The 919,523-nt window shown below is 45.7% G+C and overlaps 16 protein-coding genes, 5 long non-coding RNA genes and 1 pseudogene across 129 annotated transcripts; 8 read left to right on the top strand and 14 right to left on the bottom strand.

Annotated features, from left to right (window-relative positions):
* Positions 1–3,027: 3,027 nt before the first annotated feature.
* Positions 3,028–6,331, bottom strand: JAGN1 (jagunal homolog 1). Of its 2 annotated transcripts, none has more exons than XM_003808912.5 (2): positions 6,083–6,331; positions 3,028–3,967 (listed from the first exon to the last, which is right to left on the bottom strand). In XM_003808912.5, exons 1-2 carry the CDS (start codon positions 6,169–6,171, stop codon positions 3,505–3,507), a joined length of 552 nt encoding a protein of 183 aa, XP_003808960.1. In that variant the 5' UTR covers positions 6,172–6,331; the 3' UTR covers positions 3,028–3,504. The 2 variants fall into 2 exon arrangements, with proteins under 2 accessions (XP_003808960.1, XP_063458209.1); XM_063602139.1 differs by having other exon boundaries at positions 3,028–4,073; positions 6,083–6,237.
* Positions 5,837–29,441, top strand: CIDEC (cell death inducing DFFA like effector c). The gene is made up of 6 exons (XM_034955730.4): positions 5,837–5,968; positions 17,616–17,693; positions 18,910–19,063; positions 25,832–25,990; positions 26,085–26,272; positions 28,854–29,441. The coding sequence occupies exons 2-6, from the start codon at positions 17,641–17,643 to the stop codon at positions 29,014–29,016; spliced, it is 717 nt and encodes a 238-aa protein (XP_034811621.1). The 5' UTR covers positions 5,837–5,968; positions 17,616–17,640; the 3' UTR covers positions 29,017–29,441.
* A 10,732-nt stretch (positions 29,442–40,173) lies between these two features.
* TTLL3 (tubulin tyrosine ligase like 3) lies at positions 40,174–82,686 on the bottom strand. 24 transcript variants are annotated; one of them, XM_063602109.1, is made up of 14 exons: positions 79,545–82,686; positions 79,230–79,318; positions 76,825–76,990; positions 76,591–76,688; positions 74,168–74,296; positions 72,601–72,715; positions 71,440–71,538; positions 69,623–69,818; positions 64,428–64,576; positions 63,150–63,393; positions 60,999–61,434; positions 57,131–57,272; positions 55,468–55,694; positions 54,972–55,281 (listed from the first exon to the last, which is right to left on the bottom strand). In XM_063602109.1, the coding sequence occupies exons 1-14, from the start codon at positions 79,933–79,935 to the stop codon at positions 54,976–54,978; spliced, it is 2,787 nt and encodes a 928-aa protein (XP_063458179.1). In that variant the 5' UTR covers positions 79,936–82,686; the 3' UTR covers positions 54,972–54,975. The 24 variants fall into 24 exon arrangements, 22 of the variants coding, with proteins under 22 accessions (XP_063458194.1, XP_063458179.1, XP_063458200.1 ...); XR_010111393.1 differs by having other exon boundaries at positions 55,147–55,281; positions 57,103–57,272; positions 76,825–76,993; XM_063602130.1 differs by having other exon boundaries at positions 54,972–55,694; positions 56,840–57,272; positions 76,825–76,993.
* RPUSD3 (RNA pseudouridine synthase D3) lies at positions 46,247–52,514 on the top strand. 5 transcript variants are annotated; one of them, XM_003814245.5, is made up of 9 exons: positions 46,247–46,427; positions 46,715–46,851; positions 48,078–48,122; positions 48,239–48,338; positions 49,553–49,660; positions 49,742–49,826; positions 50,056–50,179; positions 51,192–51,331; positions 52,156–52,514. In XM_003814245.5, exons 1-9 carry the CDS (start codon positions 46,303–46,305, stop codon positions 52,345–52,347), a joined length of 1,056 nt encoding a protein of 351 aa, XP_003814293.1. In that variant the 5' UTR covers positions 46,247–46,302; the 3' UTR covers positions 52,348–52,514. The 5 variants fall into 5 exon arrangements, with proteins under 5 accessions (XP_003814293.1, XP_003814294.1, XP_024783997.1 ...); XM_063602136.1 differs by having other exon boundaries at positions 46,297–46,427; positions 46,715–46,909; XM_003814246.6 differs by lacking the exon at positions 48,078–48,122 and having other exon boundaries at positions 46,272–46,427.
* Positions 82,687–82,831: 145 nt separating the features above from the next.
* On the bottom strand, positions 82,832–97,232 carry ARPC4 (actin related protein 2/3 complex subunit 4). 3 transcript variants are annotated; one of them, XM_003814253.6, is made up of 6 exons: positions 96,772–97,232; positions 92,141–92,259; positions 89,629–89,740; positions 88,180–88,275; positions 85,921–86,091; positions 82,832–83,724 (listed from the first exon to the last, which is right to left on the bottom strand). In XM_003814253.6, exons 1-6 carry the CDS (start codon positions 96,829–96,831, stop codon positions 83,719–83,721), a joined length of 564 nt encoding a protein of 187 aa, XP_003814301.1. In that variant the 5' UTR covers positions 96,832–97,232; the 3' UTR covers positions 82,832–83,718. The 3 variants fall into 3 exon arrangements, with proteins under 3 accessions (XP_003814301.1, XP_003814299.1, XP_063458207.1); XM_003814251.7 differs by having other exon boundaries at positions 96,829–97,232; XM_063602137.1 differs by having other exon boundaries at positions 82,832–86,091; positions 96,829–97,232.
* Positions 97,233–97,246: 14 nt separating this feature from the next.
* Positions 97,247–109,985, top strand: TADA3 (transcriptional adaptor 3). 2 transcript variants are annotated; one of them, XM_008966883.4, is made up of 9 exons: positions 97,247–97,736; positions 98,459–98,692; positions 99,989–100,239; positions 100,338–100,443; positions 102,612–102,753; positions 102,843–102,946; positions 104,530–104,639; positions 105,735–105,920; positions 109,403–109,985. In XM_008966883.4, the coding sequence occupies exons 2-9, from the start codon at positions 98,486–98,488 to the stop codon at positions 109,593–109,595; spliced, it is 1,299 nt and encodes a 432-aa protein (XP_008965131.1). In that variant the 5' UTR covers positions 97,247–97,736; positions 98,459–98,485; the 3' UTR covers positions 109,596–109,985. The 2 variants fall into 2 exon arrangements, 1 of the variants encoding a protein (XP_008965131.1); XR_010111395.1 differs by lacking the exon at positions 109,403–109,985 and adding an exon at positions 106,519–106,818 and having other exon boundaries at positions 97,388–97,736; positions 105,735–106,247.
* Positions 99,207–139,129, bottom strand: OGG1 (8-oxoguanine DNA glycosylase). 9 transcript variants are annotated; one of them, XM_055110930.3, is made up of 8 exons: positions 138,643–139,126; positions 137,874–138,121; positions 137,117–137,296; positions 134,186–134,367; positions 133,360–133,510; positions 133,165–133,214; positions 108,343–108,430; positions 106,852–107,698 (listed from the first exon to the last, which is right to left on the bottom strand). In XM_055110930.3, the coding sequence occupies exons 1-7, from the start codon at positions 138,777–138,779 to the stop codon at positions 108,371–108,373; spliced, it is 1,008 nt and encodes a 335-aa protein (XP_054966905.1). In that variant the 5' UTR covers positions 138,780–139,126; the 3' UTR covers positions 106,852–107,698; positions 108,343–108,370. The 9 variants fall into 9 exon arrangements, with proteins under 9 accessions (XP_034811616.1, XP_034811613.1, XP_054966905.1 ...); XM_034955722.4 differs by lacking the exons at positions 106,852–107,698; positions 108,343–108,430 and adding an exon at positions 99,423–99,542; XM_034955726.4 differs by lacking the exons at positions 106,852–107,698; positions 108,343–108,430 and adding an exon at positions 130,318–130,760.
* On the top strand, positions 119,974–132,647 carry CAMK1 (calcium/calmodulin dependent protein kinase I). Of its 4 annotated transcripts, XM_003814244.4 has the most exons (12): positions 119,974–120,130; positions 122,184–122,298; positions 124,076–124,207; positions 126,766–126,840; positions 126,927–127,065; positions 128,227–128,353; positions 128,444–128,519; positions 129,227–129,339; positions 130,245–130,323; positions 130,420–130,507; positions 132,148–132,265; positions 132,373–132,647. In XM_003814244.4, the coding sequence occupies exons 2-12, from the start codon at positions 122,216–122,218 to the stop codon at positions 132,453–132,455; spliced, it is 1,113 nt and encodes a 370-aa protein (XP_003814292.1). In that variant the 5' UTR covers positions 119,974–120,130; positions 122,184–122,215; the 3' UTR covers positions 132,456–132,647. The 4 variants fall into 4 exon arrangements, with proteins under 4 accessions (XP_003814292.1, XP_034811611.1, XP_063458201.1 ...); XM_034955720.2 differs by lacking the exon at positions 124,076–124,207; XM_063602131.1 differs by having other exon boundaries at positions 132,148–132,647.
* A 1,936-nt stretch (positions 139,130–141,065) lies between the features above and the next one.
* On the bottom strand, positions 141,066–157,470 carry BRPF1 (bromodomain and PHD finger containing 1). 10 transcript variants are annotated; one of them, XM_003814238.5, is made up of 14 exons: positions 156,931–157,470; positions 154,327–154,935; positions 149,110–150,069; positions 148,127–148,289; positions 147,629–147,760; positions 146,915–147,043; positions 145,815–146,124; positions 145,167–145,490; positions 144,560–144,844; positions 143,913–144,060; positions 143,359–143,495; positions 143,138–143,256; positions 142,614–142,768; positions 141,066–141,902 (listed from the first exon to the last, which is right to left on the bottom strand). In XM_003814238.5, exons 2-14 carry the CDS (start codon positions 154,923–154,925, stop codon positions 141,719–141,721), a joined length of 3,645 nt encoding a protein of 1,214 aa, XP_003814286.1. In that variant the 5' UTR covers positions 154,926–154,935; positions 156,931–157,470; the 3' UTR covers positions 141,066–141,718. The 10 variants fall into 10 exon arrangements, with proteins under 10 accessions (XP_003814286.1, XP_003814287.1, XP_008965119.1 ...); XM_003814239.5 differs by having other exon boundaries at positions 146,897–147,043; positions 156,931–157,349; XM_008966871.4 differs by having other exon boundaries at positions 145,167–145,487; positions 146,897–147,043; positions 156,931–157,349.
* Positions 157,471–159,159: 1,689 nt separating this feature from the next.
* Positions 159,160–186,219, bottom strand: CPNE9 (copine family member 9). Of its 3 annotated transcripts, XM_008966861.4 has the most exons (21): positions 185,960–186,219; positions 185,402–185,442; positions 185,234–185,280; positions 185,035–185,138; positions 184,526–184,562; positions 184,306–184,431; positions 183,963–184,039; positions 177,405–177,468; positions 177,181–177,284; positions 176,939–177,043; positions 174,572–174,613; positions 174,163–174,238; positions 174,003–174,056; positions 173,495–173,556; positions 172,427–172,473; positions 171,195–171,376; positions 170,803–170,930; positions 163,010–163,112; positions 162,341–162,398; positions 161,877–161,950; positions 159,160–159,561 (listed from the first exon to the last, which is right to left on the bottom strand). In XM_008966861.4, exons 1-21 carry the CDS (start codon positions 186,025–186,027, stop codon positions 159,376–159,378), a joined length of 1,785 nt encoding a protein of 594 aa, XP_008965109.1. In that variant the 5' UTR covers positions 186,028–186,219; the 3' UTR covers positions 159,160–159,375. The 3 variants fall into 3 exon arrangements, with proteins under 3 accessions (XP_008965109.1, XP_054966903.1, XP_034811609.1); XM_055110928.2 differs by lacking the exon at positions 184,306–184,431 and having other exon boundaries at positions 185,960–186,217; XM_034955718.2 differs by lacking the exons at positions 177,405–177,468; positions 184,306–184,431; positions 184,526–184,562; ... (2 more) ...; positions 185,402–185,442; positions 185,960–186,219.
* A 1,414-nt stretch (positions 186,220–187,633) lies between these two features.
* MTMR14 (myotubularin related protein 14) lies at positions 187,634–240,608 on the bottom strand. Of its 4 annotated transcripts, XM_003814233.5 has the most exons (19): positions 240,293–240,608; positions 236,259–236,407; positions 227,663–227,771; positions 221,262–221,337; positions 220,566–220,626; positions 218,889–219,011; positions 217,302–217,375; positions 212,671–212,741; positions 211,976–212,050; positions 206,813–206,879; positions 205,387–205,472; positions 205,093–205,169; positions 204,810–204,846; positions 202,169–202,239; positions 201,308–201,366; positions 200,981–201,119; positions 199,917–200,096; positions 192,190–192,345; positions 187,634–188,235 (listed from the first exon to the last, which is right to left on the bottom strand). In XM_003814233.5, exons 1-19 carry the CDS (start codon positions 240,449–240,451, stop codon positions 188,052–188,054), a joined length of 1,953 nt encoding a protein of 650 aa, XP_003814281.1. In that variant the 5' UTR covers positions 240,452–240,608; the 3' UTR covers positions 187,634–188,051. The 4 variants fall into 4 exon arrangements, with proteins under 4 accessions (XP_003814281.1, XP_003814282.1, XP_003814283.1 ...); XM_003814234.5 differs by lacking the exon at positions 192,190–192,345 and having other exon boundaries at positions 240,293–240,605; XM_003814235.5 differs by lacking the exons at positions 192,190–192,345; positions 199,917–200,096 and having other exon boundaries at positions 240,293–240,605.
* Positions 240,609–255,595: 14,987 nt separating this feature from the next.
* LOC100991466 (metallothionein-1H) lies at positions 255,596–257,165 on the top strand. The gene has a single exon (XM_055110924.2). The coding sequence runs from the start codon at positions 255,719–255,721 to the stop codon at positions 255,902–255,904; it is 186 nt and encodes a 61-aa protein (XP_054966899.1). The 5' UTR covers positions 255,596–255,718; the 3' UTR covers positions 255,905–257,165.
* A 77,946-nt stretch (positions 257,166–335,111) lies between these two features.
* LHFPL4 (LHFPL tetraspan subfamily member 4) lies at positions 335,112–390,619 on the top strand. Of its 3 annotated transcripts, none has more exons than XM_034955713.3 (5): positions 335,112–335,274; positions 336,196–336,684; positions 382,765–383,001; positions 385,109–385,201; positions 386,678–390,619. In XM_034955713.3, exons 2-5 carry the CDS (start codon positions 336,279–336,281, stop codon positions 386,776–386,778), a joined length of 837 nt encoding a protein of 278 aa, XP_034811604.1. In that variant the 5' UTR covers positions 335,112–335,274; positions 336,196–336,278; the 3' UTR covers positions 386,779–390,619. The 3 variants fall into 3 exon arrangements, with proteins under 3 accessions (XP_034811604.1, XP_034811605.1, XP_034811606.1); XM_034955714.3 differs by having other exon boundaries at positions 336,114–336,684; XM_034955715.3 differs by lacking the exon at positions 385,109–385,201 and having other exon boundaries at positions 335,114–335,274.
* Positions 390,620–402,873: 12,254 nt separating this feature from the next.
* On the bottom strand, positions 402,874–491,541 carry SETD5 (SET domain containing 5). 28 transcript variants are annotated; one of them, XM_055110899.2, is made up of 28 exons: positions 491,187–491,533; positions 464,417–464,476; positions 459,943–460,129; positions 458,901–459,125; positions 456,621–457,239; positions 455,384–455,576; positions 454,996–455,101; positions 454,461–454,669; positions 454,064–454,122; positions 453,049–453,227; positions 452,067–452,105; positions 448,238–448,480; positions 447,199–447,347; positions 446,693–446,810; positions 445,515–445,624; positions 443,628–443,880; positions 443,188–443,271; positions 441,612–441,869; positions 440,913–441,233; positions 440,289–440,531; positions 435,060–435,189; positions 424,294–424,541; positions 420,397–420,453; positions 418,048–418,518; positions 415,423–415,724; positions 414,393–414,526; positions 413,820–413,908; positions 402,874–413,493 (listed from the first exon to the last, which is right to left on the bottom strand). In XM_055110899.2, the coding sequence occupies exons 6-28, from the start codon at positions 455,473–455,475 to the stop codon at positions 412,885–412,887; spliced, it is 4,503 nt and encodes a 1,500-aa protein (XP_054966874.1). In that variant the 5' UTR covers positions 455,476–455,576; positions 456,621–457,239; positions 458,901–459,125; positions 459,943–460,129; positions 464,417–464,476; positions 491,187–491,533; the 3' UTR covers positions 402,874–412,884. The 28 variants fall into 28 exon arrangements, with proteins under 28 accessions (XP_054966874.1, XP_008965089.1, XP_054966886.1 ...); XM_008966841.6 differs by lacking the exon at positions 456,621–457,239; XM_055110911.2 differs by lacking the exons at positions 455,384–455,576; positions 456,621–457,239 and adding an exon at positions 454,765–454,901.
* Positions 491,542–491,565: 24 nt separating this feature from the next.
* LOC106634547 (uncharacterized) lies at positions 491,566–500,323 on the top strand. Its single transcript, XR_001337915.4, has 2 exons — positions 491,566–491,729; positions 497,339–500,323. It is a non-coding gene; the product is annotated as an uncharacterized LOC106634547 (long non-coding RNA).
* A 3,139-nt stretch (positions 500,324–503,462) lies between these two features.
* Positions 503,463–526,421, bottom strand: THUMPD3 (THUMP domain containing 3). Of its 19 annotated transcripts, none has more exons than XM_008966840.5 (11): positions 526,136–526,414; positions 524,333–524,389; positions 523,927–524,231; positions 522,261–522,338; positions 517,711–518,187; positions 514,597–514,727; positions 511,333–511,402; positions 508,601–508,716; positions 505,912–506,022; positions 504,829–504,952; positions 503,463–504,641 (listed from the first exon to the last, which is right to left on the bottom strand). In XM_008966840.5, exons 3-11 carry the CDS (start codon positions 524,176–524,178, stop codon positions 504,477–504,479), a joined length of 1,524 nt encoding a protein of 507 aa, XP_008965088.2. In that variant the 5' UTR covers positions 524,179–524,231; positions 524,333–524,389; positions 526,136–526,414; the 3' UTR covers positions 503,463–504,476. The 19 variants fall into 19 exon arrangements, with proteins under 19 accessions (XP_008965088.2, XP_054966890.1, XP_054966891.1 ...); XM_055110915.1 differs by having other exon boundaries at positions 525,496–526,401; XM_055110916.2 differs by having other exon boundaries at positions 525,058–526,194.
* SRGAP3 (SLIT-ROBO Rho GTPase activating protein 3) lies at positions 526,236–906,389 on the top strand. 6 transcript variants are annotated; one of them, XM_034955697.2, is made up of 27 exons: positions 526,289–526,423; positions 533,384–533,442; positions 557,566–557,634; positions 558,786–558,874; positions 562,002–562,160; positions 762,275–762,467; positions 782,343–782,505; positions 807,013–807,075; positions 822,462–822,647; positions 826,680–826,808; positions 828,562–828,783; positions 830,689–830,790; positions 833,795–833,992; positions 839,512–839,596; positions 848,889–848,916; positions 851,379–851,465; positions 858,818–858,848; positions 859,953–860,013; positions 861,609–861,686; positions 871,225–871,359; positions 873,113–873,218; positions 873,420–873,647; positions 876,568–876,647; positions 892,445–892,625; positions 893,913–894,062; positions 896,125–896,452; positions 901,041–906,389. In XM_034955697.2, exons 7-27 carry the CDS (start codon positions 782,443–782,445, stop codon positions 901,452–901,454), a joined length of 2,955 nt encoding a protein of 984 aa, XP_034811588.1. In that variant the 5' UTR covers positions 526,289–526,423; positions 533,384–533,442; positions 557,566–557,634; positions 558,786–558,874; positions 562,002–562,160; positions 762,275–762,467; positions 782,343–782,442; the 3' UTR covers positions 901,455–906,389. The 6 variants fall into 6 exon arrangements, with proteins under 6 accessions (XP_034811587.1, XP_034811588.1, XP_034811589.1 ...); XM_034955696.2 differs by lacking the exon at positions 533,384–533,442 and having other exon boundaries at positions 526,236–526,423; XM_034955698.3 differs by lacking the exon at positions 526,289–526,423 and having other exon boundaries at positions 528,727–533,442.
* On the bottom strand, positions 536,477–545,264 carry LOC117979583 (phosphoglycerate mutase 1-like; annotated as a pseudogene).
* Positions 629,039–639,024, bottom strand: LOC112439287 (uncharacterized). Its single transcript, XR_003027581.3, has 3 exons — positions 638,944–639,024; positions 631,776–632,017; positions 629,039–631,404 (listed from the first exon to the last, which is right to left on the bottom strand). It is a non-coding gene; the product is annotated as an uncharacterized LOC112439287 (long non-coding RNA).
* LOC130541398 (uncharacterized) lies at positions 693,989–695,949 on the bottom strand. The gene is made up of 3 exons (XR_008955449.1): positions 695,447–695,949; positions 694,952–695,013; positions 693,989–694,716 (listed from the first exon to the last, which is right to left on the bottom strand). It is a non-coding gene; the product is annotated as an uncharacterized LOC130541398 (long non-coding RNA).
* Positions 760,227–762,388, bottom strand: LOC134729880 (uncharacterized). Its single transcript, XR_010111392.1, has 2 exons — positions 762,259–762,388; positions 760,227–760,949 (listed from the first exon to the last, which is right to left on the bottom strand). It is a non-coding gene; the product is annotated as an uncharacterized LOC134729880 (long non-coding RNA).
* On the bottom strand, positions 902,613–916,008 carry LOC129397528 (uncharacterized). Its single transcript, XR_008625003.2, has 2 exons — positions 915,455–916,008; positions 902,613–909,740 (listed from the first exon to the last, which is right to left on the bottom strand). It is a non-coding gene; the product is annotated as an uncharacterized LOC129397528 (long non-coding RNA).
* Between the last annotated feature and the right edge of the window lie 3,515 nt (positions 916,009–919,523).

Genomic DNA, 919,523 nt, shown 5'->3' with positions numbered 1-919,523 from the left:
AATGATACATAGTTCATAAAGCAGTTTCACAATATTTCAACTTTTTTTTTTTTTTTGAGACTGAGTCTCATTGTGTCACTCAGGCTGGAGTGCAGTGGCGCAATCTCGGCTCACCACAACCTTCACCTCCTGGGTTCAAGCGATTCTCCTGCTCCAGCCTCCCAAGTAGCTGGAAGTACAGGCACCCACCACCATGCCCATTTGTATTTTTAGTGGAGACGGGGTTTCACCATGTTGGCTAGACTGGTCTCAAACTCCTGACCTCAGGTGATTCGCCTGCCTCAGCCTCCCAAAGTGCTGAGATTACAGGTATGAGCCACTGCACCCAGCCACATTATTTGATCTTTAAAACAATCTGTGAAATAGGGAGGGTTGATTTTAGTCCTATGATTGGTAGGTGCATTGGTACTTGAACATATCTTCTGATTCAAATAATGTTCTTTCTACTAAATCAAGATTCAACAAGGGAATCTTGTTTGCTTCTGGAACAACCATGAGGCAGGAAAAGGTGATAGGAAAGGTCCACAAAAGCAAAATTCCGACAACCTAACAAGCAGAAAACTAACATAAACCAAATGGTTTTGGTTTGTTTACATTGTTGACAATAATTTTCATAATGGGTCTTTGATAGTACTCTAAGTCCATAAAGTACCATTCCAATAACCAAAGAAATTTCAAACTATTTGCATCCCAATTCTTTAAAAATGAGCAATCTGTGTCTGGTGCACATACTAACTCCATTATCCATACATTTCCAACTACTACTGCTCTCCAAATTTTATCTCTACTTCAGTTTGGTTCTATCCTCTGTGAAATACACCCCGACTTTAGTTTACAATAATTCTGTCAATAATTGCATGTGAGGCTGGGCACAGTAACTCACATCTGTAATCCCAGCACTTTGGGAGGCCAAGGCAGGATGATCATCTGAGGTCAGGAGTTCAAGACCAGTCTGGCCAACATAGTGAGACCCTGTCTCTATTAAGAATACAAAAATTAGCCAGGCATAATGTCACATGCCTGTAATCCCAGCTACTCAGGAGGCTGAGTCAGGAGAATCGCTTGAACCTGGGAGGGAAAGCTGCAGCAAGCCCAGATCGAGCCACTGCACTTCAGCCTAGGGAACAGGGCAAGACTCTGTTTCAAAAAAAAAAAAAAAAAAAAAATTAGGCCGGGCGTGGCGGCAGGCGCCTGTAATCCCACCTACTAGGGAGGCTGAGGCAAGAGAATCGCTTGAACCCGGGAGGCGGAGGTTGTAGTGAGCCAAGATCATGCCACTGCACTCCAGCCTGGGCGACAGAGTAAGACCTTGTCTCAAAAAAAATAAAAATAAAAAAATAAAATAAAAAGAATTGCATGTTTTTCACACCTCCTGCGCAGCACCTAAAAGCAGTAAAATAAGAACTCAGAGAAGGAATTCATGTTCCTTGAATTGAAGGAACCAGAAAGCTCAAGAATTGCCATATTAACTGGGCCTTAAAGGATAATTAATAAAGCAGTATAAAAATAGAAAAGGGAAATTTTTAAGCAAAGGAAACTGGGAAACCACGAAACCTACATGGGGATCCATAAGAGGTTTAGTTGACTAAGACAGCATGAGACTAGGGGTATTGGGAGATAATGCAGGACTGGTGGATTGGGACCACTTTGGAAACCTCAGAGCTTAAGGCATTTAAGTTGCAACAAAGATCATAGTAGGGACTTAATGATCATGGAACAGATAATCCAGAGCTGTACTCTTGGTATATACTCACTTGAACAAAGGAATGCAGGAAGAGGAATGGGTATGAGGCAGAAACACAAAGGTCTGTTTGGGACATACTTATTTTGAGATGATAATTAGGACATCTAGAGGAAGAGGTTTTAGAGTTGTAAGTACTGCCAGCCAGGCGCGATGGCTCACACCTGTAACACAAGCACTTTGAGAGGCTGAGGCAGGAGAAACGCTTGAGCCTGGTAGGTAGAGGCGAGCCAAGATGGCGCTACTGCACTCCAGCCTGGGTGAGGGAAATGAAACCCTGCCTTAAAAAAAAAAAAAAAAAAAAAAAGGCCAGGCACGGTGGCTCATGCCTGTAATCCCAGCACTTTGGGAGGTTGAGGAGGGCGGATCATGAGGTCAGGAGATCGAGAGCATCCTAGCTAACACGATGAAACCCTGTCTCTACTAAAAATACAAAAATTAGCCGGGCGTGGTGGTGGGCGCCTGTAGTCCCAGCTACTTGGGAGGCTGAGGCAGAATGGTGTGAACCCGGGAGGCAGAGCTTGCAGTGAGCCGAGATCATGCCACTGCACTCCAGCCACAGCACTCCAGCCTGGGCGACAGAGCAAGACTCCGTCTCAATTAAAAAAAAAAAAAAAAAAAAAAGTGACTCAGTAATGACTAACTACATACACAATGTTTCCAGAGCAAAATAATGACTACATCTCTGGAGAGGGCAGAGCTCTGCAGTTACAGATCTGGGCATCATCCAGAGACAATAAAATCAAGTGCAAAGAGACACATTATCTTTCATGCAATAAATACTGTCAGAATTTTAGGTGTGAAAGGGCCTTTAGTTTAATCACAGATCTCTTCCTTCCTGTTTTTAATGTACTTGCTCCACATCATTAGATATTATGTTCACTGTTTCACATGAATAACAAGTTTCTACTAGATTGTAAATCTCTATAAACCGAGGTACTTTAAAATTCTTTTGGATGCCATTATACAGTAGTAGACTCATAACTGATACCCAGTTAACACTGAAAGATAAATGTGAATATCCAACTAAAAGAAGAGCCCATAACCTAAGCTAGATAAATGAGAATGGACTATTTTATAGATGGAGAGATTAAATGTCTGGCCCATAGTTCTTACCAATCAGCTGTAGGTTAGAACTATGACTTAAGTTCCCCATACCCAGTCTACTTCTCTATGGCCACTGCTAGGTTTCTCAAGGAGCTTCTACCCATCATCTCCTAGTGTCTAAGGCCACACCTTTCAAGCAACACACCTTTCACACTCTATCAAGACCCAAACACAAGGCACAGTGTGGGCAGGGCCATCTTTATTGAGGTTTTTAATTAAAATGCTTTGCAGAAGAGACCACAGCCTGCCAAGGGAGCAGCTGCCCAAATGTTTCCTGACCCGTGACCTAGAGATGAAGTAATTTGATTTATTCCCTATTTCCTTCAGTCTCAATGGCTAAGGGGTAATGGATGGAAATGGGGAGAATGACCGAGTAGAAGCAAGGACGAAGCTCATTCTTAAAGAAAAACCTCAAAGTTCAACTTCAAACAGCTGAAATTTGTTTCATAGCTGTTGGTCACCCAGTTCTAGCCAACCAGGAATAAATTATAGTTTTGCCACCTCAGCAGATGGCAAAAGGAGCTTTCCAGAACTTTGGCCTGGTCTGCACCAGGTACCAACATCACAGCTGCTAAGATCACCAGAAGGGATTTTAGAACCGCTGTACTACTGTCCTTTCATTCGATGGGAGGTCCAGGCTTCACCCCAAAGAGGCTTCATTTATGCTTCTTCTCCTGTGTGCTGGTGAACCAAGAGTCTAGGAGCTTCTTGCTGTAGTACAACTGCCAGGCATGCACTTGCACTGCCAACACCAACACCAGGTACATGACGGAAACGGCAGAAAAACCAAAGAGGAAACGGTAGGCCTTGCCATGGCGGTAGAGCTGCTGTGCAGCAGGGAACATCTCCATGCTGCCATAAATGAGTGGAGCGATGGAAAAGAGTCCCATGCTGATCATGGAGAGCACCAGGTAGCTAATGTTGTTGCGGGGAAAGGAGAGAAGGCCCAAGAGAGAGGGCAAAATGCTCAGCAAATACGGGTATTCCCACTGATAGGGCATGGCCACCTGATCATGTGACAAGAGCCTCAGGTGTCCCACGCTCATCTTGGCAACCAGCAGCAGCCATATGACCAGATGTACGTAGATCAGCTTCTTGATTTCATATTTGAGGGTCACACTGTGGGGCAGAGCAGAGGGAGAAGTATCTTTCAAATTTTTCTTACCACCAACTATATGCCAGGCAACTGTACTGGACACTGGGATACAAATTTGAATAAAACAGCCTAGAAGCCGGGCACAAAGAACAGAGGAGGAAAAAGTAATTAGAAAATGAAGTGAAAAAGTTCTAGTAAATATATGTTCCCAGATATATGGGATCACAGGAAGGAGGAATCAACTCTGCCTGGCATGGAATGTCAGAGATGGCTATCTAGAGGCAGGTGATATCTGAACTAGGCTCAGGAATGAGTGAAGATGGGCATCCCATGCAGGAGCATGCAGACAAAAAGGCCCAAGTATTTGTGTTCCAGGAAAGCAAGTGGTTACTTGTGGCAGGAACATATTGTTAGGGGAAGAGGGGTAGTGGGATATGAATCACAAAGACTATGAGAGTTAAAAGTAGAAGAGGCTGGGCATGGTGGCTCACAACTCTAATCCAGGCACTTTGGTAGGCTGAAGCAGGAGGACTGCTTGAGCCCAAGAGTTCGAGATCAGCCTGGCAACAAAATGAGACCCCATCTCTATAAAAAAAAAAAACAATACTACTAATAAAAAGGCAGGGCCGGGCGCGGTGGCTCACGCCTGTAATCCCAGCACTTTGGGAGGCCGAGGAGGGTGGATCACGAGGTCAGGAAATCGAGACCATCCTGGCTGACACGGTGAAACCCTGTCTCTACTAAAAATACAAAAAAATTAGCAGCACGTGGTGGCGGGCGCCTGTAGTCCCAGCTGCTCGGGAGGCTGAGGCTGAGAATGGCGTGAACCCGGGAGGCGGAGCTTACAAGTGAGCTGAGATCACGCCACTGCACTCCAGCCTGGGCGACAGAGCGTGACTCCGTCTCAAAAATAAATTAATTAATTAATAAATAATAATAATAATAATAAAGGCAGAAGGGTAGCTCAGAGCTGTGTTTAGCAAGAGGACGCTGACTGCACCATAGGATTAAAGTCTGGCGGGAGAAGGTATTGGCAGAGAGGAAAGGTACTCAGGCTGCCCATACTTCTCCAGCTAGATTTTTTCATCCAAAGGAAGTACATACTTATCTTATTCTTCTAATTCTCTCACGTCCCAAACGTATCCTCCTCATATCCCTAAAGGCAATGTTTCTACTCTGGGCTGGCATGAAAACACCTGCTTAAGTTGTGAGGGCCCTTTCAGCCGGAGCGTAGAGATGTGAAAGAAATGAGAGTTCAAAGAGCTTGTCATTCTTTAAAACTCTGGAGAGAGAGATGTGAAGAATATTCTGGGAGAGGTCAATGGATTTAAGGAAGTAAAAATTTTAAAATTTTTATTTAAAAATATTTATTGTAGAAAATGTGGAAAGGTTGAAAAAAAAACAACAGTCATCTCTAGACTTCAAGCTCCATGAAGGCAGGGAACAGTTTTTTTTTCTTTAATAAAATTGTTTATTGAAGGTATAACATGTATACAAAGACCATGTCTGCTTTTGCTCACTATTATAACCTAGTGTCTAGCAGTGTATGATGTTTGGAAGCTCAGTATTTGTCGAACTAGTAATTGAATGTAGAAATACCCCTTACGTGGGAGTGTTTATAAAATTCATTTTAGGCAAGGCGTCCTTAGGAAAGGCTGCCTTTTACTGTCTATATCCCCCTAAACGGCCCAAAATATAACACCTACCATACATTACGTGGTAGGCCTTATGCTACTTTCTTTACACGAATTACTGGTTAATCTTTCACCAAAACCTAAAAGGCAGATTATTCTCTCCCTCTACAGATGAGGAAGCTGAGGCTCAAATTAGAAATACGGTTTCGAAGGTGATACAGCGGGGCCAGCATCGACGTGACTCGGGAGCCCACGCAGGGCGGGAGCCCACGCGGGGCTGGATCCCCTCAAGGCACCGGGCGGAACAAGGGGTGGAGCTCGCGGGGGCCACGGGGCTTTCCAGGATGGGGGACAGGCCCGAAGCCGTCACGGGAGGAGGGGACTTGGCAGGTGAGCGGGGGCTGGCTGGGGAGCAAGACCCTGAGGCCGGGCCGGCGTCGCTCCCCAAGCGCCGCAGGCTCCAGCGGGGGAGAAAGCCTCCGTGCTCCTCGCCTCACTTCATACCTCATCTGGTAGTGCATGGCGACGCGCTCCCGGTGCTGAAAGTCGCTGCCGTCGGTGCCGGCCGCTCGCGGGCCTGCTCGAGACGCCATTGTGCCTGCCCAGAACCCCCGAACCCCTCACGCAGACCTGGTACCGCAACGACAGCGCCAAGCGGCCCACTGACCCTATTTGCGCCTCCGCAGCCGCGCGGCTCCGTGAAGAGAACTTCCGGCCCCTCTATCTCTGGAGGACCGACTCTATGGTCACCCCTCTCCGCGCAGGCGCCCTCGTTCCCTCTCGCCCCCGCCCCGCCCAGCCCCGCCTCCTGTGGAGCGCGCAGGAAATTAATCCCCAGCCTCTTTTGCTGGCGCCCAGAGGCCGCTTGAACACTTTTCCTTTCTTAAGCTGTAATATCAGTTAGGATACCTCTGTCCACACTTTACAGAGGGGGAAACTGATACATTCTATGACTTTCCCTGGAGCACACATCATTCACACAGCCTCACACCTTTAATCCCAGGACTTTGGGAGGCCGAGGTGGGTGGATCACTTGATCTCAGGAGTTCGAGACCAGCCTGGGCAACATGGTGAAATCCCGTCTCTACTAAAAATACAAAAATTAGCCAGGTGTGGTGGGTTCCTGTAACCCCAGCTACTTGGGTGGCTGAGGCAACAGAATCGCTTGAACCAGGGAGGCAGAAGTTGCAGTAAGTCGAGATTGTGCCACTGCACTCCAGCCTGGGGGACAGAGTGCAGAGTGAGACTTTGTCTCAAAATAAGTTCCTCACATTTAATTATTGCAAAGAGAAACAGGGAACCTCTCAGTGAGGAAATCTGGCTTGTCCCCCTTAACCATATAGTCAGTTAATTTGATCAATAATGAGATAAACTGATATCTTGTGCCTCTTTTAATAGACTGAGGACACAGCATCACTTCTATGATGTTTCTGCCAAAAATACCTAACTGAATCTAATCATGAAGAAATGACATAAATCCAGACGGAGGGACAGTCTAGAAGAGAGCTGGACTGTACTCTTCAAAAATGTCAAGGCCATGAAAGAAAAATTATTTCCAAATAAACTTTATCTGTAGAGACAAAGTAGAATGACCATTGCCAGAAGCTCGAGGGGTGGACAGAGAATGGGGAGCTAGTGTTTAATGAGTACAGAGCTTCAGTTCGGGAAGTTGAAAAAAGTTCTGGAGATGGATGGTGGTACTGATTGCACAACTATATGTGTGTGCTTAATGCCACGGAAACTGTACACTTAAAAATGATTAACATAGTAAGTTTTATGTTATGTGCATTTTACCACAACAAAATACTAAGCAAAACTTTAAAGAAAGAAGTTATATTATTCGAATAAAGAAAAAAAGAAAGAAAAAAGCATGTATAGTGAGCATCGTCCATGCACCAGGATGCTCTGCTATGACCTGGGGACGCAGAAATAAACATGGTCCATTTCCCCTGAGGGATCACAGCCCAGTCGGGGGAAGAACTTGTACCTATGAAGCTAAGAAATACAAGAAAACACAGGAGGCTGTGGGAGGAAAAATGAGGCCTCTCTCCCTGACCTGGAGGGTTAGGAAAGTCTCTCTGGAGTGGCAGCAATTGAGCTGAGGTCTGAAGCCTGAGTGGGAATTGGCTAAAGAGGTGGGGAGCGGAAGAGCTTTTCAGGCAGAGGGAACAGCATGTGTGAAGGCCCCAAATCCAGAGAGCACTTGGCTCTTCAAAGAACTGAGAAACTTAAGAGTGACTGGAGCATTTGGAGGGTTCAGTAAAGAGTTAAGTCTTTATCCCAGGGGGTTTGAGGAACCACTAAAAGGTTTAACCAGGAAAATGACACAGTTTTGCATTTTTAAAAGATAGGTCTAGGTGGGGGCACAGTGCCTCAAGCCTGTAATCTCAGCACTTTGGGAGGCCAAGGCAGGAGATCAGCCTGGGCAACATAGTGACAGCCTGAGCAACAGAGTGAGACCCTGTCTCAAATTTTAAAAAAATAAGAAAAAAGGCTGGGTGCAGTGGCTCACGCCTGTAATCCCAACACTTTGGGAGGCTGGGGCGGGCAGATCACGAGGTCAGGAGATCGAGACCAGCCTGGCTAACACGGTGAAACCCCGTCTGTACTAAAAATACAAAAAATTAGCCAGGCGTGGTGGTACGTGCCTGTAGTCCCAGCTACTCCGGAGGCTGAGGCAGGAGAATCGCTTGAACCTGGGGGGCAGAGGTTACAGTGAGCAGAGATCATACCGTTGCACTCCAGCCTGGGCGACAGAGTGAGAGAAAAGAAATCAGCAACATTTATTGAGTACCTACTCTATGCCAGGCATATTCACACACGTGAACTCATTCTCTTTTTCCAATACCCTTGGAGATAATTACTTTTGTTATTATCTTACACAAGGGAAAATTAAGGCTCAGAAAGGGGAAGTGACTTGCCCAGGATCACGCAGCAATAGCACTATAAGAACTCAGACCAAAGTGACCCTAGGGCTGCAGGATTTTTACTACCAGATCTGTTACTGTCCTGTTTAAGGGATGACGGTTCAGGACCCACTGAGGGATAACTAAGAGGGTTTGGGACCTCTGGGGAAATGGGCCAGGAATATTTGTCACCTCCCCCCAGGCTCTCTAGAATGTCTTTCTTTGCCCTGTGGAAATCCTTGTGACACTTTGGGACCCATCTTACTGCACCAAGGATCACCTGCTTCCACATTAGTTCTCATCGTTTTTGCTGTCTGTGAAGCCTGGTCTAGAACCATCTGTGATAGACTCATCCAAGATGCTTGTTAAAAACACAGATTTCTGGGCCCCACCCTTACCCAAATGAATCATTCCCCAAAGTTGGGCCTAAGAATATCTTTTTAATTTAAAATGTTGACTAGGTAATGCATTTACATGGTTCAAAAGCCAAACAATAAGCTGGCTGCAGTGGCATGTACCTGTAGTCCCAGCTACTCATGAGGCTGAGGTGGGAAGATTGCTTGAGTTCAGGAGTTTGAGGCCAGCCTGGGCAACATGATGAGACCCTGAGCATGGTGGCTCATGCCTATAATCCCAGCACTTTGGGAGGCTGAGGCAGGAGGATTGCTTGAGTCCAGGAACTCGAGATCAGCCTCGGCGACATAGCAAGAACCTATCTCTAAAAATAAAATTAGCCAGGCAGGATGGCATATGTCTGTAGTCTCAGCTACTGAGGAGGCTGAGATGGGAGGATCACTTGAGCCCAGCAGGTTGAGGCTGCAGTGAGCCATGATCACACCATTGCACTCCAGTCTGGGCAACGGAGCAAGACCCTGTCTCAAAAAGAAAATGCAAATGGTCATACAGAAAGGATGCTAATGCAAAGGCATAGCTGTTTAGAGCAGAGGTTCATAGCTGTTTTTGTGCCATGAATTTCCTTGGCAGCCTGGGGAAGCTACAGACTCTCAGAATGATATTTTTATTTTTTATTTAATTAATTTTTTTTTGAGACAGGGTCTTGCTCTGTTGCCCAGGCTGGAGTGCAGTGGTACCATCATGGCTCACTGAGCCTTGACCTCCTGGGCTCAAGTGAACTTCTTGCCTCAGCCATGCAAGTAGCTTGGATTACAGGCATGCACCACTATGCCTGGCTTATTTTACATTTTTTGTAGAGATGGGGGTCTTGCTATGTTGCCCAGGCTGGTCTCAAATTCTTGGCCTCAAGCAAACCTCCTGCCTTAGCCTCCCAAAGTGCTAGGATTACAGGCATGAGCCACCACACCCTGCCTTATTTTATTTATATTTTTAGAGACAGGGTCTTGCTCAGACTGAAGTGCAGTGGTACAATCATAACTCACTACAACCTCGAACTCCTAGGCTCAAGGGGCCCTCCCACCTCAGCCTCCTGAGTAGCTGGGATGTGTGCCACCACACCCAGCTAATTTTTGTATTTTTTGTAGAGACAAGGTCTTACTGTGTTGCCCAGGCTGGTCTTGAACTCCTGACCTCAAGAAATACTCCTGCCTCAGCCTCACAGACTGCTGGGATTACAGGTGTGAGCCACTGTGCCCTGACCCTGCCTTGTTTTGACTGAACAATATATCTTGACTGTTTTCTCCAGATCATGAAGAAACATAAAGAACATCCTTACTCTTTTTTTTTTTTTTGAGATGGAGTTTCACTGTTGTTGCCCAGGCTGGAGTGCAGTGCTACATTCTTGGCTCACTGCAACCTCTGCCTCCTGGGTTCAAGCGATTCTCCTGCCTCAGCCTCCTGAGTAGCTGGGATTACAGGAGCGTGCCACCACACCTGGCTAATTTTTGTATTTTTTGAGTAGAGACAGGGTTTCACCATGTTGGCCAGGCTGGTCTCCAACTCCTGACCTCAGGCAATCCACCCGCTTTGGCCTCCCAAAGTGCTGGGATTACAGGCATGAGCCACCACCCCCGGCTCAGTCTTTTTTTTTTTTTTTTTTTGAGACAGTCTTGCTCTGTCGCCCAGGCTGGGGTGCAGTGGCACAATCTTGGATCACTGCAAGCTCCGCCTCCCGGGTTCACGCCATTCTCCTGCCTCAGCCTCCTGAGTAGCTGGGACTACAGGTGCCCACTACCACGCCCGGCTAATTTTTTTGTATTTTTTTAGTAGAGATGGGGTTTCACTGTGTTAACCAGGATGGTCTTGATCTCCTGACCTCGTGATCCGCCTGCCTCGGCCTCCCAAAGTGCTGGGATCACAGGCATGAGCCACCGCGCCCGGGCCTTAATTTATATGTAGATAGAGTAGGGAGGAAAGAATGAGAGAGAAAGAGAGAGACTAGCTTCTTGTCTGTGATATTAGTTAGAATATACAGTATTTTCCCTATTCATTTGATGTCTTTTTACTTTTTGTTCATGGTGTTATAAATTTAACATGCAGAATATATTTTTAAATTTAGTGGCTTCTCAATTTTGAGTCGTAGCCAGTCCTTTTCCAATCCGAGGTGTCCCAGATAATTTTCATGTACTACAGAGTTTGAGAACCATGCTCAGACATTGCCTTTCTCACTGGAATGTGAATTCCCCAAAGGCAGGGACAAGAACTAAGCATCCATGTCCCCAGCAGCTCATAGTGTCTGGCATAGTGTAAAAATTTCAACGCCTGTAATCCCAGCACTTTGGGAGCTCGAGGCGGGAGGATCGCTTAAGCCCAGGAGTTCGAGACCAGCCTGGGCAACATGGCAAAACTCCATTTCTATTAAAAGAAAAAAAAGAAAAAAAAATTTAAAAAGAAAGAAATGCTGGTTGAATAGATAAATTCCAATGGAGCCAAAACCGTCTCCCTCTCCTAATCGCTGTGAAGAATCCCCGGGTTTATCCTTCATCCCTGGAGAGTGCTCTCTGGCTTTAGCTCATGGTTATCTTAGTCTTTCTGTGTCTGGTTTTCTGTCAGGGCCAGACCTCTCCTGAGTCATCTATTGGCCTATCTATCTCAGGACACCAAGTACACAGTAGAGTAATAAATATTTGAGCCATGACTGTTGAAGGGAGGGGCCCCGACTCTTTCTCCAGAACCTCTTCCCTAAAGGGTTTTGCTTGTACCTTTCTCCTGGCTCTTGGTCTGTCCTTAAGTTTAAGTTATTTGTGTTCCTGTCTCCTCACTCTCTCTTCATGCTCCCTTCTCAAATCCTTTGCAATGATGTTTCCTTTGTCTTGATCATCCCCCAGGATTTAGTCAGGATTTACCTCAAAGCTCACCTCCTTGGAGGCGTTTCTTGAACGCACAGGCCAATCTACTCTCCAGCTGTTGTTATTATATCACCTCGTTTTATTTTCTTCCCAGAACATCGTTATCTGAAATTATTTTATTTGCATATTTATTCATGGTCTGAGTTCCCACCTTCCTCAGGAATGTCAGCTCCTTGAAGTGTGGGACAAGGCTGTCTTGTTTCCTGTTGTATTCTTAGCCCCAGAAGGACTGGCATATAGTAAGTGCTTAATAAATATTTCCTGAATGAATGAATGATGGTTGCCTGAGAGCCCCTCCAGGGAAGGATTTAGATCTAAATAATAATAATTTCCATTTATTGAGCTCTAAGGATGCACTAGACTCTGTAGCAAGTACATTTCACGATTTAATCTGCATGGAAGCCAGATGCAGTAGAGCTATTTTTATCCCCAGTTGTTGGATCAAACTGAAGCTTAGAGAATTTAGCTCACACAGCTAGCGCTAGACCACTGGTTCTCAAAGTGGGCTCCCTGAGCAGCCATGGCTTCTGAATCACCTGGGAACCTTTAGTAACGCAAATTCCTAGGCACCACCCCAGACTTACTGAGAAATTCTGGGGTGGGGCCTAGCAATCTGAATTTTAACAAACCCGCCAGCTGATTCTGATGTACCAAAGTGTGAAAAACCCTGTGTTAAAAGAAAGATGAGGTTAAATGTTTTTTTAAAAAACACAGCTTTATTGAGATAGAATTCACATCACCCACTCAAGTGTACAAGTCAATGATTTTTAGTATATTTACAGGGTTGTGCAACCATCACTGAAATAATTTGTAATTAATAGGTAAAAAAAAAAAAAAAAAGGAAACCTGGCCAGGCGTGGTAGTTCATGCCTGTAATCCCAGCACTTTGGGAGGCAGAGGCAGGCAGATCACTTGAGGTCAGGAGTTCGAGACCAGCCTGGCCAACGTGGTGAAACCCCCGTCTCTACTAAAAAATAAAAAAATAGCCGGGTGTGGTGGCAGGCGCCTGTAATCCCAGCTACTTGGGAGGCTGAGGCAGGAGAATCACTTGAACCCGGGAGGCAGAGGTCACTAAAAATACAAAAATTAGCTAGGTGTGGTGGCACATGCCTGTGGGAGGTGGAGGTTGCTGTAAGCTGAGATCGCGCCATTGCACCCAGCCTGGGTGGTGACATAGCAAGACTCTGTCTCAAAAAAAAAAAAAAAAAAAGAAGAAGAAGAAGGCCGGGCGCGGTGGCTCACGCCTGTAATCCCAGCACTTTGGGAGGCTGAGGCAGGCGGATCACGAGGTCAGGAGATCAAGACCATCCTGTCTAACACGGTGAAACCCCGTCTCTACTAAAAATACAAAAAAATTAGCCAGGCGTGGTGGCAGGCACCTGTAGTCCCAGCTACTGGGGAGGCTGAGGCAGGAAAATGGCATGAATCCAGGAGGCGGAGCTTGCAGTGAGGCGAGATCGTGCCACTGCACTCCAGCCTGAGTGACAGAGCAAGGCTCTGTCTCAAAAAAAAAAAAAGAAAAGAAAAAAGGAAAAGAAAAGGCTGGGCGCGGTGGCTCATGCCTGTAATCCTAGAACTTTGGGATGCCCAGCCGGGTGGATCATGAGGTCAGGAGATCGAGACCATCCTGGCTAACACGGTGAAACCCCGTCTCTACTAAAAATACAAAAAAGTAGCCGGGCGTGGTGGCGGGCGCCTGTAGTCCCAGCTGCTCTGGAGGCTGAGGCAGGAGAATGGCGGGAACCCGGGGGGCGGAGCTTGCAGTGAGCGGAGATCGCGCCACTGCACCCCAGCCTGGGCGACAGAGCGAGACTCCGTTTCAAAAAGAAAAGAAAAAAAAAAAAAAAAAGAAAACCCTGAAAGAAACCCTGTACTAATTAGCAGCCACTCCCCATTCCCCTCCCATCCCCTACTCCCAGCCCGAAGCAACCACTAACCCATTTTGTCTTTTTTTTTTTTTTTTTGAGGCGGAGTCTCGCTCTGTCGCCCAGGCTGGAGTGAAGTCGTGTGATCTCGGCTCACTGCAAGATCCGCCCCACGGATTCACGCCATTCTCCTGCCTCAGCCTCCCGAGTAGCTGGGACTACAGGCGCCCGCCACCACGCCCGGCTAATTTTTTGTATTTTTAGTAGAGACAGGGTTTCACCGTGTTAGCCAGGATGGTCTCGATCTCCTGACCTCGTGATCCGCCCACCTCAGCCTCCCAAAGTGCTGAGATTACAGGCGTGAGCCACCGCGCCCGGCCCTACTTTGTCTTTATATAGATTTGCCTATTCTAGACATTTCATATAAGTGGAATCATACAATATGTATATGATTCCTGTGACTGGCTTTGTCTACTTTCTGTACTGTTTGCAAGGTTCCTCCATGTGGTAGTATGGATCCTTTTTGATAAATAATATGCCATGTATGGATAGGCACATTTAAAAAATCGATTTATAAATTGAACATTCATGTGTTTCTACCTTTTGGCTATTACGAATAATGCTATGGATATTCACATACAAGTTTTTGTGTAGACATATTTTTCATTTCTTTTGGATATGTATGTGTATATATGTGTGTGTGTGTATATATATATACACATATATATGTAATTTTGTTTGGTTTTGGTTTTGTTTCTTTTCTTTTGTAAAGACAGGGTCTCCCTATGTTACTCAGGCTAAATTTTAATTCCTGGGCTCAAGTGATCCTCCTGCATCAGCCTCCTTCTGAGCAGCTGGGACAACAGCTGTGCTCTATATGACACACACACACCACACGCACACACACAGAAGTGGAACTGCTGGGTCATAGATCTTACACTCTTAACCACTCCACATTTCAGCTTGTCTTACTCTCTGCTATGATTTAATATGTACATTATCAAATTGAGAAAAAGACAAAAAAATTAAAAATAATAAAATAAAAATAAAAAATTATCAGTAATACTAATAATCACTTCGATCCATTGAGTGTTTATGTTTGCAAAGCCTTTATTTTTATTTATTTTTATTTTTTTGAGACAGAGTCTCACTCTGTCACCCAGGCTGGAGTGCAGTGGCGTGATCTCGGCTCACTGCAACCTCTGCCTCCCGGGTTCAAGTGATTCTCCTGCCTCAGCCTCCTGAGTAGCTGGGATTTCAGGCACCCACCACCACGCACGGCTAATTTTTGTATATTTAGTAGAGATGGGGGTTTCGCCATATTGACCAAGCTGGTCTCGAACTCTTGACCTTGTGATCTGCCCACCTCGGCCTCCCAAAGTTCTGGGATTAGAGGTGTGAGCCACCGTGCCTGGCCTTTTTTTTTTTTTTTTTTTTTTTGAGACAGGGTCTCACTCTGTCACCCAGAATGGAGTGCAGTGGTGTGATCTAAGCTCACCGCAACCTCTGCCTCCCAGGCTCAAGCGATTCTCCTGCCTCAGCCTCCCAGATAGCTGGGATTACAGGCACACACCACCACGCCTGGCTCATTTTTCTATTTTTAGTAGAGACGGGGCTTCACCATGTTGGCCATGCTGGTCTCAAACTCCTGACCTCAAGTGATCCACCTGCCTCGGCCTCCCAAAGTGCTGGGATTACAGGCGTGAGCCACGGCACACAGGCTACTTTTTTCTTTTTTCTTTTCTTTTCTTTTTTTTTTTTTTCAGAGACAGGGTCTCACTCTATTGCCCAGGCTGTCCTCCAACCCCTGTCCTCAAGCAATCCTCCCGCCTCAGCCTCCCAAAACACTGGGATTATAGGCATGAGCCACTGTGCCCCTTTACTTTTATTGTCACTAATCCTCACCACTACCCTATAAAACAAGAATCATTATCCTCATTACACAGAGAAGAGAAACTGGGGCTCACAGAAGTCAAGTGATCTGTCTAAGCTCAAGCAAGCTGAAATGGGGTAGAGTTGGGACCACAACCCACATCTGCCTGCTTTCTGTGCCCTCTGTGCTTGATCTCATGTCATGGGCCATCCATTTTGCCAAAGCTTTCGAAACGTGCCTTCTCCCCTCCTTTTAGGCCTTTTCTGGAAGTCAGGCTGGCTTGCAGCTCTCACCCCAAGCTCTTTTCCCCAGCTGGGGCTGAAGGCTGGGGAGGAGCTTCATGGGGGCTGGAAATAAATGAAGGGAGGGCTGGGCGGGACAGGGCAGTATTTCCAGGAGGCTGTGAGGGGGAGGTAAGGAGTTTGTTATTGTTTTGGGTTTGGGGATTTTTTTTTCTTTGCTCCTGGAGAGCAGGTTAGGTAGCTCTTGGCAGAGTTTTGCTAGGGATACGAAGTGGGTGAGGCTGAGGCAAGCAGAATCCTCCTGCCTCAGCCTCCCACGTAGCTAGGACTAGAGCTTCTGCAGTGCTAAGTGGGAAAGGGGCTTTCTGCCTCTGTGGGGCCTGGTCTGGAAAGTCCCCCCAATTGTTAAAAGCAGAGAGTGATTGTCCCCAGCTGGCAAGGGGACTTTTGTTTTATGTCCACCCCTTGTGCCCCTTGCTCTGCGAAGCCCTACCTGTGCCGGGAGCTTCGAATAGGAAGAGGACCTCAGGGCCGGGCATCCAGGGACTGAGGGGCTACAGCAGAAACAGAGCCAGAGGCACCCTTGGCTAGGAAGAGCAGGATGAAGGTGTAATAATTTTGGGAGTGGTCTAAGAAGACTTTCCTTTTAAAGAGTGGAAAGCAATGAAACTGAGGCTTCAAGGCTGCAAAAATTTCGTCCTGGATCAGAGAAGGGCACTACAGGTGGAGGGAACTATCTGTGCAAAGGGTTGGGCCCTTCAAGAGTTGGAGCACAGAGGTTTAGGAGAAAAAGTGGTGACAGATGAGCCCAGGGCTATCTGCTTAGACCTGTGATCTAATATGGGTGCCAAGAGCCACATGGCAATGTGGCTATTTAAATTTAAATTAGTTAAAATTCAATAAAGTAAAAAATACAGCTCCTGTGCCGGGTGCAGTGGCTCACGCCTGTAATCCCCGCACTTTGGGAGGCCAAGGCAGGGAGATCACCTGAGGTCAGGAGTTCAAGACCAGCCTAGCCAACATGGTGAAACCCAGTCTCTACTAAAAATCCAAACAAAACAAAACTAAACTAAAAATTAGCTGGGCGTGGTGGCAGGTGCCTGTAATCCCAGCTACGGGGGAGGCTGAGGCGGGATAATTGCTTGAACCCGGGAGGCGGAGGTTGTAGTGAGCAAGATCGCCCCATTGCACTCCAGCCTGGGTGACAAGAGCGAAACTCAAAAAAAAAAAAAAAAAAATTCAGTTCCTGAATCACACTAGTTATGTTTCAAATACTCAATAGCCACATGGGGCTAGTAGCAATGGTATTGGAGAGTATGTACAAGGCATGCCTCTATCATCACAGAATGTTCTTTTGGCCATTGTGAAGCCTCAGGAAGGGGTTCGGATTGCTCAAGGACCCATGGGAGAGAGGAGGCTTTGACTGGGCTGCCTGCCTGTGAGGTCTCTGGACTACAGGTGAGGGAACGGTCCCCAGAAGTGTGAGGTGGTGTGACTCACCTCCTGCCAGCGTAAAGTGGACTCTGTCCCCATGGACAGGAACAAATTGGGCAAGGCTTCTTCAGCCCTGACTTGGGTTATCTGCTCAGTGTGACCAGAGCCAGGGGATGAGAAACATGGAGTGAGTGGGACTGGGGCAGGAGCAGCAGCTGCTGAGTGAGGCTGAGCCTGAGCACCCGGTGGGGAGAGGGGTGGGGTCTCCAGCTTGGTCTTGGTTGGCATGCATGGGGCCGGACAGGAGAAGGGCTGGGGGAGGTATGTGTGAGTTGGGATAGAAGAATAGGGAGGAAGGTTGCTGAACAGGGGTTGGGTTGCACCATGCCTAACAATGAGAGAGATGGGAACCCTCTCATCTCACCCTGATGAATTGTTTCTGCCTCTTTCCCAGGTCCAACGCAGTCCAGCTGACAAGGATGGAATACGCCATGAAGTCCCTTAGCCTTCTCTACCCCAAGTCCCTCTCCAGGTGAGGAAAGTCATGGGCAGAATGGAAAGGGAGCCACCTATGAGCTGTAAGCCAGAACTTCTCAAACTTTAATGGGTATACAGGTCACAGGGGACCTTGTTCAAGTGCAGATTCTGATACAGGAGGTCTGGAGTGGGACCCGAGATTTTGCACTGCCAAGAAGTCCCTGGGTGATATTAATGCTGCTGCTTACACCACCACCACACCATGCATAAAAAGGAGTAGACACTATGCTTGGTGCTTTTACTCCTGATCTCATGTAAGCCTCACAACAACTTTGGGAAGTGGGGGTTATTATACCAAATTAATAGGTGAGAGAACTGAGGCACATAGTGGGTGCTGTCAATCACCCAGCAAATCCGTGAGGGAGCCAAGATTCTAAATTGGGACTGCCTGACTGTAAAATCCAGGTCCTTTCCTTTCCTTTGGTTCTAAATTGAGTGCTTCAGTTAAAAAAAATACCTCACATTGACTTCAGGCTTCCCCCACTTCATCCAACTTTACAGGTGAGGAGAGAGAGGCCAAGACAGGTGGTAAATGGGGAATGTGGGGTGGGTCTTTTATTACTTTGCTACTTACTCCTCATGGTCTGAGAACCAGCGTATCAACATCACTTGGGAACTTGTGAAACATTTGGAATCTCAGGCCTCACCCAGGTCTACTCAGCCAGAATCTGCATTTGAACAGAAGCCCTGGTGACTTATGTGTCCTTCGAAGTTTGAGATGCACTGCTCTAGCCGGCTTTTTTAAATTTTTATTTATTATTATTATTTTTTAAGTCAAGGTCTCCCTCTGTTGCCCAGGCTGGAGTGCAGTGGCACCATCACAGCTCACTGCAACCTCTGCTGCCTCCCAGGGTTCAAGCAATTCTTGCGTCCCGGCCTATGGAGCTGGGATTACAGGCATGTGCCACCACACTGGCTAATCTTTGTATTTTTAGTAGAGATGGTGTTTCACCATGTTAGCCAGGGTGGTCTTGAACTCCTGACTTCAAGTGATCTGCCCACCTCAGCCTTCCAAAGTGTGGGATTACAGACATGAGCCACCGTGCCTGGCCTCTAGCAGGCTTTTGAGTAAGACCAGAGCAGGATTAGCAGGTGATGGGGGGTTGACTGATCATGAGCCCAGTCAGGAGGGGTGGGGAGGTGGCTCCCCTGTGTGGTGGGCGAGGGTTGGGCAAAGTGGGTGGCTCACCCTGATGCTTCAACTGCCCCAGGCATGTGTCAGTGCGTACCTCTGTGGTGACCCAGCAGCTGCTGTCGGAGCCCAGCCCCAAGGCCCCCAGGGCCCGGCCCTGCCGCGTAAGCACTGCGGATCGAAGCGTGAGGAAGGGCATCATGGCGTACAGTCTTGAGGACCTTCTCCTCAAGGTGAGAGCACCTGCGCGTTGCACAGCCCAGCTGTGAGCTGGGATTCAGCAGAGATGGAGGTCAGGGCTTAGAAGGTGGCACAGTTTCCTTTCTGATACCTACCAGCGCCTACAGATGGTAATGCCCACCTGGAGAGCTGTCCAACTAATTAGCAATGACTGATGTCTGTTTGGTAACAGGAGGGGGGCAGTATGTTACCATCCTACACTATCAGTAGGTCAGTGGTATTTTCAGGGCACATTTTTCTTGCTGGAAAATCTCAAGCTTCCCACTTCCATTAGCTGTTTTTTTTGTTTGTTTGTTTGTTTTTGTTTTTGTTTTTTTTTTTTTTTTGAGACGAAGTCTCACTCTTGTCATCCAGGCTGGAGTGCAATGGCGCGATCTTGGCTCACTGCAACCTCTGCCTCCCAGAATCAAGCGATTCTCCTGCCTCAGCCTCCTGAGTAGCTGGGACTACAGGCACACACCACCACACCCAGCTAATTTTTTGTACTTTAGTAGAGACAGGGTTTCACTGTGTTGCCCAGGCTGGTCTCGAACTCCTGAGCTCAGGCAATCCACCCACCTTGGCCTCCCAAAGTGTTGGGATTACAGGTGTGAGCTACCACACCCAGCCCAAGATGGACTCTTGCTGTGTCACCCAAGTTGTAGTGCAGTGGCATGATCTCAGCTCACTGAAGCCTCTGCCTCCCAGGTTCAAGTGATTCTCATGCCTCAGCCTCCCAAGAAGCTGGGACTACAGGCATGCACCACCACGCCCAGTTAATTTTTGTATTTTTAGTAAAGACGGGGTTTCGTCATGTTGGCCAGGCTGGTCTCAAACTCCCGACCTCAGGTAATCCACCCGCCTCTGCCTCCCAAAGTGCTGGGATTACAGGCGTCAGCCACCATGCCTGTCCTCACTGATCATCTCTATAGGGGTGGGACCCTCTCATCTGCAATCCCAGGTGCCTGGTACAGGTCAAATGTTTGGATTAGGCTTCCAATTACTAGGCTCTATTTAACAGACAGAAATCTATCATAGCTAACCTCTTTATTCTAAGTTTCCTCCCCTATTTCTGTGTATTAGTTCTGTTCTTCCGGAGAGCCAATTTCCCCTCCTTTGTAAGGCTTCTGGCTGTGCAGACTACATTTCTTGTGCTTTCGATCAAAAGGACCTGTTCATACTCTAATCTGGACTTGGTGCTGTTTTTTTGCCCTGAGGTCTGGGCACCCCCTGCATCAAAGTGTCCTTGTTATATGTGGCTTCCCCTGGAGGAAGCAATTGCAAACTAACAAAAGTTACACAGTACAAATACAATACAAAACTTTGCCTGAATCATTTGAGAGTAAGTTGCCAACTTGCTGCCTATTACTCTTGGATACTTCAATGTGCATTTTCTACAAACAAGGATATTCTCCTTTCTACAAACAAGGATAGCCATCATACAACCATTACAATCAGGAAACAGTATCACATTACTGTAATTGAATCCTGAAACTCAAGCATCGCCAGCAGTCCCAATAATATCCTTTATAGTGAAAGGATCCAGGTCAGGATCAAGTGTTTATTTAATTGTATGTCTCTTTAATTTCCTTCAGTATGGAACAGTTTTTCAGTGTTTCCTTGACTTTCATGGCCTTGACCATTTTGAAGATTATGAGCCAGCTATTTTTGTTTACTGACCCTTGGTTTGGAACTATGCATTTCTTTTTTCTTTTTTTTTTTTTTTTGAGACGGAGTCTCGCTCTGTCGCCCAGGCTGGAGTGCAGTGGTGCTATCTCGGCTCACTGCAAGCTCTGCCTCCCGGGTTCCCACCATTCTCCTGCCTCAGCCTCCCGAGTAGCTGGGACTACAGGCGCCCGCCGCCGCGCCCAGCTAATTTTTTTTGTATTTTTGGTAGAGACGGGGTTTCACCGTGTTAGCCAGGATGGCCTCGATCTCCTGACCTCGTGATCTGCCTGCCTCGGCCTCCCAAAGTGCTGGGATTACAGGTGTGAGCCACCACACCTGGCCCTATCCATTTCTTTAATTCAGGTTTATATCTTTGGCAGGAATATGATAAAAATAAGTTGCAGGCCAGGCATAGTGGCTCACGCTTGTAATCCTAACACTTTGGGAGGCCGAGGCAGGAGGATTCCTTGAGCCCAGGAGTTCAAGACCAGCCTGGGCAACATGGTGAGACCCCGTCTATACAAAAATAATACAGGAATTAGCTGGACATGGTGGCGTGCACCTGTAGTCCCAGTTACTCAGGAGGCTGAGGCAGGATGATCGCTTGAGCCTAGGAATTTGAGGCTCCAGTGAACTGTGAATGCACCACTGCACTGCAGCCTGTGTGACAGAGCGAGACCCTGTTTAAAAAAAAATTTAAAAAGATTGTCACTGCAAAATTATATGCAATTTTTGTCACCTTACTGTTTTGATTATTTGAATAAAGTGGTAGGTACAGTCAAGCTTCTCTATGTAACATTTTTCCCTCTGTTATTTATTTTCTAGGTCAGTACTTTGTACTAAGTAAGCATTGAATTCTGCATCTGTCACTGTATTCACTTATTATTATTATTATTATTATTATTTTAGAGAAAGGGTCTCGCTTCATTGCCCAGGCTAGAATGCAGTGATGTGATGATGGCTCACTGCAGCCTCAAACTCCTAGGTTCAAGTGATCCTGCCACCTCAGCCTCCCGACTCGCTAGGACTATAGGTACACGATCTCACACCTAATTTTTAATTTTTTTTTAAATAGAGAGGGGGTCTAGCTATGTTTCCCAGCCTGGTCTCAAACTCCTGGCCTCAAGTGATCCTCCCACCTCGGCCTCCCAAAGTGCTGGGATTACAGGCATGAGCCACTGCATCTGGCCTATTTATTTATTTATTTATTTATTTATTTCAAAAGGGACACAGGTATTTGTATTTTAGTAGCATACATGAATGGCAACAGATTATTTATTGATGCTCAAGTTGTCCCAGACTTCAATGTCTTTTTATCATGTCCCCATCATTCTTTGCATGCTTTCTTTCTGGTGCAACAAGGTATTACAGGCTCATCATGTATTTTCCCTACCCTAATTCTTGGCCATTTTTTTCTAAGGTCTGTTTCATTTTAGTGGAGAATGGTATTCAGAAACCGAGACCAGGGAGCTAGATATGTTCATTGCTATTGGTGTGTTGCTGATCCCAGGCCCTTACTGAAAGATTTTTAAGTAGCAAAATATGTTTCTTAGTGAATCCAAGCAAGAAAAGTGATGTGATAATGCCATCATCCCAAGATAACTAATGATGTGGTTGTAAATGTCCTGAGGAGCCTATTCTTATTATGGACCATGTATTCTGCCAGGTGATTTGCAGCATTTCTTCTGATGAGAGCCTTAAGGTAGTTACCACTATTTCCATTCTCCAGAGGCAGAGGCCAAGTGCATTCACTGGGATTGAAACCCAGGCAGTTAACCTAAGTGTCATGACACTTTTTTTTTTGAGACGGTGAGACGGAGTCTCACTCTGTCGCCCAGGCTGGAGTGCAGTGGCGTGATCTCAGCTCACTGCAAGCTCCGCCTCCCGGGTTCACGCCATTCTCCTGCCTCAGCCTCCGGAGTAGCTGGGACTACAGGTACCTGCCACCACGCCCGGCTAATTTTTGTATTTTTAGTAGAGACGGGGTTTCACCGTGTTAGCCAGGATGGTCTCGATCTCCTGACCTCGTGATCCACCTGCCTTGGCCTCGGCCTCCCAAAGTGCTGGGATTACAGGCATGAGCCACTGCACCCGGCCGTCATGACATTTTTGCATTTAATCACTATAACAACTTATAAACTGTACTTGCCTCAACTTTTTTTGATGATGAAACTAGTTCAGAGAAGTAAGTAAAAATGGACCAAAGACCTAAATGTAAGAACTAAAACTATAAAACCCTTAGAAGAAAACATAGTATGTAAGTCTCATGGCCTTGACTTCCTAGATACGGCACCAAAGCAGAGCGACCAAAGGGAAAAACAAACAAACAAAAAAACAAAACCAAAACAAACCAAAACAAACAAAACCAAAACAAAACAAAATAAGCAAAAACAAAACCAAAAAAACTGGACTTCATCAGCAATAAAACCTTTTTTTTTAGACAGAGGCTTCCTCTGTCACCCAGGCTGGAGTGCAGTGGTGCAATCTAGGCTCACTGCAACCTCTGCCTTGCGGGCTCAAGCAATTCTCATGCCTCAGCCTTCTGAGCAGCTGGGACTACAGGCACGCACCACCACGCCCAGCTAATTTTTTGTAATTTTAGTAGAGACGGGGTTTCACCATGTTGGCTAGGCTGGTCTCGAACTCTTGACCTCAGGTGATCCACCTGACTTTGCCTCCTAAAGTGCTAGGATTACAGGCATGAGCCACTGCGCCCAGCCTAAAACTTGTGTATATCAAGGGACACTAGCAAGAAAGTAAAAAACACAGCCCACAAAATGGGAGAAAATAGTTGCAAATCATATAGCTGATAAGGGTCTAATATCAAGAATATATAGTGTTTACAGCTGAGCAAGAAAAAGACAACCCAATTAAAAATGCGCAAAGGATTTGAGTAGATACTTCTCCAAAGAAGATAACACAGTGGCCAATAAACCCATGAAAAGATGCTTGGCCAAGCGCATTGGCTCATGCCTCTAATTTTAGCACTTCGGGAGGTGGAGGCAGGCGGATCGCTTGAGCCCAGGAGTTCAAGACCAGCCTGGGTAACATGGCAAAACCCCACTTCTACAAAAAAATACAAAAATTAGCTGGGAACGGTGGCACATGCCTGTAGTCCCAGCTACTTGGGAGACTGAGGTGGGAGGATCACTTGAGCCTAGGAGGGTGACACTGCAGTGAGTCATGATGGCACCACTGCACTCCAGCCTGGGTGAGAGAGCAAGACCCTGTTTCAAAAAAAAAAAAAAAAGGCTCAGCATCATTAATCATTAGGGGAATGCAAATTAAAATCACTTCATCCACCAAAAAGTGGATATATGGCTGGGTGTTGTGCCTCACGTCTATAATCCAAGCACTTTAGGAGGCCGAGGTGGGAGGACTGCCTGAGCATCCAGGAGTTCGAGAACAGCCTTGGCAACATGGTGAGATCCCGTCTCTATTAAAAAAACAAAAAACAAAACAAAACAAAAAACAAAACAAACAAACGAAAAAAAGATTTTTGGGCCTGGTGCAGTGGCTCATGCCTATAATCCCAGCACTTTGGGAGGCCGAGGCGGGCGGATCAACTCAGGTCGGGAGTTCGAGACCAGCCTGACCAACATGGAGAAACCTTGTATCTACTACAAGTATAAAATTAGCTGGGTGTGGTGGCACATGCCTGTAATCCCAGCCACTCAGGAAGGCTGAGGCAGGAGAATCGCTTGAACCCAGGAGGTGGGGGTTGCGGTGAGTCGAGATCATGCCACTGCACTCCAGCCTGGGAAACAAGAGCAAAACTCAGTCTCAAAAAAAAAATAAATAAATAAAAAATAAGGATTTTTGGCTAAAATACAGACAATGAAAGCATTAGTGAGGATGTAAGGAGACTGGAGTTCTCATATGTTGCTAGTGGGGATGTAAAATGATGCAGCCACTGTGGAAAACAGTTTGGCACCTCCTCAAAGTTAAACATAGGCCCATTGTGGTGGCTCATGCTTGTAATCCCAGCATTTTGGGAGGCTGAGCAGGGAGGATTACTTGAGCCCAGGAGTTTGAGACCAGCCTGGAAAACAAAGCAGTACCCTGTCTCCACCAAAAAAAAAAAAATTAGCTGGGCAACATGGCACAAACCTGTAATCTCAGCTACTTGGGAGGCTAAAGTAGAAGGATCACTTGAGCCCAGGAGGTTGAGGCTGCAGTGAGCTGTGATTATACCACTGCATTCCAACCTGGTTAAAGAGCAAGGCCTTCTCCCCAGAAAAAAAAAAAAAAAAAAAAAAAAATTAAACATAGAGTTAATGTATGACTCAGCAATTCTACTCCTAGGTATATATGCCCAGGAAAATTGAAAACATATGTTCATATAAAAACTTGTACACAAAAACTCATAGCAGCATTATTCGTAATAGTCAAGAATAAACAATCCAAGCATTCATCCACTGATAAATAGATTTTAAAATCTGTTATATCTATATAGTAGAATATTATTTAGCCAAAAAAAAAGAAGAATGAATTATGTCCGGACGTGATAGCACATGCCTGTAATCCCAGCACTTTGGGAGGCCAAGGTAGAAGGATCCCTTGAGGCAAGGAGTTTGAGACCAGTCTGAGCAACATAGCCAGACACCATCTTTAAAAAAACATAAAAATTAGGCAGGTAGTAATGGCATGCAACTGTAGTCCCAGCTACTCGGGAGGCTGAGGCAGGAGGATTGCTTGTGCCCAAGAGTTGGAGGCTGCAATGAGCTACAATTATGTCATGTGCTCTCTACTTATGCTTATGATATGCTTATGATTACTGCATTCCAGCCTAGTAGTCACTGCACTATTAGGTAGTGGTGATTGTTGCACAACTTTGCGAATATACTAAAAAACCCTGAATTGTACACTTTTAGAGGGTAACTTTTAGAGTATGTAAACTGTATCACAATTAAAAATTATATGTGACTTACATTATATTTTATTGGACAATATTATTCTAGGCTAGGAACCCTGAAGCCAGGAGCCAAGAGGTACCATGATAAAGTCTGTGGGTAGTGATTCCACAGCAGAGGGCCTGGGCCTCCAGTTCCACCTCCTAGACCCCAGCCCACTTGTTCTGGGATGGCAGAAGCATCACTGACCTTATTCCCCAGGTCCGGGACACTCTGATGCTGGCAGACAAGCCCTTCTTCCTGGTGCTGGAGGAAGATGGCACAACTGTAGAGACAGAAGAGTACTTCCAAGCCCTGGCAGGGGATACAGTGTTCATGGTCCTCCAGAAGGGGCAGAAATGGCAGCCCCCATCAGAACAGGTGAGGTCCCACCTGTTGCACCTGATGGGGGAGAAAATCAGGACTCTGGGAGATGTCTTCAAGGGGTGCTAACCATTTGCTTGTCTCAATGCAGGGGACAAGGCACCCACTGTCCCTCTCCCATAAACCTGCCAAGAAGATTGATGTGGCCCGTGTAACGTTTGATCTGTACAAGCTGAACCCACAGGACTTCATTGGCTGCCTGAACGTGAAGGCGACTTTTTATGATACGTACTCCCTTTCCTACGATCTGCACTGCTGTGGGGCCAAACGCATCATGAAGTGAGCAAATTGGGATTTCCTGGGGACAGGGTGGGTACGGGCAATGGGAGAGCCCCTGTCTGTTCACATGGACTCAGCCTTCTCAGCGCCTGGGTCTGGCTTTGGTGCTGACAAAGCATAGCCTGTATCAAACAACACAGAGCCTGATGGGCTCTCGAAGTGCTGTGGACGACACCGGCGTGTGCCCAGGGGTGCACATGTTCCTCCTGGTGGAACCTGGATGCATTTTATTTTTATGACTACTTTCCACTCTAGCAACTACATTTTTTCATTGAAATAGGAAGTTTTCCTAAGTAGTCTTCTAGTCAATTTTATAAAAATGAACATGTGTTGGCCAGGCATGGTGGCTCACGCCTGTAATCCCAGCACTTTGAGAGGCCAAGGTGGGTGGATCACTTGAGGTCAGGAGTTTGAGACCAGCCTGGCCAACACAGCAAAACCCAATCTCTACAAAAATATGAAAACTAGCTGGACATCGTGGTGCATGCCTGTAATCCCAACTACTCAGGAGGCTGAAGCAGGAGAATCGCTTGAAGCTAGGAGGCAGAGGTTGCAGTGAGCCAAGATTCTGCCACTGCACTCCAGCCTGGGCAAAAGAGCAAGACCGTCTCGGAAAAAAAAAAAAGCACGTGTCAAAGACTTAATTGAATTCATTAATTAATGAGAGAACTAGCAAGAAGTTACAATCAGCTCAAAGGAGATTTCAAAATCCCACACATATACAGGTCCAGCAAGAATGATGAGATAGGCTGAGTGCAGCAGCTCTCACCTGGGATCCCAGCACTTTGGGAGGTCAAGGCAGGAGGATCTGTTGAGCCCATGAGTTTGAGACCAGCCTCGGCAACATAGTGAGACCCTGTCTTTATCACACGCCCGTGTGTGTGCACACACACACACACACACAAAATGCTGGCAGTGGTAGTATGTGCCTATAATCCCAGCTAGGTGGGAGGATTGCTTGAGCCCAGGATTTTGAGGCTGCAGTGAGATATGACCATACCACTGTGTACTCCAGCCTGGGCAACAGCATGAGACCTTGTCTCTAAAAAGAAGAAAAAGAGAGATAAATGTATATATACAAAATTGGGCTTTTTCCCCCGTGGGAATGGGAGGGATGAAATAATCTTCCCTCCATATGACAGAATTAATTTGCAAGTCTTATGGACCAGAGTCATTTGTACTATATAATGAACTTTTCTTAAAACTTATTTTTGAAAGTCTAACCAAATGTCTCAAGAAGCATGAGAATATGTGAGGTTAGAACCGCTCCCGCTTCCCCATTTCCCCTACTTTCCAAACATCCAACCCCATGTTAATTGCTTTATGCTATTTCAGCCTTATGACCCTGGGTGGCAGGTGCAATCCCATTTTACCCATGAGGAAGCTGAAGCTCAAAGCTAGAGCAGTTTGCTGAAGTTCACCCAGTGATAAGACTGGATTAGGACTTAGGCCTGCCTGATTCAGGTTCTGTTCTCAGTACATGCTCATGCCAGGCATGGGTGTCTTCATGTCCAGCACTCTGAACATGAGCTAGAATGCAGGTGACTTGGACAGGCCTCAGAGTCTAGAACAGAGTGTCTCAAGGTGCAGAACCATGTTATGGAGATTAATCTGGTTGGTCCAAAGTAGTAGTAGAAAAGTAGAAAGCCTTATGAAATGAGCTGGGGTTTTGCATGAGAAAGTAGGGAGGTTCCAGGCATCTCAGTTAAGGTGGAACTGCAGGTCCTCGCCCTAATCCTGATCCCATCTGCAGCATCTGTTCCTATTTGCACATTGCTCTAGAATTGATGAAATGCTTTTAGTGCTACCACCTCAGTGGTATTCAAATGTTATTAATGAAGAAAACAAACATAATGAAACCAATCCCTTCCAGGCCAGCATGGGAATAAGGGGGTGCAGGGAGGGGGTACACTCTTGTTTTTTATTTATTATGTATTTATTTATTTTTGAGACAGAGACTCACTCTGTCACCCAGGCTGGAGTGCAGTGGCACAATCTCAGCTCACTACAACCTCTGCCTCCCGGGTTCAAGTGATTTTCGTGCCTCAGCCTCCCGAGTAGCTGAGATTACAGGTGTCTGCCACCACACCCGGCTAATTTTTTGTATTTTTTAGTAGAGACAGGGTTTCACCATGTTGGCCAGGCTGGTCTCAAACTCCTGACCTCAAATGATCCACCCACCTCGGCCACCTAAAGTTATAGGATTACAGGCATGAGCCACCAAGCCCAGCCTTGTGTTTTTTGTTTGATTGTTTTGTGAGACTGAGTCTTGCTCTGTCACCCAGGCTGGAGTGCAGTGGTGCCACCTCGGCTCACTGTGACCTCTGCCTCCTGGGTTCAAGCGATTCTCCTGCCTCAGGCTCTGGAGTAACTGGGATTACAGTCACCCATCACTATGCCTGCCTAGTTTTTGTATTTTTAGTAGAGACAGAGATTCGCCATGTTGGCCATGCTAGTCTCAAACTCCTGACCTCAGGTTACCCGCCCTCCATGGCCTCCCAAAGTGCTAGGATTACAGGCGTGAACACCATGCCCGACCTACTTTGTGGTTTTGACTTGCATGCCCTCTCATTCCACCCAGGGAAGCTTTCCGCTGGGCCCTCTTCAGCATGCAGGCCACAGGCCACGTACTGCTTGGCACCTCCTGTTACCTGCAGCAGCTCCTCGATGCTACGGAGGAAGGGCAGCCCCCCAAGGGCAAGGCCTCATCCCTCATCCCGACCTGTCTGAAGATACTGCAGTGAAAGCCCAAGTCCTTGGAAGCTTTCCCCAGTGAAGGACTAGACTGGGGGCCTCACGCTTAACTGGTAGTGCCCACAAGCCTGGCAGCTGTAGAGCCGCGAACCTCCCCACACCTCCCTCACCGCGCAGGACCCTGAGTGAGGAGGAGGGGCTGGAAACCTGGGGTGGGTTGGCCAAAGGAGAACCTCAAGCTCCTGGCCTGATCCAGCTCCTTCCTGCCCAAGGCAGCTTAGCCCATCCAGACTGGTCCTGAAGTGTGCCCCTCCATTGGCATGAAGTCTGCCCCTTAGCAATCCGGCCTCGCAGGCTGTACTTTCATGGTGCTCTCTACCTTCTGGCCCCCATCCCGGAACATTCCTGAGTGAATTCGCAAGCGCACTAGCATGTGATATTAGGGAGTTTGCAATAAATTATTGAGGCTGATGTATCTTCTTTGCCTGTGTTCTTTGGGGTGGGGTTCTATCTGGAAGGTTGGAGGGGGCTAAAGGAAGAGACGAATCTATTGTCAAAGTATTCTCTTTAATGTAGGATTACAGGTAATGGCACTTTTTCTACCAAAGAAGAAAAAAAAAAACAGCTGGGCACAGTGACATGTGCCTGCAGTCCCAGATACTCAGCAAGCTGGGGTGGAAGCATCCCTTGAGACCAGGAGTTCAAGGCCAGGCTGGAGCACAATAGCAAGACCCCAGGCTCCTTAAAAAACAAAATTGCAGTTGATTTTGAAACTAAAGTCAGCTGAATTTGAGGCTTGAGCTGACCATGTAATTGATACCATAAGTAACAATTTCCTAATTAAATTCACCTATCAGAGGAGCTTCAATTGAGCAGGTGGGATTAAGTCACCTTCTAATTTCTCAGTGTCCCATTTTATAATAACCGTTTAAGTGGTTAGGTGAAAAAGTACTACTCAAGCTGTAAGGCATTTCTCCGTCAATACCCATCCTAACTTGCCAGACAGCTTATCTTTCATGTTCAGGACTTTCAACCTCGGGATTTCAAAGTGGGCTCATAGGTAGCCCCAAAGAGTAGGAGCTTCTCATCAGTGTGAGCTGGCATTTTCCAATATTGGACAACTCAAGCATGAAAGACTGAACTTAGGCTGGGCATGGTGGCTCATGCCGTAATCCCAGCACTTTGGGAGGCCGAGCCAGGCAGATTACCTGAGGTCAGGAGTTCAAGAGCAGCCTGACCAACATGGTGAAACCCGGTTTCTATTAAAAACAAAAAAATTAGCTGGCCAGCATGGCAGGCGCCTGTAATCCCAGCTATTTGGGAGGCTGAGGCAGTAGAATCGCTTGAACCTGGGAGGCGGAGGTTGTGGTAAGCCAAGATCGTGCCACTGCACTACAGCCTGGGTGACAGAGCGAGACTCCATCTCAAAAAAAAAAAAAAAAAAGGCTGAACTTGTAGAACTTGTAGGTGACTGTTTTATTTAGTCTGTGACTGAAAGATTTAAAAACTTGGCCAGGTGCAGTGGCTCATGCCTGATATCCCAGCACTTTGGGAGGCTGAGGCAGGAGTATCGCTTGAGGCCAGGAGTTCAAGAGCAGCCTGGGCAACATAGCCAGACCCTGTCTCTACACTAGATAATAAAAAAAAATTAGCAGAGCATGGTGGCTGTAGTCCCAGCTACTCAGGAGCCTGAGGCAGGAGGTTCACTCGAGCCCAGTAGGTCGCGGCTGCAGTGAGCTATGATTGTGCCACTGCACTCCAGCCTGGGCAACAGAGTGAGAGCCTGTCTCTGGAAAAAAAAAAAAAAAGAGGATTCAAAAACTCTATCACAGCCAGCCGCAGTGGCTCACGCCTGTAATCCCAGCGCTTTGGGAGGCCAAGGCGGGTGGATCACAAGGTCAGGCATTTGAGACCAGCCTGGCCAACGTGGCCAAATCCCGTCTCTACTAAAAGTACAAAATATTGGCCGGGCATGGTGGTGGGCACCTGTAATCTCAGCTACTCGGGGGGCTGAGGCAGGAGAATTGCTTGAACCTGGGAGGCGCAGGTTGCAGTGAGCCGAGATTGTGCCATTGCACTCTAGCCTGGACGACAGAGTGAGACTCCGTCTCAAAAAAGAAACAAACAAACAAACAAAAAACGAAAAACAAAACAAAACCTATTGTTTCACTACTCTTACTATAAAGCCTATTTGGATTTAGTAAATACTAAGGCAAAGGTCTGTATTACCAAAGCTGGTCTGGGAGCTATTTCTGGCAGCGGACCCAAACCCTGCAACCTGTGGGTGAAGCGGCTGAAGCTCGCTGAAGAGGGCCTGCCATTCTGGGCTCTCCTGCTCTTGCAGTTGTGGCTGGAGGCTGGCCTGGTGTCAGGCTGGCTCCATGGGGTGGGCCGTCTGGCAGGGAGGCCTGATGTTTGTATTAGCACAGAAGCTATCCCAGTCCACCCTTGCCGAAGCTGTGGCGGGGCCTACCTGCTCCTTCCGTCAAGTGCTCAGTAACAGAGTTGGAGTGGGGGTGGGAGGCTCGGTATTTGTCCCAAGCTTCCCTCCTCCTGAGATCCGGAGTTTCACAAGTGAATCTTGAGCAACTGCCCACGGTCTCTTGGCATTGAGCCCAGGGAAAACAAGGTTCTTCCTTTTCTTCCAGGAGCTCAGAGGCTAATGGAGTCAAAGCAGCTGTGGTCAGTGAACAGGAAAAGGCAGCCTTTGATGAGGCTGGGGGGCTGAGGAGGGAAGATTCCAAACAGCAAAGGAGTTTGAGCCTCTGTAGGGCCTGGCGGTCCTAGTGGGGGAACGGCCTTTCCTGGGGCCCCCCGCACAGCCAGGAGCAGCTGTCGTCAAGGTGGACTGTGTCCCAGCCCCTCCAGCTCAGCCTTTTCATTTGTTCAAGCTGGTGCTCGGGAGTGCACAGGATGCCTTTCAGAAGAATTCTAAATCCCGGGGGCCTGTGATGCCACAGTCACATGTCTGAGCCCAAAACAAGAGAACCACTTGTGTTTTTGCCACTCTTCTTACCAGCGATGCCCATATTTGTGCATATAATTTTATTTTTTTTTTGAGAAGCAGTCTCACTCTGTCGCCTGGGCTGGAGTGCAGTAGCGCGATCTCGGCTCACTGCAAGCTCCGCCTCCCGGGTTCCCGCCATTCTCCTGCCTCAGCCTCCCAAGTAGCTGGGACTACAGGCGCCCGCCACCACGCCCAGCTAATTTTTTGTATTTTTAGTAGAGACGGGGTTTCACCGTGTTAGCCAGGATGGTGTCGATCTCCTGACCTCGTGATCCGCCGGCCTCGGCCTCCCAAAGTGCTGGGATTACAGGCGTGAGCCACCGCGCCCGACCCATATACGTATTTTTTGTGGGGTGGGGGAAATACTGATTCTGAGATGTGTGCTGCCTGGAATCCCATGGCCACCGTGACCAGGGTTGTAGGGGGCCCAGGGGCCCAGGGTCTCTGGTGTCAGCTGCATCTCCTGGCCAGCATTGACCCAGGGGTCCCACGTCAGCTGGTTTAGTGGGGGCCGCTCCCTGGGGTCGAGGCTGAGGAATTGTTTTACTAGTGTTTCCAGTGGAAACGAAGAAATAGGTGGGGAGTCATACTGTCACATAGCCTGAGGCGGGAAGGGACCACGGGTGGGGCTGGATGTTCTTTCAGCCTCCCTGGCAGAGATCACTGACAGAGTGGTCAGCTTGGCCAAGCTTCTGCGGTGGCTGGCTCTGATGTAGGGGAGGGAGGCAATCCCCAGAGCAGGAATGGGTTCCCAGGGGCCCCTATCCTTGCAGGGGAGGCGCTGGCCATCCTCCCGTCAGAGCCTTCTTCACTGCAGCCTGTAGGGGGGCGAGTGACCTGGAGGATCCGTGCCCCAGGGGCAAACCTCTGGGCTCTGGCTTCAGCCCCACCCGGGAAAACATTCACAGCCCCTCCGGAGAAGCGCCCTGCTGCAGGAAGACTCTAGGGCAGGGCCCAGCTGCGAGGGTACTGGGCTGTTGGTGACAGTACCCCAGGCTTCAAACTCTCTGGGCCTGGTGGCAATTCCCTTCCCTGGGTACAACAGATTCCCACCCGGCCCGCCCTTCTGCTCGCCCCACGGGGAAGTGGCCCAGGAGTGGAGGCGTGGACAGGCATCCCGATGGCTCAGAGTCGGGGTCAGCCTGGACAGCATGGCCTCTGGGGGTCAGACAGGGCGCGAGGGGAAGGTGCCAGGCTCCAGGGCAGACCCTGACAGGCGGTCTGACGGCCTCGGGTCTCCTCTTTTCTGGCCTCGGGGACGGGGCCAGGCGGCGGTGAGCCGCGGGGGGCGGGGCTTTAATGGCCATCGGCCCCACCCAGCCTGGGCAAAGAGACCCAGCCTGCGCTGGGAAGCGGAGACAGGGACGCCCCTGCTCCAGCAGAGCCTGACCCCTGCGGGCTGCCGGGGCCGCCTCCCTCTAGGCGCTGCTGCGCCCACACGGACAGGCGCCCTCTGCGGGTCCCGCGGCTCCCGGCCCCATTCAGCGCCTCCAGATGCCTCACCCGAGCCCTCTCCGCTGGGTCCCCGGGGCCTCAAAGCGCTGACCAAGCCGGGGAGTCACTCCCCTGAGCCACCCGATCTTCCCATGGATCCTTTGGATCCCTGGGTTTTGGAGTTTGTCCTTCCTAAGTGCCGCCTGCCTGGACGCGACTGCCCCAGGACCACAGCTGACCCAGTGCGGCTGCGTCCCCTGCGGGCCACCATCAAGGGCACAGGCATCAGGACCCTCAAGACTCAGTGACCCGCCCTGCCTGGGGCTGACCCTCAGGGTGGGGAGAGGCCACTAACTCTGGTCCTCTCCCCTTCCTCAAGGCTCCTTCCTCACCTGGGGTGAAGGGCTGCCAGTCCCAGCACCTCAGGGGCCTTCCTGTTTCATTTATACCAACAAATAATCATTCAGTGTGCTGGGACAGAGAAGACAGACACGCTGGCCCCGGGTGGGCGAGAGAGACTGGTCTGTAAGTGCAGAAAACTCCCAATAGGGACGGGCTAGGAAGGAAACACCAGGAAAAGTGAGGGTGGAAGATGGGGGTGACCCTACTGCAGATGAGATGCTCAGGAAGGGCTTCTCTAGGAGAAGGTGCCATTAACTAGATTGACAAAACGGAAGGGCAGGGCCTGTGAAAGTCTTCTAAGAGAGGGACTGGCAGTGCCCAGGGGGCTGTCGTAGGGATGGAAATAGGACAGCAAGATGGGTGTGGGGAGTGTGAGCCTGGCAGACAGGACCCAGGCTCCATGTGATGGGTGCAGGGGTGGGACCCACGGAGGCCCTGAGAAAGCCCTGGGCCTCAGAAGACAGGGAAACAGGAGGACCCACTTAGAGGCCCTCACAACCTTTGCACAGACAGTGCAAAACGGCTCAGGCCAGAATGTGGTTTAGGTTTCAGAAGGGTGCTGTGTCCCCCACCCTCTTCTTGAGGCTAAAAGGCTCCAACTCCTTAGGCGATTACCACATGGTTCTGGGGCCCCACAGACAGCCTTCTGATGGTTTTTGTCTGTGGCCAGGCAGGGGGCAGGGGGCGACCGCCCCTTCCTTGGCCAAGTGGACAGATAAAGGGAGCCTCTGGGGGCAGGATTGCTGGACTAGGAATCAGACTTGGAGCGTAATCCAAATGCCCCACTGGCCCTGCCTCTTCTCTGGAGCTCAACTTCTTCAAGAAAACTGGGGACAAGAGATGGCAAGACCAGCTCTCAGGACCCTTGCCCCTCCACCCTGTGACACTTTTAGACTGTTCTCAGGGGCCACCTTTTTCAGGAAGAATTCTCGGGTTACAGGAAAGTAAAGGGAGGAGCCGTGTTTTGAGTGGCACTTAGCCCAGGCTCTAGGCTAGGTGTTGGTTTGGTGGGGCTTGCTTCTTCACCTGCCCTAGCCCGCTTCACAAAACCTGAGTCCTGGCTAGGGCCAAGAGTGAGATTCCTGTTTCTAGATTTTCATCATTCTGTGTTGCACAAAACAAGGTCTTTTGTGGGGGGGGGGGGCGGTAAGGAGACAGATATTAGCAAGTATATAATAAAGAAAATTGGCAGGGCATGGTGGCTCATGCCTGTAATCCCAGCACTTTGGGAGGCAGAGGCGGGCAGATCACCCGGTTCACCATGGCCAACATAGTGAAACCCTTTCTCTACCAAAAATACAAAAATTAGCCAGGTGTGGTGGTGCTTGCCTGTAGTCCCAGCTACTTAGGAGGCTGAGGCAAGAGAATGACTTGAGCCTGGGAGCTGGAGGTTGCAGTGAGCTGATAATGCACAACTGCACTCCAACCTGGGGGACTGAATGAGACTCCATCTCAAAAAAAAAAAAAAAAAAAAGAGAAAAAGAAAGGCTGGGTGCAATGGCTCATGCTTGTAATCCCAGCACTTTGGGAGGCCGAGGCGAACGGATCATGAGGTCAGGAGATCGAGACCATCTTGGCTAACATGGTGAAACCCCGTCTCTACTAAAAAAAAAATATATATATAATATATATATAAAAATATATATATTATATATATTATATATATAATATACATATTATATATATAATATATATATATATATAATTTAGCCAGAGAAAACCTAGAAGAGGAATCAGGATGAGAGGATTAGGAATGGCAGAGGAAGGTGGGGATGGGGGTGGGACAAATAGAAAGGAGGTGGGGGAGGGGGCCAGGGAAATAAAATCCAAGAGATCAGCGGGGATCAGAAGCCACAGCCTTAGTGGGGACCTCAGGAGAGCAGCAACCTGCATCTATCTTGGAAAGGTGGAGAGAGAACTGCAGTGACCTCATCGGGGAGGAAGGGGGAGGTGGCAGGGCAGAGGAAGCAGGGGACAAACAGGAGGAAGAGATGGTGCCCTGGGTCAGGTGGCCGCCACTGCTACCATCAATGGAAGTGGAAAACTCTTTGCCTTCTCCTTACACCTGTCACCATGACACGACACCCCCATGCTTTCTGCACCCCCCCCCACCTTCTTTAGTAAAGGTGCTGGCAACTAAGGAGCAGAGTCTGATTTGAGTTGCCGAGGAAACCATCATGGGCAGCTGTGAAACCATCAGTCTTGCCCAGTAGGGAGCTCAGGATCCCCAAATTGGATGAGCAAATCAGTTTCTGCAGGCCTTGCTGTCCAGGCAAATAAGATGAGGGCAGGGCCATGTGGTTGAGGTTGGTCTGAAACAGGACTCCCAAGGGCACAGGCCCTGCCCAGCCTTGGCACCCAAGGCAGAGCTCGTCAGCCCTGGGCCCCTGTGGGCTGCTGTGGCCACCTCCCTTCAGGCGCTGCTGCCCCCACAGGGATGGGCAACCTCTGCAGGTCACTGGGATTCCAGAGGTGCTCAGAGCCTCCAGATGCCTCATGCAGGCCCTCTCTGCTGGTTCCCCAGGGGCCTCAAAGCGCTGGCCCAGCCACCAGGACACTCCCCTGAGCCTCTCGACCTTCCCATGGATCCTTTGGAGCCTGGGTTTTGGAGTTTGTCCTTCCTAAAATGCTGCCCACCTGAATGTGGCTGCCCCAGAACCAACGCTGACCAAGTGCGGCCACGTCCCCTGCAGGCCACCCATCAAGGGCACAGGCAACAGGTGCCCCAAGGGACCGTGGCCCGTCCTGCCCAGGGCTGACCCTCGGGATAGGGAGAGGGCACTAACTCGGGTCCTCTACCCTGCCTCAAGGCTCTTTCCTCACCTGGGGGGAAGGGCTTCCAATCCTTGCACCTCAGGGGCCTTCCTGTTTTACTGATGCCAACAAATGAACATTGATCATCTCCCGTGTACAGGGACAGAGAAGACAGACAGGCTGGCCCCGGGTGGGTGAGGGAGACTAGTCTGTCAGAGCAAAGACTCCCCATGGAAATAGGGGCTAAGAAGGAAACACCAGGAAAAGTGAAGGTGGAAGATGGGGTGACCCTACTGCAGATGGGGTGCTCAGGGAGGGTTTCTCTGAGGAGGTGACATTCACTTGATTGGTGTATTAGTCTTTTCATTCAGCTGATAAAAATATACCTGAGACTGGGAAGGAAAAGAGGTTTAATTGGACTTACAATTCCACATGTCTGGGGAGGCCTCAGAATCATGGCAGGAGGCAAAAAGTACTTCTTACTTGGTGGCAGCAGGAGAAAATGAGAAAGAAGCAAAAGCAGAAACCCCTGATAAACCCATCACATCTCATGAGACTTATTCACTATCATGAGAATAGCTTGGGAAATCATGGCCCCCATGATTCAATTACCTCCTCCTGAGTCCCTTCCGCAACACATGGGAATTCTGGGAGATACAATCCAAGTTGAGATTTGGGTGGGGACACAACCAAAGGATATCAATTGGCAAAAGGGAAGGGCAGGACTTGTGAAAATCTTCTAAGAGAGGGAACAGCAGTGCCCAGCAGGATGTCCCGGGGGTGGAAATAGGGCAGTGGTTGGGGGTGGGGAGTGTGAGCCAGGCAGGCAGAGCCCAGACACGGTGTGATGCGTGCAAGGGTGGGACCCACGGAAGCTCTAAGAAAGGCCTGGGCCTCAGAAGACAGGGAAACAGGAAGACCCACTTACAGGCCTTCACAGCTTTCTAGGGCACAGACAGTGCAAAATGGCTCAGGCCAGAATGTAGTTTAGGTTTCAGAAGGGTGCTGGGTCCCTCATGCTCTTCTTGAGGCTAAAGGGCTTCAGCAACTTGAGCCATTTCCATGCAGACATTGTTCTGGGGCCCCGGCTACACGGATGGCCTTCTGATGGTTGTTGTCTGCATCCAGGCAGGGGGCATGAGCTGACCTGCTCCTTCCTTGGCTAAGTGGAAAGATGAAGGAAGCCTCTGGGGGCAGGATTGCTGGACTGGGAATTAGACTTGGAGTGTAATCCAAATGCCCCACAGTCCCTGCCTCTTCTCTGGAGCTTGGCTTCATGTAAACTCGGCTTCATGTAAACTGGGGACAAGGGATGGCAAGACCAGCTTGCAGGACCCTTGCCCCTCCCCCCTGTGATGCTTCCAAATGGTCTCAGGGGCCACCTTTTTCAGGAAGAATTTTCTGGTTATTGAAGAATAAAGGAAGGAGGCCAGGTGCAGTGGCTCACACCTGTAATCCCATCACTTTGGGAGGCTGATGCAGGCAGATCTCTTGAGGATGGAAGTTTGAGATCAGCCTGGCCAACATGGTGAAACCCCATCTCTACGAAAAATTCAAAAAAACAAAAGTAGCCAGGCATGATGGTAGGTGCCTGTAATCCCAGCGACTGGGAGGCTGAGGGAGGAGAATGGCTTGAACCCAGAAGGCAGAGGTTGCAGTGAGCCGAGGTTGCGCCACTACACCCCAGCCTGGGTGACAGAGCGAGACTCTGTCTCAAAAAAAAAAAAAAAAAAAAAAAAAAGAATAAAGGAGGAAACATGTTTTGAATGGCATTTATATCAGGCTTTAGACTAGGTGTTGGTTTGGTGGGGTTTGCTTTTTTTTTCTTCCTCCCTTTCACAAAACTTGAGTCCTGTCTAGGGCCAGGAGTTAAATTACAGTTTCCAGATTTTCTTTCCTTTTTTTTTTTTTTGAGATGGAGTCTAGCTCTGTTGCCCAGGCTGGAGTGCAGTGGCACAATCTCAGCTCACTGCAGCATCCGCCTCCCAGGTCTACACGATTCTCCTGCCTCAGCCTCCTGAATAGCTGGGATTACAGGCACGCGCCATCAAACCCGGCTAATTTTTGTATTTTTAGTAGAGACGAGGTTTCATCATGTTGGTCAGACTGATCTCAAATCCCTGACCTTGTGATCTGCCCGCCTCAGCCTCCCAAAGTGCTGGGATTACAGGCGTGAGCCACAGCACCCGGCCTAGATTTTCTTTTCTTTTCTTTTCTTTTTTTTTTTTTTAGACGGAATTTCACTCTGTCACCCAGGCTGGAGTACAGTGGCAGGATCTCCACTCACTGCAAGCTCCACCTCCTGGGTTCATGCCATTCTCCTGCCTCAGCCTCCCGAGTAGCTGGGACTACAGGCGCCCGCCACCACGCCCGGCTAAATTTTTGTATTTTTAGTAGAGACGGGGTTTCACTGTGTTAGCCAGGATGGTCTCGATCTCCTGACCTCGTGATCCGCCCGCCTTGGCCTCCCAAAGTGCTGGGATTACAGGCATGAGCCACCACACCGGGCCCTAGATTTTCATCATTGTATGTAGCACAAGACACACTTCCAGGGGACCGATGGATAGATTATTAGCAAGTAAATAAAAGATGATTTAGCTAGAGAAAATGTAGCAAAAAAGCAATCAGGATGAGGGGATTAGGAATGGCAGAGGAGGAGCTGGGGGAGAGGGAGTTGGGGGTGGGGCTGGGACAAACAGAAAGGAGGTGGGGCAAAAGGCCAGGGAAATCAAGTCCCAGAGGTCAGCAGGGACCAGAAACCACAGTCTTAGTGGGGCCTCAGGACAGCAGAGCAGCAAGCTGCGTCTGCCTTGGAAAGGTGGAGAGAGGACGGCAGGGAGCTGAGGGTGGAGGAAGGGGGAGGTGGCAGGACAGAGGAAGCAGGGGACAGACAGGGGGAAGAGATGGTGCTCCAGGCCAGGTGGGGTGGAGGGGCCCTCTGGTCTCCAGGAGTCTCCAGGCTGCCCTTCAGCTCACCTATAGCTTTTGATAGGCCTTTGGAGGCCACAGGGTTGCCAGATGCCCTCTTGACTTTTGAATCCTGTTCCACTGACTCTGGTAGCAGCTTGGACATCTGCGTCCTCTGCTGAATGCCTCTGGGCCAGATGTGCTGGGCAAATGGCAGCATTGGCATCTTGCCCAGTTCTCACCCACAGCCGTTGAAGTCTACACGTGATCAACCTGTCACAAGGTTTTTAATGTTCTTGAACCTCAGGGCCTTTATTTTCTCCATTCTGAATGCCAGGATTCGACATGGACCCTCTCAGGTGTTTTGCCATATGCAACACATTCTCATTGACTCTGGTCACCCTGCTGTGCACTAGATGTCAAAACCTCTTCCTCCTTTCCAACTGAGACTTGGTTTTTTGACCGACAAGCCCCCATTTCTTCCCTCTGCCACCCCTCTACACACCACTCCCAGCCATCGTTCACCATCGACCCACTCGCTATTTCTATGAGGTCGACTTTTTTAGATGGACACTTCAGGGACACCACGTGGAATGTGTCTTTCTGAGGTGATGCAGATACTATGTAGTGTGATTTTGTCATTCCATGGGGTACACATCTATCTAATCCCCACACTGTATCTTATAAATGAATACAAGCATGATTTGCCAATTAAAATAATATTAAGAAGAACATAATAAATGTAATAAAACACAGGAAGTGTAGCTTGACTGCCCCACCCACTTGGTTTTTGTCTGGGCCCAGCTGTCCATTGGGTTCACTGGTGCTGCCTTATTTCTCCCTTTGACTTTTTTGTGCTAGTCAGAAACAACATAATTGCAGCATGAAACTGAAACATCTTTTGCCCATGGCAGCCATGGCTCCTTTTAGTCACAGAGATTGAGGTTATACCATCCAGCTTCCCGGGGGTTCCCTCAGACCAAGCCACCTCTTCTGGGTCTTCCACATGGAGCGAGCCGACTTCCCAGTGGGTTCCCAGAGACAAGGATCCTTCAGGTTTTCCCCATGGCTGCTGGTGCTCTGGGGAGCGTGAAGCCACAGGCTTATGCTGGGGGGCTTTGCTGGGAATGGCTGGCTTCATCTCCAGGCCAAGTAGGGTTCTGCCCTGACTCCCAGGATGGTGTTCATGCTTCTGTGAATTAGAAAGTGGGAAAGGTCGGCTGGTTTTGAGTCCTCCTCTGGTTTGGACAGGGAAGGTTGACTTAACTGTGGCAGATGGGGAAGGACAGATGGGATCCCCGGGAGGGAGGGATTGTGCTCCGATGTTGGAGCCCTTTCTCCTCTGCACTTTTCTGAACTCCATGATTAGGTAGGTGGCCATGGGATGATCATATATTTTTTTAATATCACTTCCTCGATATGCTCTTCCTAGAATCCCATGGCCACTATGAGCTGGGTTGTTGGGGGGCCTGGGTAGTCCAGGAGTGGCTCTCTGTATGGCTTGAATCACGTCTTCTGGTCGCTATTGACCCAGGAGTTCCTCAACAGCTGGTCCAGTGGGAGCTGCTCCCTGGGGTTGAGTGTGAAGAATTTTTAAATATTTTTTTCCATAAAATGAATAAAAAAGTAGCATACTATTTTAATTTTTTTTTTTCAGTATATCCTTACAGTTCTGCTCATAAAATGGCAGGGCCCCAGCCACCATTTTGCATACGATGATGCCAAGGCTCCAAACGTTGATGGCAGGGCATTGGTACCCATGGCCCAGGAAGAGTTCTGGGCCTGCATAAGGGAGAGTCCCATTAAACGTTCTCTTTTCAATGTTGTCTCTCTTTGCAAATGTTGAACTAAACCCATTATTGGCTATTTCGATGTTACGTTCTTTGTCAAAGAAGATATTAAGCTTTGTTCTGACCCCAGGAGAGCTCTTCCCAGCTGTCTTTTTTTGTTTCTCTCTGGCAGACTTGCTGGCCTCCAGTGTAGCCTGCACCTCCCAGGCTCTCCGTCGCCTCCCAGTTGCCTTTCAGCACAACCTCCACTGTTCTGGAGAGTGTGCTTAGCCTTGGACTTCTCCGAGCTCTGTTGCACATGAAGTCAGTTCCTTCAGGAGCAACTCGCACCTTCTGTTTTCTGTCTGCTGCTTTCTCAGGCAAACTCTCTGAGCCAGAGCTATGGTGCTGGGCACAGTGGTGCATCTCTCTCTGGTGACACCTGCATGTTAGGAGCTGGGCCCTTGGTTGTGGGGAAAAGAAAGAGAGATCAGATTGTTAATGTGTCTGTATAGAAAGTAGACATGAGACTCCATTTTAATCTGTAACCTTATCCCCAACCCTGTGCTCCCTGAGACATGTGCTGTGTCAACTCAGGGTTAAATGGATTAAGGGCTGTGCAGGGTGTGCTTTGTTCAACAGATGCTTGAAGGCAGCATGCTCGTTAAGAGTCATCACCACTCCCTAATCTCAAGTACCCAGGGACACAAACACTGCGGAAGGCTGCAGGGACCTCTGTCTAGGAAAGCCAGGTATTGTCCAAGGTTTCTCCCCATGTGATAGTCTGAAATATGGCCTCGTGGGAAGGGAAAGACCTGACCGTCCCCCAGCCCGACACCCGTAAAGGGTCTGTGCTGAGGAGGATTAGTAAAAGAGGAAGGAATGCCTCTTTGCAGTTGAGACAAGAGGAAGGCATCTGTCTCCTGCCCGTCCCTGGGCAATGGAATGTCCCCTGGGCAATGGAATGTCTCGGTGTAAAACCCGATTGTATATTCCATCTACTGAGATAGGGGAAAACCGCCTTAGGGCTGGAGGTGGGACATGCGGGCAACAACACTGCTCTGTAAGGCACTGAGATGTTTATGTGGATGCATATCTAAAGCGCAGCACTTAATTCTTTACCTTGCCTATGATGCAGAGACCTTTGTTCACGTGTTTATCTGCTGACCTTCTCTCCACTATTATCCTATGACCCTGCCACATCCCCCTCTCCGAGAAACACCCAAGAATGATCAATAAATACTAAGGGAACTCAGAGGCTGGCGGGATCCTCCATATGCTGAACGCTGGTCCCCTGGGCCCCCTTATTTCTTTCTCTATACTTTGTCTCTGTGTCTTTTTCTTTTCCAAGTCTCTCGTTCCACCTAACAAGAAACACCCACAGGTGTGGAGGGACAACCCACCCCTTCAGAAAGTAATAGTTTATTTCATTTATTTATATTTTTCTCTCCTTTTCACAGGTGTTGAACAGTTTATTTTACTAATGCATGTGGTTTACCCCAACACATCCCAAATATCATGATTCCAACATGTGGTGTTGGCTGCATTTTCAGAGCTCGCAGTCATACGTCTTAGTCTGTTGGGGCTGCTGTGACAAAATACTGTAAACTGGGTCTCTCTAACAACAGCAATATAATGTTCACAGTTCTGGAGGCTGGCAGTCCAAGATCAGCTGGCATACAGGGTGTCTGGTGAGGGCCCACTTTCTGGGTCATGCCTGCCATCTTCCCACTGTGGTCACATGGCGGAAGGGGCGAGAGAGCTCTCTGGGGCCTCTTGTATAAGGGCGCTAATCCCAACCACAAGGGCCCCACCCTCATGACCCCATCACCTCCCAAAGATGCCACCTCCAGATGCCATCACCTTGGGGATGAGGTGTCAACACATGAGTTTGGGGGGACACAGACATTCGTTCATGTGGTAAGTGGCTCCAATGCTGGCCTGCCTCTGAGGCCTGGCCTCCTGGTGGAGGGCCGTGCAGGCACAGGGCTCTCATGCACTGGGGTCCCCGGGGACACCTCCCACCCCTGCCCAGGCTCTACTTGGGAGTTGGCAGGTGCTGAGTCCTCTTGTGACCTTCTTAAGAAAGTCCCTCCTGGCCAGGTGCAGTGGCTCATGACAGTAATCCCAGCACTTTAGGAGGCCGAGTCGGGTGGATAACTTGAGGCCAGGAGTTCAAGACCAGCTTGGTCAACATGGTGAACCCCTTTCTCTACTGAAAATACAAAAATTAGCAGGGTGTGGTGGCAGGCGCCTGTAATCTCCGTTACTTGGGAGGCTGCAGCTAGAGAATTGCTTCAACCCAGAAGGCAGAGGTTGTAGCGAGCCGAGATCACGCCATTGTACTCCAGCCTGGGCAACAGAGCAAGACTCTGTCTCAAAAAAAAAAAAAAGAAAGTCCCTTCTCTCAGAGCTCAGGGCTGATAACAGAGCAAGAAATGTATCCTCGGGGAGAGAGAGCAGCCTGGCCTGGCCTGGCCTGGGAAGGCTGGCTTCAACCATCAAAGGCAGCTCTCACACCTCAGGCCCCAGGGCCTGAGGCTTGATCCCTGCATCCCCTCTTCCTCTGGCTGAGCTCTGTGCCTCAAGAGTGAGACTCCACCCTCCCAGCACTCCCTCACAAGCGAACCGGGCCCCATCCTGCCTCTGCTGACCCCCACTCCCCTGGGGCCTGCTCTCTGGGTCAGGACCCGCATGGAAACCAGAGGCAGGCCATCCCAACACCTCCCAGAGGCTGCTGGCAGCTCAGGCTGGTTTTCCTGTGACCAGTGCAAGTGTTCTTTTCAGTTATCTGACTTCCTTCTGGGGCATTCTGAGCCCACCCATAGCTTTTGGCATGCCTTTAAGGGACACAAAGAACCACAACAGCCACTGTGTCCTCATCTGTAAGGCAGGGCCCCAACCCACCCTGCCTTCCTCATAGGGGTGTGTAATGCTGGATGAAAAAGCCTATTAGAAAGTGTCCATCAAAGGCCGGGCACGGTGGCTCACACCTGTAATCCCAACACTTTGGGAGGCTGAGGCAGGTGGATCACCTGAGGTCGGGAGTTTGAGACCAGCCTGGTCAACATGGTGAAACCCCGTCTCTACTAAAAAATACAAAAAATTAGGCAGGTATGATGGTGCATGCCTGTAGTCTCAGCTACTTGGGAGGCTGGGGCAGGAGAATTGCTTGAACCCAGGAGGCAGAGGTTGCAGTGAGCCAAGATCGTGCCACTGAACTCCAGCCTGGGTGACAGAGCGAGACTCCATCTCAAAGGAAAAAAAAAAAAGAAGTGTCTGTCAAAGGCCCCGTGCGGCCTTTAATCCCAGCACTCTGGGAGGCTGAAGTAGGCGGGAGAATCCCTTAAGCCCAGGAGTCTGATTTTTAAAAAATTATTTTGTTATTTTTATTTTCTTATCTTGAGCCCAGGAGTTTGAGACCAGCCTGGGCAACATCGTGAGACCCCATATCTTAAAAAAAAAAAAAAAAAAAGCCAGGTATGGTGGTGCACACCTGTAGTCCCAGCTACTCAGGAGACTGAAGTGGGAGGATCGTTTGAGCCTGGGAGGTTGAGGCTGCAGTGAGCTGATTGTGCCACTGCACTCCAGCCTGGATGACAGAGCAAGCAAAAAAACACATTAGTGGCCGGGCACAGTGGCTCACGTCTGTAATCCTAGCACTTTGGGAGGCCAAGGCGGGCGGATTGCCTGAGCTCAGGAGTTCGAGACCAGCCTGGGCGACATGGTGAAACCCCGTCACTTAAACACAAAAAATTAGCTGGGTGTGGTGGCGGGCACCGCACCTGTAATTCCAGCTACTCAGGAGGCTAAGGCAGGGGAATCGCTTGAACCTGGGAGGTGGAAGTTGCAGTGAGTCGAGATCGGGCCACTGCACTCTAGCCTGGGTGACAGAGCGAGACTCTGTCTCCAAAAAAACAAAAACAAAAACACATTAGGAAAATGTTCACACCAAACTCAAAGTGGAGACTGGGGAGGGAGTGAAAACTGCAAGCAGGCAGTAAAGGGATAAAAAGTACTTTTATCCCTTTCATTTCTTAAACAAGAAAGACAGGAAACCTATACATATATATATTGTTTCACAACGACTAATTCTGATGGTAGGAATGTGGGCAGTCATTATATTATTCTTTTTTTTTTTTCTGTGTTCTACTTTCTTTTTCTGTTTTTTGTTTGTTTGTTTGTTTGTTTTTGAGACGGAGTCTCGCTCTGTCGCCCAGGCTGGAGTGCAGTGGCACGATCTCGGCTCACTGAAAGCTCCGCCTCCCGGGTTCACGCCATTCTCCTGCCTCAGCCTCCCGAGTAGCTGGGACTACAGGCGCCCGCCACCACGCCCGGCTAATTTTTTTGTATTTTTAGTAGAGACGTGGTTTCACCGTGTTAGCCAGGATGGTCTCGATCTCCTGACCTCGAGGGGCCACAGGACTAGTACAGCCAAGAGTTGAGGGTACGGGTGGGGTGATCCGGCCGTCAGAAATGCAAAAGCCTGGAAAGACATCTCCAAAGGCCAATCTTAGGTTGGACAATTGTGAGCTGGGGAAGCTGCAAACGCTGTGACCTCCGGAATAACCGCTGGTAATCAGTTACCTCTAACCCTTAGCAGAATTCAGGTCCCTCTACTACTCCTAACCTGGTGGCCTTTCATTAACTCTATGAAGCCAGTTTAGTTCGGGGGAAGGGCAATTACCATTTAGACTACGAACTAAATTTCTCCCAAAGTTAGCTTGGCCCAAGCCCAGGAATGACCAAGGACCGTTTAGAGGTTAAAGGCAAGCTGCGGGTTGGTTAGATCAGATCTCTTTCGCTGTCATAATTTTATAATATAATTTTTGCAAAGGCGGCTTCAGGTTTTTTGCTAAGACAGGTTTTTTGATCAGATCAAATTCTTCTGCTACAGCGCTCTCCCTAAAAGCATAGGAACGCATTTCTGCATTTCCTTCCTGGGCGGAGGAAAAACCCCGCCTCCTCTGGCTCTGAGTCCCGCCTGGTCACCATTCCGATTGACACTCCAGCTGACCAATCAGCGCGCTGGCTGGAGCGTGGGTCTGCCCCTCTGGACGCACATGCGCGCTGTCCTGGCTCGGGAGATGGACTGCCGCCGTGTTTTGGGCCGGTTCTGGAGTGGCTGGCGGCGGGGCCTGGGTGTCCGCCCAGTGCCCGAGGACGCAGGCTTTGGCACCGAAGCCCGGTGATTAAGTACCCCCTCTCTCATGCGGGACGGAGGCTAGGGCAGGGGGAAGGCACGTGCGGGTCTGGATCAGGTAGATGTTACCCGAAAACAGCCCCGTTGGCCTCTCTGAGCCTCGGTGCCCTCCGCTGTAGAATGGGACCGGTCGGACCTGAATTTTCGAGGTCAGCCCAGACATTGTGAGGCATTTGTCAGAGGCCGCAGGATTTGGGAAGAGGCGTCCGGAGATAGGAATGGGCGGCACCTCCGGATGGAATGACTCCCATTGCTTCTCCCTCCTTGTCCAGGCATCAGAGGCAACCCCGTGGCTCCAGCCAACGGTCGGGGCCCCTCGGGGACCAGCCCTTCCCGGGGCTGCTGCCAAAAAACCTCAGTCGGGAGGAGTTGGTTGATGCGCTGCGGGCAGCCGTGGTGGACCGGAAAGGTGAGGGGTGAGAGGCACGGCCGCACAAGGACCGGGAGGGGACTGCCTCGGCGTGCAGGTGGGCTCTCCATTGAAGCCACGGGATCAGCCCTGCTTCTGCCTCCCACTAGCAGCATGAGCTGGGACGAGCCGCCTAATTTGCACCCTCTCCCCGCTTTTAACCCTACTGCCATGATGCAGTAGGGTTAAGAGTAGGGGAGAAGACGCAAATAACTACCGAGCCTTGCACATAGCCGGCGCTCAGTTACGGGAGTTGCTATACTAGATTATTGTTTATTGGCCGCGGTGGCTCACGCCTGTAATCCCGGCACTTTAGGGTGCTGACGCGGGCGGATCACCTGAGGTCAGGAGTTCGAGACTAGCCTGGCCAACATGGTGAAACCCCCTCTCTACTAAAAATACAAAAATTAGCCAGGTGTGGCGGCGTCCGCCTGTAATCCCAGCTACTCGGGAGGCTGAGGCAGGAGAGTCACCTGAACCCGGATAGCAGAGGTTGCAGTGAGCCGAGATCGTGCTACTGCGCTCCAGCCTGGGGCGACAGAGCAAGACTCAGTCTAAATAAATAAATAAATAAATAAATAATGATTGTTTATCGACGGACAAAACACAGGCTTTGGAGTCAGACATACCTAGGCTCTGTGATCAGCTTGCTGTGCGGCTTTAGGAAAATAACTGAATTTCTCTGAACCCCACTCTCTATTCAGTGATTTAGTCCTTTTCTCAACTATTTCTTGAACATATGCTATGTTCCAGGCACTGTTCTAGGCAGGCTATACAGTGCTGAAAAAGATAGATATGGTTTCTGCTCTCAGGGGAGAAATGGATTTCTCTCTAACGGGAGAAATGGATGTCAGAAAATAAATGAACAAGTTACTAGTGGTAAGTGCTATGCATAAACTAAAACAGGGTGTTATGATGGTGAGGAACTGCAGGAGGAAGGCAGACATTAGATTGGAGATTCAGACCTCTCCGTGATGTGACATTTGAGCCAAGATGATAGGGAGCCAGACCTGGGAAATTTGGGGACAGGAAACAGCAAGTGCCGAGGCTCTGAGGTGGCAGAGGAACAGAAAGAAGTTGAATTTGGTGTGGGGTAGTTAACTCATGTCTGAGAGTCATGATGGGGACATGTGCTAAGATGCGTGAGAAAGTGCTCTGGAAACTCTTAAGTGCTGCATAAAGGGTTACCGTTGCTTTTGCCGATGTTCGTGTGATGTATGTTTCAGGACCTCTAGTGACGTTGAACAAGCCACAGGGTCTACCAGTGACAGGTATGGGCCGGGGATGTGGGAAGGGAATGCAGCGGAAGGGGGTTTCGTGTCTGAGGGAGGGAAAAGTGAAGGCATGAAGCTTTGGCCTCTTGTAATTTTTCTTTCTTACTTTCCAGGAAAACCAGGAGAGCTGACGTTGTTCTCAGTGCTGCCAGAGCTGAGCCAGTCCCTAGGGCTCAGGGAGCAGGAGCTTCAGGTTGTCCGAGCATCTGGGAAGTAAGTAGTAGGGGTGACAGGAAGCTAGGAGTACAGGCATCCATCTGTGGTGGGGAAACAGCTGCTTGGGGATAAGCTGAGACATTTTCCATGGGAAGGTTTGAGATCATAGAGGTGGATACAAGTACTGTGAAGAAGAGGAAGCCGATGGCTCTGGGTTCAAATCCTCAAGTACAAATGGTGTGATACCAGGCAAAGCATGACACCTCCCTGACGCTGGGCACAGTGACTCACACCTGTAATCCCAGCACTTCAGGAGGCCAAGGCAAGAGGATCACTTGAGCCCAGGAGTTCGAGACCAGCCTGGGCAAAATAGACCCCATCTCTGGAAAAACAACAACAAAACTTTCCGCGTGGTGGCTCATGCCTATAATCACTAGGACTTTGGGAGGCCGAGGTGGGAGGATTGCTTGAGTCCAGAAGTTCAAGACCAGCCTGGGCAACATGGCAAAACCCTATCTTTACTTAAAAAACAAAACAAAACACACACACACACACACACACACACACACACACACACACACACACACACACACACAAAAACCTAGCTGGGCATAGTAGCACATGCCTGTAGTGCTCGGGTGGCTGAGATGGGAGAATCACCTGAGCTCAGAAGATGGCGGCTGCAATAAGCTGAGATCCCGTCACTGTACTCAAGCCTAAACAACCTGAGTGAGACCCTGTCTAGAAAAAAACAAAACAAAACAAATACCCTCCCTGAGCTTCAGTTCCCCTAATGGTAAAATAGAGAAAATAATACCTATGCTCAGTGTGCGGTCATTTCTCCATGACGGTACTCGTGGCAGGCATTGCTAGTCGATCCATGATACTCTTTCCTCTAACTGCCATCAATTAAAGATGGTACTTGAGATGAAATATTTCTGCAGTTCCACAAACTCATGAGCTTTTTTGTAGAGAACTTATTTAAGAGCTAATATGTACAGAATTTCTAGTAGAATTCTGGCACATGGTAGACAATCGTTACGACATTTGGCTCTGAGTTCCCTGGGGACCAGGGCAAAATGAGAAACACATTAAGCTACATAGTCTTGTTATCAAAGAAGGGGAAACCTTACTTGTTTCTCAGGAGGTGGTCTAGGTTATAGTCCTGGTGTTAGTGTTTGGCCTGAAGCAGGTCAGTGTTCCTAAGAGTTTCCTTTTTAGTGGGCGAGTTCAAGGGACTTTAACTTGTGTGATTTGTCTGCTTATTCCAGAGAAAGCTCTGGGCTTGTACTCCTCTCCAGCTGTCCCCAGACAGCTAGTCGCCTCCAGAAGTACTTCATCCATGCACGAAGAGCCCAGAGGCCCACAGCCATCTACTGGTGAGAGGTGCTGGGAGTTTCCTAGAGTGGTGGGGAGGTCCCAGCAAGCCACCCTGTGACCTCCTCCTGCCCCTTTCTCAGTGCTGTCACTGATGGGATCCCAGCTGCTTCTGAGGGGAAGATCCAGGCTGCCCTGAAACTGGAACACATTGATGGGGTCAATCTCGTGAGTCCGGGTCTGGGCAGGGAAGAGGAGGGGTGCTTCTAGATATAGTACCCCTACAGAGAGGAGTCAGGGGTATGGATTTGGGATGGCTGGCTCTCCTGTCCCCTAAAACAGGCAAGTGACCACTGCCTATACTGTGGCCCTGCCCAGAGTCTGTTGGGAGCAGGGAGGGTCTGGGTATAGCTCCCAGACCTGTGTAAGGCTTGTTCACTCTTGGCTGGCACCACAGACAGTTCCAGTGAAGGCCCCATCCCGAAAGGACATCCTGGAAGGTGTCAAGAAGACTCTCAGTCACTTTCGTGTGGTAGCCACAGGCTCTGGCTGTGCCCTGGTCCAGCTGCAGCCACTGACAGGTAGGTCTGGCACCCCAGCCAGCCTTTAAAACTGCACTTGATTTGGGAGGCTGAGGCAGGTGGATCACGAGGTCAGGAGTTCAAGACCAGTCTGGCCAAGATGGTGAAACCCTGTTTCAACTAAAAACTACAAAAATTAGCTGGGCACGGTGGCAGGCGCCTGTAAAACCAGCTACTCGTGAGGCTGAGGCAGGAGAATCGCTTGAACCTGGGAGGCAGAAGTTGCAATGAGCCAAGATCACGCCACTGCACTCCAGCCTAGGTGATAGAGGAGACTTCATCTTAAAAAAAAAAAACTGCACTTGAGCCAGGCGCGGTGGCTCACGCCTGTAATCCCAGCACTTTGGGAGGCCAAGGCGGATGGATCACTTGAGGTCAGGAGTTCGAAACCAGCCTGGCTAACATGGTGAAACCCTGTCTCTACTAAAAATACAAAAATTAGCCGGAGTTGGTGGCATGCACCTGTAATCCTAGCTACTTGGGAGGCTGAGGCGGGAGAATCGCTTGAACCTGGGAGATAAAGGTTGCAGTGAGCGAAGATCACACCATTGCACTCCAGCCTGGGAGACAGAGTGAAACGCTGGCTAAAAAAAAAAAAAAACTGCACTTGGCTTAGGGAGACAAGGAGCTGGGGAGACAGTGGTATCAGCAGCAGCCTGGGGAGCATTTGATGGCCCCCAGAGGTGTATGTGACCAGGCCCAGCTAGAGGAGGCAGCTTCAGGCTAGCACCACAACAGGAAAGAACAGTCCTTAGGCCCGGTGGCTTCAACAATTAAATCAGGGTTGCATCTCATCACGAGTGGATCCCACAGCCAGGCAGATTGATAGCTGTGATCGTTCTGACGTGTTATGTGTCCCTCTCTGGATGCAGGGGCCATAGTACTGACCTCACTGAAACATATGATCTGAGAAAGGGGGTGGTGTTTCCCCAAAGGAAAAGGGGAGGAGTGATACTGGGTGGGACAGAACGAGCAGCTGCCCACTGTCTCTCCTGGCTTTCCTGTTGCCCAGTGTTCTCCAGTCAACTACAGGTGCACATGGTACTACAGCTCTGCCCTGTGCTTGGGGACCACATGTACTCTGCCCGTGTGGGCACTGTCCTGGGCCAGCGATTTCTGCTGCCAGCTGAGAACAACAAGCCCCAAAGACAGGTACTCCAGCCCACCTGCCTGCTGCTTTCTGAGGGGTGGAGGGAGAGGTGAGCATGGGCAGCATCTCCAGACCTTATCTGTGCAGCTTGGGACTACTGGGAGGCAGCCCTTTTGGCTCCCAAGGCTGTATCCGTACCCACATCTTGGTGTGTGGCCTTGGGCAAGTAACACTCACTCTCTTGGGCTTCATTCTGTCCATGTGTTCAATAAGGGAGTTGATGTGGTAATTTCTAAAGCCCTCTTAAGTCTGCCATTCTTCGAGTCTGGTACAAAGGGTCAAAGGCATGCGTGTATTAGGACACCAGATGCCTCTACCTGCTCTAACACACTAAGCCCAGACTACCAGAGTCTTCACACAAGAACTGTGCCCTCATGTTAAGGTCAAATAATGGGAGTGGGCTCTGCTTCAAGCACTAAGTACTCAGGGACCCAGGCTGTTGATACCCAGCCAGCTGAGGGGAGACAGTGTAGGTTCAAGTGGATAAGGTTTTTCTGGGCCAGGTGTGGAAGTGGCATACATACTGCCACCCACATTCACTCAGCTAGAGCTCACTCACGTCTCACCAAGCTGTGAGAGGGCTGGGAAATGGAGTTGAGGTGTGTGCCTAGGAGGAAACTGATTGGGTGACCCCCCTAGCCAGTCTCTGCTGCAGTGTGAGTGCCTGTGTGAATGTGCACATCTGTGTGCAAAGAGGAAATGATTAACAGTTGCAGAACAGTGGGGAATGGAGGAAGCGCCCGCCTTACTCCCATTTCCCTTAGAGCTGGGTACTCAGCTGCTTGGAAAATGTGGGGCTGAACACAACGTACCTCTCCCGCTCCAGGTCCTGGATGAAGCCCTCCTCAGATGCCTCCACCTGACCCCCTCCCAGGCTGCCCAGCTGCCCTTGCACCTCCACCTACATCGGCTCCTCCTCCCAGGCACCAGGGCCAGGGACACCCCCGTCGAGCTCCTGGCACCACTGCCCCCTTATTTCTCCAGGACCCTACAGTGCCTGGGGCTCTGCTTACAATAGTCCTCCCTCTGTTCCTGACCCCCTCACACACACTGGAAAGTGAGGGTGGGGGCTCTGCAGTCAGACAAACCTAAGATCACATCCTGGACAGGCCACTTGCTTGCTGTGTGGCATTGGGCAAGTAACTTTACCTCTCTGGACTTGTGATAATAAAAGTTCCTACCTCATGTTATGGTTTTGAGGATTTGCTAAGAAAGTAAATGTTTATTACGGATCTTGCTTACTGCTGAGTTGTGCCTGTAATCCCAGCACTTTGGGAGGCCAAGGTGGGCGGATCACGAGGACAGGAATTCAAGACTAGCCTGGCCAACATGGTGAAACCCTGTCTCTACAAAAAGTACAAAAATTAGTTGGGTGTGGTGGTACGCACCTGTAGTTCCAGCTACTCAGGAGGCTGAGGCAGTGAACCTGGGAGGTGGAGGTTGCAGTGAGCCAAGATCACACCCACTGCCTAGGCAACCGAGCAAGACTCCGTCTCAAAAAAAAAAAAACAATTTGTAGAGATGGTGGCTGGGCTCAGTGGCTCATACCTGTAATCCCAGCACTTTGGGAGGCTGAGGTGGGTGGATCACTTGAGCCCAGGATTTCAAGACCAGCCTGGGCAACATGGCAAAACCCTGTCTCTACAAAATATGCAAAAAAAAATTAGCCAGGTGTGGTGGCATGCACCTGTAGTCCCAGCTACTTGGGAGGCTGAGGTGGGAGGATGATCTGAGCTCAGGAAGCAGATATTGTAGTGAGCCGAGATCTTGCCACTGCACTCCAGCCTGGGTGACAGAGTGAAACCTTGTCTCAAAAAAAAAAAAAAAAAAAACAATTGAGATGGGGTCTTGCTATGTTGACTAGGCTGGTCTTGAACTCCTGGCCTCAAGCAATCCACCTGTTTTGGCACCCACCCCCCGCCAATGTGCTGGGATTACAGGCATGAGCCACTGCACCCAGCCTTCTTACTCTATTATATTTTTTAAAGCAGGGTCTCAGTATGTTGCCCAGGCAGGCTACCCTCCAACTCCTGGCCTCAAGCAACCCTCCCGCTTCAGCCTCCTTATCTTTTTTTTGAGACAGTCTCACTCTGTTTCCCAGGCTGGAGTGCAGTGGTGTGAGCTCTACTCACTGCAACCTCTGCCTCCTAGGTTCAAGCGATTCTCCTGCTGGGATTACAGGCACGTGCCGCCACACCTGGCTAATGTTTTTGTTGTTGTTTTGTTTTTGAGTCTCTGTTTTTAAAGCAGGGTCTCAGTATGTTGCCCAAGCAGGCTACCCTCCAACTCCTGGACTCAAGCAACCCTCCTGCCTCAGCCTTATCTTTCCTTTTTTTTTTTTTTTTTTTTTGAGACAGAGTCTCAGTCTGTCGCCCAGGCTGGAGTGAAGTGGCGCGATCTCAGCTCACTGCAACCCCACCTCCGGAGTTCAAGCAATTCTCCTGCCTCAGCCTCCCGAGTAGCTGGGATTACAGGCACACGTCACCATGCCCGGCTAATTTTTGTATTTTTAGTAGAGACGGGGTTTCGCCATGTTGGCCAGGCTGGTCTCGAACTCCTGACCTTAGGTGATTCACCTACTTCAGCCTTCCCAAAATTCTAGGATTACAGGAGTGAGCCACCAGCCCTTATCGTTTCTTATGAAGACACTTGCCATTGAATGTAAGCACCACACTGGTCATTGGGATTATCTCATTTAAGATCTTAAATTTATTTACATCTGCAAAGACCTTTTTTTTTTTTTTTTGATTTAGGGTTTCACTCTGTCTCCCAGGCTCAGAGCGCAGTGGCATGATCACAGCTCACCACAGTTTTGATCTTCCCAGGCTCAGGTAATCCTCCCACCTAGGCCTCCCGAGTAGCTAGGACTACAGGTGTGTGCCACCACACCCAGCTAATTTTCTGTAGAAACGGTTTCACCATGTTGCCCAGACTGGTCTTAAACTTGTGGGCTCGAGCGATCTCCTGCCTTGGCCTCTCAAAGTGCTGGGATGACAGGTGTGAGCCACCATACCCAGCTACAAAGACTCTTTTCCCACATAAGGTCACATTCACAGGGTCCAAGTAGACATCTCTTTTCAGGGGACCACAATTCAACCCACTACAACTAAGCAGTGCCACACTTTTCTTCAGGTGGGTGTGGCTTATTGGATGTTTCATTTTTAGGTGACCTTGGCCCCTTGTTGAAGAAGGGATAGACCCATGCCCTCTGCAGAAGGGCTGAGGTTTAGGCAAGGCCAATTCCTTCCCCTGTCTCATGGCATTAACGTTCCTATGCCCGGTAGGTGTCATTCTGCTAGCTTGGCTTGTTCTCTGGGGTTGGGGGGCTCCCAGTGCTCGGCAGTTCTGGCAATATGTCCCTGCGTCGACTCACTGCCACGTGATCTTGGGTAAGCCATGCCTCCTCTTTCAGACTCAGTTTCTTCATCTGTAAAGTGAAGGCTCACGCTCCCCACCCCTGGATCGGAGATGCTGGGGGAGTCCCTAAATAGGAAGCCCCATGTCTGTCCTTAGGTGGGAATTCTGGGCCTCGCTGCACGGAGGAGCTGCTGATGGCCTCAGGCTCTTGCTGTGGACCCTGGGGTACACGGCCTCACCCCACCCACTCTTGACCCTCCAACAGCAATGGAGTCAAGCCCCAAATACTTCACTTGTTTCTTTTTATTTGGTGTTGGATCCAGGACAAGGGCAGTGGGAATCGAAGCAAGGGCTTCCCTAGCTTCATATCCCCCAGGCCCCTGCGCCTCTGGAATGTACCAACAAGGGGCAGGGGTTTCAGGGGGCTCAGCCTCTTCATGGGGCAGGCCTCAGCCCTGGGTTTGTCACAGTCTGGCCTTGAATTTGCCTTTGGCCTTGACCTTCTGACAGGTGCTAGGAATTGTTCCGACTTCAAAGGGCAGAGGCAACAAGGCACTTCCAGCTGGGGGCCTTGGAGGCACAGGAGAGCAGGAGCCTCGGTGTGAAAGGAGGGGAGAAGAGGGAGATGATCAGAAGTCTGTGGAGGAAGGGGCTTCTGAGGGAGACCAGCTCTTCCCTTGGGGTGCCAGCCAGCCTGGGAGCTGCCCTCTGCCTGTGCCCTCCAGCCCTGACCCTGTGCTCAGCACTGTCCACTGGGTGTGAGTCACAGGTCGAGGCCCACCTTTCTTGGCTTCAGGATGCTGGGTGCCACCTTGAAATCAAGGTTAGGTGGGAGGGAAATGAAGACCTTAGCCGTGGGTAGAGTCCTCAAGGCCTTGCCTGTGGTCGACAGGGCCTTAGTGCCCACCAGCTTGCTGTGCTGTCGTCTGAGGACCTGGCCCTGGTGTCGGAGTACATGGGGAGAAGGCAGCTGGGCCTTGGTGTGGAGGCTGGGGAAGTGGTGAGGGGCTGTGGGAGCAAGAGAAGCTCTGAGGCCCTGGGGTGGGGCCCAAGGTGGCCTAGCTGCCCTAAAAGGTATGTGTGGAGGATGGGGGGATATGGAGGGAATGGGGTGAAGGCAGATGGAGCCCTCCAGGTTCCTCCTCCAGAGGCAGTGAGAAGAAAACAGGGTAGAGTCCAACAGACCTGGGTCTGCATCCCAGCTGTGCCCCTTCTGAGCTGTGCAACCTTGGGCAACTTCCTTAAACTTCCTGATACCTCGGCTGGAAAATGGGGATAATAGCACCTACCTTGCTAGGTTGGTGTAAGCACTAAAGGAGCTGGGCAGGTAGCAGTATGGGGCAAACTGTTAAGTGCTGGACACGTGTTAGTTCTTTCCCCGAGAGGTGACTGCTTGAAGGCAAAGGCAGAATACTGCAGTGGGAAAAGCGTGGGCGCTGGAGAGAGCAACCTGGGCTTAAGTCCTGGCATCTTTGAAATCAGGTCATCTTTGAAATAAGTCACTCTGTGAGGCAGAGTGACTACTTTGGAGGAGACAATACTCATTTGGCTGGGTATTTTTTTTTTTTTTTTTTTTGAGACAGAGTTTTTGCTCTTGTTGCCCAGGCTGGAGTGCAATGGTGCAATCTCGGCTCACTGCAACCTCCGCTTCCTGGGTTCAAGCGATTCTCGTGCCTCAGTCTCCTAAGTAGCTGGGATTATAGGCACCTGCCCCTACACTCGGCTAATTTTTGTATTTTTTAGTAGAGATGGGGGTTCACCATGTTGGCCAGGCTGGTCTTGAACTCCTGACCTCAAGTGATCTGCCCGCCTCGGCCTCCCAAAGTGCTTTTTTTGTGTTTTTGTTTTTAAGACAGCATCTCGCTCTGTCTCCCAGGCTGGAGAGCAGAGGTGCGATCATAACTCACTGCAGCCTTGACCTCCCGGGCTCAAGCGATCCTCATTAGCCTCGCGAGTAGCCTGGACCACAGGCTCACACCACCGTGCCCAGCTAACTTGTCTGTGTATTTTTAAAGAATACTTTGTGAGTAGTGGCTTTTACTTGCTACTGGTGGCTCTTTGGTGGGGTGGCTGATCCAGGTGGTTGGGAGGGGCCTGGAGAGCAGGAATAAATCGCCTTGCAACACTCGGGTGTTTTGGGGGAATGGTCTTACCCAGGGCCTGGGGGTTCTTCGGACTCAATGGCAATCTGTTCAAGTGGTGGGGTTGCCTGTCCCCACTAGAAAAGGTCATGGTGAAAATGCAGCCCATCCTGGTGCTGGGGGCATCCCACTCCCGGAGATTGGGGCAGACCAGGGCTGTGGCCCTTTTCGCCTTGCCTTTCTTCCCCTTTCCGGGGGCTGAAGTGGTGGCAGTGGAGACTGGCTTCTCACTGTGCCCCAGGCTCCTGGCCCCAGTGCCTTTCCTAGAAGCTGACCTGTGGGTAGGAGTCCCCGAGTCCTTGCCTTCCCCAGAGCCTCGCTGGGTCAGCAGAGGGACTGCTGGGCGGACCCCCATCCGCCGATGACACATCGCCATGGGCTTCTTGATGGTGAAGCCCTCTACCAGGAGCCGGATGCCCACATATTGAGGCACCTCCACAGCAGGCTGTGGGCAAGAAGAGGAGACAAGGCCCACTCAGTCAGTGGTACTGGAATCCTTGGCCCAGCGGGACCCAGAGTAGAGATGGGTAGAATTACTTTCTGAGGCACCTGGTCAAAGAGGCGTTTCTGAGCTGAGAAATGGAAAGCCCACCTCTGAGTCAGTACCTAGAGTCACAGAGCTCCAGGAATTGCTAGCCCAGAGGAAGGGGAAATCCTAGCCACGTCCCACCAGCACCCCTCAGCCACATTTCCCTCCTAAGCTGCCCCCAGCCCCTGCTGGAATGCGTGTGGCTCCACTGCACAGGCCACTGCTGGTGGACAGCTTCCTGAGCTGAGCCAATCAGATTCTCTGCACAGAGAATTTGAGTTACGCCACCCAGACAAGTAAGAGGTTTGGAGCCTGCCTAGAGCCTCATGTGAATCCAGGTTATGGGGAAGCAGAAACTAAGAACCTTAAAGAAGACAGTCTGTGGAGAGAATGAAGTAGCGAATATGCAGAGGAAGGCAGAGAGAAGGGTCCAGGAGAGGGACTCCCTTACAACTCTCAGTTCCTATCAGGCCAAGCTGTATGTCCTGCCCTCAGCTGGGCTCCAGGAGAGCTCCCTGTGCCTTGCTAGCAACCTGGAGCCAATTGGAGGTATCTTCTGTGCCACTGAAGGATCCTGATCAGAATCTATCTAAACATCAGAATTACTTGGAGCTTGTTAAAAATACAGCTATTGGCCGGGCATGGTGGTCACACCTGTAATCCCAGAGCTTTGGGAGGCTAAGGCTGGCAGATCACTTGAGGTCAAGAGTTCGAGACCAGCCTGGCCAACATAACCAAACCCTGTCTCTACTAAAAATACAAAAAAATTAGCAGGTCATGGTGGCAGGCACCTGTAATCCCAGCTACTCGGGAGGCCGAGGCAGGAGAATTGCTTGAACCCAGGAGGCAGAAGTTGCAGTGAGCCGAGATTGCACCATTGTACTCCAGCCTGGGTGACAAGAGCGAAACTCCGTCTCAAAAAAAAAAAAAAAAAAAAAAAAAATGCAGCTATTGCCGGGCGCGGTGGCTCTCTGGGAGGCCAAGATGGGCGGATCAGCTGAGGTCAGGAATTGGAGACCAGCCTGGCCAACATGGCGAAACCCCATCTCTACTAAAAACACAAAAATTAGCCGGCCATGGTGGGCGCCTGTAATCCCAGCTACTCGGGATCTGAGGAGAATCACTTGAATCTGGGAGGCGGACGTTGCAGTGAGCCGAGCTAGCACCACTGCACTCCAGCCTGGGTGGCAGAGCGAGACTCTGTCTCAAAAAAAAAAAAAAAAAAATCAAATAAAAATATAGCTATCAGCACTCCCAAGTAGCCCCAGATGATGAGGGAAAGCTCATCTTTACAGAAGAATCTCAGCTAATAAATGCAGAAGGAACAACAGAATTAGACATTTGCCATTTTGCAACTCTAATAAAATAGGCAATAATCAAAACTGGTATCAAAACAATTAGATGAAAGGATGACAGGAAAATGTGTAATCTGGACAGAGCCAACACAGCACCTTACAGAAAAATTAATTGCAAATGGGAGATGTAGCTTATAATGGAGAGATCTGGTAGCCACCACGGTAACCCACAGTCAAACTCAGCAGCACTAACTGTGAGACACTCTCACAGGATGTGCCTTGTGATGCCACATGAGGTACGCGGCATCACCTCTGAAGTGCTCTTGGGAAAAATGTTTAACCTCATCAAACTATTTGACCGAACTTCTAGTTCCTGAGACAATCAGCTAACAGAAGACCAAGGTAAATCACACCATAAGGAAACAATCAGATAAATCCAGAATGTGGGACAGTTCTACAAAACAACCTGCCTGGCCCCTCAAAAGATCAAAACTATGGGGTCAAAAGGCACTGGGGCTGGCCTAGATGAAAAGAGACAAAAAAAAAAAAACAAACAGTGCAAGGTATAAGCCTTTACTATGTGCTGGCCTAAAAACAAAAACAAGAACAAATCAGCAATAAAAGACATTTAGAGGGCTTGGCGCGGTGGCTCATGCATTTTGGGTGACAAAATCCTAGCATTTTGGGAGGCCGAGGCGGGCAAATCACGAGGTCAGGAGATCGAGACCATCCTGGCTAACATGGTGAAACCCCATCTCTACTAAAATACAAAAAATTAGCCGGGCATGGTGGCAGGCGCCTGTAGTCCCAGCTACTCAGGGGACGGAGGCAGGAAAATCGCTTGAACCCGGGAGGCGCAGCTTGCAGTGAGCCGAGATGGTGCCACTGCACTCCAGCCTAGGCAACAGAGCAAGACCCCGTCTCAAAAAAAAAAGATATTTGGGGGACATTTGAAAAATGCAGATACATAGTCTCCTCCCCAAGCTAGACATTTTGGGTCAATCTCTGGGGGTGGAGCCTCCTCACATCCATACCTTTAGAAGCTTTCAGATGCTTCTGGCCTGGGCACTGGCATTGGGAGCACTGCACTACAATGGCACCTTTTCCCTCAGCTTGCTTATATTTTCCTGCCCATGTATTTCCCCGTTTACATTTTTTGAAACCAAAACGCCAATATATTAATTTAAGAAATGATCAATAACAACTGTAACAAAGGCGAGGTCACCTAGGCCATGTGATCAGTACGTTCTCTTCCTGTAACCAAACCGTGACAGAAACCGGAGGCTAATCAGAAGCCACTTAAACTGCCACAAGAAATTCTATCCAGAACTCAGAAAGCCTTGCAATCAATTTTCTGACTGATTTTTTAAAATGCTGTTCTATTTTACAAGTAGACTCCAATCTCTTTTTGGAGCAAGACGAGTGAAATAATTATAATACTAATAATAATAGTAGCTACCAGTAATTGCCTATTACTATACATTCAGGCACTTTACAGGTTATACATGATGAAACTCCTAACCTTATTAGGTAATAATAACATTAGCTAAAACTTAGTAGCATTTACTACGTGCCAGGGACTATTCTAAAGTACTTTACTGGCTGGGCACGGTGGCTTCTGCCTGTAATCCCAGCACTTTGGGAGGCCGAGGTGGGCGGATCACCTGAGGTCAGGAGCTCGAGACCAGCCTGGCCAACATGGCAAAACCCTGTATCTACTAAAAATACAAAAATTAGCCAGGCGTGGTGGTAGGCACCTGTAATCCCAACTACTTGGGAGGCTGAGGCAGGAGAATCGCTTGAACCCAGGAGGTAGAGGTTGCAGTGAGCCAAGATCATGCCACTGCACTCCAGCCTGGGCAACAGAGCGAGACTCTTTCTCAAAAATAAATAAATGAAGTACTTTACTTATCAACTCATTTAATTCTCACAACTCATAGTACCTAACTTTGTGAGTTAGGTACTATTTTTATTCTTACGGACGAGGAGACCTAGGGGTTAGGAACTTGTCCAAAGTCACACAGCTTGTTGTCACTGAACAGGAATTTGAACCCAAGGAGAGTCCAGAATCTCTGCTCTTATGGCTATGCTATATGCCTCTCTAGAAATATTATCCTCATACATGAATTCATTTTATTCTCCCATTCCCATGAGAAAGATGGTAATAATATCCCCATTTCAAAGATCAGGAAACTGAGGCTCAAGGAAGTGAGGTCACCTTAGCAGGACCAGGACTTGAATCTGGGTCTTAAACTGGGTCTGACTGCAGAGTCCTATGCTCCACTGCGGGGCTGCCTGGAAGAGGGTGCAGACTCTCTGGGGTCCTGCCTGGGCCCAACCTCCTCACCTGCTTATAGATGAGCTCAAAGGCTCCTGTGTCACAGTTGCGGTCCAGCCTCCGGTCAATGACCACGCGCAGGGTGTCAGCTTGCACGCCAGCACAGAGCCGGGCAGTGACTGCTGTGGAGGGTGCCATCGTGGGGCTGGCGTTGATCTCAATCAGCCAGGGCTGGAAGTCCTCCCCGAACACGAAGTCAGCGCCATAGAGCTCAAAGCTGGCCTTCCGACACTGCACGGTGTCCTGGGAGGTCTGAAGTGCGTGGATCACAGCATCCTTCATGCCAGGCACGATGATGGTGGACCAAGCATTTGGGGCACCCATCTCCTGCAGGTGGGCCTGGAACCTCTGGCTAGACCACATGTTGTCTGGCGGAAGCAGTGGATGCCGATGGCATGAGTTCTCCAGGTGCTTCTGGATGGAGTTGTTGCACAGGTGCACTGAGCTGAGGCAGAGAGCAGAAAACTGAGGTCCAGGCCCTTGTGTCTCTCCCATCCAAACTCAGGGAGGACAGGCAAGTCCTGGAAGCAGCCCTGGGCCACCCTGCGCTATTCAACTTGAGATGGGGCCCTACTGGGAAGGACAAAAAGGACAGAGGCCTGGGCCCCACCACATTCTTCTAGGGCCAGAACCACTCTTATCTCTCAGGGCTGCTCTGAGGGCGCTAGTTACGGGGGCCGCAGTAGTAAGTGCTTTGTGCATAGTCTCGGTTAACCATCCCAGTGTCTGGAAGATAAGAGGGTGGGTAAGGGTATGGCCCCGTCATCGCCAGGACGTGTTCAGGCGCCATCTCCACACTAGTTGTGAGACCTTAGGGAAGTCATCTAACCTGTGTGCTCTTCACATCTGCAAAATGGGGGTAGTAACAGTACCCACTTCACTGTTTTTTATATTTTTCTTCAGACCTGGTGAACAAGAAGTATTCACTGGGTTCTTATTAAGAATGAGATAATGTATACAAAGTGCTCAGCACTATCACATATGAAGCACTCAATAATTGATAGCTATGAACTTCATACTACTGCCTCCATTCTTCAGATGTGGAAACCAAGGCTTAAATAGGTTTTCACATGACCAGATTCAAACAACTTGGAAGCTGCAGAGACAGAATTGGAATTCAGGCTTTAACAAGGCTTTCTCTCACCCTAGAAGTTAACACGACATCTTAGTTTTCAAAACTCCTGACCTCCTTTCCCCTGCTCTACATTTGCTTCCCTTTTTCCCCCAACGACAAATATAATCTTTTTTTTTTTTTTTTGAGACAGATCCTTGATCTGTCACCCAGGCTGGAGTGCAATGGCACGATCTCAGTTCACTGCAACCTCCACCTCCCAGGTTCAAGCAATTCTCCTGTCACGGCCTCCCGAGTAGCTGGGACTACTGGCGCCCGCCAACACGCCCGGCTAATTTTTATATTTTTAGTAGAGACGGGGTTTCGCTATATTGGTCAGGCTGGTCTCGAACTCCTGACCTCAGGTGATCCACCCACCTCGGCCTCCCAAAGTGCTTGGATTACAGGCATGAGCCACTGCGCCTGGCCCAAATAATCTTTTAACCTGTTAGATAATTTCACTTGTGTTCATTGCTTGCCTGTTTCTCCCTGCTAGAATGTAAGCCCTTGAGAGCTGGGATCTTGTTTTGTTCACTGCTATACCCCAAGTGCCCAGAACAGTGCATGGCACAAGGTACACACTCGGTCAAATCTGTTGGAGGGGCCAGGCATAGTGTAATCCCAGCACTTTGGGAAGCCAAGGTGGGATGATTGCTTGAGCCCAGGAGTTTGAGACCAACCTGGGCAACATAGTGAGACCCCATGTCTACATAAAAAAATTTAAAAATCAGCTGTGGTACATGCCTGTGGTCTCAGACACTTGGGAGGCTGAGGAGGAAGGATTGCTTGAGCACAGGAAGTCAAGGCTACAGTGAGCCGTGACCATGCCACTGCACTCCAGCCTAGGTAACAGAGTGAGACCGCCCCCTGTCTGTTAAAAAAAAATCTGTTGGATGCAAGGACAGCTGGCAGGATGAGGGCCCGCCTGCCTGCAGTCTGTGTGTGGAGCCTAGCGCTGCTGCACGAGTCCCCTGCACTGTAATCGCCTGTTTGCTTGCCAGCTCCCCAACTAGGCAGGGAGCTCGTGGGAGGCGAGCAGAGGGGCTCACTTGTCCAGGTTCTTCAGGGAGAAGGGCTGCGTGGAAAAGCGGATATAGCTGTCGCGGTAGAACCACACGGTAAGTGGGTTCCAGTCAGTTACCAGGAACCACTGTCTGAGGTCAAACTTGGTGCCAAAGATGAGGAGGGGCCGCTCAATATACTTCTGCACCACCCACTTGCCGTCCTTCATCACCACGGGGTTGCCGTTCACCAGCTTCAGCATCTCCTCCAGGTGGTCCATGCACATGATGCCTACGGGGGAAGAGGGCAGTCAGGGATTGGAAGGTCAGGCGTGGGCCGGGAGAAGGGCCAGCTTGTCATGAGCTCTTGTCCCCTCGGAGCTGATAGGGCTGAGTGGGTAAGGCTGCCTCCCTCAATCAGAACCCAGTTCCCTTTGGGAAAGCCAGGAATTTGCTAAGGATTTAAAATTTTTCCTAATTAACCAGTTTTGTTTGATTAAACAGGAATATATACATGGATACAAATTTAAAGTGCTGGGCTTTTTTTTTTTTGAGACAGCCCTGTCACCTAGGCTGGAGTGCAGTGGCACGAGCTCAGCTCACTGCAACCTCTGCCTCCCGGGTTCAAGTGATTCTCCTGCCTCAGCCTCCCGAGTAGCTGGGATTACTGGTGCCTGCCACCACACGTGGCCAACTTTTGTATTTTTAGTAGAGACAGGGTTTCACCATGTTGGCCAGGCTGGTCTCCAACTCCTGACCTCAAGTGATCCACCCGCCTCGGCCTCCCAGACTGCTGGGATTACAAGCATGAGCCACTGTACCTGGCCAGTGTTGGGGGCTTTTATAAAGTATGTGCACCTATTATGTTCCTACCAATAATAAATAGACTATAAAACAAAACAAAAATTAGGCAGTACGAAAGGGCATACAATAAAAAATGTATCTCCTTGTCTAGAGGCAGCCAACTGCTGCTTCCAGGACCTTATGGATATCCTTCTGGATCATGTGAGAGCCTACACGTGCCTCCGTTTCCCAGGATTGCATAAATTGAAGCACGTTGAGGATTTGGAATAGTGCTTTAGCTGCATGACTGCATTTAATCCTCACCTCACAGGAGGTATCATCCTCCTCATGTCACAGATGAGGGAACTGAGGTTCAGGGAGGCGCTAAAACCTGCTCAAGGTCACGAAGAACATTAGTAGCAGAGCTAGGACACAAACCCAGGCAATTTGGCTTCAATAGACCTGCACTATTAACTTCCTTGGCCTCTACTGGTAGATGCAGGTCGTGAGGTGCCAGTGCAGGAAGCAGGAGCTGACCCCCACCTCGTCCGCGGGACTTGGCTCCTGGCTTCACGATCCAGATGTTGCGATCCCCTTCCATGTCTATCTGGGGTACCACGGCCCGCAGCTGCTGCAGGATGTCCTCACAGCGCTGGACCTGAGTGTCGAGGTGCCTGAGTTCTGCCCCTTCGCTGTGGGGAAATGATAGAACTTGGGCAGGGCTGGACCTGGGACATGCAGGTGGAGAGGGCAGGGGGAGATATATTCCACCGTCCCCCGCCGTCATCCAGGCAGCCTTGGTCACGCCCTCCCTGCAGATATCCATAGGTCCCTCCCAAGCCTCCGGCCCCACCTTCAAACCACCCCTGAAATCCTAACCTGCCCAGACTACACAAATGGGAAAGGCTGATAAAATTCCATTAACTGCAAACCACCCCCTACTCCAACACTCCACCTGTGCCACCCCCCTTCCTATTACATTAAAACTGTCTTTGACAGAATTTAATCATTCCAGTTCCTAATGATAAAGCACCACTATGTGCCAGGCACTGTGACAAGGGCTTTCCATATATTTTCACGAATCCTCTCAAGGCCCTGCCAGGGAAGTATTACTAGTACCCACCCCCTACCCCCCAACTTTTTTTTTTTTTTTTTTGAGACAGGGTCTTGGTCTGTCACCCAGGCTGAAGTGCGGTGGTGAAATCACGGCTCAGTGCAGCCAGGAACTCCTAGGTCCAAGTTTCAGCCTCCCAAGTAGTTGGAATTATAGGCATACGCCACCACACCCAAGCTAATTTTTATTTTTTGCAGAGATGGGTCTTATTATGTTACCCAGGCTAGTCTTGAACTCCTGGCCTCAGGCCATTCTCCTGTTCAGCCTCCCAAAATGCTGGGATTGCAGGCATGAGCCACCACACCCAGCTCTGGTCCCATTTTAGAGAAATGTAAACTGGGCCAGGCACGGTGGCTCCTGCCTGTAATCCCAGCACTTTGGGAGGCGGAGGCAGGCGGATCACCTGAGGTCAGGAGTTCGAGAACAGCCTGGCCAACATGGCAAAACCTTGTTTCTACTAAAAATACAAAAATTAGCCAGGCATGGTGGCAGGTGCCTGTGATCCCAGCTACTTGGGAGACTGAGGCAGGACAATCACTTGAACCAGGGAGGCGGAGGTTGCAGTGAGCCAAGATCGTGCCACTGCACTCCAGCCTGGGCGACAGAGCAAGACTCCGTCTCAAAAAAAAAATAAAAGAAAAGAAAAAGTAAACTGGGACGGGCATAGTGGCTCATGCTTGTAATCCCAGCACTTTGGGAGGGCAAGGTGGGCGGATCACGAGGTTAAGAGATCGAGACCATCCTGGCCAATATGGTGAAACCCCGTCTCTCCTAAAAATACAAAAATTAGCCGGGTGTGGTGGTGGGCACCTGTAATCCCAGCTACTCGGGAGGTTGAGGCAGGAGAATCGCTTCAAGCCAGGAGGCGGAGGTTGTAGTGAGCCGAGATCGCGCCATTGCACTCCAGTGTGGGCAACGGAGCGAGACTCCATCTCAAAAAACAAAAAGAGTAAACTGAAGCTTTGAGAGTTAAGGGACTTACCCAAGGCCATACACTGAAAGTTGAGTGGTTCAGCCAGGATTCAAACTCTGTCCCATCTGATTCCTCCACCCATAGGTGCTTTTTGGGGTTCATTCCTGTCTTAATCTGTGCCTAATATTGGCTGAAACAATGTTAGCCTAATTCCTTTCAAGCACTTCTATATCACACCTCTTCTTGCTTGTTTTCTTCCCATCATTTACCCCCACCTAACACATGTGCTTATTTGGTTATTGTCTGAATCCCCTAACTAGAATGTAAACTCCGTAAGAGCAGGAACATTTTTTGTAGTTGTTCTCTGCTGTAATCCCCATCCCCAAGCACCACACCTGGCACTCAGCAGGTACTCCCTGGCAGTTTGCTCAATGAATGAACGGTTGGCTCAGCAAGTACTTTGGTAGGAGCTTGCCTCAGCAACTGGGCTGCACAGACAGGGTTTCATGGACAAAGAGGGACCCTGTTCTCTACAAGACAGAAAATGTCCTGAACTAAACCAAGTCACAAAATACCCCAGATGGCTGCCTCATCCAGACTCTCGCATTTCTTTCCTTCTGACTGAATAGGACGGGAGCCTCCTATTCAGGGGAAGCTAACTCTGTGACATCTTAGCATCTTGAGTGTCTCCAGTCATGGAGAACTTTCTCTTTTTTAAGGAGGAGGCAGCAGCCACTGGGGCAGTGCCAGGAACAGGGACAGCCAGATGCAGGGGGCTAGGCAAGGTCTCCCAGGAGTACTCACACCTATGTCCTGACAAACTTTTCTGTGGTCCATAGCATGAAGTATCTTTTCAGTAATCTGTGATGTGGCCCAGGAAAATATCACACAGGAGTGTAATTTGAAAAAGTATATTCGACATGACAATATGATTTTATAGTTAGCAAAAAGAAAAAAAAACAGTATTTTAATGAAAAGTCAACCTGATGAAAACCTGGCTGGCTTAGTTCTTAAAATCCAGGATTAAAAAAAAAAAAAAAAGTGGCTGTTTGTTTTTTCTTTGAGACAGTCTCGCTCTGTTGCCCAGGCTGGAGTGCAGTGGCGCGATCTCGGCTCACTGCAAGCTCCGCCTTCTGGGTTCACGCCATTCTCCTGCCTCAGCCTCCCGAGTAGCTAGGACTACAGGCACCCACCACCACACCCAGCTAATTTTTTTGTATTTTTAGTAGAGATGGGGTTTCACCATGTTACCCAGGATGGTCTCGATCTCCTGATCTCATGATCTGCCCGCCTTGGCCTCCCAAAGTGCTGGGATTACAGGTGTGAGCCACCGCGCCCGGCCCTGCTAATTTTTGTATTTTTAGAAGAGATGGGGTTTCACCATATTGGCCAGGCTGGTCTTGAACTCCTGACTTCATGATCCGCCAGCCTTGGCCTCCCAAAGTGCTGGGATTATAGGCATAAGCCACCGCCCCAAGTGGAATTGGTTTTTTTAAAAAGTTGAGAAGCATTAACACTAAATATTGAATGAATTAGGCCGAGTGCAGTGGCTCACTCTGTTAATCCCAGCACTTCGGGAGGCCAAGGCGGGCGGATTGTTTGAGCTCAGGAGTTCAAGACCAGCCTGGCCAACATGGTGAAACCACGTCTCTAAAAAATATATATATATGTATATAATATATATTATAATATATATAATACATAATATATACATATAACGATATATGTATATCACACAAAAATTTGCCAGGCCTGGTGGCACACACTTGTAGTCCTAGCTACTCAGGAGGCTGAGGTGGGAAAATCACTTGAGCCTGGGAGGCAGAGGTTGCAGTGAGCCAAGATTGCGCCACTGCACTCCAGCTTGGGTAACAAAGTGAGACCCTGTCTCAAAAAAATAAAATAAAATATTGAGGGAATGAATGAATGCTGGTCATTTGTACTGAACCATTCAACACTGTGTATGTCTGTTATATGATGCAATGTTTTATGTAATCCCGACTTTAGAGAGGTTCCTATAGCCCTCTAGAACTTGCCCCCACACACCAGAAATAAAAAGGACTCATGGCCGGGCGCGGTGGCTCATGCCTGTAATCCCAGCACTTTGGGAGGCTGAGGAGGGCGGATCATGAGGTCAGGAGTTCGAGACCAGTCTGGCCAGCATAGTGAAACCCCGTCTCTACTAAAAATACACAAAAAATTAGCCGGGCGTGGTGGTGTGCGCCTGTAATCCCAGCTACTCGGGAGGCTGAGGCAGGAGAATCGCATGAACCCAGGAGGTGGAGGTTGCAGTGAGCCGAGATCAGGTCACTGCACTCCAGCCTGGGCAACAGAACGAGATTCTGTCTCAAAAAAAAAAAAAAAAAAAAAAAAAAAAAAGGGACTCGTGCTTCATGACTAATGTTCTAAGTCTTGAAAATTCTTTTTTTTTTTTTTTTTTTTTTTGAGACGGAGTCTCATTCTGTCACCCAGGCTGGAGTACAGTGGCGCGATCTCGGCTCACTGCAAGCTCCGACTCCCAGGTTCAAGCGATTCTCCTGTCTCGGCCTCCTGAGCAGCTGGGATTATAGGCGTGCGCCACCACGCCCAGCTAATTTTCGTATTTTTAGTAGAGATGGGGTTTCGCCATATTGGCCAGGCTGGTCTTGAACTCCTGACCTCAAGTGATCTGCCCGCCTCGGCCTCCCAAAGTGCTGGGATTACAGGCGTGAGCCACCACGCTTGGCCACCTTGATAATTCTTAATTTAAAATGGGCAGCTTTACATTTTCCAGTAGCTAAAGAGAAAGTACCAGGCCGCCTAAGTTATGTCCTGACATTTAGAAAAGATGCAGTGAATGACTTGCTAATGATGTGGGTCTGCTGCTCATGTCATTCATTAGTTCCTCGGTTTCCCCTATTGAGTAATTAAATCTATCCATTTCTTCCCATTACCACCACCCCAGCTGAGATTCCTAGCACTCCCACCTGGCTTCCTGCAGGTCTCAAACCTTGAGCTGTGTCCCAGTTGAGAACAGGGGCTACGCTTCATTTCTGGAACCTGGCACAATGCTTGGCACATCGGAGTTGCTCAAGAAATGCTTACTCTGTGTTCTGCCTTCAGGGCTGTTCTCCCTCCAGTCGCTCCTGCATGCTTCTCCCGAATGGAATCTCCCTAAAGCAGCACCAGGCTCACCTTGATCCTCCCTTTCCCCACCTAAGAAACTTTTTCCAAAGTGTGTTCAGAAAACACTGCCCCTCAGGATGCTTGGTGGGAGGCAGGGCACTGGGCTCACTTAAGTACAGGATAAGCAGCGCACTCTCTCTATAGGCTTACACCACCCATAGGTTCTGAAGAGTACTGCCCCAGGGAAGCCTCTTTAATTAACTGCTTAATCCAGTGTTTTCCAAATGTGATGGACCACAAAAGCCCTTTTTTCATAAAATCTATTTACTTCCTGTAGAATTAACATCCACACAACACACACTTTGGGTAATGTGCTGTCCATTTGGTGGCACAGTCCATGCTCTTAGTGACTATGCTATGCCAAGAACCAAGAAAAGCGGCCCAGACCCTATCACGGAGGCAGTGGGAGTCCTTGAGGGTTCCTGAGCAGAACAGCGGGGTAAACGAGCGGGAGGCTTGGGGAAGGGGTAGGGGCTGCACGAGACAGAAAGGGTCTATCCCTAAGCACCTGCCCACAGCCCAAAGTCCCAGCTGCAGGGGACTCACTGGACCACTTGGTAGTAGCGCTGGAGGAAGAGGGACCAGCCCTTGGGGGTGAGGTACAGTGGGGCCTCCAGGTCCTTGTCGATGTCCATGTGGGCCAAGTTGCTAAGGTACTCCTCGCACGCACACAGAGCTTCATCCACAAACTCTGGGGACACCAACACTGGGTTTTTCTCCTGTTTCTTGGGCTGCTTGTCTCCTGCACATAGGGAGGGGCCTGTCACGATCCCATATCAAGGCAGGTAACCTGACGCATGCCACAGCCCCCATTGTCCTAAGGCCTGTCACTTACCTGAGGCCCAGCACGAACCTAGATAGATCCCCTACTGCCCTGGGATGTGTCACTTAGCTGAGGCTTTGCTCTAAATTCACTGCAACTCTAGCACTTGCCCTTGGCTCCCACTGTCCCAGGACCTGTCACTCGAGGCTCTGCCCTAAATGTCCCCAAGGCCTCTGACAGCACCTATAGCCTCTCTGCCCCTGGGACCTCTAACACACCTGAGGCTCTGCCTAAAATGCACCTGGGAGTCTTGGCCTATGTGAACCCAGTTATACATGAACGCCCCTCCCCCAAGTCTGACACAGCTTCTTAAGTCCACATACCAGAAATCCAGACCCACTCCCAGAATCCTGATACAGAGCTACAACCCTTAGCCCACAGAAACACTAACTTCTGTGTGCACTGTTACTGCACAAGGCCCTGACACACCTGAAAGTGATTACAGAAACTAACCCTTCAGAAGACCCCGTGCACATCTACAGACCTGACTCACCCCTGAACATCGCAGTGCTCTGAAGATCCTGATATACAACTGAGGCCCTCAAACCCCTGCAGCCTGACCTATACCATAAAAGCTTAAGCACGGGGTCTCTGGCCACACCCGAGGCCCTTGTGCCCCTTATCCTGGCACACAACCAAGCCTTCCTTGTGCATGACACACACAAGAGACAGCAATGGGGGAGTCTCTCTCTGGAAGAGGCAGGGATTTTCCTCCTTCCTGGAGAGCTGCCTCTGCTTCCCTGAATCCCTCGCTGATGGGTCCCTGGATTACAGGACTAGGAGCCTGGAGACACGAGCTAAATCCAGAAAGGGAAAGGGCAGGCAGTGGTTGGGTTGGCATGCTAGTGAGGGTTCCTCTGTGTCCCCCTCCACTCCAAGCTGTTCCTTATGTTCAGGCCTAAGCTGTTCTTAGGCCATGTGTAAAGCCCAGTTTCACTGCTTCCTCCTCCTCAGAGACCTGAACTCCTCACAGGCAGGGACGGACCATGTCTTCTTAGTCTGCCCTCTCCAGGGTGCTCGGCTACATGCCAGGCCCATGGGAGGGCTGAATGAGGAGTGGATCAACAAATGGATGGGAAGACAAGTGTCTAGGTACCTGGGACAGAAGAATGGATGAGTGGATGGACTGGAGAACAGATAGGTAGTAGATGGGAGAATGGAATAGCAGGTAGATAGATGGGTAGGTGGATCTGTGGAAGGATAGGTAGGCAGGGAGTGGATAGATGGATGGGGAGTATGGAGCTGACATCAGGCAGATGAATGAAGAGATTAACAATGGGTGACAGGTGGGAGGATGGAAGGATGAGTGGAAGGGTGGGTGGGTGAATCGGTAGATCAGAGAGTGGGTGAATACGTGGGTGGATGAGTGGATGGATGGCTGGTGGATGGATGGATAGATGGGTAGATGTGAATCATACACAGATGTGTGGATGAACCAGTAGGTGCGTGGATGAATAGATAGGTAGAAGGGCAGATAGGTGGAAGGGCGGATGGGTGGAGGATAAATGGGTGGGAGAGTGGAGGTAACCACAGTACTTACCTGAGGCCTCTTCCTCTACTGCCTGAATAGGGTATGACTTCCACTCAGACTTCACCACCAGCTTGAGAACGTTGCGGGCAGCAGTCAGCCAGAAGTCCTCTGCTCCCAGGCCAGGGGATACCCTGCTCAGCCCCTAGGCTTGAGGCCTGTTCTGGTTCCAGAACCTGATCATGACTTGCCCCATTTTGGATCCAGAACCTGACTCTACCTTTTCTGACTCTAGAGCCTGAGTTTAGAACTTGCTCCTGTTTCAGGCTGGTCACGGTGGCTGACGCCTGTAATCCCAGCACTTTGGGAGGCTGAGGTGGATGGATCATGAGGTCAGGAGATCGAGACCATCCTGGCTAACACAGTGAAACCCCGTCTCTACTAAAAATACAAAAAATTAGCCGGGCGTGGTGGCGGGTGCCTGTAGTCCCAGCTACTCCGGAGGCTGAGGCAGGAGAATGGCGGGAACCCGGGAGGCGGAGCTTGCAGTGAGCCAAGATCGCGCCACTGCACCCCAGCCTGGGTGACAGAGCGAGACTCCATCTCAAAAAAAAAAAAGAACTTGCTCCTGTTTCAGTTGTGTAACCAGACCCCAAATCTGACCTGACTTGGATCATATTCTGCCTTCAGAATCTGGCTTGGACCCATTGTCTGATTTGTTTCTTCTGTTCATCACCTACTTTTGATACTTATTCTATCCTGAGAACCAGACTGTGTCCTAGTTCAGATTCTGAATGTAATTTAAATCTAGCATAGAATCTGGATCCAAATTCTAACCTCAATTTAGAACATATTGTGGAATCGGAACCTAGTCTGCCTTAGAAATCCAAAGCCTGCAGCCCTTTTTGGAACCCAATTCAACAAATGGAACTTGATATAAGCCTGGAATCTGTTCTGGATTCCAAACTCAAGGGACTGACCAACTTTTAGAACCTGCTCTAGAATATAAGCCAAGATACCCAAGCTTTTCTGGAGGTCAGAGTTGACCAAGCTAAGAGGCTTATTAAGGGAGGGCACATTAGGGAAGGATAAGGATTGAGGGTGGAAAAGGAAATCTGCTGGGGCAGGCAGATGAGGGCATGAAGAGGGGCCTGTTTCTCTCCAATATGAGCCAGAGCTTCAGCCCTGCTCTGTCAGCCTGAGGTTCAGGCATAGGGCTGGGGGTCTCCTTACCTATGAAGGCTTTTTTGTCATCCTCAGCCCCCAGGCGGTAGCAGCGTGGGAAGAAGGAGTTGGCATCAACCTCATCAAACCACGGCAAATTCCGGAGATTGAGACATAGACCCACCTACGGAGTTAGCCACTGAGAGGGCAGGGCAGGACTGCCCACACTCACCACACACCCAGACAGCTCAGAAAGATTCTGACTGGATATGCTCTCAGAGCCTTGGCCCCGCTTGCAAGGTCTGAGTTGCTCACATCTATCACCATATATTTGCCTGGGCAGTGTCCTTTGCCAAGAATGCCTGATGTCCCTCCTGTCCCCCCTTTCACATTCTTTTTTTTTTTGAGATGGAGTCTCACTCTGTCACCCAGGCTGGAGTGCAGTGGCGCGATCTCGGCTCACTGTAAGCTCTGCCTCCCGGGTTCACACCATTCTCCTGCCTCAGCCTCCGGAGTAGCTAGGACTACAGGCGCCCGACACCACATCCAGCTAATTTGTTGTATTTTTAATAGAGACGGCATTTCACCGTGTTAGCCAGGATGGTCTTGATCTCCTGACCTCGTGATCTGCCTGCCTCGGCCTCCCAAAGTGCTGGGATTACAGGTGTGAGCCACTGTGCCCAGCCCACCCTTTCTCATTCTTAAAGAGCTGCCAAGGCCGAGCGCGGTGGCTCACACCTATAATCCCAGCACTCTGGGAGGCTGAAGTGGGAGGACTGCTTGAGGCCAGAGGCCAGGAGTTCAAGACCAGCCTGGGCAGCATAGCAAGACCTCATCTCTTAAAAATAAAACAAAAAAAGAGCTGCTTCCTCTAGAATCCTTCCTAACCCACACCAATAATATAATGGCAGGTCATTATTATAAAGTCCTTCATCCTTGCCACAACCCCAGAAGATAGGCCTTACTGGTATTCTCATTGAAAGATGAGGAAATTGAGGCTCAGAGAGGTGAAGTCACTTGCTAAGAAAACCAGGTAAGGCTGGGCATGATGGCTCATGCCCGAAATCCCAGCACTTTGGGAAGCTGAAGCAGGTGGATCACCTGAGGTCACCAACATGGTGAAACCCCATCTCTACTAAAAAATACAAAAATCAGCCAGGTGTGGTGACATGCACCTGTAGTCCCAGCTACTCAGGAGGCTGAGGCAGGAGAATTGCTTGAACTGGGAGGCAGAGGTTGCAGTGGGCTGAGATTGCACCACTGCACTCCAGCCTGGGAGACAGAGCAAGACTCTGTCTCAAAAAAAAAAAAAAAAGAAACCCAGGTAAGACAGAATGGGTGCATTAGCCAGATATCTTCTGCTTAGGAGGTAAGAGTCCATTTGCTCACTATCATTGGATTTGGTGATTGTTCCACCTCCAGACCCATTTTAGTCATCATATCTACAAATGCCAGATACGGTGCAGGGGCTGGATTTGAACTTGCCAGATACTGGTCAGACTCCAAATTTTCTGAATTGTATACTTCCCCTTGTCCTGAGAACTTCCTCTTACTAACAAGGTGAGCAGGGAGGAGAGCTGCCAGCCCAAGGGCAGGGGGTCGGAAGCTGCCCTGCCTGCTCCTCTAGGGAGCCCACCTTTGTGGTAAAGGAGCCAGCCCGGGCGTAGTGGTTTATCATCTGATCCTTGGAGAGGAAGCGACAGTCGAGCACATCCCGCCGAGTGGTCCAGATGAAGTAGGGGGTCTCATTCTGAACCATGCGGGACTGGGGAGACAGGAGGAGACAGAAATACAGAGGCCAGTGTGGGTAGCAGGGCCTAAGGCAGCCTCTCCCTGCCCTGCTGAGCAGGGTGGGTGAACAGGAAGGAGAGGATGCTTCCAAGGTGGCCTCTAGCCCACACATCATCTTTGTGTAAGTCAAGAAGATTTCTCTTCCTCCAGGGCACAGGTGGGCAGAGAGCAAGCCAGGCTTTCAGCCTCCTTTTGGCCTTAGGGAGGCCAAAGACTCCCTTCTGCCTCCCTTTGTCACTGCTTAAGGTGTTCTATGAGGCTTGTCAGCCCCCAGGCGGTGGCAGCGTGAGAAGGAGTTGGCATTAGCCTCATCAAACCATGGCAAATTCCAAAGACTGAGACATAGACCCACCTATGGAGTTAGCTGCTGAGGGGGCAGGGCCCCTAAGGGTGTCCCCAAGGAGTGACAAAGCTGCACAACTGTCACACTTTGTTCTGGCCCATGGTCATCAGTGACTTGCCCAGGGGCAGGACAGTGACTCCAAGCTGCTGGGCACACAGCCTGTGACACAGGCTCTCTCATGGACCCCACCTCTCTCCCTCCTTCCTACAACTCTGGGAGGTGGGGTAATTATTAATAACCAGTGTCAGCACATGCGGGGCCCTGCTCTAAGCACTTTCCACGTCAATTCATTCACCATAATTCTATGTGGTAGGGGCTAAGGTTATCTCTGTTTTACAGATGAGGAAACTGAGGCACAGGAAGGCAAGTGACTTGCCCAAGGGCTCATGAGATTGACCCATATGAAGCTGCCAATATTCAGCCATTCCTGACATACAGAAATGGCTTTTTTTTTTTTTTTTTGAGATGGAGTCTGACTCTGTCGCCCAGGCTGAAGTGCAGTGGTGCGATTTCAGCTCACTACAACCTCCACCTCCCACGTTCAAGCAATTCTCACGCCTCAGCCTCCTGAGTAGCTGGGATTACAGGCGCCTGCCACCATGCCTGGCTAATTTTTGTATTTTTATTTTATTTTTGAGACGGAGTCTCACTCTGTCGCCCAGGCTGGAGTGCAGTGGCACGATCTCAGCTCACTGCAACCTTTGCTACCCAGATTCAAGCAATTCTCCTGCCTCAGCCTCCCAAGTAGCTGTGATTACAGGCATACACCACTACACCCAGCTAATTTTTCTATTTTTTTAGTAGAGACAGGGTTTCACCATGTTGGCCCGGTTGGTCTTGAACTCCTGACCTCAGGTGATCCATCAGCCTCGGCCTCCCAAAGTGCTGGGATTACAGGTGTGAGCCACTGCTCCTGGCCTTTATTTTATTTTATTTTATTTATTTATTTTTTCAGACGGAGTCTCGCTCTGTCACCCAGGCTGAGGTGCAGTGGCGTGATCTCAGTTCACTGCAACTTCCACCTCCTGCGTTCAAGTGATTCTCCTGCCTCAGCTTCCCGAGTAGCTGGGATTACAGGCGCCTGCCACCACACTCGGCTACTTTTTGTTGTTGTTGTTGTTTGTTTGTTTTTTTAGTAGAGATGGGTTTTCACCATGTTGGCCAGGCTGGTCTCGAACTCCTGACCTCAAGGAATCTGCCCACCTCGGCCTCCCAAAAAGTGCTGGGATTACAGGTATAAGCCACCCTGCTCCGCCTCTTCCAGAGCTTTTTAAGACCTTCCTTCCTGCCTTCACTTACCAAGGGCAGGGGGGAAGGGGAACTATGGGGTTTTTATTTGAAGGGGGAGTTACCATGCATGGCGGCTGTGCTGGCATCTGGTATGACCTAGCAGAGCTCTGAATCCCAGGCCAGATGGGACACAGCCCTGCTGTGTCCCTCCCCACTCTGTGGGCCTATCTAGCCTTTATTCACTTATTTCTTTTTTAGAGATAGAGTCTTGCTTTGCTGCCCAGGCTGGAGTGCAGTGGTGTGATCATAGCTCACTGCAGCCTGTAATTCCCAGGTTCAAGTGATCCTCCCAACTTAGCCTCCCGAGTAGCTGGGACTACAGGTATATGCCACCACACCCGGATAATGTTTTTCTACCTTTTTTGTAGAGACTGAGTCTTACTATGTTGCCCAGGCTGGTCTTGAACTCCTAGCCTCAAGTTATCCTCCCACCTTGGCCTCCTGAGTAGCTGGGACCACAGGCATGAGCCACCATGTCCAGCTCTATCCAGCCTTTAAAGAAGCAGTTTTTACTACAGATAGGGAAACTGTGGTCCAGAGAAAGAAAGGACTTGTCTGAGGTCACCCAGCTGGACACCAATGCCCTCCCTTTAAGCAGGCAGTCCCTGTATCATCTTGGCCCCCAGGGCCCTCACCATCAGAGCATGTGTTCCATCTAGGTCATCAAATTTCAGTAAATCATCGAAGTCAAACAGCTGTGATGGCTGGAACTCCTCGTCCTCATCTTCATCCTCTGTGGATGCAGAGCCCAGAGCTGATGAGTTTCCTCTCCCTGACCCATAGCCCACAAGGCCTCAACTCTGGGACAGTGGGAACCAAAGGAAAAGGACTCAGGAGCAACAGCTGTGGAAAGGGAAGGAACCACTCACCATCCTCAGTGGTGTCACTGTCACCCATTGCTGAGCTATCCAGATCCTTCTGGGGTGGCAGCAGGGTGGGGCCTGAGCGATGGACCATCTTCTTCTCCACCCAGCCCCTCCGGCGCAAGAGACACCGGATCACCGGGTAGCAGCCTTGGATTGTAAAGATCTTCTTCTGCTGCAATGTGAGAGAAGGATACTTCTTCAATAAGTATTGCATAAGTGCCAGACATAGGGGATATAAAGGTGAACCAGACAGTTATGGACTCTGCCATCAGGAAATTTTTATATTCCATTAGGAGAAATAAACAGACTATAAATAAGTAGAGAAATAAATATGCATGGTAATAATGATAATAGCAATGGCTAATATTTATTGAGGACCTACTACATGCTGAGCACTTACATGCATTACTAACAATACTGTGTGTTTTTATTTTGTTTTGTTTGAGACAGGGTCTCACTCTGTTGCCCAGGCTGGAGTGTAGTGGCACAATCTCGGCTCACTGCACCCTCTTCCTCCTGGGTTCAAGCGATTCTCTTGCCTCAGTCTCCTTGAGTACCTGGGATTACAGGTGTACGCCACCACGCCCAGATAATTTTTTTTTTTTGAGACGGAGTCTTGCTCTGTTGCCCAGGCTGGAGTGGCACAATCTTGGCTCACTGCAACCTCCACCTCCAGGGTTCGAGCGATTCTCCTGCCTCAGCCTCCCCAGTAGCTGGGAGTACAGGCGTGTGCCACTGCACCCGGCTAATTTTTGTATTTTTAGTAGAGACAGGGTTTCACCATATTGGCCACGCTGGTCTCGAACTCCTGGCCTCAGGCCAAGGCCCGCCTTGGCCTCCCAAAGTGCTGAAATTACAGGCGTCAGCCACCTCATCTGGTGCCCAAATAATTTTTATATTTTTTGGTAGAGACTGGGCTTCACTGTGTTGGCCAGGCTGGTCTCCAACTCCTGGCCTCAAGTGATCCTCCTGACTTGGCCTCCCAAAATGCTGGGATTACAGGTGTAAGCCACCATGTCTGGCCAATACTATGCATTTTTATTAGATACTGTTATCTCCATTTTACGGGCTATGAAACAGAGGCATAGAGAAATTAAGCAGGGTGCCCGAGGCCCCATAGTGGTTAAGCAAAAGAGCAGGGATTTACATCCTGGCAGTTTGGCTCCAGAAACTGCATACTTAATGGGATCCAGAGAAACTACTTAGAAATACATGGTCAGGGAAGGTTGAAAGGAAGCCATGAATGTACAGAGCTGGGAAATGGCGGTTCAGGCAGAGGGGAATGCATGTGCAAAGGCCTTGAGGCTGGAGAGAGGTCAGAAGGAACTGAAGGGAGACCAGAGTGAGTGGAACATGGAAAACGATGGGGAAAGCCCCAGAGGAGGTAGGCAGTGGCCAGACTGTGGAAGGCCCTGCAGGCCTTGGAACGGACTTGGATTTCATACTAAGAGTGTCATGAGCAAAAAAGGCTAACTGAGGGAATCTTTCTAAGCTTGGCTTGCTGCTATATTACAAAAAGATGAGGGGACGGGATGGAGGTAGACCAGCTAGGAGGCTGTCATAGTTTGCCTAGGAGAGAAATCACAATTACTAAAATGAAGGTGGTTACAACACAGACGGGAGAAGGTGCTAGAGTTGAGAATCGTTTTGGAGGTGGAGATGACAAGTGGTTTTGCTGATGGAATTAGACCTGTGGGTGAAGAAACAGAAAGATGAGATTTCTGGCGTGAGGAACTGAGAGATGGGAAAGACTGGAGACTGGGGAGGACGACAGGTTTGGGCAGGAAGATCAAAGTCTGGTTTGGGACATGAATTTGAAATGCTTGTTAAGTTTTCTGGGTGTAGATGATAGGTAGGGGGCTAGATCTCTACGGGATGTGGAGTTCGAGGCTGGGCTGGAAGGGGCACAGAGAGGGTGCAGCACACTGACTGGACTCAGCCAAGGACACAGCCAAAGGAGACAGACCTGGGGAAGGGGCCAGGGGGCCACTAATGGCTGAGGAACCTTTAAAGGCCGCTGAAAAGCAGCAGCCAAAGAGGGAGAAAGGAAAACTAGGAGCGTGCAGTCAGACAGCCAAGAGGAAGGGTGTGTGGGGCAGCGGTGTCGAAAGATACAGGGTGCCCAACCGAGATCAAGACCGAAAGGCACTGCTGGGTTTGGCTCCCTGGAACTCACCAGGCACCTTGATTAGAGTGGGACATCGCAGGGAACCAGAGTGGAGGGAGCCCAGAAGTTTGGTGCTGAAGGGGTAAACGGGGAGGTAGTTGAAGATAGGTGTGGTGGTTGAGGATTTTTGCTATTGTTTTTTCTTTTGCTTTTGTTTTTTAAGGATATAAGAAAACAGCGCAGGGAGACAGGCTGAGCCGCTCCCAGGGCCCTTTCTAAGCGCCCCTGCCCCTCCTCTGACCTTGACAGCTCTCTCCACGTAGATTTTGGCGTTTCTGAGCCGGTTCATGTGAGACGCCTTGGAGGATCCTCGCCAGAGGACCGGGAAACCTGCAGAAAGATGCGGAGTAGGGGCGGGGTACACTGAGGCTGGGCCTAGGGTCTCGGCCTAGGATCTTTTCTGGCCGCCGATAGCCACGCCTCTTTTCTTCCTCCTGCCTTCATCCAGATGCCCACCCTCAGCCGCTCCTCTCCCGACCCCCAGTCCCTCCACCCCAGCGTCTTGTGGTCCTCGCAGCCGCTGTAGGCCAGAGCGAGCGGGCCGCACGGGCCTCACCATCCTGCGGAGAGCGGTCATCGAGGACCGGGGTGTGGGGGGGTCCGAGGGGGTGGGTATCCGAGGCGCCCTGGGCGTGGGTGCCTGGGACCAGCGTCTCGAAGGCGCCGCTGAGGCAGCGCGCAGGGGCGGGGCTGCCCGCCTGGCATCTGCCGCCTGCGTGACCCTCCTCGGACTGGGCGGAGGCAGGGCCGGCCCATGGCAGCCTCCTGGGTGGACGGAACTCGGAGCGGCGCGCCGAGGGGAAACTGGTGCGTGGCTCGAGCGGCTGCGGCTTCCGCAGCCAGTTGCACACCGCGCCGCCCTCCTGGCGGTACCAGGAGGCCGAGCCCCGGCGCCCGGGCCCCAGCTCCCCCGCGCTCAGGAGCTGTGGCGCGTCGGGGCACTGCATGCGCCCCTCGCCGCGCTCGCCCTCCCAGGGCCCCTGATCCCGGGCCCCTCCGCGTCGCCGCCTCCTCTCCCGGGAAGTTCCTGCCTAGGCTCGAGCCTTGTCCTCCGTTCCAAGCCCCGCCCCGTTTGCTATTGCCTTGGAAACCATTCCCTGGGCACCATCAGACCGCTCGGGGCTGGTTGGGGGCTGCGATGGGGCTCGGGGCAGTCGAGCGAGGGCTTCCTTATGACCTGGGGCCTCACCCAGACCCTTGATGAGCAGGGCACTGAAGGCGGAAGAGAGCACTGAGCCCCAGTTAGTTAGTGTTGCGGTTCCTTATCCAATACTTCCTGGTGCCACCGGCCCTAGGGTTTGAGTGATTCCACAGTATTTATAGGCGCTAACAAATGGCCCCTGACCTCATGGAGCTTACTAAAGCCCAGTGTGAGGGGAATAAAAAGCAAGTAACAAAGGAAGAGAATAGTTTACAGGTATAATAGGGGCAATGAACAAGCAGAGGTGAAACCAGGAAGGGGGCGCATTTTAGATAAAGTGGCGCATTTAAGCTGAAGGTGTAAATGCCAGGAGTCAGGAGTCACCAGGGAAAGGGGAGGAACTGCACTTCAGGGAAGGGACAGTCCCAGCAACAGCCCTGAGAAGGGTAAGAACCTTTGTGCGAACTACAAGACAGCCAGGGTGGCTGGAGCCTGGTGAGGCCAGATCAGACCTGCTGGGCCTGGCAGCTGGGCCTAGGGTAAGGTCCTTAGCGAGGGCAGCATATAACAAGGTGCAGAGCACACCCTCCCCAGAAACTGGAAATGGAAAAACAATCATTTGAGTCAACTGCAAAAGAAATGTAATAGTTCAGAACAGTTATGCCTGGCCCCCAGGCTAAGACTGCAAGCAACCTTTTTGGAAGCACTGGCAAAATATTATCCTCAAAAGTCACAGGGGAGGTAAGGCTCCAAGATGTTAAACAATTTGCCTCAAATCACAGAGCAGAGGCAGCACTGGAACCCAGGTCTGACTCCAAAGCCTGTCCCTTAAACACCTGTTATCACTCAGGTTGCCTGCTAGTCACAGAAGGACCACACAGGGACAGTTTGAGAGGCAAACTCTAGCAGTGCCCCCGCAGGCAGAGTCGAAGAGAGTGTCCTAGTAAGAGCCCAGCTTTGTTAGTCACTGGGTAGATGTGCTCTTAAGAGTGAAGGTGGATCCCCCACCTTCCTGTCCAGCTGACCCCAACTCCCCTTTAGCTGATGGCTGGACTTCCCGAAAAGCACGCCCCCCAGGAAAGGTGATTTAGGGAATTTGGACCCTGGGAGAGAGATACATGACAAAGGAGGTTTGTGGCTGGCTCACCCAGGCAATGCTGTCCTGTGAGGGTTGTTGAGTGACCAGCTGCTATATCCTATTAGTCACCCAGTTTCACTGTGAGCACCTTTAACATTCACTGCAAAGCTAGAACATAGCCATGTGCCCTGGAGGAGGGAACACCTAATTCAGAGGGGTGGCAAGGTAGGTCACAGAGGTAATGTCATAAAGGAGATGATAGCACTTTGGGAGGCTGAGGCGGGGGGATCACCCAAGGCAGCCGAGGCAACATAGTGAGACCTAAAAAAAAACAAAAAACAAAAACAAAAAAATTAGCTGGGCGTGGTGGCACAGGCCTGTGGTCCCAGCTACTCAGGAAGCTGAGGTGGGAGAATCACTTGAGCCTGGGGAAGCTGAGGCTGCAGTGAGCCATGCTTGCGCCATTGCACTCCAGCCTGGGTAACAAAGCGAGACCCTGTCTCAAAAATGAAAAAAAAAAAGGGGGGGGGAGGAGGGGGGCAATAGCTGTTCCAAGTTGTTGCCCTTACCCCCTCCTCCCTTTAACATCACCTTGTCCACCCCATCAGAAGAAACCCCTCTGGCCATCTGGAGGAATCCCTTTTGAAAGCTCAGCTCAAAGGTTAACCCTTCTTGAAGCTTACCCTGACACCCACTCCTATATTTACCCCTTGGCCCCCAGACTTCCAATATTAAATATGAAACACTTCAGTGAACCTTTTACACACCCAGCCCTTTTCCTGGACCTCCAAGTCTCAAGGCAAGGATAAACATCATGAACACTGGAAATTATTCAACAGCCCAGCCACTGGGCTGGTGGAAAAAATATAGTTCAGTCAGTACCTGTGTAGCAGCGACCGTGTCAGATTGTTTATATTCATTATCTCCACTTCATAGACTAAGAAACTGAGACACAAAATAGAAGTAACTTGGCCAAATTTGGCAAGAAGAATCAGGACTCAAACACAAGGGTTTTTTGTCTTTTTACTTCAAGGTGTTACTAAGGTCTAGTACTATCCAATGGAACTTTCTACAATGATGGGAATCTCTATGTATGTGTTGTATATGCTGTATGTCTATATATGCTGTTATATATGGTACAGTCACTGGTAGCTGTTAAGTTGCCAGTGGGACTGGGGAACTGGATTTTAAACTTTATTTAATTGTAATAATTAAAATTTAAATAGCCACTTGTAGATGGTGATTACTGTTTTGGCACAGGCAAAAGTCTACTCTCTTGCTCACTGGCTAGATTTGGGGCAAGCTATTACATCTCATGTTTGGAACCTCAGTTTCCTTATCCACCAAATGGGAGCACTGTTTCTCTGAGGTTACTTTTTAGCCCAAGTAAGTTCCTTATGTGAAAAGCACCAAAGCTCTGTATAGGCAGACAGAGCAGTTTCAGAAACTAATGGTGCCTGGACTGCAATGAATGGAGTCTCTGGGTTGGGACCCCTGGCAGGAATAATGGCAGGACCAATCATGAGACTGCACCCAGTGGGGAGCTCCAGGCACAATTACCAGCCATCTGGTCTCAGGGAAAAGAAGCCCCACCTCCCCTCCTTTCACACACACACACAGCATAGACCTCATGCAGCCCCAAAGGGGCAAAAAGAGACTTTAATTAGGGGAGGGAGGATCCACCAGAATCAGAAAAGGGACAGCTAGCGTGGGAGCAGAGGAGCCAGAACAGGCAGGAGGAGGGCCCGGCCAGGAAGCTCTGGAGGACTCACCTCGCCACCTCTGGCACAGGCACTGGCACTGACGGACAAGGCGAAACAGCGGCCCCTCTCAACTGGGAGGGCACCCAATGGCCCCTGTAGCCAGAGGTTGCCTGGCTTTTGGGCCCCAGGTCCTAGGCATGACTGGTGGTCACCAATTTGGCCCTTGTCCCCAACCAGTGCTGGGGGGCCATCTTTAGGCAGAACTCAGGAAGCTGGCAGAGAGTTCCCAACACTTATACTGGGGCCAAGGAGGCTTGGGAATAAAAGGGCAAGGGAGAAACTGGAGTCTGAAACCTCCCTCCCTCCCCACCTGGGGTGGCATAGGAGAGAAAAAATAAGTCGCCTTCTGGCTCCAGGCCCGCCCAGACCCACAGCAACCAATAATGTATAATCACTGGGACCAGTCACAGCCACTGGAGGTGGAGGTTTAAAAAAAAAAAAAAAAGACAAAAAGGTTACAGTATCCTACAAGCACAGAGTTTAAGTTTCAAGACGTTAAAAAAAAATCTGTCCCGGCCCAGGGGACTGAACATCAGAAGCCAGCCTGACCAGGCACGTGTGGCCTTGGGGCAGGTCCACTGCTGCTTTCTTGCCCACCTAGCAAGCACACTACCCACCTCCCGCATCGAATGCCCACCCCAACCCAACTCCCTGCCGCCGCCGCGCTGCTCTGGGGAGTGACTCCAGGACGCCTTCGTGGAGACATGGGTAGTCTGAGGGGGAAGGCCACGAGATCCAGCCAGATGGTTTAAAACTGTCAAGAGAACCAAGAGGCAGTGCATGGTGGTTATTATTGCATCCTGGTGGGACTGCTCTAAGGAGGTGCATGAACCTGAGAGCTGCCACTGTGCTCATATCTGTGAGGGGCAGAGTTGGGTCCCAGGACACCTTGTGGTCATGCTCTAATTCAGCCAGCTTTCAGAAGTGACCTATGGGCACCGGCCCTAAGCCTAGCACTAGATAAGGCAGAAAAATTAAGAGCCATGAGAGCTTCTCCACAGCGCCCTTGTGCCCTGGCATGGAGGCTGCTAGAAAGCCCTGCCAGCGTCCTGCCTGGTGAACTGAGGTTGCTTTCTTTAGGCATGGGGGCTCTCATGCAAGGGGCCTGGGGACTCAGAGGGCCAAGTGGAAAAGGACCCAGGTTCTGGTACTTTTGTGTCAAGCTCTGGATGAACCTCCAACCAAGCCAGGCCCTTGAAATGTTTTCTGCCCTCAAGGGTCCCCCATGCTGCCTAGGACAGCCCTGCACATTTTAGAGACCAAAGGTTGTGAACCAATGGCCCATGCCTGAAACTAGCCCAAAGATGAGCACTGCATGGCCCACGTGGTGTTTAAAACAATATGAATTAGTTGCCAACCTTGAAAACATGGAAGATGCCATATACAAATCCAAATTTGGGGGTTCAATGGCCTGGAGCTGTGTGGGAGCCAGCCCCTGCACATGAGGCATGTGCTCAGCAGCTCCTCACCCTGCCCACTCCATACTCAGCCCACTCCATAGCTACCCGACCTTTGGATGCACCTGAATTTGTGACCCTTGACAAAGGCTATGGTACTTTCTCAGACCTCTGAGTCCGAAAACCCAGCTCCACATTCTGGTTCCTCCTCTTACTGGCTGAGGGACTTCGGACAGGTGCTTTTACTTCTAAAGCCCCAGTTTATTAATCTCTAACATGGCGATAATAGCTGACTCAAAGACTGTTTTGAGTAATAAATGGGACATGTGAACATACTTTTTTAGGGGTCTAATTCTGTGCGATGTAATTATCATAAATAAGTAAATGATTGTTGAGTGAGTGAGCCAAATATTCAATTGGAACAAGAGCTATTTTCCCCTTCCAGTTCAATCTAGAGGACTCCTAATATCCTGGCCATAAAATTTTGGTGCTGCAATACACGGAAAGCTTACTATGTACCAGGTGCTACGTTTTACACACATGGTCTCATTTAATGCTCAACCACTGAAAGATAAGTATTAATTACCAGACCTTCATTTCACAGCTGAGGAAACTGAGACTTAGTTGAGAGTTCAGTGACATGCCTGAGTAGGCGGTGGAGCCTGGATTCCCACACAGGTGGGTTGCCTCCATAGCTGAGTGAGCTGAACAGCCATGCCGACCTGTGCACCCACCACAGCTACTCTGTACACTGGCCACCCTCAGTATAATTAAATCCCAAGGGAAGCGGGTATAATTTCCATTTTTAGGAATCTGAGCTCCTTCTGGACTGGGTATGTACTTACTGGTGGGAGTACACACTAAGTCTACCGTCTAGAGATCACAGCCACTCTGGGTGGCACATGTCAACAAACCAAAGATTGTTTGGAAAAAGGAGAAAAAAAAAGGCATGTTCTGAATATCTAAACATCTAAGAACGATGTCACCAGTTCATCAATGTAAACAATTCTACCTCTTCAGATGACTACAGTTCTTTCAATTAGAAAGACATAAACAATGTAAGAGGAATCTGGAGGACTTACGCCATGCAAGTGATGGAAAACAGGTTGAAGGAATCATGATTTAAGCCTGAGAAACATGCTGAAGGAAAGTACTGAAGTCTATTTGAGAAGTGGAATCATAACATGATTGATTGTCCTAGACTCCTAGAAAATTCACATGCAGACTTCACTTACCTCACTTGGGGTTTGAACGAGATAGAGGTAAGGACTTTGTGAACATCCTGAGATGCAGAAATGAGTGACCAAGTTCCTACAAGAGACTAAGAGCCACCCCAGACACCCAAATATAGAAAATGCCTTGTAGCTCTCAGAGATGAACTTGGGATCCTCTAGCTCCAAAGCACCTGACTGACCTGCTGTGCCCCAGGGGTCCTAGAGAGCTCAGGAGATATAAACACACTGCTTGGACCCCTTTCCCACCAGATGCTAAGTTCTCAACATGACCCCCAGATCCTCTGGCCTCTGGAAGGAAAGCTAAAGGCCCCTACTCACATTCTTAAGGAACTCTTCAGCCACAATGCGGGCACGGGCATTGACTGACAGCTTCATCTCACTGATCTCCTTGTCAATCTCCTCCATGAAGTGGATCACAAAGTCCACCAACTTGTGTTTGTACATCTGCTCTGTGTGGAAGTTGGTGATCAGAAAGCTGATATCATACCCCTAGGGAAGAAGACAGTAGGGAGGGGGAAGAGAAGGAACAGGAGAGAATTAGCACCCCATGGGAACTGAGCTGGTCATGTCCTCCACTCATCCACATGCTTCCCACTGGCTGTGATCTTCTGCCAAGCTACATACCCTTCCAGTCAGCAGCCCAGCTGCTCTGGGGGAGGGTGTCTAGGTTGGATCCAAGGAACTGAACCCCGCTGAGAATTCTGTGTGTATCAGACATCTCTGGAAAACTATCTGTGGCACAACAGCTCTGCATTCAGAATGAGTCAAGGAACTTGAAGTCTTGTTACAGAATAATCTAATCAAACAACAGGGAACATTTAGTCCAGAGAAGAGATGATTGATGTGGAAGATGGGTGGGATTAAGGGTCTTTTTCTGCTGGAGGGCTGTGGGAGGAAGATCAATTTTATTTATTCTGGGTGGCCCCAGAGGTTAGATCTAGGACCAGGAGAGAAAATTTGGCTCAGAATGAGGAAGAACTTGGCTAACACGCCTCACGTGTCTGATGATGGCACATGCTGCTGTGTGGTAGTTGCTTAGTCACTGGGGATATTTTAAGTTTACCTGGCAAGGAGTCTGTGGAGAAGATTCAAGTACAAATTCAGGCAACAACTGACCCAATGTTAACTGTGGCTTTAAGAGACTGATTCAGTGGGCCGGGCGCGGTGGCTCACGCCTGTAATCCCAACACTTTGGGAGGCCGAGGTGGGCAGATCACAAGGTCAGGAGATCAAGACCATCCTGGCTAACACAGTGAAACCCCGTCTCTACTAAAAATACAAAAAATTAGCCGGGAATGGTGGCGGGCACCTGTAGTCCCAGCTACTCGGGAGGCTGAGGCAGAAGAATGGCGTGAACCCAGGAGGCGGAGCTTGCAGTGAGCCCAGATTGCAGACTATGATTCACTTTGGGAGGCCGAGGCAGGAGGATCACCTGAGGTCAGGAGTTTGAGACCGCCTAGCCAACACAATGAAACTACTAAAAATACAAAATTAGCTGGGCATGGTAGCACATGCATGCCTATAATCCCAGCTACTCGGGAGGCTGAGGCAGGAGAATCACTTGACCTGGGAGGTGGAAGGTTGCAGTCAGTGAGACTGCGCCACTGCACTCCAGCCTGGGCAACAAAAGCAAAACTCCATCTCAAAAAAAAAAAAAAAAAGGCCAGGCGCGGTGGCTCAAGCCTGTAATCCCAGCACTTTGGGAGGCCGAGGCAGGCAGATCACGAGGTCAGGAGATCGAGACCATCCTGGCTAACACGGTGAAACCCCGTCTCTACTAAAAATACAAAAAATTAGTCAGGTGTGGTGGTGGGCGCCTGTAGTCCCAGCTACTCAGGAGGCTGAGGCAGGAGAATGGCGTGAACCCGGGAGGCGGAGCTTGCAGTGAGCCAAGATTGTGCCACTGCACTCCAGCCTGGGCGACAGAGCGAGACTCCGTCTCAAAGAAAAAAAAAAAAGAGAGAGAGACTATGATTCATTTGGCAGATCTTAGAAAGGATTTCTAATTCACTGTGCTCTTTCTGATGCTAGACTATAGGCTCCGGGAATAAGCAATGTGTCTTATCTTTTTTGCTTTTTTTTTTTTTTTTTTTTTTGAGACGGAGTCTTGCTCTGTCACCCAGGCTGCAGTACAGTGGCATGATCTTGGCTCACTACAACCTCCGCCTCCCAGGTTCAAGCAGTTCTCTGCCTCAGCCTCCTGAGTAGCTAGGATTACAGGCGCCCACCACCATGCCCAGCTAATTTTTGTATTTTTAATAGAGATGGGGTTTCACCATGTTGGCCAGGCTTGTCTTGAACTCCTGACCTCATGATCCACCCACCTCGGCCTCCCAAAGTGCTGGGATTACAGGCATGAGCCACCACGCCCGGCTCTTTTTTGCCTTTTCTATGGCTGAGGTAGACCCAACTTTTCCTAAGCTTCTAATCCTCTTTGCTCCCACTCCGAGATGAAGGCCAACTCTCAATTCAGGCAGTGGGTGCCAAACAGCTGGAGTAGCTGGTTCTAGAAACAATCCCAGGCCATTCTGTAACAGGGTCCTGGGTATCGCAAACTCATGGGTCACAGGGTCTCACCTCCACAGGCTTCCTTCGAAGGATAAAGAAGTTCTCTGCTCGCATCATCATGAAGCGCATGAACTTGTGGCATAAAATCTTCTCGATCTCATCAGCCTGGGGAGTGCAAGAGAGAAATGTTTCTCTAAAGCTGACACCCAAGGCCAAAAACACCTTGTAGCCTGGTCTTCTGACTCCAGTTTTTTCAAGGCTCCCAGGAGACAGTGAGGTTTGGTACTCGGAAGGATCACTGAAGTGGGGGACCTGGCTGTCAACTGAAACAAGGGTCTACCTTGGGGCATCTCTTAATGACGACCCATTCCAGAGAGGTAATTCTGACAGGCTTCTATTGCTTCTTTCAGAGTCTACAGCTGTACTCCAAGCTGCCCTTTCCATTCTCATTTCACTAGTGTCACATTTCCCAGGGTGTTTTGCAGCACCACCTGGGCTATCAGAGATAACCTTAGGTGGTCTCTGCTTTAATAACACTGAACATCCAACAATCCCTGAAGTTTCTCCCTTCTGAATGCTCAACATTTCTTTTTTTTTTTTTCTGAGACGGAATCTCGCTCTGTCACCCAGGCTGGAGTGCAGTGGTACGATTTTGACTCACTGTAAGCTCTGCCTCCCGGGTTCAAGCGATTCTCCTGCCTCAGCCTCCCAAGTAGCTGGGATTACAGGCGCGTGCCACCACGCCTGGCTAATTTTTGTATTTTTAGTAGAGACAGGGTTTTACCATGTTGGCCAGGCTGGTCTTGAACTCCTGACATCAAGTGATCCACCCGCCTTGGTCTCCCAAAGTGCTGGGATTACAGGCATGAGCCACTGTGCCCGGCCCTGAACTCTCAACATTTCTAAAGGAAGATTATTGCTGCTGGTTGCTAGCACGCCCTTAACACCTCTCAACACTTGTTAACCTCCCATTTTAGCAAGGAAAGCAGGCCCCAGGGTTATAACTTTCTGTAGAAAACAGTGTGTAGTCTGCATTTAATAACAGTGTTTCGTTTTCATCCTGTTGAAAGTTTAGAGTTGCCCTCTACTGGCCAGGCATGGTGGCTCATGACTGTAATCCCAGTACTTTGGGAGGTTGAGGCGGGCCCATCACCTGCGGTCAGGAGATGGAGACCATCCTGGCAAACATGGTGAAACTCTGTCTCTACTAAAAATACAAAAATTAACTGGGCGTGGTGGCGGATGCCTGTAATCCCAGCTACTTGGGAGACTGAGACAGAAGAACTGCTTGAACCTGGGAGGCAGAGGTTGCAGTGAGCCGAGATCATGCTGCTGCACTCCAGCCTGGGCGACAAGAGTGAGAATCCGTGTCAAAAAAAAAAGGAAGCAGAGGCTAGGTTTCCTGCACTCTGAATCTGGAATCTGGCACACTGATCTCTCAGATGGGGACCCCGGACTGAATGAGGCTGAAAGGACTGAAAGAGGCCTTACGTTGGGCCTCCTCCATGGTGAACTTACCTGTTTCACAGCAATGCTGACCCGGACAGAGTTGATGGAGCCCTCAATCAGAACCTTTTCCTTCTCATTCCTGCTGATGGTCACAGGTTGTAACAGGAGCTCTTTGCTACTCCTGAAAACACAATGTGACAGAGTACTTGTACTACAGAGGGATAGAATAGTCAGAGTGACCCCACGCAGGTCCTGGAATCACTATGAGACCATAGAGTCCAAGGAATAGAAGACTCACAAGCAGGGGTGCTCCAAGATGGGGGCCAGTGAGTGTGTTCTTCAGCAGAAAGAGCACAGGCTCTGAAGTCAGGGCGAAAAGGTTTTGAAATCCAGCCTCCTCTGTTACTTTCCTTGGGCAAGTTACCCTGTTGGAATCTCAATTTTCTCATCTGTAAAATGACTCTGATTCCTAATTCACTGGCGAGGACTGAGAGAGATCAAAAAGGGTCAAATGTCTAATAGCGTGCCTGGCACATAGTAGGAGCTTTACAAAAGATAGCTATTTTAGTAACTACAAGTTGAACATCCCCAATCTGCAAATCTGAAATCTAAAATCTGAAACTGGCTGGGCACAGTGGCTCATGCCTGTAATCCCAGCACTTTGAGAGGCTGAGGCTGGTGGATCACCTGAGATCAGGAGTTCGAGACCAGCCTGGCCATCATGGTGATATCCCATTTGTACTAAAAATATAAAAATTAGCTGGGCATGGTGGCGCACTCCTATAATCCCAGATACTCAGGAGGCTGAAGCATGAGAATTGCTCGAACTCAGGAGGTGGCAGTTGCAGTGAGCCAAGATCATACCACTGTACTCCAGCCTGGGTGACAGAATGAAACTCCATCTCAAAAAAAAAAAAACCTGAAAGTTTCCGAGTGCTGACAAGATGCTCAAAGGAGATCCTCATTGGAGCATTTTGGATTTGGAATTAGGGATGCTCAACTGGTTAAGTATCTGCAAATATTCCACAATCTGAAATACTTTTGGTCCCAAGCATTTTGGATAAGAGATACTCAACCTGTACAGGCAAACCAATATACCATTTAGGAATACAGAGAGAACACCTGTCTTAGAGGTAAGGAAAGGCTAAAATTGAACACAGTTTGGCTTCCTTTAATTATCAATCCAGAAATGATTCATTTGCCTCTGAGACCCCTATGAGTTCAGGTTACAAAGTAATGCCTCTGAATACCTAGAGATCTCTAATAGTAATTAATTGTGGTGTGGTGTCTCTAAACTGCTAACCATTTTCAAAGGCCCACTGAAAATCATGTACGTTACACAGTATAACAGAGCATATCCTAACATCTTTATCAGTTATTTTTAAAATTAAAAATTAAATCGTATCATTTAATGTGGTAACCCAGATTATCTCAGTTATGTATGTACCAGAATGAATTTTATTTTATTTTATTTTATTTTTGAGACGAAGTCTTGCTCTGCTGCCAGGCTGGAGTGCAGTGGCACGATCTTGGCTCACTGCAACCTCCGCCTCCCAGGTTCAAGCAATTCTCCTGCCTCAGCCTCCCGAGTAGCTGGGACTACAGGTGCACACCACCATGCCAAGCTTATTTTTGTATTTTTAGTAGAGACAAGGTTTCACCATGTTGGCCAGGATGCTCTCGATCTCTTGACCTCATGATCTGTCTGCCTCGGCCTCCCAAAGTGCTGGGATTACAGGCGTGAGCCACCGTGCCCAGCCTATTTACTTATTTTTTGAGACAGGGTCTCACCCAGGCTGGAGTGCACTGTCGCAATGTTGGCTCATTGCAACCTCTGCTTCCCAGGTTCAAGAGATCCTCCTGCCTCAGCCTCCAGAGAAGTGGGACTACAGGCATTTGCCACCATGCCTGACTATTTTTGCATATTTTTTTGGTAGAGATGGAGTCTTGCCATGTTGCCCAGGCTGGTCTTGAACTCCTGTACTCAAGCGATCTACCCACTTCAGCCTCCTAAAGTGCTCGGATTACAGGGGTGAACCACTGCACCAGGCCTCCAGATTAAATTTTAAAGGGGAAAAAGATATTTATGAAATGGAAACTAGATAAGAGAAAATCATTCAAAATATGAAGTATTTGGATTAGGGGGTCAGAGTGTGTAGGCTGGTAGGTAAAAAAAACAAATCCCTGATCATTACATTAGAAAAGTATGGAGAGGGGGGAAAAAAAAAAAAAAAAAAAGAAAAGTATGGAGATGGAATCTCAGATAACAATTATCTGACCATTCCTTAAACTACCAGTGTTTTCAACAATGCCACAGGAGAGACTTCATCAACAGCCCTGCTCTGAGAAGTCATACCTTGTGTCAACCAATCTTGTCTTTTCCCCTGGGTTCTGTCCTGCCAACCCACTGACCCTATTTTCTTAACTCCAAATTGGGAATCACCATTCAGCTGGCAGCAAGACAAAATGTCAACTGCAGCTTTCCTGACTACTGCAGGACATAAGTTCATGGCACCTTCTAGACAGCAGCCATCTCTGTGTGCTGCACCCCTCATCCCCACCTTGACTTGTCCTTCCCTACCTGACTTCCACTTCCGGCTTGTTGTGTCGTTCCACAACCTGGGAGGAGAAGTTCTCCAGGCAGAGGGCAGCCTGCAATGTGGCCCGCACGGCACTCAGGTAGGGGCGGAGAGTGGCAGTCTATAGGAAATAACACAGAGGAAAGGGAAGATCAAAATCTGTCACGCCAAACCCACCGATCCCCTATTCCAGCTCCCATGAAGCCAGGTAGCACTGAGGGTGCAAGGCTCTTAAGACACTACTGTGAACAGAACAGACTAGGCCTTCGAGACGCCTTCCAAGGTGTAGAGTGGTAGTTTTCAACAGGAGACAATTTTGCCTGCCAGGGTACATTTGGTAATGTCGAGACATTTCCTTCCTTTCTTTTTTAACCTGGGGTCAGACCAGAGGAATGCTGAGACGTTTTCAATTGTCATGACTTGGCAGGGAGGGGAACTGCAGGCATTGAGTGGACAGATATCCGCTAAACATACTACAATGCACTACAAAGAATTATCGAGACTCAAATATCAATAGTGCTAAGGTTGAGAAAGTGATCTAGAGACACACCAGTGAATGCATGATTGTCGTCAGTCTATTAGGCCAACAAATGTATAGGTGTACTGTTTGCCACGCACTGAGCTAACTGGGAATTCAAAGATGATTAACACTGTCTCTACCCTCAAACAGCTCAACTGGATAGCAAATATACAGAAAATAACTATGATATAAAGATGACATGTGAAATATTTAGATTTACAAGTAATCTATATTTGCAGAAGAAACTGGTTTTGAAGGTGAAATGGGATTAGGAGGATTTTATAATGAGAAAAAGTAGAATAAGGACATTCTTTTTTTTTTTTTTTTTTTTTTGAGACAGTCTCGCTCTGTTGCCCAGGCTGGAGCGCGGTGGCACAATCTCGGCTCACTGCAAGCTCCACTTCCTGGGTTCATGCCCTTCTCCTGCCTCAGCCTCCCAAGTAGCTGGGACTACAGGCGCCCACCACCACACCCGGCTAATTTTCTGTATTTTTAGTAGAGACAGGGTTTCACGGTGTTAGCCAGGATGGTCTCAATCTCCTGACCTTGTAATCTGCCCACCTTGGCCTCCCAAAGTGCTGGGTTTACAGGCGTGAGCCACCACACCCTGCCTAAATAAGGACATTCTTAGGAGAGGGATTAGCTTCTAGCTGCACTGGTCAGTCCTTGTATCAGCCAAATTCTTTCCCACCTCAGAGCTTTACACATGCTTGACCATCTATCTGTAGGCTTTTCTCCTCTTTCTTTGCCTAAGTCATCCTCCAGATCTCAGCTTCATTAAGGAAGGCCTCTTGAGAGAGACCTTGACATCCCCCTACAAAGTATTTATTACAATTTACAAAAAAATGTCTTTCATGTCTTCTTAATATTTATTTATTTATTTTTGAGAGGGAGTCTCGCTTCTGTCACCCTCGCTGGAGTGCAGTGGCACAATCTCTGCTCACTGCAATCTCCGCCTCCCAGGTTAAAGCGATTCGCCTGCTTCAGCCTCCCGAGTAGCTGGGATTACAGGCGCACATCACCATGCCTGGCTAATTTTTGTATTTTTAGTAGAGACGGAGTTTCACCGTGTTGGTCAGGCTTGTCTTGAAATCCTGACCTCAGGCAATCCGCCCACCTCGGCCTCTCAAAGTGTTGGGATTACAGGCGTGAGCCAACGTGCCTGGCCTTTTTAATTTTTTTTTGAGACAGAGTCTTACTCTGTTGCCCAGGCTGGAGCGCAGTGGTGCAATCTTGGCTCACTGCAACCTCCACCTCTCAGGTTCAAGTGATTCACCTGCCTCAGCCATGCGAATAGCTGAGATGACAAGTGTGCACCACCGTGCCTGGTTAATTTTTGTATTTTTAGTAGAGATGGGGTTTCACCATGTTGGCCAGGCTGGTCTCAAACTCCTGACCTCAAGTGACCCGCCCATCTCGGCCTCCTAAAGTGCTGGGATTACAGACATGAACCGCTGCACCTGCCCTCCTTCATGCCTTTGTAAGTGATTTCTCCTTTACTAGGCTGTAAACGTCATGGTCAACAGACCATATCTATTTTATTCACAGCTATATAGCCTCCAACCTAGCTCAGTACCTAACATATACAGTGTCTCACTCATTTCCTGTAGAATAAATAAGCGAAAGAAATAATTAAGATTAGAGTAACACAAAAGGACAGCAAGAGTTCCAGAGTAGTAATGAGTACAATGTTTCTGTATATGAGAAGCATTTTAGATTCACTAAATGAGGCTGCAGCGGTAGGCTGAGGTAAGATCATGGGGAATCTTGAATGCCAGGCTACCAAGTTTAGCTTTTCTCTTAAGGGGGTAAGGAACTACTGGGGCTTTCTGAGGAGGAAGTTCATGACTGCAGCTGCATGATGGCTCTGTGGAGAATGATTTGGAGAGGGAAGTGAGACATACAGCAGACTGTATCACAAGCAAAGAGTATCACAAGCGTTGGACTGACATTAGATGGAGTGGATAATGGAACTGAAAAAAAAACTTCCCAGGGGCTCACGCCTGTAATCCCGGCACTCTGGGAGGCCGAGGTGGGTGGACCACCTGAGGTCAGGAGTTCAAGACCAGCCTGGCCAACATGGCAAAACCCCGTCTCTACTAAAAATACAAAAAATTAGCTGTGGCGGGTGCCTGTAATCTCAGCTACTTGGGAGGCTGAGGCAGGAGAATTGCTTGAACCCAGGAGACTGAGGTTGCAGTGAGCCGAGATCACGCCACTGTGCTCCAGCCTGGGTGACAGAGCGAGACTGTGTCTTAAAAAAAAAGAAAAGAAAAAGAAAAACCACTTCCAACGAACTGTGGTCCAGCCATTCAATTAACTACTACTTGGCAATAAAAAAAGAGTAACTATTGATACACACAACACGGTTGACTTTCAAATGTATTATGGTAAGAAGCCACACTTAAAAGCCTGCATACTAAAGAATTCCATTTACATGACAATCTGAAAAAGGCAAAACTACAGGGGGGAAAAATCAGTGGTTGTCTGGGGTGGGAAGGAGAGGACTGATTACAAAAGGGCTTGAGGGAACTTTTTGGGGTGACAGAAATGTTCTGTATTTTGGTTGCAGTAGTGGTTACACAACTTGACTTTTTTTTTTAAGACACGGGATCTTGCTATATTGTCCAGGCTGAAGTGCAGTGGCTATTCACAGTAGTGATCACAGTGTACTACGGCCTCGAACTTCTGGGCTCAAGTGATCCTCCTGCCTCAGCCTCCTGAGCGGATGGTACTACAGGCGCATGCCACCATACCCAGCAAGTTTTTGCAACGCTTTTTTTTTGAGACGGAGTCTCGCTCTGTTGCCCAGTCTGGTGTGCAGTGGCACGATCTCGACTCACTGCAAGCTCTGCTTTCTGGGTTCACGCCATTCTCCTGCCTCAGCCTCCTGAGTAGCTGGGACTACAGGTGCCCACCACCACGCCCGGCTAATTTTTTGCATTTTTAGTAGAGAAGGGGTTTCACCGTGTTAGCCAGGATGGTCTCGATCTCCTGACGTCGTGATCCGCCCGCCTCCACCTCCCAAAGTGCTGGGATTACAAGCGTGAGCCACCACGCCCGGCCTTTGTCAACAGTTATAGAACGTAAACCTAAAAAGGGTGACTGGCTCCGTGACGCCTGTCCTTTCATGAATAAAACAGATGTAGTCTCATGTAATACCTCAATAAACTTGAACTTTCAAAAATCAAGAGGCATGTGCCCCACTAGAAAAAAAAAATACAGATTTTTAGCAGAGACATGAGGTCACAAAGTTTGCCAGGATAGGGAACCCAGGAGGAAGAACAAATTTAGAATAGAATATGAGTTTTGAACTAGAGGTCTAATTTCAAGGTCTCTTCAAGATATCCAGGCAAACCTTGAAAGAGAGCTGAGAAGCCAGATTAGGAGTCATCAGAATGAAGAAAGTTATCGAAGCCAGGAGACTAGATCGGTATCACCAGGGAAGGTGTGACGAAGAGGGAGATGGTCATCCAAAGTCACAACTCCCAGGAATGCCCACACGTATGAAAAAGGCCCACATGTATGAAAAAGGCCCACATGTATGAAAAAGAGAGGACTTCCAGGAAGGCAGGAATGAGCAGTATCACAGCTAACATACACTAAGGCTGACACAGTTCAGTTCTGACCAGGAAGGGCCTGAATGGAAGCAACACGAGAGATCCTCCAGTGGGGTGGAAGCAGGGCTGGAGGTACCAAGAATGGGATAAGGAAGTGTGGCCGCCTGCCTTAAGCAACTGTAGGGTCAGGAAGGCAAAAGAGGACAAAGGGCGTATGTCGTGAAGTTCCACTGTGGATAGGCAGGTGGACTTGCTTCATGCCTCAGCGGCCCTTCGACCGGCTAAGAGGTCGACTACGTACCCTCGAAATGCTCCAAAGAGCCTAGGAGACCCCACTTCCGGGTTCCTACAGGGCTCAGGAAAAGCCCCTACCTGCTTCGAAGGCTGACCGTGAAGCCACAAGGCCCGCTTCATACCAGGGAGTACCCCCACTCGCCCCTTCCTCACCTCGGGCCCCCGCCCCGCCTCTTTTTCCCACCCTCATCGTGTCCCCACAACCCCCGGACATCCCTCGGCCCCGCGCCCCTGCGGCAAAGCCACATCTCCCACCGACCCACTGCCCTGAGGCCGAACAGCCGGGGGTCCCTGGCCGGGGGCCCGGCTCTCTCACCATCGCGGGCGCTGGCTGGGCCGGAAAGCGGAAGTACGGAAGTGGCCAGCCCCGCGATGCCTGCCCTTTCGCGAGAAGCGCAGCTACGGTCTCCGCCCGGACTTCCGGACGGTACCATCTATGCTCCGAGCGGGGTAGGGAGCCCTTACGAACGCTTGGGCCTTCCGGAAGTTTTCCACCTAGGGATGTCTCGGTATTTTTAAATTCTTGCACTCGAGTCACTATTTAAGCTCCTCCAGGAATGGGTGCAGCTTCCCTTTGTGCCTTCGGCCTTGTCACCTTTGCCACAGCCTCCCCCAGGTATGCAATGGTACAGCCCAGCTTCAGATTGGGCACCAAATTAGGACAAGCCGAAGCGGACGAGCCCTTCGTTTCTTCCGGTTCTGTGCCCCCATCCTTTCTCTCGCCCCTCCTACCCGCAGCTCCTGGGGCTCGGCGGGGCTAACGGCAGCGCGGAGATCTCGGCCGCCAAGCCCCGCCTCCCGCCCCGGGCTGTGCCCCGGGGCTCGCCTGAGGCCGACCACCCGCACCCCACCTCTAGCGGGTTTGCTCGAGGCCCACTTTCTTCCCACCCCCGGCAAACTCCAGTAGGCTCGCCCTCGCTGACTCCCCGTCCCCGCGTCAACTGCAAGGGGCCCGCCCATAGCCAGTTCCGGGGCGGTTGCTCACATCGACCGGAACTCCCCGCCCCCTCCCGCGGCCCCGGGGCCGTAGGAGGCCGCAGTGAGGAGGTAGAGGGGGCGGGGGTCGCACTAGGGTGTCCCTAGAGAACGAGGACTCTGAAGGCGGGACATTTGGGCGACCCCCGGGCGGGGCCAGCCATTAAACAGTCCCACTTCTTCTGTGCCAGACACTGAACTGGGCTCTTGACGGGCATCATCTCTTAATCCTCAGAACATCCCAGGGAGGTAGGTACTATTGTTATCCCCGTTTTTCAGATTTAGACTTTTAATGGGGAAACAGACCGAGACTTCTTTTGTTCCCATTTTACAGATGGAAAAACTGAGACTCAAAAAGGTCAAATAACATGTTCAGGGGCACATAAGTAGAGAATGGTAAAGCCTGGGCTTGAACCCAGGTCTGTCTGGCTTACCAGCCCACGTTCTAAACCACTATTAGTGACTAGAGAAGGGAGAAAGGTGGAATAGGGTAAGAAAAGAGGCCAAGAGTCCCAGAGAACATGGTAAGAATGGGGTGCTTGGAACTCAAAGTCTTAGCAGAACCCAAGAGAAATAGAAGGGAAGGAAAGAGCATCAGAAAGGCGAGGCAAGGCATAGCAGTATAGCATGGTGATCAGGGTGCAGACTCAAGACTAGCGGGGTTCAAATTGCATCTTGGAAGCATAGGCACATACCCACCCTTACAGAGTCTCAGTTTCTTTCTCTGTAAAAACGAGATCACAATGGTCCTTGTTCATGGCGCTGAGTGAGAAATTCAGTGAGATAAACTGATAAAGTGCTCTACACCTAGCTTGGTACCCAGTTAAGTGCCCTGTGAGTAGGAACTGTGCCATCAATTTTGTCAGTAAGGGACTGAAGCTGGGCTTCCTTGAGGCTGTCCCTGGAGGTAAGAAGCTCTTGGGCTTTTCTCAGACCACTTTGTCTCCCATCAATGGCCCTGTCCTCTCCAGCTCCACAGGATCCCCATATCCTGGGCCATGAGTGAGTTGAAAGACTGCCCCTTGCAGTTCCACGACTTCAAGTCTGTGGATCACCTGAAGGTCTGTCCCCGCTACACGGCAGTGCTGGCACGCTCTGAGGATGATGGCATCGGCATCGAGGAGCTGGACACCCTGCAGCTGGAGCTGGAGACCCTGCTGTCTTCTGCCAGCCGGCGCCTGCGTGTGCTTGAGGCCGAAACCCAGGTGATAACCCCAGAGAGGGGCCAGCACCAGAGATGGACTGCAACAAGTTATGGGATGGGTCATTGAGTTAGCCCCATATGCTGAGACTTGGGGTACAGGGGTTTGTGGGGAGAGGGAGAGAGACGCAAACTGGGTTTGCATGACACAAAAAATACACAAGAATATGCATGATCCTCTTAAATTGCAAGATTTCTAATTCAGTAAGCTTTTATTGGCACCCCACTCATCCCCCATTGTGTTCTGGGTCCTATGCTAGCCATTAGAGAAAGGTAATTAGGACAGTTATGGCTGTCAAGGAGCTTGGCAACTAGGAAAGTGAGAAAGTCAAGTACATACCAGGTGATGTGATGTTGTGGTTAGGAGTCCTAGGGAACTGGAATGGGGAAACCTGGATTTGAATCCTGGCATAAGCGCTTGCTAGCATTGCTGTTTCCTAGCTATGTGACTTTGAGAAAGTTGCCTCATATCTCTGAGTGTCAGTTTCCCTATCTGCAAAGTGGGGTGAATAATAGGACCTACCTTAGTGCTTTTGTGAGGATTAAAAGAGAATTTTTTGCAAAAACTCAGCCCAATGCCAGACACTAAGTAAGTACTTCAGATGTTATTTATTTGCTACTCTGGTGACTTTATTCACTGCATAAAGATGCCTTGAGCCTTGTGTGCCAGGCGCTATGCTGTATTCTGCAAAATAGAGATGGTTAAGGTGGGCTTTCTGGTCTTCAGTAGCTTATGGTCTAGTTGAAGAGACAAGTTGTGATGGTCATTCCAGTGTGACCAAACAACACGACTGGGTGCACGGTGGAGGTGTGAAGTGCCAGAGACTTGTAGAGGAAGGAGGTGCCAACTGGACCTAAAAGGATGAATAGAATTAACTTGTCCCTGGGAATCCATGGACCCTCCTTGAGGAAGGCTATGACTCAAGTTGTATTTTAGCATCTAAGAACCTGGGTAACTGATTGAGAGAAGGCATCTCAGTAGTGGTGACATCGAAGTGAAGGTTTGCTGAGAGGACTCTTGTGTTAAACAGTATGTGACTGGCATGGGTGATACAGAAGTGAATCAGTATAGATGAACAAGTGAATGAGATTATGAGAAGTATATGAATAAAGTTCTAGGAGGCCAGGCACAGAAAATGAGCTGAATTTTGAAGGATGAGTAAGAGTTTACTAGGTAAAAAGAGGATGGGGAAAGACCCAGGAGCCTCCGTAGATTCTAGATCCTAATTTATTCACTAGAGGAAAGAGATATTCTGTGTTTTCCCTTCTCCCCCTCAGTGACACTTTCTGTAAATTTCAGATCCTCACCGACTGGCAGGATAAGAAAGGTGACAGACGATTCCTGAAGCTGGGTCGAGACCATGAACTTGGAGCTCCCCCCAAACATGGGAAGCCCAAGAAGCAGAAACTGGAAGGGAAGGCAGGACATGGGCCGGGCCCTGGCCCAGGACGGCCCAAATCCAAAAACCTTCAGCCCAAGATCCAGGAATATGAATTCACTGATGACCCTATCGACGTGCCACGGATCCCCAAAAATGATGCCCCCAACAGGTTCTGGGCTAGAGAACATAGAAGGGGGCCTCAAGGTTCTGGTGGTGGAGGCACTGGTGGGGCAGGGGCGCCCACTCAGGATCTGCTTCTCCCTGCAGGTTCTGGGCTTCAGTGGAGCCCTACTGTGCTGACATCACCAGCGAGGAGGTCCGCACACTTGAGGAGTTACTGAAGCCCCCAGAAGATGAGGCTGAGCATTACAAGGTAGAAACTCTGGGCCTTGATAGACATGATGCGGAACAAGAGAGTTCAGAGGTGCCTGAGAAGTAAAGCTACCAAAGCCATGCATCATCTTCCTTCCCCAACCCTGCCCAGTCTGCTGTCTGCTCCATCAGTGCCTCCAGACATCTAGGCCCAAACTCAGCTTTCTCCGTGCACTGCCTCCCCTCTACCCCAGCCAAATGTCAACACGCCCTCAAGCATCTACTTAAGTGAAGTCTGCCCATGTTCCTTTATCCCCATCCCCTCTGCTTTGGTCCAAGCCTTCATCAACTTCTATCCAAACAGCCTCTTAACTCTCTTCCTGTTTCGAGGCCTCTGGAGGAACCTTTCTTTTTTCTTTAAGATATAAAACTTGGGCTGGGAGCAGTGGCTTATGCCTGCAATCCTAGCACTTTGGGAGGCCGGGGCGGGCAGATTGCTTGAGCTCAGGAATTTGAGACCAGCCTGGGCAACATGGTGAAACCCCATCTCTACCAAAATACAAAAAATTAGCCAGGCATGGCGGTGTGCGCCTGTAGTCCCAGCTACTCGGGAGGCTGAGTCAGGAGGATCTCTTGGACCCGGGAGGTGGAGGTTGCAGTGAGCCGAGATCACCCCACTGCACTCCAGCCTGGGCAACAGAGCAAGACTCCGTCTCCAAAAAAAAAAAAAGATGTAAAAGTCACCTCACGCCTGTAATCCCAACACTTTGGGAGGCTGTGGCAGGCAGATCATCTGAGGTCAAGAGTTCGAGACCAGCCTGACCAACATGGTGAAACGCTGTCTCTACTAAAAATACAAAAATTAGCCTGGCACGGTGGCATGCACCTGTAATCCTGGCTACTCGGGAGGCTGAGCCAGGAAAATCACCTGAACTGGGGAGGCATTGGTTGCAATGAGCCAAGATCGTGCCACTGTATTCCAGCCTGGGTGACAGAAGGAGATTCCATCCATTAAAAAAAAAAGAAAAGCCGGGTGCGGTGGCTCAAGCCTGTAATCCCAGCCCTTTGGGAGGCCGAGGCGGGCAGATCACAAGGTCAGGAGATCGAGACCATCCTGGCTAACACGGTGAAACCCCGTCTCTACTAAAAATAGAAAAAATTAGCCGGGCGTGGTGGCGGGCGCCTATAGTCCCAGCTGCTCGGGAGGCTAAGGCAGGAGAATGGCGTGAACCTGGGAGGCGGAGCTTGCAGTGAGCTGAGATTGTGCCACTGCACTCCAGCCTGGGTGACAGAGCAAGACTCTGTCTCAAAAAAAAAAGAAGATATAAAACTATGTTTTAATGATGAAAATAAATAAAACATGCTCCATTAAAGAAAATTTAGAAAATACAGAAAAATGTTGAGGGAGAATGCTCCCATAGGTGAGCTGTCATGATCAGATGTGCTCATGACATGGCGCTGCATCCAGGCCTCTCTTCCTCCCGTTATCTACGGGATCAAGTCCAGGCATCCCAGTCCTTGGTGGCACAGCTCCAGTGCCCCTCTCCATTTTCCTCGGCCATACCCCTCTTCATTGTCGTGTTGACCAGTCCCACCAAGTATCTTGCCCTCATTCCAGGACACCACAGCCTCCTCGCTGGTCTCTGGGCCTCTGGCAAGCTCTTCTCTCCCTCTTGTCTCCTTGACAGACTTGACTCACCCTTCAAGGCCCTGATCTCATGTTACCTCCACCAAAGCACTCTTTCAGATTCCCCAGCAGAAAGTTAGTCTCTCCTTTGTGCTGCCACAACACTTTGATCTCTCTCTTTCACTTCACTTATCTGATTTCTTAAAAATTTATCTGAAAAAGAGTTCATACAGACAGCAGTAAATTCAAGCAATTTATAAAAGGTCATTCCCTGTCACCCGTGACCTGAAGGCTCCTAATTCTCTCGAGAGGCAATTGCTGTGACCTGAGACAATCTGTGTACGTATTCTGCACCTTCTATCTTGGGAATTACTTCAGATTGGCTTCTGTGTGTGTGTCTTAGTTCTTTTTGGACCTGTCTCCCTTACTAGAGTGTGAAGTACAGGTTTTATCTTCGTTGTACTTTCTTACCTACACCTGACACTGGGCTTGGCCTTGGACTAGGGACTTGAGAGAGATATAAGATAGGTAAGTGAATGAATGAATGAAGCATGGCTGGCCAGTGCTTACCCACTCAGGGTTGGGTGCCATCTTTTCCACAGATCCCACCCCTGGGGAAGCACTACTCCCAGCGCTGGGCCCAGGAGGACCTGCTGGAGGAGCAGAAGGATGGGGCCCGGGCAGCGGCTGTGGCTGACAAGAAGAAAGGCCTCATGGGGCCACTGACCGAACTGGACACTAAAGGTAGGCCTCTCACCTCCCTGCCAACCCCAGGTCAGGACTTGAGTTCCAGAACTTCAGCCCACCTCCCCTCCTTTCCTGTGCCCGCTTAGATGTGGATGCCCTGCTGAAGAAGTCTGAGGCCCAGCATGAACAGCCGGAAGATGGATGCCCCTTTGGTGCCCTGACGCAGCGCCTCCTGCAGGCCCTGGTGGAGGTGAGCACCCTAACCCAAAAGAGGAACCATATTTACTTTGTGTTTTAATGTGTTATGCTTATTTTTTATTGGAATTTATCATACATTTATTAGGTTGGTGCAAAAATAATTAGGTTGGTGCAAAAGTAAAAACCTGGACTAATATATAGCAAAAGATTGGGAATAATATATAACTTGTGTACCTAATAGAAAAGTGCACAGATCATAAATGTACAGTTTTCACAAATGAGCTTGTATTACCAGCCTGGAGATTACAAAATGAAACATTACTATATCCTAGAAGCCCCTCTCATGCCCCTGTTTTTCTCCAACTTTCCCCAAAGGTAGCCTTACTCCACAATTACTTTTGCTAAGCATCTGTTGGAGGGGCTTTATACACATCCTCCCACTGGAGGCCAGGACAGTGGTTAACGCTGTGTTACAGATAAGAAGATTGAGGCTCAGAAAAGGGAACTGTTCACTTGAGGTCTCACACACCAGGATTCAAACCCTAGCTTCAGGGGCCCTGTCTTTATACCTGCTGGTTGACCTTAGACACACCCTCACACTCTTTCACCTCATTGAGACTCAGTTTTCTATTCTGGCTCAAACACAATAGTTTATCTCATGTAACAGTCTGGGTACATGTTGCAGGTTATCTAAGGTAGGGGAAGAGGCAGGTCTCTATCTCATATCATCAGACAGGGACCCCAGCTGACGGTGGCCTTGCAGTCTGCACAAGGTCACTCTGGGCGTAATTGTCACTCCGGTCCCACAGAATAAGAGCAAGGAGGCCGGGCGCGGTGGCTCACGCCTGTAATCCCAGCACTTTGGGAGGCTGAGGCGGGCGGATCACAAGGTCAGGAGATCGAGACCATCCTGGCTAACATGATGAAACCCCGTCTCTACTAAAAATACAAAAAAATTAGCCGGGCATGGTGGCAGGCGCCTGTAGTCCCAACTACTTGGGAGGCTGAGGCAGGAGAATGGCATGAACCCGGGAGGCAGAGCTTGCAGTAAGCCGAAATTGTGCCACTGCACTCCACAGCCTGGGTGACAAAGTGAGACTCCATCTCAAAAAAAAAAAAAAAACCAGGAGGAGTGTGTGAAGGAAACTTTTTGGCCCATGCCTAGCTGTGGCTCTTATCTCTTCCGATCACTTTCCCCTGGAGAGAACCTGTCACATGACCATACCCGCCTGCAAGAGAGCCTGGGAAGTATAGTACAACTGGACAGGCATTGCCTAGCTGCCATGGAGGAAAGGAGAGTATGGCATTCGGACAGCTAGCACCTCCGCCACAGCAGGCCTAGCACACTGCCTGGTGCGTTGCAGACGCTTCACAAACCTTAGCTGTTCATTACCATCATTGAGTGTTAATCATTTCTCTTCTGTGTTCCTTTTTCTTCATATCAGTACGAAAATAAAAGGGATTTCTAGAATGATCAAAGCAATTTGGGATTGGTATGGGAAGGCTTCCCACGGTAGGTGGGATGGGAAAGATAAAAGGATATTTCTGGTGTTTGAAGACTGTCGGTGTAGGTCAGAAAGGAGCAGGAAAGTGGAACAGCTATTTTTCCTTCCACTCATTTTTGTGGTCTTCTAGGAAAATATTATTTCCCCTATGGAGGATTCTCCTATTCCTGACATGTCTGGGAAAGAATCAGGGGCTGACGGGGCAAGCACCTCCCCTCGCAATCAGAACAAGCCCTTCAGGTGAGTGGTGTCCTATCCACAACCCACAGTCTGGCCCCTGCTTCTGTTGGCTTCTCTCCATCTCAACCTGGGGAAGTCCTCATCAGTAAGAGGCTGGGGGCAGTTAGGTGAAGCCTAATAGCAGTCTCAAGTGTGAGTGATGACCCAGCGTGTCTGCATGCACAGACTGAGTGCAGGGTTGTTCAGCACAGAACTGTTCATACCATAAATAACCCAAATGTCCTGCTGAAGGGGAATGGTTGGCTAAATTGGCATAACTCCATATGATGAAATAACTTGGGGCTATTAATCATATAGCTGCAAGTATAGAGAAATATAGTTAAATGACATGAAAAGATGTAAATTATAGAGTGACAAGTGGGGAAAATATTAGTTGTAGCCCAGTATAGATGGTATAATACTATTTTTACTTAAAATATATTTCTTTTTTTCTTTTTCTTTTTGAGATGGAGTCTCGCTCTTGTCGTTTAGGTTGGAGCGCAATGGCGCAATCTTGGCTCACTGCAACCTCCGCCTCCCGGGTTCGAGCGATTCTCCTGCCTCAGCCACCAAGTAGCTGTGATTACAGGCGCCTGCTACCATGTATGGCTAATTTTTGTATTTTTAGTAGAGACGGGGTTTCACCATCTTGGCCGGGCTGGTCTTGAACTCCTGACCTCAGGTGATCCTCCCACCTCGGCCTTCCAAAGTGCTGGGATTACAGGTGTGAGCCACCATGCCTGGCTTACTTACAATATATTTAAATATGTGCACATAAGGGAGAAAACCTGGACTAATATGTAGCGAAAGATTAGGAATAATATATAACAAAATCTGGAATATATATAATAATATATAACAAAATAATAGTAATTCTCTCTGGGATGTTGGCATTATGGGTTTTTCCATATTTTTTGAATAGTAGATACATACGTTGCTTGTGTTTAAAAACCAGACCAGATGTGCCTGTCCCTCCCTTTGTATCTGGATAGACACAGAGGGGGTGCCCAAAGGGAAAGGCAGGTTTTCACTGACCTTGGGAAGCCCAGGGAACCTCCAAGGTGGGCCCTTCTCCAAGCTGGCTCTTGAGTCTGACGGGCCTGCCTCCTGCTGCAGTGTGCCGCATACTAAGTCCCTGGAGAGCCGCATCAAGGAGGAGCTAATTGCCCAGGGCCTTTTGGAGTCTGAAGACCGCCCTGCAGAGGACTCCGAGGATGAGGTCCTTGCTGAGCTTCGCAAACGGCAGGCTGAGCTGAAGGCACTTAGTGCCCACAACCGCACCAAGAAGCACGACCTGCTGAGGTGAGTGTTAGCAGGATGCACAGTCCCGGGGGTGGCCTTGGAGGCTGTGGCCACGGCTAGTCACCTTTCAGGGGTTTTACAACAGGCTTTCCAATCCTGGCTGGCCTCTAAATCATCTGGAGAGCCTCGAAAAAAACAGCAGTGGCCAGTCCACCGGGTATGTCCCAAACAAATTCTAATTCCACAGAGTGGGGCTCAGGCATCTGTGACTGACCGATTGATTTGATTTGTTTTTGTTTTGTTTTTTTTTGAGAGGGAGTCTCGCACCGTCACCCAGGCTGGAGTGCAGTGGCATGATCTCAGCTCACTGCAAGCTCCGCCTCCCAGGTTCACGCCATTCTCCTGCCTCAGCCTCCTGAGTAGCTGATACTACAGGCACCCACCACCACGCCCAGCTAATTTTTTTGTATTTTTAGTAGAGACGGGGTTTCACCGTGTTAGCCAGGATGGTCTCGATCTCCTGACCTCGTGATCCACCCGCCTCGGCCTCCCAAAGTGCCAGGATTACAGGCGTGAGCCACTGCGCCTGGCCTAGTTTGGTTTTTTAATTATGGTAAAGGCATAATATAAAATGTATCTCCATGGGAGGCTGAGGCAGGAGAATCAGTTGAACCTGGGAGGCGGAGGTTGCAGTGAGCTGAGACTGCACCATTGCATTCCAGCCTGGGCAACAAGAGTGAAACTGCATCTCAAAAAAAAAAAGAAAAAAAATGTACCCTTCTTAACCATTTTTAAGTGTACAGTTTAGTAGTGTTACCCATATTCACATTGTTGTGTGATTTATTTTTTGTCTTTTCATGCTTCTTTTCTTTTTATCCCCAAAGTTTTGTTATTAAAAATTTGATACACACAGAAAATCTGAAAGAATCATACAATAAACATCAGTATATTCTCCACCTAGACTAATTAACTGTTAACATTTTGTTGGAGATCTGTGATTTTTATTTGCTCATCACAAGAAATTGACCAGTGTTTTAGGACATGTTCTTTTGGGAATCCATCACAGTGCCTGCCATTCATTTGATGTCAACTCCCATCCATCTTGTTCTGCATTGATCACAAGGGTATAGGTGACATCTGGAGGAAGACTGTGGAATCGCTACCCTTTAGTTAAAGAGATAGGGAAGCAACCCGAACAAGTCTCTTTGCTTCTCACAGACAAGTGCTGTGTCTTAACTTCATAGAGCCCTGACAGGACAGGGCACATTCATTCATTTGGCCATTTTTTTTTTTTTTTTTGAGACGGTGTCTCACTCTGTTGCCCAGGCTGGAGTGCAGTGGCATGATCTCGGCTCACTGCAACCTCCGCCTCCCGGGTTCAGGCAGTTCTCCTGCCTCAGCCTCCTGAGTAGTTGGGATTACAGGCATGCACCACCATGCCAGGCTAATCATTTGGCCTTTCTTATTGTCTCTTAGATATTGTGCTGGGGGCCAGCAAGAGAGGCAGAGCAAGGGACTTGCGGATTACTAGCAGATGATCAGTAAAGACAAGTGCCATTAAAAGGAGAGGTAGTTGCTGACAAGCTGCCAGGGTATTTAAGGATAAGGGTGACTAATGTATGCTGAGGGCCTACTGTGTGTCAGGGGCTTTATGTACACTCTCAAGTGTCTTGACAACAACCCAGGAGGGAGGAGCTATTTTCGTTGTTTACCAGATGAGGAAATAAAGGCCCAGTGAAACGAAATGCTCTGCTGAAGGTCACACACTCAATAAACAGCAAGCTGAGACTTGAACCCGTGGTTGAATCAAAGCCTCTTTCTATAATAGTTTGTTTTCTCTGAAAGGTGAGAAGAAGAAAACACAGATGGAAGAGGCACTGAGGGAAGCAGAGGGAGAGAGAGGAAGAGAGAGAAAAGCAGGCATGTGCAGTTACAGAAGTAGTGGGCCCTAGCTGGGCCTGGTGGCTCATGCCTGTAATCCCAGCACTTTGGGAGACTGAGGTGGGAGGCTTGTTTGAGCTCAGGAGTTCGAAACTAGCCTGGGCAATGTAGTCAGACCCCCATCTCTACTAAAAATTTTTAAAAATCAGCTAGGCATGGTGGCACATGCCTATAGTCCTACTCAGGAGGCTGATGTGGGAGGATTGCTTGATCCTGGGAGGTAGAGGCTGCAGTGAGCTTGATCAGGCCACTGTACTCCAGCCTGGGTGACAGAGTGAGACCTGTCTCAAAAAAAAAAAAAAAAAAAAGAAGTAATGGGCAATGAAGAAATGGCTTGCAGCTCTCAGGAAACCAGAACACAGCCCTTACCCTGCTGCAGAGCAGCTGCAAGGCCTTAAGCAGCCCCTGACCTGAGCATCAGCTTCCCCTTCTGGAAAACTGGCAGGCTGGACTCAATCACTAAGTGACCTTCCAGCTCCACCATCGATGAAATGTATAAATCAGACCCTGTTCAGAGAGATTGATCTGGTGTCTCACCCACCTCCTGTCAGCCTCAGGCTGCCTAGACCTTAGGGGGCTCTGGAATGCAGATGCCGACGTAAGCAGGCCTTCTGCTGGCACTGGAACACCTGAAACAACAGTGTTTAAAAACAAGAGTTTGGCCCCAGCCTGCTCCAGATCTCCCCCTCACTAACTGTGGGATCCTGGGATCATCTTTGAGCCTCATTTTCCTCACGGGTAACATAGGAATAATAGTACATATTTTGCAGGGTTGTTAGGAGGATTAACTGAGAGACAGAGAGAGTGGGTGTGCGTGTGTGTGTGTGTGTGTGTGTGTGTGTGTATATATATATATATATTTTTTTTTTTAGAGACAGGGTCTTATTCTGTTGCCGAGGTTGGTCTCAACTCCTGGCTTCAAGTGATCTTCCTGCCTCCATCTCCCAAAGCGCTGGGATTACAGGCATGAGCTACTTTGCCCAGCCTACTGTGTATATTTTTAAGACCTTTTTTTTTTTTGAAGACACAGTCACGCTCTGTTGCCCAGACTGGAGTGTAGTGGCATGATCATAGTTCACTGTAACCTTGAACTCCTGGCCTCAAGCAATCCTCAGCTCCCTTGGAGTTGGGACTACAGGTGTGCACTACCACACCCAGCTAATTTTTTAAATTTTTTGTAGAGACAGTCTCACTATGTTGCTCAGACTGGTCTCGAACTCCTGGGCTCAAGTGATCCTTCTGCCTTGGGCTCCCAAAGTGCTGGGACTGCAGATGTGAACCCCCATGTGCAGCCAAGACTTTATTCTTCTAGAGCAGTTTTAAGTTCACAACAAAATTGAGAGAAAGGTACAGAGAATTCCCGTATCTCCCTGTCCCCACATGTGCACAGCCTCCCCCGTGATCAACATGAGTTAATATTTTTCAGGAGCTTAAGATAGTGCCATGTAAGTGTAGTTCAGTAACTGCTTTTTGGTCACGACTGTATGACACAATCCACAGGCATGCCAGCCTGGGCTGGTGGGTAGGCTCAGTCTTGAAGAGGGAGGGGTTGCTCTCTGGAGGTGGGCTGACCCTGGCACCTGGCTGGCTGGTCCCCACAGGCTGGCAAAGGAGGAGGTGAGCCGGCAGGAGCTGAGGCAGCGGGTGCGCATGGCTGACAACGAGGTCATGGACGCCTTTCGCAAGATCATGGCTGCCCGGCAGAAGAAGCGGACTCCCACCAAGAAAGAAAAGGACCAGGCCTGGAAGACTCTGAAGGAGCGTGAGAGCATCCTGAAGCTGCTGGATGGGTAGCCCTCACCCCTGCCTCAGGCTGATTATCTGGCCTAGGGGAGGGGAAGGGAGGCCCACTTCCTTCTTTGGGCACAGGAAACATTGGCCTGTGGCTGTCCCTCAAATGGTGGCAGTCTCTAGAGGACCGTGGCCCTTCCCCTGAGGTCTTTTGGCCTAGCTCTGTGCAACCAGGACACAGGAAGCCCTGCTGGGCTGGCCTGAGGCCTAGTCTCTGCTTGGTCCCCGAGATGGGGTTGGAGGGGACTTCGTTTCTGGGTCTTCCTCTTCCCCTCTTTACCATCCCCCACTCCCTAATCCCCTCCCCCTGTCTCCCCTTCAAGGACTTCTCCCTTGTGGTTTTGTAAAGTGCAAACTTAAGAATAAAGTGACTGCTGTGGTTTTTCAAAAAAAGCATCCAGTCTTTGAATGTCTGTTACAGTGGGGAGGAAGGAACCAGTGTGGGTGGTAAGGTTTGTGGGGGGTATGCTTGGTGGCTCTCAGCCCATGGCCACTAACCCATGGCATTCAGTCAGGGAGAACTTTCTGAGTACCTCTTTCTGAGGATACTTGTGGCTGCACGTAACAATGCCCCCCAGCTCAAAGTGGATTCACAGTAAGGAAATGTGTTGGCTGCAGGATTGGCAGTCCTGGGACAGAATGGCCTTCACGGTTAGCCAATCTAGCAATTCTTCAGGGTCATCAAGGGTCCAGGTTTCTTTTTTTTTTAATTTAAGTTCTAGGGTACATGTGCACAACGTGCAGGTTTGTTACATATGTATACATGTGCCATGTTGGTGTGCTGCACCCATTAACTCGTCATTTACATTAGGTATATCTCCTAATGCTTTCCCTCCCCCCTCCCCCAAGGGTCCAGGTTTCTTAGGGGTCACCACACTGCCCTCCACAGTGTCGACCTCTGCCTAAGGTGAGTCCTTCTCTGGCTGTAGTGTGGCAGTGGAGCAGTTGGGGCCAGATGCTTCCTCATTTACATCCAGCACAGGAGGGAGCCGGAGCCAGCGGGCTTCCATGGCCCACCTACAGAAGCAAGAAGCCTTTTCCCAGATACCATCATGTTTCAGTGGCCCAAACTCAGTCTCACATGCCCATTCCTCAGTCACTGTGGCAAAGGAGACTGTAATGGCTTTATGCCAGTCAGAGTGGAGTTTGCTACTCCATCAAGGTGGTGGAGAGAGAGTAAAACCCAACAAGATCTGAGTAGGAAACAGGGAAGTCAGTGCTAGATAGACCACTGACAACGTCTCTTCCACAGCTGGGGCAGGAAGCTTGGCCTAAGGGACACAGATGAATAAATATGCTCTGGTACCTGCCTCAAGTTGTTCCCAGACTGGTCTGAGAGAATCAGGGAATAATTTGCAATTTACTGTGGGAAGGTTGAGGTCCACGCAGGAGAGAAGGAAGGGTAAGGTTCCCTAAGGAAGTGACCTATGAACTGAGCCATAAACAAGGAGGGCGAACATGGCCAACATTCTCGTATACCCAGCACCTCTCTGTTGGAGAAATGTTCCTTCCCCATCACACATGGTTCTTGTCCGACTGCCAAACTAGGGTGCACACATGACCCCAGCTTGGCCAGTCAAGTGCCAATCCCTCTAGCCACAATGATTAGTCCCAGAAGCAGGCATGTAACCCAAGCTGGGTCACTCGAGGCCCTCCATAAGATTGCTCTGTGGATGCTGAGAGGAGAGTTCCACTTCTTGTTGGACCATAAGCCATAGACTATAAACTCAGTCTACCCCAGTGACCTGCTCTCCTCCCATGGGGAAAAACCTGCTTGAGAATAAAGCCAGCTCAGAAAAGCAGAGCCAGGAGATGGAGAAGTGCTGCATCCAGCTATTCTTGAAGCCACCGGATCCTCCCTTAGACTTCCCACATATATCAGCCCACAAAGGCTTCTTTTGGCTTAAACTAGTTTGCTTTAGAGTTTTGTGATTTGTAACTAAAAAAGGCCTATTACAAGTGAATTTTGGCAAAAAGAAAGATGAAGTAGGATCCTGAGAGAGAGGACAGCATGAGGCCCTGCCTCCCACTAGGTGCTGGGCCAAGCTGCTGCAATTTCTCAGTGACTCATTGTCCCCAGGTTGCTCACAGCCTTCTCAGAGAGAAAAGACACCCACACATGCAATGATGAGAAACCAACTCTAATCATAATGATAATGCAATGAAGTGCTCAGTAAATGTTAGTATGCACCAGGCATTGTTCTGAACTCATTCAACTACCTAATATTATGGGGTAGGTATCAGCTACCCCATAATAACATCCCATTTACAGATGAGGAAACTGAGGCTTAGGAGGTTACATACCTTGCTTTGTCAAGCAATTGAGTGGTTGAGCCAACATTCAAACTCAGGCCATTTGGCTTACAGAGAGAGCCTCTTCATTACAACTCACTGGGGCCCCACTCCCATTACAGTGTATGTGAATGGTACTCCCTATACTTGGGCAGTGCCCAACCTGTGCAGCCATACATGGCAGCTCTGCTTGAAGACCCCCCTTCTCTTAACCACTCACTTCCATGTTCACTGGGCCACACCATAAGTATGGTGGGCGTTGTTGGTAGAGAGTTCCAAGAACAGAGACAGTTTTGTGGAGGAGGTGGGATGAGAGCTGACATCCCAAAATTGGATGGAATTGTGAAAGAAGGAAGACAGATATAAATAGAAAGAAGAACCCTAGAAGACCGACTGGGCCTGGTTCACCAGAGAAGAAACTTAACTTTCAAGGATCAGTCATGAGCACTCTAGCTGTTCTCTGTTGCATACCTACTATCTGCCTGGCACTGTGCCAGGCCCTTTACCCACCCCTCCTATCTGATGCTTACCATGCACCTCCAAGGAGAGTAATATTCCAGCCTGCAGATGACACAGAGACTCAAAGAGATGCTGTGCCTTGCTGAGGCCATGCAGCCTTGATGCAGGAATAGTTGCTGCCCCCAGGTAGCACCATCCCTGGCAGAGTTCTTACAATCATATCAGTGTCTGCTGGAGCCAAAAGATGCCTCCTTTATGAGCGTGGAGGAAGCTGGGTTGTCATGAGGAGGGCGGATTAGTTCCAGTACCTCAAGTCTCCAAATTTAATTCAAAACAATTCTGATTCCTTATCACTAGTTGGGAGGCAAAGCCTTTTGTGTCTTGGCCCTAGAAAGCATCTGTCTTGCACATGGTCTCCCCAGAGTTCCAAATGCCTTACAGCTGACTTTCAGCAACACCAGGGTGAGTGAGAACGGGGAGGGTGAGCTCTGACCCACAGTGGGTCCCCAGCCCCTGTCTGCTCCTGAGTACTCTGGGCACCAAGTGCTCTGGGTCCCAGTTGGCTCCTGCTGAAAAGAAAGTGATGGCAGGAGCTTTGTGGAAATGTGGTCGGGGAGTAAATTTATTTCTTGGCCTGGGGCTCAGGACTCAATGGAAAGAACCAAGTCCAGTGGACTGTAACTCACTCGTTTAGGTATCAATAAACTCCCCATTTCTTCTCTTCACCTACCTAATTACCCTATTCACTTATTCACTCCATCCACACACCTCCACTTCTTCATTATACTTTTGTTCCCTCATTCAGTGACCCTGTCACCATGGCTGAGAGCTATGGAGGTGACTAAGGCTCCAGAAATGGGGACACACTAGACAGACAATCAAAACACTAGGCCGCAAGAGCAATAAGAAGACTGCAGGCCAGGCACGGTGGCTCACGCCTGTAATCCCAGCACTTTGGGAGGCCGAGGCGGGCGGATCACGAGGTCAGGAGATCGAGACTATCCTGGCTAACACGGTGAAACCCCTTCGCTACTAAAAATACAAAAAATTAGCCGGGCGTGGTGGTGGGCACCTGTAGTCCCAGCTACTCAGGAGGCTGAGGCAGGAGCATGGCGTGAACCCGGGAGGCGGAGCTTGCAGTGAGCCGAGATCGCGCCACTACACTCCAGCCTGGGTAACAGAGCGAGACTTCATCTCAAAAAAAAAAAAAAAAAGAAAAGAAAAGAAAAAAGAAAAAAGAAGACTGTGCAAAGTTGGCAGGGACCTGGGGCAGAGAAAGACTTAACAACAGCTTAGAGGGTCAGGAAAGGCTTCAGGGAGGATGTGGAAAGAAAATTGCTGGGCAGAAGATAACATTCCAGACAAAAGGAGCAAGGCACAGAGGTGTGAACAGCTGGCCTGCTTAGAGAGAAGTGAGAACTGCAGTGTGACTGGAGCCCTGGGTGTGTGGAGGGGAAAGGAAAGGATAAGAGATGAAGCTAGAAAGTAGGTTGAAGACCAGGCTGGGCAAGGGTTTGAATGGCAGATTAAGGAGCATGGACTTTATTCTCTAGACAATGGTGCTCCAAGTGTGGTCCCTGGACTGCCAGCAACAGCATCACTTGGGAAATTGATAAAAATGCAAATTCTCAGGCCACAGACCTACTGAATCAACAGCTCTGGGTGTATAGTCGGGCGCCGTGGCTCACACCTGTAATCCCAGCACTTTGGGAGGCCAAGGAAGGCGGATCATCTGAGGTCAGGAGTTCAAGACCAGCCTGGCCAATATGGTGAAACCCTGTCTCTACTAAAAATACAAAACGTAGCCAGGCATGGTGGCACGCACATGTAATCCCAGCTACTTGGGAGGCTGAGGCAGGAGAATTGCTTGAACCTGGAAGGTGGAGGTTGCAGTGAGCAGAGATCACACCACTGCACTCAAGCCTGGGCGACAGAGTGAGACTGTCTCAAAAAAAAAAAAAAAAACCTCTGGGTATGGGGCATAGCCTTACATTATATTATAACATGTCTTCTAGGTGATTCCTGGTGCATATTAAAGTTTGAGAATCACATTCTGAAGTAACAGGGAGCCACTGGTGGTTTGTGAGCAGAAAGCACTCTCAGAGCAGCATAGAGGCTGGACTAATGAGAGGGAGTGAGGGTGAAGTTGGTGCAAAGAAATACAAGTGAGATGTGGAATGTGGCAGACTGGTAGATGTCCTCCAAAATCTGTTTCAGTAATATCTCATGTGGAAACTGGAATCATACATTGAAAATACTCTCCATACATTTGATAGCAAATGGAAATTAAGTTTCACATGGTGATTTCTTATCAAAACCTTTAATCAAAAGCTCAGGACATATTGTTTTTTGTTTTTTTGAGGTTTTTTTTTTGAGACAGGGTCTTGCTCTGTCGCCCGGGCTGGAGTGCAGTGGCATAATCTAAATCACTGCAACCTCAGCCTCCCAGGTTCAAGTGATTCTCCTGCCTCAACCTCCCGAGTAGCTGGGGTTACAGGCGTGTGCCACCACGCCCAGCTAATTTTTGTATTTTTAGTAGAGACAGGGTCTCACCATGTTGGTGAGAACTCCTGGGCTCAAGTGATCCTCCTGCCTCGGCCTCCCAAAGTGCTGGGATTATAGGCATGAGCCCAGCCAAAAAAAAAAAAAAAAATTACTCAAACACCTTGGAGCATATAGCCTTGTCCTAATTTAGGATTACTTCTCTGAAATTGATTGCCAGAAGAGGAGTCCCTGAATCAAAAGGCCTCGACATTATTTAAGCCTTTGATGCATATTGCCAAATTGCTTTCCAAAGGATCTTTAGCAAATCATTTTCCCACCAGAATGTAGGACTACTCATTCCTCACATCAACATCAGCCTTCAGTGTTACCAGCTTTTTAAACTTCAAATTTGAAAGGCTGCAAATGACCTTCTATTTTGTACTTTTTTGTATCACTAGGTGAGATACAAAATGTCCTGTGTTTATTGTGTTTTATCTGTATCCTTTGACCATTTATTGGGTTCTTACTGTTTGTTATCAATCCTGTGTGCTGTTTATATAATAAATATATTAAGCCATTGTCTACAAAACATTTCCCCAGTCTGAAGTTTGCCTTTCATTTTTGGCTACCATTTCGGAGTAGAGTAGGGTTTTCACTTTTTGAAAAAAAGTTAAAAAAAAGTAACAAAAGTTAAAGTTTTTTTTTTTTTTTTTTTTTTGAGACAGAGTCTGGCTCTGTCATTCTGGCTGGAGTGCAATGGTGCAATCTCGGCTCAGTGCAGTCTCCGCCTACCAGGTTCAAGTGATTCTCCTGCATCAGCCTCCCGAGTAGCTGGGACTACAGGCATGTGCCACCACACCTGGCTAATTTTTGTATTTTTAGTAGAGATGGGGTTTCACTATGTTGCCCAGGCTGGTCTTGAACTCCTGACCTCAGGTGATCCTTCTGCCTTGACCTCCCAAAGTGCTGGGATTCAGGAGTGAGTCACCACGCCCAGCCAAAGAATTTTAAAAAATAAACCTGTCCATCTTTTCCTTGTTATTTCTTCCATTTTCTCTAATCTTAGTTAACTACTCACTCTTTCAATAGCTTCTTTTCTGTCAGGTTCAAGAATTCATGGAGGCCAGCCATACTGGCTCACACCTATAATCCCGGCACTCTGGGAGACCCAAGCAGGAGGATCACTTGATTCCAGAGTTCCAGAGAAGTCTGGGCAACAGAGGGAGTAGAGACCTGATATCTACAAAAAATAAAAAACTAAAAAAAATTAGCCAGGTATGGTGGTACACACCTGTAGCCCCAGCTACTCCGGAGGCTGAGGTGGGATGATCACTCCAGCCTGGGAAGTCAAGGCTGCAGTGAGCCATGATGGCACCGCTGCACCACAGCCTGGGTGACAGAGTGAGACGCTGTCTCAAAAAAATAATAAATAAATAAATAAATAAATAAAAGAATTGATGGAGATGTCTGCACTGTTTAGCCATTCAAAAAAAAAAAAAAAAAAAACGAAGAAAAGATCATCCCCCTTTTCCCTGAGAACATTTGACTTTCCTTGACTCACCTTTTTAAAAATTATTATTCATTTATTTATTTTTGAGACGGAGTCTCGCTCTGTCGCCCAGGCTGGAGTGCAGTGGCGCGTGGTCTCTGCTCACTGCAAGCTCTACCTCCCGGGTCCACGCCATTCTCCTGCCTCAGCCTCCTGATTAGCTGGGACTACAGGCGCCCGCCACCACGCCTGGCTAATTTTTTGTATCTTTAGTAGAGATACAAAAGATAACGGGGTTTCACCATGTTAGCCAGGATGGTCTCGATCTCCTGACCTCATGATCCACCCACCTCAGCCTCCCAAGGTGCTGGAATTATAGGCGTTAGCCACCGCACCCAGCCACTTTTTTTTTTTTTTTTTTGAGATGTAGTCTTGCCGTGTCACCCAGGCTGGAGTACAATGGTGCAATCTCAACTCACTGCAACTTCCATCTCCTGGGTTCAAGCAATTCTCCTGCCTCAGCGTCTCAAGTAGCTGGGGCTACAGGTGCATGCCACCACACCCAGCTAATTTTTGTATTTTTAGTAGAGACAGGGTTTCACCACGTTGGCCAGGCTGGTCTTAAACTCCTGACCTCAGATGATCTGCCCACCTTGGCCTCCCCACGCCTGGCCCTTCACTCACTTTTTGATTAGTACTTTGAAATGTGCTCATCGGGACTGGGGGCTGCAGAAGGATGTATATGTATACGCATCCAAAAAATCTGGAAGAATTGTACTAAAAATGTGAACACTGGTTGTCTCTGGTTGGTGGGGGCCCGGCTGAGAGTGTTGTGTTATTCTTGCCTCCCTCGCACCCCTAATTCCTTTGGACAAGATACCTCTTCCATTCCTTATGGCTGCCCATTACAGTACACTTGCTCAATATAGCACCCTAATTCTCCTGGCAACAGTTTTGGAGGCCAAGGGGTGAACATGTCACTCTATCACTCAAGCAGAGCCAGAGTCCTTCCCTGAGAATGAGATAGGAAATTGGGAGGATGCTTCCCTTCCACTGTGTTTAATTGGAAAGCTGGGGCTGCCTCACTCCATGTTTCCTGCCAACTAGAAGTTCACTCTGGAGAGAAAAAGAGGCCAACGTGTGAAGAGAGATCAAGACAAGGAGAGAGGAGGGAAGACAGAGAAAGCAAATCCTATGAGTACTGCATCTCCAGTTCCAGTCTCCAAGCCCCTAATCTCTGGTGTTTTTCCTGCAATCTTGTGCCAGCTATTGTGAACTATAGATTCCTCTTGGATGAAGCTGGTTTAGGTTGGCATTCTGTCACTTGGGAAGCGAAAGAATCTCATCAGTTAGTCTGTGTGTATTTTTAATACGTTATGGAATTTTCCTGCAATGACCATGTATCACTTGTTCAATAGAAATACTAAAAAAGTAAAGATAATGTGTTTGTTAAAGAAAACACGAGGCCTCTCAGAAATGCTCAAAAGCAGGAAAAATATAAAGCACACCATAGAAGCTGTACAAGTCAGCTGGGCGCGGTAGCTCATGCCTGTAATTCCAGCACTTTGGGAGGCTGAGGCAGATGGATCACCTGAGGTCAGGAGTTCGAGACCAGCCTGACCAACATGGTGAAACCCCCATCTCTACTAAAAATACAAAAATTAGTTGGGCGTGTTGGTCCACGCCTGTAGTCCCAGATACTTGGGAGGCTGAGGCAGGAGAATTGCTTGAACCCAGGAGGCGGAGGTTGCAGTGAGGTGAGATGGCACCATTGCACTCCAGCCTGGGCAACAGAGGGAGACTGTCTCAAAAAAAAAAAAGAAAAAAAAAAAAAGAAGTTGTACAAGTCCTCGAAAGGACAGAGGTCATCTTATCACCCAGGGGGTGTTGTCATCAAGATGAACAGGAATTTGTGGTAAAAGAACCCCTAGCTCAGTGGGTGTGCTTGGTGGGTATAGGGGAGAGTGGGGGCTCAGCCCTGAGCAGGAAATGTATTTTTCCATGAACTAAGGAGTCTGAGATACTGAGATTTGGAAGATGGATCCCTTAACCCCTCGTCCCTGGCCAAATCAAGTCCTCTCTCTGAGTCTCAGTTTACACTGAGTCTAGCTCTCATGTTTTGAATAGTGTTCTAGGCACTTCATATCATTATATCATAGAATTCTCAGAACTCTGAGTCAATCTTCAATATTCCCATGTTCCCGAGTAAGAAACTGAGGTTCGGAGAGGTAAAGCATGACCAGGATCAGTTAGACTCCAAAGCCTTTCCAGAAACCTCAGCTATCTTCCTCTCTCATCTGTAAGGTGGGCATAATAAATTGGCCAGGTGCAGTGGCTCATGCCTGTAATTCCAGAACCTTGGGAAGCTGATTGGGGAGGATTGCTTGAGCCCAGGAGTTTGAGACCAGCCTGGGCAATATAGTGAGACCCCCATCTCTACAAAAAATAAAAAAGCCAGGTGCGGTGGCACGCACCTGTAGTCCCATCTACATGGGAGGCTGAGGTAGGAAGATGACTTGAGCCCAGGAGTTTGAGGCTGCAGTGGGCCGTGATCATGCCATTGCACTCCAGCCTGGGTGACAGAGCAAGACCCTGTCTTAAAAGAAAAAGAAAAAGAAAAAAAGAAGAAGAGAAAGAAAGAAAAAAGAAAGAAAGAAAGAGAAAAAGGAAATGAGCTGGGCATAAGCACTGTTCTCTCCCCATCACCAGCTGGAACATGCAAGAATTCAGGAGTAGGGAGTGGCACTTGGAGGCCCTTGGAGGTGGAGAGGGGTCCCAAGCAACGTGCCTCCTCCGGCTGCCCCCAGTTCAGCCCCATCCCCAATTCCTGCGAGTTGCTCCCCCCGCCCCCTCTTTCCACTCGGCACCAAATTTCTTCCCAAGGAAGGCCTTGAGCAAACCGACCTTTGGCCTCTTGCCTGCCGTCCTAGTTGCAGGCTCTCTCCCCTAACCTGGACCCCAGCCATCAAACTCTGGAGCCCCGCCAGTCACGTGACACCTCGGTCGTTTTTGGCCTGTTTCCTTCAGGATCCCGATTTAACTTCCTCCTCCCCAATTCCCTCTGCCCCCAATACCTCTAGGCACCACCACCCGCTCTGAGGAGCAAGTGTCTGGGGCTGAAGCCTCAGCTCCATCTTGCAGAGGAACCGGGGCCTCAGTCTTCCCACCTGTCAAGTGGGGCCCACACCGTGCGACCACCTCCACTCTCTTCATTGCCTAGTCTTGCCCGGTCCTTCCCCACTCCCTCACTCCCCCATCCCCCAGCAGACTCCCGTGCAGTTCCAGGGCCTGTTTCCCTTCAGGGCACGGAGAAGGGAGACAGAGCCCTAAGGGAGGTCGCAGAACTGGTCTGAAAGAAAATCCACCAGGCCACAGGGTGAGTTTGGCCGGCCTCTAGCTTCAGACAGACGGGGTTCGAATCCTGCTTTGCTTCCGACCACCCGCTGATTTGAAAATCATCTCTCCGGGCCTCAGTTGTCCCCTCTGTGAAATGGAGCCCCGCTTAAGACCAAGGGCGGGAAACGTCCAGCAGGAGATCTCTGACCAGAAGCAGGGAGATGACCTCCACCCGTGCCCCTTCCCCTGCCTTGGAGCGGTGCCTCGCCTCCCAATCCCGGGTCCCTCCGCCGCAGGCTCCACCTCCACTGACATCAGAGCCGCAGGCGGGCGGAGAGAGCCGCCGAGCCGAGCCGAGCCCCAGCTTCAGCGAGAGCGCGGGCGGGTGGCCCAGGCACGCAGCGGTGAGGACCGCGGCCACAGCTCGGCGCCAACCACCGCGGGCCTCCCAGCCAGCCCCGCGGCGGGGCAGCCGCAGGTACAGCCGGGCCCCCCATCCCTGCACCCCTGGGCGCTGCGTGGGGGCGGTGGGAGCCCCTAGCCTCTGGGTATCCTTTCCCAAGGAGTGGCCACTGGGCACTCTCCCGGGCGGGCTGGACCCTGAGGGGCAGGGCTGGGCCTTTCTCCACCTCTGTCCCAGGCCCAGCAGGTGCCAGGCGGGCCTATGGGACACTGAGTGGGTAATAGAGAAGGGGGCCTGTGTGAGCGCCTTCAGCTGGGCCTGACTGGAAGGGCGTGGGCATTTGGAGGTATCCATGGGGTTGGGGGGCTTGCGGAGTGTACTGTCTTAGGACAGGCGTGTGGGTCAGACATGGGTGGAGGATCTGGGAATCTGTGTGTTTTTTGTTCCAGAGGGGTGTCCACGTGTTTTGTGTGCTGGTATTTGGCTCTCAGGGTCCTAAGTCAGAGTTAGGAGGGGGTGTACAATTGTGTACTGAGGATGTTTGGAGTTAGGTGTGTAAGGACTTGGGGTTTGGTTTGGAATATAGGAGCTTCCAGGGGATGGGGTAGAGGAGCTGGAGGGTGTAGGGTACGTCTGGTATATGAGGGGGTGTGTGTGTGTGTGTCTGGGTGTCATCTTGTGTGGGTGCGGGTGGATGTGTGTTTTGGGGTGTTAAGAGGGAGCTGGGTGAGGGATGTTTGGATGGACAGGCAGGTGTTCGGGTGCAGGGCTGTCTGGGGCACTGTGTGGTGTGGACATGTGTGCTGATGTCTGGGAGTACATGTATGATCAGGTGTCACGGGATGTGGATACAAGGCGTACTGGATCTGGGAGGCAGGTGTTTGAGTTCAGGGCTGTGGAGGGGGCTTGGTGTGGTGTGTCTGCTACAGGGATGTGTGTGGATCTGTGAGGGTTGTATTTGGTAGGCCTCCATGTGGGTTTCAGACTGTGCCTCTAGAGCTTACACTCGAGTCTCCTTTCCTAGAAGATTCTGCCCCTGGATGGGTGGGCAGGGTCCCCTGGGAAAAAGGTCCTGTTCCAGGAGTGGAATCTCACACCAGAGGCCCTAGTCAGGGCACCTTCTCCTCATTCTCCCTTAGAGAAAAAGAGAGAAGGAAAGTGCTCTCCCTGAGGTCACAAAGCATGCTGGGCTCTGTTTTGGCCTCATCTGTGGATGGGCTGGGAGGCTGTGTTCTCTGAATGGGGCCCATTCTGGCTTCATATTGGAAGTACCAGCCAAGGCCATTCGATGGCCTTTGCCCTCAGCAAGCTTAGCTGGGGGCCCCAGGCCAGGTGTCATTTGGGCCTCTGGAGCCAGCCTCTACCTAACTCCAACCTCAGTCTCCCCATTCTTCATCTGATAAATGGGAGAGAACTCCCGCCCTCTCCTGCCAGATGAGACAGACCTCAGCAGAGGAAGGGCCAGGCTGGATAGGGTTAGATGGGGCCAGGAAGGGACAGAGTGAGCAGGACCATTTCTCATGCTCCCGGGACCCAGATGGGGAGTCAGGAGGGAGAGGTCTGGGGAGCTCCAGCTGTGGCTGTTGTTGCTGTGGTAACAGTGCAGAAAGAGCTATTTAAAAACGTGGCTGAGATGTTGCTAGAAGCCCAGGCTGCTGGAAACCTGATTTCGGAGAGGCTGGGGAGTCGGGGGAAGGAGGAGGGAAAGGAGACACCCCAGCAATCCCCAGGGTGGGGCGGGGACATCACTGGTTCTGGGGACAGGGGGATCCTCCAGGCTTCTACCAGCTGCTCTGGGAGTTTATCTGTTGTACTGCCAGAAGTCAGGGTTTACCTAGGTGCTTGGATTTGGATAGGGGGAAAACTGGGAAGAGAACTAGAATAAATGAATGAATGAATGCATGACTTTGTTAAATAAAGAATTTTGCTGCCACTGTGAAAGGTTTTTCTCTAGGCATGAGAATTTGCCGAATGTTGAATAAACAAATGAATGTTTGTTGAATGATTTTGTCAAATGGATGAATCAAGGATGAATAAATGCAGGTTGAATGACTGAATGGGGCCTGCAGTAAATTCCCAGACAGAGGGCTGGGCTCTGCTGAGTCTCCTCCTTCCATTCTCCTTACAGGAGCCCTGGCTGTGGTCGGGGGGCAGTGGGCCATGCCGGGGGCAGTGGAAGGCCCCAGGTGGAAGCAGGCGGAGGACATTAGGGACATCTACGACTTCCGAGATGTTCTGGGCACGTGAGTCCAGGGCAGGATTGGGTGCTGGATGGCTGAGGGAGGCTGAGTCCAGGGTGGTGCTTCCTCTGGTCAATTAATGCTTCCTGTTTCCCACAGCCCAGGCCCTGTGGCAGCACTATCTAGGGCCTAAACTGTCCCCAGCTTTTCACTTCTGGATGACAATGGGTGGGACAGGGGCTGCTCTCCCAATAGCCCTGGGTTCTTGAAGAGAAAGAAGTCGAGAGAATGAAGGTGCCAGTCAGTCCATTTAACTTGCTGCCAAGAGCTAGGTGTTCTGGCCTAGGTTTGGGAACTGAGGCTGGAGATGGCTCTGTTCTTGGTGCTGGGAATGCAGAAATAACTCAAACCTGGTCTCTGCCCTTCAAGTTGATCCCAGACATGTGCAAGAGACAGACCTACAGAAAATGACAACAGGGTGTGTGCTGTGCTCCAATTAAGGTTGGGATTGAGGGCTTTGTGGAGCCCAGAGAGAGCTGTGCCTTCTGCCTGGGGGAAAACTTCCTGGAGAATGGGGCATTAGAGCTGGGGACTGAAGGATGGGTAGGTGTGCACTTGTCAGAGAGGAAGAAGGACATTCCAGGCAGAAGGAATAGCATAAACAAAGGCTTAGAGGCATGGTTCTATGTGGAGAGAGGTAGAGTGTGGTGGAGCTTAAAATCACAGGCTGGGGGGAGAGTGGAAAAAGGGGCTGGAGATGAAAGTGGGACAGTTTGTGTAGGGTTTTGGAAGCCAGGCCAGGGAGGCTGGATATTGTCCCATAGGCCACCGGGAGACACTTAAGACTTTTTGGCAGGTGTGCAATTCAGGATAGTCACTCTGGCCACAGCTTGGAGGGTAAATTGGAGAGGGACAAGACTGGAAACCAGTGATGAGGTTACTACAGTAACTAATTATCCCTGAGGACTGAAATTTCACCACGAGAGATGCTTTTCTTTGACTTATGACTTCTTATTCTCCCAGAGAAAGCAAACAGATGTGGAAAGAATACCCTAGCAAATCCTCCTTAATCAGTTAACTTTAGTTAAATGAGTTTATTTGTTCCTTTTTAAGAACTTGTTCTAAAACACTGCTTCTTAAAGTTCAATGAGCATACAAATCACCTGAGGATTTTGTTAAACTGCAGATTCTGATTTAGTAAATCTGGGGCAGGGCCCAAAGTTTTGCATTTCTTTTTTTTTCTTTTTTTTGACCCAGGATCCAAAGCAGTAGAGATTTTGCATTTCTAAAAAAGTTCCCGGGTGATGCTGATGGTTCTTTAAGGTTCTAAAGGGTGTTAAATTAGCCATGACTCAAATTAGCAGAAAAAGGGATGAACCAACTGTACACATAATCAAAAAGCCCAGGGGTAGATTTCAGGCATGGCTGGATCCAGAGGGCCACATCATGTTATCAGGAAATATATTTGGCCATTTCTCAGGTTGGACTTCCTTTGTGTTAATTTCATTCCCAAGCAGGCTCTCCCCAGGTGGTGGCAAAGATGATCGCCATTAGCTCCAGGCTTACATCCTACCAGCTCAACAGGAGACTCATTCTCAAAGTGCTAGTAACCTGGCTTGCATCACATGACCAATTACTGTGGCCAGGGGAGAGACTACTTTGACTGGCCAGGCCTGGGTCATGTGACCACCTCTGGAGCCAGGGGATGGATGAGTGACTAGGGGAGGGTCATCCACGTCCTTGGTCCAGCAGTGGTCACAGAACCCATAGGGAATGGAGGAGAGGCTGGAGGGAAGCTGGGGTTCCAGTTCTTCACCTTGTGAATCCCCTCTCCCAATAGGGGGGCCTTCTCGGAGGTGATCCTGGCAGAAGATAAGAGGACGCAGAAGCTGGTGGCCATCAAATGCATTGCCAAGAAGGCCCTGGAGGGCAAGGAAGGCAGCATGGAGAATGAGATTGCTGTCCTGCACAAGTGCGTGGGCCACAGCCTTTCCCTGCCCCAAGCTGACCCTGCCTTGGCCCTCCCATCCTCCTCCTTTCCTGCTTTGGACAAATCATTTAAACTCTCTAAGCCTTAAATTGCCCCTTTATAAAATGGCGATCACAATTTCCACTTGGCAGGGTTGTGGGGAACATCAGAAGTCCTTTATTTCAAGTGCCTGGCACAACAGCTAACATAACAGATGTGATGGAGGTGCCAGTGCTTAGTAACAGGGGTTTAACTGTTCAATCAGGTGTAAAGATCCATCCTGAACATGGCTTGGACCCACATATCTCAGTTGGTGTTGTCTCTGGACCTACCTCAAGTTCCCCTCACATATTAAAACCACTCAGCAAGTTTAAAAATGACTGTCTGCTGACCCCCAGACTAAATCCACAACCAACTGGTCTATGAATTGCTCATGCTGATATGAAACCTCCTGTCCTCACTGGAAAACTTACAGAGAATCACTTCCAATCTCTCCCCTGAGCAGATAATTTTTTTTTTTTTGAGATGGAGTCTCACTCTGTTGCCCCGGCTGGAGCGCAGTGACGCAATCTTGGCTCACTGCAACCTCTGCCTCTTGGGTTCAAGCAATTCTCTTGCCTCAGCCTCCCTAGTAGCTGGGATTACAGGCACCTGCCACCACGCCCGGCTAATTTTTGTATTTTTAGTAGAGATGGGGTTTCGCCATGTTGGCCAGGCTGGTCTCGAACTCCTGACCTCAGGTGATCCACCCGCCTCGGCCTCCCAAAGTGCTAGGCATGAGCCACCACACCCAACTCCTGGCAGAGCATTTCTAATAAGACTCAGAGAGGACAGGGATTTGTATACAGTCACATGGCAAGTTTGTGGCAGAGCTGAGCCTTCCTCATCATCAAGATCAATTATCGCCTGACCAACATGGAGAAACCCTGTCTCTACTAAAAATACAAAATTAGCCAGGCGTGGTGGCACATGCCTGTAATCCCAGCTACTTGGGAGGCTGAGGCAGGAGAATTGCTTAAACCCGAGAGGTGGAGGTCGCGGTGAGCCGAGATCACACCGTGCATTACACTCCAGCCTAGGCAACAAGAGCAAAACTCCATCTCAAAAACAAACAAACAAACAAAAAAAAAAAACGCCAGGCACAGTGGCTCACGCCTGTAATCCCAGCACTTTGGGAGGCTGAAGCGGTTGGATCACCTGAGGTGGGGAGTTCCAAACCAGCCTGACCAACATGGAGAACCTCCGTGTCTACTAAAAATACAAAATTAGCTGGACATGGTGGCGCATGCCTGTAATCCCAGCTACTTGAGAGGCTGAGAAAGAAGAATCACTTGAACCCAGGAGGCAGAAATTGTGATGAGCCAAGATCATGCCATTGCACTCCAGCCTGGGCAACACTCCAGCCTGGGCAACAAGAGTAAAACTCCGTCTCAAAAAAAGAAAAAAAAATCAATTACCATTATTGTTTCACTTATGAGTATTTACCGTGTGCCAGGCACTGTGCCAAGCACCTTACCTGCATTATCTCACATGATCCTCACTCCAACTCCTTGAGGGAAGTACTACCATTGGCTTCATTTTATAGATGAAGAAACTGAGGTTCAGAGAGGTTACATTAAATCTAGCACCTACCCTGTACCAGGTGCTGGAGGAACAGTGGCAAGCAAGACAAAGCCTCTGGATTCGGGGAGCTTATGTCTGGTGGGGGAGGCTGACAAACATGTAAACACAGAAAACTATATATATATATATATATATATATATATTTTGAGATGGAGTTTTGCTCTTGTTGCCCAGGCTGGAGTGTAATGGCATGATCTCGACTCACTGCAACCTCCATTTCCCAGGTTTAAGCACTTCTCCTGCCTCAGCCTCACAAATAGCTGGGATTACAGGCATGTGCCACCATGCCTGGCTAATTTTTGTATTTTTAGTAGAGATGGGTTTTCGCCATGTTGGCCAGGCTGGTCTCGAACTCCTGACCTCAAGTGATCCACCTGCCTTGGCCTCCCAAAGTGCTGGGATTACAGGTGTGAGTCTCTGTGCCTAGCCAGAAAACTCTTAAGAGGTATGTATCAGGCTGGGTGCAGTGGTTCACTGGTGAAAAGATCTGCACCCAAATAGCATGTGACAGGGGCAGGATTTGGACCCAGGTCTGTGTATGCCAGAGCCGTGTTTATCCCTCTGCTCTCTCACCTTCCAAAAAATGGTAATAAACCATGGTAGGCTAGCTTTTCCCTTTGGGGACGAGATCCTTGGTTTGTCCTACCCAGGTTTGTAGGCAGTGGTCAGGGGTTGGGGGTGGCTGAGCTGTCCTGAGCTCTAAACCGCTGTTTTTTTGTTTTTTTGTTTTTTGTTTTTTTTTTTTTTTGAGACAGGGTCTTACTCTGTTGCCCAGGCTGGAGTGCAGTGGCTAGTCACAGGTGCAATCATAACAGACTGCAGCTTTGAACTGCTGGGGCCAAGTGATCCTCCTGCCTCAGCCTCCCAAGTTCCCAAGTAGCTTGGACTACAGGTGCACACCACCATGCCTGGCTAAACCACCTCATTTCTCCTTTCAGGATCAAGCACCCCAACATTGTAGCCCTGGATGACATCTATGAGAGTGGGGGCCACCTCTACCTCATCATGCAGCTGTGAGTGGCCCCACCTCTTCCCTGCCCCCACACCTCTCCCAGCTGTCCCAACCCTCTTTGCCAGACTGCCCTATCCCCTGCTGCAGGGTGTCGGGTGGGGAGCTCTTTGACCGTATTGTGGAAAAAGGCTTCTACACGGAGCGGGACGCCAGCCGCCTCATCTTCCAGGTGCTGGATGCTGTGAAATACCTGCATGACCTGGGCATTGTACACCGGGATCTCAAGGTGGGGCTCAAGGGGGTGTGGTGAGCTAGGGTACCCAGGGGTGGGGACTTTGCAAACCCCAAACTGTCTGACCTTGGGCAACTTTCACCCCCTCACTGAGCCTTGGATTTCCATCTACAAAGTGGATCTTGTAACCCTTAAACTGCCTCCTCCCATTCTAGTCCAGATACTCAAAGGAACACGAGTGAATTGTGTGGCATTTTATCCAAACAACATTTTGTCTTTTTCTGATTAAAAAAAAAAAAAAATCTGGCCAGACAGGATGGCTCACGCCTGTAATCCCAGCACTTTAGGAGGCAGAGACGGGTGGATCACCTGAGGTCAGGAGTTCGAGACCAGCTTGGCAAAACCCTGTCTCTACCAAAAATACAAAAATTAGCCCGGCGTGGTGGCAGATGCCTATAATCCCAGCTACTAGGGAGGCTGAGGCAGGAGAATCACTTGGACCCGGGAGGCAGAGGTTGCAGCAAGCTGAGATTGTGCCATTGCACGCCAGCCTGGGCGACAGAGCGAGCCTGGACGACAGAGCGAGACTCCATGTCAAAAAAAATAAAATAAAACCAAAAAATCCTATTCCCCTTCTGTAGAAAACTTGGATGGGACAGCAAAACATAAAGAAAAAAGCCAGAAATCCCTGAAATCCTACTCCTCAGAAATAGCGACGGGGCTCACATTTAGCAGTACATCTCAATCCGTTCTAGGAGAAGGGCACTTGGGGTGTGACATGCCTGGTTTTGAATTCTGGCTCTGCTACTGCCTAACTGTGGGTTCTTGGGTGAGTCACTTTGCCTCCAAAGGCATCAGTTTCCTCATCTGTTAGGTGAGATTATACAGACTGGCCTAGCAGGGATGCAGTGAGGATGACATTAAATCAAGCACTAATCCAGGGTCTGGCATAAAATAGGCATTCAAACATTTCTTTAGGGCTTTACAGTGCACACCTGAGGTTTATAGACAGTTCCCCCCCACACCCTCTTGAGCCTTGTCCTTCCTGGAATTTTTGGCCTTCTTGAGAACTTCCTTGATTTTCTTATGATAGCCATGAAGCCACAGTGGCTTTTGGGGATCCATTATTTCTCAGAAGGTGCTTGGAGTGGCAGAAGGTTCTACCAGCCTCTAACCATCTCTGATTGCCCCTTCTCTTCCCTCCTGCCCTTCAAGCCAGAGAATCTGCTGTACTACAGCCTGGATGAAGACTCCAAAATCATGATCTCCGACTTTGGCCTCTCCAAGATGGAGGACCCGGGCAGTGTGCTCTCCACCGCCTGTGGAACTCCGGGATACGTGGGTGCGGAGGGCCCTGGGCTGGGGCTGTGATGGTCGGGGGAAGAGTTGAAGGGCAGAGATTTGTCACCACCACGTCCTCTTCCCTCCACAGCCCCTGAAGTACTGGCCCAGAAGCCCTACAGCAAGGCTGTGGATTGCTGGTCCATAGGTGTCATCGCCTACATCTTGTAAGTGGGGCTTGGCCATGGTAGGCTGTGGCTCCAGAGTTGTCCTCTCGCCTACTTTCCTCTCTTCCTTCCTCTGCTCTCCCTCTGCCCTCCCTCCCTCTGCTCTCCCTTCCTTCCCTCCCTCCCTTCCTTCCACCAATCAATTACCAGTATTACTTCATTCAATAGATACTATGTTTCAAGCACTGTGCCAAGCAAGCACTGGGGTAAATTTAGCACAGCACAAACCAGACAAAGTGCCTGCCCTCAGGGAGCTGACTTTCTTTCTAGTAGGGAAGACAGACAATCAACAAGTAAATAAATCTACAAACTGATGTCAGGTGATAAAAATAAATACTGTGGAGAAAAACCAAGCAGGGATAGGGAGACGGGGTGATGCCATTTCAGTAGGGAGGTCAGGGAAGGGCTCGCTGTGGAGGTGATGTCCGAGTGGTGAGGGAGCCAGACATTGGAGGTGTGGGGAAAGAGTGGCATAGGCAGAGGCAATGGCAAGTGCAAAGGCCCTGAGGAGGGCAAGATGGCGGCACATTCAAGGAACAGAAAGGATAATGTAGCTAGAACAGGAGTGAGCAGGCAGGGCTGGTAGAGTTTATAAAGGGGGAACTCCTTCCATGGCTCCTGCCTGACCCCTGAGACTGCCCCAGTGCTCCACCCCGGAGCCAATGGCACCCGAAAGTGGAAATGAGGATGAGTTTCTCCCTGCCCAGGCTCTGCGGTTACCCTCCCTTCTATGACGAGAATGATGCCAAACTCTTTGAACAGATTTTGAAGGCCGAGTACGAGTTTGACTCTCCTTACTGGGACGACATCTCTGACTCTGGTATTTGGGGCTTTGCCTTTTTCCCCTGGGCCCTGCCTCTGGTTCCTCCCTCACCTGCTTTGGGGGCGGTCTCCCTCCTGCCTTCCTTCTGTCGGATTTTCCAGCACCACACAAAGAGCTGTCTTCGAGACCAGACACCCTACCCCTTCTTCCTTCTGCTTGGGTACTTCCTTCTGCTTGGCTCCCAGAGTGAGAAACTAGGCATTCATTTGTTCAATCTTCAAACATAGTCTATTTGAAAATACCTCTCCCCTATTGACACCCTAATGTCTAAAACACCACCATAAACATTTTCATCCTCCTTTTGTGCCCCCTATTAAGAAGCAAACCTGTGAAGCTACTATCGTTTATCATCAGTGTGAATGCACTGAGATTAGTCAAGAACAACTTTTTTTTTTTTTCTTTCTTTTTTGAGACGCAGTCTCGCTCTGTTGCCCAGGGTGGAGTGCAGTGGCACAATCTCGGCTCACTGCAACCTCTGTCTCCCGGGTTCGAGCAATTCTCTGCCTCAGCCTCCCAAGTAGCGGGGATTACAGGCGCCCACCACCATGCCCGGCTAATTTTTTTTTGTATTTTTAGTAGAAACAAGGTTTCACCATCTTGGCCAGGCTGGTCTTGAACTCCTGACCTCGTGATCCACCTGCATTGGCCTCCCAAAGTGCTGGGATTACAGACATGAGCCACTGTGCCCGGCCATATGTTTTTCTTAAGAGAGAAAGGAAAGAGCTGGAAGGCACGGGGTGGGAGGGCCTGAAGAAGAGCATAGGTTGGGTGGGGTGGGGCATGGACTGATTTGGCCTCTTTGTCTTGATGCCAGGCCAGACCTGAGGGAGTGGGTATGCTCTTGGGGAGTACACAGGCAGTACCATGCTGTCATTATCTTTGCTTTTGTCTTGGGGGTTTAGCCAAAGATTTCATCCGGCACTTGATGGAGAAGGACCCAGAGAAAAGATTCACCTGTGAGCAGGCCTTGCAGCACCCATGGTGAGAATTCACACAACCTGTGAGCTGGGGCGGGATTTGGGGCCCTCAGGTCTGCTTCTGCCCTCATAGGCAACCCACCACACAACCCCATCCTAGGATTGCAGGAGATACAGCTCTAGATAAGAATATCCACCAGTCGGTGAGTGAGCAGATCAAGAAGAACTTTGCCAAGAGCAAGTGGAAGGTGAGTCCATATCCCTAGTTCTGGTCCCAGCCTCCCCAGGACTCCTCCCCATCCTACCCAGGCTCAGCTTGCACAGCACCTGGCATCACATTGGGCACACAGTAACTGCTTAGGGATCCTTACTGAAGGACTTCATTCATTCACTCTTTCATTCAACAAACACTCCCAACACCTTCTCTATTCCAGAGAGGGTCCCTCACCTCCAAGTCTAGAGGAAGAAGTCTGTAATTCTTCAGGAGGCATCTGATCCAGCCTATGGGGTCCGAGAAAGGTCATAAAAGTGGTGATGACCTGACAGAGCTGTCAGTTAAGTAGGAATTAGCGAGGCATAGCGGAATAATGTCTATAGCCATTCCGGGAAGTGCAAGTGCTAAGCCTGGCCAGACTGGAGGGGCTGAGGGGACTGAGAGGCAGGAGCCCAATTTAGAGAAGCAGGTAAGGGGCCAGGCCTCTTAGGGCCTCATATGCCACAGAGGAGCACCAACTTGATCCTGAGGGCACTGAGGAGCCCCAGAAGAATCTTAGGCAAGTATTTGCTGCATAGAAAGGGCTCTCAGGGCCAGGCATGGTGGCTCACGCCTGTAATCCCAGCACTTTGGGAGGCCGAGGTGGTTGGATCACCTGAGGTCAGGAGTTCAAGACCAGCCTGGCCAACGTGGCAAAACCCTGTCTCTACTAAAAATAAAAGAATTAGCCACACATGGTGGTGCGTGTCTGTAATCCCAGCTACTTGGGAAGCTGAGGCAGGAGAATTACTTGAACCTCGGAGATGGGGGTTGCAGTGAGCTGAGATCGCGCCACTGCACTCCAGCCTGGGCAACAAAGTGAGACTCCACCTCAAAAAAAAAAGAAAGAGCTCTCAGGATGCAGAGAATGGAATGGAGTAAAGACTGGGTGACGCATTAGGAGGCTGTGGCAGAGATACAGGCAGGAGATGGTAAGGGTTTGGAACCACAGTAGCAGCAACAGGGGGTAGAGAACAGTGGTTGATCCAGGAGTCATTTAGGAGGTGAAACTGACAAGACATGACGATGCAATGGATGTTGGGGGAAAGAGATGTCAAGGGCTGGCCCAAGACTGTGGCTGGGAACAGAATGGATGGTGGTGGTACCATGACTGAGATGGTTATCACAGGGACAGAAACATGTTTTGGGGGGATGGTTTTAGTTTTAGACATGGTGAATTTGAGGGGTGTGTGGGACACCTAGGTGGAGATATTGAATAGAGACACACCTGAGCAAGTTACTTCAGCTTTCTGTGCCTCAGTTTCCTCCTTTGAAAATGATAATAGTACCTACCTCAAAGACTTTCATGAAGATTAAATGAATTACTACGTAAAGTGCTTAGAACAGTGCCTGACATACAGTGCTATAGTGTTTGCTATTACATATTAATATGAATTAGAGTTATGTTTCTATTTATATATATAGATACACATACATCTAACATATGTGCGTGTGTGTGTGTAAATATATAATAAAGCCTTGTAGAGGTTTTTGGGGGACTTTAGGGGAATCAATAAAATAACTCCTGAATGAAAATAACAGAACAATTCCAAGAATCCCACTGTGCCCCTGCCCCATGACTTGACTCTCTCAAAAGTCCTTTCTCCCCTCTCCCTTCAATGCCTTCAATGCCAGCAAGCCTTCAATGCCACGGCTGTGGTGCGGCACATGAGGAAACTGCAGCTGGGCACCAGCCAGGAGGGGCAGGGGCAGACGGCGAGCCATGGGGAGCTGCTGACACCAGTGGCTGGGGGTGAGGAGCGGGCTCTGCAGAAGGGCATGGGTGGTCCACAGAGGTGCACCCGGGCTGGAGTGGAGGGCCTGCCCCTGCGGCCACCTCTGTTCTGTCTTCCCATGCAGGGCCGGCAGCTGGCTGTTGCTGTCGAGACTGCTGCGTGGAGCCGGGCACAGAACTGTCCCCCACACTGCCCCACCAGCTCTAGGGCCCTGGACCTCGGGTCATGATCCTCTGCGTGGGAGGGCTTGGGGGCAGCCTGCTCCCCTTCCCTCCCTGAACCGGGAGTTTCTCTGCCCTGTCCCCTCCTCACCTGCTTCCCTACCACTCCTCACTGCATTTTCCATACAAATGTTTCTATTTTATTGTTCCTTCTTGTAATAAAGGGAAGATAAAACCATCCTTAGCGCTGTCTCCCTCAATATCCCCCACCCCATCTTGTTGTGCAAACTGACTGCTTGATTTGGGGGTGCCTGGCCTTTGAGGTAGTCACAGGGAGGCCCCTCCCCAACATGAGACTGGGTGGGGATGGGGAGAGAGAAGTGGGGAATGGAGGGGAAGGTGCTTGGGGAATTTCTTTGTCCAGGGTGCCCCATCTAGCCTTCCGGCCCTTTGGAACCCTTTCTGCGCTTTGCTGGTGGCTCCTGAGCACAGCGGGATTGGCGCAGGTCGGCACTGAACAGCACCTGTAGGAGGGTGGAGTCTGTGTGGGGAGGAGGGTACACTGGGGTCAGGGCTGGTGAGACTAGTGACAGTGTTGGGAGGTGGAAGAGTCCTTGGGGAACAGGGCCGAAGGCAATGAGAATCCACTGGGGTTGGGACAGGGGTGGCTGGAGAGTCCTTTAGGGCCACCTGGGGCGGTGGTGGAAGAGTCCACTGGGTCTGGGCTGGAGGACAGGAAACCTAGGTACACTCACCGCTTGGGCCCAGCCAGCATAAGGTCCCCACAGGCTCCGGAAAAAGTTTCCTAAATCAGAAGTGATGAGACTAAGTTATCTGACCCCTTCTGTGACCCATCAACAGAGGTAGGGTCTGAGGGAGAGGTGACTAAGAGAGAGAGAAGTTTCTACCATCCCAGCCCACTGCCAGCCCCTGCAGCCCACTTTCCTCACCCAGTTCCTTGTTGGTCTGGGGGCTCGGTCCCTTCGCCTGGGACGTGGTAGGGTGCCAGCTGTAGTCACGTTGGGCAATGTGCCACATATGGACATCCACGGGCACAGCCTGGGGCTTGTCTAGGGCCATCAGGCAGATGCAGTCAGCCACCTTTGACAGACACAGAATGAGCCCTTGTGGAAGAAGGGCAGCATGTGGCCAGCATCTTGCTTATAGCCCCAAAGCCGGCTGCTTTCTCCTTCACTCTGGGGTTACTGTTGTTCTATATTCTCAATCAACAGATACTATCTATGAATACACTTTTTTTTTTTTTTTTTTTTTTTGAGATGGAGTCTCGCTCTGTTGCCTAGGCTGGAGTGCACTGGTGCAATCCTGGCTCTCCCAGGTTCAAGCAATTCTCCTACCTCAGCCTCCCAAGTAGCTGGGATTACAGGCATGTGCCACCACGTGTGGCTAATTTTTGTGTTTTTAGTAGAGATGGGGTTTCACCATGTTGGCCAGCCTGGTCTCGAACTCCTGACCTCAAGTGATCTGTCCACCTTGGCCTCCCAAAGTGCTTGGCCTCCCAAAGTGCTGCTATATATAGCAGCATATATGTGTTGCATCTGAACAAATGGTCTTTCTAGAAATTCATTCAAAGGGCTATATCCTTTCTACTCTTTCTGCACTCTGCTTTTTTCTCTCATAAAACATCTACTTATATCCTTTCTCCTTCCTGCTCTGCCTCCGGAAGCCAAGCCTCTACCCAGCTCCCAGGCTTGGCTCATTTCCTGCTCTCCTCTTAGTGTCAGTAGAGAGGGCAGCTCCTACCCCCTGGGGCCTCACCTTGGTGCCCACTCCAGGCAGGATGCAGAGGGCCTTGTGGGCCTCCTCATATGAGGACTCTCGTAGCTGCTGCAGCCAGGCTAGCCCGCCCTGTTCTTCCAGGATGGCTCGGGCACTGGCACTCACGTAACGGGCACGATAGCCCAGGCCCAGCTTCCTGAGATGAGCCTCCACCTCTGGCCCTGCGGGGAGTGAGGAGGAGGGCAAGCATCAGGCATCTTCAAGTTCTTCCTGTCCTTAGGCTAGTAAGTGAGCTCTCTACCTCACAAGAGTGCTTTTCCTAAGTACCCCTCCTACCTCCCCACCCTCTATGGGATAGTGGACACTTTTATGTGCAAGGGAAAGGGTTAGGCCTGGGTCCTGTCCCTCTACACATGTTTTCTGAGCACCTGCTATGAATTGGCCCCGGAGCCCAAGTCTAGTCCAGGGACTGAGGACTTGCTTCCCTTGAGGAGCTCCCCAACTGAGTTCCTTAACCTTTCCAAAAGAGTGTTCACACTCATGATCTAAAAAAATAACCACAATATAGCAACAGCTTCTATACTCAAGTGCTAGGCAACATGCTTCAGATATATTATCATGCTTACTTTTCCCAAGAACCCCACTGACAGTACTGCTGTTTTCCCATTTTACATGTGGAGAAAATGAGGGCTTAGAAGAGGTTAACTTACTTAAGAAAGGACATGGGGGAGATAAGATCTTGCACCTAGGTCTGGGACACCAAGACCTGTGCTTTTTCTTTTTTTGACACAGGGTCTTGCTCTGTCACCCAGGCTGGAATGCAGTGGCACAATCTCAGTTCACTACAGCCTTGACCTCCTAAGGCTCAAGCGATCCTCCCACCTCAGCCTCCTGAGTAGCTGAGACTACAGGCTTGTGTCACCATGCCTGGCTAATTTTGTTTATTTTTTGTAGAGATGAGGTCTCACTATGTTGCCCAGGCTGGTCTCAAACTCCTGGGCTCAAGCCATCCTCCCACCTTGGGCTCCCAAAAGTGCTGAAATTACCAGCATGAGCTACCCCACCTGGCTAACGCCGTGCTCTTAACCCATTACACCACACTGCCTCATGATTGCTTTATTCACTCCCAAAGCCCTTCTAGATAGAAACTGTTATTCCCATTCTACAAACAAGCTAAGAGAAGCCGGAAGAGGTGAATGACTTTCTTGAGGTCTTATGACTAACTAAGCCAGGAGCTGAGACTCAAGAACAGGTTTCTTTTTTTTTTGTTGAGACGGAGTCTCACTCTGTCGCCCAGGCTAGAGTGCAGTGGCACGATCTCGGCTCACTGCAAGCTTCGCCTCCCGGGTTCACGCCATTCTCCTGCCTCAGCCTCCCAAGTAGCTGGGACTACAGGCGCCCGCCACCACGCCCGGCTAATTTTTTTTGTATTTTTAGTAGAGACGGGGTTTCACCGTGTTAGGCAGGATGGTCTTGATCTCCTGACCTCGTGATCCACCCGCCTCGGCCTCCCAAAATGCTGGGATTATGGGTGTGAGCCACCACGCCCGGCCAGGTTTTTTTTTTTTTTTTTTTGAGACGGAGTCTCGCCCTGTCGCCCTGTCGCCCAGGCTGGAGTGCAATGGCATGATCTCAGCTCACTGCAACCTCTGCTTCCCAGGTTCAAATGATTCTCCCGCCTCAGCCTCCTGAGTAGCTGGGATTACAGGTACCTGCCACCACGCCCAGCTAATTTTTAGCAGAGAGTGGGTTTCACCAGGTTGGCCAGTCTGGTCTCAAACTCCCGACCTCAGGTGATCCACCTGCCTCAGCCTCCCAAAGTGTTGGGATTACAGGTGTGAGCCACCGTGCCTGACCCAGGTTTCTTTTTGTTTGTTTGAGATGGAGTCTCGCTCTGTAACCCAGGCTGGAGTGCTGTGGTCTGATCTTGGTTCACTGGAGCCTCCTGCTCCCGGGTTCAAGCAATTCTCCTGCCTCACCCTCCGGAGTAGCTGGGACAGGTACCTGCCATCACGCCTGACTAATTTTCGTATTTTTAGTAGAGATGGGGTTTCACCATGTTGGCCAGGCTGGTCTTGAACTCCTGACCTCAGATGATCTGCCTGCCTCGACCTCCCAAAGTGTTGGGATTACAGGCGTGAGCCACCACGCCCGGCCAGGAATGGGTTTCTAAGCACCAAAAACATTCTCCTGTTTTGAGGCAGTCTGTGTCTTTGCTATGCAGTTCCCAAGCACTTGTCCTAGCTTGGTTCTCACATCTGCCAATCGATACACTTGCCTCTGTAAAACATTTGCCTTACAGGGCTACTGTGAAGAACACACGTGTTCTTAGATACAAAACTATCCCATTCACTACAATGATACCAGCTTGAATTTTTTTTTTTTTTTTTTTGAGACAGTCTCGCTCTGTTGCCCAGGCTGGAGACGGGGTTTCACTGTGTTAGCCAGGTGTGAGCCACTGCGCCTGGCTGATACCAGCTTGAATTTTACATATACTTCCTGTGTGCCAAACACTGTGCTAGGTGCAGTATGTATATTCCTTTCTTCAACCCTCATGACAACTCCAATAATAGCATAGGTAGGTGCTATTATTATTCTACTTCACAGATGAAGAAACTTTAGTACAGAGATGCTAAATAATGTGCCCAAGTGAGAGTTGGGGTTCAGAACCAGGCATGGGTCTGTCCCCAGAATGCATGCTCTTAACCCCAAACTACTGTACATTGTATACAGATATTTTTCTGATTAGGCATTGAACCCATTGGGCAAAAAGCACAGACCAGTGAGGTGCTGACATTTTAGGGATGCATGGGGAGGATGAGTAACTGGAGTTGATCAGACCAGGCAGGGCGGTTCTGGATAGGGGAAGTGTTTGGGAAGGCAGGAAGCCTTGAGAAGGTAACCAGGGGAGAAATGAACAGATCTTGAAAGCTGATGGAAGGCCTGGGGGCAGGGGACCCACCTACTCACCAGCCAGGGCCTGCAGGCTGGGGAAGCCATGGTAGGTGACATCATCAAGCTGGATGAGCCGAGGTCCAAAAGCCTGGCACAGTCGCTCCACCATGCCAGTGATGCGGGCGATGTTGTTGTTGGAGGAACAGATAAAAGAGAAAAGGCATTCGATGGGGTCTTGTCGCAGCAGTCGCACACCTGGAGACCAGAAATGCAGGGGGTAGGAGAGGTACCTGCTGTTGGGTGTGGCCTCTTCCCACCCACAGGTCAGATCCTAGGTACCAAAACTCCAGGAGGATCCCAGGAGAATGAGAGTCAGCACCGTTAGAGAAAGCAACACCAGACCTCTCATTCCTCATAGCATCTTGTGAGGGCTGAGTTACCATCCCATTCCACAGATAAAGAGGCCACAATGTAAGCTCCACGAGGACTGGCATTTGGGTCTGTTTTGTTCACTGGTGTATCCCCAGTCACACAGCAGATGCTTTGTATATATTTACAGAATGAATGAAATCACTTGCCCTAGGTCACACAACCAGGAATGCGCTCAAAATCCTTGTCACTTCACTATGTTGATTAGCAGGATAATAATAATGGTAATAATACTTACTATGTGCCTGGCATTATTCTAAGCACTTTACATGTATTAGTTCCTTAAATCCTCATAAAAGCCTATGAAGTAGATATAATCCCCATTTTACAGGTGGTAAAACTGAGTCATAGAGAAGTGACTTATGTCCAAGAACCCTAACCCCAGCCCAGGTCCTGTACTCACCTTGGAATTTCTGAGCCACCTCTTGGAAGTGGGAGTCCACGGAACCCCAGTGGTGATACAGTTGAGCCAGGGTGACATCTAGCTGGAAGTACTTGCGCACGGCCTCCAGCTCGTCTGGTGTGGGCCTGCTAGCCTGGCTCTTGTCTCCTCGGTACACAGTGCAGTGGAGCTGCTCCTCAGTCTGAGTCAGTGTCCATACTTGATCCGCTAGTACACCACTCCAGTGTGCAGGACTTTGCTCCCTCCACCTGAGCCCAAGGCACATGACAACCCTGGCACTCAATTTCCTTTCTTGCACCCTTTGGGGTCCCTCCTATCCTACAATAGCTCCATGTACGAAACTAATACAAGTAACAGTGCTATCTTCCAGTCTGAGCAACATGGCGAAACCTCACCTCTACAAAAAATACAAAAATTTAACCGGGCATGGCGCACACCTGTAGTCCCAGCTACTCGGGAGGCTGCGCCCGGGGGGTCGAGGCTGGAATGGGCCTCTCTGCATTCCTACCTGGGCAATAGAGCGAGACCCTGTCTCAAAAAAAGAAAAACAAGTGCTATTATCTTCTGCATCGGTTATACCGCTGGATCCTTACAATTATCACTGTACAGACATATTAAAGGTAACAGGTTGGCTACCCGTGCTTGTTTCCTCTTTTGTACCCCGGGTTTCTTCCATCATCCCCCAAATTCCTTTGTACCCCATGCCAGGCAGTGCTGAGGCGGCAGGAGCCAGTCCCAGGGGACAGGCTTCTCAGGCTCAGTCACTCACCGGAAAGATTGTCCAGAAGGCAGAACCAGGTCCAGGCGCAGCTCAGAGCGAGGGCACGGGATGGAGGCCCACAGGGCAGGAGTGGAGGCTAGAGTACGATGCCCCATGCGCCTGGGCAGAAGCGCGCGGGCCGGCATTTCCACAGCAGGCACCGCCCCGTAGTAGCGCCGCCCACCCAGAATCAGGCCTCGTCGACGCCCAAAGACCCCGCCCAGACAAGGACCACGACCCTTAAGGCCTCGCCCACACGGTGCTGTTTAACAACCTTCCCTGTTTCACTTAATTCCTCCACCTCCTGCATGCCTCGCCCTTTGCGGGTCATCAAAGCCCCGCTTCGTGCCCCAATTCTCCGGCTTTCCTGAGGTGTAGCTCCCGCCCCCTCCTTGCGACTTATCTTCTCCCGCCCCCAGAGCCTGAGGGCGCGCACAGCTGTGTTCTTCTGGGTTCTCCAGGGGCAGACCACAGCACCACCGGAAGTAGGGCTCAACCACCGTTCATTTCACCTAGAGGTAGCCAATCCGAGGAGGAGGTAGGAGGCGCCAATGAGAAATCAGGGTGGGCGGGCCGTTCTGAGGCGCTCGCGCGGTTGGCCGGCACTGGGCTCTCTGCCCGCTGCTCGCCTTTCCCCCTCCGGGATTGTCTGCACTTGGGGCGCTAACGAGTTCCATCTGGGCGCCCCGCGGTTCCTCAGGGCTGTCCGTCTTCAGAGCCACGTCCTTCCCCAGCCCGTTCTCCGAGAGCCGTTCTCCCCCGAGCCTTTGCAGTCTTAGGCGTTCGCCCTCCTTGGGCCGCCTCCCACGAACCCTGTCTTCACCAAGAACCGGAGCGAACACAGCTCCGGCCCCAGAGCCCTCGGGAAGTGTCTCCAGAGTATTATTCTCTTCTGCGCCCGCCCGCTAAGCTTGTCCCATTCAAGGCCTTTAGGCGTCCTCTGAGACCTCAGGACATCAGAGGCCTCTCCTCGGATTGTCGTCCCGCCGGCCGCCACAGCTGCTGCCTGCCGTCTTGGGCATTTCTTCCATACTCCATCTGCTCATGCTTTCCTCGGAATGGGACGTTTGCCGGGGGTTTGTCTGGGGCTGGGCCCAGAAGCCCATCAGGTTGAGTCCAAGTCCCAGTGTGTGGCCCTGAGGCAGCCTGCCTTCTAGTCGCCTGGAGTAGGAGAATGGATTATTTAATTTCTTCCCTTCTGGAGGATGGCATGAAAAAGCAGGGAGCTAGGAGACATGACCTTTATCTGGGCCATTCTCACCTTTTAGCATAGGGATTTGGGGTTGCTGTATCTTAACTATCAGGCTGCAAGTTTTTTTTCTTTGAGACGGAGTCTCACTCTGTCGCCTAGGCTGCAGTGTGATGGCGCGATCTCGGCTCACTGCAACCTCCGCCTCCCAGGTTCAAGCGATTCTCCTGCCTCAGCCTCCCGAGTAGCTGGGACTACAGGTGCGCGCCACCACGCCCAGCTAATTTTTGTATTTTTAGTAGAGACGGGGTTTCACCATGTTGGCTAGGATGGTCTCGATCTCTTGACCTCGTGATCCAGCCGCCTCGGCCTCTTAAAGTGTTGGGATTACAGGCGTGAGCCACCGCACCCCGCCCAGACTGCAAATTCTTGAAGAGCAACATCTGCAGCGGATTGACCCTTGTGTCCCAGCCAGAGACCTAGCGGAGTGTACCGTCAGCATGGAATCAACATCAGACCAGTGCCATCATTGTCTCAGTGCCACTCCTCAGTGGCTGCAAGGCCTGGGCCGCCCCTTCTTCCTGTGACTGTTCCTATCTGTAGGCATGCCATCCCACAGGTGCCTAGCACTTGGAAGGCATTCCTTCAATAAATGTCGGTGGAGTCTGGAAAGAAGGTGCTGAGGTTGGGGGTGAGCAAAGAGCAACCCTCTCCATCCCTGCTCTGTCTCCGGTTAAGCAGTGGGGAAGGTCTCAGCTGTAGTGATGCTGAAACACTTGGGCCATGTCACTGGCAAAGGACTTGAGGCCTCTAAGGGCCAAGTAGGAATCGATAGTTGACTCTTCCCCTGGCAGTTCAGCATACTGGTTGAAGAGCCAGGTTTGCAAACAGACCTGGGTTCCAATTCTAGCTCTGCACCTTCCTAGTTGTAGGAACTTAGGCAAGATAATTTTTTTGAAACTTCACCATCTTTGTGGAGATAACCAGTCTATTATTAAACTACCCTATAGTTACTGCAAGGATTACGCAAAGCTGAATGTCTAAAGGTGCTCAGCACACGGCCTGCCACTCACTCCATGCACGGGCAACAGGGGCTCTCTTTGCTGTGTCTTATGAAATGTAGCATGCACAGCAGTCAGCAACCACTTGGGCCCAATTATGTATCATCCCTGGGGCACAGAACCTCCCTTTGTATCCCCTTTGCCCTGGCAGGGGGCAAGAACAAAGAATTCTAAATAGACAGTTTATTTTCTAAGAATCAATATATTTTCTTCCTTTGAAATAAATACAAACCAGTTTGAAAGGTGGGGGAATCTATGGGAAAGAGAAGGGAAATGGGGACAGCCCCCAGTCTTTTTTTTTTTTTTTTTTTAGTACCAAATGACTCTGGCGCGACCCGGAAACGCAGTTACAAATGAGAATAATTTAAATTCTCCAATAATTACAGTATTTACAACAGCAGGGGAGGGAGTCACCTAGTGCCCCTCTTCCAGGCTGGACAGATGCCCACTCACCTCACGACCGGTAGGGGCCCCAGGCCTCTAGGCAGTTATGGATTCTCCTGGCATGAGCAGGTAGAGGTGGTGGGATGGCCTGTTTTACGCAGTGTCCTAACTTTGGCCCACCACCCCGCCCTACAATGCTGTGAGGTCTCTGGAGCTTTTTCTGACCTGTGGGCCCTCCCTCTCCTTGCGCTGAACTGCCATTGGCCCTTGGAGTGTTCTGTACAGTCCAGCTGCACTTAGAGCAGGAGGGACCTCCCCCACCCAGCTTCCCCTGAGACTGGCCCCAAGACCAGAAATGAGTCAGTGCAGAGGCCGGTGCCACTCCAGGACAGTGAGCAAAGGGGAGGAGAGAAGTCACAGGGCACTATAGGTTGGGCTGTGTTGAGCAGTATCAATCACTATCGCTGGTCTCACTGCTCTGCTCGCCTTGCACCTTGCTGCGGTGCTGCAGAGCCCTGTGGTAGGCGATCTGTACTGACTTGCGGATGTTGGACTTGCGGCCCTCCAGCATCTTCTCCTTGTCTAGGTCCTGGTTCACACCCAGAGGAACCAGCTTGGTCCTGGGCAGCCACTGCCTATAGGATAAGGTGAAGATCAAATAAATCATCTCAGGGAGAACAAGGACCAGCCTTCCTCCTCTATTCACTCAAACACACCGCCCAAGCACCCACTCTGGCCAGACTCTGTGATGCTCCCTGCCCTCAAAGGACTGCTCATGGTCTAGAGATGAAAGAGTCCAGTCAACAGTTATACTGTGTGGTGGCGGCGGGAGGGTAATCACAGGGTATTTATGGGTACAAAAAGGAGGCACCCTGACCTCACCATAAATAGCTACCCTGTGCCATAGGCTCTAGGCAGACTTTACTGACATTGAATATCCTCTGCAGACAATTAACAAAAAGACTACATGTGTAAATGTGACAGAAGAGGGATTCAGAGCCTGAATGTTTATGCCTGCTTTATCCTCATTTTGTCACTGTGGAGGCAGAGGTGGGAAAACTAAGTCTAGAAGCCATCTGAGTCTGGGTGGGAGCCACCTCTATATTTGTCATAAGTCTCTGAAGGTCCTTTGGTTTCTAGCTATAGCTGTGTCCACTAGTGCCCACTCAGCCTCTCAGACACATGGTCGACACAACCCTTTCGCTCAAAAAACTGTTCTAAGTCCCTCCCCCACTGACTTGTGATAGCCCAGTCTGCCTGTTGCTGGAGTTTCCTGGCAGTCTGCCCCCATACCACACAGGGCTGCATCTGTGGCTGTGAGTCACACCAAATGCTCCCCTCCTTACCAGGTTCGTTTGTTGTCAAAGAAGAGGACGAGGTAGAGATGCTCTCGGGCTTCCTGGGTCATCTGCTCCCCAAGTTTCAGCACCTCCAGTGGGGGCACAGGGATGGGAACCCCATGGTGGAACATACCTTCTCGGGGCATCTTTGGATCAATGATCTGAGGATATAATAAGAGCCCAGTTTGGTTCAGTCCATGTCCTCCTAAGGCTTTTCCTCCTCAAGAACTTAGAGAGTATGTCTGAAGTGGGGACAGAGAGGGTATCATGCTACTAGAACTGCAATGCTGACCCTCAGCTTCTTTCCATGCTAAATTATTTCAGAGCCCAAGGAGCAAAGAGAAGCAAAAGGGAGAGATGGAGAAACTGAGTGGGAGCCTCTAAGTGGTACTCAAGCTGTATCTGCCCACCAGTCTACCTTACCAAGAAACTCTGTGCCCCACAGCTCAGCAGGGAGTAGGAAAAGTCTGCTAACTGTGAATCTGTATTCTGGGATTGGAAAGCAAGAAGCATAACAGAAGCAAGCATACCAGAGCTGGGTATGATGGATAGCCTCGGCATTTGGCCCACACGAGGTCCAGAGCATCCAGCGGGGAGTCCTCATCCTCTGACAGCCAGCCAGCTCCCCGGCCCAGACTCTTCCTTACCACTTCACAGGAATGGGGGAGAGGGGGTGGATCAGCAGCTGGGGGGCTGGCGAGACCCTGACACTGGGTCCCCAGCATCCCTGGCCTTGGGCAAGGGAACTTACTGCTGTGGCCCACGCCGCGGCCAGTGCCCACGGAGTAGGCCTCATTCTCAGTGCCTGAGGTATCCTCACTGCTGTCCTCTGGGAAAGTGCCCCGAGAGAAGGAGGGTTTGCCCCGGCCTTGTTTTGAGGGCGTTGTGCTGTGGACAAGACAACAGGAGCTCAGCTCAAAGGAGGGGAAGAATGGGGAACAGCATGGTATGTGCCCTCTGCTCTTAAAGCCCCCAGGGTCTGAGACTTTTGGAAAGCAGAGGCTATATGAGGAATTTCAAATTCAAACACCCACAGGGGCTAGGCTGGTGACCTAACTGAGGTGGGTTAGCCTGAGCAGTGGCGGCAGGAGTGCATCCTCTAATCATCACCTTAATCCAGGATGGTTCTCTCTGTTCTATTAATGGTAACACTGATTTATTTATTTAGCAGAGAACCTTGAGTTTGAGCCATCTTAATCTAGACTGAGATGGCTGCCACCCCACTTCCAACAGGGAAACCTACACAGGCCCAAGAGCCCTGGAAGGGCATCCCCTGAGGTTGGCCTTGATCTGGAGGGCTGGTACCTGGTCCGGTCTGAAGCAGCGCTGCTACTGCTACTGCTGCTGGACTCAGAGTCTGAGCTGCTCCGGGGAAGGCTGCAGTCATTACGGTATACCAAGAAACTCTTCTTCACTGGTTGGTTTCCACCGCTGAAGCCGTTGGCTGGTAAGTCTTGGTTGAAGGGAAGGGGAGGAGGGAAGGAACCGGTCAGGAAGATGTAGATCAGAGATGACATGGAGGTAAGAGGGACTTGGAGCTTGGGTGCCCCTTCTGTGCTGGAAAAGTCCTCCAACCTTGGCCAGCAGAGCTAGCTCTGGGCAGTGTCTACCACAGTTGGCCACAGCCCTGCTCCACCCCTTGCTTCCCTTGGCAGTTACTGGCTTTAGGACACAAATGGCTTAAAGGGCAGGAGATCCCCAAGGAAGGTGAGAAGAGAAAAGGTAAAGTGATACAATGGAGGCAGGGGGCCCTGGGTGGGACTTTAGCTGGGTCATAGTGTCTCTGGGCCTCAGTTTTCCCAACTGTAAGATGAGTGAGTGGAGTTAAAGGATTCCTAAGGACCCTTCTAGCTCGCTCTTTTATGGGCAAATAAAGGGGTAACTGGGAGTATGCTGGGAAGAATGGCAGCTTTGCTCACTCTCTTGGGGGGCTGGGTGATGGTAAGGCTCACCCATTGGGGGGTCTTCTGTGGACTTATCACTGTCGCTGTCTGAGCTCGAACTGGGCCGGGGGCTCCTACCCCGCTTGCGCTGACGCAGGGAACTCATGATGGGGAGCTGGGGGGGCCCCACAGGACTGCCTCCGTGGCTGGGGGTCATCTGGCTCTCCCGGTTTTTGGGGGGCCGGCCCGGCCTCTTGGGCGGTCCAGCTGTCTTCGGGTTCTTTTTGGAGAACAGAACTGAGGTTCTCCTGCCCACCTCATGTGCGGGGGTTGAGGACATGTTGGGACCCAGGCCTGGAGCAGAGAAAGAAAGAAGGAGAGTTGGTGAGGGGCCTGATTTGAGAAGGCTAGATATCCAGGGTCATGCCCTGGGCATATAGGACCATTACTCCAGCTAACGTTGGGGAGATCATTTTAGGGGCTTGGAATTTGGAACATTAACTCTTATACAAATAGCCAGAGAGGCAGCTAAGAGGCCCCCAATTGGGGAATGAGGGAGAAAGTACAGCTAGCTGTGTAGGAGGGACCTCTGCCTGGGGAATGGCAGGGGTTGAGTGTGTGCTGCAGAGCCAAAGTCTGACTTGCTTTGGGGTCCACCTTGCCATGGGATTCAGACCTTTGCTTGTCTCCTGGCTGCTGCTCTCCTCTGCCGCACTATCTGTCTGCCCATCCTTGTCACAGGCTGCCGGGTGGGGTGTCAGACTACCCCGGCTCGAGGGGCCATGCCGCTCAGGGCCATCACGTCCCGTCTCTCGCTGATGGGCAAGCTTCCGCCGCAGTGCCGTCATCTCTTTCTTGATCATCTTCGCACGCCTTGAGCGGCCCACACTCTGCTTGCTGGCATTCACTTCGTCCAGCCGCTCCAGAAGCAGCTTTAGCTGTTCTTCCACTGGCAGGTGCTTCTGGTTCTCCAGCAAGATCAGCCGCTCTTCCTCGGCTGCTAGGGGTAGGGTTGGAGGGGAAAGGTCAGACTCAGGGCAGCCCTCAGGGCCCCTTGAACCTGGGCAGGCAGCAAGAAACCCACTCATCCCCCCTGGGCTTCTCACCAGGAGCAGCTGTAAAATAGCAGCACCAAGATGTGGAATGGCGGGCACTGCTATCCATTCACCCAGTCTGGCTTCTTGGGGAGCATTCCTGGGGATAGCTTGCCACTGCTCAGCCTAGCTGCTTTCTGCCTACACTGCCTGCTCCCAGGAGGGGACTTTTGGAAAGCTGTCCATCCCCGGCATTGGTCTCTTATATGTGTGTGTGATATATCACCCACCATCTTCAGTGTGGTGTGTGGCCTCATCTCCAGCCAGGCTGTGGGGGATATGCATGCCCGTCTCAAAGTCAATGCCCATTTTTTCTGCCTGGCGCCGGGCCTGGCGGAGCACAGCACCACCCTGCTCACGAAGCCGCACTGCTGCCCGGTAGAAGATGGTGTCCTTGGCGTTATACTTGAGGCAGTTGCTGACGATGAGGTTGAAGTCCTCCTCAAAATCATCAAAATTCAGGTAGCGGTAAGCCTCCAAGTTCTGCTTCATGGTGAAAAAGTCCATGGGCTTTTTGATGTGGTCTAGGTAGTCAGGTACCTGGAAGGGCAGGGCAGGTTTGTTTTAAGTGGAGATATACTCCTTATTGCCCTGAACCCTGCTCCTAACAAGCCCCCCTGAAATACATCCAGCAACCTCCTCCCACCACAGTTAGAGGCAGGCATATAGCACAGGGGAAAGGAAAGCTGGATTCTGGTCCTGACTTTACCAGTCACAAGCTGTGTGACTTTGGCAAGTCTCTTAACCTCTCTGGGCCTACTTTTCCTCTCCTGGAAAATGATGAAAGTAGAGCCAAATATACTTTCTAGACTATATGAGGCTTTAGTAAGAAAATGGCTTGGGGACTCCTCTGAAAATAAACACCACCTTGCATTCCTATAGCTCTTTTTACTTAACAGTAACTTATAAGGAGGCTGCTGCCTCAGGCCTCTCATTTTATACCTTTTAGAGAGAAGAGTCTGCCAGTCAGGACCTAGGGCTTCAGAGCTGGTTCTTTAGGTGCTGAGCCTTCTAAAGTCTCCGTTCTAGGGTTCAGCACCCCGAAAGTGTCTTCCTGCCCTGGGATTATTCATTTGGCAGACTCAGTCCCTGCCTCTGGGGAAGGAGTGCAGACTGCCTCCCATTCTGGGCCCTTGGGGTGTGACAGGGACAAGACAGAGTCCAGGTGATACATGTGGCTCCAGTTCATCCTGCCCCAGAGCCACCAGCCCCTCTCTTCAAGGTCCCCATCTAGTCCTGGCCCAGACCTGCAGCAGGGGTCCAACTGGGAGAGGAACAGAGAGAAGGTGGAGTGAGGGGAAGGGATTCTTACTTCGTCCAATTCGGTTACCTCAGACAGAGGGACCGGCTCGCTGAAGATGTTGCCTGTGTCCTTCTCTTGGAGCTGCTCCAAGGTTTTGCGAAGAAGGATGAGGAAAGGAGTCAGCTGCATCTCCATGGCAATCTGCTGAACCTTGATCTAACATAGAAAAAGGCCTGATCAGCCAGGCCTCGGCCAGTTCAGTGGCAAAGAGGTCTGAGGATATGGTCCCAGCCGGCCTGGGAACCCGCCTTCTTTCCCACCCTCACAGCTGGGTGTACTCATACAGGTCTACCTTCTATGAGGCTCCACCCAGGGAAACTTGCACCAACAATTCTGGCTTCCCCCTTTCTTGAACTACCAGCACCAGCTACCTATGTCACATAACTGAGGATTCTGTTCATACGCTCCTGTGACATTCTGCTTCCAGCAGAACTAAAAGCACACCGAGCACCAGGAGACCTGACTCCAGCGTCAGCCCTGCTGCTATCTGGCTGGGGGACACACACTATTCCTCCTCCTGGGTCTTTTTTTTTTTTTTTTTTTTGAGACGGAGTCTCGCTCTGTCGCCCAGGCTGGAGTACAGTGGCACGATCTTGGCTCACTGCAAACCCCTCCTCCCAGGTTCACGCCATTCTCCTGCCTCAGCCTCCAGAGTAGCTGGGACTACAGGCACCTGCCACCACGCCTGGCTAATTTTTTGTTTTTTCTTTTATAAAATAGGGCTGGCCCAGGAGCACTCACCGTCTCCCTTTTGAGTTTTTCCCGCTTGCGGATCAATTCCACGAGCAGCCGAGCTCGCTCCAAGTCATGCCGGAGCCGCTGCCAGGACTTGAGCTGTTCTTTAAGGGCCCAGTTCTTATCCTCAGAATCTCTCTGTAGAGGCAAAACGAAGATCAGAGGATGATTAGAAAGCCAGAGGAAAGGTCAACAGGGAGAAGAGAGCCCAGGAAACTCAGGTCAAGACAAAAGAGGGAGCACAGTAATTTATTGGTAGTGCCTCAATCTGTGTGTCCCCAAGGCCTGGCAGAATAAATGCTTGGTATGTGTTTGTTGAATGAATACATAAACACATAGGAACAACATCTTTTCATTGAAGATTCCATGCTGATCCTGGTTTGAGGGCTAGCTTAAAGGAGGAAAGAGTCTAAGCCCTCTGACACTGGAAACTACAGTTGCAAATTTTGGTTTTCGTCCCCCTGGCGCTAGTTCCCAGAGCCCACAGGGAACTGGACACAGTACCCCAACTTGGTCACAGTTCCTCTGAGATTGCAGGTGTGTCTGCAGGCGACGTAGCAATGGGACCCCATTCCGTGACTGCCGCTTCAGTGTCCAGTAGCTGTGCAGCCTCTGCATGAACTGGCTCTTCCTTTGGATGGTCAGGCGGTTGGTGATTTTACTAAGCCTGGGAGGCAGGAAACAAAGAGTAAAACTTGTTGGGCCCTGATTCTCTTAAGCAGAGCAAGGGTCTCTGGCCAGTGAAAGTTCCTGAATGGGGATGAAGGGAGAGGATCTCTTGTCCAAAAGGCCTGGGACTCTGGACTTAAGGCAAGGAAGAAAGAGTGGTGCCATCAGTGGTACCGTGGCAGACAGGAAACCAAGCTCCCAGCACTAAACCAGATCCCTAACCCTGTACACCAGCGATCAGGGACTTCTGCCCCTAAGACTGCTCTAGTCACTGCAGCCCAGAGTACTATTTGACCCTGGGAGCCCCACTGAGACTGAGCCTTTGAAGGTTTTAAAATGAAGTACAACTGTACAGCAGAAATATATAGTAAATCAAATAAACGGCACAAGAGAACTAAAAAAATCCCTGGCCATCACAGCCCAAATGAGCGGCAGTAACCACTTCACAACTTCTTGAGCTTCCCCTTCCCCGCTTTTCATTCTATTTGTTTCTTCATATTCAGACCATTTTTTCCATTGCTGCCAGTGGCAGTTCCATCCTCTTCCATCCCAACTTAACAAACCACACCATCAAAATGAAGGGCAGTTCCAAAACACCTGTTAGCTATGCCAGATAAAAGCTGACATTTCTGGCTCTTAATGTGAAAGTCAGGTGACCTGCTAAAGACAACTATCTGTTTTGAAAATATGTTCTTTTTAACTTCTATGCAGCTCCTGGGAAGACAGCCCAGCCCTGCCATTCCACTCAGGAGGCTGCCAGCTCCTCTCCTGGAGGCTCCTTTCTCTCTCATCTGCCTGTCCACCGGCTCCCCACATACCTGTGTGGTGGGATGCAGGGCACTGACACCACAGGTGCTGCTGCCCGCTTCTCTGCCAGGATCTTCCGTGCCTTCTTCATTTTGATCCGGGACTTGGCCTTGGCCTTCTTGACTTTCTCTGAGCTCCAGCCCTTACCCTCATCCTCCTCCTCATCTTCATCCTCCTCACCCTCGCTGTGGGACAGGGCAGGCAGTCGGCGTGCTGAACCTGGAGGCGTGTGGATGTCGCAGTAGGCTGTCTTGCGGACACTGAAAGAGGTGCCGTTGGCGCCTGTCTCCCGCACAGGCTCCATCTTCATGTAAAGGCCAGCCTGCTGGGCGCATGTCACATGGAAAGCTGTGTAACAGTTGGCCTTGTGGCACTGGATGCAGGCCCCTGAGCCCCGTTGTTTGCAAATGTAGCAGGTGAGCTTCCAGCGAGCTGGTGGGATGTGCTCAATGCTGTCAATAGGCTCTAGGAAGACCGTGTTGGCGAAGCAGACCTCAGGGATCCACAAGGCACACACCACATGGGCCCAGCGCCCGTCATCTGTCTGCTTGAAGGCACCGCCCTTGTTGGGGCACAGGGCACAATCCACAGCACGAGAGGGTGACTGCAGGCAACGGCGGCACAGCCACTGGCCCTCAGGGATATAGGGGACACCGTAGCACTCCTGGTGCACGGCCAGGTTGCACATGTCACAGAAGAGGATGACATTGCTGTTCTGGCACTCACCATCATTGCAGATACAGCAAACAGCATCCTCGTCCACTAGCGCATTAGGGTCGCCTTTATTATGACTCTCAAAGTACGACTCCTTCTCCAGTCGGTCCATTAGGTACTCAAAGATCTCCTGCGGGATGGGACTTACACCCTCTGTCTTCCGACGGTCATTCATGATATCCAGCCAGATGTAGTCCTCCTCGTCCATGTCATACTCTACTTCCTCGTCCAGCTCCTCTGCAGACTTCTCGATGTACCTACGGTACACACAGGGAACTCAGCATCACATGGTTGAGATTTCCCTCCCTTAAAGACGATGGGTCATTTGCCACTGAGCACTTACTCTGTGCCTATGCCCTTCAGATGTGTTGTCTCATTTCATCCTCACCTTAACTCCAGATATTATAGGTACTATCATCGTTTCTATTTTGCTGAAAAGGAAACCTAAGGCTTGGAAGGTTAATCACCTGGCCCCAGCTCACTTGTGAGAAAGTGGTGGAGCAGGGATGTGAACCCAGGTCTGCCACTGCAAAGCTCATGTCCTAGCTGCTATATGTGACACCATCTTCTTGGGGTTGCAGAGGCTCAGCCAGCCTCCTCTAAAAGGAGGAAGGTGGGGCAGCTAGTACCCCTTAGAGTGGTCCAGATGATGGTACGAAGAATCGGGGAAGAAGGAAGGTCATTGGATGTCATTGACAAATTACATATAAGTTGTTTTAGCACTGGTGGGCAGGGCCTCGACTAGAGCTGCCATGGATCTTCTCTCAGCTAGTGTCAGCATCAGCTCAAGGCTCCGTCAAACTCTAGGTGCTATGTTTGTTCACTGGATAGCCTTGGGAGATAACAATTATAATAGCTAAGGTTTACTGAGGATTTCCTATGAGCCAGGCATTGTGCTTAACTATTACATTTATTCTTACCACAGCCATAGAGTTAGTGTTCTTGTTGTCCTCATTTTGCAGATAAGAAAACTTAAGCTTTGAGAAGTTAATCAAAACATAGATAGGTCACATAACAAGGGAGTGGCAGAGGCAGAGGCATTCAACCTCCAGCCCAGTGCTCTTAATGTCCAACCTGTATCACTTACTGTGCCAACAGGCCTGGAATTGAGGGCTGCTCTCGGTGCTTGTCACACAGAGAAGGTGCTCCTTGCCTGCCATGCTATAGGTGGCCTAGACTCTGGCACTGTAAACTACAGGGTACAAAGGAAAGAATGGGGCTTTGGCTTCTAAGCAAACCAGATTTAAATCCTGCCTCTGCCATTTTATGACTTTTAGGACATCACTGCTGTACTAAACCTCAGTTTTACTGATGACAGAACGAGGATAATACTACCTACTCACAAAGAAACTGTCAGGGTTATATGGAATTATAAAAATGAATAGGCCACAAACTCTTGGCCTTTACATTTATTTATATAGTACCTTGCCCAGTGCCTACTACCCCATCAGGCTCCAGCAACCCCCAGCAGGCCCATGGAAGGAAGTGTGAGCACCTTGGTGTAAAATGCCACCTAACCACTAAGTCATGTGTGACCACATACAGACGTGTGCAAATATGTACATTTATCTTTTTATTAAAAAGTTGTTTTGAAAAATGAATGAGCTAAGTCAAATGGCACACAGCAGGCCCTAGAAAAACATTAGCTCGTTTCTCCTCTCATGTGGGAAATGGAACTTTGGCTGCTAGAGTGGGCCAGCACACACAGGCTCTGGAACCACACTGCCTGGGTGCTGTCTAACAGAGGGCAAGTGAGCTAAGCTCCCTGAGCCTTGTTTGTTCATCTGTAAAGTGGTGATGCTAATAAGCTGAACCTATTTCACATAGCTATTCTGAGCATTAAATGAGTTAATGCAGGTAAAGTGCTTAGGACAGTGCCTGGTGTGCAGCAAGCACTCAATAAATGTTAACTTATTAGTTTTTGTATGGCCTTTACCCACCTTCCTAGCATTATAGCTGTGTATGTGTCTAACTCCTCCACTACATGATAGAAGTGGGGATTGTGTCTGATTCACCATACAGATACAGGCACTCATCACTGTTCATTTGAAAGGCATTTTGGGGGTGGAAGGGAGGAGAGAGACTGAAACATTGTAGGAAGCAGCTTCTTCCTTTTTAGCCTTTTACCTCTTCCCCAAGGTGACTGCAACCTCCCTATCTTTGAACAAGGGTATGACTCATGGATGGTGTGAACCATCTGGCTTCTTCCAGGCCTTGGCACCAGCTCTCTTCAGCACCAATTCTCACCCTTTTCTCTGCCATGACACACGTGACATTATGTGATGGTGCATAACACACTCCCACAGGCACCCAGATTACAGGCTGCAGTACAGATAAGGTAGGCTGCATGTCACGTATAATTCCTGGCATACCAGCTGACATGCCACCCTCTCTCTCCCCCTCAAGGAAGCATATTAGAATGCAAGCAAGAGAAAGTGATGCTATTAGGGAGATGACCTCAAATCTTCTCAATTTATATAAAAAGTAAATCATTTCCAAAACTTGGGCAGTTTTACCAACAGTGGTAACAAATTCCATGCAATACACATCTCAGTTGTTTGCAGTGTACCTGCTGAGAACTGCTCCCCTGAAGAACAGATCTGATCCCCAGAAAGAAAGAGTGAATCTAAGTGGAGGGAGGAAGAAAAGCAGCTGAATGAGCTGGGCTGGGCTGCCTGTTAGAGCAGAGAGAGCTCAAGGGCCATTGGGAGGGAGGGGAAGTCCAAAGAGGGGTCTGTGTGTTTGGAGTAGGGCAGAGGTGGGTAGGGCAGTCAGTGTGAACAGAAAAGAGAAAGACTGTGGAAAGCCAGAAGGAAGTGGAGTCGGACTGAAAAGATGAAAGAATGGGAGAGGAAGTGGGAGATGGGCTTAAACTCAAACAGTGGAGAGAAGAAAGTGCTACAGGCCATATTGCTTGTTTCCAGATTTGCTTTTAAAGAACTGAGATTTAGGCCGGGCGCAGTGGCTCATGCCTGTCATCCCAGCACTTTGGGAGGCTGAGGCGGGTGGATCATGAGGTCAGGAGATCGAGACCATCCTGGCCAACATGGTGAAACCCCATCTCTACTAAAAACTCAAAAATTAGCTGGGTGTGGTGGCGCGTGCCTGTAATCCCAGCTACTCGGGAGGCTGAGGCGTGAGAATTGCTTGAACCCAGTGGAGGTCGCAGTGAGCCGAGATCGCGCCACTGCACTCCAGCCTGGCAATAGAGCGAGACTCCGTCTCAAAAAAAAAAAAAAAAAAATGGAGGTTTAACATCATGTGGACTGCACTTTTGGTAAAAAATGCTTTTCATATAAAAGCTTTTATGACAAATCCTCCTCAGAGACCAGGCCTTCTAAGTAGCTGACAACAAACTTACACTCTTGGCAAATTAACTCATCAGAATGCCTTTTTTGCCTTGGATGCCAACTTTCAGAGAGGTTTTACACTTGGTTTTAGTGCCATCCTTCAGCCAGGATTTCTCCATGTAGTTTCAGCACCACACTGCCCCCCATATCCCTTCATCTTTTACCTCATGTTAAAGAAACAATTAAATGACAAAAATAAAAGGGCTACTGGAGGAGTATTAAATATTGTTTAAGTATAAAATACTGCTTAAACATGTTAAAGGACAGATGACAATAACAGAACAAATAGTGGGAGAATTACCTCTGCAGATTTACAAAGTGCTTTTAGTACCCTATGAAATCAGTAATCCTAGTCTTCTACCTTTAGGGAGACAGAGAAATACCGTATCTGCTCTGCAGATGGGGTCCTTAAAACACCTTAAGTTGGATGCATTTCCCAAGGTCACGCATAAGGAAATGGAGAGGACCAGGAATCAGAAACAGGATGTTTTGCCACAGTGGAAACAGTACAGCTATGGAGTCAGAGGGACCTGGGTTTGAATCCCAGTTCAGCTATCTACTGGCATGTGATTTCAGATAAGTCTGGCCAGGCACAGTGGCTCACGCCTGTAATCCCAGCACTTTGGGAGGCTGAGGTGGGTGGATCACTTGAGTCCAGGAATTCAAGACCAGCCTAGGCAACATGGTGAAACCCCATCTCTACAAAAAATTTAAAAAACTAGCTGGGCATGGTGGCATGTGCCTGTAGTTGCAGCTACTCAGGAGGCTGAGTGGGAGGATCACTTAAGCACGGAAGGAGGAAGTTGGGGTGAGCCAACTGCACTCCAGGCAGGGTGACAGAGCCAGGCCCTGTCTCAAAAAAAAAAAAAAAAAAAAAAAAAAAAAGGATAAATCTGGCACTCTTTCTTGACCATAGTTTCCTCATCTGTGAAATGAGAAAAATACCTACCTGAGAGTTGTGAGAATAAAATAAAGGAGTAGTGTGTGGCACTGTAGAGTAAGTGCATTAGTGGCGTACCATTCCACTCACTGCCCTGGCAAAATCAGTGTTCTTTCTACTATTCTTTATTCCTGTCACTCTTCTATCTGTGCCTCTCACCTCTCTCTGGCTAGTGAGCCCTGCTTGACCAGTTTTCCAGAGCTGCAAGGTAGAGGTGGCCTTACCGGTAATAGGAAGTTGGCCGGGGTGGGGCATCAGGGGTGTCCTGTTCCAGCTCCCGATAGACCACCTCTGGCAGCTTGGGAGTGGTGCTCGCAGAAACATTGTGGTGGTGGTGATGGTTGGAGTCCTTGCGCTTCTCCTTGTTCTTATGTTTGCCTGACTTGGGAGTAGCAGCTGGTGTCTCAGTGTTCTCCTTGTTGCTGCCATTCTCAGGGGCCTCCTCGGGGGCTTCCTCATCCTCTGACACCACATCCAGGTTGTCAAAGATGCTGATGCGGTGGACGCGGCCATGCAAGTCCACCTCCACCATGCGCTGGGCCTGTGCATAGCTCATCACCTCACGGCCTGGTGACTGTGAGACCTCTGAGGGGCTGGGTGACTGCTTGTTGGCTGGGCGTGACTGGCGCCCCTTCTTCTTGTGCTTGCGGAGTGGAGTTTGTTGTGGGGGTGGTGGGTTGTCGTGGTCATAGTGGTACAGGTGGTACTCAATACCACTGTAACTCTTGTAGACCTTTCGGCAGGTCTCCACCGGGCACTCGTATGGTGGCTTAGTCGCCCGCAAGTTGTGGCAGAAAGTCTTCACATCAAAGTCCACCCCCATGCTGTCACATCTAGAATACACAGATCAGTTAACATAAGGCTGGGGATGAGTTCCTGGCCATTTGCACCAGAGACCCCAGTCTTTCTAGCCCTCCCCCTCACTTGGAGTCACCAGATTCTGGCCAGCCTACCTCTACAGTGTCTCCAAATGCCATCTCCTCCACCATAGCCCATATCTGGGCCCTCATCACCTCTTGCCTGGTTATCCTGCCCTATGTCTCAACTTCTTTAGCCCAATCTCACATCATGTAGGAGAATGATCTTTCTACCAGGTAGTAATGATCATGACACTCTCTTCATTAAAAGCCTCCTGATGCTCCCAGTTCCTTCAAGATAATATTCCAAATTCTCTATGATGCCATTCAAAGAGCTCCTTTCACTGACTGGCCCTAGTCCTCCTTTCTTTTTACAAGTTACAGCTGTTTTTGTCTACACAGGGGAACTTGCCATTCCCTGAATGTTATAACCTCTCATTCCTGCAAAATGATCCCTATTTGGAATGCCCTCCATACTTTCTGATTGGTGGGCTCCTACTCATTCTTCAAAAAACCAGCTCAAATGTCACTTCTGACACAACTTCTCTGACTCTCCCATGGGGAGCTGTTTCCACAGCATTCCATTCTCACCTCTACCACAGCACTTGACATACTGAAAGTTGTCTCCCCCCTGGACTGGGAGCTGTGTAGCAAGGGTACCAGAGCCTATCCACCTCTGTATCCCCAGTACCTAGCATGCACTGGACATTCAGTTTTTGGCGAACGAATGAATGACCTGTTGAACGAATAGCTGAATGAGGGGATCACCAGACTGAGAGCTCAGATGGGATGAAGGCCATGTAGAAAGCTGAATGGGTGGGTGGCTAATGCTTTAGCGTTGGACTCCTGCAGAAATCACTGGATCACAGAAAGAATTCATTTACTTTTGAGGTCTTTATGGGGAGCCTGGCCCTGGTACTGGGTAGGAGATGTACTGTGAAACAAAGTGAAAACTGAGGTCATTTAGTCAGTGACAGCAGCTTGTATTACATTTGAGCTCTTCACCCACTCACACAACATCAACTGAGTGACTACCAAGTGCCAGGCCCTAAGGGTACAAACACGAACGCGACAATCTAGGCATGCTCAGCTCCATGCTGGTCCGCAGGGGCCCTCCCTCCCCCCTCCCCAACATTCCTGGGTGAGTGTAGACAGCAGATGGCACCAGGCCTCAGGAAGCCCAGCTTGGTCAGAGACTGCCCCAATTTCTCTCGGCCTAGTTGAGTTCAACCATTCAGCTAGGGGCTTGGCACCATCCCAGCCAGGCAGGGCTATCATGAGCTCCCTGACAAAATAACCCCTCTTGGCCTCTCCACCTGTGCCTTAACCAGGCAAGTGGGCTGCTCCAGCTCCACTGTCAACGGCTCCTGACTTTCACATCAGTAACGCTACACGTCCAACTGCAACTCTTCTATTTCCTACCTGCAGCTGTGTCTTTAAACATAAACCAACCGAAGCACAAACAAGCTCTCCTCTTTCCAAGCTGGGTCCCGGGTGAATGGTTCCCAAAGTAGCACAGCGAATCGGCAATCTCCCCTTGGAACCCGGCAGCAGAGGCACAGGCGAGGGAGACGAGAACTTAGACCAGAAAGCCCGTGGGGAGGGCCCAAGGAGAATGGCGGCTGCATCTGCCCCTGAAGCTCAGGGGGCTGGAGGAAGTAAGGGGCGGGGGCCGGAGGGATAGGGCTGGGCCCCGGCAGTGCCCGCAGCCCACTCTCCGGATGCGGCGGCGTTTCCCCTTTGTGGAAGTGTAACAAGTGAAACAAGGCTCCCCGCCTGCCACTAGCCCGGGCAGCCCCGAAAGATACACTGTTGACCCAGGATGCCTGCTGGGAAGCAATGCACTGTCAGTTCTCCAAGCTGGAGTTGCCAGAGAGGCTCCCGGGCCACGCGGCTCACTGCGCGTCCCACGAACGTAGCCTACCCCTTCCCTGCCGGCCACTCCCGCCCTGGTCCCAGGCCCGCACTCACCGGCCACCTCGAGTCCGGGCTCATCGCCGGGGGCGCCCGCCGGGGCTCCGACCCCACTTGGGGAGGTCGGCGGGGAAAGTCGGGCCGGGAAGGGGGAGCCCCAACTCCGGAGACCGTAGACCTCGCCACCCCGGCCCCCTGCCGCCCCACGCTTTGGTCCCGGCTCCCCGGGATTCCTGAGCTGACCCCTGCTGCTCCTGGTCCCGCCGGCGCCCTGGGGTCTCAACTCCGTCGGCCGCCGCCCGTTTCGCGAGTCCCCAAGATGCCCGGTCTCGGGACCGGGCGCTGCTGGAACAATGGAGGCTCCCAGAGGCAGCGCGAGGACAGCGGCGGCGGAGACCGTGGCGGCAAAGGCTGTGGCAGCGGCGGCGGCAGCAGCGGCGGCGACGGCGTCTGCGCAGGGTAAACGTGGCTCCGCGGCGCTACTGAGCTGCACTTTCGCCACAGATCCCCGCCCGCCCGCTGAGGCTCGAAAGACCGTGCTCCGGGATTCAAAAGGACCCTGGACACCCCACAGGGCTTCTCTAGCTCTCCCATCTTAGAGTGGAGTTTCTGGAGACTGAAGTCACCGTACTTGGGATCTGGGGTCGTCGGGCGGTTTGTGGCGAATCTGCAGCCACGGACGGTGAGCGCGGGGCTGGGCGTGAGGAGCCCGCCCTTCTCCCCTCCCCCTCCGCCTCCTCCCTATCCGCTCCCTGCCTCCTGCTGGCGCCGCGGCTGCGGGAGGGACCTGGCCTTGGTCTCGGAGGAAGGCGGTGAGGCGGGGCCAGAGTCACGGGGCGGGGCTGGGGGCAGGGCCGGGAGCAAGAGGGATGCGGGCTGGAGCCTAAGGGACCGGTAGTTATGGGTAGGACCGGGGCGGGGCTGGAGACTAGACCGGTCTGTGGGGCGGGGCTTGTGGGAGGGGGCGGGGCTACCGCACAGCGGGGGCCTGTTAGAATAGCGGGGTAAAAAGTGGGGCTAAACAGAAGAAGTGTACTCGGGAGAGAAAGGGCGGAGCTTTGGATGAGCCTGGAAAGTGGAGCTGGACTAGAAATAAAGAACAAAGTTGGAAAAAGCGATGCGAGGCTGAAGGGAGCAGGCGGGGCTTGGGAAGGCAGGGGCGGAGCTGTGGGGAAAGGGCAGGACCGATTAGGGATAACGGGGCGTGACTGAAGGAAAGGGAAGAAACTTGGGAAAAGTAAAGGAGAGATGCTAGAGAAAAGGTATGGGTCTGAGAGAAGGGGCTGGTTTGGGGCCGGTGGGTGTGAAAGGGCTTGTGTCTGGTAAAGCGGTGGGAAATCTGTGGGTTGGCAGGGATGTGCTGCGGGTTGCTGATTGGAACATGGTGCCAAAACAGCTGATTTAATGTGAGTGGGTCACCTCCTAGCAATGTGAACGTGGGCAAGTTCAGTTCTTTAAGTTCCTTATTTGTAAAACAGAGCTCGAAAACTCTGTTGTTAGTTCTTGAGGGTTTCAGAGAACTTGCATGGCAGGGGGAGACATCCTTAAACAATACTTCTCCAGTTTTGTCATCAAAGAGGAGCGTGAAAGGTCTTCCAGGGTTCTGGGACAAAGCCCAAAGCATCTGAAAGCTTCTATCTTCTTAATGCAAACTTTGCATTTGACCCACTAAAATGTATGTTTTCTAAAAACCATCCCAATAAAATCGACATGCCAGGAAGAGGTTTGCTGATTAAGATCTTGGGATCTGAAGTCAAACTGATGAATTCTCTTAAATGACTCATCTTCTCAGAGCCTCAGTTTCCTTATGTGTAAAGTGGGAAAAATATATAGTACCTGTTCTCAGAGTTGTGAGAATTAAATGAGATGATGCTTGTAAATCACCTAGCACACGGTTTGACATGTAGTGAATGTTCAAAGAAAATATTAGCTGTTATTATCCTTATTAAAATAATTCAGAATAGATGGATCAAAGCAGAGTTATACTAAGTTATCTCCTTTAGTGGTCAGGAATTCGTTTGAGAATCTGCTGAGAACTATGGGTCGTGTGTAGGATTGGGATTTTATGGAAAAAAGAAAAAAAAACAACTATGGGCCTCTCTCCTGAGGAAAAACATACAAAGTTTCACTTATTAAGGTCTTTGAAGAATGTATGAAGAAGTGATTGGATGAACGTGTTAGGATGGGGATGAATCTAGCTGAAGCCATCCTGGTTCCCTCCCTCTTGATGTGGCCCCAGTCCTTGGGTCCCATAGTCTACCTTCGCCAACATGCATGAGACAGAGGTGGAATAAAGATCAGCTTTATTATTGGCATGAAGGCAGAGAGGTGGTGATAGTGCCAGGCCCTCTGCAGGCAAGGAGGCGGAGGGCTTGTCAGCCAGCACCGATCCTCCAAGTTGGCCCTCCCAGTGAAGTCCAGGGTTCCAGGTGCCTCTGGCTTAAAGCAGAAGCAGTGGGTGAGCAGGCTTGCAGACTGTGAGGCATTGGATATGTGGAATCCTCAGGGCTGCTCTGGAGCTGGGATCGGGCTGGGGTTGGCAGGGGGTGGGGGCCGAGGCTGGATGTCTCTGGTGCGCATATAGGACAGCAGCTGCTCCGGGATCTCGGCCAGCACATCCTTGGCCAGTCGGGCCATGCTCAACACCTGGTTCCCCGACCGGTCAACATAGTCTCGGAATGGGACGAACTGGGTCAGGCACAGACAAGAAGAGATAAGCCATGACCAGGAGAGAGGGCATGGGGGTGCAGCAGGGAGGCTTCTTTTTTGATCCCCAGCATCTCTTTCCAACTATCACAGTATCTCCCTCTCCACATCTTGAACAGTTTTCTACATTTGCTTTCTCTCCACCCACTTTTTTTTCCACCTTTTATTCACCCTCAACCCACTCCAGTTTGGCTTCACACAGGCCATTGAAACTGCTTTTGCTGATGTCGTCAGTGGCCCTGTGTTGCTAAATCAGTCCAGTGAACAGTAATTTTTAGTCCTCATCTTGCTTGACTTCTCTTTAGCTTTCCATTACATTTGACCATAATTCTTCTGGACACGTCCCACTCTTGATACCACACTCTTCTGGCTTCTTGCTTACCTTTCTTGAAGCTCCCCCCTCCCACCACCATTCCTCTGGGTCTATTTGCTCTCTAAACCTGGTCCCTTCTCTCTCTCAGCTCTCTTCCTGGATGATTTCATACACTTCCATGACTTTAAAAATTGTTCCCTGGAAGGAAGTAGAGCAGGCCAGGAGGTGGGGAGGGAGACTGGAAAGGAGGGAGCAGGGGAGACAAGGGGCAGGGACCAGAGAGAAGGGATCCTGAGAACAGGAGGAGGCCAGAGAGAGGGAGCTGGGGCAAGAAGGAGGAGGAGTCTGTGAGAAGGGGCTGGGAGGAGAGAGAGGCCTAGGAGAGGGACTTGGGGAGAGGAGAAGAAATGAGGTGTTGGGGGAGAGGGGCTGATAAGGGAGAAAAAAACAAAAGAAAATCTGTTTCTAATGACTGCCAAATGTATATATCCATCCATGACCTCTTCAAAAAATTATGTTTTATTTTTATTTATTTTATTTTTTTCTTTTGAGACAGAGTTTCACTCTTGTTGCCCAGGCTGGAGAGCAATGGTGCGATCTCGGCTCACTGCAATCTCTGCCTCCCGGGTTCAAGTGATTCTCCTGCCTCAGCCTCCCAAGTAGCTGGGATTACAGGCATGCACCACCACACCCGGCTAATTTTATATTTTTAGTAGAGATGGGGTTTCTCCATGTTGGTCAGGCTGGTTTCGAACTCCTGACCTCAGGCAATCCGCCCGCCTAAGCCTCCCAAAGTGCTGGGATTACAAGCGTGAGCCACCGCGCCCGGCCTTTATTTTTTTTAAGGTAGCAGAGATCAGGTCTTGCTATGTTGTCCAGGCTGGTCTCAAACTCCTGGTCTCAAGAGGCCCTCCTGCCTTGGCCTCCCAAAGTGCTGGGATTATAGGCATGAGCCACCATGCTTGGGCCCATCCCTGACCTCTTTTAAAGGTCTAGAACCACATATTTAGTTGCCCGTATTACCGCTCCATTCAATTTTCACAGATACTTCGAACCCAATGTGTTCACAACTGAATTCTAGCTCTTTCTGCCAAATCTCCTCTAGCTTTCCCCTTCCCAGCAAATGGGATGTCACTCACCCAGTTGCTTAAGCTAGAATACTGAGTCATCCTTGAAGCCCCCCTCACTCCCTGTCATCATCTAATCATCAAGTCTTGTAAAATTTTCTTCTTAAATATCTTTTGAACCTGCCACTTTCTCTCCCTCCCCACTGCTTCTAGCCAGATCTTTATCGCCTCCCCTCTACTACTTCAAAGGCTTCCTCACTAATGAGTCTACCTGCCTTTTCTCTTGCCCTGTTACTGTCCACCCACCATGCAGCAGCTAGAGAGATCCTTTTAAAATGCCATCTCACTCCTCTATGTAAAATCCTTCAAGAGCTTTCCAATTCTAACATACCCCCAAATTTTGCCTCCCTCCTCACACTCAGTGTGATCCTGCTACCCTAGCTTCTGCTTTTTCGTGGATCGGGCCAGTTCTTCTGGGCCTCAGAGCCTTCTCACATGCTGCTCCTCTCCCTGTAATGCTTATCCCCTCCCTTAGGTCTTGGCAAGCTAAAGAACCCTTTCCTGACTACTGTACCTATGTTAGGTCCCTGTTACAGGCTCTCACAGTGGCATTTGCTATTCCTCTGGAGTACTTATCACAATCTAATGAGATATTTATTTGTGTGATTATTTATTGTTGGTTGCCTCCACTAGAGGGCAGGGGCCTTGGGGACCTCCCGACCTACACCACGGATGTGCCAAGGCTGCAGCAACCTTCCTATTTGTCAAAAAGGATGTATTCAATGAATGAGAAAGGATGAAAGAGTGACGGGGGAAAAAAGTAGGAGACTGAGAAGGCAGTAAGTGAAAGTGGCTCCCAACTTAGCCTCTTCTCACTGTGCCTCTCAGCTCCACAGCCTCTCCCAGGTCAGGTCTACCTGAACGATGTCCCGCTCTGCGTAGCGTCCCCTAGAGGACACGCGCACATCATCACCGTCCAACTCTTCCATTGCTGCAGAAAAGACACACCCCTCAGCTGATTGGCCTCTCCAGCCCCACCCCATGCTGCCCCCTCCCTTTGAGCTCCCCTTTGGAGTCATCAGGAGAATGCCTAATGCTTGTGATCAAGTCCTACAAATATCAGTCTTCGTTATGGAGTTATTATTATTATTATTATGCCTCCCAGGCAGTCCGTCCTCCCAGGAACCCCAGAGGGAAGTATTAGTATCATCAGCCTTGGTTCTGATAAGGAAACAGGTTCAGAGAAGGTCTGTGACTTGACCAAGGCTTCACACAGGGGTATCTACCTTGTGTCTTCTGTGAGGCAGGCCCAAGTACCCAACCCCCTCCCACTTTTCTCCTTAGTTCTTAGTCCCACTCAGGGACACCCCTTCCTACTCACCCTCAAACATGGCTGGTCCTACACCGACGATAATGATAGACATGGGCAATGAGGAGGCCTGTAGGGGAAAGAGGGTGAACTGTTGGGGCAAGCAGCCATCACCAGGGAGGTGACTGTTGGGAGACAGTTCTCTGTGTATGTGTGTCATGGTTCTGCACATCTTGTAAGCAGAGGCATTGATTTTCTCTGCCCCAGACTACTTTTTCAAGGATGTTTCTATATCAAGCAGCCTTGAAAGATATAGTATTTTCCTCTAGAGCAGAGGGCATGTTTGCATACTGTCCAATATAGTTTTAAAAAAAGGTCTCCCTGGAGACCTTTGGAACAAAAGGCAAGCATGCTTACTGTCCATTATAAAAGACTCAAGTTCCCTAAGCTCAGGGTTCCTCTTCTGTAACGCAACCCACAGTGGCCGCAAGCATCATCTGTCCCTCTTCACATCATCCAGTGGGAACTGGGACTTAGAGAATTCAAGCAAATGCTAATACTCCAGCTACTGCTTTTGCTAGAAATCAAAGTCCTCTGTCTCTAATCCAAGAGTCTTGTGTCTTCTGCCAGCATCCATGAAACTGGCAGGCTAACTTGTTAGCTTGCAAGTAGGATAAAATCTCAGCCCCTTCACAGTATTGACATTACTCCTCCCTGCCAAGCCCTCCTCCTCAGACTCACGCTGACGATGGCCTCCTTGGTCTGCGTCATGTCAGAGATGACCCCATCAGTGATGATGAGCAGAACATAGTACTGGGAGCCATCAGAGATCTTGGCTGCAGCCCTGGATGAGAGGCCAAATGAGAATCCAGCTGAAAGCCAGACAGGCCAAGGGAACACCTTACCCCCAGAGCTTCCACAGCCAGTGTGTGGGCAGTGGGCAGGAACTGGGGCTTCTGAAACCCATGCTCCTTCCCCAGACCTGGCAGCCTGCCACTGCCTGCATATATATATGTATATATATCCATATATATATACACACACATATATACATATATATGAAATATATACATATACACATATATACACATATATACATATATACACATATACACATATACACATATATACACATGTGTATATATACACATATATGTATATATACACATATATGTATATATACACATATATGTATATATACACACATATACGTATATACATATATACACATATACGTATATACATATATACACATATACGTATATACATATATACACATATACGTATATACATATATACACATATACGTATATACATATATACACATATACGTATATACATATATACACATATACGTATATACATATATACACATATGTACATATATATACACATATATGTACATACATATATATATATATATCCATACACACACATTTTTTGTTTTGTTTTGTTTTTGAGACAGAGTCTTACCCTGTTGCCCAGGCTGGAGTGCAGTGGTGTGATCTCGGCTCACTGCAACCTCCACCTCCAGGGCTCAGGTGATCCTCCTGCCTCAGCCTCCTGAGTAGCTGGGACTACGGGTGTGAGCCACCACACCTGGCTACTTTTTATATTTTTAGTAGAGATGAGGTTTCACCATGTTGGCCAGGCTGGTCTCAAACTCCTGACCTCAAGTGATTCGCCTGCCTCAGCCTCTCAAAGTGCTGGGATCACAGGCATGAGCCACCGTGCCTGGTCTGCCTTCAGTAATATTTATTGAGCACTTACTATGGTAGACACTAGAGATACATGAGGAGAAAAAATAAATCCATCCCAGCCCTCTGGAGTGAGGCAGACATTAATCCAGGAATCACACAAAAAAAGTGTAAAATTACCACTGTGATGAGTGCTGTGATGGAAGGGACACTGCTATGACGGTACCAGAGGGGATCCTGGCCAGGTGCAGTGGTTCATGCCTGTAATCCCAGCACTTTGGGAGGCCGAGGTGGGCGGATCACTTGAGGCCAGGGGTTTGAGACCAGCCTGGCCAATATGGTGAAACCCTGTCTCTATGAAAAATACAAAAACTAGCCGGGCGTGGTGGTGGGTGCCTGTAATCCCAGCTACTCGGGAGGCTGAGGCAGGAGAACCGCTTGAACCCGGGAGGCAGAGGTTGCAGTGAGCCGAGATCACACCACTGCATTCCAGCCTGGGTGACAAGAGCGAGACTCCGTCTCAGATAGATAGATAGATAGATAGATAGATAGATAGATAGATAGATAGATAGGATCCTGATGTGACCCAGAAGGTAAGTGAAGGTTTCTTTAAGGAAGTGATGTTTGAGGATAGAAAGGCTAAATGAAAGAGGAGGATCTTTCTAGGAAGGGGGAACAGCAAGGAAAAAGGCGCTATAGTGGGACTAAAGGACAACTCCCCTGTGTGGAGGTCAGAAATTGAGGGAAGCAGAGTGGGCCATGTGGCTGAAGAAGCACAGAGCTTAGACCGCACAGGGATTTATCAACCCCTGGCAAGATTTTGATGTTTATATATGAGCGAGAGCAAAGGCTGAAGGCTTCCTTGCTTCCCTCTCCCCCACATTTCTTCTCTCTCCCTTCTCCCCTCTGCCAGCCACATCTCATCGCCTGGGCTGCTGGGCCCCATGCAGTCCTCCCCCTGCCAATCTAACAGCTGCTTCCAGAGCTCCTTTTCCTTCTCTCACTAGTCTTTGAAGCCAAGATTTTTTTTCCACCTGAAAAGGACTTCAGAAGTCATTGAGTCCAGTCCCTTTATTTTGCATATTCAAAAAAAAAAAAAAAAAGACCTAGAGAGGGCACAAAGGTAGTGGGAGACCCTGGTCTCTTGACTTCCAGTCTCCAGTCCTGTGCGGACTGGAAAGGATGGAGCTGTGGCTGTCCAATAAGGTAGCCTTAGCTGCATGTGGCTATTGAAATTTAAATTAATTAAATAGAGTTAAACATTCAGTTCCTTGGCCACCCTAGCTACTTTCAAGTGCCCTATATCCATATGTGGTTGGTGAGTACCATATTGGCCTGCACAGATACAGAACTTTTCCATCATTGCAGAAAGTGCTATTGGACAGTACTGTATTGAAACCTGATCTCAAAATGTGAGGAAAGGCATGGAGAGGGTGTAGAATTATAAAATAGCTTTGGGGACAGGTGGGGTGGCTCATGCCTGTAATCCAAGCACTTTGGGAGGCTGAGGCAGGAGGATCACTTGAGGCCAAGAGTTTGAGAACAGCGTGGGCAACATAGTGAGACCTGGTCTCTACGAAAAAATTTAAAATTAGCTGGGCTTGGTGGCGCGTGCCTGTAGTCTCAGCTACTCAGGAGGCTGAGTCAGGAGGATTGCATGAGCCCAGTGAGCCGTGATGGCACCACTGCACTCCAGTCTGGGAGACAGAGTAAGACCCCAACTGAAATAAAAATAAAAGTAAAATAATAAAATAAAATAATTTTGGCTCAGTTTGCCCAGGGCCCAGAGTGGGAGTGGGTCATGATCCTGGTTTTTTTCTTTTTTTTTTTTGAGACAGAGTCTCGCTCTGTTGCCCAGGCTGGAGTGCAATGGCACAATCTCAGCTCACTGCAACCTCTGCCTCCTGGGTTCAAGGGATTCTCCTGCCTCAGTCTCCTGAATAGCTGGGATTACAGACGCCCACCACCATGCCCGGCTAATTTTTATATTGCTAGTAGAGACGGGGTTTCACCATGTTGTCCATGCTGGTCTTGAACTCCTGACCTCAAGTGATCCACCCGCCTCGGCCTCCCAAAGTGCTGGGATTACAGGCATGAGCCACTGCGGCCAGCCATGATTCTCCTTTACATCCCCTACCCACTTCCTGAGTTCTGGCCCCAGCCTCCTCAGAGACCTAGCTTGGTACCTTTTCCTGTCACTTACTCATTTCATAAACAGCAATTGCATACCTACTGTGTATCAGGCACCACGCTGGGTGCTGAGCATGGAGCAGAATAGGATATTGTCCTTGGGGAGAGAGAGGATTAAACTACTAAAATGTATTGAGGTTAGGGCTTTGAGGATGTAACATCTAACCTAAGTACCTGAAAAATGGGTTGGGTTTAGCCAGGTGGTGATGGCGGTGGGAAGGTAAAGGGAAAAGTGTTCCAGAGAAAGAGAATGGCAAGTGCAAACCACGAGGAGTTACATGTAGAACTACAGCGGAGAGGCTGGACCTGGTGGCTCACATCTAAGATCCCAATGCTTTGGGAGGCTGAGATCAGAGGATCCCTTGAGCCCAGGAGTTTGAGACGAGCTGGGCAACATAGCGAGACCCTGTCTCTACGAAAAAATAATAAAATTAGCCTGGCGTGGTGACATGCACCTGTGGTCTTAGCTACTTGGAAGGCTGAGGTGGGAGGGAGGATCGCTTGAGCCCAGGAGTTCAAAGCTGCTGTGAGCTGTAATGGTACCACTACACTCCAGCCTGAGTGACACAGTGAGAACCTGTCTCTTAAAAAAAAAAAGAACTGTAGAAGACAATGGGCATCATGGAAGGGTTTGGGGGCACAGGAGGTACATCTTTGGTTCTCTGTAGATGCCTTGCATTCTCAAGGCTGTTTTTATCTGGAAGTTAGCTGAGAAAATGGGTGAGTGGCCAGAGGAGGCCAGTCTATGCCTCACTTGGCTGTAGAGTGGGAAACAGCAGAGTCCATCGTGATCATCAAAATCACAGAAGTACACTTGACATACATGATCTAATTTAATCCTCACCACCATTCTATAAGGTAGGCGCTTTAAAAGTTCCTATTTTTATGGCCGGGCGCAGTGGCTCATGCCTGTAATCCCAGCACTTTGGGAGGCCGAGGTGGCGGGGGGTGGGGTGGATCACCTGAGGTCAGGAGTTCGAGACCAGCTTGGCCAACATGGCGAAATTCCGTCTTTTCTAGAATACAAAAATTAGCCGGGCATGGTGGTGCGCACCTGTAATCCCAGCTGCTCATGAGGCTGAGGCAGGAGAACTGCTTGAACCCGGGGGCAGAGGTTGCAGTGAGCTGAGATCGTGCCACTGCACTCCAGCCTGGGTGACAGAGTAAGACTCCATCTCAAAAAAAAAAAAAAAACTAAAAACAAAAAACAGTTCCTATGTTTAAAATGAGGAACCTGAAGCTTAGAGACATTAAGTAACATCCCCAAGGGGTTATGAAGCTGGGGTCCAAGCCCATGCCTGACCAGCTGAGCCTGAAGCTGGAGCTCTTGATTCTCTCCCTCTCTATCCCCAGTCCATTATCTGGATAGTCCTCTGTACACAGTGCGCACTCTAGTCATATTAAACTCTTCACTGTTTCATGAACTTGCCCCTTCATGCCTCTGTTTTTCATATGCCATTCCTTCTACCAGGCGTACTCTGCTTCTGTTTCTCTCATAAAGTCTACCTCGTCCTCTAGACCCAGCTGAGCAGTCCCCTTTATGGTACTGGAGCCTATGCCCTACCCCCTCCCTCTAGGATACTGCTCCACCCACCAAGATGGGCTGTCTGCTCCTCTAAGTGGGTTCTCACTGCATGATCTGCTGGATAAAGCTAGATGACTATAAGTACACTTAAAACACCTTTTTTCTCTAAATTAAACAGGGATGCAATGTGAGAAGAATATAAAATTTGCATGAATTTTTAAGATGAAATACGGAAACTTCAAAGACATTTTCAGCCTGACTGCTTTCAGCTATGCCCCCAGATTCCCCCAGAGGGACGCTGTCGCTTGCCTTTGCCGACAGGCGACTTGCTAGAAAAGTCTGGGAAGCTCTGGTCTACAGAAGGTAATGATTTATTTATATTTCTGTCTCCTGCACCAAGGCGGGAGCTCCCAAGGGGAGGGACTAGATCTGATTCATCTGTGAATCTTCAGTGCCCCAGCAGAGAACTGAGCACACAGCAGATGCCCTTTGAATAGTAATAATGATAATAATAGTAACAGTAATAGCGAACACCTATAGTATATATGATGTGGCAGGCACTGTTCTAGGTGCTTGACATATATTAATTAGTTAGTCCTCACAACAACCCTATGAAGTAGACATTGTTACTTTCCTCATTTTACAAATGAGGAATAAGGCGCAGAGAGGTTAAGAATCTTGACCAAAGCCACAGCTAGTGAGTGATAGAACCAGAGTGTTAACTTGGCTAGTCTGGCTCCCGACACCACACTCAATGGTGCATTGCCCCTTTACTGAATGTTTACTAAATGAATGAATAAATTTTGAATTAGTGTAGTTGCATAAGATAATATTTAAGAAGTCAGCTTAATAACAACAAAAACATGCTCAGGTTCCAGTATTAGTGAAAAAAAAATCAGTAGTGAAATGTTATACGTATAATAATTTGACTATAATTATGGATACATAAGGAAAAGAACTGTATATACATCCACATTCCATGGGCAGTATTCAGGGTGATTTCTTCATTTCTCTATTGAAATTTTCTACGGTTATGATTAAAGAATCTATTATCATTACTGCAAATTAGAAAATAAACAAATCTACTAGAATTAATACCTGAGTGATGAAATAATCTGTACAACAAACCCCCACGTGTCACATGTCTCAAGTTTGTTATGTAACAAACCTGCACACGTACCCCTGAACTTAAAAGGAAAGTTAAAAAAAAAACAAATCTTCGCTAGGGGAAAAAGTCTATGGACATATAAATCTCACTGAAATCCTTTCACTTTTATTCCCTTTTTGTTTAATCTTTTTACTTCTGAGCTTTCTGAGGGGCTTTGTGTTAGCTGGGTTTCTTCTGTTTACTATAAAGTGGGTTTGCTTATTTTTTGTTCAATCAAATAATTTTTTTCTTTTTTAAGGTCAAACAGAGCTTATTTATGTTTATTGACATATGTTTGATTTTAGTTCTGTCATTTCATAAATTCGTTTTAAGTTTATTTTAATACCCTCTGGTTTTTTAAGCCATTTGATGTATGATCTGGGTTTTCTTTGGTTTGTGTGTGTGTGTGCATATATATATATATATATATGTATATATGTATATATATATGTATATATGTATATATATATTTATATATGTATATATGTGTATATATATATTTATATATGTATATATGTATATATATATGTATATATGTATATATGTATATATATATATTTATATATGTATATATATATATTTTTTGAGACAGAGTCTTGCTCTGTCGCCCAGGCTGGAGTGCAGTGGTGTGATCTCGGCTCACTGCACCCTCTGCCTCCCACGTTCAAGCAATTCTCTGCCTCAGCCTCCCAAGTAGCTGGGATTACAGGTGCCCACCACCATGCCTGGCTAATTTTTGTATTTTCAGTAGAGACGGGGTTTCACCATCTTGGCCAGGCTGGTCTTGAACTCCTGACCTCATGATTCACCCACCTCGGCCTCCCAAAGTGCTGGGATTACAGGTGTGAGCCACCACACCTGGCCTGCTTTGTATATTTTTATTCTGAAAATTTGGACAGTCACTCATCTAGTTTTTAACTTATCATTTATTGAGCATGTACCATGGGCCAGACACTGTGCTAATACTTGTTACACTATTATCTAATTTTAACCTTGCAATAACTCTATAAGGAAGCTGCTATTGTCGTCCATTATTACACCACCTTACAAGGATGAAGTGGATGCTTAAAGAGGCTAAGTTGCTTCAGGTCAGATGGTTAGTGAATGGTGGAGCTAGGATCACACTCAGGTCTGATGCTAAAACCTATGCCTTCACCACAGTGCTGTAGGCTCTTCTCTCTCTTACCCAAACTCAAGCCCTGGGTTGTCATTCTCAGGCAGTGGGGTTAGGGTCATTTGCTGACACCCTTTCTGCCGCATAATAAGGTACAGTCATCCCTCAGTATCCACGGGGGATTGGTTCCAAGACTCCTGTGGATACCAAACTCCTCAGATATTCAAGTCCGTCATATAAAATGGTGTAGTATTTGCATATAACCTATACACATCGTCCTGTATACTTTAATTTTTTTAATTTAAATATTTAATTTAAAAAAATGAGCCAGGCATGGTGGCATATGCTTGTAATCCCAGCACTTTGGGAGGCTGAGGCAGGTGGATCACTTGAGATTGGGAGTTCAAGACCAGCCTGGCCAACATGGTGAAACCCCGTCTCTACTAAAAACACAAAAACGAGCCAAGTGTGGTGGCATGCGCCAGTAATCCCTGCTATTTGGGAGACTGAGGCAGGAGAATTGCTTGAATCTGGGAGGCGGAGGTTGCAGTGAGCCGAGACCATGCCACTGCACTCCAGCATGGCAACAGAGCAAGACTCTGTCTCAAAAAAAAAAAAAAAAAAAAAAAGAGATGGGGTCTCACTAAATTGCCTAAGTTGGTCTTGAACTCCTAGGCTCAAGTGATCCTCCTGCCTCAGTCTCCCAAAGTGTTGGGATTACAGGTGTGAGCCACCATGCCTGGCCTCTCCTGTTTACTTCAAATCATCCTAAATTACTTAGAGTGCTCCTGACTATCCTTGGGGAGTCAATCCCTTATGTGGGTCCCCTCATTTCCCCCAGCTTCCACCCAGTTCCCTTACCTGGCCACTTGGTTGATGACAGGAGCAAAGTAGGTGGGCCCATAGAGCTGCACTGTGCGCAGGCTCTGGAAATAGCTCTCCAGCACACCCTCGATGCCCGCACAGTTGGGGTCCTCATCATTGTTGTTCTGTCAAAGAATATGCCCTGCCAGGCTGAGCCCATGCAGGGTACATGCAGGAGTGCTCTGATTCCAGCTCACTCCTTCCTTTTTCCATCAGTCCCTTTCATGCTCCCCTCCAAACCCAGCCCTGCTCCCCTCCCTGCTCTGCTATCCTCTCATAGCTTCCTGTTCCTCTACATGCCCTTTGAAGAAATGTAAACAGAACAAAATCATCAACTTGGGTGAACCAGATGCCAGGGCACGGAGGGTAAGCTCTGGCCAATACCATACCAGGGGGAACTGGTGGGAGATCCGTCCCTCTGGGGGCAGCTTGGCCCCAAAGCCATAAGCTGGGAAGAGCTTATCACTGTCATAGTCCTGGATGATCTCTCCCACTGCCTTGAGGGCCATGGCATAGGCGCTGAGCTGGTAGGGACTCATGTAGTGCAGGGAGGTAGGCTGCAGAGGATTCCCTGTAGGGACACAGGAACCCCAGCCTCATGATCATCTGGATCATCCATCTGTTCACCTGCTTATCTTTGTGTGCATTCATCCACCTATATCCATTTACCTGCTTATCTTTGTGTGCATTCATCCACCTATATCCATTTATCTGCCCTCTACCCATGTCCTCCCTCCTTATTTTACCCAATCATCCATTTGTTCATTTATCCATCTATCCACCCACACATCCCTATATCTATTCATCCATTTACCTACCTACTCACACATCCATCCACCCATCTACCTAGCCATACATCTATCTTTCAGTCTACTTATACATCTTTATCCACCAATCTCTCCATTCTCTTATGCAGCTATCCACTTACCCACTCATCCATCCATCAGTCCATCCATCCATCCATCCATCCACCCATCTCTCCATTCTCTTATGCAGCTATCCACTTACCCACTCATCCATCCATCAGTCCATCCATCCATCCATCCATCCACCCACCCACTTGTCTACTTGCCATTTTTCTTCATTTTCCACCCATCTATACAACAGTATTATTTTATCCATCCGGCTAGCCAGCCCTCTCCATTCCGTTCATTCTCTTGTCTATTCTCATATGGATCTACCCACTCATGCATTTCCCCTAATTACTTGTTATTTCCCCAACTTAAACTTTAGTCCATTTGTCCACCCACATACCCATCGATGCATCTACTTGTCTAACCTATTATACTCACCAACCCATGTACCCACTCCATTTGTTCATGGATCTATGCATCCATTCATGACTCACCACCTGTTCACCTCTCCATCTCTCCTTATACCCCCTTTCTCTCTCATCCATCAGCCTACTCATCCACCTGTTGAGCTATATATCCTTTCAACCCTCTATGATCCATCTACCCATCTATTTTTCTGCACTCTATTTTCCTGGCTGGCTTTTGCCTAAGTTTGGGTTTCTTGGGTAGGTAAACTCTTATCTCTAGGTAGGAATCCAGGCCAACTCCTAATGACTCCCTTAGAAGTGCCTTCCCACCTCCGCCTTTTTCACTCATCCGTGTCTCACCATTGGAAGCCGTGAAGTCAATAGCTACTGTGAAGTTCAGCTGTGTCCTGTTGGGGAAGCAGATGAATTGAGAAGTGAGGAACTAATGATTATTACATCACTATTTCTCAAACAGTAATGTGCATATGGATCACGTGGGGCTCATGTTAAAATGCAGATTCTGATCCAGATGGTCTGGGTAGAGCCTAACAAACTCCCAAGTAATGCTGATGCTGCTGGCTCATGGACTACACTTTAGGTAACAGAATTAAATGCCTACTGTGTGGCAGGTGTATTATATGTCATTTAATTTAACCCTTACTATAGCCCTAAAGTAGTGATTAATATCCCCATTTGGCTGGGCGCCGTGGCTCACGCCTGTAATCAGCACTTTGGGAGGCCGAGGAGGGTGGATCACCTGAGGTCGGGAGTTTGAGACCAGCCTGACCAACATGGGGAAACTGCATCTCTACTAAAAATACAAAAAATTAGCCGGGTGTGGTGGCGCATGCCTGTAATCCCAGCTACTTGGGAGGCTGAGGCAGGAGAATTGCTTGAACCCAGGAGGCGGAGGTTGCAGTGAGCCAAGATCGCACCAGTGCACTTCAGCCTGGGCAACAAGAGTGAAACGCCATCTCAAAAAAAAAAAATCCTCATTTTACATAGGAGAAAAGTGAAGTTCAGAGAAGCAAAGTTACCTTTCCCAGGTCTGCCTGCCTCCACCAAACCAAACAGAATGTCCCCTATAGTCTGCTTGGCTTTGCCCTCTCTTCTACCTCTCCCTCTTGCCTGACTATAACTTTGTTTGTGCCCCAGTTAGGTTACTGGGGCCACCAATGAAGACCACTGGTCTGGGAGCCATCTTCCCAGGAGGAGTCGAAAGCTAAGAATGAAAAGCAGCCCCATGAAGGGAACTAAGAGGAGCAGTATTTTGCATTTTACAGAGCACTTTATAGTTGGCCAAGTGTTTTAAAGTTTATCTCCATGGTCTCACTGGGCCCTGACCATTCATAAATAAGAAACCTGGGGCTCAGAACTGGGAGTAATTTATTGCCGGGCTTTCAGCCCAGAGCTTGGCCTGTGACTCACCCTCCCTTGATGTAATCAACAAAAGTGAATTCAGAGTCCACAGAGAAAGAGAGCAGCGTCACCTGTGGGACAGAATAGGCAGCCCTGGCACTTTGGAAAAGGCAGTTGGGGTGGCAGAAGGAAGTGAGGCACATAGGGGCTTGGAAAGAGGCACGTGATGGGAAGCACATGATTCCACCCGCTCCCCCAGTCAGCCCCACCCTGTTCAACTTCTGACAGGGGAAAAGGGGAAGCTGTCAGAAACATAGTTGGATTTCCAAAAGTATATTAAATTGGGAAATACAACTTAGGTTTTTTTCTTTTATTCTGCAAAAGAGTGAAGTCAGAAAAATTTCCTGAGTGAGAAAAAAACAAAGAAAAACTTAAGTGGTGCTCCTTGTGCCCAATATTACTATTCCAAGTAATCTGTGCCCACTGTCTTGCCCTGCCCTCAATATTTGCCATGCTGTGTCAATGGGGACAGACACAGAAGGATCCAGGGAGGGCCACGGCTCTAGGGAGCACTCACAGTTCCTGAGTTGACATATTTCTTCTTCTTACATTTCTTCCGAGGGTTAAGAACCTAAGGGGAGGAAGTAACAGTGATGATGAGAAACAAAGGAAGGGAGGTCCAGACAGCACACTGGGATGGAGGGCCTGGGTGACCTGGGCAGGGCTGGAATGCTCACCTCATATACTGTGAACTGGTTCTGGGCCTTGCTCAGCTCCCGGTAGCTGGTGGTGAACTCACCAATGAAATCGTGGCTGCAATGAGGTGGGCGTGGCTAAGCAGCAGGTGCTGCTGGTTTGGAACCAGAGCTGAACCCAGTCTTTCATTCCTCCTATCCTAAGCCCCTACTTAGGCTGCAGGGCAGCCTAGTGCTGGGGCCATAAGGGAGGCCAAACATAGGGGAAAAATGGGAAGAGACAGTGTCCAGAGAGACAATTGGGGGGATCAGTTGTACCCAAGACACTGGTGTTTATCATCACCTTTCCTGGCTCCTAAAGCTACTTTGGGGTTCTCAGTGAATGTACAACATATTATTGAGAACTGCTTGGGTCAAGTACAGGAGGAGGGACCATGTGGGGCAGTTCTACCTTCCATCCCGGTCCCAGTCGTACACATCAATCTTCACCGTTCTGAAATGTAGGAGATAAACATACGCTAGGTGTGTATGATAAATCCCAGAGACACCCTCATACACTTAACCACACACATAGCATCTCCCCATCCACCCATCTGTCTTCCCATTAAGTTGTTCATCTTTCAACCTACCTGCCATCCTGTCTATTCATTCATCAGTCCGTGCCTGTACCTAACCACCTACCCCTATTAATACTACTCTGGTTAGTACCACTAATACTTTGTTTGTTTCGTTGTTGTGTTTTTTTGTTGTTGTTGTTACCACTTTGAGCCTTATTGTATTCCAGACATTTTTCTCAGCACATTCACAGATTGTCTCATTTAACTTAACAATCACCCTATATAAAGTAATTACTATTATTATTATTTTGGGATAAGGAAATTGAGGAAAAAAAGATGAAAAGGCAGATGAACAAATGAATAAGCAGATACATGGATGGATCGTTGGATGGGTAAACTGGTGAATGGTTGGATACGTATGTGGATGGATATATGAGTGAATTGATGGGTGGGTAGAGGGGCAGATAAATGAATGGACAGCAGAAGAATGGATAATTGGACTGATGGGTGGATTTGTGGCTATACAGATGATGGGTGATTAACGGATGAATGAGCTGATGGATGGGTGGGTGATAAATTGGTAAATGAGAGTTTGATGGATGACTGGGGAGGCAGGAGGATGAATAGAAAAGCAGGTGGAATACAAAAAGATAAGTAGAGTGACAAGTGGATTGATGGTTGGATAGATGAATAGATGGCAAATGGATGAACGGATGGATTTATAGGTGAATTAGTTGATGGATGGGTATAAATTAGATGGATAGGCCAACCAAATGAATGAGTAAATGGGTAGTATAAAGACTACCCATTTTGGGATAAGGAAATTGAGAAAAAAAAGTAATTTGGCTAAGATCTCATAGCTAGTAAATGACTGAACTGAGATTTAAACCCAGGCATCCTGATTCCAAAGACTTTGTTCTTAACTGTCATGCCTAAATCATTCCATATGTCTACCTATCAGTATATCAGCCCATTCAACCATCCGTCTATCCATCTAGCTACCTATTTACCCATATATTTGCCAGTCCAATTACCTATCAGTTCATCTCTTTAGCCACCTAACTATACATCTAGCCATTCACTGACTCACTGAGGCATGCAAGCATCCATCTGTCTGTCTGTCTACCAACTATATAACATCTATCCATCTGGTTATCCATTCATCAGCATAACCATTCATCTACTCATCTATGTGCCCATCCATTCTTCCACCTTCCACCTACCACCTATCTTTATTTATTATTTATTTATTTATTTATTTATTTTTTGAGATGGAGTCTCGCTCTGTCGCCCAGGCTGGAGTGCAGTGGCGTGATCTCGGCTCACTGTAAGCTCCACTTCCCAGGTTCTTGCCATTCTCCTGCCTCAGCCTCCCGAGTAGCTGGAACTACAGACGCCCACCACCACGCCCGGCTAATTTTTTTTGTATTTTTAGTAGAGATGGGGTTTCACCGTGTTAGCCAGGATGGTCTCGATCTCCTGACCTCGTGATCTGCCCGTCTCGGCCTCCCAAAGTGCTGGGATTACATGTGTGAGCCACCGCGCCCGGCCCCTACCATCTATCTTTATACTACCCATTTACTCATTCATTTGGTTGGCCTATCCATCTAATTTATACCCATCCATCAACTAATTCACCTACAAATCCATCCATTCATCCATTTGCCATCTATTCATCTATCCAACCATCAATCCACTTGTCACTCTACCTATCTTTTTGTATTCCACCTGCTTTTCTATTCATCCTCCTGCCTCCCCAGTCATCCATCAAACTCTCATTTACCAATTTATCACCCACCCATCCATCAGCTCATTCATCCGTTAATCACCCATCATCTGTATAGCCACAAATCCACCCATCAGTCCAATTATCCATTCTTCTGCTGTCCATTCATTTATCTGCCCCTCTACCCACCCATCAATTCACTCATATATCCATCCACATACGTATCCAACCATTCACCAGTTTACCCATCCAACGATCCATCCATGTATCTGCTTATTCATTTGTTCATCTGCCTTTTCATCTACCCATTCACCTACCATTCCATCCATCAGTCGATCCATCCCTGGATAGTCCACCTATCCATCTGTGTGGCTATCCATCTGCCTGTCCATCCACCCAACCTCATGCCCCAAACTCTGTCTCACTGAGCAGGACCCTCCAACGCTATTACGATACTTCTACTATCATTCTTGGGCCCAGGAACCACACTGGCATGTCATTGGCTCCTTACTCCCCAGCTTATGCTGGAGCCAACCTGTCATAGTCTCCATTGCACAGAGCCCGCACAGGGATGCTGAAGGGCTGCCAGACAGGATTCAGCGTGTTTTTCACAACCTCTGTCTTGTGGCAGATGGTGAACCTGGAGGGGAGTGGGAAGAATTGGTATAATTTATCTCGTGCCCGGGGTAGGACTGAATCCAGATGCTCTCAGAGATTCCCCCACTTGTTAAGCACATGGCCCACCCCAGCCTAACAGCCCTGATGGCAGTGACTCACGTGCCATCCTCATTGCTCCTGTAGAACACAAGGAAGGGGTCTGATTTCCCAAAGAAGTCCTTCTTGTCCAGCTTGTTTGCACACAGCTGCATGGTGGCAATGTCCTAGGGATGGATGAAGTTGGGCTGATGACACCCAAATTGTCCATAGCCTTCAGACAGTCCATTAAAGGGTTTATGGGGAGAGAAGGGAGCTCCTGGGTCTAGCATGTGGCCCTTACTGACCCGACAATTGCTAAGCTCTTCTGCAGTCAGCAATATGGTCCCACACTTCTTGCCTGGTACACCCCTGGAAGCAGAAAAAGCCTCTTAGTGAGAGGAGGGAGGGTAGGCAACAAGGATTGAGTGGCCAGTCTGGGGTTAGGTGGGCCAGGGGATTCAGTTTGCCATTTACTGACAGTCCCTTCTGTCTTGAGTGCCTTCTGGTGAGGAAGGGCCTCACTTTGACTGGGTGGGGTCTGCAGTCTGGTGAAAAGGGGTTAGAACAGCTTAGGTGAACATCTCACAACAGTAGCATGAGAAAGACATGGGATTTAGAGTCAGTGGATTTTATGATTGTTAAGCTGTGTGACCCTGGGCAAGTTATTTACCCTTCCTCGGCCTTAGTTTTTTTCTCTATGAAATGGGAATCATGATGAATTGTCAGGGCTGTGAAGAGATCTGAATGAGTGCATGGAAGGAAAAGCAACTCGTAAGCCTTATAGATATGAGCTGGTTGTAGTCTTCAAAGCTGACTTGGTTCTTACTATATGCCGGGTGCTGTGATAGATATGAATTGGGCAACTGGCTCTCTCCAGCTCTGCTAGACTGCCCGCAGGGAGCTTTGGGGGCGGGGGTAGGTGGAATGTCAATGCCAATAGGTAAGTAGAGTGGGTTGTAGTGATACTGAATGAGGCAGAAGAATTTCTGTGCAGACCCAGGGACAAAAGGGCTAGCTTGTTAGGTCAAAGCTGATGTGCTTTCTGAAGACCATGGAGAGGGAGATTTAAAAGACAAGGGAAACTTTATCCTTTCCTGACCCTAGAAGGAACACTTCCATGTGCTTGAATGGTGCATACGAGAACCCCCATCCCCAGCAGTAAGAGACCTTGTTGATAGGGGCCTGTGAACCCTGATTCCCAAAGGGATCCAAAATGTGGCAGAGAGAAAACTAGGTCAGGAGGGTCCTGGGTTCCAGTCCTGGCTCTAACTTGCTATGTGATTTTCCCTATCCTTAGAATGAGAGTTGAACTATTTCTTTGGCTCCTTTGATCTTTGACTCTTTGCGCTTTGCAAAGAGGGAGTGTGATGAGAATAGGTTCTATTCGCCTACGGCCGGGCGCGGTGGCTCACGCCTATAATCCCAGCACTTTGGGAGGCCGAGGCGGGCGGATCACCTGAGGTCAGGAGCTCGAGACCAGCCTGACCAACATGGTGAAACCCCATCTCTTCTAAAACTGCAAAAAAAAAAAAAAAGAAAAAATTAGCTGGGCGTGGTGGCGGGTGCCTGTAATGCCAGCTACTCGGGAAGCTGAGGGAGGAGAATCGCTTGAACCCGGGAAGCAGAGTTTGCAGTGAGCTGAGATCAAGCCCTTGCACTCCAGCCTGGGTGACAGAGTAAGACTCTGTCTCAAAAAAATAAATGAATAATTCGCTTGCACATCCAGGACCAACAAATTGTTGATCCTGTTGCCTCCTCACTGTTCTTTGCCTCTTTGATGTTCTCCCTTACCACCTCATCCATCCAGTGTGAATTCCAGTCAGTGATTATAATAATCATTCCCTTGCATCCTGTCTCTTTTTTCCCTTCTCTCACTTTTTTTTAAGAGTTGGGGTCTCACTATTACCCAGGCTGGAGTACAGTGGCACAATCATAGCTCACTGCAGCCTCAAATTCCTGGACTCAAGAGATCCTCCCACATCAGCCTCTCAAGTAGCTGAGACTACAAGTGCACACACTACACCTGGCTAATTTTTAAATTTTTACTTTTTTAGAGACAAGGTCTGGCTATGTTACCCAGACTGGTCTTGAACTCCTGGCCTCAAGAGATCCTCCTGCCTCAGCCTCCCAAAGTGCTTCGATTACAGGCGTGAGCCACTGGCCCAGTCTTTGCTCTCACTTTCGATATATTTACTTGGCAGAACCACAGCTCTAGTTAAGCCTCACTCTGCCTAACCCATACTGCACCTGTGAAACTGAACATGGCCAGACAAAAACACAATTATGCGAACTTGTCTCATTTCAAATGCATGATGCAGACTTCAAGAGGGTCCTTACTGCTACCTCAGAGTCATACTGTACATCCCAAGGCCCTCCACTCTCCAGTTCTGGTAGATGGCAGTTTCACTCCTTCTTTCTCCTCAATCTCTAAAGCCTCCTCCCCCATCCTCATTCTCAGCCAATGACCTTGTTTCCTACTCACTGAACAAAATTGAAGCAACCAGAAGAGAATGTCCACCCACCACCACACCTACCTTGCCACCAGTATCTTCACCCACACAAGTGTGACTCCTACAGTTGCTATAAATGAACTGTCCTTGTGCCTATTTATCCCTCCACTGTGTACTATATTTCATACTGTCTTGTCTGCACGAGAACATCACTTCAGTAATGCTCACCTCTTTTTATTACATCAAGTTTTCAGTTTCTACTTGGTCATTCCCATCAATATGTAAATGTAGTATAATTTTCCCTTTTTTTTTTTTTTTTTTTTTTTTTTGTAGAGATGGAGTCTCACTATGTTGCCCAGGGTGATCCTGAACTGGGCTCAAGTGATTCTCTCACCTCAGCCTCCAGAGTAGCTGGGATTACACTATGCCCGGCCAATGTAGTATAATTTATCTCATGTTAAATTTTTTTTTTCTTTTTTTTTTTTTTGAGATGGAGTCTTGCTTTGTCGCCCAGGCTGGAGTGCAATGGTGTGATCTCGGCTCACTGCAACCTTTGCCACCTGGGTTCAAGTGATTCTCCTGCCTCATCCTCCCTAGTAGCTGGGATTACAGGCACGCTCCACCACGCCCAGTTAATTTTTGTATTTTTAGTAGAGACAGAGTTTCGCCATGTTGGCCAGGCTGGTCTTGAACTCCTGACCTCAGGTGATCCACCTGCCTCCACCTTTAGGATGCCTCGGCCTCCTAAAGTGCTCGGATTACAGGTGTGAGCCACCTCACCCAGCCTTATGTTAAAAAATTATAAACTTGGCTAGGCGTGGCAGCTCACCTCTGTAATCCCAGCACTTTGGGAGGCCAAGGTGGGTGGATCACGAGGTAAGGCGTTCAAGCCCAGCCTGGCCAAGGTGGCGAAACCCCGTCTCTACTAAAAACTACAAAAATTGGCCGGGCGCGGTGGCAGGCGCCTGTAATCCAAGCTACTCGGGAGGCTGAGGCAGGAGAATCGCTTGAACCTGGGCAGCAGAGGTTGCAGTGGGCCAAGATCACACCACACCACTGCACTCCAGCCTGGGCGACAGAGTGAGACTCCGTCTCAAAAAAAAAAAAAAATTATAAACTTATTCTTGACCTCTCTTCCTGCTTCAGCCACATCTCTTTTTCTTTTCTTTTCTTTCTTTTTTCTTTGTTTTTTTTTTTTTGAGATGGAGTCTCCCTCTGTTGCCCAGGCTGGAGTGCAGTAGCGTGATCTCGGCTCACTGCAACCTCCGCCTCCCGGGTTCAGGCGATTTTCCTGCTTCAGCCTTCTGAGTAGCTGGGATTACAAGCGTGCACCACCACTCCCAGCTAAGTTTTTTGTATTTTTAGTAGAGATGGGATTTCACTATTTTGGCCAGGCTGGTCTGGAACTCTGGACCTCAAGTGAGCCACCCACCTCGGCCTCCCAAAGTGCTGGGATTACAGGTGTGAACCACCGCCCCTGGTCACACATCTTTTCTTTTCTCCCCTTTGCTGTAAAACTCCTTGAAAGATTCCTTGACTTGGGCCGGGTGCGGTGGCTCATGCCTATAATCCCAGTACTTTGGGAGGCCGAGGCGGGCGGATCATGAGGTCAGGAGATCGAGACCAACCTGGCTAACACGGTGAAACCCTGTCTCTACTAAAAATACAAAAAAAATTAGCCGGGCATGGTGGCGGGCGCCTGTAGTCCCAGCTACTCAGGAGGCTGAGACAGGAGAATGGCGTGAACCCGGGAGGCGGAGCTTGCAGTGAGCCGAGATCTCCCCACTGCACTCCAGCTGGGTGACAGAGCAAGACTCCGTCTCAAAAAAAAGATTCCCTGACTCCTTTCCCGCTCTTCCATTGTCTTCACCTCCACCTCTCCTTCAAAACTGTGCTTAAGAGTCAACAGGGATTTTCATCTTGCTAAATGCAATGGCCAATTCCCAATCTTCATCTTATTTGAGCTGTAGCAGCATTTGATGTGGTTGGTAACTCTCTCCTTCTTGATAACCCTTCTCTTTGCTTCCATGACATCACCCTCTCTTGGTTCTTCTCCTACTTCATTAATTGCTCCTTTTCAGTCTTCTTTTCTAGGTCCAATTCGTGGAGCCTCGGCCTTTGGTTCTCTCTCTCTCGTCTCCCTCTTTCTCTCTTTTTCTCCTGTCCTTCCTCCCCTCCTTTGGTGATCTCATCTAATAGCATGGCTTTAAAGTTAACATCTAAGTCCGGGCTCAGTGGCTCATGCCTATAATCCCAGCACTTTGGGAGGCCAAGGCAGGAGGACTACTTGATGTCAGGAGTTCAAGACCAGCCTGAAAAACACAATGAGGCCCCCTGTTTCTACAAAAAATAGTTCAAAAATTAGCTGGGGCCGCTGGCATCCACTTGTAGTTCCAGCTACGTGGCTTCTTGGAAGGTTTAAGTGGGAGTATTCCTTGAGCCCAGGAACCGGAGGCTGCAGTGAGCTACCATTGCACCATCGCGCTCCAGCCTGGGCTACAGAGTGAGAGCCTGTCTTGAAAAAACAACAACAAAACCAACATCCAAGACTCATTTGCTACCTCCGCTTGGATGTCTAACATTTTACATGTTTATAAAACATAAAATTCAACATGTCAGATTGAACTCTTGATTGAATTCCTCCTCCAACTTGCTTCTCCTTCACGTTTTTTTTTTTTTTTGTCTTTTTTGTCCACAGACAGTCTCACTCTGTCACCCAGCTTGGGGTGTCACCCAGGCTTGAGCCCAGGAGTTTAAACTCCTGGGCTCAAGTGATCCTCCCACCTCAGCCTCCCAAGTAGCTGGGACTACAAGTGCGCACCACCATGCCTGGCTTTCCTTTGTTTTTTTTCCTACTATCTCAGTTGGTGTCAATTCCATCTTTCCTGTTGTTCAAGCCAAAGATCTTGGTATTGTCCTCAACTCCTCTTTTCCTCTCACATTCATATTCAATCTGTCAGGAACCTGTTAGCTCTACCTGTAAAATATTTCCCGAATCTGACCACTTCTCCCCTCCTTCACTGGTAGCATCCTGGATTACTGTCAGAGTCTTCTCATTGGCTCTCTGCTTCTACCTTTGGCCACCCAAGGTTTATTCTTTTTTTTTTTTGAGACGGAATCTCGCTCTGTTGCCCAGGCTGGATTGTGCAGTGGCACAATCTCGGCTCACTGCAAGCTCCACCTCCCAGGTTCACGCCATTCTCCTCCCTCAGCCTCCCGAGCAGCTGGGACTACAGGCACCCACCACCATGCCTAGCTAAGTTTTTGTATTTTTAGTAGAGACAGGGTTTCACCGTGTTAGCCAGGATGGTCTCGATCTCCTGACCTCGTGATCCGCCTGCCTCGGCCTCCCAAAGTGCTGGGATTACAGGTGTGAGCCACCGCGCCTGGCCCCCAAGGTTTATTCTTAACCCCACAGCTAGCACCATCTTTTGTAAGCCGCCATATCATGTCACTCCTCCGCTCAGAACCCTCCAGTGACTCCCGTTTCAGAGGAAAGGTGGAAGTCTGCTGCAAGGCCCTGTTAGCTCTTCAACCTCACTTCCTCCTGCCTCCCAGTCACCTGGCTCCAGTCTTGCTGGCCTCCTTGCTGTTCTTTGAATGAACCAGGCTTTTGCACTGGCAGTCTCCTCTGCCTGGAACATTCTTCCTCCACATGTCTGTACCATTTACTCCCTTACCTCCCTCAGGTTGTTGCTCCAAAGTTACCTGTCTGTGAGGCCTGCTCAACCGCACTGTTGAATCCTGCACCTCCCACTCACCCATTATTTCCAGTTCCGTTGATTCTGCTCTACTTCGTCTCTTTCCCCATAGCACTTAATATTGTCTAATCTATTATGTAATTTACTTATGTCTATTTTGTACTGTCCTCCCTGCACAACTAGAGTATCAGCCCCCTGAGGACAAGAACCTTTGTTTTGTTCACCATTGCAAGCTAATCCCCTTTAACAGTGGCTGACATAGGGTATGTATACATAGTGTTTGTGGAATGAATGAAGCCCTGGTGCCTAGAACAGGGTGTGGGATATAAAACATGCTAATGCATATTTAGTGAGTGGATGTAATGGTAATTCCTGAGGATTTGACTTAGTCCGGGGGAGCTTCCCTGTGGAGAGGGGGCTTGGAAGTGGACCTTAAAGGTTGAATCAGACTTAGAAAAAGAGTGAGGAGAGAGAGAGAGAAACAGAGAGAGAGAGAAAAAAAAAAAAAAAAGAAAAGAAAAGACATATCAGGCCTGATACTGACTCGGGCAGAGCACTGGAAATTGGACTTTTCTACGAGGGTGATGGGAGCCGGTGCAGGCTCCTGACCAGGGGCAACCCCAGCCTCCACTTCTATCAGTCAGCGGCATCCTTGGGAGGGAGAATTTGGAAGCTCCCACCCCACTCCCACACCCCTTCCTATTCAGCTTACGTGAGGGTTCGCTCTACTCGGCTGCCCTGGCCTCCAATCACCTCTCCCAGGGCCAGGAACGCTTGTCCCAGGAAATCCTATGCAGGACAAGGAGTCAGCAAGACCAGAAGCTCTTGAGTGCTGAGTCCCAGCCTAGCCCCAGTGATGCTCCTGCACAGGACCAGGGCAGTTCCCAGGCGAATGAGTGGTGCAAGAGCCACGGCCCTGCATGGGCTTTAATGGAGGGGGTGTGAAAGAAGGGGTCTGCGAGCAATCTCTGCCTTGTAGTGGGTCATCAGTCCAAGCCTGTTCTCCACAATACCACCCCCACTCCCAACCTCTGCCCAGCCCCATTCAGCCTCACCTTCTGCAGGTCCCAGCAGTGGCAGCCAAGAAGGAAGAGGAACAGTGAGTAGGGGGCACAGGCAGGACACTCAGGCAGGAGGAGAGGGACCAGGAGGGTGGGTTGGGCGCCTGAAGAAGATGGGGTCTGGGTCGAGGGTTGGGAGGAGTTCTAAGAGTCGTTGAACACATCTAAGTGCCTCCTGTGCGCTCCGCCAACCCTCGAGGAAACGTTTGCTCACCGGTTTGGAGATGTTGGTTTTGGAGTCCACGTTGTACCTGGGAAAAGAGTGGAACCGGTGTGGGGTGGGGCTGGGTGGGGGAGAGGGTGGAAAGGGGTCGGGCACCGAGTCTTGGTGAAGATTTTGGGTGGAGGGATGGGCGGCCGTGGACCCGAATTCAGCTTTGGTCTCCTTTTGGGGAGGAGTCAGGGTGGGCTGAGTAGTCAGACGGTCAAGCCTGGGCCGAGGCCAAGTCAGGGGCTGCTGGGGGCAGGGTTGTCTGGAAGGGGTCGGGCCTGAGGTGGAGCTGCGATAGGAGCAGAGTTGTGGGCGGGGCCAGAGCGGGGGACGGAACTGGACCGCATCCCATAAAAGGGCAGGGCTCAGGCTAGAGGGGGCCATTCAGAATGGGAGGGAGGCCTGCGAGAAGAACCAGGCCGGAGGCGAGGCGGGGGTGGGGCCAGCCAGAATTCCGGGCGGATCCAGGTCGGGGGCGGGCCAAGCCAGAATTCCAGGCGGGGCCTCCTCACACATCGAAGCGCAGATTTTGCTTTTCCTCAAAGAAATAGTCGAGGACGAATTTGCGCACGAAGTCTGGGTTCAGCGTGTTATCAATCACCTCGGTCCGTCCGAACTGGGTAGGGGGGTGGAGGGTCAGCGTGGGACGTGCAGACGGGCAGGGGAATTCCCGGGCGACGCCCTGGGCCGGGAGGGGGCTCTGGGACTCACCTCCCGCCACTCCTGGCTGGCCCGGCTCTGCGTGTAAAGCACCACCACTGCAGGTGGGGGCGGGGAGGGAAGGACGTCAGGTCGGCTCCCACCCCTGGCCCCGACTCCACCCGCCCCTGAGTCGCGCCCAGACCCCAAGTTCCCCCTCCCGGTCCTGGAGCCGCCTACTGGGGTCGGACTTGGAGAAGGTATCAAGGTCTAGCAGGTTCCTAGAGAAAAGCAACAGACAGACAGAGTGGATCATCCTGGAGTCCGCCCGCCTCGAGTCGGCTCTGAGCCGGGCACTGAGAGGCATGGGGCCCGCATCGAACCTCTGTCCCCCATGGCTACCCCCAGCTGGGGTCCGCTCTGTCAGCACTCTGGACAGCACCGGAAATCGCTGTCCAGGAACCATGGCTCTGCAGACTGGACGCGAACGCACCCACACTGTCTCCAAGGGCCCAGGAAAGAGGGCTCGCCCCAGAACTTTATCCTCCTGGGGCCGAGCTCCTACCGGATATCTGCGACCCACCCCCTGAACCCGCAGGCTGAGCCCTTTTTTCGGGGTGGGGCTGCCCAAGACCCCCCGCTTCTCGACCCCACCAGCTACTCGCCGTCATCAGCTGTGATTTTCCAGCCAATTTCGCCTCTCCCCGGGGGTCTAGCCCCTGCCCAGGCTGAGCCCCGCGGCTGGCTGGGGCTGGGGCAGTGCCAGTGCCTAAGCCCTCCCCAGCGCGGCCCGCTCACCGGCAGGACACGGTAATTTCAATCTTGGTGGCCGGGACGCTGCGCTCGGAGGCTCCGCCGAGAGACATGGCTGGTCGGGCGACCAGAGCCGCAGGAGGCTGCGAGACCAGGGCTGCTGGGGCTAGGGGCGACGGCAGCGGCGGGGCCGGCTCATGTGCCGCGGTGTCGGCGGCGGCGGCGGCTGCACTCGCTCCAGCCCTGCGTGCGCTCCCGCCGCTCGCGCCCTGACAGTGGCCGCCGGCGGCAGCGGCTCCAGATGGCAGCACAGCCCCGCCCGGCCCTGCGGGCGGCCCCCGCCCCATTGGAGCAGCCTGGAGCCAGCGGGGAACCTCACCCCGACTCCCAACTCCAACCCACACCTTGGTAGAGTCTGCCCTGCGCAAGTTTCTGGGGTGGAAACCCAAGCCCCCTAGAGTTGTCCATGATGCTGAAACATTTGGGGCACCTGGTGGGCACTGGAATTGTTGCCTCTTACTGAGCCACTCCCTTTGTGTTTCTGTCTTTTCCCACTCCCAGCCTGCCTAGGTCTCTGAATAGGAAAAGTACATCTCTTATTAGCTGTGTGACCTTGGACAAGTTACTCAACATCTCTGTGGCTCAACCGTGAAAGGCCGTTAGAAAGGCCCTTAACAGCAGCTACTTTAGGTGCTGTAAAATTTTACTGAGATAACCCAAGGAAAACACTTAGCACACAGCAAGTGCTCAATAAACATTCACTGGTATTTATGATTTGTCCTCTGGGTATTCACACTGATGACAGTAAATGGTGGCTGTTGAGCACCGTGCAAAGCTGTCTGCCCATGCCTTTTAACCCTCACGACTTTCATGGCATTACAGATGTGGACACACTCTCATGACGCAATCTACTGTAGGTTACACTGTAGAAGAGGGTGGTGGTCAGCCAGGCTCTCACCCACCACACATGCACACCAATTGCTATCTCTAAAGCTTCAGAAGCCAGTCCTTCCTCCATAGGCAGGGCTCAAGGTAGGGGATGCAGGTCACCCGTACCAGGACCCTGCTGCCTACAGAACTTGTTAAAGATGAAGATCCTGGTCAGGTACGGTGGCTCATGCCTGTAATCCCAGCACTTTAGGAGGCCGAGGCAGGCAGATCACTTGAGCTGAGGAGTTTGAGACTGGCCTGGCCAACATGGTGAAACCCCATCTCTACTAAAAATACAAAAATTAGCTGGGGATGGTGGCACGTTCACGTAGCTACTCAGGAGACTGAGGCAGGAGGATCGCTTGAACCCAGGAGGCAGGGGTTGCAGTGAGCCAAGATTGTGCCATTGCACTCCAGCTTGGGTGACAGTGAGACTCCATCTCAAAAAATCTGAAAAAAATGAAGATCCTCCAGCTCCTAATTCCCAGGCAACTTCCTTAGCAACCCTAAGGCTAAAGCTCAGGCAGCCCTGGGAATGTGCACAGCTAATCAGGCTCTCTAGGTGACTAGGACCTGCTTAGGCCCGAGAACCACTACTCTCAACAGTCTTGAGTGTTGTCCCCACTGCAGGGACTACCATGGCTCATGAGTGGAGAGGTATACCTGTCGCCAGTTCTCTTCCTGTTTCACCTGCCCTCCACTTAAACACCCCTTGTCCAGCACAAGGAAGGACAATGAGAACCTTCCTAGTAGCTCCACAAAGACAATAACCAAATGATGACACAAGAGTGGCTATTCAAAAAGACTTTGATTTTATTTTGTGATCTGTGTCAAACTGCCTCATTCTCAGTGCAGGTGATCCCTCCTCCCCAGAAACAAGAATTGACAGGTAGGGTCTTTGTGAAGTCATGGCTTCCACAAGGCCCCAGGGAAACCCCACACAGTTCTGAGAGTTGATGGGAATCCCAGCAAAGATGGGGTGGGTGGGAGACAGTGACAAGAAGGGGTGGTGGTCACCAGTCAAGAGGCTGGGGGTTGGAAAACCCTGTCTTTGGCCTTGCTCAGCTTTGGGGCTGCCATGTACATGATGGAGATGGGGGACTGAAATTTCCCCTGACCTGGAAGTACCCCTTCGGCCAGGCATGGCTTTGATTCTGCTAAGGGCTCAGCTGAGAGAGGAGCAGGAAAATGTCATGGGCTGGCTTCTTCACAAGGCATTGCTGCTGATGCCCCGGAGTCCAACACCACGGGCAAATTGCTCCAGCAGGCCCCCGATGGCACCGGAAGGACTGGGGGCTACTGCCCGAAGCCCCACTGTGCTGCTGTACGCAGCCAAGAAGGCTGAGCGCACCTCCTGCAGCCGAGTCTCTCGATCACTCAGGGCTGCAAGCCTATGGGGAGGGAAAAAGGAAGAACAAAGACATTACCCTGGGACAGGACCCAGTATCCTCATCCTCCCTCCATACCACCTGTCCTTGTGCTTCTTCTGACTGTACAAGGCCAGTGTCTGTCCTACGGCCATGCTATCCTTGTGGTTCAGGCCCCAAATATCTGGCCCTGTTTTCCGTTAAACCATTCCTCTAAGCCCTCAGGCTACTGTTCCCACCTAGAGCAGGAGCTTTTACTGGGACACTAACCTTTTTTCTTTTTTTTCTTGAGACAAGGTCTCACTCTATTGCCCAGGCTGGAATGCAGTGACACAATCAGCGCTCACTGTAGCCTCAACCTCCCAGGCACAAGCCATCCTCCCACCTCAGCCCCTCAAGTAGCTGGGACTACAGGCACATGCCACCATGATGGGGTTTTACCATGTTGCCCAGGCTGGTCTCAAACTCCTGGACTCAACTGATCCGCCTGCCTTGGCCTCCCACAGTACTGGGATTACAGGCGTGAGCAACTGTGCCTGGCCTGACCTGACCTGTTGTGAAAATAACTATCTTTGCGATCACTGGGAAGGAGGGTAGCTAAGCAGGAGGGAATTTGCCCCAACAGCTCTCTGCTTCCACTCCTCAGGAAGAGCAAGCTGAGGCATGAAGTCTTATACCTAACAGTACGGAGGCCCCTGAAATCTGGCAGCACGCTGCAGCTGTTGAAAGTCCTCAGCCTTGGCCGGGCGTGGTGGCTCACGCCTGTAATCCCAGCACTTTGGGAGGCCGAGGCAGGTCAGGAGTTCGAGACTAGCTTGGCCAACATGGCAAAACCCTGTCTCTACTGAAAATATAAAAATTCACTGGACATGGTGGCATATGCCTGTAATCCCAGCTACTTGGGAGGCTGAAGGCAGGAGAATCGCTTGATCCCGGGAGGCAGAGGTCACAGTGAGCCAGATTGCACCACTGCACTCCAGCCTGGGCAACAGAGTGAGACTGTGTCTAAAAAAAAAAAAAAAGAAAAAAAAGGCCCCAGCCTTGAGGCCTAGACATGACGCATCTTAGGAGGAAGCTATTGCCCTGGAAGAACCCACTGTCTGCTGGGTTGAGGCCAGGGTTCCCCACTGGAAACCTCTAGGGCTTTAGCTACATCTTCAGTCACTGTGGTTCCCAGGTAAACAGCTGAAAGGGTGCTGGCTTTTCCAGAAAGATCTGTGTTCTGATTCTATTCCCCATTCCTCTCTTGGCCTCTGTAGGCTCTGATCACAGATGAAAGCCCCTCTTCTTTCCTTACCCTGAAATTACAAGTCAAGAAGGGAAACAAGTGCGCACAACTCAGGCTTATCAAAGCATGACTCCACATGAGGCTGTGTGACATCCCCAAGGGCCTTTAATAGAAGAGGCCCATGGACTCTGGACTCAAAGTTCAGGTACTCACATGGTGTTCCCCCGATGGGTCCCTGGAGGGCCCTCTCTAGGGGTCACAGACTTACATGAGAAGAGCCCTCACATTCCCATACACCTAAATACTAAGACCAGCCATGCCTACTAATCTTGCTCCAAATCTGCCCTCAAGAAACCAATCCCTGGACAGTCCCTCCCTGGAAATCTGTCAGAGGCAGCTGAAGTGAACCCAATCCCAACGGCTCAATGACTTGTACCCAGGGCTTGTGGGAGCAGAGGGATGTCTGAGGATAAATGACAGTCCTGAGGTAAGTATGGGGGGAGATAGACAGGACTCTAGGGAAAGCAGAGCGGTGGGAGTGAAATGTGAGAGATGGAAGCAGTAGGCTCTGGGGCAAAGAAAAGTCAAATCACTCCTGCAGCAGCACTAAGAACATGGAGCTGAGACTGGATTCATGTACTACCATCAACAATCCTGAAGTCTCTCCTGGCAACTGGGGGAGAAGCATGGCCTGAGATCTTTTTACTTTCTAATTTCACACAGGCCAAAGGCCATGCATGCTTGCCTTAGCTTCTCCTTATAGCATACGAGGGAGAAACAGACCAAGAGTTTACACTCACAGGGAACATCCAAAGATCCATACATGAGCATTCTCACTGCCCTGCCCCACCCCCCTGCCATGGCTGCCCATTTCTGAGAGGTGAAAGGGACAGAGACCACCACCTACTGAGAGATGAGAAAAGAGGAGAGGTTATGTGACCCATTTAAGGACACACACCAGGCAAGGGAGGTACTACAGTGCCATTCCTTCTTGAGAGATGAGCTAACAGGCTCAGAAAAGGCAAGGCTGACACTTGAAGATACAGCTGGTGAATAGAGCAGCTAGGATTTGGCCTTAAGTTTTTCTGATAACAAAGCCCAAGTGCTGAACCCACATGCTGCACGGCTTCACAGGAATCAACTCTGACCACATCCCACAGTCTTGCAGGCCTTGAGATCATACGGAATCCAGCCCTCCTCTGAGAACCTCCCAGAACTAAAGGCTTGGCTAGCAGCTTAGAGTGCTGCCTGGGGCCTAAATTGTAGGTTCTAGGGTGGGTGATCTGGGGCTGGAGTTGCCTGTTTCAGTGGCTAACCCCAGGTAAGTGAGGGGTGCTATCAAGCAGGGATATCTGTGCTTCCTTCAGAGATGGCTCTTGGGCAAATGGGGCTGGAGTAGGAAGTCTTTACAGAAAGGTGCAATTTTTTTTTTTTTTTTTTTTTTTTTGAGAGAGAGTTTCGCTCGTTGCCCAGGCTGGAGTGCAATGGCATGATCTCGGCTCACGGCAACCTCCGCTTCCCAGGTTCAAACGATTCTCCTGCCTCAGCCTCCCGAGTAGCTGGGATTACTAATAGGCATTCACCACCTCGCCCAGCTAATTTTGTATTTTTAGTAGAGCCGGGGTTTCTCCATGTTGGTCAGGTTGGTCTCGAACTCCCAACCTTATGCGATCCGCCCGCCTTGGCCTCCCTAAGTGCTGGGATTACAGGCGTGAGCCACCATGCCCGTCCTGCAATTTTTTTTTTTTAAGCCTTCAAACATCTAAGATCTTGTTTCTAGCCTAGGGGCTGGCTGCAGAGGAGGCTGTGCCAGGCACAGTGACCTCAGAAGCTCTTTGATGACTTCACAGCTGCAGAGCCAGGACCTGTGCCATCCTGGAATTTCAAGGTCTGACTGGCTCCTGACTGCCCTCAGCTAGGATCCAGGGCCCCCTTTCCCTTCCCAACTCCCCAAGGCACCCTGCCTCCCACCTGCCAACAGGGGTGGGGGGATGAGCTGGATTGCGGTGCTGGTGGTAAGGCCCCAGCATGTGCCATTCATCCAGCCCATGGTATGGAAGCCTTGCTGAGAGGCCCTCAGGCACCACAGCTGAGGAGCAGGGCTTGCTCCCCCGGCCACCAGAGGCTTTCTCCTGCCTGACATCCATGAAGCGGCAGAACAGGCCAGGGGCAGGTGGTTTCCCCAGAGGCAGCTGCTCCAGTCAGGTGGACACACTGTTAAGGGCTGGAAACTCAGGGTTTTGTAGGTGTGGGATCTAGAATCCCCATCCAATTCTTATTCCTGCCCAGAGGCAAAAACAGAAGACAAGGCGGGTAGAGACAGCAAGTAACCCTAGGTTCTGCTCAGGAGCAAAGCTTCGGGCTAACCCAGCACCACTCTGGCTCTGGCCTCCACCATACACCTACCTTCACTATCCCACTGTTCTGCCTTCAAACGATTCTCATGTCAGGCAAAGGCTTATACAGAAATAGAATCTTCTATAGTTACAGTCCAGCAGCTTTCCCTTTGGGTGCACCTGAGACACCAGTGGATGGGTTTTAGAGGCTGCACAGTGAACACACAAACCAGTGCACTTCCTGACCAGCCACAGGCCTCCTTCATACCTCGGGTCCAGCAGCTGAGAGAGGGGAGGGCAGGAGGCCAGGCCAGCTCCTGAGCACCAGCCTCATTCCTACCCAGCACTCCTGACTGCTCACCAGCTTTTTGCATGGGCAGGGGAGCATCCTGCCTTCTCAAGCAAGACACTTACAGACAACTGTTAGGGAACTCATCCGGGAAGCTGAAAGGGAGAGAGGAGTCTGTGTGCAGGACAGCCCGCTCCTGAATACTGCCACAGCCCGTTACCATCTGCCAGCTGCCATAGTCTGTGGAGAGGGAGGATCCGGGCAGGGGATGGTCCACTGATCTGGGGCAGAGAGGAGAGAGAGGGGAGAGGATGCAGTCAGTCATATGCCTGACACAGGATCTGGAGGGGGCTGGGGGACTAGCGCAGCCCTGGCTGCTAGGTTCTCTTGTCAATCACTGTCTCCAAAAGTCTAAAAAAAAAAGCTGGACAAGTAGTGACCGAGAAAAAAGAATAGATCACCAGGTAAGCTCAGCTGTGAGGACAGTATTTTGTGCAGACTTACTGTGGAAGCAAAAAATGAGAACAAAGCATGGCAGTAAGAGTGAATCGGAGCCACAGCCTGGGGCCAGGGCATGCCTGCGCTGGGAGTGAACACGGCAAGGACAATCTCAACAGCACCAAAGGAAGGCAGCAAGGCTAGCACCCAAATGAAGGTGACCCAGCAGCCAGCCGGGTCACCCATACTTGCTGGCATGCAGATTTGCAGGGTGGGCAACACAGAACCCAGGAGTCCCATCAGAAGAGACAGTACGGGCCTCTTGGGGATTGTGGAGGGTATGACCTAGACTGAAGAGTGATGGAATGGGAGCCCTGAGGTCCCCCCTTTCTCTGCAGTGCCTTCCAGGTGCCATAGTTTGTATTCAGAAGCATCAGCCCAGCAGACTCAGTGGCTATGCCCAGAGGGAAGGGATGAATCGGGCAGGCAGCCTGACAGCTTCATCAGGCCTTCTTCAGATGGAGGTTTGGGGGGTGGGAGGAAGAAAGTTGTGCTGGGAATCTACTGCTTCCACCTCCTCCCCACTCACAGCCAACCCCCTCTTCTGTCCTGGGCAGTAGTCCAGCCAGTGTGGGTGGGGGAGGCAATAGGGAGACATCAAACAAGGCCCTTCCACCTGCTACCCCAGGTCCCAGTCCCCAGAAGGACATCATCTTTGATGCTTGACCCTTTATTCTTTCATCCAAAAACAGCAGGAGGTATTCCAGTAGGGATCCAGAAACAGGAATGAAGAGCAGGGACTGGGGGTGGAGAAAAATGTTCACTGCCTTTGGCTCCCCCAGCTGGCTGATGCCAAGGGCTCCTAGTCTGAGGTGACAGCCCGACTGGTCACCGTGCTAGTCTTATCCCCAAGCAGCTGCCACTGGAGTGCAGCCAGCCAGGCACTGCAACTCTGGCAATCCTTAACCATCCCCATCTGTAAGACAGGTGAAGACACCTGCCTGAGGTATCACAGCTAGACAGTGTGAGAAGAGGTTTCTGTTTTTGTTTTTCCCTGCTCTTGTCGCCCAGGCTGGAGTGCAGTGGCGTGATCTCAGCTCACTGCAACCTCTGCCTCCTGGGTTCAAGCAATTCTCCTCAGCCTCCCAACTGTAATCCCAAGTAGCTAGGATTACAGACGCCCGCCACCATGCCTGGCTAATTTTTTTGTGTCTATTTTTAGTAGAGATAGGGTTTCACCATGTTGGCCAGGCTGGTCTTGAACTCCTGATCTCTGTTGATCCGCCTGCCTCAGCCTCCCAAAGTGCTGGGATTACAGGCGTGAGCCAGTGCGCCCGGCTGAGAAGAGATTTTTAAAACCAAGAATGATTACACATTTGTCCTGAAACAGAACCACCTTGGGACCAGGGAAAACAGATGGTTTTCTATGTTAAGGCTGCCATAAATCGGAACCCCCTACAACATACAGACTTGTCACATTCATCATTCCTGCTAAACTCTAGAAGGTGCGTGATGGCAGCATTAGGGATGAGAACGGGATATGGTCTGTCACCTGATGGAAGCCCCTAGGGCCCGACAGAGCAGGGCTTCCTTGTTTCTAGATGGAGAAACTTGGGCTCAGGCAGTCTGTAAATCAAAGAGACAGCTCCCCAGGAGCAGCCTGCCCTGTGCCTCCTCCAGGTCACACCAGGCCTTCAGCCGGCACAACCCTGAGACGCATCCTAGCTCCACAAATCTCATCTATTGTTCAAGCTGCAGGGTAGAATCTTTTCCAGTTTTAGCAGCTTGTGGGAAAACAACAGCTAAAAACAAGAATGTTGAGGGAATGGAAGGGATGCTGACTAGGTTGAGGCACAGCTGGGGCTGGGAGCATGGGGAAGTTTCTCAGGCCCCAAAGCCACTCCCCAAGAGCCAAAGAGTAACACTGGCAAGGGAAACATGACCAATGGGATGGAGTTACTGACTGGCTCCCCTCAAGGATTCCAGGTCCCCTGGGCTTGTCACTTCCCTTTACTTCCCCCATGTCTCAGCAGGTAACACCGGCCAAGAACCGCACTTACAGCAGCTGTCGGATGGATTAGGCAGCACAGACAGCAGCAGGGTGTGTGATCCCAGGGGACAGAAGCATCTCTCAGCAAGCAGCCATCTTCTGCAGACTCTGGGATTTTTCAAGAGTGAGCACACTGGCTACAAAGGAGTCTTCCTACGTGAGGCCTTTGTCAAAGGAAGGGCTACAAAGTGACCATTCAGCTCCTGGGGTTGAGAGCAAAGGGCCATGCTAAGCAGGAAGGTGTTCACAAATACCACCATGGATTAGCTGGCTGCAGGGGACACCTACAGTGCGTCATGTCACCGGGAGTAAGGACCTGTGCCCACATACTGAGAAGGGAGGAAAAGCCTTCCAGTCAGTCTAAGAACACAGGTAACTTAACCAGCTTCAACAAGAGCCCAAAGTCTTTTGCCCTGAGCAGGAAACAGAGGGATCCAAGCTCCACCCCCTCTGCTCTCCCACTACAGGACTGGAGAGAACATGGGACCAAGCAACCCTCAAACTGGATGGTGGCGGAGCTGACAACGCTTCAGAGGTCACCTGTCCACATCCCAGCGGCTCAGACCTCTGCCTAGGAGGGTGGGAGCTCAGCAACATTTCACTTCCTTAGTTGGATGTGGCTCAGGGCCCTCTTCACAGCACCCAGAGCTGCAGTTCCTACCGGCTCCCAACTCCCCAGATGCCCTGCTGATGGCCAACTCAGAGCAGGTGTCTTTTAGCTAGTCCTTTCTGGAAGGGGGTACGAGAATACTCACACAAACCGAGCTGGCTCAACCCAGGCAAGAATACACAGGTCGGGATGGGGGCCTGGCCTTTTACGCAGCTGCCTAGTGCCATGACAGAGCCTACAGGCTCTCGGACAAATGACTGATAAGGCCAAGTCCTTAACCACAGCTACAGTTTACTGAGCATTCGTGAAAAGGTATCTACTATGAGTATTTACTCCATCCATCCCAGTCCATCCCAGTCCATCCCAATCCATCCATCCATCCATCCATCCAATCTATCTATCTAATCTATCTTTTGTATTGGCAAGGTCTCACTATGGTGCTCAGCCTAGTCTTGAATTCCTGGGTTCAAACGATTCTCTGACCTTGGCCTCCCAAAGTGCTGGATTACAGGCATGAGCCACCATGCCCAACCCATTATTTCATTTTAACCCAAACTTACGGGGGGCCTGACTCATTTTTCCCCCTTTAAAAACAGGATAAAATAACTGAGCTCAGAAGGGAAGTGATTTTTCCAAGTCAGACAGCTAGGACTGCAAAGCTACGACGGAAACCCAGGTCTGACCAAAGCCCTTGCTGATCATATACTCATCTTTCTTCCTGATAAGGGGTGGGTGACTCAGAAATTGGTTCATGGACCACCACGTAACCTCCAACGGGAGTAAAGCACACAGCTTCTACCTATAACTGAAAAAAGAGGCTCTCATCTGACTCTGGATGTGAGAAAGGAAACAGCGTGTCATCCTGGGAGGTGCTGTCAGCCATTATGCCACCATTAGGGAAGCTGGCCAGAGAACAAAGCTAACATGCAGAAGGAGGCAACGGGAACAAACTACGGGGAAATAGAGCTGGAACCTTGATCAGGCTGCACCTGAAGACAGATTTTCCACTAGGCTTTTCCATATACAGTTGTTCCTTATTATTCCTTTTTCTCTGCAGGGAATTGGTTCCAGGATTGCCACCCACTTACCACCCCACCAATACCAAGTCCTTGGATGCTCAAGTCCCTTACATAAAATGTAGTAGCACAGCTGATCCTTGAACACACGCATGAACTGCACAGGTCCACTCATATGCAGGTTATCTCCTGCCTCTGCTGCCCTACACAGCAAGACAGCCCCTCCCTCTATTTTTTCCTCAGCATGAAGACCTTTATTATGATCCACTTCTACTGAACACACAGGAAATATAGGTTCCCTTCCTTATGATTTTCTTAACGTTTTATTTTTCTCTAGCTTACCTAAAAATACAGTATATAATAGATATACAAAACATGTGTTAACTGACTTTATGTTATTGGTAAGGCTTCTAGTCAACAGCAGGCTATCTGTAGCTTTTGGGGAGTCAGAGTTATACCCAGATTTCAACTGCATGGGTAGGGGACAGCCCTAATCCCTGCATTGTTCAAGAGTCACTTGTATTTGCATATAACCTATGCACATCCTCCCATATGCTTTAAATCATCTCTAGATTATCTGATACAGTGTCAGTGCTCTGTACACGGTTGTTACACTGCATGTTCACATCTGTACTACTTTCTATTGTTTATGTTATCTTGAATGTTTTCAATCTGGTTGGCTGATCATGGATGTGGAAACGACAGATATGGAGGGCTGACTGTAAATGTGTTTCCTTTATTGTTTCGGTCAGTTTGAAATGTGTTTTCTGTTACTTGCATTTGAAAACATCTGACAAGGCTGATACAGAAGGTTTGAAGGTATACAGCTAGGAAGGACCTTGGCGTTACCTAAGCCTCTGATTACACAGATAAGAAAATGGAAACCCAAAGTCATCAAGTGACATGTCATGAAGTCACACAGAGTTAATACTTGAGCTAAGATATAGAATCCTGGGCTCTGAGGGGACCTGGCTGTCACCTAATCTAAACTTACCCTGCTCCCACCCACAAGCAGACAGCCTAAGACAGAGCTCGTTGCTCAAAGAGCAGTTAGCAGGTGGTGGTGGCTGGGGGAAGAGTAGCTAACTGGGCAGCAGAGGTTGGTCCCTGTGTTGCTACTCAGCTATTCAACCGGGCTGCTGGGCATCCCTCAGCAAACTTCATCTGCTCTTCAGGTAGCCTGGCTTCAAGCTGGGCTCAGTGGTGGCACCATCCCTCCTTGGGCATGGACAATCCTGTGCTAGCAACCCCCCTACTCCTAAAGGATGCGTGACTCCAGAGCAGAGGCCGAGGCCGAGGCCATGCAAGGTGGAGCGACCTGCTAACCAGAGCTGGGGGAGGCATGTGAGCTCAGAGCATTGGTCCTGGCCTGTCCCAGCCCTCAACCCTGTCGCTGATGAGAGATTTAACAATGGTCCAGAAATGCAACTTAATCAGAAGCTGCTGCAGCAACAACAGCTAACAATGATTAAAAACCACCGGGCTTGCCAGTAAGGGCTGTGGGCTGGGGGTTAGTAAGAATTGGCACCCCACAGAACTTTCTTCCCAACCTGATTCATACCTACTACTTAACTTTGAACAAAGCTTCACAGATTCATTCCATGGGGGAATCCTGCTTTAAAAGAGAGATGCCTGTAGAATTTGGAGTGTATAAAAACCCAAAGAATTCACATTAGGAGAATTTTGGCTGTCACAGACAGCTTCACTAAAAGGTTTCTTTCCATACAGCTTCTCCTACCACATTAAAGACCTCATAGGCTATTGTTACCTAAGAAGCAGGGAAGGTAATGACAGGATCCCTTAGGCACTTTAAGATAAGAGACTAAATTAATTTTAATGGTAATGGAAATACATAATTAGAATGCTCCAAATCTAAGTAATCTAGACTTTCAAAATCTCTGACCAACAGGCATCCAAGTCAGAAGAAGTCTGGCTCCAGACAGGCATCCCCCAAACAGACCAGCGGAAAGATCAAACACCTCACAGCTGCCCACCCCACACCTTTCAAAGCCTTGCACCCATCTTGGTCCAGCTATCCCAAGCTTGGCCAAGCCCCCATGTGCAGGGCTCTGAGGTCAGGAGGACAACCCCAATTCTCCTCAGCCTCCCAAGAGGGGGCCTTGGTGGCCATCCTGGACTGGCTACAAGAGCCTGAGACACGCCCTGCAAGCAGAAAGTCACCTGTGAGACTGAGGGACACTATCACAGGATTGGAAAGTGGGATCTTTTGGCAGGCAGGAGATGGAGAGCCAGGGTGTGGTAACGGGTGATGGGGTGCTGCCTCAGCTTGGGAGCTCACTGCAGTCTGGGCAGTTAAGACTGAGGCAGGACCCAGAGGACAAGAGGAACCTCTGGTTTCCTCCCTAGTTGTTCAGCAATGCTGGACAGGCAGAAAAGGGGGCAGGAACCATGACCTAGAGCCACAGCCTAGAACAGTGAGGGTCATACAGTGCCACTGCAGCCTCAGAGTGGCCCTGAGGACACCTGGGCACAGACAAGGGTGGTGCGGCAGCAGGCATGCACACACGGGATGGGACGGGGCACCGGCATATGGGCTTGTCTGTCTGGCCCCATCTCTGCCCCACCACTTCCACCACACCTCCCATGGGGCCAGACGGCATGTGGCGGTGGTTTCACAGGCTCAGCTCCAGCACTCAGGCAGTGTTCTGAGCTGAAGAGTTCACGCGGGGGTGAGCACACGGGCCCCTGTGGGCAGTGCAGTCTGGAACGCCCACTTGCCTCCCGCTTATCTGCTCTGCCTACATGCAGAGGATGTTCTTCCCCAACTTCCTTCATTGCCTGTTTTTGCCCAGAGGGAAAAACCATAGAGGGGTGATGGGAGGAAGGTTCCAGAAGTTTCAGAATGTTTTTCTTCTTAACAGACCTATTACTACCAAGGACTAAACTGAGTCTGAAAATCACATGGACGTGATGTGGCAGAGCTTGACTTGAACCTGGGATGGATGCCAAAGCTCATGCCCATTCTTCTAAATGCCCCTTTTTCCCTGGAATTCACTAAGGGCCTGAAGTCCCACACCGCTTTATTCACTCCAGAAAGGCTAGACATTCTCAAAACTTTAGAACACAAAGCAATTCACAGGATTCTTTCGATGGGAGTATGAAAGTGGTAGGAAATGCTTTCCCCAAGTGCCAGACCAGCCCTCAATCCTAGCCTCTGGCCTGTGCTCAGCTTTAAACTCACCCAGGAGGCACCATTCCTGCAGCGCCCTTCAGCCACGGCCCTGGCATGGCCATCCTGGCTGAGCTGCTCCCTTTCCAGGTGTGCAGTCACCATCGTTTGTCCCAGCCACACACATGTAGCTCAGCTCCCTAACACTGTTTTCACTGCCCCACCAATTCAGACTTTAGATGTGGGAGCCAGAAGGGACTCAGAATCTATATCTATCTCTTCAATCACAATGGGAGGTGCGCCTAGGAGGTTGGGATCTGCCAAAGGTAACAAGTGGAGGCAGTCCCTATTCCCCACCTATCACATAACAGCCACGGCACTTCTGGGTTCCCCTGCATTATGCTAGGGTTCGAGGAAGGAGTCTCAAACCACTCTACAAATCAGCCCTTGCTTTATTACCAAACACTAACCCATCCTCCAAATACTGGGCCTGCAAGCTTAGGAACCCCATCTTGAGACCCTAGCTCAGGTGCTGGCCCCCGACCCTCCAGTCTTATTAAGGGGGAAAGCTAGGCACTTCCAACAGCAAGGGCTTTGGAGCTCCTCACCTGGGTTTGGGGACCTCCAGGGGACTGCTACCCATCCTGAAAAAGTTATCAGAATGGTTTGAGGAAGAGGAGCTGGAAGACCTGGCTTCCGCCAGCCCCTGATGGGAAGGCAAGCGGTCCTCTGAGGGTTGTGGCCGGTTCCAGAGGACACTCTGTGGAGAGGATGAGTGGCTCTTCCTCCTGCAGTGGAAGGAGCAGGGCTGTGAGCCGGGGGCCACTGCAGGCAAAGCCCTCTGCCCACCCTCACTGAATTTCAGGCCTAGGCTTTACTTCCACTGGGAAAACATCACATGAGTTGGCAAACATTAGCACTCTCTCCAGCTCAGGGCCATGGGCAGCAGGGCTGGGTCTTTATGGAGGGCCTGTGGCATCCAAATCACACCAGCCTACTGGTCTTGAAGTATGTGCTAGAAAATGATTCCTCACTCTTCAGTCACTGCCCACCTCCATATGTTATGCAAAATCTTTTTTTTTTCCCCCCTAAAAGACGGGGTCTCATTATGCTGCCCAGACTGATCTCAAACTCCTGGGCTCAAGTGATCCTCCTGCCTTGGCCTCCCAAAGTGCTGGGATTATAAATATAAGCCACCACTCAGGACTTTGTTATGCAACATCTTGAGCCATCTGTCCAGGGTGAAAGTCATCAGGGCCTCAATTTCATGAGATTCTCAAAGGAGCTGACCCTCAAGTTCCCAATTCCCCATCAACTTACACCTACCTTTTGGTTTTCTTTTTCCAAAATGGCCCCCTGTCTCCCCGACAAATGATAAAATGGAGCTCCTCCAATACCAGCCTCCCCAGCCCCCTGCCCTACCCTGCCCAGCTGCTTCTCTGTCCTACAGGGAGCCCTAGCCCTTTATGTTCCTGGGCCACCACAGGCAGTGCCCTTCACCAACCAGATGGCTGACTTCTGAGGCCCAGTAGAGACAGCAGGAGCACGGAGCTATCCTCTCAGCTCTTCTGTTGGGGGCCCGCTTTGTTCTTGGGGCTCCAGCCTGGCTCCCTGGTGCTGATGGCCCCAGGCCACAGCTGTGAGTGACCTTGGTCCCAGTCTGGCCCCTTACCAAGCTGCCTGAGTTGGCGCTCCTGCTGGGACCAGCTCCACGGCCTCATAGGTGAAGCTCCCAGTGGCTCCTGGGGAACTCTCCATGACCAGGGAGAAGTCGCTGCCAAGGCTGGTGGTGCTGCCACGGTCCTTTCGTCCTAAAAGAAGCCAGTGCCATCAGTCAGCGTGTTACCTTCTCCCACTACTGGTCCCCCACCTTTTCTATACCACATAACTGGGAAGAAAAAAAAAAAAAAAAAAACCTCCTAGCACAAACAGTTCCTGCCTGATCTGTACACGGGAAGATGTATGGAGGAAGGGAAGTCTGTTGGGGCCCAGGACTCACTCAGCATGCAGATGTCTTCCAGGGTGAAGCCTCCATCCCGGGCTGGCAAACTCTTCCTCCTAGAAACGGAAGCCGGAGCAGTAAATTCCAGATCTATCTGGGGTCTTATTGTGTCCCCGTTCCCAATCCTGCCTGTCCTGGAAAGCAGCTCAATTCACTGGCAACTTGTGGAGACGGGTCCTAGCCTAGGGAGTGTTATAAGACACCAGGGCCACTTCTGGGACCCACGCTGCAAGGCTCTGTCCAACACACAGGTGAAGATTTCTGAGGGCAGCAAGGTCTGCATCCTCCTCATCAGCTTGTGCCCTGAGCGTTCAAGTGTGGCCCAACATGCTTGTAGCTCGGATTAGGAAGGCAAACCAACTCAGGCAAGACCCCAACTCTTACAGGGGTCCTAAGGCAGTTGCCAGCCAAGACTCTTGCATTTCCCAGGCCGGAAGCAGACTTCTGCCCTTTTGTAGGGGGCTGCAGTGTTCAGCCACACTTCCTGCTGTAGGCCATGGAGGACAAGAGTCAGCTTGGGCACACTGGGAGTTAAGAGTCCTCCTACTCCTGGGCTGGCTTCTCCCTGCAGCAACACACCTGTTCTCTTGGTCATGAGAGACCACTCGTCTGTCCCAAAGCCTGTCTGCTAGTGTGACTCCAAGTTGACCCCCACATGGCCTTCCCTGCAGAAGAGCCTCTTTACCAGTGGCCTTCAGCAGGGACCCCTACCCTGGCCTCAGAGCGAAGGCAGGAGGGAGCACCAGCCCAACAAGCAGGGAGGCAGGGCGGGAATGAGGTGGTCAGCCTCTGCCTCCCAGGGAGCAGCCCTTCTCAGAGCGCCCTGGCCCAGCATGACACGTGCAGGCCTCCACTTACCTCTGGGTCTTCAGAGCAGAGAACTCCTCGGAGGTAATATGCTTCAAAAAATTGAAGCAGAAGAAGAAAATCTAAAGGAGACCAAAGAGCAGTGCACAATGAGAAGAACCAAGGCGGCAGAACTCCCAGGGGAGGGCGGCCAGCCACTCAGGTCAAGGCCCCTGCTGGAGAGCAGCCCTGCTGTGGGACTGTGTGGGTGATCTGGTCCATAAATGGTGTGGGTGGTACAGAGGCCTTGGAAGGGCCTGGCAGATGCACGTGGGCCGGGGCAAGGCAGGAAGGGATTTCCTTCCTGGGACTGCCAGGGTTAAGCCAGCTATTTTTTTTTTTTTTTATTTGAGACAGAGTCTCGCTCTGTCACCCAGGCTGGAGTGCAATGGCGTGATCTCGGCTCACTGCAAGCTCAGCCTCCTGGGTTCACGCCACTCTCCTGCCTCAGCCTCCCGAGTAGCTGGGACTACAGGTGCCCGCCACCATGCCCAGCTCATTGTTCGCATTTTTATTAGAGACAGGGTTTCACCGTGTTAGCCAGGATGGTCTCGATATCCTGACCTCATGACCCGCCCGCCTCGGCCTCCCCAAGTGCTGGGATTACAGGCGTCAGCCACCGTGCCCAGCCAGGCCAGTGATTTTTCAAACCATCATTAAATTCAACATGTGTGTTCTCAAGTGGTTAAAAAGGATAAAGTGAAATGGCACCCTCTGCCCTCTTCTAAGATTCCCAGGGAGAGATGCTAACAGGGAAGGATAGCTGCGGGAGAGATGACTTGGGCGCAGGGAGAATAATGGACAAAGCAGGAACATGATGGAAAGGAAAGGAATCACATTTTTTAGGGGAGGCGTCCCAAAATACTGGTTCAGAACTGCGGGTGTGGGCAGCCACTGTCTGGCCTAGAGCCTGCCTTGCTGAGGAGCTGTGAGGGTCAGGTCTTAAGCTTGAGGTGGGCACAGGCAGGAGGCTCCTGACCCCAGCCACATCCCCACCTCCATGAGCAAATTATCTTCTCCCTTCCAGCCAGTGCCTAGCCCAGGGGCCTCCAGGAAGCACACACCAGGCTTCCATTTCTGTGGTGATTCCCAAAGGCCTGGCCCATGAGCCCCTCTCTCAGAGAAATCCCCACTTGGCATCCCACGAGCCCTGTCAGTTTCTTATCTCTGTGTGCCCAGGCAAGGAGCTGCCCGCCACAAGGAGAGGGCTGCCCAGGTCGGGTCAGTATGAAAATGTTGTGTTACTTAAGATTAAACAGGTGTTTTCACTACAGACTTTGTAGTCTTTAATATGCTAATATGCTAATATGTTCCTCGAACCTCCAAGGTGAGGTGGGGAGACGACACAATCGTGTTTAACTAATAGGCCTGGGGTTTTTTGCTTTGGACGCATCAGTGTCTGGATTGTCTGGGGGGGTAACGGAAAGGTCCCGAAGAAGAACCTGCAGCTGAGGAGAGCCTCTTGTCTACATGGAGAGATGCCAAGGGCTCAAACTCAGACACTACTTGGTTCAGCCCCACCCTCTGCAGGCAGATCTGGTCTGCTTTGTGGGGGAGGGAGACTACAGGGAGGGTAGAATGTCCCAGAGCTCCGGGAAAGTCCCAAAATGAGAGGCTACAAAAAGGCTTCTTGAAGCACTGATTTCAATACCAAAGTCACCGCCTCTGAGGGAGTTCACGGAGGCCTCTGAGGAATAGGCTTAGAGCTCTACAGCCCTGGCAGACACGATAAGTGTTCAGAAGAAGAGATTTGGAAGAGGAGAGGAGCAGCTGAGACGGAGGAACAAAAGGAGGAGGTGCGAGATAAGATGCCCAGGAAGGAAGCAGCCCCACGAGGGTGAGAAAGATGAGAAACACACTTTGGGAAAATGGGGGAGTGGGGGCCAAAGAGAAGGAGCTGACACCATGGGACAGCTTCCATGCTGGGCATCTGGACTCATTCTCTCACGCTTGACACCAGCAGACTCAAGGTGAAGCATACCACCCAAGGTCACCCAGGCAGTAAGGGGGCCAACTAGGGAACACACTCAGGGCCGACTCCAGATCTGCATGCAAGGAAAACAGGCACTAACAGGTAAGGCCTGTGGAGAGTGGCCGACAGGATGGGGGCGCAGAAAAGGCGACAGGCATGGGGGAGAGAGTGCTGAGCACATTGGAAGAGGAAGGAAGAGCAGGTCCAGAGGAAAGGGGACCTGGAGGCAACCATCAGGGGCAGGACCCTGCTGCCGGGCACCCTGACATTGAAAAGTGGCTGAAGGGTGTGATGGGAGGGTGGGGAAGAGAAGTGCTGCTGCATTTTAGCTGCAGAGACGAGGGGCACAGAAAGGCCTTATAGGATGGTTCCAGAGCTGAGCAGAGAAAACGAGTGGCCTGTGAGAGGGAAGATCACAGGCAGCCAAGGCTGTCATGTAACTGCTCACCCCGACGTGTGGGCTTGTATCCTCTCCACAGCACAGGCCCGCGAGGCCCAGAACACAGAGCTACTGTGCTGGTGCTTGTCCTGCCACGCTGCCTCAGGAGGAGATGACAGGGGGCCACATCCCTGCACATCTGGGGCAAGGAGCTGCCCCTAACACGTGGAACTCAGACAGGCTACCCCCTGCCCCTCTTTCAGTGCTGAGCTGTGCCCACAAGTCGTAGGTGGTATACTCACCTCCTCCCCTTTGCTGAGCCGATCTACCAACATGTGCCTGAAAAAAGGAGGGTGGAGAGGCAAAGTCAGCAGCACCAAGATGACAAGGCCAAGAGGACAGGGTCACCAGACACAGACTGTGTCACTGGCACCAGCGTGGCAGGTGGGGCCTGATCAGCAGCTTCGGTCCTTCTCGAGGGGTGGAATTATCCTTACCTCCAGCCCCTGTCAAGGGAGCCACCACACAACTCACATATAGAAACTGTTACTAAGGCCCCAAAACCCAACTCCTGCAAAGGCTTACCCGAAGAGGAACCAGTCATAGGCCACAGTGAGGTAGAGGATCTCAGTGGGCTTCAGGGACGTGTGGATGAGCCCATCCTGGAAGAGACCACAGGAGATGTGACAGAGCCCTCTTCTCGTCCCCAGGAGCTGAACCATAACCAGACCCAGTGACAACGCAGGCTGAAGAACACCCCAAAGGACAGGGTTAAACACATCTGCTCTGAGCGATGGCATCCCCTGCTCCACCCTCTGTCTGGAGACAATCCTAACACACCCAAAGAGCAGAGCTTGGTAGGGGCCGATTCATACTCACAGCCCACAAGGAAAGGCGCAGGAGGGAGATGAAGAGGGGGGTCCGATCCCAGCCTGAGATACAGTGTACCAGCAGCCCGCTGTCATCTACTCAGGAACCGCAGGAGAGGATGCCCAGGAGAGAACCAGACATGGGCCGATGAGCAGGAAGTACCACCAGCTTGGCCTGGTGGAGGGAGCCAGGCCCCACCAGCTTCTGTCTTCCCCAGTGGCCTCCCCATGGCTCTTCTCCAGCCTAGTCCCAGAAAGGGGTGAGTGGCAGGCGTCTGGCTTTGTAGCTTCCTTTCTTCCTTCTGACTATAGTTCTCAGTGTACTTCTGGGGACACAGTGCAGCCTACACAGTCCACTTTGCCCAGGTCATTTAGGCAGGGCTGACATCCCTACCCAGTTTCTCAGAGGGCACGACAAGTATTTTTTTGGGGGGTAGCGGGAGTGGGCAATTTTTCAGTGTGCAGGGCTGCATGAATTGCAGGACACTGACTATCCCTGGCCAACTCTAACCACATGCTAGTACTACCTTCTCCACCCTCTAGTTTCTGCAGCACCTAACATGCCAGACACACGTTTCCAGAAGTGCTTTGAGGGGTGCTAATGCCCGCAGCTAGAGAACCAGTGCCTGGCTCCAGGGGCTGGCATGCGACTTTGTGGCAAATCTCCCTCCAGCGACTAGTTCAAGGATGGGCACTTAACCCAAACTGGGCCAATGAGCATAAGCTCAGACTTTTACTGGAACTCCAGAGACTGAGGTAGTCTCCCCTGGGGGAGCTAAGATGGCGGGAGACAGGTCTGGAATGGCTGCCAGCCATGAGGCCAAGACAGTGGTTTTGAGAAACACAGAAAGATTCTTTATGATGTTCACCTGGCTCTGTTCTTGGGCCTTCTTGGTTCCATAAGCCAATGCATTTCCACTTGTTTGAGCAAGTGCAACTCCTACAGAAGTCCTGATTGCTACCAGGGATTTAGAGTCCGTCTGCCCTAGAGACATTGAGCAAGCCAGGCCCATGCAATCAAAACAGCCAAACTGGGTGGAGGACTCTGGAGAACAGGGCCTCTACAGGCTGTGTGCATCCGCTGAGCAGCCCGGATTGATTCTCTCATCTCATGCCTCATCTTTCTGAATGAGAGGCCCATCCTGGCCCCACACACAATGCTGCTGTGCAATGCTGAGCCAGTGTGAAAATACCCTGTGCACGGCATAGATGGTAAGGAGTTCTTAATTTTGTTTTCCAGGATTTTGAGGACATGGAATAAAGCCACCAATGGACAAATCCCACCCAGCCTCTGGGATTCTAGGAACTCCCCAAATCCCTCTCCCACAGCACAAAAGTAAGGTGTGCAACTCCAACAAACATACAGTTGAGGCAGAATGAACTGGCAACTCCCCAAGGGTGCAGTGGCTCGAGGGCTCTGGAGGAGACAGACTCACCATCACTGTTAACTAAGGAAAGCAGCAGCTTCAGGTAGTTTTGTGTTTGTTGCACCAGATCCCAACACTGTTGGAGAAAAGTGAGAAGAAATGGACATTAACTCAGATTTAGAATTCAAAGTATTTAAAAAATAAAATGCCAAGAGTTATTCTGGGGCAACAACTACACAAGGTCCTTGGTTACAGACCATAGGTTTTGAATCCCAGATAATCTGGGACATTCGTATTCCATCTCCAGCAGCTCCTACCACCTCTCTCTCTCCACCACTCAGCCTGTGGACCCCCTACTCGGGGGACGGGGTGGGGGGGGTCTGACCCAATGTGAGAGTGAGGAACAGAAACGGATGCTGAGGCCAGGGTGACCCAGAGCCCCCTGCCCACATTAGGGTCCTCTGAGTGCTGGGCTCCTGGTGTGGCTGTCCAGGAAGCCAGTAAAGGTGAGCCCTGAGGCTGTGGCCAATGTCTCCAAATGGCCACATAAAGATTCATTCCTTCATATGCCATCACATCACAGAAACTAAAACATCAACCTTTTCAAACATGCTTCATTTGCTTTTTAGTGCTATTTACTGCATACTATCTTTTGATGAATAATAAATGGAGTCTGTCTGGCAGGGAAAGTCTTTTAAAAAAGGAGGCCCATGAGGTGGGAGATGGAAAATTAAGCAAAAGCTTTAAAGAGATGAGAACCTCTGTTCTAGCCCAAGTGCAAGGTCTAGTCCAGACCCTCTAAGAAACAGCCCACTCAGAACCTGGAACTCCATGGAAGGGCCTGACCCAGTTTTGCGGCACCCTTTTCCCTAGCTGGGGCAGTCTCTGTTCTCTTAAGATACAATTGCTTAGCAGTGTTCTGGGGCTGTGCAGAGAGGGTGACGCATGCCAGCAAAACAGCACTTCCCAGGGGGAAGGGGAACACGGCACCTGTAATTGGAGTGGCTTTCCCAGGAATTTAAAACAGCCTCATTTACCTGACCCTCCCACGCCCCTGGAGAGTTCTGACCCACTTTTAGTGACTACAGAGACAGGCGCTGTAGTGCTGTGCTAATAAAGTCATTATCAGTAGCTGCACAAGGGGTCTCTCAACTCATCTGGCTCAACGTGTCAGACACACCATTGCCAATGGAGCAGTGATTCTCACAGGGCAAGGAAAAGCAGGAGAGGGAGGTAAGAGCTGCACTGCAGCAAGCCCAGTGAGCGTCAGGTGGGCTAGGGTAAGACTGCAGCAGCCGGGGAGGGCAGGCCCCGCCGAGGACAAGAGAGCTGCGGAATGTCAGCCACCATGACGGCTGTCTGGAGGAGATGCTGACCATCAGGGAGGGGCAGCAAGTTCCCAAGGCTGGGGCAGGAACTACAGGCTGGGGAGGGCTGGGCTGGAAGAGGGCCAAGGTCACACGGCTGAGCTGAGGGATAAATCCAGCCCTGCCAGACTCCAAAGTCCACATTTTTAATCACTGTAGGTACTCTTCCTATAACACCAGAGTAAGAAGCAGAAGTCTGAGGGAACTGCTCAAAGTGATGACCGAGGAGATATGCTAAAAACAAACAAACAAACAAACTAGGCTCGTGCCTGACTCTCTCATCCTACGTGCTTCATGAAAAAGTCTCTGGGAGCTGGGCTAAATGCCATGCCTCTGCTTATGTTTCTATGCCTAGAGTACTCTTTCTCCTGGTTGGCAAACTCCTACTCATCCTTCAAAGGCCCAGCCCAATTATCTTCTCTTTGGGGTTTCTGTGACCACTGGTAAAAACTGTAATGTAGGTGATGGTTACGTTGTTGCCTCTTTTCCTAGTCTAATCCCCATGAGGGCAGAGGCTGTTTTGGCATCTCTAAGGCTTAGTGCTCAGGGACTAGGAGGTCATTGCAGAATGTTCCTTGCTGCTTGTTCATAGTTGGGCAATGCTGAGTGCCTGAGGGACAGCAGCCCCAGGGAGGGGTCTTAGGACACAGAAAGAAGGGGCACACCTCTAAGGAATTCAATTCGGTTACATGGAGGGCAGCAAGACACATGTGTCCTGCCACAACTGCTCCTATCATTCATTCACTCATTCATTCACTCATTCATTCAGTAAGCCTCACACTGCACGCCTCCTGAAGGGCCTGGCACCAGGCACACAAGGGTGAATATGACCTCAACAATCACGGAGTCACGGGAGGGAAGACAAAGTTAACCACTGCAGGTGTGCGACTAAAAGACGACCTCTAGGATGCTGTGTAGCCATGACTGGAGAGCCTGGCCTGGCCTGTAGGACACCAGAGAAGGCTTCTCAGAGGTGATGACATGAGACAGCATAAGCAAGAGAGAAAGGAGACACGTGTTTCTGGCAGAGAAAACAGCACGTGCGAACCTGGAGAGGGCTGCCTTCTTTTTTTTTTTTGAGACGGAGTCTCGCTCTGTCGCCCAGGCTGGAGTGTAGTGGCGCGATCTCAGCTCACCGCAAGCTCCGCCTCCCGGGTTCACGCCATACTCCTGCCTCAGCCTCCCGAGTAGCTGGGACTACAGGTGCCCGCCACCACGCCCGGCTAATTTTTTAGTAGAGATCGGGTTTCACTGTGTTAGCCAGGATGGTCTCGATCTCCTGCCCTCGTGATCTGCCCGCCTTGGCCTCCTAAAGTGCTGGGATTACAGGCATGAGCCACCGTGCCCGGCCATGGGCTGCAGGAAGATCAGCTGGTCACAAGAACAGGCAAGACCAGACTGCATGGAGCTGGGTAGGCCATGTACAAGTTCTTGCATTGTATTCTGAGGAAAATGGGAAGTCAGTGGTAGGTTTTAAGGCAGGGGTTTTAAGCAGGAAATGCCTGCTCTATCATTTCAGTGCTTGCTATCTGAGCACTTCATTCCTAGTTACTCCTCAGTGAGGCCCCATGTTCAGCTGTGAGATGCACTGAGACAGTGGTGGCCTGAGCTAGGCACTAGACAGGAGACAAGGGCAAGAAGGATTGCAGTTGCACTAGGGGCAGAGACTAGAGAACCGATGGGAGCTGGTGATGGATGTGGTGGGAGCAAAGAACTCCAGTTTCAGGTGTGAGCATCTGGGTAAATGGTGGGCCATGGCCAACTCTACTCTGGACAGCTTGAGTCTGAGGGGCCGCCTGAAGGGACATGTGTGAAAGGTGATGCAGGTATGGATCAGAGAGGCCTGGCTGTGGGCTCATGGTGTGGACGATGGATGAGATCACCTGGGGAGATGGTGAAAAGCAACAGGGTACCGGCACCCCAGGGCTTTGCGGGCAGAAAGGGCAGAGCCCACACCCAGCCGAGGAAGAGCATGCTAGGAGCCCCAGTGAGACAAAACAGGTTGAGCAACACCGAAGAGGTGGCCTCTTGGGAGGCGCCTGCCTGCCTGCTACACTCCAGCCCTGCTGCCTTCACGCCTGGAAGTTTATCAGTGTTCACTTCCCTGAATTAGCTAGCTAGCAGCCTCTTCATAATTATCATTACAATCTGTCTGGTATTTCAGTTCAGGAGTCCCTTTCAAGCAGTGATCATATTTGAGCCTGGCACAACTCTGAAATAGGTACTGCCAACACCATTTTCAGGGGGAAGTGAGGTCATCTGTTCAAGGCCACAGAGCCTTGCAGGAAGGGCCAGGCAAGCTGGGACCTAGATCTAGGGCCTGCATCTACTAAGCAGAGTACCCCCTCACACGCACAGGACCCCTTCCTAAAGAGGCAAACATCCTTGGCGGGACCAGTGCCTGGAACTGTCACATCTCATTTGCTGAGTAGTTCGTCAGATCCAGTTTGTACCTGCATAAGGAGAAAAAATGGTGCCGGAAGGGACCAGAAAGAGGGTGGCCTGGGGCAGAGTCTACTTGACCTCTGCATGCAGCACATAAAGAAGGAAGCCTGCCGGTTCTTTTATCTACTCAGTCTGTCTAGGCACAGCCTGGGACATGAGACCACAGCACAGGTACCCCAAACCTGTTCCTTCTCCAGGCTTCCAGACCCTAACAAACAACTGGTCTGCTTTCCTCCCCAATGCTCCCTCTCTTGCAAACACCTGCATTGGGGAACCCTGACATCACCCTACTTCATACACTCAAACAGTTGCTGTGAGCATAAACCTTGTGATTAGGGGCTGGATATATATAGAGAAAACAAGATGGACCTTGCTGCTATCAGGACAACAGGGTACTGACATTGGTGATCTAGGAGCACCCAGTTGCTTAACATAAGATGGGTCAGCCTTTCAAAGAAAGAGAGATCTCAAGGCTGGGTGGGAGCTGTCCAGACCTGGGGACAGGGGAAACTAGCAGGGAGGCAGAATGCTTTCTGTTGCTCACTGGCTCAGTCTTTCAAGTTCTAGGCTCTGTGCCTGTTTCTGTGCTGGGACACACAAGCTGTGGGTCCCTGTCCTCCAGGATTTCAGGGAAGCAGATCTCTAAATCAGTGACTACAGCTCAGTGGAAAATTCCATGATGGATGTGCCCAGGGGGTTAATGGGAATATAGATGCAGGCATCCAACTCGCCAGGGATAAGGAAGAGGCAGATCAGGGAAGTCTTCCTGAAGCAGACACTCGAGCCAAAGCCTGAAGGGCAGTATGTCAGCCAGACAAGAGGAAGCTGAGAGGTGGCAGCCAGGCAGAGGAACAGGACATGGGAAAGGTCGCAGAAAAACAAAACTACTTGTTCTGTCTGAAGCAAGTGGCAAGCAAAGCTGCTGGCAGCCTTCAGACTGTGTGGGCTAAGGGTAGAGAGATGTTTCCAGTAAGACTAGAGGCCCCTTCCATGGTGTGCAGTGACGGAGAAGAGCATGGTGGAAGTAATTTTAATGTTTCTATAATCAAATGAGGTCAGGCAGCTCTGTACTTCCTCTGGCTGAACACACATTTAAAAGGAAAAATGTAAAAGTAACTAAAGCCCAGATCTGGAATAGCAGACTCTATGAGGTCCTCTGGAAACAGAACCCCCTGGTGGATGCAAATCTTTGAATGAGTCACGTTCAGAAAGCTTTGATTTTCTGGGACATGAGCAAATCAGGAGATAGTTGAACGGACACACAATTCCTCCTTTCTGAGAGGACAGAGGGCCAAAGGCATCTGAGTGCACAAGCCATCCCATCAGGCAAACACACGAGGGCCTTGTGGGGCAGGCATCAAGAGTCTCCTTGGTCCCCACTCCCTTATCCTGCCCTCAATGCTTGAGTCAGGCCCCTCACCTGATACTGGCTCCAGTCAATGTTCAGAGAGTGAGTCAGGAAGTCGGGGATGCTCAATGGGGCATCAACGTAGTCCTGGGGACAGAAAGACTCCTGTGAGATGTGGGTTGGCCACCAGAGGAGGCTTAGGTGATGGGGAAGCTTGCAGTCCTGAGGCTGTGACTACCACAGGCAGTGCTTGCCTTCTCTGGGCCAGATACCTGTGCTACCTGGGAGTGACAGCTTAAAAATCAATGTGACCAGATCAGTATAGCTGAGTAGGAGTTTTTCAGTCGGACATTTGATGTCTGTTGCTGAAACATGCAAGATCAATATGTGTTCAGCTTCTGGCACGTTTCCCATAGCCTGCCCCTACAGGCTGGGGAAGGCAAAGAATGCTGCCCCCAGCTTTCACACAGAGAGTACAGAAGGGAAGGGCTCTTCCTGTCTTGTTTCTGATAAATTCCCTTAAACAAAAGAGAAATAAAGGGGGGGAGGAAAGTATAATGATGAAAATTTAACAAGTATATACAAGGAGAAGAGGGAGAGGAAGACAGAAACAATCAGGGAGGAAAGGGGAGTTATTTTCCCCAAAGACTGCTTGTTGTTTTCCCCAAAGACTGCTTGTTGTTTTCCCCAAAGACTGCTTGTTGTTCTCCTTGGCCTCCCTTTACAAAGAGACATAGATCCAATTTGATGTATGTTATTGCTCATACCTGCTTCCAGTTAAATATGAGCCCTTCTGCCATGTAATCCCGATCTTTATATTCCTTGAAAAATTCACAGCCTGGAAAAGAAGGGCAGAGTTATGACATCTCCCTTCCCAGCCCAAAGTCTTCTGAGACAGCCCTGGCCAGACCCAGGTCCCTGAGTGCTGTGGAGAGGGGGCCGCCAACTCACACTTCTCCAAGCTAGTGGCTTCAGTGAGGCCAAGGCTAACACGGGTGGGCAAAAGCCAGGGGCGAGCCTCTAGAGCCCCTCTGGTTTCCTGGCTGCATGCCTTTTCCACGAGGCACTGCCTGCTCTCAGCCTCTTTGTAACTTTCTCCATCTGTGCTCACTGGTCACCAGTCACTTCCCCCACATTGCAAGTCCCTTTGTCCTACAGGTCTCTGTAGTGCCAATCCCAGTAAACAAGGGCATGACTCACAACGTGAGCCCCTGCAGCACTGCGGCCTAGCTGCAGAGGATCACTCTTCCTCTTCTCTAAAATGGGGGCAAACAATGCTAGCCTTGCAGGCTTTCAGCGAAGACCGAACATCCTAACATACTGGAAAGGCCCATGGACAGTGCCTAAAACCCGGTGCTCAAGAGACACTGCCATGCCCAACAAAGCAAGCAAAGAGGCACTTTTCTATATTCTTTGGTGGAAAAATCATAAGTAACTCCACCAGGACAAGCCCTCAGGAATAGAGAGAAACACTGGAGAGAATAGGGCTTTGGCAACATTCCCAGCTTAAAATCTCAGCTTTTTACTTAACGCTGTAACGCTGAACAAGTTGTTTAATGTCTCTAAGCCTTGATTTTGTCATTTGTAAAATGGCTGTTTAAGGATGACATAATACATATAAAACACCTAGCACTGCACTGGTCCAAGTGACACTCAAATGGCAGCACACTATTGTCATCACGCTGCCACTGCAACAAGAGCCCACAGTGCCAGCCCACAGCGTGAAGTCAACTACTTTGCTCTGCGCTTGGGGTTGGCTGCCTTGGTCAGAGAGAATGCGTCTTGCCCCCCAGGCTGTGGCCTGCCCCTGCTGAGTCTGACCATAGCACAGAGAACATCTGGTCCTCCAAGGAGCTCCTGGTGGCTTCAAGAAATATGGTGGGAGAAGGCACTTGGCTAGCTTGCAGTTATTCTCAGCACCCCAATCAGGGCCTCTACACAAACTTCAGACGGCACATGGCTTTGGCCACACCTCCAAGTCTGGTGAGGTCCCAGAGGCAAGAAAACAATCGTCCAAATTCAGGGGAAGTAGCCACAAAGAAGATTCACATGGAATGTCGCAGCAACTCTTGGGCCAAGTTCCTGTCTGAGGCCACCTCAGGGAAGATAGGAAAGCTTCCCTGGAGACCCAGCCCATGTTTTCCAGAAGTGGCTTTCATTCCATACACACCCTGCACTCTAATCCCCAGGCCTCGAGAAGTCTGGAAACAATCCTCAGCCATAACACTTTAGCCTATGCTTGGGAGCCTCACTGGGAGAAAGAAGAATTATAGATCTCAGACAGAGGCCCTGAGTTATGAGCCCAGGTTTAGAAGAGACAGCAATTATCCCTCAGAGCTCTTGTGAAGTGCTGTTTTCCCAACTCTAGCTGCTCAAATCAACACTGCAGGCCTCAGGCTGAGCTCAGACCTGCCTATGATGCAGAAGCAGTTTTTGTGAGAAACAGAATTAAAATAGACTCTACTCAGGGCAATGCCTAATGTTCATTACCTGAATAGGCTTCGGAACCACTGTCAGGCAAGAGGAGAGGGACCAAAAGCAGGATGAGAAGTGCCATTCACTCAAGGAGGAAACAAATTAGATTTGTGCTGCAGAATTTGGGCCCATCTATTTTGGTGTGCTGAAAGAAATGATCCCAGAATACTTCTCATTTCCAAGGGCCCAAGATAGTGTGACACATCTAGAACTGAGACTACTGAGTACCTGTTTGAGCCTCAAAGTCATCACAGGGCTCAACTGAGATTCCTTAAATAGCATCAAAGTGCAGCTCGTGACTTGGTTTGGGTAATAGTAATTTTATTTCTTTTTCTTATTATAAAGTAATAGAAGTTATGTAAAAAAAACCCACAAGAACACGAGTCTATCAAATAAAAAGTGATTCTCCTGTCCCCCTTATTTGGGTGTGCAATGGTGTCTCATCCCATCTCCAGCTTTTTTATTTTTATTGATCCTCATTACCCTCCCTAACACACATACACTGTCAGATACAGTACCTACAAATTTTGGTCTCTTTTGATGTCTTTTATTTGTTTTTGTTTTTATTTTTGTTTTGAGACGGAGTTTCCCTCGTGTTGCCCAGACTGGAGTGCAATGGCACAATCTTGGCTCACTGCAACCTCCGCCTCCCGGGTTCAAGCGATTCTCCTGCCTCGGCCACCCGAGTAGCTGGTATTACAGGCATGCGCCACTGCGCCCGGCTAATTTTGTATTTTTAGTAGAGATAGGGTTTCTCCATGTTGGTCAGGCTGGTCTTGAACTCCCTACCTCAGGTGATCTGCCTGCCTCAGCCTCCCAAAGTGCTGGGATTATATGCGTGAGCTACTGCACTCGGCTTTTGATGCCTTTTATAACAAAAAAAGCTTTGGGGAAAGCATTCAGGCATCTTAACATTTTGGCACACTTCCTTTTAAGCCTTTTTTATAAGCATATTTTCCTTTACTTAGTTGAGAGTATACGATGTGATTCTGTATCCTGCCTATCTTAAGCTCTGTGACGTTTTCCATGTCAAAAAGTGTAAGCATTTTCTATTTTTTATTTTTGGTAGAGACAGAGTGTCGCTGTTTCCCAGGCTGGTCTTGAACTCCTGGGCTCAAGCGATCTTACTGCCTAGGCCTCCCAAAGTGCTGAGATTAAAGGCGTGAGCCACCATGCCCAGCCCATTTTCGATTCTTCTATGACTATACAATATTTCATTCTACTGAGGGATGTGCCATCATTCAATCATTATTCTGATTAGTGAAAACATTTCTTGTTTTGCTATTACAAATAGACATCATGATGAACGTCCTCAACACCAAGTGGCTGAATTACAGCCTAATGACCAATTTTAGAAAAATACCTGGGTCAAAGGGTGATAACATTTTGGGAGTCCTGTAACAAGTTGCCCAACTACAGCAGAAAGGACACTGTGCTACTATTTTGGAGCAATGGTATTTATACTTCTAGCAAAACTATTTTTTCCAAACCAAGTCCTACTTGGAACCTAAATTTAAACGAAGTGATGCCTGGTTCCTCAGGCAGTGCAAACCTGCAGAGTTGTCTGTGGAACCCCCGAAGGATCTCCTGGGAGCTGGAAACTATGTCTGAAAACCAGCTATGGAGTTACCCAGTGGTTCCAGTGTGGACCCCCTTAGGTGGGATACACCCATCAGTGTGGGTCTGATACTGCCAAGCTCACTCCAGCATCATTATCATCATCATCATCACCATCATCATCATCATCACCACCATCATCATCATCTGCATCAGCGCAAACTTGCTTTTAGGGAAGAGGAGGTTCCCTGGAGCTTTCCCAACTACTCATCATTAGGCCTGTTATTTACAGGACACCTGTTATGGAGGGGTCTGGCACTTCACTCTTAAATAAGCACCATTATCTTCATTTTATTAAGGAGGAAACTGATGCTCAGAAGGGTTATAGGACTTGTTCAAGGAGACACAGTGCTAGGGCTGGGATTCCTGCCCCCAGCTTGCACATGATGAGGACAACCCTCCCACAAGGCACTAGATGAACCTGCCTGCCCTTGCTCATGGCTATGTGGCCCCAAGATTGAGGAGATAAGGTCCAACACAACACTGAAGGCAGATGCTGGTGCTGAGAAATAGGAGAGAGGTTTTAAGGAGAAAGAGTATTTACTCCCTGTTGTCTGCTGACAACATCTTGCACTGATGTTAGAGGTCCTTGGCCTCCCTTACTAAACAGGCAGGTATTGCCAGAAAACTTGAATGCTACACACTAGACCAACAGCTTTAATATCCAGTGCAGAGAATACAGCCCTGGCCACAGGTTGCACACACTTTTATGTGCCAGGAACAAATGCAGCTTTGTGGATACCAATGTGCTTTGCAACATGGTGTGGCCACTGTCCAGTTACTGGGAACATAGCAATTATGTGTTCTTCTACCACCAGAATAGCCTTGCCTGGGGCAATTTCCATAAATAACTCAATCACTTCAAGACATGCACCCAAAGGGTGACATCCACTCAGGCTACAGCAGCAAGTGTAGTTGCTCACACAGAGTACTAATAATGTCATTTTACAGTTAAACAGTATTTTCATGCACAGACCACTTTCATATAAATCAAAACTGAGCTAAATCGTTCCAAGTTCCTGAGAAAACTTGAGGCTTGGAGGGGAGAAGTACTTCACTTAAGGCTGTGGCTAGGACCAGTGACAGTACAAAATCCCTAGACCCCTTGAGTGGAAAGCCCCTTCCCCAGGACACTATCCTATACTTAGTGTGGCCTGTGACTGGGAACCAAAATGTCCTACACTGCCTGACACAAACCCTCCAGGAAAGCTCCCAGGGCGCCAGTGTAACTAAGTAGAGAGGGCTTGCTCATGGCCCCCCAGGTCCCCAGGCCTAGGATGCCTGCCACTAGAAGAAAGCCCCCTACCTGGATACGGGATGGAGAGGAGAGTGAAGTCGGCATAGCGCTGGGCTTTGTCCACCTTCTCAGAGGAGGTTACACTACAAGACAAGGATACAATGTGTTACAGTGTCGCAACACACACACAAACACACACCATTCCCCAAATAAGGGTTATAATCACAAATGAAGCTTCTGCTAAAAAAAACTATTCTTCATTGTTAATAATTCCCTTCAGCAGTGCCTACTTTGTACAATTAAGAACTATAACTTCAGCTGGGTGCATCGGCTGGAGGTCATGTTCCCAACATGGAGAAACTCCGTCAAGGCCAGCCTGGACAACATGGTGAAACATTGTCTCTATCAAAAATATAAAAAACTAGTGGGGTGTGGCAGCGCGCTCCTGTAATCCCAGCTACTCAGGAGGCTGAAGCAGGAGAATTGCTTGAACCCAGGAGGCAGATGGTTGCAGTGAGCCAAGATTGTGCCACTGCACTCCAGCCAGGGTGACAGGGTGAGGCTCCATGTCAAAAAAAGAACTCTACCTTCTCTGCCCCTATTCCAACATATCAACCAAGGGAAGTTACTCCCCCTCTAATACTACAGCAAGCCTCAATCAGAGCCTAAAGGTGGAAAACAACCTTCCACCTGACCCCAAAATGCACACAGTGTAGCCACTCTGACCCAGGAATGAGATGAGAGCCAAATAATATGATCCTATGGGAACCCTTTTTTTCTGCTCTCCTGTCTTCTCTAATAGTCACTGAGCCCACTTCTGAACAGGGTGAACAAACAGCATCTGAAAATAAACACTGGGGACTCTGACAGATAAAGGATGGGAGGAATAAGGCAATATTCAGATCTGAAGATAGGTGAGCTCTAACTTTAGCCTCAGTATGCCTTATTTTCTAAGACCACCTTTTAGGATCATTTAAAAACATTTAAAAATCATTTAAAAAACAAAATTTTGGAAAAAGTTCCTACAGTCTCATCACTAACCCAGGCTCTATTTTTTAGTTTTGACTTCTTATATTTGAATTTGGTCCATATGTGTTATTTTTATATGACAGCAGTCACCGAAGTAAAATTTGAATATATGCTGATTTTTTTGTTCAATTTTAAAAGAAATTCTAGGACCAGGCACAGTGGCTCATTCTTGTAATCCCAGCACTTTGGGAAGCTGAGGCAGGAGGACTGCTTAGGGCCACATGTTTGAGACCACTTTAGGCAACAACGACTCTGTCACTATAAAAAATAAATTAAAAAAATTAAGAGATTCTAATCTGCCACACATGGCATAGAACATGGAGCCGGAAAAAAAAAATACAGAGATATGTAAGAGAAGGTGGCAGCAGAGCACTGGGTAGAGACTGATGGCTGCCTCAGTCACTAACATACAACCTGAGCAAGCTACTTCATCTCTCTGTGCTTCAGTGTCTGTAAAAGGGGGACACTGGTACCTATTTTGCAGGGCTGTCTGAAGATACAGTGAGATAATGTACAGAAAGCCCTTTGTAAGAAGGCCAGCACGCAGTGACAGCTACATACTAATGCCAGCCCTGCAAATCTGTACACACTGCCTCTGCTCATTTTGTAGTGGGCGCCTGTACTTACTTCATGCCAAACTTCACCTTCTTGTTCTCCACCATCAGGTCACAGATGTATTTGACTGACAGGTATCGAAGCAGCTTGATGTCATAGCCTCTGACCTTATCAAAAAGATGCGTGTCACCACTTCTGAAATAAAGAGCCAGAGGGAGAAGTTACATGGCATGTTCACTCACAGGAGCTTGGGGGTGGGCACTCATTCAGGGAAGTATGGATGTCACTCTTCTCCAGAAGCTGGGGCGCGTGCTAGGTGGACGCATGGGTGCCAAACAGGACAACTGATTTCAGCGAGGTTGCAGGGAAGGTGACTTTCTAAGAGACTACCCCAATCTCTGGGATGTATTTCAAAGAAGAGCAATTTGCAGGTGGAAATGGAAAAGGACTTTCTGGCATTGCTTGACATTAAGCCAGAAGACTCAAGATAATCTCAGCGTTCTAAAATGCAGCAGGCTGGTGGCTGACAGAATCTTTCCGTTTCCATTAGAATTGATCCCCTTCCACCCCCTCCTTTTCCCCCATTTATGATCATTTTTAGCCACATGACTTGCTCATAATGTAGCAGTCTGACTTACTTGTAGAGATAAAGTTTTTAGAGCTATTTTATCAACTGATTATGAAATACTAGCAAGTAAATTCCCTCTACCTAGCAGGCCGATGAAGCAAAGAGAAAGATAAAATTTTTCTATCTCACTGCTGCCTTTTGATCAGCCCTGCAGATACAGGCAGAAGTAGAAAGCATAAACAGTCACCATTACTTTTTTATTTTTTAATCCACACTGCTTTGTTGTCCCCAGCAGTTTCTTGCTAAGAACAGTGTATGCTGAAGATGGTGACCTGGCTGGGCAGAGGTCACCTGATCTAGGGAGAAGAGCCAAACATTCTTGAGCACAAGCCAGAGCCACTGCTTTCAGAGCTAACAGGCAGAACCTGGGCATAGCAAGATGCCCTTTCATGAACTGAACTATGATTTGGGAAGCTGATCTTAACTAGGGTGCTTGTGTGCATTCCAGAGATGCTTGACACCAGTTAAAGACTTTCCATGTGGTACAGACCATGCAAAGGAGCTTTTCTAAAATATCCTGTAGTATTGTTTTCTAAAAACATTTGGAAAGCGGATAGCAAGAGTGTGAACCAGCCCATTTCCTCCTTTTATAGGGACTCAAACTCCTGTTCTGTACCAAGCTCTTCTTGTGTGTAGTACCAATCATGCAGCTGTGACACATCTGGTCTCCAAATGTGCCTTCCAGGCTAGACCTCATGTCTCCTATGTATGGACTGTAGCCCTTGCCCTGTGCCTCAGTACCAGCTGTACTGGGTGAGATCTGGCAGGTTGGTAATCAGCATCATAGCTGCAAACTGGCAACTCTGTGGGGCTTTAAAACAAATAGAGATGTCTGGGCCCTATCTCAGGCCTGCAGTACCAGGAACCCCAAGACTGGGATGTTCTCTGTGAATCCAGATGTGCAGTCAAGATGGAGACAGACTGCTCAGGTATTTGGCTGCTACCCAGTGGACTTCAACAGCCATATTTCAGGGGCACAGACTTGGCAGACAGAAGAGAAAGAAGCCAATCCACTCACCTGAACCAGTGACAAGTACCCACGGACAATATGAACATGGCCACCTCTGGCCAGACACCCCATCCCCAACACAAGCCCCTGACCACAGCAACCCAGCACTGACCGAAGAGCACAGTCCTCCTCCGTGACGTCCTCCACATCTGCCCAGGCATCATCTGCACCCCCTGCCAGAGAAACCTATCTGTCAGTACTGAGGCTGGTGACCCAGGGCTCCACACAGGGGCCTCCTCACCAGCCTCCTTCCCCATAGTGCCAAGGGTGGGCTGGGCCTACATGGCTCTACTCCTAAGGACACAGTATGCCCCCATACGCCTGGTAGTCTTCAGCTCTAAGGTGAACTCCTTTTCGTCTCCTGGTCCCTGATCAAAGGAAGGCCCCTGATCTCCACCCAGCTCACTCAGACCCCCTACCTATACTATTGTGGCCATGGGTGGCTATTCTTTTTTTTTTTTTTGAGACGGAGTCTCACTCTGTTGCCCAGGCTGGAGTGCAGTGGCGTGATCTCGGCTCACTGCAACCTCTATCTCCCGGGTTCAAGCGATTCTCCTGCCTCAGCCTCCTGAGTAGCTGGGACTACAGGCGTGCATCACCACGCCCGGCAAATTTTTGGTATTTTTTAGTAGAGATGGGGTTTCACCGTGTTAGCCAGGATGGTCTCGAACTCCTGACCTCGGGATCCGCTCGCCTTGGCCTCCCAAAGTGTTGAGATTACAGGCGTGAGCCATGGCGCCCGGCCCGGGTAGCTATTCTCTATGACTGGGTTCTCATTCTACATCAGAGGATGCTGTTCAACATTCACCTGAGAAAAAATAGTTGTAGCCTGAGCGTCCATACAGCTCTCCCCATCCAGCCAGTGTGGCCGACCTGCAAATGTGCTGGGAGAGAAACATCATTTTCACGGTCAGATGGTTTTCTGAAGCATGCACAGTTGAAGGAACACGTGGGACTCCTCTGACTCTTCCAGGCCAGCATAATGGGCCCAGGAGCACTCCCCAAAGTTTTATCAGCATCAAGGCTGCCACAATCAGTCAGAAGATCCCTAGTACTTAATCCACAACCTCTACTGAGGGAGTCTCACTCCCAAACAAGAGGCGCCAGTGTTACCAACAGGATCGGATCAGATTGGGTGGTTGTTGCATGTGTACCACGTGCTGGACATGGTACTGAAAAACCCATCATCTTCTCACTGAATTTTACAACAAGCCCATGAGGGATATGTGGCAGGTGGCATGCATTGTTGCTGTTACACAGATGAAGAAAAGAAAAACAGGCTAAGTGAGGTTAAGTGATGTGTAAGGTCATATAATGAGGGGTGAGCTGGGATTTGATCCAAACCCACTGACCTCTATGTGCTTACTGTGATTTGGAACTGTTCAGTGTAGACGGGAACAACCTTTCTAGCGGGGGCAAGGGGTGAGTGAGAAATGTTTTAGAGGCTTCTTTTCCTCATCACTGAAGGGATCACTGTTAAGAGAATTCTAGAAACGGGCAACTGGCACAAACTTCAATATCTAATTGTAAGGTTACTTGTTTAAAATAAATAGTGTTTGCTGAAATCTAGTTGGGTGGGGGGAATGGGAGGAGATACCTGGTGATGGGAAGGCAAACCAGCCCAGAATTTAGCTAAAGGCTAGGAGAACATGACCCTGTTACACTACAATGGGAAATGGGGAAGTTGTGAGGTGACAGACAGGGAGTGAAGCTCACTGCTGAATGGGTAACACAATGTGCAAATGGAAAGTGGATCCCTGGAAGATTGCCAAGTACCATCTGAAGGATTCTCCATCTCTACCTGTAAGATAATGGGAAGGAAAGTTTTGCTGCTACAGCAAAGAGTTGTGCGTGGGAATGACTAGGTCACTTTCTGGCTCTATCTGAGGTAGCAGCAGACTAGGGGTGGGGACGTGGGGACAGCAATAGAAAAGCTACCTGGATATAACCTGGGACAGAATGAGGGGCTTTATTGGTGCTGGGGCAAGAGCTGGTTTGTGGAGAGGTTGTCCTGGAAGCCTACTGAGGAAGCCTACCAAGGGCTGGCATTCCTGCTGGCTTAAGTAGGATGTACTCCAGTGGGGGCCACTTAACTTTCTGTGGGTCTAAAAGCAATTTGAAAATCTGATAAAAAAGTATGAACTATCTCCTGAAAAAAAAAAATATGTACACATCATAATCTACTTACATTTCCAGGGATTTCTGGACTCTCTCAAGTCCACTGATGAACCCATTCCCAGACCCTGTTAAAAGCCCTTGCTTTAAGAAGTCAGTCAAGCAGTGAGGAGTAAAGTGGATGCTTCCACAGGAAAGGGCTGAGGACCTCTAAGACTCCAAGACGTTGGCAGGGTGTGTGGCTGCCTGTTCCACTGGCATTTGTATCATATCCACTCTCCCCGCTTCATCTAAGCTGCCGGCAGCTGACCTCACTCTCCTTTGCATTATTTCTGTTAAATCTTTCAGAGCAGATAGCTGCCTTCTTTTTGGCTGTTGAGTTCTGACACCCTTTTTGTTCCCAATTATTCTTCCACATCCCTTCTACTGACCTTGTCTTTTTAGTAATTGAGGCAGCCAGACCTAGGCCAGCAAAACCCGAGTCAGATGGAGAAAAACAAGTTGGCCAAGTCCCCAAGTGGGGAACCAGCCTCTTCAGGAAGGCCCCTGTGGGAGGGCTGACCCCTCTTGATAGACACCTGTTCCTTTGCCTCATGGTTCTGACTCATAACCCATCATCTCTGCCCTTTAAGCTGGCTCCTGACTGAAAACGCAAGATCTACCCTGAATGCTCTCCATTTACCTAGTTAGGAATGGCCTCTAATACGGTCTGTGGAAAAGCACTCTGTATAATTTTCTAATTTAGGAACCTCTGACCTCTGCTCCCCACCTCTTAAACAAAAAGAAAGATGAATTGTTCCAGTTTCAGTGGTCTAAAAGCCAGACGCAAGTGTTTGGGGAGAAAATGATATGAGAACTTACTGTTCAATGCTTGAACTGAGTTTTGAAAAATTATTTAATATACTTTACTCAACCCATCATATCCAAGACATTATGTCAACATGTAATCACTTTTAAAATGAATATTTTACATTTTTTCTATTAAATCTTCAAAATTTGATGTGTATTTTACACTTAAAGCATATCTTAAGTAGGATGTGAAACTTTGGGCATTGGCCAGGTGTGGTGGCTCACGCCTGTAATCCCAGCACTTTGGAAGGCCAGAGTGGGCAGATCACTTGAAGCCAGGAGTCTGAGACCAGCCTGGCCAAAATGGTGAAACTCAGTCTCTACTAAAAAGACAAAATTAGCCAGGTGTGGAGGCACGTGCCTATAATCCCAGCTAGTTGGGAGGCTAAGGCACAAGAATCGCTAGAGCCTGGGAGGCAGAGGTTACAGTGAGCCAAGATGGCACCACTGCACTCCAGCTTGGGCAACAGAGAGACTGTCTCAAAAAAAAAAAAAAAACCAACAAACTTTGGGCATTTTAAGGGAAACGTGGACTCATTTCAAAGTTGTTTTTAACAACAACAAACTTTTACATTGCTTCAAGCCTTAAAAATTAAATTGAAATGGGCCGGGCACGGTGGGTCACGCCTGTAATACCAGCACTTTGGGAGGCCGAGACGGGCGGATCACGAGGTCAGGAGATCGAGACCATCCTGGCTAACACGGTGAAATCCTGTCTACTAAAAAATACAAACAATTAGCCAGGCATGGTGGCAGGCACCTGTAGTCCCAGCTACTCGGGAGGCTGACGCAGAAGAATGGCATGAACCCGGGAGGCGGAGCTTGCAGTGAGCTGAGATCGCGCCACTGCACTCCAACCTGGGCGACAGCGAGACTCTGTCTCAAAAAAAAAAAAAAAAAAAAAAATTAAAATGAAATGAAGTAAAATATAACCTTAGTTCCTCAGTTGCACCAACCATGCTGAACTGAGTTTTGAAGGAAGCAGAACGCAAGCATTTCTTTTTTCTTAAACATTAGATTCAGGGGTACCTGTGCAAGTTTGTTACATGGATATATTGTGTAAGTGGGGTTTAGACTTCTATTTAACTCATCACCCAAATGGTGAACATAGTACCCAATAGGTATTCTTCAACCCTTGCCTCCTCCTCCTCTTCCTCTCTCCCCTTTTTGGAGTCCCTGATGTCTATTGTTTCCACCTTTATGACCATGCGTACCCACTATTTAGCTCCCACTTATGAATGAGAACATGCAGTATTTGATTTTCTGTTTCCGATGGAAGAATTTAAGTTTTAAAAACTTTTGTGGGTACATGTATTTACTTATGGGGTACGTGAGACTTTTTTTTTTTTTTTTTTTTGAGACAGTCTCACACTGTCGCCCAGGCTGGAGTGCAATGGCACGATCTCGGCTCACTGCAACTTCTGCCTCCTGGGTTCAAGCAATTCTCCTGCCTCAGCCTCCGGAGTAGCTGGGATTATAGGCGCCTGCCACCTTGCCCGGCTAATTTTTGTATTTTTATTAGAGACGGGGTTTCACTATGTTGGCTAGGCTGGTCTCGAACTCCTGACCTCATGATCTGCCTGCCTTGGCCTCCCAAAGTGCTGGGATTACAGGCATGAGCCATCGTGCCCGGCCGATATTTTGATACAGGCATACCATGCATAACAATCACATCAGGGTAAATGGGGTATCCATCACCTCAAGCATTTATCCTCTCTTTATGTTACAAACAATCCAATTATACACTTATTTTTAAATGTACAATAAATTATTGTTGACTGCAGTCACCCTGTTGTACTATCAAATACTAGATCTTACTCATTCTAACTATATTTTTGCACCCATTAACCATCCCCACTCCTCCCCCTTGTTCCTGTCAGAACTCTTTCCCAGTCTCTGGTAACCATAATTCTACTCTCTATCTTCATGAGTTCAATTGTTTTAATTTTTTTAGCTTTCAAATAAGTGAGAACATGTGAAGTTTGTCTTTTTGTGCCTGGCTTATTTCACTTAACATAATGACCTCCAGTTCTATCCATGCTGATACAAATGACAGGATCTCATTATTTTTCATGGCTGAATGGTACTCCATTGCATACATGTACCATATTTTCTTTATCCATTCATCTGTTGATGGACATTTAGGTCGTGGAAGCAAGCATTTCTTCACACAGTGGAAGCAAGCATTTCTTAACAACTCTCTCTCTTCCTCAACCTGGTAGAGGTTGGTGTCCCTAAAGTATTGTTGGTAATAATGCTGCCACCATCATACTAGTTCCTCAGTGCCTACTGTGAGCCACATGTCTGACCTAACACAGGCCTCTCTGCTACAGGACTTCTCAGAGCCTTAACTATATGAACATACATTTATCAATCTATTTGAAGAATCTAGTATGCAGTATTTCTAATTCTTATTTGACAGAGAATGCTTTTCGCAAGCATGTCCTTAAACTGCTGTTCTATGGAAACACTGGTTGGAGTATCTCCTGTGCAACCTCTAATGACAAGCACTGTGCTGCACAGGGTGGTACTCTTTCAAATGAAGCTGCAGGCCAGGCGTGGTGGCTCACACCTGTAGTCCCAGCACTTTGGGAGGCTGAGGCGGGCGGATTACCTGAGGTCAGCAGTTCGAGAGCAGCCTGGCCACCATGGCGAAACCCCGTCTCTACTAAAAATACAAAAATTAGGTGGGTGTGGTGACATGCTCCTGTAATCCCAGCTACTCGGGAGGCTGAGGCAGGAGAATTGCTTGAACCCGGGAGGTGGAGGTTGCAGTGAGCCAAGCTTGGGCCACTGCACTCCAGCCTGGCAACAGAAGAGACTCCAGGCCGCGCGCGGTGGCTCACGCCTGTAATCCCAACACTTTGGGAGGCCGAGGCGGGAGGATCACAAGGTCAGGAGATCGAGACAATCCTGGCTAACACAGTGAAGCCGCGTCTCTACTGAAAGTGCAAAAAATTAGCCGGGCGTGGTGGCGGGCGCCTGTAGTCCCAGCTACTCGGGAGGCTAAGGCAGGAGAATGGCGTGAACCCGGGAGGCGGAGCTTGCCACTGCACTCCAGCCTGGGCAGCAGAGCAAGATGTCTGCCGCCTCAAAAAAAAAAAAAAAAAAAAAAAAGAGAGAGAGACTCCATCTCAAAAAAAAAAAAAGTTGCAATAACTTTCGGGAACATGAAAACTTTCCAAAGTGGCAACAGCTTTAAGAAGATCAATTTCTAGGACCTAACTTCCATACATACTTTTCCCTAAAACTGATCTGAAGAAGAAAGCTTTTGGCAGAGTCTCCCTTCCTTCCTCCCCTTTCCCAATTTACAAAAAAGGCACACCAGGGACTGAGACAACAGTCAGACTCTCCCCACTGCCCTGCCCTTGACCACTGAGACACTCAGATACCAGCTAAAGGAATGAATAGACTGAATTCCGCTCCCTTCCCCTCTGAGGCTCTCTGTATGTCAGTCCACTCTTCTTGGACCAATTTTCGCCCCGTTGCTACTTGCATTCGGAATTTCCCCGCTCAAACGTCACAATGGCTCTCCTAGCAAACACAGAGCCACCTCCCTGCTCAGCATTCAGCCGTCTTCATTCAATCCCCTCCATCCTCTGCCCTGATGCATACCCTCTACTTAGGGAAGTTACTTAGTCACTCTCAGCCTCTGTTTCATCTGCAATGAAATGGGCACATCCCATACACCAAAAGATAGGTAAAAATGAAACCAAACTGGGGAGCCAAATTAAATTAACAAAAGTCCTTAGAATATAAGCTCCATGAGAATAAAGATTTTTGTCTGCTTTACATGGTGATGTATTTTAAGGCCTGAAGCAGTGTCTGGCACATAATATACAATAAATACTTGGTGAATTATATAATTGAAAGAATGGAAAAAATATAGGAACTCATTTGATTTAATCTAATCCATAAACCTTTGAAATAGGTGATTATTATTCTTAATTTATAGGAGAGGAAAAGGAGGCTTTGCATAGGCAGGAAATAAGAGTCAGGATCTGAACCTAGGCAGTCTGGCTCTGGAACACGGGGTGGGGTATGCTGGTGTGACCATCCCTTCCCTACCTAGAACCATCCTTCAGTCAGAATTGGTCTGTTTCTCTGGACTGCTTCCCACAACACCCAGTAACCACCCAATGCTTGGCTACTAAATGTTGAGGGAAAAAAAGACCCTATACTTTGCAGTAAGTCAGCTACCCCAGAAGAGAGTCTTGGAGCATGAAGCTATGGTATGGGCCTTACCTTGCCCTTGAACAGGATTACTGGGCAGACAAACCGTCCTCTGCACCGGGCCATCTTGCTGCGGTGGATGAGGTCTTGCAACTTGCTCACCTGTACGGTACTCTCAAACCTAACACACAGGCAAGAGAAGCAGGTCAAGCTGACTTTGAAGTGGGCACTTTGTGTATATGTGTTTATTCACACAGACCCCCATACTAGATCTGTGTACATAATGCTTGCTTGAAATTAAATGTCATTCCTAAATTTTATATCATCTATCATCTGTCTGTCTATCTATCTATTTTTTTGAGACGGAGTTTCACTGTTGTTGCCCAGGCTAGAGTGCAGTGGCGCAATCTTGGCTCACCACAGACTCTGCCTCCCGGGTTCAAGCAATTCTCCTGTCTCAGCCTCCCGAGTATGCTGTGACTACAGGTGTGAGCCACCACACCTGGGTAATTTTTTTATTTTTGGTAGAGACGGGGTTTCACCACGTTGGCCAGGCTGGCCTCAAACTCCTGACCTCAGGCGATCCGCCCACCTCGGCCTCCCAAAGTGCCGGGATCACAGGCATGAGATATATTAAGTTTTTCAGGAAAAAAAAAAGTGCTAATTATAGGTATTAAAACTTAAATCACTCTGATTTCTGAACCTTTAAGATAAAAAAAAAAAAGTGAGCTAAACTGAAAACATATACAAAATTCAGAAATATACACAGAAAACTGGATATTATGTCTAGGGTGTCCAATTTTTAACTCCCAGGATAAGACCTGGTGCCCTAGGGACCCTCTCTGGAAATCACAGGACCATTTTTGTGACTATTTATCTATTTTTTGCATAACTCTGAATATGTATTTTTGTGATCTTTTAGAGCAAGCAGTCCCCAAGCCCTGAGCCCCAGATCAGTACGAGTCCATGCCCCATTAGGAACCAGGAGGTGAGCAGCGGGCAAGTGAGCATTACCATCTGACTTCCACCTCCTGTCAGATCATCAGTGGCGGCATTATATTCTCATAGGAGCTCGAACCCTATTGTGAACTCCGCATGTGAGGGACTGGGGTTGCAGAGAATCTAATGCCTCATGATCTGAGGTGGAACAGTTTCATCTGAAACCATTTTCTCCACCCTGCCGTGGAAAAATTGTTTTCCATGAAACCAGTCCCTGGTGCCAAAAAGGTTGGGGAGTGCTGTTTTAGAGGGCAGAATGAGATGACGTTTCTTGGTCCACATGGCTCTAGGCCTCTGCTTTCACAGTCCATATGGCCAACAGCGCACAGAGCAAAGGAGGCATAAGAGAAGCCATGTGTGACACAGGGACGTGTAGTAGTTAACGCACTGGGCTTGGTAAGTGAGCTTCTAGAACTTGAGAGTGAGGTTTAGAAGTTAGCTCCAGCAAGTCATACCCATATCAAATCACGCTTCCCTAACATAAGGGTCCGCTCTCATAAACTCACCTACCAACCTTTAGCAAAGCTCACCCCAGCCAGTCAGAGCTTCTGGTAGCAACAGAAACAAGAGGCAGGAAAGTTAGAGCAGGAAGCTTTCCCAGCTATGCAGAGTAACCAAGTAGAAGGAAGGAAAAATACTCATGTTCCTTCCTTAAAAGTGTTGAGCTTTCAGACCAACTCCCAGAGGGAATTTAATTGCTTCCACATCCTAATCCTTCTAGGAATCTGCGTACAGCTCCTCTTGTACACATGCACCCAAATATTATCCCAGAAGGAAGAAATCAGTGACTCCCACATACTTGTGGTACCTCTTTAAATGTATCTGGATGCTGTTAGGGTTAATAAAAACACAGTCTTTAAAATACTGCGAATTCTTAATTAAAATATATCTAGGGGCCAGGCGTGGTGGCTCACACCTGTAATCCTAGCACTTTGGGAGGCCAAGGCGGGCAGATCACTTGAGGTTGGGAGTTCAAAACCAGCCTGGCCAACATGGTGAAACCCCATCTCTACTAAAAATACAAAAAAATTAGCCTGGCGTGGTGGCGCCTGCCTGTAATCCCAGCTACTCAGGAGGCTGAGGCAGGAGAATTGCTTGAACCCAGGAGTCAGAGTTTGCAGTGAGCCAACATCACGCCATTGCACTCCAGCCTGGGCGAAGGGCGAGACTCCGTCTGGGGGAAAAAAAAAAAAGCAAAGTGCCCGTAGGGTGGCAGTAACCCACCAGGCAGCCCTAGGCACACAAGCTCACAGAGAACCAGAGTGTGCTGCCTTCCCCTCACCCAGTTTCTCTATGAAATCAAAAGGCACCTCAGTACCAATTAATTGCCTAACTAGACTCCACAAGAATATAAAACCGAGCACCTTTAGTACTGTCACAGTGGCCTTCCTCCCACTTACTTGGCCCGTGGCCGATGTCACATATCTGGTCAGCACCATCTGCTGCAACCGACTCTCACTTAGCTCATACCAGCCCTCTGAACCCTAAATGCCTACATCTGATTTTCCCAGGTTGAGTTGTAGCCTCAAAACCAAGGTGGATTTCTCAGGCTAAACTTCTGTTAAAAACAAACAAACAAAAAACCCCTGGTGGAGGACACATCAGCATTTTCCTCTAGGGAGGATCTTTTAATGTAATGACCCACCTTTTCTTGTTAGGTCGGCCAGTGGTTCCTTTACCGGTTCCCCTACATCAAGCTCCAATTCAGTTTCTGGCCAGGCACAGTGGCTCATGCCTGTAATCCCACACTTGGGGAGGCTCAGGCGGCAGATCACCTGAGGTCAGGAGGTAAAGACCAGCCTGGCCAACATGGTGAAACCCCGTCTATACTAAAACTACAAAAATTAGACAGGCGTGGCAGCACGCGCCTCTAATCCCAGCTACTCGGGAGGCTGCGGCAGGAGAATTGCTTGAACCCAGGAGGCGGAGGTTGCGGTGAGCAGAGATCGCGCCACTGCACTCCAGCCTGGGCAACAGAATGAGACTCCGTCTTAAAAAAAAAAAAAAGAACCAATTCAGTTTCTGTTCTCTCACTTTTTCCTGTTTTTATTATCTCTTGTCCTTAGGATTCTTTTATTGCAGTGCTAAGCACTGAGCTGTGTCTGGCACATAATACTCACATTCGAAGGGATGAATGTAGGCTTCCGTATTTACATTTGTAACGTATGCACTGAAATTTCTGGCAAGATGTTACCAGGTAGTGAGATTTTGTTGTTTTTTTCCCAACAAGGTCTTCCTCTGTTGCCCAGGCTGCAGTGCAGTGGCGCCATGGTTCACTGCAGCTGACCTCCCGGGCTCAGGTGATCCTCCCACCTCAGACTCCCAGGTAGCTGGGACTACAGGCACATGCCACGATGCTTGGCTAATGCTTTGTATTTTTTGTAGTGACAAGGTGTCACCATGTTGCCCAGACTGTTTAATTCAGTCTGTTTTTTATTCAGTCTATTCAGTTTAATTCAGTCTCAAACTCCTGGGTTCAAGCGAAACGCCCATCTCAGCCTCCCAAGTAACTAGGATTATAGGCGTGAGCCACCATGCCAAGCCAAACTATTTTCAAATACAGAAGAAAATGCTGTTATCACATATTTCCAATAGGAAGCTTTCCCAGACAGGCACCACGCTTACCAAACTAGGTGGCTTGTTCCTATAATGTACCCCACAACTTCCTGAGATAAATGTTACTGCTGCTACTATTTAATAGATAAGAGGCACAAAGTAGAGCTTACACCCACATTATCTCACTCAGTCCTCACGTACCCAACTTTACAGATGAGGTAGTTTAATGAGATGAAATCTCTAGCCCAAAGTCACAGAACAGGTAAACAGGGTAGCTGAGATTCTAAACCCTGTGGGTAGCCACTGGGCCCATGGTTTTAACCACTATCCGGCAGGGCCTCACCTGTACTTCCCCTAATTCCAGCTTTTATTAACAATTATTGCTTCTTTATTGGACTCTGTTTCCCACTAGACCTACTGGTAAGGACTTCATCTATCTGGCTTCCAACTTGATCCCTGAGGTCTACTACACAGCAGCAGCTGAACGAACACTGTTGACAAACATGTCTTAGCTATTCAGAGATCCCTGTCCAGGCTTCTATTCCCAGATGATGAACCAAATTGGAGAGGTTCCTTAACAGGACCAAAACATTGCTTAAATCCAATTCTACCCTGTTTAATTCAGTCTATTTTTTATTCAGTCTATTCAGTTTAATTCAGCATCATAGTAACAGCCAAGCCAGACAGTAAAAAAGCAAAAAATGCTATTTCTTCCCACCCAAACATACCCGAAGTCCCCCCTTTCAACAAGCAGGCATCACCCACTCAACATCACTTCAGTAACACTTTAAGGCCTTGCAAGGAGTGTAAAGTAAAAACAAACTCCAACAAGCTCCTCCAAGGTTAATCATGTTCCACAGTGGCCTTGGCCTAACTGTGAGGTTCTGCTAGACAAGGTGGGAGAGCTGTGGTGGTGAAAGATAAGGCAGACAGGTACAGAGTCAGGAAATACAGCTTTTAACCCCACTCTGCTTACTACCTCTGTGATCTTCGGCAAAGGCAAATTACTTCTCTGGGCTTCAACTTCATCTATAAAAGAGTGGTGAGGGCCGGGCGCGGTGGCTCACACCTGTAATCCCAGCACTTTGGGAGGCCGAGACCAGTGGATCACGAGGTCAGGAGTTCAAGACCAGCCTGGCCAAGATGTTGAAACCCCGTCTTTACTAAAAATACAAAAATTGGCCGGGCACGGTGGCACGCGCCTGTAATCCCAGCTACTAGGGAGGCTGAGGCAGGAGAATCACTTGAACCTGAGCGGCAGAGGTTGCAGTGAGCCAAGATCACTTGCGCCACTGCACTCCAGCCTCAGCGACACAGCAAGACTCCATATCAAATTGAAAAAAAAAAAGAGTGGTGATACTGTCTTCTTCACTGAGTAGTTGTAGGGCTTAAGCTAGCATGTAAAACCTCAACACCTGCCAAACAGAGGTACTCAACAAATATTAGTTTCAGTCTCTTTAAGGGATCAACACTAAACTTGTTTCCTTCCAGGAAAAGCTTTTTTACAAGGCAACCACCACTAGGTTTCTCAATGTACTATTATGTTACTGAAGGGTAACATTTGGTATTACCTGAGAGCTTGTTAGAATATGCCAAATCGCAGGCCCACCTCAGGTCTTCTGAATCTCTGCATTGTAGAAAGATCCCCAGTTGATTCACTCATAAAATCAACACAGAAAAGAACCACTCTGTTGGGTGCGGTGGCTCACACCTCTAATCCCAACACTTTGAAAGGCCGAGGTGAGGAAATCTGTTGAGCTCAGGAGACCCACCTGGGCAATGCAGCGAGACCTCGTCTCTACTAAAAATTAAAAAAAATCAGCTGGGAGTGGTGGTATGTGCCCATATTCCCAGCTACTTGGGAGGCTAAGGTGGGAGAATCACTTGAGCCCAGGGGATCAAGGCCGCAGCAAGCCATGATTGTGCCACTGCATTCCAGACCCCGTCTTAATTAAAAACAAAAACAAAAACAAAAAAACCCACCTTGATTACAGCTGAGCTTATTATCAGAATGTCATCATCAGGGCACAGAGGTAAAACCACCAGCCAGCCAGCACCAAAGAGGGTAGGAAGAAGGGGAACGAAGAGAATGGCAAGGCAAAAATAAAGAAAACAAAACAAAAAAAAACCCTCTTGTTCAGAAACTTTAGCTTAAAGGTTTACGGAAACTAAGTTTACCCAGCTGGGCGCGGTGGCTCACACCTGTAATCCAGCACTTTGGGAGGCCATGGCAGGCGGATTGTTTGAGCCCAGGAGTTGAGACTAGCCTGGCCATCATGGCAAAACCCATCTCTACTAAAATTCAAGAACTAGCCAGGCGTGGTGCCACGCACCTGTAATTCCAGCTACTTGGGAGGCTGATGCACAAGGATTGCTAGAGCCTGGGAGGCAGAGGTTACAGTGAGCCAAGATGGCACCACTGCACTCCAGCCTGGGCAACAGAGCAAGATTCTGTCTTAAAAAAAAAAAAAAGAAACTAAGCTTACCTAATTCTGGAAGGAGGAATTAAGGAAGAGCTAAGAACCATAAATAACAGGGCCATAACAAACCCCAATTCTTTAGGCTTGGCGATCCCGAGTTCTTAGGTTATATAACTGAGGATGTAATACTGTTTCTGTGATCTATTTACAAGAGCCCTTAACACTCTTTTCTTAGAGAACCCCACTACAACCTTGTGAAATGGGCACTCTTTTTTTTTTTATTTTTTTGAGATGGAGTCTCACTCTGTCGCCAGGCTGGAATGCAGTGGTGCGATCTTGGCTCAGTGCAGTCTCCACCTCCTGGGTTCAAGTGATTCTCCTGCCTCAGCCTCCCAAGTAGCTGGGATTACAGGCGTGCGCCACCACACCCAGCTAATTTTTGTATATTTAGTAGATATGGGGTTTCACCATGTTGGCCAGGATGGTCTCAATCTCCTGACCTCATGATCTTGGACTCTCAAAGTGCTGGGATTACAGGTGTGAGCCAGCACGCCCGGCCGGGATGGGCACTCTTATAGACATCCCCACTTTACAGATGAGGAAACTAAGGCTTAGTGCTTAAACTCCTCCTACTGGGTTGTTCCTCTGCTGTAAACCTTCTCTGGCTCCCCATGGCCTGCAGCAGCGGTTCTCAAGCTATAGTGTATTTAAGACATCAAGAGGCTGGGTGCGGTGGCTCACGCCTATAATCCCAGCACTTAGGGAGGCCGAGGCGGGTGGATCACGAGGTCAGGGGTTCGAGACCAGCCTGACCAACATGTGAAACCCTGTCTCTACTAAAAATACAAAAAAATTAGCTGGGTGTGGTGGCGGGCGCCTGTAATCCCAGCTACTCAGGAGGCTGAGGCAGGAGAATTGCTTGAACCCGGGAGACAGAGGTTGCAGTGAGCCAACATCGTGCCACTGCACTCCAGCCTGGGCGACAGAGCAAGACTCTGTCTCAAAAAAAAAAAAAAGACATCAAGGGAGCTCTCACAGAATGTAGACTGGAAATTCTGATTCCAGAAGGCCCAGGAGAGGTTCTAGAATCTGTCATCTTTTTTTTGAGATGGAGTCTTGCTCTTGCTCTGTTGCCCAGGCTGGAGTGCAGTGGTGCAATCTCGGCTCACTGCAACCTCCACCTCCCGGGTTCAAGCGATTCTCCTGCCTCAGCCACCCGAGTAGCTGGTATTACAGGAGCCCACCACCACGCCCAGCTAATTTTTGTATTTTTAGTAGGGATGGGGTTTCACCATGTTGGCCAGGCTGGTCTCAAACTCCTGACCTCAGGTGATCCACCCAAAGGAGGCTGGGATTACAGGCATGAGCCACTAGGCCAGGCCGAGAATCCATAATCTTAGTAAGTGCTTAGGGGTTCCTAGCACAATAAAACCACTGATACCCACACACAACCCACAGGTTCACACTCCCTGGCCTGATGATCAAGATCCTATATGAGTTGATCCCTAAGGACATTTTCAGGGAAACTCCTGCTCATCCTTCCAATTCCAGTTCTTCCCAGGCACATAAACACAAGGCAGAATTAACCATTTCCCCAGGTGGCCTATGGCAGCACTTCTCAAACCTGGTAGTGCATTCGAATCACCTGGACATCCTGTTCTGCTGTGATTCTGGCTCAGTGGCTCTGGAGCATGAGCTTCTGCGTTTCTAACAAGTTATTAAGTGCACTGCTAGCCCTGCTTTGAGTAGCAAGGGGCTACTGCACTATGCAGCATGACTGCTGCGGTACTCCTCACAACATTTCACCCACGGGGCCAGGATTTCACAGATAGTGCTGACAATGGCTCCTGAAATTCCCTTAAAATCAGCAGGAAGTAGGGAGATTAGGAGAGCAAACTTTGAGATCAACATATACCACTTCCTAGACCCTCATGCTGTGATTACTTATCAGTATCAAATAACTATACCATTTACTGACTACCTACAGGCCACATCCTGCACCAAGCATTCTGTGTCTGCTCTGGTATGAACTGTTAACCCACATAAGGTACTCAGGTCTTGGTAGGCTCACCATAAATGGTAGCTTTTATTTCTAATTCTTACAACGTACATGTCAGGCTTTTATCAGCCCCATTTATCATCTGGACTGCACTACCACTTTCTAAAATTTTAGTTAGTCCTTAAAAGGACTAATTAACATGAGGTAGAGAATTACCAATAAGAAAACTAAGGACAAAGCAGTTAAGTAACTTGCCCAGCATCAGTTACACAGCCAGCAACAGGGGAATCCAGGATGTGAACTCAAGCAGTCTGACTCTAGACCTTAGGCTCTCAAGTGCTACATATGGTAAATGCTGGTAAGCCTGTCTTTACACAGTGTACCTCCCACTCACACTCTCTAAAAAAGGGACACTGATATTCAGAGAAGTGAAGTGTGAAGTCAGCTATCTTAGGACAATGAGCTCTAGGGTGGAAGTGAAACAGCAATCAAGGGCTGTTACTCCCAACCCCTCATTCTATGCCATGCCACCTTGCCAGTCTGACTTGTCCAACCTTGAAGTAAATAAAAATGCCAATAAGGATTAACACCTGGGGAAAGTCATTCTGCCCTGCCCAGCTGCAGACTTCCTGGCCACAGGGATTAGCTGCCACGGACTCCCCAGACATGCACACTACGGTCACATGATGCTCACGTGTCTTTCTCCTTCTCAGAACTCTCATACTCCAGGAACACGATGTGCCGGGGATAGTGGCCACAGATATCCCCATTCGTGTTTGGGATCACGCTGAAACAGTAGTCTCGGCCAAACAGCTCCAGACATCTCTTCTCAATGCGCTCAACCTGCACAGAGAAGGAGATCAGAACACAAAGAGAATTCTGGGGTTCTGAGGGTGAGAATTAGGAGGTCCATGGCCTAAGAGGTCACTGGGAAAGACATGTACCTGGGTGATAATTATTCTGTGCTGGGAAGATGTGATGCTAGGCCACGGGCCCTACGTGTAGTCCATTAACCCATATATTGTATATACTTCAGGAAGGATTCTTAACCCCCTAACAATGAATCTGAAATTGTGGGTGTTGAGCATTTGGGGGAGAGGATTACAGCTTTCATTAGATTCAAAGAGGTCTACAACCCATAAAACATAAGAACTCTTGGTCCAGGTTACTGAAACTGCCACTAATCCACTACCTTCATTGGTCAGCTTCCCCATTCTCTTATTTATTTATTTATTTTTTGAGACAGAGTCTCCCTCTGTCGCCCAGGCTGCAGTGCAGTGGTGCAATCTCAGCTCACTGCAGCCTCCGCGTCCTGGGTTCAAGCGATTCTCCTGTCTCACCCCGAGTAGCTGGGATTACAGGTGCGTAGAGCCACGCCTGACTAATTTTTCTATTTTTAGTAGAGACAAGGGTTTCACCATGTTGGCCAGGCTGGTTTCAAACTCCTGACCTCAGGTGACCCGCCCACCTCGGCCTCCCAAAGTGCTGGGATTACAGGCGTGAGCCACGGCACCCGGCCTTTATTTTTTTAAAAGACAGTCTCACTCTGTCATCCAGGCTGGAGTGCAGTGGCACGATCTCAGCTCACTGCAACCTCAGCCTCCTGGGTTCAAGTGAGCGTATTTGGCTAATTTTCATATTTTTAGTAGAGATGGGGTTTCACCATGCTGGCCAGGCTGGTCTTGAACTCCTGATCTCAAGTGATCCGCCCGCCTCAGCCTCCCAGGTGTGAGCCACCATGCCTGGCCTCTTCCCCATTCCTTTTTTTTTTGAGAGTCTTGCTCTGTCACCCAGGCTAGAGTGCAATGGTGTGATCTCTGCTCACTGCAACCTCTGCCTTCTGGGTGAGCCACCACGCCCAGCCAACAAAAAATTTTTAATAGAGATGGGGTTCATGTTTCCAGGCTGCTCTCGAACTCCTGGGCTGAAGCAGTCTACCTGCCTTGGCCTCCCAAAGTGCTAGGATTACACGCGTGAGCCAGTGTACTGGCCCTCTTCCCCATTCTTTAGCCACAGACTAGTACCTACAAGCTCTATTCCATGCAACCAGTAAAAGCTGCAAAGTCTCTTTATACACAACTTGCTGGTGAAATAGAAGAAACAGCTCCCCCTAAAATTACTTATTTTGATCACAGTTCAGAGAAAAACACAACAGAAAAAAGGCATAAGAACTGTAACATCAAGAAGTTTGCAAGAGGGCCAGGCATGGTGGCTCACGCCTGTAATCCCAGCACTTTGGGAGGCACCGAGGAGGGCAGATCACTTCTGATCAGGAGCTTGAGACCAGCCTGGCCAACACGGTGAAACCCTTTCTCTACTAAAAATACAAAAATTAGGCCGGGTGCAGTGGCTCATGCCTGTAATCCCAGCACTTTGGGAGGCCAAGGCGGGCAGATCACGAGGTCAAGAGATTGAGATAATCCTGGCCAACACGGTGAAACCCCATCTCTATTAAAAATATAAAAATTAGCTGGGCATGGTGGCGGGCGCCTGTACTCCCAGCTACTGGGGAGGCTGAAGCAGGAGAATCGCTTGAACCCAGGAGGCGGAGGTTGCAGTGAGCCGAGATCACGCCATTGCATTCCAGCCTGGGCAACAGAGTGAGACGCCATCTCAAAAAAAAAAAAAAAAAAAAAAATTAGCCAGGCGTGATGGTGCATGCCTGTAGCCCCAGCTACTAGGGAGGATGAAGCAGGAGGATCGCTTGAATCCGGGAGGTGGAAGTTGCAGTGAGCCAAGATCGCACCACTGCACTCCAGCCTGGGTGACAGAGGGAGACTCCTTCTGAAAAAAAAAAAGTTTGCAAGAAGTTAGTCCAAAGGTAGTGAGTTATCTCAATCGATTGTTCAGTTACAGATCTAACTCCCTGTTCTGCCTGAATTGTTATAAATACATATAAATATATATACATCTAAGTTTGCAGGAGATCAGAAGGCCTGGAGAGATAATTAAGGCCAGCCGCAGCCAATATCAGGTGTAACTTATGATAACCCTAATCTTCAGGGTCATGTAAGTTGGAAGAGGGGTCCAGAAAAACCAATGACCTACAGCCACTCAGAAGACCCTTACTGGCCAGGCGTGGCGGCTCACGCCTGTAATCCCAGCATTTTGGGGGGCTGAGGTGGGAGGACTGCTTGAGCTTAAGAGTTTGAGACCAGCCAGGGCAATATAGCCAGACCATGTCTCTATGAAAATAAAGAAAAATTAGCCAGGCATGGTGGTGTGTACCTGTGGTCCCAGGTACTTGGCAGGCTTAAGTGGGAGGATCGCTCAAACCCAGGATTTCGAGGCTGCAGTAAGTCATGGTTGCACCACTGCAATCCAGCCTGGGCAGCAGAGCGAGACCCTGTCTCAACACAAAAAACAAAAACAAACAAACAAAAAAAGCCAGGCGCAGTGGCTCACGCCTGTAATCCCAGCACTTTGGGAGGCTGAGGTAGGCGGATCACCTGAGCTCAGGAGTTCAAGACCAGCCTGGCCAACCTGGGGAAACTCCATCTCTACTAAAAACTACAATAATTAGCTGGGCATGGTGGTGGGGTCCTGTAATCCCAGCTACTTGGGAAGTTGAGGCAGGGAGAATTGCTTGAACTGGGGAGGCGGAGGATGCAGTAAGCTGAGATCGCGCCACTGCACTCCAGCCTAGGCGACAAAGCGAGACTCCTTCTCAAAAGAAAAAAAAAAAAAGCAAATTCCAGGATCCCACCCCCAGAAATTCTGACTTGGTAGGACTGGGTGGGACTAAGGAATCTCTGTTTTCACAAAGTATCCCATAAGCATAAATTTTAAAAGTACCCCAGATGATCATTAAACAGGTGGTCCCCAGACTATACTTGGAAAAATTACTTGGCCATTTGGAGAGTGAGGAAGTCCAATCCTTACTGAAGTCTTCCTTGGGTTACTTCAGAGACTACAAGATGCCAACTACAGAATAGCAACTCACGGTAACCTCTGAGGTCAAATCAGAGTTCTGTGGTGCAGGATGGAACAGAATTCCACTGGAAAACTTGGTGCTAAAGCTGCCAGAACCACGTGGAGGAATGAGATGGCAGGGTCGGCAAGATTCCCACCGCACTGCCAGCCAGTGCTTAGGGTGGGGATGGCCTGAGCTGACAGGAAGCCCTCCAGGTCTGGCAATAAGACGACTGGGTGGAAATCCCAAAGGGAGCAAAAAGAGGAACGGAGACCTGCTTTAGATAAAGGAACTGAAAGGGAGTGTGGGTTGTCTTCCTGCTCTATAGGGGAAGGAAAGGGATGGGCCTAAGTCATACTGAGACCTTATAAGGGGGCAGCACACTGGGTTCACCTCCTGGCTCCATTCTGACCTCTGACCCCAAGGAATCGTCTCCCTATTTTTCTTAGCTTTTTCTTGGGGCTTTTTCCCTGACACAACTCATCCTACGGCACCTGAAGCAGGGAACAGACCTTCCTTAGGTCCTCCTCTCTGATCTTTGAACCTGGCCCCTCAGCTTGATCTCTCACCTCCAGACCCCTTCTCAAACAAGAAGGACCTCTTTGCTGGGCTCATTCTGACCCCAGTTCCTCCTTTTATGGTTGTCAAGTCCGACTCTTATACTCCGGATACAGACCCTGGAGAACTCCTCTCTCTCTCCTCTTCCTCAGCGGCGAGGTACCACTCCTACCTTTCTCTGACCCCTGGCCTCAGCCTTTCCTCTGTAACTTCCCAAGTTAGGAGCCTTCCCCAGCTCATCGCACCTCCAGTCTCACCTTAGAGCCGCCGGTCCCGCTGCCATCCTTGGCCCGGTACTGAGTCCGGGAGAACTCCTCCAGCAGCTCCCCAAGCCCCGGCTCCTGCGGCGGCTGGTTGCCTGAAGAGGCCGAGGACCCCGCCGAGGCAGCGGCGGCGGCGGCCCGAGCGCCGGCCATGGCCCAGCCCCGCGTCCCCTCAGTGTGCCTCAAGCCGGCCCATGGCACCTGCCTGCACCAACTCCGACACTAGAACCTCCGGAACCGCCTCAGCCACCGCCTTCTACTTCCACTTCCACTTCCGGCCCCGCCCCGTCCCGCCGGATGTTTACTCCGACTCTGGCCAATCGGAGCTCTGGACCCGCGCCCCGCCTACGATTACTGGCCCGCCCCCGGCGCAGAGCGATCCTTGTATCCTCCAGGGAGGCCACTGGCTGATACCGCGTGATCCGCCCCAAGGGGTTTCCCCCGGGGAAGCCGGGCTCAACCATTGGGCTGCCAGAGGAGGGGGGTAGCAGGAAGGAACCATTGAAAAGAACCAGAGGAAAAGTGGAATCAACAATTACAGGGAAGCCGACCGTGGTGGCTCACACCCGTCATCCCAGCACTTTGGGGGGCCGAGGCGGGCGGATCACTTGAAGCCAAGAGTTCGAGACCAGGCTGCCAAAATGGTGAAACCGTATCTCTACTAAAAATAAAAAAATTCGCCGGGCATGGTGACACCCACCTGTAATCCCAACTGCTTGGGAGGCTGAGGCAGGAGAATCGCTTGAACCCTTGAGGCTGAGGTTGCAATGAGCCGAAATCGAACCACTACACTCCAGCCTGGGTGACAGAGCAATACTCTGTCTTAAGAAAAAAAAAAAAAAAAATTACAGGGCGAGGAGGAGAGAACGCTTGGAGGCAACAAATTAGTACTAGAAACCATAATGGCAGTGGTTACCAATATTAAAACATTTCAGCCGGCCGCGGTGTCTCACGCCTGTAATCCCAGCACTTTGGTAGGCCGAGGCAGGAGGATTACGAAGTGAGGCATTCGAGACCAGCCTGATCAACACAGTGAAACCCCGTCTCTACTAAAAATACAAAAATTAGCTGGGTGCAGTGGCGCGTGCCTCTAATCCCAGCTACTCGGGAGGCTGAGGCAGGAGAATTGCTTGAACCCGGGAGGCGGAGGTTGCAGTGAGCCGAGATCGCGCCACTGCACTCCAGCCTGGGTGACAGAGTGAGACTCCGTCTCAAAAACAAAAACAAAAACACAACATTTCATAAAACCCTTTCTCCCCCTGCTGCTCACAACATCCCTGTGAGTACAGTGCATTATATCATCAGCCCTATTTTATTGAGGTAGAAACTGGGAGTCAGGGAGGTGAAGCGACTGCCTTGAAATTCTGTGATGAGAAGCCTCTCGTTATTATTATTATTAGAATATTTCAGACATTCGCAAAAGTGGAGACAATTGTATAATGAACCCTCATGTACCCATTAACTGGTTTTGAACAATAATCAACATCTGCTTATCTATCCTGTTTAAGCAGTCCCTTCCCATCCAGGGAATTATTTTAAAGCAAATCCCAGACATCACATTATTTCAGCTGTGAATACTTAAGCATTTATCACAACAGATTAGTACTTCAAAAAAAAACATAAAAAATATAAGGCTATTAACATGCCTAAGAAAATTAACAATATTCCTTAATGTGGTCTAATACCCAGTCTGAATGAAAGTAATTCGTTTTTGGTAAACTTTTAATAGAAGTATGATACGTACACCAGCGCCCCGGAAGCCCCCTCCTGACCACTTTCAGTCACTACCCACTCACCAACAACCACCCACCACCCTGCCCCCCCAACTCCTCCCACCCCCAGTTAATCACTATCTTGGCTTTTAGAGTTTTAATACGGTAGATTGGTTTTTAATTTAATTTAATTTTTTTTTTTTTTTTTTTTAGAAACAGGGTTTCACTCTGTTGCCTAAGCTGGAGTACAGTGGCATGATCATGGCTCACTGCAGCCTCCAACTACTGGCCTCAAGCAATCCTCCTGCCTCAGCCTCCCAAGTAGCTGTGACTACAGGCATGTGCCACCACACCCAGCTACTTTTTAAATTTTTTTGTAGATACCGAGTCTCACCATGTTGTCCAGGCGAGTCTCAAACTCCTGGGCTCAAGCAATCCTCCCACGTCTGCCACCCAAAGTGCTGGGATTACAGGTTTGAGCCACTACTCCTGGCGTACTAGATATTTTCTGACAAATCTATACACATTTGTCTTAAACACCAAGGAATGAAATGACTGGATTATATGGTGTTAAAGAAAAATTACAAGCCGGGCATGGTGGCTCATGCCTGTAATCCCAGCACTTTGGAAGGCCAAGGTAAACTGATTACCTGAGCCCAGGAGTTCGAGACGAACCTGGGCAACACGGTGAGACCCCCATCTCTACAAGAAAATCAACCAGGTGTGGTGGCGCACATTGAGAGGCTACTTGGGAGGCTGAGGTGGGAGAGGATCCCTTGAGCCGGGGAGGTTGAGGCTGCAATGAGCTGTGATCATGAAACTGTACTCCAGTCTGGGTGACAGAGCGAGACTCTTGAGACTCTGTCTTTAAAAAAAAAAAAAAGAAAAGAAAAGAAAAAAAATTATAGGCCATTATTTTGGACAAAGCACCCGCACTAGATCCTAACAAAGGAGACTAAGAACCAAAATGGAGTAATTCCTACTAAACTTACATTTTACCAAGCTGAAACTAAATTATCTGACCTTCAGAGAAATCTAGAGAGATAATAGATATTTCCCAAACAGGCCACTTTCAATAAGCATGATAATGAACTTTCCTCTGCCCTTAATCCTTACAACAAAAGTAACCTGATGTTAATCAATCCGTTATTTTTCTTCTTCTTCTTCTTCTTTTTTTTTTTTTTTTGAGACGAGTTCCCGCTGTTCTGTCACCCAGGCTGGAGTGCAGTGGTGCAGTGGTGCCATCTCGGCTCACTGTAACCTCTACCTCCCGGGTTCGAGCAATTCTCCTGTCTCAGTTTCCAGAGTAGCTGGGATTACAGGTGTGCGCCAACACACCCGGCTAATTTTTTTGTATTTTTAGCAGAGACGGGGTTTCGCCATGTTGACCAGGCTGGTCTCAAACTCCTGACCTCAGATGATCCACCCACCTCAGCCTCCCAAAGTGGTAGGATTACAGGCATGAGCCACGGCGTCTGGCCCAATCCGTTATTTTTCTATTGTTCCGTTTCCTTGTTCCTGCCCTACAGGGAAAGTTACTTTGAAATGACCAATCCGGCCGGGCGTGGTGGCTCACGCTTGTAATCCCAGCACTTTGGAAGGCCGAGGCGGGCGGATCACGAGGTCAGGAGATCAAGACCATCCTGGCTAACATGGTGAAACCCCATCTCTACTAAAAAAAAAAAAAATACAAAAAAACAGCTGGGTGTGGTGGCGGGCGCCTGTAGTCCCAGCTACTCGGAAGGCGGAGGCAGGAGAATGGCGTGAACCCCGCAGGCAGAGCTTGTAGTGAGCTAGGATGGTGCCACTGCACTCCAGCGTGGGTGACAAAGCAAGACTCCGTCTCAAAAAAAAAAAAAAAAAGAAAGAAATGACCAATCCGCTTTGTGTTGTTTGTGCTTTCTTCAGCCCTTATCTGTCTATAAGCGCAATGGCTCACACCCGTAATCCCAGCACTTAGGGAGGCGGATGCGGGCGGATCACCTGAGGTCGGGAGTTCAAGACCAGACTGACCAATGTGGAGAAACCCCATCTCTACTAAAAATACAAAATTAGGCCGGGCGCAGTGGCTCACGCCTGTAATCCCAGCACTTTGGGAGGCCAAGATGGTTGGATCACCTGAGGTCAGGAGTTCTAGACCAGCCTGCCCAACATGGTGAAACCCCGTCTCTACTAAAAATACAAATATTAGCTGGGCGTGGTGGCAGGCGCCTGTAATCCCAGCTACCTGTGGGACCGAGGCAGGAAAATCCCTTGAACCTGGGAGGCAGAGGTTGCAGTGAGCTGAGATCATGCCATTGCACTCCAGCCTGGGGGACAAGAGCGAGACTTCCTCTCAAAAAAAAAAAAAAAAAAAAAATTAGCCGGGCATGGTGGCGAATGCCTGTAATCCCAGCTACTTGGGAGGCTGAGGCAGGAGAATCACTTGAACCCAGGAGGCAGAGGTTGCAGTGAGCAGAGATCATGCCATTGCACTCCGGCCTGGGTGACAGAAGGAGACTCCAACTCAAAAAAAATAATAAAATAAAATAAAAATAAAGCCAATTAAGATGTTTAAGTTGCAATTCTGTCTTTTGACAATGGTCAAAGTGTAACTAAGAGTTTTCCCATGACATTTACATTGCCTCCTGCAAGTTAGCAGAGTTCCAGTTGCTCTGCATCCTTGTCAATACTTTTTTTTATTTTAGTTTTTCTGGTGAGAATGTACTGGTATTTCTTTTGTTTTTTTCCTCATACTAGTTTATACTTTGGAAGAATGTAGTGGTATCTTATTGTGCTTTCGTTGTAGTTGTTGTTGAGACAGGTGCTTGCTCTCTCCCCCAGGCTGGAGTGCAGTGGCTTGATCACGGCTCACTGCAGCCTTCACCCCTGGGCTCAAGCAATTCTCCCACCTGAGCTTCCTGAGTAGCTGGAACCACAGACATGTGCCACCGCACCCAACTAATTTTTTAATTATCTGTAGAGACAAGGTCTTGCTATGTTGCCCAGTCTGATCTTGAACTCCTGGGCTCAAGTGAACCTCCCACCTCAGCCTCCCAAAGTGCTAGGGTTACACGTATGAGCCACTGCTCTACTTGTGCTTTTAAACTATGTACCCAGCTCTATTGTGCTTTTAAAAAATCAACTTTATTGAGGTATGAGTACATAGAATAAAATTAATCCTCTTTAATTGTACATTTTGATGGGCATTGCCAAATTATAAAATCACCAGTGTAATTAAGATGTTGAACATATATATCACCTCCAGAAAGTTCCCTTGAGTCCCATCTCAGTCCTTTCCACCCCTACCCCCAGCCCCAGGCAACAGCTGATTTGTTTTCTGTCACTAGCCTTACTATAAATGGAATTATACCCTGTGTATTCTGTGTCTGGCTTCTTTCAGCGTAGCTAATTTTGGTTTTAATTTGCATTTCCCTGATTAATGAAGTTGATCACCTTTTCGCATATTTATTGCTCATTTGAATACACTCTTGGCTAGTGCTTGTTAACATCTTTTGCCCATTTTTCTAGTGGGTTGTCTGTATTTTTATTATAAATTTATAGAAGAGGTTTGAATATGCTGGACATGAGTTCTTTTGAAATCGCCGTTACAAAATTGTAACAGACAGTGAAAGAGATTTGACCTAACCAACTCCATCTTGCTTCTTTTTTTTTTTTTAATTTTTTTATTATTACACTCTAAGATCTAGGGTACATGTGCACAACATGCAGGTTTGTTACATAGGTATACAAGTGCCATGTTGTTTTGCTGCACCCATCAACTCGTCATTTACATTAGGTATTTCTCCTAATGCTATCCCTTTCCCAGCCACCCACCCCACAACAGGCCCCAGTGTGTGATGTTCCCCTTCCTGTGTCCATGTGTTCTCATTGTTCAACTCCCACTTATGAGTGAGAACATGCAGTGTTGGTTTTCTGTCCTTGTGATATTTTGCTGAAAATGATGGTTTCCAGCTTCATCCATGTCCCTGCAAAGAACATTAACTCATCCTTTTTAATGGCTGCATAGAATTTAATGGTGTATATGTGCCACATTTTCTTTATCCAGTCTATTATTGATGGACATTTGGGTTGGTTCCAAGTCTTTGCTATTGTGAATAGTGCCTTAATAAACATACATGTGCATGTGTCTTCATAGTAGCATGATTTATAATCCTCTGGGTATATACCCAGAAATGTGATTGCTGGGTCAAATGGTATTTTTAGTTCTAGATCCTTGAGGGATCGCCACACTGTCTTCTACAGTGGTTGAACTAATTTATACTCCCACCAACAGTGTAAAAGCATTCCTATTTCTCCACATTCTCTCCAGCATCCGTTGTTTCCTGACTTTTTAATGATCGCCATTCTAACTGACGTGAGATGGTATCTCATTGTGGTTTCGATTTGCATTTCTCTGATGACCAGTGATGATGAGCATTTTTTCATATGTCTGTTGGCTGCATAAATGTTTTCTTTTGAGAAGTGTCTGTTCATATCCTTTGCCCACTTTTTGATAGGGTTGTTTGTTTTTTTCTTGTAAATTTGTTTAAGTTCTTTGTAGATTCTGGATATTAGCCCTTTGTCAGATGGATAGATTGCAAAAATTTTCTCCCATTCTCTAGGTTGCCTGTTCACTCTGATGATAGTTTATTTTGCTGTGGAGAAGCTCTTTAGTTTAATTAGATCCCATTTGTCTATGTTGGCTTTTGTTGCCATTGCTTTTGGTGTTTTAGTCATGAAGTCTTTGCCCCCCATCTTGCTTTGAACCTCTAAGCTGTCCTTATTCACTCCTGGGCGTAGGCTGAACTAACTTTGGGAGGAACTTAGTTTATAGTTTAAAACAAAGATGATAACAGCCCTTTCCTGAAACAAACCCCCTTCTTGCCTGGGGACTAGACTGCCATTGTAGGACTTAATAAATTAGCCCTAAGATTAGAAATTATGGTTTAGGAGTGATGCAGCTGGAGGCTACAAGACTCTGACCTTCCCCAAATTGCTCCTGGGGATATCACTATTGTAAACCTAAGACCAGTGTTTGAGATATTTTGCAGACCCTGCACTTGATGGATCAGCTGGTACCACCCAGATCGATAAACTAGCTTATCTGATCTTGTGGCCCCCACCCAAGAAATTACTCAGCACAAGACTCCCTATGAGTTCATCTCTGACCTGACCAATCAGCGCTCCTGGCTCACTGGTTTTCCCCACCTACCAAGTTGTCCTTAAACACTCTGATCCCAGAATGCTTAGGGAGACTGATTTGAATAATAATAAAACTATGTTCTCCCGCACAGCAGCCTCTGTGTGAATTATTCTTTCCGCAGTTCCCTTTTTTTTTTTTTCTTGAGGCGGAGTTTCACTCTTTTTTTTTTGAGACCGAGTCTCACTCTGTCGCCCAGGCTGGAGTGCAGTGGCGCGATCCCCGCTCACTGCAAGCTCTGCCTCCCGGGTTCACACCATTCTCCTGCCTCAGCCTCCCGAGTAGCTGGGACTACAGGCACCCGCCACCACGCCCGGCTAATTTTTTTTTTGTATTTTTAGTAGAGACGGGGTTTCACCATGTTAGCCAGGATGGTCTCGATCTCCTGACCTCGTGATCCGCCCACCTCGGCCTCCCAAAGTGCTGGGATCACAGGTGTGAGGCACTGCGCCCAGCCTACGGAGTTTCACTCTTGTTGCCCAGGCTGGTGTGCAATGGCGCGATCTTGGCTCACCACAACCTCCGCCTCCTGGGTTCAAGCTATTCTCCTGCCTCAGCTTCCAGAGTAGCTGGGATTACAGGCATTTGCCACCAAGCCCGGCTAATTTTGTATTTTTAGTAGAGACAGGGTTTCTCCATGTTGGTTAGGCTGGTCTCGAACTTCCGACCTCAGGTGATTTGCCTGCCTTAGCCTCCCAAAGTGCTGGGATTACAGGCATGAGCCACTGCACCCAGATCCCCTATCTTGATAAATCAGTTCCGTCTAGGCAGCAGGCAAGGTGAACCCATTGGACGGTTACAAATTTGGGGACTTGTCTGAGATTGCCCTTGTGACTACCTGCCTGTGGTTCAGTAGCCCCCCTCTCCAGCGATGGATCCAGAGGCCACCCAAAGCGGCCACCTAGTTCTCTTGGACTAGGGGTTGATTCTGGTACTCTCTCCACTTGTGGGGCACTGACAACCCAATGTGCATGGAATTTTTTTTTTTTTTTTTTTTTTTTTTGAGACAGAGTCTCGTACTGTGGCCCAGGCTAGAGTGCAGTGGCGTGATCTTGGCTCATTGCAAGCTCCGCCTTGACTCCGGGTTCACGCCATTCTCCTGCCTCAGCCTCCTGAGTACCCGGGACTACAGGCGCCCGCCACCACGCCCAGCTAATTTTTTTTTGTATTTTTTGGTAGAGACGGGGTTTCACCGTGTTAGCCAGGATGGCCTCTATCTCCTGACCTCGTGATCCGCCCATCTCGGCCTCCCAAAGTGCTGGGATTACAGGCGTGAGCCACCATGCCCAGCCTGCATGGATTTAATTGCAATGGAGAAACAGTCCTGGGGAGACGTTCCATAACTGTAGCCCTATCACAAGGTGTCTGTCTGTAGCCTCATCATGGTGTGTCTGTAGTCCCATTGCAGGGTGTCTGTTTGTCTAATAGTTCCACCACAGACAGTCTGTCTCAGTTTGGCTCCCTCAGGGGTCTCAGTTTGTCTGTTGCCCCATTGCGGGGTGTCTGTCTTGGTTTGGCTCCTGGTGGGGGTTTCAGTTGGCTCTTCCTAACTAGTAGGAAGAGACTTGGTTCGGGAGACTTCTCAATCAGGAAGATTTCGGGGAGATTTCTCAGATGGAGAATAGGAGAATAGTTTGGAAGGGATACTCTTGGAGTTCTTGGTTAGGGATCTGATTTGGAAGGCCTTCTGCCTGTCTCATCTTTATGTGTGTGTTTGTATGTGTGGAGGGCATCTCAGAAGAGTGGCTGACGGAAGTCCAGCAGGCCTAACTCAGAGAACCCTCCTATTAGTCTGTTAACATTCATTGAGCCCTGGAGAAAGCTCAACAGGCCTGTCTCAGTGTGACTATCCACTCTTCACCTTGCCCAGAGATCACGCATTGTGAATTACCTTTCGGAGCTCATCCCTCCCCACCAGGAGTGGATCAAAAACAATAGGGACCAACAGGAGAAAGTTTGAATTTTGCCAGGATGATATTGGGTGCTGAAAGAGGTGACTAGTGTCTGTTGTATTATGTATATTTTGCTGGGATGGAAAATATTAATTTGGTTTCCTGTACAGCCTGTTGGACAACATCTTGCAAAATGGAGAATCTTTTGCCTATGGTTCAATAAAGCAGAAAAGGATGATTTTCTTTTGTAACAGGGCTTGTCCCCCCACCAGCTATGGCATAGTGAAGAGGGTCATCAAAAGCCGCTTCGTTCTTCTGGAAGCTGCAGCAGAGAAAGGGGACCCGGAAAGTTGGTATGCCAGCAAAAAGGGTAATAATTCTTAGCAGCCAAGTTTCTGGTCTCTCTCTCTATATATATGTGTAAACGATAAACGTCATTATTTGTCTCCTCTGCAAGGGTTTAACTAATAGAAAAATAAAGGATTTGTGAGACTAGTCAGGCTGTAGCAAATCTGGTGCAGTTTGTACTAAGAATGTGTCTTTCTGTAATGGAGAGAGGGGTATCACAGGATAGAATGTGAGCTTAGGATCCCTATAAGCCTACTTTTCAAGCCACCCCAGCAGGCTCGTCAGTTACAAACTTTGCTGGGGGTCCCTGAAACCAATACCAGATGAAATTTCTCTTTCTTGTTTTATGTCATTAAGAGCTTAACCTTAGGCTGGGCGTGGTGGCTCACGCCTGTAATCCTAGCACTTTGGGAGGTCCAGGCAGGTGGATCACCTGAGGTCAGGAGTTTGAGACCAGCCTGGCCAACATGGTGAAACCCCGTCTCTACTAAAACTACAAAAATTACCCAGGGATGGTGGCAGGCACCTGTAATCCCAGCTACTCGGGAGGCTGAGGCACCAGAATCGCTTGAACCCAGGAGGTGGAGGTCGCAGTGAGCTGACATCGTGCCACTGCACTCCAGCCTGGGCAACAGAGTAAGACTCTGTCTCCAAAAAAAACAAAAAAGAGCTTAACCTTGTGACCATGTGGGGATACTTTCATCTCCAAAAAAAAAAAAAAGAGCTTAACCTTGTGACCATGTGGTTCTCTTGGTTTCCACCATCCAGAGCACAGGAAAATTTGGGGTTCACGTCATAGCTCTAAAAATTATCTTGAGCAGGCTGGGCACAGTGGCCCATGCCTGTAATCCCAGCACTTTGGGAGGCCGGGTCAGGTGGATTACCTGAGCTCAGGAGTTTGAGACCAGCCTGGCCAACATAGTGAAACCCTGCTAGACATGGTGGTGGGCACTTGTAATCCCAGCTACTCGGGAGGCTGAGGCAGAAGAATCCCTTGAACCAGGAGGCGGAGGTTGCAGTAAGCAGAGACCAAACCACTGCACTCCAGCCTGGGCGGCAGAGATTCTGTCTCAAAAAAAAAAAAAAAAATTAACTTGAGCAGTTAAAGCTCTTTCCAAGCTTGAAATTGGCTGCTGTAGACTTCTTCTGGGAAGAATAAGAGAAACTGCTCGATGTTGTGTAGGTCAGTAGCTAAGGCTTTGTCTTTTGACAATGATGGCCTGGGTTCAATTCTTGGCTTCCAGAATGATTCCTTTCTGGTTTGTTATTTGTGTAACTTTGCCATTTATTGAGGATTTTTTTTTAAAACTCCATGGATAGCTTCTGATTTTCTGTTTTGGATTTTCCTTTCTCCAAACTACCCTTGAGAGAGAGAGAGAAAGAAAGGAAAGAGAGAGAGAGAAAGAGAGAAAGAAAGGAAAGAAAGGAAGGGAGAGAGGAAGGAAGGAAGAAAGAAAGAAAGAAAGAGAAAGAAAGAAAGAGGCTTACCATCTCTTTGAGACACCTTATGCATCCATGTTTAAGTTATAATCTTAGTTAAAACTTACTAATTTCATGTGGGAAGTTACCTGTGGTAGAATTCAAAAGCCAGAAATATTGGGTACCCTGGTAATAAGATATTGAAAAGGATTTTTTTTTTTTTTTTTTTTTAGAAAAAATAGCTCTATGGTTAAAACCAGCTTAATTAAAAATGGATAACCAAACCATATGTATTTAAAAGGAATTTATCTTTTTCCTCTTCTTGAATCATGTTTTTCTGAAAAACAGTTTTTTTCTTCTCAGGAGACTGAATTGTTCTCCATTTTGTCTTTTTGTCACTCTTGATGCCCACATGAGAGAACTTAAGATAAATTCTAACAGCCTGGGTCTCCTGGGGAAAAGCAGAGGAGGCGCCACAGATCCCATTCTGGGAAAAACCTCAGATTTCCTCACAGAAGCCCAGACATTAAAAGAGAATAGATCCTTCTCAAAATCTAAGGCTCTGTTCTGTTTTGCATTGCATTAGCTCATGGTTTTGGCTTTTGTGGGTATCAGAAATTACTTTGCATTATGAAAGAAACTTGGTGTGTAATAACTAGGTAGGAAATATGCTTCTGAGGATGGCTAATGGCACTTACGGGGGATGTTCCGTTCTGATGTTTCAATTAGGGAAACACACTCTTGGCCACTAAAAGATAGGGAAACATCCCCAACCTGCACTGAGAGATGAGACTCCCACAAGGGATGGGCTGATTACAAAATGGGCTAATTTACTATGGGTTGTTTTGCAATGAAATGCTCAGCAGAAGCACTGCACTGTCTTCTCTTGTAGTATTTCCCTCCTTTTGGGGATCCAGGATCCAGTATATACCCTGAATTTTTGGGATCTGTGTTTGCCTTCCAGCTGTGCCTGCTTATTAGGTCCTAGAAACTGAATGCTTTCCTGGCCCTGTTCCTCCAAGGGCTCCACCCCGAAGTCAGTAATCCAGTTAAGAAACTGGCAAAGGAAAAATCTTACAAGTGCTGAATTTTCTGTCCATCTGTGTATTTATTTATTTATTTTTATATTTTTTGAGATGGAGTCTCATTCTGTTGCCCAGGCTGGAGTGCAATGGCATGACCTTGGCTCACTGCAACCTCCACCTCCCGGGTTCCAGTGATTCTCCTGCCTCAGCCTCCCGAGTAGCTGGGATTACAGGTGCCCGCCACCATGCCCAGCTAATATTTGTGTTTTTAGTAGAGATGGGGTTTTACCATATTAGCCAGGTTGGTCTCGAACTCCTGACCTCAGGTGATCCACCAGCCTCGGCCTCCCAAAGTGCTGTGATTACAGGCATGAGCCACCGTGCCCGGCCAGAAAAATAGAAACTTTAATGCCTTTTTGTTTACATTACTTTAGTAGTCTTTTAGAAATACAGTTTTCAAGATTATTTGTAAAATAAAAATGTCTTCAAATTTCAGACATTTGGCCTAGATTAAGGTCAGATATGAGATTTGCTAAATGCTTTAAGGTCATAAACTATTTCTTTGACTTTTGAAAATTGCTCAATTGCTGGGCACGGTGGCTCACACCTGTAATCCCACCACTTTGGGAGGCCGAGGCGGGCGAAACACCTAAGTCTAGGCGTTCAAGTCCAGCCTGGCCAACATGGCACAACTCCGTCTCTACTAAAAATACAAAAATTGGCCGGGCGCGGTGGCTCACGCCTGTAATCCCAGCACTTTGGGAGACCGAGATGGGCGGATCACGAGGTCAGGAGATCGAGACCATCCTGGCTAACACAGTGAAACCCCGTCTCTACTGAAAATACAAAAATTAGCAGGGCGTGGTGGCGGGCACCTGTAGTCCCAGCTACTTGGGAGGCTGAGGCAGGAGAATGGCATGCAGCCGGGAGGCAGAGCTTGCAGTGAGCCGAGATTGCGCCACTGCACTCCAGCCTGGGCGACAGAGCGAGACTCCGTCTCAAAAAAAAAGTAAATAAATAAATAAATAAAAATAAAAAAATACAAAAATTATCCAGGCATTGTGGTGCATGTCTGTAATCCCAGCTACTCGGGAGGCTGAGGCAGAAGAATTGCTGGAACCCAGGAGGTGGAGGTTGCAGTGAGCCGAGATCGCGCCACTGCACTCCAGCCTGAGCGAAAGAGCGAGACTCTATCTCAAAGAAAAAAATAACAACAACAAAAAAGAACATTGCTGTGAAAATTGTTTAATTTACCTACTTTGGAGCATTAGATTCTAGATAAGGCCTGGGGACATGTGGAGAGCCATGCCCCTAGCTATGCTGCAAAGGGCCAGCCAGACCTTATCTGTACTTCTGTCTGATGTCCTAGGCTCTACACCTAGGACATAATTAAAATTGCTGATTTATCAGGTTTTTCACCAAAATAAAAGTTGCTAAGAGTTAACATTGTAATATGTAATCGAGACTACTGGAGAAACAGTTTTACATACAAGGCATGTAGGGAAAGTAGAATGTGTTTCTGGTAAGAGAGTATGAGAAGGCATGGGAATATGGCTTTTGTTTAAGGGAATGTAATTTTGTCTACTTCAGAGGGTTTTAAATATTATCTTAACCTAAAAGAGTAATGGGACAAAAAGAAGGTTCTGTGGGTGTAAACAAGTTGGCTAAGATTTGAAGGGGATTTTTTTTTTTTTTTTTTTGCCCTAGATTGAAGATAAAATAAAAGCACACTAATGCGGGGCCAGAATCTGGGCCCATGTGTTCAAATAACAGGGTTTTCTTAGAAAATTGATCTGCTGTTTAACAGAAAATTGTGAACAGTTCTACAAAGTTCATGAAAATCTTACCTTATGGTCAAACTAATTAAAACTGGATAGATTTATAAAATTTTATTTAAAAACTAGCCTTGCCAGGCGTGGTGGCTTACACCTGTGATCCCAGCACTTTGGGAGGCCGAGGCAGGTGGATCACGAGGTCAGGAGATCGAGACCATCCTGGCTAATACGGTGAAACCCCGTTTCTACTAAATATACAAAAAATTAGCCAGGCGTGGTGGTGGGCACCTGTAGTCCCAGCTACTTGGGAGGCTGAGGCAGCAGAATGGTGTGAACCCGGGAGGCTGAGCTTGCAGTGAGCCGAGATCGCACCACTGCACTCCAGCCTGGGAGACACAGCGAGACTCCATCTCAAAAAACAAAAACAAAAACAAAAACAAAAAAAAACTAGCCTTGGCATTGAAGATGCAGTAATGCAAACATAAATTTGGTTTTCTCTTTTGAAAAAGATGTTTATGTAATATTAAAAGATAATGGGCCAGGCCCCATGACTCAAGCCTGTAATTCCAGCACTTTGGGAGGACAAGGCAGGTGGATCACCTGAGGTCAGGAGTTCGAGGCCAGCCTGGCCAACATGGTGAAACCCCAACTCTACTAAAAATACAAAAATTAGCCAGGTGTGGTGGCGGGCGCCTGTAGTCCCAGCTACTCAGGAGGCTGAGGTAGGAGAATCGTTTGAACCTGGGAGATGGAGGTTGTGGTGAGTCAAGATTGCGTCATTGTACTCCAGCCTGGGCAACGGAGTGAGACTGTGTCTCAAAAAAAAAAAAAAAAAAGATCATGAAATGTTTTTGTTCACCCCTTTGGGTAAATGGCAGGGAAAAAAGGGGGTAGAGAAAAGAGACAGATTCAGTTGGCCTCATGCTATCTTCACTGGGTCTTGTTTGGAAAGCTAAGTCTCTTTTTTTTTTTTTTTTGAGAAGGAGTCTCACCCTGCACCCAGGCTGGAGTGCCATGCATGGTCTGGGCTCACTGCAACCTCCGCCTTCCAGGTTCAAGTGATTCCTCCACGCCCGGCTAATTTTTGTATTTTTAGTAAAGACGTGGTTTCACCATGTTGGCCGGGCTGGACTAAGTCTCTTTTAACAGACTAAAGGTTTTTGCCTTAAATTTTTTTTTTTTTTTTTTTTGCAACAGAGTCTTGCTCTGTCGCCCAGGCTGGAGTGCAGTGGCGCGATCTCGGCTCACTGCAACCTCTGCCTCCTGGCTTCACGCCATTCTCATGCCTCAGCCTCCTGAGTAGCTGGGACTACAGGCACCCAGCACCACACCCGGCTCATTTTTTTGTATTTTTAGTAGAGATGGGGTTTCACCGTGTTAGCCAGGATAGTCTCGATCTCCTGACCTCGTGATCTGCCCGTCTTGGCCTCCCAAAGTGCCGGGATTATAGGCATGAGCCACTGCGCCCCGCAAAAAAATTTTTTGGACTGACCACCTTGGATAAATAAATAATGTGTGATTCTACTTTGTGATATCCAGTGTTTCAAACTTTCTATATTTGAAAAACTTTCCAAAATCAAATATATAGTATGTCATTTTCTGACCTATTTAATCCTTCAGACATTAGGTCCCCTGAAGTCCAAAAAATTACATGTTTGGCTTATTTAGCATAAAAATCATACAGGCAGCATTGTCAAATATGAAATGGTATATGGCTTTCTTTGGGTTGTATTTGTATAAATATGTTATCAGTATGTGTTCCAAAATTATGAGAAACTTCTATAATTCTGATATGATTTAGAGTATGTTATTAATAATTATAATTGTTAATGTAAAATTGTTGTATGCCACAGAAGTAACGAAAACTCCGAGTGAATTGTAGCTTTCAGTAATCCCAGCACTTTGGGAGGCTGAGGCAGGCGGATCACCTGAGGTCAGCAGTTCGAGACCAGCATGGGCAACATGGTGAAACCCCGTCTCTATTAAAAATAGAAAAATAACGCCCTCCACGTGTTCCACTGCCTCTTCTCTTCTCGCTTGGGAACTCCAGTCTCACCTCGGCTTGCAATGGACCCCAACTGCTCCTGCGAGGCTGGTGGCTCCTGTGCCTGCACCGGCTCCTGCAAGTGCAAAAAGTGCAAATGCACCTCCTGCAAGAAGAACTGCTGCTCCTGTTGCCCTCTGGGCTGTGCCAAGTGTGCCCAGGGCTGCATCTGCAAAGGGGCGTCAGAGAAGTGCAGCTGCTGTGCCTGATGTCGGGACAGCCCTGCTGTCAGATGAAAACAGAATGACACATAAAATCCAGGATTTTTTTTTCTACAACTCTGACCCATTTGCTACATTCCTTTTTTTCTGTGAAATATGTGAATAATAATTAAACACTTAGACTTGAAAAAAAAAATAGAAAAATAAGCCGGGCGTGGTGGCAGGCGCCTGTAGTCCCAGCTACTCAGGAGGCTGAGACAGGAGAATCGCTTGAACCTGGGGGGCGGAGGTTGCAGTGAGCCGAGATCGCGCCACTGCACTCCAGCTTGGGTGACAAGAGCAAGACTTTGTCTCAAAAAAATAAAAAAAAGACTTGTCATCCACAGACATTTTGTCTTGCTTTGATCCTTTTCAAAAGGCAGTTTATAATCAGATATATGATTCTGAGTGCAGGTCTATGATAACTTTAAAAATTGTGCTATTGGACGGTGAAATCCCATCTCTACTAAAAATACAAAAAAATTAGCCAGGCGTGGTGGTGGGTGCCTGTAGTCCCAGCTACTTGAGAGGCTGAGGCAGGAGAATGGCGTGAAGTCGGGAGGCGGAGCTTGCAGTGCTATTGGGCCGGGTATGGTGGCTCAACGCCTGTAATCCCAGCACCCTGGGAAGCCGAGGTGGGCGGATCACCAGGTCAGGAGATCCAGGCCATCCTAACATGGTGAAACACCGTCTCTACTAAAAATACAAAAAAATAGCTAGGTGTTGGTGGCACTCGCCTGTAGTTCCAGCTACTCAGGAGGCTGAGGCGGGAGAATCGCTTGAACCCGGGAAGCGAAGGTTGCAGTGAGCAGAGATCACGCTACTGCACTCCAGCCTGGGCTACAGGGCCAGACTTCGTCTCAAAAAAAAAAAAAAAAAAAAAGAAAAGAAAAGAAAAAGAAAAAAAATTGTGCTTTTGGGCTTAGCGCAGTGGCTCATACCTGTCATCCCAGCACTTTGGGTGGCTGAGGCAGGTGGATCACCTGAGGTCAGGAGTTACAGAGCAGCCTGGCCAACCTGGTAAAATTCCATCTCTACTAAAAATACCGAAAAAAAAAAAATTAGCCAGGCATGGTGGCACATGCCTGTAATCCTAGCTACTTGGGAAGCTGAGGCAGGAGAATTGCTTAAACCTGGGAGGTGGAGGTTGCAGTGAACTGAGATCGTGCCACTGCACTCCATCCTGGGTGACAGAGCAAGACTCCGGCTCAAACAAAACAAAACAAGACAATGCAAAACAAAAATTGTGCTATTGGAATACAGGAAAAAACGAAAGTTCCAGGACTCTCATGGAGAGCTGATGTGTTAAATATTGCTAATCCTTTTGTTTTCAGAGTCAAGAGAACTTATTTCTTTAGAGCTATTTGAAACTTTTAACAAGTGAGTAAAATATACTCCTATGAACAAAATTTGGAGCATATTTGTTTCTCTCTACCTGATTTTTCCAGAATTTGGAAACTTTCTGAGTATTCTCAATTTATGGCATTATAGTTATTTGCATAAGTGCAATAAGAATCTGTTTTCTGCTGGGCACGGTGGCTCACGTCTGTAATCCTAGCACTTTGGGAGGCTGAGGTGGGCGGATCACCTGAGGTCAGGAGTCCGAGACCAGCCTGACCAACATGAAGAAATCCCGTCTCTACTAAAAATACAAAATTAGCTTGGTGTGGAGGCGTATGCCTATAATCCCAGCTTCTCAGGAGGCTGAGGCAGGAGAATCGCTTGAACCCGGGAGGCGGAGGTTGCGGTGAGCCGAGATCGCGCCATTGCACTCCAGCCCGGGCAACAAGAGCAAAAACTGCGTCTCAAAGAAAAAAAAGCATCTGTTTTCTTTTGTAACAGGACACAATTGGGGAAACTGGTTGTTCTACCCAGGCTTTGACTTGAATGCCATGCTTTCTTTAACAAATCAAAGTTGACTTAAAGAGCCAACAAAAACCCCTTGGGAAATCTGGCCTCACCTTGTGTACACAGTCCCTGTACAAGGTTCCGGACTGGTGGTAAGTAAAGAATGTCACTTTCTAACAGGCCCAGGAACACCAAGTTATCTTGGGACCTCAAGAGGACAGGAACTTACCCAACTCACAGGTATTTAGGGTACAAACCCATAGCTGGGATAGGCTTTATTTTATTTTATTTTATTTTATTTATTTTTTGAGATGGAGTCTTGCTCTGTTGCTCAGGCTGGAGTGCAGTGGCATGATCTTGGGTCACTGCAACCCCCACCTCCTGGGTTCAAACGATTCTCATACCTTGGCCTCTCAAATAGCTGGGATTACAGGCATGTGCCACCAAAAAAAAAAAACAAACCATTGTTTTTGGATTTTTAGTAGAAATGGGGTTTCACCATGTTGGCCACGCTGGTCCCCAACTCCTGACCTCAGGTGATCTGCCCGCCTTAGCCTCCCAAATTGCTGAGATTACAGGCATGAGCCACCATGCCCGGCCTGGGATTGGCTTTAAAAATGTTTTATCGGCCTAGTGAGATGGCTCACGCCTGTAATCCCAGCACTTTGGGAGGCCGAGGCAGGCGGATCACGAGGTCAGGAGATTGAGACCATCTTGGCTAACACGGTGAAACACCATCTCTACTAAAAATACAAAACATTAGCCAGGTGTGGTGGCGGGCGCCTGTAGTCCCAGCTACTCAGGAGGCTGAGGCAGGAGAACGGTGTGAACCCGGGAGGCAGAGCTTGCAGTGAGCTGAGATCGTGCCACTGCACTGCAGCCTGGGTGACAGCAAGACTCTGTCTCAAAAAAAAAAATGTTTTATCTGAGATTCCTTATGGAATAGAGTTCCATCAAAACCAATTTAAAAAACCTATGTGAAAAATAACTATTCTTGCTGCACTTTATGCAAATAATCAGGCCAAGTACAGTAAGACTAAAGTTTATTTTATAAACAAATCAGTTCTATCATGATTTGTTTTTAATAAAAATGGGGACTGGAGAGTGAAAAATTATGCTTCAAAAGAAAAACTATAGTGCACCTGTTGTTAGTTGTTCTTGAGTTTTTTTCTGAAGTTTGGACTAAATCCTAGATTCTTTGTGGCCTGCAAGTCCCCAATCTAATACTTTCAAATCTTTACTTTTAAATCTGGGAATTGCCCTCCTTACCCTAGTACTCATTATTTACCATTATAGTACGTTGTTCCCTTAAATATGTTACTACAAGTATAGATGACAATGCTAACGCCTTTGCCATGCAAGCCTTGGAACCCCAGCCAGGACTGCATAAATACACTCAGTTACAAAGAGGTTCCACTCCTCTCACCTTGGGGTCAACACCTACCCCACTACGCCCTGATCAGCAGGAAGAAGTTAGAGCAAGCTTCACCCTTTTTCCATCTTCATTAGCCAACTCCTTAAGATTAACATGTTATAAAACCCAAAGAGAGGGATTGAAACCACCATTGCAAAATTGTAATTGAGACAAGTGAAAGAGATCTGACCTCTAACCAACTGCATCTTGCTTCTAACCACCAAGCTGTCCTTGTTCACCCCTGGATGTAGGCCAGACTACCTTTGGGAGGAACTTAGTTTATAGTTTAGTTTTCAAACAAAGACGATAAGACAGCCCTTTCCCAAAACAAACCCCCTTCCTGTCTGGGGACTAGACTGCCTTTGCAGGACTAACAAATTAGCCACAAGATTAGAAATAATGGTTTAGGAGTTATGCGGCTGAAGGCTACAAGATTCTAAACCTCCCCAAATTGCTCCTGGGGATGACATCACTATTGTAAAAACTAAGATCAATGCTTGAGATATTTTGCAGATCCTGCACTCAATGGATCACCTGGCACCACCCAGATGAATAAACTGGCTCATCTGATCTTGTGGCCCCCACCCAGGAACTTACTCAGAACAACAAGACAGCTTCGACTCCCTATGATTTCATCTCTGACCTGATCAGTCAGCACTCTCGGCTCACTGGCTTCCCCCCACCCACCAAGCTGTCCTTAAAAACTCTGATCCCCGAATGCTCGGGGAGACTGATTTGAGTAATAATAAAATTCTGGTCTTCCACACAGCCAATTCTGTGTGAATTACTCTTTCTCTATTGTAATTTCCCTGTGTTGATAAATGGGCTCTCTCTAGGCAGCGGGCAAGGCGAACCCACTGGATGGGTACATGGTGGTGAGATATATATATGGTAAATATCTCCACTCATCCTGACTTATCTTTTCACTCTCCTAATGTGCCCTTTGAGAAACGCAGTACTTAGTTTTAATGTAGTCCAATTTATCCACTATTTTTTCTTTTTTCTTTTATTTTGGTTTAGTTTTTTTCTTTTTGTCTTTTTACCTGTAATGACATATTTTTTCTTTTATGGTCAGCACTTTATGTGTCAAGATTAAGAAATCTTTGCCTACCCCAAGGTTTTGTATTTTCCTAAGCTTTTCTCTTAGAAAAATTTAGTGTCATTTGATTTATATTTAGGTCTATGATGATCTATATGGAATTCTTTTCTTCTTTTTTTTCTATGTGTCTTTTGTTTTTTCCTTTTTGTGAAGAATGAAGTGGAATTGTTTTTCTCTTAGCCAAAGCTCATGTATTTATTTAGTTACTTATTTTGCGGAGACAGGGACCTATTATGTTTGCCCATGGTGATCTCAAACTCATGCTCAAGCAATCCTCCCGTCTCGGCTTCACAGCCCACAGTCAGCTTTGGCTTTCGCTACACCAGTAATTGTCAAACTTGAATGTGCAGGAATCACCTGTAAGAATCTTGCTAACATATAGATTTTGATTTAGAAGTTCTGGGGTGAGACCTGAACTGCATTTTGTGTGTGTGTGTTTTTCAGACAGGGTATCCCTGTGTCACCCAGGCTGGAGTGCAGTAGCACGATCACAGCTCACGGTAGCCTTGACTTTCTGGGCTCAAGTGATCCTCCCACCTCAGCTACCCAAGTAGCTGGGACTACAAGCACATGCCACCATGACCAGCTAACTTTTTGTGTTTTTTTGTAGAGACGGGGTCTCCCTATGTTGCCCAGGCTGGTCTCCAACTCCTGGACTCAAGCAATCCGCCCGCCTTGGGCTCCCAAAATGCTGGGATTACAGGCATGAGCCACTGTGCCGGCCTGAGCTTCATTTCTTATAAATTCCCAGATGACGCCATGGCTCCTGGTTTGCAGATCACATTTTGAGTCGCAAAGGGTTGGAAACAGCTGTTAAAAATCACAGCATTCGTCGGGCATGGTGACTCACGCCTGTAATCCCAGCACTTTGGGAGGCCTAGGTGGGCGGATCACCTGAGGTCGGGAGTTCAAGACCAGCCTGACCAACGTGGAAACACCCCGTCTCTACTAAAAATACAAAATTAGCTGGGCGTGGTGGCGCATACCTATAGTCCCAGCTACTCAGGAGGCTGAGGCAGGAGAATCGCTTGAACCCAGGAGGTGGAGGTTGCGGTGAGCCAAGATCGTGCCATTGGACTCCAGCCTGGGCAACAAGAGCAAGACTCCGTCTTAAAAAAACAAACAAACAAAAAAACCCCCAAAAAACAGCATTTGGTCCGGCACGGTGGCTCATGCCTGTAATCTTAGCACTTTGGGAGGCTGAGGCAGACATATCACTTGAGCTCAGGAGTTTGAGACCAGCCTGGCCAACATGGCAAAACCCCTCCTCTACTAAAAATACAAAAATTAACTGGGCACGGTGGTTCACGCCTGTAATCCCAGCTACTTGGGAGGCTGAGGCAGGAGACTTGCTTGAACCCGGGAGGTGGAGGTTGCAGTGAACTGAGATTGTGCCGCTGCACTCCAGTGTGGGCGACAGAGTGAGACTCCCTCTAAAAAACAAAAAACCAAAAAACACTGCATTCAGTTTTGATTCCTTCTCAGCAAGTTCTGCTATAAGTAAATGGTTCTTATTTTGCAATGTATCAAGATCTTCATTCTCAAAGAAATCAGTAAATAAAATTTCTACTAAAAGCTCCTGTTCAATGACACAGATGAAATGAAACCTCTTTCAACTCAGGACCTCCCCTCTCCATTGCCTTTTACCTAGGATTGTGCCAGAGTTCCAGGGTGCTCACGTGCTCGTGTAGTGCTCTCCCATATTGTATCAGGATTGGCCTGTGTAACTAATAGAATACAGGGAACGTGGCTGTGTTGTGAATGTTTTGGGAGAGGGTAATGAAAATGTTCTAAAATTGTGGCAATGGTTGCACAACTCTGTGAATATACTAAAAACTTTTGAATTATGTACTTTAGATAGGTCAATTATAACACGCAAGTATATACAAAATATATAAATTATAGCACATTATTTGAATTTAATAAAGATGTTATTAAAAAACAAATTCATTTATGTTGTTAAAGATGAGAATAGGGGCTGGGCGTGGTGGCTCATGCCTGTAATCCCAGCACTTTGGGAGGGTGAGCCTGGTGGACCATCTGAGGTCAGGAGTTCGAGACCAGCCTGGCCAACATGGTGAAACACCGTCTCTACTAAAAATACAAAAATTAACCCAGATGTGGTGGCAGGCACCTGTAATCTCAGCTCCTCAGGAGGCTCAGATATGAGAATCGCTGGCACCCAGGAGGCGGAGGTTGCAGGGAGCCGAGATCCCGCCACTGTACTCCAGCCTGTGTGGTAGAGCGAGACTCTGTCTCCCCCACCAAAAAAAAAAAAGAAAAAAAGAAAAAAAGAGAAATCAGAATAGGGATTTTCTCTGGAGTAAGGGGTTATTGGTTCAGAAAGGCTACAAGAGAAACTTTGGGGTGCTGGAAATGTTTTATAACTTGATTTTGGTGGTGATTACATAGTTATATACCTATGAGAAAATAATCAAGATGTACACTTAAGATTTGTTCACTTTTATATAGGAATACTATGCCTCAATCCTTTTTTGTTTTTTGAGACAGGGTTTCACTCCTGTCTCCCAGGCTGGAGTGCAATGGTGCTATCTTGGCTTACTGTAATTTCTGCTTCCTGGGATCAAGCGATTCTCCTGCCTCAGCCTCCCAAGTAGCTGGGACTAAAGGCGCACACCACAGTGCCCGGCTAATTTTTTTTGTTTTTCATAGAGACAGGTTTTTGTCATGTTGTCATGGCTGGTCTCAAACTCCTGGGCTCAAGTGATTTGCCCACCTTAGCCTCCCAGAGTGTTGAGATTACAGCCTGGCCATCTCAAAAAAAAAAAAAAAAAAAAAAAGAAGAAGAAGAAGAAGACAAAGATGTTTTTTGCCCAAAACAAACCTGAGAGAATTAGTTGCCAGCAGTCTTGAACCATAAGAATTATTTACAGGAGTTGTCCAGGCTGAAGGAAACTGATAGGAAGCATGCAACTACAAAAAGGAATGAAGAGTGTAAGAATGGATAAGTAATGTGGAGGAAAAGAAACAAATATTAGGCTGGGCATGGTGGCTCACACCCGTAATCCCAGCACTTTGGAAGGCCAAGGGAGGCAGATCACTTGAGGCCGGGAGTTCGAGACCGGCCTGGCCAAGATGGTGAAACCCTGTCTCCACTAAAAATACAAAAATTAGCTGGGTGTGGTGGTGTGCACCTGTAATCCCAGCTACAGGGGAGGTTGAGGCCAGAGAATCGCTTAAACCCAGGAGGCGGAGGTTGCAGTGAGCCAAGATTGGGCCACTGCACTCCAGCCTGTTGGTAGAGTGAGACATTATCTCAAAAAAAAAATTAATTATATACATATATATATATATAAGCTGGGCATGGTGGCTCACGCCTATAATCCCTAGCACTTTGGGAGGTTAAGGTGGGAGAATTGCTTGAGTCCAGGAGTTTGAGATCAGCTGGGCAACAAAATGAGACTCCATCTCTACAAAAAATTTAAAAATTAGCTGGGTGTGGTGGTGCATGCCTGTGGTCCCAGGTATTCCAGAGGCTGAGGAAGGAGTGAGGTAGGAGGCAGGGCTCCACTCCAAAGGTGGGGACTTGGACACCGGACCAATTTGAGGACACCTAAAACAGGGACAGGATGGAAGCGGCTTTCCAAAAGACATGCCTACCAGTGTGCCATGTCAGTTTACCATTGCCATGGCAACACCTGGGAGTTACTGCCCCTTTCCATAGCAATGACCTGATTACCCCAAAGTTACTATCCCTTCCCTAGAAATTTCTGCATAAACTTCCCCTTATTTTCTATGTAATTGAAAATAGGTATGAATGTTACCACAGAACTTCCCTGAGCTTCTACTTTCAGCACACGGCCTATGGGGTAGCCCTGCTCTGCAGGAGCCCGTTGTGGAGCTACAACACTGCCCAAGTTGCAACATTGCTGCTTCGATAAAGCTGTTTTCTTCTACCCTAGCACTGGCTCGCCCCGGAGAAGCCAAGAGCCCTGTGGGCTAAGCCCGACTTTGGGGCTCACTTTTCCTGCATCAGCAGGATTGCTTGAGCCCGGGAGTTTGAGACCAGCCTGGGCAACAAAGTGAGATCTTCCTTCTCTACAAAAAAAACTTTTTGTTAATTGGCTGGGACTACTTGGCAAAATAAAACCACAATGAAATAACACTTCACAATTACTAGAATGGTTAAAATTAAAAAGGCAATACTAAATGTTGCCAAGGAAGTACAACAACTGGAACTCTCACACGCTGCTGGAGGATGTTAACAATACCTTTGGAGAACTGTTTATAACATTAAATGAACATCTACCCTGTGACTCAGCAATTTTGTTCCTAGATATTTATACAAGAGAAATGAAGGCTGGGTGTGGTGGCTCACACCTGTAATCCCAGCAATTTAGGAGGCCGAGACAGGAGGATCACCTGAGGTCAGGAGTTCCAGACCAGCCTGGCCAGCATGGTGAAAACCCATCTCTTAAAAATACAAAAATTAGCCAGGCGTGGTGGTGTGCACTTGTAATCTCAGCTACTTGGGAGGCTGAGGCAGGAGAATCGCTTGAACCTGGGAGGCAGAGGTTGCAGTAGAACAAGATTGCACCACTGCACTTTAGCCTGGGTGACACAGCGAGACTCCATCTCAAAATAAAAAAAAAAAAAAAAGAGAAAGTATATGTCCACATCCACACAATGATGTATACAAAAATGTTTATGGCAACTTTATTTAAAAAGCCCCAAATGGGAAAAGAAAAAGAAATAAATAAATAAAATTTTTAAAAAGCCCCAAATGGGAAATAACCCAAATGTTCATCAAAAGGAGAATGGGTAAACAAACAAATCATGGTATATGCATACAATTTAATATCACCTAACAATCAAAAAGAATGAGCTATTGATACACTCGTCCACATTTCTAAAAGAACCCATTATGTTAATGAAAGAAGAAGGCCTAATGAGTACTTACTGTGTGTCTCCATTTATATGAAACTCAAAGACAGACAAAATTGTTCTATGGTGATGGAAATCAGAAAGTGGAGACAGAAGAGGGAAATTAGCCCAGAAAATAAATGATACACTGTTTATAAGAGCACATTCTAAATATATACACTGAAAAGTTGAAAATAAAAGTTTAGGTAAAGATACACCATGTAGATACCAACCAAAAGGAAGCTGATGTGGTTATATTAACACAAGAAGTATTGCAAGAGATAAAAGAGGGATGTTTCTGTTAGGAGTGGTGGCTCAAGCCTGTAATCCCAGTACTTTAGGAGGCAGATGTTGCAGATAGCTTGAGCTCAGGAATTTGAGACCAGTCAAATGCAGACCTTTTTCAGGCATTTTGCTTCCCAAAATAAAATTGTAGTTCTATTCCTGAAAAGTAGATACTGTAGGAGAATGGGTATTGTGCAGGCAATTATCATTCACTGTTAGAAAGTTCACAATGCAAAGAAATAGACACCAGATACTGTACGCCTCCTGACACAATGCAATAGAATTCATAGTACCACCTATTAAACAGTCTTTTAAAAATTAAATCTCAATTTAATTAAGACTTCAGATATTTCTTTCATACCACAGAAATATGGGGATAGAGGAACAAGTTAAATGACACCATGAGGAAACAGCCAGCCAAATCCTCTAGAGAGTAGGACATTTTACCAGACAACTGATCTCATTTCTTCAACAAGTCAATGACAAGATAAAAAAAGAAGAGGCAGGGCTGGTTGTGGTGGTTCATGCCTATAATTCTAGCACTTTGGGAGGTCGAGGCAGGTAGATGACTTGAGGTCAGGAGTTCGAGACCAGCCTGGCCAACATGGCAAAACCCTGTCTCTACTAATAATACAAAAATTAGCTGGGCATGATGGCATGCACCTGTAGTCCCAGCTACTCAGGACGCTGAGAGAGAAGAATCGCTTGAACCCAGGAGGTGGGGGCTGTAGTGAGCTGAGATTGTGCCACTGCACTCTGGTGTGGGTGACAGAGTGAGACTGTCTCAAAAAAAGAAAGAAAAAAAAAAAACGAGGAGGCGATACTTTAAATTGAAAGGGACGTAAAATATGCTTCAATGGTAGAGCAACCTAATATAATAAGGCCTATTTAAATTCTGATTTGAACAAACTAACTATAGAAATATACTTTCTACTATCTCAGGGGCATTAGAATATGGACTAGGTTTTAGGAATGACATTAAGGAATTTAATTTTGCTAGACTGCTTAATAATAGTTGTTTATCAAATGTTCTTATTTTAAAGATGCAGCCTTAGGTTTTGTGGGGAGGAGTGAAAAGATATACTGTCTGGGATTTATTTTAAAATACTCTAGCCAAGAAAAAGTGGGGGAGAGGCATAGGGAGTGTTAGATGAAACAAGTATAGTGAAATGTTGATGGTTGTTTAAGCTGGATGATAGATATTGTTTTCCCAATAAGTTGAAAGAAAAATAATAAAAGGAGGGTTTGTAACTATATGTTCTTGTTTTGTTTTTTAGAGACAAGATCTCACTATGTTGCCTAGGCTATTCTTGAACTCCTGGGCTCAAGTGATACTCCTGCCTCAGCTTACTGAGTATTTGGACTACAGGCATGCGCCACCATGCCCAGCTAATTAAAAAAAAACCTTTTCTTTGTGTGGAAACAGGGTCTTACTATGTTATTCGGACTGATCTCAAACTCCTGACCTCAAGTGATCCTCCTGCCTCAGCCTCCCAAAGTGCTGGGACTACAGGCATGAGCCATTGTGCCCAGCCACTATATAGTCTTTATCTTCTACTCAGGATCACCATTATGTAATAACCAGATGTCACCCCTACTGGAGTCTCAGCTGTCCATTTGGTGAGGTCTGCTCTGTGAGTCATCTTACAGTCTGAGCTGAACCTGACACTCTCCCATCTTTTCAGGAGATGTATTCATTTGTGAGGGCTGCCATAACAAAGTCTTGCAAACTGAGAGGCTCAGAACAACAGAAATTTATTTGTCTCAAAATTCTGGAGCCTAGAAGTTCAAAATCAAGGTGTTGGCAGGGCCATGCTCCCTGTGAAACTGTAGGGAGAGGATCCTTTCTTGCCTCTCCCTGGCTTCAGGTGGTTTGCTGGGAATCTTGGGATTCCTTAGCTTGTGAGTGCTTTGCTCCAATCCCTTCTTCACATCACAGCTGTCTTCCTTCTATGTGTCTGCCCCGTATCCAAATTTCTGTTTGTTTTTTTTTTGTTTTGCTTCTGACACCATGCATTCTGAATTCAGTCGAATTCAGAATGCATTCATAAGGACCTATGTAATAATCTCATTTTAACTTGATTATCTCTGTAAAGACCCTATTACCAAATAAGGTCACATTGCAGGTTCAGGCTCTTTAATATATCTTTTTTTGGGAAGTTGGGGGAGGACACAATTCAACTGAGAAAAGAAAAACAGCTCAGGCTGGTTTGAGCTTTATGAGGTTTGCAACATTTATCAGGCCCAGAGAGACCTGAGTACTGGACTTCAGCCGGGATCCTCCCCTCCTCCCTTCCTCTCACTAATGCCCGGGGGCAGTTGTTTAAAGGCATTCTGTTCCTGAGCAGCTGCCTCGTGCATTATCTTCATTCATATTCCTGAGGTTTGAGATACAAAGAACAAGGAATAGGCAGTGGATAGTTTATGTTGGCTGGCCCCGGTGGCTCACACCTGTAATCTCAGCACTTTGGAAGCTGAAGCGGGAGGATTGCTTGAGGCCAAGAGTTTGAGACCAGCCCAGGCAACATGGTGAAACCACGTCTCTACAAAAAATACAAAAAATTAGCTGGGCGTGGTGGCACTCACCTGTAATCCCAGCTACTCAGAAGGCTGAGATGGGAGGATTGCTTGAGCCCAGGAAATCAAGGCTGCAGTGAGCCGTGATTGTGTCACTGCACTCCAGCCTAGGCAACAGAGCAAGACCCTGTCTTTAAAAAAAAGTTTGTCATTTTAATGTTTTGTTTTGTTTTGTTTTTTTGAGACGGAGTCTCGCTCTGTTGCCCAGGCTGGAGTGCAGTGGCGCGATCTCGGCTCACTGCAAGCTCCGCCACCCGGGTTCATGCCATTCTCTTGCCTCAGCCTCCCAAGTAGCTGGGACTACAGGCGCCCGCCACCATGCCTGGCTAATTTTTTTTGTATTTTTTTAGTAGAGATGGGGTTTCACCGTGTTAGCCAGGATGGTCTCGATCTCCTGACCTCGTGATCCGCCTGCCTCAGCCTCCCAAAGTACTGAGATTACAGGCGTGAGCCACCGCACCCGGCCAGTTTGTCATTTTAATGTAAATTATTGGTAAACAACTTAGGAACTGACCCTCTTTTCCTTCAAACACCTACTTGTAGGCCCAGCATGGTGGCTGACACCTGTAATCCCAGCAATTTGGGAGGTCGAGGTGGGTGGATCACTTGAGGTCAGGCGTTCGAGACCAGCCTGGCCAACATGGTGAAACCCCATCTCTACCTGAAAATACAAAAATTAGCCAGGTGTGGTGGCACGTGTCTGTAATCCCAGGTACTAGTTACCTGGGAGGCTGAGGCAGGAGAATCACTTGAATCTGGGAGGCGGAGATTGCAGTGAGCTGAGATCACGCCACTGCACTCCAGCCTGGGCAACAGAGTGAGACTCCATCTCAAACAAACAAACAAACAAACAAACAAACAAAAAAGCAATGCCTACTTGTAACTGCTGCTAATCAGAGTGAATGTTCAGGGCAGCGTGAATCTACGCTTCCAGGTTACAGCCCTCAAACTTGACCCAAATAACCTTTCTACTTATACTGATTTTGCTTTTTTTCCTTTAGGTTGACAGCACAAAAGTTTATCCTCATTGCACTCTGTGGATGCTTCTCCCATTTGACATGTTCACTTCCTCTTATAACCCAAGAGGACTGACAAGGATGGTGTTTAGTTCTGACTTTCCTTTCTCCTTTGGGGCACTGAGCTGTAAACTCCTTCTATTTTCTAATGAAATGTTATGAAGACGCGACCAAACAAATTTTTCTTTTTTTTTTGAGACAGAGTCTTGCTCTGTTGCCCAGGCTGGAGTGTGGTGGCATGATCTTGGCTCACTGCAACCTCCATCTCCTGGGTTCATGCAATTCTCATGCCTAAGCCTCCAAAGTAGCTAGGACTACAGGCATGCACCACCATGCCTGGATAATTTTTTGTATTTTTTGGTAGAGATGGCGTTTCACCATGTTACCCAGGCTGGTCTCAAACTTCTGGACTCAAGTTTTCTGCCCCCCTCAGCCTCCCAAACTACTGGGATTACAGGCGTGAGCCACCGTGCCCAGCCACAAACAAAAATTCTAACAACACAGAGAAAAAAGGAGACAGAAGGGTATGTCATGCTTTTGCACCTGCCTTTTATAACTTAGGTTATTTCCTGGGGATGGAACATCTTGAGCTAGCACTGCCGTGCTCTTCTGGTGGCAGCTTGTGGAGTCTGTCTGCCCCTACGATAAGGAAGCAAATGGCCAAGGAGTCCCCTCTCCTGCTCTGCAGGTTAAGACTCCCCTGACTCCATATGCCTTGGTCACATGTATCAGCCAAAGTCCCTGTAGGAAGTGGACAGCATGTTTAAATTTGGATGAATGGGCTGGGTGCAGTGCCTCACACCTGCAATCCCAGCACTTTGGGAGGCTGAGGTGGGTGGATTACGAGGTCAAGAGATCGAGACCATCCTGGCCAACATGGTGAAACCCCGTCTCTACTAAAAATACAAAAATTAGCTTGTCATGGTGGCGTGTGCCTATAGTCCTAGCTACTCGCGAGGCTGAGGCAGGAGAATCACTTGAAGCCAGAAGGCAGAGGTTGCAGTGAGCCGAGATTGCACCACTGCACTCCAGCCTAGCGACAGAGCAAGACTCTGTCTCAAATAATAATAATAATAATAATAATAATAATAATAATAATAATAATAATAATAATTTGAATGAATGGAAGAAAACCTGATAAGGAGACTAGCTACAAAGGTGTGAGTCAGGTGTAGGGAAAACAGAAGTGTGATGCCTGTGACTAGTGACAGAAGCAGTTGACGCAGGATTTTTTTTGGTGCTGCTTTGCCAGCCAGAGACCTCTGCAGCCAGTGACACTTCTACACGGGTGGGAGGCACCCCGCCCACTCAGCTTTGCGGGCTGCACTTGACTTGCACCCCAGCCTGGATCCCGCACTCACTGTGGGATCTGTGCTTAGCCTGCAGCTGAACTGGGTGTCCCATGACCCTGCTTCCGCCTTGGGCATCAGTATTTGGATGAGGGGAACACAGTGGCACCCGAAAGCTTTGGTGATGCCAGCAACTGTGGAATCCCAAAGAGGCTGTTACAGCAAGTTACAGCTCTGGCTTGGGGAAACCCCAAGGTCTGGGGCCCCAGAAGGGTCCTGGCTCTTCTCTCCTTCCTACCACCTGCAGCACAGTGCATGAGGTTGGGGACAGAGCATGTCTGAGCCCATTTGTGTTACAGCTCGTTCAGTCCCACTGACCCACTCTGGCCTGCAGCTCCTGGGCTGACCCAGCACTGCTTCTGCTTCCCATCATGTGAGGTGGCCTTCTGGCACCAGCAGAAGGCAGAGAGCTACAGTGTTACAACTCTTTTTGTACTTGCATTTGGTGGGTCCCAGGTTCTTGTCCTGCATCCAAGAAGAATGAGGTTATGCTGACAACTGGAGAGTGAGTAAGATGGAGATGAATTTTATTGAGCAATGACACAGCTCTCAGCAGAGAGGGGACCCAAAGTGGGCAGCCCCTACCCAAAAGTGAGTAGTCCCCCACCCAAAGGTGAATAGTCCCAAAGTGTGGCTGAGTCTGGGGTTTTTATGGGCTCAGAATTGGGGGTGTGTGTGCTGATTGGTTTGTGAGTATGCAAAAAAGACTAAAAAAAGGCACCACTCAAAGATGGGCATGACAGTGTAAAAAACCAATTAGGGAAGAGTAGGTATATATAAAATGGGTGAAGGATGGGGACAATGAGGGGAAAGTGCACCAAACGGGAAGAGAGTTTCTCAATTCAGTTCGTGGATTTATCAGAGACTTGTAGGTTGGTTTTCAGGCTTTAAACTCTCTTTGGCTTGAAGTTTGGGTTTCACCAGGGACCCGCCCCTATCTACCTAAGAATCTGTCACCCTCCTGCCACTATCACTGTTACCATCCCCATAGCTAAGGGCATGCAGTGAACAGTTATGTGAGTCATGTAGAGAGGAAGCCTTGATGGGTCAAGACCCAGCCAGCTCAAGGTGACCTGGGGAGGAAACTGGGGAGATAGATACCCCCACCTTAATCTCATTCCTCCCTCCACTCCCCTCTCAGTTCTTACCTTCGACTGAACACCACTGGAAGGCAGAGGGCATGGAAGTCTTTAATGAGGACCATGGAGGTCAGTCTCCAAGGGCTGCAGAAAGTAGCAGGGGAGGGTGGAGAGTGGATCTGCGGGGGAAGATGGAAGACATTAGGCCCATTTTCTCTCTCCTGGAAAACTGCAGTCCCCTCCTCTGTGCTCTTTCTAACTCCATAGCTGACTCCCCCTTCCCAAGCCATCTTCTACTCAGGCACCAGAGTGTTCTTTCTGAAAAGCAGATCACATCAAATCACAGCCTCTTTAAAAAGAGCACTCCACCACCTGTTTTTGGATGAAGACTCCTTAGCCTACCATCAAGGCTCTTTCCAACATGGGCCTGCTAACCTTTGGAGAGGCCATGCGCTTCCTAGGAGGCAGGCGCTGGGCCCAGCACCAAGGAGTGGATAAAGATCATTCCAAACTAGTCATGGTGGTTTGAGTCCCTCAATTATGACTCAGGCATGGGCAGATAACACACTCCTGGCCAATGGAACACAAGGGGAAGTCTGCTGGGGGCTTCTGAGAAAGGTTTCCTTGTTGGTAGAAAAAGATGCCGTTTCTTCTTCATTTGGAAGTTATCACACATGGAATTGAAGGAGGTATCTTACAACCATGAGGACAACTAAGACATGTGGCAGTGGACAGAGTAAAGACATGAAGAGAACCTGGGTCCTTAATGGTATCACAGAGTTGCTAACTTAACCAATCTGGACACCATCTACCTCTCCTTATCTTGTTATGAGATCTACTAAATTGTCTTTACTGTTTAATCTAGTTCAGTTGAAAATATCCTAATTTAATCAGTATGCCAGGCACTTTCAATTTTTGTGCCTTTGGATAGACTGGTGTCCTTTGACTAGAATGCCTTTATTGTGCTTAATGCATGAACTCCTATGCATCCATCAGAACCCCTCTCCATTGTCATCTTGCCTGTAGAACCGTATTTTCTTCCTTTGGGGGTTTAATTACTGCCTCCTTTGTAACTCCTATGTGCACCTGTGACACTAGAAATTGGCTTTTTCTAGTTTTCTTTTTTCCCTTTTTCCTACTTCAAGAGAGCAACCAAGTCACTGCAATCTGAAGGCTGGGGTTTATCTTGTCCCAAGGACAATTAACTGGCTTAAAAAAAGTTTTTATGGAGGAAATTTTGAACATATACAAAAGTAAAGAGAATAGTAAAATAACTATTGGATCTATCACCCAGCCTTAATAATGATCAATATTTTGTCAGTCTTATTTCCTCTATCCCCACACTTTAAAAAAATATATAGAGTATTTTAAAGCATATCTTAGGCTTCATATAATTTCACCTATTAATACTTCAGAATACATTTTCAAATAATAAGTTGAGGTTAAAAACAAACATTGATGATTGGAGCTTTTGCTTTTTAAAGCTTAACGTAATGGTTTATTAACGTATTTAACAAATATTTACAAGCTCCCACTGGGTGCCAGGCCCTTTGTTGGCTCTGCTGGTATTGTGGCAAACAAGGAAGAGAAAACCCACATTTTCATGGAGCTATACAAGGGAACACACTATGAACAAGATAATTTCAGAGAGTGATCAACAAAATGAGGAAATAAGACAGGGTCAGTCATGTGCCCATGACTGGGGCACGGAGGATATTTGTCTTTCTGTGCTTGGCTTATTTCACTTAGTGTAATATCCTCCAGTTACTTGCTTCTTCCGTGCTAAAAAGTACCTGCTTCCAAGGGCCCTGGGAAGGAAGAAATGGTTGAACAGATCTGGAGTACTGGTTACAGATCCAGGCACCCAGTAAGAGCTACATGTGGGAAGGAAAAAGCAAAACCTTTCTGAGGAGGCAACTTTTGAGCTGAAACCTGAATGAGGAGAAGGAATAGCTCTTTGAAGATCTGCAAAGAGCCTTGGAGTAGCGAAACCAGGAGAAAAGGCCCTGAGGCAGAGCTGAAGATACCAGAATGAGAAGAACCAAGCCACAGTTTTTTTTTTTTCCTTTTTTCCACATGTTCTAAAAAGCCACAGTTGTTTTTGTTTTTGTTTTTGTTTTTGTTTTGAGGAAGGGTCTCACTCAGTTGCCTACGCTGGAGTGCAGTGGCACGAACTTGGCTCAATGCAACCTCTGCCTCCCGGGTTCAAGCGATTCTCCTGCCTTAGCATCCTGAGTAGCTGGGATTACAGGCACACACCACCACACCCAGCTAATTTTTCATAGTTTTAGTAGAGATGCGGTTTCACTACGTTGGCCAGGCTGGTCTTGAACTCCTGCTCTCAAGTGATCTGCCTGCGTCAGTCTCCCAAAGTGCTGGGATTGCAGGCATGAGCCACCGCACCCGGCCCAAGCCACAGTTTTATATGACTGAAAGTCAACACAGTCTTAAAGATGACTGAAGTTAATTATTGTGAATTGTCTGTCTCAGGGTTTTGTTCATAGAGTTGTCATTTTCGAAGATTAAAATGATACATAATGTATAAATAATTGAGTATTTATTCTATTAAATTTATTTTTCTTGCTATCCTGTCAGAAACATTATTATGTTAAGTCAAGTTATTCACCTAATTTGTGTCCTATTGACAGTAATGATCATAGAGTTAAAAATTATATTTAAAGTACATAAAATGTGAATCTATTTTCATTAAGTGTAATTAAAGTAAATGTGAAATATTAAAATTTAAAAGTTGTTTATTTGTTTTCCCAAAAGTTATTTCTCTTCTAAAATATGCAAAATTAGCTGGGCTACAAAAACAACTTAAAATATGCAAAATTATTAAAAATAAAAGGCAAATAGAATTATAATAAATGAATGTTAAATTTCAAAATTAAAGTTTAAAAAACAAATCTGAATTTATTTTTTGAAAGTTTAATTAAATATCATTAGTGCTTTTTCTTTTTGCTTTTGAGACAGGGTCTTGCTCTGTCACCCAGGCTGGGGTGCAGTGGTACAAACACAGTTCACTGCAGCCTCAAACTCCTCGGCTCAAGAGATCCTCCTGCCTCAGCCTCCCAAGTAGCTGAGACCACAGGTGCATGCCACCACATTCAGCTAATTTTTAATTTTTCTGTAGAGATAGGGTCTCTCTGTGTTGCTGAGGCTGGCCTCAAACTCCTGGCCCCAAGCGATCCTCCTGCCTTGGCCTCCCAAAGAGCTGGGATTACAAGCATGAGTTACTGCACCCGGCCTTCCTTTCTCTTTTTTTAGAGAAGGGAATCTCACTAAATTGCTCAGTCTGGAGTGCAGTGGCTATTTATAGGCACAATTATAGCGCACTGCTGCCTCTAATTCCTGGATTCAGGGGATCCTCTCGCCTCAGCCTCCTGTGAGTAGCTGGGACTATGGGCATGCACCACTGCACCCAGCTAAATAGTTTTAGAAACCTAAAACCATTTGCAATTCTACTTGCAATGCCAGTGCCCATCTAGCTGCCAATGTAAATAACCGGTATCACGTTTCACTCACATTATATCTAGACAAACTGGTATGCAAAGTTAAGAGTAATAACATTCTCAATATTGCAAAATATTCCTCAGCTACCATGTGTAATGCTTGTGAGTAAGAACTAATTTGTGAGTACTTCTGGAACCACAAATTGGAATATAGAGAGCAGTGAGAATTGTACTTCTGACACAACTGGGGAAAATGCTTCATTGTGCAAGAGTCTACTCGAAGAACAGAAAACCAAATACCACATGTCCGCACTTACACTGAGCACACATGGTCACAAAGAAGAGAACAATAGGCCGGGCATGGTGGCTCACACCTGTAATCCCAGCACTTTGGGAGACTGAGGCGGGTGGATCACCTGAGGCCAGGAGTTTGAGACCAGCCTGGCCAACATGGTGAAACCCCCATCTCTACTAAAAATACAAAAAAATTAGCCAGGCGTGGTGGCCTGCACCTGTAGTCTCAGCTACTCAGGAGGCTGAGGCAGGAGAATTGCTGAAACCCGGGATGCGGAGGTTGCACTCCAGCCTGGGTGACAGAGTGAGACTTCGTCTCAAAAAAATAAATAAATAAAATAAAAAGAAAAGAAAAAAGAAAAAATAAGAGAACAATAGATATTGGGGCCTATTTGAGGGTGGAGGGTGGGAGGAGGGTGAGGATTGAAAAATTACCAATGGATATTATTATGCTGATTACCTGGGTGACAAAATTACCTGTACACCAAACCGCTGTGACATGCAATTTACTTGTGTAACAAATGTGCACCTGTACCCCTTGAACCTAAAAATGAAAGTTGGAAAGAAATAAACTTATTGCATTTATTCTTTCTGAAGGGATGGATTTGGCAAATTTTTAATTCATATGTCTTCTCTGTTATCCAAGTGATTCCACCACTCAAATCCTCCCCACACCCTAAAACAGAGTCTGTCTTGAATGTAAGCAATGGCACAACCAACTGAAAGGCATTTGAATGCAGTCGTCTTTTCCTTTTCTTTCTTTCTTTCTTTTTTTTTTTTTTTTTTGTTGTTTTTTAGAGACAGGGTCTCACTCTGTTCCCCAGTCTGGAGTGTAGTGGCACAATCATGGGTTGCTGGGACATCAACCTCTTGGACTCAAGCAAGACCCCCACCTCAGCCCCCCTCGCAGCTGGGACTACATGTGTGCACCACCACACCTGGCTAGTTTTTGTATTTTCATAGAGATGGGGATTCACCATGTTGCCCAGCCTGGTCTCAAACTCCTGGGCTCAAGCCATCTGCCTGCCTCGATCTCCCAAAGTACCAGGATTACAGGTGTGAACCACCATGCCCAACCTTGTCTTTAGAGATGTAGATAAGCATTTCCCTGGGGCCTGAATGGGGTTGGTCCTGAGAGTGGATACTTAGGGTTATGGGTTGAATGGTGCCAGTGCTGAGCACCAGATCACAAATGACAGAAGTGGCTTTACATAAATTTCACATACGTGTTTGTGAGATATGGAGCCCTCTAGAGCAGGAGCCAAAAGCAAGGGTCCCTCTGTCCTTGTTCTAAGGAGGTACTGCCATGTAGGCGTACCAGGCAAAGGCTGGAAGGAAGGAAGGCAGCCCAGAGTCTAGTGTAAGGAGCAGCGATTAGTCCACAACCTCAGATCTGGGGTACAGGAAGGCCGTATGTAGCAGAAGTCACTGCTCCTGGGAAACCCTCAAAGACCAGCAGGTGTCATTGAGGCATGTTTTCCTCATGAGTACTAATCCTACCATTGGGAGATTTCAACACACTAAACACACACATTTCAACATAATTTTGGAGCAACTGAATGCTGGCGTTGTCAATGGTTTGTTAATCAATCAACTAATTAAGCAAGCACGTATGCAGTGCCTCTATGCGCACTATTCGCACTATGCAGGGCCTGGAAGGGAGCATTGCACAAGGTTAGGGAGTTCCTTGTTCATAGTCCTGCAGGCAAGGCACACAACAAATCCAGTGGGTAGACTTCCCAGGAAGAGCAGTTTGAGTCATATAGGAATGGATGGTTCTTCTGAAATCTCGTCCACAGCAAATGTGGAGTAGGAGGCTGAGTTCCCCAGTGGATATCTCTCTCAGGACAGCTTCCTGAATCAGGGAGGGAATTAACTAACTCTCCAGCCAGATTGATTTATGTTCTCAAGTTAATATTGCTAAATGGCATCCCCAGAGACAGTCTGCTGGAATTTCATTTGTATTGCTAATCAAGGGACTGTCTGGTGTACTACTTAATAACAAGCTCCACTCTGATAATTTCTGACCTCAAGATGGATGTTTTAGGCCCAGTTGATGCCCAGAAAATTACTTTCCTGATCCTCAAGTCCAATCCTTACAAATAACTGGGATGAGGAGAATGGAGGCAGAATGGCTCAAAGAAAAGAGCAGGGACTTTAGAGTCAGGCAGACCTGGAAGTGCTGGGCTTCTAGGCTGTGTGACCTTGAGCAAGGCACTTCTATTCTCTGAGCTTCAGTTTCCTCATCTGTAAAATGGGGACCTTGGCATCTGTATCAGGCCATTCTTGCATTGCTATAAATACCTGAGACTGGTAATCTATAAAGAAAAGAGGTTTACTTGGCTCACAGTTCTGCAGGCTTTATAGGAAGCAGGTGCTGGTACCTGCTTAGCTTCTAGGGAAGCCTCAGGAAGCTTACAATCATGGAGAAGGCAAAGGGGGAGCAGGCACATCACATGGTAAAAGCAGGAGAGATAGAGAGAGAGAGAGAGTGTGTTGGGGGCAGGGGGGTGCCACCCACTTTTAAATGACCAGATCTTTATCTGGTCACTATTATGAAGACAGCACCAACCCATGATGCATGTGCCTCCGTGATCCAAACACCTCCCACCAGGCCCCACCTCCAGGATTGAGGATTACAATTCAACACGAGAGTTGGGTAGGGACAAATATCCAGACTAAATCAGCATCTATTTCACTGGGTCAGTGAAAGGACTAAAGGCAACAATGCATTGTAAAGACCCAACATGAGGCAGGCAAAAACAAATGTTTCAGCCTGGCGTGCTGGCTCACACTTGTAATCGCAGCACTTTGAGAGGCCAAGGCAGGCGGATCATCTGAGGTAAGGAGTTTGAGACCAGCCTGGCCATTATGGTGAAACCTTGTCTCTACTAAAAATACAAAAATTAGCCGGGCATAATTATAGGCAGGTGCCTATAATTCCAGCGAGTCGGGAGGCTGAGGTGGAAGAATCTCTTGAACCCGGGAGGCAGAGGTTGCAGTGAGCTGAGAGCACGCCACTGCACTCCATCCTGGGTGACAGAGTAAGACTCTGTTTCAAAACAAAACACCCCCCATCCCCCCCACACACAAATGTTTATTTTGTTCTTTCCTTCTGGCACAAAATGACAAAAAAAGTTAGGCTTTCTAAATAGGTTGGGTTTCTTGCTAGAGGTAATGCCTGGAATGTTAGTTAGAAAGGCAGGGATTCTTGAGACAGATTTGTTAAAAATAAATGAGGCCGGGCGTGGTGGCTCATGCCTGTAATCCCAGCACTTTGGGAGGCCGAGGCGGGAGGATCATGAGGTCAGGAGATCGAGGCCATCCTGGCTAACACGGTGAAACCCCGTCTCTACTAAAAATACAAAAAAACAATTAGCTGGGCGTGGTGGCAGGCACCTGTAGTCCCAGCTACTCGGGAGTCTGAGGCAGGAGAATTTCTTGAACCCGGGAGACAGAGCTTGCAGTGAGCCGAGATTGCACCACTGCACTCCAGCCTGGGCGACAGAGCGAGACTCCGTCTCAAAAAAAAAAAAAAAGAGTCCTGTTTTATTTTAATTACAAAGGTAATACTGGGTGGGCACAGTGGCTCACTCCTGCAATACCAGTGCTTTGAGAGGTTGAGGTGGGAGGATCGCTTGAGGCCAGAAGTTACAGACCAGCCTGGGCAACATAGCAAGACCTTGTCTCTACAAAATAAATAAATAAAATTAGCAGGGTGTGGTGGTGTGCGCCTGTAGTCTCAGCTGCTAAGGAGGCTGAGGTGGGAGGATCACTTGAGCCCAGGAGTCGAAGGCCGCAGTGAGCTATGATGGCCCACTGCACTTCAGTCTGGGTGACACCCTGTCTCTAGGAAAAGAAAAAAAACATCTAATACTGAATTTCAGTCAGTATGGTGGACTGAATTGGTGACAAAATATCCTTTCTTTAGGTTTATACTCACAAAAATGTTTGGAAATATTACGAATGTTACTTGCAAAGTCATTTCCACCTCCTACCTATCCTTTCTTTACACTGGGAGGGCTCACTCCCTCTATAGAGATGGGAAAATGCCAGGACTCACTTTCCCAGCACCTCTTGGGATCCCATCTGGAGGGGATGTAGGCAGCTTCCCCCATTCTGGCCATTGAGACCTCACGGAAAGTTTGCAAAGGGACTTCTGGGAAAAGTTTCCCTCAGTAATAAAAGAGATACATGGGAAGAAATGCCCCCCTCCTTTTCCCTCAGGTTGGCCATATCTGCCACAGCCATCCTGTGACCACGATGAAGAATATTGCAGGTAGACTGCAGAGTGAAAGATGGAAAGTTCTTGGGTCCTTGAGGTCATGATTGAGTCACAAAGTTAACCTGAGAATCCTAAATCTTTGCTACACGTGCAGATACAAGGACAGTCAGAATCCATTACCCTACATTAGGATAAGCATCCCAAGTGAAGAAATAATCTTAAAAGATGTTCTAGAATTGGTGATACCCATCAGGTCCTGATAGATAAATTGTGAAATATCTCTGCAGAATATTTCTATAATCCAGGGCACATAGATTCCTGTGGGAAGGAGGCTTTGCTGAAGATAATCTTACGGTCAAAATTATTAAGCACACAAGGAAAGGAATGATTACTGGGGACATTCTACAAATGTCACAGATGAGCACATTTTTATCCCAACAACTAGAAATTTAAAATCTGAGAGAGGCTTTATAAATATGTTTAGAATGTTCAAAGAGCTAAAGGAGGTCAGGCTTGCTGGCTCACACCTATAATCCCAGCACTTTGGGAGGCTGAGGCAGGTGGATCACGTAAGGTCAGGAGTTAGAGACCAGCCTAGCCAACATGGTGAAATCCTGTCTCTACTAAAAATACAAAAAATTAGCCGGGCGTGTTGGCGGGCGCCTGTAGTCCCAGCTACTCGGGAGGCTGAGGCAGGAGAATCGCTTGAACCTGGGAGGCGGAGGTTGCAGTGAGCCAAGATTTTGCCACTGCACTCCAGCCTGGGTGACAAGAGCAAGACTCTGTCTCGAAAAAAAAAAAATTAAATTAAGAGCTAAAGAAGACATAGAAATCATGGGCTAAAACAGAATGACATGAAAGAAAAACAGGTGGAAGAGACAACCAAATACAGTTAACCCATGAACAGTGCAGGGGTTGGGGCATTGACATAGCAACGCAGTCGAAAATCTGCCTATAACTTTTTTTTTTTTTTTAAGAGACAGGGTCTCACTCTGTCACCCAGGCTAGAGTGTAGTGACATCATCATAGTTCTCTGCAGACTCGAACTCCTGAGCTTAAGAGACCCTCCTGCCCCAGCCTCCTGAGTAGCTAGGACTACAGGTGCACACCACCATGCCCAGCGAATTATTTTTAAGTCTTTTGTAGAGATGGGGGGTCTCACTATGTTGCCCAGGCTGGTCTTAAACTCCTGGCCTCAAGCGAATCTCCCATCTCAGCTTTCCAAAGCACTGGGATTATAGGCATGAGCCACTGTGCCCAGGCTGTTATGCTTATTATGTACTGTATTCTTACAATAAAGTAAGCTAGAGAAGAGAAAATGTTATTAAGAAAATCATAAGGAAGAGAAAATATATTTACTATTCATTAAGTGGAAGTGGATCATTGATATGGTTTGGCTGTGTCCCCACCCAAATCTCATGTTGAATTGTAGCTCCCATAATTCCCACGTGTTGTGGGAGGGACCTGGTGGGAGATAATTGAATCATGGGGTCAGTTTCCCCCATACTGTTCTCATGGTAGTGAATACATCTCACAGGATCTGATGGTTTTATAAGGGGAAACTCCTTTAGCTTGGCTCTCATTCTCTCTTGTCTGCTGCCATGTAAGACATGCCTTTCGCCTTCTGCCATGATTGTGAGGCCTCCCCAGCCACGTGGAACTGTGAGTCTATTAAACCTCTTTTTCTTTTCTTTTCTTTTTTTTTTTTGAGATGGAGTCTAGCTCTGTCGCCCAGGCTGGAGTGCAGTGGCACAATCTCGGCTCACTGCAACCTCCACCTCCTGGCTTCCAGCGATTCCTGGTTTAGCCTCCCGAGTAGCTGGGACTACAGGCTCCCACAACCATGCCCAGCTATTTTTTTTTTTTTTTTTTTTTGTATTTTTAGTAGAGGCAGGGATTTACTGTGTTGGCCAGGCTGGTCTTGAACTCCTGACCTCATGATCCGCCCACCTTAGCCTCCCAAAGTGCTGAGATTACAAGCGTCAGCCACCACGCCCGGTCTTTTTTTTTTTTTTTTTTTTTTTTTGAGACAGAGTCTCACTCTGTCACCCAGGCTGGAGTGCAATGGCGTGGTCTCGGCTCACTGCAACCTCCTGGGTTCAAGTGATTCTCCCACCTCAGCCTCCCGAGTAGCTGGGACTACAGGTGCATGCCACCACACGCTGCTAATTTTTGTATTTTTGGTAGAGATAGGGTTTCACTATGTTGGCCAGGCTAGTCTTGAACTCCTGACCTCGTGATCTACCTGCCTTGGCCTCCCAAAGTGCTGGGATTACAGGCGTGAGCCACTGCGCCTGGCCTAAACCTCTTTTTCTTTATAAATTACCCCAGTCCTGGCTGGGCGTGGTGGCTCACACCCATAATCCCAGCACTTTGGGAGGCTGAGGCGGGTGGATCACGAGGTCAGGAGTTCAAGACCAGCCTGGCCAAGATGGTGAAACCTCGTGTCTACTAAAAATACAAAAATTAGCCGAGCATGGAGGCAGGCGCCTGTAATCCCAACTACTCAGGAGGCTGAGGCAGAGAATTTCTTGAACCCCAGAGGCAGAGGTTGCAGTGAACCGAGATTGTGCCACTGCACTCCAGCCTGGGCAACAGAGTGATACCCCATCTCTAAATAAATAAATAACTCAGTCCTGGCTATGTCTTTACCAGCAGTGTGAAAACGGACTAATACAATCATCATAAAGATCTTCATCCTTTTTTTTTTTTTGAGACAGAGTCTCGCTCTGTCCCCCAGGCTGGAGTGCAGTGGCGCCATCTCGGCTCACTGCAAGCTCCGCCTCCCAGGTTAAAGCCATTCTCCTGCCTCAGCCTCCCGAGTAGCTGGGATTACAGGCAGCTGCCAACACGCCCGGCTAATTCTTCGTATTTTTAGTAGAGAAGGGGTTTAGCTGTGTTAGCCAGGATGGTCTAGATCTCCTGACCTCGTGATCCGCCCGCCTCGGCCTCCCAAAGTGCTGAGATTACAGGCATGAGCCACCGCGCCCAGCCTCATCCTTGTTGTTTTTTTATTGAGAAGGCTAAGGAGGAGGAGGAAGAAGAAGGATTGGTCTTGATGTCTCAGAAGTGGCAGAGGCAGAAGAGAATCCACATGTAAGTGGACTCACACAGTTCAAATTTGTCTTGTTCAAAGGTCAACTGTAGAAATTCTACAAGTGAAAAAATGTAATCACTGAAGTAAAAGTTCATTGACCTAGGCATGATGCTGTACACTTGTAGTCCCAGCCACTCAGGAGGCTGAGGGAGGAGGATCCCTGGAGCCCAGGAGTTTGAGGCAACAGTGTGTTATGATTGTGTCTGTGAATAGCCACTGCACTCCAGACTGGGCAACACAGTGAGACCCCATCTTTATAATAAAATAAATAAATAAAATAATTAACATGCCCGGACATGGTGGTGCATGCCTGTAATCCCAGCACTTTGGGAGGCTGAGGCGGGTGGGTCACCTGAGGTCAGGAGTTTGAGACCAGCCTTGCTGACATGTTGAAACCCTGTCTCTACTAAAAATACAAAAATTAATCGGGCATGGTAGCACATGCCTGTAATTCCAGATATTCGGGAGGCTGAGGCAGGAGAATGGCTTGAATCTGGGAGGGGGAGGTTGTAGTGAGCTGAGATTGCACCATTGTACTGCAGCCTGGGTGACAGAGCGAAACTCCTGTCTCAAAAAAAAAAGTCAATAGAACAATGAAAACAAAAGTTCACTGAATGAGTTATACAGACTAAATGTAGCTGAAGAAGGCCAAGCATGGTGGCTCACGCCTGTAATCCCAGCACTTTGGGAGGCTGAGGTGGGAGGATCACTTGCGCCCATGATTTTGAGGCTAGCCTGGGCCACAGAGTGAGATTTCATCTCTATTTTTATTTTATTTATGTATGTATGTATTTATTTATTTTTTGAGATGGAGTCTCACTCTGTTGCCCAGGTTGGAGTGCAGTGGCAAGATCTCGGCTCACTGCAATCTCTGCCTCCTGGGTTCAAGTGATTCTCCTGCCTTAGTCTCCTGAGTAGCTGGGATTACAGGCATATACCACCATATCTGGCCAATTGTTTTTTCTTTTTTTTTTTTTAAAGATGGAGTTTCGCTCTTGTTGCCCAGGCTGGAGTGCAATGGCATGATCTCGGCTCACTGCGACCTCCGCCTCCTGGGTTCAAGCGATTCTCCTGTCTCAGGCTCCCGAGTAGTTGGGATTACAGGCATGCACCACCACACACAGCTAATTTTGCATTTTTAGTAGAGATGGGGTTTCTCCATGTTGGTCAGACTGGTCTCAAACTCCCGACCTCAGGTGATCCACCTGCCTCAGCCTCCCAAAGTACTGAGATTACAGGCGTGAGCCACTGTGCCCAGCATTTTTTTGGGTATTTTTAGTAGAGACAGGGTCTCACCATGTTGGCCAGCCTGGTCTAACTCCTGACCTCAGGTGATCTGCCTGTCTCGGCCTCCCAAAATGCTGGGAATACTGGCATGAGCCACCGCTCCCGGCCCCATCTCTATATTTAAAAATAAATTTTAAGAACTATAGGTAAAGGAAACAATAATCAATTTGAAGATGGGTCTGAACGAATTATCTAGAATGTAGCCTAGAGAGATATAGAACACAGTTAGCAGTTAGGAGATGTGAAGAACTGAATAAGAAGGTCCATTATGCATATAATAGGAGCTCTAGAAGGAAAGAATAAAAAGAATGAGGGAGGAGAAGAAGCCAAGAGGGTTAACTATTTAAAGGTCCTTGCTGAAAGACATACTTCAAAATTAAGAAAGAAGAAAATTTAAACCCAGGTGATAAGAGTAGAATATGAGAATAAAAAATTAATAAATATTTTGTAAATCTAGCCAGGTGTGGTGGCTCATGTCTATAATACAAGCACTTTGGAAGGCCATGGCAGGAGGATCGCTTGAGCCCAGGAGTTTGAGACCAGCCTGGCCAACATAGCAAGACCCCATCCCTGAAAAAAATACATTTTAACTTATAGAATTCAGCCCTGGCAACATAGTGAGACCTTGTCACTACTAAAAATTAAAAAAATTAGCCAGGCAGGCATGGTGGTACATGCCTGTAGTCCAAGCTACTCAGGAGGCTGAGGTGGGAGGATCGCTTGGCCCTGGGAGGTTTAGGCTTCAGTGAGCAGACACAAATGCCATATGTTGTATGACATAACTTATAAGAAATATCTAGAATAGGTAAATCCATAGAAACAGAAAGAAAATTTTTAAGTTGCTAATCCTGGGGGGAGAAAGAAATGAGGATTGACTGTTTAATAGGTATGGGTTTTTGGGAGGGTGGTGATGAAAATACTTTGGAACTAGATTTAGGTGGTGGTTGCACATTTTGTATGTGATTGAAATTGCATGTGCAAAGACTATGACAGTGAGAGAAGCCTAGCATGGCTAACTCCATCTCATGTCTAGCCTCACAGGATTTGTGACTTCCCCAGTTGCGCTTATAGATAACATCACTATTATAGAACCTAAGATTGGTCTTTTGAGATGTTTTTCAGATTTTTATATTCTGGCAACTGACTGACCCCATCTAGACCTGTGACTCATGACTCAGTTGGTCCTATGGACCCACCCAGAGGCAGACTCAGGACATGAGGACTGTTTTCCACATCCCTATGATTTTACCCCCAACCAGTCAGCAGCACCCATTCCCTAGCCCCCGCCTGCCAAATTATCCATAAAAATTCTAGCTTCTGAGTTCTCTGGAAGACTGATTTGAGTGATAACGTTAGTCCTTTTGCTCAGCTGTCTTGCATTAATTAATCTCTTTCTCTACTGCAATAGCAGGGTCTCAGTGAATTGGTTTTGTCTGTGCAGCAGGCAGGAAGAAATCATTGGGCGATTACATGCTGAATACCCCTGAATTGTACACTTTAAATTGTTGATTTTGCTATGTGATATAATCTAAATTTTTTAAAAGATAAAGAACCAAAAAGGGGACACCCCTACACATCCTAAAAACATTAAAAGGAAAATAAGGGAATATTACCAAGAAACATATGGCTGTAAATTTGACAACTTAGATAAAGCAGACAAATTCCTTAAAAGACACAAACTGCCAAGCTCATTTAAGAAGAGATAACCTGAATTGTCCAATCTCTGTAAAAGAAATTGGATTTTTTGTTGTTGAGATGGAGGTCTCACTCTGTCTCCCAGGCTGGAGTGCAGAGGCTTACTGCAGTCTCAACCTCCCTGGGCTGAGATGATCCTCCCACCTCAGCCTCCTGAGTAGCTGGGATTACAGGCATGTGCCATCATACCTGGCTAATTTTTGTATTTTTTGTAGAGATGGGCTTTCCCCATGTTGCCCAGGCTGATCTTGAATTACTGGGCTCAAGTGATCCACCAGCCTCAGCCTCCCAAAGTGCTTGTATTACAGGCATAAGTTACTGTGCCCAGCCAGAAATTGGATTTTTAGTTTTAAAAATTCTAACAAAATAGGGTTGGGCGCGGTGGCTCAGCACTTTGGGAGGCCAAAGTGGGCAGATCACGAGGTCAGGAGATCGAGACCATCCTGGCTAACACGGTGAAACTCCATTTCTACTAAAAATAGAAAAAATTAGGCGGGCGTGGTGGCAGGCGCCTGTAGTCCCAGCTATTCGGGAGGCTGAGGCAGGAGAATGGCATGAACCCGGGAGGCGGAGCTTGCAGTGAGCAGAGATTGCGCCACTGCACTCCAGCCTGGGGGACAGAGCGAGAATCCATCTCAAAAAAAAAAAATTCTAAAAAAATAAACTGCAGGGCTAGATAGCTTCACCGCTAAATTGGTTCAGATATTTGTTTATTTCCTTTTACTATTTTTTTGCACCATAAAAAGAAAAACCAACAACCAGTCACATACTTCTTTTCCTCACATTCATATGGGTTTTAGAAAATTATTGCCTTTTCCCCTGCAGAAATAACCCACAGACAAAAAAAAAAAAAAAAAAGTAGTACCACATTGCAAAATCTACAAATCCCAGAAATGAGTAGCTTGAAGACAACCCTCAGGGTCAGGGAGGAAAACAACTGTAGTAAGAGACCAAGCATATAGGACAGTAAGCTGAGGAGACCATTGTGTTCAACACCACTGACCTAGAACACACAGCAGGTACCCCCTCCCTCCTGGCACCCACTGCCGCCACCTGAAAGGTATAAGTTTTTTGTTTATGATCTGAAAAACACTTTTCTCAAAGAGTTGCTTCATTTGAGAAAAGGGGTAAAGAGAAGAGAAGAGGTGTAATGAGACGTGTTCTAAAGTATGAATAAGAATCATGCCAGGCCGGGCATGGTGGCTCATGCCTGTAATCCCAGCACTTTGGGAGGCCGAGGCGGGCGGATCACCTGAGGTTGGGAGTTTGAAACCAGCCTGACCAACATGGAGAATCCCCGTCTCTACTAAAAATACAAAATTAGTGGGCTTGGTGGTGCATGCCTGTAGTCCCAGCTACTCGAGAGGCTGGGAGAATCGCTTGAACCCGGGAGGTGGAGGTTGTGGTGAGCCGAGATTGCACCATTGCACTCCAGCCTGGGCAACAAGAGCGAAACTCCGTCTCAAAATAAATAAATAAATAAATAAAGAATCATGCCAGACTCAAAGGTCAGTGAATAACCCATGATGAAAAAGAAACCCAGGAAAGCCAACACCTTGCTACTTTAACCAACTGCCTCCATTGGACCCAAGAAAGAATCTTAAAAACATGTCAGGGTTTAAATCAGTGCATATATCATGCCCCTACAAACCTTGCAGGGTTACCTTCCTGGCTACATGGTGATCAGCTTATGCCCTGAAGCAACAGAGACAGACAGTGAGACTGCCAAAGTTCAGAAAAGAAGGTGGAAATTGTGCTTCCTTCCAAATGAATTGGTTTCCCAACTGCCTTTTCTCCTTGTCCAACAACTTATTTCTCCCATGCTGCTGCAGGGTATTTATTGCCTTACGCTTTAAATGAAAAGGCGAACTTTGAGGTGCAAGGACTGGGCAGTCCTGAGAGGGCAGGGGGTCTGGATGCACAGTAGTCAGCACATGCTGTGCTCCCATAATGGCTTGGCCCTCCTTTGGTGTTTTGAGAACCTACCCTGAGGTCAGCCTGAAGTTCATTTGCAAGCCTGGTGAGCACTCACTATCTCACTGGGGCAGTGTGACAGAGTGAGGTCTTCAGTATTGCACTGGGATGAAGTGTCCACGAGTCTTAGAAACAAAAGTCACAGTTGCTCTTGGGGCTGGGCTGGTTCCTCCATCCCAGTTTTAGCAGGATGTGGCTGTGGCCACAGGGATCCTGCTGAACTCTTAGACTGTCTGGTGGGTGGGCACCAGTGCCAGCACCGGGGAAGGGAATGTGCAGTAGGCATCCTGCAGGCCTGGGCTCAGTATCTGCAAATGACCTTCAATGAAGAGCCTGCTGCCTCGCTTGGCAAGAGGGAGGCTGGGGGTGGGCGTGGAGGGTGGGATCTCAGATTCCTTCTGTAGGAGCTGGTCCATGAAGCCCAAATTGGACCAGATCATGCTCCTCCTCTGCTTGATGTAATTGAAGGTCTCCTTCAGGCAGAGCTGTCTGGTCTTCATGGGGTAAGACTTGCAGCTGGTGGGTGAATGGGAGATTCCAGCCTCACAGTGACCAGGACCTTGCCTCCTTTTCCCCGACACAGTCAATGAAGTCCTTTGCATATATATATATATATATATATATATTTTTTTTTTTTTTTTTTTTTTTTTGAGATGGAGTTTTACTCTTGTTCCCCAGGCTGGAGTGCAGTGCCGTGATTGCAGTCTCTGCCTCCCGGGTTCAAGTGATTCTCGTGCCTCAGCCTCCCCAGTAGCTGGGATTACAGGCACTCACCACCACAGCTGGCTAATTTTTGTACTTTTGTAGAGTTGAGGTTTCACTACTTGGCCAGGCTGGTCTCGAACTCTTGACCTCAAGTGATCAGCCCGGCTCGGACTCCCAAACTGCTGGGATTATAGGCATGAGCCATGGTGCCCAGCCTGTCTATTCTTGAAAGTGGGAGTTAGTGTCAGCCATATGGCTGTCTTCCATGGGGATCCATTTGTAGTGAAGATGGGTCCTTTGGGTCTTGGAGGTTGGCCTGGAGACCTGTGATATGCAGGTTGGGGAGGAACTCTCCCTTGGATGCATGGTTGACCCTGCCAAAGTAGAGGGAGGGAAATTTTCAACTGGGCCACCCTGGTCATAAGCTGGCCCATAGCTGATGTACAGCACTGGTTTTCCAGACTGGCTGATAAGGGTCACTTCTTTCCTTCTTTTTTGAGACAATGTCTCACTCTGTTGCCCAGGCTGGAGTGCAGTGGCCCGATCATGGCTTCCTGCAGCCTTGAACCCCTGGGCTCAAGTGATGTCCCCGTTTCAACCTCCCGAGTAGCTGGGCCCACCAGCGCACTCTACCACACCTGGCTAAATTTTCTATTTTTTGTAGAGACAGGATCTCTCTATGTTGCCCGGGTTGGTTTCAAACTCCTGGGCTCAAGCTATCCTCCCTTCTCAGCCTCCCAAAGTGCTGGGATCACAGGCGTGAGCCAACGCGCTGGGCCGGCTCTCCTACTTCCTTTTTTTTTGAGACTGAGTCTGGCCCTCTCGCCCAGGCTGGAGCGCAATGGCGCAATCTCGGCTCACTGCAACCCGCGCCTCCAGGGTTGAAGCGATTCTTCTGCCTCGGCCTCCTGAGTAGCTGGGATTACAGGCACCCTCCACCACACCCGGCTAATTTTTGTAGTTTTAGTAGAGAGGGGGTTTCACCACGTTGGCCAGGCTGGTCTCGACCTCTAACCTCAGGTGATCCGCCCGCCTCGGCCTCTCAAAGTGCTGAGATTACAGGTCTGAGCCAATGTGCCAGGCCGGCTCTCCCACTGTCGATCTTGTGGAATAGTTTTACTTCCACGCAGCACTCGGGATATTCTGAGTAGAAGGTCCCCCTTTGAGGAAGGAGACCCGCGGGCCACGGGCAGGCTGGCAGGCAGGCGAGCAGGAGTATGGGGCTCGCAGCTTGGGCGGGTAGCGACCGCCCTAGCCTAGATCCATCGCGGCCGCCGCCGCTGCCGCCCTTCTGCCGCAGCCCGGCGCTTTGCCCCGGGCCCGCCGTGGCGCCACCGAGTCGAAGGTGACGTTGAGCGCGCCGCGCACTCTCGGGCGGCGAAGGGCAGGCAGGTCGGGCGGGCAGTGGAGCAGCCGCCGCCTCCTTGCCAGGCATCTAGCCAGCTGGCGCCCGTCGGGCACGTGACCTTCATTCCACCGCCCAGCGCCCCAGCGCCCCCGCCCCCCGGCCCCAACAGAAGCCCTGATTCACATATTTAGAGAAGAAATAATCTCAATCCTACACCAACTCTCCCAGAACATGAAGGAGGAGGGATACTTCCCAACTCATTTTAATTTATATTTGACTTACCCTGATGCTAAAGCCAGTATAAGACATTACAAGGTGGGTGGAGAGAGAACCTATAGAACAATATATCCTTTATTAACCAATATCCTTCATATCACAAAGTGAATTTAGCAATATATAAGAACCGTAGGCCCTGCAGTGGCTCACACCTGTAGTCCCAACACTTTGGGAGGCCCCAGGTGGGAGGATTGCTTGAGCCTGGGATTTTGAGACCAATAATAAAGAGGATAATAATTCTTAATTTGTTCCTGCTGCTACAACAAAATATCATTGAAACTGAAACCGCCTTTGCAAAATTATGACTGAGACAGTGAAAGAGATCTAACTTAACTGACTCCATCTTGCTGCTAACCTCCAAGCTGTCCGTGTTCATTCCTGGACGTAGGCTGAACTAACTTCGGGAGAAACTTTTTTTTTTTTTTTTTTTTTTTTTGAGACGGATCGTCGCTCGCTCTGTCGCCCAGGCTGGAGTGCAGTGGCGCGATCTCGGCTCACTGCAAGCTCCGCCTCCCGGATTTACGCCATTCTCCTGCCTCAGCCTCCCGAGGCAGGAGACTAGAGTAGCTGGGACTACAGGCGCCCGCCACCAAGCCCGGCTAATTTTTTGTGTTTCTAGTAGAGACGGGATTTCACCATGGTCTGGATCTCCTGACCTCGTGATCCGCCCGCCTCGGCCTCCCAAAGTGCTGAGATTACAGGCGTGAGCCACCGCGCCTGGCCAGGAGAAACTTAAGTTTATAGTTTGTAGTTTAAACAAAGATGGTAACAGCCTTTTCCCAAAGCAGACCTCCTTCTCGCCTGGAGACTATATTGCCTTTGTAGGACTAACATTAGCCACAAGATTGGAAATTATGGTTTAAGGGTCATGCAGCTGGAGGTTATAAGATTCTGACCCTCCCTGAACTGCTCCTAAGATCAGTGCTTGATTTTGCAGACCCTGCACATGATGGATCAGCTGGCCCCACCCAGATCAATGAACTGGCTCATCTGATCTCGTGCCCCTCCTCCCCAACCCAGTAACTGACTGTGTAAGAAGACGGCTTCTACTCCCTATGATTTCATCTCTGACCAATCAGCACTCCTGATTGGCTTCCCCTCTTCCACCAAGTTATCCTTAAAAATTCTGCTCCCTGAATGCTCAAATGCTCGGAGAGGCTGATTTGAGTAATAATAAAACTCTGGTCTCCCACACAGCCGGCTCTGAGTGAATTAGTCTTTCTCTATTGCAATTGCCCTGTCTTGACGAATCTGCTCTGTCTAGGCAGCGGGCAAGGTCAGGTCAACCCCTTGGGCGGTTACAAAACCGCCTTTGCAAAAATTATAACTGAGGAAATTATGGCAGTGAAAGAGATCAGATCTAACTGACTCCATCTTGCTTCTGACCTTCAAGCTGTCCTTGTACATTCTTGGGTGGATGCCAAACTAACTTTGGGAAGGAATTCAGTTCATGATTTGACTCTGAAACAAAATTGGTAATAGCCCTTTCCCAAAAAGACACAGAGAAATTTAATATAGCAGGCTCCAACTTCCTTGTAAACTCATAAGCTAACTGCCCTTGCCAATTCCTGGGCAGGAACTCCTGGGAGGAATTTAGTTAATAATTTAACCTTAAAGCAAGGATGATAGCAGTCCCTTCCCAAATTACCCTCTCCTTGTTTGGGTACTGACATTGCCTTTGTAAAACTTATGAAAGGCCATAAGATTAGAATTATAGGTGGGTCCTGAATTCTGCAACGACCTATGCAGAGTTTAATAATAACTAGCCATTGTTTTCTAACTTGCTTACTGCTCAGAATTCATACAGCTAGTGGTCACGAGATTTATAATTTCTCTAGTTGCCCCTATAGGTAACATCACTATTGTAAAACCTAACATTGGTATTTGTGATATTTTTCAGGCATTGCATTCTGGTGGAACAACTGATGCCACCCAGACCTGTGACCCCCACCCAGGAACTGACAGAGGCACAGAGACAGTTTTGATAACCCTGTGGTTTCATCCCTGACCAAACCAATCAGTATTTCCCATTCCCTAGCTCCCTGCCTGCCAAACTATCCTTAAAACCCTAGCCTCCACATTCTCTGGGAGGCAGATTTGAGAATTGTCTCATCTTCTCGCGTGGCTGGCCTTGCAATTAAACATGTTCTTTGCTGCAAAACCTGCTGTTCTCAGTGCATTGGCTTTTCTGGGCAGTGGGCAAGAAGAACCTCTTGGGCTGTTACAAAACCATATGATGATCTCAAAAAATGCACCCACAAGAAAGGCATTTGAAAAGAAAGTCTAGGCCAGGCGCAGTGGCTCACACCTGTAATCCCAGCACTTCGGGAGGCTGAGGTGGGTGGATCACGAGGTCAAGAGATCGAGACCATACTGGCCAACTTGGTGAAACCCCGTCTCTACTAAAAATACAAAAAAAAAAAAAAAAAATAGCCGGGTATGGTGGCGAGCACCTGTAATCCCAGCTACTCAGGAGGCTGAGGCAGGAGAATCACTTGAACCCGGGAGGTGGAGGTTGCAGTGAGCCGAGATTGCGCCACTGCACTCCAGCCTGGTGACGGAGCGAGACTCTGTCTAAAAAAGAAAAAGAAAAGAAAAGGAAGTCTAACATCATTCATGATAAAAACTGTCAGTATACTAGTAACAGAAGGGAATATCCTCAACCTGATAATTGGTATCAGTAAAATACCTACATCTAATATCATATTTAATGGTAAGAGACTCAGTGCTTTTCCACTGAGAAAGAGAACAAGGTAAGGATATCTGTTCTTGTCACTCCTATTCAACATTGTAATGGAACATTACATTAAGATTATAAAAAAGCATATAGATTGAAAAGGAAGAAATAAAACTATACTAACAGATTACATAATCGTCTATATAGAAAATCTCAAAGAATCTACAAAAATGTCCTACTATAAGTAATAAGCAACTTAGCAAGGTCACAGGATATGTGGTCAATAAAAAACCAATTTTAATTCTGTACAGTGAAAATTGGGGCAAGGAGTGGTGGCTCACGCCTGCAATCCCAGCACTTTGGGAGGCCGAGACAGGCGGATCATGAGGTCAGGAGATGGAGACCATCTTGGCTAACATGGTGAAACCCTGTCTGTACTAAAAATACAAAAAAATTAGCTGGGCGTGGTGGTGGGCGCCTGTAGTCCCAGCTACTAGGGAGGCTGAGGCAGGAGAATGGTGTGAACCTGGGAGGCAGAGTTTGCAGTGAGCTGAGGTCACGCCACTGCACTCCGGCCTGGGCAACAGAGTGAGACTGTCTCAAAAAAAAAAAAAAAAAAGAAAAGAAAAAGAAAATTGGAACTTGAAATGTTAAAAACTGTCTGGGTATGGTGGCTCATGCCTGTAGTCCTAGCACTTTGGGAGGCCGAGGTGGGTGGATCATGATGTTGGGAGTTCGAGACCAGCCTGGCCAACATGGTGAAACCTTGTCTCTACTAAACATACAAAAAAATTAGCTGGGTATAGTGGCGTGAGCCTGTAGTTCCAGCTACTCGGGAGGCTGAGGCAGGAGAATCACTTGAACCTGGGAGGTGGAAGTCACAGTGAGCAGAGATCGCAGTGAGCCGAGATCGTGCCACTGCACTCCAGCCTGGGCAACAGAGCAAGCCTGGGCAATAGAGCAAGACTCTGTCTCAAAAAAAAAAAAAAAAAAAAAAAGACGAAGAAATGTAAAAATCATTGTGGCCGGGCGCAGTGGCTCACGCCTGTAATCCCAATCCCAGCATTTTGGGAGGCCGAGGTGGGTGGATCACGATTTCAGGAGATCGAGACCATCCTGGCTAACACGGTGAAACCCCATCTCTACTAAAAATACAAAAAAATTAGCCGGACATGGTGGCGGGCGCCTGTAGTCCCAGCTATTCGGGAGGCTGAGGCAGGAGAATGGCATGAACCCGGGAGGTGGAGTGTGCCACTGCACTCCAGCCTGGGCAACAGAGTGAGACTGTCTCAAAAACAAAAACAAAAACAAAAAACAAAAAACAAAACCATTGTAATGTGAAGTACCATTGAAATGTAAAGTACCATTGCCAGTTGCAGTGGCTCATGCCTGTAATCCTGGCACTTTGGGAGGCTGAGGTGGGTGGATAGCTTGACCCTAGGAGTTCAAGACCAGCCTGGGCAACATGGGAAAACTCAGTCTCTACAGAAAAAAATACAAAAAATATCTGGGTGTGGTGGTGCATGCCTGTAGTCCTAGCTACTTGGAGGCTTAGCTGGGAGGACCACTTGAGCCCCAGGAGGTTGAGGCTGCAGTGAGCTGTGATGGTGCTGTTGCTGGGCTTTTCCTTAGTTCAGCTAAAGATGGAGTCCTTGTCACATGGCCATGAGAATCTAGGCTTGCAGACAATTTGAAGAATGAGAAAAATGGGATTTATTGGGCCAAATGGGAAACAAAGAGGGAAACAGGGACTCTCAGCAGAGTGAAAGTACTATTAGTATGTGCTTCCTGCCTCATGGATTGAATTGCAGGTTCCACCCAGGTAAAGGAGGGGCCAGGCTCCTCCCCACTGCAAACAGCAGGAACTTCTGTGGCTCCATCCCAATGTGCACTCCTCCCAGTGCACAGGCTGGTTGAAGTTTCTCTGGGGACCCCTTCCCATCTGGCTGTCTCAGTGCCATTGCATACCAGCCTGGGTGACAGAGTGAAACTTTGTTTAAAAAAAAAAGTATCCTTTATGATAACACCAAAAGATGTGAAATAGGTATAAATCTAACAAAATGTGTGCAGCAGATTTACACAGAAAACTACAAAACCCTGATGAGAGAAATCAAAGGAGACTAAAACAAACGACAAGATATATCATGTTCATGGATAAGAAGACTCAATATTATTAAGGTGTCTTAAATTGATCTGTACATTCAGTGCAATCGGTTTTAAAGTTCTAGCAATATTTTGGTAGTCCACAAGCTGATTCTAAGAATTATGTGGAAAAGAAAAGGAACTAGAATGGTCAAAACAATTTTGAAAAAGAAGAAGAAGTCTAGGTGTGGTGGCTCATGCCTGTAATCTGAGCACTTTGGGAGCCAAGATGCATCACTTGTGGCCAGGAGTTCAAGACCAGCCTGGGTAACATAGAGACACCCCATCTCCACAAAAACATTTTTCAAATTAGCTGGAGGCTGGGTGCGGTGGCTCACGCCTGTAATCCCAGCACTTTGGGAGGCCAAGGCGGGCAGATCACAAGGTCAGGAGATCGAGACCATCCTGGCCAACACAGAGAAACTCTGTCTCTACTAAAAATACAAAAAATTAGCCAGATGTGGTGGTACGCACCTGTAGTCCCAGCTACTCAGGAGGCTGAGGCAGGAGAATTGCTTGAACCTGGGAGGTGGAGGTTGCAGTGAGAAAAAAAAAGAAAATTAGCTGGGTGTGATAGTGCACACCTGTGGCCCTAGCTACTAGAGAGGCTGAGGTGAGAGAATTGCTTGAGCCCAAGAGTTAGAGACTGAAGTGAGCTAAAAACAAACAAACAACAAAAACAAACAAACAAACAAAGTTGGAGGACTCATAGTACCTGATTTCAAGTCTTACTACAAAGATAGATAATCAGGGTAAAGTAATATTGGCAAAAGGATGGACACATACATCAATGGAACAAAACAGAGTCCAGAGAATGATCCACACACAAATACCAATTAATTTCTTTTTCTTTTGAGACAGAGTCTTGCTCTGTCACCCAGGCTGGAGGGCAGTGGTGCGATCTCAGCTCACTGCAACCTCTGCCTCCTGGGTTCAAGCGATTCTCCTGCCTCAGCCTCCCAAGTAGCTGGGATTACAGGTGTGCGCCACCATGCCTGGCTCATTTTTTGTATTTTTAATAGAGACGGGGTTTCACCATGTTGGTCAGGCTGGTCTCGAACTCCTGACCTCAGTTGATCCACCTGCCTTGGCCTCTGAAAGTATTGGGATCACAGGCGCGAGCCACCAAGCTGGCCCACCAATTGATTTTTGAAAACATTTTTATTGAGATATAATTCACATATTATAAAAATTCACCCATTTAAAGTGTACATTTCAGTGCTTTTATTATGTTCACAGAGTTGTACAACCATCATCAAAATGTAAGTTTAGAAAATTTCATTTCCTCAAAAAGAAACCACATATCCATTAGCAGTCTACTCACTCTCCTGTTCCCTCAACCCTAGGAAATCACTAATCTACTTTCTATCTGTATATATTTGCCTAATCTAGACATTTTATATGAATGGAATTATACAATATGTGGTCTTTTGTGACTGGCTTCTTCTACTTAGCATAATGTTTTCAAGGTTTATCCACATTGTAACATGTATCAATATTTAATTCCTTTTTATTATGAAATAATATTTCATTGTATGGCTATACTACATTTTAGGTATCTAGTCAGCAGTTGAGGTGTTGGGGCTCAGGATACCCCACCTCAAAATATGACTGTAGGAGACCAGAATATGCTGCCCCAAAATATACTTCCTTGGCATATTTCAAGCTGGTTATTCTGAGAAACTGCAGACAGGAGCAGCTCTAAAAAGCTGTCCTTTTGTACAAGAAATTTGCATCTATAAAGGAAGCCTATACTAGTAAAAGTATCTGTATCAGGAAGAGGGCTGCTCAGAGACAATTTTTATTACCTGAGAGCAGGAAATGCCATAGCAAAACATGATGTTTTGGGATGCTGATTACTTTGAACCGAGGGTACTTGTGGAATGGCAGATTCAGGCAGAGGCTTTCTCTGAATTCCCCCTTATTTGCCTAAAGATGGATCCTCCAAAAGGAACTCAAAAGTCATGAAGATTAACTCCATATCAGGAGGAGAGACTAGAGCTCTGTCTTCTCTCTATCCCACCCAGATTATCACCTGTTCTTCTGAGGGCCCATTCATCTTCCCAAAATTCATTTACTACTCCTACTCCCTAAATTGCCTACATTCCCTTTGACCTCTCCTCTAGGAAGAGGGTATATTAGCTTCTAGATCACCCTGGGTTATCGCGTATTCACTTTTCTTTCATGGGATGCCCTTTGGCATGTAATAAATTTGTATACCTTTTCTTTTATTAATCTGTCATATGTCAACTGAATTTGTAGCCTAGCCAAAGAACAGAGCAGGGTAAAGGGAAGCCATTTTCCCCTCTTGTAACCACCCAATGGGTTCACCTTGCCTGCTGCTTAGACATAGCTTATTTGTCAAGACAAGGCAATTGCAATAGAGGAAGAGTAATTCACACAGGTCTGGCTGTACGGGAGAATGGAGTTTTATATTACTCAAATCAGTCTCCCTGAAAATTTGGAGATCAGAATTTTAATATCTTTTTAAATTTTTTAATAGTTTCTTTTTTTTTGATACAAGGTCTGGTTTTATTGCCCAAGCTGGAGTGCAGTAGCGCAATCTTGGCTCACTGTAACCTCTGTCTCCTGGGCTTAAACCATCCTCCCACCCTATCCTCCCGAGTAGCTGGGACTACAGGCATGCACCACCAGCTAATTTTTGTATTTTTGGTGGAGACAGGGTTTCTCCTTGTTGCCCAGGCTGGTTTCGAACTTGTGAGCTCAAGCGATCCACCTGCCTCAGCCTCCCGAAGTGCTTAGATTACAGGTGTGAGCCATTGCACTCAGCCAGGATCAGAGTTTTTAAGAATAATTTTGTGGGTAGGGGGGCAGTGAGCCGGGAGTGCTGATTGGTCAAGTCAGAGATGAAATCGTAGGGAGTCAAAACTGTTCTCTTGTGCTGAGTCTGTTCCTGGGTGGGGACCACATGACCAGATGAGCCAGTTTATCTGGGTGGTGCCAGCTGATCCATCCAGTGTAGGGTCTGCAAAATATCTCAAGCACTGATCTTAGGTTTTACAATAGTGATGTTATCCCCAGGAGCAATTTGGGGAGGGTCAGAATCTTGCAGCCTCCAGCCGCATGACTCCAAAACCATAATTTCTAATCTTATGGCAAATTTGTTAGTCTTGCAAAGGCAGTCTCGTCCCCAGGCAGGAAGGAGGTTTGTTTTGGGAAAGGGCTGTTATGGTCTTTGTTTGAAAGCTAAACTATAAACTAAGTTCCTCCCAAAGATAGTTTGGCCTATGCCCAGGAATGAACAAGGACAGTTTGGAGGTTAGAAGCAAGATGGAGTGAGTTAGGTCGATCTCTTTTGCTGTAATAGTTTTTTCAGTTATGGTTTTTGCAAAGGCAGTTTCATTCTCCTACAATGAACATTTGTGTTGTTTCCACTTTTTGGCTATCATGAATAATGTTATGACCACCCATACATAAGTTTGTGCAAAGATATGTTTTTATTTCTCTTCAGGCAACCCCCAAGAGAATAGGCATTCAGTTGTCTCCAAATTAAGTTGAATTTTGTGTGCTCAGGGTGTTTAAAACTCCAAATGGTTAAGTTAGAACCAATCAGAGAATCTATCTCTGTCATCTGCTGGCTTTTGAGGGCTTCCCAGGAACAATGAATTCTGCTTCTTATTGCTTTCCTGTGCTCCAGATCTGAGGTTGTGGCCTAACCACTGTTCCAATATGCCAGGAGTAGAATTGCTGGGTCATTTTGTAGCAGGACGAGCCGTGGACAAAACCCCACAGACACCGAGATAGTGAAGGAAGTGGCTTTAATCAGCTGGAAGCATTGGCAGACTAACGTCTTAAAATCCGAGCTTGTCAGGTGCCCAACTTCTGTCCCTTTTAAGGGCTCACAACTCTGAGGGGGTCCGTGTGAGAGGGTCGTGATTGATTGAGCAAGCCAGGGGGTATGTGACAGGGGCTGCAAGCACTAGTGGTCAGAGTGAAACAGAACAGAAAGGGAGGTTTCACAATGTCCTTCCATACAATATCTGGAATCTATAGATAACATCAGTTGCTAGGTCAGGGGTGGAATTTTAACTACCAGGCTTAGGTCTGGCAGGCCCAGGCCTGGTTTTGGGTCTGGTTCCTTGGTTTCGGGTCTGGTTCCTAGGCGCCGGGCTACCTGCCTTTTGTTTCACTTTTCTTTCCTTTTCTGAGTATAAATCAATATAAAACAATATGAGAGGGTCTGCCTCTCTTCTCTCAATATGGTAACATTATGTTTAACATTTTTAGAAACTTCCAAATTTTCCAAATTGTTTTTCATTTCTTTTTCTTTTCTTTTCTTTTCTTTTTCTTTTCTTTTCTTTTTTTTTTTTTTGACACAACATCACGTTCTGTCACCCAGGCTGGAGTATAGTGGTGTCATCTTGACTCACTGCAACCTCTGCCCCCCAGGCTCAAGCAATCCTCCTACCTCAACCTCTCAAGTAGGTGGGACTACAGGCATGTAGGCATGGCTGGATAATTTTTTGTATTTTTTTTGTAGAGAAGGAGTTTTGCCATGTTGCCCAGGCTGGTCTCGAACTCCTGGACTCAAGCAATCTGCCTGCCTCAGCCTTCCAAAGTGCTGGGATTACAGGTGTGAGCCATCATGCCTAGCCCAAATTGTTTTTCAGGGCAGCAACTTCATTTTACATTCTCACCAGCAATATACGAAGGTTCTGATTTCTCCACATCCTTACTAACAGTTGGTATTATCTGTGTTTTTTATGTTATCCACTAATAGTTGTGAAGAGGTATCTCAACGTGATTTTTGACAAAGATGCAAAGGCTATTCCATGGAAAAAGGATCGTTTTTCAACAAAGGGTGCCAGAATAATCAGGTATCTATGCACATTAATTGACCCTTGATCCTAACCTTTCATCACAAACAGAAATTAACTCAAAATAGATAATAGATTTACATGCAAAGGGTAAACCTATAAAACTTCTGAAGGAAAACATAAAGAAAAACTTTGTCATCTAGGTCAAGCAAAAAATCCTTGGCTATTATATTAAAAATATAACAAAAGAAAAAATGGGCTGGGTGCAGTGGCTCACAACTGTAATCCCAACACTTTGGGTGGCTGAGGCAGGCAGATTCCTTCAGCCGAGGAGTTCGACACCAGCCTGGGCAACATGGCAAAACCCTGTCTCTAAAAAAAAATACAAAAAATTAGCTGGGCATGGTGGCACACACCATGCTACTTGGGAAGCTGAAGTGGGAGAATCACCTGAGCCCAGGAAGTCAAAGCTGCAGTGAGCTATGATTGAGCCACTGCACTCTAGCCTGGGTGACAGAGTGAGATCCTATCTCAAAAACAACAACAACAACAAAAAAAAAACAGAGAAAGAAAGAAACAAAAAATGATAAATTGGACTTTATCAAAATTCAGAACTTTCACTCTTCAAAAGACACTGTTAATAGAGTGAAAAGGGCTGGGCGCGGTGGCTCACACCTGTAATCCCAGCACTTTGGGAGGCCAAGGCAGGCGGATCACGAGGTCAGGAGATCGAGACCATCCTGGCTAACATGGTGAAACCCCATTTCTACTAAAAATACAAAAAAATTAGCCGGGCATGGTGGCGGGCGCCTGTAGTCCCAGCTATTCGGGAGGCTGAGGCAGGAGAATGGCATGAACCCAGGAGGCGGAGCTTGCTGTGAGCCAAGATTGAGCCACTGCACTCCAACCTGGGTGAAAGCGAGACTCCATCTCAAAAAAAAAAAAAAAAAAAAAAATAGAGTGAAAAGATGAGCCACAAATTTGGACAAAATATTTGCAAAACACATATGAGGCAAAGGGAAAACTTCCCCTTTGCTTTCTGAATGTTCACTGAAATCAACTGACAAAAGACAGATTAATAGGAGAAAAGGCACGCAACTTTATTAATGTGCATGGGGTGTTAGCAGTGGCAAATCCATATGGGTCCGCAGCAACACGATTCTTGCCTCCCAGAAGGAAAACATTCCTCTGAGGGACATAAGGCAGAGTGAGGGATCAAGGCAAGTTTTAGAGCAGAAGTAAAAGTTTATTAAAAAGTTTTAGAGCAGGAATGAAAGGAAGTAAAGTACAAGAGGGCCAAGCAGGCAACAATCTAAGTGCCCTGTTGACCTTTGACTTAGGGTTTTTTTTTTAGGTGGAGTCTTGCTCTGTCACCCAGGCTGGAGTGCAGTGGCGCCATCTTGGCTCATTGCAACCTCCACCTCCCAGGTTCAAGCAGTTCTCCTGTCTCAGCCTCCCTAGTAGCTGGGATTACAGGCGCCCACCATGCCTGGCTAATTTTTGTATTTTTAGTAGAGATGGGATTTCGCCATGTTGGCCAGGCTCGTCTCGAACTCCTGAGCTCAGATGATCCGCCTGCCTTGGCTGACTTAGGGTTTTATACGTTGGTGCTTCCAGGGTTTTGCATCTCTCCTCCCTTGATTTTTCCTTGGGGTGGGCTTTCTGCTTGCACAGTGGCCCGCTAGCACTTGGGAGGGGCCATGTGTGCAGTGTGTTTACTGAAGTTGTACACATGCTCATTTGAGGCATTTCTCCCTTACCAGTTGAGTGTTCCTAGAGGAAGATCATATACCAGTTAAACTTCGCCATTTTTCCTCTTAGTGCATGTGCTTGAGCCCACTGGCTCAACTCCTGGAATCTTAATGGGAAACTGCTGATTACCAGCTTCAGGTGTTTTTTCTTTCTTTCTTTCTCTCTCTCTCTCTTTCTTTCTTTCTCTTTCTTCCTTCCTTCCTTCCTTTCTTCCTTCCCTTCTCCCCTTCTTCCCTCCTTCCCTTCTTCCCTCCTTCCCTCCTTTCCTTCCTTCCTTCCCTTCTCCCTTTCTTCCCTCCTTCCCTTCTTCCCTCCTTCCCTCCCTTCCTTCCTTCCTTCCTTCCTTCCTTCCTTCCTTCCTTCCTTCCTTCCTTCCTTCCTTTCCTTCTTTCTTTCACAGAGTTCCGCTCTTGAGGCCCAGGCTGGAGTGCAATGGTGCAATCTTGGCTCACTGCAACCTCTGCCTCCTGGGTTCAAGTGATTCTCCTGCCTCAGCCTTCCAAGTAGCTGGGATTACAGGCAAGTATACAATGCCCGGCTAACTTTGTACTTTTAGTAGAGATGGGGTTTCGCCATGTTGGTCAGTCTGGTCTCGAACTCCTGACCTCAGGTGATCTGCCCATCTCGGCCTCCCAAAATGCTGGGATTACAGGCACAAGCCACTGTGCCTGGCCCCACGTGTTTTTAATCTATTGGGAGACTGCCTTTCCTTGGCACTGGTCACAACCAATTATTATTTTAGAGAGAGAGTTTAACAATCACCTGACCATCACCTGATGGTCACTTGACATGCCTGTAATCCCTGCCCTTCAGGAGTCCATGATGGGAGGATTGCTTGAGGACAGTTCGAGACCAGCTTGGTCAACACAGCAAGACCTGATCTTTAAAAAAAAGAATTGAAGGCTGGGTGCTGTGGCTCACGCCTGTAATCCCAGCACTCTGGGAGGCCGAGGCGGGCGGATCACGACGTCAGGAGTTCGAGACTATCCTGGCTAACACGGTGAAACCCCGTCTCTATTAAAAAATACAAAAAATTAGCCGGGCGTGGTGGTGGGCACCTGTAGTCCCAGCTACTCCGGAGGCTGAGGCAGAAGAATGTCTTGAACCTGGGAGGCGGAGCTTGCAGTGAGCCAAGATCATGCCACTGCACTCCAGCCTGGGTGACAGGGCGAGACTCCGTCTCCAAAAAAAAGGATTGAAATAAAACAAAATAAAAAGAAATACATCTCACGCTCACGGATTGGGAGAATCAGTATCATGAAAATGATCATACGGCCCAAAGCAACCTATATGTTCAATGCAATTCCTATCAAACTACCAACGTTGCTTTTCACAAAATTGGAAAAAAAAATCCTAAATTTTATGTGGAACTGAAAAAGAGCCCAAATAACCAAAGCAATCCTAAGCAAAAAAACAGATCTGGAGGCATCACATTACCTGACTTCAACATATACTACAAGGCTATAGTAACCAAAACAGCATGATATTGATATAAAAGTAGATACATAGACCAATAGAACAGAACAGGAAGGAACCCAGAAATAAAGCCAAATACTCACAACTAACTGATCTTTGACAAAGCATACAAAAACATAAACTGGGGGAAAGATACACCGCTTAATAAATGGTGCTGAAAAAACTGGATAGACACCTGTAGAAGAATGAAACTAGATCCCTATCTCTCATTATATACAAAAATCAACTCGAGATGGATTAAAGACTTAAATCTAAAACGTGAAACCATAAAAGTTCTAAAAGAAAATGTAGGAAAAATTCTTCTGGACTTTGGCCTAGGCAAATAACTTATAAATAAGACCCTGAAAGCAAATGCAGCAAAAACAAACGTAAATAAATGGGGGCTGGGCAAGGTGGCTCACGCCTGTAATCCCAGCACTTTGGGAGGCCAAGGCGGGCTGATCAGTTGAGGACAGGAGTTCAAGACCAACCTGGCAAACATGGTGAAACCCTGTCTCTACTAAAAATACAAAAATTAGCTGGGCATGGTGGCATGCACCTGTAGTCCCAGCTACTCGGAGGGCTGAGCCAGTATAATCGCTTGAACCCAGGAGGTGGAGGTTACAGTGAGCTGAGATTGCACCATTGCACTCAAACCTGGGCAACAGAGTGAGTTAGACTCCATCTTAAATAAATAAATATATAAATAAATGGGACCCAATTAGAAACTTCTGTGCAGCAAAATAAATAATCATCAGAGTAAACAGACAACCCATAGGATGGGAGAAAATATTTTCAAACTATACATCCAGCAAAGGACTAATATCCAGAATCTACAAGGAACTCAAGCAAATCAGCAAGAAAAGGACGAATAATCCCATCAAATGTGGCAAATGACTTGAACAGACATTTCTCAAAAGAAAATGTACAAATGGCCAACAAATATGAAAAAATGCTCAACACCACTAATCATCAGGGAAATGTAAATTAAAACCATCATGAGATACCACTTTACCCCAGCCAGAATGGTCATTACTAAAAAGTCAGAAAACAATAGATATTGGCATGGATGTGGTGAAAAGGAAACATTTATACACTATTGGTGGGAATGTAAATTAGTACAACCTCTGTGGAAAAAAGTATGGAGATTTCCCAATAATTCTCTCTCTCTTTTTCTTTTTTTGAGATGGAGTCTTGCTCTGTTGCCCAGGCTGGAGTGCAGTGGCATGTTTTCAGCTCACTGCAACCTCTGCCTCCCCGGTTCAAGCAATTCTCCTGCCTCAGCCTCCCAAGTAGCTGGGATACACGCGCCCACCCCCATGCCTGGCTGATTTTTGTATTTTTTTAGTAGAGATGGGATTTCACCATGTTGGCCAGGCTGGTCTCAAACTCCTGACCTCAAGTGTTCCGCCTGCCTCGGCCTCCCAAAGTGCTGGGATTACAGGCATGAGCCACCGCACCTGCAGTGCTTATTCTCAAAGAATGAAAAGTAGGTTTACCATTCAATCCAGCAATCCGAAAACTAGGTATTTCCCAAAGGGAAAAAGTCATTAAGTCAAAAAACACCTGCACTTTGGCCAGGCGTGGTGGCTCATGCCTGTAATCCCAGCACTTTGAGAGGCCAAGGCAGGCAAATCACATGAGGCCAGGAGTTCGAGACCAGCCTGGCCAACATGGTGAAACCCCGTCTCTACTAAAAATGCAAAAATTAACCAGGTGTGGTGGCGCATGTCTGTAATCCCAACTACTGGAGAGGCTGAGGCAGGAGAATTACTTGAACCCCTAGAGACAGAGGTTGCAATGAGCCAAGATCGCACCACAGCCTGGTGACAGAGTGAGACTGTCTCAAAAAAATAATAAAAATAAAAAGGAAATAATGTATTTTGCAGAAACCTGGATGGAGCTGGAGGCTATTATTCTAAGTGAATTAACTGAAGAATGGAAAACCAAATACTGTATGTCCTCACTTATAAGTGAAAGCTAAACTATGGGTACTCAAAAGCATACAGAGTGGTATAATGGACACTGCATACTCAGAAGGGGCAGGCTGAGAGGTGGATGTGTGATTAAAAACTACATATTGGGCCGGGCGCGGTGGCTCACGCCTGTAATCCCAGCACTTTGGGAGGCTGAGGCAGGCGGATCACCTGAGGTCAGGAGTTCAAGACCAGCCTGACCAACATGGAGAAACCCCGTCTCGACTAAAAATACAAAATTAGCCGGTCATGGTGGCACATGCCTGTAATCCCAGCTACTCAGGAGGCTGAGGCAGGAGAATTGCTTGAACCCAGGAGGTGGATTGCAGTGAGCTGAAATCGGGCCATTGCACTCCAGCCTGGGCAACAAGAGCGAAAGTCTGTCTCAAAACAAACAAACAAACAAACAAACAAAAAAACTACATATTGGGTACAATGTACATTACTTAGGTGACAGGTGTGCTAAAATCTCAGACTTCATCACTATACAATTCATTGATGTAACCAAAAACCACTTGTACTCCTAAAGCTATTGAAATTTTTAAAAAGTCAAGTTCTCTCACAGTACAAAGTAATCCCTGGTACCCTCTGAGAAAAGAAAAATAGCACAGAGTACTTTGAGCTATGTGAGGTATGCAAAATTTATTAGTCCCGGAGAGATATGAGTAAGGGACTTCAGTCATGCCCTCTGCACCCATGTAATTATTTACAGTCATTTTGTTCCTGACTAGGTGTCTTACCTATTATCTTCATGTTCCTGGAATTTTTAGTACAATGAACAATGTATAGCAAATCAATGGCTTCAGTTATTTTCACGTAAATTCTTTTTTTTTTTTTTTTTTTTTGAGACGGAGTGTTGCTCTGTCTCCCAGACTGGAGTGCAGTGGCAGGATCTCGGCTCACTGCAACCTCCGCCTCCTGGGTTCCAGCAATTCTCCTGCCTCAGCTTCCCGAGTAGCTAGGATTACAGGCACATGCCACCACGCCCAGCTAATTTTTTGTATTTTTAGTAGAGATGGGTTTCACCATGTTGGCCAGGCTGATCTTGAACTCCTGACCTCAAGTGATCCACCCGCCTTGGCCTCCTCCCAAAGGGCTGGGATTACAGGTGTGAGCCACCTGGCCTGGCCTTCATGTAAATTCTTGATAAATGACTTAGGAACTGCCTCTTCTTTTTCCCTTTAACATCCACTTGTAACTGCTGCTGATTGGAACATAGATTCAGGGTACTTGGAGTTGCAATCCTCAAACTTTTGCTCCAAATAAACTCTGTACTTATATTAATATTGTATCTGTTTTTTTTTTTTTTTCTGTAGGTCCACACCCAGAAAGCCAAATAGATGAGAGTGAAACCATCCCTATAAACCTTTTAAAATTAGCCAGGGAAGAAGGAAGAGGGAGAAAGGAAAATAAGTCAAGCTTGCAGCACACTCAGCATTAATCATTAGGTCACTTTGCTCTGTGACCTTCTTCCTGGTAGTTGTGTAGTTGAGCTAGAATCATGTCAACCCTAATAGTTCCTCTCAACTGTTTGCAGGTAACAACTTGAACATTATGAAACATTAAGTTTTACCTTTGAGACATTCCTTAAGATCCTGCTTACTGATGAAACTACTGACTCAGCTGGTCTGAAAGATCCTACCGACTCAAGCTGATCTGAAGGACTCCATGGATGCCAGCTGGTCTAAAGGACCCCACAAGGAGCTAACTCATGAAAGAATGCAGTTTCCACATCCTGGTGATTTCCTCTCCCTTGCCCCGATCAACCAACAACCCCAATTTTCCAACCCTTTACCCTCCACGATCCCCTTAAAAGCCCCAGCCCAGAACTCCTTGGTGAGATGGATTTGAGGGTCTCCTCTTGTGTCCTCACTTGGTGTGCTGTGATTATGAAACTTTCTCTGCAGCAAATCCTGCTGTCTCACAGTAATTGGTATGTTATTGCACAGTGGGGATACAAACCTGTTGGTCCTATAACAAATGTTGGCAATCCAGCCAGGAGCCCCTTGTGGGCCTGCACCTTGGTGACCCCTCATTATTGGTTTGGAACCAGAGACAAGCCCAAGTGGCCGTTCAGTTTCACTGAACTAATGGCTGTCTCCAGTGCCTTGCATGTTGAAAGGGCAGTGTCAACCTGTGGTGCACAAATTTCTTGCAGCAAATGAATGTTTTTTTTTCTGTTTGTTTTGTTTTTTTGAGACGGAGTCTTGCTCTGTCACCCAGGCTAGAGTGCAGTGGCACGATCTTGGCTCACTGCAAGCTCCGCCTCCCGGGTTCACACCAATTCTTCTGTCTCAGCCTCCTGAGTAGCTGGGACTACAGGCGCACGCCGCCACGCCCGGCTAATTTTTTTGTATTTTTAGTAGGGACGGGGTTTCACTGTGTTAGCCAGGACGGTCTCGATCTCCTGACCTCGTGATCCACCCGCCTCGGCCTCCCAAAGTGCTGGGATTACAGGCGTGAGCCACCGCGCCCGGCCTGGTTTTTGGTTTTGAAAGATGTCTTTGGTAACTTTTCTCTGTGCAACTGGCACCACTTTTCCCGTCTCCTGATTTGCTGTCCTCCTTGGAGGTCTTATGACCTCTTTGGAAGTTGTGTTGAACCTCTCTAGTAATAGGAAAGGCCTTGTTTGAAGGAATTTCTCCTAAATTGGAAATTGAATAAAAGGCATGGCTAGGGAAAAATACTCTTGATTTCTAAAATTTGAAACTTTATTTTGGAAGGCCTTCTTGTTTGTCTTTGTCCTGTTATATATGTTTATGTTTGTGGAAGGGATCCCCTGAAGGAAATACTAGTGGAAGCTCAGCAGCCCTAACTCAGGAAACTCTCTTTGTTTGTCTGGCTAGTTGCAATCAGTGAACCCTGAAGGAATTGCTAATGAAATCTCAGCAGGCCTAACTCAGTGTGACTGGCCACTTTTCCACCTTTCCCAGAGACCGTCTGCTGCACTCCTGGTTGAAAATTAGTCCTCTCCACCTTGAGTGAATCAAAGGCACCAAGGGCCAACAGGGGCAATTTTGAGCGTTGCCAGGTCAAACTTGGGCACGGAGCAGAGCGATTAGTGTCTGTATTTTGGTGTACGTGCATCATCTCAGCTGGAGTTGGAAATGTTAATTTGGTTTCCTCAAGTACCCCGGTGGGCTGTATCCTGTAAAATTAAGATGCTTTGTCTATGATTCCATGAAGCAAAAAAAAATAATTTTTGTTTATACTTCAGCCTGGCCCCAACACTTGCTGGATTCAGGAAAATAGTGACCATCAAATGGCTCCCTTAATTATAATACTCTCCTACAGCTAGACTTGTTCTGAAACAGGAAGGGAAATGAGATGAGATCCCCTATGTACAATGTTGTATGCAGCTTTGGCAAAACACATCAATGCAAAAGAAATGCAAAATCATGGTTCAACAAGGGAAAAGGCCTGTTTTGACTGACCCCCAACAAAAAGGTGTTTATGTTTTGGTGGTTCCACTAAGTGAGCCTATGGCTCCCCCAGCACCTTAAAGGGGAGCTGCAGCTGCTCTGCTGGCCTCTGAGCTGGAGTTCTCACCCTGAGAAGTAAGGAGTCAGGGGCAACAGGAATGGTCTCTCCTTCTCATACCTGACAGGGAACTCAATTCGTTAGGGTGCCATTTGGCTCTGGGAGGGCAATTGCTCTTATGCCAACTACCCAGAGGAAGTGTTAATGCTGCCACAGGCCAACCTATGGGATTTGCTGGGTCCACTCTCCATTTTCCATCTCTGACTTGTTTAACTAGAAAAATAAGCCCACCTATTAGGAAGATCCAAAGTGGATGGAAAATCTGTTCTCCTCTATGTTAGCTACCCACAACCCCATCTGGGTAGACATCCAAAATTTGCTCAGCACTGTATTAATTTCAGAGGAGTGGAGAATGGTTTTAAATAAAGGCAAGGAGAAAGCTGATCAAATGCATGCAGACTTTTCTGGCAACCCATACGAGCAGTTCCTCAAGTTGCAGTGCCCACCATTGACCCAGGATGAAATATAAACACTGGAGATAGACATAAGTTTGAACACTACCAGGATTGCACTTTGGCTGGTCTCTGCAAGGGAGTGTCCAAGCAAAGAAGCCTCAATCAGGTCTAGGAAGTTAGACAGAAACCTAATGAGATCCCCTCAGAGTTCTTAGAGTGGATTTTCAAGGCCTTCAGACAGTACATGAACAATAATTCAGAAGCCCCACACAATTTAATGTCATCTCAATTTGTAGAGACTTTCTTTCTCTGTTTCTTTCTTTCTTTTTTTTTTTTGAGACAGAGTCTCGCTCTGTCACCCAGGCTGAAGACATTCCTAAAGGCCCATCCACCTTTTGCAGATTTTCCCAAATATCTGGAGCACTTTAACTAATAAACATCATGTTTACTATTTTGAATGGGAAGACCCAGATACCAAAGCCCAACTACAGTACTGTTGGACAGTGCTCCCTCAAGGTTCCAAATACTCTCCAGCTATCTTTAGGGAAATACTTGCCAAAGTCCACCAGGAGCTCCAACTAAAAGGCAAGACTTTGTTATAATATGTCAGTGGCATATTAGTAGCCAGTACCGCTGTGACAGACTCTGACCAGAATACTATACTGACTTCAAATTTCCTGGCAGAATAGGGATACAGTGAATCCAGGAAAGAGGCATAGATCTCACAGCCCTCAGTCAAATAAATATGCTCCTGAACCAGAGGGAAGCTCTTGCCAGGGTGTCCAGACCCACCACACAGCAGAAGCTGCAAGGGTTTTTGGGTTTGGCTGGGTTTGGCTGCATTTGGATTCGTAATTTTCGACTTACAGCCAAACTTCTATATAAATCTTTAAAATGAATAGATATCAAGCCCCTAAAATGGACTGGGGATTGTCAAAAAGCCTTTCTGACCATTAAAGAAAGATTATTAATAGCTCCAGCCTTGGGACTTTCAGATATAAGAAAGCTAGTCAGTTTGTTCCTGCATGGGAGACAAGGGATGGCTCAAGGAGTGCTAACCCAAGACCTGGCAAGCATGAGACCTGCAGCCCACTTTTCAAAACAACTAGACATTGTCACAAGGGGTTGGCCCTTTTGCCTCCAAGCAGTTGCTGCCACCTGCGGCCTTCTCCAGGAGGCAGAAAAGTTCACTTTGGGACAACCTACCACAGTGCACACCCCTCACTGTGTGCTCTCTCTATTAGAACAGAAAGGGGGGTACTGATTGACTTCTGGAAGATTGGGTAGACATCAGGACATCCTCCTAGATTGCCCAAATGTAGCTTTGAAAGCAGTCTCCACTCTAAAACCTGCCACCTTGCTTCCTCAAAGCACAGCTGACCCTGTACACGAATGCTTACAAGTTATTGAACAAGTTTACTCTAGCTGACCAGGCTTGGCTAATATCCCCATGGCAGATCCAGACTTATAAGTGTTCACTGAGGGGAGCAGCTTTATAGATCAAAGACAACGGAAGGCTGGGCATGCCGTGGTAACACTCTGACAGATTCTGGAAGCAGAGGCACTCCCTTCTGGTACATTGGCGCAAAAGGCAGAACTCATAGCCCTATCTGGGACATTCCAACTAGGTAAAGACTCCTGGATAACCATTTATACAGATTCCAGATTTTCCTTTTCTTTTGTTCACGCTTACAAGGCCATCTGGAGAGAAAGGGGGACTCTTAACCTCTGGTAATGAACAAATGAAACATTCTATAGAAATCCTAGCCTTACTATTAGTAACATTGGTCTTAGAGCCCAAAGAAATAGCTATAATACATTGCCCTGGACACCAATGGACAGATAACTTGGAGGCAAAAGGTAACTTTTTTTTTTCTGAGACAGAATCTCACTCTCTCCTCCAGGCTGGAGTGCAGTGGTGCAGTCATAGCTCACTGCAGCCTCAACTTCCTGGCCCCAAGTGATCCTCCTCTCTCAGCCTCCTGAGTAGCTGGGACCACAGGCATGTGCCACTGTGCCTAGCTAATTAAAACTTTTTTTGTAGAGATAAGGTCTCACTATGTTGCCCAGGCTAGTCTCAAACTCCTGAGCTCAAGCAATCCTTCCGTCTTGGCCTCCCACAGTGCTGGGATTATAGGCATGAGCTACCACACTTGGTAAAAGGCAATATTTGAGCAGACCAGGCTGCTAGGGAAATGGCATTAAAAAAATACCCCAAAAGTTCTGCTAATGCCATTAGTATCTGAAACAGACCTCATCATAGAACCCCTTAAATAGTCAGAAGATTTAAAAATAACACTTAATTGAGGCTTTGACCTCAGTCAAAAAACCCAGGACAGATGAATCTATAATAAAGAAGAAAAAAAATCCTGGCACCTAAACATCTTATGATAGATGTTATCAAACATGTACGTGACACCACGTACTATGGCAGAGATGTCGTTCTCCAATGGATCCAAAATTACATCATTGGGCCATAATTAAAGAGGACTATCCAAAAGGTAATAGATTGCTACTTGGTAATAACGAATACATTTTTTTTTTGAGACGGAGTCTTGCACTGTCGCCTGGGCCGGAGTGCAATGGTGCAATCTCTGCTCACTGCAACCTCTGCCTCCGGGGTTCAAGCGATTCTCCTGCCTCAGCCTCCCGAGTAGCTGGGATTACAGGCTTGTGCCACCAGGCCCGGCTAATTTTTTGTATTTTTAGTAGAGACGGGGTTTCACCATGTTGGCCAGGCTGGTCTCAAACTCCTGACCTTGTGATCTGCTCGTCTTGGCCTCCCAAAGTGCTGGGATTACAGGCTTGAGCCACCGTGCCCGGCCCACAGATTTTTTTAAAAAAGAAAAATGTAATAGAAAAATGGCTTCTCTGCACCAAAAATGATCCTAAGACTGGTCCTCCACCCCCCACTATTAGGGGTTCAAGCAAGAGGTGAAGGGCCAATGGGGGACTGGCAAATTGACTTCACCATGATGCTGAGGGCAGCAAGACATTTTAAATATTTGCTTGTTTTCATAAATACTTTTTCAGGACGAGGTGAAGCATATTACGGCAAGACCGAATGGACATCTAAAGTTGTTAAGGCTCTGTTAAAGGAAATCATCCTTCGGTTCAGATTGCCTGTCTGCATTCAGAGTGACAATGGTGCACCCTTTGTGACAATGGTGCAGCCAAGTTACAGAGGATGTGTCCCAGGCCCTCGGCATAACCTGGAATCTCCATATGGCCTGTAGACCACAGTCTACTGGAAAAAACTGAAAAGATAAATATATAAAAAGAACCATAGTCGGCCCGGCGCAGTGGCTCACGCCTGTAATCCCAGCACTTTGGGAGACCGAGGCAGGTGGATCACGAGGTCAGGAATTCGAGACCAGCCTGACAAACATGGTGAAACCCTGTTTGTAAAAATACAAAAATTAGCCGGGCGTGTTGCGCACCTGTAATCCCAGCTACTCAGGAGGCTGAGGCAGGAGAATTGCTTGAACCCAGGAGGCGGAGCTTACAGTGAGCTGAGATTGCGCCATTGCACTCCAGCCTGGGTGACAGAGCAAGACTCCGTCTCAAAAAAAGAAAAAAAAAACATACTATAAAAAGAACATTAGCTAAAATTTGTCAGGAAACTAACCTGACCTGGGATAAAGCTTTGCCTATTGCCTTACTCACAGTAAAAGTAGCCTGTAGAAGTGGGCTTAAGTCAAGGACTTTTGAAATCTTATATGGGAGACCAATTCTCTGTCTGCCTTCTAAACTAAAAGATCCCCATTATATCCATATAAAAATTAGATATTATATTTATTTATTTATTTGAGACTGGGTCGCACTCTGTCCCCCAGCTGGCGTGCAGTGGCGTGATCATGGCTCACTGTAGCGTTGACCTCCCAGCCTAAGTGATCCTTCCAACTCAGTCACCCAAGTAGCTGGGACTACAGGCGTGTGCCACCACTCCCAGCTGACTTTTTGTATTTTCTATAGAGATAGGGGTTAACCCTATGTTGCCCAGGCTGGTCCTGAACTCCTGGACTCAAGTAATCCACCGCACCTTGGCCTCCTAAAGTGCTGGCATTACAGGAGTGAGCCACCATGCCTGGCCAAGAATTAGATATTATTAAATATGTACAATCTTTAGGTCTGGCTTTAATTACTATTCATGAGTTTACTTCCAGCAGGTTGTGGTTTCCAACAGACATTCCTTTACATTGCGTTTGACTCGGAGACTACTCCAAACCCAAAAGAATCAGCATTCTAACGACCAGCTGAAACCCCAATGGAAGGGGCCATATGAAGTACTACTGATGACCCTTCTTCTATTAGACTTTCAGGAACAAGGTCTTGGTTTCTCCATAGCCGTATAAAACCAATCCTACCAGACTTTTAGCCTAGCAAAAAACATCAGGAGGCCATTTCAACTCCAGAGCCCGTCTTGACCCTGCCTGAATGGATGAGTGAGCCTTTGAGCAACCTTAAATACCTCTTTAAGAAAAAACTAGATAAGTAACTGTTTTAACAGAATTAAATAAAAATTCGTGTCCTTTTGACCATAATTCATTATTGCTGTTGCTTTATGCAAAAAGGTGGGATATCCTTCTACTGTTTTCTTTTTCTTTTTTTTGAGACAGTCTTGCTCTGTCACCCAGGCTGGAGTGCAGTGGCATGATCTCTGCTCACTGCAAACTCTGCCTCCCGGGTTCAAGAGATTCTCGTGCCTCAGCCTCGTGAGTAGCTGGGATTACAGGCATGTGCTACCACACCTGGCTAATTTTTGTATCTTTAGTAGAGATGGGGTTTCTCCATGTTGGCCAAGCCGGTCTCAAATTCCTGACCTCAGGTGATCTACCTGCCTCAGTCTCCTAAAGTGCTGGCATTACAGGGATGAGCCACAGTGCCCGGTCCCTCCTACTGTTTTCTACCTTATTAGATGCTTAATCCATGTTAAGGAGGAGGAAGGATCACTTGAGCCCAGGGGGTTCATAGTTGCTTTGGTCATTGCTATTCCTGGAATTATATGTATTTTCTTTTTTCCTTCTTTTTTCTTTTTTTGGAGACGGAGTCTCGCTCTGTCGCCTAGGCTGGAGTGCAGTGGCACGATCTTGGCTCACTGAAACCTCTGCCTCCCCAGTTCAAGCGATTCTCCTGCTTCAGCCTCCCAAGCAGCTGGGGTTACAGGCACTCGCCACCACACCCAGCTACATTTTGTATTTTTAGTAGAGATGGGGTTTTGCCATGTTGGTCAGGCTGGTCTCGAAGTCCTGACCTTAGGTGATCCACCCACCTCGGCCTCCCAAAGTGCTGGGATTACAGGCATGAGCCACTGCGCCCGGCCAGAATTATATGTATTTTCAAAATCCTGTGCCATATTAAAGTAGTTCCTTGCGTCCCTTTTATTTCGACAGTCCTGAATTTGCAAAATGCCCTCCCTTACTCTTTAAACTCCAATCATCCTTTTGTTCCTATTTTCATTAATGCAATTTTTAGGATAGCACAATACTGTAGTTAAACTGTCTCAGAGTGTTGCTACGGGAGGAAACCTATCAGATTGTTGGACCCCAAGACCACTCAATGTAAACATTTTTCATTAGTGCTACCCGTCACTGACTTTCCAGATGTCCCAAATGCTACTACATATCTGGACCAACCACTGTCCATGTTCACCTTCTGGGTCCAGTTGATTGTACACCAGGAAATTCCTACCCCTTTTTACAACTTGTCTCAGCCTATCATAATTAAAAAATCATTCTACAGCACAGGCCCTCCCAGGTCCATGACTTACTGAGTAGATAAATGTAGCCAATACATGAGAAATCAAGTTAAAAACCTGTCCCTGCTGGGCCAGCAATATCTATAGCTGGGGTACTACATAAGTGGATTCTGGGGAGCTTATTTAAAAAAAAGACCCATGGCTCAATCCATCTTGTCAATGCTCCCCATGAGTAAGTCCATCAATGAATGCACCATTGGGGGTGTCACTTATGTGCACCCAGGGTACATATTTGTTTGTGGCATAGGATCAGACCCTCCACTGTTGGGATGGGCCCACTGATGTCTTGATAGCTTACATATCAAAGGCTTCTATTTGCTAGGACATTTGGTGACTCCCTTTTCAATCCATCCTACCTATGAAAGATTCTGTCCTTTATCCCATAAGTTAAAGAGAGGCTGGGTGCAGTCGCTAACACCTGTAATCCCAGCACTTTGGGAGGCTGAGGAGGAAGGATCACTTGAGCCCAGGGGGTTGAGACCAGCCTGGGCAACATAGGAAGACCTCATCTCTTAAAAAAATTTAAAAATTAGCTGGGCATGGTGCCATGAACCTGTAGTCCCAGCTACTTGGGAGGCTGAGATGGAAGGATTGCTTGACCCCAGGAAGTCGAAGTCGCAGTGAGCTATGATCATGCCACTGCTCTCCAGCCTGGGCGATGGAGTGAGACTCTGTCTCAAAAAAGCAAAAGCAAAAAACAAAACAAAACAAAACAAAACAAAAAACCTGCTGGGTAGATATCGGGACTCCTGATGGCAGTCTTTTGGGTGTCATCGTTTCTAATTATGGAGTCTATGCTAACAGGGATATGATTAAAAACTTATCTGCTACCATAGAGACCATTACAAAAGAGACAACTGAAAACCTTAAAACACAACACAAATCTCAAAATTCTCTTGCTCAGGTAGTTCTTGATAATTGGGCTGTGCTTTATTTCCTTTCGGCCAAACAGGGAGGGGTCTGTGCTTAGAGCTACTTGTTGCAGCTACATGGATACTTTGGGTGAAACAGAGACCTGAATAGAAAAGATCATCCAACAAGCTATCTGGCTAAAACACGCTCCTACTACAGACGCTATGTCTGACCGGTTCTCTGGGCTTTTCACATGGATACTTCAGGGTTTTCAGTCCGTTTTATAAGGACTTTTGAAATTTGGGCTTGCATTTCTGACAATAGGACTTATAATTTATCTTATGGTCTGGTGTGCCATTAAATGTTATGCTAAGATGGTAGACAGGTGCACTAATGTGTACATGCTGCTCCCTTGAAATTCCTGACCTGCAACTTGGAAATACTTAGGGGTTACTCTCAGGCAGTTTCATTACTCTAATACTGACTCTTACCCCAGCTACACCTCTTGCCAACAGGAAGAAGCTGGAGTGGTCTTTGACTGATATCGCCATATTAGCTGTCACCTCAGGATTCAGAGGTGATCAAGCCCAGGGAGACTGAAACTGTCCTTATAAGCTTTATAAAATTAATCAGGGAGGAAGAGAGGGGGGCGGAAATGAAACTAAACCAGGCTCGCAGCACTCTCAGCATTAATCGTTAGGTCAGCTTGCTCTCTGACCTGCTTCGTCATAGGTGTTTGGTGCCTATTGTCCTAACATCACATAGACCCTAGATTATGGTTCCCTCTAACTCTTCTATAGATAACAACTTGAACATTATGAAACATTAAGTTTTACCTTTGAGATATTCCTTCAGGTCCTGCATACTGATGAAACTACTGACTCACCTGGTCTGAAGGACCTCACTAATGCCAGCACATCTGAAGGACCCTATGAGGAGCTGACTCACCAAAGAATTCAGTTTCCACATCCTCATGATTTCATCCTTCTTGTTCTGACCAATCAATGACCCCAATTTTCTGGCCCCTCATCCTCCACAATCCCCTTAAACATTTCAGCCCAGAACACCTTGGGGAGATGGATTTGAGGGTTTCTTTCTATCTCCTTGTTCAACGCCCTGTGATTATTAAACTCTTTCTCTGCTGCAGACCCTGCTGTCTCTGTGTAATTCGTCTGTTACTGTGCAGTGGGCTTAGGAACCTGTTGCCTATAATAAGGGTACTCAATGCAAAAGAGTGCAGAGCTTTAGACCTGGGAGGAATCTGCCCATGACTCTTGGGGCTCCTTGAGGAAGACAGGGCACCCAAAAAGAGGTCAGTGACACCTTGATTGTATTCCTCAAGGGGTCTTAGAGTTGCTAGAAGTCTCCTCTAGGTATCTTCCTGTGGAATCGAAGGTGGCAAAAAGGAAGGTGGAGTAGAAGTGAATAGGAATGGCAGATTAAGTCTTAAAGGAGCCAGTTTGGAGATATGTTTAGCTTTCCAAAAGGCCAATGAAATTTTACAATTCTCTCGCAAAAATCATGCCAACAAGAAAGGAAGCAAACAGAGAGACAAAACCTGTAATTAAAAAGAGGCTTCAGTCAACTGAAAAAAATTCCCACAAACAAGATCCACAAGAGAAAAAGCAGAAAGGTCTTTCCCCCCACAAAATTGTAGGCTGAATATTAGCTTTTTTTTTTTTTTCGAGATGGAGTCTTGCTCTGTCACCCAGGCTGGAGGGCAGTGGCATGATCTTGGCTCACTGCAACCTCTGCCTCCCAGGTTCAAGCAATTCTCTGCCTCAGCCTCTCAAGTTGCTGGGATTACAGGTGCCTGCCACCACGCCTGGATAATTTTTTTGTATTTTTAGTACAGAAGGGGTTTCACCATCTTGGCCAGGCTGGTCTTGAACCCCTGACCTCGTGATCTACCTGCCTCGGCCTCCCAAAGTGCTGGGATTACAGGCGTGAGCCACCGCGCCCATCCAAGAATATCAGCTTTTAATTAAGCTGACTTCTGACTGTAGAGCTCTTTAAAAAATCCTTTCAAGTCTCATATTATCAGATTTTAGCCAGGACAAACAGCCAATATTCCTGGCTTCTGAACTTTTCTCAATCCAAAGGTATTTTCCAAATGACTCACCAAAACCAATAACCCTTAACTAAGGTTATGACTTAATCAAGGACACATAAGACATCTCCCAAGAGGTGCAAAGCAGTCCTCACAAATTCCAGAATCACCTCAAAAAACAGCTCAAAGAAAGGAAAGTTTCACTACCTGCAAATGGGGTACAACCCATGTATTTTTTTTTTTTTTGAAACAAAGTCTCGCTCCATTGCCAAGGCTAGAATGCAGTGCAATCTCAGCTAACTGCAGGCTCCGCCTCCTGGGTTCACACCATTCTCCTGCCTCAGCCTCCCGAGTAGCTGGGACTACAGGGGACTGCCACCACACCCAACTAATTTTTTGTATTTTTAGTAGAGACGGGGTTTCACTGTGTTAGCCAGGATGGTCTCAATCTCCCGACCTCGTGATCCATCTGCCTTGGCCTCCCAAAGTGCTGGGATTACAGGCTAAAGCCACCGGGTACCACCCATATTTTTATCCAGCCATATTTCCTAGAGTCTTAGCTTCTCATCTGACCATCTGCACATAAGGACCCAAAAGCCCTATGTGCAGACAGAGAGAAGAAGACAGGAAATCCAAAGCTGTCTATGGAAGGGAAAAGTATCAATAACATATGAATATCCCCCAAAGTCAAAAGTCACACACATATCAAACCAATTTTTTAATAAATGTTTCTTCTCCTGAGTTAAATAACTTACATTTCCAAAGAATTGTTTTCCTGACCAGGAATTGATTCCAGATTGCAGTGGTGAAAGCATAGAATCCTAATCACTAGACTACAGGATGAAGCACTTTTTAAAAAAAAATAAATCCTGTAGGGGAATCCAAAAGAGGTACTTGAGTATTTAAAAGATTTTAACTTTAATTTTGTCAAGAGAATTTCTAAGGCTAGCTATGACACTATTATGTGTCCTTTTTTTTTTAAAAATAGATCTTTCCATGAGTAAAAATCAGGCAATTGTTTAGAATGAGAGACCCTAAAATCCTTTTCAAATGTAAGAGCCTTTTAAATTTAAATGATGCATCTTTTAGATACTGACAATTAAAATTTCCAGTACTGTACTTGGTCCAATAGCAGCTTGATCCAATAAGCCTCTTCGTGGAAAGCCCAGGAGATAACTTTCCAGATTTAGAATAAGTTTTTACCATTTAAGCAAGAGATGTTCCTGGAGAGGGCAGAGAAAAAGCATTCTCCGTGACCCCCAAGAAATTTACTCCCGGGAATGGGCTAAGATACCGGAATACTGTTGTTGCCACTGACAGTTAAGAATGGTGTTTGAGGCCAGGAGTGGTGGCTCACGCCTGTAATCCCTTCCCACTTTGGGAGACCGAGGCAGATGGATCACCCAAGGTCAGGAGTTCAAGACCAGCCTGGCCAAGATGCTGAAACCCTGTCTCTACTAAAAATACAAAAATTAGCTGGGCATGGTGGCGTATGCCTATAGTCCCAGGTACTCGGGAGGCTGAGGCATGAGAATCTCTTGAACCCGGGAGGCAGAGGCTGCAGGGAGCCGAGATCATGCTGCTGCACTCCAGCCTGGGTAACAGAGCAAGACTCTGTCTCAAAAAAAAAAAAAAAAAAAAAAAAGAATTTCTTACCCTTCTGCTGGCTTGTTAGGTCCTAGGCTTCCTTGACTATGACCCCCAGAAGAGCAGAATGGCTTTGGTAACCTGCTCACAGTGCCAAAACCGGGATTCTCCTTAACCCCCTGCATGTTAATAAATTTGTATGCCTTTCCTCCTATTAATCTGTCTTTTGTCAGTTGATTTTCAGTGAACCTTCAGAGAATGAAGAGTTTGCCCTTTGCTCCTATGCACATATCTGATAAAGGACGTGTGTCCATAATATACAAAGAACTCTTAAAACTTCACAATAAGATAACCAAGAAACCAATATGAAATGAGCAAAAAATTTGAACAGACACTTCACCAATGAAGCAAATAAACACATGAAAAGAGACTCAGCATCATTAGTCATCAGGGAAATGCAAATTAAAACCTCAGGGAGAGACCCACTCAAATGACTCCAGTTTATTTATTTATTTATTTATTTATTGATCATTCTTGGGTGTTTCTCGCATAGGGGGATTTGGCAGGGTCATAGGACAATAGTGGAGGGAAGGTCAGCAGATAAACATGTGAACAAAGGTCTCTGGTTTTCCTAGGCAGAGAACCCTGTGGCCTTCCGCAGTGTTTGTGTCCCTGGGTACTTGAGATTAGGGAGTGGTGATGACTCTGAATGAGCATGCTGCCTTCAAGCATCTGTTTAACAAAGCACATCTTGCACCGCCCTTAATCCATTTAACCCTGAGTGGACACAGCACATGTTTCAGAGAGCACAGGGTTGGGGGTAAGGTCATAGATCAACAGGATCCCAAGGCAGAAGAATTTTTCTTAGTACAGAACAAAATGGAGTCTCCTATGTCTACTTCTTTCTACACAGACACAGCAACAATCTGATTTCTCTATCTTTTCCCCACATTTCCCCCTTTTCTATTCGACAAAACCACCATCGTCATCATGGCCCATTCTCAATGAGCTGTTGGGTACACCTCCCAGATGGGGTGGTGGCCGGGCAGAGGGGCTCCTCACTTCCCAGAAGGGGCGGCCGGGCGGAGGTGCCCCCCACCTCCCGGACGGGGCGGCTGCCGGGTGGAGACGCTCCTCACTTCCCAGACCGGGCGGCTGCCGGGCGGAGGGTCTCCTCACTTCTCAGACGGGGCGGCAGGGCAGAGGCGCTCCCCACATCTCAGACGATGGGCGGCCAGGCAGAGACGCTCCTCACTTCCTAGATGGGATGGCGGCCGGGAAGAGGCGCTCCTCACTTCCTAGATGGGATGGCAGCTGGGAAGAGGCGCTCCTCACTTCCCAGACTGGGCAGCCGGGCAGAGACACTCCTCACTTTCCAGACTGGGCAGCCAGGCATAGGGGCTCCTCACACCCCAGACGATGGGCGGCCAGGCAGAGACGCTCCTCACTTCCCAGACGGGGTGGCGGCCGGGCAGAGGCTGCAATCCCGGCACTTCGGGAGGCCAAGGCAGGCAGCTGGGAGGTGGAGGTTGTAGTGAGCCAAGATCACGCCACTGCACTCCAGCCTGGGCAACATTGAGTACTGAGTGAACGAGACTCCGTCTGCAATCCCGGCACCTCAGGAGGCCAAGGCTGGCGGATCACTCGCGGTTAGGAGCTGGAGACCAGCCCGGCCAACACAGCGAAACCCCGTCTCCACCAAAAAAATATGAAAACCAGTCAGGCGTGGCGGCACGCGCTTGCAATCGCAGGCACTCGGCAGGCTGAGGCAGGAGAATCAGGCAGGGAGGTTGCAGTGAGCCGAGATGGCCCCAGTACAGTCCAGCTTCAGCTCGGCATCAGAGGGAGACCGTGGAAAGAGAGGGAGAGGGAGACCGTGGGGAGCAGGAGCGGGAGTGGGAGAGGGAGAGGGAGAGGTATTTATGTATTTTTTTTAAAGACCGAGTCCCAGTGAGGATGTGGAGCAACTGGAACACTTACACATTGTTGGTGGAAATGCAAAATGGCACAGCCACTCTGGAAAACTATTTGGCAGTTTCTCCTAAAGTTAAATATATGCTTACCACATGACTCAGCAATCTCATTCCTGGGTATTTACCCCAGAGAAATGACAACTTACATTTTTACAAAAACCTATAGAGGGTTTACAGTAGCTTTATTTATACTTGTCAAAAGCTGGAAAAAACCCAAATACCCCCAAGTGTCTCCCTCAGATGGTGAATGGACAAGCAAACTGTGGTTCATCCATACAATGAATTACTATTCAGCAATTAAAAGAGACCAACTACTGATACCAACAACATGGTTGAATTACAAATGTGTTATGCCAAGTGAAAGAAGCCAGATTCAAGAGGGTACATGTTGTATGATTCTATTTATGTGCCATTGTTGAAAAGGCAAAACCCACAGGGATAGAAAAGAAGCAAACGGTTGCCCAGGGCTTTAGGTAGGGTGAGTAGCCAACAAGAAAGGGACAGCAGGAAATTTGGGGGATGATGGACCTCTTCTGTATCTTAATTTTGGTAGTGGTTTATACTGGTGGTAATACTGAGCCATTTGGTGATGGTTCAACTTGTCAGTACTGAAAAGGGTGAATTTTTCTCTGCATAAATTATATCTCAATGAACCTGACTTTAAAAAGTTACACTTTGGGGGACTTTAAATAGAAGATGGAACTAAAAATGCATAGGCAACAATAACAATGAAAATAGAAGAGTACGATTCTAAGTTAAAATATTCTAAGATCCATTTCTGTGCAGGAGGAGTATAGAGACCTTGATTTACTTTAAGGGTAAAGTAAATAAGGGTAAGGGTAAAGGCCAGGCAGAGTGGCTCACACCTGTAATCCCAATGCTTTGGCAGGCTGAGATGGGAGGATCGCTTGAGGAATTTAAGACTAGCTTGGGCAACAAAGGCAAGACTTGGTCTCTACAAAGAATTTTTTAAAAAGTAAAATAAGTAAAATGTAAGGCTAACTAATAAGGTGTAGAAATACAATACAGATATCTCTTGCTTAACATCAGTAATCTGTGTTAGAAATCAGAAGTTTTGTGTGAAAACATACAACAGGCAGGAGCCTAGTTCCCATTATTTTAAATTAGCTGGGTGTGGTGGCAGCACCTGTGGTCCCAGCTACTTGGGAGGCCAAAGCACGAGAATTGCTTGAACCCGGGAGGTGGATGTTGCATTGAGCCAAGATTGCACCACTGCACTTCAGCCTGGGTAACAGAGTAAGATTCCATCCAAAAAAAAAAAAAAAAAGTAGATTCCAGAAATAAACCCTCATGGATATGGTCAGTTGGTTTTCGACAAGAGAGCCAAGACCATTCATTAAGGAAATGACAGTCTTTTCATTCATGGTGCTGGGAAACCTGGATATCCATTTGGAAAAGAATGAAGTTGGACCCTTACCTTATACCATGTACAAAAATTAATTTATATGGATCATAGATTTAAATGTAAGAGCTAAAAGTATAAAACTCTTACAAGAAAAGATAAGGGGAAAAGTATTATGACAACTGGATTTGGCAATGATTTCTTGGATACAACACCAAAAGCACAGACAACAAAAGAAAAAGCAGATAAATTATACTTCATTCAAAATTAAAAATATTTGTGTATCGAAGGACACTATTAAGAGAATGAAGGGAAAAGAATGAGAATAGACATTTCTTAGACTTTTTTTTTTTTTTTTTGAGAAGGAGTCTCCCTTTGTCACCCAGGCTGGGTGCAACCTCAGCTCACTGCAACCTCTGTCTCCCAGGTTCAAGCAATTCTCCTACCTCAGCCTCCTGATTAGCTGGGATTACAGGTGCCTGTCACCATGCCTGGCTAATTTTTGTATTTTTAGTTGAGACAGGGTTTTGCCATGTTGGCCAGGCTGGCCTCAAACTCCTGACCTCAAGTGATCCACCCACCTCGGCCTCCCAAAGTGTTGGGATTACAGGCGTGAGCCACCGAGCCCGGCTGAGAATAGACGTTTCTCCAAAGAAGGCATACAAATGGTCAACAAATACATGAAAAGATGTACATCTCTAGTTATTAGGAAAATCAAAACCACAATGAAATACCACTTCATACCAAATTGATGCCTATTGTAAAAAACAAACAAGTAAAAAACTGGAAAATAACAAGTGTTGACAAAGACATGGAGAAACTTATACATTGCTGGTAGGAATGTAAAATGTGGCAGCTACTGTGGAAAACAATTTTGCAGTTCCTCAAAAAGTTAAACATAAAATTACCATATAATCCAGCATTTAATTTCTAGGTATATACCTAAAATAATTGAAAGCAGGAACTCAAACAAATATTTGTACACCAGTGTTCATACCAGTGTTATTCACAATAGCCAAAAGGTGGAAAGAACACAAATGTCCATCAATGGATGAGGATAGGCAAAATGTGGTATATACATACAATAGAATATCATTCAGCCTTAACAAGAATGAAATTCTAATACACGCTACAAAGGGATGAACCCTGAAGAAATTATGCTAAGTGAATAAGCAAGATACAAAAGGACAAATACTCTATGATTCCACCTACATGAGGGGCTTGGAATAGGCAAATTCATAGAGAAAAAGTAGAATAGAGGTTATCTGGGGCTGAGGGAGAGGGAAATAGGAAGTTATTTTTTAATGAGTACACAGTTTCTGCTTAGGATAAAAACATTTTGGAAATGAACAGTGGTGATGGTCACTCAACATTGTGAATGTACTTAATGCTAATGAATTGTATATTTAATAATGGTTAAAAGGGTAAATTTTATGTTATGTATATTTTACCATGCACACGCAAATCAAAACCAAAAATCATTGTTTCCCAATCCCAAATGAATAATACAGCTGTTAGCGAACAATTGCTTTACATGCAATAACATGATATTGCGATGACTCTCTTAGTATCAACAGTGACTGAGGTTCATACCCTCTTTGTTGGCTTGGGAGAATGCTTTTTAAAATAAATTTTTATAGAGAGAGTCTCCCTCTGTCACTCAGACTGGAGTGCAGTGGCTCAATCATAGCTCGCTGCAATCTCGAATTCCTGGACTCAAGTGACTCTCCTGCCTTGGCCTCCCAAAATGCTGGGATTACAGGTATGAGCCACGTTGCCTGGCCCGGGAACCCTTTTCAAAGAATACTTGATTCTGATATTCTACCAATAGTAGTTGGAATGTATCTTAAGATATGTTGGCCGGGAGCGGTGGCTCATGCCTGTAATCCCAGCACTTTGGGAGGCCAAGGCGGGCGGATCACGAGGTCAGGAGATTGAGACCATCCTGGCTAACATGGTGAAACCCCGTCTCTACTAAAAATACAAAAAAAAAAAAAAAAAAAAAATTAGCCGGGTGTGGTGGTGGGCGCCTGTAGTCCCAGCTACTCAGGAGGCTGAGGCAGGAGAATGGTGTGAACCCGGGAGGCGGAGCTTGCAGTAAGCCGAGATCGCGCCACTGCACTCCAGCCTGGGCGACAGAGCGAGACTCTGTCTCAAAAAAAAAAAAAAAAGATATTTCATGCACTGAGTTTTGTTTAAAATGTTTTACTGAGTTTTGGGGACATAAGTATAAAATTTTGTCATATAAATATTGGTCAAAAAACATTGTGTTGAAAGATAGGCAGTTTGTGTAAAGCTCTGGTCTTGAAAACCAGGAGAAAAATGCTAAATGGGGAAAGGTCCCACAAAGTATAAATTACAGATTTCCAAACAAGCAGATGGAAAACCAAGAATAAAGAAAATGTGAACAATGAAATGAAGGCTGAAAAGGTGGGAAAAATGCATAGAAAAAACATAGTAAATGTAAAACACAAAATCAGATGGTAGAAATAAATTTGAATTGATCAATAATCACAATAAATGTAAACAGATTAATTTTACCTATTATAAGACAGAGACTTTTATATTGGATTTCTCTATTTCATTTTTACAAAAAGCATGTCAAAAACACATGACACAGAAAGGTTAAAGGTGAAGGAATATACACCAGAGAAATACTAGCCAAAATAATCCTATTTTGAAGCTAACAACTTAGTCTAAATATATGTAGCAAAATTTGACAGACTCACTGGAGAAACTGGAAAATCAGCAATCACAATGGGAGATTTTTTCCCCAACATTTTAAAATGAAAAATTTCAAATATATCAGAAGTTGAAATAATTTTACAGTGTAAAAGAAAAAGTGAAAAAAAAGAAAAAATAAGTTAAATAAGAAAGAATCTTACAGTGTACAGCCATGTACTCATTGCCTAAATTCTACCAATAACATTTTGCCATATCTTTATCACATATCTCTTCATCTCTTCATCTTTCTATGTATTAATTCATTTTATTTTTTATGCATTTCAAAGTAAATTGAAGAATCAGAACTCTTCTCCTTTAGGCTTCACTAACAAAGTTGAATATCTGATTGCAATTTTTTCTTTTAAAATAAATTTTATAGAAAATGAAATGCACAAATATTATGTACATATTTGCTAAGTTTTGACAAATGTATATGCCCACGTAACCTAAATCCTTGTTAAGATATAGGACATTACCATAACCCCATAAAATTCCTTCATATCAATTCTCTATTGTCCAGTCAATCATAATGGGAGACCTTAATACATCTTTCTTAGAAACTGAAGGATCAAGCAGACAAAAAAATTAGTAATGATCTACAAAATGTGAACAACAAATTAACAGGCTTGAGCTAATAGACATACAAAAAACTTTCTTCCATTAACAGAGGATGCACATTATTTTGTTTTATTTTACTTTTATGTATTTATTTAGATAGGGTCTCACTCTGTCACCTGGGTTACAGTGTAGTTGGCTCGATCACAGCTCATTGCAGCCTCAAACTTCTGGGCTCAAGTGATCCTCCTGTCTCAGCCTCCCAAGTAGCTGGGACTACAGGTGGGAGCCACTGTGCCCAAATCATTTTTTTTTCTTTTTTCTTTTCTTTTCTTTCTTTTTTTTTTTTTGTAGAGATGAGGTCTCACTATGTTGCTCAGGCTGGTTTCAAACTCCTGGCCTCAAGTGATGCTCCAGCCTTGGCCTCCCAAAGTGTTGAGATTATAGGTATGAGCCACTGGGCCTGGCTCACATTATTTTGAAGCACACAAGGAACATTTATGAGGATAGACCATATACTAGGCCTCAAAGGGATACTCACAAATTCCGAAATATGAATATCACACAGCCCACATTCTCTGACCACGATGCTAGCAAAGCCCTATTGCCATGGCTTGGGAGGATCTTGCTTGAGCATGCAGAGAACCATGGACAGGAAAGCAGGATCCATGGGAAGAGAATAATTTCACAACCCTATCACATGAGCAACTGGATCCTGTAGGGACCTATTCCTGCTAATGTCAGTTTTCATCAGGTCTGTGTCACCTGCACCCCAAGAGTCCCGAATGAGGCAGATGCTTACAAGTAAAGACATGGTACAGTTGTGCAGGCATCTTGCTAGTGTATGACTAATTCCTGACATTTTCCTTTTTCTTAAAGTATAAAGCACTTAGCTCGGCATGGTGGTGTGCACCTATGGTCCCAGCTACTCAGGAGCCTCAGGTGGGAGGATCACTTGAGCTGAGGAGGCAGAGATTGCAGTGAGCCAAGATCACACCACTGCACTCCAGCTTGGGCAACAGAACGAGACCTTGTCTCAAAAGAAAAGAAAAAAAAAAGTACCCTGTCTCAACAAAAAATTTTTTAAATTAAAAAAGTATAAAGCACATTATTTTATTTAATCATCCATAAAATAGTATTTTTTTGCAATAGCCTCTTTGCAGATGAAGCAACTGAGATTCAGAAAGTAAGTTTAGGTGATTCATTTAAGATCTCAGCTCCAGTTGGCCCATTCAAATGGTTCTCAAAATCTCGGAGTCACCCTCTGACATTCTAACTATGCTCCATCTGTTCCCTTGTTCTTCTATTATACAGTATGCTCCTCAAAGGCATGGACGAGGTCTTATTCATCTTTGTGTCCCCAGTGCCTGGCATAGGGCCTGTTACACATAAAGTAGCACTGACATTTATTGATGTAGGCATAAAATAGTGTCTACCTGTATTAGTCTGCTGGGGCTGCCATAACTACAGACCATGTGGCTTTACACAACAGAACTAATTTTCTTTTCTTTTTTATTTATTTTTTATTTTTTTTAATTTTTGAGACAGAGTGTCTCTGTCACCCAGGGTAGAGTGCAGTAGTGCGATCTCGGCTCACTGCAGGCTCTGCCTCCTGGGTTCACGCCATTCTCCTGCCTCAGCCTCCCAAAGTGCTGGAATTATAGGCGTAAGCCACCACGCCTGGCCAGAAATTAATTTTCTCACAGTTCTGGAGGCTAGAAGTTCAAGTGTTGGCAAATTGTGTTTCTTCTGAGGGCTCTCTCCTTGGCTTGTGACTGAAGGAATAAATGACTCGGTCCCCAAGTCAAAGAGAAAGAGATAATGTGTGGGATTGAGGGAGGAAAGAGAAAAATACAGCACTAGCTAGGACTGCCAGGAACATGACCCAGAAAGCTAATTCAAACCATTATTTGAAAGGGCGGTTTCAAATTAAAAAGAGAGATCTAAGCAAATCATTGAAAGCCAGGTGTAATTTTGGAAAGCCAGGTACAGTTTTCACCACAGTATCTCAAACAGCATTAAGAATCTCTCCATCAGCTGGGCACAGTGGCTTGCACCTATAGTTCCAACTGCTCAGGAGGCTGAGGTGGGAGGATTGCTTGAGCCCGGGAGTCCAAGACCAGCCTGGGCAACACAGCAAGACTCCGTCTCAAAAATTAAAAAAAAAAAAATCTTCCATCTGTCAACCCAGCTTCTGAAAACATGTTGACCTTATTCTCTTACTTTCAGGCTCTGCCACAGAATTGTGGACATGACCATCTGCAACCTAAAGTCAGCATCTTTATAATGTATGATTTAAGGAATGAAAAACTGAGCCCATCTCTCTCTCTCTCTTTCTCTCTCTCTCTCTCTTTCTCTCTGTCTTTCCTCTTCCCCCAGGGAAGATGCTGATTGATTAGGATGGGCTCAGTTGTGCATCCTGAGGCCAAAGTATTAAAGCCAGGTGGGGCAGGGCAGTATGATTAGCTGAACTGGAACACACATCTACTGCTATGACCCCAAGAGGGCAAGAGGGGCTATTATCAGAAAAAAAGGAGAGAGTACTGGGTAGAAGAAATCCAGCCAGGCGTGGTGACTCATGCCTGTAATCCCAGCAATTTGGGAAGCTGAGGCAAGAGGATTTCTTTAGCTCTGGAGCTCAAGGCCAGCCTAGGCAACATATGGAGGCCCAGTCTCTATTTAAAATAATAATAACGGCCGGGTGCGGTGGCTCATGCCTGTAATCCCAGCACTTTGGGAGGCCGAGGCGGGCGGATCACGAGGTCAGGAGATCGAGACCATCCTGGCTAACATGGTGAAACCCTGTCTCTACTAAAAATACAAAAAAATTAGCCGGGCATGGGAGCGGGTGCCTGTAGTCCCAGCTACTCGGGAGGCTGAGGCAGGAAAATGGTGTGAACCTGGGAGGCGGAGCTTGCAGTGAGCTGAGATCACGCCACTGCACTCCAACCTGGGAGCCTGAGAGCGAGACTCCGCCTCAAAAAAAAAAAAAAATCATAATAACAATAGACAAATCCTACAGGTTTTCCATTTCAGCATATACTGATGGCTTCATACACACATTTAATTTAAAGACTGATACCTTGAGAGATGACTATCCTGTTTATCTTTATCTTCACAAGCACTAATTTATCTATTTTATGTATTAATGCTTTGTAGACTTTATAAAGAACCTATAAAGAGCAAATTCTATAGGTAAATATGAATCGTTTAGAATTTTCCATCTCTCCCATATTTTCAGATGAATAATGATATTTTAAAGGCAGAATAGTTGGATGTTTTCACATCCTCAAATAGACGTTCTTGTTTCTTTCTTTAGTCTCTCTCAGTTTTCTCCAACTTTAGTACCTATGAAGTACAAGATGGGATAATATACATGAAACCTTGGTTCTTGTATTTTTGGGCAATTAAGGAATTTTTCAAGGATAATTTATATGATACACCTCCCCAGTTGCATTTGTCTTTAGGACCTAACCTCCTACAGAAGATAAAATCCTCTGTGCTAGTGTTAACTAGAGCATCTACTGTGTGACCAGCTCCTTATGTATTTTACCATGTGAGGTTAAGCAGTTGTAGGTTCAATTTTGTAAGTAAGAAAAATGAGGTTCAGATAATTTACATAAACTGATACAAGAGGAATGATAGCCAATGAAGAGTCAGAAGGGCGAGGGGGTGGGAGGGGGAGGATGATGAGAAATTACTTAATGGGTACAATGTACATTATTTGGGTGGGGAGTACCCTAAAAACTCTGACTTTACCACAACACAATCTATGCATGAAACAAAATTGCACTTGTACTCCATACATTTAATTTTTTTTTTTTTGAGGCAGAATCTTGCTGTGTTGCCCAGGCTGGAGTGCAGTGGTGTGATCTCGGCTCACCACAACCTCTGCCTCCCGGATTCAAGCGATTCTCATGACTCAGCCTCCTGATTAGCTGGGAATACAGGTGCACACCACCATGCCTGGGTAATTTTTTTTGAATTTTTTAGTAGAGACAGAGTTTCACCATGTTGGTCAGGCTGGCCTTGAACTCCTGACCTCAATTGATCCACCTACCTCGGCCTCCCAAAGTGCTGGGATTACAGGTGTGAGCCACCACACCTGGCCTGTACGCCATAAATTTATACATTTTTTTAAAAACAACAACAACAAGCCAAACTCACAAAAACTCTTAGGTATCAGGGTTAGAATACAAATATCTGTTTATCTGACTTTAGGATAGCTCTGATTCCTACCCTTAGGGGCTTAGGAACTTTGGAAAGTTTGATGTAAGGGATGCATGCATGAGGTGTGGGTGAAAACACACACAGGTGTCAATCCTGGAATGCCCACTTTCTAGCTATACAGTATTAACGGCAAACAGCTTTTGAATGTTTTCCAAGGGCTCAGCACTTTGCATGCACAATATCTTATTCAATCTTCTTGAAAACTTTTGGAAGAAGACACTACTATTGTTATTCCCACTTTAAAGATGAGGAAACTGACACTTAAAAGCAGGTAATAAGGTGCAGAAATGGAATTCAGATGGTCTGATGCCAGTGCATGTATTTGTAACCAAATGATATGGATATAAACAGGAAATGAGCAGTTGTAAAGAATTGAATCATAGGCCGGGCGGGCCTGGTGGTTCATGCCTGTAATCCCAACACTTTGGGAGGTTGAAGCTGGTGGATCACTTGAGGCCAGGAATTCGAGACCAGCTTGGCCAACACAGTGAAACCCCCATCTCTAGTAAAAATACAAAAATTAGTCAGGCATGGTAGCACGCACCTGTAATCCCAGCTACTTGGGAGGCTGAGGCAGGAGAAACGCTTGAACCCGGGAGGCAGAGTTTGCAGTGAGCCAAGATCACGCCATTGCACTGCAGCCTGGGTGACAGAGCAAGACAGCGTTTCAAAAAAAAAAAAAAAAAAAAAAGAATTGAATCCACTCTTGAGAATGGCTTATATGACATGGCAATTAAGAATGTGGGCTTTGGAGCAGATTGCTTGGGGACGAACCCCAGCTCTTCTACTTGCTAGAGGTGTGACTTTGGGTAAATCAAAGAACCTCAGTGTCCTCATCTGTAAAATGGGCATACAGTAGTGCCTACCTATATTAGTTTGCTAGGGCTGCCATAACAAAATATTACAGCCTGTGTGACTTGAACAACAGAAATTAATTTTCTCACAGTTTTGGAGGCTAGAAGTCTAAACGTTGGCAAATGTTTCTTCTGAGGCTTCTTTCCTTGGCTTATAAGTGGCTGCCTTCTTGCCGTGTCCTCGCACAGTTATCTTTGGTCTCTGTGTTGTCCATGTCTTAATCTCTTTTTATAAAGATTCCAGGCATTTTGGATTAGGGCCCACCTGTATGACCTCTTCTTATCTTCATCATCTCTTTAAAGGTCCTATCTCAAAATACAGTCACATTCTAAGGTACTGGGCAATTGGACTTTAACATATGAATTTTGTAGGGGACACAATTCAGCCATAACACTACCTCACAGAGTTATTGTGAAGATTAAATGAGACAATACATGTAAGGCAATGAACAGGGGACCTAGAATGCAGTGAGAGCTACCAGCAAGTTGCAAATCATTCCTCAGCAGGATACTGGCTGGAAGTGCCCAGGGCTTCTCTTCTTATCCAAATGCAGTCCAGCATCATTCTTGCTTAAGATCTACAGTCCCCATTTGAATCGCACAAGTCTTCCATTCTGGTCTGGCCCCTCCCTGGGGTCGATAAGATGTTCTTCCCGTAGAGAGCTCTCAGATTTTCTTTCTGTAACTGCTTCAAGTTTAGTCTTTAAAATGAGAACACGTCCTGTCCCAGCTCCTTACGGCTCAGCAAGGGCATTTCCAATACTACTGCTCTTTCAACTCTTTGGACAAGTCACTTATTATTAAACTTTAATGATAATCACTTACATTTATAGCCTCTTTCAGTTTACAAAGCTCTTTTCCTATCCATTATCTCTTTTAATCCTTAAAACATCTGTGGGAAGGAATTACGTTCTTCTCCATTTGACAAATGAAGGAAACACAGCTCTGAAGAGTAGCATCGTCTTCCCGGGTTACACAGTTAACATGTGGCAGAGGTGGGCTTCAAATTCTGGTCTTTTACTCTCAGTCTATCAGGAGTAGCTCACCCATCAAGGCATCTCTCTCTCTCTTTCTTTCTTTCTTTCTTTTTCTTTCTTTCTTTCTTTCCTTCTTTCTCCTTCCTTCCTTCCTCTCTCTTTCTTTCTTTCTTTCTCTCTCTTTTTTTTTTTTTTCAGAGTTTCACTGTTGTCACCCAGGCTGGAGTGCAATGGTGCAATCTCGGCTCACTGCAACCTCCGCTCCCAGGTTCAAGCACTTCTCTTGCCTCAGACTCCCGAGTACCTGGGATTACAGGCACAAGCCACCACACCTGGCTGATTTTTGTATTTTTAGTAGAGACAGGTTTCGCCATGTTGGCCAGGCTGGTCTTGAACTCCTGACCTCAGGTGATCCACCCGCCTTGGCCTCCCAAAGTGCTAGGATTACACGTGTGAGCCACCATGCTTGGCCCAGGCACTTTTCTACAAAAGTGATATACTAGACAAATAATGCCCCTGCTCTCTCTCTTTCGGAGGAATGTAGGTAAGTTATTGAGGTTAGTTATTTTGATTGGAAGTGATTAAAAACTAACTCAAACTGACTTAAGCAAAAATTGAATTTATTGGGTAACCTTAAGAAAACAATTCAGAAGTAGATTTTCAGGCACAGATGGATGCAGATGCTCAAACTATGTCACCAGAATGCTCTCTCCCTTTCTTTCTTTCTTTCTTTCTTTCTTTCTTTCTTTCTTTCTCTCTCTCTCCCTCTTTCTTTCTTTTCTTTTCTTTCTTTTTCTTTTTGAGAGGAGTCTCACTCTGTTGCCCAGGCTGCAGTGCAGTGGTGGGATCTCAGCTCACTGCAACCTCTGCCTCCTGGGTTGAAGTGATTCTCCTGCCTCAGCCTCCCAAGTAGCTGGGATTACAGGTGCCCACTACCATGCCCAGCTAATTTTTGTATTTTTAGTAGAGATGCGGTTTTGCCATGTTGGCCAGGCTGGTCTCAAACTCCTGATCTCAAGTGATCCGCCTGCCTCGGCCTCCTGAACTGCTGGGATTACAGGTGTGAGTCACCGTGCCTGGCCTCCCTGTCCATTTCATAGCTTCCCTTTGTGTCGACCTTATTCTTAGACAAGCTCTCTGCTGAAGCTCTGTCTCCACTAGCTTCAGCTCACAATTCCCTCAGTTCAACACACTCAATGGAAAGAGAACACCTCTTTTCTGTAAACGGCAACGCATGAGCTGGATATCATTCTCAACTCTTTGACCTGGGTTATGGGCCAACTCATGAACCAGTCACTGTGTCCAGGACAATGGAGTATTCTCATTGTCCAGGCCTGATCATTTGCCCCCTCTGGAGTGGAGTATGGAGTGTGTGTGTGTGTGTGTGTGTGTGTGTGTGTGTGTGTGTGTGTGACAGAGAGAGAGAAAAAGAGAGAGAGAGACCCATTAAGGGATCAAGTGAGGAGAAAGAAGATTCTTCAAATAAAAAGCACTGTTGTCAGAAGTGAGTGGGTGGTAGGTGGATCTCTACAGGGTGTCTTTGCTCTGCAGAGCAACCACAGAGAAACTGGGGGTCCATCTTAGCAAGAACTCTCACTTCTTGCCTTGAGGAAGAGTAATAAGTGGACTTTTATGATTTTTTCCCAGGACTGCTTAGCTTGGCTCAGCAGGCTAGACAATAAGGCAATAATTCAAGCAGAGTATGGAGTAAAGAGTAATGAATAACCTGGTATGCTCAGGGCAGGACCCAAACCAGGAGCAGCCCCAGAGGGGACTCTGAGATGCTCTTTGATGATGGCCACCTCCCTGCTCCCTGCCCTCAGCATCTTCCTTCTCCCTGTGAAGCTGTGAGCTCCATGAGAGCTCACCGGCAGGGACCACGTTTGTTTTACTGACCACCTTCTCCCCAGTGCTTAGCCTGGTAACTGTGCCTGGCACATGACAGGGGCCTCACACATTTATAGGATGATTGAATAAATTAATGAACCAGGTTGATCAGTCTGACTGGCAGGATCTACCTACCTCTCTGGATAAGTCAACCCCCTTCTTTGACCTCTGTTCCCCATCTGTAAAGTGGGAGAAGGTATAGAAAGAAACACTCTCCACAGACCCTGCAGCTCATGATTCCAGGATCGCAGGGTTCTCAGGAAACAGCCAAGATGCCTCTCAAGAAGCCAAATGGAAGGGGAAATCAAATTTATTGAGCACCTCATGTTCAAGCGCTGAATGAGACTAATTCACGTGGTTCCCAGGTCTCCAAATTGTGGGATTTTATGGATCCATAACTTTAATAAAATTTGGGATTGAAATAGGCTATCTACTTTTTATTTTGGCAAATAAAGACATTTAAAAAACCTCCCATTAACTATCACCACTATTTCTTAAAAGAAGTGGATTTTTTTTTTTGCACGAAGCAAGTAGGAAATACATAATCTCAAAACAAAAAGAGCAGTCCGACTTCCCCACTGGAAAAAAGACAGTTGGCAATCTTACATGATTTTTTATTTTTTGCAGATAAAATTGCATTTCTTGTTGAAATTTCTTTTAGAGACGAGGTCTGTCTCTGTAGCCCAGGCTGGAGTGCAGTGGCACGATCATAGCCCACAGCAGCCTTGAACTCCTGGCCTCAAATGGTCCCCCCACCTTACCCTCCCTAGTAGCTGGGATGACAGGCACAAGACACTGTGCCCAGCTCCAGATATACATTTTGAGATTGACCCGTGTATGGGGTCCAGTATTTGAGACCTGCTAACATGGATTGCTTTTTGCCACCCCACCCCACTTACATGCCTGTGAAGTGTGACTTAAGCCGCCCACTTTACAGGTGAGGAAACAGAGGTTTAGACAGAGTGGTAGTGCAAGGTCACAGAGACAGTTTTAGACTCAGTTTGTCTGGGTTCAAACCCACATCATCTTGACAGATCCTAAGCCAAAGGCTATTTTCCAGCAGGGAAAGAAATGAACCACGCCGGCTCCCCCTTGGGGTGCCCCTGGGGTGTTCTGTGACCTAACCCTGTGCCTGGCCTTTGATGCTTTTTCCTTAACACATCTTTATGGTGTGCCTACTTCATGCCAGGCGCTGAGCTGGGGGCAGGGGAGAGTGTAGGGAGGGAAACCAAAAATGTCCCAGCCCCTTTCTCTCCTGTCCCCTAGTACTCACTCTGGGTCTGGTTCCCCAGGCCTCTCTCCTTGCCCTGGCAGCCAACGAATCCCCATCGCAGGCGTGGGCTGCTACCAGTTTAAGGGGTTCCCTCTCCCAGGGGTGTTGGCAGTTTCCTAGGAGACTCTGGGAACCTTCAACGCCTCCAAGACCCAAAGGACTGAAAGCGTAATGGTGCAACTTCAGGCACTGTGATAGGTTCCAGGGGACGTAATGGGGAGTAAGAGATCCGTTCAAATCCTGTCAAATAATACCCCCTCCAGCTCCTTCCCCACTCCCATAGGCTTTGTGGGGCCTCACAGCCCCTCAGCTCAGGCTGGAAGAAGGGAGTCCCCTACATCGGGGGCCCTACTGTGGAGGGGTGCTTGCTGCCCCGGCTGGGGGACCCCAGGTATCGTGGCCACCCTTCCCCGCAACTGCCAGAACCAGGAGCACCCTTCCCCGGTTCCGCCCCGCCCCGTCCCGCACGCCCGCTCGGGAGCGCGCCTCCGCCGGGCCGCGCCGGTGCACGAGAGCGCGCGCCTCGGCGCGGGAGCGCGCCCCGGGGAGAACCCGAGCAAGATGGAGGCCGCGCAGAGGCCGCCGCCTGGGCCGAGGCAGCCACTGCTGGGAGCGCCGAGCCGCGGCGCCTAGGCCGTGCCAGTCCCGGATCCGCTGCCCCCGGCCGTGCCCAGGTTGGTCTCCCCGCACCCTTTCCCCGCGGCCGCAGCCTCGCGCGCGTCCGGCCTGGGCGCGGGGCAGCCGCCCCCCCAACCCCGGCCCTACTCGGGCCCGGCCGCTCCCCAGCCCCCCAGGGACAGCCCCGGCCCACCGCCTGCTCCTCGCGGGCCCCGCTGCTCACCAGCCCCGGTCTTTCGTTCCTTTGGCCTGGAAACCCCCTCTCTCCAACCCTGGCCCGCCAATCCTAGGCTCCCTCCAGCCTACCTCCAGCCCTGGCTTCTGAGGACAGCCCCCCCTCCTCGCCCCGTGTCCAGCAGTCCCAGCCCCCGATCCCGCTCTAGCTGTATCCTAATTCTGCCACTTTGCCCTCTTAGACCCTCATACCAGCCCCCATTCCCCGTCCCAGCCCCCATATTACCTTCCCAACCACCCAGTCCCAGCCTCTTAAATTCCCTCTTCCCCCATCCTAGAAGCGCCCACCACCGCCTCATAGTCCCTTCCTAGACACCCAATACCAGACCTCCTTCTACCCCTTAATACCAGTCCCCAAATTCCCTTCTGAGCTCCCTAAATTCAGCCCCTCTGCTAGTCCTCCAACACCAGTCTCCAGCCTCCATTCCACCTCCCCTTGTCCCCTCCTACTCCCGTAATACCAGCTCTCAAACCCCCTCCCCAACTCCCCCATGGCCACTTTCAAGCACCTCCCCCCGCACTTCCAGGTCTCATATCCACATCCTAGGCGCCCCCAACTTTCTCATGGCCCCCTCCTAGGCCCCCCAGTAGGAGACCTTTGCCAGTCCCCCTAGACACCGCCTCAACACTCTCATGACCCCTTCCTCTCTCCCCTTATCAGCTCCCAGACGCCCCCAGCTCTGCCCCAGGCCCCGCCCTCGCGGGTTCCTTGACTCAGGGCCGCTTCTCGCGTGCGTCCCCAGCTCCCGCCCGGCAGCCCGGCGCTCCGTCCCGGGCCGGCGGCCCCCGCCAGCCGCCGCCGCCGCCGGCCCCGCCTCCGGGCACCATGCTGCCCTCGCAGGAGGCCTCCAAGCTCTACCACGAGCACTACATGCGGAACTCGCGGGCCATCGGCGTGCTGTGGGCCATCTTCACCATCTGCTTCGCCATCATCAACGTGGTGGTCTTCATCCAGCCCTACTGGGTGGGCGACAGCGTGAGCACCCCCAAGCCTGGCTACTTCGGCCTCTTCCACTACTGCGTGGGCAGCGGGCTGGCGGGCCGCGAGCTCACCTGCCGGGGCTCCTTCACCGACTTCAGCACCATCCCGTCCAGCGCCTTCAAGGCGGCCGCCTTCTTCGTGCTGCTCTCCATGGTGCTGATCCTCGGCTGCATCACCTGCTTTGCGCTTTTCTTCTTCTGCAACACGGCTACGGTCTACAAGATCTGCGCCTGGATGCAGCTCTTGGCAGGTAGGGGAGGGGGTGGACGGAACTCCCAGAACAAGCGCCAGGGACGGGGCTCCTTTCTGCCAGGTCCCCTTCCTGAAGGAGTCAGATAGATTCTGCTTCTCTGTGTTAAGACACTCACCTCTTTGGCTGACGGACCCTCAGTGGGTATTGGGGAGGGGGTACGCTGCAGAGAGACACCTTAGGGCAGGGGACAGAGCCTTGGGACTGGGTAGGTGGGTCTGTATGCTTGGATATGGGTACGCTGCATTTATTGCTGGGTTAGCATTAAGTTAGTGTCTCTAAGGGTCTCTGTTGGCTGTCTTGGGGGAAATATTTATCTGAATGAGGGGTTACTGTAGGTATGATCAATTTCTGTTATGTTGAAAGAAGCATGAAATGGTGAATCAAGAGATCTGGCTTGGACTTTTAATTTGTTGACACTATCAACTTGGGTGTTTCACTTTACTTCTCTGAGGCTCGGTTTCCTCATCTGTAAAACAGGGGAGAAGATTCCAAAAGGACAAATGAAAGAGTGTTTTGTAACCTTTAAAATGCTGTGATAAGGGGGAGAGGCTGTCTATTGTGCTTATCCAGTGTTTGAGATGTGAGTGGTTGAAAGCATTGGGTGATATGGGTCTCTGGAGGGCAGGTCTCCATCCCCACTCCCACCCCTGCACCGTGCAAGAAAGTTCTGGTGCCATGCCCAATGGGAGTGAGTCCCTGAGACCCTCCGAAATGTTTGACCAGGACAGTCATCTTACCCTAAGAACCAGAGAAGGGCCTTTTGGGAATGAGAAATGCTGAGACAGTTTTCCAGGATCCATTAGAGTCCCCCACTTCCACCCACCTTTCGATCAGAGATAGATTTGGAAGACTCAGCAATTTGGGCTTTTGCCTAATTGCTGGCAGGGAAGAGAGTTGGACTGGGGAAAGTGGGGCCAGGGGATGGGAGGGGTGGGGGAGGAGAGCTGGTGAAGGGAAAAGTTTGGAGTCTTCCAGGGATGAGAAAGAGAAGGGGGAAATGTGATTATCATGCAGCAGAGATGGTTTTTTAAAATAAGCACCTCGGGACATTCAACAAGTGACTGCCATTCCAAAAGAGACCCCCTGGAGGAGGCATTATATCACTTGCAGATGATTCCATTGCTCAGAGCATTGCAGGGAATTAGCTTTGGAGCATGGGGTGTAATCACTTGAATATCTTCATTGAGGAGAAACCTCTGTCTTTTAAAGGAGGAATGTAACTTTTGGAAATGGCTGGAAGTCACTCCAGATCAAGTATAGAGAATACGATGGGTCATCAAATTGATAATTGTCACTTGGAATGACAGCCAAGGTGTGAGGACAAAGTCATGAGGCTGGTCTGTTTCCACAAGAGGACTTTTACAAATCCAGGGAGGAATTACTGCCTCATTGGAAGAACTGCCCAAACTCCTAAAACGACTATTTTGAAGAAGGCAGATGTGGACATTCTAATGGGCTTGTTTCAAATTCATCTCACCCAACTCAATTTAGATGTGGATCTTTGAAGAGGGTGGGAAAGGTGAACTATAGGATATGGGGGATATGGCTCCATACTTCTCTGTGGTACCCAGGGAGGTGATATTATGTATTTCTGTTCTATTTCTCCTGCAAAGGCAAGCTGGAATCCTCAATTCATCAACCTTAATTTGGAGTCTGCAGATGGGTTGCTGACCTCTTGGCTTTCAAATTCTCTGTAATCTGTGTGGGTTTAATCTTGGGGATTTGATGAATTGTCCAACAACCCCCATATAATAATAGAATTTCAGGCACCTTAGAGATCAGCTCCTTCAAATCCCACCTTCCCCTCCCCGTGTTTTAGAGAGAGGAAACTGAGTATAGAGATGGGAGGGGCTTACTAGAGGTCACACAGCTGTTAAGGGAGGAAGCTAGTTCTACAGCCGGGGGTCCTTGACTTCTGGCCCAGGGCACTTTTCCTTGCATTACTGCCCCACCCATGTGGGCTGAGGGGGCAGTTGGCAGAGTTGAGCAGTTTATTCCATTTTGTTCAGAGATTTCTGAGTTCTCTGGGTGAGTGACTGATTCACTTTGCTTAATAAAGTGACACCAGGCCAGAAGCCAGAGCACTGGACTACGAGTCTTGGGGTGGGGGTTCTTGGCTGACTTGGGTCTGTGACTCACCATGCAGTGTTAAGTAAGCCTTTTAGTTTAAATCTCAATTTCCCATTTGTACAATAGGGGACTGGGAGCAGGTAGATAAAGTGATTTAAAGTATCTCTTGGCCAGGCATGGTGGCTCATGCCTATAATCCCAGCACTTTGGGAGGCTGAGGTGGGAGGATTGCTTGAGGCCAGGAGTTGGAGACTAGCCTGGCCAACATAGCGAGACCCTGTCTCTGCAAAAAATAACATAAAATAAGTAAAAAATAAAGTATCTCTTTCAGCCCTGTGGGGATCCTGGGACAACTCTTTCATCAAGATCATTCCATTCAGAAAGTGATAAATCAGTCATCCTCAGAGGAACTGTGGAGAATCAAAGGGCTCTGTTTTTGTCAGATAAGAATTAAAGTGCCTGTCATATGATTTTGTACCTGTTAACTTTTTTTTTTTAATTTTGAGACGGAGTTTCACTCTTGTTGCCCAGGCTGGAGTGCAATGGCCTGATCTTGGCTCACTGCAAGCTCCGCCTTCCGGGTTCAAGTGATTCTCCTGCCTCCTGAGTAGCTGGGATCACAGGTGCCTGCCACAACGCCTGGCTAATTTTTTGTATTTTTAGTAGAGATGGGGTTTCGCCATGTTGGCCAGGCTAGTCTCAAACTCCTGACCTCAAGTGATCCACCCGCCTCGGCCTCCCAAAATGCTGGGATTACAGGCATGAGCCACCATGCCTGGCCTGTTCCTGTTAACGTTTATTCAAGTATTTTAGAGTCTTCTGAGTGCAGAGCATGGGGGCATTGGGAAAATACAAAAAGATATTTATTCTTTTGTTTGTTCTTCACCAGCTCTATAACCATCCCTATGCTTAGTCCTGTAATACTGAGATGCATAAGACATCATCCCTGTCTCCAAGGATCTTAGGTCTATAAAATGCAATTCCTGCTCTCAGGGAGCATACTGTCTAGTTATGTCACTATATTAGTCAGCAGTTTTTCAGTGGCAAATGACAGAAACCCAACTCGAGCTGGCTTAAATAAATTAGAAAAAAATAAAGAGGCTAGGGTTTATCGGCTCACTTAATTTGAAAGTCAGGAGTATTTGGCTTCCGGCATGGACAGATCCAGATGTTCAAATCATGCCATGAAGAATCTGTCTCTCTCCATTTCTTGGTTCCTCTGTGCTCGCTCATTTTAAATCCACTTCTGTCTTCAAGGTGACAAATAAGGCTACTAGTAGATCTAATTTACATTGTTTCAGCTTAGCAATGCCTGTGGAAAAAGAATAATTCCAGCAAACGTTCCAGGGCTGAGCCAGATTGGCCCAGCTTGGTCAAGTGTCCACCTCTTAATTAATCATGGTGACTTTGTCTAAGGCCCGATCCACATGCCTATCCCTGGAACCACACATGGACTGATAGTGGAGAAAGGCCAATTCCCTCAAAGATAAATCAAGTGTGAGCACTGGAAGAGGGGTAGCATGGGCAAGACAAGCGCCAACAGAAGTTTTCCCCTGGGCAGTCTGAGCACTAATATGTGCGGGCTGGAAATGCCATGGAAACCCGGAGCAGCAGAGGGGGCTGCCAGCTTAGTTGGGAAGTGAGGCTTGAGCTGGGCAGGGTGTTACCAGGTGGGAGGTATGACAGAGCATCCTGAATGGAGAGGAAGATCATGGGCAAAGACATAGCAGTGAGAAAGACACATCTGGCTTGAGTGTGGCATCCACATAGGGGAGCAGCATGAGGAGAGGAGAGGAAGGAATTATGGGGGCCACAGTATGCTGGGTCAAAGAATTTCGACTTTAATCAGCAGCAGTTGGATACTGCTATGACTGTTATCATTATTAAAGAAAAATAGCTAACATTTTACATGCATTATATAATTTGATACTCACAACAATCTTGTGGAGTAGGTACCATTATTCATATTGTATAGGTGAGACCAAGCCGAGCCTCAAAGAGGAAAAAGTCATTTGTCCAAGGTCATACAGTTGGTAAGTGGTGGAGCCCGAATTGTAACTCCATATGTCTGACTCTAAAACCGGAGATCAGCCAGGCTCGGTGGCTCATGCCTGTAATCTCAGCACTTTGGGAGGCTGAAGCAGGCAGATCACTTGAGCTCAGGAGTACAAGACAAGCCTGGGCAACATGGTGAAACCCTGTCTCTACAAAAAATACAAAAATTAGCCAGTTGTGATGGCATGTGCCTGTAGTCCCAGCTACTCAGGAGGGTGAGGCGGGAGGATCGCTTGAGCCTGGGAGGCGGAGGTTGCAGTGAGCCATGATCATGCCACTGCACTCCAGCCTGGATGACAGAGTGAGACCCTGTCTCAATAAAACAAAACAAAACAAAACAAAACAAAACAAAAAAGAACAAAAATCTCCGAGATCTTGGTTAAAGGAGGGTTAATTGTGGGGATAGCAACAGCATGTTTTCGCCAGAAGAGTCAACTGCTAACTAAGTAGAGAGGCAGGATATCTCTGCTACGTTTTTTACCCGGGTGTTCCCATTTACTAAGAATATCCAATGTGCCAGCTTCTATGCTAGACATTTTCACACTCATTGTCATTTAATCCTCATCTGTTGAAATAACTTGCTCCAAGGTCACACATTTAGTGAAAGGTGGAGCTAAAACTCAACGCAAGTCTAATACAGATCTAGAACCTGTTTGTATCACTGAACTGGAACCCAGGAAGTGAATACACAAATTACAGAGCTATAATCTCCATGGACTAAATGTTACCTGTGGGCCCGGGGTAGTTAGCCAGGGGACACTCCCAACTGGGTTTGAGATTCAAGCTGAAGTGTGGTTAAGGGTCGGGGTGCCAGGATAAGTATGTGCTAGTCGTGTAAGACCACAGGACTTATGGCCAGGCACAGTGGCCCAGGCCTGTAATCTCAGCATTTTCGAAGGCTGAGGCAGAAGGGTTGCTTGAGTCTAGGAGTTTGAGACCAGCCTGGGCAACATAGTGAGACCCCATCTCTACAAATAATTTAAAAATTAGCCGGGTGTGGTGGCACTCGCCTGTGGTCCCGGCTACTCAGGAGGCTGAGGTGGGAGGATTACTTGAGCTCAGGAGGTTGAGGCTGCAGTGAGCCATGATCATGCTGCTGCACTCTAGCCTGGGCAACAGAGCCAGACCGCGTCTCAAAAATAAAACAAAACGAACCAAGAATAGAGGACTTAGAATCCCTGCTCTTCCACTTTCCAACTGTGGGCCTTGGAGAAATGGGTTTGCCTCTCTGAATCTCAGTTTCTTCATCTATAAAAATAGAAATTATCATTGCACCTGCTTTGGAAATGAAGGGAGTAAAATGCTGAGTGTGGTCCTGGTGTATGAGAAGCATTCAATACATAGTCGCTGTTACTCTTGTGACATAGTCCGAGGGAAGAGCAGTTTGTGAGGGATCCTTGACACTTAGAGTTTGGACTTGCTGGGATGACCAAAGGGCTTAAGAAGGCATAAACTGTCAGCTGGAAAGAGTCTTATCAATCCACTTCCCCAACTCCCTCATTTTAAAGATGTAAGGACTGGGTCTGAGTCTCAGAGAGAAGGGACAAGTTCATGGTGACAGAGTGAGACTTGTACCCAGACTTCTGCTCATTCCATGGAAGGGAGGTGGTTCTGACCACATTCATTCAATACTAAGTGCTTATTGTGTGCCAGGCACCACCCTGGTGCCTGGACCGCAGCAGAGAATAGAATGTGTAGAATGGAATGGAAGCTGGTGGACCCTGGAGGTGGGAGGAGGCAGGAAGAGGGGTTTGGGGGATCTAGAAGTGAGTACCTTTCAGCCTTCCAGATGTGTGTTCTTTTTTTCTTTTTCTTTTTCTTTCTTTTTTTTTTTTTTTGAGACCTAGTCTCCCTCTGTCACCTAGGCTGGAGTGCAGTGGTGCGATCTCAGCTCACTGCAATCTCTGTCTCCCGGGTTCAAGCGATTCTTCTGCCTCAGCCTACTGAGTAGCTGGGATTACAGGAACGTGCCACCACACCTGGCTAATTTTTTGTATTTTTAGTACAGACAGGGTTTCACCATGTTGGCCAGGCTGGTCTCGAACTGCTGACCTCAAGTGATCCGCTGGCCTCGGCCTCCCAAAGTACTGGGATTACAGGTGTCAGCCACTGCACCTGGCCCAGATGTGTGTTCTTAATTATCAGGGTCTCTGGGCTAGGAACCTCAACCAGGAACTCCCATCACTATGGCACAGAATATTCATCTACATTTCTCTCCATTTCTTTCTTTCTTTTCTTTTATTTGAAACTGAGTCTGGCTCTGTTGTCCAGGCTGAGTGCAGTGGTGCGATCCTGGCTTACTGTAACCTTGGGTTCCCAGGCTTAAGAAATCCTCCCACCTCAGCTCCCTCAGTAGCTAGAACTACAGGCACACACCACCATGCCTTGTGAATTATTTTATTTTATTATCTTATTTATTTATTTATTTTGAGACGGAGTCTCACTCTGTTGTCCAGGCTGGAGTGCAGTGGCATGATCTTGGCTCACTGCAACCTCCACCTCCTGGTTCAAACAATTTCTAGCTAATTTTTGTATTTTTTAGTAGAGATGGGTTTCACCATGTTGGCCAGGCTGGTCTTGAACTCCTGACCTCAGGTGATCTGCTCACTTTGGCCTTTATTCTATTTTTTGTAGAGACAGGGTCTCGCTATGTTTCCCAGACTGTTCAACTCTTGGCCTCAAGTGATCCTCCCACCTTGGCCTCCCAAAGTGCTGGAATTACTGGCCTGAGCCACCATGCCCAGCACATTGCCCTGGGTCTTGTTTCAGGTTTGATTTGGAGTTTTATTCTTCCACTGTCTTTGTTGTATGTGCGTGATACTGACAAACACATTGGGAGAACTTCTTTCCGCTTTCCCTCCTCCTCTCCCTCTTTCCTCTGTTCCTCCCTCACTTCTTTCTTTCTCCCCCAATTCTCCCTTCCTTCCTCTCTCTTTTTTAGTACTTTTGAGTCACTGTTTTACCTTCTTTCCTCTCTTCTGTTCTCCTTTCCTTCCCTCCCTTTACTTTCGCCTCACTTCCCTCTCCCCACCCCTCTTCTTTTGTTTCTCACATCAACCCTTTACTGACCGTGTCATGTGTGTGTGTCAGGCACTGTGCTAGCCTCTAGAAATCCTGAGTAAGAATCCTTGCTCCCAGGGAGCTCATAGTCTGATGGGAGAGGCAGGAACAAAAACAGATCATCACAATATGGTACAATACATGAAATGGGAGATTCATGTACAGGGTATTCTGAGGGCAGGGAGGGGACTTCCAACACAGTTAAAGAGAGCCAGGGAAGTCTTCCCAAAAGGGTAACATTTGAGCTGAGTCTTAAAGGATGAGTAGGAAAGAGGAACAGGATGATCACAGGCATGGAGGTGGGAATAGTGGCTGTATCTGGGGACTCTAAGCAACTAGGCCAGGAAAGGTAAGAGTTGAGACTGGGGAAGTGGGCCAGAGCTGGATTGTAGAGACCTTCTAAGTCATGGTAAGGAGTTTAGACTTTATTTGTTTTTGTTTGTTTGTTTGTTTGTTTTGAGATAGAGTCTCACTCTATGGCCTGGTCTGGAGTGCAGCGGTGTGATCTCGGCTCACTGCAACCTCTGCCTCCCGGGTTCACGCAATTCTCCTGCTTCAGCCTCCCGAGTAGCTGGGAGTACAGGTGCCCACCACCATGCCTAGCTAATTTTTGTATTTTTAGTAGAGACGGGGTTTCACCATGTTGGCCAGGCTGGTCTTGAACTCCTGACCTTGGGTGATCCACCTACCTTGACCTCCCAAAGTACTGGGATACAGGCATGAGCCACCATGCCTGACCCTAGACTTTACTTGTAGACAGCAGTTCATTGTTAAAGGGTTTTTAAAAATAATTTTTATTTTAATTATTTCCAGACTTTTGACTCTTTGGAAAATTAATACATGTACAAGAGACAAAATTTGGAAGGTAAAAAGGGTACACAGGCAGACATAAGTCTCCTTTCCATCCTCACCCCCACCTGTTTCTCCCAGAGACAACCCCCATTACCAGTTTCTTGAGTACCCTTTCCAAGAAATTTCTTAAATATGCACGCAAATGCAAATGGTGTTTTTACATAATTAGCGTATTATTTATCTATAGCTGCATAACAAATTACCCCAAGCTGGGCGCGCTGGCACTCATCTGTAATCCTAGCACTTTGGGAGGCTGAGGTGGGCTGATCACTTGAGCCCAGGAGTTTGAGACCAGCCTGGGCAACATGGTGAAACCCCATCTCTACAAAAACTAGCTGGGCATGGTGGCACACGCCTGTAATTCCAGCTACTCAGGAGGTTGAGATGGAAGGGTCACCTGAGCCCAGAGAGGTCAAGGCTGCACTGAGCCGTGATTGTGCCACTGCACTCCAGCCTGGGTGACAGAGTGAGATGTTGACTCAAAAAAAAAAAAAAAAAAACCAAAAACAAAAACAAACAAATCACCCCAAAATGTAGTCGCCTGAGTCAACAAGCATTTATGATCTTTGTTTCTATAAAGTCACAGTACTTTGGGAGCAGCTTAGATGGGCAGGTAGCTATGACTCAGGGTCTCTCATGAAGTTGCAACCAGGACCTCAGCTGGGGCTACAGTCATCCTAAGGATAACTGGGCTAGAGGACCCAATTTTTTTTTTTTTTTTTTTTTTTTGAGACAGAATCTCACTCTGTTGCCCAGGCTGGAGTGCAGTGGTGCGATCTCGGCTCACTGCAAGCTCTGCCTCCTGGGTTCTGCGATTCTCCTTCCTCAGCCTCCCGAGTAGCTAGGACTACAGGCGCCCGCCACGACGCCCAGCTAATTTTTTGTATTTTTAGTAGAGACGGGGTTTCACCATGTTAGCCAGGATGGTCTCGATCTCCTGACCTCGTGATCCGCCCGCCTCGGCCTCCCACAGTGCTGGGATTACAGGCGTGAGCCACCGCGCCTGGCCGAGGACCCACTTTTAAGTTCATTCATGTGGGTGCTGGCAGGAGACCTGAGAATGAGTGCTCCGAGAGAGAAAAAGGAAGAAGCCACACTGCCCACCCCCTTTTTGTGGTATCAGTTGTATTGAGATATAATTCATATGTCATATAATTCACCCACATCAAGTGAACTATTACATGGTTTTTAATACTTTCATGGAATTATGCAACCATGACCACAACCAGTTTTAGGATATTTTTCATTATCTCAAAAAGAAACCTCATACACTTTAGCTATCACCCATTAACCCCTGACCCTCCTTCCTTCTCAGCCCTAAGCAACCACTGATTTATTTTCTGTCTGTATGTATTAGCCTATTCTAGACACTTCATATAAATGGGATCATATAACATGTGACTTTTTTTTTTTTTTTTTTTTTTTTTTGAGATAGGGCCTTGCTCTGTTACCCAGGCTGGAGTACAGTGTTGCAATCATAGCTCACTGCAGCCTCAATCTCGGGCTCAAGCGATCCTTCCATCTCAGCCTCCCAAGTAGCTGGGACTACTGGCACATGTCACCATGCCCGGCTAATTTTTTTAAAATTTTGGTAGAAACGAGGTCTCTCTGTGTTGCCCAGGCTGGTCTTGAACTCTTGAACTCAAGCAATCCTTCCACCTCGATCTCCCAAAGTGATGGGATTACAGGTGTGAGCCACCACGTCAGGGCACTATATAGTCTTTTGTGACTGACTTTTTTCACTTAGCATAACATTTTCAAAGTTCATTCATGTTAGAGCACATATCAATGTTTCATTTCTTTTTATGGCTGAATAATATCCCCTTGAATGGGCATACCATGTTTTGTTTATCCATTCATCAGCTGATGGACATTTGGGTTGTTCTGCCTTTTGGCTATTATGAAGAATGCTATAAACATTTGTATACAAATTTCTTTTTTTTTTCTTTTTGAGACAGAGTCTCGCTCTGGTGCCCAGGCTGGAGTGCAGTGGTGGGATCTCAGCTCACTGCAAGCTCCACCACCTGGGTTCAAGTGATTCTTGTGCCTCAGCCTCCCAAGTAGCTGGGATTACAGGCAGACGCCACCAAACTTGGCTAATTTTTGTAGTTTTAGTAGAGATGGGGTTTCACCATGTTGGCCAGGCTGGTCTCGATCTCTCGACCTCAGGTGACCCTCCCACGTTGGCCTCCCAAGGTGCTGGGATTACAGGCATGAGCCACCACGCCTGGCCTTGTGTACAAGTTTCTAGGTAGACACATGCCTTCATTTCGCTTGGGTACTTACCTAGAAGTAGAATTGCCTGGACAAATGAGAACTCTGTATTTAAAATTTTGAGAAACTGACAGATGTTCCCAAAGTGGCTTGCCAAATCCAAGATTGCAAAGATTTACCCCTGTTTTCCTCTAAAGGTTTTGTCATTTTGGCTCTTACATTTAGGTCTTTGATCCACTTTTTTTTTTTCTTTGAGGCGAAATTTTGCTCTGTCACCCAGGCTGGAGTGCAGTGGTGCGATCTCGACTCACTGCAACCTCTGCCCTCCAGGTTCAAGTGATTATCCTGCCCCAGCCTCCCTATTAGATGGGATTACAGGCACACGCCACCACACTTGGCTAATTTTTGTATTATTAGTAGAGATAGGTTTTCACCATGTTGGCCAGGCTGGTCTCAAACTCCTGACCTCATGTGATCCACCCGCCTTGGCCTCCCAAAGTGCTGGGATTACAGGCGTGAGCCATGGTGCCCAGCCTTTGATCCACTTTGAGTTAATTTTTGTATATGGTGTGACATACAGGGTCCAACATCATTCTTTTGCATGTGGCTATTCAGTTTCCCAGCACCAAGGTTGTCCTTTTTCCACTGAATGGTTCTGGTACCCTTGTCAAATGTCAATTGACTATAGATACATAGATCGCTTTCTAGACTCTCAATTCTATTCCATTGGTCTATGTGTCTATCCTTATGCCAGACCAGACTGTCTTTTAAAATTTTTTATTTTGCTGGGTGCGGTGGCTCACGCCTGTAACCCCAGCACTTTGGGAGGCTAAGGTGGGTGGATCATGAGGCCAGGAGTTCGAGACCAGCCTGACCAACATGGTGAAACCCCGTCTCTACTAAAAATACAAAAAATATTAGCTGGGTGTGCTGGCACACACCTGTAATCCCAGCTACTCAGGGAGGCTGAGGCAGGAGAATCGCTTGAACCCAGGAGGCAGAGGTTGCAGTGAGCTGAGATCATGCCATTGCATTCCAGCCTGGGTGACAGAGTGAGACTCCATCTAAAAAAAAAAAATTATTTTATTTTTAAAATTTATTTTCATTTCTTATTTTTTATTATTTTATTTTTTTGAGACAGGGTCCCACTCTGCCGCCCAGGCTGGAGTGCAGTGGTGTGATCACGGCTCACTGTGGCCTTACTCAACCGATCCTCCCACCTCAGCCTCCCCAGTAGCTGGGACCACAGGCCTACACCACCAGGCCTCATTAATTTTTTTTTTTTAATTTTTGAAAAGACAGATTCTTGCTATATTGCCCAGGCTGGTCTCAACTTCCTGAGCTCAAGCAATCCTCCCTCTTAGCCTCTCAAATTGCTGGGATGACAGGCATGAGCCACTATGACCAGCCCAAGCTGTCTTGATTACTGTCACTTTCTAGTCAGTTTGAAATCAGAAAGTGTGAGTCCTCCAACTTTGTTCTTCATTTTCAAGGTTGTTCTGGCTATCACACTGCCTTTTATGTCCTGATAGCAGACATCACACACCATCACTTCTGCCACACTCTATTACAAGAAGTAAGTTCCTAAATCCAGCCCACATTCTAGAAGAGGAGAATTAGGATCCTTCTCTTGAAGGGAGGAATGTCAAAGAATTTGTGGACATATTTCCAAGCCACTGCTAACGGTAATATACTAAACATTTGGTTCTGTGGCTTGCTTTTTCACTCAACAATACATCTTGGAGATAGTTCCATATCAGTGTATAAAGAGCCACCTTTTTCTTAACAGCTGCGTAATAAACTTTTCTATAGATGCATCACAATTTAATTAATATTTATTTACAATATTTTGCTATAATAATGCTTCAGTTAATAATGTTATATGTAAATAATCTAATACATATGTAAGTATAAGGACAAAGCCCTAGAAGGGGAATTGCTGGTTAAGTGGTATATACATTTACAATTTGACAGATCTATCAACAGTGTCCTTCACAGACGTTGTACAAAGTTACACTCCCACCAGCAATGTATGATAGTACCTGTTCCTCCATGTCCTTGCTAACTGAGTGTGTTATCAAATATTTCATTTTTTTCCACCCTGATAGAAAACACTCTCTTATTGTGGTAATTTGCCTTTCTATTATTATGAATGAGATTGAATACCTCTTTTATATATGTAATTGTTATATTATATATATATTTTTAAACTGTCATTTCTTAAATTTTGAAAATCAATGTAATGGCATTTTTCCACTTTGATTTGTAAGAGCTCTTTATCTACTAAGAAAGGTAGCCTTCTGTGTGTGAGATGAGTTACAAATATTGCTTCTCAGTTTATCTTTTGACTTTGTCTATGGATTTTTCCCCCATGGGGAAATTGTTTTCTTTGTACTATAAGCAAATCATCAATTCCCTCTTTTATGGTTGCTGGGTTTAGTGTTATACCTAGAAAGGCTCTGAAGTGTTTCAAGTCTGAGGGGAACATGATCGGATCTGGTTGTTGGTGGAGAGGATGGATTGGAGGTATCAGGAGGACAAGGGTTGAACTATTCTTTTTTTTTTTTTTTTTTTTTTTCGAGACGAAGTTTCACTCTATTGCCCAGGCTGGAGTGCAGTGGTGCAATCTCGGCTCATTGCAAGCTCCGCCTCCTGGGTTCAAACAATTCTCCTGCCTCAGCCTCCCAAGTAGCTGGGACTACAGGCGCCCACCACCGTGCCCAGCTAATTTTTGTATTTTTTAGTCGAGATGGAGTTTTGCCATGTTGACCAGGCTGGTCTGGAATTCCTGACCTCAAGTGATCCACTCACCTCAGCCTCCCAAAGTGCTGGATTACAGGTGTGAGCCACCATGCCCAGCCCCAGAGGAATTTAATGCATTATGAGTGCCCTGGATCAGGAATCTGTACCTGGCACATAGGTGCTTAATTAATGTCTATTGAATGAATTAATAATGATATCTGATTTAAGTCTCAGCTCTGCCACCCATTCCTTTGGAGGCAGCACAGTTTAGTGGTCAGAAAACCTGAATTTGGGCCGGGTGTGGTGGCTCACATCTATAATCCCAGCACTTTGAGAGGCCAAGGTGGGCAGATCACCTGAGGTCAGGGGTTCAAGACCAGCCTGGCCAATGTGGTGAAATCCCATCTCCACCAAAAATACAAAAAATTAGCTGGGCGTGGTGGTGCATGCCTGTAATCCCAGCTACTCAGGAGGCTGAGACGGGAGAATCGCTTGAACCAGGGAGGCGGAGGTTGCAGTGAGCCAAGATTGCGCCATTGCACTCCAGCCTGGGTGACAGAGCAAGACTCTGTCTAAAAAAAAAAAAAAGAAAGAAAACCTGAATTTAAATTCTGACTGTGGTGTTACCAACTAAGTGCTCTCAGGAATATTACCTGATTTCTGAGTCTCGGTTTACTCACCTATAAAATGGGGACAATAATAATAACTGCCTCATGGTGCTGTTGAGGGATTGATTGTGAATTTGTGTGCACACCATGGCACAAACAAAACACTTAATAAACGTTAGCAATTATTATTTGTTGTTGTGTGACCGGAATCAAATCACTTTGGCTTCAACTTTCCAACATTCCATGGCCTGTGCTAGAACAAGGGAGAAAGGGTTGAAAAGTGGGAACAGTTGGGAGAGGAGCCTGGAGAAGTAGTTAGGGCTGGCTTATGGAGGGCCTTGACAGTGGCTTTGGAGTTTGGGTCTTATTCCTAGATGATGGACAATCACTTTCAGGCATGGGAGTGACCAGGGTCAGATGTGGGTTTAGAAAGATGACTTGGGAGGCTGCTGCGGAGAATGGACCCGTTGGAGGCTTGATGGGAGGAGGGAGCCCAGGAGGAAGGCGATCCAGGTGAGAGATGCCAAGGATGGCGGATGGAGAGGAGGAGAAAGATTGGAGACCTATTTAGAAGACCAATGAGTGTGTTGGTTTTGAGGACAAGGCAGTTGTTACAATGACTCCAAGTTTCTTACAGATAATTGGGTCTGTGGAGTGACATTCACAAAGGACACAGGATGAAGATCAGACCTGGGGTGGAGGAAGAGAAGGTCTATTTGGGAAACACGGATTTTGAGGTTCTTATGGGATGTGCAAGAGGAAAGGTCCAATGAGTGTTACTGAGGTCTGGGGATGAGGAGAAGGTCTCAGCTGTGGATGGCGATTTGAGGCATCATTGTATGAATCTGAGCATAGATGAAATTGCCCAGGGAGAATGTATGGAGGGAGAAGAGACAGCCTAGGGAACAGCAATCTTAAGGGGCGGGCGGAGGAGGAAGAGCCAGAAAAACCAACTGTGAGACAGGAGTCAGAGCAGGAGGAGGCAAATTAGCAGTTGAGGGGCTGAGGAAGATAGGCTCGAGGAAGGCCACATGTCTGCAGGAGAAGGTGGACTTGGAAGGGATGGAGCGAGCAGTGGGAGGCTTTTCACCAAATCCTAGAGGTGGATGTGGCAGAGCCAGCCTAGGACAATAGGGGTACCCTGAGGAGGGACAGATGCCAAGGTTATTAACAGGCTGTGGACTCCTTGTAGGTTGGGCCTAGGGTGGCAGATGAGAGTAAATGCTGTTACCAAATAATTACTGCACAAAGTGATGGGGGTTCCATCTCTCCACAAGTCATCTGTGATGCCAGATGCCATTATTTGTGTTCCCAACAGTACCCCCCTCCAAAACTATGAGCCCCTCAAGGTCTGGAACCATGAGTTGCGACTGAATGACTTAGAGAAAGAGTGTCCCAGGAAGAGAGGATGAATTTGACATGTTTTCAGGAACAGAAAGGAGGGCAGTGTGGCCAGAGTGCAAGCGAGAAGCTGAATGGCACCAGAGGAAATGGAGGGAGGCTGGGGCCTGGAAGCCACGGTCAGCTGTTGGCAGGATTTTATTCTGAATGCCATGGAGAGAGAGTTAAGTAGGAGAGCTGGTTTCTTTCTTTTTTTTGAGACAGGGTCTTGCTCTGTTGCCCAGGCTGCAGTAGAGTGGCACGATCATAGCTCACTGTAGCCTCAAATTCCTGGGCTCAAGTGATCCTCCCATCTCAGCCTTCTGAGTAGCTGGGACTGCAGGCGTGCACTACCACACCCGGCTGATTTTTTTTTTTGAGACAGAGTCTCGCTCTGTCACCCAGGCTGGAATGCAGTGGCGCGATCTCAGCTCACTGCAAGCTCTGCCTCTCAGGTTCACGCCATTCTCCTGCCTCAGCCTCCTGCTAATTTATTTTTTAGAGATAGGGTCTCACTATGTTGCCCAGGCTGATCTCGAACTCCTGGCCTCAAGCAATCCTCCCATTTCACTCTTCCAAAGTGCTAGGATTACAGGCATGAGCCACTGTGCCCAGCCATGATACCATTTGTTTTTGAATGTTCATTCTGGATGCTGAATGTGGAACAGGTGATGGTGGAGCAAGGGTAGAAGCAGAGAAACTAGTTTGAAGGTGACTGTGGTAATCAGGGAGGAAGGTCATGGGGCTTGGAGCAAGGTGGTAGCTAGCAGCGGAGATGGAGAGAAGGGGTCTGGTGCTGGACATTTTTTGGAGGTTGAGTTAGTCAGCCTTGCAAATGGATTGGGTGTGGGAGGTGAGAGAAAGGGAGGATCTAGGATACCTCCCAGGCTGGCCTCAGCATCTAGGTTGTTGGATGGGACAGGAGTCACCTCCTAGGAGCTGATAGGGGCATTAAGATTGGGCCTGGATGTCTCAGATTTTAAAAGGAGAAGCTCAGTCTCCCTTGTAAGATAAGCCCCTGCCCCGGATGGGCAGGAACAGAGCTGATTGCTCAGACCTGGTAGGGAGGGCCTGTGGACAGGCATCTCCAACCCACTTCCCGAACTTCCTTCTCCTGGGGGATCTCCCTGTGAGACAATTGTCACCACGGCCCCCTTGTGTCCTGGGGAAGCCATTCCCTTTGAAAGCTGTGGCCCCCCTGCCAGACCTGGTGGCTCACGCTTGCAATCCCAGCACTTTGGGTGAGGTGGGCAGATCACCTGAAGTCAGGAGTTCAAAACCAGCCTGGGCAACATGATGAAACCCCCTCTCTAAAAAAATACAGAAATTAGCTGAGCGTGGTGGTGCGTGGCTGTAGTCTCAGCTATTCAGGAGGCTGAGGCAGGAGAATCGCTTGAACCTGGTAGGCAGAGGTTGCAGTGAGCCAAGATCATGCCACTGCACTCCAGCCTGGGCAACAAGAGTGAGACCCTATCTCAAAAAAAAATTATAATAAAAATAAAAATATAGGAAAGCAAGCAAGCGAGCAAGCAAGCTGTGGCCCCAATGTGGACAGAAATCATTCACTGGACTCCCCTCAGTCCCAAACCCAGCCAGGTCCTTCTGGAAAAACCTTCCTAAATTGAAGGAGGGACTGTCAGCAGACACAAACAGCTGGCTGTGTATTCTGTGCTACGCTGATTCTTTGTATATCTCACCTTTTCTAAGAGTTTTATTGCTTTTAAAAAATTATCATTGTTCTCTGTGGAAAAATTGGAGAATATATTTTGAGCAGAATTACACCCGTAGTCTTAGTCTCTCAGCAATAGTCATTCTTCACTGCATAGTCTATACTCATAACAGTATAGAGTGCTGGTTAGAAGCAGGCTGTCTGGGTCCAAATCCTGCAACTTACCAGTTGTGTGACTCTGGATAACTTGGATAACCTCAAACCTCTTGCACCTCAGTGTCCTCATCTGTAAAAAGAAGATAATAACAGTATCTATTCCGTAGAGTTGTAGAGATTAAATGAACTAGCATGTGTAAAGTACTTATTATAGTGCCTGGCATGGTAAATTCTATATAACTATTTGCTGTCACTGTGTGAACATTTTTCCCAAAAAGAAATTATGTTGTGTGTTATTTTTAAAAGTCTTTTGAGACCTAACACATCATGAGTATTTCTTATATATCATTAAACCTTCCTCAATATACTTTTAGTAGCTGAGTAGTACTCTGTGGTATGAAAGAGCTATATTCCTGTATCGATATAGTAGGAGTTTTTGTCTTTCCTCCCTTCATTATTTCTCCTCCTTCTCCTCCCCTTGCTCTTATACTCTTCCTCCTCCTCTTTTTCTTCTTCCCCTCCCTCTTTCTTTTATAAACAGCAACGTGATGAACATCCTCATGGTTAAATCTTAGAGGGCATCTGTGAACATTTTCTTACGATAAATTCCTGTAAATTGGCAAGCTCAGTCAAAAGAGGTTTAAACGTTTCATTTTTCTGTTTTTGAGATTAATCCATGATTTCTATAAGTTACATTTGACCTCTGCATTGCCTTTCTTTGCTGCTTTAATTATTTCATTCCAAGCGAATGAAAATCTCTGGTAATAGTCATTTACTAGCAGTCAAACCCCACCCACTTTATGGTTTCTGTCGGTAATTTATTTACCCGGCTTCAAATTCAAAAGCTGCAACAGGTTATCAGAGAAAAATCTGCTCCTCCAGCTACCCAATGTCCCTCTTTAGAAGGAGCCAAGGTTGTCAGTGTCTTATAAATATGTCTGAAAATATTTTATGTACCTGCAAGAAAATATACCCCCACATACATATGATTTCCTGCCTCTTTGCAATGGGAACATTGTGCAGTATTTGTTACCGTGAGCCTTGCCTTTCACTTAGCAGGGTATCCAGAGATCATTCCACATCAGCACATAAGGAGCTTCCTCATTCTCTTTAATGACTGATTATATTATTGAATGCTACTGCAAAGGGGCACTATACCTAATCAGTTGCCTATCGGTGGGCATTTAAGTTATTTCCAATGTTTACTTATTACACATCATATTATGTAACCCCCCTACTTTTTTTTTTTTTTTTTAAGAAAAGGTCTTGCTCTGTCACCCAGGCTGGAGTGCAGTGGCACAATCTCAGCTCACTGCAACCTCTGCATCCCAGGTTCAAATGATTCTCCTGCCTCCCAAGTAGCTGGGACTACTGCATGGTGGCATGCACTACCATGCCTGGCTAATTTTTTGGTATTTTTTGTAGAGACGGGGTTTCGCCACGTTGCCCAGGCTGGTCTCAAACCCCTGGACTCCAGCAATCCACCTGCCTCAGCCTCCCAGAGTGCTGGAATTACAGGCATGAGCCACTGTGCCCGACCCTATACAACCTTTTTTTTTTAAAGTCATAAATCTACAGCCCAAAGAAAATCACAAAGTGAACATGACTATGAAAAAAGCACCTAGGTCGTAAACCTCATTCCCCCTTCCAGTCACTCCTCCAAAGGTAATCCTGACTTTATTTTTTTTTGAGACAGAGTCTTGCTCTGTTGCCCAGGCTGGAGTGCAGTGGCACAATCTCAGCTCACTGCAAGCTCCGCTTCCCAGGTTCATGCCATTCTCCTGACTCAGCCTCCTGAGCAGCTGGGACTACAGGCGCCCGCCACCACACCCAGCTAATTTTGTGTATTTTTAGTAGAGACGGGGTTTCACCATGTTAGCCAGGATGGTCTCGATCTCCTGACCTCGTGATCCGCCCACCTTGGCCTCCCAAAGTGTTGGGATTACAGGCGTGAGCCACCGCACCCGGCCTGACTTTTAATCCTATAGACTGGTTTTGCCTGTTTTTGAAATGTATATAAATGGAATCACACTTTTGCTTCACATTAAGATTCATCCAGGTTGTTGCAGGTAGCCACAGTTTGTCCATCTTCACTGCTGTATATTATTTTGTTGGAGTAAACTGCACAATTTATTTATCCATTACATTGTTAATAGACATTTGTGTTGTTTCCAATTTGGATTGTGAGTAAAGCTCCTACGAACCTTCTAGCACATATGTTTTGGTGAACTCATCTACACAGTTCAGCTGGGGACAGCCTGAAAAGAGGGGTCTGGGTCTAGGGGATGGTTCAGTGGGTTCAGCCCCAGCAGATGCTACGGCAAGCAGCTTTTGGAGACTGTAATACCTGGTGCTGGATCACCTTCCAGTGCCTGCCCCCTTTGAACTTGTAGACATTTTCCTCCTCTTGCTGAGGAGGGTCCTAGCACACAGGGGACATGTGGCATGGGGTGGGCAGGTGAAAGCTCCTTTGGTAGCTTCTGCAGCCCCGCACTGTCCTCCAGGGCCCCTGCAGCAGCAGAATCTTCTGCCCCCACTGAGGCCTGTTTCTTCCCTATAGCTGAACTTCCATCTGCAGGGCCTGGGGGACAGGGACCCAGGTGAAAAAGTGGGAGGTGGCAGATCAGAGAGGCCACATCAAGGGAGAAGGGAGTGGGGCCTCCGGAGAGTCTGTTCAAGGACAGAAGACCCTGAGCACACCCAGCCTGATCCCCTATAACAGGTGGCAGCTGTGTTGAGTCATGCACAGAGGGGCAACTGAACACAAAAAAGGCCTCCCTAAAAGAGGATGGTGTAACCGTGTTTTAATGAAACCCTATTAAAAAGCTAAGCATAGGCCAGGCGCGGTGCCTCATGCATGTAACCCCAGCACTTTGGGAGGCCAAGGAGGGAGGCTTGAGGCCAAGAGTTTGAGACAAGCCCAGAAAGAGAGTGAGACTCCATTTCTACAAAAAAATTAAAAATTAGCTGGGTGTGGTGGCTTGTGCCTCTAGTCCCAGCTACTGGGGAGGCTGAGGCAGGAGGATCACTTGAGCCCAGTTGTTTGAGGCTGCAGTGAGCTATGATCACACCACTGTACTCCGGCCTGGGTGACAGAGCAAGACCTTGTCTCTAAAGTATAATAATAAGAACAATAACTCAAGGCCGGGCACGGCGGCTCATGCCTGTAATCCCAGCACTTTGTGAGGCCAAGGTGGGCAGATCACCTAAGGTCAGGAGTTCGAGACCAGCCTGGCCAACATGGTGAAACCCCCGTCTCTATTAAAAATATTTAGAAAATTAGCTGGGTGTAGTGGTGCACACTTGTAATCCCAGCTACTCGGGAGGCTGTGGAGCAAGAATTGCTTGAACCTGGGAGGCAGAGGTTGCAGTGAGCCGAGATTGTGCCACTGTACTCCAGCCTGGGTGACAGAGTGAGACTCCATCTCAAAACCACAACAACTAAAAAGCAATAGCTCAGCATAAAATGCATTATGAAAAGGCTTTACATAAAAGTACATCGATAGCACAAGCTTTAAAGAAAACAAGCACCTGAGTATAAAGTATATGTTCTCTTATTCTTTACCTCTTCTTAGGCTCATCCTAATTTTATTCCCTAAACTCAAGTAATCTTCCTTTAAACTCTCCTTTAGTTTTTTAGTCTTTTCTTTTCTTTTCTTTTCTTTCTGAGACGGAGTCTCGCTCTGTTACCCAGGCTAGAGTGCTGTGGCCCATCTTGGCTCACTGCAGCCTCCCCTTCCCGGGTTCAAACAATTATCCTGCCTCAGTCTCCCAAGTAGCTGTGATTACAGGTGCGCACCACACACCTGGCTAATGTTTGTATTTTTAGTAGAGACGGGGTTTCACCATGTTGGCCAGGCTGGTCTCGAATTGTTATTTCAGATGATCCACCCGCCTCGGCCTCCCAAATGCTAGGATTACAGGCATGATCCACCATGCCCAGCTGAGTTTCTTATTTCTTAAAAGCTCTCCTTCCCTGCCTCCTTTCCTCTCTCCCCCAGGCTACTTCTCAGAGGTAACCGTCATTAAGCTGCTTCTGTATCTTTCCAGAAATGCTTATAGATACTCAAGCTTATATGCAGGCATACCTCATTTTATTGTGCTTTGCTTTATTGTGCTTTACAGATATTGCATTTTTAATAAATTGAAGGTTTGTGGCAACCCTGAGTCAATCAAGTCTGTCAGAACTATTTTCCCTGCAGCACGTGCCCACTTTGTGGCTCTGTGTCACATTTTTGGAATTTTCACAATATCTCAAACCTTTCTATTATGATTATATCTTTTCTGGTGATCTGTGATAAGTGATCTTTGATGTTACTATTGTCATTGTCTTGGGGCACCATGAACTGAGCCCATGTAAGACAGCAAGGTTCATAAATACATGTGCGTATTTTGATTGCTACACCTGCTGGCTGCTCCCCTGTCTCTCTCCCTCTTTTGGCTTTCCTATTCCCTGAGACACAACAGTTTTGAAATTAGGCCAGTTAATAACCCTGTAATGGCCTCTAAGTGTTCAAGTGAAAGGAAGAATCATACATCGCTCACGTTAAATCAAAAGATTGAAATGTGGGCTGGGCCTGGTGGCTCACGCTTGTTATCCCAGCACTTTGCAGGAGGCTGAGGCAGGAGGATTTCTTGAGATCAGAAGTTCAAGACCAGCCTGGGCAACATAGTAAGACTCTGTCTCTAAAAAATAAGTAAATAAATAAATATTAAAAAACAAAAGCTGTTAATGATGAAGTAGTGAGGAAGGCGTGTCAAAACTGAGATAACCCAAAAGTGAGGGCTCTTGTGCAAGTTGGCCAAGTTGTGAATGCAAAGGAAAAGTTCTTGAATGAAATAAAGTGCTGCTCTGGTGAGCACATGAATGATGAGAAAGAAAACAGCCTTATTTCAGATATGGAGAAAGCTTTAGCAGTCTGGATAGAAGATCAAACCAGTCACAGCATTCCTTTAAGCCAAAGCCTAATCCAGAGCAAGGCCCTAACTCTGTTCCATTCTGTGAAGATTGAGAGAGGTGAGGAAGCTGCAGAAGAAAAGTTGGAAGCTAGCAGAGGTTGGTTCATGTGGTTTAATAAAATAAGCCATTTCCATAGCATAAAAGTGCAAAGTGAAGCAGCAGGTGCTGATGTAGAAGCTACAGCAAGTCACTAGAAGATCTGGCTAAGGTCATTGATGAAGATGGCTAGACTCAACAACAGATTTTCAGTGTAGATGAAACAGCCTTCTGTTGGAAGAAGATGCCATCTAGGTCTTTCATAGCTAGAGAGGAGAAGGTCAATGCCTGGCTTTAAAGCTTCAAAGGACAGGCTGACTCTCACGTTAGGGACCCATGCAGCTGGTGACTTTAAGTTGAAGCCAGTGCTCATTTACCACTTGAAAATTCTAGGGCCCTTAAGAATTATGCTAACTCTATTCCACCTATGCTCTATAAATGGAACAAAGCCTGAATGACAGCACATGTGTTTACAGCAAGGTTTACTCAATATTTTAAGTCCACTGTTGAGACCTATTGCTCAGGATAGAAAAAAAAAAGATCCAGGCACAGTGGCTCATGCGTGTAATCCCAGCACTTTGGGAGGCCGAGGTGGGTAGATCAGAAGGTCAGGAGTTCAAGACCAGCATGGCCAAGATGGTGAAACCCCATCTCTACTAAAAATACAAAAATTAGCCAGGTGTGGTGGCAGGCGCCTGTAATCCCAGCTGTCAGGAGGCTGAGGCAGAGACTCGCTTGAACCCGGGAGGTAGAAGTTGCAGTGAGCCGAGATCACGCCACTGCACTCCAGCCTCAGCGAAAGAATGAGCCTCCATCTAAAAAAAATAAATAAATAAAATAAAAGATTCCTTTCAAAATATTAGTGCTCATTTACAATGCACCTGGTCACACAAGCGCTCTCAGGAAGATGTACAAGGAGGTTAATGCTGTTTTCATGCCTGCTAACACAATATCCATTCTGTAGCCCATGGGTCAAGGAGTAATTTTGACTTTCAAGTCTTAATATTTAAGAAATACATTTTGAAAGGCTATAGCTGCCATAGATAAGTTGTTCCTCTGTTGGATCTGGGCAATGCAAATTGAAAGCCTTCTGGAAAGAATTTACCACTCTAGATATGCCATTAAGAACATTGGTGATTCATGGCCGGGCACAGTGGCTCACATCTGTAATCCCAGCACTTTGGGAGGCCAAGGTGGGTGGATCACAAGATCAGGAGTTTGAGACCAGCCTGGCCAACATGGTGAAACCCCGTCTCTACTACTAAAAATACAAAAATTAGCTGAGTGTGGTGGCACGCACCTGTAGTCCCAGCTACTTGGGAGGCTGAGGCAGAAGAATCGCTTGAACCTGGGAGGCAGAGGTTGTAGTGAGCTGAGATAGTGCCACTGCACTCCAGCCTGGGTGACAGAGTGAGACTCCATCTAAAAAAAAAAAAGGAACATTGGTGATTTTCCTGAACCCAGGAGGTGGAGGTTGCAGTGAGCCAAGATCGTGCTACTGCACTCCAGCCTGGGCCACAGAGTGAGATTCCATCTCAAAAAAAAAAAAGTTGTGGGGCTGGGAGCAGTGGCTTATGCCTGTAATCCCAGCACTTTGGGAGGTCAAGGTGAGCAGATCACCTGAGGTCAGGAGTTCAAGATGAGCCTGGCCAACACGGTGAAACCCCATCTCTACTAAAAATACAAAAATTAGCCAGTGTGGTGGCACACGCCTGTAATCCCAGCTACTTGGGAGGTAGAGGCAGGAGAATCGCTTGAACCCGGGAGACAGAGGTTGCAGTGAGCTGAGATTGTGCCACTGCATTACAGCCTGGGCGACAGAGCAAGTCTCCGTCTCAAAAAAAAAATAATAATAATTATAAATGGAACATTGGTGATTCATGAGAGAAAGTCAAAATGTCAACATGAACAGGAGTTTGAAAGAGGTTAATTCCAACCCTCATGGGTGACTTTGAGGAGCTGAATACTTCAGTGGAGGAAGTAACTGAAGGTGTGGCGAAAATAGCAAGAGAACTAGCATTAGAAGTGGAGCCTGAAGATGGGACTGAATTGCTGCAATCTCAGGATCAGACTTGAATGGATGAGGAGTTGCTTCTTACGGATGAGCAGAGAGTGGTTTCTTGAGATGGAATCTGCTCCTGGTGAGGATGCTGTGAGCACTGTTGAAATGCCCACAAAAGATTTAAAATATGACATAAACTTAGTTGATAAAGCAGGAGCAGCATTTAAGAGGATTGATTCCAATGTTGAAAGAAGTTCTGTAGAGAAAATGCTATCAAATAGCATCATATGCTACTGAGTAAACTTTTGTGAAAGAAGAGTCAATCGATGTGGCAAACTTCGTTGTTATCTTATTTTCGGAAATTGCTACAGCTACTCAAACCTTCACTATAACTTGCTCAGATGATAATTTAGCAATAAAGTATTTTAAAACTAAGGTATATACATTGGGTTTTTTTTAGACATATGCTATTGCACACTATTAGTATATAGTGTAAACATGACTTTATATGCATTGGGAAACCAAATAATTTGTGTGACTTGCTTTATTGCAATATTTGTTTTATTACGGTGGTCTGGAACCAAACTCTCAATATCCCCAGGGTATGCCTCTGTGTGTGTGTGTGTGTGTTTGTATTTGAAAAATTAATTTGTACAATTATTGGTTTTCTGGGTTTTTAAAAAAATTATTCCGCCACACTAGTCTACTGTATATGGGTTTTGTTTTTGTTTTTCAGACAACATCTGGCTCTGTTGCCCAGGCTGGAGTGCAGTGGCATGATCTTTGCTCACTGCAACCTCTGCCTTCTGACCTCAAGCAATCCTCCCACCTCAGCCTTCCAAGTAGCTGAGACTACAGGCGCTTGTACCATGCCTGACTAATTTTTTATAGAGATGGGGTTTCACCATGTTGCCCAGGCTGATTTTGACTCCTGGGCTCAAGCAATCGTCCAACCTCAGCACTCCCAAATAACTGAGACTACAGGCACGCACCACGATGCCCACTAACTTTTTGTATTATTATTTTTTGTTTTAGTAGCGACAGAGTTTTGCCATGTTGCCCAGGCTAGTCTCAAACTCCTGAGCTCAAGTGATCCACCTGCCTTGGCCTCCCAAAGTGTTGGGATTACAGGCATGAGCCAAGATGCCTGGTCAAAATTATGTTTTTAAATTTCACAAGTAATATATGAATATACCCACTCTGTAAAAAGCTGAAATATTACAAAAAGACTAAAGTCCCCACCCAAGCCCCACCCAGAGGCCACCACTCTTATAAACTTCATTTCTACCTTCCCTGATCTTTTTCTGCACATTTACATACATATCCATAAGGAAACTATATCATGTCATCTTCTGTGTACCCCTGCTTACTTCTTTCTCTCTTCCCTTTCCTTTCCTTCCTTCTGTCTCCTTCCCTCCCTCCTTCTCTTCCTTCCTTCCTTTCAGTGAAATACATGTACATGAAATTTACCATTTTAACCTTTTTTTTCTTTTTTTCTTAAAACAACAAAAATTTATTCTTGTTCTGGAGGCTAAGAAGTCCAATATCAAAGTGTGGGCAGGGCCTCATGCCCCATGCAGACTCTGGGAGGGAAGCTTCCCTGATCTCATCTCCCTTCTTTTGGCTGTCAGCCTTCCTTTGCGTTCTTGACTTACAGCAGCATCACTCCAATCTCTGTTCTTCACGTGTGTGTGTGTTTCTCTTCTCTTCCTATAAGGACACCAGTGATTGGACTTAGAGCCCACCCTAATGACCTTATTTTGTCTTGTGTCTTAATTATATCTGCAGGTACCCTGTTTCCAAATGAGATCACATTCACAGGTACCAGGGATTAGGACTTGAACATATCTTTTTGGGGGAACGCAATTAAACTCATTACATTCACCATCACTTTAAGAGATGCTTGAAGGAGGGAGATGGTATGAGGGATGTTAGACCACAGCCGACTATAATTGTGAGCAAAATAAAGACAGTTATTCAAACTATTGTCAGATTTGTACGGGGACATTCTTTTTCCCGCATTTTCTTATTGTGGTAAAATACACATGACATAAAATTTATCATTTTTACTGTCTTTTGGTGCACAATTCTGTAGCATCAAGCACATTCACATTATTGCTCAGTCATTACCACCATCCATCTCCAGAACTCTTTTAATCTTGCAAAACTGAAACTTTGTGCCCATTAAACACTAACTCCACATTCATCCCTCCCCCGAGCCCTGGCAGCCACCATTTCACCTTCTGTCTCTGTGAATTTGATTACTCTAGGTAGCTCATATAAATGGAATCATACAGTATTTGTCCTTTCATGACTGGCTTATTTATATACCTAGCAAAGTGTCTTCAGGATTCCTCCATGTTGTATCATGTGTCAGAATTTCCTTCCTTTTTAAGGTTCAATATATTTCATTGTATGTATATACCATCCCCTATTTTTTTTAAAACTAAAGGGATCATGCCTATGTATGGTCTTTCTACCTGCTCAATATGTCAGAAAAGAGAGGTAGTTAAGAGCATGGACTCAGGCCCCAGGAAGGCTAGGTCAGACTCATCATTTAACCTTTCTGTGCCTGTTTCATAACATATAAAAATGAGGTAATAATGAATTAATACACATAAAACAGTTAAAACAGTTTCTGGCATGTTTCCCATTTTTTCCCATTTTTTCAAACGTATAAACACGTTTGATATTTTTTAAAATTATGATTGCTTTTTTTCAGATGACGTTGTGTCAAAGAAATCTTGCTCTTTCAGTCCTTAAAGTGCTACCCATTCTTTCTCATTGTTGCAATGCATTTCATAGTATGCATATCCTTTTTATAAAAAACACAGATGAGTGGACTTCTGGTTTCTGGTCAGGGATGTAAGAAGCTTGGAAGCTGCTACTCCATCCTAACAGCAAGTAAAAAGCCAAACAAACTGAAAAATAAACACTCTTGCTAGATCCATGAGAGACGTAAGGTCACAGGGCAAACTGCTGCCCCCAAAATTGGAGCGACAGACAGGTGAGTGCAGAGAATCACAACTTACAGGAGCAGAAGGAACCCATGAGCAGAAACCTTTATGGGAACCAATGCCCAGGCAAGGGAAAACTGAATTGTAATTGACAAATTGCTGGAGGCTGTGTGGACAAGTGTGAGACATTAAAAACTCCCAGGGGACCCAGTCATTAGGGGGGCTCCCATACTTTTGTAAGTTTTACTTCCTGAAGCTCTACCAAGTTCATAAGGTGAATATTGAAGAAAAATCCCCTCATGGTTCTGGCAAGAGCAGGGAAAAAGGAACAATTCTGATGTATGCCAGGCCTGTCCTTGGGAGAAACTAGGTGACTAGAGCCTAACCTGCTGGGATTATCAGAGAGAGGCTAACTGATCTCGGGGGAAGGAAACTCCATCTGCCTCTAGCCATGCTGTCCTACCTAAGGAGGGCAAGAAAAAAACAGCAACAACTTAGAAGCATTTGTGAAATTAACAGTCCAGGGCAAAGGCTCACTAAAAGACGGAGACCTCTTTGTAGGACTATAGAATGCTTCCCCTCTTCCCACATCTTACCACCACATCACTAAAAGCCTACTTATAGCAGTTTCTTTTACCCAGTACATTATTTCCAGCTATCAAGAAAAAAATTACAAGGGATACTAAAAGGCAAAAACACAGTTTGAAGAGACAGAGCAAATATGTGAACCCGGCTCAATTATGGCAGGCATGTTGGAATTATCAGACCAGGAATTTACACATATAACTACAATTAATATTGCAATGGCTCTGACAAATAAATTAGCATGCAAGAACAGATAGGCAACGTAAGCAGAGAGATGGAAATACTAAGAGAGGACCAAAAATAAATGCTAGAGATAAAAAACACTGTAACAGAAAGGAAGAATGCCTTTGACGGGCTTTTAGTAGACTGGACATGGCTGAGGAAAGAATCTCTGAATTCAAAGATATGTCAGTAGAAACCTCTAAAAACAAAAAGTAAAGAGAAAAAGACTAAAACAAACTAACAAACAAACTTGAATGTCCAAGAACTATATGATGGCTACAAAAGTTGTAACATTTACATATTTAGAATAACAGAAAGAGAAAAAAGAAAGGAACAGAAGAACTTTTGGAATAATAATGACTGAAAATGTCCCCAAATTATTGTTAGACACCAAACCATACATCCAAGAAGCTCAGAGAACACCATGCAGGATATGCCAAAAAAAACAAAGCAAACAAACAAACAAACAAACAAAAAACCCTACACCTAGACATATACTCAAACTAGAAAAAATCAAGCATAATGAAAAAATTCTGAAACAAGCCAGAAGGAAAACAAGAAACAAACCAACCAAAAACAACAAAAAACAAACATCTTACCTATAGAAAAGCAAAGATAAGAATTACATCTGACTCAAAAACTGTGCAAGCAAGAAGAGAATGGAGTGAAATATTTAAAGTGTTGAGAGGGGGGGAACATACTAGCCTAGAATTGTGTACTCTCTGAAATTATCTTTCAAAAGTGAAGGAGAAATAAAGACTTTCTCAAACAAAAGTTGAGAGAATTTGCTACCAGTAGACCTGCTTTGCAAGAAGTGTTCAAAGAAGTTCTTTAGAGAAAAAATGGGAAACAGTATAGGTTAGAAGCTCAGATGTATACAAGTAAGGGAAGAATATTGAAGAAGGAATAAGTTAAGGTAAAATAACTTTTCTCACTTTGGGAGGCTGAGGTGGGTAGATTACCTGAGGTCAGGAGTTCGAGACCAGCCTGGCCAACATGGTGAAACCCCGTCTATACTAAAAATACAAAAATTAGCTGGGCATGGTGGCACACGCCTGTAATCCCAGCTACTCGGGAGGCTGGGGCAAGAGAATTGCTTGAGCCAGGGAGGCGGAGGTTGCAGTGAGCTGAAATCGCACCACTGCATTCCAGCCTGGCGGACAGAGTGAGACTATCTCAAAATAAATAAATAAATAAATAAATAAATAAATAAATAAATAAATAAATAAAGACTCTGTCTCAAAACAAACAAACAAACAAACTTTTCTTTTTCTTTTTCTTTTTTCTTTTCTTTTTCTTTTTTTGAGACGAAGTCTCACTCTGTCTCCCGAGCTACAGTCCAGTGGCGCGATCTCCACTCACTGCAACCTCTGCCTCCCAGGTTCAAGCAATTCTCCTGCCTCAGCCTCCCGAGTAGCTGGGACTACAGCCATGCCCACCATGCCCGGCTAATTTTTGTATTTTTAGTAGAGACTCCTGACCTTGTGATCTACCCGCCTCAGCCTCCCAAAGTGCTGGGATTACAGGCATGAGCCACCATGCCTGGCTCGCTTTCTTTCTTTCTTCTTTCTTTCTTTCTTTCTTTCTTTCTTTCTTTCTTTCTTTCTTTCTTTCTTTCTTTCTTTCTTTCTTTCTCTCTCTCTCTCATTCTTTCTTTCTTTCTTCCTTTTCTTTCTTTCTTTCTTTTTTTTTTTTTTTGAGATGGAGTCTTGCTCTGTTGCCCAGGCTGAAGTGCAGTGGCACGATCTCGGCTCACTGCAAGCTCCGCCTCCCTGGTTCACGCCATTCTCCTGCCTCAGCCTCCCTAGTAGCTGGGACTACATGCACCCACCACCACGCCAGGCTAATTTTTTGTATTTTTAGTAGAGATGGGGTTTCACTGTGTTAGCCAGGATGGTCTCAATCTCCTGACCTCGTGATCCACCCACCTTGTCCTCCCAAAGTGCTGGGATTACAGGGGTGAGCCACCATGCCTGGCCTTTTTCTTTTTTTTTTTGAGACAGAGTTCCTCTCTTGTTGCTCAGGCTGGAGTGCAATGGCACAATCTTGGCACACTGCAGCCTCCACCTCCTGGGTTCAAGCGGTTCTCCTGCCTCTCAGCCTCCCGAGTAGCTGGGATTACAGGCGCGCGCCACCATGCCTGGCTAATTTTTGCGTTTTTTAGTAGAAACAAGGCTTCATCATGTTGGCCAGCCTGGTCTCAAACTCCTGACCTTAGGTGATCTGCCCGCCTTGGCCTCCCAAAGTGCTGGGATTACAGGCATGAGCCACCACGCCCAGCCAAAAACTTTTATTTTTCTTATGCATAATTGATCTAACAGATAACAGTTTGTTTAAAATACAGCAACAGTGTTTTCAATTATACACATACACACACGCACGCTTATTTATGCTTAAAGTGAATGAATGACAACAGTCATACATAGGATTATTCTGTTATTATAAGGTACTTGGCCGGGCACCGTGGCTCACGCCTGTAATCCCAACACTTTGGGAGGCCGAGGCGGGCAGATCACGAGATCAAGAGATCGAGACCATCCTAGCCAACATGGTGAAACCCTGTCTCTACTAAAAAATAATAATAATAATAAGGTATTTGTACTGCCTGTGAAGTGGTATAGTGTTATTTGAAAATGGATTTGCATTAGTTGGAAATGTATATTGCAAACTTTAGGGCAACTACTTAAAAATTTTTTTAAGTATAACTGATATTCTAAGAAAGGAGAGAAAAATGGAATCATTGAAAATGTTCAATTAAAACCACAAAAGACAGGAAAATAGAAAATAAAAAAGAGATAGGTCAACAAATATAAAATAGTAACAAATATGGTAGATGTTAATCCACCTATAGCAATAATCATTTTGAATATAATGGTCTAAATCCACCAATTAAAAGAGATTATCAGAATAGATTTTTAAAAAAGACTCAGTTATATGTTGTCTTTTAAGAAACCCACTTACATATAAAGACACATATTGATTAAAAGTAAATGAATGGAGAAAGATATACCATGTTAATACTAATAAAAAAAAAAGTGGAGGCCGGGCGCGGTGGCTCATGCCTGGAATCCCAGCACTTTGGGAGGCCAAGGCAGGCAGATCACGAAGTCAGGAGATCGAGATCATCCTGGCTAACATGGTGAAACCCCGTCTCTACTAAAAAAATACAAAAAAATTAGCCGGGCGTGGTGGCGGGCCCCTGTAGTCCCAACTACTTGGGAGGCTGAGGCAGGAGAATGGCGTGAAGCTGGAGGCGGAGCTTGCAGTAAGCTGAGATCGTGCCACTGCACTCCAGCCCCAGCAGCAGAGTGAGACTCCGTCTAATAAAAAAAAAAAAGTAGAAAAAAAATTAGCCAGGCATGGTGGTGTACACCAGTAGTTCCAGCTACTCAGGAGGCTGAAGTGGGAGGATCACTTGACCCCAAGAAGTCAAGGCTGCAGTGAGCTATGATCGTACCACTGCACTCCAGCCTAGGCAACAGAGCAAGACTGTCAAAAAAAAAAAAAAAAAGAAGAAGAAAAGGAAAAGGAAATTAGAGTGGCTATATTAATTTAAGACAAAGCAAACTTCATGGCAAAGAAAGTTATCAAGGATAGAGTCATTACCAAATGATAAGACATAATGATTCTTAACATGCATGTGCCTAACAACAGAGCATCAAAATACATGAGGCAAACTGATAGAAGTGCAAAGAGAAATAGATGCATCTACTCTTGTAGTTGGAGACTTCGAGACCTCTCTATCAGAAATGGAAAAATCCAGGCAGAAAAATCAGTAAGGACATAGCTGAACTCAACACCACCATTAATTAAATGCATATAATGGATATCTGTAAACTACTTCATGTGACAGCAGCAGGATACACATTCTTCTCAAGTTCACATGGGACATTCACCAAGACAGGGTCTGGACCAAAAAACACACCTTAACAAATGTAAGAACCAGAAATTATACAATGTCTGCTTTCAGAACACATTGGAGTTAAAATATAAATCAATAACAGAAAGATAGCTGGAAAATACCAAAATACTTGGAGATTAAACAACACACTTCTCAATAACACATGGATCAAATAAAAAATCTCAAGATAGAGGCCAGGCAGGGTGGCTCACGCCTGTAATCTCAGCACTTTGAGTGGCCGAGGCAGGCGGATCAGGATTTCAAGACAAGCCTGGCTAACATGGTGAAACCTCATCTCTACTAAAAATACAAAAATTAGCTGGGCGTGGTGGCACATGCCTGTAATCCCAGCTACTCGGGAGGCTGAGACAGGAGAATCTCTTGAACTCGGGAAGCAGAGGTTGTAGTGAGCCGAGATTGCACCACTGCACTCCAGCCTGGGTAACAGAGCAAGACTCCATCTCAAAACAAACAACAACAACAACAAAAAACCTCAAGATAAACTTTAAAATATTCTACTTATTTATTTATTTAAATTAGTGATGGAGTCACACTATGTTGCCCAGGCTTGCGTCAAATTCCTAGGCTCAAGTGAACTTTCTGCCTCAGCCTCTCAAAGTGCCAGGGTTACAATTGTGAGCCCTAGCATGCAGCCAAATATTTTGAATTAAATGAAAATGAAAACACAACTTACAAAAACTTGAGGGATGACATGATAGCAGTGTTCAGAGGGAAATTTATAGCATAGAATGCATATATTAGAAAAGAAGAAAGATCTAAACTCAATCATTTAAGCTTCCAAATTAGGAAGCTAGAAAAAGAAGAGCAAATTAAATTCAAAGTAAACAGAAGAAAATAAATAATAAAAATCAACCAGGATGGTGACTCACACCTACAATCTTAGCACTTTGGGAGGCCAAAGTAGGAGGATCACTTGAGCCCAGGAGTTCAAGACCAGCCTGGGCAATATAGTGAAGCCCTTCTCTGCAAAGAAATAAAAAATTAGCCAGCTTATACTTAGGCTGAGGCAGAAGGATTCCTGGAGCTCAGGAATTGAGACCAACCTGGGCACCATAGGGAGACCTCATCTCTAAAGAAAAAAATTAGCCAGGCATAGTGGCACATGCCTGTAGTCCTAGCTGCTCGGGAGGATGAGGTGGAAGGATTGCTTGAGCCCAGGAGTCTGAAGCTGCAGTAAGCCATGATCATGCCACTGCACGACAACCTGTTGATGAAGTAAGATTCTGTCTCAAAAAAAGAGAGAAAGAACGAGAGAGAAAGCAGAGAAACAAAAGTTAGAGCATCAGTTGAATTGAAAACAAGAAATCAATAAAGAAAATCGACAAAACCAAAGTTATTTTCTTGAAAAGATCAACAAAATCAATAGTCCTCTACCCAGGTTAACTATGAGAGAGAGAGAAACTCAAATTGGTAACATCAGAAATGAATAAAGAGGCCAGGTGTGGTGGCTCATGCCTGTAATTCCAGTAATTTGGGAGGCTGAGGCAGGTGTATCACCTAAGGTCAGGAGTTGGAGACCAGCCTGGCCAATATGGTGAAACCCCATCTCTAGTAAAAGTACAAAAATTAGGTTGGGCGCGGTGGCTCATGCCTGTAATCCCAGCACTTTGGGAGGCTGAGGCAGGCGGATTGCCTGAGGTCAGGAGTTCGAGACCAGCCTGGGCAACATGGAGAAGCCCCATCTCTACTAAAAATACAAAGAATTAGACGGGCATGGTGGCATGCGCCTGTAATCCCAGCTACTCAGGAGGCTGAGACACGAGAATTGCTTGAACCCAGGAGGTAGAGGTTGTAGTGAGCTAACATCGTGCCACTGAACTCCAGCTTGGGCAACAGAGAGAGAGACTCTGTCTCTAAATAAATAAATAAATAAATAAACAAACAAAAATTAGCCAATGTGGTGGTGCATGCCTGTAATCCCACCTACTTGGGAGGCTGAGGTATGAGAAACACTTGAACCCAAGAGGCAGAGGTTGCAGTGAGCCATTGTACTCCAGCCTAGGTGACAGAGTGAGACTCTGTTTCAAAGAAAAAAAAAATGAAATGAACAAAAAAAATCACTACAGATCTTGTGGACATAAAAGGGATAATAAAGAAATGCTTTTTTAAACAACTCTGTGAACACAAATTTGATAACCTAGATGAAATGGACCAATTCCTAGAAAGACATAATCTGCCAAAACTCACACAAGAAGAAATAGGCAATATAAATAAACCTATATCTATTGAATTAGTAATCAATAACCTTCCAAAAGAGAAAGCACCAGGCCCTGATGGGTTCACTGGTGAATTCTGCCAAACATTAAAGGAAGAAATTACAAGAATTCTCTACATTCTCTTTCAGAAAATAGGAACAGAGAGAAAACTTCCTAACTCATTTTTATGAGGCCAGCATTACACTAATACTATAACTAGAGAAAGACATTACAAGGAAAAAATAACCTATAGACCAATATCTCTCATGAACATAGATCCAAAATCATCAACACATTATTAGCAAGTCAAATCAATAATCTATAAAAAGAATGGTACACCATGACCAATTGGGATTTATTCCAAGTATGCCAACCTGGTTTAGCATTAAAAAACAATTAATGTAATCGATCACATAAACAGACTAAGGAAGGAAAATCACATGATTTTATCAGTAATCACAGAAAAAAAGCATTTGTTGAAATTTAACACCTATTCACAATAAAAACTCTCAATGAACTAGGAATGGGGGAAACTTTCTCAAGTTGCCAAAAAAACCTACAACAGACATTAAATTTAATGGTAAGAAACTAGATGTTTTCCCACTAAGATCAAGAACAAGGCAAGGGTGTCCCCTCACCACTGCTTTTTGAAATCATGCTGAAAGTCCTTAATGCAATAAGAAAAGAAAAGGAAATAAAAGGAATACAGATTGGGAAGGAAGAAGTAAAACTATCTTTGTTTGTAGATGATATGATCATCTATGTAGAAAATCCCAGAGAATCAAGCAAAAAAAACCAAAAAACCCAACCTCCTATAGCAAGATTGCAGAAAACAAGGTCAATATAGAAAAGTTAATCATTTTCCTATGTACCAGAAATGAATAAGTGGATTTTTTTTTTTTTTTTGAGACAGAGTCTAGCTCTGTCGCCCTGTCTGGAGTGTAACGGCTCAATCATAGCTTACTGTGGCCTGGGCTCAACCAATCTTCCCACCTTAGCCCCCTGAGTAGCTGGGAACATGCCACCACACCTGGCTAAATTTTTTCATTTTTGGTACAGACAGGGTCTCTGTCTGTTTCTCAGACTGGAAAAAGTGAAATGAAAACACAATATTATTCTAATTACCACCCCCAAAATGAAATATTTAGGTATAAATCTAATAAAATATTTACAAGATATATATGAAAAAAATTACCAAACTAGTGAAAGAAATAGAAGAAGAGCTAAAATAAAGGGAAATATATACCATGTTCATGGGTAGGAAGACTCATTATTTTCAAGATGTTTGTTCTTGCCAACATGATCTTTAGATTCAATGCAATCTCAATCACAATCCTGGCAAGTTATTCTGTCCATATTAGCAAACTGATTTTAAAGTTTATATGGAGAGGCAAAAGACCCAGAATAGCCATACAATATTCAAGGAGAACAAAATCAGAGGATTGATACTACCCCCACTTCAAGACTTACTAAGACTTACTATAAAGCTATAGTAATTAAAAGTGTGTGAGCTGGGCATGGTGGCTCATGCCTGTAATCCCAGCACTTTGGGAGGGTGAGGCAGGCGGATCACCTGAGGTCAGGAGTTCAAGACCAACCTGGGCAACATGGCGAAACCCTGTCTCTACTAAGAATATAAAAAATCAGCCCGGTGTGGTGGCAGGCTCCCCTAATCCCAGCTACTCGGGAGGCTGAGGCAGGAGAATCACTTGAACCCAGGTGGTGGAGGTGGAAGTAAGCCAAGATTGAGCTACTGCACTCCAGCCTGGGAGCAAGACTCCCATCTCAAAAAAAAAAAAAAAAAAAAGAGTGTGTGGCTGGGCGCAATGGCTCACGCCTGTAATCCCAGCACTTTGAGAGGCCGAGGTGGGTGGATCACCTGAGGTCAGGAGTTCGAGACCAGCCTAGCCAACATGGTGAAACCCCATCTCTACTAAAATTACAAAAATTAGCCAGGCTTGGTGGTGTGTGCCTGTAGTCTCAGCTACTCGGGAGGCTGAGGCTGGAGAATTGCTTGAACCTGGGAGGTAGGGGTTGCAGTGAGCCTAGATCGTGCCACTGTACTCTAACCTGGGCAACAGAGTGAGACTCCAATGTCTCAAGAGAAAAAAAAAAAGACATTGTGGTACTGGTGAAAGAACAGGCAAATTGATTGATAGGACAGAATGGAGAGCCCAGAAACAGACCCACATAAATACAGTCAGTTGATCTTTGACAAAGGCTCAAAGGCAACACAATGGGGAAGAGATAGTCTCTTCAACAAATGGTGCTGGAACAACTGAATATCCACATGCAAAATAATAATAATAATAATATGGACGTAGACCTTACACTCTTCAAAATGTTTCACAGACATAAATGTGAAACCTATGAAACTCATAGAAAATAATATAGGGAAAAAAAAGCTAGATTACCTTGGGTTTGGCAATGACTTTTTAGATACAACACTGAAGGCCCAATTGTTGGTAAGCTGGACTTCATTAAAGTTAAAAAGTTCTGCTGTCAGAGACACAGTCAAGAGAATGAAAAGACAAGCCACATACTGGGAGAAAATCTTTGCAAAAGACATATCTGGGCCGGGTGCCATGGTTCACGCCTATAGTCCCTGCACTTTGGGAGGCTGAGGTGGGTGGATCACTTGAGGCCAGGAGTTTGAGAGTAGCCTGGCCAACATGGCAAAACCCCATCTTTACTAAAAATACAAAAATTAGCCAGGCATGGTGGCATGTGCCTGTAGTCCCAGCTACATGGGAGGCTGAGGCAGAGAATTGCTTGAACCCAGGAGGTAGAGGTTGCAGTGAGCCGAGATCGTCCCACTCCAGCCTGGGTGACAGAGGGAGACTCCCTCTCAAAAAAAAAAAAAAAAAAAAAGACATATCTGATAAAGGACTGTTATCTAAAATATACAAATAACTCTTGAGGTGGGGTGTGGTAACTCACACCTGTAATCCCAGCACTTTGGGAGGCCGAGGCGGTCAGATCACCTGTGGTCAAGTTTGAGACCAGCCTGGCCAACATGGTAAAACCCCATCTCTACTAAAAATACAGAAATGAGCCAGGTGTGGTAGAGCATGCCTGTAGTCCCAGTTACTTGGGAAGCTGAGGCAGGAGAATTGCTTGAACCCGAAAGGCAGAGGTTGCAGTGAGCTGAGATTGCACCCCTGAACTCCAGCCTGGGCAACAGAGCGAGACTCCGTCTCAAAAAAAATTAAAAAAAGAACTCTTAAAACTCAAAAATAAGAAAAGAAACAACCTAATTAAAAATTGGGCAAAAGACCTTAGCAGACACCCCAAGGAAGATATACAGATGGCATGTTAGCATATGAGAAGACGTTCCACATCATATGCATCTGGGAAATACAATTTCAAACAACAATGAGATAGCACTACATACTTATTAGAATGGCCAACATCCAGAACACTGACACCAAATGCTGGTAGGACGTGGAGCAACAGTAACTCTCATTCCTTGCTGGTGGGAATGCAAAATGCTATAGTCATTTGGAAGGCATGTTGGCAGTTTCTTATAAAAATAAATTTACTCTTACTATATGACCCAGCAATCATACACCTTGGTATTTACCCAAAGGAGTAAAAAACTCATGTCTACACCAAAACCTCCACATAGATATTTACATCAGCTTTATTCATAACTGCCAAAATTTGGAAGCAAACAAGATATTCTTCAGTAGGTGAATGTATAAATAAACTATGGCATATCCAGAATATAGAATATTATTGAGCACTAAAAAGAAATGAACTATGAAGCCATGAGGAGATACGGAGGAACCTTAAATGCATATTACTAAGTCCAAGTCTGAAAAGGCTACATACAGTATGATTACAATTACATGACATTCTGGAAAAGGCAAAAGTATGGAGGTAGTGAAACAATCAGTGTTGTTGCCCACGGTTGGGAGGAGGAAGGGATGAATAGGCAGAGCACAGAGGATTTTTTAGGGCAGTGAAAATACTCTGTATGATATGCTACAGTGGTACATAAACGTCATTACACATTTGTCAAAACTCATAGAACGTACAACACCAGGAGTAATCCTTAATGTGAGCTATGATCTTTGGGTGATAATGTGTCAATGTTGTCTCATCTGTTGTAGCAAATATGCCACCCTGGTGGGGGATGTCGATAGTGAGGGAGGCTGTGCATGTGTAGGGTCAGGGAGTGGATGGGAAATCTTTGAATATTTTACTCAATTTTGCTGTGAACCTAAAACTACTCTTAAAAAAAGCCTATTTAAAAATTGATGGGATTATACTATATACAGTATTCTGTACCTTGACTGCCTTTATTTTTTAATTTTTTTGTGGAAACAAGAGTCTTGCTATGCTGGTCTTGAACTTCTGGGCTCAAGTGCTTCTCCCACCTCATCCTCCCAAAGTACTGGGATTACAGGCATGAGCCACCGCTACTAACCTTCTTTTTATTTATTAATATATCTTAGAAGATCATGACAACATATACAATTGTACCCTCTTCAATCAAATGGATTAATACTATGCCATGGCATAGATACCACCATAAGTTATATAGCCAGATGCCTCTTAGAAGACATGTTTTTGGTCCCTTGTTATAGATGGTGGTGCAGCGAACACCCTTGTATTCATCCTTTGTGTATAATCAAGGATATAGCCATAGGATAAAGTTGACTCAAGGAGTAAGTACATTTACAAGAGTGCACGTGCCACCCTCACACCCCAAAACCAATGGAGATGTCCTACCATTACAGTTGATGATGGTGACCACTCAGTCTACCTTGTGGCCTTGAGAAGTAGGTATCACCAAGAGGTGAAGGGACTTGCCCAATGACGCACAGTTAAATGATTTTTCCCAATAAATACACATGATACAAAATTCAAAAAGAATACAACATTATGCCAGTTAGGACTAGGTTCGACTGCACGTGAAATGAAAAACCAAAATAATTGCAGTTTAATGAGCCAAGGCTGGGTGCAATAATTTACATCTGTAATCCCAGCAATTTGGGACGCCAAGGTGGGAGGATCATTTGAGGCCAGGAGTTCGAGACCAGCCTGGGCAACATAGCAAGACCCTGTCTTTACCAAAATAATTTTTAATTAGCTGAGCATGGTGGCACATACCTGTGGTCCCAGCTACTTGGGAGGCTGAGGTGGGAGGAGCGCCTGAACCCAGGAGTTCGAGGACTCAGTGAACCATGATCCCACCACTGCACTCCAGCCTTGGTGACAGAGCAAGACAAAACAAGTGACAGAGCAAGACCTGTCGCAAAAATAAAATAAAAAATAAAATAAAATAAATGACCCAAGGTTATTATCTCTTATATAAAACAAATGTCCAGGCCGGGCGCGGTGGCTCACGCCTCTAATCCCAGCACTTTGGGAGGCCGAGACAGGCGGATCACGAGGTCAAGAAATCGAGACCATCCTGGTTAACACGGTGAAACCCCGTCTCTACTAAAAATACAAAAAAATTAGCCGGGCTTAGTGGCGGGCGCCTGTAATCCCAGCTACTCGGGAGGCTGAGGCAGGAGAATGGCGTGAATCCAGGAGGCGGAGCTTGCAGTGAGCCGAGATCGCGGCCACTGCACTCCAGCCTGGGCGACTGAGTGAGACTCCGTCTCCAAAAAACAAACAAACAAACAAACAAACAAATGTCCTAGAGTGAGGCAGTCCAGAGCTGGTATGCTAGCCCCTGAAGTCATTAGAAACTTCCTGCTTTATGCTCACCACTCCTGGGGTATAGCCCCTATCTTTATTGTCAGAGATGCCTGCTGGATTCCTGACCATCACATCTGCATTCCAGGCAGCTGAATGGAGAGATGGATGAAGACAAATGGGACAAAGAGTACCCGGTAGCATCCTTATGAATCTGCTTATGTAAAGTTGTTTCCTTAACGCCACAGAACACATCTACATGTATTTTGCTTAGTCATATGGTCACATCTGACTGCAAGAGAGGTTGGAAAATGCAGTCTTTATTCTCTACAGTCAAGGTCTTAGCTAAAAATTGAGGGTTCTAAATACTAAGGAAGAAGGGATGAATAGATATTGTGGCAAGCTATTTGTCTCTGTCATGGTTAAATTGCAAAAAAACAAACGTACCTCCTTCCCCAGGCAGCCATTGTTAATATTTTCTGGATATCTAGAAAAAGTCCTTTGTTCAGGGTTATTTTCCCACTCTGCCAAGAGTCACCATGACCTGCTCACACGCCACCCTTATGAAACTGCCGCGCCACTTCTCATCTCCCATTTGATTCTCACAGAAGCTCTACGAAATGGGTTGGGCAAATGTCATGATCCTCATTTCACAGGGGAAGAAACTGAGGCCCAGAGGGGGAAACTGACTGCCTAAAATTGCCATGTAGGCTGGGCGCAGTGGCTCAGGCCTGTAATCCCAGCACTTTGGGAGGCCAAGGCGGGCGGATCACGAGGTCAGGAGATCGAGACCATCCTGGCTAACGCTTGAAACCCCGTCTCTACTAAAAATACAAATAATTAGCCAGGTGTGGTGGTGGGCGCCTGTAGTCCCAGCTACTCGGCAGGCTGAGGAAGGAGAATGGCGTGAACCCGGGAGGCGGAGCTTGCGGTGAGCCGAGATTGCGCCACTGCACTCCAGCCTGGGCGACAGAGCCAGACTCCGTCTAAAAAAAAAAAAAAAAACAGTCGCCATGTAAAGGATGCAGCCAAGCCTCCTATGGAGGCAGGACAAATTGGGGTGTGTTTCCCAAACACCAGACACATGCAAGATGCATCCGGCAGCCAGTGGCGAGCACATGGTTCCATTTCCAATTTCTTCCATAACTTTAAGGAGAAAGTTTCAGTTTGGTGCTAATGCATCTTTAACTCCTCTCACACTTACTAATAGGTCTTTTAAAGAGAAATCGGCCCTCAGGCTCAGAGCACTAGGCAGGCAAAAGTATCTAGCTAGATTCTAAGAACATTGTTTTGATTTCATTATACCTATATTTATAGTGTTTTTCTATTTATGGCAAATGATCCTGGTTTCCTTCTCTTTGAAAGTAATTTAAATTTACTTTTTAAGTAAATGCATCAAAGTTAAAAAGTGAGTTTATTCAAAGAAAAACATGCAGTAAGGAACTATCTGTGCTTGAATACAGATTCCCCCACTTACAAGCTATGTGACATTGGATAAGACACCTGGTGCCTCTGAGCCTCAGTTTCCTCATTCGTATAATGAGGGTGGTATTTTTTCCCACCTCATGGCTTTTTTTTTTTTTTTTTTTTTGAGATGGAGTCTCGCTCTGTCGCCCAGGCTGGAGTGCAGTGGCATGATCCCCGCTCACTGCAAGCTCCATCTCCCGGGTTCACACCATTCTCCTGCCTCAGCCTCCCGAGTAGCTGGGACTACAGGCACCCGCCACCACGCGTGGCTAATTTTTTGTATTTTTAGTAGAGATAGGTTTTCACTGTGTTAGACAAGATGGTCTCGAACTCCTGACCTCGTGATCCACCTGCCTCGGCCTCCCAAAGTCCTGGGATTACAAGTGTGAACCACCATGCCAGGCTGAATTTTTTAAATTAATAATAGGATTAAATGAGATAATGAAAGTCAGAAACTTAGCACCCTGGCACATAGTTAAGCACTCATCACTACTTATTTATTTATTTATTTATTTATTTATTTATTTATTTATTTATTTATTTTTGAGATGGAGTCTTGCTCTGTCACCCAGGCTGGAGTGCAGTGGTGCAATCTTGGCTCACTGCAACCTCCGCCTCCTGGGTTCAAGGAATTCTCCTGCCTCAGCCTCCTGAGTAGCTGGGATTACAGGCATGTGCCACCAAGCCCAGCTAATTTTTGTATTTTTAGTAGAGATGGGGTTTCACCATGTTGACCAGGCTGGTCTCGAACTCCTGACCTCAGGTGATCCACTCGTCTTGGCCTCACAGAGTGCTGGGATTACAGGCATGAGCCATCACGCCGGGCCACTCAACACTGTTTTTAACAATAGTATCACAATATTAAAAATATTAACATTGTTCATCTTAATTTTGTCATAACACCTCCTGGCTGCTTGGAGCAGAGAAAGTCAGTAGGACCGTGGGGTAGCTGGATAGAGATATCCCATCCTAGAGCCTCTGCCCCTACACCAGTGGTTTTCAGCCAGGGATAATCCCCTACATTAGGGCCTTTTTTTTTTTTTGAAACCATGTCTTGCTCTGATGCCTAGGCTGTAGTGCAATGGTGCAATTTTGGCTCACAGCAGCCTTGATCTTCCGGCTCAAGCGATCCTCCCACCTCAGCCTCCTGAGGAGCTGGGACTACGAGTACATGCCACCATGTACTTGTGCTTTTTTTTCACCATGTTTTCACCACGTTGCCCCAGGCTGGTCTTAAACTCCTGGCCTCAAGTGATCCTCCCACCTCGGCCTCCCAAAGTGCTGGGACTACAGGCATGAGCCACCCATGCCCAACTGACATTTTTTAATCAGTATGACTGGGTTTGGTGGTGCCCCTGGCATCTGGTGGGTAGAGGCCAGGGATGATGCTAAGTATCCCACAGTGCATTGGTTGGCCCCTCATGAAGAATCATCTAGCTTGAATGTCAAAAGCATTGAGGCTGAGAAAGCTTGTGCCATCCTGCACCCGTGTATGTGCCTAGCAGCAGCTGGGTCTTCAGCCAGCCCATTATTCCAAAAGAGACTGGAGCTTGGAACACAAAAGCCTCAGCCTCAGTTTCTTCATCCAGCAAATGGGAACACCAAACCCTGCCTTATCTGCAGTCATTCCATCTCCTGATGGTTGGCCCTCTTGGGCACTTCCTTGGCCTAGGCTATCTCTACTGGTCCCTTTCTATCTTTCCCCTAGGTGCAAGGAACCCATCTAATTGGCTTTTCATTTGCTTGACTTCTGATATTTCCCATTCCCAGAGTGGCCTCTGGGGCCCCACAGCCACCATCTGAAACCCTGCAGCGTGAGTGCCCCAGCCATCTCTGAGTACCCCTGTTATTGTGGGTGGCAGCTGCTAGTCTTTTTCCTTTGAAGCACACCTTGACATGTGTAACTCTTCTATTTATGTGTTGACTTGTTGGCTGTATTCCTTCCCACACGCCTCTGCCCTGAAGACAGACACCCAGCCTGCTGTCCCCGGCACACTGCACAGTGCCTGGCACATAGTGGGCATGCAGGACTGTATTTGTGGGATCTATGAAGTGAGAGGCAAAAAGAGAGGATAAGGGGAGGGGATAGATATAGAGAAGCGAGAAAAAAATAGGAGGAGGGAGTTGAATGAATGTTAAGTGCTGAGAGATCTAAATAAAGGGGAAAGCGGGAGGGGCGGGGGTCCAGACTGAGACTTGAGCACAAGGTAGACAAGCCGGGGGGGGGGGAGGGGGGCGGTGCGAAGAAAGATGAAAAGGGTGGGGAAGAGAAAGGAATGGAGACACAGAACGAAAGAGAGAGACAGAGGCAGAAAAAACGTGCAGGCGGAAAGCAAAAGGAAGAAAACCTCCCTGAGGCCTCAGTGCTCAGGTTGCGGAGGGGAGGAGGACCGCCCGCAGGAGCCAGCGCTGCGCAGCTGGGAGCGCCAGGATGCAGGCCCGGTTTCCACGGAGACGGGGATGCTCCCGGCGGGAGCCACCGACTACTGCAGGACCCGCGCCTCTGGCACCACGGGAATGGACGACCAGAGAGGTGGCAAAGGGACGGTGTGGGTTTGCCCCCTTCTTGGGCTCGTTCCCACTCCTGCCTCTTGCTGGAGATTTAGAGCCCGGGAATAGGGAGGCAGGAGCGCACCCGCCTGGGAAAGGGCTCTGGGGACTCCGAGGGCGGGGGAAGGACTGGGGCTGAGACCACTCCTCCCCCTGCCCCGTTGCCTTCCTTGGCGTTTGACCCTCCTTTCCTTTCAGATAGGGTCCTGGAGGGTCTGGCAAAGTGCAGCGCTATGTGGAGAGATGATGGCCAGGCCTTCTCCGCAGGCCCCTCTTCCTCCTCCTGCCCTGTTAATGCTGGAGCACCAGGGCTCAGTCCTAAGCCTTCTCTTCAGTTTCCACCATGTCCAGTCCTCGAGATTTAAATACCTAAAGTGCCCAGAGTCCCCAGATTTGCATGTCTAGCCCTGGTTTTCCCCTGAGCTCTGGCCTGTTCAAAGTTGCTAATTCTTTAACTCATCCAGCTTGTTCCCGCCGCAGGACTTTGCTTTTGCCATTCCCTTTGGCGCAACTCTTTTCCCAGCCCTTAGGTGGTGAGTTCCACTGGAGTGGATAATTGACTTGGAGGAGGAGCATTGGTGGGGGGAGGAGCCCTGCTGCAGTGTCTGTTCGATCATAGTATTGTGGGGGGAGCCTGCATCTGGAAGAGGAGCACGTGTTGGGGAGAGGGGGAGGACTGGCTGGAATCTGGCAGTGCCACCACGATGAGCAGGAGGGCCCACTCCGTTGGAAGCCGGAAGAGGCTGGGGCCTGGGAGCATTCCCTCCATGGTAGATGTGGGAGGGAGCTGGCACAGCCAAGGGCCCCTTCCCACCCTGGGGACTAGATGGGCCAGGTGGACAGTGGGAAGAGCTGACCATCACCCCCACTTTGCATTGCTGTCATCTAAAACCCACGCTAAGCACCCTGTGGACCTGGTGCAGGCTCAAGGTCCCCACGGTTCCAAACAGAGCCCTCTGGAACCTTTGGGTCTCAGATACAGTAACCCAAATGTTGGCAGGACTGGCAATACGAGGGCCCCATCAAGCCGGTGATGCAGAGCTGGTGGAGGGGAAGACCCCATCTCTACAGTGGCCTGCTGAATCTGGGGGTTCTGACTGCCCTGTGACACAGCAGGTGCCACTCTCCAAGCCAGTCACTCTTACCAGAGGAGTGCAATGTGCTGATCAGCTCAGGCTTGGGTCTCATCCACTAGGCTAAGTGCTGGCCAAGGGCCCACCTGGGCCGGGATTGGGACAGGCGGGTTGCTAAATCCAAAGCAGGTAGATGCTAGCTAGGGAACCATTGCCAAGGCCTTCTGAGCCTGCCCCTTCTCTTCCTCTTTGCCTTTGTCCTCCTCACCTGAAACCAACTCTCCAAATTACTTTCTTATTTGTGTAATTATTACTTTTGGCATTATGACTGGTTTTGATAACAGCTAAGATTTACCCAGAACTTACTGTGCCAGGCACTTTACACTTTGCTGCCTTCCGTAATCTTTACAACCACTTGAGGATACCATCATTATCCCCATTGTACAGATGAAGAAACTGAGGCTTAAAGATGAAGGAACTTGCTCAGTGTGGCATATCTAGACAATAGCTGAGCCAGGATTTGAGACCCAGCCTTCTTAATCGCTTTGCTATTACGTACCTCTCTCCACACTACATTGCAAGCTCCATGCAGCTAAAATCCAAGTCTCTCCACCCCGCAGGCCTGGTCTAGTGCCTGGCATATGGTAGGCCCTGGATAAATGCTACCTGAGTGCCTGGCACCGTGCTAAGTGTTTTGCACGCATTACTTCATTTAATCCTCCTAATCGCCCTTGAGGTAAGTACAATGGTATTGACTGAAACAGGCCTGTTCAGGTTCAGCAGCATCTGCCAAGGTCATACAGCCAAGTTAGGGGAAGAACTAGGCTAAGTCCTATCATTGGCACTCCATAGTCTGTGCTCTTAGCAAAGTGCTCAACTGCATGAATGAAAGTATATTCTAGCATCGTGAATAAAAGGAAAATGGTGCCCAATAAACATTTGATGGGTGAAGGACAAGAATTTAAAAAATAACAATGAGGGCGGGTGTGGTGGCTCACTCCTATAATCCCAACACTTTGGGAGGCTGAGGTGGGCAGATCACTTGAGGTTAGGAGTTCGAGACCAGCCTGGCCAACATGGTGAAACCTCATCTCTACTAAAAATACAAAAATGAGCCAGACATGGTGGGAGGCACCTGTAGTCTCAGCTACTCAGGAGGCTGAGGCAGGAGAATTGCTTGAGCCGGGAGGTGGAGGTTACAGTGAGCCGAGATCACGCCATTGCACTCCACCCTGGGCAACAGAGCGAGACTCCGTCTCAAACAACAACAACGACAACAGCAATAATAATAATGAGGATGGGAGAGATGGGAGAGGGAGTCGGTCCCGATGCTAGCGGAAGTTGAAGGAGGTGGCCGTGGGTGGCTATGTTCTCATATTCCCAGAATGCTTCCTGGAGGAGGAGTTGATCTCATGGGGAAGGGAGAGGGCATCGCGGGTTCCAGAAAGTTTCTGCTACCCATCGTGGACCTCTTTCTCTCTTTTCCCTGCCCCTGCCCTCTCTTTCTCCCTCTGTGGAAGTGGGTAACAAGCATGTGGTTGGGTTGATGTGCCCTCAATAGGGTGGGGCCCAGACTGCGGACACTAGGGAGTAATGATCTTTTCTCTTCCTTCCTGACCGTGGTGGTGGGCCCGGTGCTCTGCCCCTCAGCTCTGTGCCTCGTCCTGGGCTGCATGATCTTTCCTGACGGCTGGGATGCCGAGACCATCCGGGACATGTGTGGGGCCAAGACGGGGAAGTACTCCCTGGGGGACTGTTCAGTGCGCTGGGCATACATCCTGGCCATCATCGGCATCCTCAACGCCCTCATCCTCTCCTTCCTCGCCTTCGTGCTGGGCAACCGGCAAACAGACCTGCTGCAGGAGGAGCTCAAGCCGGAGAACAAAGGCGAGTGTGCTGTGGGCTGGGGGGCAGCGGCGGGAGCCAGGCCTGGTCCTGGGAGGCAGGATAATTTCAAATAAAAGGAGTAAGAGGGTTGCATGAATTGGAAACCCTGGCTGGGCGTGGTGGCTCACGCCTATAATCCCAGCACTTTGGGAAGCCAAGGCAGGTAGATCGCTTGAGCCCAGGAGTTCAAGAGTAGCCTGGCCAACATGGTGAAATCCCCTCCCTAAAAAAATACAAAAACTGGGCCGGGCACGGTGGCTCACACCTGTAATCCCAGCACTTGGGAGGCCGAGGCGGGTGGATCCTGAGGTCAGAAGATCCAGACCATCCTGGCTAACACGGTGAAACCCTGTATCTACTAAAAATACAAAAAAATTAGCCGGACTTGGGAGGCTGAGGCAGGAGAATGGCATGAACCTGGGAGGTGGAGCTTGCAGTGAGCCGAGATTGCGCCACTGCACTCCAGCCTGGGAGACAGCGAGACTCTGTCTCAAAAACAAAAAAACAAAAAAACAAAAAAACAAAAAAAACCAAAAACTAGCTGGATGTGGTGGCAAGTGCCTGTGGTCCCAGCTACTCAGGAGGCTGAGGTGGGAGGATCACCTGAGCCTGAGAAGGTTGAGGCTGCAGTGAGCTGTGATTGTGCCACTGCACTCCAGCCTGGACTACAGAGTGAGAGCCTATCTCAAAAAAAAGGAAAGAAAAGAAAAGAAAAAAAGAAACCTGCCTGACAGTACAACCACCTTTTAAATGATTTGATGTTCTGCCTCAGATCTGATCATTTGCCTGTGACCCAGCAAACCCACCTCGGGTACAAACCCATGAGAAGCGTTCAAGGGCGCTGGTGGCTGCGGCTTCACTGTAGCAAACAGCTATAAACAGCCCAATGGCCATGGACAGGAGGCCGGATAAATACATGTGACATGTTCACATCACAGAGCAGCTCACAGCTGTGAAAATGTCACACTTCAGTTATATGTACCACAGTGGATGTATCTCAGCAATATAATGTTGAGAGAGGGGGAAAAAAAAACAAGTTCCAGAAGATGACAGAGTGATTTATTGAGCTCAAAAGTAAGCAAAACTAAGCAATGTATTGTTTAAACACACATGTATTTGTGGCAGTATTTTTTTTTTTTTTGAGATGGAGTCTCACTCAGTCACCCAGGCTGGAGTGCAGTGGCGCGATCTCCACTCACTGCAAGCTCCACCTCCCGGGTTCACACCATTCTACTGCCTCAGCCTCCTGAGTAGCTGGGACTACAGGCACCTGCCACCACGCCTGGCTAAGTTTTTGTATTTTTAGTGGAGATGGGGTTTCACCGTGTTAGCCAGGATGGTCTCGATCTTCTGACCTCGTGATCCGCCCGCCTTGGCCTCCCAAAGTGCTGGGATTACAGGTGTGAGCCACCGTGCCCAGCTGTGGCAGTATATTTTTTTAAAAAGCAAAGAAATAATAAATATGAAAGGTAGGATGATGGTCATCTGTGGTTATGATGGAAGGGGAGCAAGTCAAGTATATGAGCTGGAGCGTGGAGGTATATGCAAATTATGGGTAGCGTTAGAGTCCTTTTTTTTTTTTTTCCTTGAGACAGTGTCTTGCTCAGTTGCCCAGGGTGGAGTGCAGTGGCACGGTCTCGGCTCACTGCAGCCTCCAGCTCCTGGGTTCAAGTGATCCTCGTGCCTCAGCCTCTTGCTCTTGAGTACCTGGGATTACAGGCATGTTGCCACCACACCCAGCTAACTGTTGTATTCTTAGTAGAGATGGGGTTTCACCATGTTGGCCAGGCTGGTCTCAAACTCCTGGCCTCAAGTGATCTGCCTGCCTCAGCTTCCCAAAGTGTTGGGATTACAGGCATGAGCCACCACACCCGGCTGAGTTATAGTTATTGAATGGTGAGCTCACCAGTGTTTATTATTGTATTTTTTTAAGAGATTGGGGGAGGGGGCCTCACTCTGCTGCTCAGGCTGGAGTGCAGTGGTGCAATCATAGCTCACTGCAGCCTCAAACTCCTGGGCTTAAGCGATTCTCCTGCCTCAGCCTCCTGAGTGGCTGGGACTACAGGCATGCGCCACCACGCCTGACTAATTTTTGTATTTTTTGTAGAGACGAGGTTTCCCCATGTTGCCCAGGCTGGTCTTGAACTCCTGGCTTCAAGCAATCCTTCCGCCTTGGCCTCCCAAAGTGCTGAGATTACAGGTGTGAGCCACCTTACCTGGCACATTGTATGCTTTATAATTAGTGTATTGCATATAAACTTTCATATATATCAAGTAGCATTAAAATACAATAAAGAAAAAAGGCCAGGTTCAGAGAACTCCAGAGCTCCAGTAATTTGCCCAAAGTCACTTAAGTGGTGAAGGCAGAATCTGAACCCAGGTCCAAGTCCAAAGTCCAAGCTCTTCCCCCCTGTCATGCTGCCTGTCTCAACCTGGTGAAGCCAGAGATTTCCTGCACGGCTTTGGGAGCTCTCCTGGGATGCTGATCTGCTAACCTGTACTCAGAGGCAGGTTCTAAATACCTGATGCAGTCCCTCAGACCCCGGGATTACTGTGGTTTTGGTGTGAAGTCAAGGCCTGCCCTCTGGCGGCAGCTTTCAGAAGTGCAAGACTAAGACTGAGATCTGGCCTTTCTCAAGAAGGGGTGTGGGGATGTGACTGATGTGAAGTGGGCCCCCTCGGTGTCCTTCTCCTCCCTTCCCAAAGCCCCCTAACAACTCAGTGTTAAAAATCGATGTAAAGGAGCCCCAGTTTTCCTCCCTTCAGTGTCCAGGGAGTCTCCGTCCCTCACTGGGAGTTCAAGATGAGTGAGCCTCCCACTTCAGTTTTAACCCAAAGACCTCCGAGCCAAAAGCCATGGTGCGCACCTGTGGTCCCAGCTACAGGCTGAGGCAGGAGGATCGCTTGAGCCCACACGTTCAAGACCAGTCTGGGTGATGTAACAAAACCCAGTTTCTATTAAAAAGAAAGAAATATATACATATATATAAAGAAGACCTCTGGAACCAAAGAAAAAATAGATAAATAAATTGCTTCCATTTCCAGCATATTCTATGACCAAACACTGCCAAGTCCTTGGCTGTCATTATGTGTCTCTTTTTGACCCTTCGGAATTACCCTGTGAGGTAGGCTATGATCCTTATTTTGCAGATGAGAAAATCGGGGCTCAGAGAGGTTAAATGGCTTGCTCAAGGCCATCCTGCTGGTCAGGTGAGGCTAGGATTTCAGCGCTTGTGCAGTCTGCCCCTCTGCCCCTCTGCCCCTCTGACCTTTTTTTTTTTTTTTTTTTTGAGATGGAGTTTCACACTTTTTGCCTAGGCTGGAGTGCAGTGGTGCAATTTTGGCTCACTGCAATCTCTGCCTCCTGGGTTCAAGCGATTCTCCTGCCTCAGCCTCCCAAGTAGCTGGAATTACAGGCACGCACCACCATGCCTGGCTAATTTTTTGTATTTTTGGTAAAGACAGGGTTTTGCCATGTTGATCAGGCTGGTCTTGAACTCCTGACCTCAAGTGATCCACCCGCCTCAGCCTCCCAAAGTGCTGGGATTACAGGCGTGAGCCACCGCGCCCGGCCCCTCTGCCCACTTGTGCCCTGGGGAATGTGCAAGGAAAGCCTGAATGCCCAGGCAGCCTCTGACTTTCTCTAATTCTCTCTCCTTCTCTCTCTCTCTCTTAGATTTTGTGGGCTCTACAGTAAGCTCCGTGTTGCGGCCCGGGGGTGATGTCTCTGGATGGGGAGTCCTTCCCTGCCCCGTGGCTCACTCACAGGGACCCTGAAAGGCCAGGATCACAGCCCAGTAATTGGCCTGACCTCAGCTTGTCCTGCCTTCTGCCCTCTCGTCACTCCATTCAAGCTCTGAGGGAAGACCCTGATCTCAGACTTCTCACCGACTACCCTGCAAGCTCCAGGCTTTGAGGAGAGGAAAGCCTGGATGTGGCCTGGGGGAGAGGAGAGGCCCTCCAAACCTTGGGAGGGTCTAATTCTTGCTCCTCCCTCAATTTGACCTAAGGGAGCCTGCATCTGCCTAGGCCCTTGGGCTTCTCCTCTCCTCTCTAGACTGGCCTGGAGGTCCCTGCAGATCCCCAGGGAGAGCGGAGCTGTAGTTCCAGCTCCCCAGGCCCCCTCAGTCAGGAGGGCTGCCGCCTGGCTATATCCGCACCTCTTCTGGTCCCTGCCTCTTCAAGAAATTTATTCTAGATACTGCTCCAGGGTGGGCTGGACTCTTTCCTACTTTTTTTTTTTTTTTTTTTTTGGCTGATGTTGGTTCCACCACATCTGCCACAAAGCTCCAGGTGCCACCAGTCTCCTCTGGGACCTCCTCTGCTCCATTCCGGCCTGCTCCCAGCTCGCCCTGAGGGAGAGCTGCACCGAGGGATGCACAGGGCCCTGCTGTCAGCTGCAGACCGGGGCCCTGATCAGCCCAGAGTCAGAAAAGACTTTCAGGCTCTGGAGGTAGCGGGAGGGGGTACGTGGCCTCGGCAGTTGGAGCTTAGAAGCTGCTCAGCCCGGGCTGGCCTGGCCTCCTCTTCCTCTCTGCTGGAACATCTCACCGATGACTTAGCCCTTGACCTTGGCCTCTTTTGCCCAGGCCTCCTCTCTGCTGGGATGTTTCACCAATGACTGGACCCTTGACCCTGGCCTGTTTTGTACAGCACAGACTTCTTGGCCCTGTTGTCAGGGTTGGGGGTGTGGAGGGGACCCCAGAGGTGGGGAGTTGGGGGATGCATTACCCCTTCTGCCCCTTTTCATGCCCTCCACACCCCAGGCATCTACCAAGGGCAGAGACTGTCTTGTCTCTTTGATACTTTTCTGCATAACTTGAACTTGCAGGTCATCTCTGAACAGGGTACCCCTGTCCCCCTTCCTAGGCCTTGTTACCCTGTCCCAGCCTCTTCCTCCTCCTGGCCCACCTCTCGCCTTGCGATATGCCCAGGGTCTGCACCTATGGGCAGTGCTTGGAGCCGAGGCATGAGTGTATGTGTATGTGGGTGAAATGTGTGTGCGTGTGTGTGCGCGTGTGAGCGTGTGTGTGTGTGTGTGTGTTGGGGGACAGGTGAGAAGTTTCTCCCCCCTCCACCCACTGTGGGGGCGTCTCCCTTCCCCTTGGCAGGGAGCAGGTGAGGGAGACTCCTGGTATTTTTTGAACACCTGTCATTCCCCTGTGGGTCTGGCGGCAGAGCCATCTCTCCCGGGGAGCCTCCCTGCCCTGGGGCCTGGACAGCTCCCTCAGCACTAGTTGCTGGTGCAGACCGGCTTCGTCCAGCGCCCCCTCCTGGCGGCCTGGACCTGCAGGGAAGGGGCGGTGCCCTGCAGGATGTTAGGGGAAGCCGCCTCGGGCCTCGGCGGAGGGGAGAGGGTCGCTTGAGCGCCATGTGTTTGCCAACCTTGTGTTCATTTCCACAGGACTTGGACCTGAGAGTTAGGGTTTCCAAGAAAGACCCTAGAAGTCCCCTGCCTGCCTCCCCACTCTGGACCCTAGCCGGAATCAGATGTTGGGACCTAGTGGGTTCCTGCCACCTGTAACTTACCAAGTCCCGACTTCACTCCTCCACTTACTCCTCCCGGGCAAAGCCTCCCCGCAGTGCTCTGGTCCCAGCGCTGGGCTCCCCTTCCCCGCCGGCGCCTTCCCGGGCAGTCCAGTCGGCCTGGGGTAGGGGCGCTGCGGGACAGAGGGTCCGAGTTAAATGCGGGAGGATGCGGGAGCCCCGTGGGAGGGAGTTGGGGTAGGAGGGAGTTCCTCAAAGATGCAAACCAAAGCCCAGCGTTGGAGGGGGAGAGCAGAGTTAGGAGAGAGTGAGGGGAGGGGCGCAGCAAGCGACTGGGAATGGGAGAAGACACTGGGGTGAGGAGAAGAGGGGTGCAGAGACAGGGAGATGAGAGATAATTGGAGAAGGAGCGAGGGGGACGGACAGGCACAGAGAGAGACAGCGCGAGGAGGAGAGATCGAGAGAGACGGGGCAGAGGTGGAGAGAGATGAGAGACCAGCTGAGAGGCTGCCCGAGAGCTTGGGGTGGGGGAGGGGAAATGGATGAAAAGGCGGAAAAAGGACTCGGGAGCGGGGAAGAGGTAAATGGAGATGTGGGTTGGGGGCAAGAATGGGATGCAGAGGAAGGAGAGGATGAAGGAGCCAGGATGCGGGGCAGTGGGGAGGGGGTTGCTATCTGGGCACTGGGTGAGGGGAGAGCTTGTTCCCCCAAGGACGCCTGCCACCAGGTGTCCTTGCCACACCTTGTTCCCCAAGGACACCCACCAAACCTGTGCCCTGGTGCGGGGGATAGAACTGACCTTTCAGAGGCTGGAGGCCCGGGGCACAGGCAGCCAAGGCCGCATCCTTTTGGGAAGAACTGGAGTGAAGGAAGCCACTTCAGAGGACGTAGTGGGTCCAGCTGACTTAGGAGTGGGTCAGTGCCGGGTGGAGAGGAGGGAGGCTAGTTCCCTGGTGGGGTAGCCTGGCAACATTCCCATTCCACCGCACCTGGCCAGCTGCCATCTTGGCAGAGCCAGGGGGAGATGCACCAGGGAGTTTGGGGTCAGGAAGGCAGAGTTGTGTGGGCTGAAGTCTGTGGGAACCCCAGGGTGACACAGGCAAGGGGTAGAAGTCAGAGTGGGGACCAAACCATAGACTGGGGCCCTGGGTTCTGCAGAGGTGCGGATGGGGCAGGTGGCAGGTGCTCCAGTGGGGGCCCCAGGCGAGGCCCCGATGGCCCTCCTGGGGCAATAAAGACATCATGGGAAGGGGGCTTTGTGGTTTGCCTCTGCTCTCGTCGGGGGATCTGGCTTTAGCCTTCAGGAGGAGGTAAGCAGAGGAGATCAGTGCCTGTTTCTGACCCCAGGAGGGCCTTGTTGGGCTCCAACCTAGAGCCTTCCGGCTTCAGGTCCCAAGAGAAGTCCCCCCCTAACTGTGACCCCCCTAACTGTGATCAGGGGTCTGCCATTGCCCGCTTTTCTCTGCCTGATCTGGGGACTCAGGAGAGGCCACGGCAGCCACAGCCTAGGGGTGGTTCAGTCCCTGGCCCACAGTCTGGTCAGTTGAGTCCTTCTGGGAACTGGGGCTATGAAAACTTTCGTCTTTGGGGACCGGTACCCATGAAGGAAAACTTTCCTGAGTGGGTGAGGACCAAAGAATCAAGATCCTTTTCAGGCCTGATAGCCAAGATGATGAGAACTTTTAGATAAGGCTGTGGGGAGAGTCCCTGGCCTTTTGAGCATCCTGCTTGGGCACACGGGGAATAACCTTTCTCCAGCTTCCAGTGTGAACTGAGAAAGGGAAACCCTGTCTTTGGAGAAGCTGGGATCTTCCCAGCACCAGAAACTTCTGCAGGCCCCTGCCTGGCCCACGGCTAACCTTTGGGTGGGACTGGAGTTTCCTGAACAGGGAACAAGGGAGCCTTCCGCAGAGCTCTGATGGGCAGGCCTCCGAGGGCCTGTGCTGTGTGCTGTTAGGATAGCTTGGTGTTGTCTATACCCCATTAGTAAGTTTTGTCTGAGTGTGTCCTCGCTGTTCATTGTCTAATTTGGTAACATTTATTTTGGTCCTGACCCCTTCTGCTGCTGCTGGGTTTAAGCTTCAGTGCAGGTGGAATGACATTCAAATAAAGAAACACTTTCTATCACCCACGCTGGCTGCCACTTCTCTGAGTCACTGGGATCAAGAGGGGTAAGATTCCGACCCTATGGATCAGGTTTGTCTGGTATTAACAGAACCCTACTACTGTGGCTTAACAAGATAGTTTATTTTACCATCACATTAAAAAAAAAAAAAAAAAAAAAGCCTGGAGGTGGGTAGATCACGGCTGATATGGCTCTCAGTGTTATCCAGAACCCAGGCTCCTATCTTTCTGCACTGCCATTTTCAATCCTGGCTACATCCTCAAGAACACCTCATGGCCCAACGTGGGCTGCTGGAGCTCCAGTCACCTGGTCCACATTTCATTTGAAGACTTCTGGAAATTCCATAGGACTGTGTCACTTGGGCCACATAACAGTAAAGGAGGCTGAAAAAATGTGGTCTGTTATCTCGGCGCATTGCCAGCCCAAATAAAACTGGGGTTCTTGGCCGGGCAAGGTGGCTCATGCCTGTAATCCCAGCATTTTCAGAGGCTGAGGTGGGTGGATCACCTGAGGCCAGGAGTTTGAGACCAGCCTGGTCAACATGGCGAAACCCTGTCTCTACTAAAAATACAAAAATTAGCCAGGCATGGTGGTGCGTGCCTGTAATCCCAGATACTTGGGAGGCTGAGGCAGGAGAATTGCTTGAACCCAGGAGGCGGAGGTCGCAGGGAGGTGGGATGGCGCCATTGCACTCCAGCCTGGGCAACAGAGCAAAAAAAAAAAAAAAAAAGGGTTCTGTTACAAAGGAGAAAGGAGTGAACAGAGAGAGGGATACAGTAATCTCTGCACACCTCTGACAGCACAGGCACGACTTGTCCAAGTCCATACAGGCAGAAAAGAGTAGAGCCTCATCTGCTCTAGCCAGAGTGCTCAGTCCATCACTTTGCCTCTAAAGCCCCATTGAATAAATAGAGAAAACAATAGTGACTCCCCCAAGGGAAGCTGTAAGCAACATACCAGGGAATATATGCACTTTGCTCTGCAGGGTTTCTGGCACGCTGTAATGTGCGCAGTACCAGGTAGCTACATTGAAGACTTGGAAATGGAGTCCTCTTTCAACACATTTTAAGCACTTAGTGTATGCTAAGCACTTAAGCTAGAAAAAAAATGAGCAAAACAGAGATGCTGTCTTAAGCATAATTCTGGTTGGGGAGATGAACATGTGAAAATAACGCATGACTTGCCACATGCAGGGTATTGTGGGTGTCCTAGGCAGGAATACTTTAAATGGCTTTTGGTGACGTGGGCAGCGTAGGAGGAGGTCTCGCTGTAGGATGAGAAGTTAGGCAGGAGGGGTCAGGAAGGTCAAAGAGAAGGCAGCTTGAGGAAAAAGACTGAGGTAGGCAGCAGAACTGTGTATGGAGGACGAAAAGCAACTTAGTTTGAAGTGTCAAGTATGAGGCAGGGAGGAGTCAGAGATGAGTCTAGAGAGACAGGCGAGGGCCAGACCATGAGAAAGCTTGGGGGCCATGGACAGGAGTTTGGACTTAAGAGCAATGGGGAACCACTGAAGGATTTGAAGCAGAAGGAAAAATGACTCAATTTGCATTTTAGGAAGAGCACTCTGGTGGTAGCATTAGGGGGCTGGATTAGGGGTAGACTGTTAGCCCATTTCTGCATTGTTATAAAGCCATACCTGAGACTGCATCATTTGTTTTATTTATTTATTTTGAGATGGAGTCTCCCTCTGTTGCCCAGGCTGCAGTGCGGTGGCACAATCTCAGCTCACTGCAACCTCAGCCTCCCTGATTCAAGTGATTCTCCTGCCTCAGCCTCCTGAGTAGCTGAGATTACAGGTGTGCACCACCACACCCGGCTAATTTTTGTATTTTTAGTAGACATGGGATTTCACCATGTTGGCCAGGCTGGTCTCAAACTCCGGGTCTCAAGTGATCCACCCGCCTCAGCCTCCCAAAGTGCTGGGATTACAGGCATAAGCCACTGCACCTGGCCTGCATAATTTATTTTTATTTTTTTGAGACAGGGTCTTGCTCTGTCACCCAGGCTGGAGTGCAGTGGTGAGATCACAGTTCACTGTAGCCTCAACTCCCAGGCTCAAGCAATCCTCCCACCTCATTCTCCCAGGTAGCTGGGACCATAGGCACCACCATGCCTGGCTATCTCTCTTTTTTTTTTTTTTTGAGATGGAGTCTCACTCTGTTGCCGGCTGGAGTGCAGTGGCGTGATCTCAGCTCACTGCAACCTTTGTCTCCCGGGTTCAAGCAATTCTCCTGCCTCAGCCTCCCAAGTAGCTGAGACTACAGACGTGCACCACCACACCCAGCTCATTTTTTTATTTTTAGTAGAGATGGGGTTTCACCATGTTGGCCAAGATGGTCTCGATCTCTTGACCTCGTGATTCACCCACCTTGGCCTCCCAAAGTGCTGGGATTATAGGCGTGAGCCACTGCTCCCGGCCTTATTATTATAATTTTTTATAGAAACGGGGTCTTGTTATGTTACCCAGGCTGGTCTCAAACTCCTGGGCTCAAGCAATCTTCCTGTCTCAGTCTCCCAAAGTGCTGGGATTGCAGGCATGAGCCACTGCACCTGGCTAAACTGGGCAATTTATAAAGAAAAGAGATTTATTTTGGCGCATGGCTCTGCAAACTGTACAGGTAGCATGTTGCTGGCATTTGCTTCTAGTGAGGCTTCAGGAAGCTTACAATCATCGTGCAAGGTTAGGGGAAGCCAGCGTGTCACATGGCAAGGGCAGGAGCAAGACAGAGAGAAGAGGGCAGTCCCAGGCTCTTAAACAACCAGATCTCGTGTGTGAATTAACTGTGCGAGAACTCACCCATCACCAAGGGGATGACACTAAACCATTCATGAGGGATCCACCCCCATGATCCACTCACCTCCCACCAGGCCCCACCTCCAACACTGGGGATGACATTTCAACATGAGGTTTGGTGGGGACAAACAGCGAAACCATATCAGAGACCACTTCAGTAAAAGAGAAACCAGAAGCCTGGCCTGAAACAAGGAGGTCACAGTGGGTCTAAGAGAAGTAAGAAGTTCCATCTTCAGGAAGTAGAAGGGAACCAACTGACTATGGGAATAACACACAGGCTGGCAAAAAGAGGGTTAAAGTTTTTGCTTGGGGACTAGAAAGATCTGCCAGTATAGCAGGGGAGCAAGATGATCAGTTCCGTTTGAGATGTGCTAAGTTTAAGATGCATGTGAGATGCCTTGGTGGAGCTGTCCAGCAGTCAGCTGACATATGGATTTGGGAGCTCAAGAGAAAAATCTGGGTCAGAAGCGTCGGTATCCAGGTAGTGGTGGAAATTGGAAGCATAGAGGAGCCTGCTCCGGGCGACTGTGTGGTGTGGAGAGAGCACGGAGCTCTGGAATGCTGGAGAGCACTGCAGGATAAAGCACTGTCAGAGGAACAGATGTCCACAAAGGAGAGGGGTCAGGAGGAGAATCATGAGTGTGGCTTTATAGAAACCAAGGATGTAGAGTTTAAGGGGAAAGTCAGCTGGTCAAGTCGAGCACAGAGGTCCTGTATAAGAGACTGAAAAATGTGTCCATTGGATTTGGGGACAAGGAGGCCACCCCTGAAACTTGATAAGAGCATGTTCAGGAGTGTGGGGAGAGCCAAACTGAAGTCTGTTCAGGGAGAGAGTGGGAGGCGACGGGTTGAAGATTACTATTTAGAGAAGTGTGGATAAGAAGGGGAAATGAGTGACTGGAATTCATTCAGGCAGGAGCAATTACACTCCATGAACCAGCAGTGGGCAAGGAACGGCATTACCTGGAGCGGGTGTGGAACCTCTCTTTACTTATGTGGCATTCCCAATGCTCACTAGTCATGGCAAGTAAGAGGATAATGATAAAGATGAGAGGATGACTAAAGGAACAGGGTCTCCAGGGAGGTGAACGTAAGGCAGCCCAGGGTACGGAGGTTGGTCCTGAAGATGAAAGAGATATCCTATTCAGAAACACTGGAGAAGAGGTGAGGGACTGAAAAGACGTACGTCTCTTTCGGGGTGGAGGGCAGGGCAAAAGTTCAGTGCGTTCTTGCCCAATAGCATCCATCTTCTCAGTGAAGCAGGAAACAAGGTTGTTTACTGAAAGAGAAAAGGGGGCTCGGCTGGGCGCGGGGGCTCACGCCTGTAATCCCAGCACTCAGGGAGGCTGAGGTGGGCCGATCACTTGAGGTCAGGAGTTACCAGCCTGGCCAACATGATGAAACCCCGTCTCTACAAAAAATACAAAAATTAGCCGGGCGTGGTGGCATGTGCCTGTAATCCCAGCAACTAGGGAGTCCAAGGCAAGAGAATCGCTTGAGCCCGGGAGGCAGAGGTTGCAGTGAGCCAGGATCACCAAGATCACACCACTGTGCTCCAGCCTAGGTGACAGAACAAGACTCCGTCTCAAAAAAAAAAAAAAAAAGAGAAGAGGGGTTTTGAGAAGGGTGGTGAAATCTTGGAACTGTTCCTAAAGGAGCTAAGGCTAAACAAAAGGAATGACAGACAATCATGAATCTGCCATGGCATGAGAAGACAGGAGGGTACACACAGAGAAGGTAGATTGTAGAAAACAGATGCAAGGTGAGTTGAGTGTCCTGAGTGTTTGAGATCCACCATGAGATCTAGGCTGGGTGTTGAACATGGGGAGCTCTGGATGGAGTCAGTAAGTGGAGAATATATTAGGATCAAGGGACTGAAGTTTCTGTGAAAGAGCTGGGAGGACAGGTGATTGTGGGTAGAGAGCTGAGTGTTTGACTTGAATATTCCAAGTAGATCTTGAAGAAGACTTCGAGATGACAGGAACCCTGGTTAGGATGTCCATCCAAATGGTGGGGAAAATGTCAGAAATTAGGGTGGAGGGGCAGACTACTCAGTTATCTAAGAATCAGAGAGGGGTTGGAAGATTAAAAGATAATAGCAATGAAGAGATATAGGCTGGGCACGGTGGCTCACGCCTGTAATCCCAGCACTTTGGGAGGCTGAGGTGGGCAGATCACTTGGGGTCAAAAATTTGAGGCCAGCCTGGCCAACATGGGGCAACCACATCTCTACTAAAAATATAAAAATCAGCTGGGCATGGTGGCATACGCCTGTAATCCCAGCTACTCAGGAGGCTGAGGCAGGGGAATTGCTGGAACCCAGGAGGCAGAAGCTGCAGTGACATTGTGCCATTGTACTCCAGGCTGGGGGGCAGAGCGAGACTCCATCTCAAAAAAAAAAAAAAAAAAAAAAAAAAAGGATAAAATCACTGATGCTGGGAGCATTGGTAGAGGAGGAGTTTTTAATCTGAGGGACAAGATGTATGTGTCTGGACAAACATAGGGAGAACCTCTGTGCAACAAGGTATAAAAGATCCAGCAGCCTCCACTTCAATGGGCTACAAGGTAGGCAATGTCCTAAGGAAAGGCCACAATTCAGCAAGGGCCAAGAGATTAGATGGAGGGAAGTAGTGTTTTCTACCAAGGAAAAGCGAAGATGTCCTGAATACACAGCAGAGAGCTTGGGAGAGAAAGACGGACAGGGAGAAGAGAACTGCTTTGTAGGAGTAGAGTGTCAGGAGGCCAGAGGACACAGAACATGCTCTTGTTGAAAGGGATGGGGGACAGAGGGTGAGGCTGGTGGAGTTTACCAGACGCACTTCCAAACAGAGCCCTAGTTTGAAACTCCCTTCCAGTCCACTTAGGCAGAGCGAAGGGCTGGGGGTGCCCACACAGATCCATCCAGCGGCACTGGAAAGCTCCGTGAGGTGCCAAAACAGGTGTGGGAATGGGTTGGAGGCTTCTTCAAACTCATGTACTCACCCCACAAAACATTTATTGAATAACTTACCCTGGTCACGTACTGCTAGGCTCTAGGCATATAGAAATCAATCAGACATGAGCTCAACAAATGACCTCCGGCCTCTTAGTAGCAGAGCTGTTCGCCAGTTTATAGTGGCCAGGTCAGATTCTGTTTGTTTTCTTAAACATAACACACACAGAGAATAAAACAAATGTACAGCTTAATTATAACATACCCTTCTAACTGCTACCAAGGAGATGGGACTCTGCCAGCTACTCCAGAGCCCTTCATGTCTCCTATAAACTCCATCTCTTCCCTCCCTCCTAAGAATAACCGTTATCTTTTTACTGTAATCATTCCCCAACTTTTATTTTTTCACCCAAGTGAGCATCTTTAAACAATACAGCTTAACCTTAATTTTTTAGTTTTTTTTTTTTGAGATGGAGCCTTGCTCTTTCTCCTAGGATGGAGTCCAGTGGCATGATCTCAGCTCACTGCAACCTCCACCTCCCAGGTTCCAGTGATTCTCCCGCCTCAGCCTCCTAAGTAGCTGGGATTACAGGGATGCACTACCACACCCAGCTATTTTTTTTCTTTTAGTAGAGTCAGGTTTTTACCACGTTAGCCAGGCAGGTCTCTAACTCCTGACCTCAAGTGATCCACCCCCATCAGCCTCCCGAAGTGTTGGATTACAGACGTGAGCCACCGTGCCTGGCCAGATTTTTTTTTTTTTTAGAGGTGAGGTCTTGCTATGTTGCCCAGGCAGGCTGGCCTCAGCCTCCCAAGAAGCTGGCACTACAGGTGCATGCCACTGTGCTGGGCTGCCACTTTTTTTTTCTTCATGTCTTTCCCCACTTAATCTCTTTTCCTCCTTTGCAATTTACTGCTGAAGAAACCAGACCATTTGTTACGTAGTGTTCTGCCACTGGAATTTTGCTGGCTTCATTCTTGTGGGATAGTTCAGTAAGTTCTTCTGTTCTCCTCTGTATTTTCAGCAAATTGATAATTGGATCTAGATACTTAACCAGATTCAGGAGTGTATGTTCTCACATTTTAATAACTTTTTTTTTTTTGGTCAAGAGACACTTAACATCGAGTTGTTTTTGTTTTTGTGTTGCTAGTTGCTGTTAATCTTCAATGCTTACATCTTTAATTCATTAGGAGCTGCAAAATAGTGATGTTCCAATTCTATCACTCTTTATTTACTTGTGGAAATACTTCTATAAAGAGAAACTTACCATCATTTGCTATGTAGTTACTCAGTGGTACAACTCAAATAGGAAAGGCAAGATAAATGCTGGGGCCTTTCAAAATATATAAATATATATTTTTTTCAAAAATATAAAGTTAGTTCCTTAACATCCTTCAGAATGAACAATTTTATTTTGGTACCACTATTAACTCATGGATTTAAATATGTTTGATTTGATTATGTTGTATGTTTTATCATAATTAATGCTCAAATGTTCCATCTTTGGTCAGGAGAATTCTCTTTAAGTTGCAACACAATTCTCTTTAAAGCTAACCCTAATTATCTTTGATAGTATCCTTGATGACTGGTATGACAAGATGATCCAGGCTAATCTTAGACATTTCTTCCCCCAAACCTGGAATCAGCCATTTCTCTAAGAAGCCCTGTTTCTATGCCTTTCCAGTTGACAGGGCAAAGATACATACACGATAGATGATACATAGATAGATAGACACATGGGATCTCTCTGTACCTATGGTAAAATGCCTCATGAGTTAATATTAATACTTAGGGTTTTGGCTAAACTTCTTTAACAGCTATACCTCCTTTTCCCCAACACTGGGAAATATTGGTTCTGAAGGACACTGTATTTATTTGTTTTATCACACGTTAAAGCACTCAGATAGACTACTGCCAGTATGATTATTTAACACATTCTCTCCTGCTTATTTATCTAAAGTTGTACTCTATCTATATTGTGCAGGTCACGTAAACCATTTTGTAGTATATACTCTCCTTATATCTCTCATTCAGTCTATTCTGCATGTAAGTATATATAAGTAATACTATCAGGCTTTTTGTTGTTTGAAGCTCAGTTTTTTTTGTTGTTGTTGTTGAGATGGAGTCTCACTCTGTTGCCCAGGCTGGAGTGTAGTGGCCTGATCTCACCTCACGGCAACCTCCGTCTCCCAGGTTCAAGAAATTCTCTGCCTCAGCCTCCCGAGTAGCTGGAATTACAGGCACCTGCCTCCATGCTCAGTAATTTTTGTATGTTTGGTAGAGATAGGGTTTCACCATCTTGGCCAGGCTGGTCTTGAACTCCTGACCTCGTGATCCACCCACCTCGGTCTCCCAAAGTGCTGGGATTACAGGCGTGAGCCACCGTGCCCGGCCTTGAAGCTTAGTTTCCAATAGATCCCTAAGGAAGAATTCATGAAAATAAAATTCCCAAAGTTTTTGCATGATAATGATGACAATTTGTGGCTACTACCCTGGAAAGTAAGTTCAGTTGGTACAAAATTCTTGGCTTGTCTCTTTCCTTATCTTAAATTATCCCATTAGCTTTTGCCTTTTTTTTTTTTGTTTTGAGACGCAATCTCACTCTGTCGCCCAGGCTGGAGTGCAGTGGTGTGATCTTGGCTCACTGCAAACTCCGCCCTACAAGTTCAAGCGATTCTCCTGCCTCAGCCTCCCGAGTAGCTGGAATTACAGGCGCCCGCCTCCACACTCACTTATTTTTGTATTTTTAGTAGAGACGGGGTTTCACCATCTTGGCCAGGCTGGTCTTCAACTCCTGACCTCATGATCCACCCGCCTCATCCTCCCAAAGTGCTGGGATTACAGGTGTGAGCCACTGCACCTGGCCTCTTTTGCCATTTAAGTGTTGCTGTCAAAAAGTCTGATACAGCCTAATTTTCTTTGCCTTACAAGTAACAAATACACACACACACACACCCACACGTCATGAACTGCATGCTTCCCTCCATGATGGACTGCATAGTGGTCCCATAAGATTATAATGCGGTATTTTTACTGTACCTCTTCCATGTTTTGATATGTTTAGAAACACAAATACTTATATTGTGTTACAATTGCCTACAGTATTCAGGACAGTAACATGCTGTACAGGTTTTAGCCTAGAAGCAATAGGCTATGCCGTATAGCCTAGGTGTGAGGTAGGCTACACCACCTAGATTTGTGTAAGTGCACTCCATGATATTCATATAGCAATGAAATCACCTAAAGATGTACTTTCCAGAATGTATTCCTATTGACATGATTGTGTGTGTGTAAATATGTGTGTGTATTTGCCTAAGATTTTTGTTTTTAAAATCTAACAATTTTACTATAATATCTCATTATTTATCATTCTGGATTGAATTTACTAGGTATGCAATATGCTCTTTCACTTTGTAGTTTAAAATATTTCAGGAAACTTTCCTTAAATTATAGCTTTTATTTTTATTTTGAGACAGGGTCTTGCTCTGTCACCCAGGCTGCAGTGGTGCAAACTTGGTTCACTGCAACCTCCGCCTCCTGGGTTCAATAGATTCTCCCACTTCAGCCTCCCGAGTGTCTGGGACTACAGGTGCACACCACCATGCCTAGGTAATTTTTGTATTTTTTGGTAGAGATGGGGTTCAACCATCTTGGCCAGGCTGGTCTTCAACTCCTGATCTCAAGTGATCCATATCTGCCTTGGCCTTCCAAAGTGCTGGGATTACGGGTATGAGCCACTGCACCTTGCCAAATTATAGCTTTTGATATTTGTTCTGTTACCTTACTTTTACTTTTTTGGGAACTCCTATTATACATATGGTGCCTCTTCTTTGCCTGTCTTCTGTTTGTCCCTTTTTTTAGACTTTACTTTTCCTTCTTTTTAAACAATTAAATTAAAATTAAAAAAAATAGAGACAGGGTCTCATGTTGCCTAGGCTGGTCTTGAACTCCTGGTCTCAGCCGGGCATGGTGGCTCACGCCTGTAATCCCAGCACTTTGGGAGGCTGAGGTGGGTGGATCACGAGGTCAGGAGATCGAGACCATCCTGGCTAACATGGTGAAACTCCATCTCTACTAAAAAAAAAAACCAAAACATTAGCCAGGCGTGGTGGTGGGTGCCTGTAGTCCCAGCTACTCGGGAGGCTGAGGCAGGAGAATGGTGTGAACCTGGGAGGTGGAGCTGGCAGTGAGCCAAGATCGTGCCACTGCACTCCAGCCTGGGTGACAGAGCGAGATTCCATCTCAAAAAAAAAAAACAAACAAACAAAAAAAACAAAACAAAACAAAAAAAAACTCCTGGTCTCAAGTGATCCTCCTGCCTTGGCCTGCCAAAGTTTTGAGATTACAGGTGGGAACTACTGCGCCTGGCCTTAAATAGACTTCATTTTTTAGAACAGTTTTTTTGTTTTTTGTTTTTGAGATGAAGTCTCACTCTGTCACCCAGACTGGAATGCAATGGCGCCATCTTGGTTCACTGCAACCTCTGCCTCTCAGGTTCAAGTGATTCTCCTGCCTCAGCCTCTCAAGTAGCTGGGATTACAGGAGTGCACCACCACGCCTGGCTAATTTTGTATTTTTAGTAGAGGCAGGGTTTCACCATGTTGGTCAGGCTGGTCTCGAACCTAAGGTCAGGAGACCTCAGGTGATCCACCCGCCTCGGCCTCCCAAAGTGCTGGGATTACAGGTGTGAACCACTGCTCCCACCCAAGAACAGTTTTAAGTTAACAGCAAAATTTAGTGGAAAGTACAGAGTCCCAATATATCTCTTTCCTCCCACACACCCGCAGCCTCCCCCTACATCAACATTCCCCACCAGAGTGGTACATTTTTACAACTGATGAACCTGCATTAGCATATCATTATCACTCAAAGTCCATAGTTTACATTATGGTTCACTCTTGTTGTACATTCTGAGTTTTGACAAATGTATAATGGCATGTTTAGCCACCATTATAGTACCATACCGAACAGTTTCACTGCCCTAAAATCCATTGGTGCTCTACCTGTTCATCCTTCCCTCTCCCCTAACCTCAGGCAAGCACTGATCTTTTTGCTGCATCCTTATCTTTGCCTTTTCCGTAATGTCATGTAGTTGGAATAATATAGTATGTAGCCTTTTCAGATTGGCTTCTTTCATATAGTAATATGCATGTTAGGTTCCTCCATGTTTTTTTCATGGCTTGATAGCTCATTTCTCCGCCCCATTCCAGCTTTATTGAGGTACAGTTGATAACAAAAAAACGGTATATCATCAAGGTGTACAATATGATGTTTTGACATATATATACATTGTGAAACGATTACAATTGTGAAATGATTACAATTAAGTTTACATACCTGTCACCTAACATTGTTACCTTTTTTTCTGGTGAGAATGCTTTTTATTTTTAATTTTTTGAGACAGAGACTTGCTCTGTTGCCCAGGCTGGAGTGCAGTGGCATGATCACAGCGCACTGCAACCTCACCTCTCTGGCTCAAGAAATCCTCCTGCTTCAACCCCCCAAGGAGCTGAGACTACAGGCACATGCCACCATGCCCGGCTAATTGTTTTGTATTTTTTGTAGAGAGGGGATTTTGCCATGTTGCCCATGCTGGTCTTGAACTCCTGAGCTCAAGTGATCTGCCCACCTTGGCCTCCCAGAATGCTGGGATTACAGGTGTGAGCCATCACGGTCAGCCGAGAATACTTAAGATCTATTCTTCTAGCAAATTTCAAGTATACAACATATTTTATTAACTACAATTACCATACTGCACATCGGTTCTCCAGAATGCACCCATAACGGTAAGCTTGTACTATTTGACCAACATATCCCTGTTAATCCCCATCCCTTGACCCATGGTAATTACTCTTCTACTCCGTTTCTATGAGTCTGACTTTTTTAGGTTCCACATACAAGTGAGATGCAGTATTTGTTTTTCAGTGTCTGGCTTGTTTCACTTAGTATAACGTCCTCCAGGCTCATCCATGTTGTTGTTGCAAATGGCAAGATTTTCTCTTTAAAGGCCAAATAATATGTTACTGTGTGTGTGCATATATATATATATAATATATATATATGTGCAGTGGAATATAATAATGTACTATGTGTGGGCATATATATACCTATATATAGATAGGTATGCACACACATATCTAACAGGTATGAGGTGATATCTCATTGTGGTTTTTGGCTTGCATTCCCCTGATAATTGGTGATAGTGATGGTGAGCACCTTTACATTTTTGTGTATATAATGCATCTCCAACATTTTCTTTATCCATTCATCCATCGATGGACAGTTAGGTTGTTTTCATATCTTGACTACTGTGAATAATACTGCAATGAAAATGGTAGATGGCTCATTGAGATAGTGAGATAGCGAGATAGCCTATAGTTGGGATTTGTTTTTTATCCATTTAGCCACTCTGTCTTCTGATTGGAGAATTCAGTCCATTTACATTCAAGGGAATTATTGACAGGCAAGGACTTACTATTGTCATTTTGTTCAGTGTTTTCTGTTTTTGTAAATTTTTTGTTCCCTTCTTCCCCTTTTGCTGTCTTCCTTTGTGAAGTGATGAATTTTTACAGTGGAATGGTTTGATTCCTTACCCGTTATCTTTTGTGTATCTAGTATAGACTTTTGCCCTGTGGTTACCATGAGGCTTACATAAAACATCTTAAAACAGTCATCTATTTTAAGCTAATCACTTCCATACAAAAACTGTATGCTTTTACTTTCTCCCATTTATATCTTTAAAGTAATGACTTACATATTTTTATACTGTATATCCATTAACAGATTATTGTAGTATAGTTAAATATCTGTCTTTTAACCTTCATACTAGAGTTTATATTAAGTGATTTATACACCATATAGTATAGGATAGCTCATTTCTTTTTAACACTGAATAATATTCCATTGGATGTATCACCATTTACTTATCCATTCACCTACTGAAGGACATCTTGGTTGCTTCCAAGTTTTTGCAATTATGAATAAAGCTGTAATAAATGTTCACATGCTGGTTTTTATGTGGACCTGTTTTCAATTCTGGGGAAATACGCAAGAGTGCAACAGCCAAATTGTATGTTTACTTTTTAAAGAAACTGCTGAAGTGTATTCCAAAGTGACTGTACCATCTTGCATTCCCACCAACAATGAATGAAGAGTACCTGTTACACATTCTTGTCAGCATTTGGTTTCATTAAGTGTTTCAGATTTACCATTCTAGTAGGTGTATGGTGGTATCTCATTGTAGCACTAATCTGCAATTACTGGATGATTTATGATGTTGGGAGTCTTTTCATACAATTACTTGTCATCTGTATATGAGGTGTCTGTTTAGATCTTTTGCCCATTTTTAAATTGGGTTTTTATTTTTCTTTCGTTGAGTTTTCAGAGTTCTTTGTATTGAATAGTCCTTTATCAGGTATGTTTTTTACAAATCTTTTCTCCTACTCTGTGGCTTGTCTTCTCAATCTCTTGACAGTGTCTTTTGCAGAAGAAGTCCAGCTTACCAATTGCTTTTTTCATGGATCATCCTTTTGGTGTTGTACCTAAAAAGTCAGTCAATTCCAAGGTTATCTGGATTTTCTCCAATGTTCATTATTTTAGGAATTTAATAGTTTTACATTTAGGTCTGTGTTCCATTTTAATTTTTATGAAGGATGTAAGATGTGTATAGATTCATACACACACACACACACATACACACACACACACACACACACACATATATATATAGCACATGGATGTCTGGTTGTTCCTGCACCATCCATTACAGACTCTATCGTTTTGCTTTTGCTTCTTTGCCAAAGATCAGATGATTCTATTTGTGTGGGTCTACTTCTGGACTCTTTATTGTGTTCCAGTAATCTATTTGCCTAATCTTTTGCTGATATCACACTGTCTTGATTACTGCAGCTTTATGATGTGTTGAGGTAGTGTTAGTTTAAAACTTTAGAATTAGCCGGACACAGTGGCTCATGTCTGTAATCCCAGCACTTTGGGAGGCTGAGGCAGGCAGATCACTTGAGGTCAGAAGTTCGAGACCAGCCTGGCCAATGTGGTGAGACCATCTCTACTAAAACTACAAAATTTAGCCGGGCATAGGGGTGCACACCTGTAATCCCAGCTACTCAGAAGGCTGAGGCAGGAGAATCACTTGAACCTGGGAGGTAGGGATTGCAATGAGCTAAGATCATGCCACTGCACTCCAGCCTACACAACAGCACAAGACCCTGCCTTAAAAAACAAAACAAAACAGACAAACCCCCTTTAAAATCAGCTTGTTGATATCTACAAAATAACTAGCTGGTATTTGGGTTGGGATTGCATTGAATTTATAGATCATGTTTAGAAGAACTGATATCTTCACAATACTAGTCTTCCTATTCATGAACACCTCTATTTATTTAGATCTTTGATTTTTTTCATTAGTTTTATAGTTTTCGTCATGCAGGTCTTATACGTATCTTGTTGGAATTACACCTAAGTATTTCATTTTAGGGTAAAATAATAAAATTATTTTAATTTTATGTATGTATGTATGTATGTATTTATTTATTTATTTTTGAGACGGAGTCTCGCTCTGTTGCCCAGGCTGGAGTGTAGTGGCGTGATCTCAGCTCACTGCAATCTCTGCCTGCTGGGTTCAAGTGATTCTCCTGCTTCGGCCTCCCGAGTAGTTGGGATTACAGGCGTCCTCCACCACGCCCGGCTAATTTTTGTATTTTTAGTAGAGACGGAGTTTCACCATGTTGGCCAGGCTGGTCTCGAACTCCTGACCTCAGGTGCTCTGCCTGCCTCAGCCTCTCGAAGTGCTGGGATTATAGGCGTGAGCCACTGCGCCTGGCCTTTGGGCACTAATTTAAATGGTCTTGTGTTTATTTTTTAGTATCAGAGTGTTGCTCTGTCATCCAGGCTGGAGTGCAGTGGTATGATCATGGCTTACTGCAGCCTTGAACTCCTGGGCTCAAGTGATCCTCCCACCTCAGCCTTCCAAGTAGCTGGGACTACAGGTGTGCACTACCATGCCTGGCTTTGTTTTAAATTTCAAATTCCATTTTTCATTGCTAATATACAGAAATGTGATTAACTTCTGCACAACAATCTTGTATCCTATAGTCTTGCTATAATTGCTTAATTAGTTCCAGAGGTCTTGAGGGCTATTTAGGGTTCTTTTGGATTTTCTACATCAACAATCATGTCATCTGTGAATATGAAGTTTTATTTCTTCCTTCTCAATATATAGTCCTTTCAGTTCCCTTTCTTGTCCTATTGCATTGGTTAGGACTTCCAGTACAATATTAAAAAGGAGTGATAAGAGGGGACATCCCTGCCTTGTTCCTGACCTTATCAAGAAAAGCATCTAGGTTTTTGTAAATGTTCTAATTGAGTAAGTTCCTCTCTACTTCTGGTTTCCTGAGATATTTGTTACTTTTGAAAATACAGAATTTTTTTTTTTGAGATGGGTCTCACTCTGTTGCCCGGGCTGGAGTGCAGTGGTGTGATCTCAGCTCACTGCAACCTCTACCTCCCAGGTTCAAACGATTCTCATGCCCCAGCCTCCCGAATAGCTGCGAATATAGGCGTGCACCACCATGCCTGGCTAATTCCATGCCGGACTAATTTTTGTATTTTTAGTAGAGATGGGGTTTCACCATGTTGGCCAAGCTGGTCTCAAACTACTGACCTCAAGTGATCCAACCACCTTGGCCTCCCAAAGTGCTGGGATTATAGGTGTGAGCCACCATGCCGCCCTGCCATTTGTTACTTTTTAATGTTTTACCTGCATGTCTTTGGCATACTTTGATTGTCTCTATAGATGTTATTCTGCTCATTTTTACTTGTAGCTTTTTAAGACTTGTGTTTTTCTGTTATCCATTTTTATACGAAATTAGTGATTTTGCACTTTTAAAAAGCAGGCATGACTTATGATAGTTTTTCATTTCATGGTTGTATTCTCATTTTTGGTGTGTATGTGAAATATTGAAATATGGACTGTGTGAACCATAGCTATTTAAATTCAACAATTCAACACAGAATATGCTTGCAACTTTATGAACAATTGTTTCTCTCAGGAGTTAAAGAACAAGTTATTTAACATCTTTATATTATTTCTGTAAGGATAGTACATTCTGAATTTTATGGGATAATCATAATTTTATTTTTCAAAATACTTCATTTAATCTAATACATTTAATCCCTCCACACCCCCTTCCTTCATTTTGCATGTCCTGTTCAGTTTGGATTCTAACAAGGAATTTTGGTGTGGGGCATTGTCCTGTAAGGGCTTTGAATTAAGTTTCTTAAGTCCAGACCACTCCAGCCCTTTCAGGCCTAATCAAGCATCCTTTGTACTCACTGCAAACGCCACCTAGTTTCAGCTGCTGCTCTCAAATTGGCTTGGTGAGCTTTCAAGTGAGTTTGTTTTTTCTTTTTTTTTTTTTTTTGAGACAGAGTCTCGCTCTGTCACCCAGGCTGGAGTGCAGTGGCGCAATCTTGGCTCACTGCAAGCTCCGCCTCCCGGGTTCACGCCATTCTCCTGCCTCAGCCTCGGGAGTAGCTGGGACTACAGGCGCCTGCCACCACGCCCGGCTAATTTTTTGTATTTTTAGTAGAGATGGGGTTTCACCGTGTTAGCCAGGATGGTCTTGATCTCCTGACCTCGTGATCCGCCCACCTTGGCCTCCCAAAGGGCTGGGATTACAGGCATGAACCACCACTCCCGGCCTCAAGTGAGTACTTGTTATTTTGAAGTTCTGAGATCCATCAGATGTGCCATTGCTTCCACTAGAACAGATGGTGATACCATGCTGGTCTTGTGGCTATTAGTGGTTTATCTCTACCCGTTTTTTGTTTGGGGGTTTCTGGGGATACCTAGTTTTGCTGTCCAAGGTTTCCAGGTTTCCTATCATGACTGCTTTGTGGTGCTTTAACCGGTAATTTGAGAAATAGTAAAACCATGATTTCAGAATCCCTGCCAGTTAATTTTTTAATGCAGGAGCAGGTAAAAGTTACAAGAGCACCATCTCCTTCAATGACTATGCTTTCCTCCAAACTGTTTCCATCATCTATCTTTAGAACTGACCATTTTAAGAACCCCTGGCAGGCCAGGTGTGGCGGCTCATGCCTATAATCCCAGCACTTTAGAGGCTGAGGCAGGAGGATCGTTTGAGCCCAGCCTGGGCAATATGGCAAGACCCTGTCTTTACAAAAAAATAATTAGCTGGGCGTGGTGGTGCAGGAGAATTGCTTGAGCCCTGGAGGGTTAAGGCTGCAGTGAGCTACGATTATGCCACTGTGTTCCAGCCCGGGTGACAGAGTGAGACCCTGTCTCTTAAAATAAAAACAGAACGAACCCTCGGTCAACTCCTTTCTCTGAGCCTCCCAGCAGATTATGCAGGTTGTCATCAGTGCAGTTTAAAAGCAAAGGGCCTGCTTCGTTTGGACAACTGCATTTTTTTTTTTTTCTTCATGGTAACCTCTGCTAAACAGAGAACCCTACACTGTCAAACTGACATCTGGGGGGCAAAAGGGCCAGACTGCTGTTTTTAAGACAGTAAAGGGCACCATATACTTTTTCAGCTAGGTAAGTGGTTTCTGGTCATAGTGTCACAGCATCTCTAGCTGTTTCTATTTGTTTTCTGGGTTAACTGCAAAATTTCCAAAACTGTTGGTTTGGGTCTGCCACTTAAAAGAGAGAAATCTTGAATAAGTTGTATCTTCTGAACTTATACCTACCTTGCACATTGTTACATGTAAATGAGGTAGCTGATGACTTAAGTGGAGTCCAGGAAAGTGTAAAGTGACATAGAAGGTGCCACTGTTGCACTGGCCTCTTTAATTAATATTGTCTAGCTTCTATTTACACCAAGCTTGTCCAACCCACAGGCCACGGGCTGCACGTGGCCCAGGATGGCTTTGAATGCGGTCTAACACAATCATAACTTTCTTAAAATATATATATATATATTTTAAGCTCATTAGCTATTGTTAGTGTATTTTACGTGTTGAATAATTCTTCCAGTGTGGCCCCGGGAAGCCAAAAGGATTGGACACCTCTGATTTACACCATATCAAAAGCAAAGTCCCTAGCAACACAGTAAGTACTTGAAAAGAATAGCAAATAGGTTAACTCTGAATGGGCAGTTGACTGTCTTACCTTGATATTCTCAGCACCTCAGATATAGCCTAGCACACAGTAGGTGTTCAGCCAATGGTCATGGAACAGAACCTTCCAATTATGGCAGAAATCAGTTAGTTTTTATTCATTATCAGAAGCCCAGTGCTATAGCTGAAACACTGTACTAGGTCTCAATTTCTCATCTTTAACTTCTGGCATTTGGCTTGCTTTCTTCACAGAATTATGAGTCGAAATAAGACACTGTATATGGAAACACTTTCTAAAGATCATGCACACTATTCTCTTCCTAACCTAGGTAGAATCAGGTTGTGGTTGGTGGTAGGTTACCTAGGTATTCCTAGGGCATTTTGGAGGGATCTTCTAATAAAACAAGTGGTTTTGTTATGTTTCCACTTTCTATTTTTTTTTGAGACGGAGTCTCGCTCTGTCGCCCAGGCTGGAGTGTAGTGGCACGATCTCGGCTCACTGCAACCTCTGCCTCCTGGGTTCAAGAGATTCTCCTGCCCCAGCCTCCCGAGGAGCTGGGATTACAGGCACGCACCACCACGCCCAGCTAATTTTTGTGTTTTTAGTAGAGACAGGGTTTCACCATGTTGTTCAGGCTGGTCTCAAACTCCTGATCTTGTGATCCGCCCGCCTTGGCCTCCCAAAGTGCTGGGATTACAGGCATGAGCCACCGCGCCCAGCCTTTCATTTCTAAACTCCTTCAACTAATAAACAGCATCTTCATCTTTGAATCCCTTATGTGCTTTGCAAACTGCAGTCTACCTTAGTTACTCAGTAAACATTTGTCAAACAAATGTTAGAATACTGCCAATTCAATCCATTGGCAAGTTCTGCTGTGTACTTGCAAAACATATCCTGACTCCAATCACTTCTTATCCCCATCATTACCGTCTTAATAGAAGCCACCACTGTATTGTTGCTTGCCTGAACAACTGCTCTACCTTCCACACCAGTTTCTCAGCTCCTATTCATCTCTTCACCAACAGGATCAAAACAATCAGAGTAATTTTTAAAAATCAACCAAATATAAATTAGACAATGTCACTTCTCTCCTTAAAATCCTGCAATGACTCCTCCACTGTACTTACTGAATGCAGATTATTTAAATTATACCTAGAAGGTTCTACATTAGAGACCAGCAAACTATAGCCTGCAAACCAAATCCAACTTGCCACTTGTTTCCTGTAAATAAAGTTTTATTGGAACATAGCCACATACTGTCTATGCCTGCTTTTGCACTGCAATGGAAGAGCTGAATAGTTTTTTTTTTTTTTGAGACAGAGTCTCGCTCCATCACCCAGGCTGGAGTGCAGTGGAGTGACCTTGGTTCACTATAACCTCCTCCTCCCAGGTTCAAGAGATTCTCCTGCCTCAGCCTCCTGAGTAGCTGGGATTACAGGTGCGCACCACCACACCTGGTTAATTTTTGTATTTTTAGTAGACAGGGTTTTGCCATGTTGGCCAGGCTGGTCTCGAACTTCTGACCTCAAGTGATCTGCTCTCTTGGGCCTCCCAAAGTGCTGGAATTACAGGCATGATTCGCACCCAGCCAAAGGGCTGAATAGTTATGACAGAGACCATACATGGCTTGCAAAGTCTAAATATTTACTATCTGGCCCTTTACAGAAAGAGTTTGCCGACTCCTGCTCTACATGATCTGTCCCCTGTCTCCCTCTTACAGGATCTTCTATCCTCTTTCCCAGCCCCATCCATTTATTACATCTTAACCAAGCTTTTTCTACCACAGAGTCTGCAATGTTCAAGAATGAATTTCACTCACATCGTCCCAGGACTGCCTCCTTGTCACTGAAGTCTCAGTTTAAATGTCAACTCCTCAGAGACTTTTCTTGACCAACCAATCTAGAGTGGCTCCTTCAACTGTCTTAGTCACATATCTGCTATGAAACAATTAACATGGCAATGACTATTTAAAATTATATACTAGTTTAGGTCTCTCCTCCACTAGAATGTAAACTCCATGAAAGAAGAGACCTTACTTTGCCCACCCCCAATCAGCATTCTAATCACCATAAGCCCAGCACCAAAAACAATGTCCAGCATTGTTTTTGAATGAAAAAGACCAATAAATAGTTGCTGAATGAATGAGGCCAAGGTCAGGAACACCACTCAAGTTCAAGGCAGTTTTTAATGTTCACTTGCCCTGCTGCAGGTTTGCCTTCACACTGTCCTGACTGCAATCATAAAAAGCGAAGGAAGATCAGACAGTATTCCTGGCCCCATTATCATGGGCAAAACAACTCCACCAAGGGCACATTCTCCTCAGATAAAAATGGCATTAGGAAAACCAGGCAAGGCAGGGCCACAAAATTGGACAAAGAAGTTCTCAACTTTATGATTATTATGGTTAAGAATTTTATTATCAAAATTATTACATCTCTTGTGAAAGTTCAAATGTTACAGCAAGGTGTAAACACTCCACTTGAGAAAGAAGTGATACTTCTTCCCTTCCAAGAGTTCCCCCCACCCCCCCGCCCCTACCCCCCCAAGAGGTCTGGTCTTGACAGCACCCTGCCCACACAGAGTGGCTGGGGTCTCTGCACGTGCCAGGCAGGGTGAGGGCCGCCTGCCCGCTGGCCTCTCCCCTTGGTTAAATAGCCAAGGGGAGAATGCAAACCCCAGCCCAAATGGAGAGACATTTACATACGTTTTATATAATATACAAAGAAACCAGCATCCCAGGCAACATGATTTCCACTCCCAATGCTCTCCCAGACTGATGGGTTTGTGGGGGAAACAACAAAAAGAAAAGTACTTTGCTGAGGTCTCAGCATTTAAAAAAAAAAAAAAAAAAAAAATCTCCCCTCATTTGAGCAAACACCTGATTTCGATTTTGAAAAGTGAAATTTTGTAACAGTCACACACAAAGAGAGAAGACTGTGCATATGATAGTTGTAGGACAGGGGAGAAAAGAAGGGGATGCAAGAGGCTGGGGAAAAAAGGAAAACAAATTAGAGGGAAGGAAGGAGGGAAACTCACAGTATTATCTTGTCCAAAAGAAAAGAAGGTCCACTGCAGCACCAGGGATTACACCTGTCATATATTCACTACCCCTACCATGGTTATAACTGAATACAAAATTAGATAAATAAAAACACGCCAGATATTACAGTAAACAAGTGAAAGAAATAAGCTGGCAACCATATGGAATTTAAAAAGATTGTGTACCCCACCTGGGCTGGCTCCAGGGCTCCTCCAGGGGTGTACAACAGGCACAATGCACTGATGGGGAGAAGCCGGTCTGCTCTCGTCTCTCATCCAGAACAGTGTTAGGGGTGTGGGTGGCTTGGTAACTCTTTCACTGGGCCCACTCTCACATAAGCATCCCCCAAAGAAATGTGGGGCAGGCCCACACACAATCACAGTCCTGTCGGTGCCACTCCACAAACCTATCTTCCCACTCTTACCCTGCAGTCACAAGTGCATGCTCCCCAATCATGGAGGCGGTCCTGCTCATGGGATCATCAACTCCTGATTAATTGGGAGTAGAAAAAATAAAATTCGAAGCATTCCCAAACCACTCGGTATCCTTCCTAATGAAATTTATTGCCAAAAGCTGGTAAGTAGCAATGCAATTGGCCTATATCATGTCTCATTCCTCCTTTTCTTGTCTACTTACTTCATGGGTTACTGAGCTGTGAAATAGCTTGGGAAGGGGGAGTAGGATGGTAACAGTTGGAGGCTCAGACAATCTACTCAAATAATCTGCTCCCGAATAATCAAGAGCTGACCATGAGCTTTTCTTCAAAGAGCCAGGCACCCTCCAGTTGGTGCAGGTTCCAAGCTTTACTATCCTTGCCTATTTCTTGGTGATCTTAAGACAAAGATAAACAGTATTCTTGGTGGACACACATTGGCCAGATACCTGCTTTTGGAATGGTTGTCTTAGGATGAACATTTACATACCTACCTTTTTTCTTAAGTGCATAAAACCCTAACAGTACTCAGATGGCTTGGGGCTTTGAGATTGGCTCTTTTAACTTTTTTCCCTTTGAAAACTTTTTTTTTTTTTTTTTTTTAAATTTAAAAAGATGTCCTCACTGCACAAGTGACTACAGGCTACAGGCAAGGATGGGAGACGGAGGCTTCAACACAACTCATTGCACTTAGAACCGTTACTAACCGAAACACCATTTGCTTGTCAACAATGTACCCTTGACAGCAGGGAGAAACTTCTTTATAGTCTCTGCTTCAGACAAGATTTACAGCTTTCTCCAAGGCCAGAGGCCAATTGTGACCACAAGTCTTGTTTCTTGTCCACCAGACCCAATCCTCTGGCACCTTGTACCCCCCCTTCCTCAGCAATATGCTCGGCCTAGGTTCCAGAGGCAGCTGGAAGGAAGCAGCTATGGGCTCATTCAGTTCTGTTTGCCCAAATCCAGAAGCCCTAGGAAAGTCCTGTCTGAGTCTTGACTCCTGACCCTTGCAGTGGCTGGAGTCGGTACTGGTGCACACCCCCACTCCCACGGTGTGGGTAGTGCTGTGAATTGGAAACCGCAGATACCCTGGAGGCCTGGTAGACAGCTGACTGCCCAGCACTGGGCAGACTGATAGTCCGTAAGTCTGATGGCAATGACGACCTAGAGTTCTGAGGAAAGGAGGTGGAACTCAGAGTTCCTGTGCTGGACTGAGAAACTGAATCTGAGGTTGGCGAGTCTGAGGGTCCCTGCAGGGTAGGGCTAGCAGCACTAGAAGGGCAGCTCCTCCTTGGAAGATTGCTGCCAGTGCTGTTTCCAGAATGTGGCTGGCTGCTAAAATACCCTGGTGTCCCCGTAAATGGGGCCAACGAGTCTGTGGACACAGGGTGGGCGGGGCTGGAATAGGACGTGGAAGAGAGGGATGATTCTGAAGAACCGTGAGAGGGGGGGTTTCCAGGTCTCAGTGCAGTAGTTCGATAACTGTATCCTGGAGATTGTGTAGGATGTCCTCTGAAGGGGGAGGAACTCTGCTGAAGGAGGCTTTGTGATTCTGTCCGAGGACTATCACACTGCAGGAGCTAGACAAAGTTGGGAGGAAAAGAATAAGGACGCGAACAAGTCCCTTAAATGGCTGGTGAACATTTATAATACCCTACGTTCTTTTTTCTTCATCTTTTAACCATGTATTCTTTTTAGGAAACCAAAGGCAGTAAAATGTCTGTCTTTGATCACCGTATTCATCTTCTGGCATAATTTATTACCTGAGGACAAGCAGATGATGACTTATTTCCAACGCTGCTGAAACTATATGCAAAGACAGCATCTCAATGGCAAAGGATGACCAGGACAATTTAGGACCCAGAACACACTCCTATGGCTAGAGACCAGCAATTTCTCATCTCACCTGGTAGCTGTATCTGGAAGGGCTGTAAACTGTTGCTCCTTTAGAGAGTGCTGAGCTCAATGTCTCTGGGCCTTCTCCATCTGCAGGGTCTGGAAGGTAACACATAAAAAAAAAATCAACTTGGCTTCTTAGAATAAGTAAGAAAGAGCCATTTTTCATTTAAATCACCAGTGCCATCACCAACCCGTACTGCTCTCTTTGTGACAAATTGGGTGAGTGCAGCATGCCAGAAGGGCAAAATGAGTGGTTAATTATGGGCTACGTTCTAAATGCCTGATGTGATTCCCGTCTTCTTTCTCTTCATCCTTCATCGAGGTAGATTTCCAGGACTTTGGAGAGATGAGAGTTACAGAAAGGTATTCCTTGGGGAAAAAAGAGCAGACAGAGAGCAAGCAATGCTAGATCTTACAAATGTTGTAGCCCAAATGAGCATAAGTGGGCTGGAACCTAGCATACGGCGGAGCCCAACTGCATCAGAAACTGACTCACCTCAACTCAGCACTAGGCATGAACTGTACAGGACTTGGCTCACGTGTCCCTGAATGTGGTGGCAGTAGAAGGCCATGGGCTCACCTGAGTCTTTCTCTGTGATGTTACTCTCCCATGTGGGAGAGGGCTCTCCCTTTTGGGCCACCCTCACGCTGCTTCGGAGGACCTTGGGGATGCTCCCTCCTTCTCGGAGTCGTTCTACTGATGTGGGAACCATCCTGTAAAGTTCAAGCCACAGGACTTAACCAAAACAAATGAAGCCCTAACCAGTGCACGGTGTATTTTCTTAAAACATCCTCTTAAACATTACTTTCTTCAGAACCAATTTAAAACACGGTATTTCCTCTGCCTCCAACTATGTCAGGCACAAAAGAGAAACATCAACAACAACCACTTTTAAAGAAAAAGAAATCAAGGAAAAAGTGGATTAAAGATGTTAACTTCCCTTAACCCCCATTTAAAATGTTAAAATTTCTCCTTTAGGAAATCCTGTGCCTGATACATAGTACTGGTTTAATAAAGGTTTCATAGATTAATGAACATTAAACATTTGAGCCAGGACTATTCTTTCCCAGACTTATTTTTTTCAGTTCAAGATCCCTGAACTCCTGTGCTTCATTCTCTATTTCACGCATTTGATCCTCAGTATTTGCCACCAGTATTATTCATTTTTAAATTTGTGGTCTCCCCTAAACCAGACAAATCCTTTCAGAATGTCTTTTTGCTCTGTATATGCTAGCTGTGTGGAAGAGAGACATCTGTTGTTAATTCATGTGGAACTTGGCTGGATTCTTGACTCACCTTTCATGTGAAATGAGAAATAGGAAAGGCAGTGTTAGTGCCCACTAAATGAAAGAGCTCATCTGCATCCATAACTACATGTCATCCAAAGCACTGCTCCACAGGCATGTTGGTAATTCTTAATTCTGCAAAGCTGGGGGGTTGCAGCTGACATTATTAAATCAGCTGAACAGGACAGATGGTACTGTTGGCTGGCTGTCTCAGATGTTCCCATCAAGTGTTCCCATAGATTTTAGGTAAAACTGGGAATGATCTTAGATATATACTCCCCCCCACCCCCAATTTAACTATAAAACATCAAATATAAACTTACCACCTACTGCTGATATTCTCTTGAGGTCTGCAGTGAGATGAAGAAGTGCCTCTGGAATCTGATGGGCTTACCGCCTCCAAATGGGACATAGAGGAATGAGATGGGGAGAATTTTTTGTGAGGGGAAGATGGAGTTCGGGCTGAGGATCCCTGCACACCATGGGCACCAGTGTCAGAAACGGAGTTACTGCTGCCTTGCCCAGCTCCTGCAGACTTGCTTTTGCTCTGTGCAGAGTCACCTCCCCCACCAGCAGAATTTTCCTTAGCTTCTTGTTTCCGTTTTCGGTACTCCAGCAGGGATACCTAGAAAGGAAAAAACAAACAAACAAACAAAAAACGGTACTCTGTCTGGATATCATTAGTGGATCACTAGCAACAGGGAAAGAAGGAAAGATGGTACCTTAGTAAACCACTAGCCAAGCCACGCAAACAAAGCAGACACCAACCCTGATAACTTTTTTTGGGGAGTATGAAAGAGATCTGAGCACAGCTACATATTTAAGGCAGCTGGAAATTGGTAAGAGGAAGATAATAAACTAGGAGGCAAGTTTCTAAAAAATGTTTGCCAATTAGACCACCATCTTTTTTTCTGCCTTCAGAAAAACTTGTGAGGTTACCATTACACAATAACAGAAGCATGCTATCATAGTTATTTGCAACAATGGAAGTACCTAGAGAAGGGAGAATTGGAAGCTTGTATAGTTTAAAAAGCCTCCCAGGTGACTGATGGCTGTTCTGTACTCCTTGGGAACCCCTAGAGTTAGCTGTTTGAGAGAAAGAAGCAGGGAGAGGAGAAGGAGATGGAGGAGAGGGAGGTGAGGAGAGGGAGGTGGGGAGAGGTAGGTGGAGAGAGAGAGGGAGAGAGAGAAGGAAAAACAAAACAAAACAAAAGAAAAAGCCAATGCTCCAGGATACTTAAATATGTTCAATTTTTCAAGATATAAATAGGAATTTATTACTGTTTCTGTCTTACACATAGATGTAATTAATGTAAAAAGAGAGGAAATTATTATTTCCAGTTTATAATTTTAGCAAGCTAGCTCTAGAAAACAACTTGGTAACTTCTCCCTAACTTCCCCTTCATCTCCCTAATGCTTGCTCATTCTTTCCTGACAGCAGACCTCCCATCCCACCCTGCCCACCATAATCCGTGCCCTGCCTAGTACACCTTCTCTTTGTTGTTCTGGCACATTGCTTACACAGGCCGTAGAACCTATTACCATGTCTTGATTGCTCCCTGACTAAACTATAAGTTCTAGGAAGGCAAAGGCCAAGTTTATCTGGCTTTTTATCTTTAATATCCAGCACAGAATTTGGCATATGCTTAAATTTATGCTTAAATGTGCCCAATAAATTTCAGAAGTGTTTCTGAAATAAAATATCATGATTTCTATGACTTTTGCACATAGTAAATATTATAAAACCAGAAATCCAAAGATTGTTTTCATGTCTGTTTCTGGTGGTCAATGATGTTCATGCAACAATCTTCGAAATCAATTATTATCTTAATCCAAATTATCTGCCAATGTTTCCTCCTCCTTCTATCCCCTTAGGGTTCTCATTTTTCTGTCCAAATGGAACAAAAATATAGACAGTTTTGCATATGCATTTTCTAGAAATAATTTTGGAAAGAAGTTAATAAATTCTGGTAATATCATTATAATGAAAATATAAAAAACCACTAGGTTTCATTTCAATGAGGATACTACAGATGTTTGGCCATTACATGGGACTGTCCCCTACACAGGACATTCAGCATCCCTGGCCCTGCTCAATAAATGCAAGTCACTGGGACAATTCAAAACACTCCTACACATTCTCAAACACCCCTAGTTGAGAACCACTTATACAAAAGCATATTTTTGGCTTTGTGACTTCTTGATCAGGCATTACTTGGAAGTGGAGTCCCAACCCATTAGCAAGCTCTCTATGGCCTGGCCCAGCCCAGCACTCTCTGCACTTTCCTCCTGGCTCCCCCGGCCTTCCACCTGATACAACAACATCCAACTGTTTGCACCATACTGCATGCCTGCTGCCTGCCCAATGGAGTGCCACCTAATTACCTGTTCTACTCCCTCTACTGTAATATACCTCACCCTCAATTGTTGGTTGGCTGACTCCTACTTATTGTTTGAGATTCAGTTAAATCAGTAACCTGCCGCCTCTCACTCCAGCCTTCTCTCTCAAACTGGGTAGTATCCTGGTCCTTCCATTTACTAGCTGTGTGACCACGGGAAAGTTACTCAACTTGCCTTAGTTTCCTCATGTGCAAAATGGAAAATTGCCTATCTTATAGGCTTACTGTGAGGATAAAACACATTTAAAGAGCTTAATACAGTGCCTCGAACTTGGGACACACTAAATAATAGGTAAAATTTCTTTTTCACTGTTCTAACCTCTCAATTGCCTAGCAAGTATATGGCACATACAGGCATTTACATTTGCTGAATATTTACAACACTCACCAAGTTGTACTAAAACAGCCTGTCTTTCACTGGATTTGGCAGAGACTATGTCTCACTTGTCTGAGAGTAGTGCGGAACACATAGCAGAAACTTATGAATATCTACTAAATTACTTGGTTAACATTCTTGAAAAGTTCACCGATATAACATGAAACACTTACTTTTTTCCTCTGTGGTGGGTTCTGGGGGGCAGATGGGACTCCTTCACAGGCCCTTTCACCACCAGGTGACAAGGATCCACGAGAGAGGTCTTTCATTAAGCCATGTTCATATCTGCTGGAAAATCCTTCTGCAGGGGAACAATATCCCCCATCCAAATGTAAAGGCTTCCTATCCCCCACTAGAGGAGATCCTCGATACAGTCCATCTGCTCGAGGCATAGCGTTCAAAGGGGAGTAGGCATACATCAAGTTGAACTCTGTCCGAAATGCCTGGTCTGAGTTTCTCACGAGGGTCTGATGTCCATCTCCACTTCTGCTTGGGAAACCAGTCTCAGAAGTGGGTCCGAGGGAGGGATGAGGAGCCAGGTCAGAATGACCTGAGTTGAGTAGGGAAGGTCTATCAGCACAGCTGTTAGTGTTGGAGTCAAGGTATCCTACTTTTGCCAAATCCAGGTCTTTTCGGTGACAAAGCTGAAAGAATAAAAATCAACGGAGACATGGGGTAGGGGAGAAAGGAAAAAGTCAAAGGGCAGAAAGGAGGGGAGAGGGACACAGGTGAACAGGGAAAGATAAGAGGGACGGAAGTAGAGCAGATAAAGCCATTATATTCTGTAAAAGTCCCACGTAGCAACAGTGTACATGGGCCAGAGTACTAAAGAACCCTGGCCTTTCCAAAATTGCTTTCAAGTCTTTCTGGATGGGAAATACTGGGAAAGTTAGAATTAGGTAATTGGCTAAATGTGACTATTTTGCCTGCTTAGCCTTTCATCAGGTTGCTGAGTCAGCTTGTACTACACTAAGGGACAAGTGGTATAATTAGGAATTTACCTTAGCCCCATGCACAAAACAAAGATGAGACTGGTGTCTTAAGATAACTGGCTTCCGGGGTTATCAATTTCTAAATTAATATTGATGGAAGGTGGGGGGAAGGGAAAAAGGTGGAGGAAGGAGAAGGTAGACGGAAAGGCAAGTACTTAAGTTACTGGTTCAGTAAAGGAGGATGGCATTAAAGACATCAACCAACCAGTTCTTCACTCACTTTCACTGTTAAAGAAGCTGTGTTTCTCATACAACTTTCTGGCCACTCAATTCTTCTTTCTTTATCCTCTAATGTACGTCAACATACCACAAGACCACTAATGCTCATCACTGCAGATTCTGAAATGCTGAAATGTACCAAAAATAAACCCCACCTACTATTTGGTTATCATAACCTCCAAACTTCCAACACTAGGTCAACTACAGCTAACCGACAAAGAATGGTACCAGAAAACCAGATACCATACCATATCAGTCTTCAAATTATGTTATCTTAGAATCTTTAACAACTGAGGAGAGAGAGCTTTACTTTCCTAACAAGCTAGAGTCAAAACACCAAGAAAATCTCTAATATACTAGAGGAATACAACCTTTTTCAGTTTCATATTAACCTGTGAACTACTAGTGATTCAGAACTTAGTAGACTGTCACTGAATTATGCCCTAATTTTTTATTGGAAGGGGATAGGGTTAAAGTTCAGTTGACTATTTCTGAGAGACTCTAACTTTCTCTTCAAGAGAAAAAAGGTCCCATGTATTAATAGATTCAGAGTTAATGTTACTACATCTGAAAGCTTATAATAGAAACTCTAGCACTAAAATCTGAGTTTGACATATCCACAGCAGTAGGGTTTGTGAGAAAACCACTCTACTGATATCCTAAGAGATAACACTTGTATAGCAACCATATCCTAACCATTGCAGAATGGTGGCCTGTGACAGAAAGCCAGGGACTCACTTGGTTTCCTTGTGCACCCAGTAAGGAGCTGCAGAGAAAATGTAGGAAAGCTGAAAGACAGAATGACTTTCCCTTCCTGAAGAAGCTGCTCAATCTATCAACCAAAGGCCAAAACATCTGGTTTACAGAGCTGTTAGATTAACCCTAGAACAAGGCATAAGTCACCACCCAACTCAAAAAACAGCTCTTACAACTTTTGACTCAACTTTCCTGATTAGCCTTTCTTTAACAAGGCTCCTACCACATATCAGTATCTTGACTTCTAGATTCTATTCTTTAATAGAACTCCAGCCACCCCCTCCCCCAAACGGCAAAAACCAACCCCACCAAACACACACACAACACACACACACACAAACACACTCCTACCTTCATTTTCCTCCATCTACATTGACAGTCCTGTGTAGTCACAGTCACACAGGAAGACTCATTCAACTTACTGTGACTGAGTGGCCGCCCTCCAGCCCATCACCCCACTGACTCAGATCCCCAGCCCTCCCCACACACTCAGGAGCACATTCATGAACACTCACTCTCAGCCTCCAAGTGTGATTGAGATGGTGTGATAACTACCTCGGGTGACAGGGACTCGGGCCTATGCGCAGGGGAACTCTCAGGGGAGGATATGTTCTAGAGGAGGGAAAAGCATCTTGTTATTATTCATCTACTCGAAGTCAAGAAGCAAAACAAAACAAACAAAAAATAAAAGCAAGCATAGATGTTAGCCACAACTTTTTTCGGGGGCGGGGAAGTTGAATAAGAATGCATAGGGGAAATATTTAACTGCAGAACTCATCTCAATGGACAGAATGACTTGTTAAAATGCTTCCTGGTATCTCTGAAAGCATTTAAGGATAAATTGGTTATAATGTTTCATGCTGTAAGTAAACATCTCAAGCACATACAAGGAAAGAGTTAGGCTGGTGAAATTTTAGTGTTATACGTCTTTGTATTTTAGATGAGAGTTTAGCAACCTACAGTATTTGTTATTGAGGAGCACCCTACCCCTTATTCCTCCTTACATGGACCTTGTTCCTTCACCCAATGCCTCTTCTGCTTGTCACATTTCTTTATTCTCTTATATGCCTCAGGCCCTCCCAGTGCTATCCAGGGGGAGACATTAGTGTGCTGGGGGCTGACATGGTTAGGGAGATGGCCAGTTCCTCTTGAATGACAGTTACAGGAAATGTGATTGATGGAATCCCTAGCTCACAGGCTAGAGTTGGTTCTTGGCATAATCTAATTAGACCTGAGCCACCCCTATTAATGTTATTTTGTAAAATCCATTGTACTTTTGGCAACAGAGCAGAAAAAGCATGTATGTGTATACTTAGGTCCCTGTATCCTACAGAGGGTAGGACTTTACCTTGGGACTTTCAGGTGAGGCAGCAGTCCCATAACAGAGACTGAGCAGTGAGTGCTTAATGGAAAGATGTAAATGGGAACACGTGAAGAGAGTGATGGTGGTAGCGTGACAACGACTCAGGGGTGCTAGGGCTGAGGTAAGGAGAGGGTGCCTAATGTAGACTCTGAATAACTGTGGCCTAGGTGGCAGGCATATGCTGAGGTAGGGGAAATGAGGCTGCTTCAGCAAAGCAGGGTTTTGGCTGTGAATTTTACTTGGCATGGACAGTGGGTGGCGTACATCTAGGTGCACGTATGTGTGAAATGGTGGGTGGAGTATGGCTCTCAGGGCAAGAATAGGAGGGGAGGGTTATGCTGGTAGAAAGGAGAGGCTAACTAAGCTTGTCCTCCCAATGTTGCTTCCACTCTTCTTTCTAGATGCTTTCCCCTCCTGAAGATCTTGTTCTCTTCCACTGTTTATCTTCTTACCTTCTTCCCCTTAGCACTTAAGACTTCTCACCATTTTCCTGAATGCTTTTTTCCTTTTCAAAAATATCCTTCCCCAAACTAATCTAGTAAGGTTGTTTTTTTTTTTTTTTTTGAGAAAGAGTCTCCCTCTGTTGCCCAGGCTGGAATGTGGAATGCAGTGGCGCAATCTTGGCTCCCTGCAACCTCCCAGGCTCAAGCAATTCCTTTGCCTTGGCCTCCCGAGTAGCTGGGATTACAGGTGTGTGCCACTGTACCTGGCCTAAGCTGGTCTTTAAATTATTTTTAGAGATGGGATCTCACTGTTGCCCAGGCTGGCATGTAGTGGCACAATAATGGCTCACTGCAGTCTTAAACTCCTGGTCTTAAGTGATCTTCCTGCTTCAGCCTCCCAAGTAGCTGGGACTACAGGTATATGCCACTACACCTGGCTAAGTTTTGTATTTTATTTTTGCAGAAATGTGGTCTCACGATGTTACCCAGGCTGGTCTCAAACTCCTGGCCTCAAGCAATCCTCCTGCCTCAGCCTTCCAAAGCACTGTGATTACAGGTGTGAGCCACCATGCCCAGCCTAAGCTGGTCTTTATACGTGACACCTTTTTGATATTTCACAATGTGTCACAGCCTTTGCTACAAAAAAGGCTCCCCACCTCTCTGTACTAGAATACAGCAAAGAGTATGGCCATTAAAATGGTGATTAGAATGGGTCAGGGTGGTGAAATCTGTTCTATTATTGATGAGAAAGGTAAAATTTCCTTAAATTGCAAGTGAAACCATGCCTTGGACCTTTTACTATTTAATATTTTCCTTCCCTCCTGGTATTCTAACATTATGCATGGACTGTATTGTTAAAATGATCACCAATTAAAAAAAACAAAACAAAACCAAACCAAAACCACTTTATATTTGCAGTGTTTAATAGTTATCCCAAATGCTACAAGGGATAAGCAACACACTGAGTACTGAACCCGCTTGTTTTGCAAAGTGACTTACCTTCTGATTTTCTTTTTTTTTTTTTTTTTTTTGAGACGGAGTCTTGCTCTGTTGCCCAGGCTGGAGTGCAATGGCGCGATCTCGGCTCACTGCCAGCTCCGCCTCCCGGGTTCACGCCATTCTCCTGCCTCAGCCTCCCGAGTAGCTGGGACTACAGGCGCCCACTACCACACCCGGCTAATATTTTGTATTTTTAGTAGAGACGGGGTTTCACCATGTTAGCCAGGATGGTCTTGATCTCCTGACCTCGTGATCCGCCCGCCTCAGCCTCCCAAAGTGCTGGGATTATAGGCGTGAGCCACTGCGCCCGGCCTCCTTCTAATTTTCATAATTCCACATTTATAATAAAACCTGTATTGATAAAGTATGACACTCTATTCCTATAATCTTATGCCCTCCAGGGAGAATTCCTCTCATGATACCTTACTATAAAGCTCTAGGTGCGAACTGCAAAGTCAATTGCAAGTAGACAAAGTCAAGTTAGAAAGGCCTGAATCAGCTGCTTTATTATCTGGCTGAAAGAATTTCATAAAGAATCTGGTAAAGAGTAATTTCCCTAGATAACTGATATGTAACCAGGAGGTTTTTTCCCTCACCCAGAAAGAGGTCTGCTCCAAAAGTAGAGGTCTAGGGTAAGAAAGAATACAGTTCTGCTTTCAATGTTGCTAGCTACCTCTTAGTTACTCAAAAAATCGAAGTATTCTGAATCCTCATACTTGGAAAAGCTGAATAGGAAACGTAAGATTGGTTAAAATGTTCACCTTTCTCAAAAAACACATCTGGAGAAGTGCAAACAAGGGGGCAGAGCAGCAGAGTGTGTTTAGTGGTCAGAACAAATTTTTCTGAGAAGGAAAAAAGAGACAGTGTCCATTTTAATTACAAATCAAAGTAACATGCAATAGATGAAGTGTTTTAAAAAAGTATACATGGATTCTATTGAAACCTGCTGTCACCCAAACCTGAACACTAAAGTGATTCAAGATTACTTTTTGAAACAGCTGAGGCAGACATTTCTAACTTAATCCAACAGTGAAGGTAATAAATTTGTCTCATGAATACATGTTGCTAGCCTCTTGTCTACTTCTGATTCCTAAGACATTATAACAAAGAGGGAAAGTAACCTGGAGTGGAAAAAACCCACATTCGCCATAAGCCATACCCCAATGTTTTCTAAATCTCTGCTAAGGCCACAATGAAAATACCAAACAACCTGGGAAAGACACTTCACTTATTTAAAGGCCTAGAAACGAAGACACAATCAATCAATATCATCTGTGCTCTCAGGCTAGTGTTACTAACAGATACTACAGGCAGCTAGAGGCCTATTTTGACCAAAGTATACAGTAAAGATAACGATGGAGATCTAGCATGCTTACTACCTAAACTTATGGAGATTGATGGACTGCATGCAAAAGATACATGAATGGGATTTGTGGTAGCAGTATGCCTATTTTGGAAAGTATAGGGGCTGCCAAGATGAGAGGCTACCAGGTAACAGGCCACAATGACCCTGAGGTTTCCCATTCTCTTACTGAGATGGGGAAGAAAGATAGTAAAGAAACATTTGGAATGGTATTATATTTGAAATGAGAAGGTACAAATGATGATTTTCATATCCAGCACTCCCAGCAACCAAACCCAAATCACCTCAAACTGCAGAGGAGTGTTGCAGCGACTAGCAGTAGTAAGAGATGTGACTGGTGAAAACATGAGGCTGTATCCATTTCGACACTCCTCTTCTCCTGGGTGAGATGAGCCAGGTGTGGCCAGCTGGGGACTCTTTGAGCCTGAATTGGGAGGGGGTGGTGTGACTGGAGACAGAGGCCGAAGTAACTTGGTGACATTCTGCTCCATCAGATAGCGAGACTTCCATTTCTTTAATGGGCTCAACAAGTCTGTGAAACACAAAGCTTGGATGAGAGTTTGAAACCACAGATTAATTTAAGGCTCTACAGTAAAGCCATTAATCTGTAATCTACAATGGCTCTTAACTGTTTTCTGCCTCATCCCATTAAGTTATCTCCTCCACTCCAACCAAAATCCCAAAGAAACTCTTTGATTACCATGCTTAAAATAACTCTGAAAACATTCTATCTCCCAAACTCCAGGTAAATCAAATGTGACTGATCTCTAATTTAATTTCTACCAGTGCAAAATATAAAATTCTTTCATTTATTCATTTATTTATGAGACGGAGCCTTGCTCTGTCGCTAAGGCTGGAGTGCAATGGCATTTACTTAGCTCACTGCAACCTCCGTCTCCCGGGTTCAAGTGATTCACCTGCCTCAGCCTCCCGAGTAGCTGGGATTACAGGCATGCACCACTACACCTGGCTAATTTTTGTATTTTTAGTAGAGATGGCATTTCACCACGTTTGCCAGGCTGGTCTTCAACTCCTGACTTCAGGTGATCTGCCCGCCTTAGACGCCCCAAGTGTTGGGATTACAGGTGTGAGCCACTGCTACAGTTCTTTCTTTTACATTGAGTTTCTGAAAAGTTTTTGTTACTGTGTTACAGTTACCCTCTACTAAACTGCTATATCACCAACTAAAGGTACTGGGATGCTAAATCCAAATTCCTTTCACCATCTCTTATATATGTGTGTCCCTTTTCAGAAGCTCTTTCTATTCTTATATGATTCCTTGATCCATGTCTAGCCCCTTTTCTACCTAAAAAGCATGAAATGATTTCTACAAAAACTTCCCCCAACCATTACAAAATTAGGTTCACATTCTTTTTTTTGACTAGAATAATCCTATTTTCTATACTTCTTAGATCCACTTAAAAAGCAAGTTGCTACACTAAATATTTTAGTGACCATTTAGGTCAAAGCACCTTTCTCACTTGATTCTCAGAATAAAAATACAGTTTTATTCATTTACAGTTAAAAAGATATATATTTAATACCTACTGATTACTGAACTAGGTATGAAGGGAAAAATGGTCATCATACATTCTATTTTCAAGAGGCTTAAAATGTGTAAGAAATAGAAACAGGGCCAGGTGTGGTGGCTCATGCCTATAATCCCAGCACTTTGGGAGGCTGAGGCAGGCAGATCACTTAAGCCAGGAGTTTGAGACCAGCCTGGCCAATATGGCAAAACCCTGTCTCTACTAAATACACAAAAAAGATTAAGCAGGAGTGGTGGTGGATGCCTGTAGTTCCAGTTACTCAGGAGGTGGATGCACAAGAATCACTTGAACCCAGGAGGCAGAGGTTGCAGCGAGTTGAGACTGCACCACTGTACTCTAGCCTGGTTGACAGAGGGAGGAGACTGTCTCAAAACAAAACAAAACAAAACGACACAACAAAAAAAGTGAACACATTAGTATTAGCATGATCAAGAAAGGTAACACATATTGCTATGTGTTAGTTAAAAAAAAAAAAGCTGTATTTTCTAAATGATTATTATATACCACAGACTATGCCATGTGCTTTATTGTGAAATATCTAATTTTAACAACTCTATAAATCGAGCACTATTATTATCATCCCCATATTAATGGTGAGAAACTTGATGTGTGGAGAGAGACAAAACAGGTATCCTTGCTCCCATGTATCTACATTCTTAATTTTTGTATTTTTAGTAGAGACAGGGTTTCACCATGTTGGCCTTGAATTCCTGACCTCAAGTGATCCACCCACCTGAGCCTCCCAAAGTGTTGGGATTACAGGCGTGAGCCACCGTGCCTGGCCCCATCTATCTATATTCTTTTTTTTTTTTTGAGACGGACTCTTGCTCTGTCACCTAGGCTGGAGTGCAGCGGCACGATCTCGGCTCACTGCAAGCTCCGCCTCCCAGGTTCACACCATTCTCCTGCCTCAGCCTCCCGAGTAGCTGGGACTACAGGTGCTCGCTACCATGCCTGGCTAATTTTTTGTATTTTTAGTAGAGACGAGGTTTCACCATGTTGGCCAGGATGGTCTTGATCTCTTGACCTCGTGATCCACCCGCCTCGGCCTCCCAAAGTGCTGGGATTACAGGCGTGATCCACCGCGCCTGGCTCCATCTATCTATATTCTTAATCAATAGGTTAAAGTATATCCCAAAGGCTTGGTGGATGGAAGGAGTGACATTTATTCCAGGCCTTCAAGGAAAATTTTTGGGCCAGGAAGATTATCTGGAAGCAATGGTCAGTATGAGACTAGTAACTGGGAAACCATCTGGAGTTAACACAGTAGTTAGCAAAGAATTATGAGGCGCTAAACTAGGGTAGGAGATGTTTAGATGAAGAGGGAAGAATAAATGCAAAAAATTATTGAAGATGCATATTTTTCCTTTCTGATATCTCAGAATTTTTAATATTCCTAGATTGGAAGTATATTCACATCTTCCTTTTGTTCCAGATACTAAATTTTCTTTCCTCCTTTTAAAAAGTGCCTAGGTATAAAACAGAAACAAACATGTAATTCATGGCTTATATTCGGAATAACTTTTATATATTTAATATTTCAAGGGTCTTAAACAATGGAATCTTACAGATCTCTGTACTGCTAGGTCCAACACTATAACTATCAAAGTCAATTATGTTAAGTGATGAAGTTAGTTGTAGAAAGGAGTTATAAGATACAGGTGAAATCTGCCACGTGCAAATCAATGTACAAGGCATTCATTCAACATATATTTACTGAGTACTTATTATGATACTGTATTCAACAAGAGACCTGATGTCTGCCCTTAAGAAGTTTACAGGCCAAAGAAAGCCAAGTCATTTGCCTACTTTTTCTCTTTTTCCTGCATATATAGTTTCCAAATTTTATGTGGTCAAATCTATCCATCTTTTATTATTATTATTTTTCACCTTTACTCAAAAAATTAACAAGGTTATACAAACACATACACAACCTGAAAATCATATCCACAAATAAACGCATGCTAATATCCTGGTAAATTTTTATCGAGACGTTGCTTCACTGACTCTTGCCTTATCTAAACTACTCAGTAACTATTTTCACTCAGAAATACATGGTCAACATTTTATGACAATGAATAGAAATCTACAGTTCAGGTTTAATGACTGCACAACATTAGTATTATCAAAATTTAACCAACTTTTTTTTCATTTTTTGCTATTAGAACAAATGGCTACATGTAGGATTATTAAATCAAAAGAATATCTACATATGTGTAGTTTATATTTAGTCCTGTGAGAACTGCTGGCTCATGTTCTTCAGCCTGCATTCTACTGAGGTGTTGGGGTCTTTTTCTTCATCTGTAAGGGCTCTTTAAATAGTAAGAATGTTGACCCCTTGTCAATAAAATTACAAATGTATTTTCCCAGTTTACTGATTGCCTTCAATTTTATTTACAAGTCTCTGCTATATGTTTTGTTTCTATTTAGTCAAACGGATCACTTTTCTGCTTCTGATATCATGTCTTTGCTAACCCACCCTGAGACTGTAAAAATGCCAGACTATTTTCCTTTTGTCTCCATGTTTAATTTTTAATTTAGATTTTAATTAAAAAAGAACATTTTATTTCACACTGACAAACTGCCATTACAAAAAAGGAAAAAAGAACATACTTAAGTATGGGGTAGCAATTAATCCATCCTTTCCCCATAACAAATAGCCAGCACCTTCTTCCAAAATCTTCTGTAAGTGTAGAATAACTATAATTTCCCTATTAATTTGAAATATATTTATCTTATTAGATTCTTACATATACTGGGCTTATCTTCTGAATGTTTATTTCCGAATGTTATTCTTTCCACTTATTGTCCAATACTGAATCAACACCAGCATACTTTTTATTAAAATTGTTAGGGAAATTCCAGTTATTCTATTCTAGTTCTCCAAAATATTTTAGCTATTCTAGCAATGAACTATAGAAGTCATTCAATGACCATGCTCATACTATTAAAAAAAAAAAAAGTTAGGATTTTGATTGGTGTTACATGAAATTCAGGAGTAATTTGAGAAGCATTCTTACCCAGGAACATGGCATAATCTTTGTTATTCACATATTATGTCCCTCTTCATCTATATATACCACATGTCTAATTAAGTTTACTCTCCAGAGTTCTTTAGTTTTTTTTTTACTACTATGAATAAAACGTATCTCTCCCTTCGTTATCTAAATGTTATTAACATTTAAAAAGTTTACATACTTATTTTTTATCCAGTTATCCTATTAATCTCTACCAGTTTTTCAATGAACTCTCTAGGTAGATAATAGTATTTGTACATGATAACACATTAACCCTCTTTACCAGTACTTATATCTCTTATGTTGATTTTTTTTGGGGGGGGAGGGGGTTGGTGTAATTACTTTGGCTAACAATTACTTAGACTATATTAAATAATAATGGTAATAGTGGGATAATTTGATAGCCTATTTTGATGTTTAACTAGTTTTCATGATGCATGACAACTGGCAATTTTTCAGCTAGATATTAAAAGATCATAGTATGTTATTTTATCATTAAATTGATAAAAATCACTGTGTTATGACTTCTCCTCCCCCATTTGACCTGCTAACAAATGACGATTATTAAATTTTCAAATATTAACTCATCCTTACATTCCTAGAAGGAACCTTAGTCATCGTATATTCTTCTTTTAATATTCTTTTTTTTTTTTTTTTTTGATGGAGTCTCGCTGTCGCCCAGGCTGGAGTGCAGTGGCGAGTAGCTGGGATTACAGGCGCCTGCCACTATGCCCGGTTTTTTTTGTTTGTTTGTTTTGTTTTGTTGTTGTTGTATTTTTAGTAGAGACGGGGTTTCACCATGTTAGCCAGGATGGTCTGGATCTCCTGACCTCGTGATCCGCCTGCCTCGGCCTCCCAAAGTGCTGGGATTACAGGCGTGAGCCACTGCACCTGGCTATTCTTTTAATATTCTTACAAATTCAAGGTGCTAGGTAAGATCACAAATCTAATTCAAAGGTGGTACTATGCTGTTTTGGGGGGTAGAGGGAGTTAATTTGATAAAATGAATCAAAAATAAAATTTTCAATAAATAGTATATGATACTCCATTACAAGTATGTGCACAAGCAGATAAAATTACAAATTCTACCATTCCTGGGGTTGGAATTCAGATTATTTTTAACCTATAGTTTTTGCAATTGTTAATAACTAAGAATTAATTATTCTAATAAACAATTCATTCAACTTTTGAAGCTGCTGAACAAATTTGACTACAGAGTTTTGTCTCACCCGCCATGTTCACCTGACCTCTCGCCAACCAGGTACCACTTCAAGCATCTGACAACTTTTTACAGGGAAGGTGCTTCCACAACCAGCAGGATGCAGAAAATATTTTCCAAGAGTTTGTCGAATCCTGAAGCATAGATTTTTAGGCTACAGGAATAAACAAACTTATTTCTCATTGGCAAAAATGTGTTGATTGCAGTGGTTCCTATTTTGATTAATAAAGATGTGTCTGAGCCTAGTTACAGTGATTTAAAATTAATGGTCCAAAAACGCAATTACTTTTGCACCAACCTTATATATAAATTTTGGTTTCTTTGTCTATTTCTGTAGGAAAGATACCAAGCAGAACAAATGAACGACTACTAGGTTAAGGATTATGAATATTTTTAATGCACATGATAAATTTTATCAGATTGCTAGCAGGGATATTACTCCCCGGCAGTTTTACTGCAAATCCTTTCCCCAATGTATTAATCCTCTATTAATACAGAGGCAGTATAGACACAAAAACATGGTTAATACAGTTTGAATTATTTATTTTATCATTTTTAGAGACAGATGTCTTGCTGTCATTCAGGCTGGAACGCAGTGGCATTATCACAGCTCACTGCAGCCTCAAATTCTTGGGCTCAAGTCATCCTCCTAAAGGCTACAGACAACCCACCATCATGCCTGGCTAATTTTTATTTTTTGTAGAGATGTGGGTCTCTCTCTGCTGCCCAGGCTGGTCTCAAATTCCTGGCCTCAAGTGATCCTTCTGCCTTGGCATCCCAAAGAGCTGGAAATTGCAGGTGAGAGTCACCATGCCAGGCCCAAGTTTGAATTAAAAAAATATATATATTTGAATGTGCCTAGAATTTTCTTTGGCAAAGGACCTAGTTCTTTTGAAGACAAGGTCTTGCTGTGTTGCGCAGGTCGAACTTGACTCCTGGGCTTGAGTGATCCTCCTACCTCAGCCTCCCAAGTAGTTGAGAGTTACAGGCACGTGCCACCGTGTCCAGCTAGAATCTAATTCTTTTTCAATCTCCTAACTAAAAATTCCATGACAATTTACCAACTTTTGCATTTATATTTAGGCCTATTCTGACTATTTTGTTGCATATATACATCCATTCTTGCATCAATATTATACTAAATTTAACTATTAGCTTCATACTAGAAGCTCGTCTTACACCTCAAGAGAAAGTACTTCATTATTATTTTTTCAATTTTTTTCTTATTTTTTTAAAGGTAGACTTCAGAATCATTTAATCAAATTCCAAAAACAAGGCAGTTTCATGGGAACTATATAAAGACAGAGAGAAAGAGAAAGAAATATATATATACACATATATATATTCTTTCCATAATGAACATGAAATTTATCAAAGGCTCACGTATGATTCATGAAAAAAAGAAAAAGAAAAAGAAATTTCCATTTCCTCAGACTTTAAAAATATTTCTCAGTAACAGTTTACTCCATATACCCAACTAAGGTTATTCCTAGGCAGTTTCTTAGTTTTGTTAAGTTTTGGAACAAAAAAATTGGTATTCATTTACTTTCTTGGTATATAAATGATTTTTTAAAATATATTTACACTTTTTATATATTTATCCTTCTATCCAGTGATATTAATAAACTCTTATTATTATTAGTATATATATATATTTTTTGAGACAGAGTCTCACTCTATTGCCCAGGCAGGAGTGCAGTGGCGCGATCTCAGCTCACTGCAACCTCCGCCTCCTGGGTTCATGCTATTTTCCTGCCTCAGCCCCCCGAGTAGCGGGACTACAAGTGCCCACCACCACGCACAGCTAATTTTTTGTATTTTTAGTAGAGATGGGGTTTCACTGTGTTAGCAAGGATGGTCTCGAACTCCTGACCTCGTGATCCACCCATCTCGGCCTCCCAAAGTGCTGGGATTACAGGCATGAGCCACCACACCTGGCCTAAACTCTTATTATTAATTCTAAGTTTTTCAGCTGATTACTTAGGCTCTTCTAAGAATAGACCCACATCATTTACAAATAATGAACATCATGCCCCTGCCCTACCTTGATAATAACTTTTATTTCTATAAAGTTTCAGCTTTTAGGAACTTAAAATATTTAATGTATTTCTTTCTTTCTTCTTTTCTTTTCTCTTTTCTTTCTTCCCTCCCTCTCTTTCTTTCTTTCTTTTTGAGACGGAGTCTCACTCTATTGCCAGGCTGGAGTGCAGTGGCGTGACCTTGGCTCACTGCAACTTCTGCCTCCCAGGTTCAAGCGATCCTCCTGCCTCAGCCTCCTGAGTAGCTGGGACTACAGGTGCATGCCACCATGCCCAGCTAATTTTTTTTGTATTTTTAGTAGAGATGGGATTTCACCATGTTGGCCAGGATGGTCTCAATCTTTTCACCTCGTGATCTGCCCGCCTCAGCCTCCCAAAGTGCTGGGATTACAGGCGTGAGCCATCATGCCCAGCCAGAATCTTTAATGTATTTATTAATCCACAAATACTCTACAAGAAAGAGTATTCTGTGTAGAATAATGACTGTATAATAATTACTCTTATGGGCCTGATACTATATTGAGAACTTTATATACATTATTCATTCTAATGTTAGCTCTATAAAGCAGGTATTGCTATTCCCATTTTACAAATGAGGCTCAGAGACTTTTTTTTTTTTTTTTTTTTTTTAAGTTTTAAAGACAGAATCTCCCTCTGTCACCCAGGCTGGAGTGGAGTGGCGCAATCTCGTCTCACTGCAACCTCCACCTCCAGGTTCAAGCAATTCTCCTGCCTCAGCCTCCCAAATAGCTGGGATTACAGGTGCGTGAGCAGGCCCAGCTAATTTTTGTATTTTTAGTAGAGACAGGGTTTCACCATGTTGGCCAGGCTGGTCTCGAACTCCTGACCTCAGATGATCCGCCCGCCTTGGCCTCCCAAAGTGCTGGGATTACAGGTGTGAGCCACCACGCCTAGCCTCAGAGACTTCTAGTAACATCATATAGTTAGTAAAGGGGACACAGCTGGTTTTCAAGTAAAGGTCTGTTTGATTTTTTCTATTATAGAAATCCTTTCCCCTTTCTTAATGTCTCTTTGGTATTCTTGAAAAAAACAAAAGAAAGCCAACAAATAAAAGTAATTCCTCAGAATTTACGCTAATTTTGTAGCAATATAACTTGCGCATTTGACTGCTGCTTGATTTTTAAAATCAAATATTTTCCTACATTGCTTTTTAAGGGCAAGGTGTGTCCTGTGAGTGTTTCTCACTGTTAGACTAGGGCAGAAGCTCAACAATAACCAAAAAGGCTGGTGACTAGGAATCCTAATTTCCTTCCAACCAGGGCATGTGATAACAAAGACACTTTGCCTATAATCCTTTGCTAGTCAGGATGTGAACTGCTATGCAATCTCCTGTTCCCAATCTTAACTATACACATGCATTAACACACACACCAGATAGATACACAAACATGATAGTCTATTTCAGCTAAGTTATATTCTTACTACACCTTAAAAGCTGTTAAAAAAGAAATAATACAAATGGAAATCTCGTACCAAGATTTCTTTATACTATTCATATTTGACTAAATCTCCCTAATTTTTGGTGAATACTAGAAGAAAATATTTTAAATAAACAGTATAATTTATCTTTCAGATAACTGGAATTTTATTATCCTGAGGTATATAGGTGGTAACTTATGAGGTATAATCTAATCTAGAGACAAAAGAATAAACTAAATCCATAATTTAAAAAATGGCAATTCACAGCCAGGCATGGTGGCTCATGCCTGTAATCCCAGCACTTTGGGAAGCCGAGGTGGGCAGATCACCTGAGGTCAGGAGTTCGAGACTAGCCTGGCCAACATGGTGAAACCCCGTCTCTACTCAAAATATAAAAATTTGCCGGGTGAGGTGGCGGGTGCCTGTAATCCCAGTTACTCGGGAGGCTGAGGCAGGGAGAATCGCTTGATTCTCCATCTCAAAAAAAAAAAGAAAGAAAGAAAAAAAAAGAAAAAAAGGCAATTCACGTTTTCTGAAATAAAATCTAAAAAGAAGTAAAATCCAAATGAAGTAAGAACTTTAAGAAAAGTTCTGATTTTAGTTGCAATATCTGCTACTAAAAATTTATCTAATTAAATTCAAGTTCATTACATTTATTCAGCAAGTTGGTAAACAGGAACAATGAAGTGGGTTTTTTATGAAAATGTGAAATATTCTGTTTGTTGCAACCTGAAAGGTTGCTTTAGCATCTAATTTACTTTGGTATTTTGATTGTCTAATATTTAAAAAACTGATTTAGAGAAAAGTTATGAAAATCACAAAGAACTTTTCAATTAAGCTGATATTTGCAGGAGAAACTGGTAAAAAGATTGTCACAAAATACATTAAGATATCACAAGTGCTTTCAATTACATCCTTTGCAAGTCACTGTCAAAACCAATGGAACAGATGATTTTTCATTGACATCTAGTTTAAAAATGCACAAAGACTTTAGATTTAACGTTGTCTTAAAAATTTTTTTTTTTTTTTTTGAGACGGAGTTTCATTCTTGTCGCCCAGGCTGGAGTGCAGTGGCGTGATCTTGGCTCACTGTAACCTCCACCTCCCGGGTTCAAGTGATTCTCCACTGCCTCAGCCTCCTGTTTAGAGAGGGATTACAGGCACCTGCCACCACACCCAGCTAATTTTTGCATTTTTGGTAGAGACAGGGTTTCACCATGTTGGCCACGTTGGTCTCGAACTCCTGACCTCAGGTGATCCACCCACCTTGGCCTCCCAAAGTGCTGGGATTACAGGTGCGAGCCACAGCGCCCGGCTGTTCTTTTAAAAATTTTATGCTAATTATACAAGCCCCTTTGAAAACAATCAATTGATAATAATTTTTCACTTATTTCATTCATACCCTGCTCCCTCAACCATGTCCCACCCAACTTAATCACTCAGAATTTTATTTCTTTCCTGAATATTAGTGTTCCACCACTTTCTTGCCCTTGCCCCATCTTATAAATATGAATATAAATTTCCTAAACTTACTACTTTAAATGTATCTAACCTTTTTTATAACCATTTCTGCTGTTATCTGTACACTGTCTAGTCCTTCTTTGTCGTCCTGGGAAAACTGATCCCTGACTTGAGATCTCTCTCTTCCTCTGTAAAGACAGATGTAAAGTAACTATTTAGAAAACACGCCATTTCTTTTTGTATCAGAAATACTCATACTTAAATTTTTTATGCAGACCTGAAACAATCATTGGTCATATAGTCAGAAAGGTTTTAGATACGTACCTGCATTGTCTTTGCAGATACTAGAAGAGCTACTATTCTCATTGCTTTGGTATAGGTGCTGAGTTCTAGTCTCTTGGGGTACAGATGATGTTTGAGTCATCCCTTCTTCTAAGGCTTGTTTTATCCAGCGCTATAATTGAAAAGAACCAGAGAATTATCAATAATTATCTAAAACTATTTAGTGCACCTGTTTTAAATGTACATCAACTGGTGAGTGATACAATTCAACATACTAATTCAGTTACACAGTCAAGCATTTTATTGTCTTGTGTCTCAGCATATTGGAACATTGTCCTATCAATTCCTTTTAACTGACAAACTTGAGGAAATCTGGATTACATATAATGAGATCCCATCAAAAGACAAAAACCAATAAAAAATGACTGCTATTTAACTTTTCATACCGTTTGGGATGGTGTAAAATGGCAAGACTTAGGAAGAAATCTTAACATTTATTTAGGAGAGACTGTGATCGTATAGAATAAAACTAATACATAAAATAAGTGCCTAGAATGAAGATAAAGATCTCTTAAAAGTTGTCTGCCCCGTGCTAGAGACGTGTGAAGAGGTAATAAAAAAGATTCATTGGAAGATTTTGGATGAGGATTAATAGCTCTTCACTACAGGTACCAAAAGCGTTTCCAAAAGGTTTATTTCAAATGAAATAACCTATGGGACTCCCCCCTTCAACAAGTAGTTTGGTTACATTATGCATGAGTAATGCAAATCACGAAATGAGCTTCAGTAGAAATCAAAAAAAAGGGAAAAAGTCAAAAAGAAGACCTATCAGTCACAAGTTTTTGGTAGTAAAGATTAGAATAATAAACTGACGAGAAATAAATTTAGGCCAGATAGTAAACCTGCAAAGATTAGGATAATAAGATTATGTATCCTGTGGAAGACAGAAAATTTCTTACCTGTAATTGTGTTCTCTTAAGATATACAGTTGTAGGTTGCTCACCACTCTGTGGCTCTCCTGCCCTGACATAAGACAGATCGAATTTTGATAAACATCAATTTCTGAGTAAGACCCTCCCCCAATAGGAAGAGCAAAGGTGAATTATTATAATTTATACCTTTAGAGAACATGTATTACAGGTAAGTAAATATTCTCTTCACCAGAGAGCAATTCTCATAGATTTTCCCTCTTAGAAACCTAGGAAATAATCCACAAAAATTTTACCAAAAAAAAAAAAAAAAATCTTACATCATACAAATGTCATTGTGGCTGGCCAAATGAAAGCAAAACTGAAACTGTAAACACTTGGAAGGAAGAGTGAACAAGGATATAAAAAAGAGCTCTCAATGGTAATTTGAATCACGTAAACATTTTAGGATACAACCAGGTCTCTGAAAAGCAAACACAAAAACAAAATAAAAAATCCGAAGAATGAACTATCTTAGACACAGAATAATGATGTAAAGATGAATTGTCAGAACCATACATATAGCCTTAAAGCTTAGAAGAGAACTTAGAAGTCATCTTGTCCAAAGCACTCATTTTATAATGGAAAAATTAGGCTCAGGAGTGAAAAATCTTTTGTTATAGCCACCTTTAAGTTTTTCTTTTCAAAGCAGAAAACACTCATTTGAGGTCACTAAGCTTTCCTATCTGAGTAATTTTTTAATATTTCCAGGGTCTAGTAGATGTACTCGTAAAATAATTTACATTCTGGATCTGATGACTACAAAAAGGGAACATAAAATCAGAACAGGAGTATTCTAGAAGAAAGATGCTACCATGGTTAGCTATGAGGTGAAACACAGCAAATACGATCAAACCTACTCCTCCAGGTTCTGCTGTATAATTTTACAATATTTCAGGACTCATATAAAAAAGGAACATGGACATTTGTTTGTATCTAACAAGATACAATTAACCTCACGGATAATAAGTTAATTTTAGATGCACCTACTCAGCAAGTTGTTAAAATCAAAAGAATATTTCTCCCTTCTCTGAACCTCTATTAAAGTATATTGCAAAGCAGTTTTCTGGGAGGCTCAAAGATGGATAAATATTTTAAAGGTCTCGCTATTATGGTGAAAGAGCAAGGAAGCAATACAGGTTTTGGAGTCCAGAAGCCCTGGCTTGACACTTGGCTGTGAGGCTGGGCTCAGTAGCTCATATCTGTAATCCCAGCAGAATGTGAGGCCAAGGTGGGCAGACTCCTTGCGCTCAGGAGTTTGAGATCAGCCTAGGAAACACAGCAAAACCCTGTCGCTACAAAAAATATGAATATTAGCCAGGCGTGGTGGTGTGCCTGTGGTCCCAGCTACACGAGAGGTTGAGGTAGGAGGACCATTTCAGCCCAGGAGGTCAAGGCTGCAGTGAGCCTGTGATGATGCCACTGCACTCCAGCCTGGACAACAGTGAGACCCTGTGAACCCCTACTATCCCCCACCAGAAGAAATCTGGCTGTGTCACTTATTAGCTGCTTCACTTTGGGCAAGTTACCAAACATTTCTGAGACAAAGCTTCTGGATATATAAATTTAGGACAATGATCCCAATTTCATGCATGATAAGTGAGATAATGTATGTGAAGAAAGCTTATAGTACAGTACTGAACACTGAGCAGATTTTCACCGAGTCCCGGTTCAACTAAATTTCAATGCTATGTTTGGAGATTTACAAATAATGCTCCAGTGTATAAAATGAAATATTAATTATCAATGCAAAGCACACTGTTTCATTATCAGTCAGACTGGTTTTTCTAAGAAGTCTGGAGACCAAATGCCCTATACACATTGTGTTTAGAAGAGGAGTTTAGAGAGAACAAGGTGAAACACTACTGAGAGCCTTGTTGGCCACTTATAAATGTTTTTAAAATACCAACTGAGGAACTAAAAAATGCAAAATGCTTCTTAAAAACTATGATTCAATTTAGAAACTCTAGGGATATCATAAAATGTTCTGTCAAATACCTGAACTCCTCTTCTTTTCAGAAGTCGCAAAATAATAATGATAAAAATAAAAATAAATAGCATAAGAATCTGAGTACAACTATACAGATACAACTTTAATTTGTCCTATACTGGTAAGTTTTTAACTTACGAGGCCAGGCCCTTACCTCTTTAGTGAGATATGAAACAGTGAGCCTATTAGAAATATACATTGTTCTAAATAATCCCATGGAGGGTTTTCTTATCTATCTGATTAACTTATACTCTGAGGGATTTTCAGAATTTTATTACAATTTTGTTGAATAATGAAAATGTTCTTAGGTTCTGCATTAGGCAAGTCCTTTCTAACCAATATTAGAAGGAGATATTAGAAGAAGACCAATATTAGAAGAAGAACTCTTCTTCACTGCTATAAAGCCAAATTCTATTCTAGCTAAAACACTCCATTTCATTTTATTTTGCCTCATAAAAAGCTGTATTTTAAAAAATAGAATCTTGATATGTGAACAGCACATAATAAAGCAATGACTTAAACTTAAACAGTTTTTAAAGATCCTATTTAAATAGTCTTGTTATGATAATCCTGTGTATGCAGCCTAAACTCTTCCTAAAGACTAACCATGACACATAGATAAAAGTGCTTGAGTAGAGCCTGTATAAATGAGATTAAGGATAGTCAGATACACTTGGAGAATATAACAGGGACTTGTGTTAAATGGAATTTCTATCTGTTGCCCGTAGAAATTTAAGGATGTGCTATAGATACAAGTATAAAAGCAGAACCAAGTTAAAAAAGCTTAAAGAAATGCATTTTCTACCAGATCTGAAGTTACAGTCCTAGACACGTTTTTGGTTTTCGTTAAGTCTCTGCTAGTTGGAAAAGATGGAAACAGAAAGACTGCAACCCAGCGTTAGAATTATCAAGAAGGAATTTCAATTCAAGAGCCTAGTTCATATTATTTGCAGCTCAGACTTCATTACTTATCTGTAATAAATAATTGCCTACACTCCTTAAAGGACCAAAATAGGAGATTGTACGACCTGGCTTGATAAGATGCTTCAACAGTTAACATCCTTAGAAATGGTCAAATTTCTCTTTAGGAATTCTACGAGGGTTTCCCCGGACAAACCAATGAGTGATTCCAATGTTTAGGTAAGATGTGCAATTAGGAAAAGACTTTCTGCAATGTGCTGCTCATTCAGCAGTAGTGTCCTTCCTTTTTGCAGATTCCTATTGCCCTCCTCCCCTCCATATCCCACACCACTTTGGCTCATCTTTCATGCCCCCCTCCCCCGGAGAAATAATTTCTGTTCTTTGGGGAAAGAGAAAACTTTTAAGTTTGGAGGAGTCAGGGAAGACCTGCCTGGAGTTGGAGACTTCATCACATCAAATAATCTACATGCAGCATCCTCATGTACGTGATGCCAGTGGAGGAGGGCAATGGCAGACACTGAGGAAGGCAGCCTGAATCCAGATCTGAGGATAAGAGAAAAGGGTGTTCCAGGGAACAGACTCTACCTCAAAGGAAGACCAAATGAAAGGGTGTCCTATACTTCTAGAAACATGGAAAACGACATCATAGATCTGAGGGAGTGATCTATTCCTAAGAGACACCTTTGGAAAATATGCAGGGCTTCTGGGAATTAAGAAAGAGCATTCCAAAAACACCACCAAATGCTACTGCCACTAGATCCAAAAACAGTAAGTAACTGGAAAGAGGAGAAAGAGGCAGAAACAGAGAGGGAAAGAGAGTCTTTTAGGGTAGATTCTGTATTCTCTTGGAATAAACAGTCCGACTTGTCATTTGATCAAGGAACAGGAATTATGCCAATTACAATAGGATTTTTCCTCTAATTTCCTTCAAGTGATGATAGTGGATAATAACGGTTGAATTGATTCAAAACAATTTAATTTTTTTCATTTATGCAACAGTGTTCTAGAGGACCCAGGGCCTAATCTCACACAATAATCATAAATGGACATGTTAACCCATATCACAAGAGCACACACAAAACATATCCGTCTCTACTCAGTCATCCACTGCTGTGTGCTCTCACTCAGGAACCTCAAGGGTTCTCAGAAGAGACATCAGTGACCAGTCACAAATCTGAGCACTAAAAATGCAGTACATTCATTCCACCACAGTCTCACAGACTCTTGATGAATCAGTATTTATGGCTGAACAACTAACTCATTATAAACTCACATGGGCAGAGTGGCTATCTAGAGAACATTTTATTTATGTCATGATGATAGGAATCTTAGGCTTAAAAAAATAAAGCACACACACATAAACACAACACACACACAAAAACACAGACATACCTTCTTACAGGAGCTGAATGTGCCATCAGGCAGAAGGGGCCTTCGACGTCTCTCAGGGATAAAGGGTGAGCCAAAGCGAATGTAGTGTTTGGGGGTGGTGCAAATTAACGGGGAATGGATAAGACCTGGTAACATGTTTAGGGTCGTTGCCAGTACAGTTGGATCCGTTGTGATACGTAAAGGGCACTCAACAGGGCACTCTTGCTTCTCTGCTTTGTCATTCAACCATTCTGTAACTAGATACTAAGGTAAAAAAGAGATCATTAGTTTATAAATCAAGAGGTAGCAGTGTAGTTCATAAAGACAAACGTCATCTAGAAACTAGGACAGGAGGAGATGCAGCAGCTGCAGTAAGAATGAATTGAGCAACCAGAACACAAGGATATCTTCCTTCACCCTCTCCACGCCCACTAAGAGAGGAATAATTTCAGCTATCAGTGATTTAAGCTGACTAAAAATAAGGAAACAGGTAGCAGGATGACTCCAGCCTTTTGTGTCAAAGCATTTTAGAACTTTCAATCTAGTAATATTGAGATTAGTTTCTTCTGGGGATTATAGGTCCTCTCATTTCACTAAGACAGCCCTTGCCAGACTGGACTTATAAAAGATGCATTTGTGACTTACCTTTTTGGTTTTGGGGTATTTAGATGCAGCACGGTTGACATGGGATCCAGTAATTGACACCACAGTTGGGTCAGACCCTGTTAATGGCCTGTTTTCTCCTGAACTGTCTAGACTTCCAGCTTCAGTAGGAGTTACTAAACTGTTACTTCCTCCCTCTTCCAAGGCAGCTTGTGACAATTCTGCCTGCTGTGCATTGGCCTGCTTCTGACGCTTTAGTCTTTGGGCTGAACTGGTCCTGTACCGAGAAATTCGACTCTTCGGCCGGGGCCTAGAAGGCTTTGCTGGAGGTGGCTTGGGGACTGGTTTTTCTGCAGCAATATCCTGTAGCAATAGTAGGGTCAGATGCTTACCAGAAATGTTTTATCAGCAAACAGTCTAATTTCCTATTCACTTTAAGCATTCAGAATGTCTACTGATGAAAAATATAAGGATTAGAAACACTAATTTAAAATCTAATTTTTAAATACAAAAATGTATACACTTAAATGAGCTAAAGAGGCTAGCGACAAATGTTTGCGTTATTTCTAATAAGCATTTATAAAATAGGCCAATGAAATGGTTCCAGTTAAACAGTTAATGGCCTTATTTATTGTGATATGGAGCAAAGCTGAAAACACTGCTTTTAAAAATTCCAAAAGTTAGGTATTGACATTAGCAAAGGTGAGGATGTCTAAGTGCTGAAGTCTTTTCAACTCTTACCCCTGCCTGGGAAGACCTCCGGGTATTCACACCAACACTCTGTGGGGTGCTTGGGATGGTAACATTTGAAACAGAGTTGCTAACTTCAGATTCAGCGGCTTCAGTTTTTGTCTCTTCACCAACAGGAGTCTCTGAGGTGGTTGTAGTAATCTCTACATCAGAGTTGCTCTGTTCCAAGGGCTGATCCCGCCGCTTCTTTCTTTTCTCTAAGTTTTCAAAAGCATGCATGATGGCTTCTACCTTTCTATCTTCCCTGGTCTAGAAAGAAATAGTATTGGTGTAGAAGGAAGCTTCAAATGAGGACGAGTGGATAGCCTTTATAAAAATATTTTTAATGGAAATTTACAGAAATTCATTTAACTACCAGTAAGATGACACATATAACTTGGAAAACAGAAGATTAAAAATAAAATATTTCATTTTAAATGTGGGGAATAGTTGTAAATAAAGGCAAGGTCAAACATAAACTTTTCAAAAAGGGTCAGTTATTTTGAAACTTTAATATGAAAGAAAAATAGGATGGGTGCAGTGGCTCACGCCTGTAATCCCAGTACTTTGGGAGGCTGAGGTGGGAAGATCATGAGGTCGGGAGATTGAGACCGTCTTGGCCAACATGGTGAAACTCCGTCTCTACTAAAATACAAAAAATTACCCAGGCATGGTGGCGCATGCTTGTAATCCCAGCTACTTGGGAGGCTAAGGAAGGGGAATTGCTTGAACCCGGGAGGCAGAGATTGTGGTGAGTTGAGATTGCGCCACGGCACTCCAGCCTGGTGACAGAGCAAGAGTCGGTCTCAAAAAGAAAAAAAAAAAAAGTCATCAAATCAGGGTCATAAACACACAGGATTGGTTTCGGCATAAAAGTAGAAAATTTTAGTTCATATGACTAAAAGGGTTTAAAAAAACTTCAGAACTCACACAAACCTAGAAAATTCCTAATTCAGAGCAAACCAACTATAATACATTTTGATTCTGACCAGCCAGTTTTTCGGAAACCAGATTTTTTTTTTTTTTTGAGATGGAGTCTCACTCTTTTGCCCAGGCCGGAGTGCAGTGGCGCTATCTCCACTCACTGCAAGCTCCGCCTCCCAGGTTCACGCCATTCTCCTGCCTCAGCCTCCCGAGTAGCTGGGACTACAGGCACCCGCCACCGCGCCCGGCTAATTTTTTGTATTTTTAGTAGAGACGAGGTTTCATCGTGTTAGCCAGGATGGTCTCGATCTCCTGACCTCGTGATCCGCCCACCTCGGCCTCCCAAAGTGCTGGGATTACAGGCGTGAGCCACCGCGCCCAGCGGAAACCAGATTGTTAGTAAAAAACAAAAAAACAAAAAAACAAAAAAACAAAAACAAAACCTCTTGAAACCATCACTAGATAATAATCACTACAAAACTACTGTGTGTATAGAGAAAAATAAATAAAAAAATTATAATAAAATCTTTATTATGGAAAAAGCCCAAATTATAACCTTCAGGTCAAATCAATGAGATGATACAAAGTCAAGAGAACAGAAGAGGTTCACATGATGGAGGTAGCAGGAATGAGAAGGAGCAAAGTAATGTCAGACAGTACTCACCCTCCTGCTATGAGCTAGGTTCTCCTGGTCATCTATAACCTCTTCTTTCTCTTCTTCTGGTTTTTCTTCTGGATTGTCTACTTCCTTTAAGATAGAGGCAATATTCAGCTGTACTCAAGCTCTGAGAAAAAATCAGTCTGTTTTATTCTGGTAGCTTAAAACTCTCTATAACAATCTCTAGTGCTTTAAACTGTTAACTCATGTGAGGCCACATGGTAAACACAGATGATAACTAACCCCTATTCTCTGGTGCAAAACCAGCAAAGGATGTTTTTGACTTTGTAAAACAGAAAGAAATGTATGAACACAATAAACCCACACTGATATAAAGGGCACTAAGTGTTACTATAGCTCCCCTACTTAAACCATGCGGCAACCCGGGTTCCTCTTCCTTTGGAGGATTGATGCCATAGCATCATCATTTGACCAGGGGCGATTACCTCATGATCACTGGATACAGTTACTTTTTCTGGAACTTCTTGTGATTGCTGGTCATTATTCTCCTCTGAAGCCTCATTCTGCTGCTCCATCTCTAGCTCTTTCCGTCGTGCTTTTCTACGTCTAGTCTCTGCTCCAATGGTGGGTAGGCTTGGAGGAGGTGGTAGGAGTGGCAGTTCTGCAGCATTAGGATTCCTTTTTTGTATAGGACAATTCCGGTTTCCCTTGTGACAGGCACAGTCCACTTTATAATTACTGCTCCAAAGAAACAACCAAAATGCCTGTCTCAGTACCCTTGAAATTCAGTTACATTATCCATTCACCCTCTTAAAATATCAGTACAGTAACTTCCTCTGATACTGTCTCTGAATAAGTTAAACAGAGACATTAGAGAGTCCTATAAATACTTTTGTTTTTCTTTTTATTGGAGACGGAATCTCGCTCTGTCATCTAGGCTGGAGTGCAGTGGTGCATCACAGCTCTCGGTAATCTCTGCTTCCTGGGCTCAAGTGATCCTCCTACCTCAGCCTCCTGAGTAGCTGGGACTACACGCCCAGCTAATTTTTTTATTTTCGGCAGAGACGGGGTTTTGCCATGTTGTCTAGGCTGGTTTTGAACTCCTGGGCTCAAGTGATCCTCCAGCCTTAGCCTCCCAAAGTGCTGGGATTACAGGCATCAGTCACCGTGCCTGACGTAACACTTTCAATATTCTGTCTTTCTTTGTGTAACCCCAATTCTACTCCATGGTCAGTGGGAAAAAAAAAAGAAAGCCCTCCCTAAATTCAATCCCCCCAGTGGTTTATTGGCTATTTAGTAGGCAGTTTATCAATGACAAAGTCTGATGTAGCCATACTCATCTTGTGCCCACGATTACCATGTCCTCACTTTTACCTACTAATTCCCTACTTCTTAAAACCTTTTAAAACCTTCTTAAAACCCTTTCTTTTTATTTTCCTTGATGAATTAAGCAGAACATCTTTTTTCCTTATACCTGGGCCAAACATCACTTTACCACATAACCTCTATTTTGCCCCAAATGACCAAAGAACAAAAAGCATATACTTTAAAAAATCCCACATATTCATCTATGAATTGCCCTTTATGGTTTTCTGCACTGTCATATACAGCTAGATAACATGGTTTCTGTGGACAGGGTGGATCTTTAAATCTCACCCCTAGCTTTATAAGGGTATAATTGACAAATTAAAAGTAGAGGTAACATATTAAATTCTCTCTCTTTTTTTTTAAGACAGAGTCTCCCTCTGTTGCCAGGCTGGAGTGCAGTGGCGTGATCTTGGCTTACTGCAGCCTCTGCCTCTCAGGTTCGAGTGATTCTCCTGCCTCAGCCTCTCAAGTGGCTGGGACTACAGGCGTGTGCCGCCACGCCCAGCTAATTTTTGTATTTTTAGTAGAGACAGGGTTTCATCATTGGCCAGGATGGTCTCGATCTCCTGACCTCGTGATCCGCCCGCCTCAGCCTTCCAAAGTGTTGAGATTACAGGCCTGTGAGCCACTGCGCCTGGCCTAAATTCTCATTCTATATGGTCCCTGACATAAGTACTCTGTGCATAACAACAGGATGCTATTGTAATTTGCAGGAGTGTCTCATACATACATATATATCCATTTTGCTATTCTTGCTAAAAAGGCATAAGCGAAAACACTTCTGTCAGGAAACTTGTGAGCAGTATCATACAAGGTATCCATATCTCTAAAAAAAATCTTGTCTGTCTTTTCCTTTACAATTTCTAGGCAGAAAATTCATTAGTCATGAAAAGATTAAGTAAACAAAGGAAAAGGCAAGAAACAAGAGCAGACTTTAAATAGAGTGAATAGCTTAATATGTAAGACAAGGATATTCCTGTTAGGAAAGGTTTCTGAGGTCTTACCAGTTACTATACTCGTAATCAAATGCTATGGTGACCTCAGCATCCTTGGTGATGGCAGACACAGCATAGATGCACAGGTGAATCATCCCGTCTGCAATCATGTGTCGCACCTGTGTGAAAAGGCTTCTGGTTGGATTTTTCATAAAGACCATGAACTTTCCGTAAGAGAGAAAAAAACCATACTTTCTCTCCATTTGGAGTTATGGTAATCTGTTATTTATTTAAGGAGTTATGGTAATCTGTTATTTAACCCCTTCATTTCATCTGAAACTATTATACTGTACTGGCTTGAAAATTTATAATACTTTCTTAAATATGTGGAGAAACCTTGAGATGTTAGAAATCAGGGTAAAATCTCTACTTTCACATCTTTTTTTTTTTTTTTTTTTGAGATAGAGCCTTGCTCTGTCGCTCAGGCTGGAGTGGAGTGGCGTGATCTCGGCTCACGGCAACCTCTGCCTCCCGGGTTCAAGCAATTCTCCTGTCTCAGCCTCCTGAGTAGCTGGGAATATAGGCACACGCCACAATGCCTGGCTAAGTTTTCTTTTTTTTTTTAGTAGAGACGGGGTTTCACCATGTTGGCCAGGCTGGTCTCGAACTCCTGACCTTGTTGTCTGCCCACCTCAGCCTTCCGAAGTGCTGGGATTACAGGCATGAGCCACTGCGCCCAGCCGCTTTCACATCTTATAGCTGTTTCCAGCTCCACCAGAGAATTAAAATTCCTTAGCCAGTAAGTAAAGCTCTGTGGATTTTCTTGCTTTATTTGATGTGGTTGCTCTGAGTAATGAATTCTAGAAATGTCTAGATCCTCTCATAAAACATTACTCACTAAAATCTAAAAAAACTGCAACCAAATAGCTTAGTTAGACCTAACGACATCTACTTCCACCGTATGGCAATCTCTTTAATATAACTACACTTGATTTTCTTATCCAGTCTAGCTTTTTCTCCTTAGCAAATGCCAACTTGCTCTATTTCTGCCTTCTCTAAAGAAAATTCTTTCCTTGCTCCCATTTTGTCAGTATAAAAGCACCATTACTTTTGTTTTTCACCTCCCACGATGAAATATCACGACTATTATCTACAGACCTTTATCTGAGTGAAGTTTTCACACTGCTCTTCAGTAAGCTTGTCATTTGATGGTTCCAGTCAAAGGGAAGTTGCTACAGATATCTTACCTCTGCATTTGGTGTACATGATCTTCTGATGAACCGAGCATCATTACCGAAAGTACGGGCATCCACACACATCTCTACACCATTGAATTTTGAGTAGAAGAGCACAAAGGGGTATGGTCTAGGGATACAATTAAAATTCCTGTAATTCTCAACACAAATAAGAAGGCCACCCCATGACTCCAAATATGAAGCATATGCTGAGAGAAGCAGCAGCAGTCTTTTGCAACGCCTAAACTTGGGAAAACATCACATGTTTGTCTGCTTTTGATTAAAGAACAAGCACAAAGCAAGGAATGCTTGGCTTGGAAAGGAGGTGTCACCATTTTATAGATTGAACAATTTGAAGATTTACTTGTACTTCTCTACAAATAGCAGACAGGTGTGAGCTTATCTGAGTTGTGATTTTTTTCTCCCAAGAGCGTCTTATCAAACAGAATGATTTTTACAACAACACTGGTCAACCAGGTCCACCTTAGCCCTCACTGCTCAATGAATGACGTTCTTACTTTTTGAAGAAATGCCCATTGACCTCAAATTGCTGTCGTAACATGACTTTCCCACGATACTCTATTATAAGAGTGTCCAAAGCCAAATCTCTTGCAGCCCTCAGGATCTTCCGGTGCTTTTGAACACGAGTGACTCTTCCCAGCTGTAACTGAATAAAACCAGAGCAGTAACATTAAACAACAGCAAGAACACTTTAGTAGACACTCAAATTATTTCATAATTAAGGAAAACATGCTAATATTTTCAGGTTTTATCTGTACATGTTATTTAGATCAATGATGAGAAATTTTAAAATGTGATGAAAGCTCAATTTTTCTAAGAGACATGCTACATCTAGTGAAATTGCCTCCCCAGAAACGGCAAGAAAATATTAAAAAAAAAAAAATACATGATTAAGACTTCAGTGACTCTATCTCTAAAATAAAGATGAGAAAGAACATGCTTAACTTTCTATAAATATTACATAATTCCTACCTAGGGTATATAGAATTTCCCATACTAAGTCATCTCTCTCTCTGTTTTTTAAATAGAGCCAGGGTCTCACTCTGTCATTCAGGCTGGAGTACAGTGGTGCAATCATAGCTTACTATAACCTCAAATTCATTCAAGTGATCCTTCCACCTCAGCCTCCCCAGTAGCTGGGACTTACAGGTGTGTATCATCACAACGGCTTTTAATTTTTTTTTTTTTTTTGTAAAGAGAGGGTCTCACTATGTTGTACAGGCTGGTCTTGAACTGCTGGCCTCAAGCAATCCTTCCACCTTGGCTTCTTGCCAAAGTGTTGTATTATAGGAGTGAGCCACTGCACACAGCCTCAATTCATCTATTTTTTTATTAATAAAGGTAGTTTAAAAATATGTACCCAGATAGTTTCCAGTTAATATAACCTACTTTTGGTTACATGTGATCAACACCTGGCTAATCTGTTATTCCATGGCCTTGTACATTTGGAAGGAACAGTAATTCCAATCCATTACCCTCTTCCTGGGTTCTTAAAATTTCAGCTACTTAGAGAGTCCTCAACCCTTTGGTGCTTACCTGCATTTGGGAACCAATAACTGTGTTATTACAGGCCAATTCAGTCTTATTAATAGTGTCTAAAATAGTAGGTTTGCCCACAAATTCCTTGCTAGAATGTAGGTGTTGTTCAAGCGCGTTCTGTACATCTGCACTGTACTGATTAGTGAAAGCTTCTTCATACTGGTCAGTCCATAGTCTTATCCGATTTTCCCAGCCCTCAGTTGTATTCTCATCTAAATTCTGTGCTTCAGAGGGAGAATTCTGTAGAAAACAAATTCAGGGAGGTTAGTAAAGTCCATGCATAAATAGAGGGTTGGGAATGGGGGTGGGACAAGCTGGGGTTCCAGAGAAAATTTATCACTTGGCAATTGATGTGGCATAAAAGAGTAATGGACTGGGAGTCAGAGGATCTGGTTTCTATCATGCTTTTGTTACCAATGAGAGGTGAGACCTTGAATAACTTCTTTAAATGGGGAAGCTCAGTTTCTCCATTTATAAAGTAAGAAATTAATCTGGATCATAGTTTCATCCCATCACTGTGATTTTATGACCATTTTAAAGTCATAAAAATCAATTTTCTTATCAAAAGACTGACATCAAGTTCATAAGAAAATCTTCATACAAATGAACAGTAGAGACCTCAAATTTATCACTGCTTAAATTTTTCATACTCACTGAATATCTGTGTTAAGTGTTAGCCCAAACTGGTTTTTTGACTATTCTCCAGGAGAATGCATGTTTTTGTATCACTTATTATTTTCATAATACATGTTCATTCTAAACCTAGATGTGATCTTAATCAATCAATCTCATTAATCCAATCCCAATCTTACTACCCATATAAAAAGTTATTATTTGAGTATATCTTTCTAACACTCTATTTTCAACAATTTAAATTACCACTTTCTAAATAATCTGAAGAGGTGAAGTGAGGGGAGAGGAGTAGGTAGGGAGAATATAGAAAATGTCTAGGAGGTACTTTGCTATACTCCTCTAGGAAAACCATTGCCTTCTATGGTGACAGTATTGAGAAAAGATTACTACAACTCAGGAACAGCTTCCTAGGCAGACAGTGCCTGAGCTACAGAGACAAAGCGTAAGCCCAATACATGTTCTCCTCCCCGGTGTTCAAGACTTAAGTGCCATCAGAAAACAAAACAAACACTGACAGTGATGATGTCATGCTAGTGATGATTAGAAGGAAAAGACACTGTAGTACCAAAGCTACTTGAAAATCCATGTCCACATTAAACTTGCAAACAGGTACAACAAAATTAAATATACTTTCTATGAATGGCACAGAAAACACTGATGCTTATCATAACACTTTCTTTTACCACTTTTGCATCACTGTTGCTGACTGATTATTGTCTACTATCCTTTCTGCAAGGAACAGGAGTATAGAAAAAAAATCAACACTATTGTCTCCACATTTCTTACTAGAGTCCAAAAGACTGAACAATAAACAAAGGGATCTAAAGAAACACCTAAGGCCAACATACTGACAATCAGAGTATCACCTGCTTGACATCAGTAGCAGCTGTGCAAAAGAATAGTGCAAAACCTTAGGCTTAATGGAGCTTACAGACTAGGGGGACTGGCAGTGTCCAAACAATATTCCCAGCTTTAAGTGGCAATTGTTAAACTTACACTTGATAAGTGTACTGTATTCTGGAAGCCTCTGTCACAGTATTAGCTATTGTTCGCTAATCTCACTGTGTGTTTACCCTGCTGTCCCATCCTTCAAGGCATTAGAGACTCTACCTCAGTTGGGTTTACAGTAGTGGTTCTCAATTGAGGGAAATTTTGCACCCAGGTGACATTTGGTAATATCTGAAGACATTTTTGATAATCTCAACTGAGTGTATGAGTGTTACCGGCATCTAGTGGGTAGACACCAGGGATCCTGTTCACATCTTGAAAGCACAGAACAGTCCCTTCCACAACAAAGAATTATCTGGTCCAAACTGTCAACAGTGTCAAGACTGAGAAACCCTGATTTACAATTAAGTCTTCAGTAGGGAAGCTGCTCTTGACACTGGGATTAAAAATCCAAATGATAATTTTTTCTAATTCTTATGGCTCCCACCTGGATCACTGGAGGAGTTTTAAACTAGTAATTCTGAGCATAAAATTTATAACTCAATTTAGAATTAAAAGAATCAAAATGACTAGTAATTTTTTTTTCCTAAATTTTAACACACCTGTGAGGCTGTCAACCTCCCAAAACTGTAAGCAAAATATGGGGTTTATGTGCAGTTTTCTGGTAGAGCCAGTTTATAGCTTTCGAAAGGTTTCGAGCTTCTGGAGATAAGTTATGATAGTTGCTTGATAAGAGAAAAGCATTTAGTAGCCAGGATTAGGGCTATTATCTGCCTCCAAAGTCTATTTAAAAGGCCCCTCTCTAAGCAAATGAGACAAAAATAAAGGGGAAGCTAAAGCAAACTTGGCCACTTGCAAGAGACGGATCCAGCAAAGACATGATTGATTTGTCTTCCAAGACACATCCCAGGCCTCTGATGCTCTGTAGCTCTGAGTCCTCTCCCAACTCTTTCACAGGTATGTGCAAGTCTGTTTAAAGATAGATACTAAGTGGGGCCTTCAAACTTTAGGTAAAGTGCTACCTGTAATCTTTGCTAACACCAGTCACACTGGTGCTGCACATAAAGCAATCCTAAAAAGCTTATCCTTACTGAATTTTTTTTTTTTTTGAGATGGAGTCTTGCTCTGTTGCCCAGGCTGGAGTGCAGTGGCGTGATCTCGGCTCACTACAACCACTGCCTCCTGGGTTCAAGCGATTCTCCTGCCTCAGGCTCCCAAGTAGCTGGGACTACAGGTGCCTGCCACCACGCCTGGCTAATTTTGGTATTTTTAGTAGAGATGGGGTTTCACCATGTTGGCCAGGCTGGTCTTGAATTCCTGACCTCAGGTGATCCACTTGCCTTGGTCTTCCAAAGTGCTAGGATTACAGGCGTGAGCTACTGCGCCTGGCCTTACTAAAGATTTTAATATTTATGCCCTATAACTCTCAATAGGAAAGATCCTGCTTTTGTATCATTTAGGAATATGAATACTCATAAACTTGAATTTAATTATATTTAAATGCTTTGAAGCCCTCAGTAATAATTTGAGAGGCATGTTTTCCTCATATATATGTATTTATACACACACACACACACACACACACACACACACACACACACACACACACAGGTAAAGGAGGATACCAGACAGCATAATCAAATCTCCTTTTGGCAAGCTATTTTTAATCAACCAGCACCTTACACTTCTTTTAAACCATTCCACATACTTGCTCTATTCTCCAAGTTCTTTACAAAATCATACTTCATAAACTCTTTTATTTGATATCTTAAGAAACATGCTAGCATTACCTAAGTCTTTTCCACCAAACAGATATGCTAAGAGAAAACAGTAATTCTTATCAATAATACAAGCTTCCTGCAATTAAAGCCCACACAGTGCTAGGGTAGATGCACAAGAGATCCTGTATCATTACCAGAAAAACTCCACTCCTAAGGTTGAGTTCAATCACAGTGACAGAACACACTAGCCTCATTTTGTTTGGAAAAATGTCACTTACCCCCTAGGAAAGCAATGAATGAAAAACCAATCAATGAAGGCTGATTACAGAAAGGGAAAATATTTCAGAAAATGGCCAAGAAAATCTACTTTGGAGAAAAGCTCTATGAAAACTGAATGGCAACAACTACAAACTAATGAAAAGCAGAGTCCAAGATTCCCAGACCATCAATGTCAGGAAAGAAGCTGACCAAAATGCAAGATCACAGTGAAGTAAAACACAGCATCAGCGAAGATTACCCCTTACCTTCATCCGCAAGGACTTCCGGGATCCCTCTCGAAATGCCTATCCCAAGGAGGAAAACAAGTAGAACAAACAAAACTTGGTACCAAGAATGACAGTTATACCTATCTGAGACTAAAACTAAGGCACAAACTAGTGTTCTATTCTGTCCCCCTTTCTCTAGGTAAAAAATACAATGGAATTCCCCAAACTATTACCAAGAATAGGGGTAGCTCAAGGCCAATGAACTCTGAGACTAATTTTAATACTTTCTACTGTGAAGCTAGGTAATTAACAGGGAAGAGCATGCATCTCTTAAATCCTATATGCACCTCTGATACTAAGAGAAAAAGTAAATAAAAAAAAACTTTAAAGTTGCAGATTTACCAGTTTTGAAACTAAGAAGGAAACAAAGACCAATCCCCTTAACAAGGGATGAACAAGTCACCTAGAAGCAACAAAGTTGCTGTGATGGGGAAGAAAGAACACAAACCAGAAGAAGTTTCTCCCGTAGACATTTTAGCTGAGAATAGACGAAAGTGACCATGACACTGAGGAAACCTAGACCATACAAGAGATGTTTCCTGATTTTTATTTTTTTTGAAACAAGGAAAAACAATCAACCCAAAGACATGAGGCATGTAACCAGGACAAGAATTTCAGACTGTACTTTGGGGTTGAGAGGTGGGGAGATACTGTAAGGATAGTGGAAGCCTAGACTTGAGGCTGCAACACATACGGGCTTGTGCCAGGTAGGGCTGGAATTTCATACCTGGGATGGGGACTGGAGTAGAAGAAACTTTGAGCCAGTGGTGATGATATGGTGTGGCAGAAGAGAGGTTGGTCTACATGTACATAACACAGATTAGCTGATTTTTGCAAGTAGAACAAAAGTGGCCCTTCAAACACCTGGATCAAACTTCTTAAAAGAATTTTGGTGCATTCTTGCTCCAAAATTTAAGCTATTTCAGACAATTTCTATTTCAGATATTTTCACCCTGCATACCTTGATTTTCTTCGTCTTTGGTGCTGCACGACCCTTTTCTGGACTCTTTTTCCGCTTCTTGGGTTTGGTTCTTCTAACAGTTAAGGTGATGCTTGTAGGTGTGTGCTGTGTTGCTGTATACAACACAGTGGAAGGAGAAAGCTCCTCATCCCAGCTTTCTGTTGCACTGCTATCCCCACCTGAAAAATGATGATTTCATAGTTCAGGTACTAATAGCCTCAAAAGTACATTAAAAGTAGCTTATTCTTTTAGGTGTGCCCCACATGCAGTAAGCCATTACTTCCACTATTAACTCTTATCATCTGTAAAGCAACGTTAAATACTCATCTTCCTTAAGAAAACAAGATTCTATGTCATTGGCATTAAGCATATAAACCCTGTTCCTCATGGTATTTATTTCTCCCCTTGTATTCAGTCCCTAAGCTTCGCTGACTCAATCTATAACAATTTGAGACTGGCTAATTTTCAAAACAGGAATCCATATTTTTTGTGTTCACAAGGAATACTTTGCTACAGGACTAAAATGTTCTCAACACATTTCGTTTACAATGAGAGAACTATACAGTGGTCTTGAGAGGACTTCTATCTCTTTCTGTGAAAAGAGCTGGCTGGGGGACCATGGGAACTTGTAAGAGGGGTTCTTTTTTTTTTTTTGAGAGGGAGTTTTGCTCTTGTTGCCCAGGCTGGAGTGCAATGGCGCAATCTCAGCTCATGGCAACTTCCACCTCCCGGGTTCAAGCGATTCTCCTGCCTCAGCCTCCCAAGTAGCTGGGATTACAGGCATGCGCCACCACACCTGGCTATTTTGGATTTTCAGTAGAGATGGGGTTTCTCCATGTTGGTCAGGCTGGTCTCAAACTCCCGACCTCAGGTGATCCGCCCGCTTTGGCCTCCCTAAGTGGTGAGATTACAGGCGTAAGCCACTGCGCCTGGCCAAGAGGGGTTCTTAAAATGAACATTCAGATCACAGAATATTTTTATGTCAAATTGTGGACCTAACCCATCTTCCGCTCACCTGATATGTTGTCCTGCTTCCGCCGATGAAGTCTAATAACCTTCCCCCTGCTCATTCCCCTAAAGAGGGAAAATAAACTTAAAGTAGTCCTTCCAACAGCATGCATCACATCATAGCACACATGGGCGAAGTGTCTCTGCATATGCTACCCCCTCCCTCCCACCTACCAAATGTTTCCAGGACATTAAATTTCATATCAAATTCAATAGCTTTAACATCAATCTCTCATTCCTTGTTGTCAGCAATTCTCACCTAGTGCAGAGAATTCGAGCCAAGGAGCACTAAGGAATCATCTACATTAACAAACACAAGAAAGAATACTTTGAGCTTTTCCCTACTTGTAAGAAACCCTAATCCCAGCAACCCAGACTTAAATTTAGATGGAACAGGATCTTACCTGCACTTGTCACAGTTGAGAAGGAAGCCATCCTGAGAAAGACCACAAGGACACCAGGTAGGTACAGTTTCTCCTTCAGAGTTCGGGCTGTCTCCACAGCGTTCCTCTACAGGCGACGGCAGGCCATTCAGGTCAGAACGAGGGATGATCGTCTGGACAGGGGGAGAAGCAGGAGGTGTCGGAGGAGGAGGGGCTCCGTAATTATGATCCTGAAAATAAGATTTTTTAAATCAACAGTGTCCAAACACTGGCCCCTCTCTCCCCTAAAGTATGGTACATATGGAAAGAAAGAAGAAAGTAGTACCCTTTGTTTTTTGGCTTCAACCAGGAAAGTGATAAAACAAAATGCCAAGGTCAACTGGGACATAAAAACAAGAACAATGATGCAGGGCTAGACGTCCGCTGGAGTCAGGGAAGTGCAAAAGGGGCAACTTCGTCATGCTGCATATAAACATTTCAAGAAAGTCACAATGTATAAGAATGGATTACACTCCAGGAAGATCACTGTTCTGGAGAGAAACAAATGCATACTCACAGCATAAGGCAGTCCTCGACACCCATGCCTCTGAGTGGTCCCATAATTATGAGTGGAATACACGCTCTTCTCATTAACTGCTGGACTAGCCTCCACAGATTCAGGGCTGCACAAAGGCGAAAAGCAATGCATGATAGCATAACACCTAATCTTCCCTTAAACTAACACTTCATTTCCCATTCTAACCCCTCCTCTTTCCACAACCACTAGCCACTAGGATAAGAGAAAGAACTCGGTGAAACAATCTTATTAACATAACTAAGCCTATAAATAACAGTAGGAGTGTTATTAAATGTGGATTTGTGTGTAACATGAAGCCAGTACAGGCAGATGTCTGAAGGCAGGCACCTGAGATACAAGGTGTCCCTAATGACAAACACAAACGTACCAGCTGAGCGGGGAGTTTCCCCTAGAGAAGCCACTCTGGGCTGGTTTAGACTCAGAACTATTCTTCTTAATTGGATCTCTTAATACTTCCATGAAACCTCACATGACATTTGCAGTGAGTGAGATGATGAAAGTGCCTTCTGCACTGCCCCAGGGACCAGGCCCTCTTCCATTCACTACCAAGACAGGATACCCTGAAGAAAGTACAGGTAAAAACAATGGCATCTTATATTTATCATACCTCTCATCTTGACGAACCCCCAACACCTTTCAAATATTAGAGTAATAATTTCTCATCCACCAATGACATGCAAGCATATTAAGGACAAAATTATTTATCAGCTGCATGATAATACCATAGAACTTAAAATAAAAACTAAACTGTAAAGTTATGTTAGTCTACTGACAAATAATAACAACAGTAATGGCTACCATTGTGAACTGCCCAATATTTGTTAGGTGCTTTAAATATATATTAATTCATTTAATTTCAGCAACCACTAAACATGGTATATACTCCATTTTTACAGAGTGGGAAGATGTGGTGGTGAGATTACATGACTTCCCCAAGGTTACACAATGACACAGCTAAGATTTGAAACAAAGTCTGTCTGACTCCAAAGTCTATGCTCTTTCCACTACAGAAATGAGAATGACATTCAGTCCTTTAAAGAAAATTATTTGAGACCTTTATTAACCAGGCTTAGTGAGAAGCTTGGTTTAGTATCTTTTTGTACCCTTTGTGAGTAGAAAATAAACTATTCAAGCGCAATGTATTATTGTAGAATTATACATGTATTCAAACTTAGAAAATTAATATAAGCCTTTACAATAAAAAGGCTTTGATGGCAAAGGATAAAAATCAGGTTTATGGGAAGAAAGAACTTCAACTCTGATTGTTACCTGGTTAGGTTTTAGGGAATACTGAAGGATAATTCAAAAATATAAAGTTTGTATGGCTTTGCAGAATAGAATAGTAATTTGTAATTTATATTAATTAGAACACAGATTCACAAATTAGAAATTCCGATGATTGGTATAACTCTAACTTAGAGATTAATGGGTCTTTCAGGGAGTCAAATAACGCATATTGTTCGCTTGAAATAACAAGTCATTTTTTCCTGCTTAAAGATATACAATATATAGTACAGCAGGAATAAGTGTGCAGTTCAATGTGGTGCAATGTCAATTGAGAAGTGAGGGATCAAAGAAAATTCTGAGATATGTATCCAACTCACCCAGTTATATGCTCCAAAACTGTGAGAAAGGATCTTATTAATAACAGCAAAGGAAATTTCTAAGTGAAGAAGAACTTTAGACAGAGGAAAGTATTCTCTGTTAGTGAGGTGCATGCATTTTATTACTTAAAAGTGTCTGCAAGATGGGAACGGGGGAGGGGTACATCAAGAATGCAGGTCAGTATTCTTGAGAAAAAGATGATCTGAACATGGCTCACTGAGAGGCAATCATCTCTGAGTATTAGGAAACAGGTGGGGTTTCCTAAATGAAACCAAACGCAGACAAGCATTAATAAAATGAAGGTATAATTTAGTTTCTATGATGGACAGTTAAAAGAAAGTAATAAATTTATACAACATTATTAATTTACTAGGTACATTACTAGATAAACAAGTATTCCAAAGAGCTGTACATATTTTATATAGGTTTTGTACCACTGAACACATGGAGTGAAACATGATAGCTGTTTATTAGGAATGGATTTTTTTTGGTGGGAGGGGGACAGGAAAAAGGAAAGTTGCATGAAATCAAAGATGGCCATGGAGATGGAGCTATGCTGGTTGTATCTTACCCATCTCCAAACGGGTAAATATGAACATATGCACTTCATGTGCAAGTCTAGGGAATAAAAATAAAATGTATATTGTGGAGGTTAAAAGGCCATCACACTGCACAATACCTTCTAGTTAAGCACAGCGTTTAATATATTGCTGTGCATGCCAAATCTAAAATTTAAACTCATATCTTCTGATGAAGAAACTCTGCAATTTCCATATTGGTTACTGATTGAATACACAGTTAGACACTGACAGGTAACTACAAGATTTCCTAAAATATTTCTTGATATATATACTAGTTTTTATATTTTAAAATATGAATTAGAAGTTTGGAATAATGGAATTACATCTCTTTAGCAGCCAACCACTTTATGCAAATGTAATTACAGGCTTTCTTCTCCTATCACTGAATTGGACACATACACAGAAACCAGGCTCACAACAGATATACTCCATCAACAGTGTTCTAAGTACAACATGCAACCCAGCTGCTATCATGCCATTTCTTGGAAAATGCCTGAAATTCTGTTATGGTAGAGTTGGAAATTCAGAAAAATCTTTGTTTTGCTTGTTACATCTACAAATTTTCCTACAAACACACACAAAAATAAATGCATATTGCATATAGTTGCCATCAGATTTAAGATCCTATGAAGTGAAGTCTACATCTAGTTGAGTATGCTGCACTATTTTAATACCAGGTTTAATCTTAAAGTGCCCAGAACAGCGAAATAGGCATGATGAAACATTAATAAATATCATTAATAATTTAACAGAATGGTATGTAGCTAGTTACTGACATTCTTTCCCTTTGCAGAAATGCATAACTATGTAGCTAGTTATGACCACAGTATCATAAATCTGTCTGGAGATCATGAATGAAAATGTTTCAGGAAATCCTAGGATATGTTGGTGTTAACAGAGACAGCGCAGTCACATTTGTAGACCAGAAGTATTTTTATTTCTGGAATTAGTCCTAGACTCCCCAGCAGTATTTACGGGCAGTCATGTCTATACTTCGGGGAAAACACCAATTGTAAGATTAACTGCTCTGGGTCTTTTATCCAGCAATTCCGAACGTATTGGTTTAACCTCTTTGCTGAAATTTCTCACAAATGTTAATGCTATCTATCTATACAGTTAGACAATCTACATAGTACCAGGTTAGTAGCTGACTTTATAAAAACCTATAAACACAATACAAACTGGCTACCTACTAATGCAGGGAGAGTTTTAAGTACTTTATTTGGGGAAAGAGTTGTAAAATGGTTAAGTAAGTTTCAGTTACTGACATAACTAAATACCTTTTGCATGCAAACAAAACAAACAAAAACAAAAACAAAAGAAGAAAAAAGCTCTAGAAGAAACAAAATCAACCCTTCCCCACCCCCAACCCTCCTTTCTCCTTTTTATATGGGAATAAGCCCAAACACAGCTTTCCATTTTAGACTACCCCAGAATATTATATACTATTTCTCTGGGTAGCTTTAAGTCTTCCTCTTTAAGGAACTCAGTAAACAGGTAAGTTATATTAGGTGGCTTTATGAAGAAATATACATGCTCTTTAATAATATTCTGTTTTAAGGAAGAAAACCACTTATTAATCAGGGATGTCATTCAACCCAGAAATCTGGTACAGTTGCTTTGCTTTCCTGAAGGGGGAAGAATCCCCAGGGACTGTGAAAATGGCAAGAGAAACAGGGGAATTAGAGCAACACCCACCTCACTCAAGAAGTGGCTGTGGGATCAAGAGTCTGAACTGGACCTGAACATATTCAAAACACCAGGATTTTTCCAGCCCAGACCCTAATCCCTGGTACTGCCTGGAATAGACTTGGCTTCTGGGGGTGTGCTGCCCCCTAGGCCCCTTGGGTCTCTTTCGCTGGACTTTCACATCCTGGTGTAGTGCCACTTCGTCTTGAAAGGTAGGGGGCTTCCACTTCCTTTCTGTAAGCAAGGAAGATTGGGTACAAGGGAGGTAAAAGGACAAGAGGGGGAATCTGTGAGCAGGGGGAATCTCGGACAACTTAAAAGAGAAGGGATACAAAAGACTAAAAATTTTAAAACTGTGAATAATATATATAAAGTTGTATAATGAAGGCCTACCTTCATTGTCATTTGGCATTTACATTCTTCAAGAATTGAGAGGATAATTTTAGGGATTGGGCCTTTGGACAAACTCTGAATTCCTAAAGCTGCTCTTAGCTGAAAAAAAAGTTTGGTACCACTGATTTTGAAGGTCCTCTTTCTAGGCAACGAATATTATAAAAAAACAGATGACGCTGTTCTCCATGTTTTCTACCCCAGATGTCAGAAGGTCTAGGCAACCTGCCCATATAGTTTCGGCCCCTTTACTCTAGAATAATGGGAAGTACATAGGAAGAGGACTTCAAGGAAAATCAGTTGGAAAGAACATCTTCTTATCTCCCTCCGTCAGAATCATTAACTCTACAGAAGCAGGTAGTAACACCTACTTTATTCCAATTTTCTCCACCCATTAAAACAAATGAAAATGAATTCCTACTTTGCAACTTTGGTTCTATTAATTATTTGCCCAGAAATACCCCTCTGAAAACTCTTCCTTCCCCTTCTAATTCCTTTTTTCCACCACCTTCAATGGGGGTAAAGGGAAAGGTCTAATGTTAATTACAGTGGAATAGGATCTGGTTAAGAAAATACTACATATTATCCTATTAGCTATCCATAAGAAGGCTGTCTCCACACAGACTGATAATGTACCTACTACCTAGAAAGTAGCACTTACTCTGATCCAGCAGCCATATCTGAGTAGGATGTATCTGGTGTGGTGACTCCCAGAGGGATTGCAATGCTCATGACGTCCAACACAGCAGAGATTGGAAATCACGGGGTCCAATTAATGGAGACTGACCACTCTGAGAGTGGGGGTGAGCTGCAGAGCCTCATCCAACATGTTATGGACATGAGGAATCCTGTAACAGAAAAGGAAAATATCTAGTAAAATAAATACCTAGTTATCAGATAGTTCTTCAAGTTTATCTTAAATGCTACTGAATATTTTTCTGCATTCTTGAAAAAGGCTTTTAAGGGATAATTATAAAATAAATACAGCCACAGTGTCCCATGTTTACTATGCATTTCATTAATGTTTCACAAAGTAGGGGGCAAAAAGTTATGTTTACTTTTGTTTTTCTTTTCAGTTGAAGGGAAAGGAAGAGTCTGCCTATCTCACTAACCAACACATTCTCCCCATTCTAAAACTGCCCAAACAAAATTTTCCGGCAGCCTAGGATGTAGCAAACAAGTTTTAAGATAAAGGATGGTTATGAAAAATATCCCAGTTTACCTAAACTCTTTAAAAATTAAAGATCTTCATTTAAGTTTTTTTCCTAGGCCACAAATAAATGCAGTTTCACAAGCAGTCAATAATGTTATTTCTTCCAAATTAAAAGAGATCAATTTGTTGTTTATACTTGATTGGAAACAGCTGTTTCTTACTGCCTTCTTTTGTCATTGAACACTCTCTTCCTTCTTTTAAATCATCTTAACTATAATTTTGGGAGAAGATGCAATCATCTTAGCAACTTTATTTGTGGGGTAATAATACACTGCTAGATATGAACAAAAATATAAACCAGGAGGAGGCTATGCATGCGTGGGTGCAGAGGGTGCATGGGAAATCTCTGTATCTCCTGATGAATTTTCCTGTGAACCTAAAACTGCTCTAAAAAAGTTGACTACTTTTTAAAAACAACAAAAAAACCCCCGAAATCACGAAGAGTACAGTTTCATGATAAAGACTAAACAACTGTGTATGAAAAAGCAGTGAGGATAGCTTGACATGGTGACCATAAACCAGTGAAGGCTGGGAACAGAAAGACTCAGAAATTACTGAAGTATAAAAAAATGCAAAAATAGATTAAGAGATTTGGAGGTATGGTGCAGAGGGAAACAAGTGTTCTTTGTGTGACTTTACATTAGTAGTTTTAAGTAGTGTAAAAAACATTAAAAGGATGAAACAAAAAGCATGTTATTTGGGGGGGAATAAAGTCAATGTGAATGTCAAAGACCCATGTTAACAAGGACTTTTGCAAAAAAGACTACAAAGAGAGTCATGACTGATACACTGATTCATAATAAGACATTAGAACAATTATTAATACTAAAAAAACTAAAGGAATGAAAAGTACATGATACCGACTGAGTCAACCCAGGGGGTTAATGTAAATTTTGTTTTTATTTTTTGAGAGAGTTTCACTTTTGTTGCCCAGACTGAAGTGTAATGGTGCAATCTTGGCTCACTACAACCTCCGCCTCCTGGCTTCAAGAGATTCTCCTGCCTCAGCTTCCCAAGTAGGTGGGACTACAGGCGCCTGCCACCATGTCTGGCTAATTTTTGTACTTTTAGTAGAGATGAAGTTTCACTATGTTGGCCAGGCGGTCTTGAACTCCTGACCTCTGGTGATCCACTCACACCTCAGCCTCTCAAAGTGCTAGGACTATAGGCGTGAGCCACCGTGCCTGGCCAGTTAATGTAAATTGTAAATGGTAGATGGTCTGAGATGCTCCAATCTTACTTTGATATTAATGCAAATTAAAAAAATTGTGGGCTGGGTGCAGTGGTTCACAACTGTAATACCAACACTTTAGGAGGCCAAGGTGGAAGGATCACTTGAGTCCAGGAATTTGAGACCAGCTGAGGCAACATAGTGAGACCCCATCTCTACAAAAATAGTAAAAAAATATCAGCCAGCCATGGTGATGTGTGCCTGTGGTCCCAGCTACTTGGGAGCTGAGGTGGGAGGATCACCTGAGCACAGGAGGTAGAGGCTGAGGTGAGCCATAATCACGCACTGCACTCCAGCCTAGATGATGAAGTGAGACCTCTGGGTATGACAATACGCCTGTTCCTACACCCAACTGGAGGTGACATATAGCTGGGCTGGGAAATGACTGGGCCAGATGAAGTGGCTCATTCCTGTCATCCCAGCACTTTGGGAGGCTGAGGCAGGTGGATTGCTTGAGCTTGGGAGTTCGAGACCAGCCTGGGAAACATGGCGAGATCCTGTCTCTACTAAAAATACAAAATTTACCTGGTGCGGGCCGGGCGCAGTGGCTCACACCTGTAATCCCGGCATTTTGGGAGGCCAAGGTGGGTGGATCACTTGAGGTCAGGAATTCGAGACCAGCCTGGCCAATGTGGTGAAACCCCTTCTCTACTAAAAACACAAAAATTAGCTGTAGTGGCACACGCTGGTAATCCCAGCTACTCAGGAGGCTGAGGCAGGAGAATCTCTTGAACCCAGGAGGTGGAGGTTGCAGTGAGCCGAGATCACGCCACTGTACTCCAGCTTGGGCGACAGAGTGAGACTCCATCTCAAAAAAAAAAAAAAAAAATCTGGTGCAGTGGCATGCACCTGTAGTCCCAGCTAACTCAAGAGGCTGAGGTGGGAGGATTGCTTGAGCCTGGGAGGTGGAGGTTGCAGTGAGCTGAGATCATGCCACTGCACTCAGCCTGGGCAACAAAGTGAGTCCCTGTTGCCAAAAAAAAAAAAAAAAACAAAAAAAAAACGGACTGATGAAATTTTTTGCCTTTAGGCCAGTCTTACACATGTATGTTTCCTTTCCCTAACAGTATATCCAAACAGAGACCTTGGCAGTACATCTTCTAAGCCTTTGGGAAATTGAAGTAAATCTGTAAATGATAAAACAAGAACACTCATCAAGTAAACCCAAAAGACAGTTAAATACTGGGGGCTGTTGGTTACAACTCTTTCTATTAGTATTACTGTATAATTCAGATTAAAAGAAAAGCCCCAAAGCTGTCTGACCAGATAATCATATGAAAGTCTGATTATCACCATACCTCCCCTGATCAGCAAAGGGAATCTGAATTGTTTTATATTTTCAGTAAAAGACTTAAACCAAAACCGTACTTAATATCATTAAAAACCCTTTGTTGTAGCCATTACGACTGTACACCCATTTAAAAAATGCATGGTTTCATGGTGAAACCCTATCTCTACTAAAAATACAAAAATTAGCTGGGCATGTTGGCATATGCCTGTGATCCCAGCTACTTGGGAGGCTGAGGCACGAGAATCGTTTGAATCTGGGAAGCAGAGACTGCAGTGAGCTGAGACAGGGCCACTGCACTCCAGCCTGAGCAAAAGTGAAACTCTTTCTCCAAAAAAAAAAAAAAAAAAAAAGTACACTTTCTAGATAAAAGACAAGTTATAAACCCAAGATGATAGTTGATATTTTTCCTAGAGCAATTTTTAAAAGATATACTAAAAGGAAAAGATGGAAAAGTTACTTCAGATAACATCTTAATGAGTGAATAAATGATTGCTACATTCACTAATGAAACACCAACCCAGCTATTTTGGATAGTTGATAAATAACCTTAAGAAATATTAAGTCAGCCCGGTGCAGTGGCTCATGCTTGTAATCCCAACACTTTGGGAGGCTGAGGTGGGCGGATCACCTGAGGTCAGGAGTTTAAGACCAGCCTGGCTAACACGGTGAAACCCCGTCTCTACTAAAAATACAAAAAAATTAGCCGGGCACGATGGCGGACACCTGTAATCCCAGCTACTTGGGAGGCTGAGGCAAGAGAATCGCTTGAACCCGGGAGCCGGAGGTTGCAGCGAGTCAAGACTGTACCATTGCACTTCAACATGGGCAACAAGAATGATACTCTGTCTCAAAAAAAAAAAAAAAAGAAACATTGTCATTGTCGGTAACTATAAATTTCTATTTCATAAAAATTATTCCATTTTCCTTGTGTCTAGTTTAACATGACTGTTTCATTCTTCTGATGAAAGCAACCATAATAGGTTGGCTTGACCATCTCATTCTAACTAATGCTTTAATAATGATGAGGCTTCTTAATTCAAATTCTGTTAATAATCCCAAATTTCTCAAATATTACCCTAAGAATAGCTCCTTCCCTAAGTAACTCTGTAAAATGTAGCTATTAAAATGTTAACCGAGGAACATTTAACAGATCATCTAAATGCAGTCTTTTCTTATTATAATTTGTTTGTTTTTTCCTACCAGAATGTAAACTCTATGAGAACAGGGATTTTTATCCACTGCTGTAGTTTCAATGGCCAAAACAATAACTGACACATAGAGAAGTTCAAGAAATATCTGCTAAGTAAATTATAATCACAATTTACTACAACATGATTCCAGCAGTCATTAAAATGCAAAAAATAAAACAGAAATTAAAAGGATTTACTTGGGTCAGTCACCTTTATATAGACTTCTGAATATGAAGTCCCCCCAAATTATCTGCTAGTAGTTCTGAAGACCTAGAAAAAGTTGAGACAAAAATTAGTACAGAAAGAAGTAACATTGATGAACACACAGAATGGAATTCTACAGCTATATTATGTTTCTGTATACTGTCTTGTTTATCATCCTACATCTATACTATCTTGTTTACCACCCTACGTCCATCCGGCACTGAATTTTTTGCCCTTTAATTTTTTATTTTTCCATAAAGCCAGAAATGAGATGGTAGAGAAGGAAATTATTTGACTTAAATGGTAAATACTTATGTCACTGGCTAATTTTTCCTCTTCCTTCAAATTAGAATTCTCTCATTTTTCAAGGGATCCCTTCTTTTTCTCTCTCCTAAAAGGTGCTTCCCTTCTTCACTGAACACTTCTCAAATTCAGAGATCTTTCTTTAACCCGATGTCCGACAACTGTCCAGCCAGACAAGGGGCCATCATCACCCATTAAATTACAAGTCCATATTTATTACTCCTTTCTTTCCCTTCATTCCACACCATCTAGTTTCTTGTCCTACTATAAAAAAGAGTGATAAAAAGGAGTCAGTTCTATTTGCGGTCAAATGGAAACATGCTTAAAAAATGGCGCTTAAATTAATTTTCTACCTTCCAAAAAGGAAGGGAAAATACGTGATCCAGGACTTTGGGGGGAAAATGATCAGTATCCTTTAAGTCTCTGATGTTTTTTCCTAAAAGTCAAATTTAACGCTAGCCAGAGTTATTAACACCTTAAAGATTAACATATCATAAACATGAAAAGAGCTATTCATAGGATTCCAGTTACCAAGCATTAGAACGCATGCATTTCATTTATGTTGATGTTTTATGATTTCTAATTTTAAAAAACTGGAAAATAAACTATTTTTTAGAAACGATTTAAAATAGTACACCCAGAATTGGAGAAATAAAAGTATCAAAGTAACAGTAAAAGGAAGGAAGAAATAAAGTAAATCAAGGAAGAAGCAGTAGCAAATAAGAAAGAAAAAAAGGAAAGGAGGAAAAGAGCGAAATAGATGTGAGTGTACAGTAGGGGGTAAATGAATGCATCACAGTTTCAATTTATTATTAATTTAACTATTTCCAGAACAATCCATCAGAATCCACAGGAACACTAGTAAGTTCTTGGATTCAGAAACAGACACAGCCTGTATCTTCCAGTAGTACCGAGTACTCTCTTTAGGAGGTGCCATTTACATACAGTTTCTAGGGAAAAGGATGTTAAATAGAACATGCCAGAAATGTTTCTTAATTACCCCATCTTTTTAATTGGTTTCAGAAATGGCCAACAGTCTCTGTATCATCATTCTGACAGTCTCTTCTCTATATGACTTGCTGAAAGCACAAGACCTGTATGATCTCCCTGGTCACTCACAGAGAAGACAAACAAAAAGTGTTTTATGAACAATTCCAACAGATTTCAGAAGAAGAAATTGCATCAGACAGGTGAGGCGGAAGCAGCTGGCAGACAAGAGTCCAATAAACAACCAATCCAATGAAAGAAATTCAGAACAAGTCTGCTTCAGTAATCCTGTGAAGAGGACTGGCAGGAAGAGGAGTGCCGCTTCAGAAAGAGAACAGGCCTCATATGCTTCAGACAGTCTTTGTACTGAGGCTGTGGACCTTGGCCATTCTCCCAGAAATGATGCAATCCTGATGAACAAGATCTGCTGCCAGAGAAACAATTGTTAACAGCCTATGCAGACAGCAACTCAGCCAAGGAGCAATCTCTGATCAACTCTCTCCATAAACCAACAGAACGCCAAAATCTCTCTTCCTCAATTTCAGTGTCTGACAAAACATAAAGTGAACACAGTATATATTAAGATACATAAGAACAAGCCATTTTCTCAAAGGGTCCTTTTTCTTTTAATTCCTTAGGCTGTACAATATCCATTATTAAATTTCAGATAAAATACTGAACATTTGGCCGGGCGCGGTGGCTCACGCCTGTAATCCCAGCACTTTGGGAGGCCGAGGCGGGTGGATCATGAGGTCAGGAGATCGAGACCATCCTGGCTAACACGGTGAAACCCCGTCTCTACTAAAAATACAAAAAATTAGCCGGGCGTGGTAGCGGGCGCCTGCAGTCCCAGCTACTCGGGAGGCTGAGGCAGGAGAATGGCGTGGACCCGGGAGGCGGAGCTTGCAGTGAGCCGAGATCGCGCCACTGCACCCCAGCCTGGGCGACAGAGCGAGACTCCGTCTCAAAAAACAAAAACAAACAAACAAACAAAAAATACTGAACATTTTTTACTTTTATAAATACAATTATCCAAGCACATCAATAGTAATAACATAAATATGAAAATTTATACTTATTTTCCTCGTTCTCATAAGAAAACCTTTTTGGGAGGTAGTGGCTTCCCTAAGCATAAAAATTGCTCTGAAATCTATCATCCAGCTATAACATTTCAAGTAAAGACAAATATACACACACTCTAATTCAGAGACAGAAAGTATATTTCATAGATATTTTTGAAATTAGATAAAAGTCAATGTTAAATATTGGCATCTATCAGAGAAAAGAGAAAATCTAATCTTGCTTAGGCTGACATATAAGGTAGGCTGATAACAACCACTTTTTTGCAGGGCAACAATATTACTTCAGATCTTACTAAAGGATCAGATTATTTTCATCTTATTAGCCACGATTTACTAATTTAGAATCTAACTTAAAAATATCCTCAATTTAATAATCTTCCCTAGAATCCTCATCTCCTAGGCCTGGTTTCTTTTTCAGAAGTTTTGGTATCAGGTTTTTCACACAGTATTATAAAATTATAAAAAGTTATTTTTTTCTCACTAAATAAAAGATCCTGTATAAAGCACTTCTCTAAACTTCAGCTAGCCAAAAGTCATGACTAACCAAATTTCTTCCTTTTGAAAGCAATAACCCTTAAACTGGGATTCATGAAAAAACACAAATACCTAAGATATATCCTGAAATAAATCTATTCAGCCCAATCTACTACTTCTATATACTACTAAATAATGAAAATGAACAGATATACAGAATAGCTCTGAAGCACTAAAAAAATCTTTAATAGGTCAATAAATGAATAAATTTAACTCAGGAAGAGAAAACACTTTTTGGGAATATTTCAAAAGGGTTAAAGTAGCTAATAATTTTTTAAAAATCCAATTTCTGAACTTGATTATTCAAAATTTTGTTGTTACATACAGGCTGAATTTCTTCTTAAATACATCTATAGTTCTTCGATTTATCTTTTGAATGACTTTACCTTGTATGAGAATGAATGTGGCAGCTGCATTATATACTTATCTTCATCTCCATCTCAAAGTCCAATATCTCAAGTAAAATCACTGTAGCTGTACCATGACAAACAGCCTTTTACCTTAGGAGAAGAAAAGTATGCTAGGAAAAAGCACTATTAGAGGCCAGGTGCGGTGGCTTGCACCTGTAATCCTAGCACTTTGGGAGGCTGAGGCAGGAGGATTGCTTGAGCCCAGGAGTTTAAGACCAGCCTGGGCAACATAGTGAGACCCATCTCCTAAAAAAATAAAAAAAGAAAAGAAAAAAAAGGCACTATATTAGGAGTTAGGAGACTTGAGTTCTAGCCTACAACATAATTAGTGACCTCAGAAAAATCACTTTACATAGATGAACCCTAAATTCCTCAAAGTAAAATCTTCATTGTGTTGTCTTCCTGCTCCAAATTTCTATGAATCCTGGCACTGCTGCCAACTAGCTTAGGCAATTCATAGAATGTCTCAAAGTCTCAGTTTTCTCATCTGTACAAAAAAAAAAAAAAAAAAAATACCTGTTGTGCTGACTCATAGGAGCACATGGAACAGCATTTGTAGCAAGTAAGAGCTTAAATAACTTTCTGGTCCCTTTAAGTATATGTGAAGAAAGAGGAGCTGCTGCTAATAACCTGAATATGGCTAAACACTGTTTTTACTCTTCTCCAAAAGCATATATTTCAAGTTTGCTACAGCAGATAATGTGGAAAGAAAAAATGTGAGAAACATGAAAAAAAATGAGAGAGAAGTGTTAAGCATAAGAAGAAACAAATATGAGTTACTGGAAAACAAAGAGATGAACTCTAAAAGAGCACTTGGAGATACAGTGAAAAGTTCATGTATTTGGAATAGTATAAATTAGGCTTATAATCTGAAGCAAGTTAATGCAAGCAAAGAATTTTAGGGGTTCGGGCCTGAACGGAAAAAAGAAAAGAGAGAAACACTGATTGGGGTAAGCACTGAGAGACAGGAAACATCATGATTTAGTAATTTAAAGCAAAAATACAAATTTCCTTTTCTCCCATCTCTTCTACAATACCAGTTTATTCCTTGATTCCTTTGCCTAAATTTATACTCCCTCTAGGAGCTACTGAGCTCGGCACAATAAACCGATGTCTATAAGAAATCTAAGTTTACTAGAATAAAAGGCCATTAAAAGACAACTGAAAAAAAATCCTAGTCTATATTAAGAATTTCCTTCTCCATAAAAAAACTTCATAATTAGTGCGTATTATAGAGACCAAGTCATACTTAGTAGTATGTGGAGCAGAAGAGGGGAGTGGCAGTAGGATAAGACTACATATCATAAATAACAGAATTATTATTATTATCTAAATATTGTGATCATAAATTATTTTAACACTGAAGAAAAATATTTTATTTACAACCCATTTAACAATGATAAAAAGGTATTTACTGCTCAACTAACCAACAATACACAGACTCTTTGTAACCTTAACAACAATCAGGAAGATTTTAGACTTCTAAGTACCAAATAAAGATGATGCCCTCAAATAATTTAGACTGACTAAACCTCTTTAAAGAGTTATACTCTCAACACTTTCTGAAGGTTCTGTCCTACTGTGTTCTGAGGCTCAGAACATGTGTTAGAGACCAATGTACCAAACTAGAGTAGGAAAAGAACTTCTCATATCTCTACACGTGCCTCCTCTCTGTGAATTCAGATCTTCTTCATTTTCAAACCCCAAAATGGGAGCCACTTTTACTTACTATAGATGAAGTGGGTTGTGCACATTTATGAGCCATTAATATCTGTATTTTTACTTTCATTAATTTAAGCAAAATTTCTCCAACCGATGAAGAAACAGAAATGAAGAAACAGAGCTACAAAAAGATTAACTTGTATGAAGTCTACTACACACCTACAGTAGTAAAGTTCAGAGGAAAGAAAATTAAGATGTTAATATATAGCTTGTTTATTATAGTAATTACTACTTACCTTAGATAGCAACATCTGAGTTATAACTAATTGTTTTTATTTTTATTTTTGAGACAGGGTCTGTCACTCAGGTTGGAGTGCTTTGGTGCGATCACAGCTCACTGCAACCTCAACCTCCTGGGCTCAAGCGATCCTCTCACCTTAGCCTCCCAAGTAGCTGGGACCACAGACGCATACTGCCATGCCCAGCCTTGTTTTTATTAAGTACCAATTGGTGCTATGTAAGACAATTAGGTCCAGATAAAATTCCTGGCTGTCTTGGGATTTATATTATGTAGATTTGCTACTTTTTTCATTCATTCATTCAACAAACATGAAGTAACTACTATTAATATACATATATATATATAAACTATATTAAGTGCTATTTTAAGAGGTTTATTTTATCCAAAGTAGAAAAGGGTAGGCAACTTGCAAACTGTTCAGGTTTGCCTATGTGCCAAGTACTGCATTTATACAACCATGAAGGGGGAGAAAAATCCTGTAAGTGGGCCGGGTGTGGTGGCTCATGCCTGCAATCCCAGCACTTTGGGAGGCCAAGGCGGGTGGATCACCTGAGGTCAGGAGTTTGAGACCAGCCTGGCCAAGATGATGAAACCCCGTCTCTACTAAAAATACCAAAATCAGCCAGGCATAGTGGTGGACACCCGTAATCCCAGCTACTTGGGAGGCTGAGGCAGGAGAATCACTTAAATCCAGGAGGTGGAGGTTGCAGTGAGCCAAGATTACACCACTGCGCTCCAGAAACCCTAAAATGAAAGTTATCTGCAAATTCCCAATGTTTATGTATGTGATTCACATTTTTTTTTTTTTTTTGAGACGGAGTTTCGCTCTTGTTGCTCAGGCTGGAGTGCAATGGCAGGATCTCAGCTCACTGCAACCGCCACCTCCCGGGTTCAAGCAATTCTCTTGTCTCAGCCTCCTGAGTAGCTGGGATTATAGGTGCCCACCACCACACCCAGCTGATTATTGTATTTTTAGTAGAGACGGGGTTTCATCATGTTGGCCAGGGTGGTCTTGAACTCCTGGGCTCAGGTGATCTGCCTGCTTCAGCCTATGTGATTCACTTTTAAGACTACTACTGACTGGATGTCCTGTAAAGTTCTTACACACTAAATATTAGATCTTAGTTGCATTTCTACAAATTTGGGCTAGGAGCTTCAAAATAAACCCTAGCTGAAGCAATATTCAGAACCAAAGTACTTTCTTATAGTTGTCCTTTGACATAACCTTTAATTCTTTTAATAGACCGCACTAAGCTCTAAATTTCTTCTTTCTGTAATGAAAAAAACTTATGCTAGCCATCTGTAATCTAGCTGGCATCTGTAGAGGTCTGACTGCAAATGCAAATAAACTAGAAGATTTGAGTGCTTCGTTTCAAACAAATTATCAAAACTCTGTTCTAGCACTTTGGGAAGCCGAGGCGGGAGGATCACGAGGTCAGGAGATCGAGACCATCGTGGCTAACACGGTGAAACTCCGTCTCTACTAAAAATACAAAAAAAAAAAAATTAGCCGGGCGCGGTGGCAGGTGCCTGTAGTCCCAGCTATTCGGGAGGCTGAGGCAGGAGAATGGCGTGAACCCGGGAGGCGGAGCCTGCAGTGAGCCGAGATCGCGCCACTGCACTCCAGCCTGTGCGACAGAGCAAGACTCCGTCTCAAAAAAAAAAAAAAAAAAAAAAAAAACTCTGTTCTAGCAGTTCTGCCTCAGAAGTCTAAAATATGATGCTTCATTTTTAATCACCTTTGGAAAGAAACCTAGACACTGTAAGAGACTTATTTTAGAATATGTGGGGAAAAAAATAAAGAATAAAATAATTAAAAAAAAAAAAGACTTGGCCATGTGCAGTGGCTCCCGCCTATAATCCCAGCACTTTGGGAGGCCGAGGCGGGCGGATCACGAGGTCAGGAGATCGAGACCATCCTGGCTAACATGGTGAAACCCCGTCTCTACTAAAAATACGAAAAATTAGCTGGGCATGGTGGTGGGCGCCTGTAGTCTCAGCTACTCGGGAGGCTGAGGCAGGAGAATGGCGTGAACCCGGGAGGCGGAGCTCGCAGTGAGTGAGTGGAGATCACGCCACTGCACTCCAGCCTGGGCGACAGAGCGAGACTCTGTCTCGGGGGAAAAAAAAAAAGACTTATCTATACTGATTTACTAAAAGACAGGAGACAAAATATGGACTTCACTTTCATCATAGGAACAAAATCACTTGGTATACTCCTTTATGACACCCACATGGTCCAAATCCACGCCCTGGCCAAATGAGGGAAAAAACCCTCTTTTTTGTTGTGCTGGCACTAGCACCTGACTGAAGAGCTATTCTCCTTTGAAATTTTTGCAGACTTTTAGCAAACCACATCAGTCGCCTCCCTATGATTTCAAGGTAGCATTATATAATAGCAGTGAACTGGTCTCACTACCTCTGGGGTGTGAACCCTCCAATCTACTCTATATTCTTCCATGATGTTATCCCTTCTAGAGCATAACTTTGGTTACTATCATTGCATTATTTGAAATCTACAAATAATGGTTTCCTTAATGCTTATTGGGCTAGTCCAAACTCCTTTGCCTGAATGGAACAAGAACATTTTTGTTAATTAGCTACTAACCTGTTTCCTTCTCCTTCAAAACTTTGTTTACACTATTCATGCTTTTATTTTTTATCTTAAAAAAAAAAACTTTATGGTGAAAAACTTCAAATAAATATAAAACCAGAGAAAACCCAATGGTCCCTACCCAGCTTTCATCAACCATCAATTCATGGCCAATCTTATTTTATCTATAACCTCTCTTCCTTCCAGGATTAGTCTACAGCAAAATCCCCAAAATACCAGTTGTGTCTATGACATCTGGTGGGTGGAGCTATCCCTTGTTTATCCTTATAATGGCTATAAGGATACATAAGAGGGGCATGTTTATCATAATGATAGGTCATGGTGATAAGAAATCAAAGGTCATCATTCTTTAGCAAAAGTTCCAATGAACAAGAAGCTTATGCAATTCAACAATTGCTAGATTTGCTGAGTAATGCTTAGGTTTTACAATTATACACTTGTGGTTATTAAAAAAAGTCTTAATCATTGAAATCTTTTAAGAAAAAAATCACTGTAAACTATTTTTATGACACGAGTTTGTTGATAAATTTCTTGCATTCTTGGGAATGCAAATTTCTCCTTAGAGCAGAGCTAACTGCAAGTACATACGTGACCCACAGCTGCGACACAGCATTCCTATATTTGCTATATGCCAATATACAAAAATGAATGACACAGGAGAAACACCCCAAAGCAGGCAGACAGTGAGTGTGATATTCCATAAATCTGTGTACTAAAGATAAGGACTGATTATATCACAAAAGTGACGGCTCACATTTGAGGTAGATGGCCAGCTGTTCTTACTTTTAGTGAGCAATCTCTTAGAGTACTTGGAGTCTTAGAGTGCTGACAGACTGAGGGCAAAAAGGCTCACCCACTCTGAGGCACACCTTCCAATGGAAAAATGACTCAATAATAACACTGAGTGTCACAAACCAAAAATATTTTGGATGCATGTGGAAGATTCCTATTTGAACCACAAAAAAATTACAAAGAAAGTAGCCAGGCATGGTGGTGCACACCTATAGTCCCAGCTACTCAGGAGGCTGAGGTGGGAGGATGGCTTGAGCTTGGGGGGTGGCTTGCAGTGAATTGAGATTGCGCTGCTGCACTCCAGCCTGGGCAACAGAACCAGAGCCTGTCTTTTTAAAAAAAAAAAAAGTTCAACAGCAATGGGGCTGGGCAGGATGGCTCACACCTGTATCCTAGTGCTTTGGGAGGCTGACTTAGGAGAATCACTTGAGGCCAGGAGTTTTGAGGCCACCCTGGGCAACACAATAAGACAGCCAGGAGTGGTGGTGCATACCTGTAGTCCAAGCTATTTAAGAGGCTGAGGTGGGAGGATCCCGATCCCTTGAGCCTAACTAAGAGTTGAGACTGCAGTGAGCTATGACTGTGCCACTGCACTCCAGCCTGGGTGACAAGGAGATCCTGTCTCTAAAATTAAAAAAAAATAATAACAAAATAACAGCAATGGAAGACAACGACCAACTCAAACAAACACTAATATATGTCTAGTAGGTTACTGAGCAAAATAAAATCTTTGAAATGGTAAGCACATTTGTCTTCCTAGAAGCCCATGGGGCCAAATGTCTTTGGATCAGCTAGCTAGTGGCTTGTTATGAGATCCAGGACCTTCAACAGTTCCTGTCATCTAAAACATTAAAAATATTTAACTTATATATTACAAAAACTTTCTCTGGAAATCTTAATATGAAAAATGATTTTAAAGCCTTGACACATATGCTCATCTTTGATCCAGTTTCAATGAACATTTCAACTGTATTTGGGCCAAAATGCTCATGTCATTAATTAACTTATAATAAATTAGTCCCAGGAAACTGATAAAATAGTACTTTTTAGTTAGGAATACAACTGGTATAAACTGCTTTAATTCTTATACAAAATATAATTAAAACCATATACCATATTTAAACTTTCCCATTTATGTTACTGTCTCTTTTAATCATGTTAGTTTTCCTGTCATATCAGAGTTTGACCCCAAACAAAGCCCAGAATTCTAGCACTAAACAGAGTGAAGCAAAACACAGACTATCTCAGATTTGCATAAATTTGCTATTTTCCTTTTCATTAAAACATCTATTTATAAACTTATTTTTTCCTGAGTAAAATAGTTCCAAATCCTGAACATTACTGTTTTTGAATACTGTATTTCCTTTTCCAATACTCAGTAACCAATAACAAAAAAATTAAAAAAAAAAATCCATGCTCCAGATTTTTAACAAATCCATTGAAGACCTCCATTAATAACTTAAAAGCAGTGGTTCTCAATCTTTTGGAGAAAAACGCTTGTTTTTTCTTCTAAGTTTAAAAATTTTCCATCTGTTGATGAGGAGAATACAGTAAAAAAATACACTGCGGAGAACTAGTAATTCTTCTGCACAATATCCTTCCATTTTATGTCCTTAAGGACCATTACCTATTTAGCCAAGACAGGACTAAACAATGTATATCCTGGTAAATACATGGAATGATAGTACTAGGGGGGAAAAAGGGAAACCAAGATCCCTGCTCTAGAAAGGCCCTTTCACCTGTTGTGCCAAGCAGCAAACTATCATTAAGTTGCCTTGTAGAAGCAATGATAGCCTCATACTCATCCCCGAATTCTTAACAACAACAACAACAACAACACACACACCCCCCCCAAAAAAACACGCACGACCAATGGCTCTTCAATGAATTAAGAATTTCTTAAGAATTTACTGAGATTCAAGACTGCTTTTCACATTTTGAATTCCAACTCTTCCTACATCTGAATATGAAAGTAAAAAGGAAATCTAGTAGGAATCCATTTGTTCTAGTACCAATATTCAAAAACATCCTAGGCATAACTACTTTGTGAGTGTTTTTCTAGAATATTTCAGACTTAATACTTAGCTATTATTTGAGCACACATACTCATTCCTCAGAAAACTGCAGAGACAAAATTTGACGTAAAACTTCTAGGTCTTGGCCAGGCGCCATGGCTCACACCTGTAATTCCAGCACTTTGGGAGGCCAAGGTGGCAGATCACGAGGTCAAGAGTTGGAAACCATCCTGGCCAAAATGGTGAAACCCCATCTCTACTAAAAATACAAAAATTAGCTGGGCGTGGTGGCGCGCGCCTGCAGTCCCAGCTACTTGGGAGGCTGAGGTAGGAAAATTGCTTGAACCCGGGAGGCAGAGGTTGCAGTGAGAAGAGATCACACCATTGCACTCCAGCCTGGGTGACAGAGCCAGACTCCGTCTCAAAAACAAAACAAAACAAAACAAAAACAAACAAAAAATGAAACTTCTAGGTCTCTGCTGTATACTCTTTGCTGGAAGAGGCCAATTAACTTAAAAAAAAAATAAATAATACACACACACACACACACACACACACACACACACACACACACCCCGCCTCCCCCCACCCGAAGAAGCTAGAATTTACAAATTACTCCCATAAGGGATAACATCTGAAAAACATTCATCCTCTTCCTTCATCCGTGTTCCAGATCCAGAAGGCCCATGGCAATTCTAGGCAAAGAATCCTAGAGAAAAAAGATCAAAACTACAGATGGGCCGCAATAAAGTCAGGGGGAGAGAGAAGGGCAGATTTTATCAGTAGAGGTGGAAGTCTCCTTAAATATGGTCTGATATTTATAAGATACCTTTTCAGAAATTCAACCATATCATAAAATGTTACCTATTGCACACTGAACACACTATTACATTAATTAATCCATTTGCTTCCTCAATCTTCTCTTCAGGAATGCTCTCCAGAATCTGTATAGACTTCTTTATAATATTAAAATTTCCCTCTTAGTATAAACTCATTATATATGTAGACTACTCTATTTTTTCTGTTGATTGGAAATAGCAGGCGATGATCAGGAGAGGAAATGGGCTCAGAGGGCAAGCAGTATCAACAGGGAAAGACTGAAACATCTGATTATGTTCACTAGTCTACTTTACCAGGATCCATGATAGCCAAGTCTATGAATACTTTTATTTTAAAATTTAAAACTTTCTATTATGGGCTGGGCATGGTGGTTCATGCCTGTAATCCCAAAGCTCTGGGAGGCTGAGGCATGAGAATCTCTTGAGGCCAGGAGTTCAAGGCCAGCTGGGCAACATAGCAAGACCTTGTTTCAAATAAAGTATGAAAATAAAATGGTATAAAGAAGTCCATTTATTCATTATCCAGTATCGACAATGACCAACTAATAAGTTGATTGTTTCATCTATTATCTCCTCTCTATCTAAAGCAAACCCCAGATAACATTTCATTTCATCCATAAATATTTCAGCATGTATCTCCAAAAGATAAAGACTTGTTTAAAAAACAAAATGTGGGCTGGGCCTGATGGCTTATGCCTGTAAACCCAGAGCTTTGGGAGGCTGAGGCATGAGACCACTTGAGGCCAGGAGTTCAATCAAGACCAGCCTGGGCAACAGAGTGAGACCCCCACCTGTACAAGATATTTTTTTAAAAATTAGCTGGGTGTGGTAGCACATACCTGTAGTCCTAGCTACACTGGAGGTTGAGGTGGGAGGACTGCTTGAGCCCAGTGGTTCAAGGTTACAATGAACAATGATTGTGCTACTGCACTCTAGCCTGGGCGACAGAGTAGGACCTTGTCTCTTTAAAAAAAAAAAAAAAAAAAAAAAAAAACCCCAAAACTGTGCACTGTAGTTTGCTCCTTATTTTTTTGGTGGTGGGGGAAAAGGGAAGATAACTTTAGTGTACCATTTTGTCCTTTCCTAGAATGCCCATATCTAAAATAGTATCTTCTAATACGAATTCCTTATAGCACTCTACAACCTCACTCCAACCCCAGAGTATTAAAAAGAAAAACAAAAAACAACAACAAAAAACCAAACCTGAACTAATGAACAATCTGGTGTTATATAACTTACTTTGAGGGCATGTAAAGACAAATGTATCTCAAAATTCTAGTGTTAAACAAACAAAAAAACCACCTGTGACTCTGGTCAGCATACACAATACCCTAAAGCCACAACAAATAATACAATTTCAGGATCCAGTGTTTGTAAAGGACCCTGGATCCTGAAAAGGAGACTTGCTTCCTTAAAACTTCATTAAATTTTTAAATGTGATTATATTTATATAGTAAGCACTGGTATACTTGTGAAGTCAGAGGCCTCAAATTTTAACTAGATACCAATTATTCCTTTGTTAACAGTTGGTTCTTTTCATATAACCAATGAAGTATTGAAAATCAGGTGTTATTTACAGCATATGAACATTACTAATTCTAAGTAAAATTCAGACAGAGTTTAGAGAACTGATCAAATACTCGTAACAATAACCACTTCCAAAATAAAGGCAGCATTTACTGGATGCTTATGTTGCACCAGCCACTGTTCCTTTAACCACTTTTCATGCATTAACTCAAATAATGCTCATAATGTTTAGGAGAAAAGTATTATTCCTATTAGACCAAAGAATTAAACTCATCTTGGCCAAAGCCAAAGCAAGAAAACCACAGCTAGAATCCTCACATTCTTAATCACTATTTCTTCACCTTTGGTATATCTTGATTTAGTATTTTTAAAGACTATATTAGTCATTAGAAAGTGACGTATTGCTGAAATGTGATAACTTTAAGATACTGTAATTAGGAAGGATAAAACATTTAACAGGTACAAGACTTTTAAAGTTTTAATATTTTATTTAAAACACATAAAATCAAATAACTTGGATTTTAAATGACAAAGTTAAAAAATATATGACATCCTTTCTAAATAACATACATTTCAGGTCTAAGGGCAAACCATTCAAGAAATGTTAACTGATGAGCTCTCTACACTTCAAGTAGCACCAGTGTCCCAAGTGTACCTGAAATTCCCAGAGACAAACATGGTCTGGCATTTCAAGAGAGAGAATTTTGGCCAGGTGCGGTGGCTCACCTGAAGTTAGGAGTTCAAGACCAGCCTGAACAACAAGGTGAAACCCTGTCTCTACTAAAAATATAAAAATTAGCTGGGCGTGGTGGCAGGCACCTGTAGTCCCAGCTACTTGGGAGGCTGAGACAGGAGAATTGCTTCAACCTGGGACGTCTACGTTGCAGTGAGCTGAGATCATGCCACTGCACTCCAGCCTGCGAAACAGAGCGAGACTCCATCTCAAAACAAAGAAAAAAAAAAAAAAGAGAATTTTTACTGGAGAAAGAAAGTTTCTTATCTCAAACTGCTTGTATTAAGCCAAGAAATTCTGGTTCCAAAAAAAAAAAAAAAAGAAAGAAAGAACAGAAATTTCCACATTCCTCTTCTACAGTGTAAAAATATTAATTAGTGAAAAATCTAGAAGGAAATAGTTTTAGTAAATGAACTAACCTAAATGCTTCTTCTGCTAAAAGGGGAAGTATCGACAAAACATCACTCTGAAAATTCATGATGACTCTGTTGAGTCTAATATATACGGACAGGGAGAGAACCAGCTGGAAGACACTAGGATAGAAGCTCAATTTTTCTGATTATACCCAGCTTCGTAAATTTCACTTACTAACCATTTAAGTATTTTACATAATCATAAAACAAAACCTAATCCCTGAAAAATCTGAAAGTAAAATGTAACAAATTAACCTCACTGTGTATCAAACTGGTGGCATAACCATAGAGAACTATTCTAAGGGGGATTTCAAAATACTGTGATCTGACTATATATGGTCATGTGCCACATAACGACATTTCAGTCAAGGATGGACCACATATGATAATGATCCCATAAGACTGTAAAGGAGCTGCCCTACAAAGGTGTACCATTTTTTATCTTTTATACCGTATGTTTACTTTATCTTTTCCATTTTCAGATACACAAACGCTTACCACTGTGTTACAACTGCGTATAGTATCCAGTGGTCACATGCGGCACAGATTTGTAGCCTAAGAGCAATGGGCTATACCATATAGCTTAGGTGTACCATCTAGGTTTATGTTAGTACATTCTAGATGTTCACACAATGACGAAATCACCTGACAACACATTTCTCAGAAAATATCCTCATCAAGTGAGGCACGACTATCTCTATCTCTAAAGGGATATACCCTAAGGGCAAAAAGACATGAGAAAACAAAACAAAAAGCCACTTTCCAGTAATCATATTGTTCTGTCACACTAAAACTGTAGTGTGTGTATTGTGGCACAAAACAAAGAGAAATTACATTGGTGTTAGTGAAAACTGAGATTTTGGGCATGGGGAAAGGGAGAAAGATTAGGTTTACGTAAACATCATGTAGTACTGAGTTTGAAATGCAGCTTTTAAAATATCAAGTGATTTTTTAAAAAGAAATAAAATACTTTTAAACTTTGTTCATTGAAAAATCTAGAAACAAGGCCCAAACCAAGAGCAATGAACACTCCCTACCATCCATACTGTGGTTTCTAAGTACCATTTTTCATTAAAAGAATGAAGAGGTTTCTGCAGAAATGGCTGATTCCAGGTTTGGGGCAAAAAATGTACAAAATTATCCTAGAACATCTAGTAATAGTAGGAAGCAAGGAAACAAGTGAGGAAAGTATTATGAATGAATCAAAAGAATTTAGTAGCCAACAGACAAAGGTAGGACAACCTGAATGTCAAAAATAGTAACTGCCAGAGACTGTAACATATCAAACATGTTTAAAACCATGAGTACACAATAATAATACTTCATTCACGTCTTTAGATGTTGCTAAGTTACCAACCCATTATTTTGAAAACTGGTAAATAAGGGGGTAAAAAACCCAAGTGCTTATCTTACCTTCTGTATATAAACTATCTTAGTATAGCCAAATAAAAATGAGGGTGAGTATTCCGGACAATAAATGAAGAAGTAAGAAAATATCATCTAATATGAAGTAAATCATGAATATAGGCCAGTGATTCTCAAAAAGGGTGGTGTGAGAATGCCTGAAGTCCTCTAGATTCTGTCAGAGGGTTATATGAGGTCTTCCATTTTCCAACCAATTATCTGTACAAGGCCAGATTTTCTTCAGTCTTCAACGAAAACAACTTATCACAAGAAATTAAATGCAGAAGGAGTTATGAGAAAGCAGCTGTCTTCTATTAAGTCAGACATTAAAGAGATTTGCAAAAATGTCAAACGACACTTATAAAATTAAAAATGTTATTTTTATTAAAAAATCACATTACTTGTATTAGCAGGCTTTATTACTGTTATTTTACTATTAATAAATAACTTAAAATTTTCCTCAGTTTTAGTTTCTAATATGGTAAATCTTGACATAATTCACACAAACAAAAGCTCTTCCAGGTCTTCAATTTTTAAGACCACAAAGTTTGATCTAGGCAATGAATAACAACAGCTGCTTAACATTACATAGACAAGCAGAAATTATGTAACTCTTAATGGAAATACACAGTACTATTATAAAATATGCTTACAATCTATCTAAGCAGTAATTTACATGAAATACAGGTGGGGGGAGGTTGTTTAATAGAGGAATGTGTTAAATGATTATCCAACCTTCAAAATCCAGAGTAGGAACTCCACAAAATAATGAATTTCTTTAACAAGAATCCTACATGGAAAAAACAGAATCTATAAAGACTCAAACTTATCAATCAAGGTATGGACCTTATCCTGATCAAATGGAACCCTCTAAACTAACAGTTTAATAAACTCCAAAGTATTTTTCTATTTTGTAGTAATTGGAGTTTTTAATAATAAAAAATTAAAAAATTAATCAAATCTATACCTACTCCTTCCCTTACTACCACCTAATGGGAAAAGAAAAAAGACATTCGAAAAACTGCTCATTTGGAAATGGGGGTTCAGAGAGGTCAACAGATAAATCGCAGCACAGGAGACTCCAGAATAAGAAGAGCTCTATCAAGAAAAACTAGGTTGCTAGGTAGCGACTAAAAGTCTCACAATCCTCTACAATTATGGTAAGCATATAATTTATGGTCCAAATTGAGACATTTTTGAGAGTGAAACGGGTGCTATTACTAATTACGCTAGGATAGCAGGTATAAACCAGGACTGTCCCAAGGAAAGTAAAACGTGGTCACTATCTATACAAGATTAATTTTTTTTTTTTTGAGACATAATTTCGCTCTTGTTGCCCAGGCTGGAATACAATGGCGCAATCTCAGCTCACTGCAATTTCTGCCACCTGGGTTCGAGCGATTCTCCTGCCTCAGCCACCCGAGTAGCTGGGATTATAGGCATGAGCCACCACGCCCAGCTAATTTTCTATTTTCAGTAGAGATGGGGTTTCTCCATGTTGGTCAGGCTGCTCTCAAACTCCAGACCTCAGGTGATCTGCCCACCTTGGCATCCCAAAGTGTTGGGTTTACAGGCATGAGCCACCGCGCCCAGCCAAAAGATTAATTTTAAAATTAATTTTCACAAGAGATATTTGACATAATCCTTTGGGGGTAACTATTTGCCACAGAAACATATTCCTAGTATTAAAGTGTTTTTAAAAAAATGAGGTGTACTATAAAAAAAATTGTTTTTCATCTCCCTTGGCTGGCATGGTCATTTCATGAAGTGGGATATGTTTATTTCTCTTGTTGCTCGGTGTACTACTGCAAACTTCCAGCCATTCCTTTTCATACTAACTGTTCATGATAAACTGTAAGAGGAAGGTTACACCTACCTAGAGCCTTCCTTCTCTAAAAATACATGTCTTCCCCTGGGACTCCACACGTGGCCTAGGGTTTAAGTAAGAGTGGCATCTACAGTAACTTCTTTATTTTTTATTTATTTGAGACACAGTCTTGCGCTGTCTCCCAGGCTGGAATGCAGCGGCACGATCTTGGCTCACTGCAACCTCTGCCTCCCAGGGTCAAGCAATTCTTATGCCTCAGCCTCCCAAGTAGCTGGGATTACAAGCTCGCACCACCATGCCCGGCTAATTTTTGTATTTTTAGTAGAAATGGCATTTCACCATGTTGGTCAGGCTGGTCTCAAACACCTGACCTAAGGTGATCCACCCGCCTTGGCCTCACAAAGTGCTGGGATTACAAGTGTGAGCCGCCACGCCTGGCTGGCTACAGTAACTTCTGAGATCTGTATATGATGTTAGCATAATTTTCATATTTTTGGATTAACACTAAATATCTGGCTTTAGTACACTTACATAATACGCCACCAATAAGGTGACTACCTGATTTATCTGTGAATATTTTATGTCACTTTGTTTTTAAAGGTTTTTAAATATTGGGTAAACTTTTTCAATAAAAGCCCCAATATTAAAATGTGTAACAATTTGGTATGTAGACCTTATAATTTTTAGCTCCATCCTAAAATGTGCAGGGACATGTAAACCCACCCTTATTTTGTTCTATTACTAAATTACGACATTAAAGTTCTATTTGCCACAAATAACACTAAATTTGTCTAGGAAAAAATAACATTTCAAAAAGGACTTCAAAATTTTAGACTTGCTCTTACATTTTCCTCAGATCTATTCTTTTTTAAGGCATTCCACCGAATATATTTCAGGCTGTGGGCATAAACACATACTTCCATGGGCATAGTAGTTTGTACCATAGAAATTGAGAAAATAAAAATTTATGCTTTCATACAACATTCTAATGCTACATTCAGCATATAATCAATCATACTGCTTCAAAGGCCCTTCTCTTTGTTCTGTTTTAGGTTAAACTCTTTTGTCTTTAGAACTAAAAGTTTTTTTAAAAATATGCCCTTTAGATTCTACCCCAAATGTTACCATAATAAACACATTTATTTTTAAAATAACTCTATCTGATTGGGGCTCTTCTCTGTCAATCTGGTTTCTCTTATAAAACAAGTCAACTCTCAACAGCCTACGTTAATAAGGGAAAATGTAAAATAAACGCAGAAGTAGTCTAATTGCCAACAGGTCCTTCCAGGTTCTTCCTTCTAAGTAAAACCTTCCTTGGATACCAAGAATGCCCAAACAGTTGATTATTAACTGCAGATCATCCTACTTCACAGAAACTGTGAAAGTACAAATTGTATGTGTTGTGGCATGTACAGAGGTTGGTGGTAGGAAACAGAATTTTTGAAACATAAGCCAAAGAACATAACAGGACACAGAGATGGGGAAGAAAATCCAACAACAAAAACCCCCTTCATACAAAACGACAAACAAGGGGCACAAATAGAAAGCAAGGAGATCCACCTGGGCATGTATTAAAATGAACATATCAACAGTATTAAATATGCTAACATGATACTGGAAACCAGATTCAAACTAGATCATAATATCTAAGAATGATGCAACAATCATCTTACTATATTCAGCAACACATATACCTTATTAGATTACTCAGTTTTATTTGAGTCTTCACATTTCAGGAGTGGGGTGGGGAAAATCTCACCATTGAAAGACAATAAAAATGATAAAAAATAAAATTTCCCCCTTTGTGGGGGTGGTATGGGATAAAAATGGCTTGAAGAACATAAATTATGCAGCTTGAAAAAAGAACTCTAAGACATGAAAAATTTATGTTCAAAGAGCTAATTAATTTCACCCCCACTAAGGTAATAGGGTAAACATACATAGAGGTCTAATTTTTAACCTTATTTTAGTCATAAATCAGATTTATACAAATTAGTATTTTCCAAAACAAATTGCAGATATTATGTACAGAAGAGAGCCCACCTTTCTTCAAGCTAATAATACAGTGGCATCTGGTGGTAATAATGACTGTGAACGGCCAACGAAAATTAAGTATGCTTAAAACCTTTCTTTCTGTAAGGCTGAGAATCTGAAATGGTTTATCAAGAAAAAAAGTAGAAGATACAGAAGTTACAAAATCTCTATCACTAAAGACTTTTAAGAATGGGGCAAATTAGCTTTGTATTTAAGTACATATAAACAAGCCCACAACCTAAGCATAATAAAAATCACATTAGCCCATCCAATTTTCCCCCTTTGTCCTAGTTTCTTTTTGCTGGGAGGAGGCGTTGTGAGATAATAATAGCAGGAAATAAGGTGGAGCAGCTGCACAGGCAAGATGAGGTACAGTGCTTGTGTTTCACCTCCACTCCAGCCCTCTGCTGGCTAAGTCTTAGTGAAAATGAGATTAGCTGTTTGGGGAGCCCTAACAGTTATCAAAACCTTTGGAATCAAAATGTGGTCCCTTACTGTCTCACTTTTACCAGGAACTTCTTAGAGCCTCTAGCAAGATCCAGGTAATAGGAGCAATGGAAGCTACCCTGAAGAGATTTCTAATTATCTGGGAAGGGGGAGGGTGTAAAGGATGTTTAATACCGGCAACGTGGGTCATAGCACATGCAGAGAAAACTGTCTGGCATGGAGACTGGTGCTTGACTAGATGGCTTCTATTTTAGTCCCACAAATTTATGGAAATAATCCATGTGAATAAATTATAAAGAAAGAAATGACTACCCTAAATTTCTGTAGTAATATAAAATATAGCTCACTAGATTTTGTGTTAATGCTGTTGCTATTTTACTGATGAGAAACTTCCAACTAATTATAATCATAATTAATTACTCAAAATTTCTTTTTTAGGTTGAAATATTATATCATTACTGCCAAGACCATTAAATAACAATATAATGTTAAGTAGTAACACATCCAGTTTTCTTTAACAGAGAGAAATAACACAAAACTTGGTCAGGCTTGCTTAATATTACATGTACGAAAGGCAGTTTTTTGGTTATTAATCGGTTAAAACATCTCCTTTGCTAATCCATAAATGGAAATTAACATTCCAGTTCCCTTTATTGTTGCATGCAGTATAGACAGAAGGGAAAACTTTAAGGCTAGTTTAGTAACATTGCAATATAGGTGGTACCTCAACCCAAGCCACAAATGTGCTCTTGGAAAACTGTTCAAACCAATTATTTCTAAAAATTAAAGTCTTTTAAAATACATTAAGCATTTTGAAAAACCTTGTCATATATTCCTTCATAAAAGAGAAATCCTATCACAATTCAAATAATTGCCAGCTAATTTGCCTATAAATGAAATTCTTTATTTTTAAAAAAAGAACGGACGCAAAACATTTATTTTAAAAGTAACTAAAAATGTTGTTCACAACACCGATCCTTTAACATTTTAATGAAAACTTCAATAGGGACCCAAATTTCAAAATATTTCATTATGATTTTGGTTTAAAGGACCAGATAACCAACAGATCTTTTCCAACTCTATGATTCATACTAAGTCTTAATAAACTGGATGCAACCATCCCACTTGTATGCGAGCTGAACACAAATGTATCAAAGGAGGTTGCCTAGACTAAAAGGTGGGGGAGGGAGTAGTCTCCAGGAAATATCAGGTTCTCCAGGAACTAAGGATGAGGCTGAAATTAAAAAGTAGCGTTTCTTCAGTTAGCATTTTACATATGGCAACCCAACACATGAATGCTGTAAGGTGCTCCCTATCTTAATGAAATAAAATTGTAGACAACTACGAGCAACTATTTCATAAAGGGAAACAAATTATTCTACATGTTCAGGTCCAATCCCAACCCAAATAAACACATTGTATTACAATGTGTTTTTATTCAGATAGAATATTCTTTTCCATTTCTTAATGAGAATTCAGCTCTAGAACGGGTCTCCTCGGGAGGTGACTTGCACCTAGGAGGGTGCAGAGGGTGGGATTTATTTTATCTTAACCTATACAGAGTTTTATTTATTTTTTATTTTTCCTTGGCGAGAATGGATCCCTACAAGATATTCTGAAATGTATCAAATTTGGGGTTAATAGTATGTGGTTGGCAAAAATTCAATGCTTGAGTGGGAACTAAAAATGATTTCCTTAATTGTATGCCAAACTGAATAATCTCCCAGGGAAAAGAACCTCCTCCTCTTGCCTTTCCTACCTCCTGCCCCTCCCCCACCAACATTGCCTCCCTGCTGTGCAAAGAGCCCTTTGTCCTGCCCCGCACTTATCTAGCTGTTTGGCCATATTGACAGGCCTACTGGAGGCATAATAAGGGAGTCAGTCTGACATAAGCAGCTGGCAATTTGAAACAAAAATCTTCCTTTTCTACTTAGACCAAATCCTGCTGCAGAGGTCTCTGGCTCCTCCCATGCTTCCATCTATTTCTCAAACAGAGCAGCAAGAAATTCAGCATTTTCCCCTCCATTAGGTAGCACAAATCAAAAACTTGATTCCCCAGACAGAAATCTATTTTGTTTACATTCCTATAGCTACCGCTTTTTGTGATTCATAACATAGGCCAAAAGTATACATGTAACTAACATGGCTAAGGCAATGCTTCTCATTACTTCATACTGCCATGAAAGCTGTGGGAATCCTTATACCACAACGAACCCATAAGAACACAGAAGAGAAAGCAGCAGCCCAACCAAAGCAACAGACATGAGCATCAGGCAAAACTGGCCTGATGTAAACACTTAGTGTTTTAAAAATACTAAGACATTACTCCAAGAAGCAGAAAATTCCTTTCCCTGTCTTCATATCAAACTACTTAATGTGACCTTACATTAAGTAAGGTATTCCCTCAGGTACTCAGCAAACAAAATCAATATGGTGGTATACACGAATGAGGCAGGATGCGATTACAAATCCCTTGCTCAGTGAGGGCACATATAGAGCAGACTGAGCTACCGCCATTGTTTACTTTATCCCATAGTTCCCTTCGCTAAGTATTGCAGGCGCTGAACGCATTTTGTCCCAGGGAAGGGGAATTCTCTCCAATGCAATGCTTTCTAACAGCACCTCCCCCCAAAGTTACTGGGTATCTTTTACGCAATTCATAATTAAAGATACAATAAAACAGTTTTCCTAAGACTTATTTAACAAAATGTATATAGACAAGTGAAGGAAACTATATTCTCTCCACCTTTCATGAACTTCCCAGAATCCCACCCACAAGATAAATCAATCATTTTGCCACATATTTTGGAATTTTTGGCAGTAAGGAATGGTACCAATCCCTGCCCATCACGAGTACACTACATTACTTTCTAAAGAGTGCCTTTGAAAGAATATTTTAAATTACAAATGACTACCAGTTATATCACTAAATATACGATGCACATTTTGCAAAGTTTGGTGCCTCAAACAAAATATACTGGTCAAGAAGTTTCAGTTTTCAACACTTGAAATACAATTTTTATAAATAAAATTCACTGCTGGACCTTCTGACTTCAAATTAAACTGATGAATCACCAGAGTTCAGCCAAAAATTATTTTTAAAATTTTATTTTATTCATGATCCAGTTCCCCTCTGATAAAATGTATCCAATAGTCATTGACTGCTGTTAACTATGGCCTAATTTTTCATAAGTTATTTCAACATGGAGAGGATAAAGCAAAAGTAATTATCTGCAAATCTGTACTTTGCACTTTATTATTTCCCCATTCAAAGGTAAAAATGAAATAGTCATTCTCCCCAGAAAAGCCAGAATAATTTCAGAAAGTCAGTTCCTGGACACAAAACAGTATCAAAAGATACAAAAAAGTTTTCAAGGGTATAACTTAAGTAAATCCTTCTATGAAAAGGGCCTGTATGATCCTCTAGAAAATGATAATATCAAGAGCACAAAAGGTTCCAAACAACAGGAAATTCAATTGTAAAAGCAATTATTTTATATAGCAACTTAAGCCACAGAGTAAAAAACTACAAACATTTTTATCTTAAACCCTAAGTATGTCAAACAGCCAGTATACATGAAATCATATTTATCTCCTATTGCATCTTATCTATGAGATAGTAATAAGAATTGGAACCTCCTAAAATAGTATCCATTAGAGGTTCTGTTTCATTGGTCTGCTTTTATTACTGGGAAAACAATGTGAGCCACATTTGTGAATGACAAAACTCATTTCCATTCTTTTTGGTTCTCTGCCACAAATGCCAGAGTGATACTACAAATTATAGATGTTTGTGAGATTTAAGTACATTTACACGAAAATGAACAAATCAAAATTCTGAGAGAAAAAAGTATAGGATACACGAGTCTTGGGGAAGAAAAACAGCACACAGGAATATGTCCAGTATTGCATATAATTGGTGGTGGTGGTTCTCCTTCAAGTTTTTCCACGCTCAGACTGTTTTGCTTAATCAGAGATCATCCTAATGTTCAGGAGTTGTGGGGGAGGGGAGATCACCTAAGGGGCTCAGAGGCCATCTTCTCAGTATCCTGAACTAGACTTATTCGATTTCTGCATATTTCTTCTGGTCTGTCCTACATTTCAGATGGATTATGGCCAAAGACATATATTTGTGATGTCAGAAGGCTATATCCAACATGTATATAATGAATCAATCTTATAAGTCAAACTCCAAAGAAAATATCTAATCTGGAGAAGTTTATTACTAATATACAAATTAAGAATATTTATTTAGAAACCACTCCAAAATGGCACCTTTTTAGAGTTTAAGAGTTCAAGCTTAGTAAAATGTTTAGCAAATCGTCTATAAGGTAAATATGGTCTAATCGAAAGGATGGAGACACATAACAAAATAATAAGAATTGATTCTATGATTAAAGAGACGGAGGAAAACATGATATGTGAGTTGCAGGAAAAAATTCCTGTTATTTTCTTCCTATTGTGGTTATCAGAAAGATTCTTAAAATTATTACTTGGGTTTTTAAACTGATTGAAAAATTAAAACTCAAATGGAACTTTTAGTCCTATCCAAGCACAAATGTCTAGATAAAAAACAAAAATCTGCCAAAAAACAAAAATCAAATCAAACAAACAAAAAAAGAAAGGCTTTAACCATGATCCAGTTTCCAGATGCCAATATCCATAAATGGGTAGGAAGTTATGAATTACTAATTCCCATCTCCCCACCAATAAAAAGCAAACCAGCTCAGCAGTGAAAATTCCCAGAAAAGCAAGGTTTCTTCTTAGGCCTGAAGCAGCCATCGCCTAAGTGCTGCTCCCTGCAGCCAGCAGCATTAATGGACGCTGCACTGCTGTCCTTCCCTGGAGACAGCAGCCAGCACTACTCAAGCTTCTCACGTAGCAACCAGAGCTCCAGAGCCAGCAGCTGCTGCTGCCTTGTATACTCACCCCTGTGATCCAACCCAAAGGAACAACCTTCTCTTTACCCCACCCCCACTCCTTACACACTTTTTTTTTTTTGGACCAGTGCTCCATGCCAGAAGGGCTGGAATTATGCTTTTAAGAAAGAAACAATCCTAAGGTCACCCTTTTAAACCAAGGCCTTTTATTAGAAAAATCAACATTTACCAAATTCTAAATATCCATTTTAATTAAGCCAGCAGTTTAGGAGTGAAGATTAAGCTTTGGTCTTCTGAAAGCCAATTTCCCAAGCACTCTACAATCTAATTTAAATTTGCAGCTAGAAACAGAGCCTTGTGTCATGTCCTACCAAAGGGCATAATTCATTTTTCTACACATAATGACAGTCTGGGTAAACCTTAAAGACTCTAATCCCATAACAGGCCAGAATTTTTGGCTACAGAAGAGAACTAATGATCCTGAGAAAACTGGAAGAAATCCAATAGAAAAAAAAAAGCCCTACGTCCTCTATGGAGCCCAGAAACCTCTGATTACGTGAGTATTCTCTGCTTTAGTCTTAGCTCAGATCCCACACATCTAAAATTACCACTTAGAACTTTCTGTGACCTAAAAACATTAATAATATAAAATTAACAACCAAAAAATAATTTCAAATAGGGAGTACACACTCTCCTAAAAAGCTCAGCACACTCCACTCAGCTGGATCCTCCCCAATCACAAGTATAGCTATGTAACATCTGTCCAACAAAGAAATGTAAATATGACCTTGGTCACAAATATGTCATCTAAAAACTTGTTTAGTCAACTGATGAAGGTAATTAGCAGAGAACTTGGGGATTCGTTCAGTACCTATGTGCACGAAGGAAACTGGAGAAATGAACTTAAATATAGACAAAGCCCAGTGGAACCCAGAGGTCTGGGAAAGAAATGAGTTACCGGTGAATACATTGCACAAGTAACATGAGAAAGCAGAAAATGCAGGTCACACACGCACGCCTGACCCAGACCAGCAGAGCTGACTGCAGCATCCGTATCCAAGAGAAAGACCACTGACGCCCAAGAAGTGAGACAAGCAAGGACTCTATAGAATCAATTAGCATAGAAGGGGCTTTCCCAACAGTTTAACTTTCCCTCTCATGCGATTTACCTACTTGAGCCAGGGCTCTTTCCTACACTCCTCTTCACATTCCCGACTTACACGCAGAGGGAAATAGAATTCATAAAGGGAATATTTTTCTGCCTTTGAAGATATTCTCACAAGATCGTTCTCCACGCCCAAGGCAAGTAAAACGACACAATCTGGCTCAACTCCAGGCTCGAACCCTACACATTCAACGAGGCTATCTCAGACACGCTGTGGCACACGCCACGGGGAGCCAGAGAACGTGTGGTGGGGGTGGCGAAGGTAATGCCTTTGGGAAGCAGCCATCTGAGGTGGGAAGCCAGAAAACGAGAGGGAAGGCGTCCAGGAAGATTACGGAGGGGAGATCGCGGCCCCCAGAGCGATCAGAGTTGTCTGTCACAAGGCCGCGAGAACGGGGGTAGGGAGTGGGGGATCGGGCAGAGAAAAAAAGTATGCCTGTGTATTTCGAGCGGAGGGCAGCAAGAGGCCTCTCCTCAAGGGAAAGGTAAACGTGGAGTAGGCAGTTCCCAGGAAAGGGGGTGAAGAGGCGTTGGGGGAGGGGAAGCGTCCTGACCCAGGAAAGACATGAAAAGGGGAGTTGGGTCGCCTAGATTAGAGGGGGGCCTCTCTCCCTGGGAAAATGGGGTGTTGCAACGGTGTGTGCGAGGCGGCGAGGGGGGTGAGAAGGGGCAGCATCCTCCTAAGAGCTTGGGGAGGGCCAGGCCCACGACCCAAGGAGAGCGAGCGCGGGGAGACGGAGGAGGTGACCCTTCCCTCCCCTGGGGCCCGATCGTGAGGTTCGGTCTCTTTTCTGTCGGACCCTTACCTTGTCCCAGGCGCTGCCGGGGTCTGGGCCCGGGCTGCGGCGCACGGCACTCCCGGGAGGCGGCAGGACTCGAGTTAGGCCCAACGCGGCGCCACGGCGTTTCCTGGCCGGGAATGGCCCGTACCCGTGAGGTGGGGGTGGGGGGCAGAAAGGCGGAGCGAGCCAAAGGCGGGGAGGGGGGAGGGCCAGGGAAAGAGGGGGGCCGGCACTACTGTGTTCGCGGACTGGCGGGACTGGGGCTGCGTGAGTCTCTGAGCGCAGGCGGGCGGCGGCCGCCCCTCCCCCGGCAGCGGCGGCGGCGGCGGCGGCGGCGGCGGCTCACTCAGCCCGCTGCCCGAGCGGAAACGCCACTGACCGCACGGGGATTCCCAGCGCCGGCGCCAGGGGCACCCGGGACACGCCCCCTCCCGCCGCGCCATTGGCCTCTCCGCCCACCGCCCCGCACCCATTGGCCCACTCGCCGCCAATCAGCGGAAGCCGCCGGGGCCGCCTAGAGAAGAGGCTGTGCTTCGGCGCTCCGGCTCCTCAGAGAGCCTCGGCTAGGTAGGGGAGCGGAACTCTGGTGGGAGGGGAGGTGCGGTGCACTGGGGGGATGGGTGGGTAGGGGGGCCGTCTGGTGGCTTGCGGGGGTTGCCTTTCCCGTGGGAAGTCGGGAACATAATGTTTGTTACGTTGGGAGGGAAAGGGGTGGCTGGATGCAGGCGGGAGGGAGGCCCGCCCTGCGGCAACCGGAGGGGGAGGGAGAAGGGAGCGGAAAATGCTCGAAACCGGACGGAGCCATTGCTCTCGCAGAGGGAGGAGCGCTTCCGGCTAGCCTCTTGTCGCTGATTGGCCGTTTCTCCTCCCGCCGTGTGTGAAAACACAAATGGCGTATTCTGGTTGGAGTAAAGCTCCTGTCAGTTACACCGTCGGGAGTGCGCAGCCGCTTAGCGACTCTCGCGTTGCCCCCTGGGTGGGGCGGGTAGGTAGGTGGGGTGGAGAGATGCTGGGTGTGCGGGCGCGGCCGGCCTCCTGCGGCGGGAGGGGAGGGTCAGTGAAATTGGCTCTGGCGCGGGCGTCCTCCCACCCTCCCCTTCCTTCGGGGGAGTCGGTTTACCCGCCGCCTGCTTGCCTTCGACACCTGATTGGCTGTTGAAGCTGTGGGACCGGGCCCTTGCTACTGGCTCGAGTCTCACGTGAGCGAAACCACTGCGCGGGGCGCGGGGGTGGCGGGGAGGCGGGCGTTGGTACGGTCCTCCCCGAGGCCCAGCGCCGCAGTGTCTGGCCCCGCGCCCCTGCGCAACGTGGCAGGAAGCGCGCGCTGGAGGCGGGGGCGGGCTGCCGGCCGAGACTTCTGGATGGCGGCGGCCGCGGCTCCGCCCCGGGTTCCCACCGCCTGAAGGGCGAGACAAGCCCGACCTGCTACAGGCACTCGTGGGGGTGGGGGAGGAGCGGGGGTCGGTCCGGCTGGTTTGTGGGTGGGAGGCGCTTGTTCTCCAAAAACCGGCGCGAGCTGCAATCCTGAGGGAGCTGCGGTGGAGGAGGTGGAGAGAAGGCCGCACCCTTCTGGGCAGGGGGAGGGGAGTGCCGCAATACCTTTATGGGAGTTCTCTGTTGCCTCTCGTCTTGTAAGGACCGCCCTGGGCCTGGAAGAAGCCCTCCCTCCTTTCCTCCTCGCGTGATCTCGTCATCGCCTCCATGTCGAGTCGCTTCTCGATTATGGGCGGGATTCTTTTGCCTAGGCTTAAGGGGCTAACTTGGTGCCTGGGCGTTGCCCTGCAGGGAAGTGAGCAGCTGTAAGATTTGAGGGGCGACTCCGATTAGTTATCTTCCCACGGACTCGAGTTGGTGTCGAGGTTATTGTAATAAGGGTGGGGTAGGGAAATGGAGCTTAGTCATTCACCTGGGGCTGATTTTATGCAACGAGACTGCGGATTATCACTGCTTATCATTTTTGGAGCATTTTTCTAGAGACAGACATAAAGCATGATCACCTGAGTTTTATACCATTTGAGACCCTTGCTGCACCACCAAAGTGTAGCATCAGGTTAAATCTTAATAGAAAAATTTTAGCCTTTGCTTGAGAAACCAGTGCTTCCCTCCCTCACCCTCTCTCCCCAGGCTCTGTACCCCTTTGCATCCCTACCAGGCATCTTAGCAACTCTCACTCATACTTGATCCCATTTTCCATTTGTTGTACTTGCTCCTCTAGTATTCAGACATAGCACTAGCTTTCTCCCTCTCTTGATCTTGGGTAGCCTGGTGTCTCGCGAAACCAGACAGATTGGTTCCACCACAAATTAAGGCTTGAGCTGGGGCTTGACTCTTACCCAGCAGTGCTTTTATTCCTCCCTAGTTCACGTTCTTAAATGTTTACCTTGATTTTCATTTTATCCTTTTTCCTTAGCTGGGATTCTATCCCTGACCGTCTTCACAGTTCAGGTGATCTTGACTACTGCTTTACAGAGAATTGGATCTGAGGTTAGGCAACATCTCCCTTTTTCTTCCTCTAAATACCTCTCATTTCTGTACTTACCAGTTAGTAACTGATCTCAGATGCCTGTGTGATAGCTTCCAAATTGCTGTCTCTGTCCTTAGGGTTATCTTTTGATCCATCTTACATCTTGTTAGGATGATTGTCCTAAAGGAAGATGGAGCATGAAAATGACAGATGAAACTCCATTACTGGCTTGTACTGTTTACAGCAAGTTGTCTAACCCGCGGGCCGCATGGGACCCAGGACAGCTTTGAATGCGACCCAACACAAATTCGTAAACTTTCTTAAAATTTTAGGAGTTTTTTTTGCGGGGTGTTTTTTTTGTTGTTGTTGTCTGTTTTTTTTTTTTGCTCATCAGCTGTCCTTTGTATGTGACCCAAGACAGTTCTTGCAGTGTGGCCCAGGGAAGCCAAAAGATTGGACACCCCTGGTTTACAGGATGAATTCTGTCCTCGTGAATGTGATGCATAAGGTCCCTGGATAGACTTTCCTCAATTTAACAGCTTTTTCGTTTTTCACTATTTTCCACATACTACACAAACAAACATGACCTCTCTCCTGAAGTCACATGGAATGAATTGCAGTTACCCAAATCACAGAGACATCATATATCTTTGTGGGGTGGTTCTTTTTGGAATGCTACCCTTGCTGCTTTTAATCCTGCAGATTCAAATGTCATCTCCCCTTTGGTCATGCCTTCCATGGTCTGTTGTTCTATGAGCCAAACTCCCCTTTTAAAAAAGCAGTTTTCTTCTGACTCTTGAGCAGTTTGTACTGCGTGGGTCATAGTACTTCTGGGGTTGTTGTCATTGCTGATTTAAATTACCTTAACTATTCTGAGCTTTTTGAAGGAACAGTGTCTTGTACTCCTGAGCTCCTAGTATACTCTGATGTCTAGCCAACTTTAAGTAAATGGAGTGAGCGACATGTAAATGTCTTTATGGTTTGACATTTTATTAATCTTGAGCATTGGAAAAGTGGCTGGTATGACTAAAGAACTGAATTTTTATTTTTTATCTAATTTGAATTGCAACTGTGGACAGTGTAGCTGTAGCCCCGGACTTGTTCTGTGGATTACAGAATACGTGGACATTGATGGTTTTCTCTTTTTACTGAGCAGTAAGGAAATAAAAGCTGAAGCTCTCTGGCCCATTACACTTCATTTAACTGCTTGTTTTGTTTTATTTATTATATATTTAGCTGAAAGCTAAGTCCAACAAACCATTTTTAAAGATGTGCCTGCCTTGGACAACAGTGAAAGCAAGTGTTAATGAGTTTGGATTTCAAAAAAAATGCATAATGAATTTTAGGGAGGTGAGATTCCATTAAACTGTTACAGGAGCTACATAGTTAAATATATCAGAAATTGAATGAAGAATAGGTCTGTGTGATACAAATGAACCCAGCCTAAATTTCTGTCCTACAAGTTTTCAGTTCCTGGAAACACTTGATTGGAGGAGCTCTAAGCATCATATCTTGAGTTATAGAAAACAATCACAAAGTAAGTTTTATGCTGAGGAATTATAATACCAACATTTTAACACCAAATGCTTTTTATATTGCTAATACAGTATCTTACACATTTTAATTTTCTTTTTTTTTTTTTTTGAGACGGAGTCTTAGTGTCACATACTGGATTGCAATGGCATGATCATGGCTCACGCAGCCTTGACTTCCTGGGCTCAAGTGATCCTCCTGCCTCAGCCTCCTGAGTAGCTGGAACTACAGGCACACGCTTGCATGCCCAGCTAATTTTTTTGTGTGTTTTTTTTTTTTTTTTTTTGTAGAGATGGGGTTTTGCTGTGCTGCACAGGTTAGAACTCCTGGGCTCAAGTGATCTTCCTGCCCTAAGCTTCCCAAAGTCCTGGGATTACAGGTGTGAGCCACCGCCCTAGGCCATTAAATATACTTTTTAAAAAGACCCTTAGGTCAGCGGTCTTCAGACCTCCTGTGTGTGGAGACAGTTGTCTTAATGTAGATTCTCAGATCACCCAAAAATTCTGAATTCTTTTGGGGAAGGTGGAACCCCACAGGGCAGGCAGTATAACTCAGTATCTTCAAGTTCATTTGCTGACTCGGATATGCCCATTTACCTGCCAAAAATGATTACAGTTTCAGAGAAACTCTTCTCAATTGTATAGTATGTGACCCTCAATTTTTCCTCAAATGAACTGTTTTTTCCTCCTCCTAAAAAATAACAGAATGGGAATTTTGAGAGGCAAAGAGGAATAGTAATTAATATTTTTGGAAACTTGCAGGTCAGGTTTTCCTTTTAAAAGGAATGTTGAAATATATTCTTTCAAACAAGAGAAGTTCACCTTATTTGTGTTTCTCCTGCTTAATTGCAATCCTTAAGGAAAGTGATTTTTCAGTGCCTAAGCACAGAACTGGAAGCTCAATAAATGTTAGTTTTGTTGGTTTATACGTGAAATTGATTCTCAAGTAATAGTTAAGCTCAGAAAACATATAAACAAGGCTTTTTGGGAGAGACTTCAGGGTCCCATTTAACCTACATCTCCTAATATTCTATTCATAGAGGAAACTGATGCCTCATGGTCTCTGAGTACATCTATCCCACCATTCAGTTCTTCTTTGGGTTTCCTGTACTAACCATTGCAGTTATCCTTTTCCTGCACTTTACTTCCTTGGGCTTTTTGTTTAAATTAACCAGCTACCTATCTCCTTTTCAAGTAGTTACATACTATTTCTTACCCTTATAAGACAAATTTATTAAGTATATTACACGCTTGTACTTGGATGAGAAAGCTGGTGAAACTTTTGTCAGGGCTAGTGTGTGTGTGAGATTTGCAAAATGTAAACTTAGGTTACTTCCATATATTTTTTGTGAGTGGAGGTTTGGCATAATTATATAATTCTAGTTTACAACACTCTAGTTTGACTGTTAGGTTAATTGTAGAGCACCTTGTTAGGTCACACATCCAGAAGTCTGGTACTGGACTTTGCAGGTTGCTTTCTTAGTGGCGTATTAGTTTGTATTAGAGCACATACTTCTCAAGAAGACTTTTTTTTTCTTATCCGTGACTCTCTCTTCTTGAGATTGGATAATATATTGGATTATTAGAGAAGTGTTAGTATTGAATCAAATAGTTTTATTTTATCTAGACCAGGGTTAAACCTGATGAATTGTTTCTGCTCTCTTATGGAGTATATCTTCTTGGTGACAAAGACTTTCTGCCTCTGATTTTTATCTTAGTCATGGTTACATTTAATAATCCTGCTTTCCAGCTTTTTTCCTAGAGATCAGTCATCAGTGACCTTTTGTCTTGATACTTTGTCACCTTTTGTTTTCTGGTTTTGGTTTTTTTTTTTTCTTTTTTTAACATATGTAACATTGGCTTTTCCTGCTGACAACAGTAACAGAGTTTCAGATCATGTTTATAGAATGGTTATTTCATCACCTAACTAATCTCACCTCTAGTATATGGATTCTGGTAAAGTCAGTCAACAGTCTTCACAGCCTTTTCTATTTTTACTGACCTTGATTTAAAATCTAATCTTAGACCTTGAGGTATTGCTTACGAATAGTGTAATAATGAGGTACTACTTATAACAAATAATGGTAACATACTCTAGTGCGTACTATAGGCAAAAGCTAATGGAAACGTAGGTAGAAGAAATGAAGTAATAGTTATTGAATGCTTTTTGTGTACTGCAGATGTGGAAACAGGAAGAGAACTAGAACTGGAAGTAAGGCATTGAAGATGTGACTGAATTGCTGCAATCTCATGATCAAATTTGAATGGATGAGGAGTTGCTTTTTAGGGATGAGCAAAGAAAGTGGTTTCTCGAGATGGAATCTACTGGTGAAGTTGCTGTGAACATTGTTAAAATGCCAATAAAGGATTTAGGAATTACAGAAACCTGGTTGATAAAGCAGTACCAGGGTGTGAGAGAGTTGACTTCAATTATGAAATAAGTTCCACTGGCTGGGTGTGGTGGCTCACACCTGCAATCCCAGCACTTTAGGAGGCCGAGACTGGTAGATCACTTGAGGTCAGGAGTTCAAGACCAGCCTTGCCAACATGGTGAAACCCCACCTCTACCAAATTAGCCAGGTGTGGTGCACACCTGTAGTCCCAGCTACTTGGGAAGCTGAGGCAGGAGAATCTCTTGAACCAGCGAGGAGGAGGTTGCAGTAAGCCGAGATGGCGCCCCTGCACTCCAGCCTGGGTGACAGAGTGAGACCTTGCGTTTAAAAAAAAAAAAAAGGAAAAGGAAAAAAAAGTTCTACTGTGGGTAAAATGCTATCATGCTATCAAACAGCATCACATGCTACAGAGAAGTCTTGTGAAAGGATGTCAGTGTGGCAAACTTCATTGTCTTTTAAGAAATTGCCACAGCTATCGTAATCTTCAACCACCACCAACCCTGATGAGTCAGTAGCCATCGTTAACGTTGGCGTAAGACCCTCCACCAGCAAAAAGATTGTTAGCATTTTTTTAGCAGTGATGTATTTATCAATTATACATAATGCTATTGTACACTTCTTAATAGACTATGGTATAGTGTAACCATAATTTATGCACTGGGAAACCAACAAATTCATGAGATTCGCTTTATTGTAGTGCTCTGGAATTGAGCCTGCAGTGTTTCTGAGGTATACCTGTGTATTTAGTATGTTCCTTGTATATAAAACCCCATTTTATAGGGTAGGAAACTAAGGCTTAGAGTTTGAGCAATTTTCCCATAGATAACACCAATAAATTGAGGGCTGCAGAGACCACTTAAGTGGTTCTCTTAACAGTAGTCTAGACATGACGTAATGAGATTTGGCTTAGGAGTGACAATGGTAAGGAAGTTAAAGGATTCAGGAACCAAATACCAGTTATTGAGAAGAAAGAATGGCCTCAAAACATCACTTCTCAAGGAAGCCTTGATACCCTCACCCTTACTACACTGTATCCTCCATTTGAATGTTGTCAAGAGCTCTTCTCATAATTGTAAATAATAATTGTGTAATTTTGTTTTTTTTTTCCTACTTTAGGTTGCTCCTTGAGGGCAGGACAGTTCTTATGGCTTTATCCGTTGCCTAAGCACAGAGAGGTCTGCGAGGTCAAAACTATTGTCATGATAGCAAGATGCCTGTCTTTTTCATTTATTCTCACAGTGTGCAGAGGCTACATGATGTGTGATGACATCCTCATTGATGTTAATGAATGGTGCTATACTTGAATTTTCTAAGGTGTCATTAGGTAGGTTTAGGTATGCATACTTGTTTTTAGAAATTATTTTTTCCCTTTTTCCCATTTTTAGAAATCAACTCATTTTTTAGGTTATGCCTTCAGTAATCTTTGCAACCTCAATATTGTGTAATGGTTACTTTAAAATACTGTAGTTTTCTTTGTGCCTAAGTATAAACATAAGTACATTTTGTTGTTTTGTTTGCAATAATGGTTTAAATATTTTCCCAAAATATCCAAATTTAAAAATTCTACAACTTTAGAATTTAATAAATTTATTCTAAAATATTTATATATTTTTTCATTTAAGAATGGATCATTGGCTTAAAAAGACTGCTTCTCATTTACTTATTGGCTATACTCTCTGTATACTAATAAAAAACAAGATTTGATTTGGAAGGACTGACTCAAACTAACGAAAATATGAAACCTGTCTTTCTGCTTTGGAGATATTTACCTAATCATGTTCTGCAGTAGAATAATTTAGTTCTATTGTCTTTTTTTGGAGATGAGGTCTTGCTGTGTTGCCCAGGCTATTCACAGCTGCCATCATAGTGAACTACAGCCTGAAACTCCTGGGTTCAAGAGATCCTTCTGCCTCAGCCTCCTGAGTAGCTGGAACTATAGGCATGCACCACCAAGCCTGGGCTTTTAAAAAAATTTTAAAAAGAATTTTGAGACAGGATCTTGCCATGTTGCTCAGGCTATTCTTCAACTCCTAGCCCTGAGTGATCTTGCTTTGGGACTCTCAAAATGTTGAGTTAATAGGCGTGAGCCACCATACCCAGCCAAAAATTTTTTTAGAGATGGGAATGGAATGATCTTGAATAGTGCTGGTGCCACCTATGTTGTGGCATCATTTTGAAACCAATCATTCAGAGTGCTTTTTTTGGTAAGGCATTATTTTTTAATGCAGGTATGCCACTACTGGAAAAAAACAACAACAACCAGGTTTTAAAGCTAGAAATGAAAAGCTACTTAAGTATCTTAAAGGATAAGTTACTTTATTATACACTAGAAACATACACAATAGCTGAAAAACTTAAAAAATCTCACATTGCTGAATGTCTCTGCTGGCTGAAGTGTAAGTAAAAGATCATAGTAGTGCCGCTGTTGAGTGATACAGCAACTTGTCATTAAAGATGTGTGTGCAGACATGGATTCTGAGTTAATATCTCATCTGTAGAAGTATACATTTGTCCCTTGCTTTGGGATTGGTTTCTGGACACCACTGCCCTACCCTTGCTGGCCATTTGCCAAGGACACCAAAACCCAAGGATGTTGAAGTCCCTTATATAAAATGGCGCTGTATCTGCATACAACTTACACACATCCTCCCATATACTTTAAATCATTTCCAGATTTCTTATACTTCATACAATGTGAATGCTATATAAATAGTTGTTACATTGTGTACTTATATTTGTACTATTGTATTAAATATTCTCAAATATTTTCAAGCACATTTGGTTGAATCTGCAGATGCAGAACCTGAGGATATGGAGGGCTGACTGTGCTAATACGTTATAAATGGATGCGTGCATAAACATGGCTGGACTTGTTACTTGGCTTGTATTTGCCAGGCATCAGCACCAACTAGTTAAAGATACTCTTACGTGAAAGCTTGGCAACAAACACATGTCCTGAAATAACGCAAGTGTAGAATAACTTTTTAAAATCTCATGGTTTATCCTAAACTATATGTTGACATAAGAGTGGTGATAAGGCAACAGTAGGTAAAAGTAAAATTTCAGGCACCTTGGCACAAACTGTGGCAGTGGCATCAAACTATAAGTTATTTTTCACTGCCATGCATTTGTGGTGTGAACCCCCACAAAAGAAAAAAACCAGTTTCACTCAAGAATGTCCTTGTGAAAGCAGTGACATTTTGTTAAATCTTAAACCCTCCAGTACATAACTTTTTGAAATGGTTGTCTCAAGAAAAAGCACTCATGTAAGCTGAATTATCTGCTATTTCCTTGGAGCCTAACAAGTGACAGCAATTGTTTTCAATGATAAAATCCAAACGTTGAGTCAAAATCAGAATTTTGGGAAAACTTGTGTCTAATATCAGGAACTTGACAGCTTCCCAATACTTCATGAGATAGTGATATTGAAAATAATTTTTTTTTTTTTGGGACATTTGGCTGACTGCAACCTCTGTCTCCTGGGTTCAAGCAATTCTCCTGCCTCAGCCTCCTGCATAACTGGGACTACAGGTGTGTACCACTGTACCCGGCTAATTTTTGTATTTTTAGTAGAGATGGGGTTTCACCATGTTGGCCAGGGTGGTCTTGAACTCCTGACCTCAGGTGATCCACCTTGGCCTCCCAAAGTGCTAGGATTACAGGTTTAAGCCACTGTGCCCGGCCAATGATATTTTAGGTAGTATACAGTAAAATGGGCCAACATTTGGGAGATTGACATAACTCAGTGAGGCTATATTTTCCTAATGACTAATACGTGAGATTATAGAAAACTGCTAGTAACATTGTAACCAATTGAATGCAAAAGAAACAATTCAGTTGTCTTCTATTTAAGTCAGACATTTAGGGAAACTGAATTGCCAAAATGTAAAACAATGCACCTATTTTTTTAAAAATATGCATTTGTTGCTATAATATTTAAATATTTTACTTTCTAATATGGTAAGATACTAGTAAAGTGATTTGGGGCCCTCAGTCTTTAAGAATGTGAAGGGATTCTCTGAGGCCACAAAGTTTAAGAAATGGCTACTCTAGCACAAACGCACATAGTAAATACTCAAGTACCTGTTGAATGACTTCATGGAGTTAAAGTGACTCCTGGTATTAAATCTGTATGGCTGGGATAATGGGCATGCTAGGACAGGAAGCAGATTTCCTTGACTTCACCACTGTAACTCATTAACAAACATGTTAGCCTGAGACAGAAGTATTAAGGGGCGACAGGAGAGCCTTTCATAAGCAATGTGATACTTTTTTTCACATTATTCAACATGGTTTAAAATTTGGTATACAGGCCTATGGTGTTTCTCCTGAACTTTTGCCAGAGTAGAATGGTTCATGTTTTTCCTCATAGATTTTCACTCCTCACTAAACTTCATGACATCTAACATGAACTTATTAGAAAAGGCTATGCTTGAGAATAAGGATATCTTTTTTCTATGCCTATGTTGTTAATGAGTATGAAGCACTTACAGGCTTTTATGTACTTGAGGTTCCAAAGACATTTCCAAATTTTCCCATTTTCAGTCTTCAACTTAACATTTTGGTCCTTGCAGTGGAGACCTGAGTCCTATCTGACATTGGGCCTACAGTTAGGGCAGAATTTCCTAAACTGCCATTTTTTAAAGAAATAAGGGTAACCAAATGTTCCCCTTAAAAGCACTCTGGTACCCTCTAGTATTGGGAGATAACTATCTTCCCCTAATTAGATTTGTAAAATATTTCTCAATATTTACATTTTTTTCCCCTCAAATATATTGACTTTTTCATTCCCAGTAACAATATGTCTGGTCTGTAACTAAGTCATTCCATGTTCAGATTACAGGTTCATTTCCCCATCTTTTCACATTCTTTTAGTCCAGGAGACCTACTTTGAAGGTTAAAACCAAGGTCACACAATGAATAGGTGGCAGTGTCACATAGAATTCAGCTCCAGGCCTTATGAATCCTGCTTATAGCCCACTGCCTATTCTAGTCACCAGATTGAAAAACACCATACTAGGGAAGAAGACGGCAAACTATTGCCCACTACATATTTATATCAGTCTTGTCAAATTTTTATTGTAGTATTTAATAGGATTAAAGCTATGATGAATCAAGGAAAAAATGATTTCCTTAAAAACTAAGCTAATAGGCAAAAATACTCACTTGTTCAACAAATACCCAGTCTGGCAGATACAATACCCTGCCCTTAGTGGGGGGTGGAGCGGGGGGTGGAGGGGTTGGGGAAAGACATCGTGGTGAAAACAGACATGGTCCTTGAACTTCCTGGTTCTGTGGGTTGCTTAATTTGAGGTTTAAATGGATTCTCCCATCAGGTGAAAAGTTTTGTGTTCGGCCCATAAACAAAGCAGCTGTGAATTCTGATAGTGGTAAAAACGCCAGTCTAGGATATAAAACCTTCATAAACATCTTATTTCCCATTCATTATGAAGTGTGGGATAGGAGATCAGAGAAACCAGATGAGGATTGCTGGCTGTGCTGCTAATGTGAACTCTTCTTTCAAAAGTATTGTGTCCTTTTATTCTCAATGGAGACATCAAAAAGTATTAAGAGGAGTACTATTATAATACTAATAGGATACTGAAAATCTATACTGAATGCAGCCAGAGGCTCCAAAATAAACAATACTACGATGAGTTCCACAAAAAAACCTCAACTACTCTGTTCCAGGGAAGCACCATTTTCCACAAAACCCTCAAGAAGGACTTGTTGCAACTGGAAAAGCAATTAAATGTGAATCGTGATCCAGGAGAAAATAACAACTCACATAACTCCCAAATTAAAAGTTTTCCAAAGATACATCATTTTTTTCCTCTTGGCCTTTTAAGAAACTAGCCAACAAATACTCTTGACAGGTTTGTGTTTGGTTTTGAAAACACACACCGTAGTGTACTGAAAGAAAAACAATTTCTTTTAATTTGGTTTGTTGGTCCCACACCCCATCTATCAATGTATGTGCTATTTACAAATAAGTTCTATACAGTATTTTTGCAGTACCTTTGATAATTCCTAGACCTCTATTTTCATTCTGTGTATTAATGTGAATAACAGATGGATATTTTAATATTTAAGGCAGATGGTAAACTTTCCTATAGGTCTTGTGAAACTTCGTCTTATAGGCTGAACACCATTCACAAAATGTAATGCTTCATTCCTTCAGGTTGAGGTAAAGAACTTGAGCAACTGGATTAGCAAAGCTGCAAAGACAATGAAATGTGGCCTAAGATGTAATTATGTTCTCTGCCCTTCCTTTGGGCCAGGGTAGTTTTGCACTTGACACAATGGAAAATAGGCCATAAAGCCTGAAAATAAAATGTTCTAAACCCCAATCTCACAGCACTTTAGTAGGCTTTTCACTAGGCATCTTTAAAGTATTTTCAACAAAATACTAATTAAGCTACCACTTCAAAAGAGCTTCAAGGAAAAGCTCTGCTTTCTTATAAAATCTTTTTGAGACAGAGTTTCGCTCTTGTCGCACAGGCTGGAGTGCAATGGCGTGATCTCGACTCACCGCAACCTCCGCCTGCTGGGTTCAAGTGATTCTCTAGCCTCAGCCTCCTGAGTAGTTGGGATTACAGGCGCCCGCCACCACACCTGGCTAATTTTTGTATTTCTAGTAGAGACAGGGTTTCACCATGTTGGCCAGGCTGGTCTCCTGACCTCAGGTGATCTGCACACTTTGGCTTCCTAAACTGCTGGAATTACAGTCGTGAGCCACTGTGCCTGGTCTCATAAAACTTTTAAATTCCATCACGTTACATTCACACCTTTTGCTAACCAGGATGAAGAGCCTTAAACAGGTTTAAAGAGTGCAGACTGCAGTTTTGTTAATACTTTTTTCCTCTCCAAGTTCTTTTATGCTAACATTTCCAGTGGTGGGAAGTACAAGTACTATTAGTCATCTTCATTCTTTGCATTGCCAAAGAGTTCCTCTTTCTCCGTCTTGTTCTGAAGGATGAACAAAAGCTTGAGGTGTACGTATCAGAACGTAAACTGCAGCACGAAGACCACCAACGTTCACCCAGACTGTATCCACCTTTCGCCATACGTGTCGCATTCCAGATAATGCCTGTGTACACACAAAAAACATAACAATTAGGTTGACAATCTACTTTTACATCAACCAGGATTCTTAACTGCCAGATAAGAAACCTCAGGGGAAGAGAAAACAAATCTCATCCAAACAAACATCCCCAAATCTCAAAAAGATCCCAAAGTTGCCACAGGCTGCGATTTTGAGCTAATGTGTATAGCACCTTGGTAAAGCATTTTGTGTCTTGAGTAAGTAGTACAGCTCGGCCTGTGGTAGGTGTGCAGACACGGCTCATCTCCCGTAGGCAAGCTGGATAAAGGTTCCAGTTTCTCTTCTTGGATCCCATCCTATAATAGAAGGTCTCATGAGTCAAACACTGTTGCAAAAGATACAAAATAGAAGGACTATATGAAACAAAAACAGTTTCATGCATCCTGAGGCATGAAAAATAGCTGTAGTTTTAGAAACCAGACCTTTGCCATTACATGTCTATGAAATAAGCTGAGTTAGTAAACTGCTTAGAATTCTGAATCAAAAAAATTTTTTTTGGACAACTATGTTAGTTATATGACTTGTCCTCTTAGTATAATAAGCACTCAAACTGTATAAACCAAACAAGTGATTAGAAATCATTTAGGCCAGGTGTTTTGGTGGCTCATGCCTGTAATCCCAGCAGTTTGGGAGGCTGAGGCAGGCAGATCACCTGAAGTCAGGAGTTTGAGACCAGCCTGGCCAATATGGTGAAACCCTGTCTTTTAAAAATACAAAAATAAGCTGGGCATGATGGCATGTGCCTGAAATCCGAGCTACTCAGGAGGGTGAGGCAGGAGAATCGCTTGAACCCGGGAGGCAGAGGTTACAGTGAGCCGAGATCATACCACTGCGCTCCAGCCTGGGCAACAGAGCAGGGCTCTGTCTCCAAAAAAAAAAAAAAAAAAAAAAAAAAAGAATCATTTATGCTGAGAAACAGAATGAGAACCAAGTCTTCTACCACCTTTTTGTGTAAGATATATAATTCAAGAATGGGCTAGAAAGTGAATTACAGGTAATTTAAAAATGAACCTCCCATGATGGTCAGGATTCAAAATGTAGTTAATACATTCCTGAGTTCTCAGAAGAAACATAATGGGTGAATCCATCATGTTGTTAAGTGAAAAACAGCTCTGCTAAGTCTGCTAAAATTCAAGATTTTTTTCCTGACTTAGAATAAACGCAAGGAAAATAATGACACATTTGGAAGACAAGCAGGTACTAGTATAACAAGTGAAAGTAAAATTCATTAAAAAAAAACCCAACCAATTCTCACCTTTTTCCAAATGGCAAATCTGTTACAATAATATCCACAGAGCCAGTTCTCAATGGCAGATTGCAGATATCCCACTGAACAGCATCTATGGGCAAGCCCCAGGAGGGTTTGCTGTGGGGACAAAGGAAAGGTGCTTCAACATACTGTGAAGCATAAAATTATTACAACAATTTTTGTTTCTGAAAAGAGACTGCTACAGCAAAACATCAAATGCTAAGGATATCAGTGATAATATCAACCTATTCAAAATTTAAGAAATGGCACAAAGGTAAAAAATAGAAGGTCAGGCTGGGCATGGTGGCTCGTGCCTATAATCAGCACTTTCAGGGGCTGAGGTGGGAGGATCACTGGACTCCAGGAATTTGAGACCAGCTGAGCAACACTGTGAGACCTTGTCTGTAAAATACTTTTTAAAAAAGTTAGCAAGGCATGATGGCACACACCTATAGTCCCAGCTACTCAGGAGGCTGAGGTGGGAGGATCACTTGAGTCCAGGAGTTGAAAGAGGCAGTGAGCTAGGATTCTGCCGCTTTACTCCAGCCTGGGTGACAGAGCAAGACCCCCGTCTCAGAAAAAAAGGGAAACAAACTGAAAACATGATTGTAATGCAGAGAACTGCAAAAGACAACTTTAAAAACAATGCTGAAGCAGTAAATTACATAACCGATGATACAAAAATTTAAGTTGCTGATAAAACATACACTGGAAAAAAACAATACTAAAGAAAAGATAATGGGGTGATGTATCTGAAGAATAAAGTTTGTAAAACTAGTAATAACAAGAGGCCTAAAAGAAAAACAGATAGTAAAATTGGCAAATATATAGGTAATTGTTTCAAGATGAAAAACCAAAAGGAAAATATGTGCCATGCTATATAAAACAAGACTAAGAAAAAAGTTAAGATAAAAAATATAGATGACAGAAGACAGAATGAATAATAATAAATACAAAGGATTTAAATCCTCCCCATTAAGGCAAAGCAACTGGTTTAAGAAACAAAATAATGCACAGGCTAAGAGCTGAAGATAAGTCAAAGGTTATCAGCAGAAATTAAAGATTTAATTGACATTTAATGAAGAATTTAAGAAAAAAATGCAATAAAAGCAATCATTACATAATTTTTAAAAGTACATATAAAATATGTATTATAACCACATACCAATAACTGCACAAAACAAAAGGCAAAAAATATTAAAAACCAAAGTAAAATGGATAGAAATGTACAGGTTGAGGCCGGGCACAGTGGCTCATGCCTGTAATCCCAGCACTTTGGGAGGCCGAGGTGGGCAGATCATGAGGTCAGGAGATTGAGACCATCCTGGCTAACATGGTGAAAACCCGTCTCTACTAAAAATACAAAAAAAAAAAAAATAAGCCGGGCATGGTGGCGAGTGCCTGTAGTCCCAGCTACTTGGGAGGCTGAGGCAGGAGAATGGCGTGAACCCGGGAGGTGGAGCTTGCAGTGAGCCGAGATCAAGCCACTGCACTCCAGCCTGGGCGACAGAGTGAGACTCCGTCTCAAAAAAAAAAAAAAAAAAAAAAAAAAAAATGTACGGGTTGAACAGACAGTGTAGGTACAAACAAGATAAAATATTCAGAAGCTAGAAAGGTACGTTTGTTTAAATGTTTATCAGTTTTAATTAAAAAAAAAAAGACTGGCCATATACTAGGCTCATAAAAAAAAACCCTCAATAAACATGAAACCATTCAAAATTAATTCATCACAATAAAACAAATCAGTATTTAAGAAAATTGAAGCCTTCCAACTACTTGTCTTAATACACGTAAAAGGATTTAATGTTGATACATAGACCAGCAGCATCAGCATTGTCCTGGAGTTTCCTGGAAAATGCAGACTCTTAGGTCCCATCCCAAACTACTAAATCAGATCTGTATTAACAGTACTCCCAGGTGATTCACATGTACATTAATGTTTGAGAAGCACTGTCCTAAAAAATTAGATCAGAGAGACAATGAAATATATAACCAATGACTTAGTAATAAAATAGAGGCGAGGCTATATAAACTGCAGTATTTCTATACGATGGAATTTATGTAGTGACTTTAAAGACTATGGTCCGGGTGTGGTGACTCGTCTCTAATCCCAGCAGTTTGGAAGGCTGAAGCGGCAGAATCTCTTGAGGCCAGGAGTCTGACACCAGCCTGGACAAAACAGCAATACCCCCATCTCTACGAAGAATTTAAAAAATTAGCTGGGCATGGTGGCACATGCCTGTATTCCTAGCTACTAGGGAGGCCAAGGCAGGAGGATTGCTTGAGCTCAGTAGGTTGAGGCTACAGTGAGCCATGATCATGTCACTGCACTCCAGCCTGGGTGACAAAATGAGACCCTGTACCCAAAGCAAAAAAGAAGCCTATGTAAAAATATACTGTTTAAAATTTTGTGAAATTAAAATGAGTCTATAGAATATTCTTCCAATATGTGGGGGAAAAGACATATGAATAAGACAAATGAAAAATTGCATATGGTGGGGAAATTATCGCTAAAATAATATTTTAAAAATATAAATTATTTTCAATAAACTTTAAAAATGTAAATGGAGTCTCATAGTATATTCATTTTGGTTACAATGACGTCACAATGCACTGGGAGTTTTAATTCATAAAGTCAATATAAAAAGTGATTCTCTAACTCTAAAAGATGCTAAGAAATCTTTTAAATTTTTACCCTTCTTTAATTTGGCTCTTGGTCAATAAAGATGCAATGTTATTTGCTGCTCTATTCACAGCCAGTGGATTATTATCACCAGCAATATGGAAACAGTCAGACCATTCAGTGGCCCCCTAAAAGATAAGAGTGTATGTTAAAACAAAAGTAGCAAACTGTAAAATATGATTAAATTGTCAACAAACAAAGACAATCCAGTGCTTTTCTAGAGTGGCAAAACATTGCATGTTGTCAACTGTGCTATTTCCCCGGCTGAAAATGCCCTCATTCTTTCTCTGCTTGCTGAACCTCTACCCATCTCTTAAGACCCAGCTCAAACCTCACGCCCTTTCAACATCAACCTTAACTCTCCAAGCAGTCTCATGTGCCCCTCCCAAAAACACTTTGTATGTACGTACCTCTGCCACTGCACTTGTTCCACGGTTAATTATTTCTTCCCCTTTATGCCTCTCAACTAACCTGGGAGCTCTCTGAGGTCAGATCTAGTATTTTATTCAGTTCCTCATCCAGCAGTGTCTGGCACACTAAATAAATTCCAAGTTAATGCGGTTTGAAAATATTTGAAATTTGTGGTTGTGGGAGTTTACATAATCTGATATATTTGAAAATTGCAAAATAAAATGCTATTTCCGGCCGGGCATGGTGGCTCACACCTGAAATCCCAGCACTTTGGGAAGCTGAGGCAGGAGGATTTCTTGAGCCCAGGAGTTCGAGACCAGCCTGGGAACATGGTGAAAGCCCATCTCTACAAAAACACAAAAAATCAGCTGGGTGTGATGGTGTGCACCTGAGTCTCAGCTACTCGAGAGGCTGAGGTGGGAGAATGGCTTAAGACAGGGAGGCAGAGGTTGCAGGGAGCTGAGATTACACCACTGCACGCCAGCCTGGCTGACAGAGCAAGACCCCAGGTCAAAAAAAAATAGTAAAATGCAATTTCCTTTGTATGATAGGCTTTTGAATGGTAACCACCATATCACTGGAAGGATTTTGTAATTATAAATAAAAAACCTGTCAGCAGAACATAAATACCAAGCTGTCACATGTCATTTGTGGAATGAGGTGACGTGACCCTAGGCCTGAACAATGTTCTATGCAGATTAACAGAAGGTTTCTGACATGAAAGCCGGGAAAGGTCTGCCTCTGCTTAGGGGTGAGTAGCAAACACCTTTGTGTTCCTTTGTGAACAGTAACATACTTCTCATCCATGAGTGCAGTGTTTCATAAGTTTTTCTTTTGCCCAGACACTTGAGGGTGATAACATACCCTGTCTACCATCCTACGATGACATCAAACAAAAGGGAAGTTGAAGTATCCCAGAATTTTGGGTGGGTGGGGATGTAGAGGGGACCTAGAGTTTGAGGAAGGCTCTCAGTGATTCCGATTCCCAAATATTCTTTTTTTTTTTCCTAAACCTATTTGGATTTTCAGCATTGGAAAGAATTGGGTTTTATAGCATAACACTTCTAAATTAAAAAAAAAAAGTATTCTAGATCAAGTATTGTATACTTTGGTAAACAAATCTTTATATATACCTTGTCAATTTCTTCATAATTTTATTCATTTTGATCATATATCAGCTTAGGTTTTTCTACATTGACATCTGCATGTCTACTCTTACATGGAAATGGCTCAAACTTCATGTTTTAATTTTTTTCGGCCTTTACTTTTACTTGGAGCTCTGTTGTGTATTTCTTGACATGCGGTGACCTTACCTGCTATTTCATACACATATCATGATTTCATACTAGAAAACAATACTCTGCTTTGTTCCCAGAATCCTTCTTGGCCACAAGAAGGACTGGGTTTTTACTATGCAGTCTCTTTAAGCCACAGTAATTTATCTGGCTTTCATGGAACACAGTCACATGTAGACTTCTGTGATTTCAGTCTTGGATTTTAACTCCCAGAACAGATACAATTTTCTAATTACAGTTTGGATTATTCCTCCCCTTGTGGGCTTGCTTTGGACTTGCTCATCTGTCCAGTTACTACCCAATCATATAATCTGCTGTGTCTCCCTGCAGTTTATTCAAATTGGCTGTCAGTATACTATATGGAAGAACTACTATGTTTCACACAAACTTCAGTGATTTTACTGGGAGCTCCCTCTTCTAAATTGTTTAAAAACATATAGATGATACTGATTATTCAAGGGGAATCTACTGTGAAATATTCTCCATTTAGAAAATGCCTTTCCATTTCTTGCTTTGCTTTACACAATTTTTATGAGTCCTCTCAATATCATGGTAATTTTGAAAACTAAGAGCATTTGGTATTAAGCTTGTTAGACTCCCTAAAAAATCCAAGTAATGTTCATAAGTTTCCCCTTTTTACAACTATACTTATTCCCTCTAGGAACTTAAGTGGATTACAGAGAAGAAAATTGCCTTCCTCCAGTTTATGCTTATGCCTTCAATTATCTTTTCCCATTCAAGTCTACCAGCTTGTCTGTTACACAAAGAGGACTCATCGGCAGTTTGTAATTCTCAGCTTCCTCTGTAATCTAGTGAATAGATGTCACTAACAATGTATCTAGTCCAGTGGCACATGGCTCTTTGAAATAAGTAGTTACATTCTTTACAAAAAAGTTCCAACTTTCTATTGTTAATTGTTTTAAAACTCTTGGGTCCACTGATCCAACCATGGAGATTTCATTATGTCTAATTTGCCCATTAGGTCTAGAATATTCTGGATGTATCACTCTTATCTAAAAGCTAAAGAAATATGATTACCTCTATTGGTATTGCCCCAGTTCCACACATTGGATCGACTATTATATCATAAGGTAGAGGATCACAGAGCCTAGAGAAAAGAAAACAGCCTATGTGAAGACTCACTCAAAAGCTGAGGCTTCTATACTGATGATTCCTGAAGCTTTAAGACTGAGGACCTATCACACTAGCCTGAAGGAACACCAATCTACACATATTTTAGAAATCAATTTGTGGCTGCGCACGGTGACTCACGTCTGTAATCCCAGCACTTTGGGAGGCTGAGATGGGTGGATCACTTGAGGTCAGGAATTCAAGACCAGCCTGGCCAACATGGCGAAACCCCATCTCCACTAAAAATACAAAAAATTAGCTGGGCGTGGTGGTGGGTGCCTGTAATCCCAGCTAGTACGAAGGCTGAGACTCGAGAATTGCTTGAACCCAGAAGGCGGGGATTGTAGTGAGCCAAGATCATGTAAGATGCAGCCTGGGTGACAGAGCAAGACTCCGTCTCAAAAATAAATAAATAAATAAATAAATAAATAAATAAATAAAATCAATTTGTAATGATATGTTGACTGTATATTCCATTACTTGGGGAAAAAAAATCGTTATAACTAAATCTCCTTTGACTATCTTCCAAAATCCCATTTCACTCTCAGATGAAATTTAGTTTGCAGACATCTTAAAGTACACATGTGTACACACACACTCACACACACACGCTCATGCACACTTTTAGACAACAGTGTTGTTTTCAATAGAAACCTGTATTACATTAAAAAGACTCAAAAATGTCTCAAGTCAAACATGCATCAATATAAGGTTACTGGCAATGAGACATTCAGTATTCTTTTCCTTCTGAATTTAAAGCTAATCTTGATATAAAAAAATTGCTCTGTGGGACTAGGTAATAAAAAAAGGAAAAAAAAATGCTTTACTTTGAGCACTTAGCATTTCCTGGGCATGGACTTAAGCTCTTCCCATGCATTATCTCACGGAATCCTCAGTAAGGACCCTGTTAGATAATTATCATTATTCTCATTTTAAAGGTAAGCTGATGCAAGGAAACATGAAGTTACCTGCCCAGGGACACAAAACCAGTAGGTAACAGATTCAAGATTAGAGGCATTACTGTTAGTGGCTTAACTGTTATCCTCTTAATGAAGCATCCCACCCTGAAACAGGTCAGTAGGTTTCTTCCCTTCTCTTGTTCTTCTAATCTTTTCATGTGCTGGTGTGGGACTTATCGCATGTATGATAACTATTTATCTCCCTCACAAGACAGATTCTTGGGGGTTAATAGTGGGTTCTTATTGTAACATTGGTCCTGCTCTATCTCCTTGCTCCTACTCCTCAACACATGGCAACAGAATCCTTGGCAACCCTCTTGAGGGGGTAAGCACCCTGTACTCCAAGCCATTCCTGATGGTCAGGGGTGAATATCTGACCAAAACAATGTCAAGCAGATCCTCTCTTCCAGGAATTTGGAACAAAGAGCTAAAAGCCCTAGGCAGTGTGGGTTGGTCGTTTGGAATTGGAAATACATAAATTTAGATGAGAAAGCATGTAGATGAGAAGAGACAAGAGTCCACAGGCTCTAAGGGGAGATAAAAATGGCTGCCTACATTTCTGGTGGTTTTCCAAGATGTGGTTCCTACCCTTCTTGAGAACCAACATTCAGTTTTTCTGTAGAATCCCCAAGATTTCTCTTTATCTTTCCAATAAACCCCTCTCTGGCACAATTATCACTTTTTTATCCTAAACTTGATTACTTAGGTTTTAAATATTTGCACCCAAAATAACACCCTCTCTGTATCCCTGGTTTCTACCATATGCCTGGCAGTAGATAATGCATATTTGTTAAATTAATGAAGACTAGAAGATTTTCCTTTATCAAATGGGCCCAATTTTCTATTATCGTCATTGAATTAATATGTTAGGAAGATAAAAGATTGGAAGAGAAGGAATACAGTCATGTACTGCATGACAATCTTCCAATCAATGGTGGACCAAATATATGAATGCAGTAATTATAACACCATATTTTGCCCTACCCTTTCTATGTTTAGATACACAAATACTTACCACTGCGTTACAACTGACTACAATATTCAGTACAATAACATGCTGTACAGGTTTGTAGCCTAGGCGCGATAGGAGATACCACATAGCCCAGGTGTGTAGTAGGCTACACCATCTAGATTTGTGTAGGTACACTCCATGAGGTTCGCACAATGATGAAATTGCGTGATGACACATTTTTCAGAATGTATCCCTGTCATTAAGTGATGCATGACTGGACTTAACTACCAGGACATACCAGGCACTGTATATAACAGGTATTTTGCATATGCTTCAGCATTTAATCCTCACTAATAATCCTTTAAGTCTCACATCAAATCCATTTTGCCATCTGGAAAACAGAAGCTTTAGAGAAAATAAACATTTTCAAGTGGTGGAAAGAAGCACCCAATCAAAGAGAGAAGGGCAAAGGAGAAGGAAAGATAGGTCGTGTACTCTGAAAAGCAAAAAATTCTAGGATGATTCCTGAGCTGCTGTGAGCATAAAGCTTAAAAATATAAGTAAAAGCTCTTTCTGTTCATTTACACGTTATACACATAAAAATCTCTGCTTTCATCTTTTTCACTGCACAGAAATGAAACAGCAAAATTTACTCTTATCTCCCAACACACATATCCTTGCTAAACAGAAATGTGGTAACCTCATTCAAGAGGCAGGTGAAAACTATTACTCTCATTTTAAAATCAAGAAAACTGGGCGCCGTGGCTCACACCTGTAATCCCAGCACTTTGGGAGGCCGAGGCAGGTGGATCATCTGAGGTCAGGTATTTGAGACCAGCCTCGCCAACATAGTGAAATGTCGTCTCTATTAAAAAAATACAAAAATTATCTGGGCGTGGTGGCAGGCACCTGTAATCCCAGCTACTCGGCTGAGACAGGAGAATTGCTTGAACCCGGGAGGCAGAGGTTACAGTGAGCTGAGATCTCGCCACTGCACTCCAGTCTGGGCGACAGAGTGAGACTTTGTCTCAAAAAAAGAAATAAAGAAAACTGAGCCATCTATTAAGCAGTATTTTCAGATCACAAGGAGTCAATATTGGATAGAAGGGAAAGAAATAGATCATTAGCTTTCCATTCTATTCGTTATCCACTCTATTCCAACACAGTACCTCAAACACACATACACACAAATCAGTATTTTGAAGGGAACATTCAAACCAAGGTGCCACTTTAAGCTGGATGGCAAACTCATTTTCTTACCTGAGCATCCCATAGGCAAGAGTTGATCTAAGAGTTGTAGGTCCAAAATGTGTTATATTTCTTCGGTGGAGACTCTCTTCAGTCAATGCAATGCCCACAATGACTTCATTATCATGGATGTTCAAAAGAACCTATAGTAAAGTGGAACAAGACAAAATAGTTTTAGGATTGTTCAAACTGCGCTTAGTAATAAGACTTTTCTGACCTGGGCCGGTTCACCCCTCCTTAGGCAACCTGTTGGTCCCCCACTCCTGGGAGGTCACCATATTGATGCCAAACTTAGTGCAGACACCTGATCGGCATAGCGCACCACAGCCCAGAACTGTCTAAAAAGTTAAGACATTTAAAAAATACATATTAAAAAACCTCTAAGCCTTCAAAATATGTTTGTGTTACAAAAATTGGGGTGAAATCTGGTTGTAGCCAATAAACATAGTGAATTAAAAGAAAATAATAGATATTAAAATGAACGAAAAAAACTATATACTATATGATTTCATTTATATGAAGTTCAAAAATTGGCAAAACGAATTTTTGGTGGTAGCAGTCAGATTAGTGATTGCCTTGAGTGGGTACTGACTGGGAAAGGGCAAGGGGAGCCCGAGGCACTGGAAATAGTTTGTATCTCTATCTGGATGCTGTTTACACATCGTGTATATAAGTAAAAACTTACTGAAAACTTAAGATTTGTGTACTTAAGGGGTGCAAAGTGTATCTCAACAAAAAAGTTTTAAAAATTGGTAAAGTCTCAAATAAAAAGTCTTATTACACTGAGTGCGGTGGCACAGGACCACAGTCCCAGCTACTCGGGAGGCTGAGGTGGGAGGACAGCCTGAGCCTGGGAAGTCAAGGCTTTAGTGAGCCATGATTGCACCACTGCACTCCAGTCTGGGTGATACAGCGAGACCCTGTCTCAAAAGTGAACTAAACTAAACCAAAATGTTCCCCAATCTTTCACTGAAAGACTTCCTGAGCTTAACCACAGCAGAAGCACAGCTGATACTCATAAAGCACTTCCTAATGCAAAGCACTATTCTACACATTTTACATACATGGCCTCATCTCATAGTCACATCCCCTAAGCTAGGTATTATTCCCCTTATAAATGAGGATACTGAGGCACAAAGACAGCTCCTCAGGAATTCCCTTTTTTTTGAGACAGGGTCTCACTCTGTCGCCCAGGATGGAGTGCAGTGGCATGATCACAGATCACTGTGGCCTGGACTTCCTGGGCTCAAGCAATCTCTTACTTCAGCCTCCCAAGTACCTGGGACTATAGGTGTCTGTCATAATACTCAGCTAATTTTTTATTTATTTTTTGTAGAGACAGGGTCTCCCTATGTCGCCTAGGCTGGTCTAGAACTCCTGGCCTGAAACAATCCTCCAATCTCGACCTCCCAAAGTGCTGGGATTACAAGTGTGTGTCACCACACCCAGCCTCCTCTGGGATTTAAACCAATGCAGCACGGCTCCAGAAACTCCTCTGAATCACCTTGCTAACTTTTAGACATCACTGTTCTGGTTAACCTATTCATTTTATTTTTTAAAATATTTATTTTATTTTTAGTGGAGACAGGGTCTCACTATTTTGCCCAGGCTGGTCTCAAATTCTTGGGCTCAAGCGATCTGCCTGCCGAGGCCTCCCAAAGTACTGGAATTACAGGTGTGAGCCACGTATTCATTTTCAAGGCAGTATATGAGGAAAAAAAGGAATGGGGAATTAGACTCCTGATCTGACATGCACAAAAAAGTTAGAATAAGTGACTTGCCCCAGATTCAAGTGTCCCAAAAGCAACAGAAATTGGCTCTTTGGTAAATATATCAGCTGCTAGAGATGTTTTAAGGTGTCAGAGACTTAAATACTTTAGTTCCTATGGTTCACATGTCAATCACCCAGATAAAAGAGGATTAAGACCAAGGAAAGTAAATATACTAAAATGAGGTACCTGGCTTTGGAAATCTAGCAGAATTTAAGAAAGAGGAGAGCTGACTCTAGGATGAGTATTAGCAATGATGTCCTGATTTGAGAAGGTCAGGGTTTGTTTAAAAAATGCACTTTTTTTTTTTTTTGGAGATGGAGTCTTGCTCTGTCACCCACGCTGAAATGCAGTGGCATGATCTTGGCTCACTGCAACCTCCACCTCCCTGGTTCAAGTGATTCTCCTGCCTCAGCCTCCCCAGTAGCTGGGACCACAGGAGTGTGCCACCACGACGGGCCAATTTTTGTATTTTTAGTAGAGACAGGGTTTCACCATGTTGGCCACGCTGGTCTCAAATTCCTGACCTCAAGTGATCCACCTGCCTCGGCCTCCCTCCCAAAGTGCTGGGATTACAGGCGTGAGCCACTGCGCCCAGCCTTATTTTATTTTTTCAGTAGCAAAGCTCTGCAACCAAGACACACAAAAACAAAATAACTATTTTAATTCTGGTTGAATTTTATAATATGAAAGTCCACATAATATAGTAAAAGAGTAGTCTATTAGAAATCAGGCCAGGTGCAGCTATAATCCCAGCACTTTGGGAGGCCAAGACAGGCAGATCACCACAGGAGTTTGAGACCAGCCTGGCCAACAGGGTGAAACCCCATGTCTATTAAAAAATACAAAAATTAGCCAGGTGTGGTGGCATGTGCCTGTAGCCCCAGCTACTTGGGAGGCTGAGCACAAGAATCACTTGAACCAGGAAGGTGGAGGCTGCAGTGAGCTGAGATCGTACCACTGCACTCTAGCCTGGGTGACAGAGCAAGACTCTGTCTCGAAAAAGAAAAAGAAAACAGACAACTCAACCTTGATGGCTTCCATCTATGGAGCACTTAGTGTATGCAAGGTATTGCACCAAATATTTTAAATGTACCTCATTTATCCTTCAGGATAACCTTAAAGGTACATAATATTATTGGCTCCATTTGAAACAGAGGCTCAGAGACTATCTAGTCCAAAGTTATACAGTTGTGGAGTCAAAATTTGGATCTAAATCTGTCTCCATAGCCTATGCTCTTCTTAACCACACCCTACTATTTCCTCAATTTAATTGTGCATAACATTGGGTTAGTCTGGAAATTCTACAAATCTGTGACAGCATTCTTCAATCACCACAGTCAGAGCCTATACCTACCTCCACATCAAAGTTGGTCATGTCGGCCTTCCACTTAAAATAATCTTGAACAGCACCCCCAAAATCTCTTGCAGCCTCATTTGAGGTAAAGCAATGTTTCTCTCCTGCCCTGTTGCATGTGACTCTAAACTTCAGCACTTGAGGCTCAGTTTCTTCTTTTGAGCTTTCATCAGTCTCATCTTTGCAAGATGCCAAATCATCACCTACTAATGTTGATACATCCTCTTTGATGGCTGGATTTTCATAATAATCTAAGATATGAGAATCTAAAGCATGGCTAGTGAACTCTTTTTTAACATTTCTCTGATCGATTTTGACTTCTTGTCCATTATTAATCTTCTCTTTACTTGAATTCTGATTTATCTTTTTGCGCTTTGCTTTTTTCTTTTTAAAACTGGCATTAATTTTCCACACTTTTAAGGGGTTTGACCATGGGAGTTTTCCAGCCAAGTCTTCAAAATCCTTTAGAACTTCTTCCTGTAAAGGACAGAGAAAGAAATTCATTCATTTCTCACCACTATAATCAAACAAATAAACCTCTACTTTGCTTATGGACAGTTGGTATCCATGGGGGACACTGGTTCCAGGACCGCCAAAGACACCAAAACCCAAAGATGCTCAAAAGTCCCCTCATATAAAATGGTATAGTGTCTGCATATGACCTACACACATCCTCTCAAGAGTAACTTAAATCATCTCTATCTTACCTATGATACCTGATACAATGTAAATGCTATGGAAATAGTTGTTATACTGTATTGTTTGGGAAATAATGACAAGAAAAAAAGTCTGGGCTGGATATGGTGGCTCATGCCTGTAATCCCAGCACTTTAGGAAGCTGAAGCAAGTGGATCACTTGAACTTAGGAGTTTGAGACCAGACTGGGCAACATGGCAAAACTCTGTCTCCACAAAAAAATACAAAAATTAACTGGGCATGGTGGCATGTGCCTGTAGTCCCAGCTACTCAGGAAGCTGAGATGGGAGGACTGCTTGAGCCTGGGAGGTCAAGGCTCCAATGAGCTATGATCATGCCACTGCACTCCAGCTTAGACAACAGAGCAAGATCTTGTCTAAAAAAATACATCTTTTACAAAAGAGAATGAACACTGACTACAATATTCTTAAGGAAAGAAAGCCTAACTCCAAATTTTATACCCAAACTATCAGCCAAATATAAAGGTGAAAGACAAACATTTCTGAACTCATGCCATTCAACAGATACAAATTATAACAAAAGGACAAATAATGTGCCTATAATCTATTTAATTATATCACTAAAATGAAAACAAGTGTAGGGATTGTGATTATAAAGCAGAAGGTAAATGTTACAAACTGGCATGTAAATGGGCATACTGATACCCTCATCTCTTACACCCAGAGGTCAAAGGATAGAAGTTAAAGCTGATAAATAAAATGTAAGTATATTTAAAAGTTTAAGGGTGAACACTAAGAAAAACAACTGAAAAATAAAGGAAAAAAGTATAAATATGCCAATTTCATCATTGCTTTTAGCAGGGATTCAAAAAATACCATGTATATATGGTAGATAAGGTAGATAATATCATATTGTAGTTATAAAGGTAACAGCTAGAACACACACACATAAACCTTCCAAACTATTAGAAAACACAGGCACATGAAAAAAGTAAAGACATAATGTAAAGATTTTTCAAATTAAGAAAAAGCAAAAAGTATGAGCATGAGAAAACTAAGACTAAACAGTTGTCATTATCAATAAGTATCAATGGGATAAACACAAAGATGACAACTCAGTTTGAATATGTACAAGAATTTACATAGTGTATTTGTTGCACCACTGTAATAGCAAAAGAATGTGAAAAACCCTCACGCCCTAAAATGGGACTGGTTAAATTATTATACAGCCAAACAATGGAGTATACGCAGCCAATTCCAGCAATGATACTGCCAGGATCTCCAACATATAGGTTGAACATTCCTAATCTCAAAGTCCAAAATCCAAAACCTAAAATTTTTTTGAAGTGCCAACATGATGCCACACAGGTAGCTGAGATAGTGACACCTTTGCTTTCTGATGGTTCAGTGTACACAAACTTTGTTTCATGTATAAATTATTTTAAAAATCATATAAAATTACCCTCAAGCTATACGTATAACGTATATATGAAACAAATGAATCTTGGATTTATACGTATGTTCCACCCTCAGAGTATTTCTTTCTTTTTTTTTTTTTTTTGAGACGGAGTCTTGCTCTGTTGCCCAGACTAGAGTGCAGTGGCGTGATCTCAGCTCACTGCAACTTCTGCCTCCCGGGTTCAAGTGATTCTCCTGCCTCAGCCTCCCGAGTAGCTGGAATTACAGGAGCCCGCCACCGCACCCGGCTAATTTTTGTATTTTTAGTAGAGATGGTGTTTCACCACCTTGGCCATGCTGCTGTCAAACTCCTGACCTCATGATTCACCTGCTTTGGCTTCCCAAAGTGCTGGGATTACAGGTGTGAGCCACCACGCCCAACCCAGAATATTTCAAAAGACAAACAAACAAAAATCCAAAACATTTCTGGTCCTGAGTATTTCAGATAAGGGATACTCAACTTGTATATGAAAAAAAAGCATAGCGCAGAAAAGTATGTATGCTATGCTTTCATTTGTGTAAATAAAATACATTTATTCGTAAAATATCTCCAGAATAATACCCAAGAAATTGGTAATAGTTGTTGCCTCCAGGGAGGGAGCTGCATAGCATGGGGATATAGGAACAAAGACTTACTTTTCACTCTATATCCATTCAGTCTTTACAAGTTTGCTCCAAATACATGTATTAACTAGTTTTTAAAAACCCATATAAATCACAGATTTGTTCATACTTTTAAAAAGGCAGATGGAGGCCAGGCGTGGTGGCTTACGCCTGTAACCCCAGCACTCTGAGAGGCCAAGACAGGTGGATCACGAGGTCAGGAGTTCAAGACCAGCCTGGCCAAGATGCTGAAACCCCGTCTCTACTAAAAATACAAAAATTAGCCGGGCATGGTGGCATACGCCTATAGTCCCAGCTACTCGGGAGGCTGAGGCAGGAGAATCGCTTGAACCCGGGTGGCAGAGGTTGCAGTGAGCTGAGATTGTGCCACTGCACTCCAGCCTAGGCAACAGAGCAAGACTCTGTCTCAAAAAAAAAAAAAAAAAAAAAAAAAAAAATGTGGGGGTGGAGGTGGGGAATGGGGGCCAGGTGCAATGGCTCACACCTGTAATCCCAGCACTTTGGGAGGCTTAAGTGGGAGGATCACTTGAGCCCAGAAGTTTGAGACCAGCCTGGGCAACATAGTGAGACCCCATCTCAATATTTTTTAAAAGAGGGGGGTGGGGACTAATAAATTCATGATTATCATCTGAATACTTAAGAGAACTCATTAGAATTGCTTTAAGCTTTTCTAAAAGTTAAATTTTTACTTAATACAATTTTTATCTATTTTCAGTCTGACTTTTTTTTTTTGAGATGGAGTCTCACTCTGTCGCCCAGGCTGGAGTGCAGTGGTGTGATCTCTGCTCACTGCCAGCTCCGCCTCCCGGGTTCACGCCATTCTCCTGCCTCGGCCTCCTGAGTAGCTGGGACTACAGGCGCCCACCACTACGCCCGGCTAATTTTTTATATTTTTAGTAGAGACGGGGTTTCACTGTGTTAGCCAGGATGGTCTACGATCTCCTGACCTCATGATCCGCCCGCCTCAGCCTCCCAAAGTGCTGGGATTACAGGCGTGAGCCACCACGCCAGGCCCTTAAGTCTGACTTCTTTTAGGTCTGGTCTTATTTTTTTGTAGGCTGGGGGTTCATACAACTTTGACTGGTTTTTGAATAACGTTTTGGAAATCAACATGCTTGCCAATAAATAAAAGTTAGACAATTAGGTAGCGTATCACAGTTGTTTTTAAAAAGATTATTTCTAAGATACGTAAAACTGATAGAAAAATGTTTTTAAGCGGTTAACTCTAGAAACCTAACCAAAAAGCAGTGTGGAAAAAACCTAAAGCCTTGCTGCAATCTATTTTCAACCTTCAGCTGAGGCAGCAGCTGAATATTTAGGATTCAGACGCTAAATACATATTGGAGACAAAGCTGTTGTCCTAACAACTGAAGGAGTATTTAGATATTATTTTGGCTTTATTTCAAAAAATGAAGAAAGAGAAGAAAGCAGAGCAAAAGCAGGATGGCGAGGAAGTGTTATTTGTAGAAGACACAAACTGTCACTTGTTCTTTGGTTCATGTTCTGGAAGCAATTCTATTTTGGAACTAAATATATGTAAAAGCAAAGCAAATCTAAGGTTTATATCTCTTATAAGTAAAACAAGGTGTTTTCTTCTTTCTTATAAACTTTAATGGTTTTCAATACTAATTTTCAAAAAACATCTTTTGGGATAGACTGTCAGCAAAACTCTAGATTTTACTGTAAAAGCCTCCCAGTATTCTCTATTACAAAGACTACAGTAATGCTAAACTTTCACAGACTATGAAAAGTGGAAATAATCTCTTTGTGGAAGACAGCCAAAAATCAGCCACCATGTTTAGGATAGCTCACCTTTGTTTGTTTGAACTGGTAATCTTGAAACTCCTGAACCACCACAAATAAGTTATCAACTGATCTCAGACAATGAACCTGGGTGAAAAAAAAAGAAACACATTTCTGAGAAAGCTTCTGAACAGCACAAGCTATCAACAATTAAGTATTTAAAAAATTAGGAATGATAGTTTTAAAGCAGCTACTAACTATATTTTGTATTTTTAAAATGTCCCATCTCCCTAGTTTCTCATCTCTTTGGTTACTAATCAGCTTTCCCCTAGAGAAAGGGAAAAAGGGCAGATGGAAAGAGAGAAGCATGAAGTGTTTTGTGGGCAACACGTCTTTTGTGGGAGAAGAGAAAGGTGAAGCCACTCAGGTGGGCTGTATCATATTTCCTCGATGACTTTCTATGGTACACTGTATGCTGCAATGGTTAAAAGGAGGCGATTTGAGCTCCAGTTCTGTGATTACTAGCTGAGTGGCCCTGGGGAAATTATTTATGTGTCCTAAGCCTAATGATTAATGAGGATAATAATAGTGCCTATCTTCACAAAGCTGCTGAGGGTATCGGCTAAAATATTGGATGGAAAACATTTGCTTACCAATTCATCCCACAGATATTTTCTGGGTACCTACTATATGCCAGACACTAAGAGCGTGGGATATAGTGGTGGAAAAAAAAATAGACAACAATCCTTGCCCTCTCACTGCTTATGTGGTAATGAGATATATCAGCTTTATGATAGTGAGATTGCAGTTTACTGACCTTCACTTTTTACCTTGAGTGAGTCCTAATTACTTCTGAGCAAGAATTTTTGACGCAAATTAGAAGGAAAATCTCTTTTATGTTTCATCACCAAAGGTTAAACATCTGCTATATGCTGAAGTAAATAAATACTGAGATACTTAGAGAATTTCTTAAGTTGAACAGTATTCTTTCTGGTGAATTCAATCCTCAAGAAATACTAGATCACCTCTAAAAATGTAGCAATCCTACTACAGGTTGAGCAGCCCATATCTAAAAATCTGAAACTTTTTGAGCCCCAACACAATGCTCAAAGGAAATGCTCAGTGCAGCATTTCGGATTTTCAGATTAGAAATGCTCAACTGGCAGGCCGAGCGCAGTGGCTCAGGCCTGTAATCCCAGCACTTTGGGAGGTCGAGGCGGGTGGATCACGGGGTTAGGAGTTCGAGACCAGCCTGGCCAGGATGGTGAAACCCCGTTTCTACTAAATATACAAAAATTAGCCAGATGCGGTGGCGGGCGCCTGTAGTCCCAGCTACTCAGGAGGCTGAGGCAGGAGAATTGCTTGAACCTGGGAGGCGGAGGTTGCAGTGAGCCAAGATCGCGCCACTGCACTCCAGCCTGATGACAGAGCAAGACTCTGTCTCAAAGAAAAAGAAAAAAAAAAAGAAATGCTCAACTGGCAAGTATAATGCAAATATTCCAAAACTCCCCCCGCCCCCCTCCAAAAATCTGAAACACTTTTGGTCCTAAGGGATACTGAAACTACAGTCAAAATTACAAATCAGTACTCAATAGAAAATGCAGTAACTTTAAAATCACCTGATTTGGGGCAGAGCAATGAGAATCAGAAAGGATTCCAGAAGGGTCTATAAAATGAAAAGTAACCATAAAATGATCAACTTAGAAAACTATTTTAAATATTGCTCCATTCAAACCTGTGCCAGACTTTCCACTGAAATGACAAAATATATCTTGCCACGGTCTCTGCTGATTTTGCATGATGACCCAAGTTTCTCTCTGACTTCATCTGCAGCTGTTTGCTCAAAGCCAGTAGGTACAGTGGCTCCAATAGTGACTAGAAGCTCAGATTCACTTCCCAGGTCACTTTCTGTCACTTGTACAGACTTCTGGTTCTCATGAAGGTTCACATCTAGGAGTTGGTTAGTGGCTTCTTCAATGTCACACATGTTGGCTGTGCTTCCAAGATCCCTAACACTGTCTCTTTAAAAGCAGTACTGTCCTTTAAAAGAAAAAGAAATAAAGCCCAAATATTATCATCTCATATTTCAGTTATAATTAAAAACATGGGCTCTGGAGGGCAGGAAGAACAAGGCAACACACCTGATAAACAGTCACCAAAGTAAAAAGGGTTGAATAAACATGGAAACAGAGTGCAGGCTGTAAAACATGATGTTATTATTAAAGAAGCAATACAGATACCATGGGAGAAAAAGAGACAAGAAGTATTTCCATAGCATGCAATGTTTGCTTTGGGGTAACCCATGTTGACAAAAGCCATTTCATAACTACGATAGAAACTGCAGATCACATTCAAATCCATTTCTGCATCTAGATGTTAAGAACATGGTTAGTTAAGAATATAGGGCTTGGCTGGGCATGGTGGCTCACACCTGTAATCCCAGCACTTTGGGAGGCCGAGGCGGGCAGATCGCCTGAGGTCAGGAGTTCAAGACCAGCCTGGCCCACATGGTGAAACCCCGTCTCTACTAAAAATACAAACGTTAGCCAGGCGTGGTGGTGGGAGCCTGTAATCCCAGCTACTTGGGAGGCTGAGGGAGGAGAATTGCTTGAATCTGGGAGGTGGAGATTGCAGCGAGCTGAGATCATGCCACTGCACTCTGGCCGGGGTAACAGAACAAGACTCTGTCTCAAAAAAATAAATAAATAAAATAATAATAATAATAATAATAATAATAATAATATGGGGCTTTTAAAGTTTCAGATAGATACAGGTTTGAATTCTTGCCTCCACCATCATAGGTTGAATGACTTATGGCAAATTAATTCTCCCAAACCTTCAAATGTAATTAAGTAATTAGTAATACCTCTTTCCTAGAGTCGTGAGGAGACAAGTGAGAGTAGTACATGGTTAGGCCAATAATTAAAACTTATTAATAGGCTATCTTCTTCCCTCCTGTGAAATAGCATTTCATGCATTTAAAAATGATTAACTGGGCTGGGCACACTGGCTCATGCCTGTAATCCCAGCACTTTGGGGAGCTGAGGTGAGTAGATAGCTTGAGGCCAAGAGTTTGAGACCAATCTGCGTAAGATGGCAAAATCTCATCTCTACCAAAAACACAAAAAATAGCTGGGCGTGGTGGTGGGCGCCTGGAATCCAGCTACTTGGGAGGCTGAGGTGGGAGGACTGCACTCCAGCCTGGGTGACACAGTGAGGCCCTGTCTCAAAAAAAAAAAAAAAAAAAGAAAGAAAGAAAAGAAAAGAAAAAATTAAAAATAAAAATGGTTAACTGAATACTTACTATCTAATGATTACAAATATTCAAACGCCTACTACTTGCCAGGCTCTGGGATCCATAGATGGGCATCAGGAGAGAGATCTTGGAAGTAATCCGAAAGAGTAAAACAAATTTCCTATGCATAAGCTTTTGTGTGTGCTTGGGGTGGGGGCCGGGGGAAGTATTAGAGAGGTGGAGGGGCCATAGCTTACACGAGATTTTCAAAAGGTCTGTGACTCAAAATAACTTAAGTGAGTACAGAATACCTATAATGTCCTTGTGCTATGCCAGCGATACACGACAGTGTTTAACACTACGTCAGTTCCCGCCGTTAAAAAGCTGACAGTCACTGTGAATACAATCTCCATCTTCTAAAAAATGCAGCTGAGGTCAGCTAAAGGACGCGTTCCGCACAAGGTCAGAGAGCCAATGAGAGGCGCAGAATGAAAGAGAACTCACGTCTCCCAACTCCCACCTACAGGGCCCGGGAATCCTAGGGAGCGGATAAAGGCCTGGGAGAGGTAGCAAGATGGGCTCCGCCACGAGATCCGGCTGAAGTCCGGCTCAGCGCCGGCCTCAACTGCAAGAGGAAGGCCACCCCTCTCTCCCCAAGCTGAAACACCAGAAGAGCCACATTCGGCCGTTCCCAACCGCCGCCAGTTACCGGCCGCCAGCGAAGACCCTTTCAGCTCCCGCAATCCATTGGCCTCTTGCGGTCAGGTCACGCCGCCGGAAGCCGCCCCCGGAAACGGAAGTCAGGCTACGAGTCACGGTGGCTCCGCGCTGGCGGCGGGTTCCCCCACAAGGTCTTGGGGAAAGGAGCATGCGCTGGAAGCTGTGTGCTGTTGGTTTTGAGGATCTTCAGTAAGCTGAAAGCGGAGAGTCAGGGGCCTTGTGTCCTACCATGGTATTTGCTAACGTTTAGAGAGTGCTTCCCCTTGCCGAGCACTGGGTAAGCGCTTCACATGCGTCATCTCATTTGGAACAAGTCTCTTTTGTTCTAGCACCTATGAAGTGGCAGAGGCTGATTTCTGTTTTAAAGCTGGAGACATCGAGTCTCTCCAGCTTATTTAAATATCTTTCCCAAAATGTCATGCCACTAGTTCCTGATTTCTGTATTGCCATCACTATTTTAGCACTGTTTACTTCATATTTTTCTTTAGTTTAAAAAAAAATAGAAATAGTGGGGCTCACTATGTTGCCTAAGCTGGTCTCGAACATCTGGGCTCAAGTGATTCTTTTGTCTAGCCCTCCTAAAGTGCTGGGATTACAGGCATGAGCCACTGTGCCCAATCAGATGAACTTTATTTCTCATCAAGGGTTGAACCTGGCCGGGCACAGTGGCTCATGCCTGTAATCCCAGCACTTTGGGAGGCTGAGGCGGGTGGATCACTTGAGGTCAGGAGTTTGAGGCCAGCTTGGCCAACATGGTGAAACTCCGTCTCTACTAAAAATACAAAAGTTAGCTGGATGTGGTGGCCTGCACCTGTAGTCCTAGCTACTTGGGAAGATGAAGCAGGAGAGTTGCTTGAACCCAGGAGGCAGAGGTTGCAGGGAGCCAAGATTGTGCCACTGCACTCCAGTCTGGGAGCAAGACATCATCTCAAAAAAAAAAAAAAAAGAGTTGAACCTGCATGGTAGCCATTTTGACAGACTGGGAAGCCTAGCTTCCAGTCAGAAGCCAAAAACAGGCACTTCCAGGGTTGGAAGAATAAGACAGGGATTTATGCTAAACACAGTGGCCAAATATACATGTTAAATAAACTGTAAGAGGGGTCACGAATATTTATGAAAGGAGCAATTTGTGCATGTGCAGTTGAGCTTCATGCCTCTCTGTGGATCCCATGTTTAAAAAATGGTGGCCTTAGCATGATCCAAGGATAGAGTTTTCTACCGCTTGACTTCAAAAGGTGAAGCAGGGGACGTGAAAACCCTCACTGCACGTCCTCTGTAGACTGGCCAGAACCACTCCCTGGATGGTGGGTGATCTCTTATCAGGAAGGAATGCTAGTCGGTTGTTCTATTGAAACTGCAAATGGGAGGGTCAGCATCAGGCTGGTGGAGTGAGTCTTTCAAAAGGGCTGGTTTCTGTTTAACCCTTAGGAAAGAAAATCTAATGGCGATTATAGAGGGAGGGGTTATAAAGAGGTGTGTCCGACTTCCCATCCTGTCATGAGTAGGAACTCAGCTTCCAGGTTTTTTCTAGGGTCTCCTTGGCCAAGAGAGGGCCTGTTCAGTCAGTTGGGGGGCATAGAATTTTATTTTTATTTTTCAGTTGACAAAAGTTAACTTATTGTAAAAGGAACCCAACAACAAAAAGATAAACCGAATTTAAAACAAAACAAAACCAAAAAGAACACAATTTATAAATGTGCAAAGGGGCTGGGAGTGGTGGCTCATGCCTGTAGTCCCAGCGCTTTGGGAGGCTGAGGTGAGTGGATCGCTTGAGCTCAGGAGTTTGAGACTAGCTATGGCAACATGGCAAAACTCTGTCGCTACAAAAAAATAACAAAAATTAGCTAGGCATGGTGACACTCACCTGTAGTCCCAGCTACTCGGGAGGCTGAGACAGGAGAATAGCTTGAGCTGGGGAGGTTGAGGCTGTAATGAGTTATGATCACATCACTGCACTTCAGCCCAGGTGACAGAGTGAGACCTTGTCTCAAAAATAAAATGAAAAATATGTAAAGGGCTTGAATAGATATTTCTCCAAAAGATAGACAAATGGCCAATAAGCACATGAAAAGATGCTGAACACCATTAGTCATTAGGGAATTGCAAATTAATCACAATGGGATACTCATCAAAATGACTAAAAGTAAAAAACAAAAAATCAACAGTTCCAAGTTCTAATGAGTATGTGGGGCAATGGAGCACTTATACATTGCTGATGAAAATACAAAATGATATATGCCCTGGTATGTTTTAGCTCTGTGACCCCACCTAAATTTCATCTTGAATTATACTCCCATAATTCCCATATATTGTGGGAGGGACCCAGTGGGAGATGATTGAATCATGGGGGTGATTCCCTGCATACTGTTCTTGTGGTAGTGAATAAGTCTCACAAGATCTGATGGTTTGATAAGAGGTTTCCACTTCCGCTTCTCCCATTCTCTTTCTTGCCGCCGCCATGTAAGAAGTGCCTTTCACCTTCCACCATGATTGTGAGGCCTCCCTAGCCACATGGAACTGTAAATCCATTAAACCTCTTTCTTTTGCAAATTGCCCAGTCTTGGGTATGTCTCTATCAGCAGTGTGAAAATGGACTAATACACGTCCACTGGAAAACAATTTAGCCTTTCGTCAAAAAATTAAACATAGAACACATTACTCACCAATTCCACTACAGATGCTTTCTGACTTAGGATGGTTTGACTTACAATTTTTTGACTTTACAATGGGCTTATGGGTTATAATGCATTTTTAACTTACACTATTTTCTGCGTATGGTGGGTTTATTGGGATATAATCCCACTGTAAGTCAAGGAACATCTGTAATAGCTTTATACCCAAGAAGACTGAAAACAGGTGTTCAAACAAAAACTTGTACACAAACTGGGCATGCTGGCTCATGCCTGTAATTCTAGCAATTTGGGAGGCAGAGGCGGGAAGATTGCTTGAGCCCAAGAGTTTGAGACCAGCCTGGACAACATAGGGAGACCTGTCTGTACAAAACATTTAGAAAGTAGCTGGGTGTGGTGGCACTCATCTGTGGTACCAGACACTGAAGAGGCTGACATGGGAGGATTGCTTGGGCCCAGGAGTTCGAGTCTGTAGTGAACTATGATTGCACCACTGTACTCCAGCCTGGGCAACAGAGAGAGTTCCCATCTCTAAACAACAAAAACAACAACTTGTACACAAATGTGCCTAGCGGCCTTATTGATTTAGTCAAAAAGTAGAAACAACCCAAATGTTCATCAGCTAATGAATAGACAAACAAGTGTGTTATATCTATACAGTAGAATATTATTTGGTCATAAAAAGGAATGGAACACTGTGATATGATACATTGGTTTTCATCCACAGTTCCTAGCTCATAACTTTCCTACCATTTTGCAGTAAACAGAATCTCTTTCTCTGACCTTCTCTTGCCCTCCTTTCACCTGCCTACTTGGCAAGACTCTAATCTGATTGTGGTCATAAGGCATCTATTCCAGAGAGGGCCCTACCCCATACCCTGGAGGAAGGAATGCTGCACAGAGAGGCCAAGAGGCATCTGAATAGACAGATCTTGCTGGGTTTAGAGCATTTATTTTTTGTCCAATCACTTTTTGATATGGTTGTCCATGCCTCAATCATGAGCATGGTTGTCCATGCTTCAATCATGAGCAACCAATGAAGTCTTCATGAAAGGTCAGAGGGAGTGCAGGGAATTTTATCCCAAAATATGGCTCCCTGGTATAATGAGGATTTTGAGTTAAAAACTCTTAGGTATCAAGTTGGAAGAGACTTTTTCCCTATCTACATAAAGATAGTATGGACCCTCCAAGGAGAACAGTTGCTCCCCTCCTTGTCTCATTATCCATTACAGGAAAGAAGACCAAGAATGTACCTGAACGGACCCTTTTATAAGATCATGACTGTCCCTGAGGATCATTTAAGTTCCAAAGAGAACTATTAATGAATTAATTTCTGTTCCCCATCCAATCATTCTCCCTAGTAACCATTTATTGCCCCTAAATAGAATTTATATCCCCCCACCATAATCTGTTTTGCCAGGATCCAAGTCCATGTTCTTTCTGTAACCTCAAGATGATGTTAAGCTTCTGAACCCCACTGGGATATTGGGAAATCACTCTGTGATTCTCCCTGTGTACATGGTTTAATAAATTTGTATACCTCTTCTTTTATTAATGGGCCTTATTGTGAGTAGATTTTTCAGTGAACCTTCAGAGGGCCAAGGGCCCTCTGATGGGTGTCCTTTCCCCTATCCCTTGCCCTATGCATCTCTTCATCTGTATCCTTTGTAATATCTTTTGTAATAAACCAGAAAATATGTGTTACACTGGGTTCTGTGAGCCGCTCCAGCAAATCAGTTGAAACCAAAGAGGGGGTCATGGAAACCCCAACTTAAAGCCTGTTGGTCAGAAGTTCTGGAGACCCAAACTTGCAACTGATATCTGAGGTGGGGACAGTCTTGGAGACTGAACCCTTAACCTGTAGGATCTGACATTATGTCTAGGTAGATAGTGTTGAAATTGAGTTGGAGAACACACAGCTGGTGTCCGCTGCAGAACTGATTGCTTGCCTGCTGGCTGATGAGGAGAAATCCCCACATATTTTGGGGTCCCAGAAGTCTTGACTGTTTTTGTGTTGGTGTGAGAGCAGAGGAGAAGCATGGTTTGAGAGTTTTTCCAAAGTACAGATATATTCTACAATATGGATGGACTTTTGAAACACTATGCTGAGATGCCAGACACAAAAGACCATATGTTATACAGGCATACATGATTTTATTCATATGAAATATTCAAAATAGGTAAATATATAGAGACAGAAAGCAGGTTAATGGTTGCTTAGGGCTGGGGGAAGTAGGGGGATTGGCAGGTGATAGCTAAAGGGGGTAGAGTTTCTTATAGAAGTGATGAGAATGTTCTGGAATTAGGTAGTAAAGATGGTCACACATTGTTATGAATATACTAAGAAACACTGAATTTTACAGTTTAAAATATTTCAGAGTTTGAGACCAGCCTGGCCAACATGGTGAAAGCCTGTCTCTACTAAAAATACAAAAACTAGCTGGGTGTGGTGGCGTGCACCTCTAATCCCAGCTACTCGAGTGGCTGAGGCAGGAGAATCATTTCAACCTGGGAAGCAGAGGTTGCAATGAGCCGGGATTGTGCCACTGCATTCCAGTCTGGGAGACGGAGTGAGACTCCATCTCAAAAAAAAAAAAAAAAAAAAAAATCAAATGGGGAATTTTGTGTTATGTGAACTTTTATAAAGGAAAAAGGAAACTTTGGTCATATGGGTAGCTCATCATTTGCCTCCTAGACTTATTGGGAGACTTAAATGTGATTAACACATTACCAGGCAAATAATGAAAATAAATAGTATCCTTAAGAATAAATACAATGAAAACAAAGCAAAGTTATTAAATTCTGGTCAGACACTGTTCCTTGCAAAGGCTCTTAGGCTCTAATGTAAGGCCCATTTTATACTCTTTTTTTTTTTCTTTTACATACTCTCCAGAAGAGTAACATTCTCTATTCCTTAAGGATAAATTATCAAGCCAGGTATGGTGGTGTGTGCCTGTAATCTCAGCTAATTGGGAGGCAGAAGTGAGAGGATCACTTGAGCCTAGGAGTTTAAGACCATCAGATGCATGCTACAATATGGATGGACTTTTGAAATATTATGCTGAGATGCCAGACACGAAAGACCACATGTCTTTCGTTGTTGAGAAATACCTACATGAAATACCTACATGATTTCATTTACATGAAATACCCAGAATAGGCAAATATATAGAGACAGAAAGCATAGTGAGATCCCATTATCAATAAAAAAAAATGTATATATATTTTGAGATGAGGTCTCCCTCTGTTGCCCAGGCTGGAGTACAGCGGTGCGATCTCAGCTCACTGCAGCCTCTGGCTCCCAGGCTCAAGCGACTCTCCCACCTCAGCCTCTGGCTCACACCACCATGCTTGGCTCATTTTTGTACTTTTAGTAGAGATGGGGTTTTGCCATGTTGCCCAGGCTGGTCTTGAACTCCTGAGCTCAAGTGATCTGCCTGCCTTGGCCTTGCAAAGTGCTGGAATTACAGGCATGAGCCACCACACCCACCCCCCAAAATAAAATAATAAAAAAATATAAATTACAAATATTAGAGACAAACTAGCAATAATGAGATTTTCTTGACATAATGAGAGAGATTAAGTCATCAAAAGAAAATATTCTCTTGACCTGATTTGGTGTTATTTAATGCCTATCTTTGTACTATCTAAAATCATGTCCCAGGCTGGACACAGTGGCTCATGGCTGTAATCCCAGCACTTTAGGAGGCCGAGGCAGGTGGGTTGCTTGAGCTCAGGAGTTTGAGACCAACCTGGGCAACATGGCAAAACCTCATCTCTACAAAAAATACAAAAATTGGCCGAGCGTGGTGGCTCACGCCTGTAATCCTAGCACTGTGGGAGGCTGAGGCGGGCGGATCACGAGGTCAGGAGATCGAGACCATCCTGGCTAACACGGTGAAACCCCATCTCTACTAAAAATACAAAAAAATTAGCCGGATGTGGTGGCGGGCGCCTGTAGTCCCAGCTACGCAGGAGGCTGAGGCAGGAGGATGGCATGAACCCGGGAGGCAGCGCTTTCAGTGAGCCCAGTTTGCGCCACTGCACTCCAGCCTGGGCGATAGAGCGGGACTCTGTCTCAAAAAACAAAAACAAAAAAAAAACAACAACAAAAATTAGCTGGCCATGATAGTGCATACCTGTGGTCCCAGCTACTTAGGAGGGTGAGGTGGGAGGATTGCTTGAGCCTGGGAGGTGGAGGTTGCAGTGAGCCAAGATCGTGCCATGGTATTCCAGCCTGGGTGACAGTGAGATCCTGTCTCAAAAAAAAAAAAAAAAAAAAAGTCCCATAAACAGGTCTCACGGTTCAGGAAATATCTCTCTATCACATGTTGTTCACCAGTAGTATGTTACTGTGGTTTGAATGTGTGCCACCAAAGTTCATGTGTTTGAAACTTAAGCCCCATTGGAACAGTGTTGAGAAGTGGGATCTTTAAGCTGTGATTAGATCATGAGGGCTCTACCTAGATGAATGAATTAATGCTGTTATCATGGAAGTAGGTTAATTATTGCAGGAGTGGATTCCAGATAAAAGGATGAGTTTTGCTCCCTTCTCCCTCTCATGTGTGTTCTCTTTCCCTTCTGCCTTCTGCCGTGGGGTGACATAGCAAGAAGGCCCTCACCAGATGCCAGCACCTTGACATTGGACTTTCCAGCCTCCAGAAATGTGAGAAATAAATGTCTTTACTTTATTAATTACTTGTGTTCTAATGGAAGAAACAGATAATACAGAAAATATATACATCACATTTCTGTGGTAATAAGCATTAGGGAGAAAAATTAAGCAAGGTGGTTGGTGGACGGTGCTGGAGAGGTGGAGGAATATGTCTATTGTATGTCAGGTGGTCAGGTAAAGCCTCTTTGATAAGGTGACAAAGTAGATCCTGAATGAAACAACAGAGCAAGCTATTTAGATAGCCAGGAGGGGAGCATTCCAGGCAGAAGGCCTCAGCATATTCAACAGGGCCTAGGAATAGCCAGGTGGCCAGTGAGGCTGCAGAGGAGTGAGCAGGATAGAGGTAGAAGAGAGATGGGATGGATACATCATAGAAGTCAGTGTTTCACAAATTGTCACCATGCCTTACCAAAACAAACAAACAAACAAACAAACAAACAATCACTCTGGCTGCTGCCTGGACAATGTTAGGGAGCAGGAATGGAAGCAGTTACTAGGTGATTTCATTGGTCCAAGTGAGAGATGATGATATCTCAAACTAGGATATTAGGGGTGGGTGTGGTGAGAACTGTCAAATTCTGGGGTGTTTTGAAGGATGGGCTGTCATTGCTGGTGTTTTAGATTTGGGTTTGAAAAGAAAGGAGAGGAAGTTTGAGGGTCAGACTTAGCAGATTTGCTGGTTTAGAGTAACCATGTCCTGCTGACAGATGCATGGCCAAGAACGAGGCTAAACTGTCACAAAGTAAGTACAAGTGGGCACATATGCTCTTTATGGTTCTGGTTTATTACAAAGAAAAATGGTATGTTCATTTATATCAGAAAGAACTGGATGACCTCCTTGGAAAATATTGACTAAAATGGATCTTGCTAGAAAATGCCAGTTTGAGACAGGTAACGTTACATGTAGAAATTGAAGCCACTCATTTCTTTCTAACTGGAAGTAGTGGTTATATTAAACTAAAGAGTAAACAAGCATATGATTAAGTGTGATGATTCATATCAGATATAGTGACACAAATGAGGAGCTCAGTGGTGCTTGTTCCCACAAACCTGGATATCTTTTTTACCTTAATGTCTTCCTATCCTTGCCTATTCTTTTTTTTTTTTTTTTTTTTTGAGATGGAGTCTTGCTCTGTCACCCCGGCTGGAGTGCAGTGGCGCAATCTCGGCTCACTGCAAGCTCCGCCTCCCGGGTTCACACCATTCTTCTGCCTCAGCCTCCTCAGTAGCTGGGAGTACAGGCGCCTGCCACTATGTCCGGCTAATTTTTTGTGTGTTTTTTAGTAGAGACCGGGTTTCACCGTGTTAGCCAGGATGGTTTCGATCTCCTAACCTCGTGATCCACCCGCCTCGGCCTCCCAAAGTGCTGGGATTACAGGCGTGAGCCACCGCGCCCGGCCTCCTTGCCTATTCTTAAAGTAAAACAAGGTCCTGGGTAGAAAGTCAGATAGTACAGCCACTCCCTTGCCCACCTTCTTCCTCTCCTGCAGAGAGAGGCAAGGACTGTTAGCCACTTCTGCTTTTCGTTTCTATGGTGATTACCTTCATGGCTCTAAAAGACACGTTTGTAGTGCCATTTCTTGCTTTTTCAATTTTTGCTATTATCTGCGGACTTTGTTATGGTACTTGAAGTTTAGCCTATTAACATTACCACCATCCTGTCGCCCCCTTCCTTCTTCTGCCATTATAGCTACAACCCAATGTAGTTTGTTCCTCTACATTAAATTTACCTTTGTAAGTGTAAGGGATGTATTAGTATTAAACATCTTCTTGTTCTGTCAGTTATACACAGCATCTCTTGATCCCCCGCACCGTGAGACAAGGGTTTCATTGGCACTCCTGGCCTTTACCTCTCCTCCCTTCCTTGTACTCCCCAATCTATTTTGTTAAAAGAAGATCCCACTTGGCCAGTTGGATTCCTGTGGGGATGTAATTGAAAGAAGGATGCCCCTACACCTGCTTTTCATTCAGTACACTACTGAAATTCCATCTCCCCCAAGAAAACCTTTTGGGACCTCATTGAGAAATAAGAGATGTATCTATTAATATAATCTTATTAATGAAATAATAGCCTAGGAGTCCATGAACCTTTAACCCGAAGGACCTTTGTCCTGTCAGGTGTTAACAACTAGAGGGAAATACAATCAGCTTTGGCTGTGCTCTAAGCAAGCAGAGGCTTATTTACTTTTCCCGTGCCCTTTCAAGCCAAGGGCTATAAAACCGCTTTAGTAACATAACCCCTGTGAGAGCTTGTTGGTGGACTTAGTGCCATCACAGTAAATTTTCAAGAGAATGTATATGAAATTTATTCTTCTCCTTGAATTTCATATTGATAAGTAAGTTGATTTAAAAGCAGCTCATTCGTTTGGAAAGGAACTGTAGCCTTATAACTGAGATTACTGGAAGAAGGTCATGAGCTGGGGAATGCAGCACCCCTGCCACCTAGTGGTTCCTCCTGGTGAAACACTGCTCTTGCAAAGCACAGAAAACACAAATTGAGTTAGTGTAGGAGTCAAATACAGCGAATGTCCTGAATCTGGGAAACTTCCATTCCCTCCGCCCTGTGTGATATCAGAGGAACGAAAAGAGCACTGACAAGGGAGAATGTTGTAGGTAAACATGGATAGCCATCAGGTCTCCTGCACAAAGGGGCAGCTGCAGGAAGCAGGAAGTGCAACAAATGAGCAAAGAAAGGGACAGGATCCCTCAGCAGTGGTCACTGCAGCAGCAACACGGTGCCAAAGGCAAAGCAGAATCACCAGCAAGATCAGCAGAGACAATGATGATAAAGCTACATAGGCTCAGCGTCAACAACAGCCCTAGAGACTGTGGCCTTGGGAGTGTAGTACTGCTTGATTCATGGTAAACCAATCAGGACACTCAGGGAACAACAACAGAAATCAGCATTTACAGAGCACATACTCAGTTGAGGCAGAGTTTTACCTGTATATCACATAATAGTCTATGGGGGTAGATATTCTTATTAGCCGTGTTATACAGGTGATGAAATTGAGGCTAACTAACTGGCCTAAAGTCACAGAGTTGATGAGACTTAGAGCCAAGATTCAAACGCACACCAAGGTGGCCTGACCCCAACTGCAGAGCTCTTAACTACAGACATGCATTGCTAAAAGAAGGGGCTATGTTCTGAGAAATGTGCTGTTAGGTGATTTTGTCATTGTATGAACCCACAGCCAGCTACACACTGTTAACGAAAGACCATGAGGCCAGGCATGGTGGCTCACGCCAGTAATCCCAGCACCTTGGGAGGCCGAGGTGGGTGGATCACCTGAGGTCAGGAGTTTGAGACCAGCCTGGTCAACATGGTGAAACCCTATCTCTACTAATAATACAAAAATTAGCCAGGCGTAGTGATGCGTGCCTATAATCCCAGCAACTCAGGAGGCTGAGGCAGGAGAATCACTTGAAGCTGGGAGGTGGAGGCAGCAGTGAGCTGAGATCGTGCCACTGTGCTTCAGCCTGGGTGACAGAGTGAGACTCCATCTCAAAAAAAAAAAAAATGTCCATAACATCTGTGGAGGAAAAGGGGAGAGTTTTATTTTCTGTAAAAAACAATCTGCAGATTGGGGAAATGCAGCTTCAGGTGTAAAACAGAAGTGGGCTCTAAGCAGGGTGGAAAGTTAGAGGTTATAAAGGCAAAAACTGCAGGGCAGGGGAGGGTAATCAGGGGAGTCAGAAACAGAGTGTCGATTAGATGGCCTTAAAGCCCCAAATCACCAGTCTCTCTTAATTGGCTGGTTCCAGGTCGTCGGTTGGCAGGAGGTGGTCTTGTGGTGGTCAACTGGGGAATTCCCAGCTGCCGTTGTTTCCAGGAACTCTTCTTTGACTTGGTTGCAGAAAAACAGGTTTTGCAACATTCTCTAAGGACACGAAGAGCTTGACTGCTCCCTCACCCTTCCATGGCCCCTTGGGTCTGTTTTTACTTTTGAGCCACAGAGAATCCATTTTGTCTGTTAACTGGGGGTATAATTTGACAACACCTAGGCTGTTTGATACAGCCTGTTGCTCCTAGGCTACAAACCTGACAGTATGTTACTGTATTGGATACTGTAGGCAATTGTAACACAATGGTAAGTATATGTGTATCTAAACATAGAAAAGGTACAGGAAAAATAGAGTATTATAATCTTATGGGACCACTTTTGTATATGTGGTCCATGCATTCACTAAAACTTTGTTACGCAGCACATGACTGTACCAGGCTCCTCTTCTTCCCTCAGGGAGGAGGGAATATGGGGTTCAATCCCTCTAACTCTACTGACCTTATTGAGGGATGCTTGTGAATTGGGATCCCTTATTGAGGGACGCTTGTGAATTGGAACTCTAAGGCGATTAAGATTGGTCCTAGATCTTCCACCAACTTGCAAAAGGATATTTAGCCTTTCAGGAACATTTTCTTTGACTGGAAAATAGGGATACAATGGTGACTATCTCATAAATTGCTGGGAAGTTTCACTGAGATAAGGTAAAATTTCTGGCACATGGCAAATGAAGTAGATTGCCTACAAAGGTTTTTCAACAATTCTTCTCATGGTTATAAGTACCACTATTGCTTTCTACAAAAGGTGGTATCTCGGCTGGGTTTATGATTTACTTTGACCCCCTAGAATGTGGCAGATGTGTCACTGGCTAATTCCAAGTCTAGGTTGCAAGAGCCTCCTTTTTTCCTCTCTTGGACTGCTCTTGCCTCTATGTAAAGAAGCCCAGCCTGAACTCTTGCATGTTGAAAGACCACATGAAAAAAGAGGCATGAGGGAGCCAGCATCCTAGCAGAGCCCACCATCTGACTACAGTCACATGAGCAAGCCTAGGTGAGCCCAGAACTCACCTGCCAACCCCCGGGATGACAAGAAATAATAAATCACTGTGGTAAACTACTAAGTTTTGGGGTAGTTTGTTATGTAGCAAATAATAAGTTCTCAGTTAATGGTATCTATTAATATTATGGTTGGTGCTGGTGAGAAATTCAGCCAGCTAGCTGGCTCATCATTAGGCCACTGATTTTTTTTCCCTTTCACCAGAATAGCTGGAAGAAACAAGAGTTACATGTGCAAGTGAACACTGCTTATTACAAATGTGTCTGATCTCTTTATTAAAACAGAAAGACTATTCAGAAAGTCTATTCAGAAAGACTTTGTTAGCACCTCAAATTACCATCTACATTTGAAATAATGTGGAAGCATATTTCTTCAAACATAGTTACAACTCAGACTTTTCACTAAACCCATTGTACTGGGACCCTCCTAACCATCATGTTGAAGAGTCTGAGGCATGGACAGGGACTTATCCATTTCATCTAGCATCTCAAAGCCCTGAAGATGATGCTTTACTCTAACCTTCTTCTCCTTTGCATTCCCCTCCCTAAATTATCTTTTTCTGTCCATACATATCCTTTCCCTCTCTCCTTGCCTTTCCTGTCTCTTTTCCTTGTTGTGATGATTAAATAAGACCTTCCCTACTGAAATGTAAGCTCCAAGAAGGAGATTTTCATCTGTTTTGTTCTCTACAAAAATATTCTTTGCTTAGAAAAGTGCCTGGCACACACAAGGTGTGCAGTGAATATGTGTTGACTGAATTAAATTGTGCACGTAAAGCACTTAGGACAGTGTCTGACATAGAGTAGATGGCACTCAATAAATATAACCTATGGCAACTCAGTGCTGTAATAAATGAAATTATTCACACTTGTCTTTTTTTTTTTACAGATCACTCCTTTATTATACAGATCAGGAAAAAGGATTTAGTACTGTTATGCTCAAATGAACGCTGGGCCCATGTGTCAGGGCCAAGCAACTAGAACATGATTCAGAAATCAGTCAGAGAGAGACACACTTGGACAGGACCAAGAGGCGTTTCATTGTCACGAAACAAGGTGGGGGAGGGATTCCAAAACACACAGCAGGAAGTACTTCTAACCCTCAGAGGTCAAGGAGCTTATTCCATATTGGTATGAGGAATGGCTTATTTTCTGATGACCACATGTGGGACTATTTCAACTGCCACGAGAAATCCCAGAAGGATTATTGTTTTGTATTATTTATATATACTATACCTTTTTAAAAAGATAAAATAAATGTAACACATAAACTAAATTCAGGATTGATCCCAACCTTCTGGAGCCAGCTTCTCTGGGGTCAGGGAAGAAACAGTTGTCACATCACCATAGAGGTTATATTCATCTTCCGCTGGAATGAATAGAGCCCCCAGGCAGTGGCTTAACAGGCTGTCTTGCTTCATTGGTCATGGCTTGGCATGGTTCCTCCCCACAAGTCCTTAGTAAACAAAGCACTTGTGAAAACCCAGGTCACTACCTTTAAACTCTGTTGGACAAGAGGAGCTTTTCCACAGCTTGGGCTGAGAAGCCGTGCCCTAGAAGTGCTGTTCTGACTAGATTGTATGAAGGGAGTGGGTGCAGGAGACAAAATGGCTAAAATGAAAATGGGAGCCACTGGTGCCCATCTGCAGCTACAGCTCAAGATGCCTACAGATGTGGTCAGTGTGACATGTGCAGGAGGGAGGGGCAGGGGGACGCGATGGGCAGGGAGGGTGCTCCTGGGGACAGTAGCCTGCCCGCTGACCTTTACTTCTTGGCCTTACCCTGGGCAGCCACAGCTTCCATGGCTTTACACATGGTCTCTTCATCCCCCAGGAACTGTATGGGTTTCAAGTTCTTGTCCAATTCATAGACAACGGGAATACCAATGGGCAGGTTCAGCTCCATGATAGCCTCTTCAGAGAGGCCCTCCAGATGCTTGACAATGCCCCGGGGGCTGTTGCCATGGGCTGCAATTAGTACCTGTTTCCCCTCCTTGATCTGGGGAACTATTTTTTCATTCCAAAAGGGCAGAGCCTTGGCAATAGTGTCCTTCAGACTCTCACAGGAGGGTAGCTGATCTTCAGTGAGGTGTGCAAACCTGCGATCCTTACTGATGTTGTAGAAAGGATGGTTGGGCTCCATTAGAGGTGGTGGGACATCATAGGAGTGCCTCCAGATCTTCACCTGGGCCTCACCATGCTTTGCAGCAGTTTCTGCTTTATTGAGACCGGTCAGACCCCAGAGTGCCGCTCATTGAGGCACCAATCCTCACTACTGACAGCCACGTCTGATCAATGGCATCTAGCACTGTCCAGAGGGTCTGGATCACTCTCTTCTGCACTGAGGTGAAGCAGATGTCAAACTCAGCCGGCTTCTCACAGCACCTGCCTGCCACACTTCGCCTCCTTATGGCCCGCTGGGCTCAGGTCGGTGTTGTACCAGCTGCTGAAGCGGTTCTCCAGATTCCACATACTCTCGCCATGCTGGATCAACACCAATTTGTAGGCAGCCATGGTGGCAGGCTGGGGATGCGACGCTGACTGGGGTTCGCGGATTCCAGAGGCACATTTGTCTTTTTAAATGTTTGATTACTTTCAGTCTTTCTCCCTTTTCTTTCCACTCTTCTTTTCACTCTTTGTCTCTTTCTTGTTTTCTCTCTTCCGTAGTCATTGCGTATTCTCTGCTACCCTTACTGTGGTCTGCCAGGGACTCTCATAGATGTCATTTCACCTACCACAGAGAATGTGCAGAGAAAAGGTTTTGGAGCTTTGTCTTGGATGAAATGTAACTATTTGTGATTCATAGCTGACTTAGTACTGCATATAAAATTCTACTGTTGAGGTGAACCCAATTTTGGTGCTACTGAATAATGAGGAGCCTAGATGATTGAAAATGGCAAGCTCATTAGGTTGTAGCCTAACAAATGCCTGGCAGTACATGTCTGTGAGTGTGTGGGTGTTTCTAGTGCCTGTTGGTGAGTAACCATGCTACTCTTGGCAGTAGAAATGTGAGCAAAATCAAGTTGTACTGATTTAGCCAATTTTCTCTTCTCTTCCTCCATAAGGGAATGGAAATGTATTACTCAGTAGATCAGTTCTTTCTCAGGCTGGTAACATTACAGAATCCCTGTTGAAGTGCAAGTTGGGCTGGTGGAAATCAGATTTCCACATCCTTTTGTAAGCTTTGTTTGTCAAGGTAAATCCCATACATTTTAAAAGCATGACTTCCTAGGGCTAGATGGGAAAATAAGAAGCTTTGAACCTGTCACCAGAATCAATTGTACAGATGTCTCCATTTCCTTGGATAGTAACTTATATAGGAAGATCTGTCTCCTCTTTTCTGCTAGTCTTTCATATTCTAATAAAGAGTATGAATCTGCAGGTCAGTGGCTGAGTAGCTTGGGCCGAGCACAGAGCAGTGTTAATGTAGTTCTCAACACAGCCTTGTTTATGCTTAGATTAGGCTCATCCGTAGCTCAGACCTTGTAGCCCTGCTGATATTTAGCAGAGTCCTGCATATATTCTTCTGTAATGTAAGACCAGTGTTTGAAAAACTGAAAGTTGCCCTGTCTCTACAAATTAAAAAAAATTATCATTTAAAAAATTATACATAGATATATGCCTACTCACCAGCCAGGCATGGTGGTGCGTGCCTGTGGTCCCAGCAACTTTGGAGGCTGAATCTCTCGCCTAAATCCGAAAGATTGAGGTTGCAGTGAGCCATGATCACGCCACTGCATTCCTGCCTGGGCAGCAGAGCAATACCCTGTCTCAAAAACAAAGAAACAAAAAAAGCAACAGAGTTGGGAGAGGAGTGAGTCTTTGAGCCTCCCTGTCATCTTTCCTCAAAATTGCTTTTAGTTGGCTGGGCACGGTGGCTCATGCCTATAATCCCAGCACTTTGGGAGGGCAAGGTGGGCGGATCACCTGAGGTAAGGAGTTCGAGACTAGCCTGGCCAACATGGTAAAACCCCGTCTCTACTAAAAATACAAAAACTAGCCAGGTGTGGTGGCAGGCGCCTGTAATCCCAGCTACTTGGGAGGCTGAGGCAGGAGAATTGCTTGAACCCAGGAGGCAGAGGTTGCAGTGAGCCAGGATCGTGCCATTGCACTTCAGCCTCAGGGGAGAAGAGTGAGACTTTGTCTCAAAAAAAAAAAAAGAAAAGAAAAAATTGCTTTTAGTTGCTCTATTCTTGTTCCTTCCTTCAAACATCTGATCATCTTATAGTTAGTAACTTACCAGCTCTCCTTAGGAGTTAGCCAACGTAGTAAATCTAGGAAACAAACCTAGACTCAGGGTGGGGAGATTTGGAGGCATCTAGACCATCAGTTCTTGAACATGCTCACTTAATTGGGTCAAAAGACCCCAAGATATACCTACCCTAAATTCATTTCACTTCTCATGGGGAGTAATTTGGTGAAATAAAAAATGAAAGAGGAACAAAATAACAACCAAAAATGGCAAAATCATAGCATATTTAATGAACAAAATGATTAAAAATAGAAAAACAAGTCTGGCATGCTGGCAAGTGCCTATAGTCCTAGCTACTTGGGAGGCTGAGATGGAGGATCACTTGAGCCCAGGAGTTCAAGGTGCAGTGAGCTCTGATTTCACCACTGCACTCCAGCCTGGGTGACAGAGCAAGACCCAATCTCTAGAAAATATAAGAAATAAAAAAAATTAAAAATAGAAAAGCAACATTACACTTTAACATACTAAAAAAAAAAAATCCTTGAAAATTGTGGAAACTCCAGCAACCTGTGTTTTCACATGTGCAGTAAGAAATTTGCATCATTGCCAAACTTTCCATGAAGAGCAAAGTTTTCAATACTTGGCACTACTGCGCTTTTTTTGTGAATATAAAATTTTAATTACCGTTAATAATGAAAAAAGGAAGCTATTAAGGACTTAAGTCATATGTAAAAATGAAAGTCCTTGGGCTGGCATTTGCTGTAAGAATTAAAGAACTTGGATTTTAAAATCTCTTCGTGGTTCATCCAGAAGACTAATGGGCCATACTGTGCTTGGAGGCTCTATGGCCTAGATGACTATGACAGTCTTGTTTCTGGGCCTTCTCTGCTCTTCTGTTCTCTCTCTCTTTCTTTTTTCTTTTCTTTTCTTTTTTTTTTGAGATGGAGTCTTGCTCTGTCACCCAGGCTGGAGTGCAGTGGCGCAATCTCGGCTTAGTGCAGCCTCCATCTCCCGTGTTCAAGCGATTCTCCTGCCTCAGCCTCCCAAGTAGCTGGGATTACAGGTGCCTGCCACCACACCTGGCTAATTTTTTTGCATTTTTAGTAGAGACGGGGTTTCACCATGTTGGCTATGGCTGGTTTTAAACTCCCGGCCTCAAGTGATCCGCCTTCCTTGGCCTCCCAAAGTGCTAGGATTACAAGCGTTAGCCACCGCACCTGGCCTCTTTTTTCTTTTTTTTTTGAAATGGGGTCTTGCTCTGTCACCCAGGCTGGAGTGCAGTGGTGCGTTTATGGCTCACGGTAGCCTTCACTTCCTGGTGGGCTCAAGCAATCCCCTCACCTCAGCCTCCAGAGTAGCTGGGACTACCACCCCTGGCTGTTTATTTTTATTTTTGCATGGACAGGTGTCTCCCTGTTTTGTCCAGGCTGGTCTCGAACTCCTGGCCTCAAGCAATTTTCCTGCCTGGGCCTCCCAAATTGCTGAGATTACATGCGTGAGCCATCATGCCTGGCCTGCTTTTCTGTTCTTGAACCTGCAACAGTTCTCCCAGTCTTTGAGTCACAATCTGGCTTGTACATTAAAATGATCATTCTACTGGTAGAAGTATTGGATAAGACCTTTCTGGGAGAGTATTTGGCAACAGGTTTAGAGTCTTAAATATGTAGCCTCCTTGGCTTTTTTTTTTTTTTTGAGATGGAGTCTCGCTCTGTCACCAGGCTGGAGTGCAGTGGTGCAATCTCAGCTCACTGCAACCTCTGTCTCCCAGGTTCAAGTGATTCTCCTGCCTCAGCCTCCTGAAGTAGCTGGGACTACAGGCGCGCGCCACCACACCCGGCTAATTTTTGTATTTTTAGTAGAGACAGGGTTTTTCACCATGTTGGCCAGGATGGTCTTGATTTCCTGACCTCGTGATCCACCCGCCTAGGCCTCCCAAAGTGCTGGGATTACAGGCATGAGCCACCACGCTTGGCCAATATTTTTTTAATATTAGGAAATATAGAAAGGTAGTAGGGGGTTGGTTAAACAAATGATGCTATTTCTATTGGATAAAATCTCCTGTTTTCTTTCTTTCTTTTTTTTGTTTTTTGTTTTTGAGACGGAGTCTGACTCTGTCACCTAGGCTGGAGTGCAGTGGTGTGATCTCGGCTCACTGCAACCTCCGCCTCCTGGCTCCAAGCGATTCTCCTGCCTCGGTCTTCTGAGTAACTGGGGATTATAGGTGCCTGCCGTCACACCTGGCTAATTTTTGTATTGTTTTTATTTTTGTTTTTTTTTGAGACGGAGTCTCTGTTGCCCAGGCTAGAGTCCGGTGGCACGATCTCAGCTCATTGCAACCTCTGCCTCCCAGGTTCAAGCGATTCTCCTGCCTCAGCCTCCTGAATAGCTGGAATTACAGGCACCCACCACAGTGCCCAGCTAATTTTTGTATTTTTAGTAGAGACGGATTTTCACCATGTTGGCCAGGCTGATCTCCAACTTCTGACCTCAGGTGATCCGCCCGCCTCGGCCTCCCAAAGTTCTGGGATTACAGGCGTGAGCCACCGTGCCCAGCCAATTTTTGTATTTTTAGTAGAGATCGGCTTTCACCACGTTGGCCAGGCTGGTCTCCAACTCCTGACCTCAGGTGATGTGCCCGTCTTGGCCTCCCAAAGTGCTGCGATTACAGGCGTGAGACACCGTGCCCACGCTATTTTCATTATAAAAATGATAATGGGTGTTACTGATACAGAAAAATTGTTCCCAAGACTAATTTTTAATTATAATTTTTAAAAGTAGGGCAGGCTGTGTGTGGTGGCTCATGCCTGTAATCCTAGAACTTTAGGCAGATTAGAAGTTCGAGGCCAGCCTGGGCAACATGGCAAAACCCTGTCCCTACAAAAAATACAAAAATTAGCTGGGCATGATACTGTGCGCTGTAGTCCTGCTCCTCGGGATGCTGAGGTCGGAGGATAGCTTGAGATTGGGAGGTCAAGGCTGCAGTGAGCCATTATTGTGTGTCTGCACTCTAGCCTGGGTGACAGAGAAAGACCCTGTCTCAAAAAATTTTAAAAAAGTAGAGCATATAAGAGTATGCATAATATAATCTTTTTTATATAAAGATGTATGCCTATTCATAGAAAATGGCTAGAAGTATATATAATACAATGCTACTAGTAATTGTGTTTTTGTACTATTAAGGATTTTTCTGAAATGTCTACAATAAACATATATGACTTATATAAAAAAGAAAAAAGTATTTACAAATACTTGAAACAAAAGATTACTTTGGCAGCATTTATGAGAATGTGAATGAGAGAGACTGGATGAGAGATTGTTGTAGTAGTTCGGGAAAAAGGCAATGTAAGTAAGAACCAAGGTCATGGTGTGGATGGAGAAGGAAAAGCTGATTTAAGACATATTCAACAGCCCTACGAGGACTATAAACACATACCACACCTTCAAGTCAATAATAAAATTGGTCTTTCAAAGAGCCAGCATGATTCTTCCATATCCTTAAAGTATCTTCAAATACGCATTTGAAGAAACTTGGGGTTTTGGCTTTCCAGCTTGTTTAGCTACGTTAATGGACATACAGTTGAGCAAAAAGGAGAATATGAGAGGAGGATCAGACTGTGGAAGAAGACAAGAAATTTAATTTTGCATGTGTGCAGTTTGAAGGGCTTGTGGGAGATGTACTAAGAGCTGAGCAGGGGATGCGGGGGGACAAGGAGTCCAGTGAGAAGATCGAAGAGGCATGGTGGGCCCGGACAGCCCAGAATGGGCTAGTCTGGGTTGAAAGCCTGGCAAGAATGACCAGCTGGACAAGTTCGAGGTTGCTTTCATTTCAGCTTTCTGTGAAACCTGCAAGTAATCAGCAGAACAGGCACAGGAAATGAGAATAATAAAAGTGAATGAGTACGCTCTGGAGGTTCTTCTGCCTCCTCATGGAGTTGTAACCAAAGTTCAAGGGTCAGTGAAGCCATTCTCAAATCTGATCTTCAATTCACTGTTTTTCAGGTAGGGAAAGCCCTCAAGAGTCTAAGTAAAGGCACTGAAGGCCACTTTATTCCGTGCTGTGCCATAGGCACATGTTGATGTGTTTTCTTTTCTTACTACCTCTTCACTGGCATCAGGCCCACCCATGGTATAACAAGATGGTCAGAGAGACCAGAGGAAGAAGTCAAAGGAAGAGAGAATATCAGGGAAGAAATTGTCAACAATGGCAGCTGCCAGAGAAGTCAAGAAATATAAGTACTGAAAAGTTCCGGTGACACTTGGCAAGGTGCAGGCTATTTGCAGCCATGTGTGTAGAGTACCACCAAGCTCAGATTCCCGTGAAAGTCATTTTGATTCTCATGAAATACAATCAAAATGATTTTTTGCTTTCCTTTTTTTTTTTTGAGATGGAGTCTTGATTTGTCTCCCAGGCTGGAGTACAGTGGCGCAATCTCAGCTCACTGCAACCTCTGCCTCCCGGGTTCAAGCGATTCTTCTGCCTCAGCCTCCCGATTAGCTGGGACTATAGGCATGCGCCACCACGCCCAGGTAATTTTTGTATTTTTAGTAGAGATGGGGTTTTGCCATGTTGGCCAGACTCGTCTCCAACTCCTGGCCTCAGGTGATTCGCCTGCCTCGGCCTCCCGAAGTGCTGGGATTACAGGTGTGAGCCATCACCCCCGGCCTGATTTTTAGCTTTCCTGTTTGACTTTTAATTGAAACTTCGGCAAAAGTTACTGTTGTTAGCAAAGTGTTAGTAAAGCCTATATCTAGATTCTCAAGCAGTTTGGGATAAGATGATTCTATGAGTCAGTGATCTGTAGGGTGTTAGGAGAACGCCGGTAGCACAAATGTCTCTTGGCCTTACCCACTGGTGAAGACAAATGTGACATTTACAGCCATACTTCAATCCATGTCTACCAGAAAGCCTAGTCAGTCTAGAAATCAGTGGCCCAGGCCCGGTGCGGTGGCTCACACCTGTAATCTCAACACTTTGGGAGGCCGAGGTGGGTGGATTGCTTGAGGTCAGGAGTTCAAGACCAGCCTGGCCAACATGGTGAAACCCCATCTCTATAACGCAAACAAACAAACAAATGTAGCAATCAGTGGCCCAAGTAGTTGGCCAAGTTGTCTGCCAGCCTCCTTTGGGTGCTGACCTGCACCCTGCTCAGGTAGGGACCACAGCACAGCCTGTGTTGCTGCTGACCTCTTCTCCCAACACTTTCCCCCCAGAATACCGATCTCCAGTATTCTTCCACAGCTGTAAGCAGCTGGGAAATATTTTCCTTCTCCTGGGTATTTATTTCAGGGGAGGCTCCTATAGCTGAGCTCTTGAGCCCTAGGGACACATTCTTTTCTTCGTGCTTTAAGCTTCTCTTTCCCAGAGCAAAGGAGCACTTGAGTGTGGAGGGTAGGGAAGAAAATCCTACTGGACTGGGGGATAATCAGGCAACTGTTCTAGGAACCTTCAATGTTCACATCGTGCTGCTCTCTCTAGCCCACTGCTATGGACTGAATTGTGTTCCTCTCCCCTCCTCAAATTAATATGCCGAAGCCCTAACCTGCTATGTGACTCTATCTGGAGCGAGGGTGTTTAGGAAGTAATTAGGGTTATATGAGGTATTAAGAGTGGTGTCCTAATCACATAGGACTCTGGCTTTATAAGAAGAGGAAGATTCCCATTCTCTCTTTGTGTCTCAATCTGTTATGTGAGGACACTTTCTGCGAGACAGGAAGAAGGCCCTCACCAAAACCCAGCCATACTGGCTCCTTGATCTTGGACTTCCAGCCTCTAGAATTGTGAGAAAATAAATTTCTGTTGCTTAAATTACTTAGTCTATGGCATTTCGTTATAGCAGCCCAGGATGCCAGACTCCTTCATTCACAGTGATTTTCTTTTAGTGGCCCCATTGTCTCTTCTAATAGTCTAGCCTTTTCTTAAAGGAACTCCCAGTCCGTCATACAGGGTTGTATATCTCAATTGTGGGCAGAGTCCAACATCTCTTCCACAGGGCTCTTGTACACATCAAGAAATGGGGCTGGGTACTCATTTTATTGTTTCTAGATCTTCCCAGGAAGTACAAAAACTACTGGATGTTGGTTTTCCCAGAGCATATGATGGACTTCTGGGATGACTCAGGTCTATCAGGGTCATCTCTGACTCATGGAATCCTCAGTTACCCTTCTATGGCTGAACAAGAGAAACACATTAAAGGAGGGCATGTGAGTCTCTAGCACAATTATAATTACTGGGGTTTATAAAGCCAGGTGAACGTCAGAGTTAATAATGCTTAGACTCTTCTGGAAGGGGTGAGGCAGCTCCATTCTAGTAGTCAATTGGAGAAGCTTCATTTGGGGCCTTAAACCAAAGTAATACAAATCTTTTTACATCTGTCACTGTTTATTATTTAGTTTTCCATCTGGCCTGCTCTGAAGCAGGAGGGGGAAGAGAGCACAGAGGGAAATCATGAGCTCTTTGGAGGAATAGTGCCAGATATTAAATCTATAAACAAAATAGATTGAACTGGAAAGAATGAGTCAGAGACAAAGGAAGCAGTACAAGCAGTGAATATCACCTTGGAAAATATCACCTGAAAGTGCTGGCAGAATCTTTCTGGTGTATTTGTGATCGTCCCTGTGGTAGATACCTTTAAATCCGATCAGCACAATTTGGTGCCTGAACTGCTTGCGCTTCACTCCTCTCTGTTGGGGTCCCTTTTCATTGTTTCCTCCTGTCTAGCCCTTATATTCATTTCTATAATGCAAGCTGATGACCCATGGTGAGATTTTTCTTTCCTCTGGTGGTAATGATCCTGTCACTCCAGGTTCCTGTTTCAGCAGAGCATGAAGAGAGTTATGCTGATTGATTGAGACCAAGCTGGAGTGAAATAAGGATTTTACCTGAGGGTCCGTTAGCCTTCCTGCATCATGCCCCAGAGAGTACTGAAAACTGGGAGTTATCCAAGTGCCTTGCCTTCTTGGGGTTAGCTTGTATAGAGGTTGCAAACTGGCAGCCCCTAGGTTAGATGTATTTTATTTGGCCCACCCAGGGTTTGAAATTAGTTGTCAACATTTAAATATAGGGATATTTCCTGCTTCTCTTTAAAGACTGGGAGAACACTTAATCTGCATCCCCTTCTGGAAACAATCAGCCGATGCTGACTGGGTCTCTACCCTTTAATGAAGTCATGAGCTCTCCATATCACATTGCCACAGTCACATATCACATTGCCACTGCTGCACATGTTTATGTTGGCCACCATAGGCACTTGAGTTTGTGTCCTCTGATCTATAGGAAAGAAAGGAACTAGTGTTTATTGAGTCCCTTTTATGCATGAACCACTGTACCTTGTAATTTGCATACATCATTTGATTTTTTAAAAAACCCAGTAAGATTTAAGCTCCCTGCCTTTAGGGACCATGCCTGCTGCTTTTGCCACTGTGAGAGTGCTCAAGACTTGGTATAGTCGTAAGTGGGAGCTGAACAGTATTTGCTGAATGAATGCATGTATGAATGCATAAACAAATGAATAAGGTATTTTTTATCACATTTTTGTAGGTGAGAAAACCAAGGCCCAGGGCAGTTAAGTAACCGGTTCAGAATCATAATCATATGGCCCATAGGGCTGACAGGTTTCAAATATGGGACTGTGCAACTCCAGAGGTCCAGTGTGGAGAAGGGAAAAGACCATGGGTCATTTCAGGGCTAAGTACACGAAGACTCTTTGTAAGTCCTTGCAGAATTGATTGACAGTGCACAAACATATTTTCATAAGTACCAGCTTCCAGAAGAATGCACATTTTTTAGCTTATGAAATTTGTCTAAAACCTACTGTGTATGGATACCTTCAGCTTTGGGATTATATAATATTGAGGCTCTGCAGTAGAGGGTACGTGCCATTGGTTTGGCATGTAATAAGAGCAGAATATTTCTGTCTACAGTTGACTTGTGTTCTGTAAATGTGGTAACATTCCAAAGTTAATTTTCCTTGTATATCTAAGGAACTCCTTCCAGGGCTTATTTTCGTTAACTTCTTGCTGATGGTGCATGGTTAACACTATTCAGTGCAGAGCTGCGTTCAGGAATGACTATAATTAAAAGTGCTTCTTTGTGAGGCTTATCAAGAGGACCTGAGGCTGATTGAGGAAGCATGCCTCGGAAAATGAAGCCACTTGCAAAGAGAAGGGATTGGTCTGGCTGAGGGAAATGGGAAGGAGAGTAAGAGTTTAATCTTATGACTTAGTTTCCATCCCAATGCTGGTGATTTGCAAATTCATCTATAATTTTGACATCCTTCACACAAGCCTCATAATTCCAAAAATGGCTAGATATTTCTTACAGACCTCTTTCTACCATGATTCTAAACCGAGCATATCAATAACTGAACACATCACATTTTGCCCCTGAACCAGCCTTTCCTTTGGTGGCTATTTAGTCTTTCACCTACCAAGCTCCAAACTATGGAGGTTTCTACTACTCTTTTTTTTATTTAGAATCTATATATGCAAGCACTTTTCCATAAAATGGCTCATTATCTTCCTTTTCTGCCCCATTCCCCCCCAAGTGCAAGCCTCTATCACTTCAGACCTGGATTGCTAAAGTAGCTTCCTAGCAGGGCTCTAGCTTCTAGGCTCTTTCTGCTTTAATATCACTGCACACGACTTCAAATTTATCTTACTAAAATCCTGTTTTCATGTCCCTTTCCACATTCCAAATCCATATTATCTTCTACCGGCTTAGAATAGCTTTTCCCAAAGTATGTTATGTGAAACTTTAGTTCCATGGGAGATTAATAGGTGTTAAGTAAAAACTGGCATTGTAATCAAATGCCAGAATTGACAAAATTATAAACCATTTCTTTCCTGCAGGATGATTCATAACTTTGATGTGTTAATATGCCTTAGTATGTATTGTTTTCCAAGACATGTATTTTCACAGAGCCTCTTTTGGTGGAGTATTTAATTGGCCTAGGTCTTCATAAACTACATTTTGTAAGATGGTCTCCTCACTCTCTAAATACCCTTTGCAGAATTCACCTCCAGCCTTTGCTCAAGTTGTTTCTTTTGTTCAGAATGTGGCCCTCCCTTTTCTTATATATTCACATTCTACCCATCGTGCTCTCTTTTTCTCCTTCCCTCTCCCAACAACATTTCTTTAAAATTAGAAAATAAACTTCAGCCAGGCATGGTGTCTCATGCCTGTAATCCTAACAACTTGAGAGTCTGAGGTGGGATGATGACTTGAGGCCAGGAGTTTGAGACCAGCCTGTGCAATATAGCAAGACCCCATCTCTACAAAAAATAAAAATTTAATCAGGCACAGTGGTGTGTGCATATAGTCCCAGCTACTCAGGAGGCTGAGGAAGGAGGATCCTTCCCTCCAGGAGTTCGAGGTTACGGTGAGCTATGATCACACCACTGAACTATAGTCTGGGTTACAGAATGAGACTCGAGAGGGAGAGGGAGAGAGAAGAGAAGAGGGAGGGGGAGGGGGAGAGGGCTTCCAAAAGACAAGTTCTGAAAAGCATTGAATTGCATTCATTCCTGTGCACTGTGCTTTGTGGGGATGACCAAAATACTGGTATATTTGAAGTTCAAGGAAGGAAGACCTAGGGGAAGCCTCCATTACAAATGAATAGAGAAAAAAGTGAGTTTATTTCCTAATGTTCTAATTCCCCAGTGTTTTTCCCCAGAGATAGATAGAGTCTCAACCATCTTCTTTTTTCCCCTAGTTTCAAGGTCCAAGTGAAGTCCCATGGCTGCAAATTAGAGTCATTTAAAAATTCTAAAGGCTGGATAAGCAAGAGACTGACTAAAAAAAATAATAATAAGAAGAAAACGAAGAAAAATCCTAAAGTCCAGGCTGCATCCCAGACCATTTAAATCTTAACCTCTGTGGCTGGTACCTTGGCATTGATATTTTATAAAGTTCTCCAGGTGATTCCAGTGCATAGCTAGGATTGAGAACCAGTGTGAAGTCTTCCCGATACCTGAGTTTCATCCATAGAGTATAAGAATCAGTAGGTCTGGGTTGGGGCTCAATAATGTGCATTTCTAACAAATTCAGAGGTGATGCTGATGCTACTGGTGTGGGGAACCTCACTTTGAGAACTACTGTCCAAAAGGACCAGGACTAAGGAAGAGAGCCCAGATGAGCCTGATATGGCTCCCTGTGATTGAGGAAAACCTAATAGAATGGACAGAAAAGTAAGGACCAGCTGGAAACATTACTTGGAGGTTACTAATTGATGGCCCAAGCCCCAAATCTCCTAGTCCATAGATATGTTTTGTAGAGTCACATGATGTTTTCCATTTAAAAAATTAGTTAATATTTCAAAATCAAAGATTTATACACACATATAAATTCACTCACACGTATAAATCTTTTGACTTTTCAAGAAAAATAGGCTGGCAACAAGGAGCCCAATTTCCTACATGGCAACATTCAACATTAGCAACAAGTAGTAGCAGCCCTGCTATCCCAAATGAGCCCAGCCCCCAGGCAATCTTTCAAATCAATGGAACCATATGAGTGAGCCCAGGCAAAACCAGCAGAAAAACTGCTGAGAAAACCCACAAAATAGTGAAAAGTAATATACATTGTTAATGTAAGCCACTAAGTTGTGGGATGATTTGTTATGCAAGAATAGCTAACTGATACAATTGGCAGAGTTCCCATAGGCCTGCTTTGCTCAGTTTTGTTACCTCCCTGGCCCCTGTAGGCAGGTACATTTCCAGCCTGGCTCTTACCCTGAAGACACTTGACAGATTTCAAAGCCTTTTCCACACCCGTTATCCCAACAACCTTGCATGGTCAGCTGGTATTAAATCCCCATTTTGCAGATGAGGAATCTAAGAACCAGAGGGCTAAGGGACATTCCTAGAGCCACATAGTAGCAGAGCAACGATTTCTCATCCTATCACTTTTCACTTTTGGTTCAGTGCTTTTTTCTTTCCATTTGGGTAGTTGACTGTCAGTCTCCTGAGGCCATTAGACCTGGCAGTCACCAAGGCCAAACTCTGTAAACTAATGGAGTGGGATGTTTTCAAGAAGGGGGACCCTCCATCTTGTCTTTGTTTATGAGAATATTATCTGCAAAGTGCCTAATATAGTGACTAGTACATAAAGGGCCTTAATGAGAGATGATTACTCATGTTATTACCCACTGTGTTTCCATAGTATCCATTGATGTTTCTTTCCTTCTTTCCCTCCCTCCATACCCTGGTTGGATTAGTTAATCTCTTATCTAAGATTGGATACATTTTCTGTATATCTAGTACAACACATATCACATTGTATTATATTTTTCATGTGTCTCTCTACTGCCTCAGCCCTTGGGTGCTCTAGTTTCAGGAATCATGGATTTCCTGTTTATTTCCAATCTCTCTAGCACAGGACCTGGCTGAATAAATGATGATTGAATACAATTGAAATTGAATTACACAGTTGCAAGATACGTTCAATCACATTCTTGTTTAAATTTTTTTTAAAAAACTTTATTTTGAAATAATTATATATTCACAGGAAGTTGCAAAAACAAAATAAATCAACATTCACACACACATTCTAGTTTGACTCTTACAGCAATCATCCTGTGAAGTATTATTGTTAATATCATGTTAAATGATATTAATATTAATATTAAAATATTAAAATATGAGGAAACAGAGGCTCAGTGTCCTGAGAATTTCTTTGCAGTTGGTGATACTAAAGGGGTGTTTATGAGGTGATTGCTATTCCTTGCATTTCTTTACTATTTCTGCCATGTTTTCTTCTTGATGGCAGAGCCCAAGTCTTATGTTGACCTCTATCCCCAGCATGAGGCATAGCAGGTGGGAGACTCTCAGTAATTGTTGATTTGAATTTAATTTTCACTTGTATATGTTAGAAGTTATGTCTAATACCACTCTAGGGAAATGTTTAAAAATTGCTTATGATTAAGTCTACCAAATTGTACCCTCATTCTTTTATCGCAGATCAGATGCTTACAGAGAGAGAGAGAGAGAGGGAGAGAGACTGGGAGAAAGAAAGAAAGGGAAAGAGAAATCTTTGAGAAAAGAAAGACATGGGAAATTGCTAGGTAACCCAACCCTGTCTGAAGAAATAATTGTTTCTTTGTGCCACCACTGGAGAAATGCAGGACTGTTATGTGAGGAGCAGTTTTGCTTTTTGTGTATCAGGTAAGGCAGAAAGGAGCGGAGTAAGGTTCAAGGCAAGGAGGAATTAGAAGGGGCCAAGCGATTGAAATCAACAAAGGGAACAGACCAAGAAATATGAGAAATGGAGAGGAAGGAAAGGCTGAGACGGTGTAATGTTGATAGCATTTAAAAGGGAGTAGGGAATGCAAAGTGACCTGCTGTGAAGGAGCCCTAAGATATCATCTGAATTATTTTTCCTGTGAGATACTTTCTCTTGAAAACAATTCTTGTCATCCAACCCTAAACACCACTACAGTATTTTTTGGGTGTAGTTGCTTTTAACAAGTTACATAGCTTTATACCAGTGAGTCTGATGGCTTTATTATTGTTTGCGTTCTTCCTTTCCAAGAGTAATAACAAGCTTTAAAAAGTAGACTATAATTTTAATTTAATAATTTGATTAATCTGTGATAATATTCTGGTTTTTATAAAACTAAAATATGCTAAGTCATTCTGTCAAGAAGCTAGCGTATTTTTCCCCCCTGCCATTGTGGTTGCGAATGTTGTTAAGGAATTACCTATATGCAAGAAACATCTCTTGGTATAGTGGGTTCCATATCATGCTTTGAGCTAATATGATTTTCTAGTGTGGAGCCATTTGAGTCTGAATAAAAATGACAGCTACGGGAACAAATTGTCATATTCTCCTTGCAGCGAGTTCCATTTGCTCACGAGTCTATTATTATTGAAGAAGCATTTAGTTGTAGGTAAATGACCCTTGCCTTCTGTCTTTAATTGAAACTCAACCTGCCACAGTTAATATGTTTTATGAGTCAGTAAAGCTTGGAAGAAAATCCTAATGTGTTTTTAAAAGCAAAGGAAAAAAATTAATTGGTTTCAGCACACGTTTTCCTATGCAAACAATTCCTTGCTTTTATATAGAAAAAAACTCTCTTGACATTCTTTTTTTTGCATAATCTTCTGCACTGTCTCATCAGTATCTGTTCAGTTGCACATAGTTGTGTTTTGAAAAGAAGAAACCTTTGGTCCATTTGGAAGGGAGTGTGAGACCTATAATCACTCTCTGACCATGGAATTTGGGCTTGATCTGTGAACTAGGAGAGGAGATACAAGATAACCTCACTGGGCTGGGTGTGGTGGCTCATGCCTGTAACCCCAGCACTTTGGAAGGCCAAGGCAGGTGGATCACTTGAGGTTGGGAGTTCAAGATCAGCCTGGCCAACATGGTGAAACCCTGTCCCTACTAAAAATACAAAAAGTAGTTGGGTGTGGTGGTGCACACCTGTAATCCCAGCTATTCAGAAGGCTGAGGCATGAAAATTGTTTGAACCTGGGAGGCGAGTTTGCAGTGAGCCAAGATGGCACCACTGCACTCCAGCCTGTGTGACAGAGTGAGACTCCATCTCAAAATAATAATAATAATGATAACCTCAATGAAAGGGCTTGTACCACATTGAATAACTTTAATATTTCTTCGTAGCATTGGCCCAGCATAGGCACCTCAATGACTTGAGATCTTCTTTCACTTTGTAAATTCAAGTTGTATCAGTTAGCTATTGCTCTATAACAAATAATCCCACAACTTAGTGGCTTAATTAACAACAGTATATTACTTTTCACTATTTTATGGGTTTTCTGGCTAGTTTTTCTGCTAATTTTGTCTGGGCTCACTTATATGGGTTCATTCATTTGGAAGGTTGTTGGCTGGAGGCTGGGTTCGTTTGTTATAACAGAAATGTCTAGGCCTCTCTCCATGTGGTATTTCATTTTAGGCTTGTTTACACCATGGTGGTCTTGGACAGGGGTTCTGAGAATATGAGAGTGAAATCTGCAAGTCCTCTGCAACTTATGCAATGTCATTTCTGCCCTATTCTGTCAGTCAAAGCAAGTCTCAAGGCCAACTCAGATTTGAGGAATGGGGAATATATCTCTTGAAAGAAGGAGCTCCAAAACCTTGTGGCCAAGTCTTTTTAGTCTACCATGTGGCTAGTTATCTAGGAGAGAATTATTAGGACATATGGGGCTGGGGTGGGTGGTCATATCTGGGTTTTGAGTCTCACATAGTTGCCATCTGAGCCAGCCAGCTCAGCTGAGTCTTTATGTATTTATGAGGGTAGCTGGTTCTGTGCATGCATGCATGCATATGTAATTGCATTCCAAAGTCAGTCCCCATCATATGGCCCCAAGCTTCATCTCTTCATCTTTAAAGTAGGAATAATAATAGTGCCTCTTACATAAATTGTGAGGATTAAATGAGAGAGGGAATGTGTGGAAAGTGCTTTGCAGTTCCTGGCACGTGGTAGGTATTCAAATGAATGATAGCTAATTTTACTTTTAAATTTTCTTATTTTAAATTCTTAGCTATTCGTGTGTGTTTGTTTTATAAGCAATCCACATTCTTTGCAGAAAAATTGGAAAATATGGAAAAGCAAAAAGAGAAAAAAAGCTAATTTCAAGTTACTCAGTATCTTACTGCCCAGATTTAGTTACTGTCAATCTTTTGGTGAAATCCATTTATAGTTGTTAAAGCAAACTAAATATGGTCTGAGAAGGACTCTGTACTTCTATATTTGAGTCCTTTTGGATGAACTGTAACCTAGTTTAATAGTCAGACAAAAACCTAACTTAGTAGTATGCGCCTGTAATAATAGCTGAGTGTTGGCCAATCCCAGCAGCCATAATTTAACCACTCATTGACTGCTGAATCTTCAAACTCCATTCAAATAAGGCAAATGCTGAGCTGTAATCAATCTCACTGTTTCTGTACCTCACTTCTGATTCCTGTACGTCACTTTACCTTTTTTGTCTATAAATTTGTTCTGACCACAAGCTACCCATGGAGTCTCTGTGGGTCTGCTGTGATTCTGGGGGCTGCCTGATTCACAAAGCATTCATTGCTCAATTAAACTCCTTTAAATTTAATTTGACTGAAGTTTTTCTTTTATCAGATGATGTCAGAAGTGGGATCCGAAGTGGAGCTTCTGGTGACCCCCAGGAGTGCTGAGTGAACACGCAAGGTACCTGCAGGACCCGTTTGTGTCCATTGATCTCTCAGAGTGGCTGGGGATCGTGGGTGCTAAGCTCCCTTTCGGATTTTGGAGCTCCACGGATTTGTGTTTTAAGCTCTCCAAGTTTCTTTGAGCAAATTTCTGATCCAAACTGGGTTTGGAGTTGCAACAGAAACTGGACTGGGTCCAGGGACGGATTTGATCTGGGAATTAACTGGCTTGGATCCAGTTAGAGGACTCTCATATCTGACTGGGTCATAAAGGAACTGGTAGTAAGCAGTAATATTGCAGGGATTATAAAATATGGCTTTTGGAAATTCACAGGGATTATTGTGTTCTGCCTCTTTGTTTCATTTTTCTTGCACACTTAGGTAGGAAAAATCATTGGCTAAGTTATTCAGGAAAACCTGAATAAAGTCAGTATTTTAGGTAGAAATGGGATCCTTAATTTCTGGAAAACTGAGTTCCTTCTGGCTTATGCATTAGGCCTGGGAGGCAGCGAAGTCTTATAGAAATGGCAAAATCTTACTAAAGATAACTTGCAGTGGAACATTCCAAATGAACAATAATGCATTGAAGTACTTTTAAAAATGAGGGCTCTTGGTAAAGTCCCTTTTGGCTAAGAACAGGTTTGGCACTGTGGGATGTCAACTGCTCTTCTGTTTGGAATAATCTGCCTTGCACTCTTTGCTGATGGCTGTGGGTGACAGGATTAGGCATGTACAGGATCGTGGGACATGGGGAGCTTTTTCCTCCCACCCAAAAAAGGGGAAACTTGAGAGCTGATGGGACTGCTGGAAAAGATCCCTTTGCTGCTAACAAGTGGCCACCTGAACTTCTCAGTGTTGCTGAAACGAACGGGTCTTGCTCTGGCCTCCCTGAGCTCTTCACTTTCCGCACCCTGCCATAGGCAATACTTGCTCTTTTCTTCTTTTCCTTTCCTATCTTTTCTGTTATTCAGGGTGACCATCTTACCCAGACACCATGTGTTGAAATTTCTAGTCGGAGGTTGGGTTCAAGATGAGGGGCCCATCTGAGGGCAAATTTAAGCCTTGCTCGTTTGATATTGGGTGCTAAGCAGAGTAGCTAATGTCTGTGTTTTATCACACGTATTTTGCTATGGCCAGAACAAAAAAAGATCATTTTCCTTTATGATGCAGCTTGGTCCCCAGTGTGATGGTGCAGCAAGCTGGGTCACTGGGGCCCCTCAGGGAAAGGAAACCCAGAAGCCTGGCATGCCGGCAAAAGGGTAAGAATTTCTTACCAGTCAGATTTCTGGCTTCTCTCTTTCTGTGCGAATGGTTGAATGAATGGTAAAAATCACTGTTTTTCTCCTCTGTAAAGTTTTGATTATGCGAAAAAAGAATTCTGAGGCTAGTCTTAAGCTGATGTATTTTGTGCTATGAATTCATTTTTCTGTGTCGCGGAGTACCTTAGGATAAAACGTGGGCTTAGGACCCCATAAACTCGTGCTCAGGATGGCCCAACAAGCTGTTCCATAACAAACTTTGCTGCAGGTCCCTGAAACAAACAAAAAAACTGGATGGGGTCTCCATCTTGTTTTATGTCCTTGGGAGCTTGACCTTGTAAGCTTGTGGCAGTACTTTCTCTTGGTCTCCGCCTTCCAGAGAACAGGAATTTTAGGGTTTATGTCATAGTTAGCTCTAAAAATTATCTTGAGTAGTTAAAAGCCTTTGCAAGTTCAAAATTAACTACTCTAGATTCCTTCTGGGAAGAGCAGTGGAGACTACCCCACGCTGTAGCTCAGTAGCTAAGGTTCTGCCCTTTCACACTGGTGGTTGGGGTTGGAGTCCCTGGTTGGGAAGTAAGTCCTTTCTAGTTTAACATCTGCATGACCTTGTCTATTCTCTTCTCTTCCACAGACTATTTTAAATTTTCCTTTCTCTGAGCAACTATTTTAAATTTTCCTTTCTCTGAGCACCTGGGAGGTTACCTTTGGTAAAGTTCAGAAGCCAGAAATATCAGCCGTTTGGCCTGGCTAAAATTGGATAATAAGAAGTTTTAAAAGGACTTTATTAAAGAGTGCTATGGTTAAAAAGTCAGCTTAATTAAAAGTGGATATTCAAGCTCCAACAGCCTGGACTCCTTGGGAAAAACAGGAGGCACTACAGACCCCTTTCCTGGCCCTGCTCTTCCAAGGACTCCACCATAAAGCCTATAACCAATTAAGAAACTTAAAATGTGGCAAATGAAAAATCTTACAACTACTGTAGTAATCTTCTTCTGTCTGTCTGTGTAATTATATATGTGTTGTGTGTAATGTTTATATAAAAGAGCTCTAATTAATTGGCTTAAAAGTAAGTGCTTAAATCAAGTATTTTGAAAGCAAAATAAAAACTGTAATGCCTTTAGTTCATGTAACTTTAGTAACCTTTGGGAAATAAAAACAGCTTTAAAGATTATTGATAAAATAAAGACATTTTATCTAAATTATGCAGGTCAGATATTAGGTTTTTTAAATGCTTTAAGGTCATAAACTGCTTTGACTTTTGAAAATTGTTCAATTTATTTTGGAGACCTTAAATTCTAAATAAGGTCTGGGGATATATGGAATTAACCATACCCCGTAACTATGCAAAGAAGGTTATAAAGAAAAGAGATCTTATATAAAAAGGATGTTGTATGGTAAATTCCTGTCCCAAAGTAAAATGACTGGTTGTTTGAATTTAGGGCAAGTCAGAAAGTCTAAACATGTCATACATGGTCTGTGTAAGTCATGAAAGAATTTATGAAATGGAATTTATGCCAGAAATATACAACTGAAAGGTGATTAGGCCTCCTAAATGCTTCATAAAATGCTACTATGACTTTTAACTGTACAGCTTGCCTGCTTTACAGCTAGGTAAGGCCTGGGACATGTGGAGTTAGATGCTGGAAAGAGTCAGACCTTATCTGCATTTCTGTCTGGGTCCTAGGCTTCACACCTAGTGCATAATTAAAATCCTATACTTACCAAGATTTTCACCAAAAGTAAAAGTTGCTAAGAGTTAACATTGTAATATGTAATTGAGACTACTGAAAAAATAGGTTTACATGCAAGGTGTGTAAGGAGAATGAAATGTGTTTTTTGTAAGGGATTATAAGAAGGTATGGAAATGTAAATTTTTGCCTAGGTTAGAGGGTTAAAGGATTGTTAAATTAAATAAAGCTAAAGATTTGAACAAGTTGTGGAAGGTTTATAGAACATTAATTGTAAGAGATTCTGTGTGTGAACATGTTGGCTAAAGTTAAAATGATGTTACTCAGTTTTTTCCATAAATTGCACATTGGAATAAAAGTACAACAGAGTTTTCTTAGAACATTGTTCTACTCAGAGAAAAAAATTGTAAAGGGTTATAAGAGGTTTATAAAAATCTTACCTTATGGTAAAACTGATTAAAACTGAATAGATTATAAAATGTTATTACAAACTAGCTTTAACATTAAAAATACACTAATGGAAACATAAAATTTGGTTTTCTCTTTTAAAAATGATTTTTATGTAATATTAAACGATAATGAAAGGTTTTTATTTACCTTTTAAGTAAACTACAAAAGAAAAAGGGGGGAAGGGAAAGAAAGGAGGCAGAGTCAGTTGGCCTCATGCTAACTTCATTGGGTCTTGTTTGGAGAGCTGAGTCTCCTCTGTATCAGACTAATGTTTTTTCCTTTAGAAAATTTTTGAGTTACCATTTTGGCTAAATGAATGACTTATGGTAACCTGAGATTCTATTTTGTAATATCCAATGTTTTAAACCTTTGGTATTTAACAGATTTTTTAAAATCAAGCTCTAGATTATCATGCTAAACCAGCCAATACTAAAATTGTTTAAATATACAATTTAAATGAACTCCATGGTCTTAAGTCAAATTACCTGTGATAACTCAGTAGTTATCACTGCTGTGCACCTAAATTGGAGAAACAACTGGCATTCGAGAGGACGTAAGTTCAGTGTTAATCATGGACTCATGAAGAACCAGGACAGCCACCTTATCCTTCCCAAGTCCTTAAAGCTTTTGTTATTAAAGGTTCTGCATTCCATGACTCGCCATGGAAAAGATAAAATAATCCAAACTGAATATATTGATGTGGTGACTTATACATTGTGAAAATAGTTTAAAACCAATGTTTGGTTCCATATACCTGGAAAGACAGTCAAAACTTTAGGTACATTTGAGTACCTGATTGTCCATTTAAACATTTATAAAGGGATTTCATTCAATTGTCATTTTCAGTGCATGTTTTCTGGTTGTATAAAAGCTTTCCCACACAAGAGGGCTGTTGTTATAACAGTAGATTATTATGCTATAGTGTATTTTCACCAGGTAAAGAAAGCTTTTTATGGTTCACTGATAACAATCCCTTTACAATCTAGAACCCAAAGATTGGATCTTCTGAGAACATCGGAGAAAGACTGTCCTTGCCATCCACACCACAGCAAAACTTTGGAGCCTTGAACCTTGGGTTCGTAATCTCACAGCTGAGAAAGGTCCCTCCACACTCCTGGAACTGTACACCTATTGGAACCCTTAAGGTAAAACTAACCAGGAAAGTATCTCCCCAGAAGGAGATGGCATCCTTGTTGTGAATAGCTTTTCCCCACAAGAACGGATCATGAGATTCTTATCCTTGAATATTTTTTCTTTGTTTATGCCTCTATGAACAATAGAAATGAAAAAGGGGTCTATTATGTATACTTATAGGGTATAGTTTTATTTGTGAATGATTTTGCAGCCAGCCTTATACATGAATAACTTTATACTTTAATAGATAAAAGATGAAGGCCCAATGTAGGTGAGAAACCTTAGTGGTACATACGTTGCCTCATAATCAGTCAAAACGCCTCTTAACCCACATCATGGATTAAAGAGAATATTGCCAGGAGGCCTCCACTCGTCTAGAAGGACATCATTTGTTAGGCCCTTTTCCCAGGATTTAGAATGAAAGAGGCAATAATTAGAAATGTCTCCTTCATAATAGCCTCTACAGCAAATTCTACTTTAAAGGCCATCATACATAACAGACTTTAAATTCTTATGTGAAAGTTATGCTAAATAATATAATTGGCTAAACAGAAAAGTCTATGTGCAGCTGCTGACACTTGTGGCCTATGGAGAAATACATCAAATGTAGATTATAAAAATTCAGTTTTATGGGATTAATGAAAAGACCACTCAGTCAAGTGAGTAGACTCTTTATCTAGCTCATTCTTTAATCTATTTAACTTTATGTGGTTTGGTTTATGGGGACCCTGGGTAAGGAGCATACTCCAAACTCTTGGTATTATCCTCCTGATAGTCGTAACAATAGCCTCCTTAGTGCTCTCTGTTCTCTAAAAGGTTTTAAATGTTTGCATGCAGCCATCTCTAGAATGTCAAGTAGTCTCTCTTCAAGTGGAATGACAAAAACTGAAAGAAATGTGCAACCATGAGGACGTCGTACCCTATGAATGACATGCTGGGACTGGAAACCCAAAATGACGGTAACTGAGAGTGGTGCTAAGGCCCTAAGTTTTGGTTACACTCTCACCTAAGTGAGAACCTGGCCAAAAAGGGGGAATTTTTTTTTTTTTGAGATGGAGTCTGGCTCTGTCGCCCAGGCTGGAGTGCAATGGCGTGATCTCGGCTCAGTGCAAGCTCCGCCTCCCGGGTTCATGCCATTTTCCTGCCTCAGCCTCCCAAGTAGCTGGGACTACAGGTGCCTGCCACCTCGCCCAGTTAATTTTTTGTATTTTTAGTAGACACGGAGTTTCACCGTGTTAGCCAGGATGGTCTCGATCTCCTGACCTCGTGATCTGCCCACCTTGGCCTCTCAAAGTGCTGGAGATTACAGGCATGAGCCACTGCGCCCAGCCCAAAAGGGGGAATGTTTTTAAACAAAATTATGAGAGGCCATTATTTTACACTGAGCTCATGCACTAGGCCCCGACAAACGAAACCAAACTAAAATGAAGTCACTCGTGCTAAATGTGACATAATCAAACTAAGGTTTTAAAGAAACATAGATCCTAGAACAGATCAGGTTTTGTTTTTGTCCTGTAAACAGGATGTTCCAGCAAAGGGAGGTACCTTCTACTCAGTCTTTATTCTTTCCTTGGAAAACCCACTGCTCTTCTGTTTCCCAGTGGGTTTCAAAACCATGTAAGTACATTTGCAATAGTGATAGTAGTTATCAATTAATGAGGTTTTGGTCAATCTCTCAAAATTGAGAAAATGACCAAAAGGGGGGAATTGTTAAAGCAAACTAAATGTGGCCTTAGAAGGACTCTGTATTTCTATGTTTGAGTCCTTGTGGATGAACTGTAACCTAGCTTAATAGTCAGACAAAATTGAAAACCTAACTTAGTAGTATGCGCCTGTAACAATAGCTGAGTGTTGGCCAATCCCAGTGACCATACTTCAGCCACTCATAGACTGCTGAATGTTCAAGCTCCATTCAAATAAGGCAAACTCTGAGCTGTAACCAATGTCACTGTTTCAGTACCTCACTTCTGATTCCTGTACGTCACTTTACCTTTTTTGTCTATAAATTTATTCTGACCATGAGGCACCCCTGGAGTCTCTGTGAATCTGCTGTGATTCTGGGGGCTGCCCAATTCGCAAATCGTTCATTGCTCAAACTCTTTTAAATTTAATTCCGCTGAAGTTTTTCTTTTATCATAATTTAAACCTTTTTTTCAGTGGTATGCATATATGAATAAGTGTGTGTGTGTGTGTGTGTGTGTGTGTGTTAGATACACAGGGAGAGACATTTGTGTGTATTTGTAGTTAGATACATTATTTATAAAATTTAATAAAGAAGAAAACCAGAACTGGTCATTACTTTTTATTATCTGTACCTTCTCATCCCAGGATTTGTTTAGGGCACAGAGACTGCATTGTTAAGTAGTATCTGATTCACAGCCTACCATTTTAGTTTTCCTTGGATCCCAGAGATCAAGACACCAGCTCATACCTGCTACTAGACCTGAATCTTCCAGAGTGAGTCTAGAAAACTCTAGGCCTTTGAGATGTTCTGAGAAAGAAGAGTTCCTTGTCAAATAAATTAGAGAAACGCTGCATATTCCCTGCCAGTCTTTGAGAATCATAGATACCAATTGGTATATTCCAGGCTCTGATATGTCCTCTGATAAAGATTCTTATTTCACTTTAACACAGTATTTTCCAAATTTAAATGAAGTCTTCCTTTTATTTTGAAAAATAATACACAGTAAAATTAACTTTTTTTGGTATATAGTTCCATAAAATTGCACACATACACAGATTCATGTAATCATCACCACAGTCAAGATACAGAACAGTTTCATCCCACCCCAAAACTCCCTGTGCTGTCCCTTTATAGTCAGCACCCCTCCCTGTCCACCTCTGGCAACTATGAATCTGTTTTCCACCACAGTAGTTTTCTTTTTTTCCAAGAATGTCATATTTTGGACATATAGATGGAATCATACACCATGTAGCCTTTGTAACTGTCTTTTTTCACTCAGGGAATGCCTCTGGGACATATCTGTGTTATATGTATGAATAGTTAGGTCTTTTTTGTTGCTGAGTCATATTCCATAGTGTGAATATACCAAAATTTGCTTATCCTGTTGAAGGATATTTCTAGGCTTTGGTGAGTATGAATAGAGCTGCTAGAAACATTCACGTACAGGTGTTTGTGTGAACTTAAATTTTCACTTTTTTGAGGAATGGGATTGCTGGGCCGTATGGTAAGTGTATGTAAACAAACAATTTTTTACTTGTTTTAATCTATTAAGACGGCAGTCCCCAACCTTTTTGGTACCAGGGACTCGTTTTGTGGAAGACAATTTTTCCATGGACGGTGGGGGGTGACGGGGGGATGGTCTCAGGATGAAGCTGTTCCACCCCAGATCATCAGGCACTGGATTCTCATAAGGAGCATGCAACCTACATCCCTTGCATGTGCAGTTCACAATAGGGTTCACAGTCCTGTGAGAATCTAATGCCACGCCGATGCAACAGGAGGTGGAGCTCAGGTGGTAATGCTCCCTTGCCCACCACTCACCTCCTGCTGTGCAGCCCTGTTCCTAATAGGCCACGGGGACTGGCACCAGTCCACGGCCCAGGGGTTGGGGACCCCTGTATTAAGATCCCACATCACCAGGGTTTCATAGAACATGCTATTAACATCCTACAGACCTAGTCTTTCATGGAACCCACTTTGGGAAGGCCTTGTGTGCTGCCACTTAACGCACTTGGAAAGTCCAATCCACCTCAAATCCATCTCACGTACCCAAATCTTGCTGAGGTTCGGCCACAACTCCCACCACACTCCCCTTTGTTGAGTGCCTACTGCCAGACATTGGTATCATTATCTCATTTAATTGAACTCACACCACAATCTGCGATTTTACAGCTGAGGAAACTGAGGCCCAGAGAGGCTAAATGAGTAGCCTAAGTTTCCATAGCTGGTAAGTAGCTAAGATTTGAACCCTGGTATCTTATCTCCAAGATCAGTGCTTCCTCTCCTATCCTATTTACCTGCCTTTTTCTTCCTTTCCTTCTTTAAACATTTATTATTATTATTATTATTATTTTTTAAGTTGTATTTCAGGTTCAGGGGTATGTGTGCAGTTCTGTTACATAGGTAAGCTTCTGTTACAGAGGTTTGTTGTGCAGATTATTTTGTCACCTAGGTACTAAGCCTAGTACCCAAAAGTTATTTTTTCTGATCCTCTCCCTCCTCTCACCCTCCACCCTCTGATAGGCCCCAGTGGGTGTTATTCCCCTGTATGTGTCCATGTGTTCTCCTCATTTAGCTCCCACTTATAAGTGAGAATGTGTGGTATTGGGTTTTCTGTTCCTGTGTTACTTTGCTGAGGATAATGGCCACCAGCTCCATCCGTGTTCCTGTAAAAGACATGATCTGATTCTTTTTCATGGCTGCATAGTATCTTTGAACATTTTTATCTGGGTTTGTGGTTGGTTGTAGACCAGCGCCAACAAATGACAAACCCGACTGCTGTCACTTCCCACTTCTATGCTCATGGCAGACATCATTAACTGAATTTCATCTTCTCTTTTTCACTCAACCCTGATGCATCCTTCTCCAGACAGCTATCGGTTGGTCAGAGTTAGCACTTGAGCTAATTACCATTCACTGTTTTGTCCTTGTATTAGTTATCTATTGCTATATAACAAACTACCTCAAAACACAGTGGCTTAAAAATAGTAAAAATCACTTCTGATCACTCATGATTTCTATGGGTCAGGAATTCAGACAGCAGAGCAGAATGGCCATCCCTGTTCCACCATGCCTGGGGTCATGTTCACTGGAAGACTTGAAGGCTGGGGCTGACGTCCTCTGAAGGCTTGTCCACTCTTTTGTCTGGTGGCTGATTCTGACTGTTGGCTGAGGGCTAGCTGGGGCTGTTGTCTGAACACCCACATGTGTTTTCTCCATGTGACTTGGGCTTCCTTGTCATATGACACCTTGGTTCCAAAAGCTGGCATCTCAGGAGAGTGAGAGGCAAGTGGAAGTAACAAAGCATTACTTCCACCATGTTCTATTTTTTAGAAGGAAGTCACTAAGTCTGGCTCATTTTCAAAGGGCAGTAATTAGATTCTACTTTAAAAAATGTATATATTACATATACTGTCTATATATACACACTATATATATATAATGTGAACATATTTTCATTATTCAGAGTAAATTTTTATGTATAGTGCATTAGCAAGGTCTCTTTCAGAAAGTGACAGATACTCAAAAAGGGAATTTATTGGTTTACTTAACTGAGAAGTTCAAGGTGATCAATTTGTCATGACTGGATCCAGGGCCTCAAGGAGTGTTCTTAGGATACAGTCTCTCGCTCTCGGTCTCTGTATTAGTCTGTTCTTGCACTGCTATAAAGAAATACCTAAGACTGCGTAATTTGTAAATAAAAGAGGTTTAATTGGCTCATGGTTCTGCAGGCTGTACAGGAAGCATAGCAGCTTCTGCTGCTGAGGAGACCTCAGGAAGCTTCCAATCATGGCGGAAGGCAAAGGGGGAGCGAGTCGTCTCACATGGCAGGAGCAGGAGCAAGAGAGAGAGGTGGGGGAGGTGCTGCACACTTTTAAACAGCCAGATCTCAGAATAACTCACTCACTATCACAAGAACCAGCACCAAGGGGATGGTGTTAAACCATTCATGAGAAATCCACCTCCATGATCCAACCACCTCCCACCAGGCCCCACCTCCAACATTGGGTACTGCAGTTTGACATTGAGATTTGGTGGGGAACACAGATCCAAACCATATATATCAGTTTTCCTCTATATTTTAGCCCTACTTCCTTCTCTGTTGGCTTTATTCTCAGGGAAGCTCTACCTGGGAGATGGTCCGGATGGACATGCCAGCTCCAAGTTTACCTACCAGGTTAACAAGCCCAGAGGGCCACGTCTCCTCTTTTTCCATAGCTCCAGGAAAGCACCAAGATTGGCACTGATTAGCCTGCATTGGGTCACACACTCACCCTTGAGCCAATCCATGTGACAGGGAATCCAGAACCAGCCAGTTGGCATGAACTAGGTTGGGGGAATTTGTTCCTCAAAAGGGTGAGACCAGCTTTGTTCTCAGAAGAAGGCTGCTAGACAAAAACAAAAGATGTTCCCTGTGCACGGTGACATGCTTTTGACTCGGGGCTTTCTCTGCTCCCTGCTCCCCTGAGCCTGTCCTGGCTTTGCACTTCTTACTCTCACAGTCATGTTCCTGCTCAACCGCAGACACTCTGAGTCTCTGCCCCAGGAGGACAACTAAAGGGCAAACACACCCTTTCTAGTATAAGGTCTAGCTCTTGACTGCCAACACTTTGATTTACTTCCATAACTCCCTGGATTCCTGACTCCTAGTCTGGTGAGAATTTGAGGGATTCAGATCGCTTTGGTTTTGGAGTGAATTTTCTGCACTCCTTACCTGTCTCTCATAGTCAGGAAATGATTACTCCTTGACCTGCGACCTTGACTTTGAGCCTCTTGACTTCTTAGTCCCTGGTGTTTACATACCTGTTAACTTTTACTTTCCTTGAATCCCGTCTCTTGGTTTTTTTCCTCTGCCTGTTACCACCCATTCTGGCCCTTGCTGTCATCTGCTGTGCAGTTGTCAGTTGAGGACTGATTTCTGTGCCTTGTGTCCACATCTTGAATTAATAGTATCTCTTGGCCCAAATGATTTCCTAACACACATCCCCTGATGAGTATTCTGGGTCATACCTTCTGCACTGACAGGCCTCCCTCTGTCCCTTTCTCTTTTGGAGGACAAGCTGAGGTACAAAGGAATGAGCCTTGAATTCAGAACCAGCATCGCTGGGTTTGGCATTATGTGACTTTAGGCAAGGCTTTTTAATCTCTCTGAGCCTGTTTTCTTATTTGTAAAATGGAGTGAATGACATCTACTTCACAGGATTGCCTTGAAGATTAAACAGGAGAATGCAGGCATTGCAAGATAATAATTCTAAAATACTAATATGTGTGTGTATGTATTTAAAATGAATGTATTTTGTCCCCCTTTAAGCATCTCCCTTTATTCAGTTTTGTCCCCTCAAGCAGGCAAGCCATTCTGTGCTTATTGACTCAGGGAAGAAAATGGCAGATCTGAAAAAACAAAATAAGGATCTTCCTGGCTTTGATTTTCTTTCTTTCTTTTCTTTTCTTTCTTTTTTTTCTTGAGATGCGGTCTCAGTCTGTCACCCAGGCTGGAGTGCAGGTGTGTGATCACAAGTCACTGCAGCCTCGACCTCCCAGGCTCAAGCGATCCCCCCATCTCAGCCTCCTAAGTAGCTACGACTACAGGCACATGCTGCTATGCCTGGCTATTTAAATTTTTTCTTTTTTTTGTACAGATGGGGTCTTGCTATGTTACTGAGGCTTGTCTTAAACTCCTGGGCTCAAGTGATCCTCTGCCTCAGCCTCTCAAAGTGCTGGGATTACAGGTATGAGCCACAGCACCTGGCCCTGGCTTGATTTTCAAAAGCTTTAAGTCCTCAGGGGACTATTGAGGGCACCTGCATGTGGCCAAAATACGTGAGGGCAAGGGGGTTGAAGAGAGTCTCCCTCAGACTAGCAAACATTCCACTGCTCTGGGCAGAGAAGCGGGGTAGGTAGCAGGGGGAAGGAGGAAAGAGGAGGTGTGATGAAAGCAGATATACAGCCAGCCCCAGAGAGAGGGGCCCTGTGCCCTGCTTTCTGGGCGGAGCCCTGGGGAGCAGAAAGGACATGGCTGGGTAGTAAGCCGGTAGATTCTGGGTTCCCAGTGTGGCCCAGAAAGGGTGCTGGGCTGTAGGTGAGGGACATGTCGGTGGTGATGAGTGAGGACTGGTGCCTATGGGCCAGACAAGGTGATGAAATTGTCTGACAATTTCAACAGACAACTGCATGGATAGACAACAGCAAGGACCAGAATGCACCACTCTCCCTCCATGATTCTCCATAAACACTGAGAACCTGGAGGCATTCCCTGGAAGTGGGAAGAAGATTTCAAATTAGTGGAGGTTATATATTTGCCACTCTGGTCGGATAGGGGCTAAAAATGAAATTGAAATGTTATATTTTGTGTACAACTGTGCAGTAGATTAAGAACCATAACCAGCACCTGTAGAAAGCATGTAGCCTGTATCCATAGGTGGGTACCACAATATGTTTACTGAGTCTGAATCCAGATGTTGTTGAGCCTTTGAATATGTCCAATGTCTTGCTTGATGTGTGAGGCCTGATGGAGTCACTCCCTGTATCAGTGGTTTTCAAGTGTGGTCCCTGGACCAGCAGCAGCAGCATCAGAGGGCACTTGTTAGAAATGCACATTCTCAGGCCTTGTCCTGAAGTAACTGAATTGGAAAGTCTCTCAGGTCTTTCTGATGCATACTGGAGTTTGAGAACCTCCCTTCTACATCACTTCTGTTTTCTCTTCTTACACTCTCAGTTTCTCAGACTTATTCTTAGATTTAAATAGCCAACTTACTGATTGACACTTGACCAGCTTTAGCTTTGGGCCAGCCACACATTTTAAGCTTTTACTCTGAAGACAGGGAAGAGCTTCTGATTTTACCCAGAGCTTTTGGCATAGCTATCCCAGTTTCATTGGGGATCTAGTTTCTGGAAGGAAAACAGTGAGATGGGGAGAAGACCCTTTAGTAAATGAGAAGGAATTGCAGGCAAACATGATCTTAAAAACCTTTACCAAATCTTCATGGAGCCGGTGAACTTCACAGGGAACGATTTTGTAGCCAGGCCAGCTCCTAGGGAAATTTACGGCCGAAACATTTCCCTGTTTCTGGGTCAGGAAGTGATAGCACACAGATGGAATTTACAATGGGAGCGTGAATGGAGTCTACGTTAGCTGGTGGCCCCTCCAAGGCTGCAGAGCAAAGGCGCTTTTCACTGGCTCTATTCACATATAATGAGTGCTCCCCAGGCTCTCGGAAGAACGCGGCTGCTGGCTGGCCCCTTTTTCTTTTTCCTCGACTGCTTTCACTTTTCAGAGGGTTGCCCTGTTGCGGTCCACTTGGGATTGGTGTGAGCCTTGATTTGGCAGGAGAAAGGAAGAAGTACACGGTGGCCTACAGAATTGAATTCTCTGCCTCTCTGGCCCCTTTCCTTGAATAATAGGCCTTTGTGCTTTGAAATGCAGGGAAGTCCCAGTTTCTCAGGCTTTAAAAAAACTCAGACCTTCCTCTAACCTCCTCTCCCGCCTTCAGATGCTTAGCAGGGAGTAGTTAAGGGGGCAGAACAATTATCAAATCAAGTATTTCTTTAATGGTAGAAATTGCTTGGATAGTTGATTTCTAAACAATATATGTGATGCATTCCTTCAGATGGACAAAAATATTGGCTTAACTTAAAAATTCAGCTTAAAAAATTATATGAGATTGCTATATTAATTTTTTTTTGTTTTTGAGATGGAGTCTCACTCTGTCACCAGGCTGGAGTGCAGTGGTGCGATCTCAGCTCACTGCAACCTCCGCCTCCTGGGTTCAAGCCATTCTCCTGCCTCAGCCTCCCGAGTAGCTTGGACTGCAAGGCGTGCGCCACCATGCCCAGCTAATTTTTTTGTATTTTTAGTAGAGACGGGGTTTCACCATGTTGGCCAGGATGGTCTCAATCTCCTGACATCGGGATCCACCCGCCTCAGCCTCCCAAAGTGCTGGGATTACAGGCGTGAGCCACCGCGCCTGGCCTATTAATTTTTTTTTTTTAACCAAGAAGGCTGAGTGTAGTGGCTCACACCTGTAATCCCAGCACTTTGGGAGGCCAAGGCAGGTGGTTCTCTTGAGGCCAGTAGTTCAAGACCAGCCTGGACAACGTGGTAAAACCCGGTCTCCACTGAAAATACAAAAATTAGCCAGGTGTGGTGGTGTGTGCCTGTTATCCCAGCAACTTGGATGGCTGAGGCATAAGAACCTCTTGAATCCAAGAGGCGGAGGTTGCAATGAGCTGAGATCGTGCCACTGCACTCCAGCCTGGGTGACAGAGGGACACTCTGTCTCAAAAAAAATAAATACAATAAAATATTAAAATATTCATCAAAACCAAGCACTGTTTGACTCTAGCCTGTGATCCACTTTCGTGAAGTATTTGACAGAGCAAAATTACATTGCCAAAGAGGAATTCAGCCTTTGCAGTCTATTGAGATGGGTTTTTATAATAAATATAGTTTAAGTAATTCATCTCTGTTTTCCCTTCCCTAATTTTATGCTGCAGTTTCTTTTAAAGGTGTGTGTTAATAGCATTGCATTCTTTTTTTTAATCTTGAAAGCAAATTTTGTAGAAAAATCATTATCATCATTTAGGCGCTCACATTTTCAGTGGTTTAAGGATATTTTGTACATCTTTAATTTTTATTTCACCGTAAAACATATGATTTCACTACATGTACTTGAATTTTGTACAGTGTGGCAGAAGATGGAAAACATTCTTCCATCAAGGACTATTATTGAACTGTTTGGCTGAGTTACTCAAAGTCTTGCTTTAGAACTATAAACTTCACATAAGAGGTTATTGTCTCCCATCCCCAGCAGCCATTACCCTTCCTTTCGTTTCAAGCCCAGATTTGTGTTTTCTCCTTGTCTCAGTCCACGTGCTCTCTGTGAGGTTCCACTCACAGCTCCAGGACTGGAAGACATGACCCTCACCTGGCCAATCAAATGATCAAATCCTCTTCCCAGGATGGGGAAGGGAGGCTACAGTGATTGGTTTAAGGAGGGGGTTGTGGTCCAGCCATAGCCTGTGAAATGCAGTGGGACTTTTCTGGGATTGGTGGGAGAGAGGCAGGGGCCCTCTTTCCACCCAAGCTTCAATCTGGGAAAAGGTTGGGTGGGAGGTGCAGCAGCCTAGTTGAAAGCCTTAAGCTGCTGGCAGAGGTTGGGAGCCTTGGAAGAGCCTGGGGCTGAATGAAGCCAACCCAGCCGAAGATAGACTGGAGAGGTGGAAACATAGTCCCGATGATGTCATTTGAACCCTGGTGTGAGGCCAGCCCTACCAGACCAGCCTGACCAGTATAGTTTTTTGAGCCAATAAATCTTCATAGTGCTTATGCCAGTTTAGTTGGGTTTCCTGTTACTTTCAATGGAAGAGACTTTTTGATAACACTGGTCATGCCAAGGCTGGTCTGGAGTTCAAATGTGCTGGGAATTTGCCAAGATGAGGCTCCAGGCACTGAGAATGAAGCTGAAGTCTGGTTATCAGAACCCGGGCTCCAGTGCCAGGTCCCCTCCCTGGCCTCTGCCCAGAGAAGGAGAATCCCTATGCTGGTTTCTGTAGAGGGGCACTGAAGCTGCCTACAGCCTTACTTTCCCGGGTCAAGTCTGTTCTGAGAGCTGAGAGCAGGACTGGACTTGGAGGTGGGGGATCACAGCCCTCCAGCACTGGGGAGAGGAGGGCAGGGTGGAGAGAGGAGGGCAGGGTGGGGAGAGGAGGGCAGGCTGGACACATATTGTGAGGGGGCTATAGTAAGACAAAAAACCCACCCAGTATTACATCTCTTTCATTGCAGGGACTTTTCCCTGCTCTGTTTCTCAGTGTGCCCATGAGAGCAGGGAATGTGTCTACTTTGGGTCTCTGTCCCGAACGTTCTTTTCTTCTTCTTCCCCTTCTCCTTCTCCTTCCTTCTTTCTTCTTTCTTCTTCCTCCCGTCTCCCTTCTGTCTTCTCTCTTCTTTATTCTTCGAGACAGGGTCTCCCTGTGTTGCCCAGGCTGGTCTCGAACTCCCAGGCTCAAGTGATACTCTCACCTTGGCTTCCCAAAGTGTTGGAATTACAGGCATGAGCCACCACACCTGCCCTGGAACATCTTCTCACCCTGTTGTGGTCTGCCTAACTTCCACAACTGGATTAGACATCTCTCCTCAGTATTCTCCTACATGCCTTTACTTAATGATCATCACATTTCTTGTCCATATTTTTATTCATTCATTCAATAGCTATTTATCAAGTGCTATTCCAGGCACTGGTGGTACAGCAGTGAACAAGACAGACAAAAGTTCTGCCCTGAAGGAGTTATGTTCTAATAGGCAGAGATATACAAAAAACAAAATAAATTATAAGCTATTTTCTTTTTCTTTTTAGACAGAGCCTCACTCTGTCATCTAGCCTGGAGTGCAGTGGCACGATCTCGGCTCACTGCAACCTCTGCCTCTGGGTTCAAGCGATTCTCCCACCTCAACCTTCCAAGTAGCTGGGACTGCAGGCGCATGCCACCACACCCGGCTAATTTTTGTATTTTAGTAGAGATGGGGTTTCGCCCTGTTGGCCAGGCTGGTCTCGAATTCCTGATCTCAGGTGATCTGTCCATCTCGGCCTCCCAGAATGCTGGGATTACAGGCGTGAGCCACCATACTGGCCAATTATGAGCTATTGTCTTTTTTCTTTTTTTTTTTAAGACATAGAGTCTTGCTCTGTCACCCAGGGTGGAGTGCAGTGGCGCAATCTCGGCTCACTGCAACCTCTGCCTCCCAGGTTCAAGCAATTCTCCTGCCTCAGTCTCTTAAGTACCTGGGATTACAGGTGTGGCTGATTTTTTGTATTTTTTAGTAGAGATGGAGTTTTGCTATGTTGGCCAGGCTGGTCTCGAACTCCTGACCTCAAGTCATCTGCCTGTCTCAGCCTCCCAAAGTGCTGGGATTACAGGTGTGGGCCACCATGCCTGGCCAATTATGAGCTACTTTCAAAGTAGATAAATGTGAAGGGGAAAAACAGAGAGGATAGGAACTGACAGGGAAAGGGCTTGTAATTTTTAATGGACTTGGAAGTGAAGACTTCATTGAGAAAGTGGCATTTAAGCAAGACTTGAAGAAGCTGAGTGAACGTGCCATGCGGGTATCTAGGGAGGGAGAAAGCTTTCCAGGTGAATGCAACAGCAAGTGCAAAGGCTCTTAGGCGGGGGCTTAGTGTTTGAGCAAGGAAGCCAGTTTGGGAGGAGTGGAGTAAGCACTTGGGAGAGGAGTGTGGCTGGGAACATGGGTAGATTGCAGATCACCCCCAGCCTTGTAGATGGGGAGCAATGGAGGCTTTTCAGGAGAGGAGGAAGATGACGTTTGTTTTTTGTTTTATTTATTTATTTTTAGAGACAAAGTCTCGCTCAGGCTGTAGTGCAGTGGCACAAACATAGCTCACTGTAACCTTGAACTCCCGGGCTCAAGTGATCCCCCTGCCTCAGTCTCCTTAATAGCTAGGACTGCATGTGGGCACCACCACACCTGGCTAATTTTTTTAATTTTAATTTTTTGAAGAGACAGGGTCTCGCTATGTTGCCCAGGCTGGTCTCCAACTTCCAGCCTCCAGCATTCCCCCCAACTCAGCCTCCCAAAAGGCTGGGATTACAGGTGTGAATCACTGCGCCCAGCCTTGTCTATTTTAAAAGAACCTTTGGCTACTCAGTTGAGATGGACTGTTAAATAACCTCTCTCCCATGCTCATCAGTTCATTTCATAACAGCAGAGACTCTAATTGTGTCGTTCATGACTGCTTCCAGTGACCTACCCAATGTCTGGCTCTTTGAGCTTGTTGAATGAACAAAAGAAGGCCTGAGCATGTGGCTAGACACAGAGATATTCGCTGTTCATTGCATGACACATGTCAAAAATTGAATCTCGGCCAGGTGTGGTGGCTCATGCCTGTAATCCCAGCACTTTGGGTGGCCGAGGCGGGCAGATCACTTGAGGTCAGGAGTTTGAGACCAGCTTGGCCAACATGGCGAAACTCCGTCTCTACTAAAAATACAAAAAAATTAGCCGGGCGTGGTGGCGGGTGCCTGTAGTCCCAGCTACCTGGGAGGCTGAGGTGGGAGTATCACTTGAACCCAGGAGGCGGAGGTTGCACTGAGCCAAGATTGCACCATTGCACTCCAGGCTGGGTGACAGAGCAAGACTCTGTCTCAAAAAACAACAACAATAACAACAACAACAAAAAACAACATAAACAAAAATTGAATCTCAGCTAATTGTCAGTTTTTCAGAGTAATGAAAGAAAACTGTGGTTCCTGTGGCCCACATGCACAGACGATTGTGCAGATTAGATATAAAAATTATAACATTTGCTCAACTTTCAGTTACTAGTCCAGCTGAACTCTGCATTGGCAAGTGGATGCATTAGCACTCATGTAAATTATTTTAGAAATAGTAGAGTGTCACAGTTACTCTCTGTTCAATCCTATCAGCAGAGATTTGACACAGAAAATATTTCTAGTATTACAGCAGGGTAGGTAATGGCAATGCATGAGTGCTCCCTGACCCTACCCCCACCTCCTCCAACCCCAGCATCATTAATTTTAGGAAACCCTTTATAGCAGAGGAAGACAACCTGTGGTCTGCAGGCCAAACGCAGCCTGTGGCCTGTTTTCATACAGCCTGTAAGTTCTAAGAAGGGCTTTTACATATTTGAATAGTTGAAAAAAAGTCGAAGGAAGAATAACATTTTGTGACATGTGAAAATGATACAGAATTCAGATTTTAGTGTCCATAAATACAGTTGTATTTGGGTGCAGCCACACGCATTCATTGGGTATATCGATGTGGCTGCTTTTGTACTGCACCTGCAGAGCTGAGTGGTTGCGACAGACTTGATGGATTGTAAAGCTCAAAATATTTACTAGCTGGCTCTTTGCAGAAAAAGTTGGCTGACCTCTATTTTACAGTAATGCCAAAGTTTCCTTCCCAAGTTGTCCTGAATAGTTTGTATTTTATGAGTGTGCACTTTTTCCTGAAGTACATTACCTTGCACTTTACGTGTATTGAAATGTATCAGCCTCTTTTCTGCATATTCCTGCCTCTTCGCGATTATCTTCCTAGAGTTTATTACAATTAACTATTAACCATCTGGAAATTCAGGTGTCCTTTGTAAACCTGGAAGTGTCGGTGTATGTATCTTTTTTTTTTTTTTTTTGAGCTGGAGTCTTGCTCTGTTGCCCAGGCTGGAGTGCAGTGACGCAACCTGGGCTCACTGCAACCTCCACCTCCTGGGTTCAAGAGATTCTCCCACCTCAGCCTTCCGAGTAGCTGGGATTACAGGCACCCACCACCACACCCAGCTAATTTTTGTATTTTTAGTAGAGATGGGGTTTCACTATGTTGGCCAGGTTGGTCTTAAACACCTGACTTCAAGTGATCTGCCCACCTCAGCCTCCCAAAGTGCTGGGATTACAGGTGTGAGCCACAGCACCTGGCTGACTGTATATATTATTCAGGAATCTTTAGATTGCAGGTAACAAAAACCTCATTCAAGCAGCTTAAAGAGTCAAGGGAATTATCACCTTCTATAATTGAAAAGTTAGGTTTAGGACTAGTTTCAGGTGAGGTTTGAGTTGACCTCTCAAATAATGTCCCTAAAGACCTAGTTTGATCCTTCTTTCTTCTCAGCAGTCAGCTGGTTTTCACTCTCTGGCCCTGCATGATGATTCCAGGTTCTTTTCTTGAGGTACCAACTGGTTATAGCAGTTCCAGACCTTGTAACCTTATATCACACCTTAGTGAAGAGGGGAATGTCTCTTTCACTAGCTCATGCAGAAGCACCTCTTCCCAGAAGCACTGGCAAACACCTCCTGGAGTGCCATTGGCCCTGATCGGGTTGTAGGCCCACACCTAAGCCAGTCTCTGTGGTCAAAGATGGGATACACTGATGAGCTTATGGTAACCAAGATCCACCTCTGCAGCTAGAGGTGGGTTATTCCTACCCAAACTGTGTGGCTGAAGACAACAGATAGGGATACTGTTGGCAGGAGAAGAGAGGAGTGGATGCTAGGAAAAGCACCAATAAGCATCCACTAGATTGGACATTCTACCTTTGTGCTTATACACAGCTCTGACCTTGGGGCCACTCCAATATTTACCCATGTTCATCCTGGGAAGTGTCTGTTTATTTCTACCTGTTCTTTGTGATGAAAAGGAAACCTGGTCCTGACTTGGCTCTGCTACCGATTAGCTTAATGAGCTCAGAGAAGTAACTTACTTTTCTCATCCTCGGTTTTCTTTGCTGTATAACAAGAAAGGGATCAAACATGCTATGGTGAGTATTAATTCCACCAGTTTGTTAGGTGAGACTCAATGAGTAGATGTCAGGGTCCTCTCTAGGATGTTCTTAATGACTGTAACACCTTGTGCCCAGTACTTATTAGATGCTCAGTAAATATTTATTGCATGAATAAGTGAATGATCATGTTGGTGGACTAGCAGTTCCTTGTGGTTCTCTTTTTTTTGAGACAGGGTCTCACTCTGTCACCCAGGCTGGAGTGCAGTGGTGATCATGGCTCCCTGCAGCCTCGACCTCCCATGTTCAAGCAGTCCTCCCACCACAGCCTTCTGAGTAGCTGGGACTACAGGTCTGTGCCCTCACATCTGTCTAATTTTCAAATTTTTGTAGAGATGGGGTCTCACTATGTTGCCAGGCTGGTCTGGAATGCCTAGGCTCAAGTGATCCTCCTGCCTTGGCCTCCCAAAGTGTTGGGATTACAGCCCTGAGCCACCACACCTGGCTAGCCTGTGGCTTTATCTTGATTCCTTTCAAATTTAGGTGAATGACATTGATCCTAATTTCCTGGATTCTCCCTGAAAGCGCAGGGTTGGAGGCTACTCTCTAAAGCAGAGTAATGTTAAGGAGGTGTCCTGGGTATGGCAATCAAACCGAGCAGGAAGGGGTATTATTGTCAAGGTTAACTAAAGTGCATAGAGGAAAGGAGGAAAGAGGGTAGTGAAAGTTACAGGGAAATAGGGATCAGAGGCTACTTCAGTATTAACTGCTGCCTAAGGAGACACTCCAAAAGTTAGTAGCTTAATACAACACTCTATTGTTCCTCTTAGTTCTGTCATTTGACTAGGCAGTTCTGCTGGTCTCACCCCAGGTCCCTCATGGGGTGCTCAGCCAGGATACTAGGAGGGCTGGGTCTCACCCCACATGGTTTCTCATCATTCAGTTGTCTTGCCTGGTCTTACACAGCAAGTGAGTCCCCAAAAGGAGCATCCTGAGGGGACAAGCCTGAATGTGGAAGCACTTATCTAGCCTCTGTTTGAACCATACTTGGTAATGTTCCATTGGCCAAAGCAAAGTCATATGGCCAAGCCCAGAATCAGTGTGGGAGAGAACGACATATGAGGATGTGAATATCAGGATGCCTGGTTCACTGGGAAGCATCCAGAGAGGCTCAGGGATCCTGGTTTCTAAACCCATTGAAAGAGTGGGGCAAGGGTGTACATGATCGATGGGCTGTGGGGTTGGGATGGGGTGGAGGAGAGGCCAGGTCAAGAATGTTGACCACATTCCTGTTGACTAGCTTCATCCCTTGGTAGAGCCAAGGAATCACCGAGGAGACTATAATTCCCCATCATTTCCATCAGCCTCTGCTTCCTTTTATAGAAATACTTGGTGTCATTGCAGTCTTATTTAAGGTGCTGTGCAAACATGGCTTCAGCATAAGTTCCCAAGCTGAATATCCAACTAGACTGCTGCCTGTAAGTTCCACCTATATACACATTTTGGAATTACCACTGACCCTGTAAACAAGAGGAAATGAGATCTAGTGAATCACATGGGCCCTCAGTGATAATTGCTACCTTTGTTAAATGCTCATAAAAATATCTGGCAGGCCCTCTTCTCTGAACTGCAGTTCTCCTTCTAGCTCTTTATTGTCCTTGGCCTTGGGAGTCATTTCAGTGCCCTTCTGATTATTTTGTTTTTCAAAGTGAAAACTTTACACACTGTTTTTCTTGGCTTTATAAATGTTATATGCTTTTTAAAACACCCAAACAACACAGACCAATATAAAGAAGAGTAAAATCCTCTTGAAAGTTCACCACCCAGAGGGTACCACTGTTGATGTGTTCATGAACATGCTTCAGTTGTCCTTCAGTGAACATACGTGCACACATGCAACAAATGGGATGGTGCTGTGGCCTGTTTTTTGAGACAGAGTCTAGCTCTGTCGACCAAACTGGAGTGCAGTGGCATGATCTCAGCTCACTGTAACTTATGCCTCCCGGGTTCAAGTGATTCTCCTGCCTCAGCCTCCCAAGTAGCTGGGATTACAGGCATGCACCACCACGTCCAGCTAATTTTTGTATTTTTAGTAGAGACGGGGTTTCGCCATATTGGCCAGGCTTGTCTCGAACTCCTCCAGACCTTAAGTGATCCGCCCGCTTTGGCCTCCCAAAGTGCTGGGATTACAGGTGTGAGCCGCCACGCCCAGCCTGTGGCCTAACTTTTTAAACCCCATTTTATGAATGTGCAAATTTGTTCAATCCCACATTTATGGATACATGGGTTGTTTCTAACTTTTGCAATTCTGATTAAGTAATTTTTGTTTCTCTGATTTTAAATATGCCCCTGAGGTTTTCCTTTCTCTGTCTGGAATCTATTCCTATTTTGCCAAAGATGCCATCTGTGTAGGCTTTCTTTTCTTTTGTCTCAGCAGCTTTCATCATGGACATACATTTTGTTTAGGACCTTTAATAGTACTCCTTTTATAAATGGTTTTCAAGTAATGTGTAATAGACTTTTAAAAGCTTGTTTTAATCTTCTCTTTAAATAGAGTATGCATTTGGTTGACTAAACATTCACCTGTATAGCTGGGTGGTAGGTTCATGGGCTGCTTTCCCTCCCATTGTTCAGTCACATTGTGTGTAACCACGGTTACCAGGCTTGGTGTCATTACTTCCTTAAGGTGATTTCATGCCATCAGCATTTCCAGCCCCCAGGACCCCTGGCTGTTCACAGGCTAAACTCCTTCCAGAGGTTTGATGCCCTGGCGGTGCTGGAGTGGGGCAGGCAGTGACAGATCCTAACTGGGGGCTGGGCACAGTGGCTCATGCCTGTAATCCCAGCACTTTGGGAGGCTGAGGTGGGTGGATTGCTTGAGGCCAGGAGTTCAAGACCAGCCTGGCCAACATGGTGAAACCCCATCTCTACTAAAAACACAAAAAATAAGCGAGGCGTGATGGCACGTGCCTCTAGTCCCAACTACTCGGGAGGCTGTGGCAGGAGGACTGCTTGAGCCTGGGAGGCTGAGGCTACAGTAAGCCATGATTGCACCACTGTACTTCAGCCTGGGTAACAGAGCAAGACCCTATCTCAAAAAAGAAAAAAAAGTCATACAAGTGTGTAAAGAGCCATGTATAATGATTACACATAAATATTTGAAAAACAAACATCTCGCTTATGAATGTATTTGAAAAACAAACATCTCTCTTAAGTCGCTAAGTTAAAAAAATACTTTATAGAATGACATGTATAATAGGTTGTCATTTTTGTGACTTTTTTTTGTGGCAGCCAGGAGATTGTGCTGCTCAGGTCAGGTTTAAGAGAGGACCTGCTCCTCAGAAATAGCACCACACATCTACAACCATCTGATCTTTGACAAACCTGACAAAAACAAGAAATGGGGAAAGGATTTCCTATTTAATAAATGGTGCTGGGAAAACTGGCTAGCCATAGGTAGAAAGCTGAAACTGGATCCCTTCCTTAACACCTTATACAAAAATTAATTCAAGATGGATTAAAGACTTAAATGTTATACCTAAAACCATAAAAACCCTAGAAGAAAACCTAGGCAATACCATTCAGGACATAGGCATGGGCAAGGACTTCATGACTAAAACACTAAAAGCAAGGGCAACAAAAGCCAAAATAGACAAATGGGATCTAATTAAACTGAAGAGCTTCTGCACAGCAAAAGAAACTACCATCAGAGTGAACAGGGAACCTACAGAATGGGAGAAAATTTTTGCAATCTACCCATCTGACAAAGGGCTAATATCCAGAGTCTACAAAGAACTTAAACAAATTTACAGAAAAAAATCAAACAACCCCATCAAAAAGTGGGCGAAGGATATGAACAGACACTTCTCAAAAGAAGACATTTATGCAGCCAAAAAACACATGAAAAAATGCTCATCATCACTGGCCATCAGAGAAATGCAGATCAAAACCACGATGAGATACCATCTCACGCCATTTGGAATGGAGATCATTAAAAAGTCAAGAAACAACAGATGATGGAGAGGATGTGGAGAAGAAATAGGAACACTTTTACATTGTTGGTGGGAGTGTAAATTAGTTCAACCATTGTGGAAGACGGTGTGGTGATTCCTCAAGGATCTAGAACTGGAAATACCATTTGACTTAGCAATCCCATTGCTGGGTATATACCCAAAGGATTATAAATCATGCCACTATAAAGACACATGCACACGTATGTTTATTGCGGCACTATTCACAATAGCAAAGACTTGGAACCAGCCCAAATATCTATCAATGATAGACTGGATTAAGGAAATGTGGCACATATACACCATGGAATACTATGCAGCCATAAAAACGGATGAGTTCATGTCCTTTGCAGGGACATGGATGAAACTGGAAACCATCATTCTCAGCAAACTCTCACAAGGACAGAAAACCAAACACTGCATGTTCTCACTTATAGGTGGGAATTGAACAATGAGAACACTTGGATACAGGGTGGGGAACATCACACACTGGGGCCTGTCGGGGGGTGGGAGACTGGGGGACGGATAGCATTAGGAGAAATATCTAATGTAAATGACAAGTTGATGGGTGCAGCAAACCAACATGGCACATGTATACCTATGTACCAAACCTGCACGTTGTGCACATGTACCCTAGAACTTAAAGTATAATAAAAAAATAAAAATAAAAAACAGCAACAAAAAAAAATCTAAAAAAAAAGAAAAAAAAAAAAAAAAGAGAGGACCTCCTGTGAGGGCTGTGGGTAGCTTCAGCCCCTCCCTGTTACACCGCAGCGTTCGCGTGGAGGTCACACTCTTCTTGAGCTGCCCTCACCAGTGACTGAGCACCAGGAGGACACTACAGTCCCGAAGCCTGAGGCTCTTCCTGCCCAATCCTTCCTCCCCTTCTCTCTTCTTTGGTGGCAGACCTGCAGCAGGGTCTGAGACTTTCTGGGCCTGCTCCTATTCCCTCACTCCTTTATCCTTCTTAGATGTTTCTTCCAATTAGTCTTTTGTATGTCTAATTTTGTCTTAGCGTCAGCTTCCTGGAAGGCCCAACCTGACATTTCTTTGTTCTCAGGACCCTGACATAATGGAGATGGAACAACCTCTGAAGGTTGTTGTGAGGATTAAATGAGGTATTGTTGAGAAAGGCTTAGCAGAAGGCCAGCACAGAGGAGGAGCTTAGTGATATTATTCCCCAGGTGAGCAGGTGGAGAATGGTATCTGTCAGATGTCAGTTTCATTAGCTGTTGCAACCCAGTGGACTGTCCCTGAATACCTGTCCCCTGGGAGTTTCTTCAGGAATAAGGGACTCAAAATTGGAAATGGGAAGCCCTGGGAAGATGCATCCCAGGCCCTCAGGGAGTGAGCATACGACCTCTGGAAGAAACTCCTGGTTTTGGGGAGGTCCTAGTGTGGAGGGGGAGAAGCCCAAATGGGAGGCTTTGAGCTTTATCCCTCACTGACAACAGCACTGGCCACTCGCTGTAGCTTGGAGGAGAGAGCCAAGGGCAGCAGAACATGGTGAACCTGGGCGTCAGAGTAAAATCCCAGCTCTGCCATTTACTACCTACCCACCAGGGCTGCTGTTAGATTTAAGATGCTAAAGATAGAATGCTGAGCACAGAGTGAATGTCTAAGACCTACTAGTTCCACTCCCTTCCCCGATACCATTTTCATTCTACCGTTCTTGTAACTACTCTGGGTTTGAGAATTATGGCAGGAGACTGTGCTAAGGAGCCAAAGTCTAATCTCTGGATTGCTGAGAATAAAAGGAAGGTCTGGGGAAAGAAAGGAGGGAGGGCAAGTGGGCATGAAGAAGAACAGAGCTTTCATTAGGCAAGTGTTTATGGGCAACCCCCACGTGCCAGGCTCTCTGCTGGGTGTTGGGTTATGCAGGTGATTAGGACACAGGCACTGTTCTTAAGGAGCTCAGGTGCTGAAGGGGAAGTTACTGTTGTGGACTAACTGGTCTGTAAGTCGTACATGGGGTCCCGTACTACAGGCAGGCACAGAGCTTGGCAGCAGTGCGACCCTGGACAGAATTGTTTGTGAAACGTCTCCTCTTCCAGACCAAGTTATTATAGCTCTTGTGATTTTGTGTGGTGCCTAGATTTCCCCCTGTTGTACACTCAGTTCAGGAGTACTTACTCAAGTCTCACTCAAGGGCATGGGGACCCCAAACACCTTGTTCATGTGCACCCCAGGGCCCAGCACACTGTAGGCAGATGTGTGTTGACTGAGTGGTCTTCAGTTTCCTTATTTTAAGATGAAGATAATGTTGATCTTAACAGGCTGTTTGTGGATTAAATGAAGTAATGTTTATCAAGTGTAAATCGCCTTCCAAATGTTATTATTGTAGACTTTTCAAATTGGTGCAGTCTCTTGTGGATTAAGCCAGTGACTTGAGCAGTCATTCTATACCTTCCTCATGGCTGTTTTGAAGATTAAATAAATTAATATAAATAAAGTGCTTAGAACAAGGCTTATCACATCACAAACACTCAAAAAGTGTTAGCAAATCAACAAGGATAAAATTTCAGCTATGCAAGATGATTACGTTCTAGAGCTCTCTATATAGGTATAGTATATAGTTAATACTGCTGTATTGTGTACTGGAAAATCAATTAAGAGGGTAGGTCTTATGTTAAGTGTTCTTTTTTTTTTTTTTTTTTTTGAGATGGAGTCTCACTCTGTCGCCCAGGCTGGAGTGCAGTGGTGCGATCTCGGCTTGCTGCAACCTCCACCTCCAGGGTTCAAGCAATTCTCCTACTTCAGCCTCCTCAGTAGCTGGGACTACAGGCATGCGCCACCATGCCCAGCTAATTTTCGTATTTTTAGTAGAGATGGGGTTTTACCATGTTGGCCAGGCTGGTCTTGAACTCCTGGCCTCAAGTAATCTGCCTGCCTAGGCCTCCCAAAGTGCTGGGATTACAGACATGAGCCACCGCGCCTGGCACGTGTTCTTGCCACAATTAAAAACAAACAAACAAACAAATGTAAAGGAAAAAATATAAGAAAAAATCGAGGCAGTGTTACAGCTTATCAGAGTGCTCAGAACAAATGCTGTATAACTTCTAGAATTTATCATCTACATTGGTTTATAACCATTTACTATTTCAAAATAAAGTGGTGACAAAAGGTGGTGGTGGGAGATATTAGGTACTTTAAGTATTATCTTCGTTGCCATTCTTCGGTGTCATTTTACCCATTCGAATTCTGAGGTTCAGAGAACTGAAGCCCCTTGCTCGGATTGCAAGCTAAATATGTGCAGAGCCTCCCCCTTGTACCCGGGAGACTGTTCCTAGTGGCTGTTCTGGGACATTCTCAGAGCGGTTCGCCAGGTGGCGCTCTTCCCCCGGGATAGGATCCGGCCAAGACCCACCCCGCGGCAGACGCTAGCCCTTCCTCACTACAAGAACCTGGCGTTCTACAGCCAGCAGGGGTTTTGAGCGTGTCTAAGCTCTCATTTTAGAGGGAGAGAAATAAAGCTCTGCGAGAGTATGTCCCTGGGCTCAGAGCCACCCACAGGCACCAGGTGGTGCTGGGGCGGAGTCCCAGTTTATCCAATGACGAATCCCATTTGCCTCTTACCTCCCTGCCGCATCCTGACCTAGCTCCCCACGCCCACCTGAGCCCCTTCCTTGCAGACACCATCTCATGCCTGGCTGCAGCTGGGCAGAGCGAAGTGCTTCTCTGCCGGGCTGTCGCAAAGCTCCACTGTCTAGGAGTAGAGCGAGTGTTTGGGAGCAGGGCAAGCGTTTAGGCAGGCTGGGGAGGGGTGAGGGGGATACCCAGGGACGCACCCTCCCGTTTCTCATTCTTCTCTAGCTGCAGTCAGGAGCAGTGTATGCACTGCTAAGGCCAGGGCCCCTGGAGTCAAACTGCCTTCGCGGAAACCCTTGGCCTCCCCTTACCCAGCAGTGGGCCCTGGGGGCTCACTAAGTTTCCCATCTCTAAAATGGGAATAGTAATACTTACCTCATTGGGTCACCGTGGGGACTCAGTGAACCTACATAAGGCACTGAGGACGGTTGTAAGCACATGATAAGCACAATAAAAATGTTAGCTCTCGGCAAGACGACTCACCAGCACCCTACCTGGATAGAGGAGTTTAGGTGAGAATTTCAGGATGATTCATCATACTCCTCGCCTATTCACTCACCCCACAATATCCTTTCAGAGTAACAACTGCTGTTTATTTGCAGTTATGCCAGGCAGTATGCGAAACCTGTGATTTCCATGATCTCAGTTAATCCGCAGATCAACCCTGTGAAGTAGGTACTATTATTGTTCCTCTCTCATGGTTGAGGCTTACACAAGATTAAGTCGTTTATCCCAGGTCACGCAGTTAATGACAGAAGTGCATCCCACGCTCATTCCTGTCTGGTGCCAAAGATGAAGCTTTTTACTACTACTCAATATTCTACCTCCTCTTGAAGCCAGTTAAAAACAACAAACACAGCCCCCCAACAAACACAGGCTCCCAGAGGAGCCACAGGCAACAGCCGTGCTCACTGTAATTCTACAGGACCCACCCCTTACAGAAACCATGGTCTGTAGAGTGAGATTTCTTTCTGCTCTTACGTGGCACAAAAGAGCGAATTTTACAGATGTCTCCCTGCTCCCCTGCAAAGTGCTTTGACTGACACAGAGGCCTCTACAGATTAAAGCTAAGTTAGCCATGGAGCCTTTAAGGGCCACCTTCCCCTCTTCCTGTTTCTTCTGAACCTCAAGGCCACCCATCTGGGCAGGCGGGGGACCTGCATCTCAGGCATGTGCGTTAACTTAACTTCTGGGCCATCCCGGATGTAATGCAAGGGCTCAGTGACTCAGGCCAGCCTATCTGGGATTTGTCCTCTCTTGGCATGTGAGAGTCTGTGCAGCATTGACATCTTTTGGCCATGAATGAAACAACAGGAACCAACCTACAAATGCAGAATCCCAGAAAGTCAGGGCCGGAAGAGGCTGTAGGAAGTTAAAAAACGAAACTTCACCAAGGGAAGGGTCTTGATGAGGATCACATTGAGAGGAAGGAAGGTGACCAGATTTAAGCCCTTTTTTAACTTCCATACCTTCCTGGTACCCTCTGCTCCCAGAGGTGCTGAGCTGGGAGGGGTGGGAGTGGGCAGCCAGGTTGCTAAGCTTGTGCATTCAGTCAGGTGTCTCTTTCTTCCCCTCCCCAGCGTGTGATTATCCTCTAAAACAAGACTTCTCAACCTCAGCATAGCCCAGACATTTAGGGTTGGATCGTTCCTTGTCGTGGCAGCGGTCCTGTGCATTGTCTGATGCTGAGCACAATATTTGTCCACTACCCACCACCCACTAGTTTCCAGTAACACTTCCTTCTCCCACTCTGTTGCGTGACAACCAAAAATGTCTTCAAACATCATCAAATATCTCCTGGGGGACAAAATTTCTCCCCTCTCTCCCTTCTGTTGAGAACCACTACTCCAAAAGCAGACTCCTTCCTCCTTCCCTTCCTGGAACACATCTTAAGAGCTTGGTATATGCCATGCTTTGCTGGCTCATGAATCAAGCCCTGGCTCTGTCCTTAAACAATTCAGAGTCTAGCTGAGGAGACAAGGCCCACACAGGTGGCAAAGATGGGAAGCCTCTCCACAGAGACAAAGGCGAGGTGCCCAAAGGAGCACAGGGGCAGATGCCTCACTGTCTGGGGAGATGTGAGGAAGCGTCACAGAAGGACAGATGGCAATTTCTCAGGCAGGCAAGGTGGGTAAAGGACATTCCAGGCAGAAGAAATGGAATGTACAAAGGTAAAGAGTTGTGAAGTGTGAAGTTTTGGGGAAAAATATTTTAGTATGACTGTACTCCAGAGTGCACATGAGGAGAGATTAAGGAAAGGGGCTGGAGAGTCAGGCAGCACAAGTTGATGATAGTGTTGTTGGTGGTGGTGATAATGGTGGTGATGGTGATGATGGTGATGATGTTGGGGGTAGTGGTGGTGATGACGATGATGATGGTGGTGGTGATGATGATGGTGGTGGTGGTGGTGGTGATGGTGGTGGTGGTGATGGTGGTGGTGGTGGTGGTGGTGATGATGGTGGAGGTGGTGGTGATGGTGATGGTGGTGGTGATGATGGTGGTGGTGATGGTGGTGGTGGTGGTGATGATGGTGGTGGTGGTGATGATGGTGGAGGTGGTGGTGATGGTGATGGTGGTGGTGATGATGGTGGAGGTGGTGGTGGTGGTGGTGATGATGGTGGTGGTGGTGGTGATGATGGTGGTGGTGGTGATGATGGTGGAGGTGGTGGAGGTGGTGATGGTGGTGATGATGTTGGTAATGATGATGATGGTAGTGGTGGTGATGGTGGTGGTGGTGATGGTAGTGATGATGGTAATGATGATGATGGTAGTGGTGGTGATGGTGGTTGTGGTGGTGGTGGTGATAATGGTGGAGGTGGTGGTGGTAGTGATGATGGTGGTTATGATGATGATGGTGGCAGTAGTGATGATGGTGGTGGTGGTGATGAAGATGATGATGGTGGTGGTGGTGATGAAGATGATGATGGTGGTGGTGATGATGAAGATGATGATGGTGGTGGTGATGAAGATGATGGTGGTGGTGGTGATGAAGATGATGGTGGCAGTAGTGATGATGGTGGTGGTGGTGATGATGAAGATGATGGTGGTGGTGGTGACGATGGTGGCTAACACATATAGAGCACTTAGCATATGCCAGACATTGTTCCAAGTATTTCTCATACATTATCTCTTAATTTTCACGGCAATCCTTTGAGGAAGGTGCTATCATTACCTCAGTTTACATATGGGAAAAATGTTGCAGAGAGATGAAGTAACATGCCAAAGTCACACAGCTTGTGAAGATTCCTTGTGAGCCCTGAGAAATTTGGCTATGGAGAGCTAAGGGTGTTTGTTTGTTTTTGAGATAGAGTCTCACTCTGTCGCCCAGGCTAGAGTGCACTGGTGTGATGTCGGCTCACCGCAACCTCCGCCTCCCAGGTTCAATCTCCTGCCTCAGCCTCCTGAGTAGCAGGGATTACAGGTGTGTGCCACCATGCCTGGCTAATTTTTGTATTTTTAGTGGAGATGGGGTTTCACCATGTTGGCCAGGCTGGTCTCGAACTCCTAAGCTCAGATAATCCACCTGCCTCAGCCTCCCAAAGTGCTGGATTACAGGCATGAGCCACCTCACCTGGCCGAGCCAAGGATTTTAAGTAGAGCAGCAACATGATCAGTGTTTCAGTTATTTTTAGCAGTATGATAAACCACCAAAAACATGCTTGCCTACCACCAGCATTTTATGATAGCTCATGATTCTGTGGGTTGGCTGGGACTCAGCTGGATTGTTCTCCCACTAGTCTGGCTTTTGCAGTGGCAGTAACATGGTGGCTGGGGATGCTAGTTGGGGCTGGATGTCTACTATCTTGAAGTTTCTTTTCTTTTCTTTTCTTTTCTTTTTTTTTTTTTTTTGAGACGGAGTCTCGCTCTGCCACCAGGCTGGAGTGCAGTGGCGCGATCTTGGCTCACTGCAGTCTCCGCCTCTCGAGTTCAAGCAATTCTCCTGCCTCAGATTCCCATGTAGCTGGGACTACAGGCATGCACCAGCATGCCCAGCTAATTTTTTGTATTTTAGTAGAGACAGGGTTTCACTGTGTTGGCCAGGATGATCTTGATCTCCTGACCTCGTGATCCATCCGGCTCGGCCTCCCAAAGTGCTGGGATTACAGGTGTGAGCCACCATGCCCGGCCATCTATTTTCTTTTTTTATTTTTTTGAGATGGAGTCTCACTCTGTCACCCAGGCTGGAGTGCAGTGGCATGATCTCAGCTTACTGCAACTTCTGCCTCCCTGGTTCAAGCGATTCTCCCACTTCAGCCTCCCGAGTAGCCAGGATTACAGGTACCCACCACCACGCCCGGCTAATTTTTCTATTTTTAGTAGAGACGGGGTTTCACCATGTTGGCCAGGCTGGTCTCAAACTCCTGGCCTCAAGTGATCTGCCTGCTTCGGCCTCCCAAAATGCTGAGATTACAGGCATGAGCCATGCCACCTGGCCTTAATGTTTTTTCATGTGGCTGCTATTTCTCTCTCTATCTAAATCCTTCTAGGTCTTTCCCTGTGACCACTCTCTCCAGCAGAGTAGCCCGTCCTTGGCGGCTCAAGCTGCCAGGCCTTCTTAATGCCTAAACCTGAAAGTCCCAGGACATCATTTCCTCTGCATTGTACTGGTCAAATGGTCACAAGCATAGCCCAGATTTATGGAGAGGGTACATAGGATCCATTTCTGGTGGAAGGAGGGGCATGTGCATACAGGGAGGGGTGGAATTGTTTGGCCATCTTTGGATACTAGCTATCACAGCCAGATTTTTATAGGGAAGAATGTTCTGGCAGCATTATGTAGGGTGTTTTGAAGAGAGCAAGACTAAAGACATGATGATGAATTATGAAGTCATGGATAATTCTAGTTGAGTTAGTCAGCTAGCTTCTCTTTTTCCTTCTGTTACTGTGGAAAGACCAGAGTAATTATGTTTTATTAGTAATAATAATAAAACAATAATCCTACTAACCTACATTTCTTGAGCACATACTGTGTGCCAAGCACTGTGGTAAGTACATTTCTCCACAATTTAATACAATTATCTCACGAGATATATATATTCCTATTTTATCTTTCAGAAAACTGAGGTCAAGTGTATTAGTGTGGTAAGGCTGCCATAACTGTAAGTACTACTGACTAGGTGGTGTAAGCAACAGACATTAATTTTCTCACAATTCTGGATGCTAAAAGTCCAAGATCAAGGTGTCAGCAGGGTTGGTGTCTTCTGAGGCTTATCTCCTTGGCGTGTAGGTGGCCTTCTTATTCCTTGGTCTTCACATAGTCTTCCTTCAATGCACATCTATGTCCTAATTTTCATACTCTCTTTCTCTCTTTTTTTTTTTTTGAGACAGAGTCTCACTCTGTTGCCCAGGCTAGAGTGCAGTAGTGCCATCTTGGCTCACTGCAACCTCTGCCTCCTGGATTCTAGCGATTCTCGTGCCTCAGCCTCCTGAGTAGCTGGGACTACAGGCACACGCCACAATGCCCAGCTAATTTTTGTATTTTTAGTAGAGATGGGGTTTCACCATGTTGGCCAGGCTGGTCTCGAACTCCTGACCTCAAGTGATCCATCTGCCTCGGGCTCCCAAAGTGCTGGGATTATAGGCGTGGGTCACCGTGCCTGGCCCTAATTTTCTCTTTTTTTTTAAGGAAACAGGTCACGTTGGATTAGGGTCCACCTGAATGACCTTATTTTAATTATCTTGTTAAAGACCCTGTCTCCAAATTTAGTCACATTCTGAGGTACTAGGAGTTAGGATTTCAACATGTGCGTTTTGGAGACACACAATTCAGCCTATAATATTATGTAATTAGTTTATCCTCATGTAGGTAATAGGTGGGAAGTCAGACTTTAACCCAAATTTGCCTGACTTCAAGCTCCTGCTATTAACTACCCTGTATATTAGTCTTACCCACAAGTGTCTTTAGTTTTTGCCCCAAGCAGGAAAATAGCAAGGTGGAGGAGGACACTGGGCCTGCATAGCTTTGTATTTAGGACATAGCTCTTTCTAACCTGAGGAACAGGGCTTGGATTCCAGTTATGTGTTCTGTGTCTGTTAACCCGTAACTCAATCATAATGATCTTTTTGGAAGGATAGTGAAAGGCAGCAGGGATTTGCTGGAACCCAGGAGTTCAAGACCACCCTGGGAAACATAGTGAGACCTTGTTTCTACAAAAAATAAATAAATTAACTGGGTGCGGTGGTGCACACCTGTAGTCCCAGCTACCTCGGAGGCTGAGGTAGGAGGATCACTTGAGTCTGGGAGGTTGAGTCTGCAGTAAGCTGTGATTGCACCACTGTACGCTAGCCCGGGTGACAGAGCAAGACCCTGTCTCAAAAAACAAAAACAAAAACAAAACTAAAAGTGGTAGAGGTGGCATATCCTGATGGATATGGTTCCATAATAGGGGATGATAATAATCACTAATACTTCAGGGATGTGTGCTGTGTGCTAGGCACAATGTTAAGTGCTTTACACATGTTATTCTCACAATAAATCTATTTGGTAGTATTACGTTTCCTATTTTACATATGGGGAAACTGAGGCAGGGTGGTTAGTTAACCTGCCCAAATTCATTCTGCTGATAAGAAGTGGCAGAGCCAAGCTGAGCACTCAGGCAATCTGAATCCAGAACCTGTACTCTTAACTATTATGCTTCCACACTGCCTCTGGGGACCCAGTGAAGAATGAATATGTACCATTTCTACAAAAAGAATCTAAGTCAGAGAAGACTCATTAGGCTTCCCTTACTCTGCCAAGATGGCTACCATTCCTCCATCTGTTTTCCATCTTCTAGAAATGAATGGGATAAATGGCCAATAAGCACATGAAAAGATGTTCAACATTACTAATCCCTAGGGAAATGCAAACTGAAGGCACAGTGAGACACCACCAACATCCATTAGGATGACTATTATCAAAAACAGAAAACAATAAGCATTGGCCTGTGTGTGGAGAAACTGGAACCCTTGCGGATTGCTGTTGGGGATGTAAAATGGTACAGCCATTATGGAAAACAGTATGATTGTTCCTCAAAAAATTAGATATAAAATCACCACATGATCCAGTAATTTGACTTCTGGGTATGTACACAAAAGAACTGAAAGTATGAACTTGAACAAATATTTAGATACTAATGTTCATAGCAGCATTCTTTGCAATAACCGAAAAGTGGAAACAGCACCAGACGTCCATCAGTGGATGAATGGATAAAGAAAATGTGCTCTAAGTATACAATGAATATTATTCAGCCTCAGAAGGAAGGAATTCTGATAAATACAGCAAGTTGGATGAACCTTGAAGACATGATGTTAATTGAAATAAGCCAGGGACAAAAGGGTATATGTATATGATTCCTCTTACATGAAGTGTCTAGATTAGTCAAATACATAGAGAAAGTGGAATAGAGGTTACCAGAGGCTGGGGAAGAGGAGAATGGGGAGTTCGTGTTTAATGGGTACAGAGTTTCAGTTTGGGATGATGAAAAAATTCTGGAGATGGATGGTAGTGATAGTTGCACAATGATATGAATATACTTAATGTCATTGAACTGTACACTTAAAAATGGTTAAAATGGTAAAATTTATGTTATGTGTATTTTACCACGATAGAAAAAAAGAGCTAAAAAATGGAAATCTCTTGCCCATTGTGACATTATTTTCCATTTTCCTTGTCTGTATGTCTTTTTATGCCTTTGCTGTCATTTTAGTGGGCTCTCAGGATGAAGAAATAAATGTGTGTGGTTAATCCACCAATCACAACGAATTCCCCTGAAATGTATTTTGCATGCCTGCTACCTGGATGGCACGATGCTAGAGTGTAGAGATATGGTAGGTTTTCATGTTGAGGAGAGAAAGAAAAACAGCAGGCACAACACTTCTTCAAAACTTCCATGCTGTAAAACAGTTTTGGTTCTGAGGTCACTAAAGAATGAAGAGAATAGATTTGCAGCAATATTTAATATATTTGCTGTCATCTTGTACTACAGTCCTAAGTTGCCGTAGCAACAGACCAGAGCAGAAACTTCATTAGAGGAAGAGCTCCTTGGATTTTAACCCTGTTATTCAATCAGGCATGAGTGATGGGGAAGGCCGTCAGATGGCACCCATAAGATCTTTTACTTTGATAAGCTGTATAATTAGCTAAATCTAATAAGCCTTTGTAACAAGTAAAACAACAACCCCAAACCTCACTTTTTGCGTCTTTTCCAGAGTCAACAAGTAGCCAAAAGATTTCCTAGGAGTTTCCTTCGTGGAACTATTCAAAGCAATGCTAGCAATAATATTGGAGCATCCCATTCATCAACGAAGGGCAGGAAGGAACACTAACAGATTGATGATAGATAATAGCTTATTTTATTGGCATTTGGCATTTGGAAGAAGATGCCTGGCATAAGCAGGTCATCAAATAAAGAAATTACTGTGTAATAGTCAAGTCTGTGTCACAGGTGGGGGGAGCTGTTTCTTTGGAGAGGAGAAGGATGTCCACACACACACACACACACACACACACACACACACACACTCTCACACACACACAAAAGCTTCAATAGCAATTTCAGTGCAACTTGCAGTGAGTTCATATTGCTAAGGGAATTTAGAATAAAATGTGGTCCGAATCAAGCAGGTGTGGGGGTGGTGGTCATTCCCACCAAGGATGGCTTGCAAGAATTGGTGTTTTTTTGTTTGTTTGTTTGTTTTTTTACTTTTATTTTAAGTTCCAGGATACATGTGCAGGTTTGCTACGTAGGTAAATGTGTGTCATGGGAGTTTGTTTTATGGTTATTTCATCACTCAAGTATTAAGCCTAGTACCTATTAGTTATTTTTCCTGATCCTCTCCCTCCTCCCACCCTCCACCATCTGATAGGCCCCAGTGTGTGCTGTTTCCCTCTATGTGACCACGTGTTCTCATCATTTAGCTCCCACTTGTAAGCGAGAACATGCAGTATTTGGTTTTCTGTTTCTGCACTAGTTTGCTAAGGATAATGGCCTCCAGCTCCATCCATGTCCCTGCAAAGGACATGATCTCATTCTTTTTTTGGCTGCATAGTATTCTATGGTGTGTATGGATCTCATTCTTTTTTATGGCTGCATAGTATTCCATGGTGTATACCACATGTTCTTTACCCAGTCTATCATTGATGGGCATTTACGTTGATCCCATGTCTTTGCTATTGGAATAATGCTGCAACAAATGTATGTGTGCATGTGTATTTATAAGAGAATGATTTATATTCCTTTGGGTATATAACTGGTAATGGGATTGTTGGGTTGAATGGTGTTTCTTTCTTTAGGTCTTTGAGGAATTGCTACACTGTCTTCTACAATGGTTGGGCTAATTTACATTCCCACCAACAGTGTGTGTTTCTTTTTCTCCATAACCTCTCCAGCATCTGTTATTTTTTGAATTTTTAATAGTAGCCATTCTGACTGATGTGAGATGATATCTCATTGTGGTTTTGATTTGCATTTCTCTAATGATCAATGCTGCTGAGATTTTTTTTCGTATGTTTGTTGGCTGCATGTATGTCTTCTTTTGAGAAGTGTCTGTTCATGTCCTTTGCCCACTTTTTAATGGGGTTGTTTGTTTTTTCTTGTAAATTTGTTACGTTCCTTATAGATGCTGGATATTAAACCTTTGTCGGATGCATGGTTTGCAAAAATTTTCTTCCATTCTTTAAGTCTGTTTACTCTGTTGATAGTTTCTTTTGTTGTGCAGAAGGTCTTTAGTTTAATTAGATCAGGACAGGAGTTTTAAGCAGAGTTTTGGAAAAAGAAAGAGTCACGTATTCTCGAGGAAGACAGATATTTCTGAGTCATTAAGATCTTACCATCAGTCCACATCCTCAGTTTGTCCGTTTGTGATTAAGTTGTACTCATTTCAAACATTTCCCCTTTACCAGCCTTCCAGGAGGCACCAGTCAGAGCAATCAAATGGAATCATCTCCTGGTGAAGTTACCCAGGCAAGTGGATATTTTCAGGTCTCTTTACCAACCCTGGAAAGGCCATTGTTTTGTTGACTCATTTTCCTCCCACAAAGGGTAACTTTGGAATTTAACTCTCCTATTTACAATACAGGTCTGTTTTACTGCAAATATTCTTTTATTGTGTTGCTCTCCCCTGGATACAATTGTGATATAGTCAAACATATATTTGAAATCAGCAGTGGGTGGGTTTTTTTTTCATTTTCTTTTTTCTTTCTTTCTTTCTTTTTTTTTTTTTTTTCAGCTGCTAAATCTAAAGCCCTGAGCAAGGTACTGTACAGTTTACAAAGAAGAGTCAGATGCAGCCCCATTGTGCTCTTAAGGGACAACAATAGAAGAAATGACAGAAGACAATCAGAGATTAATGACCAGATGAATGATATATATCAGGTGGTCCCAACCTGAGCTCCCAGGCTCCCAAGGGTCTTAGAGAGCAGTAATGGGGGGAGAAGGAAGGGGTGCTTATGACCTGTTTTCAGTACTTCAAAAAGACTAATCCAAAGAGCTCATATTTGCTAGATATTAGATGCACAGGCTAATTAAAAGAAAACATCAGGTTTCTTTGCTCGGGGCTAGAAACACCAGTTACCCCATGCTGACTGGAAGATCTGATTGGCAGTTACCGTTGTCTTTGATTAATAAAACATGAGAAAATGAATTAATTATTACTTGATAAATGTCTTTTATTTGATAGACAAAAAACATTTCAAAGCATGGGATTTGTGAAATGAGAATAATAAAATGTTTGCTTTGAGTGAAAAGAATAGGAATCAATGAGATGGACAATAAGTGACTATTTTGGAAGTGTAAGGTGGATAGAGAAGGCAGAGAAGGCTTCATGGAGGGCAGAAAAGGAAGGACTCACCCAAGCAGGGTTTTGAACGATGTATAGGATTGATCTATGCAGTGGTTCTCAACGTGTGGTCTCAATCAACAGCGTCATCCCCATCTGGGAACTCGTTAGAAATACAAACTCTTGGGCTTTGCCTACTGAGTCAGAAACTCAAAGGATGAGGCCCAGCCATCTGTGTTCTAACGGGCCCTCTGGGGGATTCTGTTGCACGCTACAGTTTGAGAACCAAAGATCTATGTCATTGTTTCTCAAAGTTTGAGATGCGAATGCAACAGTAGGTGATTCCAAGAGGTATCTGTTCAGCCTAAAAACAAAACAGAATCACTACCAAGAAAGTTATTTCCTTTTCCAATCTCTTATGCCTTCTCTTAACATCATGGGAAAACACTCAGTTTGATCCTAGTAGGGCTTTAATGAGAAACAGCCACATCTCTTTTTCTTTTGGACAAAGAGAAGAGGCTCTATTTAGTTTCTGGGCTTTGGCTGGCAATAGAACTTAAGTTGAGTGTGATAATTTGGCTCATTCTGTCTTACATTTATTTTTACAGTTGCCTTCTTTTTTTTGGCAAGTGAAACTAATTTTCCATTTGCTGAAAGGGTATAAACTATTTTTTATGAAAATTTTATTTATATAAAAATCTGATTCGATTTAAAGAAGAAAGGTAAATAGTAGTGCCAGAGGTATGTAGAAATGGAAAACATAATAAAGACACTGAGTGAATGAAATTTGTGAAATATATTTAAGACAACAAATGTGTGCGTGTGTGTGTGTGTGTGTGTGTGGTGTTGATGCATGAATGGATGCATTTGTATTTGTCCTTGCTTATTGATTGTTTTTTGGGAGAATAGACCATAGATATATACACCATTGCAGCAAATACAAGAGCAAGGAAAAAAGTATCCAAATAAAATGTATTCCAGGCTACAACCTGTGACCCGTTGGTGGAAGCAGTGCTCAGTATAACGAAATCCTGTACAGCAAAGGGACTCACATGGTACTTTGTGCCAGTTGTGCCAGGATTTTGTGATACCTTATCTCCTTAAATACAGGGCTGCTGAGATGTAATGAGAGCGGGAACACAGGTTTTGTAATCTCTTCAGGCAAATAAGAAAACGCTTGTGGAATAGGTGACAATTCGCAGCATGCTTTCACCATACCATGTTCATTGAGATGCTTTTCATCACTTTACTTTGAGTCAGAAAGTGCCGAGATGAATTGATCATGTATACACATCAATGTGAGCCTGCATGCTACAGGAAGGAGTTATTCAGGGGGGAATTTTATTGCACTCCTTTTCCTCTTAATATTTTATTTATCGGTAAAGTGTGATTAAAAAGAATATAAAGGGCATCCTCCAAGGCAATGCCTCTCTTTTTTGACCTCAGCACATAAAACACATTTTATAGCTTAGCCCAGAACACACGCACACACACACACCATCACCACTACCACCACAACAAAAGTTTTGTGAAATAATACACATCCTTATAGCAAGATATATACTCTGAGAGTTTTCATTCTATTTTAGCTCATTAAAAATGATTTCCCATCTTGCTAGTGGTCTCATTAGCAGTTAGGAAAGCATTGCTCTGACTCACGGCTCTGGGAGTTTAGTGTGCATAAGGTTTACTTGCAAGCTTGTTAAAATTCTGGGTCTTGAGAATTCCCCTCTTCTAACACTCCCTCCCTAGGGATACTGATTCAGTAGGTTTGGGGTATAGCTTGGATCTGCAAGTTTTGATAAGTGAGTTAGAGGATTCTGAAGAGGGTAGAGCTTGGACCACACTTTGAGAAACACTACTTGAAAGGAAACAATAATATAAAAATCTTTATGAACCTTGTGATCTGAATTTGGAAGTCCCTCCATTACCTACTGGATAAGGTTCGAATGTCAAATGACATTTAGGGCCCCTCATTGCCTAGTCCCTACTGAGCTTTTCAGGTGCATCTCCAGCTCCAATCTTGCTGTCCCCCCACACACCTGTCCTATATAACCAAACAACATCAGACCATTCATCATTTGCATAGCACATACTTTGATGTGGACTTTCATTTCTTGCAGTATGGCAGGAAAGATACCTTGACTTATCCTCCTGTTGTAAACAACTAAAAATTCTGGATAACATTTAAAACCATTAAAAATATGTTCGTGAGCTAGCAAGTTATGAAGAAATACTCAGAGGCCAAAAATGAAGAAAGGTAAGCAGGGCCCCAAACTGGCTTGTGTTTGCTTCATAGACACTTGCTGAACTGGGTGATGGTGGTTTTTTTTTTTAAGACCGAGTCTTGCTCTGTCGCCCAGGCTGGAGTGCAGTGGCACAATCTCAGCTCGCTGCAACCCCTGCCTCCTGAGTTCAAGCGATTCTCCTGTCTCAGCCTCCTGAGTAGCTGGGACTACAGTTGTTTACCATGACGCCTGGCTAATTTTTGTATTTTTAGTAGAGACAGGGTTTCTTCACCATGTTGGCCAGGCTGGTCTCAAACTCCTGACCTCAAGTGATCTGCCTGCCTCAGCCTCCCAAAGTGCTGGTATTACAGGCATGAGCCACCATTCCCAGCCTGAACTGGATGAGTTTTGAGCTTTGGTTTTTTTCATTGTCTCAGTTACAGGAGACAGAAGATGAAGCCCAGAACCTGTCCAAGGTAAGGGTCTAATAGGACCCCTCCCATAAAGTTATGTCCTTAAATAGCCAAGTGTAATGGTAATTTAGTGTGAGGGTGATTTGGAAATAAATCTGTCACCTAAAGGATAAAAACAATTGTCTGTCTTGAACATCGGGGCTGGTTGTAGGGCCCCCCAAAAAAAAATCTCTGTGAATTTGTAACTACAAGTAAACTGTTACGAGGATCTATAACATGAATTCACACAACCAAAGTGATGTTAGACTAGTAGTGTTCTTAAGATGCCTAGCAGAAGCAAATGCATATCCCATAGAAGAACTTGTCTTTTCCCAGATCTCAAGGAATTCATTTTGATGATGTTTTAAGAGATTTCAATTCATGGTGAAAAATTACAGGGAAGCAAGGCAACAAGTATTGAGCCAGCAGAAACAACAGATAGCAGAATCAGATCCATGGAGACTGCAGATGGTATAATTATCAGTCACAGAATATAAAAGAAGTATTCGAATATGTTAAAAGAAATCAGAAATAAAATTGTGAATAAAGAATTAAACTAGGTAAACTAGGCCAGGCATGCTGGCTCACGCCTGTAATCCCAGCGCTTTGGGAGGCTGAGGTGGGTGGATCACTTGAGGTCAGGGGTTCTAGACTACCATGATCAACGTGGTAAAACCCCATCTCTACTAAAAAATACAAAAAATTAGCCAGGCTTGATGGCGCATGCCTGTAGTCCCGGCTACTTGGGAGGCTGAGGCAGGAGAATCGCTTGAATCCAGGAGGTGGAGGTTGCAGTTAGCCAAGATCACGCCACTGAACTCCACCTTGGGTGACAGAGTGAGACTCCATCTGAAAAAAAGAAAGAGTTAAACTGGAAAAATGACGATGTGTGGCCAGGCATAGTGGCTCATACCTGTAATCCCAGCACTTTGGGAGGCTGAAGTAAGAGAATCACTTGAGCCCAGGAGTTCAAGACCAGCCTGGGCAACATAGTGGGACCCCTGTCTCTACAAAAAATTTAAAAAATTAGCTGGGTGTGGTGACATGCACTATAGTCCCAACTACTTGGGAGGCTGAGGCAGGAGGATTACTTGAGCCCAGGAGTTGGAGGCTGCAGTAAGCTCTGATCACACACTGTACTCCAGCCTGGGTGACAGAGTGAGACCTTGTCTAAAAAAAAAAAAAGACAAAGTGAATTTTATAAAAATAACTTCTACAAATGAAAAATTATAGATTCCACAGTTAATTAGACAAGTTGAGAAGAGAATTAGTAACCTAGGGGAGAGTTCTGGAACAATATCTAGAGCTCTGGAAGATAGAATGAAACAAGGCTGGGTGTGGTGGCTCACGCCTGCAATCCCAGCACTTTGGGAGGCTGAGGTGGGCAGATCATCTGAGATCAGGAGTTTGAGACTAGACTGGCTAACATGGTGAAACCTGTCTCTACTAAAAATATGAAAATTAGCCAGGTGTGGTGGTGTGTGCCTGTAATCCTAGCTACTTGGGAGGCTGAGGCAGGATCATCACTTGAACCTGGGAGGCAGAGGTTGCAGTGAGCCGAGACTGCGCTATTGCACTCCAGTCTAGGCAACAAGAAGTGAAACTCTGTCTCCAAAAAAAAAAAAAAAAACAAAAACAAAGAAAGAATGAAACAGTTCAATATTGCTTTATTGAATATTGAAATGTATAATTAGTATTCCATAAGAAGAGGAGACAAAGAATGTGGAGATAATATTTGAACAGGTAGTGGTTAAGAATTTTTCAGTACTGGTGAAAGATACCTGTCCATACATTCAGGAAGCCCAGTAAATCTCAAGTAAGATAGATTAAAAAAAAAATTCACACCTACATACATCACAAATGAAACTTCAGAACATCAAGACGAAGAAAAGATCTTAAAGCAATCAGAGTGAAAAACAGATGACCTTTAAAGAACGATGATTATTCTGACAGTTGTCTTCTCAATGGCAATAATACAAACCACTAACGTGTCTTAAAAAAATTAAAATTTTCATGTATTTAGGGGGTACAAGTGCAGGTTTCTTGCATATATGTATTGTATAATGTTGAAGTCTGGGCTTTTAGTGTGCCCATCACTCGAATAGTGAACATCGTACCCAATACACAGTTTTTCAACGCTTACTGCACCTCACCCTCCTGCCTTTTATAGGCTCCACTGCCTATTATTTCACTCTGTGAGTTCATGTGTGGCCATTGTTTAGCTCCCACTTCTAAGTGAGAACATGGGAGAAACCACTAAAATATCTTACATATGCTAAGGGAAAAGCACTGTTAATGTCGGATTATATATGCAACAAAAATATTATTCACCAGGAAGTGGAAAAACATTTTCAGGCAAAATCTGAGAGAACTCGTCACCAGTAGACTCTTTCCAAGGGAAATTCTAAAGAATATACTTTAAGCAGAAGGAGGACTAAAATGCAAGAAGAAATGAGGATCAAGAGTGTTAATGTGCTGGGGTGTGGGGGTTCACGCCTGTCATCCCAGCAGTTCACGAGGGTGAGGTGGGAGGATCGCTTGAGCCAAGGTGTTCAAGACCAGCCTGGGCAACATGGTGAAACCCTGTCTCTACTAAAACTACAAAAATTAGCCAGGCATGGTGGCACCTGCCTGTAGTCCCAACTAATCAGGAGGCTGAGGTAGGAAGATTGCTTGAGCCCAGGAGGTCGAGGCTGCAGTGAGCCATAAATGCACTGCTCCAATCCAGCCTGGGTGACAGAGCTAGACCCTGTCACAAAAAAAAAAAAAAAAAAAAAAAAAGAGTGTCAGTGTGTGGACAAGGCAAACGAGTATTACCTCTAGAAGATAATAACGATGTCCTGAAAGATTAAAAAACACAAGATAGCCTAGGGGCGGTGGCTCATGCCTGTAATCCCAGCACTTTGGGAGGCTGAGGCAGGCAGATCATGAGGTCAGGAGATCGAGACCATCCTGGCTAACACAGTGAAACCCCGTCTCTACTAAAAATATGAAAAATTAGCTGGGTGTGGTGGTGGGCGCCTGTAGTCCCAGCTACTCAGGAGGCTGAGGCAGGAGAATGGCGTGAACCCGGGAGGCAAAGCTTGCAGTGAGCCGAGATCCCGCCACTGCACTCCAGTCTGGGCGACAGAGCAAGACTGTGTCTCAAAAACAACAACAACAACAAAAACAAAATAAAGTGACTAAAGTTAGGAGTCATAGTCTTTATTTTTCATGGGGGTTATCTTTAAGGTACTGATCAATCTTGGATTTAAAAAAAAATAGAGATGGGGTCTTGCTGTGTTGCCCAGGCTGGTCTGGAACTCCTGGTCTCAAGTGATCCTCCCACCTCAGCCTCCCAAAGTTCAGGGATTATAGGTGTGAGCCACCGTGCCCAGCCAACCTTGGATTTTGATATGTATCCATGTTAACATTTCTAAAATAGTGTGTGTTGGGGGGCATGCTGGAAGAAATCTTTCCTCACCCATTACCAGGTTCAAGGTTGAGGCCCCTATAACAAAAGACAGATAAATGAGAAGAAAGTATACAGATCTATTCATTATAAGTGTTGTGTGACACAGGAGCCTTCAGAAATGAAGACCAAGACACAGATAAATGTGTGTGTGTGTGTGTGTGTGTGTGTGTGTGTTTGAGATAGGGTCTCTCTTTGTCACCCAGGCTGGAGTGCAGTGGCATGATCACAGCTCACTGCAGCCATGATCTCCCAGCCTCAGGCAGTCTACTCACTTCAGCCTCCCAGCAGCTGGGACTACAGGTGCACGTCACTAAGCTGAGCTAATTTTTAAACTTTGTTTTTAGTAGAGAAGAGATCTCACTGTATTGCCCAGGCTGGTCTCTTGGGATTGAGTTTAATCGATCCTCCCACCTCAGCCTCCCAAAATGCTGGGATTACAGGAGTGAGCTACTGCACCTGGCCAACTTCTGTATTTTAATGCTTAGGTTTGTTTTTCATTTAACTTTTTTTTTTTTGAGGTGGGGCGTCACTATGTTGCCAAGGCTGGACTTTGAAGAACTCCTAGGCTCAAGTAATCTGCCTGCCTCAGCTTCCTGAGTAGTTGGGACTACAGGCACATGCCACCACAACTGGTTTTATGCTTAGGTTTGATGAAGAGTGGACAGATACGGACAAGTATGATTGTGGGACAAGTAAGTGTGAGATCTAATGGTAATAAACTGGGGGAAACTTAGCAAGCCCTGTTTGTTCAGATTCTTCTCTGCATCCCTGTGTCTTCAGAGATGAGGACATTTTTTTCCTCCAGGTATAGGGAGGATACCTCTCAAATATGAGTCTCCTCGCAGGTAGGTTGGAGAATTCTTTTATGGCCTGCTTTAGAAGAGAAAAGCAGGGGGTCAGAGAGACCTTCCTGCTTCTGCTGTTTTCCCAAATGCCAAGGTGTCATATTTTAGAGCAGCAAGTTCTGAGCCCCATCATTAATCACTAAAACAATAGAATGGTGGCCATCTCTTCGCTACACAGCCTGCCACTCTAACGTCAGTGGACCCTGGTGCTTCGGTCTGTGCTTCTGGACAGTAGGATGGTCTGCCCACATAGGGAGAAGTATTTTAGCCCTGGTTTTGTTGGGAATTGCCAGTATGTGATAACAATGAAAGCATATAAACTTCTAGTGGATTTTGTCCTCTTCACTCCCCTAACTCTTGCACTATTCCTAGATTTTCACTGATTACTTTTCCCTTTCCAAGTAGTGATCCCTGTGAGGTCTGGTTATTCAGTGTGCAGATGTCTGGCTCTTAGCTTCTTTTGCTTAATCTTCTTCAGGTCATTTCCTTAATCAACAGCATTACCTTAGGGCAGTGGTTCTAAAAGTATGTGCCACAGACCCCTGGAGTTCCCCAAGGTCCTGTCGGGGTCCTCAAGGTCAGACCCATTTTTTTTTTTTTTTTTTTTTTTTTGAGGCAGACTCTCATTCTATTGCCCAGGCTGGAGTGCAGTGGTGTGATCTTGGCTCACTGCAGCCTCAACTTCTCAGGCTCAAGTGATCCTCCTGTGTCAGTCTCCCGAGTAGCTGGGACTACTACAGGTGCATGACACCATGCCCAGATAATTTTTGTATTTTTTGTAGTGATGGGATTTTATCACGTTGTTCAGGCTGGTCTCAAACTCCTGAGCTCAAATAATCCATCCGATCAGCCTTCTAAAATGTTGGGATTATAGGCATGTACCACCACACCCAGCTCAGAACTATTTTTATATTAATACTAAGACCATTACTTGCCATTTCACTGTGTTGACTTTCGCACGAATGGTGCAAAAGCAATGGTAGCTAAAGCTTCTGGCACCTTAGACAGCAAGGTGGTGACACCAAACTTTACTAGTAGTCATTGTATTCTTTGCCACACACACGTGGTAAAACAAAACAAAAACCTAGTTTCACTTAAGAATGTCCTTGACAAAGCAGTGCACATTATTAATTTATTAAATCTCAACTTTTAGGCACACATCTTTTACACATCTTTTTGGTATTTTATGTCATGAGATAAGAAATACACATAAAGCACTTGCGTGGCATACCGAAGTAGGATGGTTGTTTCAGGAAGAGCACTTGTGTGACTGTTGAGTTGTGAGCTCAACTACCAGCTTTTTTTGTTTTATTAAACACCATTTTTTTTTAACTCGGGAGAATGAGTGACATACAACTCTAAGAGAAGATTTGTGCTTCGAAGGAAAACTGCATTGTTTGTTGCACATCCTTAGTTGATTCTGATTCTATGGGAGCTATTTTACAACTGTGTTAAGTTGTAGATAACTGATGGCAATGCAAAATAATTCTTGTCTATAAATGCTAGGCAAATGAATTCTGCCTGGTGGAGGGACAGCCCTTCTCCATCCAGTAAAAAAGCCAGTCTTGTGTCCATGTGTACTTTCGTTTTAACATTTCAACATTCCTTAAGAATTTGTGCTTGTTTGGTTTCTCCTTTGAACTGGTTTAAATATCTGCCTGGTTCCCTCATTATGAGTTTTAAAAAACTTTAACATGTGTTCATTTTGTGTCAGTATAAGAGTCATGGTTTTACCTTTTTTTCTTTTTTTTAAAAAATTATCTTTTAACAAAGACTGTAATTGCTCTAGCTTGGGTATTTAGCAGAAAATTTCTCAAAAATAATTAAAATGAGCCTGTCAAGGAAAACAACTGACAGTATTTGTTACCAAAGATCCCATTCAAGCTTTCAAATGAAAATTAGAATATCTGCTGCCCTGAGCCTGACAGCTTCCCAATACTTATAGACTTAAATTATGAGATTGGTGGTGATGTTAGTGAATGTGATGTTGGATAATAAAATGTGACAGTGTTTGGAAGATCTGCATAATTCAGTGAGCCAATATTTTCCAATATCATCCAATGCATGATGTTACAAATCATGCATAAGAAAAAATCCATTCAAAGTACATGATAGGCCAATAGATTTTAATGTTAACGGAGTATGAAAAGTTCACTGATATGGTTTCAGATTCTACATGCAACTAGTCTTTAAGAAACTACCAGCCTGGTGCGGTGGCTCATGCCTGTAATCTCAGCACTTTGGGAGGCCGAGGGGGGGTGGATCACCTGAGGTCAGGAGTTCAAGACCAGCCTGGGCAACATGGAGAAACCCCGTCTCTACAACAATAGAAAAAACTAGCCAGGTATGATGGCGGGTGCCTCTAATCCCAGCTACTTGGGAGGCTGAGGCGGGAGAATCGCTTGAACCCAGGAGGCAGACAGAGATTGCAGTGAACCGAGATCCCACCATTGCACTCCAGCCTGAGTGACAGGGTGAGACTCCATCTCAAAACAAACAAAAAAAAGAAACTACCACTTGCTGAATTGTGGCATAGTGTCAAAGTAGAAAATTCACAATTACCTGAAAATACTATTACAATATTCCTTCCCTTTCCAACTATATTTATCTGTGTGAGATCATATTTTCTTCATACCCTTATTCAATCAAAACAATATATCATGGCTGGGCACAGTGACTCACTCCTGTAATCCCAGCACTTTGGGAGGCTGAGGTGGGCGAATCACTTGAGGTCAGGAGTTCGAGACCAGCTTGGCCAAACCCTGTCTCTACTAAAAATACAAAAATTAGCCAGGCATGGTAGTGGGCACCTGTAATCCCAGCTACTTGGGAGGCTGAGGCAGGAGAATCGCTTGAACCTGGGAGGCAGAGGTTGCAGTGAGCTGAGATCTCACCACTGCACTCCAGCCTGGGCAACAGAGTAAGACTCTGTCCCAAAAGAAAACAAAAACAAAAACAAATATATCATAACAGCTTGAATGGAGAAGCAGAAATGAGAATAAAGCTCTCCTTATTAAGCCAGACATTAAAGAGATTTGCATAAATGTAAAACAATGCTATGCTTCTTATTAAATATACATTTTCTTAAATTTTGGAAGATAGTTATATTTTATAAAATATGTAAAGTTCACATGTAATGAGTTAATTGTTATCTTAAGGTAAACTAATAAGTAGTTTTAAAAGTCTTAGTTTTAATTTTTAATTTGGTAACTATTGATAGATAAAACCTCATAAACAAAATCTTTTTGGGAGTCTTCAATAATATTTAAGTGTTGAAGTCCTGAGATCAAAATGTTTGAGAACCATGACCTTAGAGGAAAAGATTGTTAAATTTGAGCTGGTTGAATGGTCGGTTTATGTCAGAAGACAGGGTTTGGAAAGAGGTAGGATTATGGATTAAGGTAAAGTTGAATTCCCTTCTGTATTGTGCAGAAGTCATTGGCTTTGCCATTAATAATAATAACAGTATCAGGTTGAGCGCAGTGGCTCATGCCTGTAGTCCCAGCACTTTGGGAGGTTGAGGTGGGCGGATCACTTGAGGTTTGAGACCAGCCTGGCCAACACAGCGAAACCCTGTCTCTACTAAAAATACAAAAATTAGCCAGGCGTGGTGGTGCATGCCTGTAGTCCCAACTACTTGGGAGACTGAGGCATGAGAATTGCTTGAACGCGGATGGTGGAGGTTGTAGTGAGCCCAGATCATGCCACTGCTCTCCAGCCTGGGCAACAGAGCAAGACCCTGCCTCAAACAAACAAACAAACAAAAGTATCTACTAATTGGGGCACGTATTGTGCACTAATTACACTACATAAATTACTTTGTTTATTCTTACACCAACATTAAAAGGTTTGCCTTTTCATAATAACAGTAATAATAATAATAATAATAAAAGTAAGTACATCTAGGTCCAAAATAAACCCAGATTCAAAGAAGTTGAGTGACTTGCCCAGAGTCTAACAACCAAGAGGGAATCCTTATTTTGTTCTTCTCCATAGCCAGTAGCCTTAACCAGGAGTCCACATTATTTCCTGATTCTGAGTGGCCATGGTCAAGTCTAATTTTCATGAGTCTGTTTTCCGATCTGTAAAACAAATGGGATCAGAGAGAGTTTCACCTACCACGGGCCAAGTCCTCAGCCCTGTATGCAGAGCATATTGCACATTCCCTTGCCTTCAGGAAGCTCCCAGTAGGATGTTCTTTAAAATCTGGCCAAGCTGCCTGATACTGTAATTTTCATAACCCATATTCTTAATGCTATCACTGTGAGTCCTGGGATTTCAGTGGCTTTGTGGTTGGAGAGTGAAGAAACCTAAGTAGAGAATGCAGAGGCTGCCAGTTTATTAGTGTGGAGAGGCGAGATAGCAATCCAGTAATTAATTTATTTTGCCACTGAATCCTAGAGGCCGGGAACTAGAAACCTAAGCATAAAGCCTCCACGGCTGGAAGACTCCCACCCCCCAACAATTCAGGAATTGCTTTCAGCCAACATTACCTCTGCTTTCTGAGCACAAGCCAGGCTATTGTGCTGGAAATAATCGGTGTTAGTCTTATTGGAGTGGCTTGCGTTGCCATAGTTACTATTTGGGTTCTGTGCACCTAAAATTTCAAGTATTTAACAGGCAAAAAGAGTTAGCTTATTTTTTTCTTTTTGCCTTTGGAAAATCAGATTGGAGAGAAAGCAGATTCTGCATCCTATTAAATGTCTGTGTTGAGTGGGTACTGTCATATCCGGCATTGCAGAGTCATAGTTAACTCTAAAGCAGTGAAAAGCAGCTTGGCCGTGGCCTTGAAAAAAGGAGTTATCAGCATCCTGCTGAGGACCCACAGTTACTGCCTCCTGATGGATGGAAATGCAGATTGTCATTGCCGGTTGTGCAGCTAAAGAATTTGGGCGAGGCAGCTGGTTTATGACGGAGCAGCACAGAGCTGGTCAGTAGTTTCCCCAGTTGCCACCACGCTGTGTATATGGCAACCTGCCCCCCAGCTCTGAAGGCTGGGACAGAAGTTTGCAAAGAGATGGGAAGGGGAGGTGGGCACAGACTGGTGTGTGCGTGGGGGTAGCAGCACAGCAGTAGCAGAAAGGGAGCAAACTTGGCCACTCAGCACCTTGAGTGTGCAACACATGAAGACTCTGCTTTCGAAGCTATCATGTTTATTCGTGCTGTCTGTTTGCCTGTCTGGTTCACAGGCTCTGAATCGGCCCACAGTGGTGCCTAGAAATAGTCCCCTTTGCTTGGTCGCCATGAGTCAGTCTGGTCTTTATGTGGCTGTCTCCTAGGAACCCAAAGCTATGCCACATGGCTGGAAGCTGTGTTTACAAGCTTTTCATCCGTCTTCCTTAACTTGTGGTTGCTATGGTTTCCTTTGCCTGCTGGGCTGGCCCTTTAAGGAGGACAAGCTGTCCACTCAACCAAATGCCAGAGGCACTGGCTCCAATAGCTTCGGTCTTTTGGCCATGGGCTTAACCATATCTCATCACCTGCTCATTCTGAGCCCCAAACTTCTCCCCTGGTGAGGCTGACCTTGACCTTTGCCCTGTCATGTGTCCATTGTGGGGTCTGCCACCTTACTGCCTGTCCTGGCACCCTCTGCATTTGCCACAATCAGGGTGTTTGTGGTCGGGTGCAGTGGCTCACCCCTGTAATCCCAGCACTTTGGGAGGCCGAGGCGGGTGGATCATGAGGTCAGGAGTTTGAGACCAGCTTGGTCAAGATGGTGAAACCCCGTCTCTACTAAAAACAAAGAAAATTAGCTGGGTGTGGTGGTGGGCACCTGTAATCCCAGGTACTCGGGAGGCTGAGGCAGGAGAATTGCTTGAACCCGGGAGGTTGAGGTGGCTGTGAGCCGAGATTGCGCCACTGCACTCCAGCCTGGGCAACAGAGTGAGACTCCATCTCAAAAAAAAAAAAAAAATCAGGGTGTTCGTTTTGCTTCCCGTTGGACTGACTTCTTAGTAGCTTGGATTTTGCTCAGACAGAGAGCCCTGTCTCCTCTGCCATGGTCATAATGACTTACTTAGACACAGGGCTCATGTTCACTTGGAGGTGCCATCCTATCCTCTGTCACTTTGTCATGGACACCTGTTTATCCCCTTTTCAGGTAATAGCACTTTGTGTTTTGGGGATCTGCCCCATTCTCAGCTTATAGGTGTTTCTAGAGGGGCTTATCCCACCCCTCTTCGATGACTGATGCAGGGATGAACATATAATGCAAGCCAGGCCAATGACAATTAATCCTGGAACTTTTGCTAGGAGAAAGAAGTTTTTTTCTCTGTGGTTGTTTAGGGTATTGGATATATCCCCCGCTTTTTTTTTCCCTGTTGCCCAGGCTGGAGTGCAATGGCGCAGTCTTGGCCTCCCAGGCTCAAGCGATTCTTGTGTCTCAGCCTCCCAAGTAGTTAGGATTACAGATGTGCACCACCACGCCCGGCCAGGGTATTGGATGTAATCCTGATGTGCTGGGTGATGTGGAGGTGGGGGCTACTATTTAAAAGAGAATCAATCAACACACAGGAGAACAGAGCTAAGAGATCAAAAGACAGCCTGTGACTTGACATTGTTCACATGCCTCAACTATAGCCCAGATACCGAGTCAGAACAAACTCCCTTTTAATGCCAATGCCTATTCAGGTTGGGCTTTCTGTCACTTGCAACTGAAAGAGTCTGGTACATCCCCATTCATGAGGACACCAAGGTTCAGAGAAGTGAGGTAATCTACCCAGGATACCCGGCTGCTGTGATTTGACCCTGTTTCTCTTGGCTCCCATGACTGTGTCTCTCCCACTATGCCTACTTTAAATAGTAATCTTACGTTTGTGACACATTTCACAAGACACAAAGCACTTTCTCGTGACATACACCACCACAACAAATTCTACTGCTTTCATTGTGTGCTTCCAGCACAGGGCTGTTATTATTGTTACTAGACACACAATATTATCAATCTCATTTTCCAGATGAGGGCATTGAGAGTTGGTCACATGCACACTTGGCTGGTGAGTGGCAAGTGGGACTCTCTGCTTCACGGTTGACTTAATATTCTTGCCATTTCCCTACATCACTTCCTGGGTATGCCATGGAGAGTAATTGCCTCAGCTGGTGGCCTCTTGTCCCTTGCTTTTCCCCCAGGGAGTCTTGACCCGTGCATATCTTGGAGGTAGTTGCTTTTGGAGGAGGCCTGACACAATGGAAAAGGCCTGAGGCCTGGTGATCAAACAGACTCAAGTTTAGATCTTGATTCCCCTACTTACTGGCTTTGTAACTGACTTAGTCCACTCAGACTGCTATAAGAAAATACCATAAACTGGGTGGCTAATAAACAAAAACAATGTATTTCTTATAGCTCCTTAGGCTGGGAAGTCCAAGATCAAGATGCCTGCAGATTCCGTGTCTGGTGAGGGTCTGCTTTCCGGTTCATAGATGGCATCTTCCAGCTGTGTCCTCACATGGTGGAAGGGACAAGACAGCTTGGGCCTCTTTTATAAAGGCACTAATCCCATTCATGAGGGCTTCACCCCCTTGAGCTAATCTTTTCCCCAAAGGTCCTATCTCCTAATACCATCATCTTATTAGGAGTGTTGGGATTTCAACATATACATTTTGGAGGGGACACAAATATTTATTTATTTTTATTTTTATGTTTGACACAGAGTCTCACTCTGTCACCCAGGCTGCAGTGTAGTGGCGCCATCTCAACTCACTGCAACCTTCACATTCCCAGGCTCAAGCAATTCTCCTGCCTTGACCTTTCAAGTAGCTGGGATTACAGGTGTGTGCCACCACACCTGGCTAATTTTTTTTTTTTTTTTTTTGAGATGGCTTCTCACTCTGTCATCCAGGCTGGAGTGCAGTAGTGTGATCTTGGTTCACTGCAACCTCCGCCTCCCGGGTTCAAGCAATTCTCCTGCCTCAGCCTCCCAAGTAGCTGGGATTACAGTAGCATACCACTACGCCCAGCTAATTTTTGTATTTTTTTTTTTTTTTAGTAGAGATGGGGACTTGCCATGTTGGCCAAGCTGGTCTCCAACTCCTGACCTCAAGTGATCTGCTCGCCTCGGCCTCCCAGACTGCTGGGATTACAGGCGTAAGCCACCACGCCCGGCCTGGTATACAAATATTTAGACCATAGCAGTAACCGTGGGCAAATTACTTGCTTTATCTGAACTCTTGTTTCCTCTTCTGTAAAACCTATGAGTCAGAGAGAATAATGTCTTGCAAGGTTTTTGTGAGCATTAAATGAAGACAATGCATGTGAGTTGGAATAACATCCACAATTAACATTAGTTGAGCATTTATGACATGTATTGACTCACTTAACCCTCAAGATAATCTTCTATAATAGGTATTATTCTTATCTCCATATGCCATATGAGAAAATGAGGCACACAGAGGTTAAGTGACTTGCCCAAGGCCACATTTCTTGTGAATGGCTGAGCAGTATTCAACCCAAACGTGCTGGTTAAGAGCTCTGAATCACAGCATTGTGACGCACCTAGCTCAGTGCTGAGCGCAGGGTAAGTGCTCAGATAATGGGAGACTCTTTCTCCATTCCAATCCCATTTCTTTGGAGACCTTAGCATCCAGTATTTAGGATAGAATTGAAGCAGTGGAACTAGTGTTGAAGAGGGCCACATTTGATGGTACAGATTAGAGCAGGGCTGGAAGCCCAATCAGGGAGGTAATAATGGTCAAAATTCGGCTGGATGCGGTGGCTTACGCCTGTAATTCTAGCACTTTGGGAAGCCAAGGTGGGCGGATCACAAAGTCAGGAGTTCAAGACCAGTCTGGTCAACATAGTGAAACCCTGTCTCTACTAAAAATACAAAAAATTAGCCAGGTGTGGTGGTGTGTGCCTATAATCCCAGCTACTCAGGAGGCTGAGGCAGGAGAATCGAGTGAACCTTGGAGGCAGAGGTTGCAGTGAGCCGAGATTGCGCCATTGCACTTCAGCCTGGGCGACAGTGGGAGACTCCATCTCAAAAAAAAAAAAACAAACAGTCAAAAATCTATGTAGATCAGAGATCAGGAAGACAGTCAGGGTCTGGATGCCAATGAAGGAGGGTCCAGCAAGACAGGTGGGCTCAGGAATTAAAGACTCACAGGAACAGGAAAAGCTAACTAGGGGACCCCTTAGTCACCAGAGGCTTTTTATCTCAGCCCCAGAGCTTTGCTGTGGTTTCTGTTAAGCCAGGAACCCATTAAAGAGTGGCTGACCTGGGCTCTGCAGAAGAAGGGGTTAGGATTAAGGGAGGCTATGGCTTCTGGTGAGCATCTGTGTTTTGACATTGACTAAGTCTTGATGGTGATAATCTTGATTCATTCATTCAATACATGTTTATAACCCAATGGAGATCCTTCCTTCCTTCCTTCCTCTTTTGTTTTTGTACAGACAGGGTCTTGCTATGTTGCCCAGGCTTGTCTCAAACTCCTGGCTCCAGGTGATCCCCCTGCCTCAGCCTCTGGTAGTGTTGGGATTACAGGTGTGAGCCACCATGACTGGCTGAGAAACTTATTTTTTTTAGCAGTAGATTCTACCCTCCCTTAGTATCTGCCTCACCTTTCAGGAGACCTGTGGAGGTGGGTTGTATTAGTTTGTTTTCATGCTGCTGATAAAGACATACCTGAAACTGGGTAATTTTTAAAGAAAAAGAGGTTGAATGGACTCACAGTTCCACGTGATGGGGTAGGCCTCACAATCATGACAGAGGGCAAAAGGCACATCTTACATGGCGGCAGGTAAGAGAGAATGAGAGCCAAGTGAAAGGGGAAAGAAACTCCTTATAAAACCATCACATCTCGTGAGCCTTATTTACTACCAGGAGGACAGTATGGGGGAAATGCCCCCATGATTCAATTATCTCCCACCACATCCCTCCCACAACATATGGGAATTATGGGAGCTACAATTCAAGATGAGATTTGGGTGGGGACACAGCCAAACCATATCATGGGTGAACACTTGGATCTGCTGCTTGGGTAAGAATGAGTGTGAGCATTAAGTTTGAAGAGCAGTGGATAGATGGTTGTACTCCATTAACCAGACACCAGGCTCTTATTTGGCTGAGTGGGTTGGCACTCTGAGGCTGAAAATGGAATAGTTTTGAGACAGTAGAACATATTTTTTAGAGGCTGAGATAGAGAGACAGGAAGAGAAGGAGGAAAAACAAAGTAGCTGGCAGAGAGAGGACTTTGAGGGAAAAGAAGATAAATATTTAAAGGAAGTTTTATGAAGTTTTCGCATGTTATGCACAATGTAAACTTTCTTTCTTGTCTCCCCAAGAATTTTTCAGTAAAACAGACATTTCTTGTTAATGTTGATAGGGAGAAGAGGCAGGGAAACTCTGGGCAGAAGAGGGCAGGTCCCTGGTGAGGGTTCCACCCTCAAGCCTGGAACCTTGGCTCAAAGTGAGAACTTACATCCCTGTTTTCCTGCTTGAATGTTGCCTTTTCCAAAACCACCCATGGCCTGTCTCACCCCTCCATGCTGTGCCCATAAAATCCCCAGGCTCAGCTGGCAGAGAGAGGAGAAGCAGCTGGATGTCAGAGACTATGGCTGGACATTGGAGAGAAGTGGCTTGACTTCAGAGGGACAGCTTGATGATGTAGCTTTGGAGAAAAGTTCAGCTGGGAATGGCCAGATTTCAGGGGAAGATTACCTTCCCACTCTGTCACCTTTTCAGCTCCCCTTCCCATTGAAAGCCACTTTCATCAGCAATAAAATCCCCCTCATTTACTACCTTCAATTTGTTTGTGCAACCTCATTCCTCCTGGATGCCAGACAAGAAATTGGGTGCGGGTGTAAAAGGCTGTCACACTGACCCTCCACCGAGCTGTTAACACTTAAGCTGTCCTCAGACGACAAAGCTAAAAGGGCACTGTAACGCTCCTTCTGGGGCTTCAGGGGTCACAGGCACTTCCCCCTAGATGCTGCTGTGGGGCCACATGAAGTTTTGCTTCTGCTGGTGCCCAAAAGTACTCGCCCTGGCTCCTGCACCCACTCACCTGCATGCTCCCCCTCCCATGATGGGTGAAGCCCAGCAGGTCTGAGTGAGTGGAATTCACTCCTGTCAGTGCTGAAGCAGCTGGCTAGTTCCAGTGCCCCTGAACTCCAGTTCCCACCTGTGAAGGGGTCAGGGAAATATTCTGCTTCAGTGTGTTGTAGAGTTTAATTTCTTTCAAGGACACCTTGAAATACTTAGTGGGATTGGAATGAACACAAAGTCACCCACCAGGATTTTGCCACATTGGGTCACATATTTTTGGGGCACCTCCTATGTACCAGACATGATGCCAGGTACTGAGGTGACAAAGATAGCTAGGACATGGTCTCTGCTCTCAAGAAGTGTAAAGTCTTTTGGGAGAGCAGGTGTGGAAACAGATTAGAGTGGAAGACCTTTAATCTAGAAGGCTGAACATCAGAGTTATTCTAAAAGGATATTAAAAATGATCACTTGCATAAAGACAGACATATAGACCAATGGAATACAATTGAGAGCCCAGAAATAAGCACACACGTATATGGTCTAATGATTTTTAACAAGGGTGCCAAGAACATTCAGTGGAGATAGAATAATCTTTTAACAAATGGTTTTGGAAAAACTGGACATCCACATGCAAAAAAAAAAAAATGAAGTTGAACCCTTACCTTACACTATATACAAAAATTAACTCCAAATAGTTCAAAGACTTCAATGTAAGACCTAAAACGATAAAACTCTTAGAGAAAAGTAGGGGAAGCCTTCATGACATTGGATTTTGCAGTGATTTCTTGGCTATGACACCAAAAGCACAGACAGCAAAAGAAAAAATAAATTGGACTACATCAAAATTTAAAACTTTTGTGCATCAAAGGACATAATCAGAGTGAAAAGGCAATCATGGAGTGGGGAAGATATTTGCAAATCTTATGTCTGAGAGGGGTTAATATCTGGCATATATAAAGAACTCCTAAAACTCAGCAATGACAAAAACAAACGACTGGATCAAAAATTGGGCAAAGGACTTGGATAGACATTTTTTGAAAGAAGATACATAAATGTCCAATAAGCACATGAAAAGATGCTCAACATCACAAATTAATAGGGAAATGAAAATTAAAACCACAATAAGACAGGGTTCTCTAACCCCTGTTAGGAACTGGGCCGCAGAGCAGAAGGTGAGTGGCTGGTGAGTGAGCATTACCACCCAAGCTCCACCTCCTATCAGATCAGCCATGGCATCAGATTCTCATAGGAGTGGAAACCCTATTGTGAACTGCACATGTGAGGGATCCAGGTTGCGTGCCCCTTATCAGAATCTAACTAATACCTGATGATCTGAGGTGGAACAGTTTAATCCCAAAACCATCTCCTTGCAGCCTCGTCCTTGGAAAAGTTGTCTTCCGTGAAACCCGTCCCTGGTGCCTAAAAGGTTGGGAACCACTGCAATAGGATACAACCTTACACCCATTAGGATGGGTGCTATCCAAAACAAACAAATAGACACTCCCCTGCCCCCAAAATAATAAGTGTTAGTGAGGAAGTGGAGAAATTGAAACTCTTGTGTATTGTTAGTGTGAATATAAAATGGAGCAGCTACTGTGGAAAAAAGTACTTAAGTTCCTAAAAAAAAATAAACAGAATTATTATATGATCCAGTAATTTCACTTCTAGGTGTATACAAAAAATAATTAAAAGCAGAGACTCCAACAAATAGTTATACCAATATTCATAGCAGTATTACTCATAATAGCCAAAAGGTAAAAGCAACTCAAGTGTCCATTGATGTATCAAATTTTGTTTTAAAATTTGATACATATATACATTAGAATATTATTCATCCTTAAAGAGGAAGGAAACTCTGACCCATGCTACCACATGGATGAACCTTATGAACATTGTGCTGAGTGAAATAAGCGAGTCACAAAAAGACGAATACTGTAAGATTCCATACTTGTATGAAATACCTAGAGTAGTCAAATTCATGGAAACAGAAAGTAGAATGGAGGCTACCAGGAGCTGGGGTAGGAAGGATGGGAAGTTTAGGGGATCCAGAGTTTCAGTTTGGGATGATGAAAAAGTTCCTGAGATGGATGGTGGTGCTGGCTGCACAACAATGTGAATGGCTCAATGCCAAAGACCTGTACACTTAAAAATGATTGAGATGGTAAATCTTGTGTGTATTTTACCACAAGTTTTAGAAATTTAAAAAACTTTAAAAAGTGATTACTCACTTAAAAATCACACCACCGTAACGACTGACAACATTTTCTACTACGAAGGGATGGTGCAATCCAGGGGGCTGTGAATGACCTGTGGGTAAGGTCCTAGCTGCCCAGTAAAGGCAGGTTGTAGTGGACAATGTCCAAACATTGCAACAGATTTGCAGCAACTGAAGTTGTAACCGGTTTTGGACATTCATCTGTTTTGGCAGGTCATATGACTTTAGTTTGATCGTTGTGGTCTTTTGTTATTAAGATAGCCATATTCCAGAACGACTATAATTCCAGAATGGAGCAGGTCTCAGACCTTCCATGCACATTATCTTCTGTTGTGATGACAATGTGAGAAATGCCATAAAAGATAGAGATAGGTGCAGGGTACCTATTTGTTCATTCATTCTCGAGACAGGACAGAGGTGTAAATTATTGCTTCTTTGCTACATCCTCTGCCACGCTGTGCTTTTTTCTTAGTGCATCATGCTTTGGCTGTAGGGTTTTTCATCTTATTAATGGGGCACTTTATGTTCAATGGGGAAGCTAATTTTCCTAAGTTGGGTTCCCTGGAGAACAGACCCCAAATTGGAGATCTGTGCACAGGTTTATGAGACACCTCTCAGCAACAACAACTGTGAGGGAGTGAGGGTGGCAGGCTTGGAAGAGGCCTCAGCCAATCCCATGGGAAGTTCTGAAACTGGGAGGGTCCTTCTGAATTATCCACAGGGAGGTAAGGGGGTGGGATCTTCTGCCCCATGGTCTCGGACATAGGCTGTCCTGGGGAGGGAGAATGATCTGGGGTGAGATAATGCTCCTTGGCTCAGGACAGTGCTTGAGGAGTGTTTTAGCTGTGAGACCTCAATAGCCAACACTTTATTTATTTATTTTTTTGAGACAGGGTCTCGCTCTATTGCCCAGGCTGGAGTGCAGTGGTGCGATCTTGGCTCACTGCAACCTCTGCCTCCCTGGTTCAAGTGATTCTTGTGCCTCAGCCTCCCAGGTAGCTGGGATTACAGGCGCATGCCACCAGGCTTGGCTAAGTTTTGTATTTTCAGGTAGAAATGGGGTTTTGCCATGTTTTCCAGGCTGTCTTGAACTCCTGGCCTCAAGTGATCTGCCCGCCTTGGCCTCCCAAAGTGTTGGGATTACAGGCATGAGCCACTGGGCCTGGCTGATAGCCAACACTTTAGGCATTTGAGGGAGTGTGTGCCTTAGTCCAAAAGCCCAGGCAATGAAAGAAAAACAAAACAAAAATCCTCTGCAGGGGGATCTGGGCAGCACAGCATACACATATATGCTGTACCAGTCTTCTGCTTTTGTCTTCAGCAGTTATTGGTACCAGAAGTAAGGCATTTCCTGGAAAGGTAGCACAAAACAGTACCAGAAGCATAAACAGGAGTTGACTTTAAAAAAAAATCTCTTGCTTAAATAATAACAGTAAAAATGGAAAAAAGAAGTATGAAACTCCCACCTCCCTTCTGAATTACTTGTTTTCACTTGCTGTGTTATTATCTGGTCAATATCCATCTGTACTTATCAATTTTACACATTTATGATTATAGGTATTATGTATATGTGTGTATATAATATTTGTATTATGTGTATGTATATAAAAGTGATACTTTTTTTGCTGACCACAGTGAGTTTTTTTAAATGAGTTAAATTTGATAGAGAGAAACATGGATATTAAATACACAAGTAGATTAGTTTTGATAAGTGTATGCACTTGGGTAACTACCACCCCAGTCAAGGTAAACATTTCCATTACTCCAAATGGTTCCCTTGTGACCCTTTCTGGTCAATCTCCACCCCCGTAGGCCACTATTGTTCTGATTTCTATCGCCATGGATTAGTGTTGTCTGTTTTTGAATTTTACATTAAAGGAAGCAGAGAGGATTGACTCTTTTGATACACATATATGTAAAGATTGACTTTTTTCTTTCCATAATACTACTAATGTGTTTTTCCTAATTATAAAATATGTATACTTTTATTATCAATATTACACAATACAGATTAATATTATGCAGCCTTCAAAACAACTGTGCTCAGACCCATTTCCTATAGGTGTCCACTGAATTTTGGTATATTTTCTTACAGTGGTTCTCAAAGTCTAGTCTCCAGACTAGCAACGTCAGCAGAACCCAGAAAGCAAAATTTTCAGCCCCACCCCAGATCTACTAAATCAGAAACTCTGGGGGTGTAGACTAGCCATGTGGTTTAAGAAGCCCTCCAGATGTTCCTGATACATCAGTATTTGAGAACCATTTCCTTATGATTTCCTCCCTCCCTCCCTTCCTCCTTCCTTCCTTCCTTCCTTTTCCCTTCCTCCCTCTGTCCCTCCCTTTCTTCCTTCCTTCCCACATTTTTGTATTCTACTTTTTCATATGACACCTTATTAGAAACATTACTATGCCATGACAGGTAATGAGTTAATTTATTCAGACTAGGAAAAACTGGTGTGGTATTTAAGTGTAGAAATCAGGGTAGATATGGCCTGATTGGCCTTTTGCCCTCTCTTGGGATAACTGTTTCCCAGCCTGACCACATTTGTGAAAGGCCTCCTTACTCCCTCTCATCCCCACACAGCATGAGGATGCTGGAAATGTTTCTGGGTGGAGAGGTTCAATTGTATCTGGGAAGACTTACAAATAAACCTTGTCTCATTTATAGCGGGTGAATAAGAACTTTGTCCAGGCAAATAACACAGAAGGCTGGCACTTGTGGTTCCCAAATAAGAATTGGTCTTGAGAAGTCTAGGTGGGTGGACATGGATGTGCCAGTTTCAGGGGAGACATCCTGAAGGAAAGATCACTATGTGGCTCTGCAGGAGACACTGTCTGGGTCCTTGGTTGTGGTAGAACAAGGAACCCTTCTCTTGCCTCATAATACAGCACTGCCGGGGAGCACTGTGTCCACTAGTGGACTCCAGACTGGCAGGCCTGACTTTGGTCCTCCTTGGGAAGTGCCTATTGACTCTTCTTGTTTTGAGATGACATTTGTTAGGCTGAAAGAGGAGAAGGGACTTTATCCACAATCATCCCCAGAGTATAGCCTTCCACACAAAGGATTTCTATTCATCTTGCAAGAAATGATCTTTCAAGATATGACCTGTGAGCACCCAGAGATTGGGGAAGTGACTTGCCCAAGGTCACACAGTGGGCGTGTTCCGGCAACACTGAGATTCCAATCCTAATCACCTAACTCCAAATTCTGCCGTCTTTCCACCCTGTGGTGCTGCCTCCTGGAGCAGGCAAGGTTTTGTTCTTCTTCACAGTGGACAGGGCAGTAGGAAAAGGGACAGCGTTGGATGTCTCAGGGAGCAAGAGGCACCTATATCAGAACTTCTGGGGAAAAGGAAGGAAGAGAACATGAAATGCAGTGTGACGTAGTGCAAAAATGAGTGGGTTCTGGGGCCAGTGTGACCTGATTTAGAATCAGAGCTGAGGTTCTTACGGGTCGTGTGATATATCAGTTATTGATTGCTGTGTAACAAATTACCCTTAAACTTAGCAGCTTGAAAAAACCCACACATTTGTTATCTCAGAGTTTTTGTGGATCAGGAATCCAGGTTTGCCTTACCTGGGTCCTCGGCTTGTGGGTCTCTTACAAGACTGCTTTTGATGTGTTGGCTGGTGCCTGGTGCTGAGGTCTCATATGAAGGCTTAACTAGAATGATGCTGTCTTAGTCTCCCCAGGCTTCTAAAACAAGATGCCATAGACTGGGTGGCTTAAACAGCAGACATTTCTTTTGTTACAACTTTGGAGCCTCTCAGTCTGAATTTAGAGGCCAGCTAGGTTCTGGTGAAGGCTGTCTCTTCCTGGTTTATAGACAATTGCCTCTAGAGAGGGGGAAGAGAGAGGGGGAGAGAGAGAGAGAGAGAGAGAGACTCTCCTCTCTGGTCTCTTCTTATAAGGGCACTAATCCCATCCTGAGGCTCCAACCTCATGACCTCATCTAACCCTAATTATCTCCTGGAGGCCCTGTCTCCAAGTACCATCACACTGGGGGTTATGGCTTCAACATGTGAATCTGGGGAGGACACAGCTCTGTCCATGGCAGATCTGCTTCCAGGCTGACTCACATGGTTGGTGGCAGGATTCAGTTTCTCCTGGGTTGTTGGATGAGGGCCTCGGGTCCTTGCTTCCTGTTGGTCTGAGGCCATCCTTGCTTCCTTCCACAGGGGTCTCCCCAGCATGGCAGATGATTTAACTCTTCTGAATCCCTTCAACCCTTTTTAACATGTAAAACAGCAATAGCTGTAGCTATCTTAGAGTTGTCATAGGGATTCCCTGAGATAATGTAGAAAATGGCCTTGCACAGAAAACGGCACCTTGTTGGGGCTTCCTAAATTGCAACTGTTATTCCCATTATTATAATTTTTAGGGCACCTGATACTCAGAAGCTTGGCTGTTGTCCAGACAGCATATGGAGATATACCCCTGTCCCCTGCTATAACACAAAGACTTCCCCAGGTGAAGGACAATTTCTAAGTACCAGAGAAAATACATCTGAGACTATGTGACTGGCAGTTCCCAGAGGTGTGACCTGGGAAATACAATGGTCGCATTTATTGTCCCTTCATGATAAGAACAGGACTGAGCTTCTCAGAGTAGGCCCCAGAGTGTTCTTCACATACTTGGGAACAAACCCAACTGCAACCGCTGCCTGCGGAACAGACTCAACTGCACCCATGGCATCTGGAACAGACCCCAGCTGCCCCCACGGCATCCAGAACAGACCCCAACTGAAACCACTGCATGTGGCACAGCATGAACTCTCTAGGAAGTTCAACTTGAGCCACTTTTGTAGTTGATCTCATCTCTCAACCATCATTTCTGGTTTTTATCCCATATTTGTTAATATCTGAAAGCATCTCTGTCTGCTGTTTTCCCAGCCAATCCTGGGCACAATTAACAAGGTGTTTTCCAGAGGCCTTGGGAGCTATATCTTTCTCAGTCATCATTTGGGGCCATTAAAGGGGGAAGTAGAAGTCTTATTGCTGTGGGATACCATAGATGTCCTAAATCCTTGCTGGGTAGAAACAAGACCAGACTGAATGTCTGTTCTGAATTATCTTTCTCTGCTTAAATGGAGTCCAGGAGGAACCCTTACTTGCAAAATATATATTATTCAGCCCGATGCTGAGTTCATTTCCTAAAAGAGATTGGGTCCAAATAACACTTTAATTGAATTCAGTTTCTTGACCTAGCACTGACTTGGTTCTCCCTCCTGTGTCTTCCAACATTAGACAGAGGAGGAGGAGGAGGAGGAATAGACAAAGCGATTCACATGGATTTATAGGCCAAGCCACTCACTTCCACATTCCATAAAGCCCAAATGACTGTATAGGAAACAGCTGCAGTATTTATTGGGGCCTGGTAAGGCCTCATTACCATCCCACCTCCTCACAGGGGGTATTGCCTCCAAATGGAGTGCAGTGGAGGGAGTAATTGACTCTGCTGCCCTGGCACCTGGTGTTTCTGCCAAATGCCTAAGGTCAGTGCTGCAAAAAAAAACCCAAAAACCAAAACCAAAACAAAACAAAACAAAAAAACCGGAGGGAAGGAGGCCTCCAGTGAGAGTGGGGAGTGGAGCCGAGAGATGATCAGAAGGGATTTCATTTGTTTGTATTTTTCTTCCCTCACATAAGGAATGTTTATTGATCACCTACTATATGTCAGGCATAGTTGTAGGCACTGGGGATACAAGAACAGACATGGCTCCTGCTGTCTTAGAACAGACACTCTAGGTGGCTCTGCCTAAACAATGATCCCCTGCCACATGTGGCTATTTAGATTTTTTTTTTAATTATTATACTTTAAGTTCTGGGATACATGTGCAGAACATGCAGGTTTGTTATGTAGGTATACATGTGCCATGGTGGTTTGCTGCACCCGTCAACCTGTCATCTACATTAGGTATTTCTCCTAATGCTATCCCTTTCCTTGCCCCCCATGCCATGACAGGCCCCAGCGTGTGATGTTCCTCTCCCTGTGTCCATATGTTCTCATTGTTCAACTCCCACTTATGAGTGAGAACATGTGGTGTTTGCTTTTCTGTTCCTGTGTTAGTTTGCTGAGAATGATGGTTTCCAGCTTCATCCATGTCCCTGCAAAGGACATGAACTCATTCTTTTTTATGGCTGCATAGTATTCTATGGTGTATATGTGCTACATTTTCTTTATCCAGTCTATCATTGATGAGCATTTGGGTTGGTTCCAAGTCTTTGCTATCGTGAATAGTGCCTCAATAAATATACGTGTGCATGTGTCTTTATCGTGGAATGATTTATAATCCTTTGGGTATATACCCAGTAATGAGATTGCTGGGTTAAATGGTATTTCTGGATCTAGATCCTTGAGGAATCGCCACACTGTCTTCCACAATGGTTGAACTAATTTACACTCCCACCAACAGTGTAAAAGTGTTCCTATTTCTCCACATCCTCTCCAGCATCTGTTGTTTCCTGACTTTTTAATGATCCCCATTCTAACTGGTGTGAGATGGTATCTCATTGTGGTTTTGATTTGCATTTCTCTAATGACCAGTGATGATGAGGTTTTTTTTCATATGTTTGTAGGCCGCATAAATGTCTTCTTTTGAGAAGTGTCTGTTCATATCCTTCACCCACTTTTTGATGGGGTTTTTTTTTTCTTGTAAATTTGCTTAAGTTCCTTGTAGATTCTGGATATTAACCCTTTGTCAGATGAGTAGATTGCAAACATTTTCTCCCATTCTGTACGTTGCCTGTTCACTCTGATGGTAGTCTCTTTTGCCGTGCAGAAGCTCTTTAGTTTAATTAGACCCCATTTGTCAATTTTGGCTTTTGTTGTAATTACTTTTGGTGTTTTAGTCATGAAGTCTTTGCCCATGCCTATGTCCTGAATAGTATTGCCTAGGTTTTCTTGTAGAGTTTTTATGGTTTTATGTCTTACATTTAAGTCTTTAATCCATCTTGAGTTAATTTTTGTATAAGGTGTAAGGAAGGGGTCCAGTTTCGGTTTTCTGCATATGGCTAGCCAGTTTTTCCAACACCATTTATTAAATAGGGAATCCTTTCCCCATTTCTTGTTTTTGTCAGGTTTGTCAAAGATCAGATGGTTGTAGATGTGTGGTGTTATTTCTGAGGCCTCTGTTCTGTTCCATTGGTCTATATATCTGTTTTGATACCAGTACCATGCTGTTTTGGTTACTGTAGCCTTGTAGTATAGTTTGAAGTCAGGTAGCGTGATGCCTCCAGCTTTGTTCTTTTTGCTTAGGATTGTCTTGGCTATACCAGCTCTTTTTTTGGTTTCATATGAAATTTAAAGTAGTTTTTTTCTAATTCTGTGAAGAAAGTCAATGGTAGCTTGATGGGAATAGCACTGAATCTATAAATTACTTTGGGCAGTATGGCCATTTTCATGATATTGATTCTTCCTATCCATGAGCATGGAATGTTTTTTCATTTGTTTGTGTCCTCTCTTATTTCCTTGAGCAGTGCTCTGTAGTTCTCCTTGAAGAGGTCTTTCACACCCCTCGTAAGTTGTATTTTTAGGTATTTTATTCCCTTTGTAGCAATTGTGAATGGGAGTTCACTCATGATTTGGTTCTTTGTTTGTCTGTTATTGGTGTATAGGAATGCTTGTGATTTTTGCACATGGATTTTGTAACCTGAGACTTTGCTGAATTTGCTTATCAGCTTACAGAGTTTTTGGTCTGAGATGATGGGATTTTCTAAATATACAATCATGTCATCTGCAAACAGAGACAATTTGACTTCCTCTCTTCCTATTTGAATACTTTTTATTTCTTTCTCTTGCCTGATTGCCCTGGCCAGATTTTCCAATACTATGTTGAATAGGAGTGGTGAGAGAGGGCATCCTTGTCTTGTGCCAGTTTTCAAAGGGAATGCTTCCGGCTTTTGCCCATTCAGTATGATACTGGCTGTGGGTTTGTCATAAATAGCTCTTATTACTTTGAGATATGGTCCATCAATACCTAGTTTATTGAGTGTTTTTAGCATGAAGGGGTGTTGAATTTTGTCGAAGACCTTTTCTGCATCTATTGAGATAATCATGTGGTTTTTGTCATTGGTTCTGTTTATGTGATGGATTATGTTTATTGATTTGCTTATGTTGAACCAGCCTTGTATCCCAGGAATGAAGCCATCTTGATTGTGGTGGATAAGCTTTAGAACGTGCTGCTGGATTCGGTTTGCCAATATTTTATTGAGGATTTTTGCATCTATGTTCATCAGGGATATTGGCCTGAAATTTTCTCTTTTTGTTGTGTCTCTGCCAGGTTTTAGTATCAGGATGATGCTGGCTTCATAAAATGAGTTAGGGAGGAGTCCCTCTTTTTCTATTGTTTGGAATAGTTTCAGAAGAAATGGTACCAGCTCCTCTTTTTACCTCTGGTAGAATTCAGCTGTGAATCTCTCTGGTCCTGGGCTTTTTTTGTTGGTAGGTTATTAATTATGCCTCAATTTCAGAACTTGTTATTGGTCTCTTCAGGGATTCAGGTTTTTCCTGGTTGAGGCTTGGGAGGGTGTATGTGTCCAGGAATGTATCCATTACTTCTAGATTTTCTAGTTTATTTGCATAGAGGTGTTTATAGTATTCTCTGATGGTAGTTTGTATTTCTGTGGGATCAGTGGTGATATCCCCGTTATCATTTTTTCTTGTGTCTATTTGATTCATCTCTCTTTTCTTGTTTATTAGCCTGGCTAGCAGTCTATCTATTTTGTTAATTTTTTCAAAAAAACCAGCTCCTGGATTCATTGATTTTTTTGAAGGGTTTTTCATGTCTCTGTCTCCTTCCGTTCTGCTCTGATCTTAGTTATTTCTCGTCTTCTGGTAGCTTTTGAATTTGTTTGTTCTTGCTTCTCTAGTTCTTTTAATTGTGATGTTAGGGTATCGATTTTAGATCTTTCCTGCTTTCTTCTGAGGGCATTTAGTGCTATAAATTTCCCTTTAAGCACTGCTTTAGCTGTGTCCCAGAGATTCTGGTACTTCGTATCTTTGTTCTCATTGGTTTCAAAGAACTTATTTATTTTTGCCTTAATTTCGTTATTTACCCAATAATCATTCAGGAGCAGGTTGTTCAGTTTCCATGTAGTTGTGTGGTTTTGAATGAACTTCTTAATCCTGAGTTCTAATTTGATTGCACTGTGGTCTGAGAGACTGTTATGATTTCCATTCTTTTGCATTTGCTGAGGAGTGTTTTACTTCCAATTATGTGGTCAATTTTAGAATAAGTGCTATTTGGTGCAGAGAAGAATGTATATTCTGTTGATTTGGGGTGGAGAGTTCTGTAGATGTCTATTAGGCCCACTTGGTCCAAAGCTGAGTTCAAGTCCTGAATATCCTTGTTAATTTTCTGTCTTGTTGATCTGTCTAATATTGACAGTGGGGTGTTAAAGTCTCCCACTATTATTGTGTGGGAGTCTAAGTCTCTTTGTAGGTCTCTAAGAACTTGCTTTATGAATCTGGGTTCTCCTGTATTGGGTGCATATATATTTAGGATAATTAGCTCTTCTTGTTGCATTGATCCCTTTACCATTATGTAATGCCCTTCTTTTTCTTTTTTGATATTTGTTGGTTTGAAGTCTATTTTATCAGAGACTAGGATTGCAACCACTGCTTTTTTTTTTTTTTTTTTTTTTTGCTTTCCATTTGCTTGGTAAATCTTCCTCCATCCCTTTATTTTGAGCCTATGTGTGTCTTTGCACGTGAGATGGGTCTCCTGAATACAGCACACCGATGGGTCTTGACTTTATTCAATTTGCCAGTTTATGTCTTTTAATTGGGGCATTTAATCCATTTACATTTAAAGTTAATATTGTTATGTGTGAATTTGATCCTGTCATTATGATGCTAGCTGGTTATTTTGCATATTAGTTGATGCAGTTTCTTCATAGTCTTGATGGTCTTTACATTTTGGTATGTTTTTGCAGTGGCTCGTACCAGTTTTTCCTTTCCATATTTAGTGTTTTCTTCAGGAACTCTTGTAAGGCAGCCCTGGTGGTGACAAAATCTCTCAGCATTTGCTTGTCTGTAAAGGATTTTATTTCTCCTTCTCTTATGAAGCTTAGTTTGGCTGGATATGAAATTCTGGGTTGAAAATTCTTTTCTTTAAAAATGTTGAATATGGGCCCCCACTCTGTTCTGGCTTGTAGGGTTTCTGCAGAGAGATCCACTGTTAGTCTGATGGGCTTCCCTTTGTAGGTAACCCGACCTTTCTCTCTGGCTGCCCTAAACATTTTTTCCTTCATTTCAACCTTGGTGAATCTGAGGATTATGTGTCTTTTTTTTTTTTTTTAAATATATGAGGAGTATCTTTGTGGTGTTCTCTGTATTTCCTGAATTTGAATGTTGACCTGCCTTGCTAGGTTGGGGAAGTTCTCCTGGATAATATCCTGAAGTGTGTTTTCCAGCTTGGTTCCATTCTCCCCGTCACTTTCAGGTACACCAATCAAACGTAGGTTTGGTCTTTTCACATAGTCTCATATTTCTTGGGGGCTTTATTCGTTCCTTTTCATTCTTTTTTCTCTAATCTTGTCTTCATGTTTATTTCATTAAGTTCATCTTCAATGTCTGATATCCTTTCTTCTGCTTGATTGATTTGGCTATTAATACTTGTGTATGCTTCACGAAGTTCTTGTGCTGTGTTTTTCAGTTCCATCAGGTCATTTATGTTCTTTTCTAAACTGGTTATTCTAGTTAGCAGTTCTTGTAACCTTTTATCAAGTTTCTTAGTTTCCTTGCATTTAGTTAGAACATGCTTCTTTAGCTCAGAGGAGTTTGTTATTACCCACCTTCTGAAGCCTACTTCTGTCAATTTGTCAAACTCATTCCCCATCCAGCTTTGTTCCCTTGCTTGTGAGGAGTTTTGATCCTTTGGAGGAGAAGAGGCATTCTGGTTTTTGGAATTTTCTGCCTTTTTGCTTCGGTTTTTCCTCATCTTCATGGCTTTATCTACCTTTGGCCTTTGATGTTGGTGACCTTTGGATGGAGTTTTTGCGTGGACGTCCTTTTTGTTGATGTTGATGCTATTGCTTTCTGTTTGTTAGCTTTCCTTCTAACAGGCCCCTCTTCTGCAGGTCTGCTGGAGTTTGCTGGAGGTCCACTCCAGATCCTGTTTGCCTGGGTATCACCAGTGGAGACTGCAGAACAGCAAAGATTGCTGCCTGCTTCTTCCTCTGGAAGCTTTGTCCCAGAGGGGCACCCACCAGATGCCAGCTGGAGCACTCCTGTATAAGGTGTCTGTCAACCCCTGCTGGGAGGTGTCTCCCCATCAGGAGGCACGGGGGTGAGGGATCCGCTTGAGGATGCAGTCTGTTTCTTAGCAGAGCTCAAGCACTGTGCTGGGAGAACCACTGCTCTCTTCAGAGAGATTTCTCTGTGATTTCTTCACTTCAGAGCTGTGAATCTTCACTTCAGAGCTGGCAGGCAGGAACGTTTAAGTCTGTTGAAGCTGCACCCACAGTTGCCCCTTCCCCCAAGGTGCTCTGTCCCAGGGAGATGGGAATTGTATCTATAAGCCCCTGACTGGGGCTGCTGCCTTTCTTTCAGAGATGCCCTGCCCAGAGAGGAGGAATCTAGAGAGGCAGTCTGGCTACAGTGGCGTTGCCACACTGCAGTGGGTTCCGCATCTAGTTTGAACTTCCCAGTGGCTTTGTTTACATTATGAGGGGAAAACAACCTTCTCAAGCCTCCTTAATGGCGGACGCCCCTCCCCACACCAAGCTCAGCATCGCAGGTCGACTTTAGAGTGCTGTGCTGGCAGCGATAATTTCAAGACAGTGAATCTTAGCTTGCTGGACTCCATGGGGGTGGGGTCCACTTAGCACGATCACTCGGCTCCCTGTCTTCAGCCCCCTTTCCATGGGAGTGAATGGTTCTATCTCTCTGGCATTCCAGGCACCACTGGGGTATGAAAAAACTCCTGCAGCTAGCTCAGTTTCTGCCCAAATTGCCACCCACTTTTGTGCTTGAAACCCAGGGCCCTGGTGGTGTAGGCACCCGAGGGAATCTCCTGGTCTGTGGGTTGCGAAGACAATGGGAAAAGCATAGTATCTGGGCTGGATAGCACTGTCCGTCACGGCACAGTTCCTCACGACTTCCCTTGGCTAGGGAAGGGGGTTCCCTGACTCCTTGTGCTTCCCAGGTAAGGCGACGCCCCACCCTGCTTCTGCTTGCCCTCTGTGGGCTGTACCCACTGTCTAACCAGGCCCGATGAGATGAAGTGGGTACCTCAGTTGGAAATGCAGAAGTCACCCATCTTCTCGGTCTCGCTGGGAGCTGCAGATCAGAGCTGTTCCTGTTTGGCCATCTTGCCAGCCCCACCCCCGGCCCCCAGCTATTTAGATTTAAACTCATTAAATGAAGCCAACCTAAAAATTGAATTCTGCAGTCACACTTGCCACATTTTAAGTGCTCAATGGCCACCTGGGACTAGTGACAATCGTATTGGACAGTGCAGGTACAGAAAATTTTCACCGATGCAGAATATTCTCTTAGACATGTTGGTCTAGTGGAGGTGGGGTGTGGAGAGTCCAGAAATAGTCATTAAATGAACAAACAAATATGTAGCTGGGTGCGGTGGCTCATGCCTGTAATCCCAACATTTTGGAGGCCGAGGCAGGAAGATCCTTTGAGCCCAGGTCTTTGAGGCCAGCCTCAGCAATGCAGTGAGACCACCACCATCTCTACAAAAAAATAAAAAAATTAGCTGGGCACCTGGTGTTTCAGGTCACACCTGGTGTTTCAGTACGATCTGTAGTCCCAGCTACTTGGGAGGCTGAAATGGGAGGATCGCTTGAGCCCAGGAAGTCCAGGCTGCAGAAGGCTGTGATCATGTCATTTCACTCTAGCCTGGGTGACGGGGCATGACCCTGTCTCTAAAAAAAAAGAAAAAATTACCCACCCCCCACCAAAGTAGGTAAATAAGATAACTTCAAATGTGGTAGCCATATGAAAAAAATGAAACAGGGAAATGTGCTGGAGTAGTCGTTTGGTTAGGGTGGTCTGGGTGGGCCTGTGTGAGAAGGCGACGCAGGAGCCAGGACCCGGGGAGGATCTGAATGAATAGCAAGTGCTGGGAGCACTGCAGAAATATAAGAAGGCCAAGCATGGCCCGGAGTAGGGAGCAAGAGGGAGAGAAGCAAGAGATGGGCTTAGGAGCGAGGCGGATGCCCAATCCCATGGGCTCATGGGGAGGAGCGTGCATTCAACTCTTAAGTGCGAGGAGGACATGGTGGGCTGCCCACAGGAAATTATTATGATCTGATTCACACGTGAAAAGCTCACTCGGGTTCCAGGGTTGATCGCAAATAGGAGGGAGGCACGATCAGAGACAGAGGGACCAGCAGGGAGCTCTAAAGCTGTTCAGGTGGGAGAAGTTGAGGCCTTGGGATCACAGAGAAAGGGCAGTAGCTAACCCTAGAGGGAGGCAGTATTTGTGTTGTAGCTCAATTCTGCATCCGAAAATACAGGGGGCAATGATAGCACCTGGTATGTGGTGCCACTGATAAGAGGATGCAGAGAGCTAGTGTCTATAAAGTCGCCAGTATTTTCAGTATGATGGTACGTGGCATCATCTTGTCTAACCCATCTTTGTCTCTCAAAATATTTTCTAGCTCCTTGTCTTGCCTGTTCTAGTCTGGTTTCCACACTGCCACTAGAGTCACCTTCCTCAAAGGCCAGTCTGATGTCAGTTCCCTTCAGGGCTCCTGGGGGAACCCAGATGAAACTCCGAGCTTGTTAATACAGCCTAGGAAGCTTCTCACACTCCAGCCCATGTCTCTGTCCAGCATCACCTCTCCCACTCTCTGCCTGGCACTCTGCTCCAGCTATACCAGTTGTCCCCTTGGCTCATGCAGTTCCCTTAGCTGGGAATACTTTCCCTCCCCTACTTGGGTGGGTTCTCTCCAGCTGTTTGTCTTTCTAAGCTCAGCTTAGAAATTTTCGCCTCCAAGAAACCGCTTCTGTGTTTCCAAGTCTAGGTCAAGTGCCCTTACATGAGATCCCATGGGACCCTGTACTTCTCCATCATGTTGAATTACAATTGCCTGTTTACCAGTCTCTTCCATTAAACTGAGGTCTTCACAACAGTAGGAACTATCTCTGTCCAGTTCATGATTGTGCGTATCTCAATGCCTAGACTATATCGAGTGCTTAAGATATATTTTGTTTAGGCCAAGTGTGGTGGCTTATGCCTATAATGCCAGCACTTTGGGAGACCAAGGCAGGTGGATCACAAGGTCAGGAGTTCGAGACCAGAGATGGTGAAACCCCGTCTCTACTAAAAATACAAAAATTAGCCAGGCGTGGTGGTGGGTGCCTGTAATCCCAGCTACTCAGGAGGCTGAGGCAGAAGAATTGCTTGAACCTAGGAGGCAGAGGTTGCAGTGAGCCAAGATCATGCTACTGTGCTCCAGCCTGGACGACAGAGTGAGACTGTCTCAAAAAAAAAAAAAAAAAGGAGCTATTTTGTTTAATGAGTGAGTAAATGAATTCGTAAAAATCATCTATTTATAGCATTTGGTAGACCACTCTCTTTTCCTATGCCCTTCTTTTGCACATTGTTATTATTATTTTTTTCAAACAACCATTATTTAGGCTTCCTAACCTGAATGTGTTAGCTTAGGGTGCCATAAAGAAATACCATATACTTGGGGGCTTAAAAATCAGAAATGTATTTTCTCACAGTTCTGGAGGGTGGAAATCTGAGATTAGGGTGCCAGCATGGTCAGGTTCTGGAGCAGTCTCTTTTCCTGGCTTTCAGATGACCATCTTCTCAATGTGTCCTCATAGGGCAGAGAGAAAGAGAGAGAGCTCGCTTTGGTGTCTTCCTTCAAAGGGCACTAATCCCATCATAAGGGCCCCACCCTCATGACCTCATTTAACCCTAATTACCTCCCACAAAACCATTTCCAAATAGCATCACATCGAGAGTAAGAATTTCAACCCATGAATTTTAAGGGGACACAAGCATTCAATCCATTGCATACCCCATGCTTTAGAATTAAAAAAAATAAGGTGTAAATTCTTTTGTGTTGGGCTTTCATAGGGGCAATATATAACACCTTTCTTTCCCATTTAGGTTGTGAACTAACTGAGGAATAGATAAAGAATGTAGACAGATGGAGATTTTAACAGATGCTTATGTGGCACTTACTGTGTGCCAGCTAACAACTTGCCCAAGGTCACACAGGTTATCAGTGGTGGAGCCAGGGTTTAAACTCAGCTCTAGAATCTATTCTTGTTATTCTGTTTCTTAAAGTGTAAGCTTTAAGCTAGATTGCAGGACATGGTAGGTATGTGTCCACCAGGCCAGTTAACTCTCCATCGCCGACTTAGACTCTCCCAGGCAGTTGCAGAACCAGAGGTCTCCTCCGCAGGGGCAGAATGCAGGCGGAGCTGAAAAGAGAAGATTAATGTGTGAACTTAGTCTCTCTCAAATTTACCAATCAGCTAAGTCACTTTTCCTCCCCTGGGGAGGAGTGGATGAGGGATGGGGAGTGAATGGCTGGAAATGTGCATCAGACTAAGGTCTCATCAAGGGAACAAGCATTCCCTCAAACCCAGTGGAAGCCATGCTGCAAATATCAGCTCTAGAATCTGTTCTTGTTACTCTGCTTCTCAAAGTGTAAGCTTTAAGCTAGATTGCAGGACATGGTTTAGGTGCATATCCACAGGGCCAGCTAACTCTCCATCAGGGACCTAGACTCTCCCAGGCAGTTGCAGAGCCAGAGGTCTCCTCTACAGTGGGAGATATTTAAAGCCTTTCCTGTCATCACTGGAAATGAGCAAACTTTGCTAGCAATGTAGTCAAGGGCTTGGGTGTTTGAAGTCTTTACTTCTGTTCTTCCAGAATTAGGATCTGGGGCTCAGCTGTGAATTGCTGTCACTGAAGCTGTCCAGTCCTTGGACACACACGCGGACAGGTGGGCTGAGTAATGGGAATGTTCTTAGAAAGCCAGAGGACCTTGGCAGCATTGCCCAGCAGCTCCGTGACAGGCCCTGATGGCTGAGAGACTGATTTCCCATCCTTTCCTAAGGAAGCGGGGACTGGTGAGCAGAGCATGTGTGAGGCCTGTGAGGTTCCTGTGTGCATTGCAGGGTCTCTCGGTAGAGCCTGGTACCTGGGTGGATGGGAGAACAAACACCAGATGCAGGGTCAGGTGTCTTGATTTCTTGCCCAGCTCTCCCATTTGTTGTGAGCCATGGGATGCTGGGAAAGTCATTCAGCCTCCCTGTGCCTTCATTTGCTCAACTGTAAAATGGGAAAAATATAACCTATCTCAAAGGACTGTGTGAGGATCATGATACTAAATGAGAAGATGCTTTATAAGTATCAAGGCTGGATAATTTCAAGCTATTACTCCATCTTCCTTCTTTCCTGCATTGTTTTCGTTAGCAGACACACGTTGACTTTGCCCAACCTCCTCTTTCTGGAATAGCACCCTGATCCTCCTTTGGGAGCTCCTGGGGCTCACCTCTTGGGGCCATGTGGATTGTTCGGGACTGACTCCATCCCAAAGTGCCAGGGCAAGCCCACTCTACAGGCCTGGCCAAGCAGAACACCCCTGGCTCCAGCGATTGGTTCAGGGATAGCCAGGGGCCCCAGCAGGGGCCAGCTGACCATTCCAAAACTTTTGCTGGAACTCCTGGGAGAGACTTTGCCTTCCTTGCCAGGATTGCCAACCTGTGAGAATGTAAGCTTGGGGGTTTTGGGGGCCATCTTTGCCATCTTACAGGGAGAGCCTGCCACCATACAGAGGCAGAATGGAGAGCAGGAGGAAGACACAGTGTCCTGTGGGCATTGTTAGAGCCCGTGTTTCCAGTCATGCCTGACTTGTGTTCATTATGAGTGAGGTGGGCTAACATTTCATGTGTATTTCCCTTTCTGTGAGCTGCTGTTTATATCTATATCTTTAACTGACTTTTCTACTGGGTGGTTGGCATTATTCTCGTAGATTTGTGGAAACTTTCTTTTCTTTTAGTAGTTATTTTTTGTTGAGGTCAAATTCACATAACATAAAATTTACCATTTTAAAGTACAATTCAGTGGCATTTAGTCCATTCACAGTGTTGTACAACTGTCACCTCTGTCTAGTTCCAAAATCTACCTTTCTTTCTTTCTCTCTTTCTTTTTCCTTCCTTCCCCTTTCTTTCTTTTTCTTTTTCTTTCCCCTTTCTTTCTTTCTTTTCTTTCTTTCTTTCTTTCTTTTTCTTTCTCTCTCTCTTTCCCCTCCCTTCCTTCCTTCCTTTCTTTTCTTTCTCTCTCTCTTTCTCTCTCTCTCTTTCCCTCCCTCCCTCCCTCCCTTCGTTCCTCTCTCTCTCTCTCTTTTTCTTTCTTTCTTTTTTTCAGAGCCTTGCTCTGTTGCCCAGGCTGGAGTGCAGTGGTGCAATTGCAGTCAGAGCTCACTGCACCCTCCACCTCTTGGGTGCAAGTGATTCTCCCACCTCAACCTCCCAAGTAGCTGGGACCACAAGCATGGACCACCACGCTTGGCTAATTTTTATTTATTTTTTGTAGAGAAGAGGTCTCTCTATGATGCCTAGACTGGTCTCGAACTCCTGAGCTCAAGCGATCCTCCTGCCTTTGCCCCACAAAATACTGGGATTACAGGCATGAGCCACTGCTCCTGTCCCAAAACATTTTAATGATCACCAAAGAAACTTGGTACTTCCTATTAAGCAGCTACTGCCTGTCCTCGCTCTTTCTAGCCCCTGGCAACCACTCTTCTGTGACCATAGAGATGGAATTTTCTATGGATATATCTATTCTGGATATTTCATACAAATGGACTCATATAATCTGTGTATTTCTTTGACTTAGCATAATATTTTTAAGGTTCCTCCATACTGTAGCATGTATTGGTACTTCATTTCTCTTTATGGCTGAGTAATATTCCATCATATGGATATGCCATTTTTTGTTTATCCATTCATTCAAACAACATTTGGGTTGTTTCTATCTTTTGGTTGTTGTGAATTGGGCTCCTATGAATATTCACGTATGAGTATTTGTTTGAATTGATATTAGAAAAATTATTTTTTGGCCTATGATAGGTGTTGCAACTATTGTTTCTGAGCTTGCCATTGGTCTTTGACTTTGCTTTTGTCAAGCAGAATTTTTTAAGTATTGTTCTGTAGTTGAATTTGTCAGCTTTTCCAGCTAATGGGTTTTGTGACACAGTTGGAAAGGTCATCCTTATAACTTGAGGTTATAAAACAACTGTACCATCAAAACTTCTGCTTATCCACGTATTTCCTTACCAATGAAACAGGTATTGAAAACAGCCCTACTTGCCATTCCGTCCCCTCCCAGGGTTATTGTGAGGACCACATACGACAAATGATATGAAAGAGCCTTACAAAATATAAAGCAATATATACACATTAGGCATGTTGTCATCATCACTGTTAATTCTATTAAAATCTGCCATCAACTAGCTGAGTTCTGCTTGTTGCTTTCATTTTGCAGAGCAGGGCTTGAAGGGCAGAATTATTCACTGAGCTGCCCAAGGATGTATTTGCTGGTAGCAACGTGGAGAATGTTACAAAATTAGTCATCTCGGCGAGGGGGAGGTGTTCATATTTGACCAGAAAAATAAAAGTACTTTAAACCAAAAACTATTCTGGCCACTTTTCCTTCAAATGAAGCCTTTTTTCTTTCTACCAGGAAAAGAAACTGGTTCAGTGAGTTTTGCATTGTTTAGCTGTTATTGTAATTTATGCCTCACTAGTGGTCACTTGTGACATGTTTTCCTTATATTTTTAACCCCAAATTCTTTTTTTTAAATGGAAAACTTTACGTTGAACTCCGTATTGAAACAATGTAATTATAGGGAATGAAAAAATGGGTTATTACTTGATAGCAATTATTCCTATGCTGATTCCTCTGGGATAGAATCGTGCACTGTTTAAGTCCTTGGGCTCCGCTATGAGTCATACCTGGGCTTCAATGCAGTTAAGTTACTAGCTAGCTTTGTGATCTTGGGCAACTTGCTTCACTGCTCTTGGCCTCTGTTTACCCAACTTGAAAACAAGGATGATTTACATCACTGGACTCATGGGGCTGTAGCAAAAAATTAGTGATAAAATCTACATAGAGTGCTTGGCCCTGTGCTTGTGTGCAGGGAGAACTTGGTAAATACTAGCTGTCAGTATAATTTAGGAAAATCTAAAAGAATTCAGGAGATGAGCCCCAAGGAAATGGAATAAACACTTCCAGGGGCTTTTCTGGTCCTTAGTGGGTGGCATAGATCAAATCACATGGTAGAGGCCCTCCCCTCACACCTACCACATTTATTTGGAGACAAATCTGGTTTCTGTTACTACCATGTGAAGGGTAAACATTGGGAATAGCAGTTGGTTCTCAGACAGCAAGGAAAAAGTGGGCTCACAGAGGAGGAGTCACAGGAGGGCAGCAGGAGGGCTGGGGTGGGCTGTGGGGAGGACTGGAAGGGTGAGGACCTGGTGCTGGGGGCCTGCCCAGGTCACACCCACATCTTCTTGGGGATAGAAGATTCCAGATGATGTGGGTTTATTGTGTGTGGTGATGGATTTTTCAGGGGACACAGACCTTTTCCTCTTTTTTTTCCTCTCTTCCTTTTCCCAATCTGGGTATCTGTGGAGACCAAGCTCTAGTCCTAGGTCCAGCTTGGCTGGGCCCTGTATTAGTCCATTTTGCATTGCTGTAAAGGAATACCTGGGGCTGGGTAATTAAAGAAAAAAGTTTTATTTGGTTGGGTGTGGTGGCTCACTCTGCAATCCCAGTACTTCGGGAGGCTGAGGTGGGAGAATTGCTTGAGACCAGCCTGCCCAACATGGTGAGACCCCATCCTGAGAAAAAAAAAAAGTTTTATTTGGCTCATGGTTCTGCAGGCTATACCAGCATAACACCAGCATCTGCTTGGCTTCTGATGAGGCCTCAGGAAGCTTCCAATCATGGTGGAAGGTGCAGGCATATCACATGGTGAGTGAGGAAGCAAGGAAGAGGAGTGAGGTCCCAGACTCTTCATCAACCAGATCTCTTGTGAACCCATTACCGTGGGGTGGACACCAAGCCATTCCTGAGGGATCCATCCCCATGATCCAAACACTGCCCACCAGATCCCACCTCCAACGTTGAAGAACACATTTCCACAGCTCTAAAAAAGAAATTATGCCTGTGAGACTTCTGCTCTATGCCAGGCACTTTAAATCCATGATCGTGTTGGATCCTGTGCCATGGGTGGATCACTACCCTATGACAGATGAGGAAACCAAGACTCAGAGAAGGTGTATTCCTCCATGAGCCCCACACACAGCTGGTGCACAGCAGAGCCAGAAGGTAAACTACCATCTGACTTACTCCAAAACCCAGCCTCTGCCAGGTGTCAGCTCAGAGCGCTATACCATCTTTGGCCTTGGTTTTGTATGGCTTTTTGTGACATTTTTGTGACATTTCCATGGCTCAGCACCCTACACATAGGTCTCCTAGAACTATTTGTGGATTTAAATTTTAATAATGGTGAAAATAGCTGACATTTACTGAGTTCCTGCCACCAGTGGGCACACAAGCAGGTTGAGCCACTTGCTCAAGTTCTCATGAGCTCAAGGCTCGTGGCAGAGCCAGGAGAGAATCCAGTCTGTCGTACTCCAAGGTGTATGGTTTTAACTTTCATTTTTCTTGAAGAATCTAGGCTTGCAGCGGGGATGTTAATCTCTGTGCCCATCTTTCTCAGGTAACATGGGGCTTTTGTGGGTTTGAACTAGTTAGAAGAGGACAGCAAAGGGCCTGAACATGTCCAGGGGAGGCGTGAGGCAGTGGGGTGATGGCAAGGGCTGCGGGCCAGTGGCATCTATTTCTGAACTGGTGACCTCCTGCCTCCGGGTACAAGGCTATAATAAGCCCCATGATTCACCAGTTGGACTTCTCCCTGTCGTTGCTCCAAGCAGGTCTTGTGCTTTGCCACCTGTGGGCCCCAGCTCATGCTGTGTGCTCCAGGAGAACATCCTGCCCCGCCTCACTCCCTTTGCCATACCTGCCTGGGGACACCCACTGCAGCTGCCACGTCCTCTAGGAAGCCTTGATGGACTAGCATGGATAACCTATTCATTTCTGAGTCCAAACAGAATCATTTATTATATACTCAGAAAAAGGCAAATGGAAGACTATACCTATTTTGAGAAATTTGGGAACATTTATCTCAGGGGACAGTCAGGGGCCAATACACATTAGTGACAATCTTAGCATATGAAATTCCAGTGATCAGCGACTCTTTAGTGCTTGACTCAGTTTTTACAGAATGAATCTTATTCTACCTTAATTCCACATGAAATGGGTTTGGTCTCCCTTGTAGAATGCAGGAGACTTTGAGCCTGGGTTGGAAGGCTGGTGACCTTGGGTAAGTCACTTCCCATATCTGAGCCTCTGCTCCTGTGTCTGTGAAAGAGTGGTGCTTATACCTATGTTGTTAGGTTGTTGGGGGATATAAAAGGGTAATAACAGTTGCTACTGTTTATTGAGTGCTTGCTATGCACCAGAGACTGTGCTAAGCTTAGCTTTGCATTTTTCTTTGATCTTTTCAAGAGCTCCTCTCATTCCTGATGTTCCTTACCCTGCAATATTTTTTCCCATAGCACTTTACATTTTGTATGATATTATATAATATATAACTGTGCTTATTTTTGGTCTTCCTCTCCCAGGGCCTCTTGCCTCGTACAACTCCAGGGGGCACCATTCACAATGCATTCTACTCCAGGGGTGCTTTTTACTAAGAATATTAGCATGAATGGTGGAAACTCCTGGAGTTGTGTGATGTGGAGCCCCGGGAGCTTCAGAAGGTCAGGGATTTTTGTGTGTGCCAGTTCTGATCATTGCTGTATCCCTGTACCCAGAACGGTGCTAGACCTATAGTAAGCATTCAGTAAATATCTGTTGAAAGAATGAATAACATAGCCTCCAAAGAGAGCTGATTTTACTATCTAGGAAACTGAGGCTCAGTCTGACTTATGAATTTGCCCAGAGCCCCACAAGCCAATGACCCACCCAGCTGTTCTGCCTCCAGCGTGCCTGCTCTGCGTGGCTTTGCTAAGCTGCATGCCTTTAACTCCTCGCATCGTCTCTGCTACCAAGTAACTGCTCAACAAATATTGATGCTTTTCCCTACATGGTTCAGGCCCTCTGCTAGACTATCCCAGTAGAGTGACAAACCATCATATAGCTGTTGATTCCAGAAACTGAATTAAATTGCACAGTGCAAAAAAAGGGAGGATCTTAAGTTTTTGGAAGAAAAATCCCTAACCCAAGTGCTAATGTTTGGAGTTTGCAGAAGCCTCTCAAGACTTACCAACCCGATTATTTTTCCTGCTGCCTTCCCTTTTGTGAGCGTTTCTTCCCCTTTTTGCTTGCAGTGAGTTCTGCTCTCCTGTAGGCTACAATGTGTCAGTTGTTATAAAATCTGGGAGGCGGAGTCTAGTGACGTGAGCAGTGGGGGAGAGCTCAGCCAGCCCTGCAGGGCGAGCAGTCCAGCCTTGTGTTCACCGGAGCTTAAGCGTTGCAGCAGGAAAACTTCCATCTCGCTCTCCTGGCTTTGATCCTCACTGGACATCAGACCAGAGGCACCGAAGGGAGGGAGGATGCGAGATGACTGGCCCTTTGGCAACCTGACCATCGACTTAGCAGAGCCTTCAAAAGCAAGCCAGGGGCTGGCTGCACGACCAAAGAGGCGCCGCGCCTCTCGTGGATGTGTGTGTGTGAGTGATCCAGCGAGTGTGTGTGCGTGTGAGGGTGTGTGTGTGTATGCCTGTGTGCACAGCACAACAGTGTGTGTGTCCCGGTGAGTGTGCCTGTGCATGCGTGAGTGTGTGTACGTGTGCATGTGTGTGTGAGTGCGCTTGGTTATTACTATTATTATTATTTTTGGAAGAAAAATCTTTGAAAATCTGGGGCAGGTTACTGTGCTCCTAGGGTGATTCTTCTTTTGCAAGAGGAGCTGACCAGAGCAAGCTACTAGAGCCATTTCTCGGCAAGTAAAGAGATTTTTCCTTCCAGAAGGAGAAGGATTTTTCTCCCTGCTCTGCAGCCAAGTGAAAGAGATTAGTCCCTAAACCTGTGAAATCGACCAGAGCTGTGTGATTACCAGGGCTTGAGAGAGGACTCGAAAAGAAAAGGAGAAATAAATCAAACAGCCTGTCAGTTCCTTTGGCCACGTCAGAAGATGTCATCTCAAACTAAGTTCAAGAAAGACAAAGAGATCATTGCTGAATATGAAGCCCAAATAAAAGGTGAGATGCGGGCTGGGAGAGTTTTCCTTCTCCTCCCCTTTTGTTTTTCTCTTGTTCTGGTTCCCACCCCCCGCTGCCCCCCGTTTTCCTCTCTGCCATTATGAAATGTTATGCATCAATAATCTTTTTGTGAGGAGTAACAGTGGCAGCCGCACAAGTCCGGACTGGTTTCAACTGCAGATAGCGCTGGGGCTGGGAGTGTGGATTATGGAATGGGCAGCAGTCTCTGCATTGCAGGTGTGTGAGGAGGATCCTATGCCTGACTTTAGGAGTGTCGCTGATACTCCATCATCTTGGCGGTGACATGTCACTCTAAGGCCATTTTGATAGTCACTACCTCCACCCCTTCCCTGCCATGGTAAAAGCCCTTTAATATTGGGGTATTTTTTTACCATCTGCTCTTTTTTCCTCCCCCTTTTTGGTTTCTGTTGATGGTGGTGGTTTTGCCTCCGCCTCTTTCTCTGGGCTGGAATTCACATGCATGTGCACAGCGAGGCAGCATCCCTGGGCGGCACTTCTTTGTCGGTGTCTCTGGGCTGGCCTGGGTTGCCATGGATTAACTGTTATGGGGCATATTGATCCAGACTAATGCAGGCATTTAGGCATAAAAAGGGAGCTTGGTGCAGAAAATGTATTATCTCGCAGTGTGCAGCCCAATCACTCTGTGCCCTGGCGTTTAGGTTCATCAGCTTTCATTCAAAGCCAACACCTCGGCATGCCGTTTGGGCTGGTCAGCGCTGCCTGGCTTCCGGGGTTCCAGGAGAAGCCTGCCGGGAGGGCGAGATGACCTCTGGCTGCTGGTTGCACCTTCTGTGCCACCGGGTGTATACTTCTTTCAGAAGCCGCTCCCTAAATCCACGCTAGCCAGGCGAAATAGGAAAGGGAACACAATTGCATGGCTAAATGCGGGCTTGCCGCATCCTCATTCAGGCCAGACTGGGGCTTCTCCCACCCCTACACGTTCTAGGCTCAGCTTTGGCAAGGAAAATCTAAAAGCTCCATCCAGCAGGCTCCTCCTTTCTCTGAGGATGTGCCCTGTGGGAAGCCTGGGCTCGTGCCTCTTGGCGTCCGCTTTCTTTCTGGTCATGGTTCTCCTTGCTGCGACACAGGGTGTGTTGTGGCCTCTCCTAGAAAGAGTAAAGACAAAATGCATCTTCAGTGGACCTTGAGGCCTATCTTTGAGGTTAGGCACAGGCTGTTGAGCAAGTTGGGTATTTGGGGCTCAAGCAACCTGAGGTTGCCACACCTGCTTCTGGGCGCTGCTGCAACTGAAGACCCAATGACCCAGGGAGCTGGGTGGCCTCCTTAAAAGCAGCGGGAAGGCTGGGCACCGCAGCTGCCATACACGCTTCAGATGCTTGGGAAACTTTGGGAGTGGAGCAGCCACGGGGGGAGGGATCTGCTTTTTTTCCAGTCTCACCAACAGTCTTTTTGCCTTTTAGTCCTGGTCAAAAACCCAGCGTGCTCATCACCTCTGGGCAGATCCTAGGGCAAGAGGAGCAGAAAACCCTGCTCTTCCCTGGTCTCCTGTCTTTGGTTTTTCAGTTCAATGTGGAAAACAGTGACTTACGATGTCTCAGCCTTGCTAAAAATTTAGAAATAAGCCCTTTATTGGTCAGAGATTTTAATTCACCCAACTGCTCAATACAAAAGCCTAGTTTCAATCTTTGAATAGACTCTTTTTAGGGAGTTTATGTTTTATAAAATGAATTTGGCCAATTATTATTATTTTATAAAAATTAAGGTTGCCATGAAAATGCCTTGAGAGAGAAGGGGATGTTGAGTTTTGGACAGTTCAGGTTTTATAATATTTTCTTGGTAGGAAATGTGCTTATCTCATTTTGGAAGGATTGCTACTACTGGGCCAGTGAACTTTTCTTCAGGGCCAGTTAGGCATTAATTGCCCTGGCTGATCCTTTTGCTTTTTACCTTTCATCTTTTATTTTAACAACTAAGCAGCGAGTACCCTGAGTTTTATCAGAAATACACCAATTACCAGGCATTCATCAGGAAATGTGTCCAAATGATCTTGTCTCTTCCAAATACTAAATTTCCTTGCATTCTGGCTAAAGGAGTTACATCTTATTCCTTTAGAATTGACACCCACAAGGTCAGGTCAGGATATGGCTGTACCTGAAACCCTCTGGAATCTTTTCTTTTAAAATTCTATGTGTTAATCACCATCATAATTATTGATGTGTGTCTAGGGTCCTGCATTTTCTATGGCTAACTCCCAGACATCACTTACTCTTGGCCCACACAATGTACAGTAGGGTTAGTGTGAACTCAGTTTCAGAGACAAGGAAACTGAGGCCCAGTTAATGTTAAATGACTTGCCCAAGGTCACAAGGCCGATTTTCTCCCAGGCTTGTGTTCCCTGACACATTGTTTGCCCGAAGCTGCCCCTTGAAGGATTGATGTCAGCAGCAGATGGCAGTTTTGTGGGGGGACTGGCAGCCTCTTGATGGAGCTCCATTGTTTACCCTCTTACTTTCATCCCGTTGCCTTTGTTGCATGCCTCTGAAGAACATTTGACCAGTCACCAAAAACAGTGCCCGAGGCCAATTACCTTTCTCCCTGGGAATCATCTGGCCAGTGGGATGCCAAAAGTCCACCTAGTCAGACAGATTTTGTGCTTTGTGAATTTTGTGAAGGGAACTTTTGATTTTTAAAAACAGTGCTGAGTTCTTTGTTGACTTGTTCCCTTTTATGTCTTTTTCAAGAATTTATAGACCTAACACAAAGGAATGTTTTAGAACAGTATTTTTTCTATTGTAAAATAGAAGGATTCATGCCTTCTCTTGCCTCATCAGATACTTGAAGCCTTTTGATTATGAAGCAGTAGTAAACCATATGCTTGCACATTTCTAGTGATGGGGAACTCACTACCTCCCAAGCCCACGTAGTCTATCATCTTTGGACAGCTCTGGCTCTTGTAAGCATTTTTTCTTTTTTCTTTTGTGACAGAGTCTCTCTGTGTCGTCCAGGCTGGAATGTAGTGATGTCATCTTGACTCACTGCAACCTCCGCCTCTTGGGTTCAAGAGATTCTCCTCCCTCAGCCTCCCGAGTAGCTGGCATTACAGGCACGCGCCACCACATGTGGCCAATTTTTGTATTTTTAGTAGAGACGGGGTTTCACCATGTTGGCCAGGCTGATCTCAAACTCCTAGCTTCAAGTGATCCACCCGCCTTGGCCTCCCAAAGTGCTACGATCATAGGTGTGAGCCACCGTGCCTGACCCTTGTAAGCATTTTTTCTTATGTTGCATTGAATATGTCTCTCATCTACTTATTGGTTCTATAGTTCCTTTCCCTTTGGACTTCATAAAATAAGACAGATGTGTCTTCCCTTGGACTGCCCACTGGGTGTGTGGAGCCTGGGAATATAACCCCTGACAAAGATTATCCTCACATAATAGGATGGTTCGCTACCACTTACCATCTCCACTCTCCTCTGTCTCTACTGCATCCTGGGTTGCAAACCGCAGTGTCATTGGGTGCTTGGCAGATAGAATAAATAAATGGCCACGTGAAACAATTTGTGGCAGCTGGCCTACCACCTCAGTGCAGGCAGTAGAAGGGTGGTGGTGGTGATTATGACGGACTTCAGAGTACATGTTCTGTCTAAATGGGCAGTCACTACTTAGGTTCAACCAATTATTGCTGTTTAGGAATGTAGGCCCAGCCAGATTTTTCAATTTTTCAACAGATGCCAGAAATCTGGATGAGAGCTTTATGTTTTTAAAGAGGTTTTGCCAAAAGGACCTCCAAAAGATTATATTATCAGTATCCTATTTCAAGAGTGGCACTGAGTTCTAAATGTGATTCTCTAGATGTGGCCAAAGACAGAAAACAACTGTCACCTCCTTTCTGCTGTCTGCAACACTACTATTAACATAGCCCAAGGATTGAATTAGCCTTTGGTGCTGCTCACCCCCTCAGTGCACCATGTATATTACGTCTGCTGTGTTTCTCCAATACACTAGCCTAGGAGCCTTGTCAGAGAGAAGAAAATGAAATGAATTTAACATGACTTGTTCTTGGTGACCCCATGCTGGTGCCAAATGGACATTACTTCCTGTCCTAGGTGCTCATAAGTGTCCTTAACAAATCTGTTTAAGAACCTTGCCGGGAGTGATATCATATTATCTAGTCTGGAACTGGCAAACCATAACATTTTTCCCCTTTTGAAAATCAGAACATTTGCCAGTCTCCAGCTTTTTGGCACCTGTCCTATTCTCTACAATTCCCTCAAAGATCACTGATAATATTTGGTGATCTTATTTGCAGGCTTTCTCAGTATCCTGGGGCTCTAATTCATCTTGCTGCCAGACATGATGATCAGTTCTGCATTTATTCAGAGTTCATATTTCCATTGCAACCTGATAGAAAATTGAAATAGGAATGCAATGATTGACTTTGGTGCTTTTTTTTTTTTTGTTACATATTCATCCATCCTCTTAGTAGCAAAAGTCTAGAGGTTTGAGGAAGAAGGGCAGGTACGGAGGATGACCACAGAGGGGCATGTATTTATTCATTAATTTCTGCATTAATTCAACAAAAGTTGATTATCTACATTGTACCTAGTCTTGTGCTGAGTGTTATGAGAGACACAAAGTATATGATACATTCTTTGCTTTCTAAGAGTTTTCTTGGAATATGGTGATAAAAATGAGAGAAAGAAATAAAAAAATCCCAAACACAAAAACTTCGAGAGCCAGAACGAACTGAATCTTAGAGCGTATATCATGCAGTGATTAGACCACCTTAGGAATGCTCGCTGGTTTCAACAGGATAAAATGAAGAAAGCAGGCTGGGCTGGGCAAACAGAGGGGAGTAGTGGGGGCTATGGCCAAGTGGGGAGTTCATCTAGAGAAGGCAGATGCTGCTCCAGCCTGCTCTTCCTAGGCAGGAATGTGAGCCCAGAAAGGTCAGTTCCTTCAGTGTTTCAAGGGAATCTGGATTTTTAAGCAAAATCTCTTGATTTTTAAATGGTGGCTTAAAAATTTAAAAACACTATGCTTCCTGAACAAACATGTCGGTAGAACAGTTTTAGCCTGTTGGGCCACCAGTTTGCAAAATCTGGTCTACAAGTTGAAGTCCGCACAAAGCCTTGGTGAGGGGCCTCAGCCAATTTTCCTATTTCATCTTCAGTCATTTTCTCTGTGATAGGCTTGTGCTCTTATAAACGCAAAAAACCAGTCCCTTTTCTCTCTGTCTCTCTTTTTTTTTTTTTTTTTTTTAAGATAGAGTCTCTCTCTGTCACCCAGGCTGGAGTGCAGTGGCACAATCTCGGCTCACTATAACCTCTGCCTCCCGAGTTCAAGCAATTCTTGTGCCTCAGCCTCCCAAGTAGCTGAGATTACAGGCATGCGCCACTATGCCTGGCTAATTTTTGTATTTTCAGTAGAGACAGGGTTTCACCATGTTGGCCAGACTGGTCTTGAACTCCTGACCTCAAGTGATCCGCCTGCCTCGGCCTCCCAAAATGCTGGGATTACAGACGTGAGCCACCATGCCTGGCGACCAATCCCTTTTCTCTAAGTCCTCCATACCCTTCCCCTCCTCCAGATCTTTCCCATTTGTGCCTTTACTCTCCTTACCCCCTGCCTCCCACTCCTATTTGCCTCAAATACTTCTGATCGCCCTTCAATGTCTACTCAAATGATGACTTCTTCCACGATGCCTTCCAAACTCTTCTAGGCAGAATTAGTGGTCCCCTCATATCTCCCCCTCTATTCCAAACCTTATAATCCTTAATTGAAATTTTATGTTTAGGTCTTTGGCCACGAACTCTTGAGGGCAGAGAGGCTTATGGTCATCTTTGTTTCTCCCAAGTGCTTGGCATGTGATTGGTTGAAGGAGTGGCTGATAAGTTACTAAAATAAGTTTAGGCTGGGCTCAGTGGTTCATGTCTGTAATCCCAGCACTTTGGGAGGCCAAGATGGGTGGATCACTTGAGCCCAGGAGTTTGAGACTAGCCTGGGCAACATGGCAAAATCCTGTCTCTACAAAAAATACAAAAATTAGCCAGGTGTGGTGATACATGCCTGTAATCCCAGCTACTCAGGAAGTTGAGGTGGGAGGATTGCTTGAGCCCAGGAGTTCAAGGCTGCAGTCAGCCATGATCATACCACTGTACTCCGGCTTGGGTGACAGAATGAGGCTGTCTCAAAAAAAGGAAAATTTTAATCTTATAACTCATAGCTCAGTGTTTTTGTTTTGTTTTGTTTTGTTTTGTTTTGTTTAGATGGAGTCTTGCTCTGTCTTCCAGCCTGGAGTGCAGTGGCACGATCTTGGCTCACTGCAACCTCCACCTTCTGGGTTCAAGCAATTCTCCCGCCTCAGCCTACCGAGTAGCTGGGACTACAGGCACTCGCCACCATGCCCAGCTAATTTTTGTATTTTCGGTAGAGATGGAGTTTCACCATGTTGCCCAGGCTGGTCTCAAACTCCTAACCTCAGGTGATCCACCCGCCTCGGCCTCCCAAAATGCTGGGATTTCAGGCGTGAGCCGCTGTGCGGCTTCAGCTTTTTTCTTTGATATCCTTCTTAGTTGGCTTGGGCTGCTATAACAAAACACCATAGCCCGGATGGCTTTTATTTACTTCTCAGAATTCTGGAGGCTGGGAAGTCCAAGATCAAGGTGTTGGCAAGTTCAGTTCCTGGTGAGGGCCTGCTTCCTGGCTTGTAGACAGCTGCCTTTAGCCATGTGCTCATCTGGCCTTTCCTTAGTGCATGCTTATGGAGAGAGAGAAATCTCTCCCTTTCGCTCCTTCCTCTTTTCTTTTTTTTTTTTTGAATTAGGGTGTCATTCTGTCACCCAGGCTGGAGTGCAGTGGTGTGATCTCAGCTCACTGTAACCTCCACCCCCTGGGCTCAAGTGATCCTCCCACCTCAGCCTCCCGAGTAGCTGGGACTATAGGCGCACACCACCATGCCTGGCTCTTTTTTTGTATTTTTGGTAGGGATGGGGTCTCACCATGTTACCCAGGCTTGTCTTGAACTCCTGAGCTCAAGCAATCCACCCGTCTTGGCCTCCCAAAGAGCATTATTACAGGAGTGAGCCACTTTGCCTGGTTGGCTTTCTTCCTCTTCTTATAAGGGCACTAATACCATCAGGAGGGACCCATCTTCATGATCTTATCTAACCTTAATCACCTCCCCAAGGCTCCACCTGCAAATACCATCACATTGGGGGTTAGGGCTTCAACATATGCATTTTTGGGGGACATAAACATTCAACTCATAATAACATCCACACTTCCTATTCTATTGAAAGTAGAGGTTTCACTGGGAGAGGAAATATTCTTAATGGTTTGCTCGATTTCCTTGCATTTCCTTGGTAGATGAGATGTTTCTTAGTGGAGATTTGGTGAAGGCTGTTATGTTGACAGCCGTCTCAGTGGGGTGTGGTCTAGGGAGCACTTCCTTCCAGGCCCCTCCCAGTCTGGGGAAATTAATGGATCTGAGAGTTCATATTAGCCATTTCTGGAGTTTTTACTACTAGAGTTTATATGTTGGAGATGACCTTTCCTTTCCAGAAACTCCTATTATTCATTCATTCAGTGACTTTGTAAGCCATGCTTCAGGCTATATAGCTTTATTTAGCAGTGGGAGGTAATTCATTTTTTTTTTAGCTTCTATGTCTCAGTCATATATGGAGTATCTAATTTTGTGATCCCTGTAACTCTGTGAGGTAGTCATTATTATTTTCATTTTATAGATTAAAGTCTGAAGTTCAGAGAAATAAAACAAATTGCACTGGATTGCACAGTGAACAGTGGCAGAGCTAGGTTTAATTCAGCATCTTCCTCACTTTCCGGGGTGCACGAAAGCAACATGCATGCCAAGGCAACAAGGGGTTCCTTCAGTGGGGGAAGTGTGGGGTGGGTCTTAACCTTTGACTTCCTTCCCTTCCTGACACTTCCACACTCCTGCTAATCCAGCCTCTCCTAGTTTGCACTTGATGCCACCGCGGTGTGTCAGATCCCTTCAATCCCACCCCAGGAAGTCACCTTTGGGAAAGTGTCCACTGCAAAACCGCCCGCACGGCTGTGATGCAGGCTGCCAGAGCTACCTCTCACCAGCCAGCCCACTCCACCACCAACCTGGAAATACGGAACCAGAAATTTTAGGTGTCTTCTAGTCCAACTCTATTTGTTTTTCAGATGTGGAAATTGATGATTGGAGAGGGCCTGTGGCTTTCAGATTACTTTTAGACTGTCTCTCCATGATGGTGGAAGGTTTATCTGCTTGGTTCATTGCTGTAGCGTAGTGCCCACCATCTGGTTGGTGATCAATACATATTACTGAGTTGAATTGTTCTGGTGTGTGATGGTTGCCTGGGGAGGCAGAGCTGAGTAGTACCTTGGAAAGAAAGATGAGGCAAGGGTGTCTAGCCGGGTAAGGATTGGTAAGGTCAGGAGGGCGTGAGTTTGGGCTGCCTCCTGAAATTGAGTCCTTTCCTTCACAGCTATTAGGAAGGGACGGGGTTGACTTTTTAAAGGTGCTGAGCTTGAGAACTTCTGGCTTAATACAGGGCCCAGGAAGCTGTCTTGGGCTTGATTTCACTTGGAAAATATTCATTCCTGATGGCTTGTTGGTGTTCATAAAACATCTTGGCTGGCCAGTAATGGCACTTTAACTCTATTCCCTCAGTTTGTTGAATCATTATGCTAGTTTATGTTTGGGATAATGTTCCCTAAGAGTATTCCATTAAATCGGTTGTAAAGAGGTGTTGGGTGAAAAAAAAGTAGTTGTGTGCTCTAATAGATTTTGGAAGTTCTAGAGTAAACAGTGTGAAATAGGCCTGCTTCCCCCAGGACTTCTGGGAATCTTGCTTGTGTTAAGTGTGAATCGCTCAGTAGGGCCCATGGAGTTTCCTCAAACTTACTTGATTGTGTAGATATTTTTCATGGACTGGGTCACAAGACTCTGTTTTCTGAGTTACATTTTAGAATATGTCAGGCTGCACAATTCATGGATTATCTGGGTGCTTTTTCTTTTTGCCTCTGGCTCAGTTCCCTAATGTTTTATACTTGTCTCAGAGAGCAGTTTGAAGAGGGAAAGAAGTAAAACAAATGCACATCTAGTTGAGCTGAGTGATATCAATGTAGTGCTTTGAGTTCACCTAGGAAATGTGGATTTTGACATTTCCAATTACAGAGTGCTCAACCATTGATTTAAATGGTAATTTGGAAACAGTGCAGCCCTAATCAATATGCATTGCGTGTGCCCATCTGTGCGTGATGGTAATGGGGTGCACGCTGCTGCAGCAGAGTGTTCCAGGTTCCTTGAATGGACCTGGCTCTTCCCCCTGGGATTGCATAGCCAGTGCTAGGTGATAATGGCACAGATGAACACAGAGAAGCCCATGTTCCCTTGTGCCTCAGAGTGAACAAACCTCAGCTACAAACCCAGGTGCACAAGAAATATATTTTTCTTTCTTTCTTGGTGACTCAGTCTCCATTTCACATCTCTATCTTTTGTTTTTTTGAGACAGAGTCTTGCTCTGTTGCCCAGGCTGGAATGCAGTGGTGCAACCTTGGCTCACTGCAACCTATGCCTGTTGGATTTAAGTGATTCTTCTGCCTCAGCCTCCCAAGTAGCTGGGATTACAGGTGCCAGCCACTACATCCAGCTAATTTTTGTATTTTTAGTAGAGACAGGGTATCACCATGTTGGCCAGGCTGGTTTAGAACTCCTGACCTCAAGTGATCCTCCCACCTTGGCCTCCCAAAATGCTGGGATTATAGGTGTGAGCCACTGCGGCCGGCCTCACATCTTTATTCTGCTGGGGGTGACAGAAATAGGTATAAGTCAATTTGGGGTTTCCCTCCAGGGTTGTGCTCCAAGATCCAGGGGGACTTAGGCAGCACCAAGGCCCTTGTGGGGACATCTGTTGTGGTTTATCATCAATCTACTTGGGCAGCTACTGGGACATCCTCTTTCTTATTGAGTCTTTGGTGGTTGGTCTGTGTCAGCAATCCTTCTTTGTTCCCTTATGTGTCCCCCTCTCCTTGGTTCCTTCCATGCAATTTGCAGGCACCAGAGGCCATTCTGCTGCTCACACACCACACTGGGCCATGAGGGACCCTGGATATTTGCCTCAGGCCTGTCTTGGCCACACTCAACACTTGCTTCTCCCCTGGTGCCTCCCTAGGGCTCTGCCTGGGGAAGGGATCCGGCTTCTCTCCACTCTTAGATTCTGTGAATCTGTTTGGTGGTTGCCTCATCATCTCCCTCCCTGGGCTTGTTCGGGATGAGTCGGGCAGGGTGCAGATTTTTTTCTTATAGATCCCTGTACCTACATATACTTTGCTTTACTGCTTTACTCTCCACTTTGGTCTAGGAAATCTTTACCCATATGCTCGTGTGGTGGGGCGGGGAACAAGGGTGGTATCCTGGCTTTGTCATCAGACATTCTGTCAAAGCTGTTTTCCATAAATCTCACGTTCTTTCTCTCCTCCCTAAGGACTTTTGAAAAAATGCCAAGAATTGACTCTTTTTCTGCATTATCCCTGAGACAATGAACACAGAATGCCCTCCCTGACTGAGGAGGGACCAAGGGGGTCAAGAAAATTTGGAGAAAAGCATTCAATATTTCAAAGTATTAACTACAGTGAATTTCCTTCCTTCTCCATCTCCTCCATCCTGGCCTAGCCTGCCATTACCTCTTGCTGGGACCAGTGCAACCCAAAGTTTCTCAGGGTCTCCTGACTCAGAGCTTCTCACCCACAGTTGGCATTTTGGGCTGGATCATTTGTGGTTGAAGGTGCTGTTCTGTATAACGTAGGATGTTTAGCAGCATTCCTGACCTGTACCCACTAGATGCCAGTAGCATCCCTGCTCCCAGTTGTGACAATCAAAAATGTCTCCAGACATAGCCAAATGTCCCCTGGGGACAAAATCACTCCTAGTTGAGAACCACAGTTCTAAGCGGTCTCCCTGCTTCTTTTCTTGTCCCATAGTCTACTCTCCCCACAGCAGCCAGCAGTAATCTGTACACCATTTAAATCTGGCCATGTCACTTCCCTGTTTAAAACCCTCCAGTAGCATCTCATTGCATGAGACTAGAATCCAAGCCCCTCAACTGCACTTACAAAGCCACGCTGTGCTCACCTCTTTCCCTCCCCTGGTCACTCTCCCCTTGTCATTCTATCCAGTCATGCTGGCCTGTACTGGTTTCTGGACTTCTCCAAGCTTGTACTTGCTTTGGGCCTTTGCACTTAGATTTTCCATCTTTCTGGAATGCTCTTGCCCTGGATTGCCACTTGATTGGCTCCTTCTTGGTATTCTGCTTTGAGGTTGCATGCCACCTGCAGACTAACCCATCTTAAGTAGCCAAACAGCAACTCTCTATTGGATCAGCTGACCTGAATTCTTAGCAGAGCACTAAAAGCTATATGATATTTTTCACGCTTTCTTTGTTTCTTCTCTTCACCAGGACTGAAACTCAATAAGAGCTTTGATTTCTCTTGTTCATTAGTGTTTTTTGGCACCTAGAACACAGTGTAGGATGTTTGGCAGCATTCCTGACCTGTACTCACTAGATGCCAGTAGCATCCCCGCTCCCAGTTGTGACAATCAAAAATGTCTCCAGACATAGCCAAATGTCCCCTGGGGGCAATGGGTGTTCTAGGTGCCAATGGTCACAATTTTTGTTGAACGAATGAATGATTATAGGTGTTCTTGTGATGGACTTTGCATACAAGAACCCATAGATATTCTGTTTTGGGGTGCATACTGAAGCAGATCCAGTCTTTCCCCAAACCCTGATTGAGACGTAATGCCGGAAGATGAAAAATCCAGAGATGGGATAATTGTATCCATGCAGAGCCACCCAATGGATGACTTAGAAGGAAGTGAAGTGAACAGGTGGCCGATTGCAGGAATACTGCAGGGAATCTGGCATATATTCTATTAATTGAGTTCCTAGTATGTGTCTGAGATGGGGACACAAAAATAGTTTCATAGTTTTATGAAACTTAAGTCTTATCAAAGATAAGAATGGGAACTATATTTCACCAATTTTTGTGTCCCCATCTCAGACACATAGTTCTATGAAAAGACAGTGTTAATCTCTTCTTTCACTGCTATAAAGAAGTACCTGAGACTGGGTACTTTATAAAGAAAAGAGGTTTAATTGGCTCACAGTTCCACAGGCTGTATGGGAAGCATGATGCTGACATCTACTTGGGTTCTGGGGAGACCTCAGGATACTTACAATCATGGCAGAAGGTGAAGGGGAAGCAGGCACATCTTACATGGCAGGAGTAGGAAGAAGAGTTGGGGGGAAGTGCCACACACTTTTAAACAACCAGATCTCCTGAGAACTCACTCACCATCATGAGAACAGCACCAAAGGGATGGTGCTAAACCATTCACGAAGGATCCATCCCCCTGATCCAATCACCTCCCACCAGCCCCCACCTCCAACACTGGGGATTACAATTTGACATGAGATTTGGGCGGGGACACAACCAAACTGTATCAGACAGTTATAAAAATAGGTTAATAAATTATGACACAGTGTAGTAAGTACTGGGACAGTGGTAGAACCAGGCACTGTGGAAACTTAGAATGAAGTTTCAACTTTACCAGGGAGAGCTGGAGAAATTCTTATAGAAGAAGGATCTTTTAAGCAGGATTTTGAAGGATGAATAGAAGCTCTCCAGGTGGTGAAAGGCATTACCTGAAGAGAAGACAGCATGTGCAAAGGTATGGGGGTCACAAAAGGGTCAGGGTACTTGAGAAATGGTGAGGAGTTTGAGGTGGCTAAAATCCTGAGTAGGTGGAACAAAATGGTGGTGGGAGATGAGGCTGGAAAGGAGAAGAGCTTGAAGTTCCTGTCTGATCATCAGATCCTGTAAGTCTTTGACCTTGAAGATGGTATGGATGAGAGTCTTATTTATTTGTTGTGGTAAAATACACAAACACAAAGTTTACCATCTTACCCGTTTTTAATTGTGCAGCTCAGTGGTATTAAATGCATTCACATTAAATGCCACCCATCTTCATAACTTTTTTCATCTTGTGAAATGCAACTCTGTACCCGTTAAACAATAGCTCCTTGGCCGGGCGCGGTGGCTCGTGCATGTAATCCCAGCACTTTGGGAGGCTGAGGCGGGCGGATCACGGGGTCAGGAGATCGAGACCATCCTGGCTAACACGGTGAAACACCGTCTCTACTAAAAATACAAAAAAATTAGCCAGGTGCAGTGGCGGGCGCCTGTAGTCCCAGCTAATCAGGAGGCTGAGGCAGGAGAATGGCGTGAACCCAGCAGGCGGAGCTTGCAGTGAGCCGAGATCACGCCACTGCACTCCAGCCTGGGTGACAGAGCAAGACTCCGTCTCAAAAAAAAAAAACAAAAAACAACAAAACAAAAAAAAACAAAGAAAAAAAAATAGCTACTCGTTTCCTCCTCGTTCCCAACCCCTGGCAGCCACCATGCTACTCTTTGTGTGAATTTGACTCCTTTAAGGGAAAATATAAGAATCTAGAAGCCCCTACCTGAAATAACCACTATAAACATTCAATGTATTTCCTTCCAGACTTCACGTCTCTATCAATCACATTTGTTTTATATCTGTATATAATAAAAATGGGATAATAGATCTTTAAGGCAGAGTTATAAAAATAAAGCTGATAGGAAAATAATCATAGGCCTATAGGCTGAGGACTTGAAATAGAGTATGGCCTAAAAATAAACAGTTTGTCAAATAAGAACATCAATATGCGTGACCTCCTACGTCCGTTTTAATGGTCCTTTAGGGAGGGGACACCACTCTCTTGTGGCGCCTGGCTTTTGTTGGTCACTTCTGTCTCAGGTCTTTGTGATTTGGGTAAAACTGGGGGGAACTGAGCTAACTCCTCAAGAACTTCCCTCACTGCCACATTTGTCCCAGCCACTTTCAGCTAGAATTTCCCCCTTCCCATCCCTGACAGTCTTATTTCCCTGTTGGTCCTAGGCAGCAGTTTCTGTCTTTGGCAGCAAGTGCTAAAGGGAGAGGCTTGTCTAGGGCAAAGGATTCATCTTCAGCAGCTGGAGACCCTCCCTGCTGGTACCTGTTCCCTGGTCTACCTTTCCTTTCCTCGTTGTTGCTCTCTGCTGGATTTCCTGGCCATTGTGATACTTTGTGGATTCCGGATTGCTTGTCTGCTCCTGGCAGATGTAGCCTGCCATCCCCTTGCTTCCGATTGCTGGTGAGAGCATTTTCAAAATACAGTTAATGTAGATCAGTAAGTTTTCCAACCATTTGTCAAATAGAAAGGCCTGGATTTCTGTAGGCGGGTAGAGCTCTCGCTGAGAGATTCAAGCTTGGCAGGATGAGACAGTTCCTTAGGGGACCTTCTATAGCTTATAGTGCCTTAAGAGGGTCAGAGAAATGACATGAGAAGACTCTTACCAATGAAACATCTCAGCCACCTTCAGGGACACAAAAGAATGGATGTCATGTCTGTGATTTAATTTGTACTAAAGAATGTGAACTGGCCAAGTGACATGGCTGTTCTCCAACTCAGTGTCTCGGTAGGACACTTCCAAGCAGAGTTGGCAGTCACAATGTCTTTACTTTGATCAGTGGCCTCTCCAGACAGGATGTTTTGGGTCTCCCAAAGATCTATTACCTTGGGGAAACTGAGGCAGAACAACAGTCACTCTCTGGCTTCTGACATCTTATAGTTGATTACTCCTTGACCTCTTGCTCTGATCATCTGGACCCTTGATCATTTACCTGGTTGTGGTTGTTTGAATTTATTTGTCCCGTGACCCTCAGCTAATCTAGGGCTCCATCCTTGGCCTGATCCTCCAGGTTCAGGCCCCACCCTGAGCATCTCTGTCTTGCTGGATCTCGTACTTGGCATAATATCACCATTGAAACTCTGCTCCAAAAATGGCAGAGGCTCTACTGCTGTCTGCCAGAAACATAGAATTATGTTACTGGGAATTGTGTGAAAGAAATGCTGAGAATGTGGTGGGCCAGTTCACATAGATTTAGCTTAACAAATATTTATTGAGCTCCTACTAAGTTCCCTGCCCGCACAGACTTTATAATTCTGTGGGGAAAACAAAGGATACTTTGTAATTACAAAAGTGTTGAGTGTTATGGAAGGAGTGGTGCAGCGTGCATGGGGGAATCTATAGCAAATGGATCTAAAGGGCTGAAAATGCTGTGGGTGATTTTCTGATACTGATTTGTAAAGCTGAATTGTATTGGCTAAGCTTACCTCACCATCGTTATTTCCTGAGCTCTTTAGGATCTAGACAGAACCATCTTTCCATTTAGAGAAGGGTCAGAAGTCATCAAAATATTTAAGGGGTCAGAAAGATCAGTGCTTCTAAGAGAAACACACAACTCCAGGTGTAAAAGATAAAAGTGGTTCCAGAAAGGGGATTTTATAATAGCTCTATTCAGGATGGTAAATACCATCGTGGGATGAGTGCTTTTAAGGTGAAATTAAAGCCAGGAATCAGCTGAAGAAGATTGAAACCCACCTTCTCTTGATAGAATTAAGCTAAAGTCACAGAGGTAGATGAGACAAGAAAGTGGAATGTAATGTGGAAGGAGGCAGCTGTGATGCCCTGGGTGGAGTCACCCAGACCGGGGTTCAATCACGGCTCATGGTGAATCAGCTGAATGACCTTGGATGAAAGTCATTAACTTTTCTGAGTTCCAGTTTCCTCATGTGAAAGAGGGACATAATAACACCTCACTGTGTGTGTGGGTAATTAATTGAAATAACATAAGTCAGAATTTCCAGCACAGTGCTTGGCACACAGTAGCATTAATTAAACACTAGAAATGTCGGCTAAGCCAGTAAGTGGGGCACCAGCATTCAGAGTCCTGGACAGTGATTCTGAACCAACAGCTGAAGCCATTAGTAAGTGCACCTGGTTGGGAAGGAGAGTAAGGTGGGGCAGTACTAAAAGACATCAGGAAACGTGGAGTTGCCAGCATGGGTAGCTGGGAAAAGAAAATACTAGTAAGTTGTAGACAGGCATGACACTTTCTTTGCCTGTTATGTGTGTGTTTCTCCCAGTGTGGTTCCTGGACCACCTGCAGCAGAATCACCTTGGAGGAACTTGTAACAAATTCAAGGAACTTGAATTCTAGGAACCACCCCAGACCTACTGAATCAGAATCTCTGTTGGGGGGCGGTGGGTGGACCCTGGGAATCTGCATTTTACAAGTGCCCCAGATTTCATGAACTTAACATAATTGGCCCTGGTCTATAGTAAACTCACTAGTTTGGCTGTGTATCTTTTTTTTGAAAGCAAAAGAACATTTAATAATTAGGTAGACTATTGCTGAGTGAGGTGGGAAAAATAACACCCAAAGTGTGTGTGTGTATGTGTGTCTGTGTGTGTGTGTGTGTCTGTGTGTGTATGTATTACAGTTTTAAAAATAAAAACCCTATGTCCTTATATATTTAGATATGTATAAAAAGAGTCTTTGGTTTTTGACGATTGGTAATGAGGTTTACCCTTGGGGACGAGGGATGGAATAGGGTGGTAGTGTCAGGGGACAGGGGAAAGAAGACCTTTTAATCTTTATACTGTTCAATTTTGATTGGCTTCTGAAAAAAATGAGCATGTATTCCTTTTCTGATTTAAAATTCCACGAAGTTGACAATAAGTAAGGACTTTGTTGGCAAAATTCCTGCTAGAGAGGATGCTCAGACATCAGCTGAACTGTAAAAGAAAGAAAGTGACACCTGCAAGAGCTATTTAAATTATGCTGAACTTAACTGTGGTGCTCATTATGTAGTGTAAGGATGATTGCTGAAATGAAATGTAATATTTTACCGAATTATTCCCCCACGCAGTGAGGAAGTTTTTCCATACTCTTTCAAAACTTTGAAATATGGGTAGAAGAGTGGAAAAGTTCAGCTTAACCTTTTAATTTACCAAGTTTCAGTCAGGAGCCATCGTGATGCTGTGGCCAGAGTCTGGGGTTTAGACTCATAAGACCTGATTTTCCATCTCTGGTCTGTCTTTTGAGCGAGTCACGTCTGCATTCTTCATTCTGCATCTTGGCTTCCTCATCTGTGAAATGAGGGCATTATCAACCTTAAAGGGTGGTTGCTGTGAGGATCAAATGAGGTGGTGTGTGAGAAAGTAAACTCTCGAGTGCTGCAGAAATGTTCATTATTTCTATTTTTTGTCCCACTCCTACCCTGGACATGCTACTATTACAGTGGGGTTGTTTATGTGTCTGTCTCTCTGTGAGCTCATTGAGTGCAGAAGCCTTGTTTTATTCATTCCTGAATTCTTGTGCTTAGGGCCTGCCACACAGGAGGCATTCAAAGCAACTTCTGGAATAGCTATCAAGGAGAGAAAAATACACACACAGTTCGGTGTAGGCCTATAAAAATATTAAGATAGTCTTCCAGAAAACATTATCTTCCATTTCTATTTAAAGGAATTAAAAAAAATTTATCCAAATCCACAACAGAAATTATATTGCTAGGAGAAAATAAAGAACTTCATTAAAGAAAATTTAATTGCCCAGTTTTCTAAAGAGACAGAACCGCATCCTTCCATCCTCATTACTGCCAAATGGGTGACGGCCGTTTCCAAAGGGGGCAAGATGAATGACAAGGGATTGTGAGAAGGCAAATCCTGATACTCTAGGAGAAAAGTCTCCCAAGAAACGGGAATGCCCCCCCGGATCACCAGTTACACTATTGTTTGTCAGAGCTGTGGAAGAAGCCTTCTGTGAGCTCCTTGGACAAAAGCCCTTTTTGGCTTCCACCCCAGACCTTGGCCGATAAACCACAAAGTCCCTATTTCCCCTGGAAGTGGGAAAACTTCCAGTGGCTCGACAAAACTGGAAGGATTATCTGAGATTCAATTTGGGGGCTGTGGTACCTCCAAGACCCTGATAATTATCATCTGAATGGGCAGGGGGAAGATTGAAGCCAAATCTAGTAACAGAGCCCTGGGGTAGACCTGCAGTTAGAAGACAGGGGACCGATCTCAGCTTTGGCCCCTTTTCATGTCCTGCTACAAATCTGCTCTTTTTTCTTTTCTTTTCTTTTCTTTTTTTTTTTTTGAGATAGGGTCTTACTCAGGCTGGAATGCAGTGGCGCCATCATAACTCACCGCAGCCTTGAACTGCTTAAGCAATCCTGCCTCAGACTCCTGTGTAGCTGGGACTATAGGTGCATGCCACCATGCCTGGCTAATTTAAAAAAAAAAATTTTGTAGAGACAGTGTCTTGCTATTTTGCCCAGGCTATCTTAAACTCCTAGGCACAAGCGATCCTCCTGCCTTATCCTTCCAAAGTGCTGCGATTACAGGCATGAGCCACTGCGCCTGCCCAAATCCATACTTTCTTTTTCCCTCTCCCACACCAGTTCCCAAGCACAGACCAATCAGGTAGCACCATTAGATGTGTTCATAACTGTTTGAAGATGTGATTCTGGCATGGGGGTACGATTGTCACCCTAGGTGAAGTCTCCAGTGGCATGCCAAAAGGCTGTCTCCTGTTCAGTGTTTTAATTACCTGGATGAGGATGTGAGCATGCCCATCCAGTTTGAGAATGTCAGGAAACCAAGGAAGGCAGGCTTAGTAATTGGGAACACAGTTGTTGGTATTGAACTGACCAGGGTTTGCAACCTTTTAGCCACTTTCTAGCCGTGTGACTTTGGGCAAGTGTTTTCATCTCTTTGAGCCTCACTGTCATCATCTGTAATAATAATAATCCAACCTCAAACAGTTATTGAGCCAGTTAAATGAGATAATGTGTGTAAAACCCTTAGCACAGTGCCTGGCACTCAGTCAACGTCACCGATTGTTATTAATAAATCACAACTGTAAGAGCTGCTCTGCAGGCTCTGGAGTCTGGGTTTAAATTCTAGTGCTGCCAGTGAATGAGTTGCTTAACTTCTCTGAGGCTCAGCTTCTTCCTCTGTAAAATAAGGACAATAATACTTACCTTGGGCGTTGCTGTAAATAAAGCATTCAGGCCAGAACAGACACATAGCAGATACTCAATAAACCGAGGTTACCATTCAGAGAAACAGCGAATCCTGTGGCAGAGAGAACCAGGAAGCAGAGCGCTTAGCAGGAGGGGATGAGGGATTGACTCTAAAAATGCAAAGTTTAATAGTATCTTTAAGAGAAAAACCACCCACTCATTGAAAGAAGCTACATTGTTTTGGATCTTGAGCCCTGAGAAGAATTTATCCTATAAATAGATAGAAATATGAATGGGGTAGGGACCAACTGGCATTTGGTTAGGATGCCAGACCTCAGGCCCTGACCCCATCCTGTCCCTTGTCCAGTGGCTTTTGGCCCCTCCCCAAGAGATTCTAGCGAGATATGTGTGACACAGGCTGCTGGCTAGGAAATGAAATCTTATCTCAAAGCTGTGGCTGAACACAGAATTCTGGTGAGCTGTTCTCCACGTGGAGAACGCCTTTGGCCTAGGGAGGTTGCCATGCAGGCCTCTGTCCGGGCCCACACCTGAATCTCAGCTCTATTGCTCCAGGGTAGAGGAAGCTGATCTGGAGTGGGTCAGCCTTGGGGGACAGCTGGAGTATCTGACCCCTTTCCTATAGGGACCAGCTAGACGACTGCTCCTGCTTCTCTCCCAGATGTGACCAGGCCTACCTAGCCACAGAAAGAAGAATGTCAAAAGTCTGGACCCACCCAGACTGAACCTTTGAGCTTCTTAGAAGTGCAATGTCTGGGAATTTTGGTCCATGACTGTATCTTAGAACCTAGCTAGTCCATAATATCACCTTTCCTTCCAGTGGGTGGACTACTATGCCCTTAATAATAACCCTGATTTGGGGAGGAGTAAGTAGAGTTGACTTTTAGCTTGCTAGGTGTCAACATCACCCTCCTTCTTCTACCTTGTTGATCTTTCTTCTGTTGCCCCCAAGAACTTAACAGCCAAACCTATGATCAACTTAGGATGTGGCTGTTAGCTGTCTCCTACTGCAGAAGAAATCAATGAAGTCCAGGCTGCATCCCCAGCACCCCTCCATAGGGTGCCTGCCGTGCATCCAGGAGCTGGCTAGTGTAACCCCCAAGGATTTAGGAAGGCCTCTTTGGCTTCCCTCCTCTTCTCTGGATGTTTGAAGCAGTTCAGGACTCAATAGGAGAAAAATTCAACTTATTTTTTTTTCTGGACCAACCCTGAGCACTAGGCAGGAAGTGGTCTGGCTGTGCATTTGCTAGCATTGGCCAGTGGTGCATTTAGTTGAGATGCACAACAAAATTGGGCAACTTCATTTAAATATCTGCATTTCTGACTTTTTAAAAGCAAATTGCATGATCTGGCGGCACTGGGTGCCTATTCTCATGTAGTAACCAATCAGCCAGAGCTGACTGGCGGCTGCCTTTTTTAGACGAGGTATGTGCTCTTGAGCCCCTACACCTCCCTATCCCAGAAGCTCTTGGGTCCCCACAACACCCTTCTCTTACACCTACTGCTGCTTGTCATTGGCCTAACCTGCCTAGTTTCTACATGTGTTTGAGTTTGCCACCTTTGGATTAGGCCAAGAAGTTATGCTTTATTTTCTGTCTCAAACTATGATCATCAGATTGGGTTGTACAATGAGAATTGCATGACAGCATAACAAACCATTCTATGTCTGTGATGGAAAACTGCCTCCAACTTACCATCATCCTTTCAAACTTCACCATGGAGACTCCCTGTCATTACTTCCAGTAAAACCTTTGTCATCTCCTTAAGGATGAGTTTGAAGTTTTACTCAAGGGCAGGATACTCTCCCCCAACAAGAAGTGCTGCTGTATTTGTCTCTGACTGCCCCCCAACCCCTGAGGGGAATGAGGGAGGGGCATTCAGGTGCTAGAGGCCACTGAAGACCCAGTGGTGCATTAGATGGTGTCCTTAGTCATTCCTATCGTAGCCACCGTAATGCATTTTTAGTAGTTAAAAACATCGCAATGTAATTTGATAATTTTAACACCAAAGCACAATTCACAAGAAGTAATTCTGCCCAAACAGTGTGGTCCAAGGACTCTGCATTGGACTGGGAAGCCAGACAGATCTAGGACTGAATCCCAACATTGTCACTTACTAATTGCTTGACCTTGGGCAAGGCATCTCCCCTCTCTATGCCTCAGTTTCTTCCTCTTTCAAATGAGCACCACATTGGACTCTTGCAAGGATTAAATGACATAACCCATGCTTACCCAATGTCTGGAATGTGGGCCACACTCAATAAGTGCGCTCTGTTATTACTCTTACCCAGATTTTGAGGGGTCGATTCAATCCAAGAGTGAAATTTACAACATTCATGGCAGAACGGATGGCTTGCAGGCAAAGTTAGACCCACTAGCGTGTTTTGTTTGGCCTTTGCAGGATTTACAAAAATGAATTCATCATTTCCAACATTTAAAAATGAAGAGAGTTAAAAAAAATCAGGGGAGTTCATGTAAAAATCCAGACTTCTGGCAGCTCTTAGAAAATGGGAAGATCTAGGAACACTGGGCCCTCATTCTCAGAGGCAAAAATTGGCTGTTCCCTTCCAATGGGACAGGGGCTCGGACTTGTGCCAGTGCCCACCTGGCCCACTTTGCTCATTTCTGTTGCCTGCTTGGCTCCTGTGGGCATGTGAGTTTTTTTGACCTGGAGGAATGGATCAACCTTGAGCCAATCCTCCATAAATATCATTTCCTGCAGACGGGGTTTGGAGAAGGTGAATAGCAGGTTGCATTTCCTGGCAGGTGCCCATGGTGCCATCTGTGTTATCGATGAAATGAAGAGCCATCAGCTTCAACAGTTTGAGGGGCAGAGATGGGGTCAGGTCCTCTGAAAACAATCTGAGAAATTAACAGATTTGTAGCTGTGAATGGATGGCCATCTCATCACCCCATGTAGGTGGGCTGAAATTTAATAAGGAAAAAGTGTAAAGTCTTGCCCTTATGTCTGAAAACCAGTCTGTAGACTGGGGAGAGATGTGCTTAGCAGCAGCACTTGTGAAAAAGACTTAAGGTTCTCGTTGACAGTGAGTTTTGCTGTGAGTCACTGTGAGGCAGTTGCCAAAAAACCTAATCTGATTCTGGGCTGCGTTTATGGAAGTCTAGTGTCTGGAAGACCTTTCTAACAATTAGAGCTGTCTTGAAGGAACAGGCAGGCAGTCTCCTAAGCCTTGATCTCCCAGGCGTAGGAGGTGCTCGAGGCTGGGTGGTGAATCCCTGGAAGAGATTGTCAAGAGTGGGGATTTAGGCATCAGAGGGAGATTTGTTCTAGGTGACTTAGAAGGTCTCTGCCAATCTGAGATTTTCTGCTTTCTGCAGCCCAGTAGAGGAAAATAATTTCCATAACAAAAGTAAAACTCTTTCTGATAGAGGAAAGCAGGACTCCCTGAAGAGGCTCAAAATGGAAATGTAAACTTCCAGTTCTTACCAAGTAATGTGGGCAAAAGATATCACTGCCTCTACCCCACCCCTGACCCCCTGCCTTATTTCTCAGAGATGGGGGTCGGGGGTTGGGGTTGCGGGGCAGGATCTGCTCTGCACATTACTGGTAATTTTTTTTTAAAGCTGAACTTTTATGCAGAGCTTGCAGACTGACAGCACATGGGCCAGATCCAGCCTCAGGTGTGTTTTATTTGGCCTGTACTGTGTCTTTTAAAAATGTGAGTTAGATGCCAACTTGTAAAAATGAGGAGATTTTGTATAAAATGTGGACTTCCCAGCAGCTTTTATAAAAGTCAGAAGGTCTGGCAGCGCTGGGCTTTTGTTCTGGGGATGAGCACCGATTGCCCTTCTGTGGCAGGACTTGAGCTCTCCCTTGGTCATGGTCCTAAACTCCCTACCTGGCCTGCGTCACCTGTTTACCCGGCCTGCCTGGCCCCAATAGGTGTTGGAGTTTGCCATCCCTGGTGTCATGGCTTGTTTTAAAGGCCCTGTGCTGTTGTGACCTTAAGGTGCCATTGTGGACTCTGCTTGGTCATCCCCTAGCAGAAGGGTGGGCAGCTGGGAGTTTGCCAGGGGATGGGGTTGGGGTAGAGGGAGTGGGAGCAGAAATGCTTTTATAGCTGCCTTTAAAAAGTACCTGTGGCTCACACACAGTCAGCCTCCAATTCTTTCATCTCAGTAAACACCCCCAGCTGTTCTATTGTATGGCTCCAAGGCCCCCAGTGGTTTTCCTTATAATGACCCAAGTCTTCAACCTGGTAACTTCCACACTGTGGGCCTGTTCTGGAGCTGTGCAGGACAGTGGCTTCCTCTTCCTCAGCAAAGCCTGCTAGACATTTGCAGACAGTAGTCTCCTCTCTCCTGGAAGCTGCTGACCATCCTTGCCCTGAGAAGGTGGTGTTGGGTGCAGAGAGACCAGATGGATTTCCTGGAAGTGGCTGAGACAGAGCTGCTTTCAGGTGGGTCCTGAGCTGGGCAGTTTCTGCTCGGAAGCCCTGAGTGTCACATGAAGCACTGTCCTCTCCAAAGGCCCCTCACTCCAGGCTCAGAACCTCTCTGTCATCTGCTGGTGAGAGACAGAGAACTGGATCTTTTTATGAAGTTTGGGGATTTGGTGGTAGAAACTGCAGGCACTTTACCCAGAAGCAGGAATCTTCAAGGACTGTTAGCTCTAATCTGTTGGCTGCTACGAGTTGAGGGGAGTGAGGCCTGCCTGTAGACCTCTTGATTGCCCTGCTCTGCAATAGAATTTGCTAGACTTCCACGCTGTTTGACTCTGTCTCTCTGCTTTTTGGTTCTCAGGCTGAAATTGTCCATCCTAGACCTTCACAACCTATAGGACACCCTCCAACACCACTTCCCTGCACAGCCAGCCCCTCCCTGTGTGGTTCTGCAGGCTTCTCACTTAGGAGATGCCCTGCTGTTCTGAGTTATTTCTAGTGTAGACATAGGAGCTTGTCTGGCCATCCATGGTACAGCCATCTGGTGGCAGTTTCGTGTTTTCACTGTGGTTGCCTCAGTGTATTCTTTTATTGAGTCATCCTTTGAGTTTCCCTTTTACTTTTCCCTTATCTCTCTGTTTAAGGACTCGCCCTTTCTTGGGGCCTTTCTCCCACAGATATGAAGGTATTTGTGAATTGTGGCAATTTTGGGAAGGCGGTATTTCTTGGGAATGGCAGGGTGCTCCACGATTACTTGACATTTGGAAGATGCTGGAGTCTGCATGGGGGGAGAAGATGGGCAGGCACCCTCTGACCTGCCTGAACAGGGTTAAGTGTGCAGGGTGGAGGAGGGGTGCGTGGTGTTCCCACACGTCCATCTCCCTTCACACTTTCCTCCCTCTATCCCCTTTTCCACACCACTTGTAAATGGCATGACATTTCAACACGAATGTCATGGCTGGTACCTAGTTTGGGGTCCTGACCGGCTCAGCCTTCCCTGGGGGCTTCCAGAGGTCTGAGTCAGAAACAGCCAAGTCTCATGTCTAAATGAGTTGTTCTATTAACTTGGCTTGGGTGGCACTCGGTGACGAAACCTGACTGTTGCTGTAGGTATCATGTGGAAGGGCTGCGGGCGTGGTGTATGCATGTGTTTGTTGCAGGCGTGGGTGGAGAGGAGGGTCAGGCCTTCTCTTCTGCAGGGGCGTCTGTTTTCCTTCAGAGCCCCGTGGCTTGTGAAATGGCATTGCACAAGGAAATGATCTATCTGGAGCCGATTTCACTCCTGTGTAGTGCTGGGAGCTAATCAAAACTTCGAGAGGAGAAGTGCCTCTCTTCCATCCAGAATCAAGATTAATTGATGTTCTTTAATGGAAACAAATCGAATCTCACAGCAACCCTTCCCATTAACCTTACAGTCATGCACTTTTCTATGAAGGCTGGGATGGTTCTTCAGAATCAGCAGGTTCTTGGAAACAGTTGATGCCTTGAAGCCATTTGTGTCTGTCCTCATAATGGCTGGTGGGAGACAGGGAGAAAATGCCTTTGGAACACCTGATGAGTGGCTGGGATGAAGGGGTGATTCTTGTTTGCCTTGTGGCTTGCATGGCACACTCATGTTACATTGCATTTGATCTCCCTAGCAACCCCGTGATGCAGGTGGAGTTGGACTGAGTATCTTTAATGTATCATGAGGAACTCCTCCTGACTTTGGAGCACCAGTCCCTCAAGATGTCTGCTGAGTAAAGGGCTCTGTGTTCAAATAAGTGTAGAAAACATTCTACTGCATCCCCTTCCTAAAGATTCATAGCTCACTTCTATGTATTAAAGACTCTGATAAGTCCTGTAGAAAAATCTATTTAATTCATTATTTCCTGAACTTATTAACCTAGGTACTCTTTTTCTTTACAGTGTAATTATTGGCATCTTCTAGACCTACTGACATGTCCTGTAAAAACCAGATGATAAACATTTTAGGCTTTGTGGGCCATATGGTCTTTGTTGTAACCAATCAGCCCTCCCTTTGTAGTGCAAAAACATCCACAGACAATAGAGAAATAAGTGGATGTGGCTATGTTCCAATAACACTTTATTTCCAAACATAGGCTGTGGGCCAGATCTGACTCATGGGCTGTAGCCTGCGGTATATCTTTTTGGGAGATGATTCTTTAAGTGTCCAGTGAGTCTCACACAAGGACTGCACTCTCAGCCCCTAGCACTGGTGGCATAGTGGCAATGTCTTGTGGAGTGTGGCTCAGAGGCTGAATATGTTGCTCAGGGTATGTGACTGTTAAGTGCTATCACAGAGATATCACTCAAGCTGTTGACTATAAAATTGATTTATTTTTCATTATTCTCTTCTCTTTTGGAGTACAAGAAGCGGAAGGGGCAAAATGCTCCTGGGAAGGGGGCAAAATGCTCTGAGTGTCTGCTATGTAGAATCACAGTGATATGCATGCTAGGTGCACGTGGGCATTTATGTACAAGTTGGTATCAGTGCGACCATGATATTTGTGTTAGGAAACACAAATGTGGTTGATGGATAAGTTAGCCAGTTAGAGGCCTTTGTTTCAAAGCACTTAACAGAAGATGCTAAAAAGAAGATTCAAAGTGCAATTTGAATTGAGATCTGTGGTGATAAATCATTACTAGAATCAGCAACGTGCAGGAGTTTACCTAACACCTAACATGTTCCCTTGCTTTAATCAGAACTTTGAATTGTAAGCAACAGAAATCACCTAAAGCTGGTGGTAGTAGAAATACATGGATTTTGTTATAAAGATGCAGGGTGTCTTGTGGAATCCAGGTGGGGAAATGCACTTGGCCCCAGGCTGGCCTGGGACCAGGAAGGAGGGCCAGGGAGCCCTGGTTTGTTCTAGGAATCGGTAGTACACTTCCTCTCATTTTGTCTTCTCACTGCACATCTGCTTCATCCTTCCTTCTCAGGAAGCCAGTCATTTCTGGTACTTCAACTACATGACAGGTACACAGTGGTTGCCCATTGCTCCCAGCTGTGTGTTTCAGGTGGAGGTAAACACATGGAAGACTGTTGGCTGTCTCTCTCACTCATATTCTCTCTCTCATTTGTCTGTGATGCCTCCTCCCTAACTCTGAAGGGATCAACCTAGGCCATTCCTGAACCAGTTGCTGTGGCCAGTGGGATGGGATTGACAAGAGATCTAGGTCAGCCAGACCCTACTCCTGTGGATGGGGCAGGCGGTTTCCAAAGGAGAGGGGCTACTGCAGTCCTGCCCTGGCCAGGCACTGAGCAGGCACAAAGTTAAGAAGAATCCTTTGATCCCCCGACATTTACAAATGAGTTGGGAAATAAAACCAATACCTAGTAGTAATGACAATGTCACATGTGCTAAGTTGTTTCATTAGACAGTGGAAAAGATACTAAATAAGGCGCCAGTTTGGCTGCATAGACGTTGAGCACCAAAAGATGGAGTCAGGAGAGGGTGTGTGGACTGACCTTGTCAGGAAGGGCTGGCTTTCTGCAGCACATAGACATTCTCTGAGGGTGAGTGGGAAGCAGAGTTCTGACTGGGAGATCAGCATGGACAGAGCCAGAATTGTAATGTAAATGCAGTCTGGGTGGGAGCGTTAAACTAGGAGGCTCTTTATCAAGAGCAGGGAAATAACTTTATTTAAAAAAATTTTTCATATTAAAATTTTGTCTTTAAAAGATAGGGTCTTGCTCTGTTGCCCAGGCTGGAGTATGGTGGTGCCCTCATAGCTCACTGCAGTCTTGAACTCCAAGGGTCAAGCATTCCTCCTGTCTCAGCCTCCTGAGTAGCTGGGACTACAGGCGTGCACCACCACGAGGCCTGGCTAACTTTTAAAAATGTTTTTGTAGAAACAGGGTCGTGCTCTGCTGCCCAGGTTGGTCTCAAATACCTGGCCTCAAGTGATCCTCCTGCCTCAGCCTCCCAAAGGGCTGGAATGACAAGCATGAGCATGCCTGGCCGGAGATAACTTTAGAAAGCAGTGGGAAATATGTTGAGGGAAAGCAGGAAGCTTTGCTGAAGACCGAGTCCCCAGTGGTCTCTTAATTGTACCGGGAGGGGCTGGAAGCTGGAACTGCTGTTCCTGGGGGAAGGGGCAGTGCTGGGGAAAGACCCTCAGCTCTACACAGGCAAGAGGAAGTCCAGGCTGGCAGATGCATGTCCTGGCCATGGGGCTGGGATACTCAGGAATAAGACTCAGGCACTGGGGACTAAGGCAGACGCTGTCACCAGCGGGGTGGGACAGAGGTGGGACCTGAGAGGATGGGAGGTGGGGTCTGCCCTGGGCTGTGAGGCAGCAGCAGGACTAGCAATGTGGATGGAGTTGCTTTGCCTTTCCTCAAGCCATCCTCTTCCCTGTCCTCTCATTAAAACTTTCCTGTGTGTGTCCCATTTGCTTGGGACCTCAAGGCCAATGATGAGCTAATCATCTAGGGAGCCAGTGATCAATGTGGCTTTAGGTGCTACCCAATTTTAGTGACATTTGCATTGGGACAGATGCCTTAAATGCCTTGATCCAAAAGAATGACAGTGCCTGAGATTTGGGGACAAAGACACTAAGCCCGATGTCAAGGATCCCATCTGTGTCCCTTTGTGGAGAGTACTCTTGTTTGGAGATATAATGATCAAACAAGATGCCTGCTGTCCAGCAGTATGGGAGCTGAGCCCTGTGCCTGAAACTTTTGGAGCAGCAGCTGTTGGGCCATTGCATGATAATCTGGGCAGCATTTTTAGGGAGGAAAGAGCAGGCAGCGGAGGCACATCTGAGGACCCAGGAGCTGCAGAGGAGGCTTCATCTTGATGTTTGCAGCCTCTCCTGGAGGTGAGTGGACTACATGCAGGACTTCGAATGATCTGGATATGAATTCTTTTTAAAAAAATTGCTTTAATTGATGCATAATAATTGCACATGTTTATGGGGTACATGTGGTATTCTGATACATGCATACAATATGGAGTGATCAAATCAGGATGTTGAGGATTCCTATGACGTCAAACTTTTATAATTTCTTTGTGTTGGGAACATTTGAAATCTTCTCTCCTAGCTACTATGAAATAGCCAATATCTTGTTTTGAACCATAGTCACCCTATTGTGCTTTTGAACACCAGAACTTATTCCTTCTATCTAAATATATGTTTGTACCCATTAACCAACCTCTCTTCCTCCCCGCCCCACCCTACCTTCCCAGCCTCTGGTAATGATCAGTCTACCTTCTACCTCCATGAGATCAACATTTTTAGCTCCCACATATGAATGAGAACATGTAATATTTATCTTTTTGTGCCTGGCTTATTTCACTTAACATAATGACCTCCAGTTCCATCCATGTTGCTGCAAATGACAGGATTTCATTCTTTATTTATTTATTTTTTTGTACTCTGTCACCCAGGCTGGAGTTCAGTGGTGCGATCTTGGCTCACTGCAAGCTCCACCTCCCAGGTTCACACCATTCTCCTGCCTCAACCTCATGAGTAGCTGGGACTACAGGTGCCCACCACCACACCTGGCTAATTTTTTTGTGTTTTTAGTAGAGACGGGGTTTCACCATGTTAGCCAGGATGCTCTTGATCTCCTGACCTCGTGATCCACCCCGCCTTGGCCTCCCAAAGTGCTGGGATACAGGTGTGAGCCACTGCCCCTGGCCAGGATTTCATTCTTTTTAAATGGTTGGATGGTATTCCATTCTGTAGATATGAATTCTTGATCTTCTGCTTCCTCATAGGGTAAAGTTACTCAAGCCCCCTCATCTGTAAATACAGGTGATAACCTGTGTGCCTGTTCCTGCCACATGTTATGGCTTAGTACATACCCGCTTACACTGAACCTCAAGAATCACAGCATACGTCCTAACTCTCACCTGATGCAGAGTCCTCGACAACCATGAGGCTTCTGATTGGAACTTCCTGTAGTAAGGGGCTGCCCACCTCAGAAATGAGACTATTTGCATTGTTGGAAAGGCTTGCTAGGAAAGTCTTTCTTGAGTGGAACTGCAAGATGCCTCTCTCCTTTAGAACAATACAGACTAAAATCTAAGCTGGCTGCCTCATGGTAACAGTTTCATCATTTGAAGACAGCTTTTGGCCAGGCATGATGGTTCGCACCTGTGATCCCAGCACTTTGGGAGGCCTAGGTGGGAGGACCACTTGAGGCCAGGAATTCGAGACCAGCCTGGGGAACATAGTGAGACCCTGTCTCTATTTAAATAAAATAAAATAAGATAAAATAGGCTGGGCGCAGTGGCTCACGCCTGTAATCCCAACACTTTGGGAGGCCGAGGTGGGTGGATAACCTGAGGTCAGGAGTTTGAGGCCAGCCTGGCCAACATGGTGAAACCCCATCTCTACTAAAAATACAAAAATTAGCCAGGTGTGGTGGTTCACACCTGTATTCCCAGCTACTAGGGAGGCTGAGGTGGGAGGATCACTTGAATCTGGGAGGTTGAGGTTGCAGTGAGCCAAGCAGAGATTACAACACTACACTCCAGCCTGGGCAACAGAGTGAGACTCCATCTCAAAAAATAAATAAATAAATAAAAATAATAAATAATAAGGAGTAAAATTAAAAGTTAAAAAATTCAATAAAATGAAATAAAATAAAGACAGCTTTTATGTACTCCTAAATCAGCGGTGGGAAATAGTTTCTACCTGATGTGCCAACTGTGCTGGATTGCAGTGACAGCTGGAGGTCTGTGTTGAGAAGTATTCTGAGGCTGTGTCAGGGTCAGCAGGAGAGTATCAGATCTGCCCTGGGCTTGGGGCTGGGCATGGTGTATATGGACAGTGTGTTTATTTTCTCTGCTAAGCGCTCATGCTTAGATTCTGCCATCATGCTTTAGGTGACTTATTCCCTCATTCTCTGGTCTCTTTTTCTGGCCACACTTCAGCTTATCAACATTTAAAAAGCCATCTGGCTGCCATCTCTTCTCCCTAATTCATTTCTAGGGTGGATTTGACCAATCTGGCTGGCCCAGCTGTGGTCTCTCCTAGAGCAGTGTTTCCTGCAATATCTTCCCAAATAGAGGAGGACCATTTTTGGATCTGCAGTCTGCTAATAAACCTTCCAAACTATTAACGGGTCTCTTAAAATCTGGAGCCCAAGCTAAGCACTGTCTTTCAGAAGTACTCTCAATGGTTCGGAGGCTAGCAGGACTAATAATACATCCCTTGATCCTGTTAATGCGGCTTAAAGGTTGTGTTAGCTTTTTCCCTGTGTTTGTAAAGCCGAAGCTGTAGTGTACCCCCTGCTGCGGATGGCAAGGGCAGGAGAGCCAGATGCAGTGGGGGCAAGATCTCCTCCTGTCCCCTCCCTGCCTCTGTGACTCTTGGTGGCTTGGGGGGCCTGGGGCCTGCAGGGGTGACATATGGCCCCACCGAGGTCCAAAGGCCACAGGTCTCATTCTGTCACAATGAAGTTGTCTGCCCTAAAGGTCCCTGGATCACTGTCAGTCTTGACACTGGAGCAACCTGAAAAAAATAAGGACAATGTAGACATTTTCTCATAAACCTAATGGCACATAATTCAAGACCTGCTCTTTATTACACAAATGATGGTCTTCATTTCCTGCGTGTGGTGTGGTGTGTGTGTATGTGTGTGTCAGAAATTATCCTTTCTTAAACAATTGAGGTAGTTCTTCTCCCTGCCCCGAATACCCTTTGAAAAGTTGGCCACCCTCTGTAGACCCCCTTCCTTTTGCGGGGAGGAGGGAGTCTTACCAGGCTGTGAAAGCTGGTCTAAAAACCCCAGCCTTGTCCAAGGTGAGGCCCATCAGAATTTGACGTGCCCCCTTGGAGGGTCTTGAAGAAGCCATCTGGCATCTCAATGAGGCCCCTGTGGCACAGGATTGGGCCATTAATAGTTAAAGTAGTTAAATTTCTCACAGCCCAATTTATTGGAAAGGTAGCAATGTTTTCATTTTAGACCTTAGGGCTGGGGTATAATTTAAGGAGAGAGTGGATTTTGATTTAGGAACTCAGTTAACGAGTGCCAGCCTTGTCAATTTTTTTTTATTGTGTCGAAAAGCACATCACATAAAATTTACTATCTTAACCGTTTTAAATGCACAGTTCAATGACGTTAAATACATTGATAATGTTGTGCAACCGTCACCACCGTCCATCTCCAGAACACTTTTCATCTTGTAGGACTGGAACTGCACCCAATGAACAGGAGCTCCCTGTTCTTCCCCCATTCCCTGGCAGTCACCAGTCTACTTTCTGTTTCCGTGGTTTTGGCTCCTCTAGGCATCTCGTGTGAGCGGACTCATGCAATATTTGTCCTCTGTGTCTGCTGTAGTTTAGTTAGCGTAATGCTTCAGGGTTCATCCGTGTTGTGGCGTGTGTCAGAATTCCCTTCCTTTTTAAGGCGGAGCAATATCCCATTGTATGCGTATAGGCCGCATCCCGTTCATCCGCTCCTCTGGGGATGGACACTTGGGTGGCTTCCGTGGTGTGGCTCATGTGCTGCGGTCTTGTCCGTTTTTAGCCATGGCTCGGGAAAGTGACTTGGCGCCTCAGTACCTCCGTTTCCTCATCCATTACATCGGAGCCTGTCCTCTACGTGGGACTGAAGTAAGAATCGTTGTTTGTGACAGTGCGTAACTGCGACAGTCCATCGAGTTGAAGTTATTTCTGAGAGCACTGGGCTAGCATTTCTTAGGGTATCTGCTCTGTGGCCATTCAGCTTTGCCAGCCTGAAGTGTAGGAGGAAGGTGGGAGACGGTTCAGAGAAACGATACGGAGATGACCGGGCTGTGGCTGCTCCACAGGGTGTTTTGGGTGGGGCAGTTCTTCACTGTGGGGACTGTCCCTTATATTGCAGATGCTTAGTACCTTGACCCCTGCCCGTTAAATGCTGGTAGTACTCTCCGGTCATTGTGTTGACTTAAAACGTATGCCCATATTTTTGTATTCCCCTTATGGGGGATGGTCCTGCCTCCAGGTGAGAGGCAGGGCCTGAGTGTTCTAGAAGGGTCTGTGAAAGTAAGAAGATGAAGCACAGAAGAGGGAAAGCATAAGAGAATGACCTGGTGGGCTGATACATCTGCAGTGTGCATCTTAACAGTTGGTGCTCAGGCCCTCTGAGTGTTTGCATTAGTCAGGGGCCTCCAGATAGAACCAACTGGAGAGTATATATACATATATATATGTATACATGTGTGTATGTGTATGTATGTATATGCCTATCTATCTGTGTGTCTGTCTGAGGGGAGTTATTAGGGGGATTGGCTGACATCATAATGGAGGTTGGGAAGTCCCACACTAGGCCATCTACAAGCTGGAGATCCAGGGAATCCAGGAGCGTTGGCCAGTGTAAGTCTGAAAGTCTCAGAACCAGACAAGCCAATGGTGCAGCTTTCAGTCTAAGGCCAAAGGCCTGAAAACTGAGGGGAGGCCGCTGGTTCAAGTCCTAGAGTCCAAAGGCTGGGGGACCTGAGTTCTGATGTCTAAGGGCAGGAGAAGAAGGATGCCCCAGCTCCAGGAAAGAGAGAGAAGCAGTGTGCCTTTCCTCTGCCTTTGTGTTCTATTCAGGGCTTCAGCTGATTGGCTGGTGCCAACCCACATTAGTGATCTTCCTTACTGGGTCCACTGGTTCACATGCCAGTGCCTTCCAGAAGCACCCTCACAGACAGACCTAGAAATAATGCTTTACCAGAGATCTGGGTGTCCCTGATTCCAGTCAAGTTGATACCTAAAATGAAGCATCAGCATTGAGCAGAGAGGAGCTTGGGTCACAGAAGGACCACAGCTCTGGGAGGGAGGCAGAGGTCTGTGTTCAAATACCAAGCTTCCTCCTAACTAGTGAGGGAGGCTTGAGAAAATCTTCTCCCACCTCTGGGCCCCATCTGTAAAGTGAGGGCTTTGGAAAAGGTGGTCTTTTTCAACTCTGTGGCTCCAGGATTTGAAGGCCGAACAGCGTAGATTTCAGTGAGCCGAAAGTAAGGGCTGCTCGCCTTTGGGATTGGGTGGAAAAAGGTAAAATCTAACAAGGAGGCTGGAGTGGGAAGAGCTGACCTGCTGAAATTGCTTCCTAGACCTTCTCATTCTCTTTCTTTTGATCGTTTGTTGAAACACAGTTCATTTTTGAATATGTAAAATAGACACACAGTATCATATTCAAAACATGAAAGATATTATAAGTAGAGTAAAAAGTAAATCTCCCCCTCCACCACTTAGCTCTCCTTCCTCAAAGGCCACCTCACTTTATCCTCCCTGGAATACTGGACTCTCATTTTCTTTGAACCAGGACTCAGAAGACTGTTTCAAATGCAGCTTGCTTGTTGTGCCTTTGACTTTCTGGTCTGAAGGGTGAGAAATTTGATCCTCCTGTAGCGTGTGGTTAGTTTCCTACAATGAATTTTCCTTCTTAGTCATAGTTTCTTTTTGCAACTCTTGGATAGAGATACTGCCTTTTTCATCACTCTTTTTATTCCTCTTACCCCCAAATTCCTGGTCCTTCATCTGAATCAAAGGATGCCATAAGCACAGATCAAAACCGAGATAGGACATCTGGATGCCTTCCAGCTTCTCCATCCATGGATTTCAGAGGGGCTCATTTTACATAATTGTCTATTTCAATGATTTCTAAAATGGTTTCATAGCTTCCTATTTTCTTTTGTCTTGGAGTTTAACTTAGTCCTGCAAGTAACTGCTTTGCTGTTTATCTGGTGTTTAAAAGTTTTTGTTCAGTGACTGGGAAGCACTGTTGGATGTTAACAGTAAACCGAGGGAGGAACCCTGGACTCAAAGGCAGAAAGCCTGGGTTTGTGCAAAGCAGGCTTCTTTATTACTGTGTGACCTTCGGCAATCTCCTTGGGCTTTCTGAATCACTGCTTCCTCATCTGTAAATAAGGGTTATGCTACCTGCCCCATGTGACTGTTTCTATTGTTAAATAAGGCAATGAATATGAGTATTCTTTGCAAACTGTTAAGGGTCTTGCAGTTATAATTATTGTAATTCCTTCAGAAAACATTTATTAAGCTTCTGTTGTGTTCTGGTTACCAGTGATTGTGTGGGAAATGAGCTTACATTCTTGTGTGTGTGTGTGTGTGTGTGTGTGTGTGTGTGTGTGTGTGTGTTGGAGGTGGGTAGGCGTGATAGAAGACAGGGAGACTGTCAATAAAAGGGTTAAGTAACAAATAGGACGGATTCAGATAATGGTAACCATTACAAAGAAAATAAAACAGAGCAATGAAATAGAGAATGAGTGGAGGGGAATGGTTCCTGATAAGAGATCAGGAAACGTCTGTAAGCTGATATTGAAATGTCATGTGAAAAGCAGGTAAACAGAATCCAGGCCTGGGAAGCAGCAAGTGCAAAGGCCCTGGGGTGGGAACAACAAGCTTAGGGAATTGGAAAAGAGAAAGGGCAGAGGAAACTACAAGAAAGTATGTGCATCAGGAATGAACTGAGAACGAGGCAGAGAATGTCACAAGAAGTGGGAGAGGTTGGCCAGATCATGGTCATGGAGGGCCTTGTGGGCCCTGTTAAGAGTTTGTATTTTATTCTATGTGCAATTGGAGATTTTAACAGGGAGGTGATGGGACCAATTTTCTGGTTTAGAAAGATCTCTCCTCCTAGAGTGTGGAGAACAGCTTGTTAGGCAAGGGGAAGCGTGAAACCAGTTGGGGGCTATTGCAGTAGCCTAAGCAAGGGAAGATGCCTGCACACCAGAAACAGCACAGATGAAACCACTCTTAGGGCATGTGGTGTGAAGCTCAGGGAGCTGCTTTTGTATGAAAAGGGCAGTCTTCTGGTGTAAAGGAGGATGCCTTGTGTTTCCCCTTTGCTCTTCTGGTTTCTTGCTCTGAGGAGTGTGGAGGGAGTTGAGGAAGTGGGCAGGGGCAAATGTTGCATTTTTTTTTTTCAGATGATGCAGGTTTTGGACTGCATGTGCCTATGATGAATCAACAAGCATTTATTGACTAGAGAAAGGTTTTTATAGGCCTTTGGTTTCCACTTCAGACCACTCTTTTCTGTGCACAAACTGGGCATCCTTCCAGAAGCCCAACAGGGAATAGACTCTATTATTTGTGTCTCCAGTGTGCACAGGAGCAGCCGTGGTCCCAGAGAGGGCTACCCATGTGGCTATGGAGGTTGTCCCCTACAGAAGGGCACCAGGTTGAGAAGTGGGGCCCCAAATCCAGGTGAAGTTTTTCTCACCAAGCAATTTGCCCCGGCATGGAGCTGCATCAGCAGGGGGAAATGGGAGTCTTTTCCAATGGGCTCCAAGACACCATCTGGGCTGGCAGTAACCCTTCCCAGGCCCTGGAGATTTCTGCTTTGTGGCCTGGTTTCCTGGGAGGCTCTGTCTTCACCTACTTTATTCCAGTCAGTCAACGTTTATTTTAGCAAATATTTATTGAGTAGCTACTGTATGCCCAGCAGTGGATTTACACTGATGAACAGGAGGACACACGTTCTGCCCTCATGAACTTATAGTCTAGCAGAAGTCATTCCAGCTTTCTTTCTTTCTTTTTTTGAGATGGAGTCTCTCTCTGTCACCAGGTGGGAGTGCAGTGGCTCGATCTTGGCTCACTGCAACCTCTGACTCCCTGGTTCAAGTGATTCTCCTGCCTTAGCCTCCCGAGTAGCTGGGATTACAGGCACACGCCACCACACCCAGCTAATTTTTGTATTTTTAGTAGAGGTTTCACCATGTTGGCCAGGATGGTATCGATCTCCTGACCTCGTGATCCGCCTGCCTCAGCCTCCCAAAGTGCTGGGATTACAGGCATGAGCCACTGTGCCTGGCCCCAGCTTGCTTTCTTCATGGCAACTGGAGGGAGATGTCTTTCTAGGGAAGCCTGAGCTGATCTCAGCCCCTGTTCTTTGAGACATTAGCTATTACCACCTGGCTTGTGAGCACCTCTTGGGGTTGGGAAACAATGACCATCATCCACTATGCACACATATACCTTTGTCTAGAGTTTAGGGGAGCTGGGACCAGCGTGGTTTATGGACTGTTAATAGCTTAACTCCTTCATCCTCTACTTGGGAGCAGCATAAACTCACACGCGAAGTGACACTGAGGTTTCCATTGGAAAAGGGGAAAATTAATTATTGTGCCTTGAGTCTTCATAAAAACCCTCCTTTAACTAAGTATACTTTTCTGTATACCTAGTTTTCTATATTGCACTTCAACAAAAAGTTAAGAAAACACCACTTAAGTTTGTCGAACTGCCAGGGTCTGAGCTCAGAGAAATTAAGACAGGGCTGAGGCCGGGAGTGGTGGCTCACACCTATAATCTCAGCACTTGGGGAGACTGAGGTAGGAAAATCACTTGAGGCCAGGAGTTTGAGACCAGCCAGGGCAACATAGTGAGACCTTATCTCTACAAAGAATAAAAAAATTAGCTGGGCGTGCTGATGAGCACCTGTAGTCCCAGCTACTCAGGATGCTGATGTGAGAGGAAGGCTTAAGCCCAGGAGGTTGAGGCTGTGAGGCTGCAGTGAGTCGTGACTGTGCCACTGCACTCCAGCCTGGGTGACAGAACAAGAACTTGTCTCAAAAAAAAAAAAATAAATAAAAAATAAAAAAGAAAGATGGGTCAGGCACATCCATCAGGTCTTCCTGTTGTCTCTGCATCTTGGTGGGATCCTCAGGTCCTTGGCCTATTTTTCAGCTTAACTGAGTAATCAGATTATTTTATCAGACTTTGAGGAATCCATAAGAAATTGCATTATAAACTGTGGTGTCCCTAGATACAACAAACACTGAGGTTAACACTGGGGGATATCCCTCTCTAGGGCCCTCTTTCTCCCCAGCTTCAAGGTGGTTGGGGAATAGAATTAGTCATAGCTTGTTTGGGAAGCTTGGAATGAGAGAAAGAAAGACAGAACTTTGTGGTTTTCAGATGTTTTTTTTCCAGGCTGCAGTGGAGCTGGGAGAATGAGAGATTCCATACATCTTGTGACCAGATGTGGTATCTTCAGCTGGGACTAGGCTGTATCAACAAAACAGAGTCAATTTTCAACCTTCCCTCTTTATTTACCTGTTTATTTTACTATTACATTCTGTGTGTGTATCTTTAATCACAAAAATAATGCCCACTTCTCCCCCCTCAACACCTTACTAAGAAAATGTTCAAACGTGTAGCAAAAATACCTAATTAAGAAAATCAGACCTACTGGAAGGGAACCACAAAGAAAGTGAAAGTTTCTGATAACCCTATCTTCTGGAGAGAACATTGTCATTACTTGTTTGTTATATAATCCTCCAGACTTTTTTGTTTTTAGTACGTACTAATGTATACTATTATGATTGCTTTAACAATCAGATATTATTTATACTATTTTGCGTCTTTAAAAAAATTTAACAATTTATCCTGGACACCTTTGCATGTGAGAATTTATTTATTATTATTTTTTTGAGACAGAGTCTCGCTCTGTGACCCAGGCTGGAGTGCAGTGGCTCCATCTCGGCTCACTGCAACCTCTACCTCTTGTGTTCAAGAGATTCTCCTGGCTCTGCTTCCCAAGTAGTTGGGACTATAGGCATGCGCCACCACCCCTGGCTAATTTATTTTTTGTATTTTTAGAAGAGATGGGGTTTCACCATGTTGGCCAGGATGGTCTCCAGCTCCTGACCTCATGTGATCTGCCCGCCTCAGCCTCCCAAAGTGCTGGGATTATAGGTGTGAGCCATTGTGCCCAGCCCATCATGTGAGAATTTATTGATCTACATTATTCTATTTTTAAAATTTTTATTTTTAGAGACAGAGTCTCACTGTGTCACCTAGGCTGGAGTGCAGTGGTACGATTATAGCTCACTGCAGCCTCAAATTCCTCGGCTCAAGCGATACTCCATCCTTGGCCTTCCAAATGCTGGGATTGTAGGCATGAGCCACCACACCTGGCTACTCTATTTTTAAAAGTTGTTCTACTGAAATGTGAATTATGTACCACAAAATTCACCCATTTTAAGTGTACAGTTCATTGACTTTGGTAAATATTCAGAATTGTGCAGCTAACACCATAGTCCAATTTTAGAACATCTCCATCACCCCTAAAAGATTCCTTCTGCTCATTTGCAGTCACTCCGTGTTCTCATCCTTATCTCTAGGCAACCGCAGTCTATTTTCTGCCTCTATAGATTTGCCTTTTATGGGCATTGCATATAAATGGAATCACACAACGTCTGTTTTTTTTGTGTGTGTCTAGCTTCTTTTAATAAGCATAATGTTTTTTGAAGTTCATCTATGTGGTAACATAGATCCATACTTTGTTCCTTTTCATTGCTGACTAATATTCCATTTTAGGATATAGCACATTTGGCTTATCGCACATTTGTCAGTTGGTAGACATTTGGATTGTTTCCAGTTTTTGGCTATTGTGAATAATGCTGCTGTGGACATTTATGTGCAAATCTCTATGTGTACATAGGCTTCATTCTTTTTGAGTGCCTAGCTACAGTTCCAGTGTATGGCTGTACCATTATGCATTTAGCCAAACTCCATTGGTGGCAATTTACTTGGTTTTCAACTTTTTGGGATGATATAAATAATGCTTTATCAGACATCTTTGTACATACATCTTTGTATATATGAGGGACTGTTTTTGAAGGATATGTATTTAGAAGGGAAGGTTCTGCATCAATGGCTATAAACCTTTGAAATTTCAATAGCCAGCGTCAAAGTGGTCTTCTAAGAGAAGTTGCCCCTAATTTATGCCACCACTGTCCTCACACACTTGTCAATATGGGCCAGAATTAATAGTCTAATCTCATAAGTGAAAAATCTCTCATAGTCATTTGAATGGGAATGTCTCTCATTATTAGAAAGGTTATTGACCATTTGTAAGTCCTTTTCTTAATTTTGTATTGGGTTGTTGATCTTTTCCTATGGCTTTGAAATAACTATATTTTAGGAAATTGGCTCTTTGCTTATAAGATGTACTGTGAATTTTTTTATTTGTCAGTTTATCTTTTATTCCCCCAAAACCGTGTTCATGGCTGTTGTGCTGTACAGATGTTTTACATTTTTAAGTAATCATATGTGTTAGGAGAGAAACCCCTGTGAACATTTTACAGTATCACTTAGCTATTTATAATATCCCCAGAAGGAGGTGAGGAAGGTAAAATATTGGTGGGGAGAAACCTGAGGAATGTTATATGTGCTCCATCTACCAAACATCTGGATGATTAGGAGACATTTTTTAACCTCTTATTTAGTCATTTTTGTGTCCTATAAGCCCAGTCTCCATGTATTAGTGTGAAATCTGAGAACTGAATCTGGATTTTTTGGGGCCTTCTGGCCCCTTGCTGGTAATAATACTGACAGACATTAATTGAATGCATGCTGTAGGCCATTTGTTCCAGTTAATCCTTGCAATAACGCTGGAGATAGGCAGTTATTTCCCCATGGAAAATGACACTGGAATCTGACAGCAACTTGCTCAAAATCATACAGCAAATGCTGGAGATGGGATTCAAACTCAGATTAGCCTGACACCCGAGCCCTGTGCTGAACTAGGACTCCCTTCATCCTCCCTTCCTGAAGCATTGGATGAGTTGGCCTAGCACTGACCAATAAGGGGATATTTCAACAGGGCTTTAGAAAAGGACAAGATCCCCAGCAAGGTACATGTATGGTGAGAAGGCCACTGACTTGAGCATGGCTGGCAAGATCTGTGGGTCCTAGTCTTACCTGCTGCCCAAACTCTTTTACTGTGATGAGAGACAAGGCATGTGATTGCAACAGAGTCCGGCGAGTGAAAGCAGGAAAAGTGGATGGGTTCCTAAGACCTCTGTGGGTTTTCTGTTTGCTACATGGCAGGAATTAGCTGGCTCTTGGCAGTTGGATCTCGGTCTGGTGGAGAGACATCTGGGGCAGTGGGAGAAGAGAGGGGTTTCAGGCTCCAGCTCCAAAGTCAAGGTGGTTTCTAGATTCATATTGCTCTGCCTGCGATGTTTTGACACTGGGAGATGCTGTAGGGGGGTTGGCTAGACTGACTAGGACTGGAGATATGGAAGGCCTAGAAAGGATATGGTCAAAACCCATAAACATCTCAGGGGTCTTGGAAAGGGTGGACATACTCTTGCTCATTCACTGCTTCCTCAGGAAGGCTACGGTGTCCAGTGCAACTGTGGGAGGGGGCCACACAAAGATGAATCATTTGCGGGCCCTGCACTCAAAGGACTCACTGTCTGGATAGGGAGATGGGATCTGTTCAGACGTTGCTGGAAGTAAGGTTGAAGTGATAACACAAGAGGTTCAGGTAACAGAGCAGAAGGAGCTCAGACTCTGCAGTGAGACAGGCCTGGCCTGGAATTATGTTCCATAAGAGCAACAACAACAATATCCCTCATGTGTTGCATGGTGTGGTGGACACAGAGTTCCCTCGTCAGGATTGAAGGACATATCCCCAGGTCCGGGAATTTACTGTGAGATGATAGCTTTCAGCCGCCTGCCCTCTTGGAGAATTGCTTCTGCTGAAGAGAGCTGCCTCACCCAAGATCACATCCCCTTCCCAAAGGCCCGGCTACCTCACCACAACCTGGGACAACTACAAAGGGCCAACCTCAGCTTCAGTGCTTCCCCGTGGAGTCTGCTGAGGCCTTTACTGGACCTGTAGTGTGGCCTGGCTTCTTGCTCAGCTCAATCCTTCTTCCTTCTCCTCCCTCCCGTGGGTTTTGAAACTAACAGCACACCCTAATACACTTCCTGTATGGTAGTCTACATCTCCGAGTTTGCTTCCCAGGGAGCCCAATCTATAATACATAGATGATCATGATAGACCTCTGAGTTGGGATTACTTGCTTGATTTTGCAGCTAAAGCACTTGAGATTTAGGACTCAATGGCTTGCCCAGAGTCAGTGGATAGCAGACCTCAGGTTCAACCCAAATCTAGTTATTCCCAAAGCACTCTCTTTCTTTATTGCCACTGTCTAGGTGTGTGACTCTAAACAGTAGAAACTATGGGGTTATAAAACCGGCTTGCAGGAACTGAACTCAAAGTTCATTTGGTTACAGCTCCTGTTCTTTAATCTCTGGATCTGAGTTTCCTCCTCTGCAAAATAGGGACAACGGTACTTAAAGCAAGGTGTTATAAGGATGGAGTGCCCAACTCATCCTGATTTGCCTGGGACTTTCCTAATTTCCCCACTGAAAACCTTATATCCTAGGAACCCCCTCCATCCCTGAGCCTTGATGGTTGGTCACCCTATGTGAAGATCAGCTGAAGTTGATCCATTGAGTCATTCATTCAGCAAATCTTTAGTGAGCATCTACTATGTGCCAGGTGCCATTTTAGGGTCTAGGGATACTGCATGAACAAAGCAAAGTCCCTGCCCTCCTGGAGTTACCTCAGGAGCGGGAGGCAGACTGTCATGAAATAGACAAATAAGGACATACTATGATGTTAAGCACTGATAGGTGCGATGAAGGAGACTGAAGAGACTAGGGGATGCGGTGTGCTGGGCTGGAGGCTGGAGAGAATGTCCTGTTTTAGGGAGAGGGGACAAAGGAGGCCTCTGGGGTGAGGGGATCTTTGTGCTAAGACCTGAATGAAGGGTGAGCTGGCCATGCAGATCTCAGTGGAAGTGCTTTGCAGGTGGGAGAAACAGCATGTGCCATGGCCCTGGGCATTTTTAGCAGGTTTAAGAAAGATTCAGGAGGCTGCTGTGGCAGGAGCACCATCAGCCAAGGGAGAGAAATAGAAGATGAGGTCAGAGAGGCATCGAGGGGCCATAACCATGCAGGACAGTGGCACAGTCAGGGGGATTTGTGACTGTTGTGCTGAGAATAGATGATGAGTCTATTTGAGGATCAGAGAAGTTTCATGTGGGAAGCCATATTGAAAACATGGGCTCGGGAATCAGACTCCCTGAGCTTCTGCACCAGTCAGCTGTGGAACCATGAATTATTCGCTTACTGTGTTTAAGCCTTGGCTTCCTCAGTAGTAAAGCAGGGATAATACAGTACCTGTTTTATGGAGTAGGTTTGTTGTGAGGGTTAAATGCAATAATGCACGTAGAGGTTAGCACAGAGCCTGCATTTTTTTTACAGCTTTTCTTTTTGTTGTGATAAAATTTACTTCATTTTAAATATTTATTTACAATATACTGAAGATAAAATGTACAGTTTTCACCATTTTTAAGTGTATGTTCATTGGGATTGAGTTCATTCACATTGTCATGCAACCGTCACCACTATTCATCTCAGAACTTTTTCATCTTCCCCAAATGAAACTCTGCACCCATTAAATACTAGCTCCCCTTCTCCTCCCCAACCCCCTAGCAACTCCTATTCTACTTCTGTCTTTGTGAATCTGACTACTCTAGGTACCCCGTATGAGTAGAATCATACACTGTTTGACCTTTTGTGACTGGTTTATTTCACTTGCATAATGTCCTCGAGGTTCATCCACATTATAGAATGTGTCAGAATTTCCTTTCTTTTTAAGGTTGAATAATATCCTATTGTATGGCTAGACCACATTTGTTTATCTATTTATCTATGATGGGCATTTGGGTTGCTTCCATCTCTTGGCTATCTGTTGAATAATGCACCTGCATTCTGTAAGCACTGGACTTACTTTTGCCATAGTTTTTATCCTGGTTGGCTTGAGCACAGGGAAATGATAGGCACGTAGGACCAGGAGGCAGGAGATGTAGGTTCTAGATTTGGGTGGGGCTGACTCATTTATTGAGTCTCAGCTCTGTCCTCTGTGAAATGGTGATGCAAATGCTTACTTCAGGAGGCTTGTTTTAAAGACCAATTAGATATATTCTGTAAACGTGATAGTTGTACCATCCAACATGGTAGCCACCAAGCCACATGTGGCTTTTGAGCATTTGAAATGTGGTTAGTCCCATGTGAGACGTGCTGCAAGGGCAAAATCCACGATGGATTCTGAGAACTTAATACAAATAAAAAGAATAGAAAATATCTTGTTAATAATTTTTTATATTGATTACCCGTTAAAGTAATACTATTTTGGATATATTCTATTAAAGAAAATATATCTTAACATTAATTTTACCCCTTTTTAATTTTTTAGTCTGGCTACTAGGAAATTTAAAATTACACTTGTGACTTTGTGTTTTGATTGGACAGCGCTGGTGTAGTGTTCACTGCTCATTTTCGAATCATAATCAGCAACTTTCTGGGTGCCCCTCCCTGGGTATGGGATCCGAAGGGAGATTCTCTCTCCCAGAGCTCCAGGCTGACAAGTGATTTACATCACCAAGGTGCTGTAGTCTAAATGGTGATCAATGTTTATGGCCCATGGAAGCTTAAACAAGCCAAGAGTAGAATAGGCCTGGGCATTGCTGCCAGTAACGTCCAGCCTTTAATGTGCAGTTCTTGGCTGCCTCCGCAAAGGGCGGTTTTCAGCGTCACCGCTCTGCTGGGATTTGTGATTTAGCTCCGTGCTCCCCAGCGACAATAGATTTCTTCATTTCAAAGCCTAACTCCTACGAAGGCTGGGGCTGGGGGTAGGGAGGGCCTGTGATCGCCCGCCTTATGCCTTCTGTGTATCACTAATTGTATTACCACAGTTTCTTTAGGGAAAAATCATGCATTCACTTAGGACTTAAAAAAAAAAAAAAAGACCTTAGGGAGAGTTGGTACCTCGTTTGGGTGTAGAATGTTTTCCCCCTCTGGGGCAGAGGAGAAAAGAATTTCTATTTTGCAGCTAGGAGAAAGCTGTTGTGTACACACCCTCCCTCTTCCATTTTATCTCCCAACGGATAAGATCTGCAGGGAGCTGAGACAGCCAGTGTTTGTCACAGAAACAGAGATCAGTTCAGAGCCCAAGGCCGTGGGGGCAAAGGCATGCCTAGCCCAGGCCCAGGAGTGAGCGGGGTGGCAGTCAGGGAGGCCTGGGGAGTGGCCTGGTGACCTCTGAACTCTCTTCATGCTCTGTCAACGCCACTGCTTCCTGGCGAAGGCTCTGTCCAGGGCTGTGTGCCCAGGGCTGTGTGTCCAGGCCCTGAGGCTGTCACTTCTGTGGCCTTTCTGGCAGGCCCTCTGCCTTCTCCAGCTTTTCTGAGGGTCACACAGGGCCCTACTCCCTTGGAATTTTGTCACAAGAAGTATTCTAACTTGGGGTCTAAGTAGTTTCCAAGATGGGTTCCTGGTGTTTGATGGTTTCATTCATTCACTGCTGAGGTGTTGGTCCCTGAATAATGGAAACCACAGGGCTAGGGATGGTGGTGGTGGAGACAAGTGCTTCCTAGGGTGTCAAACTGTAGCAGTAAAATCTACATCCTCCTCTCATGTTTTGGTGGGGCGTGGGGGAATGGGCCAGAGATGCTGCCTTAGCAGGCCAGAGACCAGGCCCCATCAGTGAGTGAACCACATAGGGCAGGGAAAATGGTTCCTGCCCTGCCTACTCTACAAGGTTGTTATGAGGATCAAATGAAATCCTAGGTATGAAAGCCATTTGCACGTTGTAAAGGGCTATGTGAACACAGTATTACCTTTGCTTTTTCTGTACCACCTAGCTTTATTACTTAATTAGTTCCCAAATATTTTTGAACCTTTACCATGTTCCAGGCTCTGAGGTGGGCACAGGGGCATACAATATTGAATAAACACATTCCATCCCCTTATAGCTCAGGGACCAATATAAGGGAAAGACAAAAAGCAGGCAATTGCAATTTAGAGGGTAGCAGCTGCAGTAAGGGTGTGGGCAGAGGGTGCAGGAGCACAGAAGAGTTCTCGATCTCTCCTTTGAGGGCTGTAGAGGGCTTCCTGGAAGAATTGACATCTAGGCTAGGGTCTGAGGGATGGAAACAAACATGTGGTCGGTTCTCAGTTAATATTTGATAAATGAACAAGATAGTTTTAAATGTCTGTGAACTCTCAGGATAACTGTCCCAGTGTTTAGTTATCAATGTATAGATAGGAAATTGATTCAGAGAGGTTAAGTGGTTTCCCAGGGTGCCCAGCACCTAAGTGGCAGAGTTAGCACTAGAATCCAAATTCAAGGCTCAGGGTGATTCTCCTGAGCTTGGGAGAGGGGGTGATTGTTTTGGTCATAGTGACAAGCTGCAGCTGCAGGGACATAGCTGGTGGGGGCATGGGATATGGTGCCCTCCAGTTTGAAGAGGACAAAAATGTCTTTATGAGACCGGATTCCTGAGAAACAGACTGGGAGTCAGAGACTTCTGTGCAGTAAGTTCCCTGAGGATTACTCTCAGGATCGGTGTCTATGGAGGAGGGCAGAGGAGAAGATGAACTGGGCTGGAAAGCCTCAGCTGATCCCACAAGGGTTGCTGAAGCTAGGGTGACTTTTGGAGTTGGCCTGACTTGGGGAGAAGTGGCTGAATTTTATGCCCTCCCATCAACCAGTCACTGCAGTTGGTTTTCCCACAAAAGGAAAGGAAGGAGGCTTACTTCAGCCTAGAGCATGTTCTGGAGAGGGGCTCCGCTGGGAGCTGTCAGCCACTGTGGGCAGCTGGGGGAATGGTCTTGCCCTCCTGGCATGGGGCATGGACTCCAGCAGGGACAACACTAGAAGCCTCAGCTGCGAGGCACAGAGTCCCAGGCCTGTGGGAGATTCAGGCCCAGCATCAGCTCGGGGGTTCCCACAGAGTGGACAGAGGGTTTCGAGGGGGTGAGCAGAGATGGTGCAGGAATCCAGGAGGGGGCTCGACGGTGGGGCAGGCAGGCAGTTTCCATGTGGAGGTCTGTGCCTTGGCAGGGAAACCTCTGCTCCAGACAAGAGTTCACTTTAGAGCGCAGGTCTTTGCTGGAGCAGGGCAGGCTAGTGAACATCAGAGTGGTATCCTGTGCAGGAGCTGCCCCAGGAGGATTTTCAGCTCCCTGGAGTTGGGGCTTAGAGGGTGACAAAGGCTTAGCTTCATGGAAAGCTTGGTGTCTGGATAGGCTGTGTCTTGGGAGGCGGCTGAGCTTTCAGCTGGTCCAGCTATGGGGACAGAAGAGGCCAAGGCTGGCAGATAACGTGGGCACTAATACCACTCTTCCTTCATCAAGGAAGAGTCTCCAGAGTCCCCAATCCAACTGCCTCAAGGGCGAGCTAATTTGGCTGCTGCTCCCACCATAGCTGTTTCTATGGATACATTTCAAGACTTAGTCTGGTCATCTTCAAAAGCATCAAAGGCAGCAAACCCCATCCATGCATAATCTTTTGTTATAGCCCCACAAATAGCTTTTGTTATAACCCTTCCCCCGCCTCCCTTCCCCCCATCCTCCAAACCAAAGAAACCGGCTTCACTGTGGCACAGTCCTCTAGCAAAAGAAGCATTCGACTTTTTTCTGGAAGTTGAAAGGCCTGAGTTTGAAGCCCATCCTTGCCATTCGTAAAATGCAAATAGTAACACCCAACGCACAGAGTGGTTGTAAGGATTCAATGAGATACATGGATCTGAAAATGCACAGCACATTGCCTGGCCCATGGTAGGTCTTCATGAAATGTTTGTGTCTTTCCTTTCTCTTTATTTATCAGTTAGGCAACTTAAGAATTACATCCCTCCAGTAACACTCAAGTCTCTGTAACGTGTCTCCTTGAGTGTTACATGCACTTGATACAGAATAAGCTCTCCTTGATGTCAGTGTACTCTCCCTGATGACAAATGCCAAGTCATTGGTGATTGGAGCCTCATAAGGTGTCTCTTGACTGTTCTTCCTGCTGACTCCCTAGTTAGGAAGGAACCGGTTATAGGGTCCTGAAGGCAAGTGGACTGGTCTTTTCCTCTCTTGTCAAGGCCAAGCCTTTGCTGGGAGCAGGCAGAGGCACACAGGGCGGGGACGCTCTTTGCCTCTGGAGAGTCTGTTCCAGCAGATGGCTCTGCTGCAGTTCTGCTTAGGAGGTTAATGGACACCAGATGTCTCAGCAGGCAAGTTTTCATTTTCTCCTGGAACCACTTAATTTGGCTGAACATCTGCCTTGGCTTCCAGGCTTTTCTATCACCTGGGCTTCAACACTGGGTCAGTGGCCAGTGGATGTCGGAGGAGCTTACAGTCCCTTTTCCTCACCTGAGGTCTTGGGGGCTGGGGGTGCCAGCCTGATTTGTGGGTTAAAGGTGGTGGTTGAGAGGGCAAGTGTGGGGCATGGTTGGCTTCCGTCACCGTCCTTCATGTCTGGTCTGTTGTCACCGAGCCTTCCTATTAGAAAACCAATATTAAGCCAACAAAATGATGTGTGCCTGAATGGGGAATATATCCATCTGGACCAGGATTGGCTGATTGTCAAGAGCAGAGGGAGGCCTCTGGAATTGGCTTGAGGGAGGTGCCAACATGCTGACCCTCCTCTGCTCCAGGGCCTCCCTCGGTGCATTTCCAAACCACTGGCAGCTGATCATCTCTGGGTAGTCATGACTTGAGTTTTGTTTGGAAAGTGCCATTCTGTTACTGGTACTGCTGGTTTTTAAATGAGAGTGTGTGTCAGCCTGGCCTAAGGACCTTAGTAAGCTGTAGATTGCTGGGCCCCACCACGGGATTCAATACGTCTATGGTGGAGCCCAGGAATCTGCATTTGAAGCAAGCACCCCAGATAATATTGATGTACGTGGTCTTTGGACTGCGCAGAACAATTCTGCCTGGAACCCTGTCTTTTTGGGATCTGGAAATTTCTTCTGCTTTCTATCCCAGGGAGGCACACACGCCTTCATGGTCTTCCTTCTTTGCCTGGGAAACTACTCATCCAGTAAGACCCAGGTCAAAACTGGCTTCAGCTGTGAGACCTTTTCAGCCCATGCCTTTTTGGGGGCAGAATTACTTGCTTTCTCCTTATTGCTTCTATAACATTTTGCAGGTACTTTTGTAGGATGGCACTACTCACATTTACTATGGTCTTTTGTGTGTTCCTTTTTGGCTGGGAGCTTGTCTTTTTCATCTTTCTATTTGTGCTAGAATATAGCAAAATAGCATGTCATAGGCACCAACAAATACATATTGAGTGAATGAAAGAATCCTTGTCCAACCACCTAAATATTAATAACATATTCTTACTGTATATAGGTTCTTTCTAAAGTTTATTCAAATGAAACAATTTTAGTTTTGATAATATAGCTTATTTATCTTAAAAACAAAGTATATTGGTGACATATAAAGGACACATACTTTTTCTTTTTACAGCTCATGGTATTAGTCCTCATGGGACACAGTTTACCTTCTTGGCTGTAGCTATGCTCCCCTCCAAGCACACAGGCGATGCCTTGCATACAGCCACCATATTGTCAGCCTCTCCTTTAATCAACTTGCATTTAAATGCCATTTTCCTGGTTTACTAGCCAACCTACAGCCTGACAGTGTGACTTGCAATTCATAAGGCCTTTCTGAAGGCTTGATTTTTTTCTTAAGCATTTATACTGGTTTTTCATTTCTTTTTTGTCATTGTTCCTTTATTTAAGAGCTCAATGGTGTCTGTCTCAATGGCACATTTCCAGGGGACAGAGACCAAGTGTTTGTAAATCTTTTTGGATGGGGCTTGGCATGTCAAGAAAGAATGAGTAATTGTAGAGTGCTCATATAGTTTATAAAGCACTTTCCCATCAGCCATGCTTTGAGTTAGAGAATACGATTGCTTCCCCTTTAGGGACTCAATAACTAGGAAGAGACACAGCCAAAAACTGAATGCAGTTCTTTAAATCCCATGCTCTCGAAAATGATCATTGTAGCACTATTTATAATAAAAAACAAAAGCAGAACCTATTTAATAATGTTACAACTCTTTGATGGAATATTATACAGCCATTAGAAATGAGGCCTCTGGAGGTGATAGAGCCACATGGAAAGTATTGTCACAGCAGTCATATAAAGTGAACAAAGAAAAAAACAAAGGACATTGGAAACCATTTGATTGGTGGTGGGAGGTAAAATGCCATGGCTTAAAAAAAAATCTCAGTCAGCGTTGCTAGCACATTGGTGTGATTGAAAAACGGGAAAACAAAACCGAACCCTCCACCCTGACTTCTGCCAGTACACATTTGCATTTATGAATGCTTCTGAGGTGCTGATGAAGTGAGAAGAACTTTCAGCTGGAGCAGAGAGGTAGCGCGTGTGAGTGAGTCGCGGGAGTGTGGTCTGATGCAGATGATTAAGCCCATTGCAAATGCAGAATTAAGTAACTCTGATAACGGAGCCCTTGAGCATCCTTCTTGGAGATTAAACCTTTCAGGCTTTTAGCAGCTGAGAGGTGCTGGGGATTGGAGATAGCTGGCTTAAAAAGGACGGGAAGGGGGGCAGATATTGGATGGGGACAGGAAGGAAAATGCGCCACATTCAGGTCAGGATTCTGTTCTGAAATTGGCTGTCGCTGCGAGAAGTGCTGGAAAATGTCCCATTATCTGGAGAGAGAGGACAGTGTGTCTGCTTGCTGCCCGTCTTTTCTTGCTTGTCTTTCTACAGGCTGGGGTTTTAATTTTCTGTGCTGGCTGATTCCTCCAGTTTGTGTATGAGTTTTCATTCTTGTTTGGTGCCTGGGCCTGTTTTACATGTGAATGCCCTTTAGAAGAAAGGACAGTCATAGCCCCGTTTGCTGGGGAGAGAAAGGACGAGGCCTCTGGGCCCTGCAACCTCTTCCTTGCACCTATTGACCTATTCATCCTGTGCTAGACACAATGCCAGGTGCTGGGAGTAGACAGACATGGTCTTTGCCTTCATGGAGCTTACAATTAAACAGTGGTTGCTCAGGACTGGATACATAATTTGGAGGGCCCTGTACAAATGAAAAGGTAAAGCCCCTTTTCAAAAATTAAGAGTTTGAAGACAGTACTAGCACAGCACCAAACCAAACACTGGCTACTGAATGCTAGGTAGATTGTAAGTCCAGGAAGCTGGCCCCGTGGTTTCTTCCCAGAACCTTGTATAAGGAGAGGGAGTTATTCCTTCCTTATTACCCCAGTCTTCCTCATCACTGCATGTGGGAATTGAACAGCCTCTGAAGAAGAAGATGTCTTCCTTGACTCAGTGGGCCTATGTAGAGAAATAATAAAACACAGATAAAAGGCAAGACAAACATTAAATAAATACTGGTTGCCCGAGACATGTAGCTAAGGCCATGTAGACATATAAAGAATGTTCAACTTTTTTGGAAACATCTGAACATAAATCAGATGTAATGACAGAAAGCCTTGTCATCCAGTGTTCCTTGGAGCAAATAGGCTGTGACCAGTCTAATTGTTACAGACTTGAAAGACAGTCTCTATAGAAAGGCCTGTGCCCTGTATGATAACACAGTTTACTAGTTTCTATAAAGCAACAGACAACCTACCTGGAAGTCATAATATAATGAAGAATAACTACAATAGGATAGTTTTTGTATTTCCCAAATATTCTCTGGAATATTATTGTTAAGAAAGAGATTGTACCTAAATTGGGTAATTTGACAAATACGTTTTGGAAAGGCTCATATTCTATTCCCTCTTGGAGATACACAATTCATATTAAAGTCCCATGGCTGTGAAGGAAGCCCTTTAAACTTTTAACACAATGTTATTTGATTATGACACCTCTTTTAGAAAGTAATAACTAATAACAATGTAGTTAGAGAATGGATTCTGAAGCATATGCTTTGGAAAATGCCGGTGATGTACTTCTAAACTTCTGAGATGCATGATCTGGGATCACAGGATCTGGGTTTCAGAGCCACTCACAACTATAGACAAGTTACATGGTCTTCTGGAGTCTGTCACCCAATCTGTTAAATAATAATACCCATATGACACAGTTGTGTGGTTTAAATGAGACACTACAAAATGAGAAGAAACATTTTGCAAACTGTGAAGTTGTCAAGCGTTTAGTGATTGTTTAACTGATATTGAAATAAACAGGAACTATTATCTCTGTTTGAAAGTGGGTAAACTGAGACCTGGAGCGATTAAGAAAGGAGGCTGGAGATCCACAGCCATTTCATGGCAGAGCCAATCTCCCAATTCACAGTTCTCAGCAGGATGACTTTTAAACCAACTTTGCCTGTAGATTTTAGTTTGGAAAACGGGCCACCTCTTTGACAGGCATGTCCTGTGGAACAGCTAGAGGCAGAGGCTGGCATCAAAATGCCAACTTTTCTTTCCTTTCTAGCATTGACATCTGATGTTAGCAGAATGATGAATTCAGGGGTGACAGATTTCTAGAGGATTTGTGTCCTCTTTAGGCCAGTACACCCTGTCATCTATACGAATCCCTTTTCTACCCTGAAAACCATCATTGAGGCTGATTTAAAAGGGAAGGTGGCTTTTCTTGTCATGAGTGAAAAAGAACCTGGTGTGTTCTCTGTTGTGCATCTTTGAATGCGGAGGACGAAAACTTTGGAGAGGTGTGTTTTAGAAAAGAATATGTTGTTTTTCTTCCCTCTTTAAAATGGAAATCCTGCCAGAGTGGAAAATGTAGAAACGGGGATTAGAAGACCTGGGTTTAATCCTGTTTCTGCACCTAACTGGCTGCCTGACCTTTGGCTGTTCCCTTACTTTATCTGGGTGCAACTTTGCTATCTTAAAATAAGAGTATTGGACTAGTTTGCAAAATGTAGGGTTTTTGTGTCTTACCTTTGCATTTTTCCATGTTTATGTCACCTTTATTATTTTCTGCAGATTTTTCTTTAAACTGATCCATCTATTCTGTACAAATTGTTTTGGAGGGAAATGTTACAAACTTCTGCAAATAAAAAGTCAGCATTGATGCTGTATATTGGAGGTAACTCTAAGACAAAAGATAGGCTGCTTCAGAGGGCACATTTTTTGTTATGTATATTTTGTCTCAATTAAAAAATTAAAAACAAAGAAAAAGCAAAAATAAGAGCAAAGAAAACATAAAACACAACTATTAAAATAAATATACTGTATTTACTCTTTTACAACTGAAAGCTTTCATCCATCAGTGGCAGTAAATGATCCAAAGACGACCTTCTGGCTCCAAAGGTTTTGGTACAGATGATGTTTCTAATGCAAACTAGCACACCATACTGCCCTTGCCAGAGAGCCACACATCTTTCTTAATCACACCGTAGCCATGGAAACGCCCCCTCCTCCAACTTTGGCAGTCCTTAATGGGTGGTCCCCAGGGCTCATGGCTTGTCTCTAGGAAAACCCCGCCCCGCCTGGCAGACGGACTCGTCAAATGCATGGTTGTTGGTTTCACCTGGATTAAACTACTCTCTCCGTCTGGAGGGTTCCTGGCTTTCATTTCCAAATCAAAATCCTACCCACTCTTTGGATCCCACCTCCTGCAGAAAGCTTCCTGGGATTCCTCCAAAGCCACAATGATCTTTTCTAAATTTTCTCCCTAAATTTTCACTCTGTACAAGTATTTTCAATTGGGTTCTTTTCTTTTTTGTTGTTTTTTTTGGAGACAGGGTCTTGCTCTATCACCCAGGTTGGAGTGCAGTGGTGTGATCATGGCTCACTGTAGCCTCAAACTCTTGGGCTCAAGTGATCCTCCTGCCTCAGCCTCATGATTAGCGAGGACTGCAGGCGCACACCAGCACTCCTGGCTAATTTTTTTATTTTTTGTAGAGATGGCGTCTTGCTGTGTTGCTTGGGCTGGTCTTGAACTCCTGGGCTCAAGTGATCCTCCCACCTTGACCTTCCAAAGTGCTGAGATTACAGGTGTGAGCCAGTGTGCGTGGCTTAGGTTGAGTTTTTTAGAAACAGAGCCTGAGACGGGGCCTTGGGTGCATGCTGTTTATTGGTGTGCCTTTCTGGAAATACCTGTAAGGAGGTGGCAACAGAAGGATGGGGAAGGGGAGGAGCTGAGGGAGGAAGTGGCTTCAGGTAATCCTAGTCTGGGCCTGATCCATGGGAGCTCTGCTGTTAATCACACCACAAGTTGTTCCTCACCCCTAGATGAGATGAACAGCCAGCTTTTTGTATCCTCATGTCATCAGTCACTGGCCTCAGGCTGGCAGGGTGGGAGTGGGGGGTAAACCAGTGTTGTGTTGGACCTGACCCTTACGAGCTTGTGGTGGTCACGTTTTTAGGAATGTTGTGAGCCACTATTAACAATTAAATCATATAAAGTTATAATTAAGTAAATAATGCTAAAACAATGGAAATACATATTCAAAAGTCATCACTTCCTAATTATTTTACTACAGTTTTAAAAATCTGTGCACTTGCAGTTATTTTTGGTTATTGGATCTTTATGGTGGAAACACTATGTGATGGAGAGCTATGTGCATCTCTCCACAACTCCACCTCGGTGATGTCTTGCTGGGAGCTTGGAGTCGGCCATGGTGGGAATATTTACACCAGGGAAAGTGGCAAATACTCAAGCCAGGGCTCCTCCTACCCCACCAGAAAGTGGCTGCTAAACATTTGCCAACACGGCACTGGGTATAATCTCCCTCATCAGCTGGGTGTGGGGACGGTGGGGGTGGCAATTCTCCAGAGGACAGGGCAGCTGTGAGCCACTGGTAGCCACCACCCAAAGCAGCCAAGGGATGGTACATGGCCTGGGAACAGGGATCTGGACAGGGCACAGTGTTCTCTATGGCAAGTTATTTGAAATTTTATTCACGTCCTGACTTGTGGCATCCTGTCATTAGGTTTTTATTGGAGAGGAAAGAACAATAGAAGCCTGGAGCCCTGGGTTCTAGTGTTGACTTTGGCACTATCTTGCTGTTGACTTTGGGAGAAGGTTGTTTTACATCTGTTTTCTCACCCATGAAAACAGGGGATCAGATGACCTCTCAGGAGGCTTTCAGCCCTGCATAGCCTCAGACTATCCTCTCAGCTGTTGCCACCTAAGTTAGGAGCATGAGTACAGAAACCATGTCTCACTGTATTACCTGCAGAACCCAGCATGTGAAACTTTCCTCCTTAATCTCCAGACTTAGAGACTCAATCGTAAAAATAGATAACATTTATTGAGCACCTACTGAATAGAAGACATTTTAGATCTTAGCTCATCTAATCTGTATATCAACGTTATGACATAGGTTTTTTTTTTTCTATTTTACAGATGAGAAAAATCGAGGCCCAGAAATATGAAATTACTTGTCCAGTCACACAGCTAGTAAATGGCCCATTTGGGATTCCAGCCCCACTTGGCTTGTGCTTTCAACTATTTTCCATATTACCCTATTGGAAAAGGATTTAGAAGAGGCTCTTGCTACATCAGGGTCCCCATTTGGGATCTAGAGATTGCTTGGTTTCATCTCCCCTTCCACCCATTCTCTGTCTTGCTCAGTCTCAGTTCTCTTTCTTCTGGGTGGAATGGGTTGTAAGCCCCTTTGCAACTCAGGCCTTTGTAAGTGCTGAATAGGCAAATGAAGGAGGAAGGCTCCGAGGATGGAAGCCAGCTGTGCACTTGGCTGATGATCTGGGATGCACAGAGGTGGGATGGGGCGGGTGAGCAATGGAAGGCTGCTAATGAGCGTTTCCCAGCGATGCCTCCGAGGGCGGCTGCAGCCTCTGCGCTGCTGTTTGGGGTTGTTGGAGCCATCACAGCACAGCCAGGATTTGCCCTTAGGCTTGGTGACAGGTTGGATCACCTTCACTCAGAAGGCCTGGCCACTCTTTGCCATGTCTGATCTGTGGTGTGGATGACGGCAGCTGACATGGACTCCTCGCCACCTGGAAATGCATAAAGTGCAGCTTAGCCCCAGGCCAAGGGGTCTCGTTCTGTGCAGCCCCCAGAGCCTTTGTTTCTCATGATTTCATTCAACCCTGCCCCCAACTCCAACCCAGTGTCACAGGGATCTTAGTCCCACCTCCCCAGGGTCTGGCCCAGGATCCCTATCTCCCGCCAGCACTTGGTGTTTGAAACCTCCTCGCATAGCTGTGGTTTATTTAGGCCCCTGCCACCCACCTGGGCACCTCCTCTGCATGGTTCCCCATTTCACAGAAGGTGCTGATGCCTTTCTTGTGATTCTGCCAGCAGAGAAATTGAGGTCAGGGAGATCAGCCAAGCACACTTTTCGGTGGCTTTTAAGGAGGAGCAATCAGTTAGTGATCACTGTGGGCAGAGGGCTAAGGGGATGGCTTCAAGGAGAGAAAAAAAAGCAATCGGATGGTTCCTGAATTGTAGAAATGAACACAGTGAAAGTACCAGGCTGGGCTTGGGGGTCAGAACCTCCCTCAAGCCCCTGAACATCAGCTTCCCCACTCAGGATTTCTCACTTCAGTGACTGACTTCATCATCCCTCCAATTGCCCAGGCCAGAAATCTGGGAGTCGTCCTTGACTTGTCTCCCTCACCCCACAGTCTAATTGGCTGGCAAGTCTTGTTGTATCTATTTTCTGTCTCTTGAGTTTAGTCCTTTGCCGTGGCCACTGCCCACTACCAAGGGCCCACCAGCTCTTACCTGGACTGGTTCAGCCATCTCTTTCCAGGCCATGGTCTTCCTGCTTCAGCTCTCCTCCCTCAGCTCCCCCATCCATTCCCCTCTGCAGTCGGAAGTCTTCTAGAGGTGTACATTTGACCTTATCATGTCAGCTCCAGGTTAGAGCCTGGAGTTACTATAACGATTACCTCCAGGGCGAAGTTCAGACTCATTAGCCTTCCAGGAAAAGCAGCTCTTCTTGCCCTGCCCCTGTTTGACTCTCTGTGATGGGGGTCCCAAAACTACCTTAGGTTTGATAATTCACTTGAGGGACTCACAAAAATTAGAAAAGCTGATATACTCATGGTTATGGTTCATTGCAGCAAAAGGAGACAGGTTAAAATCATCCAAGGAAGAAGGTCCATAGGTCGGAGTCCAGGAAGACACCAGGCATAAATTTCCAGTTGTCCTCTCCCGGGGGAGTCACTTGGATAGCACTGAACTCTCCCAGCAATGATGTGTGACAAAACATAGCAGGGAAACCCAACTGCCCCTTGGTGTCCAGGGTTTTTGTTAGGAGAAGGGAGTCAGTCATGGAGGTATGAGTCACCCACGTGACTGACCTTGGCTACTCAGTCTCTATGCAACCCCTGCATGCCTGGAATCAAACCAATACAGCATGGGCTGGGACTCCAGGTAAACAAAAACAGGCCTTTATCATGAATTACACTGTTAGCATAAACTATGTGGGGTGGCCCAAAGCCCCAGTGATACAAAGATACTCTATTCCATCAGGCACGATATTCCAAGGGCTCAGAGGTTATTTCCCGGGGGCTGGTCAAGGGCCAGTTCTTTCTTTGGAAGGTGCAGAGTTTGAGGACCCCAAGCTAGTGGAGTTAACCTTTTATTGCATACCTCACATCCACGATTCTCTCCAGTATTAGGCCATTCTTGCATTGCTATAAAGGAATACCTGAGACTGGGTGATTTATAAAGAAAAGAGATTTAATTGGCTCATGGTTCTGCAGGCTTTACAGGAAATAAGGTGCCAACATCTTCTGGGGAGGCCTCAGGAAACTTACGATCATGGTGGAACCTGAAAGGGGAGTAGGCATATCACATGGCAAAAACAGGAGTGAGAGAAAGTGAGGGGGGAGATGCTACACACTTTTAAATAACCAGAACTCACAAGAACTCACTATGGTGAAAACAGTACCAAGGGGGATGGTGCTAAATCATTCATGAGAAATCTGCCCCCATGATCCAGTCACCTCTTACCAGGGCTCACCTCCAACACTGTGGATTATCGTTCAATGTAAGATTTGAACGGGGACACCCATCCAAATGATATCATCTCCCATATTTCCCACATTCCAGCCATATTATTTAGCTTGCACATTCATGACTCTGCCTTTGACCATACTGTTCCTTCTGCCTTGAATTCCCTTCTGCCTCATCTTCCCTAGTCTAACTGGAGAGCTCTCACTCATCCTGTCCTGTGTGGAGCCTTCCCTGATGCCCCAGGCAGGCTGAGTTTCCTCCTTCCCATGTACATAGGCACTGTCAGTGCCTGCCGTAATTTGTGGATTCTTCAGCATCCTGTGGATGGGTTCAGGTCTATTTTCCACACAATAGGAAACACTATTAGCTCCTTTAGCCTGAGAAATGTGCAGTCCATTAAAATGTTTATTTTATGTTTTTCCAATGATAAAAGCAATACTTGCTCATGGTAGAGAAATTTGGGTAGCATATTCCTTTTCAGCTTTTTCTCTCCAGTGTTTTCCATGTGTGAATCATTATAATCCGGGAGACCATAGTGTCTGGGCCTAGGTTTGCCTCCACAGGGCTGCTGATGTTGTTCCAGTCTCTCTAAAGTGGTGAATGAGGGCGACTCCACACCTATGCTCTCCCAGTCTCCAGAGACTTGTGGGATGGGCTGGGAACTGAGGACAGAGTGTGGAGGAGGGGGAGGAGAAACTTCTTTTTTTCTTCTGTAGGAAGAAGAGGTGGGGTAGGGATGGAGTAAGGGAAGACTTCCCAAAGAAGTCGACACTTGGGCCAGAACTTGAAGGAACTTTAGGATTTTGCTCAGGGATGGGAGGGAAGAACTTTGCAGGCCAAGGTCATGGAACAAAGGGGTGACTGGCTGAGCTCAAGGCAGTGGGGCTCCCCTCCCCTAAGGGTCCCCAGCCCTGGGATGTGACATACCACTTGACTTTCCTTTGATCCTACACAGGAGTTGTTTCCACGGGGCCACCCTTACCGAGCTGCTGACCCCAAGTTCTGTTTTAGTCACAGGGCTTCTTTTGTTTGTTTTGTCATTTGGCTCTGGATGTGTGTGAAATCCTAATTCAGGCCCCAAATAGCTGACAGACTAAAACCTAATGAAACAAAAAGATGGAGGAAATGTGCCCTAAAACAGTTGTTGAGTAACCCCAGGTAGCTTCAGTGCATGCCAGCTTTAAGCCTATAAATACATCGATGGGCACCTCTTTCTCTTCTGAAACAGCAAGCCCTGAGGATTGGAGCCAGCCAGTGATATTCCATTATACTACATTTTCAGTTTTAGGGAATCTTTTGAGCAAAATTGGACCTTTTGGGACCAACCTGTCATACTCGAGACCATGGCGAAACCTATCTGTTCATGCCAAGAGCTCAGCGTCCTACCTGAGTCCTGCTGAATTGCCTGTTCTCATCTCCTGCCTTCTAAATCACTCACTGGTGCTTCCTGTCATGGTAACTAGGACTTTCCACTCCTTATTCTGCAGCCTTTGACATCACCAGGGCTGAAAAGATCACTGGGCCTTCATGGGGTATTTTTCCAATGCGAATTGACTTTGTATGTGTTGGTGTAATTACCAGAATCTTCCACCGATTGTGTGAGGATGTTTCTAGACCCAGTTCTGTTCTATTCTTGCCGTGTGTCAATCCCTACTTTGTCACTTACTGGTCCTGGGATATTGGATGGGTTACTTGACCACTCGCGTGTGTCAATTTCACCTGTTAAGCGGGGATGATTATTTCTCAGTGTTCTGGCAGGATTAAATGCGAATATACATGAAAAGCACTTAGGATAGTACTTGGCACATAGTAAGCATTTAGAAATGGTTATAGTATTATGACTGTACTCTTAGGTCCATCTCCTGTCTTAAACTCTGGATTATAGGAAAATAAGAGATTCAGGGAGAGCTGGGTTCTTTTTATCAATTTACTCTGTGATGCTGGGTGTCAATTCTTCCTTTAAGGCCTTAATTTGGCCACAGTGAAAATGACAGGGGTGGACTCAATCAGGAATGACAGAGATGTGAAGGACATGAAACTTCTGGATTTTCTCACCCATTTCCTACTGGTCCCAGACATGCTCTCAGACTATTCTGAATAGAGCCCTCCTGGCAGCCATTGTAAATGGATTAGAAGGCACTTGAGCTGAAATCTGTTTTCTGTCCCTGGATTACAGGAAGTGTAGGGAATATGGGGTGCATGGGAGATGATACAGTTTGGATGTGTGTCCCTGCCCAAATCTTGTATTGATCTAATAATCTATGATCTTGAATAAAGGGATTGGAGGAGTCCAATTTTCAGGCTCCACAGATGCTTCATCCCCTTCCCATACAGCTCTGCCCATTAAATATGACAATAGATAAAAACTGACTTCCAGAAGGGACTCGGGACAAACGATTTGATGGAGAATAAGCAGGGGCTTGCCTTACCAGCTGAAACATTTCCTAACCTTCAGTTTGTCCAGTTCTCTCTGCATAATATTCAAGACAGTTTTACTGAAGGTCTGAACACATCTTATCCCCGGCTTTGGATTTGTTTTTAATTTGATTTAGCCAAGGAGCAGAAAGGAGACAAGATTGACTGGAGCTCAGGGTTTGTAGGATAAAATCCTGAGTGGACAGGACCAAATTATGGTGGCTCCTTCTTGACTGTGATGATATGTCCTCCTCTGAATGGCAGAAATCTAGACAAGTGTTTTGTCTTCAGTGGAACCTACAAAAAAAGGACAAAGACCCTGTAGTAGTCACTGGTCTGATTCTTTTAGCTTCTGTTCTTTCTTTCTACCATCCTTCAATGAATCCAGTGCTCTGCTTAGGAATACCACCCTTTCTCAAGTTTACTCAAATTCTTTCTTTAATAATGTAAAGAGAATTCCCAATGTGGAGAGAATGGGCAGGGGAGCAGGGAGCAGTAGTTCTTAGGCCAACTTTGCATCTTTCCCTATTTGCATTTATTATCATGCACTAATTATTCACAGAGAGCCTTGCCCTTTGTGGGTTCGCATTAATTTAGATTGCTTTTGAAAAGCAATCAAGGAGGGAATGAAGTGATCACACATCAAAGGGAAAAAGATATGGCACCAAAGAGAGGCAATATGCTTTGCACAACTGGCCATGTCAGGTTGCTCTGAGCTTTCTCCAGCACAAGAAATATCAGAAAGTCCATCTGAGCTCTCCTAGCCCTGGTGTGGCCCCATTCATCTTTCTTCGTGTCCATTCTGTCAGTGGATAAGAAGGTGGAGAAGGCATATGTGGCAGATGATTGCTGGGCGGAGACAGGACTCTTCCTCACTCAGCCTCAGTTTCCTCATCTAGAAAATGAAAAGGTGGATTAGATTGTCTTTCATGCCCTTCTCTCTAGGTCTACAACTCTCTGCCAAAGTTGTTTTGAAGACCTATAATTGTGTAACATAACAAATGAACACACTAATTACCTGCTTCTAATCCATAAGGTTCTCCTTGCTCAGTCTTCCCTTGGGTATTATTAGGAACAGAAAGGTGAACTAATATTTCTATATCTCTCTCCTGCTTCAATTATCCGTGCTATTAATTTTGGTCATGGATTTTTCAGTTGTCAGCCTTTTGTTTTATTTGGGTTCTTACAAAAATCTGTGTTATTGAAGTATAATGTACACATAGAAAAATGCACGTTTGGTAAGGGTACAGCTAGATCCTTGCTTTTTATGATCACTGTCTTGTATTCTTTCTCCCCTCACCCCCTCATCCTACTTCCTTCTAATTTGGGATGGGCACAGAAAGGGTCTAGGACCAGAGTCCCATTCCAAATCTATTGTTCCCATAGGCTTCTGGCAGAGGGTTGTTTGCTAAATGAGTTTGGGGGATTTGTTGCGAACCTGGTTTCTGTTTCCGTAGTCACTGTCAAGGGTGAATATGAAGGATTGCAGGTGTTCTGAGGGCGCCTCTGACGGGTATAAGTCACGTCATACACGGCCTTGCATGGGACATCCCAGTGAGCGAGCGTTCGGTGAAATGAGATCGAGCCTGAGGGTAGGACCCTGGTGGATTGAAGAGGTTGTGAGGGAAAAAGGAGGCAGGGCAGGAGAGTGAGGCAGAGCACGCCCTGTCAGCAAGAAGCAACACAGATGAAGCTGTGGCAGGGTCTAGATTTATATAAGCCAAGGGGGCTGGTGATGTGCACAAAGGGGCAGCCAGTAAGAGACAGTGGCTGACTTCTTAAGCTATTCTTCCCGGGGGAAGAGGCCCAGGGCTGGGTAGGACTGCTGGATTTGTGATTAGGAGGTTGGTGAAGACTGTGCTTCCTTGAAGAGGTGAAAGGTGCTGTGTGGAGAGAGAAAGGATGTGGAGCCCTCAGCACAGCGTCTGGGCATGGGCTGGTACAGTTCTCCCCGACTTGCCCTCAATCACTGGACAGCAGTGATGAAATACCACTCTGCCCCTTCCTCAGTTAGTCCACTGACTGTACCCCCTCTCTGCAACTTTTCACCTTGGAGGCACATTGCCTTATAGAAAGATCGCCATTAAAACTTTTTGCTGAGAGACAAACTAACACAAGAACAGAAAACCAAACACCGCATGTTCTCACTCATAAGAGGGAGTTGAACAATGAGAACACATGGACACAGGGAGGGGAACATCACACACCAGGGCCTGTCGGGGGGTGGGGGGCTGGGGAAGGGATAGCATTAGGAGAAATACCTAATGTAGATGACGGGTTGATGGGTGCAGCAACGCATCATGGCACGTGTATACCTATGTAACAAACCTGCACGTTCTGCACATGTATCCCAGAATTTAAAGTGTAATAAAAAAATTTAAAAAACAAAAAACTTTTTGCTGAAGGAAAAGTAAGAAAGTGGGGAGACTTCAGTGCCCACTGGCTATAGAAAGGGCTAATTAACCTTGCTTTGGTGCTGCCGAAATGACAAGCTGTTCCTCTGTAGAATAGCAGATGCCCCCGATGTTTACTCAAGAGCAGCTTATCGATTGGTGGACGCAAATTGAGTAGATTTCAATAACTGGAAATAAACATCCACCTTAGACCGCCTAAGGACACAGCATGATTATTCCTGGGGTCAGTCGTACATGGCAGGGTTTGGGGAGGGTGGGAGTTGACCTGCTCAAGCTGGTTCATTCCTTCATCTCACGGTTAGCTGAGGTTCTCTGAAGGTCAGGTTCCCTATCTACAAGATGGGCGAAGTAATACTTCACTGGTGAGTTACATGAGGATTAAACAAGTTTCTGTTTCTCAAGTACTCATGGTAGTCCTTAGCATGTGGTAGGTATTTCATAAGAGATGATATTGATAATACTACCAGCAAGCATTTATTGAGCGTCCCAGGTGCTATTATAGAATAAATAATACAGAATCCCTATTCTTAAGGAGCCGACAATGTAACAATAAAGAAAGATTTATATTACTCAGGAAGTAGTCACAAGGCAGTGTGATAAATATTGTAATAGAGAGACACTCAGGGTACTATGAGAACATAGAACGTCAGATTCTCTTTGGGAGAGAAGGACAAGGCTTCCCTGGAGGTTAAGTTAGATCTTGAAGGCAGAAGGGCAGAGAAAAGCCTTCCAGGCCCACAAGACTCCAAGTTCAAAGGCGACAAGGTTTGAGACAATGTGGTGCTCTTTAAGCTAGCATAACTAGTGTGATGTACCATGAGCAGAAAGGGCTTTAGCAAGTATTTATAACAGTTTGTGGGTTTGAAGGGGTGACACGGTTGGAGAATGCTGAGTTGCTGGGTTTGGTTGGAAAGTGGAACTTTCCCAACACTTAGCAAGGTTATCCTTGCTAACCCTGTGTGCCTGCCCACTCCTGGCCTCTCCACTGAATCCTCCTGGGAGCATTTGGGGAACAATCAATCTTGGCATCCAAAGCTCATTACAGTCTGTTTCTAATCTTTCTTTCCTCTAATCTCGTACATCAAGACATCTCAATCAGGTGCAGTGGCTCATGCCTGTAATCACAGCACTTTGGGAAGCCGAGGTGGGAGGATCACTTATGCCCAGGAGTTTGAGACCAGCCTGAGCAACATAGTAAGACCCTGTCTCAAAAAAAAAATTAGTCAGGCATTAGTGCTACTTGAGTGACACACGCCTATAGTCCCAGCTACTTAGGGAGCTGAAGAAGGAGGATTGATTGAGTCTGGGAGATTGAGGCTGCCATGTGCTATAATCTTGCCACTGCACTCCAGCCTGGGTGACAGAGTGAGACCTTGTCTCTAAAAAAAAAGAAATAAGGAAGGAAAGAAAAAAACGACTTCTCAACATTTATCCAGTGCAGTGCCCCCCCGCCCCCCAACAAAGGGGTGCCATTGATATGCCTCCCTTCCACAGTCAGCCCAGTTCACAGATGGCTCCTTCTTCCTCTGAAACCCCTCTTTGACCACTCCAGTCATGATCCTCCCTGCCCCGTCTTGGAGCTCAGGGTAGCTAGTGTGAGGGGCTGGAATCTGGCCTCGGCCAGGTAGGTAAGGGATAGAGAGGCTCAGTGTGGAAAAGGCCTTGCATGGTGTCCAAGGGCATGCAGCCTGTCCATGGGAGGTTGGAATCCAGGCAGGCAAAGAGGTCAGTAGTGATTGTGAAACCACAGATGCCCCAGTCAGTGGATGGAATACTGCCAAGGGCACTCTGGGGCCTATGACCCTTGGGAATCATGTGGGAAGACTGAAGACCCTAATCATGTGGGAAGACCCTAATTTTTTATAGTTTTAGAGATGGGGTTTCACCATGTTGGCCAGGCTGGTCTTGAACTAGTCTGGGGAGGGAGGATGGGAAGAACAAGGTATACTAGGGAGGTGACCAATACAGCAGCCAGCCCAGGGCTTGGGAACAAGGTGGGATCCTTGCTGTTGCACTGAGGTTTACATTGTGGAAGCCACAGGGTGGGGTCCAAGCTGATTTATACCTTCTGAGCTGATTTATACCTGGAAGGGATGGTTCTGGAGCTGGGGGAGGGAGGCTCTTGAGAGGAGGGGTGCAAGGATAAGGAACCAGGCTGGACTGGATAACCTCCCTCTTCTCATCTCTCCTGTAAAGCACCTAGTTCGTTCTTTACCATTTGTTTGACCCTTAGCCTCCGAATGCCTTTTACACTGTGGCCATGTCCTCATGGAACTTCCGAGTGGCTCTGCCTAATTCCCATTCTAGGCTATAAATACCTTGAAGGCAGGATCTGTGTCTGCATTTCTAATAATAATAATGACATTAACAACACCCATTTACTGAGCATTTCCTTTGGATGCGAAGAGATTACATGGATAGTTGATTTCATCCTCCTGTTAAAACCTTGAGGTCTACTTATCCCTGTTTTAAAACCTTGAGGTCTACTTATCCCTGTTTGACAGATGAAGAAACTGACGCTCAAAAGACCTTAACACCTGGTGTTGAAGGTCCCACAGCTAGTAGCTGTGGCAGTTCAGATTCAAATTCAGTCTGATGCAAAGTCTCTATGTCTAATCCCCTTGCTATGCTGTGAAACAAAATCATTCTAACTCATTGAAGCAGGTTTTGTTAAAGGTCATGACTGTGCCGGGCAGCACCATGCTCCTTCCTTGCCATGGCCTCTGGCTTCACCTTGCCCAATATTAATTAATTGATTGAAATGGGAGGAAGTCGAGGGTGTGGGCAATGCAGAGACACCTGGCTTGGTGCCCTTTGCTTCCTTAAGCCCCTTTACAGAGGGGACTCCTGAGAGCAGATGGAAATGTCTGCAGGGAGTATTTTTTTCAAAGGGCCCCCAGAAGCATTCTGCCTAGCAACAAAGAGCCTTTCAGAATGCAGCTCCAAGAGGAGGCGAGGAGCTTGCAAGCTGAGAACCGGGAAGGGCTGGAGTCGCTGCTACATCTGACTCCACAAAAGAGGCAAGCCGCAGAGGATTGAGTTTCATCTCGGGGTACAGCTGTGGGGGCTGAGGGGCCGGGGCCGGGGGTTAAGGCTAGGGAGACTGAGAAGGTCTTTAGGTGAACGTTACAGTGTGTGTGTGTGTGTTAGCAAATTTGTGTTTTAGTACTATATATAACACAACCATGTGGAAGTACATGTTCAGCTAGTTTCCTAGGGAGCTGTGTGTTCTTAATTAAGAATAGTTTTAATTATAAAAGCAATGCATGCTTGTTATAAAATTAAAATATTCTAGAGGTATATAAAGTAAAAATTGAGAGCCTTTGCCATCTGCCTCAAGTAAGCACTGTTAACATGCTGTGTATTCTCCCAGACTTGTGTGTGTGTGTACAATGTTTTATACATACATAATTAAACATCTGTATAATAGATATGCAATTATAATGACTAGGTTTTCTTGAATGCTTACTATATGCCAGGCTCTCTAGTAAGTAAGTGCCAGGTATTCCATGTTTTCATGACCTCATTTAATTCTTGCATCTCTGTGAAGTTAGATATTGTATACATTTATAATCTGCTTTCAAGGGAGAGGGATGTGAGACTCAGTAAGGTGCAAAGAGGTAGAAGCAGAGTTTGACCCAGGCACCGCGGCTGCACTGTGCACACTCTTCCCTGCCAGCACTGTGCCTGCTATTTAAAACAATGTGGCATCAGTTCAGCTGTTTTTGCAACTTGGCCATTTTCCTGGTCCCTTCCTGGGCCTCCTCCTCTCTCAGATTCCCAGTTGATGGCTCTTTCCTCTGTTCAATGGGTCTGAGAATGCCAAAGCATCGGGGACTGATAGTCACTGGGTGAGTTTGGGTGACAGAAGAATGTTTCACCAGAGATCCTGTGAACCTGTGAATGTTATTTCACGCAACAAAAAGGACTTTGCAGATATAATTAAAATCTTTGGGCTGGGCACGGTGGCTCTCGCCTGTACTCCCAGCACTTCGGGAGGCTGAGGTGGGAGGATCACTTGAGGCCAGGAGTTCAAGACCAGCCTGGGCAACACAGTGAGACCTCCATCTCTATAAAATTTTTTTAAAAAATTAACCAGGCACGGTGGCACATGGCTGTAGTCCCAGCTACTTGGGAGGCTGAGGCAGGAGCATCACTTGAGCCCAAGAGTTCACGGCTGCAGTGAGCTGTGATTGTGCCACTGTACTCCAGCCTGGGTGATAGAGCAAGACCCTGTCTCTATAAAACAAACAAATAAATAAAAATTAAAAAAATTTTAAAATAAATATTTGTATTAGTGTCCCAGGAGTGCTGTAACACAGCATCAAAAACTGGGTGGCTTAACACCCACAGAAATGTATTGTCTCATGGTTTTGGAGGGTGGATGTCTGAAATCACTGTATCAGGAAGGCCTCGCTCTCCCTGTTGGCTCTGGGGGAAAATCCTTCCTGGTCTTTTCTGGCTTCTGGTGTGCCTTGGCTTGTAGATGCCTCGCTTTGGTTCCATGGCTGTTTCCCCACTGTGTATCTTCCCGTCACCTTCCCTCTGTGCCTCTGTCCAAATTTCCCCTTTTTACAAGGATGTCAGTCATATTGAATCAGGACATGCCCTAATGACCTCATTTTAACTCTATGACCTCTATAAGACCCTTTTCATTTTTTATTTTATTTAATTAATTTATGCCCCCAAATTAGTAGATGCTTTTTTTTTTTGTTTTGTTTTGTTTTTTTTTTGAGACAGAGTCTTGCTCTGTCATCCAGGCTGGAGTACAATGGCGCAATCTTGGGTCACTGCAACCTCTGCCTCCTGGGTTCAAGTGGTTCTTGTGCCTCAGCCTCCCGAGTAGATGGGACTAGAGGCACGTGCCACCACATGCAGCTAATTTTTTCTGTTTTTAGTAGAGATGGGATTTCACCATGTTGGTCAGGCTGGTCTTGAACTCCTGGCCTCAAGTAATCCACCCACCTTGGCCTCCCAAAGTGTTGGGATTACAGGCGTGAGCCACCGTTCCCAGCCCATGTAAGACCCTTTTTAAAATTAAGGTCACATTTCGAGTTATTGGGATGAGGACTCCAGTCCACCTCTTTGGAGAGTTAGAGTTCAACCTGTAACAATTTTCAAAGATGGAGATTATCCTGGATTATCTAGTGGGCCCTATCTAATCACGTGGGCCTTTAAAAAATGATAACTTTCTCTGGCTGGAGCCAGAAGAGCGGGGGCACCAGAAGGGAAAATCAGAAGGTTATGATGCATTGTACCCTCCCTGGCTCTGAGATGTTTGGGCCCAGGCACAGAGACCGGAGAGGCCTGAGGAGCAGAGGGCACCCCTTGTGGGCAGCTAGCCAGGAAACCTCAGTCCTACAACTGCAAGGAATTTGATTCTGCCACAGCCACCATTCATGAAGAAGCAGATTTTTCCTAGAATCTTCCAATAAGAGCTCAACCTGATAAGACTCTAAGCAAAAAACCCCCTGAGTCAACCTGGACTTCTGAGCTACAGAACGGTGAGATAATAAACTTGTGTTGTGTTGTGTTAAGTAGCTAAGTTTGTGGAAATTTGTTTCACCAGCAAGAGAAAACGATTACCATTACCTTCCCATTTGGCTGGCCCTTCAATGCCTTAAACCAAAGAAATGGCCTATGCTGGAAATTTTACCTTCTTGAGTCTTTGAATAATGCCACCCACCTGTGCAGCACGTGACACTTCCCGGTACATTTCACACATAATTTCATTCAATTCTCTCAGCAGCCCTGAGAAGTATAGGTATATTATGCTTCTTATTTTACAAAGGAGGAAACTGAAATTTAAAGAAGTGATTTTGCTTGAGGCTTCACAGAACTGGGGTTGCAAGCCAGGTTTCCTGCTTCCAAATCACATGCACTTTTTTGCCACTGCCCCCGGCTGCCTCCGTGTCTCCAGACATCTGTTGTCTGAACACAGTTTCTCCTATCCAGTGGGCTGGACTTTCTGGTAAGATTGTGAGCTTCCTGTTGCTGAGAAATGACTGAGTGAAGCCGGCGGATGGTGTACTTGGGATGCTGAGGAGAGACTCCCTGGCATTTGCAGCAGGTGCTGGCGGGTGCCTCCTGATGCCATGTTCAACTCAGGATCTACAGTGGGAACTGGGATCTGCTCTTGGGGCTGCATTCAGACAGGGTAAAGCTCTCTGGGAATTGCCCTGGCCAGGAGACAGATTCGCGGAGGAGATGAGGTCTGAGTGAGGGTTTGAAGAACACGTAGGACTTAGAGAGGATGCTTGTGTTTGGGTTTCTCGTGTGATTGCAGGGTATGGCTTTTGCCCACGCCTTCCACTCCAGTTGCTTTGGTGAAACTTGCCTGTAGGAACTGGACCAGACTTGAAGTCAGCCTCTGGGCCTGTCCTCCCCGCCCTGCTCCCCGAGTTCATCTTGGTGGTTGAGGGTACACGATGTGGTCGCCTGCTTCTGCAGCCAAAAGAAAAGTGGTGGGAGAAGAGGGGGTAAGGGGAACACACAGGCTGAGAATAACTCCCTCCTAGCCTCACTTCCTGTGGCTTCCCGCTCACCCTGCTGTAACTCTTATTAACTCTCCGTGTCTTTCTGTGGGTGGGAACCAAACAGCCTGTCTTGAGGGCAGCTGTCTGCCTACTAAAAGTTCCCTAGCAATGGCTACTTGTCCTTCCTGAGCCTTGGGTGTTCCCTCCTCAATCTTGTTCCCTGCACTGCCGAGGTGACTGACAATGTGTCCTCCCCAGGCCACACCTCTCTTGGCAGCTGTGAAAGGTGGTAGAAGCCATTCTGTCCCTCCCTTTCTCTTGAATGTCTTGGAGTGCTGTTCAATTCAGGAGTTCCTTCTAACACATCATGTGTTCCTGCACTGTGCCGAGTGCAATGGGGATGCCCCAGAAGTGTTGGCCTCGCAGGCTGCAGCCCGGAAGGCAGTGTGGCTCTGTAGAGAAAGAGAACTTGAGTATTGACTGGGCATCTGGCCCTGTGCTGGACCTCAGGGACACCACACTGAACAGGACAGCGCAAAGTGGGTGTGCAAGCCTTGATTCTCCCACTTGGTAGCTATGTGGCCCTGGGCTAGTCTCTTGACCTCCACGTCTTCACAGTCAGGTCTTAACGAAGGCCAACGTGGCGCTTTGGAAGTGTGTTGCAAACTGTAACACTCTGTGGGATGACATTGTTAGGTATTATGCCCTCGGTTGATTCTCTCAGTTTCCTTGTGACAGAGGCCTGGAAGAGCTGTTATACCCATTGTACAGATGAGAAAGCAAAGCCTTCAGGAGAGTGAAGAGCAGGAGCAGGAATGAGAACTAAATAGTCGACTTCTTGTTGTGACCTTACTCTTATTTTATCATGTGGCTATAGCCACCAGGCATCCATTGGTGATGGCATCTGATGACATTTTCAACATCAGCAGCATCAATAACTAACATTTGCCAGGTGCTTACTAAGTGCCAAGAACTAAGTTAAACCCTTTGATGCCTATTATTACCTCTACTTTCCAGATGGAAAAAATGGAGACTCAGCAAGGATAAGTAACTTGCCCAAGGTTGCTTTTCTAGGAAGAGGCAGAGCCAGGCTTCAAACTCAGGTATGCCTGATTCCAGAGCCTAGACTGGTAGCCTCGATGGTACCTGCACATCTCATCCAGTTGTGCATCTCGACCTAACATATTGAAACAACTAGAAATTACACAAGACAGTAGGAAGGGGATACGCTGGCAGGAGTCTGTCCTTCTCCCAACCCCCAGAGGAGTGATCCAGGCAGCTGGGACTGTGTGCATCAAGAAGAGATGGTGTCCTGAAGCCTTGGTGTATGGTGTCCTGAAGTTACTGGGTGGATGGATCTTGTCCGATGGGCAGGATTGGAAACTCAGAAGGACAGAGGCTGGTATGAACAGGGGACATGGGGGAGAATGGGGTCAGGTAAGATGGGCAGGGCCTCAGAGGGCTGTCAGTGCAGCAAGGGAGGTGAAGTTGGTGTGGGCAACCGTTGCAGCTGTGGCCTGAGGGTTAGCTGAGCTGCCCACGTCCTGGCCACAGAAGGAAATTAGTACCCAGAGACATCTCCGGGTCTGGGGCGGAACAAAGATCCTGCCCTATTTGTTTTTCTTTCTGGGGCCTTGAGGTTAGAAGAGGGGCACAGCTTCTCCCTAGGGCCTGGGAGGAGGAGGAAGGAGAAGGGAGGGATCCAGGCCATGGGAGGCATTGGGAGCATCCATCATGCCGTCAGCCTGCTGCAGGAGCACTGGCCTGGGAGTCTGCAAGCCCAGGTGCTGTGCTGCTGTCTGGCTTTGTGAAGTTGGATGATTGATTCCTCTCTGGATCTCAGTTTTTTAAACTGTGACTGGAGAGATCTATCAGTGAAAACTGTTGGTTGCAAGTGTCAAAAACACAATTCAGACTGGCTGGAATCAGGCGTTTATTGGTTCATGTGATTGGAAAATCCAGGGAGAGTTGTGATTATAGGAAGGCCTAGGTCCAGAGGTTCACACGGTACCATCAGGGGTCTGTCTCTTTCCATTTCTCAGTGCCAGTTTCCTCAGTGATGCCTTCTGTCACAGGTAGCCTCAGTCTTTGAGATCTCAAGGTGACTGCCAGCTGCCCCAGGCTTACCTTATTTATTTATTTATTTATTTATTTTGAGACAGGGTCTGGCTCGTTGCCCAGGCTGGAGTGCAGTGGCATGATCTCAGCTCACTGCAACCTGTGCCTCCCAGGCTCAAGTGATCCTCCCACCTCATCCTCCCTAGTAGCTGAGACTACAGGCGTGTGCCACCATGTCCTGCTTATTTTTGCATTTTTAGTAGAGACAGGGTTTCACCATGTTTCCTAGGCTGATCTCGAACTCCTGGGCTCAAGCAATCTGCCCATCTTGGCCTCCCAAAGTGCTAGGATTACAGGTGTGAGCCACCACGCCCAGCCCCAGGCTTACCTTCTTCAGGCATATCAACCTGCAGAAGGAAAGCAGCTCCTAGTAGTTCCTGCAGAAGTCCTGGGGCAGGTGCTTGCTGGTCCTGCTTGGTTGTGTGTCCATCTCTGGGTCTATCCCTATGGCCAGGAGATGCCCTTCTTCTCTTGGCCAGACCAGGGTCACATGGTCTTCCCTAGAGTAGGAGTTAAAGTTAATTCCACAGAACCCACAAGGAGTAAGAATGGGAGGTGGTGATTTCCCCTAAAGAAACACTCAAGTGTTGATGCCAGAAAAGAGAGAGTAAATATTGTACAGACAAAAACCACAGATGCTGTCCTTGGCACCCAATGGCTGGTCTGACTGTCTTCAAATGAAGCCAGGGACCTGGGCCCCTGACAGTGGAGCTCCTCTCAACTGTATTAAGATCATGGAGACCTTTGAATATACATGAAAGCCACGGACCTCCTTCCTAGAAAGGCACACGGGTCAGACTCTGTGGCATGGTCTCTGAGGGGCTGCACCATGTCTCCTGCCTCCTCCAGGTCCCCCAGCCAGTTCCACCGGCCTCCTCGCTGCTCCTTGTACTCACCATTCCTCCTTCCAAAGGGCCTTGAACTTGCTGCTCCCTCTGACCTAGTTAATGCCTCCTTTACATATGGTCTAATTGCACCGTAAACCTCTTCATCGCGATTTCAACTGAAGTTGTAAATTTCTTATAGGATTATTTGGTCAGTATCTGTCTCTCTCACCAGAATGGAGACTCCGTAACAGGAGGGACCTGGCTTTGCTTCCTTTTGTGTCCACATCACCCAGTAGAGTGTCTGGCACATAGCTGGTGCCCAGTAGTTGGTGAGTGAATGTGTGCCCTTGAACACACGATTTTCCCTGAAGTTTTAGTTGCATACGCTTCCCTAGAGCCAATCTCTGAACTTCAGGTTAAGAACCTCAGGATTAAAAAAATAGGAAAATCAAGGCATTAGCAGCAAGGCCATGCAAATGAGGACCTCCCAGGCCAGCTCTCCTGATATTCTTGCTGCTATTGACTTACGTTTATGTCTTTTAAATGGAGTTTATATAGTTTGGATATTTGTCCCTGTCCAAATCTCATGTTGAAATGTGATCCCCACTGTTGGGGTAGGGCCTGGTGGGAGGAGTTTGGGTCAGGGTGGAGGAGGAATCCCTCTTGAATGGCTTAGCCCATCTCCTTGGTGATGAGTGAGTGAGTTCTTGAGAGATACAGCTGTTTAAAAGTGTGTGGTTCCTCCCTGCCCCCCACTTGCTTCTGCTTTTACAGTGTGATGCACCTGCTCCTACTTTGACTTCCACCATGATTGGAAGCCTCCTGAGGCCTCCCCAGAAGCAGGTGCCACCATGCTTCCTGTACAGCCTGCAGAATCATGAGCCAATTAAACCTCTTTTCTTATATATTACCCAACCTCAGACATTTCTTTATAGCAGTGCAATAATGGACTAACACAGGAGTCCCATGGATGATTACTTGTGGGTAAAATCTGTGGTCGAATAAATCTGAGGAACACTGTCTAATCTGTGCTCCTTTTGGAGAGTCACAACATATACTAATAACAGTAATATTTATTTCTTATGATCATTAGTGTAACTGCCATTTATGAAGGGCTTCCTACATGGTAGGTACCCTATGAGGCCCTTCATATGCATTTTCATGCCATCTCATCATAGCCTTGTGTGACAGATGCCATCATCACCCTGTGTTACAGAAGATAAATGAACATGTGGAGGGATTAAGAATCCCAAGCTAGGCTGGGTGTGGTTGCTCACGCCTGTAATCCCAGCACTTTGGGAGGCCGAGGCGGGTGGATTATGAGGTCTGGAGTTTGAGACCAGCCTGGCCAACATAACCAAACCCTATCTCTACTAAAAATACAAAAATTAGCCGGGCATGGTGGCACGTGCCTGTAGTCCCAGCTACTCTGGAGGCTGAGGTGGGAGAATCGCTTGAACCCGGGAGGCGGAGTTTGCAGTGAGCCGAGACTGCGCCATCGCACTCCAGCCTGGGTGACAGAGTGAGACTCCGTATCAAAAGAAAAAAAGAATCCCAAGCTACCTTCTAGGAAACAGAAGATTTGGTGCTCGACCCCTGCCAATCTGATATGTGTCTATGCACTTTAATCCCTCAAGAGGTGGGAAATCACCTTTGCTGATAACGGAGCCCTTTTTCTCTCTAAACATGTAGAAGCATCCCAAGGACCACACCTGGTTTGGGACATGCTGGTGAAGTGTTGATTTCCGTTGATGGTCTAGAACAGAAAGAATGTAGACCTGGCACAGGCTCAACTCCACAAATATTTCCTGTACCAGGCGTGGTGCTAGGAGTGCCAGGAATGCGGCACAAAGCTGCATCCTCATTGCCTGGGGGTACCCAGAGTCCCAGCTTTTCCCCATAGCAGACCAGCCTTGCCCTGAGCTGCCCCACCTTGAGGGCTCCCCGTGCTGGGTCCTTCTGGGACCATCCAGCTGTGTCTTCCCTCAGGGGAATAGGGCTCTGTGTCATGTTCATGATGAGTTCACAGCAAAATGCACATTCATTCTGTAAATGTTTATCCAGGACTTTCTGTGGCCCTGGCTTGTGCTAGGAATTGGGGATACAGAGGCAAATAAAATGCTCTCTTTTCGTAGGACACCCATCGTCTAGTAGGGGAGACAGAGCAGTGCAGAAGAAACCATAAGAAACCAAAGTATAAGACAGATGAAGTGCCCTGTTAGAGATAGAAACCAGCCTGCTGTGGGAGTTCTGAGATATGGATGAGTTCTTTCTTTCTTTTTTTAATTAACGGAATTATTTTGGCTTGGGATTTAAGCTCATGCTTAAATGATGTTGGAACATCTGGCTGACAGGCAAGCCATTGTCAGCCTCCTAGGTGTTTGGCTGACAGGGCCTGTGTTCCTAAGCATCCTGGGGAGTTTCAGATGTAGGGGGGCTGTGGGAATGAGGCCCAGCAGTGCCTGCATGCACTGAGTGCCATCACCCCCACTCCTGCACACAGTCCTCCCAGTCCACGGAATGACGCCTCCCTGGTGTCTTCCTTTGCTGAGCTGCTTCCATTTCTCACATGGGCCTCAGTCACTCCCATGAGCCTCAGGAACAAGCCTACACTTGCTTTCTGCTGCCCTCAGTTTCCTTCTCTGTCAGCTGCGAGTACTGATTCCTCCTCGGGAGGATCAAATGAGATGAAAAACATGGGGAGAACTTTGCAAATGGGAGTCCCCCTGGAGGAGAAGTAGCAGATTCCAGCCCCCTCACTCCCGTCTGGGTGCGACTTCCCTCTGGTGAGACCGGGCAAGGTCAGGCGAGGCTGGAATTCTTTCATGGGTCCTGAAACCTTAGGTGAACTCCCGCCTGTGCGTCTTTGCTGGTACATTCAGTGAGATGATCAATATGACGCCTTCAGTGCAGCACCTGCCATGAAGTCGGTGCTTACTAAGTAGTGGTGGTGGTGGTTTTTCTCCCTTCATTCTGCCGGCAGTCTCCTGCTCTCCTTCCCTACTCCCTCCCTGTTTCCTTTCTTCCTTCCTCCCATCTTCACTTCCTCATTTACTCATTTGTTAAACACTTCCCCCCTTTAAAAATTATTTTAATTGTGATAAAAAACAATAGCAGAAAATGTACCATCTTAACCATTTTACAACGTACAGTTCAGTGGCATTAGATATATCACATTGCTGTGCAGCCATCACCACCATCTGTCTCCAGAACTCTTTTCAACCTGAAAAACTGAAACTGTACAAACTAAACAATAACTCCTCATTCCCTCCTTCCCCTAGTCCCTGTCTATGAATCTGACTCTAGGTACCTCATGTAAGTGGATTCTTACACGATTTGTCCTTTTGTGACTGGCTTATTTCACTTAGCATACTGTCCCCAAGGTCCATCCCTTCTCTTCCTTTTGAAGGCTGCCCCACTGTGTGCCTAGACCGCATCTGGTTGACCCATCCATCCGTTGATGGACACATTATGAATGGTGCTCCTGTGAACACTGTGTACCAATAAGTGCTTTTTGAGCATGATCACGTGCCTGGCATTGTGCTGGGCTGCAGTGGGAAATGAACTTGGTTCCCATGCTCTGGGGGTAATGTTAAGAAGCAAACACCAACAGATGTTTACTAAGAGACTGCAATATGTCCCGTGATGGGAAAGAGCAGTGTTCGGGGAGAGAATTATGGCAGGGGTGGAGGTGGGTGGCTGGGACAATGGTCAGGTCTCAGGAAGTGGCCTGAAGAATGGGGAGGAGAGGTGGGCAGGGGTGGGGAGGGTCCAGGCAGAAGTAACAACATGTGTGAAGCCACTGGATTGCGACAGAGTTGCCCGTTGGAGGGATTGGTGCTTAGATTGCTGCTTCAGTGTCTTCTTCTCCAGCAAGCATCCTACCAGCCTCCAGGCCCAGCTCTCCCCGTCATCTTCTCCTCTCTGCTCTTATTCTAGTTCATTCAAACTGCCTCTTTGCTCAGCTATTTCTCCCACTGGCCAGTGAGCGGCTTGAGTGCAGGAACTGTTTTATTTTATGTTTGCGCCTTCTTTTCATATCTTAGTAGGTGTCAGTGACTCTCAAACAGATACTCTCCTGAAGGAGGGTAGTGCTTTCACTGGCAATGCCCCAAGACCATCATCTGGGGCCTGCCAGAGTCAGGCACAGCCCCGGCATTAGAACTTTGGGCTGTAAGCCTGTCCTCTGTGCTTATGTGGGTGGTGCACAAAGCACTTGCAAACATCTGTGTGCAGTGCTGCTCCGTTCGGCCTGCTGAAGCTTTCCTGCCCTGTTGCCGCTGAAGCAGGGAGTGTGGGAAGTGCCCAGCTCAGAGCTGGGCCAGATGTGGCCATACCTCCCAGCAGTGCAAGCAGCATCACTGCGCCAGGCCAGCTGACTCAGCTGGCCCTGGTGCACAGTGCTTAGGGGCTTGTGGCTGCGAGCCATGCCCCACCACCTCTCCTGTTTGCCTTGGTAGCTTCCCAGCTTCCTCTCACATGACTGTTTCTGTTTACTTCTCCCTCTGGCCTTCCTGCCTGCGGCGTCCCTGTGCCACCTAGAGTCTCATCTACCGCACTAGACATAGCCTCTGCAATGGCCCCGCACCAGGGCCTCCTTCCAGGGCATATCCTGTCTCTGTCTCACCCTTCTAGTCTGCGCTTGCCCTTCTCACTCCCCAGCTCTCTCTGTCACTGTCAGTGGAGGGTCTGTGCACTTTGTTGTTTTGATCCCGTGACGTTGTATCTGTGGCTCTTCCATCAGGTGCCCAGGAGAGGGCCGGCTCCTGGGGCCAGAAAGGGGTTAGTCTTGAAGTCTTGGGTTGGACATTTCACCATGACCAGCCCAGAGCTCAGCTGGAAACAGATGAGAGACAACATGTGAGGAGGCAGACAGGAGCTGGGGATCCAGGCTCTGAGCACCTGAGAGGTTTGGGGGAAGGTATTGGTAATGGATTGGATTGTGTCCCCCAACGAAAGATTTTCAAGTCCTAACCCCTGTACAGGTGAATGTGACCTTATTTGGAAATAGCGTCTTTACAGAGGTAATCAAGTTAAAATGAAGTCATTTGCGCAGGTGCAGTGGTTCATGCCTGTAATCCCAGCACTTTAGGAGGCTGAGGTGGGTAGATCACTTGAGTCCAGGAGTTCAAGACCAGCCTGGGCAATGTGGTAAGACCCTGTCTCTACAAAAAATACAAAAAAATTAGCCATTAGCTGGGCATGGTGGCATGTGCCTGTAGTCCCAGTTACTCAGGAGGCCGAAGTGGGAGGACTGCTTGAGCCCAGGAGGTGGAGGTTGCAGTGAGTGGAGACTGCACCACTGCATTCCAGCCTAGGCAACCGAGCGAGACCCTGTCTCAAAAAAAAAAGAAAGAAAAAAAAAGAAAAGAAAAAGTCATTTGGAAAGGCCCTAATCCATTCTAACTAATAAAAAGGGAGAATTGGGACATAGGGACAGACATACACAAGGAGAAGGCCATGGGAGCATGAATCCAGAGATACGGCAGGAGACGAGAAATGCCACATTGCAGGCAGCCCCCAGAAGCCAGGACAGAGGCATAGAACAGATTCACCCTCACAGCCTTGGAAGGAACCAACCCCACCGACAAGCACCATGACCTCTTCCGGCCTCTAGAACCAAGGCAATACATTTCGGCTGCTTAAGTCACTCAGTCCGAGATGCTATTGGGCCAGCTCCCAGAAATGAATATAGTATTTGGATCCCATCAGAGCCTCTCACCTCTGAGTATGGGTTGGTGTACTTTAGCTATCTGGTTCCTTCACATCATATTTAGTTTGGACACACAGGGGCTATTTTGAAGCATCCAGACAAAGATTTTAATAATAATAAAAAAACTTTTAATAAGACTTTAATAAGAATTTTAATAAGGTTCTGATGAGAAACTCTTGGATGTCCTTCCAAGTCATGTAGAACCATGCGAGGGATAATAAGACTCATAATCCCACTTATTTTTATAGGGCTTCAGTTCACAAAAAAAGTCCTTCTCATTTATTATCCCATTTGACCCTCAGGGCAATCCTGTGCTGTTAGCACTGTGGGCATTCCCATTTTGGAGAGGAGAGAACTGAGGCGCACAGATGTTCCAGAATTGTCTTAAGTGGCAGAGTGGGGATTTAAACGCAGGGCTCTGACCCAGCCTCACTCTCCTCCCATGCGCTGGAGGCTGCCTCTGAACTGGGAGCAGGTTGGATGTTTCGAGGGCAGCTTGGCCTCTGCCTGGGGCCCAAGGAGTAACACGTTGTCTTAATTCTTTTCCAGTAGTGAGGGAGAGGGGGACGTCAGGTTTCCAGGACTTTTTCAGGTTCTCATGGGGCTCTGTGGAGGCTGCTGGGGCCTCAGGGGTTCTTGGGTTTCTCTTCCACAATGTTCTGTTGTGGGACCTAGGCCCTGAAGGGTCAGGTCATCTATAGTAGGGCACAGCTGGCAGAAGCTGACTGCCCAAGGCCAAGATCAGCACTCCTCAGATGCGTGCGCTGTCCTGCTGCTGAGGGACAGAACAGGCCTGAATCCCATGGCCTTGCTCTGCCAGCAGGCTGGAGCGTGAGGACACTGTGTGACCCAGGCCTCTTCATGGCTCCCCCAGCGCTGAAACAGTGCTCATTACACACCAGCAAGTGAAGGGCTTGGGGGAGAGGAGCAGTGCTGAGCTGTGGCGTCTGAGGCCTGAGGGCAGGTATCTGTGGTGTGTGACCTGGGCATGTGCCCTCACCTCCTTGGGCCTCAGACCCACGCTTGTGAAGTAGCTCCATAAGAGCATCTGCCTCGCTGGGCGAAGTTGCAGAGGAAAGGGTATGCTGGGAGTATTTTGCAATGGTTGATTTCAGCATCATTCACAATCAGAACCACCGGGAATGTCCATGAGTCTTCAGGGACTGTGTGCTAAAACCTTCTCCCCATTTGGAGCCATGAAGACCATTTGAGTGCGACTTCCTAAAAAGCAGCCCACCTCTGCTCAGGTCGCCTCTCTTCTGTTGTGTGAGAGTGTGAGTCACATTCTTTTGCTGCTGGAGAGTTTCTTTCCCCTGGAACCCTCTTGGCCCCGCCCCGCTGCTCCCCGCACCACTACTCCGAGGCTGTCATGTGAGTGTTTTCCACGTAAAAAAACACAGAAAGTTCATTCAAGCCAAATACAAAGACAATGTTACCAAGTCTCAAGTGTATGGAGTTCGTTGCACTGACCTGATGCAGGGCTTCGGCAGGCTCAAAAACTTCCCACGTGTCAAAGAGTTTTGGTTTGTAGATTTGAGAGGCGTGAGACTGGGGGCGGTTTCTTCTACAGACATTCACCCACACATCCCACACACCAGCACTGTCTAAACGGCAGTGATCAAATCTTCTATCATTTCTTCTGTGCTTCCTATGGGGCGGTGTCAGGTGCTTTACATAGATTAAATCTTCATTTTGTCCTCTTAACAAATGTCAACACAGGCTTGTCTGACTTTAAAGTCCCGGCTCTAAGCAGTTAGGTGTACTGTCTCCCAGTTCGAAGAAACTCCAACCCGGCCCCCTTCATTTTACAGGAGAGGAAACTGAGGCTCAGGAAGGGGGACTATGACTTGCCTAGAAAGTGGGGCAGGAACCCAGGAACCCTGACTTCCAAGGCTTTTCCCCCTAACCCATCCTCCCCTTCAGAAAGCACTGATCTCCTTCCTTCTGTACCAGAGGGAACTCCAATTTAGTGATTCTCTAGCAAGCAATAACATTCCAGGTCCTGGAGTAACCTGAGAAATGTGGTATTGGTTAATTCGAAGCCATTGTCAACTTCACAAGGCGTTGGCCTAATTGATGCCAAGTATGGCTACTTTGAGTTTCCCAAGTGTTGAGACTCATAAGTTTGGCACTGGAGGGAATTATTTACTCACTTATTGTGCATTTCAGCTTAGCAGAAATTCATAATTAGTAGTTAATAGTGTGGGAACTTCTCACTGTTCCTGGAACATGCAATGACATGTAGCTCCTCTACCTTTGTACATACTGTTCTCAAAGCCTTGAATGGTCTTCCTCCCATGCCCACCTTTTCTTTGCTGCTTGAATTCCTACTCACCCATCAAGAGCAGTTTTCTCACTCATGTCCTGCTACCCCACCTCCAACCCTGGATATAAACAGATATAATGTTTTTACAATCTGCCTCTCCCACCAGACTGTCAACTCCACAAGGGCAGGGGCTATGTCTCATATATAATGATTATAATCATACTTACAAAGTGCTTCTTTGCAGTCAGGTTCTGTGCTAAGCACTTCCTGTGCATTGTTTTATTTCATGCTCCTCAATATTGTAAGATAGATACTATTACTATCCTCATTTCCTAGATGAACAGATAGATCCACAGAGAGGCTCAGAAACTTGCCCAGGGTTACACAATAGCTGAACGAGCCGGGATTGAAATCAGTGCTACCATGTACAGTTGTGCTGGCCATGCACTGCACAAGGGTCCACAAGGGTGGAAGGATCAGTTGAGTCTGAAATCTTGCTCTCACCTGGGTGCAGAGCTGTGACTGTTGGGAGGAAGGGACACCTTTCTCTAACTCCTGGAGAGGCACCACAGGGTCTGGCTCCGGGGTTCATGCTCCTAACCACTGTAACATATCAGAATATAAATATGCATATTCATGTTGCCACTCTGTGCCAGTCTGGCTGAGTAGGGGCCCAAAAAATGAATGAATGAGAGATTATGAATCAATAGGTTTTTCCTTTTTCTCCCTTCTCTCTTTCCTCATATCTGCAGGACCAGTTTGTTACTTAACAGCTTACTTGGTTTAAGAAACACATCTTTTAGTTGGCTTGCCTCCAAGCACGTACGAAAAGATGGCTGAAAACCCAGAAAGAGGTCTCCATTTGGAATGTCTTTTATTCTAAGTAATTTCATTCTGCCACCTTTGGGCTTTTGGAAGTTGTTAAGCGGATGTTAAAAAGCGCAGGTGAATGGAAACAAAGGATTCATTCTGAAACCAGCTGCAGGAACTGCACATCCTGCTCATGCGTGATGTGCTGGGCCTTGGTTTCAGTGAGGCAGGGCACACGTGCACTAGATACTCCTGCAGGGCCTCAGCTCCAGTCCTGAGTGGGGTGGGGTTGCTTCTGACCAATCAGGTGACTTCTGAGCACACTTGGAGCAGTTGCTAACAGCAGAGATGATGGTTGGGCTCCTGCCACTGGCAAAAATGGGGCTTTAGGATGAAATGTCTGAGTTTGTCCAGATCCAAGCAAAGGACTGGAGAGGGCCTGGGGCCAGGCTGTGTTTGATGGGCTATTGGGCTAAGTCAAGACTGCATTTTAGACCTCACTTCTGACTTCGTTGCACTCCTGTTGACAAAGACATGCTGCCACTTGCTAGTTATACCCTTGGATGTGTCTCTTAACCTCTCCGGGTTTCCTTTTACTCCCCTGCAGAAGTGGGGAGAGTGTCACCTACCGCATAGACTTGTGGTGGGGAATCAAGGAGCTAATGTCTATGAAAAAAGCACTTTGTGAATTGGAAATGGCTGTACAAATGCTATAACTACCATTATTTGTCATTAGGTGGATTTAGTTCCCTGGAGGTATTTTCTGCTTCTGCATGCACCATGGAGTGCGCTTGGAGGCAGTCTTGAGGGAGGAGTAGGGTGGGAAGAAAACAGCGAGGCATGCTGAGGACTGAAAGATATCTAGGCTGGGCTCTTGTGTAGAAGTAGAGAAAATAGCTTTTGCTTTCAATCTGAAGTGGGATGAGTTGATGGCCTTCAGCAGATGCTGCAGAGTAGAGTTTAGGAGCTGGATTCTCCTCCTTCCTGAAGTTGCATCCTGGACATCTGGGGATGTTTCTTAAAACCAGCACATCCCAAGGACAGAGCTGGCCAAAAGCTAGGGGCTTGGGAAAGGAATGCGGTCCCAACTTCCTGCTCCCCCCTCTAGGCGTTGACAGCAGGGAATTCAGCTCCCAGAATTTAGGAGCAAGGTCAGTGGATGGGCCATGGATGTGGGCATGTCAGCATGTGTGCAAAGTGAGGCATAGGCCTGGGGAGGGTTGCTGCAGGGGAACATAGGTAGAGAAGAGGAAGATAAATGACTCCTGGGAAGCAGCAAATGTCAAATGTGTAAGTACAGAAGGGAACTAGCAATGGAGAATGAGAGAGAGAGTGAAGAGGCAGTGAGGGGAAACCAGCAGGATGAGTCAGGGCCTCCGTGTCTTGATCCAAATTGGAATTGTGGGGAGAGTGAGCAGTCAAGGCAAGGCTATAGTGAGGGCAGGTAGGATGGAGGCTGAAAAAGCCACTGCAGGACCACCCTCAGCCCTGGAGGATCAATCCTCCCCCTTTCTCCTGCCCAGGAGAATTGCTGTCACAGGTGAGCTTCTGCTGATGGTGGGAGAGCATCATGTCTCTCAAGGCTGCTGGTTCGCAGAAGGATTAAGAGCCCGAGGACTAGGGGTCTCCAGGAGGCTGAAGAACAGGGATAGTTGAGTCAGGTAGAAACAGAGGAATGAGAAGTTGTAGCTAGAAAGAGGGGGTTTCTAGTTGAGGATTTCAGAGGTAGGGCAGTTCCTGGGAGTTGACAAGGTCAGGGTGGGGCCATATGAGTAAGTTCTAAGAAGGGATGGAATGGAAGACAGTTTGATTAGTGAGGATGAAGAAATGAAGTCAGGGTGATAACTGGTCATCAGCATGGATATTTCTGTGGCCCCGGATGACTGCAAGAGTGGAAGTCATGAGGAAGGCTGTGTGCTGGCAGCCAAGTTTACATTTGCTGTGGCTTGGAGGTCTGTAAATAACGAGGTGTTAGTTAGAATAGAGACACCCCAAAGTACTATGTTTGAATAAGATAGAAGTCAATTTCTCTCTGGCTTAAGCTATCTTGGAGGCTCTGCTCCATGAGGTCATTCAGGGACCTGGTTCCTTCTACATTGTTGCTCTGCCATTTTCTAGGATGTTTCATTCATCTGCATGTTGAGGCTGGGTCACCGTCACATCCACTCACATTCCACTGGAAAACTCTTAGTCACATGGGCACCCTTAGTTGCAAGGGAAGCTGGGAAATTTTTTTCCTGGGGGTAGTGGTGAGCCCAGCTAAAATTCTATCTTTGTGAACAAAGAGGATAACCAAATTTGTGGGACCATCTAGCAGTGTGGCCCAAATAGCTTTAAAGATGAGAAGTCATTCATTCAATAAACATTCACAGAACACTTCTATGTTAGGTACTGGGGTTACAGAGGTGAAGGAAATGGGCATGATGCCTGCCTTCCTGGAGCTCAGACCTAGTAGGGAAGGATTAACTGAAGGATGTGGTCTTCCAAGGAGGAAGAAAGGTTATAGACTAAACACATGAGAGCAGGCAGATGGAGATTCTTCACAGGCAAAGGCTGTGATGGGAATGGTGGTGTCAGGGAAGGCTTGGGTTTGGGGAGTAGGGTAGAAGATTCATTCATTCACTACTCACTCATTATCGTGTATTCAACAAGTATTGATTGATGGCAATACAGTGATAAGTGAAAACAGATACAGTGCCCCCTCACTTGGGGTTTTCTTCCTCATTAATTAGATAATCACATATATAAGATGTATGATTACAACCTGAGATAAGGCTCTGAAGGAGCAGAATTCAGATCTGTGAAAGCATTTCACAAGGCATCTGACCTAGCTGAGGGTTCAAGGAAGGACAAATGGTGATAGGGAGCTGAATGGGTGTTAGCCAGGTTAAAGGAGCGCTGCAGACCAAGGCAACCGTGCATGCAAAGGCTCTGGGGATGGAAAGACTGAAGAACGCAGGTGTGGCTGAGCAGGGTGGAGGTGGCAAGGAGGAGGAGGATTGAGAGGTAATCGGGACAAGCATGCAGGCCTTGTGGGTTCTGCTGAGGATTTTGGCATTTATCCTAAGAACTAAGAGAATTCACAGATGGGTTTTAAGCAGGAGGGGTGACGTGATCAGAACCCTGGAAAGAGCTAAGCCTGTGAGGCAGTATCTTTGCAGTAGAGCAGAAGAAACAGAAAGATCAGAAAGGAATCGGAAAGGCTGAGAGAACCAGGAGGAAGGAATGACGCCTTGGTGGGGTTTGTGGCTCACAGGGATGATGAAGGAGGGGGTTAGGAGCAGAGAAGAGGGACAGGGAAGGGACTCATGCACTTCAGGTTTCTCTCCAGAGCAGGACATGAAGCTTGTGCTGGGGCCTTCCCTGGGAAGGGCCCCGTGGCTGCCTGACTTGCTGGCCAACATGGTGGGCATCTCGCTCCAGCATGGCTCTTTCCCAGACCCAGGTAGCATGACCCTCCCTTCCTGGTAGGAGAAGATGGCAGGAAGATAGGCCTCCACTGGGGGGCCCCCTTTTTTCCTCTGAATGTGGCACTGGAGACTGCCAGCAGACCCAGGCCCTGGGGCATCCTCCTGGCTCAAAGGCCTGACCTTCGACCCTAGCTAAGCCCAGCCTGCCTCTGCATCCCCCAAGGGGAACCACAGGGCAGGTGCTGCCTCCAAAATGTATGGGATCATGGGACTCCACTCACCTGGAGACCCAGCGACGGAGCAGGGAAACAGACTGGGCTGGCACTGGGTTGGTAGCCACAGGAACCTTCCTACTGGCTTATTTACCAAGCATGACTTTACCTGTTTTCTTATCTGTAGAAGGAGGATTTCTCTGTGGATCAAAGGGAAGATCACCTAACCTCAAGGTGTGGTGTGAACACTGTGGACGCCGACAGTAGTAGAGGCTATCTGAAGTACTGAGTGGCCATGATATTTACCTGAAATACCTATATTGTTTGGCAAGGAAGATGATATGTGTTCAACCAGCAAGGAGATGCTTAGCATGTGATATCAGATGCCTCTGAGCTGTTTTTCAGAATAACTGTGTGCATCTGTGAGTGTGTGTAAATTTTGTAAAATAGTCTGGGTGGGGCTGGGTGCGGTGGCTCACACCTATAATCCCAGCACTTTGGGAGGCTGAGGTGAGTGGATCACTTGAGGTCAGGAGTTCGAGACCAGCCTGGCAAACATGGTGAAACCCTGTCTCTCCCAAAAGTACAAAAATTAGCGGGACATGGTTGTACATGCCTGTAGTCCCAGCTACTCTGGAGGCCGAGGCACCTCCAGAATCGCTTGAACCCAGGAGGCAGAGTTGCAGTGAGCTGAGATCACACCATTGCACTCGTGCCTGGGGAATGGAGTGAGACTCCATCTCAAAATAAATAAATAAATAAATACATAAATAAAATAGTCTGGGTGTCAGGAGATTTGGGGTCCAACCTCAGCATCAGCAGTAGTTGCTGAGTGACATTGAGCCTGACCAACATGGAGAAACCCCGTCTATACTGAAAATACAAAATTAGCCAGGTGCGGTTGCACATGCCTGTAATCCCAGCTACTTGGGAGGCTGAGGCAGGAGAATTGCTTGAACGTGGGAGGCGGAGGTTGCAGTGAGCCGAAATTGCGCCATTGCACTCCAGCCTGGGCAACAAGAGTGAAACTCTGTCTCAAAAAAAAAAAGAAAAAGAAAAAGAATAGTAGTTGCTGGGAGCATTAAAGGAGATGTTACATCTGAGGAGCTTCATACGGTGCCTGGAATAGTGGGTGCGCATTCAATGGAAACAATGGGTACTAAGTCCCAACTTCCTCATCTGCAAGGAGTTGAGCTGAGTCTACCCCAGTGGTGACAATGACAAGGGTTTCCACTGGGAGTGTCAGTGTTTCCTATAGGGATGTTTCCCACCGGTGGGATCCCAGGGTCTCTGACTCACCCCAGCCCTGACTGTGCAGAGGCCTTATTTCTACAACCTGCTGCAGCTAGGAGTATGGAGCAGAGATCCTTGCAGTGGTTCAGGCCAGGCCGATCCCAACATCTGGAAGCCCTTTGGGGTCTGCCACCTTTTTCCTGTGTACCCCACCTCCCCTGCCCCCTCTGCTTTGACAGCGGCAGCCTTCTAGCTGGGCCTGAGTGGCCGCATGGCTTAAATTTAGCCCCACTTCAGTGATGAGCCACAGGCCAAGACCTAGGGGAAGGCCAAGGGGCAGCCACATTCAAAACGCCTTCGGTCGATACCAAAAGCCGAGCAAATGTCAGGCCAGTGAAGGGACCCGCACCGTCTGCTTGTTTTTGAGGGAAGACTGGAAAACAGTCTTATTTCCTTCTTTTCTGCTTCCTTCGCTGGTTGAACCGCCCTGGAGGAGGCCCCAGGCCCTGCCGCCTTAGCTTGGAGCCGCAGGTTGGAAGTGATCTCTCCCACGAGAGTGGGTGCTGATGCCTGTGTTGGGTTTGGCCCAGACAGACTGGCTCCTCTCATGTGGCTCCATCCCTCTTGATCTCAGCCAGGGCTGCTGCTATAGGCAGCCTGGACAGACTGAGGCCTGGGCCAGAGGATGCTAACAGTAATTGTTCATGTTTATTGAACACTGACTGTGTCCCAGGAATTGTTCTACCTGTATCAGCCCACATAGTCTTCATAATCACCTAAGAAGCAGGTACGGTGACCTCCCTGTTTTTATGGATGCAGAAAGTGAAGCACAGACAGGGTAAATAACTTTCTCAAAATCACAGAGCTGATAAGTGGCAGAGCTGAGACTGAAATTCAGCCTGCCTCCAAATCCCGACCTTCATCCACTGCCAGACACTGCCTCTGCTGTACTGGCTTGCCCCTTTTGGAGTCATTTACACTATTTCAACTAAACCTCAAAACACCCTACAAGGTAAGTACTCCCATTGTTGTTTCCATTTCACAGATGTGGAAGCTGAGACTCAGTGAGGTTAATCACTTGCCCAGGGTCCAGCCATGCTGCTGGGCTCTAGAGCTCATGCTCCTTAGCCTTGCCCACCCTTGGTGCTTCACCCATGGCCAGCTCCCCACGCTGTGTGTGCCCCCACCGGCCAGGTCATCCTTTTCCCTGTGTTGGAGGTGTTGCCCTCACTGTGGTTTATCTTGCGGGGCTTAATCCCAGGGGCCTGCAAGTGGACCAGAAGGAGCAGGGATCACTCAGGATTCAAAATTGTTGGCAGCAAGTTCCACAGGCAGATGTTGCTCCCAGAGCCCCAAATATTAGGATTGAAATCGCCCATGTACTCCTCAGGGAGGGGGATTCTTTGCAGTTATCTTGGGGGGAGGTGTGTAAAGGGGGCATCTTAATATCCCATTCCCTATTTTTGCTTCATCTTTGCATATACTGAGGTTATTTTTATTTGCTGAATTGTGGCAAAATAGACATAACATAAAATTTGGCATTTTAACCATTTTTAAGTGTGTAGTTCAGTGGCATTAAGTACATTCAAATTCTTGTGCAACTGTCACCTACGTCCATCTCCAGAACTTTTTTTTCTTCCGCAACTGGAACCCACTCCCCATTTCTCTCAGTCCCTGGCACCCAGCACTCCTCTCTCTGTCTCTGTGAACTTGACAACTCTAGGTCTCTCATGTAAGTAGAGTCATACAGTATTTGTCTTTTGTGACTGGCTTATTTCACTTAGCATGTCTTCAAGTTCATTCATGTTGTGGCATATGACAGGATGTCCTGTCTCTGAAGGATGAAGACTATTCCACTATGTGGATATAGCACACCTTGTTCATCCAGTCCATCTACCCATGGACACTTGGATTGCTTCTACCTTTCGGCTGTTGTGAATGATGCTACATTGAGGTTTTGAGAAAGGTTTGCTTGAAAAAAAATTTGGCTGCTTAAAAGAAGTTTGAAAACTACTGGCCTGGTCTAAAGTTGGGGCAGATGGAGACCCAGCCAGCATGAGTGAGGTCCCTGTGCGTGAGGAGCAAAGCTGAAACTGCAACCTTTGGATTCGACATCTAGCACTTTTCTCCCCCCTATTGCTGGTACTGATATTTATCAAAGGAAAGGAGAATGCAACTCTGTTCTGGGCAACTACCCTGGTTTCCGAGAAACCTCCTGGAGCTGCAGAAAGGACTCAATTCAGCATTTATTGAGTGCCCAAGGGAGCCAGTCCAATGTGGAGATAGAGCAGGGTTTATATCCTATCTCTGCCTCTTCCAGCCCACGTGACCTTGGGCAAGTTGTTTCACTTCTCAGAGCTTAGAGGCAATGTGAAGATCCAATGAGATGACACGTGTCTTGTGCTTTTTGGTGCAGTGTCTGGCACACAGCACCCAGGAACCAGGAGCTGCCCCTGCATATGAACCACTGTTGGGGATAAAGCGATGAGCAAGAGAGGCACTGGCCCATGGGAGTTCTTTTCAGTGCAGCATATCAGCAGTCATGTGATGTTGATTTGTCCCATTACTGGTGATACATTTATCAGTTGATTAAGGTGGTATCTGCCAGGTTTCTCCGTTGCAAAGTTAATTAACAAGTATTTTGTTCTCATTAATTAATTAGTATTTAATAAGCATTTTGTAGGCACTCCTTTGAGACTGCATAAATATTCAATTCCTCGTCAAACATTCACCCTCTAGTTTTAGCATGTTTTGTGAAATGGTGATTTTTATAATTCCATCATTCCTTCTACCATTATATTTGGAATTCTGCTGCAAGATAGAGCTTTTACCTCTCCTTTATGTGTTTGTTTATTCTTTCATTTATTCATTTATATCAGCATGGACTCATTATTTTCTATTTTATTCAATGGTTTATATCCATTACAATCATTATTTATTTTGGTGCTCAAGTTGTATTTTTCTAAATTTTAAAATGTGTGATAAACTTGGGGAATAGTACATAGCCTAGTATTATTATTATAAAATAATATTAAGCACTTTGTGTAAGCCAGAAACTGTTCCAAGTCTCTATTAACCCTTTAAGTATATCAATTCTTCACATATGTAATATTTATTGCTGTGAAATAAATTATTCCAAAATGTACCAGTTTAAAACAAACACTTCTCATATGACACAGTTTCCATGGGTCAAGAATCAGGAATGGCTTAGTTGGATGGTTCTGGCTCAGGGTTTCCCATGAGCTTACAGTCAAGATCTTGCTAGTGCTGCAGTCAGCTAAAGGCTTAACTGGGACTGGAGGATCAGCTTCCACAATGGCTGACTACATGGCTGTTGGCTGGAGGCCTGAGTTCCTTGCCACGTGGACCTCTCTATAGGGCTGCTTGAGCATCCTCAGCATGGCAGCTGGCTTCCAGGTTGAATGCTCCCTCAGAGAAAAAATAAGGAGGAGTCCACAATGCCTTGTATGACCTAGGCTTGGAAGTCATACACCATCAACTCTGCCATATTCTATTCATTTGGAAGCAAGTCACTAAATATGTCCCACACTTAGGGGGAGGTGAAGGATGCTCTTAGGTCTCTTTTAAAGAGAGAAGGTCAAAGAATTTATGGTAGTATTATAAAACCACCACAACATATATTAACTCTTATTCACTCTTTAATCTGCACCATAACCCTGTGAGGTAGGTATTACTCTGAGCAATTAAATGACTTGCCCAAGGCCACAGGTAGCCAGTGGTAACACTGGGATTTGAACCCAGGCAGCCTGGCTCCAGAGCTTACATTCTCAACCACTACCTGATCTGACAGGGCCTTGAATAGTTTTTTGGAAAGCATCCTGAGGCAGGCTGGATGATGATGGGAGAGATGAGTGTCCATTCCTTCTCAGGTGGGCCTTACAGGCAGACTCCCTCTTCCTTCTTCCATCTTCTGCTTTCCATATTCTCATTTTGCAGTGTATATCATCATTTAAAAAAATAACGGGCAGGGTGACAGTATTGGCCTCTTCTGGCAAGCACTGGGGAAAGGCTCCATGTGGCGCACTTATAGTTGTGGGAGGCAAAGTGGGACAAGTGTGAGATGTGGTTCTTACTCTCAGGGGCATATTGTCTACTTGGAAGGCAAGAATATAAACACAACATTATTATGATTTTAACTTTTATTTTAGGTTCAGGGGTATACGTGCAGGTTTGTTATATGGGTAAACTGTGTGTCATGGGATAAACACAAAATTGTTTAAAACCCAGGTTATGTGTCTTTAACTGTTGAGTGGTTATGTAGCCCAGGATCGTGTCTTTGTTGCCCTTATCTCTCACTGATGTGGCGGCAGGGGGCCCTGTCATGCTTACTGATTATTTGTTAAGTGAAAGACAAATAGATCCAATGATGGTGTCCTACAGTGGCCCAGGTGGCAGAGATAAGAAGGAGGTGGGTGGTGAGGCCAGGCGAGCTGGCCGGGGGAGGTAAGTGATTTGAAGCATTGGCCCCAGAAGGCAGGTCCCGTCAGGACAGTCAGCAGATGTGAAAAGCGAGAGGACATATCATCAGGGATCTACACAGACTGACAAGCACCAAGAAATGGGCCGAGGCTGGGAATATACCAACAGGAGTCTGGTGGGATGGTGGGTGGTGGGGAGGGTTCTTGGGATAGGCAGGTGTTAGCACCTTGGTTCTAGGTGGGCAGGCAAAGAGAATGATGGCCGGAGGACTCCAGTACAGAACACGAGTTGGAACCTGGAGCAGAGGCCCTTTGACCTTTGGTGCCCTTTGACCTTGTTTGGGCCAGAACTGGTATCAGAGGAGCTCCATCTCAGGCATGTGAGCAGTGCAGAGACTAGGGTGAGTCAGGGAGACTCTTCCTCCTCTGGCTGCTGATGGGCTCTGTCAGAGAGGCTTGGAGAGTGGGAGGGCATTTCATTTGGGTCAGCCCACGGCTATGTTTCCTGCAGGCAGCTGAGGCCTTCCCGTGCCTGAGTTGTGGGTCATGGTGCAGGTTAGAGTGAGAGCTTACCTGTTGTCAAGGGATTTGTAGTGTTGAATCCCACAGGAGAGACTCAGACCTACACTGCAAATGGGTTCTGAGGAACGGAACAACTGCGTTAGTCTGTCTGAGATTCTGTGCTTTCCCTACTGTGCGAAGAGAGAGAATAGCTTCTTAAATTTCTCTGCAGAGGTGGTTTAAGTGAGTGATTTGAGCCCCAGCTTTGCCACTTTCTGCCTGTGGGACCTGCAGGTGATATGGGATAATTTCCCACCTGGAACATGGGGATAATGAATGAATACCGGGGGTATTTTTGAGAATCAGTTCAATCACACAATCGAACATGATTGTTCAAACAGCAAAGTGCTATGTGAACCTCAGGGAATATGACTGTGAAATAAACTCCACTGGTGACAGCTGAAAGGCCTTAATATTGACAGTGGACCTATATGTCTAGTCACATTAACAGGGGGCTGCGTGTGAATGAGCAACTGCCCTTCTCTGGCGTTTGAGCAAAACCTCAAGGAGAACCTGGCTAATAAGACCTCCAATCTGACTAGAATCCCTCCCCACCCCACCTCCTTGTAAAGGACCAGCTTCTGTAATAGTATCCTACAGAACCCTCCCAGGTTTGAGTGGACAGGAGAGCCAGAGAGAAGCCCTGATTTGGTCACATGGTCCTACCTCAGTAGGAAGCAGCTTTGCTCTTTTACAATTTGTTAGAGGCCCGAGCAGGCCCTTGGAGCACAGCCTCGGGGTTGTCATGACAGTCCTGGTGGGCTCAGCCAGGGGCAGTACTTCTTGATAATACCTGGAAGGGTTATTTTAGGTGGACTTTCAGAGACTACAAAAAGGATTAGGTGAAAATAACAACAGCTGTTATTCACTGAGTAGTAAAAGAGAAACTTCTGAGTCTGAGTCTCCCCTTGAAGAATCTTCCCTCGAGCTGAAAACTTTTCCTCTAGGATTACTTCCTGTGTCACATCATTAGTTGTCCCCCTGACTGTAGCAGTTTGTATTTTAACAGTGTGACATTTACATATGTGTGGGTTATAGATGTATAAGTTGTCCTCAACTGTTTAGCCTGGGTTTCATTTTCCTCTTAGGATTCTCTTTAATTCCTGGTATCCCCCAACATAATTTAGAGAAGGCCAGTGGTATTGTGGCCAAGAGTAGGGACTCTGGGAACAGACTCTATCATTACTCTGCCGTTACCAACTGTGGGCTTTGGGCAAGCTACCATTTCCTTTCCATAAAATAAGGACAACAGCATCCTGTTTTAAGGCTAAAAGTTGCTACTGTGTGTAAAGTGCTTAGACAGTACCTAGTGTATAGTGAACACTCAACAAATACATGTTATTATTATTATCTTTAAGTTGCACTTATGGTATTTGATATGGTTTGGCTCTGTGTCCCCACCCTAATCTCATGTGGAATTGTAATTCCCAGTGTTGGAGGGGGACCTGGTGGGAGGTGATTGGATCATGGGGGTGGATTTCCCCCTTGCTGTTCTTGTGATAGTGAGTTCTCATGAGATCTGGGTTGTTTGGAAGAGTGTAGCACGTCCCCCTTTACTCTTTCTCTGCTGCCACCATGTGAAGACGTGCTTGCTTCCCCTTCGCCCTTCTGCCGTGATTGTAAGTTTCTGGAGGCCTCCCAGTCACGCCTCCTGTATAGCCTGTGCAACTGCGAGTCAATTATAAATTTTCTTTATAAATTACCCAGTCTCAGGTTGTTCTTTATAGCGGTGTGAGAACAGACTAATACAGTATTCATTACGCTCAAGAAACATACCCCACTACAAATAGAAACATCTTGAAAGGTTCAGATCAACCCATGGATCTATACTTGGAATATTAAAGAAAACTAGGGTGCTTAGGGGCACAGAGTAGGGTCTTAATAAATATTTATACTTGGAATATTAAGAAAACTAGGGTGCTTAGGGGCACAGAGTAGGGTCTTAATAAATATTTTTACTTATTTGGGAATGAAAGGTACAGGGGATGCCCCTTTGAGGTCTAGGCCCTGCTCTGCTTGGCTGCCTCCTGTCTGTTGAAATACATACTCAGGCTTTTCCTCACTGCCGTCACCCTTCCAGAACTAGTCCAAGTCCCTTGGGAAATACGTTACTAGATCTTGCTTCCCTGCCAGTGCAGTTCTTCCCTACTCCTGGGCCAAAGCCTCAGTGCTTTAGCGACAAGACCAAATGATAGCTTCCCTGGAATACATTAAGGGAAAGCAAATGGGTCTTAAAGTGCCCCTTGACAGGCAGAGTCCCAAACCAGGCTTATTACTTGAAATTTGGGGTGAGACTTGGGTTCCCTGACCTGGGAAAGGAGGTTAGAAAGAAAGCTTCTCTGGATTGATGTCTAAGGCTCTGGCAGAGTAATATACCAACACATCCTTATAGATAGTACCTGGCTAAGCCACCCAGCAGCTCATTGTCAAGACCCACAATGTCCCCAATATCACCATGGAATTTAAGCCCGGAGCTGCCACAGGGTCTGGTTCTGCACTGGGAACTCTGCTGGGCCAAGACAAGCCAATTGCAAAATGGCAGAGGGCAAGAGAGCAGAGAGTGAGATTGAGAGAGAATGCAACAAACACAAAACAAACCTCCCATTCAACAGAGCAAGACCCTGTCTCAAAACAAACAAAACACACACAAAAACCCTCCTGACACCCTCCCAAACTCACTTTTGATGATAAGAAATAAGCAAAAGCTAATAATGACTTCAAAGCCTGTATACTGAGGATCCTGCAGGGGCTGAAGAAAGGAATAGCATTGGCCAGGCGCGGTGGCTCACGCCTGTAATCCCAGGACTTTGGGAGGCCGAGGCGGGCGGATCACGAGGTCAGGAGATGGAGACCATCCTGGCTAACATGGTGAAACCCCATCTCTACTAAAAATACAAAAAATTAGCAGGGCGTGGTGGCGGGTGCCTGTAGTCCCAGCTACTCGGGAGGCTGAGGCAGGAGAATGGCGTGAACCCGGGAGGTGGAGCTTGCAGTGAGCCAAGATCGCACCACTGCACTCCAGCCTGGGCGACAGAGCGAGACTCCGTCTCAAAAAAAAAAAAAAAAAAAAGAAACGAATAGCATCTGTAAAAAAGAATAAGTAATAATAAAATAAAAAGCAGGCAGAAACCAAACAAGAACACCGGATATAAAAAGAATCAACTAGAAATCAGGAAATATAGAATATAGTTTTAGATTTATTACTAAAACCTCAATAGATGACATTGACTTGATACTGGACATAATTGAAGAATTAGTGAATTAAAAGCCAGTGCTGAGGAATTCATGAGAGACCCAACCCAGGGCAATGAATAAAAATTATGAAAGATTAGTTAAGAGACACAGGAAATAGATGGAAAGATTCCAGTATACGCCAAGCAGAGTTCCAGAAGAAGAGAATGGAGGGAATGAAGGAGAAGCAATATTTGCTAAGATATTGAATGCAGATTTTCCCATAATTGAAGAAAGACATGAGTTCTGGGATTGAAAAATCACCATGAGTGACAAAAATAAATCCACACCCAGACAGATTGTAGTGCAACTTCAAAATGCAAACCTCCAAAGACAGACTCTCAAAGGCTCCAGAGAGAAAAGACAAATTACCTACAAAGGGACAACGGCTAGCCTGACCAACATTCCCATCAGCAACAGCCAGCTGCCAAAAGGCCATTAGGAAGAATCCTGAAAATGCTGAGGGAGTCTAACTGTCAGCCAGAACTCCACGCTCAGCTAAACTAGCACTCGGGAGTGAGGATGCTATAAAGGCACTTTCAAATATACAAAAAGAAGACACTTTAATACACACCGAGGCCTGCTGAAAGAAATACTAAAGGATCAACTTCATCTAGAAGAAACGTGAATATTGAGATTAAAAAACAGGATGCAAAAAAAACAAAAAACAAAAAACATAAAACAAACCACCTCTGAGCCTGGAGATTGATGAAATATGTTGGTTGCAAATTTATATAACCATTGATTATAAAGAGAACAAAGCAAAAAAGCAAAGCTAAACCTTTGTGCAAAAAAAAAGAAAGTTCTAGAGAGGGCAGTTTCTACTCCCTTTCATTGTTGCATTGTAGGAAGGAAGTTTGGTGTTTCTAGATCACTGGTTTTTTTCAAGATAATCCAGAAAGCCAGTTTTATGTGGAATGTCCTGACTTTTGAGAGCTTGCAACAAAAAATTTTAGCACCCTGAGCTCTGCAACACTTGATATGTTAAATAAAACTTCAGTTGGCCGCTCAGCCCGCAGTTGGTGATACTTCATGTTCCTTGGGCTCTCTGGTTTCTATCACGTGAACAGGAAAGTCTTCACGGAGGAGTTGGTGCTTATACTGGGAATTGAAGGAAGGATGGAATTTAAGTAACTGGAGAGGAGTGGGGTGGGGCCTTGAGACGTAGAGGTAGGAATGAAGCTGCAGTGTCTTGGGAAATGGTGAACTTGATGGGGGTGGGGCTGAGCAGGGGGAGGCGAGGTGGACTGGGGCTGAGATATTTGAGTCTCGTCCTGTATCCTCAGGCCCTCTCTCCTGTAAGAGCTGGAAGCCAGTCTATTTTGAGTTACGTTGTTTAGTGTCTTACCTCATTCCCCAGGGGCGGCGGTGGTGAAGAAATGAACACTGTTTGGTGATGAGGGTGAGAATGCCAATGAAAAAGGCAAGGAGGAGAAACCCAGGGACATCTGGGAGAGTGTGTGGTGTGATGGGATGCTTCCCAAGGAGCTACGTCATGTGTCAGCCAGGGCTTTAATTAGAAACAGTGATCTGGAAAGCGGGGCTGCAGTGGGGTAATTCACGTGGATTTCTCAAGAGCTTGGGTCTCAGCTCTTGAATTTTCCTAAATGGCAGTGCTTCAGTGCTCAGAGCTGGCTTGGTTTTATTGAACTCAAACCAGATAAACAAGTGGAGGGGACGTGGGTGGGAGTGGTGGGGGGAAGCTGGATCGTGAGTCAGGAGCCCCGGACTGCTGCCCTGTTCTTGCTGTCAGCTTCTTCAGAGGCAGATCCCATCTTACAGGGGTTTCAATTCCAAAGTCAGCCTGTCGGGCCACAGTCCCTAAAATTGCCCTTAGAATATAATGCACATGATTTAGTGCATACAACACTATACGATAACATATGTATATGTATAATGTATACAATAATATGTCATAATTAGAGTACATATAGCAAGATGTATTATTTAAAAGATCTTTTTGTCACTCTCTTTCCCTCCATGTGTATATTTTGATTATGTCTGTGTTAAATGTTCCTACGTTACCACTGCATTGCATGACTTTGAACATTAAATTAAAAAATCATCCCTTTGGGTCTTAACAAAATAAAATGACTAACCTAGATAAATACAGGCCCCCATCCAGCTCAAAATCATTGACTCTTTCTTGGCATTGTAGTTGAGTGTCCTTGTTGGAGGAGATGGGGTAGAATGTGGGTAAGGACATGTTGAGTGGATTGGGTTTTCATAACTGTGTGACTCTGAGAAGGTATGCCTCAGGTTTTTTTTCTTTATAAATCTGTAAAATGGAGATAATAGTATTTGCCTCTCAAGGATGCTGTGAGGATTAAATGATCCTTGTAAAATGCTAGGCAAATACCTAACACATAGTATTTGCTCAGTAAATGTTACCTATTATTATTATTGTTATTATTTGCAAAGCACTGTAGTAAGTGCTCTTGGGAAATGCAAAAGAAGGAGTCATTGCAATAAAAATGGATTTTGCAAAAACTGTACCGTCAGTCCAATCAAGACTCACTCATACTGGGTGAGGTAACAAGAGTTTATTGTAAGGATATAAAACGCAACGTTACAGCTGTCACAGGTGGGGTTCCATGCTCCCTGGAAGGTGGTAAGATAGAAATGAGCATGTGGGGCATTTACTGGAGAGTTCGATTGGGATCAACGACTGTGGAAGCCAGGCAAAGGCAGCAGGACTGGGCAGAGGGAGAAGCTGAGCTCTGATGTAGTCCTAATGAAGGCCTCAGCTGACTCCATGGGGCACTGTGGAACTTGGAGAGGCCCTTCAGAGTTGTCCCAAGTTATACAAGTTATACCCTCATGTTGATCAGTCGTGGATGTGGGCTGCCTCTGGAAGGCAATCTTTATAGAAGACTGACAGCCAAGGACAGTCTTCTAGTACCTGTCCCAGCAACTGAGGAATAAGGCCTTCCTTCCTGAAGGGGAATCTGGTGGCCCATCACAGAGACCACCACAATGTCCAGGGACTGAGAACAAAGTTCAGCCTGTCCTCCTGGTGATGGAACTGGAAGCTTGGGAATGGAGGCCACACTGCTCGTCTCTCAGGGGATATGCCGGGTTTGTCTCTGCTTCTGTCTGCTCCACTCTCCAGCCTCTGTCTCTGCAGACTGGCTTCCTCCCCCTACTCGCTTTTCACTTGGCCCAAGGTGGCCATCAGCTGGGCCTGCGTGGCTTTAGGGCTCGTACCTATCATAACTGCCCTCAACTCTTGTGTCTTGGTTCAAATGTTAGAGAGACAGAGAGAGAGAGACACAGAGAGAGAGAGAAATATTGGCTGGCTGAGGCCAGCCTATGAGTGGACACCCTCTCCCATCTCCACCTTGGATCACTATCCATTCCTGGTCCAGTCGCTGGAGGGAGAGGGCTAGATCATGTTATGCCAACATGGCTGGCTACCCTTACTTCCCCTTTCTAGAGGTTGTGGCCAAGTCAGGCACATGTGGATGGGACATTTAATAAGGATTTAACAAGGACATTTAACAAGGATTGAGCACCTATGATGTGCCAGGCAATGTTCTAGGTACAGGGGATACAGCAGTGAATCAAACAGACAATGATCCCTGCCCTCATGGAGAGTACATTCTACTCAGGGAGGCCCAGCTGTGCAGAAATAAATAAGACACCATTAAGGCAGAGGTTGGGGATCTAGAACAGCATTTCCATAGGACACATGGATGATGTGGGGAGGAGCAGGAGGGGCTTTGCCCAGGAACCCGGTTCTATCCTTGTCTTCTCTCTCCCTTGCAGCTTCGACAGTTCCTTTCCAACTGGATTCCCGTTGCCTGCTTCTGCTTATCTCTGACCCTGTCCTGGGCTCTCTGGGCTTTCAAAGGCAGCAATACCTTTCCTTACTTTGGCTCTCCCTTGAGCTCCTTGCTGGCCACCCCTAGACAATTCAACCCTACTATGTCTGACAGCCACTTCCCTCCAACCTGCTGACCCTGTTGCTGGGAACTTCACAGTCATCCTTGCAGACTTGAAATGTTGGGATGCCCCTTGGCTCTGCTGTTTCCGTCCAGCCAGTTATCCAGTTGTTTAGAGTGTGTTCCTCACATCTGTCTCTTCTTCTCTGACCAGTTCTGGCAGGTCTTCTTAATTGCTCCTCTTGGCTTCATTCTCTCCTTTCCAACCCATCTCGTTAGTCGGCCAGATTAATATTCCTGAAATGCATCCCTGATGTCACATCCTCTGACTCATCATTGTCTTCAGGACAAAGTTCAACCTCTTCTCTGGGCATCTCGGAACCTTCTTGGTCTGGCTCCAGCCTGCCTCTCCAGCTGCCCTTCCCCGTTCTCCACATTGTTGATGGCTGCATGCCAAACATCCCGAACGAGCCTCCAGTCAGTTCTGGGCTCCCCACCTCCGTGCCCTTGGGCTGCTTCCTTCCCCCGTATGCTCTTCCCCATTCTCCTCAGTCCTTGACTCATCTTTCTAGAAGCCTTGCCTGATGTGCTCAGCCAGATATGGCCCATCTTGCCTTCTTCTGGACCCCCTGGACTCCATTTGAATCTCTTTGCCACCCCACCACTAGCTGACTGTACTGCATGGCATTCTGTACCCTCCCCTCCCCAAGCCATCCCAGGTAAAGACATAATCTAAGTGAAAATAGAGTCTCATTCTTCTCAACTAGCCTCAAGACAATTTCCCTAGTGTCTGCTTCCAAAAGATTGCCACCTCTAAGCTCTGCTTATGTATAAAGTCTGGAGTTGACCCAGTTTCTTCTAGACTGGAAGGTCTTTGAGGAAAGGACTGAGGTTCAGCCATCATTCAGTCCTCCATAGCATGTGATCTGGGGCTTGCAAAATGTGGTCCATTAGGGAGTTCTTGGCTGAATGAATGAATGGATAAATGAATGAATGCCACAACACACAGCCTCCATTGAGATGTTCTTTTTCCCTTTTTTTTTCCTTCATAGAGGCGGAGCATACTTTTGTTTGCCTCTGATGGGCTGCTGTAGCCCAGGGCTGTAGATTTTAGTAGTAAACCTTCAATTCCTGTCTCAGTCCCTGTATGAGAAACAGCAGAGAACCTGCAGCTTTAGGTGGGTGGCAGATGTTCCTTACAGTGGGGCCCACTGTCTAGGGCTTCTCTTGCTGCCCTCAGAGGCTGTCCTGGGCCCTGCCCTTCTGAGTGTACACTGAAAGTGTTCTGTGGCCTTTGCCTTCCTTTCTCCATCTGTGCATGGAAAAAGTTTCTATGATCTCTTCCGGGTTTAACTTGGCCTTGAAAATAAACATGGAAAAAGTGCCTGGGATGAAGATTGGGTCTTCTCGGTGCTGGCCTCTCCAGGCTCCCTTTTCCTCTCCCACCTTCTTACTTCTGGGCTCCAGCCAGATGGTCACTTGCCTCCTCCAGCCTTTGCCCAGGGTGTCTTCTGCTGGGGACATTCTCCCTGACCCTCCTCTCCTCACCCCATAGCTCTTTCCCTGGCCCACTCCTCTTCAGCCTTTAGATTTCAGCTGAGATGCCATTACTTTCGGGACCCCCTCCTGATCTCCCTGGCACCCCCTCATCTCATTAGGTTCACCTACTTGTATCCACCCTGTGCCCTGCACTTGCCCTATCCCAGTGTTCATCTCACTGGATTACAGTTGCTTGTCAGTCCTCCTTCGTGGTCTGTTTACTCCATGAAGAAAGGGGCAGGTGTGTTCTTTGCCCACCACTGTTTCCCCAGCACCTGCACGGTATTGGACACGTGGGGGGCACTCAACAAACCCATGGTGAATGAATGGATGGAGCCATGGCTGGCTGGATGGGGTGCATGAATAGATGGGGGAAACAGGTGCTAGGTGGTTTGAGCCTGTTAGCTACTGCCGTAGAATTGTGCGTGACAACCATATCACCTTGGTGACATCAGTAACAGGTATTTATTGCTCACATGTCTGGAGTTATCTGGAGGTCAGCTAGGCAGTTCTGTTGAACTTGGCTGGGATTACTTGCATGTCTGAGGTTGGCTGTTTGGCTAAGGTGACTAGGGCAATGCAGCGCCACTGCTTTTTCCCTTACCCTCCTGCAGGCCAGCCCAGACATGTGCTGCTGGTGATGGCAGGGGTGCAAGAGCAAACAGAGACACTCAAGGCATCTTGGAGCCCGACTGTAGCTGGAGTAGCACATTCTACTGGGCAAAGCAAGTCACAGGGCAGCTCTGTTTCAAGGAGTGGGGAACTAGATTTTGCCCCTTTAGTGAGAAAGGAATTGTAGACACATGGCAACGATTATGGATACAAGGAGAGACTGAAGAAGTGGGGCTATTAATGCAATTAACCTGCCTCATGGGACATCAAAAGTCCTGGGTCATAGCTTAGGATTAGGAAACTGAGGTGCAGTTAATGAACTTGGCCAGCTCCCAACTAACTGGGACCTAGGGGAAGACACGTGTGCCAGATGGGCTCTCTAGCTTCAGGTTTCTTTTTTTCTTTTTTTTGAGACGGAGTCTTGCACTGTTGCCTGGGCTGGAGTGCAGTGGTGTGATCTCGGCTCACTGCAACCTCCGCCTCCCGGGTTCAAGCGATTCTCCTGCATCAGCCTCCTGAGTAGCTGGGATTACAGGCACCTGCCACCACGCTCGGCTAATTTTTTGTATTTTAGTAGAGATGGGGTTTTACTATGTTGGCCAGGCTCGTCTCGAACTCCTGACCTTGTGATCTGCCTGCCTCAGCCTCCCAAAGTGCTGGTATTACAGGCATGAGCCCCCATACCCAGTCTCCAGTTTCATTCCCTAGAAATAAGGGAATGATGTTGATGCTGCTCAACTCACATAACTCCAAGGAATCCATTCTTTCTTCAGCCCACTCTCAGATTTGGGGAAGGATTATAAACTGTAAAGTGCTGTGTCATGGGAAGCAGAATTGCTCTTCCAGAAGCACTTGGCCCCCAGAACTGGGGAGGAGCATGGGGTAGTGGAGAAAGGATGGACTATGAGATGAGGAACCTGTCTGTAGGCCCCATGTCCCAGGCCCCACGTCCCACGCCGCATGTCCCAGGAGCCACGTCCCAGGCCCCACGTCCCAGGCTTCTGATATCTCAGGTTCTCCATTGTAAATTGGAGGCCCCGTGGGGTCAAATAAATAATGGATGCAAATGGATTTCAAAAAAATATCAAGCACTCTGTGGTTGTAAGGTATTATTGGAAATGGGGGTACCCTGTTTCAAATAATTGCCAAAGTAGCTATTTGACAAGTCTGGCTTCACCGCATGGCACTTCCTCTGTCTCCCCAGATGAGATGGTTGGGAGTAAACTGTTCTGAAAAGATGCTTCCAGAGTCCAAGAAAATGACAAACAAGACTTCCTAGATGTTCTTTTCCTGCATGACACCATGAGGCACTGCCCCCAAAATTGCTGGTGCTTGTAACACACATTCCTCTGCTTGTTTTCTGCCCAGCACAGAGAAATGCTGGGGTTGATGGTTTTTCTAGGGCGTTTTCTTCTTCCAGTCCTGCTCAGTCAGCCCCTGAAATAAAAGCCGGCGCTTCTGGAGGAGAGGCAGGCATCTCCGCCCTCATCCCTTTATCCTCCTCCTCCTCCTGCTCCTCCTTCTCCCTCCCTGAAGTTGATGCCCTTGGTGATTAGCGTTGTCCTCCCTGAGATGCTAATGGAGGTTCTCTTGGACACTTAAGCTAAACTGGATCTCACTGGCTTTGGAGGAAGAAAACCAACAAAACAGCCCCTCCCTGGCTCTGGAGACAATCTCAGGCGTGGGAGGTGAGGCTTAATGCCTTTTATTCCCAAACTTTGCAGAGGGGCTTCTGAAAGATGGGAGGGAGAGGCCAGAGTGTGGTGACACCATCTGAGGGTCTGGGCCCCATCACAGCCCTGGTGGACCCTGGCCTGCCCATGTCATCTGTTTTAGTGGCTCTGGCACAGGCTGCATTCCTTTCTCCTGGAGGCTTCACCTCTCTCCAGAGGCCACCACTCTGGACGGCTGTGTGGAAACACCTGGGCCAGAATGCATCCAATTCCCGCAGAGCAAAAGGAAGCGCTTGTATGCTTCTTGCTGCGAGCACATTGTTATTTTTCTTTCCTCTCTCATGAATCATTCTGCCTGGAATCTTCCCTGGAAGGGCTCATCTGGCTAATGATTCTGTGCCCAGAATCAGGGATTTTGATGCACTGATGAGTGACAAGCTGAGGTGGCTGAGATTTAGGGGCAGGGAGCCTTCAGTCTGGGCTCACCTAGTCCGGGGCTCAGGTTGTGGCTACAGCACCTGACAGCCGAGTTCATTAACTCAACCACCGTTTCCCAATCCTAGGCTGCTGTAGGTTTGTGGTCAGTGTTAAATGAGATCAGGTGTGTGAAACTGCCTCGCACAGATGGGTTTTGAATCTGACTGGAGTATGATCAACCCTTGAGCCTACTGACCCCTTACCCCACTTCTCTGGTGGCTGCCACAACCCCATATTCTTGTCCTCTACAGTAGAAGAAATCAAGGTGGGGGCCTGGCAGGCTCTGACTTCCAGAAAGCATTCCTTTTGTTTTGTGTTTACTTCTGCAAAAGTAAGAAGTAAAAATGGGGGTGTGTCCTTGGGCAAGTTATTTAATCTCCCTGAACTTCAGCCTCCTCATCTTGACAATGGGAATGGTATTGTCTGTGTTGTAGGGAAAGTTGTAGAAGTAACAGATGTAGAGTTGGGTATAGATTCAGTACTTGGTAAGTGCTAGCTGGATTAATTTCACATCCCACACGTCTCTGGTCTTACCAAACTGCAGGTGTGTGTGGAGGGGGTCCATTTCTGCCACTCATAGCCTACATTGCATCACAGCAGGCTGCTACTGCTGGGCGTCAGGTCTCCAGAGGCATCTCACGTGTACCATGAACAATTCTGCTCATGCTGTGGTTGACCTCTGCTTCCTGCCAAGCACCCAAGAGGGACGCATCGTCCTCGCGCCCTGCAGGGTGTGCCTTGTGGGGTTGCCGCTCCTGTTCTAGCACCTGGTCCTGGTGCTCTCTGTCTGCATACCTTCAGATGCCCCTGTGTTCCTATCAGTCTGTGTTGCTCTAGAACCATCCCTGTGCTAAGCCAAGGTGTGGAAGAAGCCCTTCCCTTAACTCTGCCAAGCTTTGTCATAAAATCTCATGATCTCCCATGAGACATCTGAATTGGGCCTTGAAGTATGAGTAGGAGTTCACCAGGTGAGGGGTAAATGTAAACTTATATTTCACTTAGAGGCCACTTCTTCTCCCAGACTGGCTTCCTGGATGACGGAGTGAGACCCTGGCTGAAAATAAATAAATAAACAACAGAGAGAAAGGAAAGTATCCCTGAGATTTTACTTGCCAGAGTAGAAGATAAAGTTACTAACTTAGAGAAAAGGAGAGAAAGATTATATGGGCATGAATAACAATGAATTTTCAGATTTAAACATTTATAATGCACATGTAACCTTCATTGAATACTCAGGCACTGTGCCAAGCATTTTACATGCATTATCTCATTTAATGCTCTTAGCAAAACCATAGGGTAGTTACTCAATTTCCCCAAACGTGAGTATACCACAGTTGAGATAAATAGGAGTTAGATAGGTGTATTAGTCTGTTTTCACGCTGCTGAAAAGACATACCTGAGACTGGGAAGAAAAAGATGTTTGATTGAACTTACAGTTCCACATGGCTGGGGAGGCCTCAGAATCATGGTGGGAGGTGAAAGGCCCTTCTTACATGGTGGCGGCAAGAGAAAATGAGGAAGAAGCAAAAAGCAGAAAACCCTGATAAACCCATCAGACCTCATGGGACTCACCTACCATTACGAGAACAGCATGGGAAAGATAGGCCCCCATGATTCAACTACCTCCTCCTGGGTCCCTCCCACAACATGTGGGAATTCTGGGAGATACAATCTAAGTTGAGATTTGGGTGGAGACACAACCAAACCATATCAATAGGAGAGGGGCTGAGGTGGAGAGGAGAAGGGCATTCCAGGCAGAGGAATCTGCCTCAGTACAAAGGCCCTGAGGCAGAAAAGAACTTGGTACGTTGAAGGGAAGAGAGAAGGCTAGGGGACTGAAAGGGCACAAAGAGCAAATGGGACAAGATGGAGCTATGGAGAGAGGTGGAGACCACACCACGTAGGTCTTACAGGCCACATAAAGGACTTGATCTGTTATCCTAAAAGCACATTAAGGTTTTGGTCTTCATCCTAAAAGCAACCATGATCCATTGAAGAGGTTTAGGCTAGAGGTAGAGAGGGAGGAGAATAGGAACTTGCTAGTGGTAGCATGAATTTGATTTTTGCGTTCTAAAGAAGAATTGATCTGAAAATGTTGGAAGGGGGGAAAAGTGATGTGGGGGCTAGTTTAGGAGGAGACTGTTGTGGTTGTTGAAGTCAGAGACAATGGGGATTTTTAACTAGGATGATGGCAGTGGAGATGGAGAGGAATTTGTGAATTTAGAAGAAGTGTTGGGCTGGTAGAATGGATAGGACACAGTGATGGGGTGGGATGGAGCATGGGGGAAGGCAAGGTCAGGGTGATGGCCAGTTTCTAGCTTGAATAGCAGGAAAATCAAGGTGTTGTTTCCTCAGGGAATACTGGGGCAGTGGTGGAGTTTCACGGTGGGAATGGGGGTAACTCATGGGGACAGGGCTCTGTAGAAGCCTGCCATCATGTACACTTCCTATGGGGGAGGGTGCTGTGGGCTCACACCTTGTCATGATCATGGTTTTGACAGTGCACCCCAACCTTTCAAACACAGACAATGAAAAGAATCAGCATCACTGGCATTTGTGCCTCTCTTATATTCCTTGTTGATATTTTTATATATTCTATTATGGAGTACTTTCAGGATCCAAAAGGCTTGGTCCTGGAAACTGCAATGCAAAATTCAGTGGCATTTTATCCATTTGTTTCCCTGATAAGCCAATCTACATCAGCCTCCTTCATTCAGAAGGGAGAACATAAGAGAGTCAAAGCAAAGGGAACAGGCAGTGCAGTGGAAGTTAGAATCTGTTAAGTTGTGTTCTTGCCAGAGCAGACTGCACTAGGCAACCCACTTTGGTGCTGGGGAGAAATGTCTGGAGGTTGAGGGAAGAGGAGAGGGAAGAGGAGTGGGGAAGGCCTGAAGGCTGGAGTTCATCTCCCTGTGATCTGGATAGGTAGTGGGCACCTTGGCCCAGAGGTGATTCCTATGGGACTGTTGAGCATATAACCTGATTTTTGGCAAAACAGGGAACAGAGGTATGTTAGATTAAGATATTGAGGCTAAGCATGGTGGCTCATGACTGTAATCCCAGCAGTTTGGGAGACTGAGGCAGGAGGATCGCTTGAGCCCAGGAGTTCTCGACCAGCCTGGGCCACATAGTGAGACTGCATCTCTACCAAAAAATGAAGAAAATTAGCCGGGTGTGGTGGTGCATGCCTATAGTCCCAGCTACTTGAAAGGCTGAAGTGGGAGGATCACTTGAGCCTGGAAGGTCAAGGCTGCAGTGAGCCGAGATCACGCCACTACACTCCAGGCTGGGTGACAGAGAGAGACCCTGTCTTATCAAAAAAAAAAAAAAAAAAAATTGGAAATTGCCCACCAACTTGGTTGACACGCAATAGGCTCTTAGTCCTGGAATGGACCTCGATCCAACTACCTTGCTTTCTGCAGAATTTAAGTCCCAGGGCTTGGCTCATAGTGGGACCACAAAGGCAATCCACTGACCGACTGACCTAGAGTAGTGAAGAGACTTGCCCCACGTCTCACAAAGGATTATTGCCTGAGCAGGGAACAGAAAGAACCCACTACATTATGCTGCCAAGTGACAAGCTAATAAACATGAGGTGTTTTTCCTCTTTGGTAACAGGACTCAAGACATGAAATATGAGCTTGGCAGAGAGTTTCACATTGCATTAAAAGGACAAATAGATTTATATGGGGGCATAAGTGCTCACTCTGAGCCGAAGTGTGAATGATTGGATTCCAGCCTGACTATTGAAATTTGCTATGACATTGGGAGATGTGTCTACAAAGGGAGATATAAGCTTTTTCATGTTTGGTTGATCTTGTGTGAATATTACAGTTAGTGAATGTGTGAGCAAGATTTTTTGCTAATTCTCAGGCAGCAGAGTCTTATATAGTAATAATAATCATACCAAGGAAAAAAATCATGCCCATTTGCGTAACTTTTTACTGCCTACAGAACTCTTTCATATGTATGTATTAATATTACCTAATTTGAATTTACCACAATTCTTAGGTAGGTTCCATTAATCCCAGTTTACGAATGAGGAAACAGATGAGGTTAATGCCTTGAGGCAGGGCTGGAACTAACCCAGAACTCGTTTTTTCAAGTTGGAATTTGAGTATGAAATAGCCTTACTGGATCGAGGGTATGTGCGTATTCCAACATTACCTGCTTTCAGGCTTGCAATCCATTATTAAGCCATTAGGCAACGATAATGATTTTGTATTTTTTTCTGAGGCGTTTCCTAAAAGTTTGCTGGACTCAGCATTTGAGAAGGTACTTTGCTGGAGCCCTTTTCTTATGTCTTGCCAGCCTCCATCTATCCTCAAAGGCAGAGAGGGTCTCCTGAAGAGTTTATTTGGAAACTTGACCAACTGACAACAGGAATTGATAGTGATGACCGAAAGGGGTTGCTTGATGTGCACCATAAAAATGAAACTCATTCAAACAACCAGACCCTGCTCGCTGACCTCCTGGAAAATCTAATCTCAGTCCCTGTTGTGGAATGGATTGAAATTTGCTTTGAAAATCTTTGCAGAGTCTTACAAGGTTAAAAAGAAAAGAACACACACACACACACACACACACACACACACACACACACACACACACACACCTCTGAAGTCAGATCCTTCTTGTTTCTTTCTCTCTTTTCCAAAAATCAATTGGCAAGAATTTGCAAAGTTGCCAGGATGAGGTCATGGGTAATAACTTACGTGGTTTTCAGAAACGTAAATCACTCAGCCTGATGTAGTGGCTTTCCATCCCGTGCTGTAGCCGCAATGTGCATAAAATATTTGGACGGCATGGTGGCCTTAGATATTCTTCCATGTGGCATTCTCATCAGAAGGTCAAGGGAATTCATCCTGCACCCTATTAATGTCAGGTGAATGCACACATGGCCAGAGGCACCCTCTCAATGAAGATTAGCGGCTCTGTCCCTGGCTGGTCATTTCAGTGTGAGTTAATGGGGTCAAAGTGGAGACAGCTATGGCAGAGTAGGGGCTGGCCTGCTCTGGGTTTGAATCCAGCAGGGCCAGCAGTAACTAAAGTGAGATTTGCTGGGAAGGTTTCCAGAGTCATAAGCTGGAGGTGATATGGTTATTATTTAGTATTAACATGAAAAAATGAATCTGGATATATTTTGTCAGATCTTGTGTTCTTCATATTGTTTTACACTGGGTCTCTAATCACATTTTTGCAACCTTCCTATGCCTGCCTAACCCCTGGGGAGAAATGGGATTGCCACAACTAGAGGACATCTCACTGTGGTATGATCCAATAATTACTTTCCCAGGGCCAATAGATATTGAGTGTCTTTAAAAAATTTACTGCCTCTCCCCTTATTAGAGGAGTAATGCCTATTATGTAGAGTATTTGGAAAATATAGAAAAACACAGTGATTACTTAGTAGAGGAGTTGGCAACCTATGGCCCACAGGCCAACCTAGCCCATTACCTGTTTTTGTAAAGTTTTATTGGAACAGTTGTGTGCATTCCTCTGTATATGTATTCTATGACTACTCTTGTTGGGTAACGATAGGGTTGAGTAGTTGTAATAGAGATGATATGGCCTGCAAATGCTAAAATATTTACTATCTGGCCCCTTGTGGAAAAAGTCTGCTAAGCCTTGGCTTAGCATATAGGTGTTCAGTGGATATTTACTGATGAAATTAATGTATCTGTAATCCTACCACCTCAAAATAACCATGATTAACATTTTGGTGTATATTCTTCTATCTTCTCTGTGTGTAGGTAGCTATAATTATGTTTTGGGAGGACTAAACCCTACATCCTATATTTGTAACCTACTTTTGTCATTTAACAATATATTATGGGCATTTTCCAAGGCTGTTTGTATGCAACATGAATCTTACACCACATAGGAGTTTATTGCGTGAATGTGCCAGAATTATTTAACCAATCCTCTGCTGCTCCATAGTTATGCCGTATCCAAGTTTTCACTTCTATAGACAATGCTGTGATAAGTCTCCCTGCACATACATTTGTGTATGTATGTATGTGTGTGTGTGTGTGTGTGTGTGTGTATGCCTCTGAGCCTAGAAGGAGAATTATTCCATTTCATACTGCTAATTATTTTTTCACTTAAGCATGCCGTACCATTGCACTACATTGGGATTTCCTTGAGGGCAAGTATGCTGTTGCATATGTATTTTTATCACTCTTGCTGCCCTCTAACACAGACATAGTAGGTGATCATTAAATGCTTGATGTGGTGGTGTATGATAGAGTACCCCTCTCCTTCTCTCTGCTGGTCTAGATCATGCAAATCTTGCTTCATGAGGCCTCAGCTGACTCCTCTACAACACATTGTCCTTCCTTCTTCTGGTCATCTTATATTCAATACCATTCCCCTTTTAGACGATACTCCATATTCTTCATAGCTTTAGACTGTACTCTGTAATTCTTCAGAGCTTTCAGAGTGGCGCAATGTACATTATATTAGTTTCCGATAGCTGCTGTAGCAAATTGCCACATACTTGCTGACTTAAAACAACACACATTTATTCTCTCACAGTTCTGGAAGCAAGGAGTCTGCAATCAGCTTCACCAATCCAAAATCAAGGTGTGGCCAGAGCCACACTCCCTCCAGCGGCTCTAGGGGAGGACCTGTCCCTTGTCTCTTCCAGTTTCTGGTGGCTACCAGCATTCCTTGGCTTGTGGTTGCGTCACTGCAATCTCTGCCTCTATGGTCACACTGCCTCCTCCTCTTCTGTGACAAATCTCCTTTTTTTTCCCCTCTCTCTCCTGTAAGGACACTTGTAATTGCATTAGGGTCCACCCTGATGATCCACGATAATCTCCTCAAGATCCTTAATTTTAATCACATCTGCAACGTCCTCTTTTGCCATTGAAGGTAACATTCACAGGTTCCAGGGATTAGGAGCTGGATGTCTTTTGGGGGTCATTATTCAGCCTAACACATACAACATTTCATTTATTCATTTAAAAAGATTTGTGAGGAACCAACTTGGTGGCAGGCACTGGTGCTGTGCCAGCTGCCTTTTGTAACAACAGGGCAGAAAGGATTTGCAAATGAAGAACTATGGACAAAAGGGTTGAGCACTGGCCAAGCAGCTGGGAGACACAGGTGCTGGTACAGCTTTGGGGTGTGGGTCTCTGTTCCTCAGTTTCTCCTCTTGTGAATTAAGAGGTTGGGCCAATCACTGTTTCTTGAAGTTGAGGCATGAGCACTACTGATGGTACAGGTTGAGTATTCCTTATCTGAAATGCTTGGGACCAGGAGTGTTTCAAATTTTGGAGTGTACAGGTTGAGTATTCCTTATCTGAAATGCTTGGGACCAGAAGTGTTTCAAATTTTGGAGTTTTTGGATTTTGTAATATTTGCCTATTCATAATAAGACATCTTGGAGATGGGGCCCAAGTCTAAACATGAAATTCATTTGTTTCATATACACCTTTTACACGTAGCCTGAAGGTAATTTCATAGAATCTTTTAAATAAACTGTGCGTTGTGTATCTAAGTTTCGACCGTGACCTGTCCTGTGAGGTCACATGTGGGATTTTCCACTTGTGGCATCATATGAGTGCTCAAAAAGTTTGGATTTTGGATTTCAGATTTTCGGATCAGGGATGTTCAATCTGTATATATACAGGATGATTTTAGGTGGTCCGCAGAGACAGAACTAAGTAACATAACTCACAACAACAGATAGTTATTTTCTTTTTAGTCCTCCTTCAACCCTTCCTGCCTTCAACCTTTTTGATTACCTCAATGAGAAAGTTGCTCTTAGGTGCTAGCATGTCTTCAACCCTTGCTTGAATACTTGCTAAACTCCTTTTATATTAAAAAATCAGGTCTCAGACTACAGAATCTAGGTAGAATTTAATAACATTATGTTGTGTTCATTGTGTTTATTTTTATAGTTACATTCCATTAGTGGCACATTTTTTGTGGGGGGGGGTTCCATTTATGGTGGTACCATAAAGCATCCCAGGTAAAAAGTAAGATGATTTAAAGAAATATATTAGACAAATATACAGCAGGTAGTTTTTAGAAGGGGCACATTGTAAAGATGGCTGTGAAGTTTGGGAAAGATTTAGATGTTTCCAGCAGGCCCCCAGTTCTCTGACTTCTATTTTAGCTCTGGGAGGAAAGTATGATTAAAAACATAAAGAGAAACATCATCAGTCAGAGGACGCAGCTGGAAATTCAGCATTAATGAATCCTGATCTCTTCTCATTTAAATGGATCTGATTCTTCAGGGACCACTGGGCAGCAAAACCGTGAATATTAATCTCGTGTTGAAATTGATCACACCCAGCCAGCTTTAACTCAGAGCCTCTGGTAGGAGGAGGCGTGGCCTCACTCTGGCTGTTCTTTGCATTTCACTGAACATCTGGAAGGTGTGGAGGCAGCTTCTGTCTGACTTCTTCATGGGAAGGAATGGCTATTATTTGGACACAGCACAGATGCTATGGGAAAACCCTCTCTCCCTCCCATTCTGCTTTCTGCTGCCTGCTTCCTATTCAGGGGCACTGGTTTAGCACTCTAGGTAGGGGTGGTCAGGGGGCTGCAGAGCTGGATTTCTGCTTTCAGACCACTGTGGGAAGTGGGACTCCTTTCTTTAATTTCTTCAGCCATGCATGTATATCCAATGCTAATTCCCTAGTGTGTTGGGGACCTTATCATTTCCTCTTACATAGAAGAAAATTTTCCTGGTTGATAGCATCATCATTATTAAATAACTCTTATTTATTTCAAAATACTAGCCAATATACTGTGCTTCCTTTTTGGAGGAGCTGGTAGTGGTGAGAATCAGTGTGGGAGATGCCAGTCATTTCACCCAGCACTGCCTTCCCAGCATATGTGTTCCCCCATCCCCTAGAAAGCTGCAAGCAGATAAAATTTGCTTCAGGGAAGCCTTCGGAGTTGATATGCTTTGATTCTCTGTTCTAAGCCTGGCCTTTACTACCCTGAATAATCGTGAGGTGGCGAAAGACAGAGCGTAAAAACCTGGCTCACTTGGTATAGTACATATGGCAGGCACTCATCTCTCTGGCAACGTGGTATAAGATTTGGGGCCAACAGATTTCTTAATATTTACATGAAATTAGGCATGTCATTTCACCTCTCTGTGGCTCAGTCTCCTCCTCTGCAAAACGGGATAATAGTAGTAACTTCCTCCTAAGGCTGTAGCATAGGTTCAAGGAGACAATTCGGGGAAGCACACAGCTCCAAAATGTCTGCTCTTACTTCCTCCATCCTGCAGATGGGAAAACCAAGGCCCAGAGAGGTTAACTGACTTGCTGAAGGTCACACAGCTAGCCAGCCTCAAGGTCAGGCTCTGAACTCAGCCAAGTCTGATCCCAGATCCAGCTTTTGGCACTGCAGAACCCAAAAGGCCTATTGATCAGGGGCAGACTCCGCAGGAACCGTGGGGATCAGGGATAGACCCAGGAAGCGCCTGGCGGAGTCTCTGGTGGACTCTGGCGTCAGGCAGGCCCAGGTTCCAATCCTGTGATTCAGGCAGCCCCTTTCCCTTCTCTTGGGCCTCAATTTCCTCATCTGTAAAAGGGCGTGACACCCACTGCCTCCTCTAACGTGATATTATTTAATAATTGAGGATGGCCGCTGACCGGCCTGGCTTGATAAAGGTTAATAAAGAATGGCCTGATGTCGGTCGTTGGCCGAATACAGGAAGGGGAGAGGGAGAGACTACAGGGTGCCAGGAGCTTGCTCGCGTCTGCGAAGAAGGAATCCGAAGAGACGGCTTAGGAGCCCGCTCTCAGCCACCCCGGCTGCTGCACGTGGCGCGCGGGGCGGGGCGGGGCGCTCGGTGGGGGGCGGGGTCCCAGCGACGGTTGCCGTGGCAACGGCGCACGGCGGCTGACCCCGGCCCCGCATCTGCTGCCCCCACCCCCGGCGCTAGGCGCACGGATCCCGGGGACCCTCGGGGCCGTCCCGGAAGCCGCCTCTCGGTGTACAGGAGGCTAGAAGGGCGGCAATGGGGAGCCCGTGTCCGGGCCGCGCACGAGTCTTTTGTGCAGGGCCTAGAGAAGGAGCGAAACGTGGGCCAGGCCTGCGAGGAGGGCGAGCGGGGAAGGGGAACCAGCACAGAGAGGCTGGAAGAAGGTGGCTGGTGACACAGCCTTCCTTGTGGGACTGTGGACGCGGGGCGCGAGATGGCGCCTGGGAAACACTTAGCTCGGTGCCCAGCGTGCCTGGTGCTCACGGTCCATGACTACAGCAGCCGCCATGGCTCATTTATTGCGTCCCTGCAGTGCCCCAGGCACCACACGCATACCACCCCTCACCCTTTTAACAACCCCAGCGGGGAAGGTATTATTCCCTATTTTACAGATGAGAAAACAGAGACCAGGCTGAAGCCACTTCCCCAAAGTGGAGAAAACCAGATTTGGAGCCTAGGCTGACTGTCCTCAGAGCTTGTGAGCTTGTGAGCGCATGCCCTTCCGCTGCGCCATGCCACCTCTGTATAGATGCTATTCGCCGAGGGTCCACCAGGTGCCTGGCACATCATGTGCATTATTTCCAGTCTGATCCTGGCAACAACCCTGCAAGATAAGAATAGTTACTTGCCTTTTACAAATCCGAAGACAGCTCAGAGAAGATACTGAGTTGACTGCCCAAGGCTTCACAATGCAGATCCGGCAGAGACAGTAATCAACCCTGTAAGAGTGGCTCCAGAGTCCAGGCTCTGCTTGGTCTATCCACTGGGCCACATCATCTCCGCTAGGGCTGGAGTTGGAGGGCAAGGGACCCCACCAGGATGCTGGGTTTTGGGCTGGGAGCAAGGAGAGTGAGTCTCCATCATCATGTTTTCTTGAGGGGAGGGTTTGGAAGACTCCATTACACTGCTCTTGTTGGAGAGGTCGTGCGCAAATTCGGAGTAATAAAACATAGTGCCATCCCTGCCTTTCAGGACCATATTTTCCATTTAAGGAGATGAGAAATGGCCACAGAAAGAAGTTATAATAAATGATAATCATAGCTTAACTTTATAAAGCCTCTGACGCAGTGCTGTCCAGTGGAAGTTTCTGCAATGATGGAAATATTCTGCACTGTCCAGGATGGTTTAACACTTGAAATGTGGCAAGTGCAACAGAGGAATGAGTTTTTCATTTTAATTAAATGCAAATAGCCACATGTGGCTAGTGGCGACTGTGTTGGACAATATGGTACCAATATATGGAAAGCACTATGCCAGGAACTTCCTTTGCATTAACACGTACCATTCTCACAACAATATGAGGTAGAGATTATTATCATCCCCATTTGACAGAGGAAACTGAGTCTCAGGTTGCCCACCTGAGCATGTGGCAGGGCCAGGATTTGAACCACCGGGCAGGTGAACCCAGAGCCCGCTACATTGTGCTATGAAGCTGAGATTTCTCTCCTCAGAGGAGGGCCTGAGGTCAGGGTCAGGATGCACTGGGATGCATATAATGACACCCAGACTGGTGCTCTGTGTGGATGGCACAAAGATGACCATTGAGAGTGGAGACAGGAGGTACAACAGGACATGATCCTTGAAAGGAGGCAGCAGGACTGCCACAGAAAGTTCCCTGAGCTGGACCTTGGGTGATGTTAGTTCCTGTCTGCCCTTTACTCTCGGTTTCAGCCCTGGCTTTGCCACTTTCTTGGTGGTCTTGGGCAAGCCATTTCCCCTCCCTGAATCTCAATTGCTTCATCCATAGAAGAGGAGTGGCAATACTACCAGCCTCATAGGATGTCGTGATAATCAGATGTGATTGCGTGTAGATGTGATGAGATGTCGTTGGCTGTAACATACCAGGTGGTTCATCTTTATCGGCTCCTAAAAATTTACACTGGGAAGGTACCAGCTGCCCCTGTGGAGCAGAGGGGGCAAGTGCTCCCTTGATCTTGGTTTTCAGGATGTATGCAGACTGTAAGTGGTGCCTCCCCATCCCAGGAGGTACCAGAACAGTTACTGTGTTTTCAGGACAGGGTCCAAAGGTTGGAATTGGGTGGGGTCTGGGAAGCTACATTTAAAATTGCTCTTTGCTGTCATACTCTGGCGTCTCTTACTAACCCAGGAAAGCCATCCGCAGGCAAGGGGCAGAGGCCTCCAAGGGTGCAGGCAAGGGGCAGAGGCCTCCAAGGGCAAGTTGCTGGCATTCCTAATGGATCAGACCTGTTAACCAGAGGTGCAGGATTTGCATTGGCTTTATCTGCTTTTTCTCCCTTTTTTATGATGAAAAATTTCAAACATTCCAAAAGTAGAGAGAATAGTATAATAAGCCCTTTCCTGATATCTAGCGCTAAACTAAACTTTAATGATTAACTCAAGGCCAGTCTTATTTTACTTAAAACCCTACCACTCCCCGTCTCCAAACCTGAGGCTATTTTGGAGCAAATCCCAGCATGTCTGCTTCTAAATAGTTCCTGCTTTGTCCTAAAGTTTTCATCGTAGTATAAACTGGTAAAATTTCAGGAGAGGGCAGTTTAGCAGTCTTGATATCCTTATGTGATGTTGCTTTAAAAACTTATTATATAGATGATATTCCTGCACATGTGCAGAATGAAGCCTGTGTATGATTATTCATTCCAGCATTGTTGATGATAGTAAAAGATTATAAACAACCTAAATGTTCAGCAAAAGAGACTGGCTAAAAAAAACTTACAGTGGAATTCTAGCGTGCTGTAAAAGGAATGAGGAAGTTCCTTATATATTGATTTGGACTGATCTCCATGATGTATTATTATTAGTTTTTTTTAGATAGAGTCTTGCTCTGTTGCCCAGGCTGGAGTGCAGTGGTACAATCTCAGCTCACTGCAACCTCCACCTCCCAGATTCAAGCAATTCTTCCGCTTCAGCCTAACAATTAGCTGGGATTACAGGTGTGCGCCACCATGCCCAGATAAGTTTTTGTATTTTCTAGTAGAGATAGGGTATCGCTATGTTGGCCAGGCTGGTCTCAAACTCCTGACCTCAAGTGATCCACCTGCTTCGGCCTCCCCAAGTGTTGGGATTACAGGCGTGAGCCACTGTGCCCGGCCTCCAGGATATATTATTAGAAGAAAAAGATAAGGTACAGAACACTGTGAATGATATGCTCTAACATGTATAAAAACAGAGGAAATAATATATTTAACATTCTATATATGTAAATTCTATATATAGATATTCTCTCTTATATATAGATATATATAATATATCATATAATATAAATAATATGACATATATAACATATATAATATGTTTTATATATATGCCATTATTTCTGGAATGATGCACATGATCATGGTAGTTTGGTTGTTTTGCGAGAGGGGAACTAGGTGGTTGATAGACAGAGGTGGGAGTAAAACTTTATATACCCTTTCTACCTTTTCAGTTGTGTATGTAATATTAAAAAACATCCCTATATTTCCTATTTAAAAATGTAATTCCTTTTTTTCAATAAGCCTAAAACTGCTATAAAAATAAAGTCTATTGATTTCAAAAAGGATATTTACCCAAATGAGTTGAAAACATGTCCACACAAAAACCTGCATACAGATGTTCATAACAGCTTTATTCATAATTAGCAACAAACATGTCTTTAAATAGGGGAATGAATAAACAGTCTGTCAACATTATTCCGTAGCACAGAATATTATTTGGTGATAAAAAGGAGCTACAAAGCCACAAAAAGACATGGAAGAACCCTACATGCATATTGCTAGGTGAAAGAAGCCACTCTAAAAAGTCTACATACTTTATGATTCCAGCTGTATAACATGCTGGGAAAGGCAAAACTATAGAGACGGTAAGAAGATTAGGGTTTGCCAAGGGTTGGGGTAAGTGAGAGGGAAGAATAAGGGGAGAAATAGGTGGAGCACAAGGATTTTTAGGGTGGCAACACTATTCTGTATGATACTGTAATGGTGGACACATGACATTAGACGTTTGTCAAAACCCAGAGAATGTACAACACAAAGGGCGAGCCGTAATGTAAGTGACAGACTTTGATGTGTCAGTATTGGCTCTTCAATTGCAATAAATGCACTATGGAATGCAAGATGTTAATAATCGGAGAAACTGTGCAGGGGAGAGGGGATATATGGGAACTCTCTGTACTTTCTGGTCAATTTTTTGGTAAACCTAAAATGGCTCTAAAAATAGCCCATTAATTAAAAAAAAAGACTGATCTGAAGAGTCTTTCTACTATTGCTGGTGAGGTTGTGGTTGTGAGGGGCAGTGGGGAGTATGAGGAATCTTGCTCTCCATACGGTGGGTCACACGGGCTGTTTGCCATAGGTGGCAGCCTGGGTGCATGCAAAGTGATCTTTAGTGAGACTGTTGCTTGGAGAGTGAGCAGGAGTGTTATGGGGATGGGTAGGCAGGCTGTGCATTCTTGGACTTTGAATGTCAGAGGAGTTTGGCTTTGATCCTATAAGCAATGGGGAAGCATGGAGAATTTTATCAGGAGGGTGACACAGGGAGATTGGTGCTTTAGGAGACCTGGATTGAAGAATTAGTTCTTACAGCCGGGTGCAGTGGCTTATGCCTGTAATCCCAGCACTTTGGGAGGCCGAGGCGGGTGGATTACTTGAGGTCAGGGGTTCAAGACCATCCTGGCCAACATGGTGAAACCCCGTTTCTACTAAAAATACAAAAATATTAGCTGGGCGTGGTGGTGTGCACCTGTAGTCCCCAGCTACTTGGGAAGCTGAGGTGGGAGAATCACTTGAACTGGGAAGGCAGAGGTTGCAGTGAGCTGAGATCGCACCACTGCACTCCAGCCTGGGTGACAGAGTGAGACTCCGTCTCAAAAAAAAAGAATTAGATCTTCCCCTTCTCTGGGCCTCATGCCCCTGTCTATAAAACCAAGAGACTGCACCGTGCAGTGAGGTCATCTTCAGCTTTCAGGTGTTGAGTTCAAAGCCTGTCCCACTTTCCAACCCCTTTCCCTCGTTGCCACATCCCCCTTTTAATTTTTCTGCCACTCAGCGCTGTGTTATGGCTGGAACTGTCCCCCGGGGGGGAAACGTCTGCTGAATGAAGTCTGTGCCTTGGGAACAATTCTGTTTTATTTTATTTTATTTTATTTTTCTCTCTTTGAAATCTTCAAGGAGAAAACCCAAATCTGTGCCAGCTCGTAGGCTCCTAGCAGCAACTCGGATGGGAATTAGAAATAACGAGATGGGTAATCAAATGCCCTCAGGGTTCCAGATCAGGGCAGGCTGCAGAGGATGCTCTGCCAGGGCCATTTCCTGCAAGAAGGACTTGATTTTTAGCCCGGCAAACTGCTGGAGGGTTCCATGCACAGCCCAGCCTGGGAGGCTCCAGCTGGTTGTGTGAACTGGGGGAGGCTGCTCTGCTCCTTCCAAATCGTCTGCTGTCATCACAATGTGATTTATGAGCTTTTCCTCTAAAATATGAGAATGTCATCTCCTGATAATGCTCTGTAATGAGGAAGGCTGTGGCTGCAGCTTTTCTAATAAATAATATCTCTTTAGATCACCATCTTGCTACAAAAAGAATGCAAGAGGTTGAATACAGAGGGATTAAAAGTGTCTTTTGTGTTTGTTTTGTTTTAATATGGAAAACAAGGATAATTCATGGAATGCAGACCAAGAAGTTCCTGTAGGGGCCTCGGTCTAGCATCATGTCAAGGGCATTATGGTGAGCTTCTGAGGGACCTGGGTTTGATTGCTGGCTCTGCTCTGAACCAGCTGTTAGGAGCACAGGCTAGCGACTTCCTCCTGAGCTGCTACTTCCTTGTCTATGGGGAAAAAGTGGAGAAACACTAGTAGCACTCACTGCATAGTTATATTTTCATGACTGTGTGTTGATATGACAAGGTTTGGTCTTGTGGGAGTGAGGCACCTCAATACAGTTCAGTTCAACAGGTAGACCATCTAAGAGGGGACCTGTGTAGTTTGTTAGAGTTCAGAGAACGACGTGTGACCTTGGATGAGTCCCTCATCTTGGTTTACATAAAGCCTTGGTTTCTTCATTATTATACATCCACGTTGAATGTATGTATGTGTGGGGGGTGAGTGGTGTTGTGTGTGGTATGTGTTGTGTGTTTTGTATGTATTTGTGGTGTGAATGTGTGTGCCATATGTTTGTGTGTGTGTGTTTGTGTGTGTGAGCTGAGGCTTCCATAATCACAACACTTAATATACTTGGTAAAGAGCGCTTTCTAAAGGGAAATAGTAGGCTGGGCGTGGTGGCTCATGCTTGTAATCCCAGCACTTTGGGAGGCCGAGGTGGGCAGATCATCTGAGGTCGGGAGTTCGACACCAGCCTGGCTAACATGGTAAAACCCTGTCTCTACTAAAAATACAAAAATTAGTCAGGTGTGGTGGCCGGTGCCTATAATCCCAGCTACTTGGGAGGCTGAAGAAGGAGAATCCCTTGAACCTGGGAGATGGAGGTTGCAGTGAGTTGAGATGGCCCCACTGCACTCCAGCCTGGGCGACAGAGCAAGACTCTGTCTCAAAAAAAAAAAAAAAAAAAGGGAAATCGTAATTTGCTATACAGATATTGATATCCTGATGACCTATTATGTGCTGGGAGAATCTGCCCTCAGAGCTTAAATTTCATTTGAGGAGATAAGGCAGAGATGGCATGCATGAAAGAATGAAAACTAACAAAAAAACCCAAACAGCACTAGGCAATCTGAGATTTACTGTACGTGCCATGGGAGTTCAAAAGAGGGTCACCAGGCTGGCAGCCCAGGCCTTCCTGGGAGGAGCAGTGCTTTATGTGGGCTCTGAAGCAGTGGTTTTCAACTTTTTTTTTTTTTTTTGCTTACCTACCCTCTACATGAACTTTGGAAAGAAAAATATCTCTTCTGCTTCACACATTTTAAGTTGACATCTAAAATGTCTCATTCTTTAATTTGCACTAAATAAAATAAAATATTTTATTCTAAGTTTGATTAGTTACAAAGGATATAATTTTGGCCATGTTTTAAATATTCACATTTTAGAGTAACATTATGTATAATACCACTCTCTTAAAACTGTATCAAAATGTTGTGGGGAGGGATGGGCGGGGTGGCTTACCTCTTTAGTCCCAGCTACTTAGAAGGCCAAGGCAGGAGGATTGCTTGAGCCCAAGAGTTGAAGACCAGCCTGGGTAACATAGAGAGGCCTGTCTCTACAAAAAAATTTTTAAAATGTATCAAATGGAAACTAACATAGCAATTTTTAATTTTGTCTTTTTATTGAAGCCTCACTTTGATGTAGTAGAATGCACAGATCTTAAGTGAGCAGCTCAGTTAATTTTTATCAGTGTCCCTTCCACCCTCACCAAGGTGTGGAACATCTCCAGTATTCAGAAGCCATGCTTGTTCCCTCTCTCCATCAATACCCGTCAAACGTGACCACTTTTCCGACCTCTATCACCATAAACTGGTTTTGCACAACCTCATTCGTTCTGGCTTCTTTCAATAAACACAAGATCTGTGGATTTCAAACATGTTGCTGTTGGGAGCAGTAGCATTCCTTTTTCATTATTGTATATCATTCCACTCAATGAATATCTCACATTCAAAAAATCCATTCTATTCTTACTAGACATTTTGGGTTATTTCTAATATTTGGCTATAAAGATACTAAAAGTATTCTTGTATATATTTTTTGGTGATCGTAAGCACTGATTTCTTTTGTGTATGTATCCATCAGTGAAATTGCCTGGTCATAGGATAAATACCATAATACATTGGTTTCTACAATCATCCATCAAAGTTACCTGAACAAGTCAAATGTTTTACACTGCTCCTTTCTTTACCTTCTTGAACTCCTAATTCCCTTTCACTTGCTTCATAAAATTTAATCTTAACATATTTTATGCTTGAAAGTTTTAAGATTATCATCTTTTTAAAAACTCTACTTATGTAAGCTGAAATGGACATTTTAATTTTTTCCTTTGAACTCTAAGGATCTTCCTTTTATATTGATTTATGTATCATTGCAGTGATCAGTAATACACAATTTATCAAAATAACATTATTTTACACATTTGATAAATCATTAAAGCATAACTTTGTATGGGAAATGCTTCTCATAATGAGATGGGCGGGATGGTTGATGGCAGTGCTTATCAAACTTTAAGGTGTACAAGGGCCACCTTGGGAGATCTTGATAAAATGCAGATTCTGGTTTGGATGGTATGGGCTGGGGCCTGAGACTTTATTCTGAATTTTTTTTTTAGCTTTATTAAGGTATAATTGAAATGCCCCCAAAATGAGCACATTTAATTAATGCATCTTGATGAGTTTGGATGATTCTGTATTTCTTCTCCTTCCCCTCCCCTCCCCTCCCCTCCTCTCTCCTCACCTGTTCTTTTCTTTTCATTACAGGAGTTCCCTCTAAGCATCATGGTGTGGTCATGGCTCACTGAAGCTTTGAACTCCTGGGCTAAAGCAGTCCTCCCACCTCAGCCTCCCAAGTAGCTGGGACTAGAGGCATGTGCCACAACGCCCAGCTAATTACTTTTAAAAATTTTTACTAGGCCGGGTGCAGTGGCTCACACCTGTAATCCCAGCACTTTGGGAGGCCAAGGCGGGTGGATCATGAGGTCAAGAGATCAAGACCGTCCTGGCCAACATAATGAAACCTCGTCTCTACTAAAAATACAAAAAACTAGCTGGGTGCGGTGGTGCGTGCCTGTCGTCCCAGCTACTCTAGAGACTGAGGCAGGAGGATCGCTTGAACCCAGGAGGCGGAGGTTGCAGTGAGTGGAGATCGGGCCGCTGCACTCCAGCCTGGCGACAGAGCGAGACTCCGTCTCAAAACACAAAACAAACAAAAAAATTTTACTAGGCATGAGGTCTTGTTATATTGCCTAGGCCTCTGTATTTCTAACAAGCCCATTGGTGGTGCTGATGCTGCTGGTCCATGGACCACGTTTTAATTTTTTTGAGACAGAGTCTTGCTTTGTCATATAGGCTGGAGTGCAGTGGCACAATCATAGCTCACTGCAGCCTGGGCCTCCTGGGCTCAAGCAATACTTCTGCCTCAGCCTCCTGAGTAGCTGGGATCACAAGCCCATGCCACCACACCTGGCTAATTTAAAACTTTTTTTTTTTTTTTAAGTTTTTATAGAGACGAGGTCTCCCTATGTTTCCCAGGCTGGTCTTGAGCTCCTGGCCTCAAGTGATTCTCCTGCCTCAGCCTCTCAAAGTGCTGTGATGACAGACGTGAGTCTCATGGACCACACTTTGAGTAGCAGGTGTTTATGATCCCTTGATTAAAGGAAGATTTCCAAATATCAACTTTTTAAAAACACTTTTTATTATTTGAAGAGAATATAACTTTGTACATGTATTTATTTATGTATAAATTTATGGAGTACAAGTGTAATTTTGTTACATGCAGAGATTGTGTGGTGGTGAAGCCAGGGCTTTTTGGGTACCCATGACACAAATAATGTACATTACACCCATTAAGTAATTTCTCATTATCCACCTCCCTCCCACCCCCTCACCCTTCTGAGTCTCTGTTCTCTACCATTCCACACTGTACATCCAAGTGCACACATTATTTAGGTCCCACTTATAACTGAGAACATGTGTAACATGAACATTTTACATTATTTAGTTAGTTAGTTAGTTAGTTTTTGAGACAGGGTCTTGCTCTGTTGCCCAGGCTGGAGTGCAATGGCGTGCAACCTCCACCTTCTGGGTTCAAGTGATTCTCCTGCCCCAGCCTCCAGAGTAGCTGGGACTCCAGGCGCCTGCCACCATGCCTGGCTAATTTTTGTATTTTTAGTAGAGACGGGGTTTCACTGTGTCAGCCAGGATGGTCTCCACCTCCTGACCTCGTGATCCACCCGCCTCGGCCTCCCAAAGTGCTGGGATTAAAGGCATGAGCCACCATGCCTGGCCAACATGAACATTTTAAATGGTCTGTTTTTCCTTTTGACACCCAGATGTCTCGACATTTTGGGACACTGCATCATAGATTCTGGACGAGTGAGCAGTTGCTCTTTTTCCTGTAAAGAGAGAACAGGAGCATTGTGAAGAGGGGAGGTAGGAAAGGAGAGGGGCCGTGCATCTAGACTGAGGCACGTTGTCAGGCAGTGGGAATGGATGTGCAGGATCTCAGGTTGATTCCCTTCTACCTCAGCTTGCACACCCTGTGGGGTGTCTTTGTGTACCCCAGAGTAGTTCTGCCCCAGTTTGAAGTCCACTTCTCTGAAGGATGCTGAAATGACGCTGGCCACCATTTCAGACGGGGCACACATTTAGGCAGGTGAGATCTGATATTCCAAGGACTGGCTTGAATGGTTTGGAGAGTCCGTTGGGGTAAAGTCCTGAGAAATGAAATTTGGGACTGCTTGGTGGATGGTCTTGAATTTCATGCTGAGGAGTTGGACTTAATACTCAGGCAGAGGGGTGCCGTAGGGTATTTTTGAGCAGGTTGCTGGTGTGAGCAGAGTGCTTTGGAGGCTGATCTGTTGAGCAGCTCTTGGGATGGCCTGGAAAGAATCTATGCCTGGGGGCAGTGGCGGTGACAACCCTACAGGCTTGAAGACAAGAATGGATGTGGTTATTGGCATTCAGCTGTGATTTTTAACTCCAGCTTCCAGCTTTTGAATTGTTGCCCTGGTTGCGTAGACCTGGTTTGAGCAATCAGTATTTTCTGAAGTGTGATATCTGAGAGGTTCATACATGGAATTCAAGGTGATTTAAAGCAGGACACAGATGTGGCCTTAAATAACACTGAAACCCAAGAGGGAAAAGCATGCCCTTCTCAGCCCTCTCTCAGTCCTGACTACACATGGAGAAAGTCACACTGCCGTTTTCCTTTGGTTGATAAAGAGCCAGCAGCTTAGGCTTAGAGCCTTTGGTAAACAATTGTCTCTAGATAGAATTTTACAATACTTTTGTTTTCATTGAATTATTTCCTATGTCCCAGGCTGCAAGGGGTCCTAGTGTTTCACTTTACTGTATTGATAGAAACCTTTGCATTTTAAGCAAGATCATCTCCGTAAGAAAGGTGAGTCAATTTACTAGATCATGTGGAAGAAATAAGAATGCTTGGGGCATGTGAATATGGCAAAAATCGTGGTGGTGACATGCAGTGATTCAAGTTTTGGAAACTTTTGGTTAGATCAATGGCAAAAACGAGCAAGAGAGAAATCTTTGTGCCAATGCTCTGCCAAGCAAGGTCTGAGCTCTGGCTGGGCTCAGAGAGGCTCTGGGTGGTGTTAGGAGGGAGCTGCCTGAATTGCAGGGCCCAGGCCAGCAGCAGAGCAGGCCCCAGTGCCCCCATCCCCACCACCAGTCTCATGCTCCTACCCTTGTGTGCCTGCAGAGATCCGCACGCAGCTGGTGGAGCAGTTCAAATGTCTGGAGCAGCAATCAGAGTCGCGACTGCAGCTGCTTCAAGACCTCCAGGAGTTTTTCCGCCGGAAAGCTGAGATTGAGCTCGAGTACTCCCGCAGCCTGGAGAAGCTGGCTGAGCGCTTCTCCTCCAAAATCCGCAGCTCCCGGGAGCACCAGTTCAAGTAAGAAGTTGGGTATGGGTGCACAGAGATGGGAGGCAGCACTGGGGTGGGCGGACAGTTGGTGGCAAAGCAGAAAGGAGGCCAGCCAGCTTCGTTGGAGGCAGAGGGCGTGCCTTCAGGGCCCTGGGTCTGCAGGTTACTTACACCTCCAAGCCTCAGTCTTCCTCATGTGTAAAGGGAAGCTAGAAAGAGTTCCTCTGCAGAAGTTTCCTGAAGGGAATAAATGAACAACCCAGAAGAGTGTTTGTCACAGACAATAGGTGCTCAATCAATTGTTGCTGTTATTATTATCCTACCAAGCACCGGCACTGAGCTAGCCTCCATTTGTGCCCTGATGAGACCCCTACCTCCCTTCAGGACATCCTGTCCCGATCCAGTTGTCCTTTATCTGGGTGTCAGCCAGCCTTCTTCTGAATTTTGTTAGCTCAGTGAATTTCTTCTCCATGGAATTCATGCTCAAACATTCCTCTTCCTTGCTCCCCTGGAGGACCTCAGTGCCCCGGCTCTTTCCCTGCCTTATTTACTTATTTTCGATGCACAAACTGTCATGTGTCCTGATTTCTCATACCCCAGGCTCTGAGATCATGGAGGCTCCATCTGCTTGGGCATTGACTTGGCAGGCCCTGAATCCTCCAGCTACAAAACCTTCTGTGCTTAGAACTCCCTGGCTTCAGCTCATTAATTACAGGCAGGCAGGAAGCAGCAAATCTCACTTGGACTGTGTCAACCATGCAGGGCTCCACTTGGCAGGTCCCCCGGCCAGCACTGTCTCTCCTTCAGCCATGCTTCCTGGACTCTCCCTTCTCCTTGGGTCATCTCTCCAGCTGGTGGCCCTCAACACCAGGAGATCAGCGACTTGCTTTATCTCACCTGACCTGATCCTGATCCCCCTTCCCCTGGGTCCTGTCCTGTTTCTCTCTCTCTCTCTCTCTCTGTGTATACACACACATACATATATACACACATACACACACACACACACACACACACACACATATATATACATATATATATATATTTTTTGAGACAGAGTCTCACTCTGTCACCCAGGTTGGAGTGCAGTGGCATGATCTCAGCTCACTGCAATCTCCAACTCCCGGGTTCAAGAGATTCTCCTGCCTCAGCCTCCTGAGTAGCTGAGATTCCACGTGCACCACCACGCCCAACTAATCTTTGTATTTTTAGTAGAGATGGGGTTTCACCATGTTGGCCAGGCTGGTCTTGAACTCCTGACATCAAGTGATCCACCTGCTTCAGCCTCCCAAAGTGCTGGGATTACAGACGTGAGCCACCATACCCGGCCTCTCCATGTATATATATATATTTTAATAGTGACAAAGCACACATAATATAAAATTTACCATTTTCATCATTTTTAAATGAACAGTTCAGTGGCACTAAACACATTCACATTGTTATGCAGCCATCGCCACCATCCAGCTCCAGTGCTTGTTACATCTTCCTCCACTGAAATGCTATCCCCATTAAACACTAACTCCCCATTCCCTGCCACGCCTTCCAGCTGCCGGCAACTACCATTCTACTTTATGTCTTTATGAATTCGACTGCTGTAGATATGTCATATAAGTGCAATTATACAATATTTGTCTCTTTGTGACTGGCTAGTTTCACTTAGCATAATGCCTCAAAGTTCATCCCTGTGGTAGCATGTGTCAGAATGTTCTTCCTTTTTCAGGCTGAATAATATGGTGCAGATAGACCACATTTTGTTTGTCTGGTCATCTGTTGGTGGACACTTGGGTCGCGTCCACCTTCCTGTCCACATTTTTTGCATTCCACTCTGGCCAGGGAGCTCTCTTCCTTTAAACTCCCCTAAACACCTCCTTGAGTCTGTGCCACAGCATTTGAACACTCACTTATGTGCCTTCTCTTGGCATTTGGGGATAAGAAATTGGTGCATTACACATTTGCAAATACCGTGCTTCTTTTTCTACCCTATCTTGTCTCTTTTTTTTTTTTTTGAGACGGAGTCTTGCTCTGCCACCCAGGCTGGAATGCAGTGGTGCGATCTCAGCTCACTGCAAGCTCCGCCTCCCGGGTTCAAGCAATTCTCCTGCCTCAGCCTCCCAAGTAGCTGGGACTACAGGTGCCCGCCACCATGCCCAGCTAATTTTTTGTATTTTTAGTAGAGACGGGGTTTCACCGTGTTAGCCAGGATGGTCTCCATCTCCTGACCTCATGATCACCCGCCTCGGCCTCCCAAAGTGCTGGGATTAAAGGTGTGAGCCACCGCGCCCGGCCACCCAGTCTCTTCTATTCAAACTTCTGCTGCAGGAGGAAGCCTTTATTAATAACATTCACCCAGGCACAGTCTAGACCCTTTCACACATATAATCTCATTTTTTTTGGGATATTTTTTTGGAGAAAAATTGTGTTTTTTCAAACAACAAAGGTAAAATGCTCATTGTATACAATTTAGAAAGTACAGAAAAGAGAAAAATATCATTCATAGTCCCACTGCTCACAACCACTGCTCACATTTTGGAATCATTTCTCCCTTGTCTTTTAAGAATAAAAACAAAGATAATGTATCGAACTGAGCACTTACTTTGGTGCCAGGTGGGTATTACTACCCCATCTTAAAGATGAGGATGGTGAAGCTCTGAGAAAGCAGCTTGTCCAAACATGTCTATGAACCCACAATTGGAAAGAGACAGAATTGAACCTTCGTCTCTTTTCTGCCTCCTTGGCCTGGGATAAGAAAGGGCCTAGGTGCAGCTTGAGAGTAGCCATGGCATCTGGACCCTCCCTGGAACCACAGGCACAGCAGACATAGGCTCAGAACCCCACAACTCTGGCTGAACGGCCACTGGAGCCACCAAGTCTTGGGCTCTCCCTAGCTGCAGACAGGGCCATGTGGTAGGGCTGGAGCGTCTCTCCTGTCCGCTCCTTCCCCTTGATTAGGAATCAGCTCTCTTCCCATTCTCAGTGTGCACATAGGGAGAGGAGAAAGGCAGGGATTGTGGATATGGGGGGGGGGGCACCCTATTCCCTTGTATCACCTATAATGAGCTCGGCCAGCCCCTCATGGGTTCATTAACTGAGGCCACCAGACGGAACGGGAGCCCCAGCTGGCAGCCGGGCCATGCAGGCTGCCTGACACACTATGAAAGTCTAATTAGGGTGCCGGCCCAGGCCAGTGCAGCTGGAGGGGGCCCTCTGCACGATGCTAATGTGATGGCAGAGCCGTCTCTGCTTCTGGAAGTGGAGTCTCTAGGGGCAGGCTGGACTCACCCTTTGACCCCGGGGCACTGACTGGCCTCAGGCTGCCTATTCCTTGGAGCCCAGCACACAGGACCTGTGTTGCTCTCTGCTCCCTTCATCTGGGCTGTTCTGAGAAGCCTTGTCTCGCCATCGTAAAGATTCTTGGTTTAATAATGTCCATCTACCTGCCAAGTAGCCCCTCAGTGCCTTAAGGGCAAAGCCCAGGACTTGTCATTTTATTCCCACTGCGGTGGGTCAGGTGCTTGGCAGAGCTGGGGTGCGTGTGCATGGGTGGGAGGGAGGAAGGAGGGAAGAAGACAGGAAGGAAGGAAGGGAGAGGATTGACTTGGTCTATCTAGTCCACTTTGGCTGAGAGATTTGCCTCAGAGATGGAACTGATTTGCCCAAGATTTTACAGCAAATTAGGAGCAGAACTGGGATGGGGACTCAGGTCCCTTGGCTCCGAGTCTGTTGCTCCTCCTTGTGCTCCATGGGCCATGTCTCCCTAAGGCCCCAGCCATTCCCTCCCTACCTGGGCAATTGAAGAATGTGCTGCTGCCCAGGAATACGCACTGTGCCGTGTTCAGGGCTAGTCTCACCTGGGCTGAGTTCCCTGTGACACGTGATCCAAAGAAAGGCCCACATGATGGTTCTGAAGGTTTCCCTGGGACAGGTTAACATTTAGAGAAAAATATCATCATATTTCTTTTCTACAACACATATCCAATTCTAACAAACCTCTTTCAAAGCACTCTGACATCCTTGCTCTCTTATAAACCTGATGACAACCCAGGGAAGTAGAGAGGGAATCAGTGGTTTTATGTCAAGCAAACTGAGCAACAGAAAAGCTGAGCTGCTCACTTTAACGAGGACGCAATGAGCTGTCGAGCATGAAAACCCAGGGTTCTTGACTTCCAACTCAGGCTTCTCTCTCCAAGAAGCCATGTGGGACTTCATTTGTTTGAAATGTGTGCATTGAAGACCTCATATTTTCCTGGACTGTGCTCAGTGCCGAAGACACAAAGATAAATGAGGTGCGATTTCTGCTGCCAGATACTGAGAGACAAGAACACGGCTTGGGGAGGCCTGGTAGTTGGTATGGCTGAGGAGGCCCCAATCCCATGGCTGTGCCCTTTGAGCCCTGCACCTGCGTGCCATCAGCCTGCAGCACCGAGATGTCACTTCTATTGAAAAGCTTCCCTGATTCCCACCTGGTGCCTCCCTCTGTGTGCCCGTCGTACTCTGATGTACTTATTTGCTTATTCCACCAATATTTATTGAGCACCTACTATGTGCCAGACCCTGGGTTTACAGTGGTGAACAAGATAGACTTGGTTCCTGCTGTGGTGAAATTTACCATGAAGAATAAAACATTAAAAAGCAGCTAAAAGAAAGACCAGCTATAATCCAATGATTGCTATGATGGAAATAAATACACGATGGAGTATTCTGGTTATCTCTCCTGTATAACTGCAATGCCCCCAAAGTTAGTGTACCTTGTGATTTAATGGATCAAAGATTTGGACAGGGCTCAGCTGGGTGATTTTTCTGCTGTATGTGGCATTGATGGCTCAGTGATATTCAGCTAGCAGAGGGCCTGGTCTGGACAGTCCCAGAGAGCTTTACTCGCATGCCTGGTTCCTCCATGGGGACGGCTAGTAGGCTGGGCCCTGCTGGGCTGTCTCCCTCTCCATGTAGTGTCAGGGCCTCCTGCTTCAGCCAGACATCAGACTTCTGACAGTAGCTCGGGGCTTCCAGAGAGCAGGACAGCAGCTGCAGTCCTCTTAACCGCTAGGCCTGGAGCTGGAATAGCATCACTCCCCACCCAGATGCTATTTGCCAAAGCTGTCTCAGCCCTAGCTCAGCTTCAGGAAAGGGGAAATAAAGCCCTCCTATCACTGGAGGAGTGTCAAAGGGTTGGCAGCCCACACCAAGCTAGGACCATGATCAGGAAGGTGTCTGGAGGAAGCGTGGTTTAAGCTGAGGCCTGAGAAATGAGAAGGAGCAACGTGCGGCAGTGGAGGGGGATGGAAGCCAAGTGGCTGGAACTGGTGAGTGTGGGAGTAGGAAGAAGGGAGTTGCATGATGTGATTTATATGTTTAAAAGACCACCTGGGTTGGAGGGTGGATCCGAGGAGCCCACTCATGGGCATGTGGGTATAGCTCTCCAGGCAGGGACAGTGATGGCCTGGGTGGGAACAGAGCAGATGAGAGAAGCCATCAGATGCCAGGAAACCTCTCAGAGAGGAATGGAGGAAAAGAGAGGAAACAAGGATGTCTCCTGTTTCTGCCTTGAGATGGGAAGGACTTGGGGAAGAGGGTGAGGCAAGAGCTACAGCCCTGTATTGTCATCGTCTGTTTACTTGTCTGTCCTCCTTTGGACAACCACTGGGCTGCAAGCTCCGAGATGGCAGAGAGGGTGACTCTTGACCCGGGGTCCCTGGCACCTCTCACAGGGCTGGCACCTGGTCGTTACTGAATGTCGTTGATTAATGAACTAATGAATGAAAGGCAAGTGGTAGTTAGATTTGCATAGGGAGGACAGGGAACGGGGGCATGTTTGTCTTCTGGCTGCCTTAGCTCAGTGAGGCCATCTGGGTGAAGTGTCACTCGCTCATGTGCCTGTCACGGGTCCTGTATTGCTGAAAGGACAGAATGTGGACTGTGCCATGGTCTCCCTGTTTGGGGAATGGGAGCAGCAGCATTGGCATCACATGAGGACCTGCTAGAAATGCAAGATCTGGGGTATTTCCTGAGAGCTGCTGGATCAGAACTTCTGGGGGGGGCCTGGCAATCTGCATTTAACAAGCCCCCTGGGGGAGTCTGTTGGCAGTTCACTTTGAAGAGCCAGTCTGACGTTTTTCTGGGGAATAAATGGTTTTCAACTCACTTTTGGGCTGTGCTGGCTTTCCCTCCTCTTCACCAGCATCAAATCCATAATCCACTGCCCTTTCCAAGCTAGGCCTAACCTGAGCTTGGCTTTTCCTTTGGAAGGCCTGGAGCTGAGCCCTTCCTGAGCAGGACTCTGGTGTAGCAGGCAGCACATATGGGGCCCCCAAACCTGCCTCTCGGCGTAGGTGGTTGGTCTTGTCCAAATGAATTTGGCAGCTCCATGAACACAGATGTTTCCTGGGAATGAGACCTTTTCTTCCTCCAGGAAAATGTTCTCTAAAACACCAATACTTTGAGATGTTTGAATGGGAGAGAGAGAGAGGAAGAGGAGGAGGAGAAGGAGGATATGAAAGACTGATTTTTGTAATAATTAAGCCTGTTGACTTCTTTCTGAAAGCTATTTGACCACAGAATTCCTTCTCCCTATTTATTTATTTATTTATTTACTTACATATTTACTTATTTTTGAGACAGAGTCTCGCCCTGTCGCCCAAGCTGGAATGTAGTGGTGTGATCACAGCTCACTGCAGTCTCAAACTTCTGGGCTCAAGTGATCCTCCTGCCTCAGCCTCCCAAGTAACTGGGACTACAGGTACATGCCACCACATCTGAAATTAAAAAAAAAAAATTAATTATTTTTTTGTAGAGGCAGGGGTCTTGCTATGTTGTCCAGGCTGGACTTAAACTTCTGGACTCAAGCAATTCTCTTACCTTAGCCACCCAAAACACTGCGATTATAGGCAGAACCACCGCACCTGGCTCTCCCCATGATATTTATTAGTATTTCACAAACTAGCACTTCTTGAGACCTAGTTTGAAAATCTCTGTTCTAGACAAACGCTGGGGTTACCCTCTGTAGTAGTGATACTCCATGCAAGTAGTGCCCTGTGTTTGGGGTGACAGAGTCCCCTTCTATTCTAGCTTTCTCAGTTTTTGATACCCCTCACCTTCCAGGAGCTGTACCTGATGAAAATGCTCCATGCAGAGGGTTAAGTGCTGGTTGCTGCTAGTTTAACTGCTGTGAAAAAAAGCAGCAGGGAGTTCTATTTAAATATGATTTAAACATTTGGGAAAAGCCAGAATTTGGGAAGTGCTGGGAGGCACTTGGCTAGTTAGGGAATAATATTCTATGCAGATATCCTGTGCAAAGGAGGTTTGGAGCATCTTTCAGCTTCACAGAGCAGTTGGGAGAGAGGATTCCTGTGAGCAACTAACTTCATTTCCAAGAAAACACTTCTTAGCGGGGATAAAGCATCACAGGATTTTTTTCACAGATGTAGCAGTTCTCTAAAGAGATGCTATAATTTAGACTTAGCCTTCCAGGCTATTCCTAAACAGAGAATCACTTTTGTAGCATATAAATTGAGCATATAAATGTGAAAAGGAGTCAGAATTAAAATGTTTGCTTAGAATGAGATGGAGATGGAGAAAGCCCTCCAGTAGGGCTTGTGTCTCCATTCACAGCTATTACTATTACTGCAATTGGTATCAAGCTAGTAATGGCTTTCTGGGGTCATACTTTCCAGACCTGCTGTTCTCTCAGCACCGTGTGCCAGCTGGATCTTTCCGGATTGTTTGGTGCCTGTGCTGTGCAGGTCGTTTACTCTCCCAAGCACCCCACACATCCACATCACCATGGACCAAGTGCTGTACTGGATGTCTGATAGGCATCATCTCATTGCACCTTCATGGGAAATGTGGTCTGCGAAGAAGGGGCTATCTTTATCTTTCTAGGTGAAGACACTGAGTTTTCGAGAAATTAAATAATTTGCCTAGAGGGACATAGCTAGCACAGGTGAGTGGCAGAGCTAGGATTCCAATCTTTGTTTACCTGACTCCAAAATGCAAAACTGCATCTAGCTGCTGACTTTGTTCCCTCATCTTTCTGGGCTGGCTTTGAGCTTCTTGAGAATTACCCATCCATGTCGACCATATCCTCCTTGGATGAGCATCAGGGGTTTGCTATTATCCTCCTGGTCAACTCCTACACAGAGGCCAGCTTAGGGCTTGCCTTCTTGGTGAAGCCCCTGCTGTTGGTTGATCCCAAGTCTACAGTCAGCTGCTCCTCTCGCCTCCCATGTGAGTTGTGTGGGGCTTGCATCAGATTATCAAGGAGTGATCCAGTTCCTATATCTGGTTCTCTCACTTCAGTCTGCCAGCTGCCTGAAGGCAAGGGACCATTTCTAGTCTCCCTCTCTCTGGTATATAATTGATGCTTTATCAAAGTTTTTTCAATGAATGGCTGAATTAACCAAGACACTACCAAATGCTTTCTTTAAATATATTTAACAAATAGACTTATTTTGTGTGGCTGCGAAAGGAGATAAATGATGTCTGAGGATAGGATTTTCAGAGGAGCAAACTTCAATTCAACCTTAAGGATGTTCCAGTAGCCACAGCTGTCCATCAGTGAAAGGGCTGCCTGGGGAGGTAGTGAGTTCCCAATGCACAGAGGTATACACACAAAGGGTGGGTATTTTAAGGGTGTCCTTTCTGTAATATGGATGATGAAAATGAAAGGGGATTCTTGATAACACAGGAACCATAAATATTGAATTATCTTTTCAATTCTCTTTCAAGGTTTCTGGTAGCCTGGAGGAGAAAGTCTCAGTTTGGTACTAGTGTGTTGTTAATGTCCTCCAACCTCCTTTTTAGCAAATAGAGAACAGACCTCAAGATTGAATATACTGTTTGGTTTTTGTTGAATTTAGTTTTTTGGTTACCTTCTATTTATAACAAACCATCCTGTTTTTTTAAAAGCTGAAACTAGGGAAGTTCTTTGTAAATAAATTTAGGTTTAAAAAAAGACATCAACAGGGAGATATTAAGTGTGGTGGTGTGCAGGAATGGCAAAAATCCTGAAGCCAGCATCACATCACTCTAAGTCCCATTCCAGTTCCTCCTGCAAAGTGAGCATCTTTCATCTTTACCTTCTTTATCCTCCACAATTTTTTTTTTTAAATCAGGGGAAGGGATTTTAACATAGGAGGCTCAGCCTGAAGAGTGGATTTTGCAGTGGCTGTAGCTCCTTTATCTCTCCAGTTTTTCCATCTGGCTCTTTCCCAGGTCCCATACCAAATTCCCTGGAATCCTCAGAGACTCTAATCAGCAACTACCAAAGCATTAACTAGGACGTGATTTCTTTATGCATGCATATACTTTGATATGCATATATACATTTCTATCATTTAATTTTTATACTAGAAATGAAAAATAGATGTAAAAATTAGATTTTCACAAACAGTAATAAGTACGGGTTTAGTTTTGATGCTATTCTATTAGGCAAATAGGATAATAATAACTTTCAAAGACTATACAGCACCTTACACTTTGCAAACTCCTTCCTCAGCCCTTAGCTGCTTAAATCCTCCCAAGAACCCTGGTTAGAGTTGAAGCAGTCAAGGAAGGTGTTGTCGTCCCCAACTGATAGGCAAGGGACCAACTGATAGGCAAGGCAGGGTGAACCCTAACTTCAGACCCACAGCTGACCCGTGAAAGAACTGACCCAGTTTTGCATTTTGGAGTCAGGTAAACCCAGATTGGAATGCTAGTCTGCCACTTACCTGTGCTAGCTGTGTCCATCTGGGCAAATGACTTAATTTCTTGAAAACTCAGTGTCTTCACCTAGAAAGATAAAGATAGCCCCTTCTTCGCAGACCACATTTCCCATGAAGGTGCAATGACATGATGCCTATCAGACATCCAGTAGAGCACTTGGTTCACGGTGATGTGGATGTATGGGGTGCTTAGAAGATTAAACGACCTGCACAGCACAGGCACCAAACAATCCGGAAGCCATGGATCGGGGTCTTTTCCTCTGCCTAGTGCTGCACATGCCACACGGTGCCACCCATTCTGTGGGCAGATAAACCAAGGCAAAGGGGCTTGCAAGGAAAGAGTTGAGGTTGACCAGGCATTGCCTAGTGAGGCAGAGTTTTTTGCTCTGATACCAAGAATCCATCCAGAAAGTCAAAGGGGAGCTCAGAGGTGCTGCTGGACACCAGACACCAACGTGTACCCTCATGCTGCAGTGTGAGGAAAGGGATCGCAGAGGAAGCAGTGAGCCCGTGAATCATTCTGCCCTGGGATGAAGGGGGAGTCACAGGGACATTTGCATTGAGCATTGAAGTTCACATAACAGTCTGCAGAAGGAGAAAGTAGTAACGGAGGAGAAAAACCAATAGTTTCAGAACACTTATCATAGGCTGTTTGTCTATGTACATCAGCCCTTAGATCTTCCCAACAACGTATTGAGGTGCTAGTGGTAATAATTGTAATGACAATAAAAATTACTATTATGTGCAGGGTTTGCCACCAAGAGAATAGCATGGGTTGTGTCATTTAGTCCTCCAGGCAACACTATGAGGTAGTCGTCACTTCGTTTCACAGATAAGGAAAGAGAAGGTTTAACTATAATAACTTTCCAAGTTCACTTTGTTGGTGAGGGACAGAATTGGCATTTGAACCCCAGCCTCTTGACTCGATAGCACCCCAACTGATAAGCAAAGCCTGCTTTGGCCAGGGGACTCAATGGATGGAATTAGTCCCCTTCAGGATGACTCTGTCTCAGGGCTGCCAAATAGTGCCAGAGCCAGGCCCTGAACTGCACTCTCTGGCTCCCAGCATGGCAGCCTCACACTCCTCGGGGGACTCCTGGTGGGTGGGGGATAATAAAGTAAATATTTATAAAGTAATTTATAAAGAAAAGGGGTTTAATGGACTCACAATTTCGCATGGCTGGGGAGGCCTCAGGAAACTTACAATCATGATGGGAGGCACCTCTTCACAGGGCAGCAGGGGAGAGAAAGAGTGCCCAGTGAAGGGGAACCCCCTTATAAAACCATCAGATCTTGTGAGAACTCATTCACTATCATGAGAACAGCATGGGGGAACCGCCCCCCATGATTCAGTTATCTCCACCTGGTCCCACCCATGACACGTGGGGATTATACTACAATTCAAGATGAGATTTGGGTGGGGACCTAGCCAAACCATATCAGGGTGGAACTGTGTCCCCTCAAAATTCCTATGCTGATGTCCTAAACTCCAGTACCTCAAAATGTGACCTTATTTGGAAACAGGGTCTTTATAGAAGTAATCAGATAAAAATGAGGTCATTGGGAAGGGCCCTAATCCGACATGACTGGTGTGTATCTTTACAAAAAAAGGAACTTTGGGCACAGAGACCAACACACAGGGAGAATGCCTTGGAAAGGTGAAGGCAAAGATTGGGGTGCTGTGTCTACACCAAGGACACCAAAGATCTCCAGCAACCTACCAGGAGCCAGGAGAGAGGCCTGGGACAGATCCTCCTTCACAGTCCTTGGAAGGAACCAACCCTGCCGACACCTTGATCTCAGACTTCCAGCCTCCAGGACTGTGAGACAACACATACCTGTTGTCTGAGCCACTCTATGGTCCTGTGTGACAGCACCTAGAAAACTAGTACGCAGCCCCATGCACGTCTTGTCCTTCAGGGCCCTGGCTGTGCTACATGTTCAGTCTTGTCTGACCCTCATCCAGTCCCTGTCTGCCCTCTGGCCACACTCACTTTCTGTCAGTTCTAGATGATGCCCGTGCCCATGAGGGCTTCACGCTTATTTCTGGGAATGCTCTTCTTTATCGCTGTGCTGTGTTAAAACCTACCCATCCTTCTAGTCTGAGCTCAGGGGGCACTTTTCACCTACTCACAAATATTTTCTGAGAGTGCCTGTGTGTCCAGGTTGGCCTGGGCACCAGAGAAGCACTGGTGAGTAGGACAGACATAAGCTAGAGAGGGGACAAAGACCAGAAGCAAAAAGGAAAAGAACACAACAAGCATCAGGTGTGGAGTGCTGTAATGACAATGACATAGTGTGACATAGGGTGTGTGGGTGGCCAGGGAGGCATCCAGGAGGAGAAATAGCTCAGCTCAGGTCTCAGTGATGAGAAGGACCCCAGGGTCCCCTGATGCTCCCTCCCCTCCGCCTTCCCCAGGAGAGGGCAGCCCCCTGTTAAAGACTCTCCAGGCTCCATGTATTTCTCCTTCAGAGCCCTTCTTCCCGCTGCCATTTTCTATTGATTTTTGTGATTATCTGATTGTTATCTGAGACCCCCACTAGACTGTAAGCTCCACGAAGCGGGAAGTGTGGCTCATTTTGCTTACCATTGCCTGGCACAGAACAGGCACACACTTACTATTGGCTGAATTAATGATTCATGCTACAAGCAAGTGCAATGAATCCCGAATCCTGCTTGGGGCAGCTTAGGTAGCAGGAGGTTAAATGCACCTTTCTGGCCACAGAACTGATTGAGGTAGCATTTCTTGGAGGCAAGCCCAGTGTGAGGCCTGAGAAGGTCCTGGAACGGGGCAGGAAGCCCGAGCAGGAGCTTGCCTTCCTCCCAGAGGGACCCTGGTCCCAGGGCAGTGGCTTTGGATTCATCTGGAACATGGGACTCTGCAAGCTTGGAAATGGGTTTTGTTTGCTAAGCGGAATTTTCCGGCCCTCAGCCGAGAAGCTGGAGAAACTGGCTCACTGCTAATTTCATTTTCCCAACTCACTAGCTTGGCAAGGCCTGGCTCCCCTAGCTGCAGTCTCCTGGAACCTCATATCCAGATCCCCTAGCCAAAGAAAGAAAGCTGTGACTCACCAGAAATGTTCATTGCTATTTTCTGGCCATAAAAAAAGAAAATATATACATACATATGCAAAATTTCTAACGTGATGTCTTAGTTCAGCAGCTTCTGCTTGCTGGGTCGACACTTGCATGAAAGATTGGAGAAGCAGAAGGGTCGCTCTGAGTGCCTTGGCCGAGAGCACTGGCCCTCATTCATTCTGACGTCTTCCAAAAATGAGGCTGCAGAAGACAAAAGTGGCTGCTGGCACAGAGAGCTGGATCTCAGGTCAAAGGGGTTCCACTTGCAAAAGGGGCAAACAACCCCAGGAACAGGGAAGGCAGAGGCTCAAGTTTTCTGCAGCCTGGCGTCTGGCTCTGCGGTCTGCGGCCTTCGTGCTTCCTCCCTCCTGCAGTCCCATTGTGAGCCAGATGGGGACAGGATGGAGTGTGTGAGACCCTGCAGGTCCCTCCAGCCTCACTCTTCACCCTCTTCCTTCTCTGCCTTGCCTCCCACTCCAGCCAGGCTGTTCTTTACTTAGTTCCTTAAATACACCAGGCTGTCCGCCCTGAGGCGCCTTTGCCCGTTCTGTTCCCTCTGCCTAGAGCCTTCTCCCGCCAGCCCACCTGCCCAGCCCCTTTCACTAGCGCCCCCCCAACTCTTCCTTTGGAGCCCAGCTTAATGACCTCTTCCTTGGGGACACTTTAGTGACCCACAAATCAGGCCAGCCCCCTGATTATAGGCACTCATGGCACAGGCTCCCCTCTGTTCCAGCACATTCTGCACTTCTAACTCTACCCACATTCGTGGGCTCATGGTGGGTGTCTCTCTCTTCACCAGACTGTCTGCTCCATGAAGGCAGGAACTGTGTCTGTTGGGCTCAAGGTTGTGTCCCTGGGGTCTGATCTATACGAAATATTCAACAAAAATGTATGGAATGCATGAACTGCTGAAGAATGACTGCAGAGCTCTTTTCTGGCATTTAAGCCCAGAGTGACTCCATGGTGTGAGTGGCCAGGCTACAGGGGATAGGTGGCCTGCCCAGAGTCCACAGCTAGCATGGCAGACGCCGGTGAACACCCATGCCCACGTCCAGGTGGCTTTCTGTTCTCTACTGCTGTGCTGAGTCCCACCTGTGGGCCTTCTTTCTTCTTTCAGATGTGGTAGAGCCTGCCTGGTACCATTGTGGCCAAGGCCACACATGCTAGCTTTCTACAGAGCAGCTCTTGACCCTGGCTGTGGACAGTTCACCCCAGCCTTTTAGACTACAAATGACCTGCCCCACAGGAGGGAGCCAGGGCTGGGAGAAGGTGGGGGTGCAGAACCAGCAGTTTCCCATGCTGGGATGGACCTAGAGAATGGGCCGCTGATCGGACGGCAGGCCTGGGACAGCATCTCAGAGGAGGCCAGGCTGCACATTGCCCCATCTTGCCCTCTTTCAGGGAAGCAGGAGGGGAGGCGCCACCGCGGCTTGGCCCTGCCCCAGCCCTCCGGCCACAGCCTTGCCATGCTTCCCGGGGATTGACCTCTTCTGCCATGTGGCCACAGCATTTGTAAAGCCTTCCTTGTTGTTCTGTGGTTTTAAATAGCATCCAGCTCCTTGCTGCTGGCTTCCATGTTTGTCTCTCCAGCCCAGATAGCTCCATCTGGATGCCCCACAGCCTTTTAGACTCGTCGTGTTCGACTCGAACTCATTGTCCTTCCTCCCCGCCCCACCCTTGACCTGCTCCTCTTCATCTCCACAGAGGCTCCTTCTACTCCCCCAGGTGCCCAAACCAAAAACTGGAGAGTCATCCTGGACATCTTTTGCTCTCTCTCAACTTCCAGCCCTAACTCCATCCCGTCAATCTCCCTGTCCAGTCAATTTCCTACCTAAGCCTTTCTTGAATCCCTCAGTTTCTCTCCCGGCCCCTGGCTCTGCACAGCAGCCAGAGTGAGAGTTTGAAAGTGCAGTTTTACCCTTTCACTCCCCTTCTGTAAACCCTTCAAGGTCTGCCTGCTGACCTCAGGACGGAGCTTGAACTCTAATGAGAGTTAAAGGCCCTTTCCCAAGTAGCCCCTGCCTCAGTCTCCATGTTCACCTGCTGTCCTCACTCTCCTACCCCAAAACACCATGCTTGGGCCCCCTCCCTACCTGCTCCTCCCTCTCCTGCTCCTCCCTGGGCCTTTGCTCATCACATTTCTCCCCTTTGAAGGCTCCTCCCTGTGAAACTCCAGTCCAGCTTTTAGTTCTCAGTCTAGAAAGCGTTTCTTCCAGGAAGCCATGCATGACCAACCTCACCACCAGATCTGGGGAAGGAGGCTCCTCTCTGCTCCATAGCCTCCTTCCCATGACTGCATTGATGAGGCTGCCTCATCACTTTCTGTTCCTTGTGAATCTCCTTACCCAAGTGGAAGACTTGCAGGGCAGGGTCTTGCAGCCTTGGTTGCTCCTGCACTCGCAGCACCTAGTCCTGCCCAGCACAGACACACAAACGCAAGGAGTGAACGAGGGCTGGAAGGAATCTTCACAGCAGCTGCTCACTTCAACTTGAGTCTTTGGCTGCTTTCGGGTAACATCCTCCTCCTTGCCTTGGCTCGCTCTGCCTCCTGCAATTCTGTCTTATACTGCACTGCCTCCTGGCTTGCAGCTTCTGATAAGGACAGCGCTGTGCTCTCTGCCCTTCCTCTCATCTCATCTCTCTGGCTAGATGACCTAGTTAATGGTCCCCAAACTGTCCCAGCAATTCCCCATCAGTTCCAGATCACTTGTCTTTTTCCTTCCCTCTGAAACTCACCTTCTGGCTGTGGCTTCCATAATTTTGCACATTTAATTCCCTGGTGCTGTTCACTTCTTGCCTCCCAGGTTCAGCTAAGCCCCTGAAGTAATTTAGGTAACAGCTCAATTATCTCATCTCTCCTTTAATCTTTCCATTTCCATCACCACCTAGGAAGCAGTGAAAATGAGATAAGCAATGCATTTTCTGTCCAAACCTACTGCTCCCCTTGCAGTTCTTATCTCAGTTCATGTCATCAGCATCTACCCAGTCGCCTAAGATCTGAGCCTCGGAATCACTGTCTGCTGCTTCCTCCTCTTTCTGCTGTTTCCAGGAAGTTTCCAAGAGGATCTGCTCTCCTGTTGAGAAAGCTCTCAAGTCCATCCTTCGCTGGCTACAAGACCACACCCAGGCCTCACTATTTCTCTTTTGAACTAAGATTACCTCCTGCCTGGTCCTCTTACCAAAAGCCCCATATCCCTGCTCATCCACCCACCCACCTACCCATCCATCCCTTCATCCTCCAATCTGCCTTCCATGGTCATGCCAAAACACATGTTGGTTATATCCTCCCTCTGCTGAAATAACTTCCATGACTCCCCACTGCCCATAGCAGACATTCTTATTTATTTTAGAAACTGGGTCTTGCCTATTACCCAGGCTGGAGTGCAGTGGCATGATCATAGCTCACTGCAGCTTCCACCTCCTGGGCTCCATTGATCCTCGCACCTCAGTCTCCCAAGTAACTAGGACTACGGGTGTGTGCCACTACGCCCAGCTAATTTTTAAATTTTTTGTAGAGATGGAGTCTTGCTGTGTTGCCCAGGCTGGTCTTGAACTCCTGGACTCAAGTGATCCTCCTACCTCAGCCTCCCAAAGCCCTGGGACTCAGGCACGAGCCACTGAACCTGGCCTAAAGCAGGCATTCTTAACCCTGGCTGCACATTAGAATCTTCTAGAGAGTATAAAAATATGAGTACCACGTGCTACCCCCAGAGATTCTGATTTTGTCTTGGATGGGTCCTGGGTCTTGGTGTTTTTTTAAAAGCTCCCCAGTTGATTCTAGTGTACAGGACAGGTTGAGAACTATGTGGTCTAGAAGATAAGGGGTCCCACCCCCTTAGTCTGGCAGTCTCCCCCAAAATTGGGCCTTTAATCTGTATCCCCAGCCTCATGTCCTACAGTCCTCCACTAACACACTCAGAATTCCAGCTCTTCTGAGCTACTTCACTATATTTGTACCCACTGGTCCTTCTACCCACAATTCCATCCTCTCTCTGACTTCTGACCATTTGGAAAACTCCTACCCATCCTTCAAGACCCAACACAAATGCAGTCTTTTTTCATGGGTCTCTCTTCCATAGCATCTGCTACATGGCAGGCACGTTGCTGGGTGCTGGACGTGATGACACAATAGAAATGATCCCTGCTCTCAAAGAGCTCACAGTAGGGTGAGGGGGAGGGATGGAAACTCCTTAAGGTAGAAGTTCTGTAACTTGAGTATGCATCCAAGTCACCTTGAGGGCTTGTTAAAACACAGATTCTGGGCCCAGTCCTAGGGCTGCTGAGTACACGTAGTCTGGGGCTGCCCTGAGAACTTGTATTTTCAAGTTCCTAAGTGATGCTGCTGCTGCTGGTTCAGGGGCCACACTGAGAACCACTGCCTTAGCATGTGGTCAAGGGGGTGTTCTCTAGGGAGGTATCATCTAAGCTGAACCTACAGTAATAGAAACAGGCATTCATGAGAAGAGCAGGGACTGTGGTATTCCAGGCAGAGGGAAAAGCATCAAGGCCCCAGTGGGAATAGAAGAGGCCGCGTGCCTGGTACCCAGAATGCACTGGAGGAGAACGATGCCTTCTGCAGCTTCTCCAGCAGAACTGATGCTCTGCGTATGTCTCTGTTATAGACTGGAACCACCTTCCTCTCTAATTCTTTTTTTCCGATGCAGCCACTCAGCAGTGAGCCCCTCCAAGGCAGAGTGTGCATCACGGCCACCTTTGGGTGCCCAGAACCCACCCAAGACCTGACACAGTAGATGCTGAGGGATTCTAGTTGGGGTCTAGTTGTAGTGTCCTGGCTTTTTCTCTAGGCTATAAGCCAAGGAGAAATCTGTTTGTTTCACAGCAGTGTTGTAAATGCTTCATCATCCTCCCGTTTCCTTAGATAGTTCCCATCCTTTATCTAAATCTAATTTTCTTCTCACAAATTTCTGCTGCCTAGATAGATTTTTAGCACATTTGGTGAGAGAAAGAAAAATTCCTTGAAGTCAAGGTAGCCCTGCCCCACCTACCTTCCCAAGCCCCAGGAGATAGGGAGAGGTGGGGTGGTGGGGGTGGGGTGGGGACAGCAGTTCAGGGGTCCTTCTGCTTGGCTTTGGGGAGGTGGATGTGGTCATAGTGGGAGTCAGCAGAATTGCTGTATTAGTCCATTTTCACACGGCTGATAAACACATACCCAAGAGTGGGAAGAAAAAGAAGTTTAATTGGACTCACTGTCCCACATGGCTAGGGAAGCCTCAGAATCATGGTGGGAGGTGAAAGGCACTTCTTATATGGTGGTGGCAAGAGAAAATGAGGAGGAAGCAAAAGCAGAAACCCCTGATAAACCCATCAGATCTTATGAAACGTATTCACTATCACGAGAATAGCACGGGAAAGACTGGCCCCCAAGACCATTCCCACAGCATGTGGGAATTCTGGGAGATACAATTCAAGTTGAGATTTGGGTGGGGACAAAACCAAACTATATCAATTGCCTTCCTCAAAAAACGCTAATAGTGGGAGGCTGTGTTTTCTGAGAACAGAACCTTGGCCAGCTCCTGGAGGTGGTCCACACTCAGGACAAGGGTGGGACAAGGCAGGCCTGGGGGAACCCTGGAGCTGCCACCTCAGGTGATGGAAGGGCCTCTCCCCTCACATCCTGCCTTTCCAACATCTCTCTCCACACTGGAAAGGAGTCAGGGAGATACCCAGGGTCAGAGGGCAAGAGCTTTAGCATAGGTGCCCTGCGTGGCAGGAAAGGGTTATTGGTTTGGTTTTGCTTTTGAATTGACCTTTCTCTTCCTTCCTGGATAACAGGGTGTATCCACCCTTTCCTGAGGCTCACAGAGGGGTCTTTGGCAAATACAGATGGTCCTTAATTTAATTATGGGTTGACTTCTAATTTTGAGAATTTACAGTGTTGTGAAAGTGATACACATTCAGTATAAACCGTATTTCAAGTACACATAAAACCATTCTGTTTTCACTTTCAGGATAGCATTCAACTAATTACATGAGATATTCAACAGTTTATTAGAAAATAGGCTTTGTGTGCAATGATTTTGCCCATCCGTAGGCTAATGTGTTCTGAGCACGTTTAAGGTAGGGTAGGCTAAGCTATGATGTTCCGTAGTTTGGGCTTACTAAATGCATTTTCAACTTAGGATATCTTCAACTTGTGAGGGGTTTATTGGGATGTAGCCCCATAGTAAGTTGAGGAGCATCTGCAGAGCCAAGAGACAGATTTTCTCTGGTCTCATTAGCATCCTGAGCTTTGGGAAACAATAGTATAAGGATCTGTGGTTCTCAGACTTGAGTGAGTATCCGAATCCCCTGGAGGGCTTGGTAAAGCCCAGATTGCAGGCCCACCCCCAGAGTGTGTGACACAGCAGGTCTGGAGTGGGACTGGAGAGTCTGTATTTCTAACCAGTCCCCAGGTCATGCTCTTGCTGCTGGTCTGGGAGCACACTTTAAGAACCCCTGCTTTAGCATCACACCCAGCTAGAGAGTGCTAATAACCTATCAGTCATTGCAGGACAAAGGGTTATTTGTCTTATAGGTACTTGCATTTTCCTTAACCCTTCCTCCTGAACACAGAATCTGAACCCTCCTAGCCCCTTTCCCAACAGCTCCATGGAGGGGCAAAGGCATGTGTTTCCAAGAGGCCAAGAGACAGAAGCCAATCCCTGGGGAAGAACAAAGAAGTTAAGAGCCCAAGAAAAGTACAGGGGTTGAGGAAGGCAGAATGGGGGAGTGGAAGTATCTACTTTTTGTTCTTTCTATTGCATAGTTCCAGAAATCATACAAGTATAATATTTAAAAAACAATTGGTTTAGTATTTCTTAGCCCCAGGGGAGGTAGCTTCTTCTCAGAAGGTAGAGGTACCTGGAGCAAGCACCACATTCAGTGCTAGAGTAGAACCGCATAGGCGTCAAAGACCTGGGTTCTGGCCCCAGTGCTGGTCTGTGACCTTGGAGGATCCCTTCAGCTGTTGTAGCCTGTTTCCCCAACTGTATAAGGTGTAACAACAAGACTGACCTTGAAGGGGCACCGTGGAGGTTAAAAGAGCTGAAGTGGGTGACAGCATAAACCACTGCTGGATGACAGTTCCAATGTAGCCAACCTGAGCTTTCTTGGTTTCCACAGGAAGGACCAGTACCTCCTCTCGCCTGTGAACTGTTGGTATCTGGTTCTGCATCAGACCCGGCGGGAGAGCCGAGACCATGCCACCCTCAATGACATCTTCATGAACAACGTCATCGTCCGCCTCTCCCAGATCAGTGAGGATGTCATCAGACTCTTCAAAAAGGTAGGCAAGTGGGCTGCTCTACGTGTCCCAGGTCTTTGCCCCAAGCTGGCCCATGGTAACAGTATACCAGCCAGGGTGGGATGTGGTTTGGAGACAAGGGACCAGGAGGGGCAGGTGCATTGAAGGATGCAAGTGGCTGAGGGCTGGACTTGGGACCCCAGCCCATTTGAACCCTGGATGTGCCTTTCAAAGAGTGTGTAGTCTTAGCCACTTTAGCAACCACTGCCACAAAAATGAAAACCTTTGCATGGCTAGGTAAGTAGTACATATTCATTGTAGAAAATTTTAAAGAATGAAGATGAGCACACACACAAAAATTAAAATCACCTGAAATGGCATTGTTTGGAGATAATCACTTTGATATCCTAGGAATTTCTTGTGTACAAATGCAAATGCATTTTCTGAGAGTGTTTAAATTTGTATATTTTCTAGTGTACACATGCATTTTTTCTAAATCAGATCATAATGCATATATGATTTTACTACCTGCTTATGTCACCTAACAAATTACATAACACTCTATTACATTTTCCCACATCAATAGTATATTTCTATAACATTTTGAATGATTACACAGTATTTCATTATATAGATGTACTCTAATTTATTTAATCTCTTATTGTTGAGCACTTAGTTTATTTCTGTTATTTTACTCTTATAAATAACACTGCCGTGAGCTTCTTTGTCACATTCACTGTTACTTTCTTAGGATCAGTTTCTGCAGTGGGAATTTTAGAGTCGAAAGTATGCTCATTTTTAATGCTTTTGACAGTGTACCTTATTGCCTTCAGAAAGGTTTTACCCATATAAACATCCAGAAGCTGAGTGTGGAAGGAGCACTGAGGTCTCTGTATCCCACGTTCCTTGCACAGTGCCTGGCATGTACAAGGTGCTGTGCAAATGTTTGTAGAACTAAACTCACTTTTGTGAATTTCAGTTTCCTTGTCTGTAAAATGGGTAAGTTATTTAGCCTCTGTGAAACTCATCCTCTTTGTCTATCCTGCAGGGTTAAGATCAGCTACTTCCCAGGAGGGTGAGCGTTAAACAAATGGTGTGCGGGGAGAGTGGCATTATTGCAAAGTGGTTTGGGATGTGGCCTCTGGGTCCAGAATTCTTAAATTCTTGGGTTCATAATCCTGGTTCCATCATTTATTAGCTGTGTATCTTCGGGCTTGTTACTTCAATGCTCTGTGCCTCAGTTTCCTCATTTGTGAAATGGGGAAAGAGATAAATACCCATGGGCAGATGGAAGGATTAATAGGCTTGTCGTTCCTGTGTACAGCGTGGAGAGCATCACCTGGCACTTAGTAGGTGCTCATGAAAGCTGACTATTGTTATGCGAATTTAAGAGACTGTTATTACCAAAAGAATCTAGCTCATCTCTTCTTGCCAGGTGCCAGTTTCAGGGGTTTGGTGATCTGAGATTGCTAGAAGCACAAAGAAGGGGACAAGTTGATTGAAAATATAATCATCTCTCCATGGTCTGTGTTTGGATTGTCCACTTTGAGGATTACTTCTATAGCAAAAGTGTAATCGCAGGCTAATTTTCTCCTGCCACACAATATGCTTCTGGTCTCCTTCTGGGGTTGTGTTTATGAAATGTGGGCTAAGTTTCATATTGCATAAGCAAACATAATTAGGAAGGTAAATACGGTGCAAAGAAAAAAAAAATTACACAGTGCTTTGCAAAGCCAAACTGAAGTGATCCAGACGTCTGCAAGTTTGGACTGTTGGTCCCATTCCCAGCCCCCGCCTGCTGCTGCTGTCACATCTTTTTTCCTTGGTGGGAGTGACTCACAGAGAAAGGGTCATCAAGGCCTTTAGGAAATGAAGGGTCTTTTTCCTGAGCTGAGCCCTGGGACAAGTGAGATAAATCTTTTCAGTTCTCATTTAGGCTGACAGCAGCCTGACTTGTGATGGAGGTTAACAGGGTGGAAAATAATGAAAAAACTGTCTACAGCTGAGCTCCTGGCTGCCTTGTTACCAGGCCTGTGCCTGTGGAACAAAGGAAACAACCCAGCCCACAGGGGCTTTGGAGAGAGGCGCGGACGGAGCCTGGCTGGCTGACTTTGCACAGCACGGCCCCTTTGTGTTGCATCAGTTATACCTAATTTCGGAACGGAGGCCGGCACTCTTTACATAATAATAGTTCCCGCAGACCTCAAAGCAACTATGGAGGCTGCTCTCTGGTCGGACTGGGGATCCTCACTCACCTCATTTTACAGGTGAGGAAGTAAAGCGTTGGGAGGCTGCAAGGAGAACCCAGACTTGGTTGCTTTGGGCCCCTTGTCATTACCAGCAGGAGGCAGAGTGGCTGGGCTTTTGGAGTTTGTCTCAGAACTGCCTATCACTGCACCCTGGGCAAGTCTCTCTGAGTCTCAGTTTTGTCATCTGGGAAATGGAGCTGGTAACAATGCCAACTTCACAGGGGGCCGCTTTAATATGCAGAGGTGAGCCAAGTGTCCAGCCCAGGCCTGGTATCCAGTAGGTGCTTATTAAGTGGTAGCTTGCCAGTGATCCCTAAGAATAGAAACCACTCCCCATGTCTGAGCTGGGGTCCTAGGGCTCTACCAAGCCACAGTCTGGCAGTGAGGCTGCGGGAGATGGGAGCGGCTTCTAGGCCAGGTGTCTGTCCTGTGCCTATCTTCTGGCTTGGGCCTGGGCAGCTGCCCTGCCTGCCAGCTTCTCACTGATGCGGGAGGTGGTTTGACTTAATAACTTACCTTTTCATGATTCTCCATTTCCCCTTTTGCAGTGGAGTCTGTTCTTATGACTAGAGGCAGCACTTCAAATTCCAGAAGCCCCTGCACGTGGCCCTTGCTTTAAGTGTGAGATGTGGATCAGCCCTAGCAAAATTAAACTGAATGAGATCCAGGAGGCCATCTTTAGTGATCAGGACTCTTATGGTGGCCGACAGCAGAAATGCAGCTTGCCCCTCTGTAAGAGAAAAAGGGACCTTACTAGTTATAAGCCTGGCGTCGGGCATGGGGGACTTCAGAGGAACAAAGGATGTTACTAGAACTCTGTCTTTCTGCAACTCTTTCTGCAACTCTGCTCCAGTTTTCTCTGTTTCCCTTTTTTTGTGGGGAGGCGAGGGGCTCTTTTATAGTCAGCCCCACCCGCTGGCCGTGTGATAACCAGAGGGCCCCTGGCATCTCCAGACTTACATCCTCTCTGCTTCAAGTCCCTTTTCCCAGAATGGGATATATTGGTCTGTGATTGGTCCAGCACGGGTCATGTGAGCACACCGGGTGCTGCGTCTGTGGCTGGGGCGCTGCAGGGCTCTGCCTCGCCAGGCCGGGACACATACCCATCCCTGAAGCCAGATGCACACTCAGTTCCACCTGACCCATGGGACTGAGAATGGGTGAGGGGTGGTTCCCCAAGAAAAGTAGGGGTGCCTTTACAAGAAGAAGGGAGAAATAAAACAGGAGATGGCCACTGGACTCTCTTTTCCAGCCCTTTTATCATCCTCTGCAGCAGCTGTACGCCTCTGCTAGATGTCCCTCAATAAAGAATGCACCTTACCTCTCACGATAGCTCATTCCATGTGGGGACATCCGTGATCAATAGAAAATTCTCCCGAATGCCGAAATGGAATCTTGTAGTGTTTTCAGTCACAGGTCCTGATCATCCCTAGAGGGCCAAACAGATCAAACCCACATGGAAACCTGTCAGTTGCTTGAAGGCAGAAATCGTGACCATCCACTGGTCCTTCCTGCCTATGGGCAGATGTCCCAGGTTCCTTCCATCGTCCTTCTGGAATTTGGCTTTGTGTTTCTGTCCCCATATCAGTCGCCCTGCCTGGGCCATGCTTCAGGTCTTCTCTGACCTACAGAAGTTACTATTCAGAACCAGTCGGAATACTCTAGGAAGGTCTGAGCAGCTCAGGGCGGAGCAGGGCTGTCCAGACAGTTTATTTCTCGTAAGACCCATGATGGTGTTTGCCTCTTTGATGATTGTTTTACCACATGATTGACACAGTGAACTCTCAGTCAGCAAAAAGTCCCTTGTATTTTTGTACCAATTGTTTTTTAATCCAGCCTTTGACTTCTGCTTTTGTGTTTCTTCATATTTACCCTTCTAAAACTTCATTTTGTTAGATTCTGGTCAAATGGGATCGGTGTCCTTATTTGAGTGATTTTTCAAGCAGCAGGAGGGTAACTGCCAAGAGGTCCTAATTCCTCCTCTGTGGGAAAAGGCTGTTTTGTAACTTCTCCATGTCTTCCTCCTCGGTGTCACCTTCTGTGTGTCAATTCTTTGGCCTCCTGTTTGCTTCTTCTCTGTCTTCTTAGTGAGAGGTGGAAAGTGGGGCAAAGAGTTGAGAATAAAATCACAGTGGGAGTGCCCCTGGAGTTGGGTGTTGACGGATGAATAAGAGCCTGCTGAATGGGGAAAGGAGGTTGGGAGTTCAGGGTCTGGAGAAAGGTAAGAGCCAGTGGGTAGAGTTTATTGTGATGGAGGTCGAAGGAAAAAACTCAGAACAGAGGCTGAAAAATGGCAGTGCACAACTGAGTTTGGCTCTGACGTATAATCTTCTTGGCCCTTACTATGTTAAGAAAGATTAAGTTGACATTTAAACATTTAAAGATTTCTCCTAAAATCACGATTTTGTGTTTCTCTTGCAAAATCAGAAGCTTTGACTATACCAGCCCCACGTGGACTCACACGTGGCATCAGCTAGCGGTAGCTGAGTGGCTGCCAGCCCCGTCAGCCTAGGCACGCTGTCTCTGCCACTCCACTGACCCTGCTGGCGTATTTTACCTTACTTGGCTCCTTGATTTTGCCTCTCTGGCCCTTTGTGCATTTGAGTATTTGGCCTTGTCTTTAAACATTACCTCACTGCGGTTCTTAAAATCTAGCATGCATCAGGATCACCTGGAGGCTTTATTAAATGCAGACTGCTGGGCCCCAGTCCCACAGTTTCTGATTCAGTAGGTTTAAGGTGGGGCCTGAGAACCTGCATTTCTAGCATATTCCCAGGTGATACTGATGCATCTGGTCTGGGGACCATACATAGAGAATGACTCCTAGTCCAACCTCCTCGTTTCACAGATGAGGAAACTGAGGCTCATGTTTGGCAAATGCAGAGTCTGGCTCCAAACTCAGGTTTTCACCTCCAGCTCCAGGACTAAAGCCACTACCCCATGTGCTGCACCAGGTGGGAGGGTCAGTCTGCATCCCACTTGCTCTCCTGCTCCCCGCTAACCGTTTCTGAAACTGGGTATTGAAGCCCATTCCATTTCCAGCCTCATTCTGTTTTCTTCAGCTTCCTTAACAATAGCCATCCATTATTCTATGCTCTGATGCCTGTGGAATTTAATTACTTGCCCCGGCCGTGATGTGAATTGGATGGTTGGAAGCTGTGGTGTTGGAAGGAAGCGCTAATGAGGAAAGACTCTTTGCAGAGAAGCGAGGCCGTGTGGGGGGCTTGTGTTTGAAAGCAGCCATTCACTGTGTGGCAACAAGGACTTGGTCTTGAGTGAGTTTTCTCGTTCCCGCCTCGAAGATGTCCATCGCATTTTATAAATAAATCAGGGCTTTTTGTGTTCAATAATTGCCTTGCTTTGTAACCGAGATCAAAAGCACCCACTGGCCTTGGATTCAAAGCCAAGTTTATTTTTTATTTTTTGGTTGCATGAGAGAGTGGAGTGAGGGTTTGCATGCTGGAGGGTCCAGCTATGAGGCCTGCATGGGGAAGGAGGAGGGAGAGAGCAGAGTGGGCACCCTGCCAAGGGATGAGGCGCCTTCAGCCAATCTCCACCGTCTCCCAGGGAGATGAAGTCGCGAACGGTCACTCTGCCAGTAGAGCCTGCTAAGCCGGTCATCATCAGGCACTCCCAACTCATTTAATAAACATATATTAGCACTAGCATGACAGTAGGTAAACAATAATTATAGATAACAAACAGTGAGCAAATGCCTGCAGTGTGCCAGGCTCTGGGCTAAGCATTCTATACACATTTAACTCTTCAAACCTAAGATGAAGATGCTGCCATTATCCCATTTTACAGATGAGGAAACTGATGCCAAGAAAGGTGAGGTTAGGGTTTGAATCCAGATGTGTCCAATCCCAGAGCCCATACTCAGTGGTAAAGGCAAGTGCCAAAGAAGATAGAGTCAGGTGCAGTGGCTCACACCTGTGATCCCAGCACTTTGGGAGGTTGAGGGGGAGGATCGCTTGAGCTCAGATGTTTGAGACCAGCCTGGAAAACAGGGACACCCTGTCTCTACAAAAAGTAAATTATCCAGGCGTGGTGGCATTTGCCTGTGGTCCCAGCTACTCGGGAGGTTGAGGCAGGAGGATCATTTGAGTCCAGGAAGTTGAAGCTGCTGTGAGCTGTGATCACTGCATTGCACTGGGTGACAGAGTGAGACCATGTCTCAAAAAAATTAATTAAAAAAAAGTGAAGTAGTTAGATAAACGACTCAGACACAATGTCCTCCTCTCCCTCAAGGGGCTTCCAGTGCAGTCTGAAAGCAGAGACAGGTGTGACGCGGTAACTCATTCAGATACAGCAGAGAGGGATGGTTATCACCACAGAAGTTTGTTCAGAGGGAGAACTTCTAACCTGGGATGGGGAGGTTTGGGTAAGGTTAGAGGTGGGGGAAGCAGCATTTGAAGCGAGCCTCAAATAATTAGGATCTATCACCAGGGTTCCCTGGGAAGCCAGCTCTGAGACTGTATTTCGGTGCAGGGGTGTATCAGGGAGGATACTTGGGATTCCCTCCTGCAGAAAAAAAGGGAGGAAAGTAGGAGTTAGCAAACCGAGAAGTCGGACTGTGGTGCAGTCTTAAGGATGCTGGGGAGCTGGGATGGCCCTTCAGAGTTGTCCTGAGCTACAGCGAGGAGGCTGAGCCTTTAAACCCTCCTGTTGGGTAGTCATTGGATGTGGGCTCCCTCTAAAAGAGGCTGTGGGCTTGAGCAGATGATGCCTATGCAGCCAAGGCAGTTCCAAAGCAGCTGACATCTGAGGGAGTCCATTGGCAGCACTTTCCTGCAGCTGGGGGAATACGTTCCCCAGGCCCGAAGGGGATCTGAGTGGTGTGTCACAGCGTCCACAACAGATGTGCAGAGATTTGGGGAAGGTGGGAGACGGAATCCACACCAAAGCAGAGGCCAGTGGGAGGAAAGTCTGGGTCCTGGATCACGAAGAGGTGGGTAGTCTAGTGCAGTGGCCAAGGCTGGGGCCGGACTCTGATTTCATCTCTGTTTTGCCACTTTCCTGCTGTGTGAGCTCCACCTAATCCCTTAAACTCTCTCAGTTTTGTCATTTTCAAAGTGGAGCTAATAATAGCCTCCATCAAAAGGTTGTTGTAAGGACTAAAAAATGATATGAAATGTCTACCTGGTACACAATAAACAATCTATAAATAATATTATAGCGATTAGGCCAGGCATGGTGGCTCACATCTGTAACCCCAGAGCTTTGGGAGGCCAAGGTGGAAGGATTGCTTGAGGCCAGGATCTTGAGACCAGCTTGGGCAGCATAGCAATACCGCATCTCTACAGAAAAATTAAAAATTAGCCAGGTGTGGTGGTTCATGCCTGTAGTCCAAGCTACTTGCAAGGCTGAGGCTGGAGGATTGCTTAAGCCTGGGATTTTGGGGCTGCAGTGCTCCGAGATTGTACCACTGTACTCCAGCCTGGACAATAGAGAGAGACCCTGTCTCTAATATATATATATATGTGTGTGTGTGTGTATATATATATATATATACACAAAATAATGTAAAAAATATATAATTAGCTATTATATATAATATATAATAATATATATTAGCTATTATTAGGATGATTATTTGGACTTTGAGAAGAAATTTAATGAGAATGAGATTGGAGATGGGATGAAGGAAGAATTTTTTCAGGGCATACAGGTTAAACAAAGGATCAGAAATAAGAAAATATGCTCAGGAACCACTTACTGATTAGTTCTAAATGATGGTGGTCTTGTCTCCTCTTTTATAACCTCTAATTTCTTTTTCTTGCCTTATTGTCTTGGCTAGGACCTTCATCCAGTGCCGTGTGGAGGGAAGTGACACCCTTGACTCTTAAAAGGCATGCTTCTGATTTTTCATCATTTAAGACAAAAACTCTTAGCAAATTAGGAATAAATAGGAACTCCGCCTGATAAAAGGTATTATCAAAGCCAAGAGCAAGTCACACTTGCTGCTGAAGAGAGTTCAGCAAGATGGCTGCTTAAAGATTAATATACAGAAGTTAATAATGCTTCTGTGTGCCAGCCACATCCAATTAGAAAATGTCATTGAAATGCATACATTAGAAAATGAGAATAATTGAAAATTGATGCCATTGAGGCTACAAATTAGCTGCATCCCAGAAGTTTTGATAAGTGATGCTGTCATTGTCATTCATATATAAATATTTCATAATTTTCATTATGATTTCTTTGACTACAAATTATTCAGAATTAGGTTTGGGTTTTTAAAAAAATAATTTCAAAGGTTTTTTTCTAAAGCCTTCTTATTTTTAGTTTCTGAATTTATTGGATCATGATAAGAAAATTAAGACAATAAAGATTTATTTTTGTTTTTTGTGTTTTGTTTTGTTTGTTTGTTTTTTTGAGATGGGTTTCACTCTGTTGCCCAGGCTGGAGTGCAGTGGTGTGATCATAGCTCACTGCAGCCTCGAACTCCTGGGCTCAAGAAATCCTCTTGCCTTAGCCTCCTGAGTAGCTGGGACTACAGGAGTATGCCACCACACCCTGCAATTTTTTTTTTCCAGTTTTTGTACAGACAGGGTCTCACTTTGTTGCCCAGGCTGGTTTTGAACTCCTGGCCTCAAGCAATCCTCCCATCTCAGCCTCCCAAAGTGCTGGAATTATAGGCATGAGCCACTGTACCTCGCAAGGTTATACATTTTTTGGTATTTGTTGGAGGATTGGCCTTATCAGATATCAAGGCTTCCTCTGGAGTGATAGTCAGACATTACTAGAGCAGGGCTAGACAAACTGATCAATTGGACAGAAGAGAGCCCAGAAAGAGAGCCCTCCATAAATGGAAACTTGGTAAACGACAGTGGTGCATTACAGATCAAAGGGAAAAGGATGACTACTTAGTAAATGGGGCTGATTCAACTGATTGTCCTTTTCTTATTATTTGTAAGAGCTAATTTTATATATACATAAACATATACTTTCCTCATATGGAAAAATATAAGGCCTTTACCTTAGTTTACAGAAATTTATTCTGGAAAGCTTAAGGTGCTAAAGGTAAAAAGCAACACTTCAAGACTTTTGAAAGACAATGTAGATTACATTTAATATTTAAAACCTTGGTGTAGGAAAAGGCTGCTTAAAGAAAACATTAGAAAGCACAAACCATAAAAGAAAATATTGATTAATTTCATATATAAAAATAAAAAATCTTCCATACAACAATAAATAAATAGAAAATGTGGCCAAGACAAGGAGAAGATATTTGGCATACACAGAATCAATAAAAGGTTAATACCCAGAATATATAATCAGCTCTTACAAATTAATAAGAAAAGGAAAAACAACCCAGTAGAAACAGGTAAGTGATAAAAATTGATAAGCCACAGAAAGTGAAATTTAGGCCGGATATGGTCTGGGATTACAGGTGCGGCTCACACCTGTAATCTCAGCACTTCGGGAGGCTGAGGTGGGAGGATTGCTTAAGGCCAGGAGTTGAAGACAAGCCTGGGCAATATAGGGAGACCCCAGCTCTACAGATAATAATGTTAAAAAAATTAGCCAGGTGTGGTGGTGTGTGCTTGTGGTCTCAGCTACTCAGGAGGCTGAGGTGGGAGGATCTCCTGAGCCCAGGAGGTTGAGGCTGCAGTGAGCTATGATTACACTACTGCACTCCAGCCTGGGCAACCGAGCAAGACCCTGCCTAAGAAAAAAAATTAAAAAGTGAAACTTCAATGGTCAGTGATATAAGAAAAGATGCTCAGAATTACTGGTAATCAGGAAAAGGTAAAATAAAACAAAATGAGATACAATCTGACTCCCAGTTGGTAGGTAAAACAATCCTAAGTGCTGGCAAGAATGTGGAGCCTCAGGACCCTCATGCATTCCCAGGAAACATGTAAATAAGTCCAGCTGCTTGAGAGAACAATCAGGCAGTATCTAGTAACAGTGCTGGAAGGGGTATGGACCTTTTGACCCAACAATTTTACTTCTAAATATAACCCAAAGATATTCTAGCATATCTGCTCACACACAAAACTGTATGAGAATGTTTGCTGCAGTGGTGTTTCTAATAGAGAAACAGAGAAATAACCTAAATGTCCATCGTTAGGGAAATGGTTAAATAGGTTGTGGGTAGTTGCACCATGGAATCTTATACAATAGTGAAGAGGAGCTAGATCTACAAGTATCAATGTGAATAAAGCTTGAAAACTTAATGTTGGGTGAAAAAAGTAAGGTACAGTATGATATTTTTATAAAACTTGGAACACAGATGAATAGTTTATATGGTTCATATGGTTAGACACCTGGCTGAAATAAAGCTATGCAAATGTAGAATGTGTAAGAATACACAGCAGTGTCAGAATTATAATTGAGGAAAGAGGGAGGAAGGAAGGAGACCAAGAACATTTCTAGTGTATCTATAACATTTTGCTTCCTAAAAATAATTTTGAAGCAAAAATAACAAAATTTTGTTATCTAATTTGAGTGATGTGTTCCTGGGTGTTTGTTATTGTTCTGTCTCCTTTTCTGCATGTTTTAGATGTTGGAAAATGGAAATTAAAGGTAAAAATAAGGAAAGTCAGGTTGGAGACAGGTCAAGGAAGCCTTTGGGTGTCAGAGTGAGAAGCTGGGATTTATTTTCTAGACATTAGAGATCCATTTAAGGTTCTTGAATGGGGGGGTGAAATGAGCAGAGACAAGTTGAAGGATGATTAATTTGATATGGTATGTTTAATGGCTTTGAAAAGAGATTTTGGATGGACGGTGCATGTTATTATACATATACACTTGTATACATATTAGTGGTGAAAGATAATGGGGACTGGATCAGGGAGATTGATACAGGAATGGGAAGGAAGGAAGGAAAGGAAAGATGGATGAATGGATGAGTGGGTTGATGGATGGATGGATGGATGAATGGATGGATGAGTGGATGAGTGGGTTGATGGGTATATGGATGGATGAATGAATGGATGGATGAGTGGATGAGTGGGTTGATGGGTAGATGGATGGATGAAAGAAAGGATGGATGAATGCATGGGTAGGTTGATGGATAGATGGGTGGATGGATAAATGGATGGGTGGGTGAGTATATGAGTGGATGGGCAAATGGGTGGAGAGGTGGATAGATGGTTGAATACATAGGTAGAGACATTTTTGAAATGCCAATGCAAACCTCATTTACATCCTGTCCACAAATAATTCAAGTGAAACAGAAGATCAGGTTATAAAATGACAAAGAGGTTAAAGTGATGTCTCAAGTCAGTGATTCAGCAGTAATAAGTGATCAATAATGTTTTGAAACCAACAAATAAGCCTAACAACATCCATAGTCATCCTGAAGATAATGTAGAGAGGGAGAAAGCCTCTCAAAACTGAGCAGCTTCAGATTTTCATAGATACTGGCTTTTCAGGAAGACAGCCCTGTCACTTCCCATGACATGCATGCAGGCTCTCATCTTACCCTCAACCATAGTTCCTGATCTGTGAGTGACTCTTAGAGAGAGAGAGAGAGAGAAAAAAAATATGTATATAAAACATCGACATCAGGGACACAATCAAGAAAGATTACTCCTGAGTATGTGAATATGTTCTGGGCCCACAGAGATTCAGCCCAACTTTCCACACCATCCCCAGCTACCTCGGCTTGGAAGCCAGGGTGGGACAGGATTGAGTAACAGATGACAGGAGATTCTGCAAAATGGCACGGGGCACTGTATGTTATCTGACATTTATGATGATTAAAGCAGAGCCTTGTAAATATCAATATGCTTTCTATACTAAGGCAGAAGGGTTTTCATGTTTTAGAATTATTTTTAGATGTTTAGGGAAAGAAGACCTTAAAGGTGCTTAGAGTGCTAACTTTCCCAGTGGAGGCAACTCGGTTGAGAATATCACATTCACTAGCTCTATGGCCTTGGGCAAATTACTCACCCTTCCTGAGCCTCTGTGTTCTAATCTTCAAAATAGGTTCAACCATAGTGCCTCGAATAAAGGGCTGATCTTAGGCTTACATGAGGTATTGTCTCATAAAGCAGTTAGCATTGTGCTTGGCACATGCTAAGAAATCAAGAAACAATAACTATTATTGTTATTATCCACAATGGTATGTATTATAAGCACATAGTATTAGTAGTAATTGTACTAAGAATTATTATTAATAAGTATTACCATTATTAATAATATTTAGTATTATCAGTAGAGATCCAGAAACTCCTACCCTGACCATGTCAGGTCACTTTTCATAACCATTCCGAGGTATCCTTGGACTTCCTCAGGCCTGTTATGTAAAGCAGTTCTGAAAGTGAAGCTTTCAGTATAAACAGGGTCCCAAAGTAAGGCTGGGAGTAATTGCAGGGAAAGGAAATGCTGGCCACGGTGCTAGACTCACTGCCTCCGTGCATGCCTGGGCTCCCGGGTGTGCATGAGTGAGGCTCACCACTGCCAAGAACGTCCAAGTGGTTCTAGGGCCTTCCTGCTTCTTTGCAGTCCGATATACCAGCCCTGGCAACAGTAGGAAGACCTAAGGACTCGAATCTGCATTCTTGAAAAATGAGTAGATGACAACATTTGGAGTTCAGCAACAGGAGGCATAAATTAGTGTGGGAAGGGGAAGAGAACAGGGATGAGTTCAGGAGCAGGGAAAGGAAGAAAATGGGAGGCAGAGGGGAAGAATAACAAGGATCAGGATAGAGGGTGGGCAGGAACCCGGCTAAGGAGGATGTTTGAAAGCAGAGGTTGGCGCCGGGATGGAGAGCCGATAGCCTGGTTATTGGCAACCAAAGTCCTGGCTAGGAATGGGAGTGAGCCGTTAACTGTTAGAGCTGCTGTGTTCAGGGGTACGTGGACCTTCCAGCACAGGCTGGAGAAGCCTGATCCTCTGAGACATGCCTTTTAAGCCTTTGTTTTGGAAATAAAAACACAATCACTTTGGGAGATGGCCCGTGCTTACATACATCATGTATTTAAATAGGGAACATCTGTGGGTCTCAAGTTTTGTGATTTGATGAGAAAACAAGCCAGAGTGTGGAGAAGCAGTGGGTAGGATCTGTCGGCATTTAGGACTGAAAGAGACAAAGGATTTTGTTGTTGTTGTTTTGTTGTATTTGTTTCCTGTTGTTGTTTTTGAATCCCAGAATTAGGAAAATCATGAAATGTCCCTAAGAGTAACCCAACATGAGAACATCTACTCAAGTAAAGAGTGAGAAAAGAGAGACAGGGGGCTGGCTGACGCAGGGTTTGATGAGACAGGAGAAGAGAGGCCCAGCACGGATAACTGAGAGTTAACAAAGGCCACCTGTCTTACTCCTGCATTACAATTTTCTAAAAGATTGTTTAGGATGGTCTCATTGGGAGAAATGAAAGGGCATATGTGTGTGTGTATGTGTGTGTGTGAGGTCTTGTTCTTAATTAAAACTCAACATTTTAAGATGGTATTTTTTTTTTTAGGCATAGAGAATGACATTAGCTCTGGAAATGACCCATCTTTGAGTTATTTTGAGGGAGATATACACACACCCTTTAAAAACAGAGCTTTTCAGGCCGGGCATGGTGGCTTATGCCTGTAATCCCAGCGCTTTGGGAGGTTGAGGCGGGTGGATCACCTGAGGTCAGGAGTTCAAGACCAACCTGGCCAACATGATGAAAACCTGTCTCTACTAAAAATACAAAAATTAGCTAGGTGTGGTGGTGCATGCCGGTAATCCCAGCTACTTGGGAGGCTGAGGCAGGAGAATCCCTTGAACCCGAGAGATGGAGGTTGCAGTGAGCTGAGATTGCACCACTGCACTCCAGCCTGGGTGACAAAGCAAGACACCATCTCAAAAAAAAACAACAACAAAAGAAATAGAGCTTTTCAAATGTAACTCATAAAGTCTTAGGACCTACTGTGAGGTTTTTGAGAGTTTTCCCTAAAAAGCATGATGATCCCTGCATTGAAAACAAAATCAAATCATACAGAGCAAGATTTTCATGGCAAAGGAAATAATTTAATTCAGAGCTGTGTATGTCAAGAACTTCATCAGCTGATTTCATCTTGACATGAATTAATGTTCACTTGATTTTTTTTTTTTGCAAAGAAATAAGGGTAAGAGGTGACCATCCTTTACTCTCTCTAGTTTCCTACTGCTCTGCACAAGGCATTTACAGAGCTCCTTTTGTATGCAGGTCTTCGTAATCGGCATTGTGGGAAACTCTTTAAAGTCAGGGATCTAGTCTTTAGGGTGCGTGTGCTCTAATTGTTGGGAAATTAGTCCTTTTGCAGGAACTCTTTGAAAGCTGATGCTTGGTGGAGCGTTTTCAGAAGGCTGTCTCATTCAGTGGTCATTTCGGTATCTACAGACTGACATAAGCATGGATTACGTTAGTATTCTTTCAAATAAGCAAAAATGAAAATGTATGGGATCCTGTAAACTGATGAAGTCCAGAGGTGAATCTTGTTTAGGCACCACTAGATCTAGGGACTGAAAGGCTCTGGCTGTCTGCCGTAGTGGGCCTGGTACTGCAGGCAGTGCAAGACTCCTGAAGACCCCTTTAGCAACCCCAGGGGAGAAATGATCTGAGAGTGTGGTTATGAGAAACGTCCCAAAGAAGATTCTTCATTGGCTTAGCCTGGAACACATGTTTGTCTCTGATCTGATCACTGAAGGCAAGGAGCTGGAGCCTGGTCAGACCCTGCCCCTGCCTGATGATCTTGTGTGGCCAGGCAAACAGGAGCCTGTTCCACCAACATCTCATCTTCTGTTAGTAGAAGGAGGAAGGGAGAAGCAAGACATGACCATCATGGCTGGTTTATTCCTAGCAGAGCAGGTGAGCTAAAGAGGATGAGAGCTGCTTGTAAGTTGGGGCAAGGCCCAGAGATGCAGATTTCTGCACAGGTGATAAGAAAGTGCATTGGACAGGTAGGTGGTGTCTGGAGGGCAGGGCCTCCTTTGTACTTTCCTTGTGGTCTGGACTCATCTCCATTACAGCATTGTGATGACTTTTTTTCACTGTGTGTCTGCATCTTGAACTAGGTCCTAAGGAAGCAGATTATAGTAAGTTGCTATGAGTGCCAACTTTGGAGTCAGACCAATCAAAAAGCTGAATCTTGGCTCTGCCACTTTCTAGCTGTGCAACCTTGGGGAAGTTGCTCAGCCATTCTGAGCCTCCAGCCCCCCCCCCCCGCCCACCCCACTTATCTGTCAAGTGGGAATACTTATAGCAGTTCCTGTAAATATTTAAATTAGATAACACATGGGAGTGACTTTGGATAGTATTCAACAAATGGGGCCAGGCACCGTGGCTCATACCTGTAATCCCAGCACTTTGGGAGGCTTGAGAGCAGGGACCGTGTCTCATTCAGCTTTGTGTCGTTAGTGCCTAGTTTAGGCTGGTATATACTGGGTAGTCAATAAACACCCGTGTAAATGGAATCAAAGCTAGTGAAACATGGACCACAGAGGGATAAGAGGCCACCCCTTTCCTGAGAGACCCCACCAGTGTCTGGTCATAAACTAAAATACATCTGTGGGCTGTACGGAGGACATGGCTGGGTGGAGGGAGAAGCTGGGCACTGTGGTCACCTGGACCAGCAGTAGCACAAGCCCGTACCGAAGGGGCCACCGTACTTGAAACGGGGGCTCGGCATTGCTGGATCTTCTAGAATTACCAGAGACGCTGAAAATCAGGACTTGTGCAGGAAATTTCCTGAGTTTTCAACACTGGGAAAGCATCCAGATGTTCTGAAAGCACTGAATGGCCAAACAAAACATGTCTGCAGGCCAGAGAAGCTGCCACTTGGAAGCCTTGTTCTAAGGTACTATTTCTCAATTGGGCAGGAGAGGGGGAGTTTTATCCCCCAGGGAACACTTGGCAATGTCTGGAGGTAATTTTGGTTGTCACACTGGGGGTTGGGGGTAGGGAATGCTACTGGCATCTCACGGGTGGAGGCCAGGGATGCTCCTAAACATCCTATACACAGGACAGAGAATGCCTGGCCCTAAGGGAGCTGAACCGGCTTTAGCTACAGGCAAAGAGGCAAAGGAACCAGGCAGGGCTGGGGTTCCCTGCATTCATGATGGCTGGCTCTTGAGATTGGTCAGCCTCATTTTACTGGCTTATTTGAGCGTGAAAGACAGGGCTGTGCTCCGTCAATCTGGAGGAGCCATAGCTGCCATGGCTGAGCCCTCCTTGGCCCCATGTCACTGGTTTCCACTGTCCACACACTCCCTGTGCATGAAGGAAGCAGCCTGCCACCCTGACCCCTGCAGGCATGAAAGTAATGTGGAAAATGTGGGCAGTGAGAGCGAATACATTATCACTTAGGTTCCTAAGGGCTGGGTATGGTGTCGCTGGAGATCACAGGGTTTGGGTTTCCTGTTCCTGGTGAAAAGTTTGGTTTGAGTTCCTCATTCAGTAGTTTCTGAAACCATAGTTGAGAATATTTCCCTTCCCAATCAACCCCAGCCAAAAATAGAAAGAATGCCTTTGAGTCCTGTGCAATTGAGTATTTCCTGAGCATTTACTCTGTGGCCAGTCCAGGGCTTGATGCTGGGGAGTTGGTGAGCAGAGAGGCCTGGGCAGGTTCCCTCTGGCGGCTTACAGTCCTGGGGAAGAGATACAAGAACCCGATCTCCAGCTCCCCCCATTCATCCCACCCTCCATTCACTGGTGTCTTCGCCTTCCTGAAGCGTAGCCCTAGTCATCTTAAACTTCTGCTCAACAACCCTCAGTAGTTCCCAGACCTGCTCTGAAGGAAGCCTGTACTCTATCCGCCTCTGTGATCTGACCCAACCTCTGTCTCAGGCTTATCTCCTGCTCACCTGTTGCCGAGCTTCTCTCTTCATGAAACAGTCTTTTCACCATCCCCAGTCTCCGTGCCTCCTGCCTAGAAGGCTGTCTGTAGCCATTCATGCAAGCTAAGAAGGCCTTGGAAGTATCCCCTTAATCCTCTTCATCACTTCATCTCACATCACACCATCCTTTACTCTTGTATGGCCCTTTCTGCCTCCTGCCTTAGAATTGTGTTCTTGACTCTACCCCAGCAAACTGGGAGATTCTTAAGGGAAAAGTTACTAAAAAATTTGATTTTATATTCCCTTCTCTGGGCAACTTCCTAGCCTTGTCCTTGGCATCTCGTGGGTGTTGATTCAGCCTGTACTGCTATTTCTCCGGGACTTCATCTGTGCCTCATATGGTGCTAGGTGCTGCCATATGTGCTATCTCTTTTCATGCTCACAGGGACTCCATGAGACCCATGACATCATCTCACTTTTACAGATAAGGAAACTAAGTCTTAGAGGAACTGTCACTTCATTCGTTCATAGATTCATTCAGCAAACACATATATATACACACACACATATAAATATATATACACACATATATACACATATACATATAATGTGTATTTTATATGTATATGTATGTTACATATGTATACATAATATACATATATGTATATTTACTCTTGTATGGCCCTTTCCGCCTCCTGCCTTAGAATTGTGTTCTTGACTCTACCCCAGCAAACTGGGAGATTCTTAAGGGAAGAGTTACTAAAAAATTCGATTTTATATTCCCTTCTCTGGGCAACTTCCTAGCCTTGTCCATAATATACATATGTGTATAGTATGTATACATATGTACTATACATATATGTATATGTATATTATATGTATATGTAATACATATATACATATAAAATACATATTATATGTATATGTGTAGATGTGTGTGTATATATGTATACATATATAATATACACATACATATAATATGTATTTCATATATGTATATGTGGGTGTATATATGTGTATATTTATGTAGATATGTGTACCTATATATATACACACACACATATACACACCCACATATATACACACACACACATATATATATATATATATTTTTTTTTTTTTTTTAAACAGTCTCATTCTGTCACCCAGGCTGGAATGCAGTGGCACAATCTCAGCTCTCTGCAACCCCTACCTACCAGGCTTAAATGATCTTCCCACCTCAGCCTCCCTTGGGACTACAGGTGTGTGCCACCACACTTGGCTAATTTTTTGTATGTTTGATAGAGACGGGGTTTCACCATGTTGCCCAGGCTGGTCTAGAATCCTGGGCTCAGGTCATCTGCCTGCCTCAGTCTCTCAAAATGCTGGGATTACAGGTGCGAGCCACCATGCCCGGCCAAGCAAACATATTTAATGAGCATGTACTCTGTGGCAGACTCTGTTGCATTGCAGAAATGCAGGAATAGGGAAATAAGATATTGCAGATTGGGTCCCCCAGGAAGCAGACCCTGGGACATCTGAATTTAGCTTCTAGGGGAATGATGAAGGAGTGTTCTCTGGATCAGCCACTTGGGAAGGCAGGTGAGGCAGCAGGGTAAGGTCGAGCTGTGATGCAGGCTGCCTTACTAGAAGTCCTAGCCAGCCTGGTGGGGAGCTTTTTTAAAATTTTTATTTTCAGTTCAGAGGTACATGTACAGGATGTACAGGTTTGTTACATAGGTAAACGTGTGTCATGGGAGTTTGTTATACCAATTATTTTATCATCTAGGTTTTTAGCCTTGTATCCATTAGTTATATTTCCTGATCCTCTCCCTCCTCCCACCATCCATCCTCCGATAGGCCCCAGTGTGTGTTTTTCCCTGTATGTATCAATGTGTTTTCATTATTTAGCTCCCACTTATAAGTAAGAATATGTGGTATTTGGTTTTCTGTTACTGTGTTAGTTTGCTAAGTATAATGGCTTCCAGCTTCATTCATATCTGTAAAGGACATGATTTCATTCTTTTTTATGGCTGCATAGTATTCCATGGTATATATGTACCATATTTTCTTTTTCTAATCTATCATTGATCGGTATTTGGGTTGATTCCAAGTCTTTGCTATTGTGAATAGTGATGCAATGAACATACACATGCATGTGTCTTTATAGTAGAACAATTTATATTCCTTTGGGTATATACCCAGTAATGGAATTGCTGGGTCAAATGGTATTTCTCACTTTAGATCTTTGAGGAATTGCCACACTGTCTTCCACAATGGTTGAACTAATTTACACTCCCACCAACAGTGTAGAAGCAGGGAGTTCTGAAGATGGAATGACTCCTCAGAGCTGTCTGAGTTGAGACAGGAAGAGGCTGACCTCTCTGCCCCACAATGATCAGTCTTTGGGTAAGGACCACACTGAGAAGGAGGTGTATACTGGGTGTCATTTTGTCCTCTGAGGCCATCCCTGTAGGGTGCTCTCAGCTGAGGGCTGTCTGCCTGAGCATTCATTGCCAGAGAGAAAGTCTCTTTGCCCACATGGGGCTGACATTGAAGCAAGGGAAGCAAATGATAAATGAATGAACAAATAAACAAACAAGATCATTTACAAGTGCAGAGAAGACATAACAAGGTGCTCATTTTACAGTCAGGAAAGCTAAGATGCCAATAGGTTGAATGACTGAAAGCCCTGCCTCCAAACCAGGTCTCTGTGGCCCCCAAAGTCATCCGCTCTGCTGCCCAACAGGCCTGTGCTAGTCGTGTAAAGTTAGCTTGACTCAAAATTCAAGCTAAGGAACTGGGGCTTGATTCTGTAGACAATGAGGAGGCTTTGGAGGAATAGGATAAGTCCATTTCCAGGAAATTTCACTGGCACAGGCCTGCAGAATGGACTGTAAACTCAAAGACACAAGAGCTAAGGATTTTGGTAAGAGGTGCCTCTTAACAAAGTGAATCTGGGTCTGTGGTGATGATATGCTTGCTACGGGAACTGGTAGTGGAAAATAGGACTGAATCCCTTAGGATGCTTTTGGCTGCAAGTAACGGAAAACCCCAGCTGAAAGTGACTTGATCAATAAAGCTACAGAAGTGGAAGTTCACTGGGAGGCAGGCTGTGGGTTTTCAGTCCAATCAATTGTCCAGAAGGTCATTAATCCTAAGTCTGCTTCCTCTTTTGGTTCTAAGATGCCTGCTGGTAGCAACTGGGCTACATGCATTTCTTTCTTTTTTCTTTTTTTGCCAGCACTCAGTAGAAAAGCTAAAACTTTCCATTTGTCCACAGAAGTCTTTCTCTTCCATCCAGTTAAGTCACATACTCACCTCTGGACTAATAACACATACCAGAATCCACCATCTTGAGTTGGGATGGCCTCCAGCTTCCCTTGAAGAACTCTCCTGGAGGAATGAATTCCTGGGCAAATTCATGGCTCTCTTAGGAAGTAGGAAGGGCAAGAATGGATATTGGGAGGTGGGGGAGGCCAGCTTGCCTGCTACTCAGAACAAATAATTGGACAGTTTGCAGGCAGGACCCAGTAACAGATTGGATTGAGAAAGAGAGATTAAACAAAGTATCAAATAGAACTCCTAGGTATCCAGTTGACAAGCCCAGGGAGATACTATCGCATTGACCAAAATTGAAGGGATGGGGGAACAGTTCACCTTTGGATAATTTGAGTTTGGGGTGATGAGGGGACATCTAGACCATACTGTTTTGCAGCAGCTAAGGATACAGGTCTTTGAGCTTGGGCTGAAGGTCTCCTGGGCAGGACAGAACCCAGGAGAGAGGACTGGGAGATGATGACATGGCTTCTGGTCACCAAGAAGTGGGAACTGGAGTCAGGAGCGTGTGAGGGAGCCAGCTGCAGCAGGGACCAAGAAGGGAAGGCTGGAGGGAATTCCGAAGACAGGACTCTTCCCAGCAGAACTGCCTCTAGGATGGGGTCCCTGCCCATATACACAGTGACAGCACACAAGGATGTTCACTGCATCAATGTTTGAGATAATAAGATGCTGGAGGCAATGTAAATATCCATCCCTAAGGAGCTGGCTAAATTAATTATGATGTCTCTGGTATATGGAATCCCAAGCAGCTGTGCAAAAAAGGGGATATAAAAGTTACATGATGGAAAAATTTCTCAGAGGTATCGTTAAGTGAAAAGATGCAAAGGTGTGTATGATATGCTCCCATTTGTGTTAAGAGAGAACATATGATATGCAAATGTATGTTTGTTTATTCATAGATTATTTCTGGAAAGTATCAGAAGAAATTTTTTGTAGCAGTTTCCTCTGGACAAGGAGGAGCCTTGGGAGACTTATTCTTTCCATTTTACCTGCTGGCTGTTAGAATTTCTTTAACCATGTGCCTTTATTACCTATGTAAAAAGATCATAAAAATAAACACATAAGAAATAGGGTCTTGGGCGTCAAAGGTGTTGGGGAGTTTGAGGACCAAGAGGAGGCCACTGGAGAGTGTCAGAGAATCTGGAGTCAGCAGTGATGGGGAAACATCAGGGGGAGGGGCCACAGGGGAAACTGAGGCACTGATTGTTCACTTGAGAGAATCGTGGAGAATAGGAAATGGGGATAGCTAATTGGGTTCATAGAGCACCAGTACAGAAATCACAGGACACTGTTGAAGGTCCCCAGTGAGCTCTGCACAGAAGGTTCTCCACACCCTCTCGAAGCTGGACGGAGGTGTAAACAGGTCTCTGGAATTGCCTCTGAGGTTTCTGCTGTCTGTTAAGGGGTCTGGCACAAGCAGAGACCACCTTCAGAGGGATGATTCTTGGCAAGCTAGGCCCGGAAGCTGAGAGAAAGGGCTGTGGGGGGTGAGGAGAAGGAGCCTGAGAAGGCGTCATTCTGATATTAAGCCTTCATGAGCTACCACTGGATTCAGAGGCTTCTCACCTCTGCAAGGGTGGGAGGAAGGCTGTTCTTTGCCCATTAGCAGCTGGTCCAGCTATGAGGCTGAAGGAACTGGGAGGAAGAGCAGGAGGCTGCAGCTGCTCAGGGAGCCAAGATCACGGCTCCCATTTTCGATACAGAAACTCAACACGATGGTCTTGGCAAACAGGGAGAATGTGTTGGTCCTTTTAGGTGTCTATAACAAAATACCATAGACTGGGTGACTTATAAACAACAGAAATGTATTTCTCACAGTTCTAGAGGCTGGGAAGTCTAAGAGCAAGACACTGACAGATTTGATGTCTGGTGAGAGCTTGCTTCCTGGTTCATAGAGGGCAACCTCTTGCTGTGTCTTCACATGGTGGAAGGGGCAAGGTAGCTGTCTTGGGTCTCTTTAAGGGCATTGTATTAGTCTGTTCTTACATTGCTGTAAAGGAATACCTGAGGCTGGGTAATGTGTAAAGAAAAGAGGTTTAATTGGCTCACAGTTCTGCAGGCTGTACAGGAAGCATAGCACAGGCATCTGCTCCTGGTGAGATCTCAGGAAGCTTCCAATCATGGTAGAAGGTGAGGGTAGAGCAGGCATTTCACATGGCAGGAGTGGGAGCAACAGAGAGAGAGTGAGAGGTGCAGGTGCCACACACTTCAGAATACACCAAGGGGATGGCACTGAGCCATTCACCCCCATGATACAAACATCTCCCACCAGGCTCTGCCTCCAATGCTGAGAATTACATTTCAGCATGAGATTTGGCAGGAACAGAGGTTCAAACCATATCAGGCACTAATCCCATTCCTGAGGGCTCCGCCCTTATGACCTAATCACCTCCCAAAGACGTCACCTCCTAATACCATCACATTGGGGGTTAGGATTTCAAAATAGGAATTTTGAGGGAGACACAAACATTCAGATTATAGCAGAGAATATTTACCAAAATCATAATCACAATCATAAATAAAATAACAAAGAATTCTAGACTCTTCAAGCTGCATGGAACCTAGAGATAATTTTCTCATTGTTTTCTGAATTGTGTCCTTAAATATCATGAAAGCCACTTCATGGAAATAGGACTGTGGTCAATGAAACTACAGACTATACCTCCTTCTTAGAAAGTCTCCATGCAAGGAAGGACATGAAAGGCACTGAGAAGTCCTGCATTAAGAAAACTTGTCTACCTTTGTTCAATTAGCTTTTTCTCAAATGCATGTAGTCTTAGAAGCCCCTGCTCCCCCTTTTTAGCATAGCATCTAGCAGTGATCTTCAGACCATGCTTTGGAAAGTATTGTTTTAGTTTAAGCTTTTTATTTGATAGGTGAGGTAGCTAAGGCTCAAAGGGGGAAGTGATTCTCCAAGGCCACACAGCCAACAGTGGAAATGAGAAGCTAGATCTTTTGCCTTGTGCCCCAGAGGCCTTTCTGCCAACCTGTACTGCTCCTGTCCCTCATTGGAAGAGACATCTTGGGAGTGTGGACTTGCGACTGTGTCAGGATCCAGGCAATGGTAAGACGAGATTAGGCAGACCAGGGGACCAGCACTGGGGAGGGCTGAGCTGAAATTTGGAGTCAAACTAAGGTTAGGGCATCTGTTGTAACCAGTCCTTGAAAGCTAGGAAGGCTATGTCCAAGTGGGTGCCAGCTGCTGATTCTCAGTCAAGGAAGACAAGCCTTCAGGAAACATCTTCTGGAGCAGTGGTCCCCAACCTTTTTTGCACCAGGGACCAGTTTTGTGGAAGACAATTTTTCCATGGACCAGGGTGGGGCGATGGTTTCGGGATGATTGAAGCACATTATATTTATTGTGTATTTCATTTATGTATTATTGCATTGTAATATATAATGAAATAATTATGCAACTCACTGTAATGTAGAATCAGTTTGAGCCCTGAGCCCTGAGCTTGTTTTCCTGCAACTACATGGTTTCATCTGGGGGTGATGGGAGACAGTGACAGATCATCCTGCATTAGATTTTCATAAGGAGCGTGCAACCTAGATCCCCCACATGTGCAGTTCACACCAGGGTTCGAGGACCTCTGAGAATCTAATGCCACCACTGATCTGACAGGAGCTCAGATGGTAATGCCCGCTCACCCACCACTCACCTCCTGCTGTGTGGCCTGGTTCTTAGTGGGCCATGGACTGATCTGTGGCCTGGAGGCTGGGGACTCATATTCTGGAGGACCTGAGATTTTTCCTGGAGGACTTGAGAATTATCATTTACTCTCAAGAGGAATTGGAATGCCAAATCATTGTTTCTCAAAGTGTGTTCTATGGAACCCCACTCTCTAGCCATTCATGAGGATTGTGCAAGGAGCTCAGACCCTGGTCATACCAGCTTAGTACATGTAGAATTAAAGAAAAATTCTATGGGTCTTCCCCACATCTTTAATATGCTACTGTCACTGTGAGTCACTGTGGTAGGGAAATGATGTGTAGGGTTCTCCAACTCATATGACCAGGGAATCCCATCTGCAAGGAACCTTTCTCTGTGGGTTTGTTTCATGGACATAGTTGAGGAATTTATGTTGTTGTAGATCAATGAAATTTATGCTGATTTCTGTACCCCTTCTGACCCCACCCGAAACATTCCTGACCTTTCGCTTTTGAAAAGAGATTGGTAAATGTAGCCAGCAAACTTCTCCCCCGCTGACATTTGTTCTTCCACATTCCAGAGCAAGGAGATTGGCCTGCAGATGCACGAGGAGCTCCTGAAGGTGACCAATGAGCTCTACACAGTAAGTTCTGCCCAGGCTCACTGCTGTTTTGGGATTGGGTCTCTGTCTTCATCACCAGAGCTGGAGGGAAGCAAAACAGAGGTCTGGAATGACCCCAGGCCTTTCTTATTGCGTTTTATGCTGAGTGACAGTGGGTCATCATGTCAGGATGTAATGACTCACAGCCCCAGCTTCTGATTCTGTACATCTGGGGCAGGGCCTGGGCTTGTCTAGTTTGTCAAAATTCACGAGAGATTCAAACGACCTGCCGCTGTGGGGCGTGTTACCTGCAAGAACAGAGGGCACAAAGTCAAGGCCGGGGGAGTGTGAGTGTGAAGGCTTCTGAAGGCAGAGATGTGAGTTTTGGAGTGAGGCAGCACAGGCTCCAGCAGAGGCCCCTCCTTACCGACTGTAGGACCACAGGCAGGTGGGCAGTTTGTCTGGGTCTCAGTCTCTGCATCTGCAAAATGGAGCACGGTTCCGAGGATCATGGGAGGTCATGGGGTGAGCCTGCATTGCCATCTCCCAGGCATAGTTTCATAACATCACAGTGTGGTCCACAGCTGACTTTGTTACCTGCTTGGAGTCAACATCTAACTGTGCTTGAGATGAGTTTTAGAATCCAAGAAGGTGAGCAAATGGGGACACAAACACATGAGGCGATGATGCAGGAACTTTCAGACTGTGCTTTGAGGAGCCTACGGCTTCCTCAAGAGGAATGTGGGGACCTCATGGAGAGATATGGGGAGTGGGGTGGGTAGACCCAGCAGGTAGAGCTCCAGGCCCCTCAATCCTACCCAATCAGAACAGAGAAGAATGGTTATGTTTTAAATAGATAGGTGCCCTATATAGCATTTCATGAAAAGTGTGTTTGTGTGTTGGGGAGAATCTGCTGGTAAAATTGTATTTGAAAATCCCTGGTATGAGGGGAAAGAACAGCAGTCTGTGAGACGCCCCTTCTGTTTGGTTTTATTATCTTTCTGTGTTTATATCCTGTGTGGCCAGCAGGTGGTAAATTCCTCAGAGGCACTGAGAGCCTTTGCGGGAGGGCCTGGACCTCAGGTCAGAAAGCCTGCCTCAGATCCCAACAAGCTACGGAACTCTAGGCAAGGCGTTTTTTTTCCTGGCCTCAGTCTCCCAATCAGTAAAACGGGGCTGAGAGTTCTTAGTAAAAGTTGAAACTTTTAATTCTGTGATTCCAAATTAAGAAGCAAAACTTGAGTTGTGGGTAGTTTTTAGTTGAGTCATTCTTAGGGTAAAGGAAGAATTGCTGCTTGAGAATGCATATTGCTTTGCATCAGCTGGTCACTGGGGGGCAGAACAGCCTGCTGGGTTAAGGCACAGATTTTGAAGCCAGAGATCTGGGTTCAAATCCAGGTGTTAAGTAGAAATACTAGTACCTGCTTAGTACACATCCTTGTGAGAATTCGAGGAGATCCTATATGCAATGGATGCTTAGAACATAGAGAAAAAAAAGAGCATTCTGTACCAGAAGTTCTGAGTGTCACTATCATCATCATCACTATCATTGGCTCCTCCTTGATGGGTGTGAGGTAGGCTGTTGTACATACTCACGGTGGGGGGAAGGGTGGTGATAAATAACGCAAGCCTGGTAAACCGAATGGGATTGTCCTGCTCAGAATTCTGCAGCGAGTTTGGCTAGACCAGGTGCTCCCCAGTCTAGGTCCTTTTTATGTTCCTCAGGCTCCACTTTGAATGGGTCACTTTCCTCCACAGTGTCAAAACAACTTAGCCCCAATGTCCTGGGACCCCCCATTCATTCCCACCCAGGTCTCTAACTTTTGCTGTGACCTCCAGCGGGGCTCCTCTTCTTGGTGCCCTCTATTTACACCAAATACCTTCCCCCTCTGCTGCTTTTTCCTGCAATCCCTGCTGTCTATACCTACCTGTTAGTGTCATGCTCATTTTTCAAACTCAGACCAAACCCCACCACCTTCAGAATGTTATTACCTCTCGGCTTCAAGTTCCTATGGCAGACGTACCAAAATCTCTTGTAGCTTTATTGTCTATATCCCGTCTCCCAACATGTTGGAGTATAAACTCCCTGGGAGTCAGGTCTTGGCTGAGAAACACTGCATGAAAGGCCCAAAGGCTCCATTTGAACCCAGCTGTGTGTCCTTGGGCAAGTCCCTTCACTTGGCAGTTTCACCTGTGACAAACAGGGATGGTCACCTTTCTGTGGTTTGTAGACTGGACAAGGCCAGGTGATGGTCAGAGATCAGGAGGACAGTGGCATCTCTCTGTGTCCTTCAAGGTCCCAGTGCCCAGCACAGTGGCCTGAATCCAGCAGGTGCTCCATGCACACCTCCCTGTGCTGGCTGCAGGGCAGGATGGCTGGACAGAAATGCCGCTGGTATTGGAGACACAGGCCAGGCAGGGTGGCTGAGGCCCCAACAGGACAAGCCATGCCTTGCCATTTCCACAGCAGCCTGGTGAGGGTCACCAGAAGCTAGTGGAGGAAGAAGGGTCCTAGCTCTCTCCTTTGGAAGAGTGGGATCCTCATGGTGCCAGCACACCCCCTGTGAAGATCATTTGTTGACTGCACACTGAGTCTTTAGTAGTTACTCAGAAACTCAGTTAAATTCAAGCATTTGGGGCCACATGCTGTGGGCCCAGAGCCGCAGTAGGGCACAGTGGGGGATCATGAACATTCAGAGTCTGTCTCTGTCAGAGTCTTGTACATCCTTGGTGCTTCCAGGGTGCTCACTGAAGCAAAGGAGGGAGGAGGGAGGGATGAATACATGAAAGAAACTTGTCTTACTCCTAAGGAGTTTGGAATCTGAGCAGAGAGATAAGACTAGTGGGTGAACCACCGGGGCTTGTCGGGGGGTGGGGGACTGGGGGAGCGATAGCATTAGGAGATATACCTAATGTAAATGACGAGTTGATGGGTGCAGCAAACCAACGTGGCACATGTATACCTACGTAACAAACCTGCACGTTGTGCATATGTACCCTAGAATTTAAAGTATAATAATAATAATATAAAAAGAGTAGTGTGTGAACTGTTGCTACAACACAAGTCAGAGCCTAGTATGTGCTGGACATGTGGGCTCACAGGGGAGGTACCTCTGGGCTTGGCTGTGTGACTCGCCTGTGAGCTCTGTGGGGCTGGACTTTGTTCCCCACAGTGTGCCCAGAGCCCCTGGCCAGCCATGCACACACATAGGAGGAGATGGGTGTGTATTAGTTGAGGGAGATGCACATGTGTGAGAGATGGGTTGAGAGGAGGAGGGAGGGAGGGAGGGAGAACAAGAAGGAAAAAGATTCAGAAAAGTGGGCTACTGTGTTCCAGGGTGAGCTTTGAGCTTGGTGCCTTTGGATGGGTAGGAATTAAAGAAGCAGAGGGAATGAGAGGAAGAGAGAGGGAGTTCTCAACGGGGAAGGCAATTCAGGATCACAGCAGTGCACACTGATCACAGACAGATCTGGATTTGAATTCCTGCTGCACCACTTACCAGCTTGGCCAAATCAATTAACCTTGTTGGCTCTCCTTCTCTTTGTTGCCAAACAGGGATGATCCTAACATCTGTAGCCACTTCATGAGTGCTTATGATGCATCTCACTCTGTATTAGGTATTTTATATATATTATTTAATTAACACTCTTACATTTTTACAGATAAAGAAATGGAGGCACAGAGAAGTGACTTATTTAAAGCCTTTGTTTCAGCTATCAGTTGCTGTGTAACAAACTACCTCAAAACTCTGTGACTTAGAACAACCACAATTTTCTGTGCTCGTGATTCTGTGGGTCAGCAATTTGGGCAGGGTTCAATTGGGGCCACTCCTGTGGCTGCAGTTTTCTGGTCAATTAAAAAAAGAAAAAGAGCCCAAAGTGAGCAAACCCCAATGTGCAAGCACTTTTCAAGCTTCTGCTTGTGTCATATTTGCTAATATCCCATTGGCCAAAGCAAGTTACACAGCCAAGCCCAGAGTCCTGGGTTAGAAAAGCAAGGCCCCCTCCCCTTGCAGAGTCACAATGCAAAGGGCCATGCCTGCAGCCATGCCAGTAATGATCACAATCCTCTTTGCAAACAGTTCACTCCAGCCACCCAGCTGCTGGCGGCACTATGTGCCCCAAATTCATGCTTCATTGCTAGGGATTTCTTCTGAGCACTTTCTAGTTACCATGCCTGGTTATACAAGTCTACAGTCCCCCTCCTCCCTCAGCCCTAGGGTCATTACCACAGTCACTGAGGAACAAATAATGCAGAGAAAGGATGTTCCAGTAAACTCCACTTTTTTTCTTCTTAAAGTTCTGTAAGGGAGGTGGTGGTGGTCAGTTCAGGGGGTCCCTACAGGGTATAACGATGGTGGAGATAAATGCTAAAGGCCCCCATCACTTGCTTTAGAGAAAAGGCTTGTCTCTATCTGGGGCTAGGAAGGATGCAGAGGAGACTGCAAGGCCAGGCATTTTGTTCATTCATTTATTCATTCACTCACTCAATAAGCCTAGTCCTTATCACCCAGTCCTTATCTGCTCAGCCCTTAGCACCTTGAGGCACCCTCCTCTTTAAAGCATGCTAGCATGAGTGTTTATGCACATGTGTGCGTGCACACACACACACACACACTTGCATACATGCATGTGCAGTTTGACATGCACCACACACTAGCACATATGCACACTCACGTGCTTGTATGTACATACACATATATGCAAGCATGGGCACACATATATCCCACTCCACTTCTTTTCCCTCGAACTCCCATCAGCCCAACACAATATAGTTCTTGTTCATGTATTGGCCTGGGAGAAAAAAGGGCAGAGGTAAAGAATGTGGACCAGTATGACAATCCTTCTAGAAGAGGCAAAGCAAAACAAAACAGCTCACAAACTATAAGCCCCACTGTGTTTTCACTGTTCGGCTAAAAATGTGTTCAGATTTTCAATATATTTCTATATTATGAAATGCATGTGTGTCAGTAACTAGTGAACGTCCAGTGTCCCCCCACCTGTCTCTTCCTCTGTGTTCAGCAGTTCTGCTCCAAACTGTGGGCCGGCCTTCCAAGCCCAGGGCTGCAGGAGAGGCCCAGTGACTTTGTTCTTTGCCATGTGGGGAGGGCCTGAGGAGTGTCCATTCATACCCAGTAGCAGCTGGTCACAGGTAGACCCTAACTGGAGCCATGAATCACTCTACCTTTTACTTGTTCAAGCCTTGATTGATTGTGTATGGGCTCAGGGATGTGACATCAACTCTGGGCCAACAGGCAAATCTTGGCAAAGGTGTCTCCCTCCTCATGACTTCCCTCAGAGATGGGGATGGTGGAGAGAGCTGAGACTGGGAGCCCAGGAGCCTGATTTCTGGTCCCAGCTCCACCCTGGGCTCACTGCGTGTCTTTCTAGGATGACATTCAGGTACAGCCCCACAGCTTCATCCTATCTTTGGGCCCTCTGTCATTTACTGAATATTTTTCTTTAAGTTGACCTCCCCTCCCTTTTTAAGTTCCCCCAGTGTTAGTTAATTAGTGGAAAGCAGCCCTGCGTGCTGGAAGAGCACAGGTTTTAGAGTCAGCTGGGCCTAACTTGAAGGCCCTGCCACACAAACTCCCTGAGCCCAGTCCCTCCCTGGAACATGGAGCTGCTGCCAGTTCATTTGTCTGGATTATTCTGGGGAGAGTGATTGTCATAGAGTATAGCCCAGTGCCTAGCAAACCTGAGTCCTGAGTCATTGTGTCTTTTATGAAAGAATGAGGCATAAATATTTTTCCTACATAGTTTGGAATCTTTCTTCTCCATTCCCCATCTCCACTGGGCCAGCCAGAGCCCTAAGAATGTTTTGCTGGAAAACGTGCAGCCACCTCCTCCTTCGTTTCCCATTCTCCAGGCCTGCTCTCTGTGATGCTGGCTCCATACTTGAGCTGGATGACTTTCCTTTAAAAAAATAGTTTAATATTTAAATTTAGAAATGGAAGATACATACACTTGGTTAAAAAAATAAGACAGTAATTAAACAATAAAAGAAGGTACCCAGGAAGAAGCATGTCTCCTGACTCTTTCTCCATCCCCGTATAACCTCAGTTACTAGGTTATTAGTGTCCAGTTAGCCATGTCTCCTTCCAGAGACCTTTTAGCCATCAATCAGCACACACGTTTGGGCATATCCCACACATTCCTGTTTTATGCAAGTGGTGACAACTGTATACTTACTATTCTGCATCTTGCTTTGCGTTCATAGGTATATTTTGGAGATTGTTTCATCTCAAGAATAACTAGAGCCTCCAATCATGCACAGTGCTTGTTGAAGGCCAGGGGCTGGTCTAAATGCTTTACATGTACCGATCCATTTCATCCTCATCATAACCCTTTGAGGTAGGTGGCATTATGACCACGCCCATCTTAGGGATGAGAAATCTGAGGCACAGAGAGCCCAGGTGGCCAGCTCAGGGTTGCCCAGAGGGGAAACAGCAGAACCTGCTCCAGACTCCGAGTGCTTAAGCGCTCCCCTACACTAGTGATATAAATACATTAAACTATTTATATGACTATATAGAAACTACTTATCTGGGCTGGGCTTGGCTCATGCCTGTAATCCCGGCACTTTGGGAGGCCAAGTCAGGCAGATCGCTTGAGCCTAGGAGTTCAAGACCAGCCTGGGCAACGTGGCAAAACCCTGTCTCTACAAAAAATACAAAAAATTAGCAAGGCATGTTAGCGGGTACCTATAGTCCCAGCTACCCGGGAGGTTGAGGTGGGAGGATTACCTGAGCTTGGGAGGTGAAGACTGCAGTGAGCTGTGATTGCACCACTGCACTCCAGCCTGGGGGACAGAGTAAGACCCCATCTTAAAAAGAATTAAAATTTAAAGTTAAAAAATAAACTACGAACCTGCATTTATTGTGGAAGGAAATGATACTTCACATTAGCAGATGAAACACAGTTTGGTATAAATAGAAGCATTCTGTTAGTTAAGTGAAAATCAAGCAGTGTTGTATATTCAAGCTTGTGCCTGCCAGAGCAGCAGGCGAGAAGCTTTGAAGATGTGTGGGCACGACTGTTTTTTCCTCCTGATGTAATCAAAGGATCCTCAGAGAGCTGAAAGGGGTGAATAACAGTACACTAAACAATGCAAGAAGATACACAGAGAGAAGCATATCTCCTGACTCTTCCTCCATCCCCATGTCACCTCGGTTGCTGTGTTACTAGTGTCCAGTTTGGCAGTGTTTCCTTCCCATGACACTGAAAGTCACCTTGCTAACACAAGTGGAAACACTGACCCAGAGCCAGATAGTGGGGCTCTGACACTCAGTTTCCCCCGTCTGTGGAATGAAGGTGTGGAGTTTGAGGAATACTGAGGCTCCTGCCAGGCATTGATCTTCATGCCACTGTGCCCTGGAAGGGAGACCAGGGTCCTGACTCAGACTTAGGGCAGGGCAGCTCTGCGGGGCTGTCACAGCCTGCCAGCCAGGCTGTGTGCACAGTGTCATCCAGGGATGGAACTGGTCCTAAGCAGAATGGAAGGGGTTTCCCTCTAGGTAACCTTCCCTTCTCTTTCTGCTGTCCTGCCCAGACACCCATTCACTAAGAATACATGTATCGATCATCAGCATATCCAGACCACAAGATGTGGCTGCACACTATGACAGGTGTCTTAGTGGGGATACGACAGTGTGAGGGAACATGGAAGAGGTGGTGATGAAATCTACTGAGCATCAGGAAGGTGCCAGAGAAGAGATGGTATCTGATCGACAGTGGACAGTTCCTGGGTGCAGAGAGGGGCAGAAGGAGCAGCACTTAGAGCGGTGGGAAGCTGCACCCGGGATGCTGGAGGGAGCCTCCGCCCAGTCAGCACTGCTCCTGAGTCACTGCACTGAGCCTGGCCGGTTGGGATCAGGACTGATATGGGTAGTTGGGGAGGCTGAAAGGGAAGGAAGTCTGCCTTTTGCAATTCGTTTAGTGGCAAGGGACTGGAATCCGGTGCAAACTGGCTTAGATAAAAATGACACTTTGTTGAATCACGTGAACATGTAGCTCAGGTCTAACTGGATCCAGGGGCTCACACACTGATTTGTCTGTCTCACCAGTACGGCATGTATTCTGTGAGGCCAGAGACCCCATCTGTCTTCTATACTGTATTTTGACTGTAGTGCATTTGGTATAGTACCTGACACATAAATAAACATTTGATAATTGAAGGTGTAGCTGTTCTCCCCACCAATATACTCACTAGATCAGAGGCAGTAGAACTATGCCTCCCCCATTTTACCCTTTTCCCTCCTTCCTTCTCTTCCTCCTTCCGTCCCCACTCTTTCCAATCCATCCATCCATCCATCCATCCATCCATCCATCCATCCATCCATCCATTTATCCACCTTTTGGAATCAGTCTCTCTCCCACTTCTGGTTTGTTTTCCTCTGCGTGGACTTCATGATCTGGCAGGCTTCTCCCATGTGGTGACAAAAATGGTCCCTAGCACTGCAAATTCTGCTCCCATTAGCCTCTCCCCACCCTCCAGTGGAAAGAAAACACTCCCTTCCCAGTGTTTCCAGTGAAGCCCTAGGGTAGCATCTAATTGGCCTAGCTGAGCTTCCTATGGCTAGATGAACATAAGTTTATGGATTGGCCAGGCCGGTGTCTCGTGCCCACCCCAGGATTGCGGGGTGATGTCAAATTCCCATGAACCACATGTACTGAGAATAGTGGAGGGGAATTTGGGGGATTTCCTCAAAATAAAATTAGGGGGCTGTTCCCAAAGAAAGAAGACTGGATGAGTCTGGGCAGAGAAAAACAACAGGTGTCCACTGAGGAGGAGTCCCTTGGGGAGAATGAGGAAGTGGTTCCATTGGCTGGTGCTCCTGATGTTCATACCTGACATACCTGATGTTCCTCCACCTATCAGTTGCTCCCCAGTCCTGTTTGCCTCCTGCTCCCCTGGGCTAATGCTCACTCTGCTGCCTTTGTCTAAGACACTCCACCCCCACCCCAAGCCCTGCTCACCCAGCTAACAGCTACTCTTCCTGCAATGTTCAGTTTAGATGTCACTTCCTCCAGCCTCAGGAAGCCTTCCTATGGTGCCTAGTACTTCCTTCATCATTGTACTTATCCCACCATGTGATCATCACTTGTGTAATTGCCTGTATCTCTACTACAGTTTGGATCCTATGAGGGCGGCGACCTGCATGTCTTCCACACTGTAGTATTGCCTAGCATAGTACCTGGCACATAATGAACTGCTCAATAAATATTTAATGATTGATGGTACAGCAATCTCCCTACTTCCAAGTATGCTCAGCAGAACACAGGCAATAGAACTGTACCTCCCTCATTTTACCCTCTCTCCCTGCCTTCTTCTCTTCCTTTCTCCCTTTCATCCACTCTCCCATCTATCTACCCATCCCTGCATTTATCCACCCACCCACCCATCTGTTCATCTGTCCATCCATCCATCTACCCATCCATTCAGCCATATTCATTGATCCACTGATCTTGTGATCTGTTGATCCAGCCAGCCCAGCCAGTCATTCATTCATGCAAATATGTATTGATACTTGCTGGGTACCAGGCTCTGCTCTGGTACAGAGAATACTATCATGAACAAGATCCTGGCCTCAGGACTTTGCTTCTCTTTTCCTTCAAGGAGGTCTCAGTCATGCACTGGCCTAGGGTTTCACCCATACACAAATGCTGGAAGCAGAGAGCCACTGTGCCCAGGGACAGCCCTGTCTGCAGGGTGGAGGAAGCACACAGGGACTGCATCATTGAGAAGCTGTTTTCTAACAACTGATCCTTATCCTGCTTCAGGTGTCCCTTTATGGATGCTGTCAACTTCCAGGTTCTGTTTGCCTTCTTTTGCATTTAAATGAGGGGCTGAAAGATGGTACAGATAACACTTTGCTGTTTTCAGAATCTGAGGATCAGGGAAGAGGCAAAAGGCAATGTGTGCAAAGCAAAAGGCAGTGTGATGACCAGAAGAGGCAATGCTTAGCGGTAAACAGACCTGGCCTGCAGTCCCAGCTCTGCCTGGCTTTTTGTGTGACATTGGACAGCACTCTTGCTATTTCTTTTCTTTCTTTCTTTCTTTTTTTTTGAGATAGAGTCTCGCTCTGTCGCCCAGGCTGGGGTGCAGTGGCACAATCTCGGCTCACTGCAACCTCTGCCTCCTGGGTTCAAGCTATTCTCCTGCCTCAGCCTCCTGAGTAGCTAGGAGTACAGGGGCCCACCACCACGCCTGGCTAATTTTTGTATTTTTAGTAGAGACAGGGTTTCACTATGTTGGCCAGGCTGGTCTCAAACTCCTGATCTTGTGATCTGCCCGCCTTGGCCTCCCAAAGTGCTGGGATTACAGGCGTGAGCCACCGCGCCCGGCCCGCTCTTGCTACTTTTGAGCCTCCATTTCCTTAAGTGAGGGGCTAGGACACCAAGATTTATGGAGGACCTTTTATTCTGAGAACACATGCAACTGAACTTGGTCCAAGAACAGTTGTCTTAACTGACACGTCCCTACGAGGTCCTTCCCTAGACTCCCTGAATAGGGTCTGGAGGGCTGGAAAGTGAATCCCTTCCCTGGCATCAAGCGGATGGGTACCTCTGAGGGGCCCTTCAGACACCCCCAGTTCTGGAACTTGGCCTCAGCTGAGCTCCTGCATCCACCTCTGCCCCTTCCCAGCCCTGTGCACACTGCTGCTGGCAGTTGGTCACTTGATAATTTGCAGTTGACAGCACTTTCCCCATCTACCCCCTTCTGATCTTCACCAGGCAGACACGGAGAGGACACACCTCTCCACAGCTACCCAGCAAGTAGTGGGAGGGCTGAGTCTCAAAACCAAGTCTCCCGAATTCCAGTGGGCTGGAGGAGCCTTTCACCCCTGTCTTACAGTTGAGAAAGGGGTACAGGGAAAGCAAAACAACCATGTGTTCAGTAGGCCCAGGCTCTGGGGTCAGCCACCTTGGCTTTGAACCCTGACTCCGCTTACCAGCTTTTCACCTAGAGAAACTTACTGACCTATTCTGGGCCATGGTTTTCTCATCTGTAAAGCAGGGATCATAGGATGCCTATCTCATAGGGTTTTTGTGAAAAATAAATGAGTTAATATAGGTAAAGTGCATAAAGCAAGGCCTGGCAAGTAGTAAGTGCTCAATAGATGCTAGCTGCTATCATTGTTGTTACTGTCATCACACTGCCTCCCAGGATTAGGGAAAGGACTCATTGAAATGCTCCTTTACTAGAAGGACTCCTAGAAAGAGGTTTGCAAACTTTGAAGCAATAGATAAGGTTAAATATTATTTAATGCATCCTGGACTAGCAATATTGAGCTAACTGTTCTAGTCTATTGAGCTAAGGACCATGCATGCTGAAGCCCATGTATCAGGTAATTAAATAAAAGAAACATCTAGAGGATTCTGGGTACAAATAGAATCACTTTGGAGAAACTCCCAGGTGAACTCTTTGGTGGCAGCTGTCTGTCATAAGTCACCCTCGGCAGTGGAGTTCACTGTTATTCTTGGAATCAGGAATCGAGTAGATCACAGGGAGTTTGGCCCCAGGGTACTTGGGTTGTCTTCTCCAAGCGTGGGATTTTTGGAATGAAGTTTAGCGACTGTCTGGGAAGTTTGGCCTGTCGGAGGGCAGGAAGAGTACTCTGTGGCTCAAGAAGAGTAGAAAATGATGTAAAGGGAGAAAAAATAAAAAAAGAAAACTAGGCAAAGGATATGTGGGAATTGAGAACACCCAGCTGGGCTGTTGACCTTGAGAGAGTGGATGGATGCATGGTGATTGGACAGGAAGATCTAGCTGTAAATAGAAAGGCTCTCTTTTCCCCTGAACTACCCAGCACAGATGACAGATTCGTGGCGAGGCAAGCAGACTCAGAAGCCAAAATAGAAAAAGGAGATGTAGCAGGAATCATTGAACGCAGACGGGGATGGGATCCAGACATGAAAAACACCAGCAATATGGTGGTGAGGCAAAGAATCCAGGGTTGTCTGTGGATGTGGAGGGACATGTCGAGAAGGGGGAAGGTGGGGTCCTGGAGACAGCCACAGCAGGCGTTCTCACACTTTACCCACACCTATTTTATTTTATTTCTTCTTTACATTCCATCCATTTTTGCTCATTTGTAATCTCCCTAAAACTCCTAGAAACCCCCTTCTTGCTGATTTCATCCTCTCTGTATGCCAGTTCCACCAAGACCATATCCAAATAACTCAATGGGCTCATTTATTTTTATTTTAAGTTCCAGGATACATGTGCAGGACACGCAGGTTTGTTACATAGGTAAACGTGTGCCATCGTGGTTTGCTGCACCTATCGGCCCATCACCTAGGTATTAAGCCCCACATGCGTTAGCTATTTATCCTGATGCTCTCCCTCCTGCCGCCTCCCCTGACAGGCCCCAGTGTCCTTTTAACTAAGGCATGAAGATCATCAAAATAGGCACCTGCTTTGATTATCTGCAAGTCTGCAGTCACCCCTTTTGGCCACTAGATGTCGAGAACGCATCAATATGGCACATATTCTGGTCCATTGAGTTATTTGGATGTGATCTTGGTGGAACTGGCATACAGAGAGGATGAAATCAGCAAGAAGGGGGTTTTTTGGAGTCTTAGGGAGATTGCAAATGAGCAAAAATGGACGGAACGCAGAGAAGCAATCTTTCCACCAAGACCCATGAAGAAAAGTTGACTGCATTTTAAATCCATGTATTGTTTTCCAAGTTTGGGGGATTTTTAGGATGAAGGAAGAAGGGAGAAACATGGCATAAAAATATTTTTTTTTCACATTAGTTAATGTTCTCCAGAGCTTGTAAGCATTTCCAAGTGAGCATGTTTCAGGTTCTTAAACCCTGAGCCCAAATCAGGGATAATAATGATGATGATGGTGGTGGTGGTGGTGGTAGCATCTGATAGATACCTCCATGGCTCTTACTATGTGGAAGGTATTGTTCTCAGCACTTTACAGAAATTAACTCATTTAGTGCTCATAACAAGCATAGGAAGTAAATTTTTATCCCATTTTTACAGACGAGGAAGCAGAGGTCAGAGAGGTTGTGTGACTTGTCCAAGGTCACACAGCTAAGGAGTGGGACCATCAGGATTCAGCCCAGACACTTGTCCATATTCTTACCTTCCATGATCTGCAATATATGTTGCCATATTGACTCCTGGCCAGTGGCAAAGGCAACTTTCTGAACAATGAATCAATGCTGTGATTTAATGATAAAAGTCACAGAGCCTGGGCGTGGTGGCTCACGCCTGTAATCTTAACACTTTGGGAGGTCAAGGCGGGAGGATCACCTGAGGTCAGGAGATCAAGACCAGATTGACCAACACGGTGAAACCCTATCTCTACTAAAATATAAAAATTAGCCGGGCATTGTGGCGGGTGCCTGTAATCTCAGCTACTCAGGAGGCTGAGGCAGGAGAATCACTTGAACCCAGGAGGTGGAGGTTGCAGTGAGCCAAGATCATGCTACTGCACTCCAGCCTGGGCAACAAGAGTGAAACTCTGTCTCAAAAAGAAAAAATAAAGTCACAGAATTCCTCATTCTAATAAACGCACTTCACAGCACTTCAAATGACAAGGAATAAGATTTTAGGGTTGGCCAGGAATTCATTCTGAGTTCTCTGACTTACAGGGCTTGGTTAGATAGGAGCACATTTCATTCCTGGGGGAAGCCTTGGCTCTGTTAGCTGTTACAGTAATCCAAGCCACAGAAGAGAATGAACAAGGCCCAGGAGCCATGGATTCCAGAAGTTTCTTTGTTTCTTAGCATAGAAAGATGATCATACACTTGGCATTGCAAAAGAAAAGTGCATTTCTGGTTGGGGACCAGTAAAAATACTGTCGGTATGGAGCAGCCCAGCCAGTGTTCAGGCTACTAAAAGTATGCCTGCTCAGAAAATGGCAATGAATTTTAAAAATTCATTAAGGGCTGGGTGTGGTGGTTCACACCTATAATACCAGCACTTTGGGAGGCTGAGGCAGGAGGATCACTTGAGCCCAGGAGTTTGAGATGAGCTTGGACAACATGGCAAAACCCCATCTCTATTTATGAAAAAATGATACAGACAATCTAGGATGATCTGGTAGAAAAAGTGGTGGATTAAAAGTGAGAGACCAGATTTCCAATATGATTAAATATATATTTACCATATGACCCTCCATCCCACCCCTGGGTATTTACCTAAGAAAAATCAAAATACATGTCCACACAAAGAAATGTACGTAAGTATTCATAGCAGCCTTATTCAAAAATAGCTAAAAACTATAAACATCTCAAGTAGCTGTGGACATATGACTAAGTAAACAGATTGTGGCATAGCCGTACAATGGAATACTTAGCCATAAAAAAGAAGTTCTGATATGTACGGCACCATCAGTGAATCTCAGAAAAGTTATGCTGAATGAAAAGAGGGCTGACGCAAAGGAGTTTATATTGTATGATTCCATGGAACTGGATTCTAGAACACACAAAACCAATCTACAGTGACAGAAGGCAAATCTATGATTGGGGGCTGGGGTGGGGTCAGGGATTGGCTGCAAAGGGGCGTGAGGGATCTTTCTGGTGCAGTGGAAGTTCTATATTTTGCTTGTGGTCCTGGATACATGGATGTAAAGTCTGGCATCTCTGCACTGATACTTTGCACCTCTGAGCCTCAGTTTCCCTGTTTGTCAAACTAGAAGGTTGTTGGATTAGATGATGTCTAGAATTTCTTCTGGCTCAGAAATTTCCCCTGTAATAACAATATCCATTTTTTTTATTATGGAAGTAGAGTAGCAAAGTGCAATTTGCTTTATAGGAATTGTTTTTATAGGCAAGGATGAATTTATTCCAGAGAGCATAGAATATCTATTGGGTTACTTAATATTACTCATTTTGGGTACAGAGCCATTTGCAGCCCATTGTACTTCAGGAAACAGCTGAGAAAATGATTTGTGTGTAAGAAGGATGTTTCCCATTCAATTCCCATGGGTATGGGAGGAGGGGCTTTCCCCACGGCACTGGGAGGAGAGGGAGGGATGCCACAGTCACTACTGGTAGGGCTAGAGAGGACAGCTGAGCAAGGGCCAGGCTTGCCTTGTCACCTCTGACAGTCCCCAGATGCTTGGAGCTATGGTTACCCTTTTAAATTTCCTCCTTATTTATTTATTTATTTATTAATTATTATTTTTTAATTTCCTCTTTACTCGCCCATGCCTGGCTCTTAGTTAGGGCTTAATGATGTTGTTGTTGATGATGATGGTGATAGTAATGACCATCATCATCATATCCAGTCCTCAGAGAGTCTGTGCAAAAGTAAAGGAAGGCAGGTGCCCAGAGTGTGTTTTGGGACCAGGGCAGTGGCCAACTAGAGTGTAGAACTTGGTATGGAGCCAGGAGTAACAGGGAGGGCCATGCTGGGCCATAGCTGGCTGCTGATTTCCCCTACTTGTGCACCCCCAGGTCATGAAAACCTACCACATGTACCATGCAGAGAGCATCAGTGCAGAAAGCAAGCTGAAGGAGGCTGAGAAGCAGGAGGAGAAGCAGTTCAATAAGTCAGGAGACCTCAGCATGAACCTGCTCCGGCACGAGGACCGGCCCCAGCGCCGCAGCTCTGTGAAGAAGATTGAGAAGATGAAGGAGAAGGCGAGTGGGGGCCCTGGGCTGGGAGCGACTGGGGACAGGGCACAAAGGGGAGGGCCATGCTCTTGGCGGACAGCCTTAGCCTTCCCCCTTATTCCCCTGCATCCCAGTGGGGTGGTGGTGGGTAGGGGGGATGGGACAATGTAGCCAGCATCTCCTCTTTTGGAGATGGGTGTCCTAGTGGAAGCAGGGCCGGACATGCCCGTGCTAGCACTGGTTAGGCCTGGCTTAGTGCTAAAGGTCAGCAGGCAGACGAGGTGCTCAACTCACAAGAAAGCTGAACTGTGACGAGATTCACACCCAGCAAGCACCTTCTCAGATGAGCTGGAATCACAAGGCATTAGCGGGAGCAGGGGCTTGTTCCAGAGGCCAATTTGATGGCCAAGGGTAGGGGCGGGGGGTGAGGTGGGAACTGATTGCTGAATGTGTCTCAACAAGAAGGACCGGCACCTGGAAAGCTGGTGAAGGGCTCATTCCAAAATTGCCATTGCCAATTCAAAGATGAGAGAGTTAGAATCCCTGTGTATTGATTCTGGAAAAGTCCTTTAGTAGGGTGTGGTGGGAGGAATTCTAGCTTTGGAGTCAAATGGGCTGGGTTTTGAAAATGCCACGTTTACAACACCTCTCTGAGCTGCAGTTTTCAAATCTGATAGGAGTGGCAAATTCGTCTCATCTCTCATGTCAACTCTGATCAATTGCCCAGAGCACTGGGCTGAGAATTGTGAAACTCTATCCAGATTTAGTTAAAAGCAGTGCTGTAGGGCTGGCCACAGTGGCTCATGCCTGTAATATCAGCACTTTGGGAGGCCAGGGCAGGATGATCGTTTGAGCCCAGGAGTTCGAGACCAGCCTGGGTAAAATGGCAAAATTCCATCTCTATTTATGAAAAAAAAAGGCAAAGAATTTGAATAGATGTTGCTCTTAAAAAAACATGTATGAGTGGCCAATAAGTACATGAAAAGATTGTCTGGGCCAGGCATGGTGGTTCACACCTATAATCCTAACACTTTGGGAGGCCGAGGTTGTCAGATAGTTTGAGCCCAGGAGTTCGAGACCAGGTTGGGCAACATGGCAGAACCCTATCTCTACAAAAAATAGAAAAATTAGGCAGGTGTGGTGGCATGTGCCTGTAGTCCCAGCCGCTTGGGAGGCTGAGGTAGGAGGATTACCTGAGGGAGGTGGAGGCTGCAGTGAGCCATGATCATATCACTGCACTCCAGCCTGGGCAACAGAGTAAGACCCTGTCTCAAAAAAAAAAAAAAGATTGCCTCTATCATTAGTGATTAAAGAAATGCAAATCAAACTCAATGAACTATCACTTCATACCCACAAGGAGAGCTAGAATTAAAAAGGCAGACTATAGGAAGTATTGGTGAGAATGTGGGTAAATTGGAATCTTCACACACTACTAAAGGGAATGTACAGTGATTCTATCACTTTGGAAAGCAGTCTAAATGTTAAACATAGACTAAGTTACCATGTGACTCAACAATTTTATTCCTAGGTATCCACCCAAGAAAAATAAAAACATATGTCCATTCAAAGACTTGTACATGAATAGCAGCATTATTCTTAATAGCCAAAAGATGGAAATGACTCAGATGTTCATCTGCTGATGGATGGTTGAATAAAATGTGGTATATCCATGTGATGGAATATTATTCAGCCATGAAAAGGAATGAAGTACTGACACATGCTGCAACATGGATGAACCTTGAAAACAGTATGCTAAATGAAAGAAGTCAGTCACAAAAGACCACATATTGTACAATTACATTTATGAAATGTCCAGCATAGACAAATCTATAGAAATAGAAAATAGATGATTGGTTTCCAGGGGCTAAGGAAGAGGAAAATGGGGAGTGACTGTGAATGGGTGCAGCATTTCTTTCTGGGGTGAAGAAAATATTCTAAAGTTAGATAATGATGATGGTTGTATGACTCTGTGAATATAGTAAAAATAAATAAAAATAAAATAAAATAACCAAGCAGGGAATGATAGGACTACAACATAGGGAGAAAGAGAGAGGTAGAGTGAGTGCTGACTGGAAGTCCAGAGGCTGATTTTTAGTTCAGAGTTGTATTTTTAGTTCGATTATCTACTGGCTCTTGGGCAAGCCACTTCTCTCCAGTTCTCATTTCCTCATCTATAAAATAGATGAGTTTAATGAAAATACCTTTAACATCCTTTCTAGGTATAACATTTTATGAGTCTATGAAGGGCTAAAAAATGGTCTCAGGGTCATGGTCATAGTTGTCCACTGGAAATAGGCCAAGAATATCAAAACTCTCTGTGGGGGTCAGGTGCATGGCTGGTGTAGGATGTAACTGCCAGGACCCTGGGGAAAAGTTAGAGATCTCTGAAGAGAATTTAAAGGATGAGAACTCACTGTGGAATAGGAAGGTGTAAGAATGTCTAGGCAAAGGAGAAAAACCATTTATTTACAGAGACCTGACTTTTTACACAGCAATGGGACTCATCAGTCTGAAAGGAGCAGGGGACAGCTCTCCAGCCCACTTCCTCTTTCCTGCTCCACTCCCAGGCTGGCTTAGCCAGGAGCAGCTCCCTGGGAGGCAGTCGGGTCCCTGCTGAGATGGGCGGCTCTGGCTGCCCCACCCCGCCTCTCCCATCCAGTCATCCTCCCTCCCTCCTGTCCTCCAGTCACTGAAAATGACTGAAAATGACCTTGTGCAGGGACAGTTCTGGGTGCTCCAGACCTAGCAATGAACACAGCAGATCAAGTCCCGAACCCCACTTATTTTCTAATGGGAGATCACTGACAATCAACAAGTAAATAAAAGGGTAGAAAAAAATACAGTTTCAGGTGGTGGAAGTGCTTATAAAGAAAAGAGCCGGGCAGGGGTGGGCAGAGGGAGTGGGAGAGGTAGATGAGCTTGTCATCGAAAGCCAATCTGGCCTTGAGACCTTGGGCCAAGGCTGAGGGAACCATGAGTTTGAGGGCCTTGAGACAGGAATGAACTTTGCCTCTTAAAGGATGGACCAAGGAGGCTGAGCAAATGAGGGGGAGCCTGGGGGAAGGTGGAGCTTGAGAAGTGAATGGGACAAGGCCATGGAGGGCTTCTCAGGTGCGAGCAGCAGTTTGAGACATCACTGGAGGGTGCTGGGCAGGGGTCTTATTGATTGATTGATTGATTGATTGAGACGGAGTCTCCCTCTGTCACCTAGACCTGGAGTGCAGTGGTGCAATCTCTGCTTACTGCAACCTCTGCCTCCTGGGTTCAAATGATTCTCCCATCTCAGCCTTCCAAGTAGCTGGGACTATAGGTGCATGCCACCACACCCAGCTAATTTTTGTATTTTTAGTAGAGATGGGGTTTTGCCCTGTTGGCCAGGCTGGTCTTAATCTCCTAACCTCAGGTGATATGCCTGCCTCAGCCTCCCAAAGTGTTGGGATTACAGGCCAACGCTCCTGGCCAGGGATCTTATTTACACCCCACCCTAGCAAGGACCGTCAGAGGCTGCTGCTTATCTAGTGTCCTCATCGGCTGTGCAGGTGCAAGGTGCAGGTGTAAGGGGAGCTGCCTGAGTCCAGGTCCAGCCCTTACTCATCTAGCAGATGGAGGTCTTCCATAGGCGTGGCTGTGCAGGGCTTGGGTGGCAGGCAGCTGCTATAAAGAAAAAAAACCACTGGGCCGGGCATGGTGGCTCACGCCTATAATCCCAACACTTGGGAGGCTAAGGTGGGAGGATGGCTTGAGGCCAGGAGTTCCAGATCAGCCTGGGCAACACAGTGAGACCCCACCATCTCTAAAAAACTTGAAAAACAAAAACAAAAACTAGCCAGGTGTGATGGCGTGCATCTATAGTCCCAGCTACTCGGGAGGCTGAGGTGGGAGGATTGCTTGAGTCCGGGAGTTAAGGCTGAAGTGAGCTATGATCACACCACTGCACTCTCACCTGGGTGACAGAGCAACACCCCGTCTCAAAAAAAAAAAAAAAAAAAAGGAATAGAAAATCACAAACCCCGTCCTCTTAAATGGCTTGCTCTTACATCTACTCTTTTCTTCTTCCAGAGGCAGGCCAAGTACTCTGAGAACAAGCTGAAATGCACAAAGGCCCGGAATGACTACTTGCTCAATCTGGCAGCCACCAACGCAGCTATAAGCAAATACTACATCCATGATGTCTCTGATCTGATCGATGTGAGCTCCCTGGGGAGTCTGGGACTGAGCAGGGCCCACACCTGGGCTGGCACACGTCACTGGCTGAAGGAGGGGCTGGTCTTTGTCTTTACCTGACATTCTCGGGTAGCCATGGCTCTTTTGAGCCCTGCTGGAGGGGAAGGGCAGTGATTTTGGGAGCTGGAAAATGAATGTTACCTCGTGGTGTCTATTTTCACGAGTGGGACATGGGCCTCTGGTGGCCCCAGTGCAGTTGGCTTGGGCAGTCGTATATCCAATGGCAACTTCCCAAGTACCCTCCTGGACACCAGGTCCTTTGCTGGGTTTGAGGGGTTCAGGGGTGAACCATACACAGTTCATGCCTTGGGGGATTTCCCAGTGTGGTAAAGGAGATGTTATTAGTAAAATGTTTGGCGCCCCTAGGGCCACTCAGCCAGACACGTGTACATGCGAAAGAAAGTAGCGAATGAGACTGACTTAATTATACAGATCAGCTTTGTGTGGGGAGGTTATCTTGGGAGAAATCGGGCAGCTTAAGCAAATGGAGAACGGAACACTGACTCCCGAGTACCAGCTGTGCAGGACACGCCACAGGGACAAGCAGACTGGGAGAAAGAACATTGTGAGCGGTGGCGCTGGGGAGGGCTTCTGTGTCATCTAAGTAGGAGCCAGGACTGTTTCTCTCATGTCCTCCTTCCTGCACAGATGGGGGAGCTGGCCCTGTCCATGTTTAGTAAAGGCTCGGTACGGTTGATGGACTCTTTTCCTGGTGTATCCTGTTGGGAAGTCAGGGGGCTCCTGCTTTTCCCGTGGCTCCAGAGGGGGACCCATTGTCAGCATTGCAAGGAGAGGGAGCTCCCAAATGGCCCAAGGCCAGACCTTCCTCATTCCTACTTTTCACTTTCTTTTTTGCCCTTTCAGCCCTTTTATTCATTCATTTACCATATATTAATTGAGCACCCGCTGTTGTCTGGAACTTGAGGAGCAGGAGCAGTGGGTTGGCCCTCGGGGAGCTTACCTCGCCAAGGACATGTTGATAGGTGATTTTAATACTAAGTGGCAGGGGTCACAGTGAGAGAGGTAGAGGGAAATGTGGACCCCTGGACGAGGATCACCTGACCAGCTCTGAGTGGGGAGAACATCAAGGAAGCTTTCCTGTAGGAAGTGACCTCTAAACTGAATTCCGAAAGAAGAGTATTCCAGGCAGAGGGGATGCATGCACACCACCCTAAAGAAGAGAAAGATGGGCTCACGCTTGTAATCTGAGCACTTTGGGAGGCCGAGGCGGGTAGATCACAAGGTCAGGAGTTCGAGACCAGTCTGGCCAACACAGTTAAACCCTGTCTCTATTAAAAATACAAAAATTAGCTGGGCTTGGTGGTGGGCACCTGTAATCTCAGCTACTCGGGAGGCTGAGGCAGGAGAATCAATTGAACCCGGGAGGCGGAGGTAGCAGTGAGCTGAGATCGTGCCACTGCACTCCAGCCTAAGTGACAGAGCTAGACTCCGTCTCAAAAAAAAAAAAAAAAAAGAAAAAAGAAAGAGAAAGATGGTGAATATAGGGAACCTAGTTCTGCTATTGCCCAAATCTGAACCACAACTCCCCTTGAGGGGCGCCGTGAGGTTTGTGCAGTAGGATTCCAAAGTGCCTTGGGGCCTCCGGGAAGATTCGGCTGTGGAAAGGGAGGTAATTGTAAGTCACTATGGTGGCCAGTGACCACCCCTCCACATCCTGGCTGTCACCCATAACCTTCCGTTGTTGCCTCTCCCCAAGTGCTGTGATTTGGGCTTCCATGCCAGCCTGGCCCGCACCTTCCGGACCTATCTCTCAGCTGAATACAACCTGGAGACCTCTCGCCACGAAGGGCTGGATGTCATTGAGAATGCAGTGGACAACCTGGATTCCCGAAGCGACAAGCACACAGTCATGGACATGTGCAATCAAGTCTTCTGCCCTCCACTCAAGTTCGAGTTCCAGCCCCACATGGGGGATGAGGTAGGCTTCCTCCTGGAGCCTGGGCTTGGGGCTGCTTCCCTCTGTTCCCCCATGTGCTCCAGTACATCATCCCTGGTTGCACGTACAGAAAGTTTCTATCCGACGCCTGGGGTCAAGCTCCTGGTTCATGGGCTTCCCCAGCTGAGGAGTTTACCACTAATACCCTAATCTTGCTGTCTCAAGTGCCCCCCGTGCAGAATTACAGGACCTTGGCTTCCCTTATAACCCCTCCCAGCTATGTCTAGAAGACTCCAAGGGAGCCCCAGTCTGCACACAGGCTCATGTTCTAACCCCAAATGTGCAGGTGAGGTCCACGGGAAGCCTGGGCCTCACTGTAGCCTCAACACAGCCATTCAGGCTGGTGCATTCCACCAGGGCGCTCCCTTCCTCCAACACTGCAAGCCTTTGATACACCAGACGATCGAATTTCCTTCAGTGCTTGTGCTGCTCAGATCCTTGTTACATTCTGAATAAAACAAACGAAAAACAAATGGAAAGAAGGCCCTTGTCACTGGCCCCAACACAGCCCTACTCGTTCTCGTTACCCAAGGCTTACAAAATCACTTATGCAAGTAGTTCCCTGAGCTTGTCTGTGTAACTGCTCCCTCTGGGCATTGGGGGAACCCACTCCAACAGTGTCCCAGACCCAGCCAGCCTCTGGGTCCCAGTGAGGCTCAGCTGGGCCACCCGTGGCACCTGCTGGGAGGGGAGGGGCAAGGAGGCATCTGAGAAGATGGCATTTGCTAGACCCTCTGCATGGCTCTGCCCACTTACTTCTGCAGGGCTGCACTGCTGTGCCTGCCCCATCCCTCTCAGTCCTCCCGATCCATCACCTGGACCTGAAAATGCTGGCCTCATGGTGACCACTGGTGACCATAAACTTTGGGTTGTGCAATTAGTAGCCAATAACTAGTACTGTCCACAGAGCCCTACTGTCCCTTGTGATCCTAGCTGTGTTCCTGGAAGGGGTGAGGTGCACATGCCTGCCAGCAGCCCAGCCCACAGGTAATACTGGAGTCCCACATGAAAGGTGGAAGGCGGTGGCTCACGTCTGTAATCCCAGCACTTGGGAGGCCGAGATGGGTGGATCACTTGAGGTCAGGAGTTCAAGACCAACCTGGCCAACATGGTGAAACCCTGTCTCTGTTAAAAAACAACGACAACAACAACAACAAAACAAACAAACAACAAATAAACAAAAAATAGCTGGGCGTGGTGGCAGGTGCCTGTAGTCCCAGCTACTCGGGAGACTGAGGCAGGAAAATTGCTTGAACCTGGGAGGTGGAGGTTGCAGTGAGCCGTGATGGCACCACTGCATTCCAGCCTGGGTGACAGAGTGAGACCCTGTCTCAAAAAAAGAAGGCAGAGGGAGAACAGCATTTCTCTGGGTGCTTCCCCTCCTCCAGCCCTCGGCCCAGTCAATTGCTGGGGGACGAAGAGCTATGAGCTGTGAGAGTGCATTGTCTCACAGCTGCCCTGCTGCAGTGTCATTCTGCGGCACAATGGGAGTGTGCCCCTGATTGTTTCCCATTCAGGTTTTTTCCCATTGGCTTCTCTTAGGTGGTTGCTTTCTTGCCACAATTTCTTGCCTTGAAATTAACCAGTTAGTTTTGCTTAATAAGATTAAATTAAGGCTCTTTGTAAACCTTCACATGCTTCCCAAATGTAGATCATGACTGAAAGGCCACACCTGGCAATGGCAAGAGTGCAGACTTTGAGTAGGAAGACCCCGATTCTCATCTGGCATTGGTTGCCACGGCCACTTATGAGCTCTGTGACCTTGAGCAGGTCACTCAACCTTTCCGAGCCCCTGTTTCCTGGACTGTGAATGGTAGCCCCTGCCCTAGCTCCACACAGGTGAGGAGGGCACAGGGCAACCACAGATGGTGGCTGTTATTCCTACAGGTCTGCCAGGTCAGCGCTCAGCAGCCCGTCCAGACAGAACTGCTCATGCGGTATCACCAGCTGCAGTCCAGACTGGCCACCCTCAAGATAGAGAATGAGGAGGTGAGTGAGCCCCTCTGCCCTATAAGGGATTTTCTTTGGAAGGCCTGGCTTGTCCCAGGGAGTCCACTTGTGCCACGAAGTGCATAAGAAATGATAGTTCCACTTATAAGATGGAATAGTACACGATCATTAAAACCACACACACCAAGAATCATTAATAGCCTGGGGGAACATTTATAAGATGTTAAATTGAAGAAAAACAAAAGGTGGGAGGCTGAGGTAAGAGAATTGCTTGAACCTGGGAGGCAGACGTTTCAGTGAGCTGAGATCACGCCACTGCACTCTAGCCTGGATGACAGAGTGAGGTTCCATCTCAAAACAAACAAACAAACAAACAAACAAAACACAAAAGGAAATAGGGCTCTATGTTCAGTATTGCCATAACTGGAGTAAACTAAAGAATATGTATATTCCTAGGCATAGAAAAAAGACTGGAGGGAAATGCTTAAATGTTATTAGTTGCTATGTTTGGGTTGTGGGGTGATAGGTGCTTTCTGTTTACTTCTTTGTGCTTTCTTCTATTTTCTGCAATGAATTTCTGTTTTATCATTAGAAATAACAGTAGGTATTTTAAATTACACAATGAAATAAACAACCTAGGGCACACTAAATGTGTCATGGATTCTGAGCTCCAAGGAACAGGTCAGCCTTACCAGGCCCAGCCTCCCTCCCCTGCAGCTGTGGGGCATAGGATTCTCAGCAAGTGGGTACAGATGGAAATACCAGTGCAGTGGCTCTATTCTGATGTGGACTGAAGAGGCCAGATGGGAAACATCCTATTCCAACCTGGACTCTTCCTGCAAGGAGGATGTCAACCAACTGGAGGCCCCTGGAGAAAGGACACCAGGATGGAGGGAGTGACACTCGAGGTCATGGGCAGGTTTATTCTTTAAAGTGCAGTCATGGGGGAGGTGGGAAGACACAGTCTTGATCTTCAAATCTCAAGAGTGCTATCCTGGGCAGAGACAGCAAGTTTGCTTTTCATCTCCACAAAGGACAGACCTAGGACAAATGTGAGACAGATTGGAGCTCAGGATGATAGCAAATCAGTGCAGTCCCCAGGGGGAGGTTGTATGGAGACAAATTATATATTTGTTTTTCAAACCTGGAAAGAGACAGGAGATGAACAGAGTGTTTTCTTTATTTATTTATGCCCTACATCTTCCCCCAAAGGATTTTAAATTGTTTACACGGAATAGTATATGGATCATAATGTTAATGGAATTTAAATTGGAAATCAGGGCCAAAGAAAGGAGAATGAAGCCAATGTTCTTCTGTACGAGCTGCTAACGGGCTTGAATATGCTTAATTTTGAACCTGAGCTTCCTGTCATGCTGCGTTAGAAAGAAGAATTGATTTGTGTATTCATTCAACAATATTTATTCAAGTATTTATAGAGCACATACTATGTGCCAAACATTGTTCTAGATATAGAATAAAGTGACCGAACACAACGCAACATAGCACCTCCTCTCCAGGAGGGAATATTCTAGTGAGAAAAGACAAATAATACTTAAAACTGTTGACAAAGAGAGTCAAACTCTGTAAAATACTTGAAGAGATTTATTCTGAGCCAAATATGAGTGAACAATGGCCTGTAATACAGCCCTCAGGAGATCCTGAAAACATGTACCCAAGGTGGTTGGGCCACAACTTGGTTTTATACATTTTAGGGAGATGTAAGGCATCAGTCAATACATGTAAGATGTATTTGGTTTGGTCTGGAAAGGTGGGACAACTGGAAGCAGGGGCTTTCAGGTCATAGGCAGATTCAAAGATTTTATGATTGGCAATTGGTTGAAAGAGTTAAGTTGTTGTCTAAAGAAAGGAATGTCTGGGTTAAGATAAGGGGTTGTGCAGACCAAGGTTTTATCATAGAGATGAAGTCTCCAGGTTGTAGGCTTCAGAGGATAGGCTGTAAATATTTCTATCAGACTTAAAGAGTCTGTTCTAACAGTAATTCCAAAAAGGAGGAGGGTATAATGAAGTAGGTTTGCCACCCCCTTCCCATCATGGCCTGAACTAGTTTTTCAGGTTAACTTTGGAATGCCCCTGACCGAGAGGAGAGGTCCATTCAGATGGTTGGGGGCTTAGAATTTTATTTTTCATTTACGAAACTCAAAAACAAGCCAAGAAATGAATGAGCTTGGAAAATATTAGACAGTAATAGGCACTGAGTGAAGATATCGGGGGGACCAATGTCACCAGGAGGTGACATTTAAGCTGAGGTCTGAGTGAGAAGAAACAGACTTTGAGTGACGATAATTTTATAACAAACATTGGAGGCAGTTTTTCCAGGGACTGTTTTTGGAACCAGCCTCCAAAGCAAAGAATCTGCCCTTTAGGCACAGTTCAGCAAAGGGGTGTTGTAAGGTCAGGGCCCGTGGGCCCTGCTTGTGCAGGCTTCTGGTGGTCCCACAAAATTCCAGAAGAAAAAACTGGAGTCCTAGCTGAACAATGTGTGCCTCAGCAACTGTCTTCCTGGAGTTTTCCTTTTCTCAGCTGGGCTTTTGATAGGAGTCCAGTAGCAGATACCTGGAGAGTTTGTTGCATGAAGAATGGCTGCCCGCCATTGTCAACTTTGTCTCTATCCTTCTCTGAATGAAGAGAACTAGAGCACATCTAATGTTGTCCCTACTCAACTGACCACCTGGCACTGGAGGAACTAGTTTTGAGTTACATAATTAGGCTAAGAGAAACAAACCTAGAAACCTGGGTTCCTCATTTGTTGCAACATTCCTCAAGGTTCTCTCTGGCAGAAGCCATATTATAAAATATCTTTAAATTGGGCAACCTGGCTTTTCATCCCAGCCAGCTATGTGATTTTGGGTTGGTGACTAATTTGTGTTTTCCACATTAATACAGTGAGAAGGATTATTTTTGTTCTGCCTATATCCTAGGGACTTCATATGGAAGAAGTAAAGTGACAGCTGGGAAAGGGACTTTAGGTGTCAACGGCAGTATGAGAATACAGGATTTTTGTCAATCTGCTGTGTTTCCCCAGGTTAGGAAAACCCTGGATGCCACCATGCAGACATTACAGGACATGCTGACTGTGGAGGACTTTGATGTCTCCGATGCCTTCCAACACAGTCGATCGACAGAGTCCGTCAAGTCGGCTGCCTCTGAGACCTACATGAGCAAGATCAACATTGCCAAGAGGAGAGCCAACCAGCAGGAAACAGAAATGTTTTATTTTACAGTAAGTGGCATCCTGGGCCCAGAACCACACTGTCGGCCAAGCCACTGGCAGTGACTTTTCAGGAGCAACCCAAGCTACTGAGAACCAGAGAAACCACATGGGTCAATTGGATCTAAGACTCCATCACCATGCTTTTAAAATTAAGTTGCCTGGCTTGGTTTTCTGAAATGCAGAAAGTGAATTCCCAATGGGTAGCATTGGCATTGATCTTGGGTGATGATTATTGAAATCTTCTTGCTCTAGAAAAAAACCAGAGACAGTTTTATTCAGTGGGGTGATAAGAAAATGGCTAACAGAGTCAGGTACAAGTCCCAAGGAACAACCTTGAAATTATGTATATAGATTATCATGTTGAATTGTCTGAAATTTAGGTGTGAGCTTTGGAAAAAATGCCCTCAAAAATCCAAGCAAATTGCTCTTGAGTTGCTAGCCCTTCATGTAAAATCCCATGTTAATTATCTTTCATTTGGACAGGGACTGGGAGGAGCAAGGAGACGGGGACTGGGGCTTTAGTTCAACATGTGTTTATTGAACATAGAATATTAGGTTTGTAAGGGACCTTAAATCTTCCATGGGATGCTTGAGTCAGTTCAGCCACATCCCTGCCCAGGGGCCATCCTGACTCTGCCTGATTGCTCCCAAGATTAAAAGCTCCCTTTTTCCCCAGACAGCCCTTTTGTTTGCATTGTACCTGGCTTTTGGTATTACCATGTTTTCCTTTATCTTTGCTATCTTCAAAAACCTACCTCACTAGGATTTCTTGGTTCTGTTCTCTGGGGCCACCCAGAGTGGAGGCTAATTCTACATGACAGTGTTTCACATGGTTGCAGGGAGCTGGGATTTCATTTCTCTAGGCTAAATGTATCTGATTCTTTCAGTCTTGCCTTATAAGCTTTTGTTTTGAGTAGCCTCAGTATCCTAGTGACTCTCTCCTGAATGTGTTCCATGTGCTGATGCCTCTTCTAAGGTGAGACTCCGAGCAGTGGTATGCCCAACACAGAACTGAGCAAAATTGGCTGGGTACCGTGGCTTACGCCTGTAATCCCAGCACTTTGGGAGGCCAAGGCAGGCAGATTGCCTGAGCTCAGGAGTTCTAGACCAGCCTGGGCAACACGGTGAAAACCCGTCTCTACTAAAGTACAAAAAATTAGCTGGGTGTGGTGGCGTGCACCTGTAGTCCCAGCTACTCGGGAGGCTGAGGCAGGAGAATTGCTTGAACCTGGGAAGCGGAGGTTGCAGTGAGCCAAGATCGTGCCACTGCCTCCAGCCTGGGTGACAGAGCGAGACTTCATCTCAAAAAAAAAAAAAAAAAAGAATTGAGCAAAATTTTCACCCCTTCTATACCGGGTAGTATGCTCCTATTCATATGTTCTAAGATCATATTCTTTTATTATTATTTTAAGGCTAAGTTATTATCAGTTATAGCTGTCTTCCCTACATGCTGCCATTAACCAGGCCTCACTCTTCCTAAGGCTTTGTAGGGGATATCTTGGGCAGGTCTTCTGTTTATCACCAGTTAGTTTTCCTCTTGATGAATTCAATTCATGGTTTTAGTCAACATCCTGATCCAGTTACTCAGCATACATGCTGTCTCCTCAAACCTGTGTCACCTGCAGATTCAGTAAGCATGGCTGCCAAACTTTAATGAATTTAAAGACTAATGGGTATACCAAGGCCAAGGCCAAAGACCAGAGTTGTTAGAAATATGCAACTAGGGCCAGGTGCCATGGCTCATGCCTAAAATCCTAGCACTTTGGGAGGCCCAGTAGGAGGATCCCTTTAGCCCAGGAGTTTGAGACCAGCTTCGGCAACATAGGACGACTCCATTTCTACAAAGAAAAAAGCAAGTGCATATCTATGGTCCCAGCTATTCAGGAGGGTGAGGTGGAAGGATTACTTGAGCCTGGGAGGTTGAGACTGCAGTGAACTGTGATTGTACCACTGCGCTCCAGACTGGGTGACAGAGTGAGACTGTCTCAAAAAAAAAAAAAAAAAAAAGCAATGAGGCTAATATAGATTGGATTGTAGTCATTTAACCCATCACAAACCCACCCAATTCTAACTTCTACCTCCATCTTATAACTGCCTTTGTCAAATCCCTTGTCAAAAACCAGTAGTCGATACACACTACATTTTCTCCAACACTCTTTGACGCTGTCAAGGAAGAAAACAAAGCGGAGCTTAGCAAAGCAGCCCATGCTGATTGCTGGTATTCACCACTTCCATGGAGCCTACTGTGTTCACAAAGAGAATTTATGGTTACAACATGCACATGAAGATTAATTCACTTTGGCAGTAGAAGCAAAGAATTCTGGGGAACAGAATTCAAGAAGGGAGTTTGGCCTACTCGAAGTTAGGAGAATTCTCCAGTATCTATGACTAATGGTCATCAGATGTTATAGTTTATTCTTAATACTTAGTTTGCTAACCTGGTTTCCTAGTATACCTTCTCATGACTCATTATTTTAGGTCTTTTTAAGGACATCGTAATCCTTTCAATGCAAACATCAATGCAATTTGATGGCATTCTTTATTTTGCGGACATTCGTTATTCTTCAGATGGTTGAAGCTTAAATGAGGTGGACAGAGATGAGCTACAGAGCCCCAGGCTGTAATTTGCACTAACCAGTGGATGACCTGCCAAGGCATGAGTTAGGCATTTGGGATTACATCTTCAACTTCTTGGGGCAGTGAGACACGGTGGACAGAATATCAGCTTACCCCTCAGCTCTGCTTTTTTGGAGAATTCTTGGACAGGAGATAAAATGAGAGGACATTATTGCTGGAAGCATCTATAGAGAGCCTCTAGGACAGTAGTTACCAAACTGAAGTGTGCATTTGAACCATCTGGGAAGCTTGTTAAAAATGCAGGTTCTCAGCCAGGCGCAGTGGCTCATGCCTGTAATCCCAACACTTTGGGAACCGAGGTGTGCAGATTGCTTGAGCTCGTGAGTTCACGACCAGCGTGGGCAACGTGGCAAAACCCCATCTCTACAAGAAATACAAAAATTAGCTGGCCATGGTGGTGTGTGGCTGTAGTCCCACCTACTTGGGAGGCTGAGGTCCCAGCTACTTGGCTGGTGTGTGCCTGTAGTCCCAGCTACTTGGGAGCATGGCTTGAGCCTGGGAGGCAGAGATTGCAGTGAGCCAACATCGTACTACTGCACTCCAGCCTGGGCAATAGAGCCAGACCTTACCTAAAAAAAAAAAAAAAAGTAGGTTCTCAGACCACCACTCTCCCAAGATGCGCAACTGGAATTGTGAACACTTCTGGGCCTCACTGGTTCCTCCTCCAGTGTCAAATGAAGGGTTAGACTTGAGGTATTCTAGAACAGGAATTTGCGTGTTGACAGTCTCCCCAGCTGGTTACAAGCCCCTGGCCCTCTGCCCCACACTTGGAGAAACACTGAGTCTACTCTCAGTTTACACTGGGGAGGACATGGAGGCTCAGAAATGCTCAGTAATCTGCCCGAGGTACCCAGTGAGTGACCACAGTTCTGAGCTTCTGTTTCCTTCTGGGTAGAACGGGCCTGATGATGTTTTCCCCATTTGCCGTCCAAGACTGTGATGAGGCTTAAACGTACGTGTGTGAAAACTGTCAAGTGCTCTGTGGATACAAAGTCGAGTGACTCTTAATGGCCAATAGGCCAGGTCCTGGGAGCCTAGGACCGTGGAAAAGGAGAGAGGACACCACAATCTCCCACCAGCCCAGTCATTCCAGAAACCCATCAAGGTGGGCCAGTGTGAGGTGACCCCAGTCTTATTTGTGTGTATGGCAGCCCCTACCCCAATGGGTCTTTCCCCCATAGCTGTCAATGGGAAGGTGGTGATGTTAGAGGCCCTCCTCTATAGTTGACTTGGGGGGGTCTGAGCCTCTGCAGCTCACTTTTCTCTGCCCCGTTTTTAGTGTGCTGGCTGGGACAATAGAGTGGGTTTCTCTTTGAGAAACTAGCAGGTGGATTTGGGGCAGTCACATCTACCTCCTTCACTTTATTCTCAGAGCTCTTGCAATTACCGTGCCCCTTGCTTGTAAACCTCCTTCCCGCAGGTCCCCATGTGGCCCCCTTTCTACCTCCTTCAGGCCTTGGCTCAAATGTCCACTTTGCAGTGAGGTCTTCTGGACTTCCAATCCACTGTTCCCACTTTATTTGATTTATTTATTTTTTTGTGGAGATAGGGTCTCACTCTGTTGCTTAGGATGGAATGCAGTGGCATGAACATAGCTCACTACAGCCTCAACCTCCTGGGCTCAAGTGATTCTCTCACCTTGGCCTCCTGAGTAGCTGGCACTACAGCACACACCCCCAGGCCTAGCTAGTTTTTTAAACTTATTTTTTTTAGAGACTTGGTCTTGCTATGTTGCCCAGGCTTGTCTTGAACTTCAGGCCTTCAGCAATCCTCTCACCTCAGCCTCCTGAGCAGCTGGAATTACAGGTGTGAGTCACCATGCTCAGCTCTGCTTTCTTTTTATCCATAGCATTCACCACCGCCTGACTGAGTGGTATTTTACTTACCTTTTTTGTTCGTTTATTGTCTCCCTCCCCAGCCCACCATGTAAGCTTCAAGAGGGAGGGATCCAGTGAAATTTCTCAGCACCTACTCTAAGCCAGTCACATCTTTAGGCACTGGGGAGCTGGAGATGAGCTGGGCTTGGAGCCCACCCTCTAGCAGCTGGCCATGCAGCAGAGGCATGCCCAGTGGGGCTCTGTGACTGTGCAGGTGGGGGAAGCTGGCACCTGTGTAGAGGTGGCTAAGGCCCACTGAGTTCCAGGCAGGTAGGTGTGTTTCTGTCCTGGCCTATTCTCTGTCCCTCAGTACTGCTCTGAGGTGCACTGCTCTGGGCCAGAGCCCTGAACTAGGAAGCAGGCTGGGGCTAGGCCTGGCCCATGGCTGACTTTCCGTGGGACCTCGGACAAATCACTTCCTGGTGCAAGCTTCATTTTTCTCATCTGTACAAAGAAGAAAATCTCATCACCCCCTGCAATTTGGGTTATTTTAATGGGAAAGCCTCTCAGGGGCCTGCAAGCCCTTCCTCCTTCAAAGTGGGGCCAGATGAAAGGAAGACTCGTTCCGAGGCTCCTCTCTGACAGATCCGATAAAGCTCCCTGGCTTCGGCTGCGTGGCCCCTGGGACGGCTCCCATTTTTATTGCTCTTGGCGCAGAAGCACAGTGGAGCTTTGATGACTAAAGAGGCCCTTTGCTCTGTCTCCCCGTGGCCCTTACCTGACAAAGGCAGCTTTCACTGCTGCCATTCTCCCCTGGTTTGCTTTGTGTTCCTAACCCCCGACCTGAAAGGCCTGGAGCCCTCCAAGGGCCTGGCCTCCGCCTGTCAGCGCTGGGGTTCTAGATGGAGGAAAGCAAAGACGCAGATGCAGAGGCCTCTCTGTTCCCTGCGCCGGGGTCCCTGCGGGTGACGTGGTCTCTCTTCGGCTTCCATGTCCCAGAGGTCAGTTGCAGAGGCAGAGATCCTATTACTCGGCCTTGCAATCTATAACTTCCTTGTGCCTTGTGTCTTACAGAAATTTAAAGAATATGTGAATGGCAGTAACCTCATCACCAAGCTGCAGGCCAAGCACGATTTACTCAAGCAGACCCTGGGCGAAGGTGAGTGAGGTGGTGGAGGCCCTCTGGGAGGTGCTGTGTTCCCCACTGGGTTTCACTGTGGCCCCCTGACGTGTTGAGCTGTTTAAGCTTGAGACAGCAGGCACCTGGCAGAATGAACCTGGACTTACCAGGACTGGGCAGGCTGGGAAAATCACCTTGGTACAGATGCCTTGTGGGGTCCAATCTGGCTATAGAAAATAGAGGGTGTGAGTTGCTTTTTGATTAATAGAAAGAAAAAAATAAAATAAAGAAAATAGAGGCTGGGCACGGTGGCTCATGCCTGTAATCCCAGCACTTTGGGATGCTGAGGTGGGCGGATCACGAGGTCAGGAGATCGAGACCATCCTGGCTAATACGGTGAAACCCCGTCTCTACTAAAAAAATACAAAAAATTAGCCGGGCATGGTGGAGGGTGCCTGTAGTCCCAGCTACTCGGGAGGCTGAGGCAGGAGAATGGCATGAACCCAGGAGGCAGAGCTTGCACTGAGCCGAGATCATGCCACTGCACTCCAGCCTGGGTGACAGAGCGAGACTCCATCTCCAAAAAAAAAAAGAAAAGAAAAGAAAATAGAGGCCAACCACAAGTCTTAGTTTAGGTTGGCAGGGACAGTCCAAGGCAAAGTGATAGAGGGGCATCCATCAGGTAGGGAGTGGGAATCCAGGGCCTCAGAGGCTGGCACTGACATTTTTCAGCAGACACTATTTGCAAGGAATACTACTGGAGTGTCTGGCTAGGGTTCTAGGTCCAGAGAAGGAAAATCCATACATGTAAGTCAGGGTTTGGCCCTTGAGGGACCTGACGACTAGGCTTAAAGCCACTCAATGCATTCCAGTGGCAGTTGGAATAGAATCCCAGCTGCTGTCATGGCACGTGAGGCCTTATACCACTTAGCTTCTGCCTGCTTCCCTGACCTCATCAGTCATTCTCCCTTTCCTTACTGTGCTGCAGCCATGCTGAGCAAATTTCTGCCCTTCAGGACTCACCAAGCTTATTCCTGCCCCAGGGCCTTTGCATCTGCATGGGTAACCACCACCCAAATCAGGGGATAGAGCATTTCAATCACCCTCAAAAATTCCCTTGTGCTCCTTTGCAGTCAGCACCCCACGCTCTACTCTGATCTGATTTCTGTCACTGCAGATTAGTTTTGTGTGTTCTAGGTAGTAAGGGCTGGGGAACTTTGGGGGCTGACGGAAATAAAAGCTCCATATCCTGATTTGAGTGGTGGTTATACTTGGGGGTAGACATTTGTTAAAACTCATTGACTAGGGGGTAGGAGGGGGGAAGACTCAGTTGCAGTGAGCTTTTTCTTCATTCTTTCCCTCTAAATTTTACCCATCCCGACATTTCAGTATTGGGCCAGGGGGTAAAGGGGGTGTGGAGGAGTTTGGGTAGCAAAGAGGGAAGAAAAACAGTGAGAATGGAGGAGAAAGGGAGAGAGTCCAAGAGTGGAGCTTAGGGTGTGGGTGCCATGGGGGCAGCTTCTAAGACTAGCATTAAAGAGGAGGGTTGGTATTTATAGGCACAGGGCAGGGGGCTATTCCTCATGAGCCAGGTAACCAAAAGGTAGGACCATATGAGTTGGTGGCTACTTGCATTTTTGAAATTAGATGCTGAATTTGGAAAACTAGATCTTCTTTTAAAAAATACGATCCTGAGCCTGGTGCAGTGGCCTGCCCACGCCTTCTTGGTGCAGAAGCATAGTGGAGCTTTGATGAATAAAGAGGCCCTTTGCTTTGTCTTCCTGCGGCCCTTATCTGACAAAGGCAGCTTTCATTGCCGCCATTCTCCAGGGGGGCTTGCTTTGTGTTCCCAACTCAAATGATGATGATGATGATGACGGTCATCATCATCATCATCATCATCACCGTACTTAGTTTTGGCATAACTCCTGGTCCATTTGGTCCTCCAAGTTTATTTAGCCTTCAACTACGCCTTGCTCTAAGATTGCTCTACCAGTCTCTCTTCTGAGTTTTGAGCTGATTAGCAATAAAAAGAAACCTCCCGGAAAATGCATTTTCAGAAGTAGAGGGGCAGCTAAGAAAAAGCCAACTGGAAGCTGGAAGAGTCTCCGTAATCCTGTGTTTCAGTAAGCTGGCCGTGGAAAGGCTCACTGTGCTTCCTTTGACAAATGGATGGTTCTTGATAGACTGGTCAGTTCTACAGAAGTTTTTTTTTTTTTTTTTTTAAGTAAACTTTCTCTTTTAAGACAGTTTTAGAGCTACAGAAAAGTTGGGAAGATAGTATAAAATTTTCATATACTCCACATCTAGTTTGTCCTGTTATTAACATTTTACATTAGTATGCTATATTTGTCAGCATTAATGAATATGGTACATTATTATTAACTGAAGTTAACAAATTACTGAATAACTGAAAAAGATGGAACCTGAATAAATTGAGACCAAATCTCCAGTCATTTTTATATAGCCACTACACGATAAAGATACAGGTAGATTCTTTGGGCACTGGGTGAAAAGGGAGAATTTCCACTGACCTAATTGATAAATTGATAAATTGGAAATTGCCCATTGGGTGAAGGAAGAAGGGAAAAAATTCAGCAGGCCAAAGAGAGCTCAGAATCTTAGCAAAGTCATCCTCCTGAGTGTCAACTGGTGATTCACCTTTTCCTGAGCGTTTTGGTTCTTCTATTCAGTAGGATTCTCTTCTAAGAGTAGGGTAGGGTTACAGCTGCGTCAGTGGCCTTTTTATGCCATATGAGGGCTATTTTGTAGTATCATGTCTAGTGCCTCAGTTTCTGTAAAGTACAGTAGCCCTCCTTTATTTGTGGTTTCGCTTTCCATAGTTTCAGTTTCTTGTGGTTATCTGTGGCCTGAAAATATGAAATGGAAAATTCCCGAAATAAACAATTCATACGTTTTAAATTTCTCGCTGTTCTGAGTAGCATGATGAGCACGCTGAGCAAATTTCTTTGCTGAGCAAAAATCTTACGCCATCGCGGCTCCATCTCTGCCAGGATGTGATTCCTCCCTTTGTCCTGCATATCCACTCTGGATACGGTACCCGCCCACTGGCCACTTAGTAGCTGCCTTGGTTATCAGATTGAAAAAACAGAGGACATGTAGGATTTGGTACTATCCACAGTTTCAGGCATCCACTGGGGGTCTTGGAACATATTCCCCACAGATAAGCGTGGACTGCTGTACTCTTTTGACAGGATGGCTCAAGGAAACTACAAGTTAGATGAAACCCAAGGTCTTTTGGGTCAGCTTTACTTAAAAGTGGATTTGAGAACATGATTGACCCCAGACATGCAAGTCAAAAAGCTTCCAGGTGCTTGGCAAATGGCATTCCCTGTTACAAAGGATGTCACTGGCGCTTCTCGGGAGCAAGAGCACATACCTTGGCTGTTGCTATGCCATTTTATTGGCCAGAGAATTCTCAGTTTATCATCATCTCTGAGTCTTAGACTTATAACCTTTTTATTGCTCTGGGGTGTGGGTATTCTGTAAGCTCCAGGGTTTACACTCAAGATGTAGTTGGTTTTTGAATTTTGGAAAGTCCCTCAAGCATGAATGAACAGTGTGCCACCTATAAAAGGGAAGGAGCATAACCTTTTCAGGCCAACTTTAATTGCCCATCACAGAGCAAAATGGCCACCAGGACCAGGCCATCTGACTTTCTAGAAAATTACTGAATCACCAACTATAAAATATATTTTTAAAATCCCAACAGGTCTCAGAAGGTAAAGGATAGGCATGTTTTGATTTCCCATATTTGTGAGACAGTCACCCTATTTCTAAAGATGCTGGTTGTGGGATTCTTGAGAGCTGGAATGTGAGTCTGAAGCTGATAGACAACATATTAGATTCCACGTCAGAGAAAAGTTTTCCTTCAGTGCGTTCTGACATTCCACTCCACATCCTAAAACCTTTGATTTCTACCTGCCCCCTTCTGTTCACCCATCTATCCAAGAGCACAGGCATTTTGTTTGGCCAGGCCTGGGGAGATAGTGGTACACGAGAAAGGTAAGGTCCCTGCCCTCATGGAAAAGAGAGACCTCAAACGGTAAACAAACTACTAAGTAAACAATGATAGTTGAGCCCGGTGTGGTGGTGGCCCTGTAATCCCAGCTACTCAGGAGGCTGAGGCAGGAGAATCACTTGAGGCCAGGCAGTGGAGGCTGCAGTGAGCCAAGAGCACGCCACTGCATTCCAGCCTGGGCAATAGAGCAAGTCTCTGTCTCTTAAAAAACAGCTGGGGGTGGGAATTATAATTGTGTTAAGTGCCATGAATGAAAACTTTGGGCTGAGATAGAGTACAATGGTGTGTGTGTTGGGGAGAGATGGGGGGGACCTGCTTTAGATAGGGTGATCGGAGAGGCTTCCTAGGGGAGTTGCTGTTTCAGCTGAAACTAAAGGATGAGAAGACATCAGCCAAGTGAAAAACCAGGGAAAGAGTTTTTGGGGAAGAGGGGACAACATTTGCAAATGCGGGAAAGGACGTGGTGAGTCAGAAGAATTGAGAGAAGGGTACTGTAACTTGTTGAGTCCATAGAAGAGTGGACAGTTTGGGAACCCAGAGGAGGGGGAACAGGAAATCAACACTCCTTGTTCACTACAATCCCAGGCCGTCGCCTGACCACTTTCATGGGCTGCCATCAGCTCTAACAGGAGGGCTTGGGTCTACCTGAAAATTTTATCCAAAGTGGTGTCTGGTAGGAACTTGCCCTTGACTCCAGACACACAGTCAAATCAAACAGGACAAATTTGCCTGTTTTACTGAACTTTTCTCCTTTCCTGCTTTGGTCTTTGGTTCCAATTCCACCAACTGCAGCCACCCATGTAACTGCTTGAGGCTTTGCTCAGGAATTAAGGAGTTGCCTATTGATTTGCCCCAAGTTCTATTTTCAGACCCAGATTACTCTCTTCCTCTCCTTATTTCCCTCCCTGGCCCCATTCTGCCTTTTTTTTTTTTTTTTCTGTAAATAAAATGCTCGATTCTTTCTTCTAAAAGTCCCTTAATGTTAGTGCTAGGTGGGATTCCAGAGTTGAGAGCTGTGCTGTCCAGTATGGTGGCCACTAGCCACGTGTGCCTGATGAACACTTGAAACATGGCTAGTCTGAATTGGGATGTGCAAAATGAACACCAGATTTTGAAGAGTTAGTACACATATACACACAAAATAGAAAATATCTTATTGATTTTCTATATTGATACATATCGAAATTATAATCTTTTTGATATTAGGTCAAATGTAATATGTCATGAAAATTAATCTCACTTATTTCTCTCTCTCTCTTTTTTTTTTTTTTTTTGAGATGGAGTCTAGCTCTGGGGGGCCCAGTCTGGAGTGCAGTGGCACAATCTCAGCTTACTGTAACCTCCAACTCCTGGGTTCAAGCGATTCTTGCGTCTTAGCCTCCCGAGTAGCTGGGATTACAGGTGTCCGCCACCATGCCCAGCTAATTTTTCTGTTTTTAGTAGAGATGGGGTTTCACCATGTTGGCCAGGCTGGTCTCAAACTCCTGACCTCAAGTGATTCACCCACGTCGGCCTCCGAAAGTGCTGGGATTACAGGCACGAGTCACCACTCCCAGCCTCATCTGTTTCTCTTAACGTTTTGTAATGTGGCTACCAGAAATTGTGGCTTGTATAAATTTCTACTAGACAGCACTGGTTTCAGAGATTCTGAACTGGAAGCAGTTCTTGAGAATATTAGGAAATGGAGAGCATTTTTGGAGCAATGACTGGGGACAGTACTGCTGGTAGTTGGTGAGTGAGATCTAGGGATGTCAGCATCTGCAAAGTACTAGACAGGCAATGAAGAATTTAAACTGAGGATATGGAGGCCCAAAGAAAGGAAGTGGCTTGTCCGAGCTCACGCAGTGAGTTGATAAAAGAGTTAAACAGTAGGACTCAGACCTCTTTGTTTTCAGTACAGTTTTGGTAGGAGAAGGAAAAGATATTATTTAATCTCTTCATTTTGAGTGCCATACCCCTGCCAAGGCAGCTGTCCTCTAATGTGTGGCATCCCTGAAGAGGGGATATTATGAGAAGCCAAATGCTGCCTTCAGGGAGTCCCTGGGTCGGAGGCATATACTGCTGGGGACATCTGTTCTCCCTCACCTTGTGTTTGTGGAGGTGGAACCAGCTTCCCTGGGTAAACTTAGACTTGAAGTTAGGCAAGCTGGATTGGAATCCAGACTCTACACTTAGCAGGGACTTGGGAAAGTCACTCCATATCTCCAAGTCCATTTGCGCATCTGTTGTGACAGGAATGACACCCTGTGTACAGTTGTGCTGTGGCACTTATTACACTATTGTGTAATCTGCTTATTGACTCATTTGGTACTAAGCTTCTTGCAGATAGAGCACTTGTTCATTCATTTACTCATTCTACAAATATTTGTTGAGCATATACTTTGTGCCAAACACTGCCCAAGACCTTGGTGTCAGCGCAGTTTTAAGAACTGACAAGATTCCTTCTCTCACAGAACACAGTATTTTCCAATGGAGATAGACTGGCAGTGGACAAGTAAACAAATAATAAGTAAGAAAAATATTAATGATAAGCTACATGTATTGATAATTTAAATAGAGAAACGTGATATAAAGAGACAAGTGTGTGCTTTAGATAGAGGAAGAAGCCTGGGCAACATAGTAAGACCTCATCTCTACTAGAAAAAAATAGCTGGGTGTGGTGGTATGTGCCTGTGGTCCCAGCTACTCAAGAGGCTGAGGCAGGAGGATTGCTTGAGCCCAGGAGACTGAGGTTGCAGTGAGCTGTGATTGTACCACTGCACTCCAGCCTGAGTGGACAACAGAGTCTAAAATAAATAAAATAATATAAAATAGAATAGAATAGAATAAAAATAAAATAAATAATAAAGATAGAGGAAGCTTGTCTCTGGACACGGCTTTTAAGTTGAGACCCAAAAGACAAGGTGAAATGAGCCATGCAAGTGTTGGGAGCAAGAGAATTCCAGGCAGCAAATGCAAATGCCTACTTGAGGACCACACAGAGGCCTCTGCATCTGTAGCAGAGCACACAAAGGAGAAAGCAGCCTGAGGAGATGGAGTACCATTTTGAAGGGTCTACTCTGACCTCAAAGGGTTTATAAAACAGAGTAAGAGGTCTGGATTTTGTCCCTTGTGCGATGAGAGGTTATTGGAGGGTTCTAAGCAAGGGAAGGACATGATCTGATTTACAGTTTAAAGAGATTGCTTGGCTGCTGAGGCAAGAATGGATGGTAGTGGAATAGGAGACCCAGTTAAAGAGAAAGTCGTCCAGGTAAGAGACAAGCATGGCATGGACTAAGAAGATAGTGTTAAGTGGAGAGAAGTGGACAAATTTAATTTATGAAGGAAAGACAGTTTTCAAGGAAAGCACCTGTTAGACTTCTGGCTTAAAGAAGAGGGGAGGTGGATATCCACTTATTGAGATATTGAAGACTTGGGTGAAAGTAGGTTTGGGGCATAGAAAGAAAGAGTGCTATGGGAAACATTTAAGGTTTGAGATAAAAGAAGGCAATTTGTGTTGAGTGGATAAAGAAAATGTGGTCTATCCATATGATGGAATATTACAAAGTCATATAAAGAAATGAATTACTAAACCGTACTATATGGATAGACCTCAAAAGCTTTATGCTAAGTGAAAGAAGCCAGCTGCAGAAGACCACATCTTGTATAATTCCATCTATATAAAATGTCTCGACTACGCAAATCTGTAGAGACAGAGAGTAGATTAGGGTTGCCAGGGGCCGGAGGCAGGAACAGGGAGTGACTATTAGTGGGCATGAAAGATCTTTTTCTGGGGATGGAAATATTTTCAAACTGAATTCTGGTGAGGGTTGCATAACTTTGAATAGTCACTAAAAATCACCGAATTATACACTCCAAATGGGTAAATTTTATGACATATAAATTATACCTCGATTATGCTATTTTTATAAAAGATTGCAGTGCATCTGAGTTTGGAATTCTAGGGAAGCGTACGATCTGGACATAGAGTAGGGAGTCCTCGGTAAGCACTTGCGGTCACTTAGAGAGGATGTGTAGAAAAGGAAAGCAGCCCTGGGTCTGTGTCCTGATGGCACTCCAACATTTTGAGGTTTGAGGTTGGGCAGAATGAGGAGGAGACAGAAAGAGAAACTGAGGAACTTGTAGGGCAGGAAGAACACCTGGAAAGTGTGGAGTCCTGAAAGTGAAGAAGAGAGAGCTTTGTAAGAAGGGAGTCGTGAACTGAGCAGCATGGTGCGGAGAGGTCAGGTACGATAAGGGCAGAGAAGACCATTGGATTCAGCCTCAAGGAGATCCTTGTTGCCCTTAAGTGTTGACCTTGACAAGAGCAGTGTCAGCCCAGGGATGAGGACAGAAGCCTAGCTGCAAAGGGGTGAGGAGGGAATAGCAGGGGAGGAAGCAGTAGTGCCTCCAGACAGCTCCTTCAGGGAACTGTGCTGTAAAGAAGAGCAGAGAAATGAGGATGTAGCTGGAAGGAGAAATGGGGTCAACAGAAGGGTTAAAAGCTAGGTCATGCATATCCAGAACATGTTGATATGCTGTTGGAAATGGTCCAGAAGAGAGGAGATTGGTGATGCTAGCGAGAGGGGAGATACCTGCAGAAACTAAGGCCCCCAGAAGGACAGAGGGGATGGAACCAGGGCATAAGGAGAAGGTCTGGGCTTTGTCTGGCAGGTAGGTGGGAGGGCCTCGTGGGGGCATACACATGGAGAACCCATAGTACTTGATTTTCTTTTCCAGTAAAGAAAATGAGAAGATCTTCAGCTGGGAATGAAGGCGGAGGCAGGGCAGCAGGGTGGAGGAGCACCAGCCTTATGGCTGGTATCCTTCAGTGCCAGGCATACAACAGGGGCTCGGTCAATCTTTGTTGCCATTAAACATTGCAGGAGTTTTCGAACTTTGGGAGGCATAGAAGTGATCACCAGGGGTGGTTGTTAAAATGCAGATTTCTGGGTTTTTATCTCGGAGATTCTGATTCAGAAGACACATGAGACAGCCAAGAAATCTGCATCTTTAACAAGACCCCCAGATGTTTCTGATGCAAGTGACCAGCGGGCTGTAGTTTGAGAACCACTGAAAATATGTCTGTGAACAATAATGTGTGTGTGAACACAGCCCTACAAATAGGAGGCTTTTAATAAAGAATTAATAAGACTCAGTTGTTTTCAACAGACCGCACCTTAGGCATAATTAGATTTCATATTTCATAAATAATTAAGACTCACTGTGTTTTGTTTTTAGAAAAAGATGAATGTTCTTTGGATTAAAAAGAAAAGGCAATTAAACATTCATGTATACTTTTCTTTGCAGGGGAAAGAGCAGAGTGCGGCACCACCAGGTGAGAGTGGGAGAGTTGTGTTTTCTTTCATCCGCTGCCCGAGGTGGGAGTGGGATGGGGCTGGGGAGGCACTGCCGGGAGCTGGAGAAGCAGGGATGGCTTCTTCACCAGTGTCCCCAAGGGCTGGTGTGGGTGTGCCCGGGTGAGGCACAGTTGCTGCTTTGCTTGTTCTAGCATTAGACTGACAAAGCCACGCCCCTCCAGGCTGGCGATGGAAGGGGCGCTTTTGGGGCTGCTGTGTGGCAGTGGGGCACCCTCCCTTTGCGCTGGCCATCGGGTGAGACAGTATTGTCTACTCAGAGTGGCTGAGGGCAGCCTGTAGGGGCCAGAGGCTGTGGGGTGGCTGTTGACCTCTCTTCCCACCTGCTACACCATGCTGAGCAAACTGCCCAGCCATGCTGCGAGGCCCAGCCTGGGGTCCCCATGTACCAAGGCTTTGGGCCAGGCTCAGATTGCGTGCAGCTGGGCACACGCATGTGCATAGGCGTGCACAGACTCCCCTGCCGTCCACACCCTAGCTTGGACCTCACGGGCACTTGGATGAGCTGACGGAAAGTAACACACGGGCAACTTCTGCTTTCTCTTCAGCTTGTTCAACATTCCCTTTTGCGCTTTTTCCTGAGCAGACCAGAGCCAGTGAACACTTTCCACTCAGCGGCTGATAGCCCAGGGGCTGACTTTACTTCCCTTTCAGAGAGCTTAGATCCATAAGTGGCTCTGTCACTGGCCAGGTTGTTTGCTTAGAGCCTATTTCATTTCTATGTTCCTAGTAAGAGATATTGCACTGCCTAGCTGGAATTCAGCCAGTGGCCCAGAGGCCTGCACTTTTCCATCACACGGCAGTAGAGCGCTACTTTTTGCCTCACTTTCTGGGCCCAGGGACCTGAGGGCATTCTTTCTTTTCCCACAAATGCTTTCCAGTGGCCCCAAATCCTGGGAAGCCATCATGTTTGGCAAGAGCAAAGATGAACTCCCAACTCTCTCCTGCTCCTTGGGAAGGGAGTTGGGCAAAGTCTTGGCAAACTCTGGGGTTTTCAGTTTCCTGGGCTCAGGATGGGGAGACGGAGGGCTTGGCAGAAGCTCAGCCCGTACAGCTGTTCCTCTGGGCTCTGGCAATTTGGAAACATCAGGATGATTCACACCAGGCAAGGCCCTTCCAGCACACGGGGCGGCAGATGTGCAGGGTCACTTTCGAAGAACCTTTTAGAAACGAACCCATTATAATTTTTTTTTCTTTTCTGGCGAGAGAATGTTGTCATAGTCTCAAAACAACAGAAGCTGTATTTTACACCAAATTCTGCAAATAGTGAAACAGATGGGGATTGAGCTGTCCCTCACTTCCTCCTAATTCCTAGAACTCACACAGAGAAGTTTGTTCCAGCAGAGTGTGGGAGAGGAGATCTGTCATCAAACACTTGGCCAGGTCTCAGGGTCTTCCCTCAGGGGAAAGTTGAGGGTTTGTGTGTTTTGTTTTGTTTTGTTTTGTGTTTTAAATAAAGCCCTCTGAAGTGTTGTCTTCCACACCCTCCTTGACCTAGGGCCTGGGAAGTCCAAGCTGAGTTTATCAGACCTCCCACTTAGACACCCTGCATTCAACTGCAGCTACCCTGCATTCAACTGCAGACATAGCCCTGTGTACTCTGGTTCCTGGTCAAGGTCAAAGACAACTTTGTTAGCAAACTAAAAGTCTCCCCTTACCTCCAAAATCATGATTTAACTTGTGGAAATTGTTGCTAACAATGTCTCTGTCCTATGGCTCTCTCTGTATCTTCCATGGACTCCCACACGAGGTGGATATCATTTTTGGATGGTTATTTGAGCAGGATCCCCTCAGCCAAGTTGCTGTTGACCTTGTATAGAGGAACTGGTTTTGCATATGGGCTGCAGCATGTTATATTTTTCTCACACTTCAGAATCTTATCTTAGAATAGACCAAATTCATAATAACCCTGTAATTCAGGATGGCCAGATGTGATAATGCACTTAAGTTTAAAAGCGTATTGCAAATGTCAAAGGAAGATGCAAATATAAGGTTTGATTATTGTGATTCAAATGAATGTCTGGCTCCCCTTACCCAGGTTGACATGCCCTCGTGGTCTGGATTAGAGGTGAAATCACCTGAGATCTTGTTCAAGCAGATGCAACACATTACACAGCTCATGAATAGCCTCCAAGGGCCCGACTGGCATTGCCCTACAGCATTGCCACCATTTGGGATGTTGACCTCCAAGTCTATTAGGTTATCTAGGGGAATTTTTCATCACATCCCTTTAGTTGCAGGATAATTTTGAGGCTATCTCCTGTGTTGCCAACGTGTGTTAATTTTCATCTTGATTAAAAGGCAGAAAGGGGACATTGGTCTCTGGTTTCTCTTTCTTCCTCTCTGTGGCTTTCTCTGTTCCTGTTTTCCCTGCCTCTCTTTCTTTCTTTCTTTCTTTCCTTTTTGCTCTGCATCTGAGCAGCAGAAGAGATGGAAGGCTTAGGCTGCCCCACTTTCCTTGGCCGAGCTGCCCCCCTGCTCCCCACTTTGTGCCCCACCCAGCACTTCAGTAAGTCGATATAGATTTGATATTGTGCAAAGTTGGGATAGCTACGTTTCCTTGTCAGAGATTCCAGACAGTGCACAGAGCACCACACAAAGAAAGAAATCCTCGTGTGATTCACACAGTCCTTTGCTTTCTGGATTGGGCAGGAAAAATGGGAAAACATATCCAATTTCCCCTTTTTTCCACTTTGTAGAATTTAAGAAAAAACAAAAAACACTTAGGACTTTCTTTTAAGGAAACCCTCCAGTTGGGCACCGTAGGTTTTTTGATATTGAGTGTCCAACACCTGCTTTTAGAGTCTCCGCTCTTCCTGGCCATGAGAATTTAGCAGATAATTTAATGTTACTTCTGGATGTTCTATGATAAAATCACTTTCAGACCCACACTAGATCCTTGAGAGTAGGAAGAGCTGAATTTTACCACTAGCCTCAATCACATTTTATTTGTGTGACCTTAGGCAAGTTTCTTCATCTTTTGTGGGCTCACTGGCCTTGTATGTAAAGTGAATTGAATATTCTTTCCCAACCTCACAGGGTTGTTGTGAGGTTGTCATGCAATGTGATAAGGAAATGATCTGGGAATGTTCAAAAACAAGCCAAACACTATGAAAACAGGGTGACAATGTTGCTATCATCAAGTTATTTCTAATCCCCAAACTTAAAACCTTTGGCCTTGTGTCACATTTTTGACACTCTCTTTTGCCTTTGGTATTTGAAAATTTAAGAGCAGCTCTTGTAAGAAATCCCACCCCACATACATACATCCTCAAAAAAAATAAGTAATTTTTGAAAAATAAATGACATGGACTTAGCTAACCAAATTGACATAGATCCAAGATGGGCTTGAAATAATCTTGCCTGTTGTTTCTTTTCAAAATTTTGATCTGTGCTGTTATTTTGTTTCCATTGTTTGGGTGGCATGATATTTGGATTCACCTGGTTTTTGCCCATGCATGTACTGGAGCTAGCAGCATTTGCTCAATACTGAAACACCTAGGAGAAGTTGGTTAGAGGTCCCTGGGGATGGCTGGCTGACCGAAGGAGACAGGTACAACAAGCCCAGTCAGCAGAGGCAGCATGAATCTCATTGATCCTGATTGGCTGCATAGTCTGGAAGATTTCTTGCCCGCTCACAGAAATCAATCAAGACTTGGGGGACCAGGTCTTTGCTTGTCATGTGTGGACATTATCTGTGCCTGGCTGAGTCCCCACTTGTTGCTACCCAAATTTTGAACCAAGCCATTTGAAAATGAACTGCCTCTCTTGGTTAGGGGCCCTCTTCTTAACCTTCAAAAGGCCTTTGCGCCAGAAGGCTGGCACCATTGAGTCAGGCCAACTTGTGTGGTGAAATGAGCAAATAAGCCAACACAGGTATATGCATGGTGAGCAATTCTGGAAACGGGTCCAGTGTTTGTGGCTGTTTCTCTGGTGAACTGTGGTGTGGTTATCCCTCCCTGTGGCCAAGAGTGGAGCACACTTTAGGAATGGAAATCCTAAAGTAAAGCAAGACACTTTCAACCTGATCCCATGGCAAAGGTTACTGGGGTAGATGAGTCCTTGGCTGGAAATAAAAAAGTGCCCTAAGGCTCCATGATGGTGGCCTGGTAGGAAAAACCCTGAACTTGGAGCCAAAGTGTCCTGGGTTTGGGGTCCAGCTCTGTCAGTTCTCCTTCACAGGAGGCTTCAGTTTCTGCCTCTGTAAAATGGGGCCATATGTACAGGCTTGAGGTGGTATTAAGTATAATAATGGATTTGAAAGTGCTTTAATTGAAAATGTACTTGAGGCTGGGTAAGGAGGCTCATGCCTGTAATCTCAGCACTTTGGGAGGCCAAGGCGGGCAGATCACGACATCAGGAGTTCAAGACCAGCCTGGCCAACATGGTGAAACCCTGTCTCTACTAAAGATACAAAAAATTAGCTGGGCGTCGTGGTACATGCCTGTAATCCCAGCTACTCGGGAGGCTGAGGCAGGAGAATCGCTTGAACCTGGGAGGCAGAGGTTGCGGTCACCTGAGATCATGCCATTGCACCCCAGCCTGGGCGACAGGGCAAGACTCCGTCTCAAAGAAAAAGAAAAAAAAAAAAAAAAGAAAGAAAAGAAAGTGTACTTGACTAAAGAGCAGGATATTACCATTATCCTGGGGTCACCCAGGGACCCCAAAGAAGTTGCAGCCTCCCTCATGGCATCAGTTTCTTCATCTCTGAAATGAGAATAGTAATTGCCTGGCTCTTAGATCAATGAAGTAAAGATCAGTCAAGTGCAATTGAAATGCCAAGAGGCGTTAGGAAGATCAGTGCCCTGGTACATTGGGAGTTGAGACTTGGTGATAAATTTAAACCAAAATAATGAAAATTAACCCTCACAATCATTTTTGAAAGTCTCTTGCTTTCTCAGGCTACAGATTACATCTCTCTCCCCTGATTCCCCCTCCATCTGGTCAGCTTTGCAGGATGACAGCCTCTGATTGGAGTTTCAGTGGTTTCTTGCACATGTACTATATTCCCCCTAAGATTTAGAATGCATTTGAGTTATGTAAGAGTTGCTCCTGCTTGGCATTGTGGGTAAATTAAGATCCCCTAAAACATCCAAAGGCCTTCAGATGGAACATTGGAAACCAATGTCTTGGCGGGGGGTCAGGGACTTCCATTTACATTTTGTGTTCCCCTTTAGTCGTGGGTTTTAAGAGCATCTTTCCCAGTTGTATGTTTATGTTGGTTGCTTTCTTGATTTCTTTTGTTCCGTTTTCCCCTAGGCCCCCCTGTCTTCCCCCTAAACCACAGAAAATGAGGAGACCTAGGCCTCTCTCAGTGTATAGCCATAAACTCTTTAACGGCAGTATGGAAGCATTCATTAAGGTACTTGCTGGGGAGCCGTGGAGTCCGCGAATGCACCCAATGTAATGGCAGCCTCTGTCCGCCCGCCTCCCTGCCAGCAGACAGCCCTGTCCTTGGCCAGGCCCTGTGGAGCTAGTTCCTCCCTGCAGCCTGCTCTTAGCTTCAGCAAGGACTTTTCACGGGAGCTGCCGTGGCTTCTAACCATTTGCTCCTAAGTGCCCTGCGCAATTCTCAGCCCTGGGGGTAGGGATTCAGATCATGAAAGAACTCAGGGAAGTCCAAGTGTGGCTGAAATGCCACACTTCATTCTCGCTTCATTGCTTCAGCAACTGCAGTCCTAACACCTGAGGGACAGTCAGAGAAACCCCATTCCCTCACTTCACACCTACATCTCCCAAGAGGAGCTAGATTGAAAGCAACACAGAGGAAATCCCTGTGGGTATCAGTGTGTTTTTACACACGTGAATTTTTTTTTAGTTGCATATATACCAGCAAAGGAAACACATACATTTTTTATAAGAGAAAATCCTCCCACCTAGTTTTGCTTCCTGTTAGGTGGTCTGGGAGAAGGGAGAAAAGTTGAGGTTGTCCCTTTTGAATTCTAGGTTAACCCCTTGTACCTTAAACTAAAAATTGAAGTAGTTTAGCTAGGCGAGTTTCTCTTTTCTTTTCTCTTTGGTGTAAAGGGTATGAGATTAAGCCATATCAGATATAATGGCTCAAGGGAAATTAAGAAGATGGAGAAGCGAAGAGCAGCAGCTGGGGAGATACTTGAGGAAGGGGAGAAGCACTCTTAACATTACTTAGAGGAAGCAGGGAAGTCCCTGCAACTGATTTGAGAGCCCACTACCTTCTAATGAAGACACTCTCTTCAGAGAAGATGATAGATATCAATCAGGAGAAAAAACAAAGGCTCTTGGGCTTTGCCAATGATTTGGGGGTTTTGGAGGCTGCCCGTGCTCCAGCTCTCTACTTGTGATCCTCAGACAGGGTCCAGCACAAGACTTGCAGGACAGCAAAAGACTGGATATATGAGTTTGGCCTTAGGCAGGGGAGGGGGTAAGCAGGACCAGCCTGGGTGCCAGGACTGTCTCTGCCTGTGGGCTGAGTTCTGGGGAAGGGAGAGTGGGGAAAAGGGCAAGTGGAAGACCAGGGCCCAACTTGGGACTGCCCAGGGTCGAAGGATGTCAAGGGCTGCTGTAGGATGCCTAAGAAGACCAAAGCATAGAGGATTCCCAAAAGGAAGGGCCCATGGATGCATCAGGAAGGAAGATCAGGAGGTGACCCAGAGGGAGTGGTTTACTGGGTCATGGGAGGGCAGGGCTGTACCAAAGGAATCCTCTGTCTCCATCCTCCCTCCTCTCTCCTCCAAGACTTTCTTCTTTCACCCTTGCCCATAAAAGAGCCATGGTCCATGGCCAAGAAGGGGCTAGTTACTCTCCCTTCCCTCAAGGAGTCAGTGGGAGATTTTAAACACAAAAGGCAGAAAGTGGAAGGTGATTTAGGATGAGCACCTGGTGAGTTATCCCTGCAGAAACAAGTTTAGGATAGGCGCAGTGGCTCACACTTGTAATCCTAGAACTTTGAGAGGCTGAGGTAGGAGGATGGCTTGAGCTTGGGAGGTCAAGGCTGCAGTGATCTACAGTCATGCCACTCCAGCCTCGGTGACAGAGCAAGATCCTGTCTCAAAAATAAACAACAACAACAAAAGAAGTTCAGAGCAAGAAGAGCTATGAGCTCAAGCACAGTAGGCTTCTGGAGGGGCTTTGAAAGAAAGATGGGAATACAGAGGAGAATAAAAGGACAGAAGGAATTATTGAAAGGAGGAACAGAAGGAATGAAGGCTCAGAGACAGGGACATCCTCAGTTTGCTTAGGTCTTTGGAAATGGGTGATCAGTCAGGATACTTGGAAGGAATCAACTCTTATCTGACAGTACTTGACAAGTAGATATTCTGTTGAGTTAAGTATTTTCATAATAGAGGGGTTCTATATATAAGATGTGACTATAAAGTTTTCTGACTTTATTCCTTCTGACCAACACATCATAACCTAGTCAACCACATGAGTGTTTGCCCCTTTGAGACAGTCACCTTGGGAAGCCACCTTCTTACCTGAATGTGTTGGCATTGCTGCAGCTGCTTTGGTCAATCTTCTTTAGAGCCTGGAGCATGGCCTTTACCAGTGGGGCCAAGACTATGTATTCAAATGGACACCTTGTCTTTGGAATAGAAAGCTCCGTTTGAAGCTGAGCTTTGCGATGCCGTTGGAGGTGCAAAATGGCAAGAGGAATATGCTACAGTGGGGCTGTTCCACTGGCTCTGAAAAGAGCACCCCAGCAGCGACAGCCCAGAGCACTTGAGCAGTGGCAGCACTGTTGGAATAAGTGCATCACCTCCTAAGGGGAAAAGTTGGAGGAATAATACTCATTTGACTGGGAAAAAAGGTGTGTTTGTTAAATACTATTTCATTCATTCATTCATTCATTCATTCATTTATTGAGGCAGTCTTGCTGTGTCGTCCAGGCTGGAGTACAGTGGCACAATCACGGCTCACTGCAGCCTTGACCTCTTGGGCTCAAGTGATCCTCCCACCTCAGCCTCCCGAGTAGCTGGGGCTACACGCATGTACCACCATGCTTGGCTAATTAAAAAATAATTTTTTTTTTTTTTTGTAGAGACAGGATCTTACCATGTTGCTCAGGCTGGTCTTGAACTCCTGGGCCCAAGGGATCCTTCCCAAGGGCCTCCCAAAGTCCTGGGATTACAGGCATGCGCCACTGCACCTGCCCTTACTATTGCGTTGCTTTATAGTCACACTGTACTCATCACATACCATCAGCACAGTTCAATAAACTCATACTGTGCACCGACTATGAGCTAAGTGGTCAATGTTTTACAGCACAGTTTTACTGTGAAGGATTATTAACTTTCAGAGAATGAAAAGGCAGTATAATGTATTCAATCCTTCAACTATTGAGAATGGAATTTAATTTTCTATTATAATTCACATGCCTTCTGAAAGAACATTGAACTAAGAGTCCCCAGCTTTGAAAAACCACGCCTGTGAAAAGTTTTTTTAATAAAATAACATCACTGGGACTTCACAATTATGATGGTTTAGAGGGACAAGGAAGCATCCCCTGGGTTAATAATCATAAGTAAATGTTGCTGGAGTTTGTTTTATACATTTCTTGGACCCTACCTGAATAAACAAACCCCTTTCAAAATCCTTGATGTTTTTTCCTCCTCCTCTCAGACAAAAGGAGAACTCATTTTTATAAGAGCCAATTTTGAAGCCCAGGAGGTTCACCTCTGGGACAAGGGAAGAATCCTCATCTTGTTTCTGTAAAATAAGCATGACAATTACCTACTTCATGAGTTTGTGAGGAAGATTAAATGAGCCAATATATGTTATGTTTCTAGAGCACTGGATGGCACATAGTAAGCACTATGTATTACCTATGATTATTAGCATTAATGTTAGCATATTGCTCATACAGCCTGTTCGACCAGGCTGTTTGCTCAGTTCTGGGATTCTGGTAGATTTAGTCAGCATGTCAGGTAGCAGACAATTCCAGCTGTCGAGATGCTGAGAACTGGACAGATGACTCTAGCTAGAAGGCACACATCTTCCAGGAGCCTGGATGGGACAAGTGCTCACCCCAGAGATGGACCTGCTGCACAGGTGGAAAGAGCTGATGGCGCTCCCCTGAAAATGGGCATCATCAGTGGCTTTTAGTGAAAGTAAAGGCCCCAGTTCTGCCCCCAAGCTCATGAAGGCATTCTGACTCAACTTCCCTTTCTCCTCCAGGCCTTTCTCAGCTTTTGTATTCCTTAGTGCCAGTGTAAGGGTCAAGAGGGGAGGAAGGAGAGCAAAGCCAAGTGGATACCCAAGAAAAGCAACTTAGGGTGTATGGCAGGGAAACATGGGAAGCTGTTTGGAATTTGGCATCAGGTGGAAACCTATGGGCATCTATCCAGAGGGTACCTTGTAGACATGATCTTGTTAGAACTGAACTTTTTACCAAGAATGTTTCTTGAGCTGAATTCCAGAGACATTGTTCCAGTGGACATAAAGGTGTATTTCTCTCCTTTTTGTGGGCAGCTGGGCATAACTTATGGGGTCGTAGGTAGGCTTTTGTCCATGGGTGCATAAACAGTCCCTTTTGTTGAAGAGAAGCTAGGTACAGGGATGGGAATGGGTCCAGTCCACACACTTGCTGCTCTTTCACAAGGACTGAAAGAGGCCCCCATGTCAGCTGGTGTCTGGGAGGGCAGCTAAGGCAGCCACATGGGAAGGCTGGCTGGGTGGCTTCCAGAAGTCCCATGAAGCTTCCAGGCTTGAGGGTGGCTCTCCCCACAGGCCGGCTGTTTGGCAGGCTCCCCAGGACCTTGGCTGGCTGCCATTGCATTTCGGCGTTCACGGACTCTGAAGGATCTGCTTACTCTAACTGATCTTATTCCTGCATAATCTTTTCTTTTTCTCCTGCTCTGCTGCCTGTTTATTTTTTGTTATCAGAGGAAGAAGAAATGCTCGAACCAGGAACCAGGTATTTACTAGAAAGGCCCGTTAGCCCCATTCACCGCGATGGAAACTGTCTTTAGTGCTGACTTCCAGAACAGAGCCCACCTTGCCTGTTGCTGATGGGTCCATATTCTTGTCCTGTCCCTGGGCACAGTCAATCAAGGAAAGAATTCACAGGTGGGGTGTGGAGGAGCCAAGAACATATCCAAATCCATGCTGTCTTCACAAGAGCATATTACATGTGCCTCATGGTTTACTCACGTTGTGAGGAGGCTAGGCCTTTGATTTGGCCCCTTTTAAAGAAAGTTTAAAAGAATCTGATGCTCTTTAAGTGACCTGGAATAACAGAGAGGTCAACAAATAATGGAATCCAAAAGAAAATGTCTCCCCTCCGCCATAATCATTTGTGGCTGTAGACCAGTCTAGGAAGATGTCATTGAAAATACATTCACATCCCAGGTGCCTGTGTTGAGAATTGCATCTTTTTCAGCCTTTTAGAGTAAGGTTGGCCCCTGGATGGCCAATGGCTGACATTGGCTGCCGCTAGAGCTTTTCCCTGTGACATGTTTACTGTTAAATGCAGTATGCATCTGGGTGTTTACTTGTGACTTCATGAGTAGAACTGGTCTTCTTTTCTTAGAGCTCAAAATTTCCACCGGGGGCCAGCCTTGCTTCTCCCCTGGTGTGCCCTTAATTCTGACATCAGGTACTGCAGTAATGGGATGAGGACTTGGTCCTTGAGCACTGAGAAAATAGTGTTGAGTTGGGACAAAATGGAGGGGGAGGCAGAGAACTCTTCAAGGCCAGACTCCAGCACCCCCCCGAGGTGGTTCCCTCTCCACTGCCCAAGTGGGCCTGCCAGGCCTCCTGAGCCCAGTTTCCTTTCCAGTTGGGTAAGAAGAAGAGCATTTCTTTAAAATAATCATAGCTATGCCTTTTTGTGCACACAGCTGAAGACTCTCTATTGTAACTGTCCGTGGAGACTTTAGGATTAGCAGTTCCTTGCTTGTTTTCCTACTAATCTGATGGTACTAATATTCTGGCTTGAGTCTGTAATCAGTGTTTGCAATGTCTTTTTCCTGTGGTGGTTGTCAAGCCCCATAAAACTCACAATGTTTCTTTTCTCAAGGATTCAGGACAAGCTATACCGCTTGTAGTCGAGAGCTGCATCCGTTACATCAATTTATATGGTAAGCTGGATCTTGGGCCAGTGTTTTCAGCAATCTGCAGAACAGGTGCTAGGCTGTTCTGATAGGAAATGAGATTCTAATTTGCCCTGGAAGACTTCCCGTCACAGCTCTGCTTTGGAGGGGGAAAGTACTGCACACAGCAGCTGCTCTTCTGAGTGCTACTTTTGAGCCTGTGTGTTGAGGGATGGAGATCATGGTGAGAGGATCCAAGACCTAGGAAAACTGGAGAGTAGAAAGGGCATGGACAAGAGAACTCAACCCTATAGCTCTGTGCTTTGAGCACTGAATGGAGTTTGCCAGTAAATCAGCTAATACGACTAGATTATAAGCTCCATGAAGGTATTAGGTTGATGCCAAAGTAATTGTGGCTTTTGCTATTACTTTTGAATGGCAAAAACCGCAATTACTTTTGCACCAACCTAATAATGATGTCTGGGATTTGTTAACCATGGTGTCACCAGAACATAACCGGTGCTTATCCACTCGTTCATTCCTCCGAAACTGTATTTATTGAGTGCATAATAGGCACTGCTTTGGAGAGTGGGAATACAGGCATGAACAAGACAGGTGCAATGCCTGCCCTGCATAGCTTACATTTCCAATGAAAAGGGCAAGGAAATTATCAAGTGGAAAAATAAATAATATCATTTGAGATAGTGCAAATGCCATGAAACTAATTTAAAGAGGATAGAGAATGGCTGGAAAGGAGAGGAGGTGCTTTGGCTAAGGCGGTGAGGAGAGATTTCTCCGAGGGGGTGATGTTTGAACTAAGTAATACCGAGTAGAAGCAGCCAGCTATGCAGTCCAGGTGGAGAGAATGGAGGATGGCGAGTGGAAAGGCCTAGCATGGGGAGGAAGGTCAGTGTGGCTGGGTGGTAAGGAGCCAGGAAGATGGGATCAGAGACTTGGGTGGCAGAAGTTCAATATTGTTTAATTAAAGAGATGAAGAAGCATTTATTGAGGATATACTATATACAAACCAAACTTTGACCAAAGCCTGCCTTTTGAGAGTAAATACTTCCTAAATTATAATGTGGAAAATTGTTTTATATAGAAAAACAGAGATAGGGAAAGGATCACAGGCTCCCCCATTAATTCTCATTAAGATGAAACAGACCTTTTAATTCCTTCAGTTGTACAGGCTGCTGTTATGTCATTACTGTCATGTCATGTATAAGGGTCTCCTCTTTGTTAAGGTCTTGTAGAAACATGTAAAAAAAGGGATAGTTTTACTTTAATGATTTAACCTCTCTCAAGTCCCAGCCAGAATGTACTCTGGAGTCTAGCTCTTCTTGAAGGCAGAACATGTCTGTGTACAGGGAAGGAAAGGTATTGATACAAACTTCTTGAGGCCTTTTCCTTTAAGCTCAAACAGAAGATCACAAGTGTTTGAAGCAGATGTGTCCAAGGATTTTGGCCAGCTGTACTTTACCGTGAAGGCCATTTCTGGAGACATTCATAGGGAACGACTCTGTTATAAAGGATCGGGGGAGAAAGAGGCAAGCAATGGGGAGAGTCACTGATATTCCCGGTAGTCTAATGAACTCAAGGTCTCGTGGATTTACTATTTCTTTTTCTGTATGTTTCTTTTTTAGGACTCCAGCAGCAGGGGATCTTCAGAGTGCCAGGATCTCAGGTGGAAGTCAATGACATCAAAAATTCCTTTGAGAGAGGTGGGTGCAGAGCGACCATCTTAGGCTTGTGGCCAGGGGAAGCCAGGGTGAATATTCACGTGTGTCTCAGAGCCAGTGGTGTGCAGAAGCCGGCCTGCAGTGGTTTGCAGGAGCTGATTGTGCACATCTCTTCCCAACTTCACATGCAGTGCCTTTGTCCTGGTACTTGGAATAAGCCATGGCTGGCGTGTTTACACCACAGAAATTGGCAAACACTAAGTTCTACTTGTTTCCTGCCAAAGAGTTAACTGTTCAACATTTACCTACCACCAGCACCAGCACCAGCACCAGCACCACCACCACTGTTACTACTACTACGACTACTACTGCTATTACTACTATTAATGCTTTTGGGTGCTTTCTCCAGTGGACTGCACAGTGGTTGCTGGGAAAGGGCACCTTGTAAAGAGCTCTGGAATATTCATGTGAATCTGTAAATGATGCTACATTTTAGAAGTGGAGGAACATAGAAAATACTGAGTGGCTTTTAGGATATCCTAATTTTTAATTTTTTATGCAGTGTTTTTGGCAAGCCACACATTGGGGGGAAGAGATTATACACTCCCTCCACCCCTGGAGAGGTGACCTAGTTCCCATTTTGATTTAAACAAGGATATGAAAGCTTATTAGAAATGAGGTGGACCACTAGACCAGGACGCATATGATACATTTGGTGTAGCCTCTCTGGGCCTCAGAATCCCTGATAGGAACAGATGGCCAGTGACAGTGTCCAAGCCAAGTAAGGACTCACTGGGTCAGGAAACACTCAATTCTTCTTACACCTCTGCCTTTGAATATTCAGTGCTTATCTCACTGCTGCACTGAAATGGAAAATCCATGCAGTTTCATTCGAGGAAATATTTTCAATCCTGCTCCCTGATTCTAGAACAAAACCTAGCATTAACAAGACCATAACCTCATCCCAGGGGAGGAAAGAAGAGTTGGAATATCAGTATCCCAAATAATATCTCTGCCTGCAGTTTTCCAATATTTGAAAAGGTCATGTCTCCATAGTCCATGCCTTCTCAACTCTGATTTACTGCCTTCTTCTCTGAGTAGTTCTGGTGCTGAAGACCCCAACCCCATACCCCTTTACTTGCAGTACATAACATCCCAAAAGGTATGGTTTACCCCTGTTGGCTGTACTCTGAGCAGACCTCTCTGTGTGTTTCCACCCATAGAATTCTTCCTACTTATTACCTAGCTCCCCTCCCACCCCAAAGGAGCTGCCTCTTGAACAAATTCTCTGCCTCTCAGTCATCTCCATTCCATCCTGCGGTGGAGGAAGCATTCTGCAGCCCCAAGCAGTACTGTCACGGCCCCCAGGCACAGACCCTCTGTGGATGTAGGTGCTCTGGCTTGGAACCATCTGTAGACAATGAGATTTGGCTGCATGTCATGCTCAGTGGCCTTCTGGGGTCTAGGGGAGCTTCGTTTCTGGAGCCTACTCAAGGATCTCGGGTGCTTAGAACCAGGGAGCCCCAGGACCTCCTTGCTCCAAGCTCCTACTCAGTCATGTATTCATTCACTAAACAAGCATGCACTGAGCCCTATACCATACAAGGTAATGGACAAGGGCCTGGAAATGCAATATGAACAAAACACAGTCACTACTAGTGGGGGAGCCAGTTTAGTCAACAGCCAGTATAATCAGTGCAATGATGGAGTAGGCACTGGGGAGCATAGGAGACCCTAGCCCAGCCTGGATGGAGTGGGGAGGAACAGCAAAGCCAGGGAAGGCTTCCTTGGGAAAAAATGCCTAAGCTGAGGCTTGAAGAGTAAGAGCCAGGGGAAACAGGGGCAAAGAAAGGGCATTCCAAGCCAAGAGAAGAGCATGTGCAAAGGTCAGAAAGCAAGAGGTCTCTCCCATCTGCGTCCGTGATGCAAGTATCATTTGTCATTGCTCTGAGCCTCTCTTGGCAGCACTGGACAGTCCAACCCATAATGTTGTTTCTTCATTTTGCCCAGCTCCTTACATCCCTGCTGCCTTGTCTTCATTTACAACGAACAGAACCATAGTCTGGAACCTTTGCTGGCTGCCTCCTCCTGGGCTCATCCCATTATACAGAATGCCTTGTCACCCTGCCTTGAATCTCATGGGCAAACTCACTGCATGGTGCCTCCAGCCTGGCAACCACTTTGCCTGGCATTTCCCTGCCTCTCCATATTCTGTATGTAACCTTGTTGCCACGGGCAACCCCACCCTTTCCCTACTCTGGTAGCACTGCTTTTTACCTTCTTGAATGTGATTTTCTAAGGTCAGCACCTCCTGTCACTTGCTTTGGTGCTTTGCAGGGGTGATGTGCAATTTAAAAGAATTCTCTGCTCCTAACAAGCCTTGGATTGCCTCGGGCAGAGCCCAGCTGGGCAGAGAATGTCTGAACTAAATCTCAGCTGCAAAAAATATTTTTTCCTTTTTCTTTTCCTCACGGATGCAGTTGGCCTCACTCCCTCTTCCCATCGTTCCAAAACGAATCTCATTCTCTCGCCAGCCTGGTCCTTCTGCTCCACCTGAGTTGACAATGAAGCATGCTTTCTTCTGAAAGAATCGTTCTAGTATGTCTCTTTTATAAAAATCCTTTCCTGGATTTTCTGGGTTGGCCGCTGCCAGATTTCTCACTTATTCTTTTCTGTTCCTTGATATTCACCAAGCATATGCCCTGGGTTTGGCTCCTAACCTGGCTGACACTCAGGGCCGCTTCCTCCCACCCCTCCCCAGACTAAGGTCTTCCCTCTTCCTGGCCCTCAGCCTGCTTATCTCTGTGTTTCCCTGGCGACGGGGTGGCCCAAATCTGGGCCCAGCTCAATATTTCTCTTCTCGCCCACTCTTCACATCCCACATGGTTTAACTCGTGACTAAATTTCCTCTCCAAACCAGTATGCCATGTTTTTCCTTTCTTCCTGTATTTTATTTATTTATTTATTTAGTTAGTTAGTTGGGATGGAGTCTCGCTCTGTCACCAGGCTGGAGTGTGGTGGCGGAATCTCAGCTCACTGCAACCTCCGCCTCCCAGGTTCAAGTGATTCTCCTGCCTCAGCCTCCTGAGTAGCTGGGACTACAGGCGTGTGCCACCTTGCCCGGCTAATTTTTTACATTTTTGGTAGAGACAGGGTTTCACCATGTTGGCCAGGATGGTCTCCATCTCCTGACCTTGTGATCCACCCACCTCAGCCTCCGAAAGTGCTGGGATTATAGGCGTGAGCCACTGCGCCTGGCCAGTTTATTTAGTTTTTGAGACAGGGTCTCTGCCTCCTCCGGTTCAGGTGATCCCCCCACTTCAGCACCGTTCCATCCACCAAGTAGCTGGGATTACAGGTGTGTGCCATCATGCCTGGATAATTTTTGTGTTTTCTGTAGAGATGGGCTTTCGCCATTGAACTCCTGGGCTCAAAGCGACGCACCCGCCTCAACCTCCAGAATTGCTGGGATTCCAGGCGTGAGCCACTGCCCCCAGCCTTTTCCTTTTATTTTTAAAATTTAAATCCTCTAATTCCTGCAGGGTGCCCATTCTTCACCAGTTGTTAAAAGGGATTTGGGTCTTGCTCTTCCTTGGCTCTGTTTTTCCTTCTCCTGAGTACAGGTCTTCCGAGAGTTCCTTGCTTAAGGCTGTTGAAAGGAGCATGGTTTTCTTTTCCTTAAGCTCCTGAAAAGTGATAACATGTTGGAAATCCACTCCTGGCTTATTATTCCTAAATCTACTTTTTTTTTTTTCCTTCTCATATGAGTCAACCAGAGTTTTAGTTGGAATTCTTTTTGTTGTGGTCGTCAGTAAATCTTAAACTCACTGCTCAAGTTTTGAGCTCTCCCTATAAATCTTCTGGCAAAATGAAGGAGAGAGAAAAAAAAAAAACACATCATGAAAAGGCAAGAATTAGCTACTGAGCTGTGGTTTGCTCTTGTCTCCCAGAGGGTCCCCCACAAACCTCTCTAGGTGCCCTCTTTGTATGCACAGATGGGAGTGCTGAGGTCTCTCCTTATGTGGAGGGGGTGCCTTGCCAAGGAGGCAATGGCTCTCTCCCGCTGTGCAGATCTACACAGGGTTTGGATGTGGGGCTAAAGCCATGCCATGTAGGCTCTAGCACACTCTTGACTCTGGATCTGCCCCTTCTGAGATCTGGGTCCTGCCTCGAGAAGAGGGATGGAACCTGGAGATGCTGGGCGGGGTTGTCATGTCGAGGGGCTTGAGGACCTGTGGCCAGAGAGAACTGCCCTCATGAGAGAGACTGACTCCAAGCTTCCAGCAGCAGGTCTGACAGAGCCTTTAAGCACACACTGTGTGCTCAGTCTCTGCCCTGGGCACAGCCCTGTCTTAAAGCCTTTGGCAACGCCCAGGTGATCTGGGTAAAAGTAAGCTCCAGGCAGGGCAATTCAGTAACAATGCCACCTCCCCAGGACATTAGCTAGCCAAGTGTGAACATGTCTTTCCTTCAGATTTGCCTGGAATGTTAGCTCTAATTCTCGTCCTGGAGAAAGCCGTCATTCACAGGAACCATCCAGCTCGTCTCCAGCTCTGGGATTCCATTCTCAGAGCCAAAACTGACTAGCTTGCAGAGAGCCAAAGGCCTGGGCTAATTGAAAAGAATGTTTGGGCAGTTCAATTTATGGACTGAGAGCCTTGCAGGAGGAATGGCAAGAACTAATGGCGTGTATATGTGTATGTGTGCGTATGTAAAGTCAATATGCGAATCATGCTTAACAACGGGAACTAGTACTAGGCAACATGGAGGAAAATATCCATGTGTTTTTGAATTATGAGACCACAGGAATGATGTGTGGAGCTAATAGGGAAACAGCTTAATGTGGTACAGTTTTTGAATTCCTTAGGCTGCTACAGGGATAGAGAGGGAGGCTGAGGAGATAAGGCTTGGACATCCCCCACCCCACTTCAACTAAGACAGCCTTGTTCTATAAGTTGGGATTTCATAGGAATTTTTTACTGAGAAAAAAAAAAAGGTTGAGATTCTACTGTAAAGGATGAAAGGAAGGAAGGAAGGAAAGTAGGTAAATATATACCTACCTACATAAGCTGACATAGATGCAGACAGACAGATCAAAAAATCACAGGTAGAAGAAAGTGTATCTCTCAGGGATTATGAGACCTTGGAGCTGCCAGTATCTGTTGTTGACTTTGTGATTGTGGGCACATTGCTTCATCTGCCAGGGCCTCAGCTCTCCCACAGGAGAGAACAGTGGTATTGGAACCATGTCTCCTTAGTGACATGCAATGCTGTTGTAAGGGTTAGGAGAGTCCGTATGTACAAATGTGCTTCTCACTTGAGAAGTGCTGTGTGAATACAGGTGATTTTTTTGGTGTGTTTATTTTCTCTCTTCCTTCCCTACAAAGAAGTCTTATGGAGGCAGCATTCTCACGTCCTCCAGTGGGAACATTTGAGAGATTGACCTATTCGATACCTGTATCTGGGCCACCATGCATGATTGTTCACGCTGGGCACTGCACGAGGCTGCCCAGCCAAGAGAACAGATGGGAACTGAACTCTGGCTCATGCTCTGTACACTGCAAGCCTTGGTGCAGGAAGGCAGGGGGACCGTTCTCTAATTCATACTGAAGCATGTTGGGGCTAGGGAGGCTCTGGCAGTGACATGTATTCACTTTCCACAGAAGCAGAGTAAAGAGATCCAAGGATGAGTTTCCAGTTCTGCTTTTCATTGCTTGCCAGCCCTAGAGGTGCTCTTCGCTTGTTCAGGAGGAGGAGCAGCCCATTGTGCGGATGTCTCTGAACATCAAAACAGCAGAAGGCTCGCTGCTGCCTTTCACCTCCCCCATGGAAATTCACAGTGGTGAACCTGCCCAGCAGCTCTGATTACATTGAAAAGTGCTACTCCCCTGAGATACCATTTTCCCTTGTCCAACTGGCAAAAATTCAAAACACTGACGATATGCCAGGGGCAGGGCTGTGGAAAACAACATTCTTGAGATGGTGTTGCTGGTAGGAATATAAAATGGCATAGCCCCAGTGAAGAATTCGACTCTGTCTGAAAAAACTGCATATATGTCTACCCTATGACCCAGCCATCCCTCTTCTGGGAACTGATCACAGAAATCTGCCTCTGTGCATACAAAAACACAAGACTATTCACTGTGGCAATATTTATAATAACAAAATAGTGGAAAGAAGTCAAATGTTGACCCCTAAGAGATTGATTGTATAAATTACGGTCTGTCCATGAAGTAGAGTACTTTGCAGCCTTTAAAAAAATAATAAATAGAGGAAGATCTCTGTGAACTAATGTGGAGGGACTTCCAGGATTTCTTGTTAAGTGAAGAAAGAAGTTTATTTAGAAGTATACTACATTCTGTGTAAGAAATAAGAAGATATTAAAAATAGGCCTATGTATTTGCTCACACAGCAAGACAAACCAGAAACGAATGAAAATGGTTAAATATAAGGTGTGGAGGAGAGAAGGATAAGAGTAGGGCTTTTCTGAGTGCAACTTTTGACTTTTGGACCCTATAAATGCTTTGTGCATTCAAAACTGTAAATTAAAAAAAAGTATTTCTAAAAAAATTACTACCTAAAATACAAAGAAAACCAAGTATGCCACTTACCAAATTGATAACTACAGAGAGTAACTTTTGAACATGTACTCCGATCATACATTTTTAACAGCTTTATTGAATTGCATACCATAAGGTTCACCCATTTTTTAAAGTATACGTTTCATGCAAATCAAAACCACAAATATCATGTCACCCCAGTTAGAATGGCTATTATTAAAAAGGCCGACAATAACAGATGCTGACGAGGATGCAGGGAAAAGGGAACTCTTATATACTGTGGGTGGGAATGTAAATTAATACAGCCACTATGGAAAACAGCGTGGAGATTTCTCAAAAAACTAAAAATAGAACTACCATACCATTCAGCAATCCCACTACTGGGTATTTATCTAGAGGAGAATAAATTAATGTATCAAAAGGATACCTGCACTCCCATGTTTACTGCAGCACTATTCACAATAGCAAAGATACGGAAGCAACCTACGTGTCCACCAATACATGAATGGAAAAGGAAAATGTAGTGTATAATATATAGTAGAATACTATCCAGCCATAAAGAAGAATGAAATCATGTCATTTGCAGCAACATGTATGGAACTGGAGGACATTATGTTAAGTGAAATAAGCCAGCCTCAGAAAGAAGATTTCTGCATGTTCTCGCTCATGTGTGGGAACTAGAACACTTTATCTCATGGACACAGAGGATAGAATGATAGGTGCCAGAAGGAAGGGTGAGTGGGAGTGGAGAATGAAAAGAGGTTGGTTAGTGGGTACAGACATACAATTAGATAGAAGAAATAAGTTCTAGGGTTTGATAGTAGAATAGGGTGACGATACTTAGCAACACTATTTTGTGTATTTCAGAGTAACTAGAAGAGAGGACTTGAAATGACACCAATACATAGAAATGACAGATATTCAAGGTGACGGATACCTCAGATACCCTGACTTGATCATTATACATTCTATGCATCTAACAGTTACATGTACACCGTAAATACTTAAAATGTTATATATCAATAAAAGAAAAAATGCATTTCAATGGTTTCTATTATATTTACAGAGTTAGGCAATCATCATCATGACGTTACTTCAGAACTTTTTCATCCTCCCCAAAAGGAATCTTGTACCCATTTGCAAGTCCCTCCCAATATCCTCCATACCCTGGCCACCAGCCCTAGGCAACCACTGATCTACTTTCTGTCTTCTGACCATATATCTCTTTAGTGGGATACATTTTGAAGATAAAAATACTGAACAATAACATAAACAAAAGCCCTGGAAAGAAATCTCAAGTTGTGTGTAGCAGGTTTATTGTTAGTGGTAATATTGCTATTAAAACTGTTACACCATTGATTGTGTATTATAGGATAAAGCAGATGAATATAGTTATTACTAATATTATTCAGAACCAAGATTTTTATGGTAAGAAAAAAATGTACAAATACAAAATAAGTGAAGGTAATGAAAACCTTATTGTATGAATAAGAAACATCAGTATGAACTCGTGAAAAAAAATTCTAGTTCTATCCACTGAAAGGTTCTGGAAGATCTTTATGACTCTTCTGTAGCAATGAGCACACCTAATACCTAGATCTTGGTGTCTCGATATGAGACACCATATTTGTTTCCTACAAAAAGCAAACAGAGCCCGCTGGAGAAATGTTTGATTCAAGATCTGGATCAAGGAAAGTAAAAAGTACTTGGGGATTTTTTTTGGTCCAGAAAACAAGGAAGTGCTCAATGGAGGTCACATTAAAAGGACACAAGAAAGTATGCTCCCTAGCCAAATTTGGGACAATTTAAGTATTCTAAAAAATAGTGATGGTAGTGGGTAATCACAATTCAGTTAAAAATTACAAAAACAAGTTCGTATAAATGTTAATAAAGGGTGAGAGTGGGGGACAGGAAGACAGCTCTTCTTTACAAAAGAATGCCTTCTGATACACAGAGAAGAAATGACATAATTAGAAAATCACCGTTTTGCAATCCCAGTGGAACAATTAATTTGGGCAAAAATCATCACTGGATGCTAAAACCATTGGGTGAAACATGTTGGGCACTACATGCACACGGTTGTCTCAGAGTATCATCTTGACACTTTGAGTATCATTTCACAGATCATACTTATTACAAAGTGGGGGAAAATACCTTTATAACGTAGAGATCTGGAGGCCAACAGCTTGACCCAGTGATCAAGGTTGGCATCACCAGCAGCAGGACAGCCTGATGTACGTGCCTTCTAATGGGATGCATTAGGGTATCCATAACATCACCCATGTAGTGTTCTTGCCAAAAATATTTAATTGGAGTCTAATCATGAGAAAACAGACAAATCCAGAGTGTGAGGCATTCTACAAGACCACTGGCCAGGGCTCTTCAGAAAGAGCCGAGATTGTAAAAAACAAACTAGCAAACAAAAATATCGGGGCATATTTTACATTTAAAGGACTCAAGAAAAATAACCACCAAATGAATTGTGTGAACGTTGATTAGATCTTGGCTTTTGAAAAAAAGTCTATAAAAGACACCATGGGACAACTGGGGATGTCTGAATGTGGGCTGTACTATGAGATGTTCTTTTTGAATGGTTAATTTTCTTAGGTGTAATAATGTTGTGGTTACGTACAAGAATATCCTTATTCTTAGGAGAAGTGTGTTGAAGTAGTTAGCAGTGGTGTGTTTCGATGTCTACAAAATAATCTCAAATAGTGGAGCAACAATAAATATAAATACAGAAAGAGCGAGAAATCAAATGTGGCAAGATGAGTGTAAGCGAAGGGTGATGGGTGTTCATTATTTTATTTTTACAACTTTTCTATAGATTTAAACATTTTCAAATAAGTTGCAGGGAGAACTTTAAACTTGCTGAAGTGGGGGGCCTCATATGTGGGGGAGACTTTTCCCATCTGCCTTTCCTGTGGTTCAGGCTGGACCAAGTCATCTCTTCGGCCATCTGCACCTTCTCTGACTCCTTCCCAAGCTGAAACATCATCTCGTCTCTTGTTTCCACTCAGGTGAAGACCCCCTTGTGGACGATCAAAATGAACGAGATATCAATTCAGTCGCTGGTGTTTTAAAACTGTATTTCCGAGGACTGGAAAACCCACTCTTTCCTAAGGAAAGGTTTCAAGATTTGATATCTACTATTAGTAAGTATTTCCCAGGTGAAATGATCAGTTCTTTGACAAATCATTGTTGGAGTTGAGCTACAGGCTTACTGCTGTGCCAGGCATAGAGGAGGGATATTATGAAAGGCGAAGTGTGACGTGCATCCTCATAGAACTGAAAGCGGAAATAACAAGATGGTTTATAATGAAAGGGCTAATGGGCATGTCACACCCCCTGGGTAGAGAAGGAGCTCAGAGGAGAACCAGAGGAAGACTTGGTTTCGCAGATCAGAGCCAAGAGAGAGTGCTGGGAGCAGAGTGTTCCAGGAGGAATGAGCACGGGGGATCCTGGGAAGCGCAAGGGACATAGACCCAGTGGGACCAGCCAAGAGGGTGTCCCAGCCTGTGCATGGTGCAAGAGGTTGGAAGGGGAAAATGGAGCAAAAGGGGGAAGACCTTGAATGCCTTGCAGACATGCCAGAGCTTTTCCCCTTGGGTGATGGGGAGACGTGGAAGGTCTAGAGGTCAGGTCAGCAGCATGACCAGCAAGGGAAATGCTGAAAGTAAGTTGTCTGGGGATTTTCTCTGACATTGCTAGTTAGCTGTGAGAAACTATTATGTTTCTGTGGATAAAATCAGGAGGAACCCAGTCTAGGGAGCTGATGTCATGGCACCCTGACTCTGAGGTACCCAAATCCAAGGTAACCTTTTGGAAATTTTTTTAAAAAATAAGCTTTCAACTTTAGAATATTAGAATTTTAGTCATTTAGAATAAACTTTTAAATTTGATTGACAGAAAAGTTGCCCCATACCCAGTTTCATTTGGGGTGTTTCTCACAGTACTCTGAGAGATATTTGCAGCCAGGAAAGTGTCCCAGGAGATGGCAAGAGAAGAGGGAGGTTTGAGCTCTCTTTTATTGTGTGTGTAAAAGACCCTTCTGTTCCTCTCTTCCCTCCACACTATTCCCTGCTCATCTTTCCAGACCTCCATACTACAAGCTGTATTCTAGACTGCAGAGGTCTGACCCTGTCTGAGCCCTGTATCACTTGCTCAGCCAGTGTTTCCAGAACCCCAAAAATCCTGTTCCTGTACAGGGCCCTGAGCCAATTTCAGGTCTAGGATGACCTGGAAACAGGGGTCAGAGATGAGATCCCAAGCATCTGCCAGACTTTGGCTGATAGGTAGCTTGAGAAGTGGTGATTATTCGATGTTCATTTCCTGAGCAACTACTATGTGTCAGGCCTGTGCTGCAGCTGGTGTTTGTAAAGAGTTTAATAAAACATGGTCCCTGCCTGTGTCTGTCAGGACTCATAGGTAACAGAAACCCAGCTTAAACCTGCTTAGTTCATAAAAGGGAATGCACTGTTCGGGAACCTGGAAAACTTAGGTCCAGCTGGACTCAGACCTTCACACGGCATCAGCAGATATATGCCCCGTCCGGCTCTATGCCAGCTTCACTCTTAGGTGGGATCCTCCTCTCAGGGGCCCCCACTGTGCTCCAGGCTTCCCTCTACCCAGGTCCAAGAGGGCATCTCCCTGTGGGTTTCTCACAACCAAAGTCCGGAGAGTCGACTCTGATTGGTTCTTGATTAGGCCACACCTCCAGCCCCTCCCTGTAGCTAGGGAGATGGATGCTCTGATTGGCCAGGCCAGGATCACCTGTGATCCCTGGAATCAAGAGTAGAGCTGGCTCCCCCATCCACGTGGGTTGATATAGGAGATGTGGCAAGCGAATGTTTGTTGCTTTGCTCTCTGAGGATGAAAGGCATGCTGAAAGGCCCCTTTATGTTACAGAACTGGAGAACCCAGCCGAGAGGGTGCACCAGATCCAACAAATCCTCGTCACCCTTCCCCGCGTGGTCATTGTGGTCATGAGATACCTCTTCGCTTTCCTCAACCAGTGAGTGTCTGGCCAAGGGGCCCCTTTTTGACTCAGGCCTGGCCTCTTTTGGGAGGGGGTATCTTGAGGCTTTTGCAGATGCTGTTTTTAAAGGAGAACATGGAACCCTCCTGGATTTGAATAGAGTCCCCCAAAAGAAAAAAAACACAGGCGGAGGACTTGCCTTTCCCAGATGACTTGTGGGTAACTCCTCTCTCCTAGCCTCTCCCAGTATAGCGACGAGAACATGATGGATCCCTACAACCTGGCCATCTGCTTCGGGCCTACCCTCATGCACATCCCTGATGGGCAGGACCCTGTGTCCTGCCAGGCACACATCAATGAAGTCATCAAAACCATCATCATCCATCATGAAGCCATCTTCCCCAGCCCCCGGGAGCTAGAGGGACCTGTGTATGAAAAATGCATGGCTGGAGGGGAAGAATATTGGTAAGATGCCATTCCTCTTAATATTATTATCATCATCATTGTTATTGCCATTGAATAGGAACAATAAGAAACCCTTCAGTTTTCTTACTGCTTGATAGTCGGTGCTTCCATATACATTTTCTCATCTGAGCTTCACAGCAGCTTCACATGAGAGATAGGTACATCAGTTAGGATTCTCTTGGTTACAAGGGACAGACATACAACTCAAATGGCCTTTAACCAAATGGGACTTTATTGATTTACTTAAGTAAAAAGTCTGGGGATATATCTTCAGGTATAGCTTGATCCAGGGGCTCAACTATTACCACAAGGACTTGGTCCTGCAGTCTCCATTCCTTGGTCCTGCTTGATTCTGTGTTGGCTTCATTCTTGGATAGCCATTTCCTTGGTGGTCGCAAGCAGGCAACCAGCAACTCAAGATCTGTAACTCACTCTCTTAACATCTTCAATAGAAAAAGACCCTTTCCTTCCCAAATGTTCCAACACAAGCTCAAGAATTGTGTTTCATTGCTGAGGTTTGGGCCTGGTGAAGTAATCACCTTGGTAAGGAGATGCAATGCTTTAACTGGCCATGTGAGTCACAAGCCCATCTCAGGAAGCAGGGGAGTGACTAGTCCCCACCTCAACTTCATGAACTGACTGTGACACTTCCTACCCTTGTCTCCTCTCACCTAGGAGTTCTCTTTTCCAGACAAAGTGAGCTCAGTTTCTTTGCGTGTCCAACACCATGTCAACAATCACTAGTTTGGGACCTCTGTGTGCCTGGTATACCTGGTACTACACTAGGTCTTAGGAGAAAGATTTTAGAACCTTTTCAAAGTCAGGGCTTTAAAAGCTTCCCCAGGCTAAGACCTTAAAATGTGAAGACAGGAAAAAAATGTTTAAATGTGGTGAAGACAGGAAATTCAGGACACTCAATGACAGAGACCAAAGCATTTCTACTATTTCTTTATTTCCAATTCAGGAGAGCACACAGCTATATATTTAGGTATTACCCACACTGCCTTCAGCCAGGTGCCTACAGGGGAGTTTGTTTTTTGATTGTCAAAGCATTCCTGGACTTTTGAATTGCCTTAGTACTGTGAGCATATTTGGGCAGCTGCTTCAAAGAAGGAAGGTGTTCCAGCCTTTGTGTTTCCTTCCCACATGCCTCCCTGCATAGAAATACTGGGTCATAGTGGTGTCTGATCACAGCTCTCTAATCTCGTTTGAGGCACTAGGGAGCAAGTCCATCCCTGTTCTGTAACAGAAACATTAAACAGCTGGCAAGCATAATTTCTGGACAAAGAGAATTTTCACACAGTTTTTGCAACCATTACCAGTTCTCTTTTCTTGCTGCAATATATGTAATTAGTGTTCTGGGAAGGGACCCACAGATCTTCCTGTACTTATCAAAGAACAATATACAATAACCACACTTTTCTTAATCCTATTTGTTTCCCACGAGACTGTAAAACTATTAATTACATGGTAATTTTGGAGTTTTCAAAACCAAAAGGGAGACTTGGCTGAGGGTCTCAGCACAGTAGACAACATTCATTCATTCAACAAACGGTTACCAAGCATCTGTTGTGGGCTGGATTCTGTGCTGGGAGTCAGAGATGTAACCAAACAAGGTTGACCCCTGGTGCAGGAGCTCTGATGGAACAGGAAACAAATGGCTCCAGAAGTGGGGCTCCCTGAGCCGATCTAGGGAAATCAGGAAGGGCTTCCTGGGGGAAGTGCAGACTGAGCTGAGACTGCAGAATGAACAGGAGCCAACCCAGTGAGGAGTGGGAAGACCTGGAGCATTCAGTAGAATGAAAAGGAGTTCAGTGTGGTCAGAGCATAGCATGTGTGACAGGGGAATGGTGAGGGATGAGGCTCCACAGGTTGGATAGAGCCAGGCTGTGAAAAATCTTGGAAGCCATTGAGTTTGGTCCTGATTCAGGTGGCAGTGGAGAATTTTTCGTAATAAAATGCATATTCCTTTAAATGGCATTACAAATGTCAACTCCTTTGAGAAGCCTTCTGTGTCCACTCTTTATAGGTCGCCTCTGCTGTTCTTGTCTCTGCCCATTTATTTCCTGCATAACACTACATAACATAACTTGCAACTGTCTTATTTAATGGCCTATTTACTTCGGTTTTTTTTCTTGTCCCTCTCCCTACAATGTAAGCAACATGAGGCCGGGAACCTTGTCCACCTTATCTATCATTGCATCCCTCCTACCCGCACACCGCCTGGCATATTAGAACTCACTCAATGGCTCTATAAAAAAAAACACTGGCTGATTATGTGAATTAACCCTTGCCTCAAGAAGCTTATAATCTAGTGAGGGGGTAGTAGCTGGTGAAATTATACCAGCACATTAACAATTAAATCTGATGGACTGGATTACTCAGCCACCATGCCCATCATGGTTGCCAGTCTACTCTCACTGCCTGCATCAGTCGGGGCTTTTGCATGCAGAAAGACAGGGCAGCCCTCATTAGCTTCATCTTACCTCCTGGGATATGTCACCTCAGCTATAAGACAAGAGAGTCAGGCCAGATGAAATAACTCATGGTACTTCAAAGGGTTCTTTTTGTTCTGGCCTGTGGTCCTTCTGATTATAAATGCTGGGGTTTTACCACTGCCCTCTGGATCTTACAGAACATGTAAGCATTGACAGACTTCACCAAGAAGACAGCTCAGCAAATTCCAGGGCTAGGAGGGCACTGGGGGAGTTATTTGGGAAGCTTCGCAAGGAGGAGGCTGGGAGTAGTTTTCTGATTAGGAAGGTCCCCGGAGTGGTCACATGGAAAAGATAGGATGGTATAGGCCTGCATCTGAGCTGCGGGAGGGCCCAGAGGCCAACTGGACTGGCATGAGAGGCTGAAGGTGCTGTGAGGGTAGATAACCCCCCGCAGTGAGTCCCATTCCCGTGTTTCCTTGCAGTGACAGCCCACACAGCGAGCCAGGGGCCATCGATGAAGTTGACCATGACAATGGCACTGAGCCTCATACCAGCGATGAAGGTGAGTGAGGGGGATCCTGGGGACAAGGGATTCTTCCTGGGGCCTCTCACACTGACTTTTGTCAGCCCAACCACAGGGCTGGCCCACATAGACCTCTTCAGCTTTCCAAGTCAGCCATCTGTCCTTCAGAATAGATGAAGACCCCGAAAAACCTTCATGGCATGCCCCAAGTCCTGGCATGGGCCTGACACAGAGCAGATCCTCATAGGCTCACGCTGTGTTCACGACACCCCACACCTAGCCCACTTCATTCCTTAATGTGTCCTGCCTGGCCCAGGTACAAATCCTAAGAGACATGAGTTCCCTAAGTAGAAAGCAAGCTATGAACCTCCATCCTTCCCCTTTGAGGGTCTGCTCTGTGCCAAGCCTGTGCTGGGACTTGGGCACAGGGATGAACAAGACGTCGGTCCTCAAGGAACTCCCAGTCTGTCACCAGATCTTGACAGGTTGGAAGTAGCTTCTCATGGTGCAAAGCGATAATGCCAGATTACAGGTGTGTCTGGTGCATTGGGCACCCTGGAGATGAAATCAAAGGGTGATGATCCTGGGAAATGCGTGGTGAGAGAGAGAGAGAGAGAAAGGCCAGTCAAGACCTTTCTCCAGATTCCTCCACCCCTTCCAGACAAGGAGAAGAGAGTCGGACTAGTCTCTAGGGAAACTGGACTGTGTAGACAAGCAATCTGAACCATATGCCAACTTATCCGTCAGGCAGAGTAGGCATAGTGCCAAGGGCCCATGCTGCTTGTAGAGGTCCACTAAAATGTTTTAATTTCTTTTAAAATCAGAAAAAAAATGAACACAATATCCAGTCTGGATTATATTTGTCTTTATACTAATGCAGTTGTAAAATATAATTTTTAACTGTTTTTTGAACAGAGGAAGAGACCCATGCAGGCAAAAGGGCCTAGGACCCTTGAAAGTTAGAATACGGCCCAGGATGCACCAAGCACCTGGGATAGTTTTCCTTTTTAAACATCATGGCTTAGCAGTCCTCTTACTTGTCCTTCGTGTTTCTTTTGTGGGACCAGGTCATGTTGGCCACCACATTTGTCAGGAGAGCAGGGCAGGCATTCAGGTGACAGTTCTGGGAACTGGTAAAAGAGACAAGACTGACAGATGGGTTTTCACATTCCAGTAGGACTATTTCAGTTGCTAATGACAGAACCCCCAACTCAAATCAACTTAAGCTTAAAAGAGAGTAAGTTCCTATACCTGAAAAGTCCCAGGGTTGGGATGGCTTCAGGCACAGCTGGATCCAGGAGCAAGGGTGATTTTTGTCAGCACTTTGTCTCTGTCTTCTTGTTCTGCTTCCCTCTGTGCTGGTTTCATTCTCACGTAGGATCTTCCGGTGCAGTGGTCTCTGGCAATTCCAGGCTTTCACCATCATCTTACCCAAACTCTCAATGGAAAAGGGCTTCCTTTCTATAATGGTTCCAAGAGAGGTCCTGGGGTGGCGTCTCATTGGACTGCCTTGAGTCATGCACCCAGTCATGATCCAGTCCCCATGGCCTGAGAGGGAGCTAATGGGTCAGACCCGGGTCACAGGAACAGAAAAGCAAATCCAGATATCACGTTCAGCTTGATCAGACTCCTGAGAGGCTAAAGTCATCCTGAACCGAGGAATGTGTCCTGCAGAGGCTTTGTTTGGAGATGTGAAGGCCGCCACCTTCTGCTTATTCCTGGTGATTTGCTTTTCTCTTTCCTCCTTTTTTTCTTCTGCCGACCACCTCCAGTTCTCCCCCTCCCTCTATCCCTTTTAACAGCCCCCGCCCTGTCCTCTCCATCTGTTGCTCTTTTTATTTCTGGATCTCCTTCTGTCCGTCTCTTTATCTCTCCCTCTAGCTTGCTCTCTCTCTCTCTCCTACTCCTGTCATTTCCTCTCCTTTGTCTTGACCGAAGCACCTGCCTTCCTGGGGGCTGAGGTCCCTGTCAGTCCCTTTGCTGGTTTTTCCACAGCTCCTTGGGCTGATGGGCAGAAGGCTTCTCTGGACACCAGGACTCAAGATGAGGAGGGACAGAGAGAATAGGGCTTGCTGGGTCAGCGAAGAAGCAGCCATGGGACTCACCCAGTGGGGCTTCATCCCCATAAGAACCACCCCCCAAAAAGTGCTGCCTCCCCCTTCTCAGGGTAAAGGTTCACAGTGGCCCCCAGAATGCATGAGTCAGAGCTTTGGGTCCCCCTCCGAGATGGTCTTTCTTCTTTTTGTTCTTTGTAAGGCTGCTGGTTTCTGGGAATGACAAAGGCAGGAAAAATCATTCTGGGAAGGAAGCAGCCACAGGCTGGAAGAGCCAGTTTCATGTTCCCTGAAGGCTCTCAAAGTATCCTGTGTGTATTAGTGGGGGGTATTGAATCAGGGGCACTCTTTGGTGGAAAATCAATTGCATTTTCTAAATGTTACATTCTTGCCATCCCTGGCCAAACAGTGGCAGAATAGTGAGCTGCAGAGACTCAAGGGGTCACTGTGCTCAGAAAAAAGAGACCTGGAGTTGAAGCACAGAGGGAGTCCTTATGGTCATGTAATCTGAGGCAAGCCACATCACCTCTGGCCTCTATTTCCTTATCTATAAAATGGGAATGACAGCACCAAGCAAATTATGGCATGGGTTAAAATGAGGTGACATATGTGAAGGAGCCTAGCACAGTGCCTGGGACAGGGAGGTGGATAAGAAACATCAATGGACTCTGTATCAAACAGACATCCTTCCTAATCCTGATAGAAAAACTGAGTCCTGGAGAATTTTCTTGACCTAACTGGCATTGGCAGTTACTGGTCATTGGCAACCGAAACCTCCTGATTTGTTTACCTGTTTCCTCTTAGACATTTCATTTAGGGGATCATCAATATCTGTCTTCTTTGCTCTTGACAGCACCCGGTATGAATGGAATCCAGCAGGCCTCGAAGGTCAAATCAGGCAGAGAACCATGAGTCCAGGTCTTTGCCATGCATGAATCAGCCAATGAATGCCAAATTGCAGGAACAATTTAGTTGTTTGTGTATCTGTTGCCTTTCTTGTCTCAAAGATTCTGTACCAACTGGGCGTGTTGGAATCCTCATACACTGATGATGATATTGCAACCTGTAACCCCAACACTTTGGGAAGTTGAGGTGGGCAGATCACTTGAGCCCAGGAATTCGAGACCAGCCTGGGCAACATGGTGAAACTCCGTCTCTACAAAAAAAAAATGAAAATACAAAAATTAGCCAGGCATAGTGGCATATGCCTGTGGTCCCAGCAACTCAGGAGGCTGAAGTGGGAGAATTACTTAAGCCCAGGGAGGTTGAGGCTGCAGTGAGCCATGATTGTGCCACTGTACTCCAGCCTGGGTGACAGAACAAGGTCCTGTCTCAAAAAAAAAAAAAAAAAAAAAGATTCTATACCCAACTGATGCCTCGTCTCCTGTCTTGAGTCTGATAAGTCTGGAAATTCCATAGTGCTTGCTCTTTGGTCTCCAAGATTTATATAAAGAAACCATGGTTAGGCCAAGGATCCTTGACTAAATGAAAAAATGAAGGCAGCCTGTCACTAACAACTTTATTAATTGGAAGCTAAATGAGAAACAAGATTATTAGATTATAAAACCACTAAAATCAGTGACAGAGGCATGTTCATATGGGTGATATGTCCATTTTCAATTATAATTGTGCCACCATTCTCTTACTGATATTTTCCTGAAATTTTTGAGGTTACCTTTGACTCCTCCCCCTGTTGGTCTGTTTACAATTTCATATAAATGGTATTGTACAGAATACAGTTGTTTGGCTCTGTCCTCTTTCACTCTGCATAATATTCTGAGATTCATCCATGTCGTGTGTATTAGGGTGAGGTTTTTGATGGTATCAAAATGACATTAGTCCATTTATGCACAAACACCCCAGTTGTGGAGTCATAGCCACTCCTTTTCTTTTCTTTTTTCTTTTTTTTTTTTTGAGACAGAGGCTCGCTCTGTTGCCAGGCTGTAGTAAAGTGGTGTGATCTCGGCTCACTGCAGCCTCCAACTCCCTGGTTCAAGCGATTCTCCTGCCTCAGCCTCCCGAGTAGCCGGGATTAGAGGCATGTGCCACCATGCCCAGCTAATTTTTGTATTTTTTAGTAGAGACGGGGTTTCACCATGTTGGCCAGGCAGGTCTCAATCTCCTGACCTCGTGATCTGCCTGCCTCAGCCTCCCAAAGTGCTGGGATTACAGGTGTGAGCCACCGCGCCCAGCCCACTCCTTTTCATAAGAAATTAAGAACAATAGAAAAAAAGAACAGTGGCCAATTTCTTATACTTGGTGTCTGCTTCTAGTCCCTAGTAATAAACATGGTAAACTGGCTTGCGGCATTTGGCTCGGGCCTTATACCTACGAAGGACCCTGCCTTCTTCTTAAAACCACTTTATTGAGTTATAGATCACACACCACACAATTTACCCTTTTAAAGTGTACAGCTGAGTGATTTTTTTGTGTATTCACAGATATGTGCAACCGTCACCATGGTCAATTTAAGAACATTTTCATCATCTTGAAAAGAAGCCCTGTACCCTTTAGCTATCACTCCTTACACCCTCCCATCCCTACCCCCCACATTTCTCCCAGCCCTAGTCAATGCAACTGTAAATCTACCCACTGTCTCTATGGATTTGTCTATTATGGACATTTTATATAAATTGAATTATATAATATGTGGCCTTTCTCTTAGCACAGTTTTCTAGGTTCAGCCATGCTGTAGCATGAATTAGTACTTAATTTTTGATGGCTGAATAATATTCCATCACATGAAAATGCCAGACTTTGTTTATCCATTTGTCAATTGATGGACATTTGGGTTGTTTCTACTTTTCAGCTATGATATAATACTGCTGCAAACATGTGTGTGCAAGTTTTTGTATAGTCAGAAGTTTTCATTTCTCTTGAGTATATACCCAGGAGTGGAATTGCTGGGTCATATGCTAACTCTATGTCAGTCATTTAAGGAACTGCCAGACTGTTTTCCAAAATGACCGCACCATTTTGCAATATCATCATCAGTGTATGAGGATTCCAATTTATCCATATCCTTGCTAGCACTTGTTACTATCTGACTTTTTGATTCTTGCCATCCTAGTGGGTGTGAAGTTGTATCTTATTGAGGTTTGGATTTGAATTTCTCTGATGACTGATAACGTTCATCATCTTTTCATGTGCTTTTTGGTCACTTGTATATTTTTCTTCAGATCCTTTGCCCATTTTTAAATTTGGTTATTTGCCTTTTTATTATTGAGTTGTAACAGCTCTTTATATATTCTAGATCATAACAGCTCTTTATATATTCTAGATCTAAGTCCCTTATCAGATATACAATTTCCAAATATTTTCTCCCATTCTGTGGCTTGCCTTTTTATTGGTGATACCCTTTGAAGCACGAAAGTATTTCATTTTGACTGAGTTCCATTCATCTATTTTTTCGTTTGTTGCGCGTGCTTTTGGTGTTATATCTAAGAGGCCTTTGCCGAATCCAAGTTCATGAGGATGTAGTCCTGTATTTTCTTTTAAGAGTTTTAGAGTTTTAGGTCTTACATTTAGATCTTTGATCTATTTTGAGTTAATTTTGGCATAAGGTAATGGTCAAACTTTATTCCTTTGTATGTGGCTCTCCAGTTGTCCCAGCACTATTAGTTGAACAAAATTATTCTTTTCCACATTGAATGGTCTTAGCACCCTTGTTAAAAAAAGTCCTTTGACTATAGGTGTATGGGTTTATTTTTGAACTTGCAATGCTATTCCACTGACCTATATGTCTATCTCTGTGTGGGTACTATACTGTCTTCATTACTGTTGCTTTGTAGTAAGCTTTGAAATTGGGATGTTTAAGTCCTCCAACTTTGTCCTTCGTTTTCAAGATTGTTTTGGCTATTCTGGGTTTCTTGTGATTACATATGAATTTTAGAATCAGCTTGTCAATTTCTACAAAGAAGTTAGCCAGGATTCTGATAGGGATTGCATTAAATCTATAGGTCAGTTGGAAATATCACCCTCTTAGTAGTGTTAAGTCTTCTGATCCATAAACACAGGATGTTTTGCCAATTATTTAGATCTTTAATTTTTTTCAACAATGATTTGTAGTTGCCAGAGTGGCAACTACAGAGTGCCTTTTATCCTTTTGTCTTGAAAGGATATTAGATTTTGTCAGTGCTTTATTCCTCTGTATTTTATTCTTTTTATGCTAATGTAAGTGAAATTGTTTTCTTAATTTCACTTTTGAATTGTTCATTATGAGTGTATGGAAATATAATTGATTTTAATATATTGTTCTTGTATCCTGCAACCTTGCTGAACTTGTTCATCCAGTCAAATAGTTTTTAGTGATGTCCTTATTTTTTTAATATATAAGATTATATTGTCTATGAATAGATATATTTTTACTTCTTTTCCAGTTTGGATACCTTTTATTTCTTTTTCTTGCCCAATTGGCCCAGCTAGAATCTCCAGTACAACACTGAAGTGATGAGAGTGAACATCCTTGTCTAACTGCTGATCTTATGGGGAAAGCATCCAGTATTTCACTGTTACGTATGATGTTAGCTGTGGGTTTTTCATAGATGCCGTTTGTCAGGTTGAGGAAGTTCCCTTCTATTCCTAGTTTGTTGAGTGTTTTATCTTGAAAGGATATTAGATTTTGTCAGTGCTTTTTCTTCATCTATTAAGATGATTGTGTGATTTTTGTTTTTTATTTTACTGATAAGATGCATTACATTAATTATTTTTAGATGTTAAACCAATTTGGCAGTCCTGGGATAAATTCCACTTGTGCATGGAGCATAGTTCTTTTTATGCTACTGCATTTGGCTTGCTAGTGATTTTTTTGTTTGTTTGTTTGTTTGTTTGTTTTGAGATGGAATCTCACTCTGTCACCCAGGCTGTAGTGCAGTGGCGCAATCTTGGCTCACTGCAACCTCTGCCTCCTGGGTTCAGGTGATTCTCCTGCCTCAGCCTCCAGAGTAACTGAGATTACAGGTGCCCGATACCATACCAGGCTAATTTTTTGTATTTTCAGTAGAGACAGGATTTTGCCATATTGCAGGCTGATCTCAAACTCCTGACCTCAAGTTATCCGCCCAGCTCTGCCTCCCAAAGTGCTGAGATTACAGGCATGAGCCACCGTGCCTGGCCGGGTTTGCTGGCATGTTGTAGAGGATATTTGTATCCATATTCATAAGAAATACTGGTCTGTAGTTTTCTTGTGATATCTTTGTCTGGTTTTGGTATCAGGGTAATACTTGCCTGGTGAAATTAGTTGAGCAGTGTTCCCTTCTCTTCTAGTTTTTGGAAGACTTTATAAGGAATTATTACTCATTCTTTTTTAAATGTTTGGTAGAATTCAACAATGTAGCCATCTGGGCCTGGGCATTTATTTGTGGGTAGTTTTTTGATGATTGATTCAATCTCTTGTTATAAGTGTATTCATTTTTTTTTCTTCTTAAGTCAGTTTCAATAGTTTGCTTCTTTCTAGGAATTTATTAATTTCATCTAAGATATCCAACTTGTTGGCATATAATTGTTCATAGTACTTCTTTATGATCCTTTTTCTCCTGTAAAATAATGGTAGTAACGTCCCCTCTTTCATATCTGATTCTAATCATTTGAATCCTCTCTCATGTTTTCTTGGTTTATTTAGCTAATGGCTTGTCAATTTCATTGATCTTTTCAAAGAACCAGCTTTTGGTTTCATGATTTTCTCTATTGTTTTTCTATTCTCTATTTTATTAATTTCTGCTCTAATCTTTATTATTTCCTTCCTTCTGCTAGCTCTAGGTTTAGTTTGCACTTTTTTTTCCAGTGTCTTAAGGTGGAAGTTTAGGTTATTGATTTGAGGTTTGTTTTTTTTTCCCTAATATAGGCATTTACAGTCATACATTTCCTTCTAAGCACTGCTTTAGCTGCATCCCATAAGTTTTGATATGTTGTATCTTCATTTTCATTCATCTCAAAGATTTCTCTTTTGATTTTTTTCTTCAACCATTAGTTGTTTAGCAGTATGCTGTGTAATTTTTGCCTATTTGTCAGTTTCCCAGTTTTTTTCCTGCTATTGATTCCTACTTTAGAAGAAACTTCTTCCATAGAAGAAATCAATAATTTTATCCCACTGTGGTAGAAGAACACATTTTGTATTATTTGTATGATTTTGAATTATTGAGGTTAGTTTTATGGACTAGCATAGGGCATACCCAAGAGAATGTTCCATGTGCAGTTAGAAAGAATGTATAGTCTCTTGCTGAGTGGTGTGTTCTATACATGCCTGTTAGGTCTAGTTGGTTTATAGTGTTGTTTAAGTCTTCTATTTCCTCTTTGATCTTCTGTCTAGTTGTTCTTTCCGTTATTGAGAATGGGGTATTGAAGTCTCTAACAATTATTTTTGAATTTTCTATTTCTTTCTTTGTTTTTGTCCATTTTTGCTTCATGTATTTTGCTAATCTTTTATTAGGTACATTTTGTTTATAATTGTTTTTATCTTGGTAGATCAAAATTTTTATCATTAGGAAATGCTGCCATTTATCTCTAGCAGTATTTTTAGTTTTAAAGTCTATTTTATCGATATTAGTATAGTCATTCTAGCTTTCCTGTGGTTCCAGTTTGTATAATATATTTTTCCATCCTTTCACTTTCACTCTAATTGTATCTTTGAATCTAAAGTGTGTCTTTTAAATTATGTTATTTTATCCAGTCTGATCATCTCTGCATTTTAATTGGATTGTTTAATCCATTCACATTTAATATTACCACTTATATAGTTGGATTTTTGTCTGCCATTTTACTTTTTGTTTTCTGTGTGTCTCATATCTTTTTTGTTCCTCTATTCCTTCTTTACCGATTTCTTTTGCATATTTTCTAACATAGCATTTAGTGAATATTTTCTAATATAGCATTTAAACTTCTTTAATGATGTTTTCACTATATTTTTGAGTTATTTTTGGAAGTTTTATTTAATTTTTGATGGACAGATAATTGGACATATTTATTGGATACAATGTGATATTGCAATACATGCATACATTGTGTAATGATTAAATTCGGGTAAGCAGTATATTCATCATGTTATAAATATATTGTTTCTTTGTGGTGTGAACATTCAAAATCTCCTCTATTCCAGCTATTTTGAAACATACAATACATTATTGTTAACTATAGTCAATCTACTGTAAAATAGCACACCAGAACTTATTTATCCTAACTAACTCTAACATTGTACCTGTTGAGCAATCGCTCCCCATATCCCCTCCCCTTCCTTCCTAGCCTCTGACAACCAGTATTCTGCTCTTACTATTTTTGAGTTATTTTTTAGCAGTTTCTCTAAGGTTTACCATATACATCTTATTTGAATGAGCTTCTATTTATACTAGCTTAATTTCAGTGACATATGGAAATATTGCTCTGTGGGATGACAGTGGTTTTGGTAGGGTTCTCCTTCCCTGAGATGACAGTGGGTTTGGTAGAAGTCTCTTTCCCTGATCCTTTCCGGCTGTTAATCTCTACTAATTGCTGGATGATTGCTATTCTTTCAGCAGTGCCCTTGGTCCTAAATTGCTCTACAGATTAATGCAGTCAAGTTCTGTCCCCATTGTAGGGATAGTTTCTGAAGTCAATGTTTGATATTTGTTCTGATCCCAGGAGTTCTTCTCCTGGCTGTCTTATTCCCTGGTTCTCCTCTGCTAACTATCTGGGTTATAGTCTAGCTTCTATATTCATTACATTCATGAACCATCACTGGATTGCCCTTCAACACGACCTCCACTGTTCTTGAGAGTCCCCTTCAACTTGAACTTCTCCAAGCTCTGTTGCAACTGAAGTCAATTCCTTTGGGATAAGATTAGGAGCTGTCTGTTTTACGGGATGGTTCTCCCCCATGGGAAAATCTCTGAGCTAGGACTCTGAGACTGGGGATGGAGACAATGGCATCTTCTGAGTGATGTCCCCGCTGAGTGCTTTGTGGAGGGGCAGCCAGAGACCCTCTTAACTTCCCTCTCCTGCCATGCAACCACCACCTCACAAGCTGGGGCAAGGTTGATAGAACCCCCACATTTTCAGTGGTGCCATGCCCAAAGTACAGCCACCATTCCATGAGTAGGGGTTGTGTGAAAGAATGAAGCCCTGGTCTCTCCACTCCACTCACCTGGGACTTAGCCTCAGCAACAGGTAGTGGGAGCAGGATGAGAATCACTGAGCTCCTGCTCCTTCCAGGAAGAAAGCCCTGTGACTAGAAGGTGGTAAAGGGAGAGGAAGCCCTGTGTGCTTGACTGCAGTCATCTGGGTTGGAGCCTCCATCTCCCCAAGCTTGGAGCAGGAGTAGAGGGAGGGAGCAGTCTTGGTTCAAGTAACAGAAATTTTCACCTTTCTCACTAAATTTTTATAGATTTTCTTGAATAGATGTTTCTTCACTTGCTTTTTGCCCTTAGGACCATTTCCAGGGGCTTGAAATATTTCTTTTTCTTTTTCTTTTTATATTTTTTCTCGAGTTTCCCTGGGGAGCTCTTCATGCTGTCATCCCAGAGGTTGGTCTCACTCCTTTCCTTTTAAATTAAATCTAAATCTCAATATCAGCTGGTGCCACCACCGAATGCAAAGAAAGAACCCAAGGTCATGAGTGAGAAGGGGAGAAAAGAGGGACCCTGTAAACAGGCCCTGGCTTCTGTCATTACTCTCATCACAGGGAGGGTGAGGGAGAAGAGAAGGTACACCCACATTCTCAGCCTTTGATACAGTGACTTGGCCTCTAGTAAACTGGTTGCATGAGATTAGTGTTCTCACTTCTGGGGATGAAGTAGGGGGTGGGGTAGGCAGAGGGACATAAGTGGTATTGAGAGGAATGGAGCCATCCCCTCTTTCATGCAGGCAGGACTCATGACCTATAACAGAGTTCTCTGGAATGGCATGGCTAGAGGGAGGGATTTGATGGGTAGAGAAGGATAAATGTCCAACCTTCAGATTCTGAAATAAAAGCAAAGCTTCAACATGTCTTTTCATCTCCGGAAAAGCCCATGTCTAGCCCATGCTAGTTCAGAGGCTGCACCAGTGTAGCAGCCTCTGAACCACTGCTGCCTCCAGCCTCTCCCCTCCAATCCCTCCACTGCTCTGCTTTGCCACTGGAGTGATTTTCCTAAAATGTGACTCCAGCCAGGCCCCTACTGAGACAGTCTCAACCGTTCCTCTAGCTCAGGGGCTGGGCTGTTCATCTCTTCCCTCACTGTAGAGCCCACAGAGTTTTTACCTGGTACAATTAGCCTCTCAATACACAGGAGTTGAATTGCATCAAACACAGAGCATTGTATATCTATATAGTCAATTTACACTGTACAGATGCAAAGACCTTGTGGCAGGAATAAGCTTAGCACAATTCAAAAACATCTAGAAGCCTCTATTAATGATGTCTGGGACCTGAGCTCAGATGTTAGCTCATCACTGTATCTACTGGTGTGACCCAACCCTAGGCCCATCATTCAACCCAGCTTCAGTTCCCTCATCTATGAAATGAGGGTAGTGCCTCAAATGTTGTTATGGGATTAAATGTGATAATGTAAGTAGAACACCTGGTACCAGTAAAAGCTTAATTTGTTCATGCAAGCAATAAATATGTATTGAGTGCCTGTTTGTCCTAGGGTCTGTTCTAGGAGTCAGAATACAGTAGGAAAGAAAAGAAAATCTCTGTCCTAATGGTACCCACACATTGGTAGGAAAGATTGATAGTAAAGTTTCAAAATTATATGTGTGTACATATACACATATGTGTATGTATATGTATGTGTATATATACATATATATATGTATATATATACACACACCCATACCACAAACACATAAATACACACATCATACACACACACATAAATTTCAGGTTGTGATAAGTGCCATGAAGAGACATAAAGCAAGAGAAGGTGTTAGAAAGTGATTTGGCAGTTGGGGCTCTTGTAGTTGGGAGCGGCTGGGAAAGGCCTTGGTAAGGCAATGACATTTGAGTACAGACCTGAATGAAATTAGCAAACGGCACATAGCATTAATACATATTTGTTGAGTGTGGATGAATGCAAAGATCTGGCAGAAAGGCATCCCAGGGAGAAGCAATAGGAAGCACAAAGGCCCTGTAAAGGGAAGACACTTGTCATGTTTTAAAAGCATCAAGAAGGCTCTGTAGCTGGGGGTGGTGGCTCACGCCTGTAATCCCAGCACTTTGGGAGGCCAAGGAAGGAGGATCGCTCGAGTCCAGAAGTTCGAGACCAGCCTGGGCAACATAGTGAGACCCCCCCGTTGCTACAAAAACTTAAAAAATTAGCTGGGCATGGCGGCATGTGCCTGTGGTCCCAGCTACTCAGGAGGCTGAGGTGGAAGAATTGCTTGATCTCAGGAGGTTCAAGTTGCAGTGAGTCGTGATTGCACCACTGCACTCCAGCCTGGGTGACAGAGTGAGACCCTGTCTCAAGAAAAAGAAAAAAAAACCTCTATGAATATTTATGCTGAAGTGTTTAGAGATAAAATATACTGATGTTTATAACTTAAAAATCATTAAAAAATAAGACGGATAGAGGGGTGGATAGATATATGATACATCTAGCATCGTAAAATGTGCATAGCGGAATTTAGTTGTGTTCCATGCATGTTCACTGTGAAATTCTTTCAATTTTACTTTGTGTTTTAAAAATGTCATACTAGGATGTTGGAGGAAAAACATCAAGAAGGTTAGTGAGGCAAGAGCAGATTGAGCTAGTGAAGGAGAGAGAGAGACAGAGAAGATGAGGTCTCAGAGGTCTCTGCGATTAGGATCCTGGAGGGCCTTATGAGCAGTGGTAAGACACTGGGATTTTGTTCCAGCATCCATGGGAAGCCTTCTGAGGATTTTGAACAGGGGAGTTTCATGATGTGATTGTATGATTGTAAAGGACCCTTTAGGCTGCTGTGGGGAGAAGCGGCTCTACCTAAGCAAGTATGGAAGTGAAGAGGGTGGCATGGGAGGTGGTGAGCCATGGTCAGATCCAGGGGACACTCTGAAGGAGTCGCTAATGGATGAGGTGGGCAGAGCCATGCCAGGGCATTGGCCTGGGTGAGCAGGTGGACAGCAGTTCTGTTTCCTGAGATGGGGAAGATGAGGGAATGAAGTAAGTTTGGGTAACAGAGTGTGGGAGAGTGATGAGGGGGAGAAACATATTCTGTTTCAGGCACGAGAAGCCCAAATAACAGACTTAGTAATCAATGGGAGCTGTTATTACTGTTTCCACCACACACACTTATGTAACGACGTCTGCAAACACACGTGCTTTCTCTGAGCTGGAGGTTCAGCCCTGTTCCTCCTGTTTTCTTTCCCTCACATTTTCTGCTGCCCCTGCTGCCCCACTCTTCCAACTTCAGGCTGCTGTCCAGTGATTGCTGGAGGCTCTGGTGATGGTAAAGGCAGAAACCGGAGGCAGCCCCTCTGTGCCCCTCTGAGTATCAGAAAACCTCTGCTTAGGTCAGCGCCTTTCTTAGTTTGGGGAATCTGGGTCAGAGGAAGTCCCTGGGCGAACCCAGGAGCACGCAGCTGTCTGGGCTCAGCTCCTGCCCTTGCAAACCCTCCGGCCTTTCTGACTCTTGTAACGAGGCAGGCAGATGGGCTAGTAAGCAGTTCCAGCACACGGCCGGATGTGAGATTCAAAGATGCTGCAGAGAGAAGGACCAAGATCTCTGTTTGTTTTACTGAGAATGTGACTCTGAGTCAAGATCTGAGTTAATCTGACCCATTTAGTGGTGCTGTCATTTCCCCACCTCCTTCCCTCCTTCCTTCTCTCCCAACACCCAGGTTAGAATAGCATTTAAAGACATTTGTCAGGTAGCTAGCTGGGGAAGCTGACTTGACTGTTTGAGGCCTGCTCCCTGCAGAAGGCTGCCTCAGTCACTAAGAGCTAAATACATCCCAAAGCCACTGCATCTCATGGGGACACAAGCATGGTCTTCTTGAGCCAATTGCTTCCAGAGGGGAGCCCTGGTGCATGTGTGTGGTGGGGAGTGATGGGGAGTGAACAAGGGAGTTTCCTCCTCCTGCTCTTTGATTTTCCATGCCATCCGTGGCCCTTAGAAGTGCACCAGCCTCTGGTAACAACATGTGTGTAACTCTTATAGGGTACTATGTGCCAGACACTGTTGCAAGCACTTCATGTATATTCACTCACTTAATCCTTCTAATAACCCTGTAAGATAGGTGCTATTTATTACCATTTCCATTTAACAGATGAGGAAACTGAGGCACAGAAAGAAAAACTAAGTATCCCAAGGTCACACAACTAAAAAATGGTAAAGCCAAATGTTCTGAGCTTAACTATGTGATGGACAGGTGGATGAATAGATCGATGAAGACGAGATTGTCCACAGTGAATGGAGCAGATAGAGAGCCCCAAGAAAGCTCAGCATGGAGAAGCTATCTACAGGCTAGAGAGAGAGAGCAGGGGTTGCTTTTGTTACTCTTCTGTTCTATTAAAATAAAAAAAAGTAAGAATTATAATGTTAAACCTCTTTGTGCTTACTTTAAAATATTAAAACATTAATACCTATACAAAATCAGTTTTCTACCACATATGGACACTTCTTAGGGTAGAAACTATAAAACAGGTGGAATAAACTGTAGGCACAACCCCCTGCTCCCCAAAAAGTCTCTTCCCCAAATATCACTAGTCGTATGGTCCTTAAACCATACAGTTTAAACCACTTAAACTCTCTGCAGTTTAACATCTCTTCTCTGGACCCATCCCATAGGCCAAATCCATTAATAATTATAATCACAGTCATGACAGCTGCTGTCAACCGAATACCTCATGAATATCTGTACTAAGCTATGCACTTTTGTACAAGAACTTTTGTTTGTTTGTTTCGAGACAGGGTCTTGCTCTGTCACCCAAGCTGGAGTACAGTGGCATGATCATGGCTCACTGCAGCCTCAACCTCCCAGGCTCAAGTGATCTTCCTGCCTTGGGCCCTAGAGTAGCTGGCACCACAGGCATGTGCTACCACACCCAGCTAATTAAAAAAAATTTTTTTTTTGGAAATGAGGTCTCACTATATTGCCCAGGCTGGTCTCAAACTCCTGGACTCAAGCGATCCTCCTGCCTCAGCCTCCCGAAGTGTTGGGCTTATAGGCATAAGCTACCACGCCCAGCCTCTGTTCCTCTTATAAAGACACCAGCACTAGGATTATGACCCCACCATTATGACCTCATTTAACTTTAATCACCTCATTTACATTAATTAAAGCCTCTAAAATACAGTCACGTTGTGGGTGAGGGCTTCAACATATAGATTTGAGGGATACACAATTCAGTCCTTAACAATGAGCTTTGAAGAGTCTGGGTACCCTTAAAATCCTGTATCGGATTTTGCAGGTTAGAGTCTGCATACATGATGTGGCCTCTCAAAAGATTAAAAATTACTAAAAGTATTATAAATGACAAAGAGGAAAAGGGTGCATAGAAAAATAGAAATATTAATAGAACTTGTGTTAAGGGGTAGAAGAAAACGAAAATTCTACAATATTGTCTTAATGAGCATTAAAAAGTAGAGAACAAGAAGGGCAGTGGAAAAGGAGCATGTATCAGCTCCCTCTTTACATTTTGAGGGTTTGATGGTTTGCCTGAGGTTGCAGGGTGGAGAGTGGATCTGAGTCTAGGACCCCAGGGTCCTGAGCCCCAGCCCACCAGGCGTTCTGTCCATGTTCTCACCAGCTGTGCAGTCTATCCTTCCCCAGAGAAGCCAGGGCCATCTGAGTGAGGCTCCTGAGCTGCCACTTTGCTGACCTCAGAGACGCTTTTTCCCTTGATTTCCTTCCAGAAGTGGAGCAGATCGAGGCTATCGCCAAGTTTGACTACATGGGACGGTCCCCACGTGAGCTATCCTTCAAGAAGGGGGCCTCGCTGCTCCTGTACCACCGCGCCTCGGAGGACTGGTGGGAGGGCCGGCACAACGGCGTGGATGGACTCATCCCCCATCAGTACATAGTTGTACAGGACATGTGAGTGGAGTCGAGACTTCTGTGAAGAATGCCGAAATAGATTAGTGATGTCTGGGATGGGCACCGTAGGGGAGTGCTAGCTTGTATGCCAGCAATTTGCTCTCCTTGATATCATACGCTTGTTCTTCTCTAACAATGGGTAATATCTAACTTCCCTTTAAATGGTGATCCACTTAACGGATATCCAAATTCCTCCTTCTGAGCACACAGAAACGGTGTTGGGTGCCTCTGGCCTATATCCTGATGCAGCTGGCAGCCCCCAGGGTTTGCCATCACCCACCAGGACTCTCAGTATCCAGGGGATCCTGCCATGTGCCTCCACCTCCTAGGCCTCCCCTGCCTACGGTTCTACACTCCAGAGGTAGCTCTCTTAGGGGATGGGCAGAAACATGCCCTTGTTTCTGATTAATAGGGTACTATTTTTTAAAAAATAATTTCAGGGGTTAATGAAAAAGAGCCCTGCATCCCAAATGCCTAGTCCTACCACAAAAAGTCTGCACTTTCCATTCCTTTGAAAGCCATGGAAGCTTCCAGTGCACACCTTCCTTGGGAGCTCTGGTCAGGCTCGGCAGAACAGATTTACCATAGAGGCAGCCACCAAGCTGAGCCTCAAGGGAAGGGGATCAACAGCCCACATTGTGATGGGAGAGAGGGCGTCTCAGCCAGAGAAAAGGCCAGGGCCAAGCAGACTGCCAGAGGAATGCCACAGTGGAGGGCCCTTGGCAGCCTCCCGAAGTCCCCAGACCTCTGAGATCAGGGACAAGTCACCACAGCAGAGGGCCATGGAAGGAGGCCGGCAGGGCACCCCAACAAGCTTGTGAGCCACCTCACAGTGGCCCAAGCCCTGGGTGGGGAGGTGAGGGGCAGAGGCAGCTTCTTCCTCCCTTGCTTAGCCAGAAGCCATTTCTCATGGAGTCACACAGAGACTCAGCACTCAGCCCTCGGTGCTCAGCCTGCGGACTCCATCCCCCCATTTCTCCAACACACCCTGCAGCATTTAGCTTGTCCTAGCCTGGAGCTGCCTGGGAATGAACAAGCTAGAAGAGAAAAAAGGAGGAGGTAGGTGTGGGACAGAAGAGGGTCCCAGCTGCGGAAACTGACCAGGAGTGTTGCAATGGGCATGCGTGGTGGGAAGGCACGCAGTGGGCAGTGGCCTAGCAAGCGCTGTGGGCACAAAGTAACCATAAGTTGTGTTAATTCAGCCCCTCAGACACATATCAGGGAGCTCTGTATATGCTGGGTTCTTTGGGGGAAGGTGCCTCCAATTCATGTCTGTCTTCTCCCCAGGGATGATGCCTTCTCCGACAGCCTGAGCCAGAAGGCTGACAGCGAGGCCAGCAGTGGGCCATTGCTGGATGACAAGGCCTCTTCCAAAAACGACCTCCAGTCCCCCACGGAGCACATCTCGGATTACGGCTTTGGGGGGGTGATGGGCCGGTAGGATGTGCGGATTCATTTTTTCCCTGCTAGTGTCAATCCTGTTCATGTCTGATTTGGGAGAAGCACAAGGGCAGAGAGGAGAGAAGGAGCCTACTGCAGCCCCCTGTTCCCCACAAAATGAAATGGGCACACTGGGCGGGCTGGCTGTCATTGGCCCAAGAAGGCCAGGTATAGAACCATCCAGCCTGTGTTGCCGGGAGGAGGAGGAAAGACATGTGTTGGGAACTCAGTGCTTTTTTATTTAAAATAATAATGTGTGAGAGAGATACAAATTGGCAAGTATTTTTCCTACCTGTCTCCAGTTCCTGCACCTCCTTCCAGCTTTCTGTTGTAGAACTGAGTTGTTATATTTAAAAATGTAAAGCTCACATATTCCCCGAAACGCACTACATAAACAGAAAACTCACACCTACTCATGTGTTGAGAAGGAAATTGACACTCGACTCCACCCACTTATTTGGAGGGAGCAGTATTACCAATTTCTTCGCTCCCTATGTGTGGACCAGGCTGTGTCACATAACCTTTCTACCAGGCAAGGAGCTGTGCATGTCCTTCTGAGAACAGGTATAATCCAAAGTATGTGGTTATTTTTTTAAAAATTAATGAGGAAATAAGAAGAAAAGAAAAGCAAAGCTGACAGTTTCTCACTGCCTTTTTAGTCACACTCTCAAAATGTCATATTCTATGTTTTTTCCAGTGGAGGGGTCATGTGGTCAGCCCACACATGTAGGTATTTGCAGATAGACCCCAAAAAAATCAGTCGCAGTGGGAACACACAATTTATGAATTTATTTCAGCAAAAATCCTGATGCCTCTTTTCTGCAAATTCCATTCAGTTCAGCAGATAGCTCGGGGCACTATGGTGGAATTGAGAAGGTCAGGGAAGTGGAAGGCTGGCGTAGGCAGACAAAGAAGTTATGGTCCCCTGACTTCTAGGAGGACCATATCTTCTGCCTCTCTTTTCCTCTCCCTTGTCCCCTGCCCTCACCTCCTTTGTTCTTGTTCTTTCTTTCTAAGTACTGCTTCCTTTCCAATACCTATGCTTTTGTCCTGCTGGGGCACCCACAAGCACTGCTTAGCTTGGCTGGTGGCACTAGGATCTGAATCACTGGTGGTCCCTAGTCATAATCCATTCCCAACACACGGTCCCTCTCCCTCTCCCCTCACCACTTCTAGCCCTTCAGACTCTTGGTGACCTCTGTAGGATGCAGCCAAATCTCCTGTGTATAGAACCTCTTATCTTCAAGGTGCTTTCAAACCCACTTGAAGCAAAGGTAAAGGGTGGGCAAAGGATCTTACTGAAACCCACTTCACAGATTAATAAAGTGGGCTTGAGAGAGGACACAGGAAAGCACGCGGCAGACACAGGGCAAGAACTCACCTTCCTGAAACACAACCTAATCCCCTCTTCACCCCACCAGAGCCCCCCTGAAGTGGGAAAGGTACCAAATGCACAAAAGGGCTGTCCAGCCATGCAGTGTTTACTCTTGAATGACTAGTTTTCCAAGATCCAAAAAAGCCTCACAGAAGGAGCCCTCTTCTGGGGAGATTGGGGGTTGGGTGGCAACGTTAGAGTGTCTTCAGTTCCCAGGGGACCCCAACTGTGCTTGCAGGGTGCTGGTAACTTTGGTACAGTCAAGCCTCAAAGCTTCAGACCAATTAGAAGCCCCTCAGAATCATGGAAATGTCTGAACTGCTTCAGAGGGTATCATGAGCCCAACTAACCATCGCCAAAGCGTTTCCAGGGTTGGAATCCTCTAGGCCTTGACCTAGCGTGTAGACCAGATGCATTTTGCGGTTGGCAGCACAGCTGTCTGTGGCCTGGAAGCACCGTGCTCCAAATGCTTTCATGTTTACAGGTTAGACCTCCCCCTGCTGCTGAGCTGTGTGCTGAGCCAGGTCTTTCATTATGGAATTGTAGGGTCTGGCTGAATGAGGCTTTACTGTACCCGCTCCTTAGACTAGCGTGCAGTGTGTGGCATGGGGTTGACTCACCCATTCTGAGACTTGCCAGGCTTGACCTCTGCCCCATGCCCCTCGCCCCCTGGCTCCTTTGCAGAGTGCGGTTACGATCTGATGGAGCAGCCATCCCCAGACGCCGAAGCGGGGGCGACACACACAGCCCGCCCCGGGGCCTGGGCCCCAGCATAGACACACCACCCCGGGCTGCTGCCTGCCCCAGCAGCCCCCACAAAATCCCCCTCACCCGGGGGAGGATCGAGAGCCCTGAGAAGCGGAGGATGGCGACGTTCGGGAGCGCTGGCAGCATCAACTACCCTGACAAGAAGGCGCTCTCCGAAGGGCACTCGATGAGGTCGACCTGCGGTTCCACCAGGCACAGCAGCCTAGGGGACCACAAGTCCCTGGAGGCCGAGGCCCTGGCAGAAGTAAGGGCCAGCGGGAAGGCAGGCTGGGCAGCCAAACGCCCCAGAGGGCAGCGGGTGGGAATCCGTGGAGCGGGGAGCCACCTTGGCCTTTATGCCAGGCTCATGGCTAAGCCAGAGAACAGGAGAGTGAGTGGCCTCCCTGTCCCTTGCTGGGCTTCCGGTGGGAGTGGAGACTGGTTGGGAGCAGCCACTGCTAGGGTTCCTATAGAGGCTGAACACCCCCAGTGTCCAGGGCTGGGGAGGGCATTGGCCAGATTATGGGGCTGGGGTAATGGCAGGTCACTACACAAAATGATACGATTCAGTTTTTGACTCATTCATTCACTCATTCATTCATTTCTGTCTTCATTCATCAATTCATTCATTGGCAAATATTGATTGAGCATCTATCATGTGGCCGTCACCATGCTAGCCACCAACAGTAAAATGGAGATCTAAAATGGACTCAGGCCCTGCCCACATGGAGCTTACAGTTTAGAGAAGAAAGAGACATCAACAAACACACACACACAGTTGTGAAATAGTTGTTTGGTTGGGTGCCTTTAAGGAATGGTCCAAAGTATTTTGAGAGCCTAAAATGTGAGGATTGCACCTAGGCAGGGAGAGACTTCTCTGGGGAGAACTTGACCTGAGACCCAAAGGGTGGGCAGAGCTAAATAGCTGAAGCTGCAAGAGAAGAATGTTCCAGGTTCTTCTCAAGTGCTTAGAGGGTTGGCTTTTGTTTGTTTGTTTTGTATTTGGATGAAAAATCTATATGATTTTTACATTTGCCAAATGAGTAGAACTGTGATTTGTTTAACAATTTGCATAGCCGGTTTCATGGGTTTTTTGACAGTTCTATCATATTTTGAGAAGTTTCCATTTTTTTTGTCTCTGGAATTTGGTGTGGGGGCCCATTATGTACCCTCTCCCTAGTGTTCTCTCCCACATAAGGTAACAGAGACAATCAGAACCTTCTGGTCTGTGAGAATTTTACTGTGGAGAGTAGCCTTTGAATCCCTGTTCAAAAGGAGAAGGAGAAAGGGCAGGGAGTCGTGAGCTGTGTTCTAGAGGAGGCCAAGCAGGGTTCCCTGGGAATACACAACACAGAAACAGCTCACCTAGCAATGAGTACTCCTGTTCACACCAGCAGGCTCTAGTTTGGCCCCATGCCCATTCCCAGGGGTCCCTGAAGATCAGTGCCTTCCGAGGAGGCATGCCAGCTGCTGGTCCCCCCCATCCTTGAGGAAACATCACCCTAGCACCCACCATCATCTGGAAACTCTACCAGTCTAGAAAGTTCTACCAGTTATGATAGAGGATGGCCTGAGGCCTGCCCCAGGGCCCTTTACATTTATAAAGAATCAAATGCAGTCTAGAAAACTGTTTCTAAAAGTAGCTCTCACAGCAGAGTAGTTCCACAGGATGCCAGGGAGTGGGTAGGGAATACATGTTCTGTGGTCAGCAAGGTTTGGGGAATGCTGCTCTGACAAAGTTGAGTGGCTTCTCTGTAAGACTTCTTACAAAACCTTTAAAGCAGGCGCCCCCAGCCCCCGGGCCATGGATGGATCTGTGGCCTGTTAGGAACCAGGCTGCACAGTAGGAGGTGAGCAGCGGGAGCCAGCATTATTGCGTGAGCTCTGCCTCCTGTCGGATCAGCGGGGGCATTAGATCTTCACAGGCCGTGAACCCTGTTGTGAACTGCGCATGTGAGGGATCTAGGTAGTGCTCTCCTGAGGAGAATCTAATGCCTGATCTGAAGTGGAGCAGTTTCATCCGAAACCATCCTCCTGACCCCCGTCTGTGGAAAAATTGTCTTCCACGTAAACGGTCCCTGGTGCCAAAAAGGTTGGGGACTGCTGCTTTAAAAAAAGTGCACCGTGAATCTCCAAGAAAGAAAACAGGGCATGCCCCATATCCCAGACTTCTGTGGCCTTTATTCATGGAGCGTTTTGCACGACCTGCCCCTGGAATGCACTTGAGGCCTGCTGCATGTGTTCTCAGTTTGCAGATGGATCTGCACCCTCTCTAGTTTGACAGCTGCCATCCAAGACCCCCTTTCACTAACAGAGGTCAAATAGGGAATTGTAGTAAATGATATGTAAGTAACCCACTGCCACTGGAGAGTTTTCAGCCTCAGCATTGGCTCTGATGAGCCCTTGACTTTGCAGGCTGCAAAGGGGAGTGGCAGCTGAAGAACCCCAAGTAGTAGGCCGAGTGACCCAAATTTCTTTGGTCTCAAAATGTCCCTTAAGGATTTAGATGTGAACCCACTTAAAGAGGCTGTTTGGGGAACTTGCAACATGACCATCCAAAGTGGGAAGATCGAATTGGGGAGGAGATGAAAAGCAATCATGGTCCCCACTCTGTCTCCCAGGGCCTCTCTGCCGCTCAGCTCTGGAGACTCACAGCACCACCTCTCGGACTAATGCAAGGCTGCAGCCTAAACAACTCAGCTGATCTTTCTCTGAGCTTTCTGTCTTTCTGCTTACTCTGCTGGGGTAGAGTGGTGGCGGGGGGAGGGGGGTGGGGATGGTGGTAGAGGGGCAATAATTACATTTTATGTATTAAAGTTTCACCATGCAGCTCATGCTGGACTAGAGCAAATAGAGAATAGTGAGGTCAATAGGGGGCTTCCTTCAAGCAGAGTGGTTGATGATAGGGCGGCTCGGCTCCAGGAAAGCCGGCTGTGTCACTGCAGGGCTGGCACATAGCAGAGATGGGGAGAGGTCTGCCTTCCCTCCCTTCCTGCAGAAAATTGCCCCCACAGCGCCTCCTTTTGGATAAGGCACAAAACACCCTTTCTTAAAGTTGCCGGTGTTCTGGGGCAAGGGATGAAACATCCTGGAGAAGCATACAAGCTAATATTAGCCATTAGCCAGACATCCATAGTCCCCTAACAAAAAGGATAGGCTGTGACAATGAGGGGAGCAAGAGCTCTGGACCCTGACCCCAGCCAGATTGAAGCCTGCCATGGGGCCTAGGGCAGGCAGGAAGCCACCTGCAGACAGGGGAAGGAGAGAATGTAAAAGACCAGGGTGGAGAAAGCGGCCAGCCCCAGCATCTCCAGGCTCCAACCCCACCATCTGTTTCACCAGACCCATACTTTTTATTTTTTTTAAGGATTTGCAATAAAGCAAGCCTGTCTTAATAGTCATCATTCCTCCATGAGGTTATGCACAGCACCTACCAGTGGTGGCTTAGGCAGTATCCCTCACGGTGCCCTCGATGGCCAAGCCAGCTGGGCTGTGGCTCAGCTGAGCCCGAGCAGGTCCTCTCATGTCTGTCGGATGCGGAGGCATCCCAGTCAACAGTCATGGGAACCCATGGGGCTCTTGGGCTAGAAGGATTTTGAAAACCACCACCTGGCAGTTTACAAAGCTTCATCACATCCATTATCTCACCCCATATTCACAGTAAATGTCTGGGATTGTAATAGATGAACAAAAGATGGTGCAGAGTGATCGAGATTTGCTCAGGGTCACACGGCCAGCAACTGGCCACAGAGTCTTTTTACTCAGAAGTCCGGGGCCCTGTGGCCTGTCCCAGGGCTCTTGGGTTAAATGCTGCCTTCCAGCTACAGCACCACCTTGGGCATGAGGGGACAGGAGCTGAGGGAAGCTGCCCTGTGGCATGGTGAGCCCGGGCTGCCCTGGGTGGAAGGGGGCTCGCTCTCTGAGTCCTTCAGAGTGCTCATCAGAGTGCTCTCCTCCTGATGAGCTCTCAGATATTATAACATCCTCGGGAATTATGTAGGCAGAAGAAGATTTTTCTGGCCTGTTAAAATTTCCACTTTTTAAAAAACAAAATTTTCTGATTATAATACAGAGAAGAGAGTAGCAGTCCCTCTATTCTGGGATGTGCACTGTGAACATTCTGATACATAATCTCCAAGAAATTTTTCTGTGAGCAAGGATTTTTAAAAAAAATACTGAACTGACTGGGTTCAGACTTGGGCTATGCTGCTAATTAGCTGTGTGACCTTGGGCAAGTTACTTAACCAGTCTGAGCTTCAGTTTCCTCCTGTGTGACGTGAGCATAAAGGTTAGTTCCTACCTTAGAAGTGTGAGGATTAAATGAATTATTAGGGGGCAGGGTTTGGATTGGTGCTCAGTGTTAGCTATTATTGCTATTGTTATTGTCATTAGTATTTTTGAGTGCTTACTTGCCAGGGGTCAGGCCAGGCTCTTCACAGGGACTGTATCATTTAATGCACTCATCAACTCCCTGAGGTCCATATTATAATTATCTGCCATTTACAAATGAGGATTCTGGGGGCTCAGAGGGATGAGGGAACTTGCATAAGGTCACATAGCAAGGAAGTGGCAGAGCCAGGATTTGAATCCGTGTCTGTCTGACTCCAGAGCCTGCCCCCTTTATCAGTGGTCTGACCTGCCCTTATGAAATCTATTTCCTGTGCAAGGCAGCATGCAGGGGATATCCACATTGGTTCTCCCATGTGGTTATAAGACATCCTGAGGACTTAATCTCCATCCCTGCGGCGAGGCTTCTGGGGAACCTCCCTACGGAAGGGAAGCTGCTTAGCAGACAGGAAGGACCTGACTCCAGGTCTCCAGACTGTGCTGACCCCAGCTCCCTCTGTCCCCAGGACATCGAGAAGACCATGAGCACGGCTCTGCACGAGTTGCGGGAACTGGAGAGGCAGAACACGGTCAAGCAGGCGCCAGATGTGGTGCTGGACACCCTGGAGCCCCTGAAGAACCCGCCGGGCCCCGTCAGCTCGGAGCCCGCCAGTCCCCTTCACACCATCGTCATCCGCGACCCCGATGCCGCCATGCGCCGCAGCAGCAGCTCCTCCACCGAGATGATGACCACCTTCAAGCCGGCCCTGTCCGCCCGCCTGGCTGGCGCCCAGCTCCGCCCGCCCCCCATGCGGCCCGTGCGGCCGGTGGTCCAGCACCGGTCCAGCAGCAGCAGCAGCTCGGGCGTGGGCAGCCCGGCCGTGACGCCCACCGAGAAGATGTTCCCCAACAGCTCGGCGGACAAGTCGGGCACCATGTGACCTGCAGGATGGGCCGCGCCGCCGTGGCCCGCTGTGGCTCCCCACGGCCCAGGGTGGCCTTGGTGGCTTCCACGTGCTTCCCAGTGACCCTGGCCTTGGAGGGCAGAGGTCCGTCTGGGAGGGTGTGTCTGTGCAGAGCTGAGGCCCGGGCGCTGGCTGCAGCTCACGTCCAGCCATGGGAATCCCACGGACCTCTCGCGTGTCAACAGACGACCAGAGGAGTGCTGGAGCTCGAGCAGCCCCAACCACAGCATTTCCTAACATGGAGGCAAAATACCACATGGCTTCTCCCGCATATCGTCACTGGAAACTTCCTCTCTCGACATTCTCTCTACATACGTATATGTGTGTGTCTATCGATGTGCGCATATATACACATGTATATGTATGTATGTGTCTGTAGGTGTGTGTATATATATATATATATTTATGCATCTATATACATATACTAGATCTGGACACACACATACTAAGTGTATATAGTATCTCCTTTTTCTTTTTATGAAACTTAGATTTACCTCAGATCCATGCCACCAAACATCTCCCACCGAGTTATTTGGTGGGATTTGCAGGGACTTTTCTGGGAGAACTTAAAGGCCCATAGTAACTGCGAATGAAGCAATATACCACTAACCTGCAGAAAAACACAACAAAAACAGACTCCCACTGTCTCCAGAAGTCGTGGCCTTCCAGAACAGTCTGCCCCTCAAGGAAGGGTGGGGCAGGCAGTACCCCCAAGCAGGCTGCTCCCAGAGGTGGGGAACCCTTCATAGGAAATCCCCACCCCCGTCCACCCCAGAGACCCTGCCCTTCCACCCGGAGGCCAAAGGCCAACTGGACTCCCAAAGGCATGGGAGAACGTTGGCAAGAAGACCCCTGACTACCACATCCTTGTGTTTGTGTGTAGAGACGGGATAGTGAGAACCTAAGCCCCATCGTAGCACAGTATTACATGTGGTTGGGAAAAAGGGAAAAATAAAAATACAGTGGTGTGGAATACTTCAAAACCTAGAAACGCTGTAGGAATAAATCTGTGGTAACTATAGAGGTTTAACTTATATCATTTTCGAACTATTTAATTTTTTCTTTTCCTGGTTCTACTAATTATACTGTGTCAGATTTGGAACTAAACAGGCAAGGAGGCTTTGAGTCACATCGTTTTCATTTTAAATCAGGCTGTGATGCACTGTGGCTGGTGCCGTCTTGCATGAAACGCATGAGCCGTGAGCGCCCAGTTCAGACTGGGGCCAGGGAGGGGCAGTCCTTGGCACTTTCTGTCCTAGAGGACACTGTCAGTTGAGTTAATACAAGTGACATAGCTTCCCTTCCCTCCCCCTTCACCCACTCCCTCCAGAACATTTAGTGTAGATGAAAATGTGGTGATAGAAATGGGTGCATGATCTTCACGTGTGACATCCAGGCCTTTGCCTCTTGGCCGAGTAAAGCCCTTCTGGGTCGCTCTCCTTCGATTCCATTTTACCTCCTCTTCTGATCACTTCCAGAGATGAGCTGTTTCTGGATAATGGCACACGGGCAAATCTGTGTGCCCTGTGGGCCACTGTTACTTACCCTCTCCTGCGAGACCCAGGGGCTTTTCCCTACTGTTCCCACGCTTCCTCTCTCTCGAGGCCACTGAAGTTTGGAGTCAAAAGGCCCAGAGTCTGAGTCCCAGCCCTGAGCACTTAGGAGCCTTCTGACTTAGGGTTTGTCACTCCACCTCATTGAGCCTGACTGTTCTGCTCCATAAAATAGGGTAATAAAGGTCAGACATCAGTGAGCAAGCTGTGTACACTGGAAAACATTGAATCAATACAATGCGTTTGTGATTGTCATTAGTAAGGTGAGTCTTAGATCAGAGCCCTCCAGCTCTTTTTGAAACCTCCCAATGGCATTTCAGAAGTGAGCAGTGGAATTTTCCTGCCATCTTAATAAGAGCCCTGGATTCCATCATTAACATTTTAGCCCATTGGATTAAGTGGTGCCCTCTCCTCTGGTCCCCCACAAAAAGGTAAATACACCCAAAGGGAGGGACCTAGTTAAGTCACTGGCACCTAGATAAGTTAGGAGGGTAAAGCCACTACCGTGTTTGAAGGACTGGACTTGACACCCCACAGTGGAAGGGAGCATCAGGAAAGGAACAAAAAAGGGATCTCAGGGAGAGGCCAGTGTCAAACTTGACCTCCCTTGTTTGGCCTAGAATGAACCCTTCTCTTTAGCTCCTGGATATGAAAGGCCATCTGCTTGGAGCACAGAAAGATATTGCCATTTTACAGCTGAAGAGAGTAAGGCCTTGGGCTGTGCTGTGACCTGCCCAAGATTTGACACTGGCTAGGAGCAGAGGCTGCGTCAGGCTCTTAAAGTCATGTGTTTGCATGCTGGACGCTATACTGTCCAGCCAGGACACAAGACTTCTGATTTCTACCCTCAAGATACTCCCAGATCCTAAATCCAGTAGCCTCCCAGGCAAAATATAGCAATCTGCCACAACTGCCAGATGAAAAGCAACAATCAGAGTAGAAAAATCTGTTGCCTGATATACATAACACCAATCAGACCGTGTGGATTTTTCTCTGAATTGACTGATTTTGTTTTTTTCTTACTGAAAATGGACCTGCCTTTCACTGAATTTTCTGAGGGCAGAGTCTTCGCTGTTTTCTTTAAGCACCTTTTTTTTTTTTTTTTTTCCATTGGGAAATGGCTGATGAGTTCACATTTAGGGATGTACACACACAGATGGCAGACGTCTCCCCACTCATCCAGCCCCAAATCTGAGCCTTGACGCAGGCCAAGTGGAAAAATACTTTCCCGCCCCCCTCCCCTGTTCCCACTTCCTCATCTGGCACTATGCATGTCTCACTCACCCTCCACAGCACTCAGTCCCATCGACGTTCACTGAACATTGGCTTTCTCTTTCTGACTCCTGCCTGTTTTAGTCCACTATATATTGCTGTATGTGCTTAAATGCTGGAAAGTAACTGTTAAAATGTGAAATTGTAATTTTTAAAAAGGCTACAATTAAATTTTAGCCAATGCCACTCACCAAATCTTTGCACCTAGTAGATAGATCAATGTAAAAACAAATACCTAACTGTACAGTGAGTGTGGGGGAAATGTAGTAACCTAGTTAGTAGTCTTCAATATAACCAATTGTACAAGGGGAAGTGGTGTTTACCTACTTGTTCATCACCATTATTGAAAGCCGTACTGATCAGTTCGTTGACAACGGGCATTTTTTTTTCTTTGCTTCATGGAATGATTTCTTTTCTTAACCTTCGACTTATCCTGAGGTCAAGCCTTTTGTCTTTATGTGTAACCGACGTTCAGTCTATTCTAGGAATGAACCAGCAAGTTGTTCATTTAAAACTGACCAAAGACAATTAATTCCTGGTCTAGTTTCCTGGGCCTTGTGGCTCAGCTGCCACTAAAGAGCTTTTTGGATAAAATTGAGAACAAGCTGTGCTTCCTACCCCACTCTCCCCGTCCCCTTTTATTCCCTTTTCCTCTTAAAGAGCTGCTCTGAGCTGTGGGATTCTATGAAAAATTCTTGCCTTTCCTTGTTTCAGTGCTAACGATTTCTCACCTTGAAGCGCCTTTTGAACCCCGGACAGAGTGCACAATTGGAGGGAATTGCGAGCTTGGGAATTAGACTTTGGAGTCTTTTCTCTGAAGTCACCAGGCCAGGGGTCAGGAGAGAGATGGATTCCCAAGGGATGAAAGGTTTCTATTCAATGAAGAAATCGGAGTGGGAAGAGACACAGGGAAATTGAGCCATATTTTGGCTATCGGCTGGAACCAGCAGTTCAGAGATCTGCCTTATAAACATTTAAAACTGGTTTGTGGTACACAAAGAGGAACCAGTGTGGGAAGGGGCCTTCATGTGGGGCTTTCTTCTCTGTTGGAGTCCCTTGGAGTGCCTTGTTGGGTATATTTCTCTGTCATTCAGGAGGCACGAATGTGGAGGACTTCTCGTGACCTGGTTGTGATGTGGCACTCAGTGCATGTCCACAGCTAATGGAAAAACACGAGGACTCGGGTAATGGTTCTTCCTCTCAGTCTTTCTATTCCTAACTTTTCACACATCCAGATGGTTCCACACTAGTGCAAATGCCTCACTCTCCTGAGAAACCCAGAAAGAAGAGTGGCTGGCTCACAACCATGGGGTTAGCCCCTGCTGGGCTGGGAGTCGGGGTGGCGGCCAGGAGGAAAGGCAGAAAGGGGTGAGCCGAGGTGTTGCCTAGCTGATTTTCTGCTGTGCAGAGCTAATGCTGACATTTCATGTCAACTTCCCCGGTTCTCTGGGGTCTCCTCTCCTCTGAGCAGCCACATAGAACAATCCCCACATATCCAAAGCTGCCCAGGGGAGCCGAGAGAAGGGACTTTGCTGTCAGGTCCAAGCCCTCCTGACCTCCCTGAGATTGATCTGCCAGTGTCCTGCTGTCCCTCTGGGACTGGCCACATGGCCATCGCTGCCCCTTGTTGACACCTCCTTTCTGTGTGAATTGTCCCCGGCAAATAACAAAGCTGTTCCTTGAACCAGAACAACCAGAGTGCACTTTTCCTTCCTTAGACGGAAGTAGATCCTGGCTAGGGTTTCTGCCCAGGCCCTTGTTCCCGGCAGTGTGACTGTTTACATGGTTTGGCAATAGGTTTGATTCTGATTGCTTCAGAGTGGCTGGTCTATTTTGTTTCCTTTGGTTTCCTTCCTCCCCAAATTGTGACAGGAAAAACAAACCAAAACCACCCTAGGAAATTGCTGGTTGCCTGTCCCCACGTGATGATAAATGTTGCCCTCTTCTGGATATCGTTTCTCTACCTTACGACCAAACGCCCGTCCTATAGAGTGTCTGATTGGATCCTCTGTCGCGTATTCTGATGGTGCCTGCTGGTTTGACGTGGAGCTATCCTGTGAAATAAAACAGCTTAACTTTTCTCAAACATGCTCCAGTGGTTTTTGAAAGGGCGAGGTGGCACATCAGGGGTGGAGAGGTCCTGGGGGGAGTCCCCATCCTCCAGTCCACACTGTCTGCCTGCTTCCCCCAGGAACCACCTTTGAAATGTCCATTAGCTCAGGTCCAACAAGATGAAGGTAAGGTTACAAGGAGGACCACTTCCATTGTAGAGCTAACTGAAGAAGGTAACTAACTGTAGGATGACTGCTGGAGAAAGAGGGTTTGGAAATGTCAAAGCAAAGGCAAGTTGGGAGTAGTAGCTGTCATCTGCAGAAAGTGTCTTCAAAAGTTTAAGATAAATTATCAGAGGCCACCGGGTACTGATACATCAAGGCACATGCAACATTTTGATGTTCATTGTCTACAAACGTCGTATAACCTCTTGGACTTTTGTTTTTACCTGTGTGTGTTTGTGAACTGTTTATTGACCACTTATTTCTGTCCCAGCCACTAGATTAAACCCTTTACCTGTATTTTCTCATTTAATTCTTAATACACCATTGAAGGTAAGTATCATTATTATACTCTGTCCTGCAGCTGAGGAAACTGAGGCTCTGAGAGGCTAAACAGCTTGCCCAAGGTTAGGCTAGGAAGTAGAGAAGCCAGAATTTGAATTCAGTCCGCTTAACTCCAAACCCATGCTCTTTATAAGTTTGTCATACTGCCTCTGATTTGAGCACTGTACTCATTACAGCAGGATTAGGGGCAGGATTTCATGATGAAGGTAGCTTGCTGCTTGCTGCAGTCAAGAAATACTCCAGGGCCTTTATATCCCACCAAGACTTTGTATCAGGGAAGAATACAAGTTGCCCAAAGGAGATTGTGGGGCTGCCCATGAAAAATAATAAATGGTGATGGTTTTCAGTCTCTCTGATTAAACCTCTGCTGGATCTTCATGTAAGGGCCTCTTTGCAGCCTCAGTGACTCATTCCCACCAAAAATGCTCATCACTCAATGATGGTCTCTTGCTAATTCCAGACTCCTCTGCTATGAAAATGTCTTAGTCTATTTTCTGTTGCTGTAACAGAATAGAACAGACTGGGTAATTCATAAAGAAAAACAGCTTATTTGGCTCATGGTTCTGGAGGCTGGAAAGTCCAAGAACATGACACTAGCATCTGGCTAGGGCCATCTCATGGTGGAAGGCAGAAGGGCCAAAGAGACAGTGTGAGGGGCAGACTCTTTTATAACCTTCTGTCATGATAACAATCCCACGCCCATGGCAATGACATTAATTGATTCATGAGGGTGGAGCCCTCATGAACCAGTCACCTCTTATTAGGTGCCCTCTCCCAAGATTATTGCATTGGATATTAAGTTTCCAACACATAAATTTGGGGGACACATTCAAACTACTAACCTTCTAAGAGGCTAAACTTTGTATGTGTTCCATAATCTGTTTACTTGCTCATAGCAACAGTACACATTTGAAAGCTTCAAATCAGGAGCCTCTCATTCACTCAACAAGCATGTATGAAGCACCTTAGCACCTCTTTATGCAACTTGCCTCAAGTTAGCTGCTGGGGACACAGAATGATGAGCCCCAGTTCCGTTCCTCAAGTTGCATACAGTCTAATTGCACAAAATGATCACTCTAGAATTCTAAGATCGACTTTTACTCAATGATAAATAGAACAGTGTCTCTAACCCACAGAGGCACAAAGGGCAGATTTTAGCTACTTGACTATTTTGTCAGCCACAAAGCATAGACCATTGCTGGATTGTCCATTGCACATCTGTTTAGGAATTTTTTGTTTGCAAATGACAAACTATTCAACCCAAACAGCCCTAAGCAAAAGAGAATTTATTGGCTCACATGGGTGGAAACTCCAGTCTAGAAATGGCTTCAAACCCAGGATGATGTGAGGATGTGAGTGTTGTCTCCGGGGTGCAGTTCTCTTCTTTCAGGTTGGCTCTGCTCAGCTCTCTGGGTTGACTTTATGCTTAGACAGCTTGTCTGATATTTTGTGGTTGCCCAGTGGCTGCTGAAGCTTCCACTACCTGCACCTCCTCAGCTTCAGTTGTCTTGGGTCTGATTCTCACTGACCAGAATTAAGCCACAGGTTTATCCCAAAAGCAGACCAAGGGGATAGAATAGAAAAATGGCCTAAGCAACCTGTATTTTGAAGGGTGGTGTCAACCCCACCAAGACTTTGCATCAGGGAAGAATACAAGTTGCCCAAAGGAGATTGTGGGGCTGCCCATGAAAAATAATAAATGGTGATGGTTTTCAGTCTCTCAGTTTTAGGGTAGTTAGCTATGCAGCAATAGCTAACTGATACACTAGAAAAATGCTCACGCAAATATGTAGAATTTTGTCCTTGTCCATGGACTGTATGTTGACTTCACAATAATAAAGTTAACATCCATCAAGTGCATTCTGTCTGTTGACACATTACCAAGCACTTCACATGCCTTGCCTCGTTGAATTCTTACAAACAACTTGTGGGAGTAGATTCTGCTAGCACCCCCAGTTAATAAATGAGAAGACTGACCCTCAGGGAGTTTAAAATGCAGGGACTTAAAGCACTTTCAGGCCAGCAAGAATTCCATGGCCCCCAAATGCCTAGCTGCAGGGAGGTCTGCTTGCCTTGACAACCACCTTAGGAGTAAGGTCTATCCCAGCTTCTCTCAGGAACGTATGATAGCTCTGTTACTCATCCATTTCTTTTAAGCCCTAACATTGAGAATACTTATTATTGATTCCTTGCATTAGAGCCACATGTGTCTTTACTGTTGTTGAGAACATTTTCTATTTTCCCCTTTTTCTACTCCAACTCTCCCAAGAACATAGAAATTATATTAGATGGGATGTTCATTTTACAGATGGGGAAACTGAAGAACAGAGGAGATCCAGGGCTTGTCCCAAGTCCCAGGATCACATTGAGGGAGAGAAAGGGTCTCTGGCTTTCCTGGAGAGGGAGAGAAAGGGTCTCTCTGGCTTTCCTGGACCCTGGCCCATGCTCCCTAGACCCCAGCCACTCTCCCTCCACCCACCCCAAGCATCTCCCACTCCCATGCTTCACACTGGCTGGGTGATTTGGATGAGCTTCAGTCATGAGTGTAAGTGCAAAGGCTCTGGATTCAGACAGATCTGAGTGTGGATCCCAGCACTGGCTTGTATCAGCTGGTTGACCTTAGCAAGTGACAAAACCTCCGGAGCCTCCATTTCCTCAGGAACACAGGGCTAAGAAGGCTCTGCTCCACAGGGTTGTTTGCGGTCTGGAGTGGATGATCTACGTAACATCCCTGGACCATCCAGGCAATCAGCAAAGGCTGCTGTGTTCATCCATGGTTGCTTCTGCTCCTTAAAGAGTTTCTGCTTCATCTCCATGCTCTGCAGACAGAAAGAGCAGGTTGTTGGGCATCTGATGAGTGACTGAACCGAAGGAGCTCTAAGGAAAAAGCTTCAATGGGATTCTGCCATTCCTTGGCTACCAGATTTGGGGAATGTCTCTTCCCCTGTCTGGGCCTCAGTATCCTCATCTGTAAAACAAGGGGGTTGGGGAAGCTGATCTTGATTATTTCCTCCAGCTCTGAGGGCTCACTCAGTGCCTTGGCTGAAGGCTGCAGAAGCACACATAGGGGAGGGCCACCAGCCCCACCACATCCCCTCTGCTTTCTAAAGGGAACTCCCTTAACGACCATGTTTGATATTGTGCTACCCTACTCCCTGACTCCATTGGATTGAGCCAAGGATGGCAGCTGATGCAACAGCAGTTGATGGTAGATTGGTTAGTCACCATGGCCCTTGGCAAAGCTGGACCTGCAGATGACCTTTCTTGGGAAGCTTGACCCAGAGGTAACAAAATGACAGGCCCTGTAAGCAGGAGACCAGAAGATGAGAGTCCACAACAACGAGGAGGTCGGAGGCAGAGAGGTGGCCCTTCTGCACCATAGGGAGGCTGACGTCACTAGGGATGAGACTCTGAGAGCACAATGACAAAACCAATGGGCAAAGCCAATGGCAGAGATCACAGGCTTCGAGAGCAAAGCCATCCAGTCCCCAGAGAGAGCCAGAACCCCCAGTTGAGTACCCGCCCCAGTGCCTATTCCTCACTGGGAGACCTTACATTCAAGCCCTCCTTACCTGGTGTAACTTGAGTGTGATTTCTTCTTCTTGCAATTAAAACAAAAAAGGGGCTCACGCCTGTAATCCCAGCACTTTGGGAGGCTGAGGAAGGGGGATTGTTTGAGGTCAGGAGTTCGAGACCAGCCTGGCCAACATGGAGAAACCCCGTCTCTACAAAAAATAGAAAACTTAGCTAGGTGTGGTGGTGCATGCCTGTAGTCCCAGCTACTTAGGAGACTGAGGCAGGAGAATCACTTGAACCAAGTGGGTGGAGGTTGCAGTGAGCTGAGATTGTGCCACTGCACTCCAGCCTGGGCAACAGAGCGAGACTCTGTCTCAAAAAAAAAAAAAAAAAAAGGAAAAAGTAGACAGAATGATAATAGCCAACCTGTTAGAGCACTTACTGTGTTCTAAGCCCCTTCACATATAAAGGCCAACTCATTAGTCCTCTCAACCACCCTTTAAAGCAGATACTAATGTTACTCCAGCTTAACCTACGAGGAAATAGTACAGACAGGCTAAGTAACTTGCCATGGGACACACTACTTAGGCATCACGGAGCTGGGGTTCAGAACTAGGCAGTCTCACTCTGGAGCTGGGTCTTCATTCTCTCTCTTAGGCCTGAGGATGAGGCAGGACACTGGGTGTGATCTGAAACAGACAGCTTCACTGAACTGGGAGTGTTTGACCCAAGATACCTCACCCAGAGGGAGTTTGCGCCCCCTTGGCATGGGGGGTGCTGTGGTGGGGTGGGTGGTCATCAGCTGCTCACACAGCCCCCAAAGAAGGAGGAAGGATGGATACAGGGTTTCACCAGGCCATCCTGCCCCAGGCTGCAGCCAACGGTCAGATCCTGCCTCTATCACGAGGGAGCATTTTATGTTGGGAAATTCCCTAGAGAAAGAGCTGCGCGGGGGTTGGGGAAAGGCCTCCTAGGAACAGCCTGCCAGACAATTGTCTCCACCCCAAAGCAGGGAAGTCTAGAAAGGACCCCACTGCTGCCTCAGTGCAAGCAGCGAGGCATGGCCTTGGAGTAGCCTGAAGAGGAGCTTTTGCAGTGGAGGGCTGTGGAGAAGGATGGGGGTGAGGCGGGAGTAAGGGACACCCCCAGAACCCCCCCAACCCCCAACACCTTACATCCTCCTCAACACGCCCCCACTGCTGCCCCTGGAAGCAGCAGAAGTGGCAGTTTTCTTTTGGGCAGTGAGCGGAGGTTTGTGTTTAAATAAAGGGATGCCAAGAAGAGGCAGAGAGAGGACAAGAATTTCCCAGGCCTTTTCAGCCACCCCAGAAAGCAGGTCAGCCTCACACTGGAGGCCCGGGGCCGGCTCCATACTGGACTCCAGGCTGGGATTTGTGAGGTGGCTAAAAAGGCCTGGGACCTTCCTCTGATACCCAGAGAACCTAGTATCAGGTCTCCCAACCACTCCTCACTGCCTCAGAGACATCTCCGCTGACCTCCTTGCTTAAAGCAGTCACCATCAGGTTAATATGTTTTATTTTCTTCATTGCCCTTATCATCATTGGAATTGATTTGTTTCTTTATGTGTAGTCTGTCTCCCTCAACCCAGAATGTAAGCTCCAGAAAATCTGGGGTTTTGTCTATTTTGTCCATACTGTCTCGAGATGGTAGTAGGGTGTCTAGCACATAGTAGGTACTCAATAATTACTTATGGATGAAATGAATATTCAACCACAACTAGGGGGAAAGTGCCATTTCTGAGTGAGGTGGGCTTGGTAGCTAAACAAAGTCATATCTTTGGTGGTCATTCCCTCATTTAACAAACAGTTCTTGAAACTTACTGTGTGCCAAGTGTTATTCTGGGATGCAGCTTTGAACCAAGCAGACCAAGATCCCAATGGAGTTTATGGCCAAATGCTGGTGACAGATAATGACAACCACAAAGCCAGAAACACCCAGGGCATGGGGAGGAAGAATACTGGAATCTGCTTTAGACTGAGAGGTTGGGCCGGCCTCTCTGAGGAGGAGAGTTTAAACTGGGAAAAGCCTGAGAAGGAGACCACCATGCCAAGGGGTGACCAGGCAGGCACATGAAGAGAAAGAGATTGGCACAGGAGAAGAATGGAGAAGGCCATGTGGCTGGAGCTGAGGGGGTGAGAGATGTGAGAACAGCTGTCGAGAAGAACACAGGCAGGGCCTTTTGAGCCATGGTGACCATTTTGAAGTTATTCTAAGAACAATGAGAAGCCCTTGGAAGGTTGCAATAGGGGCATTACTTGATTCTACTTATTATTGTTAAAAAATTAATGGCTGGGTGTGGTGGCTCATGCCTGTAATCCCAGCACTTTGGGAGACCAAGCCGGGAGGATCTCTTGAGGCCAAGAGTTTGAGACCAGCCTGGTCAACAGAATGAGATCTTATCTCTACTAAAAAAATAAAAATAAAAAATTAGCTAGGTGTGGTAGTGCACGCCTGTAGTCCCAGCTACTTAGGAGGCAGAGGCAAGAAGATCACTTGAGCCCAGGAATTTAAGGCTGCAGTGAGCCAGTATTGTGCCACTGCCCTCCAGCCTGGGTGACAGAATGAGACCTTGTCTAATAATAATAATAATAATAATAATAATAATAATAATAATTCATCATCTCTGGCTCTGGACCACAGCCACTTTTTAACAACGGAGGGCTTGGGTGATAATTGAGGATTAAAGTGCTGCAGGGGCCACGATGCTATGTCATGAATCCCAGATTACAGTGAACCTGCTTCTCTTCATCTGAGGGCCGATGCAAGAGGAAGAGTGTTATTATTATCATTATTATTATTTTTCGAGATGAAGTCTTGCTTTGTCACCCAGGCTAGAGTGCAGTGGCGCAGTCTTGGCTCACTGCAACCTCTGCCTCCCGGGCTCAAGCAATGCTTCTGTCCCAGCCTCCCAAGTAGCTGGGATTACAGGCGACCATCCCCGTGCCTGGCTAATTGTTTGTATTTTTAATAGAGATGAGTTTTCACCATGTTGGCCAGGCTAGTCCCGAACTCCTGACCTCAAGTGATCTACCCGCCTCGGCCTCCCAAAGTGCTGGGATTACAGGCGTGAGCCACCGGGCCTGGCCAGGAGGAAGTAGTATTATTAGTGTTTCTGAGCCTTGAGTGCCCCCATTCAGTGATGTTTCCGGACTTCCAGCTCTGCTTCCCTTCTCCATCCAGACATCCACACATGGTCCATCGGACCCACTGAGAGATTGATTCAAATTCCTCCTAACATGGAGATCAATGGCCCCTGCATGCCACAGAGCTGCAGACTTCCCTTCCCGGGCAACTCAGAGTCCAGTCATCCGTGGAACAAGATTTTCCTTCTTCATTTGCCAGTTATTGTAACTGAACATAAACTAGTGCTTAGAGGTCTTTAATCTTCTGATAAATAGCATGGCCCTTTTTGCTTTATACCATGCTGTCGAGAAATGTATTAAGGACTTGGTTGGTTACCAGTGACAACAACCCAACTTAGCCTGGTTTGTATCACAAGGCATGCTTTTTGCCCCATCTGTATGAAAAGTCCAGAGATAAAAATGGATTTAAGCAGGTTGGGCCCAAGTATTCCAAGGATGTCAACAGGATTGGGTCTCTCCACTTCTCAGCCCTGCGTTCCTTCACACTGTACTCTCAGGCTGATTCTTCTCAAGTGATGGCAAAGATGGCCCAAAGCAGTTCTAGACTTGCGTCCTAGCATTTAGCTACCCCAGTAGAAAAAACTGTCTCTCTTTCCCAGTGAATGAGTCAGAGTCCCAGGATTGCCTCTGATTGGCCTAGCTTGAGTCACATGCTTACCATGAACCAATCACTGAGTGGAGGGTGGGTCTTACTGTCATTGACCAGATCTGGTTACTTGCCCAGTCTTGAGCTAGATTTGGGATCAGCCTTGCCTGACCACATGGTTGAGAGTAGATTAAGGGCTGTTTCCCAAAATGAATAGATGAGTTCTATTATTGGAAGGATGATGCTGGGGCCAGGTGTGGTGGCTCACTCCTGTAATCCCAGCACTTTGGGAGGTAGGGAGGGAGGTTCACTTGAGGGTAGGAGTTTGAGACCAACCTGGGTAACATAGTGAGACTCTGTCACTACAGACACACACACACACACACACACACACACACACACACACACACAATGAGGCAGGCATGGTGGCGTGAGCCTGTAATTCCTGCTACTTGGGAGGCTGAGGTAGGAGGATCTCACTTGAGCCCAGGAGTTTGAGGCTGCAGTGAGCCGTGATCACACCACTGCCCTCTAGTCTGGGCAACAGAGTGCGATCCTGCCTCTTGAAAGAAAGAACAAAGACGCTGAGCAGGCAAAGCCCAGAGAGCTTATCAAGAGCTCCAGTCTCCAGAGGACACTCTTGAGAAACACATTCATAGCATGGACATTCTCGCATCCCTTCCCCAGGTCCACAGGCCCCTGTCGACTGCAGGATCACACCCCTGTCTCCAGGTAAATGCTTTGTCTTTCCACAGCACCCATCCCCAAAAAGGAGTACAGCCACCCTGGTGGATATGAATGAGGACTCCAAGGCTAGGCTGCCTGGGTTTAAATCCCAGCTTCCCTCCTTTCTCACTGAAAGACCTCGGGAAAGTTAACACTTCAGTTCTCATTTCTAAAGTAGGGACAGTAACAGCCCTGCCTTGTAGGCTTGCTGTTGGGACAGCATCTGACACAGAGAAACCCCCAATAAATGTAGCTGCTATAGTTGTGATCTTGCCTTTTGGAGAGTCTTGATTCCAGTGCCCCAGTCCCAAAGCTGCATTCACCGTTTTCTCCATATAGACAGGTAAATATGTTCATGTTGAGCACTTACTATGTGCTAGGCACTGTTTTAAGCAATTTTTCATAGACAGTCTCATTCTCTTGCAACAGACAGCTATAAGATATAAACTATTATTAGTCCTGTGAGGTTCAGAGAGGTAAAGTAATTTTCCCAAGATCACAGTAGTAAGTGGTAAACCCCAATGCATGCAGATCAACTTACACAACTTGAGTGGCCAGCTACCTCCATTCCCCACATTAATTTCTTTGTTTCCAACATGCCTGGCCAAGGTCTCCATTTCCAGTGATGCCAAACACAGAGATACCTGTGTTTCTGGTAGACCCAGCAGGACAGAGGTTCCTGGTCACCATCCCTTCCTTGGCCTCCAGATACAGACAAAATATATGTGGCTGCAGGATCCCAGATCGGGTGAATTCGACATTTTGTCCCCTGTAGGCCCAGCACAGGCCCCTGCACATAGTGCTTACTAAATGATGGGTTAGAAGAAAAGATGAGAAGTAAACAAATTATGCATGAGTGGGATGATCGCCTATCTGCATTTCCCTCTCAAAGCGTGAGCCCACATCCAGCCTGATACTCTGCTGCCCTCATGTGGTCATTTGTAAGATGGCAGGCAGGGTAAGCAGCCTCTAATTTTTGTTATCAAAATTTTCAGATTTACAGAATGCAGAGAATAGCACAGTTAACCCATTATGTCTATCATCTAGTTTTAAAAATTATTCACATTTTTATGAGTTTGCTTTACCTCTGTTTTTGAATTTCAAAAAAATCGCTAACACCATGACATTTTACCCTGAAACATATCAGTATATGTCTCTAAAAATGACATTTTCCTGCATAATGATGACAATCTCATGATCACACTGAATAAAACTAATGACAATTTCTCAATAACATGTTACCTAATCCATATTCCATTTTCCTTGATTGTTCCAAAAATGTCTTTTAAAAGTTGCTTTGTTCAAATCAGCATCCCGTCTAATGAGTATTGTCTCTTAATTTTTCTAGAGTATGCCCCGTCATGACTGGCTGAGCTTGTTTTCTGGTGAAATGCCCCACAACCAGCATTTGCCTGACTGCTTCCTTGAGTTGTCAGTTCACTGGTTGCTGTCCTCCCCTGTATGTTTTTTTATTTTATTCTATTTATTTTTTTGAGATAGGGTGTCATTCCATCGCCCAGGCTGGAGTGCAGTGGTGCAATCACGGCTCAATGCAACCTTGCCTTTCTGGACTTAGATGATTTTCCCACCTCAGCCTCCTGAGTAGCCGGGACTACAGGTGTGCACCACCATCCCTGATTAATTTTTTGTTTGTTTTTTTTTTCTTTTTGGTAGAGACTGGGGTGGGGGCTGAATCTCACTATGTTGCCCAGGCTGGTCTCAAACTCCTGGGATCATATTTGGCCTTCCAAAGTGCTGAGATTACAGGCGTGAGCCACCCTGCCTGATCCTACTCTGTATGTCTTTTAAACGGCAAGTTGGATCTAAACCTTTGATTAGATTCAGTTTCGCCATTTTTGGAGAGTACACTTCCTAGGCGACGTGCACTTCATATTACATCACATCAGGAGGTACCCACTGCTTGGTGCCCACTTTTAGGAGCAAAAAACTTGATGAATAAGTTCAGGTGGGTTCATCCTCATCTTTCTCTGGAGTAACAAGTGAACTTGTTGGCCTGATAATTTGGGCCTGATACATATCCAGTTCCCCAAGAACCACTCTCAGAACTGTTTTATCACCCATTGGTGATCATTGCTTGAAACAATAATATTTCATTAGAATCTGCAAAATGGTGAGTTTCTAATTTTATCGTTTCTTCTATATGTTTTAGCTACTAATTGAATACTTATCCACAAGAGCTAGTATTTCTCTAAACATAGCTTATTCTGAAAAGGAGGAATAAATGCTTAATTCTTTTCTATTATCTATCAACTTTCAGAGTAAGAAGCTGATACAATGACAACCCCCAATGGCAGTAAATGAAGGCTTTCCTTTGTTTTGCTGAGATTAATTATAACTTTCTGGATGTAAAAATATCCAGTGCATTTCAATCCATTGCAATTGATGTTCTTTTTATTGCTTAAGTGCGTAGAAGCAAGTTCAAGCTGCCTCTTACATCCACTAGTTTTCAACTTCTTTATTGGGGGCACAATAAGATGTTCTAGGCTCATCTTGTACCTGCCCTACCCCAGACCTAAAACCAAACATTTCTCCAAGAAACACTGTTTCCTTTTAGTGGGGATGGTATTTAGAGAGCACACTCCACACACGGCAAGTGGGAGAGCTGAGACTTGGACCCAGGCAGTCTGACTTCAGAGTTGGCGCTCTTAACCTTTGTACCCTCTGGTCAACATATTTATTAGTGATGATAACAGTAATAATTACAACTATAACTCCCACTGCCATACGCAGCCGTTCACCACGTGACAGGTGCTCTGCTAGGTGATTTCCAGCCTGTTTAAAAGACCTAATCCTTATAACAGCCCTCTAAATTAGTCATTATTATTTCAATCTTACAGAAGAGGAAAATAAGGCTCAGAGAAATGAGTGTCTTATCCGAGACCAGATGGTAAGTGACAGAGCATGGATTCAGATTTCTGTCTGTGTGACTCTACATCATGTTCCCTTCGTTGCTGTAAACTATATCAATTGGTGACAATTCTGTCTCCTTTCAACGGTTCTTTGCTTGGCTCCCTGAGCCCTGGCACTCCTATGTCCCAGGGCCCCAGGCTCAGGCATGTGTTTGGTGTCTTTCTGGGTAACTCACCCAGAGAACATTTGTTGGGTCCCCGCTACATTTGTGGGGTCTATCCAGGTCACTCACAGCTGTGCTAGGGCACAGAGGAGTTGGGAAGAGAAAGGCTGGTTCTGTCTCCTCCAGGAACCCATGGTTTAGTGAGGGAGACTAAACAGTTGCTATTAGTGTGTTTGTGCTATAACATAAGAGGTGTAACCCGCTTTCACTCTCCCAGAGGAGCAGTCAGCTCTCCTCTGGGGCTCTGGGAAACCAAATAAGCTTTAACAACCAAAAAAGTAGGGCGTCCAGACGCCATGACAGATGGTGGGAGAGATTTTCTGGTACAGGACTCAGCCACACACCTTTCAAATGGTTGCAGGTTGGTGGCTGCCTCTTTGTAAGGAAGAATGGCTAGGAGCCTATGGAGGCAGGAGGAGTTGCACGGGCCAGCCCCTGGCACCCGTAATCGGAATTATGCACCAGAATGGAAGCAGAGCAGAGACAGGCACAGGGGTCAAACAGAGCAGGAGAGGATGCTGGGAGTTGGCTATGGGAAAGATGAAGGACCAGCAGGACTGGGGCTCCAGCCACTCTGTATCTGGGGGCTCCTGAGCCAGGCTCCGGGCAAGTGGAAGACTCCTGTACAGGGTCACCATGGTTTTTAATCATTGCATCAGTAAACCATTGCTGTGGAACAACCCATGCCCACAGTTAGAGGCTTAAGAGAATAAACATTTATTATTTGCCATGATCCCATGGGTATGTTGAGCGTTTTCTGGTCAGGGCTGGCTGAGCTGATCTCTGCAGTAAGCAGGTGCTTTGGCTGGGGCTGGATAGTCTAGGATGACCTCACTTATGTATTGTAGGTGGTTTGATGTCGGCTGGGGTGACAAGGATAACTTGGCTGTCTGTCTCTGATCACCCAGGAGGATCACAAGCTGGGGCTTATTCACATGGTGGCTATTAGTGCACAAGCCTCTGCTTGGGTCACCCTTGTTAATGTCCTGTTGGCCAAAGCAAATCGCAAGATCGACCCCAGATTCAAGGAGTGGAGCCACAGACCCACCTGTTGCTGGAAGGAGTCCCATGGAAACAAAGTGTGGATAGGCAGGGGAAAAATTTATAAGCATTTTTGCAACCTGCTTACTTGCAGGCACCCATTCCCTCTTTTTCTGTATGTCACACCCTGTTGTTCATTTGGGGCATCACTCCCACTCCCAAACTCACACTTAGATAATCTGAGGCACAGCGATTGGTTCAAGGATGGGCATGTGACCCAGTTCTGGCCAATGAGACTTGGTCCTGGTACTTTTGCTGAGAACTGTTGGGAATGAGGTCTGTCCTTTCTGCTGAGGCAGCTGTGCTAATAGAATGTAGGCCTGGAGCTTCTGGAGCCATGTTTGCCTCTCATGGGGGGAGCCTGCATGAGCGTTAAGTCGACAGTGAGGGAAGAAGATATAAGGCATTAAGAAAGAGTGATTATGGTCAGGCACGGTGGCTCACGCCTGTAATCCCAGCACTTTGGAAGGCTGAG

The sequence above is a fragment of the Pan paniscus genome, chromosome 2, assembly GCF_029289425.2.
Source record: "Pan paniscus chromosome 2, NHGRI_mPanPan1-v2.0_pri, whole genome shotgun sequence".
Classification (NCBI taxonomy): Eukaryota; Metazoa; Chordata; class Mammalia; order Primates; family Hominidae; genus Pan; species Pan paniscus.
This window is presented reverse-complemented; position numbering and strand designations above follow the sequence as displayed.

Excerpts from the sequence above, each read along its gene's own strand:
- JAGN1 (XM_003808912.5), bottom strand. The coding sequence starts at position 6,171 with ATGGCGTCTCGAGCAGGCCCGCGAGCGGCCGGCACCGACGGCAGCGAC. Across the intron at positions 3,968-6,082 it reads GCCATGCACTACCAGATGAG|TGTGACCCTCAAATATGAAA; the intron begins GTATGAAGTGAG and ends TCTGCCCCACAG.
- CIDEC (XM_034955730.4), top strand. The coding sequence starts at position 17,641 with ATGGAATACGCCATGAAGTCCCTTAGCCTTCTCTACCCCAAGTCCCTC. Across the intron at positions 19,064-25,831 it reads TTGAGGACCTTCTCCTCAAG|GTCCGGGACACTCTGATGCT; the intron begins GTGAGAGCACCT and ends CTTATTCCCCAG. Across the intron at positions 25,991-26,084 it reads GGCAGCCCCCATCAGAACAG|GGGACAAGGCACCCACTGTC; the intron begins GTGAGGTCCCAC and ends GTCTCAATGCAG.
- RPUSD3 (XM_003814245.5), top strand. The coding sequence starts at position 46,303 with ATGCGCGCTGTCCTGGCTCGGGAGATGGACTGCCGCCGTGTTTTGGGC. Across the intron at positions 48,123-48,238 it reads ACAGGGTCTACCAGTGACAG|GAAAACCAGGAGAGCTGACG; the intron begins GTATGGGCCGGG and ends CTTACTTTCCAG. Across the intron at positions 49,661-49,741 it reads AGGCCCACAGCCATCTACTG|TGCTGTCACTGATGGGATCC; the intron begins GTGAGAGGTGCT and ends CCCCTTTCTCAG.
- TTLL3 (XM_063602130.1), bottom strand. The coding sequence starts at position 79,935 with ATGCAGTGCCCCGACGCGCCACAGCTCCTGAGCGCGGGGGAGCTGGGG. Across the intron at positions 76,994-79,229 it reads ACGTGGAGAGAGCTGTCAAG|CAGAAGAAGATCTTTACAAT; the intron begins GTCAGAGGAGGG and ends CTCACATTGCAG. Across the intron at positions 71,539-72,600 it reads TGACAAAAAAGCCTTCATAG|AGGACTTCTGGCTGACTGCT; the intron begins GTAAGGAGACCC and ends GCCTGGGAGCAG.
- ARPC4 (XM_003814253.6), bottom strand. The coding sequence starts at position 96,831 with ATGGTGAGAGAGCCGGGCCCCCGGCCAGGGACCCCCGGCTGTTCGGCC. Across the intron at positions 89,741-92,140 it reads AAGCCGGAAGTGGAAGTCAG|GAGTAGCAAAGAGCTCCTGT; the intron begins GTAGGGAAGGAC and ends TTGTGTTTTCAG. Across the intron at positions 88,276-89,628 it reads TCAGCATTGCTGTGAAACAG|GCTGATGAGATCGAGAAGAT; the intron begins GTAAGTTCACCA and ends TGCACTCCCCAG.
- TADA3 (XM_008966883.4), top strand. The coding sequence starts at position 98,486 with ATGAGTGAGTTGAAAGACTGCCCCTTGCAGTTCCACGACTTCAAGTCT. Across the intron at positions 98,693-99,988 it reads TGCTTGAGGCCGAAACCCAG|ATCCTCACCGACTGGCAGGA; the intron begins GTGATAACCCCA and ends TGTAAATTTCAG. Across the intron at positions 104,640-105,734 it reads AATCAGAACAAGCCCTTCAG|TGTGCCGCATACTAAGTCCC; the intron begins GTGAGTGGTGTC and ends CTCCTGCTGCAG.
- CAMK1 (XM_063602131.1), top strand. The coding sequence starts at position 122,216 with ATGCCGGGGGCAGTGGAAGGCCCCAGGTGGAAGCAGGCGGAGGACATT. Across the intron at positions 126,841-126,926 it reads CTCTACCTCATCATGCAGCT|GGTGTCGGGTGGGGAGCTCT; the intron begins GTGAGTGGCCCC and ends CCCCTGCTGCAG. Across the intron at positions 130,324-130,419 it reads CAGGCCTTGCAGCACCCATG|GATTGCAGGAGATACAGCTC; the intron begins GTGAGAATTCAC and ends ACCCCATCCTAG.
- OGG1 (XM_063602134.1), bottom strand. The coding sequence starts at position 138,779 with ATGCCGGCCCGCGCGCTTCTGCCCAGGCGCATGGGGCATCGTACTCTA. Across the intron at positions 133,511-134,185 it reads TGCCTGGAGTGGGCACCAAG|GTGGCTGACTGCATCTGCCT; the intron begins GTGAGGCCCCAG and ends TGTCTGTCAAAG. Across the intron at positions 133,215-133,359 it reads CCAGACCAACAAGGAACTGG|GAAACTTTTTCCGGAGCCTG; the intron begins GTGAGGAAAGTG and ends CTTCTGATTTAG.
- BRPF1 (XM_008966869.4), bottom strand. The coding sequence starts at position 154,925 with ATGGGGGTGGACTTTGATGTGAAGACTTTCTGCCACAACTTGCGGGCG. Across the intron at positions 143,496-143,912 it reads GCTGCTTCAGACCGGACCAG|CACAACGCCCTCAAAACAAG; the intron begins GTACCAGCCCTC and ends TCTTGTCCACAG. Across the intron at positions 142,769-143,137 it reads ATCCATCATACCCAGCTCTG|ATCATTGATCCAAAGATGCC; the intron begins GTATGCTTGCTT and ends TTATATCCTCAG.
- CPNE9 (XM_008966861.4), bottom strand. The coding sequence starts at position 186,027 with ATGTCTCTCGGCGGAGCCTCCGAGCGCAGCGTCCCGGCCACCAAGATT. Across the intron at positions 185,281-185,401 it reads CTTCTCCAAGTCCGACCCCA|TGGTGGTGCTTTACACGCAG; the intron begins GTAGGCGGCTCC and ends CCCCACCTGCAG. Across the intron at positions 163,113-170,802 it reads GTCATCAACCAAGTGGCCAG|GGCTGCAGCCAAGATCTCTG; the intron begins GTAAGGGAACTG and ends CCTCTCATCCAG.
- MTMR14 (XM_003814233.5), bottom strand. The coding sequence starts at position 240,451 with ATGGCCGGCGCTCGGGCCGCCGCCGCCGCTGCCTCGGCGGGGTCCTCG. Across the intron at positions 221,338-227,662 it reads TAATCCTGTTCAAGGGCAAG|CACATTTGCAGGTCGGCCAC; the intron begins GTAAGGCCCATA and ends TTTCTCTCCCAG. Across the intron at positions 200,097-200,980 it reads GCGCCAACTCAGGCAGCTTG|GAGGAAGAGCCACTCATCCT; the intron begins GTAAGGGGCCAG and ends CTTCCACTGCAG.
- LOC100991466 (XM_055110924.2), top strand. The coding sequence starts at position 255,719 with ATGGACCCCAACTGCTCCTGCGAGGCTGGTGGCTCCTGTGCCTGCACC.
- LHFPL4 (XM_034955713.3), top strand. The coding sequence starts at position 336,279 with ATGCTGCCCTCGCAGGAGGCCTCCAAGCTCTACCACGAGCACTACATG. Across the intron at positions 336,685-382,764 it reads CTGGATGCAGCTCTTGGCAG|CTCTGTGCCTCGTCCTGGGC; the intron begins GTAGGGGAGGGG and ends TCTGCCCCTCAG. Across the intron at positions 385,202-386,677 it reads CCAAAGTGCTGAGATTACAG|ATTTTGTGGGCTCTACAGTA; the intron begins GTGTGAGCCACC and ends TCTCTCTCTTAG.
- SETD5 (XM_055110899.2), bottom strand. The coding sequence starts at position 455,475 with ATGGAAGTATTAAGAGATCCAATTAAGAAGAATAGTTCTGAGTCTAAA. Across the intron at positions 443,272-443,627 it reads CTGTATCCAGTGATCATGAG|GAAGTAGACAATCCAGAAGA; the intron begins GTAATCGCCCCT and ends TCTATCTTAAAG. Across the intron at positions 420,454-424,293 it reads ACACTCCTCTGCAGTTTGAG|AACATATCCTCCCCTGAGAG; the intron begins GTGATTTGGGTT and ends TCCCTCCTCTAG.
- THUMPD3 (XM_003814227.6), bottom strand. The coding sequence starts at position 524,178 with ATGTGTGACATTGAAGAAGCCACTAACCAACTCCTAGATGTGAACCTT. Across the intron at positions 522,339-523,926 it reads CAGTGGAAAGTCTGGCACAG|GTTCATTGTCTGAGATCAGT; the intron begins GTTTGAATGGAG and ends TTTTTCACCCAG. Across the intron at positions 508,717-511,332 it reads CTGGGGCAATACCAATAGAG|GGGGCCACTGAATGGTCTGA; the intron begins GTAATCATATTT and ends CTTATCTTTTAG.
- SRGAP3 (XM_008966830.3), top strand. The coding sequence starts at position 639,814 with ATGTCATCTCAAACTAAGTTCAAGAAAGACAAAGAGATCATTGCTGAA. Across the intron at positions 639,881-762,274 it reads ATATGAAGCCCAAATAAAAG|AGATCCGCACGCAGCTGGTG; the intron begins GTGAGATGCGGG and ends GTGTGCCTGCAG. Across the intron at positions 894,063-896,124 it reads TTTGGGGGGGTGATGGGCCG|AGTGCGGTTACGATCTGATG; the intron begins GTAGGATGTGCG and ends GCTCCTTTGCAG.